The sequence below is a fragment of the Ambystoma mexicanum genome, chromosome 8, assembly GCF_040938575.1.
Source record: "Ambystoma mexicanum isolate Mex_15411 chromosome 8, UKY_AmexF1_1, whole genome shotgun sequence".
NCBI classification, from domain to species: Eukaryota; Metazoa; Chordata; class Amphibia; order Caudata; family Ambystomatidae; genus Ambystoma; species Ambystoma mexicanum.
In genome coordinates this window covers 1,649,944,334-1,650,809,008 of record NC_090929.1, presented here as the reverse complement: position 1 = coordinate 1,650,809,008, position 864,675 = coordinate 1,649,944,334, and the positions used below count along the sequence as shown (strand labels likewise).

Genomic DNA, 864,675 nt, shown 5'->3' with positions numbered 1-864,675 from the left:
CAAAGCAAGGCGTCGGAATGGCAATGCGGTACCAGGGTATCGGTGCGCAGATACATGTCCCTGCTAGGGACTATGTCATCCTGCATTCCGTTGATAAACAACTGCCGTCTGTTTATGAGGCCTTGCCAGGAATTTCTAGCGGACCGTTGGGCGCAGAGTCAAGGTCGCTGGTCCGACAGACTAGTCGGCAGACGAGCAACTAGTACAAGCACTCTGCTGGTGGAAAGCGTCTTCTCATCTAACGAAAGGAATGCCTCTGGTGGAACCGGAGTTCCAGAAGACGGTGGTGACGGATGCACCGTTGAGCGGATGGGGAGCTCATCTGGATACGTTGCAGGTACAAGGCCGGTGGTCGTTACAAGAATCCTCCCTGCATATCAACCTGCTGGAACTGAGAGCAGTGCGATGGGCTCTAAAATCATTCCTTCCTCAGTTGAGGAACTCGGTGGTGCGTGTCATGACGGACAACACAACTACAATGTTTTACTTGAAGAAGCAAGGAGGGACACGGTCCAGGTCCCTGTCGACGGAGGCACAAAAAATCTGGCATTGGGCACTGCAACACAACATGCAAATCTTGGCGTTCCACCTGCCAGGCGTGAGAAATGTGGAGGCCGATGCCCTCAGCAGAGAACTGAACGATGTTCACGAATGGGTGCTGAACGACCAGCAAATACAACACGTATTCAAGAAGTGGGGACATCCCTCCATCGATCTGTTCGCGACGAGGGACAACAGGAAATGCCTGCAGTATGCAAGCAGATGGCCTCAGCAGGGCTCTCTGGGGGATGCGTTCTCCTTTCCATGGACGAACAAATTCCTGTACGCATTCCCTCCATTTCCCCTTATCCGGAGGACGTTGCAATGGATCCTCAAGTACCCATGTCGGGTGATTCTGGTGGCCCCGTACTGGGCCAGACAGGTGTGGTTTTCAGACCTACTGCACCTAGCGGCGGCGGAACCGATGAGGTTCCAGAAGACCCCCAACCTTCTGTCTCGACAGGAGGGGGTTGTTTGGCATCACGACCCGGACAGCCTCAAATTGACGGCCTGGCTCCTGACTTCGCTGAATTTGGTCAGCTAACGATTCCGGAGGAATGTCGGCGTATTCTGCAAGCGGCAAGAGCACCTTCCACAAACACCTCATACTCGTACAAATGGAGGAGGTTCTGTCAGTGGTGCTCGGATCAACCAGGTTTGGTTCCGCAGTCGATCAAGCCGGAACAGCTCCTTCCATACTTGCTGTTCTTAGCTCAAAAGGGCCTATCGGTATCGTCGATAAAAGTACACCTGGCCGCCATTTCCAGGTTTACACGTCAACGACATTCCACACCATTATTCAGCGACCGCCTGATTAAGCACTTCCTTAAGGGCCTATTTCGGAGTTTTCCTCCAGAGAAGAAATTTCCTCCGGCGTGGAGCCTCAATCTGGTGTTAGCGTCTCTTATGAAACCTCCCTTTGAACCAATGTCATCATCATCTCTAAAGTTTTTGTCGTGGAAGTTGGCCTTCCTGGTCGCCATCACTTCAGCCCGACGTATTTCAGAAATCCAAGCTCTAATGGTAGACCCACCGTACTTACGTTTTTTCAAGAACAAGGTGGTCCTAGCCACTAACCCACAGTTCATACCGAAAGCTCCGTCAGTGTTCCATAAACACTCCTCTATTGTCTTACCTACGTTTTTTCCAGAACCATGCTCGGGAGCGGAGCGTACGTTACACACACTGGATGTAAAAAGGGCTCTCAAGTTCTATCTTCATCGCACGCAACCTTTCAGAGAAACGAGGCAGTTGTTCGTGGCCTATGGGTTGGGTGCTAAAGGCAAAGCCATTTCAAAGCAAGGACTGTCAAGATGGGTGTCATCTACCATTTCGTACTGCCATTCCAAGGCAGGGAAGCCTCTTCTACGACGGCCAAGAGCTCATTCAACTAGAGCGGCGGCATCGTCGACGGCGCTGTGGTCTGGAGTCCCGCTGGGGGACATCTGCATGGCGGCTACCTGGGCGGCTACACACACTTTTACCCGCCATTACTGCCTGTCGCAACAACATGCCGAAGATACCCGGATGGGACAGGCGGTGCTTCGACACCTATTCCAATAAGGTAAGCCCCGGCTGAGGGGTTAGATCCTGTTGCAATTGTGTTTCAATATTGTCTGTTTTTCTATGCTAATGATTAATGATGTGTACACGACCATAGGCAACGGTCATTGTGAGAAGTATGCGGGTTTGCATGCACGCCTCCTCTTTTAGGGATGGTACTGCTATGTAATCTATTCTAAGCATGTGAATCCATGAAAGATCCAATGCTGGAGAAGGGAATAGTTTCTTACCTGTAACTCCATTTCTCCAGCATTGGTATCTTTCATGGATTCACATGCGCCCTCCTGCCTCCCCTGGACATGCAAACTGGTTCCCCCACTACTTTGGGGGCCGAAATCTGAGGGAGCGCGGGGGCGGGTCCTGTATTTATATCATGGCGTACTGACGGCGCGGGCACGCATGATACAAAACGAGGTGGATAGGACGCATAAGCGTCGAAAAAGTTTTCCTACGGGAAAGGGTCTATATAATGTACCGGGGATTCCCAGCCTGACGACGGGGAATATTGTAAGCATGTGAATCCATGAAAGATACCAATGCTGGAGAAATGGAGTTACAGGTAAGAAACTATTCCCTTCTTTTTCATGAACACTACCCCACACTCTTTGTATTAAGAGGTAAGGATTGGCAATTGTTTTTTTTAGAATTTTAGAATAGGCCCTTTTATTTTGGCGAGACACCACTAGGACTGCGTTATTATTTTTTGATGGTCGTAGCATGCTCACATCTGTAGATTTAGGATTATATAGGCATTTATCACACCCTTGTTGAAGTTCCATAAACACCCTTAAACTGTGGTCACTTGAGTCTGTCTTACTATTGATACCATGCCTTCTTATAGTGTGAAGTAAGAGTGTTCAAACAGAGTCCTGGTAGCTAAATGAATGATCTTGTCGAGAGGACAGAAAGCATAGTTGGGTAGACTAAAGAGGATGCTGGCACAGTAGTCCAGTTTAGAGAAGACAAGAGTGGTTAACAGATGCATGGCATTGTTGAACGGAAGGAGGTGCCTGATAGGAGGTTGAGGTAAGCTGCTGTTCCAGTTTTGGAGAGGAAAGTTGAGAAGGTGTGAGAAGGGTCATAGATGATGCAGAGATGATTTCGGTGTCATCTGCTAACAGTTGGTACGAGAACCCAAAAGAGGAGATTAGTTCCTCAAGAGCAGAGTGTAAGGAGGAGCAGACTCAAGACAGAGCATTCTAGAACACCAACAGTTAAGCAAAGTGAGTTGAGAGGTGTTATTGTTCTAAGAGACAGATAATTGGTGAGGTGCAAGATAGGATTCAAATCCAGGCAAGGGCTCAATCATGAATCCCAAGAAGAAAGATTATGAAGGAGATCAGAGTGATTGAAAGTGTCAAAATCAGCAGACGGTTCATGGAGAATTAGGATAGAGGAAAGGTTGGAGTGGTTAGCGGAGGCAATGAAGTTGTGCACATTCATGAGAGCGGTTTCCGTGGAGTGACAGGATCAGAAACCTGCTTTGTACATAGCCTCCTCCCACCCCAGAAGATCGCTGCAGAACCAGAAAGGTCCACAAAGCTAAGTTAGGCCCCCCTGTGGGGCAGTGCAACACGATCGCCGCTACAGCGACATCTGCAGAAATAACATTTAAATAATTTGAAGATCTAACATTCTGCCATGAAACAATTCATGCACCAGGTGCTTGTCCCAACTTGGAAACACCTGGCACCCAGTTTCGGTGACCGCTTATTCAGTCATTCCAAGATGGCCCCACGCAAAACGAGCATTGGAGTGCTTCGTGCTTACTTGGGAGCTGGCTCCTAATTACCCAGTCAATGCTCTTAACGGTGAATTACATTCGCTGACAGGCTAAGCCGGCCCACATCCAAAGGCCCCTCTCCCAGGGCTCCTATCTGAGCATGTCCGAGTGTGCCGGCGCAGCAATCGTTGTTCCACATAGTACAACGTACACATCCAAAGAAAGCCCTGGCTTCCATCCACCTGTACCGGTAAGCCCCAACCGGCAGCTGTACCCCCCTCCTTCGACGCAACTAACACTTGATACAAAGTTCAACCCACCATAAACAGCCTTTCCATCCGCTCAATTCTGCAGACACTGACTACTGCCATCGGACGCTAAATGCATTGTTACATTCACTTTGGATTCTAAAAGATAAAAATTAAAAAAGAACACCAAAAAGTAAGATTTTTATCCCGGAGGCTGGATTTTAACTATCAATTTTAGATGTACCTGCCCAAATTCTAATGCAGATGGATTTTAACCATTGATCTTAGCTGTGCCTGCCCAAATTTGAACCTAGGTGTATTGATGTGCTTACTTCAGTTTTAATAATTGATTTTAACTGTGACTGCCCAGATTCAAACCTAGAGTTTCCATGTAATAATTTCCCTGCAAAAATGTCCCCTGACAAAAAAGTCGCCAATTTTTGCAGAGACATTATTACATTGAACCTGCGGGGGACAACCATTACCATTGATCTTAGCTGTGCCTGCCCAAATTTGAACCTAGGTGTATTGATGTGCTTACTTCAGTTTTAATAATTGATTTTAACTGTGACTGCCCAGATTCAAACCTAGAGTTTCCATGTAATAATTTCCCTGCAAAAATGTCCCCTGACAAAAAAGTCGCCAATTTTTGCAGAGACATTATTACATTGAACCTGCGGGGGACAACCCCGCAACACCCGTTTTTAAAAAGAAAAATTATTTTTTAAATGGGAGCAGGGGACATCCCAGCAACCCGTCCCCATACATAATGTCACCATATATAATGTCACCAATGGCTTTTCCCAGCGACATTATATATTTGGACATTATTACCTGATACCAAACTAGATGCATATATCTGTTTTCTTCCATTTTAATAATTGGTTTTAGCTGTGCCTGCCCAAATTCTTACCTGGATGCATTGATGCGCTTACTTCAGTTTTAATAATTGATTTGATCTGTGCCTGCCCAGATTCAAACTAGAAACATTGATATACGCACATCTCAACTAATACAACACCTCAAGACAGACCCGCCTGAGAGTCACCACACAATGCCGCCCTAGATCAAAGGCCCACTCACCTGGTCAAGCCTTACCCCAACCTGGCCCTACTAAGCCATAGCAACCTGAAGCCCACTATCTGCCCTACCAACCATTCACAGCTTGCCACCACACACACACTGTGACAAATCAACTTCAGGGGCACCAGCGGTCCAGGGATGAATATCGGTTTCTAAACCATTAATCAGCGCCACACCTCTAGTACACCAGAAGGGATCCGGACAGATTGGAATGCAAGTGAATTATAAGACCTCCTTGTCCAATTTTTGGTAACGTGGATGGAATGGCTGGCTTATCTCTGCAAGGTTGTGGGGCACTGGTTAGTTGCAACACAGCGAAAATACAATTATTACCCAATGATAAAAAGGACTGTCCAGTCAAGGTTGTATAAAAACATCTACTTTATTATTATTTTTTTAATTATTTATATATGGTTAATAGAAACCTTTACAAAACATATCACAAGTAAAAAAGAAAAGTGCAATACATTTGTTACAATCATTAAAAAAAGGGTTACAGTTGTTGGCATTCATTTCTGTACTGACCAAAACCACACAACCATATTCTCTCCTACAGTATGTATGTTCGAAGAGCTAAAATATTCACTCAAAACTTCTTTGACCATCATGGACCGTTATCTCCTTTCCACCCAATAAAGTCAGCCTTCTTTCAACTGAGATTTAACCTTTCAAATCCCATTTCCTCTTAACAGAACTTATTTCTTCAGGTAATGATGTTACATTCTTTCAACACTGTCACTACAGTAAATGATAAACCCGATTCATGACCAGAAATCAAGATGTGCCACAGAAATTCTGAGGTCAGCCCCCTCCTCCCGATCCACATATTTCCTAAATACAACTGATCTCACTCCCCAAGTACCCTCACAAGCCATCAAAAGATGTCTTAACGATTGAATTGATGGATAGTACATATTTAGCTAAGTTTATGGGCTTCGTCCCTTTGATTTCGCCTAGCCAAGACTTCCCCAGGATGTATCAAATGTAGTCTTATTCTAAGAAAATCATTTCTTATTTGGCTATCTGGGAACTTTATTAGGTACCGCAAGAGACAACCCAGTTTTTTACCAACTGAAAGAAATTGATTTGGCAGGGTCGAGTCTCGCAATCTTGCAACCGATTGAATCCAATCATTCTGTTCCAACGTCCTTTTTATTTTTGGGGGATTTTCAATTAATGTTTGTAGATTTAAATCAACATTTACTCAAATCTCCTTAACTCTTAACTCCTATGCAGCAAGAATCCTGGACCTAAAATTATTGGAATGTGCTTTGATATCGTTATAAAGTGTACAATTCTGTGCTGTTATAATCTCCCGGTAGAGTGAGACCAGTTTCCAATCTGCCATAAAGCCCAATGATCTGAAGCCTAACTCAAATCTTAGGCTTCAAGATGGAGTACTTATTGGAAGTCCGAATACCTTCTTCCATAAACACCCCTCCAGCTTTCTCCAGTTTGTATTCCAGAGCAGGGGCTTCGCTTCTAGGCCATATAGGATCACTGGAGCTGCTTTTGCCATATAGAATCTGATTAAGGGGCGAATAGAAAATGTACAATATTTGGCATACAATTTAAACATCTGGGGTATAATCTGCAGGACTTTCCCTTTGACATCTGTCTCTGCTTTGTGGATTGCTGGGGAAGCGTACATTTTATAACCCAAATAGATTCATTCATCCACCCGCTGAATAGCTGCGCCCTCCAGGGACCAACCTGCGTAGGGAATTTTCCGTTTCGGATGCCTGAAAACCACAATCTTGGATTTCAAAGGGTTGATTGATAACCCATTTATTCCTGCATATTACTCCCAGTTTGTTTAACAGACGCTGGAGGCCTATTGCTCTCTTATCCAGCAACACAATGTCGTCTGCATAAGCCAGCCAGTGGATCTTTCTCCCATTTAACACCGGGTTGGTCAATGCAGACGTCTCCAAAAAAGTCAGCCAAAAATAAATTGAAAAAAGGGGGGCCCCGATACACCCCTGCCTAACTCCCTTTTCCACTTTGATACATTCAGAGAGATGTCCCTGAGCATCGAGGCATACTCTCACAGTGGTGTCTTTGTGCAGATCGATCAGCATTGCAAGCAGTGCCTCTGGGATCCCCCACATTTGAAGTTTATTGCAGAGAAGAGATCTATCTACTTGGTCGAAAGCTTTTGATAAATCTACCCAAGCCCCCTATAACGGTGTTTCATCTTTTCCCATAGTATGTTCACTTACCAGGTTTAGAACGAGGACATTCAAAGTTGCAGAAAGGCCTCGTCTAAAACCTGTTTGAGGACAGGATAGAATCTGTGCGGAGTCCACCCAATTTGATAATTCATTAAGTAGCCATTTCATAAATATTTTGCTCTCTTTATCAAGGAGGGTGATCGGGCGATAATTCGCCAGATTCAACTGATCACCCCCCTTGAAAAATGGTATGACCAGCACAGTTTTCCATGACACTGGAAAGGAGCGTCTCTTCAGAATCTCTACAAAGAGCTGATTCAATAACTTGGACCAAAGCCCCCTGTCATTTTTTAAAACCTGGTATGTAAGGCCATTCAGGTCAGAGGCTCTGGAGGTTGATGACTTTAAGATTATATCACTAACATCCTCCTCATTAAGGGGCCGATTCATGGAACAAATGTGTGCCAAAAATCTTGGTGCAAGCCGGCGCAAGAGTGCGATTCATGGAAGGGCCTGTGCGTGTTTACTGCGGGATGTGCACCAAATCTGAGCGTGGCGCGCATGGGCGCACACGTCACAGCAACATCCCGAACGCCGTGCGTGACACGGACAGCGAAATCGCACGTTGGCGCACACACCAAAAAGAGGGCGGGACAAGGGGCGTAACACGCGGAATGGGCAATAACGAATGAAAAAGGAGTAACTGGGGAAGTACTGCAGGCAAATACATGGAACGCCCACACGCACGTGAACAACACGTATTCATGGAATCTAATACTGGAAACCCGCGCACGCTAAAAGATGCGCACAGGCATCAACATGTCCGCCACACGAAGGCAGGCGGAAGCGTCCCCGCGCGCAGTATGAAAGTGCGTGCAAACAACAAACCCGTATATACAGCTACGATGAATGCCCCATTTGTCGCAGCACTGATCGTGGGACACCGCAGGAGGAGGAGAATAGCCAGGCTTCGCATTGTTTTGCCCCGTACCAGCCTTTTTGGGATGCCTGACAACCAGGTCTATGGCAGGTATAGGTTTCCACCTCGTATCACTCTAGACCTGGTCAGGGAGTGGGAAGATGACCTTACATCCCCCACCCTGTGCTCCCAAGCATTGAGCCCCTTGGAGAAGGTGCTCAATGTCCTGAATTTTTTGGCCACTGGGTCATTTCAGCGGACAACTGCCATAGTGGGGGGGGGGGGTCTCACAGGCCACGCAGTCACGCTGCCTACACCAGGTGTTGGCAATCATGACTGCGCGCCCCTCAGTCCGCAGGCACATATACATGCCCAGAACACCCACAGAAAGGCAGGCCGTGGTGCAGGACTTTTACAGGGTGGCACACTTCCCCAAAGTGCTTGGTGCCATAGATTGCACCCATGTGGCCCTACGTCCACCTAGGGCCACTGAGCACATCTATCGAAACCGCAAGCACTGGCATTCCATCAACGTGCAGGTTGTATGCGATGCCAAGGGAATCGTCACCCCTGTCTATGCAAACTACCTTGGCTCTAACCATGACAGTCTCATATACAGAATGTCCGCCCTGCGCCGGGCCCTGGAAGCTGGGAAGCATGGCGACACATGGCTCCTAGATCAGTAAAAATGCCTGTGCACATGCATGCATGTCACACACCGACAAATACACAAACCCAACTAATCACAACCATTATCACCTCCCCAGGGGACAGTGCCTACCCTCTGAGCAACCACATGATTACGCCAGTCCGGAACCCCACCACACCACCCCAGGTAAGATACAATGCTGCCCATATTGCAACCAGGGGCATAGTGGAGCGGACATTCGGAGTGCTCAAGTCACGCTTCTGCTCCCTTGACCACTCTGGCGGCCAGCTACGATATGCACCCCCAGTAGTGTGCAGGATCATTGTGGCAGCATGTGTCCTGCACAATGTTGCAACACGGCGGGACGTACCGGTGGACATGGTGGTGCCCCCACGTCCCCAACCACATGCACAGGCGCTGCCCATGCGAGGGGAAAGGGCACGTTGCGAGGCAGCCCGGACCCAGCTTGTGGCCACATTTTTCACCTAAACTCCCATCCCTGCAGAGTGCACACAGGCCTGGCACATACCAGGTGACAATCGATGATGACAAAGATACAGTCAACTGTCACAACCCTGAGATTGTTGCCACGGAAGTGCTACATTATGTGCATCCCTAGCTACTTAAACATAACCAATCCTGTGTGAACAAAAGGAACACATGCAAGGTGTGCATCACACCACCCCCTGCAAAACAGGCCATGACAATCACTGGTATGTCACCCAAACCCTCCCAACCCACATCACCCTTGTCTGCCACACCATGACATGGCATGCAACAGCAAAAGCCCAACACATGACCAATAAGATACCAAGTGGCATGTGATAAATGGAAAGTGGCCAGAGACAATGACGCCTGACATGGAATCAGATGAAATGACTGACCAACAACCTCCCACACATACCAAGTCATACATAAATGCTTTCCACCAGTGGTAGCATGAACAAAAGACTGAATGCCTGTTCACATGCACATTGGGCAAGCCAAAATGGCTACTCCCTAACTCGTGTGCTGTGTGTCTCCTGCAACACACTGCTCAGCACACAGCACAGTGAGCTGCCATTGTGTTGGAGATACACCTTGAGCATCACATCAAAAAGACAAAAAATGTAAACGACCTATTGACGCATGTACACGATCCCCAAATGGCAATTGATCATGCGCTGCAGGGACACAGCGTGCCCGAGAAGGCAATCTGTGTGCACCTGTGGGCATGGAAGGGTGGTTGTACGTGTGGTGGAGCATTGTGTAACTGTGTGTGTCAGTAGGGACATGCACTCAATATATGCATGTGAAATCAAGTGACCCTCACTGTCCTGTACACATCACATGCGAACATTGCCCATGTGTACACCCCAGCATGTCGAACCACAACAATCCCCTGACACCTGAAAAGTAAATAAAACACAGGAACAGCCATTGACCAGCAGAACACATCATGTACAGAGTACCCCACAATGACAATGTTAGAGAGTGCCCAAACACTGTAGCCCAAGCTTACTGTCCAACAACAAAAGGGCCTCCCTCATTTACACATCACCATGACCTTCTGAACAACTGTGTCTGGGGTATGTAGCCTTCTTCCTTCTAGTCTACCTGGCTACGGGATCCCCTTCCCCCTTGGTCTTCATGTTCTACCTTGCGTGTAAATGGGGCCCAGCCCCCTCAGAGGCCACCTTGACTGGTAAAAATACCAAATAGCAGAGAACTCCAAGGAGCCAAACCCCCAAACCAGGGAAAAAGCCTCTAGGCACAAAAAAAACCTGGAAGAGTCTGCAGTAGATGACTTGAAGTTGCAAAATAATGTCCAAGCACATGTACGAGCAGAATGCTAGAACAACCAAGGTAGCACAGTTCAACAATGGTTCAACAGAATGGGTACCATTTTCAGGACACAATATACAATGAGGATGCAACAACTGATGGGTAGTGTCACAGCTCCGGTCTCCAGGCGCAGGAGTGGCACGAACCAACCACCCCCTCCTTGGTCGGGGCGCCTGCAAGGTAAAACTTACACAGGCCTCTCAGACCCCGGTAGGGAAAGAGGGTCGGGGATCCGTTGTTTGGACAGGCATTGGTATTCAGGATAACCGGAAAGAGGGGCAGGAGAGGGGAGTTGGATTGGCAAGGGAAAGCAGGCAAAATACAAAATACAACTATTGACAATAACACATACTCAATCAGAGAAACCATGTTCTTCATGCACATTGTACTAAATGAGTCAAATGCAAGCCAAAGAGAGACTTATCTCTGGGGTGAGTGCTGGCCTCCTGCCTGCGCACTCTCAGGTCCGGTAACAGGAGCAGTTCAATGATGCAAAGAGAGCGTGAGTTACTAATCTTTGTGTGTCTACAACACACACACAACACCATTCATGCCCCAAACTAAATAACTCCTCCACAAACAAACACTCTTGTCTGCTGCTTTGTACGTATACGTTAGCTTGCCCCCGTGAAGGCTCATACACTGTCAATTCAGTAAGGCAGGCGCGCGGTAAATGGAAGACCAATGTGTCAAGAATCACACATGATAGAATGGTCCCTGGGTGAGCTGCTAGACGCGTATAGCGAGGTGCGACTTCAGTACAAGTCGTGTTCTGGTAGCCGTGGATTTCAATAGGTAGTGCACGTGGCAATTTGCACATGCAAATGATATGCACTGCACTCGAGTCTGTGCCTCGCTGGGTGTCCCTGTGCGCTGTATTAGTTTCTGGCTAGGAATGCTACTACGCCAATAACTCAGCTTCTATGGAGCAGGGGGGACTCGAGGATATGTGCGACGGCCCCTGCCAACTTGCAAAGCTACTTGGCATTTGTTCCTCAACGCATATTAGCTGTAGTGTGTGCTTCTACAACAATGCCTGGCCAAGCTCCCCAGCACTGGTGCTACTTAGCATGCATGTGCAAGTGGCCTGGTGGAAGGTTGGCTGTGGTGTGGCCCCTTGTGCTGCTCACCTTGCTTGGAGATCCTGGAAACACGTCTGCTTCTGTCAGACGTCTGAGCACAAGACTTGTGCTTCTGCTTGCGCACACATGTGCACGTGTGCACCACTGAACGTGGCCAGGTTTCAGTAGCACTTGTCCCCGTGTCTGCTGGCAAAGGTAGTTTGGAGGCTCATGTTCCTGCAGAAAGGGCATAAAAGATATTAATAAGGCTTGAAAGTTCCCTGTGTGTGTGTCTTCATGCTGGTTGTCACTGGGCCATGTTTGAGACCTACATCCGAACTCCTCCCACCATCAGTGTGACTTTGACAGCCAAAGGGTGCAGGCTACTGTCTACAGCATGAAGTGCATCTAGCACATATACAGGCAAGAAAAGAACATACATCACAATCCACATCAATTAATGGAGACATCAATCATGTACTCACCCAAATTGATTGCAGACATGCCGTGGAGAAAACCCACTTAATCTCCACTTGGGGTGTTAACACAAGTAGTGCAGCAGCAGACAGGCCACAGATATGACAAAAGTCCAATGCCCTTGTGTAAATGGTTGTTACACCGAACCATCCTTGCGAGCCCATGGATAAGGGAAGCAGGAGTGGCCTATGTGAGTCAGGACCCCAAGCTGCAAACACATACACGAGACAAGCTTGAAGGGCCCAGCTGGAACAGACAGTGGATGCTTTCAAAAGCCACAAAGCACCACACCGTCACATGAATGCACAATAGACAAGCAAATTTAAACTATATTAACTAATTAAACTAACTATAAAAAACCTATATTACCTATTTAAACTAACTATAAAAAAACCATATCAATTTATTAAACTAACTATAAAAATCAAAAATGGCCACATACGACCCGGGGGGGAGGAAGGCACCCAAGAGGGGGGAGCTACAGGGTGCACCTCAACACCCACATGCGATGATGTTGAGACAAAAAAAACGCTCCATGGGCTCAACGCCTGCACAGCCCGACCTGTGTGGGAGATAACTCGTCGTCCTCATCAACCTCTGGCTGAAAAGGTCGACGTGGCACAGTACCCTGAACACGCCTATGTGCAGCTTGCCCCTCGTCGGCAGCAAGTCTGCGGGACGGGTGAGCCTGGTTCTGTGCGGCGATGACACGTAGGTCAGCATGTAGAACCTCACGTGATACGCATGCTTCCTCTTGCAAGCTAACACGTGTAACACGGAGTTCTTCCTGCATGGCCTGGCTGGACAACTGGTACACCTCCCGGCAAGCACGTAGCTCAGCCGAGATGGTATTCTCTAGCTGCTCCAACCTCTCCTCTGACCGCGTCCTCTGCGACATCAAGAGCACAGAGTATATCTGAGGGCTTTATCATCAACCCCCATGGCCTCCATGTGTGCCTCTGCGTAAGCAGCAATTACTTGACGCAAAGACACCATTTCAGCCTGGCGTGACCTGTCTGAGGCCGCCATGCCCAGCCTGAGTGAGCGGGCCATGGACTGTTCCGCCCGCTGCTGGAGTTTCACCTGCCTAGCAGGGGGAGCACAGATTGGGCCACACGTTCCATGCTCTCAACGATGTTATCAATTGCTGCCCCCTGGTGTTCTGAATTGGCAACCATGGCTTGCTCCCACTCAGTATACCCCAGTGGCGCGCGGCCACTGCATTGCTGGGCTTGACACCCGCGGGGCTCAAGGAGCCGACGTCCTTGTTGGGTTGGCACCGCCTGCGGCAGCAGACTACATTCCTCCATTGACGTGATGCCCCAGGCACATCAGCAACTGGTGTTGAGGGTGACCCTGCGTCCCGATCCACCACAGGCGGAGGTCCCACCACCGTCTGGCCCCTCAGTGCAGGTGTCGCAGACAGAGGAGCATTCACATCAGAATCACTCACCCCTGACGAATGGACCCGATGCACATCCAACTCGACATTGTCGTCAGAGTGATCATCCGAGCTAGACTCATTGCCAGCCGTAGACAAGATGGTCTGTAACACAAGTGGCTTCTCGTGGTCTACCACCCCACGACCCCCACTTGTGCTGGGTTGCTGGTGTGATAGCAACCCTGTGCCTGGCATGACAACACCATCCTCTGGCTCCATTGCATCACCTGAAAAGTGGAGAAAAATTAACATTAGTACACATGTCAGAAGCACATAACACACACACACACACATACACACACACATAGACATCACATAGACAGCCAACACATGAGGCAGACATGTCACACACAAATGAGAACCTGGCATGCATCCAGTGGCCTTGATATGCAAACACATCCCAAAAGCAGAAATGGATGTGTCTAAATAGCAAAGACTACACAAGTACAAAATGTAGTATATGAACTCCATCAGACACCACCTCTGTCAGGCACATGTCACAGGCAGAAAAGACAGATGGCAAATATGAGATGCAACACCCATAAGCATTTCTGAACTGCAAAGTGACCACTGCTGCGAGTGAATCCAAACACACAATGACACAGGGAACATGCATGTAGACATGCATCACTAAAGCATCATCGTCAATATAGCTCCATCCATCTGCAGATCGACCCCTACCGGGTGGCATGGGCCATGTATATATAGTGAATGTCCCAAGCAAAGCAAGGGCCTGCAACCAGGCATGAGGGACCATAACGCACAGTACCGTCCGATCTGTAGGACATGAGGCCTCCACAACACCCCTCAGGGCCTGATTGAGCACATTGGGCTATGAATATGCCCTATTACATCATTCATTGTGGAAATCTCCACGCCCAGGACCCACCATAGTAGCTAAGCTGGCCTGGGCATACACATACTGCACAACAGTGAACCTTTGGGATCATGCCAGTTCCGCATAACGTGCGCAAATCAGAAATCTCACCAGCATAAACGTCTATCAACTACATATTAGTCAGTCAACAAAAAAGCTGCGGAAGACACATGTGTAAATGAACACTTTCACAAACCCATAAGTGAGTACTCGCAATATTGCACTACACAACGTTGACGCTGCTTGCATATGTACATGTGAAAGCGTTCAAAAACACCCATTTCCCCATACACCTGTATTGTGAACATGACAAGCATCTAATACACCAAAGCAAGCAGCTACAACGCTGCTTGCTTTGATGTATGTGGAAGTGCACACATATACACGTGAAGGAAACTCCACAGTCATTACAACCCGATTGGCAGGCTACATCCAATCAGTGCCCTATGCCAGTTGGTATAGGCCGCAGATTGACCAATCAACTCATCTAAACAACCACTAGGGAGTTCAATACTTAGTCACAGGATGCACCTGTGCCCGTCGCATTCATGACAGAGAAGGGATGAAAAACTGGCCATACATGCCAGGTCACTTTGACATTGCATCAGTGAGTAGGCATGTAGAAGGGTGTAACATGGCTCAGAAGTGGGTTGATGCAGTGCAGAACATGTGTTCGTTACCCACTATCTACATGAACAAGTACATTATGATGTCTATCAATAAACGTGAATGCAGTGCAAGGGCAAGTTCAGGCATCACCTGCAATGTGCATGCAATGGGTTGCATGGCTACAAGCAAACCCCCCCCCCCACTCCCCTAAGTGAAAATGTAGGGAGGCATTGCATGGCAGCGAAAGGGTGACCAGAGACCTGTGTATTGGCAGACAGTGTTGACTAGCGCCAATTGCCTCCTCTGAGTCAACTGACAACACAGCAGATGATAATGTGACAGTAAGCAGGACACATGATGAACCCTCAGTAGTACACCCATGTGTGCAGAAGCCACTACACCAGTTGAACAGTGTCAGTGGGCCATAAACAGGGGGAGGCCTCATGTCCCTGCGGAGCATCTGCCATTTGCACAGTCCAAGTGAGACACCCTGCATCAAGGACAAAGGATGTACCCCACTGTATGTGTCTGGCAGGTTGGCTGGTGGAAGTTTGCATGTACACAGGATCCTTGAACAGGCCATTGCAGTACGCCAACATGATGCACACCAGTGCATAGTGAAATTTGGGTGCAGGGGGGGTGGAGGGGCAAGGGAGCATGCCTACGTTGAGTACCCACATGCAGGCAGAAGACACATGCACGTCAGTCATGCAATGACATAGTCCCAGTGCTGAGAGGAAAGACACCCCAGGCTACATGCAGAAGGGCCAGTGAGCTGGAACATGGACCGGAGGGGCAGCAGGGTGACTAGCATGTGAATAGGGTGCAAGTGTGGTGATGAGGACAGTCCCCGTCTGCTCTACATGTCCAGCATGCTGCACAGCAGCCACGGATCAGTGAAGCATTGCATGACTCGCACATGAGAACCATGTACACATGACATGTAGTGGCAGTCAAGCACAACACATCACACAAGCAAAACACACATGGTCTTGACAAACACGCGACAACACTCACTGGATGGGGCATCTAAGTCCTGCATCTCTCCCACTCCTTTGACTAATCCTTCCGGTATGTACTCCGCAACAATTGACTCATGCAAAGTGAGGTCTTCCTCCTGAGCTGGTGACCCACCACCAGTCAACCCAGTCACGGCATAATTGGAGGCACACTTCGCCTTAGTACTGCGTCGGAGGTCATCCCAATTCTTTTTGCACTCTTGAGCTGTGCGCACCTCATGTCCGAATGCACTCACACAATCCGCCACTTGCTTCCAGTGGGACATACGATGGCCAGCCGTAGTGTGACAATTCGGCCCCACTAGCATATCATGGTTGTGGTCCCGCACGTAGTCCACAAGGAAGTCCAGTTCCTGCACGCAGAGCGGCTTCTTCCTCGACGTGCCGGAGGCCGGAGCTGTGTCTGGGGTCCCAGCCTTTACTGCAGGTGCAACCTTCCTCCTCTTGGACAGTGGTCCGGACCCTGGCTGGCAAATGCCGCCCTGATCAGTATGGGCAGTGGCGCTGGTGGATTGAACCAAGGGAGTGGCAGGTGGACAAAGGACGGAAGCCCTGTCTTGTGTCAGTGGCTGCTGGGTGCCCTGGAATGGACCCTGCGCAGCAACATCCGCTGTGCCAGGGTCATTAACCGGGACTGTCCTGGATGGTAGACTCACAACCGGGGTGGTGTCGGCTGCATCTGCCCATGCACTTGGCAACACCCGGCTGGTCGGGGCAGCAGATGACATTACTGCCTCAGGGACACGTGCCTCGGTCAGGGCAGCCCTGCGTGCACTTACGGTGTACCTCCTGACCTCCTGGAAATCTTCTTGGGGCTCTTCAGGTTCAACGCAGCCTGCACTGGCAGACCCTGAGCCTGGGTGGTGGTGTCCACAGCTGCACCTGCAGCTACCACTACCCTTGGGCCCGTGGCAGTCGATGAAACGGACTGCCGGGTCACATGGGCACCAGTGCCAGAGGCAAGAACTGCATCTACCGGAGCCACAGGGGGTGGTGGCATGACTGCACCAACACGTGGCACAACATTGTGCTGAAGTGGCACACCCCTGCCTCTTCCCCCTCTGCAGCCACCATGGACACCCTGGAGTCCCCCTACTCCCTGGTCACCCCGGCCACGTCCCTGACCACGCCTGCCACGTGGAGTACGCCCAGCTGAGGCACCCCTCACCTTTCATGGCCTCCCAGCCATGGCACAGATGTAGTAGTGCCAATGGGAGGTGTACACGACAATTGTCCTGGGCAATTGGGGTGAAGGGGGTGGGATACAAGATGTTAACAGCAACCCTGCACCAGCAAGGCTGTATGTGACCCCGGTGATGAAGTGACGGGTCATGCAACGCTCAGGCACCCCAAAACTGCAGTAAAACCGTGCACGCAACCCTGGTAGCCCACGTGTGTGGAATTAACCTCCCGCAGTACGCGGTGGCACCCAGGGACACGAAAAACACGTACGCGTGGGACACGCAGGCTACTATGACCTCGAAAACGAGTACGCGGTATACAAGGGCACCCGTAGTAGGAAAAATAGTGTGCGCGACTCACCGTCAGACTAGCGTGATAATGAAAAATACGCATAGCCAATATCCCCGCCAAAAGAAGAGACGTCCTTGATCCGCTGTGAAGTTGTGATGGTGCGCGAAACAACATGAAGTAGCAACACACACGTCGATCTCCACGAAAGGCAAGTATAGCAAACTGCTGACCCCGCTCACCTTTAACCCGTGCTAAGGGAAACACCCGTGCGCATCACTTCTCTTACGCGCTTAGGCCCTTTCCTCGGATTACACGCATTAATACGTGTATGTGATTTTTTTGCACGTGCGGATGCACCAGTGCTGATGGAAACGCCCACACATATCGCGTCACTTAAGTGCTTACACGCTAAGGGCCTTTCCTCGAATTACACGCTGATGTGCAGTTTTTTCACATGCCAAATCACTCTGTATCAAGCTGGCCACGCGACAACACACAGAAGACCACACTCCTGCCCAGAAGGCTATTTTCCTGCCCCCCAGAGCCCCGAACACTCTCCCACCTGCCATTTGCTGCTGCCTGCCTGCTGGCCACGTGTCCTGCTATTTGGTGCCTGCACATCAGCCATCAGCAGGGGTCCAGTTATTGTGACCACCCCTGCTGGACCAGAAGACTCCCGACTGGTATTCCATCGCTCCACAGCCCAGCCCCAGGACCCAGTTGCTCACCCACACCTGCCTCAGGGGTTGCCATGTCCAACACAACACCATCTGGCACCAGCAGAGAGGCAGAGGGCTGCCAGCTTCACTGCCATTGAAGTTGGCATCCTGGTGGAGCAAGTCCTGGGGCATTATGGTGCCCTCTTTGGAAGTTCACGCGCCGACAATGAATGACGGAAGGGGATCTGCAAGGACATCGTGGCTGCCATCCACGTGGAGGGGGTGGCAGCCTGCGACATGCAACACGTCCAGAAGCGCTGGGAGGACTTCAGGTCCAGGACCCTCAGCAAGGCCCAGCGCCTCTTGGAGGCAAAGCATGCAGAGTGGTGCCGGGTCTGCCTTACCAACATCCAGATGAGGGTCCTGGAATGCATACACCCAGTGCTGCACCTCCAGATCCTTCAGAGGCAGACCCGTCTGGAGTCGAGCGGTAAGTGACCATGTATACTGATTGGATGCTGTGCATGTTGAGGTGTGGCAGGAGTGTGCAGGTTGGACATATGTCTTGGAAGGCCCATGTATGGATGTGTGTGTACAGGGACATGAGCCTGCCGCATGTGAGTACAGTCATGTGTGAGGCCCATCAATGGTGTATGTGTTCAAATGCATGGTGCCCAAATGCATGTGTAGGTACACACATGTTTACATTTCTGTGTATGTACTGTGGCATGGTTGTGGTGTGACACATGGATGCTGGTTCCACCTTCATGTATGTGCACAATGTACATGTGTGTGTGTGTATTTAACATGTGTGCCACTGTGATACACCATGGATGCATGTGACACCGACATGTAGGAGGCTGATTGGCAGATGTGAAATGGATGCCGATGATTTCACTGCGACAGGTGGTGGAGATGTACAGATGCATGTATGTCTGGTGGTCTGTGTGCATGTGTTCGGCACTCCCTGTGTTGCATGTGACGTCAGACTAAGCTTCGGATGTTCATGATGTATGTGTATGGATGCTGCTGCCTGCTGCAACATTCCTGTTAATTTGCGCATGTGTGTGGGTTCTGATGATAGGTGTGCTGGGGAGCGTGATGCCATGTGTGAATTTTGAGACTGCCACTCATGTGCAACTGTCATGTGTGCATCAGACCATTGTACAGTGCCCTGATGCCTGTGTTCTGCCTCTCCCTGTCTGCAGCGTCAACTGATGAAGAGGGCGGAGATGGTGCTGTGGAGCACAGCGGCATGGGATCCCACTGCCAGCCGGAGATGCAAGGCCCGGCTCCCCTCCCATGTTGTCATCTCGTCGGGGAGTGAGGAGTCTGGTGCCGCGTCCGCGGTCGCAGCTGCCAAGGATAGGTCCAAGAGGCGGAGGTGGACTCCTCGGCAGCAGAAGGGGCAGCTGAGACCCCACAGGGGCCTATGGAGGAAGATGGTACCGAGTCATCCAGGTTGGTGGAGGGTTTGTTTGAGGAGGAGGCTGTGGAAGGGCCACACACGGGGTCTGGAGGGGGGATTCCACTGGTGCTAGTGGTACAGTCCACGGGCAGAGACAGGAGGCAGCACAGGCGGCCGCGGAGGTGCTTGTGTTTAATCCTGTCCCCAATCCTGTGACTGCATCATAGCGCACCAGCAGGGATGCCTTCGTCCAGACCTGTTTTCAGCGAGGGTATCTGCTAACAACAACTGGCCTTCCTCTCCCTGCGGACGTGGCAATCTGGGACCGTGTTGAGCCTGTCCTGGATGGGGTGGAGTTGCGTCAACATGGCCTCTGGGATGACGTGCAGGGTTCTCGTGTGGACGCTGCACGTTATTTCAGATACCGCGTTGACCTACTAGGACAGGTCACCGGTGCTGGGTTCCTCCATGTGCTGGACTTTCTACCGACCCCCTCGTCAACTGAACCCCATATGCGCCAGTCATCCTCCGTGCCATCTTCCTGCTCAAGTATCACCTGGGCACCCTGTGGAGCTGCCTCTGACCCGGTGGCCAGGCTGGTGGAGGACACATCCCTGCCACAGTTGTCAGTTGGAGGTCCAGCAGGGATGGCCTCCTCAACAAATGGACCCCAGCAGGAGGAGGACGTGCAGGCATCAACAGGCAGGGCACATGCATGACAGCAGCAGGCTCAAGGTGGGAGCGATGATGGCCTGGGGCCATCAACATCAGAGGGGCAGGCATCGGTCGGATGGCAGGAGGACCCTGGATTGGGAGTGTCTTCTGTGTGGCAGCAGTTGGGCCAGCAAATAGATGCAGAGCAGCGGCGGGCGGAAGAGGCACGGCTCACTATGGTCCGGGCGGAGAACTCCATGCGCAGGGCGTTGAGGCGGGCTGAGCGCCTCGAGGAAATTCGCAGGGAGTTGGAGGTGGACATGGCTTTATCCGTGCGAGACCTCGGGCCAGGGAACAGGCACGCCTCCAGGACATTGAAGAGGAGTTTGATGATGCCCTGGGCCGGGACATCAACAAGTGAGCCGTTGGACTTGCCCGGTGCCTTTGTAAATAGTTCTGTAGGTGTAAGTTTCCTTTCTATTTTTTTTTCCTTTGGGGCGCATGGACTATGCCCCGCCTTTTGTATATAGTTATTTATTAGGTAGGCGTTTTGGTAGGTTTCCTTTGGATTGTTGGGCTCATGGACCCTGGATTTTTACATTGTATATAGTTCTGGACTGCATTTGACGACTTTGAATTTTTTTTACCATGGAGCAATGGTTTTCTTGATTTTTTTAAAACTTTGGATTTGGTTTAATGTTATGTTATGTTCCGTTGCATTCATATAGCGCCTTATATACCATTGGTATGGTCTGAAGGCGCTGGTAGGTTGAACGTCCTTGGGAACCGAAGCTCAGGTCAGTCGAGAGAGTAGAGCGAGTCAAAGGTGCGTGTGAGCACCGGATATGTGTGCAGCTGGTGCGGTATTCGTGTAATAGCTGCTTCTTAGCGGTTGGTGTGGTGGTTGAGAGGTCAAGAGTATGTGTTCGTTCTGGCAGGATTTATCCAGACTGATTGTGGCTGCGTTAGGCCTGAGGAGAACGCCTGGCTGGGGGGTGAGTAACCAGCAGTGTTTAGTTAGAGTGATGGGGAGTATGAGGCAGATGTTGGTATGAGAACAGTTATACCGAATGGTGTCATAGTATTTCTGTGTTCTAGTTGAATGGTGGTGTAAAGAAGAGAGTAAGTCTGGTGATGTGAGATGGTGGGTTACATGCTCATCAAACGTTCCATGCATTCTAAACCATTCCATGTAAGTTGCGCAATTCTATGCACTCCAGTTCGCTCCATGCCCCCCAGTCCGCTCCATGCCCTCTAGTCTGCTCCACGCCCTCCAGTCCGCTCCACGCCCTCCAGTCTGCTCCACGCCCTCCAGTCTGCTCCACGCACTCCAGTCTGCTCCACGCACTCCAGCCTGCTCCACGCACTCCAGTCCGCTCCATGCACTCCAGTCCGCTCCACTCCAGTTGTTTTATGCACTCTATCCTCATATTTCACCTGTACCATCCACATACTTCCCGGTTCCTTTCACAAATTACACCAGTACCTCCACATACTTAATTTGTTCTATCCACATATTTCACCCTTGGACGAAAGCTTTGGAGCCATTTTTATTTGGATTTAATTGGATTTAGCATTCACATTTTTTCATTCATTTTGGACATCCAGGCTTTTGTTTATTATTTCTTTTCTTGTGTGATTTTCTTTCATTCCTTCAATTTTTATATAATACATTTCATACTTCATTTGTGTGGTATTCTCTCATTGGTTTTGTGCATGTCACGATGTGGGTTTTCTCATTCACGTGCCCCCATTGTGTGTGTCTGACGGACATGTATTGATGTGCATACAGTTGGGATCTAGCATGACATGAGGATTTCAATATGGAGATGCTGGAATGCTTGGTTGGGTGTTTGGACTAGGGTGGCGTGGGGTGGGATTTGGGTGGCCATGAGTGTGGATCGTGATGACGTGTTGGGTGGGGGGACATGAGTCGGGGCCTGCTGGCAGGGGCCTGTCACTGGGTGTGGGGTGGGGGGACATGAGTCGGGGCCTGCTGGCAGGTGCCCGTCAATGGTGGGTGGGTGGCTGGGGGACATGAGTCGGGGCTCACAAGTGTGCTCACAAGTGCATGGTCCCATGTGGGCTGCCTGCAGGACATGATGAGGGTTGTAGGGTAGTCCCCTGTGGTGTGTGCTGCCTGCAGGGCATGGGGTGGGGGGGAAACCGCACACCCAGGAGGGCCCACTATGCCAAATCGTGTGTGAAACTCCCCGCGTACCCTCCAAATACACGTACCCTGCTCTTGCCTGGAGTATCACGTGTGAAACTTCCCGCTCACCCCCGAAATACACGTACCACGCTCGCCCAAGGCCTATCGCGTGTGAAACTCCCTGCGTATCCCTCAAATACACATACCCTGCTTGCACAGGGCCTATCACATGTGAAACTCCCCGCGTACCCCACAAATACACGTACCCCGCTTCCACAGGGCCTATCGCGTGTGAAACTCCCTGCATACCCCCAAATACACGTACCCTGCTCGCACAGGGCCCATCGCGTGTGAAACTCCCTGCATAACCCCCAAAAACACGTACCCTGCTCTCGCCTGGAGTATCACGTGTGAAACTCCCCACATACCCCCCAAATACACGTACCCCGCTCTCGCCTGGAGGTTCGCGTGTGAAACTCCCCTCGTACCTCCAAATACACGTACCCTACTCTCGCCTGGAGTATCGCATGTGAAACTTCCTGCGCACCCCCGAAATACACATACCATGCTCGCACAAGGCCTATCGCGTGTGAATCTCCTGTGTACCCACCAAATACACATACCATGCTCGCACAGGGCCTATCGCGTGTGAAACTTCCCACGTACCCCCCAAAAACACGTACCCCGCTCTCGCCTGGAGTATTGCGTGTGAAACTTCCCGCGCACCCCCGAAATACGTGCAGGCAGCCCATCCACCCTCCCCATGTCCCGTAGGCAGCCCATCCACCCTGGCCATGCCCCACAGGCAGCCCACACCACAGGGGGGAGTTTTTCCACGCAATTTACCTAGTGCGAGTGGGGTACGTGTATTCTGAGGGGTGCGCAGGGAGTTTTACACGCGATGGGCCTGGCGAGAGCGGGGTACGTGTATTGCAAGGGGTGCGTGGGGAGTTTTACACGCGACGGGCCTGGCGCGAGCGGGGAACGTGTATTCTGGGGCATGCGCGGGGAGTTTTACAAGCGTTGTCGTGGTTGGGGGCTGTATGCTGGTCCACTGGCCTTTGCGCCATGTACTGGATTTGTGCGATGTTTTTGGTGCACGGGGCGGGGTTGGGGGCATAACTGGCGCTGCTGCAGGGGCGCTGCGCCACTCTGCGCCATGGCTGCTTATGGATGTATTAATCCATGAATACTTGCGCGCCGAATTCTATGAATTACCCCCTAAAAGTCATCTGCCTGGGAATATCTAGATGTATATTATAATGGTCCTCATGAGTGTTTTTGAAAGATTCTGCCAAATATTCCACCCATCTAGTTTCTGAATCCAAGTTGCATAATGCACTATTGGGGCTGGATTCTATTTGGCACACAACCAACCAAAAATGTCTGGAATTCCCTTCATTCATAAGTTGTAGCATTAGTTCTCCGTTCTGTTGCAGACGAGTCATTCTATGGTTTCTTGACCAGTGCTTATAATTTAATTTGATTTTTTTTGCCTCTATTCTGTTTATCTCTGGATCCAAATGTATTCTTTTTAGTTTCCTCAGGTTCTGTCTGAGATCCCTTTTCCTTAACCATGTCTCTTCACCAAATCTATGGGCATGTCTTTGTTTATCTCCGATTACTGTTTCTCTTGGGGGCAAGGGTGGGAGAAATGGACCATATACATTTCATAAATCTTTCTGGTTGGCATTCCTCTTCCAAAGTAGAATTTGGGATTTTCCCAAGTTCGTTATTCAAATGTTTCCCATCCTGTCTATAATTAACAAGTCGATCCTTCCCTTTTTTGCCAATAAGGCTTTGCATATGCACCTCAGATGAAATAGTTAACAGATCAGGAAAGGATAGTTCCAACCATGAATGATCACTCCCTCCGTCATGTTTTACTACCAGGGTAGAATGGCGAGAGAGAAGACCTGGAGAAACAAATACATAGGGCCTCATCACGAGTTGGGCTGTGTTCCCGGCTGTAATACCGCCAACTGTAATAGCCCTAGCACCGACCGGCCCGGTGGTATTATCACCGGACTACAGGGTTGGCCTTAACAGTAAATCCCCATTCCTGATTGGGTCCATTGGATCCAATGGGGAATTTTCGGTGCTAATACTGCGGGCTAATACAGCTGGCTTTAATACCGCCGAAAACAGGGATTTTCACCTCGAGAAAAAAGCTTGAGGTAAAACAGCCCGTTTCAGCGTCCAACTCATGATAGGGCTAGCCCTTAAATGCGGCTGCAATACAGTTACCGCCGGATTTAAGGAATTTAAGGGCTACAGCCCAACTCGTGATGAGGCCCATAGTCTAAAACGAAAGATGAATTCCCATGATGCCAAGTCGGGGTTATGTCTATGCCACCCCCCCCCCCCCACTGCTTCCAACCAACATCTTCATACCCCAAAAGTATAGGAAGTCCAACCAGATTTGATGTTATTTTTGGGACTCTTCTAACTACCAGTGTTTCTTTCCCCTTTGTTGACTCAACACATTTGGCATTTAGGTCCCCAGCAAGAATTATATTTATGTCTCCACATTCTATCTTTATCCTTACCAACAGGGAGGCCAATGTTGCCAAAAATGTCTGGAGTTCTGAACAGGCGGGGTTCCAGTATATATTAATAATAACCAAATCAGGATCTGTTCAAACTTTAGCCAGGCTTTACAGGCCTGAATTCCTATGGCATTGTTAAAAATAGGAATTGTATCTTTGATTGAACTGTTATCAAATGCCATCAGAAGACCGGAGGGCCTTCTTTTTGCCTACCAGATGAGCAGTGCAATGTATAGCCCTCAATGTATTATTACTACAACAGACAATTCTAGCGCACTACTATTACAACCCACCCTGTAAAGGAACACAGAGGACAGACAGTTTCACAAAGGAAAGGAATGCACTCTGGATACTGATAGGAGATTAGTTGGTAAAGTAATCAGACTTAGGTCAAGGTTATTTGGTTTCAGCACCAAGGGGGCAAAGGGTCGTAACTGTCTCTAGGGGCCTTCGGAAAAAGACCATGGGGCAGAGCCACAAATTTGTACCTGGTGTTGAAGAAGTTCTGGGTGCTCGACAGCTCAAGAGAGAGTTTGCAGGCAACAGCCCTGTTCTTAGTTCAGATACTGTCTGGCACTTCCCACCTAGGATGCTTGCTGGCAGAACCTAGCAATGCACTCTGTGTGCTGGCTGGGTACCGGTCCTAGAGCTGCTGGGCGGGCCCCCTTAGTACGCTATGTCCCTCTGTTCCCTGGGAGATGTTTAGGGAAGGGATCTTGCTTCCCTCTTGGAACTCCTGGTCTTCCTTCACGGGCCGAAGATGGAAGGTAGATTGTACCTTCAGCTAGGGTCCAAATGAGCCCTCCTTCTTACTCCTTTCCAAGTCTTCAGATGATCTGCTAAGTGAGGGGTTCTGCCCTCTTTTAAAACCAAATGGGCCCCTGTGATTGGTGCAGGCTAGGCCCACCTTAATGAAACAATCATGGGTCCCCACCAACAATCTTCTGTTATGCATGAGGTCAGAAACAGAGTGATCTGCAACAGGACAGACAAGGGGGTGACAACATATACCCAAGTCCACCCATCTCCCTGTCTGTTGTAGATCAAAGTGTCTGTCTGGTTAACGGAGCCCTCTGTGACCCTTGATTAAAACAAAGGGTTCCCTTGACGTTTGTGCCGGGAGCAGACTTCTTGTCTCCCCTGAACCACATACTCCCCTCTGAAAGGGGTCAGCTCTGCAGGAGTTTTCCTACAGTAAATTGTGGACCCAGACATGCATTTCACTGCCTCTCATACAGAGTGGTGGGAACTAGCTTCAAGTTGACACATTGCATACCAAAGGGGTGTTAGTGCTGCCTTCCTGTTGTCTCTTCGGTAACCAAGCCCACACAGCAGGCTTGCCTCAATTACCTTGTTAGTCTGCACTGCAACCAGCCAAGTGACAAAGAGAATGCAGATCCATGGAGCCTTTGATATTTAAATTCGGCTGCCCATGCTGGAGGAAGGTGCGCCTTCCCCCTCTTTGAGATGCTTTGATGTACACAGGGCTGTCACATTTCAGAAGAATATGAGGGGGGAAGACGGCACCTGTAGGCTGTGTCTTCCCGGAGTACATGTGACTATTTGTTTTGTGCAGGAAGCAGATGAAATGTGCGCGGAATGGCCTCGCACATTTCTCAGAGGTTGGTCTTCCATTATTCATTTTCATTTATCAAAAAATCAAAAAGCCCAGGCGAGCTTACTCTCCTCATGCAGATTGTCGAATTCCTCACACACACTCACCCTAAAACTGTCCAACAACCTCACTTGACATCCCACAATCACTCTTCCTGCCCAAGGCATGCCCACTCAACATCACCCCCACACCACAAAACACAGGACATAAGCCGACAACAAGCCCTAGTGAACCTTGCTCACTCAATCGGAATAGAAGATTAGCATCCCACCTAGTTACATCCCAGCAGCACATGCAAACCACAACCCCATCCATCACTTGTAGAAATGCACAGCTCATTTTGAGAACCACCATCCCCGGCACCACAAGAACAAATCAACATCCCCCAGCCATATTCTGCAAACACAATGCTAAAACTAAACTCTGCCCTGCATCCAATATACTCAAGCGTGATGTTACCACATTCAGTACTCTCGCTTACCCTCATGACAGCTTCCCCAGTCATCATCCTCACTAACACCAACCTAGACACAGCGACCATAGGAAGAGCCAAAGACCCCACTACATCCAGAGCCCCCTCCTCTGTCAGCCAAGAACATACACCCACCAAGCTTACCTATACCCCCGTTACAAAAGCGAACACCACATCAACCCTCACAGGAGGGCTCATCAATACCAGATCCCTCCTCGCCCACGCCATTGACATATCCAACCTCATCACCACTAACGACCTGGACTCCCTAGCAATCACTGAAACATGGCTGCATCCAGCTTCTGGCCCTTCCCTCTCCCTAGCTATCCCAGACGGTTACACCATCCTCAGGAAAGGTAGAAAGACGTCCAAAGGAGGCGGAGACGACTTCTTCACTAAAAAACTATTACCCAATAGAGAAATCCCAGACCAAACTATTTCCACTCTACCAAAATCGCCTTTTCCGCTACAGCTACCCTAACAATCCATTTAATTTACAGAGCCCCAGGCTCACTGTTCTCCTTCGAGGAAGACATTGTGCAACTCCTCTCCAACAACACAAAGCCCTCCTCCAAACTCATTTTCTTGGTAGATGTCAATTTTGGTATAAATGACCCATCTGATCCCTATGCACATACTGTAGCCAAGTCTTCTCCCACCTGATTGCATGCCCCACCCATGATAAAGGTTGTACACTAGACTAGAAAGCAAACCGCAACTGCAACACCAACATCCTAGCCAACACCGCTTGCCCCTAGTCAGACCACAATGTTATCACCATCAATATTACTGAGAAAGCTCATTCTGAGGTCTCATCCCAACCTGCACCGGTTGCCTTCTCGAGAAACTCATGGAACATAACTTCAGTCAACCTGATCTGCCTGCTGCTACCTCGAACAGCTCACTCACACGCAATCACAGACCCCACTGCCATGGTCGAACTTTACAACAATACCCTCCACAGCGCCATCAACAAAGTAGCACCTCTGGGCATCCGCAAACCTAAACCAAGTGTCCACCTTAATTTGTGGTTCACCCCCAGTCTCAAAAACCTACGTTCCTCTAAAAGAGAAGCAGAGACAGCCTGGATAAAAACACCTTCAGACAAGAACAAACAGCACTTCATAGCCCTTTCCGAAAAGTACAAATTAACTATTCTGCAAACCAAAAGCGCCACCTACAGCAGGAGAATTGAAGAAGCAAGCTTGGGCACAAGAGAGCTCTTCACCATCTTACTTGAGCTTGAAACACCAGCTCCACCACCTGATAACTCGACCAAAGGCCTCCGCTGGTGCAAGAACATCCAAAGCGCTCTCCTTGATAAAAATATCCCTACTCCAAACCAAAATCACAGCCAAAAAAAAAAAAACTGACCAGCCCCTAGACCAGTGGCCTGCACCCCTCTCTCCAGCCCCAGGTTTGAGTCACCCCGATCGCAACCACAGAAACCACCAAGATTATTAAAGGACTGAAACCCTCAAAATGCCAAGGAGACATTTGTCCGGCTACCTTCATAAAGGACTTGCCCCTTTTATCCCGGAATTAATCAATAACTCCTTATTAACTGGCAATGTCCCAGAGAATCTAAAAGAAGCCTGGGTACTCCCGCTCCTCAAGAAGCCCACACTAGACGCCAACATCCCCACCAAGTACCGCCCCATCACGACCGTGCCATTCCTCCTCAAAATACTCAACCGAACAGCCTATGTGCAAATCCAAATCTATCTGGAAACCCACAAGCTCCTCAGCCTCTGCCTCCTTCCCAGTCACGGTACAGAACCCACCCTCTTGGACCTAAAAATCCTAATGGACGAAGTCAATGGCAACACGGCCATCCTGCTCCTACTTGACCTCTCTGCAGCCTTTAACTTGGTCAACCATAAAATACTCTGCCAACGCCTTTGCTCAGCTGCCCATTTCTTGACCAAAGCCACAGCCTGGATAGAGTGCTTCCTAATCAGAGTGTTCTCCTCTGCAGGGGCAGCCCCCCCTGCACCAGTCACCTGTGGGGTGCATCAAGGCTCATGTGTCTCACCGACACTAGATAATATTTTCACCAAACCCCTCTTTGGCCTCCTCGATATCCAGGGTGTCACCTATACCAACTGTGCAGATGACACCCAAATCCTCCTTACTATCTCTGGCAACTACGACACTGACTCAGATGCACGAAACAAATTATACCAAACCATCCAGGCCTGGATGGAAACACACGATGAATAAAATTAACTACTCCTCATCGGCACACTATATCGGTTAAACACACACTGTGAATCATACAAAGCCTTTTCCATCAACGGGAATACAATCACTGTGGCCAAAGAGGTAAAAACATTGGGTGTATACCTAGACTCCACATTATCGCTAACTAGACAAGTAAATGCTATCGCATCAGCAGCAGCACACACTGTGAAACTGATCAATGCCCGTAGGCAATTTCAATCCACAGACAGCTGCATCACAATCGCCAGAGCACTCATACTATCCAGGATTGACCGCTGCAACTCCGTCTTCGCAGGCACCAATGCCTGCAGCATAAAACTCCAGTTCATTCAGATAACGCTGTAAGAGCAGCGTTAAACATCTCTAAAAAAGACCACATTTCGACAGCCAGACGAAGCATCCACTGGCTCCCGGTCCAAGAATGCATCATGTTTAAAACGCTAGCACTGACCCACAAATGCATCTCAAACACTGCCTCCGCACCCCATCTACCTGTCCAGAAAATTCTCCAAGGCACAATCCTCCAAACCTACCTGAGCTGCCTACTTGCATCTAATTGACATTCCTAGATACAGGCGCCAGGAAGCAGCTTCCCGGAGATTGCGCCCAAACTCTGGAATGCCCCCGCCCCTTAACCTCAGATCTGACGAATCCTTCTGGTCTTTCCGCAAACGCCTCAAAACCTGGCTCTTCTCACAAGACCCCCCAATTTAGCTGAACCCAGCTAACCCTACTATTCTTGCCACCGCCAACTCCACTTTGTTAGATATTTAGTTATTTATAACCTGTACATATCACTTATGCTCTGAACCATTGTATCCTGTACCACTGTAACCATTACTGTAAATACTGCATTACCTATGTATAACTTGCACGTATCATACTCTGAACCATTGCAAACTGAACCACTGTAGCCATTACCTGTAACTATTGCATTCCCTAGGATGCTAATCTTTCGTTACCTAGGGCAACCACTGTCCCCATGTAAGCCAGCGCCTAGATGACCAGCTGTTCGGTGCGCTCTACAAATGTCAAAATAAATAAATAAATAAGGGTGTGTCGAAGGTTGTGGATGTCTAAGAAATTGATAAGGCTTTGAACACAACCCGTTCAAGCACTTCAGAATAGTGCAGAAGAAGAGAGACGGGGCAAAATTTGGCCAGAAGATTCGGGTGAGCCCCTTGCTTTTTTAGGCGAGGGATGACAATGGCTGTTTTGAAAACAGAGGGAAAGCAAGCAAAGTCGAAGGACAGGTTGAAGAGTTCAGCGAGGTGAGAGGCCACTAAAGGGGAAATAGGCTTCACCAGCTGAGGAGCAAGGGGGTCTGATGGGGCACAATCAGGGTTAGCCTTCATCAGTAGAGATAGCACTTTGTTAGTATTAGTTTGACTAAAGTGGGAGATGGAGGCAGAGGATGATGGCAGAGTAGGCAGAGTGTAAAATGTAGGTGAAGAGAGTGTGAAGAAGGTCAGGACAGAGTCTATAATTTTGGACATTTCTGCAGCAAAGTATTAAGCTAAGTCATTAGATGTGAGAGTGGATTTGATAGTCAAAGAATTCGGATAAGTGAATTTAGGGTACACTGTAGCCGGCGAGGATGGTTGGCGTGAGGGTCAATGAGGGTTAGGGAGAATTCCATTTTTGCTCTATCAAGAGTGGACTTGAGAGAGTTCAGGGCAGAAAGGTAAAGTTGCAGGTCCTCATGCGGGTGGCCGTGCCTCCCTTTGTGAAGCAGCCAATGCATGTCTATGCAGAGAGAGCCTATACATGGGGTGACCCAGGGTTGAAGATGCTGAGCCTGGGGTGGGGGGGGTGAAAATAAGCAGTGGGAAGTTAGAGGAGAATGAGTCATGTCGTAGGGATTGGAAGCTGGAGAAGACAGTGTTGGTGGAAGAGTCATCGGGTGTAAAGGAGCAGAGTGAGAACTGTAGGTCAGAGAGAAAGGGTGGAATGGCAGATGGTTTAAATGTCCTTTTTAGTAATAGGTGAAGCAAGTGGTTAGGAAAGGTCAGAGGGTGGAAAGGAAATTGTGGTGGAAACAATAGAGTGATCAGATATGGATGGTGTGACAGTGGTATTAGTGGCTGAGAGAGATGTGGCGATGAATAAGAGATCCAAAGAGTTACCTCCTGTGTGGGTGGGTAGGTTATGGATAGAGCGGAGAGCGTGGTCACTAAGGAAAGACTGACATTCAGATTTCTGAGAAGGGGAAGGTTAAAGTCACCTAAGAGAATGAGGTGATGTTTAGTGGAAAGAGAATCAAGGAGTTACTCAAGATCATCAAAGAGTGTTCCAGTGGGACCAGGAGGGGGCGATAGATGGAGAGGATGTGAACCGAGTGTGGCAGAGCAATAGTAGAGATGGTGCATTCAAAAGAGGCCAGAGAGGACGTGGCATTGGAGTTTTGTGAGGCATTGGGGTGGGAAGAGAAGTGTTTGACACCTCCAACTCTGCAGGTCCGTCAAGAAAAGTGAATATAGAATATTTTGGAGTCATGTAGGGCTGCCAGGATTGCTGTGTCAGATGGGCAAATCCAGGTTTCAGTGATAGCAGGAAGGTCTAGGGGAGGAAGGCAGGAGTTAAAGTAGTCAGTGATAAAGGATGTTTTGTTGCATGCAGACTGAGCATTCCAGAGTACAATGTTCAGTTGATGAGTTAAGGAAGAGTAGAGATGTTGAGACTCAGAGGAAGAGAGGTGAGGTGGCTAGGTGTTAGAGGAGGTATGGTTAGCTCTTCTGCTTTCTTTGTTGGAAGGAGGTGGAAGAGAAATGGAGTAGTAGGAATTTTGAGTTTTATAATAGGGATAGGAAAGGATTGGAGTAAGTGTAAGGAGCGCAGCAGGAGGAGCAGTAGTGAATTCATTATAGGTGAGTAGCACAGTGTGGAGAGACAGTACAGTAATTATGAAGCTTTGTGTACTCACAGGTGCAACAGGGAGAAAGGCAAAAGAAAGGACTCATAGGCTAAGAGGCTGGTCAATGGCTGGTCTTCACCCTTCACTGTTCCGCCCTTAACTGGGGCTCCCAGTGGAAATAATAGCACCTCCGAGGGGTGTCCAGCCAGGGAGAGCATAGGATGTCTGTTCTGAAAAAGGAGTTGCAGTCCTTATATAATCTAATGTTAATCTACTGCTATTATTTCCACTGGGCTAATAAAGCCCCCCTTGACTGCATCAACCCGACCAGCTACCACCCTATATCAAACATCCCGTACCTGGCAAAAAGCACCACGATACTAGTGAAAGGTTTGACTCATTACATGACACCCTGTTAGCGTCCAGAGTGCTCGGGAGCGCGGAAATGACTCTTTATTTGCATGAAGGAAGGATATGATATTGTATTTGTATCGCGCTCGTACACAAGTGTTTCAGAGCGCGACAGGAAGCAATCCTTAAAGCACTCAACAGCAGTTCTGCATCAGTACGCGTTCTGCTAGATGTTGTGCGCTTATGGTAGGATGAATCACAACGCAATCATAAAGAGACTTCTCTCCATTTTGGGCACCAAAGTCTAGCCCTGAAATGGAGCTCACCATTCCTCACTGGCTCCACCTGCGTTACTGTAGGTGGTTTCAGATGTAATCTAAGGAGCTCCCTGATCTCCCCCAACACCCCCAGATATAAATCAGACCCCCTGGCATTCATCAGCTCTACATTGAGGATGTAAAAATATCCTTCAACCTTAACAGAAAGCCCACCTCTCAGGATAAGAATCTACCCCCCTCGGGGGCAGCAACTTAATAACTTTTGCCTCAACTACGGTAAGACCAAAATCCTTTGTTTTGGGTGCCCTTCCCCAATGCCCTTCCCATCCAGCGGCCAGACACTCTAGTCCCCCCTCTTCTCTTCCCAACTCACTAAATAAATATTGACTTCCTCCTCTACATGGAGATGTTCAGCAACCTAAAAATCGATCAATTCTCCCAAAAAAGCACTTTTCAAACTTCACATTTTGTGGAAACATATGGTTTACTTTGTCTGGCCCACAAGACTAAACTGACCCGGGGACTTGTCCAGTCAATCCTGGACTACTGTAACTCCATGGATAGGCCTTGCCGTACACCGGACATTAGCCATGCCCGCACTCAAGGTACTACAAGGACTCGACCGCTAAAGCAAAGTCCACATGAAATATCTGTGTCTGACCCACAGATGGCTACATAACAAAGGATTCAAGCACATCCACAACCTACTGTTCCTCTAATCTCCAACAATGGTCATTATGCCCAGCAGTGCCAATCTCTTAGCTCCCTTTCCAATTAAAAAGTCTTTCGACACAGGGGATTTTGCAGTGTCCAAAACAAAAATGTGGAATGATCTACCCTACGTGAGAAATGACCCCAATTTCAAAAGGGTCAAGAGAACTCTGAAATCAGCCTGGATCAACTCAGCATTCCCAGAAAATTGTCTGACTGCCTGATTTCCCCAGAGCATCCCGACAATCCATCTATACTCCCTCGGTGTGTGCCCCCAGGTCTCTGCTGTACGTCTGAGCAGGCTAGACTTGCAGATCCCTACACTCACTGGATCAACCCTCTATTTACTTTGTTGCTTTTATGTTTAGTTTATATATGTTTTGCAATGTCTCATTCCAGCAACACCAGGGACAATATCAGAGAGACCAAACACTGATGGACTAGGCAATCAGGCGACGAGAGTGTGTGTCATGATTTCTGGATTTTGGCTTCACTTTCTGCATGGAACTTCACTGCCAGCGGCCATCTTGGATTGGTGACATCACTTCCAGTGGCCCTCACCTCCAGCAGCTATCTTGGATCAAGCCCCTCTCCACCCTAAGACCACAAGAGGCTCCTCTGGGAACACCAATCGGGAAGAAATGGGCTCATCCCAGCAACACCAGGGCCAATACCAGAGATACCAACCACTGATGGACACGGCGATCAGGTGACAAGAGTGTGTGTCATCCCTTCTGAACCTCCGAGGGGTGTCCAGCCAGGGAGAGCATAAGATGTCTGTTCTGAAAAAGGAGTTGCAGTCCTTATATAATCTAATGTTAAACGAGAACACAAAAGTATGTCCAATGAATGACTGAGTTGTCATAACTAGACGTACAGCGATGCTTAGACAGGTGGACGGCTCTCACTCTGTCTCCTAGTCTAGGTGGAAGGCTCTCACTCTGTCTCCTAGTCTAGGTGGAAGGCTCTCTCTCTGTCTCCTAGTCTAGGTGGAAGGCTCTCACTCTATCTCCTAGTCTAGGTGGAAGGCTCTCACTCTGTACCCTAGTCTAGGTGGAAGGCTCTCTCTCTGTCTCCTAGTCTAGGTGGAAGGCTCTCACTCTGTCACCTAGTCTAGGTGGAAGGCTCTCACTCTGTCTCCTAGTCTAGGTGGAAGGCTCTCACTCTGTCTCCTAGTCTAGGTGGAAGGCTCTCACTGTCTCCTAGTCTAGGTGGAAGGCTCTCACTCTGTCTCCTAGTCTAGGTGGAAGGCTCTCACTCTGTCTCATAGTCTAGGTGGAAAGCTCTCACTCTGTCTCCTAGTCTAGGTGGAAGGCTCTCACTCTGTCTCCTAGTCTAGGTGGAAGGCTCTCACTGTATCTCCTAGTCTAGGTGGAAGGCTCTCACTCTGTTCTCCTAGTCTAGGTGGAAGGCTCTCTCTCTGTCTCCTAGTCTAGGTGGAAGGCTCTCACTCTGTCTCCTAGTCTAGATGGAAGGCTCTCACTCTGTCTCCTAGTCTAGGTGGAAGGCTCTCTCTCTGTCTCCTAGTCTAGGTGGAAGGCTCTCTCTCTGTCTCCTAGTCTAGGTGGAAGGCTCTCACTCTGTCCCCTAGTCTAGATGGAAGGCTCTCACTCTGTCTACTAGTCTAGATGGAAGGCTCTCTCTCTGTCTCCTAGTCTAGATGGAAGGCTCTCACTCTGTCTCATAGTCTAGGTGGAAGGCTCTCACTCTGTCTCCTAGTCTAGGTGGAAGGCTCTCACTCTGTCTCATAGTCTAGGTGGAAGGCTCTCACTCTGTCTCCTAGTCTAGGTGGAAGGCTCTCACTCTGTCTCCTAGTCTAGGTGGAAGGCTCTCACTCTGTCTCCTAGTCTAGGTGGAAGGCTCTCACTGTGTCTCCTAGTCTAGGTGGAAGGCTCTCACTCTGTCTCCTAATCTAGGTGGAAGGCTTTCACTCTGTCTCCTAGTCTAGGTGAAAGGCTCGCACTGTCTCTGAGTCTAGGTGGAAGGCTCTCACTATGTCTCCTAGTCTAGGTGGAAGGCTCTCACTCTGTCTCCTAATCTAGGTGGAAGGCTCTCTCTCTTTCTCCTAGTCTAGGTGGAAGGCTCTCACTCTGTCTCCTAGTCTAGGTGGAAGGCTCTCACTCTGTCTCCTAGTCTAAGTGGAAGGCTCTCACTCTGTACCCTAGTCTAGGTGGAAGGCTCTCTCTCTGTCTCCTAGTCTAGGTGGAAGGCTCTCACTCTGTCTCCTAGTCTAGGTGGAAGGCTCTAACTCTGTCTCCTAGTCTAGGTGGAAGGCTCTCACTCTGTCTCCTAGTCTAAGTGGAAGGCTCTCACTCTGTACCCTAGTCTAGGTGGAAGGCTCTCTCTCTGTCTCCTAGTCTAGGTGGAAGGCTCTCACTCTGTCTCCTAGTCTAGGTGGAAATCTCTCACTCTGTCTCCTAGTCTAGGTGGAAGGCTCTCTCTCTGTCTCCTAGTCTAAGTGGAAGGCTCTCACTCTGTACCCTAGTCTAGGTGGAAGGCTCTCTCTCTGTCTCCTAGTCTAGGTGGAAGGCTCTCACTCTGTCTCCTAGTCTAGGTGGAAGGCTCTCACTCTGTCTCCTAGTCTAAGTGGAAGGCTCTCACTCTGTCTCCTAGTCTAGGTGGAAGGCTCTCACTCTGTCTCCTAGTCTAGGTGGAAGGCTCTCACTGTCTCCTAGTCTAGGTGGAAGGCTCTCACTCTGTCTCCTAGTCTAGGTGGAAGGCTCTCACTCTGTCTCCTAGTCTAAGTGGAAGGCTCTCACTCTGTACCCTAGTCTAGGTGGAAGGCTCTCTCTCTGTCTCCTAGTCTAGGTGGAAGGCTCTCACTCTGTCTCCTAGTCTAGGTGGAAAGCTCTCACTCTGTCTCCTAGTCTAGGTGGAAGGCTCTCTCTCTGTCTCCTAGTCTAGGTGGAAGGCTCTCACTCTGTCTCCTAGTCTAGGTGGAAGGCTCTCACTCTGTCTCCTAGTCTAAGTGGAAGGCTCTCACTCTGTACCCTAGTCTAGGTGGAAGGCTCTCTCTCTGTCTCCCTCCTAGTCTAGGTGGAAGGCTCTCTCTCTGTCTCCTAGTCTAGGTGGAAAGCTCTCACTCTGTCTCCTAGTCTAAGTGGAAGGCTCTCACTCTGTCTCCTAGTCTAGGTGGAAGGCTCTCACTCTGTCTCCTAGTCTAGGTGGAAGGCTCTCACTGTCTCCTAGTCTAGGTGGAAGGCTCTCACTCTGTCTCCTAGTCTAGGTGGAAGGCTCTCACTCTGTCTCATAGTCTAGGTGGAAAGCTCTCACTCTGTCTCCTAGTCTAGGTGGAAGGCTCTCACTCTGTCTCCTAGTCTAGGTGGAAGGCTCTCACTGTATCTCCTAGTCTAGGTGGAAGGCTCTCACTCTGTTCTCCTAGTCTAGGTGGAAGGCTCTCTCTCTGTCTCCTAGTCTAGGTGGAAGGCTCTCACTCTGTCTCCTAGTCTAGGTGGAAGGCTCTCACTCTGTCTCCTAGTCTAGATGGAAGGCTCTCACTCTGTCTCATAGTCTAGGTGGAAGGCTCTCACTCTGTCTCCTAGTCTAGGTGGAAGGCTCTCACTCTGTCCCCTAATCTAGATGGAAGGCTCTCACTCTGTCCCCTAGTCTAGATGGAAGGTTCTCACTCTGTCTCCTAGTCTAGGTGGAAGGCTCTCACTCTGTCTCCTAGTCTAGGTGGAAGGTTCTCACTCTGCCCCCTAGTCTAGATGGAAGGCTCTCACTCTGTCCCCTAGTCTAGATGGAAGGTTCTCACTCTGCCTCCTAGTCTAGGTGGAAGGCTCTCACTCTGTCTCCTAGTCTAGTTGGAAGGCTCTCACTCTGTCTCCTAGTCTAGATGGAAGGCTCTCACTCGGTCCCCTAGTCTAGATGGAAGGCTCTCACTCTGTCTCCTAGTCTAGGTGGAAGGCTCTCACTCTGTCTCCTAGTCTAGGTGGAAGGCTCTCACTCTGTCTCCTAGTCTAGATGGAAGGCTCTCTCTCTGTCTCCTAGTCTAGGTGGAAGGCTCTCACTCTGTCTCCTAGTCTAGGTGGAAGGCTCTCTCTCTGTCTCCTAGTCTAGGTGGAAGGCTCTCACTCTGTCTCCTAGTCTAGGTGGAAGGCTCTCACTCTGTCTCCTAGTCTAGGTGGAAGGCTCTCACTCTGTCTCCTAGTCTAGGTGGAAGGCTCTCACTCTGTCTCCTAGTCTAGGTGGAAGGCTCTCACTCTGTCTCCTAGTGTAGATGGAAGCTCTCTCTCTGTCTCCTAGTCTAGGTGGAAGGATCTAACTCTGTCTCCTAGTCTAGATGGAAGGCTCTCTCTGTCTCCTAGTCTAGGTGGAAGGCTCTCACTCTGTCTCCTAGTCTAGGTGGAAGGCTCTCACTCTGTCTCCTAGTCTAGATGGAAGGCTCTCACTCGGTCCCCTAGTCTAGATGGAAGGCTCTCACTCTGTCTCCTAGTCTAGGTGGAAGGCTCTCACTCTGTCTCCTAGTCTAGGTGGAAGGCTCTCACTCTGTCTCCTAGTCTAGATGGAAGGCTCTCTCTGTCTCCTAGTCTAGGTGGAAGGCTCTCACTCTGTCTCCTAGTCTAGGTGGAAGGCTCTCACTCTGTCTCCTAGTCTAGATGGAAGGCGCTCACTCTGTCTCCTAGTCTCTCTACAGTTGCTTTGGCCCTCTGGAACACAACCATTTTAATCTACCACGGTGAGTCGAGGGAAGAACAGCAACAAACATATTCAGCATTTGGACTTTGGAATGTGCGTAACCCTTCTGGAATAAAACACATTGTGGTTGGGTTTACGCAGTCAGGTCATGTATCTCTTTCCAAATCCTCTTTTTTTACCTGGCGTTTCTTGGAAACTTGTTGGCTGAAATAAACACCACCCTTTTATTGAATCTGGGCGCAGTCATGGTAAGAATGGGATCCAAAAAGAAAAGATGACTTTAAGAGACGGGACCCTTGTTTTCGAGAGAGAAGCCACTGCTAACTGCTCAGGACTCAATCCCACCGGGTTGACCCGCCTTCTGTCCTACTTCTTAGATCTTCCAGGTCAAAGGAGTTTCTAATTTATCTATCACTAAAAGTGAACGAAGCCGTGGTTTGGGGCCGGTGTCCTCTAGCCCACAACCTCACCGACTGTAGCCTTCTGAATGCAGAAAGAGGTCACTAGTGGGAACATTTTTACTAATGAACGATTGTTCCTCCTCCCATGCGCAGAGATGACACCAAGAGAATTGGGCTTTTTGTTAATACACTTCGTTAATGACCAGAGCAATGAAGGTTACTTGGAGCCATATTTCTGCCAACAAACATGACACCATTGACTGTCTGTTGGGTGTGTGAGGCTCTACACATCCTGCTGTGTCACCTGCTGAGGCGAGGCTGAGATGTGGCAGCGTATCTCAAAGAGGCTTGTGGTGAAAAGGCAAGTTCTGCACAGGGGTCTCCTGAATCGGCCTTTAAGCAAAAACAAGCAACTCCTCTATGACTCAAATTAGCTTTCATGTGCACTGAGTATGGGTAGGTACTTCTATAGCACTAGAATCTCAGGCAATGGCACAAAACAATCGGCTATCAATGGCCATTGGCCTGAAAGTCCCAGGTCAATGCAGTCAACAAACCTGCATTCTTGTATCGTTGAACATGGAGGCAGATCCTCCCCTTCGAGGTGCCCCCCACAGTATTGCAATCCTCCAGGCCTTAGCGATTCAAGCTTGATTACTGCAAGAGGGTGGCGCAGGCCTTTGGCGTTAAGTGACTGGACCCTGTGACCCTAGACTTTAAGCCCCTAGGCTGGCAATCAGTGGCTATCTTGACTTCGAAGCAACACACATCTGCGTGTCTGGCCTGGCACTGAAGTGTAGTGTTCGTACTTTACCCACTACCCAGAAGGTAGGCTTTCCAAGACGGTGCCCTGCCAGCCGACATACAAAAGGATTTGGTGGTAGCGCTCCCCACCATCAGGGCCCTGTCCTCTGGAATTCGGGCACTGAGACTGGTACCGAATTGTCTGTGTTTTGGGAAGCAACTGGAATCCCATATGTTTTGGACTGCCCTTGTCCGCAAGTAGCAGTGTGGCCCAGAGGCGTAGCCAGGATTCTCTAACAGGTCAGGGCTGAAGCTAACGTAGTTGGGCCCGCCGCAGTGGCATTAACATCTGTAAATGCCCACAGAGTGCTGCTGGGTGGGCATTTACAGATGTAGGGTGGGGCTTGTCCACTCAGGCCCTACCCTGTCTACACCCCTTTTGTGGTTTCGAATGGCCCCAAGCAATATTCCAACTATTACCCTCCACTCCCAGGCGCCGTGTGGTGGCACTGGAGCATTTTAGTGTGTTCCAAAAAAAAAAAAAAATTTCAGAAAAATAAAACATTTTCTTCCATGGCTATTCTTTACTTTCTTGACAATTTATTTACTTCTTTCTTTAATGTTTTTTTTCCCCCAAATGTTTTAAATCAATGAAAACAATGCTTTCTACCCCGTTTAACATGCACCCCTTACCCCCCCCCCCCCTCCATAGACCTCCAGTATCTACACAAGCTAGGTGCAACGTAATACTCCGGACAAACACTTTAAGATGGACACGTGGGCCTGTAATGATACAGGCCATGATGGGGAAAAGGAGCCGGAGGCGAGGCTATCAACACCAAAGCAAAAACATTGACTTTCTTCCACCCAGCCCACTGTGAGGCCAACCAAGCAACAGCCCACCCCAAATGCATGTCATCTGCCTTAAGCAACGTGTGTCAATACAAGGAATACCTCCGCCTCTCCAGAACCTACCATGCAATGTTTTCCTCCGACAATTTGGTACATTCTCACTTTCTTTCTTCCAAAATGACTCTGCAGCCTCCACCCTCACAAAGAGGAAGGTCTCCCCGTCGCGCATTACCCTTAAGCGAGCTGGATGGATGCCTGCAAGACACTTGCAGAATGTGCCTCCCCATTGCGAGCAATCTGGGGGCTCAGCTCGGGCAAGATTGGAAGCTTCTTATCGCCATTGCATGACCTGCTCCGTCCTGGTCACAGCTGCAAGCAACAAAGGCCTCTTTCCTGGGTCGTGGAACTAGTGGAGGAGCCAACTCAACGTTTTTGGGGGGCTGGAGGGCAGTGTTGAAAGTTGGTCAGCGATTAAACCTACTGCACTTTTGAATCCTGCCCCCCCCACCCTCCTCCTGAGTCCAAGAGGCTAAATAGCTATCACGTCTTCCTTTGGCCCCTACGGTGCAGCCTGTATCCCAATTCATAGGCTAATTAGTTATGGTAATCAGTGGAGGCATGGACCATCTAAAGCTGGTCAGCATCGTCAAGTCCTTAGCTTCATCATAGGGCGGTCGTCTGATATTGCCTGGGCAGGCTTTTGTCCTTTGCCAGCGTCGTTTGCTGCTGCCATCATGTTCAGGATTGTACTTTAACCGGCAAGTAAATACACCTCTCTCCGAGGTGAGATATTTGACAGGCTCTTGACTTCGCATCTGGGGCCTGGACATCACAAGGATGACTTCTAGCCTGAAAGTGGGAGGGCCAGCCGTGTAACACTGTTATTACTGCGCCCCGTTCTTGGAGAGTCCCTCCAATGCCTCTACGAGGCAGCCTATGACCTTGAAAAGAGATCTGCGTGTTCTTTTCCACCCGAGCCTCTAGTCTGAGTGAGGTATGCAACAGCACTTGAACGAAGGTCATTCGCTGTCTGCAGGCACTTCCCGCCAGGACACCCAGAAGCATCAGATAAGCAGGCCTCATTTCATTTTCCAAAGTTTCTACTTTGGTCTTCAGCTGAACGATGGATGATACCCGCACCCTGCTGGAAGCTCATACAGGAGACCTGATCATGGACCACACTCTGGACTGTGTCTGGGGGTCATTACCTTTCATTGACTCCTTGGTGAGTTCTTGTGATCCTGGAGGCAAGAGATTCCCTTGTGGATTCACTCGAAGCAGTGGATGATACCACACACTACTGGAAGCTCGTACAGGAGACCTGATCATGGACCATACTCTGGATTGTGTCTGGGGGTCATTACCTTTCTTTGACTCCTTGGTGAGTGCTCGTGATCCTGGAGGCAAGAGATTCCCTTGTGGATTCACTGGAAGCCGTCTTGGTGCAGCTGGGACCTGTTTGGTTGTAGCGGTGATTCAGAGTATCAATAATTCTGTTTTCGCCCTCAGATAACCCCTTCCAGGTTAGATCACCACTCCCCTGATTGGATCTTCATTTGTTTTTGGGGCTTGCTGCCACTGGTCGGACCAGTCGGTCTGACTCCTAGACTTGCCCTTACGCTTCGCTATAATGACACCAGCTAAAGGTACCAGTTGAAACCAAGATGCCCTGATCTCACTCTGTACGCTGGGTAGAACGCCACCTTTGTGGAATCCGATCCGGGCAAACGGTGATGGCCTCTCCCTTATCAGACACGCCAAGTTGCCCGGGAGCCACTAGCTCTCATCTGAAGTCTGCATCAATGGGCAGCATTGGTATCCTGTCCAAACACAAGGACCCCCTTCTCCCTCTCATCCACTGCAGCCTCTCCTCTTCCACAGCCAGCTCAGGTTATTGGAAGCATTCCCCTGCAGCGGTGTCCACACCAGCCGAGTGCCGGTGGTCCACAGTGAATGGGCTGCTATGCGGAAGGTGGGAAGGGCAGCTCGTCCATTCAATGTGTGGGAAGGGGCCCTCAATTCACCATAAAAGGGGGCACCAGTGTTACCCTCTGTCTTGCACTGCCCCTTGCCCAATACTCTGACCACGCCGTATCAGATGTCCCACGGCTGAGCTTGGCTCAGCTCCGCCACTTTATTTTTTTATTTGGATGAGCGGGTTCTCCACCCCATTTTTCAGCTAAACCCCTCTTTCTACTTTTTAGATTTTTCTTTTTTGTTCATTGTGTTTACTTTTAATATGTTTGTTGTAATAGCAATTTGGTAGTGATCAAAATTGCCAATGTTGCCTTTTCTTTGTCAGTGAAGGTTTCTGTTATTTTTTTGTTACCTTTTCTTTGTCAGTGAAGGTTTCTGTTGTTATTGTTTTGTTGCCTTTTCTTTGTCAATGAAGGTTTCTGTTGTTATTTTTTGTTGCCTTTTCTTTGTCAGTGAAGGTTTCTGTTGTTATTTTTTTGTTGCCTTTTCTTTGTCAATGAAGGTTTCTGTTGTTATTTTTTTGTTTCGGAACAGAAGTCATTTAAATTCCTATCATAAGACCAATACAGCAGTGTCTCTCCTGATATGGTGCAGCCGCAGGTCTTAATGAAATGCTGCAAGTGTCAAAACGTCCATGTTCCCGCAGCTGCTAGAGGAGGACAACCATACCATTGCAGGAGGAAAGCAAATTACAGGGCAGAGGCCGGCCCTTCACATTTTTAGTTACATTCTGCTCCTCAATTTGTCAGGAACTCCTGAATGCCCGATACAAAATGTCTGTGATAGGGCGAGACGAACAAAAGTGATGACACAAATCCACAAGGTGAAGAAAGAATATGATAAAAAAGATAGGAAAGCAAAAAGAAACCAAGAAAAGCGAACAACGAAAAAGATTTTGAGAAAGATCGGAGAAAACAATACTCCAAAAGAAAGAATACAGGCAATTATAGTGGACAGAATTGATGATACAGATGCAGCAGAACAGAACACTACGACAATTCAAAATATTGGGGCTCATAGTATGTTTTGTGGTATCCTGCCGGTAAATCTTCTGGGATATTACCAAACGGAATTACCATTACCGACACTTGACTTGCCGGAATTACCAGCAGATTCCAAGCGCCAGTAAGGGTAAGTTAATCCCCATGCCATGGACTCCATGGGGGGATTGCCAGTATTACTGGTGCCCGTAATACCGACTGTTTCTTTCTCTATGAGGTGCCTGACTTACCTCCAGCTCTTGGCTGGAGTTAAATCAGGCCCCCCACTGGAAAACTCAAGAGTATGCCAGTGCAGTAACGTGCTGGTAAATGGAATTACGGGCACATTAACACTGCACCGGCATACTCCTAATGAGGCCCCTTGTCCTGCTTTAAACCACATTTGCACGTCACAACAAATGTGGACATTTTGCTGTAGTATGTCGAAATAAGAACAGAATACCTGCAGTTCAAGACGAACAAGAAGACTCTGATGAAGAACGAGTGGTAGTAGTAAAAACCTAGGAAATGAAAAATGGCGACAGCCAATTAAAATGCCCCAGCTGTGAAATATCGATTGAAAATTGGAAAATCAAAGTTATGAGAGATAGCTGCTTACCATAATACCATCATAACAAGTCAGATATAAAAATCCCTGCAGGGTTTGAAGATTCCACCATACAGATAGATGGATGGTTCAATTCCACCGTAGAATTCAAGAACAGAGTACCAGGAATAAAAGTGTACATAGCAAAAAAAGGGGTAAATGTCTTTGTATTGAAGGACCAAGCTGCTTTAAAAATCAAATTAGATCTACGTCTCCGAGAACCAGTGTTAAGCCTATACATGAATGAGAAATCACATCAAGGAAAGTTTGCCAATGTGTTTGAGGTGGTCATGGGAAAGTTAAAGGGAATCACACACAAAATTGTCCTGAAACCAGGTGCGGTCTAGATTACTCACAAACATAGGCCCATACAATTTGCTTTAAGAGAACAGGTGGAAAAATAACTTGCAAGCCTGCAGGGTAAAAGATTTATTGAAAGCATTGAATCAGCAGAGTGGATTAGTCCCATTGTGGTAGCAAAAAAGAACAATGGAAAGATGTGTATGTGTGTAGATCTGAGTGATCTTAACAAAAACATATGAGTGGATTAATATTGACTACCAATAGTCTATGAAATGTTGAACTGCATGCAAGGAGCTGATATGTTTACTACATTAGATATTTCATTGGCGTATCACCAAATCACATTAACAGAAGACTGTAGAGACCTCACAGTATTCATAACACCAATGGGCCTTTTCCAATACTGCAGAATGCCATTTGGACTGGCTTCTGCAGCAGCAGTGTTTCAAAGGATCATGGCAACTGTTCTGAAAGGGCTAACAGGAACAATGGTTTACCAGGATGACATACAGGTGTACAGAAAAGTAAGAATGGAGGATGACGAGATGCTCAGACCAGTTTTGGACAGGCTACTATAGAAAGGATTGAAAATTGAATTAAGGAAATGCACATTTGACAAAGCATGTGGTTAGTCGTCAATGCTATAGACCAAAAAATGATGCAATTGTAACCATAAACAATGCACCCCAATCAAACCATCAAGGAGGAATTAAGATCCTTTTTGGGTCTAGTGGAGCATTACAAGAAGTTCATAAGAAACTTTGCGAGTATCACACAACCTTTGAGAGCATTAATGAAGGGTGCAGTGTTCAAATGGTCATCAAGAGTGTGAAATTGCATGTTATTAAGGAAGAGGTGTTCATGGCACCAAACTTGGGAGGTTTTGTCCTAGGCCAAGTAACAAGGATTACAGTGGGTGCAAGTGGGCGAGGTCTGGGAGCATTACTATCTCAAAAGATAGAGGAAGAAAATAAGGTCAACTGTTATGCTTCCAGAATGTTATCCGTGACTGAAATGAAATATTCGGTGATTGAAAATAAATGTTGGCCTGTGCATGGGGCGTCAGCCATTTTAGGAAATATGTATGGGGAAACATTTTTGTGATTAACACTGACCATAAGCCCCTAGTTGAGGGGTTGACAGTGAAAGGTATGTACAGAGCCACCCCCGTTTGACGAGGTTATCATTGACACAAGATCACGACTATGACGTAAACTATGTTCCAGGAGAGAGCAATAAGGTCGCTGATTTTTTTTGTCAAGGTTACCAATAGTGCAGGAATTTGAGCATGAAGAAGAAGAATTGGATGAAGTAGTAGCAATATTATTGGAAGCAATATCCAAAGCCAAATGGGATGAAGGGGCAGGCAATGATAAGACAATACCTGAAGTTAAAGTTTAGGTCACTAAACAATAGCCTTTGAAACTACACATTAGACAAGAGTTGGTCCCATACTGGGAAGTCAAAGACGAACTGTCAGTAAAAGATGGTATTATGCTGAGAGGGGTAAAAACCATACCACCAGAATCAATGAGAATTAATATTATAGAACTTGCCCACTAGAGTCATCCAGTGTAACAGGAATGAAACAAAGAGTTAGGGAAAACTATTGGTGGCCAGGTACGGACGAAAGAATTGAGTGGGCAGTAAAGGATTGTTGGGAATGTCAGAATTCTGAGAAAAGTTGCAAGGAGACTAAGGTGAATGTCAAATGCATTGTACCTCCTGTGGGGGGCATGGAAACAAGTAGGCATTGATGTTTTAGGGCTTTCCCATCTTCTTAGGCCAGAGTTAAGATATATGTTGGTGATACTAGATTATTTTACGAAACGGATAGAGGTAAAAGTTGTGAGAGATGTGGGGTAAGGAGAAGTGATAAAACTCATTGAACAAATCAGTAGGAGAGAAGGATACCCAGAAGTTGTCATAAGTGACAACAGGGGACAATTTAAGGGGAAAGTGCCTAGCGCATATGCAAACAAAGTTGTAATTAAGTGGAAATATATGGCATTGTACCACCCTGAGTCCAATGCGTTAATGGAAAGATATAATTGAGTGTCGGTGGAAACGGTGGAATAAGCGTTCAGAAATGGTATTGGTGTCATGCCAATAGTGTGGAGCATGAGAATGCATGCAAACTGTGTGACAGGGGTATCACCATTTAGACTGATGAGAGGCAGGGAACCCAACACAATGTTTAATACAAGTTGGGTGAATGAGAGAGTGTTAGTGGCAAGGTTAGACATGAACAAGGGAGAGAACGCATGAGAGGTGAGAGGAAATACGATGGAAGAATGACTGTTAGCAAAGGAAAAAGCAACAGACAAATTAAACCAGGAGATTGGCTGAAGATAAAGAAGGGACTACAGTTGAAGAGGATTCTCCAAGTTTTTGGATCCTGTTATGGTGAATGATTAGAAAATGCAATAAGAGTGGCAGATGGATCAATATTTAATCTCAATAGAGTGAGTAGAAGGCAACATGACCCGAGCAATTATGTGCACAGATCGAGTGGTAACACAGCAGTGGGAAGTGTGACAGAGAGAGTGGGTCAAGTTGATGATTGTAACGAAGGTGCAGAGACACAGGACATAGGATGTGCATGGGAGTGTTCATGAAAAAGACTAACAAAGCAACCAGTGAGGTTCAAGGATTAAGTCACGCATTAAGGGAATTATACAGTGCTACATATCCTAAACAGTCAATATCCTAAATATGTGTTAGTTTGATGTTGTAGTTGTTAGGATATCTTAGTTTTGTTTTCTTATAATTTTTGTTGCATTTGTTCGTTTTTTTAGGGAGATGTCTGGTGTGTGACATCATGACATTCCACATTCCAAGTGCAATCAGTATTTGGAATGTGGAATGTCGGTAAATAAAAGGCCAGGTTTGGCTGAGAAGAGGGTCTGCGGGAGTACGCCGCAGGCACTGAGAGAAACCTACTAATAAATAAGGTTAACATGCCGGAACGCGGTTGACTCGCTCCTTGGAGGGATACAATGGCCACGGCATTCCATTATGACAGTGCACGGCCAAGTCCTATCCCATACCCACAGAACAACCAAAACTGTTTCCTTTGCCAATGTTTGCTTTTTATTTAAGGTAATATGCGTCTCTATGAATATTCACGCTCTTGATGTATTTGAATGTCAGGGTGCTGTCGACCCCCTCCCAGTTTATCCCTACCACGCCTAAACTAGACTAGTGATCTCGTGCATATGGACCGTCAGTCCACACATTGTGCAGCACACGAACACAGCCCACACTCCCCTTGCAAGTTGACGGAGAACTACATTGCATAAAATATATTTTTGTCAAACTAAACAGTGAATTAATACACTAGTGGAAGGCATTAACATGTCAAATAAAATTGCCTGATGGGAAAAAAACATACATGTAAAAACGAAACCCATTTGACTAAAACCTGCTCATTTAAATTGACCTTTCCTGCTCTCCATACACATGCAAAAAAATGCTCTCCCTCCAGCAGTTGCTGCAATTTTCTTTAGTCCTTGGGTAAGAAGAATCTGTCAGCTGCATGCAGAGTCAATCTAACACCACTAAAGCATTCTTTTTTCTTTAATAGTTAAATTACCATCACTAAATCGCATTTCATCAAAACTCTTACAGTGCATTCAAGTACATTACCACTTAAAAAGAAACAACAAACAATAAAAACAGCAATTTTGATGGCCAATTTAAAACCCTGTCAGATAATAACAAGAATCACTCCCGATAAACAACCCCGGCGAGTAGCTGTCGCCGGTTCACCGGGTGAATTAGCCTGCCTCGGTTCCAGAGGGTGGAAGCCATCTTACTTTACAGCGAGAACACAATGTTCTGCAATATTGGACCTTGTCTAAAAAATGATAGCATTGCATAAGAACTCAAGTGTTTCTATTATTTTTCAAAAAAGGCACCAGACAGGAGCAAGCCTGCCGTTGAAGTGAAATGCGGCTTGTCGGCCATATGCATATACACTGCCTTCCGGAAGAGGTGCACCTGGTGTAGAGACCTGAGAAGCTTAGACACAGGGAGGAAGGCATCATTATGCTCAGTTGCAGATGTTCAGAGCATCGCTTTTGAATCTTGCAGTAGTGTTAATGTAGTGGCTGATAGATGTGTGTGTAATCAGCACAGTTCATTGTGGTTTAAAAGGAATATTGTACCCCATTGATGTGTCTCAATAACAACTCTTCTATTGTACATTGTAATCGGTCTTCTCTTTTATCGGGGCAGCTTTGCTTGAGCTTGCATCTGCCTCTGCTCATTTTAAGGCAAACAGCTCAAGGTCATTGCTGCTGTATAAGGCCTTTGAATGGTCCCCTATGGACACTACATGTGGGTATCTTGCATAGCAGCACAACAACTAACAATGGACCCGAAACAGCAATTCTTCGGAAAACCTAAAGAAAAACCTGCAGTCAAGCCGATTTTTCCCAACCCTGTGAGTGAATAGCAGTTGGGTGCCAAAGTGGACACACATTGGTGGTGTGTGAATAATTAAATCCGTTGGATGGGCCTTGTTGCTTATTTTGTACAATGTAGGAAAACTACTTGGACTCGCCTGTTATGTAAGCCTTATAAACCACGGGAGAGTTCATTATCATTGGATAATGACTGTCCCATGTCAAAAGGGCACTATGTCCAAATGATGAAGGCCTTTCCTGAGATCTATAATGCTATTAGTACATTGTGTTTAACTAAAAAAAGATTAGAAATAAAGTCTCAGTAAATAGTGTTTACCGTTGGGGCGTGGCCAAGGCCTACTTCCTATGATGTGGCTCCTTTAGGAAAGCGGCAGACTATGTTTCGGAGGAGTCCGTTGCCCCTGGTGGGAGGAAGGGTCCTGTGCGGGGGAATCGGACGTACGAAAGCACTGCATAACACAGATGATAGGGAAACGGATGCGCTGGTCTGAAATGTCGAGAAACCAGAACCCCAAACTTTGGGTGAGGTAAGCGGACCAGCGAAGGCTCTGTAAGGCTCCGTTATGACTTTAAATGCAGCTTGGGTAATCCATGACAACCATGGCTTGCACGGACATAGGCACACATGCTGCGGGATGACACCAGAATTTAGCTTTAGAAAGGGTGTTTAACAAAGTTTACAGGCCCATATCCAAATAAGGCCTGAGGGTGGAGTTTATAAAGCTATTATCTCCCTTGATAGTATAGAGCATATACAAGTGTCTCGGAATTTAGTACATAAAACTGATTCGACAGTCGCAGGAAATTGAATGCAGCATCTGCAGGCTAGCCTGATATGTATAGGCCACAGATTGTCCAATGAGAATGCAAAGAAAACATTCCAAGGGTTATAATGGTGGATATAGCCGCATTCTACTCATCCTGATTGGGTGAGGAGTGGGCGATATTGGCCTCTGTGTAACGATGTCACTTATTTAACATCTTAACCAAATGCTTGCTTTTATTCTACCTAAAATCCTGCTCCAATGACAAAGCTGCAATGTGCACTTGAAGGCATCCACATAACAGTGTGTGCACTATACTCGCACACTAAGATATCTATGCGTACGAAACAAAAGGTCATATTTATCAGCATGTGTGAATATGGCCTTTGTGTCCCTGGTGATGTATAGGTGCTTGTCTCCGATACAGAAAAGCCTCCTTAGACTATTCAAATCAATCTATATGTTTCATCTCTTCAATTATCTTAAAAGGATAGCTAACCAAGGTGGTTATCACCCGAGGGGAAAAGTGCCCCAGAAAGTATGCAGCTGTAAATAGGGTTCCATGTCATTTCATTGCGGGATGTCTTTTCGCGTTTTTTTTACCGCAAATTGTTTAATGAAAAAATCCATTGAATTTCCCCTCCAATCCACTATTCCATTTCAGTTTTTATCTATTCCCAAACAACCACATACCATATATATAATTTTCTAACCCCCCCCAAAAAATCTGATGGGTTTTTTCGTTAAATAATTCACTGTAAAAAAACTTGCGAAAAAATGTTCCGCGATGAAAGGACGTTGTACCGTAAATAGACACAATGGATGCTCTAGGACGTAGCACAGGACAGGTTTAATAATCATCATCATTTATTTCTTATATAGCGCTGCACACCCATAGGTCTCAGAGCGCTGAAATAACAGAAGACATTCTTATCCCACAGGGTGGTGTTATCCCTCAGGTTGAAATTAGTTCAACATCTTAACACTGCAAGGTGCCCTCTTGCAACAGTTGTTAAAGTTGAGGGATGCTCCATTTTATTTCATGCCCACATCCTGCATCTTCCCTCAGGTTCCTCACCTGCTTCTCTGCCTCTGTTTACTCCCTACACTGCTCCCCTGGTTCCTTCTTTGCATGTCTACTCTACCCTTAAACCATCCCTTGGGTTTCTTTTCTTACCTCCAATAGCGGGAGCACTGCTTAGTGAAGAGGTCTTAGTTGCAGATCTAACGGGTGTGGGGAGTTAGACCCAGATTAATTCCTCGATTCATTTCCCGCCCCACATTCTATTCCCTGTCACATGCAGCTGTGGCTCACTTTGCTTTCGATGGAGCTCTCTAGTCTACCCTGATATTTTTTCAGGCACTGGATTGGAGGATCGCGTGGCCTCTATGGTAAGCTGATGGCCCATCGCATCCACTTTGGGCGTGGCATCTCTTTTTCATCCGTCTGGCATTTCCTATTGACCAGGCTTGTCAACTCTTAGGTCTTCCAGCACAGCCTCGCCTGGGAAGTAGACGGGGGAGGGACCAGCTTTTCCTGGCGGTGAGTCTCAGACCTATCCTTCTTAGATTTGCTACAGTGCAAGGTTGAGGGCTAGGGTGGGCCTGTCAGGCTCAGATGTACTACAGTACAAGGTTGAGGGCTAGGGTTGGCCTGTCGGGCTCAGGTGTACTACAGTGCAAGGTTGAGGCCTAGGGTTGGCCTGTCGGGCTCAGATGAACTAAAGCGCAAGGTTGAGGGCTAGGGTTGGCCTGTCGGGCTCAGATATACTATAGTACATGGTTGAGGGCTAGGGTTGGCCGGTCGGGCTCAGATGTACTACAGTGCAAGGTTGAGGGCTAGGATTGGCCTGTCAGGCTCAGATGTACTACAGCACAAGGTTGAGGGCTAGGGTTGGCCTGTCGGGCTCAGATGTACTACAACGCAAGGTTGAGGGCTAGGGTTGGCCTGTCGGGCTCAGATGTGCTACAGTGCAAGGTTGAGAGCTAGGGTTGGCCTGTCGGGCTCAGATGTACTACAACGCAAGGTTGAGGGCTAGGGTGGGCCTGTCAGGCTCAGATGTACTAGAGTACAAGGTTGAGGGCTAGGGTTGGCCTGTCGGGCTCAGGTGTACTACAGTGCAAGGTTGAGGCCTAGGGTTGGCCTGTCGGGCTCAGATGAACTAAAGCGCAAGGTTGAGGGCTAGGGTTGGCCTGTCGGGCTCAGATATACTATAGTGCAAGGTTGAGGGCTAGGGTTGGCCTGTCGGGCTCAGATGTACTACAGTGCAAGGTTGAGGGCTAGGATTGGCCTGTCAGGCTCAGATGTACTACAGCGCAAGGTTGAGGGCTAGGGTTGGCCTGTCGGGCTCAGATGTGCTACAGTGCAAGGTTGAGAGCTAGGGTTGGCCTGTCGGGCCTAGTTAAGGCACTGTACAGAGTGGGCCAGTGCTGCCTCCTAGACGAGCCTTCATATATTTGCGATTAAATAGGCATCGGCTCCCACCCACCTAAAATGTCTTGTTGCACATGTTTGAGAGCTAGGCTTTGCTGCCTAATCCTACACCACAGTGGTTGGGATTGGCATGCTTTTTTTCTCCGTCTTTCGAATCCATTATTGTCCAAATTAACTAATGTCCAGGTTTATGTCTTGGTGTTCCCCTGCCGCCGTCATCTGCCTGTTACTTCTCATCGCACGCATTTGAGGGCCAGGCCTCAGCATGCTGGTTCTCTTAGTCTCCACCGCCTACGGAGATATTCTTAGTAACCCACTTCTCCCCACACGCAGAGTGCCATCAAGTAACTTCATGGTTTCTGGCACTGGGTTTTAATTATGACTTTATCTAGTGAAACTGAAAACGCCAGACCGTGAAAACAGATCAAGGTCCTGTCAGGCAGATACCATACGCTACCCAAGAAGGCGGCTTCATAATAAACTCTCAACTTCTGGGAGCTCTAGCGAGGCTTACAGTGAATTCCCAAGTGCTCCACAGACGGGTCAATTCCCTTCCCTCACTTATCACCAGTCAGTGTCACGAAGCTGACGCAATGTCGCCGTACAGAAGGGGCGCTATAGCTCTGAGGAAGCCTGGAACCAGGAGACCGATGTTCAAAGCCCGCCTCCTCCACTTGAGCCGCGTGGTGTACTAATGTACAGACCTTATCCGCAGGTGCCGCGTTTCCCTTGTGTGCGAAAATGGGGATGAACACGTGTATTAAGCCCTGCACCAACATCTGGACCCTTCTCTTCTGTTTAGATAGCATTCAGTCGCCATGGGCGCACTCTAGGCCCTGATTCACAGAACGTTTTCCTATGGGATTGCGCCATTATAAAACGCTTCCATAAATCTCGGCGCACGCAGGATTATTACCAACACTCATTGTTGTGAATGTGGGAAGAAATTACGTGTCTCCTGTTAATTAAAACTTTGTTTTAAAATGGCAATTAAAGGAAAGAAAAAAATGACAACTTGATCCCGCAGTTATTAAATAGAAATAAACACATTTCCCAAACTTTTGCTACTGATTTAAAAGAAATAAAACAGTGCTGACCCCCCTCCAAGAAGCATTAATTTATTGTGAAAAAGCAGGATTGCCCACCCCTGTGTTTTTTTTTTTAGGAAAGGATGTTCTTACAATCCTGCAAACAGTGATTCTAACTGGGTGCAGCATTTACTGGCCCGCTCCTCTCTGTACTCTAAGGGACACACTGTCCAACACAATACCCAGTGGAGAAATACATAAAATGGAATTATTGGTAGCCCTGCCAAGCAACAGGACTGGTGGCAGGGTAACAGTGTAAGGCCTGTGATCTGACTGGCTCAGGGTGTGTGCAAAAAGTAAAAGATGCATAAAACATGTTTTTACATTTTTTTTATAACCATTCTTGCTTTTGCACTTGTGCATGAACGGACATGTTGAGTCCGTGTGTGCTCTTTCCGTTGCTCGCATGTTGTCTTCGCGGCCATACGGTTACTGGGTGTGTGTGCCCTAAAGATGGGACCGTCCATGGTCAGCAATTTGAGCTGTCCGCCTCTTTCCCTTTTTGGTCGGCTAGTTTTGCTTGTTGCGAGTGCTTTTCGTCTTCTCCAGTGACTTCCTGTGAGTTGCTCCGTAACTTGGCCCGCTCTTCCGATGGAATAGCTTTGCTTGGGGAAACGGGCTCTACCACAATGTCTGATGGCAAGACGTGTTCTCCACCAGCGCGGTCCTTCATGTCGCACCCAGCAGCAGCGACTGCCGTCCTACGGAAGGAACACAACAAGTAGTTACTCCACCAATGAAATGCTTCCGGTTCAGTGCCCACTTCCGGGACCGATTCTGAGTTCAATGCAAGAATATTACTGTTCTGATATACAATGACAGTTTCACATATTTCTTCGAATTCTAACCATTAGCAAAATAAAAGTGGGGAATATGAATTACAACCATTTTTTCAACAAATTGAAGCTCTTTGGGCCTACAATGCATTATGGCCTTGAAACACAAATGTCTCTCCCCATGTCCTTCTCGTCAGAGTCCTTACATGAGAGTTTGGCTTCTTCATACGGATTGTAGCAATCACCTCCATCTAGGTGGGCGTACAGGGCTGGTAACAGCGTGCCAACAAGAGCCTAAGTAGGACCAAGCGCAGCTAAGCAGGGGTGATTGACACTCCCAAGCCCAATGTCCCATATAAAAACCAAGGTGGCCGCCGCCTAAGTTGAAAAAAGGGATTGCGTCCCTTTTCTATTTTTATTGCGCCAGCCACAGGAGGGAAGGAGCGCCCGGACCATAGCAAAAGCCTCCGGTCAATCAGGTAAGTGGGGACGGAAAGTGGCAGTGAGGGAAGGGTGCGGGATGCCTTTGGCACTTGGGGGGGAGGGTGGCTCCCTGTTGCCTCCCCACAATCAAGATGGCAGCACCCAGAGAAGGGCCTTCGCGTGGCTGAGAAACACTGTGTTCTTGCCCACATTTCCAGCCACCTAATTGGCTGAGCGCCCTTCTCCAGGTATAAAGTTTCATAGTACTTTCTTCAAAACAGCATAGAAGAAAGAACCCCTGGCAAAGCCCCAGTCCTTCTTCTATGTTGTTTTTTGTCATGTGACCTATAAATATCTCCCATTCCCATACCAATGCCTGTTTCGTGCCTGTCTCCACAGCGCAGGTTCTTCGACGAACTACAACAAACAGATAAGTATTAAACTGAAGATATAAGTAATTTGAAATTAATTTGTATGAATCTATGTGATCAGTGGGTACTACTTAGCTCACTGCTAACAAAAACATTCATTAGAGCAGTACTGGTAACTGCTGCGTAGGAGGGGAGAGATCTACCCCCATTCCCTCCACAGAAAACTACTGATCAGTTCAGCGGCAGGAGAACGCCTCCCAGGTCTGCACGCCTTCCTCGTTGGCAGGTCTGCTGCAGCCATTGCTTTCCTGTTCCTATTCATTCTCAATAAGGAGTCAGGAGGGGCGTCAAATAGAAGATCTCCCGCTCGAGCAACTCCAGCTAACGGAGCCGGGCAGGGCCTGATGGGGCCCGCTTTAGGTTGAGGGCCCACCATCACCTCCCATTCCACTAATGTAGGGCTAGCTCCAGCTCCCGCGAAGAGGCAGACCATCGGTAACTGTCCACTCTTGACATGTCTATGCCATCTGCAGGGTGCAGGTTCATATCCCGCTACGGTCAAGTCAGTTTCCTTGGTGATTGGATGGGGGACTGCCTGGGAATAGCAGGTGCTGCAGACTCTCCTCCAATCCGTCAGTGGGTGGCACAATCGATGAAGTAGCTGCCTTTGGAGCCAGAACCTAGTCAACACTGGTGGGATTCTCTGGCAATAACATTATCACTCCCTGGCTTCAATTGTAATTAATATCTCAGAGTAGATGGCTATTTTCAAACATTAGCCTAATTTAAATGGGTTTGGAAGTGATTTTCCACAGTAGTTATTTGTATGACGCCCTGTTTGTGTGTTGTTTTGCACCGGTTTAAGGGAGTCAATAGAAGTCGACAAGGGTGTAGATGGTGTTTGACCCTCCCCAGGTATGTCCCTTTGACCCCGGAAGTGGTGTATAGTGTTTACAGGGCGCTGAGAGATGATACAGGTATTAACCTGTGATGTTAGGGGCGGTGTGGTGCACCAGGGGTGCTGTGGAGATGATGTAGTCATCCGACCCCCCCATAGGGGCGGAGTGAAGGGTATCTATACAGAAGGAGCTCCAGCGAGAGGTATACAGCGCTCCTGCAGACTGTCCTCCACTCCGTCAGTGGGTGGCACAATCCATGAAGTAGCTGCCTTTGGAGCCAGAACCTAGTCAACACTGGTGGCATTATCTGGCAATAACATTATCACTCACTGGCTTCAATTGTAATTAATATCTCAGAGTAGATGGCTATATTCAAACATTAGCCTCATTTAAATGGGTTTGGTAGTGATGTTGCACTGGGGTATTTTCTATACACCTCTGCTCAGAAAACAAACGAACAAAAGAACCACCTGACTAAAGTGCACGCCTGATCCCTGTGGGAGGCAGATGCATGCCCCAATCAGGAGCCAGGCTACGTATACATGCAGGGCCGGTCTTAGGGCAGGGACGGCCATTAGCCACCCACCAAGTCAGCTCGGGGCAGTCTTTCAAGGTCTCCCCCGAGCTGGCGTGGTGGGAGAAGGCACTGCAGGCGCCCTATCGAAATGAAATGTGCCCTGCTCTCAGGAGTGGAGTGCATTTAATAAAATAGGGCGCTGATGCTTTTGCATCAGCGCCTATTCATAAATGTGGCGCCACATGTTTGCTTTGCTGCCTAGGGCGCTGCCGTAGCTAATGCCGGCCCTGAATACACAAAATAAGTGACTGTAGCACAAGAGGTTAATGGCTTGGCTTAAAGCCTGCAATTTCCTAACTATATATTTATCATTGAACAACATATCAGGCATTTTTGATTCGTTAGTGGTTATCATTTTCTACGACTATCTAACCCACCATGAAGTGAGGCATCAGTTTTCCTTCATCCAATCCCCATCCTAGTAGCAGACACTGAGCAGATGCTCCATTGACGGTCAATCTCCTACTTCTTCGGCCACTTGCTCACTTCAATCTTGAGAGATTTGTCTGAGACTGATAAGTAGCGTCTCCATGCTATAGACTCCGGGCCTCGGTCAGCATCGGGTATCGCCCGGCTCAGCAGACCAGGATGGACGTATCATTCTAAGTAGCCAGATGCCTGTTACTTGTCACACCCTGTGAGCAAGGGTTGTCCATGTGAACTATTGCCTATATTCCCCCCTATTCATGGCAACAATATGGATTTCTATCCTGCCATTCAGGGAGTAGCAGCTGCAATCCTACACGATGCGCCCCTCCTGTGAGGGCACAATGGATAGCAGGAGATGTGACCTCTGGGGTATTCCACCTGAGTAGTGATATGTGAGCCCTTTCATCAACTGACAGTCGGAAGTACTGCCCTACCTGAAGTCCCAGTCCGGAAGTGACATCATGCGGTGTTACGCCGGAAGTACCGCCCTGTGAAAGGACAGTTCCTGCAAGTGAGGCAGTGTGGCTGACCCATCATTCTGGGCCGTATAGCTGTAGTGCTACAGGGGATGTGAAGTCACGGCAGTGCCCCAGAAGTCCCCCCTAACTCCTATCCTGAAAGTGACCTCATGGGGGTCCCCCAGAGGTTTTGTATGGTTGGAAGGCCTCGCCCGGATGTGGCAAGATTTGTTGCACCCGGAAGTCCCACCCTGTGAAAGGATCGTCCCCGGAAGTGAGGCAGTGAGGGTGAGACATTATTCTGGGCCTAGCTGTAGTTTTATACGTGATGTGACATCATGTCAGTGTCCCAGAAGTTGCCCCTACCTCACATCGTGGAAATGACCTCATGGGGGCCCCCCGGATGTTTTGCATGGTTGGAAGCCGTAGCCCGGATGTGGCAAGATGTGTTGCACCCAGAAGGCCCACCCTGTAGGTTGTGGGTAAATGGTGTGACTATTTTGACCCTGTAGTAATTGTTATGAAGCTGTTTGTGTGCTGTTTGCACATGTTTATGGGGTGCCAATAGAAGTCGGCAAGGGTGTAGATGGTGTATTTGAACCTCCCCAGGTATGTCCCCAAGACCCCGGAAGTGGTGTATAGTGTTTACAGGGCGCTAAGAGATGATGCGGGTATTAACCTGTGGTGTTAGGGGGCCGTGTGGTGGACCAGGGGTGCTGTGGAGATGATGTAGTCATCCGACCCCCCCATAGGGGCGGAGTGAAGTGTGTATATACAGGAGGAGCTCCAGAAAGAGGTATCCAGCGCTCCTGAAGACTGGCTGTACTATTTGCATGGTGTGACCATATGCTTGGACTGTAGGTCAAACTATACAATTATTAAATCAATCTTCAAAGACGTTTAAGTTCTGGTGCATGTAGTGTGCTAAATATTCTGTTCGGTATGGTTATGTGTTGTGTGTTTATTTAGTAATAAACAGTGTACAATGAAGACTGATATTTATACTTGGTTTTTAGAAGATACCTGTTCAAACAAATGAATTAAAACAAAGAAATCAAACATTTAAATGTAATATGGCAAAAGGGATGATCGTTTGTGTAACTGGCTTGTGAATCCTATTCATGTGTTGTTTTTGAAGGTCAAGTTTTGTTATCATGAGCGTTTGTGGCAGAGACCTGGCGCACATTGTTTCATGCAAAGCATGCGGAAACAGCCTGTGTGTGATGGACTCACAACTGGCATTCATGCACGCATAAGGTGCGTCAGGGGACGTCTGAAATATATAGGCCACGTAGTGATGATTAAAATATGACTCACAATTGTAAGACAAGGCTGTGATGTAATGCATTCAAGCTGTTTTGGGAACGTACAGAATTTGTATTTGCACATTTTTTATTTTTTCTCCAGTTTCGATTCAGTAGCCGGAAAAAACAAAAAAAAAAACACAAATGATTTTAAGCTGTGTCATGGGTATACATTTGGTCGCGCAAGATATACACGTTTGTGTAACTTTGCAGAATTCCATGTTATGTAAATGTAACAGCCTGTGTGTGTTGCTTGTGATTGACGTGTTATGCACACATGGTGATGCTATGGCGTGACTGGGGGTAAAGATTAAACCGTCCCAGAAAAATAAATATATGGGACGGTTCTGTAGAGCTCCATTTTAACACGTGTGGGGCTATCTGTTAAGAAAAGGACAGTGAAAAAGGCAAAAAAATGTCAGGGTTCAGGAAAAGAAGTAAGTGTCACGGGCCCTTTGAATTTCTTTTTTTTAAAGGTATATTTATTGATTAATTTGTTTATTTTAATATAGACATATAAAACCTTGTTGTTCTATGATTCTGTAGATTTTACAACAAACCTAGACGAAGGTGAAATGTGCACTTTGTTTATATGTGTGTGTTTAATGCTGCATGTTGACCTATAGAAGAAAAAAAATAATATATGAGAAAAAACCCGGTTTTGAATCTCGTTAAAGATATGGTTATTTTCAGGCTGTAAGACGGCTGTATAATTGCAGCATTTGGCGCATTGTGATTGGTTTGTATTTTGCGGGGACTGGTGTGGAACAAGCTGTGTTTGCACGAGCTATCTATAATATTGATTAGTTTCGTACAGACCTGGAGAGCTATTTGGAGTTTGGACTTTCATGTTCTCTGAATCTTGCACCGTGTAAACCCAGGCTGCGCTTTGTGTATTCAGACAGTCAGGTAATGGAAACGATACATAGAGGCAGGTGCTTGCGGAAGGCGAAAGTTAGCTGAGGAGGTTTCATCCAGTGCTGTGCAACATGACTGTAGCAGTTTTTAGAGTTATATTAAAACAAATATTAGTTTTTTTTAATTTAGGAACAGATGATGAGGAACAGCATGGCCTGGAAGCATAAACCGGTAATACCTCTAGTTGTTTTTTTAAACGCAAAGCTATTTAGCACGTTTTTGTTTTAACAGTGCATGTTGGAGACTTTTATTGCCATGACTATGTACTTTGATGTTCTCTGAATCTTACACCGTGTAAACGCAGGCTGCGGATTGTGCACCCAGACAACCCTATAATGTAAACGATATTTAGTTAGGAGTGTTTGTTCTTTTAGAAGCACAGGAGAGCGAGATTCAGCGTTGGCTTTAGAAAGCTGCAGATGGCTTAGGCGATTTGATCCAATGTGGCGCAACATGGCTTTAGCTGTTTCTTAGAATTATATTAAAATACAAATGTAAGTTTTATTTTTGTGTTAACAGTGCATGTTGGAGACTTTCAAACGTTAATTGATAATATCCATCTTGAAAACGGTTTTCATCTTTATGGTACAGAAAGCTTTTATTTTTATTACAAACATTTTTTTAAAAAGTGACTTTGGTGAGGACCCTGCAGGGCCTAGCGTGTCAGCACTCATTAATACAATGTATACTTTTTAGTTTTACATATCAATTACAGCAGCCCACACCAATGCGAAGACAGGACATGTACATGCTGTGTATTCTAAGGCCGTGGAAGACACTTCTGATTGTGGTAAGATTCAAGAAGAGAGGCAAGGAAAACACTCATGGATGGCACACTCAAGCTTCTGGCAAACATTGAAGATGAGCTAGGGAGTGGCTCATACATGTAGATAGGGGTGTGGACAAAGTGGGGATCTTGGTAAAGCCTAGGGCTTTCCGTGACTTTGGGGGACTGGTTTCCAGGCATTGCCCGAAGGGAAGAGAGATCCACAGTTCAAGGCGAGGAAGGGGGGGAGGAGGGGAGGATGGGGGCAGTCCTCAGTTTCGGAACCTCAGGCGGAAGGTTGGTTGGAGGAGTTATTTTCTGAGCTTGACTGCAGGTTCCTTGATGGAGAATATTTCCTGAGGGTTTGCAGATGTAAATGGCAGCCGGGTTCCACCAGCTGTCATGGTGATGCACAGAACTATGAAGTAATTGCAGTATTGTATGGGCAACCCAGTGAAGATGTGGTGGGGCTACAGAAACACAGTCTCGTTCGCTAAATCCTAGGATCAGGCATGTGGCTCTATTTTGGAGGGACTGAGAGTTGATTGTCTATTTTTGGGGAGGCCAGCGTACAAGCTGCTGCAGGTGGATTCAATACTGTACTAACAACTGCAGATTATATAAAAACTCCCACGGATTCTCCTTTCTACGTTTCTTCAGATCTGTCCATCATACAATTATTTTTGGGAACACAGTCATTCTGTTTCCATCTTCTAGGAAAAGAGGCAGAGAAGATCCAGTTTGCACTAGCCTGTCCTCTTTGGGGTGGGTGCAAGCGTGATTTGCATATTGTCTTCCCCCTTCTGCAATGGTTTGACGGGCTGAAAGACGGTGGGCTGGCCAGAGCAATGCCAGTGCTTATGATTAGTTCAAACCCTTCCAGCCATCCTTCAGTTTTGAAAACGCACCCATCCTCCCCCTGGGGGATGGGTGTGCCAGACGTGGGTACCGAGCCTGCTATGCCTATAGACCCAGGCTACACCTCACTGGCTATTCCAAATAAGGCTTAAGCAAGTCTGGGGTTGTCTATGTTCTATTGCAAAATGGATGTGATCCTAGCAGTTTGGAAGCGAATGCTCTGGAGAGCAATGCCAGTGGTTATGAATCATTTAAACCCAAGTGGGTCCATACAAAGGAGCAAAAAAAGCAATACAAACAGAAAGAAAGCCAAAAAGAAAGAGGGAAGGAGTGAAAGGGTAACTGATGAAAAGCAAAAGACATAGGAAAGGATAAAGAAGCTCTGACGAATCCTTAGATGCCATCACTTCTTCCCGAGTGAAGCCCCTTCCCATGAGGCCAGAAAGGTGAGGCCGCTACTCGGTGGTCCCCCAGGGGGTGGGTACTCAGTGGGAGGATCTCATGGGGAGAGACTTCTCCACTAGAGATAAGGACGGCCATCTAGGGTGAACGCGGTACAACATCCCTCACCATCACAACACTTCCTTTACCTCCCCTCAATCAATGAGTCCCACCTACACATCCCTCACTTCCATATCACACACTTCCCTGTATATAGGTGAGACTGAATACCCTACAGTTACTGAGAAGAGGAAGAGTAGGGAGGACGAGGAGGAGGTGCCGAACAATGAAGAGTCCTCCTAAGAACTTGAATGAGCATTCTAGCTCTTATCACTCATTCAACATAAAAAGAAAGGAAGGACTTGCCTTTTTGTCACACCGTCCCATGAGCACACGCAAGCGAGAGGATCATCCGGCTTGGAAAGGAGGGGACGCTGCTGACCGGGAGACAAGCTGGAATGCTCAGGTATCTCTAACCGGTCCAATGCGGGCAGACCAGCCCGAAACCAGGGACAGCAGGGGTTCAGGCAAGCTGAGCGCCTGCATCATGCTGGCAAGAAAAGGCAGACAACCTGCAAGGAAACAACTGCCGCAGAGTTCGCGCTGCAGAGGCGGCAACAAGAAAAGTGATGAGAGACCCGAAGTAGAGGTCGGAAAGCCCTGCGAACCACCAAATGACACCTCAGAGACCAGAGAGGTACGCGGGTGGTCATGATGGCTGCTAGGGTCTACGGAGAGAGTGCAAGAAAGGAAGTAACAAGGGTCTGGGACGTCCGTGCAAAGAAGATGATCTCTGCAAGTAATCTTCATCGTGGCAGTACCTGGCAGGAGAGTGAACCAGGTCTGCAAAAACTAAAACCTGAGAAAGGCCAGGGGAAGAGAGGCATTCCCACTGGTATTGTTGAACTGTGTAAAACCACAAAAGGAAAAGCCGGGGAAGGGAGTAAAGCCCCCTGGTGTTGCAACAATGTGCTGCTGGAGTACCAGGAGAAGAGAGGTATTCGCCTGGAGCCCATAGACGGGGGGAAGGGAGTCATTCCTCCTGGTGGTAGAAAACCAAGGAACACAACACCTGGAGAAGAGAGGCATTCTCCAGGAACCCAATAGTTAAGAAACAACTAAGCAACTATGGGCAATAAGGAGTGTTTATGTTTGCACTGGAACTTTACCTTTTGAGTTTGAATTGAGAACTTTTACTGTTTTGTTGGCATGACAACCTGGTACTTTGCTTTGTGCCTTGGAAAGGGATTGAGACCTGGAAAGAGAGTCATTCCTTCTGGTAAAGATCCCAGCTAACAACTGGAACTGCGATCTGCTGTCCAGAGGACGGGAGCCATTCTTCTGGACCAAGAAGATCCACCACCTCTTTAGTTTAGATATAAGTGTAAGGGACAGAAGTAGGCTCTGTGACACAGGACAGTGGACTATTGATTTACACAGACATCTTGCCCGAAACCTTAGCATTTTAGTTAAGGCAGGGAAATCCCTCTGTGAGTTAAGGAAAGGCAGGTGCTCTCTTTATTTTCATTACTAATACAAGTCTATATCAACAGCAATGTCACAAGTGTGTCAGTCTCCTCCTTCTGCACCCTTACAAAGCAAGGAAAAGAGAACAAGATAAGAGATGGATAGAAAAAGAAAGAAAAACAGAAAAAGGGAAATGCCTATGTGCTCTACATGGTACACGGCCATCCTCTCTCTCTCTCGCTCTCTCACTCTCTCTATATATAGTGCAGTGGTCAGCGCTCAAATGTCAAATGTTTTTGCATTACCAGGGTTATACTGGGGATAACTGGGGTTATAGAAGAAAACGGGATTGGGAATGAAAGTGTGCCACATGAAAATACCCACAGTTATTTGTGGGAGTGTACAGATTACCACAGTTATTTGTAGTAAATTGCAAACGTTTTACAAAAAAAAGAGTTAAAAAATGAGATGAATACAAATAAATGTGGAATTTTACAGTTACAGTGAGGTGGGGGGTAATGGTTGTGGCTGAAGGATATGGGTACTGGGTAACGTTAAGGAACCGAATGGTGAAATATGGAAAGTGAACATGACCACTGGCCATGGCTAGTAGTACCCAATGAAACCTATTTGGGCAACACGTCAAGGGGTGAAATATGGAAAGTGAACATAGCCAAAGGCCATGGCTAGTAGTACCCAATGAAACCTATTTGGGCAACATGTCAAGGGGTGAAATATGGAAAGTGAACATGGCCAAAGACCATGGCTAGTAGTACCCAATGAAACCTTTTGGGGCAACACATCAAGGGGTGAAATATGGAAAGGTAACATGGCCAGTGGCCATGGTTAATAGTACCCAATGAAACCTATTGGGGCAACATGTCAAGGGGTGAAATATGGAAAGTGAACATGGCCAATGGCCATGGCTAGTAGTACCCAATGAAACCTATTGGGGCAACACATCAAGGGGTGAAATATGGAAAGTGAACATGGCCACAGGCCATGGCGAGTGTGCCCAAAAGAAACATAGTGGTGTGGCCACAGCCAAAGGCCCTGGCTAGTGGGCCCGTTTAGGAAGCCTTTAGGAGCAATATGTAGGGTGGCCCTGTCTGAAGACCATGGGCACTGGCCACAGCCAAAGGCCATGGCTAGTGGGTCCAGAAGAAAGCTATTGGGGTAACATGTAAAGGGGCCACAGCCAAAGGCCTGGCCAATAGACATGGGCAAAGGCCATGGCTAGTGAGTACAAAAAAGGCAGTGGACATGTAGGGAGTCCAAAAAAAACATATTGGGGGAACGTGTACAGTGGACACAGCCAGAGGCCATGGCGAGTGGCCTGTTAAAAAACAATGGTATAACAAAAGGCTTGAAATTCACAGAAAAATCTGTACTTAAGGTGCAGTTAAGTTGCACAGATTTAACGCAACAAAACCAAATTTAACGCAAGAAGTATTTCTCACCTCGCAGGTCCTGAAAGGGCTGGAGGAGTACAGTTTTGGTTAGGTCCAGGGGCATCGTCCAATATTCAGCACCCTTACAGATTCACAGATGTGTGGTTCACTAAATAGTAATTCAGAATCCAGTATTGCGGTCGAGATACAAATGACTTAACAGGAATGGATGGAGAGCCTTATGATTCTAATCAGTGTTTTAACAATTTGAAAATGTTTTCTTTTGTGTGTGGTCTTGTTTGCACTGTGAAAAATCGATGTTTCAGCTAGAACACAGCAAAGGTTTTGTACTAGCATTGGCAAAACGACCACTAGATCGTCCCACCGACCGCTTACCTGAGACCACTGTTTCGCCAACCACTCCTGCATGGGGCGCAAGCGCAGACGTGCGTGTGGGACCAGGAAAATGCAAGATGCCATCATGCCTAGCAAACGCATAGCTTTGCGTATGCTTATCTGGTGGCCGGCTTGATAATGAGGTTTTTGCAGTAACATGTTTTGGACTCTCCGTTGAGGGAAAGACTAACCCTTCTTCCGTGTTTATGACAGCTCCTAGGAACTGTTTCGTTGTGCTTGGCACAAGGCTTGATTTCTTTCTCGTTTATTGAGAAGCCCAATTGGAAGAGAAGGTTGACAGTTCTCTGAGTGTTTTTCCTGCAAATTTGGGGTGTCTCCCTTATAATCAGCCAGTCGGCCAGGTAAGGGTACAGTGGGATTGCCTCCCTGCGCAGGTGCGCTGCCACCACCACCAGTACCTTTGTGAATACCCTTGGAGTGGATGCTATTCTGAAGGGTAGCACCTTGATTTGGTAGTGCTGGTTTGCTATCTTGAAACGCAAGAATCTTCTGTGCGCTGGGATCATTGAAATATGACAATAGGCATCTTTCATATCCAATGTTGCCATGTAAACCCCCCCCCCGCTTTAATAGAGGGATTACTTCTTGTATCGTTGTCATGCAGACCTTTTGTGGCTTGCAGGGCGTAGGTTTAATACTGGGCGCATTGTTAGATCTTTTTTTGGCACAAGGAAGTAGGTTGAATGAATATCCTTGATTACCTGGTCCGCCTGGATGATTTCTATGGTGTCCCTGAGAAGCAGCATTGCAATCTCCTCGAGAAGGATGTGTTGTTCTTCCTTCAAGTAGTTTTTGACACAGGAGATGGTTTTGGGGTCGCTGAAGAAGCTCCACGCAATAACCGCCCGCCACGGTTGATAGCCCCCACTTGTCCGAGGTGATCCCCTCCCATGCGTGGGTCAAGTGTGAAATACGCCCTCCTACTGGAGAGGCATGGGAGGGCACCTGAAGTGGGTGGTCATTGCTTGGGAGGTGTGGCTCCACCTCTAGAAGTGGGACCTCCCCCGGCCACGAGATCGACGCTGGGCCCTTTGGTAACCCTGTGAGGCTTCACCCTGGTTGTTATTCCAGGATGAGCCCTGACTTTGTCCGTAACCTGATCCCCTTTGTGAATTTTGTCCACAAAATGTACAAAAATTGCTACCGTCTCTTTGGCCTGATGGCTTATTCGTAAGCTGGCCCAGTGATTTTAAACTGTCGTACTCCTCCTTAGCAGATTTAAGGCATCCTCCATGGCTTTCCCAAATAGGACTTTGGGTTCCACCGGCATATTAAGGTGTGTTGCATGAGTTTCCTGGTTAAAGCCAGACTGGCGTAGCCACACTTGACGCTTAATAATGGTGCTTTCAGCAACAATCCTACCCGCATTGTCTGCAGCATCTAAATTATTCTTTAAAATGCAGCTGGATATTGCTTTGCCATCTGCTGCTACTAGGGCCAGTTGGGACTTGAGGGGTTCAGGAGCTGAAGCTAGTAGTGTTGACACCTCATCCCACTTATGGCAGTTGTAGCTTGCCAGTAGTGTTGTGTTGTTCGCAATCCTTGTTTGAAAGGCTGCTGAGGTGGCCACTTTCCTTCTCATAGTGTACAACCTTTTGCTCTCCTTATCCGGGGGTGCCTACAAAGAGGTTAAAGGTGTTCACGCCCTCTTTGTAGTTGTGGTTCCCACAAGTGAGTCCGGTTTCACTGTCCCCTGTAGAGAGGGTCTGTAGGAGCAGAGCGGATTGACTGCCCGCGTCTGGTTTGGGGTCTCCAGAGAAGGTTGTATTCTCGTCTGGATAGATTGCAAGATGCAAATAAATTGGGTGACGGCTTTCCTGTCTCCGAGTATATCCCCAACAAAGTCTTCATCCAGCTGAGTCTCTTGGGTTTGTATCAGAAAGTGCTCAGCTGCTTTAATGAGCACATCGTTCTGCAGTGGCTGATTGTTCACTGGTGAATCTGCCACTGGGGGGGTCTAGGTTGACGGCATAGGGTATGTTATACACATCTTCCTCATCGTCATCATAGTACTGTTCTCCTCCGTCCTGTATGGTGTAATTGTCTTCAGTGTCTGTATTTGGGTCATACAGATCAATGAGTACTGGGTCCTGCTCGAGTGAGATAGGCAGGGTGTTAGGATGTGACTTTTAGGTGGGAGCTGAGAGGAGGAGGCAGCAGTAGTGGGAGGGATGGCATGTAGGCTTTGTAATGCCTCTGGGTTCTTCTGAGAGAAGTCTGCCATAAATGGCATTCTCCTCATGACTCTGTCAAGGTCCTTGCAGGTCCATTGGGCTGCACTTGATATTGACCTTGGATCCTGGGGAGATACTTGACTCTGAGGTGCTACTTGGCCTGAGGTGTAGGATGGCCCTTGTTTTTCAGGGCTGCTGCCAATGAGTCCCTCCTCTGGGAACCAGAATCATTTTCCCCGTGTGGTGTAGAAGATTTTTCCCTATGGGGGTGAAGGGTTTTAGAAGAGTGTTTCTTCATCTCCTTACCCTTAAGGAGGCTTTCAGGGACATGTTTTTCACCAGGTGGGCTAATCCCGAATTTTTGGAGCCCATATCCGTTTTCGGCGAGGAGTGTCGAGTTTCGGCAGTGGAGTGAACCGAAGTTGCGTCTTCTGACGTCCGACGTTTCGGCAGTGTGTTAAGACATGGTGTCTGTACTGTCTTTCGACTTTGGGGCCCTGTCCTGTGGCGATCGGGACCTTGAGTGGCCAGAGGACAGGGATTCTGTGGACCTCTCCCTTGACGCTGTGTGTGGGCATTTTGTCGACTGTCGTGCTGATTCACGGCCCTTGGCCGTGTGTTTAGTGCTGGGAGCAGTGAGAGTGCTGTTGGCGCCAGGTGTCGTCCCCGTAACAAAGCCGCCAGCCTGTCTAATCGAGTCGGGGGCTTGCACTTGGGAATCTAAAGGTTTCCTGTCGCCTTCGCCATCCCAAGAGACGTGATGCTGCCATCGCTGTAGGTTCCCTCACGTCCATGGCGGCTTCGGCCTGCATAGTGTGATGGTCCCAGTGCTTAGTCTTGCAGTCCTTAAGCATTTTAGGCTTAAAGAGCTTGCAGGCTCGACAATGGCCCTCGTCGTGATCCTGTGGTAGGCGAAGATGGCACACTAGGTGCTTGTCTACCCAGGGGATTTTTTTTATTACAACTAGGGCAGAATTTGAAAGGGGTTCTATCCATAGTTAAAGGAGATGGCAGCCAGCGGAGAAAAGTGAGTGTATAAGGGTAAATACATTCTCCAATGTCCACCCCCCACTTTCCCTACTGTTTGAGCTGAGGCCCGGTGCGGCCTTCCAAGACCGAAAGGGTCTGTTGATGGAGGTTCTTATTCGACGGCCGTATTCTTCACCGATGTCGAAGATATTAACGAGAGTCGGTGATAGAAAGATAGAAAGGATAGGAAGAGTAAACTAACTCTAATTGAAATAATCAATGGCGTTATGCCGCAATAAGAACTCTGCGATTTAGCGTCCGTCTAGGATGACAGCAAAAACCAATCTGAGGGACCTTGATGCATGAAGGACCATGGGTACAGTGGACGTGACACTACGGATAGCATTACTGGCATGCCCTGTCGACATCCCTTTACGATTTCGAAAACAATTGTAATACTCCGCAGCTTCCACTAGATGGCGGCCTATGCATAGCATGTGAATCTAAGCAGATTCCACAAGCCTCAGAAATACGATTACGGTGAGTAATGTATCCCATATCAGGGCTTCGCCGGGGGCCTCTTTAGTCTTCACATGGAACTGGCATCCAATAAAGCTTTGAGAGTGTGATGGAACTTTTTACAGTGTTCAAGTCAAGCCATGGATTAGGGTTCTTCTATACGTTACCCGCGGAGGGGGCTAGAGATATTTTCAAGTATCCCCAGAACACAACTTTACTTGAGTGTATAGGCTGTCTCAATGATGTATAGTCTGGATCTTTGTCGGCTTGTAATGTACTCCTACAGAGGCAAACCATGTAGAGTTGCCCCTCTTGCCCGAGGGGTCCCCCACTCTTTTACAGAATTAAGTCTTGCCATAGGGTTTCTTCCAGGTAGGTTTCTCTTCACCCATTTAGTGGGTACAGATTATGGTAACCCCCCCAGCCGAAGGCAACCTTCTTGGAATTAAGCCTGCTGAACTCTCTCGTGAGGTTCTTCAGATCCCAAACTTCTCTTTTAATCTGGTGGCTTTGCTTCAACCACAAGGATCTCAAACCGAGCCCCCAGCAGGCGATTTTCTCAGTATCCGCGGACTCTTGCATGACTCCAAGCTAAAGCCCCTTGGTTCAATTCTCTCCTGCAACCTCAAGCCCTCTGACAGCATGGCCTTCTTGGCCTAGCTATGTCCTGTTTCTCAGTTCTTCCCACATTCCGGCTTCTTGCTCGCCAGCTCTTCCCAATATTCTCACACCAACACACTGGAATGCTGTCCTAACTCCCTCAAAGACTAGTGGCTATTGCTGCTTTTTATAGTGTGGCTTAGATACAAATCGTTGTAATTATTGAGTTGGTTGATGGGGCCCCTTCCCGATTCGTTTTTGGCTATGTGATTGGTGCCTGGCTAATGGCTCCAGTTCCTCCCCATCTGTACGCCCCTGATGAATGACTTGTATTCAGGTGTTGTGCACATTGTAATGATCCAATTCCCCCCTTGCGCCGACCCTTGTGGCCCAAGGTCTCAAATATCCTGTCCCACATCTTGGCATCAGGCAGTGGTGTCATTTCGGCATGGCGTGTCAGAATTCACACTGGGATTGCTGCAAGTAAGTTTATCCTTTACCCAACTGTATGAGCATGGCGTATGTGCGACTAGCCCGTCTGCTTTTCCATGCTGACATGCATTTCTGTTGGGAAATATCCATGTTCCGTTCTAGCCTACTATAAATAACCCTTTTTTGTTTAACCTGTACTTTACTCTGAAATCATGTGTTGATCCCTCGGTCTGTAACATAGAATAAATGGTCTTCTTTTACCGAGGCGTGGAAATAGCAGATTTTAGCGCGGCATCAATGGACTGCAGCATGATCCTGGCACTCACGCGATTTGAGCACAATCAGAAGCACTGGATAAAACTCCTCGTAACCCGGATAGGCGGGGTGTTACTTTACAGGTTCATACACAGTGGGGAAAACCGGTATATTTTTTAAATGGGAGGACTTTGTGAGGGGTCGAACGTATGAGGCGGACACAGTGGTAACATGTTTTTGTAATATAAGAGGTTGCAAAATACCTATCTTTCCCTATGGCTAATAGAAATTTCCCTACCTCAAAATAATAAACTAAAGGGTCGGTCAGGATGTCAAACAATTATAAGCCCACCGTCGTGTCCAAACAACCTATTTCCTGCTCTTGCACATATGAACTCAAAATAAGGCGCGAGGTGAATTTATTTAAAGTACCTAAAAAAAAAACAAGTTCCAATGGTGCGCAAAGTAAAGTTCAACTTGGGTTTGCCTTGCCTTCCAAGGTGGGTGGTTTCACGTCATTTTCATGTATCGAAATGGTTCGCCAGACTTGATATTAGGGGGATGATTCCCTTCCACTAACCTTTCCAGATCTGGAGTGCCAAGGGGGACAATACTTTCACATCGGCTCAGAGGATGCACTCCTGCTCTTAGCTCTCACAAGTTCTTCAATCCACAGGCCTGGTATACTCTCCTGCCAGGGACTGTCTCCCCTTCCTTAGAGTGTGGGTCCCAGACCTGTGTTTCAGTTCCTTCTTTGGCAGACCTGGCTCACTTGTCTTTCAAGTACCGCGACTATGAAGATTTAGGAGTACGGCTCTCTTCCAGAGACGACGTGAGTCCTATATTCGCCTTCTCCGTATTTTGGTCAATGTCTACTACTTCCACTTCTTCTACTACTACTACTACTACTTTTACTTCCGTAGACTTCAACTGGCACTTGCCCCTTTTCAGTATGAAACTGTGGCTTCCCCAGTTCCTTATAGGTCCCCTAGCCTTGTCTCAGGTTTTTAATGCTGCACCTTGTTTTGGTGCTACCATGGACTTTAATGGGCCATTTGGGGTCTCCTTGCGCTCTCCAGGTTCCCCTCTGTGTACCACTGTACTTGGTCCACGAGGGTCCCGGTCCTCGGCCGATCTGGAAAGCATCTACAGCTTCTCCTGGGCTCTTGGGTCTTCTTTCGGCAGCTTCCCCAGTGGCTCTCTTCCAGTGAGGAAGCCCCCTTGGGTCCCTCAGCCTCTTGTAGACTGCTGTTGCTCCAGGGTGTACACAGAGAGAGAGATTCCAGGATTCCTCAGTTCCCCACAGACTGCTGGGAACCAAGTGTTCCCCTTCTCTCTGGATAGGGTAGTGGTCCACAGTCCTTTCTGCTCCTGCACAGGATTCCGGTTCCCTGCTCCTCCAGGGAAGGCTTGAACACACTTGCTGGTTCTCGTCCTCTATTTCTATTGGGAGGGAACCAACAGGAAACCGGCAACCACTAGAATGTTTAAAGTGGTTCCTGGAGGTAATCCGTGTTCCTCTTTTCTTCTCTCTCATGTCAGTACCTGCAAGGTAATCATCAAGGAGGCAGGTGCCTTCTTCCTCGTACTAGCAGTTTTAAGGGCAACAGCGGTATGACCATGACTCATGAGTCCATTAGGGACGGGTTTTCGAGGGTCAGGAAAAGGGTGGGGCTATTCTTTTTTGGGATGTCACCACAGAAAGGGGTTCCTCCCAGTTTCAACGTGACGACGCCTTGCCCTTCGTCACAAGTTATACAAAAAATGATTTTGCAGGCAAAGACCAAAGATGTGCCTAATGACACCCTACAATTCTGTGTGGGAGGGGGGATTAGGATTCACAAATATACAGGTTACCACTTTGCCTCTCAGCTGGTTGGGGCAAATGGTTGGAACTATAAGCCTAAAACAGACCCAAAAGAAAGGTTCAAACCTGATTACGTGGGGGTAGGCGGTGAAGATGGAGGCCTCTGCAGGAGGCAGAGAGATCTAGGGATTTGCACTCCAACAAAAGCAGTCTCAGGCAAAAGTGGGGGTTGGGCTGGAAGAACATCCCTCATCTATGATATCTCTAACCCAGCGCAGCTGTTCTCCAAAAACATTTCCGCCGCCAGGGGGTGCAGCGCGGCTCAGCGTCGGCTCCGTCCGACACCTCTACATGGACATGACGTCGGGGTCAGTATATGTCTATATTTATAGTGACCCGTGCTCCATGGCCACAGTTGCACCCTTTTTCCTGAGCACTCTCAAGTTGATGGACCATAGAACCAATGGTGTACTAGCTTCCTGTAAAGAAGGGCATGTAGGGAGGGAGGGCGATGAGGAATCTGTGGGAGGAACATCACTAAGAGGTAAGTAATTTGCATCCTGGCCTGCAAGGGGATCCAGGCAGTAATTTATTTTATTTATTTATTAAATTTGTATAGCGCAGAGCAGCCCTTGGGCATCGAGGCGCTGTTACTTGCAGGGAGCTTAGTTACAGGGTGAGGGCACACGGGGAGCAGTAGTTATACGTAGAAAAAATATACATTAGGATACATATACATATGAGCATGGTACATTTAAGTGGTTAAACAGGTTTACCTGGGGATCGTGGCGTACTTCAGGTGAAGAGCACATTTTTATGGCTTTGCAAAATGCCATGAGGGATGCCTCGCCTCGGAGGGTAGGAGGTAGTGCATTCCAATGTCAGGGTGCAAGGTAGGGGAAGCTGGAGCCACCTGCTCTAGTTCTTCCTACTATGGGCACACAGAGCATGTTGGTGTAGAGTGTTCTAGTTGGCCTTGTGGAGGTGGGGGGGGGTGGATCCTTTGTGAAAGGTATTCTGGTGCGGAGAGGTGGATGCACTTGTTGGTCAGTGTCAGAGTTTTGAATAAGATCCTCTCTTTTATTGGGAGCCAGCAAGCTGCTTTCCTGGCGGCAGTAATGTGCTCTCTTTTGGAGATGCCTTGAGCTGTGTGGAGTGCGTTGTTCTGGATGACTTGTAGTTTATCTAGATTTTTAGTGGAGGTTCCTAGGAAGAGTACATTGCAGTAGTCTAACCTTGAGACTGTGATGGTGCTGGCTATGTTGGTGCAGTTCTCTTTGGAGAGAAATGGCCTAGCTGCGTTAATTAGTTTGGCATGGTAGGCCGCCAAGGAGGCGATAGCAGTGACTTGTCTGTTCATGGACAGGTTAGAGTCCAAATAAACTCTGAGGGTTTTGACTGAGTCTGATACTGGGATTTTAATGGAGTCAATAGTGAAGTGGCTGAACTGTGTGTCAAGGTTTTTTAGTGTGTCAGGGGAGCCTAGCAGGAGGAGTTCAGTCTTGTCAGAGTTGAGGCATAGTCCGTCTGCTGCCATCCAGGCCTGGATGGTGTTGTAGATGTCATTAAGCATAGTGGAGTCTGTGTCATTGTTGCCAGTAAGGGTGAGGAGGATCTGGGTATCGTCAGCATAGTTGGTGTAGGAGATACCCATAGCGTCGAGGATAAGGAAGAGAGGTTGTGTAAAGATGTTGCAGACGTTGGAGAGCGGCAGGAGCCTTGTGATACTCCACATAGCATGATGGTGGGTGAGGCGGAGGCCAAGTCAGAGAATACCTGCATGGTTCTGACTTGCAGGAAGGAGGTGATCCAAGTCGTGGCGTGGGGGAGAATCTGGCTGTGGTGGAGAGGTGGTGGCATAGGACGTCGTGGTCTACGAGGTCAAATGCTGCGGAGAGGTCGAGTAGTAAGAGTAGGGCTGGTTTGCCTAGGTCTCTGGCATCGTCCATCTGGTTTTTTAGGTCCAGGAAGGCGGTTTCCGTCCCGTGCCTTGGACGAAAAACAGACTGACGTAGCCCTAGGAGCTTGTTTTCTTCGATGAAGTGCTGCACCTGTAGGTAGGCTGCTTTGTCCAATATCTTGAGCAAGAAGGGGACGGTGGTGATGGGCCTGTAGTTATTCGGGGAGGTAGGGTCGAGTGTGTTTTTTTTAAAAGGGTGCGGACCCAGGCTTCCTTGAGGCAGGAAGGCACTTTCCAATGAGGCGTTGAAGAAGACGGTCAGGACTGGTGCAAAGGTACTGGCACAGTCTTTAATAATAGAGGCAGGGCAGGAGTCACCCTTGCAATTGGATGGTTTTAGGGTCCTCATGAGGTTGCTCATGCCTTGTTCCTGTATGGCTTTGAATGAGAAAAGCGGGGAGGAGTCCAGGGAGGTGGAGGGGGTAGGTGTGGAAGGGTTGGGGAGCGAGTGTTTAGTGGACCGTATTTTAGTTTGGAGTGTACTAAGTTTGTTGCGCATCGCTGTTTGAATTTTGTCACACAATACTTAGCAAACTGTGCAAAGACTCCCACGTTGTTGCCTTATCCAAGACCGGGTCACCCCTCTGCAATACAGAGGTGGCAGCCACTCCCTTGATAGAATGAACCCCCGAGGCACATCCTTCCTAGCCAGATCATAGCATTCCAAGATGCAGAGAATGATCCACCTGAACTGGGTGTGTTTGGTCACAGCCCTGCCAGCAAGGACACCAGTTTAACCAACAAAAAACTGGTCATCTCTCCTAGCCTCTCTAGGACGAGAGACATAGAACATAAGGGCCCGTACCAGGTTCAGCCGAAGGAATTGTTCCTCTGCCTTGGGAGGGCCAGGTGGAGGAAAAAACATAGGAATATGGATCTTCTGAGAAAGATGGAAATCCGAGACCACTTTTGGGGAAAAAGGAGGGTCTCACTGTCAACATCACTTTCTCTTTGGAAAACACAAAAAGGGAGGTAAAACAGACAGTGCCTGGAGCTGAACTCACCAGTCCCGTGGAAGTAATGGAAACCAGGAGAATCCCCTTAAGGGTGAGCAATCTAATAAAACTGTAATAAGGGGCTCAAACGGAGCACCCATAAGAAACGTTAATACTAAACTCAAATCCCATGCTGGAATCACAAACTGTCGGGGAGGAAACTGGTTAAACAAATCACGCAAAAACATTGGGGATTGCGATAAATGTGCCCTATTCCGGGGACCTCTTGAATAACAGAATAGCAGTGAGGTAACCCTTTACAGTGCCAATCTGCAGGCCCGCCTCGGCCAAGGATAGCAGAAAATCCAACACAAGTGATAGAGGACAGGATAAAGTATTCAGGTCTTGCTCCCTGCACTAGATCGAAAATGTACGCCACATGTGGCCATAAATGGATTTCGTAGCGGGAATCCGAGCTAATAGGAGCACACCAAGGACATTGTCTGATAAGTCCCACTCCTTGTCCTGTATCTCAGCCTCTCAGTGGCCAAGCATAACGGTTCAGGTTGCTGAGGTTTGGGTGGAGGACCTGCAACTCTGAAAGGGAGAGCAAGTCGACTCTCCTCGGAAGGCGCCAGAGAGGGCACATAGACATGTCAAATCACTCCTGATACCACATTCTCCAAGCCCAGTCTGGGGCGATCAGGATCATCATGGTTCCAAACAGGAGCAAACTCCTGAGGAACAGCAGAAAGAAAGGGACCTACAGGAACGCATAAAGGAGGTTGAAAGTCCACTGGACCATAAGTGCGCCCCCAGTGCTACCTAATAAGGACAATTCCATGGAGCAGAACAACTTGCACTTCCTGTTGATACTGCAAGTGCAGAGGTCCACTTGAGGAGTTCCCTAAAAGGAGAAGACCTCTTCCAGAACTTCCAGACAGAACTCTTACTCGTTGGAGGGCAAAGTCTGTTTGCGGGGATCCATATATAAAAACGAATCCGAAAACTACATTGTCAAAAATTACGACGTACATATGTTCGAAATCTCATTTGTTCACTTGTTTGCTTTTCAAAGTTCATTTATTTTCACTAACTTCCTGATTCCGACTTCTCGCGAGAAGTACCGCAAAGTCGGCATTTCAGGAAGCGCTTTTACATCCTTCATGAATGTCTGTTTAACCAATGTGCGTCGTGTCTGACTGCCATTATACTCACGGCAAACCATAGTCAGCTATATTTAATTCATTTTCCCTCGACAACCTATTTCTCTACATTTGTTTGCTCTCCGACGTTCATTTCTGTTCACTAACTTCTTGATTCTGCCATCTTGCGAGAAGTCATGTGAAGACGTTAAATCAGGAAGCGCACATATCTCCTTCATGAAAGTTAGTTTAACCAACGCGCATTGTGGCTGACTGACATTATACTCACAGCAAACTACAGACTTGATTGCTCTTTTGTGGAAACACAGCACGGATTAATCATCGCGCGCACATTTTCCAAAACTCATGCAACTTGAAACTTTATCTTAATGGCTTAAATGTCATGCGTGTTCAAATCCATTTTCTTTCTTTTCATTATTTAGTTTTTTCACCTTATGTCATTAAGACATAGGGCCTCATTACAACCTTGGTGCTAAGTGCACCAACTTTACCACCATGGTGTAAACTCTGTTTACACCATGGTGGATGGCGGATTTACCGCCCCATTCCAAGGTGAGTGGGGCGGTAAATCCCCATTTCCCATTTTCCCTTCCCCATTCCCATTTTTGCCCCATAGGGCATAATGGGAGTGGGGAAGGCGCTAATTACGCCGCCGTAAATTACGGCGGCGTAATTAGCACCATGCAGGTTAGCGCCATGGATTTTAACGCCTGCTAAAAGCAGGCGTTAAAATCAGAATCAGGCGTTAAGGGTTAACGGTGGCGTTAACCCTTAACGCCTGAGTTGTAATGAGGCCCATAAACTCAAAACGTCAACATTTTCTCATATTTGGTCATTTTGCATAGGCAAAATTCGATAATTTCTCCCATTCGTTATTTTATTTTCAAGCTTTTTAGAGTAATCCTCTCCAGAGCCCAGAACCACAGTCGCATTGCTTCTCTGCACAGAGGCAAAGACCCCACACCACCTTGTTTGTTGAGATAATGCATGGCCACTGAGTTGTCCATCCGGATCAACACAAGTCTTGCATTTCACAGAGTGGAGGAAAGCGACCAGGGCCAGCCTGATCGCACTCAGATCCAGCAAGTTGATGTGTTCTTGAGACTATGTGGGAGACCACAGTCTGCTCAACGTTAGTTATGACAGGTGAGCGCCCCAACCAGTCAGAGTTACGTCTGTGACCACTGTCACCTGGGATCAAGTTTTAGCAAGTTGTCTTGCACGGCCCACCACGCAAGATCCTGAGCTATCCAGATCGAGACCTTTAAAAGGTCTGACATGTGGAACTGAAACTGCGACCATTGGCAAAGGAGAAGCCACTGAAGGGATCTCATGTGCAGCCTCGCCTCTAGCACCACTAGGATGGAGGCAGCTATGAGGCTCAGAAGGTGCAGGAAGGCCGAGGCCAGGATTTGTCCCAGGAGTTGGAGGATATTGACCATCTGAAAGGTGTTGGCCACTTGATCCGCAGGCGGGATGTTGAGGGAAAAGCCCAGGCTGTGCAATAAAGTGCATGTGCGGAGTAGGTACGCCGACACCAAATCTGGGAGCGAGCTCGGGCCAGCCAGTCATCCAAGTAGGGAAAGACATGAATGCCCTCCCTCTGGAGGTCAGCCGACACCACTGCTAGTAGCTTGGCAAGAACCCTTGGAGCCAAAGAAAGCCAGAACGGCAGGACCTTGAACTGATAATGGTGTTGACCCACCAAAAAACCTCTGGTACGGTACTTCCTGTGCTTTCGATAAATCGGCACATGGAAGTAGGCATCCTGAAGATCCAGGGAAATCAAATAGTCCTGCAGATCGAGGGCTTGTAGAATCTGGGCTAGAGTAACCATCTTGAACTTGTCCTTGCGTAGCAACAGGTTCAGCAGCTGAACCTGATACATGATAGGGCGCAAGCCCCCATCCTTCTTCGGCTAGCTCTGTGCTCAGAATGAGGCCCTTCCCTCGTTCTGAGCACAGAGCTAGCTCGATCGCGCTTTTCAACAGAAGCTGACAGACCTCCTCCAGTAGGATGGAGTGTGGAGACAAAGGGGTGACTGGAGGCGCCATGGTACGGGGGGGCACTGAAGCAATGTAAGGCAACATCCCTGTTGGATGACCTGTACGGCCCACGCGTGGGACGTGGTCTCTGACCATTCTAGGCTGAACAAGGGAAGCCTCCCCTCACGGGCAAAGCCTGTCACTGACGTTTGATGTCCTGGGGTGCATTGGGGACAGCGGCCGCTGCAACTCCCCCTCGCTGGGCATCCTGTCCTCTGCATCTCAAGGAGCGCCTGCCTTGCCCTCTTCCTGGGGCAGACTGACCATGGCCCGTCGGGGAAAGGGACGAAAAACCCTGCCCCAAGATGACGGCTGTGGGGAAGTGTTAGACGATCCTCTGCACACCAGAACACTGCTAACATCTCCACAACACCTTCCTCGGGTTCCCACACGACTCCCTCCAGGGTTCGAGACTCATGTGATTTGGTTTACCCAAAGGACCGAAAGTTCCGTACCAGGTACAATTTACGGGCTCGGTTGCAGCCCTTCCTGCATTGGCAGTTGCCATGGAGAACATACAGCAGAAGGGGCGGCGGAACACCTCCGCGTCGATCGTCCATTTGCGTGACGATTCAGAGCGGCGTTTCCCACGTGACCTTGGTGGACGTCACATGACCCCGAAGCGCACAGTATATAAAGCCTGATGCACGGAGCACTCATCGCTTCTCAGCTGTCTTCAGACCCTGTTTGGTGCTACGTTTGATAACACTACTGGTTTACCTTGATCTTGGAACTCTCACTTGGACTTCCTCGGATTATCCTTTTGTACCTTTGCTTGGAACTGCTTACCTATTGCTGAATCACGACACGACCCCACCTGTCTTCGGATCATCCCTTGGTACTTTGTTGAACTTCTACGCCATTGCCCTTTTGGGAATTCAAGTTACGCCTTCTGCTCTACAGGTGGCTTATCCTGTATCCACGTTTGTCTGCGTTCCCTCTTGTTATGGGGACCGCCTCTCATCTGAGTCTCGAACCTCCCTACTAGGTTTCCCGGGTTTTCCAAACACCGGATAGGTAAGACTATTCAGATCCTTTGGTTCTTGTGATATATTGTATTTGCCTGGTACTTAAACTCGTTCATTTTGCAGCAGCATCAGTGTTCCAGAGGTTCCGTGGATCCGGGAAGTAACATCTCCTACCTGTGGCCCCAAAGGTCGCACAGGGGTTTCTTTTGCTTCCCCTGTGCGTCACTTGGGGACGGAGGTCTCAACGGTCTACACGACACTCAAGTCAGAACAGGAAGACTGTTGCACCGCTAGCCTAAACGACTTAGCAGTTGCCTTGGACGATTGGACTTTCTGGAGGTTGTCTTCAGCCTTATCTCTAAAAAGGCCATTGGCCATCGAACGGCATGTCTAACATCCTGGTCTGGACGTTGGCTGCAAACCCTCATGTCCTCAGCCAAGAGTGGCACCTGACCACTGTGCTAATAGCCATAGCCCTTCCCACACAGTCTGCTGTTTCCAGTCCCAACTGCAACATTTGGCGTGCCGCCTCCTTGCTGTCAGAGACCAAGGACAGGAAGCCATGCCTCATCTCTCCCTCTGGGAGGTACTCAGCCGCATTGACCACCACAGTCCAAAGGCTGAAGGAGAACGTCGCCATGACGCTAGAGGCATTCACGGCCCGCAGTGCAAGACTGCTCAATGCAAACACCTTCTTGCCACATGCCTCACACCTTTTACTTTCCCTTTCCAGTGGAAGGGACGGGAAGGTAGAAGTCTTCACGTTATCCATCGCGGACTTAGCCACCAAGCTCTCAGGTGGAGCACAAGAGGAAAGAAAGGCTGGGTCCTATGGAGCGGGTCAGTGTTTCCTCGCCAGATCCCTGTCCATTGCCGGAACAGAGGCAGGTTTTCTTCCACTCCTCCAATATGTGGGCATCAACTGCCAAACTGAAGGGCAGGAGCATCTCTTTCTTGGGGGCATCATCCAGAATATTGCAATGTTTGTACTGATCCTTGGACCTGGATGGAGCATATAGCCCCAGAGTACTGGACACCTTAGTCATCAAGCACTGGAAGGTGGCATGCGCTTTCCTGGGGTGGGAGCCGCCCCTGTGGAGGTGTCGAGGACACTGTTTGCCTGCATGTCCTCTGCTAGGCCCAGCACCTCCTCACCTTCCCCGTAGAATATAATACCTCATCTCCCTAGAATGCACGGTGCAAGCCCAAAAGGGACCTAGTCGCCCTCCTCATCATATATGTCATACATCCTTGACATTAAGACGTTCCTAGGGAGTGGGACGTATTCCTGCGGAGCCGCTGTGACCACGCCACTGGCTGGCACTGCCACCACTCATGAAGGCGGGGCCCGTCAGTGCTAAGAGACCTCTGTCTCCATATGGTCCAGGCCCAACCCCTTAAGTGTACGGGATTGATCCCCAGAGGGTACCTCGCTGTTCGCAGCAGGCGAGGTGGGAGCCTGTGGCGCCATAGCCGGAGCTGACGGCACCGCCAACATTTTCAGACGGAAGTTCTCCCATTCCTCCAGCATGTAAGACTGGGTAGGAAAAGGTACCTGCACTGGAGAATCAGGGGATTCCCTGGAGCGGTGGCTCTTTTTCTTCGAAGAGAAAGATGAATGTCGGTGCAAGGACTTCTGATGCTGCTGCTAATTATCCCTTTCCTTGTGTGGATCCGCTTGCTGTTTGGAGCATCGTTGCGTGCCTCTCGACCAAGACAGCAAAGCCTCACCCTTCCTCTTGTTGACGAATGTGAAGATCTTTTTCCCACCCTCTGGAGGGGCGGAAATGGTGGCAGTCCACAGGGATTTGAGCACTGGCTGATAAGCTAAGGTTGGGAACCTTAAAGAGCCTTCGGACCTGACCCAGGAGTTTGTGCTCCCACCTACATACTGAAATGTCTGCTCCAGCCAGAGGAACACGCTCACCCAGGGAAATGATCTGAAAATACATCACTCACCGATAGAGGCCACCGTGCGGCAGCCAAACATGCAAACGAATCCCACATCCATCTTCTATAGGCTAGTGCAGCATTCAAAGCGAGCCCACTAAGGGGACAGAGGAGATGGGACGAAGACCGAGGAGCACTATCGAATGATGATTGGAGGGAGGTGCTCCAACTCCCATGAGCACCTGTAGCCAGTGGAAGACCGATACCATAGATTTAACCAGATGCAATTTTACCTAATGAGAGGTGACCAAATTTATTTGACCGAAAATGGTAGCTAAGTGGTATATGTGTAGTGCATAATAGGTGGGGTGCAGGGTAAGGGTAAAACTTAGGGTAGGGAGTGGTAAGGAGGGGGCTGCAAGGGGTCTCCCCCGCATTAAAAAAAAAAGTTTAAAAAGTTAATTTTCGATTTTCGGTAAAATATATTCGGTCACTTCTCCATTAGCTAAAATATTTTCGATCAAATCTACCCCATCCATGGAAGACTACCCGTAAAACCATAGGAATCCTTACACAGGAGCAGTGATGACAACTCCCTCAGGTGTACAACAAACCAGGGCATCTGCTTTCATGTGGAGCAGGAACTCCCCTGTTCCAAGGGTACTAGTCCCTCTTTCTGGGAGACCTCTCCAAAGTGATGAGGTGTGGTCCAGACCCATAGATGGGCCTACGGTGGGAGAATGAGACCACCAGATGTTCTAGCTAGCTAGTGAACATGGGGCTTTCCTATAATGGAAAGAGATGTTGCAGTATTGTGGCCTGGAAATACAGGGGCTCTGCTGAGTGAGGTTATGATATGATAGGTTATTTATAACGCGCTTAATACCCAGAGGTTTCTAAGCGCGAACCCAGGGATCCAACCTGTGGCGCTCCGTGTTGTCTTGCTGCCAAGGCGAGCACGTTGCCCCTGAGCTATCCTCCCGAGTTGGGTGGACTGCTTAACTTAAAATAGAGGGGGCCCACAGAAATCCATCAAGCTGCCGGGGAAGATAGGATGAATTTTCCTGTTGGACCATTCTGGAAGGGGCAAAACAGGAGGAGTTGAAAGGTATTGTGTGATGTCCATGTGTGTGCATAAAACTGTGTTGTTGCTGTGATTCGGTTTTATTTATGTCTGTTAATGTCCGACAGTGAAAAACAGGCAAACATATAAAACAATTTAGACAAAAAAGAAGGAAAGGGGATGGGGATATCGTCTAGGGGGAAATGAATGCTCACCAAAGCTTAATATCCGACTCCGAATGTTGGTTTACTGATTCGGGTAAAATGTGTGATCCTGGCCAAATCCTAATCATTTGGATATTCATATGGACACGAACATGCAACTCAAAAATCCAGATCCTTGTCCGCATGCCCTGCCCATGCGTGCCCCCCACTATGAGGGACCCCCACGCAATTACGAACCTTCACAGTGTATCCACTTCTGGGTCCCTGGCCACCCCACTTCCACATGAAATGATTGCCATGTTCCAACAAAACAATGTTTGTGGGTTACAGCGAATTGGCGCTGCGCACCCATTTCACTTAGAATTATTAGCAAGGTTTTTTCAGCGGTAATCGGTGATTTAAAAAGAAGGCCCACCAGCCACCTCTGAGGTGCAGAATGGTTCTGCAAAGAGACCCCAGGAGTCAAAACGAACAAGAAATTAGAGGTGGGGGGACGTTAAATGTTTTCGTTGGGTCCCCTGATGGCGGCCTGCTTTGCTAAAAGGAAATTACCAGTGGTTTCAATTCAGAATCTAAGCCCAAAGAAAAGCACTTGCTTTGCAAACCACGGCGCCTAAAATGTGCCTGTAAAAATTAACACAGGCGACAAAAAAGCGTGTTCCTCCTCTTACTGGAGCTTAACCTTGCTGTAAACAGGGGGTCCGGGCAAATTGGAGCGCACCAGCAAAGACAACTATTAAGGGGTCTGACAATTAGTGTGTTATTTTACAAAATGCGGCCTGTAGAAGGCTGATTGCTAAAGACCAGGGACAAAAAGGCGCGGAACAAAATTGTCCAACGCGACGAATGCCAAGTTCGTTTGCCTTCACTTCGAAGGGCGCCATCTTGCGCATTGTCAACAGCTGGACTATTTAGCGCGAGCTGGGGCCTCACAGTCTGCGTTAATCGGTGGGCGCGCGGCGGGGGGCCGCATTACTGCATGGCAGCCGTCCAAAAACTGGCGTGGAGTGGCCAGTTAAAAGTCCATTTCACATTCAAAAACAAAAATTGAAATAAAAAAAAAAAATGATAAAGCGGTAATCATATTTACAAGTGGAGGGGAGGAGTAAAATGTAAATCTGCTGCCTGCATTTGGGTTATCCGGGACCTTCTAAAGTGCAGTGTTTAGGATGGGGAATGGGGGGGGGCACTGTATACCTCATCGGCTCTTCTGAGCGTATGAAAACCCACCTTATTTCCTCCTTTATCAGTAAATGCCACCAACAAGGTATTGCCAAGACGTGTGTGCCTAGGCCCACATCTGTTGAATGTGTGTACATCGGCAGACTACAGTTAGCATGAATGGATGGACACACAATGACCAACTGCACACATTCTGTAAGTAGTAGATTTGGACAAATGTGAAGGATGGGGACAAAGGAGGAGAAGGAGTGCAGGAAGGACTGGGACAAAGAATTAGAAGGACTGAGGGGAAGAGAAAGTCTGGGACCAAGGAGAAGTGTAAGGATTGGAACCAGGGAGAGCGACTTGGATGAAAAAGGATTGGGGCAAAGGAGAAGGTTGGGGACAAAGTAGGAGGACTGGGGAGACGAACTCGCACAAAGAGGGAGGGCTGGGATGAATGACTGAGACGAAGAAGTAGAAAGACTGTGACGAAGAGGAGGTCTGGGACATGGTTGGTTGAATGAGGAGGACTGGGACAAAGGAGGAGGACTGGGACAAAAGAGGAGGAATGGGGCAAAGGAAAATGAGAACAACTGGGACAAGGGGAAAGGGCCAAGGAGAAGTACTGGGAAGAAAGAGGAGACGGGTTGGATGAATAAGAAGATCTGGAATGAAGGAGGAGGACCGGGATGCAGGAGAAGGAGGAGGACTAGGACTAGGAGGAAGGTTGGTACAAACGAGAATGATTGGGAAAAGACTGACAAAAAAAATAAATGGAGTGTAGGAGAAGAAATGTGATTAAGGTGATGCACTAGAATGAAGGAAGACAGGAATAAACGAGAAGACTAAAAGGAGAAGTATTGCGGAAAAAGAAGAGAAAGACTGGGAAGAAAAGGGAGAAGGAGGAGGTCTTGGACAAAAGAGAAGGACGAACAGAGAACAAAAGGACTGGGACAAAGAATAAAAGGACTGTGATAAAGAAAAAAAAGTACTGGGACAAAGAAAGAGTAGGATTGAGAAGAACTAGTGCTGGGATGAAGGAGTAAGACTGGAAAGGAGGAGTCGTAGTACGGGAATGGGTCCAAGAAGGAGAAGGCCTGGGATGATGACGGACTGCAATGATGACAGAAAAGGGATGGAACAATTAAGGAGAAGGGTTGCGGTGAAGGAGTAGAAGTGGGAGGAAGGAAAAGAGCACACAAGATGAATGAGCGGGAATGGAAGAAAGAAAGAGGAAAACTACAATGAAGGAAAAGGACTGGGATGAAGGAAACTATCTGGGGCAAAAGAAAAGGAGCGGGATGAAAGAGGGTGGGATGACGGAAAAGATGAAAGACTGGGATGAAGGAGATTGACTGGCATAGAGGAGAAGACCTTTGACAAAAGACAGACTAGGATGAAGAAGAAGGAATGGAATGAAGATTGCGAAGAAGAACTGGGATGAAGGACAAAGACTAGGATGAAGGCTAAAAAGCTGGATGAAGGAAAAGGAGTAGGCCGAAAGAAATGGAGTGGGATGCAGAAAGACTGGGATAAAGAAGAAGGCCTGGGATAAGATGAAGAACATTGACAAAAGAGGAGCCAAACTGGATCAAAGGAGAAGGAATGCGATGAAGGAGGAGGACAAGAATAAAGAGAAGGACAAGGACAAAGGAGAGGAACTGGGGAGTAGGACTTGGAAAAAGGAAAAGTAGGGGGATAAAAGAAGGAGGTGACGGATGAAGGAGGACTGGGGCGAAAGAGGAGGACTGGGATGAAAGAGAAACACTGCAACAAAGAAGAAGGGCTGTGATGAAGCAGGCATGGGACAAAGGAGAAGGAACTGCACACAGGGGAAGTTCTGGAAAGGAGGAGGAACGGGATGAAAGATAAGAACTGGGATAAAGGAGAAGAACTGGGTCAAATGAGAATGAGTGGAATGGGGGAGAATGACCAGACAAGGCTGAAGGAATGGGATGGGGCGAATGAATAGGATGAAAAAACAGCAATAGGATGAAGAACTAGGGGTAGGAATGGGGTGAAGGAAAAAGAGGGGGTGTGGTACAAAGGAGAAAGAGGATAAGAGGATCGGGACTAAGGAGAAAGAGAAGAACTGCAACATAGGAATAAAACAGAGATGAAGGACTTGGCAAGGGCTAAAGGACTGGAACAATGAAGAAGGTGTAAGACTGGGATGAAGAAGGAGGAAGACTACGATAAAGAAAGAGCAAGACTGGGACCAAGACGGAGGTAGGCTGGGACAAAAAAGAAGGCATGGGATGAAGGAGAAAGACTGTGAAGAAGATGATGTGGAAGGACTGTAATGAAGAACGGCTAGGCCAAAAAGAAAGAATGGGATCAAGTGGAAGGACTCGGATGGAAGATAAGGATCAGGAAGAAAGAAAAGAAAAAGACCTGGGATGAAGGAGAAGGACTGGAGTTGAAGCAGAAGAACGGGGACAAAGGAGAAGCATTGGTATAAAAGGGGGAGCACAGGGATGAAGAATGAAGAATGGGAATACAATTAAAAGGGAGGACGAGGGCAAAGGAGAAGGACTGGATGGAAGAAGGAATAGGATTGGGACAAACAAGTAGGGTTGGAAAGAGGGAGTATGACGGGGCAAAGGGGGATTAGTGGGACGAAGTGGGAGCAGGACTGGTATGTAAAAGGAGGACTGGGACAAATTACATAGAATGAGACAAAGAAGGAAAAGGTGGCTGGAATAAAGGAGACGAAGAAAGGCTGGGATGAAGGAGAAGGACACGGATGAAGGAGAAGAACTGTTACAAAGGAGCAGTAGAAGGACTGGGGACGAACTGGAGAAGGAAAGGGACTTAGATGAATAAAAAGGAGTGGGATGAAAGAGAATAAGTGGGATGAAGAAGGACTGGGATGGAGGAAAAGGAGTGGGATGAAGGAGAAGTAGAACAACTCGGAATGAGGAGAACACATGGGATGAAGGGGAAGGACAGGATGTATGAGACGGACTTGGATGAAGGAGAAGAAAGACTGGTGGAGGAGAAGGACCTTGATGAAGGAGAAAGACTGGGAAAATGGAGGAGCACTTTGATGAAGGAGAATGTCTGGGAGGAGGAAGGAGAAGGACTGGGACAAAGAAAAAGATCTGAAACAAAAGAGGTGTGTGGTAAAAGAAAAGCCCTGGGATAAAGGAGAATGACTGGTACAAAAAGGAGGAGTGGGATGGAGATATTATAAGTTACTCAATGTAGCGACTAACGTACTATTAGTCCATAGTCCCCTTTCCTCCATATTGTATGGGCGTCCCCTCCAAAGGATGGGAGACGGACCCTTTTTCACCAGAAAAAACCCTCTTCCACTTTAAATTTCGAGGTATGCGGGGGCGCGGCCGATGGAGCATGCGCTGCCCTGACTCCGCCCTCCAGCGCCACACCTCAGTCCCCATTGACGTGTCAACAATAAATTTAACATTACCTAATGACACCAGTATTATTAGGGGGAGGTTGGTGGGGCGAATGGAGGAAAGGGGACTATGGACTAAGAGTATGTTAGTTACTAAGGTGAGTAACTTACAATTACTCTTACGTCCCGACCCCTTTACGCCATGCTGTATGGGCAATTACAACTGATTGTAGCCCCAGGGTGGAGAGCAGATCCTCCTTAAGCAAACAGGTTCCTGCGAACCGCCAGTTCGAAAGCCGCATCAGATCTTGAGCCGGCATCCAAACAGTAATGCTTGCAGAAAGCAGAGGGAGAGGCCCAAGTGGCCGCCCTGCTTATGACTTGCTAAGGGACATGGCGCTGGAAGGCGATGGCCTTTGCCTTGGCCCTACCTGCGTGGGCATGCATGCTGGCCAGGAGCGGCTTGTGTGGGCCCTCGTACGCTTCCTTGATGGCATAGACCATCCAGCGGGATATGGAGTCCTTAGAGGCCTGATAGCCTGGCCTCAAGCCTCCGAATGTGACAAACAAAGCGTCCGACTTGTGGAACCCCCTGGTCCTGTTCAAGTAGAATTTTAGGGCACGCATAACATCCAGGCAGTGCAGCACTCTCTGTGCTTCATCCTTGGGATCGGGAAAGAACGTAGGAAGGACTATTTCTTCGTTCAAGTGAAATGCAGTTGGAACCTTGGGCAGAAATGCCGGGTGCGTCCGCATGACTAACTTGTCCTTGTGAAAGGTGGTATATGGTTCAGAGGTGACCAGCGCCTGGATCTCGCCGACTCTGCGAGCCGAGGTAAGACTGACTAGTAAGGCCGTCTTGATGGTGACCAGCCGAATGTCCACGGACGCCATTGGCTTGAATGGTTTGTGCGCCAGGGTGCCCAAGACTATGTTAAGGTCCCACACAGGGTGCGGTCTCTTGACGGGCGGGTAGAGCCTAGCGAGACCAGTCAGATGTTTCTTGACGATAGGGTTGGAGGAGGAAAAAATGCCTTCCTCCGAGTTCCTGTAAGCCCTAATGGCTGCAAGGTATGTATGGCAGGTGTCCACCTGTATGCCCGAATGAGCGAGGTGTGTAGAAAAGGAGAGCACATCGTCCAAATTGCAGGCCAAGGGGTCAATTCCCTTGGAGTCTGCCCAGTGGCAGAATCTGGTCCATTTGCTTTTATACTGGGCCTTTGTGGCTTTGCTCCTGGCGCCCTGTATGATCTCCAGATTGGACTGTGAGAGGCTAAGGTGCCGAAGCGTTACCTGCTCAGGTACCACGCTGTGAGGGCTAGTTTCCCTGGCGCGGGGTGGATGATTCTGCCCCCCTTCTGCGCCAGAAGATGTGCTGGGCCTGTCGGAAGGTGTATCGGGGGCACCTCCGAGAGGCTGAGTAGTTCCGAAAACCGTGGCCTGGCCGGCCACCATGGAACTATCAGAATGATGAGGAGTCTGTGAGTCTCCTTGATCTTGCAAATTACCCTGTGGATCAGGGGAGTAGGCGGAAAGGCGTAGGCCTTCATGCCGGTCCACTGGGGGTGAAATGCGTCGCCCTGAGAGCCGGGGCCCTGACCCAGCCAGGATGCGAACTGGGGATACTTCTTGTTGTACCAGGTGGCAAAGAGATCCACTGGGGTTGACCCCACCTTTTAAAGATCTCCTGAATAACAAGGTTGTTTAGCTGCCACTCGTAATTGTCGCTCCCAGCCTGCTGAGTCTGTCTGCCTCCAGGTTGGCGTGCCCCGGGAGGTGGACTGCCGAGAGGTAAATGTCGTTTTCCAGGGCCCATTCCCACATGCTGATCGTCAGTCTGCACAGAGGAGGAGATCTGGTGCCTCCCTGCTTGTTGACGTAGTACATGCTGGCGAGTTGTCTGTCTGGATGAGGACAACCTTGCCCTTGAGGAGTGGTAGGAATGCTCTCAGCGCTAGCCAGATGGCGTTCAGGTCCAACCAATTGATTTGGTATTCCTGCTCCTGTCAAGTCCAGGGTGGCTCCGCAGCCCTCGAGCGAGTAGTCTGTGGTGATGGTGGCCTGCGGAGAGGGCGGCCAAAAGGGCTTGCCCCTCCGTAGGTTGCAGTCCATAGACCACCAAGTTAGATCCGGGTGGAGAGATGGAGGAACGTTGAGGATCTCGGAGTGCGAGCCCCGCTCCTGATTCCATGAGGCAGCGAAGTGCATCTGAATCCTTCTCATCCTTAGTCTCGTGTGCGGCACAGCTAACAGGACCGCTGCCAGTAGACCCAGGATGTTGGTACCACCATGCCGAGGTCCCCTCTATGCTGAGGAAGTGGGCGGTGGCCCTCCTGATGGCCGAGATTTAGTCCTCCGATTGGGAAAACCCTCTCGGAGCATGTGTCCCAAATGAGTCCCAAGAATGTCAAGAGTCTGCGTGGGCTGCAGCTGTGACTTCTTGAGGTTGACCGAGAAAGCCCAGGTCAGGCAGTATGTTCATAGGGGCCTGAGAAGAGTGGGGAACCACTTCCGAAGATGTAGCCCTGATGAGCCAGTCGTCGAGGTATGGGTAGATGTGGAGGCCCTGTGCTCTGAGGAGTGCTTCCACAGCATTCATGAGTCTGGTAAAGACCCTGGGGGCCGAGTTGAGGCCAAATGGAAGGACTTTGTATTGGAAATGGTAGCCATGATCCTGAACCGTAGGAAAGAACGATGGGGCTGCCAAATCTGGACGTGTAGGTACGCGTCCTTCAGGTCCAGGGAGCAGATCCAGTCTCCCCTGTCCAATATCTCCGCTATAAAAGCTGGCGTAACCATCTTGAATTTTTGCAGGGGTAGGGAGAGATTGAGGGTGGAAAGGTCCAGCACAACTCTCAGACCCACCTGGTTCTTCTGAATGGCAAAAATCCTGGAGTAGAAGCTAAAGCCTCGCTGGGAGGCTGGGACTTCCTCCACTGCTTGGCTCTCTACGAGCGACCGTATCTCTGCCAAAAGAATTGCTGTCCCAACCTGTGGGAGTGGAGGAGAGGCTGGGATAGAAGGTGGTACCCTGTGGATACTATGGAGAGGATCCAGGGGTCCACAAAATTCTGGTGCCAGAACTGTGCATGGAGAGCAAGCCTGCCCCCCACTGGAGACACGTGGACCCGAAGGGGCGTGTCATGCCTTCTTTTCCTCGAAGGCTGATGCAGAGGAGGGGGACTGGAAATAGCCCTTACTCCTCCCCCATTTTTGTCGTTTGCACCGGTTCTGAGACGGCGAGTGGTCCGGCTGCCTGGATCTGCGTTCCTGGAAGCCGCGGAACCCTCCATATGTATGCCCCTTTTCCGAGCACTGCTGAGATTGGGTGTATGATTTGGGCGTTGTCTTTGTAAGAATGGATAAAGACTTCGCCCTTTGTGAGCTGTTCTTCTTCTTGTCCAACTCTTCGTCCGTAGAGGAGTGGAAGAGGCCCCCTCCCCTAGAACGGTAGATCTAGAATGCGCTTCTGGACATCCGGGTTGAATTTCGTTGCCCGGAGCCAGGCTGTTCTCCTCATGTCTGTGGCAATGCAGATGGCACGGCCTGAGGTATCGATATGAGCCACTGTGGATCCCATGAGGTCATGTGTCACAAGCTTGGCTTCCGCTAGCCCTGCCTGAAGCATGATTGGCACTGGGTGGGGAGTTCCGGGAGGAAGTCCGCAATTTCCCACCATAGCCGTTGGTTGGTGGCAGCCAGCATGGCATCTGCATTGGAGTAGATCTTGCTTGCCGTACGCCTCCAAGATCTTCTCCTCATTGCCTAGCAGCGCCGCAGAGAAGGAGGCTGAGGACGACTGAGGCTTAGAGTATAGTGATGCTGCAGCGATCACCGAGGAGTGGCTGAGGATGGGTTGAGAGCAAGAGTGTATCCTCCTCCATCTGCCTGTACTTGGCGTCCAGGCGTTGATTGACCGGCTGGACCGAATGGGGCTTGAGCCAACCCTTCTTGGCCAGGGAGACATCGGTTTGCAGTGGAATCCCTGTGTTGGCAGAGGGGCGTTTCGTGAGGACTTCAGCCAGAACCCCCTCTGCTGGCTGTTCGACCTCGGGTTGGGGGAGCCCAGGTACTCCGCCAGGCCAGCAAGACGTCCATGGAAGGCCCTGGCTGAGGATGGCGTGTCTGGATCCTCCTCCTTGTCCGTATCCTGCGGATCTGGAGGATATTGTGGAGGAGGAGGAGTAGATGGCGCCGGAGGCTGCGGTAGAGGGACCGCAGCCGGAGGTTGAGGAGGCGGCAGAGGTTGTGGAGTTGGCTGTGGAGCCGGAGGAGGCAGCTGCACCGGGACCTGGGGGCCTGATGGAGGCGCCTGTGGTGCTGCTAGCATGGCGGGAGGACTTCCCTGACTGCGTCTTTGATGATAACCACCATCTGAGGAGACCTCATGAGGCCGAGGAATTTCACAAAGAGCACCTCCTCACTGGCCAAAGAGGTGGCAGCGGGTACCGACGGGGTAGCGGGGGACTGCTGGAGCCACTACGTACCCTGTCCATATAGACACAAAGGAAAGTTGCCCTGCGCAAATGAAGGGTAGACTGTAGGCCACGTATCTGGTTGAGGCCAGTCCCACCTTGACACTCGTTCTTCGCCGAATTCGTGGAATGGCATCGGACGGGTGCTCCTTTCTGGTGAGGCGGCCATTTTGTCAAGCTGCCTGACACGTGCCTGTGACGTGTTGCTCAGCCCGCTGGGCCGGGCCTCGTCCAAGACTCTTGCATGTGGATCACGAGGCCTACCCTGCTCCTCAGGCCTTGGCCCGCTAGGTGTGACACCCTCGACCCGGGGCTCGGTAGAGCTGCGTTTAGGCACCCCCTCGGACATATTGCCGGTGTTAGGGTGTAGCCCCTTGGCCATTGTGCTGGTAAAAAGGTGTAGACCCTCGGTGTATACCCTGTACAAGAACCTTCCAGTCCCTCAACAATGCGCTCGGGAGGATCCGAGGGCCAGTAGCTGTAGCAGTCTCGGTGCACGTGCCGGTAGAAGGACCTGGCCGGCCCCTCCCTGCCTGGGAAGGAGTCTCCCTTAGGGGGTGCACTGGAAAATGTTGGCCCTACTTTAGGTCTGGTTCCTTGCTTCACGAAGTTCTTGAGATCCTCTGGAGGCGACCTCTGGAAGAGCTCCCTCCACCTGGCTAGTCTGTTTTTCAGCGCCTTCGAGGACAGCGAGTCACACGCATGATTGCCAACTGTGGTCTGGGCCATGGCAACGTAGGCAGAGGGTGTGGGGGTCTGAGGTTGGGAAGAGCCCTTTGCAGGATGGACAGCTGCTGAACCCTGTAGAAATCGACATGCGCCGGGGAGAAGCGCGACGCCTGAGGACCGAGTACCTGAATGATAGATAAGACAAAAAAGACAAAGAGAAGTATTATCCGCGCGTGGAATTACATGGCCGAAGCCAAACCCAGGAGCGCTGGTGAATTCGGCCTGTTCCCGTCGACACGGAAAAGGGGACTGAGTTGTGGCGCCGGAGGGCGGTGTCAGGGCAGCACATGCTCCCTGGCCCGAGCCCCGCACGCCTCTAAATTTAAAGGGGAAGAGGGTTTTTTTCTGGTGAAAAAGGTTCCATCTCCCGTACCTTGGAGGGGACGCCCATACAGTTTGGAGGAAAGGGGACGGGACGTAAGAGTAGAAGGGCCGGTACAAAGGAGAAGAAATGGGATTAGGGAGAAGGATGTGCGCAGGGGAAAGACCATGACAAAAGAGAAGGATCAGTACAAAGAAGATGGACTGGAACAAAGGCAGAGCTCTGGGAAAAATATGAAGGACTGAGACAAAGGAAGAGGACTGGGAAAATAGATATGAAAAAGAGGCTGAAGAAAAAGGAGAAGGCTTTGTCAAAGGAAAGGAATGGGACAACAAAGTAGAATGACTGGGATGGAGAAAGACTAGGATAAAAGAGGAGGACTTGGACAAAGGAGTAAGACTGGGATGAAGGAAAAAGTCAGGATGAAAGAGAAGGACTTGAATGAAGAAAAATACCTAAACTGGAAAGAAGGATAAGGATTGGTAAGAAGGAGGTCTGTGAGGAAGGAAAACGAGTAGGACTCTGACAAAGGAGAAGAAGGGCTGGGACGATGGACGAGAGGGGCTGGAACAACAGAAGCGATGTAGTGCTGGAATGAAGGAGAAGACAGTAGGGTGGGACAATGGAAAAGGTGAAGGACTAGATCAACAGGACGAAGGACTAGGATGAAGGAGAAGGAATGGGGCAAAGTATAAGAAGCACTAAGAATACAGACTGGGATCATAGAAAACAAGATGACTGCTGTGAAGGAGAAGAAGGACTAGGATGAAGAAGATGGACTGGGACGAAGGAGAATGAAAGGGATGACAGATAATGACTGGGATGAAGGAGAATGACTGGGTCGAAGGAGAACGAAAGGGATGAAGAAGAAGGACTGGGATGAAGGAGAATGAAAGGGATGAAGGAAGACTGGGAGGCATTCGGTTGAAGGAGAATGAAAGGGACGAAGGAAGACTGGGCAGGCATTCGTTTGACGGAGAATGAAAGGGATGAAGAAGAATGAAAGGGATGAAGGAGAATGAAAGGTATGAAGGAAGACTAGGAGGGAATGGGTCGAAGTAGAAAGAATGGAATGAAGGACTAGGGTGAGAGACAGGCTGTGAGTCACACCCCAAAAACGAATGCAAATTACAGGGCTCTGCAGTTTTCTTTTACTTGTGTTTGAGCTGAGAAATGCTGGCAGAAGAACGAATGTTGAGGAGCAGGAAACAAACTAGCGTATTGGATACAAGCACACCGTGAGGAAACAGCAAGATAAGATGCCTGCAATCCGCTTGGACACCAATCACTAAGCAAATATAAAACTTTCCCAACTTTCAGCCAAAACTAAAATGGCAGAATGCACCTGGTCACCCTTTCCCAGGGTAGGCCCCAAGCTATGCTGCATATTACTGTATTGCACTAGTACCAGTTATAGGCCTTTCCCTTTGTACATATTATATTTTCAATTAGATTATTTTCTAAACTTCAGTCAAATGTTTCCCACTGTGTTAAAATTGTGCAGGCCAACCTATGCTATCGCTCCCAGAGGTAGATGCTCCAAGTGTGTCCACTGCTCTCGATAGTGACCAACAACAGAAACTAGTAGCCAGTCTAGTTTTTAAACAGTGGGTTTCCAAATAAGGGGATGGCCCTAATATGTCAATGTAAGCCAAAGGGAGCTAAGCAATGATGGTGTCAAGCAAGGCTTTCGGTTTGGGACCCTAGTCAGAGCACACATCACCCACACAAACTACCAGTGCGATTGCCCCTGCCACCACTGTTTGAGCGGGTTTGCTTAAATCTGGTATCGAGGGCTCAGTTGAGGGCTCTGGCTGGGAAATGTGTGCCTGCGAGAGTTGGGGACCAGGTTTCACTCAGTCATCACAGTGCAGGCCCATGGATTTACCTCTGCTTCTAAAATGCAGATTGTTGATGACGGTTGAACTCCTAGTCCAGACGATCTGCTTCAGCAATGGCTTGGTATGTGCACCCGCTGTGATGTCCATACTGGCTGGCAGCTCTTCCAGTCTGCAACATAGTATCTCCTGTGGCTTTTCCAGAATAACCTTGGGGGGTTAAAGAACGTGGCATATGGAGGGTCCGCAGGGCCTTTCAACCATTTCCAACGTCATCACCCAGTCCACCTGCACCATGGGTCTGCAATCTTTGGCGTTCCAGATGTTTTGGATTACAACTCTCAATAGCCTTAGCCAGCCTAGCCAGTGGTCCGGGCTCATGGGGGCTGTAGAGGCGAACATCTGGAGAACCACAGGTTGTAGACCCCCGACCTACACCCATCTAGACATAGCTCAAATCAGAGACTTACACTCTGAAAATACTAAACGACTATCAAGGCCCAGAACCCCAGTTTGAAAATAACAGCGGCAGCGTGGTGGGAACAAGCCAAAAGTGTGCAGAGTCAAAGAGTCAAGCTAGCATCGCCATCTTACCAGGAATTCTCTGCAAAAAGGCAGAAATGGGGGTGGACAGGTACATGGGGGAAATCGGACGTGCGAGGAAGACAAGAGGTACTGATACCATCCCACGGAAACCATTTGGAATCAGCCGCTGCCACCTTATTCCATGATGGCAGGTGCCTCTTTGCAGTTGCGGGCCGTCAAGCCACGACACACAATCTGAACACCATTAGGCACAACTGGGTAGGGGAGGACCCAATGGCCACCATCAAATCCCATGATTTCAATCTCAACTGAGCCCAGGTGACCATCATTGACCCATCCCATCAGGAGCCCGATATAAAAGGCAGCAACGGCAGGCCCACAATGAGGTCATTTGGAAGGTGGTTGACAAGGGGAGGCGTGGCCAGGTGGGGTGGGAGGGAAGAGGAGACAGAGAGCACCAGGAAAAAGGTGGAGCAAAATCCAAGGGGAAGAAGAAAGAAGGAATGCAAGGGAGAGGAGAGTGTTGGAGAAGAGACAGAGAAGGAGGAGAGTGGAAACAGGATGTGTTTGAAGGAGAGAAGCGGAGAGAGGAAGGGGGTGTCATCAGAGGCAGGAAGAGGCTGTGATGAAAGAGGGGCAGAGAGAAAGAGGCAGTGAACAGAGAGGTCCAAAGCAGAAAATCAGCATTGGCCCAACCAAGAGGCCCAACCGCTATAAGGAGTGCAGAGGGTAAAGCAGAGAGGCCAGTGGGGTTCAAGGTGGGGTGTGGCGAAGGTACAAGCACTAGAAATGTGACAAGCCATGTTTACCTGAGAACAAAGAGGGTGGGGGTAGAGGGAGGAGGGAGACATTGTGTGTCTTGGCTGGGAATAATCTGTCACCTGGATGCCCTTAGACCGGGGGGCAACAGTCACTAGCTTCAGAATGCCCCCGGACCCCAGGAAGCGAAGTGACTTTCTAAGCAGGGTTGGACTTGGGACCACAGGTCCGACTGTGGATTAGAATTGTATTGAATGTCCTGCTCACCTTTTCTATTCTTGTTGCCACGCACATCCTTGCTCTAAGCCCTCTGTTTTGAACTGAATAAACATTTTGTTTGTAACCTATTGCGGTCTTGGCCTTTGCTATTGTTACATTATCCTCAGATTAAAAAGTGGGCAAGCAAGAATGTCCACTGTTATTAGGTGAAGAGCTTGAGGGTTATCACTAGCCTCTGGCCAGGGGCAATCCTGCTCTGTGCAGGTTCGAATCCCGGTATCGGCACCTCAGCCCTAAATCCTTTCGCTGTTGATAAATTGTGTATCATTAAAATGGAAAATAAAAACTATTAAACTACTTAGACACAGAAGGAATCCAGCAGTAAGGGACATATGCAGGATAAACTAGTCAGTGCTTTTCTAGCAAGTGGAACGGCCCCAGATGCCTGGAAGACAGGGCTGTCAAACCTTTGCTGAAAAAGTCCGATTTGAATCCACAGTACTCAGGCCTATCTCTCAGGTATCATTTGCAGCTACGATTACAGCTCGAGTGGATAGTAAATTGAAAACTCATCAACTTCATCGAGTCAAATCAACTTTTGGATTCGCAAACCTTTATTTAGTCCAAGCTGCAGCACAGAGTTGTTGACTACGGTCACGCCTGGATAATATCAGTACGGGACTAGATTCTGGTGATGCAAGTGGTTTGCTATTGTTCGACTTGTCGGCTGCCTTTGAAACGGTGGATCGAAGTATCCTATTTAATTATCTGAATTAACAGGTATAAGTGATCCGATATCGTAGATTTCACTGAATCCAATTTCACCTAACTTTTTTTTTTCTTAGAATTTGATTAGTTAAGTGGGTACATATTAAAACTTAGATGGGTTGGGGTAAAGGGATAGGATAATGTAGGGGGATGTGCCCCCCGCAATAAATAAATAAATAAATGAATAAATGAATAAGTAAATCGAAGAAAAGCTCATTCGAAGATTTCACCTTTAGAAGAAGTGGATTCGGTGAAATCACGGACATCCTATGTGATCTGGTAATTTATTAGATATCTTCCTATTTACTACATAGACAGAAGTCTATCAATTTAGGGACATTTAACTTGTGGGGTGCCCCAGTACTTTTCCTGCCCCTGATCTTTTTGAACCTACACACTAAATCACTGGCATAGATTTTTCACGGCAAAGGTCTATTTTTCTGTAAATTACACAGCGGGCACCTAAATAAAGGGATCATGCCTTCTCCTGCACCTTTCTTAAAGAATGTCTGAATGGAGTTAAGACCTGGATGGATAGTCATTCTTTGAAAATGAATCCCAACAAAACCGAGGTGTTAACTGTTCTCTATACAATCCCTTTGATCCAAAATTCTGGCCAGGATCATAATGTAGTGCATGCCCCAAAAAAGGGCCGTCTAGTAGGGACTGCATGTTTGTGTCCAAAGGGACAACTTAGAAATGACGACACAGACATCAGGGTTCATAAAAGTATGTTTATTAAATGTAGTGTGTGTTTTTCTTCTTCTGTGAATGTGCGTGTATTTTTTGTTAAAATTGACATTTTGTCCATCCAGCTGACCATGTGGCTGGATGGAACGTTGGCAAGAAGAAACGGTAAAGAACAAAGGAACAGTACTCCCCTGTCCGAGAATGGGTTGGGCAGGGGTAAAAAGGTGGCGCTGCCTGGCCGAAGATCAAGAGCCCGAACCAGGCAGCCTGGCTGTGTCCCCAGTCGGCCAGCCTCTTGGCTCGCGAGGTGGGCCCTTCTGAAAGCCCTTCCGGGATGCGCCAGCCAGTACTCATCATAATATTAAGCTCACAAACAGAAGGGGGGCAGGTAAGACAAAGTCACCCAAGCGCTCGCACTCCCAAATTAACTGGGCAGGAGGCAGCGGGTGATTGTATGGTATAGGTGCTCAGGCCCAACACTCTACAGTACCAGGAGCGAGTTAATGAACATATACAATCACACTGCGCCAAACCCTCTGAGTTTGCGTGCAAAGTTGCATCTTTTTTTTATTCCATCCAAAATCAACCTGACACGTGTTTCGAGCCTGGGCTCTTCCTCTGAGGCTGAAAAGGTTCATCCCATCCAATTTGATAATTGAAACACATTTGCAAAGATGCGCCAGTATAAGTTTGAATGGGCGTAAGACACCAAGGGTACACAAAGGGTGTCAAGAATGAATATGCCGATAGCCATATGGCCAAGTGTTAATATACAAACCATAATAGATGAATGAAGAATCATAGAAAAGGAAAAAGAAACAAGCATGGAATTTCGGATGGAATAAAAAAACCTATGCAACTTTGCACGCAAACTCAGAGCGTTTGGCGCAGTGTGATTGTATATGTTCATGATAACATTAAGCTCATGCTGGTTCAAAGGAAGGTCCAGACCAGGCGTATCCCGATTGGAGCAGAGGAGGGTTGCTCAAGGCATCAATGAAGAGTAATCACACCAAAGTGTCGACTACAAGATTCCGACAAATACAGTACTGGGCCTTTGTGGAGTGGGGGGGGGGGGGTTTGCAGGGGTGTGCCCGCTCCCCTTGTTCGGTGTAATGGGCTCAGGGGTTGGGGGGGGTTACCCGCATTCATTACATGGATAGCTGGGGACAATAAAGAAACAAAATGTTTTTAAAAGAAAAAAGGACCCTGCCGCGCCAGTTCCGACCCAAGTTGGTGGAAGGGAACTGAGGCTGCAGGGATAGAGGGGCGTCGGCGGCACACTCAGAAGTCTGCCGCCAAAAAGGTAAGTGGTTAGGGGGGGGCGGGTAGGGGGATCTATGTGATCACTGTGCCGCGCCATAATGGAAGTCAGATCCAGGAATTCATAGCTAGCGTGCCTTTTGAAACGATAGGCGTCTTCTCTTCCACTAGCAGAGCAGTGCTGCTGCACGAGTACAGGCCCAAGGCACTCAGCTGCAGGGCGCGCCTACCCTTTCCCAGAATGCTTTTCTGTAGGCCACGTGCCGAAAGCGTAAGCAAGCACCAATCGAGGCTGCTGGCGCACACTGGCGCATAGACTAAAACGCGCCTCAACTGGGAGGACAGCATTCCCACGCTGCCTTGGGAAACATGTAGCCAGTCCGAGGGTGCCTCTTGCCACTCTGCAGGCAGGGGGTTAACGATTCTAAAATAAGGCTGTGTGCAATAAGTACGAGTGGTTTCCCTCTTTCCGGAATCCAGCAGGGACAGGTTCAGCGTTTAGTTGGTTTTGGCGGGAAGATGGCTCTCTTGATCAAAGAAGAGGATTGCCCCCTCCCCCCCCATTTAGTTTTGGTAGCTATCTTTCATTTCTATACCCAGGGGGAAAAGGCAACTTCTATTAAAAAAAAATAATTAAGATGGTCTGGCCATGTTAACATAGGCGCCGACCACAAGAAAACAAACCCGACTAGCACATGCAGGTCCCATTACTCACCACAGTGGCCACTGTACTCCTTCCCAATACCCTTTCCTCCATATTATCAGGGTATCGATCCTGAGCAGATACCCGGATCAGAGCACTCAGTCCAGCTGACACTTCAGTGGACAGCATCCATACACCTACAGGCTGGGACGTAGTAGCTGCCTAACTCGCGGGGATCCAGAGCCATCCCAAGCTGGTGGCTGATGGGCCCTGGGGTGGTACTAGTTCCTGACTGGGACAGGGAACATCAGATTGTCTTAACGACACTCACTCTACAAGTGTGCCCAAACATCAGAGGCACATAAGATTGTCTCACGTCACTCACTCTGCAAGTGTGCCCAGACATCAGAGGACAAATCACATTGCCTTACGGCACTCACTCTGCAAGTGTACCCAGACCTCAGAGGCACATCCGATTGCCTTACATCACTCACTCTGTAAGTGTGCCCAGACATTAGAGGACAAATCACATTGCCTTACATCACTCACTCTGCAAGTGTGCTCAGACATCAGAGGCACATCAGACTGTCTCACGTCACTCACTCTGCAAGTGTGCCCAGACATCAGAGGACAAATCACATTGCCTTACGGCACTCACTCTGCAAGTGTACCCAGACCTCAGAGGCACATCCGATTGCCTTACATCACTCACTCTGTAAGTGTGCCCAGACATTAGAGGACAAATCACATTGCCTTACATCACTCACTCTGCAAGTGTGCCCAGACGTCAGAGGCACATCCGATTGCCTTACATCACTCACTCTGCAAGTGTGCTCAGACATCAGAGGCACATCCGATTGCCTTACATCACTCACTCTGCAAGTGTGCTCAGACATCAGAGGCACATCAGACTGTCTTACGTCACTCACTCTGCAGGTGTGCCCAGACATCAGTGGCACATCAGATTGTCTTACGTCAGTCACTCTGCAAGTGTGCCCAGACATCAGAGGACAAATCACATTGCCTTACGGCACTCACTCTGCAAGTGTGCCAGGCCTCAGAGGCACATCAGATTGCCTTACATCTCTCACACTGCAAGTGTGCCCAGACATCAGAGGCACATCAGATTGCCTTTTGGCACTCACTCTGCAAGTGTGCCCAGACATCAGAGGCACTTCAGACTGTCTTACCTCACTCACTCTGCAGGTGTGCCCAGACATCAGTGGCACATCAGATTGTCTTACGTCACTCACTCTGCAAGTGTGCCCAGACATCAGAGGACAAATCACATTGCCTTACGGCACTCACTCTGCAAGTGTGCCAGGCCTCAGAGGCACATCAGATTGCCTTACATCTCTCACACTGCAAGTGTGCCCAGACATCAGAGGCACATCAGATTGCCTTTTGGCACTCACTCTGCAAGTGTGCCCAGACATCAGAGGCACATCAGATTGTCTTACGGCACTCACTCTGCAAGTGCGCCCAGACATCAGAGGCCCATCAGATTGTTTTATGGCACTCACTCTGCAAGTGTGCCCAGATATCAGATTGCCTTACGCCACTCACTCTGCAAGTGTGCTCAGGCATCAGAGGCACATCAGATTGCCTTACGGCACTCACTCTGCAAGTGTGCTCAGACATCAGAGGCACATCAGATTGTCTTACGTCACTCTCTCTGTAAGTGTGCTTTGGCATCAGAGGCACATCAGATTGTCTTGGCACTCACTCTCCAAGTGTGCCCAGACATCAGAGGCACATTAGATTGTTTTACGGCACTCACTATACAAGTGTGCTCAGACATCATAGGAACATCATATTGTCTTACAGCACTCACTCTGCAAGTGTGCCCAGACATCAGAGGCACGTCAGATTGCCTTGCGGCACTCACTCTGCAAGTGTGCCCAGATATCAGAGGCACATCAGATTGTCTTACAGCACTCACTCTGCAAGTGTGCTCTGACATCATAGGCACATCAGATTGTCTTACGGCACTCACTCTGCAAGTGTGCCCAGACATCAGAGGCACATCAGATTGTCTAATGGCACTCACTCTGCAAGTGTGCCCAGACATCAGAGGCACATCAGATTGTCTTACGGCACTCACTCTGCAAGTGTGCCCAGAAATCAGAGGACAAATCAAATTGCCTTACGTCACTCACTCTGCAAGTGTGCCCAGACATCCAAGGCGCATCAGATTGTATTATGGTCTTCACTATACAAGTGTGCTTAGACATCAGGGGCACATCAGATTGTCTTACATCACTCACTATACAAGTGTGCCCAGACGTCAGAGGCACATCAGATTGCCTTACATCACTCACTCTGCAAGTGTGCTCAGACATCAGAGGCACATCAGATTGACTTACAGCACTCACTCTGCAAGTGTGCCAAGACCTCAGAGGCACATCAGATTGCCTTACATCACTCACTCTGCAAGTGTGCTCAGACATCAAAGGCACATCAGATTGTCTTACGGCACTCACTCTGCAATTGTGCCCAGACATCAGAGGCACATCAAATTGCCTTACAGCACTCACTCTGCAAGTGTGCCCAGACATCAGAGGACAAATCAAATTGCCTTACGTTACTCACTACGCAAGTGTGCCCAGACATCAGAGGCACATCAGATTGTATTATGGTCTTCACTATACAAGTGTGCTTAGACATCAGGGGCACATCAGATTGTCTTACATCACTCACTATACAAGTGTGCCCAGACGTCAGAGGCACATCAGATTGCCTTACATCACTCACTCTGCAAGTGTGCTCAGACATCAGAGGCACATCAGATTGACTTACAGCACTCACTCTGCAAGTGTGCCAAGACCTCAGAGGCACATCAGATTGCCTTACATCACTCACTCTGCAAGTGTGCTCAGACATCAAAGGCACATCAGATTGTCTTAGGGCACTCACTCTGCAATTGTGCCCAGACATCAGAGGCACATCAAATTGCCTTACAGCACTCACTCTGCAAGTGTGCCCAGACATCAGAAGACAAATCAAATTGCCTTACGTTACTCAGTATGCAAGTGTGCCCAGACATCAGAGGCACATCAGATTGCCTTACAGCACTCACTCTGCAAGTGTGCCCAGAAATCAGAGGCACAACAGATTGTATTACGGCACTCACTCTGCAAGTGTGCTTAGACATCTGGGGCACATCACATTGTCTTACAACACTCACTATATAAGTGTGCCCAGACATCAGAGGCACATCAGATTGCCTTACGTCACTCACTCTGCAAGTGTGCTCAGACATCAAAGGCACATCAGATTGTCTTACGGCACCCGCTCTGCAATTGTGCCCAGACATCAGAGGCACATCAGATGGCCTTACATCCCTCACTCTGCAAGTGTGCTCAGACATCAAAGGCACATCAGATTGTTTAACGGCACTCACTCTGCAAGTGTGCCCAGACCTCAGAGGCACACCAGATTGTCTTACATCACTCGCTCTGCAAGTGTGCATAAACATCAGCAGCACATCAGATTGCCTTACGTCACTCACTCTGCAAGTGTGCCCAGACATCAGAGGCACATCAGATTGTTTAACAGCGCTCACTCTGCAAGTGTGCCCAGACATCAGAGGCACATCAGATTGTCTTACGGCACTCACTCTGCAAGTGTGCCTAAACATCAGCGGCACATCAGATGGCCCTACGTCACTCACTCTGCAAGTGTGCCCAGACATCAGAGGCACATCCGATTGTTTTACCGCAGTTGTGTGGAGAATGCACACAAACACCAGAAGCACACCATGCTTCCCTATATCAAACACAAAGCGTGTGCACTGCTAGAACAGTCACACACTCATTATCATCCAAAGAGCTTCACAGGAAGCCCACCCCAAGGTGAGGGTGGGTAGGGCTACATGCGCTCAAATTCCCAGTGAGGCAGTGTGGTTTTATTGAGTGAGAGCTGGTGGCAGGATTTGGGAGTGAGTTGGAGAGCGAGGAAGGAGTTTGGACGAAGAAGGTAGAGAGGAGGGTGTTGGAGAGATCAGCAGGAGGTTGGTTGGAGACATCAGGGGGAGGTTGTTCGGTTGGAGATCAGGGGGAGGTTGGTTGGAGAGATCAGGGGGAGGTTGTTCGGTTGGAGATCAGAGGTAGGTTGGTTGGAGAGATCAGGGGGAGGTTGTTCGGTTGGAGATCAGGGGGAGGTTGGTTGGAGAGATCAGCAGGAGGTTGATTGGAGAGATCAGGTGGAGGTTGTTCGGTTGGAGATCAGGAGGAGGGTGGCTTGGGACATCGGGAGGAGGTTGGGTTGAAATATCAGAAGGAGGTTTAAGGAAAATATCAGGAGGCTAACAAGGACACAGGTTGCAAGATCAGGAATGTATGCGAGGGCAGGCGTGGCCCAAGGCAGTGGGCAGACATAAGACCACAATTTGAAGGGTTCAAGTCAAGGATGGGAGGAAGAATGAGCACACTGCATGGCACTCAGGATGCGCAGGATCAGAACAGGATTGCAAACGTGTTGAAGAGGGAGGTCAGAACCGTAAGAAAAGGAGGGTACAGATCTCTCTTCAATTCACTCGTGGAAACTCAAACAGAATTAGCTCCGTCTAAAAGGAAGCTTAACTCCTGCCTACAGCTCGTAGAGGACACCCAGTGATATATGCGAGAGCTGCAAGGTGAAGTGAAGGGGGTTGTTTCCAAGCAACCTAGAGAAGCAGGAAGAAGCCCAGAGAGTGTACACTTTAGGACAGTGAGCGATGCAAGAGTACCGCAAATCTATTCGTGAAGTCCTCACACCATTCTAACTGTTACAAAGAACCTATTCTGAATCCTTGTATTTGATTTTGGCCTTTGAGAGAACCTTTGCGTGTTAATTCAAAATCTGTTTCAGCCAAAGTATTGTGTTTGGCCCCTCTGGACCCCACTCGGCTATGACTGTACCAACCCTTAAACGTGTGTTTCCAAAGCTTGAAACGCCCATCCTTTTCTGCTTGGTATTTTGTATTGAATGTACTTTTTCTAGGAGGAATTGAAGAACAGCCATATAGAGGAAAGGGGTGCTATGGTCCAGGAGTAAAATAAGCCACTATTGTAAGTTGGACGTTCCATTCCACAGCCTTTCCTACACACCATCGAGGGACTTCAAAATACAGATAAGTAAGAAGGAGGCGGTGGCTAAGGAAAACACTCAGATCAGCCAAAAAAAGAAATTCAGGGCTGATTGACTGAACTAAGCCTGCCTCCTGGAGCAGGAATCTTGGGAAGGGGTTTGCAAAAGATAACAAAGGATTACAAATACTCTATGCCACTTGCAGGCCACATGCGATGCTGTGGCTGACACAAAATCGGCATGAACTTCCTTGTGCGGGTGCTGGTCCGGAGCGGTCAGGACTCAGACATGCCAGCCCGAATCCAGCAAGCTATAGAGATCACAACATGTGGATCAACCAGACTCTGACCATGAAAAGTGACAGAAGGTCTTATATGACTGCGACCGTCCAGTTCCTACCTGAGGTCCCTGCTAGTCCCCAAGTTGTTCAGGTCCCTTTTTGCCTCACCAGAAGAATTCGAACAAACACTGGAATAAAAATCTCAATTGGTTTTGGAACTCTGTAACCAACTTGGGTACCATCAGGCAGTGTCTAACCTTATGGATTGACAGGAGAAATGTAGAGTGTTTCAGCAGCATGGCTCTGAAGTTGGGGGTGGGGGGAGACCCCAGGAGCATAGAGTGGTGGGGGGGGGCTCCTGGCACCAGCTTCAGCTCCAGCTATAGTTGCTGGAAAAGGTGCAAAGCAAGTCAAAGAAGAGTGACGAAAAGTGGACTTGTCTCTGGACCAAAGGAGAGGATTTGTTTTAAACAGCTGTGGGTACAGGAAGAAGAAATTCCTACATCGAGTTAGTCTACTAGGACTGATCCCAAAAACTGATCCCATAGACTGATCCCAGCAGGGGCTCTTGGCACCCCAGGCTGAGGGATGTTTTCTCTGTGATTATTCAGACTTTTCCAAATCTTTACTTTCTTTCGGAGCATTTGCACTTGTGTAAATAAACACCTTAAATCCAATATTCGAAATCCAGCTGTTTGCATCCCATGAGGCCTTTAATTGCCTCCACAGAAAAGCAGGCAGAATTTAAGAAAATGGTTATCTCAACCTGTAATAGTTCAGAGCGGCAACACATGTCGTATTCAGAAACACTGCCTTTTTTAACGTTACTGCACTACGCGCAATGCGGTATCAAGAGTCGTTAAAATGGCTCAGCAGGTTAAACGCTCGTTGCTGTGATCTGTGTTGGATCTGCAGGTCACAGGTTCGAATCCTGGCAAGGCCAACTCAGCTTTTCATCCTTCCGAGGTCGATAAATGAGTACCAATTTTGGCTGGGTAATAACAGTAATGTATGTAAATATGTCCTATGTAAAGCACTTTAGATTAAAGCGCTACATGAAAAGAATAATTATTATAAGAGTGTGTGCAATATTTCTAAGATGTCTGGTGATGTGCTGGGTACCTTAGATAAGCCAAGGTTTCAAATGGCTTTGTCTTAAGAAACCAGGCAGCTATGAACAACGATGAGAGGAGGTGTTAGGATCAAGACGCCCCCCTCCCCGCCCCACAGAAAGGTTTGTACCAGAACAGAAGAATGCTTCGATAGATGTAGGTGTACTGACACCTGTTGGTCCATTTTCTGGCCACCAAACTAGCATGGCAGACTAAGATTTTACTCAATGTGTACATTGGTTTCACTATGAGAAGAATAATGGAACTGTCTCATACGAGGAGGTGCAACCACCCAAGGGTTGCTACCCCTAGCACATCCATTAGGCTACAACGTACCCAAGACCCCTCACCCCCACTTGTAACTACCAACCATGCTGGCTTTTCATGTTCCTTCTAGTCGACAAAGTTACCAATGGTCTTGCTCTTTAGTACCGGTCTGATTGTATCCTGGGCTACCCAATATCTTGTTCAAACCGCCCCTAGGCTGCACTCAGTCTCACTGTCCCAAGCCTCTTCTCCCCTCCGCTGTTTCTCCCTACTCACCTCACTCCGCTGGAACCGGCTGCTCATCACAATCAACGTCAGAAGGGCTGTGGATGTCTTCAAAGCTTGGCTTAAGCTACACATACTTGCCAACGCTGGAGCCCCTCTCCTTAATTCTCCCTACCTGACCCCACCAACCCCTCCAGTGCTGCGCAATAATGTTATTTTGTATATTTTTACAGTACTATTCTTTAGTTTGAAGTACTCCCCCTTCCGCCGACCTCCAGGTTAATAGTACCTTTGCATATGCCATGTTTTTTAGATTTTCTTTGGCCCATTTTGATTTACACCTCATACAATGTCTCACCACCTTTGTATAGAAACCCCTTTGGGAAATGTCGCCGCCATCTTTAAATGTGTTATTTTAAGTCATTTCTGATCGATATTGACATCCCTGTAAATACAAAACACTAAATACTAACAGAGGGGGTTTCCTGTAATATCGAGCAGAGGGTGTCTTGCAAACTGAAAGATTTGGTTCACCCCACGATGAAGAAGTTCCAATTCGTGGGGATCACGGGCCAATTGACTCATAGAAGCAGCCAAGGTGTTAAGACTCCAGCCAGAGGAGCAGCTACTAAAAGGATACTTGATAGCCCCCTTCCATAGCTGCAGGGCCAATATACCCACGCACAGAGATGTACTTCCTCTCTGCTTGTTTGCACACGACACGTCAGTGGTGTGGTCTGTTAGAATTAACAGTCTTGAGTTCTGGAGAAAGGAGGAAAGGTCCAGATAGCCAGGAAAATAGGTTACAACTTCAAAACGTTGACGCAGAGTTTGCAGTCCTGCGGGCTCCAAATATTGTGGAGCTGAAGGAGGCCCAGACACACATCCAGGAAAGATTTGGAGAAACAGAGTTCTAGAGAGTTAGAGAACCCCCACAAATAGATTGCTCTAGGGTCCACCATGACAGACCCGCTTGGTCATCTTGTGTGACCCCTACGAATGGCTGATTGAGACTGGGAGTTATGTGTCCAGCGGGCAGGTGAAGCGGTGCAAGTCACATGAAGAGTTTGCACACTTCACCACCAGCACACATGATGACATGAAGTTATGTTATGTGGCATTTATATAGCGCTCTATATATCATTGGTATGACCTCAAAGCGCTGGTAGGTTGAACCACCTCGGGGACCGCAGTCCAGGTCAGTTGAAAGAGTACGGTGTGGAAGGGTGCTTGAGGCGCACCAGTTAAGTGTGCAGCTGATGTAATTGAAGTCCAGGACTCTCTGGTACAGGGCAGGGACACAACCATGGGTGGACTGGCCTATAGGGAACTCTGGCAGATTTCCCGGTGGGCCTCTGCACCCTGGGCCTCTTTTGTGTGGCATTTCCTAATGTTCACATAGGAAAAGGATTGGGCTTGCTGAAAATGTGTCATGTGGGGCCACTTTGAACTTTATGTCCAGGGCCTCTTTTGGTCCCCAGTAATTATTTCTAGGGCTTCTTTTAGTTCCCAGTCCAACTCTGGACACAACCTGGTTCCCAATGTTGCTGCAGATCAGTGTGTGCCCTTGAATGCTCGGGGAAAGGGGACCGCTTTCCCTAACCACATATGCCTGGGGTATTCAAGGAGGCAAAATGAGAAGGCGCTAGAGCAGGACTTTCCTGGTAGATGGACGTTGTCAAAGCGCAGACAAGGTTCAAATGTTTCTCAGGGTCAGCTGGGCGCATCTCCAGAATGGAATACCAGAAGAGTCAGTGGTCCCGGTCATTTCTAAATCCGACTCCTGAAAAAAAAGTGTCTCCACACTGAGACCTCCCCTGTTTGGTGCAGAGGTACCCTGAGGCCCCGCCTGTTTTATCTTTTCGTTTGGGTCCCTCACTTCTTGCCATTGGCTCTGGCTTTCCAGAGTTTTACATCTGTTTTTTCACATTAAAATTGTATCACTAGTCCCTCCAAATACGTGAAGAGAGTCCCTGTTCCTCTAGTAGGCTAGTTTGCCTATTCCTGCAAGCGTGCGGCAAGCTACAAGCACCCAAAAAACGATTTAAACATTTTGAAAAACTCTCAGTTCTATTTGTCCGCATCTTGAGATTCTCAAAAAGTTCCCCGTGTTTTTGAAGGGTCAGATTGGTAATGCAGACGATTAACCGCCCCCTTTTCACACAAGTCCAACAGTTAAAGAGCTGTTTTCTTGTTTCGCATTTCAGAGGTCGGCGAGTCGATGGCGATATTGCGTTCTACGCCATTATCTTTACAAATAATACACAAATAAAGCCCGGAGACGGCCGTGTGGGTTTTTGCCCGCGGAGGCCCTTAGCATTTCCAGCTCCCGGCAACGAGGCCGAGGCTATAGGGGCGCCGGCGGTTTCCCCCTGTACGGCTGGAGCCTGCCACGTCGGCCATTAGACATTCGCCTCCAAATAAATATGTCTGCTCGTTTCCTCCCCAACATGGCTTTTAAATAATTTTTAAATTGGTGTTTTGCGGCCCAGCGTCATTATTGTTTTCGGGATTTAAATATAGTTTTACAACTGTATGGGGTTCGGGAATAAGAAAGGACGCAAATCCCAGCAATAAGCGGCGAGTTGCCCTTGAAGTGCTCTTCCCCGTGTGCGGCAGCTACTTATAACTCCCCCCCATTACCATCTCAACTTCTCGGAACAATCTCTTGTTCGCCTAATTTTGTTGTTGGAGGCTAATTGTACACGGGCAAAGCGTGCGCAGAAAAGGCTTTCTGGGCGCGTCTTGCTGGGCGGCTGAGATGCTTCCCGCGGCGGCGGCAGACAATCCGGTGGTACCACGATTACAGCGGGGAGGGGGGGGGGGGCAAATCCTTTAATTGCGCCAAATCATCAGATTAAGCGGCGCACTCTGTGTGGCTCAGTCTGCCGGCGGAGGCAGCGGCTGCCCCGGCGCAGGGTTTTTAACAACCTATGGATGGCCTCGCCGCGGGGATGCCTCGACAAGGCCAGGCCCCACCTCACTCTGCTTCAGAAACGGCCCTAAGGATGGTGGAATTGCATCGCCGCAAAATGCGCGATTGCCGCAAAAATCCGAAAAAAATGAGTTAGGGCTTCTGGGTGTTTTCTCTGTGACAATGCTGTGTGCTGCATCGAAAGAAACTCAGTGGTTTTGACACCCTGGGAGGAGTAGGAAAGCAGGGGCTGTGGGTGGATAGAAAAATGGATGCGCGGCGCAGGTAAATTAACCAAAGGTTGTAAGGGGGTGGGGGCGACATCTCAGCAATCATGTTTTGCCTCCTTCAGTTTCATGTGTCTGAGCGGTAGTGTGCCCGGGCCGGGGGTATTTCATCCCATAACTCAGATGCAGGCGTGGGTACCGGTCATGCAGGCCAGGAAAGGTGGGTCTTCCATTCCATGCTGGAGTGGCCTGGGGGGGTCCTATATCCTCTGATCTGATCAGGTTTCAGAGTGGTAATAACGTGGCAGTGGTCTGCACTCTAATCTGCTACGGTGGAGAGTGGCCCTGGAGTGGACCCCAGAGTGTTGTACCCCCCTGACCTGATGTGGAAGAGTGTCCCTGGAGTGGAGCCCAGAGTGTTGTCCCCAGTCACCTGCTGGAGGGGGAGGGAGTTGGCCCTGGAATGGCTCCCAGAGTGTTTTACCCTATGACCTGCTGGGAAGAGAGTCCCCTCAAACCCCCCCCCCCCCTGAGTGCCACGCAGAATGTTGTACCCTTTGACCCGTTTGGGGGTGGGGGGGGAGAAGAGAGTGTCCCTGGAGTGGCGCCTAGAGTGCTGTACCCTGTGACCTGCCAGGGTGGAGTGGCCCTGCAGTGACCCCCAGCGTGTTGTAGCATGTGACTTTCTAGGGTGGTGAGAGGCACTGGAGAGTTCTCTGGGAATGTTCTACCCAGTGCCCTGCTAGGGTGGAGTGTCCCTGGCGCGCTGCTCGGGAGTGGTCTACGACCGCGTACCCTCTGCACTGCTCGGTTTGGAGAGGCGCTATGCAGGGGAGCCCATTGTGTTGAAACCTGTTACTTGTGTAGGGGAGGCATGGCATCACAAGTATGACACAGACACAAAAGGTACAGTTTGTAAAACCTTTATTAACTTTGTGGGGTTTGGAAAAACTCCTACTTTGCCCTATAACTAGGATGGGAGGCGTCTCAACTAGTGCTGTACCGAATAGCATATTTAGTATTTGGCCGAATACCGAATAGTTTGTCAACTATTCGGCCGAAGCCAAATATGAAGCCGAATAGTTGCTTTATTTAATAAATCATGTTGCAAACTTCAAAAAACACACTTATTAAAAAACGAATAAAGCACAATTTTAAATGCATTCTATACTTTTATTTCTCCTCATTGTAATTAATGTAGCATCTTTATTTAAAGCATAAAAGCCAGAAATAAAGCAGATTTAACCAAAATGAAGGGACCAAATGTAGAGAGGATTGTTGCATATTCAATGGCAGTTAAAGTAGGAGGCTTCACAAATGCAAAAGGACTGCCTTTGTGAATCAGATGCATTGCATTCTCTATCCAGTTGCAAAGTCGATGTGGTCGAGTTTCGAAACTTCTTTGCAGCTCACATAGAAATGTATAAAATGGTTCATGTCGGCTCATGCAGGACACAAGTCAAGAGGAAATCTGAAATGCGTGAACTCTATCTCACAACTATTCACCCCACCCAAACAAATGCTGCTCACTTTTCACTCATCTTAGCCACTCCTTCTCGCTAATACACAAACATTTGCAACTTATCATTCCTGATAAAATATCAGATAATGTTAAACTCAGGACTCAAGTAGTTAAAAAAACAATAGGGGGGACTATGAAGTACGCAATGGAAGTGAAATGACAGGAACTGCAAGTATCTATGAACATTTCTTCCAGTTTGTCTTTTCCAACTGAAAAAAGTGCACATTGCATATAAACATTTGCCAAAAGAAAGATTTTCCTGTATTGTTGCAGGCTAGGCATAAAAGATGAGCACCTTTTATGTCTAAGAATCTGTAACAAAACATGCCCTAAAGAGCAGATGACAATATAAGATATTTTTCAGCTGTGTGATAGCAATTTGTCTGGTGTAATTCTATTCAGTTTTGCAAACTGAAGTCTATATTTGCCTTTTGAGTTCATGTTGCATTATATTCAAATGAGAATGTCAAATTATTCGGCAAGAGCCGAATAGCAAGAAACTATTCGTCCGGAGCCGAATAGCTTTATTTCAGCTGGAATTCGGCCGAATAGTTACTCGAAGCCGAAGTTCGGTACACCCCTAGTCTCAACCATCAAATAATAAAGAAAACAGTCGTCGTCGTGTCTGTCAAATCAAAATGGCCAATGCTAACAAAACCTAATAGCTGCCCTATCTCTTGTACACATTTTTTTTGTAAAGGATGTATGTACAAAAGGAAAATCAGTGTTCGACACAGGATAAATGTGGCTGAATCAGCTCTCCTCCCCACATTTCGACATCATGGAATAAGGCCATCTCTATAGGCAGGATGACACATTCTGGCTCGTGCTTTAACACTGAAACAGTTCGGAGCGTGGATCGAGGCCCGCCTGGTCTTACCCGTTAAAGGCTCTTGTTCCAGTCTTCCCCAAATAATGAAACAAAAAGTTCTCACCGGTCCCCTTCTGCCGGGCTCTGACCTTGCACAGTTCAACTTTGGTCCCCCTCTGCTGGGCACAGACCTTGCACAGTTCAACATTGGTCCCCCTCTGCCAGGCTCAGACCTTTCACAGTTCAACACTTGCTGGGCTCCCTTCCCCAAGCTTTGTACACTTCGGGTCTCCCTCAGTCAGGCTCAGACCACTTTTCGGATGCCGAAGACTTTCAAATGTGTGGGGCTTCCCTTTTCAGACCACCGTAGGACCACTTCGATTCAGAATTCAATTATCAGATTTTCTTCTCCCCATCTCTCTGGATTAACTTTGTTCACTTTCGCTTTTACAGTTCATTTACTTTTATCACCTCAAACAATGCACCTGTCACAGAGACTTTCGAGTGGGCTACTCCCTTTCGCCGGACCACTCCGTTATTCAGTATGGTTGATTCCACAGCTGCTCTGGCTTTAACGTTAATTTGCAGGTCTGCCTTTCCTCACGTCTCATCCACACGTGTGCAGCCTGGACTTGCAATTCATTGTTGCAAATTTCAACCTTTCTTAGCACACACAGGTCTCTCAGGTCATTTGCCAACTCACCGGCTGTGCGGTTCTCTCTTGCTTTTTTGATTTCCAATTCAAGAGTCAAGGTTAGCACCAAAGGCCTGGCCTCGCCTCCTCAACTCTGTCGTTCACCCAGGAGGGTCGCTGGCTTCCTTGAAACAATGCAGTCTTCGATATTAGGATTTGGCCTTCTCATCGTGTCTTTTGTAGCACTGTGGAAGCAACAACCTCCTTTAGGGAACTCTTGGGGTTTTCGGCCCGCTGCCCTCCTCCTTTAGTCCGTCTCCCTGCTCCAGTAGGTTCACCTTCACCCCGGATGTTCTGCTCATACTCATGTTCCACCTTGCTCAGAGTGTGTCTCTAGGTTCCGCCTTTTATCCATCTGAGGAGAGCTAATTGGAATCAGGTGTATGCACTTGAAGTCAAGTGCCTGACTTTGCCTGACCCGATTAGCGGGACATGTCCAGTACGATGTATACAAGTTATTCTTGTTACTCTCAGTCACCCTCTTACCCGGCCTAGTGTTTGTGCAGAAAGGAGGGGGTGGGGGGGAGTTGGGACATCAGATCCTACAAAATAGGAGGGTTTGGATGTACAAAAAGGGGGACACCGCTTCTTACCATTGGCCGCCTCACCCCCACTTCCCTAAGACCCCTCACCCAACAGTGTTCCACCCCCAGGGTCTGGATCCAACAGTGATGGCCTTGCCCTGGCCACCTGAGAGAGAGATCCCAGAGGACTAGCGGGTGAGACAACCTCTGGTTTCTCACACCTGCCAGGGTAGAGAGTGGCCCTGGAGTGACACCCTGTGTGTTGAACCATGTGACCTGCTAGAGTGGAGAGAGACACTGGAGAGTTTCCTGGGATTGTTCTACCCGGTGCCCTGCTAGGGTGGAGTGTCCCTGGAGCACTGCTAGGTAGTGTTCAACAGCCATCTACCCTATGCCCTGCTAAGATGGAGAAAGACCCTGGAGTGCTGCTAGGGAGTGGCCTACGAATGTGTAACCTCTGCACTGCTCGGTTGGAGAGTGTATATGTAGTGTAGCCCATTGTGTTCAACCCTGTGGCCTGCTATGGTGGAGACTTGCTATGCAGTGGAGCACAGTGTTACACCCTGTGACCTGCTAGGGTGGAGAGTTGCTAGAAGTGGAGCACAGTGTTACACTGCATAGCCTGCTAGGGTGGAGAGTAGCTATGTAGTGGAGCACAGTTTTACACCCTGTGAGCTGCCAGAGTGCAGAGGCACTCGAGAGTTTCCTGGGAATGTTCCAGCCTGTTCCTACTAGGGTGAAGAGTGGCTATGCAGTGGAGCACAGTGTTACACTACACCCTGTGACCTGCTAGTGTGGAGAGTGGCTATGCATTTGGACACAGTGTTACACCCTGTGCCTTGCGAGGGTGGAGAGAGGCACTGTAGAGTTTCCTGGGAATGTTCCACCCTGTGCCTGCTAGCGTGGAGAGTGGCTATGCAGTGGAGCACAGTGTTACACTACACCCTGTGACCTGCTAGTGTGGAGAGTGGCTATGCAGTTGGACACAGTGTTACACCCTGTGCCTTGCGAGGGTGGAGGGAGGCACTGGAGAGTTTCCTGGGAATGTTCTGCCCGGTGCCCTGCTAGGGTGGAAAGTGGCTATACAGTGGAGCACAGTGTTACTCCCTGTGACCTGCTATGGTGCAGATTGCCGATACAGTGGAGCACAGTGTTACATCCTGCTACCCGCTAGGGTGGAGAATAGCTATGCAGTTGGACACAGTGTTACACCCTGTGACCGGCTAGGGCGGAGAGTGGCCATGTACACCTCAGTGTAAGGAACTCATGGTGGCAACAGTAAAGACAGACACAAGTGATCACAGTTCAAGGTTGTTTATTAAAAGGTATATGCGTGTTGGAAAAATGCCTAACCTGAACCTAAATCTAAGATGGGAGCAAGCTGCCACCATCAAATAATAATAAGGCAGTCCTAGTGGCGTCATGTCGAATAAAAGGGCCTTTACTAAGAAAAACCTATTGCCAATCCTTACGCTAAATACAAACAAAGAGTGTGGAATAGGGTTCACAGGAAATAAAGAAGTGTTCACAAATAATAAGTCAGGATGCAGGAGTCAGGTCTCCCTTCCCCAAGTTTTGAGCGCGGGACTCTGGAGCACAGAACACGCTCAAGCTTTCCCAGCACAAGCTAACAGTTCCATTCTCTATGGAACCAAGGGGGGTGGCGTCCTGCCACATACATTTTGCCTCTTTACATACACATTTTCTGTAAAGATTTTTAACCACTTTACATGCTTAGTATACGAAAAACTGTATATTTGGCTTACTTTCATTTAAGTTAGGGGAGCGAAAACACTTGTTGAGTACACTTAGCTTTTTATTGTTTTTTTTAGCCAGTGTTTAAAGATGCAGACACAGTTCCACATTTTGTTTATATTACCCTGTATAAGGGGTTCATTTACAGGGAAACAACAAGTTCTGCATTTAACTTGTATTCATATTATATAGAAAAAAACATAAATATCATCAAAACACAAACAAGTGAGCAGTGACATATAAATATATACACACACGTGCAGATCCATTACAGAGCAGTGAACACAGTTGTGGTTAGCCTCAACATACAGAACATTTCTTGACGTTAGATATTTTAGAAGATAACCAACAAAAAGTACAGTAAAAGTCAGGTTCAAGCTGTAATGATCCAGTTCAAAAGTAGTCACTAGTACGTCCTTCTTAATATTTTTTTAGGCGCACTCAGTGCGCTTCAGGGTTGGCAGATAGGGGAGTGACCTAGTCGTTGGTCTACTTTGGGATGTAGATCAAATGATGGAGCGGGACGGGGGTATCTAGCCCTCAAGATGGAATGTCCTGTGACGTTTCGGCAAGGAAGCCTTCTTCATGGGCCTAGACCGGGTCTCCCTAAATGGGGGAACAGTACGGGGAGAGATCTCAATCAGTGTTGGGCTCTCCTTAGCTGGGGCCTAGAGGCTCCAATACTAGCATGAAATAAAATTCAATTAAAAACCGTTAAACTGGAAAGTGTAGAGAACGGGACGTTCTAACACTTTCCAGGGGCGCGTGAGAACCAGTTATTGACCTGGACTGGGTAAAGTGTGGCACGTCCTCCTGTAGGGGAGAGGCAGGGGAGCCTGTAGCCGTATTGCTAGGGGGAGAGTACTCCTTTTAACACACATAGCATATGGAGTTCTGGAAAAGACGTTGGAGAGACAAAGGACAAGGTTAGATGGCTGTACTAAGTGTCATCTATTTGTTGGGTTAGAAATGCCCATGTAAGAAATAAGAAGTACCTGTGCAGCCACTTGAGGACAAATGGGCAGGCTGTTCAGGTCTGTGGGGGCTGGAACCTGGTGCCTGGCGCATATGTGGGGAGACAGGTAAGTAAAAAATTGAGGCTTAGTCTCCCACGGGTCCATACGGTAGTGTTAGTGCACTAATTCTCTAAAAGAAAAGAGAAAGTGCAAAATTCGGTACCTGGATCTTGGTGTTTTGCAAGACATATATATTTGGTGGCAGGGCCAGGGTGAACGTGATAATTTGGTTCGTCAGGCATAGGAAATCCTGTTTTGGAGGGGAAAAATAGAAATGCAACTGGTCAGGTGCCTGGGGCCGCGTGGGTGCGCTTGATCAAAAGGCCCAGGGGAGCCCTGGTGTAGCGGGGGCTGGCCCTGTTAAGGGTGTAGCTGGGGAAGTGTTGAGGGCTTACCAGAGGTCAGGAACCGGGTGCGCGGTGCTCGCACAGCGCGGTGTTGACTCCTGGAAGAGCTGAGAGTACAGCTCACTCGGCATCTGTCGGCTAGTGTGCTGTGCCGGTATGTAAGAATGCGCATGCGCTGGTAGGTAGTGCCACTGTATGGGGCGCATGCGCACTAGCAGATGTTTGGGCATCGTTATGGCAACCAAGGTGGCTGAGGGAAATGGAAATGCAGAGAGGGCAATTGGCGCTCAAAAGTACAGCCCATCTCCCTGCGGCAAAACTGGGCTGCGATACTGCATGGGAGTAATGCATGTGATGCTACTATTACCCCCAAGAACAGTTCCGTTCTCAGCTTATCAGGGCCTTCAGTGGTTAAGTCTCTTTCCTACAAAAAGTCTTTTGCCTTTGAGGACCTGATGAGTTCCAAACAATAAACAAAGGTTCCTTTCTGCTTGCACATGGGTGATGCCTTTTCACCCCTGGATCTCCCTCTTCCGGGCTCAGACCCTTCTCGAATGTTAGCCTCCCTCCGTCAGGTTTACTACAGCTTTCAACACAATCTCCTCTGTGACATTCACAAATCTTAATGTATTTTTAAACAATTCACTTTGGACAACCCTCTGCCTGGTTCACTCTTGTCACAGGACTTTTGGCATCGCCCGCTCTTTATCGGAATCCATCCGTCGGGTTCACTCTTGACAACTTTGTCAATCACACAATTCCTTGAACAGTTCTTACCATACGAGAGTCACTTCCCTTTGCTTCACGATCATCTGCCGGTCAAAGACTTTCGAGTGTACAGAGGATTTTACTAGACCCCCATATGACCACTTTGACCCTCTTCTCGCCTTTACCAAGGCCTTCGGGCAACAGTAGTTTCAACAATAGGATAATTGCCTAGAGTTTCCAGAGTGAGCACCCACGTGGTGCCCGACTCCTCTGTAGCTGGTTTTCCCCACTCACAGTAACAGTTCTTTGTACTTTCTGCAATTAGCCATTTGCTACTTTGGTTCAACACAGTTCGGTTTCTTATCAGCTCTCACCTCGACTCATCGGCTGTGATGAACCGCTTGGCTTTTCTTGTCTCTGGAGTCAAGGCCGGTACCACGGTGGCAAGCATCTCTCCCCTGCTTAGTTATCAGCGGAGGAGGGCCCTGTGTACCGTTGACATCTGCAGCAACGCACACAGGCTTTTGTTCGCGGTCTTACGATTCCTTCCGTGGAGGTTTCATGGATCTTGGTCGGAGAGGGCAGGGTCGCTTCTCTCCTTGTCACCCTCTCGGTTCACGCCATCTTTTCTTCTTCTTGAACTGCCGTGCCAAGTTAGCTCTCTTGTTGTGCGGTCTGCCTTGCTCGTATTGTGCTCTCGTGCTCCAACTTTTAGCCCTGTGGGGGAAGGGAAAGGGCTGTTAGGTATGTGTGATTCTGGTCAATTGCCTGAGCAACCCTGACCCATGTGTTGGGACATGTCAGGTAAACAGCTATGGTGTTTGTCCGTCGTCTTTCCTGGTGTGCGAAAGTGTTCGTGTCAGAAAAGGGGGAGTGTTTTCGTATCCTACGGGGTAGGATGGGAAAAAGGTGTTACAAGAAGGGGGACACCACGTCTCACCCATCGGTGTCCCATTTCCACTCCCCGAGAACCCCCATCTAGGTGATCCTCCCTTACTGGTCCAACCCCAGGAACTGAATCCAATAGCAATGGCCGAGTCCTGGCCACCTGGAAGACAGATTCCCGGGGACTAGTTGGGGAGACACTTTCAGGTTTCTCACAGGACTCAGATTGCACTAGACCATGACCTGATCGGGTGGAGAGTGGCAGTGGAGTGTGACCCAGGCCGGATCCTGTGTTCCATTCCTAGGGGCAGTGGAGCCTGTCCACTAGCCGACAGCTATTTGTTCTCTAATGGCAATCACGTCCGTATATTCAATGGGCCAGCCTCCCAAGTGAGGTGTAAATAAAAGGGGGCAGAGCACAGGGAGGCAAGCTTGATAGCAGCTCACTTGTGAATTGTAATAAAAAGGGGGGAAACAACAAACGATGAGAGAGTAAGCAAAGGGCCCGGGTTACCGTCCTGGGTAGTAAACGTGCAAAATTTACTGAAAAAAATGGGAAACAATAATAAGTAGCAAAAAGCCAGATCGAAGTACTGCAGCGAAGCGCTATCTGTGCGTAGTCCACTCCTGCCAAGTCCGGAACCTACAAAAGCACCCTTTCGAAAAAGTAAGCCCCTCCTTCGTATGAGTACAATAATTGCATGTAAACAAATGTTCTATCAAAGGTTATTTGAATAAAAGAGAGTTATAGAAAGCTGAAATCTACTTCTAAGTTGGAAGCACCGGGGTAAAGACACCGCGACTCTCACCCTTGAGATGTGCTGGGCTGTAGAGCGCCTCCTGCTGGCCTGGGAAGGTGGGCTTTGCACAAATCCAGATACAGCATCGTGGAAACCCCGGGGATGAATTTACTGCCAGTTATTACGAGATGGCGAGCCATCAGGGAGCTGAAACAACGAATGCCTGATGAATAGCTATTAATCCTTCTTAGTAACCTTTGTTGCCCCCCAATGAGTGACTCCAGCAAACGCAACTTTTAAGGCGAGCGTTGAAAAACGCACACTGTGTAAGCCCCAGAACATACGGACTATATTGCTGTGTTAGCAGAGTGCCGACTGACAATATGCGAGCAGGTGTGGGGGGCCCCCAGAGGGTGCAGGCCACTTTCATTTGAAAAGGTTGGGGCCCCAACACCATTCCTGAAAACCAAAATGGCCACGACTGGAAGGATCACGTGCCCTTTGTATGTACTTTGGCAACATCTGTCTAATAAAGTACTATGTATTGGGCGAGAGGGCAGAGGAGGGGGAGGGGCTGACAGCCGAAGAAGCTGTGCACGAGGGCAGCCGGGATGCAGCGTGCAGAGGACACCTGCCCATCAAAGTGATACCACGTGATCTCCAAAGGGGCACGCGAGAAATAAATACGCAGAGCTGATCCCAGCACAGGATAAAGGAGGTGGGGTGTGGGGGGTTAGGGGGAGTAATGGTTGCCATCCCGCCATCACAAGCAAGGAGAAATAGCCAAACATTGGCGACACTAAACAAATGAACAGTGGCTGCAAACGGCGGGGTTACCCCCGACCACCCAGGGGACGCCGCCGCGAAGCTCTTTGAAATGGGAGGAGGGCGGCTGTTATTTTTATTTCATAAAGTTTTATTTTATTCAAAACACAACAATCTCAATGATAATGAAAAATTAATACATATTATAGCTACAAAATAAATTAAAAAATATTATGATTGATAGATATTAAAAGAGAGTACACCATTTGAGGTTGATAATGTATTAAAAAGAAAGGGGAAAAACCTGATAATCAAGGAGTGAGCCGATAAAGGGGTCACTGCTATTAATATAAACAACGTTATCAATTAAATGCATAGGTGGATTAAGCATGAACATCATTTAATAGGGCGGCTGTTTATAACAGGCAGTATACTAAGTTCTAGCATTCGGCGAGGTACCGCTAACCAAATAAAGGTCACCCCAAAAAAAGTTTGGAAACTCTGTCCAAGAGGAAGACTCAAGCATCTGGAAGAAAGGGGAGGGGGCATATGTTTTGAGGTCTGTGACTCAAGAGGCCTCTTCAGCAATAACGTGGGTTGGAAAAACTGAAGCGATTCTTTTCCAGTCCCTTATGAAGCAATAATGACCCGCGCGCGCGATGGGGCTGCTACAGAGCTCGAAGAAAGAGGTGGGTGTGACCAGCCAAGAGGACACACTGGGGGCGTATTTCTGTGGATGTAAGTCTGCTTTTGAGCGCATATTCCTTGATTGGCGCTTACTTCCTCAGGCTGCAAACATGCCAGAGTATGTGTGCCCACATTAAACCACGTGGCGAGTGATATCTTCAAATGAAACCTAAACATTCCTAGTTGGCAAGGAGGCCAACATAAGGTTCTCCGGACCGAACCGTTTCTTCCCCTCAAGTTATGCGATCATTCTAAAGGCTGCGGCGAATAAAAGGAATTTGGCTAAAACTCCAGGAACTGCAGTGTACAGTGGGGCTAAACCCTTCCCTTGACCCCTTAGTGCACGTGCCATCTCTGAACTATTTATTCTGGGTTTCCACCCGGAGCACAGGCACGGCTCAGCGGGTACGGGGGTGTCTAGGCATTCAGCGGGCACCACCCTCCTTTTTTGCTACAGAATTCCTTTTCAGTGATCTGCTTAACTGAAAGGGAGACCTCCCTCACAAGAACCACAGATGATGGCCAAATGAGGGCCGGGCCACAAAGCCCAAGCTCGTTCCTAGCTCCCAGATCTATAGCGCTCTTGGGTCTATGCCACTAATATGCGATTCCACAATGTCTGAAGATTTCACAATGGCACAGCTCTACCCCTACACCCGGGGCTTGCTTCTGCACACACATACCACGAGTCATATTCCTCTTCACAGTCTCAAAGGACTGCCCTTGACTGTCGTGCCACTATTCACGGCTGCCCATCAGCATTCATTTCCCCCCAGCACTATTCACTACTCATTGAAGCATGTATTAGTCTCTCCACTTTTAAAGAAGTCTCAGTTAGACCCATCTTTAGTGATATGATAGGTTATTTATAACGCGCTTAATACCCAGAGGTTTCTCAGCGCGGACCCGGGCATCGAACTTGTGTTGCTCCGTGTCGTCTTGCTTCCAAGGTGAGCGCGTTGCCCCTGAGCTATCTAACTATCGCGCCCTAGCACTCCTGCCCGCGCTTATGAAGCTCATGGAGGCGATTGTTACACCTCAGGTCTCACGCTTCTTGGAAGGGAATACGCTTTTACGCTCCTTTCAGTCGGGCTTTCGAGCCCGGATGGGCACTGCATCAGTCATGGTCTCGCTGTTCGATGAGTGCGGAGCTTCAGGACAGCGGAGAGATCGGGGTGTTGCTTCTCCTAGACCTCTCTGCGGCCTTTGATACAGTTGACCATGCGATTCTTTAGCAATGTTTGGAGGAGGCCGGCATCTCTGAAACCCCTCTGGCCTGGGCCGCCCCCTTTCTATCAGACCGTGTTCAATCGGTGCCCTTACTGCCCTGGCACGTGGCTCCAACCCCTCTTTCCTGAGAGGTCCCCCAATGGTCTTCTTTCTCCTCCCCTCTTGAATCTATATCTCAGTCCACTGGCAGACCTTATTTCTCATCATGGGGTGCACTTCTACACTTACGATGACACCCAGTTGGTGTTCCGCCTTGACTCACTAGTCTTGGACCCGCCAGGCAAACTGAAAACGTGCTTCTCGGCAATAGGGGAGTGGATGGCGGAAAACTGGCTAATACTGAATGGGGATGAAAGGGAGGACCTGTTGATCGGTTCCCCTAGACTCCATTCTAACTGGAGGTCTGAGTTTTGACCAAACTCCATTGGCCATGCCCCACTCCGAGCAGCTCAGTGAAAAGCCTAGGGGTGAAGCTTCTGCCCTCCGCTTTGAGAGATGCCCACGTTACTGCAGGAAGATTCTTCTTTTCCTTCTTCCCGAGGGCACAACTCAGGCAGTCACGTCCGCCATTGAGGGTGGCTTGACTATTGCAATGGGATATATTTGGGACAACCCTTGATTCACATCCAACGGCTGCAAAGCCTGCAAAACTGGGCAGCACGTCTGCCATCAACACAAGCTATGCCGCGTCTGCTTCACTGGCTCCTGTGGACTCCTGCATGAATTCTAAGGCGCTGTGTATGACTCACCATGCAATATATAATGTAGGAGCCATATGTTAGCAGGAGAAGGTTTGTTTGTTTGTTTATTGACTTGTAGGGCGCACCGAACCCGTAGGGAACTGGGCGCAACACAGTAAAAGAATACTTGAGGCTTGTTACATAGAATAAAGTTACACAGTGAAGTAGTTACAATAGCATGATGGTTTAACATACATGAGGCTTGTTGCATAAAATAAAGTTACATAGTAAAGAAGCTATGGTGGCATGACAGAAGATAGGGTTAGGCAAATCAGGATAATGCAGAAGAGTGAGACTATACAGGAAGCATACTTTGTTGAGGGGCCAAAGTGGTCAGATGTCATTGGAGCGCAACCAGTTCAGTGTAATGCGCATGAAGCTCAGGTAAGATTGGTCAACTCTAAGTGCTAAGGGTAGGGCATTCCAAGATTGGGCGGCTTTCACCAGGAAGCTGTTGTCTCCAGATTTCTTCAGCTTGAAGCTAGGTATCTCAAGGCACATGGCGTTGGCAGTTCTAGTTGGGCGGGTAGTTGTTCTCTTGACCATCCTCTCTGTTAGGTAAGGTGGTGCTGTGTTGTTTAGGCATTGATGGGTCAGGGAGATGGTTTTGAGTAAGATTCTATCGTTAATCTTTAGCCAGTGGTGATCCCTTCTGATTTTGGAGACATGTTCTCTATTCGGGATGTTCCAGGCCGTTCTAAGGGCATTGTTGGTCGCAAGGTGTCGCGGTATCAGCCCAGTAGGTCTGCCCGGTCTGCCTGTCAGAATTTGATGAAAATACCCCGCTACCAAAGAGTGGATGATCCTTCTCATGTCCGGCTCCATTGCTATGGGATGCTCTGCCTGCAACTGTACGTGAAGGAACCGATCATACTCGTTTCCGTAAGGGTTAGAATTTTTTTTTGTTTTCTCCTTGTGTGGTTTTTTCTGCTCTGCCCCCCCACCCCCTGTTTTCCTTTAGCGCCTTGACACTTTCAGACTGTATTGGGCGGTGACTGTATACTGTAAAATGAGCGCCCACTCAAACGATGTTACCCAAGACCAAATGACAGCACTAGACCCAACTCACATCACACCAGATGCGCTAGCCTCTTTTGCCAGCAGGTGGCCCCTTTTCTTTCATCCAAAGCAGCGGCCATAGTCTCCCTTTTCACTTTCTGGCAGCCGGTGCAAATCCGCATCCATTGTTCTCAAGGGCACGCTCAATCACAGACACGCTTTCCTGTGCCCATGCTACTGCGTAATGCCACCTGCGGTGCCCCACTTTTGTACTCTAGCTCAGTGGTGGATTGTGCAGAAAACATTTGTGGAACTGTGGCCTTGGCAGGGGCTGTAGAGGCAGGAGCATAGGGCAACATATGACATGTTTTGTGGCCAGGGCGGGTTGACAGCCACGTGTGTGGAATGGGCGAAAGAAAGTGGTGGCCTTGTATCACCACTAGAAACAACACCGAACATTTACCTGATCAGATGCCGTGCAAAAGAGGCCCTGGAACCAGAAAAGGCCTGCGTCGTCATGAACAGAATTTGGTAATTTACTCCAAATCCTGGTTTCCAAGAAGGAAAGTCTTATCTCCTCTGGCCTGACGGAGTTTAAGGGATGAATAATCTGTGATTCTCCATAGAGGAAAGGTTCCATCCTGGGATATATCGTGTGATGCTGCCCTGGAGGTGGCAAAGGGTGCAATCTGGGATATACCATGTGATGCTGCCCTGGAGGTGGCAAATGTACCATCCTGGTATGTACCCAGCAGTGCTATCCTGAAGGTGGCAATGATTGCGTCCTGGGATATACCATGTGATGCTATCCTGCAGGTGGCAATGGTTGCGTCCTGGGATATACCATGTGATGCTATCCTGAAGGTGGCAATGATTGCGTCCTGGGATATACCGTGTGATGCTATCCTGAAGGTGGCAAATGTTCCATCCTGGGATATACCATGTGATGCCATCCTGAAGGTGGCAAGGGTTCCATCCTGGGATATACCGTGTTGATGCTATCCTGCAGGTGGCAAAGGTTCCATCCTGGGATACACTGTGTAATGCTATCCTGGAGGTGACAAAGATTCCATCATAGGATATACCGTGTGATGCTATCCTGGAGGTGACAAAAATTCCATCATAGGATATAATGTGTGATGCTATCCTGGAGGTGACAAAGATTCCACCATGGGATATACCGTGTGATGCTATTCTGGAGATGGCAAAGGTCCCATCATGGGATATACCGTGTGATGCTATCCTGGAGGTGGCAAAGGTTCCATCCTGGGATATACTGTGTGATGCTGCCCTAAAGGTAGCAAAGATTCCATCCTGGGATATATTGTGTGATGCCATCCTGAAGGTGGCAAAGTTTCCATCCTGGGATATATTGTGTGATGCCATCCTGAAGGTGGCAAAGATTCCATCCTTGGATATATTGTGTGATGCTGTCCCGGAGATGGCAAAGGTTACATCCTGGGATATACTGTGTGATGCCATCCTGAAGGTGGCAAAGGTCCCACCCTGGGATATCCTGTGGGATTTTGCCCTGGAGATGGCTAAGGTTCCATCCTGGTATATACTGTGTGATGCTGCCATGAAGGTGGCAAAGGACCCACCCTGGATATACCGTGTGATGCTGCCCTGAAGGTGGCAAAGGTTCCATCCTGGGATATACCGTGTGATGCTCTCCTGAAGGTGGACAAAGGTTACATCGTGGGATATACCGTGTGATGCTTTCCTGAAGGTAGCAAAGGTTCCACCCTGCTAGATACTGTGTGATACTATCCTAAAGGTGGCAAAGGTTCCGTCCTGGGATATACTGAGTGATGCTGTCCTGGAGGAAGCGAAGATTTCATCCTGGGATATACTGTGTGATGCTATCCTGAAGGTAGCAAGGTTTCCATCCTGGGATATACTGCAGGACTATCCTGAAGGTGGCAAAGGTTCCATCCTGGGGTACACTCCGGGACACAATCCTCAAGGTGGCAAAGGTCCCATCCTGGGATATACCGGGTGATGCTATCCTGAAGGTGGCAAATGTTCCACCCTGGTAGAGACTGTGTGATACTATCCTAAAGGTGGCAAAGGTTTCATCTTGGGATATACCATGTGATGCTATCCTGAAGGTGGAAAAGGTTCCACCCTGCGATATACTGTGTGATGCTATCCTGGAGATGGCAAAGGTTCCATCCTGGGTTATACAGTGTGATGCTGTCCTGAAGGTGGCAAAGGTTCCATCCTGGGATATATTGTGTGATGCCATCCTGAAGGTGGCAAAGGTTCCATCCTAGGATATACCGTATGATACTATCCCGAAGGTGGCAAAGGTTCCATTCTGGGATTTACTGTGTGATGCTATCCTGAAGATAGCAAAGGTTCCAACCTGGGATATACTGTGTGATGCCATCCTGAAGGTAGCAAAGGTTCCATTCTGGGATATACTGGGTGATGCTCTCCTGAAGGTGGACAAAGGTACCATCCTGGGATATACTGTGTGATGCCATCCTGAAGGTAGCAAATGTTCCATTCTGGGATATACTGTTTGATGCTATCCTGAAGGTGGCAAAGGTTCCATCATGGGATATACCGTGTGATGCCATCCTGGAGGTGGCAAAGGTTCCATCATGGGATATACCGTGTGATGCCATCCTGGAGGTGGCAAAGGTTCCACCCTGGGATATACCATGTGATGCTATCCTGGAGGTGGCAAAGGTTCCATCCTGGGATATACCGTGTAATGCCACCCTGAAGGTGGACAAAGGTACCATCCTGGGATATACCGTGTGATACCATCCTGAAGGTGTCAAAGGTTCCATCCCGGGATATATTGTGTGATGCTCTCCTGAAGGTGGACAAAGGTACCATCCTGGGATATACAGTGTGATGCCATCCTGAAGGTGGACAAAGGTACGATCCTGGGATATACTGTGTGATGCCATCCTGAAGGTAGCAAAGGTTCCATCCTGGGATATACTGTGTGATGCTATCCTGAAGGTAGCAAAGGTTCCATCCTGGGATATACTGTGTGATACCATCCTGAAGGTAGCAAAGGTTCCATTCTGGGATATACTGTGTGATGCTATCCTGAAGGTGGCAAAGGTTCCATCCTGTGATATACTGTGTGATGATATCCTGAAGGTGGCAAAGGTTCCATCATGGGATATACCGTGTGATGATATCCTGGAGGTGGCAAAGGTTCCATTCTGGGATATACCATGTGATGCTATCCTGAAGGTGGCAAAGGTTCCATCCTAGTATATACCGTATGATACTATCCTGAAGGTGGTTAAGGTTCCATCCTGGCATATACCGTGTGATGCCATCCGGAAGGTGGCAAAGGTTCCATCCTGGGATATATTGTTTGATGCTCTCCTGAAGGTGGAAAAAGGTACCATCCTGGGATATACTGTGTGATGCCATCCTGAAGGTAGCAAAGGTTCCATTCTGGGATATACTGTGCGATGCTATCCTGAAGGTGGCAAAGGTTCCATCCTGTGATATACTGTGTGATGATATCCTGAAGGTGGCAAAGGTTCCATCATGGGATATACCGTGAGATGCCATCCTGGAGGTGGCAAAGGTTCCACCCTGGGATATACCATGTGATGCTATCCTGGAGGGGGCAAAGGTTCCATCCTGGGATATACCGTGTGATGCCATCCTGAAGGTGGACAAAGGTACCATCCTGGGATATACCGTGTGATGCCATCCTGAAGGTGTCAAAGGTTCCATCCCGGGATATATTGTGTGATGCTCTCCTGAAGGTGAACAAAGATACCATCCTGGGATATACCGTGTGATGCCATCCTGAAGCTGGACAAAGGTACCACCCTGGGATATACTGTGTGATGCCATCCTGAAGGTAGCAAAGGTTCCATCCTGGGATATACTGTGGGATTTCACTCTGGAGATGGCAAAGGTTCCATCCTGCGATATACTGTGTGATGCTATCCTGAAGGTAGCAAAGGTTCCATCCTGGGATATACTGTGTGATGCCATCCTGAAGGTAGCAAAGGTTCCGTCCTGGGATATACTGTGGGATTTCACTCTAGAGATGGCAAAGGTCCATCCTGCGATATACTGTGTGATGCTATCCTGAAGATGGCAAAGGTTCCATCCTGGGATATACTGTGTGATGATATCCTGAAGGTGGCAAAGGTTCCATCCTGCGATATACCGTGTGATGCCATCCTGAAGGTGGCAATGGTTCCATGCCGGGATATACTGTGTGATGCTATCCTGGAGGTGGCAAAGGTACCATCCTGGGATATAGCAGGTGATGCCATCCTGAAGGTAGCAAAGGTTCCACCGTGGTAGATACTGTGTGATACTATCCTAAAGGTGGCAAAGGTTCCGCCCTGGGATATACTGAGTGATGCTGTCCTGGAGGAAGCGAAGATTCCATCCTGGGATATACTGTGTGATGCTATCCTGAAGGTAGCAAGGTTTCCATCCTGGGATATACTGCAGGACTATCCTGAAGGTGGCAAAGGTTCCATTCTGGGATTTACTGTGTGATGCTATCCTGAAGATAGCAAAGGTTCCATCCTGGGATATACTGTGTGATGCCAACCTGAAGGTAGCAAAGGTTCCATTCTGGGATATACTGGGTGATGCTATCCTGAAGGTGGCAAAGGTTCCATCCTGTGATATACTGTGTGATGATATCCTGAAGGTGGCAAAGGTTCCATCATGGGATATACCGTGTGATGATATCCTGGAGGTGGCAAAGGTTCCATTCTGGGATATACCATGTGAGGCTATCCTGAAGGTGGCAAAGGTTCCATCCTAGGATATACCGTATGATACTATCCTGAAGGTGGCTAAGGTTCCATCCTGGCATATACCGTGTGATGCCATCCGGAAGGTGGCAAAGGTTCCATCCTGGGATTTATTGTGTGATGCTCTCCTGAAGGTGGACAAAGGTACCATCCTGGGATATACTGTGTGATGCCATCCTGAAGGTAGCAAAGGTTCCATTCTGGGATATACTGTGTGATGCTATCCTGAAGGTGGCAAAGGTTCCATCCTGTGATATACTGTGTGATGATATCCTGAAGGTGGCAAAGGTTCCATCATGGGATATACCGTGTGATGATATCCTGGAGGTGGCAAAGGTTCCATTCTGGGATATACCATGTGATGCTATCCTGAAGGTGGCAAAGGTTCCATCCTAGGATATACCGTATGATACTATCCTGAAGGTGGCTAAGGTTCCATCCTGGCATATACCGTGTGATGCCATCCGGAAGGTGGCAAAGGTTCCATCCTGGGATATATTGTGTGATGCCCTCCTGAAGGTGGAAAAAGGTACCATCCTGGGATATACTGTGTGATGCCATCCTGAAGGTAGCAAAGGTTCCATTCTGGGATATACTGTGTGATGCTATCCTGAAGGTGGCAAAGGTTCCATCCTGTGATATACTGTGTGATGATATCCTGAAGGTGGCAAAGGGGATATACCGTGAGATGCCATCCTGGAGGTGGCAAAGGTTCCACCCTGGGATATACCATGTGATGCTATCCTGGAGGGGGCAAAGGTTCCATCCTGGGATATACCGTGTGATGCCATCCTGAAGGTGGACAAAGGTACCATCCTGGGATATACTGTGAAATGCCATCCTGAAGGTGGACAAAGGTACCATCCTGGGATATACTGTGTGATGCCATCCTGAAGGTAGCAAAGGTTCCATCCTGGGATATACTGTGTGATGCTATCCTGAAGGTTTCAAAGGTTCCATCCTGGGATATACTGTGGGATTTCACTCTGGAGATGGCAAAGGTTCCATCCTGCGATATACTGTGTGATGCTATCCTGAAGGTAGCAAAGGTTCCATCCTGGGATATACTGTGGGATGCCATCCTGAAGGTAGCAAAGGTTCCGTCCTGGGATATACTGTGGGATTTCACTCTAGAGATGGCAAAGGTCCATCCTGCGATATACTGTGTGATGCTATCCTGAAGGTGGCAAAGGTTCCATCCTGGGATATACTGTGTGATGATATCCTGAAGGTGGCAAAGGTTCCATCCTGCGATATACCGTGTGATGCCATCCTGAAGGTGGCAATGGTTCCATGTCGGGATATACTGTGTGATGCTATCCTGGAGGTGGCAAAGGTACCATCCTGGGATATAGCAGGTGATGCCATCCTGAAGGTAGCAAAGGTTCCACCCTGGTAGATACTGTGTGATACTATCCAAAAGGTGGCAAAGGTTCCGCCCTGGGATATACTGAGTGATGCTGTCCTGGAGGAAGCAAAGATTCCATCCTGGGATATACTGTGTGATGCTATCCTGAAGGTAGCAAGGTTTCCATCCTGGGATATACTGCAGGACTATCCTGAAGGTGGCAAAGGTTCCATCCTGGGGTACATTCCGGGACACAATCCTCAAGGTGGCAAAGGTCCCATCCTGGGATATACCGGGTGATGCTATCCTGAAGGTGGCAAATGTTCCACCCTGGTAGACACTGTGTGATACTATCCTAACGGTGGCAAAGGTTCCATCCTGGGATATACCATGTGATGCTATCCTGAAGGTGGCAAAGGTTCCACCCTGTGATATACTGTGTGATGCTATCCTGGAGATGGCAAAGGTTCCATACTGGGTTATACCGTGTGATGCTGCCCTGAAGGTGGCAAAGGTTCCATCCTGGGATATATTGTGTGATGCCATCCTGAAGGTGACAAAGGTTCCATCCTAGGATATACCGTATCATACTATCCTGAAGGTGGCAAAGGTTCCATTCTGGGATATACTGTGTGATGCTATCCTGAAGGTGGCAAAGGTTCCATCCTGGGATATACTGTGTGATGCCATCCTGAAGGTAGCAAAGGTTCCATTCTGGGATATACTGTGTGATGCTATCCTGAAGGTGGCAAAGGTTCCATCCTGTGATATACTGTGTGATGATATCCTGAAGGTGGCAAAGGTTCCATCATGGGATATACCGTGTGATGATATCCTGGAGGTGGCAAAGGTTCCATTCTGGGATATACCATTTGATGCTATCCTGAAGGTGGCAAAGGTTCCATCCTAGGATATACCGTATGATACTATCCTGAAGGTGGCAAAGGTTGCATCCTGGCATATACCGTGTGATGCCATACGGAAGGTGGCAAAGGTTCCATCCTGGGATATACCAGGTGATGCCATCCTGAAGGTGGCAAAGGTTCCATCCTGGGATATATTGTGTGATGCTTTCCTGAAGGTGGACAAAGGTACCATCCTGGCATATACTGTGTGTTGCCATCCTGAAGGTAGCAAAGGTTCCATTCTGGGATATACTGTGTGATGCCATCCTGAAGGTAGCAAAGGTTCCATCATGGGATATACCGTGTGATGATATCCTGGAGGTGGCAAAGGTTCCATTCTGGGATATACCATTTGATGCTATCCTGAAGGTGGCAAAGGTTCCATCCTAGGATATACCGTATGATACTATCCTGAAGGTGGCAAAGGTTGCATCCTGGCATATACCGTGTGATGCCATACGGAAGGTGGCAAAGGTTCCATCTTGGGATATACCAGGTGATGCCATCCTGAAGGTGGCAAAGGTTCCATCCTGGGATATATTGTGTGATGCTTTCCTGAAGGTGGACAAAGGTACCATCCTGTCATATACTGTGTGTTGCCATCCTAAAGGTAGCAAAGGTTCCATTCTGGGATATGTGTGATGCTATCCTGAAGGTGGCAAAGGTTCCATCCTGTGATATACTGTGTGATGATATCCTGAAGGTGGCAAAGGTTCCATCATGGGATATACCGTGTGATGCCATCCTGGAGGTGGCAAAGGTTCCACCCTGGGATATACCATGTGATGCTATCCTGGAGGTGGCAAAGGTTCCATCCTGGGATATACCGTGTGATGCCATCCTGAAGGTGGACAAAGGTACCATCCTGGGATATACCGTGTGATGCCATCCTGAAGGTGTCAAAGGTTCCATCCCGGGATATATTGTGTGATGCTCTCCTGAAGGTGGACAAAGATACCATCCTGGGATATACTGTGTGATGCCATCCTGAAGGTAGCAAAGGTTCCATCCTGGGATATACTGTGTGATGCCATCCTGAAGGTAGCAAAGGTTCCATCCTGGGATATACTGTGTGATGCCATCCTGAAGGTAGCAAAGGTTCCATCCTGGGATATAGTGTGGGATTTCACTCTGGAGATGGCAAAGGTTCCATCCTGCGATATACTGTGGATGCTATCCTGAAGGTGGCAAAGGTTCCATCCTGGGATATACTGTGGGATTTCACTCTGGATATGGCAAAGGTACCATCCTGCGATATACTGTGTGATGCTATCCTGAAGGTAGCAAAGGTTCCATCCTGGGATATACTGTGGGATGCCACCCTGAAGGTAGCAAAGGTTCCATCCTGGGATATAGTGTGGGATTTCACTCTGGAGATGGCAAAGGTTCCATCCTGCGATATACTGTGTGATGCTATCCTGAAGGTGGCAAAGGTTCCATCCTGCAATATACCGTGTGATGCCATCCTGAAGGTGGCAATGGTTCCATGCCGGGATATACTGTGTGATGCTATCCTGGAGGTGGCAAAGGTACCATCCTGGGATATATCAGGTGATGCCATCATGAAGGTAGCAAAGGTTCCACCCTGGTAGATACTGTGTGATACTATCCTAAAGGTGGCAAAGGTTCCATCCTGGGATATACCTTATGATGCCATGCTGAAGCTGGGCAGGATCTGACATATTGAAGCCATTTGAAAAGGATGCCAAGATTTTAAAGCTGAATTTTCTTCCCTGCTGGAAGGCACCCCCGTCTTTTGTGAACAGCTTAGGCATGTTCACTTTTCCTACGTCCAGAAACCAATCCGTTTTGAGCCACCTGGGGTCTGCTAGTACCGTTCATTGAAGTAACCCCAGGAGTGCATTGAAGACGTCCAAGCGACTAGTCCCTAAGGCTCCCACTGCATCTTTACACTTGCCCAGGGGCATGAAGGAACACATCCTCTATAGCCGCCTGATACTAAAAAAGCATTCCTTGTGAATGGCAACAAACCTTCTGAACTATATTGTCTCAGCATTCTACCTCACAAAGAGATAGAGTGTGAGGAGAGAGTCCCCCTGAGTGTTATCAGAAGCTCCCCTTCTTCACCTGAATGATGTGACGCCATCTGGAGCCCTTCTAGGCTAGATCACTTAGGCTTCCTAAATTTACAGTCAGATTTCAGTTTAGCTGCAACTGCTAATGGTGAAGTGAAGAGGTATGCCTTCATTTTAACATTAGCATTTCATTATAGTGAATATGGTTGTAAAAGGTAGTGTAAACAGTAAAAAATAAAAGTATGGAACCTTGCTCCCAACTGTTCCCGCTCACTTCGACCACTGCTCTATCCACACCATAAGGTTTCGGCGGCTGGTTCCATAGCTTTAGAAACATCTACGTTAATGCATGCACTCCGAAATGTGACTTCACCATTACTGTATTAAAAGGAACCACTGCACCCAGCAACACCCCCATCAAATGATGCCTGAAGTTTGAAAACCATACTTAACCTCCACCAGAAAAGTCAAGACACAAATGTCATTCAATTGATGTAAGACACAGTTTCTTCACTCTTTGGAGTGCTCGGCCTTATAGGTGAGCAACTGGGCCAATGTATATCTAGTGCTCAATCCTGAAGTCAAGCAACCCAGCCTTGCAGGCGAGCAACTGGGCCAATGTATATCTAGTGCTCAATCCTGAAGCCAAGCAACCCAGCCTTGCAGGCGAGCAACTGGGCCAATGTATATCTAGTGCTCAATCCTGAAGCCAAGCAACCCAGCCTTGCAGGCGAGCAACTGGGCCAATGTATATCTAGTGCTCAATCCTGAAGCCAAGCAACCCAGCCTTGCAGGCGAGCAACTGGGCCAATGTATATCTAGTGCTCAATCCTGAAGCCAAGCAACCCAGCCTTGCAGGCGAGCAACTGGGCCAATGTATATCTAGTGCTCAATCCTGAAGCCAAGCAACCCAGCCTTGCAGGCGAGCAACTGGGCCAATGTATATCTAGTGCTCAATCCTGAAGCCAAGTAACCCAGCCTTGCAGGCGAGCAACTGGGCCAATGTATATCTAGTGCTCAATCCTGAAGCCAAGCAACCCAGCCTTGCAGGCGAGCAACTAGGCCAATGTATATCTAGTGCTCAATCCTGAAGCCAAGCAATCCAGCCTTGCAGGCGAGCAACTGGGCCAATGTATATCTAGTGCTCAATCCTGAAGCCAAGCAACCCAGCCTTGCAGGCGAGCAACTGGGCCAATGTATATTTAGTGCTCAGCCTTGCAGCCAATCAACCCAGCCAATGACCATCTAGTGCTCTTTTTGTAAGTTAGTGGTAAGGATTAGCAATAGTTTTTCTTTTTAGTATAGGCCCATTTTAGTTGACAAGACGCCACGAGGACTGCCTTATTATTATTTGATGGTCGTAGCTTGCTTCCATCTTAGCTTTAGGTTTAGATTAGGCATTTTTCTCACCTACTCATACAGTTTAATAAACACCCTTGAACTGTTATCACTTGTGTCTGTCTTTTCTGTTGCCACCATGAGTTCTTTACAATATCCAGTGCTCACTCTTGCAGCCAAGCAACCCAGCCAATGAATATCTAGTGCTCAGCCTTATAAGCGAGCAACTGGGCCAATGTATAGCTAGTGCTCAGCCTTGTCGGCAAGTAATCCAGCTAGTGTATATCCAGTGCTCAATCTTGCAGCCAATCAACCCAGCCAATGAATATCTAGTGCTCAGCCTTGCAGGAGAGCAACTGCACCAATGTATGTCTAGTACTCAGCCTTGCAGGAGAGCAACCTGTCCAATGTATTTCTAGTGCTCTGCCTTGCAGGTGAGCAACCCAGCCAGTGAATAGCTTCTGCTCAGCTTTGCAGACATGCGATCAGCCAATACATCTCTAGTGCTCAGCCTTGCAGGCGAGCAACCCATCCAGTGGATATCTAGCGGTTGGCCTGGCCGGTGAGCATCTGGGCCAATGTATATCTAGTGCTCAGCCTTGCAGGCAAGCGACCCATCCAGTGGATATCTAGCGGTTGGCCTTGCCGGGGAGCATCTGGGGCAATGTATACCTAGTGCTCAGCCTTGCAGGCGAGCGACCCATCCAGTGGATATCTAGCGGTTGGCCTGGCCGGTGAGCATCTGGGCCAATGTATATCTAGTGCTCAGCCTTGCAGGCAAGCGACTCATCCAGTGGATATCTAGCGGTTGGCCTGGCCGGTGAGCATCTGGGCCAATGTATATCTAGTGCTCAGCCTTGCAGGCAAGCGACCAATCCAGTGGATATCTAGCGGTTGGCCTTGCCGGTGAGCATCTGGGGCAATGTATACCTAGTGCTCAGCCTTGCAGGCGAGCGACCCATCCAGTGGATATCTAGCAGTTGGCCTTGCCGGTGAGCATCTGGGCCAATGTATACCTAGTGCTCAGCCTTGCAGCCGAGCGACCCATCCAGTGGATATCTAGCGGTTGGCCTTGCCGGTGAGCATCTGGGCCAATGTATACCTAGTGCTCAGCCTTGCAGGCGAGCGACCCATCCAGTGGATATCTACCGGTTGGCCTTGCCGGTGAGCATCTGGGCCAATGTATACCTAGTGCTCAGCCTTGCAGGCGAGCAACCCATCCAGTGGATATCTAGCGGTTGGCCTGGCCGGTGAGCATTTGGGCCAATGTACATCTAGTGCTCAGCCTTGCAGGCGAGCGACCCATCCAGTGGATATCTAGCGGTTGGCCTTGCCGGTGAGCATCTGGGCCAATGTATACCTAGTGCTCAGCCTTGCAGGCGAGCGATCCATCCAGTGGATATCTAGCGGTTGGCCTTGCCGGTGAGCATCTGGGCCAATGTATACCTAGTGCTCAGCCTTGCAGGCGAGCGACCCATCCAGTGGATATCTAGCGGTTGGCCTGGCGGGTGAGCATCTGGGCCAATGTATATCTAGTGCTCAGCCTTGCAGGTGAGCGATCCAGCCAATTCATATGAAGTGCTCAGCCTTGCAGGCGGGCGACACAGCCAATGTATATCCAGTGCCAAGCCTTAAAAACAGGTGACCTGGCCAATGTATATCCAGTGCTCAGACTTGCAGGCGGGCAACCCTGCCAATGTATACCCAATGCTCTGCCTTGGAGGTGGGTGACCCTGGCAATGTATATCTAATGTTCAGCCTTGCAGGCGGGCATCCCGGCCAATGTATATACAGTGGTCAGCCTTGAAGGCGGGTGACCCGGCCAATGTACGTCTAGTGCTCAGCCTTGCAGGCGACCCAGCCAATGTATATCTAGTGCTCAGCCTTCCAGACGAGAGACCAGGCCAATCTATATCTATTGTTTAGCCTTGCAGGCGAGCAACCCACCCAATGGTTATCTAGTGTTCAGTTTTGCAGGCGACCAACCCAGGCAATTAAAATCTTATGCTCAGCTTTGCAGGCGAGCGACCCATCCAGTGGATATCTAGTGGTTGGCCTTGCAGGTGAACAACCTGGCCAATGTGTATCTAGTGCTCAGCCTTGCAGGCGAGCAACCCAGTCAATGTATATCTAGTGCTCACCCTTGCCAGTGAGCATCTAGGCAAATGTATATCTAGTGTTCAGCCTTGCAGGCAAGCGGCCCAGCCAATGAATATCGAGTGCTCAGGCTTGCAGGCGGGCGACAATGCAAATGTATGTCCAATGCACGGCCTTGCAGGTGGGTGACCCTGGCAATGTATATCTAATGTTCAGCCTTGCAGGCGGGCGAACCAGCCAATGTATATCTAGTGCTCAGCCTTGAAGGTGGGTGACCTGGGCAATGTAGGTCTAGTGCTTAGCCTTGCAGGCGACCCAGCAAATGTATATCTAGTGATCAGCCTTCCAGACGAGCGACCCAGCCAATGCATGCCTAGTGCTCAGCCTTGCAGGAGATCAACCCAGTCAATGTACATCTAGTGTTCCGCCTTCCAGATGAGCAACCCAGCCAATGTATGCCTAGTGCTCAGCCTTGCAGGTACACAACCCGGCCAATGTATATCTAGCGTTCAGCTTTGCAGGCGGGCAACCCAGGCAATTAATATCTTATGCTCAGCTTTGTAAGCGAGCAACCCATCCAGTGGATATCTAGTGGTTGGCCTTGCAGGTGAACAACCTGGCCAATTTGTATCTAGTGCTCAGCCTTGCAGGCGAGTCACCCAACCAATGTATATCTAGTGCTCACCCTTGCCAGTGAGCATCTAGGCAAATGCAGATCTAGTGATCAGCCTTGCAGGCAAGCGACCCAGCCAATGAATATTGAGTGCTCAGCCTTGCAGGCGGGCAACACGGCCAATGTATATCCAGTGCTCAGCCTTGAAGGCGGGTGACCCGGCCAATGTACGTATCGTGCTCAGCCTTGCAGGCGACCCAGCCAATGTATATCTAGTGATCAGCCTTCCATACAAGCAACCTAACCAATGCATGCCTAGTGCCCAGCCTTGCAGCAGATCAACCCAGCCAACGTATATCTAGTGCTCGGCCTTGCAGGCGAGCAACCCAGCCAATGTATATCGAGTGATTAGCCTTGCAGGTGGGTGACACGTCCAATGTATATCCACTGCTAAGCCTTGAAGGCAGATGACCCAGCGAATGTTATGTCTAGTGATCAGCCTTGCAGGAGACCCAGCCGATGTATGTCTAGTGCTCAGCCTTCCAGACAAGAAACCCATCCAATGAATATCGAGTGCTTAGCCTTGCAGGCAGGTGACACGGCCAATGTATATCCAATGCTCGGCCTTGCCGGTGGGAGACCCAGCGAATGTATGTCTAGTACTCAGCCTTGCAGGAGACCCAGAGAATGTATATCTAGTGCTCAGCTTTCCAGGTAGGCGACCCGGCCGATGTATGTCTAGTGCTCAGCCTTCCAGATGAGCGACCTAGCCATTGCCTGCCTAGTACTCAGCCTTGCAGGCGGGAGACCCGGCCACGGTATGTATAGCATTCAGCCTTGCAGGCGAGCGACCCAGTCAATGTATTTCTAGTGCTCAGGCTTGCATGCGAGCGGCCCAGCCAATGTATAGCTATTGCTCAGTCTAGCAGGTCGGCGACATGGCCAATGAATGTCTAGTCCTCAGCCTTGCAGGTGCAAAACCCAGACAATGTATATCTAATGCTAATCCTGAAAGTCGTGCAACCCAGCCAATGTATATCTAGTGCTTGTAGGCAAGAGACAAAGCCAATGTATATCTAGTGCTCAGCCTTGTAGGCAAGAGACAAAGCCAATGTATATCTAGTGCTCAGCCTTGTAGGCAAGAGACAAAGCCAATGTATATCTAGTGCTCAGCCTTGTAGGCAAGAGACGAAGCCAATGTATATCTAGTGCTCAGCCTTGTAGGCAAGAGACAAAGCCAATGTATATCTAGTGCTCAGCCTTGTAGGCAAGAGACAAAGCCAATGTATATCTAGTGCTCATCCTTGTAGGCAAGAGACACAGCCAACGTATATCTAGTGCTCATCCTTGTAGGCAAGAGACAAAGCCAATGTATATCTAGTGCTCAGCCTTGTAGGCAAGAGACAAAGCCAACGTATATCTAGTGCTCAGCCTTGTAGGCAAGAGACAAAGCCAACGTATATCTAGTGCTCAGCCTTGTAGGCAAGAGACAAAGCCAACGTATATCTAGTGCTCATCCTTGTAGGCAAGAGACACAGCCAACGTATATCTAGTGCTCATCCTTGTAGGCAAGAGACAAAGCCAATGCATATCTAGTGCTCAGCCTTATAGGCAAGAGACAAAGCCAATGTATATCTAGTGCTCAGCCTTGTAGGCGAAAGACCCAGCCAATGTGTGCCTAGCAATCAGCTTTACAAGCGAACAACCCAGCCAATGTATGTCTAGGGAATAAATTGTGACCCGACATCTAAATCGGAGATGAATAATCTTGATCAACCAGCAGGTGTAGGAAGTAAAGTGAATGCAATTGCTCCAGTAGCAATTTCATCTCCTGAAGCTATAGTTGAGAGACCAACAACCATTCAAGAAGATCAAAATCCCTATGCAATCCCAAAAACTTTGGTTTACTAATGAGGAAAATAGCCAGTCCGGCAAACCATTGAATAGGGGAGCGATCTTGTTATTAGCCAAAAAACTTCCTGAATTATATTTATTTTCAACAAAATACATCGAATATGTTCGTTTTCCTAAACTGGATTGCACAAGTTTAGCCGAAGTTGGATTTGTTTCTAAAAAGGGGGTGAAGGCCTTCCTAAATTTGGCAGAAAAATTGTGTTGTTTGGGTCTGGAAGTGCATGACAAATTACTGTCTTATGCTGTAGAAGTAGAAGAAGCTGAGGAAAAGGCCAGGGGAATGGCTTTGCCGTGCAAGGCGGCCAGCAAGCAAAGAAAGAAGGTCATACCAAAGAAGGGTCACAACCGTTATCCTGGCCAATGCTACCAGAAATAATTATGCAAGTCTGTCAGAAGCTGGGAGTGGTGCAAGCGTCTCTTTAGTAGTAAAAATTTAAGAATCACCAGTTGGAACTCACGAGGGTCCAGCTCCTTCAAAAACAATCAAATGAGAGCCTTGTTATTCGGGGAGAGTGACTTGATCCTACTACAAGAAACCTGGTTAGTAAATACTCCAGAACTCGAGGGTTTCAACCTGATGATACAGCCAGCATATAGTAAAGCCAAGGGCAGAACGATGGGGGGCTTATTGATCGCCTGTAGAAGGGTTTTATTTAAATAAATAATAACTATACCCTGTAAACAAGAAGGAATTCTTGTGGTGAGAGCAGTCACTCCCCTAGAAAACGATCAATCAAAAGAAATAATAATCATTAACCTGTATTGGAACCCGGAATGGGAAAAAATACTGGAGTTTTTAGAATCGATCTCGGTAGTCCTCAGTGACATTAGATTAATGTACCCTGGGGCGTACATAATAGTTGCAGGAGATCTAAACTCGCAGTGCATTAAAATTAAACATAAATGCCCTACGGGGAAAATAAAAGAAATAACATCCAATGGTAGAAAGTGCTTGAACTTCTTTGATGAATGGGACTTTAAATTCTTAAATGGATCTTTAGAAGGTGATGTACCACCTGCCACAACGTGGGAGAGGGGGTCCATAGAGTCAACATTGGATTACGTCCTTTTATCGACAAATTGGTTTGGGAAATAAACAATAAAAAAAATAAACGACTAGTCACACAGATAAGTTGGCATTGTAGGGACACAATAGAGGTTTGGGACCATCGGGTAGTTGTTAATGCTCAGAAAAATTGGTTGGTGAAATATAAGAGAGAAGGGGAACGTTTAAATGATGGCATAGATGGACTCTATAATTGGGAGAATCCGGAAACCCTGTATCAAAATTGTAACCCGCTATTTTTTCACGGGTTTATATGGTCGATTGATCCACCATCGAATACTCAGAGGGGTCTTCAACAAACCCACAAACATCACTTCGATGAAGCAGTCTGGGCAAAAAAATCGGCAAAAAGTACGCTAGAACTTGCCATAGAAACAAAAAAATCAAGAACAACTTAAGGAGTTGGTCCAGACACCATAGAGAAGAGCTGTGGCAGAATGATGGAGAAGAAATGTTGTGTGCATTGCAAAATAATTCCTCACGGAATTGTTGGTCACTAATTAACGCGCTTGAAATAGACCAAGATATTGTTCAAACGAACAACGTGTCAGAAGCAAGCTGGCTGACCCATTTTGGTGAGAAATATCAAAACCCACCAGGAGCCCCAAAATATAAGGGGGGCAATGGAAATTGGGGTCTGAGTTTTGAAAAAGAGGATGTTTTGAACTTGATAACAAAATCCTCTGCGTCAAGATCCGCGGGCCCTAGCAGTTTAACTTACCAAGTCTTTAAAGGAAATGGCATCCTGTGGGGAGAAATTCTGTACACATTTTACAGGGGAGTGATAGATAAAAGAGCAATTCCTCCGTCTTGGAAGTCGGCGATCATAGTCCCTATTTTTAAAAAGGGAGATCGCAAAAATCCTACAAGTTATAGGCCAATTACGCTGCTTGATGTGGAGAGCAAGTCGTTCACTAGCCTAATATTAAGAGAACTGGAAACTTGGGCAAGAAATAATAACATAATCTCCAAACAACAAACAGGGTTTAGAAGAGGTCACTCTACCACCTTGAACGGTATTATACTCGCCTCTCTAACAAACTATAAAGACTTAAAAAACGCAGGAAGACTCTATGGAGCGTTTGTTGATCTGTCGAGTGCCTTTGACATGGTGAATCGAGATAAACTCTGGTGTAAGATGGAACAAAAAGGAGCCCCGAAAAATCTGATAAATATTCTAGTAAATCTCCATGAAGGAAACACAGCCAGAGTAAGACTCAATTAGGCTGGACATCTGTCAGAGTTTATAAGTATAAATAGGGGAGTCAGACAAGGTTGTATGGTGGCACCATTTCTTTTTAAGTTCTATTTGGGAGATTTTGGACAGGCCATAGAGTCTTCAGCATTGGCCAGTCCAAAGGTGGGTTCACTAGCCATAAAATGGCTTATGTATGCAGACGACATAGTCCTGCTTGACAGGACTCCTGTCGGGCTGCAAAGACTGCTAATGGCACTTGACCTGTATATGAAAGCAAATGACCTGGTGGTAAATCCGGAAAAATCAAGGGTTGTAATTTTTGGACGAAAGGGCCTTAAAGATGTTAAATACTGTTGGTCAATTGGTGGTTATTCAATCCCTGTTGTAAAAGAAGTTATATATTTGGGTTTTACCTTGCATGCGGCCCCCACAGTTGTGACACAGTATGGGGAATTATTGGCTAAAGGCACACAACTAATAGCTCAAATGAAGAAGATTTCTAGTTTGTATGGCAAATTTTCCATCATGCCAGTAATAAAGTTTTACGTTGCGAAAGTAATTCCCGTATTACTATATGGAATTGAGGCAAAGCCCCTTTTATGGTCTATAGACTGGCAAAAACTAGAAAGTTATATCTGGAAACAGGTATTAGGCCTGCCCAAAGGACTACACACGGCGACACTCAGATATGAACTGGGTTTAAAATCTCTTAAATCTGCAGTTGAGTGGAAACTCCTCTCCCTATATAGATCTATCCTGGTGCCAATGACCAACACATTGTTTGAAAATCTTCTGGATAATATGAAATTGGCCACCTCACTAACCCTGATAGAACTTAGACAGGTAGCAGAAGACCTGCTGATTTATTGTGAACTAGACAAATCCATACTGATCTTAAACCCTTTGAAGGTTAAGAAAGCCTTGACTTTGAGATACTGGATCTCCACAGTGGATGTGGTGAGGTCGTCTTCCATCCCTACATCTTTCTTTAAGTATGGGAAAAAACAGGGTTTTGTTCCGAGGTATCTGACAAAGTTCCCAGATATAAAAGGAAGGCAGAACTTTATGAGAGTATGCCTGAATTTGATCAAAACGGGTGCAGTACTGGTTAAATGGGGCCGAACAAGAAATTCGGAGTTTGTGTATGGAATGTTCGGACCCAAGCAAACAAAACCTTGAGCATTTGTTAAGATTCTGCAAAGATACTTGGGACACAAGGGTTGAATATCTAGGAAACCTAGTTGGATCACTTGATCTGTTGCCTTCTAGTGCTTTCTGGGAAAGATTGATTGCGGGTCATGAAATCAAACTGACTGTTAATGTATTAAGAGTATTGCAATTCACAGGTTTTATTCCACAAAAATACTGGTAATCTAGTCACTCCGATGGATTGGTAAAGGCTTTTTATGATTATTTCATTTTGGACAGTCATTGATCAACCTTAATTCATTATTTATTTTAAAAACATGTTAGAATTGTAGGTATGTGAAGAATAGGTGTTAATGATATCTGAGTTAAATTTTCTATATTGTATTGAATTTTGTATTTTGTATTCTGTGTTTATATATTTCATATGTTTAATTTTAAACGAAGAATGTGTAAAAAACCAAAAATGTGCTTATATCACAATACATTTTTTTTTTTAAACTAGTACTCAGCCATTAAGGGGAGCAACCTGGCCAATGTATGTCTACTGCTCAGCCTTCCAGACGAGCGACCCAGCCAATGCATGCCTAGTGCTCAGCCTTCCAGGCGCACAACCCGGCCAATGCATATCTAGCGCTCAGCCTTGCAGGAGATCAACTAAGTCAATGTATATCTAGTGCTCAGCCTTCCAGACGAGCGACCCGGCCAAGGTATGTCTAGTGCTCAGACTTGCAGTCAAGCAACTCAGCCAATGTATATCTACCGCCCACCCTTGAAGGCGAGAGACCCAGCCAGTGTGCAGCTACTGCCCGACCCTCCAGACAATCGACCCAGCAGGTGACTCAGCAAATGTATATCTAGTGCTCAGCCTGTAGGCTAGAGACTCAGCCAATGTAGCACTAGCACGGAGCCTTGTAGGCAAGTGAACGGGCCAATGTATGGCTAGATCAGCCTTGAATGCAGAAGACCCAGCCAATGTATATCTATCGCTCTGCCTTGTTGGAGAAAGATCCAGCCAATACAGATCTTTGTTTTTATTATTTTTTAGTTTTGGACTTGAGAATGTGCACTGTATCAATGAGAAGACGCCCCACAAAAACAAAACATAAGGTAATTTTGTTTAACCTGTCCTGGGCATACCCATCCCCTGTGAACCCAATAACCCTTGAGTGTTCAGTCCCTTGCTCTGTTGGGGAGCAGCAAAGACCACAGTCTAGGAACGTCAGCCACACTTTCCATAATGTGCAGAGCCCTTTATCTCATAGCCATAAAGTTTAAATTCCCCCTCGCTCGCGCACCATCAGCAAGAAATCCATCACTTGCAGCGTATGGCTTACTCATATACATCTGTATACGCTAATGGCTCCCAACGGCTGTATTCTCCTTCCATGACATCACGCCAGTGGACTTTGGAAGCCCTCTTGCACTCCTGTGAGATTACAGCACTGCTTTGGAAGCCCTCCTACACTCCAGTGAGATTACAGCACTGCTCTGGAAGCCCTCCTACACTCCCGTGAGATCACGGCGATGCTATGGAAGCCCTCCTACACTCCTGTGAGATCACAGCACTACTACGGAAGCCCTCCTACACTCCCGTGAGATCACAGCACTGCTATGGAAGCCCTCTTCCACTGCTGTGAGCTCACAGCACTACTACGGAAGCCCCCTTCCACTGTTGTGAGGTCACAACACTACTATGGAAGCCCTCCTCCACTCCTGTGAGATTACAGCACTGCTCTGGAAGCCCTCCTACACTCCTGTGAGATCACAGCGATGCTATGGAAGCTCTCCTCCACTCCTGTGAGATTACAGCACTGCTCTGGAAGCCCTCCTACACTCCCGTGAGATCACAGCGATGCTATGGAAGCCCTCCTCCACTCCTGTGAGATTACAGCACTGCTCTGGAAGCCCTCCTACACTCCCGTGAGATCACAGCGATGCTATGGAAGCCCTCCTCCACTCCTGTGAGATTACAGCACTGCTCTGGAAGCCCTCCTACACTCCTGTGAGATCACAGCGATGCTATGGAAGCCCTCCTCCACTCCTGTGAGATTACAGCACTGCTCTGGAAGCCCTCCAACACTCCTGTGAGATCACAGCGATGCTATGGAAGGCCTCCTCCACTCCTGTGAGATTACAGCACTGCTCTGGAAGCCTTCCTACAGTCCTGTGAGATCACAGCGATGCTATGGAAGCCCTCCTCCACTCCTGTGAGATTACAGCACTGCTCTGGAAGCCCTGCTACACTCCCGTGAGATCACAGCGATGCTATGGAAGCCCTACTCCACTCCTGTGAGATCACAGCGATGCTATGGAAGCCCTCCTACACTCCTGTGAGATCACAGCACTGCTATGTAAGTCCTCTTCCAATCCTGTGAGATCACAGCGATGCTATGGAAGCCCTCTTACACTCCTGTGACATCACATCGATGCTATTGAAGCCCTCCTCCACTCCTGTGAGATCACAGCGATGCTATGGAAGCCCTCCTATACTCCTGTGAGATCACAGCACTGCTATGGAAGCCCTCCTACACTCCTATGAGATCACTGCACTGCTATGGAAGCCCTCCTACACTCCTGTGAGATCACTGCACTGCTATGGAAGCCCTCTTACACTCCTGTGAGATCACAGCACTGCTATGGAAGCCCTCTTCCACTTCTGTGAGATTACAGCACTGCTCTGGAATCCCTCCTACACACCCGTGAGATCACAGCAATGCTATGGAAGTCCTCTTACACTCCTGTTAGATCACAGCACTATTATGGAAGCCCTCCTACACACCCGTAAGATCACAGCGATGCTATGGAAGCCCTCTTACACTCCTGTTAGATCACAGCACTATTATGGAAGACTTCTTACACTCCCGTGAGATCACAGCAATGCTATGGAAGCCCTCTTACACTCCTGTTAGATCACAGCACTATTATGGAAGCCTTCTTACACTCCTGTGAGATCACAGCACTGTTATGGAAGCCCTCTTACACTCCTGTTAGATCACAGCACTACTATGGAAGCCCTCCTACACTCCTGTGACATCACAGGGCTGCTATGGGTGGGATCACAGCACTGCTATGGAAGCCCTCTTACACTCCTGTGAGATCACAGCACTGCTATGGAAGCTCCATCCTATTCCTGTGAGCTCGCAGCACGACTATGGAAGCCCTCCCCGTCCTGTGAGCTCACAGCACGACTATGGAAGCCCTACCCCAGTCCTGTGAGCTCGCAGCACGACTATGGAAGCCCTCCCCCAGGCCTGTGAGCTCACAGCACTACTATGGATGCCCCCTCCTATTCCTGTGAGCTCACTGCACTACTATGGATGCCCCCTCCTATTCCTGTGAGCTCGCAGCACGACTATGGAAGCCCTCCCCCAGTCCTATGAGCTCACAGCACTACCATGGAAGCCCTCGTCCACTCCTTTGGGATCACAGCACGACTATGGAAGCCCTCTTCCACTCCTGTGAGCTCACAGCGCTACTATGGATGCCCTCTTCCACTCCTGTGAGCTCACAGCACTACCATGGAAGCCCTCTCCCAGTCCTGTGAGCTCACAGCACTACCATGGAAGCCCTCTCCCAGTCCTGTGAGCTCACTGCACTACCATGGAAGCCCTCCCCCAGTCCTGTGAGCTCACAGCACTACCATGGAAGCCCTCCCCCAGTCCTGTGAGCTCACAGCACTACCATGGAAGCCCTCTTCCACTCCTTTGGGATCACAGCACTGCTATGGAAGCCCTCTTCCACTGCTGTGAGCTCACAGCACTACTACGGAAGCCCCCTCCACTGTTGTGAGCTCACAGCACTACTATGGAAGCCCCCTTCCACTGTTGTGAGGTCAAAGCACTACCATGGAAGCCCTCTTCCACTCCTTTGGGATCACAGCACTGCTATGTAAGCCGTCTAACAGAATCATATTATGGGGTCACACCAGAACCCACAGGCAAAACTAAGGGGCCTCGTATAGTGGGTCTCATACATAAAGAATCACCCGCACGCAGTTGGTATACATGCCCATATGCACAACACAATGCATCGATTGGTAAAATCATGATCACCGATGCTGAAATGTAGACATTTCTGCTTAAAAATGTGTACACCCCATAACTTTTCATAAATCCTTGACTGTGCGGGTTGCACTTCTTATGAATATAACACCTATCATCCAGTGCTTAGAATTGGAACACCATGGAGCACTTCTTAAAACATATGGTAGTGCAAGTAGATAGCTCAGCAAGTGAAGTGCTCACCTCTGGCAAGCTCAAATCCTGGCATGCCTGACTCAGCCCGTTATCCTTCAGAGGTCGTTAAATTGAGTACAATGATATTTTGGGGCTGAGTCATGGAATTTGTGCACCGAAAAACGGGGATTAGTGCGCCAATCTGCCCGCAAATCCCTGTTTAACAAGATTTGCCACCAGAATGGCGCTCAAATTCCATGAATCATTATAATTAACATCTGCTGTTACGGTGCATAGAAGCAGGTAATCCGGCATGTAGCGCTATATAGGAAAACGTGATATCCGTACATCAAGTATTCTAGTTTGATACAGGAACACCTGGGCGACAGTTCCATCCAGATGTGGAATAAGAGAAGCAGCTGGGCCCTGCAATAAGCTCCGGGCAAGGCGCCTCTAGTGACTCTTGCCGCCGTAGCAACGGGGACCTGGCTCGCTGCCTCGCACGTGGGGCCCAGGGGCTGCCTCTCGCTAAGCCGGGGACTTAATCAATTCGCCCATTTCCATCAGCGGCGTAAACAGGTTACATTAGAGCGTAATGCTGTCATTCAATAAAGGCGGCCGTGAAATCAACCGCCGCTTCCCCGGGCCGGTCTCTCCCCGAGCAATAAAGCCCCGACGCTTTGCAGCCATTCTGCGCGCCTCGCGCCGGCAATCACTTCATTTCCTCGCCCGGAAAATGCAATTTCCACGCGCCCTCCTCCTTAGTGTCGTAAAGGGCAGACCAAATTGGGGCGGCCCACGTCGTGCAGGAACCGGATCCGCCGAAACAGGCGAGGACTGGAGCAGCGCCCAAATCCCAGAAACGAGGCGCTGGGCAAATGCAACCAGAAACCGAGACGAAGAGCAAAGCTGCTCAAATGATTGCATTAGTGCGAATAAAGGGAGCCGGGCGGACGGGGAAACTGACTCTCAAGTTCACAATGCAGGGCTTTGAACCACATTCAGGGGAAGCAATCACGCGACACACCTTCTATAAAGAGACTGCAACAGTACAACGGGAGATTAGCAAGTGTAAAACATATATACACACACACACACACAATGTCCCCCTGATTTGCAGGAAGTAGGGAGAGTGGAGGTGTTGGGCCTGATACCCCACTTATTATCCTCTTGGTCTTCTGAAGGAAGGGGAAATTAGACATTCAATTGAGCGTAATCGCAATTTCCGCGGTGATCCGATTTCTCGCACCTACGTTCCCCCTTTGTTGAGCTGTCAGGGTTTACCTTACATCCCGGCAGTGATGCCAAAAGTGTAAGCTAATTTCAGAAAGGCCCTGCATTGTGAGAAATCAAAAGGTCCCCCCTCTCGGCCAGATGTCTCTGAAATCTACCCGTCTACAGGGCCAGAGGCCGGGATCTCCTTGTTCAGGGCCTCCCGCCACATTATTAGACTATTCTGTCCTTCTCCGACACAGTCTGTGGGACTTGGGCTTCCACCCCGTTTCCTATTTCCTAAATTCTCTCGAGAAAGTCTGAAGCAGGACTAGGGAGGGGAAAAGGACTCTCGTAATGTCTGGAATGGGATGGAGCTTCGCTATATAGACGACCAGAGTACTTCCAAACTGCAGGGCCCAAGCCGTCTGGCCATTTCCCTACCTGCCACACCACCTGGCCTCTACTTCATCGTCTACAAGGCTGTCACCCTGCAGTCCCCAATCTACCTCACTGAGAAACTGACCATCGCGGAGATCTACGATCCACCAGAAGTAAGGACATGCGCAGACTTGAGCTCCGCAGGTGCAGGAAGGAAAGAACCAGAAGACAGGCCTTTACCGTCTTTGCCTGAAGACTCTGAATCCTGCTCCCCATAAACATCTGACTCCTGTCTACAGTTCAGGAAGGAGCTCAAGACCCTCCTCTTCAAGGAATGGCTCCTCCCCAACACCTAGGTCCACACACCCTTCCTGAGACTAAGCGATCGGCTCCCCACTGTTTCCTCCCGATTGCTTGTAGATCCCTCGATACCCATCTTCCCCACTCCTGTGTTATCTCCCTGCTCCCTTTTCTCTCTTCTTCCCTCGCTACACTCTTATCCACTATGATTGTAAAGCGCTCCATTGCTTCCTGGAGCTAGGTCCACGCTCAGTAAATACCCTAATGATAATACTTAGTTCATAGCTTTGTATGTACCCTTCCATCAAGTCCATTCCCAGTGGCGGGCCAGGTAGTCCATTTGATGGAAAGACCATGCCAGGAAGATTCCAGGAGGATTGGCTTCCACCAGTGGAAAGCTAGGCTGCCTCTTGGTTTTCCTGCACGAAGGGTAGGCTCAGACTGGCCTACAGAGCAATGCCCATATGGCCAGCCCAACATTCTAATGTGGTACCATTTTTTGGGGTGAAGCGTGCCACTGTTTTGGCAAAAGAGGCCCAGTTTGATGAGTGATCAGAGAGACACAATCCACTCTTCAAGTTCCACATTCTTTAGGGAACTTTCCTTTCAACTTTAGACATAGTGGACCCCCCTGCCCTCAGGACATCTACAAATCAATCCTAACACACGGGCACATTGTTGGAATACTACAGAAACCGCCTTAAACTATCAATCGCAACAGGGAAAGTTCTGCGATTGTTCAAATCAGCATACATCAAACCACTCATAAAGGACAAGGCAGGCGACGTGGAAGACCTATCTAACTACAGACCAATTTCAAACATTCCCTACCCTACAAAACTGCTAGAAACCTACGTCTACAAACGAACACAGGAGCAGGTAGAAAAAAACCAACTGCTCGACCAGGCACAAGTCAGCTTTAGACGCATGAGAGGGACAGAAACGGCACTCCTATCTATCTGCGATGACCTAAAGACAAAAGCAGACTCTGACACAAACTCAGCCCTGATACTACTCTCGGCCTCTCTGCAGCATTTGGCACAGTCAGCCATGACATTCTCCCGCATCAAGACACTAGAAGAAATAGGAATTACCGACCTAGCCAGGCTTTGGATTAAATCATTCCTAACTGATAAAACGGAAACTGGATAAAGCCCTTCTTTATGCATTCCATGGGACATCAACTGTGGAGTACCACAAGGATCGTCCCTATCCCCACTGCTTTTCAATATCTACCTGACTCCATTAATCAAGCTCATCAAAAAACACGGCCTCATATGCTACAACTACACAGAGGACACACATATCATCCAGAACATTGAAGATGCACAAGGACAGAACACAACGCTGAAAACTGTCTGAAATAATTCTATGAATGGATGAACACAAACAGCCTCAAACTCAACCCAGACAAGACAGAAATCATGGTTATATCCAAAAACCAGAAGAAAAAAAAATCAATATATCCCATGGCTGACAGAACTACGGACAGCACCCACACCGGCGAAAACAGTAAAAAAACATGGACTCCCAATGGACAATGCACTAAGACTGGAACCTCAAGAAAACTCATTAATCAAGAAATGCATCTTCCTCCTACACATGATAAAATGAATCCTACTGTTCCTCTCCTTCACTCATAAAACACCATCATCGCCCTCGTCATGTCCAGAATAGACTATGCCAACAGCCTATACCTCGGAATGCCGGAACTCCTTCAAAGCGCTGAGAACATTGACGCAGTGAGGTTTGAGGCTGGCGAAATAAAGTTTGTCGTCAAAGTTCATAGACAGCAGAACAGGTGGGTCGTAAACACTCATTTGAACTTTGAGAAGTGTAGTTCCAGGCAGCATCAGAGAGTTCCATAGCATGCACCTTAACAGTGAGGGGGTAAACACCCCAAACTGCTCTAATTGGTTGAGTGAACAGTGATCTGGTTTAGCGATGCCGAAGTGGGGGTTCTGGCTGACTGGCAGAGAGGGAGATCTTTGGTTAGAAGCACTGGAGTGAAGCCAGGGAAGGCTTGACGCACCACGGTGATGCTTTGTGCCACTGGGAGTCTGTGCAACAAATTCCCAGAAGGCGTGATGTGGTACCCCTACTGACCGAAGTGCTCCTGAGATGCACAACTATTAGAGGAGACAGCACCCGGGATATGGCTCCAATGCAGCAGAAACCAGACAGGAATCGATGGCCAGGTGGTCTGATGCTCAGTGATTGATGGCTTGAAATCAGTGGCAAATGATTTGTGGCAGGTGTTTCTATCTGCCACCTTCACACAGCACTAGATGACATTTCCATTAACAGGAAATGAACATTTGTAATCTTTAGGCTTGATTGGACAGAAACATGACACACATTTGGTTGTCACATCCTTTGAAAGCACAGTAAAAAAAAGGTTCCATTTTGAAGTTGGATTTGAGTTTTGGTGCCTTCCAGGGAATAGATTAGGTGGCCCAGTCGCAAAGTGCACCTCATGCGGACACTGAAGTTGTCGCATTTGATTTGGGGAATAACCATAGATTCCCTTTGCATGCGACAAAAAAAACAAGAACCATTGGTAGCAAACCATTGAAATTGCAGGGACTTAACAAAACTGATGCCTAACTCCTTCAAATTCTTTATTTCGCCCCAAAATAGGTTTGTCTGGATGAATATCTATTACCAAATTCATCCCGGAGCTCTAAAAAATACCCCTGCTGCTCTATGTCCCCCCACCCCACACCAAGCTGCTGCCACAAACACACCTTTTAATATAATTTTAATATTTTAATCCTTGCAGGCCACATTCTGCTTCCAGAACATCCACTCCACTTTCACCATGAGCTTCTATCCGGGGCTACAACCAAAAGACCCATGGCTACAAGCCTCTCAGCCCCTCCCCCGCGAGCAACGCCTCTGATTGACGGTAATGAAGGATACTAACAAATGTCTCCAGGACCGACACAAGAGCAGTCAGAAATGCAAAGCTAAGGACCGAAAGAGGCACAGACACAAAACACCTGCATTTCGGTCAAAATCTGAATCGCCCAGAAATTTAGAAATTGGTGCTAAGCCATTTGGCAACGATCAGTAAAATGAAACAATTCTAGGACCAAACCAAAATCAAGCACTGGATGGTTGAGCGCGGAATACCTTGCGTGAGCACCCTCGTTTCCAGGTCTGCTGATGTGCGAACAAGGCGGGACATAGAGAGCTTGCAGCTCACAAATGACATTATTTTTAAATTGATTTAAGAGATTTTTGTGAAAAGTCGTTTTTTGCATTTTAATGAACTGATTATTGGAATATTTATGTTTTAATCTTAATAAGTTTGAACAACTGTTAACTTATTATCCTTTTATGATTGTATGTTAGCGTTAAAGTTTTTGCGTAAACTAAACACACTTAATAAAATTAAAAAAAAAGTTGTATTTCATGCAAATGAGTGCTGAACAACCCTAGTGGAGGAATGCAAATAAAAGAGACCATTGTCTCTAAAAGACCCATTAAAAGTTTTTAAAAATTGCACAGACAAATGAAACAGTAGCAGAGCGGTGGGAGTATCGGAAGAGCGCGAGCGGCCTGGGGTACTGTAACCATCAGTAGACTTTAGCATGCATCTTTACTTACGGCGATGCCAGTGACGAGCCGGTGCTTCCATCGGTGCTGGACGACCTTCCACTGAGCCTGCGGTTACCTGCCTCGAGGCTCGATTCGGCTTCCATAACTTTCGTGGTCAAGGGCGCCCTGGCAGCGCTCGAAACGGAGCGCAAAACGGGCATGGACTTCGACTCAGCGGTGGCCAAATCCCCAGCAGGACCTGGAAAATAAGAGGATATGAATGCACATAAGAAATGAGTGGGCATAAGACTCCCGGTGAAAGGATTGCATCGACTCTGTGCTTGTCCCATCCTGCCTCTCAGGTGTTCATCATCATAGCCTCTTATACTGCTATTCTCTCACTTGAATGTCTCCTTTTCCACATTATCTCAAGAAGACTCATTTCACACAACGCATTTCTCCGTTTCTCACTTGGAATCCTATTTTTTAAATTTCGATCACCAAATCTCCTGAGATATGAATCATCACCAGTATGTAATACACACATTCCTCATGGTGCACAACAGTATGCACTATCAAGCCGCCCGACCCCACCAACATCACCAGTCACATGACTTTGGGTGTGCTGCAACACTTCCCCATGTCTCGTGTGATGTTTCACTCTGGATTGGCTTTCCAGAGGACATCAGGACAGCTGGTGGGTGGAAATAGCACCTTCCTCGTCCTCTAAGTGCAACATCTTCACCAAAATATAGCAATGGATCTCCCGTGTCTCTGCTGTGAAGCTGCCTCTGGGTGCAAGTGGATGGAATACTGGCCTATATAAATGCAAAACTCCACCTCTAACATGTCCCTGAGATTGCACTTTGCTTCTAATGTATTTAGAAATTAAAAAATTAATTAACTGGCTGCCCTAATGCTTCCTATTTATTGTGTTCCCTCTGGACGGTCACTTTTTTCAATTGAAATGTTTCTTATTGATTTCTACAATAAATAAAACATTTTACTCTAGGTAAAAACAAACGATCTCAAGACAGACAATCGTAAGAACTATGGCCTCAATAGAAAGCCGAATATGCAGGCTAGAAAACTATGATTTAGACTTAAAGAGATACTTGCAGTACATACCCCAAAATATAGCCCCCAGTGCTTTAAACAGTCATGCATCCCACACATCTAGATAGATATTCAGTTTACTGTTACTTTTCACTTATTCAATATTATTTTATTGTCCAATCATAAGTGCCTTGAACAGCCAGTCTTGAAACTGTGCTTTGTTATTTCTGTAGAAATGATCTTATCCTTTACATTTCACGTTTCTGTTGTTGTCAGGATTATCTCAGTTGATAAACACTGTTTTTCACTTTCTTGGATGCCTCATTTGTTTAAAAAAAAATGTTTTATTGTGCATTTAGTTAGCTTAAACTGTAAGCACATTTTAATCCATAAAATACAGTAAAATACCATTCATTGAAATTTAGATATTGTAATGTAACAGATAAAATAGTACAACACAAATAAAACACGAAGAGGGAAAAAGGCTTTAAAAGAAGTATAGGTGGAGCTCTAAAGGGGAAAAGCAATTAGTGAGCGTTCCATAGTTAGGGAAACTTCCCGAAAAAGATGCCCGGATTTGTGAGAGGTTTTCCAATCAGTAATTTGGTGTGTGTTAGAGAGAGAGTTGAAACATCAAGGCAGCAGCCTTCCAAAGATGGTGAGCTGCAGAAACTAATACCATTGATGTGGCACCGTTGAAGTTGGATCAGAATTAGAAAGGTTTCTATGGAATCAAGATATTTGATACAGTGTGTGATTAGCCCGTCAGGTAATGAGATTTTAGTACTGGATTAGAGGTCAGGACGTGTCGTTGGCTCTCAGTTGATTTTTTGCATAAACGACAGTTCCGCTCCTCGAGTGGAATTCCTGCCCATGCACCAGCTAGTTCTCTGGTCGGGATGCCTCTTTCTGCCTCGTAAATCAATTTCTTTTTGCAGTCTTCTATCTCCAAGTGTTGTCTATGTTCCATCGATGGAACCATCACCACTCGTCTAGTTTACATTTTAATAACCTTGATTCGTTTTTCATTATGTTACACTACCTTTACAAGTCATCCACATTCTGTTTTTGCAGAGTGCTAAGCCACCCCCTGGATATTTTTCCGTGGAGTCAGTGGCATGGAGCTGCTGAACAGCTTTGCTACAATGACTCAGAAAAAGCCAGATCTTATGCTTCTTGAGAAAGGCGGCGATCTTCTCTTTTCCGAAAGCGTTCTGAGTAGCGAGTGCCAGAGGTTGGATGCCTGGATTGAAAAGGTACCGCCTCCTTTTGTAATTTCAATTATTGCAAGTCTGGTGCCGGACGCTGTGGCATGTTTCATTACAGGACTAAAAAAAATGCAACCACATCACCCCATCATCCAGGAGCGGCATTGTCAGCCCCTTCAACATACATCATGTAGATCTAGACAGTCTGCCTACAAAGCAGTCACAGCCATGGATATTATAATCAGTATACATTGCACACCTGAGACTTGTATGTACAGCTCCGCATTGCCCTCATCATCTAGCCCACCTGTGCCCTGCGCCTACAACTGCATTTAACCTAGGTGTGCTTGCATTGACTAGCCTAGATGTGCCCTGCGCCTTCAAATGCATTTAGCCTAGGTGTGCTTGCATTGACTAGCCTAGATGTGCCCTGCGCCTTCAACTGCATTTAGCCTAGGTGTGCTTGCATTGACTAGCCTAGATGTGCCCTGCGCCCTCAACTGCATTTAGCCTAGGTGTGCTTGCATTGACTAGCCTAGATGTGCCCTGCGCCTTCAACTGCGTTTAGCCTAGGTGTGCTTGCATTGACTAGCCTAGATGTGCCTTCAGCCTATAATTGCATTTAGCCCAGGTATGTTTTTGCATTGACTAGCCTAGATGTGCCCTGCGCCTTCAATTGCATTTAGCCCAGGTATGTTTTTGCATTGACTAGCCTAGATGTGCCCTGCGCCTACAATTGCATTTAGCCCAGGTATGTTTTTGCATTGACTAGCCTAGATGTGCCCTGCGCCTACAACTGCATTTACCCTAGGTGTGTTTTGCATTGACTAGCCTAGATGTGCCCTGCGCCTACAACTGCATTTACCCCAGGTATGTTTTGCATTGACTAGCCTAGATGCGATCTAACTACAACTAGCATCTGCTAGGTATAGCACAGAAGTCCCGCCCCCCTTTATCTACACTGAATTAGAGAGGGCGCTAGAGAGCCGTCCAAGATGGCGGCCTCCCTGTGAGCTCCACGGAGCTCCCACGAATATCCTGAAAAATCGCTGCATCCGTGTGGTGTATTCCGACAGAAGCTGCCTCCCCCTTGTAGAGAAAGCGATTCCTCACAGGGGGATATACTAATTTCATCGATCCGGTGGACGTGTGTGGCGAATCTCCCACAAGAAGGTGCCGCCCCCTCCTCTCCGCGGACACAAGGTGCGGCCTACGTGGGCGACCCGGAAGGTGTCCCGAGCGGCGAGAGGACTGGTGGCCGCTGAGCCAACACGAAACCTGTGGAGTCTGGTCGAACTGACAGGAGAGGGGAAAAAGAAGGCAGGCGCCCGGCCCGGGCTGTCAGGTACGAGCGCTCCGCGTACCCCCCTGGCCCACGTGGCCGCAAAGGCTGCCGCACAAATCCATGGGTCCCCTCGAGTGACAACCATACGATCAGAGGCCGTCGGAGCATTGGACGGCTCCCGACCGGGGTCTGCCCGCAAATTGAGGCCGGCGACACTCCAGGAGCGCTGTCGCGCGGCCACGGGAGTCAACGCCGGGTAACATAGGAGGCCCAGACAGCTGCAAAATCCGGTCCCAGGGTTCGAGGGGGAGCACACACGAGCGGCAGCGGAGACAGAGCCGCGGTCCGTAAAACGGCAGGCTCCGGCGGCACCCCGCTGAAAAAGACCACCACCGCCTCAAGCAACCCAGTCTCTCATAGGCACGACAAATCCTTAGCACTGCTCACCAAAGGCGGCACAGGAGCTTCCACAACAACAGCAACTATGGGGAAGACAGACAGACTCCAGAAAAAACTTCGAGGGCAGCTCTTCAAACAAGGCACCTGCGGCCGATAGTCGCTCTCAATCCCCTAATCCCAGCGCAATCCAAGATGAGACTGTGGCGCAGGATCTTGGTATCAGAGAAATCCTGCTCGACCTGAAAGCCGGTATAGGCAGCCTTGGGAGCAAGCTCGACACCCTCTCATCCAAAGTAGACATGCTCCAGCACAGACTTGACAAGCACGCAGACAGATTGGACACAGTGGAGCAAAGGGTATCGGACCTTGAGGACGGCTCGACCTCCCTAACATCCAGAGTGTCCACATTAGAATCACAAATGAAAGCGGTATGCGCCAAAAATGAGGACTTGGAAGGCCGCTCCAGGCATAAAAACATCAGGATAGTAGGCGTTAGAGAGCACCAATTGGCTACCAGGATGGAAGATCATGTGGAAAAAATCTGCGTTGAGCTGTTCGGTGAAGAGGTCCTTTCCAAGATGTCGTCGTCGAAAGAGCGCACAGAGTACCCAATTCGAGGCCAATCCCAGGAGCGAACCCTCGTCCGATCATAGCAAAGTTGCTTAATTACAAAGATTGTGACACAATTCTGAGAGCCGCCAGAGACAAAGGTGACCTCCAATTCGAGGGGGACAAAATTCAGTTTTTCCCAGACTTCTCTCAAGCGGTACAGGCGCAAAGACGATCGTTCACAGCAGTGAAACGCAGGCTGCAGGAAAATTAAATTCAATACTCAATGCTGTTCCCAGCCAAGCTCTGCATCCAACACGAGGGCAGAACCAAATTTTTTAATACACCTGAAGAAACAAGTGACTACCTAGACCGCTCCGGATGCAGACCCGTCACGAATAACAGCAGACCACAAAGAGGCAATGGACCCAGAAGAGACCCTCCGTAACTTTCGCCAGACGGTTTCACACTATTAAGGCAAAGTATCACCCAGGCGCAACTACTTTCACCACCACGGAACAAATCTAGTAACAGACGTGGGGAACCAGCCCCTCTTGGAGGGCCACCAGCGCCCCATGCACAGCAATGTTGGCTGTTTTGCCAACCAGAGTTAGTTCAATTTGGGCCAGTTGGGGGTTGCCCACTCAAGGGAGAGATCCCAGTTCCAAGAAGTCATCAAGTGTCTCGTACCCTCATCTCTCGCTAACCTCACCACGGAAATCAAGCAAGCAGAAGCCAAGACCTCAGATTCCCCCCCGAATGCCTTGACTCCACGCCTACCGTTGAACCTCGGCCCAGCATGCGCATGAAATTTCCCTCACGAGACAATGACGACATATAGGATTGCTACATGGAATATACGTGGGGGCAACCACCCGGCGAAAACGAGGAAAATCCTCCAATACTTGCGAAGACACAAAATTAATATCGCCTTTCTACAAGAAACACATCTCACAAAGTCCTCGGAATCTCATTGGGCCAGATCATGGGGCTGCCACCGATACTTCTCATCCTATTCGTCATATGCCAGGGGAGTCGCGATACTGATAGAGAGGAGAACGAACTTCAGTCTGATCGACTCAAGAAGTGATACCGAAGGGAGAGCTCTGCTGGTGAGAGGAATACTAGCCGGAAAAGAGGTGGTCCTGGTTAACTCCTATGCTCCCAACACAGATGGACCAGATAACTTCAACTGGGTGCTGTCCAAACTGGGAGAGACGAACGCAACAACCATTATATGGGGAGCAGACCTCAATACCCCACTCGACCCCAAGCTTGACAAATCACACAACACGTCAGGGCCGCCCTCGAAAGCCAGTGCCCAGGTCCAAGAGATCTGCCATGCATTTGGTCTAACAGACACATGGAGGAACCACAACCAGGACGCAAAAGAATACACATTCTACTCGGCAGTTCACCACTCCAGTTCACGAATCGACTATATCCTAGCCTCAGCCCGCAGCCCGTTTGAATGGGGGAAAAGCTAAATCATGCCAAGGTCCTTTTCAGACCACTCCATGGTCGTACTTGAAACCACCCTAGCAGGCTCCACAATCCCTGGTCTTCGTTGGAGATTTAAAACAGGCTCGTTAACTGACACCATCTTCGCTGCAGAACTAAGCCAGGAAATAATCTCCTTCCTTGACACAAACAAAAACTCAGTCGACTCAGCTAGTACAGTGTGGGAAACACTCAAATGCTATGTGAGAGGAATATGCCTGGCAAAAGAAAACGGCATGCTAAAGCAAATCCGCAGAGAACTCACGGATAGTGAGCACCGATTGAAAGACCTAGAGCTCAAATGCTCCGTCTCCCCAGACCCACGACTCCAAGCCAAGATGAAAATGGAACTCAAGAACTTTAGAGAAACGGCCGAAAGAGAACTAAAATTCCTGGGCCGCAGGCATCAGATTAGACAATATGGAGAAGGTCAGAAGCCCGGAGCCCTGCTAGCCCGCCTTCTCTCAATCGACAAAAGTCCACCTCGCATTGAACGTATAAAGAATGTACAAGGCCAACTGGTATATACCAAAGAAAACATCTGCGAGGCATTCCACGACTTCTACCGCACCCTGTACAGCTCAAAGGGTGCCGCAGATCCAGGAGCAATACAAGAGTTTCTTAATGACACTGAACTTTACTGGGTCAGCGCAGAACTACGAGAACCCTTGAACGCTCCGATCTCACTGGAAGAAATCCAGGAAGCAATAAAAGCCCTCCCAAACACGAAAGCTCCGGGTCCAGATGGACTAACTGGAGAATTTTACAAAGCACATTCTTCAATAGTGGCCCCCCTTCTAGGTCAGGTCTTCGAGGAGTCGATAGAACGAGGTTCACTACCACCCACGATGTGCAAAGCCAACGTGATGGTACTTTATAAGTCCGGCAAACCTGCAGAGGATTGTGCCTCATACAGGCCGATCTCTTTAATAAATCTGGACAATAAAATCCTAACGAAGATTCTAGCAACGAGGTTGCTCCCTCTGATGCCGGCCCTGGTGCTCGGCGACCAGGCCGGCTTCATCCCAGGTCGTAGCACAACCTATGGCATCAGGAGGCTGTTCGGCGTTATTGAGGCCCTTGACCCATCACAACAGGCAATTGCAGTTCTCTTAGACGCAGAGAAAGCGTTTGATTCTGTCGAGTGGCCCTTTATGTTTGCAACGCTCAGGCAGATGGGGCTAGGCAACTTCTTCCTTAAACTAGTGTCACTGTTGTACAACAAGCCATGCTCATACATCCCAGTTGGTAACACTAGGTCCCCAAGCATCACACTGGAACGCGGAACAAGACAGGGCTGCCCGCTTTCAGCCCTCATCTTCGCCCTGGTGATGGAGCCCTTGGCGTCGAGGCTACGGGCCGAATATCGTCACCGCGGTTTGAAACTAGGGCCCCATAAATTGATAGTTTCTCTCTACGCCGACGATGTCATGCTATTCTTCAGCGATCCCCAAAACAATCTGAACCCTGTAATAAGGGAAGTGATAAAATTTGGGAGAATGTCAGGCCTCAAAACAAATCACTCTAAATCAGTAGTGTTTCCTTTAACCCCGCCCACGACAGAATTCAGGGATGATCATGGGTTCAAATGGGAAAAGTCCAAAGTGCGCTACCTGGGCATCTACATGTCCCGCAATCATCACGAGGTATTTAGAGATAACTACCAAACAGTATTACACTCCGTACAAGAACGTGTCCAGAGATGGAAGTCTCTTCCGCTGACGCTCTGGGGCAACACCTCCCTTACGAAAATGGTTATCCTCCCCAAATTGCTCTACCTCTTTACGAACATCCCACTACTCGTACCCAAATCCTACTTTCAAAAAGTCAAGAGTTTGATTTTAGAACTACTCTGGGCTGGGAAACCGGCACGAGTGGCCTACACCACCCTAACGTTGCCAACAGCGAAGGGAGGCCTGGCTCTCCCGGATGTTGAAAAATACTATTGGGCAGCCCAGGCACAATTTCTGAGTCATTGGTACTCGGCTCACTACATCCGTCCGCATGTGCAAGTGGAAAGAGCCCTAGCGTCGCCGGACCTGCTTAGCGCGGTCATTATTAGCAATCTCCCCGTCCCACACAAGACACTAAACACAGTTCTATCCACATATGCTATCTGGAAAAAGATGGCCAAAGACTATGGCATAACCATATGGTATTCCCCCCTACTTCCCATTAAATTCATCCCCGGAATACCCCTTACAAATGAAAAAGTGTTTCTCATATGGATTGACAAATTGAACCTTCAATCTCTGGGTGATCTGTTCCCGGAGGGCACCTTTCTAACCCTACAAATGGCCAAAGACAGAGGAGCTAACTCCTCCCTAGATGTATTCCTCTATTTTAGACTACGCCACACCCTCCAGGGGCTATTCCCCACGTTCCCTCAGCAGCCTCCCACGTGGACCCTGCTACACAGAGCGATCCAAGCTCAGGGAGAGGGAAGACTGGTGTCAACCTTGTACTGATCTCTTACACACTCGAAAGCCCAACCCCCGAGCCCAAAGGAAGTGGGAAACAGCCATTCTGGAGCCAATACCCACAGAGGACTGGACATACATCCTCCGACAAACCCAAAAAATCGCATTAAATACGAGATATAAATTGATCCACTTTAACTTTATTTACCAAACGTATTATACACCAGCCAAGAAAAAGACTCACCACCCAGAAACTTCGGCCCAATGCGAAAGATGCTCATCCGATAACGCAGATTTCTTCCACCTGGCATGGAGCTGCCCAGGCGTGCACCGCTTCTGGTCCGCCGTCATTCAGAAAACTTCCAAAATTGTGGGAGAGCAGATAACCCCGCTCCCCCTGGGCGCCCTCCTGGGACTTACCAGACACACGCAACCAGCATCACGCAGATTGACAGCACTCCTCATGGTTCTGGCCCGGAGAAGAGTAGCAATGACATGGGGCAAAGGCCCGCTCCCCAAGATCGAAGACTGGGAAAAAGACTTCATATATTGTCAAGACTTAGACACAGAATTCATTAGAACGCTTTCATTACATGCGCGTCCCAGGATATATGGGGTCCATACGTGTCATACCTGATAAACAGTACAGAATCCTCAGACTCAGAAACCCCGAACTCTCACTTAGGACAGACTGGGATAAATGGTCCTTAAGAGAAGAATACTCAGGAGTGAAAGCATCGAACATAGTGTCAACAAGGCATCTGCACAGTAAACGAGAGACACGAGGGTGGGGGTGACTGGGAAGGGATGGGTATGAGGGATATTGTTTAATGTGCACCCTGTGGGTGCATGGTTTGTTCTTTCTTTCTGTTGTATACGGAAAATACTAAATCTACACAGAATTAACACTTAGATGTTAGTATGACCCCAGTATAGTTTGACAATGACCTCTGCCTACTTGACTAAACTAGCCCAGACGGCACTACTTACTTGTGCCATCAAAACCATTATGGCCATTGCCATTATAACAAACCCTCCTAAGGATAGAAACTTGAGACTTAGGTCTAGATTGTCTCCCATCTATGAACCTTATAGAAACTGCCCCAACAATGCCAATAACCGATCTATTACCCGGTCTAAAAACCCTTCTTCCACACTAACGCATAATACCAATACCAATACCACTGACCAAACTCCCCCTAACAATCACAATTCCCGAGATACCCTTTCACACAAAACCTCGCTAACTGCTAACCCTGACAGCACCCTAATGCTAACAGGGTCCCTCATAAACTCTAGATTAGTGGTAGCCTATGCTACCGAAATCGCAGATATCTTAAACAACTGGCCACAACTGAGACTTGGCTGCATGAGGCCGCAGGACCAACTCTTATGTGAGCAGTACCTGACAACTACCAAATCATTAGAGTGGACCGGCCTAATGCCAGAGGTGTTGGCCTAGCCATCATCTTCAAAACAACCTACCCCATTAGACTTGCCACCCCAGCTACCTTCAAATCCTGTGAAGTACTCTCGGCCAAACCGCCCCTCTCCAACAACCGTACTCTAACCATACACTTGATATATAGATCCCGGGGCCTCTAGGCACCTTCGAAGAAGACCTAACTAGTCTGCTAGCCGACAACACTAAAGATCACTCCCAAACACTACTGTTGGGAGATTTCAATCTAGGCTTTAATGATACTGACAACAAACATGCTGAATATATTGCAGCCTTACTAAATGACCATGGTCTTACGCAAAAAGTCCTCTCACCAACGCATATCAAAGGAAGGACCCTTGACTGGGTAGCCGATCTAAACGGCAACATCAACATTACCGATATTGCCCCACAATCTTGGACAGATCATCACTTAAAAACCTTCTCTGCCGCATTAGACCTCCTTAGCCCCAAGCCTAACAACTTGGCACCGCCTCTCCTTACCAGAAGTAAGAAGGATATTACAGTTGAAAAACGTATCCCTCTTCTCCTCCCTGCCATCTCTGGAATGGAAAATAGCAACCCTGACGCACTGGTAAATACCTTCAATAATGCTATGACTAAGGCACTGGACATGATTGCTCCTGTCAAACTGCGCAAAGCTAGACAAGTAGCGCACCTGAATGCCTGGTTCACCCCCCAACAAGATCACAAAAAAGGAAACTCCAGTCTATTTGGTGTCACTCCCCCTCTGAAAATAACAAAAGCAACCTAACGAGAATTTGCAAAAATGTACAAAAAAGAAATAACCAAAGCCAAAAAGAACACCTTTAATGACAGGATTGAGAAAGCTAAATCCAACACCAAAGAATTATTCTCCATCCTCCGTGAACTAGAATCCCCAATCCAACCGGTAGACAATGCCTCAAAGGATAAAGCATGGTGTACTAATATACAAAATGCTCCATCGAATAAAATCCTGTCCTTACAATTTCAAATTGCTTAAAGAAAAAGGCCTCACTGCCACTCATGGACCAACAAACGAGTCAGCCTTCGATGTCAAGGACAACCACACCGTTGAGATTCAAGACTATCTCCATAACTGAAACAGAAAAAATAATACTCTCCCTCAAACCGTCCAACTGCAAAGGCTACACGTGCCCAGCACAGATAATAAAGGATGCACTAGAGACCTCGCCCCTTTTATCCTGGGTTCTACCATTACTCAAAAAACAAACTCTGGACCCCACTATCCCTACCAATTACAGACCCATCACCACTGTGCCATTTCTACTTAAAATATTAGATAGCGCTGCTTACATACAAATTCAGGACTATCTGGAAGCCAACCACCTACTTGACTCACAACAATCGGGCTTCCGCCCTCTCCATGGTACTGAAACAGCGCTGCTAGACCTTAAGACACAAATTGAAGAATTAAAGGATAATGGAAAAATAGCTTTGCTACTCCTACTGGACTTGTCGGCAGCGTTCGACTTGGTGGACCATGTAGTGTTATGCAACCACCTCCAATCTGCCGCCAACTTCACCAAAGATGGCATAGCTTGGGTCCAATCCTTCTTAGCTAAACGGACCATGAGAGTCTTCTCTACTTCAGCCTCTGCCGACCCTATCAAAATAACCTGCGGGGTCCCACAAGGTTCATGCGTCTCCCCTACTATGTATAATATTTTCACCAAGCCTCTGTTCGACAAGTTGGATAGACTGGGAGTCACCTACACTAATTATGCAGATGACACACAGATCCTCATACCCCTTTCGGGCAACTTTGAGGCGGACTCAACCTTGGTGAACAAAATATACTCCCTCATTCAGGCATGGATGGCATCCCATGGCCTCTGCCTGAATGACGAAAAAACTGAATTACTAATCTTAGGCTCTGAAGCCAATATCCAAAAACTCAGCCCAAAACTACACATCCTTCAGCATTGATAATAACCCTATCAAGGTGATGTCTGTAGTTCAAACTTTAGGATTCTACTCCTCTCTCAAAAAGCAAGTCAATTCCCTCGCCTCATCCACAACGTACACTTGCAAATTCATCAGAGCTTCCAGACCATACCTCTCGAGAGCGAGCTGCACCGCACTAGTCAATGCTCTTATCATGTCAAGACTAGATTACTGTAATGCCCTGTACTCAGGAGCCAACAAATATATTACAGACAAAATTCAAAGACTACAGAATAACGCCCTGAGGGCAGCTTTGAACATGCCTTACAGAGAGCATATTACCGCATTCAGGAAAGAGGTTAACTGGCTGAAAATAACGGACAGAATTCTCCTCAAAACAGCTTCCCTCACCTCTAAATGCCGGAATAACCCAGCACCTCCATACCTAATGGATAAAATCACTAGGAGAATAGCTACCCGCCTCACGAGATCTGCCAACTCATTTATGTTGGAGATTCCTAGGTTCAAACGCTCGACAGCGGGAGGAACCAGTTTCCCTGTTAAAGCGGCACAATGTTGGAACAAACTACCAGTTGACATCAGACAAGTACAACCCTACCCTAAATTCAGACATAAGATACTCAATTGGCTACACACTAATGACACCTAACTGACGAACTACACCTCTACCTCTGCAGCCCCTGCACAACCCTTTGTTTCCGCCAAACTACACTACAGTTTGGTAAGCGGTGCACGTATGGTCGTCAGCTCTTTCATACTTGCATGTACCATGGATATACGATAACGTAAACATGTAAGGTTGCATATACTTAAGTGTATATGTATGTGTGTGTATACTGATACTTACGATGATGCTTCCTTGACTTAACAAGACCATTGCTCTGTATTTGTTGTATCTTGTAACTCTGTATTTTGCTCCTATAGCAATCACTGCTCTACGTATTGCTACCTTTGCACTGTAACTAAGTTTTAAGATTTCTTGTTTCTGTTGCGCCCGTCTACCCAGGGGCTTGGTGCACATTACCAAACAAATAAATAAACAAACAAACAAACAAACAAACCAACACACCACTCTACCTGGCTGATTATCTCCCTAACTCCACAGGCCCACACATCATCGTAAGCCACAGCATCGCCAGATTGGAAAGATAAAAACACAAGAGGGTGGGGGGGAAGCTTGCTCCTGGCAGGCATCCTATGTCTGCAAACGGGCCCCTCCACCCTACACTTCAGGAAGGTCCTGTAGACCCTTCTCTTCAAAGAGCATCTTGCCAAGCAATGATCACTCCACGCAAGCCTACTTCCTCCCGCTCCAGAGCGCCCACCTCCTCTGCTTCTCACACACGTTGCAGCTACTTCTGCTACCCGTGCACTCTACTTCTCTACTTGTAACACTGCGGGTGCAACGTAGGAGTAGTGCTCCATCGCTTCCAAGCTGGGTTCCCGCTTTGTAAAACCCACACGTGCAATGATCAGTGGCAAAGAAGTTCTGTGGGGAGTACAGAACACGTTGAAATTGATTCTTTTGTCAACTGGAAGTCAATGGAGTTGTGCCACAATTGATGGCATCTACTGCTGTCTTAAAGACTTTGAGACCGGCTAGAAGGCAGTATTTTGATGACACTGCAACCTTTAAACTGGAAAACTGTGGATAGCCAAATAAAAGTGGTTATAAAAATCTAGTCTTAATCTAGATGTGATGGCAACGTCGATCTGCGGACATTGCATGGCATGAAACAGGACCTGGATCTAGGTTTCTATCAATCTTAATTTCTGGGATTCAGACCTGAAGAACTGGAGCTCAACCTGGTGAAAAGCTGGGAATTGGGAAAGTTGGGATAACGATGGTGCTCATTACCCCTTGAAAACTATGGATCTATGATGTTTCCCTGCAGGCCGATTTCACCAAAGCCTGGTTCCCGAGCCCTGTTTTGGCGTTGCAGGGAAACATTTCCTCCATGCGCCCCCTTCTCTGCCCTCATCCCCATGTGGGGGACACCCCTGCAGCTCCCTTGCCCTCCTCACCACACCCTGTGTTCCGCGGGGGACTCCCCCAGACTCTCGACCCGCCTTCCTGTTCCCCACTTAATCTCTCTCTCCCCGCCCCCTTACCGCCTCCATATTTTACCATCAGCTGCCACTTCCTGTATGTGTAGTAAGCTGATGCACTGTTCCCAGACAGGGCGCCGTTCGGTGAAAGCAGCCTGTCGGGAAAATGTGTGTGTTCGACGAAAGTGGCGCAAACAAAAACTATAACCAGTCCTACCTCAACTGGTCTCCTAAAACAGCTAAGGTAAATGAGCTCTGAATATTTACAAAAAGACACTCGACAGCTTATCACAAATCAGAGTCTTTCTTTCTGGCATGTGCAGGTGCAGTAAAAGGAAACCACCCACAAGTCACATGGCTGTGACCACATCATATTGCCTCCACCAACACCTACATTCGGGCCTCCTCCACATGCGGTACGCCCGCATCCTGGATGGCAGCTCATAGCATATCAAACCCACATCTGATCATGCAACATCACTGGCACACGGATGGGGAGCTCTCCAACAACCAATTTTGGAACACACATCCTTCATGCAATACTGTAAACCAAGTGTGTCATGCAGTGTTGCAGCTTCCTGCGTCCTATATACTAAGCCGGCTTTCCTCATTTTCCTTAGTAAGGACTGTGGCGTGGCGGCAGTACATTGGACGGAAGGTAATGACAGGTTCTGCAGCAAGCTAATCATCATTACCTCTAGACCATCTGTCATGTCACCTCCCTTCAACCCTCTCCTGGACTCATCTGCCTCCTTGTCTCAAGGGACAGTCAAACAGAGACAGAGGGCAAGGTCTTTAATCCCCCCCAGGGAGTTGGGGAAAATGCAAGACATTTGATATGAAAACCTTTGCTGGATTTTCTGCCTGGAAGGGAGGGAGCCTTCATTAGTAAGGCTGTGATTAGTCTGGGGTGGGCGGAGGGTAAACGGTACCTCTAGGTGTCGTTTGATGCCTCCAATCTTACATTTTTCGACCTATTGTTACCATCCTGTTACAGGCCCGATCCTGGACATGAGTCCCAAACCACAACACATCCTACTGTCTAACTACTCGTACGCTAGGTCACAGTCACTCAAGTAAACCCTGTTCTACAGAGTACGTCTGTGTGTATGGGTCTCTTTCACCCATTTCACAGGTACCCAGCCTTCACAGCACTATAGCACTCAGCATCACACATGAGAGAATCTGTGCTCATGTGGCCAATAGGGTTCCATGTGTTCATATCCCCGCAAAAATATTGCGATACAAAAATATCGTCATATATTTGTGTCGATATTGACCCATGGACCGTGCGGGGGACACCCCCGCAACCCCTGCATTATTTTAAACTGTGCGGGGGACACCCCTGTAACCCCTGCTCCCACAAATTATCGCCCCCAAAAATATCGCCCATGGCGAGGCAAACGGCCATATGTACGGCGATATTTTTGGTGGGGATATTTTGTAGGGATACCGTCAAAAGTCCATCTCTACTGCTACTGTTCAACCAAGAAGTTAAACAGCCATCATGCAATAGTCAGGCAGGTACCTGACACAGCCACTTCAACAAAATGTCCATTCTCTTTTTAAAAAGAATAATAATTCCAATTAACTTACTGCTGCTATTTTTTTCCGACGTCACTTTTCTGCGCCGCAGAATTCTTTCCAGCTCGGTTTCACTGTTGCCAGTATTTAGGGTTTTCAGTTTTTTCTCACTGCTAGACGTGCTCAGTGTTTCCTTAAATAAAAGATATAAGTACACTTATTTACTAATATTCAGAAGCAAGTCTGGCTAAGAAACGTTCGATAGAAAAACTGCTATGGAGTCCACATAGATTTTCATGAATTCCCAGAACGATATGACACAGTCAATGCCACTAGAAATGTTGACACCTGAACGCATGCCGTTGCCTACAGGTACATGGGAACTGTTCATAGTTTCAGTGCAATTATGACATGTGTATGATTTCATAACGTGATCGTTTCCTTTTTAGGACAAAGTCATATTACAGGGTCGGGAATATTGACACTTTAGTTATGGTCCAGTTGGCTTCCCCATAGGAAGAGCACCTTTTGGGTGGGCCACAACTTTGGCGCTGGTCGACAAATCTGCATGAAACTTTCCCAAAAATGTATAGACCCGACTCCGAATCCTTTTGGGAAGTTTGATGCGATTTCGACAAGGTGGGTAAAGTTATGGTGGGGGTCCCAAAATGTACAAAATCAGCACTGATCTGAATGGGAAAAACATTTCTGTCACCTACACCCCGAAACGCTGGGCAACCCTTCACCAAAATGTGCGCTAGGAGCTGGGCCCTGGTCCGAAGGCATGCTTTTCCAATTCTAAGGGATCCGACCGCAGCTGATTTTCCAGTGGCCGGCAAGTTTGCACGAGAAAGGTGCGAACTACCAAAAGTTTGCCCCTTTCTCATGCGAACACACTTACATACTGCAGGGGCTGCAGGGTTTCCCCTGCAACCCCCGCTCACTATACCACACTTACCTGCAATGCTACCACCAAAGGTTTGAACTTTTGGTGTTCGAACCTTTGGTGGTAGCATTTTTCGGTCGTATTGTACGGTCAGACTTTTTTTTTTCAGTCCGATCGTACAAAACCACTTTTCCAAGTTTGGTGTTAATACGTCCAGCGGATTTTTTTTAAATGCCCCAAAAGTCGGTAGAACAATATGTGATATATGAGTCGGGTCCAGGTACTCACCTCCCATTTCTGTTTCCGCAGAACTTCTGGACCAATCACGCAGCGGTGCAACCTTTGTGGACATCGCATAAGGGTGCCGATTGATCAATTGAGAAACGTGAGGTATGTCAAAAAGTTTTAAATGAGCGCCATGTTGGATTCGCAAACCTCACCCACAGCCCACAAACAGGGCAATGAGAAAATATTCTAAAACACAAAATTACACTTGTCTAACATATGAAAAATCTGGGGGTTTAGAGGTGGTGAGGATGGGGTGGGATATGTCTAGAAAAGGTGGGGAAAAGGGTGCTCTTTCTTTTCCGATGTTCTTTCTTTCTTTCTTTCAATTATCGGCGGCGTGGGCGGACCCACACAGGCGCTTCCCCATCCTAAAGGATGATGTGATCGGGGACAATAGACACACACACCCGCACACCACCAATAAAGTTATGGTGGGTTTAGAAAGGCTTGAATGTGAAAGTAGGAAGTCCATTTGAGCCAAGTCACTCATTCCACAACGCCACCTAGTAGCCATTGCTGAAGTTCACCTCCAGTTCTGAGCCACAACAGCAAGGCATTGTGGGTATGCAAATTAGCCCAAATACAGGCCCTTTTCTCCGGAAAATTGTCTTTGTCTTAGATGGCAGTGCTCCTTTATGCATAGCTTAACGCACAGCAAACCAAGACAGCCATTGTGCAAGGCTGTCAGGACAACTATACATCTGGTTTCACCTTTATTAGGGATCATCAGTGCAGTATAGTCCTGACAGCCTTGTGGTTGGAACATTGGGGCATGTTTACAAAACACCATTAAAATGATGGTGGGTTTAAGAAGGATTGGCAAAAAACCTTCACCTGAAATGTGAAAGTTGGGTAGCCCATTTGAGACAAGTCACATATTCCACAGCACCACCTAGTAGCTATTTCACATTTCAGGTAAACGTTTTTTGCCAATCCTTCATAAACCCACCATCATTTTATTGGTGTTTTGTATACATGCCCCAATGTTCCAACCACAAGGCTGTGAGGACTACACAGCACTGATGATCCCAAATAAGGGTGAAACCTGGTATGTAGTTGTCCTGACAACCTTACAAAATGTCTGCCTTGAATCGATCAAGTCACTTATCTGTAACTCCTGTTCTCCAGCATGGGTCTTACATGGATACACGTGCTCATGAATATTCCCCGTCGTCAGGCTGGGAATCCTGGAATCCGCACAAATGATGGAAAAAAATAAACAAATGGTATATTTGTTTGAATTTCAATTGTACGAAAATTCCCCACAGCCGAACATTTCAAACAAATACACCATATGGTGCCATTTTAGCGAAAAAGGGGAACGGAGGTTGCAGGTGTGTTCTCCCGCACCCTGGTTCTCTATAATGGGAATGGGGAGTGCGGGGGTGTCCCCCGCTCCTTGCACAATAAAGTAAAAGAAAAAAAAGGGGCCATAGTGTATGGGACTGGAATTGCAGAGAGGGAGTCGGCGGCACACAGCAAAGTGTGCTACCAAAAGGTAAGTAAGGGCGGGAGAGCGGGTTGACAGAAACTCACTTTGCTGCCTTTACAGCATTTGTGTAGGTTTTGTTTAAATTGCGTTCAGTTATTTCTCCTTCTGACTTTTGTCTTTCGATTTTTCCAGGAATCCTCAGTGATATTAAAAGCATTTTTGCTTTAAAGCTAAAAACTGCTTGTCCATTATACAGCCTATTGCTGTCATTTTGGGTCATGCTGCCCAAAGCCAATGGCATTCATCCCCCTCAGCTCCACCCCAGTGGCCATCTTCAGATTTAGAGGTGCACGCGAAGTGTCAGTAGGAACCAAAAAGAGCCACAGAGGGGTATGAGGGAGGGTTGAATTTGAATCCATGTAAGACCCATGCGCTGGAGAATGGGAGCTACAGGGGGGGGGATTTACATGCACAACCACGGGAGGAAGCACAGGCTCACAGAAGCAATACACTAACTCACCTCTGGAACACACTCCCCTCAATTAAACAGGTTGCAAAGCACTGCTTGGTCGACACAGTACTCAACCCTGTAATCCCTGTCGATGCAGCAGAATCACGTGAAGGTATGAGTCGACCTCACGTAGCAGCCCTGCACATTTCCAGCAGTGGGACACCATACATCAATGCCGTAGTAGAAGCCACGGCTCTGGTAGAATGGGCTTTTGGTCTTCCTGGAAACTGACTGTTTGCAAGCCAGTGGCAACACGTGATACAGCCAGAGAGCCACCAGGAAATGGAAGCCTTGGAAAGGGCTCTCCCCTGCCCCCTCGGGTGCAAATGTCACAAACAACTAAGTTGGGCGAGAAGTCTTAGTACATGCAACATAGAACTTCAAAACATGCACCACGCCCCCCGAATGGAAAGCCTGTTCTGCAGGAGAGGTAGGATTGGGGAAGAAGACGGACAGAACTAAAGATTCGTTTAAATGAAAGTCTAATTTATTTATGTTATTTATTGTGCATTTGTAAGGCGCTTATACAGAACCACCTTGGACTGATGGACAGACAAATAAGGTGGTTTGCAAGAGAGAGCATGTAACTCTCCAACTGGTCTGTCCAAAGCGATTGCCACCAGAAAAGCAGTCTTCCAAGACAACATCTTTAGAGGAACACTGTGAAGAGGTTCAAAAGGAGGACTCCTCAATTTTGACAGAACGATGTTGAGCTCCCATGCGGGGGCTAGAAGCCTTCAGAGGTGGGAACGTTCTGAGCAGACCGTTAAGGAATTCTTTAACAATTCTGTAAGACCACGAAGACAGCCTGCCACGCGTCCAAATGTATCAGGAGATAGCTGCCACATGTACCTTGATGGACGTGTGAGCAAGACCTGCCTTTGCTAGGGAGAGCAGGTACGGCAGGATTTTAAGAGCCTTCATGCAAAGGGCAGAAAAACCCTGCAAAGTATGCTACACAAAGATGTGTTTACATCTGTGCTTATAGCACGCCAGGGTAGATTGGGCCCTAGCTTTAGCCAGAATATCTTTACATTCTGCAGGCAAAGAGTAAGGGCCAAACTCTAGGTTTGTTGGAGCCAAGCTGCCAGTTTCAAGGAGGCTGGGTCGAGGTGGGGGACAGACCATCCCTCTCTGGAGAGAAGGTCTGAAAGAGGGGGCAGTTTGATGCAAGGAGCCACAGACACGTGGAGAAGGTCTAAATACCATATCTGCCTGGGCCATGCAATGGGTCTGTGAGTGCCTGTATCATTTGCAGAATCAAGGGAATTGGAGGAAACGCGTAGAGGAATTGGTCATCCCTGGGGAACGAGACAGCGTCCACCAGACTCCTTGGTTGCGGATACCGACTGGCAAACTTGGGGCACTTTGCGTTTGCTGCTGCAGCGAACAGGTCGATTTAAGGGCAGCCTCCACCTAGAGAAGAAAAACTTGAGTCTGCTGAAGCTCCAACTCGTGGCAGGATCGTAGTTCTCTGCTGAGTGAATCTGTGCTAGTATTGTGAATGCCTGCCAGATGGAACGGAATGAGAAACATCTTCTGAACTATCGCCATTTCCATATTGCTTGCGCTTCCTTGGATAGAATGGGCGAGCGGGTTCCCCCGTATCCTGATGTAGAACATGGTGGTTGTGTTGCCCATGAAGATGCAACGCAGCTTGCCCTGGAGTTGGGGTTTGAATGACTTGAGAGCCGAGTACAGTGCTCGCATCTTCAATACATTGATGTGCAAATTCTTCTGCTCTGGTTGCCATAAGCCTCCAACATGAAATTGACCTGTGTGTGCTCCCCACGCTTCTAGGGAAGCGTCAGTGGTGACCGTGGCCTGATGCATTGGAAGGCGAAAAGGAGCGCCTTCCGTGAGATGCTGACGAATGGACCACCACTGCAGGGTCTTCCTGACCACTGGAACGAGGGTGATCTTGTTGTTCTAGGAGCCTGATATTTGTTGCCACCTGGCATCTATGAACTGTTGGAGAGGTCTCATGCACAGCCTGCAACGAAGGACTAGAGGGATGCATGAGGACATCATGCCTAACAGATTTGATGGAGCGGACGTTCGTTACTCAAAGAGTTGAGAGCTGTTGCACTTTGCTCAAGACGGTCTCGACCCTCTCATCCGAGGGACAAGCAGACAGGTCCGTGTGTTGAGCCGTGAACCTAGAAAGAGAGCGTTGTACAATGGCACCACGCATGATTTCAGAAAGTTGATCAAGAATCCCAGCGAAGTTAAGCACCTGATTGTCTCCTTGGTGTGCTACAAGGACAGTGGATGATAGCGGGCGCGGATCAACCAGTCATCCAGGTAGGGATAGACATAGATCCCTGACTGATGTAGATGTGCCACTATAGCCAGGCACTTTGTGAAGACCCATGGAGCTAACCGGAGACCGAAGGGAAGAGCCTTGAATTGGGAATGTCTGACGCTTATGACAAATCGGAAGCAGTGGCGGTGTCTGTGATGAATGGGGATGAGGAAATAGGCATCCTCTAGGTCTAGGGAAGCCAGGAAGTCTCTGTGCTACAGGTGTTTGAGCATGTGCTGCAAAGTGACCATCGAGAACTTTTGGGACTTGAGGAATGTGTTGAGTTGTCTCAGGTCGAGGATGGGCCTCCAACCACTCCACTTCTTTCTCACTAGGAAGTATCTGGAGTGCACTCTGGAGACCCAGAGGTGTTTTGGCACTGTCTCTATTGCCCCTTTTTGTAATAGTGCCTGAATCTCTTGCAAGATTTGAGGCAGGTGTTGCTCCTTTCTTATGATGAGTGGAATGGAGGGGCATTTGTCTAGGAATTCGAGGGTGTGACCCTGCTGTACAATGCTGAGCACCCACCTGTTAGTGGAGATGTTGTGCCACTCATTAAAAAACTGTGATAGTCGGCCTCCCACTGGGGTGCTGAAGTGGGGGACCAAGCCCTGGACTTTGTCAGGTCTGTTTGGGCGTTTGTGTCCTGGAGGATGTTCCACGTCAATGCTGTGTTACCCCTCTGTAGGACTGTGAACGTCCTCTGTATGTCTCTTCAGTGCTGCAGCATGAAGGTTGGCGTTACGGTGGCATGTACTCCCTCGTGGAACTGGAGAAATGACCCATGGATGAACAAAAGGATGGCTTTCGATGCTCAAGAGTACCCAGCTAACGTGCCGTATCTGTGTCTGCTTTTATGGACTGTAGGGTCTCATCTACAGCCTTGCTGAAAAGATCTATGCCTTCAAAAGGCATATCAATAACTTTCGATTGTACCTCAGGGCTTAAATGTGTGGTCTTCAACAAGCCTTGTCTGTGGAGTACGACCCCATTGCCCATTTGTCGGAAACCTGAATCCTCAATGTCCAGAGCGACCATAATCGCGTGATCAGAGGCAACCTCAACTTCGTGAAATAATGCTAACGCCTCGGTCTTCTTGTCCTCTGGGAGGAAGTCTAAGATGGGTCCCAGCTTATACCACAGCTCTATCGTATCTGGAGAGTATAGCTAAAGCGTTAACCACTTTAATGGTGGAGGCGGCAGTGGTGATGATGCGTTTCCCAAACGCATCCAACTTCTTACCCTCTTGGTCTGGTGGAAACATACATGGAGTGGAGGGGTTTAGCGGACCTTTTCCTCGCTGCAGCAGAAACCACGGAATCGGGTGAAGGCTGGGAACGAAGACACCTAGAGGCAGAATCCAGTATTCTGTACTTCTTCTATAGGTGGCCCTTCTTTGGAAGAGCCAAGAAGGGAATTTTCATGACCAATAAGCCATCTTCCCATATGTGATCGAGCAGAGGGTTTGATACAACTGATTTCCTAGAGGACTCTCTCCTTGGGAAAAGGAAACCCATCCTTTTCTTTTCTTCAGGAATCAGAGTGACACATTTTTGCACCACGGATCAACAGTGCATGAAACAAGCCTATCTCATCTGGTGGGGAGCCTCTGGAGGGCAGATCCACATCAGGTTTGCCATCAGCCAGAATTAGGTCATCAAACTCATCTGTACCATGAGTGCCTTGGGATGTGTCAGTATTAGTGTCTGTGAGGGTACCCGCAGGGATGGAAAACAGCATAGGCGCAGGCGCAGGAGGAGGCACTAAATTGGTGCCCTGAGGTTAATGGTGAACCCCTAGAGGGATCAGCGTGGGGAGCTGGTGGAGGCAAGGTGTGCAGAGTAGACAGAACGAGGACTAGTCTCTCAGCGATGTAACCATGGGTGCTGCGGGCAAGGCCAAAGTTGGTAGAGGTGGTTGTGGCTGCGCAGAGTAATAAGGCATAAGAAGAATGGGGTCCCGAGAATCCTCAACCTCTTCCAGATCAGAGGAGAAAGTCTCTGGAGGCTCGTCATCTGAGAAAGTGCCTTCATGTAGTAGTTGAGCATGCAGTAACGCTCCGGGAGAACCCACCACTGACAGGGTGAAGAGTGGTTTTGCCTTGGTGGGCTTTAAGAGAAAGGAGATAGCTGGCAGCATTTCCTTGTCCACACTCACACCCCTGGAGAAGGAGATGCTGACCGGAGTCTGTGGTGTCGTCGACGGAGCTGAAGATGGGCCAGACGAGGGCAGCCACAGAGGTAGAGCAATTTTGGAAACGGTTATCGTATTCATCAGCGAGGTGGTTGTCGACAGGATAGTCAATGTAGTCAGTGCCATAGACGAGACGGAGGAGCCATCGACGAGATGGTAGACAAAGACTTTGGTCGATGGACCGATGACAGTGAGCCTCATTACGAGGCTGGAGGTAGCCATGGAGCTATTAGCTCCATGGCTGCCTCCAAAACCCTTCCTACACCGCCCTGGTGAATGGAGCAATTACCGGTCCATTCCGAGGTCGGAGGGACCGATAATTCCCCATTCACCAGGGCCATTCCCCATAGGGCTCAATGGGAATGGGGAAGGCGCTAATAACGGTACCGCAAATTTCGGTACCGTTATTAGCTCTAGAGTCCCTTTGCGGGTCCCATCCTTAATGCCTGCAAAAACCAGGCATTAAGGAAGGACCCGCAAAGGGAACTCGTAGTAGGGAGGTAAGGGATTACCGGCACCGGTGCCCTTACCGGTGCTGGTAATCCCTTACCTCCCACCTCGTAATGAGGCCCAGTGTCTTTGTCGTTAACTCTAATGTAGACTTGATTTTCGATGACGAAACATGAACATGAGCGTGACTTTCGGTGTGACTGCCCGTGGACGGTGTGCGGCCAGTTGACGTTGCGCAACTCGTTAATGGAGTGGTTGTCGATGTGCATCGTTATTCTGATGATAAGCCTGCTGAAGTTGTGGCAGTGGACTCTGCTGTCGGAGATGGAAACTTGGGATCCACAGACAAAAAAAAGTTGGAGTGTGGAGTTGGAGTGTGTTTCCGACAACCATTACCTTTGCAATCTAACCCCCAAATTGCTCCTTAGAACAGTATTTGAACTACCTACCAATGCCGATACATACATTTATACAAACTATATAAATACATGGGGAAGGCTGCTGCAATCAGTCACCACCCAAAGCTTGCTCAAGTTTTCTCCAAGCTCTCTGGCATTCCGGTGCAGAGTACCTGGTTTTGCCTTAGGGGCGTGCCTATGGCCTCAATGCTGCCTTCTCCAGGTGCATTCGTCTCCATGGTAGCACCTCTGCCTTCGTGGGGTGCTATCGCCACTGCAACCTGTGATGACATGCCACCTTGAGGGAAACACCCTGTTGTCCAGAGGGGCGCCACCGTTATCACTGTCACAGGGATCAGAGATCTTCATTATCACTGCAAAGCCTCTGGCACATGTGGTGTGCTGCACATAGTCGGCACTGCAGGGCCGGAACTGTGTATGGTTGCTCTTACAGGGGCAGTAAGGGGCCCACCCACTCTTTTCCCTGTAAGGATTTCATTGTCGCTGAAGTGGTCACTATGGCAACATTAACGTTTTAACTGGACCAATGGCCGCCTTCGCACCATCCAATATGGCACCTTGCAGATGTCTCATATATACCTTGTGACCCACACCAAGATGGCGACTGCTACGACATCCAGCATCCGATGTATTGGGCCAAGACGATGTTCGCACCAGATGAACCTGAACTTTCCTCTTCACTCTCTCAGGATTTCCTGGGATCCTGCGTCTCTCTGCTCAAGTGAGACACAGACACTTTCCAGTTGTTTTCTGTGTTCCGTTCTACTTGTTTCCTCTGCCTCCTGTCTATTTTCCCTTCCAGTCTTCCAGTTTGCTGTTTCTTGGTTTCCTCCTCATTAGTCTTGAAATCTGAAGCTCAAATATTAACTTCACTATCAAGGGTTTTCTTCCCCTTGGGAAGGGGAAATGTCTCTTGGCTGTCGGCCTGCAGCCCAGCTTTGTAGTTCAAAACAAAAATAAATTCCAAAAGGTGTAGAAAAGAAATTAAAAGTTCCACATCACTCAAGGTGTTGATTCTCTTCCCCCCCCCCCCCCCGAGTCTTTCCAACTTGCCTCAGTGTCTTTAATGTTCACTATCAGTCTTTATCTTCACTTGGTAAACCGGACTCCCAGACCATGCCGCAAGGAAGAATCGCTTGGACGCCCTAGCCAAGCCTCTTGAGGGTCCCAGGCCCCTTGTGGGCAGGCCCGTCTTCCAGGTGATGTGGTGGGGAAGTATAGCCTGGTTCTCTCGCCCCAAGCTCTGCAGAGAGTTCCCAACCCTTTCTCTTAAATTCTATGGATCACAGACCCTGTTCTCAGTACCCCTCCTCTTGGTCCACTCTCCTGCCAAGTAGGCACTCAACGTTTTTGGATTCGAAATTCTCTCTCTCTGTCCTTCCACCCACAGCCTTGGTTTACTCTCCTGCCAAGGTCTGTGACTGCTGCTTGTATATATAAAGTTTGTGCCCCCCTTCATTACTGTTCAGGGTATATTTTCTCGGTATGGGTCCCAGTCGCCCCTTCACTTGGTTGTTCAAAGCGTTCTCTTTATCTAGTTTCCCTTCATTCCACAGGCTTGGTTTATATCCTGCCAAGGTCTGCAGGTGTCATTTGAATCTGTAAACATTGTATTCCCCCTGGTTACTGGTCGGGGCATGGTGTGCTGATATGGGTCCTTGACCCCCTACACAGGTCACTCTGCCCTAGTGAGTATTCCGTCTGTTCTTCGCTATGGCCCCCTTGTGGTCTCTGGGTCTCCCCAACCCTGGGATCAGCCACCCTTGTACCTGTAGGGTCTTGGCTGTCACCCTCCGGTTGCTCATGGGTCTCCCAGGAGCTTCAGCGGCTTCTCCCGTGTACCGGGACCCTCTCTGGACTTCAGCTTGCCAGCAGTTTTGTAGCACCACGGTCACAGGCATATTTCTTCTCCTCCGGTCTGCCTTTCCCTTTGCCAGCGTGTGTCCCTCCTGCCCATCGTCTGCATCTCTGTACTGTGGGTCGGCACAGCCATTGCCAAACTCTCGGTCCTTGCCAAGCCGTGAATGAAGACGCCATCGTTCTCTTCCCTCTCTGTCTTTGAGTGACAGTTGACCAATTGGATTACTAGAAAGACTAGAACATGTGCCTTTGTTCTTGTCAGCGATCCTCATTACTTGTGACCTCTTCCTCGTCTCAGTAGTTCTTGTCTGAGATATAATACAAAGACATATGGGAATGGTAGTCACTGGGTAATTATAGGGGTTTTGAGGGAAGGCAGGAGAATGAAAGGGATACTGCGTTCTCGCGAGATAGTCACTTCACTACTAGGGGTCCTCCCTCCCCATGAGATCCTCCCGCTGAATACCACACCCAGGGGGAGTATCGGATGGAGGCCTCACCTCCCTCGTCTCATGGAAAGTGGCTCCCATCATCTAAAGGAGTGACGATACCTCCGGATTCATCACAGTACTCTCTGCTTGAATTCAGGGACTTCTGTTGGAGTTTGCCCTAAAGTCATGAAAACATCCGTTCTCTGAGACCCAAAAGTATCTGCATTATAATTGAGCCCGGGACAATGCTGACTTTCATTGTTTTTCCAGGTTAGTGCCTAATTCTTGATATTCACTGCGATTGTGCGGTGCTGGTTGGAAGGCCCGCCCTATTCAACATTCAGGCGTTGGTGCATGTGCCATCCCCTTCACCCGGGCTGCTCTGAACGCCTGTCTGGCTGTGGGGTGGGCGTCTTACCTCACAAGCTGCACTGCCTGGTCCCGGGCTGCCCCACTCAGGCGGCCCAGGCTGGGCAGTCATATATTCAACCAGGCTGTTTTCACAATACAGCCCAGTGCTTAGATCTTCTTTGGGATGCCATAAAAGGCCCAGAGTGGGTCAGCACAACCAGTAGCCAACGACTACCCTCTGGGGATGCCTGCTAATGCATTCTCGTTCCGCCCCACTCTTCGGGCTGGCCCTGTCTGGCCCATGGGCGCACTGACAGTTCCACAGGCCATGAATGATTCCCAGAGTGTTCCACCACTCACGTTGCTTTGTGGTGCCCCATGACGAGTTTCCCTAAACCCATTTTTTTTATATATAGATCTCATATTATTTAAGAGTGTATTCACACATACTACGAAAAATGCAAACAGATCCAGCTTCTTTAAACCCTCCTTATATGTTGCAAAGGGGCAATAAAGCGAAGAGGAAAAAGTCAGATCTCGCGTGGCAAGGCTTGACCTTGACATTCCTAGGTCTGACTTGCATATCATAGATTATAAATCCGGGCTCCTGGTGAGGAACCTATTCTGCCCAGGAAGGCTACTTATCAGACAAATATACACTTGAATAGGTCAAGACAAATCACTTGTTGCACTCTCCTTTAGTCCTATGATCATAATGAATGTACACAACACTCCATGTGTGGAACCCAGTATGGGTAACTTCCTGATTTTTTATAATTTGACAGGTTGCATTTAGTCAAATGTTTTCATAACAATCATACAGGGTGATAGAACACAACAACATAAACACTGATTAGTCCAATTGATTGTGTATCAGAACAGGAAATGAATCAATCACGGCCAAGGCTTGGTAGACAGTGCAACAGAGTGAGAAAGTGCTAAGGGGATAATAGACCCTAGGCACAAATATGGGCGACCGTCTCTTGTAGTGGTGGTCCCGGATAGCTCCTCAAAGTGGAGGCTGTGGTCAGTGCACTGGCTAAAGTTAGTAACGCTCCGTTTCACCAAAGCACCTCACATGACTCCTCCCACCTTTGCCCTAGCACGCCCTCCAATCACTCGACCCCACAACAACCCAATTCACCTCACTCGTGAACCTCACGGAGACCTACCCACCCAACCTAATACTAGCCCACACAACTTAACAACAATCCACCCAACCTCATCCTACTACTGCAACCCTAACCCCATCTCAACTTGCATGGCACACCACAACTCACCCACCTCAACCTCATACATCACCTCACTGGGCACTTAACACATCACCTACCCAACTTAAGCCTGTGACCTAATTCATGTCATCTCGCTACAACACCATATCCCACTGAACCTCATAGCAACACATTGCTTTACAACACCAACCTGCACAGCCAACATCACCCACACCAAACCTCACCATCTGACCTCACCCTAAGCACGTTTCCCACATCACCGCATCCACACACCCAACCTGATCTTATCTAACCTCACTCCACCCATAGCAGACCATCACACCCACCAACATCTCAACAACACCCCCACCTTCACCACACTCCATCCAACCACCAAGCATACTCTGACCACCTCATATCACCACACCCACACAACCACCCTCACACCATCTCACCCACCATTAACTCCAACATCTACCCATCCAAACACACATCACCCAGCACAGCCAACCTCAATCCACCACCTGAATTGACAACACCCACACCACTCACCCACCACCTCACTCCACTACCTCACCCGAGACCAATCCCCCTCTCCACCACCTCACTCCATCCACACCAGCTCACCCTATCAAAATATCCTGACCCCACCACCTCATCCAGCTCCACCTCACCTTACCCACCTAATCACCTCACCCAAGCTTAGAACACCCACCCAAACTCACACCAAAATCATTGCACATCCACCCCAAACTTCAACTTGCCTACCCTCACACCAGCACACCCCTAATAAACTACCTAACCAAGTCACACAAGTGCCAGCAGAGCTCACAAAGCACCCAAACATAACTCTCCTCTGTGCCCTAGGTCATCTCATTACCTCAGCCCATTCCACTACTTCGCCTTACCCAACCTACATACACTCATCCACCCACAGCTCACTACCACCCCTTCTCATCCTACCCCACCCACTCCACCTGACTCAACCTTGTCTAATCCAATCTCACCTCACCTTCACCCAATCAACCAAGTGCACTTAAGCACAATGTCTACCCACCTTAGCTCACACTAGCACCCTGCCACCCACGCTCATTCCACCACCCTCCTACTACTCAGTGAAGCCTCTCTACACTACCTTAGCGTACCCACCATCTCTGCCCTTCCCACCCAAATGACCTCACTCCACACACACACACCCATAGCCACCCCACCAATCCCAACTTCTCACCCTAAACCCACCCATTAACATCACACCACCATCAGACCCCACACCAAGCTTCAACATCTTACCTTACCTCGAAATCCTCACATTACCATCTTGTCTCACACCACATACACAATAAATCTCACCCCAGCACTGAACCTAGCTCACCCCAATAATCCAAGCTCCACCCAGTACCATATTGCCTCCAGCTTCCCTAGCAAACTCCAGCCCTACCCCCCACCCACCATAAGGAACCACAATGCACCTTTATTGCCCCACTCTCCATGTTGATTTCACTTCTCTTCCTGATTTTCCTCTCCCAAGCTAATGGCTGCCCAGGCCAACTCACTCCATCCGTTAAACCTTGCCCTAGCTCACCCCCCACCGACTCTGATCAACCACGCTGCACTCCACAACCACACCCCCTCACCCGGCAAAACATTGCATACCCACCCAACTTCAATATACCTGCCCAACCAGACCGCACCTACCCCTTGAGCCCAGAACCTCACCTTACACCCACTCAACATCACCACACCATCTAACGTCACCCCAATCTAACCCCCATCCCACCCACCTAGGCTCACCACCGCAGCTCACTCCAACCACCTCAAAACATCAAACCAGCAATACACTAGCTAACACCTGAAACCTCCTCCCTCCAAAACACCCCTAATTCTATCCCAACTCAGCACCCATCTCTCACTCACCCTCACCCCACCACGCCCTAACCCCTCACAGCAACTCGCTTCACCCATCTTGACTCAGCATCTCCCTCAACCTAGCTGCCTCAAAGCATGACTCACCACATTACTCTCCCACTCAAGCGCACAATCCTGGACTGCCATGAGATGACAACAGCTGGCAAGTGGGTTAAGTACCTGAGAATATGATGGCAGTGTTGGCAAAATGTCCACACAATGCCAAAACTATCAGCGTTGCTAATGCTTGCTCTATACGGCAATGAACACTGACGGCTTCTCTAAGCACTTCCAACTGGCTAGAAAGCTGAACCCGGGCATACGGAGATGTGGGTTTCCCATGTTGACACAATTTGGTCAAGTGTAAAGCCGGGATTAAAAATCAGTTTTAGTTCCACAGCAAATAATTAAGCCAGGAACACATCACACCCATTCTCTGATTGCGACTTTACACTGGCATTTAAATATCCTAGAAGTTGCAGAGTTAATCCTCGCACCACTTCCACAGGATTTTTTACTATTTCAGTGTGGTGCAACTAAGTTGGTCATACTGTCCAGCAAACCCTACTCCATCTCCCCAATTACTACTTATTACACCTTAAGACATTTAACCATGTGAACTTTTGACCAACGTAACGCAATGGATGAGAACACTTTTCTTCAATTGAGGGTGTCACCAATCACAACAGCTATAAAGATATCAAATCTGCTCTTACCAGTATTCCCTTTAACTCTTGCACTGCGCTCTCCGTGGGTTTTGATGGTTCCGGCTATTAAAAAACAAAAACAATCAAATAAGTTTATTTCACAAACATTTTCAAATAAGGACCGCAAAAGGAATACTCTGAATACCTTGTTTATTGTTAGGTATATAAACATACAGAAAAAGTACCACCCTACCTATGTAAAGTAGGCTTGCAAGTTGGGGGAAGAACAGAACACTTCAGTTTTCAATAGCTTGACTTCTTACACTAGGGTTGGAATCGACGAAGGCTTAATTTAGGAGGCTATCCAATGAAACAGTGAAACAGGTTTGAGGGAAGGAGTGGGTACATAACATCTAGGTGGCTTACACTAGGGTTGGAATCGACGAAGGTTTAACTTAGGAGGCTATCCAATGAAACAGTGAAACCAGTTTGGGGGAAGGAGTGGGTGCATAACATCTAGGTGGCTTACACTAGGGTTGGAATCGACGAAGGCTTAATTTAGGAGGCTATCCAATGAAACAGTGAAACCGGTTTGGGGAAAGGAGCCCGAGGGTTAGTTACCGGGATTGTCCTCTGGGTTACTCTCACCCATTCGGACTGGGCACAATGGAAGGGTTTGGAGGAATTCCTACAGGGTCCAAGGATTTATGACTAAAACACAAAAGCAATATCTCCAAAGCCCAACAGTGTTGGGATGGAGGTCTAGTGAACAGGTACAATGGTTTAATCCAACGCAAACTAATATTCTAGGCCAAGGCCTGATCCCTATTCTATAAGCACGGTTCTTGGGACATAGCCCGCTGTTGGCTAGTTCCAATTTACTCGTGGTCGCAGGGATTCTACGTGCACCAGCACGCTTCCTCAGCTTGTTCGCCGGGCCCTTCATTGACTCCAACGTGGTCCCCCATATAACTCTCCTGGTTGCATGGAGTGCAGACTTGACATGGGCCTATCGCGCAAGAACTGGTGACTCCCTCTTACCTCATGGAATACCCAAAGTGGTTTAAAGGTAGAGGTTTCACCCTCCTGCCTGGGAGCCTTTCAGACTGAAGGTATTCTAGCCTCCCTATCAAGGGTCACCTTCTTAGGCTTAATCCCAAAACAGGCTGACCGTGGGCTTCATTCCGAGGTCGGCGGTAACCCACCGATGCTACCGGCGGGTTTGCCGCTGACCTGGAAACACTGAATCCACTGCCCGACTTCTCTGTGCCAGCGAGGCATTACAAGTCTCGGAGGCGTGAGAAGTCAAGTGGTCTGTTTGGTAACTCCCCATTCCTGTGGAGTCCCATAGTCCCAAGCTGAAAAAGCCCTGGCAGGAGAGTAAACCAAGCACTGTATGAAAAGGGAAGAGGTCCCATGTGTGTGAACTGATTGAACTGAATGGAAAAAGCCTTAGCAGGGGAAAGAAAGGGGAAAAGTCCCCAGCAGGTGAATTGTTGAGTTTGAATAAAACACTCTGGCAGGCAGTGGAAATAAGGAGTAGAGTCCACCGTACGTGAACTGTTGATAATGTGAAAGTCTAAAAGGGAAGCACTATACCCCTTAGGAGGGTCAAAGAGACAGAGTCTAGGAGAAACTCAAGGTGAGCTGTGGACGTGTTACCTTGAACAGTGGAACTGAGAAAGTCTCAAAGGGAAGAACCATGCCCCCTTTGGGATATGAAACTTGTTGAAATGAGTAACTGAAGGAATCTCAGGGGAAGAGTCGTCTTCCTCCAACCCCCCAGGTTTTGGCGCAGGTTTTGACATTGAGAAACCTGAGACATCTTGGGGAAGGGAGGCCCCATTCTGGCAGAACTTTTCTTTTCTACACTTTAAGAACTTTTTTTTTTAACTTTGGAAAGAAGCTGCCGGTGTTTAGCTAAATGACAACCCCATTTTCAGGTTATATTGAGTTTAGTGTGTGAGGGTCAGTTCAGGAGTTTGGGCACAGGACAGAGAACTCTTTTTGATTTGGACATTCTGACAGAGATGTTACTCAGTTTTGTTGAGGCAGGTAAACCCCTCCTAGAGTTAGGGGTAGGTAGGATTTCCCCAACCCCTTTTTTCTTTCATTAATAAAAGTATTTAACCAATACGAAAAACGGTCATTGTGTCCGAGTCTTACTCTTGATCCCCTGCAGTACTTTCATCACTTCATCTCTTGCTTGGGAATTATAGTGTTTGTGACAGATCTGGTGTGTATACATTTGTAGGTTGCTTCGGGGTAGCGCAGGATTCATCTTGCAAAATCATGTACTACTCCTGATGTCTACCAGTGTTCTGCAATCTTCACGCGGCTGTGCACTCGTAACCGTCGTGTGTGTCAATGATGTACTCCCTCAGTTCGGTCAGCATGTCTAGCTTGTACTGCAGCTGCTTCACAGAGCAGTTTGGGAAGGGAAAAGATGGGGTGGGCGATCGCTCACATAAGATCTCGGGGTCGCTTCACAAAGCTGGTAACCTAACCTGCGATCCAGGCCCTCGTGGCCCCCCTTCTTGCAACGTACCTTTCTAACAAGGCTCGATTGATGTACACCTTGCTCTTTGTGTGGCAATCTAGCAAGGTTTGTCAAAATGATTTCACATTTCATATGGCATGATCTTTCCAATGAGATTGGAGACCGACAACTCTATTGTGATGAGGAAAGTTGAAGGGAAGGAAGGATGTTGACATGGCCGCTGTCAAAGCCTCTCTCTCTGCTGAGAGCAATGACCATGAAATAGATTTCTGGGATTCCTCTTTCCAAAGGAATAGTTGGAATGGCGTTAGCCAGTTGCCAAGTACTACATATATGAACCACCAGGGCAAAGACGCTCTTTGGCTGCAGAGGCCTTAACCATCCCTGTAGCAAAGTCCAAAAATGTATCCCAGGGCCAAGGCAAGCAACCCAGAAAATGTAGCTTGCGAGAGATACTCACTCTACTGCCAGCCTGAATGCCTGCTGCCAGACCTTGAATGGTAGGAAGTCCTGCTTCTCTGAATTGGCCAGTTTTTATTTTTCATCTCGTAGATCATTATTCCTTGGAGAATCTGGCTTGGCTGAAGGCACAGGAAACGCTCACCCAGAACTAGGTCTAGCGCCACGAGTGGCGTAAGTGCTGCGCCGATGGAGCCGAGGGCCAGCATCAGTGATGTGGCTGCTGCGCTCGATCTGTGGAGGACAGATCGTCAAGAACTACAACTTTTAGGTTTCAACCCCCCCCCCCAACCTCCCATCTACCAAGGTTTAGCCAAAATCAAAACGTCGACCAATATACGGAATTGGATGAGTAAAAACATGAAACTGTGAAGACAAGGAGAGGAAAGTAGATGATGGAGGGGGGAGGGGTCGGCAGAGAGTCGAAGGGAGCCGCAATTGGGAACTCCCTTTAAAAAAAGAAAATATTAACATGATAAAAAAAACATCGTGGACTTTGCAAAAGGTCGGCATTCAGAAGCACCCCTCTATTTGTTTCTATAAAATAATTGTTGTTATGGCAGCGCTTTCACCAGGATGCACCCATTCTAGGTGACTGGCCTCAGGGGTCCTCTGTAATATGAATCTTCAAGAGCTGTGACTGGGAGCTAAAGATCTCCCTACTCAGTCTTAAAAACAGAACATTAACTTTTCTGGGGCTGGCTTTTAGCAGTCCCACTATAGAGACACTTGCATTCAGAAATTGGACTTTGAACCGAAATACCAAAACCAAATTCTCATCAATAGCATGTACTTAGATTTCCCTTCAATGCTATTTACCATTATTTTGTCAGTAGCCCCAGTGACCAGCACTTTCAGGAGGAGACAGTATTCCATGTGTATCTGGCCACTGGGGCTTCAGTGCAGCTCGGGAGAATGCCAGGCCGGTTTGTAAAGGCAAGTCCCTCCATGAATACGTTCCCCGGTTTACGTCCTCCTCGGAGCCTCTCTACCTCGACACATTTGCAGTTTGCACGCTGGAATTATCAAGACATGTTCCTACATTGATGGTGTAACTGCTCCATCACTCTACATAATATGGAAATCCTCAGTCACCTAGAAGAGAACATAAGATTGATGCTTTAAATAATTGAAAAAAGCCATAGCAGGGCAAGAAATGCCAACCTGCAAGCTACAATCCAGGTAAAATCTTTGCTGACCCGTGGGCATGAATGCCATCTCACCACATGCACATGTAAGTGCACAATTTCAGGCCTGATAAGCAGAGTTTTTACAGGATGTGGAAATGTGTTCCAAAGTGCACGGCCTGCCACCGAGATGGAGCAACCTCTTTTTGAAACTAACTGGCCTTTGCAAATCATTTCTAGCATTTGGAAGGAGAGGAACATAGCTCCTGGCTGGGGCATCAAAGTCCTGCATTTCTGGGGATATTGCATGTGATATCAACCTGGGTCTGACCAGTCTGCCAAATCAAAGATTTTCAGGGTGAAGAATGGGAAGCACTAATTCCCCAGCCAGTCTCATGGCTGATTTTCACAATCTTTATGGATGTGATGAGAAGCTTGGCATACAGTGAACGGTAGTGTGATGAAACTTTGGGTAATGTGAGGTCAATCCGGTGGGCATATTCTAACCCCCTCCTCACCTCCAACCCAAGTTTAGTAACTAGTATTGCTAGTACACCCATGGAGACTGAGTTGTCATGTTCAATGTCTGATTCCACTGCCACCTAAAACCTCAGGTATAACTAATGTTTTCGATGCACTTTTGGGCAGTTAGATGCCGTGAGGCCACCAGTTATTCGCAGTAATACAACACCCACACTGCGACCGATGACATGAACTGGAGGGATCGACATGTTTCGCACCTTGGCAGCTTTCGGTCGGCTCGCCTGCCCCACGGGCCGCAGATGGATACCCTTTTTAATTCTGTCCATCATTTCTTCCACCGCTTGCCTTTTCAGGTCGGTCGAACCTTCCCCTGGGAAGACAATGAAACGGGTTTGGAAAATTAGTTTGTGGCCCATGGTACCAGCTCTGGCTGCAGTGCGCCTAAGTAAATTGAGCCGCAGCAAAATCCCAGACATTTTCCCCCCCTGGATCAAAAAGCACCCCCAATCCATCCCATCCTACCTGTTCTTGCAGACTTTGCCTGATATCATCAAAAACATGTTGCTTGATACTTCCCAGACAGACAAAAGAACACATCCATAACCCTGTCTCCTAACCAGTGCATCAACATCTTGAATATGATATATATATATATATATATATATATGTGTACATAAAGATATATATATATACATAAATGTATATACAGCCACCACTGGACGCTCACCTCCAAGCAGAGCCACCACATGAGCAAAGCATTGTGGGTATGCAAACTAGCCCAAATGCAAACCTTTTGTCCAGAAAATTGCCTTTGTCTTACTGGACGGTGCTATTTCATACATAGCTTCCACAACCTAAAGACGACAGTTCTCAAGTCTGCAGACAACTGCATACATGGTTTCACCCTTACTATGGATATTCAGTGCAGTATGTTCTCACAGCCACATGTGTTTGGAACATGAGGGCATGTGGAGCAAACACCTACAAAGTTACGGTGGGTGTAATAAGCTTGGGAAACAATCTCCACTGTAGAAGTAGAGTAACCCATTCGCACCTAGTCCCAGATGCCACAGTGCCATCGCGGAAACCATCATAGGAAGGTCACCTTCTAGTTCCACATTGCCTTTTTAAGCTGTTGATAATGCCTTCTCTCGCCATGCACAATGCTCCATTGCACATTGGGGTTGATAAAACATTATAAATAAGAGATACAGGAAAGGGGCACTGGAATCAGAATGCCTGCATTATTGTTCATCACTGCATGCTCATGATGTCTAATCTACAGATGAAGGACATTTCTTGCAGGCCTGGGACACTGCAGATGGTGCCAGCACAGAGGTCTTCCAGCCTGAACCTACTCATCAATTTTCATCTTTATTATTTACTCAGATTTAATGTAAAGGCTGATTCAGATCAAAAGGCTTTCTTTAGCCGGACATTTTAATGATGTGCAGACAACATGCGAAGGAGAGATTGTACTGCTGGTTTGGTTGATGACGAGTTCCACTGTGGGTCTCTTGCAGAGGTATTGACCCTTATACAGGCATATTGGTTGGTAACTAGTATCAAGGTAGGCTGATCTCACAACGGGTGGCAGTGTTGGGGGCACAGCGTGGTGCTTGTGTAAGGCCAGCCATGGTTACTTTTGGAGACTATGTGAATTGAGATATTTCTCCTAGAAAACATTTTGTTTTCAGCTGGGGTGCCTGTCCTCCATATGAGGTCTGCGGTTCCCCGACTCCAGTCTCTCACCGGGCCACCTGATTTGTCTGGCCTCATCTCGAAGTTGCATAGACCATTGATATTGATATTGATAGTTTATTTGTATAGCGCCTATACACAATGTGTTTCAAAGCGCTTCAAGGCAAGGGAGGGAGCAAGGGAAAATACAATTACCTTCTTACAAGGCCTTGAGACATTAAGAATGTGAAATTAACTATCATACTAGGCCTGACGACATTTCACATAGTGCAAGAGCCTTGACAATGATAAGGAGGGGAGGGACGGAAGGAGGTGGGATAGGAGATGAGACAGACAACGACTACCATACTAGGCCTGACATCGTCTCTGGTAGTGCAGGGGAATGACAAAAGGTGAAGGAATGGTGGGGAGAGGAGAACAAAACAAGCGACTATCGTACTGGGCCTGACTACATTTCTGGTAGTGCTGGTCCCGATTTCATGCCCTGCATGTCTGTCCATGATGGCACCACTGTTGTTCAGAGAGGTGGGTGCACTGAGACAGAGGTCCTGCATGACTGACAGGCTAGCAAGCGGACATAGCCTCTATATTTTCACATTAATTGTCTTGCAACTATATGACCAAATGTTGTTTTAGTATTAAGATTGCAATTTAAAGTACCTTTTAACATGTTTACCATATGCAATTGTGTGTGGATGTACAGCATTGCTTGTAATATGGCTTGTTATGCCAACCTATGAAAAAGCCTAGGCACTCAAGACTGCTGCGGTGCAGTTGGAAAGCCTTATAATATAACATATCATATCCAAGGGATAAATTAATGTTCTCACGTGGAAACCACAAAACTGAAGAACACATTCAATTAGATTATTCCTCAAAATTTGGCAAACCCTTTTTGCAGGAGTTATTATTTATACCAGTACATGCCAGGTACTGGGTAATGAATGAGCTGGTGCCATTCAAAACATGGCAGCATATTGGGATCCTGTGGAGGGCCTCAGGAGAAGATGGGAGGGTGCCATGCAGGGATTATCACATAACATGGAACAAAAAGACCCTCGGCCAAACAGTGCAATTGAAGCCCCGGCAGAACCCCAGAATAAACAACCACCAACAATAAGGTAGAGAAGATGACTAGAAACCGCCACCATGCTCTCACGTGTTCACAAATTACAAACCCAGGAAAAGATAAGGACAAGCAAGTCTCTGGCACTTCCATAAAACTCAGTGGTAAGGTAGAAGCCCAGTGACATTTTGGCCATATCTGCTCTCAGCTACAATGATTTGAAGACGACCGGAAGGCCTCTGGAATTTTCTTAATACTTGTAAGACCAATAACACACCTACCAGCCACAAAAAAGGCAGGGAATTCAGAATCGCTTTCAGCAGGTCTCTTTCTACTATGCCAACCTAAATTAGCAACCCCCCCGCCCACTTTACGCACATAACAGTTTACCTCGGTCAACTACTGCCCTGAATATAATCCTAGTTTACTACCTGGCTAAAACAGCAAGATGTTTAGTGAGCTGGACCGGGACATCCTGTATACCACCCTGCTTCTTTTCCTCTCCATCTCAACTTCCTCCATCCACACCCAAGAGCTTGAACTTGGTGCTATGCTTTACTCGGTACCCAAAGTTGCCAACATCTACTCCCTACACATTCACACCTTTGTAAACCACCTTGTCCTCACCATCATCATAAATCTATACAGTTCTCCTTCACTGTCTGATGCTGATCATCAGCGTCTCCCTTCCTGCATTGCTATCTACCAAGTACATCTCTAGACCAGGCGTCTACATGCCCAGGCTTCAAGAGCCAATTAGTCTCCACGTATATTCAGAAAATGTATCAAAACAAATTTAAATACTGTGACTGTAAATGAGATATTGGTAGTACGCGTCCTAGAACAATTAAGGATTCCAGAATGAGAGCTACTGGCATGGGGATCTACTCCTGGCTAATAGACTGGGGGTTGTGGTAAGTGAATGGGCGCGCTACAAAGGATACCCCTGGAAAATATACATTTAAGGGACACCAGGGGCATTCCTTTTGCATCTCGCTCAATCTATGGCCTAGATTACTAGACTTCTATGCCCTAGACATGAAGTGATCATCAACCCATAGCACTTAGTATACTCTGGCAAAAGCCTGCGGGGGAATCTAATTCAAAACCAGATAGGACCCAACCTATTCTAAATTTGCAAGATAACCAAATAAGTTGGCCGGCCACTGATAAAACCTCTCTGCTTAATAACATCATAAAGAAAAACGAGAGAAGCGTTGATGATCTCCTGTTCAATGACTTCCCAATACCAAAAACCATTCTGGAGCTATTTGGTGACCTAACAAACAATATCTGGAGATGTGGCGAATGGAACAACTAAAAGGGGGGTGGGGACTTGTTTAATCAAGAGTGCACATTAGCGAAGAAACAGATGCTCTACACTCGAAAATCCGAATCGTCTACTAAATCTAAAATTATAAAGGCAAGAGCACTGTACAAAAAGCCATTAGAGTTTGGAAGATGCAACTGGATAGGGAGGCATGGAATGCACTTTAAGATGCCGTTACAAGAAAGGATTCCCATGCGTTTTCGGAGGTGGTAAATAATGGTTCGCGGTACAACCGTAGCATGAACCCCGTGGCGGTCTTCGTGGGGTGACCCGAAGGTATAACTCACTTTTCCAAACTAAATAATACACAAAGGTCTGATGATATATCAGGAGCATCCACTGTCAGCATGGCCTCACCAACTGAAAACCCATCTCAGGGTACGGCTGTAGTACCCGCCACAAACCTTTTTGCATTTACAGTTGAAGAGGTCTTGATAGCCATCACAAAACAAGCTAGCGGCAGGTGCGCAGGTCCGGACGGAATACCAGCAGAATTGTTTAGAGAGCTTCTGGATTTGTGGGCACCGATTCTGAAGATAGGTTTTCACCAGCTGTTGAATTATGGTTTGGTATCACCCAGCTGGAAGCAGGCCCTTATTTGCCCTTTAAAAAAAAATGTAAACAGAGCCAATACTGCGGCTTATAGCGCAATCTCGCTACTGAATATCCAATTCAAAATCTTTGTGAGAGCCATATTAGGCGGAATTGAACAATGGGTCAAAGAGAAGAACAGTTTATCAAAAGTCCAATTTGAGGATTACGGCAGGGATTATGACAGAACAAGCATTGTATTTATACCTCACTGTAGCATTTAAGGATCTGTCCACCGCATTTGACATGGTGAACCGGGCAAAATGATGGTACAGATTAAGACCATGCAAATGCCCAAAGGACATAACAACGGCTCTGCAGAACATCCACAAGAATACGGTGGCTTGTTTGGGGAGTAGTGGAGAAGGACGCTCTACACCATATTTCCCAGAGGGAACTGGAGTTAAGACAGCAGAGTGCTCTGGCACACCTGCTCTTCTCCCTCTATAGCAATGATTTACAGATTGCCCTAATCCAACTGGGAATCTTCGTCCCCATATTGGGCACTGAACAGTTTCCTGCGTTACTGTACGGAGATGCCAGTGTCTCTGTCGCCCTTACCCCCCACTGCTCTTCAGAGACTAGGTCTAGATGCCTGACAATCTGCAATATTAGTGCATCAAAGAACAGGGAAATGCATCAAATGACAACCTTTGACATGTAACGATTGCACCACCCCTGTAGTGAAGGAATTTAAATATTTGGAAATCTTATTTAACCTTCTCTTATCTGAGGCAAGCTATAGCAGGAAATTAACATCCATAAAGAAGCGGGCCATTGGAGGGGTTTGTCGTTTTACAAAAATGTGTAGTGACCAACCGTAAACATGATGATTGAACTCTACAAATTTAAAACCCTATCAGCTGTAACTCCTGGGGCGGTGCTGCAGGGATTTGGAACATCGTCATCCCTACAGGCCAAGGAAAATAATTTTGTAAAGAAAATCTTTCGTCTCCCAGCTCCTGCACCTAATTATAAGACAGACCAATATCTAGGGATGACGTTCGTAGAGCATGACGTATCCCTACAACCAGTACTCCATTGGTTGCGAATCTGGAACAGCCCCAAAGTAGCCCTCACACCATTTTTAATTAAGGTAATGCTGGACTTGAGAGGCGCAGAGGCTATCCCTTGGATGACACATGTTAAAACTGCCTTAGCATGTATTAATGTGCCTCCAAATTATAGGAGCCCAACTCACATTCAAGGGATCTGTGAGAGTAGAGAGAGCATACTAAACCCTCCAACAGGAGACACATTGCCATCTCGTCTACTTCCATACAGCAATATCTAACCTGGTCTGATAATGTATACCACTGCTCCCGGATTACCAGAGCCAGATGAAATGTCTGCCTCTCTGATCGGTCCCTGTTGTCTGGCATGGTGGAATGGGGATCAACAAATCTCGTCTACTCTACGGGGCTGTAAACAAGGATTTATTACACTGTGTTTCTTTGTCCTGCATACGCTGATGATATCAGAGCAGTTACATTAGTTCCCCTATTAAGGTCTTTGGGATTTGCCCAATGTAGGGTTGCACTTTTCTATCTACCAATGTTGGATACCCTTCTGGTTGGCTGGACAGTGCAGACGTACCTCAAGCGGGCCATTAAATTAGAAAAAAAAGACTATCTTGTATCCAATGAAATAAGCTTCTTTTGTTGCTGTATTTACATTCCATCAATTAAATGTTTTTCTAAGGATATTTTATGCGTGTAGATGTTTTGATAAATTGTATTGGTGTAATGGATGTTCTTATTTGAATAATCTTGACAATGATGATGATATTTACATAGTCCTCTCCACACACTCATCTTCACCCTTCATAACCGCCCGTCAACTCTCCAAGACCACGCAATGTCTCCTATCCCATCCCACATATTCATTGCACACCTCACAGCTAATTATCTTGCTATCTTCTTCTCAACGAACAGCCAAACTATCGCAACATCCCTCTCTCCCTTCTCAACTTCCTTTGGCCGTCAATAGGCCTCTCTCTCTCATGGCTGCCCTCTGGCAAACTCAGCCCCTCAAACAATTTCTAACTTCTCCCAATACACATCCCTGTATCCAACTCCTATTTAGTTAGCCCCTCTTTTTATATATATCAGCCCCGACTTAAAAGCATTGGTGTCCTCCCTATAATTCTAGGGTGATGTCATAACCTCTCATGGTCCTCCCCTGTCAGTCTCCTTGAGTATTCCCTTTAATCGACTAATTAATAACCTCTGCAATCTGGATCATATCAAGCATAGTGCACTCTTAATATTTTTCTAACTTCATAACCTTTGCCGCCTCCACATTCTTTTCTCCCTGCTCATCGATCTCACTTACACCTTGACATCATAGACCTTGATATACTGGTTGTCACTGTCCTTCTGGAAACACAGATGTTGCATTTTTTCTTGACTTTAACTGAACCTTGCAAACCAATCCTGCACGCAGTCATGCTGCTTATCTAGCTTGGTTCTCACTCCACTATTTTTGGTGATCCTCCAAGACCCCCCGCCCCTTCTTGACCACACTGTATCCCCTGTTGTCTTCTTATGTGACCTTTATGCTGACAACACTGTCACCAGACTATGTTTTATTTCTTCTCCTTTTCCACGGCACACTCACCTTGTGGTAGCGTGATCATCTGTGTCTCTGCCAGTGAACATTAGAAGCCCCCCAGCAACCCACTCACCAACCCTGCAAATACAGTCATGCTCTACTTTGCTCTCATCCCCTTCTTCCGCCATTACCCTCCCGCTTTCCTGATTACATTTGCTTTTTCCCCTTAGCATGAACACTTAAAGTTCCTCTTGACTGCAAAATTAGGCTTCCCCATTACCTTCTTCTTAAATGCCAGCACTACAGCAACATCAAGAAATCTGTCCCACCTACCAAACTGCCCCAACTCTTCACAATGCACTAGTCCTTAGCATGCTGTAATGCTGGGTCAACCTGCTCCTTAGCCTATGCTAATACTACTTCTAATAGCTTGTAGAAAGAATTCAGTGTGGCACCTTTACCCGGTTAACCTTGCCAGATCTGCCACGCCCCCTTCCGCCTCCCCTGCCTATAATGCAGTCTGGGTGAATAGAGGCACTACAAAGCAGGAAGAGTTCAAGACTAGAGTTAAACACTTCTAAGTATACTGTAGGTCTCCAGAAGGTAGGAGTTTGATTTGGCATTGTTTGTTTAGTATTTCGAATCCGAGGTACTTTTCTTTAGAGAGGCCCATTTCCCACCTGTCGACATAACCTACAGGACCACTGTCACTTGACGGGACGCAAGTGTGCAATGTTCAATGCAACTGCTGTATTTGTCTCCTTCGCTTTCACACTTGTAACCAGGACGAACTGAAAACTGCTGCTGTACCTTCTCTCATTCACAACTTCTGTTCCTCCCCATCTCCTTCGTCAACCCAGCCCCCCAAATATGATCTGTTTTCAGGTCATGTATATTTTCATCCACCTTCCTTCAAAAGCCAAAAATGTTACTTAAAGTAGAAAGTACGTCTGTATGCGCATATAGTGAAGGTTATCTTCCACTAGGAGTCAGTCATGGTACCAGAATCAAGTGGTGGTGGTTTGAAATGTTACCGGACGATAGGCTTCATGTCCTGGGAAGACCTCTGGGATTCTGCTGGTCAGACACTTTTTGCTTACTGAGACCCCCAATTTTAACTCTGAATAGGGTCGTGCCACACGCATATCTTCCACGAGGACTCGAAAATTGAAGTAACGGGATGGAGGCACGATCAGTATTACGTCAGGTTTATTTGGTATAAATCTTCGCCCACCAGCATCAGGGCAGACTTTGACTCACAAGCCAAGCCCTCTCTCATAACTGTCCCACTCTCACATTCCAGATCTTAACATCTCCCAAGCTTCCCACACTGCATGTCACACACACATCCAAGTCAGACACTAAACGCCTCCTTTCCATTAACACAAAACAAAATCTTGAAATCTCACCGTTTTTCTTTTGTTGATCCGACAGGCCAGCAGTTTCTGACAGGTACAACACCATCCACACACGGTTTATGGTCTTTTCATCGAAATAAATGCATTGAAACAGAAATGCATTGAGGAAAAACCACTGAATGTAAATGCATCGAAATGCTATCTTTTACTTTTAAAAGTACATATCCATCAAAACTTGTCCATCGAATATAGGGATGGACAAGTTTCGATGGATATGTGCTTTTAAATGTAAAAGATGGCATTTTGATTCATTTATTTTGCACGTTAAAACATTACATGGAGCTGTCCAGTGCTGAAATCTTCAAAGTATTTTGGCACTGACCAGCTTCATGTAACGTTTCAGTATTTTTTTTTCCCCCACAGCCTCCACGGGCACCTCCCCTAACCCTAACCAAATCCTAACCCTACCCCTAATCAAAATCCAACTAATTATATTCAATGAAAGTGCATTTCCATGGAAATGGCTTTCAATGAATATAATTTGTTGGATATCAATTTGATGGATCTAATTTCGGTGGAAAGTCCAGATACCTCCACACACTTACTCATCCTTTGGCTTCTACAACTTTCCAATTCAGCTTCTCCTCATCCACTCTCACGACCCTGTTCATTTTCCACACTCTCCCATCTTCCATCCTCACTGAGGTGTGGAATACTCTCTCAACTTTACATGGTTGGAACCATCGCATAGGCCCCTGTCTCACAGGACCAGGCAATTTAATCCTGACCAAATCCCCTTCCTTCAATTTCCCTTCCTTGACTGATTTCCTCACATCATACTGTCGCTTATTGACAATTTGTTTCCTCTCTACAAAGGCTCTCGCCTGTTGCAGACTTCCAACATCCACCCCACCCTTCTCACGCACGGAGAACACAATTTGCAATCAGCGTAACTGCCCCTGGACACCTCAAAAGGAGAGATCCCTGTTGTAGTATGCGGGAAAAACCTGTGTGCAACCATCCTGCTCAAAACTACTTCCTGCGAATCTTAATCATCGATTCATGCACAACCGATGCAGTCCTGGATCACCTTCTTAAATCGCTCTGCTACCCCATTAGCTTGGGGATGATAGATAGTGGTATATGTATGCTGTATGCACTGCTCAACCAGATAACCACACATCTCTTTTGACTTGAACTGAAATCTGTTGTCAGTCAGAAACTCACACAGATAACCCCCACGCCTGAACACGTCCTCCATAAAATCAATTATCTCTTGTCATTATGCAACGTGTAATCTTTACCTCCACCCACTTAGACAGGATATCCACCAAAAAAATACAGTATTTGACGGCACCACTACATTGAATATGTCCAGCAATGTCCATTCCTACTCTTCCGGAACATGAACCAGAGTCATGGGGCTTTGCCTCTGCGCTAAATGCTTTTTACTCAATATGCAAGGAACGCAATTTCTCACCACTCTTTACACCTCAATATCACAACCAGGCCACCAAAACTCTGCTCGTACTGCTTGTTTTGTTTTGGTGATGGCCTTGATGCCCCTCATGCACAATTTCAACAATTGTCTTCCTCACCCCACTGAGGGGAATTACCCAGTCACCTTGCATCACATATCCATCTGCCAAATGCAGCTCTTCTAGAGCCGAATATAGGCCCTCTAAATTGGTACCCCTTCACCAAGTCTTGTGCAACCCTCTGGTTTCTGAGTCAGATGCTGCGCTGATGGTGTGCAAAGATTTATACCAAATAAACCTACCGTAATACTGGTCTTGCCTCCGTTCCGTCCCGTTATTTCATCTGGCGATGAAGGTGAGATCAGTATTACGGTAGGTTCATCTATATATAAAAGTCCAAAGTTGTGAGTGGGTTTGTGGCAAAGCGTTGTTCCTTATACAATTCCACACCGATCACCAATCTGCACATCATTTTGCATAGTTATCTGTTAGGACCCTCCGGACATGACTGGCTACATGACATGTGGACACCCCAGCCCTTTCCCCGGATTTCAGCACAAGTCAAAATGTGTGGGTTTGTGGCTTGGTGAAGCATTGTTCCTTATACAAATCCACACTGTTTCACTAATTTGCACCAAATTCTGCATAGTTATCTGTTAGTACCCTCCAGACATGAATGGCTACATAACGTTTGGACAACCCGCCTCTTTCCCCAGATTCCAGCACCTTCACACATGAGGCGGTTGCCTGAAGTCAGCGAAACATCAATGTGGTTGTAGAAGGGCCAGTCTCGACACGAGGAACAAAACTCATGTTTCAAGGCCCTATGATGCACGGTGTCGTAATGTATATTACGTGTTGCGAATGAGGTGCACGTGAAGGTGTTGCTGAGCTGGTGGGTTCAGAACGTGCAGTGTACGAATGCGGGGCTACGTTCTGTATTTGTCAGTTGGGGCTAACTGTTTTGGCCGGGTGGGATGTTGCCGGTGTTGCTCTTACCATCTTTACAATAAAAGCTACCAATATCAATTTACCTGTCTGCTGGACATTTGTTGCACCCGAGCTCACGTCACTGGCGACGAGGATGGGATGCTGCTGCGGAGGGGGCAGCTGACGGAGTGTGACATCGCCCTCCAGTGCTGACATCCCACCCGGCGGGGCGCTGACCGTGGGAGGAGGACTGCCTGTGGGTGCTGGCGGTCCGGAGCGGCGCTCCCCAGTTTGTGGTTGTTTTCCATGTTGGTCCCGGCCCTGATCCTTCTGGTGTTTTGACGGTGAAGGCGGAGAGTGTGAGCGGCCAGGAGTCTCCGGTGGTCAGGAGTCTATGTTGTCAGCAGCGGGGTGTCCTGTGCCCCTGGTCCATATAGGGTGAGGGCTGGGCTGGCTTTGCACTCTGAGTGTTCGGTGTCCTCTGTCCTCGTAGGCTGTCTTGTCCAGCGGCAGCCGGGGTGTGCAGGACTGGGGCGCGGATTTGGGAGCGCCCCCCCTCCTGTTTGGCTGGAGGTGTCGGGGCGGTTTGGCTCGTGTTTCGCCAGAACAGTAAGTTTGCCGTGCCATTGGTGGAGGTGGCGACTGACGGTGTTCTGTTCCTCCAAGGTTGCTTGCCCCTGCATCCAGTAGGTGGAGCTGTTGTGCGCGACCGTTGGGAGGAAGAAAGAGAAGGCGTCATATACATTGGAGTGCATTCGGGTCCCCTCATGGCGAGCGGAACGGTGATCCTGGGGAACGCGGGACATTGTCGACAGGGGTCGGTGGCATCAATGTTCTGTCTCCCTCCAGTGTGTCCACGGATTGCGAGGCACTTGTCTCTCCAGTGTTCTTGGAGAGTTTACACGGCAGGAATCAACGTAAGACCCCTGCGAGGTGAGTGGTAATAGAGAGGAACGAGGGTTTCTGCCATTCTTCACGGAAGAGGTCTTTGGAGTCGGACACTGGAAGGAGGTACTGTGTGCATCCAAAGAGGACATGTGAGCGGGGATGTCTGTCGTGTGGAGCTGAAGGATGCAGCAAGGAGGATTTTTGCGACGGATGTTGTTCCTTGCTGGCCAGTGTCAAGGATTTTGATCCGGATTTCTATGATTTTTACATGGATCAAAAATATGCTCAGTCAATACGGGAAAGGAATCGCTTCATTACATGTGTCGCTGAATTCATATTTTAACAAACAGGATGCACATTTAAGCCATGTGAGGGGCACAGCTTGCCCTTTGCAGCCAAGAAATTGCTAGGTAGATTAACTACGGGTCTGCTCTGAAATGTTATTTTTTTTCACAAGTCTTGGCAATGATTTCTTGCTGGTGAGCATCACAAATGAAGTCTCTGTGCAAAATGAGACACTCAAAAACAAATCAAGTACTTTGCGATTCAGATTGCAGCGACAGTTGGGAAACCATTGTAGCTAGGTTTCCAACAGGCGTGTTGTTGGGCAAGGATTTAATTTGCCAATGAGCTTGTCATTCCTAATGTACATGATGTCTCATCTCTATAACGGTAAAGGATACACACTTCACTGTGCATATAGGACCGGGTAGTTCACATGCAGTGCTTTTCTCAGCGGTACACCCAGAAGTGAGCCTGCTCGTGATACCAGTCTGAGCACTGCGTGTTAAAGGACACCAAGTTCTTTTTGTAGTATGGGAAAGAGGGCGACTTTTGTTAGAAACAGTCACCATGAAGGAAGCCATGTTTACAAGGGAGTAGCCAAAACCCACCACATTTATTGCCCTGCCTGTAAATGTAACAGTAGGTAGGGATTGGACTCAGCCCTACATATAAGAGGAGTACCACACACTTTCACTACACGCTAGGGAGTGAAAATTATCCCCCAACAAAAAGTAGGAAACCAGAGACATCCACACAGACAGACAGACAGACAGGCAGACAGACAGACAGACAGGAAGGCAGACAGACAGACACAGACATCGCCATGGACATTTTCAGATCAGTGACGCCAGGAGAGTAGAGTGACAGGGAGGAGCTTTAATATTATTAATATCTGACCTGCAGAGGAACTTTAAGGTAAAAATACACCTTTCAGTGCAGGTGCTGTTAAGTATGGGTAACAAAAGTATATCTGTTTTAGAATTAAAATATATTTTCAATCTCCCCAAAAAATACCCAGGTTGGGAAATACTTTTGACTCACCAAAAGTTATTATACTCCCAACTTCAACAAATAGGTACACAAATGTTACCACTGTAGAATCTTATCTGGACTCATGGAACACTTTAAAAAGCATATGTTGTTTAGAAAAAGAAAATATAACCATAGATGATTTTGATTTCCAACCATATGCACAGGGAATCCCAGCCTATTCTATGTATTTAGAGGGAAAAGGAGGAAATGGGCTGGTTTGTTTAATTACAGAACATCATAAAAAAGTGTGCAAAGGGGCCAAGACCCAGCAGGGTGTGGCAGGCTGTTTTCAGCAGGATGCATCATTTTGGTTGAAAAACAGCTGGACACAAAAATTCCTTCTAAAGCACAGGTTGAGGTCAGATCACCTTCCCTCTTACGTGGTCATGATGCTGTAGGTGGCACTTTAGGAAAGTAATGGATCCATGTGATGCCAGTACCCGGCACTGACTACATTGGTGCTGTGCACCTTGTCCGCAAAGATGCAGGGCTGTGAGATACATATGAGCCATGCACGTTCTGGGCATATTTAAGGTAAGCCAAAATGTAAAAAGAAATGGCTGCATGCGAGTGGTATGCATAAAATGGGGGCATGCATTAGCGGGCTCTGCAAGGCACCCAACAGCATGCATTAGAGGCCTCTGCAGAACATCGAGTGGCAAGCAGGGAAGCACTTCAGCCTCTTCCACTGAGGCCAAAGCAGGCAGAACTGAAGCCACTTCAGCAAGCCCATAGAAGAACTCATTGCAGGCGGCAGATGATGGAGGAGCTGCGGCCAAACCTATTGACGCACGCTACAGAGTCGAAGAAAACAAGAATGTGAAGTGGGGCTCCCAGACATTGGGCGGTCCTTCATGATATTGCTGAGCACACAAGTGCATTTTCTGTGCTGTGCGCCTATTTAAAATGGGTTTTAATTTCTAATGCAGTCTGTTTAACTGTAAAAGCCTACGTGGATGATGTGCGCTTGTGTGGGTGGAAGGGACGAAGGGGAAAAGTAGAAGGGCTTGAAGGGGCAGTGGGGTAACTGGAGGGGTGCGTGCGGTTGAGGGGCGATTGTGTATAGGGTGTGTATGTGTGTTGTGACAAAGAACATACGAGCCAAAAATGCAGTTCAGCACCCTTCTTCTCGAGACAACAGAACGTCTATAAGGCCCAGGACAGGGGTAGACATGATGTATGGCAATCCTGGAGGTAAAGGGACTTGCTCGCTTCTTGGACATCCTACGGGGATACAGAGCCCTGCTTTATTTTTGGCAACCCCAGGAATATAGTATTCTGCTCGCTTCATGGCATCTCGACCAGCAAATACCCCCTCCCGCTTAGACACACTCCTTCCAGCAAGTATTTCCTCCCCTTTGCAGCGTTACTCTTAGACACACTCCTTCCAGCAAGTATTCCCCCCCCCGCCTTAGGTATTACCCTTAGACGCACTCGTTCCATCAAGTATTTCCTCCCACGTTGCCTTAGGCATTACCTTAGATGCACTCCTACCAGCAAGTATTTCCTCTGTCAGGGTTTATTACGCGGTCGAACTCAACTCAGGAAGTTCCTTTCCCCCAATCTAGGTGGCACACAACAAATCACTATGATTTGGATTTAGGTTCTATTTGGTAAGGTCTCCCAACTGTCTCACACCCAATCCCAACAAATACCCGGTACCACAATGGACTAGGAACCAGGCCGCTGTGCAGTATGAATATAGATTTATTAATTTAAATAAACCAAATATGACAAACAGACTAACATCAACCACACCACTAATGCCGTGGCAACACAAGAACAAAACTGACTTCCATAATGGCAGCAACACAGAGATAAAACCCAGATATGCAGTCACAATTTCCTGCAGCATCCTTTTCACATCACCCACCAATACAGAAAAAGAACAAAAAAGAAAAAAAAAGAAAAAGAACAATTCACGACACACAGTGATTGCTGATTTGGTTATAATACTTTTTTCTCCCAGCAACTCCCTCCAAACATCAATTAGACTTGACACCTCTGAATTGAAGGCCTTGGTGGAGTGTATGATGTGGTTAATCTAAAATGTTGGGAAATACCCAGTGTGCTGTGCTGCTGGTTGGTATTAGATAGAGTAGTCGTGCGTCGCGCTAGGGACTGAGTGGGTGTGTTTTCCTCACACACCTCTTGAATACAACAAATACACAAGTCCAAAGTCTCTCTAGGCTCCTCACTCAAAAAATCAACAAGTCCAGAACCTTTTCAATGTATTGTGAATATATGAAAAATATTGATGATTCTTCAGTGGAAAAACAAAAAGCAATTTACAACATTCAGCATGTTCTAAGTATATGCCTTCCTTCCTCACCCTCTCTACCTCCCAGGACAAGCTACTACCATCATTGCCACCCACCTTCTTGGTCATCCGACCCATGAAGCGCGTGTCAGTTGAGGCTTTCGCCACCACTTTCTCACCCCCACCATCCCCTTTGGCTGACTCTCACCCTGACACAGCTCTTTCCTTGCTCCCCTCTGCTATATCCGATACACTGGATATGCTTGCCCATGTCATGAGAATCCGCCTGAAGCCCAAATCCAAGTGCAACTCCTGGTACGACTCAGACCTCGTCACCCTTAAATGCAAGTGCAGGATGGCCGAGAGGAAATGGCTTGCTTCACGTACATCCTCTGACAAACTGGCCTGCCGCCTGCTCCAAAGGCAGTACCGCCTCTCTGTCCTCACCAAGAAGAGAGCTCTCATCCAAGCCTGCATCTCTGCAGCATCTAACAACTTGGCTGGACTCTTTAAAATCTGCAAGGAACTGGCCAATCCCGCCGCAGTCTACCTCTACTGTCCCTTCCCAGGCCCTCTGCACGGCACTGGCTTCTCACTTCTTCTCCAAATCTCAGGACATCCTGTCCTCACTCTCCTCCTCTCACCTCCCTCACTCTACACATTACTCTTCCTCTGACCCTTCTGCAGGCACCTCTCCTCAATCCTTCTCTGCCTTTCCCCTGTTCTCTGCAGACGAAGTTTCGAGACAAGTCTGATCTATGAAAGTCTCTTCAAAATAGATTCACCCCTGTTCCTCCAAAACCATCAAGGACCACATTGACTCCCTGGCTCCTGCCCTGGCCGACTTCTGCAACCACTCCTTCGCAACTGGAGTATTCCCATTGCCCCTGAAGGTCTCCCTTGTGCATCCTCTTCTTAAGAAACTCTCTGCTGACCCCTCCTGCCCGGCTAACTATCGGCCAATCTCCATCACTCCCTTCCTGGGCAAACTCCTAGAAAAACTGGCCATCTCCCAGCTTAATCTCCACGCTGAATCTGTTGGTTGCCTACATGACCACCAGCCTGGCTTGAGAGCTGCCAGAAGTATGGAAACTTTTCTCCTGAACATCTGTGAAGACCTGCTCTCCAACATGGATTCTAAAACCCCCCAGTGTCCTCATCTTGCTTGATCTCTCTTCTGCATTTGACACTGTCAACCATGCCATCCTGCTCAAATGTCTCTGTGATAACCTTGGTATCACCGGTCAGGCCCTGGCTTGGCTGTCATCTTTCCTCTCTGACCGACCCTCCCAGGTCCAACTTGTGCCCTTCCTCTCTGCTATCTTTTTCTCTACCTGTGGTGTCCCCCAGGCGTCTAACCTCTTTCCCTGGCTCTTTCCCTGGAAATTCTTGCCCACCGCATTGCCGCTCTCTGCCCTAACCTTCAGTGCTATGTGGAAGACACTTTGCTCATTTTCAGGCTACCTTCGGCCACCTCTTCTCCATCTCTCATCTCTGACTGTCTGTCTGCTACCCAGGAGTGGTGTGCCGCCAATGACCTCTGTCTTAATGCCAGTAAGACTGAGATTCTCCTCATCGGCACACCCGCTCCCTCCTTTGCTGTTGCTCTCTAGCCGGCCTCTCTTGGCCCTCCTCCTGTTCCAACCTGTGAGGATCATCTTAGACTCCACACTCTCCTTCTCTCCTCACATCCCTGACGTCTCTAAGAAGTCACACTACCAGCTGCACCTTCTCAGAGGTATTCTACCTTTCTTCTCCTTCCCCCAGAAGCTCACTGTCTCCAGAGCTCTGGTTCTCTCTAGGCTGGATTACTGCAACAGCCGCTTTCTAAATCTGCCTTCCTTTACTCTTCACTCTCTGCAACTCATCCAGAACAGGACTTCGAGACTTGTCCTTGGCCTCAAGCCCAGGGATCTTATCTCTCCAGGACTGAAATCTCTGCACTGGCTCCCAGTGGCTTCGAGGATCAAGTTCAAAACCATCTGCATTGTCCACAAGGCCTTCTGGGGCCTGGGTCCTAAATACTTTCAACTCTCTCTTACTAAATATCTTCCTTCTCAAGCTCTTCGCTCATATGCCTCCAACTCCCTCAGGGTCAGTCGCTTCTCCAAGCAATGAGTTGGTGGTAGATCTCTTTCTTCATTTGGGGCTTCCCTCTGGAACAGCCTCTCTGCCTCCCTGAAACTTGAGGTTCCGGAAGCACCTCAAAACCTTTCTCTTTGCTTCTGCCTTTTCTCCTCCTCTCCCCTGCTGACCTCCTGGCTGAAACGGAATCTGCACTGGTTACCTGGCCACCCTCTGATACCGGGCCCAGATCCCTCCCCCGCCAGTCACACACACCTGCACTGCCTGCCTGGCATCCCCCGCACTTGGGGACTGTTTCTGTACCCCTTCAGTCTCACTACCAGCTCTTGACACCTGATGTCTGCACTTACCTCTGCACTTGGCTTCTGCTGGCAGTTACTTTTACTTATTGTTATTATTCTATTCCCATGTACTGCACTGTCCCTTTCCCCCTCCCCCGCAATTTCCACCTTCCCCCATCCCACGCACTTGTGCGATCTGAGTGACACCTGGCCTAGTATGATCATTGTCCTCCCCTTGTTCCCCCTCCCTTGCCTTGTCGCGCCTTGAAACACTTGTGTATAGGCGCGTTATAAATGCCATATCATATCATATCATAAATTCCACCAGATGTTAATAAAACTGATTCCAGGCAAACAAAAACATATACAAGGAGCACATAGATGCAGCCAGCATTTGGCATATACTCAGTGAACTGCACGGAGTGCTAATGAAACTGGTTCAGGCAAACAGGGAATCCAAGGAGCACATGTATTCAGCCACTTAGCATGTTTTTGGTGAATTACACAAGGTATTAGTAAAACTGATTCAAGGCAAAAAATTATTCAAGGAGCACATGTATTCAGCTGTTTCATTAAAATGTTTCCTGTAATTCCCCGGGGCCTAGAGTTACAGGCTCAAGCGAAGCGGTAATGGTCAGGGCTTATTGACATTAGTACTCCAGCCCGTTAGATCGGGGTACTAATAGATTATTTCTTCAGTTAGGCGCTCTGGCGTTTAGCAAATGAAAAACAAAAAAAGAAAAGATGGCTGCCATGGTCCGGGATACGTAGTCCATTCTCCCTTTCCATGGTAGCCATTCATAAGAGTGAAAAAAAAAGTAAACAAAGAAGATGGCCACGATGGAACGGGAGAAGGGACTACATAAAGCCCCTTCTCCCTTTCCATGGTGACCATCCGAACATTGAATATGTCTCGGGGAAGGTTTTGTCGATCTGGTAACAATTTGACGAGGGCCAATGAGCTTGATTAGTACAAGCTCATTGTCTGCCGGGTAATAATGTTCTGTAGCGCAACATATGTGGGGGACTTTATACAACAATGGCCTGAAAGTAGAAGAGGGATGGGGCGCTTCTATAAGGGAATGAAGGCATATCCTATGGGACGTGAATGGGGAGCTTAAAGAAAGTAGTAGGTGATGGCAGGGTAACTGTGGGGATGTGCAGTGAACGGGGTTGGAGAACGGGTGTGAAGGGCCAGATACCAGTTGTGGCTTGCATCGTTTTGGGGATTGGGTAAGTGTATGGGAAATAGAAAATAAGTACCCCATGTTGGATAAGGGAGATTGCCTTTCTCTATAATGATGGAGTAAGAAGCGGCCTCTGCATCAGGACACGAACGTGCGCCATTTTGCTCTGAGATGCACCAGTGAGTCAATGTCGTAGAGCGGGTTTGAGACCAGCATAACACTTTATCTGAGCTCTGTTGCTAAACAATTATGATGCACAAGTCGCTTATTTTAAGGGTAGAGCGGGTTAATGAAATGTACTTGAGATGATATTACAGGTTATTTATAATGTGCTTAATACCAAGAGGTTTCTAAGCGCGGACCTGAGGATCGAACCTGTGTTGCTCCGTGTCGTCTTGCTTGTAAGGCAAGCACGTTGCCTCTGAGCTAGCTTTCCGAGACAAATGGAATGTTTTTCATGCATTGTGTAACTAAATCAATGTAAATTTAGATGGACATTTCTGAAAACTTCTCTGGTTAACCTTTTCAGCTGGTAAAGTTCTTCTCATAATCAGCTATCACTTGTTAAAATATTACGTCGTACTTAATGGGCTATGAAGGCCACCTATTTAAGCAACAATAAAATCAAACTGGATACAGAGTTGTTACGTTTGGTGGGAAAAGAAGAGAGATTGACGTGAAGTACAAATGCCAGAAAGGGTAAATACATCAACAACCATAAGGCACGGGGTCTGCTCGGCATAGCGGAAGGGCAGGGGAGGAATCTAGCACAGCATAGTTCATTAATGCTACAATAAAGTAAGTGGTCAAACAAGATAGATTACAAGGGAACGGATATGGTCCTATCAACCTGATGGACAGTGCTGTACTCAAAATAGTGCAGACCTTTAAGACATCTGAACAAGAGCTGCTGCACAGCACAGCACAGCAGGTTAAGGCATCCCAAATAACTGAGTAGGCACTCAGTGCCTCTCACTGAGCAGCTTCAACCAGAGGTTAAAGTGGGCAGGTACCAAAGGGCACGACGTACCCTCTCAGGGAAATCTCTCGCTGTTCCTTTGATGTGACCTGGAGTACATTCCAGGACGGTTGGAACGGCGACCTTTGTTTTTAATTACGTTTTTCCTTCCCTGTGCTGGGTATTCGAAACCTAGGCCCTGCCAGTAGCATTCCAGTGTCACATCTCATTGCGCTATCTCGCAGGTGCTGGATTTGCTTTGTTTATTTCAATAGACTGCTTGGGACATAAAGCCCATTCCCAAGTAGACAAAAAGGCCAGCTCGGCAGCGATCTGGGAATTGCTGTAGGCACAGCTGCGTTTGCAGGAAATGGGAGGGGTGTGTCCTTGGCTATAGTCCTGGGCATGTCCCTTAAGAGGTGCGAATGGTAGGTGATTGGAAAAGCTTTATAAAGCTGCAAGCTTAGGGGACAATGACACTAATCGGGGTCATTTAAATGCATATACTTTCACAGTGAAAGGGGGCAGGGCAGAGGGAAAATCAGGGGGCGAGGGCAGAGGTGCATTTTGGATCGGGGGCAATGGGGGATGCCATGCCATAGCTACTAGGATAGTTCTTTCCATTTGCTCTGTGTCTTAAATTGCAGGAGCCGCATGGCCCATTGGTCTCCCTTTCCCTAGAAGTCTGAACATGAAACATAGAACGCATTATGTTCGGTTCTATTCTCGCAAGCACATGGGAATTCATTTAGAGATGGGCAGACACACAGTCTTTAGTCCATTGATTTTCTTGATTCGAGCAGCCGTCAACTTTGACAATACAGCATCTGTTACTTACAAATGCAGGTGGGAATTCTTACTTGCTGATGTGTGAATCTTCCTTACCCTTCAATATATAAAATGGCCAGTCTTTCCACCACCTTGGTTGTTCATTTCAGGCAGTCTTCATTCTATTTTGCTTTGAACAATTCTTTAGTCATTTACTCATACTTCGGCTGTGCTTTTCTATGCAGGGTCTTTATGAATTATTGGTCCTGATGAAGGCGTTTAAATAACTGTAGTTGCCGAAACGTCTTCCACTAGTTGGCATTCATATCTTCCAGTATTTCTTAGCCGTGCATACGTTTATGCCATCCAGACGTGGACCCGGTCAGATTGCGAATACTTGTGTGACAAAAAGAGCAGCAGAACCATGTTAGCTTGGCTCATGACTTAGGAGACTACTTTAGCACAGTTTTTGTTTTCTTGTTGGCACTTTAAGCACCTTTTTGCGATTTTCGCACTTTTTCAGATTTTGACAAACTGTCATGCTTTCGATTGTTAGCTTTTTATTTGGCGTATGTTTTTAACTCTTGATATGTGTATTGTATAATTTAATGAGTCATATTTACTATGATATACATGATTGACACAAATGCATTCTATGTTAACATTAGGCAATGCATTATGCTTTTAAATGTATTTGAATGCTAAACTACACAAGTAGGTTCAATGTAAGGTGAATCTACTATTTTATGGCTGCCTTGTAAAAAATGCACAATGAAGCATGCACCAAATTTATTTGCAATTTCACTAGTCAGTCTCTCTTGCTGGGATTAGCTTTTCTGTCATATTACCACTTTACCGAGAGCATACAAGGGGTGTGGGCAGAGAATAGGGTGGGCTAGGCCATTATTTTGCTCTAGCAGAAATTACTTTTCCTTGACATCTCTGTCAATGGTCACTTGGTATGTGCACTGCCATGCCAGCACCCCAACAGCAATATGTATTTTCATTTCAACATGTTCACTCCCCTTCCTAATGATACACTGCAAAACGTCCCTTCCTGCAAAAGAAGACACATGGGCTTTCGAATCCACAAACACCAGCTCCCTATGCCACATGGCAGTGCACTAGGTACATGGTGTTGCTTCAGTGCCTGGTTGCAGCTGCACCCAGAAGTGCATGGGGTCTCACAGCCCACACAAGCAGCAACACAAACATATGTTCAATATTGTATAGCACAACAAGCAACATTAAAGCATATATAGTCTCAACAAAATGTCTGCTTATTTGGTGCTGCCGCCCAAAGCAAGGTGCAAAAACATTGGTCAGATAAGTATTTTTATATTTATCAACACCGAATTAATATTGCTATAAATTTAGCTTTCTAACTATGGGAAAGGGCAGTGTAAGGCTTAAGTAGGTCAAACACAGAAGAACAAGTTACTTTCTTACCTGGTAACGTTCTTTCGATGGGATGGTCCGACGACGTATTCCATATCTATGACATGTAATCACCACAGCTGTGCTGCTTCGGAAACTTTTTTCGGCGTCTGCGTCCTGCGTCGATGACGTCGATGCGCCGTCGTCGAGGACCTCCTCCGACGTCCGACGTCATCCGATGTGATAAGTAGGACGCACGACGCCCATAGCCTCAGTTGTAGTTTTTTCCCCCAGAACGTGTGACATAAGTCAACTGCCAGTCAGACACAAAGCCTTGCGGAACGTAAGCTGCAATCGCAAAAGAAATTCTGCAGCGGGGAAGGCAGGGCGGGAGCGATATGGAATACGTCGTCGGACCATCCCATCGAAAGAACGTTACCAGGTAAGAAAGTAACTTGTTCTTCGAGGGGATTGGGTCCTCCGACGTATTCCATATCTATGACAGACTCCCAAAGCAGTACCAGAGCAAGGAGGAGGGAAAGAATTTAGAATCAAATTTTAGAATAGCCAATCAAATAGCAGAGCAAAGGACCGCCTTGCCAAAGCCCAGATCCTGCCCTGGGATGGAATCGAGGGAATAGTGACGTACAAATGTATGTACTGAAGCCCAGGTGGCTGCATCACAGATGTTGCGAATAGGAACACCCCTCTGCAGTGCAGTAGATGCAGCCACACCCCTGGTGGAATGGGCCCGCAAGCCAGCCGGTGGGTCCTTACCCGCCAAACGGTAACACTCCGAGATGGCTAAAATAATCCAGCGAGACAAAGTCTGTTTCGTCACAGCTTGCCCCAAACGCTTCCCAGCGTAACCAATAAAGAGTTGATCGTCCACTCTGACCCGGGACATGCGTGAAACATAAAAGCTTAAAGCTCTCCTAGGATCAAGCCTATGGAGCCTCTCCTCTTCCTTACCAGGATGCGGAGGAGGATAGCATGCCGGAAGAACAACCTTCTGGGCCAAATGAAATTCCGACACTACCTTCGGAAGAAAAGAAGGACGAACACGAAGGACAACCCTGTCCTTGTGAAATACAGTGAAGGGAGGCTTAACTGAAAGTGCCTGTAACTCACTCTCTCTGCGAGCGGAAGTAACCGCAACTAAAAACACAGTTTTCAGAGTTAACAGCCTGAAAGGGCAAGAATGTAAAGGCTCAAACGGAGCACCCATAAGAAACCTAAGAACAAGGTTTAAATCCCAACCAGGCACCAGGAAAGGTGACGGAGGGAACACATTAGTGAGCCCTTTCAGAAACTGTGAAATTAAAGGGATTTTAAAGTAAGAACACTCTTCAGACGAGCGCTTAAAGATGGACAGCGCCGCCAGGTAACCTTTAATGGTACCCACTTGCAAGCCCCTGTGGGCCAAAGAAAGTAAAAAGGACAGAACCATGGGGATGTCACATGCAAAAGGATCCACATTCTGAACTCTGCACCAGTCGCAGAACTTACGCCAACGGCAACGGTACAGAGACTTAGTTGCTGGCCTTCGGGCCGAAAGCAACACCTCCATCACGTCTTCAGGGAGGTCCCAATCCTTATACCTCAACCTCTCAGAAGCCAAGCGTGAAGGTTGAGGGATCTGACCTCTGGATGGAGAACCTGACCCCGCTCCCGTGAGAGCAGATCGTCTCGGTAGGGAAGACGACGTGGAGGGCAGATGGACAAGTCGAGAAGGTCCGGGTACCACGTCCTCCGAGCCCACGCCGGAGCAATGAGGATCATCCGGGAACCGAACTTCCGTAACCTCCGCAGCACTTGCGGGATGACGGGGACTGGAGGAAACGCGTACAGCAGCGGGAATGACCACTCCACCACGAGCGCGTCTCCTAAGGCTCCTTTTGGAGGAAATTCCCGCGAGCAAAACCTTTCGCACTTCCGGTTGACACTGGAGGCGAAGAGATCCACTTGAGGGGTTCCCCAAAGGGCGAAGATCTCCAGGAGAATCTCCTGAGCCAACTCCCACTCGTGAGAGATCGCGCTCTGCCTGCTCAGAGCGTCCGCCGTCACGTTTTCTGCTCCAGCCAGATGAACTGCCGAGATCGAAACTTCCTGCTGGATGGCCCAGAACTCGAGCTGCATCGCCTCCCTGGACAGAGGAAGTGACCCTGCCCCCCCCTTTTTGTTGAGGTAGTGCATGGCCACTGTGTTGTCCGTCAGGATCAGGACATTCTTCCCTCGCACAGATGGCAGAAAAGCCTTCAGGGCTAGCCTGACGGCCCTCAGCTCCAACAGATTGATATGGAGTCTGGACTCCGACGGAGACCAACGACCGCTGACTGTCAGCCCGTTGGCATGAGCTCCCCATCCCGTGAGGGATGCATCCGTCACGATCGTCACCTCCGGCCAGGGAAGCCAAAATGGAGCCCCCTTCATCAAGTTGCCTTCGACGGCCCACCACAGAAGGTCCCGGGCGACCGAGGACGGCACCTGAATCGAGTCCGACATCCTGCCGGAGGACTGCGACCATTGCGTCTTGAGTGCCCACTGCAAAGATCTCATCCGCAGGCGAGCCCCTGGCACCAGAAGAATGCAGGATGCCATGAGGCCGAGCAACCTCAGGAACTCGAACGCAGGGAGCGTCTGGGCATGCTGAAACTTGTGCACCATCTGCTGAATGTGAAGAGCCCTCACCTGGGGAGGAAAACACTGCCCCAGGGAAGTGTCGAGCACTGCTCCGATGTACTGGAGCCGCTGTGTTGGCGTCAAATGGGACTTCTTTAAATTGAGGGAGAAGCCCAGCCTGTGAAGGGAGCGACAGGTGACCGATAGATGATCCAGGACATGCTCGGGAGAGCTCCCCCTGATCAACCAATCGTCCCGGTAGGGGTAGACGTGAATCCCCCCTTGCCTGAGATGCGCTGCCACCACCACCATGAGCTTGGTGAAAACCCTCGGGGCGGAGGTCAATCCGAACGGCAGGACCCGAAACTGAAAGTGCGAGTCGCCAACCGCGAACCTCAGGTACTTCTTGTGCTTGGGATGGATCGGCACATGGAAGTAAGCATCCTTGAGGTCGAGTGACACCAACCAGTCCTGAAGCTGAAGGGCCTGGAGGACTTGAGAGAGAGTAACCATCTTGAACTTGTCCTTCCTGAGGAGTTTGTTCAAACCGCGCAAGTCCATGATGGGTCTCAATCCCCCGTCTTTCTTCGAAATCAAAAAATAAGGGGAATACCATCCCTTGTTCCTCTCCGCTACAGGCACCAGTTCTATGGCGCCTTTCTCCAGCAGGGCTTGAATTTCCTGCGCAAGGAGCGGATCCGGACTCTGCAAAGAGAGGTTCCCCGCTGGATTGTCGCGAGGCCTGTGCCGAAAGGGAAGACAGTAGCCGTGGGTTATGATCTCCAGAACCCACACATCTGAAGTAATGGCTTGCCACTCTACAAGATGCTGCGCCAGCCTTCCCCCAACCGGCGAACCATGGGACATGGCCTCACGACTGAGTGGGAGCGGCTGCGGCGTTACCTGAGGGCAAAGAGGCAACTGCCCGAGCGGCCTTGGCACCACGGGTACCCTGTCGTCCACCTCTGGTACCCCTGCGTTGGCCTCTTTGACTGCCAGCTCCTCTCGCTTTACTGAAGGATGAGTAATAGCGAAAGGAACCACCCCTCCACTGCTGTCCCCTAGGACGAAAAGGCAGAGGTTGGCGAACTGCAGCGCCCAACGACTTCGCTGCAGCTTTTGAGGTCTGCAACCTCTCAAGGCTCTCGTCAGCCTTGCTGCCAAAAAGGTGTTCACCGTCAAAGGGCATGTTGAGGAGCCGGGACTGCACATCAGGAGCAAACCCCGACTTCCGCAACCAAGCAAACCTGCGTATCACGGTGCTCGCCGCCATGGACCTACTGACGCATTCAGCTAAGTCCAAACCCGACTGAACGGACTCACACATGGCATCCTTACCATCCTGGACCATAGCAAGGAAACCATCCCGTTCGTCCCCTTCGGGAATATGTTCAGCCGCTAACGCAATACAGTTCCACAGAGTGTGCGTGAAACGCGACAAGGCACAAATGGAGTTGGCCGCCTGAAGCGCCATACCACCAGAAGAAAACACTTTCTTCGCCCAGCCATCAAAACGTTTGTCGTCCCTATCAGGAGGGATGGTAGGGTACGACGCCTGCTTCGCCGGGGCCGTGGCCGCCTGCACCACCAAACTCTCCGGAGTGGGGTGCCTGGTCAAGTAGCAGGGGTCGCCACTGGCTGGACGGTATTTTCGCGACAAGGATCTGCCCACCGCCGGGAGACTCTCCGGAGCAGTCCAAGCCGCCGCCACCCTTCGCTGTAAAGCCATATGGAACGGCAGAACCGGGTCAGATGGGGGACCAACATCAAGGATGTCCGTCAGATCATCCTGCACAAACTCCCCTGGGGGAGCAGACCATCCCAAGTACTCAGAAACCCTAGCCATAAGGCGCCGGTACGAGGAATCAGCATGAGAGCCAGGCTCAGGCCTACAAAACTCCACCTCCGGAGAGGTGTCCAGTCCACTGGCATCATGCAGTGACTGTCTCAACTCGTCAAACTGACTATGGCCCGAGACAATTTCATCCGGAACCTGACTAGGAACCAGGCCATCAGAATCCTCATCCGCCTCTGAAATATAGTCCAGGCGGCGAAAAGAAGGCACCCTAGAGTGCTTGCTCTTAACTAGAGCCTTCCTAGGGGGTCCACCCGTGCCCTGGGGTACCTCCGTCACGAAAGGCGTCGATGGCGTCGAGCGAATCGGCGCCAGCGTCGAGAGAACCGGCATCGGCGCCGAGAGATGCCTTCTTCGAAGACCTCACAGGTGCACACGGTCTCGAACGCGTCGAGGACCGGGACCTGGAACGGGTACGTCGAGAACGAGTCCCCTTGTCCGAACGGGACCTCTCCCGTGACTCGTGCCGACCACTCTTGCGAGCGGTGTCTCTCGACCGCACACGACCGACCCCACTCGGGGGCGCGGACGGTTGAGTACCCTGCGACTCAAGAATCGCCAGCATCTTCTTCCCGAAGGAAGCCCATTCCTCCGGCGTCGCACGGCTGGAGGGGTAAGCGACGTGCCGGGCAGAGCCCTCCGAAGAGGACCTGGAAGACGACTGGTGTCGGTGCTTCCGAGAATGCCTCGAAGAGGCTGAGGAGTGGTGAGACCGACTCCTAGAAGGAGACCCACGAGACTTCCGACGACGACACGGAGAGTCACCCCTCGAATCATCCGTCGAAAGCCCCGCAGACTTGGACTTCCGGGGCTTGGACACTCGACCTACCGACAACTTCTTCTTACGTTCGCGTAAGGCTTTGGACGTGAGCGACTGGCAGTCGATACAGTCATCCGTGTCGTGGGCCTCCCCGAGGCACCAGAGGCAGGCGTCGTGCGAGTCCGTCACCGACATCTTGGACCCACACTCCCCGCACTTCTTGAAACCCGGACGCGGGGTCGAAGACGAAGTAGAAGACATCTTCTGAAGGATTTTCACAAACGAACAGGTTCAAAGAACCGAGAAGAACAGAACTCCAAAGAGTCGAGGCGTTTAAACCGAGAAACAAGAAGCAACACGTTCGCGGAAAAAACGGAACTGAGGCTATGGGCGTCGTGCGTCCTACTTATCACATCGGATGACGTCGGACGTCGGAGGAGGTCCTCGACGACGGCGCATCGGCGTCGACGCAGGACGCAGACGCCGAAAAAAGTTTCCGAAGCAGCACAGCTGTGGTGATTACATGTCATAGATATGGAATACGTCGGAGGACCCAATCCCCTCGAACAATGTATCCTCTGCCAGATACGCGTTGTACATCCAATACTGCCCTAGGAACAAATCACACAGTAGCTCTCATCAACTCAACGAGGCAAACTATCAAGTGGAAGGAATAATGAGAACATCCAACTGAGACAGCATCAAAGTGGGGGACAATCAATCCAATGAGGCCAGAAAAGAGTACAACATTACATTTAATGGGGCTAAAAATCCATGCAACAAGATCAAACATGGAACAGACTATCAACTTTACAAGACTAACAGTACGCCCACCAATGACATCAAAACCAAAACTCAACAAGTTGAGCAAAACAAAGGCATCAATCATCCCAATAAGACCAACCATGACCATAACCATCAACCCAATAAGTCCCGCAATCAATCCAATGACATGAAGCTTAAGACAAAAAGGTCGGTGTTTCATGGTCAACAGAACATGGTGAATCTGGATGGGAATCAAACTTGCTACGGCTGTTACCCACCCAAAGCAGGCTTACGCAACACTGTATATGGCCTCATCTGCCTTCTCTGCTAGCATTTGTGGCTGAACGTCCCACAACCTGGACTATTACAACTCCCTCAACCTGTTTTCTCACCATATATGAAAACATGACTGTACATAGATTAAGAGTGTGATGATGAGTAGGCCCAACAAGCCCTGAGATCTTTAAGATCAAGCATGGCTTGCATTACGAACGGACTGGAAAGGTTGAAATGGGTGCATGCTGAGATTCTACAATAAGAATATAAGCACCCACAGGGACCCGCAACTTAATTTCCAGAATAGGTTAATCCTTTAAGCATAGGAAGCCCAACCTTGAAACCGCATTTCAGCTAATCGGAGCAGACATGATTCTGCTGGTGGCCTGGTGCATGATCCACTTAGCCCTTTATCCTTACCTGTTTCCACCTGTGCAGTCATTCCCTTCAAGGCTATGGTGTTGCTGGGAGCAGGCTTCTTACGGATAATCGACATAAGAGACCTGCACACAAAAATGAAAAGAAGGTTAAAAAAGAGTCACTGCTAAATGTCATGAAAAGTAAAAATCAAGTTTAGTATGCCTTTTACCACTCTCCCTACCAACCTCTGCTAGAAACTGAGTCTTCAGCACAAGGCTATTCAGTAGTGCTTTCAAGTTCAACATTTGTTAACAGTAGTTAACTATTGTTGTTTTCCATTGTGTAGCCCACGCTAAGTGAGCTTGTGGTCATAAATATCTGGTACATATGTACGCTTCAGTCATAGATTAAAGTGGAACTCGGGATGGTAAGTCTAAGCAAACACAAAAAGTAGCTGGATTAGTAAATGAACCCTCACAAGTTCAGAGGCTGTCTATCTTGTGTAGCGATGAGGCAAGTCCCACGGGCCATACGGCACATGTTCAAAGCAACCTGGCAGGATTCACCTTGTAGATTTGCAACCCCCATATAGACAACTTCTACTGTGTAGAAAAAAAGCTACCATCGTCCTGCAACAGAGTAGACCAACTAAGCAAATGTTATTTGTTATAAGCAACGTTGGGTCTTTCTGGCTGAACAGTTGTCTGTTACTCTCTATTTCCAGAAGTGGTACCCATTCCCCTTCCACCTCTTCAGGTATAATAGCCAAATCTCCCTCACTAGGTCTTCTCTCAACACCATTGATGAAAAAAGCTTGAACTTCCTTCCCCCCTCCTGGTGTGTTGGCCTCCTGAGGGCACCTCTCTTCCAACCTTCTCACAGCTCCCTATCCTTCTCTGACGGTCTGCCCCCCTACACTCCGCAAAAACTCTTCTCTCATAATGATTCCACTCTCTTCCTCCAGACATTCTTTCCAACCCTCAGAGCTCTACTCCTTCTCTCCTCTCAGTACTTTTATCTCTCACCACTCTCCCCCAAACTACTTTCTCAAACAAAGTCTTACTGAAACACTCCAAATTGCCAGTACCGGACTGAGCTGCTTCTTTTTTATAGTAGAGATCCCCCCTCTGCTTGGGTGCTGCTTAAGGATATTGAGGACACCTGTGTACTGAGGGTTGTGCTGTCTTGTGATTGGACCATGGTGGTCATGTGGTTTGGAAGGGGGTGGAATAAAATTACCCAGCATCTTCCTGCGTTATCCGGAACAGAGCGGAGGTGCCCTCCACCCCAATTGAAACCCTTGTCTATGTCAATCTGGGTCCCTCTGCTCTCTTGGCATGCATATTTGAAGTCAGAACATCCTCTGGTAGGCAAAGCTGCCTGTTACCTTTACAATGTCTTTGTCATGGGGAATTTGAAACTTTGGAATTCCCTGATGCTAGTAAAGCTGGGACAATGGGGCTTGCTTACATTCTCATTTGCACAGTCAACGCAAATTAGGTCTACATTGTTCGGGTGAAACACTGTAAACCATAGGTCTTCCGCAGACTGGGTGAACACGAGTGACAATGAGGAAGGTTTCCCTGGGCACCACCAACATTTTTCTCTTAAGGTAGAGGCTACAATTTCTAGGCTTTTATTTTTGTTGGTTTGCTAGGGACTTTGAAAGTCTCTCATAGTGTGTTAGTCGCGTGAGAAGGGACGTCTCCCTACTGGATTGGGGCATTCCTTTTACCTTGTGGTGTACCCTGGTATCAGCAGGGTAGGAGTGCCTATATGTTTGCCCTTTGGTGGACCCATGCATCTGTAGGTGTGGTAGGAGTGTATACATTCCTGTTACTGGCTCTTGACTTTGAGTGGGGACCGAGCTTCGGGGGGCTTAGGCATCCCCCCTGTTATCTCCTCCTGGCCTACCATCCACTAGCTTGTGGTAGCAACAGGCCCACTCGACCATCACACTGTGCGTCCCCAAGGTCAGGCAGGGGATTTTGTCAAGTGTTTCACTGGAAAAGTTTGATAATGTAGTTCTGTTCTGAGGACAGAGGTTATATTTTGGGAGTGAATGACAACTAGTTCTGTTTCAGGAGACTAGTTCACCTCCTGGGCAGCGCACATCTGTGTGTGCTGATTCTGCTCGACACTACTCATGACCCTGCCATGTGTCTAGTGTGAGAGGAAATTGACAGAATGCACATTGTTTTATCAACTGACAAGATAAAGTACTGTTATTGATCTGTTACTGAACGTTAATGTTAGTGTAATGACGTATCATTTAGCCTGAAAGGATCTGCATCGTGAGTAGTCTGAGTTGATTGTATGTTAAGAGTATTCGAGGAGCTGCAGGGGCTGCAGATGTTGTAGGATTCTCAGTCATTTCAATTTACAAAATAAGAACAAATGCCTTGCAGCAACCACTTTTCAGAGGGATACAAAAATTCCTCCAGTAGATTCCTCATCTTGGAAATGCCCTTCGGACACAGTGTTTGGTGCTCTTTTGTGTCAGACGTGATACCATCCATAGATCTATAGACCTGGAGCTGCACGCACTATTTTTCTAAGATGTGCCTTTTTACCGCCAGGCAAACTCACGGAACAGCAGGGTAGTCACATGAAAACGAAATTGCAAAAATGTCAATTAAACAATATTTGAGAACTGAATGTAGAGGAGATGGTGGGAAGGTGATTAGGCATTTGCGCAAATAATTATTGTATCAATTAGAAACAACGTTACCAAAGGTAAGCTATTTTCTCTTACAATGTAATTAATTCCTCCCAAAGATAATTCATCTTTAAGAAAATGCCCAAAGCCATGCCACAAGACTGAAAAGATGCATGGGAAGGAAGAGAATGCTCTTTCAAATAAGGATATTTAGCGGGAATCATCTTGCCCACCCAACCTTCCTCAGCTGCCAGAGGATCCAGGGGATAGTGCTTCATGAAGGTGTGTACAGAAGCCCACGGGCCAGCCTGGCTAATCTTTAATAAATAGATACCCATCTGCAAGGCAGAAGTGGCTGCAAGACCCCTAATGGAAATGACGAAGAGGTATGATGCTGTCACTGATACCTCATTCCCCCTCATCCAAAACCAAGGGACCATGCCCTCTGCACAAATTCAGCGATGCAACACCACCCATCCTTCTGATGTAGTGAATAGTGTTAGTGTTGTCTGTGGGGACCTGCACAGTCCAGCCTTTGATTGATGGTAAGAGCAAACAAAATTCTAGATGATATGATATGATAGTTTATTTATATCGCGCCTATACACAATGTGTTTCAAAGCGCTTCAAGGCAAGGGAGGGAACAAGGGAAAATACAATTACATTCTTACAGGCCATGAACAGTAAGGATGTGAAATTAACTATCGTACTCGGCCTGACGACATTTCAGATAGTGCAAGATCTAAGACATGCTCTCATAAACCGCCGTTTGCGTCCCTTCTGGACTTCGTGGTCCCTGACCCATAGGGGATTGAATTCAGTAGTCCTCCCAACATGGCCGCTGAATGCCGAACGCTGTTTGCCAGTCTCTGCGTTACACGCTCTACATTCTACAAAGCAGACACGCCCAGCGGCCCTGCGCGTCTCAACGCTACCGCTTGCAGCAGTCGGACTTGTGTTGCCAGAGCTCGTTCAGCGCTTGCCTTTGATTCCTGGTTCCCAGTTCCCTGAATTCCTGTTCTTCCTTCCTTCCCCTTATCCTTACCTTTGCATATCCTGGATTTCTATCGCATTCGGGTCTCCGAGTGCGAACCTCGTTATTTCCTGGTCTCTGACATCTGAACGTATCCAGGAGTTGGGTTACGGACCACACGCTGGAATCCGAGGACCCATGCACAGGGTTATATAAATCCCGAACTGTGCGAAAGAAGACATCCCCGAAGATCACAAGTAAACAATACAGACAGGTGAGAAGGGGAGAGACTTGTGACAGATTGAGATGCCAACAAATTGATACAGTTACTGAAATGGAGGCCGCAGTTCAAGACCTCATGCGAGGCATGCAGGAGTTAACAACAGAAGTCCAAAATCTTAAGGCTGAGAATGCTGCGTTGAAACAACTGGTCTTGTCACGTGACAACGCAACCAAAGAAAGCGTGTTATTGGGAGGAGTAGTGGATAAATATGATGGTTCTTCGAAGACCCTTCATGCCTTCCTCGATTCATGTTTAGTGCACTTCACCTTTAAGCCCTACTACTTCTCCACTCCTAGAGCAAAGGTGGGGTTTATGATCTCACACCTAACTGGTAATGCCTTGACCTTGGCAACTCCCTTAGTTAATTCGGGCAACGCCCTCCTGAATGATTATGATGGCTTCGTGCAGGCGCTAAAGGCCATGTTTGATCGCCCAGAGCAGGTTTACAGTGCTCAAGAACGTTTACTAGAATTTCAACAAGGATCCCAGGATATGCTTACCTATGTGACCTGCTTTAAACAACTCGCCAAGGAAGCGACTGGTCTCCAGGGGCTAGCTTCACCCTCTTTCGAAGAGGATTGAATGAAGAGATAAAGGACGAGCCAGCCAGGGTAGCTCGCCCAAGTTCTTTCCAGGCTCTCATGGATCTTTCCTTGCAAATCGACGTTCGTATCCAGGAAAGAAAGGTGGAGAAGAAGAAATTTAAGTCACCCTTCCAAAAGGCCACTACCGACCATCCTTCTAGACCGGAGCCTTCAGCTTCTCCGACCACAGACCCAGAACCCATGCAAGTTGGGGCCTTCCACGGACCCATAACCCCGCAAGAGAGGATGCAACTGATTCACACTGGTCTGTGCATGTATTGTGCCTCTGATAAACATCTCGTCCAATTGCTCCTCCACGGCGTTCCGGAAACGCCAGCTCCCGATCCTACATGGAGCACAGTTTCGGGAGAGAGATCTTTGCTCCACATCTATTCCATCCTTGAACTCTCCTGGACAAAACAACCTTGTGATTCTGCAGGCCTTTCTATCGCCTTCCAAGAAAGAATCTTACCCCATTTTGGCATTAGTGGATTGCGGGGCCATCGGGATATTCATAGATCATGGGCCTCATTACGAGTCCGGCGTTAACCGAGGCGGTAAAACCGCCTGGTTAACGCCGGACTCTTATTACCATTCCGCCTCCGTGATTCCCGGAATTACCGGGACATTACAACCCCGGTTTTCCGGGAATCACGGAGGCGGAATGGTGTAAATCCCCATTCCCATTGAGTCCTATGGGACTCAATGGGAATCGGTATCATGGAAACACCGGCAGCATCTTGTAATGCTGCCGGTGTTTCCTCGTCCGCCTGCAGGCGGGCGGTGTTAAACCCGCCAGGTCAGACCTGGCGGGAACATCACCTCCCGCCTGCAGGGGTCGGGATCAGGCGGTCCGGAAACAACGGTGGCGGCGGGTTTACTGCCACCGTTATTTCCGGACCGCCACGGTCGTAATGAGGCCCCATGATTGGGTCACTTCTCATAATATTCCATATGAAACTTGAGAGATCATGCAATCTTTAGAGGCTATTGATGGGACCCCTCTCTTCAGGACCCATAACCCTTCAAACTCAAGAGATCCTGCTTTCTATAAACCACCATCAAGAGAGAACCAAATTCAACATCATAAGATCTGCCCATTACCCAATGGTTCTAGGCATGCCCTGGTTACAGAAGCATAACCCCTACATCAACTGGGCAGCAGGATCCTTGTTTCTTGGTTCAGAACATTGTATGTCCCACTGTTTATCCCTAGACTCCTTGTCAAGATCCTCTGAAGACTCATAAGCAAACCAGCAAGGTCCACTCACTGTCTCTAATATCATCCAGATTCCCAGTGCCTATCAGGCTTATACAGATGTATTTTCGACCGCCATAGTTCAAGCTCTTCCCTCTCACAGACCAGAGGACGGCGCCATCGATACTGAACCCTCAGCGGTGATTCCTTTTGGGAGGATGCTCATTCTATCAGTACCTGAGAAAAGAGCCCTCCGAGAATACCTGGATACTAACTTGGAAAACGGTACCATACGACCATCCAAGTCTCCGGCGGGAGCTTCGTGTTTTTCGTTCCCAAGAAAGATACCAAGGAGCTTAGACCCTGTCTAGATTACCGTGTCCTTAATCAATGCACCCTCAAGGACCGCTACCCGCTGCCCCTCATCTCGGACATCCTGGAAGCAGTAAGAGGAGCTGTAATGTTCACAAAATTGGATCTCAGAGGTGCCTACCATCGTATTCGTATAAAGGAAGGTGACAAATGGAAAACAGCCTTTAGAACACCCTTGGGTCATTTTGAATACTTGGTTATGCCCTTCAGACTTGCCAATGTCCCAGCGGTCTTCCAACGTTTTATGGACCGGGTGTTCTCCGATATGCTGTTCCTCTTCGTCATTGTATATCTGGACGACATACTGATATACTCTAAGGACCATCTGAAGCATGAAGCGCATGTAAAGGCAGTTTTACAACGTCTACGTGAACATAAGCTCCTGGCTAAACCCGAGAAATGCCTTTGCCATGTATCTACTGTTCACTATCTTGGATTCGTCCTTAGCCCAAAAGGAATTGGAATGGATCCATAGAAAGTAGATTCCATTCTATCCTGGCCTGTTCCAACTACTGTAAAACAAATTCAATCCTTCCTGGGGCTTGCCAACTTCTACCGGAAATGTATACCCTCCTTTTTGGAGATTGTACATCTGATCATTACATTGTTGAAAAAGGATACTCCCTTTCACTGGACAGCAGCCCAAGATAAGGCGTTTCAACGGTTAAAGTCGGAGTTCACACAAGCCCCCATTTTAGCCCAACCTGACATTGACCGACCCTTTCTCGTGGAAACTGATGCCTCCAACTACGCCATCGGGGCAGTCCTGAAACAGGAGTTGGATGACAGGTTAGAGCACCCCATCGCTTATCTTTCTCTTACCTTGACTTCCAGCGAAACCCCTTATTCCGTTCTAGAAAAAGAATTGCTAGCCATCCGTCAAGCCTTCACTGATTGGCGTCATCTACTCCTGGGAGCAAAACACCCTGTTCAGGTCCGCACGGACCATCGGAATCTTCAAGTCCTGCAATCCCTAGAATGTAGAAACAGTCGTCAAACCCGTTGGGCCTTCTTTTTTGCTCAATACCAATTTCAAATCCATCATGTACCTGGAACACACAACATAATAGCTGATGCCTTATCCCGACGTCCTGACTACAAAATCCTTGAAGATCGATCCTTCCCAAAGATGTTTCCCCATACAATATTCGTTGCCCAAGCAATCAACCTCCTGGAGGATATTCAGATTCAAACTCAGTCCTCTGAGACCTGGAGGGAGTTTAATGGTAATAACCGATGGAATCTCAAAACGAAGGACGGATATTTGTTCAAGGACAATCCCTTGGTCATTCCCACTCCGAGACTGCGACAAAAGATCACAAGCCTATGTCATGATACCCTTCATTCAGGACACTGTGGCATCACCAACATCCTCTGTCTAATACAAAGACAGTTTTAGTGGCCGAAGATGAGGGATGATGTCCAGATTTACATCCAAACATGTGCAGTCTGCAATCAAAACAAACATGATAACAAGAAACCGGCAGGTCTCCTACTCCAACCAGCAATACAAACAAGACCTTGGTAATTCATCGCCACAGATTTTATCGTGGAACTGCCGCCTTCCAGGGGCTACACAACTATCATGGTTACCATTGATTTGTTTACTCACATGGCTCATTTTACACCCTTATATAAACTGCCATCTTCTTCTGAACTTGCCGGAATCTTTCTGGAACACATATTCCGACTCCACGGACTACCCTCCAAGATCATTTCTGACAGGGGACCCCAGTACATATCCCAGTTTTGGAAACAATTATGTCGTATACTGGGAATCCAACGTGCCTTATCCTCAGGTTATCACACACAGACCAATGGAGCTACTGAGCACGTAAACCAAACTCTGGAACAATATCTTCGCTGTTTTGCCACCAAGGTCCAGGACAATTGGTCACTCTTGATACCTGTGGCTGAATTCGCCCTACAACAATTCGGATCACTCAGCTATCAAAACCAGCCCTTTCTTCTGTAGTCAAGGATTCCACCCTTCATTTCTACCATCCATTCTCCCACATCCTACACCAGTTCCTACGGTTGATTCCTGGATTGAAACCCTTAACAACATACACAAAGAAGCAAAGGAACCCCTAGAAAAGGGCCAAAAAGACGTTAAACATCATGCTGACTCCAAAAGAAGACCAGGGCCTTCCTACTCAATAGGTGATAAGGTATGTCCCGCTATGGGGGCTTGAATGGGAATGGGGAATGGTTACTGGAATGGGGACTTACTGGTTCCTCCAAGGTTGGAATGACCCGGTAAGTTCCTATTTCGGGAACCCGGACCCGGAATGCGGTAAGGGGGTAGCCATGGCACTAATAGCACCATGGCTACCGCCTACCGCGTAATGAGGCCCATACTGTTGCAAGCCTGGATACAAGATGAAGATGGCAACAGCATGATTCAGGGCCACCATGAGAAAGGGTGACACACCGTGAGTCAATGAAGTCCATAAAAGTCAAATCCAGCATTGGCCACAAGACGGTGATGGTGAAACCAGAATGTATCAGGACAGACTCCTGCAGAAGTAGGCTGGTGTGGGGAGGGTCAGAGGGTTGGGGGGAGCAAGGTAGAAGAATGATGGGCTGTCTTTAGTTCCAGCAATTTGATGTGGTAGGACTTTTCCTGCAGACCTGTCACCGAACAATCTAGCAGATGAGCTCCTGATCCAATCAAGGAAGCATCCATGACCAGATTGACTATTTGCCACATTTGATTGAATATCCTAAAGCAGATAGGTGTGCATGCCCACCAAAAAGGTCCTTGCAAACTTGTGGGGGCAGGAATATATCCTTCATGTCCCTGTGGAACTTGCACCACACTGACAGTCTTGCTTCTGGGACTAGGAAAATGCAAGATGCCGGGAGCCCTAGCATACTCAAGGGAATCACACCCGAAAGTCCCAGGTTTGGTTTGAAAAGAGCTACCATATTCTCATTAGTTGACTCCCTTTCTCTGGGGTCGGGGAACCATGTCTCGCTCTGTATCCAGGTCTACCCCCCTATAAACTGGGGGAGGCCAGAAAAGACTTCCTTACGTTGATGGAGAAATATAATGTATGGAAAAGGATGCATATCGCCCAGAGGTCCATTAGAGCTTATTATCCAGAGTTGGCCCTTAGCATTCATCAAGGTAAGGAAAGCTGTGCACACTCCTCCTGTAAAGAGGGGCCCAACCAGTGCGATGACCTTCATGAATAATCTTAGGTACAAGTGAGGAAGAATACGAGCCCTACAAAGTAATGAGGTGCTACGTTTCACTGCAAAACAAAGGTAATTGCAACGTTTGTGGTGGAAAAGGACACAAAGGACACGAGCTAACAATGTACAGATACAAGGCATTTGATCAGCTTCAAAGCCTCCAGGAGCTCTGCCAGGGTCACCACCTTGACACGGTACTTATGGAGGAATTTGTTGCAGAGTCTCAGATGTAGAACAGATCTGAGTTGTCAGTCTTTCTTGGGGACAAGGAGGTAATGGAAATAGCTGGAACAAGTGAAACCAGGTCCCACAGCAGCAGCTGAGCGATCTCTTGAAGGAGGAGTGGCTCCAGATCAGCCGAAGGCAAGGTGGGTAACCAGTAGCCCTGCACCGCATTTTGCAGCTATTAACTGCCTGATGCAATGTTCTTCCAAGCTCTCAAAAAGCGTCAAAGCCTGTCCCCACCGAAGAGATGTGCTGATGGTTCAAGGAAAAAATGTAAGCAGATTAACCACCAAAGTGATGGTTGGAACCAAAGCAGGAGCACCCCTGCTCCCTGTGGGAAGAAATTACCTTTCCCTCTGTTTATGAGTGTGCTAATGGCAGGAAAAACCTCAAGCCTTGGGAGGGAAGGAGTACTATCTGTAGAACCCACTACTAGAAGAAAAAGACAACGATTAGGCCGACACACCCAAAGACTTGGCTGTATATTAGGAGACCTAAATTAGTTTCTGGCTCTCAACTCCCTTTGTCCCAAACCAGTCAGATCCAGAGAATGGCATGTACAGCTAGTTTGTCTGAACTGCAAAGTGCAATTTGTAGTCTAGGAATGTCATCTTAATACTGTAATCTTGCCCATCGTATGTCCCAAGCAGTTTGCAGTATTTTAGCCTGTCAGCAACAGATGCTTAGCTGCCCTTTTCCATCCTGACACATCAGCTGGTAGGATTCCTGCAGACCCAATGAAAAGTGATAACCATCCATCTCTGCGGCCCCCCGTAGAAGGTGAGTGTACCATCCTAAGCGTATGAGACTGGAGAAGTTGAGGAGGAGTAAGGCCAAGAAGCTTGATTGAACACCTTTCGTCGCCAAGCATTGTGTTTTTTTAGACCCCCCCCCCTATCAGGGGGACATGTTGTTCTGTTGTACTTGATGGTCGTGCAGATTAATAGGACCTCCGTCCCCAAGTACCACACTGATAGATTTAGGAATTACTATCAGTGCAATCTTTGAGGCCACAGGTGAGAGTGCCGAAGGCCGGAAACGGGAACGCCGGAAGGACCCCCTGACCGCTGTAAGGCAATAATGGTTAGGTCAGTTAACAGAAAACGAATGAAAATGCAGTAAGGCGAATCAACGTGTGTAAGCTTACCCCAGTCTGGTGGGCAGGACACTTTGAAGGGATAGGGGAGGAAGGATATCTGGGGCAGGCAGGAATATCACAGGCAGAGGCACGAAGTCCAATCGAAATTCCAAGGACACCGGGTGTTCCGTTCAACTTGACAACGGGGAAAAGAAAATGCAATCCAAAAAGAGTTCCGTGGTCGAGTAAGCCAAAGTTCCAAGCAAAGTGTCAGGGTTTATGCAGTTCAATCCAAAAAGAGTTCCATGGTCGAGTAAGCCAAAGTTCCAAGCAAAGTGTCAGGGTTAAGCAGTTCAATCCAAAAAGAGTTCCGTGGTCGAGTAAGCCAAAGTTCCAAGCAAAGTGTCAGGGTTTACGCAGTTCAATCCAAAAGAGTTCCGTGGTCGAGTAAGCCAAAGTTCCAAACGTGACAACTAAACGCTATGCAGCACTCAAGGAATGAAGCAGCTGTGAAGCGTTTGTTGATTGTTTCCTTCGTTCTTTTAACAGCATACAGGGATCACGTGATTCTGCTCCGGGAGCGTGGAGTCGAATCAGGTGACCCTCGTAGTGAAGGAAGCAGCCGTCGATGTAGAAGCACGTGACTCGAGGCGCTTTGTTTTTCTCCTTATGTGAACACAACGCGGCACGCGACCTGCGTTGTTTCGTGCTCCTCTATACCAACGTTGTTTGGGATAGCAACGCCAAGGTAGGTGCCAGTAAAAGAATGGTCGCAGTCTGAACGAAGACTGGCGTGGGTTGCGGGATGTTCGAGTGTTACCCTGTGCTTGTGGTGTAGAAGCGGGAGGCTGGGAGTAAGATGTGGACCTGGGAGGAGAAACTGAAGACATGACACATGTAGGGAAGGTATTGGTCTAGAACCTGCTATGGTAGCTTTATTCACAAGGAAAATAATGAACAGTGAAAAGCAACAGGTCAAAAGTGCTGGTTGTATGCTTTTAAATCTTTTTCTAGAGGGGCGCAGTCAGAGCCCCACTAGAGTGGAATAATTGCAAGTTACTTATCTTTGGGTCCAAAATATCTGCCAGAGCATGAGTCTTACCCGCTTCTGACAGTGCAGCCAGGCCCAAGTTATCAACTGCATTTGCTAATCTCAGCTCTAAAGGAGCCATAATCAGGGTCCAGAGCTGAACGTTTTGATGTGCCAATTTCAGAGTCCGTGCAAAATTGAGGCTACTTGCATCTCACAAGTCTCTTGCAAGGGAAGCAATGATTTCTGCAGAGTTGTGACTGTTTGTGTAGTTGTGACTGTGACTCTTATATGGGAACGTCTTGAAAGGTTTTGGAAAAAATGTTCTGTCTGGGCCACTCGCACAGGCACAGCTGGTGCCGGAGCTGAAGATTATAGTGTCCGTGGCACTGGAGATACCAGCAAAGATAACACCACTCTGGCATGATGGCAGAGGAAGTAAAAGAAGGTTAATGGTCACATGCTTGGATCCAGTGAGGAACAGAGCCGTCAGACTTCAATTCGCGGCTCGACCGCTGCTGCAGTTTTCTCAAGGAAGAGAACCGGGAACGGGAAGAAAATGACACACAGAGCGATGGTGTCCTTTTTCTTTTTGATGCAGACAGGTTGTTGCAAAGTACTGTGGTTTATTCATGTTACTTGCTGGCCAATAGGTTGAACAAAAGCCATGTTGTAATCATAGACGGCTGACAGATCTAGGAACTGTCCGACAATCTTTTCCCGCTCACAGGTGCTTTTTCAAGGCTTAAATTATCAGTAACTAGCTAAAAGTATCTGTACTCCGCACAGGTTCTGTAGACATACATGATTAACACTCATCAAATGTTCAAAATCAAGGATCTTGGAGGTCGCTGTTCCGAGACGCATATCGCTTGATGTGCGTTTCACTCTGAAGGAAACTGCACTAAGAATGGGCATATGTGGCTGGCTTACATATCACGGAGCAGACGTGGAGGGCAAGCGAGAGTTGGCGTGCTGCAGCATAGTGGAACCTTCTGTGCACTCTCCCCACCTTTCGCCTCACCCTGCCGCGGTGCAGTGCATTGCAGCACAAATATCTCTGAAACTGTGCATCCTAGGGCATTGAAACATGGTTTCCGAGCGTGCTTAAGTGCACATGACGAAAGGACGATAAGGGGCCCTGCATGCGGATTAGAATAGGATGGGCACATTTACATTGCATACAACAGAAGACAGACTGCTCGAGTTAGATGGATTTGAAAGCTGAGAACATTTAGCAGAATTAGAAAAACTGGCAATTCTGTAGTTCATTTAGCAATATAATCACTACATTTCGAGGTCCACACCTACACTTGCCTTCACGGCAACTCACGACGAACTGACAAAAATTCTTATACATCAATGACACTCAGGTGCCAAATGTCAAGAGGGCCAACCCGGATGTACTAAAAGACAGGACTGAAGGATAGTTACATTCTTTTATTTACCCAGAAATGCAAAAAGTGGATTAAAACAAGGGATCAATGATGAAATATGACGAATACCAGGATGTCGTCACTGTTTCCATGGGGGGAGATCCTTCCCATGAGGCCAGGGAGGTGAGGCCGCTACCAGATAGTCCCCATAGGGGTGGTACTCAGCGGGAGGATCCCAAGGGAGGGGACCCCCCCTCTGTGGAGGAAGGGAGGACTGTCAAGGGAGAATGCAGTATAACAACTACCACACTCACCCCAAAACAGATCCACCCACACTGTTAGGACCAAAACAACCCATCCTCTTTTCCCCCTCTTTCTACTCATATTTACTTTATGAAGAGTAGACCTGTCTATGAGTATGAAAGAAATCATTCTGTGACGAGGAAGAGTAAGGAAAACTATGGCACTGTAGATACAAGCACGAAGAAGAAGAAAAGAGGATGGAAGAGCCTGTTGCGGAACCAAGGTGAACATGTTAGCTCTCAACCACACATGAGCCTGCCAAAGATAAAAAGAGAGGAAGGACTTCACTCATCTGATCTTCCCTGGAGGAACCACGAGCTGGAGGGAGCTGCTATGCAGAGAACAGGGTCCGAGGGCGACCGGGATGCTGCCCAGACAGAAGATGCGTCCCAGCGAAGTACACAGCCGAGACACGAGGACCACAGCGGGAGAAACAGGTATCTGGCAGCGAGCTGGAAAGCGGGAAGTGGAACCGTTGTACCTCTGAGGGATCCCAGGTTGTGGGACCGCCACATGACTTCCAAGGGCGAGAGAAGCCCGGAGAAGCTGAGAGCTGGTGAGAGAAGCAACCCATGGAGCTGGGGCATGAAGCACGCCCTTGGGGCAAAAGAGAAATCCCCAGGGTAAAACCAGTTGTTGAAAATATTTAGAGTACAAGAATCATCATCTTCCTCGTACCAGAACTTGTAAGAATCCAAGAGGACTTTGTGTGAGAAACAGTTTCTGGCAGATAGTGAACCGGGCCGGAGTAAGAGACATTGCAAAACAAAAGAAAGTTCTGGGACCCGTATGTTGGGGGGACTGAAGAATAACATGTGACAGTGCAGCTGAAAAGACTGAAGAATTGTATATGTGAATCAGTGTCTGGCAGGATAGTAACCCTGCCTGGGCGAGAGGCATAAGCCTGAGAAAGGGGTCTGACACCCACATAACTGGAAGAGAAGACATGGGGAAGTGACCGAAAACCTCTGGCAGAAGACCAGAGGGTAGAAGAATATATCCTCCAACAAAACTACAGACATCATTGGGAATATTGGAAAAGATCCTAAGAAAGGCTCGGGGAAGAGAGATATTTTTCCCCATCTTTGTGGAAGGAACAAGTTACTTACCTGTAACTGTTGTTCTCCAGCATGGGTCTGGCATGGATTCACATGCTCATGAATATTCCCCGACGTCAGGCTGGGAATCCTCGGTAAAGAAAAAACCAGTATCAGTTTCGTTTCTGATCTGTCTTTCGTAGTAATAACCAATCACTGGTCTCTGCGTCATACTGACCACAGCCAATGACTGCCCTCTACCTAAGCACCGCCTCTGGCAGCCATCTTCAGATTTGGAAGCACGTGAAGTGGCAGTATGACCAAGTGAAGAGCCGCAGAGGGGTAGGCGGGAGGGTTCGCATGTGAATCCATGCCAGACCCATGCTGGAGAACAACAGTTACAGGTAAGTAACTTGTTCCTTCTCCAGCATGGGGTCTGGCATGGATTCACATGCTCATGAATAAAGAATACATAGCAGTACACACATGCACAACCACGGGAGGTGGCAAAGGCTCAACATTAAGCATTACATCAAACTCAACATTAAGCATCTTACCTCCTCACCAGGCTCACCTCAGGCGAACAGGTTGCGCAGCACTGCTTGGCCGACCCTGGACTCCTCCCTGGAATCCCGATCGACGCAGTAGAATTTCGTGAAGGTGTGCGTCGACCTCCACGTAGCAGCCCTGCATATGTCCAGCAGGGACACACCAGAAAGGAACGCCGTGGTAGCTGCGATCGCTCTGGTGGAATGGGCTCTCGGACGGCCAGGCAGCGGTCGGTTTGCCAACCGATGACAGTACATGATACAGCCGGAGAGCCATCTGGAAATGGAAGCCTTCGAGAGAGCCTTCCCCTGATTGACAGGTCCAAAGTTCACAAAGAGTTGTGACGTCTTCCGAAAACACTTTGTGCGGTCTACATAGAACTTCAGCGCTCTAGCCACATCCAGCGAGTGCAAAGTCCTCTCAGCCGGCGACGAAGGCGACGGGAAGAACACAGGCAACACCAAGGGTTCGTTGAGATGGAAGTCCGGCGGTACCTTGGGCATAAAGGAGGGGTGCGTCCTGAGCACTACCCTCGTGTCGTGAAAAGTCAAGTACGGGGCCTTGCAGGAAAGGGCCTGGATCTCTCCCACCCGTCGTGCGGAGGTGATGGCCACAAGAAACGCTGTTTTCCACGACAGAAACTTCAACGGGGCCGAGTGCAGAGGCTCGAACGGAGGTCCCATGAGCTTGGTCAGCACCACGTTGAGCTCCCACGCCGGGTCCGGCGCCTTCACCGGCGGGAACGATCTGAACAGTCCCTTCATGAACTCTTTCACCAGACGATGAGACCACAGGGACGTCCGGCCCGTGGTTCTGGTGTATCGGGAGATCGCAGCAAGATGAATCTTGATGGACGCGTGTGCCAGTCCAGCTTTGGCCAGCGTCAGCAGGTACGGCAGTACCTGGGGAGCCGTAATCCGTAGAGGGTTAATCTTCTGTGCGTGGCACCAGACAGAGAACCTCTTCCATTTGTGTCCGTAGCATTTAAGAGTCGAGGACGCCCTGGCCTTTGCAAGAACCTCTCTGCAGTCGGCCGGTATGTCGTATCCTCCAAACTCTAGCGTTGCAGGAGCCAGGCCTGCAAGTTCAGCGATTTCGGGTCGTGGTGGAGGATGGCGCCTCCTTCCCTGGAGAGTAGATCCGCGTCCACCGGCAGCTTGATTGGCGGGGACGCTGACAAGTCCAGAAGGTCCGGGAACCATATCTGCCTCGGCCACGCAGGTGCGACGAGGATCATCCTGCACCGTGACCTCTTGAGCTGGTTGACGAGCCGGATTAGCAGTGGCAAAGGAGGGAACGCGTAGAGGAACAGGCCCTCCCAGGGGAACGAGAAAGCATCGCCCATGCTCCTCGCCTGGGGAAACCTGCTGGCGAACCTCCGGCACTTGGAGTTCGTCGCCGTCGCGAACAGGTCGATCTAGGGTGTGCCTCACCGTCGGAAGAGGCGATCCACTAGATCCTGCCATAGTTCCCACTCGTGGCACGAGCGCAGCTCCCTGCTGAGTGAGTCGGCGATGGTGTTTTTTATCCCTGCCAGATGAAACGGCACCAGAAACATCCTTTGGGCGACTGCCCAATGCCACAGGTCCTGCGCCTCCTTGGACAGTGCTGGGGACCTGGTTCCGCCCTGTTTCCTGATGTAAAACATGGTGGTGGTGTTGTCGGTGAAGATCCTCACCACCTTGCCCTTGAGGGACGGAAGGAAGGACCTGAGGGCCCAGAACACTGCACGGAGCTCCAGGACGTTGATATGGAGGGACTTCTCCGTCGGGAGCCAGAGGCCTCTCGCGTACAGATTTTCGGTGTGCGCTCCCCACCCTTCCAGGGAGGCATCCGTGGTCACTGTCTCCTGGTGGTCTGGGGTCTGGAAGTCCATGCCCGCCGTCAGATGCGCGCGGGTGCCCCACCACCGGACCGCTCGGCGGAAACTCTCGTCGAGTGTGATCCTCTCCTCGAAGCCGCCCGTCGTTTGGAACCAGCGCGCGTCCAGGAACTCCTGCAACGGGCGCATCCGGAGCCTGCACATGGGAATGAGGTAGATGCAAGAGGACATCATTCCGGGGAGGGACTTGATGGACCTCACCTTGGCCTCGTCGGAAACCAACATCCGCTGTACCTTGCCCAGGATGGACCTGGTCCTTTCCTCCGACGGGGAGGCCAGAAGGGACACTGTGTCGAGCTTCGCTCCCAGAAACAGTGCGTTTTGCGCGGGTACCAGGTGGGACTTGGCGTAGTTCACGGAGAATCCCAGGTCCGTGAGAAGTTGGACGGTCCTTGCCGTGTGGTCCACGGCGAGCTCCCTCGTCTTGGCTCAGATGAGCCAGTCGTCCAGGTAGGGGTAGACGTGGATCCCCTCGCGGCGCAGCTGCGCCGCCACCGGTGCAAGGCACTTGGTAAATACCCTGGGTGCCGACCATAGTCCGAAGGGGAGGGCTTTGAACTGGTTCCGGAACTTCTGCGCCTTGATGAACTTGTTCAGACGTCGCAGGTCTAGGATGGGGCGCCATCCTCCCGTCTTCTTCTTCACGAGGAAGTATCTCGAGTAAACTCCGGAGCCCCGAAGCCTCTTTGGGGCGAGTTTGATGGCGCCCTTCCTGAGCAACGCCTTTACCTCCAGGAGAAGCTGAGAGACGTGAAGCTCTCTCCTGGCCACGGGGGGGACGCGGGGGCACCTTCTTTGAAACTCGAGCGCGTGGCCCCGGGCCAAGGCGTCCAGCACCCAACGGTCGGTGGAGATGGACTCCCACACGCTGACGAAGCTCGCCAGCCGGCCTCCCACCGGGGTGCTTCGGTGGGGGCCCGACCCCACGGCCGGTTCAATCCTGTTTCGACGAGGCTTTGCCGCCTTGACCTCCTTGGCGACAACGGCGGGGTCCTCCAGACTTGCCTCGTCCTCTGTAGGCCTCTTGAGACGACGAGCGGGCCGCTTGACGGTAGGTAGAGAAACCGCCGCCGGAACTTTTGGAGGCGCCCTTGCCTCCGCTGCTCCGAAAGGGCGTCCGTCGTTGCTGTAGAACCCCAAGGGCCCGGGCCGTCTCAGTGTCCGCTTTAATGGCCTGAAGGGAATCGTCCACTGTTTTCCCAAACAGGTTGTTCCCATCGAACGGCATGTCCAGGACTCTGGTCTGTACGTCTTGACGGAAGTCCGTAGCCTTGAGCCATCCACGCAGCCTAAGGCACACGCCGTTGCCCAACTGGCGAAATCTACTGTCGGCGTGGTCCGACGCCACCTCACCTTCCTGTAGGATCTCCAGGGCATCCGCCCTCTTGTCGTCCGGTAGAAGTCCAGCAGGGGAGCCAGTTTGTACCATAGCTCCCTGTCGTAGCGGGCCACGATAGCCAAGGCGTTGGCCGCTTTAATCGTCGTCGCTGCAGACGAGATGACCCTGCGTCCCATAGCGTCCAATTTCTTTCCCTCGCCGTCCAGTGGGGAAGTCGATGTGGAGGCCGCACCCCCCCCCCGCTTTCTTCCTGGCCGCCGCGGAGACGACGGAGTCCGGGGTAGGCTGCGCCCGGAGGCACAGGGGGGCCGCGTCCGGGACCCGGTACTTCTTTTCGTACCGGTCTCTTCTAGCTGGCGTCGTGGAAGGGTTCTTGAGGAGGGCGAGGCCCTCATCCCAAATGTCGTCCAGTAGAGGCACCGCGAGGACCGTCTTCCTCTTGGCCTCGCGCCGTTGATAAAGGAATCCTTCCTTTTTCTTCTCCTCAGGGCAGAGTTGGAAAAGCTCGGATGCCCTGGCGATCATGGAGTGGAACGATCCAATCTCGTCGGGCAGAGAGGCCCTGGTGGGAGGTGACGACGGGAGATCCTCGTCGTATACCTCGTCGTCCGTACCCGTCGCTGCCGTGTCAGTCCCCGTATCATCCCCTCGGGTGGACGTGGAGGAGGGCTGGACGGGTCGCGACGGCTGAAAAGGAGGTGGAGGGTGAATCCTTCTTTTCTTGGGAGGGGGAACACCCGAAGGTCCCGGTTCAGGATCCCCCGACGGGAGAGGCTCCTCCGTCGGCAACGGTAGTCTCGTCCTTATCTCTGAGCATAAGGACTGTATAGCCAACAAAATGGCCGCCGAGTTGTCTTGCGGCGCTGGCAGAGGGGAATCCGACGGGCGATCAGGGGCCCCGTCGGCACCCTCGACGCCGTCGTCGTCACCTGCGTCGGGATCCATCCCGATGGGCCGGTCTTAATCCACGCCAAGGCCGTGGCTTAAGACCTCGATCAGCTCTTCCTCTGAGGCCGAATCTACGACGACACCCTGCCCCCCCTTTTTCTTCCCCGCCGGGGATTTCACGGGGGTCCTATCGATGGGCACAAAAGAGGACTCCCTCCGAGGTGGCAGGGAGACTCTGAGCCCCGAGGTCGCCACCACTGGTGTAGCCTCCACAGGCTGAGCCAGGGCCGCCGCGACAGTATCGATAGAGGGCTTGGCCGGATGGATTAAGGCCTTCACCACCTTAGGTGCGCTCACCGCCTTATCCTTGAGGGGGGGGACACTGTCTCGCTCCTCCTCCGATGGGGCCTTCGAGCTCGACCGGGGCCTCTCCAGGAGCTTCGCCGGGTGCTCGCCCTTCCTCTTACCCAACCCAGAGCGTTGGCTCGTGGCTGAAGGTGCCGGGGAGGGTGCGCCCTGCCTGGCGCCCGTAGAGCCCGACCGTTCGGCGCTCCCAGTGCCAGCGGACTCGCGGTGCTTGGCCTTGTGTTGGACCCCCGTCGCCGGGGCGTCCTCAAAGGTCTTAGAAGACCGCTCGGATTTCTTCCTCTTCTTCTCGCCTGACGGGCTCTTCCCTTCCAGCCAGTTGGCGAGGCGTTGGTGGCGGTCCTTCATGGTCCGCTCCGACATATTGCCGCAAAACGCACAGTCCTTCTCCACGTGCGTCTTGTCCTCATGTAAGCAGTAGAGACAAAAGGAGTGTTCGTCCTCCTTAAAGACGTTCTGCAGCTGGCATCCAGGGCAGACCCTGAACAGCTTTCCGGGCGTCGAGCTTCCCTTCTCCTGGGCCATGTCCGGGCCTGAGAAGCTTCTGGAGTCCTCCAAAACGTAGCTCGACGAAATCTTCACCCTTGAGGGGCGCAGACGAATCCGACACGGGTCCCCGTTGATCGGATGGAGAGTCAATGGAGCTTGAGGCTCTTTTGACCGGAAAAAACGAAGTTTTGAGAAAAAAACGTGAAAAAATAGCACTAACGCTCGAGAGCAATAGCACGAGGATCCCAACACATGAACGTGCGGTAAAAATCTGAAGATGGCTGCCAGAGGCGGTGCTTAGGTAGAGGGCAGTCATTGGCTGTGGTCAGTATGACGCAGAGACCAGTGATTGGTTATTACTAAGAAAGACAGATCAGAAACGAAACTGATACTGGTTTTTTCTTTACCGAGGATTCCCAGCCTGACGACGGGGAATATTCATGAGCATGTGAATCCATGCCAGACCCCATGCTGGAGAACTATAAAGAGTTGCCCAAGAAAGCCTGACCTATATCAAAAGGCCTTGTGGCGGCCAGGGGGCGAGGATATTCCCACCTTTCACCAACTGCCTAAAAACTACCAAGAAGGGAAGAGCCACCTTTCTGGAGTCCTGGTAGAACAAGTTGCATAGTTTTCTTCTAAGTGTAAGGGATGGAAATAGGTTTTGGGATACAGGACAGTGGCCTATTTTTCTTCTGATGGACATTCTGACACCATCCTTAGTTTTGAGGCAGGGAAACCCCTTCTAGTTATAGGGAGGGATATTGTTTTTCCGTACTTTCTATTCAAAAAAGGTTTATGCCAATAAACATGCCACATTTGTGTCCCGCGTCTACTTCTGCACCCTTACAGAAACCAAATCTAAGTCTCTCACACTTAGCGTAAATGGCTAAGCCACACACACATATGACAATGGAACACCCCTTCCTGACTCACACTAAAAGCATCAGAAATCTACACATCTTCCGCCAACTTGTAAACCACAGTCCTAACAGACACACTCTTAGGATATCAGTCTAGATACAGACACCAATAGTACCCTCAATACAAATCACCTAGAAACATCCCCATATGCAGATGTCGAGCTCTTAGGACCTGAACGCACACACACGTCAGCAAACACAGTTATGCAGTTTTCTCTGCCCCTATTAATCAAACACAACCACCTTTAGTTCAGACCATACATCACAAAGAGGCCATGTGAGTAGCAGCAGAGCCTGGTATAACATCCGACAACTTCAGAAAAAGTCTGAGAACTTGGTGGAACCTTGTCTTTCAATCAAAGAAAGGACAGCACCATAAAAGACGCCTCCTGGTCCTTGATGAATAATCAATGCTCGATTGGGTTCTGCTACACCAAATTCCCTCCTCTACTCCAGCGGTGATCCCCAGTCCATGGTCCAATTATTCGACACTGAGCTTCGCTATTGATCTTCCTCTGTCCTCTTTAAGAGTTGACTCTGTACCCAGGCAATCTATTCGGGCTTGTTCCATTAAAACTCTAACATCCCAAGAACATTCTCATGAATTATCTATGAGGTTGGGTGATACTGAGGACCACAATTGCTCTTCGGTCCTCTCTGGCCATATAAAATCTACCCTACACTCTATTATCGAGGATTTCGCTCCTTTTTCCACCAAGCAAGTGAAGCCAGAAACTCTGGCTCAACATTGGTTTGATGAGGAAAACCTCTCCCTTAGACATTGTAGGAGGTCAGCCAAGCGTACATGGCAAAAGCATCCATCCCGAGCCCACCTGGCCACTTACAAACTTGCCTTCAAGAATGTCAAAGCAGCAGTAACTTTGGCTAAGTCCGCTTATTATAACAACAGGATATGTCAGGCCAAATCAAGTTCTAAAAAGCTGTTTGCCATTCTCTGGCAATTTAATACCGAGACTCACTCTAGGACCAACATTGTTCAGGACTCTGCTTGGTGTCAGACCATCCACAATGCCTTTGCTGCCAAGATAGCGCAACACCTAGAGTCCAGTGTCTCACCTAATTTGGTATCACAGGAGCCTATCAGTCCTGCCTCCACTCTCGGAGCCACACCCGCGGCATTGTATTCCTAAATCTACTTTATCCTTTGCCCCTTGCACAGTAGCAGAGATAAAAAAGATCATCATAGATATGAAACCCACCACATCAGGGGTGACGTCTGTCCCTCTAGACTTTTGGTTGGGTCTATTGACGCCATTTGTCCCTGGATTATGAAACTTATAAATCAACCATTTGCTGAGGGACAGGTATCCACTGACCTCGAGGAAGCATGGATCACTCCATTGCTTAAAAAATAAACTCTTGATCCTCTTCAGCCGAAACATTATCGTCCCATTACTAATGTGCCCTTCTTTCTTAAAGTGATGGATCGTGTGGCCTATCTTCAGTTCCAAAAATACATTGAGGATAATTGTATCCTAGGGCCCCGTCAATCGGGCTATCAAGCATGTCACGGGATCAGTCACAGACTGCCATTCTTGATCTGAAGACAAATCTGGCGGCCACTGTCGATCGCGGTCATCCTGCACTACTCATGCTGCTCGATTTGTCGGCCGCGTTCGACTTGGTGGACCACGAGCTCTTGGCTACCAGGTTCCAATCTTTTGTGGGCTACTCTGATCTAGCAACGCATTGGCTTGTCTCCTTTCTTGGTCCCCGTATCGCTAAAGTTGCACTTCATGATGCCTCCCCCTGTCCCACTCTGCTCACACGAGGTGTTCCACAGGGTTCCTCTTTGTCACCTACTCTCTTTAATATTTATATTCTTCCTCTTCTTCTCTTGCTTGATGACCTCGGTGTCTTGTATACCAACTATGCTGATGACAGCCAGGTCATCCTCGAACATTCTGGTACTTATTTTCGGGATTCACAGGCCATTAATGCCATCTATTCCACCATCCACTGCTGGATGCCATGGCCCTTAACACGGACAAGACTGAGCTACTCATTGCAGCCTCGAGTCATATGCTAAATAATCTCTCTCCAGAGTATGTTTCCTTCGCAATCTCTAATGTCTCCATTCCTGTGGCTAAGATTATCAAGACTTTGGGTGTTACATTGGACTCTTAGTTGATGATGAGGCCACATGTTGCCAAGATGCGGGCTTCATGTGGTTGGATTAACAAACAGCTCGCCCACTTACGCCCGTACCTTACTGTTAAAAATATGTCCACTCTTGCCTCTGCCCTAGTCAATTCGAGGCTCGACTATTGCAATAGTCTGCTGGCAGGATCTGCCCAATCTAACCTTTCAGCACTACAAGTAACGCAAAATGGGGCGGTCAGAGCAGTATTGGGTATCTCCAATAGGCAGTCTATTACTGCTGCCAGGGAGAACCTGCACTAGCTGCCAGTCAAGCATCGCGTTTCCTTTAAAATCCTCACACGCACTTTTAAGTACCTTACCCAGGTGGCGCCTAGCTATCTCTGTGAATACATCCACAGGTACGTTCCTACACAATCCCTGAGGTCCTTAGATCAGGCTAAACTGTGCTAACCCAGGTTTCGATCAGTCAAGTTTGAAAAACAACTTTTGACATCTTGGCTTCTGCCACTTGGAATCCAATTCCTTTGGGTCTCAAAACCGCCACATCACTGAAACTAAAAACCTTATTTAAGGCAATCTAGCCTGCTCATTGATTTCCTGCCAGTTCCTTTGCCTTCTGATGCTCTGCTGCTTGTTTGTTCGTTGTGTGTGATTTTATTCTTTTTAAAAATAATTTATGTTTCTTGTGTGCCTTGAGGCCTACGGGCGATGTGGCGTGTTTCAAGAATTGAAATAAATAAATAAAGTCCCATAGGACTTACCTCATTCCCTCTCTTACTTTGCAGGCTAATTGCTGGCTTGTCAGGGACCCAAAGCCCAAGGCTAAATAAGTACTCCATGTCCCTGCATAGGCATCTACGTTCCTCCCAGACCCGTAGGGGATGTCCATGGGGAGAGACACCAGCTGAGCCTTCCTAGAACCTCACGTGGCCCTCAGGAACTTATCTGCTCTGGTTGACGTGACCCATCCCACACCTTTGCCTCGTTGAGAAGTTCCTCTATGAAGGCCACCACTTCTCAACAACACAAGGTGGCTCTTCCTTGTCACTCTCTTCTTCATCTTCTCCAACCTCCTTACTGTAAACCTCCTCCACACAATGATATTCTTCACCCAAAAACGTTCTCTATATCTTAAGTCCACTTCCCCCTCAGCTGTTATCGCTGATGGCTGTCCTTACCACCTCCGTCTCCTCTGTTACTACCACCTTCTCCCCAGTTATTACCATGTCTGCCAACTCTGATACCACCAACTCCTCCTCAGCTGTTACCACCTCTATTGCCTCAGGCACATCCTCCTCCTTAACCTTCATTTCACCTCCTGAACAGTTACAACCCTCTAGTTAACTCTCAACACCTCTGCCACCACCTCCTTCCCATCTGATTGCATCACTTCCTTCCTCTCTATATATATGTCACCTACTATTCTAGCCGGTGCCCTTCCCCACAGCTCCATCCTTCTCTCCAGCACCCCCAACTTTCACCAGCACAAGCTTACTGCTCCAATGACCCACTCTGCCATACTGGGCTGTTTAGGTTATATAGGGCCCTCCATCCTCCCCCTGCTTGGGACACATGGTGAGGGCCTTCACCTGAGTTGTCAGACTGACATAGGGCTCAGATAGGTCCTGTGTGTCCCTGGATCTGCTTTGGGCTCAGTGAGTGGGACCAAGTCTCTAACTGGCGTCTCCCCCCATCTTTGAAGCCAGTAAACCCTCTGTGACCCTCCCCTGTGCTGCTTGAGAGAATGTAACATCATAAACAAAGACCCAATCTAATTTCTTTTTGCAGCTTCTATTCATGTCGCCAGAAAACGATGTAGAAATAGCTACATGTCCCACATTTTTTAAATTGAATTAAGGCACATTTGACTTTCACGCCACAGTAGGAATTTGCAGGTGCACTTTTCTTCACTCTCCGAACCCCGAACCAAAGTTCATCGTTTTTCCCACACAACCAATTCCGAGGTCTTCCCTGCACAGACTCTCCTCAAACTCTTCAAAATGTGATCCTACGTTCAAGCAACCAATATCACCTCTTGCAAATTGGACAGACACAACTTCCACTATAGCTTAGTATTATTACATTATTATGCATTATGTACTGGTCTCTTAGAATATCAAAACTAAAATTACTAAAGTGACAGTACATAATAAAGTCACATAGCTATGAACTGTTGTACTTTTCAACCTAAAATAAAACCCACTTTGTTCAAGAACTAGATTTATCTTTGATGAAGGCACATGCTACTTACCTGTATGGCGCATTATGGGACGTAGAAAGACATCATGCAGTAATTCTGTTGCTTATCTATTCATGTCGACCCCCATTTTAAACATCAAGTTGACAAACTGAAAAGCTGGGGACCAACAACTAGATGGCGACCTGTGCAGCACATATGAATCTAAAACAGATTCACGGTGCAAACAAACTTACCCTTATCAGCTGTGAAAAAAGTACAACCATTTAGAGAACTGTGAAGGCATCATGAAGTAGACACAGAGAACAGGTTCAAAATTGGTTATTAATATTTTTATTAACTTTAAAGGCAGTATGGAGTAAGGCCCAACTTGCCCTATGCTAAGGTGGGATTTCCCTACCTAAAGAAAACAAAAGATAGTCTGTGTCAGGAAGTCCACATCAAATGTCTGTCTGTGCCCAAAACCTATACCTGCCCTCACAACTAACTGTATACAATGTGTAGGGATGTCAGCATCAAAATAAATAGTGTTCAAAATTAGGTTCAGAGCTTCTTCCAGCACTTGGCTGGTGATCAGCTCCCCTTTGCCAAGTTCAAAGTAGTTCATAAAACACAGGGGTTACTTTTCCCAAGAGTTCAAATCTTACAGCTCTTAACAAAAGTACAAAAGGGGTCCTTAAAAGGCACTCTGAAGTAGTGTTTCAAAAAACAGTGCTCCTCTCTCATGGCTCTCGTCTCCCATGGCCCTCTTGCTCAGGTATAATTTGCAAAAAGGCTTCAGCCAACAATGGGTCGTTCCTTTGGGCAAAGGCTAGGTCAGGAAGAGTTTCTGTTTCTTCATCGCACACCCGTCTGGTTCTTGAGGGGCATCGGGTGTATCATCATCCTCCCAAATCCTTGAGCACCTCAATCTGTTACCTCCTCCACGGCCTCGTCCTTTATCCTAGGGAACGCTGCTCTCTCGATCACCCCTTGTACAATGTCATCCCCCTGATGGATTTGGAAGGGATCCTTTCCATGATTCTGTAATAACACGTTGATTTCACCTCTGAAGTCTGGATCTATACCCCAGCTAGCACACCAATTCCAAACCTCCATGCTAGTCCCGATTATGGAGTCAGTCTGAAGTAGGTATCTGGGGGGGTGGAATCAGAATCAAATCAGTGGGTGTTAGTCTTCTTTCGCCTGTGGGAATTATCTCTTCCCTACTGCCGCAAATATCAAACCCAATAGAGCCCTTTGTGGCTACTGAGGATACCTATGCTCTGGGACTTAACTTTGCTTTTACTCTGTGCAGCATTCAAAAGTGCTTATAATGTCTTTCTGTTTGTTCGCTATTCCAAAGTTCTTGTTTTGGCGTTCAAAAGTACTTCCAATAACATTCAGTTAGTTCAGCATTCAAAAGTGCGTGTTTCAAGTTCCCAGAGCACCCCGGTATGAGTGCTTCCCTCGTTTCCACTCACTGGTTGCACACGGCAGCTCCTTTCTCTTTCTTTCACTCCTTATTTGGCTTTCAGGCTTCCACAAGCTTTGCATCCTTCATGGCAGCCAAAGAGAGCAGTGCTCGCTCTCCTGGTTTCCAGTGGCGGCTGGGGTTCTCTGACATACCAAAGCTCCTGCTGCGCACACCAGATAAAGAGGACAGCAGGACTTCCAGACCATCTCACGGCCAGCCTCTGCGTCTCGCTCTCCTGCCCGACATGGCTCCTGGCTCCGGTATCTCCACCTTCCTTCTCTCCGCCCATTCCCCTTTGTGCTGTGCGGCAGGGATTTTTATATCTATTAGTTATTAATTGCCCTCAGGTGTGGGTCATTTAGTCAAATTGCCCGATCATGGCCAAATTCATTAGGTTGACATGCCTGATTGTTCCAGTTGTACAACTCCATACCCTTCTTCTTAGTCTCAGTAACACAGTGGTGTTCGGGGATATCTGAATTAAAAAGGAAGTGTGTATAACTCTGTGTTGTCTCCTCCTTGTCTTGGTACATGACTGATGTGTATCTGTATTAACAACATAGGGCTGGTATGTGTTTGTCTCACCCAAATAAGGATGTGTTTTCCTAGTCAGTCTCTTCCTCGTCCCAGTGTTGGGGGGGTGCTTCTAGGGGACATGTTCGGGGGAGGAAAAGGGCCAACAGTAGCCTACAAAGGCTTGAGGGATAGAAGGTTCATTCTGAAAAGGGAATGGGGATACCATGTCTCACCTAAGGACGTCCTCTCCTCACTCCCCAAGTTCCCTCTACCCAGGTGATCCTCCCTCACCTATTCACCCCCAGGGTCAGGATCCAAAAGCAATGGGCTTTCCCTGGCCACCTGGGAGAATGATACAGGGGGACAAGAAGTGGGGACGCCCTCAGGTTCCTCACAGAACTCTACGTTTATTTGTTGACCTGCCCGACAACCAGAAAAAGAATCAAGCCACAAAATGTGCACTTGCCCCTAGCTATTGATGTGTGATAACACCACCTGGCAAATTAGAAATTATGAATTCCCTTTGCCATCCTCTGGAACAAAAAGCAAAAACAATCAGATAATAATAATTAAAAAAAGCTAGAAGAAATAAAAGAAAGTCAGGTGACTTAATCACAAGTAACTAATCACTCCTGATGTTCTTCCCAGAGACTGTTATACACTGTTGTTGGTCACCACCAGTCTTAGCTCTTTAGAATGCTCCTTTCTGACGTGCTTAGCTACAAAGACTGCCTAAAAGAACACTATGCCAAGACGTTGCAGTGCGATAAAGTTGGAATGCCACATTTACAAGTAACCCGCTTCAAGAAAGGACATTCGCACCACCATCCAACGCAGCTCCCTGAGCTTAATGCTCATATCCTAGCACACATCACTGCCCTTCACTGTGTCATTGGAGCTCCAAGACCAGCATCTGTGAGTATACAAAGCCAGTTTCCTGGTGATCTCTCCAACCTCCCATTTTCCATCAAAGCACGGCTGACTCTGGTAGGGCGACCTGCAAAGCCTGAGATGGCATACTGTGATAAATCCCAGACCGTAGACAGCATGTGACTGCCTGATAGTGAAAGGTAGAATGGGATGACTCTTCACCTGCCGCATACACTTCTTACCATCACACAAGAAGTAGACAAGTGAATGTTATGCGATATTTCATTTATTGGGAAAATGCCAAGCCTTTTCTCCAGTTTAAATCACATTGGTTTCATCACACCTACATCCTCTAGTCTAAATCACCCATCCATATATATCAGATTCCAACCTGCATCACTCAGGCAGCAGCACAGCTCCAAAATGTCTAGAAAATCTATGCAATTCGAACAACTGCAGGATTTGAAAAGAGACAATACAGCTAGAAACACACAACCTCAGCCCCATTATTTTTTCTTGTCGGCAGATGACCTCCCACAGAGGGTGAAGTAGGTAGAGACACACAAGCCATAAACCTTTTCAGCTAAAGCCTTCTGACTTTATTTCCACTCTGGGCATATTGTTAGCAAACATCTTGCCATTCTTCAAAACCAATGCAACACTTTGGACTTTTGTAGCATCTATATTCATGATGAACTCTACACAACAGGCAGGTTGACCAGCAATATCAAATCACCTTGTATTGTACTAAGTGTTTTCCACCACCAACTAAAAAAAAGAGAAGTCTGGAGAAACCTTGGGGACTTGAACAAACAGGCGGAGAAGCAAACTGTTGAGTGGCTAAGTGACTGTAAAATATGCACCGGGAGAACAACAAAAAAAAAGGAATATGATCTTTGTGAGAAAGTACTGTATGTGATATAACGAGGTCAGCATGGAAGGAAAGGAAACAGGGTGGGCTCTCTGTGTAGTTGGTGTCCTTGAGAATTAAATGCATGATTCACAATTGGGTCAGGAATAATGAAGTCCTTTTCAGACTTCTATAAAGCGAAAATAAAAACGGAAGGACGGCACGAGGGGGTTTATTCAAGAGACTCTTCAATGTATAGCAAGAGAAGACGTACATTGTTCTACCGCGAGAAAAGGAATATGAAAATATGCAGGCCTTGTTCACGCATATAACAGCAAGGATTGTGTGCAATACAAAGCACATGTGTGGGCATAGGGGAGACTGTTCAATAAGAAACATTGCAGTCAACCATGGCTGATTCAACTGCAGCACATCAAAAAGCTCTATCCAAAACTTTACCTCCCTTGCTGCAAAGCAGGTGTGGTCCCTCTGCTTGAAACATGCCATAAACACATACCGCACATACAGGTCTAGCAGAGGCACTCCGCGCAGCTGCAGTATGCTCCGGGCATGGCATAAGGTTACTGTACCCACTGACAGCCAATGCTGCACCATGGCCAAGGAACATGTGTGTGCTATAGGGAAGAGCAATCTTTAGGCACTTAAAGGGTATTGTATGTACTGTTACAGTGCCTGGGGCATTTGTATTTGTATTAGTATTTGAGGATTAATAATGCGCACAGAACGGACCGAACCGTGTAGCGGCACATGATTCAAACAAAACGCAGCTAGGACTATATAAAGGACCACCAGAGAAAATAAGAGAAACACTATCTGAACAAAAATGTTTTCAGTGCTCTACGGAACTGATAGAGTGATCTGAGGGTCCTCAATTCCAGTGGTAAAGAGTTCCACAATGTTGGGCCAAAGACAGAGAATCTTCTGTCTCCCCTCGATGTGTACACTGAGTGGGGTATAGATAGAAGATGACAATCGCTAGAGCGCAAATGTCTTGCAGGCTGGTATGGATGAATCAAGTCCCTCAAATATAGAGGGGTAATACCAATTCCGCATTTGAAGATAAGGCAGGCTACCTTAAATCTAATACGATCTTCTATCAACAACCAGTGCACATCACGGCGAAACGATGATAGATGAGCAGGTCTGCCCAACTTGAAATCATACTAACTGCTGCATTTTATGCCTTTTGGAGTCTTTGGATTTGTTTAGATGGAATATCAAGCAGCTAACTATTACAATAATCCAGGTGACCGCTGGTGAAAGCATCAACCACAGGCGCATGGTCTCAAATACAGTGCAGGAACTGAGCCAAGATATTCCAGGGTGAACAAACTGTTAATTGCCCCACCCCACCATGCCAGGTGAATCCCTCTGTGCCAATAAATTCCTCGGGCATTAAGCAAACCAACCCAGGAACTCTTCTAGTTGTTATGATGTGTGGTGTCACAGGTTATAGGAAAGGACCCTTTAGCCTTGCGACGCTCTGTGGCATTTCCGCCCGTAAAAGACAGTGCCGATTGAAGGATGGAATTAGTTACCGGTCGCAGCGGTTGGAATCAAGCCTCCAGGGATGGAGCTCCGTATACCTGTAGGAGGTTCCGGGGGAGTCTATGATCAGAGTTCCTAACACTAGCATAGCATTTCTGAAATCCAATTTTGAATTAGTCAAGGTGTCAACCACTACTGGCCAGTCAGCTGCCGGGATAAGAAAACAGAGCCGGGTGAAGAAGCCAGAGCCAGAAGTAAATAGATTGAACTATTTGCCAAAACCAGGAATTCACAATCCGGGTTAGACTGCATGATACATCCCAAAAGGTTTACCTTAAGTGAAAAAGAAGTAGGGAGTTTAAATAAGGTAGGGGAGGATGTCATTCATCAAGGATTACTTAGCAGCTTTTTTGGACCGAAGAGGACACGCTCCGTTTTATAGGAATTAAGTTGTAACTTGTAGAGGGTCATCCATTGTCATACTTTGGAAGCACAGTCCAAAATATACTGAAGGGAAGCAGTGGAATTATTAACACACATGCAGATCAGTGTATAAACTGTATAGGAGTTGTAATGACGATTACATTTTGAAAAAACACAAAGGAGGGTGGATGTAGATATTAAAAAGTAGAAGGGATAGGGAACAGCCCTGCGGTACCCTACACGTGACTGCAATTGGATCAGAGTAATTATTCCCTAGCTTAACCTATTGTGTACAACCAGTTAAAAAAAAACTGGACCACCTCATGGGTTTCTGGACACAGTCACCTTCAGTTAGCATAGGTAACAAAATCCTAAAGTCTACTGTGTCAAATGTTAATGAATGATCAAGCATAAACAACAGAGTTAGAGCACGCTCGTTTGTGTATTTCAGGATATTGTCCCATGCGCCCGTGTGCGGTGTCGGTACCATGAAATCGTTGGGAACCAGACTGAAAAGGGTTGAGAAGCCGATGTTCTTCAACAAATATTTGCAGTTGGCGAGTGGCTGCCTTCTCGAGAATCTTTGCAGGTTAAGGCTGGCTTAAAGGAGTGATGATCGAGGAATGGTTTTTCCATTAGGGGTTTAAAGTAGAGCCTTTCAGAGTATTTGGGACAATCCCACAAGCAGTGGAAAGATTAATGAAAGTAGAAATAAATTATGTAGGGTATCTGTCTGATGAGATGGAAGACTATTCGGATAAAAGTAATATAGTTGGTAGGTTTAAAGGCCAAAAGAAGGGAGAGTCTTCTGGATGGACTGGGGAAACTCAAAAGTGATGTTAGAAGGGTTTTCCTTGGGCGCAGGGAGAATAGGATTCACAGATGAATTTGTAAGATTTCCCTAAACCAATGCAATTATTTTAATAAAAGAAAGTTGGTAGCCAGCTAGATGAGGCACAGCAAGGGTTACAAAATGTATTTAGAGTGTCAACAAGTTCCTTAGTTTTGTTTAGGACACTAGCAAGATGATTCTGAAGCTAAGTGAATTTTGCCATAAAAACGGCCTTCTTGCAATTGGTTAGGGCAGTCCTAAATGAAAAGATTTACGCCCATAAATGTGTCTTTTCTCCAACAGTCCTGTTTCAGGACTCCAAGAGTATCCAAAAACCAATAGTTGGTATTTCTTCAGGTCATCTTGGTTTAATGGGTGCAATATGGTGTCTATCGTCTGCAGTTTATTCATGTTACATAAGAAACAAGCAAAAAGTACCAGTACTCTGCACAGTTTCTGTAGACAGGCCCTTAAGAATCTCACTTTCTTTGAATGTGGATTGATTTGTCCAACAGATTTTCGCTTTTTGGGAGGCATCTGCAAAAAGGAAAGTATAGAAATCACACAAAATTAAAATGTATCCGGTGCGGTACAGTGCGTTGTGGTGCATTGTGGTGCAAATATCTCAGAAACGGTGTGTCCTAGTGCCTTGAAACCTGGACCTCCAGCTTTGTTCTTTGCGTTGAGACGCTTAAAATTAGCTTTATCCGGTCCTTCTACGCCCACATTGATGTTTTGCTGATTGCAGGCAACCGTCTTGTGTGTGAAGGGACTGAAATCCGGGAAAAGTGGTGGGATGACCAGATGTCATGTAGCCAAAGGTACCCGTACTCTGCACGGGTTCTGTAGACAGACATGGAAAAACACCCTTCAATTTTTGGAAATGATTTATCTTTTTTACTGTTTAGAAGCACTCGCAAACAACCTGTGAAGTTATCACACATTCTTTGCGCTCTTCCCACCCGCCGTCTCACCTGACGCGGTGCAATGCATTGGATTGCGGTGTGTCGCAGTGCAAATATCTCGTGAACGGTGCGTCTTAGGGCCTTGAAACGTGGTGTTCGAGCTGTTTGGAGTTTTGTTCCTCGCATCAAAATGCTTCAAATGAGCTCTGTCACCTCACCTGGCGCGGTGCTGTTTGCTGCGGTTCAGATATCTTACAAACTGTGCCTCCTATGGCCTTGAAATGTGGTTTTCCATGTCCAATAGGGACCATCGACTTTTGTTCCTTGTGTCGAGGCACTTAAAATGAGCTCTGTCTGTTCCTTCAACAATCGCATTGATGTTTCGCTGAGTGCAGGCAACCGTCTTATGTGTGAAGGGACTGAAATCCGGGGAAAGGGGCGGTGTGTTCAAATGTCTTGTAGCCACTAATGTCTGGAGGGTCCTAACAGATAACTAGGCAAAATCTGCTGCAGATTGTTGGTAGGGTGTGGAATTGTATAAGGAACAAACTAACCGATTTTCTGCTATACATAGAGATTATCTTCACAATTGATGTCTATAACTGGGGGCATCAGTGCCGAGAAAATGTCATGCCCTGTGATTCTGGTTAAATCTTCGGAGTTGCGTGAAGATGCAGCAGTATCAAACGAAAGTGCTTGGACAGATTCAAAGATACTAGCGGAGTGGTCCGAGCATGAGGTTGGTAGTGTATCGAAAAAAAATCCCAGGCATTTAGCAGAGAATCAGGTCAAGACAGGGTTCTAGGTGGTGGGAGGATGAAGAAAGCAAGGAAGGCAAATTATATGCGTAAAGCTGATCTGATAGCTTAATAGAGTCTGGGTTATGGAGGTTGTTAGGCAGAATCCATTGCAGTTCCCTTGGGGAGCACTACAGCAGATTAGGACTACAGGTGTCTGCAATAAATTCCCTTTGGTATCAGTCTGTACCACAAAGAATTAGTAGGTAGCTGTGGCTGACCAGTCAGACTTATCTCAAGAGGAAGATAGCAGTATTCAGGGTTTACACATTAGGACTACAGTACTATGGCACAAGGAAACACTGACCAAAGCTTTGTATTAAAAAGAATATATATATTTATTTTACACACTTCTAGTTCAACACATAAATCACAATTATAAAAGTAAGTTAAAACCGTCAAGAAAAGTATATACAACTCCCTATTTAAATTATAGACAAGTTTGAGCAAGAGTGAAAACTGAGCAAAATGGCACAGTGTCAACCAAGCAAAAATGGCACTCTAGTAATTTCTCAAAAGGGAGGGAAAGGACAAGTTATACAGAGTTAACCTCTTAGACAAACTAGCAACACTTCCCAAGCGGATTGTGAACAAGTTAGGCAAGGTAGCACTTTAGCAATTGTCATACATAGGTGAAAACTGAGCAAAATGGCACTTCAGCAATACTTAAAAGTGAAGGAAGAGTGGCTATAAGAGTTTGGTGCACCAACACAGTTGAGGGTGAAAAGCAATCTAGTGAAGGCAGTTCTAACAGATTTAGCCAAAGTCAATAGGCCTGTACCAGAGTTAGTGGTGCAAGGCAATGTGCCCAGGATCAAACTGTTCTAGTAGCTGCAGTCAAGTCTTTGGATTATCGATTCAAAAGGAGGGTGCAGAAGGTAAAAGATAATGTTAGTCGATAGGGGCGGCCAACCCAGGAGATAGGTAAAGGATTTCAAACACCTTTAGCAGTACCCCACGAAACGGGAGGCCTGGTGGAACAATGTACCTGAAAAAGTGGAAGCGGCTCCTGCAGTGGCGGTGGTTCCTGGGAGTTCCTGCAGTTCGTGTTGTCCAGCAGAGGAAGAGAGGCTCTCGTCGTGGAGGAAGGTTCGAGTTACTGCACTGCCCAGGAAAGAAGCCAGCCGCTGTGATGCCGAAATGGATTAAAAGGTACGCTCCTTTAAATTGCGGTCGTGGTGGACGGCTGCCTGACTATCCGGTCTCCGAGTGCAGGGCACTGGCGATTCAACCAAGGCAGGTCCTGGAAGGCGATTGGCAAACTGGTTGGCCCCACCAGCTCAAGGGAAGAAGGCTCTTGTAGATGAAGATCTTCTCTCGTCGTGTTGAAAGAAGTGGTGAGATGCTGCAGCAGGGCTTCACCGGTGGTTCAGTCGTTGCAGATGTCTTTGACTTCTCTCCTCTTCGGCTTCTTAGTTCCACTGGCAACGTCTTGCTCTTCCAGTCCTCATGACCCTGCTTTTATGCAGAAAGACCCCCATTCATACAGCCTAGCTGTCACTCACACAGTGGAGTGGTCATCCTGGCGGGAGACCCTCCAGCCTATCAGGGCAGAGTGCGACTTGTGTTGCTTAGGCAACCCTGCCCAGGGGGCCTACTGCCCCTCCCACACAATGGGTCTACCCCAGACTCAGTGGTGCCGAGGGGAGGGCTTCTTGGCAGAAGCCCGCCAAAAGACGAACAAAGGATCTCCGACCTGGGTTAGGATGATAGAGAAAGACACGAGAAAGAATTATTATTAAGGTTCTGGAAAAAAAAAAAACGGATTAAAGTTGATAAAAATATAAACCGGCGGTGCGTTAGAAGCTGTCAGTAAAAGTGGTAGCCTCGAACAATGGGAAAATCCCATAGGAAAATATTTGCTGTTGAATATTTATGGTAGTAACTACTGCCACCAGCCAGAAACTTTTGAGAGAGGGAATGTACGGTACCCTCTCGAAAATGAACATAACGGAAAAATTATTAACCCTTTCCAGTACTTCCATAGTTAGATGGTTTGTACTGGCTTGGGTCATAACTATTGATTAGTAAAGTCAATGGGGACTTTACATACCCTGGGAGACAGTAGTCAGTCCCAGGGTATGGAGTCTATGTTTGGGGGTCACTATGACACCCCTGTGTTACGGCACTGAGGGTGCTGTGTAACACATGTGCAAAAAGATGGTTCCTATGAGGGTGAGATAAACCCCATAGACATTAAACACAAAAAATAGCCTAGAAAACACATAGCAAACATGCCTGAGTGGGAAAAAGAGTCTCACACTTAGCAGGAGAAAAAAACAAACCTTTCAAATCCAGCAAAGCTGCTGGAGGACTCTATAGGAAAGGGAAATTAGCTATTGAATGAGAATTCTCCCTAACAGAGGTCATCATGCCAGATGTTAAAATCACCTAATAAACGAAGTCTAGAGTAATTAAGAGCTTTTGTGCCCAAAAATGTAGTATGCTTATCTAGAAAATGAGCATATAATAATTTGAAATGAACAATTTGCGAATGGGCAAAAACGAAATGTGTAAATTTGGGAGAGTTTGCCTGCCCCAAGTCAATAATTCAAAATTCGTTAGAAGCCAATAAGACATAGAGCTAAAAGCAACTGCTCGCACATATGGGTGTTTTACGAATAGCCCTGAGAATGTTAACATTGGGAGGTACCAGTAAATGAAAAATGTAATTATAGGTCTCTGTAATGTAAAGGATGTTCTCCAAGCAGAGATTTGGAGGGAGAGCTTTATCCTCAGCAAGGGCCTCCCTCTGGAACAGCCTACCTGCCGCACTCCGTCTTGAGCCTGATCTCCTTAAATTCCAGAAACTCCTTAAGACATTCCTCTTACTTCTCTCTCCCTCTACCCTGTTAACCTCTCTCTCCACCTCCGAGCCTGCACTTGCCGCATTACTACTGCACTTGGTCTATTGACCCATGAGAGTGGCACCTCTCAGCACTTACCCAGTTTCTGTCTAACTGGGTGCACTTGCATTCCCTCTAGCCCCCTTGCACTTGTCCTCCCTCCGCCCTCACCTCCCCCCCCATCTCCTGTACGGTCTGTGCACACAGCACCATCTGAACGTACCATGCCTTGAAGACCGTCTATCTCCCCGTCTCCCCGCCTTGCATGGTGGCGCCTCAAAGCACTTAAACTGCAGAATCATTGTCAGACCTATTTGCTGTTCTCTACATTGTTAATTGTATCATATGCACTTACTCTGCCTGTGCAGATATGTATCGTTCAGAAACTCAAGGACTCTGAAAGACTATTTGTTTTTCCCCTTGTTCCCTCCCTCCTTGAGCACTTTGAAACACTTGCCTTGTGTATAGGTGCTTTACAAATAAACATTACCATTACCAACTCCTTTCCTCTTCCATACCACTACCTACACCCTCTACTATACAAAGCACAATGCTTTCATCTATGCAGTCATTACAAGGGTATATTCCTCTATTCAGTATGTCTTTTTCCTGTTTAACTGCTTTAAACAAAAAATAAAAATGTTACACTAAAAAGAAAATGGAAAACGCTTTACATTTATTTTGCAATGTTTTTGTATTCATCTAACCATATAATAAAAGCCCAAATGTATGTTTGTCTGATGCAGTAGCTTCGCCTGTTGTCACGGCTAGAGGGAGCTTTTGCGTCGGGAGATATAGAGACGATGCCAATTTGCATAGCTTCAGCTGTTGTCACAGCTAGAGGGAGCTGGTGCCTTAGGATATACAGAGACATTGGGTCTCATTACAAGTTTGGCGGTAGCCTTAGCTGGTTAAACCGACAGGCCGCCGTCCAACTTGCGAATTTTTCCGGCTCCCGCAAATGAGCAATTACCGTGTCATTAAGGCCCTGGCTGGAACTGGTAATTGCCCATTTTCGGGCGCCGGAATAAAATCATGAACGGTGCCGGTGCATCCGTCGAGTTGTGCTTGCGGGTGCCGGTCTGCCCACCAGGTCAGACCTGGCAGGCAGAGAGGCACCCGTGAGCACAACTCGGAGTTTGCCGGTCCAGTAGCAACGTTACTACCGGGCTGGCCAACTTGTAATGATGCCCAAGGCCAATTTGCCAATGCTTTGCCTGTTGTCACCGCTAGAGGGAGCTGTTGCCTCAGGATATATAAAGACAATGCCAATTTGCATAGCTTTGCCTGTTGTCACCGCTAGAAGGAGCTGTTGCCTCGGGATATCTGGTGGTCCTACTGTGTTACTGTAAACCTGCACTTTTTCCCATGTACACGGGCTCTTAGTCCACTTATCCAATAAAAAGCATACAACAGCCAAACCCTAATGCAATCATTATTGTGCCCATTGAGATGCTGTTCGGCCCACTTTTAAAAAGAAGTTTGTAAAACTGGGGCATCTTTCCCCGTTTTATCGTGCACATATTTTCCCCAAAGGCTTGCTCCACCATTAATCTCCCCAACCCCAAAAAACGTGCTTATGGCTCAACTTACCAAATTGGATTGGGAGGAGGGGGCGGAGGCAACGGTGGTGGCGGGGGCGGTGGAGGTGCAACCGGGTTTTCTGCTTTCTGGATGCGCTTCTGAAGTTCTTCCACTGCCCAAAAAAAAGGTCATTATGCATGAGTCAGACAATAGAAGCACTTGCGGTTAAAATATTCAGTCAAAACTGTTGGCTTTGCCAATGCTTGTTTTTTCTTTTGCTCCATCACAACATCAAAGGAAATACAATTTACATTCACCATATATATGGTGTACCTGCACATGTACAGTTTCTGCTATCGTATGTGTAAGGAACTCATGGTGGCAACAGTAAAGACAGACAAAAGTGATCACAGTCAAGGGTGTTTATTAAACTGTAAAAGCAGGGTGGAGAAACGCCTAATCTAAACCTAATTCTAAGATGGGAGCAAGCTACGGCCATCAAATGAAAATGAATACAGTCCTAGTGGCATCTTGTCAAATAAAAGGGCTTATACTAAAAGAAACCTATTGCCAAACAACTAATTACAAAAAGAGTGTGGGATCGTATTCATAAGAAAGAAAGAAGTGTTCACAAATGATAAGTTAGGATGTGGTAGCCAAGGGTCTCCTTTCCCCACATTTTGAGCACGGGACAAGATGGGGCTCCTGAGCACAGCACACTCTCGAGCTTTCCCAGCACAAGATGACAGTTCTGTTATCAACTATCGGGATGGATGATGGTCAAGTCTCTTTTCCCTTAAAGGTATCTCGCCTTCGAGGTCCTGATGGATTCGAAATAACTAAATAAAAGTTCCTTTAGCAAATGAACTTTGGATGATGACTTTACACCCCTGGATCTCCCTCTTCCAGGGATCCGATCCTAAACAAATTTCTAGTGATATTAGGACCTTCAGTGGGTTCAATATCTTGCTACAGAGGCCCGGATATATTCAAAATAACAAACACAAAGTTCTCTTTGGCTTGTACTTGCGGTGATGATTCTTCACCCCTGGGTCCCCCTCTTCCGGGCGCAGACCCCACTCGATTCTCATCCTCCGCCCGTCAAATTCACTATGGCTTATTCACACACTTTAGGGTGATGGTTCTTCGCCCCTGGGTCCTTCTCTTCCGGGGCGCAGACCCCTCTCGAATCTCAGCCTCCTTCCGTTGGGTTCAGTATGGCTTTTCACAGAACTTTAGGGTGATGGTTCTTCACCCCTGGATCCCCCTCTTCCGGGCACAGACCCCTCTCGCCGGTTTGCCTACCTCTGTCCGGTTCACTGTGTCTTTCCTACCATTCGTGAGTCTTAATGTCTTTTTAAACAGTTCACAGTGGACATTCCTCTGTTGGGTTCACTCTTGTCAAACACTGTTCATAGGGACTTTAGGCTTCGCCCCTGTGTGTCGGTGTCCCTCCGTCGGGATAACTTTTGCCAACTTTTGGTTCACACTCTTCGGTATTCCCTTCCCTTAGCTTCTCAATGGTTTCAAAGAATAGTATTTCCTCAAGTGCCGGGGGGGGGGGGGGCGACAACCCTCTTCCGCTGGTCTTTCTGGCCTCCCTCAATTGGGCTCAGGCCTTTCTTTTGGGATCTCCCTCTGCCGGGCTCGGACCCGAGTGCCAAGTGGGACAATCCACTTCCCCTGGTCTTTCTCCTCTATTGGGATTCGTCTCCCGTAGCTTTCAATGGTTTACCGGTTAAAGACTTTCGACTTTGCTGAATATAAGGAGATAGATCCAAAGAAGTTAGCTAAGGCTGCTGACTTGTGGGTTGCCAACAGGGCTACTCATGAGGATTTTGGGGCAACTCAGAAGAAGGATGAGGGAAAGCAGCCAACGAAAGATAACAAGGAGAATTCTAATACCTCCAATCCAGAAGAGGCCCCCAAACATAACCAGGGTAAGACAAATGGGAATCCAAATAGGGCTAGTGAATACTTTGGTGCCCAACCAGAGGGAGGTCAGCAGAAACCCCCATTACAGAGAGCATTTGGTAAATGCTATGTTTGTGGGTCAACTGACCATGTGAAAGGAGATCCCAGATGCAACGGTAAACCTGTAGGGATACACACTGCCTCCTTAACCTTCTCCCCAAAGAAGAAGTACAAATGGCTAGTGCCCACTTTCAACTATTTGCTGAAGCACCCTTGGGTCTTCAGGCAACTATATCCTTAGAGTCCTTGAGTCTGGGTAAGAAACATAATATGGATGTGTACAACTCCATTCCAGAAAACTCTAGAGGGTATTATATGGACAGTGTTCTTGTCAATGGCCAGGATACTCCTGCCAGGAGAGACACTGGGGCCAGCAGAACAGTAGTGGATGAAAGCTTTTTCATTCTCTGGAGGCCCTGTCCAGTTGGTTCCAATTCTGCCAGCTCTTATTCAGTGTAATAATATGACAGTGAGGATATCCCTGTCAGTGTCCAGAATGAGGTGGCTGGGAGAGTCCTGTTGAGGAATGATTTAAAGGCCTCCCAGTGAGAGAAAACAGAACCAAACCTAATTGGCCGGAGAGGCAACCTTAAGAGACCACTCTGAACCTGTGGGAACCTCTACAGAAAACCCCACTGCAAGCCCTGGTGTTAGTAAGTTGACCTCTAACCCAGGCAAATTTGAGGCTAGTATAGTAGGGAAATGGGAGCCCCAACCAAGCTCCATCATTGCCCATCCAATGGTAAAGTCTTTGACTCCCCCTGCTTCTGGGGAAGTGGTGGATAGACAAGTTGGACCCCTCTCTAGGCCTGTGAGAACTGGTAATTTTCAAAGCGGGTGGAAAACCAGGAAAAATAGGTCTAAGGCTAAACACCTTAAGACTATTGGAGCTTCTACTGAAGACTACAATGTAAACCCTAGTATTAGGAGAGAAGCTTCTAAAATAGGTAAGGTCAGATCTCAGAGGAAGTGGCAGCATGTAACTTGCTTGACCACAGCCCCTCCAACCAAGATACCTGAGACCCAACCTGCTCTTGTGAGAGAGGTGGTGAGGAACCATGGAGGCCCCTCTAGATTAAAGGGATTCCTTTCCAAGGACCCCTTGAAAAAGCATATTGCAGGTTCAGAGGTTGTTACAACTTCTGAGGGACTATTAGAACAGATCCCCTATACATTAAAAAAGAGAGATGTACCTCAACAGGTTTGTAGGTCATATAGTCTACAAAGGGAAACCATTGGTAAAAAATGTCCTAGTAAGGGTTACAAAAGGTTGCTGGTGTACTCCGCAGGCCATTTACCCTACTTGCAACAGGAGATCCATCCTTGTGGGGATTAGATCCTCCTGTCCCTTAGTCTGGGGTGCAGGGGATGAGTGTTAGGGAGAATTCTCCAGAATGGCTAATTTCCCTTACCTACGGAGTCCCTCAGCAGCTTTGCTGGATTTCTAGGATTTATTTTTCACCTGGTAAGAGTGTGAGCTTTCTCCCACTCTTACGTGTGCTTTTGCTGTGTGTTATACATTTTGTGCTCATGGACTATGGAGTTTCACCTACTCCATAGGCATCGTCATTTTACTGTGTGTCACACAGCACCTTTAGTGCAGTGACACAGGGTTGTCTTTTTAGACTTCCCACTATTAAACTCCATTTTCTGGGACTGACCACTGTCTCTCAGAACATGTAAAGTTGCCATTTACTTTACTAGTCTTTTTAAATTTACAGACCCAGTTCAACCTATCTTCCATAGAGTACTGGAAGGGTTAATAGTTATCCCTTTTTGTCTGTTTCTCATGGAACATTATTTTGTTCCCCTTTCTCTAAGATTTGGCTGGTGGCAGTGGTATCTACCATTTTTATTTCACCGCAAGCTATGAAAATAGCCTTGGTACCGTCAGAGGCTATGGTGGTAGCCTTGAACTTTAATCCGCTGGACCCCTTTTAATTTTATTTGGTTCCGGTGGGATTTATTCACCATTTCTTTTTGTAAAAGTCTTTCTCGTGTTTTACTACGCGCGCCAAACCATGTTTGGTTCCTTTGTTCGCCGTCCTTGGGCGGGCTTCTACACAGAAGCCCTCCTTAGGTGCCTGAGTGTCTGGGTGGACAGGATGTGAGGGAGGGGTTTGAAGCCCCCTGCACAGTGTCTCCTTGGAGACCCAAGTCGCACTCTAGTTTGATTGGCTAGGTGGCTGTCCTGCCGGGACAGCCACCCTGCTGGGTGATTCACAGCCAGGCTGTGTGAATGGGGGTAAACTGCTTAAAAGCAGGTCTCTGGGACTTGGAAGGCAGAGTCGCCACTGGATCGAGAGAACCAACAAGAAGCTGAAGGAAGACGACTGCTGCAACTACTGGACATCCCGGTGAAGCCCTGCTGCAGGTCTGAATCGCCTGAAACTTCGACGACAGAGGAGATCCGCAAGGAGTTTTCTCCCCTTGAGCCTGGTGGGACCAACCAGCTCACAAAGCACTTGGACCTCCTCTTCAGCCTGGTTGAATTTGCTGTGTTACAGGAAACCGGATAGCCAGTGAGAGAGATTCCCTTTGTGCTTTTAAGGCGCGCACCTTTTATTCAAAGCTTTGCTCTGCTGCTGGCTTCTTCCCTGGGCAGCGCAGCACCCTCCAGGCTTCCTCGTCTTGTCAGACCAACAGTCGCTTCAGGAACCGTGAGCCTGCAGGAACTGCCAGGAACTACCGCCTCAGCTACAGCCTTCTTCTTCATCTAAGGTACTGTTCAAATCCGGTCGTTCGTTCCGTCCGACCGCGGTGAAAGTGTGTTAAATCTTTCGCCTCTCCGAAGGCTTGTCCTTCTCTACTCTTTCGAATAACTTTTCCTCTGACCAACTTCGTTTTGAACTCTTGGCAAAGACTTAACAGCGAACTACTCTGAACTGTGTGATCCTCTGCAAAGACTCTGAACCATTAACATTGGCCCAGGCCTATTGATTTGAATCCTAGTTGTAGTAAGCCTTTTCTAGATTGCCCTGTTGGTGTTGTTGATTTTTGATAACCTTGTTCTTTTCCCTCCCTTTTGTGCTGGAATGCCATTTTGCTCACACTTGATTTTTGAGCTTAACTTGTCCATAATTGATTGGGTGTTGTGTAGTGTATTAAGATTGTGATTTTCTGCTGCTTTATATTAGTGAACTGTTTTATAACTGACCGTGTAAATAAATGTATATTCTTTTATTCAGAAACCCTGAGTCAGTGTTTGCCAGGAACATAGTAATTTCTGTCCTTTGTAACTATTTGCCCACTGCTCACTTTACTCTTGAGATAAGTCTGGCTGCTCAGACATCGCTACCACTTTACTGTGTAGTAGAGGTTTCCACCAAAGGTGAATTTGTACTTGCACTTGCAGTCTTAATTGTGTGTGGTGTTCCCAAAGGGTACTGCATATGATTCTGCCTAACATACGGCCAAAGATAAGTCTTGTGGTTCTGTTCTGGATGAGTTGCAGAGGATGCAGGGCAAAAGAAGGGAGGTTGGGGAAGAGGCTTTTGCAAAAGAACAAGAGAACCAAGGCTCAGGAGACAGTGAGCCGCTGGGGCAAAGTGAGAAAAGGTTGAGTACCTCTGAGGAGGTGTAGCTGATAGTTAGACTTTTTAGCGATCTCAGAGATGTGAGAGGAGAAGGAGAGAGTTGGGTCGAAGATGACCCAAGGTTTTTTGCCTTGCAGGTGGGTGCGGGAGCAGGGCCAAGGGAGGCCGGCCAGAGTGAAAGTGAGAACATGGGAGCAGGGGTCACAATGAGAACAATCTCAGTCTTAATGGCATTGAAGCATAGGTCATTTGCAGCGCACCATGACTGAATAGCGGACAGAGCGAGGAGGAGGAGGCGGCTGAGGGTAGCCTGAAAGATAGTTGCGTGTCATCCGCGTAATACTGGAAGTTAGAGATGAAAGTGGCAATCACACGTGCCAAGGCAGCCATATAGATGTTGAAGAACCAGGGGGAGAGGTTAGATCCCTGGGGAATGCCACAGGTTGAGAGAGCAATAGTAGGCTCTGAGATCCACCTGTACGTGCATTGTTACAACAAATGTGGCAGTCGTCCCTGCCCTACTCATTTCATCAGTTGTTCCTGTTATTTGTTGGCACACAAAGTCGAAAACGTTTGCTGAAATATAGCTGATACATGGGTATCAGTACATTGGAGGCATGAAGAACCCACATGGATCCAAGTAGTGCTATACTAAGGAAAATAAAAAAAAAAAACAAGGATGCATGAGGAGTTCCAGAGCAGGCCATAGTTTGGAGTTTTCATGTAAGTTTCCCAAACATGCAGGAACTCCTCAGCACCCTCACAAAAATGCCCCAAATGCAGGGAAAAGCACATTGTTCTGTAGTATAGGCTTGCAGAGAAAGCCTTCATAACGAAGCAGAGGATAATAGAGGCACACTATGTAGCCACAACAGAATTTGGTGGTGGGAGAGAACAGTAAGATGAGGGAGGATTGCATTATAACTGGAAGACGTAGCTGGAGTTAAGCTGAGCAGTGCAGTGGGCTAAGGAGGCGCACTGCCATTAATAGGAGACATGCTTTCACTGTATGTAGGACGCTCCCAGGTAGTGCCTGAGAACAACTGGTTCTGAGAAAGCGCTTCAGATGACTTCTACTTCCGTTCACACAGTGGAGGGTTTATTGAAACAGTACTTAAATCTCAACTCCTTGAGACTCGGCTCACCTTGAGACATTTCCTTGTTGCATCTGTACAGATTTTCTTGTAAAGTTGGAGTAAGTGAAGTGCATGAAGCACCATCCACAAAGGCAGGTCCCTCGGAGCTCTGAAAATGTGTGTTAAAGTATTGGATGATGGTAGCTTTAAAAATGGTTCATCTTGCCCAGAGCTGGTTCGGCTTCCATTAGGATGGAACACTGGACGCTGTGTTCTACCTGACACACTGTCGGAAGTAACCCCTGAATAGGTCTGGGATTAAAATGTACTCATAGACTCTGCAGCTAGGTCAAGAATTCTAAAGTTGAATTTTCTGTTTCTCTAACTTAATTGGCAACATTTCACTGCCCGGAATAAGCTCACTGGCAGTTTCATAGCAACAGTGTATTTTCTGCATTCACTAAACTTGATATCTGCAACTCTCATTCAGAGGTTTCTTCATTAGGGCGCAGTCCAATATTTTCTGCACACTGATCCTTTTCAAAGCTCAGGTCTCCTGGGAGAGGAGGACTAGGGAAGCACCACTTTATGTATTGTGACGATTTTGAGTATGTTGTCCCGCTGCCCAAGGGGGAGACCTTTTTCATGGGGTCAGGGCGGTGTATCCACAGTACAATAGTACCCCTGGGGGTGGTGCACCAAGGGAGGATCACATGGGGAAGTAATCCCCCTATGGGATCGGGGGAGACCATCACCAGAGAATGCAGTATCACACTGCTTTAATATATTCAACCCCTTCTCCAACCTTAAATCCTCCTTTCCCCTCCCCGGATAGAGCCAATGTATTTTGTTGTCAAGTCAGTCAACCTAACCTACATGACAACACTGAAAAACTAGAAAGTAAAAAGTATCATGCATGTAGCTTTAAGGCTGGTACTGTGACAAAGAAGATGGCCGGGAGTCCAAGGATCACTCGCGAGAAGCAGAGCGAGCGGTCTAGTTTAGTTTAGTTTAGTTTATTATTTGTATAGCGCCGCCTGGCCCAGGGGCATCCAGGTGCTTGGTACTGTTACAACAGTTACAACACCAAAATGTTACACCATACAGTTTAGTTAGTTATTGTAATACAGTTATAGGTAATATACATATCATACATATTTACACGGATTATGCAGGCAGTGCATGCATTAGTCGGAAGAGTTAGTGTTTCGGACTTCTTTGGACAGAATCCAGGTTTTGGCCGTGAGTCTGAATCGGTGATAGGATGGTTCGGATCTGAGATCGACTGGTAGTGAGTTCCAAAGTTTAGCGGCAAGCACAGGGAAGCTGGTGCCTCCTGCTTTTTGGAGCTTAAATCTGGGGATGTTTAGGCAGTGTGCTTGTCCTGATCTGGTTGGGCGAGATGTGGTATGGTGCGTGAAGTTGTCTGAGAGGTATCTAGGTGCTTGGTTAGATAGGCATTTATGTGTGAGAGAGAATGTTTTATATTCGTTCCTCTGAGGTATGGATAGCCAGTGGAAGGAACGTCTGGCGTCAGAAATGTGCTCGTGTTTGGGTATGTTCATAGCTGCTCTTAGAGCGTTGTTTTGAATAACTTTCAGCTTGTTAATGTTCTTTTGGCTAGTACCCAGGTATAGGGCGTTGCAGTAATCTGCTTTGGAGAGTACTAGTGCTCAAGCTAATGTGGTGCAGTTGGGGGTCGAGAGGTAGGGTCTGCTAGCGTTGATGAGTTTACAAGTGTAAGCGGTGGCGGATGAGATGGCGTTGATTTGTCTTGTCAGTGTAAGGGAGGAGTCAAGGTAGATCCCAAGAGTTTTGACATTGTTGGAGACTGTGATGTTGTTTCCGTCAATGGTAAATGTCTGGTAGAGTTTGTCAAGTTTGTTGAGTCTGGATTGGGTGCTTATGAGAAGTAGCTCGGTCTTGTCGTCGTTGAGGCAGAAGTCCATGTTTAGCCATCCATTCTTGGATGATGGAATAGATGTTGTTGAGTACTGTGGTGTCAGTGGCATAGTCGCCTGTCAGAGGGATGAGTATTTGGGTGTCATCTGCGTAGTTCGTGTAGATGACGCCCAAACGGTCCAGAATGTCGAAAAGAGGTTTAGTGAACACATTGTATAATGTGGGGGAAACGCAGGAGCCCTGGGGGACGCCACATGTGACGGGGGCTGGTTCGGCTGAGGCTGTGGGAGCAAAGACCCTCATAGATCTGTTGTTCAGGAAAGACTGAATCCAGGCATTGGACTTGTCAGAGAAATTAACTGCTGAGGATAGGTGTTTGCAGAGAATGTCGTGATTTACCAGGTCGAAGGCTGCCGACAGGTCGAGGAGGAGCAAGAGGGCAGGTTTGCCGTTGTCTTTGAGATTGTCCATTTGTGTTTTGAGATCAATCAGGGCTGTCTCAGTGCCGTGCCTGGGGCGGAAGCCTGACTGTCTTAGTCCAAGTAAGTTGTTTTTCTCTAAGTGGTTCTGGATCTGAAGGTAGGCAGCTCTGTCGTCGGGACACTGGGGTCCAGCGTGGGTTTCTTGAGAAGAGGTAGAACCCAGGAGTCCTTTAGGTTGTTGGGTACTGTACTGGAGATGAAGGATGAGTTTATGAGAGATGTGATGAAGGGGGTGAGATGTTTGGCCGCTTCTTTGATGACTGGCGCGGGACAGATGTCACCTTGGCATTTGGAGGGTTTTAGAGAGTTAATTATGTCTTCAACTTCTTTGGTGGTGATGGTGGAGAATTGGAATCGGTTGGTGCCGTCCAATCGTGAGGAGGGGGAGGGAAGGATCGGGTTCTCTGTGAGGGTGAGTCTTTCTTTCTTTGCCTCAATTCTGGCTTGTAACAGCAATTTTGCCAAGGAGTGCTTCTTGTATGTTAGTGCACCAGGAGATATCTTTGATGCAAGTGTCTGGGATGAGAGATGGGGACTCGAGGTCTCTTAGGATATTAAAGAGCTCTTTGGTGTTGGATTTGACATTGCAGATTCGCTCATTGTACATGTTTTTTTTAGTTTGGATAATTGCTGCCTTGTAGGTATTGGAGGCTAGGGTATAGGAGGTTTTATTGTTGGCTGAGGGTGATTGTTTCCACGCTATTTCCGCTTGCCTTTTGATTTTACGGAGAGTTTTTAGTTCGGGGGTGAACCAAGAGTTGAGATGGGCGCGTGGTTTGGCTTTTCGTAGTTTGAGTGGTGCTACGGTGTTTATGGCCTTGAGAATGGTTGAGTTATAGAGGTCTACTAGTTCAGTGGGGTTGGTGATAGTGGGTGAGAGGTCGATGATGGGTTGGAGTAAAGGGAGGAGTTTGTCGACTGTGATATTTTTGCTGTTTCTAGTGAATGTGTGTGGAGCGTTCGGGAGGGGTGCCGATTTTTGTATGTCTTTGTCAATGGTGAATGTGATGAGGTGGTGGTCAGTCCAGGCGCATGATGTATTGGAGAGGATAGTGGTATTACAATTGAGGTCTGCTATCCAATCGAGAGTGCAGCCTTTGTTGTGTGTGGGTTGAGAGATGTGATGGGTGAAGCCTAATTCTGAGATGGTGTTAGCAATGGTACTTGCTATGTTATCCTTCTCGTCATTGAGTCCGAGGATGAAGCCCCAAGAATAAGTAATTGTGAATTAGGTTTGGTGTTGTTGGAGAGCAGGAGAGCTATGTCTTCATTGAATGAGAATATGTGGCCCGGCGGCCTGTAGATAAGATGAGTGGTGATTGTGCTTGTGATTTGAAAGTTGGATGTGATTGATTTTGTATGTGTCTTATGGTGAGGGAACTTTTTGCAATAATGGCAACACCGCCACCTTTGGAAGTTTGTATGTCTGTGCGGTAGATGGTGTAATCGTTGGGGATGGCTAGTACTAGTGCGGGGCCTGATGCTGCGTGGAGCCAAGTCTCAGGTCTAGGTCATTGAGAGAAATGATGTCGGCTAAGTATAGGGCGTGTGCGGCTAGAGATCTAGCGTTGATGAGCGCGCCTTTGATTGTTTCGGTGGTCGCTTGGTGTGGTTTTTTATTGCGTGTGCAGGGTGAGGAGGTATTGGGTTGTGGAGTGGGCTGTTTGGGAGATGCTGAAGGGCATATGGTGTGATTAGCTGGTATGGGTTTGGTTTTACTTTTTCTTGGTCTTGCGTTAGGAGTGGTCAGGGATGTGTGTGTCCTGGATCTGAGGCGGTCGAGTCTGATTGTGCCTATGCTGGGATAGGAACTCCTAGTAGTGTTGTTCTTAAAGGTGTGAATGCAAGGGCTGGTGGCAAGCATGGTTTTATGGGTGCTGCAGGTGTCTACCAGGGGGTGGGCTTCAGTAAGGGCCGGCTGGAATGGTGTGGTGTTGGGTAAGAATGGAGTGGGACAGGGGATGGGGTGGTGTCTCGGGCATGCTGGTCTGCTAAGACCATTGGGGTGTGAGATGAAATGAGATCCTGTGCAGGGTAGGTCAATGGGTACTAGGCAGATGGGAAACATGATGGCAATAGTCCAGGTTAGCATAGCTATTGTTGCCTGGGTGATGGTGTGGCTGATAGGATGCCGAATCCTTAGGGGCATAGAGTCCAGGTGCTGGAGCAGAGGCAGACTTAGTGCTGTTAGGCTAGTGCTGCAGGAGCTGCGGGCTTAGTATTACACTACCGTGTTGCGGTACTGCATACGAAATTGGGCGCAGTGGTCATAAATGCAGTTGTCAATATTAAAGTTGGAAAAAAGCATTCTTGGAGCTGCAATATAGTGTCTACAGATACTACAAGCAATACAGTGTCTATAGATAAAACATGCAATAACAGGCGCGGGGGTCAGTACAGTTGTCAATATGCAGGTGTAAGGCAATCTTGGAACTGCAATTACAGTACAGTTGTTAGGGTACTGCGTGCCTTATCAGGCGTAGTGGTCAATGTAGTTGGTAATAAGCAAGTATAAGGCAATCTTAAGGCTACGAGACAGTGATAGAATATAATGTGCATCAGTATAGTTGTCAGTATGCAGAGGTAGGGGCAAGCTTGGGTCTGTGAGCTAGTGTCGGGCTGCTGTCTGCAGAGTCGTGCACGGTGTCATAGTGCAGCGTTAGTGTGCTGATACAAAACCAGGATTAGGGCTTTGAGATAGTGGTAGGTACTGGGTGCATTAAACTGTGTGGGAGTGGTAAGGCGTGGGTGGCTAGTGCGAGGGCAGGTTAGGCGCTGGGCCGGTATCGATTCGGTGATCAGTAGCAGGAGGGTAAGCGGTGCTCGCGGTTGTCGCGTGAGGAGGTGAGTGGGGAAGTTGCAGCACTGAGGGTGTGTATGTGAGGCGGAGGCTTCACTAGCAGAGTGCAGACAGTGGGTCTAGTGATGTTAGCGTTGCATGTGGTTCTAAGGTAATGTGTGTACGGGCTTGCAGCACAGCAAACATTCAGAGCTAGTGGTAATTAGAGTCAGCATAACATTTTGTTAAACATCACATTTAAGCATTGACAAAGTTAATATGTGCCGCAGCATTTTGGAGGTGTCTGGGCCGTTGGTGATGGCAGTGGCGTGTCAGCAAGGCCATGAGGCGGTTCTGTGCATGTGTCGGTGGCCAAACATAAGGGTGGCACAGTTAATATCGGTGAGCAAAGTACCTTGAGTATCTGCGGAGCGGAGGGATTGTGTTCCGGGCCGGATGCAGATGATAGGCTTGGCAGGCGCGTGAGGTCGGTAGCACTGGAGAGGGCAATGAGAGGGGCACGAGAGCCGAACAGACTAAGCGACCTGGGGCAACTTGAAGTGCGGCACGCTCGGTCAGCTCAGTCAGGAGTGCCTTACTTCCGTGCCTTGGTTCTGGGCGAGCGTTCGCCAGCCGGCGATTGCGATTGGTTGTTGTGGCTGCTGGTAGCCAATCCAGAAGCAGGCTGCAGATGAAGGGAAAATGCTCAGAGGTGGGTCCTCAGAGCGAGGCGGCCATCTTGGGACGGATGGGGCCCACGTTGGAGGTAATGGCGAATTTCAGGCATTTTTCGATCCAGTGTTTAAAGTCGCATTTAGCAGGAAGCTGAATGCTAAATAGTAGTTGGATATCTGGCTGCTAAATATTGGGCAGATATTTGTGGCAAGGCGGCGTTGTTGCAAAGTGCACAGGACTGAATCTAATTAAGCATGCTGCTTACCTATGAATGCCCACATGCTCTCATGTGGAAGAAGCTGCTCCTGCAGCACGAGGGACGCGGCTAGAGCTCCTGCTCTGCTGCCGTGAACGATCGAGGTAAGGCAGGAGTGCCTTATTTCCGTGCATTGGTTCTGGGCCGGCGTTCGCCAGCCGGCGATTGCGATTGGTTGTTGTGGCTGCTGGTAGCCAATCTAGAAGCAGGCTGCAGACGAAGGGAAAATGCGAATTTCAGGCGTTTTTCGATCCGGTGTTTAAAGTTGCATTTAGCAGGAAGCTGAATGCTAAATAGTAGTTGGATATCTGACTGCTAAATATTGGGAAGATATTTGTGGCAAGGCGACGTTGTTGCAAAGTGCACAGGACTGAATCTAATTAAGCCTGCGGCTTACCTATGAATGCCCACATGCTCTCATGTGGAAGAAGCTGCTCCTGCAGCACGAGGGACGCGGCTAGAGCTCCTGCTCTGCTGCCGTGGAAGATCGAAGTAAGGCTCAGTCAGGAGTGTGTTATTTCCGTGGCTTGGTTCTGGGCCGGCGTTTGCCAGCCGGCGATTGCGATTGGTTGTTGTGGCTGCTGGTAGCCAATCCAGAAGAAGGCTGCAGACGAAGGGAAAATGCTCAGAGGTGGGTCCTCAGAGCGGGGCGCCCATCTTGGGACGGATGGGGCCCACGTTGGAGGTAATGGCGAATTTCAGGCGTTTTTCTATCCAGTGTTTAAAGTCGCATTTAGCAGGAAGCTGAATGCTAAATAGTAGTTGGATATCTGGCTGCCAAATATTGGGCAGATATTTGTGGCAAGGCGGCGTTGTTGCAAAGTTCACAGGACTGAATCTAATTAAGCCTGCGGCTTACCTATGAATGCCCACATGCTCTCAAGAGGAAGAAGCTGCTCCTGTAGAACGAGGGACGCGGCTAGAGCTCCTGCTCTGCTGGCGTCGAAGAACGAAGGTCTAGCTTCCTAATACCAGTGATTGGCCCAAAGCAGTACATTAATCCCACACGGGAGTTTAGAAACAGCTCAAGCTCAAACTAAAGAGCAGCTGAGACGCGAGAGAGAGACGTCCTCCAAAGAGGAACAGCAGGAGACGTACAAAGGAGCAACTGACGCGAGCCGCAAGAGAACACCAAGCCGCAGGAAAAAGAGAGCCCGAGCATGGTCCATCATGAAAGGACTACTCATGTTGCTTCCAGGTGAATCCTCTCTGCCTCCCAGGGCCTGGCGAAGTACAGAAGAGACAGAACATGAAACCAGGGAAAAGGCATCAGAACCGCGGTACACCGTGCTGGACCCCCGAACACTCCTGGAGCCTCAACAAGGGACACGGCTGCCCAGGAACTGCTTAGAGGTCCGGAGGAGTAACGGGGTGAGTTTAGGAACTGGAACGAGAAAGTCTGGGACCCTGATGAAAGAGGGGGTCTGGCACCCTGAAGCAAACGATGAAGAATTGTATACTAGGCAGGAGAATAAACCAAGCGGCTACAACGCAACAGTGCAAGTCTGGGACCCGCACCCAAGAGTAAGAGGGTCTGGGACCCCAGATGAAAGAGATGGTCTGGGATCCTGAAACAAGCGAGGGAGAGTTGTATACTTGGCAGGAAAGTGAACCAGGGGGATACAACGCAGCAGCGCAAGTTTAGGACCTGCACTCAAATAAAAGATCAAGAATAAGAGAGTCTGGGACCCTGAGGATAAAAGAAGCAAACAAGGAAGAGTTGCATTCTTGGCAAAGAAATAAACCAAGCAAAAACTACGCTGTAGTGTGAGTCTGGGACTGGTACCCATTTGAGAAGCCAAAGTTTAGAGCGAAGAGGATCTGAGACACTGTGAGAGAAAGAGAGACGGCCCATGAGAGAACACTTGCTTGGCAGGAGAATGAACCAAGCTGTGTAACGTATTGCGAGTCTGGGACTCGCACCCACATGAGAGGTTGATAAAAAGAGGGTAAAAACCCCAGAACTGACTAAAGGAATCCTACGATTGGTAGCGGGCTATGTCAAGTTAATGGGGATAAAGAAGTATGAACCCAAAATGCATTCCCTCCTGGATTGTTTAGTGACATTATATGTAAGTGAGGCATGGTATCACAAGACACTGACACAAAAGGTACAATTTGTAAAACCTTTATTAAAGTTTCCGGGTTTGGAAAAACTTTTATTTTGCCCTATAGCTAGGATGGGAGTAGTCTCTACCATCAAATAATAAATATAACAGTCCTAGTTGAGTCTGTCAAATCAAAATGGCCTACACTAACAAAACCTAATGCCTGCCCTATCTCTTGTATAAAAAAAGTGTAAATGAGAATATGTATGCAAAGTAAAGTCTGGCTCAGGTTCTTAACACAAAGGCCGTTCAAAACGTGGATCAAGGCCCGCCTGGCCTTCCACGTTAAGTCTCCCTTTCCAACTTTCAAAACACAGTTCAAATAAGGTTCACGTCAGACCCCCTCTGCCGGGCTCAGACCTCTTAAAGTTCAAAACACTTGCAGGGGTTCCCTTCCCCAAGCTTAATTCACATTCTTTAGGGGTCTCCTTCCCCTAACTTATTACACTTCCTGTTGCCCTCAGTCGGGCTCAGACCATTTCCTGATGTCGAAGACTTTCAAATGTGTGTGGATTTTACTATAGACCTCCACAGGACCACTTTGACTTTTCTCTTCAACTCGCACTCTTGTGTTGTTCGTCCAAGTGCTTCTTCATCTGGGTATGTCAAGCACTTTAATTCAACATTCATATTTTTACTCTCCCCTTTCCTCTGGGTTAATTTCGATCACTTCGCTTTTACCGTTCATTCACTTTATCACTACAAACATTTCACCTTTTACTGAGACTTTCGAGTGGGCTACTTCTTTTTCGCAGGACAACTCCACTACTCAGTATTGCTGGTTTCACAGCTATCGTTATTTCAAAGTTCATTCACAGGTCTGCCTATTGTCGCTTCTCATCCACACGTGTGCAGCCTTCATTTGTGTGATATAATGCACTTCAAACTTTCCTTAACACACACCAGTCTTTCATGTTGCTTGCCAACTCACCGGCTGGGTCTGTTTCTTTATTGTCTTTTAGTTTTTCAATTCACGAGTCAAGGTTAATACCACAGGCTTGGCCTCGCCTCCCCAACTTTGCCGTTCACCCAGAAGGGTCGCTGGCTTGAAACACAATGCAGCCTTCTTGTTGGAATTCAGCCTTCTCCACCCATCTTTCATGGCCTTCTGGAGGCCACAAACGCCTGCAGGGAACTCCTCGGGTTCTCCACCCGTTGCTCTTGTCCCTCGGTCCATTGCTCTGCTCCAGTAGGTTCGCCTTTGCCCCGGACGTTCTGCTCTTACTCGTGTTCCACCTTGCTCCAAGTGTGTCTCTATGTTCCGCCTTTTATCCGTGTGAGGAGAGCTAATTGGTATCAGATGTATGCACTTAAAGTCAAGTGCCTGACTCAATTAGCGGGACATGTACAGTGAGATGTGTAAGAGTTAGCCTTGTTACTCTCAGCCGCCCTCTTCCACAGCCCTGTGTTTGTGTAGAAAAGGGGGAGGGGAAGTTGGGACATCAGCAAATCCTATGAAATAGGAGGGATCTTGGGTATAGGAAAGGGAGGAATACCACATCTCACCATCGGCTGCCTCAACCCAACTCCCCGAAGACAACTCACCCAGGTGATCCTCCCGCATTGGTCCACCCCCAGAGTCTGGATCCAAAGGTGATGGCCATGCCCTGGCCACCTGAGAGAGAGATCCCCGGGAACTAGTAGGTGAGACACCCTTTGGTGTCTCACATTATGGCAAAAAAGGAAAAGCGCTCAGAAGCCTAAGCAGACCGGGGGAAAAGAACACAACCCTAACATTGGAATCCTAGGCCTGCTAGTGGAGCCCACCAAGCTGGTAGGATAAAGAACTGTGAAGTCAAGAAACAGTTCCTCGTGAATTACCCTGTGACTTACGATAAGACGAGGTCTAGGGGAAAGGCGCAGAACATCAGCATTGGGATCTTGTATTTTGGAACATTATTTTGCATCAGTTTATTACCAGCAAAACAGGGAACCTTTCTGTTGGTTGAAAACACAAAGAACACTTTTTACTTTGAGAAGAGAACATCCTTGCACAGTTGTATTAGACTATTAGTGTTAGGCACAGAAGGTTTTGGGACACAACAGTGACAGACATTTTAGTTTCGGACATCCTGAATATTTCACTAGATTCCTTTGAGGTAGGAAAACCCCTTTTAGCTTTAGTGATAGAGAGGCATTTTTCCATCCCTCTTTTAATTAATAAAAGTCGAAATCCAAAAACATGCCACTATACAGTATTTACTTGTTAGGGAGTTCTTCATGCGCCACACGACACCCGATTGGTCACTTCAGGAAGTATAAGTAGCGAGAATCCAACTGAAAGAACTCTGCAGCAGTGCAGAGCTATCTGCTGCCCTGATGAAACAAGTCAAATGACTTGTTTAGAGGTTGGTCAATTGGTCTGCTGTAGGTACCCTGTGCTCCCCCTCCTCACCCCTTCACTAGTTTCATGAACATGCCAAAGACTATAAAGGCTTGTCTTTAAATGACACTGAGCCTCTGGAACTCTCCAATCAGCCAAGGTTTTGCTGGTATTGGCTCATCGTAAGGGCACTTCTCCCTTCACCCTCTTTTATGCTCTTACTTGATTGAGAATATGCCAAAGATAGGGAACGATCAGGTTTCACTCGTCTATCCTACTCTAGTAGCCCCCACCATGATGCCCCCTTCTGTGGTGCACAAGAAAGCAAACTCTTTCGCAGAGGCCGCCTTATATTTCAACAATAAATCAAATAAATGATACCAGGGTGCACAAAGACCAGCATCCCCATGGAACAAGGTTCTCAATGAAACACCTGACAAAAGAGATATTATTGAGAATAAAAGTTGAAAATCTATGTACATAAAGAGACAATTGGTGTTCCCAGTCTAGGGGCCGTCCCCGCACGCCTTCCCTCAACTTTAAAGGGGGAGGGGGAGGCCCACCTCCCTAGCCAAGGCTTCCTATTCCAAAATGGCTTGCTCCATAGAACAGGGTTCCCTACTGTCTAATCTGCCCCTGATCTTGAGGGGCCTGAAGGCCATAGCCTTATTTATCGGACTCCTTAGGGGACCTTAATGGGATAGTTTGATCGCCCCGGCGTGCCTTAAGTCTGTATGACTGTCTTTCCAGCTTTAATCAGACTCTCCACTCGCTACACCTATTCCTGCTCCTCTATACCCTCCCCCTCTCTCTCTCTGCACTTCTACTCTATGTATTGTGACCTTATTGATTCCCTCACTACTCCTATCTGTACTCTCCATCTCCCCACTAAACTTGCCCACCATCACCACTCCTCTCCCTACTCTCCTCCAACCATCTTGGTTCCATGGCTACAAATACATGTCTACAAATAAATGCTCTACGAAGCATCTCTAGGTTTATGGTACCCTGTTCTTCAAGGGTATATTGCCCTGATCATTGTACTGGCTACAGAGATATAATACCCTGCTCACTAACCAAACCTAGGGATGTAGTGTCCAGCTCACTAAAAAAAACTATGGATGCAGCGTCCAGCTCACTAAACCAATCATAGGGAAGCTGTGTCCAGCTTACTAAACCAAACCTATGGATGTAGTGCCCTGCTCACTTTAGCAAACCTTGGGATGTAGTGTCCATCTCACTAAGCCAAACCTTGGGATGCAGTGTCCAGCTTACTAAACCAAACCTAGAGATGTAGCGCCCTGCTCACTAAACCAAACCTAGTTATATAGTGCCCTGCTCACTAAACCAAACCTAGGGATGCAGTGTCCAGCTCACTAAACCAAACCTAGGCATTTAGTGTCCAGCTCACTAAACCAAACCTAGGGATGTAGTGTCCAGCTCACAAAAAAACTATGATGCAGTGTCCAGCTCACTAAACCAATCATAGGGATGCAGTGTCCAGCTTACTAAACCAAACCTACAGATGTAATGCCCTGCTCACTAAAGCAAACCTTGGGATGTACTGTCCAGCTCACTAAGCCAAACCTAGGGATGCAGTGTCCAGCTCACTAAACCAAACCTAGGGATGTAGTGCCCTGCTCACTAAACCAAACCTAGTTATGTAGTGCACTGCTCACTAACCCAAACCTAGAGATGCAGTGTCCAGCTCACTAAACCAAACCTAGGCATTTAGTGTCCAGCTCACTAAACCAAACCTAGGGATGTATTGTCCAGCTCAATAAACCAAACCTAGGGATGTAGTGTCTAGCTCACTAAACCAAACCTAGGGATGCATTGTCCAGCTCAATAAACCAAACCTAGGGATGTAGTGTCCAGCTCACTAAACCAAACCTAGGGATGTATTGCCCTTCTCACTAAATCAAACCTAGGGATGAAGTATCCAGCTCACTAAGTCGAACCTCGGGGTGCAGTGTCCAGCTCACTAAACCAATCCTAGGGATGTAGTGTCCAGCTCACTAAACCAAACATAGGGATGTAGCGTCCAGCTCACTAAACCAAACCTAGGGATGCAGTGTCAAGCTCACTAAACCAAACCTAGGGATGTAGTGCCCCGATCACTAAAGCAAACCTAGGGATGCAGTGTCCAGCTCACCAAATCTAACCTAGGGATGCAGTTTCCAGCTCACTAAGCCAAACCTAGGCATTTAGTGTGCAGCTCACTAAATCAAACGTAGGCATGCATTGTCCAGCTCAATTATCTAAAATATAGGAATATAGTGTCCAGCTCACTAAATCAAACCTAGGGATGTAGTGTCCAGCTCACTAAATCAAACCTAGGGATGTAGTGTCCAGCTCTCTAAATCAAACCTAGGGATGTAGTGTCAAGTTCACTAAACCAAACCTAGGGATGAATGTCCAGCTCACTAAACCAAACCTAGGGACGCAGTGTCCAGCTCACTAAACCAAACCTAGGGATGTAGTGTCCAGCTCACTAAACAAAACCTAGGCATGTAGTGCCCTGCTCACTAAAGTAAACCTAGGGATGCAGTGTCCAGCTCACTAAACAAAACCTAGGGATGTAATGCCCTGCTCACTAAAGCAAACCTAGGGATGTAGTGTCCAGCTCACTAAACCAAACCTAGGGATGTAGTGTCCAACTCATTAAACCAAACCTAAGGATGCCATGTCCAGCTCACTAAACCAAACCTGGGGATGTAGAGTTCAGCTCACTAAACCAAACCTAAGGATGCAATGTCCAACTCACTAAACCAAACCTAGGGATACTGTGTGCAGCTCATTAAACCAAACCTAGGGATGCAGTGTCCAGCTCACTTAACCAAACCTAGGGATGTAGTGTCCAGCTCACTAAACAAACCTAGGGATTTAGTTTCCTGCTCACTAAACCAAACCTAGGGATGCAGTGTCCAGCTCACTAAACCAAACCATGGGGATGTAGTGTCCAGCTCACTAAACCAAACCTAGGGATGCAGTGTCCAGCTCACTAAACCAAACCTAGGGATGTGGTGCCCTGCTCACTAAACCAAACCTAGGGGTGCAGTGCCCTGCTCACTAAACCAAACCTAGGGATGCAGTGTCCAGCTCACTAAACCAAACCTTGGGATGTAGTGCCCAGATCACTAAACCAAACCTAGGGATGTAGAGTCCAGCTCACTAAACCAAACCTAGGGATGTAGAGTTCAGCTCACTAAACCAAACCTAAGGATGCAATGTCCAACTCACTAAACCAAACCTAGGGATACGGTGTCCAGCTCAATAAACCAAACCTAGGGATGTGGTGTCCAGCTCACTAAACAAAACCTAGGGATGTAGTGCCCTGCTCACTAAAGCAAACCTAGGGATGCAGTGTCCAGCTCACTTAACCAAACCTAGGGATGTAGTGTCCAGCTCATTAAACCAAACCTAGGGATGTAGTGCCCTGCTCACTAAACCAAACCCAGGGATTAAGTGTCCAGCTCACTAAGCCAAACCTCTGGGTGCAGTGTCCAGCTCACTAAATCAAACATAGGGATGCAGTGTCCAGCTCAATAAAACAAACCTAGGGATGTAGTGTCCAGCTCACTAAACAAAACCTAGGGATGTAGTGCCCTGCTCAATAAAACAAACCTAGGGATGTAGTGTCCAGCTCACTAAACCAAACGTAGGGATGTAGTGCCCTGCTCACTAATAAAACCCAGGGATGTAGTGTCCAGCTCACTAAACCAAACATAGGGATGTAGTGTCCAGCTCACTAAAACAAACGTAGGGTTGTAGTGCCCTGCTCACTAAACCAAACGTAGGTATGTAGTGCCCTGCTCACTAAACCAAACCTAGGGATGTAGTGTCCAGCTCACTTAACCAAACCTAGGGATGTAGAGTTCAGCTCACTAAACCAAACCTAAGGATGCAATGTCCAACTCACTAAACAAAACCTAGGGATACTATGTCCAGCTCACTAAACCAAACCTAGGGATGTAGTGTCCAGCTCACTAAACAAAACCTAGGGTTGTAGGGCCCTGCTCACTAAAGCAAACCTAGGGATGCAGTGTCCAGCTCACTAAACCAAACCTAGGGCTGTAGTGTCCAGCTCACTAACCCAAACATAGGGATGTAGTGCCCTTCTCACTAATAAAACCCCGGGATGTAGTGTCCAGCTCACTAAACCAAACCTAGGGATGTAGTGTCCAGTTCACTAAACCAAACCTAGGGATGTAATGCCCTGCTCACTAATAATACCCAGGGATGTAGTGTCCAGCTCACTAAACCAAACCTGGGATGTAGAGTTCAGCTCACTAAACCAAACCTACGGATTCAATGTCCAGCCCACTAAACCAAATCTAGGGCTGTGGTGCCCTGCTCAGTAAACCAAACCTAGGGATGTAGGGCCCTGCTCACTAAACCAAACCCAGGGATGAAGTGTCCAGCTCACTAAGCCAAACCTCTGGGTGCAGTGTCCAGCTCACTAAACCAAACCTAGGGATGTAGTGTCCAACTCACTAAACCAAACATAGGGATGTAGTGTCCAGCTCACTAAATCAAACCTATGGATGCAGTGTCCAGCTCACTAAACCGAACCTAGGGATGTAGTGCCCTGCTCACTAATAAAACCCAGGGATGTAGTGTCCAGCTCACTAAACCAAACCTAGGGATGTAGTGCCCAGCTCACTAAACCAAACCTAGGGATGTAGAGTTCAGCTCACTAAACCAAACCTAAGGATGCAATGTCCAACTCACTAAACCAAACCTATGGATACTGTGTCCAGCTCACTAAACTAAACCTAGGGATGTTGTGTCCAGCTCACTAAACAAAACCTAAGGATGTAGTGCCCTGCTCACTAAAGCAAACCTAGGGATGCAGTGTCCAGCTCACTAAACCAAACCTAGGGATGTAGTGTCCAGCTCACTAACCCAAACATAGGGATGTAGTGTCCAGCTCACTAAACCAAACCTAGGGATGTAATGCCCTGCTCACTAATAATACCCAGGGATGTAGTGTCCAGCTCACTAAACCAAACCTGGGGATGTAGAGTTCAGCTCACTAAACCAAACCTAAGGATGCAATGTCCATCTCACTAAACCAAACCTAGGGATACTGTGTCCAGCTCATTAAACCAAACATAGGGATGTAGTGTGCAGCTCACTAAACCAAACCTAGGGATGTAGTGTCCAGCTCACTAAACAAACCTAGGAATTCAGTGTCCAGCTCACTAAACCAAACCTAGGGATGCAGTGTCCAGCTCACTAAACCAAACCATGGGGATGAAGTGTCCAGCTCACTAAACCAAACCTAGGGATGCAGTGTCCAGCTCACTAAACCAAACCTAGGGATGTGGTGCCCTGCTCACTAAACCAAACCTAGGGATGTGGTGCCCTGCTCACTAAACCAAACCTAGGGATGCAGTGCCCTGCTCACTAAACCGAACCTAGGGATGCAGTGTACAGCTCACTAAAGCAAACCTCGGGATGCAGTGTCCAGCTCACTAAACCAAACCTAGGGATGTGGTGCCCTGCTCACTAAACCAAACCTAGGGATACTGTGTCCAGCTCATTAAACCAAACCTAGGGATGTAGTGTCCAGCTCACTAAACCAAACCTAGGGATGTAGTGTCCAGCTCACTAAACAAACCTAGGGATTCAGTCTCCAGCTCACTAAACCGAACCTAGGGATGTAGTGCCCTGCTCACTAATAAAACCCAGGGATGTAGTGTCCAGCTCACTAAACCAAACCTAGGGATGTAGTGCCCAGCTCACTAAACCAAACCTAGGGATGTAGAGTTCAGCTCACTAAACCAAACCTAAGGATGCAATGTCCAACTCACTAAACCAAACCTATGGATACTGTGTCCAGCTCACTAAACTAAACCTAGGGATGTTGTGTCCAGCTCACTAAACAAAACCTAAGGATGTAGTGCCCTGCTCACTAAAGCAAACCTAGGGATGCAGTGTCCAGCTCACTAAACCAAACCTAGGGATGTAGTGTCCAGCTCACTAACCCAAACATAGGGATGTAGTGTCCAGCTCACTAAACCAAACCTAGGGATGTAATGCCCTGCTCACTAATAATACCCAGGGATGTAGTGTCCAGCTCACTAAACCAAACCTGGGGATGTAGAGTTCAGCTCACTAAACCAAACCTAAGGATGCAATGTCCATCTCACTAAACCAAACCTAGGGATACTGTGTCCAGCTCATTAAACCAAACATAGGGATGTAGTGTGCAGCTCACTAAACCAAACCTAGGGATGTAGTGTCCAGCTCACTAAACAAACCTAGGAATTCAGTGTCCAGCTCACTAAACCAAACCTAGGGATGCAGTGTCCAGCTCACTAAACCAAACCATGGGGATGAAGTGTCCAGCTCACTAAACCAAACCTAGGGATGCAGTGTCCAGCTCACTAAACCAAACCTAGGGATGTGGTGCCCTGCTCACTAAACCAAACCTAGGGATGTGGTGCCCTGCTCACTAAACCAAACCTAGGGATGCAGTGCCCTGCTCACTAAACCGAACCTAGGGATGCAGTGTACAGCTCACTAAAGCAAACCTCGGGATGCAGTGTCCAGCTCACTAAACCAAACCTAGGGATGTGGTGCCCTGCTCACTAAACCAAACCTAGGGATACTGTGTCCAGCTCATTAAACCAAACCTAGGGATGTAGTGTCCAGCTCACTAAACCAAACCTAGGGATGTAGTGTCCAGCTCACTAAACAAACCTAGGGATTCAGTCTCCAGCTCACTAAACCAAACCTAGGGATGCAGTGTCCAGCTCACTGAACCAAACCATGGGGATGTAGTGTCCAGCTCACTAAAGCAAACCTAGGGATGCAGTGTCCAGCTCACTGATCCAAACCTAGGGATGTGGTGCTCTGCTCACTAGGGATGGGGTGCCCTACTCACTAAACCAAACCTAGGGATGTGGTGTCCAGTTCACTAAACCAAACCTAGGGATGTAATGCCCTGCTCACTAATAATACCCAGGGATGTAGTGTCCAGCTCACTAAACCAAACCTGGGGATGTAGAGTTCAGCTCACTAAACCAAACCTACGGATTCAATGTCCAGCCCACTAAACCAAATCTAGGGCTGTGGTGCCCTGCTCAGTAAACCAAACCTAGGGATGTAGGGCCCTGCTCACTAAACCAAACCCAGGGATGAAGTGTCCAGCTCACTAAGCCAAACCTCTGGGTGCAGTGTCCAGCTCACTAAACCAAACCTAGGGATGTAATGTCTAACTCACTAAACCAAACATAGGGATGTAGTGTCCAGCTCACTAAATCATACCTAGGGATGCAGTGTCCAGCTCACTAAACCGAACCTAGGGATGTAGTGCCCTGCTCACTAATAAAACCCAGGGATGTAGTATCCAGCTCACTAAACCAAACCTAGGGATGTAGTGCCCAGCTCAATAAACCAAACCTAGGGATGTAGTGTCCAGCTCACTAAACCAAACCTAGGGATGTAGAGTTCAGCTCACTAAACCAAACCTAAGGATGCAATGTCCAACTCACTAAACCAAACCTAGGGATACTGTGTCCAGCTCACTAAACCAAACCTAGGGATGTTGTGTCCAGCTCACTAAACAAAACCTAAGGATGTAGTGCCCTGCTCACTAAAGCAAACCTAGGGATGCAGTGTCCAGCTCACTAAACCAAACCTAGGGATGTAGTGTCCAGCTCACTAACCCAAACATAGGGATGTAGTGTCCAGCTCACTAAACCAAACCTAGGGATGTAATGCCCTGCTCACTAATAATACCCAGGGATGTAGTGTCCAGCTCACTAAACCAAACCTGGGGATGTAGAGTTCAGCTCACTAAACCAAACCTAAGGATGCAATGTCCATCTCATTAAACCAAACCTAGGGATACTGTGTCCAGCTCACTAAACCAAACCTAGGGATGTAGTGTCCAGCTCACTAAACAAACCTAGGAATTCAGTGTCCAGCTCACTAAACCAAACCTAGGGATGCAGTGTCCAGCTCACTAAACCAAACCATGTGGATGAAGTGTCCAGCTCACTAAACCAAACCTAGGGATGCAGTGTCCAGCTCACTAAACCAAACCTAAGGATGTGGTGCCCTGCTCACTAAACCAAACCTAGGGATGTGGTGCCCTGCTCACTAAACCAAACCTAGGGATGCAGTGCCCTGCTCACTAAACCGAACCTAGGGATGCAGTGTACAGCTCACTAAAGCAAACCTCAGGATGCAGTGTCCAGCTCACTAAACCAAACCTAGGGATGTGGTGCCCTGCTCACTAAACCAAACCTAGGGATGTAGTGTCCAGCTCACTAATCAAACCTAGGGATTCAGTCTCCAGCTCACTAAAGCAAACCTAGGGATGCAGTGTCCAGCTCACTAAACCAAACCTAGGGATGTGGTGCTCTGCTCACTAGGGATGGGGTGCCCTACTCACTAAACCAAACCTAGGGATGTGGTGCCCTGCTCACTAAACCAAACCTAGGGATGTGGTGCCCTGCTCACTAAACCATACCTAGGGATGCAGTGCCCTGCCCACTAAACCAAACCTAGGGATGCAGTGTCCAGCTCACTAAACCAAACCTTGGGATGTAGTGTCCAGCTCACTAAACCAAACCTAGGGATGTAGTGTCCAGCTCACTAAACCAAACCTAGGGGTGCAGTGTCCAGCTCACTAAACCAAACCTTGCGGTGTAGTGTCCAGCTCACTAAATCAAACCTTGTGGTGTAGTTTCCAGCTCACTAAACCAATCCTAGGGATGCCGTGTCCAGCTCACTAAACCAAACATGGGGATATAGTGACCTGCTCACTAAACCAAATCTAGGGATGTAGTGTCCAGCTCACCAAACCAAACCTAGGGATGTAGTGTCCAGCTCACTAAACCAAACCTAGGGATGTAGTGTCCAGCTCATAAACCAAATCTAGGGATGCAGTGTCCAGCTCACTAACCCAAACATAGGGATGTAGTGACCTGCTCACTAAACCAAACCTAGGGATGCAGTGTTCAGATCACTAAACCAAACCTAGGGATGCAGTGTTCAGCTCACTAAACCAAACCTAGAGATGCTGTGTCCAACTCACTAAACTTATTCTCCCCCTCTTCCTCCTAACCACCTTTACTCCCCCCCAACTCAAATTTTCTCTCTCTCGCATTCACCCAAATACATAGACACAGCCGAAATGTATACCATTCTCTCCATCCCAACACGTTACCTTCACTGTCTCAAAATATGCCGAACAGTCCCCTCCAGCTGATGCATACTGCTCCCTGGTCTCTTATTCCTCTACTCGCTTACCTCATTCGAAAACCTCTCACTGCCAATTGACTCTGCTAGCTTTGTATAGCCCTTACCTCCCTGCCTAGAAGGTTCTCTATGCGTTCATTGGCTGCCAGTGTCAGATGCTACCCTTGACCAATCTCTAGCTAAACTAATCCCAAATCCTGCCATCACTCCCCCTTAAGGGATGGCTTTTCCCCAAGAGGTCGTCATAAGGGTCCCTAGCGCCACTGCCTTTTCAGTCTCCATTTCCTTCAAGTCTGCCAGGTGGTCTCCTGCACCATTCGATTTCTGTTCCCCTATTGGATCAAGGAAATTACTATTGAAATATGCTTTTGTGTGCATTCCCAGGTATTCCATACTACTGCTCATTTCCGCTCTTGGTCTAGGTCCACTGTCTCTGCTCCACCGTATCCCCTTTAGTGAATTTGGCAACACTGAGGAGGATGCAGAGTTTCTAATTTGGCTCCTAAATGGGGAAGCCTTGTCCATTTTCATTTGAGTAACCAGTCTGTCCCTCATGTTCTGGGCTGGCTCTTGTCCGTTGCATTGTGATACTTTTAGTCCAGTTTCTTCCTTACCTTGTGCTGCTTCCGAAGATCCCCAATTCATTGCAGTTGTCTGGTGAATGCTGGTTGTTGTAGTTTCTCAGTCTTCTGTTCATAAATCAGTCTGCTTTGAATGCCATGCCTCTGGGAACCCACCTGGAAAATCAGGGACATCTGGCCAGAGCAGAAGCTGATAGACATCGGGTCAGAGACAGAGGCACCGACGCACATACACAGCTCCATGTATTCCAGAGAGCCGGAACGGGGGTCTCTCTAAATTCCCCTACGCCACCTCTGGGGTAGGTCTTGCGCTGCCCTGATAGGCCGTTTACTCCAGGTTGCGACGGGTTGTTGGCCCAGCTCTACAGAGTCAGACCTGTGACCCTGTCACACCATGCCGTTGCCTTAGGTGAGATAAAGCGAGTACGTTATCCTCCAGGCTCCTCTTTTCTGTACACAAGAGGCTGTTACACTCCTTCAGTTTGGTCGAGAATACTTGCAGCGTGAAGGTAGACAAAAGCTGAGCACTATAAACGCTACTAGCCAGGACAATGTACTTTTAAAATGATGAGCAAAACAAGTGCTGAAAGGAAATTGAGACTAGGGGCCCAACTTGTACCCTCCTTGAGCACAGAATCCAAAGGACTGCTGACCTGCTTTGTAGGGGCAACAGAGACGAATCTGCACTTCACCAGAAAAATGCTGCAGCGGCACAGCACTACTGGTTTGCTTCCTGGTAGGGCAGTGTAGGTGAATTATATGAGCTTGCATCAAGCTAAGATGGTGAATAACTCTTTCTGCACTCAGGGGGACCAGGTGCACTCTTAGGCATCAGCTATGTGTCTACATATGGAAGTCTTGCACAGAAAATTGCTCTCAGCTCAGAAACCAGCAACGTGGCTTGGGGTGCACGCTTGCCAACCTGGCAGACGCTACTACAGAAAGTCATTGTTTTAGAACCTTCACACTTCACTTCTAAATCTGTGTAGTTTGTTTAGTGAGTGCTTAATACAGACACATTCACCCAAATGAACTTCTCATCAATTGAGCATGGTCATGCAACCCCCAGTGCTGATTCCTACCTGAGTGTTTGAGGTTTTTGACCTGGTCTTCTGCGCTTCGGCACTTTGCTTCCAACTCTTTCTTCTCCTCCTCCATGAGCTCCAGTTGTTGTTTGAGGCTGTGAAGTTCCTTGTTCAGTGTTGCATGCTGCAGCTGTTCTTCTAATTCTTTAACCTGAAGGAATGGAGTAGGTCAGCGTTAGTATGAAAAAGTCAAGTTGCAACTGTTTTACACATGTATGGTGTATCCATTGTCACCAGTTCAAACCCAGCATGGTTGCCAAATGACGACACATGGTCACCTACTGATAGTCCCCAGCTGTAGGCAACAATGCACCATTCTGTTAATTTCTCCACGACCATGCATGAGTTTCCACCTCTATACAATCACACAATCAGGTACCAAACAACCTTTTCTATATCTCTACCTCTGAGTACACCATTTTTCATATCTCTACACAATCATGCAAGGGTTCCCACGGCCCAGCACCATGCATCCCCTTCCATGCTGAGCACCATCCAGCTGTGCAACCTTTACGTACTCAACCCAGCCATACACGATGCACAATATTCGTATCTCTACACTGCTGTGAAAACTCCATGGTTCTCTCCAGGGAACCAGCCATGCACCCTTTTCCATGTTTCTAGGCACCCTACTTCTCCCCTTCCAGAGATCCTCCCTGCCCCCTGGACTTCCTCTACCCACGCCAGCTCCTCCGCTACCCCACACCTGCAACTCTCTGGGTGGGTCCCCCATGCACAGTGCTCCATGGTTTCCCAGCTGGTAGCCCTGCTTCATAGATCCCATACCTAAATGCAGTCCCAGACACCAATCACTGACTTGCTTGACTTGAGGTCATGGTTACAGGCCAGCACCCAATGAATGGATATCACTTCCAAAGGAAACTCATATTCACTACTAGCACTAAAATCAAAACACACGTCTTTGGTTCCAGCTTAAATGGCAAGGGCTAACTGAGTGCACAGACTCAACTAACCGCTCAGACACCGGACGGCGTGCTTCGAATGCGTGCCCTATGCTTCAAGGTGGAATTATCTTTGTTATTATATTCACAGGATTGAAAAGGGTTGCGTCGTTACTCTTAGAGATGTACACAATTATAATCAAACATGGAATCCTGTTACTGAATATCTTCATACCTCTTCATCTTAACTTCTCTCTTCATCTCCCTCATTGTCTTTATGTGGTATTTCCTTTGAATTCCTTTAGTTTCAATGGCCATATACTTCTTGCCAGTCACCTTCATTAACACAAATTGTATTACCAATGTAATATTTGATTTCTATTTATAACCCTGATACACCACGTTGATTCTTCTAACTTGTTAACAAAGCCTTTTTATTCATTCAAGATTATTTGTTAAGATCATATTTATAACTATGTTAACTGCTGAATTTACCATTTTGTTCTCATTTTTTTATAAATGCTTAGTAAAAAACGTACTGAACAAAAAAAAGTACTCTTAATGTACAATGAGAGTGTTACAGTAGCCGAGACAGAGAATAGCATATACTCAGCCTGCCTAGATGCGCCTGAGCCACCCAGACTCCATGACCATCCCCACAGGGATGTTAATTTACTTAAATGCAGGGGTTTTCCAAAGTGACGTCAAAAACTTGATGATATCACAGAACGTGATGTCACCTGATCTTGGCCCTCGGGGGACATAATAGGAAGTCATGTCTCAAGCCTTAGGTGACGCATCAGGAAGTGACACTTTGTAGAGGAGCAGTTGGATACATTTTCCCTGACTCCCGCCCCCTCACCGCTGTCATCCTGGAACAGCAAGAGAAGGGCTCTATATGGGACCCCATGTGTTGTTCCTATACCGCATCGAGTGTACGAGAGATGATATGCACTCAGAGAGCCATACCGAATGTACCATTGGACATCATGGAGCTCTGAGGAGCACTTGATGAGGGCAGAGTGATGTCAAAATGAAGCTATACGAGGACATACTGAAACAATATGAAAATACTGAAGACGATGCGACTGAAGTGACAAGAGAAACATGTACGAAATGATGAAGTAATCATGAATGCAAAAGAAGACAAAGTAACTTGCTGACCAATAAGTGTAAATACGCTGTAACGCAAGGTAGAAAAAACATATCGAAGCTTGCTATAGAGGAATATATAACATGGCAAGGATGGCCATAATTGTTAAAAAAGGACGCCGGCTTCAGCTACCTCAGAAAAATGTCAGGGTTGAAGAGTCAGGAGACGCTGAAAAACAGCTTTGTGTGCAAAAAGAAATACCAGTCTATGTTGGCATGGGATCAATGATGCCATTTATAAGGAATAGCTGCAAAGCATGAAGGGAAGCAGACGGATAAGCCATGGACGAGACATATTTCTCTTAGATTAAAGAATATGAAAACATCTGCAAGAGCCAAGTATTTGGACAATCAAAAGTGCATAGTCATTACAAGGTAGAATGAGCAAGCCTCTAGAGGCCAAGAAGAGCAATGACACTCAGTATAATTAAATCGAATAGCAGTAAATAAGAGGTTGAAATGGACAAATTCATGGTCTCTTCACATGTGACTCAGAAAATAAGGGCTATTCCTTAAGCCTTGGATGAAGATACTGATGTGCTTAGACTCTGTTGAATGTCCCAGAACAGAGAACAGGCTACAAGGTCAACTACAGACGGAAAACGCTTGCTCATGGCCGGACTGATGAGAGACGATGGACTAATAGGAAAAGTGGGGAGTAATCTGACGTGACTCAAGCACCTGGGTTCCATTTCGCTCAGCCGAAGGTCCATGGTTGTGTAAGAATGCCAACCAATCAGTGGGTCTATGGGGCAACCTGCTATACAATGTTGCATAAACAAATCCCCTGCCAGTTTGTTCGCTATAATCAGTATTATATGATTTTGAGTTATTTTGATGTGTGCCTAACAGATAAGAGACAACCAATTAAGTACTAACCCGTATACATTCTATAAGAAGATATGTTCCCCTAACCAATCCCTCCCGCTAATAACGTTTAAAGTTTGCCACGCAGGATGTTGACCTAGATGAGGCATATTGGGGTATAACACCTCTATGCAATCAAGTTTGTGTGTGAGTGGGCAAGGATCTGTCCGATGTCTGCCAGATGACCCTGCTTTATTAAATTGAGAATAAAGTAGTACTATTCTTTGGTAATTCCATCTAGCACAAGAGACGCTTCAAGTTGCTAGAGCACGGTGTTGTAAAAAAAGCTTAAATAATCTCATAAAATGATAGTTACTGAAGCAGGAAATGGACATTCAGTTACCAACCATATTTTAACAAGGGTGCTGTCTTGGTATGCCATGGGTGGGTTCATGTTATAACTGAGTACCACCCAAAGAAAAAAACACAGCCCAGGGGCACTGCCTTCATATGCCAATGCATCCGCATATTGCTAGTTATGGCCAGTCATTCCCCCAGAAGCTCACTGTCTCCCAAGCTCTGGTTCTCTCTAGGTTGGACTATTGTAACAGCCTCTTTCTAAATCTATCTGCCTCTACTCTCCGCCCTCTGCAACTAATCCAGAACAGGACTGGCAGACATGTCCTTGGCCTCAAGCCCTGGGATCGTATCTCTCCAGCACTGAAATCTCTCCATTGGCTCCCAGTGGATGCAAGGATTCAATTCAAAACCCTCTGCATTGTCCACAAGGCTTTCTGGGGACTGGGTCCAAAATACCTTCAGTTATCCCTCCACAAATACCTCCCCTCCCGAGCTCTTCGCTCCTCTACCGCCAACTCCCTCAGGGTCAGTCGTTTTTCAAAGAAACAAGCTGGGGGAGAGCTCTGTCTTTGGCTGGGTCCTCCCTCTGGAACAGCCTCCCTGCCACTCTAAAACTTGAGGAGAACCATCTCCAGTTCCGAAAGCACCTCAAGACCTTCCTCTTTGCTTCTGCCTTCGCTCCCCCTCCCCCCTGCTGATCTATTCTCTCTTGGCATTGTGCACCTGGCCACTCTCTGTCCTCTGGGACCAGGTTCCTGGGTTGTATACTAATTGACCTTTTCACAATTGACCTCGGGAGAATTGACCTAATTTAGAAGGTCATTTAGGACATATATTTCGGGGGGGAAACCCCCCGCAATCCCGCACCCAATCCAAAACCCCCTGCAACCCCCCACCCAATCCCCTTATATTATTTATAATCCACAACCAACCCAATACATATATAAAATAACTAAAATGATATAAAGGTCAATTGTGCAGAAGGTCAATTAGGACCACTATAATTAGGTCAATTGTGCAAAAGGTCAATTGTAAAAGGTCAATTTGGGTAATACCGGTTCCTGCTCACCCTGCTACCCTCCCGCACTACCTCCAGGCCCCCCCTTGCACTGGGGTCTGTATATGTACCCATACAGCCCCCCCCTTTTCTCCCTGCACTTATCTGACCTACCCTGTCTTCTGCCTTACACTCAGCACTTGCCACTTGCTGGCTGCACTACCTTCTTTTTGTTGCTCTTATTAGTGATTTATTTATTATTATTTATTCTGTTCTCCTTTTGCTCAGCACTTTCAACTTCTCCCCCGTCCTTGCACTTCTCTCCTCCCACTCCCCCATGCGCCTGCGCGTTCTCAATGCCAGTGGGCCTCGTAAGATCGTTGTTTGGTTCTCCCTTGTTCCCCTCCCTTGCCTTGTCGCGCTCTGAAACACTTGTATGGGCGCGATAGAAATAAAATATCAATTCAATTCAATATATGCCAGGCATAGCCTTCTATAGGCAGATACTGCCATCTCACGTGCTAGGTAAATCATGTATGTAAAGCATAGACTGACATGTCTAGGAGCCACCATTAATATTGCGAGTTCATCTTGCCAAGCTTTAGAAATGGCATCTAATCGTAGTGTACGCCGCGCGTGCAGGATATATTCCCTATTTGCAAGGTACAGTCTAACTTGCTTAGATGTTGCCACTGTATGCCAAGGGCATCCTCAAATGCCCAAGCAATACCATCTAAGCACATGCATGCTAAACTTGCATGCACGTTACATGTTTTGTATTCAGATTGTATTGGAGTTTTATATAGAGCTTGTCTGTAGTTAACCAGAGTGATCTAGTAGTCGGGCCAGATGACGCGTGAAGCCGTGAAGGCTCGTCATTTAGCCACCCTTGAATGGTATATCCTGGTTAGATGGGTGATGGAGTAGAATAAATGCCATCTTTGCGCGATTCAGCTTCATGTATGGGATTGTCTTCCAGGCTTGGATGGAGACGAGGCAATTCTGAGGGGTGTGAAGTGACCCCCAAACAATGAATTAATAGATTAAAGATCACCGGGGAGAGTAGTGTGCCTTCAGTGGCGTAACACAAGCTCTGGAGGCCCCCCTGCAAGCCATGCTGAGCCCCCCCCCCAACTCGGCAACAAATCACGAGTCATGTCACACTCTGGGCCGCCCTAGATTACCACGCTTGCGCAATGCGCACAAACGTGTTGCTGAAGGGGTATGCCACACACTGTACTAGGAGAAAGATATACATATGTGTTTTAATGCAATATACTGCACACTTTCTGAGAAGAATTTACTAAAAAGCCACAGTGTTTGCTATTGTTGTGTAGGGTAACAGCAATTCAAAACATGCATGTCACCAACAGTGCACATGAACATTAATGCTTTGCTATTAAATGCCATGGCACAATGAAAACATGTCCAACTGGCTGCACAATGTAGACCAGTGTAGACACACAATAACATTACAGTAAAGCATGCCAGGCTGCATTAAGACATACCTAGACTGGTTGCACCAAAATGCCAGTCGAAGCAATAAGACTCATCAAGAAGATGTCACGGCACATGCGCGCGCACGCATGTGCTCCTCTTACCTGTTTTGGGGGCCCGGGTCCTCGGCTGCGGCGATCTCCTTCTTGGAGACTCTATCCGCGTTGGCGTCTTTCCCTGCGATGCCCCGTGGTCCGGGTCGGCTCCATGGGCGCAGCCATCTTGCCTGTTCTGCGGATTAGCGGATCGTCAGCATCAGACGTTTCGCGCATGCACAGTAACAGGCCTCGCTTTGGTCCGGGGCTATAAAAAAGCTCTGCATGCAGGACTCCAGCAGCGCATACACGGAACAACCGTCTCAACGCGGTTGTTCCGTGTATGCGCTGCTGGAGTCCTGCTTGTCTGTGCCTCCAGTCCTCCGTGTTTCTCTGCCTTGCTTGGCCTCAAGTACTCCTTACCTGCCCTTGGTGGTTCCTGTCCCTGGTCCCCTTGTCCTGCCTTGTCTTTGCCTGCCTATCTCCTAGTTCTGGGTACAGGGAGGGTTCAGCCTGGGTTCCCTGCCTTGTTTAATTTCCTGTTAGGATTCTTGTCCTGGGAAGGGTTCCCCTGTCTGTCCTTCCCTTTTGTTGGCCTGTCTTTCCCACCCTTTTACCAGTCTTGTGCCCTGCCGGTACCTGTGCCTTATCTGCCATCCTGGAAGTTCTGAAAAACAGCCCATTGATCTACTGGTTTTGCGGAGGACTTCATTCAGCCTTCTCTGTCAGTGGAAACACTGTCCAGACGTCACGTTAATACAGAGAAGTGCCACCCGTGGCGTTGGGAGTTGATTCAGTTCCATCCTGTCGTTCACTGTCAGGGGGGTGTTGGGTCGATTCCTCGCGTTGCTATTTCGTCGGCATTGATACTTCGACAGACTGGCAACCTCAACTCCACGATCTCTGGGAAGAAAAGGTAACCAGCGATCTCGTGACGCTTCGTATAACAGAAGATAGCACACATTCAAGCCTGCATCACTGCGGCCTCTAACAACACAGCCAAACTCTTTAAATATGCAATGAACTGGCCAATCCTGTTGCGGTTTCTACCTCTCCTGTTCCCTCAACAGGCCCTCTGTACGGCTTTGGCCTTTGGCTTCTCCGCTAAAACTGGGACATCCTGTCCACTATCTCCTCTTCCTCTCTCGGCCCCCTTTGGCCATCTCTCCCTCTCCTCCTCCTTTCTCCACTTTCTCTCTAACACCTGACTAGGTTTCTAGACAAGTCCCATCTATGGAAGTGTCGTCGAAACAGGTGCTCGCCTGCTCCTCCAGAACCATCAAGGACCATATTGACACCCTTGATCCAGCCTTGGCCAATTTCTGTAATCATTCTTTTGCCACTAGAAATGTCCCCTCTCCCAAATTCTTGGAAAAGCTGGCCAACTGCCAGCTTATTCTCCACACTGAATTTGTTGGTTGTCTCCATGACCATCAGTCTGGCTTAAGAGCTGCCAGAGGCATGGAACCTGCTCTCCTGAACACATGTGAAGATCTGATCTCTAACCTTGATTCCAGCATTCCTTCTGTCCTCATCATCCTGGCACTTTCCTCTGCTTTCGACACAGTCAACTACGCCATCCTGATCAATTGACTCTGTGAGAACCTGGGCATCATGTATCAGGCCCTGGAGTGGCTGACCTCCTTCCTCTTGGACCGCCCCTCCCAGGTCCAACTTGGTCCCTTTCACTCCACCACCTCTCTCTACATGTAGCATTCTCCAGGGCTCTACCAACTCACCCTGGTTTTTCATCCTCTACTTGGCCCCTTTGGCCAACCTGATCTCTACCTTCTCCTCTAACTTACAGTGTTATGCGGATGACACTGAGCTTTCCTTCAGGCTCCCCTCAGCCTACTCTACTGTCTCGCTTATTCGTGGTGTCATCTTCAACTCCACTCTCTTTCTCTCCTCACATCTCGGACGTCGCCAAGAAGTCCCACTACCAGCTGCACCTCCTCAAAGGGACCCTTCCATTTCTCACTTTCCCCCAGAAGCTCACTGTCTACAGAGCTCTGGTTCTCTCTAGGCTGGACTACTGCACCAGCACTTTCTCAATCTGCCTTCCTCTACTCTCCGCCCTCTGCAACTAATCGAGAACAGGACTGCAAGACTAATCCTTGGCCTCAAACCTAGGGACTGTATATCTCCAGCAATGAAAGCTCTCCACTGGCTCTCGGTGGCTGCAAGAATCAAGTTCAAGACCCTTTTCATTGTCCACAAGGCTTTCTGGGTCTGGGATCCGCCCTACATCCAACGCTATCTTCCAAAATACCTTCCTTCTCGAGCGCTAAGGGTTAGATGTTTCTCCAGGCAGAGAGTGGAGGGTAGATCCTTCTCCCCTGCAGGCGCCTCCCTCTGAAATGGCCTCCCTGACCCTCCCAAACTTGAGCCGGACCACCTGATGTTCCAGAAGCAGCTCAAAACGTTCCTCTTCTCCTCTGCTTTCTCTCTCTCCCTCCCTCCCCTGCTGACCTACCTGTCCGCTGTACCAACTGGTTGCTTGGCTACCCTCTGTCTCACTGAGTCCAGGCTCTTTCTTGATCACCCTTGCACGGCCTCCAGGCCTACCACGCAGTTAGGGGCTGTAACTGTAACCCTACAGTCCCTTGTTCTCCTTGCACTACCCAGAGCCGCGCTGCCCTGGCGGCACTTACTCAGAGCATTGCTGCCCTGTTTTCCTCTCCCTTGCACTTCTCCCCTCCCTTTCCCCTTGCACTTCTCGTTCTCGTTCTCGCACTTGCACGATCTGAATGACACAAGGCTTAGTAAGATAATTTGTCTTGTCCTCCCTCAGTTTTCCTTCTCTTGTCTTGTTGTGCCGAAAAACACTTGTGTACAGGTGCGTTATACATAACTTATCATATGATAACATATCATTGTATTACAGATGCCCAGAAAAATATACAGTGCCGCAGTAAGAAACGGCTAGACTGGCAGAATCCAAATGCCAGTCTAGCCAGGTAATTACACTTAGCAGGACTGCTTTATTAGAAATGCCCAGTTAAAAAAAGTCATACCAAACTGAGGAATGACTAGACTGGCTGCACCAAAATGCCTCTCTAGCCACTAAAACCACATATCATGCCTTCTTAGCATGGACATGGACGACCATTCCGATTTATTGCACAACCCAACCCCCCCACACATCCCTTCTCCCTCCCATCCCCTACGCCAACCTTCAAAATCAGCTCATTGGCCCAGAATTACCTATGTCCCTCTTCCTTGTCCCAGTGCTTATGTATGAGGCTCGTAGCCTCACTGGTAAGTACTGGAGGAAGAGTGGGACTAGGAGTAATGAAGATTACAGGTAGCTAAGTCAGGCATTACCTTCATGTACCTCTACCTTTTCCCAGTACTTTGTATGAGGCATAGTGCCTCATATACAAGTACTGCCTCATACACAAGTACTGGGATGAGGAAGAATAGGGCTAGGTGTAAAGAAGATTACCAATAATTAATCAAGGCATTAAACACAAGTAGTGGTGCAACACCATGGAGCTGACTGGGCTTCGGCGCCTCCCCACCCCCCCACTGAAATTGTGGGCTATGTTGACTTGACCTGGCTGACCTTCAGAGGAGTTGCCGGACAGAAAAGGACAAAGATGTTAAATGGCACCTGGGTTTTGCCATTAACAAGGGCCCGGCCCAGCAATTACTAATGTACATCATTTCACTGTGTGTACCTGCATTCAAATGCCAAATTCTTTAAGCAATTGAAATTGTGATGTGGGTTTAGTACTGGCATGCCATGGGAGTGATTGGAAGGATAGAGCGGAAACAGGAGACCAGTCATTCTCACAGCAGCCCATAAATGGGTGCTTTCAGACCTAAAGGAGAGAGTTAACTGCTTGTAACATTGAAGCTGCACTAGAATAGTCTCATTAAAATGCGTAAAGTTAGATGCCCCCACACAAATAAATGTGCTCCTCCCCACCACACGTGAAGTTAGCACCTCTCCCAACATTTGAAAAGTTAGCCCCCCTGAAATGTAGGTTTTGTTGCGCCCCTGAACACAAGCACACACACCATTCATCATATATACACACGCACACCCAGCCATCCATATATTTAAGAGTGCACTCTTTCACCATACAGGCACACCCAGGCAGCCACCCATACATTTAAGTGTGCACACTTTCACCATAGAGGCACACACACCGAGGCACCTACCCATACATTTAAGTGTGCACCCTTTCACCATACAGGCACACCCAGGCAGCCACCCATACATTTAAGTGTGCAACCTTTCACCACACAGGCACACACACCGAGGCACCTACCCATACATTTAAGTGTGCACCCTTTCACCATACAGGCACACCCAGGCAGCCACCCATACATTTAAGTGTGCAACCTTTCACCACACAGGCACACACACCCAGGCACCTACCCATACATTTAAGTGTGCACTCTTTCACCACACAGGCACACACACCCAGGCACCTACCCATACATTTAAGTGTGCAACCTTTCACCACACAGGCACACACACCCAGGCACCTACCCATACATTTAAGTGTGCACCCTTTCACCATACAGGCACACCCAGGCAGCCACCCATACATTTAAGTGTACATCCTTTCACCGTACACGCACACCCAGCCACCCATACATTTGTGTGCACTCTTTCACCATACACTCACACACGCACACATCATTGGTTGAGGAGAGCCATAATACTTCAAAAATACATTGGGCTTCATTAGGACCCTGGCGGTGACGGTATGAATGGTGCCGGTAAGGCACTGGCACTGTTCATACCGTCCCACTGCATTACGAGTTCTGCTCGCGGGTTCCTGACAGCCCGCGGTGCGGCACCCGCAAGCATAACTCATAATTGCGCTGGCACCGTTATCAACGGTGATGGCGCAACCATGCTCCCCACCCCCATTCTGCCCTATTGGGCAGAATGAGGATCGGGAGCCCAGCAATACCGCCACCCACCAATGGGCAATTACCGGCCATTTCATCTCGTAATGGGCCGTTATTGCCCAATCGCGGGAGGCAGTGCCGGTAGTGAGCATGGCGGTTGCCTTCTGCCTTCATAAAGAAATTATTTCTGTTACAGAAATCACTTCTTTAGAAATGCACAGTGAATTTAAAAAAAATGCTAAAAAAAAGAGAATTGCTAAAATTATTATTCTTTTTTTTACTCCAAGTGGGGGCCCCTTCCAGAACATGTGGTCGCGGGGCCACTCGCACCGCGGAGGGTGCGGGGGCCACTGTTACGCCAGTGTGTGCCCTGTGGGATTTCACAAATAACTGGGTGGCAAATTGACCTTAAGTTGCCCATCTGGACGGCTCAGTGTCTGTCTGAAAGGTAAGATGTGAACCAGTTGCAAACCATGCACGTGGACTCCATTTTGTTTGCGAGTAGACCGATCACGGTCGACAATGCTTAAAGTGGTAGTGAGCTGAAGGAGGACCAGGGGGCATGAGTCGCCTTCGTCCATGACTTGAAGGCATAAGTTTTGGCAATCGCCGAGCAGGCCGAGTTGGCTTGTATCAGGGGGCGGGAGGAGCTGCAACCTTTGCCCCTCAAGATGATTTGGACTTCCACTCCCATGATTCCCAACCATTGAATATACAAGCAAAGGGTGGTGACAGCTGTAGTCCAAAACACCTGGAGGGCCACGGTGTCAGACCCCTGGCTTGTAAGATCATGGAGTTGGTTGGCAAATGTCTACTCACATGAGCGAGTGCTGCCATCATATGTTTGCCAAGTAGAGTCCCAAATACATCCGAAATGCCATCTAATGTGGACTAAAGACTGGTATAGGCATACTGGCATTTCTAGGTGTTTGTGTCAATATTTGTACCCTCTCCCCTCTTCTATTCCCGTACCCCTTTCTTTTTCTTCCCACAATTAAGGGTCTGGGTTTACCCCAGATGGGGGCATAATACACCACTATGGGTACAAACCTCAGCCTCACAAGAGCACTACAATGGAGACTGGTGCAGTATTAAAGCGGAGTAACGTAACATATGCAAGGCACAGCAGCTCGCGTCCATATGCTAAGTGTAGCCTCAGCCGCACAATGCAGTTCAATGCTGGATAATTCATCGTTATATTACCATTAGGATTTCATGTAGTGCCTAGTGCCTGTTCCTCCTGCTTCTGATCGCTGTAATAATTCATGTTATTATTGCCTACTTTATTGATGCTGAATGTATCCACCTCAGAAAGATGAAGGACTGAGTCAGTCCTACAGCGTTGCGAAATGGTGTTCATGCTGGACCCATGGCAGAGGAGAGTGCACAGTTCACTGAGCTATCCACCCTGGAAATATAATTTATACTACCCCTAGGAGAAAGGTGTAGACTCACATATCCGGTTGCCACCATTACAGGCCAATCAGTGCCTCAAATGCTCAATTTCGCATATATATTAGAATAATTGCACCTCCTGCGTAATTATCTTTTGATAATACGAAAATGCATTTTGGGGTGGGATAAAGGCCGTTCCCCTTTCTGTAAAGGCCTGGCAGGCTAAAGAACCATGGTCTGGACTAGGGTTGCCCAGAGCAGTGCCAGAGGTTAAGATTCATTCTAAACCTTCCAGCCATCACCTGTTTTGTGTTGCCAAAGTCATCAGATGAGGCACACTCCAGACACAATGTTTGTTCCAGGCTGGGGAGCAGCTTAACAGTAATCGCCAGCCTTCTCCATCACAATGAAAAGTGCATGCGTCTCTAAACGCTCCTCGGTAATATAACAGCAGAGGTAGTGGGACCGAGAAAGGATTATTCGATTAGATAAGGAGGAGGCCTGGGCCTGGTGAACGGGATAGACATGGAGTGTATGATGGATCGCTCATGGATTGCTTACACTTCAGAAGCGTGCAAGCGTTTGCTGCAGAGATGCTTGAATTCTGAGCATGGGGTGACAGGCGTGAATACTTGCCCAGTGCCCATCTCCATACACTGCCTAAACCTTCAGTCAGTCACTCAATGCATGTGAGTCTGTATTCCGTCCCTGTATGCACAGGGGTCACAAGAGCAATGCAAGGGCATACTAAAGGTGGGGTCCGGGGTAGAAGTGGCTACCCTAAAATAGCGTCCTGGATCCCCCGCCACCATGTGCCAGTGAAGGAAACTCGAGCAAGACCTGACTGGCCATTGCGTAAGCACGAGAGGCCTGCGTCACACCCGCTAGGCTTCGTGTAGGGCGCCCGGTGTGCATGGACATAAAGAAGCAGCATCTTTCGTCTCCTTCCTTGGCTCCGGATTGGCCATTCCTAGTCGCACCCATCCTTCCACTCAGACACCACTGTGGCAACTTGCAATCCTAATTCTAGGGTTGCTCGACACCTTCTGCAGGCCACGCAAAGCTCTGCCTACTCCCCAGCATACAAAAGGGCCTTGTTCATCAATTCCCTGGTGGCTGATGTCCATAGACTACTTTTTAAAGGGCCATGAAGGAGAAACAAAAAAACCCTGAGGGCATCAACTGCAACGATGTGTTTGAAGACGCCAGGCTCAGGACTGTGTGCAGGTTTCACCATGGGTTTTACACAAAGGTTAACGTTGAGTTGGAGCAACATAACTTCTACATCGACCTGCAAGTTACCCACAATTTCATGACAGACCTGAAGGACCTGACCAGTAGCTGTGCTTTTGACAACATACACGAACTAATCACAGTCCAGTTAATTGTCTACTGAAGTCATTCGAAAGTTCCAGTAAGAGCTGCTGCTCAGCCAGCACCCCTCCCTGTGAGAAGCAGTCAGTACTGCAACACGTTTCAAGCATGAAGAAACTGACACGAAGAAGAGAGCATATTATTCAGCCAGGAACTCTGCCCGGAAGAGACACTTCAAATGTCAGCCGGAAATGCAAAAGCAATAAAGTGGCTCTTGTTTGTAATGAAGACTGATGATTTAGTAGGTGGTTTGAGCCGCCTGGTTCTGAACATAACAGACCACAGTAAAGCCAAAAGCAGGGGACATTGACGCACATCACCTGCTGGACTCGGACTCATATTGCACTCTCTCAATGCCACATATAGGCCTCTCAATCCTGTCGCAGCAAAGTGACAAACTATTCATAGCAAGTAAGACTTCCCCGCCTCCCCCACCTGCTGTCCAGGTTCTGGTGTGTTGGGACTAAGTTCTCTTGGGAATAAAACTGTAATACTGAAGTGACAACCCATTATTATCACTGAAATGCCTGATGTGTGACTAGATTCTAGGAAATGTTTCTTAATATTCCATAAAGCAGTCGGTACCATGAGGGGTTATGTGCACAATATCCAGCTGAAAAAGGGAGGATCCCAGTCAAGCACAAAGCCAGACAAGATCACTCACTGCAAGGGAAGACCTCAGAAAACTGTTGAACAGTGTCCGAGTGGTTGAGATCCACAGTGTCCACAAAGAAAGCCGACAGAGGCCTCCGATTATGTATAGACTTGCAGAGCACCAACTTGAATGTGTTCAGTGACCAGTAACCCTTGCCCCACATTACCGACCTACCTTTCACAACTTGACTTATGTTATACATATAACTAGATCAAGCACCGCTCTGCCTTCCTGCACCTCTAGGCGTATCTAACTCCTGGGGTCAAACTGCAATACACCTGAATACTGTTTGAAACCCTCTTATACAGCTTTGCGCTTCCAGCAACAAATCCTTCCACCTACTAGAATGTGTAACTAATGTAGTCTACTCCCAAGATGACATTGTGGTCAGAGCATGTATTCCCAAGAAGACCTCCCCTTGGGAAAAGTTCCGCTCAGACTGCATTTGAGTGGCCTCCCCCTGCAACTAGATAAATGTTCATATCTACAAAGACAGGTGAAATATCTGGGATACAACCTTTCAAACAAGGCATGCAATCCAAGCAGCGTCTCATGGATGGCATAAATAAAGCTCCTATATCGATTAACCAAGGCCAACTACGTTCCTCTATCGGGTTGGTCGATTATTGCACCAAGTCTGTCCGAGACTTTGCACCAAAACCACACTTTTGAAAAGGGAACTATGTTCCAGTAGGCCAGCTTCAGCGCACAGGCCTTCAGAATATAACAGGACAGAATACAGTCTCCCTACTTATAACCACATGATCCTAAAATGAACACCATTATTGTGGTGGGTGCCAGTGCGTCAGTGCCGAATATTTATGTGCCTACCAGTTTCTGAATGGAGCCTGCTTCCCTTTGCCCACAAAGAGGACATGTGTGCCCTGGAACACGCATGCCCGAAGGAAATGGGGAAATACAGAGAAGCCAGCCACAATGGCTATGGAACGGGTGCTACATCGGTAAAATTATAGGGCAGATGTTTTCTCCTTTTCTTTGGCTCCTGATTGTGCTTACATGGGTGCACCCACCTTTGTGCCCGGACACCACTCTGACTTCAGATTAAACATAAGAAGGAACTAACGCTACAGAACCGTCCCCTGAAGCAGCTGTTTTTAAGCATTGTGCTTAAAAGCATTCATGGAGTAACATTAATTTCATAGCTGCTTACTACCACCTCTCTATGAGTTTATAAAATTGTTTGTGTTTGTTTCTGTTCTTTTTACCACTGCTGTACTTTTGATACTCTTATCTTTGATGTCACTGTGTTTTATTATAACATTGGCTTTGAAAATGTCTCAATATTTGTATTGTTATTCTTGGGGTATTTATTGATCACGGAAGCAGCTTTGGGAACCAACAGGGCGCTTTACAAGTCATACGGGAAGAACACAGCGAGGAAAGGATATCGCAAGGGATTAATACAAGGGGGCTGACAACGGGGGAGGGCAAGTAGGCAACAATGGATCTGCAAACATCCAGGGGAAGAAACACGGGGGAGCAGACCCCCTAGTCTTAGGTTAGGAGGGAGTGGAGTGTGCGTGGAGGGAGTGAGGGTGTGTGGGTCTAGGTGTTAGGGGGGTGACATTCCTTGAATAGGGGGGGTCTTGAGCTCCTTCATGAAATGTAGAAGAGGGGGTGCATTTGCTGTGGATGTGGCGGAGGTTCCAGAGTGTGGGGGCTCACACAGAGAAAGCCTGTCTTTTGGTTCTTTACTTCCTGCTTCTGGCGGATCACGGGCCTCCAGGGGTTCTGGGATTCTCAGCCAGGTAGCTTGGGGACTTGAGGGCAATTCTCATGGAGTATGCCTACTCTGAAATAAACATTTAACATTGGGTTTTCAATATTAGCTGCTGAACTAAAATGTGGATCTTGAAACTACAAAACTGTATTTGATCCCCAAATTAAAAAGTGAGAAAAAGTGCATTGGACACCATGAAGTGAAGTAAGGAGGGCTGTAGTTGCAACTGTTGCCTACCTCCTCTAAGTTAAGACTACACAAAAAACCTTACTACATGCACAGGATCGAAGCAAGGATCTACTGAGGACTTGACTGGTCACGGCTTTGATTCTGCACACCATACACCTTGCTGCTCTGGTCACAGACACACAAGGCCCCTGTGACATATGATGCATGATTTCGGACAGGAGAAATGCAAGATTTTACGCTAGGTCCCCCCTTGTATGTGTCTTGTTCCTCTGCAACACTGACCAAAAAGCAAAGGCTGTACTGAGGAAAATTCAAATACCTAGAAATAGCTCATGGGTGCGCCCAATAAGGGAGGACAAGAGTGAGTGGAGACGTTGTGTGTAGGTTACCTTTTGCTGATGGGCAATCTTTTCTTCTTCCAGTTTCTGCGTCAACTTTGCATTCTCGTCTAAAGCGTTCAAGAGCTGCTGGTTGGGGGCGGCGCTCTGCAGCAGGAGCTGACTTTGCCTCTTCATTTTATTTTGTTCAATGTACATCTGCGAAAGATACATAGTTTAAAAGATGATTTTTTCCTGGCCATCAAACCAAGAGCGACAATGGAGTACCCTAACCTAGTACTATGCTATAATAATGAACAAAGGGCTAACACAAGCACTGCGCGCGACAAAGCATACAGAATGAGCAGTGGATTACTCCTACATCACAGCACAATGAATGCATCACAATATCAAGCTATCGTGGTGCCTTTCTTTTTCAATGCACATGTAAATCCATCAGAATGTGGAACTCATGAGTAGTGAGGTCCAAAATGTAGGAAAGGTTGGAACTTTGTGTTCACAATTTCAAGCAGAAACAGGGCATTTTACATAACTACCACTCTTCTAGGAATGTGCTCTTTTGTTACTTCAAAGCTACCCGGATTGATCCTCTACACACTCTTCTGCTTGAGCTAAGTGTGCTGTGCTTCATTCACTGTCATTTTGCTGAATAACCTCTGACCTCAACTAACAGACCTGCCCTTTGCCAATTCATCTCTACACAGAGCCCTGCTGGGTATCTGGGCAAACGCACAACCAAGTGGGATCCACGGATGGCTTCATGGACACCCCAACCCCATTGTCACCTAGGAGTTTGCTTTAATGGTTTTGTCTGTTTGGCTATGAAGGCCATGGCCCACATCCCTACAACCAAGTCTGAAAATCTCCACCACGGTCTGCCTACGTAAAGTATGTTCCTAAATCACAAAGCGTGGACCAAGGACATCCAGCTACAATGCTTAGTCACAAGATATGGAGGACAGACCCTCAGCTGCAATGCTAAATGAATCAGCATGTGACACTAGAATGCTAAGTTAAAAAATGTGCTGTTCTAAGACTGCAATCCCTATGTACAAAGCCTAACCAAGAACGAGATACAAACATTAAATAGCAAAGCATGGTCCAACAAAAACAGCTTCATGTCGCCTAGTACAGACTGAGGTCAGAGAGCTGAAATGGTGGGGTAAAATCTCATAGCTACAACGCCAGGTCACAAGACACTGGTCATAAGGCATGTGACAAGACCACAAGGGATCAATGCTAGGTCTGAAGACATGGCATTAAATCAAAAAGCATCGGCCAAGGACACATGGTTTCAATGCTAAGTCACAATGGAGGTGCCAAGACCAAGTGGGGCAAAGCGAGTCTCAAAGCATGGAGTTAAATCAGAATCGACAGGCAAGGGTCACATGGCTGCAATGTTGAGTCACAAGACGTGGCTGAGGCCTGACTCCTGTTACTCTTAAAACTTAAAACAAAATGGATAGATAGCTAAAATGTTTAATTGCAAACCATAGCCCATGTCCACCTAGTCTCAGTGTAAGGCTTAAGAAATGGACCAAGGTCACATTGCTGAAATGCTAACTCACAAAGCATACTCTTGACCACACAGCTGCAACGCTAAGCCACAATCGATAGGCCAAGACCACACAGGGACAAAGCCATGCTTCAAAGCATTGAGTTAAATCAGAAGGCATAGGCCAATGCTCTGTCACAATCCATGGGCCAGGGGGGTGCAGTTGAAATGCTAAGTCACAAGATGTGGCTGAGGAATTACTCCTTTAACAATAAGACACAGGAAACTAGATAAACAGTTGCCATGTGTAATTCCAAGCCTTGGCCCATTGTCCACCTAGCCTCAGTGCTAAGGCTTAAGAAATGGACCAATGTCACATCTCTGAAATGCTAGGCCACACAGCTGCAATGCCAAGCCACTATGGATAGGCCAAGACCACACAGGCACAAAGCACAAAGTCACAACAGACCAGGCAGCTGACAAGCTAAGCTACAAGGCATACCCTGAGACCAGGTGGCTGCAATACTCCTTAAGCAAGGCGGCTGCAATGCAATGCCACATGGCATGCTCTGAGCCTAGGCGGCTGCAATGCTAAGCAAAAAGGCATGTGCGAACACCAGGCGGCTGTAATGCTAAGGCACACGGCATGCAGTGGAACCAGGCAGCTGAAATGCTAAGCCACAAGGCATACCCTCAGACCAGGCAGCTACAATGCTAAGCACAAGGCATACCCTTGGGCTAGGCGGCTGCAATTCTAAGCCACAAGGCATACCCTGAGACCAGGCAGCTGCAATGCTAAGCAACAAAGCATACCCTTGGGCTAGGCGGCTGCAATGCTAAGCCACAAGGCATCCCCTCAGACCAGGCAGCTACAATGCTAAGCAACAAGGCATACCCTTAGGCTAGGCGGCTGCAATGCTAAGCCACAAGGCATACCCTGAGACCAGGCAGCTGCAATGCTAAGCAACAAAGCATACCCGTGGGCTAGGCGGCTGCAGTGCTAAGCCACAAAGCATACCCTTAGACCAAGCAGCTGCAATGCTAAGCCACAAGGCATACCCTGAAACCAGGCAGCTGCAATGCTAAGCAACAAGGCATACCATTGGGCTAGGCAGCTGCAATGCTAAGCCACAAGGCATACCCTGAGACCAGGCAGCTGCAATGCTAAGCCACAAGAAATACCCTTGGGCTAGGCGGCTGCAATGCTAAGCCACAAGGCATTCCCTTAGACCAAGCAGCTGCAATTCTAACCAAAAGGCATACCCTTGGGTTAGGCAGCTGCAATGCTAAGCCACAAGGCATTCCCTTAGACCAAGTAGCTGCAATTCTAAGCCACAAAGCATACCCTTAGACCAAGCAGCTGCAATGCTAAGCAACAAGGCATACCCTTGGGCTAGGCGGCTGCAATGCTAACCCACAAGGGATACCCTTAGACCAAGCAGCTGCAATGCTAAGCCAAAAGGCATATGTGCGGAGGACACACACCTTCCATATATCGGTAAGCAGAGTGACACCGACATAGTGTGGCAACGTGCACTACACACTTAAAAGCCCCAGACAGGGGACGTTGACGCGCTCTTTTGTAAACGGCGCATAGTAGACGCACCTGATGCGCGACTGATTCTGCTGTCTTCCGCAGATCTTTCTCCAGTTCCAGGTTTATCTGCAGTTCTTCGTACTCCTCCACTGCAAGAACCGACACTATATCCGGAGAGAATGTGGCAGAAAAGTACATTATACAGTGAGCGAGTTAATGTACAGAACAAGGTTTTATTGTACATACAATATTCCCTTATAAATGTCTAACAGCCATAGTTGGTCTAAAAAGAAATGTATATGGAAAACACTTTGCTGTAAGTTTATGAGACATGTCCATTATTTAGGAGAAGATTGTGGTGTTTCATTAGACAGTTTACCATTAATTCATTTGGGAAAATGTACAGTCTAAATAATAAAACGAACACAGGATGCAATGACACTTGTTTTTTCTGTTCAAAGAATATTGATGTGCAATTCTCAAAGCCATAGGTGCGAAAGGTGTTCCTTATGTGCTCTTCTTTATGACCTGCTGCGAGGGTGTCCCCTTGCACTGCGATGTGGCACAGGAGAGATGAAGTGGGCAATGCCCATTTGCTGCATGTACATTTGGGAAGCATATGTGCTTTATGCCAATGTTTCTTACACAAAGCTCTTACCATACAAATGCCCCGTTGGCCGATTTGCATTAATTGAAGGCAAAGAACTAAAGTACAATTTGATTAAAACTATTTGCGCTCTCTTAACTCTTGTCAGAATCCAGATTCTCATGAACAATGTTCCTTGTAAACTATGTCTCGTCTAGTGGTCTGTCCTTCCTCTGACTTCTCAGTTCCAGAACTGATCCTTGCCCTATTCCTCTCAAGTTTGGGGTGTCCGCGTTGCTTTAGCTTCCAGTATCACCCGACCTATCTTCTCTCTGTCTCATAGTTGCCAACAGAGAGGTTGCATGTGTTTTGCCTTCCTGGTCTCTACTTCTTGAGGAATCTAGCCTAACTGTTTTGGAAGTCTCTTCTCTGGTCGAGGACACTGACCAGACTCCTCAGACTTATTTGCTAGTCCCGGCTTTTACAAGCTGGTGAAACATCACATGTGTCTGCGGTTGCTGATGGTACTCTTGTTTGGAGGAGTATTGCCTAGCATTTCGGTGCTGGACTGCCTTTGTGGGTGGGGTCAGACTGATATTTCTCCTCTGATAAAGGTGCAGTGAGATAAAACATGGTTGTAGACCCTGCCGTGAGGAATACATTCCATAGAACAGGTTATTTGAGCCATGTTCATTCTTGGTAGAGGGGCTTCCATGCCTTTAGTAAAAAGATATTTTTAACCTAATCCTTTCCTGCACTACTCCAGGCCAAGCTTCCAGACGGGAAGACACAGGGAGGAAAGGCAAAGCCTGCTAGTGTTCCTGCAGCACCAAAAATCCAGGGGGAGAAAAAGGCAGAGAGTTGAGTCTTTCACTGCTCCTGCCAGTGCAACAGGTGCAGAGAGTAGAGGCAGAGAGTATCACTTCTCCTGAAGCAGGTACAGATCCATGGGCTGGGGCTAGAGGAAGAAGAAGAGAGTAGAGGCAGAGGACAGACATGACGGGCAGACAATGGAGACAAGGACATATATGGAGCCTGGCACTGCTCCTTCTGTTACGTGTATGTGGTTACTCATGCTTGGGGGAGAGGAAGAGACTGACACTGCTCCTCCAGTAGAGGTAGGGATCAAAGACTGTTACTGTAGGCGTTAAAGGTGCATGGAGCAGGGATGACCGATAGGGCCAGGGATCAAAGGTTGCGACTTCCCCTGCAGAGTTTATGGATTGGAGACTAGAGATAGAGGCTGCCCCTGTAGGGGCCAACAATGAAAGTAGAGCCCTCTTCAAAAACATCAACCACTGCATCAACCCTCTACTCGACCCACCTGTACTGCACTCCACTGCAAAATCCACTGCCATCAACTTTCTTCATCAACACAATCAGCATGATCCCCCAACAGATAGACACTAACGCTACAACTGACAGTACACTACACATCCCATCTCGCAAAACCACATCAACCTGGACAACTTACAAGACACTCACTATGGAAGACTTCACTGCCATCCTAGCATCCCTCAAGGCCACATCATACACATACTCAAGACGCTTCCTACTGAAGTACTCCTCCCTTACCCGACAATCATCAACAGCTCCCAAACTCAAGGCACGTTCCCCTCGACCCTCAAGACTGGACAAATTCTCCCACTTCTCAAGAAACCAACACTGAACCCTGACAACCTCAGCAAGTGCTGCCCCTTCCTAGATAAGATCCTTCTCCAGCACATTGAAGCCAACAACCTCCTTCAGTCCTACCAATCTGGCTTACTACCCAGATGCAGCAGAGAAACGGTTACCATTAAGGTGATCGACGATGCCCTTCAAATCCCTGATGAGGGCCATCCTTGCCTCCTGGTTCTCCTTGACCTAAAAGCAGCATTTGACAGAGTAGACACCAGACACTTACCGATTATCTACATTGCTGCATGGGGATCAGCAAGATCGTCCTCAGCTTGTCCAAATCGTACCTTGCTAATCGCAGACAGGCTTTCTCTTTCTATGCCCCAAGACTGTGGAACCTTCTACTAGTCAACTTCAGACTTGCCCTCTTGCTTCTACCGTTCAGGAGGAAGCGCAAGAAGCTCCACTTCAAGGGATGGCGCTTCCCCAACACCTATGTCCACACAACTCTCCTCTCCCCACCGTACTTGAGACTGAGTGATCTGCCCCCCCACCCCCCACTGTTTCCTCCCCTGGTTGCTTGTAGATCCCTTGCTAACAAATTGCCCACCTTACCCCTCCCCTCACCCTTGTTTCTCTGCTCCCCTCGTCATGTTGTTCCCCCTATGATTGTAAAGCACTTTGGTGCCTCTCGAATCTAGGTCTGCGCTCAACAAATACCCCAATAATAAAGGGTTAACAGAAGCAGAGAGAAGAGGAACGGGGTGCAGCTGGTCATGTGGGGGGCTCAGGCAGGAAGCAGTTATGCCACTTCTCCAGCAAGGCTCACTGATTAAGGGAATATAGATCGAGGTAACCACCGCTCCAACAAGCTTGGTAGATGAGTAAGCAAGGAGTAGGGGAAGGGATTAGAGTGAGGGGCTGCCACTGCTCATGAAGAGGCAATGACAGATGGAGGAAGACAGATGGAGTAGGCAGGTACCCAATCACAGGTCTCCCTCTGGCAAGTAGTCCTAGCATAGCAATTGCCTACAAGGATGGTAGATCTGTAAGCAAGGAGTAGTGGAAGGGATTAGAGCGAGGGGCTGCCACTGCTCATGAAGAGGCAATGACAGATGGAGAAAGACAGATGGAGTAGGCAGATCCCAATCACAGGTCTCCCTCTGGCAAGCAGTCCTAGCATAGCAATTGCCTACAAGGATGGTAGATCTGTAAGCAAGGAGTAGTGGAAGGGTTTAGAGCGAGGGTCTGCCACTGCTCATGAAGAGGCAATGACAGATGGAGTAGGCAGATCCCAATCACAGGTCTCCCTCTGGCAATCAGTCCTAGCATAGCAATTGCCTACAAGGATGGTAGATCAGTAAGGAAGGAGTAGGGGAAGAGATTAGAGCGAGGGTCTGCCACTGCTCATGAAGAGGCAATGACAGATGGAGTAGGCAGATCCCAATCACAGGTCTCCCTCTGGCAAGGAGTCCTAGCATAGCAATTGCCTACAAGGATGGTAGATCAGTAAGGAAGGAGTAGGGGAAGAGATTAGAGCGAGGGTCTGCCACTGCTCATGAAGAGGCAATGACAGATGGAGTAGGCAGATCCCAATCACAGGTCTCCCTCTGGCGAGCAGTACTGGGATATCAATTGCCTACTTGCCATGATGGCTTCCAAACTATGGCAGCTTAAAGGGGTTTGGGTATAGGAGGAAAGGAATCCAAGTACCTAAGCAACAGTTGAACTCAAGGTCTGACGTTCTCTATGTCATATTTTATTTCAGCAATAAACATGCTTATCAGCAGTTTTTCAGGACAAAGCTTTCTAACCTCAAAAATTGAAACCTCTGCTTAATAGTGGCACATACAGATAGGTGTTTGTATTTTGTATTTAAACTGTTATAGCGCTTTACGGCAAAACGCTGAACATATTAAAATGGTACATCAAATGAAAACATTAAAGAAAACAACGAAGACCACCATTTAGGAAGAAAGAAGATACGCTTTAAAGTGAGTGTGAAAGAGAGAGTAGGAAGAAAGAGAACGAATATGCAGCAGAAGCGCGTTCCACTGTAGCGGGACCAGGAGAGCAAAGGAGTGAAAGCAGGACTGGGCACATGGAGGACAAGGGACAGCAAGAAGAGATTGGGACTGTGAATGGAGAGAACGGGTAGGAGTGCAGAAGAGAAGACAGAAAGGGCAGAGGGTGGCTATGAAGAGACTTGAAAACTAAACAGAGGAAATGAAACTTAAGACAAAAGTGAAAGGGAAGCTAGCGCCGAGAAAAAAAAAGCAGGGGAGGTAGAGTCACGAGAAGACAGAGAGAATAAGAGGCGGATAGAAGGGTTATAAATAGATCTAAGGGGACTTAAGCGTGAGACAGGAAGACCAAAGAGGAGCGAAGAACAGTAGAAAAGGCGTGAGAAAATTAGTGAAGATATTAAAAGCTTATAAGCGTGATAAAAGAGAAAGGGCCGGGCTTTACGAATATAGTAGCGATGTGCTCTGCAAGAGTGAGATAAGGAGGATATGTGATGGGCAAAAGAAAGGGAGGAATCTAGATAGACTCTGAGATTGCGAGCGAAAGGTGTGTTGGGTAAAGTAGACGCAGGGGAAGCGATAGAGGCAAGAGAGACAGGGAGGAAATGTGATGGGCAAAAGAAAGGGAGGATAGTGGTCGGCCATGCTGGATTTATTGGCCAGTAGACAAGAAGATGGTAGTAGCATGAATCGTGGGTATCGAGGACGAAAAGGATAGAAAACGTTGGGTATCATCGGTGTTCAAATAGTGGGATGGGCCAGAGGAAGCAATAATAGATGCATGAGGCCAGGTGTAGAGAGAAGAAAGCAGACCAAACACCTTGTGGCACAGCATAATCACGAGCTACATTTGGAGAGGTATTGCCTGCCCACGACACAGAATACATGCAGTTAGATTAGACACTATTGAAACCGTTTAAGAACAGAACCAGAGAAACCAAGGGAAGAAAGGGAGTGGTCAACCGCGTCGAAAGCTGCTGACAGAGCAAGAAGAATTAGAAGTGAGGAATGCTTAGCGTATACCACGTAGACTTGCATAACAGTTTTGATCTAGGTTTGATGGAAAGAGTTGAGCCCTATGATAGCTGGCTTAAGTTTTAAACCTGGATCCTCATCTAGTATTCCCCTTTCAGGGGTCCTTATGTAGATGGAAGCCTTGCACTGTACAGTCAAAGCATCACCGCCCTCCTTGATACTACGCATCACGTCAGCAATTGACCAACTGCTTTACCCAAACCCACGGGACAAGGGTTGAAGAACTGAAACATTATATTATTGTGTACATTTAGTTTCAGCACAGTCGATTAATCTGAGTTTGAAGAATTTCTAAGTCGAAAATGGGGAAAGGCAGCTTTGTATGATTACATGAAAACTGTGGTGTTCTTGATTCCATCAAAGCCTATTTACACAAATCTACTATAATATTAAGAGTAAAACAGTGGCTGTTCCTCTGGGAATATGTGAGCATTTAATCTGCAGATAGCCGCCTCAATGATTAAACATATTGGGCCTCATTACAGGTCCGGCGGTAACCGTTCCAGCATTACCGACGAGTTGCCGCCGGACCCGTAAATATTTACCAGCGCCTGACTTGCCGGGGGTATTACAACCCCAGCGGTCTGGAAAGTCAGTCACCGGTAAATAGACATTCTCCATTCCCATAGAGTCCCTTGGTGCCGGTGCTTCCGTGACGGTCTGCCTACCGTGGCTGGTGTGTCTGGCAGGGTCAGACCTGCAGAGCACGGCTGCTCCGACAGGCAGACCTGTAGTATGGCGGCCTGGAAACAGTTTACCGGCACCCTTGTTTCCGGACCAACATGCTTGTAATGAGGCCCTGTCTCAGAATCCTATCTCCTCAGGTTATATACTCAGAATTGCCTAACATCGAGGATATAGTGTATTGCCAAAGTCAGGAACAGGCGGCCACTTGAGCCATCTGAGAACAGCAGCAAAGATGCATCATTGGAAATGGGAGGGTGCTGTTAGGCTCTCAGGCCCTACATATTGTACTGCCACTTGTTTTCATGGGTGCAATACTTTCAATGAACGAGTACTATTGCTTCCTTGCATGGGTGTGATATGCGTTGCATGGGCACTGGCATGTCGCGTGTACCAGCACTTCTTATAGATGCACAGCAGAAAAGGTAAAACAGCCCCATGGGTAGGTGCGGCCATGGAGCAAGACAGAGCCAATGTCCCGGAAGTACCTCGGTTGCATTTGCTCAGGAGCTTCCTCTGGTCTCGGACTTCTTTGGAAAGTTTAAGGTTTTCTTGCTTTGTTTTGTTCACCTAAAATGGGCAAAAGAAAGTACACAATGAGAAGAACCAAACACATGTCAACACTACCTACACTTACCTAAGTGTGTGGCTGTGTCTATATCTATCAAAACAATGAGTTGGTGATGGCTGAAAGGTTTAGAATGAATCTTAACCTCTGGAATTGCTCTGGACAACCCTCCAGACCATCGTTCTTCACCTGCCAAGCCATTACAGAAGGGGAAAAACCATATGAAAATCAGGCTTGGCCCCACCCCAAAAGGGGTAGTCCAGCCCAAACTGCTAGGCATTTCTATCTATCAACATTTTAAATGAAAAACCTTTTAATGCAACAAAACCCATGATGTTTGGCGGCTGTTGGGAGCGATGACAATCACAACTTGGAGGCCCCTCCTTCATTTCATGCATAATGTCAACTATGATGTCATTGCTGATGCCATCTGAGATCTCATCTATGTGTTCATGGGCTGAGCAACGGGGGGACTACTGGATAGGGTTCTCATCACTCCCACCACCTGCCAAATGTCATGGTTATTTTTGTATTGAGCAGGTTCACCTTATACTGTGTCTCCACTGAATTTATTTTATTGAGTTTCTAGGGTTATGTTATCCCATATTTTAGCCCACCTGTAGTAGGAAATTATGATGGCCCATGACCTCACACCGTGGCCACTGGCTCCTTTCACCAATTCACGTAAAAGACCATGGTCCACTTTGTGTAATTTGGCTGTACGCAATGCTAATTTGCACAGTGGCCCATGGGCCATGGCCAGTGTCCTGTGTTGCTTGTAACTGCGTTGAACATGGTATGTTGCCTGCGGGGCAGCCAATGCAGGTCCTTGCGAGTAGGAATGATGTGGTCCCATTTCTTTACTTCTGTCATGATGCGTGCTGTACAGCTTTCACAGGGGCCAAGGTGACCTGTAGGACTCCTTCCATTAGGTTGTTGCAACGGTAGTTGACTAAAGCTTGGACAACTGTTCTGAAACTTGAGGAAGGGATGAAAGGCTTGACTTTGCAGAGGAGCATAAGGTGGTACCATGCTGATTGTGTCTTCTTAGCAACGTGTGTTTTAAATGAGAAGTCGCAGTTGACACCGACATCAAGACACACCAATGTGCAGATGACGCAGAGATTTTTCCAAAGTTCAGTTGCATCAACAATATCCATCGACCCAACCACTGTTTGGCCCTCATCCAGTCCTGACTGTCAAGTCCCTGCCCGAAGGTCAACCTTACAAAAGCCAAATTTATTCCCCAGGAAACGCCACCAACCATGCTCAAGTCCACAATTGGCTGACAATGGATTCACGGCTCAAATCTCACCCAGTGCAAAATCTCTCTCTATTGACTGTACATAAATATTGATGTATGGGATTTATACATTGCAAGCCTGGCTGTGAAGCAAAAGAACTGTACAAGGGGGATGTACCCGGGTGTTATGCGTAGGATGGTGGGGTAGAAGAGGAGCTGGGAAGGGGAGGGGGTAATCCACTGGGGAGAAAATAGGGTTGGGTGAAGGGATCACTGAATGGTGAGATGCTCTTTGTAGAGTTGGGTCTTCAGATTCTCCCTGAAGTGTAAGATGGGGGCAATCTATCTGTGGCGTTACTTCTTCTAGCGACTTGGCCCTTTATCCTACTTGTTGCCCTATTGCAATTCTTTGTTTCATGCCCGGTGATGCTGTGGCATCTGGTGGTGTCCTGGCCTACTCCTTCACCGAGTGGACAGGTGTTTTGGTTGTGAAGCCTTTGTAGGGGATGCACTCTTTCTTGAACAGGATACATGCTTGAGGAGGGAACCAGTGCAGCCCCATGAGGTTGGGAGTGATGTCATCAACTATTCTAAATCCTGCGACCAGGAAGGCTGCAGTGTGCTGGGGGGCTTTCAGGGGGGCTGGGGTGGCATTTGGGACCCCTGGGAGAAAGACAGTGCCCCTGCGGAGGTGGGAGGTGACCACAGAGGGGACAACGGTTCTGAAACTGGATGGAAACCTTGCCTTTTCATAGAGGCACAGACAGGGTCCACACTGTCTACACGTTCTTGCTGTTACGCACTAACCAGGTGTTTTCTTTTTTTCTAAATAGGAAATTGGACCACGCATAATATGCGTGTCCGATTTTCTGAAACAAAAACCTCACAACAAAACGGCCTGCTATTCCTGAGGCCTTGAAGTGTGACTGCAGCACAGAAAGATGGGGTGTGGGTGGGCGGGGAGAGCCGGGGTGTGGCTGGAGGCAAGGGGACAGAGGGTTTGAGGGCTAGGGGGAAAAGAGGGGAGAGGTTGGGCGAGACAAGGAGGAATGTGGGGCCAGGGGTGATGGCTGAAAAAAATCATGGAAGCTCAGAGGAGTGTCAAAGTAGGCTGGACTAGAACGTGGACTTATACCAAGAGACATAGCCCATGTTCCTTGCCTCCTGGTGCCATTGCACTGGGTCGTGATACAGCGACAATTACTACTATGAGGGGTGGGCCGGGCTGATAATGGGCCGCCAGCCTGAGCCTGGGAGTCCTGAGCGCAAAGGTGGCTTTGCAAGGGCTCAGGGCCGTTACCGACCCTGCTAAGCCACGTGTGCATTAGTTATCGCTATTAGCAGCCCGGGGTGGAAACAGCTTCAAAGGATTTTTTGTACGGGAAAGAGGCTCTGCACGATTGGCACATGCCCAATCCCCCATCGACAGAAACCAAGGGAGCATTCCCTTTTCTATTTCCATTGCAAGATGTCGAGATGATATGGGACCGCGGAGAGGAGCAGGCCAGTGGAGATGGGTAGGAAGGGGAGTGCGTGCAGGGAAGAGTAGAGGGTTGGGGCGGAAGGAGTGGAGCGAGGAGAAGGGAAGGATGGGAGAAGGATGAAACAGTGGAGGACACATTGGTGGAGGCAGACGGGTGGCTGAGAGAACGGGGTGGGTACTGTGGGATTCCACCCGCGATTCTGGCCACCTGATTGGTCAGCACCTCTCCTCTGGGGGCTATATCTCATTAGAGCATGTGCTCCTCTTTTAAGACAATCCACTGCTTTCCACGCTCCTCCTTGTGATCTCTAACTGCCCGTAAAGACTGCATTCCAAGCTTCTGTGTGTGATGTGTACACACTGGACACTGAGCAAAGAGACCCGGGCTGGCTTCCCCACAGGAATACCCCAGGAGAGGCTTCCCTTTGTACCCCCTGTGCAGGCTTTCATAGCATCAGAGCCCCTACCCTATGGCTCAATGGTGTGCTGGATGACCTTCACCCTTCGCTCAAGACCACTAATTACCACCAGCATCGCACCTTGCCATCATCTGTGCCATTTGCAAGTAGGACTCCTTTACAAAGAAGTCAGGAATATTGGCTCTGTCCAGTGAGGGTTCTCCAGCCCCATAAGCTCCGCGATGATGGAGAAATGGCCTACATACATTGGCATAGCACAAGTCCAACCAAGCACAGATACACATAGGTTTGGGAGCCCCTCTACCAAGAACAAACCTGGCCAAATAACCTGTTCTATGGGAAGGTGCCCACCCAAGAGGGTCTACAACCAGGTTTCAACTCACTGTACCTTTCAAAGAGGGGAAATAACGATTTACATATTAGTCTGGTCCCACCTACTTAGGCAGCCCAGCACCGAAATGCTAGGCAATTCACAGTGTTTAGGTTGGCTCCAAGAAACAGAACATTGCAATCGTCCAATATAATGGCTATGATGGGGCGGGCTGTAATAGTCCAATTAGCTTCTGATAGAAGAATGCGCATCAGAAGCAGAAGGAGAAGAGCATTTGTGCAACTGACAGATGTGTCCGTGTGAGCTGGCACAGCTAAAGAGGACCTTAGAACTAATTATAAGGATTTCACCTATTTCTGCGTACCGACTGGGCCTCCTGCCATTGATGGGTACGAACACGTTGGATCCGTCCCTCCCAGTCCCTTCTTGCAGTAGCTGTGAAGCAAGAACTGAGAACTCTGTCGGACTGGTTGAGGATGGACCACCTTGTCTTCATCCATGCCTTGATGACGTCAAAACGTTTTTGGACGCGAGGCAAGTTATGTGCTGTGCCCCCTGCTTGACCCTGGCGAAGGAGGCAACCGTTACTCAAGGTGTTGCATCATCGAAGAAGGATCGAAACCCATTCTCTGCTCTTTCTTTCACTGTCATCTCCTCTTTCAACCCATCTAGGGGGATGAGGTGGTCGATGGTGTGGACCGGGGCCCACAGGTCCAACAACATCAGCACACCACATCTGTCTGAATCCAGCAGCTGGAATAGGTTCTCCTTGGAGTTCGGCGGAGCACTATGCCTACCTCTTTCAGGCCTGACGCCCAACTGCCAAATGCTCAGGCACTTCATTGAAAGATTGCAGTTGGAGCAGGGCAAATGTGGCCACCATTTCTAATAGATAAGGCTTGTGGGGAATGAGCCTAGAGTTGGCACATAAGGACGCCTTCTTTAATTGCAGGGTGACCCATCCCTTCATAATCAAATCAGAACAATACCATCTTTAAATGAACAGTTAATGATTTCGCAAATCAGAGAGGATTCATCTTTGACACACTCCTTTGTCACTGCAGAGGGTCAGCAGTATCTTGGGCCAGGTATGGGCTAAGGCGACGCGTCCTCAATTTTGGCAATTCTTTCAGGAAAGGACGGACTGCAGTCCCTTACACCCGTGGTCCAATGGCAATGATCCTTCACTACGCCGCCGAGCACGGTGGGCCCATTTTAGAGGATTTTAAACAGAGATTGTGCACAGAAGTCAGAAGTCTATTTAGCCATAAAAGAAATCTTTTTTTGGGATGACTTTTGTAAGGTTTGCTGTTTTTCCACAACTGCTGAAAGTAAACAAAGGGACTCCAAGACTGACACATAGGTATGGCGGTGAACGGATACAGGGTTGGCCAGCAATTAACCTACGCCTTCCACCTGGACACTCACCTCTCCAATCACATCGATGAGTCTGGACCGCAGGGTCTCCAGCTCGATGGCCAGGGTCTTCTTTTCTTCTTGCGCAGACAAGCACTGCTCTCGGAGATCTGTGGCGAAGACAAGGAGTATAATGTCAAGGCCCCATTGCACAGAACATAACTAAGAAAGAAAATCATACGCTGGGTCCAGGCGCGGGGAATAAATTCTCCCCAAATTTACCGCATCAACCGAGACCAGACCCTTTTCTCTGCATGTCACCCAAGAATCAAGGGAAAACCTACACGCAGACCACATGTCTGCAGTGAACATTTGGTTGCACAAACCTTCTCCTTCCATGTGAGGCACACCACACATAACAATACCATAATATTGCATGATGGCGCGGGAGGGCAGGCGCGCCCATGGTTACAGCATATGAAAGTACAACGAATGACACTCAATGTGGCTCATTTCTGGTACAATCTAGCAACCATAAACACAGAACCAATGGGCAGAGTAAAGGCAGAGGAAGCTTAAGTGCCTTTATCTGGAGGGGTTTGCCATTGGTCAAGTGCAAGGGATTTGGGGTACGATGAGTACCTGGATTTCATTTGCCCTGCATGTGCATGCTCATTATACATGAAATTCCGAAAGGGTACCTTGAACCTCGCAAGCTTTACATATACATGGAAAGAATCACAAGACAGTGCACGCCCAGTCCAATGAGGAACATGCCCAGTCCAATGAGGAAGAAGCCCAGTCTAATGAGGAAGAAGCCCAGTCTAATGAGGAACATGCCCAGTCCAATGAGGAAGAAGCCCAGTCCAATGAGGAAGATGCCCAGTCCAATGAGGAAGAAGCCCAGTCTAATGAGGAACATGCCCAGTCCAATGAGGAACATGCCCAGTCCAATGAGGAAGAAGCCCAGTCTAATGAGGAACATGCCCAGTCCAATGAGGAAGAAGCCCAGTCCAATGAGGAAGATGCCCAGTCCAATGAGGAAGAAGCCCAGTCTAATGAGGAACATGCCCAGTCTAATGAGGAACATGCCCAGTCCAATGAGGAAGAAGCCCAGTCTAATGAGGAACATGCCCAGTCCAATGAGGAAGAAGCCCAGTCTAATGAGGAACATGCCCAGTCCAATGAGGAAGAAGCCCAGTCCAATGAGGAAGATGCCCAGTCCAATGAGGAAGATGCCCAGTCCAATGAGGAACATACCCAGTCCAATGAGGAACATGCCCAGTCCAATGAGGAAGAAGCCCAGTCCAATGAGGAAGAAGCCCAGTCTAATGAGGAAGATACCCAGTCCAATGAGGAAGAAACCCAGTCCAATGAGGAAGAAGCCCAGTCTAATGAGGAACATGCCCAGTCCAATGAGGAAGAAACCCAGTCCAATGAGGAAGAAGCCCAGTCCAATGAGGAACACGCCCAGTCCAATGAGGAAGAAGCCCAGTCCAATGAGGAAGAAGCCCAGTCCAATGAGGAACATGCCCAGTCCAATGAGGAAGAAGCCCAGTCCAATGAGGAAGAAGCCCAGTCCAATGAGGAAGATGCCCAGTCCAATGAGGAACATGCCCAGTCCAATGAGGAAGATGCCCAGTCCAATGAGGAAGATGCCCAGTCCAATAAGGAAGATGCCCAGTCCAATGAGGAAGATGCCCAGTCTAATGAGGAAGATGCCAGTCCAATGAGGAACATGCCCAGTCCAAAGAGGAAGAAGCCCAGTCTAATGAGGAAGATGCCCAGTCCAATGAGGAACATGCCCAGTCTAATGAGGAACATGCCCAGTCTAATGAGGAACATGCCCAGTCCAATGAGGAACATGCCCAGTCCAATGAGGAAGAAGCCCAGTCCAATGAGGAAGATGCCCAGTCCAATGAGGAACATGCCCAGTCCAATGAGGAAAAAGCCCAGTCCAATGAGGAAGACGCCCAGTCTAATGAGGAAGATACCCAGTCTAATGAGGAACATGCCCAGTCCAATGAGGAACATGCCCAGTCCAATGAGGAAGAAGCCCAATGCAATGAGGAACATGCCCAGTCCAATGAGGAAGAAGCCCAGTCCAATGAGGAAGAAGCCCAGTCTAATGAGGAAGATGCCCAGTCCAATGAGGAAGATACCCAGTCTAATGAGGAAGATGCCCAGTCCAATGAGGAAGAAGCCCAGTCTAATGAGGAAGAAGCCCAGTCTAATGAGGAAGATGCCCAGTCCAATGAGGAAGATACCCAGTCCAATAAGGAAGATGCCCAGTCCAATGAGGAAGAAGCCCAGTCCAATGAGGAAGATGCTCAGTCCAATGAGGAACATGCCCAGTCCAATGGGGAAGATGCCCAGTCCAATGAGGAAGATGCCCAGTCTAATGAGGAAGATGCCCAGTCTAATGAGGAACATGCCCAGTCCAATGAGGAACATACCCAGTCTAATGAGGAACATGCCCAGTCTAATGAGGAACATGCCCAGTCCAATGAGGAACATGCCCAGTCCAATGAGGAACATGCCCAGTCTAATGAGGAACATGACCAGTCCAATGAGGAACATGCCCAGTCCAATGAGGAAGATGCCCAGTCTAATGAGGAAGAAGCCCAGTCCAATGAGGAAGATGCCCAGTCTAATGAGGAACATGCCCAGTCCAATGAGGAAGATGCCCAGTCCAATGAGGAAGAAGCCCAGTCCAATGAGGAACATGTCCAGTCCAATGAGGAACATGTCCAGTCCAATGAGGAAGAAGCCCAGTCCAATGAGGAACATGCCCAGTCCAATGAGGAACATGCCCAGTCCAATGAGGAAGATGCCCAGTCTAATGAGGAAGAAGCCCAGTCCAATGAGGAACATGCCCAGTCTAATGAGGAACATGCCCAGTCCAATGAGGAAGATGCCCAGTCCAATGAGGAAGATGCCCAGTCCAATGAGGAAGAAGCCCAGTCCAATGAGGAACATGTCCAGTCCAATGAGGAACATGTCCAGTCCAATGAGGAAGATGCCCAGTCCAATGAGGAAGAAGCCCAGTCTAATGAGGAACATGCCCAGTCCAATGAGGAACATGCCCAGTCCAATGAGGAAGAAGCCCAGTCTAATAAGGAACATGCCCAGTCCAATGAGGAACATGCCCAGTCTAATGAGGAAGATGCCCAGTCCAATGAGGAAGATGCCCAGTCTAATGAGGAAGATGCCCAGTCCAATGAGGAAGAAGCCCAGTCCAATGAGGAACATGTCCAGTCCAATGAGGAACATGCCCAGTCCAATGAGGAAGATGCCCAGTCTAATAAGGAAGATGCCCAATCCAATGAGGAAGATACCCAGTCTAATGATGAACATGCCCAGTTTAATGAGGAAGATACCCAGGCTAATGAGGAAGATGCCCAGTCCAATGAGGAAGATGCCCAGTCCAATGAGGAACATGCCCAGTCCAATAAGGAAGATGCCCAGTCTAATGAGGAAGATGCCCAGTCTAATGAGGAAGATGCCCAGTCCAATGAGGAAGATGCCCAGTCCAATGAGGAACATGTCCAGTCCAATAAGGAAGATGCCCAGTCCAATGAGGAAGATGCCCAGTCTAATGAGGAACATGCCCAGTCCAATGAGGAACATGCCCAGTCCAATGAGGAAGATGCCCAGTCTAATGAGGAAGATGCCCATTCTAATGAGGAACATGCCCAGTTCAATGAGGAACATACCCAGTCCAATGAGGAAGATGCCCAGTCTAATGAGGAAGATGCCCAGTCTAATGAGGAAGATGCCCAGTCTAATGAGGAAGATGCCCATTCTAATGAGGAACATGCCCAGTTCAATGAGGAACATACCCAGTCCAATGAGGAAGATGCCCAGTCTAATGAGGAAGATGCCCAGTCTAATGAGGAACATGCCCAGTCTAATGAGGAACATGCCCAGTCCAATGAGGAAGATGCCCAGTCCAATGAGGAACATACCCAGTCTAATGAGGAACATGCCCAGTCTAATGAGGAACATGCCCAGTCCAATGAGGAAGATGCCCAGTCCAATGAGGAACATGCCCAGTCCAATGTGAAACATGCCCAGTCCAATAGGGAAGATGCCCAGTCTAATGAGGAAGATGCCCAGTCTAAGGAGGAACATGCCCAGTCTAATGAGGAACATGCCCAGTCTAATGAGGAACATGCCCAGTCCAATGAGGAAGATGCCCAGTCCAATGAGGAACATACCCAGTCTAATGAGGAACATGCCCAGTCTAATGAGGAACATGCCCAGTCCAATGAGGAAGATGCCCAGTCCAATGAGGAAGATGCCCAGTCTAATGAGGAACATGCCCAGTCCAATGAGGAACATGCCCAGTCCAATGAGGAAGATACCCAGTCCAATGAGGAACATGCCCAGTCTAATGAGGAACATGCCCAGTCCAATAAGGAACATGCCCAGTCCAATGAGGAAGATACCCAGTCCAATGAGGAACATGCCCAGTCTAATGAGGAACATGCCCAGTCCAATGAGGAAGACGCCCAGTCTAATGAGGAAGACGCCCAGTCTAATGAGGAACACGCCCAGTCCAATGAGGAACATGCCCAGTCTAATGAGGAAGATGCCCATTCTAATGAGGAACATGCCCAGTTCAATGAGGAACATACCCAGTCCAATGAGGAAGATGCCCAGTCTAATGAGGAAGATGCCCAGTCTAATGAGGAACATGCCCAGTCCAATGAGGAACATGCCCAGTCCAATGAGGAAGATGCCCAGTCCAATGAGGAACATGCCCAGTCCAATAGGGAAGATGCCCAGTCTAATGAGGAAGATGCCCAGTCTAATGAGGAACATGCCCAGTCTAATGAGGAACATGCCCAGTCCAATGAGGAAGATGCCCAGTCCAATGAGGAACATACCCAGTCTAATGAGGAACATGCCCAGTCTAATGAGGAACATGCCCAGTCCAATGAGGAAGATGCCCAGTCCAATGAGGAACATGCCCAGTCTAATGAGGAACATGCCCAGTCCAATGAGGAACATGCCCGGTCCAATGAGGAAGAAGCCCGGTCTAATGAGGAACATGCCCAGTCTAATGAGGAACATGCCCAGTCCAATGAGGAAGATGCCCAGTCTAATGAGGAACATGCCCAGTCCAATGAGGAACATGCCCAGTCCAATGAGGAAGAAGCCCGGTCTAATGAGGAACATGCCCAGTCTAATGAGGAACATGCCCAGTCCAATGAGGAAGATGCCCAGTCTAATGAGGAAGATGCCCAGTCTAATGAGGAAGATGCCCAGTCTAATGAGGAAGATGCCCAGTCTAATGAGGAACATGCCCAGTCTAATGAGGAACATGCCCAGTCCAATGAGGAAGATGCCCAGTCCAATGAGGAACATACCCAGTCTAATGAGGAACATGCCCAGTCTAATGAGGAACATGCCCAGTCCAATGAGGAAGATGCCCAGTCCAATGAGGAACATGCCCAGTCTAATGAGGAACATGCCCAGTCCAATGAGGAAGACGCCCAGTCTAATGAGGAAGACGCCCAGTCTAATGAGGAACACGCCCAGTCCAATGAGGAACACGCCCAGTCCAATGAGGAACATGCCCAGTCTAATGAGGAAGATGCCCATTCTAATGAGGAACATGCCCAGTTCAATGAGGAACATACCCAGTCCAATGAGGAAGATGCCCAGTCTAATGAGGAAGATGCCCAGTCTAATGAGGAACATGCCCAGTCCAATGAGGAACATGCCCAGTCCAATGAGGAAGATGCCCAGTCCAATGAGGAACATGCCCAGTCCAATAGGGAAGATGCCCAGTCTAATGGGGAAGATGCCCAGTCTAATGAGGAACATGCCCAGTCTAATGAGGAACATGCCCAGTCTAATGAGGAACATGCCCAGTCCAATGAGGAAGATGCCCAGTCCAATGAGGAACATACCCAGTCTAATGAGGAACATGCCCAGTCTAATGAGGAACATGCCCAGTCCAATGAGGAAGATGCCCAGTCCAATGAGGAACATGCCCAGTCTAATGAGGAACATGCCCAGTCCAATGAGGAAGATACCCAGTCCAATAAGGAAGATGCCCAGTCCAATGAGGAACATGCCCAGTCCAATGAGGAAGATACCCAGTCCAATAGGGAAGATGCCCAGTCCAATGAGGAAGATGCCCAGTATAATGAGGAACATGCCCAGTCCAATAAGGAAGATGCCCAGTCCAATAAGGAAGATGCCCAGTCCAATGAGGAAGATGCCCAGTCTAACGAGGAAGATGCCCAATCTAATGAGGAAGATGCCCAGTCCAATGAGGAAGATGCCCAGTCCAATGAGGAAGATACCCAGTCCAATGAGGAAGATGCCCAGTCTAATGAGGAAGATGCCCAGTCCAATAAGGAAGATGCCCAGTCTAATAAGGAAGATGCCCAGTCTAATGAGGAAGATGCCCAGTCTAATGAGGAACATGCCCAGTCCAATGAGGAACATGCCCAGTCTAATGAGGAACATGCCCAGTCCAATAAGGAAGATGCCCAGTCCAATAAGGAAGATGCCCAGTCCAATGAGGAACATGCCCAGTCCAATGAGGAAGATACCCAGTCTAATGAGGAACATGCCCAGTCCAATGAGGAACATGCCCAGTCCAATAAGGAAGATGCCCAGTCTAATGAGGAAGATGCCCAGTCTAATGAGGAAGATACCCAGTCCAATAAGGAAGATGCCCAGTATAATGAGGAACATGCCCAGTCCAATAAGGAAGATGCCCAGTCCAATAAGGAAGATGCCCAGTCCAATGAGGAAGATACCCAGTCCAATAAGGAAGATGCCCAGTCCAATAAGGAAGATGCCCAGTCCAATGAGGAACATGCCCAGTCTAATGAGGAACATGCCCAGTCCAATAAGGAAGATGCCCAGTCTAATGAGGAAGATGCCCAGTCTAATGAGGAAGATACCCAGTCCAATAAGGAAGATGCCCAGTCCAATAAGGAAGATGCCCAGTCCAATAAGGAAGATGCCCAGTCTAATGAGGAAGATGCCCAGTGCAATAAGGAAGATGCCCAGTCTAATGAGGAAGATACCCAGTCCAATAAGGAAGATGCCCAGTCCAATAAGGAAGATGCCCAGTCTAATGAGGAAGATGCCCAGTCTAATGAGAAAGATACCCAGTTCAATAAGGAAGATGCCCAGTCCAATAAGGAAGATGCCCAGTCTAATGAGGAAGATACCCAGTCTAATGAGGAACATGCCCAGTCCAATGAGGAACATGCCCAGTCCAATGAGGAACATGCCCAGTCTAATGAGGAACATGCCCAGTCCAATGAGGAAGATGCCCAGTCTAATGAGGAAGATGCCCAGTCTAATGAGGAAGATGCCCAGTCTAATGAGGAAGACGCCCAGTCTAATGAGGAAGATGCCCAGTCTAATGAGGAACATGCCCAGTCCAATGAGGAACATGCCCAGTCTAATGAGGAAGATGCCCAGTCCAATGAGGAAGATGCCCAGTCTAATGAGGAAGATGCCCAGTCTAATGAGGAACATGCCCAGTCCAATGAGGAACATGCCCAGTCCAATGAGGAAGATGCCCAGTCTAATGAGGAACATGCCCAGTCTAATGAGGAAGATGCCCAGTGCAATGAGGAACATGCCCAGTCCAATGAGGAATGCCCAGTCTAATGAGGAACATGCCCAGTCCAATGAGGAACATACCCAGTCTAATGAGGAAGATGCCCAGTCTAATGAGGAACATGCCCAGTCCAATGAGGAAGATGCCCAGTCTAATGAGGAAGATGCCCAGTCTAATGAGGAACATGCCCAGTCCAATGAGGAACATGCCCAGTCTAATGAGGAAGATGCCCAGTCTAATGAGGAACATGCCCAGTTCAATGAGGAACATACCCAGTCCAATGAGGAAGATGCCCAGTCTAATGCGGAAGATGCCCAGTCCAATGAGGAAGATGCCCAGTCCAATGAGGAACATGCCCAGTCCAATGAGGAAGGTGCCCAGTCCAATGAGGAAGATGCCCAGTCTAATGAGGAACATGCCCAGTCCAATGAGGAAGATGCCCAGTCCAATGAGGAACATGCCCAGTCCAATGAGGAATGCCCAGTCTAATGAGGAACATGCCCAGTCCAATGAGGAACATACCCAGTCTAATGAGGAAGATGCCCAGTCTAATGAGGAACATGCCCAGTCCAATGAGGAAGATGCCCAGTCTAATGAGGAACATGCCCAGTCTAATGAGGAACATGCCCAGTCCAATGAGGAACATGCCCAGTCTAATGAGGAAGATGCCCAGTCTAATGAGGAACATGCCCAGTTCAATGAGGAACATACCCAGTCCAATGAGGAAGATGCCCAGTCTAATGCGGAAGATGCCCAGTCCAATGAGGAACATGCCCAGTCCAATGAGGAAGATGCCCAGTCCAATGAGGAAGATACCCAGTCCAATGAGGAACATGCCCAGTCCAATGAGGAAGAAGCCCAGTCTAATGAGGAAGAAGCCCAGTCCAATGAGGAAGGTACCCAGTCCAATGAGGAAGATGCCCAGTCTAATGAGGAACATGCCCAGTCCAATGAGGAAGATGCCCAGTCCAATGAGGAACATGCCCAGTCCAATGAGGATGAGGAAGATGCCCAGTCTAATGAGGAACATGCCCAGTCCAATGAGGAGGATGCCCAGTCTAATGAGGAAGATGCCCAGTCTAATGAGGAACATGCCCAGTCCAATGAGGAACATGCCCAGTCTAATGAGGAAGATGCCCAGTCTAATGAGGAACATGCCCAGTTCAATGAGGAACATACCCAGTCCAATGAGGAAGATGCCCAGTCTAATGCGGAAGATGCCCAGTCTAATGAGGAACATGCCCAGTCCAATGAGGAAGATGCCCAGTCTAATGAGGAAGATGCCCAGTCTAATGAGGAACATGCCCAGTCCAATGAGGAACATGCCCAGTCTAATGAGGAAGATGCCCAGTCTAATGAGGAACATGCCCAGTTCAATGAGGAACATACCCAGTCCAATGAGGAAGATGCCCAGTCTAATGCGGAAGATGCCCAGTCCAATGAGGAACATGCCCAGTCCAATGAGGAAGATACCCAGTCCAATGAGAAACATGCCCAGTCCAATGAGGAAGAAGCCCAGTCTAATGAGGAAGAAGCCCAGTCCAATGAGGAAGGTGCCCAGTCCAATGAGGAAGATGCCCAGTCTAATGAGGAACATGCCCAGTCCAATGAGGAAGATGCCCAGTCCAATGAGGAACATGCCCAGTCCAATGAGGATGAGGAAGATGCCCAGTCTAATGAGGAACATGCCCAGTCCAATGAGGAGGATGCCCAGTCTAATGAGGAAGATGCCCAGTCTAATGAGGAACATGCCCAGTCCAATGAGGAACATGCCCAGTCTAATGAGGAAGATGCCCAGTCTAATGAGGAACATGCCCAGTTCAATGAGGAACATACCCAGTCCAATGAGGAACATGCCCAGTCTAATGAGGAACATGCCCAGTCCAATGACGAAGATACCCAGTCTAATGAGGAACATGCCCAGTCCAATGAGGAAGGTGCCCAGTCTAATGAGGAAGATGCCCAGTCCAATGAGGAAGATGCCCAGTCCAATGAGGAACATGCCCAGTCCAATGAGGAACACGCCCAGTCCAATGAGGAACATGCCCAGTCCAATGAGGAAGGTGCCCAGTCTAATGAGGAAGATGCCCAGTCTAATGAGGAACATTCCCAGTCCAATAAGGAAGATGCCCAGTCCAATGAGGAACATGCCCAGTCTAATGAGGAAGATGCCCAGTCCAATGAGGAAGATGCCCAGTCCAATGAGGAACATGCCCAGTCCAATGAGGAACACGCCCAGTCCAATGAGGAACATGCCCAGTCCAATGAGGAAGGTGCCCAGTCTAATGAGGAAGATGCCCAGTCTAATGAGGAACATTCCCAGTCCAATAAGGAAGATGCCCAGTCTAATGAGGAACATTCCCAGTCCAATAAGGAAGATGCCCAGTCCAATGAGGAACATGCCCAGTCTAATGAGGAAGATGCCCAGTCCAATGAGGAAGATACCCAGTCCAATGAGGAACATGCCCAGTCTAATGAGGAAGATGCCCAGTCCAATGAGGAAGATGCCCAGTCTAATGAGGAACATACCCAGTCTAATGAGGAACATGCCCAGTCTAATGAGGAACATGCCCAGTCCAATGAGGAACATGCCCAGTCCAAGGAGGAAGATGCCCAGTCTAATGAGGAACATGCCCAGTCTAATGAGGAAGATGCCCAGTGCAATGAGGAACATGCCCAGTCCAATGAGGAATGCCCAGTCTAATGAGGAACATGCCCAGTCCAATGAGGAACATACCCAGTCTAATGAGGAAGATGCCCAGTCTAATGAGGAACATGCCCAGTCCAATGAGGAAGATGCCCAGTCTAATGAGGAAGATGCCCAGTCTAATGAGGAACATGCCCAGTCCAATGAGGAACATGCCCAGTCTAATGAGGAAGATGCCCAGTCTAATGAGGAACATGCCCAGTTCAATGAGGAACATACCCAGTCCAATGAGGAAGATGCCCAGTCTAATGCGGAAGATGCCCAGTCCAATGAGGAAGATGCCCAGTCCAATGAGGAACATGCCCAGTCCAATGAGGAAGGTGCCCAGTCCAATGAGGAAGATGCCCAGTCTAATGAGGAACATGCCCAGTCCAATGAGGAAGATGCCCAGTCCAATGAGGAACATGCCCAGTCCAATGAGGAATGCCCAGTCTAATGAGGAACATGCCCAGTCCAATGAGGAACATACCCAGTCTAATGAGGAAGATGCCCAGTCTAATGAGGAACATGCCCAGTCCAATGAGGAAGATGCCCAGTCTAATGAGGAAGATGCCCAGTCTAATGAGGAAGATGCCCAGTCTAATGAGGAACATGCCCAGTCTAATGAGGAAGATGCCCAGTGCAATGAGGAACATGCCCAGTCCAATGAGGAATGCCCAGTCTAATGAGGAACATGCCCAGTCCAATGAGGAACATACCCAGTCTAATGAGGAAGATGCCCAGTCTAATGAGGAACATGCCCAGTCCAATGAGGAAGATGCCCAGTCTAATGAGGAAGATGCCCAGTCTAATGAGGAACATGCCCAGTCCAATGAGGAACATGCCCAGTCTAATGAGGAAGATGCCCAGTCTAATGAGGAACATGCCCAGTTCAATGAGGAACATACCCAGTCCAATGAGGAAGATGCCCAGTCTAATGCGGAAGATGCCCAGTCCAATGAGGAAGATGCCCAGTCCAATGAGGAACATGCCCAGTCCAATGAGGAAGGTGCCCAGTCCAATGAGGAAGATGCCCAGTCTAATGAGGAACATGCCCAGTCCAATGAGGAAGATGCCCAGTCCAATGAGGAACATGCCCAGTCCAATGAGGAATGCCCAGTCTAATGAGGAACATGCCCAGTCCAATGAGGAACATACCCAGTCTAATGAGGAAGATGCCCAGTCTAATGAGGAACATGCCCAGTCCAATGAGGAAGATGCCCAGTCTAATGAGGAAGATGCCCAGTCTAATGAGGAACATGCCCAGTCTAATGAGGAACATGCCCAGTCCAATGAGGAACATGCCCAGTCTAATGAGGAAGATGCCCAGTCTAATGAGGAACATGCCCAGTTCAATGAGGAACATACCCAGTCCAATGAGGAAGATGCCCAGTCTAATGCGGAAGATGCCCAGTCCAATGAGGAACATGCCCAGTCCAATGAGGAAGATGCCCAGTCCAATGAGGAAGATACCCAGTCCAATGAGGAACATGCCCAGTCCAATGAGGAAGAAGCCCAGTCTAATGAGGAAGAAGCCCAGTCCAATGAGGAAGGTACCCAGTCCAATGAGGAAGATGCCCAGTCTAATGAGGAACATGCCCAGTCCAATGAGGAAGATGCCCAGTCCAATGAGGAACATGCCCAGTCCAATGAGGATGAGGAAGATGCCCAGTCTAATGAGGAACATGCCCAGTCCAATGAGGAGGATGCCCAGTCTAATGAGGAAGATGCCCAGTCTAATGAGTAACATGCCCAGTCTAATGAGGAAGATGCCCAGTCTAATGAGGAACATGCCCAGTTCAATGAGGAACATACCCAGTCCAATGAGGAAGATGCCCAGTCTAATGCGGAAGATGCCCAGTCTAATGAGGAACATGCCCAGTCCAATGAGGAAGATGCCCAGTCTAATGAGGAAGATGCCCAGTCCAATGAGGAATGCCCAGTCTAATGAGGAACATGCCCAGTCCAATGAGGAACATACCCAGTCTAATGAGGAAGATGCCCAGTCTAATGAGGAACATGCCCAGTCCAATGAGGAAGATGCCCAGTCTAATGAGGAAGATGCCCAGTCTAATGAGGAACATGCCCAGTCTAATGAGGAACATGCCCAGTCCAATGAGGAACATGCCCAGTCCAATGAGGAACATGCCCAGTCTAATGAGGAAGATGCCCAGTCTAATGAGGAACATGCCCAGTTCAATGAGGAACATACCCAGTCCAATGAGGAAGATGCCCAGTCTAATGCGGAAGATGCCCAGTCCAATGAGGAACATGCCCAGTCCAATGAGGAAGATGCCCAGTCCAATGAGGAAGATACCCAGTCCAATGAGGAACATGCCCAGTCCAATGAGGAAGAAGCCCAGTCTAATGAGGAAGAAGCCCAGTCCAATGAGGAAGGTACCCAGTCCAATGAGGAAGATGCCCAGTCTAATGAGGAACATGCCCAGTCCAATGAGGAAGATGCCCAGTCCAATGAGGAACATGCCCAGTCCAATGAGGATGAGGAAGATGCCCAGTCTAATGAGGAACATGCCCAGTCCAATGAGGAGGATGCCCAGTCTAATGAGGAAGATGCCCAGTCTAATGAGGAACATGCCCAGTCCAATGAGGAACATGCCCAGTCTAATGAGGAAGATGCCCAGTCTAATGAGGAACATGCCCAGTTCAATGAGGAACATACCCAGTCCAATGAGGAAGATGCCCAGTCTAATGCGGAAGATGCCCAGTCTAATGAGGAACATGCCCAGTCCAATGAGGAAGATGCCCAGTCTAATGAGGAAGATGCCCAGTCTAATGAGGAACATGCCCAGTCCAATGAGGAACATGCCCAGTCTAATGAGGAAGATGCCCAGTCTAATGAGGAACATGCCCAGTTCAATGAGGAACATACCCAGTCCAATGAGGAAGATGCCCAGTCTAATGCGGAAGATGCCCAGTCCAATGAGGAACATGCCCAGTCCAATGAGGAAGATACCCAGTCCAATGAGAAACATGCCCAGTCCAATGAGGAAGAAGCCCAGTCTAATGAGGAAGAAGCCCAGTCCAATGAGGAAGGTGCCCAGTCCAATGAGGAAGATGCCCAGTCTAATGAGGAACATGCCCAGTCCAATGAGGAAGATGCCCAGTCCAATGAGGAACATGCCCAGTCCAATGAGGATGAGGAAGATGCCCAGTCTAATGAGGAACATGCCCAGTCCAATGAGGAGGATGCCCAGTCTAATGAGGAAGATGCCCAGTCTAATGAGGAACATGCCCAGTCCAATGAGGAACATGCCCAGTCTAATGAGGAAGATGCCCAGTCTAATGAGGAACATGCCCAGTCCAATGACGAAGATACCCAGTCTAATGAGGAACATGCCCAGTCCAATGAGGAAGGTGCCCAGTCTAATGAGGAAGATGCCCAGTCTAATGAGGAAGATGCCCAGTCCAATGAGGAAGATGCCCAGTCCAATGAGGAACATGCCCAGTCCAATGAGGAACACGCCCAGTCCAATGAGGAACATGCCCAGTCCAATGAGGAAGGTGCCCAGTCTAATGAGGAAGATGCCCAGTCTAATGAGGAACATTCCCAGTCCAATAAGGAAGATGCCCAGTCCAATGAGGAACATGCCCAGTCTAATGAGGAAGATGCCCAGTCCAATGAGGAAGATGCCCAGTCCAATGAGGAACATGCCCAGTCCAATGAGGAACACGCCCAGTCCAATGAGGAACATGCCCAGTCCAATGAGGAAGGTGCCCAGTCTAATGAGGAAGATGCCCAGTCTAATGAGGAACATTCCCAGTCCAATAAGGAAGATGCCCAGTCTAATGAGGAACATTCCCAGTCCAATAAGGAAGATGCCCAGTCCAATGAGGAACATGCCCAGTCTAATGAGGAAGATGCCCAGTCCAATGAGGAAGATACCCAGTCCAATAAGGAAGATGCCCAGTCTAATGAGGAAGATGCCCAGTCCAATAAGGAAGATGCCCAGTCTAATGAGGAAGATGCCCAGTCCAATGAGGAAGATGCCCAGTCCAATTAGGAAGATACCTAGTCTAATGAGGAACATGCCCAGTCCAATAAGGAAGATGCCCAGTCTAATGAGGAAGATGCCCAGTCTAATGAGGAAGATACCCAGTCCAATAAGGAAGATGCCCAGTCCAATAAGGAAGATGCCCAGTCCAATGAGGAAGATGCCCAGTCTAATGAGGAAGATGCCCAGTCCAATGAGGAAGATGCCCAGTCCAATAGGGAAGATGCCCAGTCCAATAAGGAAGATGCCCAGTCTAATGAGGAAGATGCCCAGTCTAATGAGGAACATACCCAGTCTAATGAGGAAGATACCCAGTCCAATAAGGAAGATGCCCAGTCCAATAAGGAAGATGCCCAGTCCAATGAGGAAGATGCCCAGTCTAATGAGGAAGATGCCCAGTCCAATAGGGAAGATGCCCAGTCCAATAAGGAAGATGCCCAGTCCAATAAGGAAGATGCCCAGTCTAATGAGGAAGATGCCCAGTCTAATGAGGAAGATGCCCAGTCCAATGAGGAAGATGCCCAGTCCAATGAGGAAGATGCCCAGTCCAATGAGGAAGATGCCCAGTCCAATAAGGAAGATGCCCAGTCCAATGAGGAAGATGCCCAGTCTAATGAGGAACATGCCCAGTCTAATGAGGAACATGCCCAGTCTAATGAGGAAGATGCCCAGTCTAATGAGGAAGATGCCCAGTCCAATGAGGAAGATGCCCAGTCCAATGAGGAAGATGCCCAGTCCAATAAGGAAGATGCCCAGTCTAATGAGGAAGATGCCCAGTCCAATGAGGAAGATGCCCAGTCCAATGAGGAAGATGCCCAGTCCAATAAGGAAGATGCCCAGTCCAATGAGGAAGATGCCCAGTCCAATGAGGAAGACACCCAGTCCAATGAGGAAGACGCCCAGTCCAATGAGGAAGATGCCCAGTCTAATGAGGAAGATGCCCAGTCTAATGAGGAAGATGCCCAGTCTAATGAGGAAGATACCCAGTCCAATAAGGAAGATGCCCAGTCTAATGAGGAAGATACCCAGTCTAATGAGGAAGATGCCCAGTCTAATGAGGAAGATACCCAGTCCAATAAGGAAGATGCCCAGTCTAATGAGGAAGATGCCCAGTCTAATGAGGAAGATGCCCAGTCTAATGAGGAAGATACCCAGTCCAATAAGGAAGATGCCCAGTCTAATGAGGAAGATGCCCAGTCCAATGAGGAAGATGCCCAGTCTAATGAGGAAGATACCCAGTCCAATAAGGAAGATGCCCAGTCCAATAAGGAAGATGCCCAGTCTAATGAGGAAGATGCCCAGTCCAATAGGGAAGATGCCCAGTCCAATAAGGAAGATGCCCAGTCCAATAAGGAAGATGCCCAGTCTAATGAGGAAGATGCCCAGTCTAATGAGGAAGATGCCCAGTCCAATGAGGAAGATGCCCAGTCCAATGAGGAAGATGCCCAGTCCAATGAGGAAGATGCCCAGTCCAATAAGGAAGATGCCCAGTCCAATGAGGAAGATGCCCAGTCTAATGAGGAACATGCCCAGTCTAATGAGGAACATGCCCAGTCTAATGAGGAAGATGCCCAGTCTAATGAGGAAGATGCCCAGTCCAATGAGGAAGATGCCCAGTCTAATGAGGAAGATACCCAGTCCAATAAGGAAGATGCCCAGTCTAATGAGGAAGATGCCCAGTCCAATAGGGAAGATGCCCAGTCCAATAAGGAAGATGCCCAGTCCAATAAGGAAGATGCCCAGTCTAATGAGGAAGATGCCCAGTCTAATGAGGAAGATGCCCAGTCCAATGAGGAAGATGCCCAGTCCAATGAGGAAGATGCCCAGTCCAATAAGGAAGATGCCCAGTCCAATGAGGAAGATGCCCAGTCTAATGAGGAACATGCCCAGTCTAATGAGGAACATGCCCAGTCTAATGAGGAAGATGCCCAGTCTAATGAGGAAGATGCCCAGTCCAATGAGGAAGATGCCCAGTCCAATGAGGAAGATGCCCAGTCCAATAAGGAAGATGCCCAGTCTAATGAGGAAGATGCCCAGTCCAATGAGGAAGATGCCCAGTCCAATGAGGAAGATGCCCAGTCCAATGAGGAAGATGCCCAGTCTAATGAGGAAGATACCCAGTCCAATAAGGAAGATGCCCAGTCTAATGAGGAAGATACCCAGTCTAATGAGGAAGATGCCCAGTCTAATGAGGAAGATACCCAGTCCAATAAGGAAGATGCCCAGTCTAATGAGGAAGATGCCCAGTCTAATGAGGAAGATGCCCAGTCTAATGAGGAAGATACCCAGTCCAATAAGGAAGATGCCCAGTCTAATGAGGAAGATGCCCAGTCCAATGAGGAAGATGCCCAGTCTAATGAGGAAGATACCCAGTCCAATAAGGAAGATGCCCAGTCCAATAAGGAAGATGCCCAGTCTAATGAGGAAGATGCCCAGTCCAATGAGGAAGATGCCCAGTCTAATGAGGAACATGCCCAGTCTAATGAGGAACATGCCCAGTCCAATAAGGAACATACCCAGTCTAATGAGGAAGATGCCCAGTCTAATGAGGAAGATGTCCAGTCCAATAAGGAAGATGCCCAGTGCAATAAGGAACATGCCCAGTCTAATGAGGAAGATGCCCAGTCCAATAAGGAAGATGCCCAGTCCAATGAGGAACATGCATAGTCCAATGAGGAACATGCCCAGTCTAATGAGGAACATGCCCAGTCCAATAAGGAAGATGCCCAGTCCAATGAGGAAGATGTCCAGTCTAATGAGGAAGATGCCCATTCTAATGAGGAAGATGCCCACTCTAATGAGGAAGATACCCAGTCCAATGAGGAATATCTAATAAAAAAAATCTTCCAATAAGGAAGATGCCCAGTCTAATGAGGAAGATACCCAGTCCAATAAGGAAGATGCCCAGTCTAATGAGGAACATGCCCAGTCCAATGAGGAAGATACCCAGTCCAATAAGGAAGATGCCCAGTCCAATGAGGAACATGCCCAGTCCAATGAGGAACATGCCCAGTCCAATGAGGAAGATACCCAGTCCAATAGGGAAGATGCCCAGTCTAATGAGGAAGATGCCCAGTATAATGAGGAACATGCCCAGTCCAATAAGGAAGATGCCCAGTCCAATGAGGAAGATGCCCAGTCTAACGAGGAAGATGCCCAATCTAATGAGGAAGATGCCCAGTCCAATGAGGAAGATACCCAGTCCAATAGGGAAGATGCCCAGTCTAATGAGGAACATGCCCAGTATAATGAGGAACATGCCCAGTCCAATAAGGAAGATGCCCAGTCCAATGAGGAAGATGCCCAGTCTAACGAGGAAGATGCCCAATCTAATGATGAACATGCCCAGTCCAATGAGGAAGATGCCCAGTCTAATGAGGAAGATGCCCAGTCCAATGAGGAAGGTACCCAGTCCAATGAGGAAGATGCCCAGTCTAATGAGGAAGATGCCCAGTCCAATAAGGAAGATGCCCAGTCCAATGAGGAAGATACCCAGTCCAATAAGGAAGATGGCCAGTCTAATGAGGAAGATGCCCAGTCCAATAAGGAAGATGCCCATTCTAATGAGGAACATGCCCAGTCCAATAAGGAAGATGCCCAGTCCAATGAGGAACATGCCCAGTCCAATGAGGAAGATGCCCAGTCCGATGAGGAAGATGCCCAGTCTAATGAGGAACATGCCCAGTCCAATGAGGAAGATGCCCAGTCCAATAAGGAAGATGCCCAGTCCAATGAGGAACATGCCCAGTCCAATGAGGAAGATACCCAGTCCAATAGGGAAGATGCCCAGTCTAATGAGGAAGATGCCCAGTATAATGAGGAACATGCCCAGTCCAATAAGGAAGATGCCCAGTCCAATAAGGAAGATGCCCAGTCCAATGAGGAAGATGCCCAGTCCAGTGAGGAAGATACCCAGTCTAATGAGGAAGATGCCCAGTCCAATGAGGAAGATGCCCAGTCCAATGAGGAAGATACCCAGTCCAATAAGGAAGATGCCCAGTCTAATGAGGAAGATGCCCAGTCCAATAAGGAAGATGCCCAGTCTAATGAGGAAGATGCCCAGTCTAATGAGGAACATGCCCAGTCCAATGAGGAACATGCCCAGTCTAATGAGGAACATGCCCAGTCCAATAAGGAAGATGCCCAGTCCAATAAGGAAGATGCCCAGTCCAATGAGGAACATGCCCAGTCCAATGAGGAAGATACCCAGTCTAATGAGGAAGATGCCCAGTCCAATGAGGAACATGCCCAGTCCAATAAGGAAGATGCCCAGTCTAATGAGGAAGATGCCCAGTCTAATGAGGAAGATACCCAGTCCAATAAGGAAGATGCCCAGTATAATGAGGAACATGCCCAGTCCAATAAGGAAGATGCCCAGTCCAATAAGGAAGATGCCCAGTCTAATGAGGAACATGCCCAGTCCAATAAGGAAGATGCCCAGTCTAATGAGGAAGATGCCCAGTCTAATGAGGAAGATACCCAGTCCAATAAGGAAGATGCCCAGTCCAATAAGGAAGATGCCCAGTCCAATGAGGAAGATGCCCAGTCTAACGAGGAAGATGCCCAGTCCAATGAGGAAGATGCCCAGTCTAATGAGGAAGATGCCCAGTCTAATGAGGAAGATACCCAGTCCAATAAGGAAGATGCCCAGTCCAATAAGGAAGATGCCCAGTCCAATGAGGAAGATGCCCAGTCTAATGAGGAACATGCCCAGTCCAATAAGGAAGATGCCCAGTCTAATGAGGAAGATGCCCAGTCTAATGAGGAAGATACCCAGTCCAATAAGGAAGATGCCCAGTCCAATAAGGAAGATGCCCAGTCCAATAAGGAAGATGCCCAGTCTAATGAGGAAGATGCCCAGTGCAATAAGGAAGATGCCCAGTCTAATGAGGAAGATACCCAGTCCAATAAGGAAGATGCCCAGTCCAATAAGGAAGATGCCCAGTCTAATGAGGAAGATGCCCAGTCTAATGAGGAAGATGCCCAGTTCAATAAGGAAGATGCCCAGTCCAATAAGGAAGATGCCCAGTCTAATGAGGAAGATACCCAGTCTAATGAGGAACATGCCCAGTCCAATGAGGAACATGCCCAGTCCAATAAGGAAGATGCCCAGTCCAATGAGGAACATGCCCAGTCTAATGAGGAACATACCCAGTCTAATGAGGAAGATCCCCAGTCCAATGAGGAAGGTACCCAGTCCAATAAGGAAGATGCCCAGTCTAATGAGGAAGATGCCCAGTCTAATGAGGAAGATGCCCAGTCCAATTAGGAAGATGCCCAGTCCAATTAGGAAGATACCTAGTCTAATGAGGAACATGCCCAGTCCAATAAGGAAGATGCCCAGTCCAATGAGGAAGATGCCCAGTCTAATGAGGAAGATACCCAGTCCAATAAGGAAGATGCCCAGTCCAATAAGGAAGATGCCCAGTCCAATGAGGGAGATGCCCAGTCCAATGAGGAAGATACGCAGTCTAATGAAGAAGATGCCCAGTCCAATGAGGAAGATACCCAGTCCAATAGGGAAGATGCCCAGTCCAATAAGGAAGATGCCCAGTCTAATGAGGAAGATGCCCAGTCTAATGAGGAAGATACCCAGTCCAATAAGGAAGATGCCCAGTTCAATAAGGAAGATGCCCAGTCCAATGAGGAAGATGCCCAGTCTAATGAGGAAGATGCCCAGTCCAATAAGGAAGATGCCCAGTCCAATGAGGAAGATGCCCAGTCTAATGAGGAAGATGCCCAGTCGAATGAGGAAGATACCCAGTCTAATGAGGAACATGCCCAGGCCAATGAGGAACATGCCCAGTCCAATAAGGAAGGTGCCCAGTCTAATGAGGAACATGCCCAGTCTAATGAGGAACATACCCAGTCTAATGAGGAAGATGCCCAGTCCAATGAGGAAGATGCCCAGTCTAATGAGGAAGATACCCAGTCCAATAAGGAAGATGCCCAGTCCAATGAGGAAGATGCCCAGTCCAATGAGGAAGATACCCAGTCCAATAAGGAAGATGCCCAGTCCAATGAGGAAGATGCCCAGTCCAATGAGGAAGATACCCAGTCTAATGAGGAAGATGCCCAGTCCAATGAGGAAGATACCCAGTCCAATAAGGAAGATGCCCAGTCTAATGAGGAAGATGCCCAGTCTAATGAGGAAGATGCCCAGTCCAATTAGGAAGATGCCCAGTCTAATGAGGAAGATACCCAGTCTAATGAGGAAGATGCCCAGTCCAATGAGGAAGATGCCCAGTCTAATGAGGAAGATGCCCAGTCCAATGAGGAAGATACCCAGTCCAATAAGGAAGATGCCCAGTCCAATGAGGAAGATGCCCAGTCCAATGAGGAAGATACCCAGTCTAATGAGGTACATGCCCAGTCCAATGAGGAAGATGCCCAGTCCAATGAGGAAGATGCCCAGTCCAATGAGGAACATGCCCAGTCCAATGAGGAAGATGCCCAGTCTAATGAGGAACATGCCCAGTCCAATGAGGAACATGCCCAGTCTAATGAGGAAGATGCCCAGTCTAATGAGGAACATGCCCAGTTCAATGAGGAACATACCCAGTCCAATGAGGAAGATGCCCAGTCTAATGCGGAAGATGCCCAGTCCAATGAGGAACATGCCCAGTCCAATGAGGAAGATGCCCAGTCCAATGAGGAAGATACCCAGTCCAATGAGGAACATGCCCAGTCCAATGAGGAACATGCCCAGTCCAATGAGGAAGAAGCCCAGTCTAATGAGGAAGATGCCCAGTCCAATGAGGAACATGCCCAGTCCAATGAGGAACATGCCCAGTCCAATGAGGAAGGTGCCCAGTCCAATGAGGAAGATGCCCAGTCTAATGAGGAACATGCCCAGTCCAATGAGGAAGATGCCCAGTCCAATGAGGAAGATGCCCAGTCCAATGAGGAACATGCCCAGTCCAATGAGGATGAGGAGGATGCCCAGTCTAATGAGGAACATGCCCAGTCCAATGAGGAGGATGCCCAGTCTAATGAGGAAGATGCCCAGTCTAATGAGGAACATGCCCAGTCCAATGAGGAAGATGCCCAGTCTAATGAGGAACATGCCCAGTTCAATGAGGAACATACCCAGTCCAATGAGGAAGATGCCCAGTCTAATGCGGAAGATGCCCAGTCCAATGAGGAACATGCCCAGTCTAATGAGGAACATGCCCAGTCCAATGACGAAGATACCCAGTCTAATGAGGAACATGCCCAGTCCAATGAGGAAGGTGCCCAGTCTAATGAGGAAGATGCCCAGTCTAATGAGGAAAATGCCCAGTCCAATGAGGAAGATGCCCAGTCCAATGAGGAACATGCCCAGTCCAATGAGGAACACGCCCAGTCCAATGAGGAACATGCCCAGTCCAATGAGGAAGGTGCCCAGTCTAATGAGGAAGATGCCCAGTCTAATGAGGAACATGCCAAGTCTAATGAGGAACATTCCCAGTCCAATAAGGAAGATGCCCAGTCTAATGAAGAAGATACCCAGTCCAATAAGGAAGATGCCCAGTCTAATGAGGAAGATACCCAGTCTAATGAGGAAGATGCCCAGTCCAAAGAGGAACATGCATAGTCCAATGAGGAACATGCCCAGTCTAATGAGGAACATGCCCAGTCCAATAAGGAAGATGCCCAGTCCAATGAGGAACATGCCCAGTCCAATAAGGAAGATGCCCAGTCTAATGAGGAAGATGCCCAGTCTAATGAGGAAGATACCCAGTCTAATGAGGAACATGCCCAGTCTAATGAGGAACATGCCCAGTCCAATAAGGAAAATGCCCAGTCTAATGAGGAACATGCCCAGTCTAATGAGGAACATGCCCAGTCTAATGAGGAAGATGTCCAGTCTAATGAGGAAGATGCCCACTCTAATGAGGAAGATACCCAGTCCAATAAGGAAGGTGCCCAGTCCAATGAGAAACATGCCCAGTCCAATGAGGAACATGCCCAGTCCAATGAGGAAGATACCCAGTCCAATAGGGAAGATGCCCAGTCTAATGAGGAAGATGCCCAGTCTAATGAGGAACATGTCCAGTCCAATAAGGAAGATGCCCAGTCCAATGAGGAAGATGCCCAGTCTAATGAGGAAGATGCCCAGTCCAATGAGGAAGATGCCCAGTCTAATGAGGAAGATGCCCAGTCCAATGAGGAAGATGCCCAGTCTAATGAGGAAGATGCCCAGTCTAATGAGGAACATGCCCAGTCCAATGAGGAAGATGCCCAGTCTAATGAGGAAGATGCCCAGTCCAATAAGGAAGATGCCCAGTCCAATAAGGAAGATGCCCAGTCCAATAAGGAAGATGCCCAGTCCAATGAGGAAGATACCCAGTCCAATAAGGAAGATGCCCAGTCTAATGAGGAAGATGCCCAGTCCAATAAGGAAGTTGCCCAGTCCAATGAGGAAGATGCCCAGTCTAATGAGGAAGATGCCCAGTCTAATGAGGAAGATGCCCAGTCTAATGAGGAACATGCCCAGTCCAATGAGGAAGATGCCCAGTCTAATGAGGAACATACCCAGTCTAATGAGGAAGATGCCCAGTCTAATGAGGAAGATGCCCAGTCTAATGAGGAACATGCCCAGTCCAATAAGGAAGATGCCCAGTCTAATGAGGAACATGCCCAGTCTAATGAGGAAGATGCCCAGTCCAATAAGGAAGTTGCCCAGTCCAATGAGGAAGATGCCCAGTCTAATGAGGAACATACCCAGTCTAATGAGGAAGATGCCCAGTCTAATGAGGAAGATGCCCAGTCTAATGAGGAACATGCCCAGTCCAATAAGGAAGATGCCCAGTCTAATGAGGAACATGCCCAGTCCAATAAGGAAGATGCCCAGTCCAATGAGGAACATGCCCAGTCCAATAAGGAAGATGCCCAGTCCAATGAGGAAGATGCCCAGTCCAATGAGGAACATGCCCAGTCCAATGAGGAAGATACCCAGTCCAATGAGGAAGATGCCCAGTCTAATGAGGAAGATGCCCAGTCCAATGAGGAAGATGCCCAGTCTAATGAGGAACATACCCAGTCTAATGAGGAACATGCCCAGTCTAATGAGGAACATGCCCAGTCCAATGAGGAACATACCCAGTCTAATGAGGAAGATGCCCAGTCTAATGAGGAACATGCCCAGTCTAATGAGGAAGATGCCCAGTCCAATAAGGAAGATGCCCAGTCTAATGAGGAAGATGCCCAGTCCAATGAGGAACATGCCCAGTCCAATAAGGAAGATGCCCAGTCCAATGAGGAAGATACCCAGTCCAATAAGGAAGATGCCCAGTCTAATGAGGAAGATGCCCAGTCCAATGAGGAACATACCCAGTCTAATGAGGAAGATGCCCAGTCTAATGAGGAACATGCCCAGTCTAATGAGGAAGATGCCCAGTCCAATAAGGAAGATGCCCAGTCTAATGAGGAACATGCCCAGTCCAATAGGGAAGATGCCCATTCTAATGAGGAACATGCCCAGTCCAATAAGGAAGATGCCCAGTCCAATGAGGAAGATGCCCAGTCCAATGAGGAAGATGCCCAGTCCAATGAGGAAGATGCCCAGTCTAATGAGGAACATGCCCAGTCTAATGAGGAACATACCCAGTCTAATGAGGAACATGCCCAGTCTAATGAGGAACATGCCCAGTCCAATGAGGAACATACCCAGTCTAATGAGGAACATGCCCAGTCTAATGAGGAACATGCCCAGTCTAATGAGGAAGATGCCCAGTCCAATGAGGAACATGCCCAGTCCAATAAGGAAGATGCCCAGTCCAATGAGGAACATGCCCAGTCTAATGAGGAACATGCCCAGTCCAATAAGGAAGATGCCCAGTCCAATAAGGAAGATGCCCAGTCTAATGAGGAACATGCCCAGTCTAATGAGGAACATGCCCAGTCCAATGAGGAACATACCCAGTCTAATGAGGAAGATGCCCAGTCTAATGAGGAACATGCCCAGTCCAATAAGGAAGATGCCCAGTCCAATAAGGAACATGCCCAGTCTAATGAGGAACATGCCCAGTCCAATAAGGAAGATGCCCAGTCTAATGAGGAAGATGCCCAGTCTAATGAGGAACATGCCCAGTCCAATAAGGAAGATGCCCAGTCCAATAAGGAAGATGCCCAGTCCAATGAGGAAGATGCCCAGTCTAACGAGGAAGATGCCCAGTCCAATGAGGAAGATGCCCAGTCCAATAAGGAAGATGCCCAGTCTAATGAGGAAGATACCCAGTCCAATAAGGAAGATGCCCAGTCCAATGAGGAACATGCCCAGTCCAATGAGGAAGATACCCAGTCCAATGAGGAAGATACCCAGTCCAATGAGGAAGATGCCCAGTCCAATGAGGAAGATGCCCAGTCTAATGAGGAACATACCCAGTCTAATGAGGAACATGCCCAGTCTAATGAGGAACATGCCCAGTCCAATGAGGAACATACCCAGTCTAATGAGGAAGATGCCCAGTCTAATGAGGAACATGCCCAGTCTAATGAGGAAGATGCCCAGTCCAATGAGGAACATGCCCAGTCCAATAAGGAAGATGCCCAGTCCAATGAGGAACATGCCCAGTCTAATGAGGAACATGCCCAGTCCAATAAGGAAGATGCCCAGTCCAATGAGGAACATGCCCAGTCTAATGAGGAACATGCCCAGTCTAATGAGGAACATGCCCAGTCTAATGAGGAACATGCCCAGTCCAATGAGGAACATACCCAGTCTAATGAGGAAGATGCCCAGTCTAATGAGGAACATGCCCAGTCCAATAAGGAAGATGCCCAGTCTAATGAGGAACATGCCCAGTCTAATGAGGAAGATACCCAGTCCAATAAGGAAGATGCCCAGTCCAATAAGGAAGATGCCCAGTCTAATGAGGAAGATGCCCAGTCTAATGAGGAAGATACCCAGTCCAATAAGGAAGATGCCCAGTCCAATGAGGAACATGCCCAGTCTAATGAGGAACATGCCCAGTCTAATGAGGAACATGCCAAGTCCAATAAGGAACATGCCCAGTCTAATGAGGAACATGCCCAGTCTAATGAGGAACATGCCCAGTCCAATAAGGAAGATGCCCAGTCCAATAAGGAAGATGCCCAGTCTAATGAGGAACATGCCCAGTCTAATGAGGAACATGCCCAGTCCAATAAGGAAGATGCCCAGTCTAATGAGGAAGATGCCCAGTCTAATGAGGAAGATACCCAGTCCAATAAGCAAGATGCCCAGTATAATGAGGAAGATGCCCAGTGCAATAAGGAAGATGCCCAGTCTAATGAGGAAGATACCCAGTCCAATAAGGAAGATGCCCAGTCCAATAAGGAAGATGCCCAGTCTAATGAGGAAGATGCCCAGTCTAATGAGGAAGATGCCCAGTCTAATGAGGAAGATACCCAGTTCAATAAGGAAGATGCCCAGTCCAATAAGGAAGATGCCCAGTCTAATGAGGAAGATGCCCAGTCTAATGAGGAAGATGCCCAGTCCAATAAGGAAGATGCCCAGTCCAATAAGGAAGATGCCCAGTCTAATGAGGAAGATACCCAGTCCAATAAGGAAGATGCCCAGTCCAATGAGGAAGATGCCCAGTCTAATGAGGAAGATGCCCAGTCGAATGAGGAAGATACCCAGTCTAATGAGGAACATGCCCAGGCCAATGAGGAACATGCCCAGTCCAATAAGGAAGATGCCCAGTATAATGAGGAAGATGCCCAGTCCAATGAGGAAGATGCCCAGTCCAATGAGGAAGATACCCAGTCCAATAAGGAAGATGCCCAGTCCAATGAGGAAGATGCCCAATCCAATGAGGAAGATACCCAGTCTAATGAGGAAGATGCCTAGTCCAATGAGGAAGATACCCAGTCCAATAAGGAAGATGCCCAGTCTAATGAGGAAGATGCCCAGTCTAATGAGGAAGATGCCCAGTCCAATGAGGAAGATGCCCAGTCTAATGAGGAACATACCCAGTCTAATGAGGAACATGCCCAGTCTAATGAGGAACATGCCCAGTCCAATGAGGAACATACCCAGTCTAATGAGGAAGATGCCCAGTCTAATGAGGAACATGCCCAGTCTAATGAGGAAGATGCCCAGTCCAATGAGGAACATGCCCAGTCCAATAAGGAAGATGCCCAGTCCAATGAGGAACATGCCCAGTCTAATGAGGAACATGCCCAGTCCAATAAGGAAGATGCCCAGTCCAATAAGGAAGATGCCCAGTCTAATGAGGAACATGCCCAGTCTAATGAGGAACATGCCCAGTCCAATGAGGAACATACCCAGTCTAATGAGGAAGATGCCCAGTCTAATGAGGAACATACCCAGTCTAATGAGGAAGATGCCCAGTCCAATGAGGAACATGCCCAGTCCAATAAGGAAGATGCCCAGTCCAATGAGGAACATGCCCAGTCTAATGAGGAACATGCCCAGTCCAATAAGGAAGATGCCCAGTCCAATTAGGAAGATGCTCAGTCCAATGAGGAAGATACCCAGTCCAATAAGGAAGATGCCCAGTCCAATGAGGAAGATACCCAGTCCAATAAGGAAGATGCCCAGTCTAATGAGGAAGATGCCCAGTCCAATAAGGAAGATGCCCAGTCTAATGAGGAACATGCCCAGTCCAATAAGGAAGATGCCCAGTCCAATGAGGAACATGCCCAGTCCAATAAGGAAGATGCCCAGTCTAATGAGGAACATGCCCAGTCCAATGAGGAAGATACCCAGTCCAATAAGGAAGATGCCCAGTCCAATGAGGAACATGCCCAGTCCAATGAGGAAGATACCCAGTCCAATGAGGAAGATGCCCAGTCTAATGAGGAAGATGCCCAGTCCAATGAGGAAGATGCCCAGTCTAATGAGGAACATACCCAGTCTAATGAGGAACATGCCCAGTCTAATGAGGAACATGCCCAGTCCAATGAGGAACATACCCAGTCTAATGAGGAAGATGCCCAGTTTAATGAGGAACATGCCCTGTCTAATGAGGAAGATGCCCAGTCCAATGAGGAACATGCCCAGTCCAATGAGGAACATGCCCAGTCCAATGAGGAACATGCCCAGTCTAATGAGGAACATGCCCAGTCCAATAAGGAAGATGCCCAGTCCAATAAGGAAGATGCCCAGTCTAATGAGGAACATGCCCAGTCTAATGAGGAACATGCCCAGTCCAATGAGGAACATACCCAGTCTAATGAGGAAGATGCCCAGTCTAATGAGGAACATGCCCAGTCCAATAAGGAAGATGCCCAGTCCAATAAGGAACATGCCCAGTCTAATGAGGAACATGCCCAGTCTAATGAGGAACATGCCCAGTCCAATAAGGAAGATGCCCAGTCTAATGAGGAACATGCCCAGTCTAATGAGGAACATGCCAAGTCCAATAAGGAAGATGCCCAGTCTAATGAGGAAGATGCCCAGTCTAATGAGGAAGATACCCAGTCCAATAAGCAAGATGCCCAGTATAATGAGGAACATGCCCAGTCCAATAAGGAAGATGCCCAGTCCAATAAGGAAGATGCCCAGTCCAATGAGGAAGATGCACAGTCTAACGAGGAAGATGCCCAGTCCAATGAGGAAGATGCCCAGTCCAATGAGGAAGATACCCAGTCTAATGAGGAACATGCCCAGTCCAATGAGGAAGATACCCAGTCCAATAAGGAAGATGCCCAGTCCAATGAGGAACATGCCCAGTCCAATGAGGAAGATACCCAGTCCAATGAGGAAGATGCCCAGTCTAATGAGGAAGATGCCCAGTCCAATGAGGAAGATGCCCAGTCTAATGAGGAACATGCCCAGTCTAATGAGGAACATGCCCAGTCCAATGAGGAAGATGCCCAGTCCAATGAGGAAGATGCCCAGTCCAATGAGGAAGATGCCCAGTCCAATGAGGAACATGCCCAGTCTAATGAGAAACATGCCCAGTCCAATGAGGAAGATGCCCAGTCCAATAAGGAAGATGCCCAGTCCAATAAGGAAGATGCCCAGTCTAATGAGGAACATGCCCAGTCCAATGAGGAACATACCCAGTCTAATGAGGAAGATGCCCAGTCCAATGAGGAACATGCCCAGTCCAATAAGGAACATGCCCAGTCTAATGAGGAACATGCCCAGTCTAATGAGGAACATGCCCAGTCCAATAAGGAAGATGCCCAGTCTAATGAGGAACATGCCCAGTCTAATGAGGAACATGCCCAGTCCAATAAGGAAGATGCCCAGTCCAATGAGGAAGATGCCCAGTCTAATGAGGAAGATACCCAGTCTAATGAGGAAGATACCCAGTCCAATAAGCAAGATGCCCAGTATAATGAGGAAGATGCCCAGTGCAATAAGGAAGATGCCCAGTCTAATGAGGAAGATACCCAGTCCAATAAGGAAGATGCCCAGTCCAATAAGGAAGATGCCCAGTCTAATGAGGAAGATGCCCAGTCTAATGAGAAAGATACCCAGTTCAATAAGGAAGATGCCCAGTCCAATAAGGAAGATGCCCAGTCTAATGAGGAAGATACCCAGTCTAATGAGGAACATGCCCAGTCCAATGAGGAACATGCCCAGTCCAATAAGGAAGATGCCCAGTCCAATGAGGAACATGCCCAGTCTAATGAGGAAGATCCCCAGTCCAATGAGGAAGATACCCAGTCCAATAAGGAAGATGCCCAGTCTAATGAGGAAGATGCCCAGTCTAATGAGGAAGATGCCCAGTCCAATTAGGACGATGCCCAGTCCAATTAGGAAGATACCTAGTCTAATGAGGAACATGCCCAGTCCAATAAGGAAGATGCCCAGTCCAATTAGGAAGATGCCCAGTCCAATTAGGAAGATACCCAGTCCAATAAGGAAGATGCCCAGTCCAATAAGGAAGATGCCCAGTCCAATGAGGAACATGCCCAGTCCAATGAGGAACATACCCAGTCTAATGAGGAAGATGCCCAGTCCAATGAGGAACATGCCCAGTCCAATAAGGAACATGCCCAGTCTAATGAGGAACATGCCCAGTCTAATGAGGAACATGCCCAGTCCAATAAGGAAGATGCCCAGTCTAATGAGGAACATGCCCAGTCTAATGAGGAACATGCCCAGTCCAATAAGGAAGATGCCCAGTCCAATGAGGAAGATGCCCAGTCTAATGAGGAAGATACCCAGTCTAATGAGGAAGATACCCAGTCCAATAAGCAAGATGCCCAGTATAATGAGGAAGATGCCCAGTGCAATAAGGAAGATGCCCAGTCTAATGAGGAAGATACCCAGTCCAATAAGGAAGATGCCCAGTCCAATAAGGAAGATGCCCAGTCTAATGAGGAAGATGCCCAGTCTAATGAGAAAGATACCCAGTTCAATAAGGAAGATGCCCAGTCCAATAAGGAAGATGCCCAGTCTAATGAGGAAGATACCCAGTCTAATGAGGAACATGCCCAGTCCAATGAGGAACATGCCCAGTCCAATAAGGAAGATGCCCAGTCCAATGAGGAACATGCCCAGTCTAATGAGGAAGATCCCCAGTCCAATGAGGAAGATACCCAGTCCAATAAGGAAGATGCCCAGTCTAATGAGGAAGATGCCCAGTCTAATGAGGAAGATGCCCAGTCCAATTAGGACGATGCCCAGTCCAATTAGGAAGATACCTAGTCTAATGAGGAACATGCCCAGTCCAATAAGGAAGATGCCCAGTCCAATTAGGAAGATGCCCAGTCCAATTAGGAAGATACCCAGTCCAATAAGGAAGATGCCCAGTCCAATAAGGAAGATGCCCAGTCCAATGAGGAAGATGCCCAGTCCAATGAGGAAGATACCCAGTCCAATAGGGAAGATGCCCAGTCCAATAAGGAAGATGCCCAGTCTAATGAGGAAGATGCCCAGTCCAATAAGGAAGATGCCCAGTCTAATGAGGAAGATACCCAGTCCAATAAGGAAGATGCCCAGTCCAATAAGGAAGATGTCCAGTCTAATGAGGAAGATACCCAGTCCAATAAGGAAGTTGCCCAGTCCAATGAGGAAGATGCCCAGTCTAATGAGGAAGATGCCCAGTCGAATGAGGAAGATACCCAGTCTAATGAGGAACATGCCCAGGCCAATGAGGAACATGCCCAGTCCAATAAGGAAGATGCCCAGTCTAATGAGGAACATGCCCAGTCTAATGAGGAACATACCCAGTCTAATGAGGAAGATACCCAGTCCAATAAGGAAGATGCCCAGTCCAATGAGGAAGATGCCCAGTCCAATGAGGAAGGTGCCCAGTCCAATGAGGAAGATGCCCAGTCTAATGAGGAAGATACCCAGTCCAATAAGGGAGATACCCAGTCCAATGAGGAAGATGCCCAGTCCAATGAGGAAGATACCCAGTCCAATAAGGGAGATACCCAGTCCAATGAGGAACATGCCCAGTCCAATAAGGAACATGCCCAGTCCAATGAGGAAGATGCCCAGTCCAATAAGGAAGATGCCCAGTCCAATGAGGAAGATGCCCAGTCCAATGAGGAAGATACCCAGTCTAATGAGGAAGATGCCCAGTCCAATGAGGAAGATACCCAGTCCAATAAGGAAGATGCCCAGTCTAATGAGGAAGATGCCCAGTCTAATGAGGAAGATGCCCAGTCCAATTAGGAAGATGCCCAGTCTAATGAGGAAGATACCCAGTCTAATGAGGAAGATGCCCAGTCCAATGAGGAAGATGCCCAGTCTAATGAGGAACATACCCAGTCTAATGAGGAACATGCCCAGTCTAATGAGGAACATGCCCAGTCCAATGAGGAACATACCCAGTCTAATGAGGAAGATGCCCAGTTTAATGAGGAACATGCCCAGTCTAATGAGGAAGATGCCCAGTCCAATGAGGAACATGCCCAGTCCAATAAGGAAGATGCCCAGTCCAATGAGGAACATGCCCAGTCTAATGAGGAACATGCCCAGTCCAATAAGGAAGATGCCCAGTCCAATAAGGAAGATGCCCAGTCTAATGAGGAACATGCCCAGTCTAATGAGGAACATGCCCAGTCCAATGAGGAACATACCCAGTCTAATGAGGAAGATGCCCAGTCTAATGAGGAACATACCCAGTCTAATGAGGAAGATGCCCAGTCCAATGAGGAACATGCCCAGTCCAATAAGGAAGATGCCCAGTCCAATGAGGAACATGCCCAGTCTAATGAGGAACATGCCCAGTCCAATAAGGAAGATGCCCAGTCCAATTAGGAAGATGCTCAGTCCAATGAGGAAGATACCCAGTCCAATAAGGAAGATGCCCAGTCCAATGAGGAAGATACCCAGTCCAATAAGGAAGATGCCCAGTCTAATGAGGAAGATGCCCAGTCCAATAAGGAAGATGCCCAGTCTAATGAGGAACATGCCCAGTCCAATAAGGAAGATGCCCAGTCCAATGAGGAACATGCCCAGTCCAATAAGGAAGATGCCCAGTCTAATGAGGAACATGCCCAGTCCAATGAGGAAGATACCCAGTCCAATAAGGAAGATGCCCAGTCCAATGAGGAACATGCCCAGTCCAATGAGGAAGATACCCAGTCCAATAAGGAAGATGCCCAGTCTAATGAGGAACATGCCCAGTCCAATGAGGAACATACCCAGTCTAATGAGGAAGATGCCCAGTCCAATGAGGAACATGCCCAGTCCAATAAGGAAGATGCCCAGTCTAATGAGGAACATGCCCAGTCCAATGAGGAAGATACCCAGTCCAATAAGGAAGATGCCCAGTCCAATGAGGAACATGCCCAGTCCAATGAGGAAGATACCCAGTCCAATGAGGAAGATACCCAGTCTAATGAGGAAGATGCCCAGTCCAATGAGGAAGATGCCCAGTCTAATGAGGAACATACCCAGTCCAATGAGGAAGATACCCAGTCCAATGAGGAAGATACCCAGTCTAATGAGGAAGATGCCCAGTCCAATGAGGAACATGCCCAGTCCAATGAGGAACATGCCCAGTCTAATGAGGAACATGCCCAGTCCAATAAGGAAGATGCCCAGTCCAATAAGGAAGATGCCCAGTCTAATGAGGAACATGCCCAGTCTAATGAGGAACATGCCCAGTCCAATGAGGAACATACCCAGTCTAATGAGGAAGATGCCCAGTCTAATGAGGAACATGCCCAGTCCAATAAGGAAGATGCCCAGTCCAATAAGGAACATGCCCAGTCTAATGAGGAACATGCCCAGTCCAATAAGGAAGATGCCCAGTCTAATGAGGAACATGCCCAGTCTAATGAGGAACATGCCAAGTCCAATAAGGAAGATGCCCAGTCTAATGAGGAAGATGCCCAGTCTAATGAGGAAGATACCCAGTCCAATAAGCAAGATGCCCAGTATAATGAGGAACATGCCCAGTCCAATAAGGAAGATGCCCAGTCCAATAAGGAAGATGCCCAGTCCAATGAGGAAGATGCACAGTCTAACGAGGAAGATGCCCAGTCCAATGAGGAAGATGCCCAGTCCAATGAGGAAGATACCCAGTCTAATGAGGAACATGCCCAGTCCAATGAGGAAGATACCCAGTCCAATAAGGAAGATGCCCAGTCCAATGAGGAACATGCCCAGTCCAATGAGGAAGATACCCAGTCCAATGAGGAAGATGCCCAGTCCAATGAGGAAGATGCCCAGTCCAATGAGGAACATGCCCAGTCTAATGAGGAACATGCCCAGTCCAATGAGGAAGATGCCCAGTCCAATGAGGAAGATGCCCAGTCCAATGAGGAAGATGCCCAGTCCAATGAGGAACATGCCCAGTCTAATGAGAAACATGCCCAGTCCAATGAGGAAGATGCCCAGTCCAATAAGGAAGATGCCCAGTCCAATAAGGAAGATGCCCAGTCTAATGAGGAACATGCCCAGTCCAATGAGGAACATACCCAGTCTAATGAGGAAGATGCCCAGTCCAATGAGGAACATGCCCAGTCCAATAAGGAACATGCCCAGTCTAATGAGGAACATGCCCAGTCTAATGAGGAACATGCCCAGTCCAATAAGGAAGATGCCCAGTCTAATGAGGAACATGCCCAGTCTAATGAGGAACATGCCCAGTCCAATAAGGAAGATGCCCAGTCTAATGAGGAAGATGCCCAGTCTAATGAGGAAGATACCCAGTCCAATAAGCAAGATGCCCAGTATAATGAGGAAGATGCCCAGTGCAATAAGGAAGATGCCCAGTCTAATGAGGAAGATACCCAGTCCAATAAGGAAGATGCCCAGTCCAATAAGGAAGATGCCCAGTCTAATGAGGAAGATGCCCAGTCTAATGAGAAAGATACCCAGTCCAATAAGGAAGATGCCCAGTCCAATAAGGAAGATGCCCAGTCTAATGAGGAACATGCCCAGTCCAATGAGGAACATGCCCAGTCCAATAAGGAAGATGCCCAGTCCAATGAGGAACATGCCCAGTCTAATGAGGAAGATCCCCAGTCCAATGAGGAAGATACCCAGTCCAATAAGGAAGATGCCCAGTCTAATGAGGAAGATGCCCAGTCTAATGAGGAAGATGCCCAGTCCAATTAGGACGATGCCCAGTCCAATTAGGAAGATACCTAGTCTAATGAGGAACATGCCCAGTCCAATAAGGAAGATGCCCAGTCCAATTAGGAAGATGCCCAGTCCAATTAGGAAGATACCCAGTCCAATAAGGAAGATGCCCAGTCCAATAAGGAAGATGCCCAGTCTAATGAGGAACATGCCCAGTCTAATGAGGAACATGCCCAGTCCAATGAGGAACATACCCAGTCTAATGAGGAAGATGCCCAGTCTAATGAGGAACATACCCAGTCTAATGAGGAAGATGCCCAGTCCAATGAGGAACATGCCCAGTCCAATAAGGAAGATGCCCAGTCCAATGAGGAACATGCCCAGTCTAATGAGGAACATGCCCAGTCCAATAAGGAAGATGCCCAGTCCAATTAGGAAGATGCTCAGTCCAATGAGGAAGATACCCAGTCCAATAAGGAAGATGCCCAGTCCAATGAGGAAGATACCCAGTCCAATAAGGAAGATGCCCAGTCTAATGAGGAAGATGCCCAGTCCAATAAGGAAGATGCCCAGTCTAATGAGGAACATGCCCAGTCCAATAAGGAAGATGCCCAGTCCAATGAGGAACATGCCCAGTCCAATAAGGAAGATGCCCAGTCTAATGAGGAACATGCCCAGTCCAATGAGGAAGATACCCAGTCCAATAAGGAAGATGCCCAGTCCAATGAGGAACATGCCCAGTCCAATGAGGAAGATACCCAGTCCAATGAGGAAGATGCCCAGTCTAATGAGGAAGATGCCCAGTCCAATGAGGAAGATGCCCAGTCTAATGAGGAACATACCCAGTCTAATGAGGAACATGCCCAGTCTAATGAGGAACATGCCCAGTCCAATGAGGAACATACCCAGTCTAATGAGGAAGATGCCCAGTTTAATGAGGAACATGCCCAGTCTAATGAGGAAGATGCCCAGTCCAATGAGGAACATGCCCAGTCCAATGAGGAACATGCCCAGTCCAATGAGGAACATGCCCAGTCTAATGAGGAACATGCCCAGTCCAATAAGGAAGATGCCCAGTCCAATAAGGAAGATGCCCAGTCTAATGAGGAACATGCCCAGTCTAATGAGGAACATGCCCAGTCCAATGAGGAACATACCCAGTCTAATGAGGAAGATGCCCAGTCTAATGAGGAACATGCCCAGTCCAATAAGGAAGATGCCCAGTCCAATAAGGAACATGCCCAGTCTAATGAGGAACATGCCCAGTCTAATGAGGAACATGCCCAGTCCAATAAGGAAGATGCCCAGTCTAATGAGGAACATGCCCAGTCTAATGAGGAACATGCCAAGTCCAATAAGGAAGATGCCCAGTCTAATGAGGAAGATGCCCAGTCTAATGAGGAAGATACCCAGTCCAATAAGCAAGATGCCCAGTATAATGAGGAACATGCCCAGTCCAATAAGGAAGATGCCCAGTCCAATAAGGAAGATGCCCAGTCCAATGAGGAAGATGCACAGTCTAACGAGGAAGATGCCCAGTCCAATGAGGAAGATGCCCAGTCCAATGAGGAAGATACCCAGTCTAATGAGGAACATGCCCAGTCCAATGAGGAAGATACCCAGTCCAATAAGGAAGATGCCCAGTCCAATGAGGAACATGCCCAGTCCAATGAGGAAGATACCCAGTCCAATGAGGAAGATGCCCAGTCTAATGAGGAAGATGCCCAGTCCAATGAGGAAGATGCCCAGTCTAATGAGGAACATGCCCAGTCTAATGAGGAACATGCCCAGTCCAATGAGGAAGATGCCCAGTCCAATGAGGAAGATGCCCAGTCCAATGAGGAAGATGCCCAGTCCAATGAGGAACATGCCCAGTCTAATGAGAAACATGCCCAGTCCAATGAGGAAGATGCCCAGTCCAATAAGGAAGATGCCCAGTCCAATAAGGAAGATGCCCAGTCTAATGAGGAACATGCCCAGTCCAATGAGGAACATACCCAGTCTAATGAGGAAGATGCCCAGTCCAATGAGGAACATGCCCAGTCCAATAAGGAACATGCCCAGTCTAATGAGGAACATGCCCAGTCTAATGAGGAACATGCCCAGTCCAATAAGGAAGATGCCCAGTCTAATGAGGAACATGCCCAGTCTAATGAGGAACATGCCCAGTCCAATAAGGAAGATGCCCAGTCTAATGAGGAAGATGCCCAGTCTAATGAGGAAGATACCCAGTCCAATAAGCAAGATGCCCAGTATAATGAGGAAGATGCCCAGTGCAATAAGGAAGATGCCCAGTCTAATGAGGAAGATACCCAGTCCAATAAGGAAGATGCCCAGTCCAATAAGGAAGATGCCCAGTCTAATGAGGAAGATGCCCAGTCTAATGAGAAAGATACCCAGTTCAATAAGGAAGATGCCCAGTCCAATAAGGAAGATGCCCAGTCTAATGAGGAAGATACCCAGTCTAATGAGGAACATGCCCAGTCCAATGAGGAACATGCCCAGTCCAATAAGGAAGATGCCCAGTCCAATGAGGAACATGCCCAGTCTAATGAGGAAGATCCCCAGTCCAATGAGGAAGATACCCAGTCCAATAAGGAAGATGCCCAGTCTAATGAGGAAGATGCCCAGTCTAATGAGGAAGATGCCCAGTCCAATTAGGACGATGCCCAGTCCAATTAGGAAGATACCTAGTCTAATGAGGAACATGCCCAGTCCAATAAGGAAGATGCCCAGTCCAATTAGGAAGATGCCCAGTCCAATTAGGAAGATACCCAGTCCAATAAGGAAGATGCCCAGTCCAATAAGGAAGATGCCCAGTCCAATGAGGAAGATGCCCAGTCCAATGAGGAAGATACGCAGTCTAATGAAGAAGATGCCCAGTCCAATGAGGAAGATACCCAGTCCAATAGGGAAGATGCCCAGTCCAATAAGGAAGATGCCCAGTCTAATGAGGAAGATGCCCAGTCCAATAAGGAAGATGCCCAGTCTAATGAGGAAGATACCCAGTCCAATAAGGAAGATGCCCAGTCCAATAAGGAAGATGTCCAGTCTAATGAGGAAGATACCCAGTCCAATAAGGAAGTTGCCCAGTCCAATGAGGAAGATGCCCAGTCTAATGAGGAAGATGCCCAGTCGAATGAGGAAGATACCCAGTCTAATGAGGAACATGCCCAGGCCAATGAGGAACATGCCCAGTCCAATAAGGAAGATGCCCAGTCTAATGAGGAACATGCCCAGTCTAATGAGGAACATACCCAGTCTAATGAGGAAGATACCCAGTCCAATAAGGAAGATGCCCAGTCCAATGAGGAAGATGCCCAGTCCAATGAGGAAGGTGCCCAGTCCAATGAGGAAGATGCCCAGTCTAATGAGGAAGATACCCAGTCCAATAAGGGAGATACCCAGTCCAATGAGGAAGATGCCCAGTCCAATGAGGAAGATACCCAGTCCAATAAGGGAGATACCCAGTCCAATGAGGAACATGCCCAGTCCAATAAGGAACATGCCCAGTCCAATGAGGAAGATGCCCAGTCCAATAAGGAAGATGCCCAGTCCAATGAGGAAGATGCCCAGTCCAATGAGGAAGATACCCAGTCTAATGAGGAAGATGCCCAATCCAATGAGGAAGATACCCAGTCCAATAAGGAAGATGCCCAGTCTAATGAGGAAGATGCCCAGTCTAATGAGGAAGATGCCCAGTCCAATTAGGAAGATGCCCAGTCTAATGAGGAAGATACCCAGTCTAATGAGGAAGATGCCCAGTCCAATGAGGAAGATGCCCAGTCTAATGAGGAACATACCCAGTCTAATGAGGAACATGCCCAGTCTAATGAGGAACATGCCCAGTCCAATGAGGAACATACCCAGTCTAATGAGGAAGATGCCCAGTTTAATGAGGAACATGCCCAGTCTAATGAGGAAGATGCCCAGTCCAATGAGGAACATGCCCAGTCCAATAAGGAAGATGCCCAGTCCAATGAGGAACATGCCCAGTCTAATGAGGAACATGCCCAGTCCAATAAGGAAGATGCCCAGTCCAATGAGGAAGATGCCCAGTCTAATGAGGAACATGCCCAGTCTAATGAGGAACATGCCCAGTCCAATGAGGAACATACCCAGTCTAATGAGGAAGATGCCCAGTCTAATGAGGAACATACCCAGTCTAATGAGGAAGATGCCCAGTCCAATGAGGAACATGCCCAGTCCAATAAGGAAGATGCCCAGTCCAATGAGGAACATGCCCAGTCTAATGAGGAACATGCCCAGTCCAATAAGGAAGATGCCCAGTCCAATTAGGAAGATGCTCAGTCCAATGAGGAAGATACCCAGTCCAATAAGGAAGATGCCCAGTCCAATGAGGAAGATACCCAGTCCAATAAGGAAGATGCCCAGTCTAATGAGGAAGATGCCCAGTCCAATAAGGAAGATGCCCAGTCTAATGAGGAACATGCCCAGTCCAATAAGGAAGATGCCCAGTCCAATGAGGAACATGCCCAGTCCAATAAGGAAGATGCCCAGTCTAATGAGGAACATGCCCAGTCCAATGAGGAAGATACCCAGTCCAATAAGGAAGATGCCCAGTCCAATGAGGAACATGCCCAGTCCAATGAGGAAGATACCCAGTCCAATGAGGAAGATGCCCAGTCTAATGAGGAAGATGCCCAGTCCAATGAGGAAGATGCCCAGTCTAATGAGGAACATACCCAGTCTAATGAGGAACATGCCCAGTCTAATGAGGAACATGCCCAGTCCAATGAGGAACATACCCAGTCTAATGAGGAAGATGCCCAGTTTAATGAGGAACATGCCCAGTCTAATGAGGAAGATGCCCAGTCCAATGAGGAACATGCCCAGTCCAATGAGGAACATGCCCAGTCCAATGAGGAACATGCCCAGTCTAATGAGGAACATGCCCAGTCCAATAAGGAAGATGCCCAGTCCAATAAGGAAGATGCCCAGTCTAATGAGGAACATGCCCAGTCTAATGAGGAACATGCCCAGTCCAATGAGGAACATACCCAGTCTAATGAGGAAGATGCCCAGTCTAATGAGGAACATGCCCAGTCCAATAAGGAAGATGCCCAGTCCAATAAGGAACATGCCCAGTCTAATGAGGAACATGCCCAGTCTAATGAGGAACATGCCCAGTCCAATAAGGAAGATGCCCAGTCTAATGAGGAACATGCCCAGTCTAATGAGGAACATGCCAAGTCCAATAAGGAAGATGCCCAGTCTAATGAGGAAGATGCCCAGTCTAATGAGGAAGATACCCAGTCCAATAAGCAAGATGCCCAGTATAATGAGGAACATGCCCAGTCCAATAAGGAAGATGCCCAGTCCAATAAGGAAGATGCCCAGTCCAATGAGGAAGATGCCCAGTCTAATGAGGAACATGCCCAGTCCAATGAGGAAGATACCCAGTCCAATGAGGAAGATGCCCAGTCCAATGAGGAAGATGCCCAGTCCAATGAGGAAGATACCCAGTCCAATGAGGAAGATGCCCAGTCCAATGAGGAAGATGCCCAGTCCAATGAGGAAGATGCCCAGTCCAATGAGGAAGATACCCAGTCCAATGAGGAAGATGCCCAGTCCAATGAGGAAGATGCCCAGTCCAATGAGGAAGATGCCCAGTCCAATGAGGAAGATACCCAGTCTAATGAGGAACATGCCCAGTCCAATGAGGAAGATACCCAGTCCAATAAGGAAGATGCCCAGTCCAATGAGGAACATGCCCAGTCCAATGAGGAAGATACCCAGTCCAATGAGGAAGATGCCCAGTCCAATGAGGAAGATGCCCAGTCTAATGAGGAACATGCCCAGTCTAATGAGGAACATGCCCAGTCCAATGAGGAAGATGCCCAGTCCAATGAGGAAGATGCCCAGTCCAATGAGGAACATGCCCAGTCTAATGAGAAACATGCCCAGTCCAATGAGGAAGATGCCCAGTCCAATAAGGAAGATGCCCAGTCCAATAAGGAAGATGCCCAGTCTAATGAGGAACATGCCCAGTCCAATGAGGAACATACCCAGTCTAATGAGGAAGATGCCCAGTCCAATGAGGAACATGCCCAGTCCAATAAGGAACATGCCCAGTCTAATGAGGAACATGCCCAGTCTAATGAGGAACATGCCCAGTCCAATAAGGAAGATGCCCAGTCTAATGAGGAAGATGCCCAGTCTAATGAGGAAGATACCCAGTCCAATAAGCAAGATGCCCAGTATAATGAGGAAGATGCCCAGTGCAATAAGGAAGATGCCCAGTCTAATGAGGAAGATACCCAGTCCAATAAGGAAGATGCCCAGTCCAATAAGGAAGATGCCCAGTCTAATGAGGAAGATGCCCAGTCTAATGAGAAAGATACCCAGTTCAATAAGGAAGATGCCCAGTCCAATAAGGAAGATGCCCAGTCTAATGAGGAAGATACCCAGTCTAATGAGGAACATGCCCAGTCCAATGAGGAACATGCCCAGTCCAATAAGGAAGATGCCCAGTCCAATGAGGAACATGCCCAGTCTAATGAGGAAGATCCCCAGTCCAATGAGGAAGATACCCAGTCCAATAAGGAAGATGCCCAGTCTAATGAGGAAGATGCCCAGTCTAATGAGGAAGATGCCCAGTCCAATTAGGACGATGCCCAGTCCAATTAGGAAGATACCTAGTCTAATGAGGAACATGCCCAGTCCAATAAGGAAGATGCCCAGTCCAATTAGGAAGATGCCCAGTCCAATTAGGAAGATACCCAGTCCAATAAGGAAGATGCCCAGTCCAATAAGGAAGATGCCCAGTCCAATGAGGAAGATGCCCAGTCCAATGAGGAAGATACGCAGTCTAATGAAGAAGATGCCCAGTCCAATGAGGAAGATACCCAGTCCAATAGGGAAGATGCCCAGTCCAATAAGGAAGATGCCCAGTCTAATGAGGAAGATGCCCAGTCCAATAAGGAAGATGCCCAGTCTAATGAGGAAGATACCCAGTCCAATAAGGAAGATGCCCAGTCCAATAAGGAAGATGTCCAGTCTAATGAGGAAGATACCCAGTCCAATAAGGAAGTTGCCCAGTCCAATGAGGAAGATGCCCAGTCTAATGAGGAAGATGCCCAGTCGAATGAGGAAGATACCCAGTCTAATGAGGAACATGCCCAGGCCAATGAGGAACATGCCCAGTCCAATAAGGAAGATGCCCAGTCTAATGAGGAACATGCCCAGTCTAATGAGGAACATACCCAGTCTAATGAGGAAGATACCCAGTCCAATAAGGAAGATGCCCAGTCCAATGAGGAAGATGCCCAGTCCAATGAGGAAGGTGCCCAGTCCAATGAGGAAGATGCCCAGTCTAATGAGGAAGATACCCAGTCCAATAAGGGAGATACCCAGTCCAATGAGGAAGATGCCCAGTCCAATGAGGAAGATACCCAGTCCAATAAGGGAGATACCCAGTCCAATGAGGAACATGCCCAGTCCAATAAGGAACATGCCCAGTCCAATGAGGAAGATGCCCAGTCCAATAAGGAAGATGCCCAGTCCAATGAGGAAGATGCCCAGTCCAATGAGGAAGATACCCAGTCTAATGAGGAAGATGCCCAGTCCAATGAGGAAGATACCCAGTCCAATAAGGAAGATGCCCAGTCTAATGAGGAAGATGCCCAGTCTAATGAGGAAGATGCCCAGTCCAATTAGGAAGATGCCCAGTCTAATGAGGAAGATACCCAGTCTAATGAGGAAGATGCCCAGTCCAATGAGGAAGATGCCCAGTCTAATGAGGAAGATGCCCAGTCCAATGAGGAAGATACCCAGTCCAATAAGGAATATGCCCAGTCCAATGAGGAAGATGCCCAGTCCAATGAGGAAGATACCCAGTCTAATGAGGTACATGCCCAGTCCAATGAGGAAGATGCCCAGTCCAATGAGGAAGATGCCCAGTCCAATGAGGAAGATGCCCAGTCCAATGAGGAACATGCCCAGTCCAATGAGGAAGATGCCCAGTCTAATGAGGAAGATGCCCAGTCCAATGAGGAAGATGCCCAGTCCAATAAGGAAGATGCCCAGTCCAATGAGGAACATGCCGAGTCTAATGAGGAAGATACCCAGTCCAATGAGGAAGATGCCCAGTCCAATGAGGAACATGCCCAGTCTAATGAGGAACATGCCCAGTCCAATGAGGAAGAAACCCAGTCTAATGAGGAAGATGCCCAGTCCAATGAGGAACATGCCCAGTCTAATGAGGAAGATGCCCAGTCCAATGAGGAACATGCCGAGTCTAATAAGGAAGATACCCAGTCCAATGAGGAAGATGCCCAGTCCAATGAGGAACATGCCCAGTCTAATGAGGAACATGCCCAGTATAATGAGGAAGATGCCCAGTGCAATAAGGAAGATGCCCACTCCAATAAGGAAGATGCCCAGTCCAATGAGGAAGATGCCCAGTCTAATGAGGAACATGCCCAGTCCAATGAGGAAGATGCCCAGTCCAATGAGGAAGATACCCAGTCCAATGAGGAACATGCCCAGTCCAATGAGGAAGATGCCCAGTCTAATGAGGAAGATGCCCAGTCTAATGAGGAACATGCCCAGTCTAATGAGGAACATGCCCAGTCCAATGAGGAACATGCCCAGTCCAATGAGGAAGATGCCCAGTCTAATGAGGAAGATGCCCAGTCCAATGAGGAAGATGCCCAGTCTAATGAGGAAGAAACCCAGTCTAATGAGGAAGATGCCCAGTCTAATGAGGAAGAAACCCAGTCTAATGAGGAAGATGCCCAGTCTAATGAGGAAGATCCCCAGTCTAATGAGGCAAGTGAGAGTTTGGAACAGTTTGTCTTCCTACGCCCAACTTACCGAGACCTTAGAACCTCCTACTTAATACAAAGTGTAACACGCTATAACATACGCACACCACACGACGACATGCAATCAGCAGCTCAACGCATGATAGCAACATGCTATACTTTGGTGCAAAGTGTATGCACCAGGTCTGGTTGAGAAGATGCACAAGGGCTAGGCTTAATATGTAGCACCCCCTGGAATTAATGCATATTCGTATTGCTTTATGTGTTAAAAGTCAAAAGAAAAGTGTGTAATATACTCCTCTTGAATATGGCTATGGCACAATAAAATAAAATAAAAATAATTAATGCATATTGCAGAAGAAGCCAGAATGTCGATATCGCCTAATCAAGAGCTTAGGACCTGTTGAACCCCGAGTCCTATCACTGTGCCATGCACTAGGTTGTGTGTTTCTCTGAATCAGATCCTTCCATGCTCTGTCTCCTTAGTGTTTAAACCAGGTCTCAATGCACTATATTGCTGTGTTTCCATTTGGAAACCATCAGCCCATAAGGAACGAGGGCAGGAAGACTCGGGACAGGAAGACTCGGGACATGAATAGCCCAGCATGGCTCCGGCTGCAAGGAATGAGGGCAGGAAGACTCAGGACATTAATAGCACAAGGGCAGGATGACTCGGGACATGAATAGCCCAGCACGTGGGCAGGATGATTCGGGACATGAATAGCCCAGCATGGCTCTGGCTGCAAGGAACGAGGGCAGGAAGACTCGGGACATGAATAGCCCAGCATGGCTCTGGCTGCAAGGAACGAGGGCAGGAAGACTCAGGACATGAATAGCCCAGCATGGCTCTGGCTGCAAGGAACGAGGGCAGGAAGACGCGGGACATGAATAGCCCAGCATGGCTCGGGCTGCAAGGAACGAGGGCAGGAAGACTCGGGACATGAATAGGCCAGCATCGCTCTGGCTGCAACAAACGATGGCAGGAAGACTCGGGACATGAATAGACCAACATGGGTCTGGCTGCAACGAACGAGGGCAGGAAGACTCGGGACAGGAAGACTCGGGACATGAATAGCACAGCATGGCTCTGGCTGCAACAAACGAGGGCAGGAAGACTCGGGACATGAATAGCCCAGCATGGCTCTGGCTGCAACGAATGAGGGCAGGAAGACTCGGGACATGAATAGCCCAGCATGGCTCCGGCTGCAAGGAATGAGGGCATGAAGACTCAGGACATTAATAGCACAAAGGCAGGATGACTCTTGACATGAATAGCCCAGCACGAGGGCAGGATGACTCGGGACATGAATAGCCCAGCATGGCTCTGGCTGCAACGAACAAGGGCAGGATGACTCGGGACATGAGTAGCCCAGCATGGCTCTGGCTGCAAGGAACGAGGGCAGGAAGACTCGGGACATGACTAGCCCAGCATGGCTCTGGCTGCAAGGAACGAGGGCAGGAAGACTCGGGACATGAATAGCCCAGCATGGCTCTGGCTGCAAGGAACGAGGGCAGGAAGACTCGGGACATGAATAGCCCTGCATGGCTCTGGCTGCAAGGAACGAAGGCAGGAAGACTCGGGACATGAATAGCCCAGCATGGCTCTGTCTGCAATGAACGAGGGCAGGATGACTCGGGACATGAATAGCCCAGCACGAGGGCAGTATGACTCGGGACATGAATAGCCCAGCATGGCTCTGGCTGCAATGAACGAGGGCAGGAAGACCTGGGACAGGATGACTCGGGACATGAATAGCCCAGCACGAGGGCAGTATGACTCGGGACATGAATAGCCCAGCATGGCTCTGGCTGCAACAAACGACGGCAGGAAGACTCGGGACATGAATAGACCAGCATGGGTCTGGCTGCAACGAACGAGGGCAGGAAGACTCGGGAACGAACGAGGTCAGGAAGACTCGGGACATGAATAGCCCAGCATGGCTCTGGCTGCAAGGAACGAGGGCAGGAAGACTCAGGACATGAATAGCCCAGCATGGCTCTGGCTGCAAGGAACGAGGGCAGGAAGACTCGGGACATGAATAGCCCAGCATGGCTCTGGCTGCAAGGAACGAGGGCAGGAAGACTCGGGACATGAATAGCCCAGCATGGCTCGGGCTAAAAGGAACGAGGGCAGGAAGACTCGGGACATGAATAGCCCAGCATGGCTCTGGCTGCAAGGAACGAGGGCAGAAAGACTCGGGACATGAATAGCCCAGCATGGCTCTGGCTGCAAGGAACGAGGGCAGAAAGACTCGGGACATGAATAGCCCAGCATGGCTCTGGCTGCAAGGAAGGAGGGCAGAAAGACTCGGGACATGAATAGCCCAGCATGGCTCTGGCTGCAAGGAAGGAGGGCAGGAAGACTCGGGACATGAATAGCCCAGCATGGCTCGGGCTGCAAGGAACGAGGGCAGGAAGACTCGGGACATGAATAGCCCAGCATGGCTCTGGCTGCAAGGAACGAGGGCCGAAAGACTCGGGACATGAATAGCCCAGCATGTCTCGGGCTGCAAGGAACGAGGGCAGGAAGACTCGGGACATGAATAGCCCAGCATGGCTCTGGCTGCAACGAACGAGGGCAGGAAGACTCGGGACATGAATAGCCCAGCATGGCTCTGGTTGCAAGGAAGGAGGGCAGGAAGACTCGGGACATGAATAGCACAAGGGCAGGATGACTCGGGACATGACTAGCCCAGCATGGCTCTGGCTGCAAGGAACGAGGGCAGGAAGACTCGGGACATGAATAGCCCAGCATGGCTCGGGCTGCAACGAACGAGGGCAGGAAGACTCGGGACATGAATAGCCCAGCATGGCTCTGGCTGCAAGGAACGAGGGCAGGAAGACTCAGGACATTAATAGCACAAGGGCAGGATGACTCGGGACATGACTAGCCCAGCATGGCTCTGGCTGCAAGGAACGAGGGCAGGAAGACTCGGGACATGACTAGCCCAGCATGGCTCTGGCTGCAAGGAACGAGGGCAGGAAGACTCGGGACATGAATAGCCCAGCATGGCTCTGGCTGCAAGGAACGAGGGCAGGAAGACTCGGGACATGAATAGCCCAGCATGGCTCTGGCTGCAAGGAACGAGGGCAGGAAGACTCGGGACATGAATAGCCCAGCATGGCTCTGGCTGCAAGGAACGAGGGCAGGAAGACTCAGGACATTAGTAGCCCAGCACGAGGGCAGGATGACTCGGGACATGAATAGCCCAGCACGAGGGCAGGATAACTCGGGACATGAATAGCCCAGCATGGCTCTGTCTGCAATGAACGAGGGCAGGATGACTCGGGACATGAATAGCCCAGCATGGCTCTGGCTGCAAGGAAGGGGGGCAGGAAGACTCGGGACATGAATAGCCCAGCATGGCTCTGGCTGTAAGGAACGAGGGCAGGAAGACTCGGGACATGAATAGCCCAGCATGGCTCGGGCTGCAAGGAACGAGGGCAGGAAGACTCGGGACATGAATAGCCCAGCATGGCTCTGGCTGCAAGGAACGAGGGCAGGAAGACTCGGGACATGAATAGCCCAGCATGGCTCTGGCTGCAAGGAACGAGGGCAGGAAGACTCGGGACATGAATAGCCCAGCATGGCTCGGGCTGCAAGGAACGAGGGCAGGAAGAGTCGGGACATTAATAGCCCAGCATGGCTCGGGCTGCAAGGAACGAGGGCAGGAAGACTCGGGACATGAATAGCCCAGCATGGCTCTGGCTGCAAGAAACGAGGGCAGGAAGACTCAGGACATTAATAGCACAAGGGCAGGATGACTCGGGACATGACTAGCCCAGCATGGCTCTGGCTGCAAGGAACGAGGGCAGGGACATGACTAGCCCAGCATGGCTCTGGCTGCAAGGAACGAGGGCAGGAAGACTCGGGACATGACTAGCCCAGCATGGCTCTGGCTGCAAGGAACGAGGGCAGGAAGACTCGGGACATGAATAGCCCAGCATGGCTCTGGCTGCAAGGAACGAGGGCAGGAAGACTCGGGACATGAATAGCCCAGCATGGCTCGGGCTGCAAGGAACGAGGGCAGGAAGACTCGGGACATGAATAGCCCAGCATGGCTCGGGCTGCAAGGAACGAGGGCAGGAAGACTCGGGACATGAATAGCCCAGCATGGCTCGGGCTGCAACGAACGAGGGCAGGAAGACTCGGGACATGAATAGCCCAGCATGGCTCTGGCTGCAACGAACGAGGGCAGGAAGACTCGGGACATGAATAGCCCAGCATGGCTCGGGCTGCAAGGAACGAGGGCAGGAAGACTCGGGACATGAATAGCCCAGCATGGCTCTGGCTGCAACGAACGAGGGCAGGAAGACTCGGGACATGAATAGCCCAGCATGGCTCTGGCTGCAACGAACGAGGGCAGGAAGACTCGGGACATGAATAGCCCAGCATGGCTCTGGCTGCAAGGAACGAGGGCAGGAAGACTCGGGACATTAATAGCCCAGCATGGCTCTGGCTGCAACGAACGAGGGCAGGATGACTCGGGACATGACTAGCCCAGCATGGCTCTGGCTGCAAGGAAGGAGGGCAGGAAGACTCGGGACATGAATAGCCCAGCATGGCTCTGGCTGCAAGGAACGAGGGCAGGAAGACTCGGGACATGAATAGCCCAGCATGGCTCTGGCTGCAAGGAACGAGGGCAGGAAGACTCGGGACATGAATAGCCCAGCATGGCTCGGGCTGCAAGGAACGAGGGCAGGAAGACTCGGGACATGAATAGCCCAGCATGGCTCGGGCTGCAAGGAACGAGGGCAGGAAGACTCGGGACATGAATAGCCCAGCATGGCTCGGGCTGCAAGGAACGAGGGCAGGAAGACTCGGGACATGAATAGCCCAGCATGGCTCGGGCTGCAACGAACGAGGGCAGGAAGACTCGGGACATGAATAGCCCAGCATGGCTCGGGCTGCAACGAACGAGGGCAGGAAGACTCGGGACATGAATAGCCCAGCATGGCTCTGGCTGCAACGAACGAGGGCAGGAAGACTCGGGACATGAATAGCCCAGCATGGCTCGGGCTGCAAGGAACGAGGGCAGGAAGACTCGGGACATGAATAGCCCAGCATGGCTCGGGCTGCAAGGAACGAGGGCAGGAAGACTCGGGACATTAATAGCCCAGCATGGCTCTGACTGCAATGAACTGATTTCATGGGTGAAGATTTCTAAAATACATTTTAGCTTGGCACTGGTTTGCAATATGAACATTTTTTAACAAAACTTTTTAAGTATTTCCTTTTTTTAACTAACAGGAGGGTTTGAGTGACATGTTATATCATGAAGCTATTATTAACTGTTCGTACGACGGTCGAGCAGCTCAAGAATGGACATTGTTTTAGCGTTTACTAAATGTTACTAAAGGTGACTGAAATCGAAACGATGCCAGTGTACATAGCATCTTAAATTGAACCATTAAATTGTAATTGGTTATTTATAACGCGCTTAAACCGAGAGGTTCTAAACGCGGACCGAACCTGTGCTGCTCCGGGTCGTCTTGCTTCCAAGGCGAGCACAGTGCCCGAGAGCTATCCTCCCGAGACAAAAAAACTCACTGCTACACAGCAATGTATTCAATACAAGGAAGTGTCATGTCACGCGTGGCAAACGGTAAACCACGTTATATTTGTCACGAGCGGACATGTTTGCCCCCCCCCTGAACCAGTGTACCTGGGTTATGGTCCCCAAGGTGATCGTGGGTGTGTCAATACCTTCTGTGACAGTGCAATGCTGACATCCTTGCTGCAGGCTAGGTTTTAGGCCTGCAGGCCAATGCAGAACTTTCCAAGTAGCAAAATACGCTAACGGTGCATAGGCTCAGATGGGAAATCATTGAACGTGAGCTGCTCTACTCGCCGCTGCTAATGCATATTTTCAGGCCGACCTTCAACTACCTCCTCTCCAGGCTGCTCATTTGCCCATCACTAAAGGGTACTTTGCCTGCATCAGTGTATGGGGCGCGTGGGTCTTGTCCCATTCCGATTGCCTTTACATCTGTGCATGAAAACACCTTATTTTATACGTCATCGCTGAGGCCGGTCGCCCGGGTGCTCTCTTGCTTGTGGAGTGTCCAAAATAGAACTGGGCTTCAAAGGTCTTGTTGCTCTGTCAGTTACCCCTTGGTCATTTGGGAGGTTAGCATTGCAGCGACAGCAGGGCGGTAAGGGGGGAGGTGTGGGTGTAGGGTGAGGCAGTGAAGGAACTGAGCAGAAAAGGACCAAGAGAACATGCATAGAGATTGAGAAGGGGTGAGAAGGCATGTAACAAGGCTGGGAGACTCCATGATAATTCATGTAGTAGGGTGAGAAATTAGGGCAGGGGTCTCCAACCTCTGGCTCTCCCAGTGTCTCGGACTACAGCCCGTAGCCAGAAAAGTCAGTGGCGAGGAGTTAATGGGAGATGCAGTCCCAAACATCGGAAGAGCTGCATGACCAAGACCCTTGCATTGGGAAAAATTAAGGTGGCAGTGCAAATTAACAGCTGGCATAAACTACCAAGTTCAAGAAGGTCATAGATGGGAAGGACTTAAGGCTTTCTCACCTTACACCAGACCCTTGTCCTCCCAGGATTGGTCTTCAGGCTCATCCGGGAGGCCAATGATTGGAAGAGAATCTAGACTAGCGGGCATGCTTGGGTAACTGGGTCATCTTTGAATGAATGGAGAACAAGAGCTCCCAGCACTCTTTCTCCTCTAGAAACACTGCCGTTCTCTAGAACAGTAGAAGGGGCGGTCTACAGAGCAGGTCCTCCACCGGGCCCATGGTTTTAAAACCGGCCGTCCCCATCACAGAGGTGGAGGGCCCTAGGATCCTAGGCACTGCTGGTTAACCAGGACCTCTCGCCACTAAAATACATGCATGTAGGCGACTGACGGGCCCATCACGTCGGTCTCATGTGTGGCAACGTTTGAACACAGATAGTTGTATTTTAATATTTAACTGTGTGTCCTGTCCCCAGAATATCTGAAATAGTTACCTTCTTTGGCTACATAGGATTATTGTTTTTCACATGAAAGTGCCTGTGAGTTTTGATGAACAGAATTGTATCATGAGCTAGATTTTAATGTTTGTATATTTGACACATTAAATTATTTCTGCATAATTTCGATATATGAACGAGTCCATTTTTTCAGAGCTGATCTCTATGATTTGAAACAGGCGTAGTCTACAGGTCTAGAGACTTGGGACGCGTCTTTCCTTTAATATGTTGTCATGGTAATTGTGCTCCAGGTAGTAGGAAGGACTTGTGAACCCTGGTAAAGTCCTGGGTACACCATATTCATATTGCCTGCGATAAGAGCAGACACTCTACTCAGCCACCAACTCGGTCTTTGCTCACTCATTATTTCTGCGCGTCTTGCGTTCCTGATGGACGCCAGTTCCATACCTTACACACCCCCACTAGAAAGCTCTTCGATGGGTTGCTCCTGAGCCAGCCCAGAGAAGTCTTATTTCTAGTGCCCTTGCTTCTGACCTCTCTGATCTTAGTAGACAGCTCCCTAAAGACATTCAGGAAACATACACTGTAATGTTGGCTCAACAAATTAACGCAGTCCAGATCCAAGGGTGTTAAGCCTGGCACTTTTAAATAACAGGATACATATGAACAACCAAATGTCAAAGGCAGGTAAAAGCTGGGATTAACACCCTTAGTGTAAGGATTTGCACATAGATTGGTTAAATCCTCACGATTGAATAACCCAGATTGAATAACCCAGTGAAACATCTGTCAGGTAATTCACGTAAGCCCCGGAGGTTAGACCATAAAACCCACCTTTCATCTGCTGCTGGCACCCAATGGCGGTGCACACCGCGGCGGAAGCATCGGCGTCAGCGGACGGCTCGTCGTCGTCAATGTCAATCTCCTTGGTGATGATGTCTGGTCCCAGCTTGGCCATGTACAACATGCTAATCCTCTTCAGGGTCTTGTTCTCCTTGTTCAGCTGCACAGAGGGGATTACACAGAAGTTACAGGTTACAAGGAAGCGGTGGTGCCCAGTGGCCAATCCATTGTGGGTGGAGACAGGAAAGAGGCATCAAGGATACGCAAAGTCTGCCCTAGGTTTCTGGTGTCAATCTTAGCAATACTCTGACCCCCTTGCCACCCAACTGTGCATTGTTGCAAGTTCACAAAGTTCTTGTTGCAGTGACATTCAACCCCCCCAACCCCTCCCGCCGGCACACGACTTCAGTGGGCGAGCTGTGGGCTTTGTTGGACCGTGCAACTAGTTCATCATCAGAATATCAGGCTTTTTGAGCCAGCTCGCTGAGCTCTGGCCGGCCCAGTCCACCCACTCAGCCAAAGCCGAGCTCCACTGGGCACAATGGTCCCATTCTAAGGGTCCCATTCTAAGGCAGACTACTTCCCCTAGGCAGCTTCTGGGCTTCAGTGGCCGGTGTCATGAAATAAACCCTCCCCCGGTGAAATAAAGTATCCCTAGGAGAACTGATTGCGTGACACCGGCATCGAAACCACTGCTCCCACCATCGTTCCTGGAGTAAAAGGAAGTGAGGGTGCAAAGGTTGCATAATGACGGGCCCCATCCAGGCATTACCGAAACATACAAGCTGGCTCTCACTGCATAACACAGCATAGTGTGGCCCCAGATTGAATCACACGCCCCCACCCCACATGCCTAAAGAGCAAACACCTTTAGCACATCACCAGCAGGGTAACGCACGTTTCACAATTCATGGATTGCAGGAAGAAAAGCCACGCAAAAATGTCATTAAATGGCGCTCTGAAACATTTCAACAGCACAGAGTAAGGGTGTGGGCAATGTTTCAGCTGACTTACACTGTTGAGTCCTTCATCAGGTCTCAACACTTTCATGAAACCTCTACCGTGTAACATGGCATTGTTTGCAATGTCCACACACATGTGTTCAGTCCGTGGGATAGAAATAGGATCGTGTGTGTCGCGCCTGTGCACGGATATTTACTGAGCGGTTCTCGTAAAACGGCACACGGAAAGAAATCCCGAGAGTCGTGTTTACCTCTGTCAAAAGGAAGTGTGCCCACGCTTAACTCTGTCAGTGGCTGCACTTACTTGTTACTGGTCTGAGTGACCACCTGGGTATGGCTGAAGCAAGAAAGCCATGACCTTACACTTCTCTGGCAGAGCTCACATGGAGCCCCCAATCTTCCAGGCCTTGCACAAGGAAAGTGTTACACGCTGCAAAACATTGGCTGGCTGGGCCTGGAGCTAAACATTACCGTCCTGGGGGGAAAGGAGGGGCCCCAGGTTTCCCTATGGAATTTGTTATATATCTATGCAAAGTGTAAAGTTGTAATTGGCCACAGATAATGTCCTTGTGAGCTGAGGGCTGTTTAGCATAGCACATGCGTGCCTCACCTTTTATCATCACCACCTTCCACAAAAGCCTCAAAACAAACCTCTTTCGCGCACCTAGACAACCAGACCACCCCGCCCCTGCAATCCCTTGCCTGCATTAGTCGTCCTATTGTCGCCCCCACCCCCTTTTCTACTTTTATAGTCCGGGATAAGACTTTAAATAAAACAGAATTAAATAAACTGCTTCACCGGTTGGGTTACAGGCAGACCATGGCAGTCATCAAAAACGCAGGCATGCAGACAAACCCACCCACATCCCAACACCTCCCCGACGACTCATATGGCGCCTAGAAATGCAGAGCCGCAGCAACACTGTTTTACATCGACAGGCGGCCGCCATGTGTGTGGTTAGGGTGTGCGGTGTGAGGCTAAATATGTGGTTACAATATATGTCGCGAAAAAAAATTCCAATTGCATGTAAGACTAAGCAGTGGCGGTAGTGGGAGCATAAGGCATGGGGGCCTAAGCCGTGGGGGTAGTAGGAGGATAGGGGCATGGGGGCCTAAGGGGTGGTGGTAGTAGGAGGATAAGGGCATGGGGCCTAAGCGGTAGTGGTAGTAGGAGGATAGGGGCCTAAGCGGTGGTGGTAGTAGGAGGATAGGGGCATGGGGGCCTAAGCGGTGGTGGTAGTAGGAGGATAGGGGCATGGGGGCCTAAGCGGTGGTGGTAGTAGGAGGATAGGGGCATGGAGGCCTTAGTGGTGGCGGTGGTAGTAGGAGGATAGGGGCATGGGGGCCTAAGCGGTGGTGGTAGTAGGAGGATAGGGGGATGGGGGCCTTAGTGGTGGCGGTAGTAGGAGGATAGGGGCATGGAGGCCTTAGTGGTGGCGGTAGTAGGAGGGTAGAGGCATGGAGGCCTTAGTGGTGGCGGTAGTAGGAGGATAGGGGCATGGAGGCCTTAGTCGTGGTGGTAGTAGGAGGATAGGGGCATGGAGGCCTTAGTGGTGGCGGTAGTAGGAGGATAGGGGCATGGAGCCCTTAGTGGTGGTGGTGGTAGTAGGAGGATAGGGGAATGGGGGCCTAAGCTGTGGTGGTAGTAGGAGGATAGGGGCATGGGGGCCTTAGTGGTGGTGGTAGTAGGAGGATAGGGTCATGGGGGCCTAAGCGGTGGTAGTAGTAGTGGTATAGGGGCATGGGGGCCTAAGCGGTGGTAGTAGTAGGAGGATAGGGGCATGGGGGCCTAAGCGGTGGTAGTAGTAGGAGGATAGGGGCATGGGGGCCTAAGTGGTAGTAGTAGTAGGAGTTAGGGGCATGGGGGCCTAAGCGGTGGTAGTAGTAGGAGGATAGGGGCATGGAGGCCTTAGTGGTGGCGGTAGTAGTAGGAGGATAGGGGCATGGGGGCCTTAGTGGTGGTGGTAGTAGGAGGGTAAGGGCCTTAGTGGTGGAGGTAGTAGGATAGGGGCATGGGGGCTTTAGTGGTGGCGGTAGTAGGAGGATAGGGACATGGAGGCCTAAGCGGTGGTGGTAGTAGGAGGATAGGGGCCTTAGTGGTGGTGGTAGTAGGAGGATAGGGGCATGGAGGCCTTAGTGGTGGCGGTAGTAGGAGGATAAGGGCATGGGGCCTAAGCAGTGGTGGTAGTAGAAGGATAGGGGCATGGGGACTTTAGTGGTGGCGGTAGTAGGAGGATAGGGGCATGGGGGCCTTAGTGGTGGCGGTAGTAGGAGGATAGGGGTCTATGCGGTGGTGGTAGTAGGAGGATAGGGGCATGTGGGCCTAAGCGGTGGTGGTAGTCGGAGGATAGGGGCCTAAGCAGTGGTGGTAGTAGGAGAATAGGGGCATGTGGGCCTAAGCGGTGGTGGTAGTAGGGGGATAGGGGCCTAAGCGGTGGTGGTAGGATAGGGGCATGGAGGCCTAAGCGGTGGTAGTAGTAGGAGGATAGGGGCATGGAGGCGTAAGCGGTGGTAGTAGTAGAAGGATAGGGGCATGGGGGCCTTAGTGGTGGCGGTAGTAAGAGGATAGGGGCTTAAGCGGTGGTGGTAGTAGGAGGATAGGGGCATGTGGGCCTAAGCGGTGGTGGTAGTAGGAGGATAGGGGCCTAAGCGGTGGTGGTAGGATAGGGGCATGGCGGCCTAAGCGGTGGTGGTAGTAGGAGTATAGGGGCCTAAGCGGGGGTGGTAGTAGGAGGATAGAGGCATGGGGACCTTAGTGGTGGCGGTAGTAGGAGATTAGGGGCCTAAGTGGTGGTGGTAGTAGGATAGGGGCATGGAGGCCTAAGCGGTGGTGGTAGTAGGAGTATAGGGGCCTAAGCGGGGGTGGTAGTAGGAGGATAGGGGCATGGGGCCCTTAGTGGTGGCGGTAGTAGGAGGTTAGGGGCCTAAGCGGTGGTGGTAGTAGGATAGGGGCATGGAGGCCTAAGCGGTGGTAGTAGTAGGATAGGGGCATGGAAGGCCTAAGCGGTGGTAGTAGTAGGAGGATAGGGGGATGGGGGCCTAAGCGGTGGTAGTAGTAGGATAGGGGCATGGAGGCCTAAGCGGTGGTAGTAGTAGGATAGGGGCATGGAAGGCCTAAGCGGTGGTAGTAGTAGGAGGATAGGGGCATGGGGGCCTAAGCGGTGGTAGTGGTAGGATAAGGGCATGGCGGCCTAAGCGTTGGTGGTAGTAGTAGGATGGGGCATGGGGGCCTTAGTGGTGGTGGTAGTAGGAGGATAGGGGCATGGGGGCCTAAGCAGTGGTGGTAGCAGGAGGATAGGGGCATGGGGGCCTAAGCGGTGGTGGTAGTAGGAGGATAGGGGCATGGGGGCCTTAGTGGTAGTGGTAGTAGGAGGATAGGGGCCTAAGCGGTGGTGGTAGTAGGAGGATAGGGGCATGTGGGCCTAAGTGATGGTGGTAGTAAGAGGATAGGGGCCTAAGCAGTGGTGGTAGTAGGAGGATAGGGGCATGTGGGCCTAAGCGGTGGTGGTAGTCGGAGGATAGGGGCCTAAGCGATGGTGGTAGTAGGAGGATAGGGGCCTAAGCAGTGGTGGTAGGATAGGGGCATGGAGGCCTAAGCAGTGATAGTAGGAGGATAGGGGCATGTGGGCCTAAGCGGTGGTGGTAGTAGGAGGATAGGGGCCTAAGCGGTGGTGGTAGGATAGGGGCATGGCGGCCTAAGCGGTGGTAGTAGTAGGAGGGTAGGGGCATGGGGGCCTAAGCGGTGGTGGTAGTAGGAGGATAAGGGCATGGGGGCCTTAGTGGTGGCGGTAGTAGGATAGGGGCATGGGGGCCTTAGTGGTGGTGGTAGAAGGAGGATAGGGGCATGGGGGCCTAAGCGGTGGTGGTAGTAGGAGGATAGGGGCCTAAGCGGTGGTGGTAGTAGGAGGATAGGGGCATGGGGGCTTTAGTGGTGGCGGTAGTAGGAGGACAGGGTCATAGGGGCGTAAGCAGTGGTGGTAGTAGGAGGATAGGGGCATGGGGGCCTTAGTGGTGGCGGTAGTAGGATGATAAGGGCATGGGGGCCTAAGCGGTGGTGGTAGTAGGAGGATAGGGGCCTTAGTGGTGGCGGTAGTAGGAGGATAGGGGCATGGGGGCCTAAGCGGTGCTGGTAGTAGGAGGATAGGGGCATGGGGGCCTAAGCGGTGGTGGTAGTAGGAGGATAGGGGCCTAAGCGGTGGTGGTAGTAGGAGGATAGGGGCCTAAGCGGTGGTGGTAGTAGGAGGATAGTGGCTTAAGCGGTGGTGGTAGTAGGAGGATAGGGGCTTAAGCGGTGGTGGTAGTAGGAGGATAGGGGCCTTAGCGGTGGTGGTAGTAGGAGGATAGGGGCTTAAGCGGTGGTGGTAGTAGGAGGATAGGGGCCTAAGCGGTGGTGGTAGTAGAATAGGGGCTTAAGCGGTGGTGGTAGTAGAAGGATAGGGCCCTAAGCGGTGGTGGTAGTAGGAGGATAGGGGCCCAAGTGGTGGTGGTAGTAGGAGGATAGGGGCTTAAGCGGTGGTGGTAGTAGGAGGATAGGGACTTAAGCGGTGGTGGTAGTAGGAGGATAGGGGCTTAAGCGGTGGTGGTAGTAGGAGGATAGGGGCATGTGGGCCTAAGTGGTGGTGGTAGTAGGAGGATAGGGGAATGGGGGCCTAAGTGGTGGTAGTAGGAGGATAGGGGCATGGAGGCCTAAGCGGTGGTAGTAGGATAGGGGTATGGGGGCCTAAGCAGTGGTAGTAGGAGGATAGGGGCCTAAGCGGTGGTGGTAGTAGGAGGATAGGGGCTTAAGCGGTGGTGATAGTAGGAGGATAGGGGCCTAAGCGGTGGTGGTAGTAGGAGGATAGGGGCTTAAGTGGTGGTGGTAGTAGGAGGATAGGGGCTTAAGCGGTGGTGGTAGTAGGAGGATAGGGGCCCAAGCGGTGGTGGTAGTAGGAGGATAGGGGCTTAAGCGGTGGTGGTAGTAGGATAGGGGCCCAAGCGGGGTGGTAGTAGTAGGATAGGGGCATGGGGGCCTTAGTGGTGGCGGTAGTAGGAGGATAGGGGGATGGGGGCCTAAGCAGTGGTAGTAGGATAGGGGTATGGGGGCCTTAGTGGTGGCGGTAGGATAGGGGCATGGGGGCCTTAGTGGTGGCGGTAGGATAGGGGCATGGGGGCCTTAGTGGTGGTGGTAGGATAGGGGCATGGGGGCCTAAGCAGTGGCGGTAGTAGGAGGATACGGGAATGGGGGCCTTAGTGGTGGCGGTAGGATAGGGGCATGGGGGCCTTAGTTGTGGCGGTAGTAGGAGGATAGGGGAATGGGGGCCTTAGTGGTGGCGGTAGGATAGGGGCATGGGGGCCTTAGTGGTGGCGGTAGTAGGAGGATAGGGGCCTTAGTGGTGGCGGTAGGATAGGGGCACGGGGCCCTAAGCAGTGGCGGTAGTAGGAGAATAGGGGAATGGGGGCCTTAGTGGTGGCGGTAGGATAGGGGCATGGGGGCCTTAGTGGTGGCGGTAGTAGGAGGATAGGGGCATGGGGGCCTTAGTGGTGGCGGTAGGATAGGGGCATGGGGGCCTTAGTGGTGGCGGTAGTAGGAGGATAGGGGCATGGGGGCCTTAGTGGTGGCGGTAGGATAGGGGCATGGGGGCCTTAGTGGTGGCGGTAGTAGGAGGATAGGGGCATGGGGGCCTTAGTGGTGGCGGTAGTGGGGGTTCGGAGCAAGGGCTTGGACCATACGCGCAAGAAAATCAGAAGTTATGCTGTAAATGGTGGGTGCAGCGCTATACCTCGAGTCTAAGTGATGGAATTCAGGCATCCAGTCAGGCAGGGTAACAGCTGTCCATGCAACATATCCGATAACGAAGACACATACAGAGCAACATGCATGCATGTGTGTCATTTTATGTGACGAAGCTTTTGTGCTGTGTACATGAGCAGCGAAGTGGTCTAACAGCGCGGCTGAGCCTCGTCTACATAGTGCTGGGTGGTGCCCCTGCCAGGGTAACAAGGCTGCGGGCAGAAGGAAGAAGGCAAAGGTCTGGGAAGATGCCAGGATAAGTTAAGAGTGGGTGCAATATGGAGCCCCACCGATGCCCGGGCGGAGGCACTGGATCAGACCATGGCAAGTCCGCCCAGAGACGGTTGCCCATTTAACAGCTCGATTTCGGGGCATGTTGGCTGAAGTCCCAGTAAGTGGGATGAGTCGGGCGTGTCTACAGTCCCAAGTTACGCCTCACAGATGACACCCAGAGGCTTTAAGGGTGTCCATGCGGAAGGGGCGTGCCCTGGCAGTTCGGGCGGGAGTGCACCTGTAGAGTAGGGACCATGCCCGAGAGACTGCAAATGAGGCCGTTCCAATATTTGTGATGAGTGCCTGAGAGCGACGCAGCAAGCGCCGAGACACTCCCCTTTCCCAGAACACAAGGAGGAAAGCTCTCCCTCTCCTCTGAAAAACCGAGAGTCATTAACCCTTCATTTGTTTAGCCGCCGCCGCACACTGGATCTGCAACCCCCCCCACCCCCCCAACACCCCTGCACCTTGCACAGCCTGGCAAACAGCCAGATCCTTGGTTTCGCGGTCTAAGTACAAACACAAGTCTGAGTTTGGGCTTTGGGCAACTTGAGCAAGTTTTCTGGAAGTTGGGCGAGCAGCCATGCCCGGGAGCTGGGCGTCTGCAGGGGAGGCTGCCAAGCTATGCCCGGAATGCCGCGTGCACCCAGACCTGGAACAAGAGCTGCCATTGTTACCACCATGGACTGCTTATGCCCCGGGATACTGGTGGACAGCCGACTGGGCATCAGGCAGGATCCCTCCCGCTGCCATGGCATCAATGGTGCGCCCGCATTAACTCTGTTCAATTTCCTTCATCTAGTTTAATACAGGACCTGCTGCCACAAAAGATCTGCCTACCAGTGCACATGGCATACATTAGGGGCGTGGACAGTGTTTCCCCTCCCAAATATGCGAGGAGACTGGACCAGCTAAGCCAAAGTAAAGTTGCATCCCCAGGTGGCAGCCCCTATGCAATCCGGTCATACGACGATGAGGGCATTAACAACACACACACTGTTCATTGATGAGACATAGTAAAACACACCATCCTCCAAGCCCTCAGATTTGTAATATTAATTTAGCACTTCAGTGCCACGCAAGGGGACATTTAAAGCACATTTAACATTTCAAACCAAATTGTGGGTTTCCAAACTCTTCAGGCGCCCCCACCCCTTTGATGAACATGTTGGCAGTGTACATGTCGAATAGCAATCACTAATGTGTGTAAGTGACACTGCACCTCCACCTGGAGCTTCAAAAGCAATGCAAAACAAGCATGGGCAATGCCAACAGTTTGGGCGTTCGTGTGGGCATGGGAAAGGCGCTTGTCGGGCACAGAAGCAGTGATATTAACTGGCTATTGATGGCAGCAGATGCAAAATGCTTCGAGCACCAGGGCATCTAATAGCAGTGCCAGACAAATGCCTACTACTTATACACAAGCCAACACTTTGCCAAAGCTTGTTTTTAACAGGACTTCCCGTGAAGGACACGCATAGTGCTTATAAATCAAGCGGCTGAAGGCAGACCTGGTTAAGACGTTTTTATTACCTAGGCCACTGTGCATGTTGCACCAGTAGGTTTCTTTACGGCCCACTAGCCATGGCCTTCGGCCTAGGCCACTGTGCATGTTGCACCAGTAGGATTTCTTTACGGCCCATTAGCCAGGGCCTTCGGCCTAGGCCACTGTGCATGTTGCACCAATAGGACTTCTATGCCAGCGTGCATGTTGCACCAATAGGACTTCTTTACGGCCCCCTAGCCACGGCCTTCGGCCTAGACCACTGTGCATGTTGCACCAATAGGTTTCTTTACGGCCCACTAGCCATGGCCTTCGGCCTAGGCCACTGTGCATGTTGCACCAGTAGGTTTCTTTACGGCCCACAAGCCATGGCCTTCGGCCTAGGCCACTGTGCATGTTGCACCAGTAGGTTTCTTTACGGCCCACAAGCCATGGCCTTCGGCCTAGGCCACTGTGCATGTTGCACCAGTAGGTTTCTTTACGGCCCACAAGCCATGGCCTTCGGCCTAGGCCACTGTGCATGTTGCACCAGTAGGTTTCTTTACGGCCCACTAGCCAGAGCCTTTGGCCTAGGCCACTGTGCATGTTGCACCAATAGGACTTCTATGCCAGCGTGCATGTTGCACCAGTAGGTTTCTTTACGGCCCACTAGCCACGGCCTTCGGCCTAGGCCACTGTGCATGTCGCACCAGTAGGTTTCTTTACGGCCCACTAGCCATGGCCTTCGGCCTAGGCCACTGTGCATGTCGCACCAGTAGGTTTCTTTACGGCCCACTAGCCATGGCCTTCGGCCTAGGCCACTGTGCATGTTGCACCAGTAGGTTTCTTTACGGCCCACTAGCCATGGCCTTCGGCCTAGGCCACTGTGCATGTTGCACCAGTAGGTTTCTTTACGGCCCACAAGCCATGGCCATTGGCCTAGGCCACTGTGCATGTTGCACCAGTAGGTTTCTTTACGGCCGATTAGCCATGGCCTTCGGCCTAGGCCACTGTGCATGTTGCACCAGTAGGATTTCTTTACGGCCCACTAGCCATGGCCTTCGGCCTAGGCCACTGTGCATGTTGCACCAGTAGGTTTCTTTACGGCCCACAAGCCATGGCCTTCGGCCTAGGCCACTGTGCATGTTGCACCAGTAGGTTTCTTTACGGCCCACTAGCCATGGCCTTCGGCCTAGGCCACTGTGCATGTCGCACCAGTAGGTTTCTTTACGGCCCACTAGCCATGGCCTTCGGCCTAGGCCACTGTGCATGTTGCACCAGTAGGTTTCTTTACGGCCCACTAGCCATGGCCTTCGGCCTAGGCCACTGTGCATGTTGCACCAGTAGGTTTCTTTACGGCCCACAAGCCATCGCCTTCGGCCTAGGCCACTGTGCATGTCGCACCAGTAGGTTTCTTTACGGCCCACTAGCCATGGCCTTCGGCCTAGGCCACTGTGCATGTCGCACCAGTAGGTTTCTTTACGGCCAACTAGCCATGGCCTTCGGCCTAGGCCACTGTGCATGTTGCACCAGTAGGTTTCTTTATGGCCCACTAGCCATGGCCTTCGGCCTAGGCCACTGTGCATGTTGCACCAGTAGGTTTCTTTACGGCCCACTAGCCATGGCCTTCGGCCTAGGCCACTGTGCATGTTGCACCAGTAGGTTTCTTTACGGCCCACTAGCCATGGCCTTCGGCCTAGGCCACTGTGCATGTTGCACCAGTAGGTTTCTTTACGGCCCACTTGCCATGGCCTTCGGCCTAGGCCACTGTGCATGTTGCACCAGTAGGTTTCTTTACGGCCCACTAGCCATGGCCTTCGGCCTAGGCCACTGTGCATGTTGCACCAGTAGGTTTCTTTACGGCCCACAAGCCATGGCCTTCGGCCTAGGCCACTGTGCATGTCGCACCAGTAGGTTTCTTTACGGCCCACTAGCCATGGCCTTCGGCCTAGGCCACTGTGCATGTCGCACCAGTAGGTTTCTTTACGGCCCACTAGCCATGGCCTTCGGCCTAGGCCACTGTGCATGTCGCACCAGTAGGTTTCTTTACGGCCCACTAGCCATGGCCTTCGGCCTAGGCCACTGTGCATGTCGCACCAGTAGGTTTCTTTACGGCCCACTAGCCATGGCCTTCGGCCTAGGCCACTGTGCATGTCGCACCAGTAGGTTTCTTTACGGCCCACTAGCCATGGCCTTCGGCCTAGGCCACTGTGCATGTCGCACCAGTAGGTTTCTTTACGGCCCACTAGCCATGGCCTTCGGCCTAGGCCACTGTGCATGTTGCACCAGTAGGTTTCTTTACGGCCCACAAGCCATGGCCTTCGGCCTAGGCCACTGTGCATGTTGCACCAGTAGGTTTCTTTACGGCCCACAAGCCATGGCCTTCGGCCTAGGCCACTGTGCATGTTGCACCAGTAGGTTTCTTTACGGCCCACAAGCCATGGCCTTCGGCCTAGGCCACTGTGCATGTCGCACCAGTAGGTTTCTTTACGGCCCACTAGCCACGGCCTTTGGCCTAGGCCACTGTGCATGTCGCACCAGTAGGTTTCTTTACGGCCCACTAGCCACGGCCTTTGGCCTAGGCCACTGTGCATGTTGCACCAGTAGGTTTCTTTACGGCCCACAAGCCATGGACTTTGGCCTAGGCCACTGTGCATGTTGCACCAGTAGGTTTCTTTACGGCCCACAAGCCATGGCCTTTGGCCTAGGCCACTGTGCATGTTGCACCAGTAGGTTTCTTTACGGCCCACAAGGCATGGACTTCGGGCATAGGCAGTGGCCACAGCCATCCATCTATAGGTTCCCATAGAGCCCACTTGCCATGACCTATGGCCTTGGCCACTGTATATGTTCCACCTATAGTTTCCTTGAGGGCCACTGTATATTTTCCACCTAGTTTCCTTGAGGGCCACTGTATATTTTCCACCTAGTTTCCTTGAGGGCCACTGTATATGTTCCACCTATAGCTTCCTTGAGCGCCACTGTATATTTTCCACCTAGTTTCCTTGAGGGCCACTGTATATGTTCCACCTATAGTTTCCTTGAGCGCCACTGTATATGTTCCACCTATAGTTTCCTTGAGGGCCACTGTATATTTTCCACCTAGTTTCCTTGAGCGCCACTGTATATGTTCCACCTATAGTTTCCTTGAGCGCCACTGTATATGTTCCACCTATAGTTTCCTTAAGGGCCACTGTATATTTTCCACCTAGTTTCCTTGAGCGCCACTGTATATGTTCCACCTATAGTTTCCTTGAGCGCCACTGTATATGTTCCACCTATAGTTTCCTTAAGGGCCACTGTATATTTTCCACCTAGTTTCCTTGAGGGCCACTGTATATGTTCCACCTACGGGTTTCCTTGGGGCCCACTAGCTGTGGCGTTTGGCAACTGTACATGTTGCGCCAATATGTTTCTTTGGGATCCACTGGGCAGGGCCACTGGCACAAAGACCCATTTCCCTCTGCCTACTAGATGTGATCACAATAGATGTCCCCCCCAATGATTTTTTCCGTGGTTTTCATTACCCCAACAATTACCGCAGATTAATGTAGCATCTTTACTGCAAAATAGCTGGGCCACCATTAAACCAGTAATCGCTCTCATTGATCAAAAAATAAATTATTTATAAAAAGTCTCGCTGATGCATTGTGGGATACATTAGCTATAATTTTGGAAGAAGGGCGGTAGCCTCTTCTCTGTCAAATATTTTAACAACTACTGGATGGAATGGAATAACCTCAGACCGCTCCTGGAAATCGAGTCAACACTTTGTGCCCAAGTTGTTTCGTAGTTGGTCCAATTCCGTCCAGCATTTTTTGCTGAGTCCTGCACAGACATTTTTATCTTTTCTCTACGGGGAAATGAATGTGAGTAGGCCGAAACAGTGGTTTTTTTTGCTTTCTTGAATTTCATTTTTTAATTAATCTTTCCCAAAATTGCCAGTCGGTGGAGGGGGAGGTAGGGGGCACATGACGCACGTTTTGCAATTTCGTGTTTTTTATGGAACTTGATAATTAACTGAACTAATATATTATAGGTCGGATAGTCCAATTTAGCCAAGGCTCACTTTCCACAGCGCCACCTAGTAGCCATCGCTGGAAGTTCTGACCTCGAGTCCTGAGCCACATCCGCAAGGCATTGTGGATATGCAAATCAACCCCACTAGGTGGTGTTGTGGAATGTGAGACATGGCTCAAATGGACTTTCCCACTGTCACATTTCAGGCGAAAGGGTTCTTTTCAAGCCCACCATAAGATTTTGGGTGCTTTGTATGTATATACATGATGGTTTATTTTATTTATTTTACTGAGCATTTGTAAGGAGCTTTTTACAACAGGATTGGTTCCCCCAATATCCCATTCCCTCTCCCACCACCCCGCACCTCCCTTATCTTGACCCCGCACCCTCTTCTCCACAGTCCCATACATGTATAATCGTGAAAATCGCGAAAGTCAATCAAATTCAATCCAGTGGATTACTAAATAAAATGTGGGTAACTCACTGCACCCCGTGCAAAAATGGGGTGAGACCTGGCAATAATAAATGTATAAAAAAAGGGGCTTCAGGACATTCCTCGCACCCCCTACTTTTGCAGTATGATATGGGCAGCACCCTGCTGTTCCCGAGCTGGGGTGGTGCTATAAAAATACATGAGAATAATAATATAATAACACCATCAGCGGCCAGGTAAGTTCACCGTAGCACTGCATCAAAGGATGTGCTTCCTGCTATTTTACTCCCCCTAAGTATGATTGCCAAAGACCTGCGCTAGCATTTGCAGTTAGAAAACAAGCATTGGCAAAGCCAGGAAGTCTGGCTTTCTAAATGCAAAAACAAAAACGTCTTATCCCCTACATTTGCAAAAGCAGAGTTCGGGGCTTTGACAAAGCCCATGTGTGTACACTTGCCCTTGGTTATGCGGTTACATTTTCGAAAACATATTTTCGAAATGCCATTTTGTCGGAAAAAAAATGCCGAAAAAAACATTTTCTTTTTTTAAAATTTTGTTTTATTTTTGTTTCGTTAGTTAAAAAAAAGTGTCAATAAATTTTTTTAAAAAAAAACGAGTGGTTGGGGGAACCCCCCTATTTCAAAAATAACATTTAAAAAAAAACATTCCAAAAAAAAATATGTCAGCAATTTTGTGTCGACAAAATGGCATTCGAAAATGTGGCGTTCGAAAATGTCACTATAAACGTTGCCCTTGGGGAGACTTCTCTGTGCTTCCCCTTCATGCTGCCTGCAGACTGCTGAGCTGCCCGTTTACTCTGCAGCCGGCGACTATGCTGCAGAAATGGGCCAGTTACATTTACATACTCACTAATCCCTGTTTGGAGGAGGGAATGCTGCTTTCTTCCTCTGAATGAGGGTATATTCCCTCACAGGATGGATTACAAGGCTGGGAGCGGAGAGAGTGGAGTGAATACTGAATGTAAATTTGAATAAACATGGTCACCCTAACTTTGCCATTTTGCAGAAATAGTGTTGCAGAGGAGCACATATACCTAAAACGCAGGGACGGACTTTGCAATATAGAACAGATGAAATGCATGACTGAATTATAACAGGCAAGTAAGTGTACTCCCTGTTTTTAACAAGTTTGTCTCCGTGTCAGAGAGGTTCTTTGTTTCTGGGTCTGACCCTGTTTAATGCTGCCAGTCCTTACTGCAAGTTGGCACTTAAGCTCCCCCCACCCCCCGCTATACACACACTATTGCGTTGGATTACAGCTATGAGAGAGAGGACACGTGAAGAGGGACAGACAGCTGGTGGGTGACATCAGGCCCTGAGAAAGGGGCCTGCCATGCCCCCCCAGATTCAGAAACATGTAAGTGCACATTCTGGCAATGGCCAAACACCGAACTACGCACAGGAATCTCTCTGGATTACAGTGTGTGCACATGTTGTGATTGTTGCCGTGCAAATGGTGCATGTTGCAATCCTCTCCTGTTTAGTTCTGGCTATCGGGTGGCAAAAATACTCCATTGGAGTGCAAATAGGTTGTGAAAAGGGACACACTGCTTGTGGGTTTTGTTTGGTTATTTACCCACCGATTGACTGCCCATTGCCAAACTAATCCCTACGGATATTCCAACCCTCTACCTACCCCCACCACCTCAAAACACATCAGCCTGGGGTCTCTTTCAGCTAGTTCAATCAAGTAGACGTTGTCCTGCCAGTGTTATTTCTAATCAGCCTGCTGGGATTGTATGGTGTATTTGCATCTGCACGGTTACCAGACATTTGGTCGAATGCATTTGATCGAAAAAATGGTCGAATTCTTTTTTTTTTTTTTTTTTTTGGGGGGGGTCCCCCCCAACCCCTGTTTTTGGTGTTAAAACAACTTTTTTTTAACCTATTTTTACCTATACTAGAGCAAAAAAAAAATATATACTTTTAAAAAAAAATTCGACCTTTTTTTTCGACCAAATTGATTCGACCAATTTGTCATTCGATCAAATATATTCGACCATTTGACTGGACACCCATCTGCACATGAGCAACTGGTTTAGTAAAAATGTCTTAAACAAGCGTGCCTTCCGCCACTTGATCTATATCTGTTCCTTGCCGTGAAGTCCAGTTAAAAACCATCCCGGGCAAAGCCAACAGTTCTGGCTTGTGTTTAGGCACTAGATAGGCCTCTGCCAGGCATCACTATCATATGTCCGGCTAATTGCACAATTTTTCAGCTGTCGCTGCCTTAATGCGAGTTAGTCCCATGGCAGTGCCTGGGAAATTCCTTTCCCATGCCTACACAAAAGCCCAAACTGTTGGTTTTGCCAATACTTGTCTAGTTGGTAGTTCCCATATCTCCAGAAGACACTGGTCATTACATGGACGCGTAAAAGCGAGACGTAATGCCATATGCCTCCATTCAATGATCTGCCCCATTTTCCTGCTGCTCCAAGGCGTGGGAGCGCAGCGAAGCGGAGTTTGCCTCTCCATCCTCCATCTTGGAAGAGCAACCGGTTTTACGCCAACAGGAGATATTCATGCAGGCGAATGGGTTGCAATGGAATACGGCTTGCATTTGCACCTGGTCATTAGCAGGTGGATGGAGTCCACTATAACCTGCCACCGGCCCAGCATTCTTTGCTGGGGTCCTTTTCTTCCTCACAAAGCAAAGAGTAAAAGTGAAGAGAAAAGGCCACTTAGTCTCCAGGTTTACGCTCTGCCTTGTGAGTTAAAAACTGCACGCAGTGGACACAGCAGCACCTAAAGTCTAATCTTTGGGGTCCCCACTGTGTCAAAGGAAGGCCAGCTGCACACCTGGCCTTTGGGTTGTTCCAGGTTGCAATTCCCCAACCTGCAGCATTGCTAGACTCAGGTCCGTGCTGCAATCTTTGCCTCTATGCAACCTATTCGCACAAAAAACTGCTCTAGACTTGGAGCCTCGTCTCAGCATGGAGCAGTGTTGGTTTCAAGACAAGTTCAGGACTTGGAAATGTTGGCCTCTCTTGGCCTGCAGCCTTCTGGGCTTAGAGAAAGGGAGCAGATAGTGGCCATTAGGCCCGCTCGATGTCTTTGCCACCATATCTCAAAGCTGCCAGAGGTCTGGAGAGGTAACTACTAGGCCTGTTGCTTCTTCTGTTACTGGGTTTCCCAGCAGCCGCTTCCTATTTCCAAGACTCAGACCACTGACGGATAAGGTTCCGCACATATACCGATTGGCAACGGTCCACTGGATTCCATTGGTTCATGGATTCCCAAATCCGATACTCACCGTCACGTCCCTGACGCCTGGGAGACCGTCTGACTGTCTAGTTTCTACAATTCACTGTTAATCACATTCCTTCAATGCCCTCGCACTGCAAGCCTACGAGTGGTAGGAGAGTGGCAGGAGGACTGGGCAACCAGCACCTGAAGGTTGGGCCAGACAAGGCTCCCCAAGGACCAGGAATGGGCTTCCATTGAGGCAGTGAGGAGATTGGGGGTACCTAGATCGAACCCTAGGAGGAGACCGCCAGGGATCAGTGAGACAGCCCTAATCCCTCCAAGCACGTTCCAGGCACGGACCACGCCAGCCAAACCTGGTAGAGCGGCGGCGGTGGTGGTCCAAAGCCTGGCAAAGTCTAGCGTCCTGTGTCACTGGGTCAACTCTGCAGAGGGCCCAGTCTCAGGACCACCACTGGTGCTACCAGAGGTCCCAGAACACACAAGTCAACAGCTCAACTTGGTCATCGAGAGGTCACCTGCGGACCCTGAGGAAGTGGCTAGACGCAGGGAGGGACCCAGTTCAGAAAGACCTTTCTGCGGATTAAACTTCCTTTTGGGTTTGGTTCTATGGAGAAACTTGCTTTGAAGTCAACTGGACAGTTTGACGTGATGGAGGGAATCGATGGAAGAGGGTGAGTTGGTATTTTTCCCCTGTTCTCCCAAGGAACTGGCATTGAGAAACGTCTTTGCAAACACCAATAACTCCCCTTAGGCAGCTGCCTTGGACCATGAACGAGGGGGACCCCGTAGGGTAGGGTAGAGGGGGCCGAGGGAAAGGCTACACTTACTTGATTCCTATTCTGGCGACACTCCCAGAGTGGAGTCTTCGCCTGCGATGACGCCCTGCACACCGCCATTTCTAGAATGTACAGCTGGCCACTTGTTCAAGTTCAAAATCTGCTATTCCCAGTTCGCAGAAAATAGAAAGGGTATGGGTTTGGCCAGGCAATATTGCGCCCATTTTAAGATACAGACTGAAGAGAAAGTTGGGCTAAATTCATTAACAGCAACCTGGCACCCTCAAGCAACCGGCTTCCTAAATCCTGACCCTGCCTCGTTCAGGGCCGGAGGACTAAAGGAGAAGCTCACCCAATTTGCAGGAATGGGTTAAAGGAACTTTGGGTGTGGTTCACAGAGAGTGGAAAAATAAGCAGGAAGTGTTTTGTAATGTTTCATAATGTAGCATCAGAGCTTGGAATATCCGGTTTGCCCAAGAGCACAAGGCTGGTCCAATAAGACATTCACTTTCCAGTGCTGATAGCTTCCATGCCTTACCTTTAATGAAACCGAAGAGCTTGAGGTTTACTAAGTTTCCATGAGTACAATGAACCCCCCATCCCAGAATGCTTTCTTTTCCATGGCTGGAATACGAAATGTCAGGGTGTGTGTTTTGCAAAAGGTCACACAGCTGGACTGTGCTGAATCCCTTCACCTCCATGCGCGGACTCATCTTATTTTCTCCCCATGGAAAAGCCCGAGCTCATAATAAACTGTATGATCAAAAGCTTGTGCCGTAAGAAAGCCTTCCATATCCCCGTGCCAAATGGTTTTCAATCCTTCTCATGGAAAACAGGAGTTCCTAATATTGCCAAAGATCACACTGAAGCACCATAATGAGTGTGTTTGTCTCCCAGTACAGGTGTCTTTCCTTTAATACCCATGGAACACAAACACCTACGGAATGTAGCATTTGCCCAGGATCACAGGGCTACACTTTAGTCCTTTGCTAACCATGGAACACAAACACCTACTGAATGTAGCATTTGCCCAGGATCACAGGGCTACACTTCAGTGCATCCTGGCATCTCCAAATGCTGATTGCTCCCCTTTCCTCCTCATGAATACCAGAGATATGAGCACACTACTTGCCCACTTTCGCCTTTTGCCAATTGTCATAGTTAAGAAAAACCCACCCACTTTGGTACCATCTTATCGTAACACCCGTAAAACTGTCTTTGGAATTCAATATGAAATGGCACTTTTTGGGGTAAGAATCACTTGTGCCACCTGAAGACCAGTCTGCTGTACAGATTGTTTACTGTTCATGTTTGTGAGAGGTTTCATGAATCAATGTTGCATTACACTCCAGTGTAACTTAATCAAAACCATGAGAAGTCATTTCTGATGTGTTTAAAGATGATGATATGTAGTGAGGAAGCTGGTGTGTCTCATGGCTACATGAATACCCCCAGGATTGCCTTTTTTCTACGCTACAATTTGAGTACTGCCTACTTGGAAGATAATGCTTTCTAACTTTTGGTTTGGTTATTGTGCCCCTCTTCCATGTGTGAAAATAAACATGTAGTGCATGACGATTTATAAACCTGCTTTAATTCCCATCTTGCTTTTTGATGACTCTCTAAAGTTTAGTGATCAAACAACAAGAGGTGAGCAACACTTGACTGCAAAGTGTCTATCACATGGTGGGGCATAAAGTGTGCTCGGTAGTCTCGTGCCTGGCTCAAGGCCACTCATTATGCACCGGTGGCTTACACTATCTGGCTCAAGGCCACTCATTATGCAACATTGAATTGCACTATCTGACTCAAGGCCACTCATTATGCACCGGTGGCTTACACTATCTGGCTCAAGGCCACTCATTATGCACCGGTGGCTTACACTATCTGGCTCAAGGCCACTCATTATGCAACATTGAATTGCACTATCTGGCTGAAGCCTACTGATTATGCACCAGTGAATTACACTATCTGGCTCAAGGCCACTCATTATGCAACATTGAATTGCACTATCTGACTCAAGGCCACTCATTATCCACCAGTGAATTACACTATCTGGATCAAGGCCACTCATTATGCATCCCTGAATTACACTATCTGGCTCAAGGCCACTCAATATGCACCGGTGGCTTACACTATCTGGCTGAAGCCTACTGATTATGCACCAGTGAATTACACTATCTGGCTCAAGGCCACTCATTATGCAACATTGAATTGCACTATCTGACTCAAGGCCACTCATTATCCACCAGTGAATTACACTATCTGGATCAAGGCCACTCATTATGCATCCCTGAATTACACTATCTGGCACAAGGTCACTCATTATGCGTCATTGAATTACACTATCTAGCTCAAAGCCACTCATTATGCACCAATGAATGACACTATATGGCTCAAGTCCACTGATTATGCGTCACTGAATTACACTATCTGGCTCAAGGCCACTCATTATGCACCAGTGGCTTACACTATCTGGCTGAAGCCTACTGATTATGCACCAGTGAATTACACTATCTGACTCAAGGCCACTCATTATGCAACATTGAATTGCACTATCTGACTCAAGGCCACTCATTACGCGTCATTGAATTACACTATCTAGCTCAAAGCCACTCATTATGCACCAATGAATGACACTATATGGCTCAAGTCCACTGATTATGCGTCACTGAATTACACTATCTGGCTCAAGGCCACTCATTATGCAACATTGAATTGCACTATCTGACTCAAGGCCACTCATTATGCACCAGTGAATTACACTATCTGGATCAAGGCCACTCATTATGCATCACTGAATTACACTATCTGGCACAAGGTCACTCATTATGCGTCATTGAATTACACTATCAAGCTCAAAGCCGCTCATTATGCACCAGTGAATGACACTACATGGCTCAAGTCCACTGATTATGCGTCACTGAATTACACTATCTGGCTCAAGGCCACTCATTATGCACCAGTGAATTAGACTATCTGGCTCAAGGCCACTCATTATGCACCAGTGAATTAGACTATCTGGCTCAAGGCCACTGATTATGCATCTTTGAATTATACTATCTGGCCCAAGGCCACTCATTATACATCACTGAATTACACTATCTGGATCAAGGCCACTCATTATGCATCACTGAATTACACTATCTGGATCAAGGTCATTCATTATGCGTCATTGATTTACACTATCTGGCTCATGGCCACTAATTATGCACCAGTGAAGTACACTATCTGGCTCAAAGTCACTCATTATGCACCAGTGAATTACACTATCTGGCTCAAGACCACTCATTATGCATCACTGAATTACACTATCTGGCTCAAGGCCACTCTTTATGCATCACTGAATGACACTATCTGGCTCAAGGCCACTCATTATGCGTCATTGAATTACACTATCTGGCTCAAGGACACTCATTATGCTTCACTGAATTACACTATCTTGCTCAAAGCCACACATTATGCATTATGAAATTACACTATCTGGCTCAAGGCCACTCATTATGCGTTATTGAATTACACTCTCTGGCTCAAGGCCACTCATTATGCACCATTGAATTACACTATCTGGCTCAAGGCCATTCATTATGCACCAGTGAATTACACTATCCGTCTCAAGGCAACTCATTATGCATCACTGAATGACACTATCTGGCTCAAGGCCTCCCATTATGCATCACTGAATTACACTATCTGGCTCAAGGCCACTCATTATGCGTCACTGAATTACAATATCTGGCTCGAGGCCACTCATTATGCATCACTGAATTACACTATCTGGCTTGAGGCCACTCATTATGCGTCACTGAATTACAATATCTGGCTCGAGGCCACTCATTATGCATCACTGAATTACACTATCTGGCTCGAGGCCACTCATGCACCAGTGAATTACACTATCTGGCTTGAGGCCACTCATTATGCATCACTGAATTACAATATCTGACTCGAGGCCACTCATTATGCGTCACTGAATTACACTATCTGGCTCGAGGCCACTCACGCACCAGTGAATTACACTATCTGGCTTGAGGCCACTCATTATGCGTCACTGAATTACAATATCTGGCTCAAGGCCACTCATTATGCGTCACTGAATTACACTATCTGGCTTGAGGCCACTCATTATGCACCAGTGAATTACACTATCTGGCTTGAGGCCACTCATTATGCGTCACTGAATTACAATATCTGGCTCAAGGCCACTCATTATGCGTCACTGAATTACACTATGACTCAAGGCCACTCATTATGCACCAGTGAATTACACTATCTGGCTCAAGGCCACTCATTATGCATCACAGAATTGAACTATCTTTAAGAAACAATAATCTGAAAGTGAAAATGTTTATATAATGAAGATAGCTATTCACCCTAATGTATGTTTACATTACATGTCATATCTCAGGTAAAACCCACAGCGATAATGTTCTATAATATAATGCAGTGATTCAGTCACTACAAATGTATAGCAGTGTGGTGCAGCTCAAAATTGTCACACATAAAAACACACACACTGAAATGAAACATTATCGCAGAGCTGACACAAACAAGTGACACTAACATCGCCATGTGTCGCCTAGCATCCCCCAGACGGCAGCCGTAAAACTCCTGCTCCAGTTAAGGGGCAGTGGGGCAGTGAAAGGCGCGCTGTAACACGGGGTAGCTGATTATTGTGGATTAGAAACCTTGTTAATGCATTATTTGCACAGGGTGTTAAGTAGAGCAAAACATGAAAAAAACAATGTACCCGGCAGCAGTGAAACAAAGGAAGCTATAAAAAGCAACACCCGAGGACGAATTCCTGCAACTTGCACCCTTGGGGTAACTAGCTTGGACTACTACTATAATTGAGGAGTCGCCAGGATTGCCAGCAGAGAACCTCTTTAGATTGCTGCAAGAGATCTGTCAGAGACCTTCCCGGCCAGTGCAGCTGATGTTCCTTTAATTTTCTCTCTGAAATCTGATGGAAAATCCCTTTGAGTTTCCAGCCCTTGCCCCAATTCTGCTTCCAAGCGCAGTTAGCTGATTGGCCCTCACCAAGCAACAGGAAGCTGAAAAGCCGGGTTTTAAGCGCTCATGCGCCGAAGGCTGGTTATGTTAAGCTGCAGACCGGCAACAATGATGTGAGTGGCTTTCCTGTTGCCCCAACATAAAGCGTGCTAATGGGGAGCGGAAAAGATGGGGGCTTACAAGGGAAGTCACCCGCGGTTAAACCAAAAGACACTGAATACCACAGCCAGAGTTTCTCAATATCACAATCTTTAGGCATGGTAGTGGCTGTTTTGCAGCGCTCAGAATAATAGCAACACTCTCACCCAACTCAATGGCACTCAGCCCACTTATATTCATTTTACCGCCCGCAAAGAGCTCTTAATAACAGATGCTACTATTCACAGTTGGATGGCAATGGTACTCAGCCGGTGATGCTCTTGTTATCGACCTCAAATAGCGCTAAATCATAGTTTTGACTATTACCTAAATAAATGGTACTTGCGTTATCGACCTTCGATGATAAAACGCTGAATCAACAATACTGCGATTGCAACCCAGGGTTGGCCTGCCTTATAAGGTAAGGCCCGACCAGCCAGTGGAGGCCCAAATGTGCTGCCTAAGGGTTTAACTCTCGGTCCACTATTTTGAAATCAGACAGAAACGCCTGAATGTTGGTGCAGTGCTGCAGTGTTGCCATCGGCTGTCACTGTGGCGCACCCTTCTGTTGGAGTCGCGTGGGGAAGTCACGCGCTGATCCTTACTTAAACTAACACACTGTGGAGCATGACGAGGCTGCGCATGCGCATCGGCTGCCGGTCTCCCGCTTTCCTGTATCACACAAAGACGAGGCTGCGCGTGCGCAACGGCCGCTGGTCTCCCGCTTTGCTGCATCGCACAGAGACGTGGCTGTGCGTGCGCACCAGCCGCTGGTCTCCAGCTTTCCTGTATCACACAAAGACGAGGCTGTGCGCGCGCACCAACCACTGGTCTCCCGCTTTCCTGTATCACACAAAGACGAGGATACGCGCGCGCACCAACCACTGGTCTCCCGCTTTCCTGTATCACACAAAGACAAGGATACCCGCGCGCACCAACCACTGGTCTCCCGCTTTCCTGTATCACACAAAGACGAGGATACGCGCGCGCACCGACCACTGGTCTCCCGCTTTCCTGTATCACACAAAGACGAGGCTGCGTGCGAGCACTGGTCGCTGGTCTCCCGCTTTCATGTATCACACAAAGACGAGGCTGCGCGTGCGCACCGGCCACTGCTCTCCCGCTTTCCTGTATCACACAAAGACGAGGATACGCGCGCGCACCAACCACTGGTCTCCCGCTTTCCTGTATCACACAAAGACAAGGATACCCGCGCGCACCAACCACTGGTCTCCCGCTTTCCTGTATCACACAAAGACGAGGATACGCGCGTGCACCGACCACTGGTCTCCCGCTTTCCTGTATCACACAAAGACGAGGCTGCGTGCGAGCACTGGTCGCTGGTCTCCCGCTTTCATGTATCACACAAAGACGAGGCTGCGCGTGCGCACCGGCCACTGCTCTCCCGCTTTCCTGTATCATACACACGCGCACTTAGGAAAAACAGACCGATTCCCCCTCTCTTTAGTCCCTTAGTGAATACCTATCAGTAAATCGTATTTATCTGTTTGTTCACTCAACAGATGGGTCAGCACATTACAAAGATACACAATTTCTCAATATCAAAATCATACATATTTATTTTATCTTCCTTCTTTCTTTAAAAAAAACAACTAAAAACATGAGATCACTTATATCAAAACCATAAATCATAAAGAACACACATCCCACTAGACAATTGTTACATATTCATGGGTTAGCACATCATAACATACATTTTTTCTTGTATTTATATAAACCTATTTCTTAATATAGAACAGTCATTTTAGAACAAATGCTTTGAAGAACCTGTTGACAGGTTTGTAAAATGTTGGGGATACGGCTTTCTGATCTGATCACTGATTCTGGTCAACAAATGAGATAGGAAAAACAATCAGACAAATATTTCCCTTTTTATCTGATTGTTAAAAAAAAATTGCGAGTCCCCAATCTATATAAACTCATACACACGCGTGCACCTGAATAAGCAGACGCTCTCCCCAAGCATGGAAAAGGGTGGGCGTCCTGTGGACTGGGCCAATGTGAAACACCTAGAACCCCCTTCCCTTCACCTCTCCTGAGGGGGCGCTACGTTGTCACCTAACTTCATGAGGCACGTGTGTTTGGAAATTGTGGAGGGACCCAGAGAGAACTGGAGTAGGCCCCAAACCCATATGGCTGGTGTGACCACTATCTGAACTCCTGTAGCAGCAAAGTTACTGCAGTACATTTATTCTAGGAACATGTACATATTTGGCAGAATGCACTGCAATGTAAATGGGTCTGGCACAGAGTGATTTTCCCCGTTTTGGCGACATCTTGCCACTAACCTCTACAGGAGAGTTTGGTGGGATTGTAGTGAGAGCACAGCGACAGGCAATGTGTGAATCCTGACATGTTTATGCATGCAGATTTACAAGCCGCTGTCTGAAGTGGGACGGTGATGTTCTAAGGGAGTTGGGCCCGTGGGTTGTGCGCAGCCGAACGGTCCCTGGTTTAATGCTGTATTGTATACTAACAAGATCTATCCTGCATGCTTGGACAGGTGTGAAAATGCAACATGTTGGGATTAAGGAGCATATAAAACTTGTAAGGGATCAAGAGTGAGAGTCGGACACACCATCAGGTTTCAGGTTTAAAATAGTACTTTTATTGTAAAAATAATAAGAGGGGTTGGGGAAATCATACCTGTCCATAGGTCTATGAGGGGTTTACCTGTCTCAACAAAGCTAATGAATGTCTGTCAGGAAGCGTCCTCTGTCCTGTTTCTTCTCTTTTGTCTTTTATTCCTCAAATGGTTAAGGCTCTTCCCTTTCTGCATCAACAGTTATAGTTTCTTGCTTTGATCCTTCCCCTCTCCCTGGTATACTCTCCTGCCAGGGTATTGTAGTTTATCCTTACAAATGGGTGAGCCTCTTCCCTTTCTGCATCGCCATTGATAGTTTCTTGCTTTGATCATTCTCCTCTCCCTGGTATACTCTCCTGCCAGGGTATTGTAGCTTATCCTTACAAAGGGGTATGAGTCTTCCCTTTGATTACTGTTCAATATTTTCAAGCTGAGGTTGTTAATCACTTTGTTTCTTCTCACTTCTTCTTTCACTTCTCTTATCAATTCTCCTTCCACCCCTGGTTGCACTCCTGTCAGGGTGTCACAACTTTCTTATTTGGGTGCGAGACCCAGATTGTTTGCCTGATTCACTATCCTGCCAGGGCTTCTTCGCTTCTTTTCACTCTCTCTTGCATCCATGAAACAACACGTTTCCAGTATTGGATCACTTACCCTTTCGTCACAAGCTTGTTTCAATTGTACTGTCTTCACTTGAGTTTTCAACACTGTTCGGTACTGTTCTACTGTCTTCTCTTAGGCTTTTCTTAATGTTTGTATTAATTATGTTGCCTTCACTTAGGCTTTACGCATTGTTCGTATCCGTATCAATTATATTGCCTTCTCTTACCCTTTTTTTGCAATGTTCATCTTAATTCTATTGCCTTCTCCGAGGCATTCCGACAAATCATTTAATATTGTTATGTCCTGTGACTAAGCTGCTGACGAAATGGTTCTTGAAGCCGCTCTATGTAAGTCCTGGCTGTAGGACTGTCGCTGAAGACCAGTTGTACAGAACAGAAGACAAAGGAGGTCATTACAACCTTGGTGCTAAGTGCACCAACTTTACCACCATGGTGTAAACCATGTTTACACCATGGTGGATGGCGGATTTACCGCCCCATTCCAAGGTGAGTGGGGCGGTAAATCCCCATTTCCCATTTTCCCTTCCCCATTTCCATTTTTGCCCCATAGGGCATAATGGGAGTGGGGAAGGCGCTAATTACGCCGCCGTAAATTACGGCGGCGTAATTAGCACCATGGCGGGTTAGCGCCATGGATTTTAACGCCCGCTAAAAGCAGGCGTTAAAATCAGAATCAGGCGTTAAGGGTTAACGGTGGCGTTAACCCTTAACGCCTGAGTTGTAATGAGGGCCAACGCCTTTAGATTAGTATTTCAATATCTTAAAACATTACAAATGAGCCATTCTGTTTGTATTTCTTATTCATTTCTTATTTTCAATTGATTTGTTAAATTAGCACTTTACACAACCATATTCAAATATTGACAAACATGTCCATATAAAAATACTCACACCTTAAGTCATTCGGCTAAATCCATGCATGTCTCACTTTCATACACATTCATTTCACCTATATCAACTGTTATATCCACTATTCACGTAAACGTTGTAGTATTTAGCAAATAGTGGATCATTATGTCGACACATGTTTCAAGCGGAGCTCGTTTGCTAAAGATTCATGCCAAATCCTGCTCCCGCCATCATCAGAACAAGGAGTGGCATCAGAGTGGACTGCCTTGCTTACTAAACTTTGGTGTTCAATAGTATCTACAATAAAAGCACATTACATCTCATTAAAAGTTCTGCCTGTACATCAATATTTAGAAATGACTTAATCATATGATCTCATTACAGGATCAAAATAATTGTAGCACAATGGTGCATACTTCGTATTTCTCACAAGCACGTTTCTCTGTTTTGTTACAGCCTGCCTTGTCTTGCATTGGCTGTTCTTGTTCTTATTGTATCTATAGGTAACAGATACAGGGGAAGTGGTAGAATATCAGGCCATATGGAGAAGCAATCTCTTCTAAATCATACCACTATGGTAAGATTTTCTTAAACAGTCCAAAGAATGAAATCAAGTTTGTGTCTTCTGGCATCAGTTAGTTTATGGACCATATAGTGATGTGGAGAAGATACATTGATGATGTATTCTTCATATGGAGGGGTTCGGTTGATCAATTGAAAGAGCTCCATCGATGGCTGAACGCCTGTGATAGAAACATCAAGGTCACAATGGAATGGAGACTCAGTGAATTCTTTATACCTTAAGATTCACAAAGAAGGAGGAGGCCAGATAGAAAATAGGATGCAATAATTAGTAAGAACAAGGATTCCTAGAGGTACCAGGAACTCAATTAACATTAACATGGTCCCCAGGAGCCTGCCACCCCAGGTGGGCCTGGCATAGCCACCCTCCCCACCACTAACCAAGTCAGTCAGCACCTTTACGCTCCCTTCAACCTTACAACCAAGACACTCTGAGCAGGGTCTTGGGTGCTCATGCATCGGCTGCAATATACTAAGCATCCTGTGACAAATCTAGCGATCTCGTTACTGCTTCCCTGGAGGGAATCTTCTCCTACATGGTGAGGGAAAGGCAGATGCTACCTGACTCTGACCCTGGGGTGCTATCTGCGGAAGGACCATATAGGGGAACACAAACTCCAGGGAGGCAAGGGAATATTAGATTTAAATAACCCTTCTGTGGTAAATCCTAGTAGGATCCAAACACTTCTACCACACTCCTGTTTGGCTTATTGTAATGTGGATGCTGAATTCCCAGGCTTTTCTGACCAACAACATTATTTACCCAACCCACCCTCTTTTCAAGTACTGAGACGAGGAAGAGGGATGGAGTAATGAGGATGACCAAATACAGCAAACCAATGCTGCATTCTAGTAGTTGCAAACTAAGTGAGACGGGGACATTTAAATGCACACATCTGAGTGAACAGCACGAGAGAGAGAGAGAGACGGAGCTTGCCAGCATATCTGAATTGTTCCGATGCTGTTTGGGACACAAGAGGCGAGCAAAGTGCGGAACGGAGCTCAGAAGCTGAAAGATACGGCATGCAGCGAAGAGAAGTCAGGAGAAGTTTACTGCGTCCCTGTCACTGTCAGACACAGAGGAAGACCAAGCGGGAACAAAGCGTCTCACGAAAGGCATTGCCGGTCAGTGGGTGAGACGCGGAGAGGACAGAGAAACGGGGTTTGTGGAAATGTTTCCTTAGTGGACCCTTTTTTGTGAAGAGATAGGGTCTGTTCCAGGGTGTTCGCCACCTTGATGGACAGTATTCACATTCAACAGTATGACAAACCCCCTGCGCAGCCCGATGTAGGGGAAAAAGCCGGATGGCTGAAAAAAAACCCGAGTTGGTAGAAGTCCTTACGATGTATGGTGTTGTGCTGGGCTGCGACAAATTTCTGGGATAAGTAACAACAATGTTGATAGTCTGTCAAGTAGAAGTAAGCAGGCAACACATTTGAGATGTGAAGATTCCTCATGGATAACCAAGCAGCGGAAGAATTCTTTGATGTACATTCTGGCAGTGGAGAGAGAAATCCTTGGCGAACAAACAATCAGCAGGAAGAAAGAAAGAATGTACAAAGAAGCGTCAGCAGAGGAGCCAACGAAAGAGAGGGAAGTCATGAGGTACAGAAACAATAAAGATGGACACGATACCAAGAGGTACCGGTAAGTATAAAAAGGAGAGGTAACGGTACAGGAAGAAAAGGAGGTGTCACGGAGCGGCCGGCAAGAGGAAAGGAGAGCGAGTAACTATGAGCCATGTATCAGAAGGAAACACGCAGACGTGAAGGGGAGAAAGTATACAATACCAAACTTACCAGCAGGGGAGGCGCATCCAAGAGAGAGAGACAGGCAAGAGGAGCCAGCGGGACGCTGATCCAGGCGGACGAGCAGAAAACCCAAAACTGAAAGTAGACATGCGCGAAGGAACGTGGAACAGAAATAGAATGAAACAAAGTATTTAAAGGGGAAATCCAAAAGGACACAGAAGAAAAGTCTTTGCAAGAAACTCACAGCAAGAACATAGCGAGCACGAAGCAGAGTAGAAACTCCTAAAGTTGCAACGCGCTGAATGGGCGGAGCTAGCACCCGGATAAAGGGTAGGAAGTAAAAAGACTAGACCGCTCAATGGGGCTGCTGTGGGTACTCAGATCCTCCATCTTGACCAGAGTTTCCATACGCCTGTCCTCATGACACACACGTTAAAAAAGATGAAACTGAATAAAAGATTAGAGGAGATTTGATTTGAGCATTTATAAGCGCCCGAGACAGACTTAACCGTATAAAGGCGCAGTTGAAACCACATGCATATAGAATGCGAATAGAGAGGGGATGAGAAGTTACCAGGTGAAATGTATTACTATTTGAACAAGAAGGCCTTCCGAAACTGGACAAGTGTCTGGAACAGTCTACCTCGGGAGATTAGGGAGTGTTAGAGTTTAGGACCGAAGACTGCAAAGCTTCTGTCTCCTCTGGTAGCAAATACTGACCGGGGACTACTCAGCAACAGTTGGTCCCTTGACATAAGTGTCCTACAAGGGTTATAAACGAGATTTTAATGCTTAAGTATTCCGGGTAGTCCCTTTAGACATTTGAAGATCATGCATGCTACCTTGAATTGAATACAGTCCTCGACTGCCAGCCAGTGCAGTGTTCTACGAAGGGGGGAGACATGGTCTGCTCTCCCCAGACTGCCTGTCAATCCGACTGCTGCATTTTGGGCCTTCTGGAGCCTGTATAGTTGTTTGGCCAGGATACCCATCAAAAGGCTATTACAATAGTCCAGATGGGTATTTATCATAGCCCCCACCACTACTGCATGGTCTTCTTCAAGAATAAATGGTATAACCCGTCAAAGTATCCAAAGAGAATAATAGACAGACTGTACCTTGGCCCCAACCTGTGCTTCACTACCCATGTTCTCCCACCATTCGCATCCTGCAGGGCACACTCTGAATGTTCTGATCTCTACAGACCTGCCCCTTTCTATTCCTCTCACCACTCCTCTCTCCTGGAGTGATCACTTTCTCCTTTCCTCCCAGCTCACTCTCTCCACCCCTCAGGTCAAGACAACTCCAGCACTGCCACCTACCTTCTCAGTTATCCGACCCATGAAGCGTGTGTCAGCTGAGGCTTTTGCTTCCACTTTCTCACCCCCTTAGCCCCCTTTGGCTGACTCACACCCTGACACAGCCCTCTCCATGCTCCACTCTGCGATCTCTGATACTCTTGATGTTCTTGCCCCTGTCATGAGGATCCACTTGAAGCCCAAAGCCAAGTGCAACTCCTGGTATGACTCAGACCTCGCCACCCTTAAACGCAAGTGCAGGGTGGCTGAGAGGAACTGGGAGAACGCGGGAATATGAGTAGAAAATGTGCTTTGTCCTCCTCATATAGTTAATATAAGGGGCAGATATTCTCAGAGTGCTTTCTGCGGTGGGCAGTAAACCTGACTCAACGTTTTATCAAACTGTAATTGGGCAGTAAAACAAATTCAGGAAGATGTTTTAAGACATGTCTGTGTAAATTGTAAATAGTTCTGCAAAAGCTGGTAAACGTGTGTTTGAGGCAGCGCGCGTAGTATAAGAAACTGTGCGCTAAGCTCTTGAAGCCTTTCCAACGAATATATCTCAGCGTGCCGTGTGAGCATTTGAGTAAGGAACCCTGCGATGTCAGCGCGCGTTTCCAGGAAGTGAGTTCCTTTCATAATTTCGTGTCACAAGGAGGCTGGTGAGCACGAGTTAGAAGAGCGGCTTTGTTTCCTCCCTTGCATGACATTGCCGTATGGGAAGCAGGGATGTCCTTCAGCAACAGAGTACCGCGTCGAAGTGCAGAGATCCACAGAAAGATCTTGGATACGCGGGTAAAAATTAAGATGGAGTCGTCTCTGACTCGTTTTACTGTCACCCCGAGTGTGACTATTCATGTTTTAGCAGTGTATCACCCCCTGGGACAGATACCTACTCTAGCACCAGTTTATTGAGTTTGCGGCATGTTTAAGCCCCAAACAATCCAACCTTATAATTGTAGGTGATTTTAATCTTAAAGCTAATTCTCCTCTTTCGGTGGTGGAAATGCAATTTTCTGTCTGTATGACAGACCTGGGTCTGGAGAAACTGGTCACAGGCCCGACCCACTTATTAGGGAATACCCTAATTTCCTGTTCTATAGTCTGACCATCTGGTGGAGCCTTTTTTAATCCACACCCTGGGTCAGTCAACAGTATCCGCTCCCCAAGTGTCCTGGAAACATAACTGGTGTAGGGTGGCAAGAGAGGTTATTGTAACTTTCTTCCAAGAGAAATGCAGTACTGTGCAGTCAAAGGATCTTTAGGGGGTTACACACATTTGTACCAGTGTTGCTGATTTCCTGGCACCACTTAAGCTATGGAGAACGATGCTTCGTTCTTCCGAACCGTGGTTTAATGAGGAACTAAAGCGGTTACGCTTGGAAAAATGTCAAAAGGAACACAAATGGAGAACAGCTTACCTGCCGGCCCATGGGGCATGGTTAAAAAATGTTCCAATGACTATCTCCAGGGAATTTGTGCTGCTAAATCAGCATTTTATGCAGCTAGAATAGAGGATTCTTTGAACAAACCAAAAGAGCTTTTTGCTCCGGACCATTCTCTGTCGGCCAAGGAAGACGCCATGGTCGGGGTTGTTCCCTCTCAGGTACCTTGCAACTCTCTGCATTTTTCAAAATAAAGGTCAAAGATATTTTAGATCATATTACATTGTCTAGTCACTTCACACACACACACGCCCAGCAACCTTGGGGTCTCCCCTAAGGTGGATGGGGAGCAGTGGTTTGTATTTCCATCGTTCTCCCCAGTGGATATTATAAATGCCATCAATTGTCTTAAATCAGCCTCCCCTTCTGATCCCATTCCTAGATGCGTGCTGCAGGAAATGATGCCACGGATTGCCCCATCCTGTGCCAAGGGTCTCATTCCCAGGGGATTTAATAATCACGTCTCATTCCCTTACTAAAAAAATGTCTCTTGACCCGTCCGTCTTATCTAATTTCCGTCCCATTTCCCTGCTCCCTATGAAGCTTCTGGAGTCATTGGTCTCTCCTCTTCTTGCTTCTTTTATTGAGCACTCTAAGCTGTTGGACCCTTTTCAGTCAGGGTTTCGACCAGTATTCTTGTCTCTGTCCTCTGTCCTGGATGACCTGACAAGCCTTGCTGACCAGGGGGGAGGTAACGGGGATGGCGGGTGTCAGCACTGATCTTGTTAGATCTCTCAGCCGCGTTTTATATGGTTGATCACCCTCTGTTGGTCCACCGCCTCTCCCTGGCCGGCCTCTCGGGCCATGTCCTATCATGGTTCTCCTCTTTCCTATCGGAGAGAACTCAGACTCTCTCCCTCGCCTCTTTCCTTTCTCACGCTACTTCCCTTCTCCACGGCGTCCCGCAGGGCTCCGCCTTGTCTCTGGCCTTTTTTTAACATCTACATTCAGCCTCTTCTGTTGCTCATCCACTCCTTCTGGGTTCGCTGCTACTCCTTTGCCGATGACACCCAAATCATCGTCCGGCTGCATCTGACCCAGTCGGATTCTGGGCACAGCTTAGGGGTTGCCTAGCTGCCGTGGGTAGTTGGATGGGCTTAAATTGAATGGAGACAAGGCGAAGGTCATGGTGGTGGGTCCCCCTTCTCTTCGCATGTCCGGTCTCCTATTGGGCCCATCTCTTTGGTCAACGGCCTGGTGGCCGCTGGAATTGGGTTCCTGCTCCTTCCCCCCACCTCAGGTTAAGAACGTGGGGTGTATCTTCTCTGAATCTTTATCAGCTTAACCCCAGGTCAGTGCCATTCGTAAAGCTGGCTATTCTCAACTCAGGGTGCTCGGGAAGGTTTTTCCCCTCCTCCCGGAGCATCTCTGCCCACTGGTGGTATCCGCTCTTATCTTAAGTCACTTAGCCTATTGCAACTCACTACTGCTGGCTCAACCCATTTATCTTCTACACCGTCTCCAATTATTGCAAATCTCTGTGGTGCGTTTGGCCACTAATACCCCCAATGGGGCCCATATTACCCAAGTTCTGCAGACTCTCCACTGGCTGCCGGATTCTCTTCAAGTCCCTGTTTATTGTCCATCAGGCCTACTATGGCCAGGAAGCCGAATACCTACAGGAGAAATTCCATCCCTATGTCCAGGCCCACTCTCTTAGATCCAGTGATGCCTACTTGCTTATGATCCCTCGTTTTTGCCTTGCTCGAATGGATGGCCACTCATTTTCTGTGGTGGCGGCCAGAGCATGGAACCCCCTTCCCGTCTGCCCTTCGGGCTACTGAAAATCATCTAAAATTCCGAAAACCTCTGAAAACCTATCTGTTTTACCTGCTTTCCTTTGCATCCTGTGGTATCTCTAGGGCCATGATGCCTGCTGGGGACTGTGCGCGTAATAAAAACTATAACAAAACATAAGCAGGGTAGGCTGACATTAGGACTGGTATCCTTTTGAGCAGAGGGAAGTATTTCTTCAGCGAGATTCGAAATAACAAGGTGATTGACGAAGCTGAAGGTGAAGAAAAGATTGATACACACTCTGCATCAGAAGATCAACTATCAAATAGAGATACTGTCAGTGCAGTGCTAATTAGTTATGTAAAAGAGCTACCAACATCTGACTGAGGGGCACTGCTTTTAGTTCTGAAAAGTTCTTTTAAAATGTGAAGAAGTTTTGTTAAAAGTTAATCTTCAACATTTCAGGGGAACACAATTTTACTTCAGTTAAAAGAAACTGTAGCAACATCGAAGACTCTTTGGGCAGAAAGAAAAGACTACACCTATCAAATTATTTTGGTGCACGACTTGTGGACAAAATAGGAATTTGAGAGCTTAAGAATTCAGATTCCATACGCAAGGAAGATATAGGAGACTATTATTAATCTTTGTTTTTGGACAGAGAGAGCCCTCCAGCTATTAGCGAAGGCAAATCAGGTAAAGTGGGAAGAGGTATCTATAGAACAGAGGCAGTAGATGGAGCAGGAGAGTTTGGTAACTATGACATTTGTTTATTTGCTGGTTTCCTAAAAGAGTTGGAGTCCAGAAGACACAGGGCAACCAGCAGGAATGATAGTTTGTTGTTTTATCAAATTTCCTCCCTCCCCCAGCCCCCTGGGCTAGCCTGCTCAACAATCGAAACTAGGGGGCGCTGTTGCGCACATCTAAGATGGCCGCCTAGTCCCAGAGCTCTGGCTTCTATAAATCCTTCAAGATACGCATCCTCTCTCAGGGCCGTCCGCGGAACAAACGAAGCGCACCGTCCAGAGGCGTAAGACTGTGTGCACATACGGGGAAAAATTTGGGCCGGTCCGGTGAACTGCGTCGAAGATACACCGTCTTGAAGATCCTGCGGATGGAGGCTGAGACATTGGCCGCCCGCGAGTTCCGGGCGATCTTCCCCTGGAGCCGCGGGTGGAGGGGCCGGGTCGAGTTGGAGAGGACACGCTTCGATCAAACTTCTTGATGTGATGGACTGTCTCTAACGGCGGATGTGAGGGCTACGCGCCGGTATATACTGTTGCTGCGTGCTGGGCGCGGCGGTCGCGGCAATCCCCCGGACATGGCCGCGTGGTGTACAGTCGTCGTGCTCCGACCCCTGTGCCTGCGGAGCCGCCTTGGCCCCCCTGATATCTCCTGCTGGTGGGAAGCCTCTCCACGTGAGGACGGACGTTAAGAACAAGTAAGAACTAGTGGGGCAATGCACGAAGAGGGAGGATCTGCTGAGGAGAGGACATTTTATCCCACTACAACCCTTCCTTTAACGCCTCTCCTGCACGATAAGTGGGTCTCAGCTCACCATCAACCCCGTATAGAGTCCGAGCCACACGTTGGGGCGGACTGGGCAGAGGGCGCTGGAAGACGCGGTCTACCTGAGTCTTCACATGGGTCGACACGAGCAGAAGGGAACACGCCCCAAGAAAACAGGCCCCATGGACCCCTTTGCCAATTCACAGCCCAGCGGGTCCACGGCGCCCCCGTCGCGGCAAGAGGATAGTCACCCTGAGTTGCCAATGGAGGAGAGGGTGGACCGATTGATGGCCATGGTGCAGAACGGCTTCCTAGCAGTGAACACTAAATTGGACGACATAGGTGCAACAATTAGCTCCTTGAAGGCAAGGGTGGACAAGGAAAGCACACGGATTACTGAGGCCGAAGGCATGATCGCTACCAATGAAGACTCGATACAACAACATGGCCACGATATTGCCTAGCTGAAGGGGGACCTCCGGAAAACCCTTGCCAAATGCGAGGACTTGGAATCCCGTTCTAGGAGGAACAATATCCGTCTGGTTGGGGTGGCTGAGACTTTCGGCAAAGGGGCCATGGAACGTCAGGTAGAGGCCCTCCTGAAGGAACTCCTGGGCCCCGACTCCTTTTTGGCCACTTCCTTGTGGAGCGGGCACACCGTACATCGGCACCTCCGCCTAGGCCTGGAGCTCCACCTCGTACGATAATTGCCCGCCTTCTAAATTATAGGGACAGAGACGCTATCCTGCGGATATCCAGGGAGAAGGGCACCCTATTCTATGAAAACAATAGAATTCACGTATATCCAGACTTTTCTACCAATGTGCAATCACTCAGGAGATCCTATGAGCCCGTCAAGAGACAACTGAGACTACGACAGGTCCCGTACTCCCTTGTCTACCCGGCGAAAATGAGGATTCAGCACGGAGGCAGGGCTCATTTTTTCGAAAATCCAACCGAAGCCATGCTCTACGTGGAAGCCTCCATTCCTCTACCGACCTGGGATCGGGCCGGGAACCAGAACCTCCCACCCCGGGGCGCGGTGGAACCAGACGACCCCGTGGGTTGATATCCTTTTCTTTTTTCTTATGCCACACTGCTATAAAGTCTTAAATTGAAGCCCGCAGGGTGGCCCTGAAGGTAAATATTTGTTGGAATGGAGCTGTGCAGACTTCCCGGATCGGCGGTCGTACGAGTGCAGCACACACCCCCAGGAGTGTTCCTAGGTTATGGTTTTAGGGGTACATCGTCCAGTTGGGGTTGATGATGCGGGAGGGGGTTGGGAGTGGAACAGGGTGCTGAAGTCCGAAATACTGGGCTTGTTGGGGGAACCCATGTTTAGGGTTGTTATAACGGTTAAAATAGAGAGCTGTTTTGCAGCGAGATACCCATCCTCCCCGCGACAGGGGCGGGAGCATGGATGTATGCCTAGTCTCAGGTGCAACCATGACGCAGGTTAATAAGGGCTTGAGTGTTAAGCTCCTCTCCTGGAACATCCGGGGGTTAAATAACCCGATTAAGGCAAGGAAGATCACGGCGTACATCACATGTCACAACCCTCACATTCTTTTCTTGCAGGAAACACACGCGCTTGGGCAGGTTAATACTAAACTCTTACCGAGGTGGGGGTCACACAGATACTATACAGAATATTCAGCACAATCCAGAAGAGTGTTGACTCTCATACACCCCCAAATGTGTTTCAAATATCAGTCCAGCAAGATAGACCCACAGGGTAGATACGTACTGGTATGGGGTGAATTGGCAGGGCACCAAGTACTTCTGATTAATACCTACGGTCCCAATTTAGATGACCCACAGTTTTATTGTACAATACTGGATATGCTCTCATCAGCTGGGGAGGTACAAATACTCTGGGGTGGCGATTTCAACATGATACTGGACCAATCCCTGGACCGTTCATCGACTGTCCCCAGAACCCCCTCCAAAGCCGCACTGGTGGTAACACAATTGATGGAACAGACGGGTGTGGTGGATGCATGGCGTGCATTACACCCAAGTGAGAAGAAATACACCTTTTACTCGTCGGTGCATGACTCCCACTCACGCATTGACTATTGGATCGTCAGCCAATCCCTATCTGGGGCGATCTCCCAATGTGAAATACATCCCCGTACCCTTTCGGATCACTCGCCGGTATCGCTTGACATCAACTTTAGTGACGTCTCTCCCCCGGCGAGAAGATGGAGGATGCCCCCTGCAATCCTAAGAGACCCCAACATATGTGAATCATTGCATGTAGAGATTGCCGAGTTCCTAGAACTAAACGCAGGTTCTGTTGCCGCATATGCCACGCTGTGGGATGCATTCAAGGCCTGGATCCGGGGAGCCATCCTGGGCAAATCGACTGGTATGTTGAAGTCGGTGCGTGAGGAATTGGGGGTGGCCGAGACAAAAATTGACCTATTACAGACCGAGTATAGCATCACACAGGATAAGGGAACCCTAGCGCAAATACATACCACAATGAAAGAGTTCCACAAGCTAGCCCATAGAGAGGTTCTTTATATGGCGGCTCCAGCCAAATCCCGACGATACGGGGAAAGCAATAAGGCTGGGAGATTCCTGGCCAACATGCTTAGAGCTGATAGGCACCACAACCCGATCCCGAGCATACAGACACCGACTGGGGAGACGGTGAACAACGACAAAGACATTAACTCCGCTTTTACTGAGTTCTACTCCTCCCTTTACTCTAACCACGACACAAAAAACAAAGAGGATACGTTCAATATCTGGACAGCATCGATCTTCCCACACTAACTGCCGGAACCCGTGACATACTAGACAGCCCAATCACATCAGAGGAGATTGCAGAGGCTATAAAAACTCTGGTGAGCGGCCGTTCCCCCGGCTCGGATGGCCTCCCTGCGGAACTATACAAGGAATTCTCTGGTGAATTAGCCCCGATACTGCTGAAAGTGTGGGAAGAGGCAATGAGCCTCCGGGTTCTCCCGGAATCGATGCGAGAAGCAATCATCATGGTCCTTCTGAAGCCCCGTAGACCGCCACAAGACATGGCGTCCTACCGACCCCTGTCTTTAATTAACACTGACGCAAAAATCTTTGCAAAAGTGCTGGCAATCAGACTCCTGCCATACATGCCGATCCTGGTTCATCCCGACCAGGCTGGCTTTATACCAGCTAGGTCCACGGCTCTCAACCTAAGACGCCTATTCAATGTTATGGCACAGATAGACCCAGATGCCAAGGCGGCCGTGGTCGCACTAGGCGCCGAGAAGGCCTTTGACACCGTTTCCTGGGCATACCTCTTCCTAGTGCTGGAGCGGTTCGGGTTCGGCCAGTACTATATCAACTGTGTCCGATTATTATATACACAACCGACAGCTAAGGCCCTGACTAACACCACTCTCTCCCCGTCATTTCACCTACACAGGGGGACCAGGCAGGGATGTCCCTTCCCACCCATACTATTCGCTCTGACCATTGAACCAATGGCGGAATTCATACGGCAAAACCACTCACACAGAGGCCTCAGGATGACCGGTCCCCCCCAGATAATATCACTTTACGCTGACGACACCCTTTTATATGTCCGTGACCCCAAAGAGAACGTGCAACACATTATGTCTTATATACATGAATTCTCAGATCACTCGGGTTATAGAATTAATATTCCGAAATCAGAAATATTTCCCCTTACTGACGGCACGGGAGACCTAACTGAAATAGAGGGATTTAGACCTTCCCCCACCAAGGTACGTTACTTAGGGATAATGGTCGCCAGAGATAAAACCCTGTTATACACGCATAACCACGGGGAACTGTTGTCAACCCTTTCGACCAAATTTCAGATATGGGCTAGCCTTCCATTATCCCTGTATGGCAGAGTTGCGCTACTTAAAATGGTGGTCCTACCCAAGCTCCTCTATTACTTTAATAACATCCCACTTTGGCCCGGTAAACCCTTTTTCTCAAAACTTAAATCACTCGCCTCCACGTTTATTTGGAATGGGAAAACCGCCAGGATGGGTTGGGACAAGATGGTTGAGCCTTTTATACAGGGAGGCATCGCGGCACCAGACTTCGAGCTTTATTATTTATGCGCACAGGCGCAATTTGCAAAACATTGGTTTGACCCGGAGGATACTGCCCCCACATATTGATCGAAAAGCACTCTGTTCGCCCAAACAACATACGCTCAGTCCTTCTCAATCCAAGCTATGGGGACATATGCCCGTTTGATTCAGTATACACGACCTCTCATGCTTGGGCCAGACTTTACAAGAGGCTAGGACTCGAATACCCCTATGACCCGGAAGTCCCGCTGTGGGACTTCTCCAGCATTTCTCCCACATTTGACCGAGCCCTTCAACAATCCTGGGACCCTAATAAACTTTTCACACTACACTACATGTTCCCGGATGGTGAGTTCTGTGACCTCACGACATGCACTGAAGCGGTGGGGAGGGGCCAACTTAAACGCCTTCAATATTATAGGATGAGGGCTGCTTTCTCGGCGAAGTGGCCGACATTTCCACAAGAACCCCAATCCCATGCATGCATTAGGTCAATAGTATCAATGGACGGTCAAAGCAAGGGGGTCTCTATGTTATATTCATTGGTGCAGACCCACTCCCCATCGCGCAATACAATGAGAGAAATCTGGGAGCGAGACGTGGGCACTCAAATAGACGAGGTCCGCTGGGCCCGGTACTGTCAACTTACTCGATCAGTGTCCATGAATGCTGGGTTCCGGCTGATTCAGTTCAAGGTTTTAAACCAATTACACTATTCCCCGGCTAGATTAGCTAAATTTGTGGAAAATTGCACAGGTGCCTTCCCCAAATGTGACGCCCCCAATGCGGGGCCTTATCATATGTACTGGTCATGTCCGCTAATAGCGGAGTTCTGGAAGGAAGTTGTGAAGCTCCTTGAGGATATCACAGCCATCCCGGCGACTCTCTCCCCCTTGAAATACCTGCTAGGCGACATAGGCAAAGTGAAGGAAACCACGAGGCGTTTATTTAACATTGCTTGTATTATTGCTAAACGTTGTATTCTTAAATGTTGGAAGTCCTCTACCGCCCCAACCAGAGCCACATTTTTAAAGGACCTCTGTATGGTAAATGATGACGAGGAATTATTTGTAGTGTCGGTTCCGACGCCAGGTCGCCCCAAAGATATCTGGTCACTGCTACGCTTCTATCTGTGCGGCCAGGACTCAGACCCTGATGTAACACCTGGGCCCTCACCTTGACTCGCGGTACCTACTACACTTGTACTGGTTGCTCTCATGTCTGTGATTTGTGATGTCTCCCTCTTCCCCCTCTCCCCTAAATTGAAGGCTGTAAAATGATCAAGCTATTTTTTGACATGTTAATATTGTATCTTGCTGCTGACCTACTCTCTCAATAAAAATATGTTTAAAAAAAAACAATCGAAAGTAAAAGATTGCTGGGAGGTCCGGTCAAAGGGGTCTGGTGGATAGATGATCTGGCTCGGCAGCAGTGGTGAGCAGGGACCTTACACTGTTTATTTATTTACTGCATTTGTTGAGCATTTGTAGCACCCTAGAACCAGCGGTATCACACCGCTAGTAAGTTTACAGACAAAGGTACAGTATAAATTGTTGATATTGTTGAGGTTAGAGTACGGAAAATTGGGTGCATGCTATGAGGTTAGATACATAAATACATACCATATCAAGGACAGGTATAGGGTGGTGTCATTTGTACATAGTCAGATTACAGTACTTTTGCAGAGCAATCGGGAGACATGTATACACAGCGGAGTCGTTTATGCATATTTGTTGAAATGGCGCTGTTTTCAATTTCTTACGAAAAGTGGAAAAGGCGGATTCATCTTGGAGGGCAGGTGGCAGTGAGTTCCACAGAGAGGTGGCCATGGCAGTGAAGCATGCTCCACCTGCTTTTTCCCTGGTGAACCTCAGTATGGTTAGTGAGTGTGGAGGGAAAGCGTAGGAGGCGTGGTGATGCGTTGGTTGAGGTAGGAAGGTGCTCTGTTGTAGATGGAGCGATGTGTGATGGAGAGTATCTTGAAATCGATGCAGGCTTTGAAGGGTAGCCAGTGGGCCAGTCTTCTGGTTTGTGAAATGTGGTCTGAACGTTTTCGGCCCGGGCTGCTTGGAGGGCGTTGTTCTGCAGCAGTTGGAGTTTTGTTAGATGTTTGGCTGATGTACCTGCTGGGATGGCATTGCAATAGTCGAGTTTGCTTCCGATAGTGGGTCTGGCTAGCGTGAGGCAGTTTTTGGGGGACAGGAATTTCCTGCTAGAATTGATTAATTTAGTGGAGTAGGAGACGGACATCCTCGTGGGCTTCCATGATGCCTCTCCACATGCTATTATCGCCGCCCTTCGCTGACTCTGCTGTTTCAGGCTTGTAGCTTGCCTGCTCCTTCTCTGCCATGGCTCTAAACCTCTCTCTGTTGTTTTGCATCTCTTCTTCCTTCCCTTCCTCTCCACTTGTTTCATCTTCACCCCCTTCTGAGTGTCTTCATTCTCAATGCTTCCCACCTCCCTCTTGCTGCTTTCTCTCACCTCTTCCTGAATGCATTCCAACGTTCTCTTTCCGGTATCCCCCCATCCACCTTTCCAATGCACTCTGCCACCTCTCCTCCCTGAGCCATTTCCTCCTCCTGCCTCGCAGCAGTTCCTCTGTACCACATTCAGCTTTCTCTTACAGTTGACTTCTCTTTTTTACCATCTCTTCTTTATTTTCAACCTCACTCCTCTCCTTCTGGCTAGCTTTCACCATCCTACTCCGCTACTGCCGCCTCCTCTGTCTGCCACCAAGTCTCTGCAGCACCCCATCTCCTTTCTAGAACACTGATACCCATCTATCCTAGCTCCCTTGGCCAAGCCAAGCCACTGGGTACCAATCATGCCTAACCTCGGTCAGGTGCAGTTTATAATTGTCTTGTGCATCTGTTTTAATTGCTTTCGTTTACAGGCTCTCTGCCTTTACAATTGCCACACCTTGGATCCAGAGATGCGGCCTGAGCCTTGATTAAAGCCAGCTGGAATAGTGGGTCCGCATGTCACCTATTCAGAGTGTCACTGCTTGTTCGGTGCTCTGCAGTTCAGGCCTGTGTACAGAAGTGCTTTGTGGTCAATGAAATTCAGTTGCCTCGTATTGATTTATTTATTTTAATTATTATATCATGTTGCATGCCCGCAGGCCTCGGGGCGCACAAAAAACAGACGGACATACAACAAGCAAGGTCAAGCCAGGAAGAGAGATGAGCAGACGGAAATGTATTAATCTGGGCTGAGGTTGAAGTCTTGATGGTCTTTTTGAAGGGTAGATAGTTCTTTATTTGGCATATAGTGACAGGAAGAGAGTTCCAGAGAAGGGGAGCTTGGATGTCAAAGCTTGTGCCACCAAAACGGGCCAATTTGAATCTTGGCTGGACAAGTGCTGGAGCTGCGGCTGATCGAAGATTTCTGGTGGTGTTTAACTTGATCTTGATGCGATCTGATAAATATGCTGGGCTTGAGAGGGACATGCATTTATGGGCAAGAGTGAGGGTTTTGTGTGATATTCTCTGCTTTACAGGAAACCAGTGCAAGGTTTTTCTGAAAGTGGAAATGTGTGTGTGACGCAAGAGCTTAAAAATGGTGCACTCAGCATTGTTCTGTGTGACTTGAAGGGCTTGGATTTTAGCGGCTGTGGTACCGGTCAACAATTTATTAGTTCTGTAGACAGCAAGGCGCAATTGTCACTAGTTATAAAGGTTCGAATGTATTGTATATGCTTGTTGATCAATCCGCACACCGACCGAATGTTGGATACATGGGGCTTCATTGACAGTTCATCGTCCAGAATGACACCCAGTGTTTTCACTTTTTTTAAAACTGTTATAATATGATCTGCAATCAAGAAGCCAGAGCAATCTGGTGTAGGTTTGCTCCGGGTATTTTTGGTGGCAACAATCATAAGCTCTGTTTTTTGTTATTTAGAGCTAATGAGTTATAGGCCACCCAGTTTTGGATGGCACTGTAGATGTTATTAAGGGTTGCAATGTCCTTCTTGTATTGCCCACTAAGCGGAACAACAACCTGGTTGTCATCATTGTGGTTAGTATATTGGACACCCAGACTGTTCAGTAGGTCCAACAGTGGCCAAATATATATGCTAAAAAGAAGCGGTGACAGGCAAGAGCCCTAAGGAACACTGCATGTTTGAGGGATGGGAATAGAGTGTTTGTTCCCAACACAAACCCTTACTGTCCGTAGTCCTAAGAAGGAAGCGATCCATTTCGATGCCAAAGTAGAGCAGTTGGCAACCTCTCCGAGCCTTGTCACTCGAAGAGTGTGATCAACAAGATCGAAGGCTTAAGAGAGGTCTAAGAGCATCAGCAGGACAGATTGATTTTTATCTGCCATACCTGCCAAGGTGTACTTGAGGTCAAGCATGGAAGTCTCTGTGCCATGCCGAGCCAGATAGCCCGATTGATGTGTACCTAAGATGTTGTGCTCTTCAACATGAGCTTGAATATGGATATAGGCAAGTTTATCAAGAACCTTCAAAATAAAACGTACATTGGTGATAGGCCGATAATTGTCTTTGTCAGATGGATCTAGATTGTCTTTTTTCAGAAGCGGGGTTATCCATACCGATTTCAGAGCAGATGGAACTGTGCCCTCGTCAAAGGATACATTGATCAGCTTGGTAAGCCACGGGACGAGAAGATCTAGTGATTCTTTAAAGATATTCGTTGGACAGTCATCACCTGGACATGAGGTGGTTCTCAGATCCCGTATAACCTTAAGCAGTTGTTTCTCACAGTAGTGACAGAAGGAGAACGAGGAATGTCGTTCATGTCATTGGTCGGTGTAGCAGAGGTATGGACAAATAATGCTGGATCTCCACAATTGAGGGAGTTTTTCATATTTTCCTTGTGGGCCATGATTTTAGATAAGAAGCCATTGTGGATTCCTTGGCACCACTCTGAGTTTTTTACAGGGTTGTTCGAGGGAGCTGGATGATCTTGGAATTCTGCCAAGATTTTAAACAGTTCACCAACATTAGATTGGGCAATGATGATTCTCGTATTGTAATGGGTGGCTTTAGCAGAAGTAATGAGTGCTTTACATTTCTGTGTGGATGTCTTATAAGCTGAGAGGGTGGCAGCATTGGGGTTCTACCACCAGATTCTTTCTAAGGCCCTTTTGGATTGCCTGGCAGAAATGATGTCTTCTGAGAACCAACTGTTTTTTTTGGCTTCAGATTTGATCACTTTCATTTTCATAGGGGCTAATTCATTGATGACTTGCTTGATAGAAGGAGTCAGGTGTTCCACTAAAGCCGAGGAATCGGCAAAGTTAGCAAGTGGCTGTAAATTGGATGACAGCAATGTAGAGGACTTGGTGGCTGTGATGTTCTTTAGGTTCCTGGTAAGCTGACGAATATGGGGATGAGTATTGAGTTTGGTTGGAGGATTAGGCAGTGTGACTTTCACCGGAATGAGAGCATGGTCTGACCAGATGCATTCTTGTTGACAGTATGCTGGGATCATACTGTCTGTTGTTGTGCACCAGCTGATTCTTTGATTCTAATTTAATCCTCCTCCTTATACAACCCTGATAACGTACGGTCTGGGTTGTGAAACACCCTGCCATCATGTCTCAGAGGAAGTGGGAATGGCATAATGACTTTAGGGGCAACCTCTGTGAGCAAGGACGTCATAGGGTTGTAGAATGGCTGGTGAGCCTACTTATGTTTGTGGTCTCCTTAGAACATGAACCTATGTGACACACGCACGCACGCACACACACACACAACCACACACCCACCCACCCCCTCCCCCCCCTGGGCTCGACATTGGGTAGCTGATGGTGGCACTCTTATCTGTCAATAGACCAAGATGCCCCTATGGGGATGAACCTGTTATGTTAATGAATCCTGCCTGGGTGTCGTGTGCTAACCCGGGTACTACGTCCATTACCCTAATTCCTATTACCTTTATTACAGTGTTTAGATTGCAATTAATTAATGATAGTGTCCACACTGTGTCCTATTAGGGATAACTGCAGTGAGAGCCTGTTCCTTGGAGGCTAGTTTAATCTTTTCTTCCTCTAGAATCTCATTAATTAAAACATGTTTAAGTGATGCCAGATGCTTTCTTTTAGAAATGTTCTTCAAATTCATAACCAAGTAAGTACTTATGTTGGTTTAGGTTTGGCCTCTATTCTTTTAGTGCCAGGAAGCCACTCTCGCTGTATAAATGAGATAACACGTTCCGAAGGGACTATAATGGAGGCTTTCAGCCAAAGCAACAGGATGGCAGATGGCGTTTCAATGACCTTGCCAAGACTAAGAGACACATTAGAACTCCTGGAGGGTACATGTTTCCCAGTAAACAAGGAATAGTTTCGCAGTGAAGCAAGAACTCTATAACTCCTATCAACCCCTGGTGCGATGTGGCACCACTGCCCTGCCTCTTACTGCATGACTCCTAGTTTCAGACCGGACAGTTTTCTGGAAACCACATTGAAACTAATCTTTTATCACTTGAAAGTAGTTCCTGGTGGAACATTCTATTACCTGTGAGCAGTACTGGAAGGGAAGAGGAAACCTGCTCCGTGGGCTGCGAAAACAGAGTTGGCACCCATGAAATCCCCTGTTTTTGATGGGGTGACAAAGTCTCAATGGAGGGCCCGTTTGCAGAGGACATGAACTCCAGGGGTCGTGGTGCTCACAAGTGTTGTGTAGAGTTACCTGGAGGAGGTACATTACATGCAATATTCCTTGGAGTCCCTGCAATCAGCCAGCCTCCTATGTGCAGTAGAGTCTGGAAAGAGTAGCGAGAAGGTAACATTGAAGACACCCACTGAGGCAGCCATGTCCCTAGTGGTAGACAAGACGTTACATTCTGGACAGCAGTCTCCTTGCTGAGCAGAGCATGCTTTGCTTGGGGCCCACAAATAGACAGAGGCCTGTCTACACTTGGACAGAAGAACGCGCTCAAGGAATATTTTAGCCTTGGCTAATCCTAGTTCCCACAGACTGGTTGTGTATATTTACATACCGGAAAGCCGTATTAACCACTATAGGCAATCCTGCAGAATTCTGTGGCACAGATGGAGCTGCGTAGTCTCGAATACTCTACTTCCACCAGACAAAATGGTGGACCGGGTTTTAAACCCACGGTCCTCTCTCAGTGGGGCGAAACACCCAGAGCCAGAATAAGATAGCGCGGGTGGGTCAATCGGAAAGGAGCTGCAGAGTGAGCGGAACAAACCCAGGCATTACACTGCTTATTCAGACCACTCCCCACTCCTAGAAAATAGCCTATCAAGGAGTAAGGAAAGCCACAACCAGGAAGTCATTCCCGAGGAAGAGCAGGTGCGGAAAGCGTCCCACAGCGGGAACAACACTTGCACATGTTGCCATCGAGCTGTGGGAGAACATCAAAGCTGAAGCAAAGGAGATCTTCAAGAGTCTGCTTCGAGCTACATCTGATCCCCTGGCAGGAGCTAGTGTCCAAGTCCAGAAGGTGGGCCCCGGGCTTGTGAGTCAGAATAAATTGCCTGACAAAAGCCCTGGCAATGGTAGAGAAATACTTGCTGCTCAGCTAAACGGTAATATCGTGTGGCAAGCAGGGGAGACATTCTTGCCGTAAGTTACCCCAACGTCAAGGGGGAGGAGGAAGTAATTGCTGTTAGGCATGTCAATATATCACAGCAAAAGGCCGGGAAAGGGGAATCGACCGGTGTGCAGTCATTTCAAAGAAAGTCTACAATTTGGTCCACTTACAAATAAACATTATATATGCCTTATGAGCAAAACTAAAAATCAGGTACAGACAGGCACAGATAACAGGGTATCTACATGAGGGGCAATGAAAGCTGTAATGCTGTGATGTTTTGCAAATGCTCGATTGCATCTCTGCCAGAGGAAGTGGAGACATTCAACGAAAGCTCGCAAATATACAAAATAAATGACTTTGTTAGCCTAATTAAGGTATTGACTCGTTGTTTTCTTCTAGATCAACATACTATTCAACCCTTGGCTAACACGGTACAAACAAACTGATATATATATATATGGTAGAACAGCAGAGGAGAAAAAAAACGCACTCCAAACGTGAGGTACTGCAAGTCCCAACAAAAAAATAAACCAACTCGGATCTAAGTAAAGAAAACGAGTTTAATGATGGTAAAAAATGGCAAAACACACACAGCAAACAAAGCAGGACGCCAAGGCAGTGTCCTGAACGACATGTTTCGCGCTTCCCTGAGCGCTTGGTCATATATATATATATATATATATATATATATATATATATATATAGGGTAGAGGAGTGGAGGGAAGGGAGGGGACATGGGTGGGAACCCCATAACAAACAAAAAAAGAAAAAGGTCAAAAATCGATCAAATTGACTTCAAACAAATAGTCTATGTAACAATGTAGACCCAATGCAGTAAAGGGACGTTCTATACCCAGATAGGTGCCAAAGACACATGTAGGGGCTCTATAATCCTTAGACTGAGAATTGAATAAGCATTCATGACACTATATCCTTAGGACCTGTGCGCCTCTGTATACCATCCCGTGCTGTATTCTGCTCTGTTACCTCTGAAAAGGGCTGCTATGCATCTGTACTATTGAACACCTCTGTAAAGCCCTCCGTTATGTATTGTGGTACACCTCTGTAAAGCGCTCTGTTGTGCATCTGTTCTGTTGTTACCTCTGTAAAGCGCTCCGTTGTGCATCTGTTCTGTTGTTCCCTCTGTAAAGTGCTCCGTTATGTATCTGTGTTGTTGTTCACCTCTATAAAGCGCTCTGTTGCTTCTCTAAGCCAGGTCCACACTCAATAAATACAATAATAATAATAACTGCGTTCCTTAGAAAAGTAGAATCCAGACTCGGACTCAGAGTCTGTGTATTTATGTCCCTTCACCAAATCAGGTATGCATCTCGACCCGTTGAGCATAGTTCTCCCCTTCTAAGTTATACCTATAAGCCCCAGTACAATAGGCATTCATACAACCGCAGCCTGGCATCTGTAGATCAAAACGCAGGCGCTGAGCTGCACTCTAAGTGTCTTGAGTGCCCTGCTGGTTTCACTTCATCACAAGGTCAAGCCCTCCATTATGCAGACTCACCTGCAGGTTCACTACAAAGCAGACAAAGAAAAACACAGACATGCTAATAGAAAAAAAAGAAGATATGTAGACCTTAATAATGATGCAGTCCAAAATAGGACCACGCCATCCGGTCCAATCCTCGTCAGCCACCGTATTTGTATTTATTTCAAGAGCAGGGTGGGCAATTTCAATCAGAAATCACTTACAATAAAATATTTACAGATGACAGAGGCATTCCCCCTGAAGGATACCTGTGCAATAGCACACAGATGAGAAGAGGTGATGAGCCTGTGTATGAGGGTCTGAACAAAAGAGAGCACAGACCAGGGACAACATTATACAAAATCATTCAAGAAACAGGTGACTTACAAAGGTAACATTAATCTGGAGGGGGGACAATTGCTTCAAATTTAACAGGAAATACTCTGCTAATGTGCAAAATGGCATTATTACACAGCATTGGAGGGAGTGGTGGGGTCAGGTAGGCAAGATGGGGAGTGCCATCTTTGGCAAGTAAATGAAGTTTAAGGTGAAGAGATTCACAGTGGGGCTGGCATGGATTGTGATTGGCAGCAGGGCAAGTAATGAGAAACCGTGGAAGCGAGAGAAGGCACAGGCAGGTCATGGGACAGTAAGGTTAAGTGCAGAGGAGGAGTGGAGAGCATGCCATGGCGAGCAGAGTTGCAGTCAACCAAGTACTAACAAGCAAGACTATTCATCACTTTGTAGACAAGGAGAAGGCACTTGAAAAGGGAGCGGTTGTCTTGGTAGCTTGTAGAGAGTGTGGGGAGCAAAGTGGAGGACTTTCTATAGAGGGAGGCGTATGTAGAGAGGAAGGCCAACAGGTAGGCAGAATGAGTAGTCGGGATTGCTGAGCACAAGAGTGGAGATTAGAGTTACATAGAGTGGTGAGAAATGGACGCATTTTCTGAACATTGATACGGTTAATACGAACAGCAGAGCCGCTGTCAGTGATGATTTCCGCAGTTCGGGGTCACTCTCAAAAAGATGCCAAGATTTTAAGTGTTGGAAATGGGAGCAAGAAGGCCAGGCAGACAGGAGATAGGAGTGGGGAGGAGAGGGATGATGTGAGTTGCCGGGAAAAATATTACTACCGTTTTTGAAGAGTTCTGCATGAGGCAGCGCAAAGCCATCCTGTGTTGAATTTCGGTGAGGCAGTAAGTCATCCAGAGATTGCTAGGATGAAGGAAGGAAAGGAGAAAAAAAGGTTTCAGTGTTGCCAGCAAAGAGTCGATAGCGAAAGCCAAAGGATGACATTCATCTTCAGAGGGCAGAGCTATAAAGTGTAAGGGTGAGGCCCAAGGACTAGGACTAGGTCTTGTGGGTACTATGACATAAGAAGGATAGGTCAGAGGTTCACGAGTTCTAGGTACAAGGCAACCCAGCCTACATCAGATTTGTACAACCTAAGCCTACGGAGAGAGGGCAGGGGAGTGGTTGACCGTGGCGAAAGCAGCAGAGAGGTCAAATAAATATGAGAACAGAAGAGAGTTTGAGTGGTGAGCATCGCAGAGAAAGTTAGAGACATGCATAAGTGCAGTCTCGTGGAGTGTTTACTACGGAAGCCAGATTGAAGTGGATCAGCAAAGTCATTATCCTCAAGGGACTAGGTGATCTGGGAAACTGGGTGAAAGTTGACCAGGACGTTTGGGTCAGCAGGGGGTTGCTACAAAAGGGGCTGTAAAGTTGCAGATTTGAAGGCGGCAGGGACACGTCTAGTGGAGACAGAGAGGTTAAAGATCTCAGAGAAATAAGGGCAAGCTGTTGGGGCTATACGGAGTGCAAAACGGATTGTCGCTGTGAAGGGTGGGAGCTACCTCATTAGGAGAGGTAGGGGAGATGTGGTTGAGAGTAGAAAGGGTAAGGGAGATAGGTAGTGAACAGAAGGAGGGTGGGGGATGTAAAGAGGAATGCTGGAAGAGTGTCACAATTTTTTACAGAAAAATGAATGAGCAAAATGTCAACTAGGGGAGGCAACCTAGGTAAGAAATATGGGAGGCAGTGTTTCTGGCCACATGGAGGAACACGCTTTTGATTGGTCTGCAACATGTATATGCTGCTAAGATAGTTTCAGAACATGGTGCAATGGCCTCAGAAGATGAGAATGAAAGCGGGACAAGTTGAAGAGTAATAATGCATAAAAGGGAGACAATGTGTACCGGGGGATGCACGAGGCCCAAGAATGGGGTTTATAATGGCAGCATGGGAAGGGGTGGCTCTGGGACTAGGAAGCAAGGAAGGCGAGAGGCATCTGCTGGTGACCTCTAGTAGGCACTCTATGCCTCGGCAGATGACCGTTGACTGATGGCCACCAACACCCAAGGCATTAGGATGTATGTCTACAGTGGTAAATTGAATGCCTCTTCATACGCTTTGCATAGCAGCGGAAATAACACAGCTTGTATTGCATGGCTTTAGATAAGACCTATTCACAAGCACACGCTTTTGGATGACAACCATCGAAAGGGCGCATCCATAGCATTGTTCCATCAGTTCATCTACTTGACTCTGGAGCGGTTCACTGCAGAATGGAACCCTCCGCTGCGACAAGATGCTCATTGTGAAGAAAGAGAATGCTATTCAGCACAAGCGCAAAGTGTTGGCAGGAAATATGTCTGTCTCGCAAGTCAACCCGCACCGAAGTAAGATGTGGTCCATGCCAGCGAGTCTGCGCCAAGGACTTCAATCTGACAACAATGGAAACAATGTGAGGTTTTGAGTGAGCGGCTGAGGTCACGCAGCGCCACGACTCTTTTCCGCACCTACCGGGAACCAATCAGGGCAAGCATAGCTAGTAAGGTGATACAGATGGGGAAAAGGAAAGGGCACAATATTGCTCCCAAGTCTGCCTTAGGAGGCCATATGCTCATGTGTAGCTCTGCTGAGCTGCAATTTCATTCAATTCTGTGCTATAATTCTTATTATTCCATATAGTTATCTATATGATTCACAAACTCTGTTTAGTTTATAAAACTGAATATTTAGTAGAAGAAGCAGTCATTCCCAATCACAGGTTACGTATAGCCAATGCATTGTGGACTATTTGTCCTTCTTCAGGGCTTGACCCTTTACGTAATGATAATACAATTAGACATATATGCAGTTCAAGAGAAAGAAAAAAGAAAACAAAAGCCTAGCTAGTCTCATGGTTATAGTTGCATGTATGAATTGACATATTGAAAGATCAATTTGAAATTGATACCTTTGTAAACTTGTTCCAGAGCCTACTCTGAAAAAAAGGTGTTGTGTATATATATATATATATATATATATATATATATATATATATATATATATATCCAACATGTAAACAGCAGTATTATAATTCCTTTCTTTATGTATGTGTGTTTCAATTAGGAGGAATAATGTACATTACCGGTGCTTCATTTAGTAGTGCATGTTGCTTATAGGCTGCGTACTCCTATTTGAAAAAATGACATATTTACTGAGCTGTTTCTCTAGTGTCTATGGAGGAGCCATGTGGCTTCAGAATCGCGGCTGAACCGCTGTTCATACCTCACCCTTAGTGAAATTGTGGCCACAGGGAGTCGCATGCGGATGTTTGGCATTTGGTACAGTTGGTATTTGTGTCCAAATATTGAACACAAAGCAAAGTGATCAAATCAGTGATCCAAAGAAATTGGCGTACATTAACATGTGACTCGCGTGTTGAACATTTATTACGTGAATTACCCGTTTTCACCAACCAAAGAAGTGCCAACATTAAAGATCCACTGGTGAAAACCAGGACACACAGAAAACCCAAACTAACTCAAAGAACTGGGACGTTCCTGTGCTTGCATTGCACAAACTGCGGGTTTGTAACAAAAGTAAATGTGATACACCACCCAAGAACTGGCGAGCAAAAAAGGTTACAATGTTTTGCTACTTGTGACATGTAAAATGTAATTTACACTATTAAATGCCCCTGTGCGACAATGTTCAAGAGCAAGCAAACTAAGGTGGAATGAACACAGATCGTGTATCGGAACATACAACACAAACTCAGCGGTGGCTATACCTTGGATGCCACCAAGAAATTAGATTTCGCAGATCTGCTTCCAAGTGGTTGAAGTGGTCAGGAAAAGACGATTTAGCATTGAGATTACAACACAGAGAAACGTTTTGGATTGAATGTTTGGACTCCTAATCACCAAATGGAATAAATGAAGAAATCAACTATCAGTGCTATCTAGGATTACCCCACAAAGACTACAATATTTCAACGTAGCAATGTACATCAAATGCATTAACTGTACATTTCTTAACGACAAAGTGTTATAGTTTCCAATATGTGAATGTGCATTAATGCAGGTATTGCCTTATGCATACTGGGGATCAATCTATGTAAATGAAGTATTTCTATGTTTTAATCAACTAAGTTGAATTAGGTTTATCACACAGACAGTCGCAACAATTTAGATTCCAGATGAGTAATGGAAGTATGAAATAGATTATATTGTTTCATTTATGCTAAGTGTTCTTTACATGCTACCAACCATTCAAAATAGAAATAATGCACCTGACGCATTAAATATTCGCTATGAGAAATTGGACACAAACATTTTTTTGCATTCAAAGTGCAAAAGTACTTACAATGCAGGCTCGTATTAGCTGCATTGTTTATGTTTACTTTGGCAACGCATGACGCCACCAAAGTCGCGTGCCAGTGACGTTGGGACGTGGATGACGTCGTGTGCCATGCCATAGCGTAAACAAAAGACACAGGTAAGTGACCCACAGTAATGGCGAATGCCAAACATCCGCGTGTGACTCCCTGTGGCCCCAATTTCACTACGAGTGAGGCAAGAACAGCGGTTCAGCCGCATTTCTGAAGCCACATGGCTCCTCCATAGACACTAGAGAAACAGCTCAGTAAATATGGCATTTTTTCAAATTGGAGTACGCAGCCTATAAGCAACATGCACTACTAAATGAAGCACAGGTAATGTACATTATTCCTCCTAATTGAAACACACATACATAAAGAAAGGAATTATAATTTGATATATATATATATACATTTAAAAAAAATTCACAGTAAGCTCAGGAACAAGTTCACAAAGGTACCAATTTCAAATGTATCTTTTCAATATGTCAATTTATACACACAACTATAACCATGAAACTAACTAGGCTTTTGTTTTCTTTTGAACTGCATATATGTCTAGTTGTATCATATTGTGATTACATGTTTTCTTATCATTACGTAAAAGGTCAAGCCCTGAAGAAGGACAACTAGTCTGAAATGCATTGGCTATACGTAACCTGTGATTGGGAATGACTGCTTCTTCTATTAAATATTCAGTTTTATGAACTAAACAGAGTTTGTGAATCATAAAGATAACTATATGGAATAAGAATATGTGAAAATGAAGAATTATAGGACAGAATTGAATGAAACTGCAGCTCAGCAGGACTATACGCGAGAACATGGCCTCCGAAGGAAATCTTGGGAGCAATATTGTGATGTGTACTCTAGTGCCTATGGTTGAACCAATGTGTTCCGCATACCAGAATAATTGCTAATTAAAGATTTAATGGGATAGCAAATTTCAAAATCAAATTTCAAAATTAAGAAGACGCTGCCGGCCTACCTCTTTCTTTTTATTGAAAAGGAACGTGCAAACACAATCGGAAATAGTGAAACCACAGTAAAATACTGGCTAGAACATTGGCATGAGGGCTGCCAAAAGTGTTAGATAGTGCAGGAAGACCACATAGGCTTTTGTACCATGGAGAAATACAATAAAACATATTAGGCCCCTGCTCCTGCATCATCAAGAGGGCTGGCAGTGGGCCATCGCAAGTCTGGACACTGCGTAGACTGGCGTTTCATGACAGAAGTGTTGAACAAGTGTGGTATAGGTGAAACCTTCATAGGCTGGGTAAAGCTGCTTTATAGCGAACCGTATGCGAGGATTAGAACAAATCAGGCCATATCTGGAAGATGGTGAGTGGGCAGGGCCCTAGGCAGGGATGCCTGCTATCTCTGTTATTATTGGTGGAGCCACCGTTGATGAGGAAGAAGATTATGAATACAGGGTTTAACATATTGGGGTAGGTACACATAGCATCATTGTATGCGCATACCATATTACTATATATAAAAAACCCAGCTACAACATTCCCACCAATGCTGGAACAAATTGAGGAATTTGGGATGGTATCGTGCTGCAGATTAATTGGACAAAGTCATTACTTCGTGCCAGGGGCATATGCTGAGACTAGGGTAGGGGGTCTGGCTATCCCTACTAAGGTGTCCCTCTTCCGCTATCTGGCCATGCATATATGGGAGAAGTGTATTCCACAAATGTCGTGCAGGCACTCAACAAGTTAACAAAAGCAGTCGAATACTGGCTGAAGTTCCCACTAACACTGATGGCAAAGGTGTCGGTCTCAAAAATAACAAAGAGGGATTTCCAGAAGCTCGATAAGTTAATGGTGTCACCGTGCTGGAGCAATCAGTGCCCAAGAACAGGATTGCAGACACTAAGATTATTTTATGAGGAGGGGGAATTGGGGCCCCAGATTTCAGAAGGCAGCAATACACCAGTTTGTGGTTTGTGGTTCAGGGGGGTGTGAGGGATCACAAGTAAGACTCAGACACAGTGGCATTTTCTGTGATTATCAAATAAAAGGTGTCCGGTCAAAAGATCGAATGCAAAACAATCGAATGCAATAGGGTCGAGACAATAGGACCTAAAAAAAAAATTCAACCATTTTGTTTTAATTTATATTTTTTTTGGGTTTCCGTATAGGAAAAAAGGCGATTTTACACCAAAAACGAGGGATTGGGGGGCAACTCCCCCCCCCCCCCAAAAAATAAATAAAAAAAATTCGACCCTTTTGTTTTCGGTCCTTTTGATTCGACCCTATTGTATTGAGATACTTTTGATTCGATCCTTTGACCTACAACCTTATTATAAAAACTAAAATGATGGGTTGGGGAAATCCTACCTATCCCTAACACTATGAGGGGGTTTCCCCTGCCTCAACAAAACTAATGAATGTCTGTGTCAGGATGTTCTCCGTCCTGTGTCCACAATCCTAAGCTAACCCTCACACACTAAACTCAAGATAATGTGAAATGGGAATGTCTTTGAGCTGATGACCAACAGCTTTCTTCCAAAGTTCCAAACAAATGCTTAACAGTGAAGAAAAGAAAAAGTAAATAAGGTTGCCTCAGAGAAAGGTCCTTCCCTTCCCCTAGAGTCTTTCTGGTTATTCACAATGTCACTTGTGTATTTCACAATCCCCAAGGAGGGTGGATCTTCTCTTGGGCTTTCTCAGTTTACACAAATATTTTGCAGTTCTTGCTCTGGCGTTTACAGAAAGGGGCCATGGCTCTTCCCTTTTGATCCACAATACAAAGTGAAGGGATCTCTTCCCCTGTTTGCCCAGCTTTCCACAATTCTTGGGGGGTCTAGGGGAGGGTTTCTACCCCGTTTCTTCAATCCCTGGTTTACTCATCTGTCAGGGTTTTTAATTTGCTACTTGGGTGCGGGTACCAGACTCGCTGTGTGCCTGGTTTACTTTCCTGCCAGGGCTTTTTATGTCCACTCAATATCCAAGTGCAAATGCCAGGTTTACTTTCTTCATTTGCAAGTTTCTGTATCCGGGTAATTATGCTTCTTATATTTTGGGCCACTAACCCTTCTCCAGTTAAGCTCATGTCCCAATTCTCTTGCTCATTGCTAACGGTACGCAGTATTCAGCCTGAAGTGCCCCGGTATCCCAATCTCCTTCTCTGTGCTTACCGGTTGTCTTTGGCAGCTTCAGCGTCCCTTGCGTCTCTCCGGGTTCCTCTACTCTCCATCTGCTGACTGGGAGACCGTCTCTCAGTCTCTGACTTGCCTTTTCCATCGCTTGGCAGTTACTGCTGCTCCTCTTGGCAGCCCAGCGAACACTTCTCGGCACTACCTCTCTGGATGCCATCTTCTCCAGTCTCCTCGCTACGGTATGCAGCTTTTGTTCTTCCCGTGTCCCAACCATTGTTGGGAGGCTCGAATCTCTCTTTCTGCTCAGGTGTTCATTTTTTAATGTCCCTACATCTGTAAGCAACTTCTAACGACTAGGTGCGGTGTTGGCTTGCCACTATTGGCGATCTTCATCACTCCATCCCTCTTCCTTGTCTCAGTGGTAAAGAAAAAGGGTACGGGAGTGAACCCAGGGAACAGGTCCTTTAAGTACGAGGTACCAGTATCTGAGATGGATGGGGATGCAGATCTTACTCATACATCAATAATCGGACCGACTCAGGAAGTTGGCAAAATCAAGGCTGTTTTAATAACAAGTCTTTAAAACAGGGAGTACAACGGACATCAACGGACGCCGCACAGCTCGCTCAACGAGTTCTCGACAACATATAATATAAAACATTCTTTTATACTAATAATTCATCATAAATGAAGTCACACATGGCAAAATAAGAAAGACTACTAGGGGATGTGGTTGGTCTGCGGGGAACATCTACATATACTTTCTATGGGATACAGGGAAGTGATTGGGTCTCTAATATTAGGTGGACAACTAAGCCCACCCCAAGTACAAGTCATCTTCCGTGTCAGACTAATACACAACATACTATTGGCTTCTCAATCTATAGGGCTCCTTAATACGTGGCCCTCTATAATTGGTTGGCACGCTTGAACCGTTCTGGAATGTTCCACTTGCTAGCAGCACGCAAGCTGGTTCCCCAGGTGCTGGGGGGTGGGGGGCTGTTGGCCTAGTCATGCCTCCCCACCCAATTAGACAATATCCATCCTCACTCATGCGGTCTGCCATTCAATTAGTTCTTTGAACTCGGCCTTGCAGAGGCTCACTATGCCTGAGAATAAAAGGGAGTGTGGCATGGTCTTATCTTCTGGTCTTGGCATAGCTCGCCTAAAGTCTATTTTCATCTGACCATGTGACTGGAGACCACGTTTTTGAGGTCCTTCTTTGTATTTAATACTATTAAATAAAGAAATGTTGGCACTTCCAGTGGTTTTCCACTACACCTCAAACAGGAGCCCAGCTTGCTTCTCACGTTATTGTATCTTCTCCAGTACATAACCAGGCTCTCGGAGGCCACGACTCTTGACACTGGGCCAGGCAAGCCTTCCCCAATTCCCCAATCTCCCTTTTCCGTCAACTATTCTTATTCCAGCCCTTTCCTTCACAAGGTCCAAGTTTGCTTCAACGCATTGTGGAACATCCAGATTCTATACATTCCTATATATATATATATATTGCCGCATCGCCTGCAATCTATTCACTCTCTTCTCCGCACATGCAATCTTCATTTCGCTCCCAAAATGTTGCTCACTTCGCTACTTCGTCATCGGATTCTACATTCTTCTTCATTTGCATCTCTTCTGGGTGCATCACCTCTGCTTCATGTGACGTCACCAGTCTTCTCTTTCATTAATTTTCACACTTCTTCTGGAATTTCCTTAAGAAGACCGTCATTTCTCTGCAGACACAGATAGGTTTTTCTCAATGGATACTTTGTTTCAAGGACCTTTCGCGATATAGGCGCCATTATTGGCTTTGTGCATGTCGCAATTTCCGGATGCCAACATATAGACAGAATAGTGGCAGAACGTCTGATAGAGGGATTTGGATCTTCCTCTACAGGATGTACATAGGTCTCAGTGATATTAAAGAGAGGAGAACAGACATAAGGTTAGTGGTCAATAAATAGGGGAAGTTCTTTATCCATACAATATTTAGGCCATACAAGAATGGGGAAATGTGAATGGGTGTTATCAAGGAGGTAAAGATTTGTTCTGACCCCATGATCTCACTTCGCTTCAACCGAGGCTGGTCCTACCCCATGTGGTCCTCCCACAGATAGCCGCCGCTGGGTCAGAGTTAGGTAGCTTCTGCCTTTCCCTGGCCACGAGGGGGTAGTTCCCTCAGAGAAGTAGTGACAAGCTCGCTAGATTCGTCACAAAGGATAAGGACCTAGTGACAAGATTGATAGAAGCAATGATAATGCCACTGCAGGTACTGAATATACCACCAAAGAGTTAAGACACTTATGTGGCATGTGAGGGTGTTGTACGAGACCTGGAATATAAGTATGAAAACGGAAGGACATATGTTCATGTATTTGCCACAGCTTCCTGAATGGGGGAATGCGATCTGTGTTATTTCCCACCAGAGAAAGGCTGGCGGCAATAGGCCAGGAGGGGAAAGTAGGCGGTGGGGGCAGCTATATGAGGATAATAGATTTTTTGGGTTTGAACGAGTATGTGAGCTATGAGATATGGGAGAATCTGGATTTTTGACATATGCTAAAATTAGCCACAGGTAGCATGAGGGTCTGGGAGGAGTTCCCTAGGGTGCCACAAATGCAAGATATTAACCAGGTGTCACACCTGTCACGCCCTGAGACGATTAGCGGCGGATAGGTGGCGTCTCTACCCATTGTGGCAGCTGCATTGGTGGATGCCGCAGCGGCTTCATTGCCGATGACGGGGTACCGACAGTAGCGGATCCGCAGACAATGCAGGGGCTGCCATGTTTGTTCAGTCTTGCGTGGCACTTTGCCCCGGCTCTCGCAGCGAGACAGGAGTTCTTGATTGCCATGTCAGCAGTCTGCTCAGCTGCACGCCAGAAGCCTACAAAAGGGTGGCTCCCCATTCATTCGGTGCATCTTAACGCTCCGGATGCAAAGACCTTGTTTCCCTGAGTCCTGGTTGCTTGTTGCCTCCCTGCTTTTTGTTTCTGCCCTGTCTGTGTTTTTTCTCAGGTCCTCATTTCCGCTGACTGCTCCTGGCCTGCCCTTCACTTGCCCTCCTGTAAACCCTTTTATTTTCCTCTTTACCAATGCGTTCTTGGTTTCGTAGTCTGCCTGCCTGTATTGACCTTCCACATGCTTTCCAGTCCGCCATCTGGACTCTGCTATCCTGTGCCCCCCCTACCTTCACTGAATATCTGAACTTCTTGCAGCCACAAAGAAACACCCACCAGGCTCCCCTGTCAGTGACCTGCATTGACCACGTGACATGTGAATCAGTGGAAGCACCCATGGTATGAGGAGCAGACTCAGAGGAACCCCAAGTGTTCCATCCTCGGGTGTCCTGGGGGTTGACACTTGGTATTACCAGCACTATGGATGAGTCCAGGGAACCCTGAAGAGAAACCACCTGAACGACAGGTACGCCGCATAAGCGGAACACACTACTTGACAGATTACGACACCTCAACAAAGAAACCCATATGGGCACAATTCATGAAGAATTACAGGCCCTCAGATTGGAGGAGGTAAACCTGAAACAGGAGAACTCTGCCTTACAACAAGCCATAATTCAAGGAACTGCCTCTGGTTATTCTGACGCCGTCATAACCCCAGCAACATCCCTGAAACCCAACAAAGACCCACTGCGGCTGTTGATATTTTGTTATCGTTGTGAGGCACACTTTTTGTTCCGACTGATGCATTTCCAACTGGACAAGGCCAAAGAAACGATTTTGCAGAATTTGAGAAAGTATTCCTGGAAGCTTTCCAGTCCCCAAATCTTGTGACAAGCGCCCATAACAGGTTTGTTAACATCAGACAAGTCTCACAGCATCTGCTGACATACATCAGTAGATTACGCCAATTGGCAGATGATTCAAAATGGCCTGAACTTACACAGAAAACACTCTTCTGGCGTGGCCTCAGAGAGGAGTACAAAGACTAACTGGTACATATTCCAGAATAATTACAGGCTTTAATTGACCAAGTGCTTTACATTGAATACTTCCTCAGGAAAGATGTGGCGACCAAAGAAGAGGAGAACTTATGCGGGTAACCCAGAAGATGATACCGGTTCCAACTACTACACTACACGAAGAACCACCCGTGGAACCAATGCAGCTCAAAGTACTTAGGAGTCCGCAGACTTGAAGGTGATTTGTGCGTGCAGTGGGAGCCAGTGAAGGTCGATGTGGTCCGGGTTGATGTGGTCGTATCTGCATAAACCCTTGGTGAGGCGTGAGGCCATGTGTAGGAGACTTCTTGGGGCACAAGGGAGGATGACGGGAGGCCTTCAAGGGAAGCACTGCCCCCATCCAGGTGGGATAGGACCAGTGATTGAACAGTGGAACTAAAGCTGTCCGGATGGGAGGAAGAACTTGACTTTCCGCATGAGGGAGAGCTGATATCCAGCTGTCTGAGTTTTCTTAGCTATGTGTGTCTTGAAGGAGAGGTGTTTTCGGATGTGTAAACGAGCATCTTGGCGCAGGAGGTGAGCTCGGTTGTGAAGCCCTCAGGGTTAATGGTTAATAGCCAGGTCTGTATGTCTGGGTATGTGGTGTTGTTGGTGAGGAGTAGGAATTCCTCTAACCCTTGATCTAGGACCTAATGGAATCCCTTCAATCGGCTGTCATTTTTACCAAGACAGATGGGCCCCCCTGAGGGAGTTAGGGGGCCCCATCTTTTGGTAAACATAAGAACCAGTGATGAATGGAAGACTGCATTTAAAACACCTCTGGGGCACTTTGAGTACCAGGTCATGGCTTTCGGACTCTATAACTACTGCACAGTCTTCCAACAGTTTATGGGCAATATCTTCACTGACCTCTTGTGTCTATAGGTCTCGGTGTACATCTACAATATCTTCGTGTTTTCCCCTTCGTTGGTGGAACATGTGATACAAGTGCGACTGGTCCTGGCTAGATTGGCAGATAACCATCCCTTCGCTAAACTCGAAAAATGAATATTTTATCAGTCGATAATTAAATTCTTGGGATATATGATCAGAGATGGAATACTTATGTGTCCCAGAAAGTCCAAGACATCCATGAATGGAGTAGACCCCAGCGATTCATCAGATTCACAAACTTCTGCCACTGATTTATACCAGGATTTGCTCATCTCTCTGCAGACCTTACGAGGTTTGTCAGTTACAAAAGTCTTCAAATGAAATTTAAACACTGAAAACGCCTTCTGGACCTTGAAAAAGGCCTTCTCCAGAGCCCCCTAAACTGTGGCATCCGGATGACACCAGGGGATTCATTGTCAAAACAGATGTCCTTAACATAGCCATAGGGACTGTTATGTTACAGGAGGATGATACCAAACAAGCAGAATACGTCTCACATACAATGACCTCCTACGAACCAAACTATGCCATCATTGAGAAGGAGCTACTGGCTATAAAGGAAGCTTTCACATAATGGAGACACCATCTTCTCGGCGGGGCTACATTCACTCCCTCCAATGCAAGTCTAGTCATCAACCCAGATGGGCATATTTCTTTGCTCAATATAATTTCAGGATAACCTACTGTCGAGAGGCAGATGGATATGTCATTCATAGCGTCGGCTCCTCCCCCGTCTCTATACCGCAAATATGAGAAATGTTATGCACTAAGACAACCATACCAAATTAATCCTGGAACAATAGAAGAAATAAATCTGCAAAGTCAAGAAGAAATGAACATGCTGTAACTGAAGATGATGAGAGCAAGTGACCTTACTACCAAACTGACACACAAGAGTACAATAGACATGAAGCAGATATACACTAACCATGAAGGAACACGGACACTAGGTCAAATGTGCATTTAGAGATGAAGAATATTACCTGCGCCATATAGACATAAATAACATAACATAATCAATGTATACGCTGAAAGGCAACACAAAGGATATACGTATACGGCTTGCTAAACGTAGAAATGCAACTGTAACGAGTGGCCATCTTGAATAAAATGGACGGTGGAGCCACGTTTGAGTGAATGGGAAGACTTGAAACTGTAGGGAAATTCGACTTGCCGAAAGAGCAGAAATACAGATCTGTGCAGGCCAGACAGTGGCCGCGCGGTGCTCTTCCAACATTACTGTGGAAAAGGGAGGTCTTCATGGCTCAGAGGAGAACAGAAGGTAATAATTCCCAAATGTAATACATATTTATCTTAATATTAAATAGAGAACAGACAGCCTTTGAAAGCCAGGAGTAGCTAATTAAAAGCTTAATACTGCACAAGGAATAGCTTGACCAAGTCTACAGTGGCCAAAGAGAGTAAGAACACCCATATTAAAATGAGCTAACACCCCAATAAAAGCCGCGCATAATAATTTGAAACGTGGTCTCCTCACATGTCACTTATAATTGGAGAGCAGTGTCCATTCATTAACTCCAGACACTGATAGGCACCTGCTCAACTCCCCACAGATTTTCAAAGCGAGACACACCATACAAGGCCAAGTACACAGCTAGATGCCCTGGCTTATGACCTAGGAAATCAGGGATGGTGTCATATTTAATTGGTAAACACAGTTCCTTGATGTTGCTCTGCCTACCACTATTTTTGCTCATGTGCTGATGACCTGCAAAGTGTTCAAGGATGGTAAGACCAATAGTAACCAATCACAACACTCAAAATGATGCCACCCTATAACTGTTGCATTAACCAATTACCTGTTGCTAACATTATGTCTTTCTTAGCTTTATCATTTCAATGATGGTCCAAGGTGGGGTCATCAAATAGTTGTATCCAATAAAAATACTTACTCATATACAAACTATATGTAGACAATTCCCCTAACCAATCCCTCAACACCGTAGGTTTTTGCAATCAAGATTGTAATGTGAAGTCAATTATTATGTGTCTCGTGGTTAAAACCTGATGTTCTGTATTTTATCAACAGAGAGCTTTTAAGACTTTTGTGGTTATTGCTGTCCCTGCTTTATATGGATTGTTAATAAAGCAGACTTCGCCATTTCCTTTGACTAGTTCCGTCATTGGGAACAGGATTTCCTGGCCTGTCTGTTCCGCTTGTGCTACAGTCTTTTTGCGCCCCATTACACTGCCTTCCCGGGACTGATAATACATGGGTGGATGCCTTATCCCGTTCCTTTTAGATATAGAACAACAAAGACATTCAGGGTAACATCATCCCTGCAAGACATTTCACTGGGCTTTTGCAACAATGTGTCCAGGAGATACAACAGAAAACAGTGGCAGACCTAATGTTGCCATCCTAATGATGCGACATGGCATCGTCTATAAAAACGGTTTGTTGTTCCTCTCTAACAGAGTGTACCTTCACTCTGGTGAACTGAGGACCCAGGACCTGACCAAATACAACAATTCATGCTTGGGAGGACAGATGTCAAAAAGCTACGCAAGAACTGACAGCCAGGCAGTATTTGCGGTCAGGGATGGCCACACAAATCAAACGGTATGTGGTCTCTTGTCCGACATCACCTCAAGTAAAGGCCGACAGACGAAATCTCATTGGATTGTGGCACCCACCTGAACTGCCTTTACACCCCTGATACACTATAGCCCCTGATTTTATCGTGGACCTGCCCAGCTCTCAGGGTTGTACCTGCATCATGCTAGTGTTGAATTGAGTGACTAAGTATTGCCACTTCGTCCCATTTCCCAAGGTACTGACTGCAAAGCAAATGGTATGCCCTTTCTTTCATGAGGTGTCTGCCAAAGAATAAAATATTGGATAATGAATCTCAGTAGATTTCCCAGTTCTGGGCCGCTCTCTGTAAGAACATAGGAATCAAATGGGCCTGGAGTTCAGGGTACCATCTACATACTAACGGCCAGACCGAGAGAACGAACCAAACGTTGGAGCAGTATTTGCACTGTTAAGCAAATGCTACACAAGATAATTGGGCTCATCTTCTAAACATGGCCAAAGTTGCCTACAACACCACCTGCCATTCTGCTACCAAATGCAGCCCCTTTTTCTGTTTTTATGGACTACATACCAGGCTACACCCCGGGCAGTCAGTTTCACCCAGACCCATTCCATTGGCAGATGCCCTGATAACATGGACCCAGGGCCAGCATCAGATGGATGTACAGTTGTTGCAGGAGGCCTAGCATGGCAATAGGAGACAGGTAAACCAAACGGCCATCAGTGCTCAACTCTGAAGTACTTTTATTGGTTTCTTCTCAATCACTTTTGAATATATAGTTTCAGATGTATACTGGGAAGTATTAAAACAATATATAATCACAACAGAATTATTTCCAATAATTGTTAGTATCAATATAAAAACTGGTTTCCACAGGTAATAAACAAATTCACATGAAATTTGGAATGAAAATTGGTTAAAAGAAAGTGGAAAAGGCTGCACACCCAAATAAGTAAATATTTCCAAGAGTTATTCACAAGGCATGACGACATGTAATATGAAGAGGACCTGCAATTCAATCATTAGAGGTTCTTTTATTTTTCATTTTGAGCACTTGAAAAAGAGGGAAAAACACTTTGGAACATATTGTGCATTTTCAGGGGACAGGATAGTTAACAATAACGTAATGTGGAATAATTTAGATGTTAATAAAACCTCTACAAAACTTCACTGGGAATGTCGAGTTAGTTCCTCTTTGAAAACTGAGTGCAGGACATGGGTTTCAAGAGCTATCACCTGTTTCTTTTTTTAAAATTATTATTTCAAATTGCAGACCTATCTGCCACTATATCTTGGTCTGCCACTTATCATTAATTGCTTTTATTTGCGAGTGCAGCCCCCCTTCTCTAGTTAAACTCATACCTGAAGCGATCCGTCTTGAGGGTGCTTTTTTGTTATTGTTGTGCAGAGTCTAGAGCTCTGGCCAACTTAAAGTCCTGGCCTGTGTGGCATTTTGTCTTGCCTCTCACTAGAATGCCTCTGAACTTTGATGGCAGTTCTAATTCATGTGCCAATCGATTAGCTAAATAGAGGATGTCGTCCTCTGTTCTTTTCATCCGCAGCAATAGGATCACGATTTACTCCTGCCATTCGGGATGACAGTATCATCTGGAAACATACCAGACCCTTTGTCAACAGCTGATTGATAATAAGAAAGGTAAACAATGTTTTACCTAGCCTTTACTTTACAGTGTTATTTGACACCACTAGCCAGCACAGGGAATGATCAAATTGACGCCCTTTGTGCTTTTTGGCTTTATTTGTAGAATTCAAGGAGCTGCACTGACTGCCCAAACAAGAGTGTGTAGGCTGACCCAACTGGGCTGCCCACGGAGGAGTTATTGGTATGTCACTTCTCTGTTAAGGAGCTATGGACAGGCTTTGAGAATCAATGGCCAGTTAAGTTCTGTTGAATAGCTGAATCAGTGTTCTGTGTGTTTTTGGTTGTGTCGAGGACTACATATGAAGGTGTTTGTTTTTTGCAGGTATTGGAACCCTCTTGTACGTTGGCGCCGGATCAGGTAATGACCTGTTCTCAATTGACAGTATGTTAAGTTCTTCTTCAATAAGATTTGCACACCTTATAGGATTTGAGAACATATTAGGTTTTATTGTGTTAGTTGTTCACACAGGTTTGTTGGTTAGCATTCGTTGTCATTTGTATGACATACATCCTGGTGTGTACGTCGCTCCAATGCAAATCATATACATTCTTTATTTACATTTTACCGAAGAATAAATAATTACATATATCGTGTAGTACAATACAATGCAAGTCATAAAGCTACATGCTTGTGATTTTTTTGTGCCGACACGTGTATCAACCGATGGTTTATGGTGGTGGTGACATATAGTGACATGTAATGACAAAAGTGTTCATATAATATACACCAGGATGCTTTCTAAACTTTTTGCTTTGTTTAAAGAACTAAAAATAACACCAAGTTAAAATAAAAGGCATGCTTTAAGCACTGACTAACCAAGCATTCTGCTTCCAAACAGTTAAGCATTGGCTAAGCCTTACCCATGCACGCATAGGGCACCAACAATGTAAATTGGCTGACTAAACAGCCAGTGAATATTTGCAAAGTGGATTTCCTGGTTGCTTGAAGTGAAAAAGGACTGCTTGTCGAAAAAAGCTCATCACTTCTTGTGAATTGCTATTTGAACGTTTCAGCTGCTCCACGAGTGCTTGAGATATGTTAGAGAAGCGGTTTTCTTGGTCTCGGGAAGCCTCAGACTTAATCAGTGCATTCAATCCTGCATCTTTTGCACCCAATTTTTTCAGGGCTGGATATTCGGGTTCCTCTTGTTTCCAGAAATAAACCTGCCAGGGGGATGGGCCGTCTCTGATTCTGCAAGTTCGATTCTGCATTTGGCAGATCAACCTCTATAAAACCCATCTGCTCCCGACGTCCACATTACAGGGCTAAATTTAGGTTACCTGTAAGTATATGGACTACAAAAATGAGAGACAACAAAAATAAAAACAATGAAAATAAATACCAGCTATTTTTTTAAAATTTATTACAAAAATCACTAAGGTTTCCACTGAAGAAATCATGTGATGCCGGTGAACGTCTAAGAACCATATCTCCTATCTTGTACCCCATTTATAAAATCTAAAAATGGAGAAAATCCAGAGCTGCCTAAAAGCATTTTTGAGATGCTGGTGTGCAAATGTGGTTCACAAATATTTACTTGGGGGTATCTCAGAGATGTTCTAGGAAGCTCTAGAGTTGCTCCATGGTATCAAAGGGATGTTCTATGCATCTCTATATTTGCTCTAGGGAATCCCAGATATGTTCCAGGCAGATCCAGATTTACTGCAGGGTATCACTATGTTTTATGCATCTTAGAGATGTTCTAGCGTGCTCTGGATTTATTCCAGGGCATCTCAGAAATGTTCTAAGCAGCTCTATATTTGCTCCAGGGCATCTCAGAGATATCCCAGGCAACTGCAGATTTGCTCCAGGGTATCTTAGAGATGTTCCAGGGTGCTCCGGATTTGCTCCAGGGCACCTCAGAGATGTTTCAGATGGCTCAAGATTTGATCCAGCGCATCCCAGTTACGTTTCCGGATATTCCGAATTTGCTCCAGTGCATCCCAGATATATTTCAGGCATCTCAGAGATGTTTCGGGCAGCTCCGGATTTGCTCCACGACATCCCAGATATGTTCCAGGCATCTCAGAGATGTTATAGACAGCTTTAGATTTGCTCCAGGGCATCCCATATATGTTCCTGGCAGCACCATATTTGCTACAGGGCATCCCAGAGATGTTCCAGGCAGCTCCAGATTTGTTACAGAGCATCCCTAGGTTTTATGCATTTTAGAGATGGTCTAGCCGCTCTAGATTTGCTCCAGGGCATCTCGGAGATGAAATAGGCAGCTCCAGATTTTCTCCAGGGCTTCCCAGATATGTTTCAGGGAGCTCCAGATTTTCTCCATGGCATATAAGAGTTGTTCCATTGTGCTCCGGTGCATCTCAGAGATATTCTAGGCAGCTTTAGATTTACTCCAGGGCATCTCAGAGAGGTTCTAGACAGCTTTAGATTTTCTCCAGCGCATCCCAGAGATGTTCCAGGCAGCTCCAGATTTGCTCCAGGGCATCCCAGATATGTATCAGGCATCTCATAAATGTTCCAGGCAGCTCCAGATTTGCTCCAGGGCATCTTAGAGATGTTCCAGGGTGCTCCAGATTTGCTCCAGGGCACCTCAGAGATGTTGCAGACAGCTCCGGATTTGATCCAGTGCATCCCAGATATATTCCAGGCATCTCCAGATTTGCTCCAGTGCATCCTGGATATGTTTCAGGCATATTAGAGATGTTATAGGCAGCTCTGGAGTTGCTTCATGGTATCTCAGAGATGTTCTATGCAGCTCGAGATTGGGTCTAGGGCATCCCAGATACGTTCCAGGCAGATCCAGATTTGCTCCAGGGCATCCCTATGTTTTATGGATCTTAGAGACGTTCTAGCCCACTCTAGACTTGCTCTAGGGCACCTAAGAGATGTTCTAGACAGCTATTGATTTTCTCCAGGGCAACCCAGATATGTTTCAGGCACCTCAGATATGTTTCAGATGGTTCCAGATTTGATCCAGCGCCTCCCAGATATGTTTCAGGCAGCTCCGATTTCCTCCAGGACATGCCAGATATGTTCCAGGCAGCTCCAGATTTCCTCCAGGGTACCTCAGAGATGTTTCAGACAGCTCCAGATTTGCTCCAGGGCATATTAGAGATGTTCCAGGCACCTCCAGATTTGCTCCAGTGCATCCTGGATATGTTTCAGGCATATTAGAGATGTTATAGGCAGCTCTGGAGTTGCTTCATGGTATCTCAGAGATGTTCTATGCAGCTCGAGATTGGGTCTAGGGCATCCCAGATACGTTCCAGGCAGATCCAGATTTGCTCCAGGGCATCCCTGTGTTTTATGTATCTTAGAGATGTTCCTGCCTGCTCTAGACTTGCTCCAGGGCAGCTCAGAGATGTTCTAGAAAGCTTTACATTTTCTCCAGGGCACCCCAAACATGTTCCAGGCAGCTCCATGTTTGCTCCAGAGTACCCCAGATATGTTTTAGGCATCTCATAAATGTTCTAGGCAGCTCTAGATTTGCTCCAGGGCATTCCATATATATTCCAGGCAGCTCCAGATTTGCTGCAGGGCATACCTATGTTTTATGCATCTTAGAGATGTTCTAGTCCGCTCTGGATTTGCTCCAGGGCATCTAAGAGATTGTCTAGGCAGCTTTAGGTTTTCTTCAGGGCATCCCAGAGATGTTCCAGGCAGCTCTAGATTTGCTCCAGGGCATCCCATATATGTTCCAGGCAGCTCCAGATTTGCTCCAGGGCATCCCTATGTTTTATGGATCTTAGAGACGTTCTAGCCCACTCTAGACTTGCTCTAGGGCACCTAAGAGATGTTCTAGACAGCTATTGATTTTCTCCAGTCCAACCCAGATATGTTTCAGGCACCTCAGATATGTTTCAGATGGTTCCAGATTTGATCCAGCGCCTCCCAGATATGTTTCAGGCAGCTCCGATTTCCTCCAGGACATGCCAGATATGTTCCAGGCAGCTCCAGATTTCCTCCAGGGTACCTCAAGATGTTTCAGACAGCTCCAGATTTGCTCCAGGGCATATTAGAGATGTTCCAGGAACCTCCAGATTTGCTCCAGGGTATCCCAGATATGTTTCAGGCAGATATGTTTCAGGCATCCCAGAGATGTTCCAGGCAGCTCCAGATTTGCTCCAGGGCATCCCAGAGATGTTCCAGGCAGCTCCAGATTTTCTCCAGGGCCTCCCAGAGATGTTCCAGGCAGCTCCAGATTTTCTCCAGGGCATCCCAGAGATGTTCCAGGCATCCCAGAGATGTTCCAGGCAGCTCCAGATTTGCTCCAGTGCATCCCAGAGATGTTCCAGGCAGCTCCAGATTTTCTCCAGGGCATCCCAGAGATGTTCCAGGCATCCCAGAGATGTTCCAGGCAGCTCCAGATTTTCTCCAGGGCATCCCAGAGATGTTCCAGGCATCCCAGAGATGTTCCAGGCAGCTCCAGATTTGCTCCAGGGCATCCCAGAGATGTTCCAGGCAGCTCCAGATTTTCTCCAGGGCCTCCCAGAGATGTTCCAGGCAGCTCCAGATTTTCTCCAGGGCATCCCAGAGATGTTCCAGGCATCCCAGAGATGTTCCAGGCAGCTCCAGATTTTCTCCAGGGCATCCCAGAGATGTTCCAGGCATCCCAGAGATGTTCCAGGCAGCTCCAGATTTGCTCCAGGGCATCTCAGAGATGTTCTAGGAAACTCCAGAGTTAATCCCGTTTTCGGCTTTGGAAATAATGTACATGGGGCCAGATGGAAATCTGAGTTGCTCACAGACCTCTCTTGATTTTCTCCAGTGCACAATTCATCGAATCAGGCCCTTTCGCCACCCAATCTTTCCCTGGGGGAACTCCCAACACCTATACCCCCTGGCCCCCGCCCACAAAAAGCCACATACCCTCCAACATGCATGTTTATCCATTCCAAATGTTTGTAGGTCAACATGTTAACCTATATGTGTTGGTTGTGCTGGACACTTGGGTTCCCTCGTGCCGAGCTTCAGTCACTATTCTTCGACTGCGGAGTTGGGAGACCCGATTGGGAGGGTCCGGCCTCACAATTCCCACCGATGCGAGCTAAAACAATATGATTCGGAGATTTAAAAAAAAAAAAAAAAATGCAAGCACTTTTCCCTCTTGCGATGGGTCACACCAGTGAATTTCAGCATCCCGCCGCCCCAGAACAATGGCCCAGAAAGCTGCCGATCCGATGCTGTGAAATGCATTAACACATAAAAGGCCTCGCTTTTTTAATGCGGTTTGTAAAGAAAAGATGCGTAACTGCAAACATGCTCGCGCGCCGCTAATGAAATCTGGGAGGAAAATTGCGGCAACACGTTTGCTGATGAAGTGCCCGCGAGGCCTTTCATGCCAGCCCAGCAACACAGGAGTAAGGAGATAACAACATTCTTCCATAATAATGCGCCGCTGATGAGCTGGAATCTAGAAAATTACACGCTTGCCAGAATCAGCGGGCCCGGGCAATCAGCGCAGCCCGGGGTCACCTTCCAGGCGGCGCCCCCCGTTTGCTTCCATAAACAATCACCTGGGGATTCAAAGCGTTGGCAGACTCCCCTCCCCGCCCGAGGCCCAACACTAAAAACACTCATTATCCTTTCATGCCGGGCGCGGTTTTAAAAATTGTTTACCGTTTATCCCAAAGGCTTGTTTTGTCGGGGCAAGGCCTCATGGTGGCACAAAACATCCAAAAATAATGATGGCATTTCTGCTGCGCTTTTATTTGTTCAGGATATGCCCCGCCATCGGCGCATCTAATACCATGGCGCGCAGAGTGCGCCCGACGCGGAAAATGGCGCAACATCCCAGGGTGCTACCATTCTGCTGCAGAGTTTTTGTGCGTCGCCTCCAGGTCTCTAAGTTGGGCCCTACAAGTCCGACTCCGCCTTTCATCCTCCGCCAGTCGAGACAGCGATCACTAGAGTTGGGCAGTGGTATCCAGCAGGGCTCAAGTCGAGGGTACACGCAGGTGGACAGTCTTCCCACTTTTTTCATGAGTCACACAACTTTTTTCAGAGGTCACCTTGATATGCTAATTTCTGGTGACGCCACATTCAATTGGTACGTTAATGAGTCGCCCTACTTTTTTTTGGGGGGGGGGGTCTTCACCCCTGGGTATATGTTATGTTAAGTTGATGTCCACTGTGCACCGCGGCCATTATCATTGTCTCCAGGCGCTCTGTGGAATCGGGTACCCCGTTGTACATTGGAAGACTGTTGCGTGCCCACGACCCAGAATGCTGATCTCCTTCATGCAATCACGAGACTCCGCTGTGACTTGAATCAGGGTTTTCATAAGGCGCTAGTAACCTGTTCCACAGGCTATACCGGGGAGTAAGGCCTGAAGGGAGGGCGTTTAACGAGGGCACCGGGACGTTACCCCGCTGTATAGCGAATCGAACGGGTCACCAAAGCAGTAACCGGGGTGCTGATAGCAAGGTCTTTTCTGAGCGGGACGCCTCATGGAATAAAGGGTTCCAAGATGACCGCCACGGAGACGGAAGACAGAGCTCCTTGCGGAGCCGCTCTTCCTTTCTGCTGCAGCCGGTAATGGGAGACTGCGAGAAGCAGCGGTGGGCGTCACTGCCGCCACAATCCTGTAAATCGGGTGGGGAGTGCGGATTGGGATATAGAAAAAAAGGGAATGGAGGGTGTTGAGAAGATGGCGGTCCGTCCAGGCGAGGAGAGGCAGCCTGCGGGTTCCATGGAACACAGGCTGATATCAGCGTTTTCAGCCCCCCCCACCTCCCACCCCGGGTGCTAATGTATGGTAGGGAATATTTTATTCCTTACAATACACGACCACACCATCACCTCCTTCAAAACGGGATTGCTTCTCACTCTAATGCAGGAGACATTCCAAAGGTGCAATGACTGTGGAATCTTGCCAGAAAGAGCAGAATATTTTAAGCAGTTCAATAAGAATGCATTTAAGCGGCACCATTGTGGGTTAGAAGGCGAGGTGACCTGCAGCTCCAAGTAAACATACCACCCTATCTCCTTATCAATCACCTAATGGCTGAACGAACAGAGAAAATGAGCTCAGACGAAAGGGATCTGGAAAGCTGGTCAAGGCTTTCATTGGAGATCTGGAAAGCTGGTCAAGGCTTTCATTGGAGATCTGGAAAGCTGGTCAAGGCTTTCATTGGAGATCTGGAAAGCTGGTCAAGGCTTTCATTGGAGATCTGGAAAGCTGGTCAAGGCTTTCATTGGAGATCTGGAAAGCTGGTCAAGGCTTTAATTAAGAGTTTTAGTGGCGGCTGGATTCCAGATTAAAGAACTGCCTTTCCCACTGTGTTCTGACTCTGGCAGTCAACTCAATTCTGGTAGTTATTTTCTCATTAGAGGTCCATTTTAATACAATAATACGTGCAGAATAGGTGTGTTTATCTTTATGATTAAAACCCATCTCCGGAACAGGTGACGCATCAGGAGCGCTCCTCTTTGGCTATGTGATGCACTTGCCACCGGTCTGACCAAACATCAATGGGACGCCGCCGTTGATATTAAGCGTGGCGAAGAGGGCCAGACACTGGTTTCATGCTTTTTCATCGGTGGGCATTTCACCAGTCTTACCATTTTTTTTGCGTTTCATTTTTCCTTATTTTTGTTTATTTTAAAAACGTGGGGAGAGACCCCCCTCATACCTTCCTATTTTTATAACCACTTTCAACTTCTACTTAGCCCTTTTCTTCCAATCAGTGGGGTTGTTTTTTGTGCTGTTTCACCTACGACTTCACCCATCATGAAAAGAGACACCTTTCAGTTTAAGGTGGTGAAAATATATGTCTCTTCCTGTGAGGAATTTGACCATACGCACGTTGGGCGTGCGCTAGCCTGTTTTTTAAATTTAAAAACAAAATTAAATTGAATGATGGTAGATCAACCTCTGGAAAATGTGTGGGGCTAATCTGCACACATTTTCCTATGCTCACCGTACAGAGGCTGCAGAGGTTAACCAGGGAGACCGGAAAACCCAACAACCTTTCATATGCATCTATGTCAACCTGAAACCAGCTCCCGCCCTCAGTATCGATTGACAGTCAGCTGTCATGTCTGGGACTGCATGTTTACAGTAGTTCATACCGCAGGGGGACCCCATTTCTAAGGTACGGGAATGTGGTTTGCCAGAGAGTCTGGTCTTGCTGCAGCTTCAAAGGAGACCAGGCGCTTCAATCAGGAACCACAGTGAGCTCCATTAACCAGAGAGACCCTTTGATCCACAAAAGACAGGAAGATGGGTGGGATTTAGTATTACATGTTTTCACCCCTTTACCTTTTCTGTTGCAAAGCACTATGGTTTTGACCTCACGCATACAGGAGATTGTTGGTGGGGACACAGGATTGGTTCATTAAGGTAGGCTTAGCCTACGCCAATCCCTGTGGTCCATTTGGCTTTGAAAGAGGGCCGAGCCCCTCTTTTGGCAGAGCATCTGAAGACTCCACCAGCAGCAGAAGGAAGAACTCTTCATTGGACCCAGGCTGAAGGTACAGTCTGCCTTACATCTTGCGCCACTGAAGGAAGGCCAGGACCTCCACAGAGGGAAGCAAGATCCCTCCCCTAAACACCTCTCATGGAACAGAGGGAGATACCGACTCCAGGGGATCCTCCAGTAGCTCAAGAACCAGTACCCACACACTGTGCCCTGCTAGGCTCTGCATCAAGCTTCCTAGATGGAAAGTGCAAGAGAGTCTCTGAACCCGAAACCAAGGATATCTGTATCTGCCTGAAACACACTATTCAGCTTTGGCCCGTCCGTCTGAAAGGACGACACAAACCCAGTGAAGAAGTGCCTCAACGAGCATCTACCGATGTCCCCCTTAAAGGACACTTTCAAGCCAGCCAAGTCCCTCGAACTGCAACCAACTGCAACGCTGACTGTTGTTACGCCGCAGCCGCTTAAAGCCATCCGAGACTTCTCAACCAGTGCTTCCCAACTGCCAACAAGCACTGAGACAACGATTCCTGACCCCGAGCCGCCATGTAGGCCAGCCTGCAGCCGTCCATCCAGCTTTGCTCGCCAAACTATTTGCCGTCTGATACCCACAGCTTTCTCCCATTTTGAACTCTGTCACAGAAGCTGTAAAGCGCCCTGAAACCAACTTGACCCTGTCCAGCACCAAGAACATCTACAGCACAAGGTACATTGTGCATCTGTCTCCATGGTCCTTCTCAGAAGGCACCTAGAGACATTTTAAGACCCATTGCTCCCTTGGTGCTGAAACCAAGTATCCTTAAACTGTTGTGATTATTAACCATGCAGACTACCCTCATGTCAGTATCGAGAGTGCATCCATTTTCCCTCTTTGAAACCGTCTGTCCTCTGCATTCTTTTACAGGGTGGGTTGTATTTTGTTGTGTGCTACAACTGTCTTTTGTGGTAATAATAAAGTAGATATTTGTATACAAACTTGACTGGACAGTCCCGTCCCTTTTATCATTGGGTAATAAATGTATTTTCGCTGTGTTTCAACTAACCAATGATTCAGGACCTTTCGCAGATAAACCTGCCGTTCCGTCCACGTTACCAAAATTGGACAAGGAGGTTTATAATTTGTTTGTGTTTCCAATCTGTTCGGATCCCTTTTGGTGTACTAGAAGTGTGGGGTTGATTGATGGTTTATATTAATCCCTGGATCACTGGTGGCCCAGAAGTTGATTTGTCACACTTCCAGACACCCAGTTACCCATTATCGCCATTTTTGTTGGGAGCAGTGGCCTGAATTCTGAAAGAATACATGCACTGAACCATTAGAAACTATTAGATGGGGTGACAGTGATCTGAAAGGTTAAAATAAGAAACAGGAAAGTGATGACTGGGAAAAGAAAGAGATGGTGAGAGAAGGGGACAGCAGTGAAAGACTGGTGTTAGAGGAGAACTGCGGGCAGCCCCATGGTATGGGATGCTTTCAAAGCTTTCCTTGGCGGTTTAGTCACCATGTACTGTATACATGTGCCTTATATTAGTACGCACAGTGGGTACAATGGGTGCGAAAGTTAGAGTTACTTTGGAGGTAACACTTAGTGACACTGCAGATCCCATTACATCAGTGTCATGGGATTGGAACAGAAACTGATCTTGGCAAAAGTTGTTACTAGCACAATGTAGTAAGGCAGGAAAGCTCATATCACAATCATCTGGTACTTACTAGTGGGATCAGCCCCAGCGGCGTTGCTAAGGGGGTGGCAAGGGGGCTATATCCCTGGGTGTTTTGGTTGTAGCCCCGGATAGAAGCTCAGGGACTACAACCAAAAGGCTATAGCTAGCCCCGAATCCCACCATTCCCGACATTAGCTTAGCCCCTGATCTTTTCCAGACCTAGCAACACCTCTACCCAGCCCAACGGGTTAGTGTGTCCCCACACAATAGGCAAGTGCAAGGTCCATAGGGCAATGATGGGGGCATCACCTACGAACCACAGAGCTTGTTGCCGAGTCTTTTGAAGACCTTAACAGTCATATCCCCACTGTGAGTTGAATATTGCTAACTACTTGGGATCATGAGAGCATCCATCTTCATCCTTTGAGCACTCAACGGCTGCGGATATGCCGATTGCAAAAGAGGAGAACCTCCAACCATCCTCCCGTTGCCATGACCAAAGCATCTGGCCTGCATGGGATTCCCCAGAGATTGCCCATATGTACATGGCTGTTTGGTACCCAGTTTCTGTCAAGGTGGTTGTGGAGATATATCTAAACAATACAGTTCCCAAATCACGAAGTGACGCCTGTTTAGTCGCCATGCCTAAACAAGCATTGGCAATGACAGCAGTTTTAGGAAAGGCATTTGCCAGGCATGGCGGTAATGGTACTAACTAGTTATTAATGGTAGCAGCTGCAAAAGGGTGCAAGTACCTCCGTGTATAATAGCAGTGCCTGCCAAATCCCTATGTACACACACGCTAAAACTGCTGGTTTTGCCTATGTTTGATTTTTACAGGACTTCTGGTGAAGCACACGCATATCGCTTATAATTCAAGTGGCCGAGGGCACGCTAGGTTAAGATATGTTTACTACACCAGTAGACCTCTTAGAAATAACACAAGCAGGCACTTTCGAGCACAAGGTATGATATCACTGCATGATAAAGCTTGCTCAAAGATCAGCGGTGGCGGCAGCTTTGTCAGCAATCATCAGCATGGATCATGGCCCAAAATGAACATAGCTGACAATAACAACTTAGCCCAAATAGTGCTTAATGTTGCTGCCCGTGGACACCTCTGACTCTCCGGCACCTTCGTTGATGCAGGGTATACCTATGATTGGGTGGGCTGGAGGCTTCTGGGAGGGGGCAGGGGGCAATGTAAAGATTAGGTTTTTCCAAGAGTACCCTTTGGCAGGATTCAGGCCTGCTAACATGACCTGTGCTCATTGATAAGGCTGGGGTATCCGGGAACTCCGCAATCAAGAGTGACGCTCAACATGAAAGCCCCCATTCACCATTACTTTTAGTGTTCTATACCAAGCCGTATGTGTAGAAAATCCATTAGAAAGGGGGCTTCGATCCTTCTCTGTAGGAACTGCAGAGGAATTTAACCTCACAGTGTACGCGGACAGCATTGTGAACCACTCCTCTAACTATTCTGGGGCGATTCCAAAGATCTCGTTCAGCCACTTATACAACAGACAGACATATTTGAAGGACACCAGTGACTTTATTCGAACATTAAATAATGTGGTATTTAACTCTCAACAAGTACTTCTTTTTACCATAGATGTCGTAAAAATCTGTATTTGTCAATTTCTTATGAAGAAGGTTTAGCAACTATGGAATGGTTTCTCTTATATCGTGAGTTCGTTGGAGCAGAGAAGGGGTTTATGACTATGCTTCTAAAATGTATCCTTACCAACGATTTTCTTTAGAGTTCAGGAAGAATTCTATTTGCAAATAATAGGTACCTCTATCGAAGCTATGCACTGCTCCTCTATATGCAAATGTATCCATGTGCCGTTTCCAGACACAATACATTCTGAACAGTCAACAATGAAAACGGCGCCAAAACATATATAAACATTATACTGATGATAGATTTGGGACTTGGACAGGAACTGAATTGGAACTGCTACCTATCTCTGATTATATGAACAAACCTTTTACGGAAGTTACACCACACATAACAAGAGCGGCATATTCCACTGCATGACGTGCCAGCAATGCAACAAGAACATACAGGCAGATACCATCACACATCCGTACACTGGCAAATATGTTCAATTGAGAGATTTTGCAACTTGCGATTGCTCAAATGTCATCTACCGTCTGAAACGCCTTTGTGGATTGTTTCTAACCTGGGGCTAACGACTAGGAAAGTCAAACTTATATGGGCTGATCATAAAAATCAAATATCCGCACAAAGTATGGGAGGTATGTGTAGCAGCACATATCATACTATGTAAACATATAGCAGCATAAGTACAATATATTTATTTGGAGAAAAAAAGTTCTGAGAACAGGTGGGAATATCCTGCAATTATTACAAAAAAGGGAGATGTATTGAATAAAGACATCATTCTATGTAAATTCCAAAGGAATGTACCTAGAGTTTGGGCTAAATTGTTTTATTTAAGGTTCATTTAAAAGAACGGTTCGCCTGTTAAGTGGGTATGTTGAAAAGGAAAGCTGATTCTTTATAATTTTGCGCCACTAAGATGCCAAATGCAATGACAAGTGTAGATATTCATTTGCTGGTCTTTACTATCATCGAAGAAACATTGATGAATTTTGCTATATTATAGATAATACTTTATAAGTAAGCACGTGTTGAACATCAATACTAAACTCCTTATGGAGCCAACTGTTTATTTTATGATTTGGAATTAATTTATTTATAAGACTCCTATCATCATTGTAATAGGTACTGATGAAATACCATCTCACTAATATTTCATGTTAACAAACGATATTAGGTATGCTAAAAGGTTATTTTTCATTGGCTGAAGTATACTTTCGAGTGGCCACTTTCACAAACTTTTAAACTCGTGTCAACTATGCTTAATTAGCTTTTCTTTAAAAAAATATAAAAATGTGTTTCGATTGCTGAATAATGGACACTAACTTAAATCATTCTAACAGATGACATTACCTTATTCAAGATGTCTCCGGTTTAGACAAAAATTCGATGTGTTTACCACACTAGTACTCTATCAGGAAATAAAGCCACGAAGTACCACCAACCTGAATCAAATTCAAATGAGGAGTAAGCTCACTTAAATGAGGAGAGACCAGAAGACTAATGGTAGGATTTCACTCTGAAAAATGTTTAAGAATCAATTTGCGGGTGACCTTGTTATGCTAGATATATCTATTGATTCATTTTACTTTTATATTTGCCTGTTCGTATGTCAACATGTACGATTCAGGTGTTAAAGAATATAAAGCGGTACAGCTGATTGGTTGCGTTAACTATCAAGTACTTTCGCAAAAAACAATACTTTCCCTTTGGTACCCTACTTATCCTCTATCCTTAAAGAATTTTAAAATTAAATATCCACCAAGCAAAATTTTATGACCTCCAATTATCGTTGATTATCAATTCCTGGCCATACCAAATTGTCCTATCTATATTTATAAAAGTCAAAATTTGTTTTTGGGTTTGTATGTTCCTCATACAATTCCAAGTCATTCCACCAATGTGCACAACACTTTGCACAGTTACCTGTTAGGACCTTCCTGACATCACTGGCTACATCGCATGTGGGCACCCCTCCCCGTTGCCCGGATTTCAGCACGTGCACACATGAGGCGATTGCCTGGAAGTTGTGGAACATCAAGGTGGTTGTCGAAGGACTCGACAGAGCTCATTGCAAGCATCTGGATGCAAGAAACAAAACTCAAGGTCCTCACTGGACCTTGAAAACCACATTTTCAAGCCCTAGGACGCACCGTTTATGAGACATTTGCACCGCAACGCACCACGCCAGGTGAGGAAGCAGGTGGGGAGAGCACACAAAGTCCCAGTATGCTGCAGCACGCCCTCACCACGCCTGCTGCGGAATATGTCCACTAGCTACACGCGCCCATTCTCAGTGCAGTTGACTTCAGAGTGCAAAGCGCATCAACCGATAAGCGACTCGTGACCTTAAGGTATTTCAAACAGATAGTACCTATAAGAAAAGAAACTCCTGGGCAAAGTCGGGTATATCAGCTAGTATTCTTTAAAAACAAAAAAGACTATTAAAGGGGGATACAATGGGGATAGAATGAAGACTGTGGAAAAACATGTACAAATAACTTTTACAAATGACTTATAAATTATAGTTTTCAAAATGAACTAATTAGTGTATTCTTTATTATACAGTTATACAAATTAGAATGTTTAGAAGTCACTCGCTCCTGCAATTCCTGAAAGTAGTTGAGCTCAGGAGAGGCTCTTCAACCAACTAAAAAGGATCTTTTTTGATTTGCTGCAACTATCTTGGTGTAACGCTTCACATATAGGTTGGAGGTGAACTTCCATGGATGGCTACTGGGTGCTGCTACCATAACTAGCCGGTGGCTAACTTCACATATAGGTTGGAGGTGAACTTCCATGGATGGCTACTGGGTGCTGCTACCATAACTAGCCGGTGGCTAACTTCACATATAGGTTGGAGGTGAACTTCCATGGATGGCTACTGGGTGCTGCTACCATAACTAGCCGGTGGCTAACTCTTCACATATAGGTTGGAGGTGAAATTCCATGGATGGCTACTGGGTGCTGCTACCATAACTAGCCGGTGGCTAACTTCACATATAGGTTGGAGGTGAACTTCCATGGATGGCTACTGGGTGCTGCTACCATAACTAGCCGGTGGCTAATTCTTCACATATAGGTTGGAGGTGAACTTCCATGGACGGCTACTGGGTGCTGCTACCATAACTAGCCGGTGGCTAACTCTTCACATATAGGTTGGAGGTGAACTTCCATGGACGGCTACTGGGTGCTGCTACCATAACTAGCCGGTGGCTAACTCTTCACATATAGGTTGGAGGTGAACTTCCATGGACGGCTACTGGGTGCTGCTACCATAACTAGCCGGTGGCTAACTCTTCACATATAGGTTGGAGGTGAACTTCCATGGACGGCTACTGGGTGCTGCTACCATAACTATTCGGTGGCTAACTCTTCACATATAGGTTGGAGGTGAACTTCCATGGACGGCTACTGGGTGCTGCTACCATAACTAGCCGGTGGCTAACTCTTCACATATAGGTTGGAGGTGAACTTCCATGGACGGCTACTGGGTGCTGTTACCATAACTAGCCGGTGGCTAACTCTTCACATATAGGTTGGAGGTGAACTTCTATGGACGGCTACTGGGTGCTGCTACCATAACTAGCCGGTGGCTAACTCTTCACATATAGGTTGGAGGTGAACTTCCATGGACGGCTACTGGGTGCTGCTACCATAACTAGCCGGTGGCTAACTCTTCACATATAGGTTGGAGGTGAACTTCCATGGACGGCTACTGGGTGCTGCTACCATAACTAGCCGGTGGCTAACTCTTCACATATAGGTTGGAGGTGAACCTCCATGGACGGCTACTGGGTGCTGCTGTGGCGGGTGTGACTTGACTCCAATGGCTTGCTGTACTTTCACATTTCATTTGGAAGCCATTTTACACCTATCATAACTAGCTGGTGTTTGTCACCTGTAATTTGCACCTAGTCTAGAAGGTTTCTATCAGACCTTTTTGCCACACTCTCAAAATTCAATGGACGATTCCAGTCACTCCCTGACTATATTCTTGTAAATGGATGCATGTAACATTGCACAAAGCACCCCTTTCGCTTCATTTGCTGCATCACTTTTATTTGATCTTTCGGTTCATTTTCATTCAGGGAGTGCACGCCGCAACCTGAATCCACAGTGAAGAAGACCACCAAGGGGATAGAAGAGGGACCAAGAGGGGTGGGGGAAGGTCCAAGTACATGGATAAGAAAGGAGCACTGGCAAAGCCAAATGTCTGGCTTTAAGAATGCATGGGTTAAGGCAGGAGTGGCCAACCTGTTTCTCTCCAGATGTTCTGGAACACAACGCCATCACCCTTGGCCAGTATGATCAGATGTGATGGGTAATGAGAGATGTCGGCCAAAACATCTGGAGAAAGACAGGTCGCCTACCCATAGCTTAGCTGATATAGCTGATATTGTTTGTAATGCTCCCCCACCGGACAAAAACACTACATTTGTAAAGCCACACCTATTGGCTTTGTTAATGCTTGTTATTGTAGATGTGCCCTGGAAGCGAATTCCTAATAAAGCCACACCTATTGGCTTTGTTAATGCGTGTTATTGTAGCTGTGCCCTGGAATTTAATTCCCAATGCGCCCACTTCATCATGTTCGCCTGATGGCCACCCTCCCTGTTTGCACTGCAGCCTTACCATGTGCGTTTTAATTTCTCTGACCAGCACCCATCATGCGGCTCCAGCTCTCATTTGCATACATACGAATCTGGTCCCTTGACACTGCTTACTTATTCATTTACATTGGATAAATAAGGCGCCATCTGTGAAACAGTCACATTGTGGTTACAAATGTGGGGGTGGAGGGGTCGAGACAAAGTACGTACTGACCTTCAAAGCCTTGTAACATTGAGATCAGATAAGTGACATTGGGGTGGGAGGGCGGGCGAAGGGGAAGGTGTGAGGAAGGATCATGCATGAAACCACGGAACATATCAACTGCTGGGCCTTGAAAAGGTTGGGTGCAAAAGATTCCACAATCGCAAAAAGCACCGCAATAAGCATTACAAAGAAGTTCCACAACTTGAGTTACACAGTAGCCTGTAAAAGGCAACATGACCGAAAAAAGTGTGACAGGAGACCATCTGCAAAATTGTGAAGCCTTAGCTTTATTTATTTTTATTTCATTAAATGATGCAAGAAAATCTGTTTTTGGAAGCGAGCTCTGCTAATCAGACCCACTTTCATAATACTCCATGCCAAAAGCATAGTGCATTCATGTGCTAGTCTCCTGGCACCTACCATGACAGTAGAGCAGGTTCAAAGGTAACAAGTGCATTTTTGACAAATTCTGGAACACTAAATTCCAACTGGCAGAGGAAGCTTTTTAATCTTCTGCAGCTCTCATTCAAACATATTAATTGTGTACCTTAGTCAGCCTAGTGGTTCGTTAAACTAAAAATAAGCCATGCTTGGTTGTGGCATGGTGGCTAATAATATCACATAATTATACAGCCACCACAATTTCATATCACACTAGTGTCCGCTCGGTGAGCAGTGCTCAGCTATGATGGGGATAAGTATTAGCTGTCTGACTTGGCTGTGTCTGCAGCACCCATGTGGGGCAATAGTCAGGAAGCTGCCTTTGAACCGCCTGGAGGAAGGGCAACTCGTTCCCTGCAGGGAACAGGAACCCTCCCAGGGAGGTCCCTTGGAAACTGGTGCTTCAAACGAAGCCCTGGAATACCAAAGCAACTCTCACACCAGTGTGCTGATCACTGAAGTCCTTTCGTAGTCAGCAGGCATGGGAAGTGGAGGATTTACAGTAGCTCTGCGCAGTGGGTAGGCCAGGAGAGGTGTTATTGCCTTCTGCTAGGGTTCTCTAGCACTCCATGCCCCACCTCACCCCCTGCAGACAAAGAATTATGTTGCAGCAACCTGAAATGGGCCCAAACATCAGGCTTGCTTTGGACCAATCCACTAGATATGTTTACCTTTAAAAGGACAGCAAATCCTGCCCTTACTTGAGTAATCTCTGGGCTCTCAGGAGGAGAAGAAGAATTCTCTGTGCCCCCGTTGGTAATATCAAGGCTGTTGAGCCCCAAAGGCGGGTACGTAAGGTATTGTAAGAGGCCCTGTACACCTGCTCCACCTTAAAGGACAGGACTGTAGTCACTTTTAAGACCCCCTTCTCTACCTTTATAAAGATATATCCTTGAGCATTGACATTACTGATGCTGAAATCCTTTACCTGAACAACCCTGTCTTGTAACCATAGTGCTCTCTATTTCTCAAGGTCTGCATTCTTTGTGTTTCCTTTACCTCGGTTGATCTTTAGCGTTTTTAACTGGATGTGTGCATTTATACATTTTATTAAAATTCCTATTTTTAGAGAACAATGAATAGACATCATTTTATTTTGGATTCATGGTACTCAGGCTGTTGGGGTTGCTACTAACACCCCACCAGTGAAGATGTTGCCTGCCCATGGCCTGTGCTACCATCAGAAGAAAAGGAGGAATACATGTCAGGCTGTGCCTGCTTCATTGTTATGATTGGGGTCCATACTGGTCTGGTGGTAGCGTGGGACTGTGTATGCGGTTTAGCCACTACTCATCATTGTACTCAGCACTAGTCATTTCATACATTGATTTTTCTGTAAATAATCTAGCATTACACACCACAGCTGAAACTTGTAACTAAAAAGGAAAACACACACGCTGTATAGAAACATTATCAAACAAAATGAAGCCACTCTGTCCTCATTTTACACAGCTGATGTAGTGTCTACAAAACAGCTAACATTAAAACTGAGCTGCCAACATGGTGCAATCTCCCTACATCATGCAGCAGCTGATTAACAACAGAGCACTTCTCCATAGTGCTGCAAGACCCCTGTCAGAGAGCTATAGCGCTTTAGACCTAAAAGGACCTGCATTGCTTGTCAATCAATAGCGAGGAAAACAAAGTGTGACCCAACTTAATTTTAATTCTCTCTAACATAAAAACAGAGTAACGCTGAAGGGCCTGAGCTCAAGTGCCCATGCTTCCAAGAGCAAAGACCACTCTCTGGCCTTGACGTTGGACAATTAAATGATTTGGGGCTGGATTCTAAACGTGTGCAGTGACGGTAATTTGCATTGCGCTTTGATACACTGGCAGGTGTGGTGTTATCAAGTGATCTTCTGATTCCTTATTGCCCTGTCCTCCCGATATTGAAAGAATAGCTCATTGCTGGGCCTGCTCATTTGCATGAAGCAAGAAGAGGATTGAAGGATCTTGGACCTAACAGCTGCCAACGTTCTTGTCCTGAATATGAACTTCCAAATGGAATCCATTCAGAACCCCTAATCCCTGGCCCCCATCGTCAGCAGTGATTGGCTGTTCCCCCTACACCAAAGATAAGCTTATCTCCATGTCCCCATTTGTCTGGAAGATTGTAGGTTCATAGGGTTTGGAATTCAGGACCAGCATTTCCAGTATAATGCCCTCCCGTTCAGGCTTCAGTCCTCCTTAAGTGTGTTCACAGAGATCCTGGTAGTGGCACCCACGGCAAAGCTGCTGTACATTTTCAGCATTTCCCCCGAAAGTGTCTCGATCTTGGGTTGTCAAAAACCATCCGATCATTAACCGCTCACTGGCTCCTCATCAACAAAGAGGAGTCTCACATTGAGTCAGCCCAAGAACTTCTATTTCTGAGTGCACTACATCTTACCCATCTAGGACCAGTGCATCTCCTTGGAGACAGGCTCCGATCATCTCCACAGAGGTGAAGAAGATTGTACAGTCTGGAGGTGTCCTCGGCGAGACAGTGGTTCTGAGTTCAGGGGTTGATGGAGGGCTTTGTGTTTGCAACCCCCTTGGCCTCTCGCCATCACTGGCCTATGTTAACACATCAGCACTGCAAATGGAGGATGTCATCTCTGGACCATGATGCACTGGTGCCCCGGGTGTTGAGGCAGATGCTGCAATGGTGGTTGAACCCATTAGGGAGTTCCTGTTGAGTACTCCATCCACAGTGGCTTGGCGGGGAGGGGCATCCTAGGAAAAACTCTTTCTCAGGAGCACTGGGGGCCTGTGGAGTACACAACAAGCTCCTATTAGAAGGAGCTGGAGACCATCCAGAAATCGCTCGCCAGCGTTTGTCTAGACTGGCAGCATGACCGCAATGGCCTATATCAGTCATACAGGAGGGACTGGCCTGGAAAGATTAGCTCTCAGGCTGGGAGAGGGTGTAGAGAGGACTCCTCTGTCCAAATTAGCATCTCAAATCAGCGGGTGGAGGATTCAAGGTGGAATGCTTTTATTGAACCAGAAATTCCCACCATCCCAGGTTTATTCGTCCTGTGGTGTTCTTGTAGATCACGTTTACTCCTGACCAGTGGCCCTTGGATCCACACGCCTCTGGATACAATGCTTTGTTGCCCCAGCTGATCTCCAGTTTAACAGATCTGGAAGCCTGAAGGACGGATGCTCTGAAAAGACTGTGGCCCCACAAGGAGCTCCTGTATGCCTTCCCTCTAGTTACCCTTATTCCAAGGCGGTTGCGCAAAATTAGGGGATCCTCTTGCAGGCTCCTGTTGAACACAACACATTGGCCCAGGAGAGCTTGGTTCCCCATTCTGCTCAGCTTGGCCAGGAGTCCTTCCATTCTCTTCCCAAGGGTTCCCTCCCTGGCAGTGGCTCCTGATTTCTGCCCGCAGACCAACAGCGGGCCTTAAGAGGAAGGGGTTGGTCCAAGAGGGATTCCCAGTAGCGTAGAGGTGAAGTAGAAGTCCCACATTCCATCCAAGGATATAGTTGGCAGGCAGTCCACTAGACACTCTTACGGCAGACTCGATCAAAACGTTACTTCTATTTGCAGCCCCAGAGGGGTCCTCCCTTTAGAGTGTCGGGTGCCTGATATTCCCCAGTTCCTGCCAGATAGCTTTGATTTTGGTCTGTCTCCCTCTTCTTTCTGTGCTCAGTAGGTAGCCATTGGGGTAGTAAGAAAGCGGTGGGTTGGTTTTGAGCAGGATGTAGCTCTGGTGTCTAGATTGCTGAAGCGTTTCTCCTTTGCTAGTCCTCAAGGTAGGTCTCTCCTGTCTCCTTGGGACCTTCCCTTGTTCCTTAATTCCCTACATGGTCCTCACTATGAACCGCAGGAAATGTCGACCTATAGTGGCAATCACCACAGCCAGGAGAATTGGGGTGATGGGGCCCTCTCTGCTGTCTGATCAACCTATGAGTAGAAACAAAAGAGGATGAGAACATTTTTCAGTGCAGATTTGTATAGAAATATGCTTGCTATAGACGCTGGAAACCCCGGTCGCCCTTAGTCCACTATTTTATCAAATCACTCTGCATGTTCTATTGATGCACCATGCAGTTGACGATAATAGGAAACACTATGTGGCCTACTTCATTACTGTTTGTCTACTACATTTCTTCTATGTCCAACTGAGCAGTGCAGTTCTCTGTGTGCGCCTGCTGTTTGCCTGTCTGTGGGAGAACAGCGGGCTGAGTCTATCATATGTTTTTCTGCTGTGTGGTCAGTGTTTTTGCTGCAAGGAAAAGCAGGGGGTGCACTGGAACTGTAAGAGGCAACGAAAGGCAGGATCCATGATATCAACATGGAAGAATCATGCAGCGTTACACTGGGTGGAAAAATCACAATGTGTCCCCATTAGCTAGCTCCACTGGCCATTACAAAAAGGCTGCTGATTTAACAGGTCATTGAGCAGGATGCACTGGTTAAGCATGACCGAGCAGCAGACGGACACCAGAGACCCTCTCCGATATGCATCTTCATTAGCTTCTTCTGTCAACGAGCAAAACGCACTCCAGCCAGATCTAAAAAGGGAGCAAGGTTGCGGGTGGGCTACAGGTGCAGTGCCCGGGGAGGGAGCAATCAGCAGAATGATCACAAGAGCAAGGTTTTGACACCCCTCCACCCCCGAAATGCATGAGGCATTCGATGCCTCTTAATTGGGGGTGGAGGGAAAAGGTAATCCCTGTGATGAGGGCAGACATTTTAAATTAATTAAATTATCAAAACACATGGGATAGAAGCCCGACTCTGATAATGAAAGCATTTTGTCTGCATGCTGCGAAGCACATATCCAAAACCACCATGAACGAATGATCCTAGCGCATGAAGGCCAGCAAGAGGATCTATTAACTCAGCTCCCATTTCTATTTTATCTTCCTGCTCAGAAAAAAACAAATCCTTTGGGCCACAAGTAAATTAAAGCACCCACCACCAGCTTTGCCTTTAAAGGGGTGCACCTTACCTTTTGGCAATTCCTTGAAGATTTGCACCGGTCCTTGATGATGAAGTATCCAGCAAAGACTACTCAAATGCTATTTAGCAACCATCTGATCGCGATTGACCGGTACAGCCACTTACATGCAGACCATACACATGGCTGGATCCATGAACTGCCTAGGCAAGGCCCCTGGCCAAATACAAGCATCCCGGCAGTAGAACCCTCCACGATCAGGGAACATCCCTCTGGCACACCACTCGCTTCATCACAGACTTGGAAGAAACATCCTGAAGTTCTTGGAGGGGCCTGAAAACACCAGCCCTTGGGCCAGAAGTCACAGATATCGGTTCTACCTGTCGGTTCAGGGCCACTGTAGACAAAGGCGTCAGTACTTTCACTGACCCTGAAAATCTTTCCGAGCCCTGGGGAGCAACTAAAAAGTAGTACTAGTGCCTTAAAAAATTAATCAATGGAATATCAATGAATTTTGGCACAGGTAGTATGGGCAATTTTTACAATACATAAATTAAAGTTACTCACCCTAGTGACTATAGTACTCATAGTCCCATTTCCTCCATGCTTGTGGGCGTCCCCCAACATGGGGACGGTGCCAGAACTTTTGACAGTGAAAGAAATGAGCTTCCCTTTAAATTTATTACAGCACACGGGGGCGTGGCCTCGGGCGTGGGAATGGCCAGCCGAGGTCCCCCCCTCCGGTGCCTCACCTCAGTCCCTTTTGAACGCATCAGATGTTTACATACCTGGCTACTCTTAGTACAGATCAGCCCTTGGAATACTTGCGGGGGAAGGTGGGTGGGGAGTATGGAGGAAAGGGGACTATGGACTATGAGTACTCTAGTCACTACGTTGAGTAACTTTAATTACTCATACATCCCGCCCCCTTTCCTCCATCCTTGTGGGTGATTCCACCGAACAAGACCATAGGGTGGAGCTGTGATAACCTGCCTCATATCTAGGACGAAGCAAAAAGGTTCCTCAGAATCACCTGACCAAACTCTGCATCGCACCTGGAGCTGGTGTGCAGTGAGTAGTGCCTACAGAAGGCCAACGGAGTGGCCCAAGTAGCCGCATGCTCATGACATCCCAAGAAGCATGTCTCTGAAACGTGGCAGCCGTGGCCTTAGCTCTGACCGCATGGGCATGAATCCCTTCCGGAACCGGTTTGCCCATGGCCTAAAAAAAGGCCTGAACCATCCAATGGGCAATGTAAGCCTGCGAACCGGGAGAAGAACCCCCAAAAGTCACAAACAATGCCTCAGACTTTCCGAAAGGATTTAGTCCAAGAGAGATCAAACTTGACGAAGCTTTTGAGGCCCATGGAACGTCGGGCCCTCTCTCCCTTCGACTGTGGGTTCAGGAAGAACACCAGCAGCCAGATCTCCTGATTCAGACCACCTTGGGCAAGAAGTTTGGGCAAGTGGGCAAGGTTACCTTGTTGTTGTGAAATGTGGTGAAGGGCTTGCACGAAGATAACGCATGCAGCTCTCTAACCTTGTGCACAGAGGTGAGAGCCAGCAATAAACCTGTCTTTAGGGTCACCAAGCAGATGTCCACAGAGGCCATCAGCTCAAAGGCTTGCATTACAAAGCTGCAAGAACCACATTGAGGTCCCAGACAAGATGCAGCCGATGCACCGGAGGAAAAAGCCTGGACAACCCCTTAAGGTGGGCCTTAACCACCGGGTTGGCTGCCGAAAAACACATGCTCAGGGGAAATCTTGTAAGCCCCAATGGCTGCCAAGTAAGTGCGGCAACTATCCACCTGAACTCCAGAACAAGCCAGGTGTGCTGAAAAAGCCAGTACGTCATCCAGAGGACAGGTCACAGGGTCCAGTCCCTTGTCACAAGCCCAATGGCAGAACCTAGTCCATTTGCTCTTATACTGGAACTGTGTTGAGGGCCGCCTGGCCTGCTGAATGATGCACCAGTTGTCATCTGAAAATTGAGGATCTTGAAGCCTCAGCTGGTCAGGAACCGGGCCGCTAGTGACAGCCTGGCTGGTTCTGGATGTTCCACTGCCCCGCCTTGCTGCGTCAGGAAGCCCCGGCTGGGGATCGGAAGATGGACCCGACCCTGGGAGCACAACTGCAGCAAATCAGAAAACCAGGGTCTCGAAGGCCAATGGGGGGGCAACCAGGATGAGGCTACAACCCACTGAAGCCCGTAACTTGCTGAGGGTCTGTTGGAGCAGAGTTGTGGTTGGGTACACATAACACCTGCTGCCGTGCCAACAGATCTGCAAGGCGTCACCCAGTGACCCCCGACCCTGACTGGCCCATGCAGCAAACGGGGGCACTTGGCATTCTGGGGAGATGCGAACAAGTCCAGGTCTGCAAACCCCCAATGGTGGAACAAGGGAAACAAGGAGTCGTTGTGCAACTCCCACTCGTAGGTGTTGAACCCCAAGCACCTCAGCTGGACGGCCTCTGCATTGCAGCTCCCCGGAAGGTGGACTGCCAAAATCCAGATTCGCTCTGACCAGATCCCATTCCCAGATCGAAACCGTTGTTGGGTGTCCTGACCCACGTTTGGACTATTATTCTGCAACATTTGGTGCCGTGGGCTTAGGGAATCCAAGAGGGCGGAAAAGCCCACATTTGCACCAGAATCCTGGAGAACAGTGCAGTTTTGCGCACAGCAAAATGGTCCCCTGACCTGCCACCCACCAGTGCAAAGAAAGATGGATCTGTTCAAAACCCGTTTTTATTAATGTCAAAAATTGCTAAGATCATGGGCCCGGAACCACCAAACAAAAATCCAACTATGGTTGAGTGTTTTACTTTACTCTACTACAGATCCACATCAATGGCATGTCAAGCAAGGATCATATACTATCAAGTAAAATCCTTACATTTGGAAATGTATTAATTCAAGACAGATCCCAAAAATAGGTGCAGTACCGGCATTGGACACAAACCGGCGGTAGCGGTCTAAACTCTGACTGGGGACCTGTGTTGCAGAAGCTAAACAACATCCTGAGCTAGCTGGGACTTCAAAGGTTTGTTCCCAGAAGGCAGTCTGATTCAATTAAAACAGTTCAAAGGGCCTCTGTCCATGGGAAGCATTCACACCAGCCCTTACCAGCAACAGCCCAGGAGATCACACGGTCATGCTAACCAAATGCAGAGTGGCCCCCTGGTCTGCTGACCTCAGTCAACACAGTAGACTCTTTCCATTGAATAGGGTATGCAGATTTTAGGTGTTTACTGTCAACACACTGCTCTGGGAGAATCCAGACATGTGATCTCTGACTCACCAAGCTTCTGGGGGCGGACCCAGACACTTTTTGTGAATTGAATTGAAGGCAAATTTATGTTTTATAAAAACACTGATAACTAATTGTAACCAGATGACAGGAATGTACAATTTGGAGATCCTTAAAATGGAAAATGTACCTACAATTTGAGTCTAAACTCAATTCCGTACGATGTTCTGGGACCGAACCCCGCAATTTATTCATGTTGCAGACACTGGGTTTAAGCTAGAGACATGGACATTTACTGGAATATGTGTAGAGAGACAGGGTACCTCTGTGTAAATTTGGGTAAAAATCCAATATTGGTAACCCAACCAAAACGCGCAAAATGTTGTCATTTCTTAATCCAAGCTCTTAGAAATATCAGAGTTGGAACAGAAACTACCTAATGTGATATATAATGTGTATATGTAATGTCAACCACTTGTGTATCTGGGAAATTTGTTTAGTTATGAAAATGATTTTCTAAGGTAAAAGCAAAGGGGAGTGTTCTTTCTGTATGCCATAAATATGACTCACTCTGACTCACTGCTCCCTTCTCAAACAAGGTCAAAGAGAAATCCTTGACCTATCAAATCGTGAGTGGGTTGGGCAAAGAAAGTTAGCAATCACACCCATGTTCAAAAGACATAAAAAGAGCCACTGGAAGCCAGACAGGGAGATTCACTTTCCACTTTCTTGCGGGACGCTTTGCTGGGAGACTCCAGACTTCAAATCCATCAATCTCCAGAGACTACAGAACTTTGAACCAAAAAGGCCTACTGCAAGCAAAAGTATTCTCAGCAGGCTTCAAAATCATTTACAAACTACTCAACAGCCGGGCGAGCTGTTTGAATTCTTTGCCAAGAACTTTTACCAGAACCGGTAGCAGACCCAGAAAGCAGTGCTGTATCCAGAGAGACCAGAGATCCAGAGAGACCAGACCCAGACCAGATCGCTGAGAACTGACCCAGATCGCTGTGCGCAGAACCAGTACCCAGTGGCGAGAGAAGCGCAGCCAATCCTGACCCAATCCGTGACGAAGTCGCATTCCTGTCCAAAATATAGTGCGAGTACTCAGCCAGAACTGTGCAAAACCAATCTCTTAGTTTAAAATAATCTAATTCAAACTATTTTAACCTATTGAGAACTGCATCATAGAAATCGTGTTCCTCCTGTTGATTCAAAGCTGCAAAACTGTCATCTGTACTTCTGAGCTTTAATTTCATTTCTGAAAAACTACCTTCACGAAATCGTCCGTATCTCTTGAACCGTTTGTGCTAGAAGCTAAGATTCTAGGCTTTCCAACGAACCCGGAACCGACTTCCTATTCATTATACTCTTTCCGTACATAATCGCGCTCGACGCACTCGGAAAAAGTGCGCGATTTGTCTCAAATTTCTTCACGTGTCAAAATAGCAGCTTCTTGCTTTCCTCTGCTGAAATTCGTTTGCAACCTGACAATCATTCATAGAGCATTGCTAAAGTGATCCTGAATAAATTTGAAGTAGCTATCACCCACCCTGAATCTCTTATAGGGAATTAAAATCATTTAAAGCATATTTTTCCCTTCTTTGCATACCACCTTTAAAGTACTTTGCCTGTGTTTAAAATCATCCCTGTTTCTCTAAGCTTGCTAGGGGGGAACTGAATTCGTATTGTACTGTGATTGTATTCCTGAAGACTGGTTGTGTTACTTCCATCTCCTTACATTGCATAGGGGGGGAGTGAATTGTCAGAGGAAAAGTGATCATATTATCTTTTGCTGAAATCATATCAAGTTTATTTCTGTACTGCCTTTTATTCATCTTTGCATCTCCTTGAAACCATAAAGCATTCTCAGCTACATTGTTCTTTCCATACCAACTCCTAAGTAATAAAATAAGTGTGCTAGTGTAAGATTATCCATTGTTGATTAACATCATATTCTTAAGTGTGATATCAAATATTAATTTATTATAAAGTGTGATATATATATATATATTGTTTAATTATTCAATAAATCTTTTAAATTGCAAAACAAACCTACTTCTTGGCTCAGTGAGGTCAGGGGGATTCAAAGAGGGGGGCGTTATACAAGGGTTCATCATCCAGATTATAACTTGTCATGAAAATATATAAATAAGTGCTTCCCTTGAGCAATCCCAGACAAGGCACTGACTTAGTGGGAATGCTTGATTGGAGTCATTAACAGAGTGGGGGCTCGTAGCCGGGGATTCAGGATTAGATCTATCACTTGTGCAGATTAATACAGTGTGCTAGCTGACAGAATATATAAATTCTGTTGGATCACCATGCCGTGCTACACTGTAAAGACACCCCTCAAAGGAACGCTCTAAGGAAACGGTCTGTTTTGCAAAATAAAATACAAACTTCTGTAAGTCAGGAAGGAAATCAAGTTCCAGAATGACGACCTTGGTAGATATCAAAATAGCTCTTACATAAGTGATTTGTGAGAGGTGAGTGGGCTCATCAGGACCAGGCGGTCTGGTTGCAGGCAATCACACCCCAGATCACTGAAACAGGGTCAGGGTATATGGAGAGATCAGGGTCCCTTACATGTGGCCCTGAGTGAACTATGTATGGCCCCTAAGGCCAAGGATGAGCACAACAAGATTGCCAGGGTAGCGGCATATTTATATTTACATATGGGAGCCATACAGGACAAATGTGCTGAAAGCCAAGATCTGGCAAATAGGCAACCGATGGCATTAGAGAAGGCCCAATCTGACCTGGTCTCTTCTGAGCAGAGGCTGCATAGGAGCCAGGAGTCAGAAAATGATAGTAGGCAGTATATTAGTAAAATAAAGGAGGATATGGATATCCTGCAACAGGAAAAGGCTGACCAGGATACCAGATTTCTGGCCTTGCAGAAGGAGTACCAAGAAGGTTTGGACTCCCTACTGTAGAGCCAGAAAAAGCTGGAGCAACAACTAGACTTTAACAGGGCATGCACAGAGCAGGTAGCCACCCTGCAAATCCGACTAGACAGAGAGAAAGAGGAAAGCAATAAATTGATTTTGAAAGACCTGGATAACCAGGCAGAGTTTGATCAAGAACGCCAGAAAGCTGGTGCCTTTCAAAAGCAGAGGGACGACCTGGCGGCACAGATGCAGGCTCTTAGTCAGGAAAGGGACACCTTAGGCCAGGAAGTCTGCCAATTAAAAGAATAAATTGAAGGAGATCACCTGGCCCTCCAGGGGCTGGGTGACCTCCAAAAAGAGCATCAGAACTTGTTAGAGCACACCAGGAGGGTGGAAGATGCTCTGGCAAGAAAGGAGCAGGCCAGTAGGGATGGGACTCAGGAGGTAACCCTCCTGCAGCAAAGACTGGCCCAGTATTCCAGGACCAATCAGGAGGCACAGAGAGAGAATGAAGCTCTCTGTCATCACAATGAAAGGCTCCAGCAACAGGTAGCCATGCAGGAGAGACTGATATCTAGTAAGGCCTTGACTGAGGAACTGAAAGCACAGGCTCTTGCATGGCAACAGGGAGCAGGGGCTGACAGAGATGAAGTTCGCTGGGAAAGGGAAACACCTGAGCATAACCTCAGGAGCCCTAGTACCAGAGGCCTCCACCTCTCCCAGTCCCTGGGCTCTGCCACCCCCATGTCCCCTGGCGCACATGAGCACAGGGCCACAGGGATGGCAGATTACTATCCAGCCAAAAGTATGGGGCTCATAGGCTAGTACCACCCAGGAATGGAGGGGCGGGCATCCGGGTATGGACACCTAAGCACAGTGCAATTTAGTGGGGAACCCCAGGAGAATAGGCCACTAAGGGCATCCTGAAAACCTCCGCCCAGTTAGGTCAGTGGGGGGGGTACCCATCAAATCCTGGCAGCAAGGAGGGATCTGAAGACTCCTCTTAGCGGCCCAGGACACAGGAGACCAGGTCCCCACATTCTGCCAGCCATTCCCAGGCTCGCAGAATCCGGGAAAACCTGGAAGATCAGACGGGCACCTCTGGGAGCAGTGCCTTTGAGTCAGAGGATGAGTGGACCAGGGTTACCCGAACCAAAAAGGCCAATAAGGCAAAAAGGGCCTTGCTTAAGGACCCCTTAAAGCAGATCAAGGCAATAAGGAGTGTCATCACCCCTTATCACAAGAACTCCAAGTATTCTGTTTGGGAACACTTGGACCTCTTTGAGCAAATGATGGAGACTTTCCATTTGAAGGACAGCAGTAGCTGCATCCAGTACGTCAAATGGACATTCTCCCCAGAATACTCCAGTTTCTTTGCGGGGCTGGAGGACCAAAATCATTCAAGATGGTCCACCTATAGGGCGGCCATCTTGAAACATTTTTCTGTTCATAGAAATCCTCAAGAGGCTTGCAAGGCAGCCTACAATTTGCAATGTGGGGAGGATCAGGCCCCACAAGAATTTGTGCAGGAGTTAAAGCGTGCTTTTGCGCAGACTACCAAAAGGGTGCGCATGGACAGCAGACAATTCATCAACACATTTTTCCATGCTCTCCCCAAATACATAATGACCCAGCTCGTGAGAGATTTTCACGAGAAAAGATCTTTAGACTGGGTCATTGAGCAAGCCACCCGCATCTATGAGGTGCAGAAACCGGTGGAAAGTAAGAATCAGCCAAAAAAAAAAAAAAAAAACAACAGCACCCCTGCTGCTGCCAAGGTGGCAGAGGTAAAGGTTACCCCCGTTTTAGATTTGGAGATGGGGGGCCTAAAAACCTGCCTGCACCAAATAATTCTAAGCCCAGAAGGCCTTCGGGCCAGTCACAGACAGGGAGTCAAGGAGGTTGGCCCACAAATGGGGTCCCTCACTCCCCAGATTATGTAAGTCCCCATTACAAGGGAAACCGACCCATCCTGGGTTATGTGTGGACTCCACCGGCCCAAGGGGGGGATCCAACCAAGTGCCCAACCCAGGGAACTTCCCTCCACACTTCCCCCAGGAGGGCAAAAATTCACCAAATCCGGGGCAGAACTTGTTCCCCAGGTATCCACCCAACTTCCAGCCCCAAAATCATCCATCCTTCTTTCCCCAATTCCCTGAGCCCAGACAACCTAATCCGGGAGAGGGGAGGCCAAGGGTGGAGGGGTACCCAAATCTTCCCAATCCGGGGTACTACCAGAGAAGGGATAGCTACCCTTCCCGGGATCAGCCCAGGGGAGAAAACAGAACCCCGTATCAGCCTGAGCGGGTTTCACAGTTAGAGCGCCAGGTCCAAAATATGGCACGGGATCTGGGTCACATACGGAGGGCTCAACAGAACTCTGAGATGAGCATGCCACCGCAGAATGCCCCAAACTCTGGGCCTGGTGCTCCAGAACAATGACGGGGGCAGCACCCCGATAACCCACCGGTTCCCAGGGAGGAGGCACAAGGGGAAGGGGGGTGTAAAGCCTTGGAGGAAGCTTCCTTCCCCACTTGTAAACAGCCCCTGGAAATCCAGGAACCGGAAACAAAATCTCCTACCCCTGAAAGTCTGCCACCCAAGGAGCAGTGAGGAGGTAGGAGAAACAAAGGACCCAAACAGACCCATTTTGTGGAGGAGGTACAGGTCTTCCAATTTGAGGGAGAGGGATCCTCAGAGGATCCTGGGAAAAGGATCTTCTCCTTCAGAGATGGGGGAACTCCTCCCAAGGAAAAATGGGTCCCAAGGGATTCCAACCCAGACTGGGTAGATGTGGGGATTGAGCTGTCGCCGCCCATCATTCTATCCCAGAACCAACAATACCAAAATCACATAGGTCAAACCCATCCTGATGACTGCCTCCAAAAAGGGGGGGCGGCGGCCCAGAACCGGAACCAGGGGAACCCAAAACCATTTCCAGTTGCCAACTTTTTCTATCAGATTCCCAAGGCTCTCCACAGAATTCTGCCCAAATTTCTTCTCTCTCAATGTCCAAAACCAAGTTAGCCCACCAGTTGTCCAAAAATGTGCATTATCTGTGCCCCCTTGAGGAGAAGGAGGGAAGATATTATGCCCCGGTACAAGTACAGGGGCAGGGTACAATGTTGGCACTGGTGGACACTGGATCCCAAGCTACCCTTCTGTCCAGAAGGGCCTTTGATGAACTAAATGCAGGAAGGGGAGAAATACCAGATTCCTCTCACCTCTCTTCCTGGACAACTGCAGAACCTTGACGGGAAGGAAATTCCCGTCGAGGGGACTGCAGATTTGGACGTCAAAATTGGGCGACACAAGGTGAAACACGCGGTCATAGTAGTGACTCCAGAGGGCACCCCTTGTTTACTAGGGAATGACCTCCTGAGAAGGTTGTCACCCCTAATAGATTGCGTAAACAAGGTCCTCTGGACCCAGACTAGCCGACCAATAAAATTAAAACAGAGTGTCAACCATGTTAGTTTAAACGGCACCTGCCACATGGTTGAACAAAAATCGGACCAAGTAGAATTTCACTTCCAGAACAACCAAATTCCAGGCGTGACAGTAATAGCAGTAGGACAACAGACTGGTGATGGGGGGTCCTCTATATTTCTGAAAATCAACCTTCCTTCCAGTTTAAGGTGGTATTCCACACTGGAAGGAAACCCTCTGAAATTCTTTACTAATCCACAATCAGACATTCCCACTCCGATAGTCCAGAAAGATGTGAAATCAGCTCAGAGCCTGGCTGATGTTCAGCAAATTGGAGAGCAGTTGTTCATCCCTGTTCAGTTAAATGATGGGAAGGACTCTGTTCTCGCCCGAGTGTGTGTGAACAACGGTAAGAGCTTCATCAGCGAAGCCATGTTCCGCCAACTCCCAAAAAATCCAGCCATTCCCACATTCAAACTGATAGACAAATGGGAAATGGATCTGAAAACACCCAATTCCAAACATCTCCTGCCAAGCAGGTATATGCTCAAAAACTCGATTGGCAACAAGAGCATAGTCCATAATTGTTGGGTCGTGCGAGACGTCACTGCCGCCTTTTACTTAGGCAGTGATATTCTCAATCGCTTTGCCATTAGTTTGGACCTAATAAACTTCAAAGCCTGGTCCCGATTAGCGGATAATCCCATGGGCTTTGATGATCCAGAAAAAGCCTTCAAGTCAGCTCAATTGCTACCTTATGCAGTTGAAATTCAGATTAAAGAGGAAGTCACCATCCCAGAAAGGACCCGACAATTCTCCCTGGGAGTGAAAGTTAAAAGAGGACAAAAATTGAAAAACCCTGATGCTTATATTCATCTAAATGCTTTCCTGCAACAGCAAGGGTTAGGGGTAAACCCAACACCATTAGTCAACATAGAACATGACACCATTCCAATAGAGGTGGATAACAGCGACTTAAAGAGTATTACTCTAGCCGCAGGCACCATTATTGGAATGGCGGTTGGTGACCGACATTTCTCCATTGATTTAGGAAATGAACTGTTAGGACCAATCCCCAAGGACTGTTTTGACAGTGACAGTGATGACAATACAACACCAGACAGGATCTTTACCCGGCATGGGGGGAACTTCCTGGTGTACACTTCCTGCCCTTATGGTAAGGAAGATGTGACTTGTGACTTCAGAAGGGATGAGGTGATTTTCCAGGTCCATGAGGGCTGCCTTTTCCACCTGAAGCCTCCAGTCCAAATCAGCAATCTGACCAGGGACTTCTCCACCCAGCTGGAGGAGGCCGCTGAGATAGCAAAACCAGAAGTCTTTCCAGGCTTCAGGCAGATGGTGGAAGAGCGAGTCAACATAGCTGATGCCTGTGTGACTCTGGAACAGAAGCAAAAGTTGAAAGAAGTTTTCTTGGATTTCCAAGATCTCTTTGCGGTGGACTCATATGACTGTGGCCGCACTGACATCCACACCACAACAATTCCCACAGACCCTGGCATGACTCCAGTGTTTGTGAAGCAATATCGCTTGCCTCTCGCATCAATGGAGTCCCTTACTGAAATAATTAAGAACCTTGAGTCCTGGGGAATAATCTGTCCAGTACACAGCACCTTCAATAATCCGGTGCTGGGAATATTGAAGCCAAACGGCCAGTGGAGACTCTGCGCCAACCTTAGGGAGCTCAACAAACGGGTCCATACTTCCCGATGGCCTCTGCCCTTCACTGACGAAGGGCTGGCCCAGATTCAGGGGTCGCAGGTATTCACTGCAATAGACCTGACCAATGGATACTGGACCGTGCCTGTCAGTAGGGAGGACCAATACAAACTGGCTTTTACCTTTGGGGGCCAGCAGTACACATGGACTCCCTTCGGATACCTCAACTCCGGCAAAGAGTTCAACATTTTCCTACACAAGGCCATGCCCAACCTGGGTGCAAGGGGTAACGTGGCTTATGTAGATGATGTCCTCATCAAAAGTTCATCTGTGGAGGAACATATAGCGGAGATCCGTTATGTTCTGACACAGTTGAGGGCCGCCAGAGCCAAACTTTCCTTTCAGAGAGCACAGTGGTGTAGAACCCGTGTTAATTTCTTGGGGCATGAGATTACTCCTCAGGGCCTCTGTCGCCAAGAAAAGAAAGTGGAAGCACTTCAGAAACTGAAAGACCCCACAACTCTGCGGGAACTAAGGAGCCTCCTTGGACTGACTAATTACAGCAGAAAGTTCACTGAGGGCTACGCAGAAATCACTAGACCCCTGATTCATCTTTTGAAGGGGGGGTCAAGTGGGAATGGGGTCCAGAACAATCCGAGGCAGTAAGACAACTCAAAAGAAGCCTCTTACAAGCGCCTTGTTTAGCTTACCCTGTCAGAAACAAGGAGTTCTTCCTGGAGACAGGGTTCTCTAATACGTGCTTGACGGCAATATTATACCAAAAGCATGACAAGGTCAATAAAGTAATCTCCTATGCGAGCAAAACTTTATCCTCTGTGGAAGAAAAATTCAACGATTGTGAGAAGGCACTCCTGGCAACGGTGTGGGCATTGAAGAATTCCCGCCCGTTCATCCAGGGGGAACACATCATAGTGGAGACTCCACACCAGCCTCTGCAATATCTCCAAAGTGACAGAATCTGGGCTGTAAATTTGAGTAATTCCCGAATTACTTCCTGGATTCTGTCAATGCAAGGCTTTCCTGTGGAGGTCAGATATGGCCAAAACAAGAAGAGTCCCCTCGCGCAAGGTCTGGCTGACTTGCATGATTGTGCCAGAGAAAACTGTCTCGAGGACGAAAGGCTAAAAATCAAGGACAACATGGAGGCATACCTTAATTCCCCACACAAAGTCTTTGAAGAAGACAAGTGTGAGGGAATGGCCACTGTCTATGTGGATGGATGCTCTTACCATTTTGAAAACAACGGGGAAAAAGAACTGGTGGCCGGCGTAGGGAATGCATGGGTGAATAAGTCTCCAGAACCCTCCGCTGGGTACAAAATCGGTCCCCGAAGTAGTCAAGTAGCAGAGTTGATGGCTGTGCATCAAGCCATCCTCACTGCTGTCCAACATCGACTCCACGAACTGGTCATAATCACAGATTCGGATTATGTACGGAACGGGTTCGTGGAGCACCTGGTTAATTAGAAAACCAGAGGCATGCTATGTGCTAACAACAAACCCTTGAAACATGGGAAGTTGATCAAAAACATTGATGATCTGGTCACCTTGAATGGGATGACCATTTATTGGAAGAAGATCAAGGGTCATTCCAAAGTAGAGGGACCAGACAAAACTCGGAATGACTTAGCTGATCAGCTGGCCAAAACCGGGGCCATCCAAGGGGATCTAATAGAAATAGAGTCCCTGTTGGGGGAAATTCATGTCACTGCTATCACTAGGTCCCAGACAAATGCTCACAATGATCTTTCAACTGCACAATGGAGTAAGGAGACCCCTGATGCTGATTTAATTACGGCTCAGAAGGGGGATCCAATAATTGGTAAGTTTTACCAACACATTGAGGACCCTGAGAACTTTCCCCTGACGGATACCGACTACGTTGGGAAAGAGAACCTAAGAGTGTTGATGAAATGTCCAAAAATGTTTCGAATCTAAGACGGTTTATTGGTAAGGAAATCCCAAGCTGGCCATGATCAGTGGGTGGTTCCTACCTCATTCCGAAGCCTGATGTTAAGTCACGCCCATGATGCGGCCACAGCCGGTCATAGGGGGTTTCATACAACACTGGAAATCTTAAGAGAGGTTGCATACTGGCCGCACATGGGGCAGGACCTCGACCAATACTTGAAGGAGTGTCTTGTGTGTGCACAATTTCAGCCAACATCCCTCACACACCGTGCGCCTCTCCAAAAGAGGGGGATGACACTGCCATGGTCAGATTTGCAAATCGACTTCGTAGGCCCTGTGATTCGCTCGTCTAGAGGAAACAAGTACATGTTGACGGTCACATGCTTGTTTACCAAGTGGGTGGAATGTCTTCCGGCCCCAAACTGCAAGGCAGAAACAGCAGCTGCCCTGATGATTAACCACATCTTTTCCCGTTTTGGTCTACCTCAAAGGATTGAGTCAGACAGAGGTATCCATTTCACCAGCGAGGTAATGACAAAGATATGCGAGATACTGGGGGTCAAAAGGAAGCTACACATTGCTTACCGACCAGCTTCTTCTGGGGCAGTAGAACGCTATAACCGAACCATTGTGAGCATCTTAAAAAAGTGTGTGGCAGATTCTGGGCCAAGTTGGGAAATCCGATTACCTCTGGTCCTAATGGCCATCAGGATCTACCCCTTCATCTGCAACCAAAATGTCACCATTTGAGTTGATGACTGGACGCAAGATGGTGCTTCCCCAGCATTTGCTATACAGGACCCAAGAGCAGATGTTGATGAATGCCTCCACAACTCATGAGTATGAAGAGAATTTGAGGAAACACCTCCAACATGCTTTTTCCTACGCTCAGCAGAATCTAGAAAGATCAGCTGATAGCATGAAAACTCACTATGATTTGAAAACCACAAGGAAGGAATATAAGGTGGGGGACCGGGTCTATCTATACAATTTCCAAAGAAACCAGGCCAAACAGCGAAAATGTTTGCCTGCCTGGAAGGGACCCTTTGAAATTATAGACAAGATCTCCCCCGTGGCATACAAGATCTGCCTCCCCAAAGGTAGTTTGGCGGAAGGGGAAGACAAGTGGGTCGATATAAATCAGCTAAAGTGTTGCCATCCCAGGCACACTCTGCAGCAACTGGAGGAATCCTCTGGAATCCCAGAGGGGGCCGCTCCAGAGTAATTCAGTTCCAACCCTAAAATATCCCGCATATAGTCTCTAAAATATCATGATTCTGGTATGAAAATGTTTCCTGTTATAGTCTTGTTAAAATAAGACTGCAAAATGTATCCAGATGTATAAAATGCATATGTTCGCCACTCCATTAATAGTGGTGGAAAAATGTCTAGGAATGTGTATTGCCGCTTTGCTTTATCATCCTAGGAGAGATGAAACCATGGATACTGACTAAGGAGAACAACCCGGGACCGGGAGCAATGATCCAGGGGGCCCGGGGAACCGCCCAATATTCCATTCAGGACAGGCAAGGAGAACCGATCGATCCAACCGGATGGAGGAAAAGATGCTGAACTGTGCCATCTGCAGAATTGGAAAAAGATGAAGCGGACATACCAGCGTGTGGATCAAAACATCCTTTGAACCCGACTCCCCCTCGACTCGAAATCAAAGCGCAGTCGGGCGGGGGGGCTTGTTAGGTGTCCTGACCCACGTTTGGACTATTATGCTGCAACATTTGGTGCTGTGGGCTTAGGAAATCCAAGAGGGCGGAAAAGCCCACATTTGCGCCAGAATCCCCTGGAGAACCGTGCAGTTTTGCGCAAAGCAAAATGGTCCCCTGACCTGCCACCCACTAGTGCAAAGAAAGATGGTTCTGTTCAAAACCCGTTTTTATTAATGTCAAAAATTGCTAAGATCATGGGCCCGGAACCATCAAACAAAAATCCAACTATGGTTGAGTGTTTTACTTTACTCTACTACAGATCCACATCAATGCCATGTCAAGCAAGGATCATATACTATCAAGTAAAATCCTTTCTTTTGGAAATGTATTAATTCAAGACAGATCCCAAAAATAGGTGCAGTACCAGCATTGGACACAAACCGGCACTAGCGGTCTAAACTCTGACTGGGGACCTGTGTTGCAGAAGCTAAACGGCATCCTGAGCTAGCTGGGACTTCAAAGGTTTGTTCCCAGGAGGCAGTCTGATTCAATTAAAACAGTTCAAAGGGCCTCTGTCGATGGGAAGCATTCACACCAGCCCTTACCAGCAACAGCCCAGGAGATCACATGGTCATGCTAACCAAATGCAGAGTGGCCCCCTGGTCTGCTGACCTCAGTCAACACATTAGACTCTTTCCATTGAATAGGGTATGCAGATTTTAGGTGTTTACTGTCAACACACTGCTCTGGGAGAAGCCAGACATGTGATCTCTGACTCACCAAGCTTCTGGGGGCGGACTCAGACACTTTTTGTGAATTGAATTGAAGGCAAATATATGTTTTATAAAAACACTGATAACTAATTGTAACCAGATGATAGGAATGTACAATTTGGAGATCCTTAAAATGGAATATGTACCTACAATTTGAGTCTAAACTCAATTCCGTACGATGTTCTGGGACCGAACCCCGCAATTTATTCATGTTGCAGACACTGGGTTTAAGCTAGAGACATGGAAATTTACTGGAATATGTGTAGAGAGACAGGGTACCTCTGTGTAAATTTGGGTAAAAATCCAATATTAGTAAACCAACCAAAAAGCGCAAAATGTTGTCATTTCTTAATGCAAGCTCTTAGAAACATCAGAGTTGGAACAGAAACTACCTTATGTGATATATGATGTGTATATGTAATGTCAACCACTTGTGTATCTGGGAAATGTGTTTAGTTATGAAAATGATTTTCTAAGGTAAAAGCAAAGGGGAGTGTTCTTTCTGTATGCCATAAAGATGACTCACTCTGACTCACTGCTCCCTTCTCAAATCAGGTCAAAGAGAAATCCTTGACCTATCAAATTGTGAGTGGGTTGGGCAAAGAAAGTTAGCATCCACACCCATTTTCAAAAGACATAAAAAGAGCCACTGGAAGCCAGAAAGGGAGATTCACTTTCCACTTTCTTGCGGGACGCTTTGCTGGGAGACTCCAGACTTCAAATCCATCAATCTCCAGAGACTACAGAACTTTGAACCAAGAAGGCCTAGTGCAAGCAAAAGTATTCTCAGCAGGCCTCAAAATCATTTGCAAACTACTCAACAGCCGGGCGAGCTGTTTGAATTCTTTGCCAAGAACTTTTGCCAGAACCGGTAGCAGACCCAGAAAGCAGTGCTGTATCCAGAGAGACCAGAGATCCAAAGAGACCAGACCCAGACCAGATCGCTGAGAGCTGACCCAGATCGCTGTGCGTAGAACCAGTACCCAGTGGCGAGAGAACCGCAGCCAATCCTGACCCAATTCGTGACGAAGTCGCATTCCTGTCCAAAATATAGTGTGAGTACTCAGCCAGAACTGTGCAAAACCAATCTCTTAGTTTAAAATAATCTAATTCAAACTATTTTAACCTATTGAGAACTGCATCATAGAAATCGTGTCCCTCCTGTTGATTCAAAGCTGCCAAACTGTCATCTGTAGTTCTGAGCTTTAATTTCATTTCTGAAAAACTACCTTCACAAAATCGTCCTTATCTCTTGAACCGTTTGTGCTAGAAGCGAGATTTAACTCTTAAGCTAAGCTAAGATTCTATTTTTACAAAGGTAGCGGGCGCCCCTCTCTCGCAAGAACAGACATGATAACCTGTTCAGTGGTTATTAACCACTTGAGAGCTCGCAGCCACTGCTTTTACTCACTGTGCCTTTCACAGATGGGAAATATCCATTTGCATATCAGTCTTTGTCCTGCCCAGAGAGAGAGAGGGGCGCCCGCTACCTTTGTAAAACTAAGCTAAGATTCTAGGCTTTCCAACGAACCCAGAAACGACTTCCTACTCATTATACTCTTTCCGACACACTCGGAAAAAGTGCTGCGATATGCGATTTGTCTCAAATTTCTTCACGTGTCAAAATAGCAGCTTCTTGCTTTCCTTTGCTGAAATTCGTTTGCAACCTGACAATCATTCATAGAGCATTGCTAAAGTGATCCTGAATACATTTGAAGTAGCTATCACCCACCCTGAATCTCTTATAGGGAATTAAAATCATTTTAAGCATATTTTTCCCTTCTTTGCATAAGCTTGCTAGGGGGGAACTGAATTCGTATTGTACTGTGATTGTATTCCTGAAGACTGTGTGTGTTACTTCCATCTCCTTACATTGCATAGGGGGGAGTGAATTGTCAGAGGAAAACTGATCATATTATCTTTTGCTGAAATCATATCAAGTTTATTTCTGTACTGCCTTTTATTCATCTTTGCATCTCCTTGAAACCATAAAGCATTCTCAGCTACATTGTTCTTTCCATACCAACTCCTAAGTAATAGAATAAGTGTGCTAGTGTAAGATTATCCATTGTTGATTAACATCATATTCTTAAGTGTGATATCAAATATTAATTTATTATAAAGTGTGATATATATATATATATTGTTTAATTATTCAATAAATCTTATAAATTGCAAAACAAACCTACTTCTTGGCTCAGTGAGGGCAGGGGGATTCAAAGAGGGGGCGTTATACAAGGGTTCATCATCCAGATTATAACTTGTCATAGAAATATATAAATAAAGGCTTCCCTTGAGCAATCCCAGACAAGGCACTGACTTAGTGGGAATGCTTGATTGGAGTCATTAACACCGTCTCCATGTGGAGATGTGCGGAGGGGTCAGGATGCCACCCTGCTTGTTCAGGTAAAACATCGTAGTAGAATTATCTGTCCTGACCAGGACCAACCTACCCCCGATGAGGCAAGAAAGCCTGGAGAGCCAGGACCACTGCCCTGAGCTCGAGCAGATTTGATATGCAAGAGGCTTCCGTCCTGGACCATACTCCATGAATCGCATAGCCCTCCAGAGTAGCCCCTCAGCCCGAAAGGGAGGAGTCCGTCTTCACCACCAAGGTAGGCTCATATCAGGTGAAGGGGGCTCCCAATGAAACATTGCCCTCCAACAGCGAAGATCGGGCAGCAGGACAGGTAAATAATCAATCAATCAATCAATCAGGAGAGGTGGCATTGGAATCCTGTGCGACTAAGACCCTGTCTCCTAATCCCAATTGGCCGGCAGGTGGAGCTGGAAGCGCCAAAACTTGAGGCGAGCGTGCAGAACAGTGAGCATGCAGGAGGCCATCAGGCCTAGAATGTGCTGGAACCACCATGCCGAGGTGGTCGTGTTGGCCAGAAACTGCCCCACCACATTGCGGCTGGACAAAAGCCTCTCAGCGTAGAGAACACCTGCTGAACGGTAGTGTTGCAACGCACCACTAGGAAGACTAGTTCCTGAGCTGGGAACAACTGTGACTTCCTCTGGTTCACGGAGAACCCGAGCTGATGAAGGATATCCACCAGTCTTTGGCAGGAGTGCACCACCCCTTCGGGTGACCCTGCCCTCACCAGCTAATCATCCCAGTAAGGGTACAGATGATGGCCCTCCAAGCGATGAAGGCACGCCACTGTGTTAATCAATTTCGTGAAGACACAAAAGGCCGAGTTTAGGCTGAAGGCAGCACTGTAATGTGACACAATCGTAAACTGCAGAAACCGCTGATGCGGCTGGTAGATGGGAACATGCAGGTACGCATCCTTGAAGTCCAGGGAATACATCCAGTTGCGCACACACAGAGACTCGGCTATGTGGGCAGGAGTATTCATCTTGAAGCATTCCAGTGGTAAAGACAGATTTAGAAATGGCAGGTCCAGGATGACCCTCAAGCCAGCCTGGTTGTTCTTGGGTACCGCAAAAATCCTGGAATAGAAACCGAAGCCGCCATCTACAAGATGAACCGGTTCTATCGCTTGCATCTCCAAGAGCGAAAGGACCTCCCATAAAAGAGCCCGGGATCCGATCTGACCAAGAGGAGGAGAAGATGGTAGATGCAAAGGAAGAGGAAGACTGAAGCCTGTGGAGACTATGGATAGGGTCCATGGGTTGCTGAAAAGATGCTTCTAGGTGTCCTGGAACAGAGCCAAACGGCCCCCCACAGGGTATCTGTGTTCCCCAACCTTGACATCACTGCTTCCTGGGGTCAGAGGTGGGTGCAGACTAGGGGTAGCAGAAGAAACCACGCAATGTCCTGTGCTGCTTCCTCCTGTTGTCGCTGGGTGCCCCGTCAGGCTTCTGGGTACCACCGTCCAAGAACCCCTTGAAGCCGGACTTGCCCTGGGACTGAGGGAAGGATTTCTGACCCGGTTTCATCAAGGACTTGGTGGTTTGAGTAGAGGTTTTCTTCTTTGTCAACTCATCTTCAGTTGACAAATGAAAAAGGTCCATATGATATGATATGATAAGGCATTTGTAACGCGCCTATACACAAGTGTTTCAAGGCGCGACGAGGCAGGGGGGGAACAAGGGGAGACAGACAACGATCTTACTAGGCCAGGTGTCATTCAGATCGCGCAAGTGCAAGGGTAGAGGGGAAGGGAAAAGTGCATGGGGAAAGGGAGAGGGGAAAGTGCAGTACAGGGATATTAGCATACAGCATACAGGATAAATAACAAGGGCCAGCTGGTGGCAAGTGCGAGGTAAGTGCAGACAAGTGCTAGGAAGGGGGGCTGTATGGATACAGACACAGTCCCGTAGTGCAGGGGTTGCCGTGGAGGCAGTGCAGGGGAGAGTGGCTGGGCCGAGAACGGTGAATGGCCCAGTTGCAGATTCAGTGCAGTTTCAGTAGTATTAGCAGGGGAGAGGGGGAGAGAAAGGGGAGGCAAAGAGGAAGGTTTTGAGGTGCTTCCGGAACCGGAGGTCGTTCTCCTCAAGTTTCAGGGAGGCAGGAAGGCTGTTCCAGAGGAGGCCCCTGCAGTGGAAAGAGATCTGCCCCCAACTCATTGTTTGGAGAAGCGGCTGACCCTGAGGGAGTTGGAGGCCGATGAGCGAAGAGCTCGAGAAAGAAGATATTTAGGAAGAGAGAGTTGAAGGTATTTTGGCCCAAGGCCCCAGACGGCCTTGTGGACAATGCAGAGGGTTTTGAACTTGATCCTCACAGTCACTGGGAGCCAGTGTAGTGATTTCAGTCCTGGAGAGATACGGTCCCTGGGCTTGAGGCCAAGGACAAGTCTTGCAGTCCTGTTCTGGATGAGTTGCAAAGGGCGGAGAGTAGAGGCGGGCAGATTTAGATAGAGGCTGTTACAGTAGTCCAGCTTAGAGAGAACCAGGGCTCTAGATACAGTGAGCTTCTGGCGGAAGGAGAGGAAAGGAAGGATACCTCTGAGGAGGTGTAGCTGGTAGTGTGACTTCTTAGATACGTCGGATATGTGAGGAGAGAAGGAGAGTGTGGAGTCGAAGATGACCCCAAGGTTTTTTGCCTTGCAGGTAGGAGCAGGAAGAGGGTCCAGAGAGGCCGGCCAGAGCTGCAGGGAAGGAGGGAGTGGGAGTGCCGATGAGTAGAATCTCAGTCTTACTGGCATTAAGGCAGAAGTCGTTGGCGGCACACCATTCCTGGATAGCAGAAAGACAGTCAGAGATGAGGGAAGGAGAAGAGGAGGCCGAGGGTAGCCTGAAAATGAGCTGGGTATCATCCGCATAGCACTGAAAGTAGGGGCAGAGAGCGGCGATGTGGTGGGCGAGAAGTGCCAGATACTGGTTGAACAGCCAGGGAGAGAAGTTAGATCCCTGGGGGACACCACAGGTAGAGAAGAAGATGTCAGAGAGGAAAGACCCCAGTTGGACCTGGGAGGATCGATTTGAGAGGAAAGAGGTCAGCCACGCCAGAGCCTGAACAGTGATACCGAGGTTATCACGGAGACGGTTGAGCAGGATGGTATGGTTGACAGTATCAAAGGCAGAAGAGAGATCAAGCAAAATGAGAACACATGGAATGTTAGAGTCAAGGTTCGAGAGCAGGTCCTCACGGATGTTCAGAAGATCAGTTTCCGTGCTTCTGGCAGCTCTGAAGCCAGACTGATGGTCATGAAGACTACCAACACATTCAGCATGGAGATTAAGCTGGGAGATGGCCAGTTTCTCCAGGAGCTTGCCCAGGAAGGGAGTGATAGAGATTGGGCGATAGTTAGCTGGGCAGGAAGGGTCGGAAGAGGGTTTCTTAAGAAGGGGGTGCACAAGGGAGTGCTTGAGAGGGGATGGGAAGACTCCAGAGGCGAAGGAGTGATTGCAGAAGTCAGCAAGGGCAGGAGCCAAGGAGTCAATGTGGTCCTTGATAGTTTTGGAGGAAGAGGGGTGGACCTGTTTTGACGAGACTTTCATAGATCGGACTTGTCTTGAAACCTCGTCAGCAGAAAAAAGGGGAAAGGAAGAGAAGGAGAGAGGAGGGGTGGCTGCAGAAGAGCCAGAGGAAGGGCAGGGAATAGAGGGGGGGAGGTTATAGGAGGAGAGTGAGGACAGGATGTCCTGAGTTTTTTAAATGAAGTGAGAGGCCAGTGCCGTGCAGAGGGCCTGGGAGGGGACAGGAGAGGTAGAGACTGCAGCAGGGTTGGCCAGCTCCTTGCAGATTTTAAAGAGTTCGGCCGAATCAAAGGGCAGATCCAGGATCCGCTCCTGCACGACAGATGAATACTTAGTGGCGTGCATCCACCACATTCTTCTCATCTCGACCCCAAGGCACAGACCTCTGCTGGCTGCATCGATGTGGGAGACCGAGGACTCCATGAGGTCCTGCGCAATGGCCAGGGCATCTGCCAGACCCGCCTTGAAGGAGGCTTGCTTGTCCGAAGGAAGGTTGCGCAGAAATTCCCTGAGCTCCCGCCACAGCTTCTGGTTAGCCGCAGTTAGCAGGACATCTGCATTGGCCTGCTGCATATGTAGTCCTGTGATGGAGTAACAGCGCTTTCCCAAGGACTCAAGGACTTTGTCCTCTTTCGAGCGCCAACTGGAGGTGGCATCCATGGAGTCAGACGCTGAAGTTGATGGTTTAGAATACAAGGAGGCCGCAGTCACCAGACGAGGAATGAGGCTTCGGGTGGGAGGCAAGGAGGATTGGCTCCCCGTCCATCAGTCTAAACCGGCTATTCAACTTCCTGTTCATCTGGGCTTCTCCCAGACCTTTCGCACCACCTGCAGGACATCCATCTGGAGGGGAATACCAGACGGGATCGTGCTGCGTTTCCAGAAGACCTCTGCTAGCACACCCCACTCCTGGTGGGCTTCCTCGGACAGACGGATCCCCAAGAACTGAAGGCAGCCCTGAAATACCCTAACGGATGCCAAGGGTTCATTATCCTGGGCTTCATCGTCATCATCGTCGTTATCGCCCCCCCCCCTTTCAGAGATATAGGGGAGTCTGGGTCACGGGCACAGGTGGTAGGGATGTCCCCCTAGGTCGGTAGCCACAGACGGGTCCAATGACTATTGAGCGGGAGGCCTTGGCGGTACAGGAGGAGGTGGAGAGGTCAAAATGACCAGACGGGCCTGAACCCGCAGAGGGACCGGCACCGGAACCAGGAGAACAGGAGGAACAGGAGGAGTACCCAGAGGAGGGGGTCGGGCGGCGCCACCTGCGGGATGACCACCTTCACAATGTCCTTCAGGAGCCCTCCATCTGAGGGGAACGCATAAAAAAGAGGAAGTACTCAAAGAAGCAGTCCACAAGCTGCCGGGTCCCTATCGGACCGGCCCTCTGAGGCGCTGGGCCTCCGCTCCTGGTGAAATCGTGGAGGCACCTGGTGCATATAGCCGTACGGCTGTAATGGGTAGATGTATCCCTGAGGAGACCCAAAGCCTGAACCATAGGATCTGCTGCCGCTTCAAGAGGGAAGGGGGCTGGAATCATCCTGCAAAGCCCATTCTATGGGCAAAAGCACTGGCGGGCCCTGAGCTGGATCCAAGATGGCCATCATGATGGCAGTCTCTGCCACGTGTTGCTCCGCCATTTTGAAGCCTTGCTTCATACCATGGGCGAGAGGCCTCAAGCACACGTGGATACAGCTTGGGTCTTGCACCCTAAGCAGGTAAGCGCTGAGCCCTTATCCGGATGGCCGATAGTCGCAATGCCTGACTCACGACCTCGGAGCGAGCTCCGGAAGGTGGGGCGGCCTTGGCACCTGTGCCGGTAGCCGTGCTGGATCTAGCCGAGGACAGACTCTTGGAGGTGGCACTCGATGATCCCTGACCCCCCGGGGCGAAGAAGAGGACGAACTTGAATGCCCTTCCGAGAACAGCCTGGTAGGTCCCCTGAGCCCCTCACCTTGGAAGCTTGGACGGCCTCAGGTCTGCCCCTGGAGGGCCTGGAAGAACTCCCGTACCCTTGGATTGGAAGCCTGTAGCCTTAGAGACTCAGGCCTGCCAGAACCTGAATCTGAGGAACCGCGGTCCATGGGAACCCTGGGGAAGGAGTCACTGCACTGTGGAGCCTTGCTGAACAGAGGGCCTATCTCATCTTGACGAGAGGTCCTGGAGACGAAGTCCTTAAGGTGGGGCGGAGGAGAAGCGTGGAAGATCGCCCACCACTGCATCAAATGATTCTTCAGTGCCCTGTGACAGAGTGCTGCAAGCCGAACATGAGTCCCAGCAGTGGTCGGGCAACAACCACTCAAGAATGAGTGTATGGGGGTCCCAGGCCAGGAATGAGCAGTCGCATGAAGCGCATCTCATGAGTCCTACTGCGGCCGACGTACGCTGGGGGAGGCGAGGCACCGAAGGGATGTTAAGTAAGAATTGAAAAAACAAAAGGGAAGCAAGTGGAAAGCTAAAAAAGTCTCTGCGCTGGCTGCCAGGTCTGACACCGTACTTGCGTAAAAAGGGACTGAGCTGAGACGCCGGATGGCAGGGCCTGGGAGGGGGGGGCTTTCCCACGCCTGAGACCACACCCCAGCACGCTGAACTAAATGTAAAGGGGAAGCTCATTTTTTTACTGCCAAACGTTCCTGTACCGTCCCTGGGTTGAGGGACACCCACAAGGATGGAGGACAGTGGACAGGACGTATGAGTACGCTCTCTGCAACTGTATCCATAAAATAGAATTGGTAGGTGAGTTCTTTTTTATATATAAACGATAAGTGCGGTCTGCTAAGGGCTGGCCATCGTAAACATCTGCATATGTCAGAGTGGTACATGAATGGATGAACATTTGAAGGCAGTAAATTAGCGCCGTAAATTATGCTTTCGCTTTAGAAACCTATTTGCAGCCTGAAGTCCTGTGTTCAAGTCCTGACAGGACTGCCTTCATTCATCCTTCTGAGTTTGATAAATGAAGAGCCACTACATCAGGAAATAGGAACACCGGTTCATAGAGTGCTTAGAAGTGTGAGGAACTGATTCGAAGTGTTGTGAAAGGTGGGACATTATCTATAATCATCTTCTATACAGGGTATAAAACCGAATCATTTTCACTTACCAGCCATGTAATATCGTCTGAATAAAGTAATGCGGACAAGCTATGCACTTTTATTTTGCTTTTGTTTTTTTAGATCAAGTTTACTTTTTCCATCACGTAATATAGTTACAATCACAAAGAAAATATGAAAAACACATTTCTAAAAAAAAAAGGCCCACTTATGCATCTTTTCCCCACATTAACAGGTTTATAAGGGGTCAGTGAGAACAGAAAATACTTGAAATCATGACATTTAAAAAGAAATGGGCGGTACACTTATTTGGCACTTTTTAATGTCAAGAGTGTTGTTTTCTCAGAATAGGTCACTTGGAATACTTGCTATTTCCATTAAAATAGATAACACCTTTGTTTTGTGCAGCCAACTGTGGTAGATGGGCGTGAATTACAGACATGAACAACCATGGTAATGGCCCATGTATTCCTCCCCCACTCTAGTGGATGTTGGGTATGTGAACACCAGAATAGTAGTAGACAGAGAGGAAGGGGGTTGCTTTCTCCCATTTTTAGCTATCCTATGTCCGCAGAGCTCCTCTAAAGGACACAGTGCCATTTATTTTCTGTTATCCGTTCCCACAAACACCTGCCAGTCGTGAGGGGTGCAAATAAAACCCTCCAGCTATAGCAATTTTGAGACACATGCAATGTACATACATGCCAACATGCCCCCTTCCTTTTGGGAGGTGGTTGTCCAGTAATGCTGCCTCTTTCTGAATCCCACAATGCTTGATCATTGTCTTAAGTGTGTGATTTAAGAGAACATCAGGGGGTAAAATGGGTGATCCGTATGGAAAGCGAGCAGGACTGGGCAAACGCTGGACCGCAACAAGCTCCACAAAACAGACCCACCAGGGCAGACATACGTTTTAGTGAAGATTCGTCCCTCCGGTGAGAACGGGGTGGGCTTTTGGTGCCGACGATTCCCAGACAAAATTGCTGCAGGATTCCATGTTTCACGTGATGGTTCTGGTTCATGGTCCAATCAGAAGGGGCGGATCTTGTGAACGATAACAGGTTTATTTGAATAATGAGTGGCAAACAAGGGCACACTTTGAACAATACAATTGTCAGGTATCCTTAAATTTACACCATACTAGGTAGTGTTTTGTAAAAAGTTATATATTTTGACTGATAAGCGTACAAACAAGTACAATATAAGTTTCAAATGAAAGGTTGATTACACAAAGTAATTACTGACATTACAATGCTTCCAATTTCATAATCCAAACAATTCTTCCCAAATGTGGATGGGGTATATAAAAAAAATAGTAATCCCGGATATCTTCACCTGAAGAAGGGCGCGACAGCCCGAAACGCGTAGTAACTGATAGGAAGTGTCAATCTGAGAGCCCTCAGTACAACACGAACAGTCACAAAAATCCCTATCGAGATATCTGGATCAACCATACACAACTTGTACTATGATGCTATTTTGAATTTAATTTTAATAATGTTGCCTTAATTTTATGTACATTGAAAAAAAACAATAATGGGACAATGTTGAATCATTGAGAGTGGTCACACCATCCACAATTGGAAAGAATTGTTTGGATTATGAAATTGGAAGCATTGTAATGTAAGTAATTACTTTGTGTAATCAATCTTTCGTTTGAAACTTAAATTGTACTTGTTTGTACACTTATCATTCAAAATATTTAACTTTTTACAAAAAACTACCTGGTATGGTATAGATTTAAGGATACCTGACAATTGTATTGATGAAAGTGTGCCCTTGTTTGCCCCTCGTTGTATTTCGAGGGACCTGTCCTCACACTATTTACCCTATCTGGTGGTAGCACAGATCTTACGAGGAGCACCTGAAAGTCAGTGATATAACCTATCGAACTGTGTATTACTCTAATTACGAAGAGGAAATTGAGTGCACCTCTACAACCTGCTACCTTATGTGTCAGGTTCGCCTAGCCAATCAGGGCCCACTCTGCTAATTCGTCACGTTTGTTTGAGTTTATTCAGCCAATCGGAGGCCACAAATCCCAAAAAGAAAGTTTGTTGTCCAATTCAAGGCCTGCTCACTTCCCATACTTTGAGGGAATTGCTACTAGGCTGTGTGGAGAGGTGCACACAGGGCAAGCTCACATATTAGCGGATGTTTGGTGGGATGATACAGCTTTTGAGAAGTGCTTTGAGGAGTTTATTCCTTTTTTCTGTAGGAGTTGTATTTGTCTGTTGTTCATCCTTTGTGTACTCTTTCTTGCTGTTCAGTGTGTTTTTTAAGTCCATATTTGTTCCCCTTTGCCGCACTGTGTGTGATAGCGCGTCACCTAAATGAAATATGAAAAAGCAGACATTTTCCTCTTGTGTCTATGCCACTTTGTGTCCACTTTTGCAATTTGAAAAAGTCAAAATTGTCCTACACCTATTTGTAACTTCAAAAGAACACAAAAAACAAAAATACTGTTTACAGTTTTCCTCCGTGTGTGTTGTGTCCTGTTGTATATAGTATTGTAGTAGTAGTATTATTGTGTAAGTACTGGGTAATGTTTTGGTTTTAGTTTTTAGGAGTAGGATTGTTTGTTCCCATGTTTGCTCACTTGTTAGGGTTCACTTGGGGTTGTGCTGTGGTTCTCGGGGAGAAAAACACTTTTGGCTTCCCATGAAAGTTGAGCAATCAGCCTGCACTTCTGGGAGGGGAAAGGGAAGAAGGCAATATGGGAGTAGGCGCAGGTGCTTTTCTCCTCGCAGGAGGAGGAGGAGGAGGATGATTGCTGTTTGATGGAGCAGGAGGGGGTAACCACGTGCTGTGCGTTGGTGCTGGATTGCGGCCAAGCCACAGAGCATCACCGGTCCTCTAGGTCATGGGGCAGATGGAGGCACTGGAGGAGGCCTCAGAAATTGGAGAGAAGGTAGGGCCATCAGAGGAGGTGACAAGCACAGGGGTGGCGGCGACTCGCGTAGAAGCCCCCAAAGACAAAGGGGAGGGAGGGTGTCCTGTAGATGCCCCCCACAGAGGGAAAATGAGAGCTGTGGACATCCCTCAGCGTCCTGGGTGTAGGGCTATTTTGCCCCTTCACTCGACAAAACAGGTGGGGATGAGGAGCAGGGGGTCTTGCGCTCGGTGGAGGGCTGTAGGAAGAGGCAAATTATGGGAAAAAGGCAAAGTCCAGGGCTGCAACCTAGTGACGGAAGCCATAAGGAACCACGTGTGTCGTTTGCATAGGAAGGTGTACGAGATGCATGTGTCCTCAGAGGCCACTGGCAACCATGTAGCTATCAAGGACCCTCAAGCGGTGGGAAGGGGCAGGAGAATGTTCTATCTCTACCATGTACCGGCGTACAGCATGCCAGCGATATTGGGCACGGTGTGCCCAGATTCATGAATTGTCTTGTCAGCCAAATCAGGATCAGTGCCAGCAGCAGGACCCTGTTGACGGCAGCACCAATGGCTGGGCAGTACAACCTCCAGGACCCACTCCACACCATGGAGCAGCGTGGCGTTAACCTGGGCATCTGTCCATCTTTGTACCATCATTTTTGCTCATTCTCTTTGCCCCTTTCATATCCCACCCAGTAAGGTGCAGAATAACACATGTCTTCTTTTTGTCATAAAAAGGCTGCAGATTTATTTTCACAACATAATAAATTCAAAACACTGCAAATAACTTTGTGAAAATAGTTCTGAAGGTGCGGCGCCTGCTCCGTGTCCAAAACCTGCTTCCCCCTTTTCCGAACGAAGTCCACAGTAGGCCCAGCTCCCCCAACCGTTTGTGTCTGAGCACCGCCTGCCCCTGCAGGTGTTCCTGGGCTGGAGAGTGTCGTATTCGGGGGAAGCTGAGCCCTCATTGTTACCACCAGGTGCCCCCACCGCTTAGGCCCCCAAGAAGAGCTGGTCCCGAGATTTCCTGCTGCCCTTATTTTGGGGGCCACTATAGCTAAGCTGAGCTGAGCCGTGCATTGGCAGCGGCCAACCAGAGGAGAAATAGGAGTATCCCCACCGCTTCCCTCCTATAGGGCATTGTGAAGAGGGAAGCAATAAAGCAGTCTTGTGGGGGGGACTATTGCACTTACGGGAAGAATCCCCAACCCCCGAGAGTGGCAGCCATCTTGGCAGGGCTACAAAAGTTTGCAAAACACTCTGGGGTAGAGTCCAACAACTCGAGTGGGTGGCTGCGCACTGCACACTACTGCTTGACCAGCAGGGATCTCAATCAAAGATGAAATAGACAACTCTTTCCCATTCCTTTTTTTACGCTGCTATGTCCCTCGCCTGGCTCGGGTTTGGCCCTAAGAGCCAGGCCAGACCTCCTGGCTCGGCCCTGGCACATCCCTAGCCATGGGTCCCCTGGTTCCCTGAGCTCTATCAAAAGGACACTGTTCCCAGAACCCCCAACTCCTAAGGACATGGGGAAACTTCAGACACTGCTCTCCATCATTCATAGGAGCAGTCGCTGTGCACACCAGACAGTCTACATTTGAGGCATTTTAGGGATAAAAAGACAGCAATTCGGGAATGTCTCGAGATATCCTGAGAAGGAACTCACAACTCAGAGAGCAGCGCCAACTCTCTATTGCAGAGGTCAGCAACCTGTGGGTCTCCAGCTGTTTTGGACTACAAATCCTATGACCCCGAACCATTGACTTTGCCTGCTAAGACTGATGGGAGTTGTAGTCCAAAACATTTGGAGGGCCAAAGGTTGCAGACCTCTGCTCTATTGCATAGAAATAAAAATCTATCCCTCAGGTTACCGGGAGATACACAGAGCTGTGCATTAGACAGCAGGGGGAACCTCTGTGTGCTGAGCAGCTATGCCAGCTGGACGAGAAGTCCCCTAGTCTGCGCGCAGGCGCAGGTCCCCTTTCTTTTCTAAGAGGGGCATTAACCATCCAAACACGACAGAACAATTAATCACAGAAGAAGTCACCAAGAGAAAATACTAGCCTAGTTAACATTTACTTCCCACCTTCACAATAAAAGATCACGTACAGGCCATTATAAAACCAGACAAGCAAACATTGTTTATATGGCAACAAGGCTACGAGAAGATCACAGTACCATGTGCAAAACCTTCGAAATGTTTAAATTGCAAGCCAACTGTATTACTTCTATAGTAATGAAAAAGTGCATGTTACATCTATCCCTTGCTCAGACACACCTGTGTACAAAACCTATCAAAAAATGATACTTTCGCTCTGGCTTCTATCTATCACCCCAGGGGCATTGTCTTAACTGTAAATGACCCCCCTCCCTCTCCGGCTCTATTGCTTCAATGATAGCCAGTCGGCAGACATGTCGGGAGGGCCTTAACGCTGTTACCGGCCGGTTAAGCCAGGGAATGGGGTATTATTGATTAATTAGCACCCCGGGGTTCAAACCAGGGTGCTCACAGCAATCATTTTGTCTGGAATAACTGGCTCCAGACAGCGTGCGACCCCTTGTTTTAGACATCAAAAAACGCCCAGCCATACTAAAACATGCCCACCATGGAAGACGCTCCATGGCAGTCCCCTGCTGTAGATAAGGGAAACTCAGAGATGCCGGAAGCGGTGTGGCCAGCTGCAGAGCGTGGGGCGTGGCGGGGACTCCCATCTTGCTCCAAATGATGACCCAGTGCTGGTCATTGGGCCAGCACCAGATGTGTAGCCGGATCTCGGGACCCGGCCAGAGTCAGCCCCCCCAAACCCCTGCTCTGCGGTGGAGAGGAAAAAAAAAGCACCTGCGAGTAAACTGTAACTTCCACTGTTGACCCCATGCAAGAGGTCATCCTCAGCCACGACCCGGTTTATTTATTTATGCAATGTTTGTCGGATACATGGACCCGGAGTATTTGTGTATTTTTGACATGTCTGTCGGATACATGTAGCCGACCAACATTGCATAAATAAATCTACAGGTATCCGACAAACATTACATACATAAATAACCCTATTAACATCACACACGATGCAGCCACCCAACTGCTTTCAGAGGGGAGCTGCAGGAGCGGCTCAGGTAAAGGAAAACGTTGCTTACGGCGAACAGAAATCACCGTGCTTGAATAGTACACAAGGGGGATTTTTTTTCCCATTTCCACCACCGAACCCAGGCTTGGATTGTGAGATTCATTCGAGGTGTAGACCAGCCTGATTGGCTGACACGCCCAGCAACATGTTAATAAAGAGTATTGCCCCCTGGCACACAGCGAAAGGAGCACCGTCCACGGTGTATTATTTATCGACCTCAGAGATCAGTTACAAGGCACAGATCTCAGCAGAAGTCGCCCCTGGTCACACAAAGAAAAACCCATTCCATGCACAAGTGAGGGCCACCCGCATGCAACACGCACAGATAGCACACATCCTACACCCCCCCCCCCACTCCGACCCCTCCCCGCCCAGTGACAGGGATGACAAGACAAAACACGGCCCTACTAGGCCTTGTGACATTCGGATCGTGCAAGTGCAGTGCAGCCATCACTTTAGTAACCCACACGTGTAGTAGTCTATCACCCAGCTCACACACACACCTTAGACAGCAGAGCTATTCCCTGGGGCAGCAGGATATTCTCATGTCCATCACAGAGCGTACTCACAGTTTACAGCGCCCAGCAGCCTCCCGTCCAGGCGGGTGGATAGCGCTGCATGCTCACCTTGGTGGCCAGCGCCTCTGCACTCTCGCGACAGGTCTTCTCGATCTCCAGGTTGCTCTGCATGAAGCCGACTTCCTCGATGACCATGTGTGAGACTAGGAAAAAGCAGAAACACAGGGTGGCGTGTCAGGACGTTTCCAAAGTTACTCATGCTTCCCACCGCCCCCCCCCCCCCCCCCGGTTGTGAGTAATGCACCCCGGCCCCGCTCAGCCATCTTATCGGAACAGTGTCCCTGTCATTACAAGGCGTGGGTGACCGATTCCCATCCCAGGGAATGCTGGCTGAAACAGAGACACGGGGGTGGGAGGTGGAGGGGCTTCATCTCTCTGTTTATTCTGCTCTCACAGCCGCATGGCCTTCGGTGGATATTGCACGATGGGGGCATCTTACAAAAACACCCGCGTGCAGCCGCCCCTGGGGGGCGCAGCCGGCAGGGGTGCTCCGATTCCAGAAATCCAGGGATAACAACACCACCCCCAAGTTACCGTCCGCAGCAAAGCCACGGGCTACAAAGTAAGGGAAGGGCCATTATCCAAGCGATAACGGCCCGCCCTGAGGTTCAGTGCAGCTAAAAGAAAGGAAAGGATTCCTTTGTCAGGGGATATATGATAAAATAGGTCATTTATAACGCACTTAAATACCCAGAGGTTTCTAAGCGCGGACCCGGGGATCGAACCTGTGTTGCTCCGTGCTGTATTGCTTCCTAAGCGAGCACGTTGCCCCCGAGCTATCCTCTCGAGACTGCGTCATCAAGGGGAAGCGTCATCACTTGCAAGCAACTCGTCATGTTAATCTATTACATATGGCGCTAGCAATAACACGCTTTGTACATGTTGTGCGTAATTGCTGTTTGTAAGAGGAGGGATTTAACTCTGCAGCTGAAGGCCATTGTTTTGTGCTGCTTGTGAGGTAGCTGCTCATGTCAGCAATTGGCACATGGATTCCATTTATGGGCCTCCGGCATCCAATCAGAATGCAGTCTATAATCTCTGATACAGACCTTCTTCCACACATGCATTTTAGGTGCACAGCTCCACTTGCTGAGGACCCTGTAGTCCTCGGCAGGAGCCTAGATCACTTGTCACAACGACCCTTCCCAAATGTAAAGCCAGGGACGTCATTTAGGGGTCACCTCTGAGGTCAGCACCATGTGGACCTTTACTTCTGGAGTGGCTGGCTTTCTTGTTCAGGCCCCTTAAAAAAAGAAGAAAAATAAGAACAGGAGTGCCACAACTGTGACACTTTGAGCAGTGACCCTAAATAAGAAAGAATAGGAAAACCAAATAATGTGTCTTTCTGGAATTCTATACAATAATTGCTAGACTCATTAAAGGTTTATTTCAGGCACACTTCAGGGGGTGAGCCACTGATTTAGTATGTTCTTAAATGCCTCAACTCAGCCTTTCATCCTTCTGAGGTCGATAAATGAGTACCAACAGAGGTTGGGTGATATTGGGTGTATATTTCTTCTATGTAAAGCGCTTAAGCGTAAGTGCTATATAATAACACATCATTATCATTTGGTCATGGACTTCTGCTTGCATTCACAATAATTTGGTAATATGAGCCTATAGACAATGATCTTAACGATACATATGGTGATCCATTCTTGTATGAAATGTACATCACATTATAGTGATACCGTAACCATATTTTTTGTAGTGTACAGTGCTATGTGATAACACTTCCTGTTTTGTCAACGGATGAAATGTCACGTTCCATCGGATTCCACGATATCAATTCGGGGTGGGGTCAAATGACATCACTTCCTGTGATGTCACCAGGGGGTCAAGGGTCGTGTGATGTCACTTCCGCTAGCCCTGGCATTTTGGTGAAATGACGTCCCTTTGTAAAGCCCAGGGCTTCGCCTTGGGCAGAAACTTGGGCGCGACTCAATATCGCGTGATCATAAACCACCCCTCGGTACTTCTATTTAGTCAATCGGAAAGTGTGGAATGCAGGCTCTAATCACCAGTAGAGGCCTCCATCCCACACGTTTCCTTTCTTCTCACTGTTTCCAGCTGCCAAGCCAATCAGCAAACATAGAACATAGGCTCTGACCACCTGTAAAAGCCTGGAAGTAAGGCTTTGCCTGTAATAGCCTGCATTGCTAGCTTCCCTTTGTAATGGGTACCCACTGGACACTGGGCAAGGCTCTAAGCACCTGTAAAATACTGCATTGCAAGCTTCCCTTTGTAATGCATACACATTGGGCACTGGGTAACTGGGCAATGGGCAAGGCTCTGAGCGCCTGTAATAGCCTGCATTCCAAGCTTCCCTTTGTAATGTGTACAAATTGAGCACTGGGCAATGGGGCACTGGGCAAGGCCGTGAGCACCTGTGATAGCCTGCATTCCAAGCTTCCCTTTGTAATGCGTAAACCTTGGGCACTGGGCAAGGGGGCACAGGCAAGGCTGTGAGCGCCTGCAATAGCTGCATTCCAAGCTTCCCTTTGTACTGAGCACACATTGGGCACTGGGCAATGTCGTGAGCGCATGCAATAGCCTGCATTACAAGCTTCCCTTTGTACCGAGTACACATTGGGCACTGGGCAAGGCCGTGATCGCAGGTAATAGCCTGCATTCCAAGCTTCCCTTTGTACCGAGTACACATTGGGCACTGGGCAAGGCCGTGAGCGTTTGCAATAGCCTGCATTCCAAGCTTCCCTTTGTACCGAGTACACATTGGGCACTGGGCAAGGCCGTGAGCGCCTGCAAAAGCCTGCATTCCAAGCTTCCCTTTGTACAGAGTACACATTGGGCACTGGGCAAGGCCGTGAGCGTTTGCAATAACCTGCATTCCAAGCTTCCCTTTGTACCGAGTACACATTGGGCACTGGGCAAGGCAGTGAGCGCCTGTAATAGCCTGAATTCCAAGCTTCCCTTTGTAATGCGTACACATTGGGCACTGGGCAAGGCCGTTAGCGCAGGTAATAGCCTGCATTCCAAGCTTCCCTTTGTAATGTGTACAAATTGAGCACTGGGCAAAGGGGCACTGGGCAAGGCCGTGAGCGCCTGTAATAGCCTGCATTCCAAGCTTCCCTTTGTACTGAGTACACATTGGGCACTCTTAACTGGGCAATGGTGCACGGGCAAGGCTCTGAGCGCCTGCAATAGCCTGCATTCCAAGCTTCCGTTTGTAATGCGTAAACCTTGGGCATTGGGCAAGGGGGCATGGGCAAGGCTCTGAGCGCCTGCAATAGCCTGCATTCCAAGCTTCCATTTGTAATGCATAGTACACACTGGGCAAGGGGGAATGGGCAAGGCCGTGAGCACCTGTGATAGCCTGCATTCCAAGCTTCCCTTTTTAATGCATACACATTGGGCACTGGGCTATGGGGCACTAGGCAAGGCTCTGAGCACCTGTAATAGCCTGCATTATACTTTGAGTTGATGCGTACACATCGGGCAATGAGAGAGAAAACGCACGTACAAGCTGCATCATGGAAGCCCCAGGTGAGGCTTACCTTTTTCACCCTGCACAAGCTTTAATACCGTTGGGACCCTTACTAGGGGGCTCTATGGCATGACCTATGACCCTCAATTAGAGTCAGCCTCACCTGCATCTTGGGGCCAACGACATGGGCAGTGGTCACCTACTACAGAATAGAGTCGTATGGTGCAGGCTCTAACATGTCATCATAGACAACATTCCGAGCTTTCTGATTGGTTGAGAGGAGGTCTATAATGGAATCCATGTATTCCTTCTGCTTGTATAGAAAGATATACACAATGTAGGCATGGCACATACCCAAAAGGGGCGTGTACTTCACTCTCAACACAGAGGCTTCAACTATCAAAGAAGTGGTTCCTTTTGGAGTTTTCTATAGCACTAACATGCTGAATTCTGACTGTTCCAGAATGCTTTGAGACACTGTAGCATGCAGCAATACCAAACACGCATTGGCAATGCCAACAGTTCTGGCTTTTGTGTAGGCATGTGGAAGGCACTTGCTAGGCACTGCCATAGTGGTATTAACTGGCCATTGATGGTAGCAGCTGTAAAATGGTGCAGTTAAAAAAACAGTGGCACGCCCTTCAAGAACAAAGTTTGATGGTAAGGCTTGTTTAAGCTAGCTCAGCGAGATCCTAGGAGGATGTGTTTTGGGCAGGGATGGCCAGGAAGTGGGTGGGAATGACCATAGGGATTAGCATTGCCATGGGCAGGCAATGGGTGGGTAAATAACCAAACACCACCTTCAAGCTCTGTGCCCCATCTCATATGCCATTTCTCCCTAGCTGTACTCTAATGCAATAGTTTCGGCTGATAGAAGAAACTAAAAATGGAGAGCAACCTAAATAATACGTTCACAAAAATCTTGAAAATAAAGATGCAAAGAGTTCTTGATGGGGACATGGTTAGAAGGCAAGCCACTAAGAAACATCTTTTTATTTTTGTAAAAAGTAAGGTTGCAAGGGCAGCTTATAGGAGGCATAGTGTAGTAAATTTCAGATAAAGGGTTATATTGAGGTGATATGCCCAGAGATGGCCGCCATCCAAGGTAAGGGTCAGAGCAAAGCAGACCACGATCTGAGCCTCCTGATTGGTCAGAGTTAGGCAGAGTTTGAATGCAGTAAGTACCCTTTGGGAACACTACAAGCAACCATAACTACGGGTATAGGCACCCAACCTTTGGTATAAGCTTGTACTACACAGTTTTGGTAGCGTGTTGAGCAGCCAGACTTATCTCAAGAGGGGAAATGTGAGCTGTAGTGGAGTTTCACAAAGATTCACAGTTACAGGTATTCAAAGAAACTCTTACACTCAAGATTTCTTGCATAAACAATTATTAATTTATTTATCAGTGAGTTTGACAGCCTTCTTTAGAAGGGAGCAATATACTAGTAACATACAAATACACTTCAATACTGTACACTCTGAGTTTCTGAATCAGACAAGACCCTTTTGGGATGGCACACAGACACAACCTACACCCACAGGTGACTTCAGTAACAAGGGTGCTGGGAACATTAATATCTTACTGTTGGAATTCAGAATACTCTTAAAAGTTGGCAAAAGGCAAAGGTTATAAGGATACAAGAAATTACAAATCTTCATAAGCAGGGCAAAATACTTTAAGATAGCACCTAGGAGAGCCATTCAATTCAAATAGGCTAAACCAAAGTCAATGGGCAAAAGTCTTTGCATAGGATGCAGCACTCCGGTAAGTAAATGGAAAAGTCTTTGCACAAGTTCTTAGGAGTCTTTGATAAAAAGAAGAATCAAATGTAGGGCCACGAGCTGATTAGACTTGTGAGTTTCAGAAGACGCAAGCACTTCCACAGTAAGAGGTAATTTCTCTTAGACTTTTTTTTTCCCAGTACCTTGGTAAAGAAGAAAAGATACAGCTGATGACTTCTGTTCCTGTGCAGCTCTGCAGATCTCACTGTTCCTGAGTCTCAGTCATGGGGACAAGAGGGAGGACGTCGCTGGACTCCTGCCCTGCACTGGCACTGTCAAAACTGGCAACCAACAAACTTTACTTTCAGTGGCTGTTTCGCGTTTCAGCTCCTTGCGGTACAGCAAATAGCAATAAGCGCGGTTCCTGGCTGTCAAGGTGGACTGTCCTTACTTCTCGGGTCCCGCACTCTGCTGATTGGGCTCAGGCTTGGTCAGTCCTGCTTCGTGGGATTCCAGAGGATCTTCAAAAAGCTTTAGGCCAGCTTAAAAATAACGCACACAATCTGGTATCCCTCTCCCTGGCTATACGGTTTCCTGCAGCAACTCTGAGGAAATTCAACCAGCTACGAGATGGGTGTCCAGGTGGCTTACTTTGGAGTTGATTAGTCCCACCAACTCAAAGGGAGAAGTCGTCATTGCAGGGGCTTCTCTGTCGATGCAAACTTGGCAAGTAGTCACTGCAGCAGGGCTTCACCGGGCAAACCAACGGTACAGGAGTTGCAGCAGGCGTCCTCTTCAAGCTCTTCTTCGGTTCCTTCGTCCAGTGGTCGACATTGCTTTCCAGTCCAAGAGACTCGCCTTTTAAACAGTTCTCTCCCTTTAATTCCAGCCTAGCTGTCACTCACCCAGCAGGGTGGCTGTCCTGGCCGGACAGTCAGCCAGCCAATCGCCACAGAGTGCATTTGGGTCTCCTAGGAGACTAAGTACAGGGAGTTTGGGCACCTCCCTCACTTCCTGCCTACCCCAGACACTCAGGAGCCAGAGATGGGTTTCTCTCCTGAAGCCCGCCAAAGGCAAAATGAACAAAGAGACCAAACCTGGTTTGGCACACAGAGAAACTCTCTAGAAGGACCTTCCTACAAAGACCTGGCGAAAAAAGAAGACCGGGCACCTTTTTAGCAAAGATGGCCGGATGCCATTTTGAAAAAGATGGCTCCCGGGGTTACTTCACCGGAGCCGTGAACAGTCACGGTAAAGGCAAACCAAGGTAGTTCAAAACGAAACCACTGCCACCAGCCAGTCAACTGAGGAAAGGGTAACATAGAAAATGTTATATGAGCACTTAGACACAGGGGATACTAAGTAACCCCTCCAGCACTCTATTGTAAGATAGGTTGTGCTGGGTCTAGCAAGTACAATGCTAAGTAAGGGAATAGTTTCTTACCTGTTACTCCATTTCTCCAGCATTGGTATCTTTCATGGATTCACATGCTTAGAATATTCCCCGTCGTCAGGCTGGGAATCCTCGGTAAGTTATATAGACATTTTCCATAGGAAAAATTCCGACACTTTTGTGTCCTATCTAAGTCGTTGTGGGCCGCGCACGCCGGCGCCACTAGGACGTAGGGGTATATATAGCTCCGCCCCGCGGCTCCCTCAGATTTCAGCCCCCAAAGTAGCATGGGGGGATCTCTGGTTTGCATGCTCAGGGGAGGCCGGCGGGCGCATGTGAATCCATGAAAGATACCAATGCTGGAGAAATGGAGTTAAAGGTAAGAAACTATTGCCTTCTCCAGCATTGGATCTTTCATGGATTCACATGCTTAGAATAGATTGTATAGCAGTATCCCCCAACATTGGAGGCGTGTATGCAAACCAACATCACAACAATCACAGTGCCCACTTACTATGGCAACACATTACATTATAGCATGTTAACGGTAAAAGACACGACACTTTAAAGCATAGTTGCCGAAGGATGCAACCCCACTTGGGGCTTACCTTATTGGAACAGGTGACGTAGTACTGCCCGCCCCATCTGTGTATCCTCAGCATGTTGCTGTGCGAGACAGTAATGTCGGGTAAACGTGTGTGGTACCGACCAGGAAGCCGCCTGGCAGATATCCCCCAGCGGAATTCCGGACCACAAAGCCGTCGACGACGATGTAGATCTCATCGAATGGGCCCTTGGACGCTTTTCTAGCGGCTTTCCGGCCTTGGAATGACAATAAGAAATGGCCGAAGACACCCATCTGGATAGTCCTTGTTTTGAAATCGCTTTACCCCTAGCCGCAGGACCATAAACTACGAAGAGTGGTCTTGTGTCTCTGAAGCTTTGAGTGCGATGGAGATAACATTTTAAAGCTCTTTTCACGTCCAATGTATGGAGAGTCTTCTCTGCCACTGAAGACGGTGTTGGAAAGAATGTAAGCAACACTATAGCAGCGTGTCTATGGAACATGGAAGGTACTTTAGGTATGAAATGCGGGTTAGTGGCCAGCACAACTTTATTACTGAAAAACCTCAAATACGGAGGGTCGATCACTAGAGCTTGTATTTCCGACAGGCGACGAGCAGAAGTAATGGCCACCAGGAAAGCCAATTTCCAAGACAAAAATTTTAATGATGTCGATGACATTGGTTCAAAAGGGGATTTCATCAGGGCTGCCAGGACCAGGTTCAGACTCCAGATCGGAGGAAATTTCTTCTTGGGAGGAAAGGTTCGAAACAACCCTTTAAGGAAGTGTTTAACTAGGCGGTCACTGAACAGTGGAGTGGAATGTCTCTTCCGAGTAAATCTCGAGATGGCAGCTAGATGCACCTTTATGGATGAAACAGATAAACCGTTATTTGCCAGGAGCAACAAGTATGGTAGGAGTTGTTCTGGTGTGATCGCCCGCGGGACCAGACCTGGTTGACCTGCGCACCATATGCAGAACCTTTTCCATTTGTATGTGTATGAAGTGTTCGTGGAAGGTGCCCTTGCAGCTTGCAAAATACGACGACAATCCGCTGGAATCGCTAACGCGCCAAACTCGGCGAAATCAGGAGCCAGGCCGTCAGACTGAGGTTGTCCGGGTCGTGATGCCAAACGGTCCCTTTCTCCTGAGACAGAAGGTTGGGGATCTTCTGGAACCTCATTGGTTCTGCCGCTGAGAGGTGAAGTAGATCGGAGAACCACACTTGTCTGGCCCAATACGGGGCCCCCAGGATCACCCGACAAGGATATCTGTGGATCCATTGCAGAGTCCGACGGATGAGAGGGAATGGGGGGAAGGCATACAGAAACTTGCCCGTCCACGGGAAGGAGAACGCGTCCCCTAGCGAGTCTTGTTGTGGCCACCTGCTCGCGTATTGGGAGCATTTCTTGTTGTCTCTCGTCACAAAGAGATCGAGGGCCGGATGACCCCATTCCGCGAAGACACGGTGCAGTTGCTGATCGTTCAGCTCCCATTCGTGTAGACAATTCATCTCCCTGCTGAGAGCGTCTACTTGCACATTTTTTACTCCTGGTAAGTGGAACGCCAACAGATGTATGTCGTGTTGTAGGGCCCAATGCCAGATCTCCTGGGCTTCCGTCGACAGGCTCCTGGAGCGAGTCCCACCCTGCTTTCGTAGATAAAACATTGTTGTCGTGTTGTCTGTCATGATTCTCACCACTGAGCCCTTTATCTGTGGCAGAAAGGATTTTAGGGCCCAACGCACCGACCTCAACTCTAGCAGGTTGATGTGGAGGGAGGACTCTTCCGATGACCAACGACCCTGAACCTGTAAGGAGTCCAGATGAGCTCCCCACCCAGTTAGAGAAGCATCCGTAACCACTGTCTTCTGGAACGCAGGTTCGAGTAAGGGCATTCCCTTCGTTAGGTGTATGGAGATTCTCCACCATTGAAGCGCCTGCACGAGCTGGCCGTTGATGGTCAACTTGTTCGACCAGCGTCCTCGACTTTGTGCCAATCGATCCGCCAAGAATTCCTGAAGAAGCCTCATGAAGAGGCGACAGTTGTCTATCAAGGGTATGCAGGACGACATGGTGCCCAGAAGGGACATGTACCTTCGTACTGACACTCTGGTGTCGACCTCCCATTCCGATGCCTTTTGTTGCAGTCTGTGAATCCTTTCGAGGGATGGCTTCACCAGCCCGGCTGTGTGTGGAACTCTGCCCCCAAAAAGACCAAGGTCCTTGAAGGCTTTAACGAGGACTTGTCGAAGTTCACTGCGAAGCCCAAACGTTGCAGGAGGGACAGGGTGGCATCTAGGCTTTCTTGTGCCCTTTCCGGAGACAGTCCCCTCACTAGCCAATCGTCCAAATAAGGGTACACATGGTGACCTTCCTTTCTTAACCAGGCTGCTATTGGAGCCAGACATTTGGTGAACGTCCTGGGGACGATTTTAGACCGAACGGGAGGACCTTGAACTGATAGTGGATTCGTCCGACGACGAACCGCAGAAATCTTTTGTGCCGTCGATGCATCGGGATATGGAAGTATGCGTCCTGAAGGTCTAGCGACGACAAATAATCTCTGGGCTGTATCGATCGGATCACTTCCTGAAGCGTCAGCATTTTGAATTTTAAATTCTTGAGCAGTTTGTTGAGCGCTCGTAGATCCAGAATGGGACACCATTTTCCATTTGGTTTCTTGACGACAAAGTACCGGGAGTACACTCCCTGTCCTTTTTCTGCCACCGGGACCAGTTCTATAGCCCCTTTCTGCAGCATAAGCGCCACCTCCTGTAGTAGTATTTGAAGGTGGGGCTGGGCCGAGAACACCGGTGGAATGTGTGGTGGCTTGCCCTTGAACTGTAGAGAGTGGCCCAGATGAATCGCGTCCAAAACCCATCGGTCTGTTGTTATGCGCTCCCACTCGTCGATGGGACGAGACACTCGGCTCCCCAGGACGTCCTGAAACATGTCATTGTTGGTTCTTGGTTTGTTTATCATTTGTCGACGAAGGGTAGGTACCCCGCCGTCTGGAGGTTTGGTAATCTCTGCCTCTACGAGAAGATTGGGCCGCACGCCTGTAGCCTTGGGACGAGTAGCAGGGTCTGCTGAAACCTCGGTCTCTAGATGACCCAAACCGGGAGTTACCAGAGGCCCCTCTGAAAGGACGAAAGGAACGAAAATTCCTACCACTCTGGAGGGCTCTGAGTGACCGCACTGTGTCAGTATCCTCTTTCATGCCCTTCAAGGCCTCATTAACTTTTTCACCGAACAGTTGCTCACCTTCCTTCCCGCACTAGCAACATGGCAGACTTTCTATGTTCCTCGGGCAAATGCTCCAAGATAGGAGCCAGTCGGTGCCACATTTCCCTGTCATACCTAGACATAATCGCCAAGGAGTTGGCTGCTTTAACTGTAGTCACGCCGACGGACAGCACCTTCTTGCCGAAAGCGTCCTGTCTCCTGGCCTCGTTGTCTGGAGGGGAGCCTTTCTAGCCGCCGCCGCCGATACCACCGACTCCGGCGAAGGTTGAGACATCAGGCACTTGGGAGTCGATTCCGGAGCCTTGAACTTCTTCTCCAAACGACCTTTCACTGCCGGTTCAGAGAACGGGTGCCGCATGGTCTTCATGCCCTCTTGCCAGACATGATCCAAAATCGGGATGGCAAATATGGATTTCCTACTCTTGCCCATATGATCAAAAAGAAAACAGTCCTTTTTCTCCCCTTCAGGGACTAGGCCAAACTCCGAACACGCCTTACTCATCATGGCATGGAATGCACCCACGTCGTCAGGTGGCGATGGCTGTGCCGGGCTTCTCGGAGCCTCCATCTCCGCTTCAGAGTCCCAAGTTGGGTCCCTTGAGGGGGATAGTGAGATTTCTGAACCTGATCCTTCACGGTCAGAGTCCTGTAGTTCTCCTTCTTCTTGCAGGATAGGGCAATCTTCCGGCGCGTGGGAAGCGGCCGTAATCCTGGTCGCCGAGCGAGGAGCCAGGCCCGGCTCGTCGACGAATGGCGTAGACTGTATCCGTGTCGGGGCCCTAAGCTGGGGTATTTGTGTGTCCAAACGCTGTAATAGCTTCTGTAGCGTATTTAGCACCTCCAAGGACAGAACCGCCTGGGGGTTCAGTAATGACGAGGTTGTAGGGATGGAACCCACACCCAAGAGCGACATCGCGCTGGTCGGCTGCAGCCCCAGATCGGTTGGGCGCACGACCGTATCGCGTTCCTCGTCAGCCGACGAGATGGAGAAAGTCGCCTCTGGTTGAAGCAGGGCCTCCGGCGGGACGGGATCGAAAACCTCCGGTTGCCATCCCATCGACGGGACCACCGTCGACGATATGTTTCCTACCGCCGCAGTCTGACATGTGGGAGGAGCCGCCGATGACGCAGGCGTCGAAGAGTGGGCCATCGGCGAAGCCAGTGGCGCAGGGCCTTGAGGTGTTCCCGCCGCTTTTGGGGCCGACTTGCTGGCCGCGGCCTCTCGACTCAAGGTAGATTTATGACGGTCTCCTGAGGAGGAATTAGATGGCTCTTTTCTCTCCTTTTTAGATGAGAAGGAGGAAGACGGCGTCTTGTGTGAAGAGGAGGAGGCCTTCGAATGTTTCTCCGAATGTTTCTCCGAGGGTCGTTTTTCGGCCGACTCCGAGGTTCGTTTTTCAGCAGCACGTGCCTTCTTCGTCGGGGGTTCCGACTTACTTTTTGAGGCTGTGGAGCCCACCTCCGATACCGGGTACGCACCCGCTCCATCATTGAGCCAATCGAACAGGCGTCTTTTTCGATCTTTGAGGGTTTTCTGGGAGAAACCCTGACAGATTTCACAAGTGTCCGCCGTGTGGTGAGGATGAAGGCAGTAAATGCAGTCCATATGACCATCCCCTTCGTACACCTTCTTAAGGCCGCACGTAGCACACGGACGAAACAACGCCTTTCCAGACATTCTCTTGAGAAGAACAAACAGTCGCAGAAGTAGAAAGAACAACCTAACCAAATAGCAGATACGCGAGGTAATCCCACCACTTTGGAAGACGGTTGAAATCTGAGGGAGCCGCGGGGGCGGAGCTATATATACCCCTACGTCCTAGTGGCGCTGGCGTGCGCGGCCCAAAACGACATAGATAGGACACAAAAGTGTCGGAATTTTTCCTATGGAAAATGTCTATATAACTTACCGAGGATTCCCAGCCTGACGACGGGGAATATTCTAAGCATGTGAATCCATGAAAGATCCAATGCTGGAGAAAGTCAATTTCACTTTACTGTTCTGGGAAACAGTAGTTGATCCCAGAGAAGGTTTTTTAAACCTTGGGAAATCTAGAAGACTTCCCTGTGGCACTGCACTAAAGGTGCTTTGTGACACAATTGTAAAAGAAGATGCCTATGGAGTTGCTTAGACTCCATAAAAAAAAAAAACAAAGAAAACACATTGAATTGAAAAGTTCAAAGTCCCAAAGTTTAGCAAAAGAGCTGGAGGGCTCCAAGGTGGGAGGAATTGGCACATTTTTGAGAATTCTCCCTAACACTCAGCGCCCTCTCCCAGGGTGCTAATGAGAAATGTGGGTGCCAAACCATAACAAGCTCTAGACAGCGGATTACTAGTAAAGTACTATTGTCGATACTGGTTCCGAGCCCTCTAACTGGACGATGCACCCCAAGACAGGATCCCAGGCAACCTTCTAGGTGTACATTCCTTTCAGCGCTGGTCCCCCTATTTCCTATTGAGTCTATATGGTAACTACAGGTGGTGGACATTACTGAGCCAGGCACCTAAAAGGTTCTTTGGAACTGCGGATCTAGAGCAAGGCGTGCCATTTCAAAATCAATGAACTTGACCTCAAGTGCACAAAAACAGATCAAGGAATGTATTGAACCCACCCAAAGTACTCTGTTGTTTCATTATAAAAAGGCCCAGAATTGGTTGGTGAGGGGGCTGCACAGGGAGTTAAACTCACAGAGGGACCTTGATTGATTGATATGTTAGTTATAATGCGCCTATACATAAGTGTTTCAAGGCGCATCCAGGCACGGGGTGGGGGAAACAGGGGAGAACAAGACAAACGATCCTACTAGGCCTAGTATCATTTACATTGTGCAAGTGCGCAGACAAGAAGTGCAGGGGGGAGAAGTGCACCCAGTGGAACAGTGCCATGGGTTAAGTGCAGGAAGGCAGGGCCTCCAAGGGGAATATGCCCAGGAAGGGCACAGAGTGCCAGGTGGCAGTGCAGGAGGGCCCAAAGGAAAGAGCTAGGGACTGGGCAGGGGAGGCAGTTGTCCTATATGTCTCCGAAGAGCACGAGGCAGCCAGTCAATGTAACAGCAGGAGGAAGGGAGAGATAGCAGAGGGAAGGCAGAGAGAAAAGGAGGTGGGGAAAAGTTAGCAGGGGAGAGGCAGAGAGGAGGAAGAGGAGGAAAGGAAGGTCTTGAGGTGCTTCCGGAACTCAAGGCGTAGAGTGGCAGGGAGGCCATTCCAGAGGGAGGCACTTGCAGAGAAAAAAGATCTACCATCCGGTCTCTGCTTGGAGAAATTACTCACCCGTATAGAATTGGAGGTAGACGAGCGGATGGCTCTGGAAGGAAAGTACTTAGTAAGAGAGCGTTGGAGATAGTATGGGCCCCGGACCCAGAAAGCCTTGTGGACAATGCAGGGGGTCTTGAACTTGATCCTTGCAGCCACCGGGAGCCAGTGGAGGGATTTCAGAGATGGAGAGATGCAGTCCCTGGGCTTGAGGGCAAGGATAAGTCTAGCGGTTCTGTTTTGGATGAGTTGCAGAGGGCAGAGGGTAGAGTTAGGTAGATTGAGAAAGAGAATGTTGCAATAGTCAAGCCTAAGAGAACCAGGCCTCTGGAGACAGTGAGCTTCCGGGGGAAGGTGAGAAAAGGTAGAATACCTCTGAGGAGGTGCAGTTGGAAATGGGACTTTTTTAGAGATGTCTGTGATGTGTGTAGAGAAGGAGAGGATGGATTCGAAGATGACCCCGAGGTTTTTTGCCTCACAAGAGGGTGAGGGTGCAGGGCCAAGGGAGGCTGGCCAGAGTGAAAGGGGAAAATTAGGAGCAGGGGTCCCAATGAGAAGGATCTCTGTCTAACTGGCATTAAGGCAGAGATCATTAGAGGCGCACCATGCCTGAATAGCGGAAAGACAGTCAGGGATGAGCAAGGAGGAGGAGGCAGAGGGTAGCCTGAAAGAGAGCTTGCCGGTCAGATAGCACAGCAAGTGGAGCGCTCGCTTTGACATCCGTGCAGAGCCTGCTGAGGCAGGTTCGAAACCCAGCAGAGCCAAACTCAACCTTTCATCCTTCTGAGGTCGATAAATGAGCACCACACTCCGTGGGTAATAATAAGCAAAGCTCAGATACCTGAGGGTTCGTAGCGCTATATAAATGCTAAATTATTATTATTATTATTTATCCGCATAACATTAAAAGTTAGAGGAAAAAGTAGAGATCAGTCGGGCCAGGGTGGCCCGATAGACGTTGAAAAACCAGGACGCCGGGATAGATCCCTGGGGAACACCACATGCAGAGAGTGTGATGGAGCAGAGGAAGGACCCAAGTTCACCCTGGGAAGGTCGGTCCAAGAGGAAAGAGGATAGCCACGCCAGGGCCTGATCCGTGATGCCCAGGGTATCTCAGAGAGGGGTGATCAGGATGTTGTGGTTCACTGTGTGAAAGGCAGAAGAAAGGTCAAGGAGGATGAGGACAGAGGGAGAGTTAGAGTCAAGGTTAGAGAGCAAGTCTTCACCGGTGTTCAGGAGAGCAGTTTCCGTGCCTCTGGCTGCTCTGAAGCCAGACTGATGGTCATGGAGACAACCAACAGATTCAGTGTGGAGGATTAACTGGGAGATAGCCAATGTATCCAGGAGTTTGTCCAGGAAAGGAATGTTAACAGGGAAACATGGGAAACCTGAGACGTAATCTTGACAGGCTTAAGTATTCATACATCAACACATGTTTGCAGAAAAAAAACATTTTCAAAGGGAGACAAGCTCTGAAATGCCAATAAATGCCAAACATGACTGGGATTCTCACATACATAGCTTCGCAAAAAGATATTAAACCCAATAAATAAACAGTGCAAAAGTATGTGTTGGTATGAAAACAGTCACGTCAAGTTATGTACATATGGGTTCATACTGCGACCAATCACCACCGTAGTAGTATCATACCAGATAACTCGAGTTCCACCTTTTCTTTTGCAAACTTATTTTATGAAAGAGCTGATTATTTGAAATGTGCAACTAGAAATAATGTCTTAAAAAAATAATAACAATAATAAGGCCCTGATCACATTCACCATATATTACACAACACTAATACTTGTCCTTGGGGGTACATCACTTTGAGGGACTTTGCCGAACATCTAAGAGCCTTGTAGTTGGAAATTTGAGTAACAACAAATTCACAGGTCATAGGGAAAAACAGGGGGAGGTGGAAATGGGCATCCACTCGCCCGCCACCAGAATCCATATGATAATCATGCATACGTTTCCACCAAAGCACTCCAGACACGGCAAAAGGCACCCATGTCAAGCGTAGTCTGTAGCAGCACACGTTCTCGAATGCTGCCGGGACGGTAGTTTTATGGCTACCGGTGAGGAGCTGTTGAACAGGTGACCAAATTAGCTGGATTACAGGGCACTGCCAGGGCCCGGCAAAAGAATTGGTGATCTTGGGTTTATCACAAGATGTGGATATGGTGATACAGTGAAACTTTGTGCTAAATACAAACATGCGCATTATGGGATACCACTATGCATTATTCGGTTTTTCAAGCGGATTTTCAATTAAATTGCGTGGACTCCAAGATGGGAAGAGGGCGTGGGTCTGCTTATGAAATCTTTTAAAACCCAAGCAAGCGATGGGATTGGCGTTCTAACCATGAACATGTTGGCTCCCTTACATCATTAAGTAGCTGTACTGGACTCTTCTTTTCTGATAAGAGGCCGCAACGATATAGATTTCAGTGCCCGCACTCTTTGCTAAGACGAACCCCTATGTCAATGAGAATGAATTAGATGCCAGAGGTGCATGGATAGGTCTTAAAAAGAAAAAGCTACCTGTAGATTGCATTGTGATCAAGACAAGGCAGAGTCAGCTATGCATGTGTTGACCGGTTGTGCTTCGTTACCAACTATTTATGTGCTACATTATGGTTTGCATCTTCGGGACATACTGGACAAACAGAGTGAATCCTTCTGGTTACAAAGTGTCTCTGGTCTCAGTCATTCTATGGTACTTTCAATTACTAGAGTTTGGAAGACAGCTGAGGATTGGTGGCAGTTAAGGACCATTGAAGAGAAAATGCCTTATAATTGTGTTACACTATTATCCTAGAATGAGCATGGATGATGTGATGGAATTTTTTTGTAAGACTGATTTATATTGAATTGTAATTTTATGTTTTTTTCTTGTTTTTATGCTGGAAAAAATAAAGAACAAATATGGATGGTACATAAACGTACGCTTTTTGATTTAAATTTGTGTGGAAAGTTGTAATTAACTGAATCGCACTTAAAACAATGTTTTAAAAGAGAATATCAATATATTTTCTCTACAGCTTGACTCCATATCTTTACTGTACTAAACCGAACTCAAGATCGAGATACTCTGCTAGTTTTTAACATTCAGTTGACTGCGACGATCCAATCTTTTCTTGTCCTTTATATTGATTGAATGTAATGATTACTTTTTAAAACGTTTTTAAAACATACAAGTCTTTCCTATTCAACACCAAAACTTGAACAATTACCTTTTCACCATTTATTTTGTTCCTGGTGCTTCATTTAATGAACAGTGGTGAGAAGGTTTTGTTCCTGGTGGTCTCCGGAGGATAGCGCAGGGGCAACATGCTCGCCTTGGAAGCAAGACGACAGGGAGCAACACAGGTTCGATCCCGGGTCCGCGCTTAGAAACCGCTGGGTATTAAGCGTGCTATAAATAACCAATCGTATTATACCATTTAATGGACAATGGTGAGAAGGTGTTGGCTATATTTCTTCCCGAGGAAACCTCTGAACTCCAATGCAGAATTTCGGATGCTCTGCTTTATTCTTATTTTTCAGGGGGAAACACCCCAAACTACTTTTCATTTCTATCTTTAAAACAATCCAGCTTCTTGAACTTTTAAATGTTGTTAGGCGCCTTCAAATACAGATGAATACAACCAAAATACTCCCAATCAATGTAATCAATGTATGTGTGCCAATGTATACTGTTGAATTTATACAGTGTTTTTACAATAGCATTTTTAACGCAATATATTTTACTAAGTATGTTTTCAGTATTTTACAGGAAACTAGTAGTAAATGATTTAGATAGAAGTAATAACTAAACTTCTCAAGCGCCCTCTTGACATCTCTACAAGTACAGGGAAAACTGAAGGATGCACATTGTTTACAGAAGCTTTGTATCAATTATAATTGCTAAGTTTCAGTTCCTAAAGGCATTCTTTGCGCCATAATAATTAAAAGAATTCTGCCCACATCTGTGAAATCTCCTTGGCGGTTTCTGATTTTGTACAAGATATGTTCCCTGGATGCCAGAAGTAACATGTCTTGTACTTATAATGATAATGATGTGTTTTTTATATAGCGCCTTAATCCAAAGCGCTTCTATAGTTTGATGTGTGTTTGGCTCTTGCATTCCCAATTCCTTCACATATTTTTTCCGTAGCACAAGAAGGTCATTCACAGAGAACCGTGCACTCCTTTTTTGGCAGATCAGTGTTTTATTAAATTATATAATTTACCTCCCAAAGAAATATCAATTTGTTTCTCCTCCATCTCATGGTTCACGTTGCCCGCCATTTCCTTGATCTACTGCTGTCTTGAGATTTATCATCAAGCTACCTTCCTAAGTGTAAGAAAGTGGGTCTTTCCATCAGTGCCCTCAGACAGAGGATAATGGGAGAGAGAACCAGGCTGTGTAACCCTACAGCCTATAGGAACTACCCAAATATCTATGAAAAAGTGACGTTGCCCATATTCGAAGCACTCATACGGTTGGGGAGCAGACAGCGCGATCCAGGGTCTTACATCTCTACGTTTCTCTCAGCTCGAACCGCGAGCGTTTGGAAAACATGATGTTACGCCAACCCTGGAGGAATACACATTTGGGACATCTAAAGAAGGGAATTGAGACCTATGCTGGAAGCATCTCAACACATAAGAACTTCCCAATGAAAAGTGCAAGAAATGTGCAATGGAGCCGTCCTTTAGGGCCGGTGACGGAAAGCGTAGAAGGAAGAGGGAGGTCGTATACATCCTTTATTGTTCTTGGTGGTCAGAGGAGTTGCTAGGTCTGGAAAAGACCCGGGGCTAAGCTGATGTCCGAACTGTTGGGACTGGGGGCTAGCTAGTCTTTTGGCTGTAGCTCCTGAGATTCTATCCGGGGCTACAACCAAAAGATCAGGGGCTATAGCCCCCTTAGCCCCCCCCCCCTAGCAACGCCGCTGTTGGTGGTGGTATAGGTACTACAGTAATGATAATGATAATGATGTGTTATTTATACAGCGCCTCAATCCAAAGCGCTTTACAGAGCACATATTTACATACAATATCACCCAACCGAAATTGGTACTCATTTATCGACCTCGGAAGGATGAAAGGCTGAGTTGGCCTTGCCGGGATTCGAACCTGCGACCTGCAGATAACACTCAGATCGCAGCAGTTTGATCATTTTCCTGAACATGAGAAGATCAATAAAGCTGCAAGCACTGGCTGGGAGCATATTCCAATGTCTGGGAGCCACAAACAGATAGGCATGGCCTTAACCATGTAGAGTTTGGTTGGGGTTCTGCCTTTTTACTGGAGTTTTCTTATATCAGGCAACTTTCATATGGCACTTTTATGATTGCTAGAGAGGAGTTTAGAAATAATCCTTGAATTTACTGGGAGCCAATAAAGTCTTCTGAGCACTGGGGAAATGTGCCACTTTTCTAGGAGGGCTAGTTCCTATACTTGTTATGATATGATATGATATGATAGGTTATTTATAACGCGATTAATACCCAGAGGTTTCTAAGTGCGGACCCGAGGATCGATCCTGTGTTGCTTCGTGTCATCTTGCTTCCAAGGCGAGCACGTTGCTGCTGAGCTATCCTCCCAGGCATGTTGTGGTGTTTTGAAAGATTTTAAGTCATTTGGTCACATGTTTGGATATACTGAAATAAAGCGATTTGCAATATTTGATTTTACATACAATAATGACACGTGAATTAACTGAGCGATGTATCCTATTTGTCGGAGTTTGCATAGAAAGAGTGGAGTCAAATATGACTCCCAATATGTTGTCTTTTGTTGAATATGAACTTTAGTACATGCCAACATTATGTCCAGATATTTATTTATTGATCATTGGTAAAGCGCTTTACACAACCGAATTGTGTTTCAAAGCGCCACAAGGCAAAATGGGAAGGGAACAGGGGAAATAATAACAGTGGCAAAAACCAAAAAGCAACAATAATATATTTACAGTCGTGGTCCTACTAGGCCTTGTGGCATTCGGCCCGGCAGTGCATACATGCGTAGTGCAGGGGTGCAAAGCCACAATAATGTATTCCGAGGAATAAACAATCAGTAACTCGCCATCAAGCTTTCGACCTGTTTAAAGGTGTATTCTATTTTATGTGTATTTGATTGTAGATTTGCCCCCCTTAAAAAGTCCCCCCCAAAAAACCACTCCCACATCTAATAATAAATTGTGATCAGTGCGAGAGAGAAGAGGCGATCAATATATGAGAGAGTGAGCGGCCTCCTTAAAGAAAGGATTGCCAATATCAAGCTGACTTTGAAGAAGGGATGGCTATATTGCCTGCCCTTAGCTTTATATGCCCTAAGGAATCAGCCTGGTACGGACCACCATCTCAACCCCACCATGAACCAGTGACAGGGAGGTGAATGAGAACGCTTCTTGCACCTCCATCGAGGAGTAGAAGTGATGCCCAGAGCACAGCAAAACTTAGGTGATGAATTAAATAAATATTTGACATACATGACCTGTAGCATCTCTCTCATTTCAGATCAACTCAAGCGTCAGGGGGGATCGGTCTCAAAAAATAGATGAAGACAATCCAGCAACCGGAACTATTGAACTATTATCGACACCTAAACTGTTTATTGGTGACACCGATCCGATTAAAAACTTTACCCGAAAGTGTCACGAGGCAAGTTTCAATGGCCATTTTTGCGTAGCACATATAACCTCCTCGGCAGTAAAAGTCCAAGGCAGGAGAGCTTGGCATAATTTAAATGACATAAAAATGTACAAAGGCGAGACCGTAGCTCCCACTGTTGCCGATCCAGAAGCAAGATAAGAAAAAGAATTTCAGCGTGTGCAGACTCGATTGATGACAAAGCAGAAGGACGATAAAGCAACCATTTGCAGATGCAGATTTTGCATTTGGACTAGGGCTCTATCGGACACTCCTTATAGATTTTATAGCGGGAGTGCAAATCCTTGCTGAGAGCCTTAGGAATCTTGAATATGATCTTTAGAATTGCGATGATGCATCAAAGATATGCCTAAACATCAATTGCCAATCACAAATTGGAAAAGAGCTCAGTATCCAGCCTCATTTCTTAGTACATGCCTGTTCTAAGTATTCGAATCCCATGGTGTTGACCGATAGCGATGTGCATCGGCTTGTGCTTGCTGTTTTTGTGTTTATCCTTCAAGCTTATCCTGCTCTTGTTAAAAGAGACGTTGATATTCGCACTTTTTTACAGGATCCTAAAAATGGCCCTGTAATCAGAAGACTACTCATAGCGATAATAGAGGAGATACTGCAGGAGTAAAAAGTGTTTTTTCCTTATATGATCGTGGTGAAAATGAGGAATGTTGAAACTAGCATAATTTTAGGGAATGGGCAAGACCGACCAATCCCTGGATGGAGAGAGAAGTGGATATCCATGATATTATTGTGCATAGTATGCCTGCTCAATCCCTGTTTTTGTCTTTCTGTTTCTCCTGTTTCACACTCTCTATCGCATTGGTCCTGATAAGGCAGAGGCCCCTTTGGTTCTCCCCACTATGAAAATTACTTTTGATTCACTTGGTGGTTAGTACACAAACATTGAATATGGGAGGGAGGTATAGGAGAAATGCAGGGGAAGATAACGAAGGGATAATAAACACATATCCAGATAATATGGCACACTTGGGTAATAACATGTGGTATCAACACATGAAAAAGGTGAGAGAGAGAACGTCTAAAAGAGTTGCTATGTATGTTCCCTAATACCTTATGCTTTGGGAACCTCTAAAATATTCATACATACGGAAGTATCAGTGAAAAAAGCAAATTGCCTGACAAATCTCGCACTTGCCCGACAAGAGGACAGTTCCAAGGCAAAAAAGCATCCATAGTGTGGATGAATAAAGAGACATCTCAAAGAGAAGACAATTATGTGCAAGATTTAAAGAAAAGAGAGAAGCCAGAAACAAAGCATCAAATAATAAATTATGAACAGCCTGGAATGAATGGAGCAGGCATCAAGATTGAAGAAAACAAGATTCTGCAATGCAAAGATAAGAACGGGAAGGAAATACAAGAATGCTGGGAAAGAGGTCAACTACAAATCTAAGGATCAGTGTTTACTCACAAAGGATGGGCTGATGGAATGCTTATGTGCAAAGCAGCAGCATTAACCGGACTGTGGGAAGTAGTTGTGGAAAATGCAGAAAAGAATTCAAAGATCAATGGCCGAAGATTACAAGATTGTTGACATGGGTCGACGATAAAGGAGGACCATTGCAGATACTACGCCTGAAGAATGCGTCCTTATGTTTCAGAAATAATGTTACAGGGAAATTTGGAGAGAATCGCCAGTGTGGCCGAATTATACCAGGCATGAAGGAACGGACAGCAGTCCTGATGGATCGCTATTGGGCTTGTAGGTCCAGAGCCTACATGAAGCTGCCCAAGGACTGGGGAGGAACGTGTTCCTTGGTACATATCCATGTTCCAGCATTAGTGATTCCTCAGAGTGACCTAAACATTGGAGAATCTCCGAAAGCAGATGCCCATTTGACAAGTAGAAGATTGCTCGAATTTCTCAGTAGAACTAAAAGAGAGAACTACTTTGCCTTTCAAGCCATCTCATATGAGCATAGGCTATTCAGCAAGGATGCAACGATATTCATGACTGTCTTTATGCCTGGGATCAAGATGATGGCCAATGCTAAATGGTTGCAGATTACCAGATGGGAGCTTCTGCAGACAATCAACACTACTATAAAAGGATTCAATGCTATCAAGGAAGAATTGAAAGTCATACGACTGATGACCCTGTAGAACAGATATGTCATTGACATGATCACTGCGATGGAAGGAGAGGTTTGCACCAAAATCGGGCCATCATGTTGCACATTCATACCTTCTCATGATGATGAGAATGGGACCTTGACGGAGGCCATAACATTGTTGACGAACCTGCATAACAAAATGGAAGACGAGACAGAGGATGTTGCAGACAACAGTTGGTTTGCATCTATCTTCTCATGGGTTCCGCAGTGGATGGCGAACATCTTCAAGTTCCTTGGAGCAGTGTAAGTGATGGTGATGTTTGGATTCTGTGTAATAAGGATAATAATTACACAGTTCAAGAAGACAGGCAAGAAAGCAGTAGGAATGAAGATCATGATCAATGTCGAATCAGGGGTTTTACCCAAGGAATAGACTGATGATGAAGTAAGAAAATACATAGAGACCAGCATTGTAGCACCTGAGGGAATGAAGTTCCTGTATCCAAAGAATCACAGCAAGTACGTAGGATGATGGGTCTATTGTAATCCGAAAGGAAAGTGCAGCTATATGACCTGGAGTGTGGATGAACATGTAAAATCAGCAGGATCCCTCAAAGGAGTGATGAAGATTTGGACCCCAAAGAAGCACTTCTTCAAGAGAAGATACCAAAATGTGGAGATTAATGAAGGTGTGGTTGATTAATCAACCAGAGGGGCAAGTGTAGAGGAGCAGCTGAATGTCTCTTCAGGAACCCCCCCCCCCCTTGCTGTATGCTGGAAGCCTGAAATTGTGCCATGCTTGACACCAGCGGTTGTGACTATTCCACAGAGAATCTTCGAGAAACGGGATCTGTTAAGAAAGCCCTATCAGATCTATTCCCGAAGAGATGACAATCTCTTGGAAGAGATCCCCTAAGGAATATGAAAATGAGAGAAGGAAAAGCTGGTGACATCACAAAAAGCAAGCGTGACACACTGAGAAGATTGGCTGAAGAAGAGAGTGTATGGACTTTATAGAAACCAATAACGGAATAAAGAATCGAGTAAACGTTCATATGCGGAAAGAAGATTGCATGTGTGAAGAGCACTGCAGAAAATCCAAGTCGTTCGATACCTGTACAGATGCAGCAACGCGAGTAGACTAAGTGATCATAGAAGCTGGCTATAAGTAGTGAATAGACTGCAGGCGGAGCCGCCATTTTATACAATCTGGACATCGGTGTCACAATTGTACTAATTTCAAACCGTGAAGAGAAGGGCTCAAAGCTGTGTCACAGCAGAGAATTAGCTGGGAGCATGGAAGAATCGAGAAGGGCTGTCTGGCCTGGTGTCAAGACTGAAGACAGCCAAGCCAGGTTATCTATACTTGGAGGCAACAAACGTGAGAAGCTGAAATGAACCTATCAAGGTGCAAGAAAGAACACCATGAGTGGCAAGTTTTATTCAGTTAGGACAATGAAATGCTGCAAACCAGCTTGAAGTACGATCTCCTGTCACGTGAGCAGAGGATGAAAATAGCGCTGGGCATTCAGTTCTAGAACTATGATAAGAGCATGCTCTCACTCTCTGATATTCCCAGAGACGAGAATATTTTGCTAGGCCAAGTTCAAAGACAATCTTCATGGCAGAAGGCATGGGTGATGAGAGACGTTGTGCTAATTGGGTGGGGAGGTACAGTAAAGTCCAACTACTGGCACCTGGGGTATGAGCTTACGTGCTATATGGAGCCGAATGTTCCAGACTGGCACGAGCGTGCCAACCAATTGTAGAGGGCCATATAACGAAGGGCCTTATAGTTTAAGAGCCAATGGTCGACCATGTTTGTATTAATTGTTGAAGATGACTTGCACTTGGGTGGGCATAACTAGTCCACCTGATCATAGATACTCAATCACAACCCGACCCCATATAGAAAGTATACTTAGACGTTCTCCTTGAGCCAACCATAACCCGCCTTAGGTTTTCCTTATTTGCCACGTAGTATGACATCACGTATGATGACATTTTGCAATAAAAGTATGTTTTTTTATTAAATGCTTCGAGAGAATGCTGTGCAAGTCCGTTGATGTCCGTTCTAGCTCCCTGTTTTAGACAATTGATAATAAAACAGTAAATTGGACTTTGCCATCTTCCTGAGTTGGTTTGATTATTTGGTGTAAGAGTTACTCTGCATCCCATCCACTGCATGAAATGTTAACCAATAAGGACCATAAGTTCACAGTTCACAACTTTCCTTTCAGTAAAGTTCACACTCTTTCTTTCATTCCTTTCAGGATGCCGGAGTGTTTTCAACTGATTCTCAATCCGTTAGATATTAAAAATATTGTTTCTTTGCTTTAATTGGCTTTCAATTTGTTCAGTATTCAAAGTATGTTTCATCTGCTTTCATTGCTTTCGGTATTCAAAATACGTTTCATTGCTTTCATTGTGTTCGGTATTCAAAATACCTTTCATCTCTTTTCATTGAGTTCATTGCGTTCGGTATTCAAAATAGGTTTCATTTGTTTTCATTGCTTTAACTTTATTCCTGTCAACGCCTGCCAGCCCGGTGTTTCCCCTTTTTGGTTTCACTTACCAGTCTGTTTTAAGGCTCCTTGCGAGTCCTTCTGCCGCCACGTGTTCCTGGTTCGCCATGCGGTCATTTGAGTCTTATGCCGGCGGTCTTCTTGTGGCTCACGCACACCCAGCAATGCTTCCACGGTGAAGCAGGATACATATGACCGCTTCCTTCGGTCCTGCCAGCCTCCATCTCATGGCTTGCTACCTGTCCCCAGCTTCGTCTGTCATCGCTTCCTGCTGCATACACTCTGCACTGCATCACGGGCTTCCAGCGCTCCTCCTGCCATGCCGCCATAACGGAGAGGTCTCCCTGCACACAGCTGATTGTGCTCACGCAGCTCCCCCTGCTTCCAAGAGTGACTTCATTTTTTTTGCGCTTCCATCTTTTAAAGCTCCCGCCTCCAATTACATTACAAAAAGCGCTAGTCCTGCCTTGATCTTGTTGTCCTCTTCCTCGTCCCCGGACTTAGTTGGGGCTGACAATTGTTTGTTTTCACAAAATGAGGATGTGCTGGTCCAGTTGTCTCATTCTTCGTCTCAGTACCATATTGACGCATTTTGGGGAATATTTTAGGGGAATCACAGTGATAGGGCTGACAAAAGTCTATGAAGGCTTGAGGGATGAGAGTTTGTGGTGAAAGGGAAATGGGGGATACCATGTCTCGTCTAGGGACGTCATTGCCTCACTCCCCAAGTCTCCTCCACCCAGGTGATCTTCCCTCACATCTCCCCCCCTAGAGTCGGGATCCAAAAGTGATGGCCTTTCCCTGGCCACCTGAGAAGAGGATACCGGGGAAAAAGAAGTGAGGATGCCCTCAGGTTCCTCACAGTATCCAGTATTAACCAGTGACCAGGAGCGGCCGCTGGAGAATGAGGAGCTGGTATATAGCTTTCTGCAAATCTATCTTCCACAGAAAGTGTTAATATATCAGTTTGTCCACTATTTAGGACCACTTATGTTTTAAATGTTTTATGGATGCGTCCTAATGTTTATTTATAGGTTGTCCCAAATGCACAGAGTTAAATTTACAGAGGTGTGTTTGTTCAGCATCAGTTGGCCTGGGGAGCCAAAAGTAAATCCTGGTAGATGTTGTTATGAAGCTAACCAGGCTCTTCTAAGCTACAAGCAGGAGCTACATAGCTCCCCTCAATTTCGAACCCTGTGGTAAACAAGTAGACGGGTCAGCGCACTGCTGTATCTTTATCCGCAAAATGGATCCACCGGAAGAAAACTCCCCTCATCAAGACCGAAATGTATACGCTATCATAGTAAAAGGGATATGTGCTAAACGAGGGCAGCCGTGGAGCTTGCGGACTGAGATCCATATCATCCATCAATCTCGAACCACAGTCACGGACTGAGTTGCTCCTCTAAAAACTAAGTACTTCAGAAGTGCTAAGAAAAGTATTAATCGGAACAATGGAGATGTGCGTAAACTCCTAGAAACAAAGTACGAGCAGCAGAGGAAAAAATGGAACCAAAATCCCACCACCTACCAAAATAAAGTGCTAAAGTGCTAAAGTCTAAAGACTATAAAAATGGCGGTCAAATAGAGGCCACAGAAGTGTACTACAAGCAGAGAGACAATGTCGAAAACTCAACCAAGAAGCATTTTAGAATCCTCACACAGCTTAGCAAACCTGCTCATGCACCTTCAGGTCCTCAGCCTTCCAAGCCTTGGTGCGACACACTTCACTACTGAGAAGATTTGAAATGCCACCATAACTGAACCGGTGGCCTCTGCTGATCACATATTCGATATATCTGGGACATGTAGTCATATCCGTTGATTGATAACTGGATTTCAGCCCCAATGATATTGGTTTGCGATAATATACACACTCCGCAGTGATCAAAACCCACCAGACTGTTTCAGCCTCTATTATTGCAAACATTATTAATTTGTCATTTGAAGGGGGATTTATCCCTCGATTTTTTTTAGAGAACCGGGGTCACACCACTCCTAAAGAAACTCTCACTCGATCATGCACTTTGATCTAGCTACAACCCAATTTCTAATTGCCCTTTTTTGTTAAAAAAGCCTGGACAGAGTAGCTGTCCTCCAGCTAAAAACACATATTGATGAATTCAGGCTTTTGTGGTACTGTCAATAGGGCTTTAGTCCCGATCGGGGCACTGAAGCTGCCTAACTCCAAGTAAAGGAGAATTTTTTACAACTAATGAAGCCGATGGCTTGGGCATATTGATGTTGCTCGAGTTATCAGGCATTGATACGACTGAATTTCAAATTCTGTTGCACAAACTCGCTGTTGATCTAAGACTTGACAGTTGTGAGAAACCTGAAGGTGTCTAACTCGATAGTCCCCAGAGATCTGTCATCCAGGAGGCCAGAACATGGCCATCGCTATTGGATCCAGTTCGTGGAAGTGGGACACGGAGGGTTGAAATGCAGTATCCCCTTCCCTGTAATACCTTTTCCCCATCCTACCCTGTAGGATGTTTAGCAGCTCCATCCCTTCCCCTTTTCCCACACAAAAACTTTCTTACACTGTAACAGACAACAGACTAACACCAGAGCCGTTTACCTGACAACACAGGGGTCAGGAAGAGTCAGGCAATTGATAGTAACCACGCACACCTGACGGACCTTTACCTTCCACTCAGGAATAAAAGGCAGAGCACGAAAGCACACTTCGAGCAAGGCTGAACGCACGAGGAAACAGCTACACAAAACCGGCAGTTCAAGCGGAGGAGAAAGTCGACAAGACCTGGAAGGACGACGAAGGGGGAATTGCCCTTGCCCTTTTCAACTCAGGCCTGCGAAGCCTCTGAAAGGGAAATCATAAGACCGGGAGTTACAGCTGGTGTGCGGAGCAGCAGATATCAACGGTACACAGGGGCCTCCTGCATTGATAACGCAGACGGAGAAGCAAGCTGGCTGCAGTGGTACTATCCTTGACTCCAGAGATCAGAGAAGCCGACGGGTTCAGAACAACCAGTGAGTCGGAGGATGCCGATAGAAAACCGAACTGTGTTGAGCCCAAGGTTGCAAGTAGCAACACTTTAAACGCAAGGAATTTGCAAGAGAAAGAACTTGTGTGTGTGTTTGAACTTTAACGAAAGGCCTGTTGAGTTCCAGGTGCAGAGGGGCCCGGCGCCACGTGGGTGCTCATTCAAAAGGCTCTGACTAGGACCTGTTCTGAAACTACGAGAACCCGAAGACCCTAGGAAAGGGTGGTGTTACGTCAAATCCCTTGTACAATCAAAAGTCTCTGATCCGTTGCCAGAGGAAAGCTAGGGGAAGGGAACCCTGCTTTCCAATAAGATTGTGTACTGTGGAACGTGGTAAGTGTGAACCCGACAGAGGGATGCCGAAAGAAAGTTAGGAGAAGGAAAACCTTGCTTTCTGATGAAAATGAGAAATACATGAACTGTGTTAGCAATACATGAACTGTAAAGGCCGTAGTTAACCAGACGGAGGGAGGCCCAAACTGCAAGGAGGATCCGAGCCCGACAGAGGGAGATCCTAGGGGCGAAGAGCAATCGCCGAAGGTGCATGATCACTGAGATAACTTCTGTTTGTTTGTCATTTTGAAACACCACAGGCCTTCTAAGGCAAGAGGCTTTTGCAAGAAAGAGACTTAGCCTCTGATGGTTTTGATATTGTTGAACTGGAACTGTGAACCTCGTGCTGACGAGGCCAAGGAGTGTGCTGTGCTCGAGAGTCCCGCCTTGTCCTGTGCTTCAAAGGTGGGGAAGAGAGACCCAGCCATAACATCCTGACTTATAATTTGGTGAACACTTCTTTCTTTTTGGGTGAACATTATCCCACACTCTTTTGGTAATTTAGAAGTAAGGCTTGGCAATAGTTTTTATTTTAGTATAGGCCCTTTTTATGCGACATGTCGACACTAGGACTGCCTTATTATTATTTGATGGTCGTAGCTCGCTCCCATCTAAGATTAAGGTTTAGATTAGGTGTTTATCTCACCCATTAAAAAGTTCAATAAACACCCTTGAAATGTGATCACTTGTGTCTGTCTTTACTGTTTCCACCATTAGTTCTTTACACAGTACAGCCAAAAAAGCTTTCTACTCTTTCCACTCCAATAGGACATGCTCCGTGAAGCTGCACAGTCATAAATCCTACTCCTACCCCTGGAACAGTGGTGTCCCCCAGGGTTCCTGCCTATCACCCATACGCTTTAATGTGTATGTTAAGCCATCTCACAATCTATTCGTTCAGGCAGGAGTGTCTTTTCACAGCCAGGTGGACGATCGTCAGATTATGCTGTGATCGGCAGACAACCCTGAGTAAAGTGCAGTCCAACCCTTTTCAATCTTTTAGAGTTAAAGATTCGGGAACATTTTATTTTACTCTGAAACAAAAAAACAGATTTCTTTCTCTATACACAGATCATTTAAAATCCAAGAAATCAATTACATACTCGCATATCCCTATCTTTCATATAAAGATCAAAACAGTGGATGAAGATAAATCGCTAGGTGACTTGTTGGATGACACATTGTCAATATCAGCCCAAGTTAACGCCATTATTAGATTGTCATCCTATTTGATTCCTCTTAAGTAAATTTGTCCTTTATTCTCCTAAAGAAATTGTGCGGTCATCACTTGCAATAGTTGTCTCAAAGCTAGACAAAGACAATGTGCGTTCTTTGGAACAAAAAAGTTAAAAACAAAATAAAAAAAACAAACAGTGTTTTCTGATCGCTCCAGGTACTTCGTAACACTGTGGCCAGAATTGTGACCAACACCCACTGGCACTTCCCTTAATTTATAAACAACCCTTTTGTCATGTCCCAAAATACGTAAAGGATAAGGCATCATGACATGTGCCTCAGACTGCAAACAATGTCTCTGTCGTTGTTCACTGTCTCAAGCTGAAAAGACTATGAGCCGTTCTTTTCAAGTACAAGTGGCAGTGCCTTGGAATTCTCTGCCCCTGCAGATCTGTAGGTTCGGAATAAAACAGAGGCCTTCACATTTAATTAAAAACATTATTCCGACAGGTTTTTTTCCTCTGCGTTTCACTGGCCCCTTGCTTGATCCTAAACGTTGAAATACCCATGTGGGTATTGGTGCAATACAAATACACATCAAAACCGAAATGACGTATCCTTTCAAAGTCTGGTCCTAGTCTAGAAAACAAACATACATCAGGCACTTTCCTGGACAGGCCCCTCCTGGAGATGATCATGATTCGGCTTTCTGCAGGATCTATGGTCAACATAGATTTGTCAGGATTCTCCATGGCCCATTGTTTCTTCTAAGGTTTCTCCACAACAACTGATTCTCTCGGGCCTCTTCTCAACCTTTAGTTCTCAATACACTACATTCTTGACGCAAATGGGATCCTCCACCCCAATTCAGACTCCGTTTTCAGATAGCTGATATTCTTACACTCCTGCCAGGAATGGTTCTTCTCTGGTTTCAAGGGAGTGACCCTCATTCAGCCTTCCTTCTCATATTTGGTTTCATGGATAGGACCTGCCTCTAGGTCCTCTCTTCCACGTATCATTATCTCTTGTGGTGGGAACCCCGATGTTCCTTTGCCATAGCAACTGCAGCACAGCTTTCAGTAAATGATCTGTCTCCATAGGTAGTTGTCGCCCGTGTATCCGGGTTGAAGATGAAAGCATGCCTACTTCCTTGCAGTCTCTGCCACCCTTTGACGTTTTCCTGCCCTTTTATAAATACTTTGCCGGTGACTGGTTTTCTAAGGTGGCCCAGGATTGGCCTTGCATCCCATGAGATTACATTTGAAACGTAATCATATTATTTCTCTTTTGGCATTGGTCTGATCCTAATTGATGTACAAATTAGTTAACGGTCCGGAGACTTTAACCAAGCGAATGCACTTGGCCGCAGCTCCCTGGTGTTCTGCATACTGGGAACAAGCAGGGTCTGCTATTTCACCTGACTGCGAGTGGTCTGCTCCTTGCTCTGAAGGTATAATGTGTTACTGGTATTCTCATAGCTTAACTCTTGTAAGTGATTAGGGCTCCGGACACCCAAATCTGTTAAAGAGTTGCATAACGCCCATTTCCTGTATTAGGGACTTTCCAGGCTAGTTCAGTATTATAACGCGGGAAGTATCTACAGTTGACACCGTCTCTGCGGGTAGAGTTTGAACATTTTGGGACATGATGGCACCTGTAGTTCTTGAGCTCTGAAGGGAGAGAGGCCAGGGAATCCCACTCCATCTACACTCTTAGAGGCACGTTGGTCGCGTACAGGTAACATCAATGACATCTTGGGAGCTCTGATGAAATGATAATCGCAAAACACAATGAGGAGAGCCAAGGAGCTGCAACCGCCACCAAATGCTCCATATAGTATCACACAAAAAGGTGAAAGTTATTTGAGATTCTATTCATAACTTCTAAGATCTTGCTAAATCTCCCTCACAGAAAGTCTCTCTATCGCAGATGGTTTTTTAATCCTAGCTGGCACTGGGGCGCCACCTATCTATGAAAGGGGATAGGCACGTACAGTTGTATGCCGCGGCCAGTGAGGCAACGCAAACAAGAAACACCAGCTTTAGAGAAAAAGACAAGAACAAGAGTCCCCGAGTCCATAATTACATACAACTTTGAGCGTTTAGAAAAGAAGACATTGGGACAGACTGACCGCTTGCACGGCAGGAGCTCCCTGGAAAACCACTGAAACGCTGATGGTACAATACAGAAGAAAGTAAATATTGACTGACCCAAACACAAGAGGAATCCACTGTTCTCCTGTTAACCCTATGTTATTTTATATTGTTTTTGGTCCTGAAGAAAGCGGCTAGATTACCACATAATCCACGGAAAGCGGTAAATCACGAGAGTTCAGGTCGTTTTCCTAAACACCCGGGACATTCGGATTAATGAAAGCCTGGGAAAGAAAAAGGAATTAGATATTGTATGCAGATTTTTTTTTTTTATTGGACACACAAAAGAGGGAGACATAAATTATAGTACACTCCCCCAAGTGTGGGGTTTTATGAAAATACTAACATTTGGAAAGTAGTGAGTCAGATTAGAGCAAGTCTCTCATCTAGCCCCTTTCCTAGATAGGTGGCACATCAGCGCCAGCTAGGACGAGATAGCCATCTGCGATGGGCATAGAGAGACTTTCTGTGAGGGAGATTGAGCGATATGATAATCAACCATGAAGGACAGGTGCATATATTTTCTTTGTGGCTTATAGATAGTGCTCAAACGAACTTGCAGCCACCTCAGAACTCCTTTGAGGCTGGAATAGGGTAGATAAATGGGGAGCGGGGGTTCATGGACCCAGTCTTGGTGGCCATGAAGGAGAGCCATGAGTGGGTGCAGGTGAGTGTTGCGTGGCCGAAAGAACACACGACCTCCAAGTGATCTTAGTTCTAAAGGTTTGTAGGGCTGTGCCTTTCAGACACTCAAGCCCCACTCTGTCTTCTTCCTCTCACGCCCTGGTGTTCCTCTCCCTATTTCTCAGTGCTATTCTACCCTTCCACCACTACTCTCCTCCTTCCAACTCCACACCACCCTCTCTCCTAGCATTTCCTCCTTCTGATCCTCTGATGTGTCCCCCCTCTCCACTCTACTTATTCGACCCTCTCTACTCCACCACTACTCTCCCCAATCACCTCCATCACTACTTTCCCCTCTTCATCCACTACTACTCTCCATCCACTATAACACTTCTCTAAATAGGTTTCTTCGGCTAACGAATCTCATCCTGAGTTCCCCGCCTGGGAGGTGTTACAACGGTCAAAATTCAAAAATAGGGCACCTAGCAGAATCAATTTCTTCCGCATGGGGCTGCCATGCTGAATCAATGGCGTTTCGCATTTGAGAGTACCCCTATTCATGTTAGGGGGCCACATTGTGTCGACGTCTGGGGAAAATGTGTAAAAGCCTTTATTTTCATTTGAACGCTGCTCCACGTCAAGTTCGTGACCACTTATATAAGGATCTGTTGCGGCAATTAGAACGCTGTGCACACTAAAACTGGTGAGTGGTACACAGCGTCCCCGGCAGCTGCACAGGCTTTCTGTCACTTCACTTGGCGGCTTTCTTATTTCTCGATAGCCATAATTTCATTTTTTTAAAATTTGTTTTAGGCTTATATGGTTTCCCAATTAGAAAACCTTTAGCCATTTTTATTAATACAAATGTAAGTACAAAAATAAAACCAAAAGTTTTAAAATCAATTAGACCCATCAAGATAAAGGAAGAGATAAAAACGAAAACAAGCAGAAGAAACAGCTCATCTTTAAGTTAAAGAGATACTCAAGTTAGAGGTTTCAAGTTTTGCATGAATTGGTAACAGAAATGTTGTTAAGGTGACTGCAATATTAGTTTTCTCTCCCTCTATTAATATGGTCCACCATACGTTTTCTGATGAAGCACCATATTTGGCAATGATACTTCCCATCATACTGTATCTTTCTGTACTCAGTGACGGACAGTTCATTATTAAATGTTTAATTTGGATCGTACAGATTTTCTCTTGGCACAGCCTACATACAGGAGTTATCTCTTGGCCACTTAGCTTAGTCTTGGCCAGTCTGGGGAGGAAAACATTAAAGCGGAATCTCATATATTGTTGTCTCAGAAACCAGTTAGGAAAGATTTAAATGTACCTAGGAAGCTCATTCAGCTTTCTCTCAGCAAACCAGAAGCCATAATAATTGGATAACTGAAATTGATAGCTGAATGGCTCTGGTGGGCTGATCTCTTGTGGGCGGTCTTAACCTATCTTGGCTGGATGTTGTGGTGATGTGAAAGGCAAAGAAACAAACTGTCAAGCAATGTTTTCGGGAGGTATAGGGGGCTCCACAATGGTATTGTTCATAGACACAAAGGCGCTGAGGGAGGGGACGCAAGCCACCTGCCACCTTCCCCCTTTGGGTGGGAATGGATCTGGATTCCACCGTGGTAATCCTCCCACACCAGGCTGAGAGGGGTCCCAATCCCCTCCTGACAAGGTCAGATTACAGACCATGTCACACAACTCAACCCTTTCTCCCAAGTCCTCCTCGGCCCCCCATCCCCCACCACGCTGCTAGCTATATGGGGATACCAGGATCAAAAGTCTACATTTGCTTGGTTGCTTTCAGCCCTATCTTCAACTCGAAATGAGTAGGGTCGAGGAGGCAAGAACCATCTCAGTAAGTGAGGGTTGGTGTCCTCATTGCGTGCCATCCTGACTACCTGGGCATGATAAGTAATACGATTGAAATGATGCACTGTTAGATAGTACCTCAAAGTAAACATGTCCCATTTTATAGCTAGACACTCCAGCTCAACCACTGGGTTGTTTTTTCCACAGGGAAAGTGTTTCCTGCTAATAAACAATATGGCTTCTCTTCTCCCTCCTATATCTGCGACATTAGGGCCCCTGAGACCACTGAATGAAGAATCTGTCTGCAAGAGGAATTCTTTGTTGAGGTCAGACATGACCAGCACAGGGCTTTTACAAAGAGCGTTCTTTAGGTTGTCAAAGACTTCCTGGGACCATGGAACCCAGCGAATGATGGCTTCCACCCTGGAGGGCCTCCCACCCCAGGCTCAGAGGGATCCCCATCCCCTCTTAGCAAGGCCAGATTACTCGCCTGGTCATGGAATGCAGAAATGCTGTGCGCATTCGGTTATGGCTCTACTTTGATACTTTGGGACACTGTTCATAGAGCGGACAGCCGCATTAAACAATTAACAACGGCAGGACAGTTGTCAATGGGGGTCCTTGGGTCCCTAGAACACACGTGTTAATGAACCAGTGGACCCATAGGCCTCAGCAAAATTCCTGAGGTGAAGGGGGTGGGAGCTACAAGGGGCGGAAGGATCACCAGAAGCCCAAGGTGGCATTATTGAAAAATAATACAGTCTACCTGTTAATATGTTTTCATATTACATAGTTTAAGTTTAGCATGGCATGGAAAAAATATGTTTCTTTCAAATCGGAATATAGTTTTTCAAAGCAGTCAAATAAAAAATTTGCTATTTCGTAAAAAGAACCCCAAACAGGTCTATTTATGGTAGTGAGTAGGTGCTATTTAAGCAAGGAGATAGTCTTCCTGGGTATGGTATGAATAAAGGGGATTCCGTTAGTTTGTAACCTTCACATAACAATGGCACTCATTGCATGGGCGGTGTGTGTTTTGTTTACCTTCTATTATGTAGGGACAGTTAATTCAGCAAAGAGAATGTATTAAAAGAGTTAGTGTGTTTTGAATATTCAAATGAGCTGTGATAATTAAAGAACTGAGAGACCGGCGTGGAAACCTTTTCCTAGGCTAGATATTGGTTAAAGGCATATATTATTCATGGATGCAACACCACACACTGTTTATGACTTTGTGGATGACATGACCTCGCATGACATGAAGAACAATACTACTGATGAAATTATACAATGTGGCGCACCCAGAGTAGGCGAGGCCACGCAACAGAGAAGAGTCGTGTTTATGCTCTCTCTTGGTAGCCGCATATTCTTTATACCTATCCCAAGCAGGCCACATAATTCGGTTCCATGTGTTAATATCCCCACAAACATATCGCCATACAAAAATATTAAGGCATGGAACCTGCGGGGGACACCCCGGCAACGCCCGCATTATTTTTAAAGGAGCGGGTTGACACCCCCGCAACCAAAAATGATCCCCCCAAAAAATATCAACTATGGCCATTCCAAACAACCATATATACGCCAATATCTTTGGTGGGTATAATATTACCTGATAAGCATAATTTGTACTCCCGATAGCCACTGGCGAGTGAGAATTCACTCCTGGGGAGAAAGAAATGTAATTTTGTCTGTATGTGCAGAACGGGAAATTATGCCAGGGGGTTTGGGATTATGCCTGGGTAGTAGCTTGTAACTCGAAATGTATACCTTAGTCCCAGTGAATATGTTCTTTATGCATATGGCTGGCAGCCATGGGCTCTCCACATAATCTCCTGCCAGCAACATGCCCTGCTTGCACTCAAGCTTGTGAACAGTGCCCCAGCTACAAATTCTACACGAGTATGTGCCCATCTAGCTCTGACTGCGTAGGCATCAGGCCTCCATACCAGCCTCTAAGATTTTTGTAGGTTTATGTAACTGCACCTCTGCAAAGTGCAGGGCACGCCACCAAGATAGTTTTGTTAAGTGGTTAATTTGTGGGGGTGTTTTGCCCGGGTTCAGCCCTGGCACTTATTTCTGAGCACCGGCACTTATTGTCAGTTTGATTAGGATGTGGTGTTTTGGCAACTTTATTATTTTAACTGTGTTAAAAGACTGAGGGTATTCTCACTCATACTCCCCTAGGATCCTCTGTGCAGGACGCAAGGTAAAGGCCATCGCTCTTGGATCCTGACCCTGGGGGTGGAGAAGCGAGGAAGGATCACCTGGGTGGAGGGTCTTTGAGGATTGGGAGTGGGGTGCCCTTTTGGTGAGACATGGTATCCCCCTTTCCCTATTGACAATCACCCTAACCCTCCCCCAAGCTTTGTAGGCTATTATAACCCAGTTTCCCTGAAGTCTTCACATTTAACACTTGACAGTACTGAGACGAAGAAGATGCAACTAAGAGTGATGAAGATTACCCCTTTACACCACTCTGGTACTGGGACGAAGAAGGTGCCTGCAAGGAACTGTGAGGGTCAGGCATGTCCCTGTAATTATGGTCAGGCAGGGCTAATCAGAGTTCAACAGCTGTAGCTTGTCAAGGGGCTGCAGGTGAATAAAGGGAGACCAGCCCAACAGGGCAGAGCAGGACAGGGGAAGAAGCAGGAGATATGTGAAAGGAGGCAGCCATGGGGGCCCCGCAGAAGGAACCAGGATCCCAGAAGAAGTACCAGAGGACATGTGGGACGCAATGTAAGTGGGCTCTGTATCCCCCACAAGCCTGGGAGCCTCCAAACCTTAGCGTGTACAGCAGGAGCTGCTAAGGAGCCCGGAATGCCGAAGATGCTGTCTGCTTTGAAAACCAGTATCAAAGTTGCCGGTGTGAAGCAGGGAGCACAGAGCGAATTAGCAGAGTTTACAACAGTGGGTTTTCCAGACTTCAGGAGGTGAACGAAGTTGCGGGAAACCACTGGTGGGAGCAGAGAAGACAGGCGAGTGTCAGACAGGCGCTCCAGCCCTGGGAGCTCCAAAGGGACCGCAAGTGAGCAACTTTCAAGAAGAACACATCATTTATTGAATACCGAACTAAATGGAAATTCAACATTGAAAATCCCAATGGATATTAAATACCGAACTAAATAGAAACTGAGCATTGGGATAAAACCAGCGCACATTGAATATCGAATTAAATAACAATTTAACATTTAAAGTGAACACGTCTACATTGAATACTGAACTTAATTAAGCCACATAAGAGAGCATTGAACTCTGAGCTGAAAGTGAACTTTAAAACATATGTGGCACAATGGATCAACCTAAACTGGAAGCCTGATATATTAAAGGCTGAGGGAAGCCAAATAGTGAACTTAAATGAATGGATGCAGTGTGACAAGGCTACAGTTTGGCAAGGGGTGTGTGATACATGGTGGCAGAGCCACAAGGCGACCAATGAGAAGCCAAGAGTACAAGAATATACCCCAAGCCAACAGCCCAATAAAAGTAATCAGGTGACAGTGACTTGGTGCTCAGAAACAAGTACCAAGTACCCTGTGTGTGTGAGCTGAGGAGCACAGGGTCCTGGTTGCGCAACCTGAGATGGATGGACCGTGTGGTCTGAGAACAGGGCCTAGACCAGAGAGCCCTGAATGGTGAAAGCTAAGGACACCGTGAAACAAGCCCAATGAAACCACTGCAAAGGAGCTGGCGAGGAAAGCCAGAAAGAGGGTCAGGCCGTCCTGGTATTTGTTCAGGACGTCTGAAAAGACTAAGACAAATGTAATTAATGGCATTGATGTCTTGGGGAAGGGCATGCTGAGACCTAAGGAACTACACTTATTGTTTTGGGACCTGAGTTTCAAGAACCCTTTGTTTTGAACTACGTTACTTGAAACTTGGGGAAGGGAACTCCAAGGATTGTTGCTGAACTATATCAGCTTGAACGCAGAAAGGTTCATTTTGAGCCTTTTTCATGTAACTTTCTTATGCTTGCGGAAGGGGAGCTGAACGGAAGCTGTGAGCTGGAAGAAGGCCAGAACCTTGAGTTTGACTTTAACATCCGTTCACATTGGTTCATTGTAGTTGTGAGGGCAAGGATAGGGTTTGGACACAGACAGACTTACGTTGTACTCTTTGACTCAGACTTTCCTTAGTTTCATTCAGGTAGGGAAATCCCACCTTAGCACAGGGCAAGTTAGGCCTTCTACCATCCTGACAATTGAGTTAATAAATATCTTTTTGTTTGAACCTGAAGTCTGTTATCTTTGTCATACTTCATGGTGCCTTCACAACTGCCAGTCACATAATAAACACTTGTAAAATAAGAGCACAATGTAAATGAAGATTGTGTTTAAAGACACACATAAACATTAGTCTTATGTCAAAAAACAACGAGTAGGATATTTTATGTGTTTGTTGATTGGTATTTGTAAATCACACCTCTGCCGTAGTGAGTACATCCATCAACCACACTAAGCTGGTGGGATTTGCAGCTTTAACTCCATATATTTTGAAAGCATGGGCAGCAGCCGTGGGTGGTGACAACAGTGGGTGGAAAGCTGCCCATCTTGACGTGTCATGGGTGTGTCATGCCCTGGTTTTGTTGTGATAGGACAAGACATCGATAGAGAATAACAGGAGGGACGATCTATGTTTTGATAGCCTCCAAGAAGCTCAGGTGACCTCGAATGGTCTTAATGGCTTGAGGGAGAGAGTTCCAAAGGCGGACACTGAGAACGGAGAAGCCCCCTCTACTAAGTAATTTAAAAAAGATTGTGCCTCTTGTTTGGTTAATATTATCTCTAATATTGTTAGTGACTCATTTGCTACCGGTATCATTCCAGATTCCATTAAGAGTATCTGCATTACGCCTATTCTTAGAAAAGTCTCATTAGACCCAGGTGATCCGGGAAACTACCGTCATATCATAAACTTGAGTTTCTTGTTGAAAATACTGGACACAATTGCTTATACATAAATACAGCAATTTGTGGTTTCCCATGACCTCCTGGGGAAATACCAATCACGTTTTCGTCCGTCTCATAGTGCATAAATATCAATGTTGGATGTCCAGTCCAATATAGTTGACATTCTCGCGAAAAAGCCTTGCTTAAACTTTTGATGTTTTTAGACCTGTCCGCTGCATTTGACATTTTGGACCATAACATCTTACTGGAAAGACGGTCAAACTCTCTTACCTTGCATCAACAAGCATGTGATTGGATGGATTCTTTTTCATGGAATAGGACAGCTACTAAAGTTGTGTTGGGCCAAGCATCATTGGACATGTATCCAATTACGCAAGGAGTCCCAGAGGGAGCGTGTTTATCACCTGTACTGTTAAATTTGTATATCAAGCCATTACACGATTTGTTGGTTGACAATAGTATTCTGTTTCAAAATGATGCAGATGACACTCAGCTATTGGTTACTTTATCTGGGAATAAAGACGCTGATACCCCCGGTGGATTAATGAAACCTTTGACATGGCCAGTGCCTGGAAGCGAGACAACTGGCTCTGTCTCAATAAGCAACAAACAGAGCTACTATTGTTAGCTACTAGCTAGCACCTATGATTCACTGACATTGGGTGCTCACCATATCCCTGATCATATTTCATCTACAGGCAGTGCTCGTCACTGCTCAGGCAGATGATGTCATTTATCACTGGTTCTAATGCGGCAGTACTTGCCAGGGCAATTATCGGAAGCAAACTGGATTATGGCAATGCATTGCTATTGGGGAACCCAGTGCATGGAATAGCCCGACTGCAGGTAGTGCCAAATGCTGCAGCCAGAATAATATCAAAGACTGGTCATCGTGAGCATATCACAGCGGTACTAAACAAAAAAGCATTGGCTCCCAATCTCTCAACGGACTACATTCAAAACATTAACAATAGCACACAAATGCCTGCCTGCCAGTGCGCCGGAACATCTCAAAGAGAGTCTCAAGTGGTACAAACCAACCCGTGCACTGCGCTCGGGGTCTCAACATCCTATGCTCTGCCGATGCACTGAACGCATCCCTACGGGTGGTAAATCATTTCAGGCCTTAGCACCTGCATTGTGGAATTCTCTTCCTACATCCATGAGGTCTGAACCTTCCTTCCTATCCGTCAAGAAAAAATAGAAAACGCTCTTATTCGCTGAATTTATTTTTTACATATAAGCAACCCTCTAATTAAGTGACTGATTTATATTTTCCGCCTTGAAGTTTATGCTTTGTTCTTCAATCTGGTTTTTGCTTTTTTGCCTCTCTCATGTCTGTTTTGGAGCTCTGGTTTAGCGCTTTGACGCGCATGGGCTTAATCGCATAATAAATTATTAAATAAATAAATAAACCATACGATGAGGCAATTGAAGAGTTGAGATGGAGGAGGAGTGGTTGTGTCTGAGTAAACGTCAGCAAAGAACCAGGAATGAAGACAAAAGGGACCTAGAACATAGCGATGAGGAGGGATTCATTTCTGCCTGGAGGCAAAATGGCCAACAGTCATCTCATAAGCCCTGAGCCACGAAGGGACAGATGAATAAAGAACCATTCAGGCAGGCAACCAATGAACTCACAGAAGGCTGACACAAGTAGCCAATCACCAAATAGAAGCGAGAATGGGCCAGGAGGCAGGGCCAATAAAAGCAAAGACCAGAATCATAATGGAGGGGCAGAGGTCAGAGCAAGAGACCGGAAGCCAGGAACCAGGCGTAGACAAACAAGCTAACCCAGGGGGGAGCCAGGGCTTCAGCAACAGGAGCAACCACTGGCCAGACAGACTGAAAAAAGTATTCAGGCTTATAAGGGGCCAACTGTGGAGAACCCTGAAGTCCACGAGACCGCGAAACATCGCAGCTTTGGGTAAACCCGAGGAAGGGCCTCAGGAACGGGCCGCTTTACATCCTAGACATTTGCTCTACCCATGCAAAAAAGCAATCATATCCCTCAAGAGCGAGAAGGGCACTATAACCCTTAGGTGAGCATTGTCGTAGGAAGAGTGCTATTACCCATGAATAGAGGAAGAAAGAGAGGGTGGGCGGGACATGGGCACAAGAAATCCATTTAGCAAGAGAGTTAATGCCAGACACTAATCTCCTGGTGTAGATCACAAATTGCGAGTAGGGTGCTGTATCTCTGAAGAGGACTTGGGCAAAGAAGTGACTGGATGCTATATCAGTATGACCGGGAACGAAGAAGTGGCTGGCCGCTAGATCCCAGAGACTGTTTTGTGTTTTAGAGATCCTGGGGCTGACCAGTGGCCCCATGATATAGAGGACCTGGAGACCTGAGTATTTGACCCCTCCTGCCTATCGCATACCTCTTACGCTCTTGCTCAGACAATTTATTTGCAGTCTTAAAATGTAAATACCACTCCAATTATTAAAACAGTGGGTAAAATACTCCCACCACACAACCTTATCTGGGGCACGTATGAGTATGCAAGGTCTAGTTTAAACCTCCATTGAACCTTAACATGCAGTCAATGTTGTAAATGGTACTATAAATGGTCAGTGGCATCCAGGCCCTTGCTCAAGGGTAAGTGATTGTAATTACACCAATCACAGGGGTCAAAGCGTCTTTCAAATCGTCAAGAGTACACTTAAACATTCAAAACCTGACCCTCCGGCCAGTGCAAGCGCTGTTACAAAACAACAATGAAATAGTTGCATTTGCAAATGAAATACAGACTCGGCAACACATGTCCCTGTATGGAAGTATACACAAATGTTGCCCTCAGTACTGCGCCCCCACAGTTACTGCGACTCTGGGGGCGCACAAAATACTGACTCCCATTACTGCACCCAAGTAGACCGCGTGTTGCAGGGTTGTTCCCCTCTCTCCTTGGGCGCAGTAACGGGAGTCGGGGGTGTCCCCGCTTACCATTGTGGTAAGTGGGGGACAAGAAAGTGAAACAAAAAAAAAAGCACCCTGCAGCGTCAGCCCCACGTAAGTGGGAGGAACGAACACTGCAGGGATAGAGGAGAGTCAGCAGCACACACAGAAGTGTGCTGCCGTAAAGGTAAGTGGGGTGGGAGGGGTCGTGTAAGGGAATGCGGGCAGGGGGACGTGAGTAAAGCGATCTATTTGATCACTGTGTTGCGCCATAACATTTTTGACGGCGCAGTTACGGGCGGCGCAGTGATAACATAGATACCCCTGTTCTGGTAATCCAGATAGGTATCTAAAATGTATATATAGCGCTTCAAGCAGGATTCCTACAACTTCTAACCACTGTGATTATTATTAGCACAGGTGATAGTTTACTGACCTCTAAAGTATGTAAGCAAAACAAAAGAAGTGATGGCTGGAAGGTTTAGAATTAGTCCCAACCTCTGGCATTGCTCTGGGCCACCCTGCAGCCCGTTGTTCTTCACCTGCCAAGCCATGACAAAAGGGGAAAGACCATAAGCAAATCAGGCTTGATCCCATCCCAAAAGGGGTCGTTTGCAGCAGCCTCCTACTCATAGGTGGGGATTTCAACATGTGGGCGGACCCAGGGATGGACAGAAGTGGAGGCTATGGTCAGCCTGATTTGGGGCAGTGGCTTCCGCAGCCTTTTGGCAGGGGAGGGTATGGCGGATGTTTGGAGGGAATGCCATCCTGAGACCAGGGGCTACACTATTTGCTCCCCCATGCATGGCACTCGGACAAGGATTGATTACTGGTGTATACAGAGGCAACACGTGGGCAGGGTATCCAATTGTGATCTTAGCCCCATTAGCTGGAAGGATCACAATATGGTTCACATGGGCATCTCTATGGTGGGCTTACAAACAAGGGGTTCCCTATGGAGATGCAACATGTTGTTTAAGGATGTGGCCTTTGTGGAGGAAGTTAGGAAAGCGGTGGCTGACTGCTTTTTATTTAATGACACGGGAGAGGTGGACCTCAGCATAGTCTGGGAGGCTGCAAAGACAACGTGCAGGGGGCTCCTGATAGGAGAGGGTGCAAAGAAGAAAAGGGCCAGGACCCTATTGATGGAGAGGCTGAGTGGGGAGATCTGGGATTTATAGGCAGTGGGGCCCGGGTAGTGCAGGTGCTGCCCTGGAAAAGCTCAATCTGGCGAGGAGGAAGAGGCAGGAGCTGAGGGAACTGGAGGTCGGGAAAGTGGTGTCTGGTTTGCAGTCCCTTCGGCAGAGCTACTATGAGAAGGGGGAAAGGCAGACGCAATGTTGGCATCATGTCTTAGGGGCCAGCGGATGGACTGTTCCGTGCGGATGATTGGGCACGCTCCACTCAACCCCGACCGGAGTATTGCAGGAATTTGCACAGTTCTATGAGGATCTTTATAATGAAGAAACAGTGGTGAAGGCTGCCAACTTGAGCAATATTTGCATGGAGTCTCGTTACCATGTTTGAATAGTGGGGAGGTTGAGGAGTTGGAGGGTCCCATTACCCAGAAGGTGGTGCTGACAGCGATCCATGGGATGAAGATAGGGAAAGTGCCAGGGGAGGATGGATATATTGTGGGCTTCTTTAAGGCCTTCGGCAATGAGCGGGCTCCCCATATGTTGAAACATTTCAACCACATATTGGCCACGGGGAGGGCATCCCCTCCTTTAGACAGGCTTTGATATCAGTTATCCCAAAGGAGGGGAGAGTTCCAAGGAGCTGTAAATCGTACCGGCCTATATCTCTCATAAATGTTGACGCAAAGATCTTTACCAGGATATTGGCATCCAGAATGGAGCACGTCATGCCCTTTCTGGTCTAGTCGGATCAAGTCGGATTCATCAGGGGGAGGAAGGGGGCGGATACACTCCAGAAAACACTGCATCTGATGGACCAGGCCAAGAATCAGAAGGGTAACCCCACACTGTTGGCCTTGAATACCGAAAAGGCTTTTGATAAGGTGAAGTGGAATTTCCTATGACGGGGTCCTGAGAAAATATGGGTTTGGCAGCCGGATTTTGAAGGGCATTCGGGCACTGTACTCTTCCCCCAAGGCAAGGGTGACCGTCAATGGTAAGCTGTTTAGGATCTTTGAGCTGAAGCGTTGAACAAGGCATGGTGCGCTATGTCCCCCCTGCTATTCGCCCTGTCTATGGAGTCTCTTGCTGAGTGGCTGAGAGGAGCGCCTCAAGTGGAAGGTATTGTGGTGGGGAGTAGGGAGTTTAAGCTGGGGCTCTATGCAGATGATGTCCTCTTACACTTAAGGAACCCACTAAGCTCGATTCCAATAGCTATGGCACTGATTGAGGAATATGGGTCCTTCTCCGGATTTAAAGTAAATCACCAGAAGTTGGTCCTATTTCCGTTCGCTAAAGACGGACAGAGGGACGTTGAAGCACTCAGGCAGTTGGGGATGGAGATTCAGGGAGAGAGCATTCGATATCTGGGAGTCAATATTACTGGATCTCTGGGGGACCTGAGAGGGGCTAGCTACCCCCCATTGCTGAACAAAATGTATGGAGAAATGGCTGAATGGGGCAGACAAATATCTCATGATTGGGTTGGTTCAATGCCCTAAAAATTAATTTCCTCCGAAGGATATGATGTGTGTTTTGAAATGCTCCCGTAAAAGGTCAGAGAGGAGCTGTTGAAGGAGGATAAGGGACGATTGCTTTGCTTCCTCTGGCAGGGGCAGAAACCAAGGTTGTCCTATGACACCTTGGTGTTGCCAAAAGACGGGGGGATTCCGGATTTAATGTTATACTACAAAGCCACGCAACTAAGGGCTATTGTCCCACACCTTTGGGAAGATGCAGAAAAATAGTGGTTTACCCAGAGAATCATCACTTGCGCCCAGCCACAGTAGGGGAATGGTTGTGGGTCCTGAGGGAAAGAGTCCCCAGAGAACATCAGATATTGGGAGTCCTGTGGGAGGTGTGGAGGCGGAGTGCCGGTATGCAAGGGGTCACTACATGGCCCTCACCAAAGAGCCATATCCGTGCCCCACCGATAAGTGATGATATTCCAGAGCCTGAGAGGTATCAGTGGTGGTTTGAGGCGGGACTGACTAGAGTTGGAGAGTTATGGCTTAAAGGGCACTTTATTGGGATCCAAGAGTTAGAGACAGTATTGAATTGGGGAGGCTGCCGGTCTTCCTATATCTGAGATTAAAGGGTGCTCTCACAGCGGAGAAATGGAAGGACTCACTAAAGAGAGACCTCACCCCTATGGAGAAGATCCTAGACATGCACTCTGAAATGAGGGGACTCATTTTGTTACTTTATGGGGCATTGGTGGGGGTGACAAAGGGTGCAGTCGAGGGACTCCGGCAAGGGTGGGAAAGAAATCTAGAGGTGGAGTTGGACGATGGCCTATGGACCCTAATGTGTAGGAGGGCCTTTAAGACATTGGTCGCCTGCCAGTTCAAGCTGCATGGAGTTGCACAGATGGCAATATGACCCGTCACGGCTGTGCAAAATGTTTCCATCTGTAAGCCCTTTCTGTTAGCATGGATGCGGGGAGAGGGTGTACTAATGCCGGGAGTTGTGGGTCTTTTGGGCAGAAGTCCTGGGGTGGATCAAGGAGGCAGAGGGGGTGGACTGTAGCTTAGAGACAATGTTGATATTATTTGGCTTGGAGAAGCAAGGTGATCACTGGAGAACTCTGCACCATATGGTACACTTTGTGTTGCTCGCAGCGAGGGGGCGTGCCTGGCTAGATATTGGAAAAGGGTGCATCTCCTGAGGTTGGATGAATGGGTCACGAAAGCTAAGGACATATACCTTATGGAGAAGATCACGGCTGCAATCCACGGGGGAAGCTCAGAGGTTGGAAGGGGGAATGGCTGAGGTTCCATAAATCATTTTGAGGTTCAGGCAAAAGACGGCGCTGACCCTGAGTATGGTGCCCGACCCTTAAGTAGGGAGTCGTTTCTAAATGTTATGCACCCGGTTGTTGCAGTTCAGTTTGTATGACCTTTCTTTCTGTATTGAAATACCCTTAGTTGTGTTTAGGAGCAGGGGGCGGAGGGTGGGCTGGGGGGTGAGAGGAAGGGACCTACGGAAGGTAGTGTGAAATGAATGCGATCAATGATCTTGTTTATTGAATGTTGGAAAATGTATTTCTCCTTGCCTTGGTGAAAAATGATTAAAAACCTCATTTTCAAAAAGAAAACAGCTTTTACTTTTTAAGGATCCATAGATACTCCTTCGGTGGATAGAATGTACCGTAAAGTACCAAAGAGGCATCAAAGATGCATTTGTCACTCTTGACTTGAAGGCAGTTGTTTTGGAAACGTCAAAGCACTTCCGCCCCGAGAAGAACATGATTGTTTATGTGTTTAGAAAACATCAGGATATCATACAGGTACACTGTTACCATGTGAAATAACATATCAGCAAACAGGTGGTCCATAAACAGTTGGAATACTGCCGGGGCTTAGCCAACCCAAAGGGCATAACACAGTATTCATAATGAACGAAGGGAGTCCTGAAGGCGGTTTTCGACCCGTCTCCTGTTTTTATTACCAAGTGGCATGCCCTTCTAAGATCACATTTTTTGAAAATGCACGCATCGTGCAATGCCTCCAATATATCCGGTATTAAGGGAAGGGGATATTTATCCTTGACAGTGACTGCATCGAAGCCTCGATAATCCAAGCAAGGTCTTAGTTCAGTGGTGGTCCTTTTAGGAATTAAAAAAGGGAAGTTCTGACAGGTGACACTGATTCTCGCATGAGTCCGTTGGCTAACTTCTGTTGTAAGTTTTACTTTAAAGCGATTTTCTCTGTAGGTGTAAGACATCCTATTGAATTTTACTGTGGATTCAGGAAGTAGACGTAAAGCATAATCCTCGGGTCTATGAGGAGGCAATGATGTCACAGATTCTTTATGCACTACCTTTTCAAACGTTTGATCTTGTTGAGGAATCGTACAACAGACCACGCTAGGGACGGCTGAATATTCAGTAGCAGGAATGGCGACCACTGAAACCGGTTTCCTTAATACAGGAGGTCATACAATATTCAGATCCAAGATTTACTGTATGAGCCATCCAATTAATAGAAGGACTGTGTAGGGTGAGCCAAGGAATTCCTAAGATAATAGGAAAACATGCGGCTTGAATGATGTCAAAAGTAAGAATCTCTGCATACTGATCGGTAGGTGAAGTTTTCCTTTCTCTGTGGAGGAGCTAACGAACAATTCCTGAGGAGATGAGAAAAGGAGCCACAATACATGCATAGCCCGTTAGCATGTCATCTATTGCTCTCTTCAGAGGTTAACAGACCACGGTTTGTACCAATATGCATGGATTCTGGGATGTCTGTACTGGTTTCCGGAGGAGTGGCAGGTAAAGGGGGAGCCCGAAAGGTTGTACTACAGGTTTGTCTTTTCTCTGCTCTTCGCTCTTGTAGCCTGAAATCAATTTGAAGAACCAATTGGATGAGTGCTTCCAAACAAGCAGGTTGCGGAACTGTGGGCAACTCTACTTTCAAGTCATCAGAAAGACCCCTGCGACACAAGGTGAAACAGGTCTCATCAGAACAAGCTGCTTATATTGCCTTTTGTTTGAATCTGGTAGTATATGTATAGAGATCCAACAGACCTTGATGAAAGTCCAAATGTTCTTCTTGAGCCCTGTGCATTAGATCTGGTCTATCGAATGTTTTCTTGAGGGCTTGCAAAAAGACAATCATACGAATTGAGGATCAGATCATCGGTCGTCACCAATGTGTTAGCCCAAGCCTGGGCACTTCCAGACATGTGGGTTATAAAAAAGCCCACCATAGATTTATCTGTTTGAAATTATGCCTGACAAAAAAAGAGAACTAGACTGCACATGCTTCCAGAAACTCTTACTTTTTTAGGTTCTCCTTGAAACTGGTCTAAAATCACAGCCAGCCCAGGTGAGGCCATAGGCAATGAATGCATCACGGGTTTGTTAGGTTTGCCTCAAATAAAAGTTTACATTTTTTAAAGTGTGGACGTCAGTAGTGAGGTGTTGGTTTACAGCCACTAGTTCTTGGATCTAAGCCATTTCTGAGACAGGCAGAGGCATCACAAGCTTTTAGCGACTGGCCTTACCTGGGTTTGATAAAAGATTTTCACTGGAAGCAATAAGGTCAATCCTCCCTGAAAGCCAGGCAGCCCAAAAAGGGACAGAGCACCCGGGCTTACAGGAAGGCCAGATCCAAGGAAACTCCTCCTGGACGTAACTGACATATTGACGTAGCAGCCATATTGTGGTTGGCAAAGTAAGATCTTGGACGTTTAATTCCTGGTTGGCAGATGTTGCTTCTATCGTTCCCACAAGGACCAGGGACGAGTCTAGAGTCTAACCAAGCGTACTCTTGTTTCATTTGTGAGAGGGTGTTTGTTCTACTGCACACTGTGCTTTATTTGTTTACTGTTTGTAAGGTAGAACATTCTTTTTTTACTCCCTTGAAATCACATTTACTCTCAAAGTTTAAAAATAGGGAGTAAAACACTACTACCTCAAAATTGTATCTGGAGTACTGCTGTTGCTGTAATATTTAAGAAGCACATACCCCTCCAAATATTCATCATTGTGCTTAAGGTTACCAAACCCATCTCGAGATGGATTAATGGCAAGCAAGTGTTCTTGAGCAGTCGTAGGCAGGAATCCCACCACATTGTAAATTTAGCATTCACTCTCACTACACCCATACTTCTCTACACACGCTACAACTATACACAAAAGGTGAGCTATATATTATTCAAAGCAAGTGTAGAGGAGTAGATAATACATTTCTGCCCATTTTGGCAGACAAAGCCATACATTTTCACAAATAAGATTATGCCCGAAAACATTGTAATCTCTCAGATAAACCTGTGTCAGTTAAATCACTACAATTCCGAGATATCCATATCATGACTAGACTGTGTATGAAAAATTAAAGAAATCAAGGAGAGGGAACCTGGAAAAGAAAAATCTATTTCAAGAGGAAAGAGAGGGAAAGGAAGAGAGGGAAGGGGAGAGAAAAGAGGGAAGGGAACTGAAGGTAAGGGAGGGGAAGGGAATGGAAGGGAAGGTAAGGGAAGGGGAAAAGGGAAGGGGAAAGAGGAAGGGGAAAAGGGAAGCGAAAAAAGGGAAAAAGGGTAAAAAGGGAAAAGGGAAAAAGGGAAGAAAAGGGAAAAAGGGAAGAAAGGGGAGGATGGGAGGGAGTAAAGGGGGCAAGAACAAAATAGAAGAGGAACAAGCTTCAGATGTTAACGTGAATCTTGTGTAGTAGTGGTTTAATGCGAGTTAAGTTTAAATTTGTAGTGTGATGAATTTTGAATTATATGATTTGTGAATTTGGACTGGGTGTTGGGAACTTAAAGCCGGCATTCCCGGCGTTTATATAATTGACATTTTATATGAAGTAACTTAAGCCTTTTCACATTTTTTTAATCAAGGTCGCTAATTGTAAGAATCCATGCTGGGCAAACAGGATTCCTGAAGTATGTGAAGAGTATGGCAAATTATCCGAATAAGGCGGCACTATGCGATATGTTCTGCAGCCACAGTGATTGATTCAAAGCAGTCCTTTGCATAGCACTGGATCCCAGCCAATGGGTGGAGCTCGTGATCATCTACCATGGCTGTGCCAACCATCGGATAATGCACACTGTGCGGTAATCCTTGGTCCTCTTACTCTATGGCGAGAGGTTTGAAAGGCCTCACTAACTTCTTCCAATTATTATGTTGCTGAACTTCTTTTTTGCAGTTAAAGATTTTATTTATGTACATGCAGGGAAGAACAATGGTCTTTTGATAGCAAAAGAAGGTACAATAGATGAGAAATCAGATTTGACGGGAAGCAGTGAGCTTCTTACAATGGGGTGAGATTGAGGGACATTCTGACCAGGTTGTGGAGGGGAGTAAATGGAACAGTCAGTGAGGACAATACATTGGCGGACATACATAGATTAAGGACAATCAACATTAGACATTAAGAGCATGTAGGCAATATGGAGCACTCACTGGTGTAACATGTCCTGGGAAGGGGGGCACCCTTGGAATTTAAAAAAAAGTCTTTATGCAGGCAGAGTGACTACAAAATGAAACTATTTATTTTTGAAGTCCGCAGGCTCTCCCCAAACCCCATGACATGGAAGCCTCTGGGCTGGAGACCTCCATGTCGTAGGGTGAGGGGAGCTCTATGACTTGACGTGTGCATGTGTAAGTGTATGGTGAAAGGGTGCACACTTAAATGTATAGGTGGCTGGGTGTGCATGTGTAGTGTATGGTGAAAGATTGCACACTTAAATGTATGGGTGGCCGTCTGAGTGTGCCTGAATGATATAAGTGTGCACACTTAAATCTATGGGCTTCATTCCGAGTATGGCGGTAAGGGATACCGGTCACCGTTAACGAGACCGGTGCCGGTAATCCCTTACCGCCACATTCCGAGTTCCCTTTGCGCCCTCGTCGTTAACGCCTGCTTTTAGCAGGCGTTAGGGACGAGGGCGCAAAGGGGCTTTTTAGCCAATAACGGTGACCGTAAAGTACGGTCACCGTTATCTGCAATTTCCCCATTCCCATTGAGTCCTATGGGGGCTCATTTGGGAATGGGGAAAAGCCCTGGGGAATGGCAAATTACCGCCCTGGTCAACTCGGAATAGGACGGTAATTTCCCATTCCACCAGGGCGGTGCCGGTACGGGTCCGGTGCCGACCAAGGCGCTACTACCGCCATTGGTTAGCGCCGGACTCGGAATGAGGCCCTATATGTGGCTGTCTGTGTGCGCCTGTATGGTGAAAGGGAATACAATTAAAGGTATGGGTGGCTGGGTGTGCGTGTGAGTATGGTGAATGCAGTGTGCGCTTGTTCTCAGGGGTGCATTTCAGGGGGGTGCTAACCCTTCAAATGTTGGGAGAGGTGCTAACTTCACAGTTGGTGGGGGAGGCAGCAAACCTATTTATATGGGGGCATCTTACTCCTTTATGCATTCTAATGAGACTATTCTACAGCTTCAATGCGGCAAGCAGTTAACTCTCTCCTTTAAGTCTGAAAGCACCCACTTATGGACTGCTGTGAGAATAAGCGGGCTCCCGCCCCCTCTCTAGACTTCTCTGGCACACACATCAAGATTTCAATTACCTAAAAAATTATGCCTTTGAATGCAGGTACAAACAGTTAAATGCTTCACGTTAGTAATTGTCGGGCCTTTGTTAACAGCAAAACCCAGGTGCTGTTTGACATCTGTGTCCTGTTCTGTCCAGCAAGGGCTCTGTAGGTCAGCCAGGTCAACTCAACATAGTCCAAAATTCCCAATCAGCTCAATGGTGTTGCACCACTACTAATACCTTGGTTACTTTGCCTCATACACAAGTACTGGGATGAGGTAGAGGGACATGGAGGGAGGTAATGCCTGGCTTAGTTACCTGTAATCTTCATTACTCCTAGTCCCACTTTTCCTCATCCCAGTACTTACCTATGAGGCAAGGAGCCTCAGACATAAACACTGGGACCAGAGAAAGGGAGGTGGAGGTAATTCTGGGCCAAGAAGCTGATTTTGGGGGTTGGGGCAGGGGGTGGGTGGGAGAGGGGATATGTGGAGACGGTGGGGTGGAAAGGGATTGTGCGATAAATCGTAATGGTCATCCATGTCCAGGCTAAGCAGGCATGATATGTGGTATTAGTGGCTAGAGAGGCATTTTGGTGCAGCCAGTCTAGTAAATTCTTAGTTTGGCTGGACTTTTTTTGACTGGGTATCTCTGATAAAGCAGTCCTGCTAAGTGTAATTACCTGGCTAGACTGGCACTTGGGTGCTGCGAGTCTAGCCGTTTCTTACTTTGGCATTGTATATTTGTCTGGGCATCTGTGATAAAATAACCATGATAAGTATTATTGCTTCAACTGGCATGTTGGTGCATCCAGTGTAGGTATGTCTAAATGTGGCCTGGAATGCTTCACTGTAATATGTTATTACGTGTCTAGACTGGTCTACATTGTGCAGCCAGTTGGACATGTTTTCATGGCATCGCACTTTTAATAGCAAAGCATTATATTAAAGCATTAATGTTCCTGTGCACTGTTGGTGACTTGCATGTAGAACAAGTTACTCTCTTAACTGGTAACGTTCTTTCGATGGGATGGTCCGACGACGTATTCCATATCTATGACAGTAATCACCACAGCTGTGCTGCTTCGGAAAATCTTTCGGCGTCTGCGTCCTCCGTCAATGACGTCGATACGCCGCCCTCGAGGACCTCCTCCGACGGCCGATGTCACTGGATGTTATAAGTAGGACGCACAACACCCGTAGCCTCAGTTGTAGTTTTTTCCCAGAACGTGTGGCACAAGTCTTCTGCCAGTCTGACCACACAAAGCCTTGCGGAAACGTAAGCTGCAATCGCATAAGAAATTCTGTAGCGGGGAAGGCAGGGAGGGAGCGATATGGAATACGTCGTCAGACCATCCCATCGAAAGAACGTTACCAGGTAAGAGAGTAACTTGTTCTTCGAGGGGATTGGGTCCTCCGACGTATTCCATATCTATGACAGACTCCCAAAGCAGTACCAATGCAAGGAGGTGGGAAAAGAATTTAGAAAACAGAAATTTAGAATGCCCAATCAAATTGCGGAGTAAAGGACCGCCTTGCCAAAGGCCAGATCCTGCCCCCGGATGGAATCGAGGGAGTAGTGACATACAAAAGTATGTACCGAAGCCCAGGTGGCTGCATCACAGATGTTACAAATAGGAACACCCCTCTGTGGGGCAGTAGAGGCAGCCATAACCCTGGTAGAATGGGCCCGTAAGCTGACCAGTGGGTCCTTACCAGCCAAGTGGTAACACTCAGAGATAGCCAAAATAATCCAGCGAGACAAAGTCTGTTTCGTCACAGCTTGTCCCAAACGCTTTCCAGCGTAACCAATGAAGAGTTGATCGTCCACTCTGACCCGGGACATGCGTGAAAGATAAAAGCTTAACGCTCTCCTAAAATGAAGCCTATGGAGCCTCTCCTCTTCCTTACCAGGATGTGGAGGAGGATAAAACGCCGGAAGAACAACCTTCTGGCCTAAATGAAATTCCGACACCACCTTCGGAAGAAAGGAAGGACGAAATCTAAGGACAACCCTGTCCTTATGAAACACAGTGAAGGGTGGCTGAACTGAAAGTGCCTGTAACTCACTCACTCTGCGAGCGGACGTGACCGCAACCAAAAATACAGTTTTAAGAGTTAACAATCTCAAAGGGCATGAATGCAAAGGCTCAAACGGAGCACCCATCAGAAACTTGAGAACAAGGTTCAAATTCCAACCGGGCACCTGGAAAGGTGACAGAGGGACCACATTAGTGAGCCCTTTCAGAAACTGAGAAATTAAAGGAATTTTAAAATAGGAACACTCTTCAGACGAGCGCTTAAATATGGACAGCGCCACCAGGTAACCTTTAACGGTACCCACTTGCAGGCCCCTGTGGGCCAAAGAAGCAAAAAAGACAGAACTACAGGAATGTCACATGAAAAAGGATCCACATTCTTAACCCTGCACCAATCGCAGAATTTACGCTAACGGCAACGGTATAGGGACTTTGTTGCTGGCCGTCTGGCCAAGAGCAACACTTCCATCACGTCTTCAGGGAGGTCCCAATCCTTATACCTCAACCTTTCAGAAACCAAGCGTGAAGGTTGAGGGATCTGACCTCTGGATGGAGAACCTGACCCCCCTCCCGTGAGAGCAGATCGTCTCGGTAGGGAAGACGACGTGGAGGGCAGATGGACAAGTCGAGAAGGTCCTGGTAACACGTCCTCCAGGCCCACGCCAGAGCAATGAGGATCATCCGGGAACCGAACCTCCGTAACCTCTGCAGTACTAGCGGGATGACGGGGACTGGAGGAAACGCGTACAGCAGTGGGAATAACCACTCCACCACAAACGCGTCTCCTAAGGCTCCTTTCGGAGGAAATTCCCGCAAGCAGAACCTCTCCACTTCCGGTTGACACTGGAGGCAAAGAGATCCACTTGAGGGGTCCCCCAAAGGGCGAAGATCTCCAGGAGAATCTCCTGAGCCAACTCCCACTCGTGAGAGATCACGCTCTGCCTGCTCAGAGCGTCCGCAGTCTCGTTTTCGTCTCCGGCCAGATGAACTGCCGAGATCAAAACTTCCTGCTGGATTGCCCAGAACCAGAGCTGCATCGCCTCCCTGCACAGAGGAAGTGACCCTGCCCCCCCCTTTTTCTTGAGGTAGTGCATGGCCACCGTGTTGTCCGTCAGGATCAGGACATTCTTTCCTCGCACAGTCGGCAGAAAAGCCTTCAGGGCTAGCCTGACGGCCCTCAGCTCCAACAGATTGATATGGAGTCTGGACTCCGACGGAGACCAACGACCGCTGACTGTCAACTCGTTGGCATGAGCTCCCCATCCCGTGAGGGATGCGTCCGTCACGATCGTCACTGCCAGCCAGGGTAGCCAAAATGGAGCCCCCCTCATCAGATTGCCTTCGTCGGCCCACCACAGAAGGTCCTGGGCGACCGAGGACGGCACCTGAACAGGGTCCGACATCCTGCCGGAGGACTGAGACCACTGGAGCTTGAGTGCCCATTGCAAAGATCTCATCCGCAACCTGGCCTCTGGCACCAGAAGAATGCAGGATGCCATGAGGCCGAGCAATCTCAAGAACTCGAACGCTGGGAGACTCTGGACAAGCTGAAACTTGTGCACCATCTGCTGAATGTGATGAGCCCTCACCTGGGGAGGAAAACACTGCCCCAGGGACGTGTCGAGCACTGCTTCGATGTACTGGAGTCTCTGAGTTGGTGTCAAATGGGACTTCTTTAAGTTGAGGGAGAAGCCCAGCTTGTGGAGGGAGTGGCAGGTGACTGACAGATGATCCAGGACTTGCTCGGGAGAGCGCGCCCTGATCAACCAATTGTCCAGGTAGGGGTAGACATGAATCCCCCCTTTCCTGAGGTGCGCTGCCACCACTACCATGAGCTTGGTGAAGACCCTCGGGCGGAGGTCAATCCGAACGCCAGGACCCGAAACTGAAAGTGCGAGTCGCCAACCGCGAACATCAGGTACTTCTTGTGCTTTGGATGTAGCGGCACATGAAAATAAGCGTCCTTGAGGTCGAGAGACACCAACCAGTCCTGAAGTTGAAGGGCCTGGAGGACTTGAGAGAGAGTAACCATCTTGAACTAGTCCTTCCTGAGGAGTTTGTTCAAACCGCGCAAGTCCATGATGGGTCTCAATCCCCCGTCTTTCTTGGAAATCAAAAAATAAGGGGAATACCATCCCTTGTTCCTCTCCACTACAGGAACCAGTTCTATGGCACCTTTCTCCAGCAGGGATTGAATTTCCTGCGCAAGGAGCGGATCCAGACTCTTCAAAGAGAGATTCCCCGGTGGATTGTCTTGAGGCCTCTGCCGGAAAGGAAGACAGTAGCCGTGGGTTATGATCTCCAGAACCCACACATCTGAAGTAATGACGCGCCACTCTGCAAGATGCTGCGCCAGCCTTCACCCAACTGGCGAACCATGGGACATGGCCTCATGACTGAGCTGAAGCGGCGGCGGCGTCGCCTGAGGGCAAAGAGGCGACTGCCCGAGCGGCTTTGGCACCTCGAGTACCTTGTTTTCCACCTCTGGCACTCCTACGGTGGCCCCTTTGACTGGCAGCTCCTCTCGCTTTACCAAAGGATGTGTAATAACGAAAGGAACCTCCCCTCCATTGCTGTCCCCTAGGACGAAAAGGCGGAGGTTGTCGAACTGCAGCGCCCAACGACTTTGCTGCATCTTTCGAGGTCTGCAACCTCTCAAGGCTCTCGTCAGCCTTGCTGCCAAAAAGATGTTCCCCGTCAAAGGGCATGTTGAGGAGCTGGGCCTGCACATCACGAGCAAACCCTGACTTCCGCAACCACGCAAACCTGCGTATCACAGTGCTCGCCGCCATGGACCGGCTGACGCAATCTGCCATGTCCAAACCCGACTGAACGGCCTCACACATGGCATCCTTGCCATCCTGAACCATGGCAAGGAAACCATCCCGTTCGTCCCCTTCGGGAATATGTTCAGCCGCTAAGGAAACACAGTTCCACAGAGTGTGCGTGAAACGTGACAAGGCACATACAGAGTAGGCCGCCTGAAGCGCCATACCCCCTGAAGAAAACACATTCTTCGCCCAGCTGTCAAAACGCTTGTCGTCCCTATCAGGAGCAATGGCAGGATACGACGCCTGCTTTGCCGGGGCCATAGCCGCCTGCACCACCAAACTCTCCGGAGTGGGGTGCTTGGACAAGTAGCAGGGGTCGCTACTGGCTGGGTGGTATTTTCGTGGCAAAGACTTGCCCACTGCCGGGAGACTCTCCAGAGCAGTCCAAGCCGCCGCCACCCTCCTCTGTAGAGCCATATGAAATGGCAGTACCGGGTCAGTTGGTGGACCAAGGTCGAGGATATCCGTAAGGTCATCCTGAAGAAAGTCCCCCGGGGTAGCAGATCATCCCAAGTACTCGGTGACCCTAGAGATAAGGCACCGGTACGACGAGTCGGCATGAGTGCCAGGCTCAGGCCTACAAAACTCCACCTCCGGAGAGGTGTCCAGCCCACTAGCATCATGCAGGGACTGCCTCAGGTCTTCAAATTGGCTATGGCCCGAGAGAATCTCGTCTGGCACCGTATTAGGAACCATGCCATCATCAGAGCCCTCATCCACCTCTGAAATAAACTCAAGATGGCGGTAAGAAGGCACAGAATGTGAACCAAAGCCATGCTTGACCTTGGCCAGAGCCTTTCTAGGGGGTTCCACCGAGCCTCGGGGTACCCCCGTCGACACAGCCTCGAAAGGCGTTGAGGGCATCGAGTGAATCGGCGTCTACGCCGAACGCGGCGCCGACAGCAACGATGGCATCGACACAGGCCTTGAGGCCAGAGCCCCGAGCGTGTCCTTCGACAGCCTGGGCACCGATGGCGCCGATGACTTCTTCGGAGGCGGGGCCTCGAAAGAGTCCGTCGACGACCTCTGCGCCACCGGCGTCGACGTCTTCCTCGAAGACATCACAGGTTCACACGGTCTCGAGCGCGTCAAGGACCGGGACCTGGACCGGGCATGACGAGAACGATTCCCCTTGTCCGAGCGGGACCTCCGACGCGAATCGTGCCGAGAAACAACAGAAACTCCAAAGAGTCGAGGCGCGCAGATTCCCGAAGCGAACACGTTCGCGGAAAAAACGGAACTGAGGCTACAGGCGTCGTGCATCCTACTTATAACATCCAGTGACGTCGGCCGTCGGAGGAGGTCCTCGAGGGCAGCGTATCGACGCCATTGACGCAGGACGCAGACGCCGAAAGATTTTCCGAAGCAGCACAGCTGTGGTGATTACTGTGATAGAATTGGATTTTTGGATTGGTGTTACCCTACAAAACAATTGCAAACGCTCTGGCCATTTAGCCAATCTTTCTCAGAAAGTGTGCTGTATAATGCATTAAAACACATATGTATATCCTTCTCCTAGTGCAGTGTGTGGCATACCCCTGCAGCAGCGCATTTGTGCGTATATTGCGCAAGCGTGGTAAATTAGGCCGGCCCGGAGTATGGCGCGAGCCGTGAGTTATTGCTGAGTTGGGGGGCGGGAGGGGCTCAGCATGGCTCGCAGGGGGGCCCCCACATTTTGTGCTATGCCACTGGGAGCGCTGTGTTAGGGATGTGACCATGATGGATGAAGTGCTAGAGTGGAGGCAGAGAAAGTGAGGAAAAGAGGCAGGTTAGGGTCATGGGAAAATGTTTAGCTAAAAGTCATATGAGAGGTAAGTTAAGAGGAGGCCTCTTACTTTTAGTTTTGGCTTATGGAGGTAGGGGTGGGTGTATGTGTGTGTCTTTGCGGAGGGGTACATATATGTGAGTAGCATGACCAGTGTCAAATTCTCTTTGTTATATAAATCTTTGTCACCTGATTAAAAAAAATATGCCTCCTGCAAAAAAGCTAATGGCAATAAGATAATTGCCATTCAAACTGCTGTTTTTGCAGGCCGCATTTTGGAAATGGTGACCTGTTAACTTGCTGGTAGCTTGATAACAGTGTATTAATGACTTTGTGGATCATCAGAGTATGGAATGATTGTATTGATTGTGTAACTATTATTATTATTATGAATGTTGATACATTTTATTAGACTTGTAATGTATTAAGAATGTGTTACATGTGGTTGTACAAAAAGCTACTACTAGTTGCATGATATTTAAATAAATAGATAAGGTAATAGCAGATACTTTGCTGAGTTTTATCAAAACCGCTGTCACATTAAGGTGATTGAAAACAGGCATCTCTGCCTGCAAATAAAACATTCTGAAAGGTGGGGAGCTGCTTGCAGCTATCAAGCAGCACCTGGGGCAACAAGCAGGCGTGTCTCAGGCCACTTGCTTTCTAAGCAAAGCAGCATCCCACCACTCTGCCCTGATTTAAAGTGCTTTGCTGGTCTCACTGTTTTCTCTTTTGTATACAAAAGGCTAGCAGTAGGACGCCATTCATTGTATTCATAAGATTAGCAGAAAATTGTGATGTATAAAAGTAGTCATGTTTAAAGTAAGAAACTCTGAGTGAATGTCTGCTTACGGAAAGTCAACAGACTTAGGCTTCCCCAATGCATCTTGTACTTGTACTTGTACTTAATATTATCTTCGAAGCAGGCGAGGTGACCTGCGCTGAGAACGGGTAAAAAGATGTGGTTGTCTGACTCCTGTGTGTATCTGTGGTATCCTTATTGGGCCTCATTACGAGGTTGGAGGTAGCCATGGCGCTACTAGCTACTAGCGCCATGGCTGCCTCCAAACTCGTTCCGACTCCGCCCTGGTGGATGGAGCAATTACCGGTCCATTCCGAGGTCGGAGGGACCGGTAATTCTCCATGCACCAGGGCCATTCCCCATTCCCATTTCAGCCCCCATAGGGCTCAATGGGAATGGGGAAGGCGCTAATAACGGTACCGCAAATTGCGGTACCGTTATTAGCTCTAGAGTCCCTTTGCGGTCCCGTCCTTAACGCCTGAAAAAAACAGGAGTTAAGGAAGGACCCGCAAAGGGAACTCGTAGTAGGGCGGTAAGGGATTACCGGCACCGGTGCCCTTACCGGTGCCGGTAATCCCTTACCACCCACCTCGTAATAAAGCCCATTGGGCCTCATTCCGAGTACGGCGCTAACCAATGGCGCTATTAACGCCTTGGTTGACGCCGTACCCGGACCGGCAGCGCCTTGGTGGATGGCGGAATCACCGCCCCATTCCAAGGTTGGCGGGGCGGTGATTCCCCATTCACCAAGGCTCTTCCCCATTCCCATTTCAGCCCCCATAGGGCTCAATGGGAATGGGGAAGGCGCTAATAACGGTACCGCAAATTGCGGTACCGTTATTAGCTCTAGAGTCCCTTTGCGGTCCCGTCCTAAACGCCTGAAAAAAACAGGAGTTAAGGAAGGACCCGCAAAGGGAACTCGTAGTAGGGCGGTAAGGGATTACTGGCACCGGTGCCCTTACCGGTGCCGGTAATCCCTTACCGCCCACCTCGTAATGAAGCCCATTGTCTAACAAAGTGCCACAAATCCTAAAAACCAGGTCAGATGGGAAATAAACGATTCCCTTTCATTAAAAGTCAATGCAGTTTTCAAACTTAAGACTTTACATTACTGGCTCCCTCTATTGAAATGTGTGGGGCCTTGGGCCAATTGTGTTTTTGATGGCATTAGAACACAAATGAAGGCATAGAAAGGGAGTAATTCGAGATATCACATTTCTCTCCTAGAGAGGGGCGATTGCACGGGTTGAAATAAAGATGCACAGAGCAGGAAGTAAGCTTAGCTTCTTGGTAGCAGACGTCATTAAAAGGACCAGGAGCCATTTCAATATTTACAGTGGATGGACTTCCTTCTCATAAATGTAACGTAGGCAACGGATACAGCCACACAGCGTTTCACATTTTTCTTCCACCTGATAGACAAAGGCGGGGTCATAGTGTGCTTTTGAACACCTTCTTAATACAAGAAGATGACCTGAGCAGAATGCAGCATTCGGGTATCAAAACTGCTGGAAGCTTTTTAGAGCCAGCTTTTAGCATAGAAGAGCCTGCTTGGCTTGACCCCCAACCTCTACCAGGAGCTGCTTTTGCCTCCCCAATCAGGCGTTGTTATAAAAAAATATCCTCTGTGCGTCTGGAAATGTTTACAAAGGAGCATCAGGACACATCTAGAAGACATTTAAAGCATAAAGGGACATATTTAATGGACAAACATGTCTATGAACTTTTGTCGCAATTCTTTTGCCAAATAGATCTTTCATTAATTGTTCGCTTTGTTTGCAGCAAAATGCGGGGGGAGACCTCCCCCACTCCACCTTACTACCCCTTACCCCCAGCCCCATATATACCCAAACCCCATTTACGACCTGCATTTTGCAGCCTAAAAAGTGCAAAAGAAATTGCCAATACCGCATTTGGCAAAATGCATTTGGAGAAAGTGGGCAACATCAGACAAACAAGAATATGTTGTGTGGTGCTTTAAGTGGGATATGAAATTGGGGTCCCCTACCGCTCTGGGGAGCGGGCGTGACCAAATTGGGCTGGGTGTGGCCTAAAGGAGGGGAAGGTGGCTTCGGCGAGGGCTTCCTACCCCAAACATAAGGGAGCACCAGTATCGTCCATGCATCTTCAGGTGGTCCTGAAATACCTGTGAGTACCCCTTTGAGAAAAGGGAGGAGGGCAAATAGCACCAATGTAAGATACTGGATATCTTGCATAAAATCAAGCGTGTTTTCGGAACATGCAAACTAACACAACATGTTACAAATTACATACCTGTAATTCAAGCCTACAACCCTTTCGGTCGTATAATGCACACTGGCTTATTTCATATACAATAACACGCTACCAGTAAAGTTATGGCAATCTACGAGTCATATATACTCATTTTGAGAGGGTTACCTTTTGGGAGTCGGGTACAGGCTGTCCTGCTCAGATGGCTTCTCTTCACACAGCATATTAACGTTGACCTGCACATGCTAACAGGCTCTTGACGCTGGGTGGTAACTCATAAGGGACTGGGGGGAGCCCTGGCAGAATCTGCCCTGGGTAGCACCAGGCCACTCCAAGTCCTGAGTTTGCATCTAATGTGGAAGTTATATCTATGGGCTGCTATGAACAAGTGCCTTGTTCCACTGAGGTAGGTCCAGGTCCAGCTAACTGGGCGATGCCTCGTACTGAAGAGCTTTTAGATCTTCTCAACAAATCACTACTTTGATCCCTGCAATAGGATTTTGCATTGAGAAGAATCAAGACTCTTGTTAACTGCAGGGTAGGAAACGGCCCGGAACAAGACCGAGCACCATAAAGGCCCAAATCCCCTACCTAGCCGAGAAATCACCATATTCTGCTCCTGGAGGTTCTCACATATGAGAAAGATTCAGGATGGAAAGAGCGACTGAACTGTCTAACCAGTGACCGTGCAGAAACAGAGCAAGACACACATCACGCTGAAAAGCTGTGCAAATGGATATATATGTCTTTCAATTTAAAGACACCTTTCTGTTAGAGTGAGCATGGAGACAAATGAATAGAGCAGAGAGCCCAAGTTGCATTTCCTTATCAGAAGGTTTGTATACTGAAACCCTATCACAGACGAATTTCAAATGTAAAATGTTGTCATTTTTATCTTCCCAAAATGCTCTTTGCCTTCATGCAAATCGTCAGGATTGGGCTCCTTGAAGAGATAGGGTGCTGCTCGGCTGGGTTTTCGCCCTTCAGCAACGCCAACATACCCCACCCCCGTACAATGGGGGAGGAGGGAACTACCCAGTGTGCATGTATTCCATTGCCGGCATTGGTTACTTGGGTTACTGCATCTCACAAATGCTACCAGTGATCTACAAACCTGGAATGTGCGCAGCTTTTCATGGGTCATCACTCTTAATTTAGCATTAGATACAACCGGCGCAGTCATTATCATGAGATAATTGCCCGTTTTGAGGAATGGTGCACATGTTTATCATCAAACAAATGTTGGTGCTAACTCTGCACTATCAACATTTAGTGCCACTATTTTTCCGCTGGGCAGCACCGACGGCAGATAGTCCTTTCATGAACCGAAATGTTAGACTACATGTATTGCTTAGGCTACATGCCTTGACCTCTATAATGAGCGCGGGTATTGATCATGTAGAATTACCCGACTTCGAAATTAGGCACTAGTGGAGTTTGTCTCCCCAATAATTGTTGAGCTCATTTGTGGCAATAGTACACCTTTAACAACATTGGCTTATAAACACTTTATTGTGAAACCTCCTACAGAGATAACAGCCCCTAAATGTACTGCCTATGATTCCATGCTGAGAAAACATCATTTTACAGAGAGAGACAGTCTGCTTCACTCCAGAATTAATCAAACAGGACAAAAAATATTGCCAGGCGAGGTTGATTGTTGGGTGTTAACACTGGTGGGAGCCTCTAGAGCCTGAAATCATACTTCCTGAGAGCCATGCAAACCCCTCTCATTGAATACGAGGGGCTATCGCTAATTTCCATCTTCCTTGGAAGGCCGCTCATTTATTTTGGGTGTCTTTATGTTACAGGAGACTTGGATCCAAAACACTCTGATGATAGATGGTTAGGATATTGTGTGTAGGGCAGCTATCTCGCCATGAGAGGTCGACCGAGAACCGGCATTTGTTTAGGAGTAAAAACACGGTTTGCAATCAAGGAATATGTAGTTGATAGATCCTCACTGTTTGTTTTTTGAGTGCTGAGATTGCAGGTTTTCCGTCACTATTGAATCAATGTTTGCTTATTCATTTGTATGTTCCTCTGGGTGATCATGGGAATTCACATGTACAGGCTCATGTTGAGAAAATACTGCTGCCATGATCAAAAGACAATCCCAGCGGATCGATAATAGTTGCAGGAGATTTCAATGCCCACTGCCCCAAAATGAATGAGTTGGATCTCTCTTGCGACAATAAAGAAGACATGTCTCTAGGGTACACAATTGCGATCAAATGGTTATAATGGGCTGAACTCTTTGCCGAATTTGGATTGAGATGTGCAGAAACGATAGATTGTGATAGAAAAAAGGCCATCTATACGTGGTCTAACGGCAGGCACTCCTCTAGGCTTCACTATGTATTCATTGGATGACCATGTAGAAAGATCACCAGTCCTATATTAGTTACCCATACAGTATGAGTGATCACGTTGTGCTTACATGGGCTATTCATGTATACCTTCCTGTCCCTAAGCACAATGTTAGAACTAGAGTTTCAGACAATCTACAGGGGAATAGACTGATGTGGTCTGACTATAATGTAAAGAAATTGATCTACTTGGACAATCAGGGTGGTCGCATTGTAGACACATTTATACCAACCAATTTTCAGGACATTAAATCCTTGGTTGAGGATGCCAGAGATATAATACTTGTTGGGGGGCGCTGTTGCGCATGTCAAAAAATGGCCGCCTGGGTGGAGAACTCCGGCTCGGTCGAAATCCTTGAGACTTCAATATCCTTCCAGCTTTCAGCTGTTCGACAACCTGCTACAGAACATTGTGGCGGAAGGTCCAGAGAAGAGGCTCTGAAAAAACGGGACTCGCCGGCCCCGGGACAACGGAGATATTTGTGGGCGAAGTTGCAGCGCCTGGAGAGCTGAGACGTGGCTGCCCGAGGTCTCCACGCAATTTCCGCGCGAGTCCGGACCTGACAACGGCGGGCAGGCCAGGTGGGGGAGGGGCAGCCCGCCAACGCAGAGGCGCTGCCTGAGGACAGCAGCGCTCCGTTTCCCTTCCTGCCTCCTGTTCGGAGAGCTAACTGCAGACAACCTTGCGCCGGGTCCGGAGCGGAGGAACCAATTAAGTGCTCAGAGACGCGCCGCGAGGACAACACGGACCCCTCGGGCCCCGATCCCCCCCCCGCGGCTAAAGTCCAGCTGAGGCGACGCTGGCGAAGTAAGTTGACCGCCGGGGGGGGGAGGAGGGGGCGAGCAGGGATGCAATATTGACTAGCTTGCACCCGAGGAGGAGCACGGCAGGGGGGCTGCATGAGGGGAGACAAACGCGGCAACGTGGCTGGAGGGGCTGCAGAGTTTTAAAAAAAGGGGAAAAAAAAAAGAAAAAACAAAAAAAAGCTCGTAGCTGCAGCGCTGTTGGAGGTGAGAGGTGCGCTGCATGGGGGGCGCTGCTTGGACCCCTGTGTGCTGATCGGGTGATGCAATGAGCGCCCAACTGGCTCAACCAATGCCCACTCGTGGGTAGGGAAGAGTGGCATACGGTAATCCCTGTGAAAGGGAAATAGACCCGGGGAGAGACAGATCCTGGCCCCTCATTTGTGCTGCAGCGCGCCCTGATCAATGTGAAAAGACAAGAGCCACCAAATACGTGCCCTCACACCAGTCAAACACCTCTACTGGACACCAGAATAACAGACATGTAAGCGGCGGGGGCTCGAAGACACAAGTGGTGCGTGGACATGGCAGGAAGGCTGGTAACAGTGTAAGCACAGAGCTCCCAGACCACGGTTAGAGTGCAGAGAGACGAGACAACAGGCTGGGGTGGCCCGGGTACGGCCAACTGGCCGCCACAACATTAAAGGGCAGAAGGGACTTGTATGGGCAACATAGTGGCAGCATACTCTTTGGCCACGGGCAGTGCTCACGCAAGAACTGTGGGTGGTTAACAATAACGCCTCTGAAGGAAGAGTGTACACCTGGGGCGAGACAGGGCCCAATCCCCCACCTGCACTGAAGCGTACCCCGAGCTGGGGAGCAAAGCAGGGACTGCGCCATTGCCTTGCATTATAACTGTTGTGAGTCGATTTTGGTCACCGGGGCAGCAGGCATATATACGTGGGAGAGCACAATCCGCTCCGAAAGTGGTAACCTTGTCTAATGGGCCGCACTGAGAAGAAGGCAGCAGGGGGAAGAAAGACCGGCCCACTGGACTCCTTTGCTAGCTCCCAGCCGCAGGTGGCACCAGGAGGGCACCAGGAGGGGCGGCGCAAACATCTGAAAGCCGAGACATAGACCCTTTGGATCGCCTGGCAACAATTGTGCAGAATGGGTTCATGGCTGTCAACGTTGAGTTGGATGACATAGTGGCGACGATTGGCTCTCTGAAAGCACGAGTCGAAAAGGAAAGCGCACGCGTTTCGGAAGCAGAAAACAGGATAAGCTCAAATGAGGATGCGATTTCGCAGAATGGCCGAGACATAGCCCTACTCCAGACCAAACTACGCAAGACCCAGAGCAAGTGTGAGGACCTTGAATCTAGGTCCCGCAGAAATAACATTCGCATTGTCAGGGTGTCGGAGACGTTTGGCAAAGGCTCCATGGAAAGGCAGGTGGAAGATCTGCTGAAATCTGTACTGGGGACAGAATCCCTTTCAAACCACTTCCTTGTTGAAAGAGCTCATCGCATTCTTGCGCCACCTCCAAAGCCGGGCGCTCCACCCCACACCATCATTGCACGCCTTCTAAATTATAGAGACAGGGACACGATACTCCGACTGTCCAGAGAAAAGGGAACGCTGCAATTTGAAGAAAACAGAATACATATATATCCAGATTTTTCTGCGAACATACAAACACAACGCAGGTCCTATGAGATGATCAAGAAACAACTGCGGCTCCGTAATGTTCCCTATGCTCTAATTTTCCCTGTGAAAATGAGAATCCAACAAGGAGGAAGAGCCTACTTCTTTGAAAATCCTGTCGAAGCTATGGCATACGTGGAGGCCTCCATTCTGCTGCCCCCCAGAGATTGAATGAGAGACCCAAATGTGAGACCTAACCCTGGCGAAGGTAGGGGGGACCCGGCAGACGGATGAAACGGTACCTTCCCTGCAGCAGCAATGAGTTTATTTAAAAGTCAACGCAGCTGAACTGGAATAGGATCCGTTGCTTACCGAGCCGTAGAGCCTCCCACGTGGGTGACCAGATGGCTGACCTCAAGACGGCAACAAAGCACCCTCAAGAATGTTCCTAACAGTTACCAGGGTCCATTGTCAAGTTGGGGCAGATGATGTGGGTGTAGGGGGGATAGGGAGAGGGGGCATGTTCTGTGTTATTGCAATCACCTAGACGAGTTGGAGTCTGGGGAGAAAGTGTGCATTGTTGGAAGTTGTAGGTTAATTGAAATATGGTCTCGCAGACACAGGTGCTACTCAAATGCTGGTTACTTGCGCATTCATGGTCATTACTGTATGGTACAATATGCATGCCAAATAAAAAAATGGGCGACGGGTTAAAGATAAGACTAATGTCATGGAATGTCCGAGGCCTGAATAATCCAATGAAGGCCAGGAAGGTTGGAAATTATGTCACCAGACACGGGCCCCACACTTTAAAGTTGCAAGAAACACATGCGCAGGGCTCAGTCAACGAGAAAATACTGGCAAAATGGGGCAAACTGCGCTACTACATGGATTACTCATCGCAGTCCAGGGGGGTCTGCACCCTTATACACAACTCTCTGGGCTTTGTTGCCAAGGCCACTTGGCGGACCCGATGGGTAGATATGTACTGGTCTGGGGGAAAATAGCAGGGAAACAAATAACTTTGATGAATACCTATGGTCCCAACCTGGACGACCCCGATTTTTACTTACACATGCTCGAGATTCTTACTAAACACGATGAGACCACTGTACTATGGGGAGGGGACTTTAATGTCATATTAGACCAGACCCTGGATAGATCCGCCACAGTAACCAGGGCACCTTCCAGGGCGGCATTAGCTCTTCAGCAAATCATCCCACAATTGTCCCTACTAGACGCCTGGAGAGTGCTCCACCCAACCAGCAAACGGTACACGTTTTATTCTTCTGTGCATGATAGTGAGTCACGTATAGATTACTGGTTCGTATCCTCAAACATAGCGCATGCCCTACAGAATTGTGAAATCCTTCCCCGCACACTATCTGATCACTCCTCTGTGTTACTGGAGATCATTCTGAGGGATGCACCTAGACCAACAAGGAGATGGAGAATGCCTAGAGATATGCTGAACGACCTGAATGTCGTTGAAACCTTACATGCAGAAATTGCCATCTTTTTCACAGGCAACATTGGATCTGTAGACCACATATCGTCAGTGTGGGAAGCCTTTAAAGTCTGGGCGAGAGGGGCCCTAATATCCAAAACCACTGGTCTCCTGAAGGAGGTGCGCCGTGACCTGGAGGGGGTGGAGAGGGAACTGAACGTACTAGAAGAAACTTACAGTCGCACGCATGCTGGAGACACCCTGGCTGCAATACACAAGTCTCTTAGAGAGTTTGATCGACTGGCAGCAAGGGAAGTACAATATATAGCAGCCCCTACCAGGGCTCGCAGATACGGAGAGGGGAATAAAGCAGGGAGAATGTTGGCCAATTTGGTTAAGCACGAAACACAAATGACCCCAATTACAGCGATCCAAACGGCACAAAACGAGCTAATAACAAGCGAACAGTGAATAAATTATGAATTTCTTAACTTTTACAAAAATCTATATGCAAATAGAGATAAGAAATCCCCCGATGAGATCAAAAACTACCTTGCCACGCTAGACCTCCCTAAACTCCCAGAGGAGAGCAAACTAATACTTGAGCAACCTGTCACGGCAGAGGAGCTCACCGAGGCAATAAAGGGGCTAACGTCTGGCAAAGTGCCGGGCTCGGATGGACTGGGTGCTGAATTCTATAAAGAATTCCGGGAAGAATTGGCACCTGTGCTGCTAGAGGTGTGGGGTGAGGCCCTGGGAAAACAAATACTGCCCCCGACAATGCGCGAGGCCATCATTACAGTGTTGCCCAAACCTCGGCGCCCGCCACAAGATATGTCATCCTATAGGCCCCTGTCCCTGATAAATGTAGATGCAAAAATCTTTGCGAAGGTACTGGCAAATCGCATGTTACCTATAACGCCCACGCTGGTACATGCAGACCAAAGCGGGTTCATCCCCCAAAGATCCATTGCTCTAAATTTGCGTAGGTTATTCGGCATAATGTCACAAATCAACCCGAATAAGCAAGCAGTTGCGGTGTCCCTTGACGCCGAGAAGGCGTTTGACTCGGTCTCCTGGGAGTACCTCTTTCAGGTGCTTGAGGCGTTCAGGGTGGGCCCCTATTTCATCAAAATATGTTAGATTACTGTATACGGCCCCGGGTGCGAAGGTGTGCACAAATAGTACTATATCCGAACTGTTTGAGCTGGGCTGAGGCACCAGACAGGGATGCCCCTTTTCCCCTATCCTCTTTGCCTTGACAATTGCACCCATGGCGGCGGCGGTTCGATTGAGACATACCAAAAAGGGTGTAACGCTGAAAGGAGCCACTCAAATAATATCCCTATATGCGGATGATACATTGTTATCCGTCAGCGAACCAGACAAAAACATCGTCCCCATCATGGCAGATATTAACAAATTCGTAGAGTACTCTGGATACACGGTGAACCATGCTAAATCAGAAATGTTCCCGCTCACCCCCTCCACAAAATGCCCAGCCCGGACGTGCGGCCTTAAGTGGTCGGCGCGACATATCAGATATCTGGGAGTACTGGTTTCTAGTAGTAGACAGACCCTGTACACTGATAACCATGATCAGGCACTACAAACACTCAATACCAAACTACAGGTCTGGAGGCACCTCCCAATTTCATTACATGGTAGGATTGCTATTCTCAAAATGATCGTACTTCCAAAACTACTATACCTATTTGTAAACATCCCTATATGTCCGGGAAAGGAATTTTTTTCCAAGCTTCGATCCATGGCAGTGTCATTTCTCTGGAATGGAAAGGTGGCTAGGATCGGGGGGGAAAAGATGACAGAACCATATGAAACAGGGGGAATAGCGGCACCAGACTTCGAGCTCTACTACATGGTGGCGCAGGCGCAGTTTGCAAAGCATTGGTATGACGAGGCGGACATTTCGCCCCACACGTGGATAGAAGAGTACACTACTATGCCCACAGATGTTAGATCAGTTATCTTTGATACAAAGCATAAGGACTCATGTGAATTTGACCCTGTGAGCTGCACCGTGAGAGCCTGGGGAGCTATATATAAAAAACTGAAAATTGAGATCCCATACAACCCCGAGGCTCCACTATGGAAATACCCAAACATTCCCCCCACATTTGACACCAGTATACAGGAGGCCTGGGACCCCGCTACAGAGATGAAGTTGGGAAACATGTATATAGACGGGAAGTTTGCAACCCTTGCAGTATTCTCGAGGGGTATGGGAAGAGGGCCGCTCCGAACACTAAAGTACTATCGGATGAGATCTGCATTTCAAGCATGTTGGCCATCCTTCCCTGACGAACCCCCCTCCCAGCCGTGCACACAACTGGTCACAACACAGGGTGGGCTGGGAATATCCAAACTGTATAGGACAATACAGACCCACACTTCTACGACCAACCAAGTGAAAGAGAAATGGGAAGCAGATATGAAAATGCCAATCCCCGAAGATAAATGGGCAAGATACTGTGCGCTTACAAAAAGGGTGTCCCTCAATACTGTATTGCGGCAAATACAGTTTAAAGTCCTTAACAGACTGCATTACACCCCGGCCAAAATTGCTAAATTTACCTCGGATGATTCAGGTAACTGCCCCAAATGTGGGTCCCTGCAAGCGGGATCCTATCACATGTACTGGGAATGCCCGGTCGTGGCACGGTTCTGGGAGAGGGTTGCAGCTATGCTGACAGAAGTAACACAAATCCCCCTGCATTTGACCCCCCAAAAATATTTGTTAGGAGATATTGGGAAATGTTCAGAAAAAATTAGAAGACTGTTTAATGTGTCATGTGTTATAGCCAAGAAATGTATATTGCAAACATGGAAAAGCCCGAACTCCCCTACCATAAACACTTTTCTGCGTGAACTAACCTATGCGAATGAATGCGAGGAACAGTATGTGCTAACTCGGCCGAGCACGAGTCGACCAAAGGACATCTGGGGCCGCTTCAGGGTGTACCTGTGTGACCTGTTCTTGGACAGCGAAACAGCTATGTAAACTGTAAATTGTTAAACACTTGACGAAAATATTGTTGTATGAAGGACCATATGATGTGTTGATTGAGTGCCACTGCGACTGCTGAGACCTCAATAAAAAGTTGTTTTAAAAAAAAAAAGAGATATAATACTTGTTAATGGGAAGGCTACGCCATGCTCACATAGTCAATTGGGTCTATTAGACATTAACATCTCTCATAAGAAGAAATAGTTCTGCAAAGGAATAGGACTGATACGGAAATCACATTGCTAATTTGTGCAACAGATACAATAATTGGCTTTGTAATTACAAACATAGCCTTAATAACGCAAACTGGAGATTCCTGTTCCCTCTTCTTACAACAAATGACAAAAAAAATTATTTGGTTTTATTACAGCAGGCATTTAGCAGAGGAATCCCCCTTCAGATTAATACTATTTCTAATAAAAGTTGGAAGAGCTATACTAAGAAGCTAGATTCTGAAATATTGGATTGCACTATTACCCGTTCCCCATTGACATGTCTTTTTCACGAACTTCGGCGGATTAGGCGGGACTCCAGGAAACTGGCTGGTCTACGTCTGTTGCTAGCGACCCGCTGCATCCTAATGCTTAGGCTTCTTCCTGGGACCCCCACACACATTCAGTGGCTCTGTGCTATCACCTGGGCCTCCGCCACCGAAGAGTGCGGGACGCACTTACAAACAATACTGTCTAGACCCAGGAACATCTGGGCCCCATTCCACTCCTATATCTCCTCATTGTCTGCAGGCACTGAAGATGATCTCAGCGACCGGAACTCTCCAGTGACCCTCCTTGCCTGCATCCCCTCCCAGGTGAGGGCCATGGCTCATTGGGCGTCCCCTCAGACCACCCGGGCCCAGGTGGTGGAGGATTCACCTGCTGAAGACATTGCCCACACGTATTGAATTTAGCTAGGCCCAGAAACCATTTTGTCTATCAAAGATGGTGTGAGCTCAGCGCACTGTAGCGCGGCCCCCACCCTCGGAGAGTTTCAATTATCCCTGTCGCCACAGCACCCTGGCAGATCCGCTGTGAGCCCGTTCCCACGAACAAGACGGACATGAACTAGCATAAGATACTAATACTGTAACATTTCACCATCCACAGTGTATCACTGCTCCCAGCATGACCCGGTCAGCGAGGCCTGGGTGATGGGGAGATCTGTAGAATGGTCATCCGGTGAAAGCAGAAAAACACCCAAATACGAATGTCAAAAACTACTTTTAATACGTGTATCCTTTCCATAAAACTACTTCTACTAAAGAAACCTGTAAAATTGTGTAAGGATTGTAAGAAACGCATGTTTACATGACACCAGCTATGAAGAACCCACACCCCTGCAGGGGTGTGCAAATGATAAAAGCATTCCGGGGGAGTATTCTCTATATGTATCATTGAAAACCATACACCCCGCGATCCCGCGCCATAACTGAACTAATGCTGCTAGAGTAGACAAGAAGACGAATGTAACCATGCAGAGGGCTCATGTGAAGGATGTGCGAGAATGCACTTGTCATGCGTGTATGTCTAAGCCCCTTATGTGCCGCCACTTTCACATACAGTGGCGGGTCATTTTCTATGTACTCCACCAACCTCAATACTACCTCACTTACTGCAAATGCATATGCATATAACTAAATACTGTAATTGTTAAAACATAGTGTACGAATAAGGTGTTCAGACTGGATATAATTGAGACACATCCAACAAAGTGAAATGTATGTTTTCAAGTGATTCAAACAAATATTATAAAGTGTTCAAATGATTGTGATGTTTTCACCTCTAAAAGCCGGCAACACACGAGGAAGATACCTTTGTGAATATGTGCAAGGCCATTCACACTCCCACCCTGCGAAGACTGCCAAACATGAGAGCAGAGGCCCGCGCTGCGCTGCTCCACCTCCCCCAACCAGACTGGAGCCGCTTCAAAGATTTGTAGTCCCCTCTGCAGCACCCAAGGCCGTGGCCCGCCACCTGCATTATTTACAGCACAGCAGTAAACCTCTGCCTGAACACACACTTCCAAAGGCGCCCCCTCGTAAACCCCACAATCCACCGGATCATCTTAGACTTATGGCCCTGTGCAATCAGGACACCCAACACTGTGGCAACACACAGCGGCACATTTATAACCACATCTAACAAGACAGGGAGGCATGCACCGCCCGTCCCATGCCCTGAAGCTTAGCCCCTCAACCTATGGCTCCGGTCAACAGGACACTGGTAACCTTGCCCATGACGAATGACCATCAGACCCCTCACAAGGTGCATTCCTCCTGTGTTGCATTAACCTGTAGAATAACCTATTGGAAGATTTACTAAAGAAGATAATATTGTAATGACTGAATGACTGCGGTGTGCATGGCCTAGGGCAAATAAGTCAGGAAACGACATTCATCTCTGACACTGGCCGTGATGGCACAACAACACCGCCCGGATGAACTCAGCCAACCTGCCAGGCCCAGCCCAACCCACGAGGCTGACCAGTGACGTCTTCCAGCCAAAGCCAACCGCATCGCAGCAGCACCTATAGTTAGTCATCGCCACCCAATCCCATCAAACTTGTGCCCCCTATAGTATGTAGGTTCTTATGACGTTTTTTGTAAATATATACGCCTGTCTTTGCTATTGTCAGACAGAGCGCTCTCGGAGTTTGCAGAGTTCTTTGCATGCCCTATTCTGATTGATAAACTCCCACTTAAGCTCACCCGCACTCTGTCTTGGCTTTATTCCCGACTTGGGAGAGTCCGTCATTGTCTCTCATTGCGGGGAGGATCGTGCTGGCTGGGGACGCTTGCCTTCAGTGGTGACCCCGAAAGCGTGATTATTATTATTATTATTATTTTTTCCCGACCTAACATTACCGTCCCCTTTTGGCACGAGAATCTCCGGCCGATAAGGGATATGCACGGTGAGCCGGCTCCGGGAGGCTGCCCGCCAACGGCGACCGGTACACTAAGAAGTGCGCACTCAAAAGAGAGAGGGTACGGAATCCCAGTTGAAAAATCCCCTGTGAGTACCGCTCGCCGGAGCCGGGGCTGACTGTTGAGCGGACGGCAACACTGCCTGGACGGACCCAGTTTCGGAGACTATCGGTTCAAGACGGGCACGTGAGTATTGAGTGCGAGCGATCGTAAAGGGAGTGGGGGAAGAAGTCTAGGACAGAGAACGAAGAGGTGTAGAAAAGGGGGTACGCAGATCTACTAAGGATCATCCTAAAATTTCTTTGCATATGGCCATTAGGATTAAGAGGTGAATAAGAGATAAAAGTGACGGGAACCTAGCTCCGAAAGGGGGTGGAAGGCGGCGCCGCATAGTGCTATCTTGACTAGTACTGGGAATATATGAAAAAGTGGATTATAAGATAAAAGTGTCTGGCAAAGGGGGACACGGAGAATATATTAGTGACTGCTATTTCTTCCTTCTTTTCTTTTCTTTAGGGTTGGGGGGGGAAAATAAAAGTGAGATCAGTACAAAACGTTAGGGAGAAAGTAAAAGAGATAGAGTCTTACTAGAAGAGGGAAGAGCAGACCAATATATATATATGCGCATCCATATATCTGAATAAGACGGACAGGGACAGCCGGCTAGGGAGGAAAGGGAGGGCAGCTTGAATTGTGAATAGAGTGTTACAGAGAGGTGTGTGCACCTCGTATGAGTCAGAAGACAATTTGATGCTGTGTGTGTGTAAAATGGTTATAAATGTATAGTAATTGAATGGTCATGGTAAGTGTGGCCGGATAAAGCTTCTTGATAAAAAAAACAAATGATGGTGATAAGGTGAAGGGTGTGTGTACCTTTTTGATTTCCGGGTTGATATTGTCAAAATCACCGATGGTTTGCTCTTGTATGTGCCCCCCAAAGAGAAGAGAATAAAGACTGTGTACAGCCAGTTTTGTATTGTGCAGGCAGGGGGAAGAGCACAAAGGTTTACAATTGTAATTGTGGACACACAGAGACACACAAGTACTAGGAAAACGCAAAGATGGGGGCCGAAACACCCTTATCACATATTTGTAAGAACCTACCAGGGTACGCGGAGCGAATTAAGAAATATCATGACCAATGGATAACAGAGCTGAAGGGAGAGGGGTTACCCCAGATATGGCCCGAGGGGGGGTCCTTTGATAAAAGTGTTCTGGATATGGTAGCCACATGCATTTGTTTGAAATACAAGGGGAAGCAGTTGCACAATAGGAGGGAAATATTAGATCTCTGGAGGTTATTTGAAGAGACACCACCGCCTAAAGCACCAGCATTAAATCCTGACCTCCCATCCACCACTGATAATCCACTGATGATACAGAAAGATGCTAAAGAGTCGTCAAATGTAGCGCCACCGATAGAGGTAATAAGCTTGTACCCGATATTAAACAAGCCTGTGCCCGCAGAAGGGTATAGTGACCCCACTTATGTGCCTCCCCCGACAACTACTACACCCCACCAGCCAACGGCACCCCCGCCATATGAAAGTACAAGGGAGCGAGCCCAGGCAAGTACACAAAGGGTGGACATAGAAAAGCTAACAGATGATTTACAATCCAGACTCTCAATAGCGAAAGATGAGCTCTCAAGGATAAAAGACATATGTGAACAGACAGCACTTAATGCAGCAAGATCAGGGCGCACGTCTAGAGCGCCGAGTGAGAATAGAACACTCGAGGACGGGTGGAAAAAAGGTGAGATACTGTTCAGAATTGAGGAAGAACCGACACGAATAATTGAAGTAGGGGCACGAGAGGGAGGTATTGATAATGAAGAAAGGCCTATAGGGGACAGAGAGGAACTACTATGTGACATAAGGGACGATTTAGAGGAAAGCGACAGGTTGAGCATGGCAATGGGAGGGGGACGTGAAGGGGTGGATGGTACATGTTCAATGAGAACACTGGATGATGAGTGGACGGGGCGTTTAAGGAACAGGAGGGGGGGAAATGGCATCACTGGGAACATCAGCAGCCAAAAAGGGTGTAGATGCAACGACAAAAGGAAGGCTACAGCTCCCATTGATACATAGGGGAGGAGGGAGGCCGAATTATATCCCATGGGCTCAGATGGATAAAGCCAATTTATTAAAGCTATTCCCCCCGTTATCAGGCGGGGCAAGTAAGTGGATATACGCCTTTGAGAAACACACTGCCGGGGTACCCCTAGCAATAGGAGATGTGAAGAGCTTGCTCGTATCAGCAGTGGGGGATCAGCCTGAGAGAGTATGGGTTAAGGCCGGTTTCCCGGGAGTAACATTAGAGTGCGACCGCCATGACGGAGCCTCCTTCAACACAGTGCGTGCAAGGGTGTGGGATGCCTTGCGAGAAACGTTTCCAGATACGCCAGACTTACAGTCAGTAATGCAGTGTACAATGAATGACGGGGAGGAGGCTATGGATTACATTTTTCGGGTCCAAGAGATGTGGAGAGCAGAAACGGGCACGCCCTGGTATCAATCGACTTCTTTATTTTACTTCATTATAAAAAGAGGGCTCCCAAAGGAGGTGCAAAAGGCGCTTGACAAAATAGCGGGCATTGAAGCGAAGGGATGGCCTGAGATCCAGAGCATAATAGTGCACCATTGTAAGCGAATAAAGGAAAGGGAGAAGGAGGTGGCACAGAGGAGATTGGCAGACGAAGCAAAACTAGTGCAGACAAAGTTGGTGAAGGTCGCAGCGGCTGTAACTGCACTCCCCCACAGCAGGGAGGGAGATGAGGAGGAGGAGGGGCTGGTAGCAATACAAGGAAGGATGGCAACTAGTTGGGCTGGAGCAGGACAGCGGCAGTGGAATGAGCAAGAGACAGGCGGAGGATCGCAGTGGCAGGAGTTGGCCCCTCGAGGAGAACGAGGTGGGTACAGGGGCCAAAGGGGTGGACCTGGGTACGGGGGAATGGGAGGAAATGGATGGCAGGGCCCTAGAGGTGCACAAGGGAGTTGCTGGAACTGTGGAAGATGGGGGCATTACTCTAGGGAATGCAGAGCCAGACCCAATAACGGTTTCCAAGAGGTAGAACAGTATGGCCATCCCCACCTGGGGAGCCCATATGGTCTTCCAATGGGACAACAACAACAACCGAGAAACGTAGGCCAAGGTAATAATGAGCAACAACCGGGGCACCAGTATAGAACACAGAACCACCCACAAAACAATGACAATATGCAGTACACGCCAGGCAACCCTTTTGCGACAACGGCAAACGGGGCCCCCGCACCAGCACCCTATAGCGGCGTATCAGTAGTTTCAGGGAGTGTCTTCAATCAAGGGGGGGGCGATGACACATCCCGCATAGGACAGCCCACAGAGAACACTTGCGTGTCCAGTTCTATCTACCACCTACGATGCAGCAGAGGAACCATTGGTAGGGGTGCAGATAGGAGACAAGCAGTTCATATTCATGGTGGATTCGGGAGCGGAGAAATCATGTATCAGGGAGGGCCGGTTCCCGTTATCTAACAGGAAGTTAGAGATGCAGGGGTTCTCTGGGGCTGTAATTGAAGTTCCTTACACAGAAGCATTGGATGTAACAGTGGGGGGTAAGACTGTAAAGACACCCTTACTGTATTATGAACATTCACCAATAAATTTACTAGGGAGGGACCTCCTGAGTAAACTCAACATGACCATATCATTTACAGAGAGAGGAATAGTGTGTTCAACACCCGGAATATGCCCATTACGTGCAATGTTGGTAGTGCAAGCCTATACAACCACACAAGAAGTACGAGGTTTGCCGGAAAACGAGGAAATGTTTATTGAAGGGCTAAAGACATTGGCCCTCATAGTTCCAGAGCTGAGGAAGATGGATTGGAGGATTCCAGCAGAATTCCTCTTCCGCCCCATAGTGTGCCCCGACACAGCACCAGGGTCAGTGGTATCATTAGATTTGCACGCTGTACAGGTATCAGCGAAAAGGATTGCTGTGATTGGATTAGATAGGGAAAGATGTGAGTGGCGTACAGTGCTGTGTACAAATGCCAACATCGCCCTAAGAGAGTTATCAGATGAGGATCTTTTTTCAGATACAGAAGGGGATGGTGAAATAGTAATGGAAATAGCGATGCCCTGTGACATTTTGATTCAAGCCAGAGAAACCCCCCATTCAACTGATGGCAGTGGTGGGAGCACCGCCGTCATTTTTTGATGACGACATGAGGCTCGTACCAAATAATTTGTGGACAACAGGCCCCCATGATGTAGGGCTGTTGCATGGAGTACAACCTGTGGTAATAAAACTAAAGCAAGGAGCAATTTTACCTCGAGTGAAACAGTATCCATTGTCCCGTGAAGCTGAAGAAGGGATAAAAGAGAGAATAAATGCACTACTAGCACAAGGGATAATAGTGCCTTCAAACTCCCCATGCAACACATGTATTTATCCAATCAAAAAAGCAAAAGGAGGGTCTTGGAGGATGATACAGGATTTACGCCCCTTAAATGATGTAATTCAGAAAGAGTTCCCTTTGGTCCCGAACCCTGCATCAATATTATGCAGCATCCCAAAAACGGCATCACACTTCACAGTAGTAGACTTGAAAAACGCATTTTTCTCAATCCCCCTGGCTGAAGAGAGTAGATACCTGACAGCATTTACACTGGGGGGAAAGAGATATGAACACTGCAGATTACCACAGGGATACTGTGAGAGCCCAAGCATATTCAACCGCATATTGCATGAAGATTTGGGGAACCTATCAGTTGAGAGTACGATCATTCAGTACGTAGACGATTTACTAGTGTGTGCACAAGACGGAGAAATATGTAGAAAGGATTCAACAACACTCCTGACTCTATTGGCCAATAAGGGGTACAAGGTAGACAAGGAGAAGCTACAGTACTGCCTGACAGAGGTCTTATACTTGGGACAGCTGATATCAAAAGATGGAAAAAGAATAATACCCGACAGGGTAGAAGCGATAAGATCAGTAGGAGAACCCACAACAGTGAAAGACATGCAGAAATTCTTGGGGATGTGCAACTACTGCCGAGCATGGATATTAGACTATGCAGCATATACGAGACCCCTACTACAAGCGCTCAAAGAAGAACAACAGGAAAATAAAAAAATAGAATGGTCAGAAGAAATGAGCACGTCATTCCAATCATTAAAAGAGTTAATTTCAAGCGCTCCAGTGCTAGCAAATCCTGATTATGGACGCGAATTTTACCTTTTCTCACACTGCAAGGGAACACTCATGACAGCTGTTCTGACACAAAAGACGTCCCTAGGACACAAGCCTTTGGCTTACTATAGTGGTACTTTAGATGCCGTGATGCAAGGCCACTTCGCGTGCGAGCAATCACTCGCTGCAGCCGCGTTCGCAATTGAGAAAAGTGCCACGATAGTAATGGGTTGTCCTGTGACATTGTTTGTGGAACACTCATTATTTGCAATACTTGAGAGGTCACAAAGCACACTGACAACATAGCGGGCAACAGCCTATGAGATCATATTGTCAAGCGCCAATATTCATGTGGTGAGATGCAAGACAGTGAACCCCGCAACATTCATTACAGAAGCATGCACACTAGAGGACATGCAGGACCACGATTGTGCAACTTACACGGGAGAAAGAGGGGGGGACACAGTGGTGTGTGAGAACGCTCTGAGCGAGGGGGAAGTGTACTTCGTGGATGGATCTGCATCGATTGATGTGGACACGGGAGAAAAACATGTTGATATGGCGGTGGTGAGGTTAGAAGATGGTGAGTATGAAACACTAGTACAGTACCGCCTCCCATCACATTACTCCGCACAAGCAGCAGAACTGATTGCGCTCATATAAGCGCTACATGCAGCAAAGGGTTGCGCAGTGACAATATACACAGACTCAGCTTACATGACGACGACAGTACATGGAGGTCTAGCGAGATGGGGGCGAAGGGGATTCCGACGGGCAGATGGAACGCCAGTACAGCATGCGGAATTACTGAAAGAGTTAATTGAGGCCCTCCAAAACCCTACTGCAGTAGCAATAGTGAAGTGCCAAGCACATACATCCAACACAGACGTTGTGTCTTTGGGAAACACGGCAGCGGACGCTGCCGCCAAGGAGGCTTCCTATTTTCAGAAATATGAGGCAGGTGAGTACATGCTGCAGCACAAGACAAACGAAGAGCTCCCAGAAGGCTACAACATGATGCCTATATCACAAATACTAGAATTACAGGAAGGAGCTAGTGCAGACGAAAAATTGATGTGGACAAAACGAGGGTGCAGCAAGTCGGCAACAGACTTACTGTGGCGACAAAGTAACTCAGGGAAAGTGGTAATGCCAATAAAGTTATTGGAAATTGCGTTTCAACAACTACACTTCCCTGCACACAATACCAAACAGCACATTGCAGCAGAAATACAGGAAGAATGGTTCGTGCCCTGTCTCCAGGAGCACGTATCTCGATTAGCGATGGAATGCACAACTTGTCAAATATACAATTCAGGAATGACATTACGCACGCTCCGGGGAACAATTCCAAAACCCATTGGCCCATTCAGAGAGCTACATATTGATTACACCGACATGGGGGAAAGGTGTAATGGCGCACGATACATGATTGTGGTTGTATGCCCATTCTCAAGGTGGGTGGAAGCAGGACCATGTGCACGACCTGATGCCAAAAGCGCTGCAAAGTTCCTAGTGAGGGAAGTGTTCCCGCGCTGGGGAATTTGTGACGTGATTCGCTCAGATAATGGCACTCATTTTGTAAATGAACTTTTCAAGGAAGTCACTACATTATTGGGAATAAAACACAAGTTGTGTTCGATTTATCATCCTCAAAGAAATGGCGTAGTGGAAAAGATGAACGGACTGTTAAAAGGGAGGTTATCAAAACTATGCTTCTCACTGAAAAAGAATTGGATTTACTGTCTGCCCCTTGCGCTATTTGAGCTGAGGAATCAGCCAAGCAAAGACCACCATTTGTCCCCGCACGAGATCGTGACTGGGAGACGAATGTGCACAGCACACTCTCCACTGCGCGAACACTCAGATGCACACAGAAGCGCCGCGATATTGGGAGATGAGTTCACAGACTATTTGAAGAAATTGACAAGGGCAGCGCGCGCAATATCAAAGCAGCTCTCTCCACCTTTCACTAGAGAGGAGGGAAACATAACAGGGTCTGACACGGAGCCTGAGCAACAGCTACAGCTGATGCCGGGCAACTTGATTTATGTCAGGAGTTTTGTGCGTCGATGGAATGCTCCACGGTTCCATGGCCCATACGAGGTAGTGTTCTGCACGCCCACGGCAGTAAAAGTAAAGGGCCTGAAGTACTGGGTACACTTGACAGATGTACGAAAAGCATATAGTAATGTACAAGAGGAGGTAGATGAGGAGGCACAGACAACAGCAAACGATGCAACTGAGCAGAATGTCTGAATATGAACTTGTGTATGTGTGTTAGTACTGGACCTGAATGGGAAAATGACTGATAAGTATACTTGAATTCTTTTTAAGATATTACTGGAGAAAAAAAAAAAAAAAAAAAATGTTTTTTTCTTTTTTTGTCTTGTGGTCTTATATGTAATTAATGAAGTGACCAAATTATGACGTGTTTACACCCTTGTCTGTGAATACCCTTCCCTGCATCCCTACCCGCTTCCATTCCCCGTCAATATATATTGGCACTGATAGTGCCAACAAAATGTTTACATGCATGCACTTAATGCACTTTTATATCTCGAACAGGAACTACCATGGCATCTAACGGGCAGCCTGCAACGGATAGAATTAGTAGAATGAGAGAATTATTAAATGAGAGATGCAGATATTCGTATGAGTGTGGATTATCTGTGTGCATTACGTTGTTTTTTATAATAATGGTTGGCCTGGTTACATATTGGTTTGTAGCGTTCATCTCTATCGAGATGAACGACGGGGGAGGGATTAACAGCACTGGGATTAACAGCACTACTGGGACCAATGAAACTGCAAGTGTCAATACGAGGGAAGGTGATTTTCTGGTATGGGACGGAACTAAACTTGTATGGGGTTACTATACTACACCATCCAATGCTGTCATCTGAGAAAAGAAAGAGCCACAGGGTGGAATGCAAAACAACACAGTGTCTCCACCAAAGATATCTAATTATAATGCTTGCAGTTTAAATGACCGAAACCCGTCTGCCATATCGTGGTTGTATGATACCCCCACCAGCCAACCTCCGCTAGCAGCACACGATATCTTATATGATGAATGGGCCAAGGGGGGCGGGAATGAGAAAGGGGGGTCTATTTTGTCCCTCGCCCAGGAGGCTGGGAAATACATGAGGAACAAGAACAACAGACGAAAAAGAGATGCAGGGGGAAGGAGGTATGAAGAGTACTATGGGTTAGGACTCGATAAAATGGAAGACCCACGACACCCCCACCAGACAAATAAATGGTATGCGGATATGAGTGCTACAGCTAAACAAACAACAAATGAGAGCTGTTATGTCTGCTCCCTCATTCCTCATGCTTCAGGTACACCCAAAGTATTGCTACCCAGAGAGTTGCCAATTATAGATGCCCAATGTCTCCTTCATCTCATGCTATGCAGGATTAAGAACACCTTCCAGGCACATGGAGTTACTTTCAGAATGCTGCAGAACGAGAAAACTTGCTACCCGAAGACGGCAGGGGTGGTATGTCTGGAGGAACCATTTTTTGTAATACAAGGGACACTTTTTTCGGACAACAAGTGGAAGGATGAAGAAGTAATGTGTAAAGCTGAAGCACTAAGAGGCGTGGCACCGGAGAAATTGCAGTGGATAGAAGAAACATGCACACCAATATGGAAGGAACACATTTCAAAACTAACTTGGGTAACCGCCATTGAAAAACCCTTCAAACTACAGAACGAAAAAGACTATGAACTATGTTTCAAAGGAGAGGGGAAAACCTCCATGGGAACAAACAAGAACTGTAACAAGACCCTCACCATCCCAGATCTGAGAAAAGGGACAGCGGCCCTGATGGACACGTACTGGGTATGCGGCAACCAGGCATACCTGCACCTTCCCCCGTCATGGAGTGGCAGCTGCTCAATGGCCACTCTGCACTCAGCCCTAATGGTAATACCAGAAAGCCACATCGATGGGAGCAAAAAGGCACAGGAACGCATACAACAGAGCGCAGCCCAGCCGACTGCAGAGTCACAAATGTATGTCCTGTCTTCCGGAAGCAAGGGAGAGGTGCTGACCCGTAACAAACGAGCATCAAACTACATATCAAAGGCATCATCAGAACTGTTGACTCAGATCCCAGACAGATATCGATTGTTCAGCTCAGCAGAAACATTCTTTGCCTCACTCATCTCAAGTGTCCAAGCAAGGGCAAACGCAAAATGGCTCCAGATAACACGTTGGGAATTGATTCAGCTGGCCAATGACACTGAAGAAGGGTTCAACGTGATAAAAGTGGAACTAAGGGCTTTACGGCTGATGACAATGCAAAACAGGTATGTCTTGGACCTGTTGACGGCGATGGATGGAGGTGTTTGCCGAAAAATTGGAAGTGCCTGCTGCACTTTCGTACCTTCCGAAGACGCAGAAAACGGCTCCCTGTCCCACGTGATCGAAGGAGTACACAACCTGGGAGAAAAAATGAAAATGGAAGGTGGAGCACAAGACAGTACGTGGTTCGATAACATCTTCTCCTGGGTCCCCTCATGGCTTGGAACAACTGTGAAATTTTTGATGCCAGCTGTGGTGTTCCTTCTTTTAATCTTTTGCCTGTGACAGGTGGGTCTTCGATGTTGTGCTAACGCAGTACCTAATGGTGCAATGATGATGGTGACAATGGGCAACACCCGTGGGACAATGCAAACTATGCAGGAAGTGCAGGTACAAACTGGAACTGATGACGCACCAAGATATCAACTGGTGCCTAGGTATCATGACAAGGATATCATAGACAAATTATGGCACACCACCATCAGAGAGCCCCATGTATTAGAATGGTACCAGGAGGTGTGGGTAGATTTGGCGGGAGATGGCGGATGTATATAGCTGACTTGTACCCCAGATGAATATGCCAGAAGAGGGGAGAGCTTACGGGGGGTGTGCAGAGCATGGATGCCCATAAAAGGCACACCTGCATGGGATGAGGCAGTAATGGACGAAGCAGAATGTAGAAGGTTGGCGGACTTAAAGTATTTGTTACTTAAGTAACGAAAGGGGGGAAATGTAGGGGAGGAGTGGTCCAAAAGACCCTCCTTGCCTGCATCCCCTCCCCAGGTGAGGGCCATGGCTCATTGGGCGTCCCCTCAGACCACCCGGGCCCAGGTGGTGGAGGATTCACCCGCTGAAGACATTGCCCACACGTATTGAATTTAGCTAGGCCCAGAAACCATTTTGTCTATCAAAGATGGTGTGAGCTCAGCGCACTGTAGCGCGGCCCCCACCCTCGGAGAGTTTCAATTATCCCTGTCGCCACAGCACCCTGGCAGATCCGCTGTGAGCCCGTTCCCACGAACAAGACGGACATGAACTAGCATAAGATACTAATACTGTAACATTTCACCGTCCACAGTGTATCACTGCTCCCAGCATGACCCGGTCAGCGAGGCCTGGGTGATGGGGAGATCTGTAGAATGGTCATCCGGTGAAAGCAGAAAAACACCCAAATACGAATGTCAAAAACCACTTTTAATACGTGTATCCTTTCCATAAAACTACTTCTACTAAAGAAACCTGTAAAATTGTGTAAGGATTGTAAGAAACGCATGTTTACATGACACCAGCTATGAAGAACCCACACCCCTGCAGGGGTGTGCAAATGATAAAAGCATTCCGGGGGAGTATTCTCTATATGTATCATTGAAAACCATACACCCCGCGATCCCGCGCCATAACTGAACTAATGCTGCTAGAGTACACAAGAAGACGAATGTAACCATGCAGAGGGCTCATGTGAAGGATGTGCGAGAATGCACTTGTCATGCGTGTATGTCTAAGCCCCTTATGTGCCGCCACCGTCACATACAGTGGCGGGTCATTTTCTATGCACTCCACCAACCTCAATACTACCACACTTACTGCAAATGTATATGCATATAACTAAATACTGTAATTGTTAAAACATAGTGTACGAATAAGGTGTTCAGACTGGATATAATTGAGACACATCCAACAAAGTGAAATGTATGTTTTCAAGTGATTCAAACAAATATTATAAAGTGTTCAAATGATTGTGATGTTTTCACCTCTAAAAGCCGGCAACACACGAGGAAGATACCTTTGTGAATATGTGCAAGGCCATTCACACTCCCACCCTGCGAAGACTGCCAAACATGAGAGCAGAGGCCCGCGCCGCGCTGCTCCACCTCCCCCAACCAGACTGGAGCCGCTTCAAAGATTTGTAGTCCCCTCTGCAGCACCCAAGGCCGCGGCCCGCCACCTGCATTATTTACAGCACAGCAGTAAACCTCTGCCTGAACACACACTTCCAAAGGCGCCCCCTCGTAAACCTCACAACCCACCGGATCATCTTAGACTTATGGCCCTGTGCAATCAGGACACCCAACACTGTGGCAACACACAGCGGCACATTTATAACCACATCTAACAAGACAGGGAGGCATGCACCGCCCGTCCCATGCCCTGAAGCTTAGCCCCTCAACCTATGGCTCCGGTCAACAGGACACTGGTAACCTTGCCCATGACAAATGACCATCAGACCCCTCACAAGGTGCATTCCTCCTGTGTTGCATTAACCTGTAGAATAACCTATTGGAAGATTTACTAAAGAAGATAATATTGTAATGACTGAATGACTGCGGTGTGCATGGCCTAGGGCAAATAAGTCAGGAAACGACATTCATCTCTGACACTGGCCGCGATGGCACAACAACACCGCCCGGATGAACTCAGCCAACTTGCCAGGCCCAGCCCAACCCACGAGGCTGACCAGTGACGTCTTCCAGCCAAAGCCAACCGCATCGCAGCAGCACCTATAGTTAGTCATCGCCACCCAATCCCATCGAACTTGTGCCCCCTATAGTATGTAGGTTCTTATGACGTTTTTTGTAAATATATACGCCTGTCTTTGCTATTGTCAGACAGAGCACTCTCGGAGTTTGCAGAGTTCTTTCCATGCCCTATTCTGATTGATAATCTCCCACTTAAGCTCACCCGCACTCTGTCTTGGCTTTATTCCCGACTTGGGAGAGTCCGTCATTGTCTCTCATTGCGGGGAGGATCGTGCTGGCTGAGGACGCTTGCCTTCAACCTATATGCCTTGATTGTCACTGTCTTCCCTATGTCTCTGTCTACTGTTCCCCCAACTGATGCTCTATTATTTTGTCTGATCTACTTCCGGAACATGTACACAGCATGTATACTCTTATACTGCTTGTTTTCGCTGTTGCAAGTCAAGCTTAATACAGTTTAAAAAAATTAAAAAATATATATATATATATGTTTGGATCCTAAGTTTGGTAACATCGGTGCATGCACAGGGTGCCATGTCCAGAATCATCTGAAAGTCTTTTTAGCAGATGATATTTTGCTGGTAATTAAGGAAATTAGGACCTCTAGAGCACCAGGGCCAGATAGTCTCACTAACACGGTTATAAAAACGAATCCTGAATTCTGGGCATATGTGCTGGAAATACAGTTAGCCCATAAAATATCAATGGGTATTAAACCATTGAGCTGGAAAGAATCCATCTGGGTGCCTGTCTATAACAAAAGGCGACTGACAGGACCCAATGAATTACACTGATTGATTCCAGCTGCAAAATATTTTCAGTGCTATTGCTACGGAAACGCAAGTATTGTGTTGACATGAATAGCTTATTAAGTTAAGCATCAAACAGGATTTCGCTGTGGACATAGCACCTTGCATAATATCTGGTCTCTACAATATCGAGGCGCTAAGAACACATTAGATCCATTTTACATAGTTCATAGCACTGTGTTTTATCGTGTCTCCCGTCTTTGATTGTGGAGAAAATTAGAATGTTGGGGTACAGATCACACGCTGCTATATTATTTACAGCAAATCTTCTCTAGTGCTCTAGTTTCTGTATGGATCAATCAATACGGCCATACCACTGATCTCATTTCTACCAGCATGGGATTGAAACAGGTGTGCGTGTTGGCACCCTTGTTGTACAATCTATGTAGCAGACATGGATATTGCCATTAAGGAAGTAAACAATTTTCCACCTCGAATTGGGAAGGAGCTTGTCTGGTGGTTGTCGTATGCTGATGACGCAGTGTTGTTAGATCATACGCCAATTGGACTACAATGCGCTACCTGCCATAACATGAAAATAAATTATAATAAGACTAAGATTATGATCATTGTGAAATGTCCAACAAACAAAGGCCCTTCAATTGGAGACTTGAGGGTTTAAGTAGGCAGGCTGTCAATAAGTATGTGTATATAGGCTTATCGATTATGGAAAGACCTATTTTTATGAACATAGGTAAGCACATATGTCCCAAGAGGACTTTTTATTAAAAACCTTTTTGCAAGGAAAGACGGCTACAATCTTGATGGCCTATTGCAAATATACAAAATGAGTGCCGTACCTGGCATCTTGCCAACCACATTAACAACTTGGATTGACCAATTGCAATGCAAGTTGTTGCTCTCTGTACTGGGCGGTCCGAGAAACGTCCCTGTCCACGCATTATGATGTGCACGTGGCCTTTCTTCTCTGGGGTCTGCATGGTTCTTGGAGCGGTGCACATTTTTTGTAAAACTGACTTGGGCTCGTTTGAACCCAGAATTGTTGTAAAGTTCTATAGCCAGCAATGATTATAAGATCTTGTCAAATAGCGCCAATTTAAAAGTTACTGAAGAAGCCCATTTATCTGAATTGGGTTTAGTGCTTCCTCCGATTGAATCTGCCTTTTCCTTTCTGCAAATCTTGAAGGAAATAAATGTGATCTGGGATGATCTTATGCAAGATATCAATGCACTATCACACAGGGAAAGATACGCACTGTGTTGCTCTCAAGGGTTTTTATCTGGTGTCCCCTGTTCTTATTTGTTGAAACCATGCACTTAACAACTAAGCTTTAATAAACTCCCAATATACGAGTACATTGGTGCTTGGAGTTGTGTTCCATGAGAGGATAGACATTGAAACTGTGAGACTTATTGGCGGCCTGCCAAGTGTTAGAGGATAACTATTGCAGGGGGTATAATGATTATGCGGCAGCATGTGAAAGACTACAATCTGGCCAAGTCTGGAACACTATCTATGCTGCTCAGTTAGTGGTTGCGGCTGCTGCTGCTGCTCATTATATATGGAGGGAAGTTGTAGGGCTAGTTGAGGCCAAAGAATAACTTCTCATTTTGTGTATGTTTTGGAATTGTTTTATTAAGATGAAAGTATTTGTGAATATTTTGTAATATGTTTTAACTAGATGTAATGGATTTTATTTGTTGTGATGTATGTTTTGTAAAGCTTATTTAAACAGATCCTCCAGCTTATAGCGATTTTGCGATCCCCTAAAATGATGCCAAAAACTGCAGTTTTGCGCAAAAACAGACGTTTTTAAAAAAAAATACTCAGGGGGCCAGATTCTCAAGATTTTTTTAGACAAAAGAAATGAAATACGCAAACACATCTCATCACTTGCGCCAAAAAAACAGCTGCCCAATCCACGAAGGAGCGCGCCCATTCAGATGGCCTTTTTCACCTCCTTGCGCAAATTAGGGGGTGTTTCTGCCAATTTAAAAGCGCATCCCAAATTTCCAAGCAAGATGCACTTTTAAATGTGCAGAATTTGTAGGCAACCCTACGTGCATGGGGCTTGGGGGTGCCACTGCATGACAGGGTCTTTCCTGAACCTGTCATGCATTTTTTTATTAAGGTATGAACCGCTGCTGTGTCACTTGCATTTCTGCTCCTCAAACATAATAGAAATGCGTTTTTTGTGCCGCATTTTACAGTGGCAGGCCCTTGAAGGGCCTGTCCTAGTGAAATGTGCTTGGAGCTTGCAGAACATTGTCGGGAGAATGCTTTGATTCAAGGCAGCTGGCCAGCGCACAATTTGCGCTACAGTTCAGCCCCGTGGAAATGACCAGGTCACCTTTGAGAATAAGGTGACCTGCTGATTTCCAAAAATGGGTTATCTAAAAATAGCATATCCTCCGCTCTTTTTTTAATTGCCTCATTTTTGGAGGATCTGGTTTAAAATCTACATTTAAATAAATAAAAAAATGGTTACACTATTAGAGGGAAAGGAGAGGGAGAGAGGGGGAGTGATGGGTGAGATGTGAAGTGATAGGCAAGAAAGCAGAAGGAGAGCAGTGGGTCAGAGGAGGCAGCGTTGCATTAGAGAGCAGAGGAAGCAGTGGGGCAGTGGGCCAGGAATCAGAGCGAGCGGAGGTACAGAAAGTAGAAGGAGCGTGTGGTCAGGGGGAGCAGTGGGTCAGAAAGCAGAGAGGAAGCGGTTGGCCAGAAAGAGGCAATGAGCTGCAGACTGGGAAATAAGATGAGGGAAGTGTGCGACAGAATGGGAGAAAGGATGCAAGATGCAGAAGCAGCACAAAAGAATGACGTACTGTATAAGGCCGGAGGAATTGGAGAGCGTAAGGTGTGAGTTGAGAGTATGATTTAGAGTGTGGCAGGGGCTGGGGAGTGCAAAGTGTGACTTGGCAGTGTGACATAGCACATGAGTATGTGTATGGCAGAGTGAGAGTTCAGGAATGCAAGTGGTGGGGAGTTGGTGAGATGTGTGTTGGTGAGAGAGGTGTGTGGCTGTTTGGGGGGATTGGAGAACATAGAAGGGGAATATTTTCAGCATTACAACTAATAATGATCAATTTAGTTAATACCATTAAATAGGCATGAACATTAAACCAAAATTGTAGCCAAAACAAACACTGTTCTGCCAAGCCAGAGACATCTGGGACTCTTCCTATTAAATGAGTACACAAGATACATAATAATGCCACCCTGGCTCTCTTGTAGCCTTGCACTCTGCCTCTTTCCAGTAGTGTGTCAATCTTACACCCTCCAGTTAATACAAATTGTCCCGCAAAAATGGTGCAATAAATAAAGGTTTAAGCCGCAATATTTGCCATTTCATGCCGTAACATGTGCCATTTCATGCCGCAATATCCTGGAGGGTCTGTTTAAATTAAAGGGTTTAAGGTAAAGCCGTACAGCATGTAAATAAAAGTTTAAAAAACATAGACGCACTTCTCCCCAGAGGGCCGCTGCAGGGCAGGGAGAGCACCCATGTGGCTGTGTGTGAGCTCTCGGGCCCAGTTTGTGCGGGGCTAGGAGTCAGCTGATCTCCCCCCTCAGCACTGATACATGTTATTGTCTTGATAGAGAAAGAGCTCTGGCAGCCGTATTGAGGGGTGGGGTGGAGGTTGGGAGACAAGCAAGGATTCTGTGCCCTGCTGGGGGAAACCAGCAATGTTCGTGTATGATACGCAACAGGTTAGCTGTTTCACAACCTGCATGTATTACGTCTTCCGTTCCCTGATACCGACCCGCCGTCTCTGCCGAAAAGACAGGGCGGGGGAACAAGGAAGGGAGAGAGACAGAGGACCACAGAGAGATGGAGGCAGATGGGGGTGAGATGGAGGGAGTGGTAGAGCGAGAAGAAGTGAGAGAGGGGTAAGAGAGAGCTGGAGTGATAAGGGTATAGGGGGTTTGTGTGTGAGAGCGAGGGAGAGAGAAAGAGGAGGGTGATGAGGAGAGGGTGTGTGTAGGTGTGAGGGAGAGAAAGGGAGAAAGGTGGAGAGAAAAGTAGATGGTGGGTGAGAGGGAGGGGGTAGAGGGTGTGTGTGGGGGGAGACAAAGGGGGGAGAGTAGAGAGTATGTGTGGGTGGGAGAGGGGAGGAGAAAGAAAGGGAGAGAGTGGGAAGGGGGAGGGAGCGAGAGAGACGAGTAGAGGGTGTGGGTGAGAGAAAGGGGGCAAGGAGAGGGAAGGAGAAGAGTAAAGGGTGTGGGTGTGTGAGAGAGAGGGAGAAAGGGAGAGAAAGATGGAGGGAGAAGAGTAGATGGGGTGTGTGTGGGAGAATGAGCGGGAGTGAGGGAAGAGGGTGTATGGGAGAAAGGGAGAGGAGATAGAGAGGGGAAAGGGTAGAGGTGGTTGGAGTGTGAGAGAGAGTGAGAGAGAGAGAGTTAGAGAGAGAGAGAGATATTACTGTACTTGAATCGGTGATTCGTGGCAGAATGGCCAGAATCCTATCACTGCCAGCAGGTATTGACCCCATTTGATTGGCTGTCAGCCAGTAAATAGAAATGTCCTACTAATAATATCATTGTTTTTTTATTTTATTTTTACATCCTTTCATGCCAGATGTCTTGAACTTTCTGGCACTTTAATGATTGGTGCTATTGTCAAAATTAATGGTAATCAATTTATCAACCCGAGAAGGCTGAAGAGATGCGTCGTCCCAGCCCCGAACTCGTGTCTTGCAGGCTGAACACAGATTTCTTGCGTTGGTTTTGATGTGGCAGTGCCACGACGGTAACGCAGGGGGCGCTGTCTTCCACTGTACCATTCCACCTGCATTCCGAGGCATTGCTGAAGTAAGGCTGACGCCAGTACAGAGTGTTTTCTTTGCTGCATGATACAAGGTTTGGCTTGAATGCCATGGCTGTGCTGTATTTCCATGCCACCATCCACGTGATTAGAGTGCAGGTCTTCTGGTGTCAACAAGCTCAGCCCTCCCTCGGTATAAACACAATTCCTCAAGTTGAGCCTTAAAAAAGCGACCCCACGAAGAGCTGCTGAAATAAAAAGACATGTTTACCCCTCTACCAGAAAATGCACAGATGTCCTAACATTGCCATGGCCCTGTCACATTCCAAGCACCTGGTCCAGAGAGGATGCATTAATGTGTTACCAATGTAAATTATGCATACTGTACCTCCCTGTAACTAAGCTCCCTGCAAGTAACAGCTCCGCGGTGCCCATGGGCTGCTTTGTGCGCTATACAAATGTAAAAATAATAAAATAAAATACAGGTAAACCCCAGGCGTAGCTTGCATTTGATTGTAAAAGATGTACACAAAAAATATCCATTACAGCCCCCCTTCAAATGTGCACTATTTTGCATTGGGGGTGTGGGCAGCTTTGTGTGCAATGTGAACCTCCCCTGTGTCCAGAGGTAGCCTTTTAATCAACAAAAAAAAAGATGCTGGTAGCTGTAGCATTGGTTCACTTTAATAATACAAAATACAAAAGCAAAGGTTTAAGTGGAACACGGCGAATGAAAGGGAGTTGGTCAAGTCGTTAACCAGCGTTTGCATGTGGTTTAGACCACACACACATGATGTTGTGAGCTCAGCACGACACCACGAGATCCATCTCCCACCCGGGGAGTGAGAACGCGTGTGGCGGCCCCTGTGAGTGCCACGACGCAAGGAAAAAAAAACATGAATTGAATCTGCAAGGAGCAGGCCATGCATTGGGACACCTCCCCAACACTCAACGGGAGAAGAGCGGCGTGGCAAGAACCATTGCCGCAGTGGCTGTACCCCGAAGCCCGTGACACTGAGTGACCACTTCCGCCTGGAAGGGAGTCAGCAGATGGCAAGACATGGGCCGCTACTCATCCTGCACCCAAGCACCATGAATCCCTGCCACGATGCGGGCATGACCGCGACTCTCCCTGAGAAGAGGGATTGTGCGGTCAGGCAGAAGGTGAGCACGAAAGCGAGCCTGGGCCAAACAGGTTGCCAACAGTACCGGCCTGGGAGAGAAGAGGGCAGCAACAACTGGCGCTGGTACGGCTTCCCGCAAGCCACCACAGTGACTCTGCCGAATCCTTGCTGGGCCAGGAGAGTGTCACACAGCAATGTACTTTCCCGCCACCACCAACACCAGAGAGCGGTGTGGCAAGCTTTTCCGCCGCAGTGGCCACACATGTAAGATTCAAAGGTGTGTCACCCACCAATGCCCCAGGCCCCGTGTTGCACGAAGTGTGAGACGATAGAGGGCCTGGGGAGTTAGGCGTGGGGTGGGGGAGACAAACGGCGGGAAACAAAGGGAGGGGCAGCCAGAGCGGCGCCCCCACCCTCGGCGTTCCCCAGGAAACGCCAAACAGGAAAGGGCTAGGTGTGAACATGACAACAGGGGGGGGACAGGAGGAAGCCTGGCCTCCAACGGCACAACAAAGGGGGAAGGGGTATAAGTACCCCAAGAAATCACTGCCAAGACACAACCAGGTTAGGAGCTCACCTCACTCGGGGAAGCTCCCAGGGCCTGGAAAAGGGGGATAAGGATACGTTTTGCCTCTGCGGGCTTGTGCGTATTCCTTTTCCTGGTGCCCGGTCAATTTTGCCTCTGCGGGCTTGATTGTCAGAAGGGACAGAAAGTACGGAGTGAAGGAGGATCGGACGAAGGAGGACCCACCTCGGCTTGGCTTCGGCATCCACCGGTGAAGAGCGGGACCCAGGGAGGCGAGAAGAGGAACCGTCGTCTTCGAGCCAGGGAATCCGGAGCCGCAGCGTAACCGGCTGGAGGAGCAGAAGAGGGCGGCTTCGGCAGTCATCGGCATCGTTGTCGAGCCAGGGAATCCGGAGCTGCATCGTAACCGGCTGAAGAAGCGGAAGAGGCGGGCAACGCGTCTGACACGAGAAGGAGAGCCGGAGAACAGAAGCAGGCGTTTTCGGCACCCGCGAAAGGACGAAACGAAAGTAAAAGGTAGCGGGAGAAGCGTTACGTCAAGGGGGCGTGGCAAAGGACACGCCGAGTAAACATTAAAGCGGCAGTACGTGCCGGATTAAAACAACGGTTGGGACAAGGGCAACGTGCTGGATCCAGGAAGCAATTAAGCACCTGATGAAAAACAATTGAGAGAAATACAGCTTTTACGAGCCAGCGAGCGGCTCGACACGGGAAGCCGGACAGGGGCCTGGTAAAACAATACAGGAGGAACGAGGCAAGCGGAGGCAATTCTGCAGGAAAGCCAGAGGAGGCAAAAGGTCGGGATGACGGAAGAAAGAGAAAGAAGAGCGCAAGAATTCAGCGCATGGGCTAAAAAGGCAGAAAAAGACTATGGGGCCAAATGGGTGCTGGATGTGATGCAAAAGGAAGAAAGGGCTAGGGCAATGTCGCCCCTGCTGCTAGAGGATTCCACGGACAGCGACGAGGAAGCCGCGGTACCCCAAGGACAGAAGAGGGCAAGAGAAGTGGCGAAGGAGTCACAGGAGCCGGAGAGGCCTAAGAAGAAGCAGAAAAACAAAGGTATCGTAAAATTGAATAACAATATTAACAAAATGATAAAAGTATTAAATGCAAAGGTCAAATGCATAACGGCTCAAGGTATGTCGCCCAGAGCCAATAAGGGAAAGAAAAGAGAGCAGGATAACTTAGTATCAGAATTGGAAAGTAGCGATGATGAAGAGAGAGACCACCTGCGAGCCTGGGTGAAAAAGAAGGGGGTAATAGGTAAAGGAAGAAATACAGAGGACAGGGCAGGCGGGGTCATGGGGGCAGGGGGGCAAGGGCCAACAGACAGCGGGGCTACCATCCCAACACCGGGGCATCCCCAAAACCCAAGCCCACAGGGGGTGGATAATAGCACGCCGGTAGCAACGCCAGCGCTTGCCTTAGTAACAGCAACTGAGCCGGCCACAAATATGACAAAATATGGGAGGCCCACGATAGGCAAGGATGCACAGGGGCGGTCTTTGAAGGCGCAAGCCTGGCATATTAGTGACAAAGTTAAAGAAAAGATATGGAGAAAAGAACTAATAGACATATTTACCTTACTAGATGTACAGAAAAGGGGCCATGATATAGCAAAAGAGGATATAAAAGAGGACGAAAAGGGCTTATTGAAAAGATCAGCAGTGACAAGGAACTTTGACAATTGGACAGCAGCTTTCCAGATAATGGGCCTCATTACACGGACGGCGGTAAGGGTTAACGGTCACCATTAATGGCAACGGTGACCGTTAACCCTTACCGCCGTACTACGAGGTCCCTTTGCGGGTTGGAGGATTTAACGCCTGCTTCTTGCAGGCGTTAAAATCCAAACCGCAAAAGGACCTCGGAGCTAATTACGGCACCGCAAAATTGCGGTGGCGTAATTAGCGCCTTCCCCATTACCATAGAGCCCTATGGGGCAGAAATGGGAATGGGGAAGGGCAATGGCGGAAAGGGGATTTACCGCCCCTCCAACCTTGGAATGGGGCGGTAAATCCCCTTTCCGCCAAGGCGGTGCCGGTATTTTACCGGCATGAGCCATGGCGCTAATAGCACCATGGCTCACCGTCTACCGTGTAATGAGGCTAAATGTCTTCCATCATTTTGCAGAAATTCCCTGAGGACGGCCCATCGCTAGTCACCTATCAGCAGAGTGTACTGAAGGTTTACAAAGCATTTGGGGGCGATGCGGGGAAAGAGTATGATCATGAATTTAGGAAAGAGATGGATTGTTTCCCGGATATTGGGTGGGACGAAGAGAATTACAATCTGTACATCTTTAATGTATTAAAAGAGAAATGGGACAGCAAAGAACAGTCTAATACAGGCAGCTATTACAGAAGACAATATGGCCACAACGATTATAGGAGCGATTACAGATACAGCAACAGGAGGTACGATAGTAGTCGCGACAGGTCGAGCGAGCAGAATTTTCGGAGCAGGCATTACGAGGCACAGAGGAGTTGGCAGAGCAACATACCACCAACAGCACAGGGGGGTGGTAAGGGAGATAATGGGGGAGCAAGAGCACAGCCTGGGCAATGCCGAAATTTTGAGAAGGGGGTGCCATGCAGCTGGGGGAAGAAATGCAAATTCAATCACAAATGCGAGAATTGTGGGGGTGAGCATATTACCACGAAATGCACGAGAACAGCATACAATAAGTACAGGGGGCCAGAGAAGCAGAACTAAAAGGGTAGGCGAGAGAGGGGTCACTCCAGTGAAGATAGAAAAGATGGAGAAATGGCTACGGGTGTTTCCGGATCAAGAAGTAGCAGAAACGATCAGGCGAGGGTTTCAAGAAGGTTTTAAGATCCCGTTTGACGGGCACGGTTTTACGAACATGCCCAAAAATCTGAAATCAGCATTAGCGAACAAAGATTTGGTAACCAAGAAAATCAGCAAAGAAATCGAGCTAGGGAGGATCAGAGGCCCTTACAGTTCACCCCCATTCAAAGAGTACATATGTTCACCACTAGGATTAGTTTCAAAAAAGGAGGCAGGGGAATTTAGGCTGATTCACCAACTATCATACCCACCAGGGGCCTCGGTAAATGACGGCATCGCTCAGGAGGCAGTGTCAGTCAATTACTTAGACTTCATGGAAGCCGTACACATAGTCAGAGAAGCAGGAAAGGGAGCATGGATGGCAAAAGCTGACATAAAATCAGCTTTCCGCCTATTACCAGTGAGAGGCGAGTCACAGAGGTGGCTATGCATGCATTGGGAGGGCAAATATTTTGTGGACAGATGCCTCCCGATGGGCCGGCCATTTCTTGTGCATACTTTGAGAAAGTGAGCTCATTCATACATTGGGCGCTTACAAAAGAATTGAAGGGGGCACAGGTAGTACACTACCTGGACGACTTTTTATTTGTGGGGCCACAAGGTTCTAAACAATGTCAAAACACTCTGCAGAAATTCGTAGCATTGACGGAAGAGTGGGGTTTTCCGCTAGCGGAAGAAAAAACGATGGGCCCAACACAAGTAATACAATTCCTAGGCATCGAAATAGACTCACGAATGGGGGAATGCAGGATCCTAAAAGAAAAGGTAGCAGACTTATTAAGAAAGATCAAGGACCTAAAAGGGAGAAACAAGGCTACTGTAAAGGAACTACAATCACTAGCAGGAAAATTGAACTTCGCAGGAAGAATCATACCGCAAGGTAGGATATTCCAGAGGAGGGTTGAACAGAGAACAAAAGGGGCCAAAGAGGGGCACCATAGGGTAAGAATTGGGGAGGGAATAAAAAGGGACTTGGTGGTGTGGGCAGAATTCTTAAAGTCCTTCAATGGCTCAGTAATCTGGCGCACACCAATAAACGAAGAAAACGAAAGGGTACTGTTCACAGATGCAGCCGGGGGTTTCGGCTTCGGCGCAATACTAGGTACAGAATGGTGTGCGGAAGAATGGCCAGCAGCATGGACAAGTAATATTACTTTGTTAGAAATATTCCCAATATGGGTAGCATTATGCACATGGGAAGAAGAGCTGAGCTGCAAAGAGTTAAAAGTATGGTCAGATAACATGGCGGTGGTACACGTCATAAATAACGGGAGCGCGTCATGCCCATTAGTGTTGGAAATAATGAGGGCAATAACCCTGAGTTGTCTTATTAATAATGTCAGCTTAAAGGCAAGACATATCGCCGGTGAAGCAAATGTGGTCGCTGACGCCTTATCTCGCTTTCAGTGGGCCAGGTTCAGAGAATTGCGCCCAGATGCAAGAAGGATAAAAACGCCCACGCCAAAGAAGGCATGGGTACCACTGGAAGAATGGGAGGAAGCACGGTCGACTACAAGGTTGACTCAGAAGAGGAGGAGGAACCACAGGAGCAAACAATCGAAAGGTTGGCCAGAAACCCCATAACATACAAGACTGGTGAGCAATACAAAAAGCATGTGAATAATGTGTTAAGAGAAACAGGGGCAAAAAAGGTGGGGGACATCACAGTTGCAATGTTATGCGAATTTGTGGGGAGCGCTTTTTCGCAAGGAAAAAGGAAAAGCTGGGCGGCAGCACATCTGGCGGCAATAGCATATACGGCAAAGGTGGCCGGGATGGCAGACCCGACAACAAGTTCACAAATAAAATACGCAATGAAGGGGTGGGCAAGGTTAGAAGGAAAGATACCTGACAGCAGGAGGCCCTTGAATTTTGCGAAGGTGACGGTATTGTTGAAACTTTTGCATAGCACATGTAACAACAGTTATGAGAGCAAGCTGTTTAGGGCAGCGTTTGCATTAGCGTATTATGGGGCATTTAGGGTCGGAGAGCTAGTAGCGCATAACACAACGGCAGGGGATGGCTTAGCAAGAAGCGACATCTGCATGGGGGCTGAAGGAATGGCAATACTACTAAGGAAGTCTAAAACAGACCAAAAGGGGAAGGGGCGAACAATAGAGCTAAATTGTATCAAGGAAAGAGAGCATTGCCCGAGGTGCATCACAAAACAATTTCTCAAGGTGCGACCAGAAGTTGGGGGGCAGCTATTGATACATAGGGACGGCAGAGCCCTCAGCAGATATCAATTCCAGGCAGTACTGAAGAAAACCATAGCAAAGGCAGGGTGGGACGAGGCAGAGTTCGGGACCCACTCTTTCAGAATAGGGGCAGCCACATCGGCATGGGCGGGGGGACTGGGGGCAGATGGGGTAAAGAGAATTGGTGGGTGGAAATCACAATGTTTCAAAAGATATGTGCGAGAAAATATGATATGATTCATTTCCCATTTATCCATGCAGACGAGACACCCTACAAGTCAGCATGGATAGTCGGCCATTCATTCGTGACAAGAGCAGGCAGGTGGATCGAGGACTTCAGAGAGGGTTTGTATTTCAAACGGACAATAACTTCATGGTGGGGCCTCCCAGGAATGCATTGGGAGGACATCCACGACAGGCTGTCAGATCTGATTGGGTTCAGGGACCCTCCCGAGTACCTGGTCATCCACCTCGGGGGGAACGACTTGGTCAAAACAAATCGGGGCGAGCTAATGCGCAACATGTGTGAATCACTTAGGGCGATAGCTCATTGCTGGGGTAAAACGGAAATTTGTATGTCTGAGGTCATAACCCACAGAATCTGGTACGGGGCTCACAAGAGGCAGGCTATTGAGACGGCGCGAAAAAAACTGAACAAAGCAGTAGAGAAGTACTGTAGGAGCACAGGACTCCACTTTATAAGGCATGGGCTATCACAGAATGACCCCGACTGGTTTCACCAGGATGGGGTACACCTGTCCAATAAGGGCTTGGGGAGATTTTCGGATAACATTTTTCAAGCGTTAGCGGCACAGGGTTGCAAGTAGGGTCGCTGTAGGGTCGCTGTTCTGGGGGGACCTGAGCGGTTTAGACAACAACCCCTCAGGTGTGGCGGCACGTGTCCAGGAAAGGATGCCACAGGGTAACGAAATTTAGCCTATGGGAAGGCGGGGCATCCCAACCCCTGGACACGAGGTGCCCAAAAAAGCGTTGGTTATTGTTTAGTTGTTATGACCAGTGTGTAGTGTTATTTTCTGTAGAAAATAAATAGGCCTACGGCCATAATTTTTTCCACGAAACAAAATCAGTGTGTGCATTATCATTTCTGTGTTCCAGGGCATAGGGTAACGGGTACAAGAGCAGGGGGGAACCCACACTACTCAGTCTATGTATGTATGTGAATGACAATACTTCCTAACGACCAATGAGGTCAGAACCAGTTCTCTAGTTGTTATAACACATGCCAACTTAAATGTTAATCATTTGTTTATCTTTACCCTTGGCATGGGATGTTGTGACCTCAGCACGGCACCACAACGTGAGTGCCGAGTCACATCTGCATAGTCACACGTGAGTGACTGTTTTATTAATAAAAGGGCCGAGCGGTTTCCTGCTTAGCGGTTCCTGCATCAGTAATACAGGCTCCTGTCCGATATTGCAGCCGGGCTGTGCCGGCTGCGTCATGGCCCAGTCGGACCGCAGGGCACCCTCCCAACAGTGGGGCTGTCACTCCCGGCCCCATAACACATACCATAAAACATGACCCTTCCTTGCCAGTTTCTTAAATTGCTTATGTTAAAAATTCACAGCATGGCGCTAAGTGACCATCCTCGCAGCTAACCTTCACGCATGCTTTTTTTCCCTGGGGGCTAATAATGATGTGCCCAAAAACTGGCCGACCAACCGAAAAAACACTTAAGTAATTAGCAGATGCAGCGGCCGAGAGAGAAAAAAAGAATGAGAAACATGCATCAGCACTGTTATTACAAGTGCCAGATTTGAGTGGCATCTAATTGTGACTTGATGATGAGCGCGGCCCTGTGTTTTATCAATCTGTACGGCGCATCGCCAACCCGGCAGAGGGGAGGGGCGGTCTAAAAGCTATCCAGGGCGCCGCCTGCGATAAACGGTGCCCCCTCTCCAACCCGTGCACACAAGGTAGCGCCCAAAGGTCGCCAAGCCGGGCAGGTACCCGCAGCACGACTCCCGCCCTTGACCCTCACACATGGCTCGTTAAGTAAACCAGAGAGAGGCCTGGAGAGGCAGTTTACCCGCGAGGCGCCCTTTCGACACGTAGCAAGTGGCGGCTTTGATTGAGAGTTTCTTTACCAGCCCCCCGCGGGCGCTCAAGATCGCATTTGGCGGTAGGACAGGGATTCTCACTCCGAAGACACGTCAGCATAAGCGTGGAAGTGTTTTAGTGCTGGGGGAGCGTGCAGGGCGACACCGACGACAGTGATGGCAGTGCCACAAAGGAGGAGGCCAAACGAGATGTCAGGTGGAAAAGCTTTGGCCACAAGCTTTATTGTAACAAGAGCTATGGTGCAAAAGACAACCAACCACACAAATATTTTGGGGAACAGAGGATCCGGTGAGCGGGGGCCCTACTCCCACGTGGGGCCAACTCGAGGCTGATCCCTGCCGCCCTTCATACAAAAAGCTTGCAACGCTCCGTGGAACCAGTCGGCACAATCGCCCTTTCCTCCGGGCGGCGGCGACCAAGGGGGCTGCAACGTGCCTCATTACCACACAATACCCGTGTTGTCATCGACCCTGCCGCCCCTTAATGAAAAAGGAACGATTGTGCGCTGAAACCTGCCCTCTGCCTACCCCAAAAGCCCCCACACCTCACCCCCGCCTTCACCTTTTTGATGAATAAAAACCAATTTTCAGAAAGCTGTGAAATTCTCCACAATAAGACCAAAAAACATTTTTTTTTTTTTTTAAAAAAGCAGCTGCCGAGCATTGAAAAAAATCACAGGGTGCGGGGAAGGCGGGGGCCGGGGAGCGCCCATTAAAGCGGGAACAGCGCACAATATGTGTTTACGCCGCGAGAACAAATGGAGGCTGAGCGGAGGCCAGGTTTATTCACCGCCACAAAGGCCGGAGCCGCTCTTCATCGCCGGATAATTGCCCTTTGTGTTCGCCTCGCAATAATGGCCGCTAATATTTCCTTTAAGGCCCTAATACGACAGGCATTCTGGCAGCGCGCGGACGAGGCGCATTCTTCGGGCGCTGAAAGGCGCGCGCACTTATTATTATCGCCTGAAAGGGGCGAGTGGAGGCTGGAAAAAAGCGCACATTAGCGCCTCAAGTGTTACAAACAAGGCCAGCCCTGTGTGCGCTTTCATAGGAATGCGATGTTCAACAATGGCCGAGGTTTGGATTTCTGTTTCCTTCTGCGGTTTAGATTTGAGGGTTTGCGCCCTTTATGGTTTTTATGCGCACTTCTTTGACTGTCCGCTTGGATTGTGTGAGTCTGCACTGGATGGGGCCTTCTGAAAACGCTCGGCATTCCCCAACTCTTCGTGGTATTTCTGGTGCGTAAGTGAAACCGATGGGTCCAAAGGGGCTTTTATCAATGGTCAGGAATGTACATACAGCATGTACTGGGCGAGCTTGCATTACAAGCAGCTGACGTCTGACGTCACTAGATTCGCCTGACGGCCAAACAAGCAAATCGTTCAGACACCTTTAAGCCTGGGGGCCTGCATGTAGCACGCTGCATGGATACTATGGGGACATAACTGGCGACTACCTAGGCTACCTCCCCATGGTGCCCTCGCTTCGCTGTCTGCCTAGAGGGCGTCTTCTCGGGCTAGGGGGTGCTTTCCGCAGCATGCGACCGTCTGCACTTGGGCACACACAGCCAGCTACCCTGAGACACACGTGGCGCTCCAGTCAGTAACACAGATCATCCCTGGTGCGCCTGGCGAGTGCAATCTCAACCTCCTCCGTTCGCTACCCTGCGGTGAAAGGATAATGTTCACCCCTTGCTCACAACCAGGGCACTGCTCATTAAGTCTCTACCCTCAGAGCCTGTGCCTACCTTTCTATGCCCGTCTCCCCGAAACCACGAATAGCCTGCAAGGATGTCAGCACCTGGAGACAAAGTACCCACAGCTGCGGCCCAGACCATGCCGGCAAGACCCGAAAGCAGCCGCCTTCCACCTCTACCCCCATTAGATATGCACCACACTGCAAGGGCCTGGCTGCACCACACTGCAAGGGCCTGGCTGCACCACACTGCAAGGGCCTGGCTGCACCACACTGCAAGGGCCTGGCTGCACCACACTGCAAGGGCCTGGCTGCACCACACTGCAAGGGCCTGGCTGCACCACCTGAATAATTACTCCAAGTCTGGGAGGGAAACTGACCCAGGTCTGGAAGCATCTCCATTGGTCAATTGAAACACTTGTGTGTAGGCGTGTTATACATATCACATCACCTCTATGTTGATGGCTTCCTTGGCATGCCCTTCCGAACAATGGCGGTGAGGATGACTCCATTTCTGTGGCAACTCTGCACACTTCCAGCCTCAAATGAATCAGATTACGAATGATTTGTCCTGCAACAAGTTCCCCAGAGAAATGATGAGGTATTCCACACCAGGGTAGGCTATCTTGCCAAATCCTATCAACAAGTTGACTCCAACAATGAGCTCCGAGCACAATTGATCCAGGGCTTTCCCCCTGGAACCTTTCCATAACATACACAGTGCACTGCGTAGCTCCCTCCAAAAGTGTCTAGAGATGGGGAGCAGCCATGATCAAGGCAACTCCTGAGCTGTGACTATAGACCGGTCATTCAACAGAACATGCCAACGTTGTGGATTATATGCAGGCCTTCAGACAAGGTAAATCACCCTGCCCTGCCGCAATGCACCTCCCAAACAGCTCTTACAAAAACACTGATGACAAAGTGGCAGACAACCCCGATCACATGACACATGCTCTCCCTTGGTTGCAGGCATCATAACCTACAGGAATGCCTGGCGAGGGGATACGCCTGCCAGGGCTGTAATAAACTCAAATTCTCCAAAGCATGCAGTCCTTGGCTCTCTATGCAAACACCAGAGACCGGGAGATCTAATGTCACAAGGGTGCAACCATCTGCTCAGGAATTGACGATTGCCAACCCCATTTACTCCAGCAATGATGAAGTCGTCTTCATATAATACGTCATGACGCGGGGGTTAAAAGGCAAGGCCCACCACGATGCCAGGCACACAACAACCGAAGTATGTTCGCAGTAATCCATGGAGCATCTGCAAACGTGCTACCAATTTCAAAATGCAACCTTATCCAGCGAGTCCTGACCTACAAAGGTGCACATCTGCACGACCGACAACCAGACGCTGATACAACTGCGAGAGGTATTCACGCCCCGACATCGCACACAACCCAGACAGTATAACAGAAAGAATGCTTGTCGCAGAAGTCGGCACTGGTATACTCCGCGCCTGCAAAGCTGCTGAGTCAGACCCAATTCATTTCACGTTCCTGCTGCACGAATCAGACCTGAAAAACCTAGTCGGCATGGTCAAATCGCTCTACTCCATCGTTGGGTGCCTTAAAGGTAAAGCAGTTAAGTTGGACGTGCGTTCTCTTCAGTCAAACCAGTTGTCCTTCAATACCGACCTTGCCCCTTCCGCGTCATTGTTAAGGTAGATGAGGAACTATATAGGTTGGACAAGACTTGGATCTTCGAGAAGGTCTCTGGACCCATCCCCTTGGTTTTGGCAATCATCTTCACTCGAAAGGCCAAACTTCCTGGACAGGTGCCCAAATGCATCAATTTGGTCCTGCTTATTAACAATGCCATTGGATGTGAGCGACACATCAGACCCACAGTTGACGACATCATTACAGACTTAAGCAGTGACCAATTTTTGGCCCCAAAACTCGGCAAAGCCTACATATCCCAGCTAAGGCAAAAGAAGGACTCCATAGCAGTGACTACTTGTCTGCGCATGTGGGACTTAAATGATACTAAGCTGTGGCATTTTGTCTGCAGCCAGAACCTTTCAAAATACGATACACAGCACCGTGGCCAATTTCCGTGGAGTACTCAACGTAAGCCACCCCGTCTTGTGTACTCTATTACGTAGGACAAGCATCTTCACTGGCCGCAAGCTGTTTTTCAGCATCTCCACAACACAGGCCCCCTCCACGTCGTGAGATGTGGGAATACGTAAACCCCATGCTGGAATTATTTGGCTACATCTTTGACAGCCAGGGCATGCATTCTGATGCCGAGAAGATCAATGTTGTAATCATTCTCAGGATGGGAGAGGATCCATAAACCAAGAACGTCAAGGGAAGTGCATGGAGACAGTGCAGGGGTGGTGTGCAGCGGGAGAGAACCTGTCGCTCTGAAGTTGCGCCTAAGTTAAGCCAGACAGGCATGGCCCTCTAGCCACGCTGAAAGGTACCCATGATACCATTGTAAAACTTGCACCGTCAGGCAGTGTTTCCTGTGAACTTCTACACCAGTTTTTCGGATATCTCCGTTTATGACTCCACTGGTAACTTTATACTGTATGCGTTGTTATTAAACACACGTTCTCCTGTTGCACATGCAGTTATTATTCATGATTTCTTTACTGGAACATTCTCCCGATGTTTTGTGCCTCACAGAGATGTGGTTTTCAGAAACCTTTGCACCCATTTCCTCGCTGACACTCCCTGAAGACTACAATGTCATTCATCTGGATAGGGCAGCTCTCCACCTTTCTGTTCTATATGATTCAGTTACCTCATAATTAAAGAAATGGCACTCTCCTGGTGCATCTCAAAAGTTCTGCTTCAAGTTCTATACATTTTCTCATTATTTATCGTCCCCCTCGCTCTCATTCGGATTTCCTTCACCCCTTTTTAGATTTGGTTGCGTCTCTTCAAGTTAAGTTCTCCAATCTGTTGGTGCTTGGTGTCACGCCACTTTTGGGGAGACCGGGGTCTGTTGCACCCGCTCCCTCTCCCACCTCCTGGCGGATCTACCCGCGCTTTCGCGCTTGGGCGTTCGCCGGGGGAAGAGGTGCTAGGGCCGGTGCTAGAGGGCTGCGGCGCATGCGCGGGAAACCACTGTCTCGGTTCCGCGCATGCGCCGTAGATTGGGCCTCCGCGCTGGGAAGGGCTTGCCTTCCAAGCCTCGTTCTGGGTCCGCCGGCGCTCAGAGACGAAACGGCTTGCGTTCCAGGCCTCGCGAGTGCCGGTGGCCCATAAGAGGAACCGCGAGCAGTAGCAAATCGCGTCTCAACGCGGTTGCTATGGTCGTGTTGCTCGCTCCTGCTTCTTATGGTTCCTGTTCCCTGGGCCTGGTCTTGCTTCAGCTCCAGCCTTCTCTTTGGTCTCCCTGCCTTGCTGGTCCCTAGCCTGCCTGGTTCCCAGTCTCCTGTTACCTGCTTGGGTTCTCCTTGGCTCCTGTCTGTTCCACGAGCCTCTCTGGGGTCCAGTTCCCAGTCCCCTTCTTTTCCCTGGGGACCCCTGCTCCTTGTCCTGGGTTCTCCCTGGGTCTTTCTGGGCTTAGCCTCTCCTCCAGCTTTCCTGGGGCCCTCGTTCACTGTCCTTGGATTTACCTTAGGGATCCCAACTCGTGGTGGTCTCCCCTCCCAATCTGGTTCCCTCTTCCTGTCTGGACCTGCCTGGTGCCTCATCCTTTGGACCTACTGTACCTCGAGCAGATCAGTCATTCCAGACCAGTTACGTGAAGCTGCTTGAACTTGTCTCCCTGTGGACTGGGGGCCTTACCTTGTATTCATCTGAGAGGTTCCTGGACTATCTTGCTTCATCACCGGATCACGTACCTTTGGAATAAACTCTTTTGGACTTCACCCGTATCCAGTAACTTTCCATCAGACTGTGGCCTCTCCTGCCTGTGCTTGCACAGTCCCTTTGTCACGTTAATCAGGAGAGTGCCTTCCGTGACGCTGGGAGTTGGTCCATTCACCACCTTGTGTCATTAGGGTGGTGGAGAGGCTGGTTCCCCGAGTCACATGCTCGTCATTTCACTGGATGCAGCCTGGCGGTCCCAACTAGATCCACTATCAAGAAAACAGGTACACAGTTCTCACGCACTTCTCTGCTTGACAGATTGAGACGCCTGCCTTCAGACCCATAGATGGAGGATTCGCAAGAGATGCGGAACGAATTACAAGCACTCAGGGTGGAGATGACCGCCTTACGCCAGGAAAATCAGACTCTACGCCAAATGATAACCCAAGGGGCTATGAGTACCTCGCAGGTTGAAGGATCCTTGGCACATACAACACCAATCAAGTTCGATGGAGATCCACGTCGAGTGGCTGAATTTTGTAACCACTGTCGAATCCATTTTCTTTTCAGGTCGACACATTTCAACAATGATAAAGCCAAGATTGGCTACATCTTGGGGAATTTAACCGGGAATGCTCTGGCCTGGGCGACTCCGTTTGTAGTAACAAACAGTCCGATTCTGAATGACTTTGCAGCCTTTAAAAAAGCATTCCTCGAGGTTTTCCAGATGCCAAACCTGGCCTCCGCTGCGCAGAATCAACTGATGGATTTAAAACAGGGGGGTGCCGACATGATAACATACATCAGTCGCTTCCGCCTATTGGCAACCGATTCCCAATGGCCTGAAATCACACAAAAAAACTCTGTTTCGTCGTGGGCTGAGAGAGGAGTACAAGGATGAGCTACTCCACATTCCTGAACCAGAGTCTCTTCAACATCTAATCGATCAGGTGCTCCGAATTGATCAGAGACTGGCAGAACAAAAGGCCGAGAGACGTCGGCTTGAGAGAAGTTCTCCCAGAACGACCAGTTTACCTGCCGGATCGTTTGGTTCTACCGAGTCTGGGCCAGAGCCAATGCAATTGGGTGCCATGAGGGATCCGTTATCTGAGGAAGAGAGAAGACGGAGAAGAACGTTTCGGTTATGTCTCTATTGTGGAGCTGCCGGGCATTATCTGGGTACGTACCCCTTACGACCCCAGAAGAAGAAAGCGGGAAACTAGAGGACCTGTCGCGTATTGGGAAGGCAGCAACAGGTCCCATTTCCTCCTCAGACCTTTCCCCGTTTTGCTCAGAACTTTACCCCATGAAACCCGCAGTGTTACAGACTTTGAAGATTCAGATCAAGTTGCCTGACAGAACCCTGGAAGTGTTTGGCCTGTTGGATAGCGGGGCTTCCGGCAATTACATTGATGAGACATTTGCTTCTGTAAACCGGATTCCACTTCTGCCCAGACCCACTGCTCTGCCCGTGGAAGTCATCGACGGAACCCCTTTGTCTTCCGGACCCGTCCGTCAATGTACAGTGGGCCTACTTCTTCAGATTGCCGACCATTTTGAAAACCTCGCTTTGGATGTTATCAAGTCCCCTACCTACAAGGTGGTTTTGGGGTTACCCTGGCTGCAACATCATAATCCGGCAATTGATTGGAGAACGCACACTTTGACCTTCTCCTCTGCAGTTTGTGCCCAGAAGTGTGGTTTGTCCGCTCCGATCCGAGCTTCTTCGACCCCCTTGGAATCTATTGGCAAAGGGGTCAGTGTGTGTTCCACCTCTCAAGTTCCTCTGGTATATGCTGATTTTGGACAAGTGTTTTCTGAAACAGGCGATATACCTCTACCACCACATCGCTCGTTTGATTGTTCAATTGAGTTGTTACCGGACTGCGTGATTCCTCATGGGAAACTATACGCTTTGACATGGGACCAGAGACAAGTGCTTCAAGACTACTTGTCGGATTGTTTACAGAAAGGATACATAGTTCCGTCCAAGTCGCCCGCAGGGTTTCCCCTGTTTTTTGTGAAGAAGAAAGAGGGCACTTTGAGACCTTGTGTGGACTATCGACAACTAAACGACATAACTATCAAAGACCGGTACCCACTTCCATTGATTTGCAGTATCCTGGAAACTCTACACACAGCCCGGATCTTTACCAAACTAGACTTACGTGGAGCCTATCACCTTGTGCGCATCAAGAGTGGAGATGAATGGAAGACTGCATTTAAGACACCTTTTGGGCATTTCGAGTATAGAGTCATGCCATTCGGTCTGTGTAACGCCCCAGCTATCTTTCAACGGTTCATGGACAACATCTTTGGTGATCTTATTGGCTTTTCAGTCTGGGTATATCTGGACGATATCCTGGTTTTTTCCAGAACCATCGAAGAACATGTGGGACATGTACGTGAGGCCCTTCGCCGTCTGTCTCTCAATCATTTATTCGCAAGGGAGGAGAAATGCTGCTTTCACCTGCCCAGTATAGAATTCTTGGGGTTTGTGATCAATCAGGACGGGGTAGAGATGGATCCCAAGAAAGTTTGAGCTATTCAGGAGTGGAAACAACCCCATGACATAAAATCTTTACAACGCTTCTTGGGATTCGCTAATTTCTATAGGCGCTTTATTCCACGGTTTTCTCAAATCTCAGCGCCCCTCACCAGGCTGACCAGCAGTAAGATCATTTTCAAGTGGGATTCCCTTGCGTCTCAGGCATTCGACACCTTGAAGTCGGCCTTCATGGCCGCCCCGATTTTGCGTCACCCACAGGATGACTTACCTTATATTGTGGAAGCAGACGCTTCGAATTTCGCAGTTGGGGCGGTTCTCCTGCAAAGAGATGCGGTTACGTCTGTTGAACATCCAGTGGCCTACTTCTCACGCAAGTTGAATCCCAGCGAAAGAAATTATGCGGTCATCGAGAAGGAGCTGTTGGCCATCAAAACCGCATTTGAGGAATGGAGGCATCACCTACTTGGAGCCCGTTTTTCGGTAGAGGTTCGTACCGATCATCGTAACCTGCAGTACCTGCGCTCCCTGCAATGTCGAACGCCCCGTCAGGCTAGGTTGGCCTTCTTTTTCTCCCCATTCGTGTTTCATGTCACATATGTCCCAGGAGCCTCCAACTTGAAGGCGTATGCCCTCTCCCGATCACTGGAAAAAGTGGAAGAAACGTTGAGTTCGGATCAGCCGCTGATTTCCCCTCACCATTTCCTGTTGACGTTGTCTCCTCATCTACAGTCAATTGCGGATGCCACCCGGACGGATCCTGAAAGATCGGCCCTCCTTCGGCGAATGTCAGTATCTGAGCATGACGGGCTCCTGTTTTGCCGGAAGAGGCTTTACATCCCCAAGGGTACAATTCGAGATGGCATATTGCATGGGTTTCATGATTCACCTATTGGGGGTCATTGAGGGGTGAGAGCTACACGTGAGCTGATATCCCGACAGTTTTGGTGGCCTAGGTGGGCTACCGACGTCCAGAAATACATCGAGAGTTGTCCCGTCTGTGCCGAATGTAAGGTTTCTAGAAGACGACCTTTGGGACTGCTAGTACCCACAGAATTAGCACCTTACCCATGGCATACCATCGCTACGGATTTTGTGGTTGATCTACCTCCGTCTAACGGGTTTACTTGTATAATGGTCGTGGTGGATAGCTTCACTAAATATGCTCATTTCATCCAGTTTAACAGGATCCCTACAGCTACTCAGATGGCTTCAGCTTTTTTCCATGAGATCTATCGACTACATGGTCTTCCTGAAAAGATTATCTCGGATCGTGGTTCTCAATTTCTCTCTGCTTTCTGGAACAAGGTATGTGGTCATCTGGCAATTCGTAAAGCTTTGAGCTCTGGCTATCACCCGCAGATCAACGGGCTCACCGAAAGGACAAATCAGACTCTGGAGGAGTATCTCTGTTGTTTTGCTAACGCAACTCAGTCCAACTGGAAGTCGTACCTAGATCTTGCAGAAGTATCCTACAACAATACTGTCCACGCTTCTATTGGAGTTAGTCCGTTCTTCTGCTCAGCGGGTCAACATCCCAAGTTAGTGCCATTTCATCCTGTGCCCACCAGTACATTTCCATCTGCTGATGTCCTGGTCTCTACCATTCAACGACAACAGGAATTGGCTTGCAGGATCCTGAAGGAAGCCAAGGAGCGGATGAAGGCCCAGACTGACAGGAAAAGGAGTGTGGAACCAGACTTTCGGGTTGGGGATAGGGTTTGGTTGTCATCCAAGAACCTGCCACTTCGCAATTTACAGGTCAAATTAGCTCCCCGGTATTTTGGTCCGTTCAAAATCACCAAACGGTTGTCTTCTGTGGCCTTTCGCCTTCAGCTACCTCCTTCTTGGCATGTACACCCTGTTTTCCATGTCTCCCTATTGAAGCCCTGTGTGGTCGATCCCTATGGCCGATCCTGTCCTCGCCCAGCTTCTGTCCTTGTGCAAGGGGTCCCAGAATTCGAGGTTCAGGAGATTTGCGATGCCCGCTATCGCAGGGGGGTGCTTCATTTTTTGGTTGATTGGAAGAGGTACCCGGCTTGTGATCGTACTTGGGAACCACGTCGGCATGTGCATGCTCCCCGCTTGGTTCGCGAGTTCTATGATCGATTTCCTTGGAAGCCTGGGGCCCCGGGCCTTTCTGGGAGGGGGCATAGTGTCACGCCACTTTTGGGGAGACCGGGGTCTGTTGCACCCGCTCCCTCTCCCACCTCCTGGCGGATCTACCCGCACTTTCGCGCTTGGGCGTTCGCCGGGGGAAGAGGTGCTAGGGCCGGTGCTAGAGGGCTGCGGCGCATGCGCGGGAAACCACTCTCTCGGTTCCGCGCATGCGCCGTAGATTGGGCCTCCGTGCTGGGAAGGGCTTGCCTTCCAAGCCTCGTTCTGGGTCCGCCGGCGCTCGGAGACGAAACAGCTTGCGTTCCAGGCCTCGCGAGTGCCGGCGGCCCATAAGAGGAACCACTAGCAGTAGCAAATCGCGTCTCAACGCGGTTGCTACGGTCGTGTTGCTCGCTCCTGCTTCTTATGGTTCCTGTTCCCTGTGCCTGGTCTTGCTTCAGCTCCAGCCTTCTCTTTGGTCTCCCTGCCTTGCTGTTCCCTAGCCTGCCTGGTTCCCAGTCTCCTGTTACCTGCTTGGGTTCTCCTTGGCTCCTGTCTGTTCCACGAGCCTCCCTTGGGTCCAGTTCCCAGTCCCCTTCTTTTCCCTGGGACCCCTGCTCCTTGTCCTGGGTTCTCCCTGGGTCTTTCTGGGCTTAGCCTCTCCTCCAGCTTTCCTGGGGCCCTCGTTCACTGTCCTTGGATTTACCTTAGGGATCCCAACTCGTTGTGGTCTCCCCTCCCAATCTGGTTTCCTCTTCCTGTCTGGACCTGCCGGTGCCTCATCCTTTGGACCTACTGTACCTCGAGCAGATCAGTCATTCCAGACCAGTTACGTGAAGCTGCTTGAACTTGTCTCCCTGTGGACTGGGGGCCTTACCTTGTATTCATCTGAGAGGTTCCTGGACTATCTTGCTTCATCACCGGATCACGTACCTTTGGAATAAACTCTTTTGGACTTCACACGTAACCAGTAACTTTCCATCAGACTGTGGCCTCTCCTGCCTGTGCTTGCACAGTCCCTTCATCACGTTAATCAGGAGAGTGCCTTCCGTGACGCTGGGAGTTGGTCCATTCACCACCCTGTGTCATTAGGGTGGTGGAGAGGCTGGTTCCCCGAGTCACATGCTCGTCATTTCACTGGATGCAGTCTGGCGGTCCCAACTAGATCCACTGTCAAGAAAACAGGTACACAGTTCTCACGCACTTCTCTGCTTGACACTTGGGGACTTAACATTGGCTTTAATCTCCTTCAAGCCCCGGTGCTGGCTCCATTCTTTGATTTGTGAGCTGACCTTGGCCTCAATCCACTTGTAAATGAGCCTACTCACTTGTTAGGTGGTATGTTGGACCTGGTTTTCTCAGTAGACTCCAGCATTGTGGTTTCACCTGTTAGGCAGGTGCTTTGGTCAGAACACTGCCTAATACCTTTTTCGGTGCAAGGTACAGTATCTCCACTTAAACGCCTTCCAGCAGCCACCCTCAAACGCAACTGGTGTGCACTGGATCATAACCAGATGCTGGATGTGACCAAGGATAGATGCAAGAGTGCTCTGTCAGAAGACCTGCCTTTTCTATCCCAGATGCTACGTGGGGTGGCTTAGTCGCCCCATTGAAGCTTTCTCGAACTTGCAAATGTCTATCTGAGCCCTGGTTCTCAGGTGAGCTCAAAGCAGCCCATCTGGAACTGAGGCAGGCCGAACGTAAGCAGCACCTGTCCTATGGCTCTGTGGAGAGGTTGGTCTTCCGTCGCTTTACCAGAGGTTATCATGCTGCAAGTCGGACACAGAATAACTTCTTACAATGAAGCAATAAGACTGTTTACGAAGTTGGCAAATAACACTGTTTTAACTTCAATTGTCTAAAACAGGGAGTGCAAAGGACATCGCACAGCAAAATATCAACACAGTTTGTAAAAAATCACACTTACATAATAGAAATTTGTCATAAGTGACATCATCCTACGTGGCAAACTAAGGAAACATACATGATATTGATTGGCTCAAGTGGAACATCCAGTATACTTTCTATACAGGATAGGCTTCTGATTGGCTCTCTATAGTCAGGTGGGCGCTCATGCCCTCCCCAAGTGCAAGTCATAGTCAGAGGTCAAATTACGGCCCTCGTCTATCAATTCACCAAGACACATGGGGGCTTTACAATTTGGGCTGCCAGGTTATTGTATTTACAAGTACTTGCCCCAATGATGGTCTATGGTCTAGAAGCCCTGCAGACAATCAATCTTAACTGGTTGCAGGTAGTTGAGGGCAAGTTTTGGAAAAAGATCATGGGCCTTCCTCCCTGCATACCTATGGCTGCTCTTAGACTGGAACTAGGGCTTTCTTCATTGAAATCTTTGGTATTAAAGAGAAGGGCAGAACTATATTTGAAGTTAATGACTACCTCTAGTAACCAGTTGTTGGTATCTATGCGACGGGAACTCAGTAAGGAGTCTAAGAAGTCCCTTTTCAAGGAAAACATTGAGAAGTATTTAGATGAGATAAATTGAACCATGAGAGCGGGGGATATTGTCCTGCAGTAAAATCTGCCTTATCAAGATTTGGGGGACTGGTTAGATAATTACGCTCAATTAGAAGGTCTCAAGAAATACCAGTTTGTACAGTATGTGTTATATACTTATAAAAAACCACAACTATATTTAAATGTATGCCCAGCGCCAAGACTAAGCCGATGTATACTTTTAGTCAGGATTAATCAGCTCCCAGTCTTAGCCATTACAGGCGCAATCGGTAAGATTCCTATTGCGGATCACTACTGTCAGCTGTGTAATGATAATAAAATTGTCAAAACTAGGGAACACCTGCTGACTGGCTGCCCGAAGATGTTGATCATATACAAAAGATATCACGATAAATATGTGCATGACATCGAACATTTTGGTGAAGATATTTTCTGGTGGCAAAGTGTCAATGCTTGCAATTTGAAGATTTTTATTGCAATGTAGTCCATATGGTGTATCCCCGAGTAAGTAAGAAATTAACTAGGTGAAGCATAAAATATCATGCCTACAATAGATGTATTTTTTAACCTTTGTTTTTAAGCATGTTAAGTGTATGATTTTAGTAGATAGGATGAATTAAGTCAGAAAACATTTTAAATATTTGTATTTGACTATGTATATGGATTATAAATGTAATTATCCATTATGTTTATGATGTATATTATATGTGAAAAGTGTATTTATAAACTAAAGCACATTAATAATAATAATAATAATAATAATAATAATAGCAAGTCATAGTGCAAGTCATCGTCAACAGTTAATTAAAACACAATACCTCATTGGCTCTCAAACTATAAGGTTCTTCATTATATGGCCTTCTACAATTGGTTGGCACGCTTGTACCCTTCTGGAACATTCGATGCTCTAGCAGCAGGTAAACTGGTACCCCAGGTGCTGGTGGGTGAACTCGACCGTATCTCCCCACCCAATTAGTCTCATCAGTCATGCTGTCTGCCATTCACATTCTCTTTGAACTTGGCCTTCTCGTAGCTTCTTGCCTCTGGGAATAAAAGGAAGTGCATGCACTCGCTATCTTCAACCTGGTGCACCATGCTCTCCATCTATTTTCATCCTCAGCTCTATCAAAGTTGCATCTAGGTGGCCAGCACCCCAACCTTACTACACTAGCCTACTATGTATCTACCACTATTCTACACAGTTCTACTCAGAACCATCCTCTATTTGACCTCCCTTCACATCTCAAATTTATCCCAGCCACAGACTCAGCTACCTCACGGAAGTGCACTCCAGGAGCATACCATTATGGCCACTAATCCTTGCAGCCTCCAACAGCGTAACCTAAGACTACGCGCTAGACTCCCGAGAATTTATGACCCGCCATCTAAAGTCCAACCCACTTCTAATCACAATAGGCACACCCTGCATACCACCAACACCCCACCACAGAGAGATAACATTGGCCAACACAGACTACAACTCAATAGTAGAATCTTTAGAAAATCTACCTCCCCTCCAAAATGCCAACACATAATCCAGCCGCCCTCTGCCCTAAATACCCCACCCGGAACAAAAGGCGCCCTAATAAATGCCCGTTCTATGGTAGCCCATGCCACTGAAATAGCGGACATAATCCAAAATGAGAACCTAGATCTCCTGGCCATAACGGAATCCTGGCTTCACCCCGCAGCAGGAACAGCCATCATGCCAGCCATCCCAGATAATTATAATCTTATACGCATGGATCGCACCACGTCTAGAGGTGGCGGCCTTGCTATAATTGCCAAAAATCATCTAGCCCTAAGACTCTGCGCACCCCATAATACCAATTCCTGTGAATCCCTCACAGCAAAACTTACCATTAGCAACAACCAAACTATCACCATCCACCTGATATACCGTCCACCAGGCCCCCTAGGTTCCTTTGAGGAAGACTTCATGAACCTATTATCTGACAATCTAAAAAACTCTACCCAATGTCTCATCCTAGGTGACTTCAACCTTGGATTCGACGACCCACGTGACTCCAATGCCTTACAAATCAACAGTACCCTTGAGGAACTAGGATTTACCCAAAAGCTTACAGATCCCACACATATTAAAGGAAGGACCCTCGATTGGATTGCCGAACATAACTGCCCAACCACCATCACGTCTATAATGCCTCAGTTATGGTCCGACCACCACATGGTATCCTTCACCCTAGAAGCCACCACACCTATGAACAACAGTATCCTAGCTCCCACCCCACCTACTAGAAATAAAAAAAACATCACCCCTGAAACTCTTATCCCCCTCATTCTCCCCACCTTAAACTCCATCTCAGATCAGTCTGACCCAGCCTCCATGGTAGAAAAGTGCAATGAAGTGATGCTAATCTCTCTGGACACTATCGCACCACTACAAATTAGGAAGAGCAAACCCCGACAACACCTTAATACCTGGTTTACACCCCTACTGAAAGACATCAGACAAAAGAAACGCCTAAGTGAAAAAACCTGGAGATCAGACCCCTCAGACAGAAATAAAAACAACCTGAAGAAATTAGCCACCCTCTACAAAAAAGAAATCATCCTTGCGAAACAAACATCCTACAACACCCGTATCACTCAAGCCGAATCCAATACCAAAGAATTATTCGCCATCCTAAAAGAAGTAGAATCCCCTATCCAAGCTCCTGACTCTTGCATCAAGGATAAAGACTGGTGCACAAGCATTCAAAACGCCCTTGCCACTAAGATAATAATGCTTCAGGCGAAGATCCACAGCAAATAAGCTTTCATAACTACCCCAAATACTGTCAACAGAGGCACCCCCTCCAAGGCTACCACAAACTCATTACCTACTCTGAAATCCACTCCCTCTCCACCCACACTTGCCACCCCCCCTTCTACTTTCGTAAAGTTTCCACCAAAGAAGTCGAGAAAGTCATCCTCACTCTCAAACCCTCCAATTGCCAGGGCGACCCATGCCCATCCCAAATCATAAAAGACGCTGCCCGTGAACTCTCACCCTTCATCACTAAACTCATAAACGCCTCCTTCACTTCAGGTACCATACCTAGCAACCTGAAACACTCCTGGGTCCTCCCCCTCCTCAAAAAGCAAACCCTGGACCCCTCCATCCCAACCAATTACCGCCCCATAACCACTGTGCCGTTCCTACTGAAAATCCTGGACAAAGTAGCTTACCTACAAATCCAGCACCACGTGGAACTAAACCACCTCCTAGGAGTTCGACAGTCCGGCTTCAGACCACAGCATGGTACTGAGACTGCACTCCTAGACCTTAAGGCACAAATAGACACACTCAGAGATAAAGGCACGACCTCACTCCTACTATTACTCGACCTCTCTGCCGCATTCGACCTGGTAGACCATACAATACTCTGCAATCATCTGGTCACGGCAGCCCGCTTCTCCCATGAGGCAGTCGCATGGATCCAGTCCTTCTTAGATAACAGGACAATGCGAGTTTTCTCTCCTCTAGCAGCCGCAGACCCCGCACCTATATCATGCGGCGTACCCCAAGGATCATGTGTATCTCCCACCTTATACAATATTTTCACAAAGCCCCTTTTCGATGATCTAGACGGTCTAGGTATCACCTACACTAACTACGCAGATGATACACAGATCCTCATCCCGTTGACGGGAGATTATGACAAGGATTTGGCCTTTGTGAACAGAGTCTACCTCATCATCCAGGCATGGATGGCCTCCCACGGTCTATGCCTGAATGATGACAAAACTGAACTCCTCATTCTAGGCACTTCCTCTAACATCAAAAAACTAGGCCCCAACTATGACGCCTTCATAATTGACAATAACATCATTACTGTGGCCAAAGTAGTGAAAACCCTTGGCTTTTACATAGATTCCACGCTTACCTTTGGTAAACAAGTGAATGTCACGGCCTCAGCCACTTCCTACACCTGCAAGTTAATTAGAGCAGCCAAGCCCTTCCTCTCACCCAATAACTGCGTCATTCTAGCAAGAGCACTAATCCTATCAAAACTAGATTACTGCAACGCCCTCTACATAGGCAGTAACAAATACATCACCGCCAAAATACAGACACTTCAAAATAATGCCCTGAGAGCCGCCCTAAACTTCCCTAAAAATGCCCACATATCTGACCTCAGGAGATCTACTAACTGGCTCACCACTAATGACAAAATCCTCCTCAAAACAGCATCCCTTACGCACAAATGTCTTAACCACGCAGCCCCGCAATACCTTATAGACAGGTTCACCAGACAAACTGCCTCCCGTCCCCTAAGAAAAGCTGACTCCAACCTTTTGTTAGTACCCAGATTCAAACTCACTAAATCTGGCGGGAGTAGCTTCGCTGTTAAAGCAGCCTAATATTGGAACTCCCTTCCCCCTGCTCTAAGGGAAGACCTCCCGTACCGGCAATTCAGATCCAATCTGATCCAATGGCTAAAAGATCATGATGCCTAACCTCACCCTTCGAACATCTAGGATCTTATGTATATTTTGTATATTTGTTCTACCTTATTTATGTCATACCTGCCTCCTGTAAACTTACTGTATATACACTTGTGACTCCCTGATTTACCTGCATTCTTGTAAACCTACTGTATATACAGCTGTGATTCCTTGACAATACTTTTTTTACAGCATTGTAACCGTAGCTGTACCCCTATGTTTTAACGTGTAACCTGTAAACTAAGCTTAACAACCCCCTTTTTGCCTTCGCGCCCGAATACCCCTGGGTCTGGTGCGCAATATAAATAAACAAACAAACAAACATGGTCAGAGACCATGAATTTGCTCATATTCTAGCATTTAATAGTCCTTAATTAAGAAACTTGGCATGCATGGTGTTCCTTCTTTGCAACTTAACAAGGGATGCCAAGACTTCTCACGTCTACTGTTCTTCACAAGCTGATAACCAGTTCTTGGCTGTTTTTAGTCTTTGACAACAAGCCAGGCAACTTCTTTGGTCGTGCTTCGAATTTAAGGCTATTCTTTGCTGCGACACACATAGCTTTAAATCCGTCTTCCATCATGGAGACTCGCTTACTAAAATTATATCATCGAAAGTCCAGAACTCTATATACATGTTGGCGGCACCGCCTACAGTCTATGTACTACATATAGCCAGCCTTGTGATCACTTAGTCTACTTGTGTTGCAGCGTCTGTACAATTGTAAAACAGCCTGTGTTTTCCGCAGTGCTCTTCACACGTGCAATCTTTATTTCGCGCATAAAAGCTTATTCAATACTTTATTTCGACATCAGATTCCATATCGTCTATACATTTTCTTCTCTGATCATCCTTTTCAATGCGTCACACTCATTTCAGGCGCATCTCTTAGGAGACCATCAGACTTTCGAGGATACTTCATATAGGGTTTTCTCAGAGGATAACTCATCTCAAAGACTCTTTGTGCTATAGGTACCATTACTGGTGTTGCACATGTCGCAATTTCCGGTTTCCAATATATAGGCAAAATAGGGGCGGGACTTCCTGTAGAGGCATTTGGCTCCTCCTCTACAGCTTGCAAAGCAGTTTTTTTTTTACTGGTAGGGTTGAGACGGCACTGAACCAGTTCACAGAGCTGATCACAGTGGTCAAGTCTTTCTCCTCTACGGCTCGCTTTATACCTGGCATGATACCTACGCAAACCCTGTGTGACTCAGCAGAGGTTTTGACCACTAGAAGTGCAGATATACGTGAGCACATTCACCCGAACGGTCTGAATGTCATCAACATTAGCCCAGTCGAGGCAATCACTGCTGCCTCACACTCATGGTCTGATTTCCCTGAGTATTCTATGGAGGCAGTATCTAGGGCTGTCAGCCAACTTAAATCTGCTGCCCACTCTGACCCAGTTCCCCTCGGGCTACTTGAGGAGACCATTGCTCTTGGGTTATTAAAACCGTCAATTGCTCCTGTCAATTGGGCTTTATTCCTGTGGAAATTAAATAGGCGACTGTGATCCCTCTTCTCAAAAGCCGTCAATGGATGCTACGGTTCTGGCTAATTTCCATCGTATTTCTCTCCCTCCTTTTTTCATGAAATTGCTGTAATCTCTGGTGTCACCTCTTCTCTCATCTTTTCTAGAAATGTCTTCTTTTCTTGACCCCTTTCAGTCAGGTTTTCCTGCCAGGGCATGGAACAGAGAGTACCCTGGTGTCCGGTGTGGACGATCTGGCCATGCTAGTTGACCGGGGTGGAGTGGGAGCCCTAATACGGTTAGATCTTTTGGCAGCATTTAACACGGTCGACCACTCCATCTTGCTCTTCCACCTGGCTGCAGCTGGCCTCCCCGGTCCTGTCCTGCCCTGATTTACTTCCTTCCTGACTAACAGGGTCCAAACACTTTCTATTTTCCCTTTCTATGTTCTTCTCACCTGCTTTCTTGTAGTGTTCCCCAAGGGTCTGCCTTGCCCCCGATCCTCTTTAACATCTATGTTCAGCCTTAGGTTGGTCTCATCCGCTCCCGCGGCTTCCGGTGCTATTCATAGGCCGACGACACCCAGATCTTGCTCCATTTAGATATCGACCAGGCGGAAGTCTCGTTACGATTGTGCGAGGGCTTGGTGGCCATGAGGGGCTGGATGGACAACTGGCTGAAGCTCAACAGGGACAAGACGGGGGTTCTGGTGGTGGGCTCGCCACCTGGCTCTGCTCTTTGGACTTCCATCTGCTTTGAGTGTTTCTCCTATTCCGGTGACGGCGGTCAAGAATTTGGGAGTTTACCTTTCTTCTTCACTCTCGATAGCCCACAGGAGAGTGCAGTGTGCAAAATGGGTCACTTCCTTCTGAAAGAGCTCTGCAAGGTTTTACCATTCTTGCCTGCTCCTCTGCGACCCCTGCTGGCTGCCTCGCTAGTGACGAGTCACATTGACTACTGCAATGCCCTCTTCCTGGCCCAGCCTTTTGGTCTTGTAAATCGGTTGCAGCTCTTGCCGAATTTCTCTGCTCGGGTTGCCACCTCCACCCCATATGGCTCTCACATCAGCCCTTGCTCCTGTGGCGAAAAGGATCACATTTAAATCCCTTTGCCAGGTTCACTGGGCGTACTATCGCCAGGCGGCGGATTACCTCCAGGACAAGTTTATGCCTTACATTCAAGGGCAGACTCTCCGCTCTGGTAATGCTTGTCTAATGGTTATTCCTAAATACTCCTAAGTCCTGTCCCCTTTCCTCCATACTTGTGGGACATTCCGTCCATCAGGACGGGACCAGAGCACTTTTTTAAAAGCATTAAAAAAATCAACTTTTTTGTCTTTTTATTTTTACGTAGCTACGGCGCGTGACCGCAGCCCCGCTCTCCTAAGCTCCACCCCACACATCACCCTTCAGTCCTTTTCTCCGCACGGTCAGTGTCGGACGCACTAGCATCACAGGGAATATTTTTCTTTTTGTTCCCTTGTCCTTCAATCCTGCTACGGTTCCACGGTCATCTCTTCTTTCGTCTATACCGGAGCGTCTCGGATTCATGTCCTGTTCATCCTGCCAATGTTGTTTCGTGAGGGGGGATCCCCACTCCCTTTGCCTGGAGTGCCTAGGCCCGGAACACTGTTGGGGCCCGTGTTTCTACTGCGACTCCCTCTCTGTCCGGGCACTCCAACAGCGTCTTGTCAGGTGGGAGGAGGTGTTTCAACGTGTTCCTCCTCTGTATTTACAGCTCTTCATTGAAGAAAAAAGGAGACGACTGGCAAGTTCGTTCCTTTTCAGAGTCCGGGAGGGGCTCAAGTGGATCTGTTACCAGGGATATTCCCGAGGTGTCGCGCAAGGGATCTAATAGGCGCACCGGAAACCGGAGTACCTTCTGAGCACCCCTGTAGAGGGGATGCCATGACGGGATCTTCATCCGAGGTTCCCCTTTCGTCAGCTCGAGGTCCCTCTCAAGGTGACTAAACGAACCAGGGTCACTCCCGAGGGTCCCCTTCTAGGGGCTACATCTAAGACTGGCAAGATTGAGGGGCCCCCTGAAAGAATCCTGACTTCAGGGGGTGACTCCAAGCCTGGCCACAACACCGGCAGTGTTACCAATCTTGCTGAGGGGGCATAGAAGCCGTTCACACACCATAAGTCTTTTTGTACCGGCTCTGCCGAGGCTCCCCTATTTGGAGCTAATTTGTCAGTAGTCCCCAAGGTGCCTCAAAAACACCCCAGATCTACTAGTACTGGCTCTGCCATGGTTCCTTGTCTCAAGGTTAAGATGGCACATTGGACCCCTGACTCCCCTGCGGTGTCCACTCTCTCACCCCGGAGGTAGACCTCTTTGCGACATCGAACAAGAAACTTCCACTCTATGCGTCCAGGGTCGGGCTCGGAGCGTCCTCCTTGGGGATCGCCATTGAGAACTTATGGGACAACCTGAGTGCGTATGCATTCCCTCTGCCACTAATACATCGATCACTTTGGAAACTCAGGAGCGCATCCTACTGCACTCTCCTCTTCATAGCGCTATGGTGGCCAGCCAGATTCTGGTTTTTGGACGTGCAGCACCTGTCGAGGTTCTCTCCAATCAGGTTACTGCAGATTCCCGGCCTTTTCACCAGAGCAATCATCAGTTGTGGCACCACAGCCCACAATCGCTCAGCTTGGCAGCCTGGTGCCCGAGTTCCGATCTTTAGTGCAGTTCAACCTCTCTGAGGATAACATGCGTATTATACAAGCGGCACGGAAGCCCTCTACGACTGCTCAATACAGGAGCAAACGGCTCTGCTTCTGTCACCGGTGTTTGGCCAAGAGGCTTGACCCCAGACAGGCGTCTACTGACACTGTTTTGTCTTTCATATCGGACCTGGTGGTCTGTGGTATACACTTTCTGTCTTGCAGGACCTACTTGTCCTCCATTGCGGCTTACCTGTCTACAAACAGCTGCTCTTTTTTGCTGACTAACCCTGTCATCAAGAGACACTTTGTAGGACTTTTAAACCTTTTCCCGCAGGTTTGGACTCCTCATCCCAAATGGGACTTGAATGTGGTCCTCACCACTTTATGCCATAAATGTTTTGAACCAATGGCCACTACCGATGTCAAATACCTTTCTTGGAAGGTTGCCTTTCTGACTGCGGTCAGATTGGCAAGACGAGCAAGTGAGCTCGAAGCTCTTTCTGTGGACCATTTGTGCATCACTTTCCACAAGGATAAGGTTGTGCTTCGCACTCACCCTTCCTTTCTGCCTAAGGTGGTTACTGATTTTCATTTAAACCAGTCAATCCCTTTACCGGTCTTCTTCCTGAACCCGGCCTCTGTTGCAGAGAGATTTCTGCAAAATCTGGACGTTATGAGAGCTCTAAAGTTTTACCTTGATAGAACTAGTGATTTCAGAAGCTTCTCACAACTCTTCGTCACGTTCGGCGACCCGAAGGGGAAACCAGCCTCCAAGGCTTCCATGTCTCATTGGATTGCGTCATGCATTTCAGAGGCCTACAGCGCACAAGGCCTTCAGCCACCAAAGGGTATCCATGCACGTCTGGTCCATAGCAAAGCGGCCGCTGTTGCTTTTCAAAAATACGTCCCTTGGGAGTCCAGCACTAAAGCAGCTACGTGGGCCTCCCCATCGGCTTTCTGCAGACATTATTGTCTCGATCCCAGCTCCGGGGCTGATGCCCAATTTGGTCAGGCAGTTCTCATGAACGTATTCCAATGAGGGAATTTTCCATTTACCCATAATACCTATGGTCAGTGCTTGGGGAATCTCCCACAAGTATGGAGGAAAGGGGACGGTACATAGGAGTATGACCATGGGCGTAGGACATGGGGGGATAGGGGAGACAAATTTCCCCCACAATTTTAAGTGGGGGGGATGCAATGTCATTTATCCCCCCCAGAATATGTGTTTGGTGTGTTGTGCAGGGATCTGTTTTTGAAGTGGGGGGAGGAGCTGCTTACTATGTAAGCTGCCCTCTCCTCCCCTGGCCCCCAAAGCATGGGGGCAATCCCCTGGGGGCAGATGGGTGATCATCTGCCCCCAGGGAAGGGGGGCAAACAAAAAAATAGATTTTCTTAAAAACCTAGTATTGGGTGGGGTGGGTGCGGGTGGGACCACTAGCCACCAGGGATTTTTGCAAAGGTGGTGGCCCTCTCCCCCCACCCTAAGTGGATGGGGGCACCTTATGTAGCCTTCCCTAGGGGCAGATTTCTGCCCCAAGGAAGGGTTACATGAGATGCTCCCATCCATTTGGGGTGGGGGGGGCACTGCAAATATTGCCAGAACCACCCCCCAAGCCTGGGGCAGTACGTTTTGCTCCCCCCCCCCCGGGCAGATGGCCACACACATGTGCCCATCTGCCCCTATGAAAGGGCAAAACAAAAATATATATATTATAACTTGTTTTGGTGGGGATGGGGTGGGCCCTCTAGACCACCAGGCTTTTTTGTGTTTGAAAGGGGGTGGCCCTCCCCCCAGCCTAAGTGGATGGGGGGTACCTTATGTAGCCCTCCCGGCAGCAGATTTCTGCCCCTAGGAAGAGGTACATGAGATGCCCCCATCCATTTGGAGTGAGGGGAGCGGCCACTGCAAATATTGGCAGAGCCACTCTGCCCCCAAGCCTAGGGCAGTACGTTTAGCCACCCCCCTGGGGCAGATGGTCACACACATGTGCCCATCTGCATCTGCCCCTAGGGAAGGGCAAAACAAATATATATATATTATATATAACTTGTTTTGGGTGGGGTCCCACTAGACCACCAGGATTTATTGTGTTTGAAAGGGAGGGTGGCCCTCTCCCCCCACCCTAAGAGGATGGGGCACCTTATGTAGCCTTCCCTAGGGGGCAGATTTCTGCCCCTAGGAAGAGTTACATGAGATGCTCCCATCCATTTGGGGTGGGGGGGCACTGCAAATATTGGCAGAGCCACCCCCAAGCCTGGGGCAGTACGTTTAGCCCCCAAGGGGGCAGATGGCCACACACATGTGTCCATCTGCCCCTAGGAAAGGGGCAAAACTAAAATAAAACAAATTATAACTTGTTTTGGGTGGGTGTGGGGGGCCACTGAACCACCATGGATGTTTTTATTGGAAAGGGGGGTGGCCCTCTCCCCCCCACCCCAAATGGATCGGGGACATCTCATGTAGCCCTCCCTGGGGCAGATTGCTAGCACAATCTGCCCCTAGGAAAGAGGCAAAACAAAATCAAAAACATTTATAACTTGTTTTGGGTGGGTGTGGGGGTCACTAAACCACCATGGATGTTTTTAGTGGAAAGGGGGGTGCCCACAGGTATCTTTTCGGAAATGCATGGGGTTCTCTGTTTTCCTTGGTGGCTTCGCCACCCTAGGCCCAAATCTGTAGGTTGTCCACATGAGCAAAATCTGCTCTGCCGAAAGGCTTGTGGTTATTAGTGGGTTAGCCTTTTCCCTTTTCGCCGAGGTAGGTGCATCTACACATGTGAGGTACCGTTTTTGTCGTGACACCTGTGGGAACCCGGGAAGGTAGGACATCTGTTGTTGGCGGCGCGTTTCGGTGGGTGTGCAGAGGGAAATGTCTCTGAAATGTTCATACATTTCACTCTGGCCACCACCTGAAACACGCCGCCAACACCACTGTTTCCTAGTGAGACCCTTTACATTAGCCAATTCTTGATCAAATCTATGAGGGTGGGATATTTTAGAAACACCCTTCCTAAGCTGGCCATGAATACTGCAGTGAAGAGCATTAAGAAAACTATCGAAATAAACTGTGTTGAAAACTGCTAATTTCCAACAGAAGGAAGTTTGGTTAAAAGAAGAAATCAGTTTACGGTTAAGTACACTGATATTGAGAGGTGTCCAACGTACCCCTGTCCCACAGTTTGGAGATTAGTAGGACCCCCCCGCGGGCAACGACTTAATGGGAAAAGGACAGAGAAATGATACCCGGAGGATACCATGATCACTCCATGAATTAAAAGAGACCTCGACATTGGACGAAAAAGGAATAAGGGAATGATCTACAAAGACATAGTCTAAGGTAGATGTTGATGAAGATCTGCGCCATGTGGGACAAGATAAATTACTGGCATCATAGTAGCCATTCAGACAAGTTAGACCAACTGAATCCAGGGCGAAATTCCAACGACGCCCCCGTACGAATTTCAGGCCTAGGCGAGAATCATCCTCCATAGCCAGTCCCAAGTGATCATATTTGGATTCAGAAAAGATAGAGCAATCAGAGTTTAGATCACCTGCCAAAATCAATTTACCTCTAGGGTACAAAGATCTCCAAGAGAGAAGCATGTCCGTTAACCTTTGCAAAAACGGCTCAAGAGCAGAGATTCCCTTGTGCCAATATACATTAACCAGAAGTAAAATAACCGTAAAATCATGAGAGGACACCTCCAGGGCCAAGATGCCAAAAGGCATATCCAAAAGCTCCTTAGTCCTAAAACCAAAAGAGGTTCTAATTCCAATAAGAAGACCCCCCGAAGGCCTCCCTCCTAAGCTGGGTTTAGCGTTTTGAGAAAAGGTATCAAACCCATCTAGAACGGGAGTTGAGAGCATCCAGGTTTCTTGCAGAAAAAAACAATGCGAAGCCCTAATCAGAGTTACAGTATCCAAATTCGTGAAGAGATGAGAATTACCTCTGGAATTCCAAGATAGAAACAGAAAACTATTCACGGGAAGAGCCTTCGGAGAGAGTTCCGAATGAGTCGAAAGGAACTCATTTCCACAGACCTGCGGTAACCTGTGCCCAGTTTTGAAAGTTTCCATTTGATTTGGGCATACATTGCCTCCGTTGGGGCTGTGGAGTTCTTTCCGGATGATATACCATAGTGAGATTGCCCCTATATTATGCACCCCCTCCGTTATTACTGGAAAACTGAGTGGATTCCAGTAGAATTGCTTCAAAACCAAGTTGCTTTAACCCTTCCCTATGCCCCATGATCAAGTCCAGAACCACTCTTGATTTAAGAATGATATTACTCACATCTACCCGATCATGAATGGGGAAAAATATCCTATCGATGTCATAACTAGAGATGAGTAAACTAAGCTTAACAACCCCCTTTTTGCCTTCGCGCCCGAATACCCCTGGGTCTGGTGCGCAATATAAATAAACAAACAAACAAACATGGTCAGAGACCATGAATTTGCTCATATTCTAGCATTTAATAGTCCTTAATTAAGAAACTTGGCACCCATGGTGTTCCTTCTTTGCAACTTAACAAGGGATGCCAAGACTTCTCACGTCTACTGTTCTTCACAAGCTGATAACCAGTTCTTGGCTGATTTTAGTCTTTGACAACAAGCCAGGCAACTTCTTTGGTCGTGCTTCGAATTTAAGGCTATTCTTTGCTGCGACACACATAGCTTTAAATCCGTCTTCCATCATGGAGACTCGCTTACTAAAATTATATCATCGAATGTCCAGAACTCTATATACATGTTGGCGGCACCGCCTACAGTCTATGTACTACATATAGCCAGCCTTATGATCACTTAGTCTACTTGTGTTGCAGCGTCTGTACAATTGTAAAACAGCCTGTGTTTTCCGCAGTGCTCTTCACACGTGCAATCTTTATTTCGCGCATAAAAGCTTATTCGATACTTTATTTCGACATCAGATTCTATATCGTCTATACATTTTCTTCTCTGATCATCCTTTTCAATGCGTCACACTCATTTCAGGCGCATCTCTTAGGAGACCATCAGACTTTCGAGGATACTTCATATAGGGTTTTCTCAGAGGATAACTCATCTCAAAGACTCTTTGTGCTATAGGTACCATTACTGGCGTTGCACATGTCGCAATTTCTGGTTTCCAATATATAGGCAAAATAGGGGCGGGACTTCCTGTAGAGGCATTTGGCTCCTCCTCTACAGCTTGCAAAGCAGTTTTTTTTTACTGGTAGGGTTGAGACGGCACTGAACCAGTTCACAGAGCTGATCACAGTGGTCAAGTCTTTCTCCTCTACGGCTCGCTTTATACCTGGCATGATACCTACGCAAACCCTGTGTGACTCAGCAGAGGTTTTGACCACTAAAAGTGCAGATATACGTGAGCACATTCACCCGAACGGTCTGAATGTCATCAACATTAGCCCAGTCGAGGCAATCACTGCTGCCTCACACTCATGGTCTGATTTCCCTGAGTTTTCTATGGAGGCAGTATCTAGGGCTGTCAGCCAACTTAAATCTGCTGCCCACTCTGACCCAGTTCCCCTCGGGCTACTTAAGGAGACCATTGCTCTTGGGTTATTAAAACCGTCAATTGCTCCTGTCAATTGGGCTTTATTCCTGTGGAAATTAAATAGGCGACTGTGATCCCTCTTCTCAAAAGCCGTCAATGGATGCTACGGTTCTGGCTAATTTCCATCGTATTTCTCTCCCTCCTTTTTTCATGAAATTGCTGTAATCTCTGGTGTCACCTCTTCTCTCATCTTTTCTAGAAATGTCTTCTTTTCTTGACCCCTTTCAGTCAGGTTTTCCTGCCAGGGCATGGAACAGAGAGTACCCTGGTGTCCGGTGTGGACGATCTGGCCATGCTAGTTGACCGGGGTGGAGTGGGAGCCCTAATACGGTTAGATCTTTTGGCAGCATTTAACACGGTCGACCACTCCATCTTGCTCTTCCACCTGGCTGCAGCTGGCCTCCCCGGTCCTGTCCTGCCCTGATTTACTTCCTTCCTGACTAACAGGGTCCAAACACTTTCTATTTTCCCTTTCTATGTTCTTCTCACCTGCTTTCTTGTAGTGTTCCCCAAGGGTCTGCCTTGCCCCCGATCCTCTTTAACATCTATGTTCAGCCTTAGGTTGGTCTCATCCGCTCCCGCGGCTTCCGGTGCTATTCATAGGCCGACGACACCCAGATCTTGCTCCATTTAGATATCGACCAGGCGGAAGTCTCGTTACGATTGTGCGAGGGCTTGGTGGCCATGAGGGGCTGGATGGACAACTGGCTGAAGCTCAACAGGGACAAGACGGGGGTTCTGGTGGTGGGCTCGCCACCTGGCTCTGCTCTTTGGACTTCCATCTGCTTTGAGTGTTTCTCCTATTCCGGTGACGGCGGTCAAGAATTTGGGAGTTTACCTTTCTTCTTCACTCTCGATAGCCCACAGGAGAGTGCAGTGTGCAAAATGTGTCACTTCCTTCTGAAAGAGCTCTGCAAGGTTTTACCATTCTTGCCTGCTCCTCTGCGACCCCTGCTGGCTGCCTCGCTAGTGACGAGTCACATTGACTACTGCAATGCCCTCTTCCTGGCCCAGCCTTTTGGTCTTGTAAATCGGTTGCAGCTCTTGCCGAATTTCTCTGCTCGGGTTGCCACCTCCACCCCATATGGATCTCACATCAGCCCTTGCTCCTGTGGCGAAAAGGATCACATTTAAATCCCTTTGCCAGGTTCACTGGGCGTACTATCGCCAGGCGGCAGATTACCTCCAGGACAAGTTTATGCCTTACATTCAAGGGCAGACTCTCCGCTCTGGTAATGCTTGTCTAATGGTTATTCCTAAATACTCCTAAGTCCTGTCCCCTTTCCTCCATACTTGTGGGACATTCCGTCCATCAGGACGGGACCAGAGCACTTTTTTAAAAGCATTAAAAAAAATCAACTTTTTTGTCTTTTTATTTTTACATAGCTACGGCGCGGGACCGCAGCCCCGCTCTCCTAAGCTCCACCCCACACATCACCCTTCAGTCCTTTTCTCCGCACGGTCAGTGTCGGACGCACTAGCATCACAGGGAATATTTTTCTTTTTGTTCCCTTGTCCTTCAATCCTGCTACGGTTCCACGGTCATCTCTTCTTTCGTCTATACCGGAGCGTCTCGGATTCATGTCCTGTTCATCCTGCCAATGTTGTTTCGTGAGGGGGGATCCCCACTCCCTTTGCCTGGAGTGCCTAGGCCCGGAACACTGTTGGGGCCCGTGTTTCTACTGCGACTCCCTCTCTGTCCGGGCACTCCAACAGCGTCTTGTCAGGTGGGAGGAGGTGTTTCAACGTGTTCCTCCTCTGTATTTACAGCTCTTCATTGAAGAAAAAAGGAGACGACTGGCAAGTTCGTTCCTTTTCAGAGTCCGGGAGGGGCTCAAGTGGATCTGTTACCAGGGATATTCCCGAGGTGTCGCGCAAGGGATCTAATAGGCGCACCGGAAACCGGAGTACCTTCTGAGCACCCCTGTAGAGGGGCTGCCATGACGGGATCTTCATCCGAGGTTCCCCTTTCGTCAGCTCGAGGTCCCTCTCAAGGTGACTAAACGAACCAGGGTCACTCCCGAGGGTCCCCTTCTAGGGGCTACATCTAAGACTGGCAAGATTGAGGGGCCCCCTGAAAGAATCCTGACTTCAGGGGGTGACTCCAAGCCTGGCCACAACACCGGCAGTGTTACCAATCTTGCTGAGGGGGCATAGAAGCCGTTCACACACCATAAGTCTTTTTGTACCGGCTCTGCCGAGGCTCCCCTATTTGGAGCTAATTTGTCAGTAGTCCCCAAGGTGCCTCAAAAACACCCCAGATCTACTAGTACTGGCTCTGCCATGGTTCCTTGTCTCAAGGTTAAGATGGCACATTGGACCCCTGACTCCCCTGCGGTGTCCACTCTCTCACCCCGGAGGTGGACCTCTTTGCGACATCGAACAAGAAACTTCCACTCTATGCGTCCAGGGTCGGGCTCGGAGCGTCCTTCTTGGGGATCGCCATTGAGAACTTATGGGACAACCTGAGTGCGTATGCATTCCCTCTGCCACTAATACATCGATCACTTTGGAAACTCAGGAGCGCATCCTACTGCACTCTCCTCTTCATAGCGCTATGGTGGCCAGCCAGATTCTGGTTTTTGGACGTGCAGCACCTGTCGAGGTTCTCTCCAATCAGGTTACTGCAGATTCCCGGCCTTTTCACCAGAGCAATCATCAGTTGTGGCACCACAGCCCACAATCGCTCAGCTTGGCAGCCTGGTGCCCGAGTTCCGATCTTTAGTGCAGTTCAACCTCTCTGAGGATAACATGCGTATTATACAAGCGGCACGGAAGCCCTCTACGACTGCTCAATACAGGAGCAAACGGCTCTGCTTCTGTCACCGGTGTTTGGCCAAGAGGCTTGACCCCAGACAGGCGTCTACTGACACCGTTTTGTCTTTCATATCGGACCTGGTGGTCTGTGGTATACACTTTCTGTCTTGCAGGACCTACTTGTCCTCCATTGCGGCTTACCTGTCTACAAACAGCTGCTCTTTTTTGCTGACTAACCCTGTCATCAAGAGACACTTTGTAGGACTTTTAAACCTTTTCCCGCAGGTTTGGACTCCTCATCCCAAATGGGACTTGAATGTGGTCCTCACCACTTTATGCCATAAATGTTTTGAACCAATGGCCACTACCGATGTCAAATACCTTTCTTGGAAGGTTGCCTTTCTGACTGCGGTCAGATTGGCAAGACGAGCAATTGAGCTCGAAGCTCTTTCTGTGGACCATTTGTGCATCACTTTCCACAAGGATAAGGTTGTGCTTCGCACTCACCCTTCCTTTCTGCCTAAGGTGGTTACTGATTTTCATTTAAACCAGTCAATCCCTTTACCGGTCTTCTTCCTGAACCCGGCCTCTGTTGCAGAGAGATTTCTGCAAAATCTGGACGTTATGAGAGCTCTAAAGTTTTACCTTGATAGAACTAGTGATTTCAGAAGCTTCTCACAACTCTTCGTCACGTTCGGCGACCCGAAGGGGAAACCAGCCTCCAAGGCTTCCATGTCTCATTGGATTGCGTCATGCATTTCAGAGGCCTACAGCGCACAAGGCCTTCAGCCACCAAAGGGTATCCATGCACGTCTGGTCCATAGCAAAGCGGCCGCTGTTGCTTTTCAAAAATACGTCCCTTGGGAGTCCAGCACTAAAGCAGCTACGTGGGCCTCCCCATCGGCTTTCTGCAGACATTATTGTCTCGATCCCAGCTCCGGGGCTGATGCCCAATTTGGTCAGGCAGTTCTCATGAACGTATTCCAATGAGGGAATTTTCCATTTACCCATAATACCTATGGTCAGTGCTTGGGGAATCTCCCTCAAGTATGGAGGAAAGGGGACGGTACATAGGAGTATGACCATGGGCGTAGGACATGGGGGGATAGGGGAGACAAATTTCCCCCACAATTTTAAGTGGGGGGGATGCAATGTCATTTATCCCCCCCAGAATATGTGTTTGGTGTGTTGTGCAGGGATCTGTTTTTGAAGTGGGGGGAGGAGCTGCTTACTATGTAAGCTGCCCTCTCCTCCCCTGGCCCCCAAAGCATGGGGGCAATCCCCTGGGGGCAGATGGGTGATCATCTGCCCCCAGGGAAGGGGGGCAAACAAAAAAATAGATTTTCTTAAAAACCTAGTATTGGGTGGGGTGGGTGCGGGTGGGACCACTAGCCACCAGGGATTTTTGCAAAGGTGGTGGCCCTCTCCCCCCACCCTAAGTGGATGGGGGCACCTTATGTAGCCTTCCCTAGGGGCAGATTTCTGCCCCAAGGAAGGGTTACATGAGATGCTCCCATCCATTTGGGGTGGGGGGGGCACTGCAAATATTGCCAGAACCACCCCCCAAGCCTGGGTCAGTACGTTTTGCTCCCCCCACCCGGGCAGATGGCCACACACATGTGCCCATCTGCCCCTATGAAAGGGCAAAACAAAAATATATATATTATAACTTGTTTTGGTGGGGATGGGGTGGGCCCTCTAGACCACCAGGCTTTTTTGTGTTTGAAAGGGGGTGGCCCTCCCCCCAGCCTAAGTGGATGGGGGGTACCTTATGTAGCCCTCCCGGCAGCAGATTTCTGCCCCTAGGAAGAGGTACATGAGATGCCCCCATCCATTTGGAGTGAGGGGAGCGGCCACTGCAAATATTGGCAGAGCCACTCTGCCCCCAAGCCTAGGGCAGTACGTTTAGCCACCCCCCTGGGGCAGATGGTCACACACATGTGCCCATCTGCATCTGCCCCTAGGGAAGGGCAAAACAAATATATATATATTATATATAACTTGTTTTGGGTGGGGTCCCACTAGACCACCAGGATTTATTGTGTTTGAAAGGGGGGGTGGCCCTCTCCCCCCACCCTAAGAGGATGGGGCACCTTATGTAGCCTTCCCTAGGGGGCAGATTTCTGCCCCTAGGAAGGGTTACATGAGATGCTCCCATCCATTTGGGGTGGGGGGGCACTGCAAATATTGGCAGAGCCACCCCCCAAGCCTGGGGCAGTACGTTTAGCCCCCAAGGGGGCAGATGGCCACACACATGTGTCCATCTGCCCCTAGGAAAGGGGCAAAACTAAAATAAAACAAATTATAACTTGTTTTGGGTGGGTGTGGGGGGCCACTGAACCACCATGGATGTTTTTATTGGAAAGGGGGGTGGCCCTCTCCCCCCCACCCCAAATGGATCGGGGACATCTCATGTGGCCCTCCCTGGGGCAGATTGCTAGCACAATCTGCCCCTAGGAAAGAGGCAAAACAAAACCAAAACATTTATAACTTGTTTTGGGTGGGTGTGGGGGTCACTAAACCACCATGGATGTTTTTAGTGGAAAGGGGGGTGCCCACAGGTATCTTTTCGGAAATGCATGGGGTTCTCTGTTTTCCTTGGTGGCTTCGCCACCCTAGGCCCAAATCTGTAGGTTGTCCACATGAGCAAAATCTGCTCTGCCGAAAGGCTTGTGGTTATTAGTGGGTTAGCCTTTTCCCTTTTCGCCGAGGTAGGTGCATCTACACATGTGAGGTACCGTTTTTGTCGTGACACCTGTGGGAACCCGGGAAGGTAGGACATCTGTTGTTGGCGGCGCGTTTCGGTGGGTGTGCAGAGGGAAATGTCTCTGAAATGTTCATACATTTCACTCTGGCCACCACCTGAAACACGCCGCCAACACCACTGTTTCCTAGTGAGACCCTTTACATTAGCCAATTCTTGATCAAATCTATGAGGGTGGGATATTTTAGAAACACCCTTCCTAAGCTGGCCATGAATACTGCAGTGAAGAGCATTAAGAAAACTATCGAAATAAACTGTGTTGAAAACTGCTAATTTCCAACAGAAGGAAGTTTGGTTAAAAGAAGAAATCAGTTTACGGTTAAGTACACTGATATTGAGAGGTGTCCAACGTACCCCTGTCCCACAGTTTGGAGATTAGTAGGACCCCCCCGCGGGCAACGACTTAATGGGAAAAGGACAGAGAAATGATACCCGGAGGATACCATGATCACTCCATGAATTAAAAGAGACCTCGACATTGGACGAAAAAGGAATAAGGGAATGATCTACAAAGACATAGTCTAAGGTAGATGTTGATGAAGATCTGCGCCATGTGGGACAAGATAAATTACTGGCATCATAGTAGCCATTCAGACAAGTTAGACCAACTGAATCCAGGGCGAAATTCCAACGACGCCCCCGTACGAATTTCAGGCCTAGGCGAGAATCATCCTCCATAGCCAGTCCCAAGTGATCATATTTGGATTCAGAAAAGATAGAGCAATCAGAGTTTAGATCACCTGCCAAAATCAATTTACCTCTAGGGTACAAAGATCTCCAAGAGAGAAGCATGTCCGTTAACCTTTGCAAAAACGGCTCAAGAGCAGAGATTCCCTTGTGCCAATATACATTAACCAGAAGTAAAATAACCGTAAAATCATGAGAGGACACCTCCAGGGCCAAGATGCCAAAAGGCATATCCAAAAGCTCCTTAGTCCTAAAACCAAAAGAGGTTCTAATTCCAATAAGAAGACCCCCCGAAGGCCTCCCTCCTAAGCTGGGTTTAGCGTTTTGAGAAAAGGTATCAAACCCATCTAGAACGGGAGTTGAGAGCATCCAGGTTTCTTGCAGAAAAAAACAATGCGAAGCCCTAATCAGAGTTACAGTATCCAAATTCGTGAAGAGATGAGAATTACCTCTGGAATTCCAAGATAGAAACAGAAAACTATTCACGGGAAGAGCCTTCGGAGAGAGTTCCGAATGAGTCGAAAGGAACTCATTTCCACAGACCTGCGGTAACCTGTGCCCAGTTTTGAAAGTTTCCATTTGATTTGGGCATACATTGCCTCCGTTGGGGCTGTGGAGTTCTTTCCGGATGATATACCATAGTGAGATTGCCCCTATATTATGCACCCCCTCCGTTATTACTGGAAAACTGAGTGGATTCCAGTAGAATTGCTTCAAAACCAAGTTGCTTTAACCCTTCCCTATGCCCCATGATCAAGTCCAGAACCACTCTTGATTTAAGAATGATATTACTCACATCTACCCGATCATGAATGGGGAAAAATATCCTATCGATGTCATAACTAGAGATGAGTGAGAGCGAGGGAAGTTGATGGAATATCTTTAAAATGTTACCACGATTAAGACAGATTGGCATGTCTTGGCCCCAGAGCCTAGTAAGCTGTAAAATATCACGAGGAACTTTCACTTCTGATAAATCGGTAGAGAATCAGTGATCTTTTTAGTGAACTGAGTTAAAGAGTCAGCCGCCAAGTCAGTGCCTCTTGCACCTCTTAATAAAGTCCTATTTTTGATTGCGTTTGGACCCACAGGAAATCTTTCACATGATTTGAAAGAATTGTTGTAATGGACAAAGTCGGGCCCGAAAGGGACACCTTCACGGCCCATAATCGGGCCAGCACTAGGCAAACTTGGATAGGCTGAGTTAAGAGGGATAGCAGCAGAAGGACCCCTCACTAATCGAGCTCCCATATCACCGTCCCTCGTTGTAGGCTCGGTGTTGACAGGAAGACCCTCAGTAACCAAAGCAAACGATCGCTCCAGAGATAGAGAAGGAGAAAAAAGAAGCCCCATCCTGGCACGGGCTTATATTTGAGTTAGGCACTGCCCCGCGGGCAGTTTTAGGAACCAGTAGCGCCTGGAATAAATGTTTGACCATATCAATATTAACCAAGTTTGCTGTGATCGTTGACAGAGTAGTCTCTGAATGACTCGGATCTATCCCTGATATGGAGTTGGATGGAATAGTTGGGAGAACTGCAACTGAAATGGGATCCTTCGCCTTGCCAGTAGTATTGGTGGTTAACTCAAGTGAAGCATTAATGGAGGTCGGGTCAAGTAAAGTTGGAACTGTTGTCAGAGTACTAGAAAGCGCAGAGTCCACAACCCACTCAGTATTAGGCCCCACTTCTAGAGGGGCAGTGTTGTTAATCGAGGGACCGTCAACCAAACCGTCCGGTAAGGAAGCTAGAGCTACTGTAGTGGGAAATGAATCGGCAGAATTCCCAGTCCCCTTCGGAACAGGAGTAGGGGTTGAGGAAGCTAAAGTATTTGCCGAGAAAAGATTTTTAAAAAATGGATTGGTATATGAAGTCATATTTTTCGCGTTCTTCCGATTTTTGGTTTTCTTCATTTGCTGAATAGTTTTTCTTTTCCTTCCTATGCAAGGCAAAACTTTTTGATGTATAATATCTTTAGTGGGTTCAGTGGGATCAGATGGATTTTCTGAAGTCGAAGTGGATATAGGGTCCACAGAGGAGGCGATTTGGACACCCTTAGATGGATCAACCGGTACTAGAGTCCTTCCCACAGGGGGAAGACCTTGAACAATAAGATTGAAAGGCGGACCAACCGATTCCTCTTGGACTTTGTCCTCCATTAATTCCATAGTAAGTTTGGTGTGAGGGGTAAGATGTATTACCTTCGATCCAATAGCCTCTCACACACCCTTAGACATAGTTAAAGGAATCATAGAAGGTTGAGTACTAAAATCCAGATCCGAGCATTGGGGGACCGTAAAAGCCGAACCCTTATCTAAAACTATCCCTTGTGTAGATGGCGTTGTCCCAGTAAGCCCTTGATGTACGATATGGGCTTCAGCCAGTAGCTGATTAGAAGGGATTGGGTCAGAACCGTGTGTGGACAAGAGTGGATGTTCTTCCTTAATAATTTTAACTAACTCTTCAAATCCATCAAGGCCCTCTAACCTAGAATAGATTTCAGAGAGAAGAAGGGAATGTGATCTAACCTCAGACCATATGTTATCATACAAACTCACAAAGGAACTCAGGACCATATTCAGAGCCGAGATAGTAGGTTGAGAGAGTTTAATTCTTTCATCCGCCTCTTTAAGAGTATGATGTAAAATAGACTCAATGCCCTGATCCTTTTTTGAGTCTGGAAGTTGACCCCTTTCTTTCAACCAATTTTGTTTCTCTGTATACTCATCAATAAAGTTGATGAGATCGGAGGGAGAGCCCACAAAGGAATCATCACAAATTTGCTGAGTGACATTATTTGTATTATTACAGTTGGGACCCAGGTGGATATCAGCAATTGCCTTATCTGCACATTCTATAATGCTAATATCGTCAATATCCTGAGCTAGAGGGTCTTCAATCTACAATTTATTAACTACATCAACTACATTAGTATGATCCAGTGAGCACACTGTTGGAGGTAAGTGTAGAGATTTAACAAGGGTGCTAGATGCAGTCCTCTTTCCAAAAAAGTTTGAAATATTTTTCCCTTGAATTGGTTTCCCTTGAGTACCCAGATTGGATTTTGTTTTAAGGGTGGGATTATGGTTTTATTGAGTGGAGTTTTGAACAAAATGGATTTCCCTGTAGGAGTATGGGGGGTTCCAGCCAAATTGGCAGAAAGATTAACATGGATAGACGAAGTATGATTTATAGCCCTAGCTGGGGAATTAACCTCTGGCAAAGGTTTAATGGGAAGAGTAACAATGTTCCCATTGACCATCACCATTGATGATTCTGAAGCATTAGCTACAGAGTCATCCGCCATGACAGATAGTTTAGGCGTCCTGGGATGAAGTTGAGCAGGTGTTGTAAGCACAATGTTTACCATACTGTTGTTAGAATCAATCAAGTGACCCTTAGCCTTTGAAAGAGTAGCACCTTCCACAAGATTAGAGGCTAAATTAGCTGCTAGACGCTCTTCCTGTTTATCCATCGAGATATCATGTATTCCATTAAAGATACAGCTATTATAAGATGTATTGCGTGGAATGATACCCATAGCATTAAATACCTCAGACCTATCGCTGACATGGATTTGAGCCTGGGCCAGAGTTTTAAGGAGTTAGGGATTGTGAGGGACATCTACTGGAATGTGATGTAGATTCCCCAGTGCAGCAGGGGAGGGATCTTCTAAAACAGTAGTAACTGATAAAACAGAGGGGAGATTACCATTAGCAGAAGGAGTAGAAGCAAGAGAAGCCTCCATAGCTGTCTGACTTCGAAGTCCCTTTCGTGTCATTCAGACAGAACCAAAACCCAGGATCAGGAAGGGCTCCGCCCCCTCCAGGAAGCGAGTTCGGCAGCAAGAGCTCTGCTCGCAGTGCTGCAGTGAAGGATAGAGCTTGCAGGCACGAGCGTTCGTGGAGTGAGGAAAACGCTCCTTCAGGTCAGCAAAGGATACCTCTGGCCTTTCTTTGCCTCTCCCTTGTCTCACTGCTTGCTTGCTTAATTCATACCTCCTTGCTTGACCCCTCAACATATTCTCCCTAACACGGCAATGGCAGCTGCAGTCTGTCTTAACGTCTATTTGTTTTGTGTCTTGAATTGGCCTCTTATTTCCGCTTTTCTGCCTGCAGGGGAAAGGCATTTGCCAGTCACTGCCATGATGGTTCTACCTGGCCACAAGAGGGCAACAGCTAGCCAATATTGGAAGAACATGGGCATATTATGCCAGAGGCTGGCAACTGCCTTCCTAATGCCTACACAAGAGACACAACTCTTGCCTTTGTTTCTAACAGTAATTCAGTGGATGAAGAAACCTGAGAACACACACATTGCTTATAAATGAAGGGGATGATGTCACACTTGGTTGAGACATTTTGATCACGCCATGAGCTAATTTCCAGCTGCAATTAAGTGATTACCTTTTAGACTTCTGGCTTTAAATAATGTAAGTATCATCTGGAAAGCACAGAGGTTGCTCAACCCCCTCCCCAACCCCCCTTTTTTTAAATTTTTACCATTTTTTTTAAATCCCAGACCCCAAAATAAATATATAATTAAAAAAAGAGAAATTCGCCTTTTTTTCGGTCTTTTTTTTTTACCTTATTGTTAGTCGAGATTTTTTTTTCGAGATTTTGACCGACCACCCCCTGCGAGGCTAGGGAGGTGAGGCCGCTACCCAATATTGCCCATAGGCGTGGTGGAATGCTGGACCTCAAAGGAAGAGACTACCCTCATGGGGACAAGGGCTCCCATTCTCTCATGGAAGTCCCTAACCCTCTTGCCCTTACATCTAGGAAATCCATAAAGTCTGCTGAGAAACAATCTGAAAGCTCTACTGTATGCTACTGTAATCCTCCGTCCTTTTTTCCTGTAAATATTCAAGATCAGGAAGACTAAAATGCACATAGAATCTGCTTTCAAGTCATCTTCCATAAGTTCTGTGAAGAAGATTGATGGAGTAATACAAACTACTCCTTTGTCAAGTGCAGAAGGTACTGGGAAGAGGTGGCCTCAAGGAGGCATGACGAATACCCAATGGATACAAGCAAAGGACTGACACTCCTCTGGGGAGGAATCAGCTGAATATAATCAGAATAGAGAAAGGACCCAAAGAGAAGCGAAGCAGGCGTGAAGCCTGGCAGACCGGGGAAGTTCAAACCTCAGAGCAAGAAGCTATGTCGCGGAAGCAAACCTCCAGGCGGGAGGTGGACCGAGCGGTCCATTAACTGCACCAATACCATCTGGCCAGGGACCCAGCAGAGCCAAAGCATGGCAGCAGGGAGCAGATGGGGAAACCGAGAGAACGTTCCATGGGAACGCACTGACCCAACACCCCAGGAAGAACCAGTGACCTGGCTCCAACAAAGAAGAGGTAACACGAGTCACAGAAGTCCTGGTAGGGGAGATGGGTGCTGAAGCTAAAGAAGACATTGGGAGTAACCTCCCTCGTCTCAGTGATTGTATCAAGAGTGTTGAAACAAAAGAAAGCCTTGTCTCGGTGATTGTATCAAGAGTATTGAAAAGAAAGAAAGCCTCAGAGTAATCTCCCTCGTCTCAGTGATTGTATCAAGAGTATTGAAAAGAAAGAAAGCCTCAGGAATAATTTCCCTCATTTAAGTAACTGTATCAAGAGTCTTGAAAGGAAAGAAAACCTTGGGAGTATTCTGCCTCATCTCCATAGTTGGGACAGAAGTAGCCAGTGTGAAAATTACACCAAGCGATCGTCCTTGTCTTAGTTGTGCCAAAGAGACTGAAAGATAAGAACATATTGGGAGTAATCTCCCTCAACACTATCACCATAAGAGACATTCAGGCTAGAGAGTGTCACAAGCATAATCTCCTCTGTCCGTGTTGGGAAAAATCAAGGACACTATCAGAACAGGTTCCCTTGTTTTCACCAACAAAAGGAACAAAAAAAAGGAAAAAAAAAGCCCAGCAATAACCGTGTGTTGGAAACAACAGGAGTGTTTGCCTTTTAAACAAAGCCTAAGAGAAGCCTGGAAAGAAGTGCAAATATTGATAAAAACGGTTGCAGGAAACTATTTAAAGTTAACCAAAGGCTGAACCAACTCTCGCCTGGTTCTTTCGTCTACATTGATGAATCAGAAACTTAGGCAAAAGGTTAGTAAACAGCAGTTTGGAGGCTGACCAAGTCGACCAGGAGGAGATAGCAGCCGTTGAACTGTGGGACCAGGAGAAATGAGTCATTATCCTGGTATTTTGAGGTGTAGAACTTCAACTATTATCAGAGACTAATAGGTTTACGCACCTAGGGTTGATAACAATGCACCAGGAGAAGGGAGGCATTCTCCTGAAGTTGTTTATGTTATTGTCTTTTTGTTAGTGGTAGGGCTAGATTAGGTTAGTTTGGACAGAGGACGGTCACCCTGACGAAGAGCACACAAGTTCTTCTTTAGTTAGTAGGGAAAACCCTTTGGAGGTAGGGGAAGATAGGCTTTTTTTAATTATTATTTAAAGATTGTCGTAAACATGACACCCCTTGATCCGACTCCTTCCTCCCGCACGCCACACTACACATACCACTAGAAGTGAGAACAAGAGAACGAAGGGAGCGAGGAGGGCCCTATAAAGCAAGCAAGGAATCATCCCAACGGGAAACTAAAATCAAGCAAGACTGAAGTCTCGAGGGGAGAGACCCACGTAGTTGGTGGAGGAGGGTTAAGGAGATATCACTCATCTATGATCACTTAGAGAAGTGACTATTTCTGGGACTTCCCAGTTCATGTTATGTACCTGAGGAAAACCTTTTCTTTATTTGGAACTCTGACAAAATGGACACAAGCGGATAAAGTAGCAAACCTGTATCCTATTGAATAATTGTGAGAACGGGAACTAGGAGAGATTCCTGGAAATACTGAGAAATGGCAGAATAAAGACCACAGAGGGAAACCTGTATTGGCCGCTTTCCTTTTTTAGTTGTTTTTTCTAAGTGGTAGGGCCAGTTTAGAAGTTAGGATTTGGACAGAGGGCACAAGTAATTATTTTGACAGATACCCTTAGTTTAGTTTGTTAGGTAGGGAACTTCCCTATTAGCAATAGGTTGAGTAAGGTGTTTTCTTGAAGTTCAATAAAAACTCTTGTAGTACAAGTTTATCTTATGGTCACAGTCTTCATTCTGGCACGCCACATATGGTGTTCGGCATCAATACCACCTGATACTAGGATGGGACCCAAGCTGGTTCGTCGCTTACGGTCAAATGCCTAAATTAGCTAACTGCCCAGTCTATCAGATTTGACTTATTCAGTTCTGAGGAAGTACATATCCCCTCTAATGAAAGACATCTAATACCCATCGGTATTAGTATTTCCCCTCCCACAGTAAGGTATATTCGCCTGGCCATCAAATCTGGACTTGCCTGGCGATATTCCCTGGATGTAGCAGCAGGGGTGGTAGATCCTGATTATAGGGGGAAATCAAAGTTATCTTGCACAACTATAGCCCCAACCCCAATGAGGTGAAAATGGACGATGCAACAGCTCAGGGTATTTTAGAACAAGCCTTAACTCTTATCCCTCAAGAGGTCGAGGAGGTAACGGAGACCCTCTGAGGATCCTTGGGATCTGGAGAGGCTGACCCGCCTTTAACAACCCCCAAGGACCCTGAGTCTGAGCGTCTCGCCCTTTTACCAGACTTAGCTTTTGCCCAAAGGAATTAACCCATTCTTACTGAAGCCTTTGGCATGGTCATTTCAGAAGAACAGGGTCGCAGCCAGGCGGGTCCCTCCTTTCTTTTATTAAGAAAGATTTATTATACAGAGAGTATAGCAAGAGAGATGCCCTGCCCAGAACCCAACTTGTAGTCCCCAGAAGTAACTAGAAAATAGTCTTCAAGTTGGGCCATTCCCACCTAACAGCCGGTCACCAGGGGAAAGGGAAGACTCAGAGTCAAGTGGCCCTTGATTCTTTTGGCCTGCAGTATTCTTGGACGTAAAAAGGTATGTGGCTGCTTGTAACTGTTGCCAAAATACGGCAGCCATTCCAGTACTCTGTGCCCCGTTACAACCAATTCCCTTGATCAAAGTCCCCTTCTCCCAGATCGCGATGGATACTGTAGGGCCATTACAACCATCCAAGCTGGGAAACAAGTTCATTCTAGTTATAGCGGATTACGTTACTCGGTACCCGGAAGGGTTTCCACTGAGGAACAACACTAGCCAGCTTGAGAACTTGTTATATATCTAAGGGAAACCATTTCTTTATATCGAACTCTCACAAAATGGACTCAAATTATAAAGTCAGGAAACCTGTATCCTATTGAATAATTGTGGGAACTGGAACTAGGAGAAATTCTGAGAAATGGCAGAATATAGAACAATGAGGGAAACCTGTATTGCTGCTTTCTCTTTTGAGTTGTTTTTTCTAAGTGGTAGGGCCAGTTTAGAAGTAAGGATTTGGACAGAGGACATGATGTATTATTTTGATGAGCACCTTAGTTTAGTTTGTTAGGTAGGGAACTTCCCTACTAGTAACAGGGTCAATACAGTGTTTTCTTTAAGTCAAATAAAAACGCCTGTAGTAAAAGTATGTCTTCTGGTCCGAGTCTTTCTTCCGTCATGCCACAACTGTCATTCAAATTTCTGGACAGCGTGTCAATTTCAAATTCTAGATAGAGGGTAGATGATATTGGTAACATTGAAAAATACAACTATTTATAATAAACCTTGCAAATAAGCAGAAGGCTCACCAATTTGTGTTAAATCCACAGTTCCGAATGTAATAAAAGTTCATCATATCCATAAGCACTGTTTCCCTCAATTGGCAAGGATATGGCCATGATAGAGTGGTTTTCAATATGCCAGTGTTGCCAACAACATTAGGTTTTGTTATGTTATGTTATTTGGCTTTTATAGTGCACACATCACCACTGCAGTGGTCTTAAAGCACTGGAACCTTGTCCGTATGGCTGAACTGTGGCTTCACCCAGGGTGTAACTAGACCATGGTCTATGGGGTGAAAAGGAAATGGGGGGAAGATAAGTAGGAAAAGGCAAAGAGGGAGAGAGTTGGAGAACAACACACCCAAACAATAGGTCACAACATAAAGGGGAAAGAGAACATAAGGTTGAGTGATAGTGATTGCTGGGATGCGTGTGTAGTAGAATGGGTTTAGACCAAAAACGGTCATGAAAAGAACAAGGAACTGTCCATATTGGTTACGTCAATTATCTTGTCAGTTAACAGTGCAATGTGTTGTTGGTATTTTTCAAAATCATGTTATACATGTGTGATGGCCTTCAGATGTGCTCAAGAAAAAAGGTTCCCTTGTAAGGAGTACTCAAGAGTTCTTGTAATGCTGGGTCCACTGAAGGAGGTCAGAGCCGAGAGATTGCGTGCGTGCTGAATGAAAGCTGGGGACTCTAAGGAAGGCATGGTATCAAACAGTAAGACAGACACAAGTGCGCACAGTTCAAGGGTGTTTATTGAACTTCAATTGGGTTTGAAAAACACCTATCTAATCCTACATCTAAAGACGCAAGCAGGCTACGACCATCAAATAATAGCACAGTCCTAGTGGTGTCTTGTCAGAATAAAAGGGCCTATACTAATAAACCTATTGCCAATCCTTAGTTCTAAATACAAATAGTGTGGAAACAATGTTATGCAAAAGAATAGTGTTCAAGATAGGATATGTCAGGATATTCAAGCCGTTGGCTTCCCTTCCCCGCGTTTTCAGCACGGGGCAAGGCGGCACACTTGAGCTTAGCACACACTTTGGCTTCTCTAGCACGAGGAAGCCGTTCAAAACTTCAACATCAGGGCCTTCTGTGCCAAAGTCTCTTTGCCATTCAAAGTCTCTTATTTCAGAGGGCCTGATGCAACACAACAAACATTGAAAGTTCTTTTCTTCTTAGGATTTCACATGTACAACTTCTCGGGTGATTTTCATGTAACCCCGGGCCCCCCTCCACCGGGCTCAGACCCACTTTAATAGAAAGCTTTCAACTGATCTCCCCCCCACCGGGCTCGGACCAATTTTTCTACTTTTCCAAATTTTCTTTACTTCAGAAATCGAACACTTTTGACTGTGCGCAAGATTTTGCTCAACCAGTCGCAGGACCACTTCGATTCTTAATCGCTCTCTTCTTGATATAACTTCTTTCTCACTTTCACTTTTGCCACTTTTTAGCTGGGTACCTTAACAGAGACCATCGATTGAGCACCCACGCGGTGCTGGACCACTCTGTCAAAGGTGTTGTATCTTGCTTTGAAAGTTCAATCACTCATTAGCAGTTCAACCCTCCTTGCGATCCCCTTCTGATTTGCTATCTTTCCTCTCTCATGCAGCATGCTGTCTCAAAACTGCTGTTTCCTCATGTGCTTTGCGTCGCTCAGTGTGCTCTCGTGCTCTGCCTTTTATCCGTGTGGGGAACTTTAATGGAAGTCAGGTGTGTGTGTGCGATGGTCAGTAATTGCCCGACCTCGCCTGACCATTGTATTGGGACACATCAGGTATACGGCTTCAGTGTTAGTCTGTTTTCTCTCATAGCGGGCTGTCCGTGTGAAAGTGTTTGTGTTGTAAAGGGGGGGGGGGCGTTCCTCAATATCCTGGTAGGATGGGGTAAAGCTGTTACACGGGGGGAGATACCGGATCTCACCATCCGGTGTCCCACTCCCCGGAGACCCCTCACCCTGGGGATCCTCCCGCACTGGTACACCCCCAAGAACTGGATCCAAAAGCGATGGCTGTGTCATGGCCACCTGGATGACAGATCCCTGGGGACTAGTGGGTGAGACACCTTCTGGTTTCTCACATGGCCTTACCCCAGGGAAACAGACACTGGAAAACGCCGTTCCCCAGGTCATTACCTTTTTGGTGCTCCACGGTGAAACAGTAGACTTGCAGGTCTAGGAACCATCGCATGATTCCAGGGTTAGAGTCCTTTCATTGGCTTTTCCACACTAATGGAGAATGATCTGTGACAAGTGTGAACTTCCTTCCTACGAGATAGTATCTTAAATGGGTGATGGCGCATATGATGGCAAGGGCCTCTAATTCTAGCACAGAGTCGTTTTAGTCACATGCGAAGAGTTTTCGTCTAGTCAATAGTATAGGGTGTTATTACTCAATCACAAACTGCTCCTAAACCCGTATAAGAGGTGTCAGATTGTAATACAATCTCTTTCGAAAAACCTACCTACTTTTAGGATCGGGTTCTGGCACAGGGTTTGTTATAAGCTGTTGTAAGATATATCGTCCTCGTCAGTCCAATGAATTTTCTGGGGTTCGGCGTTGTTTAATTTGTCTGTCAACTTATCTGTTCTTTCCGAAAAACTAGGGCTAAACCTACAGTAATAATCGATTCATTCTAAGAATGCACTGAGGTCTCTCTCGGTCTTAAGCGTGGGGGTATCTAGGACGGCTTTCACTTTTTCTCGTAGAGGCTGGACACTGCCATTCCCTATAATGGCTGATTGCCCAAGCTTACATTTGGATGGATTGGCAGTTAAGCCAGCTTCTCTGAGGGCTCTCATAATAGTAAAGATATGGAAAGGATAGTCTTCCCAAGTCTAACTATAAAGGACTATGTCGTCAATATAAGCCCCACAGAAATCTGAGTAGGGCTGTAATATCCTGTCCATAAGCCGTTGGAAAATGGCGGGAGCCCTGTATAGGCCAAAAGGGAGGTCTTTGAACTGGAATAGCCCCAGTGGCATCAAGAAAGCAGTCTTTTCCTTATCAGTTACATGTACTGGGACCTACTAGTACCCCTTGGTTAAGTGTAGGGTTGATAGGAAGGTGGCATTTCCGAGTTTATCAATCAATTGGGAGGTATCGAAGTTGGTGTTGACCTGTCGGAAGTGTATGCAAAACCTGCAAGAATTATCAGATTTTGTGACCAACACAATAGGGGAGGATCATGGGCTTGAAGAGGGTTCAATAATATTTGTCCTTAGCATTCAACCACTATCTGTCTACGGGCTTCCAGGAGTCTATATGGTTTGAAATGGACCACATTTCCCTTTGGAGTTCTGATATAATGATAAGTACTGTGCACTCCCCCTGATTACTTGCAGAATACATCGGGGAATGTCGTGACTTAATCTTTTATGTCTTCGTGTTGTTGACTAGATAGCTCTTGGGGAATTAATTCAAAATGATATATTTCCTCTAGTACTAAACAAGACAGTATTGAGGCAGTGACTGCGGAAGGATCTTCTTTCCACTCTTTTAAGAGATTTACGTGCTAAAGGTGGGTCTTTTGTTTCCTGGCAGGTTGGGCTATTTTATAGGTACCGGGCCCTGTTTGCTCTAGCAATTCATATAGCCCATGGGACTAGTGGGTGAGACACCTTCTGGTTTCTCACAGGACAGACAAGGATGATATGACAACAAATCTCCCCACCCGAGCCATATTAGGATGGCTTCCAGTGGAGGGGAGAGAGTGAGTGTCACAATTATATAATAACCTGGGTTGTCCTTTATCCTATGCTACAGGGGACCATGGGACAATTTTAATGAACATGGCACTTTACTCTGTAGTGTTCTGGCAGGATTCAGTGATTGATGACCATAGAAACCATTATGGTGGTTATCAGAGTCAAAGTGGTGAAGTGGAGAAAGTTGCATCAAAACATCAGTACACTGGAAGGATCTGTGTGATTTGGCCATAGCAGAATTGTTTGTGGCGGAATTGACTGTAGTCGATTTCGACGTTAATACAATATTACCACGGCCAAACCCTGCAAATCTATGCCCCCGCCACCCCACCAGTACATCCCCTCAGCACCCCCACTTACCTTTTGCACGTCGCTGCCTCTCCTGACCCTGCAGCGTCAGTTCTGTCCCTCTAACACGGGTCGGATCCGACGCCACAGGGCCCCCTGTTCTCATTATTTTTGTTCCATGTCTCCAATCCTCAGGAAGTGGGGGACACCCCTGAAAGCCCACAAGGCCATCAATACCGAACATGGAGAGCAGTGGACACACCTGCAACCCCCGCTCCCCATGTTCGGTCTTGATTACCCATTTTGATCAAATCAAATCGATCGAATGGTATTGTCTGAATTCGGCCAGATGTAACATTCGGTCAATTACATTCGATCAAATTGGGTAATACCTGTTGGAAGACTTTGTTCTCAATATACCAGAGGGGTGACAATTTGTATTTCCACCACAGAGTATGAACAGCTTTTCCCCAGTTGTGACAAGATCAGTACTCTAATCTAGTCAAGAGAGGATAGGTAGCAGCCTACCAGGGTGGAGTCCAGAGCCAGTCTAACCCAAAGGGGCTGGTAGCATTTGGGAAGGCCCCAATTCCTGTTCCCTCCCCATGTGCCATTCTGTTCATGTGCAGTACCCGGTGTGCAGTCAAAAAGTCGAAAACATTATGTCGAAAGACATAGGCCCTCATTACAAGTCAGGCGTTAAGGGTTTAACAGCGCCGCGGCGCCGTTAACCCTTAACGCCCGATTCATACTTTAACGGCTGCTTTTTGCAGGCGTTAAAGTCCAAGGCGCTAAGCGACCTTGGTGCTAATTACGGCACCGTAATTTACGGTGCCGTAATTAGCGCCTTCCCATCCCCATTATGCCCTCTGGGCCAAAAATGGGAATGGGGAAGGGCAAATCGTGAATGGGGAATTACCGCCCCACTCACCTTGGAATGGGGCGGTAATTCCGCCATCCACCATGGCGGAATCCAGCATGGACCATAGTGCTAATAGCACCATGGTCCACCGCCGGACTTGTAATGAGGGCCATAATGTCGGGAAAAAAAAAGTCAGAAAAAAACAATTGAATGTTTTATTTTTTTAATTGTATGTTTATTTTGGGTTCTGGGAGTAAAAAAAAGGGTAAAACACAAAAAAAAGATTAAAAAAGGGGGTTTGGGGGGGAACCCCCCCATTTCAAACAAAAATCGATGTAAAAAAAAATGCGATTTCTTTTTTCAACATTATGACTTTCGACATAATGTCATTCGATTTTATGACTATAAACCGGAGTACCCATTTGCATCATCCCATGACTCCGAATCCTGACCAAGTGTTTCCTTTTCTTTCCAGAAACACTGTAGACACAAGAGAAGAGTACCCGCAAGAGAGAACATCATCATCGCACCATGCCAATATATTTACAAACCCTGTCGGAGTAGAGGATTCAGCAGGGAGAGAACCAGGAGCCTTCCACACCTGCTTGGAATCCTGCTCAAGCAGCATACAAAGCTGCCAGATGGAAGCAAACAGTAGAATGAGGAGCCTGAGCTCCTACACGACTGTTTCAAAAGCTGAGCACTGCACATCAGCCTCAGCCCACCAGGGAATGAGTCCGGAGCAGGCATTGTAGAGCAGCAGGGACCTAAATCCCATCAACATAAAATGGGACTTATCTTAAGGGCGGCCAGGCCAGACCCCTGCCACCACCATGAACTGGTTTGTATTGTCCACAAACCACCGTCATTGTTGTTCTGCAACGGCGCAGTGTAGAGAAACGGGTTGGGGCTTACAGAGCTATATGAATGTTTTATTGTATGTAACACCTCCAGTTTGGGAAGACGGCACCAGTTTGGCCGGGGACAGCAGACCAACCAGAGGAAAGGGTGTTGGTTAAACAGGAACCCAGGAAGTTGTGGGTTGTTAGGCGAGTCAGAGGAGGGGGTGGCAGACCAAGAGACCAGCAGGAATAAAATCGGTGGAAGGGATTGTGGTGGTGATTTTTGGAGATCAGGTGAGGCTTGCATGGTGGGCACAAGAAGTACTGTGTTGTGAGTGGCAAGTATGTTTTGGAGAGGGAGTGCTGGAGTGAATATGAAGTTTGTGTCTGAGTGTTTGAGTAGAAGGTGGGGTGGTATAGTACAAGTGTGAACAAAGGGGTAGCATCAAATGGTGGGAGCAAGGTTCAGAAGGCATGAGAGACATTGGAGAAACAGAAGAGGGAAACGCCAGGGATAAAGGAGCCTGTCAGAGTCGAAGGGAGGAGAGTAGAGAAAACACCAGGGAGGGATAGCAGTATGTGGGCATGAAAGAATGGAAACCGAATCAAGCAAGTGTCTGAAATGCACAATCCAATATCCCTGTTTAGAAAACTAACCATTGGATAGTGGATGGTCAGTTTAGGAAGTGCCTGAGGGAGGTTAGATAGATAAGGCCATCTGCCTTTATGTCTCGTGTAAGTCAGAACCTAGACAGTAGGGGTCACTATTAGGCATATACTAACCTAGGCCCTGAAAAATAAAATAAAAAACTTTGAACCATGTCTGAGAATTTTAGAGCTATCTCTGACATAGGGCCTCAATTCGACCCTTCCGGTCCGGAAAGAACGGTGGTGGTAAAACCGCCACTACCATTCTTTCTGGACCAGCTGATTTAGAGCCCAGAGGCGGAAATGGAAACACCGGCTCCATCATAGACAGAACCGGTGTTTCCAGTGTCCCCATCCCCATGGAGTCCTATGGGACTCCATGGGAATGGGGACTTACACAATTCCGCCTCCAGAATTCCTGTGTCACTGGGATGGTAATGTCCCAGTAATTCCGGGAATCACGTTGGCGGAATGGTAATACGAGTCCGGCGGTAACCTGCCAGTTTTTCCGGCTCGGTTATCGCCGGACTCGTAATGAGGCCCATTGTGTTACTCTGGACAGTAGCAGGAATATGCAGTAGAGCGCCAAATAAATTTGCTATGCCCACATCAAACAAAATTGTCGTGGCTCCTGCAGATGACATGGTTAAATCGGGAACAGCGTATTGCTAATTGCTGCAGAAAAACAACGCGGGCAGCAGGCAGCTGCTTCCGTGAAACTCTCACATGCACGTAGTTAGGCGCGTCTCTAACACAGTAACAAGCAATTGGTAATCCAACTGTCGCGGGTGCACTGTGTTAGAGACGCACCTAACTACGCGCACGTGAGGGGTTCGCGTTTTAGCTTTAGCATTACGCTGTCCCAGATTTAACCAAGTCCTCTGCAGGAGCCACCACAATTTTGTTTGATGTGGTCATTTTTTGCGCTCCACTGCATATTCCTGCAACAAGAAAACAGACCTCTGCAGTTTTGAAAACACAAAACGTCATAGAGAAGGTCTAACTTTAACTATCTTGTCCCTGCTCTGTCCACCATATTAAATAAAAAGAAGTATCACTGTGGTCAGAAGACAAAAAGATCCCAAAAGACCACTAATCCCCGTCCTGATGAAGGCCCTGTACGAATAAAGAGAAGAAAAAGTCTAGATGCGGTCTCTCTCCACCATAGGGGCCGAAAGGCACTGCGTTGACATGTTTTGCAATATCATCCTTTGCTAACCATTCCCCCAGAAGTGATAGGTAGTGAACACCCTAGAAACAATCAAACACGTGTGTGTCTGCAGCAATTTGATACAAAAATTGTGGAAACCAAATGAGGTGGAATCTTCTAATATACCACCCAAACCTGTGATACTAATGTGTTTAATATAACTGTATAGAATGTGATACATGTTTTTTATGTATATGTGTATTTTTATACAGAGAGAAAACAATGGTGAGTAAAAAAATATGTTTTCCTGTTTGTTCAAAATCAGTTTTAATTGAGGTCTGGTCATTGGGAAGTTGATACGTTTGTAAACTTCTGGGTGTACTTTTGGTTGTGATAATTAATCATTTGACACGCAGGAGCAGGAGGTAGTCTGTCCCCCCCCCCTTTTTGTTGTGCATACGTTTATTACCCTGATGCAACACAGACCCCTCGTTAAACAAAAATAGGGTAAAACCTGCTGTATAGGTATGACTAGGAAGATGACGGCGAGTGTTCTGTGTGGGAAAGTGAGAAAAGGGTAGGATCCGCTTGATTGTGTGCAGGTGGAAGAAGCACTTCTTTACTAGTGCGTTAACTTGTGGTTCCAGTGATAGGTCGTTGTCCATTAAGATTCCCAGGTTTTTAACCACTTTGGAAGGTTCCGGTCGGTTTCCCATTTGTGAAGGCCATCGGCTGTGGGGTTGGTTTGACGGGTTGTTGGACGTGATCTTGATTTGTTTTGTCTTGGTTGAGTTTGTGGCTGTTGGTGCTTATTCAGTCGTTTATTTCTGTGAGATTGTTGATAATGATTGGGTCTTGTTTTCCACTAGTGTTGAATTTGTAAATGATTTGTACATAGTCTGCGTAGTTGTAGCAGGTGAGGCCCTGTCTTTTGACGAGGTTAACGAGAGGGGTCATGTATATGCTGAAGAGGAGTGGTGAGAGTGATGAGCCTTTTGGGACTCTGTTGGTTGTTGTGCGTGGTGCTGACTTCAAGGGGGGTTAGTAATTTTTCCATCAGGAAGAATTTTAACCATACTAAAGCTGTATTGCCGATTCCTATTTCCTCAAGTCTTTTGAAGAGCGTTTTGTGGTCGACTGTGTCGACGCTGCTGAGAGATCTAGTAGTGTCAGTGCGGAAGTGGCATTCATGTCTGCGTTGGTTTGAAGATCGTCCCATATAGATAGTAGTGCTGCTTCCGCTCCACTCATGGGTCTGAAGATAACTTGCACCTGGTCTTCCGTGTTTCCTGCTGGGTCTTTAAGAAGTGGTTCGATGTACACTGATTTGAAGGCTTGTGGCACGTTTCCTGATGCTTGTGAATGGTAAAAGAGGCTGCAGAAGTATTTCATCTGTGCTTTTTGGGTGAGGATAGTCTTGTACTTATTTGGTGGGCAAGGGCTGCAGCTTTGTTGCTTTTGTTCTTTAGGCTGTGTTACTTTTATTTTGCGATTGGAGTGAAGTCTGTCAGTTTAGCGGTTTGTTGTGGTGTCAGCTGATTGCAGGGGTTGGTGTTTTGGGGAATACTCTTGATGACTCGCTGGATGTTTGTGATTTTGTTTTTGAAGTGGTTCGCAAGGTTATCGCACAGTTTTTGTGAGGGAGTGGGCACGTTGTTGCAGACTGTCAGGTTTCCCATCTCGTTAATGATGCTGAACATCCTTTTCTGGGTTTTGCTTGAGTTAGTGATGCATTTGTTGTAGTAGGGAGGGTACTAAAAAGAGCTCTGGGTCTGCCACAGCAGTCCCTGTGAGTCTGATTAGACTAGAGTTGGGTCCGCTGTCGTGGTGGGCCCAACTCATGAAACACACCCATACCCTCTATTTTTAGATGATGGTGGCAGAGGAACGTCAGATACACTACTTTCTGCATGCTTATATAGCTAAAGGGAGGAATCCCTTTAAGGTTAAATTCAAGAGAAAGTGCGATAGATTCATGGAGGTGCTTGATATGTAAGCCCCGGTGTCCAATGGGGTGCTAAAGGCTAGGGTTAAAAGATGGGATAATATAACAGACCTCCAAGATTTAGGTAAACTAAGAATATGTAAGGGCTATGGAATAGTGCTTCTACCCATGAAACACCCGAGATTGTATGTTAGGAAATTTCCTTTAGCCAGATTTCGGGAATGGTACTTGAAGTTTAGACTGAACTGTCTTCCCACTTTAGATGAAATGGGGCCCAAGTGGGTCATTCTGTCGGAGATGTTACTGTGCAGATCATTTGGCACCGCAACAGAATCATTGAACCACTTGCTACTGGACTGTCAATTGGTGTCAGATAAAAGGATACTATTTCAGGGACCATTTGTGACCTCACTGGCTGGGGTTATAGGGGATCGACATGTGGCACAGGTTGCTGACGACGTTCCACCTCTCTCTTATATTAGCCTTGGTGAAAATCCTGATGTGGATTTTTGCTCAACTAGAGGGTGTTTTACAGGTAGCGAGAGCGGAGGTTATGAAATTTCAGTTGTATTTAACTTGTTCTCTTTACTTTTTTTTCTTCTCTCTAATTCTTTGGTTGTCAAGACAATATAAGAATACTGTATACTAGTGACTTATGATTTATTATATTTAAGTTTTTCTAAGAGATCTGGAATTGAAAGTGACGGACTCTAAGAAATTAGAATTTGCTGTGTGAGGAGTTGTTTTGTATATACGTTAAAGCAATGTTTTATTTAAATTACGTTTTTGAATAGAATATAAAAGCAAAACATTTTAATAGAAAAAAAAGTGTAGTCGTATCTGCCTCTGGTATGTGAGTTTTTTTGCTGAACGTATTCTTGTTCCAGTTTCATGTTAGTTTTACTCAGTGATCTTAGGTGGGGTGGGAACCATTTAACCATTGCTTTCTTTAGCAAGGGGGTGAAAGGTTTTTCCGGTGCAATGTCATCTAGTGTTTTTGTGATCCATGACTGGATTGTCTCTGTTCTTTCTTCGATGTTGGGAGGATTCAAGACGGTGGTTGGTGGTTTTGTGGATTCCAGTCTAGTATTTAAGTCTGCAATTTTTATTGATTTCCAGTTTGTTTATAGAATTGGAGTGTTTTTGTGCACACACCTTAGATATGTCATACCAAGGTCAAGCGGTTTGCTCCCAATGTGCCCTCAGCATAGACCTGTCATACCAAGGTCGAGCCGTGTGCTCCCAATGTGCACACACTGTAGATCTATCATTCCCCGATTGAGAAGTGTGCTCCAAATGTCCACTCACCACTGATGTCCTACCAAGGTCAAGCCGTGTTTTCTCAATGTGCACTCACCCTAGATCTGTCCTACCAAGGTCGAGCTGTGTGTTCTCAATGTGCACTCACTATAGATCTGTCCTACCAAGGTCGAGCTGTGTGCTCTCAATGTGAACTCACTATAGATATGTCCTACCAAGGCCGAGCTGTGTGCTCTCAATGTGCACTCACTATAGATCTGTCCTACCATGGTCGAGCTGTGTGCTCTCAATGTGCACTCACTATAGATCTGTCCTACCAAGGCCGAGCTGTATGCTCTCAATGTGCATTCACTGTAGATCTGTCCTACCAAGGTCGAGCTGTGTGCTCCCAATGTGCACACACTGTAGATTTATCATACCCCAATCGAGAAGTGTGCTCCCAATGTGCACTCACCACAGATGTCATACCAAGGTCTTGTTGTGTGCTCTCAATGTGCAAACACATACATATGTCCTACCAAGGTTGAGCCGTGTGCTCTCAATGTACCCTCAGCATAGACCTGTCATACGAAGGTCGAGGTGTGTGCTCTCAATGTGCACTCTGCGAGCACACTGTGCAATCTAGGTGGGTAGAAAGATAACACTTGTTTGTATGAGGTTTATTTTGAGGTGCTGCAACAATTCACGGCATATAGGAGCACTTTGACACCCTGCAAGAGGCTGCTAAACAATACAAGTACAAAAAAGTGGGCGTTCTTTGTTCTAATGCCTCGTGCGTGGATATATATATATTTTTTTAAATGCATACTCACTTTTATTGAATTCATCCAACTTTTTGACAGCATCGTCTCGCTCCTGCTTGAGCCTGTCATACTGCACCAGACGGGGAGAGAGAGAGAGAGAGAGAGAGAAAGTGTTTAGCCAGATATGGTAAACGCAGAGCAGTCCAGATCACCCCATGGGTGCACCGCTCAGGTCCCCCAAAGCCGCAAACAGGGCATATGTTTCAGATATATACACAGCATGGATATTCATGAGACACATTGCTGTCCAATGGGTTAAAGCAGGAAAGGATCCCAATATTCATTGCTTATTTGGGAAACGCAACAGGTTTGGAGGCTCGAGGGCCAGATTTGTGCATCACTAATCTAGGCCATTACTCTAAACAGTTTAGAAAAGGAACAAGTTACTTACCTGTAACTGTTGTTCTCCAGCATGGGTCTGGCATGGATTCACATGCTCATGAATATTTCCCGTCGTAAGGCTGGGAATCCTCGGTAAAGAAAAAATCAGTATCAGTTTCGTTTCTGATCTGTCTTTCTTAGTAGTAACCAATCACTGATCTCTGGGTCACACTGCCCCCAGCCAATGACTGCCCTCTCCCTAAGCCCCGCCTCTGGCAGCCATCCTCAGATTTGGTAGCACGCCAAGTGGCAGTATGACCAAGTGAAGAGCCGCAGAGGGGTAGGTGGGAAGGTTTGCATGTGAATCCATGCCAGACCCATGCTGGAGAACAACAGTTACAGGTAAGTAACTTGTTCCTTCTCCAGCATGGGGTCTAGCATGGATTCACATGCTCATGAATAAAGAATACATAGCAGTATACACATGCACAACCACGGGAGGTGGCAAAGGCTCAACATTAAGCATTACATCCAAACTCAACATTAAGCACTTCTTACCTCCTCACCAGGCTCACCTTAGGAGAACAGGTTGCGCAGCACTGCTTGGCCGACCCTGGACTCCTCCCTGGAGTCCAGATTGACGCAGTAGAATCTTGTGAAGGTGTGTGTCGACCTCCACGTAGCAGCCCTGCAGATGTTCAGCAGGGGCACACCAGACAGGAACGCCGTGGTAGCAGCGATCGCTCTGGTCGTATGGGCTCTCGGACGGCCGGGCAGCGGTCGGTTTGCCAACCGGTGACAGTGCATGATGCAGCCTGAGAGCCATCTGGAAATGGAAGTCTTCGAGAGAGCCTTCCCTTGATTCACAGGTCCAAAGTTCACAAACAGCTGTGATGTCTTCCGAAAACTCTTTGTGCGGTCCACGTAGAACTTCAGCACTCTAGCTACAGTGCAAGTCCTCTCGGCCGGCCTCGAAGGCGACGGGAAGAAAACTGGTAACACCAAGGGCTTGTTGAGGTGGAAGTCCGACGGCACCTTGGGCATAAAGGAGGGGTGCGGCCTCAGCACCACCCTCGTGTCATGGAAAGTCAAGTATGGAGGCTTGCAAGATAGGGCCCGGATCTCTCCCACTCGTCGTGCGGAGGTGATGGCCACGAGGAACGCAGTCTTCCATGACAGGAACTTCAAAGGCGCCGAATGAATAGGCTCGAATGGGGCCCCCATGAGCCTGGTCAGCACCACATTAAGCTCCCACGCCGGGGCCGGAGCCTTCACCGGCGGGAATGAACAGAATAGTCCCTTCATGAATTCCTTCACCAGGCGATGAGACCACAAGGACGCCCGTCCCGTAGTCCTGGTATATCGGGAGATAGCAGCCAGATGTATTTTGATGGAGGCGTGAGCCAGTCCAGCTTTGGCCAGCGACAGTAGGTACGGCAGTACTTGAGGGGCCGTAATCCGCAGAGGCACGGCACCAGACAGAGAACCTCTTCCATTTATAACCATAACACTTGAGAGTTGAGGACGCCTGGGCTTTTGCAAGAACCTCTCTGCAATCAGCCAGAATATTGTACCCTCCAAACTCTAGTGCCGCAGGAGCCAGGCCTGCAAGTTCAGTGACTGTGGGTCGTGATGGAGAATGGCGACTCCTTCTCTGGAGAGAAGATCCGCGTCCACCGGCAGCTTGACTGGTGGGGACGTTGACAAGTCCAGAAGGTCCAGGAACCAGATCTGCCTCGGCCACGCCGGTGCAACGAGGATCATCCTGCACCTGGACCTGGAGAGGGATCCTGTCGTCGAAGCAGCCCGTCGCCTGAAACCAGCGGGCGTCAAGGAACTCCTGTAGTGGACGCATCCGAAGTCTGCAAAGGGGTACAAGGTAGATGCATGAGGACATCATCCCGAGAAGGGACTTGATGGACCTCATCCTGGCCACATCCGTGGCCAACAGGCGCCGCACCTTGCCCAGGATGGTCTTGGTCCTCTCTTCTGAAGGGGAGGCCAATTGCCCCACTGTATCGAGCTTCACTCCCAGAAACAGTGCTACTTGCGATGGAACCAAGTGGGATTTGGGGTAGTTGATGGCGAACCCCAGCTCCGTGAGTAGCCGGACAGTCCTCGCCGTATGTTCGACGGCGAGTTCCCTTGTCCTTGCCCGGATCAGCCAGTCGTCCAGGTAGGGGTAGACGTGGATCCCCTGCAGGCACAGCCGCGCCACCACTGGTGCCAGGCACTTGGTGAAAACCCTGGGTGCCGACTTTAATCCAAACGGTAGGGCTCTGAATTGGTAGTGACGTCCCTGAACCACGAACCTGAGGAACTTCCTGTGCCTTTTTAGAATGGGGATGTGGAAGTAAGCATCCTCCAGGTCCAATGACGATAGGAAGTCGCCTTCCTCCAGCTGTCCCAGCACGTGCTGGAGGGTGACCATCCTGAATTTCTGCGCCTTGATGTACTTGTTTAACCGACGCAGGTCCAGGATGGGGCGCCAACCGCCTGTCTTCTTTCTGACAAGGAAGTACCTTGAGTACACTCCGGAGCCCCGGAGCCTCCTGGGGACGAGCTCGATGGCACCTTTCTAGAGCATCGCCTTTACCTTCAACAGCAGTTGAGGGACGTGATTCTCCTTCCTGGCCACGGGAGGAATGCGAGGGCACTTCTTTTGGAATTCCAGCGAGTGCCCGTTGGCCAGGGTGTCCAACACCCAACGATCGGTGGAGATGGACTCCCACACGCTGACGTACTTCGTCAGCCGGCCTCCCACCGGGGTGCTTTGGTGGGGGCCCGACAACCCGGCCGGGTCAGTCTTGCTTGGAGGCGGCCTTGCTGCTTTGGCTTCCTTGGCGACGGCGGCGGGATCCCCCTTGCTTGCTGCAACCTCTGTAGGCCTCCTGGGAAGAGGAGCGGGCCGCCTGGCAGTAAGTGGAGGAGCCACTGCTGGATCCTTTGGAGGCACCCTGTCTGCCTCCGGAGCTCCGAAAGGGCCGTCGCTGTTGAAGCACCCCAAGGGCCCGGGCCGTCTCCGAGTCGGTCTTGATGGCCTGTAGGGACTCGTCCACCGCCTTACCAAAAAGGTTGTTGCCATCGAACGGCATGTCCAACACTCTGGTCTGGACGTCCTGGCGAAAGTCTGTCGCCTTGAGCCATCCTCGTCATCGGAGGCAAACTCCGTTGCGCAGTTGGTGAAATCCGGTATCGGCAATGTCCGTTGCCACCGTTATGGCGTGATCCGACGCCACCTCGCCTTCCTGCAGAATTTCTAGGGCCTCCGCCCTTTTGTTATCAGGTAGGAAGTCTAGCAGGGGAGCTATCTTGAACCAGAGCTCCCTGTCGTAGCGGGCCACAATCGCTAAGGCATTGGCCGCCTTAATCGTCGTCACCGCCGACGAGATGACTCGTCGTCCCATAGAGTCCAACTTCTTGCCCTCGCTGTCCGGCGGGGAAGTGGAAGTTGAAGCCGCCGCACCCGCTGCCTTTTTCTTAGCCGCTGCCAAGACGACAGAGTCCGGCGTGGGCTGGGCCCTGAGGCACAAGGGGGCGGCATCGGGGACTCTGTACTTCTTCTCGTACCTGTCCCTCTTTGCTGGTGTCGTGGAAGGGTTCTTGAGGACAGCAAGCCCCTCGTCCCAGATGTCGTCGAGTAAAGGCACAACGAGGACTGTCTTCCTCTTGGCCTCTCGTCGTTGGTACAGAAACCCCTCCTTTTTCTGTTCTTCAGGGCAGAGCTGGAAGAGCTCGGATGCCCTAGTTATCAGGGCGTGGAAAGAGCCAATTTTGTCGGCTGGAGACGCCCGTGGGGGGGGGGGTGACGACAGGATGTCCACTGTGTCATCGCCGCCGTCATCGTCCGTCCCCATCGCTGTATCCATCGCCGTATCCTCTCTAGGGTCCAGCGAGTGGGATGAGGGGTCCACCGGTCTCGCAGGCACGAAGGGCGGAGTGGGGTGGACTCTCCTCCGCTTGTTCGGAGGGCTTCCCGACGGCCCTGGTTCTGGATCCTCTGCCGGGGTCCGTGGTAACCTTGTCCTTATCTCAGTACATAAGGATTGGATTACCAACAAAATGGCCGCCGAGCTATCCTGGGGCTCGGGCAATGGCTGCGACGGACAGGATGGCCGCTCCACTGGGCCCTGTTCGTCGTCATCGTCGCTATCTTCGATCACGTCAGCAGGGACCGTCCCCTGGGATCGAACCTTCTCGAACCTCTCGTTGAGGCCTATGAACCTCTCGTTGAGGCCTATGGACCTTTCGTTGATACCCTTCTCGGTTTCCACCAGTTCCTCCTCAGAGGCTGATTCCGAGTCTGTAATGGCCACCCGCCCCCCCCTCTTTTTCCGCCGGGGACTTCACGGGGGTCTTAACGATGGGCTGGAAAGAGGATTCCCTCTGCGGTGGCAGGGATACTCTGGGCCCAGAGGGCGTTTCCACAGGCGTAGGCTCAGCCGGCTTTGCCAGGGTCGCAGCGACTACTTCGGTAGAGGCCTTTGCCAGGTGGATCAAAGCCCTCACCACCGATCTACCCGGGTTCTCGGACTTCCTCTTTCCCGAACCAGAGCGCTGGCTCGTGGTCGAACGTGCCGGGGAAGTAGCGCCCTGCTTGGCAGCCGAAGAGCCCGACCTTTCGGCGCTCCCGGGGCCCGCGGACTGCGGTGCTTGGCCTTCTGTTGGGCCCGCGTCGCTGGGGCGCCCTCACAGGACTTAGAAGCCCTCTCAGACTTCTTCTTTGCCTTCTCACCTGCTGTGCCCTTCTCCAGCCAGGCAGCGAGGTGGGAACGACGATTTTGTTTGGTCCGTTCCGAAAGGTTCTTGCAGAACGCACAGTCTTTCTCCACGTGCGTCTTGTCCTCATGAAGGCAGTAGAGACATTGCAAATGCTCGTCCTCCTTGAAAACGTTCTGTAATCCGCATCCAGGGCAGCACCTGAACAGCTTGGATCCGGGCGTCGAGCTTCCCTTGTCCTGGGCCATGTCCGTTGAGGTAGGCCGCAGATCTTCCGGAATCCTCCAAGAAGTGTAAACTCGATGAAAACTTCACCCTTGAGGGGCGTAGAAGAATTCCGAAATGGGTCCCCGTTGTCGGAAGTAGAAACGATGGAGCTTGAGGCTCGATTAAACCGAAAAAATTAGAAATCTCCTGAAAAAGCGTGAAAACGCAGCAAAAAAACTCGAGAGCTAAACACGAGGACTCCCAACACTTGAGCGTGCGGTAAAAATCTGAGGATGGCTGCCAGAGGCGGGGCTTAGGGAGAGGGCAGTCATTGGCTGGGGGCAGTATGACCCAGAGATCAGTGATTGGTTACTACTAAGAAAGACAGATCAGAAACGAAACTGATACTGATTTTTTCTTTACCGAGGATTCCCAGCCTGACGACGGGGAATATTCATGAGCATGTGAATCCATGCCAGACCCCATGCTGGAGAAACACACATTTCTTGGAACATTAACGCTAGACATTCCAAACATGTTACCATTGCAACCTAACATCATGGATTCCTATTGTCAACCCGCCGTTGATGTCAATTCCCCTGACATCAAGACCTTCCCCTCACCTGCCCATCAATAAAGCAATAATGGTGCATTCCGAGAACATTACCAGGTGGTAGGCCCGAGCAAAGCGGGAGCTAATGGATGTTAATGGCCTGAGGAGGGGGGCACTAGTTCTATTAGAACCATCCAACCAGGGTAGAATGTTCTGTTTGGAAAGGGCAAAAGAGAAAGCCTGGAATGTTGGGCCAGAAGAGACAGACCAGCCATTATTGCCCTCGGCCAGTGAAACTTTCTGCAATGGAACTGCCAACATTCCAATGTTCTAGCGTGCTTTGGTGCAGCTGCAAAGTGAGGGGAGGGAGCATTGCAGAAAAACCTCAAACAAGATATAAGTAAACGGCCTCATTTGAAATGAGGCGGCGTGTTAAATGGAGGCATAAACGGGAGGCATATGGCTTTTTACACCTGGACTTCCCAGCCATCTCATTTTGGAGCACAGATGAGATGTAGGAGCGGCACGCAGAAAAAGATAAGATCTCATCCGTGCAGTCATCCTCCATTTTGTTAGTGTGCCTCGCTGTACAGCTGCATCAGATTTTCAACTCAATCCACTGCGTATTTGCACCTGGTCAAGACCATGCAAATTCTAAAAGAATCCATTAGTAAATGCTGCCTGCAAAGCGTAAAAGAATCCATTAGTAAACGCTGCCTGCAAAGCGTAAAAGAATCCATTAGTAAACGCTGCCCGCAAGGCGTAAAAGAATCCATTAGTAAACGCTGCCTGCACCGCGTAAAAAAATCCATTAGTAAACGCTGCCCGCAAGGCGTAAAAGAATCCATTAGTAAACGCTGCCTTCACAGCGTAAAAGAATCCATTAGTAAACGCTGCCCGCAAGGCGTAAAAGAATCCATTAGTAAACGCTGCCTGCACCGCGTAAAAAAATCCATTAGTAAACGCTGCCTGCACGCGTAAATAAATCCATTAGTAAACGCTGCCTTCACAGCGTAAAAGAATCAATTAGTAAACGCTGCCCGCAAAGCGTAAAAGAATCCATTAGTAAACGCTGCCTGCACCGCGTAAAAAAATCCATTAGTAAACGCTGCCTGCACGCGTAAATGAATCCATTAGTAAACGCTGCCTGCACAGCATAAAAGAATCCATTAGTAAACGCTGCCTGCACCGCGTAAAAAAATCCATTAGTAAACACTGCCTGCACAGCGTAAAAGAATCCATTAGTAAACGCTGCCTGCAAAGCGTAAAAGAATCCATTAGTAAACGCTGCCTGCACTGCGTAAAATAATCCATTAGTAAACGCTGCCTGCACCGTGTAAAATAATCCATTAGTAAACGCTGCCTGCACCGCGTAAAAGAATCCATTAGTAAACGCTGCCTGCAAAGCGTATTCGCAGGCAGCGTTTACCTTTCTAGGAGATGGAGTGGAAAATGGAAAGAGTAAAAGCAGGTTTGCCTCATTTTAATCGTACCTTGTCTCTGCCGCCTTGTGGACATTTAAAATTGCGTTGCACGCATGGGCTAACGTTGGAGTTCCCCTGCATGCAATGTACGATTTCTTTGTAAAATGAGGGTTGAAATATATTCTAGCATTTCTATCAAGAATGTGTCTTTTCGTCTCTTTAAAAAAACTGAATCAGACCCGCAAACTGAATGTTGTCCTGATCTTGAACTTCCAAGCCGCCCCTACGAAAATAATGAATTATTTTGATCTCCATGCATGTGGTTGAGAATGTACTTTTGACTAGGCATGTGTTCACCCACATCTCATTTCAACTCAGACACTTATATATTGTCTAAATGCTTCAATCTCATTGGCTAATAACAGCTGGTCACTTATTACTACTTGCAGAGCAGAGTGCCTGAAAGGGGCCTTGTCACACACACACAAAATGATCTGCCTTATCATCAGGCGAGGTTCAAATAGCGCCCCCCGGCCATCAAATAAACCTCCAAACTGCACCTATATGTACGCACCCTGGAAGGCAGATGAATTCTCCGACATGGGCCGTGTAGAAATGCCACACATCCTGTACAACACAAAACTGTTCAACCTTTTGGAGCTACATCAGTACATGAAAGTGCCAAGAACTGTATTTTTTCTGACTTAAAGGCCAACAAGCAGGTTACCACAATAATGGCAGAATTTACATTAATGTTCCCACGCCCAAAACATGTACTTTTGTTTTCTTTTAATAAACACAAAAAATTAAGTGCCCACACCACTGCCCTCTACAACACAGCACGTTTCCCCTTTATGTAAGGTTTTTGAACTCCAAACCCGATTTGTATTTGTAAAAATTGTGTTTATTGTTTTAAAGATAACACAAGGAAGCAATAAAAGGAACTGCTACAACATAATGTCAGAGGTGAAAGTGGCCGGAGCGGTGCTCCTATACTTTTTATTTTAAGTTTCACTGCTCCTATACTTTTATTTTAAAAAGAAACCGTTCTGGAATGGTTTAGATTTAAAATAAAGGTGTAGGAAGAAGTTGAAGCTTGCACTTCACTGAACATGCCCTTAAATAGCAGATGTGGGTGCAGTGATGGGGGTGTGTGGAGAGCAGGGGCAGGCCAGCAGGGAACATAGTTCCACTACATCTTTTCGTACACTTCGACCACTGCATAATGTATAAGCACAAAATATGCATGAATTCATCAAAGCAAGCATATTTACAAGAGGACAGACTAGAAAACAGAAAACAACCCCAATTCCAAATGACAATATTGATATGCACCAAAGGCGTGGAAATGTACACATTTGTTTTCCATTTGGTTCAACCTGTTGTGCAGACAGTGGACTCCTTTTCTAAGTCTAATTATTTCACAAGACTGCGGCTGACCCACATTAATTACTAAGAAGTGAAAGTCCCTCTGATGTCAATAGCTCAGTTATGTAACAGCCTGTGGAAGAGAACTGTGCACGATCTTCAAGCAAGCGGCAGGATCGATTCATGGCTAGACTGGCTCAGCCTTTCACGTTTCCTAGACCAATACAATAATCACATATATTTGCTCTCAGCAACAAGAGACAATTTAATTTGAGGAGGGTTCTATATAAATGTTCTGGTGTTTAATATTTGACTTCTGCATTGTCAGCTGAGTCCCAAGCGCTGAAAGCCGCATGCGAAACCTACAACAACAGATTTGCACGCATCAGCATTTTTGATTTTGGTGGTCGCATGAGTAGAGTGTATCTAACAATCTGGGATCTGAAGGAGACCCTCTCTTCAGGTGAGCTCTCAGTGGAGAATAGTGTCTCATGGGACATTCGTAAATATGTTTGGAGGCATAGCGCTGAGGCCGCTGGGGCAGCTGCTGCGCCCTTTTCCACTAGGTTTGCACATTAACAGGGTTAAAGTGGAGTGAACACGCGGGTGGACGGCGTCCGCCCACTTTTTTGAGAGGGCAGACGCTTTGCCCTCTGGGTGTTTAGGAAAGGAAATGAATAAATATCAACAACAGGCTGCAGTCGGGTTTCGAACCCTGGACGGGAATCCAACCCTGGTCACGCGCATCTAAAACGAGACACTTAACGAAGACCACTACCTGGAAGTAAAGTACCAAAATGTCCCATATTAACATTTTTCTGGACATGTTTTGCTACAGGAGATTTAAAAGGTGTGTGCATTTTATTATACTGAAGCAGCAAGGTGATACGAAACTCTGCCCACTTAGCAAATGTTTTTCTGTCGTGTGTGGATTTATTCCATTGTGAAAGACACGCCCAAATGAAATGTGCATAATCCACACGTTGCTGCCCCTTGGCATCACTTCCCAATGCTCGTCCCACTTTAGTTTTTAAGAGTTGTTTTTAGGACTTGAGCCCTGATCGCTGTGTGTGTGAAAAATGTAACAAAACTCATTTTGAGATGCCCAAAAAACACACCCTGCATTTTAACGAATCCAAAATATAGCAACAAAAAATATGCACAAAATCTGGCCACCACCAGTTGCTTTAACTAAACAAAAAAAACGCCAAGCACCAAGGATAGCCATTTACTTTTTTGTAACTTGATCAAAAATGTATTACAAAAAATGTATTTGGGGGTATTTCTAAAACCTAGACTCAAGGGTGCTTTAGATATGGCCAAAGTTAGGTGAGTTCATGTATGCATTCTGGGGCATTTACCGGGATGGCATAGGTTGTTGGCATTTGTGCCCTGAAAGACGAGAAGCTAGTGTGTGGGACGGTCAGAGAGGGGCTACAAGGGGCTTATTGGAACGCTATTTTCTTTAACAAGAATGAACACCACTTAAATGCCAGGGTTATCTTTTGTAAAGGCTATACGTTTGGGTGCGGTGGTCTGAGATAGCAATGACTATGTTGGAAATAAGTGAAGCGAATGAACACCACTTAAATGCCAGGGTTATCTTTTGTAAAGGCTATACGTTTGGGTGCGGTGGTCTGAGATAGCAATGACTATGTTGGAAATAAGTGAAGCTGGGAGTTATTTAAGTGAAATAATCCTGAAATCTACCTTCCAAACCAGTCTCTGTCCTGTTGCATTAGAAGAAAATTGCCCTTGTCGCGTAGATCCTGAAATGGGTCTTAAATTCCTGGGACCTGTGGCTTATCACTTAGACTTCATGGACAGCGACCACCTCACACACGCCTTTCCATACCACAGCTAGAAGGTGCACTTACACTCCCTGCGGCCAAGCCTGAGAAGTTCCATTCCTCTTCATGCCCTCTGAGATCGGGCACACCTCTCATCTTGCCCTAGCTAAATATATATATAAGAAATACAACACACACACGGCGGAGACCACCAGCCCTGCTCGACCTGCCACACCTCCACCATTCCTTAGAATGGCGGGCTCGCGCTCTCTTCACCCTGTAGCTGAGTAGGTCTCCTCCTATCCCTGCCCCCCGTCTTCTTCAGGGACTCACAGATCAAGACACAAGCCCATGATGCCCAGCTAAGTCGCAGAAGAGATGCTACAACTGGAAGTGGTGACTTAGGGCTCAATCGGAGGCAGGAGTGGGGCTTTAGGAGAGACAGTGAGAGAAACGTATGATGGACTCTTATATGGGCGACTGCTCCTTTAAGTCAGCCCAGGGACTTTAGGCAGGAAGGCGGAAGGGGCGGAGCCGAAGAGTATGCAGTTAAGTTGGTGTTAGAGGTGGAGGAGGAATACAAGGTAGAGTGTTCCCCTCAGCCCGGTGTCACGTCCTTCTTTCTGAATAACCCTCAACAGACTCACACAATGTATATGGGTTAAAGGTAGACACTTCCACACCGACCACTGCTAAGCCATCTCTCCTCAGTAGCTCTCCCCTTTGCTGCTCTCTCCTAGCACAGCTGGAGTCAAATGCATGGAAAAGTCTTCTGCATCCTTCATACATCCCCAATGCTCCAAAATGGGACCGTAGCTGGGACCGTAGCACGCACCGGGCCCAATATCCAGTGATTATATCCAATACAAAACAGAGAGGTATTTAATAAAGAAAACATTTACAACGACAAAATACCAAATGTGTATTAAATATATATATATGGGGGTTAAAACAAGTAGGGAGGGGGCTGGGCTGGAGTTACAAACATATGGAAACAAGGGGGCTGGGAGACCCTGCCAAATAAAAAATAAATAAAACACAAAAAAAAGAAAAAACAACTACAAAAAACAGTATTTTTTCATTGTAAAGATTTAATTATAAACTACCTCCCTGTTTTTTTATTCGTTATAATCACATAGACCCAACGGGCCATGGTGACCGCTAGAGTCCAGCAGCCAGGCCAGAATTAGGTGGTGCCCTGGGTTCCGGAGCCAAACCTGGCAGCCCTGGAATTAAAGCAGGTCACAGCCTGACCCTTTACCACTAGTGGGCAGAGACAACCATCAACTCTGATGTCTTATCTGCCTAGAAGTACCGAGTAACATGGAAATTAGAGAGCGGGTGTGTCTGGTGGTGGTCCCAACAGTCTATTCCTTCAATACAGTCTAGGCTCTCTAGGCATATATGCCCAATGGGAAGAGAAATTGTGAACAAGGAGGGTCTGCCTGGAAACAATATGGGGAGGAGGTGGAGAAATGTTTTCGTCTCGCCTATCAAACCCTTATGTCAGCGCCGCCCCTGACCTGTGACTTGCAGTCAGGGCCAATCCCTTTCCGTGGTCACGCACTGATTTATCTCTCCGCGTCATCTTTTACTCATCGCTTCTCTCCTCTCCTGCATAGCACCTTGAAGCAGCATTTAGAACTATATAAGAAACCCTGTGTAGAAACAAGTGACAAAACAGCATATATCTTTACTGCCTCTAGAAATGATCACATTCATCGTGCTCAGAGCACCCTTCCAATTACTGCTGAACATGTTATTTTCACAACATCGTATTTATCTCTCTCATCTTTAAAATAAACATGAACACATTTTTACAAATTAATTTACAAAACCATTCACAAGGAAGGCTGCATAGAAAACACAACTTGCATCCCTCTAAACATTTAACTCCTGACCTCTGTGCTTGCATATAAATGCCTCGATTTGAAACACCTAGACTAAAAGGTATGGAGTTTCTCTTGTCACAAACAAATCTTACACTTTTTTCTATGCAATATATTACACTATACAGAAGTATACGTTTGTGTTCAACATGTTCTTTTATTCCTTACAAATCAATCCAGAACATTCTTCAAGAACTCAATTTGTTACTTCAATTTATGTCGGGGTGACATGCCCCACAAACTCTCTATGTGTATATTTCTTTAACCAATTCCTTCTAAATCGTTATCCCTTTGCCTGCTTTTTTTCTGTAGATCTAATAAGTAAATGATTAGTACTTTCCAATTACCTTATAAACATTTATATTGATACAGTATATTAGAATGTTACCCATGATAGCCAATTAAACCCCTTTCCCTTCCATTTTTTCTATTTCCTTCAAAAGTAAAATCTGTAACAAACAGATTGGTTTGAAACAACTATCCTGGACATACTTAATGACTGGACATCTTCCAGCTATTTTACTGCCAACCAAAGAACATATGTCATTACCATGTGGGATCTTCCAATCTCCAGAATAGGTAAGGGGGTCCCCATTGCTGTTATTTGCGCAACTTTAATTATAGTGCTTCTGGATTCTTCCCTTTGTCTTTAATTGTTATTATTACTTTCTTTCCTGTGTAAAATCAATACATTCTTTTTAATATTAAAACCTATTGACTTATTTCACCTTTAAACCATTTTATAATTTCCAGAAATATGCTCTTTTTCGTTTATATGCTTCTCGCGCCTTCTACTCGGAAGAGTCTCAGCCCTTAATCAGTCTGAATAGAATACCGGTCAGTTGCCGATAACCGGATGGTTCCTCAAGTTTCGCCATTTTGGTGTACGTATGATACCTAATGCCGTAATGACGTACGACGCACTAGTGGAAGGACACCATATATTCAACCGCTTTGTTGTAATGCGTATGCTATTGTAAATGTTTACGACCGAGAAAAGATGGGGGCGGGGGGATAATCTTGACACTATCAAAGGCTACTTGCATAAGAACACGGCAAAAGTAGTTAAAGGACCTGGGTGTATCTATAAACAAAATCATTTATGTGGCCATGACAAACATAATCTATACATTAAGAACATGACCATGAATTCCAAATCATGGTGAATACACGTTAAATGCTCACAGAGGGCATATCCAGGAATAAAATAAAACGGAACTTCCCTTGGTTCCAGAATAATAAACTAAAAACAACTGGAGGGATATGTCTTCCTGACAGTAGACCCCTTTCCCTTTAAAGGGTAGCTTGTTGGCTCATCTGTAAGGATGTCAGTCTCCGGTAAACATAGCTCATAGTAAAAAGGCTGTTAGGATTCCCTTCCATGGCGACTCATAGTTCACTCCTTCAGTTCTCATACTGTGCCCCAAGACCCGGCATACACCTTTCTTCTGGAAATAGGCTTCCTCAGGTCACCTCTTGGGATCTGTCCCACCGCCAAAGAATAGTGAATCACAAAGCAAAACAAGTTTACAGGACTGTTCTTTCCCAGTTACAAAAAGCAGCATATCTGATACAAATAGTCTCTCTGCAGATGTATTCAAAGTGTACCTCACAGTCTTTAGTTCTGAGCTGCTTCGATTAATGCATGGAGGGTGGCCCCTCCAGGTAGGTTACTGGTTGCGTAGCATTGTTAAGTAGCTACGGCACCCCTGGACCTCAGCCCTTACTGTGATAAGGTTGCTCAAAGTCACCCAAGATAAGAAAGGCCAAGAGAACACTTCAGGGTGCTGGGTGGGGCTGGCTCGGGGCTCTGTCACAGGGTCCTGAATCTATCTCCTTGATTCCCTACTCGCAGAGTCGACGTTCACTCATACCCATTCTTCTGTCCTTGAGCTGGCTGTGGACTAACCTCCACAACGTCCTGCCACAGGTGTGTTTCTACTCCCATTTCTCCCAGACAACGGATAGTTTGGTGTTCTACTACTTCTGGCTATCACTGTTACTGCACCTCCAAGAGACCTCCCACCATACTCAAATCTTAAGTCCTGCTCTTTCTCCCCTCCTCCAATTAATGTTGTGTCGAATTAACGTGCTTTTATACTGTGCCAAATCACCACCGTAATGGTCGCAGAGCACCTGGTTTGTCTGAAAGTTGGCATATTATGCCCCCCCCCCCCCGATCTGGGATATCCTGACCTTAGTTTGTGGTGGAAAAGCAGTAGGAAGAAAATAAGAGTCTTTAGTCACATAAGGGGAGGGGGCTACATGCAACCTCATTCTGCCATAAAATGGAGCAGAGTCAGTGACCCCAGGGGTGGGCTTCATATAGTGGTTTCAATCAGAAAGTCCTTTCCATTTTGAGCAGTTGTGTACGGTGTGCACCGCAGTCTCCTGGAATTAATCACCTACAACAGCTTTAAAAGAATGTTAGTAAGTGGGGGTAAATGCCCCTGAAGTGTGGGCTGCAACAGAAGGGACAGATGACACATACATCATTGTTCTGGACTATTTTGGCAGGCAGGGTTAGTTAGTGTCTGGGCATTAAAGAATTCAGGGATTTTAGCATAGATATAAGTATCTCCATCCATCTTAAAACTCCAGCACATAGAGCACCAATCCTCAGCATCCAGAGCCATGAAGGGGTGTGTGTTACGTGCATGATCATCCCATGCCTATAGCTAGTGGACAACCAGATAATCATGTCAATAAGGACATGGTTATCATTAGAAACCCTCATTCCCCTTAGGTGGTTCCATGTGATAAAATTGCAGCAAAAATTGCTGTGGTTACAAAATATCGCAGAAAAAAATGCAGTGGTTTTTGTGCCACAATCCATGTAAAGGATGCGGGGGACACCCCCGCAACCCCGGACCCATTATTCCATTTAAGGGCAGCGGGGGACACCCCCGCAACCCCCGCTCCCCTTAAATGGTATAATGGGACACACCTTTACCGGGTCAAACCACTGCTTTTTTGCCGCGATTTTTCTTTAGCGTGACATTTTTGCCGCGATTTTATTACCCGATACCCCTTAGGTTTCACTTCTATATATCCTCTAGCAAAAAGGGCCTGTACTTCGCCCAGGTTCTGGAGACAGACATGACAACACTCTCATCAATTGTTGACAATCACGGAGCAGACGTGGAGCCGAGAATTGGTGTCCTGCAGCATAATGGGACATTCTGTGCGCTCTCCCCACCCTGGTGGGCGCAGTGCAGTATACTGTGCTGCAGATATCTCAGAAACAGTGCGTTTTAGGGCCTTGAAATGTGGTTTATGGGGTTCCCCCAGGGACCTTCAAGTTTTGTTCCCAGCAAAGAGACAGTTAAAATGAGCTTTGTCCAGTCCTATGACCACATTGATGTTTTGCGCATTGCAGTGTAAATATCTCAGAAACGGTGTGTCTTACGTAGGGCCTCGAAACATGCTCGTCAAGGTCCCACATGGATCTTGCAGTTCTGTCCCTCACGTCCAGACGCTTGAAATGAGCTCTGTCCGGTCCTTCTATGACCACATTGATGTTTTGCTGCTTCGAGGCAACCGTCTCGTGTGCAGATGCTGAAATCCAGGGAACAGGGTGGGGTGCCCACATGTAATGTAGCCAGTGACACCCAGAGGGACCTAACAGGTAACTGCAAAATCTGGTGCAGATGGTGGAACAGTGTGGAATTGTATGAGGAACAAACAAACCAACAGATTTTCCATTTAATATATATATAGATATACTGGGTCTTCAGCAGTATGCACGGCAGGGCCTGCCCACCATTTTCCATATCCTGCCGGCATTTGATGGCCGTTCGCATCAAGGCATTAACTCCTACAGCAACAAATGAACATGATTTCCCTTTACATTTAGAAAGGACAGGGATAACCACAATTACTTTACTTTAATTCTGTCGGTCCCGCTCCTGTGCATTGTGCGACCGAAAACTTTCACCTTCTCACAATGCCCTAATCTTGGCCTAATACACCTTCTGGAGTTGACCTGGAGGTCCCAGAATTACTATGCAGGAGCCTACCTATGGTGCCACAAACAGACATTGGGCCTCATTATAAGGTTACCGGTCCGGTAACAACAGTACCGGTAAGCTTGCCGGTACCGTTGTTATCGGACCAGCAAACTACGAGGTCTGCTTGCGGGTGCCTTTTTGCCCGCCAGGTCTGACCTGGCAGGCAGAACGGCACCCGCGAGCAGACCATGTCGGATTCACCGGCACCATTCACAAATTCCCGGGTCTGCCGGGGCTGTAATGCCCTGGTAATTGCCAATTCCCGGGCACTGGAAAAAAAATGACTCCGGTGGCAGCCGGCTACCGCCGGAGTCACAATGAGGGCCACTGCCGCTATTTTAAGCGCCCATACCTGTCACGATTGCCCAAGCGCTTGGGCCTGGCGCAAGCCCAATACTATTTGATCTCCAACCTACAAATGTTCTAAAACTGCCTTGGAAGCCCAATTCTTATATTACCCAGCACATACTTTTCTGTATCTCTTCTAGACAGTCCATATATAGTGGACTAAACACGGAGCCACACCAATATAAAGCATTTCCCTATGCAGGACTGCTAGCAACATACTTCCCTATGGCCCCTAACCTCCCTCATAATTTTAATCTCCTTTTCAGCAGACTAAGGTTTGGCATCCCCAAACGGGGTCACAATACACCACTAACGAGGATAGTGCTTTGAAACTAATACTGTGGTTATTCGGGACAGTAAAAAACATAACATAACATCCCAGTCTTATGAAACAAAGCCAGATTTCCCAAACAAGCCTACGCGGACGACATCATCTTACAGGACCAAACGTCCTCAGGCCTGGAGTGCAGATAGGGCAGGGTGGGGGCCTACACTACTGGCAATGGCCTATTAGTCAACCCAGGATATTGTCGCCAAGGATAAAGAGGAAACGCAGGGGGTTATTTTGTACAATAAATGCTCAGAGGACAGAGGAAGAACCCCAATTTTTGTATTTAGGCTTTATAATTGCTCGCCTGAAACAAAGAAATTGAGTATGGAGAGAGTTGAAAGTAAGATCTTAGCACTCGGGTCACCCATGAAGTTGATTAAGGCAAAGAAATGCGCATATTCTTTATGGCCGTTGATAGAATTCTATAAGGCCATGGTAACACTGGCGGCCCTGTAAGGCCTGGGATTGCTGCAGTTTAAAGGTAGGGAGTGGTTTGATATGCAGGAAGGTAAGATCTGGAGAGCTGTGTTGGGACTCCCTCCCTCTGTCCCCATAAGTATTATTAGATTAGAACTACGCCTACACTCTTGGTGGTCGTATTGCAAATGTCGGAGAATAGGACAGTATCTGGTATGAATGATTCACTGCATGATGAACTGAGAAGTCAAATCTTTTCAAAACTGTTCAACCACTCCTGAATTTTAAAAATGAATGTGAATTGTATCTCCAAGACGAAAATTTAGCAAAAGCGAGTTAAATCGAGGATGAAGGCGTGGGATAGGATAATGGACGCGACCGACCTTCCAAGATTGGTTTTCTACAAAGATAAATTGCATCAATACAGCAATAGGAGAACTCTTAGGCCATTTTTGATGAAGTTTCCATCAAGGATAGTATCCATATTGTACCTTATATACAGCGTAAATTGCCTTCACACACACGAGATCGCGGGCCTAGATTGGGTATACCTAGGGGTCAGCGTACATATGGGTGGTGCAAAACCTTGAATATTGAGACACTATCACCCGATAATGGAATGCCTAGCTCTATTACCAAGAAGAACAAGTTACTTACCTCTGGTAAAGTTCTTTCGACTGGATGTTCCTCCCACGTATTCCTCATCTTTGATATTCGTTATCCAGCTTCAGCTGCTTTGGAAAACATTTTCGGCAGAGGGCGCTCTGTGCGTCGATGGCATCGACTTGATGTCCCTCGAGTGCCTCCGTCCCAAGGATGATGTCATCGAGGCATATATAGCACGTGCAGCGCAGCGCCTGTTGGCTTCAGTTCTGTTTTTTTCCCTTACAGGTCAAATACCTGCATAACCACGGGAATGACCGTACTCAGCCTTGAAGGAACGAAAGTTGGAATAGCATGGGAAATTATACTGTGGGTAGGCTGGGAGGGCGATGAGGAATACGTGGGAGGACCATTCAGTCGAAAGAGCGTTACCAGGGGTAAGTTTAAATGTTCTTCTAATGGATTGGGTCCTCCCACGTATTCTTCATCTTTGATAGACTGCCAAAGCAGTGTTTGATTTGGTGGTCGGAGTAGAATTTGATTTTAATGGTTTTCATGAACCGAGTGCAGGACTGCTTTTCCAAAGCTACCATCCTGACAGAGGGAAGATTCCGGGCAGTAATGCTTTGTCAATGTGTGGATAGTAGAGCACGTTTCCGCTTCACAAATACTTTTTATCGGTGCACCCCTTTGCAGAGCTGCAGAGTTAGCCATGCCCCTGGTGGAATGGACCCTTAAACCTTCAGGAGGATCCTTCCCTGCCAGCCTGTAGCATCTGAAATGGCCAGATTGGTCCATCTGGTTAAGGTCTGTCTAGTAACAGCCAGACCCAGTTTGTGGCCCGTATAGCCAATGAAAAGATGATCATCAATACAGAGTTTTGACAGTCTAGATATATAAAAGCTCAAAGCTCTACGAGAGTCCAACCTATGTAACCTCTCCTCTTCCTTGCTATCATGAGGAGGGGGGCTAGAAAGAAGACAAAACAATTTGCTGTGATTTGAATGCCATACTCCCGGCAGAAAATACCTTCCTTGCCCATCCATCTACTCTTTTGTCGTCCCTATCTGGAGGGATGGTAGGGTAAGCCGCTTGCTTAGATGTTGCAGTAGCTGCCTGCACCACCAGACTCTCTGAAGTTGGGCGTTTCGACAGGCAGTCAGGGTCACTACTAGAAGGGCGGTACTTCTTGGTCAAGTTTTTATTTACAGGCGTATTGGTTTCCGGTATTCACATTTCGGTGCCACCCTTTTTTGCAAGGCAATATGAAATGGTAATATAGGATCTGACTGAGGACCCTTATCTAGGATGTCTGTTAAATCAGCCTGTTTGAGTGTCAATGGCGTCCTACTCCACCCCTTGTAGTCCACTACCTTGGACATGAGTTGTCTGTAGGATGCATCAGCATGCTCCCCAGCCTCTGGTCTCCCAAACTCTAACTCAGGTGATGTCTGTAGGTTGTCATAGAGGTCTCCCAACCTTCACTCCTCTGCTATACAAATCTCTGGTACATTTGGCGTACCATATTGGAGGGCAAAAGGAGCCTCGTTATCGGATTGTTTATCCTCTTCATAAATAGAAGAGCCTTAAAATGGTCTTTTCTTGGCAGTGGTACATTTGTTTTCTCAGGTGTGAGGGGTTTTACAAACAATGGATTCGAGGCTGGAGGGGTAATAGAAAAAAATGTAATTTCCGTCATAGGTTTTAGTGGGGCGCTTGGCATTGATGGCGCAGCTGGCAATGATGGTGCAGCTGGCCTCGATGGCTTCAGCTTCAAAGTCAACGTTGAGGGTTTGGTTGGCGTCAAAGGCGTGCCAGTGCCGATGAGTCGACGACTTTGACTTATTCTTTCAGTTCAACTGATCCTTTGATGTTACGTCATCGGGGCCAGGCCTCAGCGGCTCCCAATGTGCATCGGGCCTTCGTCCTGAGCTCGAAGGTGTGCGGGATTTAGGTCACGCCCTTTCCTTCCCGGCTTCTTTCGAAGGCGCGGTAGGAGCATGGATTGGAGGATTGTGTTTTTCAAATATTTTGAGCATCTCTGCTCTGAAGGCCTCCCACTCGGCCGGAGTGGATTTTTTAGTTGGGCAAGATACCCTCTCAGGTGAAGCGTCCGACGATCAAGTCGAGGAAGGCGACCTATGGTGCATTCTTTTAGACTTCTTCGAGGACGATGAGGAGTGGCGACAGCACTCCTCGATCTCGACCGCTGAGCCTTCTTCCTCCGAGGAGAGTCGCCTCTCGACACGTCGGTCGTAGGTTTTTTGGCCGGGGTAGGAGATTTAGGGATTCAACTGACCTTCAATTTCCCCTTTCGTTCCTTCAAGGCATTTACTGTCATCGACAGGCACTTGGAGCAGCCCGATCTGTGATATGGTCTACCCAGAGACACCTTAAACATATGCAATGTGGATCGGTCAATTACATTTTTGACCCACAATCGCAACACTTTTTGAAGCAGGTCTTCAGGGTTGTCTGTGTCGACGAAGAAGAAATGTTCTTCTTCTCTTTCGAAATAACAAAGCTGTCACGAAAGTGAAGAAGCGCAACGTATTTCTCAAAGCTAAAGCATTCCTGGAAAAACGGAACTGAAGCCAACGGGTGCTGCATGTGCGATATATACCTTCGATTACATCATCCTCGAGATGGAGGCCCTCGAGGGACATCGATTCGACTCCATCAGCACACAGCGCCCTCTGCCGAAATTCTTTTGCAAAGCAGCTGTAGCTAGATAACGAATATCAAAGATGAGGAACATGTGGGAGGACACAATCCATTTGAAGGATCTTTTACTTAGGAAACTGTGTGCTTTCTACAGCTATCCTGTACAATTTATGGTCAATAACAGAAGGAATTCGAATATCGTTAATTGTAGCTGTAGTCACATTTCTAAGGGCCATTTTTGCAAAATTGGATCGATTTGCCTGGGCCAATCTATGGAATGATTGATGACTTTCCTTAGAGATTCTAAATATGTACACAGCATATTGAAGAGTTCAAAGTATTCCACTGAATATGAGGCTAAATAACATTTATTTAAAATAACCTGTCTCCAAACCTGAAACTTTATAAAGAAGCCTAAGTACACTTTCAAGAGAGAGGTGCCATGTCTTGTATTCTGTTTTTGTTTCCTAGCCCCTATTAACGGGTTTCTGCCTCCTTTGAAATCTTCATTTTCTTTCCATAGGTTGTGCCAACTCCTACCTTCTGCGCATCTCACCTGCGCATCTCACCTGCGCATATCACCTGCGCAGCAGATTCTCCAGCTCTGTGTCCCACAGCCATATCGCCAGCACACATTGCTCCCAAAGCAGAGTGGGGAGTCCTTTTCCAAGTCCTGCAGATCAGTAAAAGAGGAGGTTTCCTTTTTCTGAACCTTTTTACTAATTTGCGGGTGTTTCATCAATTTTACCGCAGAATTTACATGTTCACCTGCCGTTCAAGCTCGATCTGACAATCTATACGGTTTTCCACCAGCATGTATTTTCATGCCAGCACAAAAAAAGTGTTTTCCTGTAGAATCCGTCTGAAATTACCACCTGGTAAAAGCAGGTATCCACTGTAAATGTCCCTAGCACTCATTTATTGCGGAAGCATTTACACTTTTCTGTCAGCGTAGTTGGAGAGTGAAGGCGATTGTGCATGTGATTTACTATTCACTTTTCCACTAATTAGTGCAAACGGAGGTGGTCTCTTGCATGCAATTTACTCCTCAATTGAAACTGACCCACACACACACACAACACAACACACACACAATGATGCTCATTAAGAGTCTGGTGGTATCTCTGCGATAAATCCACTGAGATACCACCGAACTGTAATACCATTACACCCACTTGGCAAAGCGGTATTTACAGCGGGATTAGAAGTGGTGGCGGTGGCGATGTTAGTGCCCATTTAATTGGAGTCCATTAGGACTCCATGAGGGATTTTTGCAGAATTACCACTGCCGTAATTCCGTCGGTATTAATTCCCCCGAAATTTGGAAGGAGTTGTGGATTTACCTCCAGCTCTGAGCTGAAGGTAATTCCTCCTACTTTCCACCAAACTTACAGTTGGGAGGTGCAGTAATGGATCTGTAAACGCAATTACTGATGCATTTTACCTGCATCGCCCAACTCGTAATGAGGCCCGCCATCTTTTAGAGAAGCTCCGGCAAATCCTGACCATGCCAATACCCCTAAGAGCCTAGCTGGACTTGGCAGCCGCATTTCGCCGTGCCTGACACGCAACTATCATCACACCAGCCCTCTCACTCTTCGTCGGTCTGGCATTCATACAGTAGCCTGGCTGATGTGCAGGGCCCTTATGTATCCTCGGGGCCCTGACCCCCCACATCTCTCATCGCAGCCGCTGTCTATTTACTGCACTTACTTAGGCTCACTCTCCCCTCGGGAGGTTGCACTTACGCCCTTCCCTTATTAGCACTTCACCGTGAGCGCCACAGCACCTATCCCTTACCCCCACTGCCCTCCGCACTTGCACGTTCTGAACACTCACAAGGCATAGTAGGTTTGTCTTGTTCTTCGTTGCCTGCACTCCCCTGCCCCCACCCTGTTGCCCTGTGAGCGGTTTGAAAGAGTTGTTGCTAATTGTATAAGCGCCTAACAAGTGACCAATAAAATAAAAAATAAAAGAATCCAGTCCAGAGTGTTGGCAGTCAGTGCCCAGCCAGCCACATTCCATTTCCTCTGCCCTCCTGATCTGTAGTACCCGGCTCAACTATCTCTTCAAAAGGTACTCACTTCCAGCCCAGACCCCCTCGAAACACTGGTGAGGACTGTAAGGGGCATCGCTAGAGAGGGGATAAACAGCAACAGCATTTAATGGCTTGATGCCCGATGCCTTCAGGGCACTACACTCTGTCCTTTGACCTAATATGACCGCGATGACTGCGTTGTTTGTGCAGTATTTGTTCCGTGCACTTTAGACGACTTCAGAGCGCCTTATTTTAAAGAGCATGATAAATAAATCAAGCACCGTTGGATTTGGCAACTAGCAGCAGAGCAAAAGCCGGGAGCTGGCACTGAAATGTGGGTCATGTTGGCATTGGCCTGCGTGCCCCGGGCGCAGGTAACGGCCAGGCTATCAGCCACCCCCACATTCAATAGGAACACGAAGCATATTTCTGCAGTACAGGCCCCTCCACCCGGCGCGTCGCACACCAAGCTCGGATTCTCATTAAACAAATGGCTGTAAACGGCGGACATTTATTGCTGCGTGTGATGTGTGGCCTATGGTTGCACGTCTCCCCCGACCCTGGGGGGCCATTGCACAGCCTGACTCATGCCTGGCACAGAGGTAAGTGTGCTCGCTTCCCTGCATCGGCCCACGGCCGAAACTTGCCGGGATCGCGGGCTGCTGCCCCCCAACTTTACATCTCCAGTAAACAATGTGAAATCCTGCAACCCGTGCCTGAGGAGGGATGTACATGAGGAAAGCAGCGCTTGGGTTTTCCGCCGCACCCTGAGAGCAGGCCAGGACCTACCTTTGGGTAACGAGAAGCTACTGGCAAAATAGAAACTTGTGTTCATTGTATGCTTTACATTTCTCGTAGATGTGCCCAAATACTACTATGGGCACATTCCAAAACACCCAAGTTAACGCTATTGAGACAAATTTGCATGGCACCAGTTGGCCTGGAAAGGGGTGAGTCGGGGAGGGGGGGAGGGTCAAAAGCAGTTCCTGGTATCTGTTGCTATCCAGGCGACCAGGCTCTTCCCCTGTGACAAACGGGGGCTAAATAGCTCCTAGATCCATGCAATGTCGCCCACTGCTCATATTTCTGCTCCAGCCCCCATGGTGGCACACTGCTGAGGTCTCACTTGGGGCCCTAACTTGGTATACTTCTGTGCTGTACTCAGCAGCAGCCAAGCAGACACAGTGACCCGGATGCAGGTTTCGGGTAGATGTCCTTTGTTGGCTCGAGACAAGGTGACCCGGAAGATTTCGGGTAGAGGTCCTTTATTTGCTCGAGACCCGGTGAACCGGATGCAGGTTTCGGGTAGATGTCCTTTATTTGCTCGAGACACAGTGACCCGGAAGCAGGTTTCGGGTAGATGTCCTTTATTGGCTCGAGACCCGGTGACCGGATGTAGGTTTCGGGTAGAAGTCCTTTATTGGCTCAAGACACGGTGACCGGGATGCAGGTTTCGAGGATAGATGTCCTTTATTGGCGCAAGACCCGGTGACCCGGAATGTAGGTTTCGGGTAGAAATCCTTTATTGGCTCGAGACCTGGTGACCCGGACGCAGGTTTCGGGTAGAAGTCCTTTATTGGCTCGAGACAAGGTGACCCAGATGCAGGTTTCGGGTAGAAGTCCTTTATTGGCTCGAGACACAGTGACCCGGAAGATTTCGGGTAGATGTACTTTATTTGCTTGAGACACGTTGACCCTGATGCAGGGTTCGGGTAGATGTCCTTTATTTGCTCGAGACACAGTGAACCGGATGCAGGTTTCAGGTAATGTCCTTTATTGGCTCGAGGCACGGTGACCCGGATGCAGATTTCGGGTAGATGTGCTTTATTGGCTCGAGACCCGGTGACCCGGATGTAGGTTTCAAGTAGAAGTCCTTTATTGGCTCGAGACACAGTGAACCGAATGCAGGTTTCGGGTAGAAGTCCTTTATTTGCTCGAGACCCGGTGACCGGATGTAGGTTACGGGTAGAAGTCCTTTATTGGCTCGAGACATGGTGACCTCGATGCAGGTTTCGGGTAGATGTCCTTTATTGGCTCGAAACCCGGTGACCCAGACGTAGGTTTCGGGTAGAAGTCCTTTATTGGCTCGAGACATGGTGAACCGGAAGCAGGTTTCGGGTAATGTCCTTTATTGGCTCGAGGCACGGTGACCCGGATGCAGATTTCGGGTAGATGTCCTTTATTTGCTCGAGACACGGTGACCCGGATGCGGGTATTCGGTAGATGTCCTTTATTGGCTCGAGACCCGGTGACCCAGATGTAGGTTTCGGGTAGAAGTCCTTTATTGGCTCGAGACACAGTGAACCGGATGCAGGTTTCGGGTAGAAGTCCTTTATTTGCTCAAGACCCGGGGACCGGATGTAGGTTTCGGGTAGAAGTCCTTTATTGGCTCGAGACATGGTGACCTGGATGCAGGTTTCGGGTAAATGTCCTTTATTGGCTCGAGACCCGGTGACCCAGATGTAGGTTTCGGGTAGAAGTCCTTTATTGGCTCGAGACACGGTGAACCGGATGCAGGTTTCGGGTAGAAGTCCTTTATTGGCTCGAGACACAGTGACCCGGATGCTCGAGACACGGTGACCCGGATGCAGGTTTCAGGTAGAAGTCCTTTATTTGCTCAAGACCCGGGGACCGGATGTAGGTTTCGGGTAGAAGTCCTTTATTGGCTCGAGACATGGTGACCTGGATGCAGGTTTCGGGTAGATGTCCTTTATTGGCTCGAGACCCGGTGACCCAGATGTAGGTTTCGGGTAGAAGTCCTTTATTGGCTCGAGACACGCTGAACCGGATGCAGGTTTCGGGTAGAAGTCCTTTATTTGCTCAAGGCCCGGGGACCGGATGTAGGTTTCGGGTAGAAGTCCTTTATTGGCTCGAGACATGGTGACCTGGATGCAGGTTTCTGGTAGATGTCCTTTATTGGCTCGAGACCCGGTGACCCAGATGTAGGTTTCGGGTAGAAGTCCTTTATTGGCTCGAGACACGGTGAACCGGATGCAGGTTTCGGTTAGAAGTCCTTTATTGGCTCGAGACATGGTGACCTGGATGCAGGTTTCGGGTAGATGTCCTTTATTGGCTCGAGACCCGGTGACCCAGATGTAGGTTTCGGGTAGATGTCCTTTATTGGCTCGAGACCCGGTGACCCAGATGTAGGTTTCGGGTAGATGTCCTTTATTGGCTCGAGACCCGGTGACCCAGATGTAGGTTTCGGGTAGAAGTCCTTTATTGGCTGTAGACACGGTGAACCGGATGCAGGTTTCGGGTAGAAGTCCTTTATTGGCTCGAGACACAGTGACCCGGATGCTCGAGACACGGTGACCCGGATGCAGGTTTTGGGTAGCAGTCCTTTATTGGCTCGAGTCCCTCGGGTACAAGCTGGGACCCTCCAGGGTTCCATGTCATTTTCACGAAGTAAATGACTTTGTGGCAATTGTTACAGCTACTGTCGCTTTAAGACAGTCTTTGAAATGTGCGCCACAGCAGGATGTGATGTAGGGAAAAGGAGGGGGGTTTGAAGAGGGAGGAGGAAGTAGTTAGTTCCACCTTGTACGTTAATAAAGAAGGTTCCATACGATACAGCTGGTGTGCCTCCTTTATTTCAAAAAGGGTGAAAGCCCTTAACAACCGGCAACGATGCGTTACGGGCCGTAACGCGCGGGTCTGCACTGGTGGGATCACTGGCACAGGCTGATGGACGCGCAGCATGATTGCCAGTGCATGCAACAGGAGGACGCTGGTATGCCGTAACTCCTCACGTGAGCAATCCTGCTACGTGCTCTTCCTGTGACACAGAGCGCTGGGACCAAGAGTCGCGCTCCCTCACACCAGCGATCCCGCTGTGTGTGTCCTCCTGAGCCGGTGACCCCACCAGGCATCCATACCTCCAGTAATTCAGACAGCCCTCACACCCGCCGAGGAAGGAGTTTAGCAGGCAGGCCACGTCCCTACAGCTCATAGCTGGGGGTAAATCCTGTCAAACCCGTGATTTGGTGGACCCTTAAATGAAGCGGTAATACCGTTACTGCTGCATTTAAGGGTTACCGCCAAACTCGTGATGAGGCCCACAATGTGCACAGGTTCATCATCACTTGCAATGTACACAGGTCCACCATCACTCACAATCTGCACAGGTCCATCATCACTCACAATGTGCGTAAGTACATCGTCACTCACAATGTGCGCAGGTCCATGGTCACTCACAATGTGCACAAGTCTGCCGTCACTCAAAATGTGTGCAAACCCTGTGTCACTCACGCTGTGCACAGGTCCATCATCACTCACACGTGTCAGTCACACTGTGCACAGGTGCATCATCACTCACAATGTGCACAGGTGCATCATCACTCACAATGTGCACAGGTGCATCATAACTCACAATGTGCACAGGTCCATCATAACTCACAAAGTGCACAAGTCCATGGTGACTCACAATGTACACAAGTGCATCGTCACTCACAATGTGCAGCAGTCCATCACCACTCACAATGTGCACATGTCCATCATCACTCACAATGTGCGCAAGTCTGCCGTCACTCAAAATGTGCACAAGCCCTGTGTCACCCACACTGTGCACAGGTGCATCATCACTCACACTGTGAAAAGGTGCATCATCACTCACACTGCACAGGTGCATGGTCACTCACAATGCGTACACGTGCATGGTCACTCAAAATGTGCATAAGTGCATGGTCACTTACAACATGCAATGTGCACATGTCCATGGTCACTCACAACATGCACACGTGCATGGTCACTCACAACATGCACAAGTGCATGGCCACTCAAAACATGCACAAGTGCATGGCCACTCAAAACATGCACAAGTGCATGGCCACTCACAAATGCACACGTGCATCGCCACTCACAAAATGCACAAGTGCATCGCCACTCACAAACTGCACAAGGTGCATCATCACTCTCAAAATGCACAAGGTGCATCGTCACTCACAACATGCACATGGTGCATCGACACTCACAACATGCACAAGGTGCATCATCACTCACAATGCACAAGGTGTATCGTCACTCACAACGTGCACAAGGTGCATCGTCATTCACAACATGCACAAGGTGCATCTTCACTCACAGCGTGCACAAGTGCATCATCACTCACAATGTGCATCAGTCCATCATCACTCACAATGTGCACAAGGTGCATCGTCACTCACAACGTGCATCAGTCCATCATCACTCACAATGTGCACAAGTGCATCATCACCCACAGTGTGCACAAGTGCATCGCCGCTCACAATGTGCACAAGTGCATCGTCACTCACAATGTGCACATATCTATCATCACTCACAATGTGCACACGTGCATTATCACCAACACGTGCACACGTGCATTGTGACTCACAATGTACACAAGTCCATGGTCACTCACAATGTGCACAATTTCATCATCACTCACAATGTGCACAAGTGCATATTCACTCACAATGTGCACAAGTCCATGGTCAGCCACAATATTCCAGTAGGAAGAGACCTAGAAATTCTGCATGCAGTATTTCACAGGCTCAGCATATGTTAAATATCACATGCACTATTTCTAAAAAAAAGTATTGCAATATTTATTGCATGAATATGAGTTGAAAAACTGCCTGAAAAAACGTAAAACTTTCAAGAAATGTTATTCCAGCCAGAGGTGGACGTAATCACTGGCTGCTGAGCCAAGGAAGGCGCAGGCTATCACAAAAAAAAAAAACAAGATTGCACAAAGGTCAGAGATGCGCAATTAGACCATGGAGGCACATGTTGGGTGCTGCAGGCCAATGGCATGTTGACTGAATATGAGGGAAGAGGCAGGAGAGACAGGAGGAGTGGAGATAGTGCCCCATAGGAAGGGGTGCGGGCGGGTTGACACTATCCACCCGAGATGCAAGTGCTTACACTGTACAGACTGGACAGACAGACAGACCCTTCTCCCCTTCTCCCCATCTCCCCATCTCCCCATCTCCCCACCTCCCCACCTCCCCACCTCCCCATCTCCCCACCTCCCCATCTTGCCCACCTCCCCAACTCCCCATCTCCCCACCTCCCCGCCTCCCCACCTCCCCGCCTCCCCACCTCCCCACCTCCCACATGCAGCTCACACAGGGACACTGTCAGACCCCACCCCCTCTGCAGCTGTCATCTTTTTGTGTTTTATTTTTTATTTTATTTTATATAGCGCCTTACGCCAAAGCGCTGTACATAACAAAAGAAAACAATACAAATAATGATTTCAACATTTAAAACACAAAGGGCCTAATTTCGAGTAGGGCGGTAAGGGTTAACGGTCACCGGTAACAAGACCGGTGCCGTTAAACCCTTACCGCCCTACTACGAGTTCCCTTTGCTGGTCCTTCCTTAACGCCTGCTTTTAGCAGGCGTTAAGGACGGGACCCGCAAAGGGACTCCGGGGTCAATAACGGTACCGTAATTTACGGTACCGTTATTGCCGCCTTCCCCCTTCCCATTGAGCCCTATGGGGGCTGAAATGGGAATGGGGAATGGCCCTAGTGAATGGGGAATTACCGGTCCCTTCGACCTCGGAATGGACCGGTAATTACGCCATTCACCAGGCCGGAGTTTGGACGAGTTTGGAGGCAGCCATGCCGCAAATAGCGGCGTGGTTACCTCCGAACTCGGAATGAGGCCCACAGTATCTCAGCAATGGCAAAAAATCCTCATTAACCAGACAAAATAAGGTAGGATAGTAGAGAGACCAGAAAGGATAAATAGACAGTAATGGAACGAAGAGAGAGAGGAAGTGTATTCCAGTTTAAGGGTTCTAAAAGTGAAAGACCTAAAACGAGATTGAGCACAGGGGGTACGGGGGACTACAAGAAGATGGTGAGAAGCAGACCGAAGCGAGCGAGGGGGGAGATAGAATCAAACAAGTGAAGAAAGATGGGGGGAACAAGACCATAAAGAGCTTTGAAAACGAAATATAAAAAATGTAATTTTAAACGGTGATGAAAAGAGAGCCAACCAAGTTGAGCCAAAGAAGAGGAAATAGAATCGCGATGAGCCAAGAAACAATTAACACAAATAGAAGCATTAAATACAGATTTCAGCGGAGCTAAACGAGCTATAGGAAGTCCGAAGAGTGCAGAAGAGCAGTAGAAAAGCTGTGAAAAGATTAAAGCAGACACTAGTAACTTTGTGGCTTTAAAAGTCCTAAACAGACAAGCTTTTCCAAATGTTGTACAGATGAAGTCGACAGGAACGAGCAGATAGTGAAATATGATGACTGAAAGAAAGATCTGAATCAAGAAAAAGACCAATGTTACAGACTACTGATGAAATGGGTAACTGGGCCGGAGGAAATGATTTAGAAGAAGATAGAAGAGGAGAAGAAATCATAGTGGAAGGAAAGAAAAGAAACTCTGTTTTTGCAGTGTTGACAACTAAGAAATGACCCAACATCCATGATTGGAAACAAGCACTAAGTTTATGATGAATGTCGTCGGTGAAATGTGGAAATGAAAGAAAAAGCTGTGTGTCATCAGCGTAGAAGTGATGTGAGAACCCAAAAGAAGAAATAACCCCAGCTAACGAGGAAGTATAGAGAGAGAAAATGAAAGGACCAAGGACTGAGCCTTGAGGAACACCACAAGTATGTGAATATGTTTCAGAGGAAACCCCCGACCAGGAAACTGAAAAGGTTCTCTGGGATAGATATGATTCAAACCAGGCTACAGTGGAACCAGAAAAGCCAAAAGAAGAAAGAGCAGACAGTAAGAGTGTGTGATCAACAGTATCGAACACGGCAGAAAGATCCAAAGGTATAAGAAGAGAAGACTGTTTAGCGTGCTGTGCAGAATGTCAGGAGTCCAGGACAGAAAGAAGAGCAGTCTCAGTTGAGTATCTTGAGCGAAACCCAGATTGGAAACGAGGGAGAACAGAATTACGAGAGGTATAAGTAAACATTTGAGTATAGACTACGGGCTCAAAATTTTAGAAAGATAGGGTAGGAGTGAAATGGGACGGAAATACGCTCTCAAAATTTTAGAAAGATAGGGTAGGAGTGACATGGGATGGAAATTGGAAGCAGAAGATACATCAGAAGAGGGCTTTTTCAAGATTGGAATAATAGTGGCATGCTTAAATGAAGAAGTAAAAACAGAAGAAAATAAACAGAAATTAAATAAAATTGTACCGTAAGAAACAAGTGAAGGAGAGATTTTAGATATAAGTGAAGATGTTATGGGGTCCAGTGGGGAGGAAGATGGGTGAGGACGGGCAAGGAGACGGAGAGTGTCTTCATTAGTAATAGGAGTGAATCCAGAAAAACCTTCTTAAGGAGATGCCACAAGAGAAGCAGAAGACAGAGAGCTGACCTGAGTGCGAGAGGATTCAATAACTGATCGAAGAGAAGAGACTTTAGAAGGGAAATAAAGTGCAAGATCTACAGCAGTGAGAGCAGAGTTAGTTGACGGATACGGAATAGGAGATGAAAGCAATCAAAAAGGAATTTGAAAAAGACGTCTAGGGTGGGAGGACGGTGAATGAAGTAGATCAGAAAAATAAGATTGTTCGGCCGAGAGAAGACAATTATCATAACGAGTATGATAAGACACATAAGAAATGTAGTTCCCTGGCGTCCTCAGTTTTAACTAGCACCTTTCTAAGCCCCAGAGGACGTGTCACATTGCGCGAAGATGAGAAGTCAGCCACGTTTGGGGTGGTTTAGGTGAAGGGTGAAATGAAGACGAAGGGTAAAGTGAATCATGAGATGTTGAGAGTGAAGAGGAAAGAGCAGTGGCAGCTTCATCTGCTCTTAGAATGGAAAATGAAGCTTGGGACCCCAGTTTAGAAGTACTAGTAGAGATGGAAAAAAAGCTTTGTGTTGAACTTGCGTAGGTCACGACGTAAGTAGAAGTTGCAGGAGGAAGAATGCAAGAGAAAGGAACAGGAGAAGTCGAGAACAAAAGAAGATGATGGTCTGATAGACCGGAAGAGAAGACACAGGAGATTTAGAAATAAGAGAGGTAAATATAAGGTCTAAGAAGAACCAGAAATATGAGAAGGAGGTGTTGAAAGAGGAGTAAGATAGTGAGAGTCAAGAATAGAGAGAAATGGAAGAGTAGAATGAGTAGTTAGGAGATGGAGATTGAAATCACCAAGAACTATAAGAGGGACAGTAGTGGGAAGTAAAAAAGACAACAATGTATCAATATCCTCACGGAATGAGGTAACAGGACCTGGTGGACGATAAATCAATAGAAATGAAATGGAAGATGTAGGAGAAACCGCAGAAAAAATTGAGTATGACAATTCAAATGTAGAGAAATAGGGAAGAGTTAAGTGATGTGGAATAAGAATGATATAAAATACCAGTGCCACTGCCTCGAGAAGAAATACGAGGGGTGTGGCAGAAAGATGGAGCAGAAGTAGACAATGGAGCAGGTATAGTAGTATTAGTGATCAGTAATACAGAGGAATTGTAAATTCAAGTGTAAGAACATATCAAGAAATGTTGATGATTTGTTACATAATGATCTAGCGTTCCATAGTCCGAGGTAAAGAGACCTAGATTTTGGAGTACAAAGAGGATAGGTCAGGTTATCAAGGTTACGTGTATTGACAGGGTGACTCAAGTCTGTGCTAAATGGCGGCATAAAAAGCTCAAGAAATGAGACACTCAACAGTATTACTGTAATCAAATATGAAACAGCGGTCACAGATGGAACACCAATGTGGCCCTTAGATGGGTGAAAAGGGTGGGGCGGTAACATGGAGTCAGGTAAAGTAGAGAGTACTTGTGATGCCGTAGATTGCACGGTATCATGGCCTGGAGGAGAATCCCACATGGAAGCGGACCCCGCAGACAGCAGTGTCTAACTTGCCCCCAACTTCACCCCGGCCTACAGGCGGATGTTGTAGCTGGCAGGAGGCATGTCTTTGCACAATGCCTGATGTAGCTAGGCAACGCAAATACAAACGGTGGTGTTCCCTCTGAGTTCCGGAGGAGCGGGCCAGCACTTGAAGAAATAAACTGTACTGCTGTACAGTGAAAATGCACTTGCCCTCACAATCTGGGTCGATGAAAACAGGCAATCCTCACTGTCGTGAACCCCGCAGACTAGCCTGATGTAGTAAATTTGCACCACTTAAAGCTTTTTCCTGTCAGTACTGTGCTTACATGTATGAATTAATGTGCCTGTAACCTCTACCCCATGGAGTTCTTTAGACTGTGTCACAAGTGGTGATCTCTGCAAACACCACAACCACCTCTTTTCAAATAATGTCATACAAAAGCAAGAGTATGCTTCAACTGCTGTCTGGCGGCTACCCCCTTTTGTGATATATTGTGAACCTCGCAGACAGCAGTGTCTAACTTGTCCCCAACTTCCAGGACCCCTTTGGGATTATCCATGGGGTGTTGCAGCCAACATGATCTAAATTCTCAGGCACGTCCCGAATGCCATCCTACCACCCATGTGTCCAGGGGGAGAAATAATTGCCACATACTCAAGCTTTTATGCCAACCTCCTGGGGGCATTGGACTGCACGCAGATGGCATACACTATGCAAGGGAACAAAAGCAGAAAAGGACTGTGCAGATGCCGCGTGATGCCAGCCTGTGGATACAATATTGCTGTGTCTGGTTCCCAGGATCCACGCATGAACACATGGGCCTGCGGAACAGCAGGTAAGTTTCAAGCATTCATGAATGCAGACTGCAGGAGTCTGGCCTAGCCTGCAACCAATCCACTCCTGCACACACTGCCTCACTGGCCCACAGTAAAAAGGGATGAGGCTAGGCCATCTCCACCTTCCCTGAATGTACAGTGTGCCTGAATCGCAACCCCTTGCCCACGGAGCTGCCCACAGCAATACTTTCCAGACTGAGTAGCCACACCACCCATGGTACTTTACCACTACCCGGCACCACTGTAATTGACAGGAGGCGGCTTACATCCCAGAGCCATCTTAAGGAATGTTAGGGATCTGGGCACAGGTGCCTTTGCTCCCCACCTCTGCCCCAAAACCAAATAAAGGACGGGAAACAGAACATCTGGTCGTGCCCCCAATGAGACCACAACCAATAGCTTTATAGGCTGCCCTGCAGCAATCATAATATGCCTGGGTACTCTCTTGCAGCCCCCTTGCCCTCTTCAGGCTGGCTGGAATCAGAATAATAAACACGTGGTATTTCAAGGGCGACACCAGCAGTCCATGATGAGGGCACAGGGCACCTGTTAAAACTAGCAGCCGTGAGGATGGCGTAGTCTTAGATGCAGGACAGACCATTAGCCATACAAAGAAGATACGCATACCCAACATTGACAGAGGGCACATATTAACACTCTCACATAATGTAAACGCGCTCAAGCATGGCGACCGAGTAGAAACAAAGAGAAACGTACACATACCACTGCATGGAATAGAGTATATATTAGAAGATACCAGAAAGGGGCACTTATGCCAGCATACACCAAGATCTGAAGAGAGCTATGGTTCAATCAGTATTCATAATAGTCCCCAAAGAAACAAATGACATTGAGGTGTGCAAAATGTCAAGGCCTTCTTTATTATCCATGAAACCACGCCATAGCCTGTTAAACCATGAGCGTGCCTTCTTTGGGGTGCATACCCTGAGAACTAAACCATTCTTAGGGGGTGACAATCTTGAAATGTTTAGAGACTGGCAATTTTGACAGGTCGGACACCACAAGATTAAATGAGCCAATCTGCAATTTCTGCCCTTGGCACATTGTTTCCCAGATCCTACCACAGAGCAAGGTGCAATTATTTGTGAATGTTTCACTTTCCTGAACTAAAATACTATCGTTTTGTAGAGCGGACTTGGAAAGTACCCAAATCACATAACAACCCAACTTGGCAAGATTACAAATAAAAGCATGTTATGCAAAAGGAGAATGATGCCGGCTTCACGCTCTTCATCCTCAAGGAAAGTATCATAGTAGCAGAATATTAATTGATGTGAGTTTAGAAGATCTGATCTGGGGCTGTCTGTTTAAAATCTTTAAATACATCCAACACATACCTTTCTGACACTTATTTATAATGTGCAGAAGTATTTTTCAAATTGGATAAAAAGCAACCCATTCCTAGTGCCAAATGAGTACACATGAACATTTTCGCCAGAGGCCTGTGACATGTGATTGCACAGTCCTGAATTTGACTACCTAATCACCTTCCCCCAACTAACAGTGTTTGCAAGGGAGTATTCAGCATTGCAAGAGTGGGGAGAGCAGGTGGGGGTGTGTGGGGGGGGGGGAATCGAGACACCAAAAAAAAGTCCTGCTCCTCCCTTCTCAAATGCACCTTGGAAAACTAATGGTAAACTGACACTCAATCGTCAGTGCCCCCCATAAGATGACTTTTATTCATTCCATTATTTTTATAATGCGCCTAATACCATACCTGAGTTTGGTTTCTAAGCGCGGATCCGGGAATCAAACGTCTATTGCTCTGCATGGTCTTGCTTCCAAGACCAGCGCGTTGCCCCTGTGCTATCCTTCATTGGACTTTGAGCCCTGATTTAGGACTTCTAAAAAACAGGGTGGTTTGGCTCGGGTCACCTGGTATGAGGTGGCATTCCTGGTTGCCTGCAGTGCATAGGCAGCTGCAGAGGAGACCGGCACCCCGAGTTCTGGTGGTACAGTTGGGTGGAAATGACTCTGTACGCCCTCCCTGCAACATTCGGACAAGAGTGGGACATGGAGCTGTGTGCTTCTGCTCTGAATATGGCTTTGCCCCTTGTTGGGTCTGCAGTGCAGTCAATGGCCTAGAGTGGGACACAGCACATGCTCCTGCTATGCCCCCCATTGTGCATGAAGGGTGCAGAGCAGGAGCATACAGCCACACTGCTATCCATGTGCTACTCCAGATCGCTGTTCTACAGGCAGCCAGACCAAGATCCTGCAACACTGCTGTCGCAGACAGGATGCCCAGACAAAAAGGCATGCCACAGTAAGACAGGGATAGACTGACTGTCCCCAAATGCCAGTCTAGCCAAGTACTAACACATACCATACTTGGTTGATCATGGATGCCCAGAAAAAACATCACAACACAGTAAGCAAGGGCTTAAACTGGCTGCCCCAAAATGCCAGTCTAGCCAAGTGATAATACATATCAAGTATGGTACGCATTTTTACTTGGCTAGAGTGGCATACAGGGCAGCCAGTCTAGCCCTTTCTTACCGCGGCATGATGCCACCCATTAATATATGCACAGTAAGTGATCATATCTTAAAGTGAAATATACACATTTAGTTCAATTGTTATTTCCTTTCAGAAGAAAGTGCGCAGGACAAAGGAGCAATTGCTTTTCAAAGGAATTCACCAAGCATGAAAAATAATCGGAGACAGGAGAATGTCCAATAACGATGCTGGCAAAGTATAAAAGGTGCCCACCTTTTAAACCCAACAATGTATAATGAAATATTCCAAGGAAAACAAAATCCAAACAGGAGATGTGTGCTTTAATGACACGTTTATGTGGTCTTGTGGGTAAGCACCTGCACTGGAGACATGGTAACCTGGGGGGAAATCCTAGTAGCCAAACACTTGGGCAAGCACACTTTATAAAATGCTGGACTCAAAAACACCTCTCAGCGGTTGCGTCCGCCCTCTGCCATATCCTGGACCAATAGTCAATACTCACTTGCCCTCCCGTCCATTTCCCACGCCCACCCATGTTTGGCTTTTATAAAGATAACTTGAAGAGTACACAGCCCATACTAAAGTACCAGCACATATATATAAATCCTTATAAAAATATGCTAGGTAAAATGTGTTCAATTGTGGCAGGATCACCGTCTCTCCCACCCTGAATGAAAGACTTCAAATACCAGAATGCAATTCAGCATTAGGCAAAAAATGGCCTGTTGATTTTGAAAATGTACTTTCAAGACTTGAATAACAAAATGTAATGTGTGAAAGGTTTACCTGTTTCGGTTTCAATGTTTGACAAAGGCGTGCCTCATGTGAGGAAAATGTCACATTCTACCTAAAATAAACACTTTTTGGTGTGTTAAATATGAACATGTGAATATAAGGCAGAAGGTATACAACGGTTTTGTGTGATATGTTTAATTGTCATGCAGGAGGGCACAGATTGTAGGCGTGTTTGCGTGTGCTTTCAAAATAGAAATGTCCCATTGCAGTTCTTAACAAGGAAACGTTAACAACGTTTTGCCCAAAACAATGGTCTCTTTAATGGGCCATAACTTGCAAATCACTAATACTTTAAATGCTCTGCTTGAAGAAAGAAAGTGATAAGCAGTGCTTACGAGGCCCACAGCGTCTCTTGGGCACCTGTGAGGGGGTTATTTGTCTCGAGAGTGTCTCAGCGGGAGGCCCTGGGTGCTAGGACAAAGAGGGTGCTGAGCAGGAACAAGTGCTCCGCCTCTGCATCCTCATTGTACTGCCAGCGGGACACCTTTCCAGCTCAGCACCTTCATTGTCAATAAGGGTGCCGAACGCGAACGGGAGAGGTGCCCCGCTGCGAAATGTCCCGTTTTGACTCTGAAAAGAGCCACTGGGAGTGGCTGAGTCGGCTTGCTGGAATTTGGCACCGTGATCTGGCGTATGAACGCACATCTCTGTAATGAGCGTTTACCACACTGAGCTATCTTCCTAAAAATCGTGACACTGAAATGTATCAACACGCATTTCAATTTTCAGGATTGTATGTATTCAGTCCATTTTTACCCACAGAAAGTGACAGAATGTCACACGAGTTGTGCTATAGTAAACGGACAAACCAAGGCAGATTCTCAAAAATGAGTGCAAATGAAAAAGTGCATTTTTTAAATTGCACTAATTCCAGAAATGAGCAAGTCACCTTATTCTCCAAGGTGATCTGCACATTTCGGGGGTCGCTGAACAGTAGCACAAAGATGCACTGCTCAGTCTCCTTGAATACATTCGTTTCCGCAGCATAATCTCAAAAAGAAAATTAGTGCTAATAAAAAATAGTGCAAAGGACGCACTTTTCTCATTTGCGCTCATTCCAGAAATGTGTGCTCTGACACAAATATATTTAGGCTACCCGCACCACAAGGGAGTGACAGGCCCTTAAACGGCCTGTCACTGTGAAACGCGCAAAACAAATGACATGCATTTCTATCCTTGTTTGAAGGGTAGAAATGCACGTGGTAGAGGAAGCGGTCCTGAACCTATCATGTGTTGGGCCAGCACACATTCAGAGAGGCCCTTTGTGGATTTGTGTGCAAATGTTTTTGGTGCAAGCGGTGAGATCACTACCTCATTTCATCACTAGTGCCAAACATAGTTTGAGAATCCGGCTCAATGTGTATTCTAAAATGAACACAGAAAGACTTACAGCTTTCATTGATCAGAACAGAGTGTACTTGGGGACAACATCCAGAGGAAACAGCCGCGCGCAATAAAACATGCTGGCGTGTTTTGTAAAAAATGGGCACTGACTTCTTTGAATCAGGGAGCCAGGTGGGCCACGCAGGCAGGAACCCCTTTTGCCCTCCCATAAAGACATCTCTGTTACAACCAGGCAGGCACACATTGGGACCCGGGAGATCATTGAGCAGGCATGTAGCCTACTGGAGGCCAAGCTTGGGTGCATGCACCATGCCGGCAGTGCACTGTTCTACAGCCTCATGACAGTTGGCAAGATGGTCATCCCGTGTTGCATTCTGCACAACACTGCAGTCTACCACTGCGTGCCCATGAATGGCTCGGAGCAGCAGGATCGAGGCACTGACCTGGAGAAGGAACAGCCACCAGGAAAGCATGGTGCATGCAAAGACACCACAATAACACGGACACTTTGTTTTACAAACAAAAAGATGCCAGGAAATAACCCGTAAATTCACCCTAACCATGGCAGAACATCCCAAAGAGTCGTTAACTTTCCCCACACCCACAGACAGCACAGTTGCTGTGGTTAGGGCCGCAGCCAGGTCCAATCCTCACCCAGGGCTGTTGGTGGCAGGTCCTCAGTAGGGGTAACCGCAGCAGATGTTGTAGATGTGCCATATTGCACCTGGGGTGCATTTGAGAGGGCCTCTCCACCATCCTCAATGTTCCAGAGAGGAGTGAGAAGCCTTTTGCCATCCGCTAGGTTCCCCCTAGTATCTTGTGCCTCTCTAAAGGCACTGCGGATGGCGCTGCCTCCAACACCTGCCACTGCCTGCCACACTGGCCTCCCCAGTTCCACACAAACATTCCAGGGTGTTGATAATGGCACCAAGTGCCTGTACCACAGATTGCCCAGTGCCCACTAAGCATTGTAGCATTACCAGATGGTGGTAGCCAAGTCGGTACCACCTGATGGCCCATAACCCCTCCCCCTAACACCTGCATGTAATGTCAATGTCACATCCACGGGTCAGTCCCTCGTCATCATCATCAGAGCCCCCTGTGGCATCAGCATCTGATGGCTCCACACTCTCCACTGGCATAGTCTAGGCAACAGGACGGAGTAATCACCAATCTTCACCGGGCTTGGGCTGCAGCCTTCGGTGTTGGGCGTTGGCAAGATCACCAAGCCAGGTGCCTTTCTTGTGGGGTTCTAGCTTGCAGGAGGCCCTGTCCATCTGCAGTGGCTGATGGCACGGAGAGAGCTTGAGACAGTAGGGTTGTAGTAGTCCATGCGGTTGTCTCGGTGGTGGCTGCGGCAGGGCTGGGAGCAGTATGGTGAGAGTTGCAATGGTGCTAGTTCCCATAGCTGCAACTGGGGTCCAGTAGACAGTGGGGCTTGTGTTACTGGTTGCACTGTGGTGGCTGCATTGTCAGCGCTGTGGCGACCGTCTGTGGTCACTCTGATATTGGTAAGTGCTCAGGCAATGGGACTCAGTCAGGTCAATACACTTAGCTCCTGCCCATCAGCCATACAACTGCAACATCACCACACAATTATTACAAACATGAAGCCTGAACAGTAAGGACACAGTATTCAGATGGTCTACCACACAAAATGCCCACTCCCTGGGACAATCCAGCACAAAACTCATAACAAAGCTCTTTGTTAATCCCAATTGTACTCTCCTTTCTCCAACTAACCAACTCACCACTCTATTTCCTAGCACCTGTAGACAGCAGACACAGACCTCCACACACACGGCAGTTTTATAATTACAATTCCACATTAAATTCAGCTGTGCACTGCCAAATCTCACACAGTAAGCTCAATCACACCCTGCCCGCATGCCAGCAGCTAACTCAGTGCCCCAGCGCTATAATCCAATGGCACTTTTCTTCTCCCTTCTGGATAAAACCCAAACCCAAGTGTCATTACCACAAACCACATAAAACTATATTGGCCGTCAAGACTCGGGTACTTCCAGCAATAGTCTTATTTAGGTCTCGGTGTTTCTTTCCCCAAGTCAGGACTCAGGGTTACCTTCCCCAAGGTTTAAATTACACAGTTCAAAGAACCTTGAAATGAAATGCTCCTGGTTAGACCTCAGGGTTCGCTTCCAAAAGTTCCAAATTGCACAGTTAACAAAAATATACACAATATCCTTGTCTTCACAATTTTAAGTTCCACAGTTCAGTTAATGTTGTTTTGAAATATTTGTTCAGGTACTTTGCAGCTTTCACACAGGTTGAAAATATCACGGTAAATCAACCTCCAGTATCCTTTGTTTGCATGTTCTTTAAAGTCATATTCAATTTCAGAATACTGTGGTTTGTTTAGAATTATATTAATTTTGAGCACTTCAACATTTAATGGTTTTCTTGGATTTAAATTTAATTTCCCCTTTTGGGTTTCAAATGTTTTGATTTTGTTTGGTAGCAAGGTTTTAATTCAGTTCGGTATTCAATAGTTATACATCTTGCTTATGGTTCATTTTTGCTCCATCTGTAGATCAATATTTATTCGTTTCGCTTTAAGTGTTCGGAGACATTCGAAAACGTGTTTCTTGATACTCGACCACTGTGATACAAAGTATCCCCATCTGTTTGATAATGGACAATGAAAGGATCAGAGACTTTCGAAAACGTGCTAATCCGAAGCATGCGACCACTCCGATACAAAGTATTCAGCAAATAATAAAGTTCACACACGCGCCCAACGGGTTTCTCATTCACCAGAAACTCACCGGTCTCTTTAAGAGTTTGTGCTGCAGCGCGGATCACACAGCCTTCTGCCTGCCGCTCAGACACTCCCGTGGTGGTCCTCCAACGCAGTGGACCGAGCACTTCGAGTAGAAAGGAAAGGGGCAGCCTTCCCGCACGGCTCCCTTCACCTTTTCCAGTCTGCTCCAGGGAGTCCCCACTCCAGCGCCACGCTGTGGGTTCTCTGCTGTCGCTCCCGTAACTCCTCTATGCCGCTGGGCTGGGCTCCAATTATACACCTATGGCCGCTTGATAGGCTTTAGGTGTGGATGACCCATCAGCCTTGCCTGGCCAGAATTAAGGGGATATGCTTGACCTTCACTGCTCTTAGCAGGCATCTTCCTCATCCCATTGCTAGAGTGGTAAAAGAGCATATTCTTCATTGCTCTTAGTTGCCTCTTCTTCGTCTTAGTACTGTCAGGTGTCAATTGTGGAGAAATGAGGGGAGTTAGATTATAACAGCACATGAAGGATGGGGAAGGGTTTGGTTTGTTGTCACTAGGGAAAGGGGATACCATGTCTCGTCCAAGGACACCCCACTCCTAGTCCCCAAGGACCCACCCAGGTGATCCTCTGTTGGGATCTCATAGAGATGGCCTTTACCTGGCCACCTGCACAGAGGATCCAAGAGGTCTAGGAGTGAGAGTACCCCAAGGTTTCTCATTGCATGTAAAAATATGTTTTAACTGGAAAACGGAAATGTTTCTGTATTATTTCTTTGCACCAAGTTATTCATGCACATTAAAAGATACATGTTTACTTTTTTCAATCAGGCAGTTATAATAGTAGTTTCTTCCTGTAGCACTACATGCACTCCTGGTCCAAACATATCCATGGAGCTCTGTGAGGGTGAAAGCCGGGGCACAAGATGCTACATGTCTGTTTCCTATTTTCTGTTTTTGGGGAGTATTTGCCTATATTTAGGGAGTAAAAGTGGCCGATATACCCCGTATTCGTAGGGCTGACTGTATGCACCTCAAACAATTAATCAGTTTAATGAACCAAAATGCATCAATTGTCAGAAATTAAATCCTGTGGTTAACATTTAAGGAATCGTTCTGAGGGGACGCCAGGCTCAAATTCTATTTCATGGTTTGGGGTCTCCCTTGCTCTGCACAATATCCTCTGGCCAATTGTTTGGATCCTGGGCAAAATTAATTCGATGTTAAAAAGTTCTTTACTTGCAGGCGGTGTGCCACTGCGAAGGGAAAGAAAAGAGGTCTTTAATAATTCAAGGCTTCCTGGCACAATGTGGGGTGGCAGGGTAGTGCAGGTTTTAATAAAATTAGAGCCTCATTAGGGTTTCCGAGCCTCAACTAAAAGACTAACGACCCTGCTTCTGTCCCTTACACTCAATACTAAAGATAAAGTAGGTCTTCTTGGTCCAGAGGAATGACAGCTTTCTTCTGGACTGGGGTTGGTGGTTGGTTTTCCTTGGGGAATAGCTCCCTTCCCCAGGATAAAACACAATAGACAAAGTTCAAGAAGTTCTCCTTGGCAGATACATTGCCTAGTTTGGATCAAAACATCCTCTCAGGTTTTCTTACAAGGAGGATGGTTCTGTTCTCCTAGTGTCGTAACATTTCAACACAAACAGGGGGAATAACTTCCTTGACCTGGTCTTGGTTCCCAGGAGAAAGACTTCCTTCTCCTGGTATCTTGGCTTTAGAGTTCGTACAACTTTGGTTACTATGGAGAATGCCTCCCTTGCCCTAATATCTTGAATTCCACAAAATCAGAGGGAATGGGGGGAGGACTCCCTTCCCCTGGTCATGGTTACCAGGAGAGTGACTCCCTACTCCTGGTACCTTTTCACTTGTTAGCACACTTCGAGATCACCAGGGGGAATGACTCTCTTCCTCTGGTCTCTTTCTCACTTTAGTTTCACAGTTCACCACCACCAAGGGGAATGATTCCCCTATTTATTTATTATTTAACATTTATAATAATATAATAATAATAATTTGGCATTTATATAGCGCTATGAACCCTCAGGTGTCTGAGCGCTGCTTATTATTATCCACGGTGTGTGGTGCTCATTTATCGAGCTCGGAAGGATGAAAGGCTGAGTTGGGCCCTGTCGGGATTCGAACCTGCGTTAGCAGGATCTGCACTGATGTCAAAGCGAGTCGCTGTGCCACTTGACCAGCTTCAATTTATAAAGCGCACAACAGCCTGGGGGCATTGTGGCGCTGTTATAGACAGTGAACATGGTGGCATATATAAACCAGTACATACAAAGGGATAATACAAACTTAGTTACAGTTTGTGGTATTTGAGCTAGCGAGTTAGTTGAACAGAGTGGCCTTTAGTGTTTTTGGAATGCTGGGCGGGAGGTTTCCGCTCTGAGTGTGTTGGGAAGGGAGTTCCATAGTTTCGTTACAATGTGAGGAAAACGAATACCACCCACTCTGGCTCTGAGAATGTGATGGATGAGTAGTTTGTTGTTGTGGCAGGTTCTTTTAGAGCAGGAAGAAGTGTTTCTGGTTATGATTTATGAGAGGTATGGTGGGGCTGAGAGGCTTAGACACTAGTGCGTCAAGTTGAGAGTTTTGAATGTGATCCTTTCCCTTACGGGGAGTCAGTGTGCATCGCGTCTGTCCTGTGAGATGTGGTCTCTCTAAGGGATTCTGAGTGCTGCTCTGAGCGCGTTGTTTTGAACTGTTTGAAGCCTGTTTTGATTTTTGGTGGAAGTGGATATTTAGGAGGACATTGCAGTAGTCTAATTTTGCCCCTATGGTGGCATCAGCTATCGATAAGCAGTTCCGCTTGGATAGGAATGGTGTTACTGCGTTTATGAGTTTAGTGGTATGGGCAGATGCAGAGGCAATGGCGCTGACCTGCCTTGTCATGGATAGAGTGGAGTCTAAATAAACCCCTATGGTTTTGACTGAAGAGGAGACGGAGATGGAGGCGTTATCGATGGTGAAGTTGCAGTATTGCTAGTTGAGTTTAGCTAGTGTTTCTTTAGGGTCCATGATGATAATCTCAGTTTTATCGCTGTTCAGGCACAATCCATTAGTTTCCATCCATGCTTGGATAACGGAGTAGATCATTATGAGGGCTGCGTTGTCTTGGTCATTGGAACCTGAGAGTGGCAGGAGTACCTGCGTATCTTCAGCATAATTGGTGTACGCTATGCTGTAGGAGTCTAGTTGGTTAAAGAGAGGTTTGGTGAACAAATAAGAGAGGGTGGGGGCTGTGCAGGAGCCTTGGATGACTCCACAGTGAATGGTAGATGGGTCTGCGTTGACTTGGTCAGAGAAAACCTTCATAGCTCTTCCTTCCATGAAGGATGTGATCCATGAGGAGGCCTTGTGAGCTGCCTGAGTGAGGTGTGTGATGAGGGTATTATGATCAACGAGAACATAGGCGGCCGAGGGGTCCAAAAGTAAAGGAGAGCCGGTTTGCCTTTGTCCATGATTGTGGTTATATGATTTTTAAGGTCAAGGAGGGCGGTTTCTGTGCCGTAGCCTTTACGGAATCCTGATTGCCTTTTGCCCAGGATGGCATTAGATTGCCAGAAATGTTGGATCTGATTACGGGCTGCTTTATCTAAGATTTTGAGGAGGTATGGGACGGTGGTGATTGGTCAGTAGTTGTTGGGGGATAAGGCATCTAAAGTGTTTTTTTTGTTTTAGAAGCGGGCGTACCCAGGCTTCTTTGAGGCTTGAGGGGACAATGCCTGTCGAAAAAAGAGGCATTCATGAATGCCGTGAGTAGGGGCGCTAAGGAGCCCGTGCATTCTTTGATGATGGCCGGGGGACAGCTATCTCCTTTGCAAATGGATGGCTTAAGCTGTTGGATGAGTTTGTGGACTTCCATTTCTGTGGAATGTAGTTTCCAATTCACAATTAACAAATGTCAGAAGGCTCCCCTAACCCGAATTCTTCTCTTTTTTGATTAGACTCACTTGGTATCTCTCTTTACCAAATACTGCGACAAGGAAGATGACTCGTGCCACTTGCTAATTTCGGGTCCTAGACCCTGGCTTTACTCTATCTGTGCACTTTTGGCCCACCTGGTTCACTCCCCTGCTTAGTATGACCATGAGGAAGATGAGGAAGATGCCACACCCCCAGGTTTGGGTCTCCAACCCCTCTCTGGTGGTCATTGTTTTTTGTTAGGCCAACTGGTTCTTCTCTGGACGCGACGCGATACTCCCAGGTTTGTCACAGGCTGAAGACAAAAAGTCCTTTTTTGGTTTCCTTTTTGTTATACAGGCTCCACCCAGGCGCAACATCTACACCTGCAGTGCTGGCTATTATGTCAGTTTGTTTCCTCCTACGGGCAACCTCGTCGCAGTACTTGGGGCAGGCAAACCCTCAGGGCTCTCAATGATCTTCTTTGTTCCAACCTATGGTCGGGATAACCTCACAGATGTTAGAGGCTACTCTCTCTATGGGAGTCTTGGTTGGGAAAGGGGTCCAAGGACTGAAGGGGTGCATACGTCATGGGTCTGAGAGACCTCCATTGAGTGGAGGTGTCTTCCCATGAGATTCTTCCACTGAGTACCACTCCCAGGGGGACTATCGGGTAACACCCTCACCAACTTGGCCTCAAGGGAAGGGGCTCCCCCCCGGGAGAAGTGACGATTTGTCACACAATAATGTCATTAATTGTACAGATCGACCGCTCAATTGTACATCCCCTTCTCCCAATTCGAGAGGATAGGTCAAACTAAGGACACTCAAACCAACATGGAACTTCTCAACACAAGTCACATGTCATAACCAAGCAAAATAGCATTTGGGCGTCACACTTCAGATTATACAATGATTGAATGAAGAAACACAGGGGCTGCTTCCACCTGCATGACCACAAATAGTCCCTCTTAGATTTGATAGGCGGCCACGGGGATTTAAGCCTTCAGAAAGCCAAGAAACCATTTCAAGACACACACACTCATACACCTCTTTTCTAAAGTCACAGAAGTTCCTCTCTATTTGCATTTTCCTGGTGGAGCATGAGGATGGAATTTACCGCATTTTTCTAGACCCTCTGTCATTATTCGTATTACTTTATGAATGATTACCACCGTTTTCTTTACTTGTTTGTGCAACGATTGCCACTCTCCCATCCCCATACAATTCTGGCGGCAGAAGCTTCAAGTGAAAGGATCATGGCTGCAACTGTGGCCACAATTTAATCAGCCAGAACCAGCTCATCTAATTAATAGCTTAAATCAACATCTTAATACCCCCCGCTGATCACCTCCAGCAGCGCACTCCTGGGGTTTAACTAAATGAACGACAAAAAGCATGGATGGAATCCTTTGAAACAATCCCAACCATAGAGAACTCCACTCAGCAGCTTTTGATTCCAATGTTTTTAGCTGATCTGTGCCTGTACAGAAGTGGAAAAGCTCCATGCAAATCAGTGTTCGTCCCAACCCAATGAGGCAGTCCAGCCCAAACTACTAGATTACATCCCTGCTGGTCAGGTACAAGGCAAAAAGCTTTGTACTGCTCACCAGAATGCAGAGAGGTCCATACACGCCAACATTATCCATTCCATTCAGGAGACGAAAAGTCTGTCCCGTTTTTAACTTTGCATAACAGAACTTGCAGTTGTGGATATATAATGGGAAAATCCTGGACTAAGAGCCCCAGAATGGAAAGTTAAAACCAGGACTGGACTAGCATCTCCCATATGGAATGGATAATGTTGGCAGAGGACACAAATTCAAGTTACAAACTACTAGCCCACCATACAAAGTTAATTCACCCCCTCAGTTCTATACATACTGTGAGACACCAGAAGGTGTCTCACCCACTACTCCTTGGGGATCTGTCATCCAGGTGGCCCCGACACGGCCATCGCTTTTGGATCCAATTCCTGGGGGTGGACCTGTGCGGGAGTATCAGCTGGGTGAGGGGTCCGTAGGGAGTGGGACACCAGATGGTGAGATGCGGTATTCCCTTTCCTGTAACACCTTTACCCCATCCTACCGGTAGGATATTTAAGAACTCTACTCACGCCCCCTTTTACAACACCAACACTTTCTCACGAACAGCCCGCTCTAAGGGAAAACAGACGAACACCTGAGCCGTGTACCTGACATGTACCAATACTATGGTCAGGCGAGGTCAGGCAATTATCGACAATCACTCAAACATGACTTCCATTACACTTCCCCACATGGATAAACGACGAGCATGAGAGCACACTCTGAGCGATGCAAAGCACACGAGGAAACAGCAGTTCCTAGATGGCAGTGTAACGAGAGGAGAAAGACGGCGAAACAGAAGGGGGTCACAAGGAGGGAAGTTCCCTTGACCTCTCCGACAAGGAACCGCTACTTCCATGAAACCTCGCGAGAAAGCGTAAGACTAGGAAAAAAGGCTGACGAATCCTGCATTCTGTGTCAGAGGTACCCGGGGGCCTCCCGTGTCAGTAATCAAGGCGGGGAGAATCTCCAGCCACTGTGGTACTGTCCTTGGCTCCAAGAACAAAGCCGCTTCATTGAAAGCAACACAGCCGGTGAATTGGGGAGACCGATACAAGACCGGTCTATGTTGAAGCCAGGGTTGCAAGCAGCAACATTGTATGGTGAGCCCTGGAACAAACATTGTTAAAATGCATGTGATAAGAGACGCAAATGAAGTAAAACTGCTGATGAGTGATTGAACTTTAAAGCAAGCTACAATACCTATGACAGAGTGGTCCGGCACCGCGTGGGTGCTCAATCGAAAGTCTTTGTAAGGTACCCAGCTGAGAAGTGATAAAAGTAGATGGATTTGGTCTGAGCCTGACAGAGGGAGATTAAACAAATAAATGTGAATGGAAGTGTTCCTGCAACGGCTCAAGTCAAATCCGGTGCACAGTCGAAAGTCTTCGATTTCGATGAAGTAGAGAAAGTTTAGAAAAGTACATGAATTTGGACCAAGCCCGACAGCGGGAGATTAATTGAAAGCTTTGTGTTAAACAGAGTTTGAGACCGGTGGAGGGGGGTCCGGGTGAATCGAAAATCACCAAGAAGTTATACATGCGATTCCTGAGGAGAAAGGAACTTTTGAATGTTTGACGCATCAGGCCCTCTGAAGTATCAGTCTTTGAATGGCAAAGAGACTTTGACATGGAAAGCCCTGATACTGAGATTTGAACTGCATCCTCGTGCTAAAGAAGCCAGAGACTGTGCTAAACTCGAGTGTGCCACCTTGTCCCATGCTGAAAACATAGGCAAGGAATATCCCGACATATCATTTCTTGAACTCTTGTTTTGCATAACATTGTTTCCCACACTATTTGTATTTACAAGTAAGGATTGCAAGGTTTATTAGTATAGGCCTTTTTATTTTTAAAAGACACCACTAGGGCTGCGTTATTATTATTTGATGGTCGTAGCTTGCTCCCATCTGTAGATTTAGGATTAGGTAGGTGTTTTTCAAACCGGATTGAAGTTCAGTAAACCCCCTTGAACTGTGATCACTTGTGTCTGTCCCATGCCTTCCTTGCAATACACACAGCACACCATTTCCTACTCGTCAAGAGTCAAATATCACTAGCCAGTGGATGGTGTCGAGTGCAGGTTTTCACCATGATGTTGGCATGTGTGGAGGTAGAGACCTGCCAAACCTTACTTTGAAGCACAATGCTCACAAGAAGTATCTAATGCAGGCCGTGTCAAAAAGTCACATGAGCTGTAGAAGGCCCAATTGAATGATCTGCCAGAACTGCATGCCAAGAGAATAATGACCAACAGCAATACTTTACAGTGAGAATGATGCTGCAAGGAATGTTGTGCTCTTGGAATGCTGCATCAAACATGTAATTCCGAGATGATGTGCAATCATAGGAAAATTATGCAAAGACATTGCATCAAAGAATGCTGTACCTGGGTAGGCTGCCGTATACACATACAGTTCTATGATAACGTGGACTCCTAGGAATACCAGGACAAGAAATGGATCATGGAATCCTTTGCCTGGGTAAGGCTACCTCAGACATATATAATATTGAGATGATGTGGACTGATAGGGGATACCATGTTAAGACATTGGGCCTCATTACGAGAATCCCGCTAAAACGGAGTCTTACCGGCATGGAGGTAGTAGCGCATCCGTGCTCCCTTGATGCCACTAATAGCGGCTGATTACGAGTGCGCGAGCACACGCGAACCCCCATGCCAGTAATGGTTGCATCGTCATGCCGCAAAAGGCCCTCCAACCCCCCGAGAGCGCCATCACGGGACCTGCTGATACTGCCTCTGCCAAGGAGCAACCCCTTAATAACGACCCGGTAATAACATCATGCTAATACCGGGCTCGTAATACCGGACCCGGAAGTAACGTCATCGCGTCGGAACGGGAAATGCGCCGGCAGCCATCATTAAAAACACAATCCATTGCAATCCTCCCAATCCAGCAGTGATACAGAGGAGAGACAGGGCCATACCACCCAGCATGTCGAAGGCTACCCGCAAGACAACCCACCACCTGCGCAATAAGCGCTTCTCTGATGAGGAGCTAAACATGTTGGCTGATACCCTTGCAGCCCATGCAGATGAGGTTTTTGAAAACAACCTCAAAAGGGAAGTTCAGTTGAGAAGGAAAGAAATCTGGGAGGAGGTTGCGCAAAAGGTGTCAGCGGTTGGCACCACCCCCCGCACAGTCAAAGACTGTAAAAAACGATGGGACGACCTATGTCTCCGGGTCCGGAACATCCTTGCCTCCAATCGCTGGGAGGCCATGGCGGGGGTGCTCACTCACCAGTCAAACTTATGCGCTGGGAAGAGACCTGCAGCACGACCATCCAAATGGGAGTCCATAGAGGGCTTTGGCGAAATGGAGACGGGTGCCGCGACATCGGGAGATGGAGGCAAGTGACCTTGCAAACCCCAGTAGGCCAAACCATGACGTAGTACAACAGCTGTGAAAGTGAGCCAAGATAATGCATGGCCCATCCTACACACATATACAGATCCATATACAGATCCATGTCCAGGCCCAAACCCTGGCAAAATTAAATGCATGCTGCGTGCCAATCACATTAATAACAGACACCCAACACACAGTGACCATTTGCATGTCATACATCACACAAACCCCAATACGATGGCATGCCACCTGGTACGCATCGTGCCAAATGGAGATGCCACGGTTTATGCCAATATGCCGCCCCCCCCTTGAAAGTACCCTGTGTGACACACCTATAAGAATGAAATACATGCAAAAAAAAATACTGTACAGCACCAACCCATGCATCTTGCATGTAACACCATCACTGATGCCCTGAATCTCTTGTTCCCCCACAGGCACTGATGCAGAAGGTGATGGGCAGGACCCTGCCCCAAGGCCATCAACATCCAGGGCCAGACCACAGGGCAGTGGGCATTCCACCTCCGGGGCAGCACCGCGGCCAAGAGTACAACCCAGGCCACCTGTACAGGCCAGGCAGTCTGCTGAGGAGACAACAGCAGCAGACGAGACTGTGAATACTGTGCTGGCAACAACAGCTGAAGGCAAGGCTGATGCCACGCAGTCCGCTGCCACCAGTTCAGTGGGTGAGGCAGCAGCCACAGCTCCACTCAGTGATGTGGGTGTTCAAGCGGAGGAGTACGAGGACTTAGATGGCACAATACATGTCGAATGTCCCCACACCCCAAGCCCCCCGTCCACCCCCAATAAACCACTCAGGGAACACTGTCCAGCCCCATGCAGGACCCGGCGGTCCAACTGCACATACCGCAACTTACGAGCACCCCAGAGGCCAGCCCTGCAATGGCCCATCCAGCCGCAGCACCCTCAACCTCCACTGCCCCCACTGACATGGAGGCAAGGCTGTCAAGGGTAGAGGCCCGCCAGGACTCGAAGATCGAGCTGGTGCGCCAGTATGTGGCCGAGGGCGAGGAAACACGCCATGAGATCCAGGAGGCGAATGCAGGAACCATTGCGGCCATCAATGCAAGTGCAATTATGATACGTGACAGTTTGGGTGCCGTCACACAGGTCCTAAACAGGATGCTCGAACACCTGCAGCACCAACAACCAGCACTGGCATGGCAAAACCCATCCACATCCACCCCAACGTCCACACCTGCAAGCTCCACTCCCTGGAGCCCTGTGCGGATGATGAGGCGCAGTGCAAGGCAGACAGAAATGCTGCCCCCGACCCAAAAAAGGTCTGGAAATAGCCGGCCAAAACACATTGAGTGTGAGATGACAATGGGTGAGGGGGGAGGTGGTGTTGGTGGTGTTGAGGGGATTACGGGGGTGTTTATGGGGGGTATGGGGCGTTTGGGGGGTGTAGGGTGTTTGGGTGTTTTGGGGGAAGGAGGAGAGCGGGTGAGTGGTGGAGGGAGGAATCACTGTGTTGTAATTCTTCTTAATACACCTGTTGTGTTCCAAATCATTTAATGCCTGCACATTGTTAATTTCGTGTGTGTTCATTCTATTCATTACAGCGCACAGTGCACAACTCCCCACACACCCTGTGTCCATGTCCACCCGGTCCCAGTGCTCTTTGTAGTACTGACACATAACCATCAACGTCCCTGTGGTTCAGAGGTAATCGTCAATCAGTGATTGGCGTACAGCACGGCCATCTTCTGCATCAAGTGCTGCCAGGGGTGCTGCTTCTCCTCCACCATCATCATCATCCTCATCATCATCCTCACCCGGTGCATGTATGTCAATGTCAGGTGGCAGTGGTACGTTTCTCCGGTGCACATGTTGTGCAGCATAACACAGACCATGGTGATCTTTGCCACCTTCTCAGGGCCATAAAGGAGTGCTCCACCAGACCTGCTTAGGCAGCAGAACTGTGCCTTCAATAGGCCAAAGGTCTGCTCAATCACAACACGGGTACAGGTATGAACCCGATTGTACTCCTCCTCGTGCCTGTTCCGCGGGTTCGGCTCAGGGGTAAGTAGTCACGGCTTCAAGGGATAGCCTCCATCACCTGCATGGGAGCACAAAGAGGTATGTGTGAGTGAAACTGAGCTGACACCTTTAGGATTAACGGCCATGTCTGCAGCTATTTGGTGTGGACATGCACATGTCCCTGTGTTTATGCACACAGGTTCATTTGATGCATTGTGTACTTCCCAATGGTCTACTTGTGTGGATTGCATTGTACAGATGATGCAGAGTGTTCACTTGCATGCTGATGCAGATGTACAATGTCTTGCCACCCATTATTGCAGTGTATGCTACTCTGTCCCCAACCACACTAGCAGCATTGCCACAGTTGTAATCATGACTAGTCATGCATCGCTTGACATACCCATGGTGGCCTGCTTGTGCGTCTGGCATGTTGTCATTGATGTGCAGCATTGGTCATATGTATGGCATTGATGTGTCATGTTCAGGTTGGGATGTTCAGGACAACTGTGTTTAGCTCTGAGTGCATTGTGCACTCACTGCCCAATCCCACCCAGGTGGAGTATGCATTCCCCCCCTAATCCCACCCAGGTGGAGTATGCATCCCCCCAACTCACAACCCCAATGCACTGCCATGGAGCAGTCAGGCAACTTACCGAGCAGCCAAGCACGTCATCCAGCATGTCGCTCCATGTAGCGGGGTAGCTTGGAGTTACGCAGCACCATGGCATCATGTGTAGATCCGGGATATCGGGCGCCACAGTCACAGTTGCTGGAGACACATACCATCTGCACATTGATGGAGTGGTATTGCTTGCGATTGCGGTACACCGCCTCTATGGCATGAGGGACCACCAATTCTACATGGGTGCAGTCGAGGGCACCAACGCAATTGGGCATGCCTGCCAGTGCATGGAAGCCTACTTTGGTGTCAGCGAGCTCCTGGCCAGCCCGTGGTAGGGAAATGTGGATGCTTGCTTGCTTCAGGAGGGCATCAAGCACTTGGGTCAGAATGCGTGAAAAGAGTGGTTGTGATATGCCATGCAGCTGCCCCACTGTGTGCTGGTACGTGCCTGTGGCCAGGAAGTGGAGCACAGAAACCACCTTTCGTAGCGGGGGGTTAGCAGTGCGTATTTCTATCAGGCTGACAATGTTGTGTATCGTGTCCACTATGGTGGTGATGGTGTCCCAGTCCAACCGGTACAGGGTGTGGATCTGCTCGAGGGTTAGATTGAATGGACTGGGTCTGATGCGAGGGATTGCCTATGTGGCACCACTGGCTGCACTGGTGGAACTTGCTGGGCCTGTCTCACCCTCCTTCTCCTTCTGCATCTCTTCTGTGCTGCCTGTTGTTGTAGCTTTAGTTGTTGTTGTTGTTGCTGTTGTTGTAGCAGTACAAGCATGTCCTCCAGCCCCATGATTGCAACTGCTAGTGGTATCATTTTGGTGTAGGAATGTGTGTGGTGTGTGGGTTGCTTACATGGTACCACTGGCTGCACTGGTGGAACTTGCTGGGCCTGTCTCACCCTCCTTCTCCTCCTGCATCTCCTCTGTGCTGCCTGTTGTTGTAGCTGTAGTTGTTGTTGTTGTTGCTGTTGTTGTAGCAGTACAAGCATGTCCTCCAGCCCCATCATTGCAACTGCTAGTGGTATCATTCTGGTGTATGAAGGTGTGTGGTGTGTGGGTGTACTCCTTTTGTACTGGGACAGGCTCCATTGACTCCACCTGTGGTAACTGTGTGCACCTGTGGCAGTTGCCTGCACTGCAGGTTGCTATTTGATGGTGGTCCGCGATGCCTATATTGCCGCTGTGGTGCAGGCCCTAATTACTGCCTTTGGGATGCTGGTAAGTGCATGCCTGCGTAACTTGTGATGTCCTCCTGTTAGCAGCATCCCGGTATTGGCGCCGCGAAGGGGCACATGTACGCGCGCATGCCGGTAAGAAGGGGCACGGAATGGGCGGTGGCGGTATTGGCGGGTTGTCGGCTAGTAATGGCCCGGACCCGTTAATGCCATTCCGCCTTCCTTTTTTCATTACCTCCATACTTGTAATGAGGCTCATTGTGTCAAGGAATGCTGTGCCTGTGGAAGGCTTCTTCAAACATACTGTTCCAAGATAACGTGGACTCATAGGAATATCATGACAAGAGATTGCATCACAGAATGATGTGCCGGAGGAAGGTTGCCTATACACATGCTGTGCCATGATAACGTGCACTCCTGGGAATACCATAACAAGAAATATATCACAGTATCCATTGGCTGGGGAAGGCTGTCTCAGACATACATCATACTGAGATGATGTGAACTCCTAGGGAATACAATGGCAAGTGATTGCATCAAGGAATGCTGTGCCCCTAGGAAGGCTGCCTCATAAACATACTGTTCCAAGATAACGTAGATTCATTGTAATGTCATGGCAAGAGATTGCATCAATGAATGAGCCTGAGGAAGGCTGCCTCGTACTCATATCGGTCTACGATAACATGGACTCACAGAAATAGCATATCAAGAGATTGCTCCAATGAATGCTGTGGCTGGAGAACGCTGCATCAGACACATATAGTTCTGAGATGATGTGGACTCATAGCAATATAATGACAAAAGATTGCACCAAGAAATGCTGTGCCTGTGGAATGCTGCCTCTAACACATACTGTTCCAGAATAATGTGGACTCTTCGGAATACCATGACAGGAGATTGCATCAATGAATGCTGTGCCTGTGGAATGGTACCTAATACATATACTGGTCTAGGATAACGTAGACTCACAGGAATACCATGACAAGAGATTGCTTCAAGGAATGCTGTGCCTGGAGAATGCTGCATCAGACACATATTCTGAAATGATGTGTTCTCAGAGGATTATCATGACAAGAGATTGCAACACGGAATGCTGTGCCCTGGGAAGGCTGCCTCGTACACGTACTGTTCCAAGATAACCTAGACTCATAGGAATACCATAATGAGGGATTACATTAAGGAACACTGTGCCTGGGGAAGGCTGCCTCGTACACATAATGTTCCAAGATAACGTGGACTCCTAGGAATACCATAATAAGGGATTGCATCAAGGAATGCTGTGCCTGGGGAGGGCTGTTTCGTGCACATTTTGCTGTAGCATCCGTGGGAATATCTACCCTGGTGAGGATTCTGACTCTGTAGTGCTTTATTTGTATTCATATTGCTTTTGCTGAGCCTTGGTTGTCTCTCCTCTCCCCCTCCCACCGTGAGCCGAGGCTGCACGGCATCGGCTAGCGCCTCTCCCTCATGACCAGAAGCGACAGGAAGCACCAGAGCATTTATGGCCGTCTTTCCATGCTCCCCAGGTCATTTGGCTGCAGCATCGGTGGGCACATCTACCCTGGTGAGAATTCGGACTCTGGTGCTTTATTTGTATTTATATTGATTTTGCTGAGCCTCGGTGAACCTCACTCGAAGGCCTTGGTTGTCCATCCTCTCTCCCTGCCTCCACCCCCCAGGCTGCTCGGGATTGGCTAACGCCTCTCCCTTGTGACCAGAACCCCCTTTTTCTGAGGCCCACCCAGGGCTGCCTTGCCCGGACAGCCGGCCAAGGGTCAAGACTAAGGGCAGTTCCCCAAGACAGCTCTCTCACCCGTTTACCAGTTTGCCCCGTGCGCCTCTGCCAGCACCTTAGAAGCTGTCTGCTCCATCCTTAAGGTAAGAGATAACCATTGGTTCCATAGCCTATGCCACATTAGTGACTCCTAATTTGAATCCAACTGCACTGATTCAGTACAGCCCCGATTTAATCTGAGCAGTTAATTGGAGTCCCTCCCCAATTTGTACTCCTCTACATGGTGAGTACCCCACTGTGTAGAACTAGCTGAGCTTTAATTCTGCCATTGCGTTAATCTTAGCTGCCCCTGAATGCCACCATTGTACTGAACTCTGATACTTCTGAGCATGTCCCCCACATTGAATTAGGCATTTATCTAGTATAGCCTGCATTCTGAAACTAGCTTCACTTTAATGCAGCCTCTCTGTGACATTGCCGTGCTTTCGGAGAGTAGCCATTGTGCTGAATCTGGCTACATATATAGCACAGCCCCTGCAGTCAAGTCAGGTACATCTTGAGTATAACCTCTAATTCCAAGCCTGTAATCTTGAGTGTAGAACATGTTTTGAATCTAGGTGCTATTTGAGTTTGAATCTAATTGCTATTTGAGTGTATCAACTGTTCTGAACCAAATTGCTATTTGAGTGTTGCAAATGTTTTTTTAAACATTTTTTATTTGTGTTCATGGTTGCACTAAGACAACCTTACACAATGTTAAAACAATCAATGATTTAATACATCAATGCAAAATAAAAGAATCCAATTAAAGCAATACTTCACAATACAATAGAAAAAGATCAATAAGCAGCATAAATAATACATTCTCTGATCACATACATCCACTTCATATTTAGACTTACATTAATTTGAGTTTAACACATTTGCTTCTTGTAAAAGATTTTAAAACCGGAATTGGGCATACAATTCAGAGATTCTGGCAACAAAATAATCACTATCCAGAGCTGCTGAATTATGTATAAACCGAGATAAGTAGAGGGGAATCTAATTCATGTAAGTGCCATATAAAATTATATAGTATGTTTCCTGGTTTGTCCTGCCAATGGATCCTGGCATAAATAACATGCCACATTCACTTCATTTTTAGCTCTGACTTGGCAGATCTCTCCAGTTGGGAGGAGATTTAGGCAGTACCACAGAGACTGGTCTGCCAAGTATGAATTTGGAAATTTCATTAAATAGTTGAAAGTCTCCCCAAGCGGAGACAGACTGTGATATAATTAATATTGTCGCACAGTTGACATTGTGGTTATCTAGTCTGCTCTTAGCATGGCCTTTTTAATGTCCAGGCATAGCTTATTAAATCATCTTTTGATAACTCCAAAATGTAGAAAATGTTTTCAACTATTTTCTTTAATTTATTTGCCGCCTTATGTCCTCCCGAGTTTAACATGATCGCCAAGTCGGCATACATGGAGTTCTGTACAGGCACTATACATTTCCCATACAGCGCTACAATTCTTAAGTCTACCATGCTGCTTAGTGAGGACAACCCAACTGGAATCGCAGGGCAGCCATTGGAACACACACTGGTAATCCTAGGGCACGTTTCCATAACCTGGATTTTAGTAAAAAGTAGAGAACCCAATTCGTCACTCATCTCAACTTCATACAGAATTCTAGGGATCACCTTCATTTTATAGTAATATAACAGGAGAAGCAAAGAACATTTGCAGTATTTAGCTTTTATATTCCTCATCTGTGCACTTGCTTGCGAGACCTTCATCAACATTGTATTCAGCTGCTCCTGAGAATTGTCAGTTGAGGTCAAGGTAAAGCCCAAATAGATCAGAGATGTAATGGGCTCCATCTCTTGCTCCCCCATATAACATGTGAATCCCATTTTCCTTTTACTATTATGTGTGAATCTTATAATCTTGGTTTTCTGTTTGTTGATACATAGCTCATTTCCTTGTGTATAGTCTACAATGGAGTCTAGTTGTTTCTGTAAACCAAGTTGGGTGTGGTTCATCAGCACAACATCATCAGTATAAGCTAAATATGGTATTGTCATGTTAAGTATTCCCGGGGGAGCAAATAGATAGTTTGCCAAAAAAGGGCCAGGATCAGACAAATACAAATGAAACAAAAAAATTGCTAGTATGCAGCCTTGTCACAGACGCCTATAAGCAACGAAGGCCTTTGAAGTATTACCTAATCCATTAACCCGGGCACGTAGGATGTTCTGATCTTGAAGATTGATCAATATCATGAGTAGGTGAGCCGGTATACCACATGCTTTTAACTTCTGTGACAATAGATTTCGATTGACGCAGTCAAATACTTGTGTGAAATCAACTGCTGTGAAGTCAAGGGAGGGACTATCTGGGGTAAGTGCTTCATCTCTCAGCCAACTCACTTCTAGACCATTCAGATCAGTACCCATCCCACAACGGAAGCCTGTTTGAAATTTCTGTAGGCGCCCGGTCTTGGCTGCCCATTGCTTCAACTCCCTCAAAATCAGGCCTGAAAATATTTTACAATTAGAATCAATGAGAGATATTGGGCGATAGTTTGCAGGACTTAGTCTATCGCCCCTCTTATAGATTGGAATAATAATAGCAGACAACCAAAAAGACTTTATCGTTTTGGTTTCTATCACTCAGTACAAGATATTTGCCCACATTTCTGGGGCTAATTTGAAAAGGGCGTTTGATAATGGAAGGAGACACTCCACCGAGTAGCACCTGGTTTCGAGGGGATTCAGAATCAATCTTGGATTATGTTTTCTTGTCTCCTGGTCTATTTAAGAGATGTGATCATTTTATTGTAGGTGAAGGTGCCACCACTGATCATTGTCGATTAGAGGTGTCTATAGACTGGCGCTTCCAGAAAAAGTTTGATAAATGGCGTGGGATGGTGGTGGTCAATGCCAAGAAAAATCGCTTGGTGAAATATAAGAACGATGGCATACATCTAAATGACATATTGTCATGGATGGATTACATCAGGGGAATTAAGAACGATGTGGGACATTTTAAGCCTTCTTGTTTCCATGATTTTCTTTGGAATATTGACCGCCCTGGTTGCATGCCTATGTCGGACTCGCTACCGCACAAACACACCTTTGATGAACTAACTTGGTTGAAGAAGAGAGAGATGCGGGGTGATATTGGTAGACTAAGAAGGGAGACAGTTAATGAAGAGGTGTTATTAAGGGAGATCAAGCACATAAAAGGTGCATATAAGAACTGGTCCAAACATCAGAAATTGAGTCGTCTACAAAAAAACGGGGCATCTATGCTTAGAGAATTAACAAGAAACAACACACATTTTTGGGCCTTGTTAAATGAACAAGGGAAGGACCATTCCGCGGCACAGGAAAACTGTGTGGCGTAGGATATCTGGGTAGACTACCTTGGAAGCAAATATGTGCGGCCAATGTGGGATGCAACACACAACATTCCCAGTGCCCCTTGGGATCTGACTATAGTGAGGACATTATCATAGAGTTAATTAACAATTCTTCAGCGTCTAGAGCCGCGGGCCGAGTGGTTTAACTTATCAGGTGTTTAAAGGAAACCCAATATTGTGGGCTCGTATTCTGTGTATACTTTTCAAGGGTATCATAGAAGAAAGAATCATCCCACCATCATGGAAGTCAGCCATAATTATCCCCATATATAAGAAGGGAGACCAGAAGAATCCTATTATTTATAGACCCATAACTCTATTAGATGTTGAAAGCAAGATATTTGCCAGCATCATTTTAAGAGAATTAGACAAATGGGCTTCAGCTGATGGGATACTTTCCAAACAACAAACCGGGTTTCGGAGGGGTCAGGCCACTTCCCTTAACGGCATAATATTGGCCACGTTGACACATAATAAGCCTAAAACGTCATCACCACGATTATTTTGTGCCTTCATTGATTTGTCCAGTGCATTCGAACTGGTCAATAGAGAACGTCTGTGGTACAAATTGGCTCTGAGGGGGGGCACCGATCCCATTGATAAATATTCCAATGGCTCTTCATGAAAATAACCCTGTAAGTGTAAGGCTGAGTAATGATTGCCACCTCTCTGAGAAGATATCGATCAAGAGAGGGGTGAGACAGGGATGTATGATAGCCCCCTTCTCTTTCAAATTTTACCTAGCCGACTTCGCAAATTCAATTGACATGGAAGGTCTGGGGAGTGTAAAAATCGGTGTTAGAACCATAAAATGGCTCATGTACGCAGATGATATTGTACGCATGGATACAACAGCAGTTGGATTACAACGACTCCTGTCTGCTCTTGAGGTGTACATGAAGGATAATGACCTAAAGATCAACCCGGATAAATCAAAAATAGTGATATTCGGGGGAAAGAAAATATGTTCCTAGAAATTCCATTGGAGAATAGGGGGCAATCCTATCCAACTAGTGGAAGAGATTGTCTATTTAGGTTATACGCTTTATGCTTGTCCTAAGAGATATCTGGTCTGGGCTGAATTTATAGCTAGAATTAACCAATTAACATTGCAAATCCAGAGAGTGATCAGTCAATTTTGTGAGTTTTATTTGCTCCCTGCGGTAAGATTCTATACAGCAAAGATTGTACCTATTCTACTAGATGGGATAGAAGCAAGACCCATCGCTTGGTCATTTGACTGGCAATCTATAGAAGGGAAAATTTGGAAGAAACCCTTAAGTTTGCCCCAGGGAACACCAATGACATGCTTGAGATTGGAACTAGGCCTTAGGTCCTTAAAGTCCCAGTTAGATTGGAAGCTGATTTCCCTGTATAGGTCGATTGTCAGACCCCTGAGAGATTCATTATATGAGGACCTTCTGAAACGTCTCTATAAAGGACCCCTGGGGCTACTACAGCACCTGAGACGGTCAACACTGGAGTCTCTCAGTGGGTGTGGCAGCGACGAAGTTACATTGCTATCAAACCCAATGAAGTCGAAAAAGGCCTTAATGACAACAGATTGGATCAACACAATTAATCAAATGAGATCTTCTACAGTAGTAGTATCACTCTCGAAGTGTGATAAAAAACAGGGTCTCCTTCCTATATACCTCCTAAGATTTCCGGATAAAAGAGTGCGACAGAACATCCTCAGAATGAGGTTAGATCAGATTCAGACAGGTGCAGTTCTTTCGAGATGGGGACGGCAGGAGGACTCTAGGATCCTTTGCCCAGACTGTATAGATCCCAAAACCCAAACAATAGAGCATTTCTCAAGGTTCTGTGAGAGCACAAGGTCTCTTAGAGATAAGTATCTAAACCCCTTGATAATCTCGATAGATTGTTATCCTCAGATATGTTTTGGGACAGAATGTCAGCAGGAGTGGAAAACTCATTAACAATTGATGTGATAAATGTATTGCAACAGTCTGGGTTTATTCAATCGAAATTCTGTTGATGATTTCATTATTTTCCTTATCCTCTTTCTATTCTTTCCTCTTTTCCCTTTCCTTCTTATTTTAAAGATGCAAGGTTAAGTCTATTTATTATAGTTATACTTATAAGTATAATTCTTTCTTTAATTGTAGGGTTTTAGATTTTAGAAAATCGATGGATTGTAAACAAACAAACATTTTTTTGTTAAATTCTTCTTCTTATATGAAATGTTTTGTGGAAAAAACAAATCTGTTGGTTAAATCACTTAATAAATAGAAAAATGTAAAAAATTGGTTGTTGATGGCATTCTCACATTTTTTTGCTAGAACACCATAACATTGGTCACTAAAAACCTCAGAATCTAACAAATCTGAATTATTTATAAGAATTACTAGCCCACCTGACCTGAAGGTCTATCCATGGGTCGTATTGTGGCCATTTGCTGAAACACTCTATACCCATCTATGATAATCGCATCACATATCCAAATCTCCTGTAAAAGTAGAATGTTATGACCTTTAAAAATGGTCCTTCTATCCTCGGACACCAAAAAAACTCTTAAAACCTTGCGTGTTCCAGCTCATGATCCGTAACTTATGGTCATAGATTAGAGGTGTTAGAGATCGGGCGCTGCTCCAGTGCTGGCACATCCTTTGTTTCTGATAGATGACTTAAAAGGTGAGCCCCACTTCTCTGTAGCCTACTAGCACAAATGGTGATTGCATTGCCAACACATGCAATTAATTTAAATCCTAAATCATGCAAAGCATAGCAGTGAAGTAATTACAGGAGAAAACAACTTAATTATATCCCAGTTTGTACTGCTCTGCCATTTGGGAAGTTCCACTCGGATTAGATCAGAGTTACCAATTGCAGACAGCCAGCACATTTTCTTCCACAGGTTCAGTAGTTAGGATCGATTCAAAAAGGGGCTAAAGAAAATGAGGTAGGATCGAAATACATACAGGAGTTTGGATTGTGGTCCATTTTTTTTTTTTTACACCAGGTAGATTGTGGTTGTTGTAGTGTTGAATGGACTATTTCTCGACTTGGCCTGCAGTCAGTTCTTTCACAGTGAGGTTTCACTGAGGGTTGGAATATATTGGCTTCGGCATTCACAGGCTCTATAACTGGATCTTTCAGTTGTAGCCTCAGCCAATTATCCAATGGGCCCCTCAATTCTACTTCTTTAGTAGTATCACTGGCTCCCACTTTAGATACTACATAATGACCGGAACTGGCCAGAACCTTCTGTATGCTTAAGTGGGCAGTTATGTTACCAGGATCTAGAGTCGGAAAGGCCACTTGCGTTAGGCCTCGTGGTTGGTGCTTCTTAGTTTCTGCTTGGCCTTTTTTGCTATTTTCATGGGGCTTCTCATCATTGAGATCTCGTGGCACACGATTTCCATAGCATCTTTTTCCTATCTGCAGCGACTGAGAGTGAGTCTATCTGCGGAGGTAATGTGTGTGATCCTAGCGCATGGGGCGCTACTTGGGTAGAATCTTGAACATATATCACTTTGTCAGTTTCCTTCTCTAATGTTTTGTCTAGCAGACCAACTTCTGCTTCCACCTCCAGTGATATTGCAGATGGGTTCTGCACACTCGCTGAGTGGTCACCCTTACCGCAGCTATTTGTAGTGGCTGGGCTGCTGCGTAAGTCATAGTGGTGCTGTTTTGGATGTTTAGTGGCTTTCATACTAGCAAATATATTATTAGAGCTGCCAAGAAAATAGCGAGCGGTTGCGCGCACTCTGCCACCTCAAGCAACTCCCAGCTGACCGTGGCAGAACACTCACTGTCCCACTCCACGCTATATCATCGATGTAAAGTAGGGATCTGGAGACAACAAAGATTAAAACAGACCACCTAACTGCAGTTTTTACTTCAATTCACTTATCCGCAAGCCACAACTCCCGGGTCCCACAAGACAAGAAGGCCAGTAGACCAGGGAATAGCGAACAGCCCTTCTACAAAGTACTTTGCAAAAGCACATGCACAAATGCATGGGGCCAGGTCTTTAAATACTTCTGGGTTCTAGACTTAATTAAAATAAAAACACATTTTAAAAATTAGCTAATATAAAAGGGCTCTTGAAGTCAATAAGTTCATGAAGTTTTCATGTAATTCATATATGCTGGAGTTTGGAGGCGGGAGCACAGTCAGTGCCGATGTCCTCCAATGCTTAGTACCGTGTCATTTTCTTGAAACGCCTTCCAACTGTAGAGAGATGGGGGGGGGGTCCAGCTCCAAACAGCTAACAGCACTTCTAGAAAGCACTTGGCAAATGCGCCCTCGCAAATGTGCAGGGCCAGGTCTTCAAATACTTCTGGGCTGTAGTGGGTGGGGAGACAGGGTAATTTTCTTGAAATGCCTTCGAACTGTTGAGCGAAGGGGGGGGGGGGTCCAACTCCAGCTCCAGACAGCGAACATCACTTCTATAAAGTAATTGGCAAATGTGCAAATGTTTTGAATCTAGTTGCATTTGGAGTGCAGCAAATATTTTCAATTTAGTTGCAAAATGAGTGTAGTATATCTTTTTGCATCTAGGTGCTATTTGAGTTTATAAAAATGTTTCAAATCTAGTTGCATTTTGAGTGTAGCAAATGTTTTGATTCTAATTGCTATTTGAGTGTAGCAAATGTTTTGAATCTCAATGCTTTTTCAGTGTAGCAAATGTTTTGACTCTAGTTGCTTTTCGAGTGCGTTTATGTCTTGAATCTAGTTGCATTGGGATTGCAACAAATGTTTTTAATCTAGTCACACATCCTCTTGTAGATGCTGTAGTTAACCTAGTTGCCTCTGTATTTAGCTAATGTACTGTACCTACCAGCATCTAATTGAAGACACTGTATAGAAGCTACCACTTGCCTACATTCCAGTCTCACCTTACCCTGCACCTCGCCACCTCTGTGAACCTAGCCGGGCTTGACTGGGCAGTGTGAGAAACCTGAAGATACTCTCAAATCTACTTCCCGGGGATCTTGTGCTCAGGTGGCCAGGGAAAGGCCATTGCCTTTTGATCCCAACCCTGGGGCCGGACAAGTGAGGGAGGATCACCCCTTCCGCCTTAAGAATATACTCTGCTCGACCTGTGCCGACAGCGTTGCAAGATCTAGAACTAACTATTCCCTGACCTCATGCATTTTCCCAGCAGCATTCAAGACATTGCACGTCAAACCACTACTCACAATGCCCTCCCTCGTCTGCCTCCTTCCAGCCAACAACCGACCAATTTCCAACAAACGATACATTACCAAACTCATTGACCGGACGGCACACTCTCAGCTCTTCCTCTTCACTGAATCCAACTCCCAACTCGACCCTGCCCAGTCTGCATTCAGACTCCTAAGAGCAACTGCATCATCCCTCGTCTCCAATTGGGATGACCTGAAAAGAGCTGCAGGCTCTGAATGCTGTGCTGTACTTATCCTCCTTGACCTCTCGGCCTCCTTTGACACTATCAACCACAGCATCCTCATGGACAGACTCTACTCTCTCGGCATCAGGGACTCTGCAATAAAATGGATCTATTCTTTCCTCGCTAAACACCCTCCTCTCTCCTTACTAATCCTCGCCCCTCCCTGTTTCTAACAGGGTCCTTCAGGGAGCCTCCCTCTCCCCCTTACTCTGCAACCTTTATCTGAGCTCCCTCCAAGCTTTTATTCTCTCACATGACCTAACCTGCTACAAATCCGCTGATGAAAACCAGATAATCTTCAAGATCCCCAAGACCTCGGCTCTTCCCTAGCTCGACCTCACATCTTGCCTTTCAGAAATTGACCACTGGATAACGGCTAACCACCTCCTTCTTAACCCTGGTAAAACAGAAATACTGATCTGCTGTAAGACAGCACTATTCCCCCAACCCACCCACTGGCCGTCCTCCCTAGGCCCTCCTCCCTCCATGCAGTATCCAACTCAGTTAAGAACCTGAGATGCCCCATGGACGCAGATCTAACACTTTCTCGCCACATCAACGTTGTATCCAGATCATGCCACCTACACCTCCGTATCCTCAGATGCATCTTCGCCTATCTCTTCTACCCTCACAGAGTCACAGTGATCGTGACCATTATCCTTCCCTGCCTAGACTATGTCAATTCCATTTACCTGGGCGCCCCTGCTGATCAACTCAGAAATCTCCACAGAATCTAAAACTCTGCATCTAGGCTCCTCTTTGCCCTCGGCACCAGAGAGCACATCACACCTGCCCTTCGGGTGCTGCACTGGTTACCTATAGGCCGATGGGCCACCTTCAAAGCCATGTGCATCACCCACCATGCTCTCCACAAAACATTCCTTCAACACAAACGTACCTGGTACCGACCCAATAGAAATTTGTGATAAGGCTCAGCACTCCTCCTTGTGATCCCTCCCTTCAAATCCTCCAGAATAGGGGGCTCCTCCTTCTCTGTCCAAGCTCCCACACTCTTGAACTCAATTCCACTTAGCATCCGCCACCTAGAAAGTCACCCCGCCTTCTGGAAGGTCCTCAAGACGTGGATCTTCACACCTGCAACCTGATGAACCTGCCCCTTGCTTTGGTTTTACCCACACGGCAACTAGGATGTGGCAACAGTGTTTCTCCTCAAGATCTCTCCAAGGCAAGGTATAGAATTAAACCCAGCAGACCCCAGGACATTATTCCGTGCCAAATCTATAAAAATCAAGGAACGAGCTGGGGCTCAAGGATACGTATCATGCTCCACGTTAATGGATTCTAGCCGCAGGCACGTCCACCCAACCGCATGCATCTGTTTCCATACACCACTCGAAGACACAAAGCACAACACCTCTGCCATCAGAATGCAGCTAATACATTTGCTCTAGCTGGACACATTACGAGTTTCCTGCACTCACCACACTCCCGACTAATCCTAAGCACCCATTCACATGGTTGCTCATCATGGGTAGCTAACTGGGGACTGGCCACCTCCATCCAACTTTGTTCAGGCCAAATGCACACACGCATTCTAAACTCCTCTGACGTAAAATGCTGTCTCATACATATACTGTTCAGTATATTGTGGAATACGATGGTAGGGTAATGCTGCTTCACAGGACTACTGTGCCAGTAGATTTCTGTCTTATTTGAATAAGGCCATAGTGAATGCTGATGTTTCGGTATACTAGAACACAGGGCTGCTTCTTCAGGAGAAAGCGGCAGTAGAAAAGTGTTTCTTGATCTTTAGAGTCGTGTGCTTATGTGTCACAGAAATACTGTGCCAACAGAATGCTGCCTTTTGGGAATATCGCATCTTGACAATGCTGTTTCGAATCAGAATCACTGTGTGGGTTCCCGGGATTGATGCAGGTGTGGAGCGCACAGTCAGAGCACGTCATCTATGTCATAGCATGACACAGCAAGACAATTCAGAACCTCTCCGTATGTCACAAAGACCGAGTTCAGCATGGAGCCAGATTGCTGTCGGCTTCTTTGGGCCTTTTGGAGACGGTAAATACTGGCTACTATTCAAGGACGAATACTCACGGTTTCCCATTGCAGGGATGGTCTCCTGCATGGGAGTGTGAGGAGCCTGAGGGCGTCCTCGCTTCTTTTCCCCGGGTATCTTCCTCTCAGGTGGCCAGGGAAAGGCCTCTTAGGCACACGATGCCGGAGACTGCCCAATCATGGCAATTTTGTGCCGGCATCATGCCGTCTCAGAGGACAACAATGTGAGTGTCATGCTGCTGTTCAGGTATAAGGCTTCTCTGGGAGAATGCTATCACAGAAACATGTTGCTGCATGTAAATGATACTTTCTTAGGACAGCATGCTCTCTAGTAATGCTATGACAGGTGTAAACTGTGCATATAAATACAGTGGCTCGACGATGCTGACCCATAGGAACGTTGTATCAAGAGTGAGGGCCTCCTAAGCATCCTGTGCCAGGAAAAGGTTGTTCTGTAGAGATGTTGTGGCAAAACAACGTTAACGCAACTCAAAGCACTTGGTTAGACTCACTGGGCCAATAGGTTTATAATTGGTAGGCTTTCACTAGCCGGTATTGGGGAAGGGGAGGGCTCCTGAGGAGGGTAAGATAGCTTCATGAACTGTATATTCAAGCACAACATGTGAACTGAGCAGAAGGTTATGGGGATGCAAGCTGCAGTGTTGAACAAGTCAGAATTAGCCATTGACGTGAGATACATTGGCTGAAAAGTCTAGAATTCATCTTAACCTCTGGTATTGCTTTGTGCAACCCTCCAGGCCATCGCTCTTTACCTGCATAAAGGGGAAAGACCATATGAAAATCAGGCTTGATCCCACCCCAAAAGAAGAGGCCCAACCAAACTGCTAGGTCACATCCCTTCTGCACAAGACCACAAGCAACACCAGACAATTTTCAGCCTCATTGGGCGTCTTAAGTGAGTGGGTCGGGTATGTCCAGACGTGGGTCCCGTGCCTGCTGGACCTAGAGAACTAAGCTACACCTCACTGATGATGCTCAATGAGGCCGAAACATGTCTGGCATTGCTTGTGGTCTTGTGCATATGACTTAGCAGTTCAGGCTGGCCTGCTTCCTTTGGGTTGGGACCAAGCCTGCTTTGCATATGGTCTTCCTCCTTCTGTAATGGATAGTCAGATGAAGAACAGACGTCTGGAGGGTCGCTCAGAGCAATGGCAGAGGTTCAGATTAATTCAAAAACTTCAGGTCATCACCTATTTTGTTTTGCCCCACTCTTACTTCTTTACCACCTGGTATTTGTCACTTAATCAAACCACTCTTATGTAAAGGTAGCTTACTCTATGACTGCATGTGCTCTCTGTCAACCTGATAAGTCACTAGCAAAAAGTACATGTACTCCGCCCAGGTTCTGTAGATCGACATGATAACTCATCAATTGAGAAAAATCAATGATCCTGTAAATTGCTGTTACGATTCGCTTTTAGCTTGATGTGCTTTGCACTCTGAAGTAAACTGCACTGAGAATGGGCGCGTGTGGCTGGCTGACCTACCTGGAAGCAGACGTGGAGGGGAGACGAGAGTTGGCGTGCAGCAGCACCTTCTGTCCCCACCCGTCTCCTCACCCCCGGTGCGGTGTAGTGCACTGATGTCCAAGTGTCTCAGAAACGGTGCGCCCCAGGGCCTGGAAACAAGGTTTTCGAGGTCTCTCCTTTCGAGTTTTGTTCCTCACGTCGAGAAGCTTAAAATGAGCTTTGTCCGGTCCTTCTGAGACCACATTGATGTTTTGCTGCTTCCAGGCAACCGTCTCATGTGGGAAGGGGCTGAAATCCGAGGTAAAGGGGTGGGGTGTCCAAATGTAATGTAGCCAATAACGTCCGGAGGGTCCTAACAGGTAACTATGCAAAATGTGGTGCAGATGTGTGGAATTGTATAACGAACAAACTAACAGATGTTCTGCTTTATATACGGAGAGATCGAGATTTATGTGAAAAACGATAGCCTGTTTTTCACTATATACAAATAAAAAATACAAACACACTTTGGGATCAGGCCCAGAGACTCACAGCAATGTGGCAGCGGGTCTCTGCACCAGATTCAGAAAAGGTGTGCAAAGGTGAGCCGGGGGACGCCCATATCAGGGTATGCAAGTATTGATGGTGGCCATTAGTTGAAAATTCCAGTAGCCAAAAAGCAAAGAATTCTAGAAAAACCATAATAATTCCTGCATTTCCAAGTCCTCCAGGTGGGAATGTTCCCAGCACTCTTTCTTATCCCTTGAGAACAAACATGCACAGTGCACACAAAGATTGCTCTATGCAAAGTGATATCAGACAAACCGATAGAAAGTACATGGAAAAGAAATACCTACCACTATTTAGTTTTTGTCACTATATTTGCTGTAGATCCTAAATCCCTCCAAGAAGGAGCAATTGTGTGGGCAAATTTAGCAAATGGTTAAATTATATATTGCGCTTGTTGAAAAGTTTTTGTAAACTAAAAAGTTGATACCTTAATTAGGAGAACAGAATCTCTTAATTGCTGGTTTTTGAGACTGCAGAAATCTGATCCCAGGTGGAAAACATTTACATATTTCTGTTTCTTTCTCACTACCAATGTACAAAAAAGAATTGACAAATTAAGCTTAGCTCCTGAACAATTATACAGCCTGATCTCTCTCAAAAATACAATACAATTATTGCTTTTCACTCAGAGATATAGATTTTGTAGCCTGCACAATTGGCTTACATAAATCTGAGTATTTGCTAACAATCAGCCATCTTTAATCCTAATCTACAACCAGATAGAACGATCAAAACTACCTAATGGTAGATAAAAAATACCGTCCCAGGGCGCAAACGTTGCTCTCCCCACTAGCCACAGGGTAGTGATAATTCACTCTTGGCGAGTAAGAAATGGTGTGCTGTGTTTATGTGCAGAATGGAGGTGGCGGGCGACTTTTTAGGGCTGGCTAGTAGCTTGCAACTTCAAAGGTTGCCCCTGGTCCTCTTCTATATAAAATACCAGGCCCAGAGCTGGTGCCCTCGCCTTGTAAAACACTCAGCTGCTGTTGCGCTAGATTTGTGCTGTGAGCAATAAACAAAAATAAAGGACTCAAGTCAATCCAGGGGTTGGTGCATTTTTGCTACTCACTGTTGAGACTACTGTACTCCTAGCCCAGAGTCCCCCTTTCTCCACACTCTCGATAGACCCCTCCATGGGGAATGGGACTAGAGACATTTTTGTGAGCAGAAAAAGCTTTCCTTAAATAATAATCGGCATGCTTGCTTGCCCACATGCACACTTGAGCAGCCAAAGCTCTCCGCGTGACACCTCCAGCCTCGCCCCACCTATCATTTTCCATCCACCTAGGCTGCACCCGACTGATGTCCAAGTTTAGCAGGGAAGCTGGGAGGAGGAACATGTGGACTAGGAGAAGAGGAGTCACTACGATGAGTTACTTAAACACCCCGCTTCCTCTTGGGCGACAAGTAAACAATAAAGACCTTGAGGGCGGGAGGTTGGAAGACCTAGCTTGTTCTGGGCTATATATGCAGTGTCACTGCTTGGCCAAATGAGCCTTCAGCCCAAAAGCTGGCCCCAGAGCAATAGTGCTTGCAGAAAGCAGAGGACAAGGCCAAAGCCAAAGTAGGAGCCCTGGCAATGGAGCCCCCCACCCTCCCGGCAGCATGCCTCTGGAAAGCAACACAAGCAGCCATAGTGTAAATGCTGCCCCCTGGCAACTTTCCAGTATGCCAGAGACTGTGCATTGTGTTGCCTGTGAAGCCAGCTGGCCTCGAGGCGCTGCTCCGGAGAAAATGAAAATGCGCTACGAGGAGCCAAGCTCTGTGGCCTGTCAAGTTAGAGGGCAGACAAGGTGTGCACTATGCAGCCTGCTGTTGATGGTGGATGTAGACCATGATACTTACTAATTCATACCGACATGAGAGACCAGTGTGTTGCCAGAGTACATATTCTAAGAAACAGACAAGCTGGGAAAAGGTACCGCCTACAAGAAGTGCTTTCCCATCTGCAATGAAGAGGGAACTACAGGGCCATGCTCTTGAACACTGATGGCCAATCACGGGCAACAACTTCATGTCCCACTGAACATGGATGGAACACGCAGGAGGGAGCTATAGCCCGGCTCTCTGTGAAATGCTGCGTCCCCCACACTCTGTTCTGCAGCCGATACGATGCAGACCACCGAGTACATGTTTAGCAAACAGCCCACCTTGTCCAGACATGTGGGAGTGCAGAGGCAACAAATGAACCATGATAGTGATTCTCACACTGCACCAAACGTAGCAGAATCCGAGTGAATAGGACTTCAGCAAAGGCGATGCTGATCCCAATTGCTGACTTACTAAAGGCCGCTGTATAATATCACCCCATGGTTAGTCATTTGAACAGTTCAGACTTAGTGCATGTTCATATTTCAGAGGTTAAAATAAATTCGCAAAAGCTCACATGTCATACTTGTGGGTTTTATTTCCTGGGGAACACCCAATTGAAAGTACAGATAGAGTTCCTGGATATAAATATAGGACTTTTTTGAGACACCATTGACTTCAAAGAAAATGCTGTTAAGTCCACATTTTTAGGCCAGAAAATGTTTTTCAAATGAAACTGAGGAATTAAATTTCATCCAAGAATAAGAGATTGTAGTTATTAAGTAGTAACCTGCTTGATAGCGTAATCAGTCCTAGACACTGGGCATCCTTAAGTGGCACATTCTTTTTAACGTAGGAACAGCCCCATTATTTTTAAATATGTGGCTAGAAGCTTGCAACTTCAATTTGTGCCTCGTGCAATTTTTATACAATTGTTTCTTAGATGATGCTGGAGTCTGGCAAGTTATGTGAAATCTATGTGTTTGCAGTGACTCATGGCTTTGAACCTGCCACAAAGCAGCCTGGGTAAGAATGCAAGCATTGCCAAATCCAAAAGGCTTTGGCTGTCATATGGCAAGTGAATTTGCAAAGGCCACAATCAACCTCAAGCCATGACTTAAGGCGGCCCTATTCAAGTGAAAGCAGAGGAGATGCAGGTGAAGCATGGCCTCCATGTTGGATGAGTACTAATGCGCTGTCGCGCTCCTCAATGCAATGTATACACAAGGTCTCATAATGTGTGTGAGAGTGACTCACACCACTGCTACTTACCCACACAAGCCTAGTCATTCAGCCTACAGACAAGTTTACGCAAAACACATCCTCCTGCATCACACATAAAAAAGCTGATTACCTTAAAATGCATCCAGCCTCCCCCCCCCCAGGTAGTGAATGACAAGTATGCAGGAGTACTCGTGTGTCATTAGTGACGTAGCATTGGTCCCTCTTTTTCTAGGTTTCTGTCATTGTCTTTTGCAGCAAGGTGAAAGATCAGGGTGTATCTTAGTTTCAAGCCGGGGCTACGGTGTCCCCTCTTTCGATGGTCTTCTGCAGCAACGCCCCTCCCCACAACCACACACACATGCCCCTATGCAATCAAACCCATGCAGACAACACACATACAGAGAAGGCACATGCATGTACCAGGTGTACCGCCTCCCATCACAGTCACCACTGTATATGCTACCACACATGTCAACCTACGTGCACACGCCCAGGCCATTAAGTTACCAGCAGGCATCACCCGTACACATGCCAGCAAGTCACACCAGCACTCCAGATGTGGAAGCCAGGCCTCGGCACAACACTCCAATGGAACACCCGCCACATGGAAACGAAGGGATCCAAGTGATCCCTCTTCTTACTTTCCAGATGAAGCCGCAGAGCTGGGCTGGAAACCCCAGATGTGGCTGGCAGAACCTGGCACGCAGCGTGCTCATTGATTTGTGTTATTGATCAGTGTACGTTTCTGTACTGAACCCACAATGTTGTTGATAGAAGTCTGCGTGCCAGCTCTGCGTGGCTGCAGTCATTCCTGAGCAGCTGGAAGAAGGGGGGTGGATTGGCGGATGCACGGGTGTACATGAGTGCCAGAATACAGCTACATACTGGCACCACATGCCAGCTATCATCATCACTTGCTTAGAGTGCTTCCTACATATGCCAGGGATTGGCATCACACCCTCAGGTAATCTCCTCCTATGCCAGGTACACCCTTACCATGTACACTCACACACCCACCTATGAAACCCTGCACACAGATACCACACACCCCTCCAACATGCATAGGGGGACACCCCTATCACTTCTGCTCTACTGAACCTAAAAGGACAGTGTGGGTTACAGGTCACAGGGCTCAGGTCCAAGCATGGGTTGGCTTTCCACCCTGGCAGATGTTCCTTATTTAATTTGTCTATAGTTCAACATTTCGGGACCTGCATCATTGCAGAGGGCTCGGGCAGGAAGAACTGAGGAGACACTATGTAGGATTCTGCTTATCTTGAGGCTTAAAAGAAGCAGGGCAGAACCGTGTCAGTCCTACAGCCGAGACCTTAGTAAATGAAATGTAAGTGTCTATTGCTAGCTGCACACGTGTATACAGAGACCGGTACTCATATGCCCTTGTCCGGTCATTCTTAACTTGTGAGACCATATGCAATCATGAAACAATCCAACCCTCAAGGTGGGCTACCCCTCACCAGGGTGGCACTGGTTGCCAGCTGATGTTACATGCTCACAGAAGAACATCTCAGAGAAACCAATATACTAGAGCGTGTGCCTTCTGGCATACAATGCCAGATCCTATGGCCTTCAATCATCCAGCAAACCTGTGGGGGCAACCCCTGTTCCGCCTTCTGCCAGGATCTAGCACAGGATTCCCAAGCCACACTATCCCACCTCCACTGTTGTACCACACCTCCACTGCTCCTAGCATCTCCTCCACTGCTACTAACACCCCCTCCACTGTTACTGCATCCTTTCCGGTTACCACCTCATCTATTACTACCACCTCCTCCGTCGTCTTCCCCCACCTCACATCTCGAGCACCTCCTTAACGCGCCACGTATCACTCTCCTACTCTTTCCAACCGGCAGCCACAACCTCCTCCCGCAACATGCACTTGCTGACTGGACCCTCTGGGCTCTATTGTCTCTTTCTTCTCACCCTGGGTGGAATGTTTAGTGAGGCTTTCACATGTGATCTGTAATTGGGACATGACTGATTTGTTGCTGCTCATGAGTATCCCGGGGGCTGCTTGGGCTTAGGGGTGGTGTGAGAACCCTGAGGGTATTCTCACTTGTATTCCCATGGATCCTCTGCGCTGGTGGCCAGGGAAAGGCCAATCGCTTTTGGATCCCAAATCTGGGGGTGGACAAGCGAGGAAGGATCACCTGGGTGGAGAGTCTTTGGGACTGGAGTGGGTTGCCCTTGGGAGAGACATGCTAGCCCCTTTTCATACTAATGACCAACCAAACCCTTCCCTTGTCTTCATGGGGTACTATAAATCAAACCCCCCTAACTTCCTGAGACGCGGAAGAAGCAACCAGGAGTAATGAAGACTATTTGCTTTCACCACTTAAGTACTGGCACGAAGAAGAGGCCTGCTGAGAGCAGTAGAGGTTAGGAATGTCCCCGTAAATGTGGCCAGGCAGGGCAAATTGTGAACTTGCACCTGCAGCCTGTAAAAACGGAACTGCTCATCTTCGGCTCCTGGGTGGCCCGCGCAAAGTTGAGCAGAGAATAGAAAGGTTTTAGTGGGCTGAAACTTGACAGATAAAGCCATTGGCTTCTCGAGAGATCTAAGGACTTCAAAGGGTTTGCCCGTGGAATTAGGTGCTTTGTTTTCAGGATATTGCCTTTGTAAAGGTGTTCTACTGTCTTCCAATCATTCTTATTTTCGGACTAAGGGCACTTTAGCCATTGTTCCTCCAACTTCCTTTTCTCTTTCTTTTGGGCTCCAAGTGCTGCGGTAAACCATTTGCGATGTCCTGCGTTTGCCCCGAAAGTCTTTGATTTCAATGAGGTAGAGAACCTTTGGAAAAGTATTGAATTGAATTGATATTGATATTTCATTTCTATCGTTCTCGTACACAAGTGTTTCAGAGTGCGACAAGGCAAGGGAGGGGAACAGGGGAGAACAAAACAGCAATCTTACTAGGCCCAGTGACATTGAGAACGCGCAAGTGCATGGGAGAGGGGGAGGGGAAAAGTGCATGGAAGGGGGAGAAGTGGAAAGTGCGAAGCAGAGGAGAAACAGATACATAACAATAAATAAATAATAAAGGTAACAAACAGTGGTAGTGCAGCCAGCAATTTGCAAGTGCTAGGTTTAAGGCAGCAGACAGGGTAGGTCTGATAAGTGCAGGAAGAAAAAGGGGGGGCTGTATGGGTACAGATACAGATCCCAGTACAAGCGGTGGCCCGCAGTGCGCGAGGTTGGCAGGGTGAGCAGGTACCTGGGCACAGAGGACAGAGGGTGGCCAAGGTGCACGGTGCTAAGAGAGAACAGATCAGCAGGGGAGAGGGGAAGCGGGGGGACCGAAGGCAGAAGAAAAGAGGATGGTCTTGAGGTGCTTCCGGAACCGGAGATGGTTCTCCTCAAGTTTTAGAGTGGCAGGGAGGCTGTTCCAGAGGGAGGCCCCAGCCGAAGACAGATCTACCCCCAGCTCGTTTCTTTGAAAAACGACTGACCCTGAGGGAGTTAGAGGTAGAGGAGCAAAGAGTTTGAGAGGGAAGGTATTTGCTGAGGGGTAGCTGAACGTATTTTGGACCCAGGCCCCAGAAAGCCTTGTGGACAATGCAGAGGGTTTTGAATTTAATCCTTGCATCCACTGGGAGCCAATGGAGAGATTTCAGAGCTGGAGAGATACGAGTCTCGCAGTCCTGTTCTGGATTAGTTTTAAAGGGCGGAAAGTGGAGGCAGGTAGATTTAGAAAGAGGCTGTTACAGTAGTCCAACCTAGAGAGAACCAGAGCTTGGGAGGCAGTGAGCTTCTGGGGGAAGGAGAGGAAGGGCAGAGTACCTCTGAGGAGGTGCAGTAGGAAGTTTGACTTTTTAGAGACATCATAGATGTGAGCGGAGAAGGAAACTGTGGAATCAAAGATGACCCCGAGGTTCTTAGCCTCGCAGATGCGGGTAGGAGGAGGGCCAAGGGAGGCCGGCCAGAGAGGGAAGGGAAAGGATGGAGAAGGTGGGCCGATTAGGAGAATCTTAGTTTTGCTGGCATTCAGACAAAGATCATTGGCGGAACACCAATCTTGAATGGCAGTAAGCCAATCACAGATGAGAGAGGGAGGGGATGTGGCCGAGGACAGCCTGAAAATGAGTTGGGTGTTGTCACTGTAGGACTGGAAATTTGAGCAGAAAATGGCAATGTAGTGGGCGAAAGTTGACAGGTATTGGTTGAAAAGCCAGGGCGAGAGGTTAGAGCCCTGGGGAACACCACAGGTAGAAAGGGAGATAGATGATAGGAAGGACGCCAGTATGACCTGGGAGGGTCGATCAGCGAGGAAAGAGGTCAGCCAGGCCAGAGCCTGACCGGTGATACCCAGATTATCACAGAGACGGTTGAGCAGGATGGTATGGTAGAAGAGAGATCGAGTGGGATGAGGACAGAGGGAATGTTAGAGTCAAGGTTGGAGAGCAGATCTTCACGGATGTTCAGGAGAGCAGTTTCCCTGCTTCTGGCAGCGCTGAAGCCAGACTGGTGGTCATGGGGACAGCCAACAGAATCAGAATGAAGGTTAAGCTGGGAGATGGGCAGCTTCTCTAGGAGTTTGCCCAGAAAGGGAGCAATGTAAATTGGGCGATAGTTAGCCGGACAGGAAGGATCAGCTGTGGGTTTCTTGAGTAGAGGATGCACAAGGGAGTGCTTCAGAGGGGAGGGGAATGATCCTGAGGCAAAGGAGAGGTTGCAAAAGTCAGCAAGGGCTGGAGTGAGGGTGTCAATGTGGTCCTTGATGGTTTTAGAGGAACAGTGATGAACCTGTTTTGATGAGGCTCTCATAGATCGGACTTGTCTGGCTACCTCATCGGGGGAGAAAAGAGGAAAGGATGAGAAGGGCGCGGGGAGGCGGCTGAGGCAGGGTCAGCAAGCACAGATGAAGAGGGGACAGGAGGGGAAGGGGAGGAGAGGGTGGACAGGATGTCCTGGGTTTTTGAGATAAAGTGAGAGGCAAGGGCATTGAAAAGAGCCTAGGAGGCAAGAGGAGGGGTAGAGACTGCAGCAGGGTTGGCCAGCTCCCTGCAGATTTTAAAGAGTTTGGCCGAGTTGTTAGATGCCGCCGAGACACGGGCTTGAATGTGGACTCTCTTCTTGGTGAGGACAGAGAGTCGGTATTGCCTTTGGAGCAGGCAACAGGCCAGTTTGTCAGAGGATGAACAAGAAGCCCTCAATTTCCTCTCAGCTGCCCTACACTTACGTTTAAGTGTAGCACGGTCGGAGCCATTCCAGGAATTGCACTTGGCTTTGGACTTCAAGCGGATCCTCATGACAGGGGTAAGAGCATGAAGAGTATCAGGAATAGAAGAGTATAGAAGGGATAGGGCTGTGTCCAGGTGTGAGTCAGCAGAGGAGGGGGGGAGAGAAGGTGGCAGCGAAAGCCTCAACTGGCACGCGCTTCATGGGTCGGATGTTCGAAAAGGTGGGTGGCAGTGTAGGGGTAGGCTTGGCTTGCGGGGGAAGAGAGGGAGAGATGAGAGGAGGCAATGGTCACTCCAGGAGAGAGGAGTGGTCAGAGGGATCGAGAGAGGGAGGCCAGAGGAGATCAAGACATCAAGTGTGTGACCTGCAGAATGCGTCGGGTCATAGGGGAGAATAGAGAGAGGGAATCTCAGAGGTTGCGAAAGAGCAAAGATGAGGGACAGAGAGAATCGGGATGGATGTTTAGGTCACCAAGGAAGAAGAGTTGAGTGGTTGAGGCCTGGAGGGAGGAGGAGAGGTCAGCCCACTCTGAGAGAAAAGAGGTGATTTGACCAGGGGCCGATAGAGAGTACCAACAGTTAGAGAGTGGCTAGGAGAGATTGAGAGCCTGCAGACAAGGCATTCGAAAGAGGGGTAGATCTGAGTGGGAGTGATAGTGGCAGGAACCCACTCATGGAAGATCAGGGCTACACCACCTCCGCGCCGTGTGGATCTGGGTGTGGAGAGGATCTTGTAAACATCAGGGAGGAGAATGTCAAAGCTTGTGACAGAGCTGGCCGTGAACCATGTCTCAGTAAAACCGAGATCATCAAGGTCCAGTTCTTCGGGGAGGAGGTAGATGTCAGAGGAGTGTTTGACAGCAGAGCGAGAGTTGAGAGTGGCAAGATGCAGAAGGTTGCCAGCCTTAAGGACCTTTCGGGGAGGGGTACAAATCAGAGGTATGCCCTGCGGAGGAGTGGAGGTAAGTGGGGCGGAGGAAGGAGGAGGGAGGAGGTTGCAAGGTAGCCAAGGAATGAGAGAAAGGGACAATCGGAGATGCAAGGAAGTTGATGATGCGAGGGAAACGCATATCGAAGAGGAGGGGATTTGCCCGAGGACCTTGGACCATGACCGTGCCATTAAGATAGACATTAAGGATGACTCGGGAGGAGTTGAAGGAAGCCACGAGGACTTCCCAGCGAGTGCCCCATTAATGGGAGAGGAGGAGACAGGACAGAGCACAGAGATCATATGCAGGGTCCATAGATCGGGCGAAGGAACGACAAAGAGGATGTCGCTGAGGGTCTGTCTGGAAGAGGTGCTGGAATAGGTATCCTTTTTAAACTTCTTCTCTCCAGACCTAGTGAGAAGGGAAGGATATTTGAGAGAGAAGCAGTTGGAATAGATGGGAGAAACAGAAAGTGCCATGGGTGGGAAGCGAGAGGAGGCAGAGGGAGGAGTATGCAAGTACAGCGGTATGGAACAGTCACTGGGCTAGCAGATTACAACCAATGGGCAAAGTTAAATGCAAATGCACCCAAGTTTGACTTTCAAGTTAAATGCAAAGTACACCCACGTTTGACTTTCAAATTAAATGCAAAATACACCCCAGTTTGACTTTCATGTTAAATGCAAAGTACACCCAAGTTTGACTTTCAAGTTACATGTATGGCCCAGTTGTTAAGGAAATGAAATGGGAGTAAGATGGTAAAGGTGAGTACAGAAACGACTTAATTTAGTACATAACAGGGAGAAGTTGAGAGTACAGGCAGAGATGAGGGTACAGGGCAGTCAAGAGGAGGTAACTAACCCATGCAGGGTGAGGTGGCAGAGTCATGGTAGTCCAGTAGTCCAGGGATAGTAACCTCAAGGAGGGTTGGGCTGTGGTAGAGGTTTCATGTAGCGGCCTGTCAGCGGACAGGGAAGCTGAAAGGGGCCTTAGAAGTGGGCCTTTGTAGATGGTGCCGGCTCCCTCCTCCCGGTTGTTCGGATTGGGCAATGAAAGCCCAAGAAACCAATGGAGGTGGGAGTCAGGTGAGGCAGGCAAATTTGGTCTGAGCCCAGCACAGGGAGATCAAATGAAAGCTCCGTGTTAAAGTGGGTCTGAGCGTGGATGGGGAGAGGGGTGCAGGGTGAATCAAAAATCACCCAAGAAGCTGTATATAAGAATCCTGAAGATTTGTCACATCAGGCCCTCTGAAGTAAGAGACTTTGAATGGCAAAGTGACTTTGACATAGAAGGCCCTGATACTGAGATTTGAACTGCACCCTTGTGCTAGAGAAGCCAGAGACTGTGCTAAGCTCGAGTGTGCCGCCTTGTCCCGTGCTGAAAACGTGGGGAAGGATGTCCAACAGCTTGAATATCCCGACATATCATTTCTTGAACACTTTTCTTTTTGCATAACATTGTTTCCCACACTATTTGTATTTACAAGTAAGGATTGGCAATATGTTTATTAGTATAGGCACTTTTATTTTGACAAGGCACCATTAGGACTGCGTTATTATTATTTGATGGTCGTAGCTTGCTCCCATCTTTAGATTTAGGATTAGATAGGCGTTTTCCAAACCCAACTGAAGTTCAATAAATACCCTTGAACTGTGATAACTTGTATCTGTCTTACTGTTGATACCATGCCTCCCTTACAGCTATGAGGGTTTCCAGGCAAAATGCCATGTCAGAGCGGAGGAACCTATTAAAATTCCTACTTAAAACTTTTTGGTGATTATTAGGAGCCTTCGGTCTAGGACCCTGCAATTTGATGCAGAAGTCAATGTGGTAGTGGTCTGACCATATGCAGGGTATGGTGTTTTCAATGGTGGTCTCGAGATTGTATGACACCACCCAATCCAACATGTTATTGTTGCCGGTCGGTAGCTCATTGTTACAGAATACATACTTCATATTGTTAAGTGATCTTTCCAGACCCAGGGTATCTTTGTCTAAAGGGTTGCCCTGCTACCGATTTAAGTCCCCAAGGAAGAGAGTGGAGCAGTTGGGGCCCTCAAAACTACTCAGCAAATGTCCAATCTCCTCATTGAAGTCATGCATAAGTGCAGGTGGTCTGTAAAGTAAGATAAAGTTGACGCAGCTATGGTCAGTTGGAGTTAGTTTAATAGGCAGATTCTCACACCCCTGACAAGGACAGGGCAATTAAACAAAGTTGTACTTGTCCTTAGCATTAAATGCTACTACTCACCCGAGGCCCTGATCCCTATTTCTGCAGAAGATGGTGTACCCTTCTGGGACAGCCATCACGATCATAGGGCCGATGCAGTCCAGGATTCCAGGATCCATGTTTCCGTGAGGCACATTATATCAATGTCTCTTTCTACGATTAAATCATGGATTTTGCGTGCATGCTTATCCAGCGACCTTGTATTTAAAAGACTCAGCTTTATTTCTTCGGGGCCCCCCCCAATTCTGTGCAGATTTTCTTATCCGGTGTCTTTGAGGATGTTACTGTGTTGGGCCTGATGTCTTTGCTACCTCAGTCCTGATCCAGTGGTGCGTGAACAGTCTTACTTGTGGGCAGCAGGGCGGGGTGGTAACTGTTGCTTGCACATGGGTGTGACACCTTTGTAAGTGAGAGCTCTAACGTCATCTGTGCCGTGGACAGCACCTGGGCTGCCCCTACAGGACCTAATGAGAGTGAGAGGAGGAGGTGGTTACAGGAGCTGTTGTGGTGAAATTGCAGCAGCAGCAGAGAGGTCAAGAAGAACAGTGAGGGGCTGTTCGTGTGAAGCACGCTTATGGTTCAGGGAAGAGTGGCCCGGGAGCTGGGACTCTGTGGAACCAAAAGAGGCGTGCAAGGCGAGCCGTGCCGGACGGCTGCTCCTTTTTCAATTGCTCGAGGTGCTCGTTCTCCTGGGGCCAGGAGTGCCTGGGGGGCAAGAAGTGGAGCCCTGAAGCAAAGACCAAAAGGCCGGAAGATCTGCGCTGCAGGAACTTGCAACAAAGCCACCAGTGAGTTCCTAAGCAATGAAAAACACAGTATGAAAGTGTTTGATCCTAAACACTAGGATATCTTGTATCGGAGTGGTCGCGTGAATGGTGAGACACGTTTTCGAACGTCTACGATTGGAATCCTTGCAAATCAACGAACAATAAGGCTTGTTAACTCTGTAATTAGAGTGAATACTTTGTTATGGAGTGGTTGCATGCAGGTGAAAACACATTTTCAAAAGTCTCTGCACTCTGGGCATATTTAAAAGCAAACTAGAACAATATATTACAATGAAACTAATTGAAAACAATAACAGAATTACTTGCATGCAAGCATTTAAGCATTTAAGCATTATTGAATGCTGAACAGAAAACCAATGTTTAAACAATAGGTCTGTGCTCTTTGGAATACCGCACAGAAAGAAAACCATTACTTATGAAGATGCTAAAAGAAATTAAGCTTTTCCACCTAACTAAATACACTGTGTGCCAATTCTTAAAGTGAATGAAATTCACATTGCAAGCAACGTTCACATTTATTATTTTGACAGAAAAATAAAGTGTTATTTCAAAGAAATCAACGTTTAATAAACTTTAGAGTGAATACAACTTGCTCAAGCCCAGCAAATCCAATGTGTATTTCAACCCAAAGTGAATGGAACTCTGGGAAATGAGCTTTAAAAGGTGAATTTAACTGAACTGCCATTTTCAATTAAACATTTTGTGGTGTAAACACAAGTTATATACAGAGGGTGCACGTGTGGCTCAGAACATTAAGACAATTGGGAAACACTGTCATATTAAAGCCTCACTGAAATTACATCTCGGGGAAGGAATCCCTGAGGTTGGAACTACTTCTCGTCTCGAGGACAGAACCTCAGGATATTTTGTGTTTTGAACTGTGTTCTGGAACCTGAGCAAGGGAACCCAGAGTATTGGTCAATCCTACATTGATTTGGAACTCAAGGCAGTCCTAATACTTCTGTTAGAGCTGCTTTATACTTGGGGAAGTGTTAAGATCATGGGTTTTTTAGGCAGTACGTAATATTTAATTTAGTTACATCAAGCAGGAACATAAGTTGACAGGAGCAGGGAGGAAGCCCACTGGCTCCCACCACTCAGGCTACATGGTATCCGACTGCCGTTAGGTGGAACATTCCACAAATGACATCACTCAGTCACTGATATCATTCACTCTGCACACACTCAAGTCCAGTCATCATATACTTAAGTCCAGTTATAACACTTCCTTCACTTCACAACCAAAACACAGCAATATAACACACCTCCTTTCCATCAAACACAAAAACCTAACCTGCACAAGACCAAGAACACAGCAACACACACCACACATTCTCCAACTAAACCAACCTCACAACTGGGCAAGACACAGAGCAGACACTGGCCAACAGGGCATAACTAACATCAGTGACTTACCTGTGCCGACCAAACTATGTTCCCTAAATACCACAGCAAAATACCAAGCCCCTTCCATTTATGGCTTCCACCCATGAATCTTGAGGCTGCTACCCCCAAGCGCAAACCTGCCCACCAAGGGCAACCAACCCGACACACCATACCGCCTGAAATAACAGACCACCTTTTGCCCCTCGCTGCCACCGAGCGATTTTAGGGCTGCCACCCCTAAGCACAACTGCCCAACCCGGGCACTGACAAACAGGTGAGCCACTCAACTAAGGTGAATCTAACACTCCACTGGAATCCAACACTAGGCCTGTCCATCACAGTTAAAGAAAAAATCTAGAACACCTAACAAACCAAAAATGTACACACCACGAAATACAGCAGACACAACAGAGACGACAACACAATCCTCACACAAAATGGCAAAACCTCACCACATCATCACCACCAGTGTGCCCTAAGGTAGTAACTCTATACCACACTAAAAAATGCAGATTTGTTGTCCAGACTCGCATGCAAAGAGAAAGAACCAACACAACTCTCCAGACGGCGGTGAAACATGTTAAGTGCCACAACTCAACACTTGGATGTACTAAGAACTAACAGCATAAGTGTGGTGATACCACACAGTGCTGCCGAAATGATAAAAACTATCCAAAATATTGTTAAAAGCAAACCTCTGTCAAAGACAAAACTCAACACAATGGCAACTAGGATACAATCCTACAGTCATGTTACCACTTACTTAGTGTGAGCCCTCTATGCCACAGACTCAACAACACCCAGCAAACCTGGGACAGCTTTCACCACTGGGTCGAGTAAAACTCAATGGCCCTCATTACGAGTCCGGCAGTAGCCATGCCGGAAAAACCGTCAGGCTGCCGCCGGACCTGTAGTGATTTACCGGATCCGGCGTTTCCGGAATTACTGGGGCATTACATTCTGGCATTCTGTAAATCCCCATTCCATGGCAATGGGGACCATGCAAACACTGGCACCGTAATTAACGGTGCCAGTGTTTCCACTTCCGTCTGCAGGTGGGTGGAGTTACTCCCGCCTAGTCTGACGTGGCGGGAGTAACACCACCCGCCTGCAGAACTCGTAGTTTGCCGGTCCGGAATCAACAGTTGCCACCGTTGTTTCCGGACTGGCAACCTTGTAATGAGGCCTGTCTTTGACCACGAAAACTACCTTGCTCAACAAGGCCAATCCCTAATACACCTTTGACAAATACTCTAACCTGCCCAAAGGCACAACATCTCAGATACTCTGGCGTGACTGCAACTACACTCACAGCTGCAGTCTCTACACTCACCATAGTACACCACATGGTACACCTTATCAGTGACGTACCAGTGCTCAGATCTCAGGGGCATTACAATATCCTTTCAGTGTCAGGCGCACCTCAACACCCTCAAAGTGATCCACTCCCATATGGCAAAATGCTGTGCTCTACAAGCACACTCACCTCACCATGCACATATTCACTGCTGTGTTTGTCATCACACTCACTAAAATCTATTCCAAATGATTTCACCTTGTCTCAGCTGCTGTTCTGCATTGCTAATACAATAGCGTTCTTTTCTTTAAACTGTTAAAACATTTCCTAAAATTTGGAATCGCCTTCAAGTCCTTAGAATGACCTGCAAATCCTCAAACAGATAAACTAGCAACATGAGCACATAACCTATCTAGTACACGCCATGCACACCACACGATATCACAGTAAAGCAACCATAACTCATCCAGTTACAAAGTCTACGCTTTAAAGGTCCATGCTGCAGCATGCGTAAAGTCCAGTCCTGCAAATCCTCAAAACGGTTATACTGTTGTCATCCTCAACATGTTATACTGTTGCATCAAACACTTCTGGTGCACTTAATATTTCACTTTGCTTTTAAAAAATAAGATACACGGATGAACAATATGTGTGAAATGTGTTCACTCCCAAAGACAGCAAAGTGTCCCAATAAAACAAACAGCGAGCAGGATCTCTTAACAGCAGAGCAGCATGCCATTAACAACGGGAAACAGTTGACCCGTGAAACAGTACAAGAGTTCCAAAAGCAACAGCCTTGAGTCAGATCATTGGGACTCTGGGAACAAAATTAGCAAAAATATTGATGTCACTTCTCCTTTGTTGTAGTAACTAGATCCCCACGACGTTCTACAGCAGTACGTCGATTTCTGAAAGGCATTGCTACTCTGTCATGCTCCAGAGCTGCCCGTTCCTTAACACCCAGCTCTCTCTCAGGGGTCCGTTGATAACCGAGAGAAGCTTTCTCTCAGGGGTCCGATTGATAACCGAGAGCAGCTCTCTCAGGGGTCCGTTTATAATCGAGAGCAGCTTTCTCTCAGGAGTCCGTTGATAACCGAGAGCAGTTTTCTTTCAGGGGTCCGTTGATAACCGAGAGCAGCTTTCTCTCAGGGGTCCGTTGATAACCGAGAGCAGCTCTCTCTTAGGGGTCCGTTGATAACCGAGAGCAGCTCTCTCTCAGGGGTCCGTTGATAACCGAGAGCAGCTTTCTCTCAGGGGTCCGTTGATAACCGAGAGCAGCTTTCTCTCAGGGGTCCGTTGATAACCGAGAGCAGCTCTCTCTCAGGGGTCCGTTGATAACCGAGAGCAGCTTTCTCTCAGGGGTCCATTGATAACCGAGAGCAGCTCTCTCTCAGGGGTCCGATTGATAACCCGAGAGCAGCAAAGAAATATTCTTCTGCGTATATATCTCCCTCATCTGACTCGTCATCACGCCAACAAGCGTATGACAGTTCTTTCCTCTGAGGAATGGACTTCCTTCGAGGTGGGAGTTCGGAGCTCCTGCTACTGTCTTGTCCTGTCAACTTATGTACCTGCTTGATGTAACTAAATAAAATATTAAGTACTGCCTTACCTGAGTTGCCTGAAGAACTCATGATCTTAACAACTGGCGACGAGGATGACATACTCAGACTAGACAACATTCCACCTCACCCAACATTCCACACATGACATCACTCAGTCACTGACATCATTCACGCTGCACACACTCAGGTCTAGCCATCACACACTTAAGCCCAGTCATAACAGGAAGGGAGCTGCAAGCTGGACCAAGCTCCGGAATTAATGCTGAACACTATTTCGTTTGTTGCTGACATCTCTACACGTTGTATATGATTAGTTGTGAGGGCAAGTATAGGTTTTGGACACAGACAGATTCCTAAATTGAACTTTTGGACTTTGACTTTTCTTAGTTTTGGTTTGATAGGGAAAACCCACCATAGTATAGAGAAAGATTTGTGTTTTTCCATTCTGACATTTAAGTTAATAAAAGTGTTTGTTTTAATAAAAGTGCTTGTTTTGAACTTTGAATCTGTTGTTTGTGTCGTACTCAAAGGTGCCCTCACAGGGGGCAGATCAAAATGAAACTGGCCGGTCCTCCATCTTCAGGTTTATCCCTCCCTCTGCTCCTTGTACCGAGTCTAAATCTCTGATGCCTCCAGGGTGTGGACTAAATTCTAGAACACTTGGTAGGGTGCTTAAACTCTTAATATGTGCACAAGGAGGGATTGCAACCTTGTATATCCAGCAAGAGAGGCTCTGCTGGGAGATAATGCTTTGATAGCTTTGTTTCCCACGTGATACATTCTTTGTTTGTAGGTCCATGAGATTGCAGCTTTGCATCGATTGACTCCTTTAGCGCACATCCCTTTAAAGTTATGAACCGACATTCCTACCGTTATAGGTTGACCTGTAACAATATTGGAAGTCTCGATACTACCACTGGTTGAAGGAAACAGACTCTAGTTGAAGTGGCAGGTGTATTTTCCAGCTTAAAGACTAGACTTTGCGTCTGCTTACAGACAACGTCAGGCTCTTTTAGTTGTGGGTGAGGTGCATTCATGGTGATAAGTTGACTTTCGATTGCCGTACACCAGAGACAAAGGGCACGTGGCCAAGGAATCCTTCCCAATACAGTCATGGGCCCATCATCCACTGGCTCACGGTGGCACTAACTCCTGAGTCACTGCAACATGTGGTCCCTATAGCCAGGCACGGGACCTTGTTACAAACACAATATACACTGATAAGGACTCCAATCATACTGTCCCGTGGTGAGAGGGTTCGGTATGCCCGTTCCTGTTCAGGTTATGCACCACTACAACTTCAGAAGATCCCTCAAGAAAATAATTGTTCACTCCAACTGTATGACGGCAGGGTCTTGAATTTCCAGTGTCTTCATGCCCTTCCGGTGGAACTGTGTTCCATCATAAAAATCTGTTTGACATAACTTGCCAGTATGACCAAGATTATACATGCCACTTGCCAAGTGCAGTGAGCAGGATTCTGAGAATGTACAGCCCATCAGAGATTAAAATGAACACAAAAATGATTGGAGGACTGTAAATGTGTGTCCGAAGTACTTCCTCATTTAGGGCGATCGCGAACTTAGTTCTTGTACTTGTTTTCACTCTTACAATGCAATGTGCGTCTTCACACGCAAACAATTACACACCATGTCTGATCAAAATTGGCCTCTCTGGCCACAATGAATTATGCATGCCCCTTGCAAGCCCCTACAATACAAGGCCTATTATGTTTCCAGAAACTCAAGTGCTGGAAGATATACTTGGCTCTCACTTCCCCCATTCGCACAAGGCTATCTTGTGAAACAACGGACCGGTTGTGTTAGTAAATAGTAAGCATAGCACTTTCACCTGGGATAGAGAATGCTATGAAAGCCTGCCACATCCAACGCTGCCCAGGTGAAGAGCATAACATAGATTATCAAAACCAGCCTCAGCATCAAGAGCCAACATTCACAAGGGGTGCATCACACAACACATGCCAACAAAGGAGCAGGCACAGTCAACCCTACACCTGGACTGATTAGATGGATAATCATTCACTAGGAATCAATACACTTCCAAATACTATGCCGCGACCGTCGCCGCTGGCTGGCACTGCATTGTGCCACTAACCTAAACACCATCAGCTTACAAAACAGCCACACAACCCGGAGTTCACATTGTTTGGCAGTAAGTGAACATTTGAGTTTGAAGGTAAGTGATGCACCAATTCTGTAGTATTCTGAAAGAAAGATGGATGCGTGTCAATTCAATGGGCTGCCTCTCTTGAAAGTCATCGCTGAACGCCATGTCATGCAAACCCACTGTGCTGTTTTCAATAGTTGCTTCTTTGACATTTCTTTAGCTTCTATCCCCTAATGCAGTGGTCTTTAAACTGTGGGGTTGACATCCCCATCCATCCCCCCAGGGGGGCCCAAAGGGTGTCCAGGGGGGCGCTAGGCTCTTCCAAAAGGGAGTACGGTTACTGATTTTAATAGAAAATATTTGTACAAGGGTTTGTCAAGACCATATCGCGCTCAAATCAACAAAAGTACAAACAGATGTATATATATATAGCCAGCTGATTTCAATCAAATTGCACAAACAAAATGGTCCCTTGGAAGGTTTTCTTTAAAGGTTTAATTTGATGGGTCCAAAAAAACATCATCGACAGCCAATGTGTGTTTCAACCATAGTAGGTCTTCGTCAGGGCTGAACAATACATATTAACAACCCAGATTGGATACCAAGATAAAAATCGTTTTTTCGAAGAAATGTCCAGTCATCCTAACAATAGACCTGGGTCAATGACAAACACCAATGGGCACATTGGCAAAGGAACAAAAGGAGAAATGACAAGGTGAAAAAAGTTGGCTTAAACATGTTCAACCAATAACCGGTCACAACTTGATAGCTTAATCCATTGAAAGATATATTTGCTCACAACCTCCCAGATAGATCAGCGACAGCAACCATCAAGGGGCCTTTCAATCTGGTTCCTTTCCAGTGGTTAGCCTCAAAAGCAACCGTACAAGATGATACCCTCTTCATCCTCAGCGTTTTTATCCCTCTTGGGCCCTCGTCAGCTTCCCATTCTGTCGCCTTCCCAATCCTTCTGCCCACTTTAAAGAACCACATGGGATGTGATGGAACTGTTCTCAAGTGGTTTTCCTCCTTCATGCAAAGCCGATCCCAACAGATAGAAATTGAGGCCACTCAAAGACCCATGGATACCCGAGAGCTCAACCTCATCAACATACAAATACAGTATTGGACTACTTACAATGTGCGGGTAGCAGACAGATAGATCTTTAAAACAGAGAAGAATACTTTGCACACCCAGCACAGTGACTAAATAGCAAGAGATGTTTGTTGAACCATTAGTTACATCTAAGCACCCAAAAGATTACATTTGTAGTTTAACAATTTCTTCCTCCTCGCTCCCCAGCAAGAGCAGCGTTCAGCCCTTGCAGCAAATAGACTTTCCCCTTCTCTGCTAGTGAGCATGAAAAAACAAATGATACTCCTTGACAGTTAACTGCACCTATATTGATCTAGATGTTAAAAAGCAAGGTGCAAAATGTACAAGCGCCACTAACCACTGGCTGGTGATAATGGACCATTGGCGAGTAAGAAATAGTGTAGTGGTGTATGGGTCAAATTGATGCGGCAAGTGACTTTTTATGGCTGGCTAGTAGCCTTCAACTTGAAATTGTTATCCCTGTTCAAAGTATGGTTAACGGAGTGCACTACCAACTACACCAGCTCAAATACACCCAAGGCAACATTCCCAGCTCAGACCTAATCAGCGCTGTGCAGATGTTGTTGTTATTTAGACTGAACTACATCAATGCACTTCTGATTGGGGATCTAAATTTAGAATTACCACAGAAAAAGCATTTCTACATCTAGCATCCACACCGACCATCAAAATGGGACGTTACCGTCCTACACCGTGCCTACCTCTCTCAACAAGCTCGTACACTGTACAGGTTCAAGATGGCGGGTCTAACTGTGAAACTGAATATCTACCTGGCACAATCTCACTAACAACCGGCAACCCAACAAATCTTTTTGGGCTCGGCTACAAGGATCTGGAATATTCTATTGGCAAACATCTGCCTGCCCCCTTTCCTTATCTTTTGCAAAGACCTCGAAAACCTTCCCATTCCAGAAATTTCTCACCGGCTGTGGGCGTGTACTTCTGCACAACTTTCAAATGATTAACAGACTGGAAGACCTCCCCGCTCTCTGCCATGTTATTTCACAAACCCGACACCCATTAAATATTTCTGTCATGGTAACAATATCCATCAGTAATGAGAGGCTGTAGAAAGTACACCTTATGCACAGCCACAGGTGCCTGAGGGTGGCATTGCCCAAATGGGTCCGCCTACTGGTGGACCTACTAAAGGCTCTGCCTTTCTTGTAGACTATAATCCCTCCTGCTACTTCCTCTCCTACTATGAACTATGAAGAAGCCGCATATTCTGCACCCCTACTCCACTCTCCACAGTCTTGCCCTCCTTAACCTATGACCTAAGACCACAGCTCCATGGCACCTCTAGTCACTACTGATGTATTCTGCTTCTTGTTCCGGCACTCCAATCCTACCCACTGACCTCTTGCAACACGTCTTCTCGGCCTTTCCAAAAGTACCCCGGCCTCCCATGTACCTTGACCCTGCACGTCTCCTCCTTTGCATTCTCTACTATTTGATTCTCATCGGCATCCACTCCCACCATCCCCTTTGATTGGTCAATGAAGCAACACCGCACACTTTTCTAGTGAATTTTGTAGGCTCTTTATATGATTTGTTTTCACAGTCCTTGCATAATTGTGCATACACTGCTCCCTGTAGCAATAACTCCACATGTTCGGTTTCTCCATGTGCCCCATTGCTTGTGTTACTGGCTGGCGCGTCAACACCCCCCCTACTGCTTGGTTCTCTCTGTACAAACCTCAAAATAAATACATAAGTACACAATGTGCTGCTGCACCGCACCCCCACAGACACCACGTAAACAAACATCTGGTCTCTCAGAAGTCACAGCACCCAATTCATGTTCATAGAAAGACCCAGGCAACAAGCAGCCTTTTGGGGACGGAGACAAGAAGGAAGGGGGAGGAATATTGAATGTTACATTGGATGCTTCAGCAGTACTTTACTTTCAAAGATTTGAGGCCATTCAATGGTGTAAGAAATATAAAAATAAACAGAAAGAAAAATAATTAGAAAGGGGAAGGGGGAGAGAATGAAATGACAGATGCGGCAAAAGAAAGGATGTGAAAGAAAGCAAAAGAGAATGAGAAAAAAGGGAGAAAAAAAGAGAAAAGTGAAGTAAAGAAGAAGTGAGAAAGCAAGAAAAGGACAACAACGACCGAAAAGAAGGAAGAAAAACATCAGAGGGATAGAAAGCCAGGGAGACAAGAAAGTCAAGAAAAAGATGAATGGAGAAAGAAAGCGAGCAAGAAGAAAATAAGGAGGTAGAGAATGGAGAGAGTAAAAGGAAACAAGTAAGTGAACGAAATATAGAGCACAAAACAGATTGGAAGAAGGAATCCAAGAGGTGATAAAAATCCATAATTACAACAGCAATGTGAGAGACATTGGGAAATAGAAAAAGAATGTGGGGGCGCATGGAGAAAAAGATTGTTGAAGGTGGGGAAGGGTGGCAGTAGGTCGGGAATGAGGTAACCACGAAGAGGCATGAAGAGTACAGAGTGGATATACTGCGACGTGGAGACAGATCAGAGAAAATGAGGCACAAAAGAGAAACATTACAAATAAAGAAAAGAATGAAAAAGAGCTTGAGGGAAACGGCAAACTATTCAATATTTCTCCTCAATAAAGGACAATTACCCAGTAGTGTTTTCTCTCCAAAGAAGGAGCAGCAGAACCGCCAAGTCATTGGTCAATGTAATAGCAAGGGATGTTAATATTAAGCACGAACAAAAGAAGAAAAACTAAAACAAATAATGAGGTACAAAAAAGGACACAAATTAGACTAAATAAAGAGAGCGAGAGAAAAAGCAGTCATTGATTTCAGGGGGCCTTTGGTCATTTTAGAAAGTGGACTAAAGTCCCTTTTTTGTGTCGGGCAATCTCGGCACTGTGGATTGCGCAGCGACCATCTTGCGTAGAATATGTCATGGACTTTAGAAAGTGAACTAGAAGTCCCTTTTTTGGGTCAGGCTGTCTCGACACCGTGGATTTCACAGCCACCTTCTTGAAGAGAATATGGCATGGGCGTTAGAAAGTGGACTAGAATTTCTTTTTTGCATGAGGTGAGAGTTACATCGTTATCAATAATTCGCTGTTTGTTCCTGCACCACAGGTAAAATCACATTCTGTGTTTTTAGCTTGTAAGTTTCAGGTTTTCTCCACTTTATCAGTTTGTTCTTTGAGGAGAAGACTGTTGCTGAAGATGGACCCCGCTTTTCATCTTTACCTGGACCATATGATATTGTTCTTTACATTCAGCCGGGTGTTGGCGACTTAAAACTCATGCTCGTGTCTTGTGAGCAACCTGAGGGCATCCTCCAATCTAGTTCCCCTGGATCTTCCACTTAGGTGGTCAGGGAAAGGCCATCGCTCTGGGATCCTAACCCTGGTGGTGGATATGCGAGGGAGGATCATCTGGGTGGAGGGACCGTGGGGAGCGGGGAGAGGATGTCTTTGGCTGATGCATGGTATCCCCCTTTCCCTTGTCAGAGTCAACCCTACCCTCCAGGTGCCTTCGTAGGTTGTCAGTATTTCCCTCTTTCACATACACACACTGTTCCACAATCATATTCCTTTAGGACTGGGACAGGGGGGAGGCAACTAGGAGTTATGCATGCTTCTATTCATTCACACCACTTTGGTGCTGAGACGAGGAAGAGGACTATGGAGGAATACTATCACAATGGCCAGGCATCTCGCACTGATGGTCAGGCAAACGACTTGAACAAGCAACCAATTAAGAGGCTACCAGTGCATAAATTGCGAGACCGGCCAGAGAGAGGGAGAAACCTGCCTGATGAGAAGGACGCAGCAACCCGAAGTGGAGCAGGCTGGAGAGGGGCTGGCGAAAAGGACGCTGTGTGTTGCAGAGAGAGGGAGAGACGTTGGGGCCTGAACGGGCCACGAGAGGGTTGAGTCACCTGCAGTCCCCTATGGGACACAGAAGACCCCAGATTGCTGCAGACCACTGCAGCAAGGTTCGAAGGCGGTGAGAGCTGCTTGCCGGAGCTCTCGACAAGCACAAGGGGAGCGAGCGAAAGCCGAAGAGAAGAAAGAAGACGCACAGAGGAAATTCAGCTCAAATGGAAATGTATAACAATTGGGTTTGAAGACCGAATGGATGACATTTTGCATACCGAACAAGCTGCAAAGTACTTTTGAAATACAACAAGTATTATTGATTACCGAACTAAAGAAAAGATATGAAAAATATATGAAAATACTGCACGACGTATATGAAAATAACGCACGAGTGAAAAGAAAGGGATGTGCATTTATGAACGCAGTGAAAGCCAGTAATGAGCACTTTTGAACCAAGTGGAAAGCAAGTGATAAGCACTAACGGACAATGTTAAAGCAAGGTGATGGAAATTGAATGTGGACTAATGACACAGGTCCAGAGAGAAAGCCGGTGTTGGCAAGAAGGTCCAAAGGGAACATACAAGTCTAACCAAGTACCAAGGGTTATCAGTTCCATGACATGAAATGGGCGGACCATGTGGTCCGACAAATCCGCCTAGACCAAGTAACCCCTATTTGGAAAGACTGCCCCTGTCATGATGATCCGCTTGAAGCCCAAAGCCAAGTGCAACTCTTGGTAGGATCAGACCTTGTCACCCTTAAATGCAAGTGCAGGGTGGCTGAGAGGAAATGGCGTGCTTCCCGTACATCCTCTGACAAACTGGCCTGCCGCCTGCTCCAAAGGCAATACCGGCTCTCTGTCCACACCAAGAAGAGAGCCCACATCCAAGCCCGCGTCTCCACGGCATCCAACAACTCGGCAAACTCTTTAAAATCTGCAAGGAGCTGGCCAATCCTGTTGCAGTCTCTACCTCTTCTGTCCCCTCCCCATCCTTCTGCACAGCCCTGGTTTCTCATTTCATCCTGTCCTCTCTCCCTCTTCCTCTGCCCCTCCTCCCTCTACTCCCTGCTCTTCCTCTGGCCCTTTTTCTGCCATTACTCCTCCCTCCTTCTCTGCCTTTCCCCTGTTCTCCTCAGACGAGGTTTCTAGACAAGTGCGATCTATGAAAGTCTTGTCAAAACAAGTTCAGCCCTGTTCCTCCTAAACCATCAAGGACCACATTGACACCCTGGCTCCTGCTCTGGCTGATTTCTGCAACCACTCCTTCGCCACTGGAGTCTTCCCCTCCCCCCTGAAACACTCCCTTGTGCACCCTCTTCTTAAGTAACCTTCTGCCGACCTCTCCTGTCCGGCTAAATATAGTCCAATCTCCCCCTTACTGTGCAAACTCCTGGAAAGGCTGGCCATCTCCCAGCTTAATCTTTGGTTGTCCCCATAACCATCAATCTGGCTTCAGAGCTGCCAGAAGTGTTGAAACTGCTCTCCTGAACACCCGTGAAGACCTGCTCTCCAACCTCGATTCCAGCACCCCCTGTGTCCTCGACTTACTTGATCTCCCTTCTGCCTTTGACACGGTCAAACATGAAATCCTGCTCAACCGTCTCCATGATAACGTGGGTATCACGGATCAGGCCCTGGCTTGGCTGTCCTCCTTCCTACCTGTACCTGTGTTGTTCCCCAGGGGTCTAACCTCTCTCCCTGGCTGATCAACCAATACCTGCCACTTCTTACCCACAGCATTGCCGCTCTCTGCCCCAACTTTCAGTGCTATACGGATGACACTCAGCTCATTTTCAGGCTCCATTCAGCCACCTCTTCCCCTTCCCTCATCGCTGACTGTCTTTCCACCATCCAGGAGTGGTGTGGCACCAATGATCTCTGCCTTAATGCCAGTAAGACCGAGATTCTCCTCATCGGCACAGCTGCTCCCTCCTTTCCTGTCACTCTCTGACCGGCCTCTCTTGGCCCTCCTCCTGCTCCCACCTGTTAGGGTTAAAACCTCTGGGTCATCTTTGACTCCACACTTTCCTTTTCTCCTCACATCTCTGACGTCTCTAAAAAAATCACACTACCAGCTGCACCTCCTCAGAGGTATTCTTCCTTTCCTCTCCTTCCCCCAGAAGCTCACTGTCTCGAGAGCTCTAGTTTTCTCTAGGCTGGACTACTGCAACAGCCTCTTTCTAAATCTGCCTGCTTCTACTCTCCTCCCTCTGCAACCCATACAAAACAGGACTGCAAGACTTGTCCTTGGCCTCAGGCCCAGGGATCGTATCTCTCCAGGACTCAAATCTCTGCACTGGCTCCCAGTGGCGGCGAGGATTAAGTTCAAAACCCTCTGCATTGTCCACAAGGCCTTCTGGGGCATGGGACCTTAATACCTTCAACTCTCTCTTCCTAAATATCTTCCTTCTCAAGCTCTTTGCTCATCCGCCTCCAACTCCCTCAGGGTTAGTCGCTTCTCCAAGCAGCAAGTTGGTGGTAGATCTCTTTCTTCTGCTGGGGCCTCCCTCTGGAACAGCCTCCCTGCCTCTCTGAAGAGGAGAAACAGCTCTGGTTCCGGAAGCACCTCAAGACCTTCCTCTTTGCCTCTGCTTTCTATCCTCCTCTCCCCTGCTGATCTCCTGGCTGAATCTGAAACCGCACTGGTTACCTGGCTACCCTCTGAGCTCAGGCCCAGGTCCCCTCCCACGCCAGTTGCACACTTGCACTGCCCCCCTGGCAACCCTTACACTCAGGGACTGTTTCTGTATCCCTACAGCCCCTACTAGCACTTGACACATGATGTCTGCACTTACCCTTGCACTTGGCCACTGGCTGGCCGCACTTTTATTTATTGTCTTTATTTATTTTACTGCTTCCTATATACTGCACTACCCTCTCCCCTTTCCCCCCGCACTGTTCCCCTTCCCCCCTCCCCGGCACTTGTGCGATCTCAATGTCACCTGGCCTAGTAGGATCGCTGTCTATGCCTTCCCTCGGTTTCTCCTCCCTTGCCTCGTCGCGCCTTGAAACACTTGTGTATAGGCACGTTATAAATGCCATATCATATCATATCAAAGATCCAAGGAAAGTCAAGATACAGAAGCTGCCTTGTATAATAAGTGCTGAAGTGACTGAACAAAGTCCTGAAGTGACTGTAGAAAGGAACAATCTATGTGAACTATTGAAAAGCCTGAATGGTTACAAAGTTGATCGGGAATTATTATTAAAAGCTGAGAAATTTGAACTGACTGTAGTTTTGAAGCTGGAAGAGCTGCCTACTTGGGGAAGGAAACCACAGGGATTTTGTGAACTTCGTTGAACTTGGGAAAGAGGACCCTGAGGCTTTTTGGAATTGCTTTGAACTTGGGGAAGAGAACCCAGGGCCTTTGTAAACTGTGCTGAACTTGGAGAAGGGGACTCCAAGGCTTTTTGGAATTGTTTTGAACTTGGGGAAGGGAACCCGAAGACCTTTGTGGTACTGTTTTGAACTTGGGGAAGGGGAAGCAGAAATGTGCCTGGAGCTGGAAGAAGCTCAGAACCTTAAGTTGGAACACTGTTTCTTTTGTTGCCGACTTCCCTACGCATTGTATATCTTTAGTTGTGAGGGCAAGTATAGGTTTTGGACACAGACAGACTTTTGAATTGAACTTCATAACACAGACTGTCCTTAGTTTCTTTAGGTAGGGAAATCCCACCTTAGGATACGGAAAGATAGGCCTAACTCCTCCTGACATTTAAGAAGAAAAAACCTTTTTGTAGAAAAGTGAATCTGTTGTCTGTGTCTTTCTTCATGATGCCATCACTGTCTCCACGAACAATCAGCATTTTCTCTATGGGTTTCACTGAGGCGATATGCCCCAAGGCAATGGGCAGACCCTGTCTGTAACGGCCTGCTGCCCAAGTAAAGGGCCCAAGCGAAGCGTGGGTCCCAATACAAGGGCGGCGGTGCCGATACCGGGAGGGTTGGCCCGCAGCCGAGGGGCATGTCATCATTAGTACCCATGTAGTACCCTACACTGGTGCTAATGGTGTTAACAAAAAAAAAGGACCTTTATACTCCGCCTCGGCTACACGTAGGGCTGCTTGTCAGTGTAGTCCGTTTTCAATGTTGATGACTCTGATGTCATCAACATGAAAACGGACTTCAGTGACAAGCAGTGCTGTGCAACGCCATGCTGCAGGATAAAGGTATATATTGTTTTAGCGCCTGTGTAGTTAACTACGTCGGTGCTAAGTGGTGAAGGGGGAGCGGGGAAGGGAAAGGAAGGGGGCGCTGACTGACAGGCAGCTCGGAACATGGGCTTGCACCATACAATACAGCCCGCGTTCCGAACCTCCTGATTGGCCAGCGCCCCACCCCAGGGTGCTAATGAGCTTTAGAATGCCCTGGATTATACTCATTCATGATTTAACCGGCTGGAAGCACCAGGTGAGGATTTAGCGCAAAACCCAACGCTTTTGTGATTTTCACATCAATCTGTGTGCCGCATGCATACGTGAGCAAGTTGGGCTGATGTGTGAACGATGTTAAGGCTATTGCTAGATCTAGGAGGATTAGGACTGAAAAAGTATTTTTTATCTGCATTAAAGACATGTCTGAGAATGTATGAAGGACTGTTTCTGTACGTTGTTCTTCCTTGACGCATGACTGAATGGTATCTAACAGCTCGGTTGAAATGTTTTTGAAGTTGTGGGACTGTCACTTTTGCCAAGAGTTTGGCAGGGGTTTGGTATGTTGCCTATGAAGAGTGTCATTTTATACCACGGGTTGGGTCAAAGGGGTCTAGTGTAGATATCCAACTTTCGAGGATTGCAGAGATCAAGTTATCATTTAAGCTAGTTGGCTATATAATCTCTGAACGTCCTATCACCCAACGGACCAACGGCAGAGTGGCAGATCGGTACTGCCATATTTACAGACATAACATACAGGTGGAGTGCCGCCATCCTGAAAGAAGTCGAAAATAGAAAATAACAAATAAGCGTAACCATCCAAGGAATATATAAGGATCTCATTGAGAGTACTGGCCCAACAATAGAATAATGAAAGGGGATCACAGACTTTATAAGGTCCAAAGATAGAAAATGATGACCCAGTCGACCATAAAAGAACTGCGAATAAATCCATTTATGGATTTACACAGAGCATAAGCGAAATTGTTACTTAACAATCATACCAATTTAAAATATCATGCTTCTCGAAACGTGTGGCGTCTCAGCTGTCTATTCTTAGGAAAGGGTACAGCTGTTTTTTGCTTTAAATGATTAATACATTTTTGTTGACAACAATTTGCATTCCTAATACGTTATGTTCTCTAACAATGGGCCTCATTACACGTTAGGCGGTAACCATGGTGCTAGTAGCGCCATGGTTGCCGCCGGTATTTTACCATGTCCGCCTTGGTGGATGGCGGAATTACCGCCCTACTCCAAGGTGAGCGGGGGCGGTAATTCCCCATTCACCAAGGCACTTCCCCATTTTTGCCCCCATAGGGCATAATGGGAATATGGAAGGAGCTAATTACGGTACCGCAAATTGCGGTACCGTAATTAGCACCGAGGTCCCTTTGAGGCACCCTAGTTCAACGACTGGTAAAACCAGCCGTTAAGCTCGTGTCCCGCAAAGGGAACTCGTAGTAAGGCGGTAAGGGTTTACCGGTACCGGTGCCCTTACCGGTACTGGTAAACCCTTACCGCCTAACGTGTAATGAGGCCCATTGTATGACTACTTTATTCATTAGAATACAGACCACTACATCATAATTACTACTATTTATATACTGAATGCGTTGGTTTCTTCAGGCCACAGATAGAGTGCAGAGGATGGGAGTTCCAAATGTTGGGAACTTTTTTTTTCATGTTGTTGTACAGTTCATGTGCTAGGACTGTTGTTTCTCCCCTGCACCTTGACACAATCTGGGTATCTCTTTACTTGAGTTCATTTAGATCATTCGAGATCCTAATTTACACTTTCTACATAGAGGTGTGCTCTGTGCTCTTTCCGTTGTACAGTGTGCCGCTGCTCAGGCCAGAAAAGTTAGGAATGAGGTCAACACCAGAGATTACAGATTTTGTTAGAAGTATTTTGATTGGATAAGAGGTGGCCTAAAATGGAATCCATGTCCTTGCAGAACCTTACAGCCCAGCTATTAAAGGCCCAGAAATCAAATGTAATGATCAAGAGCAGGGATTTGACAGGAACAAGGGCTCAGGGCATTGGACAGCAGGCATGGCATGCAGCTGCAGGCTATAGGGCAATTAATATGCATGTACACTACTAAATTGCCATCTTTTCAGGTTGGGAAACGGGTCTTAATCCGAATGGGATGTGCGCGGAGTGGAAACTATGTTTCCAACTGGGGAACAAAGTAAAAACTCTACTGTAAAATGAGTGTTAGCTAGGCGCGTCCGGTCCTCTTTATATTCCTATTGAGCGGTGTGAGGTGGGGAGACACAGCCTGGTACCCAGAGCAGCAGAGAGTGTAGCGCCAATCAGGACACGGAGCAAGTGAGAGGGAAAGGAGAGCTCGGGAGGGGCACATAGGCCAATGCACATGTAGCTGTCAAAGGTGTGGTATGTTAGGCAGACACCCAGTGGCAACTCACACCACCAGCTAGCGGCACCACTGGGTGCAGCAGAGAGCTGATGGAGCCATTTGGGACGCAAACTGCGCCTTCAGCTCGCTTTGAAATCGTGCTGCTACACCGCCACTTATAGCTGCCATGCCAAACAAATGGACTGCTTGTAACACACCTCGGTTTCCACTAGTGGTGTTAATAGAACTTGACATTACCCAAGACTTTGACTCTCATTGTGCGAAATTCAGACAACGAGAGGGTGGTTGTGACCTGTGACCTGTAGACTATGATGAGATTCCTGAGGTGGGCTCCCTGCCCTCAGACTGGAGGACAGGTTGGGTTGGTGGGGTTACAGCACACGGCCAGGGGTTTCCTCAGCCCTCTAGCCATCAGAGGTATTTTGTGTATTTGAATGTCTTTGCTAACCCAGGCCACTGTTGGGTTTACAGAAAGGAGGTCCATTGTAGTTTATGACAGGTTTACAAAACAACCACATGCAGAAGAAACGGTTTGTTGACCAATCTGCCGCACAGTTCAATTCCTAACAAACCACACACTCGTGTGTTTGTGTGCATAAGACTCCTAAGAATGAGTATGACTGCTTTCCCCAGCCATGCAGAACTTCCAACAGCAAACAAAACTGAGGCCTGAGGCCAACAACACAGACGCTTGACACCACACCCCCTTCAGTAGGAAAATAATCCTTGCTCGTCCTGGCACCGTGCCCGCACTGCGGTGCCTCACTGCCTTTAGGCACAGCTAGGTGAGTGGAGTAAACAGGGTGAACTGCTGCCAACTTGTGACCAAGGCCTGTGTCTTTAAACTCAGGTTTGCGTTTCACTGCTGGAATAGGGAACTAGGTGTGGTTGCGCCACACCCTCTCACGGAACCCAGGTTTGATAAAGGCACTCCCCTTGCCAACTTCCTCCCCTGCGATGGGACTTTGGGCACTTTCACATAATGCGTCTACAGTGGATGTCTCGGGCAAAGTGACCCTTCTACACCAATTTCGCAAAATATCAGTGAGCATAATCCAATATATTGAAATTGCGCTGGGTGAGAAAAAAAAGTAAATTATTTATTGGTACTTAACCAATAGAGGTTAAAGGAAAACTTCACCCAACATCTCCCATTTCCCAGGAGTGCTGGCTCTCTCACTTCCTCCAAGTGGCTTGGCTCTGGATATGCAACTTCTTTTCGGTGGCTCTCTTCTGGGAATGTCTTGTGAATGGCATTGTGCTGGGAAAGTCATACCACCTAATAATAGATCAATATACCACCCCCCAAGCCCTCTTCATCCCCATCAAAGGATTTAAAGGCAGGCAGGTAACAGGCCAGGGACAAGTTATAGGCCAGAGCTAAGGGAGGGCTTTAAGGCTGGGACCTGGTACCGTTACCAGTCCATGAAGCCCACGGGGGAGGGTGGGTAAATATTGCTGTTAGCACCCCAGCTTTATGCGGGGAATGTATTGGTTTGAAAATTGGGCTGTTGCGAGTGCACGATCCATAGTTTCAAACAAATTCTCACCCAACATGGCTGCTATGGCATTGGAAGGCATGCCTTCTTCCATGTCCATGGCAGTGGGGGAACCTGTGAGGGTAAGTGGCACAACCGAACCTGGAGAGGAGTAGGAGAGCAGACAGGAGGGGAGCGGACAGGTGGTAGTGGGGTGAGGGTGGGAAGATTCGGCCCTGGTTTGGAGCAACCTGATTGACTGCCGCACCCAACCTGGGTGCTAACCAATGTTTTATGTGAATCTCACATACTGTGACTGGCTTTTTGCTGGGAATGCCACATCCTGTGACTGGTGGTGTGATTGGGATGTCAGTTCCACATTGGGTCGAGTGGCTTTGTCCTGGTAATGCCAAATTGGGTGATGGCTCTTTCCTTGGAATATCACTTCCTTTAATTGGAATGTCCCCTCGTTGAGTCAGTTTTTGATAACAAATAAATTCCTTCGAGTGGTTTTACTCTTCAAATGTCACTTCCTGCGATACAGTCTCTCAGGTCCTGGCTAAGGTCCTGAATGCCTAAAAGGCCTTTACAGCCACAAAGGAGGTCCAAGGCAGGCTCGGCAGTGAACAGGGAGATATTTCCAAAATGCTTTTAGAACATATCTGTTCGGAGAAAAATAACTTGAGTGCAGGTCTCATAACAGTGAGCAGGGATCTAAATGACGGGAGGTTATCTGGTTCCTGCTTGTGGCTTAGAATAACCTGGTTAGCTTAATACTACTGGGAGATAGCAAGGATACAGGTGTGTGACGAATCGTGGGCTTTCGTCATTTCTCCCCAGTGGGGAGCCCTTCCTTGTGAGGCTAGGGAGGTGAGCCGGCTACGCAACATTCCCCTTAGGGGTGACGGTAAGCGGGACCTCAAAGGGAGGGACTCCCCTCTCGGACAATGTTTATTGTTGTACTATTAGCCCCAACATCCAGATTGAAGAGAAGTGTATCACACAAAGTGAGACATGGAAGAGAGGAGAGTGAGTAATAAGGATCGCTCCATGTTTGACACACACACAGACTTTGATAAAGAAGAATAGGCGAGCAGGAGAGATTGCACACACAACAGAGAGAAACGACTTTAAGGTTCTGCTGGTGGGGACCCAGGATTTGAATAAAAAGATGGAAGAAGCACTGGGCAAAGAGGTGAAGCCAGGGAAGTTCGATCCTGGGGAAGGCAGGAAGCTGCCGAGGACCTTGCATGCAGCTGTAACTTGGAGGCACGGAAAAAGCAGACTAACGTGCCATGCTGGGGAATGGAATTCCAAGGAAACGAGGAGTGAAGAAACAGTGGCGTGACCTGGAAAAGGTGGACTGGTCAGTCCTATAACAACGCCGTTATCACTGTGGCTCTGCAGGACCACGTGAAGTGAGACGAAGGCTGAAACCGTTCCAACTCAGAGAGTTGACTCAACCCTGTAGGAGCATCCGGTGATGCTTGCCCGTGGATACAGAGTTAACTGGAGAGGCCGGAGACCTGGAAAAGAGTACGCGGAAGAGAGAAACACTAATCATACACGTCCCAGTGACACTCCGAATATTTACCAGTGTGATAATAACTGCGATATACAGCCTGCTCGTCCCAGTGAATTTAATAATATTTACCAGTGTGAGAATAACTGCAGTATACAGCCTACTCATCCAGGTGAACTTAGTAATAGTTACCAGTGTGAGAATACTTGTCCCAGTGAACATATTAATATTTACAAGTGTGAAAATAACTAGGGGGCACAGCCTACTCGTTGCAGTGAGCCTATAAATATTCACCAGAGTGAAAACAAATACAGGTCTCAGACTATTTGTCCCAGTGGAAAAAGCAGAATTCACAGGACTGAGAAGAAACAAGGTATGCAGCCTACCCATCCCGGTGAACGGACAAGAGATATTAATAGCAAAAATATCCCTGAGGGAAAGGAAGACCATGAGGCCTGTAAAAGGTTATACAACAAGTTAGAACCAATAGGTAAATATGGTTGGGACTGCAGTGCTCCAGATACAATTATTTTGAGGTGGGAGTATTTTTTCTCATTTGCATGAGAGTAAAATGTATATGACATTGAGCCTACATGTGCAAAAACTGTATGGAAACCATTACCATGCGGCAGCTTTCTGCATTGTGACAGAATCACCTTTTATTATTTCTCCAAGGTCTGGCCATTTGATCTCTCCTGTATATATTTAAATGTTGAAAACACATAAACCTAGTCAATTACATAGTAAAGCAAACATTAATTGTATTGTGCGTTTTGAGGTTCGATAGCAGAATTGTCTTTTGATGTTTAATGAAAGTCCTCATTTCTATTACAATCTAATAGTATGCCAATGCTATGATACAAAAGTGCGGAGAGGCAAGAACCCCAAACTGAATTCTATATCTAATCTCATGGTCAAATGATTATTTATATAGCGCTTTTGGCAAAGCGCTGTCCATAGAACATATTTATCACAATTATCACCAAACCAAAGTTGGTACTCCTCTATCGACCTCGAAAGGATGAAAGGCTGAGTTGGCCTTGCTCGGATAAAAATTACAAACTACAGATCACGCACAGATCGCAGCAACGAGCACTCAACCGGCTGAGTTATCTTATTGGCGAACATCCTACAGAGGTCGGTAAACTGAGTATCGACTGAGGTATAATAATCACAGTGCCTAGATGTTGGCCGAACCATGTAGGAAGCGCTACATAAAGTGAAATACCTATCTGGATAAGCATAGGTACTGGTTTTGCTGAGTTTATATTTTAATCACAAATGTAACTTCCATTTGTTTGTTTTTGAACAGCGCTTGCACTTCCTTGAGTGTCTGGTTTTGGATGTTTTAATTGTAGTCTTGAAGATTTGAGAGGCTATAACACCTTTGATTGGTGTAATGACATTAACTCACCCTTGAGCAAAAACTCTGCTACCATAGACCATTTATAGTAATCTACCCCATTGACTGCAAAGTTGAATGGATGGAAAATAGACTGCACATACTCATTATTTGCACAGTGTTTTTATAATTAAAGTGTAAATTAAATTATAAGTGTAAAAATGATCTGTCTCTGCATGATTATGAACACAGCAGAGGAACTCTGTAATATACAATTGTGCAATACTGGTTTGCTTTCACTGGAAATAAAGCATAATTTGTTACAAAAGATTTATTCGCAATTGCAACTTAGTTTTCCATTTTATTAATTATACAATCCTAAACTGCTAAGAAAATAAATATGCACAGTTTTTCTGTTTGCTCCATGAGCATCTACACACAACAACAGTGTGCAGTTCTTTTTTTTGAAAGGCTTCAGAGAAAGACGTTCTGTTTCATAGGCTTATCTCCATGGCTTGCAATTACATCAATGTAGCAAAGAAGCGTTCTGGTTTTTGTCAAGTAACCTGCCCTTTGCACTGCCCTCTGCTCTGAACTTGTGCATAAATGCACACAGGAAAATAATAAAGCTGTTGTATTTACAAGATTTTCATGCGTAAAAAAGCCTGGTACGAACCTTATCTGGAGGCATGGTTGGGAGTACTACCCCAATCTTACAAAGTAAGTAAGAGTAACAAACCAAGACAAGGCTGAGATAAACCAATTTTCTTATGAAGAAATAAGTAACCGGAGCAACATACAGAAGCAAGGATAAGAAAAAGAACCATTGCATCCCACCAAAGTACCGCTTAATACAAACTTAAAAAGTACAGTCAATAAATCATAGCCCAACGGGGCAACAACCCAAATATTGGGAGGAGACGAAGTTCACCATTAAATGTGAAGGGGATGCTGAGAGCCTGGAGAAGCCCCTGAGAAGAACTAAAGGAACTGGTCAAAGAAATAGCCAGGAGCTATTTGAAGATCTTTCATTAGGGTTGAAAAGCCTATCCAGGAGAAGGGAGCCATTCTCCAGGATTTACTTTTGTTGTTTTCTCTTAGTATTAGGGACAGAACAGGTTATTTTTGAGGCGGAGGACAGACCATATTCTATTTGGACTTCACTACTGATGACGCACACACTAGTTAGTTTATCACGTAGGGAAACCCAGAGAGTAGGGATAGGTAGGCCCTTTACTTATTGTTGAATAAATCATCTGTTGAAAATTAGCAAAAGTTGAGTCTGCCTCCTCCTTCTGACCTACCACAGGAGCCATACAACTATCTAGCATTACACTTGCCTGGCATTTAGTATCCCCATAAGTAGGAAAGTAAAATACATTTCTTTTCGTGAATCTAACGAGATGGAATTGTGCCATATAATATATCAGAAAATAGCTCAAACACACAGAAAGACAATATGTGATTGTCCAACCTTATGGTTTTGATATTAACTGTGCATGTTTGTTTAAATCACTTGAAAAGCAGTGTAAAGAGACTCATGGTGCCTTATTCTTGAAACAAATGATAAAAGATCAAATAAGGCATAAAATGAAGGTCAGTAAACTGCGCAATCGAGCAGTAGAATTTTGTAGGTATGTGCCAGAAGTGGGAGAAAGCGCAGGAGCCACAGATTGCATTTAGGATTCAGTGGGACTTCATGTGCCCAGGATCCAATCTAATGCAGACACTTGAATGAACGAGTCTCAGGATCCAATCCAATGCAGATATTTGAATGAATGAGCCCCAGGATCCAATTTCACACAGATACTTGAAAGAACGAGTCTCAGGATCCAATCTAATGCAGATACTTGAATGAACGAGTCTCAGGATCCAGTCTCAGGATCCAATCGAATGAAGATACTTGAATGAACGAGTCTCAGGATCCAATCTAATGCAGATATTTGAATGAACAAGTCTCAGAATCCAATCTAATGCAGATACTTGAATGAACGAGTCGAGTCTCAGGATCCAATCTTATGCAGATACTTGAATTAACAAATCTCAGGATCCAATCTAACACAGATACTTGAATGAAAGAGTTTCAGGATCTAATCTAATGAAGATACTTGAATGAACGAGTCTCAGGCTGCAATCTAATGCAAATACTTGAATGAACGAGTCTCAGGGTCTAATCTAATGCAAATACTTGAATGAACGTCTCAGGATCCAATCAAATGCAAATACATGAATGAACGAGTCTCAGGCTGCAATTTAATGCAAATACTTGAATGAACGAGTCTCAGGATCTAATCTAATGCAAATACTTGAATGAACGTCTCAGGATCCAATCAAATGCAAATACATGAATGAACGAGTCTCAGGATCCAATCTTATGCAGATACTTGAATTAACAAATCTCAGGATCCAATCTAACACAGATACTTGAATGAAAGAGTTTCAGGATCTAATCTAATGCAGATACTTGAATGAACGAGTCTCATGATCCAATCTAATGCAAATACTTGAATGAACAAGTCTCAGGATCCAATCAAACGCAGATACTTCAATGAACGAGTCTCAGGATCCAATCTAATGCAGATACAATGAATGAGTCTTAGGAGTGGACACCTAAGGACAGCCAGCATTTGCAGGTTGTGTTAGGAGGCAATTGCTGTGAAAGGCTGAAACATTTATGTATTTATTTTTTAGTAACTTAAGGTTATTGGGGCACACCCCATAAAACCAATACAGAAATAACAGATAACAATACAAAATATAAAAAATGTAATGAATACAAATCCATAATTAACAAAAACAATATATTTATTACTGTACACCAAATGCTCGACTACGTGCACAGGATGGTTTTAGCAATGTGTAGAGTAGCATGTGACAAGGAAAATATATGGTGCCAATTAATGAGTTGTCCTGACATTACTGTGGTTTTCAACTGTATGAAGTTATCAAATTGTATTGAATTACAATTCAGTAAGAAATAGAAGGGAAATATTCTTATTGTATAATGAGACTTGGAGCAAGGTTGGATTATGTGTTTCACTATTTGTCTTGTATTTTTAAATGTGTTGTATCACATTTTTTTTATAATGTGTGACAAAATCCTTAAGTATAAATATTGTATAGGAGCAAATATGCTTCAATACAAAACATTTCTAATTGTGATTTAACCTATGCTAGAATAGTGCAATGTAATTAAAAAGTCACTGTGTGCTTTTTATGAATTTACAATATCTCAGGTCAGTCAGGTGGAGATTCCTTAACTTTGCTTTTCATGTGCATACTTTTATGAACTGGCTTAGAAAGTTGTCCCTTCATTTAAAATGACTACAATAGGGGTCACCTAAAATGTTCTAAAAGCACGCGGTGCGAACCTTGTAATCATACATGATGGACACGTGGCACTGCTTGAAGCTCCTGCTCCGTCAGATTTGCTGCAGGCATGTGCCAATGTTGCTTGTTTATTGTTCGACAGAAGCAGTGCTTGCCTGATAAGTGATGCTCTTCTCCCAGCAGCTACTTTTATCCCTGCATATCAACTCTTTATCTAGCGACACGGAGGGTCCTTTCTTACTGCAAAGACTCGGGTTCCAGTTTTATATTGCCCAATGTAATGGCACGTACTGTATCGGCCACAGAAGAATTAAATGCAGAGGGGGCCCAACGACACTTAAAACCAATATATGATCAATTCCACATGGTTTCACTGCGGGGGGGGGAGTGGCGGGACTTCTGTATTACCAGATAATGATCATGACACATATTACCACTTTTTATTTATCTTTTCAGTGCCCCCTGGACTTAAGTACACGTTTATTGAGGAAGTGTTGCTGGCTCTTTTCCCCTTAACAAGAGTGAAATCCAGGAGACATTCAAAGAACTGACAAAGCACTGGAAGAGTTAAAAAAATATATATTCTTCCCAAGAGTCCACTCCTACTCCCCTCTCCTAGACATCACCCACCTCAGAACTCTGAGGTCATGATCAGCCCTACAGATAAGGGGTGTGTCGGCCACTTTTACTCACTAGAAATAGACAAATACTGCCAAAAAATTACAATAGGGAGTAAAAATACTCCCACTAAACAATGGCAAAATTTCCGTTTTCCAGTTAAAGAACAAGTTACTCTCTTACCTGGTAACGTTCTTTCGATGGGATGGTCCGACGACGTATTCCATATCTATGACATGTAATCACCACAGCTGTGCTGCTTCAGAAAATCTTCGGCGTCTGCGTCCTGCGTCGATGACGTTGATACGCCGCCCTCAAGGACTTCCTCCGACGGCCGACGTCACTGGATGTTATAAGTAGGACGCACGACGCCCATAGCCTCAGTTGTAGTTTTTTCCCAGAACGTGTGGCACCAGTCTTCTGCCAGTCTGACACACAAAGCCTTGCAGAAACATAAGCTGCAATCGCATAAGAAATTCTGTATCAGGGAAGACAGGGAGGGAGCTATATGGAATACGTCGGACCATCCCATCGAAAGAACGTTACCAGGTAAGAGAGTAACTTTCGAGGGGATTGGGTCCTTCGACGTAGTCCATATCTATGACAGACTCCCAAAGCAGTACCAATGCAAGGAGGTGGGAAAAGAATTTAGAAAACAAAAATTTAGAATGCCCAAACAAATTGCGGAGTAAAGGACCGCCTTGCCAAAGGCCAGATCCTGCCCACGGATGGAATCGAGGGAGTAGTGACGTACAAAAGTATGTACCGAAGCCCAGGTGGCTACATCACAGATGTTACGAATATGAACACCCCTCTGTAGGGCAGTAGAGGCAGCCATACCCCTGGTAGAATGGGCCTGCAAGCCAACCGGTGGGTCCTTACCCGCCAAACGGTAACACTCAGAGATAGCCAAAATAATCCAGCGAGACAAAGTCTGTTTCGTCACAGCTTGTCCCAAACACTTTCCAGCGTAACCAATGAAGAGTTGATCGTCCACTCTGACCCAGGAAATGCTTGAAATATAAAAGCTTAACGCTCTCCTAGGATCAAGCCTATGGAGCCTCTCCTCTTCCTTACCAGGATGTGGAGGAGGATAAAACGCCGGAAGAACAACCTCCTGGCCTAAATGAAATTCCGACACCACCTTCGGAAGAAAGGAAGGACGAACTCTAAGGACAACCCTGTCCTTATGAAACACAGTGAAGGGTGGCTTAACTGAAAGTGCCTGTAACTCACTCACTCTGCGAGCGGAAGTGACCGCAACCAAAAATACAGTTTTAAGAGTTAACAGTCTCAAAGGGCATGAATGCAAAGGCTCAAACGGAGCACCCATCACAAACTTGAGAACAAGGTTCAAATCCCAACCGGGCACCTGGAAAGGTGACGGAGGGAACACATTAGTGAATCTTTTCAGAAATTAAAGGAATTTTAAAATAGGAACACTCTTCAGACGAGCGCTTAAATATGGACAGTGCCACCAGGTAACCTTTAACGGTACCCACTTGCAAGCCCCTGTGGGCCAAAGAAAGCAAAAAAGACAGAACCATGGGAATGTCACATGCAAAAGGATCCACATTCTTAACCCTGCAACGGCAACAGTACAGGGACTTTGTTGCGGGCCGTCTGGCCGAGAGCAACACCTCCATCACGTCTTCAGGGAGGTCCCAATCCTTATACCTTAACCTTTCAGTAACCAAGCATGAAGGTTGAGGGATTTGACCTCTGGATGGAGTACCTGATCCCCCCTCCTGTGAGAGCAGATCGTCTCGGTAGGGAAGACGACGTGGAGGGCAGACGGACAAGTCGAGAAGGTCTGGGTACCACGTCCTCCGGGCCCACGCCGGAGCAATGAGGATCATCCGGGAACCGAACCTCCGTAACCTCCGCAGTACTTGCGGGATGACGGGGACTGGAGGAAACGCATACAGCAGTGCGAATGACCACTCCACCACAAACGCGTCTCCTAATGCTCCTTTTGGAGGAAATTCCCGCGAGCAGAACCTCTCGCACTTCCGGTTGACACTGGAGGCGAAGAGATCCCCTTGAGGGGTCCCAAAAGGGCGAAGATCTCCAGGAGAATCTCCTGAGCCAACTCCCACTCGTGAGAGATCACACTCTGCCTGCTCAGAGCATCCACCGTCTCGTTCTCGTCTCCGGCCAGATGAACTGCCGAGATCGAAAATTCCTGCTGGATTGCCCAGAACCAGAGCTGCATCGCCTCCCTGCACAGAGAAAGTGACCCTGCCCCCCCTTTTTGTTGAGGTAGTGCATGGCCACCGTGTTGTCCGTCAGGATCAGGACATTCTTCCCTCACACAGTCGGCAGAAAATCCTTCAGGGCTAGCCTGACGGCCCTCAGCTCCAACAGATTGATATGGAGTCTGGACTCCGACGGAGACCAACAACCCCTGACTGTCAACTCATTGGCATGAGCTCTCCATCCCATGAGGGATGCGTCCGTCATGATCGTCACCTCCGGCCAGGGTAGCCAAAATGGAGCCCCCTTCATCAGATTGTCTTCGACGGCTCACCACAGAAGGTCCTGGGCGACCGAGGATGGCACCTGAACAGGGTCCGACAACCTGCCGGAGGACTGAGACCACTGGAGCTTGAGTGCCCATTGCAAAGATCTCATCCGCAACCTGGCCTCTGGCACCAGAAGAATGCAGGATGCCATGAGGCCGAGCAATCTCAAGAACTCGAACGCTGGGAGACTCTGGGCAAGCTGAAACTTGTGCACCATTTGCTGAATGTGATGAGCCCTCACCTGGGGAGGAAAACACTGCCCCAGGGACGTGTCGAGCACAGCTCCAATGTACTGGAGCCTCTGAGTTGGTGTCAAATGGGACTTCTTTAAGTTGAGGGAGAAGCCCAGCTTGTGGAGGGAGTGGCAGGTGACTGACAGATGATCCAGGACTTGCTCGGGAGAGCGCGCCCTGACCAACCAATCGTCCAGGTAGGGGTAGACGTGAATCCCCCCTTTCCTGTGGTGCGCTGCCACCACTACCATGAGCTTGGTGAAGACCCTCAGGGCGGAAGTCAATCCGAACGGCAGGACCTGAAACTGAAAGTGCAAGTCGCCAACCGCGAACCTCAGGTACTTCTTGTGCTTTCGATGTATCAGCACATGAAAATAAGCGTCCTTGAGGTCGAGAGACAGCAACCAGTCCTGAAGTTGAAGGGCCTGGAGGACTTGAGAGAGAGTAACCATCTTGAACGTGTCCTTCCTGAGGAGTTTGTTCAAAACGCGCAATTCCATGATGGGTCTCAAACCCCCGTCTTTCTTGGAAATCAAAAAATAAGGGGAATACCATCCCTTGTTCCTCTCCGCTACAGACACCAGTTCTATGGCGCCTTTCTCCAGCAGGGATTGAATTTCCTGCACAAGAAGCGGATCCGGACTCTTCAAAGAGAGATTCCCTGGTGGATTGTCTTGAGGCCTCTGCCGGAAAGGAAGACAGTAGCCGTGGGTTATGATCTCCAGAACCCACACATCTGAAGTAATAGCGCGCCACCCTGCAAGATGCTGCGCCAGCCTTCCCCCAACCGGCGAACCATGGGACATGGCCTCATGACTGAGCTGAAGCGGCTGTGGCGTTGCCTCAGGGCAAAGAGGCAACAGCCCGAGTGGCCTTGGCACCTCGAGTACCTTGTTTTCCACCTTTGGCACTCCTACGGTGGCCCCTTTGACTGGCAGCTCCTCTCGGTTTACCAAAGGATGACTAATAACGAAAGGAACCTCCCCTCCATTGCTGTCCCCTAGGACGAAAAGGCAGAGGTTGGCGAACTGCAGTGCCCAACGACTTCGCTGCAGCTTTGGAGGTCTGCAACCTCTCAAGGCTCTCGTCAGCCTTGCTGTCAAAAAGATGTTTCCCGTCAAAGGGCATGTTGAGGAGCCGGGCCTGCACATCAGGAGCAAACCCTGACTTCCGCAATCACGCAAACCTGCCTATCACGGTGCTCGCCGCCATGGACCGGCTGACGCAAGCTGCCATGTCCAAACCCGACTGAACGGCCTCACACATGGCATCCTTGCCATCCTGAACTATGGCAAGGAAACCATTCCGTTCGTCCCCTTTGGGAATATGTTCAGCCGCTAAGGAAACACAGTTCCACAGAGTGTGCGTGAAACGTGACAAGGCATATACAGAGTTGGCTGCCTGAAGCGCCATACCCCCTGAAGAAAACACTTTCTTCGCCCAGCCGTCAAAAAGCTTGTCGTCCCTATCAGGAGGAATGGTAGGATACAACGCCTGCTTTGCCGGGGCCGTAGCCGCCTGCACCACCAAACTCTCCAGAGTGGGGTGCTTGGTCAAGTAGCAGGGGTCGCTACTGGCTGGGCGGTATTTTTGCAGCAAAGACTTGCCCACTGCCGGGAGACTCTCCGGAGCAGTCAAAGCCGCCGCCACCCTCCTCTGTAGAGCCATATGGAATGGCAGTACCGGGTCAGTTGGTGGACCGTGGTCAAGGATATCCGTAAGGTCATCCTGAAGAAAATCCCCTGGGGGAGCAGACCATCCCAAGTACTCGGTGACCCTAGACATAAGGCACCGGTACGAGGAGTCGGCATGAGTGCCAGGCTCAGGCCTCCAAAACTCCACCTCCGGAGAGGTATCCAGCCCACTGGCATTGTGCAGGGACTGCCGCAGGTCCTCAATCTGGCTATGGCCCGAGAGAATCTCGTCTGGCACCGTTTCAGGAACCATGCCATCATCAGAGCCCTCATCCACCTCTGAAATAAACTCAAGATGGCGGTAAGAAGGCACACAATGTGGAACAAAGCCATGCTTGACCTTGGCCAGAGCCTTTCTAGGGGGTTCCACCGAGCCCCGGGGTGCCCCCGTCGAAACAGCCTCGAAAGGCGTCGAGGGCGTCGAGTGAATCTGCGCTGATGCCGAACGTGGCGCCGACAGCATCGATGGCGTCGACCCAGGCCTCGAGGCCAGAGTCCCGAGCGTGTCCCTCGACAGCCTGGGCGCCGATGGCGTTGACGACTTCTTCGGAGGCGGGGCCTCGAAAGAGTCCGTCGCCGACCTCGGCGCCACCGGCGTCGACGTCTTCCTCGAAGACACGACAGGTGCACACGGTCTCGAGCATGTCGAGGACCGGGACCTGGACCGGGCATGACGAGAACTATTCCCCTTGTCCGAGCGGGACCTCTCCCGCGAATCGTGGCAACCACCGGAGCCCGAAGGCGTGCGAGCAGTGTCTCTCGACCGATCACGACCGACCCCACTCAGAGGCGCGGACAGACCAGTGCCCTGCGGTTCGAGAATCGCTAACATTTTCTTCCCGAAGGAAGCCCATTCCTCCGGCGTCGCATGCTTGGTGGGATAAGCGACCCGCCGACGGGCAGAGTCCTCGGATGAGGACGGGGAAGGCGGCCGATGACGGCGCTTCTGGGAGTGCCTCGAAGGGGCAGAGGAGTGGCGGAACCGACTCCGGGACCGAGTCCCACTGGACTGCCGACAACGATGCAGAGTCGTCCCTCGAATCGTCTGTCGAAAGCCCTGCAGACCTCGACTTCCGTGGCTTGGACACCTTACCTACCGACAACTGCTTCTTGCGCTCCCGCAAGGCTTTGGACATGAGCGACTGGCAGTCGACACAGTCATCTGTGTCATGGGCCTCCCCGAGGCACCAGAGGCAGGCATTGTGCGAGTCCGTCACCGACATCTTGGACCCACAGTCCCCGCACTTCTTAAAGCTCGGACGCGGGGTGGAAGACGAGGTAGACATCTTCACAAAGAATATACTTCACAATACAAACAGGTTCGAAGAACCGAGAAAGAACAAAAACTCCAAAGAGTCGAGGCGCGCCGAGATCAACGAAGCGAACGCGTTCGCGGAAAAAACGGAACTGAGGCTATGGGCGTCGTGCTTCCTACTTATAACATCCAGTGATGTCGGCCGTCGGAGGAGGTCCTCGAGGGCAGCATATCGACGTCATCGACGCAGGACGCAGATGCCGAAGATTTTCCAAAGCAGCACAGCTGTGGTGATTACATGTCATAGATATGGAATATGTCGGAGGACCCAATCCCCTCGAAATAGATTTTTACTTGCTTGTAAAATACTCCCACTAGGAATTGGTCTTACATTTTTACTCCCTAAAAATCATTTTACTCCTTTTAAAAATAGGGGGTAAAATGCTACCACTTCCAAATATTATCTGGACCACTGGTCATGATGCCCGCCTAGCCACAGCAATTGTCTCCTAACAGTGGAACACACAATCAAAAATTGACCGTGCCCAGAGGAAAAACCTCAAGCGACGAACCATAAAGGCTACAACAGAGGCGTAGCTGGCTGGGCTACTGGGCACTGATCATCCAGAATGCATTCCAATGTGGGCACATCCAATGCTAGTTTCTCGGGGGTGGGATGGTGACGGATTGCCATTTGGCAAGGGTGTGAAAGCCCTGTTTTTTTTTATTTGTATGAATACATAAAATGATGCAGTCAGTAGCCATGACCCACAGCACCTGCTCTGCTCATGGTGCAGAGCAGGTACAAAGTTCACAAGATGCCCACTCGACTGCCGCAGCAACAGCCAAATAATAGCAGCACAGGGGCAGCATTTAAGATATGCCCCCTGTACCAAAACGACAATGACATGAGTACTCCATGCTGGTGGCAATCTTAATATCACACATGTCAGCTCCTGCGAGTCAGGGCATTTGTATAATTGATCGAAAAAAACAAAATAAAACGAATGGGAGATTTGTTCGAATTTCAGCTCCACGAAAATGTCATACAGTCGAAAATTTCGAACAAATCCCCCATTCAGTAGCATTATAGTGAACGAGTGGAGCGCAGGGCTACGGGGTGTTCCCTAACCCATGTTCACTATAATGTCATCGGGGATTGCGGGGATGTACCCTGCACCTGTTCGAATAAAGCCAAGAAAGAAAAGAAAAGAGGACCCTGCAGTGCCAGTTCCAATCCACGTAAGTGAAGGGAACCGGCGTCGCAGAGGGATGCAGGAGACAGCGACACACAAGAAGGTGTGCCGCCCACAGGTAAGTGGGTTGTCCAAAAATGTCAGTGGGAGAGAAAACCAAAACTCATTTTTTGGTAAAATAACTTTAGTTTTTTTCTGCTACAGGCATTTCTGATTCGATTCATTCATGGACATTCGCGAGTCAGCACTGCTGTGGAATGTAAAGTGTATTCGGGATAGACGGCCAATACTGCAAAACGACAGGACAGAAACCCAGAGGACCTAGCCTCTCTTTGATCCCCTTTGTGAGGGCCATTAACACCCTCCCCAGAGACAGCCGTACAGTAGGCACCTCTCCTGGGCCCAGGTATCAAAGGAGTACACCCATTCAGGAGAAGTAGCCTCACACCAGGGAGCTGCATGTCTAAGGGCCTTTGTTTTCAGTAAGGAGAGAAGAGGCGGGAATAGGATGGGTAGGAGGCCTCTGGTCACTGGTAGAAGCCTTCCACCATCTTGTTTCTCGCCATCTCTCTTTCCCTTTCTGTCCCCTCCACTTCCTCTGGAGCAAAGCACTTTGGGTGTGACATCAACAGGGCAAAGTCCACTCCGGCCAGAGCAGGGATTGGTCCACTAACGCAGGCTAGCTTTAGAACAATCACCTGGAGACTCTTGCCTTTAAAAGAAGGGGCCTCTCATCCCTGAGATTGGTGACCAGGGCCCTTATGTGTCCTGCCGGGTCCTGGCCGTCCACACCCAATCGCCTACAGCTTCCACCCCTCCCAGCACTTTACCTTGGTACCCACTGGCCTATGTCACTGAAGGCATGCACTTAATTATTTTGGCAGCTGACCACTACACCTATGCACTTACAGCTGCTCACTCCCTAGCATTTCCCTCTTTATACAAATAGCACTTACCTCCTCATCCCTTCTCTCCCCCTGCACTTGCACATACTGAATGCTCACAAGCCCTAGTAGGTCTGCCTCTATCATTCATTGTTGTATTTGTTCTTCATTCCCATGACCCCTCCCTGTTGCCCTGTGGGTGCTTTGAAACACAATGTACTTTTTGTATAAGCGCCTTACAAATGCACAATAAAATAAAAAATAAAAAATTCAGCAGATTCACTCAGTTTCTCAAGGATCCTTTAAGGCCAAAGAGTTGCTCTCAAGATTCTCACTGGACTTCCTTTGGGACAGTTGTACTGTCCAAAGCCCTCAGCCTGAGGTGAAGAAGGAGACGTCCAAGACAGAAGGAAGATCTGTCCCCTAGGCACATCAGACGTGGCCACTGCTGTGGACTAGGATCAACCACTCTGCAACGGATTTCCTAAGCAAGAGGAGCAGACCCTGAATGGAAGCATACTCTCCTCGAGTCCTCTGCGGAGGCCTCAAAGCAATCAGAGGAGTAGACCAGCCAAAGCTTCCTGTTCTACTGCATCGATCCGGTCACTCTGTGTTCACCGCATCTGAACCAGAGGGAATGCGCCAATGCTGGTGTCTGCGTTCCTCCAACTAGCTGAACTATTGCTTGCATCTAAACTAACTAGACACAGCATCGTGTCCTTGCGAAGCATGTCACGTGCTGGGCCCGAAGTGACTGCTCTATTCCGGAACCCGAACCGAATCGCCAGAGAGTCACTCAACTACTCTAACGAAGGATTACAACCCCCTGCTAGCCCAACCACTGCTTCTTCATCGATCGCACAACGACACACCCGCAATCACTACTTCGATTAACGTTGCCTGCCGACTCGATCTGTTGGAGTATCACTCATCGACCCCTCCCAACGGTTAAAGCACGACTCGACTGGCCAACTGCAAAGCATTCCTGAGACTCCCGACAGGCATCTTTAAAGTGCCGCCGTTCTAATGCACAGAATCATGCATTCGCCCCTCCCCGATGCCCGCTTGCTGCCAGGGCCTCCACGATCCTACGTGCCTGAACTGAGCCTGATCAGTTTGCATTGACGTTCGATCCTGGGTTTGATGCGTCAGCCCACCAAGACATTAACCCAGGTACTGTTGACTTTCAATTGCCCCCACGGTCCACTTGGACCCTAGAGACTTGTTAGGTGACAATCGCTCCTATTTTTTGCAAGATATCCTTTTTATGGTAGTAATTTCCCAACCACCCCTGGAACTATGCTCAGAGTGCAACTTTCTCCAGTCTGTTTCATCTTCTCTGTTCTTCCTTTCGGGTTGGCTTTTGTGTAGTAATCTCTTTTCGTTCTACGTGCAGATGGTATTTTTAATTAAAGTGTTTATATTTTTATAGAAGCTTGATTGGACATTCCCTTTATTTTAGACTGTGATCCTGTGTTGTCTGGCCCACTACTGGTTCATCTTCACACCCCTCCTCAGAGTATAGCCTTCCCTCTGTGTCTCTGTTTTACCTTTATGATTGCGCTGTGTTTTGGTTTGTAGAAGCGTGAGGGTCGAGTGGGCTAGTTTACTCCTACTCCTCCTTGTCTTCCTGCGGGGCAGAATCAAATTTGTCACGGCAGGAGTTGAAGGCAGGGTTCTAGTTGCATTCATGCAATAGAGAAGCTATTAGGTTGTGCCATGCCCAGGGCAAGTGGCACATTTTTGCTTTTTTTCCTTGATTCACTTACGATTGTAATTCTCGATTCATAAAGCACAAAAAAACAAGACTGATGAGACACCGAGAGCAATATTGTACAACTTGAGATGCACGGACAAGGTTGCTGAAAAGGGGTCTAGAATTTAGAACAAGCACTATGGTTTTGGCTGTCAGCGTGTACTTGGCGAAGAGGCTTGTTAGACATGTGGCATGAATGTGGAGATGGGGGGCATGGGCAAAGGCTTGCAGAGGTGTTATCTATGGTTAATGTTAATAGTGGTTGAGTGTGTATGTGTGTGCTGTGAACCCTGTGATATAAATGCTTATCTCCAGTGCCTTAATGGTTTTACTTATGCAAGGTAAGGTGGGTCCTGCCCGAATTCCAACATTTTACCTACCGATTAAATACTGAGTAAGAGACGCATCCATTTGGGATGGGGGGGTAAAAAAAGATCTTTCCTCATGTTCCTGCGTTCTCTTTACATACCATAACACACACACCAATGCACATTTTCCACCAAATTACCACCTCATTTTTTTGCTCCCACTAGATTTCACTTTTGCGTGTTGATGGATGCTAGATGCATCACATTACAGTAACATACATGCAAATGTTTAGGAACACCTAAACCGAAAAACTGTGTTAGGTCTTGCTTTCCCCACTGTTCCTGTCATGCAAGTCTGGATGCTGCGGATGCTTCTAGAATACCTGACTGTGGAACGTTCTGAGAGTGTTGGTGCGTGTGTGTTCATTTGATAACGTTCATTGTAGTGTTAGAGGAGCTGGATCCGGACTTTGTAATTTTTGAGGGAGCTATCAATACTCAACTGTGAATATTTGTATTTTGTATTTTATTATACTGTATATAGCACCTTTAACCAAAGCGCTTTACATAGCACAATCAGCAGTACATTAAAATCAGCAATAGAAATCAGTGTTCATGGTCCACCAGTATCAATCAAACAGATGACTTAAGCAAAAGAGTTTTTAAAGAAGAGCGGAACAGGAGAATAAGAGGTAATAAATCGAAGGGCTAGAGGAAGAGGGTTCCAGTGGAGAGGAGCAAGAAGCTGGAAGGAGCGAAAGCGGGATTGAGAACAGGGGGGACGAGGAACATTAAGTTGAAAAAGACCAGCAGAACGAAGAGAAGGAGAATAGAATGAGTGGAGAGATGCAAGATAGTCAGGGGCAAGACCATGGAGAGATTCAAAAACTAGACACAGGAAATTGTATTTGAGCCGAGAATAAAATGAAAGCCATCCAAGTGAGGCAAGAGGAGAAGAAATTGAGTACCGATAAGAGAGAAGGCAAAGTGAGAGAATAGAAGAATGATAGATTGATTTAAGAGGAGCAAGGCGCGAACAGGGAAGACCAAGGAATAGAACAGAGTACTAGAAGAGTCAGGAGAAAACCAGCGAGGATACAAGAAGCTTTGCGACGTAAAAAGTAATAAATGGGTGAATTTTACGTATATTGTAAAGATGAAATCGACAGGCTTGTGATGTGAGAGAGATGGGCAAAGGACATTTTAGAGTAAAAATAAAGACCAAGATTGCGAGCAGTCAGGGGGATGGGGAGATTAGAGGGAGGTAAAGAAATAGAAGGCGGAGGAGACAGGGACGGGAGAGTATTGGCGGGAAAGAATAGGACTTCAGTCTTTTCAGCATTTAGAGTAAGGAAGTGAGAAGTCATCCAGGACTTAATAGCAGTGAGGCAAGATGAAAGAGTGTGATGAATATCAGGTGTGAAGCATGAGAATGAAAGAAAAAGCTGAGTATCATCAGCATAGAAGGGGTGTGATACTCCAAAGGATTAAATAATAGGAGCAAGAAAAGAGGTGTACAGGGAGAATAGAAAAAGACCAAGGACTGACCCTTGAGGAACTCTGTGATCGAGAGAAAGAGGAGGAGAGGTACTGCCGCCCCAGGAGACAGCAAAAGTATGGTTAGATAGGTAGGACAAAAACCAGGATAGAACAGACCAATGAAGACCAAAAGAGGAAAGAGAGTCCAGAAGTAGGGAATAATCCGCCGTGTCAAAAGCAGCAGATAGGTCAAGAAGAATGAGAACAGAAGAGTGTTTAGAATAGCGAGCTGTGAGGAGAGAATTTAGTACGGAGGTCAGATGTGTCTCGGTAGAATGGCAAGGTCTAAAACCAGACTGAGTGGGGGGAAGAAGAGATAGAACAGACACGAATGTTGAAATTTGTGAATAAACAAGACGCTCAAGGAGCCTAGATAGAAAAGGTAGGAGGGAGATAGGGCGAAAATTGGAGGCAAGAAGAGGATTTGCTGTGGGTTTCTTTAAAGTAGGGATAATAATTGCGTGTTTGAAGGCAGAGGGAAAGGTCAAAGTGATGAGACCGATATTAAAAAAGGAGGTTAGAAAAGGTATCAAGATCGGATAGATTTTAGGAATAAGTAAAGAGGGAACGGGATCACCGGGGGCAGCGGTGGGGTGAGCTTTGGCCAAAAGAAGAGCCACTTCAGAATCTGAAACTAGGGCGAAATTAGACACAGAAGTAGAAGGTGTTGGAAAGTATAAGGAGGAAGGATTATATGAAGGTGACGATAAAATATCCTGGCGTAAGGAGTGTACCTTAGAGGAGAAGAAATTAGCGCGATCAGCTGCTGATAAAGATGATGTAATAGAAGGATCAGGTGTGGGAGGAGAAAGAAGGAGAGTCAAAGTTTGAAAGATACGACGACGGTGAGTGGATTGGCTTTGGAGAAGATCAGAAAAATAAGTGTGCTTTGCAGATTTTATGCAATTGTCATAGAGAGCGTGGTAAGAGAACTAAGTGGCTTGATTAGCGGGAGAACAGAGTTTGTACTAGCGCCTTTCAAGGCGGCTGAGAAAACGTTGAGTTGGAGTGGTTATGCGATGTGAGGCCTGTGCAATGTGTGTTGTCCGCATGGTTATGGTGTGATTGGATTGACATGGCCTCTTTTTGTTGAAGGAAGTTCAAAGTTGATTGGTTCTATCATTGTTTAACCTTTTGCCTTCACAGATCCGTCGGCACATGGACTTGAAACAGACGTTCCTGCATGTTATGTAACTTTTGGGCATGGACTAATTACGAGTTAGGAATTGTAATGACATCTTCAACATTATTTCTCCTTGTTCATCGGATGTTTCATTGTGGCAAAATTTGGAGGGGAGAGCCTCCTGGTTGTGAGGTGTGTGTTGTAATCTCTTGTGAGGTGTGAGATGTGCTCCCTGGGTGGTGTATCAACCGATTTGGTGGGTTGGTTAGTTGTAGTTTTTTTTTGGTGGCACAGTAGTGCCAGTCGTTTGGGCCTGGCTGCATGTTAGCTACCTCAGGGGTGTTGGACACCCACTGCTTTGAGGGTCGCTCTTCACCAGTGCCACTTGGGTTTAGTCGGTTTATGTTTTGGGGGCAGGGTGCTGCCAGCTGTCTTGGGTCTGCCCTACTTTTTGTTGCAACAGGGGTGTTGGACACCCGGCCTTGTGTAGGGGCGGTCTGTACTGTGTCATTGGTAAGGTTTAGAGGTGTGTTTCACCTCATTGGTTTGTTTTGTGAGTTGGACCCTGCATTGGCAATTATTTTTGATTGTTTCCATTTGGGCAAATGTGCCTTGCCTTTGTGTGTAGGGAGGACCCCGGTACCCTTGTGGGGGTGATCGCATTGGATGTGGTGGGCAATGTGTGTTTATTCTATTTGTTGAGGTGCTTAGTAGTTGATGGCTTTGCAACTCTAGTGATGGTTTGGTTGGGTTATGAAGTGGGTTGGTTCGGCTGAGATGGGTATTTGACTGTGGTTAAAAGTGGTGTGGGGCTGTGTTAGGACCTGCTATTTGGCCAACAGTGTGGATGGTAACATGCTTTGTGTGGTGACAACTCCTAGCATTCCTTTGGTAGGACAGTGAGGGGATGGTTTGTGTGGTTTGTGTGGCAGTTCTGCAAGTAGGGGAGTTTTACGGTTGAGACTGAACTTTGGACCAGTCATTGTTTTTGGGATTGTCCATGTGTACCTCGTTCCATTCACTTACCTGTGTCGCTTTGAAGGAGGGAGATGTGTTAGGTCTTGCTTCCTCCACCTTTCCTGTATTGGGAGTCTGGATGCGGTGGATGCTTGTAGAATTCCTAACTGGAATGTTCTGAGAGTGTTGGGGTGTGTGTGTACTCTGGAAGGCAGTTGGAATTGGGCTGCTGGAATGAATGGGCGCCGCCGGATGTCTCCCTTGTATCTGTATACCTGAAGAACCTACTGTGCTTACCTACCTATATCCTAGTAAAGAAGATACCTACCCCAGCCTGGCTCACCTGCGTTATCACTAAGAGCCCATCTTAATACATTTCTTCCCAGAAAGAGCATTTAATTTGCCAATCACTTAGCACAGGACGAAGGATGTTCGGGCATGAGATAGAAAACCCCTGTGTGGAGTTTGAGTCTTAAATAGGACGAGTCACCATGTTCCTGACCTCAAATTGATGGCAGCCATTCTATCGATCTGGCTATGAATTGCAGGCCATAGGTCTACAGTAGATACGCTGACCCACGGAGCTATTCGTGTCATGCAAGAGATCGCTGAGGAGCTCCAACATTTGTTAACTTACATTTTTGCATTACTTTAGAAGGGAAAATAACGGATCCATACGAGTTCTTTGTTATGCAGCCACTGTCACATACAAGTGCCTCTGTAGGGGGCAGGTCCACAAGGACTGGGCGTGGCGCCTGTGGCCAAAAGCAATATGTCAAACATTAACTGGGAGAAGAACATGCAAAGACTTTCACAGTTGCTTTGGAACTTAAGAAGGCAGAAGGATTATCAAAATCCTGCTACGATGACTAGCTGTTTGTTTTCAGACTCCAAGTTTCAAATTAAAGTGTAAGAGAGAGAGAGAGAGAGAGAGAGAGAGAGAGAGAGAGAGAGAGAGAGAGAGAGAGAGAGAGAGAGAGAGAGAGAGAGAGAGAGAGAGAGAGAGAGAGAGAGAGAGAGAGAGAGAGAGAGAGAGAGAGAGAGAGAGAGAGAGAGAGAGAGAGAGAGAGAGAGAGAGAGAGAGAGAGAGAGAGAGAGAGAGAGAGAGAGAGAGAGAGAGAGAGAGAGAGAGAGAGAGAGAGAGAGAGAGAGAGAGAGAGAGAGAGAGTGTGTGTGTGTGTGTGTGTGTGTGTGTGTGTGTGTGTGTGTGTGTGTGTGTGTGTGTGTGTGTGTGTGTGTGTGTGTGTGTGTGTGTGTGTGTGTGTGTGTGTGTGTGTGTGTGTGTGTGTGTGTGTGTGTGTGTGTGTGTATGTATGTATGTATATATATATATATATATATATATATATATATATATATATATATAGATGGGGTTGGTTAATTCCCCTCTATTCACAAATGGATTTTGTTAATCTTACAACTACATCAGAGTAAATGTACCCACTGGTTACTGATGTTAAATATTAATAAATCAAGATATGTTATCCTGCATCTCGTTAACCAGAACTCTCAATTAACTGGCATCTCGCTTGCTGTAATAGTATAATTTCAGTTAAGAAAATGCTAGATAATAAAGTTTTTGAACTGGATAACTGAGTAAACAGACTAGGAAGCTTGGTTATCTGGCTCAGACCACTGACGTTCGGCCCAGCACATCTATCATCTTTTTTTTATCATTTGCCACCTAAACGAAAACGCGCTATGCACGTTATTTTTATTTTTATTTATTAGGTGTTTATAGCGCTTTACACCAAAGCGTTACTGCAACCTCCATTGGCCCTCTCTCAGTAGTCAATAATTATTCCACAATGGAGCACTGTAAAGACTGGAGGTGGGAATCTGTACTTCTACCCCCTATCTGGTAGGGTAAAGGCACTGAACAATCCCAGCAAGGCTCTCAATTTGGTAGCTGTGGACGAGCAGCCAGGCTTAAGCTTTCAGGAGGTGATGCAGGCTGGTTCTTAAGTACAGTGAGTCCCCAAGCCCCATAAAGGAATTTTATATAAAAATAAAGTTCAGATACATATACACATTTCAATAACATACTTGGTACTCTGGTAATACTATAATGACAGATCTGTACAATTCTATGTTGTACCACACCTAGACTTCAGATTCCTTTAAAATGCATCAACTGCTGGCAGTTATAGCAAAGCATATAAACCATTCAGTAATGTGTATCAGCATAGAACATAGGGAAGAAAGGCAGATTATGGTTAAGCAACGCAGAATGCTTTCTTTGGATATAGATGCACAATTATGAATGAGGATCCCCACACCTGGGCAACCTGTAATAAAATAATTACCAAGTCCAGTCCATAAAAGCTGAAGAAGCCTTGCTTCTTGGTTAAAAGGTTCAACCACCCGAATGTACCTGAAGTGGGAGTTTCTTCGATAGTTCTTTGACATTACCCCCCGAAGATGGATCCCCTTTGAAGAAAGAGCCACTGGGCGTCGAGATCCTTGAAGAAAAGCGGAATACTTGCGGGATAAAGCAGCTTCGATCTTCACAGTGCTCTTCGACAATCAATCGTTTCCTCAAAGGTGGAAGTCCAGCGAAGAGGAGGCATGCGGTTGGCCTCGATGCAAAATGTTCGGTGCCAAAGGTAAGACTTGGTGGACTTGAAAACCCTTGGGCGGTGATGGATGCAGGTCCGGCAGCGAGCGTCGCATGTTGGGAGTCACGTTCGGCGGTCCTCTGGCCTGTTGGTGCTTCAGCCGCAGCACGTAGCTCGGGATAGCTTCAGCGATCGGGACTCGACCCCGGGCTGGTCCTCAGATCTTCACTCATCAATGTGCTCGGGACGTCTTTGTCCGCTTCTGGTGGCGGGAAACCCACCAGCAGACTTTCCTCAGTAGCTGACTACCTCGACTTTCTCTGTCGGGACAAAGTAGTCAACGGTGATGGCAAGGGAGCCCTCTTTCAAATATTCTTAGGCAAGGTGGAGCTTTCTGAGCTCCGGGCGTCGACCTGCACAGCGTCAAGGTCTCCCTACTTCTGTGCGACACGATTCGACTTGGCTTCCAGCGGTCACGGAAATCTTCCAATCCCGGTCAATGGCAATGGACTTAGACGACCATCGATGTCCAGGCGCTCTCTTCAGGATTCTCAGCGGACCCCTTCTCCGGATGTCAGACTCACAGAACTGGCTTCCTGGGTGCTTCGATAAAGAGCAGCAGTTTTTGCACAAAGGTCTCTCGTAGATCAGGGAGAGGTCTCCTAGCCAGGACCTCTCTTGGATCAGTCCTCGACAGACTCGACAGATCTTGGATTACATCGAAGAAAATGCAGCAGCAATCTTCTCCTCCAGCTGGGCTTCAAGGATCAGCTTCAAGTTTCAACTTCAGCTCTGAACCAATTGGTAAGTGAGAGGTACCCAGATATGCACATCTGTCCCTCATTCCCTCTGGCTCAGTCAGCCAATCACACAAAAGGGCATTCATGCAGGCAGGCAGCCCATCAGGCTCACAGGCATTCAGGTTATTCACTCCACTTTGAAACCCATTTCAGCACTCTACACTGCATTCACATCAGTTTCAGGCAGGGCTGTCTCACTCATTGTGTCACACTCACTGAAACCAGACACCCATAACATGGAATGTATATTGGTTGCACACTCCATTCACAGAGGTCCCACCCCCAGGATCTACCCACAACATACAGTCACTGGGAAGGCTCCAGCCAGTCTGGCCTGGAATTCCCCACAAAACTATATATGGTTCTTCTACCCAACGGCTAGTCAGGGGAAGGGACAGAGTCATGGCTTCCTAGGACTTTGGGAAAACAAGGTAACAGGCAATAGAACCCAAGAGGCCGCAGGGGCCATCTTGCCTACTATCAGGAATCCACTGATTCCTATGGCAGGGCCTGGGTATCCCAAAATGGAGGATACTCAGAGCTCCTGTTACATCAGCATGAAGCTGCCACCAGCCCATACCCAGCACTGTGGGCAACACGCAGGTGCACAAAAACACACATAAGAGATACAAGGGTGTACCGCCACGTATGGGTGCCATAAGGGTATAGCATTGGTGATTTTTCCCAAAAGGTCATAATTAAGAGCTGCGCTGCCAGAGGTCCAGGCTGCTCCTTACTGGCAGAAAACAGAGAAAGCATAACTCAGAGAAGAGGTTGGACAAGGACAAGAGGCCCTGTCCCTCCTCAAGGCATTTCCAGCATCACAAGCAACACAAGGTAAAAGTTCAAAGTGCACCACAGATCATCATGTTAAGAGTCACAGGCAGCAGGTATGCAACACAAATGTTACATTTTCCCTCAACGCCATTGCTGGTTTGTGGCTCCTCCGTTTACGAGCCATGTGTTTCCCATGGACAAGACACAGAACTTGCACATTACTAATATTAACAAAACTATGCATCTAAGATAAGTACCCAGGGTGGGGCACGCCCCTAATCAGGTTGTTTTGATCGCGGGCTGAATCTTTCGATAGAAGCATGTGTTCCAAGCAACCTGATGGCTGGTTCCCCCGCTTCGCCATCTTACCCCCAACCCTCCCTTTCCTTCACTTCCAATTTCCTTTCCCTCCCACCCCCAGATCCACTTACCTCATTACTTCAGCAGCAGCAGGGCCCACCGCCGCCGCAACTTCCAGTTCTGTGTACCTTACCTGCTGGCCGCCATGGAAATGGAAGAGGTACTCTGCATGGAGCCCTGCCTTCTGGATCCATGGTGGCCATTTTGCGTCCTGTTCATTGAAACAAAATATGCTACTCTTAGCACCCCATGTTTATGGATTGCAAACCCAGAATGCTAATTATTGCTAAATTACTGGTGTACTGTCCTGTACATGTTAGCTGTTAGCTAAGCAAGCATCACACTGTTAAAAATCAGGGGTCTGCAACCTTTGGCTTTTCAGATGTTTAGGATTACAAATCCCATCAGCCCCTGTCAGCAAAGTTAATAGTGAGAGATCATGGGAGTCGTAGTCCAAAACATATGGATAGCCACATGGTGCACATCCCCATAATACACCACTTGATTTCATTAATCCAACTGAATAACAAAAATAAATAATTCTACAACCCTCATCAAGCCGGTAAAAACAGAATCTTTCCCAGTAACTCTAGAATTACAAAATAAGGAAAGGCAGGCAATTAATGCAAGTCATGCACCATTTCCAGCCTATGGTAAAAGGGAAGCCTAGTTCCACACTAAGACGTCATGTATGGCATCCTCCAAAGCGTGGAGGTCCAAAGAAAAACAAATACCAAAGAAAAATGAAAACAGATGAAACCCTGCATCACAAGGCACACATAATCAGGGAACAAGGGGTGGTGCTAACAGAGCCGGCTTGGAAAGTGCCCAATTGCAACAAATCGGTATAATATGACAAGGGATTGACATAATGGAGGCTGGATTAGCATGACAAAAGCACCCCATCTCTCCTCAAACGCCATCAAAGAGTGTCACCCTACTATACAGTGTTCTCAGATGTGTCGCTTCTGAGCCCTAACTTTATATACAAGGTAAATGATCCACCACCTGTGTGATATTAGCATTTCAATGAGGAGTTTGACGGTCATATAGAGATACATGGGTGCAGGTGGTGTGCCTTTACAACTAAACTGTGAAGAAAAGGTGCAAGTACTCTCGACCATAGGTTAGAGGTATAGTCTAAGCCACCAAGGCGTTCCATAACCACATAGAAGCACACGGTCACTGGAATATGACATTTGCATGCGGGGTAGGGTGCACAGCCAATCAGGTGGATTTAAGAGCGGAAGGTATACAGTGTATTCTCACCCGCTCTTCCAGCGACCTGATTGGCTGAACGCCCTTCCATGGGTGCTAATGATTTATTACATTACTGCCATTTTTAACGGCGTATTACAAGTGACATGTAACACCTAAGGTCACGTATAATTAGAGTTTCCGGATTTCAGTAAATTCCGAAAAACTCTGATATGTGGCCACCGGGATTGGTTTCTGATTATTCGGGGGACTCTGAAAAACACTGATTATTTTATTTATTTAATTGTGTGGGAGAAGGATTTGAACTGGTGTCACCTGCGTTGTCTTGCATCAAAGGTAAACGCGTTGCCCCTGAGCTATCCAGCGGCTCCTCTGAATAGCATTCTTCCGGGATGGCAATTTCTGTGTGATGGCGCCTGGAGTTACACAAGTAATTAGCATGTGTAAAGTTTGCTTAACGAAATGCATGCAAAGAGCTAAACCATTTGCAAAAAATCAACACTCACTCAGAGGAATCAATGTGCCTGTCAGCCGGGAAATGTGCCTGGGACAAATCACCATAGGTTCATCTATTGTGCAAGGAAAGGTTCCAAATTCAAACAAATGCCGAACAGGAAAGGAAGTGCAGCTGCTGTCATCTGCGGCATCCCGCCTCCCCCACCTCCCGACACAAACAATCTGCTAATAGCTGTAGTCACACCCTAACAAAGTGAGGAGCGCTCAGGATCCACCCGTACTGGAGATATGATTGTGCCCTGGTGAATTGGCAAAGATGCTAGTTTACTTTGCTTGTAAAACAGCTAAGTGGAGAAAATATTGGCTAAAGATAAGGAAGGAGTGAGGCGCAGAGTGGTACAAGGCGGACAGCTAAAGCTTATCTTTACAGAAAAGATTGACCAGATTCGAGCTAATATAGAATTGGAAACATTATCTGAATCCAATGACTATCTGAAACCTAACCAGAGGTTCAGAGTGAATTCAAACCTGTGGAACTGGACCTGATTAGTAACCTCATGTCCAAATTAAAACCTACTAATCATAACTATGATTTTATTCCTGCTTACTTAGCCAGGAGACAAGTGGAAATTCTAAGTGTACCTGTGCTGACCCTTGTAAATGCCTCATTAACACAGGGCTGTATCCCAAGGGAACTAAAGAAATCATGTATTAAAGAAAAATACATTAGATCCCAAGGTGCACTCAAACTATCGTCCAATTACAGGCTTACCATGGTTAGCTAAAATTTTGGAAAAGATTGTTACAATTCAACTGCAGGACTTCCTGGAGGACGAGGGTATCCTGGACCTCTACCAATCTGGCTTTAGGCCAGGTCATGGGCCCAAGACGGCACTATTAACAGTCTGGGATTGCACTCTAAAGGCAGCCGATGAGGGTGACCTTAGTATGTTGGTCATGCTAGACCTCTCGGCTGCCTTTGATACAGTTGATTTTGAACTACTCATCTCAAGACTCTCTGCCACGGCCCAAGTCTCCGAAGCCGCATTGAAATGGTTTACTTCCTTTTTATATGATTGATTCCAACAGGTTAAGCTGGGATCTTTTATCTCGGACATGTTAAAAGTCAAATATGGAGTCCCTCAAGGCTCTTGATTATCGCCACTGCTTTTTAATATCTATATTCGCCCTGTGTTGGACATCTTCACCCATTTTGGTCTCTTTTATCATTCGTATGCTGACGATACGCAGATTTATGTGCGGCTGAATAAACCTTTGGCATCCGTGCAGAAAGTATTTGCATGTGCTAGTAAAATCAAGAGCTGGATGGCTGCAAACAAGCTCCAGTTAAATCCAAAGAAAACAGAGATTATCCCGTTTGGCCCCAAGAAGAAACTGGCTACAACCTTACCACCTATGCCTTGCCCTGAGCTCTTTGAGGCTTCTACATCTTTTGCCTCAAAAGTTAAAAATGCAGGTTGCACTTGGCAGGGAGATCTAAGTTGTAATCTGCAGGTTAACGAAACAGTGAAATCGGTATATTACCAACTTTGACTCTTAAAGCCTCTACTGCCACTGATTCTACATAAAGATCGCTCGTTGCTGTTTGGGGCCTTGGTTGATTCAAGGCTCGACTACTGTAACGCCTTGCTTATAGGAGTCCCAAAAAAGCATATTCAGACCCTACAGGTTGCACAGAACTCAGCTCTTAGGCTGATTTCTTTCATTGTCACGTCGCTCGCATATCACGCAACCTCAGAGATATTCCACTGGCTGCCTGTGCAACCGAGGACTTTGTTTAAGACTTTCTATTTGGTCTTCAGGTGCATTGAGGGGAAGGCCCAGAGATATTTAGTTTCAGAAATGTTGAACTACCAACCTGAATGTTGTTTGCGATCCTCCAATCAACAGTTCCTGGTGGTTCCCCACTCAAATTCGGTCACATTGGGCGACGGATGCTTTTCTTATGCAGGACCAAGAGCTTGGAATGCCCTACCATCTGAACTGCGTAACATAAAGACTCTGCTTGAATATAGGAAAAAAGGAAAAACCCACCTCTTCATCTAATAAGCCTTTACTGATAGCTGACCTCCATCTTGTCTCTCTTTTATGCTTTTTCTTCCATCTGCGCCCAGATGCAATATTATTTTGCCTGGTCCCTCTTGGGGGTATGCGCCATACAAATTTTACAAATAAATACATACATACATACATACATACATACATACAGATACCTGGAGAAGGGAGGCATTCTCCAGAAACCCAATAGCGAAGAAGAAACTATGGGCAATAGGGAATGTTAATGTCTGAACTCGAATTTTACCTTTTGAGTTGAACTGAGAACTTTACTGCTTGTTGACATACAACCAGGAAAGTGGGGAAGGGAGTAATTCCCTCAATTAATGATCCCAACTAAAAACTGGAACTGTGGTCCACTGTCCAGGAAAAGGGAGCCATTCGTCTGGACCAAGAAAATGCACAACCTCTTTAGTTTAGTTATAAGTGTAAGGGACAGAAGTAGGCTTTTTGACACAGGACGATGGTCTATTGATTGATATGGACATCCTGACCAAAATCTCAGTATTTTTGTTGAGGTAGGGAAACACCTCTTAAGAATCAGGCAAAGTTAGGATTTCTCTTTATTTTGATCTATCTTAAATAAAGGTTTATAGCAAACCCTATGTCACCATGTGTCATTCTCCTCCTTGTGCACACTTACAGATGCCTGGTACTCCTTTAGTATAGAACAACTTCCATCTAAGCGGGCAGAAATAACAGGCTTCCAACAGGCCACGACTTCTAGGGTGTGCCAACCCTCTCAACACAGTTAAGCTTTCAGGTTCTGCACGGCCAGTTTAATCAAATGAGTTTCAGTGAAATTGATCATTTGTATAGTACGTGTCCATTCTGATAAACAGTCTGGATGTCACCATTAGGCGGGCCGAAGAGCTAAGCCTATAATTCATGGGCACTCCAACAAAGAAAGCAAAAGGTGAATTCAGGGGAAAGGCATGCTCTGCCAGTACCTCACAAAGTCACATGGAGAACATGTCCCAGCTCTTACCTCATCTTTCGTCTTTAGGTTTTCGGCTCTCAGCTCTTCGTATTTGTCGATTGCTGCAAGACAAGGAGAGGACAGAGAACCTGGTCAGATTGTGTGGAAACGCGCGGTTAGATTGAAGTCCTCCTTCAAACAAAATCACGGTTACATAAGCACTACAAAATGGGCAAAGGTGGACAGCAATTTATATTTTCAAAGGTTATTCTCCTTACCTTACGGAGACGAATAGTTACACTATTTAAGGTACTTGGGATTGACTTGGAAATTGTACTATTTCCAATGCATTAGTAACAACTGAGATGCTTTCTTCTAAGGCCATCACACAATCCCGTACTGCAATTTGTGCATAATGTATGTATTTTTCAGAAAATTGCATTCACGCAAACATCTTTGAATTTACCATCTAAAGGTTCTTATCTCTGGATCCACGTTGGATGGATCAACATGGACCCGTGCTATCAGAAACGGCAGCTCTCTTCATTCACCGGCTTCGCCTCGGGCTCAACCCGTTTGTTTTATCCTTGCCCTCTTTCCCCTACTGCTACACTTTCATCCCTCTTCCTGCGCAGAGGATGTTCTGGATCTTCCTAAAAACAATATGCCAACTTCCAAAACAAGCCCTGGCTCTCTGAAAACACTGCGGTGAGTTGGCGTAGTATAAAACCTGGGAACGTAACATAACGGTATGTAGGAGGTTGCAAGTACACCGAGTTACCCTCCATGTGATCCAGGTTCACCCTGCCGACATCGCTTAGCATAAACAGGCAGCGGCAGCTCAGCGAGGCACAAGAAGGCCCCCTTCTCCACATCAGCATATATCCCCCAAATGATTTCATACTTTTGTCAAGAGTTACTGGGGCAAGAGTATCAGGGCATCGCTCTCTGCTAGGAACCCGTCAAGGGATGCCCACCCTGACTAGAGATTGTCCATCACGTCACCCTATCCAACCCCATCGAACCCCATCCAACCCCAACCAACCCCATCCAACCCCATCCAACCCCATCCAACCCCATCCAAGCTGCAGATAAAAAGCATGGTAGAGATGGGAAAAAAGGGATGGGACGGAAGGATCTGGGTGGTTATGGAGCCAATGAACATCAGTGAAGGGACCATCCCCATCTGGAATGCGATACAGCACCAGCCTGGCTCCTTAGAGCAGCCGGCGCTTAACACAGGAACCTTTACTGTGGCCGGAGCATCTCCACCATGAGATGCTGTCATGAAGGTGTGTTGCTGCCGAGACCGGATCTTAGGAACCAGGATGGGGTGGAGATGGGGTGGAGGTGGGGCAGCACTAGACAGATGTTCGTTGCATATAGTTACAATTTAGACAAACTGAAAAAGTGTTTCAACCAGAATTACAATATTTCTCCACTGCCTTTGGAGCCTAGGTACCTAGGTTATGAAGACAGTACTTAAGTCACTTGCCCGTATTTCCTCTTTAAGCCCTGCACTGCCGTACCCTTTCTAGTTGCTTCCAGCGTCCTCCAATTCCTCCTGGACATTAGTTTGGGTTCCCTGTAGCGACCTGCGCTCCCTCTCCTCCTAACTTCTCACCTCATTTGGACTCAAGAGTTCAATTGTCTCCAACATCATTTTAAGAAGACGCAATGCAGGGTTTGGCATGAAGGCGGCCTTCTTAGAGGATGGTCCACGCAGGACTCAAAATGTGCCCCCGCCACTTGGCATTGGTGAGTGATAAATGGCTCTTGCAGAGTGAGAAATGATGTGCCAAGCCCAAGTGGAGAGCTGCAAGTGCGAGTGACTTTTTAAGGTCTTTCTAGGAGCATGCAACTTGAATGTTCTTACCCATACACGCTGCTCTTAGATCCCGCTAGGAATGGAGGTGAGGGGGGCTCCATGACAGTGGGGTCAAATGCACCGGCTTGCTTTGTGTGTGTGAGTATATAGTTAAGTTATGTTATTTGAAGTACCCTAAAAATGCAGAGAATATACCAAACACTGTCATCACTAAAAACAAGTATCTATATATGGGTTACAAAAACCACTTCAAGTGCAGTAATTGAAATCAACGTTATAGCCATACACAGGAGTCGAAATTAAGATTGCAAAAGCAGGAGCTACACGCAGCTACTGGGTATTGTAAGGAACTCATGGTGGCAACACTAAAGACAGAGACTAATGATCACAGTTGAAGGGTGGTTATTGAACTATAAATGCAGGATGGAAAACACCTGACCTAAACCTAAATCTAAGATGGGAGCAAGCGTCGACCATCAAATGAAAAATAAGACAGTCCTTGTAGCCTCGTGACAAAATCAAAAGGCCTACACTAAAAGAAAACTATTGCCAATTCCTTACACCTAATTACAGAAAGAAATGGGGGTAGGGTTTTCAATAAAGAAAGAAGAATTCACAAATAATAAAGTCAGGATGTGAATGCCAGGGGTCTCCCTTCCCCACGTTTCGAGCACAGGACTAAGTGGATCTCCTGAGCACAGCACATGTTCGAGCTTTCCCAGCACGAGCCGACAGGTCTGTATCAGCTATCAGGTTCTTCGATAACCAAGTCTCTTTTCCATACAAATTCTCTTGCCTTCGAGGCCTGGTATAGCCAACAAACAAACACACAGTTCTACTTCACGTATACTTTGGATGATGGCTTCACCCCGCTGTCCCCCTCTTCCTGGGGTTGACCCTTCACAAATCGTTTTCAACAAATCAACTAAACAGTTCCTTTTCCAATTAACTTTGGGCGGTAACTTTCCACCCCTGGATCTCCCTCTGTCGGGCTCGGACCCCTTTCAGACAGCACCCTACCTTTGGGTTTACTGTGGCTTTTCGTACTTTCACAAGTCTTAATGTCTTTTCAAACAATTCTTCAGGCTTTGCCCCTTTTTGTCAGCAACCCTCTGCCGGGTTCACTCTCGCCAACTTTTATAGACAGTTGCGTGGACACCCCTCTGTCAGGTTTACTTCGGTTAACACACTGTTCAAAGGGACTTCAGGACTCGCCCCTTTCCGTTAGCATCTCTCTGCCAGGTTCACTCTTGACAACCTTTACCAAACATTTCACTATGGACATCCCTCTGCTGATTTCATTCTCGTCAAAATATTCTATGGGACTTTAGACTTCGAAGAACCTGCTCCTCCTTGTCCAAAACCCAGCAGTTTGAGCTACTCAGGCCTGCGACAGGACAACTAGAAAGGTCTGCAATATGTAAAATAATATGCCACAGTGGTGCACAATATAACAGAGTATGGCCAAATGAGACACAGGTATCTCACAGTATTGCTCAATATGGCACAAAGCTGTGCAGTAGGCCACAGTGGAGCATGGTGAAACAGAGTCCAGTTTAGCATGCCACAGTGGTATCCAATATGCCAAGGGGCTGCCAATATTACCAGGGTGCATATGGGTGGCATGCCAACCACTTCTACTCCCTAAAAACAAGCACATTCTCAGAGTAGAAAGTAGGGAGTACAAATACTCCCTTCAAAAGAGGGGAAGCAGCGGAAACCTTTGGGCCTATACTAGGCTTCTACCCAGCGAAGAACGATGGTCTGGAGGGTTGCGTTTGTTTTGCTTTGTCACTCCGAGTTGGACGGGTATGCCCAGACGTGAGTCCTGTGCCTGCTGGGCTTACAGACCCATGTTACTCCTCACTGGTGACACCCAATGAGGCTGAAACATGTTTGGGGATGCTTCTGGTCTCGTGCAGAAGGGATGTGACCAAGCAGGTTGGTTTGGACTGCCCCTTTTGGGGTGGGACCAAGCCTGATTTACATATGTTCTTCCACTTTTGTAACAGCTTGGTAGGCTGAAGAACGATGGTTTGGAGGGTCGCTCAGAGCAAAGCCAGGGGTTAAGATTCATTCTAAACCTTCCAGCCATCGCCTCTTTTGTTTTGCCATGCTTCCACCCACACATCCCTAGGGTATGTCCTGCTCAGTGGTACCAAAATAGCAGTGTCACCATTGGGAAAGACAATTTCCTTTTTACTCCCTAAATGAATAATTATATTCCCAATTTAAATAAATATGGATACAAAGTACTCCCAATTCAAAATCTTACATAGAGCCTTGGCAGTGACAAAATATGCTGCAAATAATATTAGAATGCTGCTCACATTATACAAGGGCTTTTATTAATCCATAAGTGTTGCTAACTTTCACAGGGGGATATTTCATGTACTAGGGTGCTCACAAAATCATCAGGTTTCTGTCCAAATGTCAGAGCGCTGCCGCTCAGTGTGACATGCCTGTAAATAACATCAGGGGGTTTCTCAAACATTCCGCAGCGCCCCCTAAAACTATTGGCAGCACCCTTCTAGCATTAGCAGCACTTTTATTGTTTTAGTGGGCAAAAGCATCAAGGTGCATGTAATCAGGGTGATGCTAGTAGCATAAGGCTTTGTAGTGATGGCTCTGTAATTCTGTGCTAGTTTACCTTTCTTACTGTGCATCTGAAAACGGAGCCAGGCTGTGCATTACTAGAAATTGTGTACACTACTGCATAAGTGCACTCTTGACAATCACTTGCATCCTGTGTGATTCTATGACCCGATCCACCTTTTTTCCTCAATGCTAAAACTAATTAGATTATTTGCATGCATTTGGTAATCATAAGTTTAAGAGGTTTGTGTAAGTGGTGCCAGCATGTCAGTGAGGTCCTTCAGGTTGAGGGTGGTCTGGTGTCGGATGGATAGAGGCAGTATGCCGAGACGTCCCTCTGGAACAGCCTTCCTGCCACTCTAAAACTTGAGGAGAACCATCGCCGATTTCGGAAGCACCTCAAGACATTCCTCTTTGCTTCGGCCTTCGCTCCCCCTCTCCCCTGCTGACCTGTTCTCTCTTGGCACCATGCACCTGGCCACCCTCTGTCCTCCGGGTCCAGGTACCTGCTCACCCTGCCACCCTCCCGCACTGCCTACGGTCCACCCCTTGCACTGGGTTCTGTATCTGTAGCCATAAAGTCCCCCCCCCCCCTTCCTGCACTTATCGGCCCTACCCTGTCTGCTGCCTTAAACTCAGCACTTGCCACTTGCTGGTTGCACTACAACTTTTGTTGCTTCATTATTTATTTATTTATTATTATTATTTATTCTGTTCTCCTATTGCGCCACACTTTCCACTTCTCCCCCCTTCATTGCACTTTTCCCCTCCCCCTCTCCCATGCACTTGCACGTTCTCAATGTCACTGGGCCTAGTAAGATCGTTGTTTTTGTTCTCCCCTGTTCCCCTCCCTTGCCTTGTCACGCTCTGAAACACTTGTGTATGAGTGCAATATAAATAAAATATCAATTCAATTCAAGTCAGTGCAGAGGCAGTGCAGAAGATTTGCTGGCATCGGTGTGTCTACTTGTGTTGACTTTGCTAATGAAAACGTCAGTGATAGCCTTGCATTTCTCTAAGGACTGTGATATTTCTGAAAGGACTCACACATTTCTTAGACTGCCACGAAGAGTGTTTGCTCCCATTAGAGGTGCCTGCAATTGTCGAGTAGTAGGAGACTTTGCTTTCAATGATCAGGGCCTGTCGCGGTCCTCGGGTTTGCGCCAATGTTTTTTAGTGCTCCGATCGTGCATCTGCACTCCGCTACAAGCCATGGGGTAGAGGGCGTGCCATACTTTTAAAGGGGCATGTGTGTGTCAACCAACCCCCTTTTGGTTGAAGGTGTCCATAAAGGAATTTACGGTGGTGGTGACAGGGAGGCTGGTGAAGCTGATCACCAAGGATTCCACTGGGAAATTTTCGAAGGAGCTTCATGCAGACATGGTGGGTTTTCTCTGTCCTTTATGGGCTAGCAGAATATGAGACAAGGTGAAAGGGATTGCAGAGCGGTCTGCCCAGACGAGTGGGATGGAAGGATTTGCTGAGGAGTGAAGAGGGGAGAACAAAGTCAAGGACATTTCCCCTAATGTGTATTGGGGGTTTGCACACATTGCATTATGTTCAGGGATTCTGCTAGGCTAGAAAGAGTATCTATAGTGCTTTTAGTTGCCTGGATTCCGAATATGTTGAAGTCAGAGGAAGATGTTGGTAGAGTGGGTGACCGAAAAAGAGGAGAGCAGGTGTCAGGTTGTTATATGGTTTAGCGTGGTTCATGTTCCTTCCACATCCTTATGTGGAAGGCGGGGCTGTGGTAGAGGTGGGACTTGAGGGAGGGGAAGTGACGAGACGAGAGAAGGGGGAACGGCAGTTTGAAATAAAGGAGTTTGAGACCGGCAACGCTGTGTGGGCCTCCTCATTAGTATGCCTGCTGTATGAATGCTGAAACAGCGTTAAGCCACATATTGGTGAGCGCTTCTTACTGCTCAACATTGGCGACGAGAATGGAATGGACCCGACACGGCCCTCCTGAGGGTCCTTTTACCTGCTCGGTGCAACAGCAGGTGGCGCGGTCAGCCTCCACAAGCCACGTGGGCCCAGAGCAGCATGGCGATTCCGCTCCCAGGTGCAGCCAGCCAGAAGCGGTCTGCGCAACAGGCCCTCAGCCTGGGCCAAGGCAGTGAGTTCCCGAGGCAACATGGCCAGGGACCTGAAGACCCGGGAGAGCGCACATTCTAGAGCACGTCCAGACAGTCAAGGAGAATCCCACCTATCTGGGACATTGGGGGTGAGGCCCACCCACACATGCTACTAACACAGACAGACACTGCAGACAGCAGGGAGAAGCGCAGTGCGAACAACTATGTCAGAGGAGGACATTCCGGCCACTGTGCCTGCAAGACATTCAGAGACTTCTCCTCAGAGCCAGGGTGACATTACCCCGTAGCAACTACCCCAGGCATTCCACCTCAGAGATACAGGTAACCTGGGTCCCCCGTGGGTCAGATGGATAAAAGACTTCAAGATGTATGTAGGGGCAATGGGCCTCATGGATGAAGAAAGCAGAAAGAAAATTCTTACCTTAGCAGTGGGGGCCGCTGTGAGAGACATCCTCTATGAGTTTGTTGACGAGGAAAAAGCAACGTACCAGGAAATTCGAGAGGCGATTGACACCTACTTTGCCCCACACACCAACGTAGACTACGAGAGACATATCTTTTATTCGACCATGCAGGAGAAAGTGGAAACCATGGACAACTATGTCATGCGGCTGCTCATCCGCATGAAACACTGTGCCTTTCATCGGTACTCAATGACGGAGCCCTACGCTCCCAGGCCATAGTGGGGTGCGAATCCACAGATTTCAAATGGAAACTGCTCCAGAAACAGAGGACCCTCGACGAAATCCAGGCAATGGCCCACACTACCTCGGCAGTTACACAGCAAGTGGTCGGCTTAGGACAGGTGAAGATCTCATCAGACGCCAGGGACCAGGAGTAAATCAGGAAACCAACTCCAACCATACCCGACAAACCCAGCCCGTCAGCGTAACCATGCTACAGCTGCGGCCATGAATTCCCTCATGAAGGAACGTGCCCGGGAATCGGCCAGAAGTGCGCAGGCTGCAGGGCCGATGACCACTTCAGTGAGGTCTGCAAAAATGCCCCGGCGCCCGCCGTCCAGGCTGCAACCCGCAAGGAGCAGCAGACCCCATCCTGACCACAGACCTGATGACCGAAGATCAAGCTGTGAACGCAGGAGATACCGCTTTGCTGAACGTGAGAGCAACCGTCAGCAGCCCAGAAGATCGCTCCAGTCCCCGGACAGGAGATCCACCTACAGACCCCGAAGAAGCATCCGCTATGTATGTGCTCGGCATCAAGGCAGTGATTCCTCGTCATCACACAACAGCCAGAGGAGAAAAGGATATGTGTGGGTGCTTGGAAACGAGATGGCAAAGGAACACAGTCCCATTCTGACACTACAGGGTCACCACATACCAACAGAATTTCTCATTAATACGGGGGCTACAGTCAACATACTGAGCGAAGAGGTATACAGTCACCTCCCACACCCAGCAAAACTGCACCCATCGCAAGTCGAAATTTTCCCACATGGCTCGAACACTCCCCTGCTGTGCAAGGGTACCTTTACCACAGTCTGCACACATAATTCGCACACCTCCCGCATATGGCTACACGTCCTCCCTACAGAAGCCAACAGCGGATGCATTCTGAGCTTCAAAATGGCTGTCGACATGGACCTCGTCCATATCATGTACAACATGATGGCCCACAAATGTCTGGCCCCAGAACGGCACATCACTAAAGCATATCCAAACCTCTTCAAGGGTTTAGGTAAACTGCGCTACTGCAAAGTGAGATTACACATCGACCGAGAAGTCAAGCCAGTGGCCCAGCACTACAGAGGCATCCCGATCAATATTCAAAAACAGGTGGAAGAAGAACTAAGGCCAACTACTAACTACTAGACCTCCACATTACTGAGCCTGCTGTGGGACTCACCCCCTGGGTCTCCCAGGTTGTTCCAGAAATAGGCAGAGGGCTCCATCCGTCTTTGCATAGACATGCGCTGCCCCAACGTGGCCATCCAGCCGGAACATCATCAATCCCCGAGAATAACGGACATGACCCACCTCCTCAATGGGGCGACCGTATTCTCGAAGCTCGACCTCAACAAGGGCTACCATCAGCTGGAGCTAGCCCGGGAGTCCAGGTACATCACCACGTTTGTGATTCACATGGGGCTATATCTGTTACACCTTTTCGGCATTGGCAAGTCCGACATCGCTGGTCACTGTGTGGAAGTCTGCTCCTGGGTCCTCTCAATAGGGTTGTAGGTAACCATTACAACGATCTATTGGTTTCACGTTGCCGGCAGAAACACGTGATTGACCACATGACATCTCTTATGGGAAGCAGAACACCACGTTGAGGCGTCGCTTCTGTTGTATGTGATGCTCCGTAAGTTCGGAAGGATTTATTTAGGACATTCTACTTCTTTGATATGCTTGTTCACTCCTTGGTCTAAACCTCTTTTCTTCCCTCGTAGTACCGAACCCCGTCCTTTGTTTCCCACCTTGGGGCCCTCAGGTTCTCCCATTGATTCTCCCGTTACTACGGGTCGGAAGTTGTTCCACACACCCGACCCGATTCAAGACCAGAGTCCGCAGTACGGAAGTGAGTTCCAAACCTTTAATTCAATTCCCGTTCATTCTTTCTTGTGCAATTACTCACCCTTCTTTTCTTGTTAAGTGCATTCGTCCTCCTGGGGAGTCCAACGCTCACAGCCACCCGAATGGTTCAAGGCGAAGGGTGCCTTTTTCAGAACCGCTGGTACTAGTGAGCATTCTCTTTCCTTTCAAGCTTTACTTTCAAACCTCTTATCCTTTTCCCACTTACCTCTCATTCTCTCGCCCTGCAGAATTACTTCCTCCCGCTTCGGCTTAAAGAAGAATCCATCTTCCAAGAGGGATCGTCCAGGATCTCCCGCGTCACCCATCCAAGAAGACCGTTTCCCGGCATCAGGGTTTTTTACCCCAGAGGGTTTCCCTGGGGTTCGTGCTACCCTTCACTGGTCCATATTTCCCGGTGATAGGGGTGAGCAGGGACTTCAGGGTGATCTTTCCTTTCTGCAGCTGCTGTTTCAGTCACGTCAAGGCTCGATCAGGTTAGTGGCTATAACTACATCAGTAATCAGTAACAGTAAGCGACGCCCACTAAAAGACTGACAGGATCGAGCTGTGGCAGGATGGAACAGCAAATGCAGCAGCTGATGGCTGCTATGCAGGCTATGTCCCTAGAGATGCAGGCAATTAAACAGGACTACGCTCAATTAAAGCAACAAGTTACCAGAGCATTCTCTGAGACTCCTCCCATTACTCTAAGCACAGGCAGATTTGATGGGGATCCACACAAGCTCAAGGAGTTTTTGGATAGTTGCACTGTGCAGTTCACGTTTAAGTCCCGTTTTTTCCCCAACAGATAAGGATAAGGTGGGATTCTTAATATCACACTTGGCAGGCCCTGCTTTAGCATGGGCTACCCCTTTATTTACCTCAGGAAATGTAGTGTTAGACTCATACCCAGCGTTTGTCAATAGTTTAAGGTCTATGTTTAGTCGACAAGAAATTACTGTTTCTACCCAAGAGAAGTTATTGGATTTACGCCAGGGGAATAAGGATCTCTTATATTATATTACCCAATTCAAACAATTGTCTGCAGACATAGGGTGGCCGGATGACGGTCTTTTGACCTTGTTCCGTCGGGGACTTTCAGAGGACCTGAAGGATGAGCTCTCCAAGGTCCCTCGACCAGCCAACCTGGCGGAAATGATAACTCTTACAATGCAAATCGACTACCGGCTTCAGGAAAGGGCCCATGAGAAAAGGAGACCGAAGGGGAACCGCTCTCATTTTGATCTTCCCCAACATGTGCCTAAGTCTTCTACTGTAGAGGAACCTATGCAAATAGGATCAGTTAAGGGTCCCGTAACGTCCGCTGAAAGAGAAAGGAGAAAAACCTTGGGTCTCTGCATGTATTGTGGATCCTCCTCTCACATACTACGGGACTGTCCAGTAGTACCCCCGCGCAGAACACGAGCGCCGATGCCGGGAAACGCCAAGTCCCTACCGTAGAGGGAACCACGGTAGGGAAAGCGAAACTAGGTTCCCCACCTAATTTAGGATTATCTCTTGACCAACCCATTCATACTTCTTCCATGGTAGTACTTTCGCTGTCCTTTTGCCTACCAGATAGAATTCTCCAAGGCATTCCTGCTTTACTAGATTGCGGGGCAGCAGGGAATTTTCTAGACGATCAGTGGGCTGCCGCCCACGGGATCACAAGAATTCCTAAATCCTGCTCCACACCCATTCAAGGAGTAGATGGCAGTCCGTTATCCTCCGGGCCGATTCGAGAGCAAACCAAACCGATCACCTGCCTGCTCGCTTCACATAAGGAGAGCCTAGTGTTCGACCTGATAAAGGCTGCTCACTTTCCTGTGATATTAGGTCTCCCTTGGCTTCGCACTCACAACCCATTCATAAACTGGACAGCAGGGCACTCTTTTTAGGTTCAGAGTACTGTTTGACCCATTGTCTAGCTCAAGAAGCAGTCGGGATTCAGATTCCGTCTGGAGAAGTTAACCATCCTGGGTCGTCATCTATCAGTCAGTTAAAGACTGTGCCCCTTTGTCACCAGCAGTACTATCAGGTGTTCTCTAAACCTCTTTTTCCCACCTTACCACCACATCGTCGAGATGATTGTCACCTCACATTGCTTCCCGACCAACCCATTCCATTTGGACGCATGTATGTACTATCGATCAATGAAAAAGAGGCTCTCAAGGAGTATCTTCATTGCAACCTGCAGAACGGCTTGATAACCGAATCTATATCCCCTGCCGGAGCGTCTCTCTTTTTTATTCCCAAAAAAGACACAGGAATTGCGTCCTTGTATTGATTATCGGGGACTCAATAAGATTACGGTCCCAGACAAGTACCCGATGCCCCTGATTAAGGATATCCTGGAAGCGGTTCAAGGAGCAGCTATTTACACTAAACTGGACCTTCGAGGGGCGTACCATCTGATCCGAATCGCCCCCGGTGATGAGTGGAAGACAGCCTTCCGTACCCCTTTCGGCCACTTCCAGTACCAGGTGATGCCATTCGGACTGGTGAATGCACCAGCGGTGTTTCAAAGGTTCATGGACCATCTGTTTGCAGACATCCTCCTTCATTTTGTTATTATATACCTAGATGATATTCTGGTATACTCGGCTAATCAAAATGACCATATCTGCCATATAAATATCGTATTGGAACGTCTCCAGAAGAATCAATTGTACTGCAAAGTGTGAGTTCCACCAAACACAAATCTCTTACCTAGGGTTTGTTTTATCAGCACAGGGCATATCCATGGACCGGAGAAAAGTATCTGCCATTCTTGATTGGCCATCCCCCACGTCAGTGAAGGAGATTCAACGGTTTTTGGGATTTGCGAACTTCTATCGGAAGTTCATCCCGTTATTCTGAAGTTATCCTACCTATCACTTCTCTACTGAAGAAAGGAGTCCATTTTGCATGGAACGACAATGCCCAACACGCCTTCGACACTTTGAAGAATCTGTTTACTTCGGCATCCATTCTGTTCACTCCGGATCAAAACCGTCCTTTCATTGTAGAGACTGACGCTTCCCACCTCGCTTTAGGAGCAGTTCTACTTCAACAGTCTAGACTAGGGGATGAAAGACCGGTAGCTTATCTCTCTAAAACCTTCTCTCCTTCCGAAAAGCACTATTCAGTGCTTGAAAAGGAACTGCTAGCAATAAAGAAAGCCTTTGAAGAATGGAGACATCTCTTACTGGGCTCCCGCTACCCGATCAAAGTGCGAACAGACCACCAAAACCTGAAGGTTCTCCAAGAAGCATAAACCACCAATAGCCGACAGGCACGATGGGCACACTTTTTTCTTCCATATCGAATAGAATTCACCTTCCTACCGGGGAAACAAAACCTACGCGCAGATGCAAGGACCCTCAATCCACCCGCTTTTGTCCAGAAAAAATGTTCTCTCAAGCACGTTTTGTCTCAGTCATCTCTGATTTTCTTCAAGTCTTATAATCGAACACATCAAAGCAACAACTACGTTGTGAAGAACTAGCGGCATCTTATCACCTTACAAGAGATCAAGGGTTATATTATTATGAAGATAAAGTACTTGTACCATCTCGATCTTTGCAAATTGAGGTCCTTCAGATGTACCATGACTCCCGAGCAGCCGGACATCGGGGCGTTCAAACGACTCTAGATTTGATCAGACGTCATTTCTGGTGGCCTACTCTTCAATCAGACGTGTCTGATTATGTAAAAGCATGCAGTATTTGCATTCAATCAAAGACACCACATTCTCTTCCCTTTGACTAACTAACCTGAATGCCCATACCTGAACGCCCTTGGCAAATCATATCTACCGATTTTATTGTGGAACTCCCTCTTTCTTCAAATAACACCACTATCATGGTAACCATTGATTACTTCACCAAACTGGCCCACTTCACCCCATTACCCAAGATTCCGGGAACTGCTTGGATGTCAACGATATTACTTACCGAGATTTTTGCGAGGCATGGTCTACCAGACAAGATAATATCCGACAGAGGTCCACAATATACCTCTAAGTTGTGGAAGGGAGTGTGCCAAGTATTAGGCATCAAAAGAGCCCTAAGCTCAGGGTATCATCCCGAGACCAACGGGCAGACGGAACGTCTCAACCAGACCTTAGAAAGCTACCTGAGATGCTTTGTTTCAGCCGCCCAAGACAACTGGACGGATCTCTTGCCTTTCGCAGAATTTGCGTATAACAATGCCAAACACTCTGCACTGAAGACAAGCCCCTTCTTCTGCTCGTATGGTTATCATCCTTCTTTTGTACCCAATGGTCTTTCTACTTCTTCCAAGATACCCGGAGTGGACTGTCTACTTGCGGACATCCTAGAGGGTCACAGAACTGCACATCTTGCACTACACAATCAGCCCAAGATAGGGCCAAAAGGAATGCTGATAAAGATCGCCAAAATACCCCGGATCTCAACCAAGGAGACAAAGTTTGGCTGGCCTCTCGTTTCCTTCCTAAGCACCTGGTTCCCTCAAAACTCTCTCCAAGATATTTTGGTCCTTTTACTGTTTTAGAACGAGTAGGATCAGCAGCAGTCCGTTTATCATTACCTCCTTCCTGGTCTCGTATCCATCCAGTGTTCCATGTGTCCCAAATTAGACCTATGGCTCAAGATCGATTCCCTCGATCAGTCAGGCCACGGCCACCTCCAGTTATGACTGCTTCAGGAGCCGAATACGAGGTTGCAGGGATATGTGATTCGAGATATCATCATCGATCGAACTTGGGAACCGGCTTCGGGGGTGCATGCCCCCCGGTTGGTTCGACGATTTTTCCGCCTGCACCCGGGTAAACCGGGTTCGCCACCTATCAGGAGGGGGCATACTGTTACACCTTTTCGGCATTGGCAAGTCCGACATCGCTGGTCACTGTGTGGAAGTCTGCTCCTAGGTCCTCCCAAAAGGGTTGTAGGTAACCATTACAACGGTCTAGTGGTTTCACATTGCCGGCAGAAACACGTGATTGACCACATGACATCTCTTAAGGGAAGCAGAACACCGCGTTGAGGCGTCGCTTCTGTTGTATGTGATGCTCCGTAAGTTCGGAAGGGTTTATTTAGGACATTCTACTTCTTTGATATGCTTGTTCACTCCTTGGTCTAAACCTCTTTTCTTCCCTCGTAGTACCGAACCCCGTCCTTTGTTTCCCACCTTGGGGCCCTGAGGTTCTCCCATTGATTCTCCCGTTACTACGGGTCGGAAGTTGTTCCACACACCCGACCTGATTCAAGACCAGAGTCCGCAGTACGGAAGTGAGTTCCAAACCTTTAATTCAATTCCCGTTCATTCTTTCTTGTGCAATTACTCACCCTTCTTTCCTTGTTAAGTGCATTCGTCCTCCTGGGGAGTCCAACGCTCACAGCCACCCGGATGGTTCAAGGCGAAGGGTGCCGTTTTCAGAACCGCTGGTACTAGTGAGCATTCTCTTTCCTTTCAAGCTTTACTTTCAAACCTCTTATCCTTTTCCCACTTACCTCTCATTCTCTCGCCCTGCAGAATTACTTCCTCCCGCTTCGGCTTAAAGAAGAATCCATCTTCCAAGAGGGATCATCCAGGATCTCCCGCGTCACCCATCCAAGAAGACTGTTTCCCGGCATCAGGGTTTTTTACCCCAGAGGGTTTCCCTGGGGTTCGTGCTACCCTTCACTGGTCCATATTTCCCGGTGATAGGGGTGAGCAGGGACTTCAGGGTGATCTTTCCTTTCTGCAGCTGCTGTTTCCGTCACGTCAAGGCTCGATCAGGTTAGTGGCTATCTCTACATTAGTAATTAGTAACAATATCGCTACAAACGCATGAACTTTGGCATTTCTTCTGTGGCAGAGATCTTCCAGGAGGAAATCCACCAAGTGATCAAGCACATCCCAGGGTGTCTGAACTACAGCAACGACATCCTGGTTTTTGGCAAGTCGACCCAAGAATATAATGACAATCTTTACAAGGTGTGCAGGGCCCAAGAGGCTGCAAATGTCACACTCAACAAGGACAAATGTGAGTCTGGCAAGCAAGCTCTCAAATTCTTTGGCCACATATTTTCGGACCTAGGGATGCGGCGGGACACGGAAAAGGTCAACGCACTACAGGAAGCTCCCTGCCCAATGGATGTATCGAACCTCAGACCATTCCTGGGGCTTGCGAGTTACTGCTCGCGCTACCTGAAAAACTTTGCGACGGTGAGTGCCCTGCTCAGAGAATTGACCAAGAATGGACAGGACTTTATCTGGACTGAGGAATGTGAGGCTGCTTTTACAGAAATCCGCGCTCACATTGCCTCGGCCTCAGACATGGCATATTTCAGCTTGGGGTCTTCCCTTGCAGGACTATAAAATCTCCATTCGTCATCGGCCAGGCAAAGACAAGATCCCAGCCGACTAGCTCTCCTCACAGGGCCATCCCTCCCAGGACATTCCATTGCAGATGCATATCTGCAATATATCAGTCACCAATTAAATACCTTGCCAACATCGTTGAAGACACTTCAGCAAGAATCGGCAAGTGATCCAGTTCTGGCCATCATATCGCATTGCATCACACAAGGCAAATTGAAACACGTAAGATAGAGAGCTCAACACCCGGAGGTGACATTACAGAGCGATGTCAAGGCAATGCTGCTTGTGCAAAAAGAACTTACTACTACAGAAGACCAGATTGTCATGAAAACCCTCAGAATTGTTTTGCCAAAGTCACTACGACAACAAGCAGTTGACCTGACCCACAAGGGCTACCGAGCGGTTACATCTACAAAGAAGCTATTGAGGCAGAAGATCTAGTTTCCTGGGATGGACAAACAAGTCGATGACACCTTAAAGAATTGCGCAATCTGCAACGCTATAACACCAGCCCCAAACCCAAAAACTCTGACGACGTCCCCACTCCTTGGTGGTGTATGGGAGGAGCTGGCGGTCGACTTCCTTGGGCCCCTTTGAGATGGCACCTACGCCCTGCTCGTGTTCGACGAATACTCCAGATACCCTGAGGTCCAAATAGTGCTGTCCACCGCAGCCACAGTGGTCATTCCAGCGATGGACTGCATACTCGCGGCATATGGCATTCCCAGACAATCAAATCTGACAATGGCCCACCGTTTACATGGGTTTCAAAAATCGGAAAATGGCGCCTCTATGGCCTCAGCCCAATGGCATGGCAGAGCGTTTTATGAGGAACCTCAAAAGAGCACTTCAGGTGGCGCACCTGTCTCACAATCCCTTCGAGCAGTTGTTATACCAGCTCCTGCATGACTATCGGCACACCTTCCAAATCACCATGCCTGTGTGCCCCGCTGACCTCCTATATGGCCGCAAGTCAGAGAAGACAAGGAGAACCGAGGAGAGAGACGGAAAAAAACACAGAAAATGAAGGCTGCTGAAGACGAGATAAGAGGGGCGCGGGAGATCAGTCTCGAGGACGGTGACAGAGTACTGGTGCGCCAGACCCAGAGAAGAAAGGAAGACTATCTCTTCGCACCTAGCCCCCTCACAGTCATAAAAGTAAAGGGAACCATAATCACAGCTGTGGATGAGGAGTGACAGACAACAACAAGGAACGTCTCCCACTTCAAGGAATGCCTTAGCGGAGTGACACCCTGGGAAGCCTCAGAGGGGGAACAAGATGATTTTGTGGACATGTGGGCCTGGTAAGATTCTGGTGACCCATACTGGGGAGATGAAGACATTTCGGGGGGTGAGGCTACAGACGGCAATGGTGAGTGGACTGTGGACAGATCCCCTTCCCGCAGCCCAGAACTGCCAAAGGCGAGTCACCCTGTACGTGCAAAAACTAAACCCATCAGACTTATTGAAGAGATGGGCTAAGACCACCCCCATCATTGTGTTTAAAAAGGGCGAAGGTTGTCAGGTTGTTATAATGTTTAGTGTGGTTCATGTTCCTTCCACATCGTTATGTGGAAGGTGGGGTTGGGGCGGGGATGGGACTTGGCGAGGCTAAGTGACGAGTCGGGAGAAGGCAGTTTGAAATGAAGGAGTTTGAGACTGACAACGTTGTGTGGACCTCCTTATTAGTATGCCTGCTGTATGAATGCTGAAACAGCGTTAAGCCACATATCGGTGAGCGCTTCTTACCACTCAACAGCAGGTCAGTGATTTAATCCATGAGCGTGCCACACCCATCAGGTGGTCGGTATTCGAGGTGAAAAGTCGCAAACTCCTTATATGATAGTGGGAATAGGCATTAAGAAGATCCAGAGATGCAGTTTGGCTGCTCACCAAGAAGGGCATTTTCGATCTTATGAGTGACCATCATGCCCTCCAATCGTCCATGACCATTCAACAGGTGTGCATCTGGGTGGGAGGAGGATGATGAAGACATAGGAGAAGATGGGGGAGTCAGGTTTTGGGCGATGAAGATGGCATCTGACTTATAAGTGAAGATGAGATTGGCGACGTCGGATGTGTGCAAGACGGCAGAGTAAACATAAATAAACATCAGCGTACGCAAGCAGAGGTTGGGTGGTGGATCGGTGGTGAACAAGGGAACTGGGATGCTAGTGCTGACCAAATTGCAGGAACAAACCCTAGCAAGTGTGGGAGTGGTTTGTGGTTGTAGGAGACATATGGCGATGTCTTACTGGCTTCCGTGGAAATGAAGGGAGTGTGGCCCTTTCGTCCTGCAAGGCCCCAACGGGCACAAACAGTTAAGGTCCACGTTTCTGCTGTTGTTGGCTGAGAATGCCAGGATAAAAACATGTGGGGGGATCCAATGAAATAGTCTGTTTGAGGTGGGAGGGTGTGGGGCAGTGGGCATGTGACCAAAGCAGTTCAGACCCAAACGTAGCCTGGTAGTGCTTGGTGGCAAAAAGACTAAAGTTCTAATGAAACAATGGGCAGGCTGGAGGGGTCGGAGGAGTGAACATGTGACCAACGCAGCCCAGACTCAACTGTGGCCTAGTGATGATGACTTTGGAACTCTCGCAAAGTTTACAGGAGGAAGAGTACATCAACCTCTCCAAGAATGCAAGAGGAGTTTAAAGGAGTGGTTAGGCTCTTATATAGGGCACTCCAAGCGCGCCAGGGGAGTTACTGTTTGGAGTAGGAAGGAGGTCTGAGGAGACGTTATGGGGATTTGAACATGAGAGGTACTTGGAACCCTGAGAGCTCCTGTATGTGAATGGGAGAAGTGCTTAGAACCATGAGTGGTGTCGAAAACGCTGAGAGCGCTTGTACCTCAGAGTTGCTGAGAACCCTGAAAGCACTTGAACATGAGAGGTCCTGAAAACCCTGAGAGTGGGTGAACATGAGAAGTGCTTAGAACCATGAGTGGTGTTGAGAGCGCTTGTACCTCAAAGCTGCTAAGAATCCGGAGAGCAGTGGATCCTGAGAGGTGCTGAGCCAAGGAGAATTCAAACCTGAACAAACTACGCCTGGTTTTAGGGCACCCAATGACTACATTTAAAAAGGATGGCTGTTCTGAGAAGGTGAGAGACTTTGGAAGGAAGAAACTGGCAACAAAATGTAAACCAAATGGTCCAGGAATCTGAAGTAAACTAAATGGCTCAGGATCGAGAAATATGGGGAGAAAAGGACCTCTGGGATTAGGATTCGAAGTGGAGAAGAGAGACTGTGAGCCGATTATATAGAGATGAGATTGCAAAGGTGCAATGCAGAAATTAGGAATGTTGACAAATACTGGAACCGGGTATACAAATTAAAGATGCAGGCTACTAGCCAACCCCAACAGTCACTCGCCACCTCCATCATATACATACACACAGCACATCAGTTCTTACTCTCCAAGACTCAAATATCATTAGCCAGTGGCTAGCGAAGAGTGCAAATTGTGAGCCATGAGACTGGAATATAAAGCAGCAATGAAGAAACTGAAGTTATTTGATTGGTGTGCTCTGCCACACGATTGTGGAAATTCGTAATTCATTTTTACGGTGGCATTGTGGAAACGTCCAATGTTTGCCCACGGATTTAGCCTTAATTTCCCGATTCATTGTAGTGTGCGTTTGGTGTTGTCCTACGTGGGACTATTAGATGCAACAGCAGCACACTGTAGTGTCCTGACCTTAGGATTCCCTCCAGTTATGACCCACATTACTGGCCCAGTGAGCTTAAACATACCCCATTTCCCGCAATGTTGCAAAACCTCTGTGGGGAAAACCACCAACACCACCGGAAAACAGTCCGGGTCCACAAATATACTCCATATACTATACAAAGTCTGACATGAAAAGTCGCATTTTGTTAACGTATGGAATAGTGTTGTTTTGTTCCCGGATCAAATTTTGGTCGCAGTCCGACCGTGGCTCCATGTGGCAAAAGGCTGAAAATCCCTATTAGTTATGACATAGCCCAAATGCGATACAAAAAAAAAAGCAAATCTCTATATATATATAAAGCAGAACATCTGTTAGTTTGTTCCTTATACAATTCCACACTGTTCCACCAATCTGCACCAAATTTGGCATAGAGTCCCGTTAGACCCCTCCGGACAAACTGGCTACATGACATTTAGACACCCCACCTTTTCCCCTTTCAGTCCCATCACACACGAGACAGTTGCCTCAAATCTGCGAAAACATCAATGTGGTCGTAGAAGGACCGGATAAAGCTAATTTTACGCGTCTCGACGTGAGGAAGACAATTCGAATATCTCGAAAATCACATTTCAAGGCCATAGGACGCACCATTTCTGAGATATTTGCATCGCAACACACTGCACTGCACACATTGTTATTTTGTGTCATTTCTATGCTTTTCTCTTTCCAAATGCCTCCCAGAAAGCAGGAATCTATTGGACAAATGAATCCAAAATCAAAGAAAGTGAGATTATTAAGGGTATGTCTACAGAACCCATGCGGGTACCGATCCATTTTGCTAATAAGTTTCTATAGTGCACTGCACTCTTAGGCCCGGGGGTTGCCCAGCAAGAGTACAGCTGACAGCTAAGAGAGTGATTTTCCAGAGCACACCGGATGTAGGAGGGAGGCAGTGAATTCCAAGGTCTGGTGTTCTTTGTTAAGGAACAACCTTATTGGAAGAATAGGAAACCATCCTGGGGGGTGGGGAGGATCAAGAGGCAGCGGGGAGTCAGGAATGCGTTAGCTACACTTAATGCCCAGGAGAGAAGATATGTAGTGATCTTGACCGAGAGACAGGAGGTTGCCCGAGACTAGACAGATCTAATAGTATGAAAGACCAACTTCAAAGAAATGCTGGACTCTCCTGGGAAAAACTGGATGCCATTGTTGCCTTCCATTCGATAGTCCGATATCCACGAAACAACGCCTGCACACAATGCAGCCTGGGAGCAACCTACAGAGCGCTATTATAAGATATGGAAAGAGAATTGCTTGAATAAGTTTGTCAATTAACTGTCTCGCTTTATTTGTGCAGGTAACATAGAAAATTGTCTGAATTTATTACAACTGATACTCAGAGACCTAATTAACTTTCCTGATATCTAATCCTATTTGCGTGACATAACATTCATAATAATAGTCCTTTACTTTATTCAATATAATGAAAAACACTCGTAATCAGAAAATAAAGATATTATTTTTGTTCGTCTAATCATCATCATCTTGATTGCCTACACATTCTTGAACTGAACCAGACCTACACGTGTTTCGCACCGAGGTCCATTATGTGACATGCTTTCTCAAGAGCCTAAATACATTTTACCAACAATTTTTGTTCGGGTATGACAATCTTATTGCTTTTTTTGGAAAAGGTAGTTCATAATCAATATTTGAATATCTATACATATGTTTGGCTCAACAGCACGCAGTTACCAAAAGCAGTCAATACTGTATGATATGATATATGTAATTTATGACGCGCCTGTACACAAGTGTTTCTAGGTGTGAAACAGAAGCCGTATAACAGGAGCTCCCGATGCCAGATGGTCAGGAAGGGTAGCAGGCAGGACTACATGGAGGCAATCACAATAGTCTGAATGTGAGGCAAGAGCGGAACACAACAGGAGAAGTTCCCTGTTAGCTCATGATATTCACTGTGGCAAACCACACAGAGCAAATTCTTCACTTCTCAAATTTGGGAACTAGACGATATCTTTATCAAACAAAACCGTAAGAGTTTTTGGAATCAGGTATAGTGTAATGGTCTGGCTGGATAAAGGGGACTGCAGAGACATGCAGAATGTGTGAATCAGCCTTATAGTCCAATCACCAACACCAATTTTTGGTTGCATTCTGCTGTAAACACTTATCCATTTTCAAATGGTCGTCTGGCAATCCTTGAACGGGTGGGGGATTGATCAGATTTTGTATTTATTTTATTTTATTCTGCATTTGTAAGGCGCTTATACATCACAGTTTCGTATCATTGACAAGCAGATGATCACGTTTATGTTGTTTACCCAAGTACAGCTGGCGTTGGTCTCTCTGGTGATCCACGATGGCAAGGCCAAATCTTACGTTGAAAGTGAAGGACGAATGAACAACACCTCACCGACCCCAGGCGTTCAACACTGGGTTTGGCAAGGGGCAGGCTCCCCGCACCACGGACCAACACCTCCCACTTTACGTGGTATGGAGGCAGTGCAAGGACTGAAAGGAGTGAAGGCTGGCCACCAGGAATCCAACAGGCTCCACACACAGGACCGAAGACAAGGGGAACCAGGACCAGGTTTTAAGCAAGAGCAAGGAAAAAGGGAGAAGAGACAGAGGGTAAGGAGCAAGAAAGAACAAAAGGAACGTGGTCAAGGGGAAGCAGCAAGGAGGACCTCCTGCCTTAGTGTTGCGACGAAACTGGTAGCCCCCACAGCGGGTAGAAATACCTGTAGCAGCGGAAACGTGAGATGCACGCCGCGCATTGCCTGTTGCCATGGGGAGTGTGAGAGCATCATGCACCACGTGTGCACGAAAAGCCGCTTGTTGGCCGACGCATCAGCCTCAGTTGCCTTTCTCTACACCGTGGATGGGGATCGCCAATAGGCAGCCTGCTGTTGTCAGGAGACATTGCCAGACCGCTGTGGCCAGGATCACATGCTTGTGATCCCAAGCGCCAATGAAGGTACAGATGTCAGCAACAGATAAGGTGTGGGGGACTCTGGTGTGTGCATTACGCCAATGGGTGCGTGTCAATCATATGCAACACAGAGAGCATTCCAATTAGAATTCTAAGAAGAGAACTTAGTGTAATCAGGGTGCAAAATGTGCACTCGCCACTAGCTGTTGGCTAGTGATATTTGGCTCTTGGCGATTAAGAAATGATGTGCTGTGTCTGTGTATAGAAAAGAGCTAGCAGGTGACTTTTTTATGGCTGGCTAGAATCTTCCAAGTTTAATTTTTCCCCCCTGGTGTAATTGTAATTCTAATTAATTATTTAGAACGCGCTTAATACCCAGAGACTTCTAAGCGCGGACCTGGGGATCTAACCTGTGTTGCCCTGCATAGTCTTGCTTCCAAGGCGAGCGCGTTGCCCCTGAGCTATCCTCCCAAGGCATGTAACCATGTATTCATTACATATAAATTAAGGAAAGGGGTGATCCCTAGGATTGGTATGATTTGACCGTGGCATAATTGTTCGCCGGCGGATTTCGCTGCAAAACTAATTTTGCTGCGGTTAAAATCATACCTTTTCCATCCGATACCCTGTTTTTTAATTATTTTTTTTTGTTGATTTTAAACTTTATTTATTAGCTTAGCATTACAACAGAGAGCACAAGCAACATACAGTCAATTAGTGTGCATACCATGTACATATTCTGGTGGGAAATCACATAGAAGAAGAATACCAGTTGGGGTACAGTATCCAGCGGTACAGGTAAGACGATGACATTAGAGATCCATAGGTTAAACAAGATTGGGAGCTGGGGAAATCCGACCACTGCTGTAATCATCAGCGTCACCGGATAAAGAGGAGATATAAGAGCTGAAAGGGGATCATATGTTCCTGGATCTAGGGGCAATTGGTTGCAGGCTCACCAATCACTCCTAAGCGTCAGAGGCCCAGGTGACAGCCACTGAGCATGTGTGGGTCCCCGGGGCAGAGCCATAGCAGTAGAATACAACGGCATACATAGGCCAGCCAGGTTCTTGGAGTCACGCCCAAACCGGGGAAATTCATGAAAGAGACAATTTAGTGGAGATGGGGCAATAGTGCACTCTAATATGTCAGATACAGTAGTGCACACGTCCTCCCAGAACAGGGAGAGGCACGGGCAGGACCACATCATGTGTATGTAGTAGGCCTCGTCTGATCTACGTCTTGGGCAAATGGTGGGGTGAATCTTCAACATGTGATGCAATCTGATCTGAGTGTAGTGGAATCTATGGAGTATCTTAAATTGAATCAATTTAAATCGGGAGGTGAATGAGATGTTGTGGATACGGGCAGACATGCGGCCCCAGCGTAGGTCTGTCATTCCAATATCTAGGTCCTCACCCCAGGATTCTCTGAGTTTGGTGAATGGAGAGGGTGGCCCTACTCTAAAGGAGGGCGTACAGTATGTATGGAAACTTTCCCCCTGAAGGTCATGGTGTTCAGAATTTCCGACAGTTTCGAATCATCAGACGGGGTTGAGGGGAAGTCTGGGCACCTGCACTTGAGGTAGCAGCACAGACCTGCATAGTGCAGCCAGTGGGAAGGCCTACTTCGCAGGGGTTCTGGTAGGTCTGGCCATTCAGTAAAGATACCCTGGTCATAGACATTGCTTACAAAACCAAGCCTTGCATTAGCCCAGATACGTGTTGTTGCGGGGTCTACACGGGGGGATTCCGGGAGAAAGTTCCAGAGGGGGAGGTCACCACGGAAGAGTTGAGAGATATTAGTCTGTTTCCACAACTTGTTCAAAGCCAGTGCCGTGGACCCAGCGGGATCAAGGAGTCCAGGAGGTGAGAACTAATGAGCGAATATCACAACCATCTATGGCCAGGCGTTCGAGTTTAACATGGAGAGGAGGGTCGGTGGGCACGAACCAGTGGGATGCATACTGGGCCTGAGCAGCCATCCAGTACCTCTAAAATTCGGGGCCGCCAGTGTTTCAAATTTCAGACGGACCGCACCAGAATGCCATAAGAAGGTATTAATGGTCCGAGTCAGTGCTTTAAAGAATTCACGGCCTGGCCATAGGGGAACATTTAAGAATCTGTATAAGAGTTGGGTTAGCACTATCATTTTAAGGATGGCGATCCTACCCACCAGGGAGACATGCAGTTTGGCCCAATCTGTGCATTTTCGAGTGAGAGTGACCAGGTACTTCCCAAAGTTGGTCTCATACACAGAGATTTGCTGACGAGTCACCACCACTCCAAGGTAGGTTATCTTGGATTGTGACCACATAAATCCAAGAGGGTCTAAGGGTGTGGTGTCTTCGGTTAATAGAAATAATATTGATTTAGAGCAGTTAGTTTTGAGACCTGAACGCTCACCGAAGAGTATAACATCTTCGAGTACTGGAGCTAGGTTCTGGTCAGGGGAGCGGATGCAAAGCACAGCGTCGTCAGCGTAGTGGGAAATGATCTTGGGGGTTGGAGGGCTGACAGTCTAATGCCCATGTGCGCCTGTTGTTGGCGTATCCTGTCAGCCAAGGGCTTGACGGCTATGGCGAATATCAGGGGTGAAAAGGGGCGGCTCTGTCTCATGCCTCTGAATATTGGAAATTGGGCCGAGCACCGGTCCTCAGTGCGAACTCTGGCAATGGGAGCGGAGTACAGTAGTTTAACCGAAGACCTAAAACGGGGATCGAAGTTACATTTTTCAAGGACCTGCCATAGGTAACTCCAGGAAATGGAGTTGAATGCTTTCTTCATATCGAGAGTGGCTGCGACCGCCTGCGTGTCCGGGTCGACACGAGAGAGTATGTTGAATAGGTGGCGTAGATTAAATGAAGTGGACCACCCCGGAATGAACCCCGACTGATCTGGGTGAATAATGAATGACGTATATGGAGCCAATCTCAGGGCCAACACTTTAGCGTAGATTTTGATGTCGCATTGATGAGGGAGAGGGGGTGATATGAACCACATTGTGTGGGAGGTTTGCCTGGTTTGAGTAATACCGAGATTATTGCCTCTCGTAAGGAGGGGGGGGAGGCTGCCGATCTCGTAGGCCCCCTCCCATAAGCATGTTAATTGGAGGACCAGGCAGGACTTGGAGCGCTTATAGAACTCGACGGAGAGTCCGTCGGATCCAGGGGCCTTCCCCTAGGCTAGGATGTCAATAGCCCTAGATATTTCCTTGGGTGTTATCAGGGAATCTAGGGTATCTCTGGTCTCAGCAGAGAGGATGGAAAGCGGGAGGCTTTCTAAAAATGTTCCAATATTGGCCAAAGGGATATTATCCATGTTGGAGTACAGTGTTTCATAGAAAGAGCGAAACTCAGTATTTATGTCGTGGGAAGACAGGGTCAGAGTGCCATCGGTCCTCTCCATTGCCGGGATGTGGGGCACTCCATTTTCTTGACAAATCAATCTAGCTAGGACACGCCCAGATCGCTCCCCCTCACCGTATCTGCGAGCAGACCGTGGATCATCTAGGAACTTCCGTTCACACTCCGCGTGAGAACGGAACGCATTGAGTTCCGTGCCTATATCGGTGAGAGTGACGGCCAACTGAGAGGAAGCGTATTGGGATACAAGAGTGGCGAGAAGGTTTCACTCTCTGCGATATTCTGCCAGATCGCTCTGAGAATCCCTGCCTCTTTGGAGTTTGCAATACCTCTGATATAAATTTTGAATGTCTCCCAGAGGGTGGCTTGTGATTCGACAGACCCAGTGTTCAGTGCAAAAAAGTCATCAATGGAGTTACCCAGTTTAGTTTCGAAAGCAATATCAAGTAGAGAGTGTGGTTTCAGTCTCCATGAGCGAGTCCCTGGGTTGTCTGTACTCCACTCAAAAGAGATTGTCACTGGGGAGTGGTCTGACAATGTTCTGGGAAGGATGGACATATGAGTAATGGTCCTGACAAGTATATCCGAGATAAGCCATCTGTCGATGTGCAAGTGTGAATCGTGCACAGAGGAATAAAAGGAATACTTTCGTACTTTCGGGAGTTGGGATGGATCAGCCACAATGCATCATTGACTTCTAACTGGGTCTGTACCTCCAAAATGGCAAAATGGTTCTGGCTGCCCTGGAATGTTGGCGGGGTCTGGAGCCTGACCTATCGAGGTCTATGTCTATAACCAAAGGAAATCCAGCCAGCAATGAGGAAAGGTGTGTATAGAAGTCAGGGTCATCGATGTTGGGGCCATATACGTTAAGTAGTAAGACCTCTCTGCCCATCAGGGCCCCAAATAGTAGGACATAGTGCCCCAGGGGGTCTATCTGAATCACTTTATGATGAAACTTGAGGGTTTTATGGATTAAGATCATGACTACCCAGTTCTGAGTAGAGTAATCGGTGTAGTAGCGTTGGGGGCCCCATGATCTCGCTAACCTTTAGCAACCGCTGGATAGGGCATGCGTTTCTTGCAAAAACAGCAATTTATGTCGTTCGATATATAACTGTAATTTAAGCATTTTGGTGTGATTACCCAGCCCCCTGACATTCCAGCTCATGTATACAATACAATCATCAGCCATCAGGGCGGGGAAACAGCAATATTAGTCAAATGTCCATACCGGAAAGCAATCTACAGGGACCGGACCAGATGTGGAGGGGCATCGACCAGGTAATACTAAACTGGATACATTTAAGTGCTCGGGTTCTCTTTAAGCCCCTCCTATCCCACCCCCTCCCCCACCCCTTTCCCAATCAGAGAGGTGACATCGCAAAAAACCTTTAACTGAACCACTAGCAGCAGCGGCATCGCCTGGGGGCAGTGCGTTGGCCATGAGCGGCTATTCCTCCGAAGTGGGGTGGTAACTAGGCATTATGAGGTGCACAATTTTAAAGCAATACAAAAAAGGAGCAGAACTTGTGGGTCGTAGCTGGGCTACAGTCAATCTGATGTGTTTGACAGAGTCTAGTGGTGTGTAAACGCGCTAATCACCCAGGCCTAGATCCACACTATAAACGTTTATCAAAAAACAGACTGAAATGAACACAGAATTGAATTCAAACGTGGCTATCCAGGAAAATGCTTGTCAATGAATTTGGAAGCCTCCTCTGGGATGGTGAAGAAGAAGACATTATTTGAGTGTTCAATCCTGAGTTTGGCAGGGTAGAGCATTGAATACTTGACACCTAGGTCTCGCAGCCTTTTCTTGGTGGCTTGGAAGGTTTTCCGCTCTTGCTGGACAGCCACTGAGAAATCTGGGTAAAGGTGAACTCTGGAGGAGCCGAGGAAGAGGTCCCCTTTGGTTCTCGCCACCCAGGGAAGGGAGTCTCTATTGCAGTGATTCAGGACTCTCACTATGATGGGGTGGGGGGGGAGCACCCAGCCTAGGTTTCGCCACCAGGGATCGGTGGGCCCTTTCAATTGCGAACTGCAGTGAGAGTTTCGGGGAATCTAGAAGTGAAAGCAGAGTGCGCTCAACAAAGTCCTCCATGGGGCCATCAATCTGGTCCTCTGGGACCCCAATGATACATAGGTTATTGCGCCTGGAGCGTGATTGCAGTTCCTCGTTCTTCTTTCTGACATCTTGAACCTGTCTGGACAGAGCGTTCACCTCGGCCCGGAGGGCAGTGATATCATCCTCGGCCACCCTGACTCTAGTCTCCACTTCCGTTACCAGAGTGTCTGTCTTCTCCAAATGAGCTTTGATCGAGCATTTGGTGCCACTCATGTCATCCAGTTTCTAATGTAGAGCCGTGAACCCCTCCCGCATGTAGTCCATCATTTTTTGCGATTCAGTGGTTTCGAGGGGTGTTGACACGGATACCCCATGCTCCGACTGGGCTCCCTCGGCTTCGGTGCTGCCTTGGCATACATGTTGATGGAGCTCTGCTTTTTGTTGGCTCCTTTGGTCATGGTCCCGTCCAACTGCGTGGGAAGTGGAGTTATATAGTCCCCTGTGACAACCCGCTTCCACATCCATTGTTACTCGCTGGACAGTGTTCCCGTCCCGGCTCCCCAAGCCAGGCCAAGGTCCTCAGCACTCAGAGCCTCTGTGGATCACTTGGGGATCAGGGTGTCTAGAGGTTGATATGGTGGGCACTCAACATTATACGGGAATCGGGTTGTCACAGGGAGTGTAGGCGGCACCTTGGTAACTGGTGATATCTCAGCAATGGCACTTGTGCAGAACTCGCCAGTCAGGCAGATCCAGCAGTAGACCTGGAGAAATCAATCTGCAAATTCTGAGGAAAAAACGCAGCACCAATGTAACAGGATTAAAGAGAAGGATCTTCCCCAACTTGGAGCAAGACAGTCAGGCAGCCATACCGAATGAGCGCAACAGCAAACCCCCCAATTATTATTTTTTAAAGTCCCCCGCTTCCAACGTCCCGGAAGCGGGGGACACGCCCGCAACCCCATTCCCATTATAGCGAACAATGGGAGCGGGGGACACCCTGCAACCCCTGCCCCTCTTGTTCGCTATAATCGAACCGAATTGGCCCACTTGACCAAATTTTTGGTTGTACGATCATTTCGTCCAGCCTAAATTCGGTCAAATGGGCCATGCGGTCAAAAATATTCTGTCAAATTGGCCAATAAAGATCCCTAAAATACATAGGAACCTATCACAGTACATCTTCTGCCTTCACTGGTACTAGGAGGTTTGAAGTATTGAAACTCAAGGAGGACTAGGCTACCGATACCAGCCCATTCCAAAGATTGGGGCAATCCTATTCTCATGTGTCCTAGATGCCACCAGAATTGTTAATACAAGGGACATGTTACAGGGTAACGGGTTTCTCCAGACAGCCCGACTAATCGCTTACCAAACCAGCCCTGTGCATGTTCCCCACAATCGCTTTGCATGATCTTCCATGCACTATATAGCGCCTTGACCTGTCTTGTTGGGAAGATGGAGACCCTTAGGTATGTGAAATATATCCAGTGTCTCTAGTATCCATATAAATGCACGTTAGTCTATATAACAGTTGATGATAAACATGTATACTGCTAAATATGGCCGGTGCAACAAAACAGATATTTTCCAATGATCACTTATCTCAAGGCTCACTGTCCTAACCTTTAATGAGCATTACATTTAGCGATGACCTTGGGGGATTATAAATTGCTTTTGTTGTGGATCTCTGTGAGAGGACTATACTACTTTTCTGTTTAAACCACATGAGTACAAGGTCTGTTTTTCTGGGAAGCCTCTGGGTAGACTCATTTAGCCAGGACACACACAGTAGGATCAGGGACTTTTCAGCATTCAGGAACACTTAAACAGGAAGGAAATGTACCTGCCAGCGTACAGGAGTATGTGGGAGGAACCATGCCAACTTGCATGTGTCTTAAGGGAAGGCTCAGCCATGCATGGAATCTAACGGGGGGAATTTCAGGCAACTGGTGTGACAAATCTAGACTATTAGCCCCTTCTCCGTAGAGGGGATCCACCCCTTTCAGGCTAGGGTGCAATGGGCAAGTGTGATGTCACTGGGAACGACTCCCGTCTTGAGGACAAGGGCTCCCATTCCCTGTCTAGAACACCTTATCTGCCTATTTGGGAATGGAAAGACTGTCGTCAACCCTGTTTTGGATTCACTGAATAGTGACATTTTAGTTTCTCTTTGGCTTCAGGTAATGCCAGATTCCACCTCAACACCACAGTCAAAGAAGGACCCACCCCTTTTGTTTGCGATGACGTACATAAAAAGATAAGGAACCTTGAATGGGAGAGAGAGAATCCTATGCACATGCAAGCCCCTGAAGGGAAGACGTCCTGGAGAGGCAATCCCCATGCTAGACTGCAGAGCCAGCGGTAGAGTGGAGCGCGAACAAGCCGCTCACAAGACGCCGGAAGGCTGGCGTCTTGAATGCTGAAGGAGACAAGATCAAGAAAGAGATGGTGAAGTGACCGTCTCGCCTGATAGAATGGCCACACAGAAGCTGTGGTAGGCCTGGGGCCTGTTAACCGATGTAGAGATCAGAATGCAGAGGAGAGCCCGGACCCCAATCTTTGCACAAGAAGAGCATTAGCTGCCAAGCAGCAGAAGGGAAGCAAACGCTCCCAAAGAGGTAACCCTGTTAAGAGGGGTGGGCATTGACATTCAAGGCTGGGAAAGCCACAAGGGTTACGGGAGCCTGATGAACCTTAGCGGGCAGACGCCCTACCTTAGTCGAGGTGGAAGAAGCCTGTTAGAGTGTCAGATGGTTTCAGAGAGCCCCAAGAAACCAAGAGACTTCTAATCTTCGAGGCTGGGAAAGCCACAAGGATTACGGGAGCCAATAGGACCCGAACTGGCAGATGCCCCACCAAGACCAAGATAAAGTAAGCATGTCAGAGGGTCAGCGGACTTTGGTAAGTCCAAGAAACACAAAATATAATGAACATAACTGGAGAGAGAGTGAGAGAGAGAACCTGGAGGGTTTCAGTCCTTAAATCTAAACGTAGAACATTGTCAAGCAGCAAGTCGGAAATTATGGAATTGTATTAGGAAAACCTTTTCTTCCTGTAGAGAGAGGATCGTATGGAATTTAAATTTGGCATACAGAGGTTGTGAACTGTGTTTTGAGATTGATCGATTGATTTATTGATTTATAATACTGACAAGCTATTGAGATTCAAGGGATTGGGCCAGGCAGAAACCAAGGACAGAGGTTATTGATCCGGCCTCCTTTTCCCTAGTGGAAGGGCCACTTAGCTAATAGGATTTGGACTAATGACTATTCCTTTTGGACTTTGACAAGCACCCTTACTTTTAGTTGGTTAGGGAGGGGACTTCCCTCATAGCAGGAGGGCTAAATAGGCGTCTTTATTTTTATTTAAATAAACATACAATTAACATGGCACATCTTAGTCCGAATCCTTCTTCCGGTTCGCCACACTGGCCTTAAAAAAGGGAGAGAGGAGCAATGCCTCATTTGGTCCTCGGGCCAAGGGTTTGGGGGAGTGGAGACTAACAGGATTGTGCTCAAACAAAACATGTGACACAGCCACCCCAGGGTTAAACTTTGGGAAATGGTTGGAAGCCGGCCAGGGAAAGAACACACTGAAGCCAGGAAGCTCAGCAGGGCTAGTCACCAACATTCAGTCTCTCTTTCTCTGTCTGTGTACATGTCTCTCTCTGGGGCTGTTACTGGACGTGAGGCATGCTTTCTGGTATTGTGGCCTGCATAAGCTGCATAAAGAACATGCCCTCTGTCACCGGCTACTCATGGGCTTCTTACCTAATCCAGCTATCTGGGACCTCTCCCTCCTTGCCCCCCCACACAACCTTAAACTCTTACTCAAGACCCCCCAACCCGCTCCTCTCTATGCTCTAGCTGTTATTTTATTTCCCCCAGGGATCTACCTCTAGGGTTGAGACATCAATCCCAATTTCTCAAAAAAAAACCTCCGCACTTTTCATGGGTCTGAAACACTGACAGAGCCAGGAGTTTCTGAAGTTGCCAGTAAAACATTTTTCCATCGCCCACTAAAATAAGAGCAAACAGAAGATGGGGTAACCTTCTCACCAAGCTTTGGTCCAGTCATTAGTACCCTTGCAACTACATACCCATACGACAAGATCAACGGCAAATTCTTCCATTTGTGCAGGAGGCGGGTGTCCCAGCAGTCCTCCTACGCGATCCCCAGTGTTAACAAAAGTCCTGCCAGGAGTAGCATCCTACCCACGCCACAATAAGATTATTATAATTATTAACAGTGGCGGCAGCAGCAATAAGGGAATATAACCCAACATGGTGTGCGGTCCTGCCGGTAACAGCCCGCCATCCAAGTTAAGGTGCCTACTGAAGCAAGGGTCTCTTAACAGGTGCGGCAGTGCCTATACCGGCATGGTCCGCCCACACGTGCTGAGTATACCGGGGGGCTAAGTTTCATTAAAAATAACTACTGAAGCGATCCAGGACACCGTAGAGGTTTGGTAAAGTCCATTTTCAGTGTTGATGACTGCGACATCATCAACTCTGAAGAGGGACTTTGCCAAACCGATGTAAAGTTTTGTTTTTCATGTAGGAGTTGGGTAATGAGCCTTAGCATTGGTGTATGCTCATCGCGCGTGCTAAAGTGAAGAGGGCACAAGGAGCAGGAACGCGCAACGCTCAAGCTGCTTGGAACACAGGCTTGTACCTGCCAGCGTTCCGAGCAATGTGATTGGCTGGCACCCTTTCCCAGGATGCTAATAATAAAAAGAAAATGACTGATCACCATGCTGCTATCCACCTCGAAGGCCCTGTCAAAGCGGAAGCCTCAACGTAAAATGTCAAAGCGCAAGACTCAACGTAAACGTGATGCAGGAGTTCCTTTGCACTTGCATTGTGTACTTACTGATAAAAAGGCATGTCATTTGGAACAAGGACACATTACACTGAGTCGCAGCACAGGCCAGAGTAGGGCCATGATTGGCTTCCCTGCAAAAGAGTGATACTAGTGGATTGGGGAATGGTTAGTGATGGGTTTCAGAATCAGACATAGCATTGGAGAAAACAAGACAAAATGAGAAGCATTCTATAGAAAGAAAAGATTTTAATAATCAGTTATTGTCATTAAATAAAGGACAGCGACATCAGGATGAGGGAGGAGGCAGAGGAAACATGGGCAATATATACATGTTAGGCAACCGCAGTGTAATGTACAGGAGGGCTGTCGGCATAGGGATTATGAGGAAGCTCAGTGCTGGTGTCCGTTCAAGGGGTAGGATATAATGTCGAGAGACAGGGAGTTTCCGTTGTATGGAGACCGAAGGGAGAAGGAGGGAAAGCCAGAGACAAAATTAACTTAATGGAGACAATGATTATATGTAGCGCACAGGGTCTGGGGCCCGGCTAGCAGGGGCTACATGCGTGTCCCCTAAGGGGCCCTACAAATAAAGAGGTAGACACCAGGGTAATAAAAGTACTTCATTAAAAATGTAGTGTGCGTTTTATTTATTTATGTGGTGTGTTCATGCGTTGGATTAAACCATCCAGCCCACCATTGGGCTGGATGAAATGTTTAAAAGAAAGAAAAGGAAAAGAACAACGGAACAGAACTCCTGTACCCAAAAATGGACTGGGCAGGGGAGAAAGGAATCTTTAAAAGAGTTTGAAAGGAAAAAATTCAAATTAAAAAAGAAACTGTTGGAAAAGGAGCAGGAGAGAGAACAGAAGCAAAGGAGAGATAAAGAAAAGGAAAAGGCTTACCTGGGGGACGCTGCCTTAAGCGCCCCCCTGCTCCCCGCCGATCCTAAAATACATAAACAGCACGTGGAGAAGCCCCTTAGTGAGTGAACCAGGGGGCTGAACTGCTTATGCCAGGGGCAGCTCGGCCACCCCCAGGGCAGTGGCGGATGTCAGCCCACCCGCGGGCCAGACCAGAGGGGTTCATGCATCTTAAGGGCCTAGGCAGCGTGTGTGGACCTACACAGGCCGAACAAGAACAGCCCGGGCCGGGTGAGGGAGGCGGCCCAGACCAGGCTGCCCAGCCATGCCCCTGTCGGTCTATCTCGTGGCTAGTGAGTTAGGCCCGTTCAAAGAAGTCCTCCCGGGCTATACATGTCAGATGTAGCCCAGGAGGTGAAGAGCAGGGAAGTCCACAGCAGTGAAGTCAAGTCCTGGGCTGATCCACGTAGGCCAGCCCGGGTGAAGAGGAGGAGGGAGGAAGTCTGTCATAATCTGTGCTGGGGCCTGATTATGGCCATGTGTGTTATGATGGTGTGGTGATGTCACTGACATTCTATGTGGAGTGTTGGTGTGGTGATGTCACTGACATTCTATGTGGAGTGTTGATGGATGTTTGGAGTGCTGGGTTCTACCGGGGTCAGTTGGACCTAATGTGCTGGGCTGGATGGATGTCCCAGTGCTTTCTCTACCTTACAACTACAGAGAATAAACCTACATGTAAACTACTTACCTTCTGGTGTTCTGGTTCTGTGAAGGAGGCTTAGTTTACCACACTGGCGACGAGGATGGTTCCGGTGCTGCTGGGAAGGGGCAGATGGTGATAAGCGCTGCCTTCCAGGGAGACATCCATCAAGCAGGAAGAAGCTGCAAGCAGGGCAGTTCAGCGCAGGTCCAGAGCGGGGTCCAGGATGGGGATCCTGAGGGTGCAGTTTGGCGGCCAGAGGTGTGGCTGTCATTATCCTGTGAGGTGGGGCAGGAGCACGTAGTCGGCGGTCCATAATGAAGGACTGCCAGGCGGCGCTCAGCTGAGGTGGCCCACTGTCTGGCGTGGCGGTCCGTGTGCGGACTCTGGTGGAGTTGGTCCAGTTGTCCAGGGTGCAGCGGCAGGTGTTGTGGCGCCTGAAGAAGGGGCCGTGAGGAGTACGGGGGGCCGGGCGGCCCAGTAGCAGAGGTCAAGGCTGTGTTAACTCTTCCGTGCTTGGTCCTGCTGTGCACGGGGGTGCCTGGGAGGTGTTCCGGCACAGAGCGGGCCTGTTTATCGGAGGATATTGCTGGCTGAGGGGTGTGCTGTACAACTCGGCACAGCAGGAGCTGGAGCAGCTGATGCAACAGCGTTTGAGGGACTGTTTAAAGGTGCAGTTATGAGGAACGGCGTGATGAGGGACGCTGGAGATGGTGAGCCGGTAGGAGATGTTACTACTTTGATGCCAGCGTCCATTCTGATGACATTGGCTAGAGGAGGACCGACGTCGATGGGAGGAGGACTGGCGTTCGGTCTAGCGTTCCAGCAACATCAGCTGGAATGCAACGTTGAATGCCACGGCAGGGTTTGTTTGGAATGCAGCGTTCTCACGGAGCACAACGTTAGCACTGGGAGCTTCCGGCAGTCTGCTGCCATGGAGGGGTGCAGAGCAATGTCGAAGGCAGTTGCTTTTTGTGTGGATTGGGGATGGCTTGCAATGAGGAATCTTACGGGCAAGCATTTTGCGCGGCTTCAAAGGAGCATATTTGGTCGAGAAAGATGTTGTGACAAGTGCCGAAGTGTGGCAGGACGGTGGAGGGATCTGGATCCAGACCTGTGGGGCTCGCATGTCATGGAGGATCCATCAAGTCCATCAAGTATAGAAGTCCTTATGCGGTAGGTGTCGGGGGAGGCCTGTAATGATGGTTGTGTTTATGTAGTGGCCTCGGGATAGAGTGTCATGGGCTGGGTCCTGGGGCAATGTTAGGTGTTTAAGGCCTGTGTATGTATTGCTGTTGTGTTTATGTGGTGGAGAAAAAGTTGGGTGGCTAAAGGTTTGATTGTGCGCTATGCTCACTGAACTTAATTGGGTACAATGAGCTGCGTGACGTGTGTCCATGTACCCGGTCACCACCAATTACCGATAGAAAAAGGTTAAAAGTTGTGATATTGGCACACTGAAACGCGCTCTGCCCTGACTTAGTATCTTTATGAAAGAAAAGGGTTCAGTCCATAATATCAATATGGGTGAATTTAATAAGGTATCTCCACACGGAGTCAGCCGACACGTGTTTCGACCATAAGTCGTCCTCAAGGCTGACATAGCAACAATAATAGAACATATATTAAATCAGATGCGTAGGGAATAAGATGTACAGTGCATATAAATTGAGAGGTTTTGCAGATCATAGTCAAAATTATTAGAATATGAGATAATGAAATACATATGTATAACCAAATACCCAAAGTCATTGAGGTTGATTGTAGAGGAGGGATAGGTCGGAAGCAAAAAGGAAATATAAGAGATAGAAAAATTATTTAAAGGACCTGATGCACATGGTCTCTGCAATTATTAAAGTCACATACGTTATAGTATGTTTAAACTAACATGTGGCATAATGAAAATGACATTATAGTAGAATACAACCAACTCGGCATGATAACTAAAAATTATAAACAAATAGATGCTGTGTCAAAATGTTCTCACTGCCTAATTAGATTGAGCCATATGTACAAGCTTTGTTGTTTGCTCATTAGTACAAAATTTGTAAAATAACAGTGTTCATTCATTAAAGAGAATGTTTCTCACCAGAATTTCATATATGTATTTGGGAAATGATTAGAATTTTCGCTTTAATAGCTCTTCTATACATCCAGATAAACTGACTACAAAGAAAAGAAAAATATAAATATATATATATATAATGTCACCAAAATATGTAAAAAGTTATTGAGGTGTTGGCTAATATAAGGAGTAGCTGGCATAACGCTTACCAAATATAAGTGGGCTCGTTCCCCGGATTGAACGTAGTGGGTAACCAAAAGCGCGTGTGCTCCTAGTTGTACAATATATATGATTGGCTTCATAACGTGGTGTTCAGCCATTGGTTATGGCCGAAAATGTGTACTGCGCTTGTGCCATTCGGAGAACACTAGTCTCTAGCGCATGTGTACACACGATATGGTGTGTCTTGGAACATTTACTTCAGGCGCATGTGTAGATACAATGCGATGTGTTCTACACCCGCGCATGCGCAGTGGCTCATCCCCATTGTTATAATGTTCCCTTGTCGCATGAGTACGATAACCGTATATGATTAAATGATTACTGTAATTGAAATCATGATATGCTTAAGGCACGGTAATGTGGTGCTACTGTATCATCATATGCATGTTATGCTTAAGGCACGATAATGTGGTACTACTCCTCTACAATCAACCTCACTGACCTTTGGGTATGTGATTATACATATGTATTTCATTATCTCATATTCTAATAATTTTGACTATGATCTGCAAAACTTCTCAATTTATATGCACTGTACATCTTATTCCCTACGCATCTGATTTAATATATGTTCTATTAGTGTTGCTATGTCAGCCTTGAGGACGACTTATGGTCGAAACACGTGTCGGCTGACTCCGTGTGGAGAGAGATACCTTATTAAATTCACCTATATTGATATTATGGACTGAACTCTTTTCTTTCATAAAGATACTAAGTCAGGGCAGAGTGTGTTTATGTGGTGGCCTGCTGTATAGGACATTCCTCTGCGTTTGCAATATGGACTCATGGGTGGGGTCCATGGGCAAAGTTTTTAATGTTTACAATGTTTTTTCATTTGCAGGTGGGGTTGACTTGGACATGTGGGTGTGGGGATGGCGCAGGGACACAGGCTCCATGTCATTTTACTTGCCCTGCTTTTATTTGCCTTGCATTTTGGTGACATGTTGGGGCAATAGGACTTTAGCGCCATGTTATATGCATTTGTTTTGCATTTAATTGCTGTGCTTTCATGGACATGGTGGGGTTGGCGCAGGTACTTTGGTGCCATGGATTGTATCTGGTTGGGTTTTTTGCAGGGTTTTATGTGTTGTCCTCTGATGTTTTATGTTTGTTCGTAGGGGCATGTCCCCTGGTCATATTTTTGGGGTGCCGTCAGTGGTTGTAAGGGGCAGTGGGGTTCTGTCTGGTGTTTTAAGGGGCAGTGAGGTGCTCTCTGGTCATTTTAAGGGGCAGTGTGGTGCTGTCTGGACATTTTAAGGGCAGTGAGGTGCTGTCTATGGTGAGGTTAATGGCAGTGAGGTGCTGTCTAAGGGGTTAAGGGCAGTGAGGTGCTGTCTGGTGATTTTTGGGGGCAGTTAGGTGCTGTCCATGTTATGGATAAGGGGCAGTGAGGTGCTGTCTATGTTTTGGTTAAGGGGCAGTTAGGTGCTGTCTAGGTACGTTATGGGGATAGCGTGTTGATGTGAGGTTTGGTGGTAGGATCAGAGTTTTGGTTGGAGTTTTTGAGTTGGACATAGACATGGTGGCCACCTGTCTGTGTGGGGATTAGAAGGCGAGTGGTTTAATTTAGGTTGTGGTGTGCGGGTCTCCCCCAGGGAAGGATTTGTTGTTTGGTTCCTTCCATTGTTGTTGTTCTTCAGCGGTTTTATAGCTGAGTGGGTGTTCAGGCTTTGGGGAGGGCCTGTGGTTTGTGTTTAGTTTTCTTGTGTTTTCCATTGAAGATCTGGGCTAGATTTTTGTGGTGTAGCAGTCTGGCTCAGTGGGAGTTATTTCTGAGCTGGTGTGAGCTGTGTATTTCTTTATGACGATTGGGGTGTTTTTCATCTTGGTGGTTGGTGAGCAGTGTTGCAACCAAAGGGTTGTGTTCTAGTGGTTGGTCATAACTTTTCTTGAAATATTGCGGTGCTTTGGGTTTCTATTATGGCTTCAGTGTTGTGTCAGTGGTAAGGAGGGAGATGTGTCATAATCTGTGCTGGGGCCTGATTATGGCCATGTGTGTTAAAATGGTGTGGTGATGTCACTGACATTCTATGTGGAGTGTTGGTGTGGTGATGTCACCGACATTCTATGTGGAGTGTTGATGGATGTTTGGAGTGCTGGATTCTACTGGGGTCAGTTGGACCTAATGTGCTGAAATGGATGGATGTCACAGTGTTTTCTCTACCTTACAACTACAGAGAATAAACCTGCATGTAAACTACTTACCTTCTGGTGTTCTGGTTTGTTCTTAGTTTACCACAGAGTCCCAGGCTGCTCTGTTGGGCAGCCCGGGTGATGCTCTGTTCGGCAGCCCAGGTGAAGGAAATTCCTGGGCTGCCTAGCAGAGCAGCCCAGGTGAAGGCCAGCGGCCTGCGTCTAGTGATGGATTGCTGAGGGGGCGGGCAAAGAAGCTTCAACAGACCGCAGCAGTAATGTGGGGCAGCCTTCACTTTAACACGGCTGCCCCAAATATTTTGAAAATGCTGAAGGTGCGGTGGCGAGTGCGGATAGGCACCCCTGACAATGAGGCCTACCAAGAAGACAAGAAAAGGCAGTGGGGGTGGCAGTGATCGCAGGTATCCCACATGCCAACGTGGCCACCCTGAAGAGCGCAAATGGGCCACAGTGAATGGTGGTGATGGTGGGCAGCCCCTCACTCGTGCAGGGGGCCGTCCAGAAGAAGAGAGGAGTGTGGGCTGTGCTCTGCGTGCAGGTGGCCTATGCGAGCGCCTGGAGACCGTCTCTGTGGTGGTAGGGGTGCATGGTATAAATCAACATAACATGTGGTGGACGCGGCGACCCTAAAGAATGAAGGGGGGCTAGGGCACCACTCATCAGGGGACAGGCCCCCAGCTTTACAACCAGCCCTGACGTCAGACCTGCAGAGCCACCAGAAATAGACCCATTGAAGGTACTGTGAAGGGGGTGACTGACCACAGCAGTTACCTCATTGTGATATAGTGTTTATAGCATATATATATATATATATATATATATGGGATACATTACTCACCGTAATCGTATTTCTGATGCTTGTATCTGCTTAGATTCACATGCTGTGCATAGGCCGACATCTAGTGGAAGCTGCGGAGTATTACAGTTTGTTTTTCGAAGTCGAAAAATGGGCGTCGACACAGGGCGTGCCAGTAATACTATCCCTAGTGTGACGTCCCCTGTACCCATGATCCCTCACGCGTCTAGGATCCCCAGATTGTGTTTTTCCTGACATGAGGTAGCATGAGGAGTAGCGTGAGTACAGATAGTCCAAGCAGATAGACAGAAAGGTAAGACTACAAGCAACCATGCGCCTTCTCTCGGAGGGGAGGAAGGGTGGGTCGCATGTGAATCTAAGCAGATACAAGCATCAGAAATACGATTACGGTGAGTAATGTATCCCTTCTGAGGCTTGTGGAATCTGCTTAGATCACATGCTGTGCATAGATTAGCGAGCAGTACCAGAAGAAGGAGGTGGGATGTGAGAAGGGTCATGAGCAAACAGGTGTCTTAGAACCGCTTGTCCCACTTGTGTATCTGCCTTGGAATGAGTGTCAATGCAGTAATGCTGAGTAAAAGTGTGAATAGAGCTCCAAGTAGCTGCTTTACAAATGGTGTCAAGGGGAACATTTGCAATGAAAGCCAGAGTGGCCCCAATGCCTCTGGTAGAGTGGGCCCTTGGCGTAAAAGGCAGAGTTTTTTCAGAAAGAGAGTAACACAGCTGTATACAGTTGATAATCCACTTTGAGATAGCGCCCTTAGAGACGCGATCCCCCTCTCTGCCTGTAGCTACGGAGACAAACAGTTGATCTGTTTTCCTTAGCGGTCTGGTTTTATTTACATAGTATAAGACCGCCCTACGCACATCTAGGGTGTGTAGTTTCACCTCAGCTGAGCTTTGTGGGTTTTGGAAGAAAGCCGGAAGCTCGATGGACTGGTTTACATGGAACTTGGATATGAATTTTGGTGAGAATCTAGGGTGTGTGCGTAAAACCAGTTTGTCCTTGTGGATAGTAAAGAAAGGATCTTGCACTGACAGAGCCTGAATTTCACTGACCCTTCTTATGGAGGTAATGGCTACTAAGAAGGCCGTTTTATAAGTCAGGTGTTTGAGACTACTTTTATGCATGGGTTCGAAGGGGGGCCCCATGAGCTTAGATAGCACCACATTGAGATCCCATCCTGGCGGTGGGTTCGAGATAGGAGGGTGAAGTCTCTTTACTCTTTCTATGAAGGCTTTAACCACTGGTACTTTCCACCACGAAACCTTGTTATGGGATGTGGTGTAGGCTGAGAGGGCTGCCAGGTGTACTTTCAGAGAGTTAAAAACCAACCCTGCATCCAGCAGGTGGAGCATGTATGTTACAACGTTGGAAGGAGTGCAATCAACCGGGTTGATTTGTTTACCCTGGCACCAGATAACGAATCTTTTCCACTTGTCAAAGTAACAGTGCCTTGTATTTGGTTTCCTGGACTCTTTTAGAATGTCCATACACCTCTGTGGTAATTTGAGATGTCCAAACTCTATGACTTCAGGAGCCATGCTGCTAGGTTCATAGAGTTGGGTTCCTGATGCACTGTTTGACCTTGTTGCTGGGACAGAAGGTTGTACCAGGCTGGGAGTCTGATGGGTTCGCATACCGCCATCCTGCGTAGGTGTGGAAACCATGGTTGTCTCGCCCACATGGGGGCAACTAGGATGAGCGTCATCGATTCCTTGTTCATCTTGTACACCACCTTCCTGATGAGAGGAGTTGGTGGGAAAGCGTACGCAAACATCCCTGACCAGTTCATCCACAGGGCATTCCCCTGGGAGTCCGGTTGTGGGAACCTGGATGCAAATCCTGGGCATTGTTTGTTTTCGCTTGTGGCGAATAGGTCTATAGTGGGGAAACCCCACTGAGAGAAGAGATCTTCTACTACGTCTTTGTGCAGGACCCATTCGTGTTCTTCTGGGAGGGAGTCTCTGCTTAGAGCATCCGCTAGGGAATTGAGCTCCCCTGGAACATGTTGCGATGACAGGAAGATGTTCCGTCTGAGTGCCCATCTCCATATTTTCTGGGCAAGCTTGGACAGATTTGGCGAACGAGTCCCTCCTTGCTTGTTCAGATAGAACATGGCTGTCGTGCTGTCCGTCCTGATCTGCACCGACAAGTTTAGTAGATGGGGCTCGAACGCCTGCAGCGCTCGGAATACTGCCAGAAGCTCTAGCAGATTGATGTGGTTCTTGGCTACTGAGTGAGACCAGAGACCCTGAGCTGTGTGGTGGAGATGGTGAGCTCCCCACCCCGTCAGGCATGCATCTGTCGTCACCACTGCCTGTACTTCGGGATCGTAAAAGGGTTTCCCCTTTGCGAGATTCTCTCTTGTCCACCAGTGTAGGTTCTGTACGAGTGTTGGCGAAACGACCACTAGATCGTCCCACTGACCACTTGCCTGAGACCACTGTTTCGCCAACCATTCCTGCATGGGACGCATGCGCAGACGCGCGTGGGGGACCAGGTAAATGCATGACGCCATCATGCCGAGTAACCGCATAGCTTTGCGTACTGTTATCTGTTGACCTGACTGATAATGCGGAATTTGCAGAAGTATGTTCCGAATTCTTTCTTCCGAAGGGAAGGTCAATCCTTTCTGAGTATCTAGGATAGCTCCTAGAAACTGTTTTGAGGTGCTTGGCACCAGACTTTACTTTTTCTCGTTGATGGAGAAGCCTAATTCGTGGAGGAGGTCGATGGTCCTCTGAATGTTTGACCTGCAGATTCCTGGGGTTTCCCCCGTTATGAGCCAGTCGTCCAGATAAGGGTACACTGGGATTGCCTCCCTGCGTAGGTGTGCAGCTGCCACCGCCAGTACCTTGGTGAATACCCTTGGTGCAGAAGCTATCCCGAAGGGCAGTACCTTGAATTGGTAGTGGCGACTGTCCACCTTGAAGCGCAAGTATTTTCTGTGCGCCGGGAGCATGGAAATACGAAAATAGGCATCTTTCATATCCAAGGTTGCCATGTAATCCCCCTTTTTTAGGAGTGGGATTACCTCTTGTAGTGTGGTCATACGGAATTTTTGGGGCTTGACATACTTGTTGGCAGGCCGTAAGTCCAAAACTGGACGCATTGTTAAATCTTTCTTTGGCACAAGGAAGTAAGTTGAATAGATACCCTTGTTTACCTGGTGTCCCGGGACGAGTTCTATCGCGTCCTTTTCTAGCAGAATGGCGATCTCCTCGAGGAGGATCTTCTGATGTTGTAAAGAGTGGACTTTTTGTCTTGGAGGATGGTTTAGGGGACGTTGCAGTAGTTCTATGCAGTACCCATTGGATACTGTTGACAGCACCCATCTGTCGGATGTTATCCCTTCCCATGCCTGGGTGAAACTTGATATTCGTCCCCCTACTGGGGTTGCATGGGAAGGGACCCTGAACTGAGCGTCACTGCTTTGGTGGAGGCGTGCCTCCTCCTTTACTGGGGCTGCCTCTGCCTCTACCAGGTCCTCTTTTACTACCCCTACCATACGCCTGGGTAGACTGTTGTGAGCTGGTGTTCCACTGTGTACCCTGGGTGTGGGAGTAGCTATTTCCTCTATTGGAATTTTGGCCGCGGGGGCGACGAAAATTGCCATTCCCTCTTTGGTTAGGTGGTTTGGTAGTTAACTGGCCAAGGGATTTGAGGGTGTCGAATTCTTCCTTAGCGTTTTTTAGAGCGTCCTCGACTGCCTTACCAAACAGGAGATCACTTTCCACTGGTTTGTCTAAGAGCGCAGCTTGTGTTTCTGCTTTGAATCCCGACTGCCTCAACCAAGCATGCCTTTTGATGACAGTCCCCTCTGCTATAAGTCTACCCGCATTGTCAGCGGCGTCCAGAGTTGCTTTTACAGTGCAGCCTGACACGTTCCTTCCTTCCTCACAAATGCGAGCTAGCTGGCTTTTAAGGGGTTCGGGAGCAGAGTCTATTAGTGCTGCCACTTCTTCCCACTGGTGACAGTTGTAGCTAGCCAACAGTGTGGTGGAATTCGCGATTCTGGCTTGGTAGGCTGCCGTGGAAGCTACTTTCCTGCCAAAACCATAAATTTTTTTACTTTCTTTGTCGGGGGGAGCCTCAGAGGAAGATAATGGTGTACCAGCTCTTTTGCGGGTGTTGGTTACTACTAGAGAGTCTGGCTTAAGTTGACCTCTAATATATAGGGGGTCCGACTGGGCTGCTTTAAACAGCTTCTCCACTCTCGGATTTACAGGTCTTGTCAGGTTTGGGTTGACAAGGGATGGTGCTATTCTGCGTTGAACAGATTTTAGGATGGGAATGGTCTGGGCTACTGGCTTCCTTTCCCCTATTAGTTCTTCCGCAAAGTCCCTTTCTTCCTGGACACCTTGTGTGTCTATGTGGAAGTGGTTAGCTGCCCGAAAGAGCAGTTCATTCAGGAGGGGCTGATTATCTATTGGGGAGTCAGACACTGGGACTTCCCTTTCGACTGGTGAGTCCATTCTGAAAATATCTGGGCTATTTTCTGGCTCATCCTCGTCTTCGTCTTCGCCGTAATAATCTGATCCTGCAGGATCTTCTGGCGTGTCAATTTCCTGACCTTCTATCAGGGAAGAGTTTCCTTGGTCTGTAGGGAAGAGGTAAGAATAGGGTTGGACCTCGATGGGGTCTAAAGGCCTAAATGGTGTCTCGACCCGGGGTCTTTTATTTGAGGGGATAGGGTCCCCTGACCCTGAGGGAGAATCTTCCTGAGGGTTTAAAGCTAGGAGTTGTTCAGGGTGTCTTTCGAAAAAATTCGCCAAGGAAGACATCCTTGACATTACTCTGTCAATGTCCTCGCATGACCAGAGTTTTGAGCTTGGGGTGACCTTGCTGGGACTTTCTATGGATTGGCCCTGAGAAGACTTGGTCAGTTCTTTTGTAGTGGAGGACTGCAAGGGTTGTTTCCTTTGCTGTTTACCCCCTTCCCCGTGGGTGGAAGTGTGTTTCCCCTTTCCCTTATCTTTCGACGCCTGGCGTCGAGGATCGGAGGTGGAATCCCTGTCTTTCGAACTAGCCTTCGAAACTGGCCCCTCTTTACTCCCAAGTGATGTACCCTTTTCCTGGGGTGCAGGCTGGGGGTGGAAGTCGTGTTCGTCTCCGGACGATTGATCTTCCGGGATATTAATGGTCGAGGCACTCTGTGCAAGTGTGGAGGCTTGCCTGACGTCGTGCGGCGACCTCGACCGGGACCGCCCAGAGGACGTCCTTTCGGACCGCTCCTTCTGTGCCTCTTTCCAAGGTTTCGACGACGTCGAATCTCGGGTGGATTTTTTGTGTTTAGCGTGTGTATGTGTAACGCTTTTGTCGCCGGGGGACTTCCCCATAGTCGCCGGGACGGACGACCTTCCGAGGCCGGGGACGTGCGTTCGGCTGTCCTTCGACGCCTTGGTGCCCTCGCCGTCCGAAAGTTCGGCGTCGCTGCCGTCGCTGAAGGTACCCTCCGCCTCCATAGCTGCTAGCTTGGCGTGGTGGGCCCAACGCTTGGTGGAGCGGTCCTTAAGAGTTTTGGCCTTAAACCTATTACAGGCCCTGCAACCCGTCTCGGGGTGGTCTCTGGGTAGGCAAAGGTTGCACGTAGCGTGCTTATCTACCCAAGGGTATTTCTTATTACACTTGGGGCAAAACTGAAAGGGCGTACCCTCCATACGCGCCTGTGGGCAGCGGGCAAGTGTGTGTAGGTAATAAGGTGTCGAGTGTGGAAGTGTACCACCCCCACTCTCCCTACTTGTAGGGCCGAGGCCAGCGGCCCAGGCCCGAGCCGAGGCGGAAGCCTCAAGGCCCAATCCGTCGGGTATTCGACGTTGATCTCCTCCCCGGTTCGGCGTCGAGATGTTGATCGACGAAAGGTTGGCCAAACGGGGCAAATTAGAATTAGTTTAGAGTGAAAATATGGCAAAGCCAGGGAACTCCGATGAAGTGCTTCCGACCAGAATGGCGGAAAAAAACAATCTGGGGATCCTAGACGCGTGAGGGATCATGGGTACAGGGGACGTCACACTAGGGATAGTATTACTGGCACGCCCTGTGTCGACGCCCATTTTTCGACTTCGAAAAACAAACTGTAATACTCCGCAGCTTCCACTAGATGTCGGCCTATGCACAGCATGTGATCTAAGCAGATTCCACAAGCCTCAGAAATATATATATATATATATATATATAGTATGTTAATGTATAGATGTAATTATTAAATGTTAAGTAGGATTTTATGTATGGAGTAGGAGTTTTTAAGGGGGAGTGTTATGCAGGTTTAAACATTAAGTAGGGGGTAGACACAATACGTTAAATATATATAAGGACAATAAGAAGAAAAAGGGGGTAGAGGGAAGGTACCCTGGTGTGAGGTAACGGGATAGTGTGACAGCCTGCCTGATGACGCCGACGAGATGGGACCACCCACAGAGGCTATTTTCTGTCCTCACACTCCATGTGGGGTGGTACCTGAATATAGGTAAGGGGTCTGTTGCGTCAGACTCACCCGAAGGGTCCCTGCGATCCTTCCTAGGAAGGGTGAGCTGATGTAGCAACTCACTATTAAGTTGAAGCTCATGCCAGGAGAATCCTAGGGTGCAGTAAAGGGGAAAATAATTAAAGGTTAAATGGCTTTATAAACAGAGAGGGGTCCCTGTTGGGATCCCTATAAAATTCACTCTGGTATCTGTGTCCATTGGTAATATAAGAACTCAGGGTGCAGCCCATCTCCTGTTAACAGCGATTTTATATGTCAGGTGCAGCGCCTCCCCTACCCAGCAGGCCTGGGGGTGTGGCGTTATGGTATTCATTGGGACTGTCCCTGACATAGGCCAGAATAGATACTGACCCTTGCTTGGGCCAGGGCTGGAAATGGGGGGCTACATACATTGGGTGGAGGCAGCAGCCCATGGACAGATGTGAAGACTGAGAGGAGACATTTGAAAGGGGATCGATGAAGGATAGTGCCAGCCGATGTGTGAAGACGGTGGGTAAAAGTGGGAGAAGACTGTGGGAGGTTGTAAAATGTGCACCATACATAGATAAGAACTTTGTTCAAGAGAGTAAAAGAGTAAGGCAGAAAGCCCAGGGGGAGGCTGCATAAACAGTCAAGTATGCCGGGAGTGAGAGGAACAACCGTAGCAATAGGTGAGTTGGGGGTTGATCTTCCTAACGTTCATAATGTTCAGTATTGCCGAATTCGCAGTGGAGGTAATGAAGTGGTGAGGTTTGGGTTTTACTGTCAAATAGGACACCGAGTTTATAAGCCTTGGGGGTAGAGGTTAGTTGGTCAGAGGGGCAATAGATATGCAGGGAGCAAAGGAGGAGTGGGGCGTAAGAGGCGGGGAGGTAAAAACTGAAGTGTTGGAGGCTTTCAGCACGAGACAATCAAGTACCACCCAGAGGTGGATAGCAGTGAAACAATGTGTTTGCAAAGTTCAGGGGTGAGGCAAGGAGACGTAAAGTGAAGTGCCGCCAGCAAACACATGGAAGCTGGTGGCGGAGAATGTTTACCAGCAAGTGGACAAAAGTGAACATGAAAAAGTCCCTGGAAGCGTGTAGATCGTATAGTGAATCAGTGGTTTAATAAATGGATCTCTAGTTACAGAGCCTCCGAGTTCTTCATACCAACTAGGGGTAGGCTGAGGGTGTATTGGAGCAGTCAAGAGTGAATGGGGCAGATGTCCAAAGGAAATGGCTCAGAACTGTGACTTTGGCATCTGATTCACAAAGGTGACCCTGAAATTAGCTCAAGTTATCTTGGGTGTCAACGGTGGCCATAGAAGCACCTCAGGAAAACGGCATGGATGGAGGCTTAAAAGGACCAGACTAAAAAACCCGGCCTTCCCCCGGTGAAGTGCACCTGAATGGGATGTATATAACTGCAGCTGGTCTGCAATTTTCCTCTCAAGTGCCTTCATCAAGGGCAGATTTGAAGTTGGACTAAGATTACTGAAGTCATTCAATGGACCGGTGGTATTTATTTGTTCAAACCCTGGTACCTATTCAAGTCGGGACAACAGGAGCCAAGGATACAGCATGTTCCTTAAGCTGCACAGTGGACATATATAGGGAACAGATGAAGCAGCGGTCAGAGGCCATGGATGAAATGGGAGGTGGGTCACGATAAAAAGAGCCATTTCTCTAAAGAAGCCGTCCCCAGATCCTATGAATGGATGACAAAGCAATGTTGCTCTTATTCTGTCTTTTAGAAAGATGAGTCAAGCGAATGTGGAACCCTAGGGTAGTGAACCTTTTGGCGAGGATAGCTCAGGGGAACATGCTCGCCTTGGAAGCAAGACGTAACGGAGCACCACAGGTTCGATCCCCGGGTCCGCGCTTAGAAACCTCTGGGTATTAAGCGTGTTATAAATAACCTATCATATCATATCATAAAGCTCTAAAAAGGTGTGAAAAGGCTGAAAGAATCAGAGAAAGGAAGTATTCTTTCTTTGGTTTCCCCATTGCTTTCCTGTAGAGTCTGCATAAAGCAGGACATATGTCAGTCTTGGGAAAGATTGATTTTCCGTCATCTCTGTTCTTTGTCATGACTTTTCTCCAGTCCGGGTGCGGTTTTCACACCACAGATTGGAATTCTCCAATGCGAAGCCAAGGTTACTCTTGGGATTCTTGCCTATGGTGGTCTCCGCCGAGACGGTGCAGCTCACAGGATCTGCTTTGCCTGGAACGCTGCTTCTTAACTGCCTGGCCGAGATCCTCCGCTGCTGTGTCTGACTTTGCTTGGAGAACTACCATTGGGGAGACCACCATTCGCCATGGTGCCTCAGCCTGCAGACCCTTCCTTACCGGGCCCTTTTGAAAAAACAGAAGTTTGCTTTTAGAGACATTGGGCCTGTTATGCTTGAACTAAAATGGGTCCGGTGTGCAATGCATTCTGGGAGCGCTCGGAGCCATGATGGATATTTACTTCATGCCGCAGTGAAAAGCTGCACACATTTTGCTGAGTGTTAGATTCATGGTGCTGAGAAAAACACACTTTCCAAACCTGGTATGCGGTCAAGGACATTTCTGCTGGGAAAGCTAACTTTGTTATGGTTTGTTACTGTTCTCCGTGGAGCGTGTTTTTAGAGGAGGGAGGCACTCTGCTCCTTGAGGGTAGCTCTCGATTGACCCAGCTGGCAACCGACGGCTGCTCATCAACTGCGCAAGTGCAATTTCCAGAAGGTTTGAGAATTGACTCCCCTTTGTAGAGTGTGTATATATGCGGAAGCCCGGAGATGGTCAGGTGAGACTTCAGCCGGAGAAGGACGCTTACGTCCGGCACCCCTGTGAGCTGTGGTGCTCTCGGCCTGGCTGTTCCCGGGGTCTTCCAGCCGCTTTTGGGCGAGATGAGGAATCCTGTTACGCTCACGGTGATGTATTTCCTTTTGAATTCTTTACTTCTTCTGTGATTTATGTCTATATTACTTCTGTGAGTTATTTCTATGTTATTATTGGTTGCTTCTAAGCTTTGAATAAATAGCCGTATAAGAGCTGATTATCTTCAAAGAGTGTGTGGTTGTGAGTTATTGCGTCTGTCTACGTTCAAAGTATTTGCTCTGTAATTGCATTGGTGATTTATGTTTTTCCGTGCACTCTGGGGAGAGCAATACATTTTTGGCGTCACAAACAGGATACTTGTGATGAGTTGTTCCGAGTATTCAAGAATCTGTTGAAACGTAGATAGGATTCAGTTGTCTTGTAAGTGAAGTTTTTGAGTAGTGAAGTTTTTTTTTCTCCTACTTTTGCCAGTGTGTGAGTGCCTGTGGGAGTGATATTGCGTGGAGAGAAAAAATATATAGATACAACAAGGTTTTGTTTTGTTTGCGATAATGAGTAGTTTGTTCTGGAAGAAGAGCGTTACCGCTGGCGGTGACTGTTCTGATGTTGTTATTCCAGGCTGGACTAAGAGTCCATATGATAAGTTGGCCCAGGCGTGGGCATGTGGTGCAGGTCTAAGTGAAACATGGGATCAAGGATTGGGAGATGCCGATCCGGCTGATGTAATGGCATGCTTGCAACAAGTTCCAGTAGAACGTGGCTGTCATGATCTCTGCTTCCAAAAGATCAGGACTTGCCCAACTCCCTTGGAAGCAGACCCATAACCCCGGTTCCGATTGCCAGCCAGTCCCAATTGGGACCTTTTGGACCCTGTCCTGACGCCAGTGGCACCAGGCTCATAAAGATGCCCAGTCCCAGCGCTGGAAGCGCCGGGCTCATAATGCTTGGGTGGACTTACCTGCAGCAGACCATGCTGCTTACTTACCTGCCAGTTGAGCCCCTGATCCTCTTCTGTTTGGGACTACTTTTCCTGTTGGGTGGGGCAGGAGCCACTCCCTAGGTTCAGAACACTGGAACTCTTCTGGAAAGCAGGAACTCTTTTCTGACCTAGGCGAGGCTGTGGAAGGAGACACTTAAGCACTACAGGAGGCTATTTAAACCACACCTGATGGATGAATCTTGCTTTGCGTTATTCTGCATTCTCTGCAGCAGAACGCTCATCGTGTCTCCAGCTTCTGATCCTGGGCCTAAGGGAACAAAGGCTTACCATCCTGGAATCCAGTCTTCAGCAGCATCTGTAAAGACAAAGAAAGAACAGGTTAGCACTACGGTCCTCAGTGGCAGCGCATCTCTTACCTGGTCCATCGGCTGTCACCAACGCCTCGCGCTGCATTCCGGCATCTGAAAGACAAAGGCTTACCTACTCTTCGCATGCTCCGGAGGTCTTCGCACTGCATTCCGGCATCTGAAAGACAAAAGCTTACCAGCTCTTTGCACGCTCCGGAGGTCTTCGGCGCTGCACCCCGCATCTGAAAGACAAAAGAAGGTGCGTTTAAAGACATTGGGCAACTTTATTACTCACGTGCCATTACTCCTTCCTACGCCGAATCCAGTGGGTATTCCAGCACCCTTCAGCTTCTCTAAAGCTCCGAACTTGTACCTGCAAGATAAAAGGGACAGTTAGTGCTCATCGTGAAGCAGGCTACAAGCGCTTACTTACGTGCTTCCAGGCGCTTCTATTCCTCACACGGGTTCGATCCTCAATTCTCTTCAGCCCGCCATCCGCCATCGCCGGAACCCTGCAAAACAAGAGATATCATTACAAAAGACTTTTAAGACATTTGAAGTGCCCAGAACTTACCGTTCGTGCAGTTAACGACGGACAGCAGTCCTCTGAGGTCAAGAGGCCTGCATCCTTATCCAGTGAAGAAACTGGTTACGGCACCCTGCCCCGAGGCAGATGGAGAGCTCGGCGTTCACTTACCTAAGGTGAGGGCGTTAACCTTTGGGGTTCTACAGGAGAAGAGAAAGGGAAGAGGAGAGAGGCACCCAATAACCCCAGTTCATTAATCCCATATTTTCTATCTGCAGACATCTTACTCTTCGAGTCAGACATACAGTGCACAGAGGTCCAGCCCAAAGAGCCAACCGTGTGTTACACATCACCTTTGAAGATACGGCATTCACCCAGTCAAGACCGGCGCCTCTGCGGGAATCAGGTGAGCGTTACAGAACGCAAAGCCGACCGCAAAACTCCCACCCAGGCGCTATGGAAACCTCGGATACCGACCAGCTAGCCCAGTTACTTGGGGAACTAAGAGCAGATGTGCATGCAGCCCGTCAGGAAACGAATGCTCTAAGAAGGGAACTGATTATTTCCAAGGAGCGAACAGACAATCTCGCTAGACAATTGCTACAGTCACCAGTCAGACAAACTCCGTTACCCGCATCAGGGGCAAATCTTCCTTCAAAATCCTCTACGAACCCAGTGCAGATCAACCTACCTGGGAATGTACCTCTGGCTCCGCCCGAACGATTTTCTGGTGACCCAAAGAGGTTTGCAGTATTTATTAATCAGTGCCGGTTGCACTTCTTATGCCGGCCAGCAGCCTTTCCAACTGATCAAGCTAAGATAGCTTTCATGCTTTCGTACCTTAGTGGCAAGGCGGCAGACTGGTCGATCCCTCTAGTTAATCAAGATGATCCTGTTCTCCATGATTTTCAAGCTTTTCAGCTCAGTATGGAAAAACTGTTTGCAAGACATTCACAGGGGCAGGCCTTGGACAATGAGCTCCTTTCATTGCGACAGGGTAATCAAGACCTTTTGGCTTATATTGCGTCTTTCAACAGACTGATAGTGGAAACTCGATGGCCTGAGGACAAAAGGATTACGCTGTTTTATAGAGGTTTACATTGAGAGCTCAAAGATGTGTTAGCCCAAGTAGTGAATCCCCCGCAAGACTGTTCGGACTATATTGACTTAGTTGTTCAAATTGACCACAGACTGCAGAACAGGAAGGCCGATCGTTCCAAGTTTGATGCTCGAGTATTTTCCAAATCACCAACTCCTACCAAAGGAGTAGACTCCGGGGAACCCATGCAAATAGGGGGCCTGAAAGGACCACTAACACAAAAGGAGCGGGAAAGGAGAAAACAGTTGCAATTATGCCTCTATTGCGGAAACTCGGGGCACTTTCTTCGAGACTGTCCGGTGAAACCAGCCAAGAAGGCAGGAGGAGCTGCAGTTACCAGGGTCACAAACTCTGAGCAGGGAAACGACCTCGCCCGACAAGAATAGAGGTCCTCTTGCCGAGCGTTAAAACCAGTTCCGTGACCTCGCATTTCGTGATACCTATGGTCCTCATTAGCCCTGAACATCCGGATCGATTACATGCGATTGAAGCTTACGTCGACAGCGGTGCCATCGGCAATTATGTGGATCATGAAATGGTTTTGAGGATGAATCTGACTCTTTGTCCAAAGGCTGTAAAGGACGTCATTACTACGGTGGATGGTACGGAGATAGCCTCCGGACCAGTAACGCATACCACCCAAGAAGTGACGCTAATAAGTCAAGATGGACACCATGAGAAGATTGTGTTCGATGTGATCAAGGCCCCTCAGTTCCAGATTATTCTAGGAATTCCTTGGTTAGAAAAGCACAATCCTCAGATCGATTGGCGAGCAAGAACGGTTCAGTTTACAGAATGTGTCTCTACTTGTCACCCTCGACCTGGTGTTGCACTGGCAGCAATTTCCTCGGAGGCTCCCCAGTTACCTCCTGAATACCTTGAATTCCAAGATGTTTTCCGGAAGGATCAGGCTAACTCTCTGCCTCCTCATAGGTCTTATGACTGCCAGATAGACCTGATACCTGAATCTACTCCTCCTTGTAGTAGAATTTATGCCCTCACCGAGCCTGAGAATCTTCACCTCCGAAAATACCTGGATCAATACCTAGCGAATGGGTTTATTCGTCCTTCCAAGTCCCCTGCTTCCTCAGCTTTGTTCTTCGTTCCAAAAAAAGAAGGGGACCTTAGAACTTGTATAGATTATCGCGCCCTGAACCAGATCACTGTTAAGAACAGATATCCGTTACCTTTGATCCCTGAACTCCTGGACCAAGTCAGAAAAGCATGCATATATACCAAGCTGGATCTTAGAGGAGCCTACCACTTGGTACGAGTAAAAGAGGGCGATGAATGGAAGACGGCCTTCCGCACCAAGTATGGGCTATTTGAATATCAGGTCATGCCCTTCGGACTTTGCAATGCCCCGGCCTTTCAATATTTTATGAACGATGTCCTCAGAGAGCTCATAGATGTGTGTGTTGTTGTTTACATTGACGACATCCTCGTTTATTCTTCATCGGAAACTGAACATCGGAAACACGTGAAAATGGTCCTCGAGAGATTGCGTCAACACAAACTTTTCGCTAAGTTGGAAAAATGTGTTTTCAACGTGACTGAAGTTGAATTCTTGGGATTCATATTATCACCTAGCGGAGTGCGTATGGATTCAAAGAAGGTCGATGCAATTCTCAAATGGCCATCGCCATCCTCTGTAAAAGGTGTTCAAAGCATGTTAGGCTTCGCTAACTTTTACCGCAGGTTTATCCCTGAATTCTCTCGAATAGTCCAGCCCATCACCGCCTTGTTAAAGAAAAACAACGTTTTGAATGGTCTACCGAGGCAGAACAAGCTTTCCAGAATTTGAAGACTAGATTTATCTCTGCACCGATCTTAAAACATCCTCGCCCAGAACTCCCCTACATCGTTGAAACTGATGCTTCGAGCCTTGCCATGGGGGCAGTTCTATCACAAAAGGACCCAGTTACATCCCATGGCATTTTGGTCCCGCAAATTCCGCCTCCTGAAATCAATTACACTATTACTGATAAGGAACTTCTAGCTATCAAGTCCGCCTTTAAGGCATGGCGGCATTATCTTCTGGGGGCCCGACACACCGTTACTGTGATTACAGATCACCGAAACCTGCAATATTTGAAAACCGCAAAAGCTCAATCCTCTAGGCAACTCCGTTGGGCACTATTCTTTGCCGAGTTTGACTTCATAATCACCTATCGACCTGGTACAAAAAACGGTAAAGCTGATGCCCTTTCTCGGATGGGAGTGGAAGAACATTTGATCAATCCTAAACCTGTACCTATCATTCCCGAACAAAGAATTCTGGGTGTAATCGCCACACAATCCATAGAGGAAGTTAAGGATAAAGCCAGGCTACTGGTAACTCCAGCAGACATACAGAATTGGCATCTGCAGGGAAAGGACTTTACGGTGAAGGACAACCTATTATATTTCCAAGAACGGTTATACCTGCCCAGCACAGATTTACAGAAAAAGGTAATCTCTTGTTATCACGATTCTTTAATGGAAGGACATCCCGGTATGGCCAAAACCTCGGAAAAGATCAAGCGCTACTTCTGGTGGCCGTCTTGGAAAAAAGATATCAGAGACTTTATAATGGCCTGTGGAGTATGCGCCCAAAATAAGAGTCAAAAGGAAAAACCAGCTGGCCTCTTACGCCCTATTGACATCCCACCTCGCCCTTGGCATACGCTTTCTATGGACTTCATCACCGATCTACCTCCATGCTCCGGATACAATACGATCCTAGTAATCGTGGACCTATTCTCCAAGATGGCGCATTTCATTCCACTCAAAGGCTTACCAACAGCAGCAACTCTGGCCCGAGAATTTCTCGAAAACATCGTCCGACTGCATGGTTTTCCTTCAGTTCTAATTTCGGATCGAGGGAGTCAATTTATTTCTCATTTTTGGCGAAGTTGCTGTCGGTCGGCTCAAATTGATGTGAGACTTTCGACCAGCCACCACCCTCAAACCGACGGACAAACCGAGAGGACCAATCAAACTCTGGAACAGTATTTGCGCTGCATGCTACAACAAACTGAAAAAACTTGGAAAGATATCCTTTGGATAGCCGAATATGCCTACAATAATTCTGTCCACTCGGGAACTGGGAAGACCCCGTTTTTTCTTTTATACGGTAGTCACCCTCGAACCTCGGAGTTGGATCCACTCCAAGATCTTGTAACACCAGCAGTAGACCACCTGCATTCTACAATCACCCAAGCCTTTAAGGAAGCCGTTTCTCACCTTCAAAGGACTAAAGAACAATACAAGAAAGGCGCAGACAAACATCGGAAGGAAGCCCCCAGTATCAAGTAGGAGACCAAGTCTGGTTATCCACCAAATATCTACCTCTAAAAGGACCACGCACATTCAACCCAAGATACCTTGGTCCCTATTCCATCACTACCATAGTAAATCCAGTAGCGGTCAAGTTGGACTTGCCCCCTCAGATGAAGATACATCCGGTCTTCCATGTCTCTCTATTAAAACCCGTGCAACCTCAAACCCGACTAACTAAATCCCCAAAACCTATTCTAGTTGACGGAGAACTCGAGTTTGAAGTCAAAAGCATCCTGGATTCCAAGATCTCCAAATCTAAACTATTTTACCTGATTGACTGGAAAGGCTACGGTCCCCAAGAAAGATCCTGGGAACCTGCAGAATATGTCCACGCGCCTCGTCTAATCAAAAGATTTCATCGAACATTTCCTAACAAGCCAAAACCCCCGGAGAAGCCCGGTTTGGGAGGGGCCTTGAGGGGGGGTGCTGTCATGATCTCTGCTTCCAAAAGATCAGGACTTGCCCAACTCCCTTGGAAGCAGACCCATAACCCCGGTTCCGATTGCCAGCCAGTCCCAATTGGGACCTTTTGGACCCTGTCCTGGCGCCAGTGGCACCAGGCTCATAAAGATGCCCAGTCCCAGCGCTGGAAGCGCCGGGCTCATAATGCTTGGGTGGACTTACCAGCAGCAGACCATGCTGCTTACTTACCTGCCAGTTGAGCCCCTGATCCTCTTCTGTTTGGGACTACTTTTCCTGTTGGGTGGGGCAGGAGCCACTCCCTAGGTTCAGAACACTGGAACTCTTCTGGAAAGCAGGAACTCTTTTCTGACCTAGGCGAGGCTGTGGAAGGAGACACCTAAGCACTACAGGAGGCTATTTAAACCACACCCGATGGATGAATCTTGCTTTGCGTTATTCTGCATTCTCTGCAGCAGAACGCTCATCGTGTCTCCAGCTTCTGATCCTGGGCCTAAGGGAACAAAGGCTTACCATCCTGGAATCCAGTCTTCAGCAGCACCTGTAAAGACAAAGAAAGAACAGGTTAGCACTACGGTCTTCAGTGGCAGCGCATCTCTTACCTGGTCCATCGGCTGTCACCAACGCCTCGCGCTGCATTCCGGCATCTGAAAGACAAAGGCTTACCTACTCTTCGCACGCTCCGGAGGTCTTCGGCGCTGCACCCCGCATCTGAAAGACAAAAGAAGGTGCGTTTAAAGACATTGGGCAACTTTAATACTCACGTGCCATTACTCCTTCCCACGCCGAATCCAGTGGGTATTCCAGCACCCTTCAGCTTCTCTAAAGCTCCGAACTTGTACCTGCAAGATAAAAGGGACAGTTAGTGCTCATCGTGAAGCAGGCTACAAGCGCTTACTTACGTGCTTCCAGGCGCTTCTATTCCTCACGCGGGTTCGATTCTCTTCAGTCCGCCATCCGCCATCGCCGGAACCCTGCAAAACAAGAGATATCATTACAAAAGACTTTTAAGACATTTGAAGTGCCCAGAACTTACCGTTTGTGCAGTTAACGACGGACAGCAGTCCTCTGAGGTCAAGAGGCCTGCATCCTTATCCAGTGAAGAAACTGGTTACGGCACCCTGCCCCGAGGCAGATGGAGAGCTCGGCGTTCACTTACCTAAGGTGAGGGCGTTAACCTTTGGGGTTCTACAGGAGAAGAGAAAGGGAAGAGGAGAGAGGCACCCAATAACCCCAGTTCATTAATCCCATATTTTCTATCTGCAGACATCTTACTCTTCGAGTCAGACATACAGTGCACAGAGGTCCAGCCCAAAGAGCCAACCGTGTGTTACACATCACCTTTGAAGATACGGCATTCACCCAGTCAGAACCGGCGCCTCTGAGGGAATCAGGTGAGCATTACAGTGGCAAAGAATGTGCGGCATTAGGTAGGCGAGGTTGGGTTCTTTTGCATGCTTATAGGAAAATACATCAAATGAAGGTGGAAATGAAAAATTAGGTTTTGCGATTAGAAAGAGAGCGAGCTGCAGAACGGCAGACTGCGTTAATGCAGCAGATTCAAATGAAACTGTTTAAAGATAAGGCCGACACATATCAGGCAGTGGCCGAGAGGGCAGCAGTCAGAGTATCCCGGAATAAGTATAGGAAAAGACGGGGAGGGGTCAACAAAAGAAAGATGGCAACTGTAATCGCTACCGCTGGTGTGGACTGGGATCCGGATAAGTGGGATGGTGATATTTTTGATTCAACCAGTCTAGAAAGTACTTCCGCAAATGAGTCTGACCCCAAAATGGAAGTGAAACAGAAAACAGTGGCGGCTAAGCCCGTTAGAAGACGGCGAGCCGGACCCCACCCGCAGAATCCTGCTGGCGGAATGGTGGATTTAACCACACTGGAGGATTACACACAACAGGAGGTTGGGGAAATTATTACCCGTTTGAGGCAAAAATCAGGGGAAGCTTTATTGACATGGATGGTGAGATTACTAGATGGGGGTGCTGAAGGGCTGTTGGTAGATTCTACGGATTCACCGCGTTTTTTACCCCTGTCAACTGACACCAATGAACAGGAGGTCTTAAGGGCAGAACCACCCCCTGATGGCAATGGTCAAGATACTCAGGTGTCTTTGTTGCACCTGGTAGCCCAAGCATGTAACCGTAAATACCCTATTACCACAGATTGGCCTAGTGAAGAAACAAAGTGGTATACGTTGAGAGAAGCAATTCAAAAAGTCAGAGAGCATGCTATGAAAGAGGCTATTCACATAGATGCTCTTGATCACATGGGAGCCGTGCCGCTCTCAGTTTCAACTCGAAACATGGTGATCAGAAATGCGCCACCCGCATACAAAAGTGTCATTATGACTTTGCTCGTAGGTATGACGGGCAAGGCTACTGATGAGGTAGCAGATGCCATTCGGCAACTTGCAGATTTGGGGGAGTGGGATAAGAGCGATAACAAGCCACGGGAGAGAGAGGGGGGAAGTGAGAGAAGAACCGAAGGCAGGCGGCAAGATAGTAGAGACTCCCGAGTGTCCCGAAAAGACATGTTTTTGGCTTTGTTAAAAGGTGGTGTGCCACACAAAGAAATTGATGGCATTGAAACCAGAGTAATGTATGAATTATACAAAAAACGAGGACTTGCAGCCAAAGAGCGCTATAAACAGGTTAAGAAACAAGTAGTCACCACGCCACAGGGGGACACCTCACCTTCTGCTCCCCCTGCGGAAGAACAAGACGAAGGGTCTATGGGGACACCTTCCCCGTACCAGCCAACATACGCTGATTTGAGAAAGGTGGTGAGTGCGATGTTAGAGGCGGAGTCGAGTCACACTCATTCGAAGTGTGACTAGGGCTTCGGCCAAGCTCCGGCAGCGTCTGCCCGCATAAAAGTGGATAGGCGGCCTCATGTTGATGTTAGTTAAGATTTTTTGGGGGCCAGGAAATACACAAGGGGTGCAAGCATTGATAAGACACCGGGGAAGAGGCCTCTTTGATTTATGGTAATCCAACACAATTTAAAGGCAAACAGTTTACTATTAAAGGTCTAGGGGGAAAGGAGACTCCCGCAGTACAAACGAAAGTGGAGATGAAAATAGGCAATTTGAATAGGCAGAAATACCAAGTATTGATTGTCCCGATACCTGAATATATAATTGGCTTTGACATTTTGGAAGGGTTAACCTTGGGACTTGCCGGTAAAACGTACCAGTTTGGGGTGAGTGCATTAATCTGTACACCCATTACCGTAGGCAAATTGAAGATGCCCCCAGTGCAAGTGCCAGTGGCAACCAAGCGGGTAGCAATGAAACAATACTGCATTCCTGGGGGCCACAAGGACATTTCAGACACCATCAAAGAGTACGTGGAGGCGGGTGTATTGCGCCCTATTACAACCGCATGGAACAATCCTCTCTGGCCTATTAAAAAGGGAGATGGGTCGTGGAGGATGACGGTGGATTACAGGGAGTTGAATAAACACACTCCCCCCTTAGTGCCCGCAGTCCCAGATGCCATTACCTTGAATGAAAATGTCCAAAGGTTTGAGGGTACTTGGTATGCAGTGATCGATTTAGCCAATGCATTTTTCTCCGTGCCAATTGCTGATGAGTGTCAAGAACAGTTTGCATTTACGTGGAGTGGACATCAGTACACTTTCACGAGACTACCCATGGGGTACATGCACAGCCCGACCATCTGTCACCGGCTGGTGGCAGAGCACTTAGACAAGATACCGTGTAAACCTGACATACAAATCTCTCATTACATTGATGATATTTTAATCCAGGGCAAGGATGAGCACAGTGTGCAAAGTCAGCTAGATGTCCTTATGGAAGGATTAAAAAAGGAAGGGTGGGAGATTAATCCGAGTAAAATTCAAGGTCCAGCTGAAACAGTGATATTTCTAGGGATTCAGTGGCATCATGGGCATCGAGAAATGGTGCCAAAAGCTTGACAGAAAATACTTGAATTTACCTCTCCAATGAACAAAAAGCAAGCTCAGCAGTTTATAGGACTGTTTGGCTTTTGGAGACAGCACATTCCGCATTTAGGGCAGATATTGGCCCTCCTCTACAAGGTGAAACGAAAGATATGAGTTTCAGTGGGGGGGAAGAGCAGCAGAAAGCCTTTGAGATGGCGAAAGACACGGTGCAGCAGGTGCTTGATTTATGGCCCTTGAAGGAAGACGTAGTGGAATTAAATGTGTCTGTACAAGACAATTATGCTAACTGGAGTGTGTGGCAGAAACAAGACAGGAAACGTGTGCCATTAGGGTTTTGGAGTCGTAAGTTGCCTGACGCTGGTAACTCATACACTCCATTTGAGAAGCAATTGCTGGCGTGTTATTGGGCTCTTGTGGATACCGAGCAGATGACGGTGGGCCATGATGTATTCATGAGACCAGAAATACCAATCATGCAGCGGGTACTGAGCTCTCCTAAAACGCATAGAATAGGACATGCTCAAGAAGCCAGCATAATTAAGTGGAAATGGTACATTCAAGACAGAGCCAAATCAGGAAAGGGTGGAGTGGCAAAATTACATGAGCAAGTAGCCAACATACCGCCCTCAGATTACATACCACCGGAAGTGCCTGAAAAACATGAGTCTCCCATGAAATGAGGAGTACCTTTCAGCGATTTGACCGTGGAGCAAATAGAGCATGCTTGGTTCACGGATGGTTCAGCTCGATTTGTGGGAACTGAGCGGTACTGGAAAGCAGTGTCGTACAATCCCACAACAAAAAAGATGTTGACAACGACACGGAAGGGGAAGAGCAGTCAGTTTGCAGAACTTTACGCAGTTTACCAAGCATTGAAACAAGAGACCCCTGGTCAATGTCATGTGTACACAGATTCATGGTCAGTGGCAAATGGATTGGCAGTGTGGTTGCCAACTTGGCAAAAGAATGGGTGGAAGATTCATTCAAAAGAGTAGTGGGGAAAAGAACTGTGGCAAGATATTGCAGAAATGTTATTACAAAGTGAAGTCACTGTATATCATGTGGACGCGCATTGTGCCACAGACTCATTAGAACGTTGGTTTAATTCTGTTGCAGACGAGCACACCAAGATTTCATCTGTGGACGCAGAGGCTCAGGAAGACGATTTGGAGGGTTTGGCCAAATGGGCCCATCCGAAAGGTGGGCTCCTTGGAGAAAAGGGTACTATCAGGTGGGCACAAGCTCGAGGAATCAGTCTTCCTTTATAAGTAGTGAAAACAATCATTTTGCAATGTCCCGTGTGCCAACACCAACTGCATAGACCTATCCCTCAAATTGTGGCACATTGAGAAGAGGAAAATTACCAGTCAAATTTGGCAGATTGATTATATCGGTCCCATGCCAATCAGAAGAGGTTGTCAGTATGCATGCACTATTGTGGATACATACTCAGGATATTTGATGGTTTTGCCGTGCAAACTTGCAACCCAATTGAACACCATCAGGTTGTTAGATCAGATCATATTACATTATGGAGTGCCTTTGCAGATTCAAAGTGACAATGGGTCACATTTCAAAGGCAAATTAATCCAAGAATGTTGTCAGTAAAGAGCATTGAGTGGATTCATCACGTACCCTACCATTCAGCTGCAGCAGGGTTAATTGAACGAATGAATGGGTTATTGAAAGAACAGTTGCGCAAATCTGGAGACAGCAGTTTGGCAGGCTGGCGTGATTGCGTGTTTGATGCGGTGCAAGTGTTAAACAATAGGCCTGTGTATAAACATGAAACTCCTTTGATGCAATTAATGACTCCTACTTTACAGGTTCAACCCAATTCAGTCAGAGAAACACTATTGTACTGGGAAATTACTCCAGGTTCTTTAGCTCCCTATCGAGCAACTCCAGAGTCAGCAGGAGTAGACTTGCATTCCCATGAAGAAATCAGATTAGATCCAAGAGGAATAGTTGTAATTGAAACAGGGATTGGAGTACAAATTCCCCTAGAGCATATGGGATGGATTGCCCCTAGATCTGGCTTAGCATTGAAAGGATTGGGAGGGGTAATTGATGCTGATTACGAAGGCGAGATTAAAGTCATCCTAATGATTAGTGGGCACCAATTGTTATCAATCCACAAGGGTGATCGAGTGGCCCAATTGATAATTATTCCCATTAGGTTTTTCATGATTAAGAAGGGGGAGCCTCCTACAGTGTTAACTACCCGTGGGGACCGAGGTTTTGGCTCTTCAGACAGTATGGTATCGGGTGAAAAGGTGTGGGTGGAAAAGCCAAGTGGCCCACCAGTACCCGCAGATGTCATTGCATCAGGCAAAGATCAAGTAGTTTTAGTTATGGAGCCTGGTAGAAAGAAATGGCAATATGTACCCGCAGACAAATGTTACCTGAGAGAGTGATGTGCTACACTGATATCTCTTTTCTGGGTTTGCCTTGTAGATCCTGTGTCTGGCTGGTGTAATTGTGGTACTAAATGGACTCCATTTGGGAGAGTTAACCAGCCTGCTGCTACCAACGAAAAATGTCACATCTGTGCCAGTGATCAAGGCGATACTGATCGTGATGAATAATGTTGTCCCAAAGCAGCCTTATGCCGATGCCGAAAAGCCAGCCAGACGGAAGACATGGATTCGTGAAATGCGGCAAACACATCAGGAGCAAGTGAAAACAACCTTGATGCCAGTCGTGCAAGATGCATTTGCAGGAAGGCGAAAACATTCTCCTATGATCACCCAAACGGAAAATATGTGGATATATCTGGCATAGCAAGTACTCAACATATCAAACTTTTGTCTTACTGATGTGCCCAATGCTGAAGCTTTATTGACTACGTGTTTAGTAGCAGTGCCGACGCCTGTTCCGGTTTTAAAGCATATCTTCGGCGTCACACACAATGATTCTTTAGTTCAAGACTCAAATATTAGGCCATCTTTTTCAGTATACGAATATTGTAGATTCTGCCAAGAGACCGACCGTAAATGGGGAAATTTGACACGTATTATTACTTATAATATAACCCAAGGTGATGTATGTTATTTTATAAACTGCGATGCACAAGAAATTGTCAAATGCCGACAAATCGACTTAACCAACCAGCATAATCACACCATGAGAGACAACTATGTTCGCGAGTGCCACGCACATGCACCAGTGTAAATAATACTATGTCTTGTAATCATACAGTGATAGCTGCCAGTCATTTGAATCATGTGAAACTTCCAACACGATGGCTCTTTTCATGTGGTAACATCACATATACTTATATTCCAGCTAACATTTCTGGAGGTCCATGTGCTTTAACTCGATTAGGACTAATGATGTTTGCTTTACGTCCAGCGATAACTCGAGGTAAAAGGTCAACTTTCGAATCTGTAGGTCTATCTCCTGACTGTGATTCACATGTACCCTTGTTATCAGAAGCTGAGGTTCTAGCATTAACCCTTTCATTATTGGGAGTTTGGGGTTTAGCTGCTGGAGGTTACAAATCTTTGATGAAATTAGCATGTTTAGTAGTCAAAAGCCTTAATCATACTTCGCAGGCATTAGAAGAATTACTCCTTGATAGTGAAGTTATTAGAAAAGCAACTTTGCAGAACAGAGCTGCTGTTCATTATCAATTGCTAAAACATAATTTAGGGTGTAACGCATTTGAAGGTATGTGTTGTTTCAATTTAAGTGACCATTCACAATCTATTGAATGTCATATTCGAGGTTTGAGGGATCTCATTTCTCAAGTGTCTCAAGATCGTACTGGGAATTGGTGGGACTGGTTATTTTCATGGATACCTGATATTGGGGGTAGACTACGTTACGCTTTTGCTTGCATTTTTATTATAGTAGCTGTCATAATAGCTTGTTGTTGTTGTATTCAATGTATTCCCAATTTAGTTTTATCATTTCGTAGGTTTTAGAGACCAGTTCCTTTGCCACCGGGCTATGGAAGGTAAATATCCAAGGGTGGAATTGTTATGCTTGAACTAAAATGGCGCCGGTGTGCAATGCATTCTGGGAGCGCTCGGAGCCATGATGGATATTTACTTCATGCCGCAGTGAAAAGCTGCACACATTTTGCTGAGTGTTAGATTCATGGTGCTGGGAAAAACACACTTTCCAAACCTGGTATGCGGTCAAGGACATTTCTGCTGGGAAAGCTAACTTTGTTATGGTTTGTTACTGTTCTCCGTGGAGCGTGTTTTTAGAGGAGGGAGGCACTCTGCTCCTCGAGGGTAGCTCTCGGTTGACCCAGCTGGCAACCGATGGCTGCTCATCAACAGCGCAATTGCAATTTCCAGAAAGTTCGAAAATTGACTCCCCTTTGTGGAGTGTGTATATATGCGGAAGCCCGGAGATGGTCAGGTGAGACTTCAGCCGGAGAAGGACGCTTACGTCCGGCACTCATGTGAGCTGTGGTGCTCTCGGCCTGGCTGTTCCCGGGGTCTTCCAGCCGCTTCTGGGCGAGATGAGGAATCCTGTTACGCTCACGGTGATGTCTTTCCTTTTGAATTCTTTACTTCTTCTGTGATTTATGTCTATATTACTTCTGTGAGTTATTTCTATGTTATTATTGGTTGCTTCTAAGCTTTGAATAAATAGCCATCTAAGAGCTGATTATCTTCAAAGAGTGTGTGGTTGTGAGTTATTGCGTCTGTTTACGTTCAAAGTATTTGCTCTGTAATTGTACTGGTGATTCATGTTTTTCCGTGCATTCTGGGGAGAGCAATACAGGGCCTTAGAGTGGAGACAATCAGAATGGCCATACCAGGCCTTTTACTGAATCTGCTACCTTCTCGCACTTGCCTGCCTGGCCCAATAAAGTCAGCGGTGGGGTTGGTCTCAAGATTAATAAGGCCACCATATTTACCTCTCTTCCAACCTTCGATGTTCTCTCCTCTTCCTTTGAACATATTGCAGTTCTGCTTGTCCGACCATGCCATCATCCTCATATATGTAATGTTATGGAAAATGGTCTTGTACTACATAGCCCAAACATTTTGGACACCTTGATGCACATGTCCCTGAAGGAAGAAAATGGAGGGGAGAGGGGATAGGGGATTAGTGGGGTTAGATAGAGAGGCAGATGCAAAACCTAACATGTTGAGGAGTTCAGGACAGAAGTACCCAAGCACGGAGCGCTATTATGGCACTATGATATTTTTGGTGGCAGCCTTTGAATGTAGGTTCTCGCTGGAGGGAAGACCCAATGTAAGAAGAAAGCCCGTGACACTGAGAGACACTGGCTTGGGAGGCCGTGAAAGGAGTTCTGTCCAGATCCACTGAGTCTACTCTTGTGGGGTGAAATCAATAGGCATAATGCTGACATGTTTAGGGGAACAGGGCGGTCATTCTGCATAGTGTAAGGCTGTTATTAGTAGATAGAGGGGGAGTCAGGGTCAGAATCCATCAAGATTAAATTCCTCCATTACAAGCCAGTAGCAGAGCCGCACTACAACTGGAAACACCAGCGGGGACTCTTCTTGCCATATCTGTCGAGCAAGCTACGGAACTCAATACCCAGGCACCTGTTCAGAGGAAGGTCACCAAAGCTTTAGAATATCCCTCAAAACCTGGCTATTTACAAGGTAGTAACAGAGAAAACAGCAAGCCACCCTCCAAGACAGGACCAATCAGTACCTTTCAACCCAGTAGCTGCCCGGGACCCAGAGTTTCATGCACACCAGGAACCAACAAATGAATAAAGACATGCAACTCCCAAAGAGAGGACCACTCGGACATAAACAACACAAATAACCATCACAAACGTGGAACCAAAGATTGACGACAGCAAAACACTCCAACCTTGAAAATGATTCGGAAATTGAGATAGGAAACTTTATTTAACTGAAGACAAAGTCACAATATATGATCACGAACAAAAAAAACTATCTGTCAAGTAGAAACCTCCAAATAACTGAGACAAGTAGACTAGAAAAGGAGGATACTCCAAGGAGAGGAAAAGCAGAGTGAGAGTGTAAGCAGGGTAAACCCTCTGACAGCGTGACAGCTGGAGCCAAGGAGAGTCACGGAGCCTGCAACTTTCCGAGGTGGTCTGAACTCAAGAGTAAAAGGTTGGAGGATAGGCGTTCACAGGCTCCGGAGAGCCGAAGGAGATGGGATTCCAAGTCCTGGTAGTGGCGTGACCACGACAGCTTCGTGGTGGGCAGTGCGCCTGTCCAACGACACCAAAACCACCACGCTGAGCGAACAGTGAGGTGTGCGGTTACCCGCAGACACCTGGTTGCAGAGAAGTAGAAGACCAGGAGTGGGAGAGAGCAAACTGGACCCAAAAAGGAGAAGTCGAGCGAGTGTCCGTCCTGGGGACGTTTCCCTGCCAATCCAGAGGCAACGGGGAGAACGAGGGAACCGGAGGCTGCCAGGGAATCATTATACATCTGGAAAAACTCATTCCAGTGAAATTGATGAGATATGGAATAGAAACCTGATAAACTTGTAACAGGTTGAGAAAGAGAATCATGAATGCACCTACAAAAGAGACCATTATGCCTTGGCCACAAATACCCTGGAAAGAGAGCAAGATGTCCCACAACGTTAGAATTGCAGAGCAAATAATATCAGAAACAGAGTCCTACGAGCACAAAGTGAAGGCCACTAGAGCCCATAAAGGAGAAACGCCAAGTAAGACACCTCAGGAGAGGGAGAACATTAAATCGCCAAGAAACCCTATCATTCTCCCTTTCCTCACCTTACCCCAGAAGCTCAATGTCTCCAGAGCTATGGTCCCCTGCAGGCTGGACTACTGCAACAGCCTCTTCCTCCGTCTCCCCCTTTCCTCCTACTCCCCCTTCAGCTAATCCAGAATCGGGCTGCAAGACTTATCCTTGGCCCAGGGACCGTATCTCTCCAGCCCTAAAATCTCTCCACTGGCTACTGGTGCGCGGGAGGATCAAATTCAAGATCCTCTGCCTCATCCACAAGGCTTCCTGGGGCCTGGGACCTCACTGTCTCCAACTTTCCCTCGCTAAATACTCCCCTCCTAGAGCCCTCTGCTCCTCTAATTCTAATTCTCTGCTGGTCAAACGTTTATTCAAGCAGAAAATGGGGGGGCAGGTCTCTCTCTTCGGATGATGCCTCCCTTTGGAACAGCCTTCCTGCCCCTCTCAGACTGGACACGGATCTCCTAAGTTCCGGAAATGTATTGAAACTCTGCTTTTCGCTACCTCTTTTCCTTCTTCCCTTCCTTGCTAATCACCCACTGCTGCTGAGACTGGTGTCCTGGTCTTTACGACTTGCCAAGGATTGCAGGCCCTCTACCCAATCGAGACCAGCACCCTCCACCCACACAGAACTGCCTCTGCGGGCTCCCTGCCTGCCGGCTGTGCATCCCTCCTGGGGGTTCATCCACCCAATCACTCAGCCGGAGGCTTCGTCCCTGGCTCCCATTGGCACTTCCCTCATCCGGGCACATCAGCGCTTGTCCGTTCCTTCCCCCTCCCCACCACACCCATCCCTATCTCCTGCACTTCTCTTCGCGGCACTCGCACATCCAAATGCCACAAGGCCTAGTAGGACCACAATTGTATTTACTGTTCTTGCCAATGTTATTTACTCCCCTTGTTCTCTCCCCATTTTGCCTTGTGGCTCTTGGTAACACTATTCTGTTATATAAATGCTTAACAAATGCTCAATAAATACAAATATAAAAATATGTTGGAAGACTCCAAAAGACATAGCAGCCAGGATCAAAGGATAAGACAGAGGGCAAAGGGGGATCAATTGGACACTGTCCAGAGAGAAGAGAGCGTAAGCCCGAAAGCCTACTGAAGGAGTTACAAGAACGGGTGCAGAAGGTGATGAGAGACTATTTAGAAATAGTCCACTAAGAGAACTTTGGAGTGAAGAAGAATCTCTTTGAGAAGAGCCAGTCGGGAGAAGGGATTCATTCTCCTGACTTTATTTAAGTTGGTTAGAAAAGTAGTGAGGCCAAGCAGAACTAATTTTCGGACTGCAGACTATTTTTATTTGGAGACGCTCTGACGACCGACGAGCACCGTAGTTATTTATATAGGCAGGGAGTAGCCTCACAGCAATAGGGAAAGATAGGCATTATTCTTATAATGTAATAAATAAGCAGTGGAAATGTCAACACCGTGTCCATGTCCTCCTTCTGGCCCGCAACAGCAGTCAATGGGTGGGAAAATAACCAAACAACACCTTCAAGCTTTGTATCCCCCCTCGTCGGCCTGGTCAGGTGCTGGACCTTCGGTTTCACTGAATACCAGCCACCATATCCAAGGATATACTCGTACGTCGGCTAGTACAGAACTAGATGCAACCGCACAGTGAGATGACGCCACCTAACAAGTAACTGCAGACTCAGCAAGGCAAAGGGATGACCATAAATCATGATGCTGAACCAGGATCACGAGCCATAGTTTCTAGGATGTAGTGCTAGGACCGATAGATAGGAGGGGGATGCAGCGGTACTCCAATAAGCAATTGCAGACCCAACAAGACACTGAGATTACCTTAGCACAATAGCCCCAAACCCCAATGGGGCATACTATCCCCTCGACAGGCACTGGATGGTCACCATGGACAGGGTCTGCCTCCAATCCACACAGACACTCAAACACACCACTATGCTAACTCTCTCCTCTGCACCAACCAGCAACAGAATGCAGCGATACCCCTCGATTAATTCGGCCTAGCTGCACACATACCTACACACCTCCATGAACACCTCAACAGTCTTTAGAACGCAGCTATACACCACGAAGATCGGCCTAGCTTCAAACATAATCCTAGTCACAAACTGCACCGCTGACAGAATGCAGCTTCACGAGTCCACTTGGCCTTGCTGCACACATTATACTAATCTCACACAACCACTGCACCACGCCTAGCACTACAATGCAACTACACACCGCTTAATCCGCTCTGGCTGTACACATACCGAATGCACCCAAGTGCTATTTACTACATTACTCTCTCCACCTGGACTGCGGTCCCCAAAGGCGTTCAACCCACAGCGCTTTGGAATCATACTGATGGTAAAAGGCGCTATACAAATGCCCAATAACATAACATGCCATTTCTCCCTATCTGTACTCTAATGCAATAGTTTCGGCTTATAGGTGGCGCTTTTTCGCCCCCCAATAAGCCAAACTAATGAGATTTGTTACACATCTCAACGGAGCAAAGAAGCGCTTGGATATGGTGTTTATAAAGGTCTGTCTGAAGTTGAATAAAAGTCACATCAGTTCCACTTAAAGTCACAACAATGTAAGACTATGACTTATTCTGAGCATTTGCTTACTTATATAGAACTTTCGCCAAAGTGCTTTATAATGAGCACTTTTAAAACAATTATTATTATTTCGCTGGAATTAGTACGCTTTTGACACCCTCAGAAGGACGAAAGGCTCGGTTGACCAGCAGTAAATGTCAACAGTGAGCCCTTAACCTGCAGTGCTATCTTGCCAGCTAGCTATCGGTAATGTCTGGACTCTGGGGTTACATTTCTTACTAAAATAACATCTATAATTGCAGTGTTTAGAAGCAGCAGGAATGTGTCAGAGCACACTTCTTATAAAATTGATAGTATTAATGTTATAGTTGTTTTGAGAAGTATTGTAGGGGACTTGGCACAGGAGACGGAGCATGGTGGATTGATATAGTAAGTGATCTTTTGTTTAACTGCACAGTTGGTCAAACAACATACTGTAGTGCAAGTGGGCACCCACTGTAGTGCGAGTGGGCACCTACTGTAGTGTGGGTGGACAGTTCAGTGAGTTAACATACTGTAGTGCGAGTGGCCACCTACTGTAGTACGGGTGGACAGTCCAGTGAGTTAACATACTGTAGTGCGAGTGGGCATCTACTGTAGTGCAAGTGGACACCTACTGTAGTGCGGGTGGATAGTTCAGCGAGTTACCATACTGTAGTGCGAGTGGACAGTTCAGTGAGTTAACAACATACTATAGTGCGAGTCTACAGTTCGGTGAGTTAACATACTGTAGTGCAAGTGGACAGATCAGTGTGTTAACAACCTACTGTAGTGCGAGTGGTAGTGCGAGTGGACAGTTCAGTGGTAGTGCGAGTGGACAGTTCAGTGAGTTAACAACACACTGTAGTGCAAGTGGACAGCTCAGTGAGTTAACCTACTGTAGTGCGAGTGGACAGTTCAGTGAGTTAACAACCTACTGCCATGCGAGTGGACAGTTCAGTGAGTTAACATACTGTAGTGCGAGTGGACAGTTCAATGAGGTAACAACCTACTGTAGTGCGAGTGGACAGCTCAGTGAGTTAACCTACTGTAGTGCGAGTGGACAGTTCAGTGAGTTAACAACCTACTGCCATGCGAGTGGACAGTTCAGTGAGTTAACATACTGTAGTGCGAGTGGACAGTTCAATGAGGTAACAACCTACTGTAGTGCGAGTGGACAGTTCAGTGAGTTAACATACTGTAGTGCGAGTGGACAGTGCGAGTTAAACGCTCAACTCTGTCAAGTGCCAGCCTGCACTTTCCAAGCTGAAATCTCTGCAGGGCTCAATTAGTTATTCATCCTTCTGAGATCGATAAATTGAATGCCATTATATTTGGCAGGAATACCACCTATTTTACAGTGCTTAGAAGCAGGAGATGTCAGGAATGAAGGGATAAAATGTGGGTCACAGTAAATCAAACCTGGAAGTATTTTGGCAATCCCAAAATGACAGGCCTCGGACACATCAATAATAAGAAGCTCTGGGTCTGGGGCATCCAGTCTGCTTGTCTACCTAGACAGCCCCTACACTCCAGCAACCCCTGTGCTTGTATGGGTATTGTGGTGGAAGTATCACACTGCAGCTCTCATGAACTAACATATGCACACATTTCAGCCGATGATATAACAAGGCAGGTGGCGTATCACAATGTGATCCTTGTCACAGTTTCGGTTTGCTGCACAGCGGTGGGCTTCTTGCTTCTCGCCGCGAGGGGGGGGGGCAAAGAGGCAGGGGGAAGGTATTATGAAAAGGGGGCCTGTGCCTCCTCTGGGCCCATCATTGTCAGCTAACACTTCAGCTCTATTGTCCTCTTTGCTCACCACCACTGGAACTCCCCACCCAGCCCCCCAACGCTCTTCCCCAAACACCAAGAAGGCTACCGTAGCACTGGGGCGCAAGACTGCAAAGAAGAAGCACCTCCCACCTCTAGAAGGGGGCACCCGTAAAGCGCATCATCCTCACACCCCCACCGCAATCGTCTTACCACCTATGCTTAATTGTAAATGACCGTACACTATTTAATGGTTCGTCTGTATGTTCCCTCTTCGCATTCCAAATTCTCCTGCTCAGCCCCCGTTTCTGTATGTCGACCTAAATTTCATGATCTGTTTCTGTAGAGCAACCAGAGAAGGTGTTGCCTTCTGCTGTGGCGCGTCTACTGTGGTTCTGATCAAACCAATACCGCATCTCAAGAAAACAAATGTAAAAACTCGGGTACAAATGTTATAAACAAGGGCGGATATCAATGATGGCGAGTTTAACAGAGATTTGAGAATTGAAGCGTGAAAGACAGCAAAAAAAAATCAATTTCCTCTTGGGAGGGCTACATTCACGAAACATTCAAGCAACCGCCCTAAAATATGACAGGCTAAGCGATGGATACTGACAGCGGCTAAAAACGGAATGTGTGAAGATTTGTATTATCTAGGACTGATCAGGAATGATTAACAGACCAATGTAACGTGGAACAGTTGAACCCGCTAAAGATCGCCCCAAATATTCACTGTACGTATGGATCATGGGATTAAAACAAAGAGAGGCAAGCAAGCGTGCACATGGCAGGAGGGCATTAACATTAAACATTTATGGCTGGCAGAAAGAGGGCCTTGTAGCCTCTGTTTTATTTATTCCCGAAGTTGTCTGTTGTTTTCGCTAATTGCTGGGGTTCCTCCTGAACAGGATGGAGAGCTGGTGTGGGATGATCCGTGCAACAGACATTGTCAATTTCCACAATGAGGGTATCCACTTAAGGCGAACAACTTTAAAGTGCAACAAAGAGACACATTCATTGAAATAACTCCATTGTAAGATGAAAGAGGCCACTGACATTGTTACATGTGCATTTCAAAATGACATTACAAATGGAAGGAAATCAACAAAAGCAGCAAACACTTTTTTTGGTTGATAGAAACTAGAACCACTGGACAAAAAGCAGAACAGGAGCCACGACAAACAAAGGAAAATATAAGGAACTGTGACAACAAACCAAACGCACGTGATGATAAAATGCCAGAAGAGTGCTAATGAAAAGGAGAAATGAAACCCAAGCAGGCGATGTTAATCACAGTGCACACAAGGATAGATACCAAGCACAGCAAGTCCTCTGTAGAAAGACTCCCACTTCACTTGAGAGTCTCATGGCAGAGAGTGGGGTTAAATAAGAGATGTTTACACATTAAAACCACTACCTCGTTCCAGTACTAGCAACAATGCACGCCAATCATGAACTCAAACAAAGTTATCGATCGCCTGGGCCGTTCCAGTACCAACATCAGGCGCTAGGAATGCAGAATGGTTTGAAACCTTACTTTTGATAAAATAATAGCTGTATTGATTTGGGCTGAACTATCCAGGCAAAGAGAACAGGGCACAGAATGTCATGAGATGCTAAAGGGGGTTTAGAGCCCTGGGATTAGAGATGGCGGGAAAGCACTGTCCCCATGGCTCACTTTCATCGATGACCTTATAAAGGGCGGTGTTCTGTAAGACACTAGCAGGACCATATACATTTTGATGTTCATAAAAGGACTCCATGGAAGGCATTGCCCAGGTATTTCCTGGAAATCCTGTTGCGCCAACAAGAGACCAATATCAAATCAATGAGATAAGTGTTCATTGCAAGAGGGAAAAGGAGACGGGCAAATATCAACACCCGCTGGCACCTTCACAGGTTCCCTGCAATAGAGACTAAAAACCCAGACCAAAGTGGGCATTTATTTTATACCTTTCAAGAAGCACATGCCTAACAATGTAGCAGGGTGCTGTATGCCACAGTCACGCACTATTACAGCACAATTTAAGAAACATTATATGGCAAAGTGCACACAAAATATCAACAAGGATTGCAAATAATAATACAAAATGAGAGGTAGAAATGGTAGGATAAAAGTGTACGCTTTGAGGGCTTTCCTCGGAGTCTGAAGACATGGGAAGAGCCTCCCACAAACAAAAACCAATGGCGGAAGCTTGGAGGATCATCGGTGAAGAGAAAGCCCAAGTAGAAGAAAGCCTTGTTGCTTTAATAACCTGCAACACGCCCCACAACCGGGCTAGCTGGTCAGGGTTCAGTGTGCTTTATAGGTATGATAATAACGTGTTATAATGTAGCACTTTCGCCAAAGCGTTTTACATAGAACATATTTACATACAATATCACCCAACTGAACTCGGTACTCCTTTATCGACAAGCTGAGTTGGCTTGGCTGGGACTCGAACCTGAAGATCCCACACGGATCGCAGCAGCAAGCGCTCAACAGGCTGAGCTACCTTGCCGGCTTATAGGTGATGAAACAAGGTCTGAATATAGTTGGGAAGTGGTGGGATGACAGGATGAATGGAAACAAAATGGCCACAAAGAGCTTAACTTTGGCAGGAAAGTGAAGAAGCCAGGGTAGAGGGGACGATGAACGAAAGCCAGAAAGAACAGTTAGCTCCGCCTGTCCAGTCTTATGGAAGCCATGCTTGGAACAAACCATTTCCTAAGACCTAAAGCTGTTCCTAACAGAGAGAAATAATTCAAAAGGTTATTTGGACGCACCCAGCCTTTAATCAAGGGTGGTCCCATAACTGGAGAAAATGTATCGATATAGGAAGCTTGATGCCTTTAACCTCGCTCATCAATTGCGAGTAGGGCAGAAGAATTTTGGCCCAAGAAACTCGGCAAAGAGGACCAATTGTAATGGTCAATTTCATGGGACACTGAGACGGTCCCAGAAGTCCTGAATGCCAGTGGCGTGTCCAGGGAGTGGCACCTGCTACACCTGGAATGTGATTGGCCACCCCATTATCCTAAACTATGATCATTGTGTGTGTGTGTGCCCTCAAACTTCATGCCACCCCTGCATAAGTCAGTGCCCCCACTTGGGCCACCCTAGTCAAAAGGAGTCTGGACACGCCACTGCTGATTAACCAACATAGTGCCTGACGACCTTCTTGGCGTGAGCGAGTCTTGGTACCACAGGCTTCTGCTGTGAAGCTGCTCCCAGTGTTGGCTCGAGAAGCTGTTAAAGATTCCTTCGATTTCTCTGCTATTTGGGGGAAATTAGAAAGCCCTCCAACCGGCCATTGGAGATCGGTTTCCTTGGCAGCGGCAGCACCTTCCGTGAAGAAGAATTCTCTTGAAATGGGTCTCGTTCTTGCTCCTTCGATTCTAGCCGCAAATGATGGTCTCGCGTCTGTGAAGAACTTTCCAATGTAAAAGTGATAACCTGGTCTATCATTTAAATCCTTGGCCCAGGGAAGCCGACGACAGAGCCAAGGGGTGAACTGGCCTATGGGCAGATTTTCCGGTAAGCCTCTGCACTCTGGGCCTCTTTTGTGTGGTATTTCCAAATGTTCTCATAGGAAAATGGTTGGGCTTGTTGTAAATGTGTGATATGGGGCCCCTTTGAAAATTATTTCCAGGGTCTCTTTTGGTTCCCAGTAATGATTCCCAGGGCCTGTTTAGGATCCCAGCCCACCTCTGACAGAGCTGCAGAAACTACTTGGGCAAGAGATTATAAGTGGAACCATAAAAAGCAAACCTACAAACAAACAGCATTTCTAATTATTATTAAGGAGTCAAATTCAACAGAAAAAAGAAAGTCTTGACTCTGCTATTTGTTTTATAAGGTCTCAGACGGATTTAAGTGCCCCAGGCTCGAGACCGCATCTCCAGATGGGAAAACATAGATTTGTGACAATGAAGTCGAGGGCTGCCAAGGGATGCCATGTCTGTGCCAGCAATCTTATCAAAAGCAGGGGGTTGGGAGCAGTTACACCTGTACAATCTGGACTCAGGAGGTGGTAGACATGATCCAGACATTTAAATACCCCGGAGAGAGAAGGAGACTAACAGAAGGGCGCAAATCCTAGCAGATGAGCCTCTGGAATAAGGGAAAAACTATTTACATCTCAGAACACACTTAGATGATCACCTGGTCACTCCTGCGAGGAAAAAATCCTCTTCAAATGGCACTTCTAACCTGTAAAAAAGGCCTAAGCGTGAGATTCCTGACGTTTTTATAGAGAACACTTTTCTTAAAGTAAACACAATTAAATTATTGATAACAGAGTCCTGTTCCACTTAATTAAACACTTCTCAAAGTAAATTGGAGTACGAAATTCAACACAAGATAGACTTCATATAGCGTGATTGTTTCAAACACGATGTGTACATTTATTTTCAAAATTGAAATCAGAAAACATTCAAACACATATGTATAATACATTCCATTAACAGTCCTGTGTTGATCAAACAATATTCACTTCATATTGTTTAAAAGCAATTTCATCAACACATTATGCTACGCGTTTCGGGGTCCTTAGCCCCCTTCTTCAGGTATGGACGCTACTTTCCAATATCACTTATCTGTCAACAAAGATAAAGGGTTTCAATCAATAATGTTTCCATGTTATATCCCATTCCAAGTCCCAAATAACTTAACTGACTTTGTAATCATGGGGTAACTCAAACCCCTAGCAATGGAATCTGTTTGAGACCTTGAGTCGAATTCACCAAAATCTGTGGACAATGGTCCAAAGAAAATATATGTAAGATTCTAATCCTTTGTACAAGGCATGTAACCTGATAATACAACCAGTATAACAGTAAAAGAAAAAACAAACTCAGGTGCTACCTACTTGAAGAAATCTCCAAAAACGTCCTACTGAATGGTCACCATAGATTTCAAACTGAACGCTGCTGCCTAGCAACCCAGGTGGATCTGTAAAAGAGACCACCCATGTGCCATGAGACCAACTGTCAAAAAGTATACAACCAAACGATTTTTATCTCGTTTAATCCTCTGTTCCCAAACTCAAGAAAACTAATCAACAATGAACAATAAATACAAAAATATATATTTTTTAAATTAACCAAAAAATATATCCATCCACTTATATTCTGCTAGCACTCACCAATCTCTGAGTGATTCGAAAACCGAAGGCCGGGAACAGGGGGCACAGCTGCATAAGCAGCCTCCCGTCCCGGGCCTCGCTTATATCTGTTTACCTAATTGGGTCACGTGATCGCCATTCCGATCACGTGACACATCGACGTAACGTAGCTCCTGAGAGTAAGGAAGTCAGCATCCGTAAAAGATACTGAGTTCTATGTGTTTCGCTTGTTGATCACGATCCCTGTTTTAGCAAATCTTTCTATTGCGAACCTAAAATGCTCCTTTGTAATATTTTTGATTTGGAAAAAATTGTCGCGTGATCGCTCCCCCGATCACGGGACTTCTAGAATTCAAATCACGTGATGCCTATCCCCATTACGAGATCTGGACTATTCCAGTCACGATATACGTGACAATAGTTGTTCTACTGTTCAGATGTGCGTACTGAATTTGTTGGATGCTATTAACGTTATGTTTGATTCACGGCGCATAAATCCTTGGCGCCGTTACCGCCTACAATTTCCACACTCAATAATTGAGCACTCATTATATAAAGTCACGTGATCACAATGTTGGTCACGTGACTCAAGAATGAGGTCCGTAACAAATATTCTCATTCAGAAAATTGGCCCCCCAAATGTCTGGGTACTAAAGATTGTATCTAACAAGTATCCGGTGATACGATACAAGGCTCAATTCTCAAAAGAGACTGGCAGAGCATTCAAATCAAATTTAATTATGTTTCTAAAGTATGCCAGTAAACAACGTGTTAAGCCAATAAACAACGTGTTAAATACAGTGACCCAAGAGAAAATGTGTCAATTTCATGGTGTTTTCATTTCAAGGTTTTATGTTGTTGTAAAGAAACCTACAAGGTAAAGAAAAATGTTTATGCTACATGAAGTGCTAGTGGTACTTGGTGATGGGAAGATAGCATGAACAACACTTGCTAATACAATCCTACTAGAGCCTATATAGATACAGTTTCATAATCACGTTTCAATCTTTATTTAGTTTCAATTACCACTAAAGAAAAGAGGGGGTAACATCAAATCAAAAATAGAAAAACATTCCATATTAATCACTTCATTGAAGGCAGGAAAAAAGATATACAAAAACCATAACTAAATATAACATGTTAAATCAAACTCATTATTCATCCCTCTAGGTTCCAATGAATCGAGCCTATCGATCTATTCAATTTCTTTCTGTCTCAAGAGTAACTTCATGTCTCCTCCTCGTTTTGGGGTTTTAATATGTTCCAACATGATTAGTTTCATCTGAGCTATGGTCTGATTATGAGAATTAACGTGTTCTGATACTGGTGAATGAATAGACTTATTTCTTATGTTTGATTTATGTTCCGTCCACCTTGTTTTGACTTTCCTGGATGTTAGACCTGCATAAAAGATGCCACAAGGGCATCTGATACCGTAAATAACATTCAGTGTGTCACAAGTACTTGTGTGGTTCAAGGAAATTGGTTTGCCTGTGTACGGATGGTTAATGGTCGAGCCTCTGATTACATTATGGCAATGTTGACAATTGTTGCACGGCAATGTACCTTTATATTGCTTTCCACCGTTTTCCGTTTCGTATTCTGCTTTAACCAAAAAATCTTTCATACATTTACTCTTCCTATAAGCAAAGGTTGGGAGCATCTTCAAACAGTTGTGCCAAAACTGGATGCATTTTCAACATCTCCCAGTTCCTCATAAGGATTTATTTGATCTTATAACTTTGCTCTGAGTATGTGGTCACATAAACAAGTGATTCCCGGTCAGATTTTTCTGCTGGTACTAGGCGTTGGTCCCTTGACAATAATCAAGCCTTCATTCTTGAATTGATTAATAGGTCTTGTGAATAGCCTCTTTCAATACATTTTTCATGACGTTTTGCTGCTTGAATCTCATATTCTTCTGGTTCTGAAATGATTCTTTTATAGCGTAAGAATTGACTGTATGGTATGCTGTCTATGGTGGTCTTGGGATGAAAACTGGATACCATTAATAAACTATTTCTGTCTGTCGGTTTATTGTAAATAGGGGGGCATGGGCTAAATAAACCTGCAGAGGTGAGTAGTGCCATAGAAAGAGCGGCTGGGCCTGTGTGGGCAAAACCAACAAAGAACGGCAGTCCTTGATAAGCCCTGGCTGATGACCACTGCTCAATGGTCCTCATACTAGGACATGTACTCAGGGAGGAGAAATGCTTGCTTAAGCCATGCCCGGTTTCCGGGATAAATCCCCACTCTAGCACGAGGAGGGAACTCAGTCCAGGCTTCTATGAACTCGCACTTCCCTTAGTTCCATGCAGGGCCGGCCTTAACGGCACCGCCGTTATGGCGGAGGGGGGTTGGGTGCAACTGATCACCGATTTTTCTTTAGCTCCCCCGTCTTAGCAGGGAGTTAATCACTGGAATCGGCCGCCTAATGCATCAGCGCTCTATTCTAATGAAAACCGCCGCGCTCCCGCACCGGAGCAGTAGGTAATTACTTTGATAAGGCGCCCTATTGTTAATAAAAGCGCCCCGCTCCCGCACCGGAGCGGGAGGAAATTACTTTGATAAGGCGCCCTATTGTTAATAAAAGCACCTGGCTCCCACACCGGAGCGTGAGGTAATTACTTTGATAAGGTGCCCTATTGTTAATAAATGCGCCCCGCTCCCGTGCTGGAAAGCCCGGCGCCAGCACAAAAGCAGGGCGCATTTAATTTCAATAGGGCGCCTACCGCGCTTTCTCCCGCCAGCCAGCTGAGGGGAGACCTTGAAAGACTTCCCCCCAGCTCGTGTGGTGGGGGGGCGGCTAAGGGTGCCCCTGGTCCCATGCGATTGGCCTCTAAAGGGCCATTATAATTGTCCATTCAAACTGGTTGGTCTCTGGCTTCTAAAACACGTGTTAGCATCACAAATGTTATGGGAATCATTTTGAATAGTTTGCAAGATAAAGAAAAGGCTGAGTCAATCGTAGATGATTCATACTGTGACCTTGAGCTCACAAACGGGTGCATTAACCTACTGAGATACATTAACAAATTATCAAACCAACGCATGTGGAAATGACAAACAAGCAATTTGGCAGGAATCCACCCCTCCACCCCTCCCCTCCAACACCCCATGCTAGAAAAATGCCTGTCGGTCTCACTTGTCTGCGGTTATCTGCCAAGCATTTGCAGGGACACTGTGTCCCAGGAAGCCAGCACCCCACTCTCCCACCCTGCCCATGTCTGCAGCCTCATCCAGGAACACCCCCGAATTGGCTGGCCACGTTCCGCGCCAGAGGCTGGCATTCCGCGGGCAGCTGGGGGCCGTGTCCATCACCTGCTACCGAGACATCAAACGGGAACTGGGGGGCGGCGAGGGGGGCATTTACTGCTAAACAAATGCAAACATTTAAAGGCCCTAGGAATTCAGCCACGTGGACACACTTCCCAGCTTGTAGTGAGGTTTCCCTGTGGCATCGTTTATCTCAGATACCGCTTAGTGTAGGGCAGGGCTCTGCAAGCGTTGGCTCTCCAGATGTTTTGGACTACAACTCCCATCTCCCCTAACCAGCATAGTCAATAGCCAGATATCATGGGAATTGTAGTCCAATGCCTCGGGAGAGCCAATTGATGCTGGGGGAAATGTGTGTGGTGAGCGCCCTACACTGCTGCACGGGGGCCACTTGGTCTGCACCTCGCGTCATCAGACAGGCCGTCACCTCCCTGGAAAGATTACCCCTCCCCAGGCACTAAAAAGGGTGGGAAGGAAATCTCTCTGCCATGGTGTCCTAACGAGGAGCAGCCCCCAGCTCCGGCTATACCAGCCCCCCATGCACGGGTGCCGGTGCCTGGCCTGTTCGCTGCCTTTCGTGTCCGCATGGCGGGCTTGCTTTTGGCTGCAGCCGGGGTCCACGCTGCAGTGCCATTTATGCATCCTGCTGGTGTGAGTGCACCCTTCTGCTGTCCCAAACTGTGCAGAGGGTTCTCCGGACCCCCGGCCTCATCCAAGAAACAGAATGTAAAGGACTAGAGTGGGGGCGAAACACCACGTGCACAGCCCTTCGCACTATTACCAATACGAGGTTTTCCATTTTTTAATTTAAATGCATTTTAAAAAAAACTTTTGCTCTACTTGCATCTTTTGGTGGGGAAGGTTAGGTAGAGGTGCAGAAAGCCCTAGTCTTTCTAGAGGTGGGGGTTGGCTCAAGGCCCTAGAATGCAAAGGATTGGCACTTAGCGCCTGTATAAAGGACACATGGCTTTCTTTGAGCTTGAATACGGTGCTCGCTGCCTCCCCTTTCTCCTGCTGTCCAGAGCACCTCATCCTTCATCTTGAGCCTCACCTACCAAGTGTTTGCCTCTCATGTTATTGTACCGTATTCTCCTTGTTCGGCGCTTTGACTAAAAGCGCTATATAGGCACTACACATAAATAACCTTGAACCCTTAACAAAAAACACTTTGTATGCAGATTCTTGCAGGCGACCACCCAGGCTGGGGGAAATAAAGCTACAGGCGTCCTCGTTTTACTCAGTAGCCTTTCGCAAGGATTTGCAGTTTGCCATGTTCGCTCATCTTTTATGAGGCACAGTATCGTCTTGGTCCTGGCAGGCCAAGCAGTAACACATATCCACGCCGCCTCAGGCAGCTTCTATAGAACACAGTCTATGCAGCCAAATAACAAAGAGGCCGATCGGCTGGGGCCCGCGAGATATGTGCTCACGTGACTAAACTGTACACAGGGCTCACATTCCAGCTCCATCCTTAACCGAGGTGTGTGATCCTGGGCAAACCATTTCATCTCACCGGGCTTTCTCGGACAAAACGGCGGCTCCCTACACAAGACTCCGTTTCTATACTCTGCGCCATTAAATAAGTCCCACGCGCAGTTTACTGTGGCATAGTATGCACAAAGCCCACAATGATGGTTTGCACATAGTGAAAACGTGTTGCTGCAGCGTAGTCACCACACAATGTGTCCTTTACACAATGAACATTTATATGATATGACGGCGACTTTTTTCTTTTCACTATTGCTGTCTGCCTCGCTCTTAAGTACTTTAATTACACGTTAATAAAAGCAGCTTTTGTTTACCTTGCAATGGTTTTTATAATTTTGCAGCGGCTTCAGCACAGTGTTGCGGTATGAAGGTGCATTCTGTTGTTTGGCTGTAAGCACTGTATTATCTAGAAACGGCCATGGAAAGAGGGTACAAGGGGAGTTAGGGAGAGGGAGAAATGGGCTATTGAGGCGATCTGCTCTTCCGTGCATGCCGGCTCTGTCAGTAACAGCACGTCAGCCACGTCAAGCAGTGCCATTACCGACCGGGTCGGCCAGCGTGGAGGGGCATATCGCCATTAGCACCCGTGTAGCTCCCCACGTGGGTGCTAGTGCGTCCAGCGGGTGCTAGTTGTGTGCCTAACTGCGTCCAGCGCTGAGGGGCATATCGCCATTAGCACCCGTGTAGTTCCCCACGCGCTGAGGGGCATATCGCCATTAGCACCCGTGTAGTTCCCATCGTGGGTGCTAGTTGTGTGCCTTGCTGCGTCCAGCGCTGAGGGGCATATCGCCATTAGCACCCGTGTAGTTCCCCACGTGGGTGCTAGTTGTGTGCCTTGCTGCGTCCAGCGCTGAGGGGCATATCGCCATTAGCACCCGTGTAGTTCCCCACGTGGGTGCTAGTTGTGTGCCTTGCTGCGTCCAGCGCTGAGGGGCATATCGCCATTAGCACCCGTGTAGTTCCCCACGTGGGTGCTAGTTGTGTGCCTTGCTGCGTGGCCCGTCGGCCAAGTTAAGCGAAGCGAGGGTCGTTTAATGAGGGCAGCGGATCCATTACCGACAGAGTCGGCCAGCGCTGAGGGCCATATCGCCATCAGCACCCGTGTAGTTCCCCACCTGGGTGCAAGTTGTGTGCCTTGCTGCGTGGCCCAGTGCCGCGCCGTGGTTCCCAAGTCCGTTTTCAATGTTGATGAGTGACATGGAACAGTGATAGATGAAGTAGATGATGTTGTGTGGGTGCAGTGACCTAGAATGGTGATAGAGTAGGGGATGGAGTGGCCTGGAAGAGTGATAGATGAAGTAGATGATGTTCTGGAGGTGGAGCAACATGGAATGGTGACAGATGGAGTAGATGTTCTGGGGGTGGAGTGACATCTGGAGGTGGAGCAACATGGAATGGTGACAGATGGAGTAGATGTTCTGGGGGTGGAGTGACATGGAATTGTGATAGATGGAGTAGATGTTCTGGGGGGTGGAGTGACATCTGGAGGTGGAGCAACATGGAATGGTGACAGATGGAGTAGATGTTCTGGGGGTGGAGTGACATGGAATTGTGATAGATGGAGTAGATGTTCTGGGGGGTGGAGTGACATCTGGAGGTGGAGCAACATGGAATGGTGACAGATGGAGTAGAGGTTCTGGGGGTGGAGTGACATCTGGAGGTGGAGCAACATGGAATGGTGGCAGATGGAGTAGATGTTCTGGGGTGGAGTGACATCTGGAGGTGGAGCAACATGGAATGGTGACAGATGGAGTAGATGTTCTGGGGTGGAGTGACATCTGGAGGTGGAGCAACATGGAATGGTGACAGATGGAGTAGATGTTCTGGGGGTGGAGTGAAACGGAATTGTGACAGATGGAGGAGATGTTCTGGGGGTGGAGTGAAACGGAATTGTGACAGATGGAGTAGATGATGTTCTGGCGGTGGAGTGACATCTGGAGGTGGAGCAACATGGAATGGTGACAGATGGAGTAGATGTTCTGGGGGTGGAGTGACATGGAATGGTGACAGATGGAGTAGATGTTCTGGGGGTGGAGTGACATGGAATGGTGACAGATGGAGTAGATGTTCTGGGGGTGGAGTGACATGGAATGGTGACAGATGGAGTAGATGTTCTGGGGGTGGAGTGACATGGAATGGTGACAGATGGAGTAGATGTTCTAGAGGTGGAGCAACATGGAATTGTGACAGATGGAGTAGATGATATTCTGGCGGTAGAGCAACCTGGAAGGGTGATAGGTGGAGTAGATGTTGTTCTGGGGGCGCTGTGACCTGCAAGAGTGATAGATGGACAATCTACTCATTAGATCAGTAGGCTCAAGAGCGCTCTATGAAGATGACCATTCAAATTAAATCTAACTCGACTTGGTCACGGAAGCCCATTATCGGAACATGGTCAGAATTGTGTACACGCAAAATCATTTTCTTCGGCATGTTCTGGGTGTGCCACAATCATGACAAAAGTTTGCAAGAAAGTCCCAGTTAGATACTATACCCAAAATCTAAGCGGCACAAACAAAAATGTTCACCATTACCAGTCTTTCAGGGTGGGGAGGTCAATAGAGTGAAAAGCCGTCCAAGTCATTAAGGTGAAGAAAACTGGACTTCACCTCTTAGGAGACCTGAGGCTTCAGCTGCAGGTCTGTCCGCATTCCAATCTACTGGCACTGCAATAGGGCCCGGTGCCAAGAGCTTCAGGCCAGAATGTGGAGGCTTAGCTTGTGCGCTTGTCTCCAGAACCTCTGTCCATCCATCTATTGCTGAACTTTAGGGAGTTTTCAAACATCCAGTCCTTTATCGAGGTGAGGCGTTCTCTCAGTCTCAATTGGAGGTCCCAATTCCCCTGAGATTTGCGAACATCTGCCTGTCACCAGCATAAATATTTGGCTAATGGCTGAAGATCCAAGTTCAAAAGTCGGACGAGAGCGGCTACCTGCACGACACTGAAGGACACCGATATAGTGAAAGATGTGAAAGGTGAGATTTTAGCTGACTGGGAGCTCAGTCTCGGGAGGATAGCTCAGGGGCAATGTGCTCACCTTGGAAGCAAGAAGACACGGAGCAACATAGGTCCGATCCCCGGGTTAGCGCTTAGAAACCTCTGGGTATTAAGCGCGTTATAAATAACCAATCATATCATGTCATATCATAGGTGATTTAGTGAGAGGAATAATGGGGGTTACGCCTGAGCTTCTTCATTTATTTATTGTGCATTTGGAAGGCGCTTATACATCAAGTAAGCAGCAAACACATTGTGTGTGATCACGAGCAAATTCTCTTTGCTACGGACCACCATAAATTAATTTAATTGTAAATTTAGAAAGCCACAGATTTTAAGAAGCACAATTGGGAGAGAGATGTGCCGGCCTTTTCTTGTACTGACTGCCAACCAGGCCACCTACCTTGTTTTTGGAAATGAAATGGCATAAAGCGGAAGATTACTGAGAGGGCTCCTGGAGGTCATTCTGGAAAAAAGCACTTCAGCCGTTCTCTAGAGATGCATCACTTCCTCTCGAGATGCAAAGGGAACTGAGCCGGTCCAGCAGCAAGCAGCATGCGTAGCAAGCAACTCCGCAGATTCCCCTGGAAGCAGGGCTGCTTGCATCACTTCCTCTCGAGATGTGAAGGGAACTGAGCCGGTCCAGTAGCAAGCAGCAGGCGTAGCAAGCAACACCGCAGATTCCCCTGGAAGCAGGGCTGCTTGCATCACTTCCTCTCGAGATGTGAAGGGAACTGAGCCGGTCCAGTGGCAAGCAGCAGGTGTAGCAAGCAACACCACAGATTCCCCTGGAAGCTGGGCTGCTTTCATCACTTCCTCTCGAGATGCAAAGGGAACTGAGCCGGTCCAGCAGCAAGCAGCATGCGTAGCAAGCAACTCCGCAGATTCCCCTGGAAGCAGGGCTGCTTGCATCACTTCCTCTCGAGATGTGAAGGGAACTGAGCCAGTCCAGTGGCAAGCAGCAGGCGTAGCAAGCAACACCGCAGATTCCCCTGGAAGCAGGGCTGCTTGCATCACTTCCTCTCGAGATGCAAAGGGAACTGAGCCGGTCCAGCAGCAAACAGCATGCGTAGCAAGCAACTCCGCAGATTCCCCTGGAAGCAGGGCTGCTTGCATCACTTCCTCTCGAGATGTGAAGGGAACTGAGCCGGTCCAGTGGCAAGCAGCAGGCGTAGCAAGCAACACCGCAGATTCCCCTGGAAGCAGGGCTGCTTGCATCACTTCCTCTCGAGATGTGAAGGGAACTGAGCCGGTCCAGTGGCAAGCAGCAGGCGTAGCAAGCAACACCACAGATTCCCCTGGAAGCTGGGCTGCTTTCATCACTTCCTCTCGAGATGCAAAGGGAACTGAGCCGGTCCAGCAGCAAGCAGCATGCGTAGCAAGCAACTCCGCAGATTCCCCTGGAAGCAGGGCTGCTTGCATCACTTCCTCTCGAGATGTGAAGGGAACTGAGCCGGTCCAGTGGCAAGCAGCAGGCGTAGCAAGCAACACCGCAGATTCCCCTGGAAGCAGGGCTGCTTGCATCACTTCCTCTCGAGATGTGAAGGGAACTGAGCCGGTCCAGCAGCAAGCAGCAGGCGTAGCAAGCAACACCACAGATTCCCCTGGAAGCAGGGCTGCTTGCATCACTTCCTCTCGAGATACAAAGGGAACTGAGCCTGTCCAGCAGCAAGCAGCATGCGTAGCAAGCAACTCCGCGGATTCCCCTGGAAGTTGGGCTGCTTGCACCACTTCCTCTCGAGATGTGAAGGGAACTGAGCCGGTCCAGTGGCAAGCAGCAGGCGTAGCAAACAACACCGCAGATTCCCCTGGAAGCTGGGCTGCTCGCATCACTTCCTCTCGAGATGCGAAGGGAACTGAGCCGGTCCAGCGGCAAGCAGCAAGCGTAGCAAGCAACACCGCAGATTCCCCTGGAAGCTGGGCTGCTTGCATCACTTCCTCTCGAGATGTGAAGGGAACTGAGCCGGTCCAGTGGCAAGCAGCAGGCTTAGCAAACAACACCGCAGAGTCCCCTGGAAGCTGGGCTGCTCGCATCACTTCCTCTCGAGATGCGAAGGGAACTGAGCCGGTCCAGCGGCAAGCAGCAAGCGTAGCAAGCAACACCGCAGATTCCCCTGGAAGCAGGGCTGCTTGCATCACTTCCTCTCGAGATGTGAAGGGAACTGAGCCGGTCCAGTGGCAAGCAGCAGGCGTAGCAAACAACACCGCAGATTCCCCTGGAAGCTGGGCTGCTTGCATCACTTCCTCTCGAGATGTGAAGGGAACTGAGCCGGTCCAGCAGCAAGCAGCATGCGTAGCAAGCAACACCGCAGATTCCCCTGGAAGCAGGGCTGCTCGCATCACTTCCTCTCGAGATGCAAAGTAACTGAGCCGGTCCAGTAGCAAGCAACACCGCAGATTCCCCTGGAAGCTGGGCTGCTTGCATCACTTCCTCTCGAGATGCGAAGGGAACTGAGCCGGTCCAGCGGCAAGCAGCATGCGTAGCAAGCAACACCGCAGATTCCCCTGGAAGCTGGGCTGCTCGCATCACTTCCTCTCGAGATGCGAAGGGAACTGAGCCGGTCCAGCAGCAAGCAGCATGCGTAGCAAGCAACACCGCAGATTCCCCTGGAAGCTGGGCTGCTCGCATCACTTCCTCTCGAGATGCGAAGGGAACTGAGCCGGTCCAGCGGCAAGCAGCAAGCGTAGCAAGCAACACCGCAGATTCCCCTGGAAGCAGGGCTGCTTGCATCACTTCCTCTCGAGATGTGAAGGGAACTGAGCCGGTCCAGTGGCAAGCAGCAGGCGTAGCAAACAACACCGCAGATTCCCCTGGAAGCTGGGCTGCTTGCATCACTTCCTCTCGAGATGTGAAGGGAACTGAGCCGGTCCAGTGGCAAGCAGCAGGCGTAGCAAACAACACCGCAGAGTCCCCTGGAAGCTGGGCTGCTCGCATCACTTCCTCTCGAGATGCGAAGGGAACTGAGCCGGTCCAGCAGCAAGCAGCATGCGTAGCAAGCAACACCGCAGATTCCCCTGGAAGCAGGGCTGCTCGCATCACTTCCTCTCGAGATGCAAAGTAACTGAGCCGGTCCAGCAGCAAGCAGCATGTGTAGCAAGCAACACCGCAGATTCCCCTGGAAGCTGGGCTGCTTGCATCACTTCCTCTCGAGATGCGAAGGGAACTGAGCCGGTCCAGCGGCAAGCAGCATGCGTAGCAAGCAACACCGCAGATTCCCCTGGAAGCTGGGCTGCTCGCATCACTTCCTCTCGAGATGCGAAGGGAACTGAGCCGGTCCAGCAGCAAGCAGCATGCGTAGCAAGCAACACCGCAGATTCCCCTGGAAGCTGGGCTGCTCGCATCACTTCCTCTCGAGATGCAAAGGGAACTGAGCCGGTCCAGCGGCAAGCAGCATGCGTAGCAAGCAACACCGCAGATTCCCCTGGAAGCTGGGCTGCTCGCATCACTTCCTCTCGAGATGAGAAGGGAACTGAGCCGGTGCAGCGGCAAGCAGCATGCATAGCAAGCAACACCGCAGATTCTCCTGGAAGCTGGGCTGCTCGCCGCAATCTGAAAAAGTAGCACAATCTGTTGGTTTCTCAGCTCTTAGCGTTGTTTGTAAAATACCTATTTCCCCAATCAGAACTGGACTCGCGGCCAGGAGTCAAACACAATATCACACAGAGATCTTGGCACCTATAGAGCGATTCATACCTATTGAACCATCTTTATGTGGTTTCAACTCATTCATGATAAACCACTACTAATCAAGCCTGCTCCTCAGGTTCTCTACTGCAAAAGGATGGACAGGCCAGTTCAGCGGGACCTGCCAGCTTGAGAAGGTACTGAAACTGTGGCATGGGCTGGTGGCACTACGACCACAGGCAAGCTTCAAAACAGAGACTTGCGATTGGGAGGAATCCTCAAAACAATGCATGCTGCTTGGGATAACTGTTGAAGATCCCTCAGGTCCACTGGCGGAAGCAGGAGCTTAGTGGATAGAACCACGCATGTCACTGAAAAAGGCCGAAGCGTTCATGAACCAAAACAAAAATTAAATCAATGAACAAACCAGCCTAGTCAACGAGCAAGACCCCATTCGAGTGAACTACACCGTCAGTGCAATGCACCAACTACCACCCCAACACGCAAAAACCGCCAAACCTGTGAAAAAGATCCTAAACAAGTGAATACAGTCACGTCAATGAGCGGACGTGCCATGCCAGCCAGCAAAACCATCACGCCAAAGAACAAGATCCATTGCGAGTTTGCAAGACCTTCGTGTCAACGTGCGAGACTGCCAGTTCCCCAAGAAAAACAGAACCAATGAGCAAGACCGTGCGAGACTGCCCAAGACGGCCAGGTCTAAACATAAGACTGTCACGTCAACCAGCAAAATCCCGAACCAATGAACAAGATCCCATGCACGTTAGAAAGACATTCATGTCAACCCTTGAGGCCGCCACGTCAACACACAAAAGCACAAACTAATGATTTAAACCATCAACCCAAAGAGCGAGGTGGTCATGTGAAAAGGTAGGAGCATACCCCCATACAAATGAGCAAGCACAACATGTCAGCAAGTAGGACTATGCCATCAAGAATGCCACATCAATGAGACAATCCACCATTTTCAAAAGCAAAGCCAGCCAACCAATCAGAAAAGCTGGCTTATCAGTGGGCAACAGGGCCATGCCATCAGGAAATGAATGCCTTGTCAATGAGAGGAGCATCATGTCGGCCAGTAAGCTTTCGTGTCACAGAGAGAGCGGTCATGTCACTGACTGAGTCACCATGATGTTACAGAATCTGCATATAAATAAAGCAGCAGCCATGACAACAAGGAGGCTGGAAGGATCTGTACTTCGAAAGACCGAACCAGCTTGTCAATGACTAAGCTACCATATAAATGAACCTGCTGACATGTCAATCACCACAGTTTCAATTAGCGAGCTGCCAGATCAACGAGCAATGTGCTATGGCAACAAGTACACCATCAAGGTAATTGGCGGGCCAACTCGTCAATCAGGGAGCCATTTTGTCAATGGCCGATCGCGGTCTTGCCAATGAGCGAACCATCATGTCAACAAGCGAGCTCAGCTGCCACACCAAGGAGTCCACCATCAAGGAGGCATGTTGACGAATGAGCCGCCATTTCCCTAAGAGTTTTCATTTTAACCTGCAAGATATCAAAGTTAGAGTACAAGACAGCCAAGTCAATGAGGGCGACTGTAAATGAGGAAGAGGGCCAAGGCGGGAGACTGCAAAAACGAGGGACTGGAAAGAAACTGGGGTGTGAGCCCAAAAGAGCGCGATTGCCATTGATTCCAATAATCAAAACTGCGAAGCAAACAAGCGAGCCTTTGGGGTCAATGAATTAGTCTCCTGTGCTATTAACAAGGCCCGACTTATCCCTAGGAATGCAGACCCCCTTCCCATGAGCCCGTCCCTCACTGTCAACCCCATTAAAACAAGGCATTCCAGGGCCACTGCACTGGAGGGGCCCCTTTACAAGGCAGGTAGGCTGCAACGGAAGAGGGCCCCAAATCCAGAGCGTAAGGACCAACCGATTTCCAAAATGGGGTCTCTCGCACCAGACCAGTCTGTCTGCATACTCATAGGATCCTTGCGCAGTGCCTGTGCCACTGGCCAGCCTCCCCGCTGCAGGGCTGACACAGTGGGGCATTGATCCCACCCACCCTGGGTGTCAGAGGTGGGGCCCGCCTGATGCTGCTGGCTTTGTCCCTCTCCCCCTCTCCTGCGGCTTCCAGCAGAGGCTCAGGTGCATTCTAAGCAGCCTTGCCCCATCCCCCACAGTCCTAACATGCTGCCACGGGTCTGCCCTGCACTACTCTGTATCAAGTACTCTGCAAATTTACTGGTCAATACAAGAGCATTTCAAAGGCAAGCGCTACACTCTGCACCTACTACAGTGATGCACTGCACTAAATGCACTGCAATTACTGCAGTGGGTCCTGTGGACTGGATTCTGCGCTTGTTACAACAGAATAGCTTCGCTACATTTCGAAATGTTTGCAACATATTCCTTACACTGCATTGTACAGAGAGGGGGCGGTCCATTGCACTGCACTCTGCACATCCTGTGTCTGCTCTCCCATGCACTGACTGGATCCCTTGCACTGCACCCTAGATATAGTGTAAGGGACCCCTGCTCACTGCATTCTGTACACATTGGCTCAATGCCGCACGCTAGATTCTGCTCCCAATAACTGGATCCCAGGTCTTGAGCGCTGCGCATATTGCACTGTAGTCTGCATGCACTACAGGAATGCATTGCTCGATGCAACTATTGCAATGGATCCCCCTTCCTGCGTTTTGGAAACACTGCAATTGTCCCCTTCATGTAGCACAGATTATAGAGGATCTGCTGCACCACATCCAGTATGCGTCAGCTGGATACATTGCAATACTTTCTGAAAAAATGCAACATACTGTTTGCACTGCATTCCTCACTCACTGGCCAGAACTGCATTCAGCTTTGATAGGCTGTATCCTCTGCAGTTCTGCGACCGGCTCTCTTGACACTACACTCTAGACCGGTTATAATGGATCCCAATGCACAGCATTCTGCAGCTACTGACTTTGTCACATGTACTTGTATTGTATTGTATTTATTATGTTTATATAGCGCTTTCATCCAAAGCGCTTTACATTATAACAACAGAATACATAGAGCATTATAACAGTAGAAGCAATTTACAATCATGAATCGAACCAATAAAAACAGGATGTAGAGCAATTAATCTGTGAGGGAAGAGGGAAGGGGTATAAGGGTGAAAACGAGGGAGGATAAGGGGAAGGGGGAGGGAAGAGAGGATCATAGGGAAGATTCGAGAGAAGGGGAGAGAATGAGAGGTGGGGAAGGTTTAATGGCGGGGAATGGAGAAGGAGAGACTTCAGGGAAGTGAGGAAGGAGGAAAAGGTAGGTATAGAGCGGATTGAGAGAGGTAAGGAGTTCCAGTGCAGGGGGGCTAGGAGCTGAAAGGAGCGGAAACGGCAGGAGGCACAAGGGGAAGGAGGGACGGTGAGAAGGAAATGGTTGGCTGAACTAAGGGAGTGGGAGGGAGTGTAGAAAGAGAGGAGAGATAGGGGGGGCCAGATCATGGAGAGATTTAAAGATTAGAGGAAATTAAATTTAAGTTGGAAGTGAAAGGGAAGCCAGCCAACGGAGGAGAGCGAAGAAGAAATGGAGTCGTGCGGGGCAAGGAGGCAGAGGGTACGGACGACTGAGTGGTAGATAGATTTGAGGGGAGCAAGATGAGAAGCAGGTAGTCCAAAGAGTAGGAAGGAGCAACAGAAGAGGCGAGAGAAGATAAGGGAGGAGATTAAAAGTTTTGTAGCATGGAAGGTGAGAGAGGAGCGGACTTTGCGAATATTGAAGAGGTGGTAGCGACAGGTGCAAGAGGTAAGAGAAATATGGTGGGAAAAGGAGAGGGAGGAGTCAAAGTGAATGCCTAGATTGCGAGCGTGGGCAGAGATAGGAAGATTAGAGGGGGGAAAATGAATGAAAGATGGAGGAGAGGGAGAAGGAAGAGTATTGGAAGGAAAGAGTAAGACTTCAGTCTTATCAGTATTGAGGGAAAGAAAGCGGGATGACATCCAGTTTTTAATGGCAGTAAGACAGGAAGAGAGTTTAATGTGGAGGTCAGAGGAGAAGGAAGAGAAAGAAAGGAAGAGTTGGGTGTCATCAGCATGGAAATGGTGAGAAATACAGAATGAAGAGATAACAGGGGCAATGAGAGAGGTGTAGAGAGAGAATAGGAAAGGGCCAAGAACCGAACCTTGGGGTGCACCGTACTCCAAGAGGAGGGTAGGCGAGGAACTGCCGCTCCAGGAGAAAGCGAATGAGCGGGAGGAGAGGTAAGAGGAGAGCCAGTTAAGACAGAGCCTTTGAAACCAAAGGAAGAAAGAGTGGTGAGAAGTAGGGGGTGGTCAACAGTATCGAAAGCAGCAGAGAGGTCAAGAAGAATAAGGACAGAGGATTGCTTACAGTATCGAGCGGAAAGAAGGGAGTTAAGGATATAAGTGAGGGCAGTTTCGGGAGAGTGTTTAGGCCGTAAACCAGATTGAGAGGGGGGTAGGAGAGAAAGATTAGTGACAAAGGCTGAGAGCTGGGAATAGGCGAGGCGTTCAAGTAGTTTAGAGAGGAATGGGAGAAGAGAGATTGGGGGGAAGTTAGAGGTAAGGAGGAGATCAGCAGAGGGTTTCTTCAGAATCGGGATGATGGTGGCATGCTTGAATGAATGCGAGGGGAAGGTAGCTGAGGAAAGGCAGGTGTTGAAGAAGGAAGTTAAGCAAGGAATAAGAAGAGGGTAGATCTTGGGGATAAGAAGGGAGGGGAGAGGGTCAGTAGGGGCAGACGTAGGGTGGGCTTTGGCCAGGAGGAGGGAGTACTTGTGTCTCAACGTGATACAATGCACCCTGTACATTGCGTTATGTACTAACCAATTGGAACCTTTGCATTGAATTACTAAGCTACTGCCTGATTCTGCACCCATTGTGCTCCTATTGACTAGTACATACCCAATGGCTTGAATGGATCCCATGCAGTTAATTCTGGGACTATTGCACGGGATCCTCCTCCTTCCAGCACTCCAAATAAGCACCACATTCTGTGCCCACTGGCTGGATCCCTTGCACTGCATTCTGAGCCCGATGTGAGGGTGCCATATGCTGCATGCTCCGCCCTTTCAAAAAGATGCACGGCACCATTGTATGCCAATTGCAGTGCATGTCTTTCACTGCAGTCTGCATCTACTGCAATGGATCCCACTGCACCAGTCAAGCAGACTTGCTGACAAGGGATCCATTGCACAGCATTCAGCACAAATGGACTTAGCCATGTGCACTGCAATCTCCATATTGTAACGGGATCCAATGAGCTGCAATCTGCAACTACAGACTAAACGATTCCCCTTGGGCCAGCTTCAGCACCTGCTGATTGGACACTGTATACTGACATTTGCATATGCTAATTGGAAACCACGTCACTGCTTTGCACACATTTTGACTGGATGCACCATAGGCTACAGACATAGACTGGATATTTCACCATGCATCCTGCAACTACTGCAATGCACTGGTTTTACTGAACGTTGCACTGCCAATAATGTATGTCTAGCAGGGCATTCTGCAGTATATATGCCCCACCCGTCCAATTGATGATCGGTTTGTCTTTTCATTCTGGGAATTGGGTCTTTCCTATTATAGATCCAGTGGGTACATATTCCAAAATGCAATGTTCAACAAGACCGGTCTGGGTGATCACCTCCCTTTGGACAGGGGGCACATATGCTAATGAAATGCACGCCCTGTGGTCCGCTGTGCACCTGGTGTACCACGCCCTGCATTTCGCTGCATTCTGCACCTGCTCCAGCACACTCCTTCATTGTACCCTGCAATCTGCTCCCAGTACAATAGCAGCCGTGCACCGCACGCCCTGCTGCTCCCTGCTGTGCTTTCCCGGGGCTCCTGGGGCGGGGCCGAGGGAGTTGCTGGCCACCCCTCCCCCTCGCCTCACCTGTCTCCTTCAGGCTGGCCAGCAGCTCCATCTGCTTCTCCTCGTCCGAGGTGTTCATGGCGCTTGCTGGGGGGTGGGGGGTTGCTAGACTCGACGGGCGCTGCACACCCGGAAGCGGCGGCAGGAGCGGTGTCTGGAGCAGGAGCCGCGAGCCGCCTGGTCTGGGAAGGAGGCGGGTGCGCTGAGCTCAGAGCCGGCACTGCGCATGCGCGTCCCGGCGGCTCGCGAGCCGCGCACCTGAGCGTCTGCTGGGAACCCGGAAGTGCCGCGAGAGCCAAGGCTGGCTAGCTGGCTGTCAGAGCACCCGCACCTCCAGGGCATGGCCAGCCTCAGGCACTGGCATGCATGCTCAGATGGTCCTCACTGCTACTGTGCAATGCTATCTGCAGGAAAGGAGCACTGCCTGCACACAGTACCACTGCCCTGGGCTACGGAGGCACTGGCATGCATGCTCAGATGGTCCTCACTGCTCCTGTGCAATGCTATCTGCAGGAAAGGAGCACTGCCTGCACACAGTACCACTGCCCTAGCCTAAGCAGGCTCTGGCATGCATGCTCAGATGGTCCTCACTGCTACTGTGCAATGCTATCTGCAGGAAAGGGGCGCTGCCTGCACACAGTACCAGTGCCCTAGGCTAAGGAGGCACTGGCATGCATGCTCAGACGGTCCTCACTGCTACTGTGCAATGCTATCTGCGGGAAAGGAGCGCTGCCCGCACATAGTACCACTGCCCTAGCCTAAGCAGGCACTGGCATGCATGCTCAGATGGTCCTCAATGCTACTGTGCAATGCTATCTGCAGGAAATGGGCGCTGCCGGCACACAGTACCACTGCCCTAGGCTAAGCAGGCACTGGCATGCATGCTCAGATGGTCCTCACTGCTACTGTGCAATGCTATCTGCAGGAAAGGGGCGCTGCCTGCACACAGTACCACTGCCCTAGGCTAAGGAGGCACTGGCATGCATGCTCAGATGGTTCTCAATGCTACTGTGCAATGCTATCTGCGGGAAAAGGGCACTGCCCTCACACAATACCACTGCCCTAGGCTAAGGAGGCACTGGCATGCATGCTCAGACGGTCCTCAATGCTACGGTGCAATGCTATCTGCGGGAAAGGGGCGCTGCCCGCACACAGTACCACTGCCCTAGGCTAAGCAGGCACTGGCATGCATGCTCAGACGGTCCTCAATGCTACTGTGCAATGCTATCTGCGGAAAGGGGCACTGCCCGCACACAATACCACTGCCCTAGGCTAAGGAGGCACTGGCATGCATGCTCAGACGGTCCTCAATGCTACTGTGCAATGCTATCTGCGGGAAGGGGACGCTGCCCGCACACAGTACCACTGCCCTAGGCTAAGGAGGCACTGGCATGCATGCTCAGATGGTCCTCAATGCTACTGTGCAATGCTATCTGCAGGAAAGGGGCGCTGCCCGCACACAATACCACTGCCCTAGGCTAAGGAGGCACTGGCATGCATGCTCAGATGGTCCTCACTGCTACTGTGCAATGCTATCTGCAGGAAAGGGGCGCTGCCCGCACACAGTACCACTGCCCTAGGCCAAGGAGGCACTGGCATGCATGCTCAGATGGTTCTCAATGCTACTGTGCAATGCTATCTGCAGGAAAGGGGCGCTGCCCGCACACAGTACCACTGCCCTAGGCTAAGGAGGCACTGGCATGCATGCTCAGACGGTCCTCAATGCTACTCTGCAATGCTATCTGCGGGAAAGGGGCGCTGCCCGCACACAGTACCACTGCCCTAGGCTAAGCAGGCACTGGCATGCATGCTCAGACGGTCCTCAATGCTACTGTGCAATGCTATCTGCAGGAAAGGGGCACTGCCCGCACACAATACCACTGCCCTAGGCTAAGGAGACGCTGGCATGCATGCTCAGACGGTCCTCAATGCTACTGTGCAATGCTATCTGCGGGAAGGGGACGCTACCCGCACACAGTACCACTGCCCTAGGCTAAGGAGGCACTGGCATGCATGCTCAGATGGTCCTCAATGCTACTGTGCAATGCTATCTGCAGGAAAGGGGCACTGCCCGCACACAATACCACTGCCCTAGGCTAAGGAGGCACTGGCATGCATGCTCAGATGGTCCTCACTGCTACTGTGCAATGCTATCTGCAGGAAAGGGGCGCTGCCCGCACACAGTACCACTGCCCTAGGCCAAGCAGGCACTGGCATGCAAGCTCAGATGGTCCTCACTGCTACTGTGCAATGCTATCTGCAGGAAAGTGGCACTGCCCACACACAGTACCACTGCCCTGGTCTACGGAGGCACTGGCATGCATGCTCAGATGGTCCTCAATGCTATTGTGCAATGCTATCTGCAGGAAAGTGGCACTGCCCGCACACAGTACCACTGCCCTGGGCTACGGAGGCACTGGCATGCATGCTCAGATGGTCCTCACTGCTACTGTGCAATGCTATCTGCAGGAAAGGGGCACTGCCCGCACAAAATACCACTGCCCTAGACTAAGGAGGCACTGGCATGCATGCTCAGACGGTCCTCACTGCTACTGTGCAATGCTATCTGCAGGAAAGTGGCACTGCCCGCACACAGTACCACTGCCATGGGCTACGGAGGCACTGGCATGCATGCTCAGACGGTCCTCACTGCTACTGTGCAATGCTATCTGTAGAAAATGGGCACTGCCCGAACACAGTACCACTGCCCTAGGCTAAGGAGGCACTGGCATGCATGCTCAGACGGTCCTCACTGCTACTGTGCAATGCTATTTGCAGGAAAGGGGCACTACCTGCACACAGTACCAGTGCCCTAGGCTAAGGAGGCACTGGCATGCATGCTCAGATGGTCCTCACTGCTACTGTGCAATGCTATCTGCGGGAAAGAAGCGCTGCCCGCACATAGTACCACTGCCCTAGCCTAAGCAGGCACTGGCATGCATGCTCAGATGGTCCTCAATGCTACTGTGCAATGCTATCTGCAGGAAAGGGGCGCTGCCGGCACACAGTACCACTGCCCTAGGCTAAGCAGGCACTGGCATGCATGCTCAGATGGTCCTCACTGCTACTGTGCAATGCTATCTGCAGGAAAGGGGCGCTGCCTGCACACAGTACCACTGCCCTAGGCTAAGGAGGCACTGGCATGCATGCTCAGATGGTTCTCAATGCTACTGTGCAATGCTATCTGCAGGAAAGGGGCACTGCCCGCACACAATACCACTGCCCTAGGCTAAGGAGGCACTGGCATGCATGCTCAGACGGTCCTCAATGCTACTGTGCAATGCTATCTGCGGGAAAGGGGCGCTGCCCGCACACAGTACCACTGCCCTAGGCTAAGCAGGCACTGGCATGCATGCTCAGACGGTCCTCAATGCTACTGTGCAATGCTATCTGCAGGAAAGGGGCACTGCCCGCACACAATACCACTGCCCTAGGCTAAGGAGGCAGTGGCATGCATGCTCAGACGGTCCTCAATGCTACTGTGCAATGCTATCTGCGGGAAGGGGACGCTGCCCGCACACAGTACCACTGCCCTAGGCTAAGGAGGCACTGGCATGCATGCTCAGATGGTCCTCAATGCTACTGTGCAATGCTATCTGCAGGAAAGGGGCACTGCCCGCACACAATACCACTGCCCTAGGCTAAGGAGGCACTGGCATGCATGCTCAGATGGTCCTCACTGCTACTGTGCAATGCTATCTGCAGGAAAGGGGCGCTGCCCGGACACAGTACCACTACCCTAGGCCAAGCAGGCACTGGCATGCATGCTCAGATGGTCCTCACTGCTACTGTGCAATGCTATCTGCAGGAAAGGGGCGCTGCCTGCACACAGTACCACTGCCCTAGGCTAAGGAGGCACTGGCATGCATGCTCAGATGGTTCTCAATGCTACTGTGCAATGCTATCTGCAGGAAAGGGACACTGCCCGCACACAATACCACTGCCCTAGGCTAAGGAGGCACTGGCATGCATGCTCAGACGGTCCTCAATGCTACTGTGCAATGCTATCTGCGGGAAAGGGGCGCTGCCCGCACACAGTACCACTGCCCTAGGCTAAGCAGGCACTGGCATGCATGCTCAGACGGTCCTCAATGCTACTGTGCAATGCTATCTGCAGGAAAGGGGCACTGCCCGCACACAATACCACTGCCCTAGGCTAAGGAGGCACTGGCATGCATGCTCAGACGGTCCTCAATGCTACTGTGCAATGCTATCTGCGGGAAGGGGACGCTACCCGCACACAGTACCACTGCCCTAGGCTAAGGAGGCACTGGCATGCATGCTCAGATGGTCCTCAATGCTACTGTGCAATGCTATCTGCAGGAAAGGGGCACTGCCCGCACACAATACCACTGCCCTAGGCTAAGGAGGCACTGGCATGCATGCTCAGATGGTCCTCACTGCTACTGTGCAATGCTATCTGCAGGAAAGGGGCGCTGCCCGCACACAGTACCACTGCCCTAGGCCAAACAGGCACTGGCATGCAAGCTCAGATGGTCCTCACTGCTACTGTGCAATGCTATCTGCAGGAAAGTGGCACTGCCCACACACAGTACCACTGCCCTGGGCTACGGAGGCACTGGCATGCATGCTCAGATGGTCCTCAATGCTATTGTGCAATGCTATCTGCAGGAAAGTGGCACTGCCCGCACACAGTACCACTGCCCTGGGCTACGGAGGCACTGGCATGCATGCTCAGATGGTCCTCACTGCTACTGTGCAATGCTATCTGCAGGAAAGGGGCACTGCCCGCACACAATACCACTGCCATAGACTAAGGAGGCACTGGCATGAATGCTCAGACGGTCCTCACTGCTACTGTGCAATGCTATCTGCAGGAAAGTGGCACTGCCCTCACACAGTACCACTGCCATGGGCTACGGAGGCACTGGCATGCATGCTCAGACGGTCCTCACTGCTACTGTGCAATGCTATCTGCAGGAAAGGAGCACTGCCTGCACACAGTACCACTGCCCTAGCCTAAGCAGGCACTGGCATGCATGCTCAGATGGTCCTCACTGCTACTGTGCAATGCTATCTGCAGGAAAGGAGCACTGCCTGCACACAGTACCACTGCCCTGGGCTACGGAGGCACTGGCATGCATGCTCAGATGGTCCTCACTGCTACTGTGCAATGCTATCTGCAGGAAAGTGGCACTGCCCGCACACAGTACCACTGCCATGGGCTAAGGAGACACTGGCATGCATGCTGAGACGGTCCTCACTGCTACTGTGCAATGCTATCTGCAGGAAAGTGGCACTGCCCACACACAGTACCACTGCCCTGGGCTACGGAGGCACTGGCATGCATGCTCAGATGGTCCTCACTGCTACTGTGCAATGCTATCTGCAGGAAAGGGGCACTGCCCGCACACACAGTACCACTGCCCTAGCCTAAGCAGGCACTGGCATGCATGCTCAGATGGTCCTCACTGCTACTGTGCAATGATATCTGTAGGAAAGGGGCGCTGCCTGCACACAGTACCACTGCCCTAGGCTAAGGAGGCACTGGCATGCATGTTCAGACGGTCCCCACTGCTACTGTGCAGTGCTATCTGAGAAAATGGGCACTGCCCCCACACAGTACCACTGCCCTAGGCTAAGCAGGCACTGGCATGCATGCTCAGACGGTCCTCACTGCTACTGTGCAATGCTCTCTGCGGGAAAGGGGCGCTGCCCGCACACAGTACCACTGCCCTAGGCTAAGGAGGCACTGGCATGCATGCTCAGTCGGTCCTCACTGATACTGTGCAATGCTATCTGCAGAAAAGGGGCGCTGCCCGCACACAGTACCACTGCCCTGGGCTACGGAGGCACTGGCATGCATTCTCAGACGGTCCTCACTGCTACTGTGCAATGCTATCTGCAGGAAAGGGGCACTGCCTGCACACAGTACCACTGCCCTAGGCTAAGCAGGCAGAATTGTTTTTATTTTGTATTTAGCATTTGTTAGGCGCTTAAGGCTAAATTGGAAGGGAACAGGGGAAACATCATGGCAAAGGCAGTACAATACAGTTATGGACCTATTGGGCCAGCTGGCATTTGGAAGTGCAGTGACAAGTGCAGGAGATGGGGGGGGCCTGGGAGGGAAGTGCTAGGCAGAGCCAATGAGGAGATCCTTAGGCAAAGTGCTTGTCTAAAGTGAGGGGAATTTTGGATCAGAGGATGGGAAAGATGAAAAACCTGTTCATAGCTAGCCATGCCAATCACATGCAGCCCAGGCAGTCCTGTCTTTCTTATTCTTTGTATTCTGCTAGCTGTCTTTTTGTCGTTCATTTAAAGTTGCCAGAGGCAGTGCGGGAACCCTTTAATCCTTGAATGGGTGGGGGTAAGGGAGCTGGGCCCGTGGCCCCAAGCTAACAGTAACTCTTCCTCCAACCCAATCCTGGCGATTTGTTAAAAGCAAAGAGCGTTATGGGAACATAAGAATGTCCACAATTTTAAATTTGAAACATGTCTTATAGTTAATATCATATTATTCTAGTGATTCAGTAAGAAACCCTTTTGAGCGAATAATGGAAGTTAGTCTCTAGTTTTGATTGGTCATACTACTCACCCTAAGAAAAACATGTCTGTACATTGCAGGACATAAACACCCTGTTGGGCAGCTGCAAAAAGGATTTGAGGCTTTGGCTGTATTCAGTCCACTGAAAGTGTCTGTTGTATTGGGTGTTGTGGGCAAGCCCTGGCCAGCTGGCTGCATGTTTGTTTAATTGGGTCCGACACCCATTCTTCAACATCAACGTATTTCTTGAATTCATGTGCGCTTTGCCACACATTACAGGCTGGCTGCTGTCACCTTACTATGCACTTTGGAGGGCACAGGCTGCTTTTGTTGGCATTCAGCCAAGTTGTAATGACCTTGTTGCCTTTTAATGTGGTTCTGTCTGCATTAGCACCTTAGTGACAAAGAGCAAGGACTCGCTTTTCAGTAGACGTTTACTATTTCAGCCTCTCCTTGGTTCCCCGCCCCGTGAAAACCTGCAGCGATTGACGTCCTCATTGCCGCTTTTCTCGGCCATTATTATTTAAGAACTGCATAGGTGCCCCAGACTGTTCTCCCGAACTGTAGGCAAGGGGGGCCCCAGCCAGACATCATATATGTGATGTAGGCCTGCCGGCACGGCGGGAGGAACAGAGGTGGAGCGAGGCCCTCGCGCGGGGGTTGCGCTGGTGTCGCGGTGCGCGGGGGCGGCGCAGCAATCAAACACACAACCACGTTCGTAAGTGCCTAAACCCGGACTGGCGTTAAGACGCCAGTTCCGGTGATACCTTTATTTCTACATCCGGCTGTAGTGTGTCACGTGACCCTGCTTCTCGGGACACGTGACACCACATTCCTCCCCAAGTTGGAGGCAAAATTCCCACATGTTAACATGACATTTTCCATTGAGTCTTACTTCTGAATAGGTGAATGTCTCTGTCTCTGCTGCCGTCTTCTTTGGCATATTTCGTCTACCACATACCCTTGAAGGCGGGAAGACGGTCTTGGCTTTTCTCTCAGACTGTATCGGGTGCTTCTTTCTCGTGGCGCGTCTTCCGTGGCGGCCTCCACTTCACCATTTGCCTCTTCCGGCACTTCTGTGGTCTGCTGTGGCGCGGGTGTTTGGGGTGAGTGTACTACCTCACCCCTCTGGGGTGACCGTTGCTCTTCCCACATTTCTTGAGGCACTTTCCTGAAGTGGGAGACGTTTCTGGTTACTGTCTCTTTTCCGCGGGTTGCCGTAATCATGCTGTGGTTGGTGGTCGTGACAGTCCACGGGCGTGCTTCGTAATTGAGGGACATTTTCTTCGGTGTTGCCCGGTTCCTGACGAGGACCGTGTCCCCCGGGTTTATTTCTCTGTGGTGTGCTCGTCAAGCAATGCTTTCTCGCTCGTTGTGTCTTTCCCGTCTTGCTTCCATCTCGATGATTTCCGGGTCTGGCGCTGTCCAGTCTGGGTGTATCGGTAGCTCTGCCTGGATGGAAACTCCAAACATGAGGGCCGCCGGACTGATCCCTGTGGCTGAGTGTGGGGTCTGTCGGTGTGTCCTCAGAAACTGATATACAGCCTTCAACCAGGGGTGTCCTTGTTCCTTGGCGATCCTGATGATCTTGTTCAGTGATCCCATGAAACACTCTGCGTCACCGTTTGCCTGAGGCCATCTTGGGGTGATGCGTTGGTGTTTAACGTTGACCTCTTTGAAAAATTCCCTTAGTTCTTGACTGGCAAACGATGGGCCATTGTCACTTTTAATTTTCTTGGGAATGCCATGAATTGCGAATATTTTCTCCAATGTGAGGATGGTGGTTTCTGTGTTTGTCGAGGCCACATGCTCTACTTCCGGGTACCTGCTAAATTCATCTATTACTACTAGCAGGTATCCTTCTCCAGCGATGGTGCAGTGGTCCATACTGACGGCCTCCCATCGTTTTGTGCTTCGGGGGGCGCAGCTGAGTGGTTCGGGGTTTGCTGGTCTCCGTAATGCTTGGCATGCTGTGCCGGATTCTACGAGATCCGTAATTCTCTGGTGCATGTTTGGCATCCACATTCGGGACTTTAGGTAGGCGGTCGACTTGACAATCCCTTGGTGTCCACTGTGGGCCAGCTTGAGCGCCCTGGCCTCGAGGGATTCTGGTAATATGATCCTGTGTCCTTTCAGTATTACTCCTTCAGGGGCTACAGATAGTTCATGTCTGATGCCGAACAGGGCCCTGAGTTTGGCTTGGGCAGTGGTTGTTCGGTGAGACATTGACATGAGGTAGGTTTTCCAGTTGCCTGACTGAATGGCTGCGGCTGTATGTTTCAGGACTGTGTCTTCAGCTGTTTCTTGTACCACTTCCTGCAGTGTCAGTGCTTGTGGTCGGGCGCATGCTATCACGTGACAGACGTGTTCGTCCGTTTCTGTTGCGTGGTGCTGTTCTTTGTCAGTGGCTGGCCGCGGATGGCGGGACAGGTAGTCCGCCGGATTATTCGATCCTGGGCGGTATTCTACTTCAATGTTGTAGGGTTGCAGCTGCAACATCCACTTTTCAATGCGGGCAGGAGGGTGTGGGGCGGAGCCTCGGAATATCGGGACCAGGGGCTTGTGGTCGGTGAAAACTTTCGCCTGTTTCCCTAACAGGTAGACTTTAAAGTGGCGACATCCCCACAGAATGGCCAGGGCTTCTTTTTCGATATGTGCATAGTTTAGTTCAGGTTTGGTGAGGGCTCTGCTGGCAAACGCGATTGGAAATATCGTGCCATCTTTATCTGTTTGGGTCAGCACGGCCCCTAGGCCAACTGGGCTGGCGTCGACAAGAAGTTCGGTCTGTCGGTCTACGTTGAAGAACGCCATGGTGGTGGAGGCGGACAGGGAGTCTTTTATCTGTTGAAAGGCCTGTTGGTGAACCTCCGTCCACTCCCACTTTCGATCTTTCTTGGTTGGATCCCTGAGTGAGTTGGCGATGCTTGCAAGATCAGGGATGAACTGTGCACAGTAGGTGGCCATTCCCATAAAGCTTCTCACTTCTGAGGCTGATTTTGGTGGTTCAAATTCTTTTATGTCTTGTACTTTTGATGGGTCTGGGGACACTCCTGCTGCACTGAAAATGTATCCGAAGAAACAGAGTTCCTTCTTGTTGAATTCGCATTTGTCTGCGTTGAGGGTCAGTCCGGCATCCTCGAGTCTCTTTAGGACTGCTGCTAAGCGTTGGTGGTGGTCGTCTTTGTTCGATGCATATACAAGGATGTCGTCACTGATGTTAGTGGTTCCCTCAAGGCCCGTGATGACTTTCCGGATCTCATGCTGGAATACTTCCGCCGCCGATGATATCCCGAAGTTGAGTCTCTTGTATCGCATCAGGCCAAGATGGGACGAAAATGTTGTGATGTATCTGGATTCTTTCGATAGTTTAAGCTGATGATAGCCGGACCGGAGGTCGAGCTTGCTGAAGATCGTCGCTCCCGTGAGATCTACAATGAGCTCGTCAATGGTGGGAGTGACATGGCGCTCACGGCCGATAGCTATGTTGGGGAGCCGCATATCGATGCATATCCTTACTGCGCCTGGTTGTTTTGGCTTCTGGGCTACTACCATCGGCGAAACCCACGGGGTTGGTCCAGATGTCTTCTCGATGATCCCTGCGTTTTCGAGCTTGAGTAGCTCCTTTTCTACGGCCTCTCTCAGGTGGAATGGGATTCGCCTGTGCCGTACTGCTTTGGGTTCGATGGTGGGGTCTACGTGTAGCTTGACCGTTCTCCCTTTTAGGTGCCCGATCCCTTGGAACAGCTTCTTGTGTCGCCCCAAGAGGTCGTGGAGTTCATCGTGCTGCGCACTGAATGCGAAGTGTATCAGCTCCAACTTTTCGGCTGTTTTGCAGCTTAGGAGGGTTTCACACCCGGCGTCTACCACGTATATTTGGGCTCGGCAGCTGGCGTTACTGTGAGCGAAGTTGGATTTGAACGATCCTCGCACAGGCAGGGGTTTCTTTGATCCATAGGCGTATAGCCTGACTTTCCTCTTGAGGAGCTCTGGTCTGGGGTTGAGACTGTTGAATGCTGTCACTGGTATGACATTTACTGTGGCACCGGTGTCAATGATAACTTTCAGTGGGTCTCCATTGGAGAGGATGGTGCATGTTGGTCTCCTCTTCTGTCGTGATTTCCGTGGGTCCACTGCTGATATTAGGTGCACTCGGTGTATTCGCCTTTTCCCTTTCTTTCTCCTTTCTTTGCCTTGCCTTTCGGGGGATGAGTCGCTGTCACTTTCGTCGCTTTCGCTCGTGGTTTGGGTTCTTTGTGATTCGTCTACTGCCCTAGCTTTCCCACTCCGCGTTGGTTGGCGGGTTTCCTTGGGCGCGAATCTCCTACGTGGTTCTTGTGATGGCCGCGGGTCTGCGTCACGGTCGTTCTTGTTCGGAGGATTAAGGCAGACTGCGGCGTAGTGATTCAGGCGGTTGCATTTTCTGCATGTTGACCCCCACGCTGGGCAGGAATCCCCTTTATGCCATGGGCCTCCGCACCACTTGCACGATTGGTCATGCTTTTGTGGTGGTTGCATTCTCGGGTTTTGTTTCAGGCGGGTGTCCTGGTGTCGGGAGATGGCTGCTATGTCTTCTGTTGGTCTCGGGTTGTCTAGCGGAAGCCTCTGAATGGCTGCTTCCATTACTGCTACTTGGTCCTCTGTTTGCTCGCGGAGTCTTGCCATCTCGAGGATGCGTGATAGCCGTATATTCTTCTCTGATAGTATCGCCCTCCTCAGCTTCTCGGATGAGATACCGTTGATGATTTGGAGGCGGATGGCGAATTCCTCGTCTGGGAATTCGCAGCCCACGGCCATTTCGCGAAGGCGAGCGTGAAACTTGTCCACTGTCTCTTTTTCTCGTTGTCTCGCCAGGCAGAAGTGGAACCGCTCGTAGTCGGGGTTGAGGTCTGGTTTGAACATGTTGGAAAGGGCGGCTTTTGCTGCAGCGTAGTTGGCGTCACTACCTCTGTTTGGCGTGGCGTTGAATAAGCACAGGGCGGCAGATCCTATGTTGAGGAGGAGAAAGGTGCGCATTTTTTTGGGCATAGTGATGTCTCTCGCGTCGAGGTGCATCTCAAACTGTTGTATCCATATTTCCCATCTGATGGCCGCTCCGTTGGTGAACGGGTCGAAAGGCGGCATGAACGTGGTTAGCGAGGGGTCTGTGCGTTCCTCGGTGAGGCTCCTCCTCGACGTGGACCTGGCGCTGGTCTCTGATGGGCTGGACGTCGGGTCGGACATGTTGTGTTGTGCGGCGTTACGGCGCTGAGTTGCAGCTTACCGTGTGGTGGTGGTTGGGCCTGGTGAGCGTGCAGTGCGTGGTCCCACGTGCGGCATCTTGGCAGGGTAGGCCTGCGTGGATTGCTTCTCCCTTGTCGTGGGGTGTGTGGATTGCTTCTCCCTTGTCGTGGGGTGGTGATTTGCTGCTGGATGCAGCTGCCAGGGCTGAGGAGGCTGCTACCTGGGCTGTTGTTAGATGTGATTTTTTTTTTCTTTTGTTGGGGCCCTGGGGTGCTGGGGCCACTCTTCGCCGCTGCTGGAGGTTGACTCCGATGGTGGGCGAGACCGGCGTCGTTATCCTGCCGGCTCCGCGATTGTGTAAGCGCGGGTCCGTGGGTGCGAAGACCTCCGTTGTTGTCGGGGCTCGCAACCCACTTACCGCCTCGTCACCAGTGTGATGTAGGCCTGCCGGCACGGCGGGAGGGACAGAGGTGGAGCGAGACCCTCGCGCGGGGGTTGCGCTGGTGTCGCGGTGCGCGGGGGCGGCGCAGCAATCAAACACACAACCACGTTCGTAAGTGCCTAAACCCGGACTGGCGTTAAGACGCCAGTTCCGGTGATACCTTTATTTCTACATCCGGCTGTAGTGTGTCACGTGACCCTGCTTCTCGGGACACGTGACACCACAATATAGACATGCCCCCCCCCCACATGCCCTAACAAAGGTTCAGCCGCCCTTGGTTCCATTATTGGGCTTTCACGTCTCTATCAACATACCCTTTTGAGTTGCCATGGCGGGGACAAAAAGAGGATTTTGTTTTTGGCCACTGAGAGAGCCCATTGGACGGTAAAGGACAGACAGGGGGCGTGGTCGGGTGAGTGATCTGAGTGTATGCTGGTGACACACTTCCAAAGCAGGTGGGTTTACAGTTATGCATCAATTGCCCACTGGGGCGTGTTTAGTGTTGGGTAACTTCAATTGAATACAAGGGCCTAAAAATAAGGTGAAAGCGAATTTCAGGAGTGGAGTAGGGTGTCTCCGCTGACATGGAGCCACCAGGCAACCCTATTCCAAATGCAAGAGCACAAATGCCATAATGCAAAGCTAAAAAAAAGCACAGGACTGGATAGGTTACACACAACTTGCATGGACCTAGTTGACAGATATGTTTTTTGCGAAAAATAAATCCTAAGGCCTTCAACGGGGAGAGCCTGCATGCCTGCTGCCTGCATTCACTCCTAACTCCATTTCTGAAGAGCCTCACGCCCCGTGGCCATCCTTCATGCTCCCCTTGGGGGGCCAACCCCACAGTTTGAAGGCCACTGCTCTAGCACCTCAGCCATAGTAAAACGATTGCACCTCGCAACCCCTGCAGCAACTTAACCCCAGCATGTCTGTGTACAGTGCGTTGCCAGTAGCACCCAAGAAATAATGTGGCCTAACTTTGGCCTGCAGCATCACCGCTGTGCCACACGCTTCTTCCAAGGCCCCCTCTACCACACATTGCCCATGGGGGAGCCATACAAGGGCACTGCTTGCTGCAACCAAGTCTTGATGTAACCATGGCAGTGGGCACTACCTATTACTCTTCAGCTATGCTGCTACTACAGTACAGAGCAGAGCCCTGCAATTCAGCTATGTATGGTTGTAGTGAAGTGCCTACACAGGTTTAAGGGAATGCTGAACTCTAGTAAAGGAAGCATGCAAGGATAAGAGGGAGAGAACACTTGAAGGATACCACGGAGCAGGGAGTGTCAGCTGAACGGAGAAATGCGAATTGCAAATAAACATAAGGCAACCCATTAATTTCTGTGATCTTTAATTGCGTGCGGTCCTGTTCAATGCTCCCACATTCCTCACCGTGGCGGCGAGGATGGGATGGTTGGAGAGGGACAGCAAATGGAGAAAGAAAACAACTTGAAGAAGAAAAAACTGGCATTTGCCCAAGATGTCACACCACCACTGCCGGTACCATAGGCCAGCGGGAACACACCTCTGAGATATACTTAGAAGTAGTCAGCGTAGAACCTGCACTGATGGACAACAAAGCAGCACTTTTGTGAAATGCGCTGTTCGCAGATGGAGTGAGAATATTCAATATATACCAGCTGAGGATCTAAGCAGGCCCACCGTAGTATGTGAAGTCGGTTCTGCCGAATGGTGTGTGGCCCGGGGCTGGAGGCTGGACACTCGGCACTTGGACACAAATCATACACAGAAGACCAGAAGTAGAGAGAAAAGGGCTGTAACGCAACACACACACACCAGTGCATAGGAGGGCTGCATTCTGCTCTGCCCGTCACAGGCCTGGCTCATCCTTATGTACAATGGAGTAGCTAAATCTATTCTCCACCCATAAAGCAGCACGTATGATAA

At 47.8% G+C, this 864,675-nt stretch overlaps 1 protein-coding gene across 1 annotated transcript; it reads right to left on the bottom strand.

Moving 5' to 3' along the window:
• Nucleotides 1-52,838: 52,838 nt before the first annotated feature.
• On the bottom strand, nucleotides 52,839-850,800 carry SHTN1 (shootin 1). Its single transcript, XM_069611915.1, has 17 exons — nucleotides 850,616-850,800; nucleotides 758,327-758,379; nucleotides 629,318-629,378; nucleotides 477,241-477,335; nucleotides 359,777-359,945; nucleotides 309,557-309,654; nucleotides 304,573-304,654; nucleotides 298,205-298,299; nucleotides 295,155-295,301; nucleotides 278,787-278,940; nucleotides 250,863-250,965; nucleotides 213,250-213,332; nucleotides 184,681-184,793; nucleotides 179,924-179,977; nucleotides 165,038-165,158; nucleotides 149,672-149,861; nucleotides 52,839-53,525 (listed from the first exon to the last, which is right to left on the bottom strand). Exons 1-17 carry the CDS (start codon nucleotides 850,671-850,673, stop codon nucleotides 53,294-53,296), a joined length of 1,908 nt encoding a protein of 635 aa, XP_069468016.1. The 5' UTR covers nucleotides 850,674-850,800; the 3' UTR covers nucleotides 52,839-53,293.
• Between the last annotated feature and the right edge of the window lie 13,875 nt (nucleotides 850,801-864,675).

Coding starts and splice junctions, on each gene's coding strand:
- SHTN1 (XM_069611915.1), bottom strand. CDS start 850,673: ATGAACACCTCGGACGAGGAGAAGCAGATGGAGCTGCTGGCCAGCCTG. Junction 295,302..298,204: donor CAGAATCAGTCGCGCATCAG/GTGCGTCTACTA, acceptor TATCTTTCGCAG/ATGTACATTGAACAAAATAA. Junction 184,794..213,249: donor GACTGCACAGGTGGAAACAG/GTAAGGATAAAG, acceptor TTGTCTTCCCAG/GGGAAGGTTCGACCGACCTG.